Source organism: Mastigoproctus giganteus, chromosome 6, assembly GCF_048544385.1.
Source record: "Mastigoproctus giganteus isolate SK-2022 chromosome 6, ASM4854438v1, whole genome shotgun sequence".
Taxonomy (NCBI): domain Eukaryota; kingdom Metazoa; phylum Arthropoda; class Arachnida; order Uropygi; family Thelyphonidae; genus Mastigoproctus; species Mastigoproctus giganteus.
Genome location: NC_143580.1, coordinates 152,234,100 through 153,387,532, shown reverse-complemented (window position 1 = coordinate 153,387,532; position 1,153,433 = coordinate 152,234,100). Strand labels below are relative to the sequence as shown.

General features: G+C 38.1%; 3 protein-coding genes across 7 annotated transcripts in view; 1 reads left to right on the top strand and 2 right to left on the bottom strand.

The window, feature by feature from the left end:
* Sym (symplekin scaffold protein) overlaps positions 1–286,157 on the bottom strand; it is a 662,620-nt gene extending 376,463 nt beyond the window's left edge. The window contains exons 1-13 of the mRNA XM_090376545.1: positions 285,811–286,157; positions 251,955–252,077; positions 234,072–234,145; positions 225,999–226,125; positions 199,686–199,792; positions 177,179–177,236; positions 163,633–163,784; positions 147,480–147,577; positions 134,868–134,926; positions 101,273–101,368; positions 83,345–83,434; positions 33,220–33,375; positions 10,529–10,702 (exon numbers count right to left, since the gene is read on the bottom strand). Coding sequence (XP_090232671.1) covers positions 10,529–10,702; positions 33,220–33,375; positions 83,345–83,434; positions 101,273–101,368; positions 134,868–134,926; positions 147,480–147,577; positions 163,633–163,784; positions 177,179–177,236; positions 199,686–199,792; positions 225,999–226,125; positions 234,072–234,145; positions 251,955–252,077; positions 285,811–285,915 — 1,419 coding nt within the window. The 5' untranslated portion in view covers positions 285,916–286,157. The remainder of the gene's footprint in view (positions 1–10,528; positions 10,703–33,219; positions 33,376–83,344; positions 83,435–101,272; positions 101,369–134,867; positions 134,927–147,479; positions 147,578–163,632; positions 163,785–177,178; positions 177,237–199,685; positions 199,793–225,998; positions 226,126–234,071; positions 234,146–251,954; positions 252,078–285,810) is intronic.
* A 30,438-nt stretch (positions 286,158–316,595) lies between these two features.
* On the top strand, positions 316,596–317,969 carry LOC150084662 (interleukin enhancer-binding factor 2 homolog). The gene has a single exon (XM_090376535.1). The coding sequence runs from the start codon at positions 316,681–316,683 to the stop codon at positions 317,839–317,841; it is 1,161 nt and encodes a 386-aa protein (XP_090232661.1). The 5' UTR covers positions 316,596–316,680; the 3' UTR covers positions 317,842–317,969.
* A 75,368-nt stretch (positions 317,970–393,337) lies between these two features.
* Positions 393,338–1,152,527, bottom strand: LOC150084661 (regulator of G protein signaling 7-like). Of its 5 annotated transcripts, none has more exons than XM_090375403.1 (17): positions 1,151,934–1,152,527; positions 927,676–927,772; positions 900,019–900,069; positions 877,178–877,284; positions 842,479–842,530; positions 820,879–821,020; positions 783,534–783,615; positions 772,113–772,187; positions 744,097–744,186; positions 720,084–720,145; positions 702,905–703,018; positions 670,559–670,684; positions 634,462–634,536; positions 610,856–610,967; positions 599,087–599,179; positions 503,074–503,184; positions 393,522–393,608 (listed from the first exon to the last, which is right to left on the bottom strand). In XM_090375403.1, the coding sequence occupies exons 1-16, from the start codon at positions 1,152,015–1,152,017 to the stop codon at positions 503,119–503,121; spliced, it is 1,428 nt and encodes a 475-aa protein (XP_090231529.1). In that variant the 5' UTR covers positions 1,152,018–1,152,527; the 3' UTR covers positions 393,522–393,608; positions 503,074–503,118. The 5 variants fall into 5 exon arrangements, 4 of the variants coding, with proteins under 4 accessions (XP_090231527.1, XP_090231528.1, XP_090231529.1 ...); XR_016547071.1 differs by lacking the exon at positions 503,074–503,184 and adding an exon at positions 425,946–426,081 and having other exon boundaries at positions 393,545–393,608; XM_090375401.1 differs by lacking the exon at positions 503,074–503,184 and having other exon boundaries at positions 393,338–393,608.
* Between the last annotated feature and the right edge of the window lie 906 nt (positions 1,152,528–1,153,433).

Here is a 1,153,433-nt window from a genome sequence, read left to right as displayed (position 1 = left end):
TGCAGCATCTGGAGACTAGATACCTGCGAGGTGATCTTATTGAGGTATATAAGGCCTTGAATGGTTTGAGCAGGCTCAATGCTGATGGGATACTTCCACTGCTCAGATTAAGAACCTGAAGGGGCATAGATTCAAACTGAGAAAAGACAGTTGTAGAATAGATGTGCAGAAGTTTGCCTTTAGCCAGCAGGTAGTTCACTGCTGGAAAAGACTTCCATTTGTTGTTGTGGAAGTTGATAGCTTAAATAAATTTAAGGCTGAACTAGATAAACATTTGGAGTGACCAGATGGGTGAAATGGGTAGGGTTTTTTTTTTTTTTTTAGGCTGTTGCTGTATAAGCTTGCCTTTCTCTCTTGCATCATATGCCTCAACTAATGCTAATATCAGAAGACAGAGCCAACTACCATCACCCACAGTGAGTGGTTAGAGAGAAATCTGGATACTCAATTATGAAAAACAGTTGGCAAACCATAAGATAGAAGTTTATTTAGAAGACCTTTATGCCAAACATGATCAAATGCTTTTGAATTGTCAAAAGGCAGCAGAACCATCCGATTTTGACAGAGGTGGTAATAGAGTTGGGCAAAAGTTGCAGCCAATAGCTTTGGAAAGAGACCAGAATGCTCAACTAATGTTTGGACAAAAAGCAAGTTTTCTACTCTCAGCCTGTTCGAAATCTAGTTTGGATTGATTAATAACTGCTTTACAATTGGTGCGAGCTTTGGTGTAGGCAGAAAATGAACCTGGAGATTTGAATATAAGCCAATTGTGATATTTAACATTTTTATTTTGAACAGCCTTAGCACGTTTATTGGAAAACCAAGGTTAAGATAAAGGACAAGATTTAAGGTGGAGTGTGGAATGAAGAATTCCAGCCCTACAAGAATAATTTCACTTCAGTGTGAATTAAAAATTGAAACCAGCCGGAGTTGTGAATATTATAATCCCAAAGAAAAATTATCTCACTATTAGGAACGTTGTACTGGAGAAAGCCAAGTTTCAGTGAGTCAAAGAGTTCCAAGCGATTAGTGGAGTTGGGAGAATGACAGAGGCAACAGTCGTTTTTGACAGAATGTGACCAAGAGATTTTAAGCCAGAGAAGATTAAAAAGAGGAGATTCTGAATTACCAAGACTCTGATGGGGGAATATCAGAGCAAAAATATACATGAGTGGCACCTATGAAGCAAAAGGAATCATACAGCAAACAATTAGGACAAGTGAGATGAGCAGTGGTTGAATCAACCGATGATCGGAATTCTCTCAGAAAAAATGTGGGGTCTGGCAGACTGCCAGAGGAAATAGACATAGAGATTGGAACTGGGATCACATATATATTTGTGAAATGAATGAGGAAGTGTTTGAAAGGTGTAGATCTTTTTGCAGATCAAGTTGTTCTATCAGTGATAATTCATGATGTATTCAGTAGTAACAAAAGGGATGGTGGAGGATGCCACCTTTTCTTACTACTGAATAAGAAAAGGTGGAGAGGAAGTATGAAATATTGCAATTTTTGGATAGGGCATACACATGACAAGAATATACCCAGCTCTTCAACGATACCCCACTCCCCATATACACTACTCAGACTCCCTGCAGTCACTATCTGACAGTGTAGAGGATCTTGTCGAACTTGTGGCAGTAGCTTACTCTGATTACTGTCATTATCCACCCTTTGAACCTTTTTTTTTGTATCATCTGCAAATGACATTAAACCTGATACACTTTCATCAGTATCATTAATAAATATAGAAAACAACAATGGGAGACTGAATCCTGGGAGACTCCACTAATAAGTCCATGAAGAGCAGTGTCCAACCATTTATTTAAATTTGCCAGTAGATAGCAAGTGCTGTGGCAACCTTCTCCCAGATCTTGAGAGGAAAAGTCACAAATTGGAAGATGGGCTTGCCAGGGTAGAAGAAACTGCCTTGGTGACTGGGCAACAATGTCTACTATCATGTTTAATTCACTTAACAGCTATTGGATTTGAATACCAAAAGATCAGTTAGCAATCTGATGGGTGTTGTACAGATTTTCCCATCATAGCTCAAAGATTGGGTGATTGGACAGGGATTTCAACTTAAAGGCATACTGTAAGGAGGAAACTGTCAAAGAAACAGAAATGGTTTGTTTGCTTCAAAGTAAAAGCTTTGGACTGGAGAAGTGTGAAATACTCTGGTGGCACTCTGAGTCTAACCACTGAAGTAAACTACCTCTAGCAGAAGCACAAACCAGATAACCATAATTAAATTGAATGAACAAGAGACAAAGAAAGGTACATCAATCTGCACCCCCATGAAGTTGATGAAAGGGCACAGGGCACAAAGGATGTTAAGCTTTTCCTCAGCTGATAAAGTGTCACAGAAATGTCAACTTCTTTTCAAAAATTTGACTTCTGCTACCACTGGGACATGCCAAAGCCATAACTGTGGGTCAGGATGAAGATTATCTTTTCAAACAAAAGTATACACAATTGGTCTTCTGTGATGAAAATCTGAACCCATTACCCAATGACCAAGATGTAAGGTGATCAATTGCTCTTTGCAGTTGCCTTTCAATGATTCTCATATTGCATGAATGATAAAATATCGTAGTCATCAATGTTTGGTTGTTTGTTATTTGGTTTTTAGGAGCATTAGCAACTAAGGCCATATTGCTCCGGGGATATGCGGTGGTCATTTCCTGACCTTTCCGCATCCTCCGTATTTGGTGGTCATGGGCTCGAACCCAGCTCTAATCAAGAAGCGTGTGCTACGCACTGCTGCTCCAGCTCACCTGGCTACGGAGACGCCAGTCATCAATGTAGATACCATGTTTGCTGTTGGGGAAAATTTTTGCTTTTATAGAATTCATTTTGATAGCAGCAAAAAGCGTGACACTTAGAATGGGTGGCTTGTAGAACTCCCACCTTTTGGAAAAACACTCAAGAGTGTGAATCCGAAAAACTTGAAATTGGGCTATTAGAAAGAAAATGAAAATTTCTTTATAAAAACAGGAAAGTTATGCCTAGTCATGGAAATCTCACAATATGCCAAATCGCGAGAAATTGAAAGAGGACACAACACAGCCAGGCTGTTGTATCCTTTTTCAGTATCAAATAAAACTGCTACCAGATGTTCAAATTTAATAAAAGCATAACAATTATTAAAGAAGCATTGCAAAATCATCTAGACAAGGCTGCAGTAATAGTTAAGACACAGAATGGTTTGTTAAAGGGAGGTCTTGTCTGACCAATTTGATTGGATACTATGATGTGGTCAAAAAGGAACTGGAAGCAAAAAATAATGTTGATATTGAATACTTGGATTTCAGGAAAGCTTTTGATACTGTTGCACATGGAAGATTACTGTACAAATTGGAGTGGTATGGCATTAAGGGCAAGTTGCTGCAATGGATAAAGGGATGGTTGAGGACAGGGAGTGGTAATCAATGGACACTGCTCTTCGTGGACTAATGTTATCAGAGGAGTTCCCTAGGATTCGGGGTGCTGAGCCCATTATTGTTTTGTGTATTCATCAATGATATTGATGAAGGAATATCAAGCTTAATGTCCAAGTTTGATGATACAAAGATTGGCAGGGTTGTTAACGACAGTAGGCTACTGCAATTGGATCTAGATAAGTTAGGCAAATAGGCTGAGTGGCAACTGAAGTTTAACATTGACAAAAGCAAAGTACTGCATAGGGATAGCAGTAACCCAAGGGAAACGTACCAACTGTGTGGTACTATACTTAGGGAAGTGGAGAGTGAAAAAGACCTGCGGGTAATTGCACAGTCAGATATGAAATTCACTGGGCAGTGCAGATGGGTTGCCAGAGCAGCTCATGGTGTCTTGGTCTTGTCAATGATATACAGGAATTTTGCTAGCAGGGATAAGGAGGTGATTGTCCCCTTGTATAAGGCAATGGTCAGGCCACACCTTAAGTACTGTATACAGGTCTGGAGGCCTCATATTAGGAAAGACGTAGTGTTGCTAGAAAGAATACAAAGAAGGATAACAAGATTGGTGAGGGGAACAAAGGGGTGCTCTCACCAAGAAAGGCTTAAGTTCTGCAAATTGCAGCACCTGGAGAGTAGGCACATGCGAGATGATCTGATTGAGGTGTATAAGACCTTGAACAGATTGAGCAAGTTCAATGCTGATGGGATTCTTCCTCTTGCTCAGATTAAGAACCTGAGGGGGCATAGATTCAAATTGAGGAAAGAGAGTTGTAGAATAGTCAGCGGGTAGTTGATTGTTGGACAAACTTCCATCTCTTGTTGTGGAAGTCAACAGCTTAAATAAATTTACAGCTGAACTAGACAGGCTTGACATTTAGAGTGAATGTATGGGTGAAGTGGGAGGGTTATTTATTTATTTATTTATTTTTTTTTTTTTTTTTTTGGCTGATGCTGCATAATCTTGCTTTCTTTCACCATATGCCTCAACTAATGCTAAATGATGTACATTTCAAGTCTGATTAAATGATCCAAAGTGGCTATGTTTTTTCACTGTGTCCTATACATCAGACCATTTTTTTCCAAATGCCACATAAAGCAAGCATTTTAGCCATTCTTGCTGGGACCTTGGACAAACAACTTGTCAGAGTGATGGGACAATAGTTCCATATATTTCTAGGATCCTTCCTGGTTTTGGCAAGGCAATAACAATTGTCTTCTTGCAGGAATCCGGAAATTCATTGCCAAGAAAAATACTATTAAATAAAACTATAAGATGAGTCTTAGATTGAAATACAAAAGGTGTTTGTTTGTTTGTTATTTGGTTTTTAGGAGCATTAGCAACTAAGGCCATACTGCTCCGGGGATATGCGGTGATCATTCCCTGACCTTTCCGCATCCTCCATATTTGGTAGTCACGGGCTCGAACCCGGTCTAATCAAGAAGCTTGTGCTATGCACTGCTGCTCCTGCCCACCTCGCTATGGAGGCGGCCACAAAAGGTGTATTTCTAACACTTCTGAAAAATTAAGGGTGAAGTTCTAACACTTCTACTACTTGTTAACATATATTGGTTGAAGATTGAAAAATGAAAGAAGATACTTGTTGATATTATACTTGAATTTCTCTGGATTGTAATTTTCAGGAAATAGATGTGAAGGAAAGTTACATGTGTCAAGATTCTATAATGCTGAAGTTGAAAGGACAAATGAGAAAGTAAGAAGGAAAGTTATCGAAGTCATGTGAAGGAAAGCTATTAAAGTCATGTGATTAAAGTCATGTGAAGGAAATTTATTCCAGAATGCTGAAGTTGAAAGACAAATGATGAAGAAGAAAAGTTGGTTCTGTGAGTTTGAAGTTTGATGGTAAATGGATGCTGACTGGTTTCGAAAAGAGAAAAGAAGAATTACAGAAGCCATTTCAGAACAATAGTGCACATGTATGTATATCTATAGAAAAAGTATTCAGCAGAAACAGAACATCTATGAGACAGAGAGTGGAGAAACTTACAAGACTGGTCAATTAACCTGACTGCCATATTTTGAATGCAGTCTACATGAGGGAGGTTTTGAGGGCATCACCCTATATGGGGTAACAATATTCCATGACAGGACAAATTAAGATTTTTACAGAGAGAGAGAGCAGTTGTTTAGGAAAAAAGTATCACTGAACACCACCACCAACAAAAGAAAATATGGTGTTTTTACATGCAGATTTCCTTTTTTGTGATGTGCTTCTGTCAAGAGAAATTAGAAGTCAGTGTAATCCCTAATAGAGATATGTGACCTTGTCTACACATTGGAATGGTATTAAAGACAAAAATAAGGGCTGTTTTGTGAAATATAAGACAGGGCCAAGTTTTGGATGGATTGAAATTAACTATGTCATCGAGATCAACATTTAAGGAACTGGTGGTTGATATTAGAGAAGTTGAAAAGGTTATGCAATGTAAGGTGTCATTCGAGAAGTTGAAAAGGTTTATGCAATGCAGAAGGTGGAATGAAATGTGCTATCATCAGCAACACTATGCATAGGGCTTCCACTCAGTGGAAGAAGATTGTTAATACAAGGAAAAAAGAGAAAGAACTAAACCATAGGAAACACCAGCATTAACAGAGAAGTTAGAAGACAGAGAGCCATCTACTATCACCGGCGGAGAGCAAGCAGAGAGAAAATTGGACACCCAATTGCAAAAAACAGTCAGAAATCCATAAGATGGAAGCTTGGTAAGAAGATCTTTATGCAAAACAAGATTAAAAGCCTTAAAAATATGAAGAGCAACTGCTTGAGTTTAACAAACTTTTCCATTAATATTATCCACACATAGGAAACTTAAGACAAAATATCAGCAGAGGATGGAATCAATATTAGCAATCATTGATAAGATGAAAGGTTTTGAGATAGTTTAGGAGTTAATGGGTTAACAGATTTCTCCATTACTTTGGAAAGAGCCGAGTAAGGAAAGGATGGGGGGAATTTATCAACCTCTTTAGGAACTGGAATGGATATGAGCAAATTTCCAAGATAAACACCATGGAATAAGAAAGTCTAAAAAAGGAAACATACGAAAGGAATAAGCTCAGGAGCACATAATTTAAAAACAAGCAGAGAAACAGCAGAAGTGTAAACCTGTATAATTGTGCTGGAGTACAAACAAAACATTTATACAGCTCCTCTTTAGATAAACCTACACAAATGTATATGGGAATTTATTACAACAGTCAGTCACTCTTTGATTAGAGGAAAACGTTTTTTAGAGGGAAAAACAGATTAGAAGAAAATTATCTGCTCTCAATTTAAAATTTTATGCTCCTTGTGTGTCATAAGAATAAGCATAAAAAATTGCCCCATCATATTTAATTTATTCAGGCCTTCCAATAACTTAAACATCTCATTCAGATCTCACCATAAGTGCCTTGTTTCCAAATACTGCATCTCACAAAACCAAGTCTTGCTTCCTAAGAATACCCTTTTATGCCGTTAACAGTTTCATTACTCTTCTCAGTCCTTTACAAATGGTTGTAGAGGGCTAAGAAGTCGGCTGAGTTATGGGCAAGTAAGGAAAGATACAAAAAGAACCAGGTCTCTCCCAAACTCCTTTGCCACAGGATCAATTATTTCTTTTCTCTAACCTGAATTTCAGCTTCTTCAATATTCAAATTAAAACTTTCTCTTAAATATTTGTATTTCTCTTATGTTCTAATTACCCTAATATTTGTAATAAGCACTTTCACACTTATTACATCTGGGGTGGGGGGGAAGGAAATTTGGTTCTAATAATTAAACTATTATGTTTAACATTAGAGATTTTTTTAAAGCAATTTAAAAGCACAATCAATCTTAAGAAACATTAATAAAAAGCAATATTAATGCCTTAATATATATTACATAACTTTGAGTAACTTTCTTGAATTTCCTTAAAAAAAAAGTATGCTGAGTTAGCATTGCAACTTATATAGGAACCTCCTGTAATAAATCTTTTATTTAATTTTCTAACTGATCCAGTATATAAAAAAATATGAAATACACACATGCAACCTGCAGAAACATCTGAATGAATTTCTGTTTCAGTTAATGGCATTATTTGCATTTTTCTGTCTTCTGTTTATTCAAAATATTATTTAAACTTCCTATCTTCCCTTACATTTTCTTGTTCTAGACAGAGCGTACATATTTAATGTGGCATCGCATTGATTTATGTCTTAACTATAATCAAATAACTGATGTCCATGAATCTATTCTGTTAATCTCTTTAACCCAGCCTTCTGTTAACATGCCAACTCAGCATTCTGATGGGTGCCTATGACAGTTTGAACAGTCAAGTTTATGCTCTCAAAGGTATTAAAGTAGGGGACCCATCAAGCTCTCAGCTGCCAAATTCAATGCCTCTTGTGCATCAGGCTATAGTGGCAATCTCCAAGGCTGAATGCAGTGGTCCCTAAGGAGATAGCTATTGTCAATGACTCCATTGTCAGGGAGATAATAATATATTGTGTAAAAAGAATAGGTGGAATAGGACCAGGGTATATCTGCCAGGGGGAAAAAGTTCATGACATTTTAGCACAGTATCATCATTTAAGGGCACAAAGGGTGATATTGTTGTACATGTTGGCACTAATGACATTAAGAGTAGGAGATCTGCGGATTAACTTAACAAATACAGGTCAATGCTGAAAACCAGTTCTGAGCTAGGGTTAAATTTAAGTGTCTGCAATTCTGCCCAGACACAATAGGAGGAAGTAGATGACGAAAGCCTTGTCAATCAATTTAGCCCTGTGTGCAAGGCCCATAGAGTAGAATTTTTCTCAATGTGGTCTATGATGAGTAGGACGTAACAGGAGAGACTGCTTCTACAGGGATGGGATACACTTAAATAGAAGGAGTACAAAAATACTTGCTGATGTTTCGAGCCAGTGTTAGGTGGGTCGGAAAACTGCTAGCTTGGGGTGATTCACAGACTAAAGGATTAACAGTAACCGCAAGCAAAGGTGCAAAGTGATTTTTGCACTGCTTCTATTAGACTGGAGGGCAGGAGTCATCACGGAACAAATAAATACATGGGCTGTGTTAGGGTAACTAAGGATACGTTCATGTATACTTGCATGAACACCAATAGTAGGAATACAGTAAATAAATCTGATGAATCTGAAGTGCTAGTCAAGACATCAAAGGTGGATATTGTTGTATTGTATATCTGAGACATGATGTAACACTGATATAAGGAATGCAGAATTTGAATTTGGGGAGCACAATGTGTACAGAAAGGACACTCGTGATAGGAAGGATGAGGGGTTATGCTGTTAGTTAAGAAACATATAAAACCCTAAGGAAGTACATCCAGTTGACACAGATGGTCAGTGCAATGTTGAGTCAGTTTGGTGTGATGTAAGCAGTGGGAAACCAAAAATGAGAGTAGGAATGTGTTATAGGCCTAATGACTCTGATGAGTAGGACATACAACTGTACAGAGAAATAGAATGGGCCAGTAAATCAGATTGTTTAATAGTGAGGCATTTTAACTTCCCAGAAGTTGAGGTTAAAATAAATTCAAGGAGGAACTGGACAAACATTTAGAGGGAATGGATGTTCGAAATGGTGGGTTTTTTTTTTTTTTTTTTTTTTTTGGCTAATGCTACATAAGCTTGCTTTCTTGCATCACATGCCTCTACTACAACTACACTGACTACTTTCAACAAATATTTTTTTGTTCTTCCCCCTCCCCATAATTTCCTTCTTATACATTTCCCAGAAAAGAACTGCAATTTTCAAAAATTCAAGTGCAATGTAAACAAGAATCTCCTGTCTTCTCAACTATGCTGCTACAACACTAAAATCCATCGTCTCAACTTTTGATGCTCCTTCCACAGAGAGCCTAGTTACAATGGGAATTGTGGAAAATGACATGAAAAAGACAGCACTTAAGTCTAAATTTGATATATGTGAAATACATAAATTCAAAAAGCTGTTCTGAAGAAAACCTGGTCAATTAAATCTACAATATTTTATTTTAAAATGAAACTGTTACAAAGAAGATCCTGATTGCACAACTAAGATAAATCTTACCCTTCTTCTTGAAATAAGTAAAAGTTAAGGTTAATGGTTTATATTAATTTAAACATTTATGTTAACATCTGCATTAATACATTTTAAACCACATTAAAATGTCAATTTTAATTAAACTATTTACATTTTAAATAGAGGGAGCAATATCAGAAAAAATTTCAATATTATTAAATTAAGCTATATGCATTTTTAAATATGCAGGAAGATACTGTAAAACTTTTGTAACAGCTATAGATTCTGAAAGGAGATCACTTAGTGGATGATTTCAATGCCATGATATATTTGCCAAAGTAGTTATTTAGTCTGAAATTAGGTGAGATGGACTTTAGAATATCCAATAACCAATTAGAATTGGTTATTCCAATTAAAATATCCAATTTAGTTAACCAATTAGAATATCCAATTTAGATAACCAATTAGAATATCCAATTTAGAATATCCTCTTAGATTTGAAGTTACCCAAAAGAGACATAACCTAAGGAAGATGCAACCTTGAATGGTGCTTCCCTTACAAGGCTGCACCAAGGTGTAGCAATTATCTGTAATTTGTTTCTGCAATTGTTGCAGCAGATAACAGAAACATAAGCAGTATGGAAGTAGCAATATGGTAAAGCATGTATACATTTCTAGTATCCTCCATAATCATTTTATACCATTTGTAATTATATTATATATTTAGTTATTTGTTTATATTTTTTAGTTATTTGTTTATAGTTTTATAACTTTGTCATTCAATAAAAGTTTAACTTAAAAAAAAGGGACATGTGTGACACCATAATAATTATGGTGACACCATAGTAATTATTACCAATTTTAAAACAAAAAAAAAAAACTATTTATTTATTATTTATTTTTTTAAAACTACTTGCAATAAATGCAAGTCCAAACAATAACTTGCGATAAATGATATAAACACGGATAGACTTTATAAGATGCTAAAAAAATTTTATAATTTAAAATAGAATCAATTTTACATTTATCCAATTTAGTGCACAAAATTTCCCCCCAAAAAATATTGTTACGTACATCCAATGTATCCTTCATTTTCACCATTTCGTCAACACCTTTTCCAAGTCCCACTGCAGTTAACTGAGTGGCCAATAATCTTGCCAAGTGTTTAATTTGAGGGGTAGTCCCAGCTACAGCAATAGGGGTATATGATGCTTGAAAATGAGCTGGCATAGAATCAGGAAGAGAAAGCTGGGAGAAAAAATAAAACAAATAAAATAATGTACATATTACCGTGCATAATTATTCCATTAATTAATTTACAAAGATGTTCAAAAATAAAAGTAACAGATATTTATTTATAGTTAAATAAATATCTGTTACTTTAATAATTTCAATATGATCATATAAAAATTTTCACTACTTGCTTGACACACAGTAGAAAAATTATCATTCAGCTGGATGAAAAATCATCTGACTTTAAGTACCATTTTCTTCCAATTTAAGACACGAAAACCTAGATATTTCTGTCAAAAAAACTTTCACCAAAGATTAATTGGGACCCATGAGATGAAATCCCAAAAAAAAGTATCTGCAAAAAATTAAACTTTTGAAACTCTTTATATGCAACAATTAATAATTTTAATAAACAAGCATCATATTACAAAACCCTTTATCAGGTCCTTGTTCACATGATGAGTAAACAAAAGTCTGGTAATCAGTAAGAACAAGGATTATAAATTATGTTTTCTCTAATTGCTAATACCGTGTCAAAAGAGGCATCCCCAATCCAGTATCTAATATTCACACAGCCTTTTGTTTCCTGATAATAACCCACCCCCCAGTACACTCCATTATTCCCTATTTAATTTTATTCTTGAAAAGACCATTCCATAAATCCCATCTTTCTCTCTTGTTTCTGTTTTGTCACGTGGCTAAACTTCTTAATGTAAAAGGCTTGTTTTAACTTTTTTTTCAAAGTCTCTTTCCTCCTATTACCATAAAGTTCCCATCACTACATGCCTGACTGCATTCTGACAATTCAGATTCTTTAGTGTTCCCTTTAGCAACATGTTCGTTATATTCATCTATGTGAATTTTGGCGCCTCCGTAGCCAGGTGGGAAGGAGCAGCAGTGCGTAGCACACGCTTCTTGATTAGACCGGGGTTCGAGCCCGTCACCACCAAATACGAAGGACGGGGAAAGGTCAGGGAATGACCACCGCATATCCCGGAGCAATATGGCCTTAGTTGCTAATGCTCCTAGAAAACCAAATAACAAAATGTGAATTTTAAATCTTCTTCCAGTCTTGCCTATGTATACTTTGACACATTTACACACATTTTTGTATATTATATACCTTCTGATATGCTGTTGTCAGATCTTTGAACCAGCTCCCCATATTATTAATCAGCTCAAAGATCACTTTAATCCACTACATTTTACAGATTCTTCTTTGTTTTTAGCCCAATACCTTTCATGTATGAAATTGCTACTGTACTTCCGTAATCCATATTGCATTTGTATTATTGTTTATATTATTCAAATATTTTTCTATAGCCTTGACTAAATTACTCGGGTACCCAAGTAATTTAGTCAAGGCTATAGAAAATTTAGTTCATAGTGCTGATTTCCTCCATGACATTTTGTCATTGTCACAAATTTTCAAACATCTGTTCATTAAAGTTTTGATAGGTACCTGTTTTAATTTTGTGCAGGTGATTAGATGCAAAGTTTATGTATTGGCCCAATTCTGTCGGCTTCCTGTAGACCTATGAACATAACCTGTCTTTCTCTTGTCAACAGGATGGCAAAAAAAGGGAAGCCGTGACTGGCTTCAATCTCAAGTGACATGATCTGTCTTCTACGTTAATGCCCTTTTTATCTTAACATTATTGATTGAATCATTCGCCACAGTCCCTTAGGTTAAACCTGGAGGTCCCTACAAACCTAAGATTAAGTGAGTGGTCAGAGAGAAAACTGGATACCCAATTACAAAACAAACAGTTGGCAAACCATACGATGGAAGCTTATTTATGAGACCTTTATGACAAACATGATTATGTTTGTCATAAAAGCAACTGCTTGAGTTTCGCTTAACTTTTCCACTGAATTTGCCCATGGATAACATATGCCAGTAAATCACGAGTGGATTAACAATGACGGAATCCATACTGGTGATTATTGATCAGAAGGAAGAAAGGAAGGAATTGATGGTTTCTAGATAGTTTAAAAAAGTTGGTGGTTAATAGATTTCTCCCTTACTTTAGGAAGGAGAGAAGTAAGGTGCAATGGGATGATAAATGGATGGAAGGGTTTGTCACTCTTTTTAGGAACTGGCTAGGTATGAGCAAATTTCCTAGCAGAAGGGAAAACGCCTGTAGAATAAGAAAGTGAAAAAAAACATAACAAACAGAACAAGGGTAAGCTCACCAGCACAGGTTTTGAGAAATATTATTAGGTGGAGAAATACTATCAGGACCTGGATATTATCAGGACTTGTTTTCCATCGAGACTGTTCCAAGTTCTCCAGACATCCTTTTGACGAAATACCACATGAGGCATTGAATAGAGTGTACTGAGAATCATAGGAGGTGGTTACAAGAAAAGTAAGATGCTAGCAGGTTGTCTTTATCTTTATCTGAAGTGGCAACAGAATCATCTGGTTTTGATGGAGGGAAGAACAGATATGGGCAAAAGTTGCAGCCAATAGCTATGGCAAGAGATTAAAATGCCTGACTACCATTTGAACAAAAAGGAAATTTTCTACCCTTAGCCTGTTCCAAATCTAGTTTGGACTGATTAATAACTGCTTTACAATTGTTGCAAACTTTGGTGTGATCACAAAGCAGCTCGTACTTTTTTGTGAGGGCCTTGATGTCATCGGCATTTTGTTGGAATCCTCAACAATTCCACTGTAGGAATTTAGCCATTTTTGCCTTAGTGGATCCATCGGTTAGTTTCTGAATTTCCACGGGCTTACTTTCCTCAGCCTTGGATTTCTCCTTTGGGGGGGGGGGGGTAATGGATGCTGTTCTGTGTCCATTTCCTCCTCTACCAAAGTTCCAAGACTTAGTCATCTGTTACTGCCTCCTCCTCTACATCTATTAATTCTTGTGGTTGAGATGGGAGCTGTTTTCACTGCTTTTCCTTCTCACTCACTTTTTTCGGAGGTAGTAGTGTAAGAGGTATGGATATAAGTGTGAAAGCTGATCGATTCTTTTCAGTTGATTTCAGTGAGCTCATTAAATGGCAGGCAAGAGGAGTAAATGACTCTGATGGTGGTATAGTCATCTCTGTTTGTGTTCTGGTTGTATACTTCCTAGAATCTTTCTGGGTGTATGACAGCTTGCTGTTATTTATGAGTTGGATGCATTTTCTGGCTTCTTGATAGATGTTCAGCTCTGTTTTCAGTTTTTGAATTTATTTTTTTTCCTTCCACCACTGGCATTGCTCAAGAGTATGCAGGGTGCTCTCCTTGGCAATTTATCCAAATTGGCTTTGAAGGTGGACATTCCTTATTCTCGTGGTCTTTAGCACCACTTCAAACAGAGGCAGGGTTTCCCCAACAAACTATTGATACCTACCATACTTTTGGCACTTAAAACACCTCAGTGGATTCGGAATGTAGAATAGAATAGAATAGAATAGAATCTTTAATTGCAGCATGGTGGTGCCAGGGATTTACAAAACCCCTGGCACCACCGGGTAATCCTTACTGGGCAATTTAAATAGCCTGCCTTGATGGATATTGGAAGCTTTGGGGTGTTGAATGTAAAGATGAGAACTCGAGTAGAAACGAGATTCTCATCCTTGTGCATCAATATTCTCTTGACAGCTGTCACACCTTGATCTTTTAATTCAGAGCAGATCTCTCCTTCAGACATGAAGATCCCACTCTGATAAGCCATCACGTGAAGTTCACAGTTTTAGCAGATGTATTGGTGTAGTATACTTCAAACTGAATTCAGAAAAGTCAGTCAAAAACTTATTCCAGAAACAAAAAACAATGTTAGGCAGGTAATAATCACAGGTTTACAATTTGTAACAACCAAATTACATTGGCTGTTACGAAAACATAAAAATCACATGGTGACAAATCCGGTTGCATACAGAATGTTTGGGAAACTCCTAGCCCATATTTTGAAGCAAAGATCTAAATCAGGTTGGCAACAAGTGGGCATGCATTTCATAAAGTGTGATGATCCTTCCTGTCAGTTGTCCCAGTCACTCCCTTAACAAACCCATGCTGTCTCTGAATTATTGCTGCAGTCTTGTCTAGATGATCCTGCAATGCATCTTTAACCAGTGACTCCATTATTTTACCCAGAACAGAAGTTAAACTAACTGGTCTGTAATTACTCATGTCACCCTTCGACCCCCCCCCCCTTGTGAATTGGGAATACATTTTCACATCTCCAGTCCATGGGAACCTCCCCTGAGTTTTTTTTTTTTTTTTTTTTAAATGAAAACCCCAAACACAAAAGGTATCAAAACCTATAGTACTTAGTACCGTGCATGGGTTGAAGGAGAAGTATTGGGGGGGGGGGGGGGATGCCGGAAACTTTGCTCTAGAGACTAAACATGGGATGGGTTTCACCACTACAAGCCTCCAATAAGCAAAGTGGTGGTATTTCACCGGTTGATGAAAGTCATCTACCAAGGATGCTCTTATAATTATGGCTAAGGGTTTGCTTAGTTGCTTTGCCGCCTCCTTTAATATAACTGGATAGATCCCATTCACCCCAGTGGTTTTCTTATGTTTAACTTCAACAATTTCTCCTCCACTTTGCTCTCAGTTATTACAAAATCATTAAGTATTCTGCTACAATTTGATAACCTTCTGCCATTTTCAAACCTTAATAATTCCTCATGTGTGAATGTAGATGCAAAATACTCATTCAGTTTGTTTGTTATATGAGCAGGATCATCAACAGTCAAACCATCGATGTCAAGTGGACCAATCAGATTCATCCCCTTCCTTTTAGAGTTTATATAAGTAAATAAATCCTTGCTGCAAATTCTCGTAATCTGCCTTCGCCTGCCTAACCTCCTTTGTGATCTGAATACAGACTTGCTCATATCTGCCATAGGCTTCTGAGTCGCTTGATAATTTATATGCATTCCATGCATTTTTCTTCTCTGTTACGAGTCTCATTAGTTCATTAGATAACCATTTAGGCCTAAACCTTGAACAATATATCTTAATAGGTATGAAACTTTTAATAGCATCCACGGTTAATTCCTTGAATGCTTCCCACTTAGAATTTACTGTTGGTAACATTGTCAGTTGATCCCATGTACAGAATTTAAAAACTTTCTGAGACCACTGTACTCACCTTTATGGAAGCAAAAACTCTTTCCTTTACCCCCTTTTTTTTTTTTTTTTTTTTTTTATGAAAACCCCAAACACGAAAGGTATCAAAACCTATAGTACTTAGTACCGTGCATGGGTTGAAGGAGAAGTATGGGGGGGAGGGGAATGCCCTGATGGTAATTAAATCTTTAAGTAAATCCCACATCAGTACACTGTGATCACTGCCACCTAGTGGTTCCTTTATCTGCAAATTCTTAATACATGAATGATCACTGCTGATAACCAGACCAAGAGTATTACTTTCTCTGGTTGCCTCTCAAACATGCTGCTGCAGAAAACAATCATCCAATAAATCCACAAAAGTCTGACTAGTGTGTGAGTGACCAACCCACAAGTTACAGTCAATATCTGGGAAGTTAAAATCCCCCATTATAAGACATTCTGATTTACTAGCCCACTCTATTTCTCTGTAAAATTGTTCATTGTACTCATTCAAGTCATTAGGCCTATAACACACTCCTACTCTTACTTTCGCAGTGCTTATGTCACACCAAACTGACTCAACAGTGCACTGTTCAATATATATCAACTGGGTGCACTTCTTTTGATTTTATGTTTTTGTTAATTAACAGCATAAAACCTCCCTTTCTATCCTTTCTGTACGCATTGTACTCCCCAAATTCCAGTTCTACATTCCTTATATCTGTGTGACAGCATGTCTCTACTATCCCAACAATATCCACCTTTGATGTCTTGAGCAACACTTCAAATTCATCAAATTTATTTACTATACTTCTAGCATTGGTATACATGCAAGCATACATGCTCCTATTCCTAGTACCCTAACACATCCCATATACCCACCTATTTCACGATGACTGTCATCCATCCCTGAAATCCCAAACACCCCTCGCTCCAGGTCGCTACTTATTCTATTAGAAGTTGTGCAAGAATCACCTTCACCTCTGTCTGCAGCTACTGTTAAACTATTAGTCCTTGTATCCCCCCAAGCTATCAGTTTTCCGACCCACCTAACACTGCCTCGATAGCATCAGCAAATATTCTTGCACCCTTTCTATTTAAGTGTATCCCAACCCTGTAGAAGCAGTCTCTCCTGTTAACAAGTATAGACCAGGCTGAAAAAAATTCTATCCCTTGAGCCTTGCCCAATCTTTCCAGGGCCGAATTGATCGACAAGACTCTCATCATATACTCCCTTCTATCATGTCTGGGCAGAATTGCAGACACTTTCAAATTCAACCCTAATTCTTGGCTTTTTTTCAACAGTGACCTGTACTTGTTAAGTAATTCTGCTGGTCTCCTACTCTTAATATCATTAGTGCCAACATGTACAACTATATCACTTTTGTGCCCTTAAAAGATGATATCCGCTCTACGTTATCAACCTTTGCTCCTGGCAGACATACCCTGCTCCTGTTCCACCTATCCTTTTTACAAAGGATGTTCCCCGTTTCCCTGACAATAGTCACCAACAACTACTAGTTCCTGTGGGACCAGCGCATTCTGCCTTGGGGGTTGCCGCTGTGTTGCGTGATGACCAAGTGCAAGCTCTGGCGTTGATGTGGGCAGCTGAGAGCTTGATGGGCTCCTCAATTTAGATCCTTCAAGCTCTCATATAGGCCTATAACAACGCTGAGTTGTCGCCTGATTTCCTTACAATCCTTACATCGCGCACACACACAAAGACGTCCCCCATGGCAATATCATGTTCCGTTCCAGAGAGTTCGGCAAACATTTCACAAGTTGCACATTTTTTTAGGCTGTGATGCGTTGGAGAATCGCCCCCCCCCCTTTCTCCCCTGAGTCACAGCACTCCTGCCACTTTGTGCCCATTGCTTTGCTACTCTAGTTTGGAGCATGCTATTTTAAATTAATAAGATCAATAAATTAAATTAATTAAATGTCAATACTACACTATCTAATAAAAACAGTGAAGCGTATTACTGTTTCTATAATTATACGTTAAAAATTTGAATCCCCTACCACTATATATAAAAACAATGGCTGCAAGATTCGAACGAAATAACGGTTTTACATATATTAAGTAGTAATCCACAAAAATTCTTTCTAAATTAAAATAAAAATAACCAGCATAACTATAAGACTATGTATTAAGTAAAATATTAACAATTATGTAAATAAAAAGGCAAACATATCGCTTTTTCGGAGCCTGTAACTCACAGCTGTAATTTTTAGTTATCAGTTAACTAAATTACTTTAGTTAACTGATAACATAAATATATACAGACAAGTAAAGTAACAAACATAATAAATAAGAGCAGATAACAACAGTCAATAGGCAAAGACAATTTATTTATTCATATTATTAAATTAGTAGTTTCTTAAAAAACACTTTCATAATCTAGACTGATTATGAAAGTGTTTGATTATGCTAACCGGAGACACATCTAAAAAGTGGATCCACTGATTCTCGCATTTGACATTCTAAAACTCTACAGTGCATTGGTAGGAACCATTCCTGTAATTAGTATTTATCCCGTAGCGTTCAGAGAGTGGAATAAACAATAACCAAGCAGAGTAAAGGTCAACTTTAGTCACTCCAAAGCATGAAGTTTCGTTAAATTTATGGTTTTGTGATTAATTTGTGATTTTCACAACAACGTTCTACCCTTGTCTATTGTTTTGTTTCTATACAGTCAGCAAGACCCGGGCTTTTTTGCTGGCCATGAATAATATTCTTCCTTTCTTGGTGATTTCCTTCTACTTCTCTCTCTCTCTCTCTCTCTCTCTCTCTCTCTCTCTCTCTCTCTCTCTCTCTCTCTCTCTCTCTCTCTCTCAGGGTAACTCAGAAATTTTTTTTTGGCTGGTGCAGCATAAGCCTCAGGCTTCCTTGCACCATATGGCTAATAATAATAATACATTTTATAACAGTTTTATGTGTATCTGTTCTGTTTTCATTTGTGGTGGGAAAATTTGTTGCAAAGTTACTTGAAGGAATAACTTTAAAACAAGAGAGAGAGAGAGAGAGAAGAAACAAAAGAATTTAGCATATCACAGCGATTTTCATTTCCTTTACTGGCAAAGAAAGAAAGTTCTGCAGCTGTTATGAAGCATTGTGCTATTATTCTACACATCAAGTTTCTCAGAGCAAGAAAAACTGTGTCAACCAATATGATTGCATTTATTATTCCAGTTTTCATTAGTTTAATTTACACAACAGACCATTCACAAATTATGAATGATCCATGCTGTCAGTGATCGTCAAATGTTGTCCAGTTTGTGATACTAATATATGTTACTCATTGATGTAAATTTAGTTTATTATCATTATTATTTATTTTTTTACTACTCTTTTCATTTTGTTACAATTGGACAGTTATTTGTAATTTTATTTACTGTTATTTGTAATTTTATTACTCTGATGTCAGTAATTTTTTATTTTAAATAATAATAACAAAGTAAGTAGACAGTTGTTCGTAGAATTGCCATCCTCCTGGTATTTTATTTCTTTGTTCGGAAAAAGTAAAAACGAAAATATGACCAGTATTTTTCCGAAACAAATGGGTAATATGTTGAGGGGTTTTTTTGTTTGTTTGTTTTTTTTCCCTCTTCACCTTTTCAGGTTGTGTTAGCAGGGAAGGGTAGGATCTTTGACCTGTGTTTGCATTGAGGCAAATTTGCTGTAGTTATGCCACTGCCTTACAACAAAAAATTTCCAATTTTGATTATTATTTGTTGGCTTTTGACGAAAGCACTGATTTGGCAAATACAGCTAACCTATCTATTTTTATCAGTGGAATAGATAAAAATTTTAATGGAGCAGAACAACTGTTATCATTTACTCAACTTAAAACAACAACGATGGGTGAAGATGCTAGAATACAAGCTTGAATACAGTAACGATTGGAATACCCACTGATGAAGCAAGATCTATGGTAGGGCAGTACAAGGGCGCTTTGGCATATTTGAGAAAGGATATGGGCAAAAGTTTATATGCTGAAAAATTTATTTTTCATTGCATAATTCACCAAGAAAGACTATGTTCAAAGATAGTGAATGTTGAAAATGTGATGAACATAGTTGCAAAATGCATCAACGAAATTACATCTAAATTCTCACTTGGTCATCGTGAATTTATGGAACTACTGAAAGACATTGAATCTGAGTGTTGCATGTATACTTTGTGCGGAATTTGTATTAAGTGATTGTGGTGCCAAGTCACAGACAATATACTCATGTATTTGTTCAAGAGGATTCAATCGGGACTAAAGTAAGAGATGCATAGACATGCCGTATGAGAAGACAGAATATTATCATTTAGAAAAGCATTTTTATTGCCAATAAAATTTTAAGATTAGCACAAATAATAAAGATAAGTGTTTTTAACTCATTAAATAAAAGAGTGCGTTAAAATTACTCAAATATCTTAGAGCAAAATTCACTATACAGGGTGTTTCAAAAGTGATGGTCAATAATTTTAAGGTGAACTGTACAGCCTACAATATGCAAAAGAAAGCCTAGTAAACATGGGTCCTCTTAAGTGAATCATTTTTGAGATATTGCACATTTCTAGTTGGGATCTACCACTGACAAGGTGAACTGTACAGAGTTGTGATCTACCACTGACTTGTTTGTTTAGATTAGGTTATGCTAATTTTCTCTCCCTTCCCCCTCTTAATGCTATGAGACGTAGCAGGCATACTAGTACCTGTCAAAGGACCATTAACATGGAAAGAGGTTACAGCAATGAAGAATATGCAGACGTGCACTTCATGTATGGTAAAGTTAACAACAGGGTTGCTCTGCAAAAGCATGTACTGGGTCATAGCAGTGTGTGGCAAATTTTACATAGCCAATTACTGTTCCCCCTACTATATCCAGTGTGTACAAGGTCTCAGCAATACAGACTACTCTCCCAGAGGGTAGTCTGTATTGCTGATCATTCAAGAGGTGAGTGCTAAGAATTAAGCTACACTATCTTAATACATTAGGCATAGGACAGGATTATTATATAGTTTTGTGTATCAGTTTCAGTAAAAATTTAATTTAAATTTGTGTCATTGTGTTCATATTACTAGTAAAAACTAAAAGTTTTTCAGAAATGTTCTTTCCTTTTAAAAATATGACAATGGGGGCACAAATACTTGCTGCATGCAGGCGGCCAAGGTGTCAGGAATGGTCCTGATGTTGAGGATAAAAAAAAAAAAGTAAAGTGCAGCCATTATCAACCCCCCTGCAGGATGGAAGCCTCCTCAACAATTCATGCTGAGGGAAGTTGAGGATACTCTTCCTTAACATCAATCCAAAGGTCTTTGGCGAACTTAATTTGTGGAGTTCTGTTCAAATCAGCAAATTCCTCTTTCATTTTTACTAAAATGACTTTCAACAGAAATGTTGACAGATGGTGTGTATAGGGATTGCAAATTCCAATCATACTGTTCCATTTTCATTGAAAGAAACAAGACAAAAATTATCTTGTAGCACATTCAAATGTTTTCAGCCAAAATATAATATTTCTGATCTGTTGCTTTCTTCACTATAACACCATTTTTCCGGTAGTACATTTCTAATAATGCACGTTTAAGTTAATTTTGCCATAGCCCTAATTATTCTTGAACCCATTTAATATGTCCAAACATGTTAAATATTTTCTTTAGGGCCTTGCATTTTCTTATTTAAATCATTAAGATTCTCAAATATGTCTCCTATGTAAGCAAGTTTAGCCAACCAAAAGTTATTAAAAAACCAAATTTATTATTAGAACCAAAAGTTATTATTAAAACCAAAAGTTAAGGCATTTTAGAAAATCAGACTCATTATGATTTTATAGAAATTGCTAAATCTCATTAAAAAACATGTATAATTTGGACATGTACAATTGCCTCAGGAAATTCAACAAATTTCTGTGTGGAAAAGCAAGGAATGATGTTCTGATTACATTCCTTTACAAAATGCTTTGAATAAATGAGAGGTAGTGGCCCTTGATTTCAGCCAGCAAATTAACAATTCTTATGCATTCATTCAAAGTCACACTAAGATGCTCTGGCAAGGTTTCTGCCATTAATGTTTCACAATGGAGGAAACAGTAAGTAACTTGTATTGATGAGTTATATCTTTTTATGCACAACCCAAAATCTTTTTATTTTCCCTATCACAGCTGCAGTGCCATTGGTGCAAAAACTTTTGCAGTGTTTCCATTTGATACCATTTTAAAAAAGTCATCAGTTGTTCAAAAAAATGTCTTCACTAGTCATTGTTTCAGAAATCTCTTTGCAAATAAATAATGCTCTTTAATGGAGCCTTGGTCAACAAAACACACAATACTTATTAACTATGCATGGCTCTGTATGTCAGTTGACTCATCAATTTGAAGAGAAAAACAATCAACCTCTTTTAATCTTGCAATCAGAGTTTCTAATATGTCACTTAACATATTGTCAAGTCTCTTCAGTATCAGCTAAAAGAGATACACTACTCACTTCTTTAATAACTTTGAACAATTTTCGAATAAGTCGAACTATTTCCATGCACGCTGATTTCACGAGGGTCTCACCAATCATATGGGTTTTTTATCATTGCAAGCAATTAATTTCACTACATGATAACTAGCTTCTAACACATTGTGAGAGTAATATGTCATACTCTTTGTTTTGAGTTCTGTTTTAAAAGCTGCTTAAAAAAAATATTTATATCATTCTTCATGTAGTATGGACGATTTGTTAATAGGTGCCATAATACTTCATTTGGCACCACTGCCTCATCTGAAAGTTTTTCTCTACAAACCACACACCCTGGTTTTGGTGCCAACACATCTAGAAAATAATAATCCAATTAACAACTTTGAACTAAAACAACATGTAAGATACAAAATCAAAACCAAAAAATAAATTAATATTAGACATCCACTAGAAGTAATTTTTTGACCATGATGTTCATTTTTTACTACAAAGAGGCATGCAGCATGCAGCATTCTCAACAAGTGTTTAAGTCTACTGTTACATGAACCAGCACATAGGTGTATGCAGAACACATAATACTCAAATTTGATTTTTTTTTTTTTTTTTTTTTTACAGGCATACTTCTCAAATCAGACAGTTCTATCAATTGCTTTTATCCCAGTATGTTCCTTCTAAGTGGATTTTATATCTGTGGAACTTGCACGGCCATCATGGGGATAGACACTTCAAAACTCAATCCTATGCTGCAGTATGTTTCTGTTTCAGTTTGGTTCCAGATTTTCTTTCTACATACCCAGTCTCATGTTTCTTTTTAGATAATTTCAGTAACTTCATTAAGCATGATTGTGACATCATAATATTCAAAAATGATAAAAATTTAGAACTCCAGACACTGTCGTATCCAGTTATCATCGTAAGGTGAGGCATGACAACCAGGTTTTAAAGGTTTTTTTTTTTTTAGATAGACGTGGGAATGTTTTACACATTCACTTATACGCATGGTTAGGGGGGGGTAAATAAGCCACATCTGTCCACCCCCTAAATCCGCCCGACTCGAGATATCATACTGGTCACGAAAAATGTGTCACGCGTTCTAATCACACTACTATTAGTACGAACGTGGGAAGCGCCTCTGGTGGAATCTGCAGATAACATCACTTCCATGATGTATCAAATTTACTGAGCAGAAAGTTGGAAAAACTGTGAGCCCGTTGTTAAAATATTCACAGCTCACCATTGGTGACATCCTCTGTAGGTGACCAGAGGTGTGTGCATACGCACAGTTGGAAATTTTGACAGCACACAGGCTTTTGAAAACTGGAAGTTACAAAGCATAGGCTAATACTAGAAAGAGAGAGAGAGAGAGAGAGAGAGAGAGAGAGAGAGAGAGAGAGAGAGAGAGAGAGAGAGAGAGAGAGAGAGAGAGAGAGAGAGAGAAATCTTTATTGAAACCTAAAAAAAAAGATAAAGATGGGTACAGAGAACTCACTGTTGAAACCGACCCATCATGGCACGCAGGCAAAGGGTTAACAATGCAAAGACAAGTGGTGAACTTAAAAAAAAAAAAAAAAAAACTCTGTCCAACTGAGTTTTCCAAACAAAGACATCTTTGCATGGAAAGCACCTTCTTTCTATATCTTTTATCACGTGTGAATTTGTTAAGATCAGCATCAAGTTTGTAGACCTGGGAGAGCATCTGAAAAGGGAGGAATCGATCTGTCAGGAAAAGTCTTGAATTCTGGGCAGCCAGTCTAGGAGTAGTCCACAAGGCAGATGGGAGTTATCCAGCAGTATGTATCCCATATGGATGGCTCGGAGATAAATCCTGCAACCATTTTCACTGTGACAACCAACCTCCGGGAATCAATAAGTTCAGAGAGATGGGGAAACCCCATTGAATTTGCTAATAGGCTGTTGTTCTAGCTTGTGGAGGCAGATTGGATTTCCAATTGGCCCATTTCAGTAGCTAATATTCAGATGCAATGAGGGGCTTTTTAGTCATTTAGGTGGCTGAGGTGCAGACTTCCGATGTGTACGGTAATGGTGGGTAGATAATCGTTATGATATATTTCCTGATTATTTTGGGATCTTTACTGTGCAACAGATTTTGTTTTGTTATCCAATGAAGCCTGTGAAACGAGTATATCCAGCTACCATCACATCCAGAAAAGGAATGCAATTTATGCCTCTAATTCCGTAGTTAACTAAATGTGTAAGAAAGAGAATTAAGATAAGGGAGACTTAACAGTGCCACCCAGGGGGAATAATCATGAACACATCATCAATACAGCACAACAGAAGCAGATCAGAATCAACAAATTTGAAAAAAATATTAACTCTGAGCTCCTCCACGGCAATGTTGACAATAATGGAGCAAGTAGGCATGCCTCAACCAATCATCAGAAAAAGGTACTTGAAATTTGAAACCTTTGGATATAATACAATTAACTTTTAACTGTGGGCAAGACTCAAATTGCTGTCTATTGCAAACCATCATCAAAAACAGACTTCAATTTCTTTGGGGGAAAGGACTTTTTCGGTCAGCGACCATATCAATAATAAAATTATTTTATACAACCTGACTGAACTTTGTAAAAAGTATACAAAATAAATATTAAAAAAAATGAAGAATGAACAAAGAATATAAAGCAATAAAAATACACAGTAAAATGATTTAAAATCACAGAACATGAGTGGAAAAATAAATTAAAATCACAAATTTAAATGATAGCTTTGAAGGCAAGGCAACTCTCTGTTAACTAAAACTAGCACATGGAACAATAACATAAGCAGTAGGTTTGTCATATGACATGCGGTAAGCCACGCACTACAAAGCTAATAAAAAAAAGAGAGAGAGAGGAAAGGATCAACTAATCAGGATCAGGTAATGATAAAGACTGACATATTTAAGAGATCATGCAAAATCCTCCTATTAAAATATTCAAGAAAATGAAATCTAAACCTAATAGGATTGTATATTCCTGATTTCTGCAGAACAAGATTGAAAAACCACTACACTGGGCACCTCATGCATCGGGATGTCAGTTTCCCAACTTTAGGGGGTTACATAAGTCCATAAACTAGGTGTTCCTTTGTATCCTATAGCTATGGGCGCGCCTCCATAGCCAGGTGGGAAGGAGCAGCAGTGCGTAGCACACACTTCTTGATTAGACCGGGGTTCGAGCCCGTCACCACCAAATACGGAGGATGCGGGAAAGGTCAGGAAATGACCACCGCATATTCCTGGAGCAATATGGCCTTAGTTGCTAATGCTCCTAAAAACCAAACAACAACAGCTGTGGGCTGTGGCACAACAACAGATGAGTTCTCTAAATTCATCACCAATCTTTTAATATCCCCTTGTAGGCAAAACTTGTTATACCATCATGAGTAGTGCTCAATTTTTCCAGGTTATTAGAGATGTTGATATTTCTGAAGGCAAGATAGTGGTTTCCTTTGATGTGGTCTCATTTACATCTGTTTCCCTCAAATAAGCAATCAAATGATCAAGATGATAATGATTGTTGGATGATAATATAATAATATTATCATCCATCTTATCATATTATCATATGATAAGATGATAATACATTGAAAAAAAAGACCTTGGTTTTTCTTTTCTGAGGATATTACAAGCTGCATTAAATTTGCATGTTTGACCAGGACAACGATGATGTTCGATCATTCTTTACCTGCAGACTCGGGGTACAGCTATGGATGCCCCTGAATGTGTTTTTGTGTTTTTTATTGTTTTAAACATAAGTTTATATGTATAAACATAGTTACTGAAGATGTGTCAAGGAAGAACAAAAAGGCCAAGCTCTCAAAGGATGAAGGACGAAACCCTCCAGATTTTGTCCTTCATCCTTGAGAACTTGGACTTTGCAGAGGTGGGAAGCCCTCAGGACAAACCCTTCACAGGACACCTATTTTTGTGTTTAAGGGATGGTTGGATGAGAAAAAAACAGAGGACAGATCCAGTATCAGTAAGTTTCCTATAAATTTGTGTTGTAATGGTGTTGTTGGTTCTGCTTAGTAGCAGGTCAAGAAATGGTAGTTTTTAATCTTCTAATTCAATTTCTGAACAAGGTGCGTGGATGTAGGTTATTGATATATATGAAAGTTGGTTGAGTTCCTCAATGCCATGTGACCAAAATTAGCTTTTTCTGTGGCCTTGTTTTCAAAGGAATTCATAAAAATCTTTGACAGTGGGGGGGGGGGGGGAGTGTACTGCCCATATTCAGACATTGTTTTTGTGTTTTGAAGCTGAAATAACCTTCTACTACTGACAAACCTATTACATCAAGAATGTCTGAAAATATCTAGAGGATGTATCTAGTTGCCTGGTATTTAGTGAAGGATGGTCTTAGTCTCTTCTAATGGGACATTAGTGAGCATGTTATTGACATCAAAGAAGACTAGAAGCTCTTTGTTATTGATACCAGTGTTTTCTAGCTGATTGAGTAAATGTTGCAAGTCTTTTATCATTCTATGTTTTATAGGTAAGGCTGGTGTGACAGTTTTTACAAGCCACTGGGCTACATTTCTCCCTGGATGGTTTCTACTATTAACTATGCATCCAATGGGAAAGTGCTTTGATATTTCCAAACAATGTTGGGGGGCTCAAGATTTATTGGTAGAAGTTGTTTTTAATGGCGTCATTAATTTTATTCTGTGCAAGTAAGAGTTTTAATTTTGTTTTTGTCTGTGGAATTGGTAAGTCTCTTTGATGGTTTCATAAATGTTTTCATCTTCTGCTAATACAGATAAGATGCTATTAAACTTCCTATCCCTATTAGCAATTTAAACTTATTAACCATAGCCAACCCTCCAACCAAATAACTCCCTCCACCTCCAACTAAGAAGTAGACTACAACCTAGATCAATTCCTACCAGATTCCTCTTAAGTGGTAAAGTTTTCCAATGATATTATTTAGGTTATATAATTTAGTTCATTCATTTAATTTTGTCTTATTCTATTCTACTTTAATTTAAACAATTTTTATTTCTATTTATTTAATTTTTATCACATATCTTTAAATGTGTATCAACATCCTCCATTAAGCTAATACCTGCAGTAGTGATACCTTTAATCCTGGGATCGGACTATAAAAGATAATCCCTTATACTCTTGTCTACCAAACCACCTGGAAATGAGATTAAGCAAACCACAGTATATATATATGTGTTTTGCCCATAAACAAAGCAAGTTCATGTGACCAAAGTGATCTTTTGTGATGGTGATATTGCAAACACAGCTGGTAGATGTTTACGCATTATTGTTATTTACCAAATAAAAATTAACCTTAAAACAAAATTCTTCGAATCAGATAGGTAAGTTTTAATAAAAACTTTAATCCTAATAAAAATATAATAATAATAACCCTTGGTTACTATCTTTACAGTCACTGAAGAAGTGGTAAAAAAAATACCACGAAACATTTGATTCCACTATGTATATATTTCCAATTTGGAAATAAACATAATACCAAAGTAGGTTGGTTTAGAATGCTTTATTGTCTTCAAACAATGCTTTATTCAAGCAAGAAAACAGGAAAATGAACAGACTTTCTGCACAATGCCTTTTTCATATTCTTTTTCTTGAGTTCATCAATTTGTCTCCTTTCAAAACTTCTTTTGGATCATGAACTGAATTTTAAAATGAGTCAGTGTCACTTGTGTTAACTCTGAGAAGTTCTCATATAGATTCTTTCACTCTTCTACTCTAGTTACACATTTAATTAAAGATAACAAATATATACACACATGCTTAAAAATTTTTAATTCAGTGTTAATCAGCTGAAAGTCTATCTTTTCTTTTAGCACTTCTTTCTAGATAGTAGTAAATTTCCACCAAGGATACATCCATTTTCACAGGAAGGCATGCAGATCCCCCTTTCAGCACCCAAATTAATACGATGACAAGGACAGTCTATTACCACAAATTGCTCAATCTCTTCTTTTAATATCATTGTTACTCCAGCTTTTAGGCCTACAAAAACAGGTGTATTATCAACACTAAGGGCCAGACAGTTTTTTTTTTTTTTTTTTAAGGAATCCGACATGCTTTCAGGTTGTTCAGAAGATGGCCAATGTTGTAGAGTCACCTTCCAATGCTGGAAATGAGAGCAAGCTATTCTCAATTTGATTTTTTTTTCTTTTTTTGTTTATTACAAAAAGTCACCATAATGGGATATAGTTTGGAATCCCTTTTGTTTATGCCTTCTGTAACAACCAATTTCAGAGCCATCACCAACGACTTTTGATAATCATGCAATTTCACTAAAAATGTCTATTATTTTTGTTCTTCACAGGCATATTTTTTTTGCTGTTTCACCACCAAGAACCATATTTCTGAACAACACACCAACATAACTCAGAGAATGTTACATTCTATGACAAAATATGCGATGTTGTTGTTGTTGTTAGGTTTTTAGGAACATTAGCAACTAAGGCCATATTGCTCCGGGAATATGCGGTGGTCATTCCCTGACCTTTCCGCATTCTCCGTATTTGGTGGTGACAGGCTCGAACCCCGGTCTAATCAAGAAGCGTGTGCTACGCACTGCTGCTCCTTCCCACCTGGCTACAGAGGCGCCGACAAAATATGCAAACAAACATTCAGCAAGTATGACATCATAATTAACCCCAGGGGTTCACATCTAGCGAGTATGGGCTTGGCACACCTAGGGTCCTGGGCTAGATATCATCATTCTTCTCTCTCTCTCTCTCTCTCGGTAACTCGGGAATTTTTTTTTTTTTTTTTTTTGGCTCATGCAGCATAGGCCTCAGGCTTCCTTGCACCATATGGCTAATAATAATTATTATGAAATTGTACACTTGCATACTTTCCAACCTCAGTACCTTGTTTGTTTGTTTGTTTGTTTGTTATTTGGTTTTTAGGAGCATTAGCAACTAAGGCCATATTGCTCCGGGATATGCGGTGGTCATTCCCTGACCTTTCCACATCCTCCGTATTTGGTGGTGACGGGCTCGAACCCCGGTCTAATCAAGAAGCGTGTGCTACGCACTCTCAGTACCTTGATAACATTCAATAATCACATGGAACATATTCACATTATGTTGAACAGCTAACAGGAAGAAGACTGAATACTCCCAGTATAGACTGTTTATTGGACTCTCACATCATCCACCCCGCCAACCCCACCAAAAAAAATGCTTCCACAAAAATCAACTAAAAACTGAACCAGTAAAGCCCTACAGGTTACAAGCTTATTCTCCATCTCATGCAACTTTAGTGGACACTTACCAGACAAAAAATAAATAAATAAAAATTTGCTACAGTATGCAACTAAGGTAAGAACATGGCTCAAAATGGTATTAAATTATGACATCCTTAAAAACTCTTTTCTGGTTATTCTAAATGTCACTCTCAGAAGTTCGACAAATATGTAAATCATAATTTTTTTTTATATATTTTTAAAACACTTTATACAAAGCTTTCAAAGGTGAACACTCCATAAACTATACAACGTGTTACTCACAGGGTCTGTGATTCACACTTATTCATGTAACCCAAGCCCTTCTAGTCAATCTTTATCCCACGGGCATCTCCTCAAGGAGAAAATAAATTGATATTAATGATAAGAATAAATTTTTGCATTTCTTTCTATGCATGTTGTCCTTAAGCTTATTTGTTTGCAAATGTCTGATTACATTGCATTTCCTACTATTAAAACTGAAAAATCACATCTACACACGCTACACAAGGCAAACGGTGGTCATTCCCTGACCTTTTTCAGGGAATGACCACCGTTTACCTTTTTCAGATTTTACAATACATGGAAAATCTTGTATTCTTTCTTTGGAAACTTATTGAAAAACACTGTTATTAACTTTGCAGACACACGTTTGGTCTTCCATAACAAGTGGCTTGTCACTTGTTTGGGATAAAATCCTATCAATGAGTGGAGAAATTTCTAAAGCCTCTTCAATCAGCACTGCAATTAGCTTATCTCAGACAGAGGGAATAGGGTACCCCATGGGTTATTCCATGGTTAATCGACTTGCACATGTCCATCAGGCTACACAACTGCATTGGCATTGCCAGAGAGTACTTCAAAGGCAATAAACATTGAAATTGCATATTTAAAATAATGAATGATTTAAAAAATATTTCTCATTTCTTTATAGCCACATTTTGTATACACACCTGAATACACACACTTTGCAAGTGTGTGTATTCAGGGGCCACCTTGCGTGTTATGTGGGCCAAAAAACCTGGGGCTAACCAGAACCCAGACTGAAGAAGCCTTTAATAATTCCTCCAATCTCCAATGGGAATCTGAAGAAGTCACAAGTAGCAAAAACACTACCTACACTCCCACAGAGGATTTCTTTTGAGGAAATGCAACAATTTTATAACTATGTTCTATGAACTGGACTTTTCAGCTGAGCTAACTTTGGCACAAAACAGCACTTAACAATAAATTAATTTTATGTGGATAGAGTAAGAAATAACACTGGTCAGCATCAATTTTCTCCCAGAAATAATTAACAATTTCTCGTAGGAAACATGTTCAAAAATTCGGATGCTTAAAAAGTTCCCATCACCCTCAGTTTTCAAATATCATAGGTTAATGACAGAAAACAGACCTGTAGTTGGTTTATTCATCTTTTGCTTCAATTTTATCTATTGATTTTTTAAAAAAATTTTTCTAGGGCATTTGGGAGCTTTCTCTAACATTCAAAAATGTTTCAGAATGTCCTAGAATGTGCGGAAGAAAGGTCAGGATGTTTCTGGAAAGTTCTAGAACTTTCAACAGAGTTCTCTAGAAACATTGAGCCTTCTAGAAACTTTTCTACTGGTATATACACAAGTGAGTTCCAAACCAAGCAAGCATTTTTGGATTTCAAAAAGTCTGTGTTTCAGAGAGCAAGTGTTGAACAAGTGCTTTAGTGAATTAGTGTTTGTAAACAAGTGTTGTGTGCATTAGCGTAAATTATAAACTGTGTTTAAATTACAAATAAAAATCACAAATTCTTAATTGGGTTTTTATGTGCACGTACCTCAACCGTATATGCCATATACAGTTGCGGTATGAGCAAAGCCTATGAGCTCTATTTTGGATGTTAAGTCAGAGATCAAGATAAAATCCAAAGATTTCTTGTAGCTCATGTTCAAGGACATTAACAGCCTGACTTAGAGGTAGTCATAAATCAATGTGTTTTGCTGTTCTGGTGATATGGCAGAAACCTTGAGATCACATAAACAATTGTTACTTTTGCATGACCAATATTTCTGGTTTTTCTAGAAAATCCAAACATAAAGTAGAGTATCCCGACATACCTTTTGTGCCCTAAGGCCAGTTCCTTATGATGATACAATGCAGTATCTTTAAGCCGCTAGAAACTTATGGGCTGGACTCTGATTCGGGATCGGAAAAGGAGTCTCCTTAAGATACAGAACCCAGAACTAGTACAGATCCATACTTTTCAACTTTTGATACTGCAAAGCCGCATCTAATCACTCAGGCAGAATTGAACAATTTGCTCAGAGATTCGGAAACGTCTCCAAAACCAAGGCTCGATTACTAGGATCACAGCCTCAGCAGTGGAATCATCTTGAAAAGGACATCAAGGCATCTTTTTATAGGAAGAGGTAATCTAACATAATGACCTATTACTTCATGCATGGTGTTTTGGTTTATCGTAACAATGTCCAGAAATTAATGAGAGTTACATTAATTTTTTTTTTATATGTATGACCCAAGTATGACCCAAGTATGACCCAAGCAATAGATTCATTTCACTGATTCATCCAAGGTCAGTTTGAAAGCAGTTTTACTCCATAATATAAACAAGTATTCACTATACCATTGTACCATGCAGTTGAAATGAAGGAAATGTACAAGAAACTATAGGTTCTTTTGCAAAAAATATGCTATCAAAAATACAAATATCTGTGCCGACTTAAAAGTGGTAGCTTTGCTGACTAGGTTGCAAGGTGGACACACTAAATACTTCTGCTTTTTATGCAAGTGGGACAGCCGAGTAAAAGACTGTCACTAAAGGGTAAAAAAAAAAAAAAAAAAAATGGCTAGACCATTCAGAACCTACACCAGAAAAATGTAGCACATCCTCCTTTGGTGGATAAGTGAAAAATCTATTTACCTCCATTGCACATCAAGCTAGGTTTGATAAAAATATTTGTGAAAGCAATGGACAAAAAAGGAGAAGGATTTTCCTGTTTTAGGCAAAAGTTTCCTTGAATCAGTGAGGCCAAATTTGATTTGTGGGTCCTCAAATCAAACTGCTATTCGAAGATGAGGAATTCATTAAAAAATTAAATGCTACAGAAATAAGAGTCTGGGAGACATTTGAAAACATCTGCCAGAACTTTTTAGGCAATAAGAAATTACAAAATTACAGTGAAATTGTGGATGAGCTAATTTTAGCAAACAGAGAGTTGGGATGTAATGTGTTGTTAAAGCTTCATTTCCTACATTCCCGTTTAGAATTTTTGCCTGAAATCTTGGGAGCAGTCTCCGATAAACAGGGTGAGAGGTTTCACCAAGATATTTCTCAAATGGAGAAAAGATACCAGGGAAAATGGGGGTCCAAATATGTTGGCAGACTACTGTTGGAATCTCATACCAATGGACAATTATAAAAGGCAAAAAATGACAAAATCGGTGTTTTGTATCACAAACATTTTTATAAATAGAATAACGTTAATAGACCCATTGTATTTAGTACTGTATGTAACATTTTCTTAAAATATATGAAATCTTTTTTACTAAAACTTAGTGTTTGACTCCCTACTCCCTTAAAATTGGTGAGTGTCATATTTGGTTGCCATATTTGAATTCAGCAACATCAAATCTACAAGAATCGCCCTGAATTTTAACAGGGAGCGAAAAAAATGGGTTTTTTTGCCAACCAGTGTAATTAGCAAAATTACTAATAATAATTTTCTACCTTTTCATGAGAGAATAAACTTTCTGGGGGAGAGGGAACTCTAGTAATAAATGAGCTATAAAAATGCTTACCATGCTGATAAGTACCAAATCAGTGACATTGACATAGTTTAGCTTTGGAAACACATCTTCAGCAGTAATATCTATAGCTGTATTCGTTGCTGATTTGGAGATCTTCAACTGAGGCTGTAAATCATCATCCTTATCATCATCCATTTCTGTTTCAACCTAAAATTACATCATAATCATAATTCACCTGCACAATAAGAAAACTGGCATCAAAACTAATTAGAAATTACATGAAGCATTTTGAAGGACTAAGTAGTTTTACTATATCTACAAAACTATCTCACACTATTAAGATTAAGTATAAAAAATGAAAACACGTTTATTGAATGAATTTTAATACTAAATGTGTGAAATAAATGAAGGGAGGTATAACTGAAGGAAATAAGTAATGGTTAAGGCAAACATAAGTAAAATTCAAAACGATGTAAACAGATGTTTCTGAAATTAGAACTGAATCTATATATTTGGGAATTGAATATAGAAGCTATTGAATGCTTCGAATTTGTTTGTGGTTAACATGTGAGACCTGTGTGGGGAAATGAAATAAAAGGGATATAAGAATTCAAGAAGTCCAAAAAAATTCCTATAATTCCATAAAGAAGCAAAAAATGCTAATTTAGCAGATATTTATGTCATCCCAATGTTACTTAGTTCTCTTGTCTGTGGGGGTGGGGGCTTTAACCTGCAGCGACCATTTTCATCATCTGCACATCCAGGTCCACCACAGCAAGTTTATAAGGCCAATTAGTGGATAGTCTCACTGCCAGAGGCCAAATTTCGTTTTTTGAAATTGAGTATACTTTCTTTTTTCTCCTTGTGCACAAGTTGAGAAAACTGATAAGGTAAGAAATATATGTTTCATTCTTTTTCAATGTTTACCTTAAAGAAATGATAATGGGATAACTAATGTGACACATATCCTGCAAGGAAGCACATCAAAATCAAACAATCTAAAAATTAAAATTCATTTGAGTTTTAAATGATACATTTTGATTTTTTTAATTATACTTGCTCTTTCTAACCATATCTAAACTATGATTAAATATATTTTCACTAATTCACTCACTCACTCTACATTTCCTCTTTAATATTTTTAACAGTTTTTTAAATATGTTTTTCCTCTTTAATTTTTTCTGTTCCTGGGTATTGATATCGGTGTTTAAAGGCACAAGGGCAGCTGAGGCCAAAATGCCAGGTCCTATATTATTCTCCTAAAGAAATATAATTTGTTCCATTTTGACATCAGAGGATTTCATATATAAGTATTTGTTTCAGAAAGGTATAGAGTTCAGCTAAGTTAGCACTATTTCCAATCATGAGGGTAAGCAATAATGGTTCTTGCAGTTGTGATTGAGAGTGGAAAGTACTTTTTCTGAAATGAGAATAGCGAGGACAATCTAAAAGTATATGCTTGACTGTAAGTGGTAAGGTACAATGCAGGCATCAAGGTGAGTCATTCCCCATGAGAAAAAAAACGTATGAGTTAGGCGCACATTGTCCTATCCTTAGTCTTGCTAGTACAACTTCTTCCTGTCTATTTTGTCTGAAGCTGGAAATCCATAATGCTGGTTCTTCTTTGATTTGGAGCAATTTGTTATTCCTTTGTGACTGCCATATTTCTCTGTTCCTGAGAAAATAATGGAGTCACTGATTAAAGAAGCATTGCCAGATCATCTAGACAAAACTGCAGTAATAATTCAGACACATGATGGGCTTGTTAAGGGAAAGTCTTATCTGACCAATTTGATTGGATACTATGATGTGGTCATAAAGGAACTGGATGCAAAAAAACAATTTTGATATCAAATACTTGGATTTCAGGAAAGATTTTGATACTGTACGGAAGACTGCTTTTGCACATTGAAGACTACTGTACAAATTGGAGCAATATGGCATTAAGGGCAAGTTGCTACCATGGATAAAAGGATGGTTGAGTGGGAGAAGGCAGAGAGTGGTAATCAATGGACACTGCTCTTCGTGAACTAATGTTATTAGTGTAGTCCCCCAGGGTTCGGTGTTGGGCCCACTGTTGTTTTGTATATATATCAATGATATTGATGAAGGCATATCAGGCTTAATGTCCAAGTTTGCAGATGATACAAAGGTTGCCAGGGTTGTTAATGACAGTGACGACAGTATGCTACTCCAACAGGATCTAGAAAAGTTGTGAAAATGGGCTGGGAAGAGACAACTGAAGTTTAACAAATGCAAAGTACTGCATATGGGCAGTAACCCCAGAGAAATGAACCAACTGTGTGGTACTACACTCAGGGTGGTAAAAAAGACCTGGGGGTAACTGTACAGTCAGATATGAAGTTTTCTGAACAGCAGGAATGCAGGAATTTTGCTAGTAGGGATAAGGAAGCGATTATCCCTTTGTATAAGGCAATGGTCAGGCCATGCCTTGGGTACTGCATACAAGTCTGGAAGCCTCATTTTAGGAAGAATGTAGAGTTGCTAGAACAAGTTCAGAGAAGGGCAACAAAGTTGGTGAGAGGAATGAAGGGTTCCTCTTACCAAGAAAGTTTTGCGAATTGCAGCATCTAGAGATTAGGTGATCTGATTGAGATGTAAAAGGCCTTGAATGGTTTCAGCAGGCTCAATGCTGATGGAATTCTTCCCCTTGCTCAGAGTACAAACCTAAGGGGACATTAATTCAAATTGAGGAAAGAGAGTTGTCGAATAAATGTGTAAAAATTTGCCTTTAGCCAGCAGGTAGTTGATTACTGGAACAAAATGCCATCCATGCACCATTATTCTAGCGTTACACCTGCTTTAAGCACTCTAATTTTTTCAAAGTAAATGTGCCAGTCACCCAAGACACTCGGTGAAGAGAATCAAGGAAAACAGGCGAGATTGTTCAGGCCGGGCGGTGGACCACCCGTCTGGAACAGAGTTGATAGCCCTTCCAGGTGGCTGATGCTGTATCAGCGTGCTTTCCTGCATCATATACCTCTACTAATGCTAATAACAATATCATTAGTAGAGGAATATGATGGGGGCTCAATTATCCATAGGATCGGATTAACCATGGTCCTATATATGTATGTAGTTTTATTTTTAACAAATATTTAAAGAATATTATTTATCTGTGCAAATGGATTCATAAAGTACATACTGGAAATCACTGTCGCTTCTCTTGTTTTGCCAGCTAGTAAATCACGTCAGGTGTGTTTACACCTGGTGATTGAAACACCTGCTGCATTTTTAACACCAAATAACATACAAATGTAACCTATTCACATTTGTCTACTAAACATCGCAAAAGCTTGTTCCAGTGCTTTCAGTGTGCTGTACATAACATTTATCTTGCATTTCAACCCCCAAAAATTCAGGTAAATTAAAATGAATTGTTTTATCAGTGGAAAAGAAACTGTAACTTATTAAAAGACGTGAAAAAGGTGAAAGTGTTTCAAAGCTTGCAGAAGAATTTGAAATTGGCCAGTAAACTGTATGGGATATCATTAAAAACCAGCCCAATACAGATGAACTTGTTTCTAAATGTGACACATTTGCTTGCGCTTCATAAAGAAAATCACTCAAAGGTGCTACAAATGAACAACTTGAAAGTGTAATGATAAAGTGGTTTTTACAACAAAGAGCTGAAGGAACTCCAATATCTGGACCAATGATTTTAAGCAAGGCAAAACATTTTTTGACAAATTTGAAATTCCTGGAACAGCTACATTTTCATATGGTTGGTTGAAACGATTTGAAGACATGCATGGTATAAGAGAGTTAGAGATACAAGGTGAAAAGCTCAGTGCAGGTAATGTGGGAGCAACTTTATTCTGTGATAAATTAGCTACGATTATTAAAGAAAAGAGTGTTGTTGAATCGCAAATTTATAATGCAGATGAGATGGGGCTTTATTAGTGAGCAATGCCCAATCGCATGTTGGAGTCTGTACAAGAAAGAAAGAAATGCACCACCACGATATAAAATTAGCAAAGACAGGATAACAATTGTATGCTGTGCAAATGTTTCAGGGGATATGACAAATTAAAATTTGTCATATCCCCTGATGAGAAAATAGTGAGATACAATTGCTATGTGTGCAAACGTCATTGGGACACATTGTTTGTGCTCGTTAATGATAAGTCAAGAAAACCGAGCGCATTTAAAAATCTTTCTAATTTTCCTGTTTTGTACAAAAATCATAAAATGCCTGGATGGATGTTTCTGTTTTCTGAGATTGGTTTATAATTTATTTTATTTAATTAATCTTATTTAATTTAATCATAATATAAATTTAATCTTACCAGAAAAATTATCCGGAAATTTTCCAGTTCAATTATACAGAAAATTTGGCTATCCGGAAGAGGTCTGACATCAATTATTCCTCTGGAATAATTGATGTCAGACTGATGCTCTACTGTATTTTAAATTTAGTTCAAAATATTAAAGGATGCGAAGACTTAGATGAGGTAAGTGTTAATCAATGGTTAAATATAGACAAAAATTAACCTGGCTACAAAAAAAAATGACTGACGATGACTTAATCAAAAGTGTGCAAGAACCTACAGCAGGACTTGACAAGGACGATAATGAGGAACTACAGCCAGCTTGCAAAGTAAGTTGTAATGAAGCTATAACAGCTGCAGAGACATTACTTAAATTCGTGGGAAGTCAAGATGATGTAGATTATATTGAAATTTTTATAAATTCGTGGACACAAAAAAAAAAAAAAAAAAAAAAAACCAATAAAAAAAAATCGCAGAATTTCTATCAATATGATTAAAATATTATTGCTGTTGTTATATACCTGTAATATCTTATGTCTTTACACGTTTTGGAAGTTATTTAAACAAATAAAAACGTAATTTTGATTTACCGTGTTTTTCAATTATCCAGGCTCTAGCATCCCCAAATTACCATGGATAAGCGAAGTTTTACTGTATTTGTAAATATCATAAAGATGCTAGTTTCAGAAGGCTTCAATCCTTGAGGCATGTAGCAGGAATTGTCTCAGGTATGACAAACTAGGGTTTGCTGCTACCTGGGAATTAAAAATGCCAAAGGAATTGATATTAAGGTGAAAACTGTGATTCAAGTGGTGCGAATTTCAGTGAAGTCTGATCATTCTATGAAAACCAAATCCTTTGCTTGTACTTTCATAGTGGTGAGACTGTTAGTAACCATGGGTATAATCTACAAAATGCTACACCTAATATACAGAGTGACCAATCAGGTGTGAAGAAACAGACAGGATCAAGGTGTGGTGTCCACACCATATAGCGGAATGCCACCCCTCTGTCTTACCAGTAAATAATCATGATAGATAAATCTCTTCAATCGAAACAACACAACCACACTTTGTTTGCTGGCAAAAAAAAAAAAAAAGAGGCAAAAATCCACATTTGGTCTCCAAGGCTAAGCCTCTGGCAATCCACATCTATCCCATTATGAGTATAAATGACGTCTTTTGAGGTTATGGGCATCGTGAAGATATCTAACCTTCCTTACATTTCAAGGGTACAGTTCTAAAACAGTGTTTGCAGGCCAACTTCTAGAAAGTGCACTGGATCAAAATTATCGGTAATTTCTAGGAGGGCAAAATCAGTTAGTGTATAATGTTGCTGCCTCCACTCTGCCAGATAGTAACTGGAGAGTGTCTGATTAGTGTTTATGCACAGGCACTGTCAAGGCCACATTATGTCAAGAAGATGGGTATATTCTTGCTGCATGTCATATCCAAAAATTTCATTACTTCATATATAGCTCCCCCTACCTCCCCCCTTTTGTTTACTACTGAATACATTGTGAATAGTCTAACTAACAGAAAAAACTTATCTGCCAAGCACACTTACTTTTTCTGACAGAATCCCAATTATTGGTTGCCTCAACCACTGCTCATCTGAGCTGTCCTAATTATTCACTGTATGACTCCTTTCACTTCACTTGTGCATATCTAACATTCTCTGTCAGAGACTTAGTAAGCTGGAATCTCCTTTTTGTTCTTCTCTGGCTTAAATCTCTCTAACCCTATTCTAGTAAATTCATCTACAGTGTCTATTGTTCTCCCAAACCCACTAATCACTTGGAACTCTTTGACTTCCTGCAGGCCAGCTTTAGTGACAATGAAGTAATTTTCCTTGGTGAGTTTAATGTTCACAACCCAACTGACTTCCATTTTCTAGTCACACAAACACAGCTCATCAAGATGCTAAGTCCTTTGCAATTACTAAATGACCTCACACAGATTGTTCATTTACCTACCGAAATACCAGGCTATCATAACCACGCAGCCAATGCTTTGATCTTTTTCTCATGAACAGTCCTTCCAAGAACATGGTTGAGGTGGGTAGTGCTCTAGACTCCTCAGATGACAACTTGGTGATGATTACCCCAGGGGCTCAACATCTAGTGAGTATGGGCTTGGCAAACCCAGGGTCCTGAGCTGGATATCATCATTCTTCACTTTCTTGATGATTCCCTTCTACTCTCTCTCACTCTCAGGGTAACGTGGGAATTTTATTTTTTTGGCTGGTGCAGCATAAGCCTCAGGCTTCCTTGCACCATATGGCTAATAATTAATAATCTCTTCCGCAATGGAGCCTTTCTCTTGTGGCCATTCTGAGCTTCGCACTGTTTGGTATTATAAGAATGCAAAATGGGATGATCTATGAGATTTATTCTTTTCCGTGGTTGGATTACTGTTTTAAATCTTCTGATGTCAATGTTTGCTCAGACTGTGTCAGTGATATTCATGTAGTAATGAAATCCTTTAGTCACACTCGACCTTAAAATGTCATTCTTTAGTTAAACCTTGATTTTCCAATAAGTGTGATAAGGCTGTTCAAGAAAAGAATGTTGTATATTGCAACTGGCTCATATCTCCAGTATTCTGCCTAGTCTTTGGTGTATGCAGAATACCTGGAGATTTGGATAAGCTGTACAAATTTTGTGAGAAATACCTTGCAACAATTGTAAAGCAGTTTTTAATCACTCAACACCAAATTTTGATGAAAAAACTTGCTTCAAAACAGTAGTTAAGCAATCTGGGCTCTTACTAACACTATTGGCCACAACTTTTGCCCATCTTCCCACCACTGTTAAAACCTGATTGTTGTATTCTATCCTCAGCTAAAGATAAAGTCAACTTACTAGCATCCAACTTTTCTTCTAACTCTTGTACTGATGATCTAGGTAAACTTCATCCTACCATTTCCAGTACACTCCACTCAATGCCACTTTGAGTATTAATGCCAATTTGAGTATAATTTTGAACAATCTTGATGGCAAGAAAGCTCCAAGTCCTGATCGTATTTCTCCACTTGTTCTCAAATTCTGTGCTTACTTCTGTGCATACTCCTGTTTTGTGTTGCCTTCTTACACTTTCTTATTCCAGTGGTGGTTTTTATTATGCTTAGAAATTTGCTCTTATCCAGCCAATTCCTAAAAAAGGTGACTAGTTCCTTCCATCCGATTATCATCTAGTTGCATTTACTCGACTCTTTCCAAAGTAATGGAGAAATCCATTAGCTGCCAACTCCTAAACGAACTCAAAATCTTTCATCTGATCAATGATCACCAATACTGATGCTGACGGTGTCTATCCTCTGGTGATATTTTGGCTTATGTTACCTATCTATGGACAAATTAAGTGGAAAAGTTTCACGAATCTCAAGCTCTCCTGATGTCAATCAAGGCTTTTGACTGACTTTGGCATAAATGCCGACTGTTTTTTGAAATTGGGTATCCAGTCTTCTCTCTGACCACTTGCTGCAGTTGATGGTTGATGCACCTCTCTGCCATCTAAATTCTCCACTAATGCTGTTATTTCCCAAGTTTCTATTCTTTCTCCTATTCTTTTTCTTATTAATGACTTTCTTCCACTGACTAAAAATCCTGGCCATAGTTTTGCTGATTATAGTAGATTGCAAATTATCATCCAGTTTGAGAAACCTTCCTGCATAACTTCAAATTCTCAAATATCCACCCACAATTCCTAAAATGCAGATCTCCAGGTAATTCATTAGCATTTGCGTTTCACCCAGTCATTCACTCCAAAAGTTTGTCTAGTTCAGCCTTGATTTATTTAAAGTGTCCATTTCCACAATGACAGATGGAAGTTTGTTCCAGCAATCAAGCGCCTGCTGGCTAAAGGCAAATTTCCGCACATCTATTCTACAACTATCCTTCCTCAATTCGAATTTATGACCCCTCAGGTGCGCAATCTGAACAAAAGGAAGAATCCTATTGGCATTGAGCTTGCTCAAACCATTCAAGGCCTTATACATCTTAATCACATCACCTTGCAGGTGTTTGGTCTTGGTAACAGGGTTGCTGTTACGAACATAGGCTTAATTTCAAGAACTTAAGACTACCTTGGTAACAGTAACCCTTTGTTCCACTCACTACTCTCGTTGCCCTTCTCTGTACTCATTCTAGTAGCTCATCATCTTTCCTAAAATGAGGCCATTAGACCTGTATACGGTACTTAAGGTGTGACCTGATCATTGCTTTATACCAGCGTTTCCCAAACTGTGTTCTGCGGAACACTAGTGTTCCGTGAGATGTGAAGTGTTCCAGGAAAAATCACAATGAATAATTAAAAAAATAAAATAAATAAATTTTGTATATTTGTAGGGTACACCACTTTTGTATCATTATAATATTTAACATAATTAATTTTTTTTTTGATTATTAATTTACTGGCTAAATTAATAATTTCGGTTAAATCAATAACCGAAAAAAAAATTATGCTAAATATTATCATTATAATATTTAACATAAATTTTTTTTTTTTTTTTTTTTTCCCCGGGTATTAATTTACTGGCATTGACTAATAATTAAATGGGCTGCTGAACACTTTATTTTGGCGGGCTTTGCATAGAGAAGTATGGTGTAGAGGTAATGACACCTGCAGAAAAGTAGCAATGTACTGATCTAGTATGCCATTTGCACATGATTTAGCCTGGAGTACACAGGTTGAAGGAGAGGAGGAAGCAAACCAATATCATAACTAAACTCACTTCCTTGTATAAATTTTTTTCATAATTATTAGTATTTCAAAATATTATTATTAAAATATGTAACCATGGACTTTGGTTGAAAAAAGAGAAGCAAAGTTTAGGAACTCCAAGAATTACTTATATAATACTCGACTTTACGTGAGTTTTTGCTGGCTGGTGCAAACTGATAAAAATATGGAAACATATTTTGTATCTGTAGGGATAAATGGAGGTATTATGAAAATATTGTAATGTGAATCCATAACAAATGTGGGTTTTTTTTTTTTTTTTTTTTGGGTTTTTTTGTAATTCGTTCCAAGTCCTTGGAAGTTGAAAATTTCACTATATTGCTAAGCTATTTATCTCTCTAAAAGGTCATATTTATAATGGAAATTCCACTACACTTTCATCATTATCATATGTTCCCATTATAAGAATCAATTTTGAATGCCTTTGTGATATTTTTCTAAAGCATGTTTCTGGAGGTCACGACCAAAAAACAATAAAAACAATTTGCACTTTCCGATTTATTGGGCTTTTCTGTTAGCACAATCTATTATAAACGGGTAGTAAATTCGATCTTATTGCATTTGCAATAATACTGATAACTGGAATTCTGTGGTTTTTTTACGTTATTATGGTGAAATAAATTCCCCTTCATTGAAATCTTCAATCATATAAAAAACAAATTTTCAGAAACTTCTCTTCATTCCTATTTACGTATTACAATGATGAAGGGAAAGGGACCAACAGAAAGTGCACGTGCTGGCAGTGCTAAGAAAAGAAACAAGATTCATTTAGAAATGAAGATGATTAATTAAGAAGTACAAAGCATCTTACATTTACCACAGCATCTTAAACATTAATAAGGCCTGGGCAGAAATTACTAAAAGTTGTTTAAATGGCACATGGAAGAAAATATGCCCACAGCATGTAAAAGGCTTAGAAGGATGTTGTTGTTGTTGTTTTCGTTTTTTAGGAGCATTAGCAGCTAAGGCCATATTGCTCCGGGATATGCAGTGGTCATTCCCTGACCTTTCCGCATTTTGCCGTATTTGGTGGTGACGGGCTCGAACCCCGGTCTAATCAAGAAGCGTGTGCTATGCACTGCTGCTCCTTCCCACCTGGCTACGGAGGCGCGCTTAGAAGGAACTGAAAAAGATGAATCATATGAAGAGGTTACAGATAAGATTGTAAAGGTTGCAGAGCTACTTCAGTTCGAGGTTGTTGCCAAAGACGTCGAGGAGTTAATAGAGGAAGAAGAGAAGGAATTATCTAACGAAGAACTTATTGACTTGCAGGCAGCGAATGTGAAAGAAGAAAATGCTGATGAAGCTCAAGATGAACCAAATGAGAAGCCAAGACGCTTCATCACCAGAGGGATGGCAATGGCATTTCGTGAAATTGCATTGGCAAGGTTTGAGAAGATGGATCCTGACAGTGAACGATTCTTAAAAGTTAACAGAGGGGTGAATGATATGCTTGCTTGCTACAAAGAAATCTACAATGAAAATAAAAGCCACCATCCAGTCATTCATTAATATGTTCTTTCGTAAGGTTGAGCAGCCAACCCCTTCTAAATCTCCACAGCCATTAGCCTCCATAGTGTACTTATCAGCTGAAGACGTTGATTCTGGCCATGTTCAAGAGGTAAAACTTACTGATGTTATGCCTGTCTCCTCTTTTTTTTGTAATTTTATAATTTTGAAATTTTTTAAATCGTACGCTTTTGTAATTTTTCCTGCACATGAGAAAAAATTAAATAAATATAATAAATAGTTCTATTTGCATGTTCATCGAACGTTTCTTTTTTTGATTCAATCAATTCAATGAGCACAGTTGTGAGTGCTGCACAAGCATGGGGGAAATTCCAACTTACGTAAAATCCGACTTACATAGAGTTCTGTGGAACGCAACTCGTACATTAATCGGGGAGTGGCTGTACTTCTAGTAGTGCAACTGTGGTCGATGAAAACAAACACAATATTGTCACGCTTCAAAGTGAGGATGAACAATCGAAGCCTTTTGTTCCCCAAATATCCGAAGTGAAAAAAACAGGAACCAACTAATAAAATATCAAAACGAAAGTATAATGACAGTTATTTGAATTTCGGCTTTTCGTGTGTTGAAAATAAAGATGCTCCTGATGCACAGTATGTCGTATGTAATAAAAAATTAGCAAACAGTTCTTTGGCTCACGCTAAACTTTGTTTCATAAATATTCTGTGAATATATTGTGAGATGAAAAGTGTTCCGTGACTAAAAAAGTTTGGGAAATGCTGCCTTATACAATGGGATAATCACCTCCTTATCCCTGCTAGAAAAATTCCAATATATCATTGACAAGACACCATGAGCTACTCTTGCAGCCTGTCTGCACTGATCAGAAAATTTAATATCTGACTGCATAATTACCCCAAGTCTTTTTCATTCTCGACTACCCTGAGTTAGTACCGCATAGTCGGTATGTTACTCTGAGGTTATTGCTACCCATATGCAGTACTTTGCATTTGTCAATGTCAAACTTCACACCTCTCAGCTCATCTGCTCAGCTTTTCTAGATCCTGTTTCAGTAGCGTACCATTCTTACTGTCATTAACAACCCTATCAACCTTTGTATTGTCTGCAAACTTGGACATTAAGCCTGATATACATTCATCAATATCATTGATAAATACAGAAAACAACGGTCCAAACACAGCACCTGGGGAACTCCACTAACAACATTAGTCCATGTAGAGCAGTGTCCATTGATTAGAAGTCTCTGTATTCTACCACTCAACCATCATTTTGTCCATTGTAGCAACTTGCCCTTAATGCCATACTGCTGCAACTTGTGCAATAGTCTTCCATGTGCAAACTTATCAAAAGCGTTCCTAAAATCGAAGTATATGATATCAAAATTATTTTTTGCATTTAATTCCGTTGTGACAACATCATCGTATCCAATTAAATTGGTCAGATAAGACTTTCCCTTAACAAATCCATGCTGTGTCTTGACTATGTTTGTTCTTTGTTACTTGGTTTTTAGGAGCATTAGCAACTAAGGCCATATTGTTCCGGGGATATGCGGTGGTCATTCCCTGACCTTTCCGCATCCTCCGTATTTGGTGGTGATGGGCTCAAACATCGGTTTAATCAAGAAGCGTGTGCTACGCACTGCTGCTCCTTCCCACCTGGCTACGGAAGCGCCTGTCTTGACTATAACTGTAGTCTTGTCTAGATGATCCTGCAGTGCTTCTTTAACAAGTGACTCCATTAGTTTCCCCGGAACAGAAGTTAAACTAACAGGTCTGTAATTATTCATGTCACCTTTCGAATTCCCTTTGTGAATTTGGGATACATTTGCACATCTCCAGTGCATGGGGATCTCCTCTGAATCCAAGGATGCCCTCATAATCATGGCTAAAGGCCTGCTCACTTCCTTTGCTGCTTCCTTTAATATAACTGGATAGATCCCATCCATCCCAGGTGCCTTCCTTATGTTTAACTTCAGCAATTTCTCTTCCACTTTACTCTCAGTTATTGTAAGCTCATTTGTAATAACTGAGGCCTATCAATCATTTGCTAAGCTACCTGAGCAGAATCATCAATAATCAAGCCATCAATATCATGTGTACCAATTTGATTCATTGTGAATCACATTGGTACACATCCTGAAAAATTAAAATCTACAGAAATTCAAGTCTAACATCAATAAGTATTTTCTTCTGTCTTCTCAATCTTCAACCCATGCACAGTACTAAGTACTATAGGTTCTAATATCTTGTGCGTTTGCCCATATTTTGACCAACAAGCAAAAAACTTTAGCTTTTTTTTTTTTTTTTTTTTTTTTTTGCAAAAAGCAGTTCTTCACAAGAAAACAAGAGACTTTTTTGTGCAAAATGTACAAAAAATTAAATTTAATTGACAACACACATCTTTTATAGTGAAAAACAGCCATTGGATATTTACTAGTACAGTATTTCAAAACTTGGCTTAGCTAGGATTTTCTTCAGTTGTCTGTTGGATATAAACTAGGTTTTAATCATTTCTGGGCATATGTCTTTTGTATTTAGCTAAGGATATAACTAATTTAACATTGTGATCATTACGGCACAGAGTAACTTGATAGTGTATATCTCAAATGTGGCATGTATTGTGTTGTATAGTCAAGTGTAGTATAATATAGTCTATTAATCAATTAATTTTATTAACCTTATTAATTTTCATTTCTAATTAATTAAATCATAAGTAAAACTAGGTCTAACAAATGGAAATCATGCCCCAGACTAGAGATGCAAAGCAACGTGCACAAAATAGTCGGAGTGCTGTGGCTCAGGGAAGAACCAAAAGGCAGTGCCGGATTAAGCTTTTGTAAGCCCCTGGGCTACAGGTACTATGAGGCCCCCCCTAGTAATATTTTCAAAAGGAAAAAAAAAGAGAAAAATTAAATTTATTTTTACAAAGTTAACAACAATTAAAATTCAAACATTTGCGATGCAGCTCAAAGTAGGCTAGTTGTTAGACCTAGTTTTACTTATGATTTAATTAATTAGAAATGAAAATTAATAAGGTTAATAAAATTAATTGATTAATAGACTATATTATACTACACTTGACTATACAACACAATACATGCCACATTTGAGATATACACTATCAAGTTACTCTGTGCCGTAATGATCACAATGTTAAATTAGTTATATCCTTAGCTAAATACAAAAGACATATGCCCAGAAATGATTAAAACCTAGTTTATATCCAACAGACAACTGAAGAAAATCCTAGCCTCAAATCAAAGTAGGCATTAACTGGCTGAATTATTGAGCATAATAATACTGATTAACGAAGGTTAATACTCAATAATACACTAGCAAAATGCACATCATTAATAGTAAAATTTAGCCACCATTAAAACATGGTAAAATGAAATTCATATAAAAAGGAAAGTAGGCCTTTGCCGCTAGGCTTGACAAGTTCACATTATACTATAAGGCCTTAGCAAACCAAATAACATCTGCCTTATTGGCATCCACTCTTAAATCTCTATCAAAAATTAATCACAACAGTCTATTATATACATGATATAATAACATACTATAATTAAAAACTTACCGCAGTAACTGTAAACACTAATGTCAGTCTTGTCAGATTTCAAAACAATAAAAAATGCCATTGGGGAGAATGTTTTGCAGGGTTCCAACCAATAAAACTGTTATTCATATTATAAAGTCTATATGGCGTCACAAACCGTCATACAATATATATGTATACAGTATAGTCGTTCTTTTTGCTGTAGTATGTTTACTACAAATATATATACAGTATATTAATTGAATCTTTTTTAAATAGATAATTTAGAGTACTTATACTTTGATTCAGCATTCACAAATGAAATAACTTTTCACTTAATCTCTGGAAGCCCTCCAGCTGGCAGAGGCTGCTGGGCTGTAGCCCCTAAAGCCCTGCCGAAAGAGGCAATTCTCCAGCGCATCACAGCCTAAAAAAATGTGCAACTTTGGAAATGTTTGTGGAACTTTCTGGAACAGGACATGACATGACATGGCCAAGAAGGATGTCTTTGTGTACTAGGCGCAGAGAATGTCAAGAAATTAGGCACCAACTCAGCATTCTGATGGGCATCTATGAGAGTTTGAAGAGAAGGGTAGATGCCTCAAAAGAATTAAAATGGGGGCCCATCAAGCTCTCAGCTGTCCAACTCAATGCCAGAGCTCACTCTTATGGATCAGGTAGCAGCCTTCAGGGTAGAATGCACTGGTCCCACAGGAGCTAGTCATTTTTGGTGACTCTATTGTCAGGGAGACAGGAAATATATTGTGCAAAAAGGATAAGTGGAACAGGACCAGGGGCAAAAATAGATGATGTTGTAGAGTATATATGACCTTTTAAGGGCACAAAGGGTGATATTGTTGTACACATTGGCAGTAATGACATTAAGAGTAGGAGATCTGCAGACTTACTTAGCAAGTACAGGTCAATGTTAAAAAAAAAAAAATTGCCACACGGCTAAATTTGAAAGTGCCTGGCATTTCTGCCCAGACATGATAGGAGGGAGTATATGATGAGAGCCTTATCATTCAATTCAGCCCTGGAGAGACTGTGCAAGGCTCATGGGGTAAAAATTTTCTCAGCGTGGTCTGTGTTTCTTAACAGAAGAGATCGTTTCTAATGGATGGGATAAACTTAAATAGAAAAGGTGAAAGAATATTTGCCGATGTTATCAAGGCAGTGTTGGGTCAGAAAACTGCTAGCTTGGGGAGATTCACAGACTAACAGCAGCCGCAGGCATCAGTGAAAGTGATTCTTGCACAACTTCTATGCAATGTGCAGCAGCCTGGAAGGCAAGGTGCTGGGGAATTCCAAAATTTCTGAGTTACCCTGTGTGTGTGTGTGTGTGTGTGTGTGTGTGTGTGTGTGTGTGTGTGTGTGTGTGTGTGTGTGTGTGTGTGTGTGTGTGTGTGTGTGTGTGTGTGTGTGTGAGAGAGAGAGAGAGAGAGAGAGAGAGAGAGAGAGAGAGAGAGAGAGAGAGAGCAGGATCATAGCTTTATCTTCTCCTGCGCAGTTACGTTACTAGTTGTACCATCGAGGTTTTATCAATAAATCATTCTGTCTAAAGTGTTTCCCATAGTTAACCCCAAGGGTACATTCTCAGTCCTCTGATTTGTAATCTGGATCTCGATGACTGATTTCCAGAGCAGAAGTTTTATTAACATCCACTAACTTGCTTATGCTGACACTCTTACTATCCTGGTCAGCAGACTAAAGTCTTGAAACGGAAACAAATGTCAATCATCTTTTACCATCTCTTATTGCTTGGACCAATGAAAATAAAACTTCCTCAGCCAAACCAAAAAAGATGATCTTCGAAGGGAAATGGGACCATTCAAACTATTCGTAATTAAGTTATACGGCGAACCTCTTCCTTTTGTCAGTCCGGCCAAACACCTTTGAGTTGTTATAGATGATTGTTTTACTTTCAACCTCATTTTCAAAATTTAGCACTCAAGATCAAAAATTTTATTGATCTCCTTTTAAAAGTTACCAGACAAGATCAAAACTGGGGACTAGCCATTAAAATGCTTCATCTTACAAAATTATTATTGTCCCTATTGCAGCTTTGCTGTAGGACAGTTATTTTTGGCATGCTAGGTTGCTTACTACTGAAATTCAGTTAACCTCACTATGTTGCTTTTTGTCTGTTCATGTTCAATAACACACTTTTTAGATAGTTTCTACACTTGCTCTACTAGTCTACATTTTCACCACTTGCTCTACTAGTCTAGGCTGGAACTATGTCGCTTGACTTGTACGTTATCGACAGGGAATTGTATTATTTTGTCAGAAAGGGAATTCCGGTATTCAACTGAGAGTAGTCCTTTGCGACAAGATGAAAAAGCACCAGTTAAAGCAGAGAAGAGTTGCGTAAATACACAGATACATGAAATGTATCGGAGGGATCTGATACATGAAAGTGTCTGCAATTCTGCCCAGACACGATAGGAGGGAGTATATGATGAGAGCCTTGTCGATCAATTCGGCCCTGGAAAGATTGTGCAAGGCTCAAGGGGTAGAATTTTTTTCAGCCTGGACTGTACTTGTTAACAGGAGAGATTGCTTCTACAGGGATGGGATACACTTAAATAGAAAGGGTGCAAGAATATTTGCTGATGCTATCGAGGCAGTGTTAGGTGGGTCAGAAAACTGCTAGCTTGGGGGGGAGACAAAGACCAATAGATTGACAGTAGCCACTGGCAGAGGTGAAAGAGATTCTTGCACTGCTTCTATTAGAATGAGCAGAAGCCTGAAAAACAAGATGCATGATAATTCACAGACTGCTGGGAGCCATTGTGGTACAAGTAAACACATGGGTTGTGTTAGGGTAGCTAAGAATAGAAACAGGTGCAGGTATACTTGCGTGTACACCAATGCTAGGAGTTTAGTAAATAAATTTGATGAATTTGAGGTATTGCTCAAAACATCAAAGGCAGATATTGTTGGGATATCAGAGACGTGGTGTCACACAGATATAAGGGATGCAGAACTGGAATTTGGGGAGTACAATGTCTACAGAAAGGATAGACAGGATAGGAAGGGGGGAGGGGTTATGCTATTAGTTAAGAAACACATAAAAACCAAGGAAGTAAAGCCAGTCGACATCGCTGGACAGTGCAGTGTTGAGTCAGTTTGGTGTGACATAAGCATTGGGAGATCAAAATTGAGAGTAGGAGTGTGCTATAGACCTAATGACTCTGATGAGTATAATAAGAAACTGTACAGGGAAATAGAGTGGGCCAGTAAATCAGAGAGTCTTATAATGGGAGGTTTTAATTTCCCAGATATTGACTGGAATTTGGGGGCTGGTCACTCACACACTAGCAGGGCTTTTGTGGATTTATTGGATGATTGTTTTCTACATCAGCATGTTCGGGAGGCAACTAGAGGGAGTAATACTCTTGATTTGATTATCAGCAGTGATTCTTCATGCATTAAGAATCTGCAGATAAATGAACCACTAGGTGGCAGCGATCACAGTGTGCTGAAGTGGGATTTACTCAAAGAGGTAACTACCATTAGGGGTAAATGGAAGGGTTATTGCTTCCGTAAAGGCGACTACGATGGACTGAGACAGTATTTAAATTCTATACAGTGGGACCAACTGATGATGTTACCAACAGCAAATTCAAAATGGGAAGCATTCAAAGAATTAATCTTGGAAGCTACTAGGCTTTACATACCAACTAAGAAATATTGTTCAAGGTTTAGGTCAAAATGGATGTCAGATGAACTAATGAGGCATATGGCAGAGAAGAAAAATGCATGGGATACTTACAAATTAACACATGACACAGAAGCCTATGATAGATACAAGTTGATATGCAACCAAGTTACATAGGAGGTTAGACAGGCGAAGGCAGATTACGCAATCCTTGGCAAGGGATGCAAAGAAAAACAGCAAAGAGTTCTTCACTTATGTAAACTCTAGGAGGAAGGGGATGAATCAGATTGGTCCACTTGATATTGATGGGTCAACTGTTGATGACCCTGCTCAGGTAGCTAACAAACTAAATGAATATTTTGCATCGACATTCACACATGAGGAGTTATTCAGCGAGGCAAATGCCAGAGGTGTATTCAACTCTAGCAGTAAGCTACAGAATCTTGAAATAACTGGGAGTAAAGTGGAGGAGAAACTGTTGAAGATAAACACAAGAAAGGCACCTGGGGTGGATGGGATCTATCCAATTATATTAAAGGAGGCAGCAAAGGAAGTAAACAAACCCTTAGCCATAATTATGAGGGCTTCCTTGGACTCAGGGGAGGTACCCATAGACTGGAAATGTGCAAATGTGACCCCAATTCACAAAGGAGGATCAAAGGCTGACACAAGTAATTATAGACCTGTGAGCTTAACTTCTGTTCCAGGAAAATTAATGGAGGCACTGGTTAAAGAAGCACTGCAGGATCATTTAGACAAGACTTCAGTTATAGCTTGGACACAGCATGGTTTTGTTAAGGGGAAGTCTTGCCTGACCAATTTGATTGGATATTATGATGCAGTCACAAAAGAACTGGATGCAGGGAATAGCTTTGATATTATATACTTGGATCTTAGAAAGGCTTTTGATACTGTTGCACATGGAAGACTGCTACACAAATTGGAGCAGTGTGACATTGGAGGCAAATTGCTGCTATGGATAAAGGGGTGGTTGAGGGGGAGAAGACAGAGAGTGGTAATCAATGGACACTGCTCATCGTGGACTAATGTTATTAGTGGAGTCCCTCAGGGCTCAGTGTTGGGTCCATTATTGTTTTCTGTATTTATAAATGATATTGATGATGGTATATCAAGCTTAATGTCCAAGTTTGCAGACGATACAAAGGTTGGCAGGGTTGTCAAGGACACTACTGACACTATGCTGCTGCAACAGGATCTGGAAAGGTTGAGCAGATCGGCTGAGAGGTGGCAAATGAAGTTTAACATTGACACATGTAAAGTACTACACATGGGAAACAGCAACCCCAGAGCAACGTATCAACTCTGTGGTACTACACTGACAGTGGTAGAGAATGAAAGGGACTTGGGGGTGGTTGTGCAGGCAGATATGAAGTTCTCTGAGCAGTGCAGACGGGCTGCAAGAGTAGCTCATGGAGTATTGTCAATGATATACAGGAATTTTTCCAGCAGGGATAAGGAGGTGATTATTCCCTTGTATAAGGCAATGGTCAGGCCACACCTAGAGTACTGTATACAGGTCTGGAGGCCTCATTTCAAGAAGGATGTAGAGCTGCTGGAACGAGTACAGAGAAGGGCTACAAGATTAGTGAATGGAACAAAGGGGTGCTCTTACGAAGAAAGGCTTAAGTTTTGCAAATTACAGTGTCTGGACACTAGGCACCAGCGAGATGATCTCATAGAGGTGTATAAAGCCTTGAATGGTTTGAGCATGCTCAATGCTGATGGGATTCTTCCTCTAGCTCAGAAAAATCACCTGAGAGGGCATAAATTCAAATTGAGGAAAGACAGATGTAGGATAGACGTGCGGAAATTTGCCTTTAGCCAGCGGGTGGTTGGTTGGTGGAACAGACTTCCATCCCTTGTAGTGGAGGTTGATAGCCTAAATAAGTTTAAGGCTCAGCTGGACAGGTATTTTGAACGAACAGAAGGGTGAAGTGGAAGTGGGGTTTTTTTTTTTTTTTTTTTTTTGGCTGATGCTGCATAAGCTTGCTTTCTTGCATCAAATGCCTCTACTAATGCTAATGCTAATGAAAAGAATTCTGCTTCGGAATCCACATTTTCCTGATTAATCTGGCTTTAACTAATTGATACACTTCTTAAACAGCAATTTTGAACCAAAGTGCGCTCCAAGTTCCTTATCTATTGTTATCCTTTGGACATTTTCACTGCCAATCATTCGAAAAAATTGGAAAGGGGGGTATGATTTTTTTTAAAAAAGATATGTGTCAGGTGCATTATGGACTTGTTGCCATTGCATCATAAAACTCATAAACAAACATACACAGATGAGTCAAAACATTATAACCAGTGAGTTTATGCAAATCGAAGCAAATGCAGGTGAACTGCGCTGTGTGCATGGGTTGGGACATGGTATAAAAAACACATAATAATGAGCTCTGTTAGTCAGTGTTACTCTTGTTCTTCAGACGGGAAATGCAACGGACTTAAGCGAGTTTGACAAAGGCCAAATTGTAATAGCCAGACAACTGGGTAAGAGCATACCCGAAACAGCACGGCTGGTGGTATGCTCAATGTCAGCCGTGGTTAGTACCTACCGAAAGTGGTCCGAGAGGTGAAAACCCATGAACCACCTCCCAGATGGTACGTGGCAAGAGAAGGGCGACTGTGGTGCAACTAGCCAGTAATTGGAGTGCTCGTGACGGGAGTAATGTGTCACAACGCACAGTACATCGAACCCTGCTGAAAATGGGGCTGCGTAGCCGCAGGCCACTCTGAGTGCCCATGCTAACCACGGTTCACAGGCTACAACACCTACAATGGGCATGCGAGCATCGAAACGGGATGATTGGAAGGTCGTCTGGACCAATAAATCACGTTTCCTGCTTCACCATGTGGACGGCTGGGGACGTGTGCGTAGTTTACCTGGGGAAGTGATGGCACCTGGATACACCGTGAGACAAAAACAAGCTGCTGGTGGCGGTGTCATGGTTTGGGCAATGTTCTTCTGGGATACCCTTTTTTTTTTCTTTTTTTTTTTTAATGGAAACCCCAAACACGAAAGGTATCAAAACCTATAGTACTTAGTACCGTGCATGGGTTGAAGGAGAAGTATGGGGGAGGGAGATGCCGGAAACTTTGCTCTAGAGACTAAACATGGGTTTCACCACTTCAAGCCTCCAATAAGCAAAGTGGTGGTATTTCACTGGTTGATGAAAGTCATCTACCACCTCCATGTGCCAGGCACTCTGATGTCTACCACCTACCTACCTAAACATCATTGCTGACCTGGTACACCCTTTTATGGCAACGGTCTCCCCCTCCGGTGGTGCCATTTTCAGCAGGATAATGCACCATGCCACACCACCCAAATTGTTCGAGACTGATTCGCAGAACATGAGGAAGACTTCCAGATATTGCCCTGGTCTCTACATTCCCCAGACATCAATCCCATCGATCATCTGTGGTTTGTTTTGAAACAGCAACTCCGAACTGTGGCATCTCAACCACGGACTTTACAGGAGCTAAAGGACCTTACAGGATGTTTTGGCTCATCGGTGTATATGTGTTGATTTTTGAAGATAATATGATTTCTAAAGTATTTAACACTAGAGGTGATACAGAGATGGCCCAAAACTTCACATCATTAGAATCTGAATGTGAAGAACACATTCAGATTCACTCTCAAGCACTAAATCAGAAATTCTCATCTGCAAGAATCTGTTGTTATAAAGTTTCTAATAAAAAGCAAATAGGGTGCCAGGTTTCTATTAAAAATCAAATAGGAATTGCATATAAAATGCTACAGTATAATGTGATATCAGAGAGAATAAAGTGATCTATACAAAATGCCATAATTATAAACAATTAAGTATTTATCCATGAATTTTGGAAGCGATCGCCTAAAAATTATAGTCATACATATTGTGTACTGACTTCTACTTCCCGTTACCAGCAAAAGTATGCAATAGGTGTAACAAGTTAGTAAATATGAGGAGTGCCCAAACTGAGAACATTTCATTTATGTGCAGTCGTCATATTTCTTATTCAAATCACTTCACGACAACAAACAATATCGAATGCTTCAGCTCAACATACACTGCAAGGATAGAATTCATGGGATACTTGGGCAGCGCAATGCTGTCAACCCTCACGTTAGTGAATCAACCAACCGCCCGGCAGTTATATATGTATACTGCATTCACGTAGATGGTAATTCGATGTAAGTATGGATGAACATCATGAGTTAACCGACTTTGAAAGAGGAATGATAGTGGGTGCTCAACGCATGGGTCACTAAATCGTGGAAATGGTACAGAAATTACACTATCCCCCTTCGACAGTATCAAGAGTATATTGGGAATATGCTATTTCCAAAATAACATCTCATCGTGGGCAGCGCTGTGGGCAGAGAAAGGTGATGGATAAACATGACTGTCAATGTCTGTCTCGCCCGGTATCAGCCAACCTGAAAGTCAGTGACACAAATCACCATTGAATTCCAAAGAGGGACTCCACCAAGACCATCAGGCGATCGTTAGCCACAGTAGGTTATGGGAGCCGTGACCCACCAGAGTCCTGTTGCTCACACCGCGACATTGGCACTGGACCTTCGATGATTGGAGACGGGTCTTCTGGTCTGATGAGTAAGTTTCCAGTTATTTCGAGTGAACAGAAGGATGCATATCTGGCTGAAACTGCAAGAATCTATGCACCCACCATATCAATAAGGAACTGTTCAGGCAGGACGGTCGGTAATGGTCTGGGCCGTGTTCAACTGGCACATGTTAGGGCCCAGGTTCTAGATGCATCTCTCAACAGTCCAGGTTACATGTCCATCTCTGCAGACCATCTGCATCCCTTCATGGTCATCGTGCACCCATAGGGCAATGGGCTCTTCCAGCAGGATAATGCTCCTCCCCACAGAGCCGTCATGACTAGAACATGATTCAAAGAGCATTCCACTGATTTTGCTATCATGAAATGGCCTCCCTGTTCATCGGACATGAACCCTGTGGATCATCTTTGGGATGATGTGGGAAGGTCCGTTCTAGCTGCTATAAAAGAAAAAATATGGGGAAAGATGCAAAAGGGGTGTGTGCCTGCTCCCGATAATGTCCCTGCACATTCCTCACATGATGCAGCGAGGTTGATGTCAATGCGTCATAAAACAACAAACAGTGATGTTTGCCCACGAATGTGGGCTTTTGAAATATTGCCACATCCTGCTTATTCCCCCGACCTTGCACGCTCGGGTTTCTCCTTCTTTCTTGCCCCGAATTGCTACTATATCCCTGATATGCCAAAATTACAAAAACCACAAAGAAAAATAGTTATATACTAAAACAATTAAAAACTTTATCTGGGGACAGCAAATAAAGTAGCAGGAGTGGGACACAAGAAAAGAAAACATAATAGGAAGAAAAAACACGTTATTGTACTGTAAAAACTAAATACAGTCACAAACATGACGTATTTGAGATAACACAACATAGATTATTGTCTCTGGATTACTAACATCTAACAAATTGCTTTCTTTGTATTCAGCACGTTAATTACATAATATGTATTTCATAAGCCATGTAGGCTTTATAAGGGATACTAAAGGAATCAAAACCAAAGTGTACATATTTAAGAAAATTGGTCTAAACAATAATGAATCAAAGTCTATAGTGATGAAATGAAAGTAACTTAAAACGAACATGAAGCATTAATAAGACACATTAATAACAGGGTGTTGTAGGCTGAGTAGAGGTCCAGAAGGTAGTACATGATATGAACTCTTCAATACCCATCTGTTTTATATGTTTCCATCTCCCCCCTCTCTCTTTTCATAAATTTCACGATAAGCCATCTTGAAGTTTTCTTTCTACAGTGGATTCCGGTTATTTGGGCCACCAGTTAATCGGGGCAGCCGTTTATTTGGGGCAAATCTTAAAAAACAGAAACCAATCGAGAAAATAGCCAGGGTTTACTTCGCTTAATTGGGACAGCATGCCGTTTAATCGGGGAAGGAGACCGCAGCACTGCAGATTACTCTACGATTGTCTCTGATGGTACCACGTGGTTCAGTCGAAATTCTGGAGATCACAACCATAAAACAATTAGCAGCCACCTGTTTATTGGGCTTTTCTGTTAGTGAAAGTTATCATAAATGGACAGTAAACTCGATCTTACTGAATTTGCGATAATACCGACAGCTGGAATTCTGTGGGTTATTTCACCATAATAACCCAATTCTATGGGTTATTATGATATGCCAAAAGGGGTGTGTGTTTACACTTCCATGAAATGTGTTTACACTTCCATGAAATCTTCAATCATATAAAAAAAATTAATTTTCAGATCTTCTCTTCATTCCTATTTTTAAAGCTTTGTAACTCGTTACTCCGTTCTCACTTGCGCATATTACGTTACTTGCGATTTGTGTGTGTGCTGTGTTCTTTGTTATTGATTGCTTATCTTTTTACTGTTTTAAATTTTAACCCCCACCCACAAATGTCAGTGAACAGAAATGTCAACTAGTTAATATGTATATATTACAATACGTATTAATTATTCCGATTATCACGTATTAATTATTCTGATTATCACGTATATTCTTCCGATTTTCACGTCATTTAATTTTTTAATTGGTAAGGTAATAAAGGGTAAGTTTGTGCTTAATATATCTTTGGCTTTTATAGCCTGTGGATAATATTTCTCCTATTTTCGCTAATTAGAATCGCTGTTTAATAGAATTAAAATTCAATTCAGAAACGTGATCACTGCACATCGTATAGTGAACGGTACTTTACTACGTTGAGTTCGTCGTAACGTGATTTGATTGTACAGTGAACCAATTGTAAAGGGGAGGGGGTACATTGCATTTTTAACTATTTACGTGACACTTCGGATAATTGGGGCAGCCGCTTAATCGGGCCAAAATGCACTAGTCCTGATGTGTCCTAAATAACCGGAACGGACTGTATTTTCAAGAAATGTTTGGTATTTTCATCCATTCCATCAAACATAGAACCCTTCCTGAATTTTACTAAATACTTCTGCCATTTTCTTTAATTTGAACTGCTTCTTGGGTTGCTCTGATTCCTTAATGGATTCAGCTCCCCCTTGCTCCTCACCTCTTTGCGCATTCAACTGGGCTAAGTCTTGTTGTTAAATCTTCACCTCATTCATCCACAAGCTCATCTACATCTTCATCCTCCAGGACCAGCTGCAACTCCTGGGCTAAGTTTACAATTTCTTCAGTAACAGAAGACATCAGTTCATCTTTGTTGAAGCCTTCGTCATTAAGCTCACAATGTTTTAGAAGTTTTTTCTAGACTTGGTTCATAGCTCAAGTTGTTGTCACATTATTGCAGGCTCTTGAAATGTTGTGTATTCCCTCAAGAATGTTAAATGTCTTCCAAAATTGCAGCAGATCCATCTTCCCTTGCTCTGCTGTATTTACAGCCTCAGAAAATGTTGTCTGTATGTAATAAGCTTTGACTACCCGGATAACAAAAGCTTCCACTTCACTTTCAAACAAAACTGAGCTGACTTTACAATCCAGAAAGAAAGGATGTAGATGAAGGGCTAGAGCATAATCCTTCGAAGAAATAGCCGACGGGACACAGTCCACGTGTATTGCATGTCGTAGGGGTTTCTCTGAAGTGCTTCAATATAGTTCACCTGTCTCAAACACGTCGTCAAATATTTCTTCAGAATTTTTAAAGCAGAAAATGAAATGCCAACTCTAGTTATTTACCTAGATTCTAGTTAAGACATAAGTTATTGTGCAACATAGTTTGTATGGGAACGAAATTAAAAACTTATACTTATTGTTCCTTCATTCGACTTTATTCTTAAAAATTACACAGAAAGTATATTTAGGATTTTACCAAAAAAATTTACATAAGTCAGTAGTTACGTAACTTGGGCTTACGTAAGTTAGGGCCTAACTGTATTGCATATGTGTAGCAGTAACCCCAAAGTAATGTACCAATTGCATGGTAGTAGAGAATGAAAAGGACCTGGAGGGTAATTATGCAGTCAGATATGAAGATTTTTGAGCAGTGCAGACAGGCTTCAAGAGTAGCTCATGGTGTCTTGTCAATGATATACAAAAATCACCTCCTTATCCCTGATAGCACAAAATTTTGCTAGCAGGGATAAGGAGGTGATTGTGCTCTTATATAAGGCAATGGTCAGACCACAGCTTTAGTACTGCATACAGGGGTCTGGAGGCCTCATTTTAGGAAGGATGTAGAGCTGCAGGAACGAGCAGAAAAACAGAAGGGCAATGAGATTGGTGGGTGGAACAAAGAGTTGGTATTACCAAGAAAGCCAAGTTCTGTAAATTGCAGCCTCTGGAGACTATGCACTTGCTAAGTGATCTAATTGAGGTGTATATAAGGGCTTGAATGGGTTGAGCAAGCTCAATGCTGATGGGATTCTTCCTCTTGCTCAGATTACTCACCTGAGGGGACAAATTCAAAATGAGGAAAGACAATTGTAAAACAGATGTGTGGAAATTTGCCTTTAGCCAGCAGTTGGTTGATAGTTGGATCAAACTTCCATCTGTCGTAGCGGAAGTCAAAAACTTAAATAAGTTCAAGGCAGAACTAGACAAGCATTTGGAGTGAATGGATAGGTGAAATGGGAAGGGTTTTTTTTTTTTTTTTGGGCTCATGCTATATAAGCTTGCTTTCTTGCATCATATGCCTCAACTAATGCTAATTTATACTTACTGCAAGTTTCTTTCTTCTTGGATAATTTGTAATCATCCCAGGTGTGCATCTTATCTATCACTAGTCTCATCTGACATCCATTTAGGTGAATGTGAAACAAACTGATGAAAAAATCTCTTCCTCTCCACTTTGAACAATATCAATATTTTCACCTTAAGTTATATTTACGTGTTCACATAAAAAGCTTCGTAACGACTGTTATTCTCCACTTTGAACAATATCAATATTTTCACCTTAAGTTATATTTCCGTGTTCACATAAAAAGCTTGGTAACGACTGTTATTACTTCCTTGAATGCTTCCACTTAAAATGTGCACTTGTTAACATCAACTGGTCCCATTGTAATTAATTTAAAAACCACCCATGACCGCTGTAGTCTCCTTTACGAAAGATAAACTTTACACTTACTTTACTCTACCCATTACCCTTAACAGTAGTTATATTTTAAGTAAATCCCTCATCCATTTTGATTTCCCTGCCATAGACTTAGTAATTTGGAATCTCCTCTTTTCAATCTACTCTGGCATAAAATCTCTCTACCACATTCTGTCAAATTTATCCATTGCCTCTATCCTTCTCCCAACTCCACTAATCATGTGGAACTCTTTGACTTAATCTCTTATAAACTCAACTTTCTCCAGTTCAACTTCCTAACATTCCAAGATAATGTTCTTTGTTGGTGATTTTAATGTTCAAAACTCAAGCTGGTAACTGTTATCTAATCACATGGACCTAGCTGGTGGAGATACTGAGACTTTTGTAATTACTAATGACCTTGCACAGATTGTTCATTTACCTACCAGAATACTAGACAATCCTAAAGACTCAGTCAACATGCTTGATTTTTTTTCTCATGAACAGCCCTTCTAAGTACATGGTTGAAGTGAGAGGTCCTCTAGGCACCTCAGATAACAACTTGGTGATGGTCTCTTTTCCAATGGAGCCATTCTCAACCTCATGCTATTTGACATTACAAGAATGCAAAATGAGATGACCTGTGAGATTTATTTTCTTCTTTTCCTGGTTGGATTACTGTTACAAATCTTCAGATGTAAACATTTGCTCAGATCATGTTGATGAAATTATTCTTATAGTAATGAAATCCTTTATTCCACACTCCACCTTAAAATCTCATCCTTTATCTAAACCTTGGTTTCCTAATAAATGTACAAAGGCTATTCAAGACAGAATGTTGCTTATCACAATTGGCTTGTTTCCAAATCTCCAGGTTCATTTTCTGTCTACAACAAAGCTCACAACAATCGTAAAGCAGTTATTAATCAATCCAAACTAGATTTCAAACAGGCTAAGATTAGAAAACTTGCTTCTTGTTCAAATGGTAGTCAAGTTTCCAGCCCCCCCCCATACTTCTTCAACCCAAAAACCAAGTACTATAGGTATTTGCCTCTTATCAGCCAGTTCTTAAAAAGAGTGAGAATTCCCTCCCATGTAATTATTGTCTGATTTCTCCAAATAGGCCTACAAGGCTGGAACAATTCATATTGAGCAATTAGACTTCACACCAGCCGGTATTTAAATAAACAAATTTCAATACTGCAACTAAAACACTTTATTTACAATAAAATAAAATTAAATTAAATTACAAGTATAAAAATGGAAATATAATTTAAAACTGATGTGGTTTAATTTACAATAAAATAAAATATAAAATGCGAAATAAAATATGATGATAAAAGTGATAAAAACAGTGAAATAATATACTAAAATACCGTAACAACTATAGCTTTTGGAGATGGCAATCTCATTTCTCAACAGCATACTTCTGCTGTGCGGCACATCCTTAAATAGCAGATCCACGGCACTCGTCACATGGTTCCTCAGGAATATGGTTGGAATTTCCCATTTGCGCACCGGAACCAGAAATGGCTCAGGAGCGCACTAGCTGAAACCGTCTCAGCCACATAAAACACCCCACAATCTGGGCATTTAATTTCGTATACCACCCCACTGTTGACTTCTTTCATTATGCGGTCTTTGACACGGGATATCACTGTGTGCAACCTCCGTCCCGGGAGTTGCACACAGCATATCTGACACCCCCGAATTATTCGTGCAATGTGGTCTGAAAGGCCCGGATAGTAGGGAATGTATGCAGTGCTCACAGGGGTGAACGGCTCATTACGGGTGGACTCAGCTCCTTTAATAAATCTGTCCAACACCCTCTGGGGGTAGCCGCATTTCTTCAGGTCTGCCGTGACACGAATAATTTCATTATCTTTATCGTCGGAAGTGTTACAGTGGGACCACTGTAACACTTCCGAGTTCGTCAAGGAACGATAGGGTCCCCTCTGCTTCCACCTCAGAGACCCCCCTTTTATCAAATTTACTTCGGAGGTAGAAGCAGAGGGGACCCTACCATTCCTTGATGTGTTGGTAATTGGGGATCGTTGTAGGCTCAAGACCAAGGTGTTTAGAAAGCCCATGTGCCGGGGTCAATATACCCATTACACCTTGGCACAAGCCAGCCAACACAAGGATAGTGCTGTCAAGGCTTTAATAGATAGGGTGTGGTCCCACTGTAACACTTCCAAGGATAAAGATAATGAAATTATTCGTGTCACAGCAGAAATGCAACTACCCCCAGAGGGTGTTGGACAGATTTATTAGAGGAGCTGAGTCCACCCGTAATGAGCCGTTTACCCCTGTGAGCACTGCATACATTCGCTACTATCTGGGCCTTAGGAGCATTGGGGGTGTCAGATACACTGTGTGCAACTCCTGGGACGGAGGTTGCACACAGTGATATCCCGTGTCAAAGACTCCATAATGAAAGAAGTCAACAGTGGGGTGGTATACGAAATTAAATGCCCAGATTGTGGGGTGTGTTATGTGGCTGAGACGGGGCGACAACTGAAAGACCGTCTGGGGGAGCATATGAATGCAATAAAGCCCGCAAATTATGGGAACTCTGCCGTGGCAGAACACATCTGGGAGAAGCAACATCAAATTTCCTCGGAGGATTCTGTCATCACGGATCATGCACAGGGGTTCTGGGACCGTAAATGGCTTGAGAGTTTATGTATTGGGACAGCTAGCAATACCATTAATAGAGACAGTGGTGTACGCTTACATCCCCTCTTTGAAACTGTTGTTCTTGGACGAGATGAACGGTTTCAGCTAGCGCGCTCCTGAGCCATTTCCGGTTCCGGTGCGCAAATGGTAAATTCCAACCATATTCCTGAGGAACCATGTGACGAGTGCCATGGATCTGCTATTTAAGGATGTGCCGCACAGCAGAAGTATGCTGTTGAGAAAGGAGATCGCCATCTCCGAAAGCTACAGTTGTTACGTATTTTAGTATATTATTTCACTGTTTTTATCGCTGTCATCATCATATTTTATTTCACATTTTATATTTTATTTTATTGTAAATTAAACCACATCAATTTTAACTTATATTTACATTTTTATACTTGTAATTTAATTTAATTTTATTTTATTGTAAATAAAGTGTTTTAGTTGCAGTATTGAAATTTGTTTATTTAAATACCGGCTGGTGTGAAGTCTAATTGCTCAATATTGTCTGATTGCACTTACTTCTACTCTTCTAAAGTAATGGAGAAATCAATTAACTGCCTACTCTAAAATTATCTGGAAACCTTCCATCTGATCAACGATCACCAGAATGGATTCTGTCAGTGTCAATGTACTGGTGATATTGTGGCTTATGTTACCCATCTATGGACGAATTCAATGGAAAAGTTTGGGAAACTCAAACAATTGCACTTGACATTTCAAAGACTTTTGATCATGTTTGGCATAAAATAAGCTTCCTTCTTACAGTTTGCAAACTGTTTTTTGTAGCTGGGTATCCATTTTCTCTTTGACCGCTACTGCAGGTGATGGCTCCCTGTCGTTGTTGTTGTTGTTGTTTTGGTTTTTAGGAGCATTAGCAACTAAGGCCATATTGCTCCAGGATATGCGGTGGTCATTCCTTGACCTTTCCGCATCCTCCGTATTTGGTGGTGACGGGCTTGAACCCCGGTCTAATCAAGAAGCGTGTGCTACACACTGCTGCTCCTTCCCACCTGGCTACGGAGGCGCCTGGCTCCCTGTCTTCTAACTTCTTCACTAATTCTGGTGTTCTCCAAGATTCAGTTCTTTCTTCCACTCTTTCCCTCTTGCATATTAATGACCTTCTTCCATTGATCGGAAATCCTATCCATAGTTTTGCTGATGAATAGCACACTGCATGCCACCTTCCAGTTTGAGAGACCTTGTCCTGCACAAATAGTTTCAACTTCTCGAATATCCACTACTAATTCCTTAAATGCTGATCTCCAGGTAATTTTCCAGTGGGTTAAAGATAACTCAGTTGATTTCAATCGGCCTAAAACTCAGTCCTGTCTTTATATCTTGCAAAAAGATTTCTTCTACTCCTATGCTTATCTTCAATGACACTCTGATTTCTAGGCAAACTCATATCTCTGTTGGGGATTACCATGACTTCTAATCTGTCTTGGCATAACCACATTACAAATATTGCTTCTTCTGCATTTAAAAAACTGGGTTTTCTCTTTTGTTCTCGGTGTTACCTTTCTTCCAAACATCTATTCACTCTATACAAATTGTAAATCCAACAATACCATGAAATATTGTTCCCAAATCTCGGGCGGTGCCCCCAAAACCTTTCTCAGGCTTCTAGATTCCATTCAAAAGAGGACAGCTATGTTAATTAATGACTCATCTCTAACGAAGTCTCTTCACTCTGTCTCATAGACGTTCTGTTCTGTTACATGCCTTTTCGATAGATATTTCCATGGGCACTGTTTTTTTGTAATTCCCGCTCTCTCTTCCAAAGCAGTCCGAAAACATACCACAACCAGCCAATATTCTTTTACTGTTCAACTTCAAACTCAGAGAATCAACTTTCCTTCTTCCTCATTTATTAATTCAACTTCCTTTTCTAGAACAGCCTTCCTTGATATGAATTTACTGAAAATTACAATCTACAGAAGTTCAAGTATAATGTCAACTATTATCTTCTTTCATCTTCTCAACCTTCAAACCGTGCACAGTGCAAAGTACTATAGGTTCTAATACCTCTTGTTTGCAGTTTTCATTAAAAAAAAAAAAAACCCATCAATACTCTTGATCTAATTATCACTCCTGAAAATTAGATCAAGGGTATTACTTTACCTTGCAACCTCTCTAACATGCTGGTGCATAAACAATCATCCCAGAAAAACTCTGTTACTGCATGAGTGACCAATCCACAAGTTCCAATCAATATCTGGAAAGTTAAAATCCCCAATGATAAAGACATTCTGCTTTACTGGCCTACTTTATCTGTGTCATTATTTATTATACTCATCAGTCATTTTGCCTATAAGATATCAATATAAGTTATAACTACTCCTAGTCATTTGTGTTGGTGCTCATCCTAGTTGCCGCTTAGGCTCTCGCCCATATGCAACTAGTTCTCAGTTGTATCTTTAATCTATTCAAGGCTAGTATGTTGGTCCCATTATTGTACAACTCAACCTAACACATGCTCAACAACAAGTAACAATGAAAAAAAGAACGCCCTTTGACCTTGCAGCAGGGACAGCATCTCTACCCCCACCAACTGCTCCTAGTGTTATATTTGTTTTTCCTGTGCTTATGTCACCGCAGAGCAACTCAACATTACACTGGCCAGCCACATCAAATGTGTGTGTACATTGCCTTAGATTCTGTGCTTCTTAACCAAGTCATAACTTTTCCCTGCCTCCAGTCCTGTCTGTCTCTTCTGTAGAGAGTTCTGGTTCTTTTCAGATTAGTTCTGGTGACTAGGCTAGTGCTCGGGTGTGTGGCAAAAGTTCTCTGCGACTGCAGACTGGTCTGGTTGCTAACTCGATTGCTACTGTTTTCTTGTGTTGTAACATTAATTCTTGATATATTTATTTATTGACGTTATAGTTTTTGGCGTAGTTAACTAATCTTCAGTTAATAATATTGTTGCGTCTCAGTTAATAATAGTCGGTTGCTTTGAACCGACTATTATAGTTAATGGAAGGCAGAATTAATAGTAAGAAGCTAGGTAAAGGAGGGGGGAAGGAAGAGAAGATTGGAGCTTCCCCCCCACTTACTTCCAGAGTTCCCACGTTGTACAATACTGATTCTGTAAAGAAAGTTTCTGAGAAATCGTCTAAAGTTAAAAATATTAAAGCAAGTAGTGTTTTAAGTAGTGGAGGTAGTGGTGCAATGAGTACTGTTAGTGTGAATACTAAAGCTGGGACGTCTGGTAAAGCTGATTCTCATATCCAGGTAGGTGGTGTGGAAAACGTAGTTAAAGTTGGCTGCATGGTTGAACAGGGGGTGCAGTTAGAAGAAGATGTTGCCGTAACAGATTTCACAAATGATTTTTCAAATGGTAAGATAACTGATTTTCCGGATATTCAGCCTGATAATATGGTTTCTGATGTAGATAGTTTTTATTCGGAATCGGGGAGAAGAAGTACAGGCACAAATGTGCGTGAGAGTGAAATAATTGTTGCTAACATACAGGTTCAAAGGCAGAGGTACCCTGACGTGTCTACTATTTTTGAGCTTGTAACAAAGTTGAAGAAAAAAGTTATTGACTACATGACTAGTGAAAATAATAAAGTGACTAAAGCTGCAACTAATTTCTTACTTGACGTATGGATAGACATGGAGACTATATCAACAGCATTAGTCATTGACAATGAACATCTTAAAACAAGGGTAGAGGAGATGGAGGTGCGTGCCAGTTTATTAGATGACATTGTAAGAGGGCAGCCTTTTCTATCTAATGTTGCAGAACAAAAGGGGACTTATGCGGACAAGGTTAGGGCTGGATTCAGCCAGCCTCAATTAGGTGAACAGGTAATATTAAATGATATCTGTATGGTGGATAATAACAGGAAGCTGAGCAAAGTGGCAAGATTAAATAATAAGGTTATTTTCAGGGCTGAGGAGTCCTCAGAACAGTATAAGTCAAGTCAGGAAGTCAAAGAGGTTATTGTTAACACATTAAAAGAAAAGTTTCAAGAAATAAAAATTAGAAATCTAAGAGCTATACGAAATAAAGGAGTCTTAGTTGAAACAGATAATGATAAGGATTTGGATAAACTCAGTAAGGCAGAGGTATTTTTTCAAAAGGGTATTAATCTGGATAAAGTAAAGTTACAGAACCCTACCATCTTAGTGTATTAACTCAGGAGGATATTATTAGGGATTTATATAAGAAAAACCTTCAGGATTATGGATATGAGGAGCAAGAGGTCAGAGAGGGCATTGTTTTTAGATTTAGTAACAGTTCCAAGGCAAGGTTTAATAATTGGGTGATTGGGGTAGCTCCTCATATGTTGCAAAATTTGATGTGTAATGACAGGTTGTATTTTGGATATACGTCACATAAATTCAGGCGTTTTACAGTTGTGACTAAATGTTTTAAGTGTTTGGGGTATGGCCACTCTATACAACACTGCACACACAAGACTGTGTCGTGTGGTCATTGTGCTCAGGGTGGCCATCTTTTTGTTGATTGCCCAAATAAAAATAAAGATTCATGTTGTGTGAACTGCAAGCGCAGAGGTAGAGCTTATGATCACTCATTAAGGAGTAGTAGTTGTCCCGAGTATAAAAAGGCCCTAGAGTTCGCCAGTACGCGTACCTATGATGGATAACTGTAGTACTTTTAATGTGAATGGTAGTTTTCAACATAAAGATGAAGGTAGTGTGCTTAAGTTGGTTCAAGTCAATGCCCAAAGATGTCGTGCGGTTACTGATGAAATTAGAATGGTGGCCGTGCAAGAAAGTGTTGACATTTTGTGTATGCAGGAGCCGTATGTTGGTTCCTTTGCACATGGACATAAAATTGTTGGTTTTCCTGCTGATGCCAGAGTTATAAGTGTAGTTGATGTGAAACCTAAAACAGCAATTGTGGTCTTTAATAAGTTATTGCAGGTAACTGTCCTCTCTGGGCTGTGTAGTCAGAACTCAACATGTGTGAACATTAGTACTCCTATGTTGACTTTTAATTTAATATCTCTTTATTGTCCTCCAAGTCACGAAATTGTTAATTCTATCCATTATATGGAAACTGTTTTCAGTGAAATTGGTTGTAGTAATTTAATTATTGCATTGGATTCCAATGCAAAGTCTAACTTATGGTTTAGCAGCATGACTGATCAGAGAGGTCGCTTAATGGAGGACTTTATTTTAATGAATAATTTGTGTGTAGTCAATATATCAGGTCAGCCTTATACTTTTAATAATGTTCATGGCAGGTCAAATATTGATTTGACTATAGTTACTCAGGGGTTATCCAGACGAATCTGTCATTGGCTTGTGAAAACGGACTATACGAATAGTGATCATAGATCTTTGGTTTTTCATATTGATTTGGCTGAGCTTGACGTAGCCCAGTGGTCAGGAGCGAGAGTGCATAGCACGCGTTCCTTGAGTGGACCTGGGTTCAAGCCCGTGACTACTAAATACGATAAATATTTGTATTGACGATTTATTGTAAACTCTACTGACTTGGTTGTCGTGCCGGAGTATAAACAGAAAATTTATTTATTTATTTATTTTTAAATACTTCTTTAGATTTTGATAATTTTGAATTAACTAGATTTACTTATAAGAAGATTAACTGGTCTAGTTTTGCACGGTCAGTGGCTTTAGATTTTTCGGGAGACAATATGGTTAATTTGAATTTTTTAAATGCTTGTGAGTATGCTGCTTTCGTCCAGTCTTCATTGCTTAGAGCCCTCAGTTGTGCCTCAAGAAGACAACGAGTTAAGAGGCGAGTTGTTAATTGGTGGAATGTGGAATTATCCAGGTTAAGGAAAGAAGTATTTTTATGTAGGAAGGCATATCAGAGGTATAGGCGGTGGGGGCTGAATGAGGCTCAATTTTATCATGCATGTTATAGGAATAAAAAGAAAATTTATTATAGGGCTATTTATGAGAGTAAATTAAAGGCTTGGAGAAATCTAGTTACTAGTGTGGGCAATACAGATCCTTGGGGATTAATTTATAAACTAAGTATGAATAAAGTAAGACCTGCAGAGATAATGAATACTGTAATCGTCAATGGAGTGGAAACAACTGATTGGATTACAACAGTGCAGGCAATAACATCGGAGTTGTTTCCTCATGAGGAAGAAGGGGGGGGGGGGGGGAAACAACAGAGCAAGAAGGCATCAAGGACTCTAATGTAACATACCTTGGGTCTGTTGATATTAGCTTATTTACTTTAGAGGAATCGAGAGCCGTTTCTAAGAAAATTAACATTTCCAAAGCCCCAGGAATCGATTTAGTAGAGAATATCGCTGTTCTTAAAATGATTGAGCTTTATCCTAACATCTTGTTAAACTTATATAATAAATGCTTACTTCAAGGTACCTTTCCTGGGATCTGGAAAGTTGGTTTGATCAAGCTGTTAGTTAAGCCGGGTAAAAAACCAAATGACCCAAGAGGGTATAGACCAATTTCGTTATTGGCCAATCTTGGCAAAGTTTTTGAAAGATTGTTATTTTTACCTGCTAGCAAAATTCCTGGACATCATTGACTAAACCCCATGACCTGCTCTTGCAGCCTGTCTGCATTGCTCAGAAAACTTCATATCTGACTGCACAATTACTCCCAGGTCTTTTTCATTTTCTACCACTCTAAGTGTAGTACCACACAGTTGGTACGTTCCTCTGCGGTTACTTCTACCCATATGCAGTACTTTGCATTTGTTAATGTTAAACTTCAGTTGCCACTTCTCAGCCCATCTGACCAAATTTTCTAGATCCTGTTGCAATAGTACACTGCCATTACTGTCATTAACAACCCTGCCAACCTGTGTATCATCTGCAAACTTCGATACTAAGCCTGATATATCTTTATCAATATCATTGATAAATATACAAAACAACAGTAGGCCCAACACCAAACCCTGTGGGACTCCACTAATAACATTAGTCCACGAAGAGCAGCCTTCATTGATTACCACCCTATGCCTTCTCCCTCTCAACCACCCTTTTATCCATTGTAGCAACTTACCCTTAATACCATGAGCAACAGTGTAAAAAGCTTTCCTGAAATCCAAGTACAGTAAAAGTCTGAAAACCCGGATGACAGAAATCTGGACTATCCGCGAATCCGAACTTTTCGAAAACTCACAAACTTTTTAAATTTAACGGACTTTTGTGTGTGTGCATGCATGTGTGAGTGCCACAGATGCCAGCAACAACAAGCAAGCTCGCGGTTGCCATTCTGAAATAAGCAATCAAACTGTGGCAACGCTATACTTTTTGTCCTACTCTTTCTATTTACCATACGTATTTACAAGCCGATAATAATGGCTCATAAAACAGAAAAACTTCATGGTGTGAAGAGAAAGAAGAACACATTGAAATTGACAAACTTGAAATAATTAAGAAATTAGAAAGTAGTGTGAGCAATGCTGTTCTAATGGAAACATACAACCTCGGAAAGTCTACAATTTATGATATAAAAAAAAGCACCGAAGAATAAAATTCTAGAATTCACAGCCTCATCTGAGCCTTACAATAAAATTGCTGAGAGAAAAAGTTTACATTGGCCAAAATTAGAGAATCTCAATAAAGTGTTGTACGAATGGTTTTTGCTATAATGATCAGAAGGTATGGCAATTTCTGGGCCGAGGCTTATTGGCAAAGCAAGGTCTTTCAAGGTCTCATAACTTTCGCCATGCTCTTAAGAGAGTTACAGGCTTGACTGCATTCCATGCAGTCATGAGTGAAAATTTTGCATCTTTGATTGTAAAAATGCATTGAAATTCTGAAGGGTCGACATTCTTATGCATCATTTTCGTCATAAAATCATTTTTATAGTGACATTTAAAGTTCTTATTGGTTCCTTGATCCATGGGTTGAATTAACAGTGTTACACATGGGAAACAGCAACCCCCAGAGCAATGTATCAACTCTGTGGTACTACACTGACAGTGGTAGAGAATGAAAGGGACTTGGGGGTGGTTGTGCAGGCAGATATGAAGTTCTCTGAGCAGTGCAGACGGGCTGCAAGAGTAGCTCATGGAGTATTGTCAATGATATACAGGAATTTTTCCAGCAGGGATAAGGAGGTGATTATTCCATTGTATAAGGCGATGGTCAGGCCACACCTAGAGTACTGTATACAGGTCTGGAGGCCTCATTTCAAGAAGGATGTAGAGCTGCTGGAACGAGTACAGAGAAGGGCAACAAGATTAGTGAATGGAACAAAGGGGTGCTCTTACAAAGAAAGGCTTAAGTTTTGCAAATTACAGTGTCTGGAGACTAGGCACCAGCGAGGTGATCTGATAGAGGTGTATAAAGCCTTGAATGGTTTAAGCATGCTCAATGCTGATGGGATTCTTCCTCTAGCTCAGAAAAATCACCTGAGAGGGCATAAATTCAAATTGAGGAAAGACAGATGTAGGATAGACGTGCGGAAATTTGCCTTTAGCCAGCGGGTGGTTGGTTGGTGGAACAGACTGCCATCCCTTGTGGTGGAGGTTGATAGCCTAGATAAGTTTAAGGCTCAGCTGGACAGGTATTTTGAACAAACAGAGGGGTGAAGTGGAAGTGGGTTTTTTTTTTTTTTTTTTTTGGCTGATGCTGCATAAGCTTGCTTTCTTGCATCAAATGCCTCTACTAATGCTAATGCTTGGTGGCAAGTAACATCCAAAAATATTTCCAAAATTAGACACTAATTTTGATTCATGCGGGTGGGCTCTACAGTTGTCGAGAAGTAGCAGGCACTTTGTATTTGCAGGCTTCCCCAATTTTCTCAAATTCTGATTAACTAATGGAACAAAATCATGAACAAACCAACTGCGAAATATATCTTTGTCCATCCAAGTATTCTTTTGGGCTTTATAGGTCACAGGTAAGTGCACAATTCCTTTAAAGGTCCATGGGTGCTGAAATTTACCAATCACCAAAAGCTTAATTTTATGCTGACCTGAAGCATTAGCACACATAAGAAGGGTTACTCTTTCCTTATTAAGCTTAAACCTTGTTGCATTTCGTTCTTGGTTTCCTGACAAAGTTTTTGTGGGCAAACACTTCCACAGTAAACGGCTGTTTCATCAGCATTATAAATTTGATCGGCTTTAAGGTCGTAGTCAGATACAATTTTTTCAAATGTTGCACTATATTCTGTTGCTGCTTGTGTATCAGCCGACTGTCTTCCTCCAGCAATATCTAACTGTCTAATACCATGATGAGTCTTGAAATTCCTAAGCCTTGCTTTGGCAATAAGCATTGGCCCAGAAATTGCCATACCTTCCGAACATTTTAGCAAAGGGCATTCGTACAACACTTTATCGAGATTCTCTAATTTTGGCCGATGTAAACTTTTCCTCTCAGCAATTTTATTGTAAGGCTCAGACGAGGCTGTGAATTCTAGAATTTTATTCTTTGCCTTTTTTATATTGTAAATTGTAGACTTTCTGATGTTGTATGTTTCTATTAAAACAGTATTGCTCAAACCACTTTCTAGTTTCTTAATTATTTCAAGTTTGTCACTCAATTTCACCATGTTCTTCTTTCTCTTCACACCATGAAGTTTATCTATTTTAGGAACCATTATTATGAATTTGTAAATACATATGCTATATATGGTAAATGGAAAGAGTAGGACAAAAATTATGGTGCTGCCATGGTTTGATTGCTCGTTTCAAAATGGCGACCGTGAGCTCACTTATTGTTGCTGGGCGGCTGTGGCATTCACACATGCGTGTGCACACAAAAATTCCGCTAAATTTAAAAAGTTTGTAAGTTTTCAAAAAGTCTGGATTCTTGGGGGGGGGGGGGGGTCCGGATTTCTGGCATCCAAATTTTCGGACTTTTACTGTATATAGGTATATCTGGACATGTTAATTTTTAAAATAGATTTAAAATTAATTTTTAAAATAAACATCAAAGATATAAATGGAGATTTATTCTATTTAAACTTTCTACTGTATTTTTGGATTAACTGGGAAATCAATTATCCAGGATTTTTTTTTACCATCTATCCTGGAAAATTGAGTCTACTGTATTCACCCCAATCAAGACATTTATGGAGTATTTATCCATAAGCTTCCTTTCACGAAGGAGGCTCATGCTGCTATTGCTTTGAGTTTTATGAAACATAAACCTTTGTAATAAAAAATATTTTAAAATATATACTTGTAGTAAATGCTATAAAACACTATCTTAATTTATATTTTAGATAATATTTTAAAAGTATATAAATATACAGAACAAAATTATGAAAACAAAAGATAGGAACTTTAGTAGTACTTACCTGCCAAAGACATTTAATTTTATTAATAATAAACATTTTTAATAATTTTTAATCATTTTCATCATCATCACTGGAACAACTGATTGTTGCTTCTGCACTAGGGTCTCTGTTTCTTCTTGTCTTAAGTACAGTGGATTCCGGTTATTTGGGCCACCGGTTAATCGGGGCAGCCGTTTATTTGGGGCAAATCTTAAAAAACAGAAACCGATCGAGAAAATAGCCAGGGTTTACTTCGCTTAATTGGGACAGCATGCCGTTTAATCGGGGCAGGAGACCACAGCACTGGAGATTACCCTACAATTGTCTCCGACGGTACCACGTGGTTCGGTCGAAATTCTGGAGGTCACAACCATAAAACAATAAAAACAATTAGCAGTCACCTGTTTATTGGGCCTGTTTATTTTTATTTATACTTATTTTTATTTACCTGTTCATTTATCGATCCTACTGAATTTGCGATAATATCGACAGCTGGAATTCTGTCGGTTATAATGTGAAATGTGTTTACATTTCCATGAAATCTTAAATCATATAAAAAAAATTAATTTTCAGAATCTTCTCTTCATTCCTATTTTTAAAGCTTTGTAACTCGTTACTGGGTTCTCACTTGCACGTATTGTGTTACTTGCAATTTGTGTGTGCTGTGTTCTTTGTTATTGATTGCTTATCTTTTTACTGTTTTAAATTTTAACCTCTCCCCACCCACAAATGTCAGTGAACAGAAATGTCAACTAGTTCGTATGTACGTACAGTACGTATTAATTATTCCGATTTTCACGTATCATTTAATTTTTTAATTGGTAAGGTAATAAAGGGTAAATCTGTGCTTAATATATCTTTGCTTTTATAGCCTGTGGATAATATTCCTCCTATTTTCGCTAATTAGAATCGCTGTTTAATAGAATTAAAATTCAATTCACAAACGTGATCGCAATGACCGGCGCTTACTGCACATCGTATAATGAACGGTACTTTACTATGTTGAGTTCGTGGTAACGTGATTTGATTGTACAGTGAACCAATTGTAAAAAAAGGGGGGTTACATTGTATTTTTAACTATTTTAACCATTTATGTGAAACTTCGGATAATTGGGGCAGCCGCTTAATCGGGCCAAAATGCACTAGTCCCGATGTGTCCCAAATAACCGGAATGGACTGTATAATAAAAGGCTTGCAAGACTCTTCCATCAAACCATCTTTTTTCCAGTGTTTTTCCTCCAAAATCATCACATGAGCACAATACTTATTAAAGTACCCATGGGAAATTAACTTAATTGAAATTTCCATGGAAACATCACCACTAATGTTAACATTCGGATAAATTGTTTTAACTCTGTCAATCATATTTGATAGCATTGATGTTGCAGTGATATGGGTTTAATCTCAAAACTGCTCATAAAACCTTTCTGTGCAGCCATTATATCAGATGTACATTCCTTATTTGGATGAGTATTTCGTTTAACCAAATCTGAAAGTTCGGTTTTTTTTTTTTTTTAATGATTAGCTATAGCATGTATATTATTCCCAGACAACTAATTCATTATTCCTGTTTTCTCTTCGATGATTTTAGAAGTTGGTTCAGCCGAAGAGAATGATAAGATACATTGTTAATTATTATAATAGCATTTTCTGGCAGGTTATGTAAAAGTTTCTCAGTTGTCAATTTTTCAAGAATAAATTAATTCATTTGGCCATGATAATCTCCTGTAGTAACATTTGCATTAGAGCAAACTATAATTAGGAATAAACCACATCCCCCAACGTCCCCACATAAAACAAGTCATCTAGATGCATTTCCTGACTCCTGAAATATCTCTGGATTCAGATTGCCAACATTTTCTATATGTGAAATTATTGCTGATCCAGTTTTTTTTATATAAACAATAGGTATATCTTTATTTATTATTTGTTTCATTTTCTGTAAATACAATAAACTGTCATTATAATACCCTTTTCTTCCCATGATGAATCCCGTGAGTTGGGGGGATCTCACTTATAATGCTTTCCTGCTCATAGGGGCCAGTCCCCTCAAAAGCACTATAATGGGAGTTTACTGTACTTCATTCTCTTAAATTTGACATTTTTCTTCCAGTCGCACCTTGTGAAGAATTTTTTCTTTTCCTTAATTTTTTTTTTTTTTTTTTTTTAATATTTTTGAGATTAGTTTAGGAATTGTTGGTACTTGTTTAATCATAAGGCAGAGTCCCGGATTTTTTTGCCTTATGACATTGTGATCAAATTAGTCCAGAGAATAACTTGGAGAATGTGTCTATCTTTGCTTCATTTCACATCCTTTTCATGAATTGTTGTGAAAATCCTGTTGCTACACTAGCATGCTTTTTTGCTTGCTTTCTTGATTGATATACTCAGTTTATCATTTAATGCTTTTTTTATTAAAAAAAGTTCAATGATGTTGAATGCAGTTTTTTTTTACCTTTGCATATACAAATTTTCTTCTTTTTCTGTGATACAGATGGCAGTTCATCCATTTATATATTTTTATGATTTCAATCAGTTGTCTATACCCACATTACTGTATGCATCTATATGCATACAGTAATGCAAAAACATGAGTTTATATCTTGTGCTATGATGTCACTCCTCATCCTACACAAATGCAGTATTCCTGGCACATTTTCAGCAAGGGGACTGTCTCGTATGGGTGAACTATACCTCACATACAAGTGGGCTTACTTCATTGTAAGAGTATCTGAATACTTTTGCGAGTTAGTTTTCATAGTTCTTTGCTTAGTTGTTATTTTGACCAATTGTTTTTAATTTTCTAAAGAATAAAATGCATTGAATCTTGATTTCTGTAAAATATAAATCAATATGTTGGTCATATTCTAAATGATAATGGAATACCCCTGTACCATTAATTTATTTTAAGAAGACTGCTCATTCTTACTGATATAAGCTATAATATTCACTTCATAGCATTCCTAGTGATTTCAGTACGTTAACCCTTTCCAATGTGAGTTCCCTAAAACATTTGGGTCCTTAGCAGTGAGTTTACCACTACTATCCAGTTCTGCAGAAACAGTTGCTTCTTGAACTTTTGAAAATTTGTAAAAATGAAAACTGTGTACATAAATGCCATTAAATATTAATTTGTTCTCATTCTGACTTGGTTGCCCAATATTAAGTGAAATTATTTAAAAAATCAAATCAGAATTTTTAAAAAACAAGAAAACTTTTTTTTTTTTTTTTTTTTTTCTACATTTATTTATCACTTGGTTCAATTTCATCAACTTCTGGACTTGAATTCCAGAGAATTTTGGCTTTTGGTAAGCCAAAATCAGACAAGAATAGTTTTTTTACAAGCAATCTTCTCCTCCTATTTTAAAATCTGTTTTTGTGCTGCCATCTACTATGAACTGTAATTGTACATTTCTGCAATTACTTAGTACATTGCTTAGTAAATTGTACATTTCTGCAATTGTAGAAATGTACAATTGTATGTTCAAACTGCTTAGAAACATAGATGAGAAACAGTAATACCAATTGATAGATAATTCATATTCAAATAGACATGTTTATGAAACATGCTTGAAATAATTAAAAAAAAAATAATAAATAAATTTATGTACATGTATCCCTCTTAGGCCAACTTAATTTGTGATGCGATCTACTTTTTTTTCTTCAAAATGTTCCACGATCTACCATCTCAAGAATTTCATTGCACATGTTTAATAAAGTTAATCAACACATATCAAAAAATGTTGTTTATAAATTTTAAAATTAAATACAATTCAGAATTCTTATTTTAAATTCATACATATTTAAATTTTTAATTTGTGAAGTTTGTGTCTTCATGTCATCTGCCAAGCTTTCAAAATCGGGGATATACTGTGATAAGGCCAACAGTAAAGAATCTTCTGTATGCAAGTCCATAAGAGTAGAGCAATTCTTCATCTTTATTTCAAATACAAAAAGGCTGATTCACATAGATATGTGGAACCAAAACAGCAATTTAAAAGTTCGCTGCATTTTTTTTACATTCGGGTACTTTTCTCAGCAAACATATTTCCACAAGTCCTTTTCTGATGATCTGGATTTAGGAAGATATCGTTTCGCAATGTAATAATTTTATTTTCAAGTAATATTTTCTCCATGTGAAAAATCTCAACGATTTTTTCTGAAATTTGTTTCATATCTAAGTCGACATTAAATGGATAAGAAATATATTGAACAATGTCTTCAATTGTTTTAAAATCATTGAATCTGGTTTTAAAATCATCCACAACTTTCTCAATTTCAGAAACATATTTCTCACTATTAAATTCAAAAACAGGATATTTTTGCAAAATGATCTTGCATATTTGCAAAATGATCGAATTTTTAAGCAAAAATGCTACTAATCATGTCACCCACATTTTTATTTTTTCCTTGTAATTTCAAATTCAGATCACTTAATTTACTGGTAAAATCTGCCAAAAAAACCAGATCACACAACCACTCTGTATCTTGTAGCTGCTGATAATCATCTCCCCAAAAAAAGTTTGATCAACAAATATTTTAATTTTATTCAGCAAATTTCGAAATCTCTATAGAGACTTACTCTGACTCAGCCACCTCACATCTATGTGTAATATCAGATCTGGTTCATTTTCATTGAGTTTCATTTTGACAAGTCTCCTTTGAAGAGATTGTTCTCTGATGGAATTCAGAATTTTGAAAGCAATGTCCATAACACTTTTGGTATTTAATCTTTTGCTGGCTAACACATGTTAGCTTGCAAAATATAATATAGTGGTAACTCAAACAACCTGAGACTTCATCCTTTGGCACAATGCAATGAATCTGTTAAGATGCCCATCATTGCTTTAGCTCCATCTGTTGTTGTTGATACGAGCTTAAATAGTGGGAATTTAATTTTTTCAATAAAATTTTTGAATGCGTTAAATATATCAAGACCTCTAGTATTTTTTCTTTTAACAAAACCATACCCAGCAGTTCCTCTAGTGACAGAATCATCGAAACCTAGAAAAATAAAAATGAGCAATTGAGCTGTATCACTGACGTCTGTAGATTCATCCAGTTGTAAAGAAAAGAGCACACAATTAGCAATATGAGCATGCAATTGTTTGCTCACATTTATACTCATTTTTTTCGTCACATCACAGTATTTAGAGATAATTTCAGGTCTTGAAGAGCACTTTTAATTTCATTTTTGTTCTTAAAATTTTCAAAAAGAGAATCTGTTATTTCTAAAAATGCATCTTTGATGAATTGACCATCAGAAAATGATTTGCATTTTTTTGCAAGAAGATGACTCACTTTAAATGATGCTACAGTTACTGCTTTAGATTGTAAATTAGGTGTAATGAAGAAATTTTGTTGTGCGAATAATCTGGATTTAAGTTCTTTTCATTTATTTTTTCTAAGGTCATTATTAGGCAGAAAATTCGATTAGTATTCACCATGGAGTGCATTGAAGTGCCTTTCTAAATTTCCTTTTTTGGGTATGGCCACGGTAGCATTGCAAATCAAACAACAACATTTTTCTTTTATCATTACAAAAAAGTATTCTAGTTCCCATTCTTGAGGAAAATGATATGTTTCACTCTTTTTCGTAGTATTTATTGTAAATCAAAGGGTATTAAATTAACGTACAAGTACTGTCCAGTGTTTTTTTTTTTTTTTTTTTTTTTTGGCTGGTGCACCATAAGCCTCAGGCTTTCTTGCACTATATGGCTAGTAATAATAATAATAATAATAATAATACACATTCACATTATGCTAGTTAATGAATTTTAGTATGATGTTATAAGTTATGTGATAAATCGGGACAAATGGCATACCATCCAGGGTTTAGGGTTGTTTCGGGACACCTCTATAGAGAGCAGAAAATAGGGATGTCCCGCAAAATTCGGGATGGTTGATTACCCTAGCTGGCACTCACCAGGCCTGAACTTCTTCTGGTGGGTGCTAGTCATACAGACAGAATAGCAGATTAAGGCCTGGCTGCTCATGACAGGGTCGGGCACCAGGGAGCATTTGCCCATATGGTGACTGCTCCCTGGTGGCGAAGAGACCTGACTAACAAGTGCAACATATTACACTTTACTAACACTCTTGCATTTCACACTTTTCAGGCCCCTTGCAGAAGTTTTACATCAAATTAAAGAGTACACTGTCCCTTGCAGAGTACATCAAATTACAGAGTGGAGATGGGCAGAAGCCTAGGAGCCACCAACGACATGAATATACATATATATGTCTCTTCTGTAGGAATGAGGCTAGGTAGAGGGAAGACATGTGTGTTGTAGCTCTGTCAAGTATTGTCTGTATTATTGCCATTTGTTTGTTTTTTAATTAATTGTGTGCATTCTTAAACCATTCTGAATTAACTGTCTCAGTTGAGTTTAATACTAATATTTGCATTATTTGAATTGTGTTGGAATTACAGTGTGTTAACAGTGCACTAGTGCAGTGTGGCCGCCGGTTGAATATTGTTATTCGTTGCAGTTGCAGCTTTAAGCTGAGCGTGCATTCTAATTTGAGAGAAGATGAGAGTTAATAACTTGAAGTGATAATTTCACCTGGATTTTTGAGGTATGGATAATAAAAGGAAATATCAATTCAATGAGGGGGGAAAGGAAGATGAGATTGGTACTTTCTCCCCCTTGCTGTCTAGAGTTCCTAGGTTGCATACAGAGAGTGGTAAAAAAATCCCTGACAATAAACTCCTAAAAGGAAAGAGTTTCATAGTAAGTGTTTCCTAGTGGAATAGCAGGTTCTAGTAGAATAAGTTTATATTATGTTTGTGCTTTCAGTTTTTTTTTTTTTTTTTGAAGTGTTGGATTTCTTTGAAAAAATGTCTAATTTTTGAATTATTTTAGTACGTAGTTATGGAGTGTTGTACTTGTGCAATATTTATTTTATTTTATTTTTATTTTATAATTTTTTTTTTTTATTAATTAATTTATTTATTTTGCTGGTATCCAGGACTGGGCAGCATGGGTACAGGATTTTGCTGGCATCCAGAATTTTGGCACCAATGCACAAACAGTGGAAAAGACCTGTAGTTAAGATAGTGCAGTATTCAGGAATGGGCAACCTGGGTACAGGGCCAATACATACACTGGTTTTGCACTACCTCCAGTGGATGCAATAAAATACAGGAAACAGGTCTGGTGCCACACACCAAGGATGGGCACTGGGCAGCAGTTGTTCAGGTGATGGCTGCTCCCTGGTGGTAAAGATACGACCACCACCACCACCCATTTTTGGGTGGTGGTATCCACTAAGAATAAGTAAAAAGCTTCTCCTTCGGATGAAAATGGATTTGCTGAGTTTGATTACGTGTTTAACATTGTTGCAACTTTTATGGTAATTACTGTAAGTAAGTTGATAATTAAATGAAATTGCGAGGAAGCAATTTCGGCCCTGGCTATTTTCTCACGGTCGGCATGTATATATGTACATAATATGTCAATTGTTATCTACAAATTAGGTGGCGGCTTTAATGCCAAGATCAGATTATATACTTGTAAGATCCAATGTTGTGTCTTATGGTTCAGTAACACAAATACATTGATTTTTGCTTGTTTTGCATTGCTACGGGCTGCTCATTGATGCTGATCTCTACTACACTGACTTGAAAACTGCTTGAGGTCTAAGTTATTGTTGGTTTGTCTCTCAAGGCATTTGAGAGACTGCATTTGAGTGATATTATTCCATCAGCTTCTAATGCATGGTTTTATAATGGACTGTGACTAATAGGACTTTATTCCCATTGCAGAGTCTTCAGCATATGACTTCCTTACCTTGCCTGGTTGGGTTTGGGACATATCAAACACAGTTCTACTTTGACCTATCATTAACATTAATAGAAAGTGACTGTATACTATCTAAAATAAGAACTGATACTAAGTAGTTGTACTACCAATTGCTGGTACTGATTAGTGATAATTTTAACTAAGACCTTTTTAAAAATGTCAAGTCTACCGGCTGCATTTGCACTGAGTGCTACTATATCTATTTTCATGTTTTATTAATACCATTATAAGACTTGCACCTTCACAATGGTGGAACTGTTACTAATCCTAGGTATAACCCCCATGCACAAGCACACTGTGGCTTGTTTCCAATTCTTCAGTTTCATTTTCTGCCTACACCAAAGCTCAAAACAATTGTAAAGCAGTTATTAATCAGTCCAAACTAGATTTTGAACAGGCTAAGAGTAGAAAACTTGCTTCTTGCCCTAATGGTAGCCAAGCATTCTGGTCTCTTGCTAAAGCTATTGTCTGTAACTTTTGCCCATCTCTGCTCCCACCTCTGTCAAAACCAAATGGTTCTACTGTCACTTCAGCCAAGGATAAAGCTGACCTACTGGCATCCCATTTTTCTTCCAACTCATGTATTATTGATCTTGGTAAAACACCTCTTGCCATTCCCAACACGCTCTATTCAATGCCTCCTGTGGTCTTCCATCAAATGGTTGTCAGAAGGATTTTGAAGAATCTTAATGCTAAGAAAGCTCCAGGTCCTGATGGCATTTCTCCACTTGTTTTCAAAACCACTTATTCCAAAGGTGTTTTTCCTTCTGCTTGGAAATCTGCGCATATCCAGCCAGCTCCAAAAAAGGTGACAAATTCCTCTCATCCAATTATCGTCATTGCAATTACTTGTACTCTTTCTAAAGTAATGGAGAATTGTACTCTTTCTAAAGTTTGCCACTCATTTGAAATCAATTAACCACCAACCCAAACTCAATTAACCACCAACTCAAACTACCTAGAATCCTTCCATCTGATCAACGATCGCCAGTATGGATTCTATTAATGTCAATCCACTGGTGATATTCTGGCTTATGTTACCAATTTATGGACTAATTCGATGGAAAGGTTCAGTGAAACACAAGTAGTTGCTCTTGACATCTCAAAGGCTTTTGATCATGTTTGGCATAAAGGTCTTCTAAACAAGCTTCCATCTTATGGTTTGCAAACTGTTTTTTTTTTTTTTGTAATTGGTTATCCAGTTTTCTCTCTGACCGCTCACTGAGTGTGATGGTAGATGGCTCTCTGTCTTCTAACTTCTCCACTCTTTTCCTCTTGTATATTAATGACTTTCTTCCATTGACAGGAAATCCTATCCACAGTCTTGCTGACAATAGCAAATTGCATTCCACTTTCCATTTTGAGAAACCTTGCCCTGCTCAATCAGCTTCAACTTCTCGAATATCCACTACCAATTCCTTACATGCGATCTCCAGGTAAATCTCCAGTGGGGAAAAGAGAACTTAGTTGATTTCAATCCTTCTAAAACTCAGCCTTGTCTTATATCTCACAAAAAGGATTCTTCTGCTTCTATGCTTATCTTTGGTGACACTCCGATTTCTAGGCAAAATGATATATCTCTTTTGGCGATTACCCTGACTTCTCTCCTGGCACAAGCACATTACACATATTGCTTCCTCTGCATCTAAAAAACTTGGTTTTCTCTTTTGCTCTCTGTGTTACTTTTCTTCCAAACAGCTGTTCACTCTGTACAAATCACAAATCCGCCCTACCATAGAATACTGTTCTGTGGCGGTGCCCCCAAAACCTCTCTCAGGTTGCTAGATTCCATTCAGAAGAGAGCAGTTAGGTTAATTAATGACTCATCTCTAACAGAGTCTCTCCACTCGCTGTCTCATAGATTGTTTGTTTGTTATTTGGTTTTTAGGAGCATTAGCAACTAAGGCCATGTTGCTCCGTTGTCTCATAGACATACTGTTTCTGCTGCACGCCTTTTCTACAGATACTTGGCACTGTTCTTCTGAATTGGCTTCTACAATTCCCGCTCTCTCTTTCAAAACAGTCCGAACACATGCCTTCACCAACCAACATCCATGTACTGTCCAAATTCAAACTCACAGAACCAACTTTTCATCTTCCTCATTTATTCATTCAACAGCTGTTTTATGGAACAACCTTCTTTCATATGTATTTCCTGAAAATTACAGTCTACAGAAGTTCAAGTATAAGGTCAACAAATATCTTCTTTCGTCTTCTCAACCTTCAACCCAAGCACGGTACTTAGTACTATAGGTTCTAATACCTCTCGTGTTTGGGGTTTTCGTAAAAAAAAAATTTAAAAAAGTGAGTGCATCAGTGAGTGCATGCGAGATGGGGGGGGGAGAGAATGATTTGGGTCGCTGGATAAACTGTTATTTCAATGTACTAATATAACTTCTCTTAACTCACTGGCTATTGCATGAAATCATATGGAGAATTAATGTCAACTTTATAGCATATTTTCACCCTTCAACAAACATCTACTGATTAGGGTGAAAAGGCAAAAGGAGTCAAATGACCTTACACAACCGAATGGGTTAAAAATACTGCACTATTAAAACATACAGAGTGTGAAAAACATAAAAGGAAAACAGACAGAAAAAAAATTAAACCTTATGCTTGACTGAAAAAGAAGTACAATAAAGATTTAAAAAAAAAGCTATCTGTGATTGATTTCACTAAATTTACCTCTATTTTAATTCTCTTGACATTTTGTCCTTCTTCTGTTATTCTGGATCTTTTCTTCAAATCTTCTGGCTTAGGCATTGATTTAAGTATCTTTAAAAAAATTTTAAAAATTTTCTAAATTCATTTGAAAAATTGATTCACATAATATATATGAACAGTCAGATGATCAATACTTGTTAATACTTAATGCATTATTATCTTTTATCATACATTACCTTTTTTAGACAAAAAATTGTCTTTGGCAAAGATTTATACTTACAAGTACAAGTGCAAGTGCAACACATCCATGGGCACTCCCAAGTCTTCTTGTGACAGCATAGGGAGTTTGCCACTCATCTGAAGATTTGTTTGTTTGGGAATTTTTCAGGCACATCAGCATCTATGGCCATAGTGTGCCATACATATGATAGTATGTATGCTATTTCATTACAGAACGAGAGTCAGAAAACTGGTTTTCGAATCTAAAGGAGGTGGTATACATTGATCGCTTTGAGAAAGGTAAAAATCTTTGAGACATTTGTTTTATTGCCCAAAAGTGAAGAAGTGTTAGTGGATCTTCTGTTGTGGCTGGAGTGAAGAGATCCTGGCATTCTATTACAAATTTTGTGCATTCCACAAGGATATGCTTCACTGTAAGCACTGTTTTACAGTGATGACACTGAGGGTGAATCTTCCCTTTTAAAAGATAACCATGAGTAATATTAGTGTGACCTATTCGCAGACAAGCTAGTCTGTCGAATTGGACTGAAGCTTGAAGGTCACTGCTCAAGATGTGGCTTGATACTTCGAAGCTTATATTTAAGTTGGTGTTGCCATGCTAATAGCCACTGGAACATGCATTTTTCCTGTATTATTCGTCTATAATTTTTATGTGGAACTTTCCACTGGTCATCGGGTGGTAAGTCAGCCGTTTTTGCAACATTGTCTGCTAATTCATTTCCTGGAATTGCCATATGTTGTGGGATCCAACAGAAATGTATGGTTCTTCCAAGCTTAGATAAGGTATATAAAGAGTTTGTTATTTCTTTCACGACTGGGTGAGTGATATTCATGGTGTTTTCCAGGGCTTGAAGTGCACTTAGAGAATCAGAGAAAATTATACTGTTTTTCAATATTAGAGGACTAAATATACTTCAGTGCAATCTGAATTGCCATTAATTCGACAGAAAATATACCGAACTCATGTGGCAGTCGGTAGGCCAATGTGATGTTCGGAAAAACTGTGGCAATTCCAACATGGGCATCATTCTTTGATCCATCTATATGAACTATAATGAAGTTTGGAAACTGCTCCACTACTGCATGGTACAGTTGCAAGAAATTTTCTTTATGTAGTGCAGATTTATCCTATTTATGAAGGTATAAATCACATGAAGGTGGAGTAATGCTCTGTGGAGGGGTATTTGTGATATTATCAAAAGTCACATTAAGTTCTTCTAGAAGATGTTTTATTCTTATACTTAACGGTCGGTTAGCAGTAGAGCAGTTTTGGTATAACCTGCTATGTTTATTTCCCAGTTTGGGTGTTCAGGCATAGATCTAATGTTATATGCATAATGAGATATAATGTTATATCTCCTTCTGATGGAGAGAGGAGGTTCGTGAGCTTCAGCGTATATATTTATGTATTGGAGATGTGCGATATGCTCCTAGAGCAATGCATATTGCACTATGATGAAGAGGATCAATCCAGCGGACAATAGGTCTCGCTGAGCCATACAGTGGTGCTCCATAATCAAATTTTGATCTTTTAAAGCTTTGTATAGCCATAATAAGGTAAAACGATCAGCTCCCTACTTTGTTGCTGAGATAACCCGGATGATGTTTTACTTTTTGTTGGCAAGATGTTCTTAGTCTTTTAAAATGTTCCAGGAAGGTAAATTTATGATATAAGGTGATTTCTAAGAATCATATGCTGGGGCTGAACTGTTATTGGTTGTCCATTCAGTTGTAGTTCCAGATGTGGGTGCAGTTTACATTGTCGGCAAAATTGGATGCACAACATTTTTTGAGGAGAAAGTTGAAAAACCATTGGTTTGTGCCCATGTACTGATCTTATTTATTGCCCCTTGTAACTGTCTCTCGACAGTATTCATGTTTTTCGCATTACGAGAAATACTAAGGTCATCTACAAACAGTGCCGTATCGATAGTGTTTGGAAGTTGTTCAGCAACAGTGTTTATTGCAATTATAAAGACTGTAGCACTGAGTACAGAGCCATGGGGAACTCCTTCTTCTTTAAAAAATAGTTCAGACAGCGGAGTTTTAAATCAAACCTGGAATGTTCGCTTGTATAGGAAGTTCCATATGAAAATCAGGAGATGACCCCAAAGTCCATGGCGATGTAATTCGCAGAGTATTCCATACTTCCACATGGAATCGTAGGCCTTACTGATGTCAAAGCAAACCATTACATATTGTTCTGATTAAGGAATGCATTCCAAATGGAATTCTCTAGTCTTACTAGTATATCTAGTGTTGATCTGTTTTGTCAAATGCCGAATTGTGCGGAATGTATGAGATTGAAATTTTCAAGGTACCATATTGGTAGACGGTTCACCATCTCTTCGAGAATTTTGCAAAGGCAACTGGTCAAGGTGATAGGTCTATAGTAAGTGGGATTTGTTGGGTCTTTACATGGCTTAAGGAATGCAAGGACTGTAGCATGATGCCATTGTTTAGGGAATGTATCTTCCAGGTAGTCTACTGAATAGATCAGACTGCAATGATTCAGCACCTAGTTCCTGTACCATCGAATAATTGATATTATCTGGTTCTAAAGCGCTACACCTAGATGTTGACAAGGCTCTATGTAGTTCATAGACAGTAAATGGTAAGTTGTATTGTTCTTCTGCTTTTTAAGAAAAACGTTTAACTTTTGTTTTTCTGAATTTGCTTTGAATCTTCTGAAGGTTGGTATGTAATTTTCTGTTGCTGATGTTTTGGCAAAAGTTTCCCCTAGTATATTGGCAATTTTGGTAGGGTCAGCAATGTTCTGCCCTCTCCATTTCATGATAGGCAGGGGTGTCATTTGATATTTACCACTCATTTTTCTGATTGTTTTCCAAATTTTATGTGTGGGAGTTGCTTGATTGATGGTTGAAGTGAAGCGGATCCAAGCATACTTTTTATTACTGCTGTTTTCCAAATTTTGTGTGTGGGAGCTGCTTGATTGATGGTTGAAGTGAAGCGGATCCAAGCAGCCTTTTTATTACTGCATCTAACAAACCTCACTCTTGCTCTAGCGAGTTCAGTACAATAAAGATCTTATTTATTTATTTATATTTATTTATTCATACTGAATGAGATCAGCTGTAGTTGGATTGTGCCGAAAAGTATTCCAAGCTTTATTTTGGTCTTTTTTTTTTTTTGCTGCATGGCATTTGTCACTCCAACAGATTTTTAAGTGTACCAGTAATTTTGAAGAGGATTTTGGTATAACTTTTCCTACTGCATGTAATATAGTTTTTTGTGACATACTCAACCGCTTCCTTGGTTGGGGATTTTTGGATAACTTCAGGGTCCAATTTAGCTTTTTTTTTTTTTTTTTTTTTACATCTCCCAGTCTGCTTTATCAATGCACCACTGTGGAATTCTAGTAAGATGATAAGAGGGCTTATTCAGTAATTCAACTGTTATAGGAAATGATTGCTATGCAGTGGATCATTGTTTATCGTCCACTTTATAGTAGAATATAAAGTTGCTGAATAGATAGACAAGTCTATTGCAGTATTTGTTGAGGAAGGAAGGTGAAAATAAGTAGGTGGCCCATAATTTAGAAGAAAAAGGTTGTTATCGTCTAAACATTGTTCAATTAGTTTTTCTCTTTGATAGATGTTGTTGTTACCCCATAGTGTGAGATGACCATTTAAGCTTTCCAGAATGAGGAAAGGTGTGGGGAGTTGCGCTATGAGGTTGTTTAGATCATTTTGCTGCATGGAATTGGTGGAACGTATAAGGAGCAGACTGTAATATAGATGTCAGTAGCTGCACGGACTGCTATTAACTCAAGGGGAGAGTTCAATAAGATCTGTTTGATAGGAACACCACCATGTGCAGTATTTTGATCAGTTCTCTCTTTTCTAAAGATATTATAATAAGACAGTTTTGGTGTGTCTTGAGGTTTGAAATAAGTCTCTTGGAGGCAGAGACATATTGGTGTGCATTTAGAGGTAAGGTCATATAGATCATTAATAATGGCACGGAAACCACAACAATTGCACTGAATTATTGTGTTCAGTGTTCATCTCTCGTTAGACTTTCCGAGCATTTTCTGGTGCTCAAGTTCTCTGTTTTTCACTCTTGTTTTTATCTTTCTTTGGAAAGTAAGGCCTTTCTGTATCCGTGTCTTCTTCAACAAAAATTTGTAGGACAGGGTCATCTGTGGGTTTTTCTTTAGTATCCATTTCCTGTCGGTGACCAGAAATTATGATTTATTTTTGTTTGCATCCTTGGTCCGGGGAGTGGAGATTTTCAAATGGTATAGAAATTGCGTATTGACTGCCTGAGTTGCACTGTACAGTGATTTTAAATACTTCAAGAAAGACTCTTTTGGGGGTACTGTTAGTTCACAGTTTGCAATACGGTTTGATGAGTAAGTCACTTACTCATGATTGGAATTTTTTGGTGATTTGAGCATACGTAGATCTGTTTGCAAGAGTTGGTGGTGGTGAGATGATTCGCTTTGCTTCTTGATAGGACACATTATGATGGGTTTTATATTTCTGAATAAGTTTCTCAGTTTTCCAGCGATTGCACATTCTAGCATAAGCGGGATGATCTTTTTTGCAGTTTGAGCATACTGGTTGAGGTGCAGTACAGCTTCGCAGTCATGTTCAACTGACCCGCACTTTGCACAAGCAGGGGTTCCCCAGCAAGCTGTCTGGGAACGTCTGTACTTCTGACATCAGAAACACCGTAGCAGGTTTGGAATATATGGTCTGACATTACAGACCAGATATCCGGCCTTAATAGATGTTGGGTGATGTGCTGTATTAAAGGTCAAAATGAGATTTCGTGTAGGAGTCAGAACTCCATCTTTTCTGGTGGAAATTCTCTTGACTTGTGTAACTCCTTCTTTAAGTTCTTCAAGCATCTCCTTTTCAGACACATCTAGTAAATCCCAGTCAGAGATCGCTCCTTTAGAGGTGTTCAGTGATCTATGGGGTGTCACAGTTACTGGTATTCTAGTAACTGTGACATTAGAGGTCTCGATCAGAATATCTTCTGATCTAAGTCTTTTTACAGACTTCAGAGCTCCAGCTCTACTTTCTAATTCCTTTTGTACTCTAAATGGTGAGAGTTTGCCAAATGCATTTTCACCAGTTGAGTGCATAATCGGGAAAGTTGGAGTAGGATAGATTTTAGAACCAGTTTTCTGGTGTTTTGAAGTTCCTGCAATAGAACTATCTTTCTTTTTTGATGTCTGGGGTGCCTCTGGCAGCCTAGATAAGTCAGAGTTTGACTTACTCATGACATGCTCTTTTTGGCCCTGGGAGATTATCTTTTTCTCCAAGGTTACAAGCCCTGCCACATGGAGGCAAGAGTGGTTCCACCTAGTGACCCAAGCAAAGAGAAGGCCAGTATTAATTAAAAATAAAAAAGGAGGTTAAAGAATTTTCTAGGTTATATAATTTGAATAGATCTATTTAATTATAATACTCAAGAGTTAACAGACTTGCTAAACTCAGGAGAAACGTCTTTACAGCAAAGCGTACCAAAAGGCACTGTGGTAACTAATATCGCTTGGCACTCGGGGCCCTCATTTGAAGAGGTCTGATTCAAGTCCCATACTGGAATGGTAAAATTCTTAAAAAGCCCCTTCAGGTGTGATTGTATTTGGCCAATCTCAGAAGAGGAACTACTCCCTTCAATTCATTCGGGGGTTTACAGTCCACACTACATACAAATTTGCCTGATTTCTATCCTTGTATAGATGTAATATATAATAAATATCTTATATATTACATCTATACATTTAGTTTTAGTGATGTACACTAAAACCAAAGTAGTTGATGACAAAAAAATCCATCAAAACAAAGCAATCAACCACCAAAGAGCAATCCTGTTTATCCTATTGCTTGTCACATTATCAGTGCCTTTTCTTAGTAATAGCCTTTTGTCTTCTGAGCCATATAACAAATCAATATTTTTGGAGAATATCTTCACTTATTTACTATAAAAATATGAATACAGAACGTTCTAATTTAAAAAATTCATTTTCAACTTGGTGACCTCCAAATAAAGAAAGTGTTACCATCTACAGACAGGTGTGTTTTCAGACCAGCCTTATGGCTCAATAAATGTGTTCAATTTCTATTAGTCACCAACAGAACTGAAACTTTAAAAAAATAATTTTAAAAAAATAAATTATTACTGTTAGTTAATTTTTGTCCCACTCAGTATGTTTTCAGACTTAATGTTAAAGACATTAATTGGGGGTCAAGCTGGTTTCGAATGTTTTCATAATTGCTGAGGTAACTAAAGAGTCTAGCATAATTTACATGCATACTATGCCTATAAATTATGCTAGTGGACAAACATTAATGTATTAATTATGCTAGTAATTTTAAACTTTAATTATGCTAGTGGACAAACATTAAAGTAAATGATACAAATTCAAATGAGCATAAATGTGGATCATTCAAACAGGCATATATATAGGTGGCTTTAAATACAGTTGTCTCACTGGGCACCACTCAGTTTACGTACAAATGTCAAGCACATCTGAATAATATTACATGGTCCAACAGCACAGAGATAAGATACTGAACAAGTGATTTGCTGCAGAAAGGAGTGATACTGTGTGATATTCTGATCATGGAAAATAAAGAAATGTTAAATAGCTGTATAATGTTTATCAAGGATCACAACATCAGCAGAACAAGGTAAAGACATCCCCTCCCTCCGCGTTCAAAACACTTATGGCCATAGATCCTCTATCCTGTTTGCTACCTCCACTGTAAGGGATGCAATAAATTGTACATTGCACACAAGTAAAATATGTCTTAGTAAATTCATCATCATGGTCCTTTCTTTTACCCAGGGCACCCTCTTCCCAGTGACATCTTAGGTCCTTGTGTTGGTGAGGGGGAACTCAAACATTCGCCAACCCGAAGTAGATCATCTCTCTCATTATACATAATTTAGAATATTTTCTTCTGATGGCAGAGGAAAATATTCTACCAAAACCCAATAAGTTCACAACCCTCTTAAAGAAGAAGAACATATCATATCACCAAAATACAGGTGATATGATATTTACAGGTCAGCCAGACTTGCAGATAAAAGTAAGAGAGGAACATTCAATAAAAATGTCTAGTATCAAATGTCTAGGATCAGTTGCATATATCACATGTCTAGGATCAGTTGCATATATCTCATGTCTAGGATCAGTTGCATATATGGTCTAAAAAATGGCAAATAAGGTTTAATGCTTCTAAATGTAAGGTACCATTTGTGGAACAGATATCCTTGGAGTCACATACAAGGTGGATAGAGGAGAACTAAGTGATTCAAGATGAAAAAGACAAATGTTATGATTCAATCAGACATGAAATTTTCCAACTCCATGAATTATAAGACCTTACTAGCAGGAAAAAGAATGTCATTACTCCTCTATACAACATAATAGTTAGACAAGATTTGGAATATTGTATTTAGGACTAGACTACACCTAACACACACACAAAACAACATAACAGTTAGACAGGATTTGGAATATTATATTTAGGACTAGAGACTACACCTAACACACACACACACACACACACACACACACACACACACACACACACACACACACACACACACACACACACACACACACAAAGGGTTCAAACAAGGATGACCAGGTAATGAGTGCTGTTGTTATTTGGTTTTTAGGAGCATTAGCAACTAAGGCCATATTGCTTCGGGGATATGCGGTGGTCATTCCCTGACCTTTCTGCATCCTCTGTATTTGGTGGTTACGGGCTCAAACTATAATGAGTGCAAATCAATGCACATATGAAGAAGAGCTCAGAAGTTGTGGACTGTAAAGTTTGACAACTAGACATCTAAGGAGAGATCCATTTGTGTATAAGGTGCTGAAGGAATCTAGTAAAATGAATAAATGAATTCTTTCTCTCTCTCTCTCTCTCTCTCTCTCTCTCTCTCTCTCTCACACACACACACACACACACACACACACACACACACACACACACACACACACACACACACACACACACAGGTGAGACAAGAAGCAGAGGGCACAAATATAAAAATCTTCGAGAATAACAAAAGAGTGGATGAAGTTCAGTTATGGGCAGAGGGTTGTTGAACAATGGAATAAGTTGTGTACCAATCTGGCAAAGGCAACAAGTTTGACTAAGTTCAAAGCAGTAGTGGATAGTTACCATGTGAGGCGCCTCCGTAGCCAGGTGGGAAGGAGCAGCAGTGCGTAGCACACGCTTCTTGATTAGACCGGGGTTCGAACCCGTCACCACCAAATACGGAGGATGCTGAAAGGTCATTCAGCAAATGACCACCGCATATCCCCGAGCAATATGGCCTTAGTTGCTAATGCTCCTAAAAAAAAAACCAAATAACAAAAAAGTTACCATGTGAGAATAGGAATAATATGAATATTCTGTTTTGGCTGTTATTATTATTTTATTTTTTGGCTGATGCAAATAAAGATCATTTCCTTGTATCATTTGGCCTTTTCAATGCTAATACTAAACAAGACTAATACATACAATTAGCTTAAGAAGTAAGGGTCATATACACACAGTCCAGTCAAAACATTATGACCTCCATTGTGTTTTAGGAATCAGCAGTTCCTACTCACAGTGTGGCACATGTGTCGCAGTGAGAACCACTAAATGTGATAAAGTAGATTCTTGGCATGTGGTACATACAAAGATTACTATTTGACTGACATGGGCAAAGGATGTTATCCCGTGGATTTCAAATATGGACTACAAAATACTAAAACCTGGCTATCTATCTTCGATGATCAGGTATACCCCTAAATGGCAGCTGTTGTCCTGAATAGCACAAGTGTGTCCCAGCAGGAAAACGTGCCCTGACATATGGGAAGCATTGTTTGAAAGTAGTTCAATGAAAACTTCCAAGTACTACCTTGGCTGCTGAATTTACCAGATATGAATTCCACAGAACATCTCTGGGATTATATGGATTGACAGATCTGCCAATTTTTATCCTCCGCTGCAGATTATCACAGATCTATTGGATGCAATACTCACAACTTGGTAGAACATTCTTCCTGCAACAGAGCCAATGCCTTGCTGTGCAGCAGCACCAGCACTGGCGGAAAAAAGAAGGATGTTGTGAATGTTAAGTGGTCATAATATTTTTAGTGGACTGTGTATACACTATAGATAAATGGATCTTTAATTGGTTGAAAAATTAGCTAAGATTAACAAGCTGGTTAAGAGGACAGAGAGGATCTCTAAAGGATAACAAAAATGATCCTAAATTGGTTGGAAATTAATTAAGATTAATAGGTGGGAGAGAGGTCAACAAGCTGGTTTGAGAGAGAGGATATACAGTGAAAGAGGGTCCTGACAGGTTGAAAAATTAGTCAACATTAATAGGTGGGACAAGATTACTTTTCCATGCTTTTACTCTGTCTGTGATACACCCAGAGTAAAAGCATGTATCTGTATTATGGCCATAATACAGAATCCACAGCCACTTCCATTAAAGTCTGAATAATTTTAAGGAAGAACTAGACAAATTCTTAGAGGTGATGGACAGATGTTGTAGGATTTTTATATTTGTTGTCATTGCTAAATAAGCTTGCTTTCTTGCTTCATTTGCCAATACTAATATTAAAGTAGATATAATTTAGGATCCTCTCCTTATATATTGACAGCTTTCATATATCAAAAGTTTGTGTGTGGTCTCCAACAACACAATAACATTATTTAATTTTGATATTCCAGAACCACTGATATTAACAACATCAGTTAAACATAGTAGAGTATCTATAGTGTGAAAAAAAAAAAAAAAAAAAAAAAAAATTATACACAACCTAGTCTTAATATTCACTGTAGTTGCAATGACAGCACACAATAACAGCCTGATATGCAGATGCAAATCCAGCATCCTCAATACCTGGTCTTTGGAATATTCTAAATTTCAGGTGGTAAGATTATAGTCATAAAAAATTTTGTATTTCTATAAAGCAGATTATTGTACTGTGCCAGATAACTCTCCCCCCCCCCCGTCACTTGTCCATACATAACTATGATTTTCAGCTCCCAAGGCCAACATCAGAAATGCTCCTTTGCTTTTTCATTTATAACACAAAGAAAAATAAAATAAAAAAAAGCAAAGAATTTAACAATACTGACTCAATGTAAAATGTCTTTGACAATGCAAACTTTTCAACAATAAACAGTGGCTTGCGTTTGCATTTTAAGTTGCTACTGACCTTCAGGCCCCTTAATTTTCTTTTAGGCATCACATGGAAAGATACAAACTGATGACAGCTGCTGTGTTGATGTTATTTACAACCAAACTAAATATTCTGAAAACATTCACTAACTAACACATGCATTTTGTGAATCATTACCTAAGTCACTGCTACACTTACAAATCATGAAATCAGAATACTGAGTAATCAATTACCTTATTGTCAATGAGTTTGTTTGATGGTACATCAAGTAAGATACCCATATCATAAAGTTAGCAACAATAGCAACCAAGAACTACATCTGCCAATCCTTGGGTAAGGTTCACCCATTTTACTAAATGTAGCTGAAAAATGAGTGCTGTCAAAAACAGATCTGAGTGGTCTGACTGTATCAAGCTTTCTATGGAAAGTTGTTAATTCATTTGTTGTTGTCAAACGTTTTCATCCTCATATGTTGAGTTAAATGCATTGATGAACTCTTTATAGACTGTGCCTAGAACTATTGTGTATGCATTGAAGCATATTTCTTAAAGCAATGTTATTATTGATGGTTCAACAGTTGAGGATCCTGCTCAGGTGGCTAACAATCTAAACGAGTATTTTGCATCTACATTCACGCATGAGGAGTTATTCAGGAAGGAGAATGATGTAGGTAAAGTAAACATTGGCAGTGAGCTGGATGATTTTGTAATAACTGAGAGGAAAGTGGAGGAGAGATTGTTGAGGATAAACATAAAAAAGGCACCTGGGGTGGATGGGATCTATCCAGTTATATTAAAGGAGGCAGCAAAGGAAGTATGCAAACCCCTAGCCATAATTATGAGAGCTTCTTTGGACTCAGGGGAGGTACCCATAGACTGGAGATGTGCAAATGTAACCCCAATTCACAAAGGAGGATCAAAGGCTGACACAAGTAATTATAGACCTGTTAGTTTAACTTCTGTTCCAGGTAAATTAATGGAGGCACTGGTTAAAGAAGCACTGCAGGATCATCTAGACAAGAATTCAGTTATTGCTCAGACGCAGCATGGTTTTGTTAAGGGCAGGTCTTGCCTGACCAATTTGATTGGATACTATGATGTAGTCACAAAAGAACTGGATGCAGGGAATAACTTTGATATTATATATTTGGATCTTAGAAAGGCTTTTGATACTGTTGCACATGGAAGACTGCTGCACAAATTGGAGCAGTGTGGCATTGGAGGCAAATTGCTGCTATGGATAAGGGGATGGTTGAGTGGCAGAAGACAGAGAGTGGTAATCAATGGACACTGCTCAACGTGGACTAATGTTATTAGTGGAGTTCCTCAAGGTTCAGTGTTGGGTCCGTTGTTGTTTTCGGTGTTTATGAATGATATTGATGATGGGATATCAAGTTTAATGTCCAAGTTTGCAGATGATACAAAGGTTGGCAGGGTCGTCAAGGACACTACTGACGCTATGCTGCTGCAACAGGATCTGGAAAGGTTGAACAGATGGGCTGAGAGGTGGCAAATGAAGTTTAACATTGACAAATGTAAAGTACTGCATATGGGAAACAGTAACCCCAGAGCAACGTATCAACTCTGCGGTACCACACTGACAGTGGTGGAGAATGAAAAGGACCTGGGGGTAATTGTGCAGGGAGATATGAAGTTCTCTGAGCAGTGCAGACGAGCTGCAAGAGTAGCTCATGGTGTCTTGTCAATGATATACAGGAATTTTTCTAGCAGGGATAAGGAGGTGATTATTCCCTTGTATAAGGCAATGGTTAGGCCACATCTTGAGTACTGTATACAGGTCTGGAGGCCTCATTTCAAGAAGGATGTAGAGCTGCTGGAACGGGTACAGAGAAGGGCAACAAGATTAGTAAATGGAACAAAGGGTTGCTCTTACGAAGAAAGGCTTAAGTTTTGCAAATTACAGAGTCTGGAGACTAGGCACCGGCGAGGTGATCTGATAGAGGTGTATAAGGCCTTGAATGGTTTGAGCATGCTCAATGCCAATGGGATTCTTCATCTTTCTCAGAATAATCACCTCAGAGGGCATAAATTCAAATTGAGGAAGGACGGATGTAGGATAGATGTGCGGAAATTTGCCTTTGGCCAGCGGGTGGTTGGTTGGTGGAACCGACTTCCATCACTTGTTGTTGAAGTTGATAGCCTAAACAAATTTAAAGCTCAACTGGACAGGTATTTCGAACGAACGGAGGGGTGAAATGGGAGAGGGTTTTTTTTTTTTTTTGGGCTGATGCTGAATAAGCTTGCTTTCTTGCATCGTATGCCTCTACTAATGCTAATGCTAATTATGGCATTTTGGATTCCTACATGTCATTTTATCATATATTTACTGTTTACTTAAATAATACTCTGTATGTAATGTTTATATTAATAATCCAGACAAAGTAGTTAAAATGTAATTCAACTGATATTTTACATGCTAATTTTCACCACTGCTGGCATGAAACATCACACACGTGATCATGTGTGTAACAGAAGGAGATGCTTGCGACCGATAAGGCAGCTAAGTTAGAAGAGTGAAGAAAAATAATATAGGAAAGAGATCATAGCAATCTGAAATAAAAATATAATCTGCTTTTAATTTGAGAGAACTGTTCTAGTATAATTGTTCCCTGAAGTAAACATAGCTTAAAAATTTAGTCCAAGTACGAGGGACGTTCAAAAAAAGATTTGTATTCACCCAGTAGTAGTGATAGAAGACTGAAACAAACCATGTATTACACTTTTTCGACAGTCACCAGACAAAATTATACATTTCTGCCACTTCTTAATACACTTCTGCAGGCCAGTTTTGTAGAAGTCCTCTGATTATCCTTCAAACCACAACTTAGTGGCAGAAATCACTTCATCAGCAGCAAAGCTTCAATGAAGAAAGGACTTCAGAGCAGGAAACAGGAATAAATCCAAGGATGCAAGATCAAGAGAATAAGCAGAATGCAGCAATATTTCAAACCACATTCAGGACACATCTCACTACAGCATGCGAGGAATGCATAGGGACATTATTGTTCCCCAGTTCATTGGTTGCTATAGATATTTCAAAATATCAAACAAAAAAAAATTCTTTCTATCACAACTACTTCTGAGTGAACAAAATTCTTTTTTGAACCCCCTTCCTTGTATAATTGAAACATTAAAGCGTGATTGAATTGGAATTGATAAAGAAAAGGCATCCATTAGACTTTTCAAACAAAAAAGTTTGTTCTTTCCAACATCTACAAAAACTTAGAATACCTTTTAATAAATTATGTTTTTTCTGGATTTTCGCTAAAAGTGAGATGCAAAAGTTTGGTGTTACAAAGGAAAATGAAAGCAGACAAGACATATTTTTATGTTCTTATGATTAAGAAACCACAATCTAAAGCAGAAGCCTTTGAAAGTGGTACTGAAGGAAAAAATAGAACTCTTTTAAAAATTTTTCATTAAAGCTGTTGGAAAAATTGTTTAAATGTGATTCAAAAAGAAATGCTGAATAAAGTTGCACAAGTTCCATTTAATTAATCTAATCTTGTGACAACTTAGATGCCAACTCCTGATTAATAAATATTGTCTTGTTTTGAAATTTTTATACTGTACATGTTTTGTTCAAAGAATACATCTTTTATTTTCTAAGAGTAGTTTCTGTAAGTAATTTTTATACCACACACTTATTGAAAAAATAAGTTTCTAAAGGGCACTAAGATTCTAATATCTCTGCAAAAACAAGAGAAACCAGCATTGGTAAAAGAGGGACAATTTCTATAAAACAAATACCTTTTCTTTCTTAAGAGAGTTAAAACGGACAGATGAAGAAAAAGGTTGTCCAATTTAGTTATTTTCACTGCTTGTTGTGGTACTTTTTTGCATAAGGAGGAATAGAATTAAAACACATCACCAGAAGTAAAAAGGATAACAATCCACAGAATGAGAACTAATTCGGGCATGTGATGGTTTTATTAAATATTCGACCATGTCATACACACATTGCATTTATGAACTACAGCTGAAAAAGACAATATACCTGTCAATTATAGTGCAGCATCTGAAAAATATCATCTCAGACAAATTTGCTGAAGTCCACTGCTCCAAGAGTCACAGGGAGATCAGAGGTGGGACAGTCACAATGCCAAGTTATCATAAGGCATGGTATGTCACAAAGTGTCATCAGCAAGTTGTGGAATAGGTTCCAAGGATCCCACAACATTTGCTCACGTGCAGGTTAGGGCTGCAGGGTATCAACATGACAAGGCAAGATCACTCTCTCCTTGCTAAATGCAATCAATAGTTGAACACTACTAAACTATTTGGATGATTTTCAGCAGTGAAAATCAGCAGGTTTTTCAGCAGGTGTTGACCCAAACCATTCAAAATTGTTAGAATAGACATTGGCTTTATGCAAGAAAGCCTAGGGAGCATGTTCCCCAATGAGTGTCCAACATCATAGAACTAAGACACTCAAACATCATAATTAGAAGATTGTAATAATGAGGAATGACACTGCATTTTCTTTGCAGATGAGGTCCAGGTAGAGCCTGCAGTCAGATTCTTTCCAGGTCCTATTATGACATGAAAGAGAAATCCACAAGAATTGTGTGAAATATACAAAAAGAGTCAGTTCTATGGAATTGGTTTGCTGGTAATCATACAAACCTTCACATCATCATCAGGGACAGGAATCTGACTGCATGCAGGTAGAGACAAGATCCTGAGACCCACAATCCTTTTCTCTGCTGGGGCTGAAGGTGAAGACCTTTGCTCAACCTCATAAGACAAAGCTGGTCAACAATAAGTTGGAAGATGAGAATATTGTCCGCATGGATTAATCAGCCTGAACTGAATCCTATCAGCACATCTGGGACACCGTAAAAAGACACTGCAACTCATCCAGACAGTCCAGTGATATTCAATCAACAGGAAATAGCACTTACAAAAGAATGGACTAAATCACAAAAACTCATTGATACATCGATCTTATGGATGCACAGCAGGAGCAAAACACATCTAGAAGTTGGTGTGGATTGCACACCAGTCATTGTATGAGCACGTGTTATCCACTACAGTGACAAAAACTATTCCCACAAGCTAGAGTTTCTTTGAATGTTTCCAACATCCACTGAGAACTAGACACAATCAGCCTAAGTTGACCTTGCACAAAAAAAAAAAAAAAAAAAAACAATAACACTGAGAACTTAGTTTCTCAGTGTTATTGTTTAGTTTAATGAGATATTCATGTCATCATATTTAATAATTGTTTTACTGGAGTATAAAATTCACACTTTGCATATTAGCAAACATATTAGCTTAGCTCATTGCCATCCACTCGAATTTCGCAAGACCCACTTTTTAAATTCTATCTTTCTTTCACATTTAACAACCCCAACTATAACAAAAACGCAGAAGAATTCATTTTATTTGGCACTTCATACCATAAGTTATATTATTCCCTTTCATGACTATTGTTTCTCAAGTGGTAAAACTGTTTTCTATCTAAACGAGTAAGTTATTTAACTATGGTTTGATTAACCGGTCACAATGTTGTACAGTGTAGTTCACAATGATCCACGATCTCTACTTTTTATTCTTATATTTTAAATAATCAGACATTTTTAGTGTATTTACATAATGTGGATTTCAAAATATAATAACAAAATCACTTCAACTGATTTGAATAAAGTCCCTCTGTACTGTGTTTCCTTCAGGAGCCTCCGTAGCCAGGTGGGAAGGAGCAGATAGTTAAGTACATATTATGCTTATAAGAAATATTGCTATAGAATGCATTTTTACTATAGTAAATAAAATTGACTGCTACACTGGTGTGCAAAATTTAAGGATCAGTCAGGTTTTCACCTGTAGCTTCTCATAGGAATGGCCTGGATATGGGAAAAGCATAACAAAGGAACCTCGTGAGGTACAGAAATGATGAAGGAAACAGTTAGTTATTTGGTTTTTAGGAGCATTAGCAACTAAGGCCATATTGCTCTGGGATATGCGGTGATCATTCCCTGACCTTTCCACATCCTCCGTATTTGGTGGTGACGGGCTCGAACCCCGATCTAATCAAGAAGCGTGTGCTACGCACTGCTGCTCCTTCCCACCTGGCTACGCCTGAAGGAAACACAGTACAGAGGGACTTTATTCAAAAATGGCAACATAGCACTGGCTGCCAAGATACAGATGCATCACTGCCAAAGATGGAACAAAGGGAAGAGGTGGTCCTCAGTAGGAGATATGGCCACCCCGAATGTCGATGCAGGCTTTGCACCGCCTGTCCATACTTAAACAATGTCGTTGATAATTCCTTGCAGTAACATCATCCATTCCTCTGTCGGCACCATCTCAGCTGGTGAACATTGTCTGGTGTGTGTGTGTGTGTGTGTGTGTGTGTGTGTGTGTGTGTGTGTGTGTGTGTGTGTGTGTGTGTGTGTGTGTGTGTGTGTGTGTGTGTGTGCATGTGCGTGCGTGCGCCGCTAGGCGTCTTCCCAGATCATCCCATATGTGTTCTGTGGGATTTAGATCAGTGGGAACGAGCAGGCCAATCCATACGAACAATGTTCTCGCTTTCCAAAAGAATATCAACAGCTGCAGTGCGATGGGGGTGTGGCATTATCATCCATACACACAAACTCGGGGCCAATTCCACCTCGGAACAGATGCAGAGGAGAAAGGATTACCTCAGTACAGTAGTGTGCACCGGTTACAGTACCGCCTTCCAGTAACTGAAGTTGTGTACGTCCATCCAAGATAATGCCTCCCCAGACGAGAACACCTCGACTGCCATATCGATTCCTTTCAGTGATGTTAGCGGGGTGATACCGTGTGCCAACCTCTCGCCAGATCAGCTGACATCCAGAATCACTGCTGTGACTTTTTTTTTTTTTTTTTTTTTTTTTTTAATGAAAACCCCAAACATAGGAGGTATTAGAACCTATAGTACTTAGTGCTTGGGTTGGAGGCTGAGAAGATGAAAGAAGATATTTGTTGACATTAGACTTGAACTTATGTAGACTGTAATTTTCAGGAAATATGAGCGAAGGAAGTTTGTTCCAGAAAACAGCAGTTGAATGAGGAAGCTGAAAAGTTGGTTCTGAATCTACTCTCATCAGTAAACAGTACCATAAGTAAAGATTTTGTGGTTGTAACCTTTAGAAATAGTGTTAGTCCTTAAGTTTTGCACACCAGTGTATAATGATGCAATTAAGGTGGAAATGGAAAAAGACAACTTTCCACTTTTTCCCACTTTTTAACAGATGTCCCAATTTTATATTTACAAAAGTGGGAGACACCTAATTAAAAAACACAGCTGCATTATAAACAAGTATCCCACTTTTGTTTCCAAAAGATCTAGTTGGCATATCCATACACCACATGACTTTTGTATTATCCTCAAACAGCACGCATACCTCATTAAATATGCTGATATATTAGTTTTCAAATATTTAAAATAGCTTTCCAATATGCAAACATCTATGTAAACTGAAAATAATAATAATTCCATATCTGTATATTAAGACACAGCAAACTTACCTCTTGTTGTGTTGCTCCCAAATCTGTTAATAAAGTTGCTATTTGTGTATGAAAATCCACAGAAGCAGGATGCTTCAAAAGGATTAGTAATTGCAGCTGTTTTAAGAATAATAAATATCTATTACAATTTTAAACTGGCTTAAATATGATCTAAAATATCAAGTTTCTAAGCAGATAATTCTGTTCATTACACATTTTAACAAATGATAAATTAAATTTAAAAAAATTAAATATTTATATTAATCAAGCTCATTGTTATCATTAATATAAATTCAGAATAGGAAGAGCATAAACACAAGTAAAAAGCTAAAATGAAAAAAGTTGGCTATACAAGAAAAAATAAGTGGAGTTTTTGGCCATCTCAATAAAAATGGCATAAAACAATTTCACATTCACAATACATATTTTAAATACTCAATACATTTAAGCAGTTGCTGGGATAATTTATAACATAGACTTTTATAATTTTATACAGAATCTTTCACTCAAGTCAAGTTACCAAAAAATAATATAAAACTGTTAGTCTATCCCAGGACATAGAGGTAACTACTAGCTTCACAAGACAGTAGGATACATTTTTCAAAACTTGATAAAGAACTCCAAAATTGAGAAACATTATCACTGCTAGAGCAAGATTGCTAGACTAGTTTGATATAAAGCAATAATAATCATTTACTCATTATTTATTAAGTGTAATAGAATTCACTTGGGATCCAATAAATCTTACTATTTAAACCCAACCTTACAGGTAAAATAAAATCCCTGAGAAACAAAGTATTTGCAATACATTATAAACATCTCTAAAGACAGAATGTGAATAATAAAAAATAAATTAAGGGAAAAAGCTATTCACATGCTTTGTTTCAGTGAGGCTATATCAGTGATTCAGAAAAAAGACTAACTTTCTTTATGTCTTTAAAAAGACAATAATGTAAAAATAAATACATTCATGTGAATGTTAAGTTATCAGTAGTAATTATTATAAGAGATTTAGGTTTATTTATTTTTTTTATTATTATAATCACAAAATAAACAGAACATTTCATTTCTGCACTGCTAACCAGAAAAATAATGTTCCACAATAGTAAGATGACATAACTGACCACAAATGCAAGAGTACTGTGGAATATATATGTATATTTCTGGGGGCTTTTTTATTCTAAATAATCACCAAGTGAATTCTTGAATTTAGAATAGTGTAATAAGTGATTGAATCCATTTATTGCACTGTTCTAAATGTGTCTGAAAACAACCAAAAGGCATGCAAAGATATGGCAATCATTTTGACAATAAGCTTTTCTTCATGTCCTCAACATCCTGAAATCTCTTTCCTCTGAGGGCAGTTTTTACTTTCAAAAAGAGGAAGAAGAAGTCTGCTAGTGCTATACTGAGAGAGAGTAAGGTGGATGGTTGATCTGCACAATGCCATGTTCCATGAGAAATGTCTTCACAAGTATGGAATGGGTGGAGATGTTGTTGTACAACAAGAGCCAGTTGTCTCTCTCTTGAAATTGCAGCCTCACCCAGGAAATGTGCTACAACAGTCTTTGAAGTAACTGTATATAGAACATTGACTCCACCCCATCTCCCTTCAAGTATAAATTCCCTGTGAATCACGCCCTTTGATGATCAATGTTGTCTTCAACTTGGACTTCCGTAAACTGAACTTTTTGGGCCTCAGTGATGATTTTGAAGCCCACAGCTTGCTCTGATTCGTTGTCTCTGGGTCATATTGAAACACCTAATACTCGTTTTCAGTGAAAATTAGGATTGTTTTGAAAAGTCTGGATGAAGTCTTGGCACAATGACATTCTTCAACATTTCTGCTCATCTGTGAGGAACAGCATAAATTTTGCACATACCTTCCTTTTCCCTAAATCTTCAAGCAAAATTTGATGAATTTTCTCCGTATTCATAACAAACTCATCAACCATCATTCTGAGAATCAAATGACATTTTCTTTTCACAATTTCCCAAACTTTTGCAGCACTGTCCTCATTTCGAGAGGTTGACAGATGCACACTTCTTAGGGGTCATTGCGAACACACTTTTGAATTGCTTATACAATTCAAACACAATGACACAACTTAACATTTCATCACCATAAACCATTTTTAACATTTCATACATTTCTGTATTTTTTCTGTTTAAAACAAAATTTAATATTCAGGATATTCGTTCATCGTTGCACTGAAAAATAGACATGGAATGTTACCACTATGTACCTGGTTGTTACTTGCAACCTGTCAGCCTACTGGACAATCTTTGCAACACCATCTGTTGGAGGACATTTAAACTAATGTACTACTTCTGTTTATTTTCAAACTCATTGAACATAACTGCAACAGCACCAGTACGGAATTTTATTGCCACACCTCATTGTACAAACTGAATTGAATCTTGCAATATGTGCTGCCTTCTCTTATCAATGTTTCCAAGTGTAGACACACTTTTATGATAAACGGCAGTAGGGAAAAAATTCTAAAGTTGGAGGAAAAAATTGCCCACATTTGTTAGCACTAGCTGTCTGAACCGAAGCACAGAAAATCTGAAACTGAATAAATTATCTAGAATTTAGAATGAGTAGTTGAACTAAAATCAAATGATACATAAGTATATGAAGAGAATAATACTGCATAAACAACATAACTGTGATTTTTTACAATTTTTTTTAAACTTTCTTTTTAAATTCTCATTTTATTTTGACAAGACGATTTAATGTTGGGCTTAATCTAATGACTAGTAGTGACTCTTCATGCACTAAGAATTTCCAGAAAAGGAACAAATAGGTGGCAGTGATCCTAATATATTAATGTGATATTTACTTTAAGATATAACTGCTATTAAGGTAATAGGAAGGAATTTTGCTTTTATAATGGTGACTATAATGGTCCTTGGACAGTTTTTAACTTTTCAGTGAGACCAATTCTTGATGTTACCAACTGCAAATTCAAAATGGAAGTAATCATAGAAGCTACTATACTTTTTATATCATTCAAGAGATATTAAGGTACTTAGAGATATTTATTATGCCTAAATAGATATCAGATGAAACTGATGGCAGAGAAGAAAGCACAGAAAACTACAAAAAATCTTTGATTATTTTAACACTAGAAGGAATGGGATGAACCAATGGCACACTAGATACAAATGGCATAACTATTAATGATCCTGTTTGGGTTACTAACAAATTGAATTAAATTTTTGCATTTGTGAAGAAGTTTTTAAGGATGGGAATACCAGAAATATATAAATTGTAAGTAGAATTAAATGCTTTTGTGATAATTGAGAAGCAAGTGGAAGAAAAAAAAAGCAAATAAGGCACGGCTGACAGAATCTATCTAATTATGTTAAAATAAACAGCAGAAAAGGTAAGCAAACCTTTGGCCATAATTATGAGCATTCTTGCATTTTGGGTGGGGAAGGGTCCTGTACAGGTTGGAGATGCGCATATGTCTCCACTATAAACAAAGGGGAATCAAAGGTTAAAGTGAGTAATTACAGACCTGTAAGCTTGTTGTTCTAGGGGAAAATATGGAGCCAGTGGTTAAAGAAGTAATGCAGAATTTCATCTTGAAACTCCTGCTCAGATGACACACACAAAGACCTACATTTAAATTTGAAATTTGCTTTCATCCAAAGTGCGATTGATTATTGGAGCAAACTTCCACCTAGTGCTGCTGCTGAAGTGGGTAGTTCAAATAAATTTAAAGTAAGATTAGATAAATTAAATTATTAGAGGGGATATACAGATGAGGTTTGCATAAGCTTTTTTTTTTTTTTTTTTTTTGATTCTTTAAAAAGTTGCTTCCTTATTTTCACTAATAATATTATCCAGTCAAAGTAAGGACAAAATTATATTTTAAAACCTTTATATACTCTCTTTTTTTTTTTTTTTTTTTTTTTGTTGAAAAATGTAAATTTCATACAAGTGCACCAGCCCCGAGCTCAAATCAGGAAAACTTACTCTTGAGAGGGTTAATCTTTTTCCAAATGTTATATAAGTACAATTTAGCTGGAATTTCAAAATTATGAAGTATACAGGATGTTTCGATAAAAAAGGGATCGGGATCTATCTCCCACATTTAAGTTTAGGCTATTTGTCAACTGGACCATTTATTTATTAATTTGTCATACTTGGGCTGAAATTTTTGAATTTGGTGTCGAAATTAAACTAAGTATTAAACTAAATGTTAAAATTTATAAATTAAAATTCTTCCTAATGAACAGCTATTTTTCAATGGGAAACTTGAGCTCTGTTCTTGGTTTAATCTAAAAACATCATCATTTTACCTCTGAAATAAGATAAACCATTTTATCTGAAGAAGGAAAAATTGTTAACAGCAAAACAGTTTTTTTTTTTTTTTTTGGTAGTTGTTGGCGCACCGGCTTCTGTGGCCATAATACACCTCCCAAGGTTTTTGCAGTACAGCCCGAGGCGGGATTCGAACCCGCAACCTTTGGGTTGCTAGGCAGGTACTTTACCCACCCAGATAGCCCGGTCGGCAGCAAAACAGTCATGGCGTGCAGAGATGCAAACTGTCAAATGTGTGTCTTGAAGAACAAGCATTACATAAAACCATTGTTTGTTTTTCCACATTCAAATAAAACTGGTTTATATTCATTTCCGAAGCACACCAATGACAGTTTCAAACTAAACAGAAGACAGAAAAAAAAAGCAGTTGATTAAGCAAAATTTTAATTTCAGAAACTGTAAAATCTAAATTGTAATACTTAGTTAAATATTAACACCAAGTTCAAAAATATCAGACCAAACATGGGAAAAAAAGGCCTAGATAATAAAAGCCCTAAATTTAAAAATAAGCAAGGTAGACCCTGGTGCCATTTAATTGAAATAATATGTACCTGCTATTTGAACTTTTTAAAATAACATACATTGAAAAATCTCCATATTTTTATTTTTTCATTTAATTTATTTTTATTTTTTTGTCAGAGCAAGGTTTAAACTGCTTGGAAAAATGCAGTAGTCATAATGCTCACTGCTAGTTAGTTATTTGGTTTTTAGGAGCATTAGCAACTAAGGCCACATTGCTCCGAGATATGCGGTGGTCATTCCCTGACCTTTCCGCATCCTCCATATTTGGTGGTGACAGGCTCGAACCCCGGTCTAATCAAGCGTGCGCTACGTACTGCTGTTCCTTCCCACCTGGCTATGGAGGCACCAATGCTCACTGCAGAATATATTTAAGACTAATTGTTAGAAAGTAGTTTCAGAATGTTTGCTGCTGAAAGTACTTAAACTATTTGTTAGAAAGTACTTCTGAACTGCTTCTAAAAAACAGCATGCCAAAGACAGAATAAATATGTCATTTACATGGGGGAGTGGTTCAAAAAAGATCTGTAGTCGCCCAGACGTAGTTGCAATAGAAAGAAATTTTCTTTCTTTGATACCTTGAAGTCTCTATAGTAACCACACAAATTTTGGTTTTGATCTGACAATTCATTTTTTTTCTTTGCAGTGATGAATAAAGAGAAATGTCACAACAGATAAAGTGAAATACAGATTAGTGATTTCATTCCTCTTTCTGCAAGGGGAAACATCCAAAACAATCGACAAAAAAAATTATCACTGTTTATGGTATAAACAATTCAAATACGTTGTTACATTGTTGTCGAACATTGGTATAAACCCTTCAAATGTGGAAGAACCTCAATGCATGATGAATAAATCCCAGGATGCACAGCAACTGCTGTAATAGAAGAGTGTTACAAAAATTGTGGCATTAATCCTGGAAGATCACCTCATTAGCATCAGAGAACCAGCAACAGTGATCCAATTAGTGTAGATCTGTGGAGAACATCATCCATCAATAGTTGCATATGAGTAAAGTATCTGCTAGATGGGTTCCCAGACTTCTCTCTTAGAAGGAAAGGGCACAATGTGCACATGAAATGTTGTTGTTGTTGTGACAGGAAAAGAAAGAAGGTTTTTTTCCACAGCTAGTTACCATGAACGAAAATTGAATCCATCACTATTTTTTTTTTTTTTTTTTGATTTGGTAGTTGTTGGCGCATCGGCGTCTGTGGCCATATTGCACCTCCCAAGGTTTTTGCAGTACTTTGATCCAAGCCCGAGGCGGGAATCGAACCCGCGACCTTTGGGCTGCCGGGCAGGTACTTTACCCACTTGGCTAGCCCGGTCGGCTCCATCACTATAATCCAGAAACCAAACAAATGTCAAAACAATGGAGGCATGAGAATCGCTCCCCCCCCCCAAAAAAAGGCCAAGGGTGATAAAAGCCGTTGGCTTTTTGAGATCAGCATGGTATAATACTAACAGTTTACATTCAAAAGTACTGTGACAGCAAAGTATTATTCCAACCTCCTCATAAAGCTATAAAAGAAAAAAGATGGGGAAAGCTATCAAAATGTGTGCACCTGCTCCACGATAAAGTCCCTGTATAATCCTCACGTGTGCAGTGAGGTGGGCCCACGAATGTAAGTTTGAAATATTCCCACATCCTGCTTCCTCCCCTGACCTCGCACCGTCGAATTTCTTCCTCTTTCCTGCCCTGAAGAATAAAGTCCTTTCTTCATGGAAAACATATTGCTGCTACTGATGAGGTGATTTCTGCTGCCGAGTCATAGTGTAAGTCTGAGGGCTTCTACAAAACTGGCCTGCAGAAGTGTATTAAGAGGTAAGTGGCAGAAATGTGTCATTTTATCTGGTGACTATGTTGAAAAAGTGTAATACACGGTGTTTGTTTCAGCCTTCTATCACAACTACTTCTGAATGAATACAAATCTTTTTTGAATCCCCCTCGTAATTAAGAGATCAGAATAAGACATCCCCGTGACTTTGACACTGATGGCCCATCAGATAGCTGGTGGTAGTCCCGATGACAAATCAATAACAAAAGGATAAAAAGGCTGAGAGCATCCTCATCTACTTTTGTGTTTCTTTGTCTGACAGGATTTAAACTGCCCAGTAAGTGCAACAGTTTAAATGCTTACAGCTCAGTCTCATCTTTTAAATAAATGGCAGATTAATCTTTCAGTCATAAAGAGCATACTCAAAAGATAAATACACTGACAATTTCCTGGGTGTGAGGATAAATGGCAGATTAATCTTTCAGCCATAAAAAGCATACTCAAAAGATAAATCCACTGACAATTTCCTGGGTGTGAGGTTAAAGGATAGTCTGAAGGCTTCTACAAAACTGGCCTGCAGAAGTATATTAAGAGGTAAGTGGCAGAAATGTGTCATTTTATCTGGTGACTATGTTGAAAAAGTGTAATACATGGTGTTTGTTTCAGCCTTCTATCACGACTACTTCTGAATGAATACAAATCTTTTTTGAATCCCCCTCGTAATTAAGAGATCAGAATAAGACATCTCCGTCACTATGACACTGATGGCCCATCAGATAGCTGGTGGTAGTCCCGATGACAAATCAATAACAAAAGGATAAAAAGGCTGAGAGCATCCTCATCCACTTTTGTGTTTCTTTGTCTGACAGGATTTAAATTGGCCAGTAAGTGCAACAGTTTAAATGCTTACAGCTCAGTCTCATCTTTTAAATAAATGGCAGATTAATCTTTCAGCCATAAAGAGCATACTCAAAAGATAAATCCACTGACAATTTCCTGGGTGTAACACAGAGGAAACTGTCACTAGAGACCAGGGCTGGAAATTTCCCAATCAACCAGGCAACTAAGAAAGTCATGCTGGTCCCTGAAATGTAGTTTCACCTGAAGAACTTGGAAATTTCATAATGAAATCCGTGGTAACGAAATTTTTATTTTTATCAGTAGCAGAATACATACAGAAAAATAATACATATTATTCATTTTAATAGTGAAGTACATATTAAATTGATTTTGTATATAAAATAAGTTTAAAGCCATAGATGCTAATTTCAGAATGTAACTCTTAGCTGTTGAACTACCACCTGCAGTAGGGCTATCCAGAATCTCAGTCTGAACTGAGTTATTAATTCCCAATCAACCAGGCAACTAAGAAAGCCATGCTGGTCCCTGAAATGTAGTTTCACCTGAAGAACTTGAGGAATTCATAATGAAATTCGTGGTAACAAAATTTTTATTTTGATCAGTAGTGGAATACATACAGATAAAAGATCAAAATGCTGGGATCAAAAGTTATTATTCATTTTAATGAATAATAATTTTAAGTAGGAAAAGGAAAATATCTATATTAAAATAAAGCTCCTTGCTTTAAAAGTGAAACTGTCAAATTGTAAACAAATATGACAAAGACGTGATATCTAATTTTTTTTTTATTTTTGACTGTTAAAGACGCACATTATAAAAAGTTTATTCAATTTTTTCAATTATTTAAACTTTGCTTATATTGTAGCAGAGATCAAAATGGAGGTAAATTTCATTACTTAGTTATGATAAACAAAAAACTCACTAGACGTAACACAGAGGAAATTGTCACTTACTACTGTACTTATAATATATGCGAACATATATCATGAAATGATTATCACTTTCATACCTGCCAACTTCTGACTTGCAAAAAGCTGAAGAAGATTGGGGAACAGTAAACAGGAGGAAACCATTTACAGGATATTTTCAGAAAAAGGTGTGTTTTTTTTGTTTTTTTTTTTTTAAATCCAGACTCTGGACTTAATATTAAATTCCATTGACAACATATGCACTTTATATTTAAATACAGCCACAGAATTGCTACGTTAAAATACAGCCACTGAATTATTTACCAAAGAGTATGATTTCACACATTAATTTACTTATGATTATTCTCTGTTATCATTATTATTCCACAGAGGTAAATAATAAGGTAAATAATCATAAGGCGACAACTCGGCGTTGTTATGGGCCTATATGAGACCTTGAAGGACAGGGTGGATGCCCTCGAAGGAAATAAATTGAGGGGCCCATCAAGCTCTCAGCTGCCCACATCAACACCAGAGCTTGGACTTGGTCATCTTGCAACACAGAGGCAGCCCCCAAGGCAGAATGCGCTGGTCCAACAGGAACTAGTAGTTGTTGGTGACTCAATTGTCAGGGAAACGGGGAACATGCTTTGTAAAAAAGATAGGTGGAACAGGACCAGGGTATGTCTGCCAGGGGCAAAGGTTGATGACGTTGTAGAGCAGATATCATCTTTTAAGGGCACAAAAGGTGATATAGTTGTACACGTTGGCACTAATGATATTAAGAGTAGGAGACCAGCGGAATTACTTAACAAGTACAGGTCACTGTTGAAAAAAAGCCGTGAAGTAGGGTTGAATTTGAAAGTGTCTGCAATTCTGCCCAGACACGATAGGAGGGAGTATATGATGAGAGCCTTGTCGATCAATTCGGCCCTGGAAAGATTGTGCAAGGCTGAAGGGGTAGAATTTTTTTCAGCCTGGACTGTACTTGTTAACAGGAGAGATTGCTTCTACAGGGATGGGATACACTTAAATAGAAAGGGTGCAAGAATATTTGCTGATGCTATCGAGGCAGTGTTAGGTGGGTCGGAAAACTGCTAGCTTGGGGGGAGACAAAGACTAATGGATTAACAGTAGCCACGGGCAGAGTTGAAAGAGATTCTTGCACTGCTTCTATTGGAATGAGCAGAAGCCTGAAAAACAAGATGCAGGATATTTCAGAGACTGCTGGAAGTCATTGCGGTACAAGTAAACACATGGGTTGTGTTAGGGTAGCTAAGAATAGAAACAGGTGCATGTATACTTACGTGTACACTAATGCTAGGAGTTTAGTAAATAAATTTGATGAATTTGAGGTATTACTCAAAACATCAAAGGCAGATATTGTTGGGATATCAGAGACGTGGTGTCACACAGATATAAGGAATGCAGAACTGGAATTTGGGGAGTACAACGTCTACAGAAAGGATAGACAGGATAGGAAGGGAGGAGGGGTTATGCTATTAGTTAAAAAACACATAAAATCCAAGGAAGTGAAGCCAGTTGACATCGCTGGACAGTGCAGTGTTGAGTCAGTTTGGTGTGACATAAGCATAGGTAAATCAAAATTGAGAGTAGGAGTGTGCTATAGGCCTAATGACTCTGATGAGTATAATAAGATACTGTACAGGGAAATAGAGTGGGCCAGTAAATCAGAGAGTCTTATAATGGGGGATTTTAATTTCCCAGATATTGACTGGAATTTGTGGGTTGGTCACTCACACACTAGCAAGGCTTTTGTGGATTTATTGGATGATTGTTTTCTACACCAGCATGTTCGGGAGGCAACTAGAGGGAGTAATACTCTTGATCTGATTATCAGTAGTGATTCTTCATGCATTAGGAATCTGCAGATAAATGAACCACTGGGTGGCAGTGATCACAGTGTGCTGAAGTGGGATTTACTCAAGGAGGTAACTACCATCAGAGGTAAAGGGAAGGGTTTTTGCTTTCGTAAAGGCGACTATGCTGGTCTGAGACAGTATTTAAATTCTATACAGTGGGACCAACTGATGATGTTACCAACAGCAAATTCAAAATGGGAAGCATTCAAGGAACTAATCTTGGAAGCTACCAGGCTTTACATACCAACCAAGAAATATTGTTCAAGGTTCAGGCCTAAATGGTTGTCAGATGAACTAATGAGACATATGGCAGAGAAGAAAAATGCATGGGATACATACAAATTAATGGGTGACGTGGAAGCCTATGATAGATATAAGTTGGTCTGTAACCAAGTCACAAAGGAGATTAGGCAGGCAAAGGCAGATTATGAGAAATCCTTGACAAAGGATGCAAAGAAAAACAGAAAAGAGTTCTTTACCTATTTAAACTCAAGAAGGAAAGGGATGAATCAGATTGGTCCACTGGATGTTGATGGTTCAACAGTTGAGGATCCAGCTCAGGTGGCTAACAATCTAAACGAGTATTTTGCATCTACATTCACACATGAGGAGTTATTCAGGAAGGGGAATGTCGTAGGTGAAGTAAACATTGGCAGTGAGCTAGATGATTTTCTAATAACTGAGAGGAAAGTGGAGGAGAAATTGTTGAAGATAAACATAAAAAAGGCACCCGGGGTGGATGGGATCTATCCAGTTATATTAAAGGAGGCAGCAAAGGAAGTAAGCAAACCCCTAGCCATAATTATGAGAGCTTCTTTGGACTCAGGGGAGGTACCCATGGACTTGAGATGTGCAAATGTAACCCCAATTCACAAAGGAGGATCAAAGGCTGACACAAGTAATTATAGACCTGTTAGTTTAACTTCGGTTCCAGGAAAATTAATGGAGGCACTGGTTAAAGAAGCACTGCAGGATCATCTGGACAAGAATTCAGTTATAGCTCAGACACAGCATGGGTTTGTTAAGGGCAGGTCTTGTCTGACCAATTTGATTGGATACTATGATGTAGTCACAAAAGAACTGGATGCAGGGAATAACTTTGATATTATATATTTGGATCTTAGAAAGGCTTTTGATACTGTTGCGCATGGAAGACTGCTGCACAAATTGGAGAAGTGTGGCATTCGAGGCAAATTGCTGCTATGGATAAAGGGATGGTTGAGTGGCAGAAGACAGAGAGTGGTAATCAATGGACACTGCTCAACGTGGACTAATGTTATTAGTGGAGTTCCTCAGGGTTCAGTGTTGGGTCCATTGTTGTTTTCTGTATTTATAAATGATATTGATGATGGTGTATCAGGCTTAATGTCCAAGTTTGCAGACGATACAAAGGTTGGCAGGGTTGTTAAGGACACTACTGATACTATGCTGCTGCAACAGGATCTGGAAAGGTTGAGCAGATGGGCTGAGAGGTGGCAAATGAAGTTTAACATTGACAAATGTAAAGTACTACATATGGGAAACAGTAACCCCAGATCAACGTATCAACTCTGTGGTACTACGCTGACAGTGGTAGAGAATGAAAAGGACCTGGGGGTAATTGTGCAGGCAGATATGAAGTTCTCTGAGCAGTGCAGACGAGCTGCAAGAGTAGCTCATGGTGTCTTGTCAATGATATACAGGAATTTTTCTAGCAGGGACAGGGATGTGATTATTCCCTTGTATAAGGCATTGGTCAGGCCACACCTTGAGTACTGTATACAGGTCTGGAGGCCTCATTTCAAGAAGGATGTAGAGCTGCTGGAACGAGTACAGAGAAGGGCAACAAGATTAGTGAATGGAACAAAGGGTTGCTCTTACGAAGAAAGGCTTAAGTTTTGCAAATTACAGAGCCTGGAGACTAGGCATCGCCGAGGTGATCTGATAGAGGTGTACAAGGCTTTGAATGTCTTGAGCATGCTCAATGCCGATGGAATTCTTCCTCTTGCTCAGAATAATCACCTGCGAGGGCATAAATTCAAATTGAGGAAGGACGGATGTCGGATAGATGTGCGGAAATTTGCCTTTAGCCAGCGGGCAGTTGGTTTGTGGAATAGACTTCCATCGCTTGTTGTTGAAGTTGATAGCCTAAACAAATTTAAGGCTCAGCTGGACAGGTATTTCGAACGAATTGAGGGGTGAAATGAGAGTAGTGGTTGTTTTTTTTTTTTTTTTTTCTTTTTTTTTGGCTGATGCTGAATAAGCTTGCTTTCTTGCATCATATGCCTCTACTAATGCTAATAAGTGAATAATAATTTTACAGAAAGAAAGTCAGCCTGTACTAATTTACTGAATTGGGAGGATGTGTTTTGGCTCATATTTCTATGCTTACAACAAATCCACAATGCAAATTAGAGGAGTTGCCACCCCATACATTTTCCTTTGAAAATAAATCTTTATTAATTAGTTTTAATAATCTTTAAGTTATTTTTTTATTAACATACACGTATAAGTTATAAATCCAGTTTAATGTAAGAATACAAATATATACTAACAGCAGCTTTCGAGACGCATGTCTCTTCATCAACTGACATTTAAATACAAAATACAAAGGATAAGTGCAATGAGCTGAGTGAGGCACGTTAATCATGCGTCATTGTTGTTGCACGGATGTGCGCTGCTTTCTACTCCACTGATCATCTAGCATTAAAACGGTTGTCTCTAGGATGGGGTGTAGACATATGGCTTTTTAGCGATTTATTGCCTTTGGATTGTTTACTATGTTGAATGACTCTAGCCATAGGCAGTGGCGAAAGTGTCATGAGTGGTCTACTATTTCAAAGTCACGTTTGAAATAGTAGACCACTCACGACACTTTTGCCACCAACAATAAAATACCAACTGAAAGTTATGAGTTGTTATGTCAAGTTTATGGGGAAGATATGTCAAGAGCTTGCATGTTTAAATATGATAAAGATTTTTAGAAGGAAGAGAGAATGTGGAAGACAATGAACATCCAGGCCATCCGGTATTCATAAAAACTGATGAAAATATTGACCAGGTAAAGCCACCAATCAGAAGTGATCATTGTTTAAGAATTGGAATGGTTGCATCAGAACTCAATACGGACAAATTTAACTGAAAATTTTAGGCATGAGCCATGATGGTGGCAAAAATTTTGAACGAAGATCAAAGAATAAGAAAACTCCAGGGTACTGAAGATGTTTTGAAAAAAAATTGAAGATCCAGACTTTCTCTAAGTACTGTAATTACTTGCGATGAAAGTTGGCTATGCCAGCATTACCCAAAAACTAAGACAGTCAATGCCATGGAAGACAAAACAATCATATTAAAATCAAAAATGTAAACCATGCTGCTTCTTTTCTTTGATATTAATAAAATTATTATGGCTGAATAAGTTTCACCAAATCAGACTGTCAATCAAACATACTACATTGAAGTTCAGCCAGGGATGCATGAAAAAAATTCGAAGGAAGAGAACTGAATTGTGGAATGATGGTCGGATGCTCCAGCACACGAGGCACTCTTTCTGTTTGCCAGTTTCTGGTCAAAACACAAATCCCTATATGTGAACATGCAACCTCACCAGATGTACCCCCTTGTGATTTTTTTTCTTCTCTAAACCCAAAAGTGCACTTAAGGGAACCCATTACCAGTCCATTGAAGACATTCAGAAAAAAAGAATGAGGTGTTAAAGGGGCTTACAGAAGGTGACTTCCAGTAATGTTTCTGTGGTTGGAAGAAATCTATGGAACAGTATGTAAAAGCCTAAGGCAATTATTTTTTTAAAGCAATTACCTTGTAAGGTACAAAATATATCATTATATTTATTTTATTCCAGTAGTCTTTGTTATTTAATAGCTACACATCATATATATTGTAACGTGAAATTTTGCATTACACTTCTTTGGCATCTTAGCAAAAAATATTAATTAGTTTCATATTTAAAAAAAAAAAAAAAGCATGGCACCCTTTTTTTAGAGAGGTTATTTTTCAAATTTTAGTAAATAACAATGAATTTTTTTTTTTTTTTTTCTGATTCCGTGTTTATACATAAGATGAAAACCAGAATATTTAATGTCTTGTTTTTTGGCCCCTTCGACCTTTTACCTTTTTTTTTTTTTTTTGCATACTATTAAAAAGAATGAAAAGTTTTGAAAAGATTTTAACAAATTATACTAAACATATCTTGGTTATTATAAACGATAAAAACAGTAATCATACAACAGGAATAATGCTGTCATTAATCATATTGATGGCTAAATTAATCAATATGATTAATGTCATTATCATATTGATGGCTACAGAAAAAAAAAAGAATGAAAATGCAACAATGGCTAGACGACAGTGCATTGTAAAGAGCAGCCATTCTTACATGCACTGAAATTGATTTCTATGAAGTAAACAAACTACACCGTAAACAAACTACACCATAAACAGTTCCTAGAATTAGGTCTTTATTATCCCCTTCCCAAAACTATAAATCAAAAAGGATTACATCCAGGTTTATTCTTCCTTGGGGCCTTTAAAAAAATCATAAAATGCTATAAGCAGGACTGTTATAATGGAGTTAGAAAGGAGTCAATGTGAATGGAGAGTACCTAAACCATTTACGATTTGCAGCTGACATTGTGGTCATAAGCCACAATCCCAAAGAATTAGAGAAAAATCTTAATCAGTTATGCACAGTTAGTAAGGATTTTGGACTAAAGTTGAATATGGCTAAAACAAAAGTAATGATGAACAGTTATGCCACAGAAAGGGAAATAATGATTGAAGGAGCAGTAATTGAAAAGGTGGAGTCATATACTTATCTGGAACAAGTTATTAGCTGTAATTATAAATGGCTGGAAGTCAAGAGAAGAATAAATTTTGGATGGATAGCATTCAGGAAATATAGTCACATACTGAAGAGCAATATCCCAGTTTGTCTGAAACGTAAAATAATGAACCAATGTATACTCCCCGCCATGACTTATGGAAGTGAAACTTGGGTTGATTTGATTTGATTTTGATTTTTGTGGTGCAAAAACAGCAAGGTTATAGTGTGCCATGGAAAGATTAAAATTCAAAAAAGATTAGACTGGTTACTTTTAAAAAGGTTACTTTGTGTAAAGTTGCATATATATATATATATATATATATATATATATATATACAGACATATCAATACATAAAATCAGTACAATGATAAAAGCAAATTGTATATTTCATATGAGTGTATACATATTGATCGATTTTAAAAATTTAAAAACTGCTGACACATTGTCGTTGTCATTTAAAATCTGACTGAGTGCATACGGCTCAGTCAGATGGTTAAAAGCGGTAAAACGAGCATTTCTAAAATTGGTACAGTCACATAAAATATGTTTAACGGATAAAATGGTGTCGCACTGCTCGCACATAGGAGGGTCATCAGCCCTCAGCAAAAAGGAGTGTGTAATATGACAGTGTCCTATGCGGAGCCGAGCAAGAACAACTTCCTCTTTGCAATCCCTGCGTAAGCTGGACCGCCAAGGATGGATCATAGGCTTAATTTCACATAGTTTGTTTGTAGTAATCAGTCGATGTTACGAATCTTGCCACTGAGATTGTAGGTTACTACGGATCACTTGCCTGTAGTCTGTATAGGGGACTAACAGGTCAAGATTATCCATCAGGGCTGCTGATTTGGCTGCAGTGTCAGCCAAATCATTTCCTCTAATCCCGATGTGACTGGGGATCCAGCAGAAGCGGATATCGAATCCACTTTCATAGAGGCTGTATATTATCTGCTGAATTCGGGACAGGGTTGGATGATTAGTGTATGACATCGCTGATAAAGCCTGTAGTGCACTCACTGAATCGGCATATATAATACACTGTTGGTAACGATGTTTTCTTATGTGATCTAGAGTTAGCTCTAAATCACATAAGATCTATAGCTCTATAGCATGTAGCTCTGCAGTGTAAATGCTGCAGTCAAGGGGTATCTGCTCTGATATGATATTATTTGGAAAGACAGCAGCAGATCCCACATACGATTCTGACTTCGAGCCGTCTGTGTAAACTGGCAAGAAGTCAGAATGTTCTGCACGATGTTGTGAATAGAGCTGAAGGTAGAAAGAAGACAGAGTATTAGACTTCGTCGCAATCTTGAGCGAGAAGTCACATGCTGGTGTTTGTGCATGCCAGGGTGGAAGGGGCTCCTTTGGTGATAGAGCAACCTTGTCTACCGAGATGTTAAGCTCGTTGAGTAGCTCTTGAACACGAATGCCGAAAGGGCGACTGGCAGTCCATCGTGTGTTATAGAGATTTTCCCATTGTGGCTCGAAAACGGATGTCCACGTGGGATGGTCTGGCAGGGACTTCAGCTTGAAGGCATATTGTAGAGACAACTGCATTCGTCGAAGCGACAAGGATGGTTCATTTGCTTCGACATACAGACTTTGGACAGGTGATGTTCTGAATGCACCAGTAGCAATACGAATGGCTTGATGATGGATGGGGTCAAGCCAACGAACAGCGCTATTTCTGGCAGATGCATATACCTGAGACCCATAATCTAACTTTGAGCGTACAAGTGCACGGTATAGACGAAGGAGAGTGCATCGGTCTGCACCCCAAGAGGTAGAAGAGAGAGAGAGAGAGCGGAGAATGTTAAGCCCTCTCGTGCACTTTGTGAGTAGCTGACGAATGTGTTGGACAAATGTCAGCTTTTTGTCAAAAATGAGTCCCAGGAATTTCGCCTCTGATACAACTGGAATGGTGCTTTGTCCAAGTCGTAATTCAGGCTCAGGGTGGAGGTTACATTTGCGACAAAAATGTATGCAAACGGTAGTCTTCTCGGGTGAGAACCTGAAACCATTGGCCGTGGCCCAGGAGTTAAGACGGTCAATAGCTTGTTGCAGTTGTCTCTCAATAACCCTCATATTGCATGATTGAGAGAATATGCTGAAGTCATCGACGTAGAGTGCACTGTTTATAGTTGGAGGAAGTTGTTCAGAAATAGAATTTATTTTAATGGCAAAAAGCGTGACACTTAAGACAGATCCTTGTGGTACCCCCTCCTCTTGGCAAAAGAGCCGCAAAAGGGAAGATCCTACATCAACTTGGAAATAACGGTAGGATAAAAATTTTTTAATAAAAATGGGAAGGTGGCCTCTTAGACCGAGATTGTAAAGGTCTTTTAAAATACCAAATCTCAAAGTTGTGTCATACGCTTTTTCCATGTCAAAGAAGATGGACACCAAGTGTTCTCTTTTTAGGAAAGCATCTCGGATAGATGTTTCCAGTCTAATTAAGTGGTCCAGTGTGGACCTGTTTCTTCGGAAGCCGCACTGAAAGCGGGAGAGAAGGTCGTTCGATTCTAAATACCATAAGAGACGAGCATTGACCATTCTCTCCAATATTTTGCACAGACAGCTGGGTCAGAGCAATGGGACGATAGTTTTTTGGACATTTAGGATCCTTTCCTGGCTTTGCAAAAGCAAGAATAGTTGCCTTGCACCAGGTATCCGGAAAATGCTCTTCAAGGAAGATTCTGTTGTACAGGAAGAGCATACGGTACAAGGATTCTGGTGAAAGATGTTTGATCATTTCATAATGGATGTTGTTTGTCTGGTCCAACAGCGGTAGCCTTTGTACGGGTGAGTGCTCTTTTCAGCTCATTGATATTAAATGGCCCATTGCGTGGGTGGGAACCCTTCGATGTGAATTTAAGGGCCTGTTTTTCAGTGTTGCGCTTTAAGACCAGAAACTCTGGGGAGTAAGATGATGTTGCAGAAATGTTAGAAAATGTTTCCCCAAGAGCATTGGCTATTGCAGTAGAGTCTGCAATAGTACATCCATTATATTCAAGGACCGATGAGGGGTGTGCTGTGTATTTTCCCTTCATTTTCCGGATTTTTTTCCCAGACCACCTTAGTGCTGGTTGTCTGGGTAATGGATGATGTGAAACGGATCCACGATTCCTTTTGGCTCTGATGGCGGATGTAGCGTGCTTTGGCTCGTGCACGTTTAGAGGCTAATAGGTTGACCATGGTAGGATATCGTCGAAATATCCCCCAAGCTTTATTTTGAGCCTTTTTAGCTGCTGTGCATTCTGGATTCCACCATGGTTTTAGAAAGGGAGGAAACCGTGTGGATGTTTTTGGAATCGTAGTTTCAGCTGCATGGACAATATTTTCTGTTATGTACGTAACTGCATCATTGATAGGCTCCTGATTGACTGCAGAGTTGTCAAATTTTGCCAGGTGTTGAAAGGCACTCCAGTCGGCTTGATCAAACTTCCACCGCGGTAACCTGACAGGAAGACAAGGTCTCCCAGTAAATAAGGTGGTTATCACGGGGAAGTGATCACTTCCATACAGGTTCCCTTCTACCTCCCAAGTAAGTGACGAGACAAGAGAAGGCGAGCTGATAGAAAGATCAATGGCAGAAAATGTGCGGGTAGGCATGTGGAAAAAGGTGTTTGTTCCCACATTAAGAAGGCAGAGGTCATTGTCAGTGAGCATACGCTCTATGACTCGTCCCCTTCTATTAATGCTAGCACTACCCCCCAGGGCGTTATGTCCATTAAAGTCCCCAAGAAGTAAGAAAGGGGGAGGCAACTGCATTATGAGATCATCAAGGTCTTTCTGGCAGATGTCAGTACCAGGTGGCAAATATATAGAGCAAATGGTTAATAAAAACCCAGGCGCCTCCATAGCCAGGTGGGAAGGAGCAGCAGTGCATAGCACACGCTTCTTGATTAGACCAGGGTTCGAGCCCGTCACCACCAAATACGGAGAATGTGGAAAGGTCAGAGAATGACCACCGCATATCCCGGAGCAATATGGCCTTAGTTGCTAATGCTCCTAAAAACCAAATAACTAACTAACTAATAAAAACCCCACTGTTATTCGAGTTGCTACTGCCTCTATGCTGGTAGTAAGTCGCAAATGGGGTATGGTTGCCCACAAGGATTGCAACTCCTCCATGAGCGGGGCCATCCCCAGTTCTATCCTTGCGAATGATAGTAACGTTATGCATCCTGGAGTCATCATTTGCCCTTAGGTAAGTCTCCTGTGTGCAAAAACAAGATGGTTTGTGCTTTTGCAGGAGTGCCTTGATGTCTTCTGCATTTTGCCGGAATCCACGACAATTCCATTGTAGGAATTTAGCCATTATTTTGGCTTGGTGGTTCCTTCAGGTGGCTTCCGGGGTGCTGAGGGCTTATTTTTGTCAGTCTTAGATTTATCCTTCCTGGGGAAGTATGGACGCTGCCCCGTGTCCATATCCTCCTCAGTAAAGAGTTCCAAGACTGCTTCTTCTTGTACCTCCTTCTCCTCAACATCCATTTTTTCCTGAGAACTAGAATGTACGTCTGATTTTTTATTCTTTTCTTCAGAAACTGATTTTCTAACCCGGTGGGGCACTAGGAGGTACAGATATTGGAGTGGCAGCTGATTGGTCCTTTTGTGTGGGTTTTATTGAACTTAACAGGTAGCAAGCAATAGGAGTGAATGACTCCTTTGGTGGTATGGTCATTTCGGTCTGAGTTCCGATGGAACATTTCCCTGCTACCTTCTGAGCATAGATTGGTTTATTTATATTTATAGGTTTCACCGTTTTCCTTGCCTTTTGATAAGCTATGTTCAGCTCTGCCTTAAGTCACTGAATTTCTTTTTCTTGTTTCCACCTCTGGCATGCCCTTGAGTAGGCCGGGTGTTCTTCATGGCAGTTAATGTGCAGGTTGGTTGTGCAGCTGAACATGATGTTGTTTCGTGGTTCTTCTTTGCGCCACACAGAGCACATACAAGGGTTCCACGACAAACCATCTGTGAGTGTCCATATTTCTGGCACTTGAAGCAACGTAACGGATTTGGGATATACGGACGCACTGGGCAGTTAATATAGCCAGCTTTGATTTCATGAGGAAAAGTTGGTGAATTGAATGTTAAGATGATATTTCTAGTGGGAACTAATTTTCCATCCCTACGCATGGATATACGTTTAACAGCTGTCACTCCCTGTGGTTTTAACTCTGAACAGATTTCCTCTTCAGTTACATCCGATCCCATCAGATCCCATTCCGCGATAACACCACGGGATGAGTTCAGTGTCTTGTGGGGGTTACAGTGACAGGCATTCCCCCGATAGATGTAGCACGGAGGAGCTGTTCTGAGTGTATATCACTTCTGGTTTCTACAAGTATGTCGCCCAAACGAAGCCATTTGACAGACTTGGGAAAGCCTTCCAAACCCTTCTGGATAAAGAAGGGTGACATTTTTCCTATAGGCTTCTCACTAGTTGAGTGAATTATCAGGAACCGAGGTGTAGGACCTGATATAACCTCCTTTTTTCTGTCTTTTTGCAGAAGTGATGTTCTCTTGGTCTACGGTAAAATTTTCAGTTAGGGACCGGGTTGGGGCCCCAGAAGAAATTAATTTATCATGATTCATGTAGTTTTTTTAAGTGGTTCAGTGCCCGGGCTCCCCACCCACCATGGAGCCCAAAGGGACATCCACTACCCGGCATGCAATAAATGCGCTCGGGAGTGGAATGCCAGGGCTACCCAGACACCATACCCGCACCGCCGCAAGCCTGAATCCTGTCCTTCGGACCATGAGGATAGGGGCATGGCATTGACACGGTTGACCCTCGCAGGCGAGCCTACTAGCCGATTGATCCTAGCCGGGCCTTTCAGGACCTCCCGTCTTGTCGAAGCAGGGGTCAAAGTGGTGTATTGAAGCTGGGCCCCCTCAACCACCAGGATCCCCCTTTCCGAATTTCCACGGGTCGCACTGCACAGCAAACACGCCGGATTCCATTGATGTAAGCCTGGAACCTGGGCTGTGGGCATTGGATCCCAGTGATGCTAGTCTGGAAATCCAGCAGCCTCACTGGGAGGTCCCCTCACCACGTACAGGTGCCCACGTCGAGGGGTGAAACTTGGGCACTCACCAAAAGAATGGAAGAGAAGCTGAGAACTACACAGCGAAGAATGGAACGAATTATATTGGGAATCAGACTGTTAGATAAGAAGAGAAACACATGGATTAGGCAGCAAACTCAAGTAAAGGACATTCTTATCAAAACTAAAGAACTAAAATGGTCTTGGGCAGGACATAGCTCAAAGACATGATGACAGATGGACTAAGAAAATAACAGAATGGTACCCAAGAGGAGCTAGAAGAAAACCTGGAAGACAAAGGCAGAGATGGATAGATGAAATTCATGAGTTTTTGGGTAGTAAATGGATGGCCAGTGCTCAAAACAGAAGGAACTGGAAAGTTGCTGGAGAGGCCTTCATCCTGCAGTGGATTGAAAATGGCTGATGATGATGTGGGAAATATTTTTATGATTTTAACGCATCATTTAATTTTGTTAATTGGAGGAAGTAAAGTGTAAATTTGTGCTCTATATCTTTACTTTTATAGCCTGTGGATAATATTTCTCCTATTTTTGCTTATTAGAATAGCCGTTTAATACAATTAAATTTCAGTTTGCAAACGTGATCAACCACAATGACCAGCACTTACTACAGGTTGTATAGTGAATGGTATTTTATTATGGAGAGTCTATCATAAAGTGATTTGATCCTAGATTATATTAAATTTGTTGATGAAGTTTGTTGGGGGTTATAATCTCACAGCACAGCACATCATTTTAATAATATCATTTTTTGAAACTGCAGCTTACTAACATACACCTAAATCATACTGATAATGTGCAATGACTGTCAACCATATTCTGTCAGGATTCAACAGAATACCAGATGGTTAGACAAAATATGCTCATGTTAGCACTATCATTATTCGTGAAAAAAAAATGTTTCATGACCAAGATCAGGGCCCGGCAAACTACAGCCCGCAGGCCAAATCCGGCCCTTTGCCTGTTTTTGTATGGTCCATGCAGCGCGTGTTATGACTTCATGGGGCCCAGGGCAAATTTGAATTTTGGGACCCCATGTATAGTGTTGAATTTTTCTTTGGGGGGAAATCCCATGCCTCCAGTATACTCTTACTCATGCAAAAAGCTAAATAATAATAATTGTAGATATAATTTTATTAAAAATAAAACAAAATTACATGCATGACATTTATAAAGAACTTTTATATATAGATAATTCACAAGAAAAGGTAATAAATTAACTCAATTAGTATTTAAGTACTTTTATTGCATTAAATAATAAACTAGATTAATTAAACGAGAATTAGAATAATATATATTTAATATAACAAAACAAACTTTCTATAAATTAAAAATAATTCTTAATGGAACATAACAAATTACCTAATAAAAGTCGTAATTAGAATGAAAATTTTAAGAACATTATTACATGTTCACTTTCCGTGCTTTTTGAGCTGCAAAATTATCAATCAGCTCATTATAATCAACCCCACTAGTAATGTCATTTTAAATGCATAATATTGAAAATTGCATAATTTTTCTTGGCCTAAAGAATTTCTAATGTAATTTTTAATTCTTTTAAGTACATTGAAAGAATGCTCTGCCGATGTGTTAGAAACAGGTATGGTTAAATATATTTTTAAAATTATGTCCACATTAGGAAACGTAGAAACTAGCCCTTCTTGAATCGCTTTATACATTAATAAAGGAGAATTTAAATTTTCATTTTTTTGTAAAATGTACAAAATGGGTAAGTTCTTCCTTAAAAATACTAACGTCAATGTCGTTTGAATACGTATTTATTAAATTTAAAATACATTCAGTATACTTATTTGGCAAAATTTCTTTTAAGTTGATATTTATTAATATGGCAAAATAATTTAAAATATTTTGATAAGCCTCAACACGTCTTTGAATGTCTGATAACATTCAAACAATTCACTATAAATCCTAGTTTGCCTGCCAATTGAACATCCTTATTTCCATCCCTTTTCTCATCAAAATGTAATTTTCTTTTGCGTTTTCTCCCTTTGTCTGACTCATAATTTGTATTGTTTGTTAATGCAAAACATTCTCACTCTATAGTATCAAAAAATTCATTATTGTTTCGAATGTCTTCTGATATGTACAAAGATAACGATTTTAAAAGATTTACGGCATTGTGTTAATCAGAATTTTTATTTTGAAGACTTTTACTAGTTGCATTCAATCTTTGTAGAATTGCATTCCATATGAAAAGTAAAAGTGTTGTTTCAAAATCTTCAAAGTTTCGTATAGCTTTTTTCTTCTAATTTTGTTACAGGTTTTTCATTACAATCTTCAAAAATTTTAAATAAAGATTCTTTTATGGCCAAAAAATTCATCTTAACAACTAAAATTGCATCTGCTCTTGAGGACCATCTTATAGAACAATTTTTTTTTTAATGTTACATTTCCTTTTGTAGTTGCTTTCATTAAAATATCCCATCTCTTTGTAGAAGAAGAGAAAAATACAAATAAATTTGAATAAAATCGAAGAAATGGAGTTCTTTTGGACAAGCTTCTGCAGCAGAATTTCCCACTAAATTTAGGCTATGAGCTGCACAAGAGACATAAAATGCAGTTTTACTATGGCTCTTAATCTTCGCTTGTAACCCGTTGTATATCCCGGACATGTTGGCTGCATTGTCGTAAGATTGCCCTCGACAGTTTTGGATATCTAAACCATATTCCGTTAATTTTGAAGTTATAATATTTTCCAAGTGGCTAGCATCTTGCTTTTCAGTATGTAGGAAAGACAAGAAACGTTCCTGAATTTTATTTTCTTTATCTAAATATCGTATAATAAATGATAACTGATCTGTGACTTATGTCGGGAGTAGAGTCAACAATAAGTGAAAAGTATTTAGCCTGTTTGATTTCATTAATAATTGTATTTCTTATGTTAGTGGCCATTAAATGTATGAATTCATCACACGTAGTATTAGAAAGATAATTCATCTGCCCTTTACCACATTTACCATAAGTTTCTAAGTGAGTTTTCAAAAACATATCAAAATTAGCTAAGTATTCTAAGCAACTCATAAAATTTCCTGCACTACTATCATGCCCTCGAAATCCCAATCCTAATGAAGCTAACAGTTTCACAGTCGCAACAACTCTTTTTAGAACCTCACACCAATAATTTGTTTGTTTTTCATGTTTTTCTAAATCAATTCTTCCTACACTTTTCAAGTGCTTTACGTACACACACATATTTTCCTTATGTTCTTTAGACTCATCATGCAGTTTAAAAATATCAACAATATGTTTCCAATCATTACATCCAGTAATTAATCATTTTTTTTATTTAACTGAAAACAATTTGCAAATAAAACAGTACACAGATTTTGTGGTTTCTGAAAATATTAACCACTCTTTTTTTCTGTGGTACCGTTAGATCTACTTAAATAGAAATGGGATTCGTCTAATTTTCTTGTAATGATTTTTCCATCACAATTAAAATTTCGATTTGAATTTTTATTAATGTTTCCAAAATTTTGCAGTTTTTCGCAAAAGCAAAACTCAATAAAATCATTTGTGATGGGGTTTGGCCATAAAGCTATATCTTTAGTGTATGTTTTATGTTTGATATTATTTGTATGCATTGCATTCGTATTTTTATCATTATTATCATTGATATTTATATTAATATTTTTATCATTGTTATCATTAATATTGTAAACAGTTGCATTGTTGGTATTGTTTTCAATTTGATCAATAATAACGCCGGCTGATACTGAAGAGTTGGAAGGTTCATTTTCTATCCTATTTTCTTCTGTTTTGCTGCTGTCATTTTCTCGATTTTTTATTGCTACAAAATCCTGTAATAAGGTTTGTTTCTTTTTTAATTCCTCCTCTCTAATTTTCTGCTTCTTTCTTTTCTGAAACCCAGATTCGTCCGTTCTTTTCATCACCTTAAAATATTATTTTTATATTTGTATATTGTAAAATTTATTATTTTTTACTTTATTCATCTAATCGTTTTTCATAATTAAGTAAAATAATATTTGAATGTACAATGTAAAATAGAAATTCAGTATTCTACCCCAATTACAGAAAATAAAATGAAAGAAAATTTGCTTAAATTAATTGTACATTATCGCGGGAAAGAGCCCGCACCAAATGATGTGTTAGAATTAGTATAAAATATAAAATAAATATTTTAACAACAAAACGAACAAAATACTAGTATTAATACCTACCTCGAATTTTCTCTTTATTTATTAAACAACGTTTGTAACTTATACGCTTATTGTTAATACAATAATACACAATACACTTGTTGGCACACACTATGCTAATATCAGCGATCAGCCATATGTACTGTCTGTACCACGGGGATGACACGGACCGCTATAGTTGTCAATCTCAAAATCCCATTCGGGCCGAAGGACCTCCAGCGACGAAATCAGTGCGGTAGTAAATGGTATCTACTACTTATCAACAATAACCAAAGCAAATATAACTGAATTTTATTCTTCTAACCATGTAATGTGATATAGGATTTTAAGATTAACGACTATAATGGCCCGTTTCACGGAGATGGTTTCTATTTTGAAATAAAAACAATAAAATTCAGTTATACATTTGCTCTGATTACTGTTTAGAAGTAGTAGATATCATTTACTCCCGCGCTGATTTCGCCGCTGGAAGTCCTTCGGCCCTCATCAGCAGAATAGGGGGCGGAATGAGACTCTAAGGTCCCGTAGAAAATACATTACAGGATAGGGTGGTTGCATAGGGTTGGTCTGTACACGGCAATGCGCTCTGCCCTGCGCCAAGGTGTTTATATTTCATATGTTGCCATATGTCTACGTCACACCTGCAATCTAGGGTCCCCAGATATGGGACCAAAATTTAATTTCTGATTTTTTTACTACAAAAATGAGTTTAAAGAATATTTCCAGAAAGGTCAACTTTTTATCAAATACGAGTCCCAAAAATTCTGTGTCCGCCGCTACTGGAATAGCATTTTGTCTGAGCCTTAGTTCAGGTTGAAGGTTACGCTTACGACAAAAGTTTACGCAAACAGTCTTCTCCGGCGAGAACCTGAAGCCATTAGCAAGTGCCCAGGAATTAAGGCGATCAATGGCTTTTTGCAGTTGTCTTTCAATAACCCTCATGTTGCATGACTGACAAAATATGCTAAAGTCATCAACATAGAAGGCACTGTTTATGGTTGGAGGAAGTTGTTCTGTGATGGAATTTACTTTGATGGCGAAAAGCGTGACACTTAAAACTGATCCCTGTGGTACTCCCTCCTCTTGGCTAAAGGAACGAGAGAATGAGGATCCCACACGAACTTGGAAAGATCGATTGGCTAAAAAGTTTTTAATAAAAATGGGGAGTTGCCCCCTAAGACCAAGGCTATGCAGATCTTTTAGGATGCCAAATCTCCAAGTTGGGTCATACACTTTCTCCATGTCAAAGAACACTGACACCAAGTGTTCCCATTTTAGGAAAGCATCCCAGATGGATGTTTCCAATCTAATAAGATGGTCCAAAGTGGACCGGTTCCTTCGGAAGCCGCACTGGATGTTGGAGAAAGGTTATTTGATTCTAAATACCGGCCTTGAATGGGTTGAGCACGCTGAATTCTGATGGGATCCTTCCACTTGTTCAGATTACGAACCTAAGGGGGCATAAATTCAAATTAAGAAAAGACAGATGTAGATTAGATATGCAGAAATTTGCCTTTAGCCAGCGGGTGGTTAATTACTGGAACAAACTTCCATCTGTCGTTGTGGAAGTTGATAGGGTGAATAAATTTAAGGAGGAACTGGACAGGCATTTGGAGGGAATGGTGTGATTTTTTTTTTTGGCTGATGCTGCATAAGCTCATAACATTTGCTTTCTTGCATCACATGCCACTACTACTACTACTACTACTACTACTACTACTATTAAACGAGAATTAACCATTCTCTCCAGGATTTTGCACAAACAGCTAGTCAGAGCAATAGGACGATAATTTCTAGTGACTTTTGGATGCTTCCCTGGCTTAGCAAAGGCAAGAATGGTTGACTTGCGCCAGGAATCCGGAAACTGCCCTTCAATAAAGATTCTGTTATATAGAAGGAGCAGATAATCCATAGATTTTGTTGAAAGATGCTTGATCATTTCATAATGGATGCCATCTGGTCCAACAGCACTTTCTTTGGAAAGAGTGAGGGCACTTTTCAGTTCCTGTATAGTAAATGCCTCGTTGCAGGGATAAAGGCTCTTAGACTTAAAATGAAGTGCCTGTTTTTCGATTTGATTTTTCAGGACCAGGAACTCTGGGAAATACGATGATGTTGCAGAGATGTTAGAGAATGTTTCCCCAAGAGAATTGGCTATTGCAATTGGATCTGCAATAGTGCATCCATTATAAACTAGGATTGAAGAAGGGTGGGATGTATATTTTCCCTTCATTTTCCGGATTTTATCCCAGACCAACTTAGTACTAGTGGACTGAGTAATTGATGAAGTAAAATTGATCCACAATTCCTTTTGACTCTGACGACGGATGTAGTGTGCTTTGGCTCGTGTGTGTTTAAAGGCTATAAGATTAGTTGTGGTAGGATATCTGCGGAATATCCCCCAAGCTTTGTTTTGAGCCTTTTTTGCTGCTGTGGATTGGGAATTCCACCAAGGTTGGGAAATTGTGGAAACCGGACAGATGTTTTTGGAACAGCATTCACAGCTGCTTGGACAATGATTTCTGTGATGTACGTTACTGCATCATTGATAGGCTCCTGACTGACTGTACTTAGGTCAAAATTTGCCTGATGTTGGAGGGCAGGCCAGTCAGCCTGATCAATCTTCCACCGTGGTAACCTGAAAGGAAGACATGGTCTCCCACTGTGTAACAAGGTTATCACAGGGAAGTGATCACTTCCGTATGGGTTCTCATCCACTTCCCAAGTGAAAGAAGGGAGTAGAGAAGGGGAGCAGATAGAGAGATCAATGGCAGAAAAAGTACGGGTAGGCATGTGGAAGGTGTTTGTTCCAGTATTTAGAAGGGAAAGGTCATTGTCATTTAGCATACGTTATATGACTTGTCCCCTTCCATTGATGTTAGCACTACCCCACAGGATGTTATGTCCATTAAAATCCCCGAGAAGTAAGAAAGGGGGAGGCAACTGCGTTACAAGATCATCAAGCTCTTCCTGGGAGATGTCAGTCCCAGGTGGCAAATAAATAGAACAGACGGTTAATAAAAATCCCACTGTAAGGCAAATTGCAACAGCCTCTATGCTAGTTGTAATTAGCAAGAGTTGAACTAGTATCTGGTTGTTCACAAGGATAGCCACTCTTCCGTGAGCAGGACTATCCGCAATTCTATCCTTACGAAAAATTGTGATGTTATGCATGGTGGGATCATCTTTTGCCTTTAGATAAGTCTCCTGCAAGCAAAAGCAAACTGGCTCTTGCTTTTGCAGGAGGGCCTTGATTTCATCAGTATTTCGCCGGAATCCACGACAATTCCACTGTAGGAATTCAGCCATTATTTAGGCATGGTGGGTCCATCAGGCGGCTTCCAAGGTGCTGAGGGCTTACTTTTGTCAGTCTTGGATTTATCTTTTTTTGGAAGAATGGACGCTGTCCCGTGTCCATTTCTTCCTCCGCAAAGAGTTCCAAGACTGATTCATCCGGTACCTCCTTGTGCTAGGGGGCACCTCCGTAGCCAGGTGGGAAGGAGCAGCAGTGCGTAGCACATGCTTCTTGATTAGACCGGGGTTCGAGCCCGTCACCACCAAATACGGAGGATGTGGAAAGGTCAGGGAATGACCACCGCATATCCCGGCGCAATATGGCCTTAGTTGCTAATGCTCCTAAAAAAAAAAAAAACCAAATAACAATAACAAGGTGCCTGTGCCTAGTCTCCAGCCGGTGCAATTTCAGAACTTAAGCCTCTCTTGGTAAGAGGATCCCTTTATTCCTCTCACCAATCTTGTCTTCTCTGTACATGGCCTTCTCTGTATATGCTCAAGAAAAAATCTACATCCTTCCTAAAATGAGGCCTCCAGACCTGTACGCAGTATTCAAGGCATGGCCTGACCATTGCAGAAACCTTCTGGGCATATGAAAGCTTCCCGCTATTTATTGGTTGCATGCGTTTTCTAGCCTCTGGATAGGAGATATTCAGCTCTGTTTTTAGTTTTTGGATCTCTTTTTCATCCTTCCACCGCTGGCATACTCTGGAGTAGGCAGGGTGCTCTCCTTGGCAATTTATACAGATCGGTGTTTGGAAGCTGAACATTCCTTGCTCTCATGATCTTTCGAACCACATCGAGCACAGGCAGGGTTATCACGACAAGCCGTTTGTGAGTGGCCATATTTTTGGCATTTAAAACACCTCAGTCGGTTTGGGATGTAAAACCTCACTGGGCAGTTTAAGTACCCTGCCTTGATGGAACTTGGAGGCCGTGGGGTGTTAAATGTTATGATGAGAACTCGGGTAGGGACAAGATTCCCATCCTTCCGCATTGATATTCTCATGACAGCCGTCACTCCTTGGTCTTTTAGTTCAGAGCAGATCTCTTCTTCAGAGACATGAAGAAGATCTCACTCTAAAATGACACCTCGTGAAGAGTTCAAAGTTTTGTGGGGTGTTACACTGATCAGTATTGCCCCTATGGATGTTGCATTCAGGATTCTTTCTGCTTGCTTTGTACTTGAGGCTTCGATTAAAAGATCGCCAGAACACAGCCGTTTTACGGATTTTGGTGATCCTGCCAACCTTTCTAATCCTTTCTGGATAAAGAAGGGTGACATCTTCCCAAATGACTGCTCTCCGGTAGAATGGAGAATGAGGAAAAGCGGTGTTATAGATGGTGTTTTTTTTTTCCTCAGTTCTGGTTCTTTTTTGCAGAATTGCTCTCACTCTCATCTGATTGATTAGGTAGGGGCCTTGTTGGGGCCCCAGAAGAAATTGGATTTAAATTACTCATAAGAGTAAAGAGAAAGTGTCTGATGCCTAAGTACCTCACCCACCACGGAGCCGTACGAGGGGACGCCCGCTCGTGAACTAGCAGGTACTGCGTACACGAATGGGATGCCGAGTTCGTTTAGGAGCACCATACCCACATTACCAATAAGTCTTTATCCCGTCCCAGGACCATAGGGAGGGAGACTTATTGGAACGCAGTTGACCCTAGCAGTAAAAAACCACCCGCCGAATGATCCCAGTCGGGCCGGTCCGGGACCTCCCGTCTTGTCGAAGCAGGAGCCAAAGTGGTGTATTAAGGCTGGGCCCCTCAACCACCAGGATCCCCCTTTCCGAAATCCACGGGTCGCGGCGCACGGCTGCACACGCCGGATTCCAATGATGTAACCCTGGAACCAAGGTATGGGCATTAGATCTCAGTGATGCTAATCTGGAAAACCAGCAGCAGCATCACTGGGAGATCCCCCTCACCACGTACAGGTGCCTACGTCGAGGGACTTTGGCACTACAATGGAAAAGTTGAGTACTTGTAACAGAGATCATATGTGGTGATCTCATTGCTTCGCACTACTGTTCGGCGCACTAAAAATCGTAAATGCAGACAAAATACGTAAAATCTCATTACAGATCAACAGATGAACATTTGAAATCAATTTTGATGATAGGGAACTTTGAACCCCAACTAAACAAAATATTTTCCCAAAAAAAAGTTCCATTCTTCTCATTAGTAGACCTGTGTTCCAAAAAATTGTACTCAATTATTATAATTATACTTTGAATTTCATCAATAAAAAATCTGTGGAAATTTGTTTACTTTCTCTCAAAATGTGCTGCTTTGCACATTTTGGTGCATTTGTTTATTTGCTTATTTGCTTTTTCCATCAATTGTAACTTTAATTTTAAATTACATTTTATATATACGGGCAGTTCTCGCTTTACGAGTTCCCGGATTTATGAGTGTTTTTTTTTTTTTTTTTTTCAAATTATCAAGTATCAACAAAATCGAAAATATGAACATTAATTGCAAAAAATGAACGTTACACATTCATAAATACTGCATTTCAAACCACGCGCGTAGCTATACAATACAGTGTACCCAGCTTTACGATATTAATCTGTTCCAGAGACACCATCGTATCATGAAAATATTGTAATGTGAAGCCAATAACACATTGTTTTTTTTGGTAATACGTTCCACGACCTCGAAATTTTCGCTATACAACTCTCTAAAAGGTCGTTTTTATAGTGCAAATTGTACCAATTCAAATCACTAAAATGCACTACACTTTCATTGTTATCATATGTTCTGTTATAAGAACCAATTTTGAATGCCTTTGTGATATTTTTCTAAAGCACATTTCTGGAGGTCACGACCATAAAATAATAAAAACAATTTGCAATTTCCAGTTTATTGGGCTTTTCTGTTACTGCAAGCAATTATAAACGGGTAGTAAACTCGATGTTATTGCATTTGCAAAAATACCAATAGCTGGAATTGTGTGACCTGCCCTGGCAGCATTCCTCAGATAACTTCATATCTGACTGCACAATTAGTCCCAGGTCTTTTTCATATTCTACCACCTTATGTGTAGTACCACACAGTTGGTATGTTTCTCTGGGGTTATTTCTACCCATATGCAGTACTTTGCATTTGTCAAGGTTAAACTTCAGTTGCCACTTCTCAGCCCATCTGCCCAAATTTTCTAGATCCTGTTGCAGTAGCACACTGCCATTACTGTCATTAACAACCCTGCCAAACTTTGTATCATCTGCAAACTTTGACACTACGCCTGATATACCTTCATCAATATCATTGATAAATATACAAAACAACAGAGGACCCAACACCGAACCCTGTGGAACTCCACTAATAACATTTAGTCCACGAAGAGCAGCACCCATTGATTACCACCCGCTTTCTTCTCCCACTCAACCATCCTTTTATCCATTGCAGCAACACCCTTAATACCATTCTGCTCCAATTTGTACAATAGTCTTCCATATGCAACAGTATCAAAAGCTTTCCTGGAATCCGAGTATATGAAATCAAAATTATTTTTTGCATCCAGTTCCTTTGTAACCACATCATAGTATTCAATCAAATTTGTCACACAAGACTTTCGCTTAACCCATGCTGTGTCCGAATTATTACTGCAGTCTTGTCTAGATGATCCTACAGTGCTTATTTAACCAGTAACTCCATTATTTTCCTCAGAACAGAAGTTAAACTAACAGATCTGTAATTACGTATGTTACCCTTTGATCCCCTTTGTGAATTGGTCACATCTGCACATCTCCAGTCCATGGGCACTTTCCCTGAGTCCAAGGATGCTCTCATAATTATGGCTAAGGGTTTGCATACTTCCTTTCCACCTCCTTTAATATAACTGGATAGATCCCATCCACTCCAGGTGCCTTTCTTATGTTTAACTTCGACAATTTCTCCCCTACTTTGCCTTCCTTTATTACAAAATCATAAAGTTCCCTGATAGAGTTTAATAAGCTTTTGTCCTTCACTTCCCTAAATAATTCCACATGTGTAAATGTAGATGCAAAATACTCATTCAGTTTGTCAGCTATCTAAGCAGGACCATCAACAGTCGAACCATCGATATCAAGTGGACCAATCTGATTCACCACTTCCTTCTAGAGTTTATATAAGTAAAGAAGTCCTTGCTGTTTGTCTTAGCATCCATTGCCAAAGATTTCTCTTAATCTGCCTTCGCTTGCCTAATCTCCTTTGTGACTTGATTACAGACTAGTTTATATCTACCATACGCTTCTGTGTTTCCTGATAATTTATATGGATCCCATGCATTTTTCTTCTCTGCCACAAGCCTCATTAGTTCATCTGACATCCATTTAGAGCTAAACCTTGAACAGTATTTCTTAATCAGTATGAAAAGCCTTCCACTATTAATTCCGTGAATGCTTCCCATTTAGAATTTGCTATCAGTATCATCATCAGTTGGTCCCACTGTACAGAATTAAAAACTGTCTGAGACCACTGTAATCACTTTTACGAAAGCAAAAACCCTTCCCTTTTACCCCTGATGGTAATTATATCTTTAAGTAAATCCTACATCAAAACGCTGTGATCATTGCCACCTAGTGGTTCCTTTATCTGCAAATTCTTAATGCACGAATAATCAATGCCGATAACCAGATCAAGAGTATTACTCTCTCTGGTTGCCTCTTGAACATGCTGCTGCAGAAAACAATCATCCAATAAAACCACAAAAGTCTTGCTATTGTGTAAGTGACCAACCAACAAGTTCTAGTGCATATCTGGGAAGTTAAAATACCCAATTATAATACAATCTGATTTACTGCCCCATTCTATTTCTCTCTACAATTGTTCGTCGTACTCATTAGTCATTATGCCTATAACACAATGCTACTCTCATTTTTGCTTTCCCAGTGCTTATGTCACACGAAACCAAATCTTATACCTTTAAATAAGAAAAATAATAATAAAAAGTGAAGTGCATACTATAGCTTACCTTTAAATGTTTCCTGACACTGCTCACCTGAGATTTTGCCAGAGTAGGTGGCAAGTTGGCTGCAGAAAATTACAAAATGTCATATTAAGTATTACATATACAAGTTTGTCTTCCCTCCAAGTTCATTCAAATTCTATCAACCACCACTAATATAACTATTAGAGAAGTATTTATAAATAAATATTTAATATGTTTATACAATCATTACCCTAAAAAATTACCCTATTGCCCTAAAAAATTGGAAATAAAATTGAGGAACCAATTAAGAAGGAGAAAAACATAAGGCTTGAAACCTTGATGTAAACTCTTCTATGAGCAGTCTCCTCCCCCCCAAGTGTTTAAGTTAACTGCAGGTTGCAAACCTTAGGTACTATATAACATGGGAGACTTATAATCAGGAACAGAAATATGTATTTAATCAAAGAAATTAATAGCCTGCTTGTCCACCAATGACTTCTTCAACATATCATGGATAACTTTCTATCAGAAAGCACAGCTCACAAATGTTTTAACAGTTGCCACCCTACAAAGAGGGCTTTCTTGGCCTTCTCCTAATTTTGCATTCCAATTCAACCCAAAGATGTTTGGCTGGGTTTAGCTACTGCAATGTTGCAATGTTATTCTCTTCAAAACTCTAAAAAGCTTTTAGCTCTTTCTATGTGCTTACTGTTTGGTTTGAAATGAACTCTTAACTAACCACTGATCACTTTTACAGGCCCAAAATATTTTTATATTGCACAGTCACACACAATTTCCTGCAATCAGAGAAGGTGCGTTCTTTGTTTTTATGGGATTGTGTGTGTATTTAGCTTTAAAAATATTAGATAAATTAAGAGAATAACAAAAATAACTAGACTAAGAAAATGTGGCACCCAAAGTGCACAGATTACATTTGGTGACCAAGTAGACAGAGGATGTGTAGTAGCAAGACATTCAAAAAGTTATATAACTGTAAATTCCATGAAAAAAAAAGGCAATGTTAAAGCAATGTAACAGAAACAGGATGTGAGATAAATATGCTCACAGAATTACAGATTGTACCTACCTGAAAGAAATAATTGCAGAATATTAAATTTAGTATTTAAATAATGTGTATGCGCAAACACATGCAAATAAAATATTAATTAAATATAAAAAATCATAGCAGGCATATTTTCAAGTTCTGAACATGGCAATTATTTCTGTTACCCACAGGACTATAAGTAAGAAGTGGTTGGCTTCTTAAATTTGTTTGCTATTATTTTTGAAAGACCTTTGCTCTTATTATTATAATAAAGGCCTATGCCTTTTTTTACTGCATCATTTATAGCATTCATTGTTATTTCTTCTCCCCTTTCTTTATTAGGTTCAGCTTTTTTTTTTTTTTTTCTTTTTTTAACTTTAAAATCTGTTTGATGGTATCATTCTACATACTTCTCAGTCATATATAGGATGTTTCATAACACACACACTTTCCTTTCAGGATCAATTCAGGACTCAGAAACAATTAAGAGTTCACATAAACATGCGTTCAATTCTGAACAGTTATATCGTTATAGAGCTATCACTGTGTGAATTTTAAAAATGGGTATGAAGTTTAATGGTAAAAAAAAAAAAAAAAAAAGAAGCAGCAGCACATACACCTAGCATTATTAAACATTTTACCAGGTATGTGTCTGCTTTATCTTATTTATATTACTTTTTACCATTGAAACAACCATAGCTCTGCAACTGTTCCGAATCAGACATGTTTATATAAACTTTTTTCGCTGTTTTCAGGTACTGAATTTATCCTGAAAGTATGGCCCGCACGTTATGAAACACTCTGTATATATACAACTATCACTACATAAATATTTGATGCTAAAGATTATAAAAGATGAAAAAAATGTTATATCTAAAGGACTAATCAATGCCAAAATCAGGAAATTAAACATTGTATTAAGTCATATATGTGTAGTACCATATCTAGTGATACTTAAATGTACACAAAAATATGATATTATATGAAGATGGTGAATGAACTATAACAGAAATGGTAGATCTTTTCTAACATAGGGTACAAAAGTAAGCTGAAAGAAAAAATATAACTTCCACATAACACTGGAAAAAATTATAAAAATTAGTGAAGTCTTAATGGATATTATAAAAAAAGTAAAATACTGGAAAGTATATAATGAGAATTTTGTTACTGCATAATTTTGCACACAATTATATTTACAATTTTCTTCATTATATGAGACTGATAAACCATAAAAAAAATTTGACTTCAAATAATAAATATTTTTATAGTATAAAATAAGTTACTTTAACTATAAGTATTCTTGATATATATATATAAAAAAAAAATTTTTTTTAATTTAGTTTTATCATACTCTCATACATGTCTGTATCTTATGTGCACAGATAAAGTTCAACACAGCGAAACACAGAAGAAAGAAAAGATTTCATGTAGCCAACCCAAAGGAAAACAAACAAATGTGGACATCACAAAACTGAAGTATTAAATTTTTGACAAGAGGGAAATGGACCAACAGTTATTCAAGAATGCATGTTGCAGTATATAGTAATGCTGTCTAAATGACACAAAGCATGTTTTCTTTTAAAATGATGTTGAAAAGGTCTGGGCCTGGGTCTGTTTGTGAAGAACTAGTGAAAAAATCTAATATAGTACAACTTTCCAACAAGAGTATTACATACTACATTGAAACAGCCTCACATACAAGAATATTTTAGATAAGTTGTTGTTAGCCTGTGGGGGGAAAAGGAAAAATATTTCTGTTTTGCCCCCCCCCCTTACTGGAGATGATCCTCAAGTCATGGTTCACGTATGATACAATGTAGAAGATATCCTTGAAGGATTTTTCTTCTGAAATCCACTATCAGCCACAACAATGGGCCAGAATATATTCAAATTGGTAGATAGCTTCTTTTAAGATTTGTGCTTTGAGTGGACTTAAATCACTTGGCTCTGGGTAACAAATGAGCTCTGGCCATGATGGAATAAAGTTGGGTTTTGCTCCTGGATTAGGAGATTAATCATGATGAACATGCATTGTGAAGAGCTAGCAACCCAAGTAATTAAGCTAGAATTTCAGTCAGTTCTTGAGGATGCCATTAAAATCATAAATTACATTCCAGATTTCAAAACTTGAGGCAGTTTTTAAAATTGGAGATGAAATGGGATATGAGCACCAAACCTGCTCTTTCTCTGAAATCTATTGGATCTCATGTAGAAAAATCCTAGCAGGTTTTAAAACTAAAAACTTAAAATTTTATGCTTGAGAAGAAGCAAGTATGACTATCCTAAACAAACTAACACAGATGTGAAGTTGCATGGTTAATAATGATGAAAAAATTCTCCCTTCCAGAAAAAAAATTTAATCTTTGGAAGCAAGGGAAAAGAAGACTGCAACACAATAAGTAGTTATCATTATCATCATAACTGAAATTTTGGATCATGGACATTCAGTTTGGGAACTACTGTTTGAAATACAAATATTCTAACAAAGCCAATCCTGTTGATGTTTGCAACAAATTTTCACGTGGGATATCTTTCTCACTTTACTACAAATTTCTTCCTCTTAAAAATCTTATTGCAGTTTTATTCATTCTTGTTTTTTCCCCTTTAAGGACAACCAGTCCTGCATTCCCCCCCCCCCCAACTGAACTTAAAATCCAACCTAGGATGTTTGTGTGTCTTTGGTTTCCATTATGAGTTACCCCATTATAAAAAAAACAGGTAAAAAACCTAAGTATTCTTTATCCAAATCTTGCAAGAAAATAAAGTAAATGCACTCCATTTATAAAAATTCTGGAATTAAAAAAAAAAATTATATATGATTACTAGCACGGCTTTCAGCTATATATCAGTACTCACATTTACAAACGCTTAAAATTTTGAGATAGCATTTTAGAACAAATTTTGGTAGTCCCCAAGCTTTCCTGGTCAACATTTTAAAATTAAAATGTTGATATACAATAAAACACTTGTATAAAAGTTCACCATTTTTGGGCTTCTTTACAAACACTAGATTCCAAAAAAAAAATAGTTTGACACCATTTTCAATCTCCTGCATTTTGAAACAAAAATCCACAGTTTCTTTAGCTGAAGAACTGGAAAAAAAAAAAAAAAAAACATTTCTCTTACCTTAATTTTCTTGCAAAATCTGTTAACATTGTTTCTTCATCTTTATTTATGTGTACACTATTTGCTCAAATGATTTCTGCATTGTGATGAGACAGCCACACACACTTTTTATATTTCCTCATTTGAAAGATTACCATTTCATATTAAATATAAAGAGAACAGCAGCTAACTTTCCACTTATGATAGTGACTTATGAAAGCAAGAAAATTAGGCTGCACATTTCTTTTCATTAAATGCTAAATTTTTTAAACTGGGCTATTCCTGTTTTCTAATTCCCAATTTTCTCTCCTTGGTTATGTCTGTTACAAGGGTGGTCACACTGAAGCACAAATATGAAATTGTTAACAATGTGAGCTGTTAGTACACATGTGGGTACTAACAGCTCACAGAACATTGCAAACACACAAACAGGTGTGTGTGTGTGTGTGTGTGTGTGTGTGTGTGTGTGTGTGTGTGTGTGTGTGTGTGTGTGTGTGTGTGTGTGTGTGTGTGTGTGTGTGTGTGTGTGTGTGCACGCGCGTGCGTGTGTAAATGAACTATTTAAATTATAGATACTAAACCTTATTCTTCAATTTTTCAATAATTAATAGAAAAATTTTTAAATTTTAGACTATTGGGGAAAAAAATACTATTATTATTTTAAAAAATATAATACTATTGTATTAAAATAAAAACTAAAATTAACAATAAAAATCATAAAGCTGTTCATAGTAAAAAAAAAAAAAACAATATTCATACTCCAACATGCTCACTAGTTCAAGAGTTTTTAATTAGTCATTTTGACAATGAACAATCATTAACTGTATTTCACAGTCAAGCATGCCTGAACCACAGCCCACTCAAATGTATATGCTACTACACTTTCAAGCTTGACCAAGACTATCCATGAACAATGTTGTTCATTCTTGCTTTAGAATAATTAAACCAGCCTAAGGAGAGCAATGTACCAATGCTTATTTAAATGATGGGCATGGCTTATTCTGTTTATATAAGATGATAAGTCATAAATCTACAGAAGACTAGTGTAGACCTCACCTTAATTCATCCAAAGAACTAAATAAAAAGTTCCATTATTATTCATAGTGAGATTAATATTATGATTGATGGTGCCAAGTGATACAAGGAAGTAGGCGTATACGATATTTGAAAAAATTTACTTCTTTGCATTTACTAACAGCATCAGGCCATGTTGCTTCAAAAAGATTTGGATGGGTTACATATATGGTCTGGAAAAAAATGATAAATAAAGTTTAAAATGCCTCTAAATATACAGTTCTAAATGGGGACCAAAAACAATGGAGTCATATATAAGCTGGGGGAGGGACTAAAAGTGGTTCAAAAAACGCTTTGTATTATGATTCAATCTTGAAATTTTCTATGTGACATAAACAGCCAGCTAGGAACCCATACGTCCTGTCTATAACTTATATAGCCATTCTTTCTGGCAGGGAGATGGACCTCATTATCCTTCTTTAGCGATGGCAAAACTGCATTTGAAATACTGTATTCAGGTCTGGAGATTGAATTTAAAAAAAAAGACAGAACTTCTGGAGAGGGTTCAGAGAAGGGTGACCATTGGTAAAGAGTGCAAAGTGATGCATATAGGAAAAACAGGCTTATAAGTCAATTAGATCTCCCCTTAGATATCCAGTTTGACAACTAGACATCTAAGGAGAGATCTAATAGTGGTGTATAAGGCACTGAAGGGATTGAGTAAAATGAATGAGGAAGGTCCATTCTCCTTCATAGGTGAGACATGAACCAGAGAGGACACAAATATAAAATCTCACAAACACTGGAACTCATGCAGTGGCTGTCAAATACTGGAATAAATTGCCTCCTAACATGGTTGCGGCACTGAGTCTAACTAAGTTTTAAGCAGAATTGGATGATTGTGTGGAAATGGGAATAGTATGAATAACCTATTTTATTTTAATTTATTATTTTATTTTTTTTTTTTCTTGCTGAGGCAGAAAAGTTCACCTCTTTGCATCATTAAACCTTACTAATAACTATACTCAGCACAAAAAAAAAAAAAAACTGTCTGCCTAATCTATCCATCCCACATTGGTCTAATCCTTCTTTAAATTTATTCAAAGTACCCATTTCCACAACGTCTTCCACAACATTTGTCCCAACAATCAATTACTCACATTAAAGCAAATTTCCTCACATCTGTCCTGAAGCTATCCTTTTTCAATTTGTTTCCTTATGTATGTTATCTGAGTACTGCATGTGGATAGCAGTAACCCCAGAGTAAAGCACCAACTGGGTGGTACTACACTCAGGGTAATGGTGAATGAAAAGGACCTGGGGTAATTGTGCAGTCAGATATGAAGCTTTCTGAGCAGTGCAGACAGTCTGCAAGAGTAGCTCATGGTGTCTTGTCAATGATATACAGGAATTTTGATAGCAGGGATAAGGAAGCGATTGTCCGCTTGTATAAGGCAATGGTCAGGCCACACCTTAAGTACTGCATACAGGTCTGGAGGCCTCATTTTAGGAAGGATATAAATCTGCTGAAATGAGCAGAAAAACAGTGAAGGGCAACAAGATTGGTGAGTGGAACAATGAGTTGCTGTTACCAAGAAAGGCTTAAGTTCTGCAAATTGCAGCATCTGGAGACTAGGCACCTGCAAGGTGATCTAATTGAGGTGTATAAGGCTTCGAATGGTTTGAGCAAGCTCAATGGTGATGGGATTCTTCCTCTTGCTCATATTACTCAGCTGAGGGGAGATAAATTCAAACTGAGGAAAGACAATTGAGAATAGATGTGCGTAAATTTGCCTTTAGCCAGCGGGTGGTTGATAGGTGGAATAAACTTCCATCTGTTGTAATCGAGGTCAACAACTTAACTAAGTTCGAGGCAGAACTAAAACATTTGGAGTGAATGAATGGGTGAAATGGGAAGGATTTTTTTTTTTTTTTTTGGCCAATGTTATATTAGCTTGCCATATTCCTCTACTAATGCTAATAATCACTTCAATAAGATCCTCTCACATATGCCTAGTTTCCTGATGCTAAAATTTTCAGAACTGAAGTCTTTCTTGGTAAGAGAACCCTTTTATTCCTCTCACTAATTTATATACTCTTTTCCGCACGTGTTCCAACATATTCACATCCCTCTTAAAATGGGTTTTCCAGACCTGTATGCATTACTGAAGGTGCAGCCTAACCAGTGCCTTATACAAAGAAGTAATGAGCTGCTGGTCCCTGCTGGAAAAATTCCAAAGAAATATAAGTACAATCAGTCCTCGTATAACATGTGTTTACATTACACGAATTCGATCATACACGACAATTACAAATAGGGGAACAATATCTTATATAACACGAAACGAATTCGCTTATGCACGATTCGCCTTTGTGTTTACAAGAAATGGCAGTCGAACGCAGAATCACCCCAACCGAACGCAACACGATAGGAATGAAGAGAAGATTCTGAAAATGTATTTATGTTTTTATATCAGTGAAGGGGAAACACATTTCACCATAATAACATAAAAACCAACACAATTCCAGCTATCGGTATTATCGCAAATGCAATTGGATCGAGTTTACTACCAGTTTATAACAGATTCCACTAGCAGAAACGCAACTGGAAATTGTTTTTATTGTTTTATGGTAGTAACTCCTAGGAATGTGCTTTAGTAAAATGTGAGGTGTTAATAGTGTATTTCTGCCTTTACGCTGTTTATTCAGTTGCTACACGCGCGCAGTTTTGTTTATGTGTATCAAGCGTGCCTCCTCGTTTTAATTGTGCTTTATTCCATAAAAATGAGTAAAATACTTAAAAGGTGTGAAAAGGAAGTGTCCTGGTGAACATACTGCAGATTCAGAGAGAAAAATAAAAGCAATATCGATAAACAGAGGCGGACTGGTCAAAAATTCTTACCCGGGAAAATTTATAGTGCCGTCATACTCTGGTTTATGGCCAAAATCACACCGGCCTCCGGCCCACCGGGGTTTCCCTGGTGAGGCTTGTGGCCAGTCCACCTCTGTCAATAGAGAAAAAATATGAAATTGTGAAACGCTTTGAGCGAAATGAAAGACCATGTGATATTGCACGTGCTACAGACCTAAATGAGGCAACGCCGAGAATTAGAAAGAATGCAGAGGAAATAAAAACAACTTCCATAGCAGGAACAACTCAAAGTGTAATTAAAATCCATTAGATTAAGACACAAAGAATTTGAAGAGATGGAACGCCTGTCATCTGTTTGGATAGAAAATTAAACAAAAAACAAGTTTGCTTACGATAGAAGTAAAAGCATTAGCAATATTTTATTACGTAATAGTCATAATAAAATGTGTAAGTATTTTATTATGATTATTTATTATGTTTGGTAATGTTTTGGTTACAAATGTGTGTTCAATCTTGGGTGGTCGGCACCTAACCCCATTTTTCCCGTAGGGCTTGTTGTTTATATTGCACGATTTTGCATTGCACGAGGGTTTCTAGGAACGCAACTATCGTGCTATACGAGAACTGACTGTATTTTCATTCCTTGTTATTTATCCATTAAAAATTGATTCTAATAACAAAGCCACCGAGCTCCAAACAGACCCACAAAAAAAGTATACTTGAATTTTACTTAGTGACAGCAAAGCAATCATTCATTAAAAAGCACAAAAATTAAATTACAATATATACAAAGTACAATTCAAAAAGTTTCTACGAAAGTTTGAGTGAACAGTTGAGATTACTAACCTAATCACCTTCAATGTATCGTCCTTCTGCATGAGTGTGCATGCACACATGCACACAAACTCCATCTGTCTTCCCTAGCTTTGAAACATTTTATAAATCGTGTTTGTGTTTTTTAGCACATGTAGAGATGCTTCTGCATTTTCTTTGATGTCATCCACTGTAGCAAAAGACTGGGTGCATTATTATGATGCAGGATCCATCCATCCTTCCATTTTTTAAGGTTATTTTTGCTTCACATTCTCATGCAAAGATGTAAAAACCTCAATGTAGTAAATGGAAGTAATGCTTCTCCCACTAGTTACAAATTCATGGTGCACTATACCCTCATCATCGAAAAAAACGATCAGCATGACTTTGATGTTAGATTTTGTTGCACGAGACTTCTTGGCCTATAGGAATATTTTTCTGTGCCATTCAAATGATTCCACCTTGGTCTCACAGTCATAGTCAAACACCCAACTCTCGTCCCCAGTGACCACTTTTCTTAAGAAATGCTAATCTTGCGTGGATTTTTGAATAAATCACTTGCAATGGCCTTCCTGCAGTCCATTTGATCATCTGACAGCAAGTGTGAAACAAACTTTGCAGACACATGACATCCCTAAATACTGAGTCAGCATTTTGTGTATACTGAGTCCACAGACAATCCAACTTCACGAGCAATTTAAACGGTCATTTCCTACCATTTCAATTGAATTCCTTCACTTCTGTGCCGTTTTCATCGTTTCATGACATTGAAGGGTTCATCACAAGATTTATCTTCCAATGTTTCCTGTCCATTTTTAAAATGATTAAATAACTTGTAAACTGCTTTTCTTCAAAGCATCATCTCCATAAACTTCCTGCAATGCTCCCAAGTGTCTTGGTATCACTTTTCCAAAGTTTAAACAACTTGATGTTAGCAGGCAGTTCAAACAGAGACATTCCACAATCAATCAGCTGTGACACGTATCACACCTGAAACACATGAGGGAAGTGGGTGAGCCAGTTCCCACTTGGCATGTGTGCACACCAAATTCAATGTCAATGCCCCACGAAACCTTACAGACATAGCTTGTTGTTATTTGATTTTTAGGAGCATTAGCAACTACGGCCATACTGCTCCGGGGATATGCGGTGGTCATTCCCTAACCTTTCCGCATCCTCCGTATTTGGTCTAATCAAGAAGCATGTGCTACGCACTGCTGCTCCTGCTCACCTGGCTACGGAGGTGCCTACAGACATAACACAAACCATTTAAATGCCAGCATGCAATTCTGGGAACTTTTTGAACATACTATGTACATATATCTACTATTTATTATAAAACAGAACTGCAGAAATACCAAGTGTTCCCTGATTACATACATTATAGTTCTGAACAAAATCCCTTTCCATCTGTTTCTAGTGGGTAATCAGACTAGACATGTCTACCTCTGGATCAAAATTATAGATTTTAATTTATGTATGCTTAATATAATAGGATATAATTTCCAAAGTTACCATTTTAACATCATATTATATAGAAGTTTCATTTCCAAGTAGCAAGCATTATAATTTTTAATGCCTATGGTATGTTATAAATATATTCAAATTGTCTACTGATAACATTAATTCTCTTATTTACAGTTTTCAATTATTAAAATACAGCAATATGAATGCCATAAAATTTATATTACAGTTAGGAATAAACTCATATGGCATAGACTTGAAAAATGCTGCATTTGTGGAAATGCATAAATATACAATAATATAATTTAAATTAGTTATTTGGATCAAACATAGTATTACATTAAAATCTGTTAAAACTGATGATTTTATTGCCACTGCAACTAAAGATAAAGCCAATATACCAGTATCCTATTTTTATTCTAACTCTTGTACTGTTGATCTTGGTAAACCAAATCTACAATTCTACAGTCTACAGAAGAAAACTACAGGAACACTACACAGTTCCTAAAATGGGTGATAAATTCGTCATATCCAATCATCATCCCACTGCACTCACTTCTACTCTTTCTATAGTAATGGAGAAATCCATTAACTGCCAACTTCTAAGGTATCTTTAAACCCTCCATCTGATCAATGACTGCCAACATGGATTCCGTAAGTATCGATCCACTTTTGATAATATGGCTAATGTTACCCATCTATGGACAAATTCAGTGGAAAAGTTTTGTGAAACTGAAGCAGTTGCTGTTGACATTTCAAAAGCTTTTGATCATTTTTGACATAAAGCTCTTTTAAATAAGCTTCCACCTTCTTCATCATCAGCCATTTTCAATCCAAAGCAGGATTAAGGCCTCTCCAGTAACTTTCCAGTTCCTTCTGTTTTGTGCAATGGCCATTCATTTTTACTGCCCATGAACTCTTGAATTTCATCTGTCCATCTCCATTGTTGCCTTCCGGGTTTTCCAGGCTCCTCTTGGGTACCATTCTATTATTTTTTTAGTCCGTCATCATGTCTTCGAGCTATGTGTCCTGCCCAAGTCCATTTCAGTTCTTTAGTTTTGATAAGAATGTCCTTTACTTCTATCTTATGGACTGCCAACTGTTTTGTAATTGGGTATCATGTTCTCTCTCTCTCTGACCAATCACTGCAAGTAATGGTAAATGGCTGCCTGCCTTCTAACTTCTCCATTAATGCTGGTATTCACCAAATTCAGTTCTTTCTTCCACTCTTTACCTAGCCATAGCTTGGCTAATGATAGTACATTGCAATCCATTTTCCAGTTTGAGAAATAACACTGCCCTGAAAAAACAGCTTTAACTTCTCAAATTTCCACCACAAATTCCTTAAATGCTGATCTCCAGGAAATTCTCCAAAGGGGCAAAAATAACTTAGTTAATTTCAATCCTTCTGAAACTTAATCTTCCTGTCTTCTATTTCACAAAAAGGATTCTTTTGCACTTGTGCTTATCTTCGACAACAGATTTCTAGACAAGATCACATATCTCTAAAGAGGGGATTATCCTGACTTCTAATCTCTCTTGGCATAAGCACATCACAAATATTGCTAATTCCTCATCTAAAAAACTGGGGTTTCTCTTTTGCTCTCAGTATTACTTTTCTTCTAAACAGCTACTCACCCTGTACAAATCTAAAATCTGCCCTAACATGGAGTACTGTTCACACATCTGGAGCAGTGCCTCATTTAACCTCTCTCTCAGGCTTCTAAATTCCATTCAAAAGAGGGCTGTTAAATTAATTAATGATGCATCTCTCTTACAAAGTCTCTCCGACCTGTCTCATAAACATTCTGTTTCTGCTGCATGACTTTTCTATAGATACTTCCATTGGTACTGTTCTTCTGAATTGGCTCTGGTTCTAGAAAACAGAAAATGTTTTCCAGAAACAGAAACCAATTAATGAGAGGATGTATTGAGTGGTGCTAGCCCTAGAAAACGTACCATTCAATGTATTCTGTTATCAGTAATTGGCTTCATTATCATTTTATTATTATTTTATTATATACTATGTGTTTAAATTATAGGCTATAACAATGAAGTCCAACTTAGGGTAACTAAATACTTGGCCTTGTGGCTCTATAGATATATATTTACTCTGAATACCTATATTCAATATTCTAATTAAATTTCATTTGTCATTTGATTCCCAGGTTATACTGTTCAATAAATACTGTAATATAAGTTTACAGACTGATGTAATATATATATTTTTTTTTTCCATCAGCAGCTATTCAAAATAGTTCCCCTACTTATGAACCACTCTGTATAATATGTCAACACATTATACAACAAGAAAAAGTATACTGAAACATATTCTACTTACCATGTAATGCTTCCAATGCTTGTATTACTTTAGACATGAACTCTGACCGATACTTTGCTATTACAGCAAGGCTTTGCATACATGTCATCAGATTTACACTATAATAAGAGAAATACTATTATTGACCGACCAACTAACTTTCTAAATTTGAAATTAAGAAATGTCCAGCATCAAAAATATCTTAATATCTCCAACCAAAATACAGAGATAAAAGACAAAATATAGATAAACCAAAATATAAAGATAAATAAAACTAAAAAAAAAGTATATTAACAACATAGGCAGAACTAGACAAACATTTGGAGCGAGTGGATGGGTTAAATGAGAAGGGTGTGTGTGTGTTTATTTTTTTATTTTTTATTTTATTTTTTTTTTTTTTTGGCTCATGCTATATAAGCTGGCTTTCTTGCATCATATGACTGTGCTAATGCTAATAAAAACTGCTTGAGTAAAAAAAAAAATAAAAGCAGGGGATAAAGGTAAGAATAAAAAACTAGACAGCAGTAACTTTCAAAGATGTTTGTTTGTTATTTGGTTTTTAGGAGCATTAGCAACTAAGGCCATATTGCTCCGGGAATATGTGGTGGTCATTCCCTTGACCTTTCCGCATCCTCTGTATTTGGTGGTAACGGGCTCGAACCCCGGTCTAATCAAGAAGTGTGTGTGCTACGCACTGCTGCTCTTTCCCACCTGGCTACGGAGGCACCCAACTTTCGAAGACCCGGGTGCCTTTGTCAACCATAAAATTTAGAGTAATGTTACAACAAATAAAGAGATGAAAGAAGAGATTAAACCAGTCCATGTTTGGAAGTTATGTAACCAGTTGCTACTCATGCACCATCCTATTACTCCATCTGTTATCCTTCTGGGTAATGACTTGCTCAAAAACAGGCTTGGTGTCAAGGCATAAGTTATGGTTAAAAAATAAGGTGTAGTAGTCATGGAGAGTGATCTCAGCAAAGCAATGATACAGCTGTTAGATGTGATCTACCATGTAAATAGAATATCGTGCCTATCAGCTGTTTAGGATGAAGGGATCAAAAGCATTAGGATTAGGATCAAGTGCATACTCCATACAGCCAGAGGAGCCAACTGAACATCACCCATCCCCCTCTCAAACAGAAGCTAAGCGCTCATCTATGAAGATCAAACAGAGAGGCAGCTGCCTCATTGTTTGATCCAAGTAACATTCACCAGGGGGCAATCGATATAATAAAGCAACTCACTTTGCATGAATAAAGGCAAGAGTGATTTTATCTACAAGACCACTACCAATATATATTACAAGCCAGAAATTGAACATACTGTTCAACTTCACAGAAAGAATTGAATGAAATCATTATTAGTAGTGGTGATGGCAAATGATGCAAGAAAGCAAGTTTATACAAAAAAAGGAGCCAACACTTCCCATTTCACCTGTCCATCCCCTCTAACAGTTCATCTAGTTACACCTTAAATTTAATCTAACCACCCACCTCCACAACACCAGATTGCAGTTTGTTCCAACAATCAACCACCGTCTGGATTAAGGCAAATTTACACACATCTGACGGGCAACCATCCTTTCTCAATTTCAATTTATGCCCCCCCCCCACATCAGATCTCCTCGCAGGTGCCTAGTCTCTAAATGCTACAAATTTTCAAAACTGAAGCCATTCCTACTAAGAACACCCTCTTGCTCCCCTCACCAATCTTGTTGCTCTTCTCTAGGCCCTTTCCAACAGATCCATGTCTTTCCTAAAATGAGACTTTCAGATCCATAAGCAGTATTCAAGACATAACTAACCATGGCATTATACAATGGTATAATTTCCAACTTATCCCAGTTGGCAAAATTTTGGTATATCATCAACAAAATCCAACGAACTGTCCTGGCACTTGTCTGCACTGCTTAGAGAATTTCATATATGACTTTATAATTACCAGCAGGTAATTCTCATTGTCCACTGTCTGAGTGCAGTATCATACAGCTGGTACATTAATTTGAGATTACTGCACCCCATATGAACTATCTTGCATTTGTAAATATTAAATTTCAATTGCCATCTAAACCTATCTGCCTATTTTTGTCTAAATCTTGTTCAAGTAGCCTACTCTAATTACAATGATTACCTACTATGCCAACCTACATATCATCTGCAAACCTAGATGTCAAGCCTGATGTGCCTTCATCAATATCATTAATAAATACAGAAAACAACAACTGGCTCAGCACTGAACTCTGGGGGGGGGGGAATGCCCATTGTTAACCACTGTCTGTATTCTCCCACTCAACCATCCCTTTATCCATAACAGAAACTTGCCCTTAATGCCACAACGTTCCAATTTATATAGCAGTCTTTTATGTGCAACAATATCAAAAGGTTTTCTAAAATCCAAGTGTGCAACAATATCAAAAGGTTTTCTGAAATCTAAGTATATGATGTAAAAATTATTTTTTTTTATCCAGTTCCTTTGTTGGTGTCGTAGTATCTCATCAGATTGATCAGACAAGACCGCCCTAAACAATTCCATGCTGTGACCCCAGTATAACTGCATTCCTGTCTAGATGATCCTGCATTACTTCTTTTATCAATGACTCCATTATTTTCAAGGGAATAGAAGTCAAGCTGGCAGGTCTGTAATTACCCATGTTTCCCTTTGATCCCCCCTTTGTTGTTGTTGTTGTTGTTATTTGGTTTTTAGGAGCATTAGCAACTAAGGCCATATTGCTCTGGGGATATGCGGTGGTCATTCACTGACCTTTCCGCATCCTCCGTATTTGGTGGTCACGGGCTCGAACCCCAGTTTAATCAAGAAGTGTGTGTGTGTGCTACACACTGCCACTCCTGCCCACCTGGCTACAGAGGCGAATTGGATTTGCATATCTCCAGTCCATAAAGCCTTCCCCTGGATACAGATATTCTCTCATAATCACAGCTAAATGTTAGCTTACCTCTTTTGTTACCTCCTTTAATATAAATGGATAGATGTCATCCACCCCAGATGCCATTTTACATTTAGCTTCAACAATTTCTTCTCCATTTTCCTCCCAGTTATCATACACTTATTTAGCTCCCCACCAGAATTTGGCTCACTTCTAGTAAATAATCCCTAAAAATTCCTCATCTTGAATGTAAATGCAAAATACACAGTCAATATGTCAGCAACCTGAGCAGGATCATCAACAGTTAAACCATCGGCAACAAATGGACCAATGTGACTAAATCTCTTTCTTCTACTGTTATTATAAGTAAAGATGTCTTAATTGCTTTTCTTTGCATTCTTGGCCAGAGACTTCTTGTAATCTGCCTTTGCTCACCTCAGCTAGAAGTACGGAACAATTCCGATATAGTTTATTTGGATTTCAGCAAATCATTTGACTTAGTCCCTCATGAGAGGTCACTGTATAAGCTGGAACACTGAGATTACTGGAAAGATTTTAAGATGGAATGCAGGGTGGCTGCAGGGCAGAAGGTTAAGATTAATTGATATTCTTCATATTGTTGTAACATCAGAAGCAGTGGACCCAAGATATCAGTTCTTGGAATACTGTTGTTTTTGATTTTCATAAACGACATTGATGAAGGGATAAAGGGTGCGATATCAAAATTTGCAGACAATGTAAAGATTGGGAGAGTCGTTAATGATCAGTGCCAAACAATGCTACTTCAGGACAACTTCAGTAGGCTTCAAGAATGGTCAGAAAAATGGCAGCTATGTTTTAATGCCGCAAAATGCAAGGTCTTACACACTTGGGAAATAGCAAAATAAAATATACAATTGGTGGGATCAAATTAAAAACTGTAGAAAAAGAAAGGTATCTAGGAATTACAATACAGGCAGATCTGAAGGTCAATGAGCAGTGTAAATAGGTGGCCAGGAAAGCCCATGGTGTCCTACTGATGATTTATCGAACAATATCCTGTATGGTTAGAGAGGTCAAAATTCCACTGTACAAGGCAATTATAAGACTGCATTTGAAATACTGTGTCCAAGTATGCAGATCTCATCAAAAGGACATTGAGCTTCTTGAAATGGTCCAAATAAGGTCAACTTGTATAGTGAGATCAGAAAAAGGGCAACCGTATGAGGAAATACTTCAATTATGTGGGCTACAGAGCTTGGTGCCTGGTCAACAAGTTAAGGTTTATAAGACTCTGGGTGTGTGTGTGGGGGGGGGGGTTGTAAAATGAATGAAGGTGGAATTTTCACTGTTATAAAGAATTATAGAACTAGGGTGCCATAAATTCAAATTACAGATTTTGGTTTGGTTTTTTTTTTTTTTTTTTTTAGAAGCATTAGCAACTAAGGCCATATTGCTCCGGGAATATGCAGTGGTCATTCCTTGACCTTTGTGCATCCTCCGTATTTGGTGGTGACGGGCTCGAACCCCGGTCTAACCAAGGAGTGTGTGCTACGCACTGCTGCTCCTTCCCACCTGGCTACGGAGGTGCCTCAAATTACAGAGTAGAGGTATAGACTAGATTGTAGAACGTTTTCTTTTAGCCAGCAAGTTGAGATTACTGGAACAAGTTGCCTTTGCAAGTAGTTGAGGCTGACAATTTGAAGAAATTCAAAAGGTCAACTGAATAGTTACCTGCATGAGGAGGAAAACACATAATTTGTATTTTCTTATCTACTTCCTTTTTTTTTTTTTTTTTTCTGGTGCAGCAAAAGCCTGTGGATTCCTTATACTATATGGCTAATGCTAATACTAACAATACCTTCTTTGTGACTTGTTTGCAGACAAATTTATATCTACTGTATGCATCTATATCATCTGATGATAATTTATATGCATCCCATACATTTTTCTTCACTACCCTGAGTCTAATCAGTTCATCTGACACCCATTTATGTTTATGCCATGAAGTGTATCTGTTGTTGTTTGTTATTTGGTTTTTAGGAGCATTAGCAACTAAGGCCATATTGCTCCGGGGATATGCGGTGGTGGAGGATGCAAAGGTCCCTGACCTTTCTGCATCCTCCGTATTTGGTGGTCACGGGCTCGAACCCTGGTCTAATCAAGAAGCGTGTGCTACGCACTGCTGCTCCTGCCCACCTGGCTATGGAGGTGCCCGAACTGTTGTTGTTCGGTTTAACGACACAAGGGCTAATACGGCCAAATTGTGTCTCTTCATCGTTAATTGACAAAAAGCGTATTGTTATACAGATTAAATTATATGCTTCTGAACAAACCAATATGTTTTAGATATAATAAAAGTTCTTCAATATTTGCTTCATTTCCTAATATGCGAGATAGAGCAGGTGATATATTCAATGTAGAGAGTGACTGAAAATTGTTTGAACGGATTGTTGAATGTAAGGGACAATCAACCAGGAAATGACGGACTGTAAGTTGCATCTGACAGGAGGAGCACTGCGATCGGGTGCCCGAACTGTATCTCTTAGTTGGTATAGAAGCCTAGTAGCTTCTATAATATCCTCAAATGTTTCCCATTTAGAATTTGATGATGGTAACTTCATTAGTTGATCCCACTACATAGAATAAAAACTGTCTGAGATCGCTGTTGTCATCTTTCAAAAGGAAAAACCCTTTACCTTGCCTTTGAGAGTAGTTACTCCCTGAAATAAATCCCACTCAATACATTGCAATCACTACCATCTAGATGGTCTTTTATCTGCAGATTCTTAATACATAAAGGATCACTACTGATAATCAGATCAAATGTATTGTATTCTCTTGTTCACTCTCTAACATACTGGTGTAGGAAACAATCATCCAATAAATCCACAAAATTCTTGCTAGTGTGTGAGTGACCAACACACAAGTTCCAGTCAATATCTGGAAAGATAAAATTCACCATTTTAAGACATTCTGAGTATTGGCCCACTCTATAAATAGGCCGCCATAGCCGAATGGTCATGCGCCCGTGTGCATGCCTTGAGTGACCTGGGTTCAAGCCCATGATTGCTGAATACAGTGCTGTTTCTTATATTCTCCCTACCTTGTGAACTCCTCTGACCATGTGGTCATCCCGGAGTATAAACAGAAAATCTATTTATTTGATATGTCTGTACAATTGTACATTATACTCATCACAGTCATTAGGCCTATAGCACACTCTTACCATCAATTTTGAATTTTCATTGCTTATGTCATAACAAACTGATTCAACATTGCACTGGCAATCCATGTCCACTTGATGCACTGCCTTAGATTTTACGTGCTTCTTAACTAAGAAAATTGATTTCCTTATTTCCAGCTCAGCCTAAAAACGTTTTCTTTTAGTTATGAATTCCAGACTTTCACTTTTTCAACCATTATTTACGAATTTTCAAAATTCTGATATTTCTCAACCTTCCAAAATTACAGCACATTAAATGTTCTCTCTCTCTCTCTCTCTCTCTCTCTCTCTCTCTCTCTCTCTCTCTCTCTCTAATATAGGTGACGGCAAATGTGTTAATGTTCTTAAGCACGTTAATTGTTATTACAGTGCATTTGGAAAAATTACACATTATAAAATGCAGTAAACAGTTTCTTAAAGTGCTCCATTTGCATGTTCTTAAAGTACTTTAATTTCCCCATCATGTATAAAAATTATATAACATAAATGTAGAGGGAGGGACAAAATAATTAATTCCACATTACAAAACCCTGTGTACTTTATAGCAACATGGTTGGCATGATACATTTTCACATGCCACTCTTTTGAAGAAGTCTGGGTTCAATTCCTATATGTGACTGGAGGAATTCTTGTACACCTCTGTAATCAAGAGGAACATGCAAATCAGCCTGCAAACATACTGACCCCAGAAGCAAGAACCACCCACCGACTGATCCCATCTGGTTGAAGCAGGAGCCAAAGTGACATATTAGAGCTGGATACTCCTATCCGAGTTCAGTATAGCATGGATCACTGCACATGGCTATACATACCAGATTCCAATAATGTAACCCTGGAACCAAGGTATGGGTGTTGGATCACATGATGGATGCTAATCTGGAAAACCAGCAGCATCACTAGAAGGTCTTCTCACCAAATACAGGTGCCCAAGTCAGTGGATCAAAAAAAAAAAAAAAAAACATTACAAATTTTTGTGATGTTGAATGTCCTTCAAACTCTTCACCATTACAAAATATATCAATACATACAGTCAACCTATGAATTGATTATTTCACTGCATTTTATATAAACAGAATTACATAGATTATGACTTCAGTATTCTCATTATTAGAAAACACACTAAATACTTGAAAAATATAAACTTGACCGAATTTCACAAAAAGAAGAGGCTTCTTGCAAATAGTCAGATATCTGCCTTAAAGTTCACAAAAAAAATTCATAAAAGGTGGCATATATCTGGGTGTATTTGGTGGCTTAGCTCAAAGTCTCTTCCTTTAATTCTCAGTTCATGACTTGGAGACAGTACACAGCATGAGGTATGGCTATAAAGTTGCAGGAATGGTTATTATAAGTAAGGACACTAAATCCCAATGTGAGGCTCATCCTATGCAGTGAAATAGACAAAAGACACCTCCTTGCTGTCCTAAAACTAAACTTACCAATTACTTGTTCTTGCCCTCTTCAAAGTTGTCCCGCCAAGCAGATCAAGAGGTCATTCTTTGCTGCCACAATTGCAACCATTTCTGGAAATCATTTTCTAATATCAACTTTGGCTTGCTTGATGTATTGGACCCTCCTAAGACCCAAAATTTATCACATGAAATGAAGTTTTTGATACTTGGGAACAGAAATCAGATGGCATCAAATTACAGGGTAGAGAAGATAGACCACCTGAAAGATTGATTTTACCATAAGAAATTTCCCTGTTTACAACACCTTTTCCCCTCAAATGTTAAAATTTTTCAGAGGGAAATGGTGGTACAGAAAAGGCTAAAATTGTGGCATAATGCAGATTGACAATGAATGTCTGATTGACAGTTTAACCTCAAGAAAAATTTTGAATGGAAAATACCTTTTTTAACTAAAAAAAAAGTGATGAACACTGTCTTCAATTTTGATTTTCTTATTGAACACTTCAATTTTGATTTGTCTTGAATCTTACTGTCTTCCAGTTTCCTCCATCTTTTTGCCTTAGGATTATACTGAAATATCATTATTTCATCCAATGTAACATGTCACCCAAAAAAGTTTAGTTCTGCTTGAATTTTGTCCAAAAGGTTAATGCAAACCCAATCTTGTCTTGGTCATTGGTCAAGCTCTTTGGAGCCTAGCCATCTTCACATAAACCACTTCAAGACTAATTAAAGTCAATGAATACTCTAACTATCCCTAAATATTATGCTATCATTGTGATGGTCATTCTTCAATCAACTACCTGAAATTTTTCAGCAATTTCATTAATTTTCAGTCATCAGAAAGAGGTATCATTGACCTTTACTTTTCCTTTGGAAAATCATTTGTGCCACTCAGAAATTCATCTCTTTGACACTACAGCCTCTCCACACATATCTTGTAATGATTTTAAACTTTTTTTTCAACAGTTTGTTCCCCAATTTCACCAAAAATTTCATGTTTACATTCTGTGAAATTATTTTCAGACACTTTTATGTTTTTAGAGCATAAACGTAAGTGTCTTATCACTTTAATATTTTAATAAATGCAATAAACATACAACAGTTTACAACCGCAGTAACAACAGATGAGGATGCATATGCACTGGAAGCTTTGTCATTAGTCACACCAGCAGTACTAGAACATGCCACTCCCAGTAAGTGCAGGACCAGTCACTCAAGAGCAAGCCTATGGTGGGATTCAAGGATTGCTGAAATGCTACATCATTTGGGTTTTTTCATTCATCAAGGTCTTCTGATTCCTAGCCAAGATGAGGTCCCTAGTTGACAAACTCTTTAATTTCTATTCTATGTTATTTGGGGTTTTGTTTTTTTTTTTTTTTTTTTTGGAATCTAATTTTTCAAAACTTTACACCATTCAAAAGTGCTAGTTACAAAAGAGATAAGAATGCCTTAACAAGTCATTTACATAATTTTCTTACTGACATATTTTAACTGATTTCAACAGAGTAGAGTGAAAAATACATCAGTAATTCCCATATATAATCTCCCTTTACATTCATATTTCATTAGAATGTATGATTTTAGGGCTGTGGTAGCAAACTCTCTCCAGCAAAATTAACAAATATTCTGATCTGGTGATCATCATTACAGTGAGCAGAAAAACGAAAACTTTGTGTATGGAGAATGAAGTCAAAGTTAAGTGCAAAACTGATGATAATGTAAAAAAAAAATTAACAATTATCACAATGAACAATGATGCATTCAATTTGCAAAAACAAAGCCAAAGCCACACACACACACACACACACACACACACACACACACACACACACACACACACACACACACACACACACACACACACACACACACACACACACACACAGCATCTCCATAGCCAGGTGGGCAGGAGCAGTAGTGCATAGCACACACTTCTTGATTAGACTGGAGTTCAAGCCCATGCCCACCAAATACGGAGGATGCGAAAAGGTCAGGGAACGACCACGGCATATCCCCGGAGAAATATGGCCTTAGTTGCTAATGCTCCTAAAAACCAAATAACAAACAAAAAATAACACACACCCACACACATGGAAAATTTAGAAAAACAATTCTGGTCAAGACACCTGACAGAAAAAGATCATCAACTTCTTTGTTTGAATAATCACTGTGAGTTAATTAAAATTTTATTTGAAAATCTAATTTTATAAAAGTTACTACAAATCATAGTTTACATCTGATCCTAATATTTTCTATAAATCAAATAATGTTTGCATAATACATAATTCTTTGAAAACTGTATAATAATAATAATGTCTTCCATTATTACATGTATAAAACCAGACTGATTCAGTTTGTATACATTAACTAAATTATAATGATAAATATTCCCAAATTCCAAATTTTAGAGAAATCTGAGTTTGATTCCCATCAATAAATGAATGAATTTCTGAAGTCCTCTTCAACTGAGTAGATTAGTTTAGTTTAGTTTAGTTTAGGATCCCAATGTGGCTTGGGATCCAGCAGAACTGGATGTCGAACCTAGATTCATAAAGAGAGTATAGCTTCTGCTGAATCCTGGACAAGACTGGATGAGGATTATATCTCATCACTGATAGAGCCTGTAATGTATTTAAGGAATCTATGTACACCATTGATATTTATTAGTTTTAATACAGTCCAAGGCTAGCTCTACAGCATACAACTCTGTGGTGTATATACTGCACTCGTGAGAAATCTTCTCAGATAGCCTCATACTATCTGGGAAGACTGCAGCAGTTTCCACGGATGATTCCAATTTCGAGTCATCATTGAAGACAGACAGGAAATTGGAGTAAGCAGATCGATGGAAAGCATAGAGTTATAAGTAGACAGGTGGTGAAGTTCTGGCTTTTCAACCATTATGAATGAAGAAGTCGCATGATGGAACATGAGTATGACAGGATGGAACGGGTTGCCTCGGTGACTCGGCAACATTGCAACACATATTCAGCTGTCTGAGCAGCTCTTGGACACAAATACCAAAGGGACAGTTTGCAATCTGACGAGTGTTATATAAATTTTCCTGTTGTGGCTCAAAATGGATGTCTACACAGGGTGATCTGATAGGGATTCCATTTTAAAGGTATATTTTAGCAAAAATTGCATTCGCCGACGTGAGAGCGGTAGTTCAGTTCCTTCGACATATAAACTCTAGATAGGTGATGTTCGAAATGCTCCAGTAACAATACGGATGGCTTGGTGGTGAACTGGATGTAGCCATTGTAATACACTGTTTCTAGCAGATGTATACACTTGGGACCCATAATATAGTTTAGCTCGGATTAGTGCACAATAGAGGTGGAGTAAGGTACAGCGGTCTGCTCCCCAATTATTAGATGAGATGGCACAAAGGAGATTTAGTCTTCTTGTGCACTTGGTCCTTAGTTGACAGATATGTGGAAGGAATGTCAATTTATTATCAAATACAAGCCCCAAGAATTTTGTCTTGGGTGCTACTGGAATGACTGTTGTCTGAGCTTTAATTCTGGTTCAGGGTGAAGATTCCGTTTGCAACAAAAGTAGACACAAATGTTCTTCTGAGATGAGAACATGAAACCATTTGCCATTGCCCAAGAGCTGACATGGTCAATGGCATTCTGCAATTGTCTTTCAAATAACCCTCAGTTGCATAACTGTGAAAATATGCTAAAGTCATCAACGAAGAGGGCACTGTATTAAATGGTTGAGGGTTAATCTGTTCCTTCGGAAGCCACATTGTACTTTGGAAAGGAGGTCATTTGCTTCTAAATACCACATGAGGCTGGAACTGAGCATCCTTTCCAGGATGGTCAGTGCCAGATGGTCAGTGCCTTGCACAAGTAGCTTGTCAGAGAAATTGGGTGGTAATTGTTTGGAAATTTTGGATGTTTTTCTGGCTTGGGAAAGGCAAGCGCAATTGCCTTATGCCAAGTGCCCGAAAACTGGCCTTCAAGGTAGATTCTGTTGAACAGACAGAGCAGCCGATCCACAGACTCAGATGAAAAATGTTTGATCATCTCAATGGATGTTATCTGGCCCGACGGCACTCGCATGGGATAGAGATAGTGCCACTTTTAATTCCTGTTCTGTGAAAGGCTGATTGTATGTCTCCCAGTTATTAGAAGATAGCTTCAAATGCTGCTTTTCAGCTTTTTGTTTCAGGGCCAGAAACTCATAGGAGTAAGATGCTTCAGAAGAATACTTTAGCAAATGTGTCCCCTATAGTGTTTGCAGTTGGGTCTGGAATTGTACATCCATTATAAGTTTGGGTGAAGCTGTCTGGTTGATGGAAGATGCGAAACAGACTGAAGATTCCTTTTGACTCTGACACCTGATGTAATGTGCTTTTGCTCAGGCATGTTTAAAGACTATTAGATTATCTGTGGTGGGATATCAATGAAATTTCTCCCACGCCTTGTTTTGTGCCTTTCTTGCTGCTGTGCATTCTTTGTTCCACCATGGTTTCGGAAATGATGGAAACTGGGTTGATGTCTTCGGAATTGCAATTGCCGCTGCTTGGACAATACTTTCTGTGATGTACTTAACTGCCTCATTAATTGGCTCCTGACTGACTGTGGTTGTACTGAACGTTGCAAGATCTTTGCGGGCATTCCAGTCAGCATGATCGATCTTCCACCGTGGTATCCTAGACAGTTGGCTTGGTCTCAACTGAGACTATACTTAGCCGATCTCAGACAGATGGAATAGAGTTTCCCCAGTGAATTATTCCAGATTTTCCAGCCAGCACAACATGCAAATCAGCTCATAAACACACACAAACTAAGGTCTAAATCAGTGGTTCCCAAACTACTGAGATCTATGACCCCTTCAAAAATCAAAAAAAAGTTTGCGGACCCCTTCAAAAATCAAAATAGTTTGCAGACCCCTTCAAAAATCAAAAAAAGTTCACGGATCCACTCACGAGAAACATATGCATATATTTCTCGTGTGTATATATGTATGAACACTGGATTTTCTGAAAAGAAAATTCAAAGTTTTAAATTTAAACTCAACTTTATTCTTATTTTTACATAAATACAATCTTTGTATATAATAATAACTTTATTTATCATCAATTTGCTATACATAGAATGAATAATTTGAGTTTAATAATTTAATTTAATTAATTTAATTCCAGTTCCAGAGGGTGCATTTTGCAGGCCCCCTGGAACTGGTTCGTGAACCCCTGGGGGGGGGAGGAGTCCGTGAACTCTAGTTTGGAAAACACTGGTCTAAGTCATTGATGTGCCTAAAACCTACAACAACATTTTATTTTATTTGCCTTGGTTTTCCTTAGTTTTCTTGAAAGTTATTGCCAGCCTTTGCAACATCAGCTCTCCTCAAAGCAATAAGACATGCAATGTAATCTGATTCCCTCTTATTACAATTCTCTCTGTGATCTTCTGCTCACAACATATACTGGAATATGAATTTCTCATGAGCAAATTAGGATAAAACAAACAAGGTCACTTACATATACGCACACACACACACAAGGAACACAGTTATTGATCAATTTAGTTCTCTTCTACTCTGATTACCTCCTTTATTACATCCCTTCAGAACACTTATTTTTAATATCTACCTTTACTTTATATATTTATCATATACTTATTCCCTTTCTTAAGTTGCATGCGCTCTCTCTCTCTCTCTCTCTCTCTCTCTCTCTCTCTCTCTCTCTCTCAAAATTATAATGAAGTGTGCTTTAGCCTTATCATTACCAATATATATTTGCCTTCCTTGTTAAATAAAATTTAAAAGATCTTTGTATTGCAGCCCACAGGCATATAGGCACTGTTTTACGTATTATGCCCCTCCCCTCCCCTCCCTGAACTTAAAACTTGCATATCACAAATACAATTTCATGCTGACTTTTTAAAATATCAATATTTGATTTTTCTGTATTGCTTTCTTATAATGTGTTATGTATCTTCCTCAATATTTAACAATATTATTGCAATAAGAACGTTAGTAGTATTATGTAAGAATAGGATGGGATTTTCAAATAATTATTACATATAAAAATTAAATTATAAACATCTACCAACAAGAATTAAATCTTATTTTAAAAAATGTATAATTACTGGCAAGAAACTTTTTGGCCCACAGCCAAAAAAAAAAAAAAAAAACCACATGCAATCTTCAACATTTTATCTCTTTTGGTCCCTGGGGGAAAAAAAAAAAAAAAAAGTTGGATGCCTGCCCCCTATGTTACTCATTTGAACCAGTTTTCCCACAGCTGACTATTCTGCATTACTCTTCAGGTTGCTTTAATGATCTCTCCTTTGTTCAATATATTGCTATCCACAAGGGACTATTCTCTTGCTATACTAATTTTTAAAAGTGGTTTTACTAGCAATCTTCTTTAGTTTTCTGTTTTCTTATATTTTAAAGTTCATTTCTTTGTTTTGTCCATTTATTTTATTTAAATCTAGATGTTCTTCTGTATCATTCATTACATATATTATAATTCTTTCCCGTTATTCTCCTATTGGTACCTAAATACAGGCACTCCCTGGCTTACGTAATACTCAACTTATGGAAATTCAACTTTATGTAAGTTTTTGCCGGCCGGTGCAAACTTTCAAAAATCACAGAAACGTATTTTGCATCCCATAGGAATAAATGTATCGTGAAAATATCGTAATGTGAACCCAATAACATATTGGTTTTTTTTTTTTTGGTAATTCGTTCCAAGACCTCGGAAGTTGAAATTTTCCCTATATAGTATAACTAAGCTATTTATCTCTCTAAAAGATCATTTTTATGATGAAAATTGCACTATGTGTACACTTTCATTGTTATCATACGTTCTGTTATAAGAATCAATTTTGAACGCCTTTGTGATATTTTTCTAAAACACATTTCTGGAAGTCACTACCATAAAACAATAAAACCAATTTGCACTTTCCAGTTTATAGTGCTTTTCCATTAGCGCAATCTATTATAAATGGGTAGTAAACTCGATCTTATTGCATTTGCAATAATACCGATAACTGGAATTCTGTGGGTTTTTACGTTACGGTATAATAAATTTTCTGTTTATATTCTGGGACAACCAAACGGTCAAAGGAGTTCACAAGGCAGACAAAATACAAGAAACAGTACCATATTATGGTATTATGGTGAAATGAGTTCCACTTCACTGAAATCTTCAATCATATAAAAAACATAAATAAATTTTCAGAATCTTGTCTTCATTCCTATTTACTTATTACAATGGTGAAGGGAAAGGGACAAACGGAAAGTGCAAGTGCTGGCAGTGCTAGGAAACGAAAAAAAAAAAATGATTTAGAAATGAAGATGATTAATTAAGTACAAAGCAGAACAAAGTTTGTCACCTATTGCACGGAATTAGGTCTCACTGCTTCAACAGTGAATGCTATTTTAAGGGACAGTGCACATATAAAACAACAGCATCAACGCGTTTAAGATCAACAGCGTTCATTTGCTATATCGAAGATGGAAATGCTAATAATATGGATGGAAAAACAGATTTAGAAGAGAGTGCCCCTGAGTCCAATGGCCATTCCAGCAAAAGGGAATGGCCATTGGACTTGCCACAAATCCCAAGCCAAGTTCGTGGCAAGCAATGGGTGGTTTAATAGGTTCAAGCATCACACTGGTTTTCAAAACATTAAAGTATGTGGTGAAGTCACCAGTGTCTGTGCGTGTGGAAAAGGCTGGGTTTCAAATCCCGTCGATGATGCTTGTTTGTTATTTGGATTTTTTTTAGGAGCATTAGCAACTAAGGCCATATTGCTCCGGGATATGCGGTGGTCATTCCCTGACCTTTCCGCATCCTCCGTATTTGGTGGTGATGGGCTCAAACCCCGGTCTAATCAAGAAGCGTGTGCTACGCACTGCTGCTCCTTCCCACCTGGCTATGGAGGCGCCTCTGTTGATGATGCGAGGAACTTTAATGGGCTTTTTTCACTCTATGGCTGAGTTAGTCGATCTCAGGCATAGACAGCAAGGTTTCCCCCCCCAGAAATTGGGGTTTTCGTCCAGCAAAACAGAAAAAATTTACCATTGAACACTCATAATTAACAGACATTAGCCACACAGCACACCACAGCATATGAATTTAATTATTTGGGTGGCCTAAAAATAATAGCTTTTTTTTTTTTTTTTTTTTTTTTTGGTGAAGTTGCCGGTGCTGATTCTGCAGCTGCAGAGAAATTTTGTGATGTGTTGGAAAAAATCCCTTCTAAATCTGCACAGCCCTCAACTTCCGCAGCGGCGTGCTTATCAACTGAAGAGTTAATTCTGGCAACAATGCTCAAAAGATAAATAAACTTGCTGACATTGTGCCTGTCTCCATTCTAATTATTTTAGAATTTTTGAAATTTCCTGCACATGAGATAAAAAAAATTTGAATAAATAATTCTATTTACATGTTCATCGAACACTTCTTTTTTGCTTCAATCAAATTCAGCGTGGATAGTTGCGAATGCTGCATAAACATTTAGGGAAATTCTGACTTATGTAAAGTTTGCCTTGCGTAGAGCTCTGCAGAACGCAACCCTTGTGTAAGTCGGGGAGTGGCTGTATAATTATTTGAAAGGCTAGAAGTCTAACAACTAAACTGAAATAAGTTTTGAGTAAACTGCATAACGAGAGATATATACTGAAAGAAACATTCACCTTGATATGTGAGGAGTGCCATGAAATATCACTAATGATTCAAATATATGTTTAGCTTCATCTTCAAGTTTTCGTGGACGTGCAATCTTCAGAGTGGGTGGTACATCATCAAGGGCAATGTCATTCGGTCCTTTCTTAGGGCTGTCTGAGTCCTGTTTTAAGAAATTTTTTAATAAAAATTTTAATTTTCAAAACCAACAATATTAACACTTACAGTTAGAACATAAATTTAATATTTAAAACTAAACAAATTGAAAACTAAAAGAAAACTATAGTTTTCAGCTCGTACATGCCAGAGTAATTGTGTTGATGGACTGTATCAATCATGGAGGTCTGTCTTTAAGAAATTATCCTCTGGAGCAATGCTATGCAACTGACAGCGAGCCAATCTGCAGAAAAGATAAATTAGAATTTTTTTCCTCCATTTGTAGTTTATAAGCTTTTCCTTGGCAAGACAAGGCAATATAGTATAGGGGTAACTTTGTACTGTACTATATATATATAATTATTTATTTAATTTATATATATATTTTTTTTTATCACCTACTCTTATTTTATTTAGATAACTATGTGTTACCCTTGGGCCTCTGACTGCATATATAAGTCCAGGGATTTTGGGTTAGCTAGAATACAGTGAGACAAACTGACAAATACACATACATAATTGCAACATTGTTTAATATAAGGGTTCAAACTTAGGTACATACATTACTGTAATTGATAATAAGAGTTGATTTCACAACTAATTGTCCAGTACAAATAAACTCCTCGGGGATGCACAATTACCAAAGTTTATATTAAATCTCATTTACTGTGAGGAATAATTACAGTTCTCAGTAGTTTGAAAGACATCAGTTGGGTGTTCTCCTTCCATCATACAGGTTAATCACGTCATTTGCAGACAGGAATACAGAGTGCCGTAATTAGTAATTCCCTTTAGTACCAAAATTGTGTTACTTCTCTTTCCGAACAATCTCCTTGGACTAGGTATAATATGAATAAAGAGTACTTACATTAAATTTACTTACATAACATTGTCCCCTTTTCCAGGTTGGGCCAGCTCTGTGGTTTTAGGACGATTTTCCATTTCGGGTTTAGACTTTCGGGATTCCTTTGTTCCGTACTTCCCAACCCCCCCTTTAACTGATAGATCGAAATCCTGTGTTAACAGACCATTTGGTTCTCTTCATCTTTCACATATCCTGAATTCAGGTAGTCTGACTCCACTCAAAATTCCCTCCTTGCTTATACTGCTCCTATTCCAGTTAAATTTTACTGATCTATGCCTCCTTAGACATATTCCCCAGTACACTACTACCACCTGTCCTTTAACATTGCCACGACACTCCTTCCAAAAAAATCCACTAACTCACTAACCCCCTTTCCCACCAAACAATTTCTTATATACTACATTAGGTTCTAAATTCTCCTCCCCTTATTTTAGTATAATCCCCGATAAATTCCTTCACCTTGCCCATCTAACCTCCTTCAGCCCATTTCTCCGTATACTTCCCCAGGCTCGACCCTTTTTGAGAAATTCTGATCTGACCTTCTGTAGGTCGAAGTTCACTATTCTTCTGAGAAATTTGCTTCGCCTTTACATACATTCCTAAACCATTAATTACCTGTTCCTATTTTAATAAATTGTTGTCGTGCTTAAATAAATGTTTACTGAATCAAACTAAGTTGTAAGAAGATATAATATTCCAATGTTATATATATATATATATATATATATATATATAAGTGTCATCGATGAAAGTAAAATAAAATAAAATAAAAAAATAAAAATAAATTAAAATAAAAATAAATATAGATGGAGAAGTTATTAAACACAAAATGCCGAGCCTAGTTGAAGAAAAAAAGAATGTTAAGAACCTATATAAAATTAAGTAGAATTAAATCTGAATTAATGCCGAATTAACAGGCCAATCATATGTACAAAAGCTGAAAGAAAAAGAGGGGAGGGTAATGGAGATAAAAATTATAAAATAAAAATTAAGATTATAAAATAAAAATTAAAGAATTAAAAATTAAAAATTGGTACATAGATCAGGTATTTCATCAGGGGGCTACACCTGATCATGTACCAAACACTGTGTTTCTATGCAAACTCATGCTGATGGAGAAGCTGTAGAAATGAAATGGATATAAAAAATGAAATAGATATAAAAAAAAAAAAAAAAAAATGGATATAAAAATAATTTTTTTTTAAATTTTTTAAATTTTTTAAAACTCCAGAAACATGAGTGAGGTAGCCCCAACGCAGTGTATTTAGATTAATAAATTATGTAACGTAGTGTATTTAGAAATAAATTGAGTCGATAGTATGTAAGAACGCAAACGCAGTGTGTTTAGTAAATTAAGTGTGTAAGAACGTAAATTTAAATCAAAAGTATGTAAGTTAAATAATAATGAATAACAAGATAACAAGATAGCAGTATAGAAAAAGGAAGCAATGCAAGGTAGGGGAGGGAAAAGAAGTTAAAAATATAGAGGCGAAGATAGTGAGAATAAGAAAAGTGAGAATGTCCGAATCACCCTCGTATTACACTAATAGTTCAACGGACGGAAAAACGAAGATCGGAAAGTAGAAAGATGTAAAGAGAAGGAAAAGAGTTTAAAGGATACTAGGCAAGCTGGAAATTAATACCGCTAGCTTGTAGTGTATATTTTGAGTGATAGACATGAAATATAATAAAAAATATGAAGAGGAGAAAAATTAAATACCTATGATATTTGGCAGAAATAAGTTGAGTGAAATATAATCAAGAAATGAAGATACAAATTTGCGATCACGATTATTAAGATACAATTATGTGAATATGATTAATAAGAATGGAATGTACACAGAGGGAAAACTATGACAACGATGGTGGAGTTGCTCAGAAGAGAAGAACTGTGGGAGCCCTCTGTGGTTAAAATAGAGAAAATAAGATTGGACATAAATAATGATATTAAATTACGAAAAATGAAAAGAAAAACTTAGGAAGTGAAAGAACACAAAGATTTTCCATTTTCCATTTTTCCATTTTCACCACCATGGCTTCAACAACGTTAAAATTAAAATACTTGCCATTATCAATGACAACGTTCTTCGTGATTATTATGAGTATCTATTTATGTGCACTTATAAATCTTTATATCCCTACGGCCTAAACAATAGATTTTTTAACAAAACTCTTTTAAGCAATGGTTGTTTAAACACCAGCCACTGCATTTACAATTTATTCCATCTTAGTCATTTCTTCAATAACAATAAGCGTAGATACAAACGTGGAAATAAATCAAATCGTCATCATAGGCATATTCGGCAATTTTCGTAATATTATTAACTCCTGGGACAATACCATACTCGATGTACACAACATTTCTCTTTTTCTCTTTAATATCAAAAACTCTATACTAAAAGCCTTAACTTTATTTATTAGCAATTTTAAATGTAAAAATATTCAACTTAAGCATATTATTTTAGATATCTCTCTCTTTAGACTAGGTCGCATTACTACATACAGTAATGAATACTGTACTATTAAATTTATTCACAGTTGGTTCGATAAAATTCCTTGGCATTATTTACTTAATAATCGTAATAATTTTCTCCCATTTTATAATAATTTCAAGTTCAAGATCCATCACTGCTTCAAATATGAATCTCCTATTGGACTCAAAATTTGTAATTATAAAACTCTAACTACTAATTTAGGCAACTTACAAGCTTTAGATCTTCCATGTCATTGTGATGATCCCATATATGCTCCTTACGTTGATCAACATCATAAACATATTATTACTGGTAACCTGGACATTATTAACAACATTCCACTAAAGTCTGCTATGGAAAAAGGTTTTAAATTCAGACCAGTCCATAAGGCCAACCTCAATAATATATATAAAGATATTTATCTGAATATCTTGAACTTTTGCAACAAGTTAGCATATAAATATACAATACCCCACGAAGCTTTTTATAATTGGATAAATGTTACATTTCAGGACATTAAAAAAATTATTTCTAAAACTTACTACCTTTACAATAATTCGCATATCAAGTACTTTAACCTGAAAAAAGCCATCTCAGATTTACAACAAAAATTTATTATCACTCCGGTAGATAAGGCTTCTAATAACTTTGCTATCTTTTGCAAGCAATTTTATTACACCACCCTCAAAAAGGAAGTAGAAAGTAGCTCCACCTTTTTACGCTGTAATCTCGGCATCAATACAATCATCAAAAAAATTATAGCCTTGCATAAAAAATTGCATACCAAAATTCGCAATTCTACTTTGCCTTTCTTGTATATGATAGCCAAATTCCATAAACATCCAGTTGGCTTCAGATTCATCACTAGTGCCAAAAAAAGTGGCTGTTATCATCCAGGTAAACCATTTTTCAAATTGTTAACTACCATTCTTATCAATATCCCTTCCACTTGGATCATTAACAATAACCACAGTATCATCAAAATTTTTAATTCCAATTCCAATACATATTCCAGCATATTTAGTATTGAAACATATGACTTCACCAACTTATTTACCTCCTTACCGCATCACTTGATTGTTAATGTACTTCATCAATTGTTCCTCAAATACAAAAACATTACACCAACAGATGAGGTTACTTGGAACAACTATATCAACCTCTGTATTCTAAACAATTTTATCTACGATGGTAAATATGCTTATAAACAATCCATAGGAGTTCCCATGGGTTCACAAATTTCTAGCATAGTAGCTAATCTATTTCTTCATTATTACGAACATCTATATATGCATAACAATCCGAACCTTAATTTTTATGCATTCCGCTATGTTGATGACATTCTTATTCTCAACATTCATTTTGAAAATATTGCTAAATCCATATATCCAACTGAACTAACTCTCAATAAAGAAAACCTTGGCAACCAACATGCAAATTTTCTAGATTTAAGTATTACTCTAAATAGTCCTCCTCTTCGTCACAATTTGGAACTATTCGACAAAAGAAGCGAATTTAATTTTAATATTATCTATTTAACAAATTGGAACTCGAACATTTCGATTAAGGTTCATAAAAATATAATCTACACACAAATTATCCGTTTGGCTAATATTAGTAGCAATCAATCACTTTTCGCTGGTGCTTTAAATGATCTTTATACCAAACTTCGCAATAATGACATTCCCATTAATTTTTTAAATTTTATTATAAAAAATCTCTCTGATTTCATTAAAGAAAAATTCGGTTTCACCTTGCTCCACCTTGATTAGGGTTAATTCGATACCTGTATAGTTGTATAGTTGTACATTTGAATGGTGGTATTTCCACTGCTTGGAAAGTGATCACACATTATGACTTCTATTAGAACGATGTTCGTGTTCTTTCACTTCCTAAGTTTTTCTTTTCATTTTTCGTAATTTAATATCATTATTTATGTCAAATCTTATTTTCTCTATTTTAACCACAGAGGGCTCCCACAGTTCTTCTCTTCTGAGCAACTCCACCATCGTTGTCATAGTTTTCCCTCTGTGTACATTCCATTCTTATTAATCATATTCACATAATTGTATCTTATTAATCATGATCGCAAATTTGTATCTTCATTTCTTGATTATATTTCACTCAACTTATTTCTGCCAAATATCATAGGTATTTAATTTTTCTCCTCTTCATATTTTTTATTATATTTCGTGTCTATCACTCAAAATATACACTACAAGCTAGCGGTATTAATTTCCACTTCTACTAACACTCTCATAGCCAAGGCCCTCTCTATGAGGTTGGGTACTTACACACCCAGCTTGCCTAGTATCCTTTAAACTCTTTTCCTTCTCTTTACATCTTTCTACTTTCTGATCTTCGTTTTTCCGTCCGTTGAACCATTAGTGTAATACGAGGGTGATTCGGACATTCTCACTTTTCTTATTCTCACTATCTTCGCCTCTATATTTTTAACTTCTTTTCCCTCCCCTACCTTGCATTGCTTCCTTTTTCTATACCGCTATCTTGTTATCTTGTTATTCATTATTATTTAACTTACATACTTTTGATTTAAATTTACGTTCTTACACACTTAATTTACTAAACACACTGCGTTTGCGTTCTTACATACTATCGACTCAATTTATTTCTAAATACACTACGTTACATAATTTATTAATCTAAATACACTGCATTGGGGCTACCTCACTCATGTTTCTGGAGTTTTAAAAAATTTAAAAAAAATTATTTTTATATCCATTTTTTTTTTTTTTTTTATATCTATTTCATTTTTTATATCCATTTCATTTCTACAGCTTCTCCATCAGCATGAGTTTGCATAGAAACACAGTGTTTGGTACATGATCAGGTGTAGCCCCCTGATGAAATACCTGATCTATGTACCAATTTTTAATTTTTAATTTTTAATTCTTTAATTTTTATTTTATAATTTTAATTTTTATTTTATAATTTTTATCTCCATTACCCTCCCCTCTTTTTCTTTCAGCTTTTGTACATATGATTGGCCTGTTAATTCGGCATTAATTCAGATTTAATTCTACTTAATTTTATATAGGTTCTTAACATTCTTTTTTTCTTCAACTAGGCTCGGCATTTTGTGTTTAATAACTTCTCCATCTATATTTATTTTTATTTTAATTTATTTTATTTTACTTTCATCGATGACACTTATTTATATACATGTATCCTGTTTTGCTGCTTTGCGCATTCAGGTACACGTACTGTTTTTCCTGTTTTTCCTTTTTTTCCACTTCTTCGTTTTCATATTTCATATATATATATATATATATATATATATATATATATATACACACAGTCGAACGTCTCTATAATGAATTCGATAAATCCAGGGAAAAAATTCGTTATGGAGAAATTTCGTTATACAGAGAATATCTTTTTTATTAGAAATTATCTAATTAGAAAAGGAAAACAAATCTACATTTATTTATAATGTATTTTATTTCAAAAACAATTATTTAAATTACGTTTACACAATTTTTGCAGGCAAGTATCACAAATTAAAAAAAAAAAACTAATTTTCGTTTGCACAGTACAATTAAAAAATTGTCTGATTCTGAAAGAAAACCTTACATTTGTTCAGAGCATTAAAAACATTATCAGGAACATTTTCACAAAACTTGAGACCCATACGAACCATTTTAAAAGCATTAATCATTTCTTCGCGAGTTGGCTTTTCCACGGGTTGTTCTAATGCGTCATCATTAATTTCTTCGTGATCATGGTCGCGTCTAACACTGTTCAGCAGTATTTCATCTTCATTTAATTGTTCTGCTGTAGACAGATCTTGATCAACATAAACATAACTATCCAGTGTTATTTCATTTTCGATGTTTCTGGATGATTCTAATAATGCCCAAAAGTTTTTCAGTTGTGAAAGAGGCAGTTCATCTTGTTCGTCCAGTTGTTGTTCGACTTCTATATTCAATGTAAATCCCGCTTTCGAAAAACAATTTTGTATAGTGTATTCGGTGACATCGTTTGTCCAAACTTTTGCCAGTTCAGAGATGCAATCTCTAAGGTTAATTGTAACCTCCAAGTTTCTATTGACAATTGATTGATGCATTGACAATCTTCATTATTATTCTCTTTCAATAATGAAATTTAAAATTTTTAATAATGCCTTGGTCCATTGGCTGGAGTTTTGACGTTACGTTTGGTGGTAAAAACAACAACTTTGCACTTTTAAGTTTGGCAGAAATACTGGCAGGATGTGCCGGACAGTTGTCAGTTACCAACACGATTTTCCTTTTTTCTTTTGTTATACGCTTGTCTAGTTTTAATATCCATTCTTCAAAAATATCACTTGTCATCCATGCTTTTTTATTAAAAGTGTAGTCAGCTTCCAAAGATTTTGTGCCTCTAAAACATCTTGGGTTTTTTGATATTCCGATGACTAAAAGTCTTAATTTTTAATTTCCTGTCATATTTGCTCCAACTAGCACAGTGATTCTTTCTTTGCTTTGTTTTCTGCCAAAACATTTATCATCCTTAAAAGCAAGTGTTCTATTCGGTAAACATTTAAAGAATAAACCCATTTTGTCAGCATTAAAAACATCCTTACGCTCATATTCTTCTAAAATCTTCAAGGTATTGTTCCTCCAACTGTTGCAATCTTCTTCGCTTACATTAACACTTTCTCCACAAATAACCTTTTCCACAATTCTGTGGTGCTTCTTAAATTTATCTAGCCACCCAGTGCTCGCATTAAATTCTGTATGTCCAAGGGACTGTGCAAATTTCAGAGCTTGTTGCTTAATTATTAGGCCTGATATTGGGATATTCTTTTCACGTATCATTTGCACCCATTTTAGAACAGCTTTATCAACATCTTCGTATATACACAACTTAATTCGCTTCTTGTCTGCTACTCCTTCAATTGCATTTAAAATTGATTCTCGATTTTTGTAAAATCGTAGATAAACTGCTTGCAGGTATGCCATATTTCTAAGCAACATCTTAAAACCCTGGTTAATATCATAACAATCTTTGCTTTATCATTAATACTTAAACACTTTCTCTTCAACATTCTTTCCGCAATTACTGCAGCTCTTGCCGATACATACACCGCAAACTTCACTGCACTGGCCATATAGTGAATTGTTAGTACCGCCTACTCAATGACGTTTGCTTGCCAATTCAACAGTATCACATGACCTTTCCTATCAATCACTTTGAAGAAATATACAACTTTGTGAATTTCTTTTATTCTGCTTTCATTCATATGTACACAAAAGAAAATTTATGATTAATGTATGCTGTATGTTACTTTTTAGAAAAAAAAAAATACAAGAGCATATAGCCTATGTGATTGATGACGAACGAAATTAAAAAATCACGTGGTACAGTTGAGGTGAGAAGCGAATGTCACTCAGTAGGCGTTACTAAAAACCGACTATAGTAGCATTCTATGTATTGCCACTGCAGCATGATAAAGGTTTACAGCAGCGAATTTTGTTTTCCCCTGAGCCAACATCAATTTACAAATCTACCCTATTTATTGTAAAGTTTACGACCACTTTTAAGAAAACCCATTTGGTTTAATAACTGTAACAAAAATGAAACAAAGACCCCCCTACGGGCGTCAATGGCCACATGTTCACTAAAAGGATGATTATTTAATTCCAGATGCTAATGTGCAATTTTGGAAGGAAGGAGGCAGTATATTTGAGCGGCTGTTTAGCCAGTAAATGCTTGAAAATCTTCAAAAATGCTTTTACTAATTTTTTTAAAAATTCATTATAGAGAGACTAACACTTCGCTATATGAGGTTAATTTTACATATAATTTCGTTTCAAGGTGCAATGTTTTGCGAAAAAATTCGTAATATAGAGAAATTCGTTAAATAGAAGTTCGTAATAGAGAAGTTCCACTGTGTATATATATATATATATATATATATATATATTTTTTTTTTTTTTTTTTTAATTACCAGTAAACCAAAGCTTACAATAGTCAGTAGTGTAGAGACTGACCTATTACAGAGAACAACTCATAAGAGAGAGAGATTCAATGACATGATCTTGACATGCTGAATTACTAAAAGTAATGAGAACCACCTCCACTTTGACGACTGGTGCAGTAAGGGAAAAATGTGTAATTACAAGCAAATGTGCAACAGATTCCATTTTTAAAGGTCTCATGACAAAGGACTAAAGAATGTGAGATTTACTGAAGTTAATATGCAAAGAATCCTTGCAGGGAATGTAGTGGAGTGGCAGATTAAAAATGCCTTTCCTGTGTAAATAAGGCTTGTTAGGTAAACAAACTCTCAAAAAAAAAAAAAAAAAAAAAGAATGCACTGGTGGATGAAAAATCACTTTTAAGGAAGCTGTGTGCAGAGGCCAATCAAATAGAGGGCAAAGTGCCTAAGTAGCCAATCTACAAATTTCACACTAGACAGAAACAATGTGATCCAACTTGAAGGAAGCATGGACAGTCCAATAATCTACATCAGTAGAACATTGACAGAGAGGCAGTTCAGGCCAGCCACTATGTACTCACAATCTGCCAGCAGTTCAGGGACTGATGATTTTGTACCTTGAAATTTCAGCATTGTTCAATTTGTCATAAGATGTTTGCCAACTCATCACACATACCATCATACTTGTAATCCTAGTTAATGAACTAACTCTGGGACACAAACATATAAGATAGTATTCTACTAACATCTAGTTCAAAGACCCAGACCAATTTAGCACTAAGGGAAACAATGCTAGTTGAAAGAGGTGTTGGAGGATGTGAGAAACTGACATTAAATATCGAAATGTTAATTGTACTCAAATTCAAAACCTTCTTTCACTTTATTCTTAGTCATATAACTTCAATTTTTAATGAATATTCTGATATATCAATGGGAAAATTATTGTCAAGCAGTGGGCAGGACTCCATGCCTCCACAATTTTAAAACAATGTGAGGGGAAAATGAGAATATAGAAAGATGTTCAAAGCTAACTCACTGTCAAAAACATTCCTGGAAGATCAACCTTCTTCAGAAACACCCAAATTGAAATGCCTTTTGAATGAATTAGTAATCAGCATTGCTTCTCCTGCTGAAATTCCTGGGGATGCTATATTAAGGTGGAATATAACTACCATATTCTTAGCTCATCGGCTGACAGCTGTGAAGAAACTAGAGCCACATTGTGGGCAAGAAGTAAATATTACACCAGACTCCTGAACAAAATGTGTAACCCCTTCAAAACTGGCATCTTAACCAAACCACAAAGGCTTCAGAAACACAAATGTGTACCCAACTCAATAGTTAGTTGGCTCAAATGACATTAATTACAACCATCAGCAGCCACTAAATAAAATACATTTTCCCACTATTAATGTTTTGTTTTAGTCCCATTTATGTTCCTATAATTACTTTAAATGCGCCTTTTTAGAATGAAGTTTCCCATTATTTATCCCCCCCCCCTCTGTGTGTATTACACAAATAGTGCAAAATTTCAACTTGCATGAAAAACTTACTTCAACTGAAATAACTTGGAAATAGTGCCTTTCTCACCATCTTCTGCAGATGTATATTTTTAAATCTCCTAAATGCATGTTTATTCCATCATCTGGAATACTATAACTACAGCACACATAAGTTTTAGCTAATTTGTATGAAAACTGAGCCCTGCTGTTTTTACGTTACTGCACTAATGTAACATAACCTAACCTTTAAAAGACGAAAAATTGAAGGAAATTTTCCATTGAAAAAAAATTTGGGACAGTTGGGCACCCTTGTCACATGTTTACCTGGCACAAAACGACAATCTGAGTAACCAATTTCCTTGTTAATTATGACCGTAAAAAGTTGTGTCATGATCGAAAAATGTGCATATCAATGCAACCTTATAGCCAAGAAATGAAAATACAAGTCCCAAGTATAAGAAATTAAAAGTAATTTTAAAAGAATGGTTTTTAAATGTCAGAGCTTCTAATATTCTGACAAATGTTATTCTTAGAGAAGGCCTTATGCATCCTCAAAAGTCTGAGAATAGCAACAAATATTTAAATTTATATGGGCCCTAAGCAAGAGCTTTTTTTTGGGGCCCCAGTAAAAACGTTTATTATGAATAGAGCCTATCTTAGAGTATTAGAGTATTTAGTCCCTAGGCAAAATATTTTCCAGGGATCCTGCACCCTACTTTAATAGTAAAAAAAAATAGTGTATAGGGGCCCCAGAAAATTAGGAATAAACAATCAATATAAAAATGTAAAGCAAATAAATCTGACTACATTTATAAGGAAATACAGGTGGTTACCGACTTTACGAATTAAGTCATTCTTAGCACGAGCTTGTAAAGCGAAAACTTGTAAAGTGGAAATTTTTTTCTCATAGATGTAATGTTAAAAACAGGGGTTGAGTTCCCAACAATGAAATTTGACCATAGTAATGTTAAATAAAGGTCAATAAAATAGTTTATGCTTAAACAATGATTCATTTATCCAAAGAAATGAAAACATAACCTTTAAAATCAAGCAAATTATAATAATAAATAAATTATTTAGGTCATACAAATTTTAAAGAATATTTATTATTCATCATCATTGACTAAATCAAGGATGGGCAACTTTTCTCGTCAGCTGGCCGAATGAAATTTTCATATCATGACGTGGGCCAGAATAGATTGAACGATTTAACAAAAAAAATCAGAACCTAAAAAAATGTTATATTACTTGAATTACCAAATTATTAATGTATTTTAAAAAAAAGTAAATACAATATTTAAATAGGAGTCGATTATAGATAGGTACAGATAAGAACTACAATTTGGAATAAACATTTTTATTGTTATGATAACAAAGTAAATGCAAAAAACAAAAACTTTAATGTGAGGGATTACATTTGGAATGTTCCTGATTTATGATTTCATCAAAATTGGGATTCAATTCACTATTGGCTATTCGTAAAACTGCTCCTAAATTTTCATCCGTTATTCTTGATCTAATTTTGCTCTTTGTATTTTTCATTAAAGAAAATGTAGTTTCACACAGGTATGTCGATCCTTGATGAATTATACAGTGTAAGAAAATTATTTCTTTTCCTGGAATACGCTTTATTTCGTTGCTTATTCTTTTTAATAATCCAATGTTTTTTCCTGTCAAACTAGGAACACCCATCGGTTGTGATGTTGACAATTTTGTCCCACTTTATATTATGTTTTTGCAAAGCTTCTTGAAGATCTATAAAAAAATCTTTGCCAGTCGTTGTCTCTTTCATAGGATATGCAGAAAGTAATTCCTCTGTAATTTCAAATCTATAATTTATACCTCGAATAGAGATTAAAAGTTGACTCGTAAATCACACTGACTACATTTGCAATTTTTCCCCCTGCCAACTGTACACGTACAAGGCCAATAAATTTTGGAACAATCTACAGCTTCAAAGTAAGTAAGAAATTAATAGCACAAAAACCGTTTCTCTCCTTGACTGTGGCAAAGATCACAATAAAATGAAGTGAACAAGGTGTGATCATAAAGTTCAGGGACTGATTACGTTGTATATTGAAATTGCAGCATTGTGTAATTTGTCATAAGATTGTTTGCCAACCCATTACACATACCATCATACATTGAATATGTACTGAATTATCATACATTGAATATGTACTGAATTATCATACATTGAATATGTACTGAATTATCATACATTGAATATTGTCACAGTTTAAAACAGTGATTTCACATGAAAAGTGACTTTTCTTTGCACTTTCAAATTAGAAAAAAGTGCGACAGAAACCCATGAAATGTTAAAAAAGAGCTTTGAAGACACTATGCATCATTCAAAGATTCTTCAGGGATTTCCAAAGTTTAAAGAGGGCTGCCTATATGAAGATGATACTTGTTCTGGCCACCTTTCAACTTCAAAAACCAATTATTCAAAAAGATACCTTTTCATTTAAAATTTATTCCTCATGTTACATTTTGTTAAAATTATGTTTTACTCTTCTTTGCAGATTCTAAGACACTTTCTTTTCAGCCATTTTTTATAACAATTTCAAATAAAAAAATTTTTAAATAAATAAACAAACAAATTATACTCACAGGGTATGACTGAATAATCACCAACATTTCCATAAATTTGATTGTGTGGGTCCTCACTCTGAAAGAAAAATATATATAATACTGAAATATTACCATTCTTGTATATTTAAAGTTAAGAATAAGGGGGGAAAAAACTAATGAGCCACTTTGAAAACAATTAAGAATTTTTAAAACTGTTAGAATTTTTTTTTTAACTAACTAATAAAGGATTTTATTAGTTAGTTTAAAAATTTAATCATAAAAATTTAATCTGCTGTTTTAGTAAGACAGAATATTTTTTGCATATTTGTAGAACATTAAATATTAATTCAGTTTTATCAATGAAAACCTACACACCAATAAAAATCTTTTAATTGTTTGAGAGTAGTGCTTTGACTGGAATGGAAGAATGTTCCAGTAGATCTGGAATCAATCAAGACTTGTATTACATTAATTGAATTTTAAATGAATCTCTATTCTAGTCAGTACTACTTTCAAGTTCCATCTTGAAAAATACAAGATCTAGTGGTGGCAATTTATAAAGCATTAAAGCTATCAAACATCAGTATAACACAGAGTAAAGCCTTCCTAGGTTTTACTCTGTGGCTCTTGTGTGCAATCCACTCACAGCACATGTATGAGGTGGCCCTGTTCACAGTACACAAAGAACACGATGTGTAAAAGTATAAACTTGAATATATGCTATATTCTTATTTAAACACACCACTGAGGTATTTCTTTAATTCTTGATATAAAAAAATCAACAGAACTACATGGAAAAGACAGGTTCTCAAATGCTGTGTTCCAAAGCAAAGTTTTTCCCATATTGCCTTTTTCAGGTTCTGTTGTTTTTAACACATTCTATATCAAATCAATTCCCAAGAAGGGAGAACAACTGATGCTATCCAATTATCAACCTATAAACCTAATCAAAGCAACAAAATTCAACCTTTAGCTTTAAAACCATTTAAAACTTTCTGATTAATGATTGCCAATGATAGAAGGCAATCATTAATTGTCTCCTATCATTGGATTCTAATAAAAAGTTCAGAGTTATGAGAGAAATGACAAGAGGTCATGATTTTTGAGCACCAAAGATTATTTCATATCAATCTTGGATTAATATCAGATGTAGTTTTAGCCATATAAGAACTTTTTATAAAAAATATGATAGTGTAAGTATTTTTTTAATTAAACAGATAATAAATTTACTAATCATGCTAATATTCATATTGAAACAATTAATACATTAGGAACAATAACCAGTAAATTTATTTTTATTTCAGAATCAAAGTTCCACCAGCTAAAATAAAACCAGCAACTCATCACATACAACCATTTAATCCTAGAGTTAAATAGTAAACTGATATGCAATTATGGTTAGAAATAGTGTGAAAAAAAGGGTAAAGATACCATAACAATACTCCTATCATTATCACAAATATTAGGATAGTTAACTTCTATTTCTCATAGTTTCCAAGTAACTCAGAAAGTCATGAACCTTTCAACCATTCACAGATATTTCCCATGGTATTTATCACTTTCTGCTATTTGCTCATTTCCCTGTGTATAAATTTTTGTTTCATTCACTTTTTATTTATTTATTTTATTATTATTTATTATTATTTTTTTTTTTTTTCACTCTTCAAAAATTCACTAAGTACTGGTAGAAGAAACAAAATTGGTTCATCAGTTATACAAAGTACAAAAACTGACTAACTGACCTCAGAGGTGTTCATGACTAGTGTCCAAATTTTTTCCACTAAACTTCCAGAGAGAAAAATCACTATTTTTATCTGTAGCAGAAAATTCTGAGTGATTACTGGCAAATATGGGTAATGAGTTATCAGAACTGTTAATAATTGCATAACTGAGGTTACTAGGATATTCCTCAAATGAGTTTTGTAACTCATTTTTCCTCTAAATAAAGAAAACTTAAATTAGCTAAGAAACCCATTCATTGACTCATTCTAAACAGGAGACTTTCCAGTAAAATAATATGGTTAATAGACATTGCTAGTGATTTGACTTTAAAACAAAAATTTCCTCTACTTATGCCTCTTTCCAACTTTTGGGCGTTAGCTGAATAGTACCCCGAGATTTCAAGATGTACTATTAAAAATTTGTTGCCATTTTTAATACAGAAATAAGCTTGATGCTGCAACAGATCTCGGATTTCACCAGTCACCCAAAATTCCATCAAATTTCTATGCTCATTCCTTTCCTCCTTCCTGCCTTCCCACTCATAAATCAGCACACAATAAACTTTATTGTAATTTTATCAAATAAAAGATTTTTAATTGTTGTTTTAATTACATACATATACATAAACATGTTATAAAAGAAAGAATAGTATAACCAATAAATGTACCAGTAGAAATAATATAAAATGGAATCATAAAAACTGCGAAATATTAACTTAATATATAGTAATAACAATATTAACCTAATAATAAAACCTAGAGGGATAAATTTTGAATCAACTGAAAATCAGAAAGAGAGAACACAAATTTCAACAGTAAAACTATAGGCCAAAAGTAGTTGGAATCCAAAGCAGCAGGAATGGATATGGCAAAAATAAATAGAATATACCATGGAGAGAATAATTTAGAAAATTTAATATAAAAAAATTTAAAAAAACACCTAAAAATAAAGAACTGTTGCATACAGTGATGTCAGGACTATGAAACATCGAAGTAGTAGTAGTAGTAGTAGTAGCAGTGGCATGTGATGCAAGAAAGCAAATGTATGAGCTTATGAAGCATCAGCCAAAAAAAAAAAAAAAAAAAAAAAAATCACACCATTCCCTCCAAATGCCTGTCCAGTTCCTCCTTAAATTTATTCAAGCTATCAACTTCCACAACGACAGATGGAAGTTTGTTCCAGCAATTAACCACCCGCTGGCTAAAGGCAAATTTCCGCACATCTATTCTACATCTGTCTTTTCTTAATTTGAATTTATGCCCCTTAGGTTCGTAATCTGAACAAGTGGAAGGATCCCATCAGAATTCAGCATGCTCAATCCATTCAAGGCCTTATATACCTCAATCAGATCACCGCGCAGGTGCCTAGTCTCCAGCCACTGCAATTTGCAGAACTTAAGCCTCTCTTGGTAAGAGGATCCCTTCATTCCCCTCACCAATCTTGTTGCCCTTCTCTGTACCCGCTCAAGTAAATCTACATTCTTCCTAAAATGAGGTCTCCAGACCTGTGCGCAGTACTCAAGGCGTGGCCTGACCATTGTCTTATACAGAGGGATAATCACCTCCTTTTCCTTGCTAGCAAAATTCCTATATATCATTGACAAAACCCCATGACCTGCCCTGGCAGCCTGTCTGCATTGCTCAGAGAACTTCATATCTGACTGCACAATTACTCCCAGGTCTTTTTCATTTTCTACCACCTTAAGTGTAGTACCACACAGTTGGTACGTTTCTCTGGGGTTATTTCTACCCATATGCAGTACTTTGCATTTGTCAAGGTTAAACTTCAGTTGCCACTTCTTAGCCCATCTGCCCAAATTATCTAGATCCTGTTGCAGTAGCAGACTGCCATTACTGTCATTAACAACCCTGCCAACCTTTGTATCATCTGCAAACTTCGACATTAAGCCTGATATACCTTCATCAATATCATTGATAAATATACAAAACAACAGTGGACCTAACACCGAACCCTGTGGGACTCCACTAATAACATTAGTCCAAGAAGAGCAGCACCCATTGATTACCACCCTCTGTCTTCTCGCACTTAACCATCCTTTTATCCATTGTAGCAACTTACCCTTAATACCATTCTGCTCCAATTTGTACAATAGTCTTCCATGCGCATCAGTGTCAAAAGTTTCCTGAAATCCAAATATATGATATCAAAATTGTTTTTTGCATCCAGTTCCTTTGTAACCACATCATAATATCCTATCAAATTTGTCAGACAAGACTTTCCCTTAACAAACCCATGCTGTGTCTGAATTATTGCTGCAGTCTTGTCTAGATGATCCTGCAATGCATCTTTAACCAGCGATTCCATTATTTTACCCGGAACAGAAGTTAAACTAACTGGTCTGTAATTAGTCTGTAAGTAAGCCAGGATCTAAAAAGTCTATAATATTGCAATGATAATCCAGGAGTGTGAAAGGGAAATGAAAAACAAAAAAGAGGATTGTCAACCATGAATCTATTCATTTAAGAGAACCACTAGTTTCATAAATGACAAGCACAGTATTTCAAAAGCCAGACAACCAAGAACCTATGTAACTTGTTTAAATGGCTGTAGTTTTTATACTACTGAAATACTACGGAAAGATACCCTTAGTGAAAACCAAATCAAGAAATCACTGCAACATAAAAATAAAAAGGGTGCAAACTGTGAGTGATAATAAAATTTATATAAACTGCACAAGTCTATCTGCTAGGTATTCAATATTTATTCCTATGGCTTACCTTGACATAATATTCATTCATTTATTCTTATCATGCAAGTTACACACACACACACACACAAAAGGTGTTCACAAACCTTTACAAAACTAAAACATTATTGTGTGAGTGGGGGTACATGATATAAATCAGAACCACTTCCAAGTGACAGGGGATATTTTCAAGTTTTTACTGACCAATGATAAAATGTGTATGCAGTAGTAGATGGCAGCATAATCACAGAATGATTACCATGGCAGGATTTGCCAAACCCAAGGAGGTGCAGTGCATACTCTGATTCAATAACCTGCTCTTATGTGCATAACCACTGTTATACATAAATTTCGAACATTGTTTAAAAAGAGGCCACCAAGTAGACCTAGAGCTCTGCATACTGGGAAGTGGATTGGAAGAGGACTGATTTTGTATCGCATGATCTCCCAATCTGACTCTTCTGAGATTTATAAAGACAAGATATATGTTCCTCCAATTTCAAGAAACATTACAGAATTTAACCCATTCAATTCTAACATTATTTTTTTGTCTTCCCCAAGTAGTCCAGCTCTAAAAATCAAAAAAACTGACTAGTTGAAATGTGATGTTCAAAAAAAAATTATTTTTGGGTTAACATCAGCTAATATATAAAACAGCACAACAAAATAGTTTAAAAGCTCTCTCTAATGAAACATTTCTTCCTGGAAGAAAATATTCAAAAAACTTTCTATCCAGATAAAAGAAAATACTTTTCACTTTATATAATATCTTTATTGCATCAGTGAAAATTTTACATGGTTACCTGATCCAATGCCCATAACAGCAACAATGCTATTTTTGAATCTATTTTGTTTGTCCTTTTGTAGGTGGGCAAAGATGCAACACTAGCATTAGAATTAGTAGATGCATACAATGCAAGAAAGCAAACTCATGCAGCATCAGCCAAATAAAACCCCTCCCATTTCACTCCTCCATTCATTCCAAATGCCTGTCCAGCTCAGCCTTAAATTTATTTAGGCTATTAACTTCCACAACAAAAGATGGAAGTCTGTTCCACCAATCAACCACAAGAGGAAGAATCCCATCAGCATTTAGCTTGCTCAACCCATTCAAGGCCTTATACACCTCAATCAGATCACCTCGCAGGTGTCTACACTACAGGCGCTACAATTTGCAGAACTTAAGCCTTTCTTGGTAAGAGCACCCCTTTGTTCCCCTCACCAATCTTGTTGCCCTTCTTTGTACTCGTTCTAGCAACTCTATATCATTCCTAAAATGAGGACTCCAGACCTGTACTGTGTACAGGTGTGGAGGCCTCATTTTAGGAAGGATGTAGAGTACTCTAGGTGTGGCCTGACCATTGCCTTGTATAACGGCATAATCACATCCCTGTCAGCAAAATTCCTATATATCACTGACAAGATGTGCAGATGGGCTGCCCTGGCAGCCCATCTGCACTGCTCAATGAACTTCGTATTTGACTGCAGAATTACTCCATGTTCTTTTTCACTTTCCACTTTCCTGAGTGTAGTACCACACAGTTGGTTCGTTTTTCTTAGGTTATTGCTACCCATATGCAGTGCTTTGCAATCATCAATGTTAAACTTCAGTTGCCACTATTCAGCACATTTGCCAAACTTATCTAGATACAGTTGGAGTAGCATACAGTCTTTACTGTCATTAACAATCCTGCCAAACTTTGTATCATCTGCAAACTTGGACATTAATCCTGATATAACTTCATCAATGTCACTGATGAATACACAAAAACAATGGGCCCAGCACCAAACCCTGGGAAATCCACTAATAACATTTGTCCACAAAGAGCAGAGTCCATTGATTACCACTCTCTGTCATCTCCCACTCAACCATCCCTTAATCCATTGTAGCAACTTACTTTTAATGCCATACCTCTCCAATTTGTACAGCAGTCTTCCATGTGTAACAGTATAAAAAGCATTCCTGAAATCCAAGTATATGATATTAAAATTATATTTGGAATTCAGTTCCTTTGTGACAACATCATAGTATCCAATCAAATTGGTCAGACAAGACCTCCCTTTAACAATCCCATGCTGTGTCTTAACTATTACTCCTGTCTTGTCTAGATGATCCTGCAATGCTTTTTTAACCAGTGATTCCATTACTTTCCCAGAACACAAGTTAAATTAACAGGTCTATAGTTACTTATGTCACATTTTGAACCCCCTTCGTGAATTGGTGATAAAATTTGCACACCTCCAGTCCATGGGAAACTCCCCTGAGTGCAAGGAAGCTCTCATAATTATGGCTAAGGATTTGCTTACTTTCTTTGCTCCCTCTTTTAATATAACTGGATAGATCCCGTCCATCCCAGGCATCATCCTTATGTTTAACTTCAGAATTTTTCCTCCACTTTGCTCTCAGTTATTACAAAATCACTTAGCTCCGTGTTAGAGTTTGATAAACTTCTGTCATTCCACTCATTTAATAACTCCTGATGCATGAATGTAGATGCAAAATACTCACTCAGTTTATCAGCTGGCCAAGCATGATCATCAATTGTCAAGGAATCTATGTTAAGTGGTCCAATCTGATTCATCCCTTTCCTTCTAGAGGTGACATAAGTAAAGAACTCTTTGCTGTTTTTCTTTGCATCCTTTGCCAAAGATTTCTTATAATCTGCCTTCGCCTGCCTAACCACCTTTGTTAATTGATTACAGATAAGCTTATATCTGCCATAGGCTTGTGTCACCTGATAATTTATATGCATCCCACACATTTTCTTCATTGGCCCGAGACTCATTAATTCTGACATCCATTTAGGCCTGAACCTTGAACAGTATTTCTTAGTTGGAATGAAAAGCCTAGTAGCCTCCAAGATTAAGTCCCTGAAGGCTTCTCATTTAGAATTCAACGTTGGTAACATCATCAGTTGATCCCACTGTACAGACTTTAAAAACTGTCTGAGACCCCTGTACTCACCTTTACGAAAGCAAAAGCCCTTCCCTTTAGCTTGATGGTAGTTACATCTTTAAGTAATTCCCATATCAGTACATTGTGATCACTGTCAACCAGTGGTTCCTTTATCTGCATATTCTTAATGCATGAATAATCACTGCTGATAATCAGATCAAGAGTATTACTCCCTCTGGCTGCCACTCAAATGTGCTGCTGTAGAAAACAGTCATCCAATAAATTCAAAAAAGTCTTTCTAGTGTAGAGTGACCAACCCACAAGTTCCAGTCAATATCTGGAAAGTTAAAATCCCCCATTATAAGACATTCTGATTTACTGGCCCACTCTATTCTTTGCACAATTGCTCATTATACACATCAGATATATTAGGCCTATAACACAAACCTACTCTCATTTTTCCTTTCCCAGTGCTTATGTCACACACCAAACAGACTCAACATTGCATTGTCCACCAAAATCAATTGGATGCACTTCTTTAGATTTTATGTGTTTCTAAACTTTCTGCACACATTGTACTCCCCAAATTCCAATTCTGCACTGCTTATATCTGTGAGACACCACATCTCTGATATCCCAACAATATCTGCCTTTGATGTCTTGACTAGCACTTCAAGCTCATGAAATTTATTAACTATACTCCTAGTTGGTAAATGCACCTGTTTCTACCCTTAGTTATCCTAACACAGCCCATGTATTTATTTGTTCCACTATGACTCCCAACAGTCCTGGAAATCTCCATTGCCTTGCTTTCCATGCTGCTGCCCATTATAATAGACGCAGTCAAAAACCACTTTTGTCTATGCCTGCGGCCACTGTTAACCTTTTAGTCTGTGTATCCCCCCCCCAAGCTAGCAGTTTTCCGACCCACCTAACACTGCCTCAATAGCATCAGCAAATATTCTTGCCCCCTTTCTATTTAAGTGTACCCCATCCCTGTAGAAGCAGTCTATCCTGTCAACGAGCACAGACCAGACCGAAAAAAATTCTACCCCTCGAGTCTTGCACAATCTCTCCAGGGCCAAATTGATCAACAAGGCTCTCATCATATACTCCATCCTATTGTGTCTGGGCAGAATTGAGGACACATTCACATTCAACCCTAACTCGCGACTTTTTTTCAACACTGACCTCCTGTACTTGTAGAGTAAATCTGCAGATCTCTTATTCTTAATGTCATTAGTTCCAATGTGTACAAGAATATCACCTTTTGTTTCCTTAAAAGATGATATCTGCTCTACAACCTTATCAACCTTGGCCCCTGGCAGACATACCCTGGTACTGTTCCACCTATCCTTCTTGCATAGTATATTCCCCGTCTCCCTCAGAGGCAATCTCCAACATAGAATGCACTGGGACCATTGCATTCTGTGTTGCCTGATGCACAAGAATGAGCTCTGCCATTGAGCTGGGGAGCTGAAAGCTTGATGGGGCCCTCATATTAATTTCTTCAAAGGCATTTACCATACACCTCAAGCTCTCATAAATGCCCATCAGAATGCTGAGTTGGTGCCCAATTTCTTGATACTCTAGGCATCTAGCACACAAAGACATCCTCCTTGGCTAGATCATGTCCATTTTTAGAAAGCTCAGCAAACATTTCACATTTCGCACATTTTTTGAGACTATGTTGCATTGAAGAATCTCCCCCTTCGCTTCTCCCCCGAGTCACAGCACTCTTGCTAGTCTGTGATCTTTGCGTCACAGCTCTAGAAAGGGTCATGATTTCCGTTTAAATACAGTTTAATTAACAATGAAATTTAATAAGATGAATAAATATTTTTGATTAATTGATAATACTATACTAAGCTAACAGATTCCTAATACAGTGCTTCGCATTACGTTATACCTTACGCTATCATTACGTTTGAGATATATAGGTTACGTTATTTCTTATCGATTACAATATGGCAGCTAACAATATTGGTGCCAACACCGGGAGTCTTAACTTCCAAAAATCGCTAGTTAAATTCAAAATAAGAAGCTAACGAACGCTACTAAACCTATTTAATATCTTTGTAAAACACAATGTAGTACGTTAATTAATGAAGAATACGGTAAAACTATCAAAAATACTTATACATTTAGAGCAGCCAAAATTCCGCCGAATGTTCTCTTCCGCGACCACAGCACCTTACTAAACGCATTTTTAAAAAACTGAATTGTCTGTCCATTCTTCAGACCAATATTTCTCTACATCAGGTTTTTTTTTTTTTTTTTTTTAATCCCATGTTAATAACTCCAAAAAACTCCTTTAGTTCATTTGGCAAAACTGAAATCCAGTCTCCCCATATAGAACAATCAGAAACTTCATATTTTTAAGTTTCAATTTTTTTTCCCTCTCAATTTCTTCAGTAAGGTTTAACAATACCTCAATTTTGCCATCAGAAACACTTTTACAAGGAACTGATAGCACAATAGCATCTAAATACTTCACTCTAACCAGAATATAAGTTACTTCATAACTGAAAAAACAATATATCCTGATAGACAATCAAAGTTCTAATGTAATTGTGGATAATAAGTCTAAAGTATTAAGTTTTGAATTGCCGTTACAATAGAAACCAGACATTAAATTAAGTAAAACCAAATACAAGCAACCCCTGGGAAGGCGGCACTTCAACAACACAGTTTCGTTCTAACACAGTTGATAAATTGCGCCAATCCTCACACAACACTGTATTCGTATAACACAGTTAAAGAATTTTGGTAAACCTCACATAACAGGGTATTTTTGAGCTTTAGTGCAGGGAAAACCCTATACAGTCATCCTCATATAGCACGATAGTTGTATTCCTAGAAACTCTCATGCAATGCAAAATTGTGCAATATAAACAACAAGCCCTATGGGAAAAATAGGGTTAGGTGCCGACCACCCAAGATTGAACACACATTTGTAACCAAAACATTACCAAACACAATAAATAATCGTAATAAAATACTAACATATTTCATTATGACTATTACGTAATAAAATATTGCTAATGCTTTTGCTTCTATTGTAAGCAAACTTGTTTTTTGTTTGATTTTCTATACAAACAGATGACAGCTGTTCCATCTCTTCCAATTCTTTGTGTCTTAATCTAATGGATTTTAATTACACTTTGAGTTGTTCCTGTTATGAAAGTTTTTATTTTCTCTGCATTCTTTGTAATTCGCGGCAATGCCTCATTTAGGCCTGTAGCACGTGCAATATCACATGGTCTTTCATTTCGCTCAAAGTGTTTCCCAATTTCATATTTTTTTCTCTATCGACAGAGGCAGACTGGCCATAAGCCTTATCAGGGAAACCCCGGTGGGCTGGGGCCGGTGTGATTTTGGCCATAAACACTAGTGTGAGGCCACTACAAATTTTCCCGGGTAAGAATTTTTGATCCAGTCTGCCTCTGTTTATCGATATTGCTTTTCTTTTTCTCTCTGAATCTGTAGTGTCTTCACCAGGATGCTTCCTTTTCACACCTTTTAAGTATTTTACTCATTTTTAGGGAATAAAGCACAATTACAAAATGAGGAGGCAAGCTTGAGTCACATAAACAAAGCTGTGTGCATGTAGCAACTGAATAAACAACACCGTAAAGGCAGAGACAATTCTACCTCACTAGCTCACATTTTACTAAAGCACATTTCTGGGGGTTATTACCATAAAACAATAAAAACAATTTCCAGTTGCGTTCCTGCTAGTAGAATCTCTTATAAACTGGTAGTAAACTCGATCTAATTTCATTTGCGATAATACTGATAGCTGGAATTTTACATTATTCTGGTGAAATGCGTTTCCCCTTCACTGATATAAAAAACATAAATACATTTTCAGAATCTTCTCTTAATTCCTATCATGTTGGGGTGATTCCAGTCTGACTGCCATTTCTTGTAAACACAAAGGGGAATCGTGCATAAGCGAATTCGGTTCGTGTTATATAAAATATCGTTCCCCCTATTTATAAATCGTGTATGATTGAATTCGTGTAGTGTAAACACGTGTTATATGAGGACTGACTGTATTATGAATCCCCGCTGTTGATTCGCTAGTCAAAAAAATAAAATAAAGTTGAGAAATCCCTGTGTTACGTTCTGTGCTATTGAACTTGTGGAAAAATCTAGATTTCAAACTTTTATTACTATTGGATGGCACACCAGGCCATCCAAAAGATTTAAGTCATCCAAACGTTGAAGTTATGTTCTTACCACCACGGGGATTTGGTGGAAATGGCATCAGAGGTAAAAAACCAGATCAATTCAGAGGATGATAGTGCTGATGAAAATTCTAAACTTCCAAATTTTACACTAAATAGCAGCATATGGGAAGGCATAAAGTTAGCCAAGCAATTAGAATGTTATTTTTTGAATGCAGATTCTTGAATGAAAGGAGCCCAAAGTTCCAAAGGGAGCTTCAAAAATGCTTAGTTCCATACATTGAAATTCACAAAGATTTATCAAGCAAAAGCAAACAAACCCAGATTACTGATTTTTTAAAGACAGCAGAAGATACACAAAATCTAGAATGGTGCATTTTTGTTAGTTTATTTAACATTTTGTTAATGAAATAGTATATTTTTGTTAGCTTTTGGAATGTAACCTTTTTATACTTTCCTTATTCCCATATAACATGGTTTTGCAGAACACAACATTTTATAGGAACCTAACTACTGTGTTATACGAGGGTTACCTGTACATAAAGATTGCAATCTTACCTGCTGTCAGACTCCTCTTGCCGATGCTTCCAGAAACCTGAAGTGCATAAACCAAGGGGTGCTGCCAGTGGTGATATATATTTTATAGGTGAGGGATAAAACCATCAGAAAACCAAGTTTTCTACCCTGAATCCTGGTTCTTGTGTAGTAGTGACCTTTGCTCTCATACTCCGAATGTCAGGGTTGGTGTGCAGACTGGTTCTGGGAGTCTATGGGAGGGGGGGGAGGTTGTATGTGGGCTGTTCCTCCGAATATCTGGACTATTTTTTTTTTTCTTAGTTTTTCATTTCTTCTTCGATTTTCTTATAAAAAAGGTTGAATTCAACTTCTTGTTTTCTGTTGATTGCTGAGGCTTCGTATATTTTTATGAAGAAAGCTTCTTTAAATTTCCTCCTGTTGTTATTGCAGACATACCCTGGTACTGTTCCACCTATCCTTCTTGCATAGTATATTCCCCGTCTCCCTCAGAGGCAATCTCCAACACAGAATGCACTGGGACCATTGCATTCTGTGTTGCCTGATGCACAGGAATGAGAATGAGGCAACTGTTGTTATTGGTTGTCAGTAGCAGTAGAAAGGATTCTGGTGCTATTGAAATCCCAAGTGTCACCACATTGGAATGCATGGGCTGTGTCGGACTTTAGGACTCTTCCATATTGTACATCTTTATTAAACTCTTTGATTCTGCAGTTTAATCTTCTTTTTTTTTTAAGAAAATCTTGAACATGAGAAGTATTAGAATCTATAGTACTTAGTACTGTGCATGGGCTGGAGGTTGAGAAGATGAAAAAAGATATTTTTTGACAATAGACTTGAACTTCTGTAGACTGTAATTGTCCGGAAATAAGAATGAAGGAAGGTTGTTCCAGAAAACAGCACTTGAATGAATAAACAAGGAAGATGAAAAGTTGGTTCTGTGAGTTTGAAGTTGGACAGTAAATGGATGTTGGCTAGTGGCGGCACGTGTTCGGACTGTTTCGAAAGAGAGAGTGGGAATTATAGAAGCCAATTCAGAAGAACAGCGCCCATGGAAGTATCTGCAGAAAAGGCATGCAGCAGAAACAGAACATCTATGAGACAGAGAGTGGGGAGACTCTGTTAGAGATGAATCATTAATTAACCTAACTGCCCTCTTCTGAATGGAATCTAGAAGCCTGAGAGAGGTTTCTGAGGCACCATCCTCAGATGTGGGAATGATATTACATGGTAGGTCGGATTTGCGATTTGTACAGAGTGTACAGCTGTTCGGAAGAAAAGTAACGCCGAGAGAAAATGAGAAAACCAAGTTTTTTAGATGCAGAGGAAGCAATATTAGTAATGTGTCTGTGCCAAGAGGGATTAGAAGTTATACACAAAAGCGATATAACATTTTGTCTAGAAATCGGAGTGTCACCAAAGATAAGCACAGGAGCAGAAGAATCGTCTTTGCGAGATATAAGACAGGACTGAGTTTTAGAAGGATTGAAATCAACTAACCTATCTTGAAATATTTAAATCAACTAACTATATTGAAATCAACTAACCAACTTGCGCCTCCGTAGCCAAGTGGGCAGGAGCTGGAGTGCAGTAGCGCACGCTCTTTGAGTAGACCGAGGTTCAAGCCCCTGACTGCTGAATACAGTCGATCTGCCAATCTGCACTGGACCAGCGTGGCAGATCATGGTCCATTTCTCTCAGCATGAATTGTTGAGGAGGCTTCCATCCTGCAGTGGGTTGATAATGGCTGCACTTTACTTTTTTTTTTTAACCTATCTTTGCCCCACTAGAGAATTACCTGGAGATCGGCATTTAAGGAATTGGTAGCGGATATTCGAGAAGTTGAAGCTGATTGAGCAGGGTGACGTTTCTCAAACTGGAAAGTGGAGTGCAATGTGCTATCATCAATAAAACTATGGATAGGATTTCCTGTCAATGGAAGAAGGTCATTAATATACAAGAGGAAAAGAGTGGGAGAAAAAAACTGAACCTTGGGGGGACACCAGCATTAGTGGAGAAGTTAGAAGTAGAGAGCCATCTACCATCCTGTGGAAAGTCCTCCTATCACTACCTTCTTTATCTTCATCTGTTCCTCTCCTCCTCATCTGTCTCCTCCACTCCCCTTTTTTCACTTTCCAGTGTGTGTGTGTGTGTTTTTCCCTGAGGCCCTCCATGGCAAGCTCAGGCATCATCCAGGGTTCACCCACCAGAGACCTCTCCATTCCCACTATACCTGCCAGAGGATGGGCAACATGGGGTTCCACTAGGCACCCAGTGGCTAAATGGCCAGAGGAACAACAGACCAAGACAACCCAACTGTACACTACACTATGCAGACCAACACTAAAACTCACTATCTCTGGCCTTCAGAGTTTGTACAGCAACACAAAGTATACAAACATGGAGTTGGGGGGGGGGGACCCTAGGTGCCACTTGACAAATAACACTATACACTTTTATGGGACCAGTCGATGATCAAGAAGGTGGTGTGGAGTCCTGGGGAGAACCAGGGCAGCGGTTTTGGGAAGATCTGAGAAACTTCTGGCAGGGATTGTTTTTTTAGTAATCAGGCCTTTTTCAGATTCCATCCATGTAGTTTGCCAGATTTGAACAAGTTTTGCTGTGAAGAGCTTCTTTTCTTGTTTGATGTCATTTGCGGGTTTTGTGGTGTGGTGTGGTCACAGACAGTTGAAAGGAGACCCATAGACAGGCAGCAGTGCAGACCTGCTGGATCACCTCTAGGTTGAGGGGGGGAAGAATCCAGCAAGAACCTGGAGAGCTGGGATACTGACTGTAAGACAGGCCCTTGTACATTATTGTTAAGAGAAAGAAACATTAAATTGATGTAAGTTTTTGTTTGTGGTTTCTAATGACGGCCCTTTTTAAACCTGACACCAGCACCATATGTGATAGAGGGAATGAATTGTGCTTTATAAAGTAGGGCAAGGGAATGGATTCAGGCCCCAGTCAGACCTACTAATAGGTAGGTCTGACTGGGGAGTGGTCTAAATGAGGAGTGGGTGGAAATTGAGTTTACTGTGCGGGACTATTCTCAGGTGTCTTAATTCTGTAACCAGTTTGATCTTTTGTCCAGAGATCTTAATCAGATTCGGGAGTATTGATTTTATTTTTTCTGGTGAAATCTTGAACATGTGCAGATTGCTCCAAGTCTGGAGGACTTGTAAGACTTTGTTGGTTGAGGCCATAAGGGATGCTCTGGTTTCAGTAGAGAATATAAGAATAAAATCATCAGCATAGGCTTGTGTGCTGATAGATCCTAGGTCCAGGTTAAGCAGTTCATCAAAGATAATGTTCCACAGGAATAAGCCAAGGATGGAGCCCTGTAGACTGGACGAGAGTGTGAGAGAGAGACTGGTAGGGATTGCGCCAGTGCAGTGGGAAAACAAAATTTATAATCAGAAATGCATATGTTTGCTGTGCCATGACATTCACTGAAAGAGGACAAAATAAGCCTGCAAGTTAACAATTAAATATAAACTTCAGTAGACATTGATTCAGCTTTTCAAACTGTTTATATGAAATTTAAAAATATGGTGGTATGATAATTGCACCAGAACAGTTGGGAAAACAAATTTTGGAATCAGAAACGCCAATGGGTGCACTGGTCAGGACATCAGACTGGAAATGGAATTTTACGATGTCACAGTGAACATGACATCAGAACACAATGTTAAACAATACATTTGTGAAGCAATTAGCCAAGTTAAAAGGATATGTTACATAAAATATGGGAGGAACTGGATTATAGGTGGGACATTTGCAGAGTAACTAAAAGTGCACACATCAAACACCAGTAATTAAAACTTGAAGATATTCCTATAGGATAAATCATACATATCATATTCACACAATGTTATTTTTGGACACCCTGTGCATGTGTGTGTGTTGGGGGGGGGGGGGGGGGGCACTCTTTCCTTCCGGTTCCATGATAAATTCCACGAAGTGACATGCATTTGGCTTAATCAAATACTTCATTTACTGAAACAATCCATTATTATTCATTTGATTATGCCCATCATTAATCTATTATGTTCCCATTTAAAACATTTCCCTGCTTATATCACTTTTTTCAAGTGACCAAGAAGGAATAAATCCAGATATAACCCTTTTCCTCTTTGAGTTTTGGAAAACAGTGTTAGAGACTAAAGTCTAGCAATCATTTATAGTGCAGTTCATCTACTTAGCAGAAATATTTCCAATGCAGATGACATTTCTTTGCTTCATTTTTGACTTGAATCCCATTTATTGGTTCATTTTGACACTTCTTTTTAATTCAACATTGTTCACTTGCTTTCTTTACTTATCCACAGTAAATCAATATCTTTTCTGTGTGAGTGCATGTTCAAGATGGCACCAATAAATTTCATTAATGACCGCATCATTATATATTTACAGTGAGACAAATGTAGTATTAACTCAAGATATGCTGTTTCATTTAAGATCATCTTTTTAAAAGAAAGGTTCAACTTATATCTAAACTGCTTTTTCATAAAACAGTGCTATAAAAGCTAAAAAAAATTTAATATTAAATAGCAAAATATGATGAAAATAAAAAATGGCCTCTGAAAGGGGGGGGGGGGATATCCCACTTATAGAGCTTTGGGGTCAGTCCCTTCGAAATAGCTATAACAGAAGTTTACTGCATACATATAATAACTATTATTATAATTACGTTATGGAATGATGAAATTGTGATTTTTCCAACATTCAATAACTGTAATATACGCACACAAATACAGCCATGTGGAAGACAAAGGCTGGCTGCCAAAAATAGCTTTACAATGAAATTTTTACTTTACTTTTTTATCTTCAAAATTTTACTGGTTGAGGAACACAAAAAAATTGTTTTTTGTGTTCCTATGACAGAGCTTTGTTGTGGAAACTGAACATGGGTTTCACATCAAGCCTGAAATGAGCAAGGCAGTGGTAATGCACTGGGTGATAAGGATAATAGAATAATTTATACTGTCTGGTGGAAAGGGTCAGCCACTCCTACAGGTGATATGAATATCTTTTTTTTTTTTTTTTTTTATGGAAACCCCAAACACGAGAGGTATTAGAACCTATAGTACTTAGTACTGTGCTTGGGTTGGGAGTTGAGAAGACAAAAGGAGATATTTGTTGACATTGGACTTGAACTTCTGTAGACTGTAATTTTCAGGAAATTTACGTATGAAGGAAAGTTGTTCCAGAAAATGGCAGTTGAATGAATAAATGAGGAAGATGAAAAACTGGTTCTGTGAGTTTGAAGTTGGACAGTAAATGGATGTTGGCTAGTGGCGGCACGTGTTCGGACTGTTTTGAAAGAGAGAGCGGGAATTATAGAAGCCAATTCAGAAGAACAAAGCCCATGGAAGTATCTGTAGAAGAGGCATGCAGCAGAAACAGTACATCTATGAGACAGCGAGGGGAGAGACTCTGTTAGAGATGAATCATTAATTAACCTAACTGCCCTCTTCTGAATGGAATCAAGAAGCCTGAGAGAGGTTTTGGGGGCACCACCCTCAGATGTCAGAACAATATTCCATGGCTGGGCAGATTTGTGATTTATACAGAGTGAACAGCTATTTGGAAGAAAAGTAAACACCGAGAGCAAAAGAGAGAACCAAGTTTTTTTAGATGCAGAGGAAGCAGTATTTGTAATTTGCTTGTGCCAAGAGAGATTAAAAGTCAGGGTAATCCCCAAAAGAGATATATCATTTTGCCTAGAAATCGGAGTGTCACTAAAGATAAGCATAGGAGCAGAAGAATCCTTTTTGCGAGATATAAGACAAGACTGAGTTTTAGAAGGGTTGAAATCAACTAAGTTGTCTTTGCCCCACTGGAGAATTACCTGAAGATCGGCATTTAAGGAATTGGTAGCAGATTTTCGAGAAGTTGAAGCTGATTGAGCAGGACAAGATTTCCCAAAATGGAAAGTGGAATGCAATGTGCTATCATCAGCAAAACTATGGATAGGATTTTCAGTCAATGGAGGAAGGTCATTAATGTACAAGAGGAAAAGAGTGGGGGAGAGAACTGAACCTTGGAGCCACCGGCATTAGTGGAGAAGTTAGAAGACAGAGAGCCATCTACCATCACCCCCAGTGAGCAATCAGGATGAAAACTGGATAACCAATTACTAAAAACAGTTGGCAAACCATAAGATGGAAGCTTGTTTAGAAGACCTTTATGCCAAACACGATCGAAAGCCTTTGAGATGTCAAGAGCAACTACTTGTGTTTCACCGAACATTTCCACTGAATTAGTCCATAAATGGGTAACATAAGCCAGAATATCACCAATGGTATTATGGCACTGACAGAATCCATACTGGCAATCGTTGATCAGATGGAAGGTTTATAGGTAGTTTAAGAGTTGGTGGTTAATTGATTTCTCCATTGCTTTAGAAAGAGTAGAAGTAATTGCAATGGGACGATAATTGGATGGGAGGGATTTGTTATCCTTTCTAGGAACTGGCTGGATATGAGCAAATTTCCAAGCAGAAGGAAAAACACCTTTGGAATAAGAAAGCGAAAAAAGGCGGCAAAGAATAGGAGTAAGTTCAGGAGCACAGATTTTGAAAACAAGTGGAGAAATACCATCGGGACCTGGAGTTTCTTAGCATCAAGATTCGTCAAAATCCTTCTGATATCCTTTTGTGGGAAGACCACAGGAGGCATTGAATGGAGCATGTTGAGAATGGTGGGAGGTGTTTTACCAAGATCATTAATACATGAGTTAGAAGAAAAATGGGATGCTAGCAGGTCAGCTTTATCCTTGGCTGAAGTGACAACAGAACCAACTGGTTTGGACAGAGGTGGGAGCAGAGAGGGGCAAACGTTGCGGCCAATAGCTTTGGCAAGAGACCAGAATGCTCGGCTACCATTAGGGCAAGAAGCAAGTTTTCTAATCTTAGCCTATTCAAACTCTAGTTTGGACTGATTAATAACTGCTTTACAATTGTTGCGGGCTTTGGTGTAGGCAGAAAATGAAACTGAAGAATTGGAAACAAGCCAATTAAGATATGCAACATTCTTCTCTTGAACAGCCTTAGCACATTTATTGGAAAACCAAAGTTTAGATAAAGGACGAGATTTTAAAGTGGAGTGTGGGATAAAGGATTCCATTCCTGCAAGAATAATTTCAATGACACGGTCTGAGCAAACGTTGACATCAGAAGTTTTGAAACAGTAATCCGACCAAGGGAAAGAAGAAAAGAAGTCTCGCAGGTCATCCCATTTTGCATTCTTGTAATGCCAAACAACACGAGGTTGGGAATAGCAATGAGATAAAGGTTCCATTGGAGAAAAGACAATCACCAAGTTGTGGTCTGAAGTGCCTAAAAGACCTCTCACTTCGACCATGTACTTAGAAGGGTTGTTTGTGAGAAAAATATCAAGAGTATTGGCTGTATGATTAGGATTGTCCGGTATTCTTGTACGTAAATGAACAATCTGTGCAAGGTCATTAGTAATTGCAAAAGTCTCAGCATCTCGACCAGCTTGGTCGGTGTGACTAGAAAACGGAAGACAGCTGGAGTTGTGAACATTAAAATTGTCAAGGAAAATTACTTCACTGTTAGGAAAGTTGGACTGGAGAAAGTTAAGTTGCAAAGAGAGGATGTCAAAGAGCTCCAAGTGATTAGTGGAATTGGGAGAACGGTAGAGACAACAGATGAATTTGACACAATGAGGTAGAGAGATTTTAAGCCAGAGAAGATCAAAGAGAGGAGATTCCAAATTGACAAGTCTCTGGCAGGGAATATCAGAACGGACATATGCACAAATACCACCTTTGAGGTGAAAGGAATCATACAGCGAATAATTTGGGCATCTGAGATGAGCAGTAGTTGAATCAACTGATAACTGAGATTCTGTTAGAAAAAGAACATGGGATTTGGCAGACTTCAAGTGGAAATGGACATCATTGAGATTAGAATTGAGACCATGTATATTTGTGAAATGAATTAGGAAGGGAAGTGCTTGGGAGGTTTATATCTTTTCACAGATAAGCTTGCTCTATTAGTTCGACAATTCATGGTGTATTCAATAGTAAGAAAAAGTGGGTGGGACATGGTGCATGAAGTAATGAAATTTTTGGATATGGCGTACACATGGTAAGAATATACCCAGATCCTTGACATAACGTGGCCTCGACAATGCTCCCCGCATACACACTACTCGGACTCCCTCCAGTCACTATCTGGCAGAGGTAGAGGTAGCAAGATTATACACTAGCTGATCCGGAAGCCTTCTAGAGAGTTACCAATAGGTTCGGCCCGGTCTGGTGTACTAACTAGGGGCCGGCCTGCGAACACCGTTTTAGAGCTGTACCCTCGAAATATAAGGAATATTGGATCTCGCCACGATGTTCATCATAACCTCAAAAGTCATCAATCATACTGCATGATGGAAGAGATAGGGAAGGGTTGACCGGAACTCAGCTCTAGAGACTAAACATGGGTTCCACCACTTCAACATCAACCTTCAACATCAATCATTCTCATCAACCGGGCACCGGTTTATGAGGGTCATCTACCACCTAGTACTGCCTTTCCACCACTTCAACATCAACCTTCAACATCAATCATTCTCATCAACCGGGCACCGGTTTATGAGGGTCATCTACCACCTAGTACTGCCTGGTTACATAGAGGGGCGGCATTCCTCCATGTGGTGTGGGCACCACACCTCGAGCCCTGCTTACGTTGATTCACTCCTGGGTGGTCACTCACCATGTACTTGGGCATGGAGGTTATACCCAGGATTACTAACAGTCCCACCATCATGAAGGTGCAAGCAGAGGATTTGGCTGTCACAGACCGTCCGGACTTCGCCGAAATTGGGTCCACTTGACTTGAGTGTCACCCGAATATCAGTTCCATCAGCGTTTTAGACTCCCAGGTAGCAAGTACAGCTTGTCTGGCACATCTGAGAGAATGTCTGGGATAACCTCAAGGACCAAGGGCAAGGATCACACCTTGCCCTGCCTATTCGAGACCACTGCAATAGTACTAGACATGGGAATCCCCAGGCTGCCATCTCACTGATGAAGATAATTTGTAATCAAAGTAAAGATGTTCATTCGATCCATCACATCTTCCTTATTCTTGGATATCTGTAGCTGGAGGTTCCACCTACCTAGCTCAGGGAAAGAAACCTTAAGAATCAGTTCACTTCACTCAAACCTCCAACTATCAATTTGCTTTGTACCCAACTAGATGCTCAAACTAGTTGTGAATTTCAATGTTGATCTCATGAAATTTAGTGTTAACTGACACTATAAAAATTATAATCTCAGACTCAGATTATAGATGAATAGGAGAGATAAGGAGGTGATTATCCCATTGTACAAGGCCCGGGTCAGGCCATGTCTTGAGCACTGCATACAGATATGAAAGCCTCATTTTAGGAAAGATGTGCCCTGTTCCAACAGGGCACAAAATTGGTAGAGGGGACAATAGGGTACTATTACCAAGAAAGCCTTCAGTTCTGCAAATTGCAGCATCTGGAGAGTGGCCCATCTGAGGAGATCTGATCGAGGTGTTTAAGCCTTGATGGAGTGAGTAAGTTCTATATTGATGCCATTCTTCCTGATTTACGTGCCTCACATATAGCCTCAGTAACTAATGTCATTGACACTACACACATAAAGGGCATAAATTTAAATTGAGGAAGGATGGTTGCAGGATAGATGTGCAACAGTTTGCTTTTGGACAGCAGGTGGTTGACTGTTCGAAAAGCTTCCATCAGTTGCTGTAGAAGGGAGAAATTTGAATAAATTCAATGAAGAACTGGACAAATTCTTGGAGAGGATAGACAGGTGAGGTGGGTTGTGTGCGTTTTTTTTTTTTTTTTTTTTGAACAATACTCTATAAGCTTGCTTTCTTGCATCATTTGCCACTACTAATACAATCATGTGACGATGCTCTACAAGCCACCCCAGCCACCTGGACACGACTAAACTCATCCCCGGCTTTCTCCAGTGAGGGAAAATGAACGATAGCATAACCACTGTGTAATGTCACTCTGTCCATTGTCAGTCAGCATGAACTTCAACTACCACTTTACTATAAATAAATGATCATAAGAGAGAGACTTAACCATGAAGTCTGAGATCAAATAACTGCTTATATCTCTCTCTCTCTCTCTCTCTCTCTCTCTCTCATGAACTATGTGGATAATTACATGTACTCCCACCTCTATCTATTTTGTCATTTTATTTATTTATCCTTCTATAATCTCCAATTCTAATTATAGATGAATATGAGAATTATATTATTTCTTAAATTATAATTCTCCTATTCATCTATAACTCTTCAATTATATAATCGTAAAGTCTAGTAGCAACACACACACACACACACACACTTAAACAGTATAACTTGAATTGAAAAGTATAGAACTCCATCAAAAGATATAAATAGTTAAATGATAAAAAAGTCTAGCAGAAGAGAAAAACTTTCCTCTACCATAAAGAAATCTACAATACCCATCATTATCAGAATCTAGCAAAGCTAATATTCTTGACTTTAGCTGAGTCATGAAGCTCCATGTTGATTCCATAATGTCATCAATAACCTTTGTCCTACATAGCCACTGCAAGAAAATAAAATCAATCAATAAATAATGTCCAGAAAATAAATTTGATGCATCAAAAGATTATGTAATAAAACAAATCATAATGCATTAGTCTGCTGAAACCAAATATCTTATAGTTATACTATGCCAAAACATCTATTAATGAACATCAGATATTATGCATTTTAAGTTATAGGAGATACAGCTGAATTTCATATCATTTCAAATTTTAGAAAAATTTTCTAAAATTTTTTTTTTCCCTTTTTAACCCCAATTTATAAATAAACAAGTTTCACTGTGCAAAGACCATTTCATAAAGATCACATTTGGAAAGAAACAAAAAAAAAAGGACATAATTACCATCACTACCTTATAAAATAAAAACACTACATAACCTTAATAAACTTTTTTTTCAATGATAGAGCGCAGAGTGCCGTTTTGCTGTCTCAGCTGAATTACAGTAAACTCCCATCATCTACATGTAGATTAACTGGTAAATTAATGATAAGTAATGCTTAACTCCATGTTTTGATAGTTTTATTATATTATATATTATATTATTATAATATAATATTTTTATTTTTAATATAATATCAATATATGAAACTAGCATAATAAATGCTAGTTACAGTTACTAATCTCACTTAGTCAAGACAACTAAAACATTTTGATAAACACACTACACTACTTCTTAATTTAACCCCTTCAGTGGCGAAGTCACTTGAAAGTTAATTTTACTTGATGCCATACACTGATGAGCCAAAACATTATGACCAGTGAGTCATTATGCAAATCGAAGCAACTGCAGGTGAACTATGGCACATGCACAGGTCAGGACACGGTATAAAAAACACCTGATACTGAGCTCTGTTAATCAGAGTTACTCTTATTCTTCAGATGAGAAAGGCAATGGACTTAAGCGAGTTTGACAAAGGCCAAATTGTAATGGCCAGACAACTGGGTCAGAGCATATCCGAAACGGCACGGCCGGTGGGATGCTCAAGGTCAGCTGTGGTTAGTACCTATCGAAAGTGGTCCAGGAAGGGAAAACCCACGAACCGGCAGCGAGGTGTTGGACGACCACGGCTCATCGACAATCAAGGTGAGCAAAGGCTCTCCTGGATGGTATGTGGCAACAAAAGGGTGACTGTGGCGCAACTCGCCGGTAATTGGAATGCTAGTGATGGGAGTAATGTGTCACAACACACAGTACATCAAACCCTTCTGAAAATGGGGTTGCATAGCCGCAGGCCACTTTGACTGCCCATGCTAACCACGGTTCACCGCCGACAGTGCCTACAATGGACACAAGAGCATCAAAATTGGACCTTGAGTGATTGAAAGAAGGTCGTCTGATCCGATGAATCACGTTTCCTGTTACACCCCGTGGATGGCCGAGTACGTGTGCATCGTTTACCTGAGGAAGTGATGGTGCCTGGTTGCACCGTGGAACGAAAACAAGCCGGCGGTGTCATGCTTTGGACTATATTCTGCTGGGATACCCTGGGTCCAATCATCCATGTGCCGGGCACTCTCTGATGTCTACCACCTACCTAAACACCATTGCTGACCAGGTTCACCCTTTCATGGCAACTATCTTTCAGCAGGATAATGCGCCATGCCACACTGCCTGGATTGTTCGAGACTGGTTCGCAAAAGGTGGAGGTTTCCAGGTATTGCCCTGGCCTCCAAATTCCCCAGACATCAATCCCATCGGGCATCTGTGGTTTGTGTTGGAACAGCAACTCCGATCTGCGGCATCTCAACCACAGTCCTTACAGCAGTGAAAGGATCTGCTGGTACCAGATACCACAAGACACATTTAGATATCTTGTAGCGTCCATGCCTCGCCAGGTACAAGTTGTTTTGGCTGCACGTGGAGGACCAACATCATGGTAGGTAGGTGGTCACAATGTTTTGGTGGATTTTTATTTTTTTTTATTATTTTTTTTTTAAGTAACACAATTCTCTCCTTTTAGCCCATGTAATAATTAGAAAATAAAAAATAATAATAATAAAAATAAAACATACTGCAATGGTATTATTTTGTGTGCTGCATCTTCTAACAATATAAGAACTACTTTTAAGTGTTAAAATCGCTCAAAAACATCTGAAGATCAAAAATACTGCATATTACACTGAGCACAAAAGTTCCAGGATACACTGAATTGAAAACAGAGCAATCACAATACTTTTTACAGGCATTCAACCAAAGAAGGGATTAACTGTTCAGGTCTTTGCCTCCTTCTTCCACTGTGAAATATAAATTAAGTGGTAATATAAAAAAACAAGAAGCAAATGAGACTGGGGCAAGGCCTGACTAGACAAATAGTCTCCTAACCAATACTATTACCCCCTCAATCCTGCCAGTGTAAGGAACTCACAAGGTTTCAAAAATCAAATCTAAAACTTCTTCTACCAGGAAGAGGATATGTTGATGAGCATCAATGTAGAATATATATGATTTCTTGCATGCACCAACCAAGAGAAAAACTTACTTCTCCTGGTAGCTGCGTGCAAGAAATTATGATATTTATCCAACCCCCGACCTCATTGGGTTTTCAGCATCAATGTTGAAGATTTTCAATGTCCCTCTTCCAGAAGCAACTAACTGGAACTGGGAATGAGGCACCATTGTTCAAAGTTGCTAAGTGGATATTTTTATTACTTAAAAATTACTGTTTTCTTATCATTTTCTTTAAAATTAGTAGTGAAGTTATTAATTGTATTTATCTGATAAAGCAAAAAAAATTGTTTCTTACTTGATACTGAAAACTACTCAAAAAAAAAATAATAATAATAAAAAAAAAAGTCAAAATAAATCAGAGAATTCTGCTGCCATTTCTTCAGTGATAACTGCAAAGGCTACTTAATATTTCTTTTTAAGAATTCCATAGGAATATAACTAATACTGAAGTGTTTTTATTAAAGCTATAAACTAAATTCATAACAATATAAACATTATTATTTTTTTTGCATAACTGTTAAATAAGTAGTTTGAAGGTTTTATTCACTTGTTAGGCATATATCTTTTGTATTTGCTAGGGATATAACTAATTTAACATTTTTCTTTATGCATGTTTTTTTTTTTTTTATTTATGCATGTTAAGAAGCACCAAGTCGTAGATTATCGAGTTCCTGCAAACAAATAAGTAGTATGGAAAATTTTACTGTATCCTTCATTAATTAAAATATTAAATTATGTTTTACATAGATATTAAATAGGCTTAGTAGTGTTTATTAGCTTATTTTTTAAATTTAACTAGTGATTTTTGCAAGTTATGACTCACTGCTCGAACCTCTATTGAATCAATATCATACGTTACTTTTATCATTATCGTATATTCGTTATAAGAATCAATTCTGAATCCCTTTGTGATATTTTTCTAAAACATTTCTGGAGGTCACTACCATAAAACAATAAAAACAATTTGCACTTTCCAGTTTATTGGGCTTTTCTGTTAGTGCAATCTATTATAAATGGATAGTTGTTGTTGTTGTTTGGTTTTTTAGGAGCATTAGCAACTGCTATATTACTCTGGGGATATGCAGTGGTCATTCCCTGACCTTTCCGCATCCTCCGTATTTGGTGGTCATGGGCTCGAATACCAGTCTAATCAAGAAACGTGTGCTATGCACTGCTGCTCCTGCCCACCTGGCTAGTAAACTCGATCTTATTGCATTTGCGATAATACTGATCACTGGAATTCTGTGGGTTACAGTATTACAGTGAAATGAGTTCTTCCCCTTCAATGAAATCAAATATTCTTGCACCCCTTCTATTTAAGTATATCCCATCCCTGTAAACATAGTCTGTCCTGTTAAAAAGGAGTAATTGTGCCCCATGAGTCTTGCACAGTATTTTCTGAATTGAATTGAATGTGTGGCAAATAAAACTTCTATCATGTTTGGCAAAATTCCAAACACTTTCAGATTTAATCCTAACTTGTAGCTTTTTTACCTGAAATTGCCTTATATCTGTTAAGTATATCTTTAGTTTGCCTAATTTCAGTATTGTGTTCTTAAAACAGCACTGTCACTTTTTGTCCCTTTAAAAGATAACTGTTCTACCACATAATTGAATTTTGTCTGCAGCATACATATCCTAGTCCTATTCCATCTATTCTTATTGCATAAAAAGTTATCTATTTCTTTGGCAGTGGAATTTCTAAGAATAATTACCTCCTGTGAGACCAGCACAGTTTGCTTATGGAGAACCTGTCATACAGTCAGATGCATGAGGGTAGATTCTAACATTAAGTTGAGAAGGTTATTGAGTCTCCTGATTTAATTCCTTTGAGGGTAATCAGCATTTTCTTCAAGCACACACATCATACAACAAAATCTGTTTATTTTTTATGCACTTAGTACACACAAAGGTATCTCCTGTTGCAGTTATGTTCAGCTACATTTATTTATTTATTTTTTATATAATTACTGCTCAAACAGGCCAAATCTTCCATGTATAGCCACTCCCTGACTTATGTAAGGGTTGTGTTTCGCAGAACTCTACGTAAGTCACAATTTCCCTAAATGCTTATGCAGCAGTCACAAATTTTATTGAAGCAAAAAAGAAATGTTCGATGAAGTGTAAATAGAATTATTTATTAAATTTTTTTATCTCATGCACAGGAAAAATTAAAAAAGTGTACAAAATTACAAAAATTATAAAATTATAAAAAGAGAGAGGAGACAGGCATAACGTCAGCAAGTTTTACTTTTCAAGCATCGTTTCCAGAATTAACTCTCCATCTTATAAGCACGCCCCCATGGAAGTTGAGGGCTGTGGATATTTAGAAGGGGTTTTTCCCAACACATCACAAAATTTTTCTGCAGCTGCAGAATCTGCACTGGTGACCTCATCGCATACTTTAATGTTTTGGAAACCAGCATGATGCTTGAACCTATTAAACCACCTGTTGCTTGCCACGAACTTGGCTTGGGGTTCGCCGTACTTATCCTTAATATCTTCATAAATACTTCTTGCTTTTGCTTGATTGGGCCATTGGACTCAGGCACTTGCTTCTGAATCAGATTTTCCATCCATATTATTAATAGCTTTTCCACCTTCGATATAGCACCTGATTGCTGTTTTGTGATCACTGTTGATCTTAAATGCATTGATCCTTTAACATGTTCTTTTATATGTGCATTGTCCTTTAAAATAGTATTCACTGTTGAAGCAGTGAGACCTAATTCCGTGCAATAGATGACAAACTTTGTCCTGCTTCGTATTTCTTAATTAATCATCTTCATTTCTAAATCAATTTTGTTTCTTTTCCTAGCACTGCCAGCATTTGCACTTTCCGTTGATCCCTTTTCCTTCACCACTGTAATAAGTAAATAGGAATGAAGAGAAGATTCTGAAAATTTATTTATGTTATTTATATGATTGAAGATTTCATTGAAGGGAAAGAACTCATTTCACTGTAATACTGTAACCCACAGAATTCCAGTGATCAGTATTATTGCAAATGCAATAAGATCGAGTTTACTAGCCAGGTGGGCAGGAGCAGCAGTGCGTAGCACATGTTTCTTGATTAGACTGGTATTCGAGCCCATGACCACCAAATATGGAGGATGCGGAAAGGTCAGGGAATGACCACTGCATATCCCCAGAGCAATATGGCAGTTGCTAATGCTCCTAAAAAACCAAATAACAACAACAACAACAACTATCCATTTATAATAGATTGCACTAACAGAAAAGCCCAATAAACTGGAAAGTGCAAATTGTTTTTATTGTTTTATGGTAGTGACCTCCAGAAATGTTTTAGAAAAATATAAAAGGCATTCAGAATTGATTCTTATAACGAATATACGATAATGATAAAAGTAACGTATGATATCGATTCAATAGAGGTTCGAGCAGTGAGTCATAACTTGAAAAAATCACTAGTTAAATTTAAAAAATAAGCTAATGAACAGTACTAAGCCTATTTAATATCTTTGTAAAACATAATTTAATAATTTAATTAATAAAGGATACAGTAAAATTTTCCATAATACTTATTTGTTTGCAGGAACTCGATAATCTACGACTTGGTGCTTCTTAACATGCATAAACAAAAAAAAAACATGCATAAAGAAAAATGTTAAATTAGTTATATCCCTAGCAAATACAAAAGATATATGCCTAACAAGTGAATAAAACCTTCAAACTACTTATTTAACAGTTATGCAAAAAAAATAATAATGTTCATATTGTTATGAATTTAGTTTATAGCTTTAATAAAAACACTTCAGTATTAGTTATATTCCTATGGAATTCTTAAAAAGAAATATTAAATAGCCTTTGCAGTTATCACTGAAGAAATGGCAGCAGAATTCTCTTATTTATTTTGACTTTTTTTTTTTTTTTTATTATTATTTTTTTTTGGGTAGTTTTCAGTATCAAGTAAGAAACAGTTTTTTTTGCTTTATCAGATAAATACAATTAATAACTTCACTACTAATTTTAAAGAAAATGATAAGAAAACAGTAATTTTTAAGTAATAAAAATATCCACTTAGCAACTTTGAACAATGGTGCCTCATTCCCAGTTCTAGTTAGTTGCTTCTGGAAGAGGGACATTGAAAATCTTCAACATTGATGCTGAAAACCCAATGAGGTCGGGGGTTGGATAAATATCATAATTTCTTGCATGCACCTACCAGGAGAAGTAAGTTTTTCTCTTGGTTGGTGCATGAAAGAAATCATATATATTCTACGTTGATGCTCATCAACATATCCTCTTCCTGGTAGAAGAAGTTTTAGATTTGATTTTTGAAACCTTGTGAGTTCCTTACACTGAAAGGATTGAGGGGATAATAGTATTGGTTAGGAGACTATTTGTCTAGTCAGGCCTTGCCCCAGTCTCATTTGCTTCTTGTTTTTTTATATTACCACTTAATTTATATTTCACAGTGGAAGAAGGAGGCAAAGACCTGAATAGTTAATCCTTTCTTTGGTTAAATGCCTGTAAAAAGTATTGTGATTGCTCTGTTTTCAATTCAGTGTATCCTGGAACTTTTGTGCTCAGTGTAATATGCAGTATTTTTGATCTTCAGATGTTTTTGAGCGATGTTAACACTTAAAAGTAGTTCTTATATTGTTAGAAGATGCAGCACACAGAATAATACCATTGCAGTATGTTTTATTTTTATTATTATTATTTTTTTATTTTCTCATTATTACATGGGCTAAAAGGTGAGAATTGTGTTACTTAAAAAAAAAAATAATAAAAAAAAATAAAAATCCACCAAAACATTGTGACCACCTACCTAATATGATGTTGGTCCTCCACGTGCAGCCAAAACAACGTGTACCTGGCGAGCATGGACGCTACAAGATATCTAAATGTGTCTTGTGGTATCTGGTACCAGCAGATCCTTTCACTGCTGTAAGGACTGTGGTTGAGATGCCGCAGATCGCAGTTGCTGTTCCAACACAAACCACAGATGCTCGATGGGATTGATGTCTGGGGAATTTGGAGGCGAGGGCAATACCTGGAAACCTCCACCTTTTGCAAACCAGTCTCGAACAATCCAGGCAGTGTGGCATGGCGCATTATCCTGCTGAAAGATAGTTGCCATGAAAGGGTGAACCTGGTCAGCAATGGTGTTTAGGTAGGTGGTAGACATCAGAGAGTGCCCGGCACATGGATGATTGGACCCAGGGTATCCCAGCAGAATATAGTTCAAAGCATGACACCGCCAGCTTGTTTTCGTTCCACGGTGCAACCAGGCACCATCACTTCCCCAGGTAAACGACGCACGCGTACCCGGCCATCCACGGGGTGTAACAGGAAACGTGATTCATCGGAACAGACGACCTTCTTTCAATCACTCAAGGTCCAATTTTGATGCTCTTGTGTCCATTGTAGGCACTGTCGGCGGTGAACCGTGGTTAGCATGGGCAGTCAAAGTGGCCTGCGGCTATGCAACCCCATTTTCAGAAAGGTTCGATGTACTGTGTGTTGTGACACATTACTCCCATCACTAGCATTCCAATTACCGGCGAGTTGCGCCACAGTCACCCTTTTGTTGCCACATACCATCCAGGAGAGCCTTTGCTCACCTTGAGCGTCGATGAGCCGTGGTCGTCCAACACCTCCCTGCCGGTTCATGGGTTTTCCCTCCCTGGACTACTTTCGATAGGTACTAACCACAGCTGACCTTGAGCATCCCACCGGCCGTGCTGTTTCGGATATGCTCTGACCCAGTTGTCTGGCCATTACAATTTGGCCTTTGTCAAACTCGCTTAAGTCCATTGCCTTTCTCATCTGAAGAATAAGAGTAATTCTGATTAACAGAGCTCAGCATCGGGTGTTTTTTATACCGTGTCCTGACCTGTGCATGTGCCATAGTTCACCTGCAGTTGCTTCGATTTGCATAATGACTCACTGGTCATAATGTTTTGGCTCATCAGTGTATGGCATCAAGTAAAATTAACTTTCAAGTGACTTCGCCACTGAAGGGGTTAAATTAAGAAGTAGTGTAGTGTGTTTATCAAAATGTTTTAGTTGTCTTGACTAAGTGAGATTAGTAACTGTAACTAGCATTTATTATGCTAGTTTCATATATTGATATTATATTAAAAATAAAAATATTATATTATAATAATATAATATATAATATAATAAAACTATCAAAACATGGAGTTAAGCATTACTTATCATTAATTTACCAGTTAATCTACATGTAGATGATGGGAGTCTACTGTAATTCAGCTGAGACAGCAAAACGGCACTCTGCGCTCTATCATTGAAAAAAAAGTTTATTAAGGTTATGTAGTGTTTTTATTTTAAGGTAGTGATGGTAATTATGCCATTTTTTTTTGTTTCTTTCTAAATGTGATCTTTATGAAATGGTCTTTGCACAGTGAAACTTGTTTATTTATAAATTGTAGTTACAAAGAAAGAAAAAAAAAATTTTAGAAAATTTTTCTAAAATTTGAAATGATATGAAATTCAACTGTATCTCCTATAACTTAAAATGCATAATATCTGATGTTCATTAATAGATGTTTTGGCATAGTATAACTATAAAATAATTGGTTTCAGCAGGGGGGGGGGATTACAAAGCTTACTGGGAGTCCTCATGCAACAAGCAAATACATGTACTGTGTTTAGTACTGGGGGTGGGGGAGAACAAGTAAACTTGCTTATATGTTAATGCATAATAAATAAATTGCACACACAAATTTGTAAGTGCTGGTTAATGTTCCTGTTTATACTCCGACACAACCACTAGGCAAGAGGAGTTTACAATTAATTATTTTGACAATGAATACAATCATTAACCATATTTACAAGTCACACAAGCTTGAACCACAGTTCAAGCTTGAATCAAGTCAATAAAAGCAGACATTATATAGATATCAGGAACATGGTGTGCCACTCAGACACAGAAGATGCACAATTTGAAAACTGTCTGTATGAAAAGCAGCAACAGGATGGGCAGTGGGGGGGGGGGGGAGTCGTGCTCTTTGCTAAAGAAGTACATAGATCTAAGGCTGTGCACTCAGAAGATGTGAGTGGCTCGTATAATGTTGAGTCAGTTTGGCAACATCTGCCAGTCACATAGTTCCCTGAGGAGGTGTTGTGGCCACGAACAAATTAGCATTAGCATTAGTAGAGGCATATGATGCAAGAAAGCAAGCTTATGCAGTATCAGCCAGAAAAAAAAAACCTTCCACTTCACCCATCCGTTCGTTAAAAATACCTGTCCAGCTGAGCCTTAAACTTATTTAGGCTATCAACCTCCACTACAAGGAATGGAAGTCTGTTCCACCTACCAACTACCCGCTGGCTAAAGGCAAATTTCCGCACATCTATCCTACATCTGTCTTTCCTCAATTTGAATTTATGCCCTCTCAGGTGATTATTCTGAGCAAGAGGCAGAATCCCATCAGCATTGAGCATGCTCAAACCATTCAAGGCTTTATACACCTCTTTCAGATCACCTCGCCGTTGCCTAGTCTCGAAACACTGTAATTTGCAAAACTTAAGCCTTTCTTCGTAAGAGCAACCCTTTGTTCCATTCACTAACCTTGTTGCCCTTCTCTGTACTCGTTCCAGCAGCTCTACATCCTTCTTGAAATGAGGCCTCCAGACCTATATACAAGGGAATAATCACCTCCTTATCCCTGCTAGAAAAATTCCTGTATATCACTGATAAGACACCATGAGCTACTCTTGCAGCCCATTTGCACTGCTCAGAGAACTTCATATCTGCCTGCACAATTAACCCCAGGTCCTTTTCATTCTCTACCACTGTCAGTGTAGTACCACAGAGTTGATATGTTGCTCTGGGGTTGCTATTTGTCAATGTTAAACTTCATTTGCCACCTCTCAGCCCATCTGCTCAACCTTTCCAGATCCTGTTGCAGCAGCATAGTGTCAGTAGTGTCCTTCACAACCCTGCCAACTTTTGTATCGTCTGCAAACTTGAACATTAAGCTTGATATACCATCATCAATATTATTTATAAATACAGAAAACAATAATGGACCCAACACTGAACCCTGAGGGCTCCACTGATAACATCAGTCCACGATGAGTAGTGTCCACTGATTACCACTCTCTGTCTTCTCCACCTCAACCACCCCTTTATCCATAGCAGCAATTTGCCTCCAATGCCACACTGCTCCAATTTGTGCAGCAGTCTTCCATGTGCAACAGTATCAAAAGCCTTTCTAAGTCCAAGTATATAATATCAAAGTTATTCCCTGCATCCAGTTCTTTTGTGACTGCATCATAGTATCCAATGAAATTGGTCAGGCAAGACTTCCCCTTAACAAAACCATGCTGTGTCCGAGCTATAACTGAAGTCTTGTCTAAATGATCCTGCAGTGCTTCTTTAACCAGTGCCTCCATTAATTTTCCTGGAACAGAAGTTAAACTCACAGGTCTATAATTACTTGTGTCAGCCTTTGATCCTCCTTTGTGAATTGGGGTCATATTTGCACATCTCCAGTCTATGGGTCCCTTCCATGGACTCCCCTGAGTCCATGGAAGCTCTCATAATTGTGGCTAAGGGTTTGATTACTTCCTTTGCTGCCACCTTTAATATATCCCATCCACCCCAGGTGCCTTTCTTGTGTTTATCTTCAACAATTTCTCCTCCACTTTACTCTCAGTTATTACAAGATTATCTAGCTTACTGCCAGAGTTGAATACACCTCTGGCATTCCCCTCGCTGAATAACTCCTCATGTGTGAATGTCGATGCAAAATATTCATTTAGTTTGTTGGCTAGCTGAGCAGAATCATCAACAGTTGAACCATCAATATCAAGTGGACCAATCTGATTCATCCCCTTCCTTCTAGAGTTTACATAAGTAAAGAACTCTTTGCTGTTTTTCTTTGCATCCCTTGCCATAGATTTCTCGTAATCTGCTTTCGTCTGCCTAACCTCCTTTGTAACTTGGTTACAGATCAACTTATATCTATCATAGGCTTCTTTGTCACATGTTAATTTATATGTATCGCAAGCATTTTTCTTCTCTGCCATATGTCTCATTAGTTCATCTGACATCCATTTAGGACTAAACCTTGAACAATATTTCTTAGTTGGTATGTAAAGCCAAGATAAGTTCTTTGAATGCTTCATGGAAGAATCATGGAAGAATAAGTTCTTCCATGATAAGTTCTTTGAATGCTTCCCATTTTGAATTTGCTGTTGGTGACATCATCAGTTGGTCCCACTGTATAGAATTTAAATACTGTCTCAGACCATCATAGTCACCTTCACGAAAGCAATAACCCTTCCCTTTACCGCTGATGGTACCTCTTTGAGTAAATCCCACTTCGGCACACTGTGATCACTGCCACCTAGTGGTTCCTCTATCTGCTTTTTTTTTTTTCTTTTTTTTTTTTTGTAGTTGTTGGCGCATCGGCTTCTGTGGCCATAGTGCACCTCACAAGGTTTTTGCAGCACCTTGATCCAAGCCCGAGACGGGATTCGAACCCGCAACCTTTGGGTTGCCAGGCAAGCACTTTACCCACCTGGCTAGCCCGGTCGGCCCCTCTATCTGCAGATTCTTAATGCATGAAGAATCACTACTGATAATCAAATCAAGAGTATTACTCCCTCTAGTTGCCTCCCGAACATGCTGATGTAGAAAACAATCATCCAATAAATCCACAAAAGCCTTGCTAGTGTGTGAGTGACCAACCCACAAATTCCAGTCAATATCTGGGAAATTAAAATCCCCCATTATAAGACTCTGATTTACTGGCCCACTCTATTTCCCTGTACATTTTCTTATTATACTCATCAGAGTTATTAGGCCTATAGCACACTCCTACTCTCAATTTTGATCTCCCAAAGCTTATGTCACACCAAACTGGCTCGGCACTGCACTGTCCAGCAATGTCGACTGGCCTCACTTCCTTGGATTTTATGTGTTTCTTAACTAATAGCATAACCCCTCCTCCCTTCCTATCATGTCTATCCTTTCTGTAGACATTGTACTCCCCAAATTCCAGTTCTGCATTCCTTATATCTGTGTGACACCACGTCTCTGATATCCCAACAATATCCACCTTTGATGCTTTAAGCAATACCTCAAATTCAACAAATTTATTTACCAAACTCCTAGCATTGGTGTACACGCAAGTATACATGCACCTGTTCCTATTCTTAGCTACCCTAACACAACCCATGTGTTTACTTGTACCGCAATGACTCCCAGCAGTCTCTGAAACATCCTGCATCTTGTTTTCCAGGCTTCTGCTCATTCCAATAGAAGCAGTGCAAGAATCACTTTCATCTCTGCCAGTGGCTACTGTTAATCTATTAGTCCTTGTATCCCTCCAAGCTAGCAGTTTTCTGACCCACCTAACACTGCCTCGATAGCATCACCAAATATTCTTGCGCCCTTTCTATTTAAGTGTATCCCATCCCTATAGAAGCAGTCTCTCCTGTTAACATTATATATTATCCCCACCCAACAAATTTTGCTATGCCTACAGCTCTTTTCCTAACTATATCACAAAGGTGTACATGCACGATGGCTGTTCAGAAAACTTACCAGTTACACTTTGGCTATCCTCTAGGTCAGTGGTTCTCAACCTTTTTGGGCTTGTGGCACACTTGAAAAATAATGCGAATTTTGTGGTACACTTTATCAAGTACAATTATATATAGATGGAACAGATGGGTCTTCGGATGCTGATTCCAAATCTGTTTTTGTTTTCATCTAGCAAATCTACTTTTTGTGATGAGACCAATTACATGAACATGATGAGACTGATTATATCACTCATAATATTTATTCAGCTAACCTACACGAACATAAGTATTATTTATTACTATTGTTTATGTTCATATTTATGTATGTTATTGTTTAAATATATCTGTATCCTTATTTCAAATTTTAATTATTTGATTTTAAATTTCTTGAATTTTAAATCAGGTAAACTACTGAAAAGTATACATCTTCATGCCTTGAAAATGTAAAAATCACCCCAACAAATTTTGTCTATGTCTACAGGTCTTTCCTAACTAAATCACAAAGGTCCACAAGGACAATGGTGGTTCAGAAAATTTACCAGTTATACTTTGGCTATTCTCTAGGTCAGTGGTTCTCAACCTTTTTGGGTTTGTGGAACCATTGAAAAATAACATGAATTTTGTAGCAGACTTTATCAAATATAATTATTTGGTGGTTATAACTAAAAAAAAAAAAACTATATACAATAAGACCCCTGTATCCATGTGGGATACGTTCCAAGACCTACCATGGATGGCTGAAACTGCAGATATAAGCGAACACCTGCTGACCCCATATATAACATGATTTCTTGTACATACATACATATAATAAAGTTTAACTGATAAATTAAACACATGGTAAGACATTACCAACATTAAATACGATAATAATAAAGTACAGCAGACTCTTGATTTACTGGGATTGGATTAACCAGGACACTTCAAGACTCCAAATAAAAAAAATTAAAAAAAAAACAACCAGAAATCATAAAATTCAAGTAATAACTAGAATATGTATAAACAGGTTTTTTGCAAGTCGTAAATAAGCGACAAGAACCAGCGTCGTCATTGGGAGATTAGTGTCAAGGTCAAGGTGTGAAGGTGTGTTTGTTTCAATTGTGGTCTCCAGGGTTTCCCCTATATACCGCTGTAGAATCTGAAAAGGTGAAGGCCGGCAAGTGTATGTATGTAGGTGTAAGTATGTGTCTTGTTATGTTGAGTATTGAGTGCCGGCACTGGCGACTTTGCAGCCAGGGGGCAGGGAACACCTGGTCCCCTGACTCCCAACCTTGGCCACGAGGAGACATGCCAGGGTCCACTTTCTAGCTGAGACTCTTACTGGGGCTATCAGGCAAGCCTGGGAGCACCAAGGGAAAGGAAGCGGGGATAAGAATTGAAGTATGGGGATTGGAAGTAATGGGGAGGTTGTACAGAAGATAAGGGGAAGAGATAGACCTCCCATGAAATAGAAGAGAGAAGTTTACAATAGTGTATAGAGTGAGAAAAAAAAAAAATATATATATATATACAACACATGCATACCTCGGTTAACGTTACCTCTGATAACAAAGCTTTGATATAACAAAGTCCACAATTTCAAGCCCCATTTAACATAAAAAAAATTCCAATTTAAGGCTAACGCCTGACAATTATCCAATTGGTGACTGACGGCGACTCATTACGTACTCCCGAGCTGCGGGTGTGTCTGTTATAACAGTTTTGCACTTCATTCGCCTAATTTAGTTGTTGTTTACACTTCATAGGGTGTGTTTCAGTGTGGTGCATTGCAATGATCCGTATCTGTCAGTTTTCTTGATATGCCAGATTGTGATTTTTAACTGTCCTCCATTTCCTTTACATGATTGACGTTGTTTCAGTGTGGCGCATTGCAATAATCGACGTAGGTTCTTTGATAGCATTACATAACGTAGATTTTGTAAATTTTAATAGAATATTTTTGTTTTAGTTAATTAAAATGTCAGAATCAAAGAAAAGAAAAGCAATTTATTTGGAAACTAAACTAAATATCGTGTTGAAAGCGGCGAAAGAAAATCCGATGTGGCACATTCTTTAGGATTAGCGCAATCAACTTTAACAACCATACTAAGTCAATCAGAAAAAATAAAACAGTCTGCTCAGAATTGTACAAATGTTACAGCGACAAAATTAACTCGCTTAAGAAATCCAATTTTAGAAAAAATGGAGAAAATGTTAAGTTTGTGGATAGATGACATGTCACAACGTCATATGCCTTTAAGTCAAATGGTGATTCAAGAAAGAGCATTATTTTTGTTTAATCACCTGAAATCTAAACAACTGAAGAAATTACGGAAACCTTTGGGGCTTCTCGTGGTTGGTTCGAGAAATTTAAAGAATGGGCCAGGATTCAGTGTAAAATTAACAGGAGAAGCTGCAAATAAGTTTCCAGAAAAACTAAAGGAAATAATTGAACGTGAAAATTTTCCACCAAATTTGGTGTTCAATGTTGACGAAAGCAGTTTGTTCTGGAAACGGCTACCAACAAAAAGCTTCATTTCTATTGAAGAAAAATCAGCTGCTGGGTTCAAAGCAGCCAAAGACCATTTAACGTTACTCTTTGGATCAAATGCCTCTGGCGATCATAAATTAAAATTGTTATTAGTTTACCATTCAGAAAATCCAAGGGCGTTAAAAGGTAACATAAAAATGAATTTACCTGTAATATGGAAAGCAAACAGAAAAGCGTGGGTTACCAAGGAGTTATTTACTGATTGGTTTGTTAACCACTTTTGTCCTGAAGTAAAACGGTATTGTCAAAAAAACAACTTTCAAGAAAAAAGCTCTTTTGGGGGCATCCTACTGATCGGGACATCCTACTGATCTTAACATGTTGGACACATGCATTCCTGTCAAAGTTGTGTTTCTTCCAGCAAATACAACTTCCCTGATTCAACCAATGGATCAGGGAGTAATAGCATCATTTAAAGCTTATTATCTGCGTCGAACATTAAGCAATTAGCATTAGCATTAGTAGAGGCATTTGATGCAAGAAAGCAAGCTTATGCAGCATCAGCCAAAAAAAAAAAAAAAAAAACCCCACTTCCACTTCACCCCTCTGTTCGTTCAAAATACCTGTCCAGCTGAGCCTTAAACTTATTTAGGCTATCAACCTCCACTACAAGGGATGGAAGTCTGTTCCACCAACCAACCACCCGCTGGCTAAAGGCAAATTTCCGCACGTCTATCCTACATCTGTCTTTCCTCAATTTGAATTTATGCCCTCTCAGGTGATTTTTCTGAGCTAGAGGAAGAATCCCATCAGCATTGAGCATGCTCAAACCATTCAAGGCTTTATACACCTCTATCAGATCACCTCGCTGGTGCCTAGTCTCAAGACACTGTAATTTGCAAAACTTAAGCCTTTCTTCGTAAGAGCACCCCTTTGTTCCATTCACTAATCTTGTTGCCCTTCTCTGTACTCGTTCCAACAGCTCTACATCCTTCTTGAAATGAGGCCTCCAGTCCTGTATACAGTACTCTAGGTGTGGCCTGACCATTGCCTTATACAAGGGAATAATCACCTCCTTATCCCTGCTAGAAAAATTCCTATATATCATCGACAATACACCACGAGCTACTCTTGCAGCCTGTCTGCACTGCTCAGAAAACTTCATATCTGCCTGCACAACCACCCCCAGGTCCCTTTCATTCTCTACCACTGTCAGTGTAGTACCACAGAGTTGATACGTTGCTCTGGGGTTGCTGTTTCCCATGTGTAGTACTTTACATTTGTGAATGTTAAACTTCATTTGCCACCTCTCAGCCCATCTGCTCAACCTTTCCAGATCCTGTTGCAGTAGCATAGTGTCAGTAGTGTCCTTGACAACCCTGCCAACCTTTGTATCGTCTGCAAACTTGGACATTAAGCTTGATATACCATCATCAATATCATTTATAAATACAGAAAACAATAATGGACCCAACACTGAGCCCTGAGGGACTCCACTAATAACATTAGTCCACGATGAGCAGTGTCCATTGATTACCACTCTCTGTCTTCTCCCCCTCAACCACCCCTTTATCCATAGCAGCAATTTGCCTCCAATTTCACACTGCTCCAATTTGTGTAGCAGTCTTCCATGTGCAACAGTATCAAAAGCCTTTCTAAGATCCAAGTATATAATATCAAAGCTATTCCCTGCATCCAGTTCTTTTGTGACTGCATCATAGTATCCAATCAAATTGGTCAGGCAAGACTTCCCCTTAACAAAACCATGCTGTGTCCGAGCTATTACTGAAGACTTGTCTAAACGATCCTGCAGTGCTTCTTTAACCAGTGCCTCCATTAATTTTCCTGGAACAGAAGTTAAGCTCACAGGTCTATAATTACTTGTGTCAGCCTTTGATCCTCCTTTGTGAATTGGGGTCACATTTGCACATTTCCAGTCTATGGGTACCTCCCCTGAGTCCAAGGAAGCTCTCATAATTATGGCTAAGGGTTTGCTTACTTCCTTTGCTGCCTCCTTTAATATAACTGGATAGATCCCATCCACCCCGGGTGCCTTTCTTGTGTTTATCTTCAACAGTTTCTCCTCCACTTTACTCCCAGTTATTTCAAGATTCTGTAGCTTACTGCTAGAGTTGAATACACCTCTGGCATTCCCCTCGCTGAATAACTCCTCATGTGTGAATGTCGATGCAAAATATTCATTTAGTTTGTTAGCTACCTGAGCAGGATCATCAACAGTTGACCCATCAATATCAAGTGGACCAATCTGATTCATCCCCTTCCTTCTAGAGTTTACATAAATAAAGAACTCTTTGCTGTTTTTCTTTGCATCCCTTGCCAAGGATTTCTCGTAATCTGCCTTCGCCTGCCTAACCTCCTTTGTCAATTTAACTGAACTAGAGGATAAAGAGGAACTGACAGTTAAAACGTTTTGGAAAAACTACACCAATAAAAACGCAATTGAAGACATTGATAGTTCTTGGAGAGAAGTAACTAGAAAATGCTTAAATGGAGTTTGGCGCAAAATATGGCCAGAAGTTGTACTAGAAGAAGAAAATAACATCCAAGAAATTAGAAATGAAGTTATCCAGATGGCTCAATCAATAGGTTTCGAAAATGTCGATGAAGAGGATGTTAGAAATTTATTGAATGCAGAAGATGATGGTTTTTCAGTGAAAGATTTAGAAAACCTTGTTAGCAACGAAGACAAAGATAATGAAGATGAAGTTAAAGAAGTTCCTGCCGAAAAAGTGTTAACAACCAAAGATTTAAAAAGGTGCTTAAATGACATTGAAAACATTTAAAATTTTTTTAGTGAAAATGATCCTGATTTAGGAAGAAGTGTTATTGTTAAGCGATCAGTGTTAAATGCAATAACTCCGTATAGGCAATTGTTAAATGAAAGAGAAAAAAGCATAAACAATCAACTTTAGACTCAATATTTTAAAATGTGATTTCACTTTGTATGTAAGTTGACTGTTTATTTAATAAAACTTTTCTTTGTTCGAAAAAAAAAGCTATTCATTTTCTTTACGTAGGAACATATCCCTATTCTGGCCATAGTATTTTTACCTCTGAAAACGAAGTTTCGCTTAACGAAGTAATTTCGTGGAACGCATCCTATTCGTTATTCGAGGTATGCCTGTATATATATATCATATAAAAATAAATAAATAAATAAAATAAATTATAACAAAAAAAGAAAAATAAATAAATAAAATTTAATAAAAAAAATAATAATAAATAAATAAAAAATAAAAACAAGATTAGTGTACCTATTATTTTGCAACCGCCGCTGTCTTCACACCTACCACTCAAAACAAAAAAAAAAAAAAAAAAAAAAGAGAGACCAAATGTTTAGGCTGATTTAGTGCACCGCGTCAACTGTTGTTGTTGTTGTTGTTATTTGGTTTTTTAGGAGCATTAGCAACTATGGCCATATTGCTCCAGGAATATGCAGTGGTCATTCCCTTGACCTTTCCACATCCTCCGTATTTGGTAGTGATGGGCTCGAACCCCGGTCTAATCAAGAAGCATGTGCTACGCACTGCTGCTCCTTCCCACCTGGCTACGGAGGCGCCGCATCAACTGTTGTGTTCCATTGCACCACAAAAGAACGAATTTTGTTTCGTTATTTATGTCAGGGATGTCTTTTTTTTTTTTTTTTTTTTGTTTAGAGATTGCGAAAATGATGGGCAAACCACAAGAGCTGTGCTTTCAAATTAAACAAAAACTTGAAATTATTCAAAAGTTTGAAAATTGTGCATCTGTTAAATCTCTAAAGAATTATTATAATGTTGGTGACCAAACCATACGCAATATTGTAAAAAATAAAGAGAAGCATCATATTGGACACGTGAGTAGTATGTGTTAGGTTTTTTCGTTTTTTTTCCGGGGTTAACCACGGGTAACTGAATCAGCGGGCACAACTGTATATTCGATCAAAGAAGAACCAATATATTTTAATGAAGACCAAGCCAGAGATTTTTTCTTTAGTTGCCATATATACAAACTGTAAGTTTTCACTTAAATATTTTAATAAGACACCTGAGCTTGATGCTTTTGAGCAATTTCCTGTATGTTAGGATGTATTTCAGATAAATTTACTCTAGTGTCACCTTCAATACATATTAGTTTTTCCCTTTTATTGGATTTAATGTTTGTTAATGTAGAGAATCCCAACCCACAACAATAAGCAGTGGAGAACTGAAATAAAATTGTCAAGGCACAAATTAAAATTTCAGAATACTCATCTTTGATTGAAATCCAGAATGCATCTAGAAGGGAATTCACTATGTTTCATTTGAAGAAGGCGCCTCCGTAGCCAGGTGGGAAGGAGCAGCAGTGCGTAGCACACGCTTCTTGATTAGACCGGGGTTCGAGCCCATCACTACCAAATACGGATGAAGAGGAAAGGTCGGGGAATGACCACCGCATATCCCAGAGCAATATGGCCTTAGTTGCTAATGCTCCAAATAACAAACAAACAAACAATCATTTGAAGACTTCGATTATATGAATTGATGCTAATTGTTCTTCAATCAATGTGAACCAACCTAAGCCAGAAGAGAAAGACATAAAAGGATTTTGTACCCAGTCAAAACTCTCTATATTTAGCAATGGAAAAGTATTTTTCAATGTTGTTTCAAGTTACGAGAGCAGCAATATCCTTCTTATTGGTTTCAGGTATTAATGGAAACATATCAAGATTTCCCCTTTTTGCCCTTTGGCTTGTTCAGCAAAATCAACAATTTTTTCTTAAATGCTAGTAACTTGTCTGTAGAATTAAAGATGTTATCACTGTGTCCTTGCATACTAGTATTCGGGCTGTTCAAATGGATGAACATTTCCACTAGATAAGCTAGCTTTACACACCACTCATTATTTTGGTATTTGTAAAAATTGTTGTTCTTTTATTCTGATTGAAAGAAAACTTTCATTTCAATTTTAGTTCATAGATGCAAAACAATGCCTTCCCCCTTGACAGCCATCTTACTTCTGTAGGCAAAATTAAACATTCGTGCTTATCATCCATGGCTTGATTTCATGTAATTGAGCATTAACACAGCCAGATCTAAAAAATTAATTTCAACTCATTGCCACAATGTTGAAATTCGATCCATTTAAAATAGTTGATGTAATATTGCCGAAATGGACTGAAACACTTAGACTGAAGTAAAGTTAAAATACAATCCACAAGTTTATTAAAATGAGTCGTACATGTTACGGCATCTTCATGTTGCCTTTCCATAAAATAAAGAGTTTCTGCTTGCTCGTCAGGGATATCCAAACCATCATGTTTTTATTTGTATAAAATTTTTAGCAATTTAGACAAACCAATTTCGTTTGCACTCAAAGTTAGGAAGAATGTAGTTATGAAGAATTTACCCAATTGTCTGATCATCGAAAACAGATCGCTTTTACTTTGAGTTCAGTAATAAGTTGAATTAGGAATCGATTTCAAAAATGCTAAATTCTTTTCAACACAGTTATTGATGTATTCTTGCGATTGGATTTGTTCTTTGGTGAGCTTAGTGTCTTTTCCAACGTATTTAAAAGAAACTGTTAACAAATCTAGCGTTCTTAATCTCATTATTTTCGTGGCCACATAAAGAAGATAAGGCATCACTTCACACTGATCAGAACAACGAAGTTCACTCAATGCCATTATAAATGGTGTAACTTAAATTATCTGTAAACTCTCAATGCTGACCAAGGTAAATGCTAGGAAAGGACAATTCTTCAGCATGTTCATCAAAAAGTAAATTTTGTGGACCATTTCGTTCACCAGGAGCGTTTGTAAATATTTGTCATACCTCTATAAAAGGGTTTGTTTGTTGACCAACTAAACTTTCTTCAAAAGGTATAGCTTCGCTCATTTCATCACATGCAGAAGCATCACTGAGGAGTTCCATGTCTTCATCAAATGATGTTTCATCAATCTCAATATCATACAGACAATACAAAGGATTTGTAGATACTTTAACCAAGCCCTTACACCTCGTTTACGAACCACAACAATTAAATAACTCTATTTGTGAATTTTCTTACGTTTGATATGAATATTAATGCAATAATCATCCTCTATACAGGAACATTTATAATTTGGCCCAAAATTCTACTGGCCGAAATTATGCCTTAGTCTTCTAATTCGCATGAATGGTATACAAGGAGAAATGAGATGCTTGGTCACTAAATCCAATCGAGGCAGATGAGGTGGAATATCAGGATTAACAAAACCGTTGCGCTTCAAAAATGTTGGAATGAATAATTTTTGATCAATGCTTGACAAGTATTACGAGCCTTCATAGTCATTACGTCTGCAGTTGGTAATTCTAAGGGAAGTAATGGACAACTTCCTGGAGTACACAATTTTCCATCATTTTCATACCATAATCACATATACGATCACAGATATCACAAACAGCTTCAAATGTATTTTTCGGAAATTGTCACTCAAATTCTTTATAGGAGTTACGGTCATGTCCCATGTTCTTGTAAATGATTTCATGCTTGGCTCTTGTTGAGACCTGTGGAGGGTCTACATCAGGCAAATGAGCTGAAATGTGTATTTTGTTTCTTTTTAGATGATGCAATCAAAGCTGGTTGCAGTATACTCGGTCTAGTCAGTTCAGGAATTAATTGAAAATCCTCAGGTAATTCATTTGAACTCAAATCTTCTGGAATGAAATCTTCAGGAAGGTTCTTGAATATAATTTTGTGATGTTGACGGTCCAGCTTCTTGATGAGAAGTCGACGTAGAAGGCTGATGTTGATCAAAATCTTGAGAAGCAGATTTTATTAAATTCTGCATTTTTCTTTTCGTTGTCTTATGTATTGGAACTTGTTCTTTTGTCGACATGGGAAGCTTCTTCAGTGGTTTTGAAGCTTTTATTCTTGCATAATTCTCCCGATTTCACCAAGCTGGAGTTTTAGCCATCTTCAAAATACACTTATAAGTTGTTAAATGAAATTAGATTTAGTATTTTTATAATTCAGTAGTTAGCGAAATCCATTTGTAGAATAGTATGACATCATATCAAAAACTACTGCAAGAATTGATTGTTGTTTGTTGAAGTGACTGTTTTATAATTACATTCTTAAATCAAAAACTGTTTAAATTTTTAAATCGTTTAATCTAACAGCTGGAACCAAAGTTATGAATGATGTAATGTTTTATGCTCATGCCTGCTACTTACTTACTTACGCTACTTAGAAGGCTGATGCTTATCAAAACCTGGAGAAACAGATTTCATTAAACTATGCAATTTTTTTTTTGTTCTTTACATTTTTGAACTCTTTCTTTTGTCAACACGAGAGGCTTCTTTGGTGGCTTTGAAGCTTTTATTCTTGCATAATATTACTACCTGCTACTTACTCTACCAAATCAACGTTAGTGACTGAGTTAGGGTCATTAGCATAATTTAAGAAGTGACATCATTAGCATAATTTAAGAAGTGACATCATTAGCATAATTTGGGAAGTGACATTATTTGTGTCATTTCCATCTCTTAATTTTAAGGATGTAACATTTTATTCTCACGCCTACTACTTACTCTACTGAATCAATGTGACTGAATAGCAAATGACTTTGTTTGCGTAATTTCCATAAGAGAATTTTGTTACTGATTGGTCTTGTTTCAGTCCGAAAATGTAGTAGGTGCCGCTATAGAAGTTTTCACATCAAAAGGACAGTAGTTGCACTTTGCCACTAATATCAGTAGACTCGTCACTTGTAATGCAAAATCTGATATTTTAGCCTTGTAGATGTTCATCGAAATTAGAAGACAGTTCAATTATTCTTCTTCAAATAGTATCATCCGAGTATTTCAGCAATTTCTTCATCTTCATCACCAAATAATGTTCTGACAATTAAATGAAAATAAAATTGGCAAAATAAAGAACACAGATTTGGCGTGTAGTTTCTTTTGAAATGCAATGATTTCTGCTACTTGATAAGAAATAATCTGAGCTTTTTAGAAATTTGTATTTTTTTTTTTTTTTTTTTTTTTTCCATTCGCGTAATCTTTTGAAATAGCTCAAATCTTTATCCACAAGATTTGCATAGTTGATGATTAAATGTCCCTTCAATTTGCTAGGAACCATGGCATCATTGGAAAGTTTTTTACCACAATCAACACACAGAGGCAGACAGTCCTCTCCATGCAAAGAAAATTTGCATGAGGAGGACTGTTGCATGTACCTGCTCAAATCAAGCTGGCTTTTATCACTTGTGGGGCTTCCAATATAATCCTTGTTGCAGAATTTTCCTTCATGTGTTCTGATAAAATTTGATTTTACTTTTTAGGGTAGATACTTAAGCATGAAAAATTAACAATTAAATTAAACAATAAAAAATAGACTGCTAAAATGCTTTATGTAATTATATTAATATACTCACAACACTATATCTCTGCAAATCACTAAGTAAAACTGACTGAGAATTTTTTCTCTCTCTCAGGTGAACTGGCCAATGGACATAAGTTGCTAGACAGCATTTGCACTTAGAAAGCTGGCACCATAAAGAAGGTATTACAAGGTAATGCCCATTGTAATAATTATATAGAGGCAGCATTGGGTTGCACGTATTTGGTTCAGATGTTCCCATTATGGGCACCACTCTACAGAATTCCAGCTGTAATTGCTATTTCCTTCCATTACTGGTTCTCTTGAAGTTAAAAATGCTGAGGCATTATGGAAGAACAAGTTGAAAGCAAAGTAAGAGCTAGAAAGAGGTTATAAACAAATCATAACCATGACAACAAAGGGGAACTGTGGCAGAATTCCCAGACTCATGTTGTTACCAAATGCAGAGATGAATTGTTTCCATATAACAACTTCTCTATTATACCTGGCTGGCACTAACTCCTGACAAACAAGTGATAGTGCACAGGAGTATATTTTTATTATTTTTCTTAGAAATTTTAAAATTTGTCCTTTTAATTTATCTCATGACACATTTAGAACAGTTCTGCTGCTCTAGGTGACCAAAATAAGGCAGGATCACCACATGTTATTTGTACTGCTTGTTAAAATGGATTCCATGCATGTTGAACAAAAGAAAAGGTATGTGCCAGTGCAAGAAAAAGGGTGCCAAAAGACGATTTTTACATTTTTAATGTAATGTAACTGGATTCTCAGCAGTAATCACAAGACTGTTTATCCACACTTGGATTCAGCAATGAGACCAATCACTTATGACAGTATGCCAATTCTGATACCTCCACAGCACGACCCAATCCTTTAGAATATGAAATGGAATGTGATGAAGGTGCAATTGGGACCTGAGAACTTCAGTCAATCCACCTGACAAAGAGACATCGCAGCCAGAGCTGTACCCAAGATGGGCTAAATTACCTCATTAGAGGATCTAGCCCTCTAATATAAATATAAAGCCAAACTTCTTGCCTCAAGACTAAAGCAAAAACACTTGGTCAAAAAGACATTCTTTACAATAAACAGTCTGCTCTGCTACCATCATGATATCAATGAAATTCTTAGGGAATTGTCACAAGTACTCATTACATATCAATGACATCACTGAATACTCACAACAAAGGATGAAAGCTATTTTCTTGCACAATAGGAACTTGAAGCCATCCAACCTCACTGTCCATCCTATTCATTGAAGCAATTCAAAAAAGCACTCATCAATGGAATATCTGCAGTGACTTAAGTCATCACATGCAAGGATGGTTCAAAAATATTGTTATTTCCTATATCTATGAAGCAGTCATTCTATTGCACACACCATTACATCAGATCAGACTAGCCTTAAAGAAGCACAAATGAACCAGAATATGTTGTATAAATTGGTGCAGTGGCATTAGGGGCAAGTTACTATTATGGATAAAGGGATGGTTAAGTGGCAAAAGACAAAGAGCAGTTATAAATGGCCACTGCTCCTCATGAACTGATGATACAAAGGTGGACACAGTGGATAATGATAATAATTAGGATATGCTGCTTCAAGATCTTGGTAAACTAAATGGATGGAGTGAAAAGTGGCAACTCAGATTTAACATTAATAAATTCAACTAATAATGTCACATGGGGATTATGCATTGATTAGAGGTACAAGTCAGATCAAGCAGTTATATAAAAATGTCCCCACCAGATTTAGTAGATTCACTTAGGACTGTTTTCAAAAGACAACTATATATATATAAAGAAAGACTGTTCCAAAATAGAGACAGAGGGGCTGAACAAAAAGGAATGATAGAATGACCTTCATCAGCTCTCACCAAGACAGACTTAAGAATATACATAATCAATGTCAAGCTATGGTCTGTTTTGCTAGGTTTCAGATAAAAAAAAAAAAAAAAAAAAAAACATGCTAACTACAGAGAGTGTTAGTTTTTCTCTAACAGTAACTTTATCTTAATGATCATATTAAAAGTACATCTTGCTACTTAAATTGCAAAACTGGAAACATTTTAATATCATTTTAATGCCTGATCAGGAGTTTTATCAATACATCTACACTATATTATTATTATAATTAGCCATCTGGTGCAAGGAAAAAAAAAAAAATTCTGAGTTACCCCTGAGAGAGAGAGAGAGAGAGAGAGAGAGAGAGAGAGAGAGAGAGAGAGAGAGAGAGAGAGAGAGAGAGAGAGAGAGAGAGAGAGAGAGGGTCAGAAATAGAAGAGAATCATCAAGAAAGAGAAGAATGATGATATATCCAGCTCAGGACCCTGGGTGTGCCAAGCCCATACTCACCAGATGTGAGCCCCTGGGGGTATATATCCACTTACCTGCAGTGCAACTTTATATAACTGTGTTGCTGCCTGGATTACCCTTTTCTGAACTGCTACTGAATCATCTGTTAACATCATATTTAAATTAACAAGTACTTTTGGAAGCATTTCTGGATCTTTTTTGCTAAAAATGAAAATTATGCAATAATGAGAAAAACTTAGTGATCAAAGGAACAATTTAATTTAAAGTGAGAAAAATCATGATTTTTTAATTTAAAGTAGAGTACTCAAATAAGATTTTAAATGTTATTTGAAGTTAATCTTATTACTGATGAACATATTTTTATATGCTTTCAGTTTGTCTATTGTAACAAATAACATATTACAGAAACAAAAATGATACACTGTAGTCTATTCACATATAAAAATTTACATTATAAACTTATTGCAAGTTACAATTTGCACAATATTTCACATAATCATAAGTTGCAAGTGAAGAATAGAATTAACACATCTTACACAATGTTTGATAAATGTTATTTAGTTTATTGATATATTTATTATGTATTTATAAAATAAACACCAGCAAACTAGTATCACTAAAAAACCTAAGACATATAATACTAAAATAACTATAACATTATCGTGCAGATAAGCAAGAATTCTCTAAGGAATTTGATCATGGGTCAAAGGAGGGAGGGAATAAAATTTTACAAATGCTACTGCTTAATATATACTTTGGGTTTTGACTGAAAGATACAACTTGGAAAGTTGTATATCTTTCAATATCAGCAAATACCAACATAAGGATATCAGAAACACCTTGATATGCTGGATGTAGAAATTACTATTTGAATATGATAAGAAAAGAAAGACAAAACGAACAGAAAGGCAGGGTTATGCTTCTTGACATTCAGCAAATACACAGATTCAAGAATATATATCAACAGGATGGGGAAACATCTGAATAATACTGAACAAGTCTGATAAAGAGTAGAACAATGAGAGTAAGAGTCACAGATCTAATGAATGTATTCAGCACAATAATCAGCTACACGCACAACTGGAGCCAGCAATAACTATAAGATTTTCATGCAGAAAGTATTCAATAAAATTAAGAGAGAAGGGTTCTCAATTTTTTAAATACTGGTTTTATAAATCATCTGAGTTCAGTGGTACCAGCTGAAATTCAGAAGGAATACACATGCTAAAAAAAATTTTAGAAAATAATTCTAGACACTTAAGAAGACAAGGCAGAAGTAAAACTGATAGGTGACCAAATAATTGATGAAACTGGTATCAATAAACAAGACCACTAAGGAAATCCACAGATTATCAAGAATTTTCATTCTTTAACCCCCCCCCCCCCAAACATATAACTGATATCCAGTTATCTGTTTAGGGGGGTGGTTAAAGAAGTTTTTCCAACTATATTCACAAAAGACTCTAAATAACTCAAAGTTACTGACAATTTGACTTACTGAATTTTACTCCTTTTCTATTAAAAATAAGTTACTATACAAACAAAAAAAAAATACAGTAGGCCTTTGATACTTTGTTTAAACACTCAAAAAATTTTACCAAAATTTAAAAAAAAAAAAAAAATTTACAGAACTGTATTATACTATTTAGGAGAAATGTAAACACTCATTATATTCAATAAGAAGGGTATAAAACGTAACACGCACTTTCTTCGTCAACTTTCAATGTCCTCAATTATGTTTTATTTCAGAGAAATTATCTTCTGCAGCTGGAAAACCTTCAATAATCTAAACAATACACATCTGCTGCCTTCCAAGCTTCCTGTAGGTAGGTATATTAATTCCATCTTCCACACAGCCATTGTCATCATCATCTTTTTCACTGCCTTGTTCTTGCATTTGCAATTGGAAAGCTATCTCTTCATCAGTTAAACACAATCCACCAACACTGCAATTCTCAAATTATCAAATGAAAGTGCTTCATTTACATTAGAAATGAAAGGATGTAAATATTATAGAGGATCTATAATATTTACATCCTCCACACCATCTATAACAGAACTTGTCATTGTATTGGAAAGCCACTTGCAGCTATTTTCAATAAAAACATGCCATGCATTGCTTACTATTCTCATAGACTGCAGTACACAAATATAAGGAGCATTCCCAACTTATGTGCTGCCTGCAAGTCATCCAAGGACTGAAGTGATATGCTTAGTACCAAGAATTTAACTGAAACAACATTTAACATTGGAATAGTTTTGTAAGCTGTATAACCAATAAAAAAATTTTTTTTTTTTTTTTTTTTTTTAACCACTGTAATGTAATAAAACTTCATAAGTCATTTAGAAAACAAAATGCAACACCGTTGCTTCAAAGATTTTTCAAATCACCACAGAGGGTAGTTTATCTGTCCATTTCACATTTTCCGAGTGAGCAAGCTAGCGGGTAGGGTATTATGGCACTGAAATGCATGCTGGTCTATGTCAGGCTATCCTGCACTTCTGTTTGTTTCCTATTATATACTAATGGAATGGGTGTTTTGTACGCTTCAAAATTTCATTCTTATTTGCTGGATAACTTAAGAGCATATTAGGAGGCAACCAACTTCAGTTGCAATTACAGACTTCTTTTCAACTTTTTCTATAGCCTAAGTGACTAATTTTACCTGAACCTGACAGCTTCTTTAGATCTTATATGCTTTGGAAATGTGGTCCATTTCTTCCAACTCTAATGCTAAACTGATTTCAATCTGCTGAATATCAAAATGCTAAAATGTGCAAACATAAAAATCACGATTTAGTTATAACGTATCCAAAACCCAAATGACCTTAAATTTCTCTTGCTCTCAAATAATTAGTTTAAATCTTTAATATCCTTACCCAAACTTTTATCTTCAGGAACAGCTGTGACCTCTCTGGTCAGTAATTGCCTGGCATAACTCTCCTAAAAACACCTAGCAAAAACTTAAATTAGCTTTGTAAGAAAATTACATTAAATTAATTGACAGAATTTTTCCTGGCTGCTACTGCTAGGCATTAACATATTCATGTTGGGCTTCAAATTGCACATATAGATCAGAGCTAACTTCTATTCTATATAAGTGTTAATTACAGTGATCCACCAGTGGGATACCCCACCAGATAACCGACTGATGGATGGGTTGCTGGAATGAAATGGATGCTGAAATTCACTGGGTCCATGCACATTTGATGTTGTTTCTGTCATGATCAGTTCTCACACTGTTTGAAAAATAAAAAGGGCATAGGGAAGTTCAAGTGCATTGTAATGTGTAGTAATGTATAATTAGAAATAATTTCAGTGAATGACTCTACCTTGTGGCATTCATACAAGGTCAAGGTGTATTTGTTTAATTTTGGTCTCTAGGGTTTCCCGTATATACCACTGTAGCATCTGAAAAGGCAAAAGGCCAAGGTCGGCAAGTGTATGTATGTATGTAGGTGTGTAAGTACGTGTGTTGTTGTGTTGAGCATTGAGTGCCGACACTTGGCGACTTTGCAGCCAGGGGGCAGGGGACCTGGTGTCCCTTGTCCCCTGATTCCCAACCTTGGCCATGAGAAGGTGTGCCAGGGTCCACTTTCTGCCTGAGACCCTTACTGGGGCCTATCAGGCAAGCCTGGGAGCCCCGAATTTTCAACTGAAAGGAAGATAGAAAATAGAAGGTTTAGTTAGGGAGATGGGAGGAGAGGAAAAGCAGATAGAAGAAGGGGAAGAAGAAAACAGCCAAGAAAATGAAGAAGTTAGAAAAGAAAGTTTAAAGTGCAAGACAGAGGAAACCATCAAAATAATTATTTACATAACAGAATAAGTTATTACTACTGCACACTTAGCAGAAGTCCAAAACTCGTGGACTAACTTGTTAACAAAGCCAAAGCACCTGATAGTGCAAGCCATTACCATAACCTAAACTTATAATACAATTATACAAAAGTTGCCATGTGCTATTAACATTACTAAATCTAAACTTATATTAGAAATATACAGTGGTTGTCTGCATCAATACCATGGTAAAATTAACTTAACAGCCATACAGGAGAATTATCCCCTACAACTAGAAAACCTTGTAATGCAAGCTGTTAAAAGAACAATATCAAACTTATAATACAATATACAGCAATTACAAAGATACGTTCAAGCTAAAACATCAACACAGCTATGAAGGGAGAACAATCCCCAATATTTTAGCCAAGACAACAGTGTCAGTTACAAACTAACTGTCCAAAACCTGTGAGAGGTAAATCAATTAAATATTCAACCTCGTATATATCTTACAATTCATAATTTACAATTCTCAGCAACAGAGTATCAAGTAAACAGGTCTTAAGAGAGGCTCATACTCATAGTCCTTACAAACAGCCAAACTGCCAAACAGTCTACATCAGTTCCCTAACTTAAACAGTCCAGAAGTTGAATATTTAATATTCAACTTCTGGACTGTTTAAATATTCAACTTCATGAATAACATATAGCTCTGATGCAACAGTCTTCAATGCAGAACACCAAGTACACAAATCCCAAAGAGAGGATCTAACACATGAAGACATCAAAAGAATGCTATCAATATTCCAATCTATGTTAACACAATAAAATACCCCTGCCTAAAGTCTTTTAGGACAGGAAAAAAATCAACCAGAACAAGTTCGAGGAGTAATCAATTAGTACTCAACTTATTACATTAATTTGTTCAAGGCCAAGAACAAGTGGCAACACAGAATTTTTATGCACTCCCAAAAGGCAAGTCCAACCTATTCACAATATTTACAGTAAAGTGTGATGATAAGATCTGAAAAATCTTCAGATCAAAACAACTATTAAACATTAGTACAAACAGCAATTTAATAGCATTGTCAAGTGAGAAAATCAAAGTAGGCAGTCAATGCCACTAAAGTATTCTACTATAATGAGAAAATTATTTAACCATTAATCTAGAAATAGCAATCAGATAACATTTATTATCCTCCTTCTTCTGTGGAATACCTTATCAGCAAAATTTGCAAGGGGCCCCAAAATTTTCTTTATTTTCAACAAGTTTCGGGAGATCAACTTCATCATAAACATTAGTTAACATCTGTAATTTATACCTATAATCAACATAGCAATTACACTCAAATATTAAATGATGGACAGTCTCTGGAGAACCACATTTACACATCGGAGAGGCAGCCATATCCTTTGACCTTTCCCCTATAGGAATATAATTCCTGTAATTCAGATTTTTTGTTTGACAATTAATTTAGATACGTCACTCATTACAAAAGCTGATCATTGGCAATTTAGTTGCACAACTTTGAAACCTGAACTTCAATTATCCATATTGGAAAGTGAATGTATTAGATATAGTTGGTTCTTGATTTAGTCAGTTCCTGAGCACATATGTACTCAGGACATTTTGCATCTCAGAAAGAATGATCAGCTTTCTTTTTTCTTAACCTGCAGTTTGGACATACCAAGGGAAGAGGCATTATTGGGACAAGTCTCAGTCTGGTGACCTAATTGACCACAATGTCCACAAGTGTAATTGGTTTGCCTGCAATTCTTAGCAAACAAAATGAATAGGTACTTTGCATCTGTCTTTACTGATGCAAGATGCTTCATAGTGAGGAAGAGGCTGTGTGAATGAGGCTCAGCCATATGAAATTAGTGATTTCGACATTACAGATGACCGTTTATTAGAAAAACTTTCAAGCATAAAGCAAGTAAGGCTCCCAGAGTCGATGGCACATACCTAGTAATTTTGAGAGGGGGTGCCAGAGAGTGTATTAAACCATTGAGGTTAATGATGACGAGGGCACCTTTGGAATTAGGAAAGATTCCTTTGGATTGGAGAAGTGCCAACATATTGCCAATACATAAAAGGCGATTCAAGGATTGAAGTCAATAACTACAGACCAAATCATCTGACTTCAGTGGCAGGGAAAATACTAGAGGCAATGATTTAGAGTGAAATCCAGGGACGTTTAAATAGATAGGGCATTTTAAAGGACACATAACATGGTTTTGTTAAGAGAAAATCATGTTTAACTAACTTGGCACAGTTACTCATAAGCTGGATGTAAGGAACAATTTTGACATAGTTTATTTGGATTTTAGCAAAACATTTGATACAGTACCATATGAGAGGTTACTGCTGGAACATGTAATTATTGGAAAAATTTTAAGATGAATTGCTGAGTGGCTGCAAGACAGAAGGCAGAGGGTTGTGATTAATGGATACTTTTCAGATTGGTGTAACGTCAGGAGTGGGGTCCCCACTCTTGGACCACTGTTGTTTCTGATTTTCATAAATGACATCCACAAAGGGATAGAAGGCATGATATCAAAATTCACAGATGACATAAAAATTGGTATTCATTAATGGTGAGTACCAAGCAGTGCTCCTTCAGGATGATTTGAACAAGGTTAAAGAATGGTCAGAAAAGTGAACAAGGAACATCTAAAATACTAAAAAAATCAGATTTCGCATTACAAGTAGACAAGTCTACCGATATCAGTGGCAAAGCACAACTACTAGCCTTTGTTCATTTTATTCATGGAACTGAAATTATAACTCAATTCTTATGCTGCAAAGAGCTTAAAGAATGCACCAGAGGTAATGAAATTTTTAATACTTTTGAATGGCTACTTAGAAAAGTCAGAACTTTCATGGAAGTCATGCATGGGTGTCTGTACCGATGGTGCTCCATCAGTGATAGAGTCCATCAGAAGTTTTATTTAATCTGAAGAGAAAGAAAACCCAATGATATGTTTACTAATTGCTTTCTGCACAGAGGGGTCCTTATTGGAAGAACACTAGGCAATAAGCTGAAATCAGTGTTAGATCATGGTATATTAATGGGTAATTACACTAAATAAACACCACTAAAAACCTGTTTCTTTAATTAGCTTTATAGTGCCATGGATGCTAAGCATGAATGTTTAATCTTGCTACAGAAGTAAGATGGCTGTCAAGGGGAAAGGTATTGTTTCAAGCCTATGAACTAAAATCAAAATTATTTTTTAAATCAGAAGAAAAGAACAATTTTTACGAATACCTAAATAATGAGCTGTGGTGTGGTGTGTGTGTGTGTGAACCTAATTTATCTAGCAGAAATATTCATCCATTTGAACAGCTTGAATGCCATTATGCAAGGACGAAATGATAACATTCTTACTTCTACAGACAAGCTACTAGCATTTAAGGGAAAACTGTTGGTTTGGCTGAACAGAGCAAATGTTTCAAGTGCTTCTAACTGATCACTTAGAAGCACTTGAAAACAACAGTGAAAAATACTTTCCATCACTATATATAGAGTTTTGACTGGGCACAAAACCCTTTTATGTCAATCTCATCTGAAGATTCACAGTGATTGAAGAACAATTAGCATCAATTTCATGTGATCAAAGTCTTAAAATGAAATATACTGAAGTCTCTGCCCCCACCAAAAGCATTCTGAATTCCAATCAAAGATGAGTATCCTGAAATTTCAATTCATGCCTTGAGAATTTTATCGCAGTTCTCCACTACTTATTGTTGTGGGTTGGGATTCTTGACATTAACTCTGATAAAAGGAGAAAACTGATGTATGATGAAGATGACATGAGAGTAAGTTTATCAGAATATGCATTAACATACAGGAAATTGCTTAAAAGCATCAAGCTCAGGTGTCTCATTAAAATAATTCAGTGAAAACTTCCAATCTGTACATTTGACAACTAAATAAAAAAATCTTTGGTTTGGGCTTTATTAAAATATATCAGTTCTTCCTAGATTGAATATATAGTACTTTTTTAGTTATAACCACCACATAATTATATTCGATAAAGTGTGCCACAAAATTCACATTATTTTTCAAGTATGCCCAAGCCAAAAAAGTGGAGAACCACTGCCATACAGCTACATGTCTTCAACCCTTTAAAAGATATTGTAATGTCATAACATTGACAATGAGACAAACAAGACCCTATATCCCACAATGTGATCAATGCCAAGAGTTCTTACTTTTAAATAGGTATATCTCTGAACAATTTATTCCAAGTCTATTTCATATCAACGATCACCACTGTATGTGTCATTAAAAACAGAGGCTAAAATATAATTATCCCTAATCAGTATATTTCTTTCACATATTCAAGTATAAGTACAACTTACCATGCTTCTTCTATAAAACCAACAACAAATTTCCGAACATCTATTAATTTGTCATTTTGAAAGGCAAGCATTTCCTAAGATAGAACAAAAACATTTCTTTAGTTACAAATCATTGAACTTACTAAAGAAGAATCAACACCACAAAAATAATCTACAACTTATAATAATTCATATTTTTTGTGACTGCATGAAACAACTTATATACGCTTGTGAAATGCTCCATTCCTTTTTATTATCTTAAGCCAATTAAAAAGGATGCAAGTCATTTCAAAATATATAATAGGAGAGTCAGAAAGCAAGCCACAAAGTAAGTCAAAACAAAAGAGGTAAGCAGGAAACTAATTCGGATGCATCATTTATTTTTCAACATAAGCACCAAACACAATTATATAACCCAGGGTTCAGTGTTGGGCCCACTGTTATTTTGTATATTTATCAATGATATTGATGAAGGTATATCAGGCTTAATATCCAAGTTTGAAGATGATGCTAAGGTTGGCAGGGTTGTTAATGACAGTAATGGCAGTGTGCTACTGCAACAGGATCTAGGTAGGCAGGTTTGGCAGATGGGCTGACAAGTGGCAACTGAAGTTTAACATTGACAAATGCAAAGTACTTGCATTTGTCAATGGGTTTTTGGGTTTTTTCTTCCGTAAAGGTGAGTACAGTGGTCTCAGACAGTTTTTAAATTCTGTACAGTGGGATCAACTGACGATGTTACCAACAGTAAGTTCTAAGTGGGAAGCATTCAAGGAATTAATCGTGGATGCTACTAAAAGTTTCATACCTATTAAAAAATATTGTTCAAGGTTTAGGCCTAAATGGTTATCAAATGAACTAATGAGACTCGTGACAGAGAAGAAAAATGCATGGGATGCATATAAATTATCAAGCGACTCAGAAGCCTATGGCAGATATAAGCTAGTCTGTAATCAGGTCACAAAGGAGGTTAGGCAGGCAAAGGCAGATTATGAGAAATCGTTGGCAAAAGATGCTGAGAAAAACAGCAAGGATTTCTTTACTTATATAAACTCTAAAAGGAAGGGGATGAATCTGATTAGTCCACTTGATATCGATGGTTCGACTGTTGATGATCCTGCTCAGATAGCAAACAAACTGAATGAGTATTTTGCATCTACATTCACACATGAGGAGTTATTAAGGTTTGAAAATGGCAGAAGGTTATCAAATTGTAGCAGGTTATCAAATTGGTGCTTAATGATTTTGTAATAACTGAGAGCAAAGTGGAGGAGAAATTGTTGAAGTTAAACATAAGAAAGGCACCTGGGGTGGATGGGATCTATATTAAAGAATATAGATCCCAGTTATATTAAGGGAGGTGGCAAAGCAACTAAGCAAACCCTCAGCCATAATTATGAGAGCATCCTTGGACTCAGGAGAGGTCCCCACAGACTGGAGATGTGCAAATGTATCCCCAATTCACAAAGGGGGATCGAAGAGTGACATGAGCAATTACAGACCAGTTAGTTTAACTTCTGTTCCGGGTAAAATAATGGAGTCACTGGTTAAAGATGCATTGTAGGATCATCTAGACAAGACTGCAGCAATAATTCAGACACAGCATGGGTTTATTAAGGGAAAGTCTTGTCTGACAAATTTGATAGGATATTATGATGTGGTTACCAAGGAACTGGATGCAAAAAATAATTTTGATATCATATATTTGGATTTCAGGAAAGCTTTTGACACTGTTGCGCATGGAAGACTATTGTACAAACTGGAGCAGAATGGCATTAAGGGTAAGTTGCTACAATGGATAAAAGGATGGTTGAGTGGAAGAAGACAGAGGATGGTAATTAATGGGTGCTGCTCCTTGTGGACTAATGTTATTAGTGGAGTCCCACAGGGTTCGTTGTTGGGTCCTCTGTTGTTTTGTATATTTATCAATGATATTGATGAAAGTATATCAGGCTTAGTGTCGAAGTTTGCAGATGATACAAAGGTTGGCAGGGTTGTTAATGACAGTAATGGCAGTGTGCTACTGCAACAGGATCTAGATAATTTGGGTAGATGGGCTAAGAAGTGGCAACTGAACATTGACAAATGCAAAGTACTGCATATGGGTAGAAGTAACCCCAGAGAAACATACCAACTGTGTGGTACTACACTTAAGGTGGTAGAAAATGAAAAAGACCTGGGAGTAATTGTGCAGTCAGATATGAAGTTTTCTGAGCAATGCAGACAGGCTGCCAGGGCAGATCATGAGGTTTTGTCAAGATATATAAGAATTTTGCTAGCAGGGAGAAGGAGGTGATTGTCCCTCTGTATAAGGAAATGGTCAGGCCGCGCCTTGAGTACAGGTCTGGAGGCCTCATTTTAGGAAGGATGCAGATTTTCTTGAGCGTGTACAGAGAAGGGCAACAAGATTGGTGAGGGGAATGAAGGGATCCTCTTACCAAGAGAGGCTTAAGTTCTGCAAATTGCAGTGGCTGGAGACTAGGCACCTGTGTGGTGATCTGATTGAGGTGTATAAGGCCTTGAATGGGTTGAGCAAGCTGAATTCTGATGGGATCCTTCCACTTGTTCAGATTACGAACCTAAGGAGGCATAAATTCAAATTAAGAAAAGACAGATGTAGAATAGATGTGCAGAAATTTGCCTTTAGCCAGCGGGTGGTTAATTGCTGGAACAAACTTCCATCTGTCATTGTGGAAACAATGACAGATGGAAGTTTGTCATTATGATTAGATGGAAGTCGATAAGCTAAATAAATTTAAGGAGGAACTGGACAGGCATTTTGAGGGAATGGTGTGATTTTTTTTTTTTTTTGGCTGATGCTGCATAAGCTCATACACTTGCTTTCTTGCATCACATGCCACTACTACTACTACTGCATATAGGTAGAAGTAACCCCAGAGAAATGAACAAACTGTGTGGTACTACATTCAGGGTGGTAGAAAATGAAAAAGACCTGGGAGTAATTGTGCAATCAAATATAAAATTTTCTGAGCAGTGCAGACAGGCTGCCAGAGCAGATCATGGGGGTCTTTGTCAATGATATACAGGAATTTTGCTAGTAGGGAAAAGGAGGTGATTATCACTTTGTATAAGGCAACGGTCAGACCATGCCTTGAGTACTGCATACAGGTCTCAAGGCCTCATTTTAGGAAGAACGTAGAGTTGCTTGAGCAAATACAGAGAAGGGCTACAAGATTGGTGAGGGGAACGAAGGGGTCCTCTTACCAAGAAAGGCTTAAGTTCTGTAAATTGCAGTATCTGGAGACTAGGCACCTGCGAGGTGATCTGATTGAACTATGTAAGGCCTTGAATGGGTTGAGCAGGCTCAATTCTGATGGGATTCTTCCTCTTGCTCAGATTACAAACCTGAGGGGGCATAAATTCAAATTGAGAAAGACAGTTGTCAAATAGATATACAGTCAGTCCTCGTATAACACATGTTTACGCTACACGAATTCGATCATACACGATTTCAGTTGGCTGAAACAATGCGAGACAGACAACGACAGCCACATTCATACACACCTTTCTCTGCCCACAATGAGATGTTATTCAGGAAATGGCGTATTCCTGATATACTCTTGATACTGTCGAATGGAGATGGTGAAATTTCTGTACCACCTCCGCAATAGAGTGACCCATGAGTTGGGCACTCGCTATCATTCCTATTTCAGTCGGTTAGCTCACGTTTATCCATACCGACATCGAATTACCGTCTACGTGAATGCAGTGCACCTATATACCTGCCAAGCGGTGGGTTCATCCACTACCGAGAGGGGTGACAGTGTCGTGTTGCCCAGGAACCCCATGAATTCTTTATTTATTTATTATTTATTTATGTAATATTTATTAAAATTGAATAAAAAACTGTGTAACAAAAGAACAGTTGCAAACAAAACTAATTACAAAATACCCTCCATTAACTTTAGTTTCTTCACTATCCTACAAAATTCCAATGTGACTGATTGCACTATTCTTCTTCACGTTCCTTCAACCAATATAATGTTCCATAACAGACTGCTGTTGATAGCACACCTGTACAAAGAGTACCGTACTTTTGAATGTTGTGCCAAACTTTTTACAGGGCACTAACCACAGTAGTTCAGCTACGCAGCTGTTACACTAAACTGTAAATTACTGGTTGCCTGGCCAGATTCTTAGCTGTCCTGGTGACAGGATTTTTTGAACCCCGTTGATGATGAAGTATAGGGAAAGCTCTCAAAGTTTGCTGATAACAAAAAAGTTGGCAAGTGGTTAATCAGCAGAACCAGGCTATATTTGCATCAAAATGAATTGAAACAATTATAAATATGGTCTGAAATGTGATAGCTGACGTTTAACAATGCTAAGTCATCGGGTTTTTGTATCCAGGAAACAAACTGTGTGTGTGTGTGTGTGTGTGTGTGTGTGTGTGTGTCAGAATTAAGGGTAGTTCAAAACCTTTGACTTGTAGCTATTAAAGAATTGTATAAAATTCATGTTCTTGGGAGGGGAGGGGGGGAAATCAACATATCGTGTTTATCATACAGCAGTGTTTCCTAACAGCTGAGAATAGCATTTTCGTCTGTTGCAAACATCTTTGGTGTGTTGTGTGTTGCAAAAAAAGTCCTAAAAATCATTAAAATAGTATATTAAGCACCAACTAAATAGTAAAAAACCATATTGGGAAATTAAACTGACAAAGGAATTTTAAAAGTTCCTCTTTTTAAAGACAACTATTAGATGTACTCAAAAAATGGCATTCATAATTGAATAATAAGTATTTGCCCATATTGCAGATAAAATATTTGCATTTCAAATGCGTGAATTGACTGATATCAGTAGTAAAGCCTAACTATTAGCTTTCATTAGATTTGTTTTGTACAGAAAATAAATTTTTCTGTTGCAAAGCACTGTCCAAAAGAATGCAGATTGGGGGAAACCCCTGGTGCCATTAGATAACTAACACAAACTGTCGAAAAGAACAACTGGTAACACTGAACGGATTCTTCAGTATTATTTAGCAGGGTTATTACTGCAATTATTACTGCATTAGTTACACCTAACCATTGTTGTTTTGCATTGTGATGTGTGCTGAATGGCAAAGAATCAGTTCTTTCAGAAGAGTATGAATGATATGAAGAAGTTTTATTTTTAAATGTACAGGAATTTTAATTTTGTAATTATTTACCTGGTGACATGTAACTATGAAAAATCTCATCTCTGTCTGACTTATTGTATCATTTAAACTTTTTTAAATCATTTATCTACATCATTTCTAAATTACTGTGGAAATAGAAGCATCTTCAATTATTAAGTAGTACTGTTGTGTAGAAGTTTAACTTACTTATTTAAATACTCTGTCAATGGGGTAACTGTTGATGACCCTGCACAGGTTGTGAAAAATTGAATAGGTATTTATTTAGCTCTTGTTGCAGCAGATCACCCTGATTACTATTACTAACCACCCTGCCAATCTTTACACCATCTGCAAACTTGACATTAAGCCTGATATGCCTTCATCAATATCATTAATAAATACAAAAAATAATGATGGGCAGAGCACTGAACCCTGAAGTACTCCACTAATAACATTAGTTCATGGAGAGCTGTGTTCATTCATAACCACTCATCCATCCCTTTATCCATAGCAGTAACTTGCCCTTAATGCCACAATAGTCCAATTTGTACAGTAGTCTTTTGTGTGCAATAGTATCAAAGGCTTTCCTAAAACCCAAGTACATGGTATCAAAATTATTTTTTGCATCCAGTTCTTTTGTGATTTCATTACAGTATACAATCAAACTGGCCAGACAAGATTTCTCCCGAAGTCCAGCCATTTGGTGACAACCAAATCCTGTGCTTGCACCTTCACGATGGTGGGACTGTTAGTAATCCTGGGTATAACCACCATGTGCAAACCCTGAAATGCGGCATCTAATATACTGGAGGTGATCACCCAAGTGCGAACCAACTTAAGCAGGGGTCGAGGTGTAGCATCCACACCACACGGTTTCTGCCCCTCTGAGTTACCAGGCAATGCTAGGCGATAGACGACTCATCATCAAATAAGCAAAGTGGTGCAATAACACCACTTTGCTTATTGGAGATTTATTTGATGTGGTGGAACCAAAGTTCAGTCTCCAGAGCAGAGATCTGGCACCTGCTCCCATCTCTTCCATCATGCAGTATGATTGATGTCTTTTGAGATTATGATGGATATCATGGGGAGATCAAAACGGTGTTTACTGGCCGGCTTCTAGATAGTCCACTGGACCGAACATACTGGTAACTCTCTAGGAGGCTTCCAGTTCAGTTAGTGTATAATCTCACTACCTCTACTCTGCCAGATAGTGACTGGAGAGAGTCCAAGTAGTGTGTATGCGGGGGCATTGTCGAGGCAACATTATGTCAAGGGGCAGGGTATATTGTTGCCATGTATACACCATATATCCAAAAACTTCATTACTTCATACATGTTCTCCCTACCTTTTCTTACTACTGAATAAATCATGAATAGTCAAACTAATAGAACAAACTTATCTGCAAAAAAGATCTAAACCTCCCAAATACTTCGTTGTTCGTTTTACCAACATACATGGTCTCAGTTCCAATCTCAGTGATGTCAATTTCTACTTACAGTCTGCCAAACCCCACACACTTTTTCTGACAAAATCCCAATTATCAGTTTATTCAACCACTGCTCATCTCAGTCATCCTAATTATTTGCTGTAAAATTCCTTTCATATGCAAAAGGTGGTACTTTTGCATATGTCCGCTCTGATATTCCCTATCAGAGACTAAGTAATTTGAAATCTCCTCTTTTCAATTTTCTCTGGCTTAAAATCTCTCTGCCCCATTCTATTAAATTCATCTGTTACCTCTATCGTTCTCCCACCTCCATTAATCACTTGGAACTCTGTCTTCTTTGATTTAAAACTCAACTTTCTCCAGCCCAACTTTCCTTACAGTAAGGTAATTTTCCTTGGCGATTTTAATATTCACAACTACAGCTGGCTTCTGATTTCTAGTCACACCGACCCAGCTGGTCAAGATGCTGAGGTTTTTGCCATTACTAGTAACCTCTCATAGATTGCTCATTTACCTGCAAGAATACCAGACAATCCCAACCATACAGCCAACACACTTGATCTATATTTAACAAACAACCCTTCAAGATATGCAGTTGAGGTTAATGGTCTTCTAGACACCTCAGATTGCAACTTGGTGATAGTCTCTTCTCCACTGGAGCCTTTCTCCCATGACCAATCCTAACCTAGTGTTGTTTGGCATAACAAGAATGCGAAATTGTATGATGTGCAAGATTTCCTTTCTTTGGCCTGATTACTGTTTCAAATCTTCTGATGTCAACGTTTGCTCAAATCGTGTCAGTAAAATGATTCTTGTAGGGATGAAATCCTTTATTCCACACTCCACCTTAAAATCTTGTACTTTATCTAAACCTTGATTTTCCAATAAATGCACTAAGGCTGTTCAATATAATAATGTTGCATATCTCGATTGGCTTGCGTCGAAATCTCCAGGTTCATTTTCTGCCTACACGAAAGCACGCAAAAATTGTAAAGCAGTTATCAATCAGCCCAAACTAGATTTTGAACAGCCTAAAAGTATAAAACTTGCTTCTTGTCCAAATGGTCATTATGCATTTTGGTCTACTGCCGAAGCTGTCAGTTGCAACTTTTCCCATCTCTATTCCCACCTGTCAAAACCGGATGGTTTTGACAGAGGTGGGAATTGGGATGGACTGCTGAACTGCTAGGTGGTAGATGACTTTCATCAACAGGTGAAATACCACCACTTTTCTTATTGGAGGCTTGAAGTGTGAAACCCATGTTTAGTCTCTAGAGCAAAGTTTCTGGCATCCCCCTCCCCCCATACTTCTCCTTCAACCCATGCATGGTACTAAGTACTATAGGTTTTGATACCTTTCGTGTTTGGGGTTTTCACAAAAAAAAAAAAAAAAAAAAACTCACATATTAATGAACTTGCTAAATCACCTCCTACCATTCAACAGTACATACCATTCAATGCCTCCTGTTCTCTTCCATCAAAAGGATATCAGAAGAATTTTGAACAGTCTTGATGCCAATAAAGCTCCAGGTGCAGATGGTATTTCTCCACTTGTTCTCACCTGTGCTCCTGGGCTTACTCCTGTTCCATGTCACCTTTTTACACTTTCTTATTCCACCATTGTTTTCCCTTCTGGTTGGAAATTTGCTCATATCCAGCCAGTTCCTAAAAAGGGTGACAAATCCCTCCCATCCAATTATTGTCCCATTGCACTTACTTCTACTCTTTCTAAAGTAATGGAGAAATCTATTAACCACCAACTCCTAAACTATCTAGAAACCTTCCATCTGATCAATGATCACCAGTAGGGATCCCATCGTCGATCCACTGGTGATATTCTGGCTTATGTTATCTATGGACAAATACAATAATAACTCAAGCAGTTGCTCTTGATATTTCAAAAGCTTTTGATCATGTTTGGCATAAAGGTCTCCTAAATAAGCTTCCATCTTGTTTTACCAACTGTTTTTGTAATTAGGGATCCAGTTTGATCCACTAATGCAGGTGTTTCCCCAAGGTTCAGTTCTTTCTCCTACTCCTTTTCTCTTGTATATTACTCACCTTATTAATTCTTCTATTTCTGTTTTGTGGAAATCCTCCCTTTCATACATATTTTCTGAAAATTACAACCTACAGAAATTCATGTCTAATGTCAACAAGTATCTTCTTTCATCTTCCTCACTCTTCAACCAATGCATGGTACTAAGTACGATGAGTTCTAATACCTCTTGCACTTGGGGTCTTCATAAAAAAAAAAAACACACCTGAAACGTAACACACTGCATATATCAGCTAATTTGTAATGGAAGTATGTTATTGGATGTTGAGACATTATTTAATAAGAAAACATCTAATCAATATCACATTTTCTTGAATATGTTTCATCCTGGAAAGATCAGTCATGGCTTTCTGCTCCAGACCACAGAAATCTGATCACATAAATGTATTATTCTAGAACAAAATCGGATCGAGGCCAAATTTCAACCTATGTTCTGTTGGTCTCTGGGGTTAATTTCAGGTCCAATTACAATTTCAATTCCCTTCCTCTGAAAAAAAAAAATTGGCATAAATGAAAGTATGTTTTTGCATTAATCAAGAAGATAAATGCTGATTGCTACCAAATTTTCAACATATACCAGGTGTGACAATCAAGTTCCCAAACTGGTGCAATGAAAACAACACAAAGTGAAGGTGCTTGAAATTTATTTTTATTTAAAGTAATCACCACCCAACTGAATGCACCCCATCTAAAAGATTCTGAAAAGAGTCAGTGAAGGCATCCAAATACTAACTGACTATGTTCTCTTAGGTGGTTACATTTTTCTTCGTCCTCAACATTTTGAAATCTCCTTCCCCTGAGGGCAGTTTTCACCTTGGAAAAGAGGAAGACTGGTGCTAGATTGGGAGAGTAGCTGTTGGTTGATCTCTGCAATGACATATTTCATCAGAAATGTGTTCATAACAAGACAGAACAGGCAGGGGCATTGTTGTGCAACAAGAACCAGCTGCCTTTTTCTCAAAATTGTAGCCTCACCTGAGAGATGCATTTCTTAGTATTAGAAACAACTGTAAGCAGAATGCAGCTCTCGCTCTCTCTCTCTCTCTCTCTCTCTCTCTCTCTCTCTCTCTCTCTCTCTCTCTCTCACCTTCAGGTACAACACACTATTTGTCGAAAAACATGATCATCATTGTCTTCATCCAGGACTTCTGTAAAGGAAACTTTCCAGACCTTGGTGATGATTTCGAAATCCGCTGCATGCTCCGATGCTTTGTCTCCAGGTCATACTGAAACACCCAACTCTTATCTCCAGTAACAATACAGTCGAGAAAATTAAGATTGTCTTGATGAGTCTAAATGATGAGTCCTTCACATGATGACACTCTTTGGTGCTTCTGCTCATTTGTGAGGCCACTGTCGACACAGTGGCCTCAGTGATCTTTGCAAAATTTCATATAACAAATTTTGCACAGATCTTACTTTTCCCTAAATCTTCAGGCAGAATTTGATGAATCATCTCTTTATTCATACCAAAACCCATTAGCCATACATTCTGAGGGTCAAACGAAATCTCTCATCACAATTTGCCAAACCTTTGCAACTCTGACCTCATTTTGACAAGTTGACAGATGCCCACTTCTTGGGTCATTACTAAGATCCTCACATCCATCTTTTAACCGCTTATACCATTTGAGCACACTGGCACAACTTAATGTTTCATCACCATAAACAGTTTATAACATTTCATGTTTCTGTTACAGTTTTTCCCAGTTTAAAGCAAAATTTGATATTCATTCATTTCTCCAACGCAAAATCATGACACGGAAAGTTAGCACTACTAATGAAATTGGCTGTTACTTGCAACCTGGCAGTCTACTGGATAATCTCTGTACTATCATCTGTCGGAGGAAGTTTGAACTACAACATACAACTTGTTTGTTTGGTTTGTAGAAGCATTAGCAACTAAGGCCATATTGCTCCGGGATATGCGGTGGTCATTCCCTGACCTTTCTGCATCCTCCGTATTTGGTGGTGACGGGCTTGAACATACAACTTACTTTTATTTTCAAGTTCATTGAACGTGACCACGACAGCACCAGTCAGCACCAGAAATTTTATTTTCACACCTTGTAATCTGTTGATCCCTGGAATAGGTCCAAGTTCAATTCTAATTTCACTCATTTCCTCCCCAATTTCCCAATACAAATTCCTTGCACTATATGGCTATTACTATTACTAAACAGGAGCTCTGATTCATTTCAAAATTTCAATGCTTACTTAGAATATTTTAGAAATCTTTGTAACAAATATTCATGGTGATGGGTAGACTTATTTTGTTATAAATCATGAATTATTACTATTTGCTAAATCACCTGAAATGTAGTGCACTGCAGACATTAACTAACTTGTTAAATTTAAATTTTGTGTAATCAGCTGCTTTTTTTTTCCATAAAAAGTTGCTTCTCATCCTTGATTTAGTCTAAAAACTCCCTGAAACAAACTTGCAATGTGAACCAGTGCAAACATATAGCACATTGATGCACTTGATTGTATACAGTAGCAATGCATTTTCAAACTTCATAACAGATTAGTTTTGGAGTAATTTTGAGGGTTTTTTTATTTAGTACACTAATCTATAGTTAATATATAGTTTCAATTTATATAGTCACATAGGTTAGTTTATTTTTGTATTTAGTTAAGTATTTATAAAGCTATAGCTTAATATTCAGAAGGGCTTTGTCATTGATATTTTGACAAGAAGTTCGTAACTTCTTGTTCGGTAGCTTAAATTTAACTTCACTAGTGATTAAAGTTTTGATAACAGTTTAATTTCTGTAATACATTGTAAATTTAAATTTTCTAATATCTGAAAAGCTACAGTTTAATATTCAGATAGCCTTAGTTCCCGCCAATATTTCAGCAGGAACTTTGCAACCTTCGTCCAATAGCTTAAATTTAATTTCTCCAGTGATTAAAGTTTTATCAACAGTTTCAATTCTGTAAGGTAATTTAATTTTGTAATAATATTCAAAATTTTAATTTTGTAATCTTTCCAAAGTTCAAATTTTACCTTAATAATGTTTGCTACAAGATCCACTTACAATACAATGTCCAAGGTTAGCGTGACCCAGATGGAAATGCCTGCAGGCATTCCAGCACGAGTCATAAGTTCGTCATTCGTATAGCCTGCGGCATTTATTCTAAGGTTTAATTTCTAATGATTCTTTTCTTCGCACACAATGTAAGGAGTACACTGATCTCAAATTAGAACTTGGTGCATTATAAGAATTTGAGTCACTTAAGAAACAAGTGCAACAACATAAGATTGGTAGGGTAGTCAACGATCAGTACCGAGCAGTGCTCCTTCAGAAAAGTGGCAGCTATGTTTTAATGCAGCAAAATGCAAGGTCTTACACTTGGGGAATAGCAATCTCAAAATAAAGTACATACTTGGTGGGATAATTAAAAATAGCAGAGGAAGAAAAGGATCTGAAAGTTATAATACAGGCAGATATGAAGTTTTCTGAGCAATGTAAACAGTTAGCCAGGAAAGCCCAACATGTTCTATTGATGATTTATCGAGCATTATCCTGTAGAGATATGCAGGTCACAGTCCCACTATATGAGGTAATTGTAAGACCACATTTGGAATACTGTGTTCAAGTATGGAGACCTCATCTGAAAAAAGACAATGAGCTTCTTGAAAGGGTCCAAAGACAGGCAACTCGCATGGTGAGATCGGCAAAAGGGCAACCAAAGGAGGAAAGATTCTGTATATGTGGGCTACAGAGTTTAGCAACCAGGAACCTCGGAGGTGACCTGATTGAGGTTTATAAGGCTCTGAGAAGAGAGTTAAGGCCCTTGTACAGGCTCAGTTGAAATGCGTAGTTTAACTGAAAGAAAAACTGAAACATGCATTTTACGCAGGGAATAGCACAGTTCATAGAACTGAGCAAACAAGTCATGATTCACACAGTTAAATGTGCAGTTATATCAGGGAAATACACAGTTTGCTCAGTTCACACCCAGCTTTCATCATGGTGTCTACAAAGAAAAAGGAGGCGTTCTGAATTTTATTGAGTGCTACAGAAGTTTACCGGTACTGTGGGATGGGGAACATGTTTTTTACAGTAACCGAGTGAAAAAAAAATCACTGGTGTATGATACACTCAGACAAATTAAGAGTTATACAGCAAGAAGCAAAGAGAGAAAGTGTAGTGAAAAAAATTAATTCCTTGTGCTGAACTTTTCGCAAGGAATTAAAAAAAAGTGAATGACTCAAAACAATCAGGAACACACTCATGGCAACCACAAACTCACAAAAGCACTGAACGAAATGAAAAAACTGATGTGAAACTTGTGCCGTGTATAGGAGAATGCTCAGTTTAGTTTTTCACTCAGGTTTTTTTTACAGTTAAACTGCACATTTTAACTGAGCACGTATAGCCTCCCTTAGTAAAATCAATGAAGGCAGAATTTTTACTGTTACAGAGTCCCAGAACTTGGGGGAATGAATTTAAATTACAGGTGAAGTGGTTTGGGAAAGATTATAGAAATTTTTCTTTAACCAGAGTCATTCATTGCTGGAACAGGTTGCCTTTGCAAGTAGTTAAGGCTGACAGTTTGAATAAATTCAGAGGTAAACTGGATATGTGAGGAGGAAAGCAAATAATTTGGGGGGGGGAGGTTTGTTTTTTTTGATAGTGCAGCAAAAGCCTGTAGCTTCCTTGCACTATATGGCTATTACTATTACTAAACAAATTTTATTTGAAGAAAGAAAGAAACAAACACAACAGCTGTATGAGAGCAGTTTGCATAAAGTATTCTCACAATTACAATTGTGTGGTTATTATATTTTTTTAATAAAATCTGTTTATGTTCATTTCAGAATCACCGATAATGTTTTTAGACTAAACCAAATATAGGGAGCAATTTTCTCATTGAGAAAAGAAATTTCATTGGCAAATTTAAATTCAGAAATTGTAAATTCTAAATGGCAACAACAACTAGTCCAATTTCGATATCAAATTCAAATATTTCAATAAGACAAGTTCAAGACAGATAATTGTGCTGGCTGCTGTCTTGTCATACTTCAAACTGATCAAACCATAGGAAACAAATCAGACTTCTCCAAATGGGTGGCAATGTGTCATGCCAACTAGGCTGCCCAGAGAACTGAGAACTAGTATATACCCAACCCTGTTCTTCAATCAGTATGTCTCTGGTTCAAGTATGACATAACACCAGCACATTCTAGAGAACAGATATAATAACAGGCAATCAATACCTAGAAACCACTGATCTCCTAACCTTAATCCACCCTTCTTTTTTAATAGAAACAACTGGTGGTCAAGGTACATATCACCATCACTACTCTATCCAGTGTTGCAAGGTATACAAAAAAAAGTATACCTCAACATGTTGCAATTTATTGTGCAATGCAGGACTAGCATTTTGAAGCCACTCCACTGTACGTGGGTAGGTAAATAACAACAGCATCCTGTATGCAATATGATTTTGGTATAACACGTATATCCTATCATGGGTTAGACATATATGTACTAATGAAGGGCATAATTTATAATCATAATTTAAATAATCAATTATGTTATTAACCTATTATTAATCATAAGCAAATTAGATGATTAAGAAATCAGCAACAAGAAAACATGATAGAGATTCAATCTGATATTATCAAAACTAAAAATAAAGTACTGTTACCATTCAGACAACTGTGTGTGTGTGTGTGTGTGTGTGTGTGTGTGTGTGTGTGTGTGTGTGTGTGTGTGTGTGTGTGTGTGTGAGAGAGATAAAAAATAAGAACAAATAGATAAAAGCCTTGTAAAACATTTATTCAAAGTATATGTTTGTTATTTTCATTAGTTTACCACTGAAAACTCCATAGCCATTTCTTAAAATAAAAAATACTGCCATCACTGTTTTCAAGTCCTGAATTGATCCTGAAGTACAGCCCACATGTTATGAAACACCTTACGTATTACTCAGCAGATGCCATTTTTTTTTAACATAACATACACTGATGAGGCAAAACATTACGACCACCTACCTAATATTATGTTGGTCCTCCACGTGCAGCCAAAACAGCTCGTACCCGGCAAGGCATGGACGCTACAAGATTTCTAAATGTGCCTTGTGGTATCTCATACCAACACATAACCAGCAGATCTTTAAACTCCTGTAAGGTCCATGGCTGAGCCACCACAGATCGAAGTTGCTGTTCCAACACAAACCACAGATGCTCCACGGGATTCATGTCTGGGGAATTTGGAGACCAGGGCAATAACACATATTGACCTGGAAGTCTTCCTCATGTTCTGCAAACCAGTCTCAAACAATCCAGGCGGTGCGATATTGCACATTATCTTGCTGAAAGACAGTTGCCATTAAAGGGTGTACCTGGTCAGCAACAATGTTTAGGTAGGTGGTAGACATCAGAGAGTGCCCGGCACATGGATGACTGGACCCCAGGGTATCCCAGCAGAACATCGCCCAAAGCATGACGCCGCCGCCACGGGCTTGTTTTCATCCCATGGTGCATCCAGATGCCATCACTTCTCCAGGTAAACAACGCACATGTACCCAGCCATCCACATGGTGCAACAGGAAACAAAATTCGTTGGACCAGACAACTTTCTTCTAATCACTCAAGGTACAGTTTTGATGCTCGCGTGCCCATCATAGGTGCTGTAGCCGGTGAACCATGGTTAGAATGGGCACTCAGAGCGGCCTGCGACTACGCAGCCCCATTTTCAGCAGGGTTCAATGAACTGTGTGTTGTGACACATTACTTTCGTCACCAGCATTCCAATTAACTGCGAGTTGCGCCACAGTCACCCTTCTGTTGTCATGTACCATCTGGGAGAGCCTTCGCTTACCTCGAGCATCGATGAGCCATGGTCGTCCAACACCTCGCTGGCGGTTCATGGGTTTTCCCTCCTCGGACCACTTTCGGTAACCAGGGCTGACCGTGAGAATCCAACCAGCCGTGCCGTTTTGGATGTGCTCTGACCCAGTCATCTGGCCATTACAATTTGTAATTTGTCAAACTCACTTAAGTCCGCTGCCTTACCCATCTGAACAAGAGTAACACTGATTAACAGAGCTGAGTATCAGGTATTTTTTATACCATGTCCCGACTCGCACATGTGCCGTAGTTCACCTGCAGTTGCTTCGATTTGCATAATGACTCGCTAGTCATGTTTTGGCTCATAGGTGTATGTATGGAAAATTATGTTAAAAAATGGTATCTGCTGGGTAATATAATTTTGAAGACCACTATTTACTTTGTTTGCAACAGTCTTCAGCCAAGCATTGTTCTATGTAAAAAACTTTCCTATAATTATACAAACATTTAGATATTTATCCTTAAAAATAAAAATAGAAACTACTGCTTTACCGATTTTCCCTAGTCTTAGAAAACACACATCAAATGACTGTTCACAATTACGTTAAATTTTTATAAGCGATTGTGTCATAAAAAAAATTAAAAAATTTATTTTAAAAATATGCTGAATTTTTGAAATTAGCATACAAAATTAAATAGGTTTTATTATTACAGTCAGTCCTCGTATAGCACGATAGTTGTGTTCCTAGAAACTCTCGTGCAATGCAAAATCGTGCAATATAAACAACAGGGGCCCTATGGGAAAAATAGCATTAGGTGCCGACCACACATGGTTGAACACACATTTGTAATCAAAACATTACCAAACACAATAAATTATCGTAATAAAATACGTAAGTACTTTATTACAACTATTATGTAATAAAATATTTGCTAATGCTTTTGCTTCTATCGTAAGCAAACTTGTTTTTTGTTTGATTTTCTATCCAAAAAGATGACAGCCGTTCCATCTCTTCCAATTCTTTGTGTCTTAATCTAATGGATTTTAATTACACTTTGAGTTGTTCCTGCTATAAAAGTTGTTTATATTTTCTCTGCATTCGTTGTAATTCTCGGCGTTGCCTCATTTAGGCCTGTAGCACGTGCAATATCACATGGTCTTTCATTTCACTCAAAGCGTTTCACAATTTCATATTTTTTCTCTATCGACAGAGGCGGACTGGCCATAAGCCTTACCAGGGAAACCACGGTGGGTCGGAGGCCAGTGTGATTTTGGCCATAAATGCTAGTATGAGGCCACTACAAATTTTCCTGGGTAAGAATTTTTTACCCAGTCCGCCTCTGTTTATCAATATTGCTTTTCTTTTTCTCTCTGAAGTGTCTTCACCAGGACGCTTCCTTTTCACACCTTTTAAGTATTTTACTCATTTTTAGGGAATAAAGCACAATTACAAAATGAGGAAGCACACTGATACACATAAACAAAGCTGTGCGAGTGCAGCAACTGAATAAACAACACCGTAAAGGCAGAGACAATTCTACCTCACTAGCTCACATTTTACTAAAGCACATTTCTGGGGGTTACTACCATAAAACAATAAAAACAATTTCCAGTTGCGTTCCTGCTAGTAGAATCTGTTATAAACTAGTAGTAAACTCGATCTAAATGCATTTGCGATAATACCGATAGCTGGAATTTTACATTATTATGGTGAAATGCATTTCCCCTTCACTGATATAAAAAACATAAATACATTTTCAGAATCTTCTCTTCATCCCTATCGTGTTGGGGTGATTCTGGTCCGACTGCCATTTCTTGTAAACACAAAGGCGAATCGTGCATAAGCGAATTCGGCTCGTGTTATATATGATATCATTCCCCTATTTATAAATTGTGTATGATCGAATTTGTGTAGTGTAAACACATGTTATACAAGGACTGACTATTTATTCTCAGGCAGAGAAAACAATTTGAATTGTTAGTCCTGTAATTCTAAAACCATGGGTTATGCCTGCAGATAAAAATCTTGATGAATCCCACAAAATAAAATTAAAAATTAGACAAAATTAAGTTATGTTACAAATTAAGTTCTTGATCTTCAGAAGAGGAAGGAGGGGTCACAAAAGCAGAGAGCTATCTCAAGGGAATTATCAAATGGACTTGTGTAATAAACACCTGCAGAGTACTGAAACTGCTAAAAGTAACACGATCATGGCAATGAAGAAATCATTTGTATTACTGGAAAAGCATGCAAAATACTTTTCATATACCATACTTAACATTAAATTGTTAATATACTGTTAAACTGTTATTACATAAAAAGTCATCTACAACTGTGTATTATTTATAAACAGTTTAAATTTTTCACACCACTAATGGTATTCATCACATTTTAAACAGATATTTTTTAAATTATTAAAATTTAAGAATCCATAATCATCTGACTGATCATTCTATAAAATGACTTACATCTAAAAAATTATCCAGCAAATTAGGCTCTTTGTGGATTATCAATTCTTGCACCTGGCGCAAATTATGAACTTTATAAGTGTCTTTATGTGATAAAACAGCTTGATTTATAAGCTCCACAACCTAAATAAAAGGAAATATATATATATATATATAAACACACACACAAATCAATATGAACACACAGACATACACATAAATCTATTGAACACACACACACAGATATACAAAAAATCTATATTAACAGACACAAATCTATATGAACACAAGACACTACTAAAAATTTGTATAGGTAACAAATACACATTTTTATTACATCAGAGCCATGCAGGTTGAATTTCTTCTCATCTGAGAAAATAACTAACTTCCACTGTGTGTGGGGGTCCATTTCACATGCTCCTTACACCAAATTAATCAGGCGTTTTTCATTTTTTTGTGTGAGGAGGGGCTTCTTCTTAGGACGATGGGCTACAAGTCCATTTTTTAAGAGGCGTTTTCTGACTGTTACTGCACTTACTACCACTCCTGTATGTTCTTCCCATTCTCTTTTCAGCTCAGACGAAGAAGCTTTATGGTTTTTAAGGCATAAGTGCTTCAAAACACAGTCCTGTTTTGGCGTAGAGATCTGCGCCAAAACAGGACTGTGTTTGCATCTGGTTCCTTTTTTCTATCAGCAGAACCAGTATTCTTGAGTTTGGAAAGAAATCTACTCACTGTCGACTGATTACAAGACACTCTATAGGCAATATGATGGGAAGAACATCCTTCCTCACATAAAGGAACAATAGCACTCTTTCTTCGTGGCATCAACTGCACATAACTCGCTGTCCTGACACAAGCAAGGAACGACTGCAACTCTTGCAGAGCATGCTTATATAGCTCAAAGTAACAGCTGATGCAATATTACATCATCACTGCCCATGTCAATCTTATCTGATGCAATCTGTAAGAAATATTGCCATATACTTATGTTATTCGGACGACAATTACAATTTTAAGGGGTGATGCACTTTCTTTGAACACCAATGTGTATATGCATATGTTTCTCTGTGTGTGTACATATGTATAAACACTCGGTTTTCTGAAAAGAAAATTCAAAGTTTTATGTTTAAAACAACAACTTTGTTCTTATTTTTACAAAAATATATAATAATAACTTTATTTATCATCAATTTGCTATACACAGAACGAATAATTTGACCAGTTCCAGGAGGGATCCGAGGAACAGACCCCAGTTTTGGAAATGCTGCCTTAGTGAATGGGGAGAATACTTTAGTGAATGTTTATAACAATAAAGGACCTGAATATAATGCATAAACATGCCCTCTTTTATCACTGTGATTGGCCATCAGTACACGAGGGAGTAGGACAGACCCATTCTCAGCCCTACTCTCTCACGTTTGTTATTCAGTTGATGGCCTTAAGCCTCCAGTGGCTACTCTGAGTATTTGAAGTACTGAAGCAATTTCTAAAATTTTCCTACCAAAAAAAAAAAAAAAAAAAATGCAATACCCAACAAAGAAGACCTTCATACCTTTCAAAGGCACTAGGAAAGAGTTAGTAACAATAAAATAATTTCAGTAGCTTTCAAATGAAAAAGGATTAAATAGTACCACAGGTGCTTAAAATGCCTCTAGCAATCACTCAGTTTAAGTTTCAAAGGGTGCAGAAAGTGTGATAGTTCAAAATTCTTTTTTTTTTTTTTTTTTTTTTTCCCAATCAGTTCTTTTATATACTGCGTGGATAAGAGAAAAAAAAAAAAAAAAAAAAATATATATATATATATATATATATATAATAAAATTATTCATTGCTGCAAATTTTAAAAAAATGGAGTACAGCAATCACAAAATTTTAAACAAAAATAAATAAATCTCAGACTAATGATATTAGCCGCTGATCTTGGCAATTTTAACACATGAATCATTCAGGCCACAATGTGCCAGTTATCATGAAAATCCAGTTCATATGATTTACAGCATATTATAACTGTACAAATATTTATTTACAGGCCAATAAGCATACGGCACATGTTGAAAAAAACCACCAGAATAAACCACAGGAGTTAATAACAGAAGTGGCAAAACAGCAAATTTATACAGAATCAGCAAAAAAAATTAAAAATGCACTGCCCATCTCATCTATTCATTCAGTCTAATAATTTATCTAATTCCCCTTTAAATTTATTCCAACTACCCACTTCTATGATACCAGACAAGTTTGTTCCAAAAATTGATCACTCATTGCTGAAATCAAATTTCCACACATCTATCCTACAACCAATTTAAATTTATATCCCCTTATGTGTGCCATCCAAGAAAGAGTTAGGATGCCATCTATTTTAATTTATTCAATCCATTTAAATAGTTACACAATCAACCAGGTCTCCTTGCAAGTGCCTAAATTTCCAGGTACTACAATTTTCAGAACTGAAGTCATTCTTGGTAAGAGTAGTACCCTTCTATGTGCCTGATTAATCTTGTGACTCTTCTCTCTAGGGCAGATCCACATTCTTCCTAAAATAAGACTTCCAGACCTGTATGCAGTACTAAAGATGTGGCCTAACCATTGCCGTATACAATCACAACCTTGTTCCTGCTGGAAAAATTCCTGTATATCATTGGCACAACTGCCATGAGTTATGTTAGCAATCAGTCTGCACTGCTCACAGAACTAACATGGCTAACTGTATAATTACCCCTAGGGCTCTCTCTCTCTCTTCCCCCCCCCCCAACTACCTGAGTGCAGTATCCATGAATAACAAACCCAATTAGGAAATACTGCTTCCCAAATGTCGTACCTTGGCATTTTCAATGTTAAACCTCAATTGCCACTTCTCAGCCCATTAGCATTAGTTGACGCATATGATGCAAGAAAGTAAGCTTATACAGCATCAGACAAAAAAAAAACCCTTCCTATTTCACCCATCTAGTCACTCCAAATGTTTGTCTAGTTCAGCCTTAAATTTATTTAAGCTATCAACTTCCACAACAACGCATAGAAGTCTGTTTCAGCAATTAACTACCTGCTGGCTAAACTTCTGCACATCTGTTCTACAACTGACTTTCCTCAATTTGAATCTATGCCCCCTAAGGTACTTAATCTGGGGAAGTGGAAGTATCCCGCCAGCATTGAGCCTGCTCAAACCATTCAAGGCCTTATACACCTCAATCAGATCACCTCGAAGGTGCCTAGTCTCCAGATGCTGCAACTTGCAGGACTTGGGCTTTCTTTGTAAGTGCACCCCTTGGTTCCTCTCACCAATCTTGTTGCCCTTTTCTGTACTCGTTCTGACAACTCTACATCCTTCCTAAAATGAGGCCCCCAGACCTATACGCAGCCTGACCAATGCCTTATACAAGAGGACAATCACCTCCTTGTCTCTGTTAGGAAAATTCCTATATATCATTGACAAAACTCCATGACCTGCTCTGGCAGCCCATCTGCACTGTTCAGAGAACTTCATATCTAACTGCACAAATACCCCAGATCTTTTTCAATCTCCACCTCCCTGAGTGTAGTACCACACAGTTGGTACGTTTCTCTTGGGTTACTGCTATCCATATGGAGTACTTTGCATTTGACAATGTTAAACTTCAGTTGCCACTTCTCAGCTCATCTGCCTAACTTTTCTAGATCCTATTGCAGTAGCATACTGTCTTTACTGTCATTAACAACCCTGCCAACCTTTGTATCAACTGCACACTTGGACATTAAGCCTCATATACCTTCATCGATATCATTGATAAATACACAAATAACATTAGCATACATAGAGCACTGTCCATTTATTACCACTCTCTGCAGTCTCCCACTCAACCATCCCTTTATCCGCAGCAATTTGCCTCCAATGCCACACTGCTCCAATTTGTGGAGCAGTGTGGCATTGGAGGCAAATTGCTCCTCCTCCCTTCCTAATTTTAAGAAGGATGTAGAGCTGCTGGAACGAGCAAAGAAGGGCAACAAGATTAGTGAATGGAACAAAGGGTTGCTCTTACGAAGAAAGCTTTAAGTTTTTGTAAATTACAATGGCTGGAGACTAGGCACCTGCAAGGTGATCTCATTGAGGTGTATAAAGCCTTGAATGGTTTGAGCATGCTCAATGCTGATGGGATTCTTCTTCTTATGGGCTTGACACACCCAGGGTCCTGAGCTGGATATCATTATACTTCTCTCTCTCTCTCTCTCTCTCTCTCTCTCTCTCTCTCTCTCTCTCTCTCTCTCTCTCTCTCTCTCTCTCTCTCATTGTGACTTGGGAATTTTTTTGGCTGGTGCAGCATAAGCTTCAGGCTTCCTTGCACCATATGGCTAATAATAACAATAATAATAATAAATCCACAAAAGTTTTGCTAGCATGCGAGTGACCAACCCACAAGTTCCAGTCAATATCTGAAAAGTTAAAATCGCCCATTACAAGACATTCTGATTTACTGGCCCACTCTTTTTCTCTGCACAACTGTTCGTTGTACTCATCAGAGTCATTAGGCCTATAACACACTCCTGATCTCATTTTCCCTTTTCCAGTGTTTATGTCACATCACAAACTGACTCAACATTGCACTGTCCACCCATGTCAACTGGATGCATTTCCTTAGATTTTGTGTTTCATAACTAACAGCATAATGCCTCTCTCCCTTCCTACCCTATCTATCCTTTCTGTACATGCTGTATTCCCCAAATTCCAATTCTACATCGCTTATATCTGCGTGACTCCATGTCTCTGATATTCCAACAATATCTGCCTTTGATGTCTTGATCAGTACTTCAAATTCATCAAATTTATTTACTATACTTCTAGCATTGGTGTACATGCAAGTATAGATGCACCTGTTGTTACTCTTAGTTACCATAACACAGCCCATGTATTTATTGTTCCATGATGACTCCCAGCAGCTCTTGAAAACCCCAGAAACTTGCTCTCTATTCTGCTGCTCATTACAATAGAAGCAGTGCAAGAATCACTTTTGTCTTTCCCTGCGGGTACTGTTAATCTTTTATTCTTTGAATTCCCCCAAGCTAGCAGTTTTACAACCCACCTAAAACTGCCTCGATAGCACCAGCAAATATTCTTGAACCCTTTCTATATAAGTATATCGCATCCCTGTAAAAGGAATCTCTCCTGTTAGCAAGCACAGACCACGCTGAAAAATTTCTACCCCGCATAATCTCTCCATGGCCAAACTGATTGACAAGGCTCTCATTACATACTCCCTCCTATTGTGTCTGGGCCAAATTGCAGACGCTTTCAAATTTAACCCTAACTCACGACTTTTTTTTTTTTCAGCATTGACCTGTAATTGTTAAGTAAATCTGCAGATCTCTTACCCTTAAGGTCATTAGTGTTAATGTGTACAACTATATCACCTTTTGTGCCCTTAAAAGATGATATCTGCCATACAGTGTCATCAACTTTTGCCCCCTGGCAGATATACCCTGGTCCTGTTCCACCTATCCTTTTTGAATAATATATTCCCTGTCTCCTTGACAATATAGTCACCAACAATAACTAGTTCCTGTGGGGCCAGCGCATTCTTCCTTGGAGATCGCCGCTGTGTCGCCTGATGCACAGGAGTGAGCTCTGGCATTTAGTTGGGCAACTGAGAGCTGATGGGCCCTCGTATTAATTCCTTCAAGGGCATCTACCCTACACTTCAAACTCTCATAGACACCCACCAGAATGCTGAGTTGGCATCTAATTTCTTCAGTCTCTGTACCTAGCACACACAAAGAAATCCTAATTGGCTAGATCATGTCCTGTTCTAGAGAGGTCTGCAAACATTTCACATTTCACATATTTTTTTAGACTGTGATGCATTGGAAAATCATCACCTACAGTTCTCCCCCAAGCCACAGCATTCCTGTTATTTTGTGCACATTGCTTCACTGCTCTAGTCTAGGTCATGATTCCTAAGTATAATTTAATTAACAATGAAATTTAATAAGATTAATAAATTTTAATGAGTAATTGATAATACTATATTAATCTAACAGATTTCTAATACAGTGCTATGTATTTCGCTATCTAGTTTTACATTAAACGTTATGCTATGAAGTTCAGGATTTACATTACGCTATTCCATATCATATAACAAGGGCAGCAAGTTACGAATGGTAAGATCTACGGACACTAAGTATTAACTTTCAAAATCACTATCTAAATTCAAAATAAACCACGGAGCTTGACTAAAACTGTAAAGCTACTTATAGAAAATAATTTAGTATAACAATTAAGTCAATAAAACAACTAAATATAAAAAAAAAAAAAAGTTTTTCCGGAGCTGCAAAAATCTTGGTCAACATGGTAATAACCTCATACCTAGGGTATCGTCTGGCTAAAGTTTCTAGGTCCTGTTGCAACTTTCATCATCAGCCATTTTCAATCCACTGCAGGATAAAGGCCTCCCCAGCAACTTTCCAGTTCCTTCTGTTTTGTGCAATGGACTCATGAATTTCATCTATCCATGTTAATTGTTGTCTTCCAGGTTTTCTCCTCTTGGGTACCATTCTATTATTTTCTTAGTCCATCTGTCACCATGTCTTTGAGATATGTGTCCTGCCCGTGACCATTTTAATTCTTTAGTTTTGATAAGAATGTCCTTTACTTGAGTTTGTTGCCTAATCCATATGTTTCTCTTCTTATCTAACAGTCTGATTCCCAATATAATTCGTTCCATTCTTTGCTGTGTAGTTTTCAGCTTCTCTTCCATTATTTTGGTGAGTGCCCAAGTTTCACGTCCATAAGTCATAGTGGGGAGTATACATTGGTTCATTATTTTACATTTCAGAAAAATTGGGATATTGCTCCTCAGTATGTGACTATATTTCCTGAATGCAATCCATCCAAATTTTATTCTTCTCTTGACTTCCAGCCAATTTATCATTATTACAGCTAATGACCTGTCCCAGATAAATATATGAATCCACCTTTTCAATTACTGCTCCTTCAATGATTACATCTCTTTCTATAGCATACTTGTTCATCGTTACTTTTGTTTTTTAGCCAAATTCATCTTTAGTCCGAAATCCTTACTAACTCTGTATAACTGATTAAGGTTTTCCTCTAATTCTTTGGGATCATGGCTTATGATCACAATGTCATCTGCAAATCGTAAATAGTTTTCTCTCCATTCACATTGACTCCTTTCTGTGACCAGTCTAATCTTCTGAAAGATTCCTCAAGGGCAGCAGTAAACAACTTTGGAGATATTGTGTCTCCTTGTCAAACTCCTTTCTCAATTTTAAATTTATGACTGTCTTTGTCTGGTATAATAAAGGAGGTAGCGTTCTCATATATTTTCTTCAAAATCATAATATATAGGGTATCTATGCCTTGTCTTTCCAGTGCACGAAACATTGCCAAATGTTGTATGGAGTTAAATGCCTTTTCATAATCTACAAATTCTAGGCATAATGGTGTTTTATATTCATTTGCTTTCTCCATTAGCTGTGATATTATGTGAAGGTGATTCATAGTTGAGAATCCTGTACTAAAGCCAGCTTGCTCTTTTAGTTGATTCTCATCAAGTATTCTTTCTAATCGGTTAGTAATGACCCTTGTGAACAACTTGTAGATGTGGGATAACAAGCTAATTGGTCTATAATTTCCAATTTATCTCCTTTGTTATGCAGCAAAATTATGATTGCATTATTGGACCCCTTGGGTATCCTGCCTTTTCAAATGCATTTTGTGAAGAGTCTTGCCAGTTTCTATGTCACGTCTCTTCCTCCCGATTTTAACAACTCTACAGTAACTTCATATTCCCCCAAGGCTTTCTGATTCTTCTTCATTTTCTTCAATGGTCTACCTTATCAGGAAGGATATCAGGTATGTCGTATGTGTTACTAATTTGTGATCTGTTCTTCCGCACCGCTCGCATCATTTCCTCGCTTCTTGTACAATTCTCTATAGTAGTCTTCTGCTATTTGAATTATGTCTTCTCTGCTATTTGAATTATTTATAAGTACACCATCTCTATTCTTCAGTTTCAGTATCATTTGTCTTTCTGTATTACTGCTCATAGCTGCTGATTTAAGTCCTCTGTTTTCCCTTAATGCTTGTTCTACTTTTCTTGTGCTAAATCTTCTTATTTCCTCTCTGAGTCTCTTTCTAATGGCTTTGCATAACTCAGTATACTCAATTTTGTCCTTGTCAGTGTTTATCTTGCTCTTCATTTGTCGATCATGACAAGTGTTTCTTGACTAATTTTTTTCTTTTTACCTATAGGTTTCTTGGGCTTTATCACTTTGAGAAAGTTGTAGTCCACATCGATATCTTGGTCCTGAACAGTCTGCAGAAGTTCAAACTTGTTCTTAAGTTCCAGTACATACTGCTTTTTTTCCTCTTCTATTATCTCAAAGACCTTCATATTATTTACTCAAGTCAGTTTTTTTCTTTTCTTTTCTTACATCTATATCAAGTGTGCATCTTACCATTCTGTGATCACTTCCAACATTTACCTTGTACAGGGCAGTAACATCATTCACAATATATCTTCTGTTAGTGAGGATGAAGTCCATTTCATTAGCTGTTAATCCATTTGGGCTCTTCCATGTCCACTTGCTGTTCACCCTTTTCTTGAAAAAAGGGTTCATTACTGACATTCCTCGAGATTCTGCAAATTCCATGTCTTTCACCTCTCATTTCTTTCACCAATTCCAAAATTTCCTATAGTTCCCCTTTCTGCACTGTTTTATCTCTTTCCAACTTAAGCATTGAAGTCCCACATAATGTAGTGGGTTTTCTGCTCATCTAGAAGACTCAATTTCGGTGTACATTTCTTCAACCTCTTCATCATCATGGCTCGACCTTGGTGCATAAATCATTATAACCTTTAACTTGTACCTCTTAGAAATCCTGAGTAGTAGTCTTGACACTCTTGATGATGTACCTTTGAATTCCAAAATGTTATTTTTTATATCTTTATAGACCAGAAAGCCAACTCCACCTTCGCTCCTTTCACTGTTTCCACTGGTGTACAGCAGATTTCCACTTGATAAACTTATAAGTGATTCATTTCTTCTTCTTCTTCTTTCAGCCAAACCGATGATATTCTAATTCACATTTTCTAATTCCTTTTCCAGCTGTAATATCGTATCTTCACTGATGAGCAATCTTACATTGTAACAGGCCAAGTTCAGTTTCTGTGTGTGGCAGCCTGGTCGTACTCAAAGATTCTTAGCACCCTCTGCTTCCACTCTGATCCTCTCGCTGCCATAAGAGGTGGAGTGAAAGCTGCTGGGGTTGAGTGCCATTTCTTTCATCGTGCTGTCTTGTGCTGGAGGGTTTGGTCTTATCCTCTTCATGCTGACCAAGCATCTTGAAGAGAATCACTCTACAAATTTGTTGTCACCTAAGTGATGTATCACGGCTTATCATCAAGAAGGTGTGCATGAGTGAATTTTAGAGAGGCAGGCCAACCAGACTTCTCCTAAATCTTCTGAAATAGAAAGATATTGGATCCATCAGTGTTTTAGACTGAGTGTCCAATAACACACAGAATGCTTGTTCCCCTCTAAGCCCCAGTTACCTGTTATTAGTATTAGATATACCATGCAACGAAGACAAAATTAAAAATATATAAAAATTATTAAAAAAAAAAAGAAAAAACCTATGTATTTCTCTGCTTAAGTAGGTAGCTATCCAGCTGATCTTTGAATTTCTCCAGCTGTCAGCCTCAATGACCATGAAGTAACTAATTCCAGTAATTAGTTACTTCAGTAATTAATTAATCCAGTAATTAATAATCTGCTTACTAAAAGAAAACTTTCTTCAATCCAATCTAAATATTACAATATTTCACTATAATTTGAATTTGTGCCTCCCCCCCAAGTTCTGGAATCTTTTCAGTTTCAGTTATTGAATGTAAATGATTTAAAACGAAAATAGCAAAAATTAACACAATTTATAAAGTAATAGTTTTTATTAGTTTTTTTCTAAGTAACTTTTTTTTGATTATCAGGTGGGGGGGTGTCATATTTTGATTTGTAATTTGATTTTTCTAGATTGGAAACTATTATTTTTAAGTCCCCCCCCCCGGCCCAATATTGCATTTCCAGACATTAAAGGAGAAAAATAGGCATTTTTTTTTATTTCTAAATAAACTCTGTTTATAATGTTATTGTTATTATTTACACTGGGCAGCTACAAATTAGGTACACTTATCTAATGAAATACTCTGACCATACAGACACGCCGCTAGGACAGCTCGTATTGCTCTGTCAATGATGTACGGGAATTCTGCTAACAGAGATGAGGAAGTGATTATCCCATTTCATAAGGCATTTCACTGAGGTTGCATATTTAATACCGAATACTGGTCCGGAAGTCTCATTTTAAGAAGGATGTGAATCTGTTGGAAAGAGTGCAGACAACAAGATTAATCAAGGACACAAAAGGGTTCAGTTCTGTAAATTGTAGTGCTTGGAATTCAGGCACCTGTGAGGCAAATTAACTGAGGTGTTTATGGTGTTAAATAGATTGATATTTATTGAGTAAACTAAATGCTGATTGCATCTTTCTCTTTCTCAGGTGACAAATTTAAACAGTTGGACAGACAACTTGAGTAGTCGAGACTCACTAAAGTTGTCTGTCCAACTATCTAATAAAGTTTCGAGACTTTAGGAATTCCACATATTTTTTTACTCTGTGACAAATTTAAATTGATAAAGGATGATTGCAGAATGGTTGCATGAAAAATTGCTTTCAGCCAGAGGGTGAAGAAACACACTCCAAAAGAAAACAAATTTTCACCACAATGCCCGATGAAACAAACTTTCATCTGGTGTTGTGGAAGTGGTTAGTTCATATAAATTTAAGGAACAATAAGACAAATTAACAGAGAGGATGGATGGATGAGGTGGGTATTTTTTTTCTAGCATCATTTGCTACTACTAATACAAATAGCATAGCAAACAGACTGCATTTGAACAGCCTGGATTCATAACATGGACTCAACGAGGTGCCAAAAGCATTTCAAGGGATGGTAGTTTATGCTGACTCAACTACTTCCCACAATATTGCAAATTGGATAGTTTCAGATCTCTGCTCTGAAGATTTTGTTCCACCTCATCCCAAAGTGCTCAAACAGATTGAGATCTGGTGATTGGGAAAACCACACAGTAGACTGAATTCACTTTCAGTGCATATCATGGAAGAACCCATTTACAGATAAATAGCTGCAGCTATGAAAGGATCCACCAGATTGAAAACAATTTCCAGATAACCTGTGGTATCCACATATTGCTCCACTGGTATCAGGAGGCCTAATGCATAACACAAAAACACGCCACACACCACAATACATTGCCACCAGCAGCTTGCAATTGGTCCAAGGGCTTGTTTTCTTTTTGTCGTATTTAGATCATTTCATCAGCATGAAACAGCAGGAACTGGGATTTATCAGATAGACAATGTTTTTCTAGTGCACCTCTATCCAGTGCAGGTGTTCTTGAGCCCACTATAACCATACCTTCTTGTTTTTTTGCTAACAGGAGCGGAACCCAGTTTGGATACCAGCAATGATAACTCATATGTACCAAAGTACACTCAGTCCTCATATAACACGATAGTTGTTTTCCTAGAAACCCTAGTGCAATGCAAAATCATGCAATATAAATAACAGGCCTTATGAGAAAAATAGGGTTAGGTGCCGACCACCCAAGATTGGACATACATTTGTAACCAAAACATTACCAAACATAATAAATAATCGTAATAAAACGTTTATACAGTTGAAAAATGTAAAATTAATAATTTAATCATTTAAATTTAGATTCCTACCTTAAAAATAAATGAAGACAGCTTGAGGGAAAGGACAGGTTGTCATCATTATCGGAACTGAGAGGTGGAGGAGATGCAGATGAGGGCTCTGGACAAAATATGGTCATGCCAGCACTACAGAGCTGTGGCTCATTTTCTGTCTCTTCTTGGGTGTTTTCATAAAAAATACATCTAGTTTCTGTTGTTTTGATATCTTCCTTCTTTCACAAAGCAGCTGCTTATATGGTTCCAAAGCAGATGAAATTGTATGAAGTGCTCTTCTGCTTCTTTCTGCATTGTAATCTTCTTTCTGCATCATTATCTTCTAGCCATTCAGTTTAAAATTCATTTGAAAATTCATTTCAAATGAATTTTAAACCGAAGATAACTCTGAAGTAGAAAGCTATTTTATGGCGGCTTTCAGGCATTCATCTTCATAGTCTTCCTCACCTTCCACCTGCCCTCCAGCAACAAGTTGTTGCAGTTCTTCAGTTGAAAGTTCTTCATGAGACTGAAGCAACCCTTGTAAATCTTCCTCAAATTCCTCAAAGCCAACCTGCTTTGCAAGGGCAACACAAGGTGCTTTTAATTTAGGAAGCTCATTTACAGGATCAAAGCCCTTAAAATCATAAAAAAAATCTGGTAAAAGAGGCTGCCAAGCACCATGTAAGCATTCTTTTGTCACTTCATTCCAAGCCTTCACAATTATGTAAATTGTATTCTTTATGTTGAATTGCTTCCAGAAGTCTTTAACTGTTTGTGCATTTTTGCCCTCTATTGCTGCTATCAACATCTTAAATTTGTGTCTTGTGTAATAGTGCTTAAAAGCAGCAATTACTCCTTGGTCAAGTTGTTGTTGTTGTTATTTGGTTTTTAGGAGCATTAGCAACTAAGGCCATATTGCTCCGGGATATGCGGTGGTCATTCCCTGAATGACCTTTCCGCATCCTCCGTATTTGGTGGTGACGGGCTCGAACCCCGGTCTAATCAAGAAGCGTATGCTACGCACTGCTGCTCCTTCCCACCTGGCTACGGAGGCGCCTCCTTGGTCAAGTGGCTGGATAAGAGATGTTGTGTTAGGGGGTAAAAACAGGATTTTGATGTTTGGTGACAGTTCATCAAGGGTTGGTGGGTGACTTGGTGCATTGTTCAAAACAATTAAAATCTTAAAATCCAAATTTTTTTTTTTTGCAGTAGCTTCAAAACATCTAGTAGAAGATCAGTGCAGATCTGCCCTGTCATTCACTCTCTCCTGCTGTTCTTTAAATTTTTCTTTTTGCAGTAGCTTCAAAACATCTAGTAGAAGATCAGTGAAGACCTGCCCTGTCATCCACCCTCTCCTGCTGTTCTTAAAGTAAACACCCAGGGTAGACCTTATGATCCCTTTTAACACTCGTGGATTAGTTGCATGATAAACAACAGGCTTCAATTTCAAATCGCCACTTGCATTTGCTCCTAACATAATGGTCAATCTATCATTAGCACCCTTGAAGTCTGGAGCTCATGCTTCCTCTTGAGTTTGTGATGGCATTTTTCCAATACAGTCCGGTTTCATCAAAGATGAAAATTTGGTCCAGTGTACGGCCCTCTTCCTCAACTAGTTTTTTTCGGTATCAGCGGAAATGCCTTTGCTGCTGCTTCATCTGCACTCACAGCTTAACCTGGTCATTTCACATTATGAAAAGCGTGACGTTTCCTGAAATTATTAAACTAGCCACTATTGGCAGTAAAGGGAGGCACTTCTTGAGGGTTTTCAGCTTTATTTCTGAGGTCTTCAAATATTGCTGCCTTTGCTTTTATCATAAGCAAGCTTGTTCCTGATTGTTGCAACATTACCTGATTTCTATTATTACCCACCCTACCAACCTGTGTTTCATTTTCAAACTTAGACAATAGCTTGATATGCCTTCATCAATATTGTTAATAAATAATAAACACGGCAATGGGTCCAGCACTGAACCATGAGAGACCACTAATAACATTAGTCCAAGAAGAGCAATGCTCATTGATAACCACTCTCTGCCTTCTGCCACTGAGCCATTCCTTTATCCAAAGCAGTAAGTTTCCACTAATGCACACTGATCCAATTGTATACAAGTTGCTGACTGCATATCAGACTAATAACTTTAAATCTTCACACACTAAGCCAACCGAGCACCTCCATAGCCAGGTGGGAAGGAGCAGCAGTGGGTAGCACACGTTTCTTGATTAGACCAGGGGTTCGAGCCCGTCACCACCAAATACGGAGGATGCGGAAAGGTCAAGGGAATGACCACCGCATATTCCCGGAGCAATATGGCCTTAGTTACTAATGCTCCTAAAAACCAAATAACAAACAACAAACTAAGCCAACCATGACCTTGTACTGAATTTTTTCCAAAAGAAGCTTAACATTTTCATAGTTTTCTTTTAAGTGTTCTGAATGGGCTACACAAATGGATGCATACTTGTTTCCATTATAAAGGAGAACTCCTTTGATGAAGAAATGTTTATTGTACATTAAAGATACAATATACGCCCGCCGCAGCCAGGAGCTGATGCTTTCCTTCAATGAGTCAACAAATCTGTACTCTGTTGGTTCATAGAAATTTCCAAAAAAGTTCATAACTAAGAAATGCTGTTGCATTATATCACTGAGCTTTCTTCATAAAAAATGGGGGATAATTCTTTTTCACAATATCTATAACATGAAAATATCTATAACATTTCGCAATATCTATAACATGGGCCAGCAAATTCTTGGATTTTGATCTTGACCCTAAAAACTCTGCAGACTCTTTGGGCAGATTTAAATCTCTCACAAAATAAACTGTTGTAGTCCAAAGTTGTGAATTTCTTTGTCACAATAATTTTTATCATCCTCTATAAACTTTCATCTGTTGTTGTGGAAGTTGATAGCTTAAATAAATTCAAGGCAGAACTAGACATACATTTGGAATGAATGGATCAGTGAAATGGGAATGTTTTTTTTTTTTTTTGGCTGATACTGTATAAGCTTGCTTTCTTGCATCATGTGCCGTGCCTCTACTAATGGTAATATCACAAATGTCAGATTCGGGGTCTGATAGCATATGTTCAAAAAAAAACTGGTAGAGGTGGTACTGGTATTCTAGCGGAAGTAATGTCCTTGTTTATATTCCAGCATGACTGGCAGGTCAGAGGAGTTAACAATAAATCATGAATGTGATCATTAATCGTATTTAGTAGGGCTTGAACAGTCTACTGAAAGAACATATGTATGCACTCTTGCCTCTAGCTGTTCGGATACATTAAGCCCATGTTGTTGGAGTACACAATGCTCTGCTTGTTCTTCGCATTATAACCTACTACATTTACAGAACAAATGTAGAAATCATTAATATGATCCTGAGGTTCCCTCCACACTATGGGAGTGGCAACTGTCACAGCTTTCATTTTACTATTTCCACAACTGAAAGCCCTCCAAATATGTACAACACATTTTATGGGTACCCAACATTTATCTTGAGTGTCTATAAAGCATACATAAAGTATACACTTTGGGGGGGGGGGGGCATATATATACTTTTTCACAAATGATTTTATATCCTGCCTTTGTTTCGCCACAACGTAGTTATTGCAAATTTAACAAAATGTATCTGGATCGTTCACACAATCACGAGTTGCCACTATTAAAGACACAGAATATGAAAATCATGTTGGAAACAGATACTACTGTCTGACCACATGAAATGTGACCATGCCTGGAAAAACGCCAGGACGATTCCATTTCAGGTATAGGTAGTGTCACCATACGACTCAGATTTAGTCTTTAATTATTTTGATAAGGAAGCACTAAATGGAGTTCCAAGCTTGCTAATTAAACAAGCAACAAAGTGTGCAAGTTCACCACAGGATTTTCAGAAACAATCATTAAAAAAATTAGGAGGGAAGGGAAAGATAACAAGAATCCCACTTTTAACTCATCAAAAAAGCTGTTCATATCTTCTGTTGACTATTTCAATTGAGAAGTTATATCCTGCCTTTTTTAAATCCTAACTATCTAAGATTTTTACATAAATGAAAAAAAAAGTTCCAACACTACCTAAATTAATTTCATTTCTGAGATGAAAAATAAATTTTATTATTAAAAGAGAATCTCTTCGAAAAATTCTTCATTAAATCAGATTTTCTTTAAAAAAATCTCAAAGCAAAAGAAAGCTTTTAATGGAAAAAACTAAATTATACTAACAAGGACAAGATATTTGTGACAAAAAATGCAATTTAGAAGAGAAAGTAAGATTATTGTTTATAATGATGAAACTTGGATCGATGGCAATTTGACATTTATTAAATGCTGGCAGAGTGAAACTGTTTGTGATGTCTATCAGGAAATGTTTCAAAACGACTTTTTTTATGTGCGGGTGGAGAAATGGGATTTATTCCTAATACAGATTTACCGTACAAAGCAAACACAACAGGAGATTATCACAGTCAGATGAATTCTGCAATTTTTGAAAAATGGGTATCAGATAAACTGTTACCCAATTTATCTGAAAAGACTGTCATAATTATAGATAATGCATCCTATCATTCCATGCAGTTAAATCTCTTAACTCATTATTCAAAAAATGGAAAATAATGGATTGGCTTTCCTGGAACAATACTGCTTTCAGTGATGATCTTAGAAAAGTTGAACTTTTAGATTTGGCAAAATGCTATTCTCAAAATAAAATATATAAATTTGATGTCTTGAATAAAAGGGAATTCTGGTTTTAAGATTGCTGATTATTAATGCAATATTAATGCCATTGAACCACTGCAATATTAATGCCATTGAACATATATGGGCAGATTTAAAAAATATATTAGAAATTTTAATATTACTGGGGATATTAATGGATAGATTGTTAGAACTAACTATTCATGGGCTAACTTCGATTGGAAAAGAAAATTGGAAAAAATATTGTGCTTATATATCAAATTTGAAGGAAGTATATTGGAGAATAGATGCCATGATGGAAGAGTTGTGTAACCCACTAATAAAACCAACTGATAACAATGATGAAGATACAAGTTATAGTTCAGATAAAACAATGATTTATGAACTTACTAGTCCTTCTGAGGATGAAATGGATGAATAGAAAATATGGAAGTCAATTTATTCATGCTGAAAAATTCAATTCTATAAACCTTAGAGCAGACTGAAGTTTTATTAAATAAGTAATAGTAACAAAATGTCTGTAATGAATCAGTAATATATTTATTCACATGAGTACAGTTTCAACAGCATTTAAAATATTAGTACTTTGAAACTAATCACCCTTTTTCAGCAAATCGAACATGCAAACTTGGTCACAAATGGAGAATCTGACTTTACCCAGTTCTTACGGGAAAAATCGCATGATGGAATGTGAGCATGCAAGGGTGGAAGGGTTTCCTTTGGTATTTCAGCAACCTTTCTCCCATTACATGCAAATCTTGGAGTAGCACGTGGAGCCGAATATCAAAAGAACAATTGGCAGTCTGACAAGCATTGTACAAATTTTCCCAACGTGGCCCAAAAACAGATGTCCATGTAGGATGGTCTGGCAGGGATTTCAGGTTTAAAGCATACTTTACAGACAACTGCTTATGTTTAAGCAATAACAGTGGTTCATTTGCTCAATAACCTGCTGGACAACGTGTTAAATAGGCTGTAGCCATGCTCCATCTCTCATCAACGACCAGCCTACAAGAGGTGAAAATAGGCTAGACCTGATTATATCTTCTGGTAAATGTCTAATTGATGTACCTCCAGAAACGTTTTTTCCATCCAATCATAGTGCAGTTGCTGTCCTATTAATGCTATCCTATATTGACTTCAATGTTAACGACAAATGCAAGAGCTAGCTTGTGACTTTGATAGCCTTTCTGGATCCGAATAAATGCTTATATGCTGCTAACTGTATCCCATGGAATTGTCTACTCACACATGACACCTTACTTGCATCTCTCTTAACCAGTTGGATCAACTCTGTTGCAGAATCTGTGGCTTCTAAACTTGTAAGGATTTCATCAAGATCGCAAGCCTGGTGGAACATGAGCCTAACTGTCCTGTTTAAATTAAAGCAAACTCTGCACAGGAAATGGAAACTGTCAAATGATACACAAGACAGAATTAACTACTCATTTGCCAGAGCAAGATTTAATAGGGCAAAATATAAAGGAATCAACTGCTACATGAAAGATACACTTGACAAGGGAAAGCTACCCTGGTGTACGCATAGGAATGACACAACAGCGAAATGACAGTGAAGCTTGGATGGAACACAACAGTAGATTCTCCAACATACATCATCAGTTACAGGTCGTGGAGGTTGAGTGGGTTCCGTTGGTTGATAATGAGCCGGAGTCTGTTATTATCACAAAAGAAGCACTGATATAGAGCATCAACTCCCTCAGCAATATCTAACAGGTCAACTATAATGAACCTCCTTACAGTAAAAACCATGATACTGAAACCTTTTCAAGCCAGAAATAAGTTGCATATAAAGGCCACCTTCAACAGTCTCAATGTACATGCCCTACTACGTCTGCCACAGCATGCATTCCAAATAAAAGGAAACCTGCTGAAGTTCCTGCAACTCCCTACTAACTTGGCGATCCATTTATTTGCATACTGTCAGATCCTCCAACAACCAGTTCATGCAGGAATTCCACATTATCCGGACTCCTCTTTACCACAATGATGATCCTGTTCTGTGAGGGCAGTGAAGATGTATACATGTATGCAGATGATATTAAGATATTGACAACCATCCAACCGGCCTTGTCCAACACTGCAGTGTGTAACCAGATCAATCATAAGATTATGGAGCTATTAATGAGATGCAACAGGGATTACCTTTATTTTTTTTGCTATAGGATGGCTTCTTTAAACAAACTCTCCTAGTCCAACGCGTTAACAATTAATTTGTAACAATGATATAATTATAAGATTAATTAAATGTCTTCCCCCCTGTCAGGACAGTAGCGGGACAACCCCATGGTATCGATATTGGACATCCAGCTCAACCTAGGGTTCCAACCACCACCCCACCTGCCAGTAAGGAAAACATCATTAAAACTAAATTAAAAATTTTAAATTAAAATTAAAACTGATATAAAAAAGCTTAACTGCATATAGAGCAATACTCTCTTCATTCCTTAAGTTGGACTAAGGCTTTCCAAAACTACCTGCTCACAGGAAGAAGAGCAAACCAGAAAAAATTGTCTGATGTAGTATTTTTTTGTTCTTCACACATGCACATAAATGACCAATCAACAGATAGTAGGAATGGTCTATGAATATTAATTGAATTTTTACATAACTTCATCTTGAGGGTTTCCGCAATAAGTAATTTATAGTAATTGTGTTGGATATTTATTATTTTTGCTTCATTAAAACCAAATACATGTTGTTCATTTATTGCATGAAATGACAGTTCCGATGCATTTGATCGACCCGCCCGAACTGAAGCTTCATGCTGTTTTGCTCAACTCTGAACCACCCCCATGGTAGAACCTACATAAACCACATTGCAGTTTTTACATGCAATGCTGTATACAAGATCATGTTGTAACTGAAAGATGGTGTTTAAAGGTCGATTTCTAAACAACGTATATAATTTATTCATAGGTTTGGCTATGATTTTCATGTCAGTACTGTTACATATTCGATTAAGTTTGTTATACCATTGCATGATATAAGGTATAGTAATAAAATGTTTTTTGTCCCTGTCAAATTTACTTACATTATGTGTTTCCCAGTTTTTATTTCTTTTTTTCCATGCTAAAGTTTTAACTTTGTTATTAAAGGTTAATGGGTAACCCCTATGTATAAATCTCTTTGTTACCTCATTTATTTCTGTCATTGATAAAATCTGGGAAGAAGAATATTTAAACGAGTTAATAAATTGATTCAGCATAAATGATTTTTTTATACAAATAGGGGTGGTAACTATGGAAATGTAAAAGCATTCCTTTATTAATGGGTTTTCTATATATACTAAAATTTTATTTATGATCTAATCTATGTATGGTAAAATTTAGGAAATTAAAGGACTGTGTTTCTGCTTCTATTTCCAATGTGAATTTCAATCTTGAATGGATATTATTAAAAACATTATTTATAGTCAAATGATCTGTAATAATCAAAATATCATCCAGGTATCTTCCATAATATGTGATCTGTGGTAAGAAAGGGTTAAGATGCAACTTCTCTAATTTATCCAAGTATAACTCAGCAATGAGTCCACTGATGTTAAGGCCCATTGGTAGACCAAAAAATCTTGAAAGAGAATATAATTGGCATTTACTAAAAATTTCATTAATTCAGAAATTATATCTTTGGGAAGTCTAGTGTTATATTAATCTTTATATTGTCATCATTTAAAAGGGTCCAAACTATGTCTAAAGCATATGGAACATTTACACTTGTATATAGTGAGGCCACATCCAAAGAATATAGCTTATTATCTATTTTAATATGAAGGTCTTGAAGAGACATGAATAATGCATCGTAACTTTTAACTTTGTATATATGTTCTCTAAATGATTTTAGAATTGGATAGATAAATATGACTAATGAAGCAAAGGCCGAATTCTTATATGACACAATCAGGCATATTGGGTATCCTGTTTTGTGTAATTTTAATATTAATATACTATTAATATTAAAATTAATATACTATTAATAAATTTAATGTGGAGCTATTAATATACTATTAATAAATTTAATATGGAGCTATTAATATACTATTAATAAATTTAATATGGAGCTATTAATATACTTAGACAAATTTGGCCTAGCCCTAAATCCACAGAAGACTGTAATGATAGTGTATGCTCTCAAAAAATCACTAAACTCAATCATCCAGAACTAAATGGGATACCTATCCCAATTGTCAGAACTCAGAGATCTGAGAATAATATTTGACACAAAACTTACGTTCGTGGACATGTTGAAATGCTTGTAAGGAGTTTAAACTAGCTACACTGGATAACCAAACAACGCCTCTTGCACGTGAAACAAACTGCAAGATATATAAGAACAACAGTGTATTCAGCCATATTGTATAGGGCTGAACAGTGGGCATCAGCCACTCCTACCCACATTAGGAGAATATATGCAACTGAATTCTGGCTACTGAAGTGAGCCAACAATAAACACATCTCCCCCATCAGTTAAGGACCACGTAGCTTGCCGAACACCTGAAAATACAGCATTTATTTCTTGCATTACATGCCACTACTACTACTGCCTGGAAACGACTGATAACTACAATCAAGATGATAATTGGAGTGATATCATCACCGTGCTTCTGGCAGCTTTGTGAATGACACATCCCGCTATCTGGCTTAAAAGGCACCAAATCCCTGAGGTGAAAGCTAATAGGCTGAAGATGGCCGATAGGTTCATACCAACCAAGGTGTTAGAATCAATCCACAGCTTGTCTTAAATTGGAATTGACCTTGAAAGGCTAATAGAAGATCTGAAGTACAGGAAACAAACCGCGATGTAGTTGGCCAGGCTACTGTCACCTAACAGTTTTGTGCATTCTGGAATAACTATGTGACTCAATGCTGGGCTCATGTGAACAAGTGTATACTATACACGTCTATAGTATACACTATAGATGTGTATACCACGTCTATAGTGTATTCATTGGTGGTGTTGTTATATTCCTTTACATTGTACATCTAATCTAATCTATGTAAATCTAATCAATATACAGTAAACCCTCACTAATTCAGATTAATTGGGGGAGAAGTGATCTGGATTAAGCATCCAGATCAGTGAAGCAAAAGATAGCTCTTAAAAAAAAAAAAAAAAAAAAACTTTGAACACAAATAAATGGAAAATTAAAGACATAAGTAGCACTGATGAAAAAAAAATATCACCATAAAGCCTTTATTTAAAAACTATAAAAAGACAATACATTTATCCATCGATAGATGGAGAAATGTATTATCTTTTTATACATTTATCAGGTGCCGTTGCTATCACACGCCAACACCACTTGATTGTTGCTGTGAATACCACTTAAATACAGCTTCTTCCAGCAACACTTCTTTTGGCTTTTTAATGTCTGTCTATTGGATACACTGCTTTTATCATTTCCCACTTCAAATTTTATAAAGGAAATGCCTTTATAGATTCTTTTTGTTTTTTTAATATCTGACAGTCTGTTGGCCAATACAAAATTCTTCAGCAATTTTTTTCCAGGAACACCATTTTCAAGTTGTTCTATCACTTTGAGCTTGTTAATGATAGTTACAGTAACGTCTTTTCTTTTTATTCCACTTTTAAATTTGTTAGAACCCATAATTATATAAAATACGTTAACTTATGTGTACATATAAAGAAGTATGCAAAAGAAACAATAACATCTGTCCTACTCAGAGTCCACAATGTAATGCTCTCTCTCTCTCTCTCTCTCTCTCTCTCTCTCTCTCTCTCTCTCCACAATCAGAGTGACTCATCTACCTTCCTAAATCCAGTATGACTTTCAAAGTATTCAACTGTGAACAGAATTTTACATACTTCGATCCGGATTAACTGTAACCGTGAGGGTTTACTGTATATGTTTTTATTCCTTCATATTGTATTATATGCAAATCCCCTGGCATATACTGCAGTGAAGGGAATTTGTCTCTCACCAATGCAACACTTAGGTATCTTGGTAGGATAAATAAAGATTTATTTATTTGTAATGGTCATATGGTGCCTGGAAGCCTAAAGCTTATGCTGCACAAGCCAAAAAAAAAATATATTAAAATAATAATAATAATAAAATTAAATAAAATAAATAATTAATAAATAATAAAATAAAAGGAAATAGACAACCTATGCTTTTCCCTCCTCCAGTAGGAACTATCCACCTGACCTTTGAATTCCCCAAACTGTCAGTCTCAACAACCCATGTAGGTTACTTATTCCAATAATTTATAACTCCTGGCTAAAATAAAGCTTCCTGTAATCCAGTCTAAACATTCCCCCTCCATGAGTTAAATTTATGGCCTCTAGTTCTAGAATCATTTATAACCTTGAAAATTTCATTCTCGATCATTTTACTTTTGCCTCCCAAAGCCTTAAACACCTCAATCTAGTCTCCTCTAAGGTGCCTAGTTTCCCAGCTGTGCAACCCACATATTCGAAATCTGAGACGTTCTTCTGCCAATTTCACCAGGCAAGTTACTCATCTCTGAACCCTTTCAAGAAGCTGAATGTCTTTTTTTAGGTGCAGTCTCTATAACTTGAACACAGTATACCAAGTGTGGTCTAACAACAGCCTTATATAATGGGATTATGACATCCTTATCTCTACTAGCAAATGTTCAAAAAATCATCAATAAGACACCATGGGCCTTCCTTGCAGTCCATCAACAATGCATGGAGAACTTCATGTCTGACCATATCGTAACATCCAAGTCCCTTTCTTCCACTACTGACTTTAGTTCAACTCCGCCAAATGTATAAGTTATTTTGGGGTTAGTTTGAGATTTGGTCCACACCCCAAGGAGAAAGCACTCCGAATTTTAAAGCCTCTCATGCACTTTGTAAGGAGTTGATGGATATGTTCGAGAAAGGTCCACTTTTTATCAAATGAGTCCCAAGAAATTTGTATCTAGCACTACTGGAACAGCATTTTGTTTGAGCCTCAATTCCGGTTCAGGATGAAGATTATGCTTACGACAAAAATGTATGCAAACAGCCTCGTGTGGTGAGAACCTGAAGCCATTAGCCAGTGCCCAGGAGATAAGGTGATCAATGACTTGTTGAAACTGTCTTTCAATAACCCTCATGTTGCATGACTGAAAAATATGCTAAGTCATCAACAGAGGGCAGTGTTTACAATTTTAAGTTGTTCTGTGATGGCAAAAAGCATAACATTTAATACTGATCCTTACAGTACTCCCTCCTCTTGGCAAAATGGGTAAGAGAGTAAGGATTCTACACAAACTTGGAAAGACCGATTGGCTAAAAAGTTTTTGTAAAAAAAAGGGGAGATACCCTCGTAAGACTGAGGCTATAGCATTTTAAGATGCCAAATCCCCAAGTTGTATCATACACTTTCTCCACAACAAAATATACAGACACAGGATGTTCTCATTTAGGAAAGCATCCCAGGTGGATGTTTCCATCTAATTAAATGGTCCAGAGTGGACTTGTTTTTTTCGGAAGGCACGTTGCATGCAGGATATAATGCACCATATAAGATGAACTCTGGTTAATGCTCATCTGGTCAGCATCTTGACTCAGCTGGTCAAAATGCTGAGGCTTTTGCAATTACTAATGACCACACACAGATTGTTCATTTACCTACCAGAATACCAGACAATCCTAACCATTCTTCATCTTTTTCTCGCAAACAACCCAGGTACGTGGCACCTTGGTAACCAGGTGGGCAGGAGCGGTAGTGTGTAGCATATGCTTCTTAATTAGACCGGGGTTCAAGCCCGTGCCCAACAAATATGGAGGATGCGGAAAGGTCAGGGAATGACCACCGCATATCCCCCGGAGCAATATGGCCTGAGTTGCTAATGCTCCTAAAAACCAAATAACAAACGACCAAGGTACACACTCAAGGTGAGTGGTCCTCAACCTCATGTCATTTGGCATTATAAGAATGCAAAATGGGATGATCCGTGAGGTTTCTTTTCTTCTTTTCCTTGGTCTGATTACTGTTTCATACCTTCTGATTCATGGTTTGCTCAGAATGTGTCAGTGAAATTATTCTTGTAAGGATGAAATGCTTTATTCCACAGTCCAACTTAAAATCTGATCCTTTATCTAAACCTTGGTTTTCTATAAATGTCCTAAGGCTGTTCAAGATAAGAATGTTACATATTGCAATTGGTTTGTATCCAAATCTCCAGGTTCATTTTCTACCTACACCAAAGACTGCAATTGTAAACCAGTTAACGAAATGCCAATGGCATCTTTATTCTTCTTCAGATGACATGCACAAGGGGGCAAACTTAAATTGAAAGAAGGTTGGATGAAGAGTAGTTGTACCCAACCAGGCTGGAGGTAGAAATTTACCTCCAGCCTGGCTGGATGCAAGAGTACATAAGTACGTGCACTTTCGTGACTGGGTTCAAGCCCATATGACTGCTAAATACATGCTGTGTCCTTGTACACACACACACACACACTCCCCCCCAGCCCTTATGAACTCTTCTGACTGTGTGGTCATCCCCAAGTATAAACAGAAATTTTAAATGACTGTTGGAATAAATTTTTTGTTTATACTGTTTAGTCAGGTAGTTTAAATAAATTTCAAGAATTCAAAGCAGCCTATTAGAAGGAATGTGCAAATAAAGTGGATAAGGATAATCAGGTTGGAACTTTGAATTATATATCACCAGAGGCAATCCAAGATACCTGTTCAGCAAGCCCTGAAGGAATAGATAGTAAAGGATCAAAGCAATCAAGGATTAAAGTAAGTGTGACAATAATTTGGTTTTCAAAATGATATTGAAACTTTTTGTAGAACTGTGAATAAGTAGTCTGGGTTTGAGTTCCTTTGTGTACTGGAGAGATTTCTGACAGTTTGAAGAAATTTAAAAGTCAACTGGATAGTCATCTATATAAAGAGGGAAGTGCATAATTTGTATTTTCTTATCTATGTTCTCTCTCTCTCTCTCTCTTTTTCTTGGGCAGTGCAGTAAAAGCCTCTGGCTTCCTTGCTCTATATGAGTAATACTACTATTTGTTCATTAATTAATTAATGAATTTTCATTTATTCTTGATATATTCAAGGCCAGAAGAGTTTGCATAGTCATTGTGACTGTACACATACTGAATTAATTTTTAATGTTAGCCAGATTTTCAGTTTCACAATTCACAGTGGGATGTGCATTTTTCATGGCAGCTAACTGCTTGAACCTACAACCTCCTTACTTGTGGTTATGCATACTAACCAATGGACTAATGCCAACCAGGGGCTCACATCTGGTGAGTATGGGCTTGGCACACCCAGGGTCCTGAGCTGGATATCATCATTCTTCTCTTTCTTGGTGATTCCTTTCTGATTCTCTCTCTCTCTCTCTCTCTCTCAGGGTAGCTCGGGAATTTTTTTTTGGCTGGTACAGCATAAGCCTCAGGCTTCCTTGCACCATATGGCTATTAATAATAATAATAATAAATAATAATAATAAAAGTTTCTTTCCTTTTTTTTTTTTTTTTTTTTTGCTATTACTGTAAGTTTGCTATCATTTTGCCAACACTAATTTAGTATTAGTAAAATGCTTTTGGCTACAATAATAGGAAATGTCAGGTTTTCGGAAGAACATAACTATATAAGCTTTATTTATTTGCATAATTTTTTTTCAATACCAATACATTGAAACCACCCTTGATGCGCATTCTCTCCAAAAGGGATAACTCCTATTTTGGACACCAAAGCTTCAGTCCTGGCCAGAAGTATTAAAAATTAAATGTTAAACAACCTCTCCACAACAGACACGGGCTAATACAGATACATTAATACGTACCCTTTTGGTATTTTTTCTCCCTAGATGGAACATGTTCAAGGTTAACTGATACACATATGCATTTCATTAGTCAATGAGCATTTGCAATGAAAGAAGGTGAAGATTAAAGTCTCTTCGATAATACTAATTAGCCTGTGATGACTGTGGATTATTCATGGAGCAAATAGTACAATATGTCATTAATATGCTCACCACTGCTGGTAAAGAATTTTTTATAAACTTATTTCGACTGTCCGATGCAGATCCACTGCTGTGTGTCACTTAGAAATGCAATAAAATTGCCAAAGTGGGAAATGCTGCTTCCAGAATTAAGAGAAAACAAAAAAAAAGTATAGTAGCAAGTCTGTATATAGGATTTAGTTTGTGATATGTTCATACAAAAAAAAATAAATTAAATAAATGATGGAGAGTGTAAACGATAATTCTGACCACTAGCCCATGATGATTTTCTGCCTTGACAAATACATGGTGTATGCAAATTTGTAGAAAACTAAAATATTATTGTGTGAATAGGACACATGATACAAATCCAAAACCTGTTCCAGATGATAGAGGATATCTTCAAGTTTTTACTTGCCAGCTAGAAAAGTGCAGTACAGTAGAGTAAGTGCACTGTACAGTAATTGCAAGATAATCACAAAACTGTAATCATGGCAGACTCAGAGAAGGCACAGTGCATACTTCTGTACTATAAGCTGCAGTCAGCCACTGTTGTTACCATTAGAACCACTAACTATCAAAAATATATGAACCTGCCATTGCTGGTCATTTTGACTTCCATGCATAAAATAGACTTTAAAATTCTGTTTCCAATATTTTAAAATAAGCATTGATATTACATTAACTGGAAACAGTACATAGTTTTTTGTTTATCGTAATACACATAAAAGTAATATTTCTGATAGCAAATATATAAACACAAAATTTTTTTTGTCTAGGAAATAAACTGAAATTTAAAAATTAATTTGCACCATTTAAACAAATGAGTTTTTTTCAACAGTTCCTGTATACCTTCTGCATACATACTTTTTCTGCACATTTCTGTAGTTTTGTTTCCCTTGCATTGCCTAATTTGGCACTGATGCCTTTTGAGAGACTTCACATGGTCACTATTGTTACTCATTTGAACTGCTGCTTTATATATTCTATTCTATATATACTTCACACAGATACAACGGATGCAAAACTGGAACTTGGGGAGTACAACGTCTACAGAAAGGATAGACAGGATAGGAAGGGGGGAGGGGTTATGCTATTAGTTAAGAAACACATAAAAACCAAGGAAGTGAAGCCAGTCGACATCGCTGGACAGTGCAGTGTTGAGTCAGTTTGGTGTGACATAAGCATTGGAAGATCAAAATTGAGAGTAGGAGTGTGCTATAGGCCTAATGACTCTGATGAGTATAATAAGAAACTGTACAGGGAAATAGTGGGCCAGTAAATCAGAGAGTCTTATAATGGGAAATTTTAATTTCCCAGATATTGACTGGAATTTGGGGGCTGGTCACTCACACACTAGCAGGGCTTTTGTGGATTTATTGGATGATTGTTTTCTACATCAGCATGTTCGGGAGGCAACTAGAGGGAGTAATACTCTTGATTTCATTATCAGCAGTGATTCTTCATGCATTAAGAATCAGCAGATAAATGAACCACTAGGTGGCAGTGATCACAGTGTGCTAAAGTGGGATTTACTCAAAGAGGTAACTACCATTAGCGGTAAAGGGAAGGGTTATTGCTTCCGTAAAGGCGACTACGGTGGACTGAGACAGTATTTAAATTCTATACAGTGGGACCAACTGATGATGTTACCAACAGCAAATTCAAAATGGGAAGCATTCAAAGAACTAATCTTGGAAGCTACTAGGCTTTACATACCAACTAAGAAATATTGTTCAAGGTTTAGGCCAAAATGGATGTCAGATGAACTAATGAGGCACATGGCAGAGAAGAAAAATGCATGGGATAGTTACAAATTAACACATGACACAGAAGCCTATGATAGACACAAGTTGATATGCAACCAAGTTACAAAGGAGGATAGGCAGGCGAAGGCAGATTACGAGAAATCCTTGGCAAGGGATGTAAAGAAAAACAGCAAAGAGTTCTTTACTTATGTAAACTCTAGAAGGAAGAGGATGAATCAGATTGGTCCACTTGATATTGATGGGTCAACTGTTGATGATCCTGCTCAGGTAGCTAACAAACTAAACGAATATTTTGCATCGACATTCACACATGAGGAGTTATTCAGCGAGGGGAATTCCAGAGGTATATTCAACTCTAGCAGTAAGCTACAGAATCTTGAAATAACTGGGAGTAAAGTGGAGGAGAAACTGTTGAAGATAAACACAAGAAAGGCACCCGGGGTGAATGGGATCTATCCAGTTATATTAAAGGAGGCAGCAAAGGAAGTAAGCAAACCCTTAGCCATAATTATGAGAGCTTCCTTGGACTCAGGGGAGGTACCCATAGACTGGAAATGTGCAAATGTGACCCCAATTCACAAAGGAGGATCAAAGGCTGACACAAGTAATTATAGACCTGTGAGCTTAACTTCTGTTCCAGGAAAATTAATGGAGGCACTGGTTAAAGAAGCACTGCAGGATCGTTTAGACAAGACTTCAGTTATAGCTCGGACACAGCATGGTTTTGTTAAGGGGAAGTCTTGCCTGACCAATTTGATTGGATACTATGATGCAGTCACAAAAGAACTGGATGCAGGGAATAGCTTTGATATTATATACTTGGATCTTAGAAAGGCTTTTGATACTGTTGCACATGGAAGACTGCTACACAAATTGGAGCAGTGTGACATTGGAGGCAAATTGCTGCTATGGATAAAGGGGTGGTTGAGGGGGAGAAAACAGAGAGTGGTAATCAATGGACACTGCTCATCGTGGACTAATGTTATTAGTGGAGTCCCTCAGGGCTCAGTGTTGGGTGCATTATTGTTTTCTGTATTTATAAATGATATTGATGATGGTATATCAAGCTTAATGTCCAAGTTTGCAGACAATACAAAGGTTGGCAGGGTTGTCAAGGCCACTACTGACACTATGCTGCTGCAACAGGATCTGGAAAGGTTGAGCAGATGGGCTGAGAGGTGGCAAATGAAGTTTAACATCGACAAATGTAAAGTACTACACATGGGAAACAGCAACCCCAGAGCAACGTATCAACTCTGTGGTACTACACTGACAGTGGTAGAGAATGAAAGGGACTTGGGGGTGGTTGTGCAGGCAGATATGAAGTTCTCTGAGCAATGCAGACGGGCTGCAAGAGTAGCTCATGGAGTATTGTCAATGATATACAGGAATTTTTCCAGCAGGGATAAGGAGGTGATTATTCCCTTGTATAAGGCAATGGTCAGGCCACACCTAGAGTACTGTATACAGGTCTGGAGGCCTCATTTCAAGAAGGATGTAGAGCTGCTGGAACGAGTACAGAGAAGGGCAACAAGATTAGTGAATGGAACAAAGGGGTGCTCTTACGAAGAAAGGCTTAAGTTTTGCAAATTACGGTGTCTGGAGACTAGGCACCAGCGAGGTGATCTGATAGAGGTGTATAAAGCCTTGAATGGTTTGAGCATGCTCAATGCTGATGGGATTCTTCCTCTAGCTCAGAAAAATCACCTGAGAGGGCATAAATTCAAATTGAGGAAAGACAGATGTAGGATAGACGTGCGGAAATTTGCCTTTAGCCAGCGGGTGGTTGGTTGGTGGAACAGACTTCCATCCCTTGTAGTGGAGGTTGATAGCCTAAATAAGTTTAAGGCTCAGCTGGACAGGTATTTTGAACGAACAGAGGGGTAACAGAGGGGTGAAGTGGATGTGGGTTTTTTTTTTTTTTTTTTTGGCTGATGCTGCATAAGCTTGCTTTCTTGCATCAAATGCCTCTACTAATGCTAATGCTAATACTTTTCTAAGTTCTTCATCAGCTAGATTCAATATAAAATCTCCTCTTCATAACTTTCCCTGTTTATTAATAATCCAAGCACTGATTACTATAAGATCTAATATATTATAAAAGATAAAAGATTTTTTTCAGCATGGTCATTGCTTACTAACAGGAGAGACTGCTTCTACAGAGATGGGATACACTTAAATAGAAAGGGTGCAAGAATATTTATTGATGCTATCGATGCAATGTTAGGTGGATCGGAAAACTGCTAGCTTGGGGGGATTCACAGACTAAAAGTTTAACAGCAGCCGCAGGCAGAGGCAAAAGCGATTCTTGCACTACTTCTATTGTAATGAGCAGCAGCCTAAAGAGCAGGTTGCTGAGGATTTCAAGAACTGCTGGAAGTCATCATGGAACAGGTAAATACAGGGGCTGTGTTTGTGTAACTAAGAGCAAGAACAGATGTATGTATACTTGCATGTACACCAATGTAAGAAGTACAGTAAATAAATTTGATGAATTTTAAGTGATCAAGATATCAAAGGCAGATACTGTTGGGATATCAGAGACATGGTGTCACACAGATATAAGCAGTGCAGATTTGGAATTTGGGGAGTACAACATGTACAGAAAAGATAAACAGAATAGGTGGGAGAGAGGCATTATGCTGTTAGTTATGAAACACAAAATCTAAGGGAGTGCATCCAGTTGAAATGGGTGGCCAGTGCAATGTTGAGTCAGTTTGGTGTGACATAAGCACTGGGAAAAGAAAAATGAATGGAGTGTGTTATAGGCCTAATGACTCTGATGAGTACAATGAACAACTGTGCAGAGAAATAGACTGGGCCAGTAAATCAGAATGTCTTGTAATGGGGGATTTTTAACTTTCCAGATATTGACTGGAACTTGTGGGTTGGTCACTCACACACTAGCAAGACTTGTGGATTTATTGGATGATTGTTTTCTACAGCAACATGTTTGATGGACAACCAGAGGGACAATTATCAGCAGTGATTATTCATGTATTAAGAATTTGCAGATAAAGGAACCACTAGGTGACAGTGATCACAGTGTACTGATGTGGGATTTACTTAAAGATGTAACTACCATCAAGGATAAAGGTAAGGGTTTTTGTTTTCATGAAGGTGACTACTTTGGTCTCAGACAGTTTTTAAATTCTATACAGTGGGATCAACTGATGATGTTAAAAACAGCAAATTGTAAATGGGAAGCCTTCAAAGAATTAATCTTGGAAGCTACTAGGCTTTTCATACCAACTAAGAAATATTGTTCAAGATTTAGACCTAAATGGATGTCAGATGAACTAATGAGGCTCATGGCAGAGAATAAAAATGTGTGGGATGCATATAAATTATCAGGTGACACAAAAACCTATGGCAGATATAAGCAAATCCATAATCAAGTCACAAAGGAGGTTAGGCAAGCGAAGGCTGATTATGAGAAATCCGTGGCAAAGGATGCAAAGAAAAACAATAAAGACTTCTTTACTTATTTAAACTCGTTTACTTATTAAAATTTACTTATTAAAGTAAGAAGAGGATGAATCAGATTAGTTCACTTGTTGGTGGTTCGACTGCTGATGATCCTGCTCACATAGCTGACAAACTAAATGAGTATTTTGCATCTATATTCACACATGAGGAATTCTGTAAGGGAGGGGAGGACAGAAGTTTACTCTAACAGGGAGCTAAATGATTTTGTAATAATGGAGAGCAAAGTGGAGGAGAAATTGAAGTTAAACATAAAAAAGGCACCTGGGACAGATGGAATCGAGGAAGTTAGCAAACCCTTAGCCATAATTATGAGAGCATCCTTAGATTCAGAGGAGGTCCCCATTGACTAGAGATGTGCAAATATATCCCCAATTCATAAATTGGTTTCAACACAAATAATTATAGACCTGTTCGTGTAACTTCTGTTCCAGGGAAAATAATGGAGTGACTAGTTAAAGAAGTAATGCAGGATCACCTAGACAAGACTGCAGTAATAGTTCAGACACAGCATGGGTTTGTTAAAAAGAAGCCTTGTCTGATCAATTTGATTGGATACTATGATGTTGTCACTAAGGAACTGGATGCAAAAAATAATTCTGATATCATATGCTTGGATTTCAGGAAAGCTTTTGATATTGTTGCACATGGAAGACTGCTTTATAAATTGGAGTGGTATGGCATTAAGGTCAAGTTGCTGCAAGGCATAAAGGGATAGTTGGGTGGCAGACAGCAGAGAGTGGTAATAAACAGACACTGATCTATGTGGACTAATGTTATTAGTGGAGTCCCGCAGGGTTCGGTGCTGGGCCCATTGTTGTTTTGTGTATTTATCAATGATATTGATGAAGATATATCAGGCTTAATTTCCAAGTTTGCAGATGATACAAAGGTTGGCAGGGTTATTAATAACAGTAAAGCTAGTATGCAACAGGACCTAGGAAAGTTCAGCCGATGAGCTGAGAAGTGGCAACTGAAGTTTAACATTGACAAATGCAAAGTACTGCATAGCAGTACTTTGGTTAGCAGTAACCCAAGAGTAACATACCAAGTGTGTGGTACTACCCTCAGGGCAGTGGAGAAATTCTTGTATATCTTGCCAATGATATACAGGAATTTTGCTAACAGGGATAGGGAGGTGATTAACTCATGTATAAGGCAATGGTCAGGCCACATCTTGAGTACTGCATACAAGTCTGGAGGCCTCATTTTAGGAAGGACGTAGAGCTGCTGGAACTAGTACAGAGAAGTGCAACAAGGTTGGCAAGGAGAAAAAACAGTTGCCCTTAGCAATTAAGGCTTAAGTTCTGCAAATTGAATCGTCTAGAGACTAGGCACCTGCGAGGTGTTCTGAGGTGTACAAGGCCTTGAATGGTTTGAGCAATCTCAATGCTGATGGGATTCTTCCTCTTGCTCAGATTACGCACTTGAGGGGGCATAAATTCAAATTGGGGAAAGACAGTTCTAGAACAGATGTGTAGAAATTTGCCTTTAACCAGCAGGTGGTTATTGCTGGAACAAATTTCCATCTGTTGTTGTGGAAGTTGATAGCTTAAATAAATTCAAGAAAGAACTGGACAAACTTTTGGGGCAAATGAATGGGTGAAATAGAACAGGTTTTTTTTTTTTTTTTGGCTGATGCTGTATAAGCTTGCATCATATCCCTCTACTGATGTTAAAAAGTAATGATATAACCACTATGCACCTTATTTTGTTGTTGTTTGGTTTTTAGGGCATTAGCAACTAAGGCCATATTGCTCCGAGGATATGCGGTGGTCATTCCCTGACCTTTCCGCATCCTCCGTATTTGGTGGGCACGGGCTCGAACCCCGGTCTAATCAAGAAGCGTGCGCCACGCACTGCAGCTCCTGCACACCTGGCTACGGAGGCGCCATGTACCTTATAAGAGAAATGAATAAAAGGCTGTTTTTCATATCATACGTCACGAATTATGAATACAGTCAAATGAAAGGTGTTATTACTATCAAATGAAATGTTAGTGTTGTTAATATTTATATAGCACTTCAGCACTGGGGTCATACTGCCCTGAGTGATAAGTCTATAAAGGTGTGGGTGTTCTGGAATTGACTTGCACATTGGGTATGCTGAAAAGCATAAGATAATCAAGACGTTTTAAGAAATGTACTAAAGAAATTACATTTTCATAAAATCTTATGAAGGGGAGAATGAGGTAGTTACATACCCTATCGTTAGTTGATTTCGTATCTCCATCTAGAACTTCCTCATCCATAAAAAACTGAGCTGCGGTACTACGACGTATATCTCCAGTGGTGTGTCTTTTAGACATGATTCTGAATTTAGGTTCATTCACAAAAACCGTAACATCGGAATATAGCTGATATGCGATTTATAAATTTCTGTACTGACTCCCAACCACCTTGCTGTAACGTTTATAGTTGGCTTTCCAGCATTATTCCCCTATCTGATAGCAACACAGTTCGTTTTTAATAAATATACATATTCTTCTGTATCACAGCACAAAAATATAAATAAATGAAAAAAATCATAAAAAAAAAAAAATACACACAAATGATATATTCAACGACTCATCAAAAAGGCAACTATATACACAACATACGCTGTTAGAGCAACAAGTGGCCACCTATAGGCAAAATGATGAAGGAAGCAAGCTTATACAGCATCTGCCAAAAAAAGAAGAAAAAAAAAATAGGTAACTCAAGAATATTATTCTTTAGATACAAATAAATAAATATTTATTTATTTCATCGACCCTTGATTGCAAAGATCTCATAAGAGTTCGTTGATGGAAGAGGCCAACAGTCGCTGTGAATAATTATAAGCAGTAGCTGCAAAGTGGCCGTCGTATCCACCAGCAAAGTGGATACGACGGTCATTTTTCTAGAAGGTGTGATTTATGTCAAGATGCAGAAATCTGGAAACGGATGAGGTTAGCAATTTCAGTTGCCTCTTGAAGTGTCCAGTGGTGTCAAATATCTCCAGATTTGCTTTGTTTATTGATCTTGCAGTCCTGTTATAGAAGATGTAGTATCCATAATTTGTTCTTAGATAGTATGGTTTCTTAAAGCTCTTGTCAGTGCGTTAAAATTTATTCGTGAGACGAGATAAGGACAATTCAGGGTATTATTTAACAGCTGGTTCGGAAGGAGCAAGTCGACTTTATCTCTTCTTTCTTCCAGCGTTTCAAGTCCAAAGAATGCACACCACTCTTCGTAGGATTTCTCATTGTATTCCAGGCCACTTTTAAAGCAAACATACTGTATTGCTCTTTTTCGAATATTTTCAATTTCTAATTTTTGCTAAGCTGCATGTGGAGACCAGACCTGTGAGACAAATTCTACTGCTCGCCTAACATAGATTTTGTAGGGAAAGATGAAAAGTGCCAAGTGATTGAAATATCGGTCAATTCTTTTCAGGAAACCTAGTTTTTTGTTAGCTGCCTTTACAATATTTGAAACGTGGACATCAAAGGAAAATGATTCTTTAATAAAGATACCTAATTTTTGGGTGTACTAACATTTTTGATTGCCTTGTTGTTGATACAATAAGAAAAATTAAGGTTGTTTTTCTTGGGTGCAATAGCAAAGCTCATCAGTTCACACTTATTTTCAGAAGAGCTTCGTTTAGGATAACGCAGTCATTGGTACTGCGAATTGCTTTATAGATTTTTATGTCGTCTGCAAATATTTTGATTTGGTAGTCTCCAAGGGTGCTTGGCAGGTGTTGATGTAGATAAGAAATAATAGCGGATCTAAGGATAGATCCTGCAGGATACCAGTTTCAGGCTTGAAAGGATATGAGATTTTACCTTTAAATGTCACGGACATTTTTCTACCTTCCAAGTAGTTTGCAATCCAGTTTAATGCCTGTCCTCTGAGACCATAGCGATGCAGTTTATTGATTAGCCTCTGATGGACTACCTTTTCGAAGGCTTTGCTTAAATCAAGGAAGATGGAATCGACTTTTTTTACTTCGTCAAGAGCCTGGGATATATTCGAGACAAGCGAAATCATATCTGTGCAGCTGAAACGACCCTTGATAAATCGGTAAGAGTAATCTGACAAATTAACTTTCATAAAGTTAAATAGTTGCTTCATTACAAGGATTCATTTACCTTTGGGAGTGTATTTAATTGACAAATTGGTCAGTAGTTGTTGGGTGAGGATGGGTCTCCTTTTTTGTAAAGAGGGGTAACAAAGGCCTTTTTCAGTTGATCTGGATAGATTCCACTCTCGAAGAACAATTTTATTAAGTTAAGTAATGGCTTTAGAAGTGTGGGTCCACATTTTATTCCATAAAACAGTAGGGATACCGTCCGGGCCTCGTGTGAGGTCATTTTTCATACTATGGATTGGGCTCAAAAATTCTGCTTGGTTGATTTCAAATACTGTTAATGTATCAATACAGTTGACAGGAAAATTTTCGTTACCTTCCATCCCGTCATCTGCTGTATCTGTTTTGTAAATTCCTTCAAAGCTGCTAGCAAGGTAGTCTACTTCAGACAAAGAGTACAAATCATTGGGAATATCTAGCGTGTTTACAACCGCATTTTGATTTTTTGCCTTGAAATAGCTGAATATAGGCTTCATAACTTTTGCCTCAAAGGATCTTCTTTCGACGAAGACCAAGTATTTGTTGTAGTCCTGGTTTAATGTCATCTTAACTTGTCTTATTACGGAAGAATATTTATTGTAAAGGTATATTTCTATATTTATTGTAAAGGTATATTTCCATATTTATTGTAAAGGTATATTTCCATATTTCTCTTAAACCTACTATGCATTTTTGGTTTTTCTGCCAGTAGGAATTTCAGTTCCTTAGAGAACCAGTGCGGGTAACTTAGATCAGGAGCACTATAGCTTGGAAAAAGGTTGTTTGTAATTTCGTTAATGATTTGGTAAAACCAGTCCAGTGCTTCTTGAGGATCATTGATTTTTAATAGTAATTCACAATTACAGTTTCTAAATGCATAATTCATATCAAGCCATTTCACTTTATTGAAATTGAGCTTCTATTTTCGTTCTAAATCCGTATCTTTAACTGATCTGTTCTTGAGGGAAAAAGCCACGGGAATGTGATGTGATTTAAAAAGTTTAGTTGGCTTAAAGACCACCAAAGGAAAGTTAGTGTACACTAAATCCAAGTATTTTTCATTTCCTGGTGGAAATTCACACATCTGATTCAGATTTAGAGAGATGAAAATTTTTTGAAATCTAACTTTATGTCCACACATTAGTTAGATTGGCGTTACATCGATTGTAGGCATGTGGCATAATAAAGTCCCCTAAAAAATTGAACGGTCAATTCCCAGATGTTGATCAAGAATTTGGTCGACAGTGTTCTCAAATTCCATCATAAGATATTTATCTACAGGTTGTAGAAGGTAGACAAGCATAACATAGCAGGTATAAGAGCCACTGCCCAGTTGGAGAAAAATAACTTCAATGTTAACCAAGACTTTGATTTTTGAGATAGGAATCTCTTTTTTGGCAAACAATCATGAGCCCACCACCTCTCTTACCCAATCTATCCCTACGAATAACCAATTCACTGCCCTTAACGTCATGAGTGAGCCAAGTTTCCACTAAAAAGTACATGTCGCAGTCTTCTTGTAATATAAAGGAGTAAGTGTCTTTATAGTTAGTATTGTTTAGATATTGCACGTTTTGATAATAACATAACAAATTATCTTGTAAATTATTCTTATTTTGCCTGGAATCCTATTTTCCTGTGTTTGTTTTTGATTTTATGTAGTTGCTATTTATTTATAGTTGTAAAGTTATAGTTATAAAACCCCAGTGGCTCACATTTGGTGAGAATGGGCTTGGCACACCCAGGGTCCTCAGCTGTATATCATCATTCTTTTCTTTCTTAGTGATTCCCCTCTACTTTTCCTTCTCTCTCTCTCTCTCTCTCTCTCTCTCTCTCTCTCTCTCTCTCTCTCTCTCTAAGGGTAACTCGGGAATTTTTTTTGGCTGGTGCAGCATAAGCCTCAGGCTTCCTTGCACCGTATGGCTAATAATAATAATAATTTCCGTTTTCAATATTTGTAGGTGACAACGGTTTATTGAATTTGTCCATGTACTTACATTCTTGCGAAAAGGCAATATCAGTGTTCCTTCGGTCCAGTTATTAGTGTCCAGTATTCTTGCTTCATTGTCCTCACTATATGAAACTTTAAAGGATGCGTACTCTTGTGGAAACCTTGCTTTAGTTTGGTTACCTGAACATATGACTTACAAAAGCTGTTAACGTATTCTTGTAATTCTCTTTCAGTTGTGTCTGAGGCCAACCTTGAGACAAATATAGCCTTCAGCTTTGGAATAACTTTAAGCTTTTTGTTTTTTGAAGCCCCGATTAGTAGCTGAGAACTCGGATTCGAGTTTTTTTTTTTACTGCTACAGTACATTCTTTCAATTTTGCCTGTGTTATCTGCTTCTGCCTTGTCACTGCCATTTGCCATATCCCATTTTAATATCTCAGCATAACTATGCCTTGTCTGTGTCATGACTGTAGAGTTTTCTTTTGGGTCGGTGTGTGCATCAATATTTTCCTTATATTTATTTACATTCTGAAATTTGAGTCTTGTTTCGGTGAGTTACACTTTCCAACCTTTGTTTTTGCTGGTTTTGCGTGTTTCTAAGGTTGAGTGTTCAGCTTGTGTTTCTCTTAATTGAATTGGTCCTTTCTCGTCTCTCTTCTTCCGTTTTGCTCTGTTTGGTTACACTAATTCTCATAAAGTTTCACCCCTGATTCAGGGGTTTGGGTGCTTGCATTTTTTTTTCTCAGTATTTAAGGCTGATTCATTAGACAGTTCTGGATCAAAAATATTCGAGCTTCCTGTATTCTTATTCGCATAACCAGTTTCCGGCCAATTTTTGTCTGGTGTTGTAGCGATGTGGAGAACTAAGTCGTCATGTTGTTGGAGATGATTCCATTACTGCCATTTGTAAATGTGCATCCTTTTTCATGTAACCTCACAGTGTTAGGGTTTTGAGGTGGATTTCCTGGAATTATTGTAGGTGAATCGGGAACACCTTCTTTTTTTGTAGTATGTGCGATTTTATATCCCTCTTGTACTGAGGCCCGTTGAAATTGCCGGAATAATGTTGTTTTTGTTATTCTCTCTTAGTAATTCCAAAGGTATTTCAAATGAGCCGATAATCGGTGGATCATTAACATCATTAACATCATTACAAATTTGGCGGTCGCCCGCAAGTGACATTTCTTGACCATTTAACCCAAATTCTCTGCTAGTTAACGGCACCTTGCGTTGTTCGGCAGGATTTGCGTTTTTGAAACAATTCAAATCAGGCGAGCAACGGATTGTATCATCGATGTCAGTGTGATCACTGGATGCAGCTTTCAGGGTCCCTCCCCAGTTGTAGTTTGTTGGTAGTTCCGTGTGTTGTCTTCTAGTTTTGTTATCAAATTCGTTAATTCAAGATTGCGCTTTTTACAATCGGAAAGTTCGTGTAGTACACCGTGCAACTTTTCTTATAGCGTGTCATACCCATCTGCCAAAGATTTTTGAATCTTAAGGGAATCATCACACACCTAAACTTCGAAAGACAACCGCACTGATTTAAAATCAGAAAACCCGAAAACATACAAACCAAACAAATTATGCAATTCTTTCAAAAAATATATATAAATTTCTAGAGAGTATAGAGCTGCCGTGCTTATTAACCCACCTAATATATTCATACACTGGTGTGCAAAATTTAAGGACCAGCCAGGTTTTCACTTGCAGCTTCTCATACGAGTGGCCTGTGTATGGGAAAAGCACACCAAAGGAATCTCGTCAGTAACAGAAATGATGAAGGAAACAACACCGACACAAAAACGGAAACAAAACGGTACAGAGGAACTTTATTCAAAAACGGCAACATAGAACTAGTTGCCATGATACAAATGCATCACTGCAACTGACCGGACAATGGGAAGAGGTGATCCTCAGCAGAAGATATGGCCACCCCTAATGTCGATGCAGGCTTTGCACCGACTGTCCATCCTTAGAACAATGTTGTTGATAAGTTCTTGCTGTAACGTCATCCATTCCGCTCATTTAGTAATAACTTTATCATTAGTTATTACTAAATGAGCCATCTTCAGCTGATGAACATTTCCTGGTGGGTGTGCACATGCCGCTAGGAGTCTCCCCAGAGCGTCCCATATTATTATTATTATTGTTGTTGTTGCTCTTTATTATTTCTCCCTGATTGGGGGATTCCACTCCGTGACGGGTACTGCTACCAAGTACAGAGTGGTTGTAATATCTGGTATTACTGTTGGTCGAGGAAATCTCTGACTATCCTACAGGCGTTCAGGATTGTGACTTTCTGGAGTTCCTTCTAGGTGTTCTCTGGGATAACTATTGCTGCCAGGCTGCTATGTAGAGTACCATACCCGTAGTTCACACGATGATCGGGATGGTCGATACTTCTTGCATATGCTCAGAGGCGGATTTAACGGCGGGCGCACCGGGCGCGCGCCCTGGGCTCCGACTTCTGAAGGGCCCACGAAAACCCCAACATATTAGTTGAACTAATATGTTCAACTATTAGTTCAAAACTTTGTGATTATTTTTATGCTATTATTAATTATATTTTACATATATTCTATTCAAATTTTATTGGAAATAAAACATTAATAGTGCATAATATTTTTTATTTATTTAAAAAAATGGTTAACATGTATTTTTTTTTCCCTTTCTCTCTCTTTTTTTTAAGGGACCCAATATTTTCTTCTGCGCCCAGGGCCTCAACCGATCTTAATCCGCTACTGCATATGCCACATCTACTTGTCCTCATGTCTCAGGTTCGTGTACTTCCTAAATTTTCCCTCTTGGGTTTACTGGATATTGCTAGTGTTGGGCACCGCTATGTCAATCAGGTAGGTAGCCTTTTCCATCTTGTCCACAAGGGTTATGTCCGGTCTGTTGTGCGGGATGGTCTTATCCGTTATTATGGTGCTGTCCTAGTACAGCTTGTGGTTCAGTTTTCTAGTACTATCTGAGGTTCGTACTTGTAGTATGGTACACTTTCTTTGGTCAACTCGTATTTCCTTGCTAGCTTCTGATGTATTTTCCTGGCTACCTCGTCGTGTCTATGAGTATACTCAGTCTGGGTGATCACCTTGCACCCCGCGGTGATGTGTTGGATCGTTTCTGAGGCCAGGTGGCATCCTCGACATGTGTCATCTGACATTCCGGGCTCCTTTTCGATGTATTTTCTACAGTTTCTGGTGTTGGTTACCTGGTCTTCGATGGCCAGCATGAATCCTTCAGTCTCGGGGAAGAGTTTCCTCCTTGTGAGCCATGCATTGGAAGCGACGTTATCGATGTGATCTTGATGGAGGTCATAGTAGTGTCTGTCATGGAGTGTCTGCTTTGCACATCTTTCTAGCTTCGTTTCTTGTACCGTCTGGGCGGAACGGGTTCCTCACTTAGGTTCATAGGTATAGTTGCCTATATGTTAGTCGTCGTCGGCATCGTCGACATGTGTCATCGAACACCTAGGGCTTCTTGGCGATGTATTTTCTATAGTTCCTGGTGTTCATTACCTGGTCTTGGATGGCGAGCATGAATCCTTCAGGCTCAGTGGAAGAGAGTCCCCCTATCTGCCATAGAATATTCAAACTAGGTTCAGTCACACTTATTCCTTGCTATCAGCTACTCTGCTGAAAGGAAAAAAACCATCCACACGCCCATCTGTCCCCGGGTGGATTTCGGAACTTACTGCATTAAGAACCCAAACCATGAATGCTAGGAAAAATTACCAACGAAACAGGCACCTGGCAGACACCGATGTCCAGAGATTGAAACAACAATACAGGGTTCTAAGGAAAAGGCTACATGAAGCCATCGCAGATGCAAAAATTGAATGTTGGCAAAACTTTATTTGTAACACGGGAAACACCGAACCGTGGGTTCTAGTATATATGATTTCCAGGAACAAGTTAAACTCCGAAAACATATATAACGCTGTTATAGTGGACGGACAAGAAACTACCGACTGGTTCTCTACTGTTGTTACTATTGTAAATAAGCTTTTCCTCAAGACAATCCAGAGGATGATTCTCCCGAACATTCAGAAATTAGGAGAGACAATCAACAATATATTCGAACATGTGACATCAATCCGTTTACTCTCCTTGAACTAGAAATAGCTGTTTCCAAACTAAACAGTAAAAAATGTCCAGGGATGTATCTGATAGAAAACCAGATAATAGTCAAATTTTATGACCAATTTCCCAATATCCTCCTCAATGTCATGAACAAATGTTATATCGAGGGAGTCTTTCCAAGATTTTGGAAGATTGCCCTACTAAAAGTTTCATATAAGCCTGGGAAGTCGACATCTAATCCCAGGGCATACAGACCAATCTCCCTATTGGCAAACTTGGGGAAAGTTTTTGAAAGGCTGCTCTCTCCAAGAATACAAAAAACGTTACAGGATAACCATGTATGTTCAATTAATCAGATCGGGTTTAAAAAAGGTTCTTCAACAGAAGATGCCATTGCCACCCTCAAGAACTAGGTAGAAAACTCCCAAGCTAAGTACGTGTTGGCAATGTTTATTGACTTTGAGGGGCTTTTGACACGGTATGGTGGGAGAGTGCCCTTGTGTCACTGCGCTTGGGAAGATGTGACAACTATACTTATAGAATCATCAGGTCCTACTTCCAGGACAGATCCATTGGAATTTGGCAACACACCTAGTGTATTCAGCTACCGTTTCCAGAGAATGCCCTCAGGGCTCGGTACTGAGCCTCTCCTCTGAAACGCAGTCTTAGATCAGTGGATGACAAAATACCACGAGGAGTCTATATTATGCCGACGACGTTGTAATTGCTGTTGAGAGCAGTGAAAAAATGCAAATTATATTAAATGATGTATTTTTATTGACCAAACTTAACAAACTAAAAATATCACCGACAAAGACTAAATTTATGACCTTCAAAGCTCATTTTAACTATAATGGACCTCCTAAGATCTTGATAGACAAAACTCTCAAATCCCATATGTATCCCAAAACAAATATTCAGGCATCCTAATCGATGATAAATTAAGCTTTCTGCCACATGTGTATAAACTTAGAGATAAAATAAGAAATTTTACTGCCTCAATAATAAGAATATCAAGGAAAGAATGGGGATTTAGTAAAAGGATCTTGTTTTTATATTATAAAACAATATTTCTGCCAATAGTCTCATATGCGACAACAATTTGGTATCACAGAGACATAACGGTTAAAATGAAACTTATTTCTCTTCAAGATCCATGTTTTTATCTGTTTTAAATTCTCCTAGAACTGTATCAAACAACGTATTACAAGTCTTAGCAGGAACGATTCCGCTGGATCTGTATATCGTATTTAAGGGGAAGACAGTCGGCTTAGGAAAGGTTTAGTTCGGAACTAATGGGAATAACATCTGATCCAGTGAACGAGGTCAAAGAAGAGAAGAAAAGATTGTGGGAACATCTGACATCTTTGTGGCAGAATCGGTGGAATGCCAACGAACATGGAATAGTTACGAGGCAATTTATAACCAAAGTGCACTTTACTGCTGCCAAGGAAATAAATCCTTGGTTTGCTCCTTCGACAATACAACCTACTTATTAATGGGACATGGCTTCCTCAGAGCCAAGTTTCATGAACGTGGACTTGAGCTAGACCCTTACTGCACTTGCAGGGGTGTGGAAACTTGGTCTCATTTTTTATTCGACTGCCCATAGTATCTTTAGGCACGTTAAGAGTTGTTTAGCAGTGTATGGATCTGACAGAAGATAATGTAAGTCCCTTGGTCGAAAGCTGTAGGATTTTTATTGCTTTACAAACATTTTCAGTGACTATTTTTAAAAGAAGACTAGAAATAAGACCCCTTCACCCTTGAGGAAATGAGATGTAGGATGTACTGATGAATTATTAAAGAAACATATACTAAGATCATTTCTTTAGGTTCTCGGCTGGTTGGAAATCGCAGATCAGGTGCTTCGATAGAACTTTAATGGCAGGATGTACAGGGAACCGCAGGTGTTATAAGGATTCTCAAAAGAATGTTGATTGGTTCTGGGGCGTGATACCTGAAATTAAAAACTAAGGAACTAGATGGAAACATAGTTTACAAGAATAACTTTTTCTGAAACTTATGCAGTTATACCTTGTGTGGTCTTAAGTGACATCTAGATCTGTAACCATATAGATATGAACTACCGCAGACGTACACATGAAAACTACATGAACTTAATGAAACGTGTTTTTCCCAACGAGAACTTTTGTAAGTGAAAATACGCCATTTTCTTCAGTGACATCTAGATCTGTGACCATATAGATATGAACTACAGCATACTTACACTTGAAAACTACATGAACTTAATGAAACGTGTTTTTCACAACGAGAACTTTGTAAGTGAAAATACTCCATTTTTTTTACCTATGGACTGTCATTGGAATTCCAAATCATACACAAGTTAGGATTCTCGTGAAAAAGAGAATAATTACAAGTCTTCAGCAACTAGAAGAGAACCATCTGAAGAAGAGTTTTAAGACTTATGCTGGCACAGAACGGAGAAGACTACTGGGACTGACTTCTTTCTTTAATGAAATCAAACTGGACAGTTCAACTTTTGACTTCATTTGAAAATGAGAAAATGTACTGAGAACAATTGAACTGTGGTGAAAAAGTCTAAGACTAGGAAATCATGTATATATGTTAATGTAATTGTTACAATTGTTTTGCTAGAACATCCTCCTTGCCTTGGAGTGGTTGGTCCTGGTGACTCGGGACCAAAATTGCATATCTCCTAAGAACAGGAGTGTTTGATCGAGATACTCAGACCGTAAATATAATAATTACTAGTTTTTTTTTTCTTTTTTTTTGCTGGCTCGCAGGTAAGGGCAACCTGAGAGCGGGATTGCAGGCACTCGCCAGTATTGCATTACGTCTGGCGGGTGCGAGATTTTCGGTGGTAATTACACCAGTACAGGATGACTATTGACCCAGGCCCGGTGCTAGGGATAGGCACCAGGCAGCAGTTGCCCATATGTTGGCTGCACCCTGGTGGCATAATAGCCTGACACAAACAAAACAACACACAAATAATATTGCGCACATACACTGACACTTTTCAGGCCCATTATGCAGAGTTTATGCAGCATAACAGAGTACAAAGGTGGAGATGGGCTTACGCCTAGGGACCACCCCGATATAAGAATACACACACACAGTACCTTGATTACCATTATATAGAATGGATATATATATATATCCGATAATTGAAAATAAAACAGAAGCCAGTAGTATGGTAAAAATGTAGAGCGAAAAATTAACATAAAGGTAGTCCCTTTATGTTAATTTTTCGCTCCTCTATATACCAATAATCCCCTATATAATTTAGCACTTTAAATCCAATTAATAAAACTGATATAAAATTTAAAATAATGGCAATTATAATATGATTTAGCGGTACCCCCCCCCCCCCAGAAAGTACCAGTTCCGAAAAACGTGAAATATCACCCAAGGGTTAAAAGGGGTTTATATATATGATAATATCGATAAATCTGTATATAATCTTGTGTTTAAATTGTTTATATCATGAGAATGTACATAAAATTCTGTGTGTGTAAATAAATGGAAAATGGAATGGAATGGCCTATAGGAGTCCGGAATATCTGGTTTCTTTGTTTGATTTTTTATTATCAGCCTCAAGTTTGCTGTTTTCCATCTAGTTGGAATTTTCCTGCTATGAGGCAGCAGTAGAATATTTGTAGTAGGAGGTTTGGGGCTATTCCTACCACTTTGTTGATAATCTCTGGTTCAAGCAAATCTGGGCAAGGACATTTTTGTTTCTCATTTGCGCAGTTTCAGCTTGAAGTTCGTCCATTATAAATTGTGGTTCCATCCTCTGCGTAGTATATGCATCGTTTGCCTGACAGATGGTCTGTTGATCAGGTGTTAACATGCTCGGTGGTTCCCGTAGAATTATATTCAGTATGTTAGTTGTTGAGTCCTCCCAGGTTGTAGTTATAGTACCTTTTGGCGTCTTAGTTGCCTTTTAAATCTCACCCCTGGGGTTATTTTGTAAACCAGTTCCCAGGGGTTTGTGTTCCCAGTCGTGGAGACTAGCCGCTCCCAAGATGTCCTCTTGTTTGTTGTTTTTGATTCTGTCAGTGTATCTGTTCCTGGCTTCCCCATAGCGCTGGCGCAGATTTTGGAAAGTGAGGACATTGTTCGTATGGATTGACCTGCCCGTTCTAACGATCTAAATCCCATCGAACACATATGGGAAGCTCGGGGTTGACGCCTAGCGGTACGGCCACACCCATCAAAAAAATTTTCACCAGCTGAAGATGGTGCTGACAGACGAATGTATGATGTTACCACAAAAACTTATCAATAACATTGTTCTAAGTATGCACATGCGGTACAAAGCCTGCATCGATATTAGGGGTGCCATATCTCCTACTGACGGCCACCTCTTCCCTCTTTGGCTGTGATGCATCTGTATCATGGCAGCCAGTGCTATGTTACCATTTTTGAATAAAGCCCCTTTGTACCGTTTTGTTTGCTTTGTTTTGTCGGTATTGTTTCCTTCATCATTTCTGCACCTCACGAGGTTTCTTTGGTATGCTTTTTCCCATATCGAGGTCACTCCTATGAGAAGCTACATATTAAATCTTACACACCAGTGTAATTATATTCATATTGGTCACGTATATCCATACGTGTCTGATCTAATTACTCTCATCACGTCCACGTAATGGTTCATATCAGAAATGCCGGACATTCTCCGGGTGCCTTATCAAACTCATTGGCATCGGCATGCAAAGGTCAATCTTAAAAAATATAACTTTTAATTATTTTCTGTTTGGAGCGCGGGGATGACAGTTTAAATTTTGGATAAGATACGAAGGCCAAAAAAATAGATGATAGGAAGGCTTCCACTTGGAATTGGAATAATGGCTACAGAAGGGGAACCTCCTGCAGAAGCATTGAAAAATATTTAAAGTGATACAGGTCCCCATGCAAAAGTTGAGTAGCAAGGCAAACATAATAGTGCGAGGGCGCCCTACACGAGGATCGGCGTTACCATCCTTGCTAGTTCTGTCAGAAAATTCTGACAGTCCCTCACTTGTCAAATCATCTGGAACCAAAGTCAGCGTTTTGCTCCATGCCACCTTAGACTGATTCCTGTATCAATATGGCATCAGGAAGGGCAATGTGGGAATTTCCAAAATTAGTTGCCCCCAACTACAATCATGAGCTGGAGAGACTATTGTCATTCACACCAAACTATCATTCTCCTATCGTCCGTACATTCACACAAGATGTTTTAGGTTTTTTTAAATAACATATAATCACAGTACACATCAAAAAATCGACTTTTGACAATACACTTTCTATTCAGCTCCTTTTGCACGGAGTGCATCACTGAATCTTGAATATGAATTCCACACACAACTTCAAAGGTTTTTTTATAGGCTAGTCACTTAGCACTAACTTGGTCATCGCACAGTTTACATACATGAGCAGATCAATCATACAACTAATGCACATCTCAAACTGCAGTGGACGATATGATTTTTTAATTAAATTCAGGAGTGCATATCTATAGCTTTTAAACAATAATGTGGCCGTTCTCATTCGCTGAAAGATTCAGTTACCCTTATGAGAATACTGTGAGTATAGGTGACTCATACGTGTTTTTTTTTTTTTTCTTTTTGCAAGCTAAGGCCACTCAAACACGACAGTCGTACAAAATGATTTGCATAGTATGTGGCATTTGTTCCAACCCGTGCAAAGCCAACTATCCCACACAACCCCTCCCCTTGGAATCTTGCCCAAAAATCACCTTTCTTGCCTGCCATCTGTGCCATCAGTTGATATGAGACCGGAAGTTTCATTGCGGAATTTTGAGAGAGGAAAATCGAACCTTCATTTTCAAAATAGTGTCGGAATCGGAAGTAGGAGTTTTCCCTGTCATATAATTTTTACCCTGTGTTCAGGTTCCTCTCAACCCAAATCGAGAAGATATATCCCTCCAGTATACTCATAGGTTAGTATGGAACCGGAAGTGGAAAAGAGGCGGTGGGGCATTAAGACCGAGTATGTAATATTAATCTGTGAACTTATTTACCTCTCTACTGAAAATTTTGCGCTGTTCCAATGTTCTTCTTTAAACAAACCTGGCCACTCACTCAAAGCCTTCTTGGGTAGCACAGTTGATAGAATTGCCATCTTCTCCACCCAGATGACATTAGGAAATTTCATGGGCCATTTTCACAACATGGCTGAATTAGTCCATCTCAGGCGAGGGTATCATGAGTTTTCTCCTGGAAACTCGAGTTTTTGGTCAAGCAAATAGATGATCGACTACAGAACACACGCAATTTACAAACAGCATAGATAGAGCATGTTCCACAGGCTTTTCCGTTATATTATGCTCTTGCCAATCAATGTACTCGTGAATCCTCGCTACAGCAAGACCACAGTATCATGTGAATCCAGAAACCCTGGGTTTTAAGTGATCTCTCTAGCAGTTTAAGTTAGGACAAATATATCTAGTGTTCTACATTTACTCTGAGAAGTAAAGAGCATATGGCAACATCTAGACGCGTTGTGTTTTTCATCCCGGGACACCTCTTAACTAAGGGCTGACCCGAAATGCCGCAATTAATGATTCTTAAAAAATGATTGTTAGTGATTTGCATGTATTTAAGAAGAATGATCACGACATAATTATAACAAACAAAAAGGTTTATTTAACATATATGTATACAAATAAGTACAATATAATTGGTACATAAGTTAGATTAATTGGTATGTAATTGTTAAGCAAACTAACTGGATACAAGCAGTATCTTGTTTTAGCAATATTATAATTTTGTAATGTTCTTCATGTGACTTTTACACTGATTCTCTATCAAGTACAAAATTCTTTGCGTTTGTCATAACATAACCTTGTTCAAATACTAGAACAGGGAATTATATTAACTTAATAGTGTAATTAATATTTGACAATTAAATTAATAAGTCGCATTTTCCATTAAAACTGAATACTAAGAAAATAATACAATTGTCGGGGTATGTTTATATATATATGTGAGGAAAGATGTCTATAAATGCATTAAAATGAATGCATATGGTAGGTTCAACTTTGGGTAATTTAATACCGTTTGTTATTAAACAATCAGGGTTGACTTACCCGAAAATATTCTGCACCGCCTCGGTGAGGGGTGGGGGGGAGAATCTGTACCAGACATCAATATTTTCTCATCCTTTCCCTAGTAATTAATATTTACTTCTTCTTTACACAATGACAAAAATCGGCCAAAGACTTTCACTGATCTTCTTGTCATGTTTTACTCATGAACTTAACTGTGTGTGTCCGTCTCAGCTTTTGTCTTTTTCCCCTTCAAATATACATATCTCTGCATCCTCGGGGGGGGGGGGGGGGTGAGAAATGAATTGATACTGTACCATGCACGGCATCGTAGTGACAATTAATATCTTTATAAAGGCCTTGTTATGCAAGACCTGCTGTGTTTTGTTCTGGTAATTTCTACTCATATAACAATTCACCGTTCTTCGGACCTTTGCGTTCGATCAACGCTCTTGTCCGCTCAGGAGAACGGGTGACGTCACTGTGGTGTCCCCTTACGGCGACCGCACCCCTGGGGTGTTTGGAACCGAAAGCAAAAGCTTAAGCTCTGTCAAGTGGCGCTATCTGCCTTAGTGTACAGGTCACTGAAAAAAAAAATATTCGGAAGTATGAGGCGAATTTACTTCTTGAAAGTAAGTAAAAGGGCTAAAAAAAATGAAAATATTTGCCTTTTTACACTCCTCCATCCTACGGCAAAATTTTGAGCCGTGAGGAAGAGAATTTCACAAGCTCAAAATTTCTCAAGTTTCTTAAAGAGAAAAAAAAACGTGTCACACAAAAAAAACTCCCGGGGGGGGGGGGGGGAATATGGAATGTAGACGACATCTATCCTCTTACAAAAAAATCAGATCGTTCTTTACTATGATAAATGGTACCAAAAAAAAAAAAAAGAAATAATGTGTCTACATAACAATTTTTTCTTCTAAATCTTCTGAGTCCTCTAATCCTACCTTGGATGAGCCAACAACTTGGTCTGCAGACTTTAAACAAAATCACACATTAGAAAATATATTTCCATACGAATTTAATGGTGTTATGTCCAAAGTATGATGTAACAATGTTATATATATGTTTATTTTTGTATTAACACAAATTGTTGTAGTATGTTGCACTGAATGTTCTCTACACAAACCTCTGAACTGGACAATTGAAGCACTGGAATACTGATAGGATTGTTCATTGTTGGTCAGGGAAAAATACTGGAACTTCTTCTCAAAGAATTCTTTGGTAACATTTCCCTTATATCACCATTGCTCAACACAATAGTATTACATGCAACAAAAAAAAGATCAAAGAATCAGTATCTATTCCTTTTAACATAATTTGTATAATATGACACTAGATATACTATTCATTATGACAATTAACAACTGAGACAACACAAATATTCAATACATATGACATCCTTTTATAATGAATGTATTTAAAAAATATATCAAGCAAACAGCAAAAAAAAAATATTCTTCTAACAGGTGAACATTTTTTTCTTATTCTATCTTATTTATTTATTTTTTTTTTTAAAAGGAAACCATAGTAAGCATTAAACATTAATGACTACATAATGATATAAGTTCTCAAATATAATTGCAAATTCTATATACTATTTGCAAAAAGAACAAAAAATCAAAGAATACATTGAATAAATATGGCTGCAAGTACCACCTTATACTTGCAATGTTATAAGACTACAAATTGAACTGTAAAAATTTAGGCAGTTATCAACTGACCAATTACATAATTTAACTGTTCAGCACCTTCTGATGGTGCAGCCATCATCTGTGGGGAATATCTCACTAACTCTCCAGACATAGAGAGAGTTCTTGGGTCCACAAATCCTTAAAGTTTAAGGCCACTAAGTAGACTTGTCGGCTGTGAAGACAGCCTAATATTCCTTGAGTGATTTCATAGAGATAGTCCTTCACTATTAACTGGAACACCATGTCAGAGCATGAGAAAGACTAAATGTTCACTACAGTTCTGAATAATAGAACTTTTTGCATGCCTTCAGAGGAAAGTCATCTGTTGTGCACATAAAGAACTAAGACATCCTGAAAAATCTCCTCGAAGCAACTGAGCAAGAAGAGGGTAAAATGTTAAGTGGATCTCATTTCTCTTTCTTTCTTTCCCTTTTTTTTTTGTTCAACATGTTCAAATGTCATGTTCACAATCTTTATTCATCGAGAGGGGTGAGGTCTCATGCCATTTACCCTTCATCTATACACTTTCCACTCATTTTTCTTGTACTTGATCACATTCCAAAACTGTCACCTCCTTATTTCCTTTCATTTCTTTTCAAAAATGGATTTTTCTCTTTATTTTCAAAACAGAAACACACAAGTTACTCATGACAGATTAACAAGATTCCCATAAAAGGAATTGGTAACCAATCTCTAAACTTGAAAATGAGCTCTGATCTCAATCAGTGCACTATTTTAATTATCAGCTATTTGGATTATCAAAGGCAAGAGCACAAGAGTGATATTTCAACGGTTTGCTTTCTGTTTTCTTTTCATTATTGCAGTTGATATACATCAATATGGGTACTGTCTAAACCCTTTTTACTTTAATACCATATCACTTACCCTTCTAACGTCATATGTGATACAACTGTAATTAGTGGATATACTCCTTTTCAAAAAATAATTATTTATGGAACTACTACTCTGATTTATATTGTTTCAACTTTAACTCAGGATGAGGCTGAGTATTCTTTTAAAATGGTACAAGGAAAGATCCTCTTATTTTCAGCTAGAAACACAGGTGTTACTATTTAATACACTCTACACTTCTCCTCGGAGGAACGACAAAACAAGCAGTGACTGGGCGGAACCAGCCGTCCTCAGTCCACTTATTTCATCCGATCTTCAAAAGAAAAGCCTAAATATATATATAGACATATTTATATTTTTTTCCAGAATCTTTTCTCTTGTAGTGAAATTTCAGTCATGCAATGAGAGAGAGAGAAAACAAAAGAAACTAGGGGGCGCGCCCATAAGGCCCTAGTATCCACTGCAACCTTCCTCTCAAAATTGGCCTATACAATTGCAACATGTTTTTGTGGAAAGAGGGTGATAATATAGGTTCCATAAGAAAATATTTCTTCCATGGTCAAATTTGAATAAGAGTTCTAGTACTTATCTTCTTTTACTTTTTTTTTTAAAACAACTCTCCTGAAAATAACTCTTGTTTTTATTTGAAATCCAGATTCTCTTTCCATGTTTTCACCTTCATCCTTTAATCCTCTTGTGCTCACTGCATCACCCATAACAAAACTGCTGATAAACACAATGATAGAGTTTGATGAAAACTAACCTTCTGTTCCCTTCATAAGTAAAATTTCATGGGTCTGATACTCTAATTAATCAGAAGCTTCTTTCAATGTATCTCTTAGCTTATAATCAAATCATTTTCAACAGAATGCAATATTCATCTCATGACACTATGCATCAATTTAGCATGATACTGGAATCATCATTCTTGTATAACTTTCCCTTTCCCAGAACTGACTTCTTTTCTTTAAAGATGGGGGAAACACAATAACAAAACTGTCCTCATACGGTTTTCTCTTCCTCAAAATTCCAACTTTACCATTTTTTTACTTTTAATCTCTCCATGCATCTCTGATAAGACCTGCCAAATCAAGGCCTTTGTCATTATTTGATGTATTTAACCTTGCAGTAAGTGGACCTCCCAACATCCACTGAATAGTCCTATCTAATCCACTGGGTTGATCAGCGTGATCAGCACTTCCATGTTCTTCTGTAATTTGATCTGAAGGTTCGCCTCTCTGCATCTCTGTTTCATGAGAGGAGCTTCCATGTTCTGTTCCCCTTCTACTGTCAGAAGCTGATTCGGGAATTCTCACTTCATTTTGTGACGGTGGATTGAGGGTTACCACATATGGTGTGTGAGTTACACGACTACGACTGCGCAAATTATAGTCATGTATCTGTGCTGGCCTATGGGTAGATTCAACTGTCTCTTCAGACTGTTTTATCACTGACGGCCTATTTTGGTTCTCATTTGAAGATGTCGTCATAGGTTCTGGAATAGGTGCCATTCTGGTTGGCTGCAAATACACAGGTTGGGGTCTATGGGTGGGATTAAATCACATTCTTCTATTATGGGGTCATCAAAGATCCATGTTTCTTTTGGCACTGTCTCTGTACCAGATTGGTCTTGTATTTCACCATCTTCTGATTCTTCTGACTCTTCTACTCTAAGTTCAGGAAACACTTTTCTATTTACTACCTTTGTCAATCTGTCAACATGCACTAACTGTCTGTCCTTTGGGACGTATAAATTCTGTATTTCAAAATTGACTGGAGAGGTCTGATTGATCACCCTGTAAGGTCCTGTACTCAATCGAGCCAGTTTCCTTGTGGTACCGGCTTTCACGTTAGGAGTGAAAAGGTAAACAAGACTTCCTACTCGAATATTCTTATCCACAGCCACTGCTGCTCTACATTGTTCTTGCTTCTGCACTGCTTCCTCCAAATGTTCAGAGACCATTTCATAAGCTCTACGGAGTCGTGCACACATTTCTTCTGAATAGTTCTCTAAGGATGCGTAACTTGGCCTTAATTTTGCATGCCATAAATCTGAAGGTAACACTAAATCTCTGCCATAGATTAAAAAGTTGGGTGTTTCTTGAGTAGAACTGTGAGTTGCAGCATGATATACAGCCACAGCCAGTGGAACCATCTCATCCCAATCTGACTGGGTCTGATTTACGACATGAGATAATATGTTCGCTAAGGTACGATTTATACGTTCGACTTTTGCATTGCACTGGGCGTGAAAGCTAGATGTATGAAGTTTATGAATGTTCAACTTCTCACACACTTGTCGCAACAATGAGGACATGAAATTTGTACCTTGATCGGTGAGTATGTATTTAGGAATTCCATGTCTCGCTATCACGTTGTTTATAAATGCTGTGGCTACTTCGTCTGCCCTCTGAGTGTGGAGTGGAATTGCTTCAACATAACGAGTGAAATTATCTACTGCTAACAATAAATATTTTTTGTCCTCTCAAGGACATAGGAAGAGGTCCTAGGATATCTAATGATACTCATACCCAAGGTGAATTTTCACTGGGAACTCTCATCAGAGCTGCTTTAGCTTTAGGATTGAAACCTTTACGTTCCATACACGATGGACATGACTCAATGTAATTCTTAATGTCGCTGTAAATCCCAATCCAGAAAAAATTCTTTTTTACATTCTCTAATGTCTTCTGTAGAGACCAATGGCCTCCATTGTCATGGCATGCTTTCAATACCTCTGTCTTCACGGGGACCACTAATTGTTCTGTTGGCTCTTCTCTTGTCGCTCCAGGATCAGATAAAGTGTAGTGATATAGTATTCCCTCTTTAGATAAATAGAAGGAATCTGGGATTTTTGCTGACGCCTGGGGTATTCCTTCCAATTGATCAATTAACTTTTGTAAAACTGGATCTTCTCGTTGCAGGGTTTTAATTAAATTTCTGGTTTGTTGCTGGGGCATCACCAATGACTCCATGGTTAAATCAGCTGATATGGGAGCTACTAACTCAGTTGTTTTAGCCTTTCTTGGCCTTTTTTTCTTTTCATCCTCTTCTAACACTGGCCTTGAAAGAAAGTCTGCGTTTGAATGTACTTTACCAGGACGGTACTGAATTTGGAAGTCGTATTCTTGTAAAAGCATGCTCCATCTTGCTAAGCGGGGAGGAAGGATTCTTCAAATTGAGAAAATAACTCAAGGGTTGGTGATCTGTTATCAGGGTGAAATGATTGGACACTAAAAAAGGTCTGAACTTTGTGACTGCGAAAACAATACCCAAAGCTTCTTTCTCTGTCGTACTATAATTCAATTCTGACTTCTTTAATAGCCTAGAAGCATAGGCAACTGGCTGTCTTGTATCTTCATCCATCTGAATCTCGAGACAGGCCCCTACACAGTACACTGAGGCATCCGTTGATAAGACAAATGATCTTGTGAAGTCAGGAAAAACCAACAGAGGTTCAGTTGTCAAGGCAGTTTTCAATTGATCGAAAGCTTGCTGCGTGGAACAGTCCCAAACAAAAGGTGTTTCTTTTTTTGTTAGCGAAGTAAGGGGCCTCGCTATCTCAGCAAAATTTGGAATGAATTTTCTGTAGAATCCTGCCATTCCAAGAAACGATCGGACTTGTTTGATCGTTCTGGGCGGTTTACAGTCTCGAACTGCGGCCAAGTTTTCGGGATCGGGACGAATGCCTTCAGAACTGACTAAATGCCCAAGATATTTTAACTGTTCTTTCAGGAACTCACATTTCTTAGGTTTTAGCTTAAGGTCGTATTCTCTTAGACGCTGGAAAATCTTCCGCAACTTCAAAATATGTGAATCCAGATCGGATGAAGCGACAATTACGTCATCGAGGTAAGCAAAGATGGATTCCTGCCCAAGGTCATAAAGCACCACGGAAAGGGCCCTCACGAACGCCGAGGGCCCGTTCTTTAATCCAAATGGCATTCGGGAAAATTCGTACAACGATTCCACAGTGGTGAAGGCGGTTTTGTGACGATCGGCTGGGTGCACCTCAATTTGGTGGAAACCACTTTGCAAATCAAGCGAAGAGAAATATCGCGCCTGACCAGAACTTGAAATATTTCATCAATGTGAGGAAGAGGATAACTACCTGAAAGAGTTTTCGCATTCAATTTCCGAAAATCCACACAGAGACGATATGATTGGTTCTTTTTGCGCACCAAAACAATTGGCGCTGCATATGGGGAGTTGCTGGGTTGAATGATGTTTGCCTCCAAAAGTTCATTCACCTGCCTCCGAACTTCATCTTTCAACAAGAAAGGAACTCTATAAGCTGACTGCTTAACCGGTATACTGTCCGTCAATTTAATTCTATGTTTATACACCTTTGAATTTCCTAGCTGAGCTGGACACTTGGCAAAAACGTCTCTATATTCATACAACAAGTCTGATAGTTTACGTTTCTGATCACCAGTCAAATGATCAAGATTAAAATCTTTTAAAGTCACAGGAGATGTCTTATTTTCTTCTACTTCCTTACCTGCAAAAGTAACTGGATTTATTTCAACCCTTTCCAAACTAGCAATTCCCATCCCCTTTGGAAGATATAAAGGCTCAGTTGACAAATTTGCCACCAGGACTGATACTAATCCATCGGCCTGTACTTTGTCCACTGAACAACGGACAGCTAAGTCCTCATGACTAAGGTTATAATTAGGCTCTGTTAACACCAGTTGTTCTGTGGAAACAGCAAGCTGGTTACAATAGGCTGTCAAAACCCTTTCGGACGATCCTGGTAGTACATGTTTACATGTGAGTTTAGAACTCATAATTCGTTCCCTAACACCTACTTCTCTTAAACAAATATTCAATGGGATTGAGCGAACCATTTTTTTACCTAAGTCAATTATGAACGAAAAACGTCTCAAAATATTTAATCCCAATATAACGTTATATTGTCCGGTGAAATTTCCATTAGCTACCAAAACATTATCTTGAAAACATGCATTATCCAGTTTAATGTTTACTGTAATTTCAGTATGGATGGGTACTACATAACCTGAAACACCCGTTACCATCAAGTTTGGAGTTCTTGGATTTAGAGATTTATCTTTTTTAATTTTATTAAATAAATCTGTACTAATTAAAGTTACGCTAGCGCCTGAATCTACCAAAAATTTAGCCTCAACATTTTGAACTGATCCCATGATCAACGGCAATTGAAAATCGTTTTCTAAAATATAAACTCCATGTTGCACATTTTTGTGGTTGGCATACGATTTAGTTCCTCTATCATATTTTTGACCTGGTAACACATTTCTATGACGCTGATAGTCCCTTCTATTTCCTTCAGACATCCGTTTATGTCAGAAATACCTATCTCTACCTTGTCTGTAACTTACATTATCTAACTGGTTAATTTGCCTACCAAAAATCACTTTAGGGTGAGTTTGTACCTGATTAAACTTATTTCTAGGTATTTCTTTTGTTGCCCCTGTGTAATAGTTCATATCTGTCCTATTTCGATTATTATAATACATTTTGTTTGCATTTTTAACTACATTTCCATTAAAATTACCACTTTGTGTATTAACTTAAGGCGTCCGATATTTTGGTAACGCAGTGTATTCACGCGCTCCGCGACTCGTGCATGGGCGGTTAGGATAATTTGGCGTCGGTCGGGAGCTGGCATAGCGACCGCCAAGCACATAGCGTCCTCCCAACTGTCTTGCTTCGTACGTAGGGTTACAGTATACATGCTTCCCAGCATAGCACGGAATAAAATCGCGTCTCTCACTTCGGGGGAGTTCATTGCTACTGACGCCTGAGGGCATAGCGTCTCTTCGCTCTTCAGACTGCGAATACGTAAAACTGGGCGCTCTGTTATTGTAGGAAGGAAAAAATGGATAAGCTGCAGTATCATAATTTTGACATTGTTTCATTTCGTTAACTGGCGTTTGTAAATTATTACAAGTCGCGTTACTTACAGCTAATGCTTTAAGTGATTGTTTTAAGTCCAGTATTTCATCTTGTAAAGGTTTGATAAATTTTTCAAAATAATTTTCCTGCTGGCTACCGACTGCTTCATTATTAGATTGACAATATATGGCATTAACTGGTTTATGTTTTGTTTCTGTAAGAAGTTCATTTGTCTCCTCTCGTTTCGAGATAACAATCGCCTGATGGAAAGTGAGGGGATTTTGTGACAATACTATCCTTTTAATTTTATTTGAAACACCCCTAAGAAACTGGGCTAACATTGCCTGATCTAAAATCGAATTTGCTTCGGGGGTTTCATTTTGTATCTTAAATGCCTTTCTTGCCAGGTTTTGAATTCGGGCTCCAAAGCTGGCGACATTTTCGTCAGGTTTTTGCACAGTATTAGCGAATTCACTTAAACAAGTGACTATGGGTTCCGTTTTTTCAAAGTGAGCTAAGAAAGCATTTTTGAACACGTTATAATTTTCTTCCTTACGCAATTCAGTGGATTGTGCTAGAAATTCAGCTGCTAAAGAACGAAATTTAGATCTTGAAATGGCGATCATTTCTGAGCTCTGCCAAGCCGCTAATTTCCCTACACTTTCTAAAGTTTCAAAAAAATATTGGACAGATTGGCCTTCATCCGTACCAAAAAAGGTAGGCACCAAACTTAGGTAACCTGCGATATTAGCCACATGCGGCCTGCCTGATTCAGGAGGGGATTGTGTTTGTTGCGTATCAAACAATGCAGCACAAAGGTCGGTTGAAGTTTGTGGAATTTGTTCTTCCATATTGGATTTATAAGTGTTTAAGTTAAATTATATGACTATTAATATTTGAGTAAAATTTGGGGTGGGAAGGTCCCTCCAAAACAGTGTACTTACCTTTACATAGCTGAAATAGAACTGTTAGTACTGAGCAATGCTAAAAAAACAAAATGAGTTTCTAACACATAGCAACTAGAGTTTTTTTTTTTTATTTAATTTATTATCATTATTTGTTTTGACAAATCAATTAACTACTCCTTAATGCTTCTAGTTGCTATGTGTTACTACTATGTATGTACTTAAGGACTATGTTATTTGTATTGCTGAAAAAGAAAACGAATATCGACTAAAATGTCTCTAACCATTCTCTGTATACACACAAAATCACTAGTGTTAGACGTTTCCCTTTTATTCTATTACCACATTAATCCCTTTATTTGTCTTCTATTCACTAGTTACTCTTGTTGTGCTTTGTTCTTCAGTTTACAGTAATCCTCATAAGTCACAAGCTTTCATATAAAAAAAAGAGGTTTTTCATCCCGCAAAAGCACATTTCATCCTGGTCACGATTAGCAACCAGTGTTCCACAGGCATTTCCGTTATATTATGCTCTTGCCAATCAATGTACTCGTGAATCCTCGCTACAGCAAGACCACAATATCATGTGAATCCAGAAACCCTGGGTTTTAAGTGATCTCTCTAGCAGTTTAAGTTAGGACAAATATATCTAGTGTTCTACATTTACTCTGAGAAGTAAAGAGCATATGGCAACATCTAGACGCGTTGTGTTTTTCATCCCGGGACACCTCTTAACTAAGGGCTGACCCGAAATGCCGCAATTAATGATTCTTAAAAAATGATTGTTAGTGATTTGCATGTATTTAAGAAGAATGATCACGACATAATTATAACAAACAAAAAGGTTTATTTAACATATATGTATACAAATAAGTACAATATAATTGGTACATAAGTTAGATTAATTGGTATGTAATTGTTAAGCAAACTAACTGGATACAAGCAGTATCTTGTTTTAGCAATATTATAATTTTGTAATGTTCTTCATGTGACTTTTACACTGATTCTCTATCAAGTACAAAATTCTTTGCGTTTGTCATAACATAACCTTGTTCAAATACTAGAACAGGGAATTATATTAACTTAATAGTGTAATTAATATTTGACAATTAAATTAATAAGTTGCATTTTCCATTAAAACTGAATACTAAGAAAATAATACAATTGTCGGGGTATGTTTATATATATATGTGAGGAAAGATGTCTATAAATGCATTAAAATGTATGCATATGGTAGGTTCAACTTTGGGTAATTTAATACCGTTTGTTATTAAACAATCAGGGTTGACTTACCCGAAAATATTCTGCACCGCCTCGGTGAGGGGTGGGGGGGAGAATCTGTACCAGACATCAATATGGTTATTTTCTCATCCTTTCCCTAGTAATTAATATTTACTTCTTCTTTACACAATGACAAAAATCGGCCAAAGACTTTCACTGATCTTCTTGTCATGTTTTACTCATGAACTTAACTGTGTGTGTCCGTCTCAGCTTTTGTCTTTCTCCCCTTCAAATATATATATCTCTGCATCCTCGGGGGGGGGGGGGGGGGTGAGAAACGAATTGATGCTGTACCATGCACGGCGTCGTAGTGACAATTAATATCTTTATAAAGGTCTTGTTATGCAAGACCTGCTGTGTTTTGTTCTGGTAATTTCTACTCATATAACAATTCACCGTTGTTCGGACCTTTGCGTTCGATCAACGCTCTTGTCCGCTCAGGAGAACGGGGTGACGTCACTGTGGTGTCCCCTTACGGCGACCGCACCCCTGGGGTGTTTGGAACCGAAAGCAAAAGCTTAAGCTCTGTCAAGTGGCGCTATCTGCCTTAGTGTACAGGTCACTGAAAAAAAAAATATTCGGAAGTATGAGGCGAATTTACTTCTTGAAAGTAAGTAAAAGGGCTAAAAAAAATGAAAATATTTGCCTTTTTACAAGCAACATGGCCTTACTCGCCGGTTCTCCTACAACCCCATTATAATAACAACACACCCACACATGTTACCATGGATGAATAATATCGGATATAGCCTCTGTACGTTGAAGAGAGGACGGTTTGACATTAATTTGGCCAGTTCTAGTTTAATCTGGTGATAAAATTACCCCCGTGAGAAATTTTTTCCCCTTTCTCATGGCGATTGTAACTGATCACGAGGAAGATCACATGTCAGTTTCACGATACAATTTAAATTTGTATCTGTAGCAGGGCTTAGTTGCAGTTTGGATCGAATTAACTGAACTTTGAAGCAAACTAAGAAAAACTAGTGGATCATAGAATGCATAAAAATAGGTTAGCTTGCTCAGTGTACCTGATTGAATAAACTTCTAAAGTTATTTGGCTTATTATCAGTATTGTCGCCTTTAGAAATTTTGGATGATATTATCAAGAATAATTTAATTGTTAAATCCCCAGATAATTCCCAACGAATTAAAAATATTGTTTTTGTTTCTTTGATTATTTTTAAAACTACTGCACAGTCTTCTGAATTCAGATGACACCTAGCATCTTCTCCGAATGCTATTTTCAATGCATTGTGGGTCTCTGGGCTTTTTTTTGCTATATATATTTATTTTTTTTTCTTATCTAATTGAAACAAAATTTGTTGCTGCTCCTTAAATTCACTTATTTAAATGTAATGAAACGCATAAAACGGAGATAGCCATTGATTATGATGCAGTCACAAAATAACTGGATGCAGTGAATTACTTTGATATTATATACTTGGATCTTAGAAAGGCTTTTGATACTGTTGCACATGGAAGACTGCTGCACAAATTGGAGTAGTGTGGCATTGGAGGCAAATTGCTGCTATGGATAAAGGGGTGATTGAGGGTGAGAAGACAGAGAGTGGTAATCAATGGACACTGCTCATCGTGGACTAATGTTATTAGTGGAGTCCCTCAGGATTCAGTGTTGGGTCCATTGTTGTTTTCTGTATTTATAAATAATATTGATGATGGTATATCAAGCTTAATGTCCAAGTTTGCAGACGATACAAAGGTTGGCAGGGTTGTTAAGGACACTACTGACACTATGCTACTGCAACAGGATCTGGAAAGGTTGAGCAGATGGGCTGAGAGGTGGCAAATGAAGTTTAACATTGACAAATGTAAAGTACTACATATGGGAAACAGTAATCCCAAAGCAACGTATCAACTCTGTGGTACTACACTGACAGTGGTAGAGAATGAAAGGGACTTGGGGGTGGTTGTGCAGGTAGATATGAAGTTCTCTGAGCAGTGCAGACAAGCTGCAAGAGTAGCTCATGGTGTCTTGTCAATGATATACAGAAATTTTTCTAGCAAGGATAAGGAGATGATTATTCCCTTGTATAAGTTAATGGTCAGGCCACACCTTGAGTACTGTATACAGGTCTGGAGGCCTCATTTCAAGGAGGATGTAGAGCTGCTGGAACGAGTACAGAGAAGGGTAACAAGATTAATGAATGGAACAAAGGGTTGCTCTTATGAAGAAAGGCTTAATTTCTTCACAAATTACAGTATCTGGAGACTAGGGCACCGGCGAGGTGATCTGATAGAGGTGTATAAAGCCTTGAATGGTTTGAGCATGCTCAATGCCGATGGGATTCTTCCTCTAGCTCAGAATAATCACCTGAGAGGGCATAAATTCAAATTGAGGAAAGACAGATGTTGGATAGATGTGTGGAAATTTGCCTTTAGCCAGCGGGTAGTTGTGTGGTGGAACAGACTTCCATCCCTTGTTGTGCAAGTTGATAGCTTAAATAAATTTAAGGGTCAGCTGGACAAGTATTTCGAACGAACGGATGGGTGAAGTGGAAGTGTTTTTTTTTTTTTTTTTTTGGCTAATGCTGCCTAAGCTCGCTTTATTGCATCATATGCCTCTACTAATGCTAATGCTAATGATTCCTGCGCTGCTGTTCTTATATCAGCCACCGAACACGATACTAAACAGAAACGTGCTAAGACCCTGGATTTTGAAGGTATAAAATCAGTCCTTCGACTTTTTAATCACACCTGACTGATTCCTGCGTTACTATGCTTAGATCAGCCAGCGAACATGATGCTACGATCGGAAACTTGCTAAGACCCTAGAATTTCAAGGTACAAGATCACACTTGGAATATATCAAGTATATATTTTTTTTTAATTTAAAACATTTTTAAATATCGACATGTCGTTATGTACTAATTTTTCATGGAACATATTGGAAACACCGATTGGAGATCACTGCTTATATAAATTGAAATGAGTGCCCAATATAATTTCAAGGTACAAGATCACACTTGACATACATCGAGTATATATATATTTTAATTTAAAATATTTTTAAATATCGACATGTAGATATGTACTAATTTTTCATGGATCCTATTGTGAAACACCGATTGGAGATCACTGCTTAAATAAATTGAAATGAGAGCCTTCTTCTTCTTCTTTGGTCCTTAGCTGGCAGCTGGGGGAGGCGGTTGGCCACGCAACCAGTATGCTGCTGTAGGTGCCGCAGGGTTTCGGACTTGCTCTGTGATGTTCTTCCATACCTTACGATCCACGGCTTCAGTCCTGGCCTGGTTAAGGTCGAGACGTCGGCTCTTCAAGTCATCTTCCACTTGCTTGGCCCACGTTTTCCTAGGCGCGGTCCGTTGGATGCTCCATTGGGTGGGTCGTTGTCTCCAAAGGAGTGTGGATGGTATTCTGTTCGTGCCCATTCTACATACGTGGCCAAACCATCTGAGCCTTCGCTTCTGGATTTGGTCGGCAATGGTTGGTTGCTGTTGGCATCTGGCGCGGATGGTATCATTAGTGATGCGGTCGCGAAGAGAGATGCCCAAGATCTGCCGCAGGCATCGCATTTGGAATACCTCAAGTTTGTTCAAATCTAACTTGAGACAAATCCATGTTTCCGATCCGTAAAGAAGAATGGGCAGGATCAAAGTCCGGAAGAGTCGGATTTTAGTCTTTGTGGAAATGTTGGTCCTCTTCCACAGACACCATTTGAGCGAGGCGAACGCAGTGGCCGCCTGTCCAATTCTGCTGTGAATTTCCATGGTGGATGCAACTTTCTTCTCCTGGACCAGCGACCCAAGGTATTTAAAGTCCTGCACTTGCTCGATCTGGACGCCTTCGAGATAGATGGTGGCTTGCGACCCATCTGTTGTCAGGGCCTTTGTCTTACCAGCATTGATCTTCAAACCGTATGGCCGGGCAATGCGGGCAATGTCGTAGAGGATTTCCGTGGCTTCAGCGTCGTTACCGGCAAGGATAGCACTATCATCAGCAAACATCAGGTCAGTCACATAGTGATCCTTGTCATATTGTATGCCCTGTCTGTTTCTGAATGCTTGCCTCATAATGGCGTCGACCACGATGTTGAAAAGCAACGGGGAGGCTACATCCCTTTGGCGGACTCCAGTTTGGATGGTAAATTCCTCAGATAAATCGTTCTGGATGCGCACCTGGCTGGTTAAACCGTTGTATGCAGTTTGGAGGAGTGTGATGACTTTTCGAGGTACATGTTCAACCTCTAGTAGTTTCCATAAGGCAGGCCGGTGGACACAGTCGAAAGCAGACTTAAAGTCAATGAAAACAATGACGGTTCGCTATCCACACCGGATCCTCTCCTCCATCAGCTGACGAATGGCAAAGATTTGATCACAGCATCCTCGCCCGGGTCTAAATCCTGCCTGTTCTTCTCGACTGGTTTGCTCGCGATGTTTTTGCAGTCTTGACTGGATAATCTTCATAAAGACCTTTCCAATGATGGAAAGGAGGCTGATGCCACGGTAGTTCTTGCAGTCCCGGTTATCACCTTTCTTGTGGATTGGTACGATAATGGCTTTCCTCCATGTTAACGGAATTTGTTCAGTGCACCAGATGGTTTTGAGGAGTGAGTGTAGTCGGCGAAGCAGTACATCTCCCCCGGCTTTGATCGCTTCTGTGGTGACTTGGTCCACTCCTGGTGCCTTGCCATTCTTCAGGGATTGTATGGCTGCTTTCACTTCTTCTACTGTAGGCTCAACATCGACCATGGAGACCTCAGGGGGGTCGATCGAGAGTGCTGTTGCTGGCGGTCCCTGAGGTGGGTCGTGATTATACAGAGCTTTGAAGAATTCACTCCACCGTTGCAGGCGTTCGGATGGTGATCGCACGAAGGTCCCATCAGCATTCTTGATGTTGTCACTAGTCAATTTAGTCTTTCCACTCAGACATCTGAGGGTGCGGTAGAGAGTGCGGTACTCGTTTTTGGATGCCGCCACTTCAAGATCGTCTGCCACTTGGTTCCAGTATGCTTCTCTTTCTGCTGTCATTCTTTGTCGGACTTCTCGGTTTAGCTGCCTAATCTTAAAATAATGTGCAGAATCTTAAAATAATTTTACTTTCCCAATATTGTACAACAAAACAGTGTTTGTTTCGTTATTTCAGTCGTAATTCTATATTTTAAATTATAAATTTTATTAATGATGCGAGGGGGCTCTGTAAAATCTCTTTCATTAATTTGGTATTTGTCCGCCATATTGTCTGCTTGTGTTCCGGCGTGTCTTTAAGTGCGTAAGTTTGATTTTATTGAAACGTTCTTTGTTTGATATTTTATAATGAGAACAGGTGGTGGAATGCGGCGATCTGCACGAGGAGGTAGATCTACTCCCTATAAGCCTAAAATATTTGTTCCACGAATTCCATTTGACTTTTATGTGTGCGAATCTTTTTTTCAGAGGGTCAAGCCGGCGCCTGATGATAACAATTTGACACAAGCATTACTGAAAAGGAATCAGGATCTCACTCCAACGCCGCAGGAACAGACAGCCGTTCTAAATCTTGTCACTAAAATTCAGACAGTTTTAGATAATTTGGCTTTAGCTCCCGGTAACTTTGATGCTTGTCAAATTGAAGAAGTTAGACAAGTTGGTTCTTTCAAGAAAGGGACAATGATGGCTGGACACAATGTCGCCGATATAGTTGTTATTCTTAAAACATTGCCTACTAGTGAAGCGGTACAAGCTTTAGCAAACAAAGTAATGGAGGATATTAAACAGAGTGAACCACATGAAATTTTGACCATGCTTACTAATGAAGGTGGTTTTGAAATAAGCTCTTCTGAAGCCACTGTAAAAATTCTTATCACTACCATTCCGCAGAACCTAAGAAAACTGGATCCTGAGTTGCACCTTGATCAGAAAATTCTTCAAAACAACTTAGCTGCCATTCGTCATTCTCGTTGGTTTGAAGAAAATGCCCATCACTCAAGCATTAAGGTGCTTATTAGACTTCTGCGAGATCTGCGTGGGCGTTTTGAGGGTTTCAGTCCATTAAATCCTTGGATCATTGATTTACTTGCACATTATACTATTATGCACCATCCAAGCAGACAACCTCTGGCATTGAATTTAGCATTTAGGCGATGCCTTCAGCTTTTGGCTGGTGGTCTTTTCCTTCCTGGTTCTGCAGGTATACCTGATCCATGTGAAAATGGCAATGTTAGAGTGCATACAGTTATGAGTTTGGAACAACAGGATAATGTTTGTCTTACAGCGCAAACACTTCTCCGTGCTCTGGCTCATGGTGGGTATAAGAAAGTTCTTGGGTTTGAAGGAAATGACAGTATTGCAACAGAAATGAGTGTATGGGAGGGTGTTGTAGTTTCGCCTCTGAGTAAAGCCTACGAGAAACCGCCTGACAAGAAAGAAGAGGAGACTGCTGAAGACATGGAACAGGAAGCTCCAGCAGAAGAAGTGATGGAAACCCAGGAACCATAAACATAATGTGTACTTTTTTTTTTTTTTTTTATTAGTTTCATGTATCAGCATTTGTAATGCTCAGCATTAGTTCAACTTTTAATAAGCATTCAATGTATTCATTGCCCGCTCAAAATAAATTCACTTTTCAGATAAAATTGCTGTTGATGTTATATCTAATGACAGAAAATTGAGGCTTAATCTGGTTGTTGGTATGACTTGTGTGGGGGGAATTCTCAGACATCAAAAAACTGATTAAAAGGCCCAATGACTCCTATATATATGAATACTCTTGTAGCTGCTTGTGGGTTAAGTATTTGGTCTTCATCTCTGCACAAATCCCAACCAATACGTGATGTGATTTTGTAAAAATGACATTGATGTTATTGGCCTATATAGTGAAATAAAATACTTAGTGTTTATTTCATTTTGCCTGATTGCTGGCAGGAAGGAATTTGATGTATAAGAAGTTTGGCTGATTTAAGAAAATTTGTTGTGACACTCCATTTTATCAGAATAAAAATCTTGAAAACAGATAAAAACCATTCAAAGGAACTGCCACCTGATTAGTTTGATCACCAGTTATGGAGCTTTTTTTGTGTTAATATAGTATATTAACTAGTTTTAATAAGTAATAAATTTATTCGCCATTACATTCTTGGTTATATGATGAACCAAGGGGCAGGGTTAAAAAATACTAAGTAGGTGTATTATTGTGTGTTCTACACCTGAGTTTTTTTAACTGAGGAGTAGAACATAAAACCATGCACTTAGATTAATAAATAAATGACGAAATCTTAATTTTTCTTTGCTAGGTGCACAGTTTTAAGCTACTTTTAACACATTTTATCCTAGAATGTTATAAGGAATAAAATTACAAATCCTTCCTTGTAGCCTTTAATGTTATATCTTTCCATCATTTAGTGTTATAAGGGAAAAAATTACAAATCTTTCCCTAACATTGCAGCAATGACAGATCTTTGGTGGGAAAAAATTGTTAAATGAGTGGGTGCACTTTGTACTTTGTATGCCCTTCAGTAGTTTTTTTTTTTTTTTTTTTTAATATAGAATAGTGATTTGAAATAAACAGTGGGTTTTAGGTCTTGATTTTGCTATGTAACAAAATTTCAAAAAAAGGTTCTGTTTATCTACATTTCTTGGTGTTTATGAATTTGGGTATTCTGATTCCAAATATGACCTTGGTTTTTGCATAGCATGCATTGTTTACCCAGAAATGAAGGTGAAAAACACATTAATACTAATATATAATATTATCAACAATGATTAATTCTTGTGCAAAATAGTATATCTTTGCTGAAAGTAAAGCTAAAAAATTCAAATTAAATAGTAGAGGTCCTTAAAAAAAAAGAAAAAGTGTATATTCATTTGCCTTCAACTTTGATTTACATTTTGCATCAATTTTTCTTTAATTATCAGTCTAAGAACTAGTAATCAAAAGTACCGGTCAACTAGTTCTTTGTACTTAATGTTACCATGAAAGCTATTTGCTACAAGGCAAAATGACTGCCAGGCATTTTGTTCCCAGTTCTTGTGAAGCCAAATTTGCATAATTTGTATACCAGTAAATATACCACCTTTTTTGCATCAGAAAATTTTGAAAACATTGTATGTGGTTCAAGGTATTACTTAGAGGATCCAATTCTTTAAGAAACTGCTTGAAGAGGCATAGCTTAATATGGAGCATTAGAAGCAATATTTTCTTGTAACTATAGGATGTTTTCCTACAATGTGTGTGTGTATTAGCCTGCAACTCAGTTCTGGCAATTAAGCAATAAAGATACCCCGAGGAAAAACAATTGCCTGAATAACATTGAAGAAATAATAATTAAAACTGAATAGGCAGCGTGTTATTTTACTCAGTACAAATTTAAATTACAAATTGCACCTTGGAAAGTAAAGCAGGAGTATAAAAACTGACATTTTTCAGAATGAATGCTAAGAATTTTAATTTATATCTACCAGGTATAAAACATTAATTGACTTTATGAATATTTACTTGGTATAAAGGGAAGATGAAAACAATATTATCATCAGCCATTTTCAATCCACTGCAGGATGAAAGCCTCTCCAGCAACTTTCCAGTTCCTTCTGTTTTGTGCAATGGCCATCCATTTACTACCCACAAACTCATGAATTTCATCTGTTCATCTCCGACATTGTCTTCCAGGTTTTCTTCTAGCTCCTCTTGGTTACCATTCTGTTATTTTCTTAGTCCAACTGTCATCACGTCTTTGAGCTATGTGTCCTGCCCAGGACCTTATTAGTTTGGATAAGAATGTCCTTTACTTGAATTTGCTGCCTAATCCATGTGTTTCTTTTCTCATCTAACAGTATGATTCCCGTTATAATTCGTTCCATTCTTCGCCGTGTCGTTCTTGGCTTCTCATCCATTATTTTGGTGAGTGCACAAGTTTCACTTCCATAAGTCATGGTGGGGAGTATACATTGGTTCGTTATTTTACGTTTCAGACAAATTGGGATATTGCTCCTCATGTCTTGTCTTTCCAGTGCCCGAAACTTGCCTTATGCTGTATGGAGTCAAATGCCTTTTCATAATCCACAAATGCCAGGCATAATGGTGTTTTATATTCATTTGCTTTCTCCATTAGCTGTGATATTACGTGAAGGTGATCCATAGTTGAGAATCCTGTCCTAAAGCCAGCTTGCTCTTTCGGTTGATTCTCATCAAGTATTCTTTCTAATTTGTTAGTAATGACTGTTGTGAACAACTTGTAAATGTGGGATAACAAGCTAATTGGTCTATAATTTCCAATTTCTGATTTATCTCCTTGCTTATGCAGCAAAACTATGATTGCATTATTCCATTCCTTAGGCATCACACCTTTTCTAATGCATTTTGTGAAGCGTCTTGCCAGTTTTTGTTTCATGTCTCTTCCTCCCATTATAACAACTCTACAGTAACTTCATCTTCCCCCAGGGCTTTCTGATTCTTCATTTTCTTCAACGCATGTTCTACCTCATCGGGAAGGATATCGGGTATGTCGTATGTGTTACTAATTTGCGATCCATCTTCCCACTGCTGGCATCATTCCCTCACTCCTTGTATAATTTTCTATACAAGGAGAATAATGGCTTCTCTGCTATTTATAAGTAACACCATCGGTATTCTTCAGTTTCAGTATCATTTGTCTTTCTGTATTACTGCCTATGGCTGCTCATTTAAGTCCTTTGTTTTCCCTGTTCTACTTTTCTTGTGTTAAATCTTATGTCCTCTCTGAGGCTCTTTCTAATGGTTTTGCATAACTCAGTATACTCAATTTTCTTTATCTTGCTTTTCATTTGTCGTCTTTGGTTCATGATGACAAGTGTTTCTTGACTAATTTTTCTTCTTTGGATTTCTTTTTACTTATAGGTTTCTTGGGCTTTATCACTTTCAGAATGTTGTACTATTCCTCATTGATATCTTGGTCCTGAACAGTCTGCAGAAGCTCAAACTTGTTAATTTTCCAGTACATACTGCCTTTTCTCCTTCTGTTATCTCAAAGACCTTTTTACTATTTATTTGAGGCAGTTTTTTCCTTTCTTTTCTTACATCTATATCAAGTGTGCATCTTACCATTCTGTGATCACTTCCAACACTTACCTTGTAGTAGTAGTAGTAGTAGTGCCATGTGATGCAAGAAAGCAAGTGTATGAGCTTATGCAGCATCAGCCAAAAAAAAAAAATCACACCATTCCCTCCAAATGCCTATCCGGTTCCTCCTTAAATTTATTCAATCTATCAACTTCCACAACGACAGATGGAAGTTTGTTCCAGCAGTTAACCTCCCGCTGGCTAAAGGCAAATTTCCGCACATCTATTCTACATCTGTCCTTTCTTAATTTGAATTTATGCCCCCTTAGGTTCGTAATCTGAACAAGTGGAAGGATCCCATCAGAATTCAGCATGCTCAACCCATTCAAGGCCTTATACATTTCAATCAGATCACCGCGCAGGTGCCTAGTTTCCAGCCACTGCAATTTGCAGAACTTAAGCCTCTCTTGGTAAGAGGATCCCTTCATTCCCCTCGCCAATCTTGTTACCCTTCTTTGTACACGCTCAAGCAAATCTACATCCTTCCAAAAATGAGGCCTCCAGACCTGTACGCAGTACTCAAGGCGTGGCCTGACCATTGCCTTATACAGAGGGACAATCACCTCCTTTTCCCTACTAGCAAAATTCCTATATATCATTGACAAAACCCCATGACCTGGGAGATAGCATCATTCACGATATATCTTCTGTTAGTAAGGCGATTTCATTAGTTGTTAATCCATTTGGGCTCTTCCATGTCCACTTTCTATTCACCCTTTTCTTGAAAAAAGTGTTCATTACTGACAATCCTCGAGTTTCTGCAAATTCCACAAGTATTTCATTTCTTTCACCAATTACAAAATTTCCTATGTTCCTCTTTCTGCCCTGTTTTGTCTCTTTCCAACCCCTTAGCATTGAAGTCCCCCATAATGATAGTGTAGTGGGTTTTCTCCTCATCTAGAAGACTCAATTTCTGTGTACATTTCTTCAACCTCTTCATCATCGTGGCTTGATGTTGGTGCATAAATCATAACCTTTAGCTTGTACCTCTTAGAAATCCTGAGTAGTAGTCTTGACACCCTTGGTGATGTAGTTTTGAATTCCAAAATGTTGGTTTTTATATCTTTATGGACCAGAAAGCCAACTCGTCCTTCACTCTTTTCACTGTTTCCAACAATATTATGTTGCCACGATTCCTACAGGATAATATTTCTATCCCTATTTCAACTTGTCTTATTTATTTATTTTATTTATTTATTTATTTTTTTTTTTAGTGGAATGGTAAAAAATCATTTTGAAGTATGAAATAGTTTTGAAATGTGATTTGAGTCAATAATCTCAAAAGATCATATTTTTCTTTATTCACTTTGAACTTGTTTTGTATAAGTCAGTTTTAGGATAAAAAAAAGTAAAGTGCAGCCATTATCAACCCACTGCAGGATGGAAGCCTCCTCAACAATTCATGCTGAGGGAAATGGACCATAATCTGCCACGCTGGTCCAGTGTGGGTTGGCAGATCGACCGTATTCAGCAGTCAGGGGCTTGAACCCCGGTCTACTCAAAGAGCGTGTGCTACTGCACTCCCGCTCCTGCCCACTCGGCTACGGAGGCCGGTTTTAGGATACTTATTCTTTAATCATTTGGCTGTTGTTTTGCAAAGTCTCATTTTGTATGTACAAAAATTAAATTATTTGGTAAAGAATCAGAGATGGGTACACCCTCCAAAATGGTGGGGGAGAGCAGTGATATACAGATTGATTATACAAAGCTGCCCCTTAACAAAACCATGCTTTTACTGAAGTATAACTCCCCCCCCACTGTTTAAATGATTCTGCATTAGGGTGCTCTCACGTAGAATGCAGGTGACCACTTACTTGGGACCAGCAGCTACAGTTATCCTAAATGGTCAATGGGAGTGCATACAGTAACAGCGTGTGAACAGCGGCTTCGCTTCTTATGTTATTCCCCCAGCTTACCTCAACAAATTAAGCTTGCTGATTCCCTGGAAGCACAGATATCACTCAACTGGGTACGCGTTGCTCGCACCTCTAGCTCTTAGGCAATTGTTAGCACTACTGTTGCTGTAAAGTGCAAGAATTCATGGTGACATAAAGAGAACCAACCTGTAATCCAGAAGTTTTAAGCATGGATACTGAAATTTTGATTTCAGACATTTATGGATTTATGTAAAATGCACAATATGGAACAAAAGTGTCAACTGGGAACGTGTTTTCTGTAAAAAGGAATACAATGTTAGCAAGAAAAAATATTAATACCATTTATTATTCGAATTTGAAACATAACGTTTCTTGATTCGTTCTGATATATTTAAAAATTGCCCATTACGATCATCCAATTCGTTACATAATTGATGATATTCAAAATTTGTCTACTATAATGTACAGGGATTTGGGTATACCCATCAGTTCCTTATTGTTTTCAAATCTTGAAAGGAAAAAAAAATGCAAAAATTAATCAGTATGACAACGAAGAAATGGTTTTGGAATATGTAAAATAAACTTTTCATTACTTCACTTTTTTAGATTTATACTTATTCTGTTTCTAAAAAAATCACATTGAATGAATGTTTTATCATTTATTTATAAATAAATGTCTTTTTTTTTTTTTTTTTTTTTTTTAAGTTTCTTACTGTTTTCCTTTGTACAACAAATTGCAGCCTGCACTGTGCGTAAAATATGCATATGCATTATATTTTAAATCATGGCCTAAAAAAAGACAGTGACTTCTAATACCCATCGATTTCATATAGCCTACCTCACAATTAATCTAGATTTTCCATCTGCAGTTAACATTAAAAAATACATTTTGAAAAATACATCATATTTAGCAATAGATATCATAAATGTCTACGATTTCTATTCTGCTTCCTTATAAGAAAATGTATGAATTCTATTACTATTCTATACCTAAAAATCACTGATAATCATCCAAAATTAATCCACGGAAAAAGTGAATCACCCTCTACTCTCTCCACCAAGTCACCTTTAGATGGGTGTCTGCAAAAACGTATCGGAATTAGTTAGTGCTGGTTGTGCTAATCCCTTTGCTTGTTTAAAAGAATTTTTATTTAAGCTCGCTGGTTGTCAATGCCACACATTTATTTCAACATGGACTTAGAAGCTATTGATTTGACGGCCAATGTGGGGTAAAACAGAAAAACTACATTCGAACAGGAATGTTAAAAATTTATAACAGAAACTCACAACATACAATTCAAAATAAAACTAAAAAAACAATATAAAATTCTATAACGATTTATGTATGCAGTGCGTTACATAAATATATATATATATATATAAATCTATTTTATATTAAATATATATATATGTGAGGTAGAATTAACAAGTCTGTTTAAAAGTGTGAAGCTAGATGCGTATAAATTACACAAAATGCCAAAACTAATAGGAGAAGGATAATAGAAATTGGAGATGTTGAAGGCGTGAGGAAGAGAAACTGTGAATATTCTAATGAATTAAGCAAAATTATAGGCTGAATTGAATAGCCAATTAGAGAGAAAGGAGCTGTAAAGCAAAAATGATTAAATTAATATACGGAGTAATGGCCAGCATCAAATGTGGGTGGGCAATTTTGGTCCCAGAAAGGGGTAGAGAAATTATAAAATTAAAATCTGATGTTAGCTAACATCAGATTATAATTTTATAATTTCTCTACCCCTTTCTGGGACTAAAATTGCCCACCCCTATTTTATGCTGGCTATTATTCTGTGTATTAACTTAATCACTTCTCTAATTGGCTATTCAATTCAGCCTATAATTTTTGCTAAATTCATTATTTCATTAGGATATTCACATTCCTTCTCACTCATTCACTTCACATTCATTCCGATTTATGCTATCCTTCTCCTATTAGTTTGACATTTTGTGTAATTTATTAATTCTACCTCACATATAAACTTTTATATCCTTTGCTGCTGCTCTGCACACTCAGGTGCAAATGTCATATATATATATATATATATGGGAAGAGTCTTTCCCTTATATATATTGAAGAAATATATATAAAAAAGCAGAAAATCAAAGCGTAGTCATGTTATTCTTCTTTTTTTTTTTTTTTTTTAAATTACAATATGGTATTTATTGTTACTGCCAATAATTCTCAGTAAGTTTGGATTACAAAGTAAGTAATTATAAAATGTTGAGTTTGAGAGAGAGGTAGCGAAGTCATAATTTGACTTGTGTAATTTTGACGTGTTGGTATTGACTGAAGGTGCAATTTCTGTTGGTATTGACCGAAGGTGCAAAAGCACAGAATATTTAATGAAAATTCATTTTATGATGTGATTTTTTTTTTTTTTTTTTTTATATATATTTATTAAAAAAACTAGGCCACAAGTGTAAAATCCGAGGATGCCCAAAAAACTAGGACGTCCTCGGAAACAAGGAAGTCTGGTAGCCATGTATAGGGCGGAGATTAGTCTTTAAAAAGAAAGATTATCGTTTTTTGTACAATTCTGGTGGTTGAAACTGGAAGAGATTCCAGGTTTGTTCGGCATGGAACAGTATATTTATGTATATTATATCTTACGTTCAAAATGTATTATTTTTTTGTCTTTTATTGTGTTTTTTACTTTTTCGATTTGTAACTATGCTTCCTCCTCTTTTCTAATTTATTTTCTTTCCCATTCTCCTCAACTGCTATCAATATATAACACTTATTTATATATAGCTTCTGAACACTTCGCAACTTTAACGTTTTTTTTTTTTTTTTTTCATTGATAAATTTTAAATTCTTTGCTTGCAAAAATTTTATTCCCTTCCTCTTTCGGTTATTTCAACGAATTGTTGAAATAATTGAAAGAGGAAGGGCATTAGTAAACAACCCACTCCCTCTCCTTTCCCCTAATTATTTATCTTTTGATAAGTTTCACCTGAAAATTACGGGACACCCGCTGAACTGCAGGCGGGTTTGATTGGCAATTTTACAGTCCAGTTTACCTGAAAGCTAAAGGGATTAACATTCCGCAATACAGTGGCACCCATAAAACCTACCCCATCGCATAGTGAGAAGTTGCACTGGTCACTGCTTTCTATGTGTTCATACCCAGTGAGAAGCTTCAGCCGCATGGTTCCAAGTAAGCAGTCACCTGTGTTCTATGTGAGAGCACCCTTACTTGTTTAACCAGTGAGTCTTATTTTCCCAGGAACAGAAGTTAAGCTAACAGGTCTGTAATTACTCATGCCACCCTTTGATCCCTTTTTGAATTGGGTATATATTCAGATTTATTTTCTTCGGTTCATAGGGACCTCCCCTGAATCCAAAGATGCTCTCATAATTATGTTTAAGAGTTTGCATGCCTCCTTTGCTGCCTCCCACAATATGATTGAATAGATCTCGTTCACCTCGGGTAGTGCCTGTTTTTTTTTTTTTTTTTTTTATGTTTAACTTCCATGTCTCTACCACTTTTCCCCTCAGTTATCACAAAATCATTTAGCTCTTGGCTAGAGATTGATAAATTTCTGGCATCCCCTTCCCTAAGAATTCCTTATGCATGAATGTTGATGCAGTATACTTATTCAGCCTGTCAGCAACCTGAGCAGGATCAACAGTTAAACCATTGATATCAAGTGGACTAATGTGATTCATCTGGTGATGTGTGGAAATTAACCTTTAGCCAGTGGTTGGTTGATCGTTGGAACAAACTTCCATCTGTTGTAGTGGAGGTCAGAAACTTAAGTTCAAGGCAGAACTAGACAAACATTTGGAATGAATGGATGGGAAGAGTGGTTTTTTTTTTTTTTTTTTTTTTGGCTGTTGCTATATAAGCTTGCTTTCATGCATCATATGTCCCACTAATGCTAATCTTCTTCCTTCTAGGGTTTACATAAAAAATAGAAGTCTTTGCAGCTTTTCTTGGCATTCTTTGCCAGAGACTTCTCATAATTTGCCTTTGCTTGCCTAACCTCCTTTGTGACTTGATTACAGACTAGCTTATATCTACCATACTAGGGTTAAATTTGAAATTGTCTGCAATTCTGCTCACATGTGATAAGAGTGAGTATATGGTGAAATCAATCAATTCACCTGATAATTTATATACATGTGATAAGAGTGAGTATATGGTGAAATCAATCAATTCACCTGATAATTTATGTATCCTATGCATTTTTCTTCTCTGCCACAAGTCTCATTAGTTCATCTGACATCCATTTAGGCCTAAACCTTGAACAGTATTTCTTTGTTGGTACAAAAAGCCTAGTGATTTCTGATTATTTCCCTGAATGATTCCCATTTAGAATTTGTTTTTTTGGTAACAACATAACACCTTATCCTTGGCATTACATCTTTAATTAAATTTCACATCAGTACACAGATCACTGCCACCTAATGATTCTTTTATTGGTAGATTCTTAATACATGAAGAATCACTGCTGATAACCATACCAAGAGTATTGCTGCCTCTTGTTTCCTCTCTAACATGCTCTGTAGAAAAGTCATCTAATAAATGCACTAGCTTGCTACTGTATGAGTTACAACTGAAGTTCCAGTCGATATCTGGAAATTTAAAGTCCCCCTATTATAAGATATTTGAATTTACAGGCCCACTCTATTTCTCTGTACATTTGTTCATTGTACTTATCACAGTCATTTGGTCTATAACACCTCTCATTTTTGTTTTCCCAGTGCTTATATCACTCTAAACTGATTCAATATTGCCCTGGCCACTCATGTTAACTAGATGCATTGCCTTAGATTATGTGCTACTTAACTGAGAGCATAACCAGCCGCCCCCCCCCCCCCCCGCCGACCTTTCTGTATACATTGTACTCTCCAGATTTGAAATTTTTCATCTCATATATTTGAATCCGTCTTGGATATCCCTGCATCTGTTCGATGACTTAATGAGTATTTCAAATTCATCAGATTTATTTTCTATGTCCTAGCATTAGTGGATGTGTATACTTGCACATCCACTAATGCTAATAACATAGAAATTACTGATGTGCAAGTATACACGTACCTGTTCTTACTCTTAGGTACTCTAACACAGCCTATGTATTTACTTGGTCCACGATGACCCACAGCAGTGCTTGAAATCACCAGCACCCTACTTTCCAGGCTGCTTCATTCAATAAGCAAGTCTACAGATCTCCTCTACTAATGTCATAAGTGCCACTGTGTACAACAATAATATCACCTTTTGTGCCTTAAAAGATTATATCTGCTCTACATCATCAACTTTTGCCCCTGGAGACATCCTGGTCCTACTCTACCTATCCTTTTTGTATGATATTAATATTTTCTGTTTCCCCTGACAGTAGAATCACTGACAATAGCTATCTCTTTTGGGACCAGTGCATTCTGCCTTCAGGGTTGCCATTGTGTTGTCTGATGTGTGAGTGCAAGCTCTGTTATTGAGGTGGACAGCTGAGAGCTTGATGGGGCTCTTTGCTTTGCTGTCTGATCTGAGGCATGATTTCTAGTCAATTGAGAATACTACACTAAAGTAATATACAGTAGAGCTTCAATAAATTGAACTAACTGGGACTGGGGGTAGTTCAACTTCGATCTATTTAGATTTTCGAACTTATCAAAAATACTGTTCTGGAGACTACAAAAAAAGATTTAGTGAGTTTAGAAATAAAAACACTAAGTTGTATTTAAGTATATTTATTTATAGGTAACAAAACAAATGGAACTTTCAGCCACAATAACACATGTATAGGCCTTTAACGAAAATAATTTTTATTTTTTGCTGCACCATTTTCGAACTTTGTTTCTTTGCTGCTAGATCTCTTGCTGTTTTCAGCAAGAGTAGTGGGACAGTATTTAGTTTGTTGCTCGTACCTAGCCGTTATGTGTAGCACAGTTGGTAGAATCAGTCCTTTTTTTTTGCCCCATCATCTGAATCAAGTTTTGATCTGAACTTTAAAAATTTTTTCCTTGTTTTTAATTTCTGTTATGGTTGACTTTCCAACCTCGTAAAATCTTGATAACAAAGATCCACTTTCTCCTTTTGAAAGTCTGTTTAAAATCTCAGTCTTTGATTTAATTGTAAAAAATTTCTGCTTCCTTTTAAAAGATGAAGACAATGACTACAGTATGGTAAAATAAAACTATAAACATTCATAATCTCTTCATTCCTATATCTGAACTTCGTAAACTTTTTACTCCATATCTCACTTGTGTGTATCATGTTAGTTGCAATTTCTGCATGCCGTGTTCTTTGTTACTGATTGACACATCTTTTTGTACTATTTTAGATTTTACAACCCAAAAAAAAAGCAGTGAATGAACAGAATTGAATAAAATATTACATAGTGTTATGTTTAGTTAGTACTGTATGTATATTAATTAAGATATGTACTTGTACATAAGCGTAAACTTATTTTTATTTTGCTAACCTGTGGATGATAATACTTTTCCAATCCAAACACAATCACAATAACTGGTGCTTACTGCAATTATTTTATGGCACCAGCATAAAAAAAATAAATAAATGCAGGCTTGTTCAGATTATTGATGTTTCGAATTGTTGACATTCAGATTTTCAGGATTTTCAATGCTCTCTACTGTACTTAAATGCAATAATAACACTTTGTCCCAGTTATGCAACAATAATGCCTATCATGCTATCAAATTTACCTTATATATATTACTTTATGGAGTTTATGCTATACTGTTTTAAGTTATTTATAGTAGCTAATAAAATTATCTATTTATATCAGCTTACTTGATTCAACCTTTCAAGTTACCTTTTTACCACAATTAGACACTAGAATTCCCCCGCCATGAAGAGCAGTACAAAGCTATTTGTACTGTAGGCCTGATGTAGCCAAGTGGTCAGGAGTGCGAGTGTAGTATCACACGCTCTTTGAGTGGACCGGGGTTCAAGCCCGTGACTGCTAAATATGATTAACATTTGTATTGATTAATTTATTGTAAACTCTACTGACCTAGTGGTCGTGCCAGAGTATAAACAAGAGCAAGTTACGAGATACAATGTATGGGCCAAATCAATGATACAAAGGTTCTTTCTTTGTATTGTGTAGCATTCTTTGTAAATTGTTTTCATTTTCTACCATTAGTATGGCATCATCTGCATAGCAGATTATATTTGATGTTTTAATCTCATTTCATTGTTTACTTCATTAATTGATTCATCCATTATCAAGCTTAATGGATTTAGATTCAGCAAGTCTGTGTCTTATTCCTTTTGTTATTTCCGTTTCTTCTGTATTTCCTTGATCTGTTTTGATTGTGCATTTATTGTGTGTATACCTATAACTCTGATTACTTTTATTGTTTAAGAACTTTCTCAGCTTTATAAGGTTTCTATTGCATTTTTTATTTTAACTTTATCAAAAGCTTTTGTTGAATCTATGAAACAAATTAGTCTATTATACTCTGATTTTTCTATTATCTGCTTTATCATAAATATTGCATCTATGCATAATGTTATTCCTAAATCCCTGCTTGCTCATTACTTAATTCTATAATTTTTAATTTTTATTACCATTGTATGTAATTTCAGTGAAAAGTTCCACTTGAAGTGGGCATCTGTACAGGGTGAGGGGAACTTCAAGTGATGCTGCTGGTCCTTCAGATTAGCATCACTGGGATTCAATGCTAAGAGCCCAGGTTCCAGGCTAACACCATAGGAATCCGGCATGTTTGCTGTGCATTGCATCCCTTGGAAACTCGGAAAGGGGATCCTCCTGGTTGAGGGGGCCCTGCTTCAAAACCACTTTGGCCCCCCTGCTTCAACAAAATGGGTGGTTCTGGGACAGCCACAAGATCCATCAGCTGGTGCGTTTGCCTACGAGCATCGACTGTGTCAATACTGTAATCCCTTCTGGTCTGAGGGACAGAATTCAGGCTGGTGTCTGGGTAGTCCTGGTGTTGCATTCCTAATTGCATTTATTTATTGCTTGTTCAGTAGTGGGCATCCTATTTGGGCTCTGTGATGGATTGGGGAGCCTGGGCACTGAACCAAAATAAAAGCTAATATGAATCATGATAATCTAAAATTTTCTTCTGGCACCCCAACATGGTCCCTACAAGAAAAATATTAACACTGATACGAACACAACCACTTAAGGGAAAATGTCACCGTTCTTTATTCAGAGCTTTGGAAGCGTTGACATGCTCCCCTAAATCTGTAAAATAACTTTGTTCTGGCAAAATCCTTGTTGAGACCAAAGGTGACAAGCAATCAGCTCCTCTGAGCAATATCCAGTGAGGGGAGGATACCAACTGTATTAGCACCCCACAAGATACTGAATCCATCTGATGGGATGTTCTTGAAGTGTCTGAAGAGGAGATCTGTTTATAACTAAAATCACAAGAAGTGACAGCTGCAAAATTAATGTTTGTATGCAGAGATGGAAATGTAGTCCCTACCATAAACCTCATCCTTTCAGTACTCCAATGTCTCCTAATTCAGTCAAGCTGGCTCTCTGAACTGCACAATACATTCATATGTTCCAAACCTGTTAAGTTGCTGCAAAGGACCATGAAATTACATCATGTTTAGCTGCACTAACTGCCAAGGAGAGCATGCCATAGTATGACAGAGGTGGAAGGGATTTAAAAAAATAGACTTAAAGCAGAGGTAAACATTTTATACCAGCATTCAAGAAAAGCATTGAAACCAGTAAATAACAATAAGTCAACATATGACAAAAAGGTTGCCAAGAAATGTTTCATTGGGACACAAATAGTAGTAATAGTGACATGTGATGCAAGAAAGCAAGTGTATGAGCTTATGCAGCATAAGCCAAAAAAAAATCACACCATTCCCTCCAAATGCCTGTCCAGTTCCTCCTTAAATTTATTTAACCTATCAACTTCCACAACGACAGATGGAAGTTTGTTCCAGCAATTAACCAACCGCTGGCTAAAGGTAAATTTCTGCACATCTATTCTACATCTGTCTTTTCTTAATTTGAATTTATGCCCCCTTAGGTTCATAATCTGAACAAGTGGAAGGATCCCATTAGAATTCAGCGTGTGCTCAACCCATTCAACTGGAAATGACTATACCACCATAAGTCATTTATGAACATTGCCTGCTATTTATTGCATGCTGAAAAACCTGCACAGAAAACTCTCTGCTGCCATTCCAATATCAGTACCTCTTAGTGCCCTAGCTTTACAATAATTGAGCTGCAAAGTAACAGTACAGAGAACGCAAATGCCAACTTAGGTACAAGAAAAAAATGGATGTCGAAACCAAGAGCAGTACGTGATGGATCAGTCTTGGGACTCTTGATGAAGAAAGAAATGGATACACAACAGCATCCATACTTTCCCTAAAAAAGGAAAAAAACCAAGACAGAAAAATAAGTCCTCGGTACTTCAGAAGCCAACCATTGGATCCACCAAGCCAAAATAATGGCTAAATTCCTACAGTGGGATTGCAGTGGATTCCAGCAAAATACTGAAGACATCAAGGTAGTCCTGCAAAAGCATGACCCAGTCTGCTTTTTGATTAAAGGAGACTTATCCAAAAGCAAATAACCTCACTGTGCATAACTTTACTATCATTCATAAGGATAGAATTATGGAAGGCCCTGCTCAAAAAGAAGTCACTACCCTCATGGGTACCAGACTCCATTTCAGCCTTTGCTATTTACAACCAGGTGATAGCAATTTGCCTTACAGTTTGGTTTTTGTTAACTGCTCTATTTGCCACCTGGGACTGACATCCCTAGAGCAGTGGTTCTCACAGAACACAAGTGCTCTGCAAGATGTGAACAAGTGTTCTGCAAAAAAAATCATAATTAATAATTAAAAAAAATAAATTTTTCATGTTTGTAGCGTAAAAAAAGGTAAAGTGCAGCCATCAACCCACTGCAGGATGGAAGCCTCCTCAACTATTCATGCTGAGGGAAATGGACCATAATCTGCCATGCTGGTCCAGTGTGGGTTGGCAGATCGACAGTATTCAGCAGTTAGGGGCTTGAACCCCGGTCTACTCAAAGAGCATGTGCTACTGCACTCCCGCTCCTGACCACTCGGCTATGGAGCGTTCACCACTTTATTATCAATATAATATTTAACATAATTTTTTTTCAGTTATTAATATACTGGCATAGACTAATAATCAAATAGACCATGGAACACTTTATTTTGATAGGCTTTGCATAGAGAAGTATGTGTAGAGGTAATGACACCTATGAAAAAGTGGGCGCCTCCGTAGCCAGGTGGGAAGGAGCAGCAGTGCGTAAGCACATGCTTCTTGATTAGACCGGGGTTCGAGCCCGTCACCCCCAAATATGGAGGATGCGGAAAGGTCAGGGAATGACCACCGCATATCCCGGAGCAATATGGTCTTAGTTGTTAATGCTCCTAAAAACCAAACAACAACAACTACGAAAAAGTAGCAATGTAGTGATCTAGTATGCCATTCGTATGCAATTTAGCCTGGAGTACACTGGAGAGGAGGAAGCAAATTGATATAACTAAACTCACTTCATTGTATAAAATTTTTTTGATAAGTATTTCAAAATATTATTATAATATGTGACCATAGATTTGTGGTTGAAAAAATGGAACTTTAAAATGAGTAGCAAAGTACTTCTAGTAGTGCAACTGCAGTTGATGAAAATGAACACAATATTGTCACACTTCAAAGGGAGGATGAACAGTCGCAGTCTTTTGTTCCCCAAAAATCCGAAGTGAAAAAAAACAGGAACCAACTAATAAAACACCAAAACAAAAGTATAATGACAGTTATTTGAATTTCAACTTTACATGTGTTGGAAATAAAGATGCACAGTGCGTCATATGTAATAAAATATTAGTGAACAGTTCTTTGGCTATCCCTAAACTTGTGTTTTGTAAGTGTTCTGTGAATATGTTGTGAGATTAAAAGTTTTCTGTGACAAAAAAAGTTTGGAAAATGCTGCCCTAGGGAGAGACCGGGATGATCTTGTTATGCAGTTCTTCACCCTTTTCCCATGGGAATTTAATTGGATATAACTCTGTGGGGTTTTGCTGACATCAGTGAAGGGGTGTATTGTGGAGCATATGCTCACTGACCTCTCCCTTCTATTTGTCGGATCATATATCTTCTACGCATTTTCTGTTGTTTATCTTTCTCTCTTCTCTCCAGCTTTACTTTGGGGTTGGGGAGAACTCTTATGGAAGTGATCACTTCCCTGTGATAACCTACTTATACAGTAGGAACTATCTTCATTTTAGGCTGTCCTGTTGGAAGTTTGATCAGCCCGATTGGAATACCTTCCAGCATTTTGAAAGGTTGAACATAACTCAAGAATCACATGTATCACGGAAAGTATCCTACATGCAGCTGCAATTGCAGTTCCAAAAATATGTATCTGCTTTTTAATATTTACCAAACCTGGTGGAATGCAGAATGCATAGCAACAAAAAAAGCAAAAAACAAAGCCCGAAGGATATTCTGATGATATCCCACTACAGCTAATTTCACAGCCTTTAAATGCCCACATGTGAAAGCATGTTAAATCCAACATCAGCCTAAAAGAATCGTGGATCTGTTTTACTTCCTCTATTACCCAGTTGACCAATTCTAAGGTGGTCTTGGACAAAATCTGGAAAATGTACGATAAATACATATCACACCCCTCACTGGTCTTGGAAAAAAGGAATATGATGGATGCACAATTGCAAAGCCAATGCCCCTTAGGGAAACATTTTATAACATCTTGGCAACATCCTATTCCCCAGTTTCTGCTCCTTAAATGCAAAAATGAAGTACTGGCCCTTAATTTGATATCAAAAGGTGTTTACTCATATAATGAGCTATGAATGAGCTGAGAACCACTCTCACCCTTACTGTTGGTAAGTACTGTTGGACCAGATAACAGACTACAAATATCTATTTCAGATGCTTTCTGCTAATGAGTGCACCTGGTGTCCATCTTTATGGCAAAAGTATCTGACACAACTTGGAGGTTTGGTATTTTAAAAGATCTTTATAACTTTGGTCTAATAGGTAACCTTCCCATTTTTATTAAAAAATTTTTTAGCCTGTCATGTTTTTCCAAGTTCATGTAGGATCCACTCTCTCTCAGATAAGAGAAGGGAGTACTGCAAGGATCTGCTTTAAGTGTTGTGCTTTTTGCCATGAAAGTAAACTCCATTGCTGAACAGCTTCCTCCAACTGTAAACAGTGCCTTCTATGTCAAGTATTAGCATATTTTTCCAGTCATGTAACATAAGGATTATCTAGACTGGCGTTTCCCAAACTTTTTTAGTCACGGAACACTTCATCTCACAATATATTTATGGAACACTTACAAAACACAAGTTTAGCGGGAGCCAAAGAACTGTTTGCTAACATTTTATTACATACAACGTACTGTACATTAGGAGCATCTTTATTTCTCTGGTGGAATAATGTAAAGCCGAAATTCAAATAACTGTCATCATACTTTCATTTTGCTCTTTTATTAGTTGGTTCTTGTTTTTTCACCTTGGATTTTTTGCGGAACAAAAGACTGCGATTGTTTATCCTCGCTGTGAAGTTGACAAAATTGTGCTCATTTCCATCGACTGCAGTTGCAATACTAGAAGTGCTTGCTTCTCGCTTTAAAGTTCTTTTTTTCAACCACAAATCCATGGTCATTTATTTTGATAATAATATTTTGAAATACTGATAATTATCAAAAAAAAATTTATATGAGGAAGTGAGTTTAGTTTTGATACCCATGTACTCCATGCTAAATCGCATGCGAAGGGCATATTAGATCACTACATTGCTAGTTTTTTGTAGATGTAATTACCTCTATGCATACTTCTCTATGCAAAAGCCCACCAAAATATAGCATTCCATGGTCTATTTGATTATTAGTCTAAAAAAAAAAAATAATGTTGAAAATTATTATTATTATCATCACTAGCCACATGGTGCAAGGAAACCTGAGGCCCATGCTGCACTAGCTAAAAAAAATTCCCGAGTTACCCTGAGAGAGAGAGAGAGAGAGCGAGAGAGAGATTGCCAAGAAAGAGAATAATATCCTGCTCAGGACCCTGGGTGTGCCAAGCCCATACTCATCAGATGTGAGCTCCTGGGATAATGATACAAAAGTGGTGTACGCTACAAATATGCAAAATTTATTTTTTTATTTATTTTAATTATTAATTGCTATTTTCACGGAACATTTGTTCACATCTCATGGAGCAGAGTTTGGGAAACGCTGATCTAGACAACTGCAACAAGCCATTGATCACCTTAACTACTGGTCAGTGGCCAACGGTTTCAGGTTCTCAATGCAAAAGACCATTGCATACATTTTTTTTCACAAGCATAACTTTCACCCTGAACTTGAATTGAGATTTTGATAAAGCATTATTCCACCAAAGCATTATTCCATCATATTTTTCCATCGTATTTAACAAAGAATTGACATTTCAACATATTTCTGATCTATGCACAAAATGCATGACAGGGTTTGATGTCTGTGACCTCTCCTCTACTTCCTTGGGTGCCTGCCAGTGCACTTTATTCCGTCTGTATCATGCACGATTGAGAGTCTCAGATATATATGCATCGAGCTGTTTGCATTGCTACTGTTCATTCAGAATATCTCCTCCAAATTCTATAGTGGAAGCAGATAAACCATCCTTGTTGCTTTGATGAAAACAGTTATCTCTACAGTATGCTTTTTAAATTAAACTCCTTGCTGTAAACTGCCTATGTGGACAGTTACTGCTCTCTTTTTGGACAATACTAAATCTGAGCAGATTCTCACTTAATGCAGCATATATCAACTGCAGAGCTGCACTCTATAGCATTACATAGGATCACAACTTGGCAATATAGTGGTTTATTATATACACAAATTCTTTGAGTGTATTACAGGTTTTATCAGCAATGGGATTCAATACTCATCCAACCCTGTCCCGAGTTCACAGATACTACATTCTCTATGGAGGTGGATTTGATAATCTCTTAAGCATGTTTTAACTGAATGTATCAATTTTAGAAATGTACATTTTACCACTTTTAACCATCTGAACTGAGCCATATACACAGTCATTGTCAGCTTTTATCTGACAATGACTGTGTATAGTTTTTACAAACTATTGATCTGTATGCACATATGAGTCCTTTGACTTCAAAGCAGTACTTGTTCATGTCTGCTCAGATATTCATTGTCAGAGACGTAGTAATTTGGAATCTCCTTTTCAGTCTTTTCTGGCTTAAAATCTCTCTGATCCATTCTATCAAAATGGGGGGAATACACACTGTTATGGGTGCAAAAGGTGATATTGTATACATTGGCACTAAGGAGTGGGAGATCTGCAGACTTATTTAACAAGTGCAGGGCAATGTAAAAAAAAGTTGCCAAGTGGGGCAAAGACAATTTAATTGATTTAAACTTCTCGAATATTCGCTACCATTCCTTAAATGCCGATTTCCAGATAATTCCCCAGTGGGGAAAAGACAACTTAGTTGATTTCAAATCCTTTTAAAACTGAGTCCTGAATTATATCTCGTCAAAAGGATTCTTCTGCTGCTATGCTTAACTTTGGTGACACTCCGATTTCTAGGCAAGATGATATATCTCTTTTGGGGATTACCCTGACTTCTAATCTCTCTTGGCACAAGCACATTACAAATATTGCTTCCTCTGCATCTAAAAAACTTGGTTTTCTCTTTCGCCTTTGGCATTACTTTTCTTCCGAACAGCTGTTTACTCTGTACAAATTGCAAATCTGCCCTACCATGGAATATTGTTCCCACATCTGGGGCACTGCCCCAGATGTGGGAAACCTCTCTAAAACCTCTAAAACCTCTCTCAGGCTTCTAGATTCCATTCAGAAGAGGTACAGTTAGGTTAATTAATGACTCATCTCTAACACTCTGTCCCATAGATGTACTGTCTCTGCTGCATGCCTTTTCTACAGATCCTTCCAAGGGCACTGTTCTTCTGAATTGGCTTCTATAATTCCCGCTCTCTCTTTTGAAATCGTCCGAACACGTGCTGCCACCAGCCAATTACTGTCCAACTTCAAACTCACAGAACGAACTTTTCATCTTCCTCATTTATTTATTCAACTGCTGTTTTCTGGAACAACCTTCCTTCATACTTATTTCCTGAAAATAGTCTACAGAAGTTCAAGTTTAATGTGAACTTCTTCTTTCGTCTTCTCAACCTCCAACCCATGCGCAGTACTAAGTACTATAGGTTCTAATACTTCTCGTGTTTGAGGTTTTCATTAAAAAAAAAAGAAAATGGGGAGACTGCTGCTTCTACTAGGTGGAATACATTACAGTAGAGAAGGTGCAAGAATATTTGCTGATGTTATCAAGGCAGCGATAGGTGCATTGGAAAACTTATCTTTGGGTATCCACAGACTGATAGATTAACAATAGCCACAGGCAGAGGTGAAAGTGATTCATGTACTGCTTTTGTTGCAATGAGCAGCAGCCTGCAAAGTAAGGTGCTGGGGATTTCTAGAATTGCTGGGATTCAACATGGACAAGTAAATACATGGGCTGTGTTCGAGTAATTAAGAGTAATAACAGGTGCACCTACAGCAATGCTAGGAATATAGTAAATAAATTTGATGAATTTGAAGTGCTGGTCAGTGGCAGTTAGCTGTGATAGTTGCTATTATATGTGCTCTTGTTAAAAGTGTTTATAAATATGGTTTTAAAGTGCTTACTTTAAATACTCTTATGATACATGGATATATTCTGATAAGATCTACTAGGTTTGACGATTTCTAATCAAGGAAAGGTAATTTTCAAGCTAGATATACAATAAGTCTGTTTTGGCAGTTAGAGCATTCTCTGTTCTAACTGTCAGTTCCAGCTGCCTATGCTTTAGCATAGTGCTGGTACTTCAAAATTTGAAGAGCTACTTTTTAAAATCTGCAAGGTATGAATGAAAGGGACTTCAAATAGGTGGAAGGGTATGTCTGGCTGATTAGTTTCATCTAAATTTGGAACAAAATATCTTCTTAGCGGAAAAGATATATAATTTTAAAGAATTTTAGATTTAAACAATAAAGGCCTATACAACCATTGTTAATAAAGGATGAAGGCTGGTAGCGCCCCCTATATGGTTATTAGTGTCCTCTCGTAATAATAAAAAAATAATAATTATTATTATTTATCAGATGGAGTCAGAAACACAGGGTTGATCTCACATGTGAAAAAATTTGTGGCATTGAATTGAAAGAAGTTGCAGGTTCTAAGAATCTTGAAAGTGGTGCTAAGGAGTCTGATCTCACTGTTGCGACAGAGACAACTAAGTCTGCAAATTTCAAACATAGATTAAGGAAGAATTGGAATTCTTCACACAAGCTAGATTTTCAGGATCCAAATATACATCAAGGTAAATTGTCAATGAGTCAAAGCAAAGTATCTTCTGAGATCTCTATCTCTGGAGCTGTAGGTGAGAAGATGTTGGAATGGGAGGAGGTTCTCGGGTAAAGCTATCATGTTAGCAGAATTGGATAGTGAGGATAATAGGGATGATAAGGACATTGCACTTTTGACACCATAGATCTGAATACAGTAATACCCCGACTTACGCTACCCCGACTTACGCGAACTCGGAGTTACGCGGTTCTTGATTTTTTTCGTTTGGCAACGCTGCCGCCCACTATCTTCAAGGTCGTTTTTCATTTGTTATCGATATGCGGTGCGACGGCGGAGAATGAGAGCGAAAGATGAACAAAATTCAACTTTGCTGCTTTTATGACACATTTCACCGTAATAACGTAAAAACCAACACAATTCCAGCTATCGGTATAATCGCAAATGCAATTAGATCGAGTTTACTACCAGTTTATAACAGATTTCACTAGCAGAAACGCAACTGGATTTTTATTGTTTTATTGTTTTACCATTAAATGAATTTTACTGTAACTAAAATTTACATTATGTGGGGGAAACAAAACAACGGCTCAGGGATCGTCTGGGGGAGCATTTAAATGCTATAAAAACCACTGATTATAAGTCTGCTGTGGCCGAACATTTTTGGGAGAAGCAGCATCAAATCTCCCCAAAGGACGCGATCATTGTGGACCACATGCATGGGTACTGGGAGTGTAAGTGGCTAGAAGGTTTACGGATTGGCTCATCAAGTAAGAATACCATGAATAGAGACAGAGATATACACATACATCCTATTTTTGAAGCAGTTGTCTGTAGTACGCTTGAATGATTTTGTTTGCCACGTACCCGAGCCACTTCCGGTTCTGCCCATGCTCTGAGGGAACCACGTGTGGAGGTACCGTGAGCCTGTTATATAAGGAGATGTTGCAGGAAGTCTTATCACTGTTGAAGAAGGGAGCTCACACTCTCGAAAGCTTCAGGTTTTTTAGTGCTTTTAATTTTTATATTTTATAGTAAATGATTTTATTATAGTTTTAGTATTCTGTAATATACAGCCATAAGATTATAGTTAACTATATAATTTGATTTTTCATATATATTTGTAAGTTTTAGTTACAGTAAAATTCATTTAATGGTTGGTGTATGAGTCCACTTATTTCCTAGACATGAATTTTCCCAACCTCAGAGGCCTCTTTCAGGATGAAACGTACACATGACTATATTGAAATGGAGCTTTCTGATTGCCTGGCAGTTAATGTCGGTCACATATGTAAGGGGCAGTGATGTAAAGTTTTTTTATAAACGGAAAATGTCAACAAACAACATGGCTTGCTGCCCTCCCTAAGGAACAACATACTAATCATTGTCAATACTTTGATTGTCAAGAAAAAAATCAACTCAAATTTAGATTTTTTTTCTTGCCAACAACATGCCTGCTGCTCTCCCTAATCGACAACATACCCATGAATCATTGTCAACACTTAATTGTTTGGAAAGAAATTCTAAGGCCTGTGGCTTTTCATCCCACATTATGTTGGAAAAATGTCAGTGAACAACGTGGCAAGGGCGCTTCCTAAGCAACGACAGCCGTGAAACATTCATCCCAGAATGCGTCTTCCTAATTAAGCCCCAGTCACCATATTGGTCACCACTACGCTCATTCAGATCCATTTCCCGATCTATCGCTTTCATATTGGCCTCCATTAAGGTAGGTCCAGATCCCATTCCACTGGTTCAATCCCCTAAGGTCAGTAAGGCAGCCATTAAGGTCAGTTCAGATCCCTTCGTTGCCATACAGGTCTGTTCAGATCACTGACGATACTACTACTGTTGGTATAATCACCATCCTCCCTACACGGTAGAAAAGACAAGTTCTACTACAGTTAATGATGCGAGGAATTGTTATGATGCTTTTTCCACATGACAGCTAGTCTGTCTCGGGCAAGGGAAGGAAAGTTTTTTTTTTTTTTTTTTTTCCCTCCAGGAACTCGAAGTTTTCAGCAAATAAAAAATCAACCACAGAGCAAACACCGTCATCTTATGTGTGCTCAATAGGGCGTAAATTGCTCATGCAACTCAAACTATTATTTACACAATATACCAATTATTAATTTTATTCCTTTAATGCAATTTGATTTTTTCGATTGTGCCAGTGCCAGTTTAAAGGTTAGAGTACAGATTAGCATTTAAATATTGTATAGTGATTTAAAAATATTAACTATCATTACGTTAGAAATGGTTGTAACATTTCTATGTATTTTCATTGTATTTATTGATATTCCGATTAACAAGTACGCTGTATTCTCGCCTTTGTTAGTAGTGTTACTATTTTATTATATTATTAGTAGTAGAAGTATTAATGTACTGCAAGAAAGCAAGTGGGTCTTTTTTCTTATGTCAGGAAAAAAAACTTCCCACCTCCCCTGTATATCCACTCCAATAGTTCAGTTCTTCCTCGAAGATATTCAGACTAATCACTTCCACAACGACAGATGGTAGTCTGCTTCAACAATCAGCCTGGCTGAAGACAAACCTCGATACATCTACATGCAACCATCCTTTCTCCGTTTGAATTTTTGTTCCCTTGTGTGTATAGTCAGAGAAAAAGCAAGAATGCCAATTAACCTTGAGTTTGCTCAATCCATTCAAAGCCTTAAACACCTCAATCAGATCACGTAAGTGCCTAGTCTCCAGATGCTGCAGTTGGCAGAACCGAAAGCTTTCTTGGTAGGACCACTCTTTCGTTGCCTTTTCCTACAGTCGTTCCAGCAGATCTTTATCATTCCCAAAATGAAACCTCCTTAGCTGTATTGCAGTACTTAAGATGCTACCTAACCATTGCATTGCATAATGGGATTATTGCCTCGTAATTCCTGCTAGAAAAGTTCTTGTATATCTTTGACAAAACTCCATGACCTGTCCTGCCAGTTCGTCGTTTTGATCAGAGAACTCCATATCTGACTGCACAATTGCCCACAGGTCTTTTTCATTTTCCACTACCCTGAGTGTACAAGTCTATATATTATCCACTACTCTGAGTGTACAGGTCTTTATACAGTATCCACTACTCTGAGTGTTGGTACAGCTCATTTTCATTTTCCAATACCCTAAGTGTACCATACGGTATGTTAATCTGGGATTACTGCTACCTATGTGCAGTAATCTTGCATTTGTCAACGTTAAACTTCAATTGCCATTTCTCGGCCCATCTGCCTAATTTTTTACATCTTGTTGCAGTTGTGTACCATGTTTACTGTCATTAACCACTCTACCAACCTTTGTATCAATGCAAAACTAGACATTAAGCCCGATATACCTTCATCGATATCTTTAGTAAATATAGAAAACAACAAGGGGCCCAGCACTGCATCCTGGGGAACTCTACTAGTAACATTAATCAGTGAAGAACAGTGTCCATTAATAATACTCTCTGTATTCTTCCACTCAGTCATCACTTTATCCAGAGATTTTCTTGATACTCGGATTTCCTGAAATCCAAGTACATAACATCAAGAAATATTTTCTACATCCAATTCCTTTGTTATTGCAGCATCGTATCCAATTATATTGGTCAGATGAGATCGCTCTTTAACATATCTGTGCTGTGAATGCAGTATAATTGCACTGCTATCTAGATGGTCCTGTACTATATCTTTAACCAGACACTTATTTTTCTTGAAAGAAAAATGAAGCTAACAGGTCTGTAATTTATCCATTTCCTTTATTACTACATCTTAGTATCCAATTAAATTGGTCAGACAAGATCATTCTTTTTGACATAGCCACGTTTTGACTGGAGTTGAATCGCATTGCTATCTAGATGGTTTTGCATTGTCTCTTTAACCAGAGACTCTGTTATATTTCCTGGAAGAGAAGTGAATGTTTGTAATTAATCTATCACCTTTTTATTCCCCTTTGTGAATTACTAATACATTTGCACATCTCCAGTGCATAGAGACCTCTCCTGAAACCAAAGATGCTGTCATAATTATGCCTAAGAGCTTGCTTACTTCCTTTTCTGCTTCCCTTAATATACACTCAGTGATCACTGGATTATGACTATCCCATCTGTAATGGACGGTGCCACGTAGTATGATTATCCAAAAGTAGCAGCAGCTTAGACTGCTGCTACTTTTGGCCATTGTGTTGAAAAGGGCGACAAGTATAATACGTGCCCTAATAAAGAAAAACTGCCCATCTGTGCAAATTTCAACAGACAGAAGATGCCTCACGAATAATCTATCCGTGACAACAAATGTCCGATATATCTAAGGCGAAAAGTTTACACCAATCAAAGACCGATTATGGCCCAACGTCTTAAACCGTACAACTCTAGCGTCCTGATGATACTCCAAATAAATGCACAACAGGCAAAAGCAGTAGCGGAACAGCTAAGAATAAAAGCATGAAGACAACTTCGATATTCTGATCTTACAGGAGCCATATACCTATGCAAATCAGGTCGGGGATACCCCCTCACCTATAAAATCACTGAAGATGAAGCCCCCTGGGCTGCAATAGCAACTAGGAACCCTGACAACTCACCAAAATCCCCCATTTATGCACAGCCTGGGTGGCATGTGCCCACATCATCAGCTCCCTGGGAAATTTTTCTATAGTTCATTATACTGCAGGCCGGGGATATACTTCCATACACGAAGTATCTGGAGATTGTCCTCACAACTCTCCCAAATGAGATCATTTTTGGTGCTGATGATGATCTCATATGGGAGAGGAGTTGATGCCAACTGCAGGTTGCCTGCCTGGTTCAGCACTACTGCTGACAGGCATGGCTATAGGAACAGCCAAAAACTTGAAGATGTTCTGGAAAATTCCCAGCTTACCGTTCTAAACAGGCCGAACAACCTACCCACCTTTTGTAATACCCTGTGGGAATCCACAATTGATGTTGCGTTGGCCACGAGAAACATCAAACTTCATTGTGGGCTTGGGCTGTCCAGGATTCCTGGACCACCTCAGACCACAGGGCCATAACATACCAGATAAGATCCTTGGATAAAATCCCAAGATTCACCCCTGAGAGGTATGCCATCTCCAGAGCAAAATGGGACATTTTTGCGGAGAAGCTGTGCTCCTTAGCCCGGCAGCTTCCAAGTTAATAATTACCATCCCACTGATTCTGATGCCTACCAGAGTAAAGTCACAAATATAATTATAGAAGCTAGCAACTGTGCCATTTCTGGTGCTGACCTGTGGTGGTGCCCAGAACTCCAGCCGGAGGAGCTAGAGTTTAATTCCTGAAGAAGAGCCTTCCAACAAGTGCAACGGTCCTGGCCAGCCGCACAGGTGGAGGCTCTCCGCCAGCAATACAGAGAGACCAGAAATATATACATTGATACTATCAGGAAATGCAAGCAAACATCATGGGAACATGTAGTTTCCACAACTGGAAACACCGATCCGTGGGTGTCTATAAAATCACAACCAACACACTCCCAAGAGGGGTGGCAATAACAGCAACCATAACCCCTCAAGGTAACATAACAACCTAATGGGATAGATCCATCAGTAACATATTGGATACAATTATCCAACCAGCAATGGATCCTAGTACAATTCAACAACAGCAACTCTGCCAGGACAATAGTATATACAGTCCAGAACATCAAGAGCCGCCCTTCACTATTGAGGAGCTTCACACTGCAATTATAAGGAAGACTGGAGCATACCTCATCCTCGACCTGTTTAGTTACTGCCTGTGGATAGGAGTCCTCTTCCCCTCTGATTGGAAGACAGCTAGCACATGATTTTGAAAAACCCAACCAAGCCTCCAGAAATCCCATCTTCATATAGACTGATTGCCCTGTTATCTTTGCTAAGCAAATTTTTCAAATACCTCCTACACAGAAGAATTACAGTACATTATAATGCAGCTAATTTATCCTCTACAGGGAAATATGGTTTCAAACAAGGATGCTCAACAGTTGGTGCACTCCAGAATATCCTCACAATTGCCGCAAACTCCAGTAGTAAATATTTCTTGATTATTGCCATATACTTTTCTGGGGTGTTTGACTCACTCTGGTCATCGAGCGTTCTCAGCCGACTAAGACATTCCTGCCTTCCCAGAAACCTCTATACCACCATAAGAAGCTACCTCAGCCAGAGAAATAAACATCAATACCATACTGCAGAGTCAAACGTCAGGTTTCTAGGGGCTGTCCCCAAGGCTTGGTACTGAGGCTGCTCCTTTGGAATGTTGTACTTGATGACTTCTTCACCACTAACCTGAATGAAGTTGTCTCCCAGGCCTGTGCAGATGATCTGACCCTGGCTGTGCAACTAGAAAATTCTGCAAATGAGGCTCTCTCGATATTACAAAACTGGGCAAGGGATCAAAATCTTCAAATCTCTCCAGTGAAGACTAATCCTATCTTACTGAAAGGCTCCCTCAGAAGACGTCCACAAATTAAGATAAATGAGACCACAATACCTTTCACTACTGAATTGAAATATCGAGGAATAATCCTGGACCAAGGACCTGCATTCCTCCCACATTTGAAACACTTGTTAAGGAACTTTGTCTGCAAGTGTAGACAAAGTTTCTTAACTTTCGGCGCCTCCGTAGCCAGGTGGGAAGGAGCACCAGTGTGTAGCACACGCTTCTTGATTAGACCGGAGTTCGAGCCCGTCACCACCAAATACGGAGGATGCGGAAAGGTCAGGGAATGACCACTGCACATCCCCGGAGCAATATGGCCTTAGTTGCTAATGCTCCTAAAAACCAAATAACAACAACAACAACAACATCTTAACTTTCACGTAACTTTGGCGACCAATCCCACCACGTAACTTTGGCAACCAAGGCAGTAGCCTTGGTCGCCAAAGTTACGTGGTGGGATTGGGGCCTCAACTGCCGCACTCTCGCTGTTCTACAGAGCAGTATTTCTACTGGCCACTACATACGCTGCAGGGATATGGTATCCGAGAGCAAAAATAATAGTAAACAGAAAGAAGCTCTAAACTATTCAAACATTTATCCTCCTTACCATTACCAGGGCCTGTCGTACTGCCAGCACCCATGTCCTTCAGGTACTGGCAGGCGCCCTCCCTTTGGACTTGGAAGTGATATGATGTGCGTTCCTCTACCAACCATCAAAAGGCACATTGCTGATGTTCATTGATCCCATTAACAACTTGAAGGCTGAAAAGAAACGCCTTAGCCTTCATTTACAGCAGACCTGGCAAGATAGATGGGCTAACTCCACTAAAGGAGAAATCACTAGGAAATTTATTCGACATATCAACAAGGTATATCCCAATCTCCATGGTTTTCCCCCAGCCTGCATGCAACTGTCAGGCTAACAGATCACGGATCCGTCAGAGCCAAGCTCTCAAGTCTTGGAATTATTGATGATACCCTCTGCCACTGTGGAGAGTTGGAGTCACCTAATGTATGACTGCTCTTTGTATGAGGACCTTCGCTGCATTCTGATTACTAGAAATAACTTCAATCCAAAACTCCAGGAGCATTACTTGTTGGACAGTGGCAGAGAGTACAAGGCCTTGCAATACTGCCAGGAGCTCTTCCCAAGGAGATCCCTACCACCGGAATGAATGTACACCTAACTCGTCTTGCCCAAATTCAAGCAGGACTGGCAACTTGACTACCATCGATATTTGGACAGGACCTCTGTCCCATGAATGACAACATTGTTTTGTACCTTCCTGATTTAGACTTCACAAACTATGATATTATGCAGCTCTGTTTACCCAGGACTTAATGGACTGGAGCCCTGAAGCTGCCCCGAAGTTAGTCTGCAGTGAACATACATTGCTAATTTCGACTTAACAAACGGGAAAAAACCCCTGCTAGTGACAGAGTCCAGTGATAACTACAGACCTGAAAGCTCCGAACTCGTAGTGACAAGTATACACCGGGTGGGACACATGACAGAGCACCAAGTCTGACCAAAATCATGCTTACCAGACTGAAAAAGAAGACAGGATGGGATCTTCATCCCAGGTATGACACTCCACAGCACAGTTCCACTGCTGCCATTAAGCGTTCCTTGCCACACTCCCTTGCGTGGTCCTTTTCCTCAAACACCCAGATGGGGGGGGGATTACCCCTGAACTGCCTGTTCTGGTGGGGCATGGGCCTGCTCCATTGTTTTGGGGGGGGGGGGTCATCTCTAGGGATCCTTACTCTGTCTTTTCCCCCAGCCTTCAGTCTCCCTCCCTTTCTCTAACTTATAAACACTGTCCGAACCAACTCTAAATTGCTTGAGCCCTACACCCAAAACCTTAATAATAACAACAAATCGTGTACTCTTTTGGCTGACCCCTATCTGTAGCGATTTTTTTTTTTTTTTTCAATAGGTCGTAGCCACTGAAATCCCAGGAAATTAGGTGGCAGGACCTGCCAGAGTAAATAACTATAATACTGGTGTACCTGGTCTGCCTCCGATCGCCAGAATGGATTCCGTCAGTGTCGATCCACTGCTGATTTTGTGACTTATGTTAGTCGTTTATGGACAAATTCAGTGGAAACTTTCGGTGAAACACAAGCAATTGCTCTTGATATCTCAAAGGTTTTCGATCATGTTTGGCATAAAGGTCTTTTAAACAAGTTTACATCCTATGGTTTGCCAACTTTTTTTGTAATTGACTATCCAGTTTTCTCTCTGATCGCTCACTGAGGGTGATGGTATATGGCTCTCTGTCTTCTAACTTCTCTACTAATGCTGGTGCCCCCCCAAAGTTCAGTTCTCTCCCCCACTCTCCCTCTTGTATATTAATGACTGGAACCGTATCCATAGTTTTGCTGGTGATAGCACATTGCATTCCACTTTACGGTTTGAGAAACCTTGTCCTGCTCAGTCAGCATCAACTTCTCGAATGTCCGCTACCAGTTCCTTAAATGCCGATCTTCAGGTAATTCTCCAGTAGGGCAAAGACAACTTAGTTGATTTTAATCCTTCTAAAACTGAGTCCTGAATGATATCTCGCCATAAGGATTCTTCTGCTCCTATGCTTATCTTTGGTGACACTCCGATTTCTTGGCAAAATGATATATTTCTTTTGGGGATTACACTGACTTCTACTCTCTCTTGGCATAAGCACATTACAAATATTGATTCCTCTACATTTAAAAAAACTTGGTTTTCTCTTTCGCTCGCGGCGTTACTTTTCTTCCAAACAGCTGTTCACTCTGGATATTCCAAATCCGCCCTAGCATGGAATATTGTTCCCACATCTGGGGCGGTGCTCCCAAAACCTCTCTCAGGCTTCTAGATTCCATTCAGAAGAGGGTAGTTAGGTTAATTAATGACTCATCTCTAACAGAGTGCCTCCACTCTGTCTCAAAGACGGACTGTTTCTGCTGCATGCCTTTTCTGCAGATACTTCCATTGGCGCTGTTCTGAATTGGATTCTATAATTCCCGCTCTCCCTTTCAAAACAGTCCGAACACATGCCGCCACCAGCGAACATCCATTTCCTGTCCAACTTCAAACTCACAGAACCAACTTTTTATCTTCTTCGTTTATTCATTCAACTGCCGTTTTCTGGAACAACCTTCCTTCATACGCATTTCCAATAAATTACAATCTACAGAAGTTCAAGTCTAATGTCAACAAATATCTTCTTTCATCTTCTCAACCTCCAACCCAAACACGGTACTAAGTACTATAGGTTCTAATACCTCTCATGTTTGGGGGGTTTCATTAAAAAAAAAAAAAAAAAACCATCGTGCCTTATTTTTATATTAGGCTTCAAAAATTTCTCTTTCACTTTCGTCTGAGTTATCATAGTCATTTAGCCCCATGTTTGATTTTGAATTTCTGTTGATCTCCTCCCCCTTAAGAACTTTTGATCCGTGAATGTAGATGCGTATTCAGTTTGTCAGCAATGTGTACAAGTTCAGGATCATCAACAGTTAAACCATGGACATCAAGTTGACCTACGTGATTCAACCCCTACCTTCTATTATTAATATTAATAAAGAAGCATTTGATGTTTTTCTTTGTCGGCGGCTTCTCGTAATCTGCCTTGCTTGCCGTTAGGCAGATTACGAGACTCTTTTGACTTGATTACAGACTAGTTTATATCAACCATAGGCTTCTGTATCACATTATAATTTACGTGCAAAGTGATGGGCGTAGCCGAGAGTCATGAATAAGATCGATTCTGGAATTTTTATATATGCAGTCGAAGCTTTTCATAGCGAACCTCGTTTTAATGTCCCATTATAACGTCCTATGCGTTTGTCCCGGACAATTTCTCATTAACGTGCAGTAGTGATATCGTCATCGTTCTCCCCACACCTGGTGGAAAAGTCCCTGGTTTGAATCCCGTCGATGTCGCGTGATGGGCTTTTTTCACTCCTTGGCTGAGTTAGTCGCTCTCCGACATAGGTAGCAAAATTTATTTCCCCCAGAAACTGGGGTTTTTCGTCCAGCAAAGCGGGCAAATCGACCAGAGAACACACGCTATTTACAGACACAAATACGGGTTTATGTAATGAATTACAGATAACCGTAATATAATAATAATAATTTTAAAAATTCATTATTACGACCTTGAAAATAAAAGGATTTCTCTATAACGACCAGAAATTTCTACCTCTTAATCTCAATTTTCACTTTCTTTTTACAATATTCGCGTTTAAAAATGACTGAACTTCAAATATATTGAGTAATTGCAGCCTGACCGTAAGAATTAATTTTTTAAGAGTTCCCACGATGTTTTCTCGCAGTGCGGTAATCAAGGGAACATTGGCTAGAAGTCAGTTGCAGTGTATGTTTATTGGTAAAGTAAAGTGTATTTAGGGTCAAACGGCACCAGGGGTTTCCCCCATCTCCGCGTTGCTTTCATTGTGGGTGAACCAGTTCGCTGGGAAATGCCACAGATTTAAAAGTGTATGGATATTGTATATGTGTAGGGTCATGTACAGTTGTTCATCTGGTCATTTAGCCGCTGGACCCCTACTGAGGCCCAACGTTAGCATTAGCATTAATAGAGGCATATGATGCAAGAAAGCAAGCTTATGCAGCATCAGCCAAAAAAAATAAAAAATAAAAAAAAAACCCTTCCAGTTCACCCCTCCGTTCGTTTGAAATACCTTCCAGCTGAGCCTTAAATTTATTTAGGCTATCAACTTCCACAACAAGGGATGGAAGTCTGTTCCACCAACCAACCACCCGCTGGCTAAAGGCAAATTTCCGTACATCTATCCTAAATCTGTCTTTCTTCAATTTGAATTTATGCCCTCTCAGGTGATTATTCTGAGCAAGAGGGAGTATCCCATCAGCATTGAGCATGCTCAAACCATTCAAGGCTTTATACACCTCTATCAGATCACCTCGCCGGTGCCTAGTCTCCAGACACTAATTTGCAAAACTTAAGCCTCTCTTCGTAAGGGCAACCCTTCGTTCCGTTCACTGACCTTGTTGCCCTTCTCTGTACTCGTTCCAGCAGCTCTACATCCTTCTTGAAATGAGGCCTCCAGACCTGTATACAGTGCCTAACCATTGCCTTTTAAAAGGGAATATTCGCCTCCCTATTCCTGCTAGAAATATTCCTGTATATCATTGATAAGACACCACGAGCTACTCTTGTAGCCCGTCTGCATTGCTCAGAGAATTTTATATCTGCTTGCACAATTACCCCCAGGCCGTTTTCATTCTCTACCACTGTCAGTGTAGTACCACAGAGTTGATACGTTGCTCTGGGGTTGCTGTTTCCCATATGTAGTACTTTACATTTGTCAATGTTAAACTTCATTTGCCACCTCTCAGCCCATCTGCTCAACTTTTCCAGATCCTATTGCAGCAGCATAGCGTCAGTAGCGTCCTTCACAACCCTGCCAACCTTTGTATCGTCTGCAAACTTGGACATTAAGCCTGATATATAACATCATCAATATTATTTATAAATACAGAAAACAATAATGGACCCAACACTGAACCATGAGGGGCTCCACTAATAACATTAGTCCACGATGAGCAGTGTCCATTTATTACCACTCTCTGTCTTCTCTCCCTCAACCACCCCTTTATCCATAGCAACAATTTGCCACCAATGCCACACTGCTCCAATTTGTGCAGCAGTCTTCCATGTGCAACAGTATCAAAAGCCTTTCTAAGATCCAAGTATATAATATCAAAGTTATTCCCTGTATCCAATTCTTTTGTGAATACATCATAGTATCCAATCAAATTGGTCAGTCAAGACCTTCCCTTAACAAAACTATGCTGTGTCTGAGCTCTAACTGAATTCCTGTCAAGATGATCCTCCAGTGCTTCTTTAACCAGTGCTTCCATTAATTTTCATGGAACAGAAGTTAAACTAACAGGTCTATAATTACTTGTGTCAGCCTTTGATCCTCCTTTGTGAATTGGGGTTACATTTGCACATTTCCAGTCTGTGGGTACCTCCCCTGAGTCCACGGAAGCTCTCATAACTATGGCTAAGGATTTGCTTACTTCCTTTGCTGCCTCCTTTAATATAACTGGATAGATCCCATCCACCCCAGGTGCCTTTCTTGTATTTATCTTCAACAATCTCTTCTCCACTTTACTCTCCATTATTACAAGATCATCTAGGTTACTGCCAGTGTTTACTTCAGCTATGGCATTCACCTTCCTGAATAACTCCTCATGTGTGAATGTAGTTGCAAAATATTGATTTAGTTTGTTAGCTACCTGAGCAGCATCATTAACAGTTGAACCATCGATATCAAATGGACCAATCGGATTCATCCCTTTCCTTCTAGAGTTTACATAAGTAAAGAACTCTTTGCTGTTTTTCTTTGCATCCCTTGCCAAAGATTTCTCGTAATCTGCCTTCGCCTGCCTAACCTCCTTTGTAACTTGGTTACAGATCAACGTATATCTATCATAGGCTTCTGTGTCATGTGTTAATTTATATGTATCCCATGCATTTTTCTTCTCTGCCATGTCTCATTCGTTCATCTGACAATCCATTTAGGCCTGAACCTTGAACAATATTTCTTAGTTGGTATGTAAAGCCTAGTAGCTTCCAAGATAAGTTGTTTGAATGCTTCCCATTTTGAGTTTGCTGTTGGTAACATCATCATTTGGTCCCACTGTGTAGAATTTAAATACTGTCTCAGACCATCATAGTCGCCTTTACGTTACGAAAGGAATAACCCTTCCCTTTACCCCTGATGGTAGTTACCTCCTTCAGTAAATCCCGCTTCAGCACACTGTGATCACTGCCACCTAGTGGTTCCTGTATCTGCAGATTCTTAATGCATGAAGAATCACTACTGATAAACAAACAAGAGTATTGCTCCCTCTAGTTGCCTCCCGATCATGCTGATTTAGAAAACAATCATCCAATAAATCCACAAAAGCTTTGCTAGTGTGTCAGTGACCAACCCAGAAATTCCAGTCAATATCTGGGAAATTAAAATCTCCCATTATAAGACTCTCTGATTTACTGGCCCACTCTATTTCCATGTACAGTCTCTTATTATACTCATCAGAGTCATTAGGCCTATAGCACATTCCTACTCTTAATTTTGATCTCCCAATGCTTATGTCACACCAAACTGACTCGACACTGCACTGTCCAGCGATGTCGACTGGCTTCACTTGCTTGGATTTTAACTAATAGCATAACCCCTCCTCCCTTCCTATCCTGTCTATCCTTTCTGTAGACGTTGTACTCCCCAAATTCCAGATCTGCCTTACATATTTCTGTGTGACACCACGTCTCTGTTATCCCAACAATAACCGCCTTTGATGCTTTGAGCAATACCTCAAATTTATTTACCAAACTCTTAGCATTGGTGTACACGCACCTGTTCTTTTTCTTAGCTACCCTAACACAACCCATGTGTTTACTTGTACCCCAATGATTCCCAGCAGTCTCTGAAATATCCTGCATGTTATTTTCCAAGCTGCTGCTCATTCCAATAGAAGCAGTTCAAGAATCACTTTCACCTCTGCCAGTGGCTACTGTTAATCTATTAGTACTTGTACCCCCCCAATCTTGCAGTTTTCCGACCCACCTAACACTGCCTCGATAGCATCAGCAAACATTCTTGCACCCTTTCTATTTAAGTGTATTCCATCCCTGTAAAAGCAGTCTCTCCTGTTAACAAGTACAGATCAGGCTGAAAAAAATTCTTCCCCTTGAGCCTTGTACAATCTTTCCAGGGCCGAATTGATCGACAGGGCTCTCGTCATATACGCCCTTCTATCGTGTCTGGGCAGAATTGCAGACACTTTCAAGTTCAACCCTAATTCACGGCTTTTTTTCAACAGTAACCTGTACTTGTTAAGTAATTCCGCCGGTCTCCTACTCTTAATATCATTAGTGCCAACGTGTACAACAATATCACCTTTTGTGCCCTTAAAAGATGATATCCGCTCTACAACGTCATCAACCTTTGCCCCTGGCAGACGTTGCCCCACTTTCGCCCCGTGGAGGCAGACCAGGCAACGCCAGTAGACTAAGATTTACTCTGGCAGGTCCTGCCGTTTAATTTCCTGAGATTTTAGGCTAGGACCTAGAAAAAAAAAAAAAAAAAAATACATCTTTATATATATATTTATTTTTGGTAAATTCGATGAGGAATCACGCTAAATTTTTGTAAGGCCGAAAAACGTAATTTGGAGATGATTAAATCAATTCCGACGTGGAGGGCATTCGTTTGCGTATGTCTAGGTAGAGTGGGTGGGGAGACTGAAGTCTGGGGGGAAAAGACAGATGTATGGAGACGAGAGAGGAGGCAACCCCAAGTCACAGTGGGGCATGTCCATGCCCCACCAGAAGGGAAAGTGGGAACGGCTAGAAGGGGAGGAGACAGTAAGACCGTCCCCCCCCCCCACAATGGATATGTGTATTAAAGATGAAGGTGGCTAGGGTGCCCTCTTCATGTCGCCAAATGGCGTTTGGCAGCTGTGCTGCGTTGTCTCTTTTCTTCAGTGTTGAGTCGATTTCAGTCCAGTCGCTCACGGGGTAAGCCCCGTCCTTGTGTTTTTCACTTACTTGTCTCAAGGTTTTTCTCTATAGTAACTCCATTGGATAGTATTTTATGGTCTTGTATCGTTTAACTTGTGGTGGTTTTTCGTCAGACACGATTTATTGTAAATAGCAGTTTTCTCCTCTCGAAGAGGTCCTGCGCATATTGAGAAAGTGCTCTGTATTCCTCTTCTGTGTCAATGAAGTGGGATTCCAGTCCTTTCGGAAGGTAGTGTATCTTTGTGATCAGGATGCCTCTGAGATTTTCGTATTCTGGGCAGTCTATTGGTATGGCTCCAAGAAAGCTGATAGCTTTGTCAATCGGAGAAAATCATTATTTTCCCAGCTGTAAATAATGGTTTCTAAGACTGACATTGCCAAAACGTTTCAAATTCCTAAGCGTACTCTACTATTCTGAAAGATCGGAACAAGATTGAAAGTTTAGAGAAATCTGCTGCTGCGCCGGCTACAATTCGAGCTTTAAAGGCGGATTATCCGGATCTTGAACAGGTAATTTTGGAATGGCTAATGATGATGCATGCAAAAAATTTCCTTTAATGATAACTTTTATAAGCTAAGGTTGAATCGTTTGCACATCGAATAGATATTGAAGTTTTTATAAGTTCAGATGGATAGTTCCAGAAATTTTAGACTCGTCATTACATGTCATTCAAAAAAACGTGTGGTGAAAGTGCAGCCGTGGACGGTGACAAAGGAATATGGAAGGAAATCGTTTATAAATGTTTTGCTGACATACGACCACAATTACATCTTCAGTGCTGATGAAACTGGACTCTTTAAATTTCTACCGGATTAAACACTTACGCGAGAAATGTAGTGGAGGGGAAAAAAAGGCCAAACAACGGATTACCGTTTTTGCAGCAAACATGACTGGCACAGAGAAGTTTCCCCTTTCATTGGGAAAGCCCGGAAGCATCGATGCTTTAAACGATTGAAGACATTACCGACTATGTATCGAGCAAAACAAAAGAGATGGATGACATCACAAATCTACGAAGAATGGACCAGAGACTGTTTGTGGATAACTGCACTGCTCATTGTCATGTAAACGACCTAAGAGCAATCACTGTTGAGTTAAAAAAAAAAAAAAAAAAAAAAGGTAAACTATTGCCATTATCAATCCACTAAACGATTGCTGTTGAAGGAAGTTGATCATAATCTGCCACGCTGTTTCAGTGCGGTTTGGTAGATCGACCGTACCCCAGGGGCTTACATCTGGTGAGTATAGGCTTGGCCCACCCAGGGTCCTGAGCTGGATATCATCATTCTTCCCTTCTACTTCCCTATTTCTCTCTCTCTCTCTCAGGGTAATTCAGAATTTTTTTTTTTTTTTTTTTTTTGGCTGGTGCAGCATAAGCGTCAGGCTTTCTTGTACCTTATGGCTAATAATAATATTTAGCAGTCAGGGACTTGAACCCTAAGTCCACTCAAAGAGCGTGTGTTACTGCGCTCCTCCGTTTGACTACTCGGCTACGAAGCCAATCACTGTTGAGTACCTACCACCAAATGTCAGTACTTCATCCATTTAATCAAGGTGTAATCCAGATTTTTAAGAAAAACTGCCTGAGAATGCTATTGAATAAAATTGTGCTATAGCTTGATCTTGAAAGCAAAAGTCAAGGCGAAATCGATATCCTGCAGGCGTGTCGATTTATTCATGTGTTTATGCATGAAATGAAACTGAAAAAAAAAAAAAAAAATCATCGTCAACTGCTTTAAGCATGCAAGATTTACCGCCTTGAATGATGCTGCTATGTGGTTAGTTTCGCATGTGTCTTTCTCTATTAATCAGAAAGAAGAGCAAGAATGAGAGTAGGAGTGCGTTATAGGCCTAATGAGTACAACGAACAATTGTACAGAGAAAGAGAGTGAGCCAGTAAATCAGAATGTCTAATAATGGGGGATTTGAACTTCCCAGATATTGACTTGAACTTGTGGTTGGTCACTTGCACACTAGCAAGACTTTTATGGATTTATTGGACGATTGTTTTCTACAGAGGCATTTTTTAGAAGCAACCAGAGAGAATGATACTCTTGATCTGGTTATCAGCAGTGATTATTTGTGCATGAATTTGCAAATAAAGGAACCAGTGATCACCGTGTACTGATCTGGGATTTACTAGGCTCTGATCTTGGAAGCTACTAGGCTTTTAATACCAACTAAGAAGTACTGTTCAAGATTTAGACCAAAATGGATGTCAAATGAACTAATGAGGCTCGTGGGAGAGAAATAAAATTTGTGGAATGCATATCAATTATCAGGTGACACAGCAGATATAAGCTAGTTTGTAATCAAGTCACAAAGGAGGTTAGGCAAGCGAAGGCAAATTATGATAAATCTTTGGCCAAGGATGCTAAGTAAAACAGCAAGGACTTTACTTATATAAAATCTAGAAGGACGGGGATGAATCAGATTGGTCTACTTGATATCGATGGTTCAACTGTTAATGATCCTGCTCACATAGCTGACAAACAATGAGTATTTTGTATATACATTCACACATGAGGAATTCTTTAGGGAAGTGGAAGATAGAAGCTTATTAAACTCTAACAGGGAGCTTAATGATTTTGTATTAACTGAAAGGAAAGTGGAGAAGAAATTGTTGAAGTTAAACATAAGAAAGGCACCTGGTGTGGACGGGATCTATCGAGTTATATTAGAGGCGAAAAAGGAAGTAAGCAAACCCTTAGCCATAATTTTGAGAGCATCCTTGGACTCAGGAGAAGTCGTCAGACTGATGTGCAAATGTATCCCCAATTCACAAAGGGGGGTCAAATGGTGACATGAGTAATTACAGACCTTTTAGTTTAACTTCTGTTCCAGGGAAAATAATGGAGTCATTGGTTAAAGAAGCATTGCAGGATCATCTAGACAATATTGCAGTAATAATTCAGACACAGTATGGGTTTGTTAAGGGGAACTCATATCTGACCACTTTTTTGGATACTATGATAAGGTCACAATGGAACTAGATGAAAAAAATAATTCTGATATCATATACTTGGGTTTCAGGGAAGTTTTTTATTCTATTGCACATGGAAGACTACTATACAAATTTGAGCAATATGACATTAACGGCAAGTTGCTACAATAGATAAAAGGATGGTTGAGTGGGAGAAGACAGACTGGTAATCAATGGACGCTGCTTTTCGTGGACTAATGTTATTAGTGGTGTTCCCTCAGGGTTCAGTTTTGGGCCCATTGTAGTTTTGTATATTTATCAATGATATTGATGATGGTATATCGCTCACTGTTCAGGGTGCACAATAGTTTTTATAGAGCGCTTCGACTGGATATATACAGTAGGGGACAAAAAAAAACTGCATCATCTTAAAAAAATGTAACATTTGTAGTGAAACGTGTAAGGTATTGTTTGATATAGTCATTTTTTTTTGTCACAAGGGTATTGCCTCAGATAACACATCTCAGACAATAATTGTAAGGTATTGCATCAGCCGTTTCTGTAAATACGGCGTTTGAAGGGTATACACGCTCATTAGTATCCTGCTTTCCTTTGTAGAGGTATAAGCATGGCATCATATGTTCAGTTGACACCAAGAAAAAAAAAGTGTAGCTGTTGCTCCGTCCGAGGGCTTTCTACGCGTGCTTTTCTGATAAAATAGCCTGCCACCACTCAACAGTATCCCTCGTGCTGAAATTGATGTGAAGAGAAGACCTGGATCAGCCCTTAAGAGAGTGACTACGCCTTTACAAGATCGATATTTGAAACGGTTATGCCTTTGTAATCGCCATGCTAGTGCTCCTGATCTAAAACTGAACTCTGAGATGGACTCTGGTGTTGAAACAAGTGCACGAACTAAACTATCCAAAGACGCTTTCCGAATGTAGTCTGCATGCCTATCGGCCCAAGAAGGTGCCTTTGTTGACCCATCAAATGAGGAAGAAGCGACCTACTTGGGCTAAAACGCATGTTTCATGGACAAAAGAGCAATGGGATATCATCTTTTCTGACGAATCGAAATTCAATCTGCATGGCTCGGATGGGAAGTGATATGTCAGAAGACAAAAATCGGAGAAATACCATTTTGACTGCATAACACCGACTGTAAAGTTCCTAGCCGGTCAGATGGTTTGGGGATGCATAACAAGCAAAGGAGTGGGCGATTAAGTTTATTAACGGAACAGTGAATATAGAAATCCTACACTGCTATCTTGGAGGAGGGCCTGAAACCAGTTATTAGAGATCACCACAGAGACGTCCAAAGCTGCATTTTTCAACAGGATTCAGCTCCTTGCCACATAGTAAAATTGGTAAGTTTTATGCTATTTAGATTTAATAATAATAATAATTATTATTATTATTAACCATATGGTACAAGGAAGCCTGAGGTTCATCCTGTACCAGAGGAAAAAACTTTCTGAGTTACCCTGAGAGAGAGAGGGAGAGAGGGGGGGGGGGGTGATTTCATCTAGAAAGATATATATATCCCATATAACAAATGCATTTCGAACATTTCTGCAACCCACAATGCAGCGCAAAACACATTATGACTCATGACTGCCGAGGTCTTTACCGAATGGTCCATGTAGGCATTTGGACAACCTCCCGCGCACAACCAATTAGCAACCGAAGAAAACAGGAAGAGAATAACTGACCTCCACCGAATCGTAGAAAAAGAAGAATCTGTTTCAAATTTACTAAGAAAGACACCTCTAACAACCATCACAATTACCAAAGTAAACCTCACGAAAGCCATAAATGAACTTCCTAATAAAGCAACTCCCTCTTTTCATGGCAAAAATCAGCATCCCTTACATTATTGAGGTGTTGCCTCACACTGTCAATCAAATCATTCAAAAAGTACTCTCCCTTGTACACGGAAGAGCTACATAGTCAGGCCCATTTCCAAAATAAAGAATCCAAAAAATGCCAAAGACTATAGACCCATAGCCATAAGTTGCACCATCTTGAAAATTTTTGAGAAGACCCTTCTCTCAGCTCTCACTCAACACTGCTTCGGGCATCGTCCCCTGCACCTACACTCCGTCTTATCTGGAAGATCAACAGTCACAAATCTCCTTTCAACCCTTTTCCAGATGCAGAAAGCTCTCAACAATAAGGAACAGCTCGATATTATCTTCCTAGACATATCCCAGCTTTTGACAATATCTCGATTACGTCTCTATAACAAATTTTATCTTTCTACTTCAAAATACAAGGCAATCGCCTGAAGATTTTATGTAGCACTCTGAAGGAAAGACGTCTCATTATCTGTAATGACAATTTTATTGTCCATTACTCCATTTCGCAGGGAGTGCCACAGGGAGGAGTTCTCTCCTCACTGTTATTTTCCGCAGCTCTGGAACCATTTTTTGCGTCCCATAAAGACGACTTTATTACATATGCTGATGACCTGAAATTCTTCGTCAAATCTAAAGAGCTCCAACAAGTTAAGCAAACAAGCCAATAACACAATAAATGAACTGGAGCATTACCTTGATTGTATTGGACAATGTTTAAACCCAATTAAATCTGCCCAGATGACAATTACAAAGAAAAAGAGCAGGAACAATATCTCCATGCTGGTAAGCGGATGCGAAGTTCCAAAGGTTAAATCGCATGTAGACCTTGGCCTAAAATGGGATGAGGGACTAACATCCTCCGAGCACTTTAATTACATCAAAGCTAAAACATATGCAGTGCTCTGGGCTGCGAAACAGGAGTTAATTTGCATTATCTTGTTAAAAAGTATATCTTGAAATGTATACTTTCCATCCCACTGTAGGCTTCACAGATTTGATCCTCTGCCCAACCGAGCAACCTGAAAGCCTTGCTTAGTATTGAATACTGGCTCCTGAGATGGCTAAACAGGATCTCGAATCACCCATTTATTATATCTAGAGCCATCCTACTTTCCAATCTCAGCACTCCTTCCTGGAAACAGACAATCAACACAAGAAACATTTTCACATTAGCCCAACTGCTAACAGGAAGATTAGACGCTCCCAGTATTGACGGCTTGTTTCACTCTCGGCGAGAAGCCACCAGAATTGGTTGCTTATGGACTTGGCACACCCAGGGTCCTCAGGTGGATATCATCATTCTTCTCTTTCTTGGTGATTCCTTTCTACTTCGAACTCTTCTTTGCTCTCTCTCTCTCTCTCTCTCTCTCTCTCTCTCTCTCTCTCTCTCTCACTCAGGGTAACTCAGAAATTTTGTTTTGGCTGGTGCATAAGCCTCAGGCTTCCTTGCACCCTATGGCTAATAATAATAATAATTGCTGAAACAAGACATCCTCTTCAAAGTAACTTAAAAAAACCTGGACAGCCTAAGTCGCTTTTTCCCAGCAAACACAATAGAACTCTTCAATAAACTAAGCATTGAACCGGGAAAGATCTGTAACGAAAAACCTACAGATTGCAAGCCTTTGCCAACTACTATCGTCTCCTGTAACTGTAGCGCACAGCCGCTCGGCTCAAAAACTGCATTTAATTTTGATCCCTTTTAAATATATATTCTTGGTATTCTAGATACCAAACTAAGGAAAGCTTTCAGGTTGCTTGGTGGGGCAGAGGACCAAATCTGTGAAGCATACAGTGGGATGAAAAGTATACATTTCAAGATATACTTTTTAACAAGATCATGGTTTCTAATGCCAATTAACTCCTGTTTCGCAGCCCAGAGCGCTGCATATGCTTTAGCTTTGATGTAATCAAAGATGTTAAAATTTTAAATATTCTATTATAATATCATAATTACTCATGTATTCCAAAATTCTGTATGCAACCTTTCAGGGTGAACTTCCCATGGACTTTGTAACCTTTTGTTCATGGATCTGCTTCACACCTTATAACTCTCACCCTTCTAGCCAATGGCTGTCCCAGGGGTGTCTCTTCAACAGAGAAATAAATTGATGATAATAATAATAATTATTTGCAAAATTCACAAGTGGTGCAGTTTTTTTTTTTTTTGTCCGTCACTATGTACACAAACACTCCATTAGAATTCGTCAAGTCCTTTAGAGCCAAGTTAATCGATATAATTCATTATGAATTATTCGATTGTGCCCATCATTAAAATTTGAGAACTAGTATTTTTCAGAACGGGGATTGGGGCTTCACTTGTCACAGAGGCTCTGCCAGATAAACTCGTGTTGGAGCTCCAACAAGAAAATCACATTTAGCCATCAAAACACGCGCGCTGTTAGTATTTTCCTTTGTCGTTTCTGTGGTGCTGCTGTCCGAAATACGTTTCCATAGCAATCTTATAGAACTTTTTGGAACGCTACGCTAATTTTTTAGAGTTATGTTGTAAGAGAACAGAGTAGTAAATTTGTTAGTTAAAAATTAGCTTACGTTTATAATTCTGTAGATTTCTTACTGTCTGTACAGAAAAAGGATGTTAAAATATTATATACTCAAACAAGAAAAGAAATGCCTGTTAAGTGCATTTGTATCTGATCAGTTTATTCATTTTAAAGTGAAGGACCTGTCGTCTGCTAGGAAGTGAAGGAACTGGCGTGTGCTGTGATTTTACATTTGTAAAACAAAATCGTAGTTATATGCACATTTTCACGTGCAGATATCATAACTTTGAATGCATCATAGAATCTTCAGAAGTTTGCTATATACTGGAGCAGTAAAATTCACAAAGAAATTTAGTGTTACATATAGGGAAGTAGAACGAAACCTCGGATCATCAGGTGTGAAGTATTTCTTGGTAAATCTCCAGATCTTGGGTACAAGTCTATATTTCGACTAACGGTCAGAAACAAATCAGTGATTGACAGGTGCCAGTCACTGCATTCCCCGCCCACATGTAACACGCCAAAGACATCGTAATACGTCGAAGTCTAGATAAAGAGAAATGGCAATACGGAATTAAAATATTGAAAATAATTAAATTTTCAAAAATAACTACATTTTTTGCCCAAATCCCTCCCGAAGTCGTAAAAACTAATCTTTGTTAAAATATCTCTTACCGCTGTTTTCAAATAGAGAACTCGTTTTCCGCTATAAAAAGAACAGCGGTAAGGCGGGGATAAACACTCTAAGACTAACGACAGCGAAGGCATTCACAATCACCGAATCAGAGAACTCAACCGTACAATATCTTGGTTTAAGGCCACGCCCACTGTGCAGAGACAACTTGTACCCAAGTTTAGCCTATTTCTTTATTAACTAATTTTATTTTGGTGTTTCTTGGAGTCTTCAGGATATAGTTTCCAAAACTTGAGTACAGAAACAGTATTGGTAAATCAGAGATAATTTGCTCTAACTGCCTTGGCATTAGTTGAGAGTATAACAAATTTAATGGCCGAAATGCAGTTAAACAGTAGGTCGGACAACTCCAGGGGCTCATATCTGGTGAGTACGGGCTTGGCACACCCAGGGTCTTGAGCTGGATATCATCATTCTCTTTCTTGCTGATTCCCTTCTACTTCTCCCTTCTCTCTCAGGGTAACTCTGGAATTTTTTTTTTTTTTTTTGGCTGGTGCAGCATAAGCCTCAGGCTTCCTTGCACCAGCTCACATCTGGTGAGTATGGGCTTGGCAATCCCAGGGTCCTGAGCTGGACATCATCATTCTTCTCTTTCTTGCTTTCTTGATGATTTCCTTCTACTTCTGACACACACACACACACTCTCTCTCTCTCTCTCTCTCAGGGTAACACAGGATTTTTTTTTTGGCTGGCGCAGCATAAGCCTCAGGCTTCCTTGCACCTTATGGCTAATAGTAATCATAATCATATAGTTAATAATAATAATAATAATAACTAATCGTACAACTACACGGTGTGCTATTTCTGTTGTCGAGGAGGAGGAGGTTCTTGGTTTTGATTGGTAGGTCATTGATGATTAGCGTGAAGTAGAAATCAGTTGCACACGAGGCACATTCATTCTTTCATGGCATAGACAGGGCCGTACTTATGAACAGGCATAGATTTGTTATTTGGTTTTTTTAGGAGCATTAGCAACTAAGGCCATATTACTCCGAGAATATGCGGTGGTCATTCCCAGACCTTTCCGCATCCTCCGTATTTGGTGGTGACGGGCTTGAACCCCGGTCTAATCAAGAAGCGTATGTTACACACACTGCTGCTCCGTCCCACCTGGCTATGGAGACGCCAACACAGGCATAGAAGTGCTAGTCTCAGGCCTCACCATAGAGGGGGGGCCCCTCGCATGGCCTCTGTAATCTCAAATTTTTAAAGTGATTTCTTTTTTTAATGTCCTGATCTAAACTAGGGCCCACTTGTACGTACTGTGTAAACAGAGACAGGTGAAATTTACTGAAAGTGTGGGTGACTCATTTCTGCAAAAGAACATTAATTTCCAGAATAAAGGCAAAAATCACTCTCTCCTAATTCTCTAATACATTTTAACAGTAAAATCCAGGTTGACCACGGCGTATTATCCATGTTGGGAGTATGCCTTAATCTTTTTCACTGGCTATCTTTTCAGCTTGACTCCAGTATACAGTACACTGATGAAGGACGGCGGTGATTGACAGGTGAGTGCACTTCCCACTCAGTGCTGTGATTGGGTGATTATTGTGGAGGCGTTTTTTTCTGATTGTTTTGTGTCGTTGAGGCATGGAGGTGCTTAGCTTAGGCAGGATGTTTATCTCCCATCCTACTGTTTTTGAATCGAAAAATGAGTTTGTGATCTAAAAACAGTGGCAAGTGGGGGAGGGAACACCCTAGGCATGTCAACCTAGGAGGACAGTAGGCGTAGTCACATATTGTCAATCACTGCTTTCCCACTGTTTTGCTAGCTGCAATGTTGGACAGATGGTAAAATTATAATCTGGATTTTACCGTCTTACCGTCTTTTCCACTGAAAACAAGAAAGCAGTTGACCAGCGCCTCTTCTTGGTACAGTATGTGGGAGTCAGTTGTAAATGTGTTGTGAAATGTCCATTTAGTTCTTAATTTGTGCATTCTACAGCAGCAGCTCTATTATTGCCTAAAGGCCAGGGGTGGGTGCAAACAATGCGTGACACAGTTTTGCATTATTACAACATTTGTGTTTGAAACAGTTCGGTAAATATAATTGTTTTTGTCTGATTATATATATATATATATGGAAGCTTTTTTTTTTTGGACTCTGGTATCTTTCAAAGGGGACCCATAAGAGCTTAGCACTGCGGGTGCGGAGAACTGTGAGTACAGTCCTCGTTGACAAAAAGGAGAAGAGAAGGTAGCAACAAGCATAAAATAGCATGCTTTGATGTTTGTTAAGAAGAAGAGTGTTATGTGAAGAGAAAATATAAAAGCGGAACAGAACCATATTACAAGAGAAAGACAAGAAAATGGGATACTTATTTAGTTAATGTATATTTTTCAATTTTAATTCAGGTAGTGGTGGCTCGGGCACCTGACAGCTGCCTTTCAAAAAAAACACCCCATGTTACACTTTAATTAATGATCTAGCTTCCTAAATAGTCAGACTTATACTGCAGTAGATCCTGATTTTTTTTTTTTTTGGTTTTCGCAGAGTAAATAAATCGGAGCATCTGCCAGGTGCTGTGCCACGGTTTGTAGAACACTTTTTCCATTGCTTGAAAAGCACCTTGGGAACTGATGTTGCTACAAAGACTGTTTAATAGCTTGTCCACTCCCACAAGCTAAGTAAACATCAGTGGGACTTACATCTGGTGAGTATGGGCTTGGCACACCCAGGGTCCTGAGCTGGATATCATCATTCTTCTCTTTCTTGATGATTCCTTTCTATTTCTCTCTCTCTCTCTCTCACACTTGGGAATTTTTTTTGGCTGGTGCAGCATAAGCCTCTAGCTTCCTTGCTCCATGTGGCTAATAATAATAGGAATAAAAAAAATAAATAAAACGGTGCTCAGGAGATGTTTTTGAAAGATTTTATGATTATTTTCACTTAGTAAAGATGCAGAAATGTAAACACAATATTCGTTTGATGGATGGGAATTAAGATAAGTAGGTATCACATGTCACTTGTGAAGTGTGCCAGATTTGAAATTAAAAAAAATTGAAGTGTAGGATTGTAACTAATATGTATTTATTTTAAATTTTTTAGAAGTATTTGTACATATAATAAGCAAATACATTTCTTGGGACATATATGCACACTGAAAAATGTATCAAAAGAATCTGGTCTGTATTTTTTGACTGACTCAGTTCTTATATTTTCAGAAGAATTAATGTTTTTTCTAATTTTTTGGAAATAATAATTGTAAAAAAAAAAAAGACTGCAGTACAAAAAAAAATAGTTTTTTTTTGTACTGCAGTCTTTTAAGAAAAGCTGAAATAATGGTATCTCTGATCATTTCAAAAACATCCAAAAGTTTTTTCACAAAAAAAAAACAAAAAAACCACCCATAAATGGTGGTGGCATCTATCAGGTGCCGCACTACTATTTACACTAGTTTAACTTAGAAATATTTTGAGAATAGAGACATACATCATTTACATTGTATTATATTTCAGTTATGTTCCCTCATTTAGTTGGTAAATAGGGTGAATAACAATTTGGTGCTGAAGACAGTAGAATAAATAAGTAATAATCAGCAGAGCAAGAAAAACACTGACAAGGAGAAAATTGAGTATACTGAGTTATGCAAAGCCATTAGAAAGAGACTCAGAGAGGACATAAGAAGATTTAACACAAGAAAAGTAGAACAAGCATTAAGGGAAAACAAAGGATTTAAATCAGCAGCCATGAGCAGTAATACAGAAAGACAAATGATACTGAAACTGAAGAATAGCGATGGTGTACTTATAAACAGCAGAGAAGGCATAATTCAAATAGCAGAAGACTACTATAGAGAATTATACAAGGAGCGAGGGAATGATGCCAGCAGTGGGGAAGATGGATTGCAAAGTAGCAACACATACGACATACTCGATATTCTTCCTGATGAGGTAGAACATGCATTGAAGAAAATGAAGAATCGGAAAGCCCCTGGGGAAGATGAAGTTACTGTAGAGTTGTTAAAATTGGGAGGAAGAGACATAACACAAAAACTGGCAAGGCTCTTCACAAAGTGCATTAGAAAAGGTGTGATGCCTAAGCAGTGGAATAATGCAATCATAGTTTTGCTGCATAAGAAAGGAGAAAAATCAGAAATTGGAAATTATAGACCAATTAGCTTGTTATCCCACATCTACAAGTTGTTCACAAGGGTCATTACTAACAGATTAGAAAGAATACTTGATGAGAATCAACTGAAAGAGCAAGCTGGCTTTAGGACAGGATTCTCAACTATGGATCACCTTCACGTAATATCACAGCTAATGGAGAAAGCAAATGAATATAAAACACCATTATGCCTGGCATTTGTGGATTATGAAAAGGCATTTGACTCCATACAGCATAAGGCAATGTTTTGGGCACTGGAAAGACAAGGCATAGCTACCCCATATATTATGATTTTGAAGAAAATATATGAGAGTGGTACCTCCTTTATTAGACTAGACAAAGACAGTAGCAAATTTAAAATCGAGAAAGGAGTTTGACAAGGAGACACAATATCTCTGAAGCTGTTTACTGCTGCCCTTGAGGAAGTTTTCAGAAGATTAGACTGGTCGCAGAAAGGAGTCAATGTGAATGGAGAGTAGCTAAACCATTTACGATTTGCAGATGACGTGGTCATAAGCCACGATCCCAAAGGATTATAGGAAAATCTTAATCAGTTATGCACAGTTAGTAAGGATTTTGGACTAAAGATGAATATGGCTAAAACAAAAGTAATGATGAACAAGTAAGAACTGCAAGTATGCCACGGAAAGGGAAATAATGATTGAAGGAGCAGTAATTGAAAAGGTGGAGTCATATACTTATCTGGGACAAGTTATTAGCTGTAATAATGATAAATGGCTGCAAATCAAGAGAAGAATAAATTTTGGATGGATAGCATTCAGGAAATATAGTCACATACTGAAGTGCAATATCCCAGTTTGTCTGAAACGTAAAATAATAAACTGATGATGTTACCAACAGCAAATTCAAAATGGGAAGCATTCAAAGAACTTATCTTGGAAGCTACTAGGCTTTACATACCAACTAAGAAATATTGTTCAAGGTTTAGGCCAAAATGGATGTCAGATGAACTAATGAGGCATATGGCAGAGAAGAAAAATGCATGGGATACTTACAAATTAACACATGACACAGAAGCCTATGATAGATACAAGTTCATATGCAACCAAGTTACAAAGGAGGTTAGGCAGGTGAAGGCAGATTACGAGAAATCTTTGGCAAGGGATGCAAAGAAAAACAGCAAAGAGTTCTTTACTTATGTAAACTCTAGAAGGAAGGGGATGAATCAGATTGGTCCACTTGATATTGATGGGTCAACTGTTGATGATCCTGCTCAGGTAGCTAACAAACTAAATGAATATTTTGCATTGACATTCACACATGAGGAGTTATTCAGCAAGGGGAATGCCAGAAGTGTATTCAACTCTAGCAGTAATCTACAGAATCTTGAAATAACTGGGAGTAAAGTGGAGGAGAAACTGTTGAAGATAAACACAAGAAAGGCACCCGGGGTGGATGGGATCTATCCAGTTATATTAAAGGAGGCAGCAAAGGCAGTAAGCAAACCCTTAGCCATAATTATGAGAGCTTCCTTGGACTCAGAGGAGGTACCCATAGACTGGAAATGTGCAAATGTGACCCCAATTCACAAAGGAGGATCAAAGGCTGACACAAATAATTATAGACCTGTGAGCTTAACTTCTGTTCCAGGAAAATTAATGGAGGCACTGGTTAAAGAAGCACTGCAGGATCATTTAGACAAGACTTCAGTTATAGTTCAGACACAGCATGGTTTTGTTAAGGGGAAGTCTTGCCTGACCAATTTGATTGGATACTATGATGCAGTCACAAAAGAACTGGATGCAGGGAATAACTTTGATATTATATACTTGGATCTTAGAAAGGCTTTTGATACTGTTGCACATGGAAGACTGCTACACAAATTGGAGCAGTGTGACATTGGAGGCAAATTGCTGCTATGGATAAAGGGGTGGTTGAGGGGGAGAAGACAGAGAGTGGTAATCAATGGACACTGCTCATCGTGGACTAATGTTATTAGTGGAGTCCCTCAGGGCTCAGTGTTGAGTCCATTATTGTTTTCTGTATTTATAAATGATATTGATGATGGTATATCAAGCTTAATGTCCAAGTTTGCAGATGATACAAAGGTTGGCGGGGTTGTCAAGGACACTACTGACACTATGCTGCTGCAACAGGATCTGGAAAGGTTGAGCAGATGGGCTGAGAGGTGGCAAATGAAGTTTAACATTGACAAATGTAAAGTACTACACATGGGAAACAGCAACCCCAGAGCAACGTATCAACTCTGTGGTACTACACTGACAGTGGTAGAGAATGAAAGGGACTTGGGGGTGGTTGCGCAGGCAGATATGAAGTTCTCTGAGCAGTGCTGACGGGCTGCAAGAGTAGCTCATGGAGTATTGTCAATGATATACAGGAATTTTTCCAGCAGGGATAAGGAGGTGATTATTTCATTGTATAAGGCAATGGTCAGGCCACACCTAGCGTACTGTATACAGGTCTGGAGGCCTCATTTCAAGAAGGATGTAGAGCTGCTGGAATGAGTACAGAGAAGGGCAACAAGATTAGTGAATGGAACAAAGGGGTGCTCTTACGAAGAAAGGCTTAAGTTTTGCAAATTACAGTGTCTGGAGACTAGGCACCAGCGAGGTGATCTGATAGAGGTGTATAAAGCCTTGAATGGTTTAAGCATGCTCAATGCTGATGGGATTCTTCCTCTAGCTCAGAAAAATCATCTGAGAGGGCTTAAACCCAAATTGAGGAAAGACAGATGCAGGATAGACGTGCGGAAATTTGCCTTTAGCCAGCGGGTGGTTGGTTGGTGGAACAGACTCCCATCCCTTGTGGTGGAGGTTGATAGCCTAAATAAGTTTAAGGCTCAGCTGGACAGGTATTTTGAACGAACAGAGGGGTGAAGTGGAAGTGGGTTTTTTTTTTTTTTTTTTTTGGCTGATGCTGCATAAGCTTGCTTTCTTGCATCAAATGCCTCTACTAATGCTAATGAATCAATGTATACTCCCCACCATGACTTATGGAAGTGAAACTTGGGCACTCACCAAAAGAATGGAAGAGAAGCTGAGAACTACACAGCAAAGAATGGAACGAATTATATTGGGAATCAGACTGTTAGATAAGAAGAGAAACACCATGGATTAGGCAGCAAACTCAAGTAAAGGACATTCTTATCAAAACTAAAGAAATAAAATGGTCTTGGGCAGGACACATAGCTCGAAGGCATGATGACAGATGGACTAAGAAAATAACAGAATGGTACCCAAGAGGAGCTAGAAGAAAACCTGGAAGACAAAGGCGGAGATGTATAGATGAAATTCATGAGTTTTTGGGTAGTAAATGGGTGGCCGGTGCTCAAAACAGAAGGAACTGGAAAGTTGCTGGAGAGGCCTTCTTCCTGCAATGGATTGAAAATGGCTGATGATGATGATGATGAATCAGCAGAATAATATTAGAGTAAAAATTTGGGTTGCAAGCTGTGGAGTGAATTTGGTGTTACCTCTGTTCCCTAAAATTTGCAACTGTATTCACTCTCTAACAGACAATTCAGCAGCTCTTAAATAGATTAGTAAATAGGTTAGTAAGAATGCTAGAACAAGCACAGAGAAGGGCAACAAGACTGGTGAATTGAACAAAGGGGTGGTCTTATGAAGAAAGGTTTAAGTTCTGCAAATAGCAGCTTCTGGAGACTAGGCACCTCCAAGGTGATCTGATTGAGGTGTATAAGGCTTTGAATGGATTGAGCAGGCCTAATGCTGAGGGGATTCTTCCTCTTGCTCAGATTACAAACCTGAGGTGGCATAGATTCAAACTGAGGAAAGACAGTTGTAGAATAGATGTGGGGAAGTTTGCCTTTAACCAGTGGGTAGGTGATTGCTGGAACAAACTTCCATCTGTTGTTGTGGAAGTTGACAGCGTAAATAAATTCAAGGCAGAACTAGACAAACATTTGGAATAAATGGATCAGTGAAATGGTAAGGTATTTTTTCTTTTTTTTTTGGCTGATGCTGTATAAGCTTGCTTTCTTGCATCATGTGCTTCTACTAATGCTAATATCAGTATTTAAATTCAAATTCTGATGATGATAACTTAAGTACCAAGACCATAACTCAGGTCTTTGTCCACTATTAGTACTAAAATGGATTCAGATGATGGAACTTCTGAAACCAAATAAAACCAGCTTATTATTATTATTAGCCATATGGTGCAAGGATGGCTTATGCCGCACCAGCCAAAAAAATTTTTTTTTCTGAATTACCCTGAGAGAGAGAGAGAGAGAGAGATATAAAACAAGCATGAGAAGTAGAAAGGAATCACCAAGAAAGAGAAGAATGATGATATTCAGCTAGGACCCTGGATGTGCCAAGCCCATACTCACCAGATATGAGCTTGGCACATCCAGGGTCCGAGCTGGATATCATCATTTTTCTCTTTCTTGGTGATTCCTTTCTACTTCTCACTCCTGTTTTCTCTCTCTCTCTCTCTCTCTCTCTCCCTCTCTCTCTCTCAGGGTAATTAAGAAAAAAAAATTTTTTTTTGGCTGGTGCAGCATAAGCCTCAGGCTTCCTTGCACCATATAGTTAATAATAAACATATGTTTCAGAGGTTCCAACGTCTGAATCCATTTTAGTACTAATAGTGGACAAAAACCTGAGTTATGGTCTTAGAGTCTAAGACTAATCTTTAACAATGTATCTAGAAGGAGTGCTAAGTGGCAGTAACAAAAAATTATATGAGGAGGACGATAAAAAGTTTTAAATTCATTAAAGAGGGACAACAGGATTTGGTAAATATGTTACATACATTAAGAATGAATACGTGTGATGGAGTAATTAAGATCATAAGAGTAAATTTTTTTTAATGAAAATCCCAAACATGAGAGGTATTGGAAGCTATAGTACTTAGCAATGTGCATGGGTTGAGTTTGAGAAGATGATAGAATATATTTGTTGACATTAAACATTGTAATTTTCAGGAAATATGTATGAAGGAAGGCTGTTCCATAAAGTTGAAGGAATGGAGGAAGAATAAAGAAGAAAAGTTGGTTCTATGAGTTTGATGTTGTGTGAAAGGATGTTGACTGGTTGCACACACACACGCGTGCACACACACACACACACAGAGAGAGAGAGAGAGAGAGAGAGAGAGAGAGAGAGAGAGAGAGAGAGTTATAGAAGCCAATTCAGAAGAACAGTGCCTGTGGAAGTATCTATGGAAAAGGAATACAGCAGAAACAGAATCTATGAGACACAGAGTGTAGAGAGATGAGTCATTAATCAACCTAATTGCCCTCTTTTGAATGGAATCTAGAAGTCTTAGAGAGGTTTTGGGGACACCACTCCAGATGTGGAAACAATATTTCATGGTAGGGCAGATTTGCGATTTGTACAGATTTGCGAGTGGAAGAAAAGTAACGCCGAGAAAGAAAGAGAAAACCCAGTTTTTTTAGATGCAGAGGAAGCAATATCTGTAATGTGCTTATGCCAAGAGAGATTAGAAGTCAGGGTAATCCCCTATAGAGATATAACATCTTGCCTAGAAATTGGAGTGTCATCAACGATGAGCATAGGAGCAGAATCCTTTTTGTGAGATATAAGACAGGTCCGAGTTTTAGAAGGATTGAAATCAACTAAGTTAGCTTTGCTCCACCGGATAATTACCTGGAGATCAGCATTTAAGAAATTGGCAATGGACATTCGAGAAGTTGAAATTGTTTCTGCAGGGCAAGGTTTATCAAACTGGAAGGTGGAATGGAATGTGCTATCATCAGCAAAACTATGGATAGGATTTCTGGTCAATGGAAGAAGGTCATTATGCAAGAGGAAAAGAGTGGGAGAAAGGATTGAACCTTGGAAAACACCAGCATTAGTGGAGAAGTTAGAAAATAGAGAGCCATCTATTATTACCCACCAAGACCTTTATGCCAAGCATGATAAAAGCCTTTGAAATGTCAAGAGAAACTTCTTGAGTTTCACCAACCTTTTCCATTGAATTTGTCCATAGATGGGTAACAAGCTAGAATATCACCTGTAAATCGACACTGACAGAATCCATTACGGCAATAGTTGATCAGATGGAAGGTTTTTTAAATATTTTAAGAGTTGATGGTTAATTGTTGTCTCCATTACTTTGGAAAGAGTAGAAGTAAGTGCAATGGGACAATAATTTTATGGGAGCGATTTGTCACCCTTTTTAGGAACTGGCTGGATACGAGCAAATTTCCAAACAGAAGGAAAAACACCTTTGGAATAAGAAGGTGAAAAAAAGATGACACAGAATGGGAGTGAGTTCAGGAGCACAGGTTTTGAGAACAAGTGGAAAAATACTGTCAGGGCCTGAAGCTTTCCTTAGCATCAAGATTTATCAAAATCGTTCTGATATCCTTTTGATGGAAGATCACAGGAGGCATTGACTGGATTGTACTGGGAATGGGAGGAGGTGTTTTACCAAGGTCGTCAATACACCAGTTGGAAGAAATATAGGATGCTAGCAGGTCAGCTTTATATTTTTTGTACGTTATTTTACAGGTACCTTGATATATTTTTCACAGTTTCCACTTCCGGTTTCATTTGACTATCCCTATACCATAGTCTATTTATCTATCTTTATATATAAAGAATCTTTCTTTCTTTTCCTATTATTTCATAACCTAGCCTTTAAGAAATGTATAAGAAATATAAAGAAACCTTTTCTATTATTTCCTAACCTACCATTTAACTCAGGTTATGAAATATAACGAAAAATTAATAAACTTTTCCTTTTTTCGTAACCTAACCTAAATCAGTAATATAGTGAAAACATTCATGAACTCCAAAAATCTGCTTTTAATAATGAGAAAAAACATAATAAAGAACATAAAAATGAATGGAACAGTGCTTTTTCAGAAAAAAGAAAGAATTTCGTGAATGCAAATCATATAGTTGCATCTTATTAGCTATGTGTAGTTTGATTAATAATACTCCGAAAAGCATCTTCATTTTTCCCATAAACTTGACACCACATATTCGTTTATGTGACCTATCAACTTATCTTTACAGCTGCCATTTAGTCTTTTAGTCACATTTTTTAGTCTCTTCCACTGGGCTTTGATGTTATTCGTATGTGTTCCTGTATCTACAAAATGTTCCTTATGTTTCACCATGAAATGTTTGTAATTCTTTTTTTCTAAACCGTAATGCACCTATATTCATTCCATTCATCTGTTATGATGGTAGTGTTTTTTTTTTCACTACTTTTCGAATAATGCGTAAAAGAGTTTTTGCTTTCCGATTTTTTATGAATTTTATGAACATGAATTTTGATTCTCTTTCAAATACTCCAAACACCCATTTCTTCTTGGCAGTTAAATTTCGTCCTCTGTGATGTTTTGGTTTTACCAATACAGTTTCTCTGCTTCTATAGTTTCCCCCGATGTGCCCAACTTCATTGTTTTTGTAACAAATGCAATTTGCAAATATCTCTTAGTTTCTTTTAAAACTTAATTGCTGTTGCTTTCAAAATCTCCAAATGGAATTCTGTTGTAGTTACTGGCATGCACTTTGACTAAAAGTATATAATATACATTATCTTTTTTTATAATGGAAGTTTTGTATTTTCCAAAAGAAACTCATTTTAATAAAGAAATTCATGCAGAACATTTTTTACAATGCCAGAACTTTCCACATTATTCTGTTCATGATTCAATTAGTTTAAAATAATCATTGCACTTAAAACAGTACAATTTCGGTCTTATTTAGTTTTCCTCAAAAAATCAAGCAACGTTTAATTTTCCTTACAATTTTTTTCTGTCTTTAAAAGATTCATCGCTACTAACTATTACTTATTTACCATTCATTACAAAGCTAATTATGTGGAGTCCTTTACTCATAAATACACATCATAATGCCAACCAATGACTATACAGTATCTTGCCATCTGTCATGCCCACCACCAATCATTTCACCACGTCACACTTACGTGTCAATCAATATATCGTTCTCAACTTCTGCTCCAGACCGATAACGTGCAATGTCTGTTTACTGAGTGAGCAGCACTGCAGTGCGGTAGCGGCAAACCAGTTTGTCTGGTAAGTTTGCCATGGTTCTCGTGTTGGCTTTCTTTACCTTAGCCGCACTGTTTTCTAGATAGTAGTCAATGTCTGGCAAATATTCACCCATTCACAGGAAGGCAAGCAGCTCCCTTTTTAGCACACATATTAATAAGACAACAAGGCCAGCCTGTTACTACCAAGCATTCAATCTTATCTTTTGATACCCTTGTTACTCTAGTCCTTAGGCATACCATTACAAGTGCATTATTAATGGTAAGTCCCTGTGATTTTGAAGGCATCCCACAAGCTTTCAGGTTAAGAAGCTGCCCAATGTTGCACCCTGTAGCACCACCAAACACGGAGGATGCAGAAAGGTCAGGGAATATTCCCTGAGCAATGTGGCCTTAGTTGCTAATGCTCCTAAAAACCAAATAACAACAACCACCTTCCAGTACTGGCACTGAGAGCAAACTGTTTTGATTTGATGATTTGTTTTATTACTAAAGGTCACAATAAGATATAGCTTTGAATCACTTTGACTACTGCTATCTGTAGCAGTTGAAAATTGTCATTTTTCAGGGTCATGACTACCCCTTCTTTTTCTATCTGAAATTTCACTAACAATGTCTGCATTCTTTTATGTTCTATGACAAAAGATGCAAATAAACATTTGGCATGTGTGACATCATTGTCACTATGAAATGCTACATTAGGTTTTTCATTTCTTCATATTCGTGGTACGCTGTCATGCTTATTTTTGCAAAATAATCAGGATATGTTACTTCAACAAGATCTAGAAAAATTAGGCTGTTGGGCTGAGAAGTGTCACTTCTCAATAACAGCAGTTCTTAATAACATTTCCAAAGAACCTACTGTTAAAACAATATGTTGCTAATGTTTCAACTGCTGTTCCCTCAGAATCTACAAATAATGCAATTCATGAGAAACACTGTCTGGAGTAAGTAAATAAGTAATTTTAAGAAATGTACAATTAGTGTTAAAAAGTTAAAACACTGATTCTGAAGATAGTGCATTATTCAGACTGGATTAAATGGTAGATGTTTCTATCACAGAAATAAAGTGACTGAGCTAAGCAGAACACCTAAAGAAATATTCTAGGTAATAAACATTCTAGGTAATCAACATGAAAAGATTGAAATAGAGCAAAGTTTTAGTCAAAGAGATAACAGAAGACAGCGAACAAAGTTAATTGGAAATAGATTTGAAACATGAAGTGATAATTGAACCAATTTTTAGTGCAAGAGCTTGCTTACCATATCAGTCTAAGTAAAATTTAAGGTCCAAGAGTAAACAATGGTTTAGAAATGAGTGTTACATTTGTAAATAAAGGAAGTATTAAACTTAGTATTAGTAGGTACATAAAGAGATTATTTATTTTTCTGTATAGAAGTAAAGCATGTTAAGCTAAGTATTTTTTTTTTTGCAAGCCTTGCACAAACCAATTGTTAAATTTTCAAGAACTTTGCAAGCCAATGGCTATAAACTGTAGAGTGGCACATGCTTCAATCCACAATGGCTTTAAACTGTAGAGTGGTATGCACTTCAATCCACAGTGGCTATAAACTGTAGAAAGGCACACACTTCAATCCACAATGGCTAAAAACTGTAGAGCGGCATGCACTTCAACCCACAATGGCTAGCAGCATTTCGGCACCCTTTGTGCATGGAGATAATCCCTTCCCTACGTAGGGATTATCTCCATCAGCAATTTTACAGGAATATTATTTCAAACAAACATCTGTTTAATTTTGCCTGGGCCACTTCTTAAGGTAATGACATTTCCATGCTCGACGTCTGTCAAAGATTTTGCATTTATAGAATTGTTGCGATAAATTTATTGGCAAAAGAGTTAGCAGTTGGGATGCAACTCCATTTGTGAAATCATAGTTGAATTGCACCCATAGATTAGCTATGGATACAAGAACTTGGCAAAAGTCAACAAAAACATTTTGTGAGAATGAATATTTGGCTGAACTTTAGTAGAGTGTGTGCCCCTGGCTGATGAACAGTCGAAGTGAAGGGCATGATTACTAGCCATTGTGTGGGTCTAGCGAACAGCTGAAGTGAAGTGAAGGATGGGACTGTTCCTCCCCTCGTGTCATGTGAACTGTTACAGGGAAAGGCTGTGTGGCAAACAGAAGGTCACGTGAAGGATGTTAACTGAGAAATATAGTTGAAATCAGATGGAAAAAAACACAGGGAGGTTCATGTTTTTAATCGACTTTCATTTTTGTTTAGTGAAAAAAAGGTCAGGTTAGTTTGCGCCACTAATTCAGGACGGATTCAAGCAAAAGAAGTGTGGATTTTTGTAAAATAGTTTAGGGTAGTTTATGCCCAATTCGGGACAGATTTACACATGAGTGTGAGTTTTTTTAATAGACTTTCATTTTAATTTATCAGTTCCTCCCTCCCTTCCACCCTTACTACCTTGTTTTCAGCCATGAGTCACAAGTACGTTACAGAGAAATGTCACTTGATGAGCAAAAGGTCATGTGATGTGGCTGCTCTCTTTTTCTCGGGAGTTTTGTGATTAGCTGATTATTAGGAATGCATAGTTTTATTGTTTGAATGCGTGGCTAATATGCTTGTGCATTTACCAGGAAGTTCGTTAGTTTTTGTTTGCCATGGTTCAATGTGGATGTCCTTCTGCCAGTGCAGTAAGTTTTTCTTTGATTACTTTTGTTTCTGCATGCTGCTGTGATTTCTTTGCTTGCTTATGTTTGCTCTCTGTTCAATCCTAATGGAGCGAGTAACTGCAAAATAATGGTTGTAAGAGTGTGATTGATTTGTGCATCACGTCAGGTATGTTATGTGATCTTTTGTTTGTGACAAGGCTTTTCACTGTTACTGGTCACATGACACGAGGAGCACTCACGTCATTCACTTCGATCATTCAATGGTTATTTTGTTCATGTCCAGGGTCACCCTGTACTAAAGTATTACAGAATATTTTATTATTGTTTGAAATTTTTTTATTCCAAATTGTAAATCAGTAAAACTTACAATAAATACAGTGGGACCTCTGTATAACGAAATCGATCATTCCCTTGAAAAAATTCATTATACAGAAATTTTATTATAAAGAAATATGACCTTTCGAACAATGAAAAATACTGTAAATTCAGAAATATAGTAAAAGATGGGAAAGAAGTGGGAATGAATAAATTTTCTAACATTTTAAAATAATTTATTAATACATACTAATCAAAAATGAAAGAGCGATAAAGCTCAATATGTCCTATTATTATTAATTTAAATTATAAGAGAAACGTTATTGTAGGACTGTAATTCTCTCAACACTCAATCGCGGATAAATGTATTCTTATGTGAATATTAGCGTAACATGTTAATTAAATCAATTTATGATTTTTAAAAAAGCTACGTATTAAAATCATCATGTATTCAATACTCATAACCAACCTAGCACGAGAAGATTCACAGAAAGTCGACAGCCATCAAACCCCCCAAACCAACCAATAACATATGCTAATATGAGAATTGAAATTGTCTTTATAATCTTGACACCACAAAATAAATATACATCAATTTACAGATAATTTAAACTTTAAAATTGTCTAAAACTTCCTGAAAATCTGGTTACAATGAGATAACTATACATCAATTTACAAATAATTTAAACTTTAAAAATTGTCTAAAACTTCCTTTAAGGGATTAACTTATTCGGATTGTTTCCGTGTTCACAAGAAGTCAAAAGTGGATCGTGAATGATATCCCTCCCCTTGTTTTATACAAGGGGAGGGATATTATTTATCCCTCCTAGCACGAGATTATTTATGCTGACCAATGTATGAACTACTGTTTATACATGTGCGTTAGAGTCCACGAATCCGAGATATTGTAAGGTCTACGTACATTAATAGAGTCGGGATTTAATCTCATGTTTCTGCAATTAATAACTTAAAGTATTCCTGCTGAGTATTCAGGACCTTCGACTCATCAAAAAGGAACACGTGCCCATCATTAATAGCATGAAATGCTAGTTCTGAGGCACCTATCCTACCTGTCTTAACAGATGCCGTATGCTGTTATATCCTCGTCGAAAGTGGATTCTGGGTCGAGCCAATATAGGCTGAATTGCACCCACCACAAGGAATATTTGTAAACAGTATTGCGTGCTTAATGCATACATATTAAGAAATGACTACTTACATGATGCCCACAAGTTATTAGTACACTTTTGAGAATTATGTCGTAAAATATTTGGTTATTTTTTGTTGTACACTGGATTCTACTGTACACCGTTCATAAAAATGTTTGCATTTGTTTAAACTTTAAAACACTCAGATATATTTTCTGTTACATTTTCTTCCCATTGAAGGCCTCGATGCAAAGTTTCAAATGCTGCCGACATTTGTTTGGAAGGTTTAATAGTGCCCTCATTTTCATCCAACTCATCGTCGATATTGTCACTAGTTCTTTAAATACGCTCCAAAATGTTGGAGTCACTTGGATATTCATCTACTATGACATCATTATCAACTCTTAAAATTTTGGAAAGAACAATTTCTCCACTGATCAACCCTTGCTTGGAACTCTTCCCAAGATTGCTCAATGTCTTCTTCTAGTTCATTCTTCTCATCTCTGTTAATTAGCATTTTAGCAAAACCTGCTTTTGCAAAACAATTCTTAATCATTGTTTCTGTCACATCTTAACTCCAGATTTTTGCCAACTCTGATATACACATCCACAGATCTATAACAAAATCTATAGGTTGGTTGGTTTCTGTTCTCAGTATAATTTTTTTCAGTATGCATCTTCGGTAGTGCATTTTCAAATTTTTGATAATGCATTGGCTGCAGTTAAGACGAATTATTCAGAAAGAAGAAAACAAGCTTCACACTCGTAAGTTTTGAAATTACTCAGTAAAGGTGGGCAGGGCAGTTGTTGACACTCAATGTGATTTTTCTGTTTTCTTTCGTCATCTGTCTATCGAAATTTAAAATCCACTCCTTGAATGACAAGCGAAAAAAATTTTGCTTGTCATTCAAAAGTGCCTGCTTGGCAACCCAAAGATCGCGGGTTCGAATCCCGCCTCGGGCTTGGATCAAAGTACTGCAAAAACCTTGGGAGGTGCTTTTTTTTTTTTTTTTTTTTTTTTTTTAGGAGCATTAGCAACTAAGGCCATATTGCTCCGGGATATGCGGTGGTCATTCCCTGACCTTTCCGCATCCTCCATATTTGGTGGTCACTGGCTCGAACCCCGGTCTAATCAAGAAGCGTGTGCTATGCACTACTGCTCCTTCCCACCTGGCTACGGAGGCACCTTGGGAGGTGCACTATGGCCACAGAAGCCGATGCGCCAACAACTACCAAAATAAAAAAAAAAAATTGTCATTCAAGGCTTTTTGTTATAGCTGTAGTCCAACTCTAACGACCTTTACTCCTTTGAAACATCAGAGTTATTTACTTTTGCCTATTATCAAAAGCTTCAGTTTTTCATTACCAGCCATATTTGCAAACGAGTGGAATTCTCTCCTTACTATTTTTACCACCTAAACATTAACATTTATCACCTTTAAAAGTCAGTATCTTGTTCGGCAAACATTTAAAAATTAGACCTGTTTCATCAACCTTGAATATGTCTTTGGACTCGTAGTCCTCCATAATTTTTTCAAAACTGTTTCTTTCCAATGGGTATAGTCTTCTTCGATTGCAACTCCACTTTCTTCAGAAATAACTTTTTCAAGTAATCCATGATGCTCTTTAAATTTGTCCAGCCGACCAGAACTGGCTTGGAATGTTTTATGCTCACTTAAAATGTCCATTTAAAAATTTTGAAGGGTGCATCCTAAACAAAATTTTTACCATAATGTTTTATGTCACAGAAAAGATGCCTACTCCATTAGCCTTTTCTTTTATTAATAGCACTGATGTAAGCATGTTTTGGTCTCGAATCAACTTCATCCACTTAAAAACTGCTTCATCTGCATCTTCCCAAAGGCATAATTTCGCACGCTTCCAACTGGTTCCCGTTTCCTCAAACAGTTTGAGAATCGAAACAGGGTTTTTCAGAATGGTTGACACACTACTGTTAGGGATATCAAATTTTAAACCAATTTCTTATTTTTATTTTAATGCCACAATCTACACTATTAAGCACTTCCACTTTTTCACACTACACTCAAGGATTTCCTCTTAGACACTGTAAGGTTACTTGCACAGCAGTTAAAACAAAGCTGAAATTAGGGACCACTTGTAGATACCATGTAAACAGAGACAGGTGCAGCGTACCTATATACCTGCAAAGTGGTGGGTTCGTCCACTAGCGAGAGGGGTGACAGCATTGCATTGCCCAGGAACAGGTAGCCCATGAATTCCATCCTTGCAGTGTAATGACTGTTGATGTTCAGTTTCTCCCTATTTCCCTCATTTAGAGATGCAATAAAAAATACATCAGTGAAACATTAATTACATGTGGGAAATTTGCAAAAGTAAATATTTATTTTTGGAGGAACTAGTTACTATATTTGTCAGCTACAATTCAGTTATAAATTTTTGTCTACGTGAATTCAGTGATGCAGTGTACCTATATATCTGCGAAGCGGTGGGTTTGTCCACCAGCAAGAGGGGTGACAGTATCATGTGTTGTCAGGAACCAGGTATCCCATGAATTCTGTCCTTGCAGTGTAATTACTGTTGCTGTTCAGTTTCTGTCTATTTCCCTCATTTAGAGATGCAATAAAAAATACATCAATTAAACATTAATTACATGTGGGAAATTTGCAAAAGTAAACATTTATTTTTGGGGGAACTAGTTACTATATTTTTCAGCTATAAATTCAGTTATAAATTTTTGTAAAGATCATGTGATATCCTTTCCAAGAGTATTGAGAACAGTGAAAGTCGCTAGGTCCATTGAATGCTTGGCAGCAATGGAACTTGTCACAGCAGTTAGCAGCATTACATTCAGTTCTGTATTTAGATATTACCAAAACGTTTTTGTGTCGATGACAAAAATCTGTAACATACTCTGTGACAAAAAAGTGGAGATTTTGCCCTTGAAGGAGTAACATTATTATTATATTAGCCATATGGTGCAAGGAAGCCTTAGGCTTTTGCTGCATCACCCAAAAAAAAAAAAATAATAATAATAATTCTGAGTTACCCCAAGAGTTTAAGTAGAAGGGAATCACCAAGAAAAAGAAGAATGATGATATCCAGCTCGAGACCCTGGGTGTACTAAGTCCATACTCATTAGATGTGAACCCCTGAAGTTAATGTCTATAAATAAAAGGAAAAGGAAATGGCTAAAAAGTTGAGATCATTTGAAAGTTTAAAACTTGGTAAGAAAAAAAAAGTTGAAGTGTGCAAAAGGTTTAATTTCTCATCTACAGTTTTAATTTTATGGAAAGCTAAAGAAATGATTTTTATCTGCACTAGAACACAACCTCACTATATACAAGAAAATGAGGAAATGTGGCTTCAGTGATGTTGAGCAATTACTGCTAGAATAGTTTAAAGCATGGGAAAATGCTGGTTTCTCCATAAATGGCCCTTTTAAAGCTACTGGCAGAAAAATTTGCAAAAGAAAATAGGGCATGACAATTATACAAATAACAATAGATAGCTTAATTGTTTTAAAAATCAGCATAACATTGTGTGTTATTGGAGAAGTCTTATCTGCAGATTATAAAATGGCAAGTGAATGGGGGAAAAAGTTTGGGTAGAATATAAGAAGGTTGCAGGGAAGAAGATATCTAGAATGCTGGTATTATTGTTTTTGTACCCAGTTTAATGGTGCTTATTATAACTGAGTTTGTATAATTCTTTTTACTGCAGCATAGAATCCTCAGAAGTTTTCTAAGTTCACAAGAAATTTCCAAGTTTCAGGTCAGTCTAGAGAAACAGAGTGAAATCTGCTCATGTCAGATTATCAGGTATGAAGTTATTTCTTTATTAACTAACTTTATCTCAACATTTGTTGGAGGCTTCAGGATATCATACTTTCCTAAACTTCAGTGTAGGAACAGTAACTGTACTGATTTATCAGGAAGAATTTGCTTTAAGAGTACATACTGTCAGTTATGGTTATATCTCTCTCTAGTTACTGTGTCTTGCTATATGACTTATGCTTAACTTAATGTTTGAGGAATCCTCCATAAAGTTAATAGTGCAATGATTCTACTAAATGTTTGTCAAGTTAGTAATATTTTCTATTGTTTATGTAAATTTATATGTAAATATTTATTTGCCCTGTTATCATTTACTGTTTCAGTTAATTTGAATACATATGATATTATTTCTATATTTTTCATATGATTATTATTTATTGGCTTCTCGGAAATAATATTTTCAAAATACGGGATATGCACAAATTTAAAATATTTTTAAAGTTTTAAAGGGTAATGTTTCTCTTTTCTTGTTTTAGTAAAGTGGCACAGATTAAAGTTTAGTGCTAAATGACCTTGTAAATGTTACATGGTGATATCTTAAATATTGCACTTATTTAGTGACTTAGGTAAATACTGTGCAACACTATTTTATTTTTATTTCTTTAACCCTCTTCTTCTAGTATGGAATCAGACAGATGCCAGTTTTTTTTAAAATTTTTTAAATGAAACACATCCTCCCACTTACCTTTGTCTACCAATATTATCTAAGTGGTTACACAGTATTTTCTGTTTTCGTTTTTATATACATACTGGCGCCTCCGTAGTCAGGTAGGCAGGAACAGTAGTGCATAGCACACACTTCTTGATTAGACCTGGGTTCGAGCCCGTGACCACCAAATATGGAGGATGCGGAAGGTCAGGGAATGACCACTGCATATCCCCAGCCCAGATAAAGGGTGAGGGTTGGCGTCAAGAAGCCAAGAAGCTCCGGCCGTAAAAAAAAAAAATTTTATATACATACTATAAATTACAAGACATTAATAATTTTTTATTGGGCATTTAACAAAATCAGTTTCCATTCCCATGTGGATTCTGTGAGCTGTCAGTGAAAGGTGTCTAATCTTGGCATAGAGCTTTGATTTTTCCAACTAAATACAAACAGCTAACAAAAATACAGACAATTACATTGTGTTTGTCAGATGTCACACGAGCATCCCTGTTTTAGTTTGGGGGATGAGTGATCTTGAAAATTCTAAAACATATGATAAACGTTTTATTATTATTATTGGTTCCCTTATTTGTTTTTGTTCAATATATTTTAAATGAGCTGAGTAAATCATAATTAATGGATTCACTATTTTAAAATCAATTAAGAAGATAAAAATTAATTTTTTATAATTAAAACAAATATGGCTGTCACACAGATACTGTGCAGGTGTTTTTGTTAAATTGTAGGTGTGAATGACAGAGGGTTAATATGTATACAAAGGTTATTCAAATGAAAAGTGCAAAGCCAACATAAAATGCATATTATGCAAAAACTGAGATAATATTATATAAAATGATTAATCTAAGTTTGTTGGCATTATCTGCCTGCATATCAAGGCCTGCTATGGTGGAACAGGTGAATACATGGGCTGTAGTAGGGTTACTAATAGTAAAAAGAGGTGCATGTATATTTGCATTTACAGTAATGTTAGGAGTATAGTAAATAAGTTTGATTAATTTGAAGTACTGGTCAAGTTATCAAAGGCAGACATTGCTGGGATACTGGAGACATGGTGTCACGTAGACATAAGTGATGCTGAATTTGAATATGGTGAGTGCAATGTGTACATGAAGGATAGACAGGACAGGAGAGGGGGAAGGTTGTGCTCATAGTCAAGAAGCAAAAAATCTAAGTCAATGTGGAGTCAGTTTTTGTGACAGAAGCACTGAGAAAATAAAAATAAGAGTAGGAGGGTGTTATAGGTGTAATGACTGATGAGTATTACATTTGACAAAAATATCTCATTTTGTCAAATGTAATTACACTGATTTTTGTTTGACAAAAATATCTCATTTTTTCAAAGATAATAAAATGTGATATCCCAATTAGAATAAAGTTTCTGAAAAATTCTTGAATTTTTGGGAAATTATTATTATTAGCTATATGGTGCAAGGAAGCCTGAGGCTTATGCTGCACCAGCCAAAAAAAAATTCCCGAGTTACCCTGAGAGAGAGAGAGAGAGAGAGAGAGAGAGAGAGAGAGAGAGAGAGAGAGAGAGAGAGAGAGAGAGAGAGAGAGAGAGAGAGAGGGGTAGAAGTAGAAGGAAATCACCAAGAAAGAGAAGAATGATGATATCCAGCTGAAGACCCTGGGTGTGCCAAGCCCAAACTTACAAGATGTGAGCCCCTGGGGATGTTAAAGGAATAAAAAATATATTAGTAGAGTTGGGTTAGTTTAGAATACTCAATTTGTCTATTTTACTGGATGAAAAACCCAAGTTACTGGGAGAAATTTTTCCTGTAATTTTATGGCAGAATATTGGGTACTCCAGTATTTCATGAAATTACCAAGTGCAGTTTTCTTTAAAAATAGAGGAAACTGAGGTGAGCACAGAACAAGAGTAAGACAATGACTATAGCAATATTGAAAAATGTTCATAGGCAGTAGTGTGATAAGCTTGTTGTAGATGGCAGTTACAGAGAGAAGACACTTGTGGCAGATAGCTCTGTCAGATTATATTTAAGAGGATTAAAGGAGGGTGAAGAGTTTAATATACATTTTTTGTTTTTCTTTAATTTGTTTAAATGTCTTGTTAATTAAATTTATGTTATTTTATAAATTTAATTTTTGTACCGTGTAAGTGAAATTCCTAAATTGTGAGTAGTGGATAAAATTTTGGTGAAGTTTTGACATAGTGATTAATTACCATAACGTTTTCAACAAGATCCACTTAGAATATGTTGTCTGAGGATATCACGGCTCAGATAGAAATGGTAACAGGTGATTCACATAAGTTATGAGTTATCAGTATAGCCTGTGGCATATATCCAATCTGATCAATCTAGTTCAACTGACAGTTCTTTTCTTTGTTCCTGACGTAAGGAGCATACTGATCTCTAAAACTTGATTCATTACTAGGTATGATTGATGATTTTTGAGGTTATGATGAACATTGTGGCGAGATTCAATATTCCTTACATTTCGAGGATACAGCTCTAAAACGGTGTTTGCAGGCCAGCCACTAGTTAGTACACCTGACCGAACCTATTGGTAACTCTCTAGGAGGCTTACGGATCAGCTAGTGTATAATCTTGCTACCTCTACTCTGCCAGATAGTGACTGGAGGGAGTCAGAGTAGTGTGTATGCGGGGGCATTGTCGAGGCCACGTTATGTCAAGGATCTGGGTATATTCTTACCATGTGTACGCCATATCCAAAAATTTCATTACATCTTACAGCATGTCCCACCCACTTTTTCTTACTATTGAATACACCATGAATTGTCAAACTAATAGAGAAAGCTTATCTGCGAAAAGATCTAAACCTCCCAAACACTTCCTAATTCATTTCACAAATATACAGTCTCAATTCTAATCTCAATGATGTCCATTTCCACTTGTAGTCTGCCAAACCCCATGTACTTTCTCTGACAGAATCTCAGTTATCGGTTGATTTAACTACTGCTCATCACAGATGCCCAAATTATTCGTCGTATGATTCCTTTCGCCTCAAAGGTGGTACTTGTGCATATGTCCGTTCTGATATTCCCTGTCCTTGTGCATATGTCCGTTCTGATATTCCCTGTCAGAGACTTGGCAATTTGGAATCTCCTCTCTTCAATCTTCTCTGGCTTAAAATCTCTCTACCTTATTGTGTCAAATTCATCTGTTGTCTCTACCATTCTCCCAACTCTACTAATCCTTTGGAGCTCTTTGACTTCCTCTCTTTGCAACTTGACTTTCTCCAGTCCAACTTTCCTAACAGTTAAGTGATTTTAATGTTCATAACTCCAGCTGGCTTTCGTTTTCTAGTCACATCGACCCAGCTGGTCGAGATGCTGAGGCTTTTGCAATTACTAATGACCTTGCACAGATTGTTCATTTACCTACAAGAATACCGGACAATCCTAATCATACAACCAACATGCTTGATCTGTTTCTCACAAACAACCCTTCTAAGTACACGGTCAAAGTGAGAGATCCTTTAGGCACTTCAGATCGCAACTTGGTGATTGTCTCTTCTCCAATGGAGCCTTTATCTCATGGCTATTCCCAACCTCGTGTTGTTTGGCATTACAAGAATGCAAAATGGGATGACCTGCGAGATTTCTTTTCTTCTTTTCCTTGGTCGGATTACTGTTTTAAAACTTCTGATGTCAACACTTGCTCAGATCGTGTCAGTGAAATTATTCTTGCAGGAATGGAATCCTTTATCCCACATTCCACTTTAAAATCTCGTCCTTTATCTAAACCTTGTTCCAATAAATGTGCTAAGGCTGTTCATGAGAAGAACGTTGCATATCGTAATTGGCTTGTTTCTAATTCTTCAGTTTCATTTTCTGCCTACACCAAAGCTCACAACAATTGTAAAGGAGTTATTAATCAGTCTAAACTAGAGTTTGAACAGGCTAAGAGTAGAAAACTTGCTTCTTGCCCTAATGGTAGCCGAGCATTCTGGTCTCTTGCCAAAGCTATTGGCTGCAACTTTTGCCCATCTCTGCTCCCACCACCTCTGTCCAAACCAGATGGTTCTGTTGTCACTTCAGCCAAGGATAAAGCTGACCTACTAGCATCCCATTTTTTTTCCAGTTCATGTATTAATGATCTTGGTAAAACACCTTCCACCATTCCCAACATGCTCCATTCAATGCCTCCTGTGGTCTTCCGTCAAAAGGATATCAGAAGGATTTTGATGAATCTTGATGCTAAGAAAGCTCCAGGTCCTGATGGTATTTCTACGCTTGTTCTCAAAACCTGTGCTCCTGAACTTTCTCCTATTCATTGCCGCTTTTTTCACTTTCTTATTCCAAAGGTGTTTTTCCGTCTGATGAATGATCGCCAGTATGGATTCTGTCAGTGTCAATCCACTGGTGATATTCTGGCTTATGTTACCCATTTATGGACTAATTCGATGGAAATGTTCGGTGAAACACAAGTTGCTCTTGACATCTGAAAGGCTTTCGATCGTGTTTGGCATAAAGGTCTTCTGAACAAGTTTCCATCATATGGTTTGCCGTTTGTTTTTTTTAATTGGTTATCCAGTTTCCTCTCTGATCGCTCACTGAGGGTGATGGTAGATGGCTCTCTGTCTTCTAACTTCTCCCCACTAATGCCGGTGTCCCCCAAGGTCAGTTCTTTCCCCCACTCTTTTCCTCTTGTATATTAATGACCTTCGTCCATTGACTGGAAATCCTATCCATAGTTTTGCCGATGATAGCACATTGCATTCCACTTTCCATTTTGAGAAAACTTGCCCTGCTCAATCAGCTTCAACTTCTCGAAAATCTGCCCTGCTTCCATTTCCTTAAATGCCGATCTTCAGTAATTCTCCAGTGGTGCAAAGACAACTTAGTTGATTTCAACCCTTCTAAAACTCAGTCTTGTCTTATATCTTGTAAAAAGGATTCTTCTGCTCCTATGCTTATCTTTGGTGACAGTCCAATTTCTAAGCAAAATGATATATCTCTTTTGGGGATTACCCTGACTTCTAATCTCTCTTGGCACAAGCACATTACAAATATTGCTTCCTCTGCATCTAAAAACTTGGTTTTCTCTTTTGCTCTCAGTGTTACTTTTCTTCCAAACAGCTGCTCACTCTGTATAAATCGCAAATCTGCCATACCATGAAATATTGTTCCTATATCTGGGGTGGTGCCCCCAAAACCTCTTATTGATTCCATTCAGAAGAGGGCAGTTAGGTTAATTAATGATTCATCTCTAACAAAGTCTTTCCACTCGCTGTCTCATAGACATACTATTTCTGCTGCATGCCTGTTCTACAGATACTTCCATGGGCACTGTTCTTCTGAATTGGCTTCTATAATTCCCGCTCTCTCTTTCAAAACAGTCCGAACACATGCAGCCACCAGCCAACATCCATTTACTGTCCAATTTCAAACTCGCAGAACCAACTTTTCATCTTCCTCGTTTATTCATTCAACTGCTGTTTCCTGGAACAACCTTCCTGAAAATTACAGTCTATAGAAGTTCAAGTCCAATGTCAACAAATATCTTCTTTCATCTTCTCAACCTCCAACTCAAGCACGGTACTAAGTATTAAATGCACTCAGACAAATAAAACTGGGGACTTGTCAAAGACTCCTGTATCTATTGGTTTGCCAGGTAATACAGCCCTGATTTGGAGGGCCACAGAACAGAACGGAACTTTTAATTATTGCTCTGTTTCAAGAGGATTATGTTTTACTGGAAGATTTCATTGTCAGGGAAATGGATAACATTTTTTGTAATAAGGATAGATGGATTAGAACCAGATTGTGTCTATCAGGAGCAACAACTGATGACATTACTACAGATTTTCAGATTTGAACGGGAATAAAGAGTATTATTATTCATGCAGGGGACTAATGAAATTAAACACACATGACAGCTTGATCTCAGCTTGATCCTCTACATATCTTTTTATCTAACTATTTTTGTTGGATAAAAAAAAGTATGTATAGGATCGATACTATACTATACTAATGTATTTGCCCTCTGTATGCTATCACCCCAGTAGATAGAGGTCAATGTGATGTAGAACTTAAAGCCATCATACCCTATTTTCCCGAAATTAAAACTCATTCCTTTGCCTTTTAACAAAAAAAGGCCAAGGAATGGCAATATAAATTGGCTGTAATTTCCTGGACTTTAATTTTAATAATAATTAAATTATTAAAATTAAAATTTTAATTTTAATAATTTAATTTTATTAATTTGATAAATCTCAAGGTTTATTAAATTAATATTCAGTCTTTGGCTGATCTCAAGGTAAAGATCACAAGACAAGTTGCCAAAATTTCCTCTTGTGATACGCTTTCAGTATCACAGGAGGAAATGTTGTTCTATGGTGTATTGCATTTCAGCACATTCGAGTCATATTAGGCGATTTCATCTTTCATCCTGAAGATGTCTCACACTGTGCTGTAACTTGAAGTTTGTTGTGTAGCTGCATGTGACACCAATTTTGAATGGTCTAGACCAGGGGTCACCAATTATAGTTTTCTTCAATGTCCGTATTAGAAAAAAATATCTTATCACAGTCCTTATCACAGTCATATGCTTGAAATTAAAATAAAATTAATAAATCGTCTAATGAATATTAGGTGATATTTGTATTTATTTATGTAATTACTATAGATACGTTAAAATTTATGTACATATACATATTAATGAGAAAAAACATTTGTTTTCTAAAACAATTTTTGTAAAATCTGGAACAAATCTTGTACTTTATATTTGAAGCAAATTTTGCAGATGATCGTTAACTGAGATTGAAACTTGTTCTTAGTATTATTAATTTGAAAACATTGATTCACATATGTCTTGATCCGAACATTGTACATAACTGAGTACACAGTTTCCTTATTTCAGGATACTTTTCATGTTGCACATATTTTCCCCAAAATTGTAACAAATCACTCAATTCATTCATTTTTCTTTCAAAGCAAACTCTTCTTGAAAATCAGTCATTTCTAATTCCAATGCATTTTTATTACTTTTAAACCATATTCATGCCTCATTAGTCCATTCCCCATTTGGTTCATGTGAAAATGGACATATGAGGAGTTTGTGTTAATTTTCCTATTTTTTTTAAAATCTGCAAACCTTTCATTGAATTTATGTTTTAGTTTTTCTAGAAAATTATTGTATTTGCTATTAGCTAATTGTATATTAAGTTCTTCCATCAAAATGTTTTCATACATGGAAAGTGCAATGCCTCATCATTTAAATCAGAGGAAAATATGTTGAGTTTCTTATGAAGTGATTATACAACTGACAGCAATTCAGAAATACAGGCATACCTCGGTTAACGTTACCTCTGATAACGAAGCTTCGATATAACGAAGTCGGCAATTTCAAGCCCCATTTAACATAAAAAATATATATTCCAGTTTAATCAACTGAAATCTAAACAAACTGAAGAAATTACGGAAACCTTTGGGGCTTCTCGTGGTTGTTCGAGAAATTTAAAAAAACGGGCCAGGATTCATAGTGTAAAATTAACAGGAGAAGCTGCAAATAAGTTTTCAAAAAAACTAAAGGAAATAATTGAACGTGAAAATTTTCCAAATTTGGTGTTCAATGTTGACGAAAGCGGTTTGTTCCGGAAACGGCTACCAACAAAAAGCTTCATATCTATTGAAGAAAAATCAGCTGCTGGGTTCAAAGCAGCCAAAGACCGTTTAACGTTACTCTTTGGATCAAATGCCTCTGGCGATTATAAATTAAAATTGTTATTAGTATACCATTCAGAAAATCCGAGGGTGTTAAAAGGTAACATAAAAATGAATTCACCTGTAATATGGAAAGCAAATAGAAAAGCGTGGGTTACCAAGGAGTTATTTACTGATTGGTTTGTTAACCACTTTTGTCCTGAAGTAAAACGGTATTGTCAAAAAAACAACTTTGAAGAAAAAGCTCTTTTGTTGTTAGACAATGCTCCGGGACATCCTACTGATCTTAACACGCATCCTGTCAAAGTTGTGTTTCTTCCAGCAAACACAACTTCCCTGATTCAACCATTGGATCAGGGAGGAAAAGCATCATTCAAAGCTTATTATCTGCGTCGAACATTAAGCAGTTTAACTGAACTAGAGGATAAAGGGGAAATGACAGTTAAAACTTTTTGGAAAAACTTCACCATTAAAAACGAAATTGAAAACATTGATAGTTCTTGGAAAGAAGTCACTAAGAAATGCTTAAATGGAGTTTGGTGCAAAATATGGCCAGAAGTTGTACTAGAAGAAGAAAATAACATCCAAGAAATTGGAAATGAAGTTATCCAGATGGCTCAATCAATAGGTTTTGAAAATGTCAATGAAGAGGATGTTAGAAATTTATTGAATGCAGAAGGTAATGGTTTTTCAGTGGAAGATTTAGAAAACCTTGTTAGTAATGAAGACGAAGTTAAAGAAGTTCCTGCCGAAAAAGTGTTAACAACCAAAGATTTAAAAAGGTGCTTAAATGACATTGAAAACGTTAAATTTTTTTAGTGAAAATGATCCTGATTTAGGAAGAAGTATTATTGTTAAGCGATCAGTGTTAAATGCAATAACTCCGTATAGGCAATTGTTAAATGAAAGAGAAAAAGAGCATAAACAATCAACTTTAGACTTGTATTTTAAAATGTGATTTCACTTTGTATATAAGTTGACTGTTTATTTAATAAAACTTTTCTTTGTCCGAAAAAAAAGCTTTTCATTTTCTTTACGTAAGAACGTATCCCTATTCTGGCCATAGTATTTTTACCTCTGAAAACGAAGTTTCGCTTAACGAAGTAATTTCGTGGAACGCATCCTATTCGTTATTCGAGGTATGCCTGTAATAGAAAAATTTGCTATAAAGAAGTTTGTTAAACAGAGGTCTGAATGTATATTTAAATTAAGTTAATGATTTAGGTTCATTTACCTCGCGGTTCGGAAAAAAATTTTGCGGTCCGCTAATTGGTGACCCCTGGTTTAGACACTGTCTACTCCAAATTTCATCTCTAGCTGATTCATGGTTTGTTGCCTACAGGCAAATAATAATATTTGAATCTGCTGATATAAATAAAATTGGAAAAAAAAAGGAAATATATTAGAGAATATTCAATTATAATAACCAAGATTTATTATTACAATACATATATAACAGATATTTACAGTTGGTTTTAGATTTAGTGTAAATAAAACCTATATACAATGTATGTTTATACTTAGATATCTGTCTGCCCAAATACAAGTGCTGTTGATTACAAAAAAAGACAGAATCAAAAGCTATAAATAATTTCTAAATCTCTAGTTAGTGGAAAAATGACAAGTTCTGAGTCTGTCTGGACATTGTAATCTTATTTAGAATAAGTTACATACTTTCAACATATATTCATCTGTACTGTACATAAAAACTGTAAGCTATATTTAAAAAACATGGCAACTTTATTAGTAAACTGAATCTAGCAAGAGGAAAAAAGAATTGTATTAGACATTATTTTAAAGATTTAACCTGAAGTTGAGAATCAGGGATTACTCTCTGATACAAAGAGGCCCTAAGAATATATAACATAAGCAAGGAGCCACCTTAGTTATATTACATTTGTGACCATTTGAATTTTGACAGCCATTGTGCTTCAAAGTATGTAATTCTTTGTTCATAAAAGGATATAAATTTTGAGCAGCATTCATGTCCTCAATTCTTGCATCAGTTAAGAAATACAAGTCATTAGTTAAAAATACTCTGGATGAAGAGATAATATTCACTGTTATATCACATGCAGATGTGTTATATATATGGTACTGTCCATTATCTTTTCTTTTTAGACTATAGATGCCACAAACCTTCTCATGGATTTCATCAGATTTAAAAAGAAAAAAATATAACAGGATGGATTACACTAAATTTTACTACATTGTTTTAAGGCGTTTTCTGTACAATCAGACACGATGTGCTATCTGTAGATTTCATCACATATTTCATTTTTGTATTGTGTAAACAAAATGAATCTGAGGTAGGACATGAGAGAATGAAACTGAACTAGAATGTAAAGGCTGGTCAGACAACTTTAATTCTCTGTCTAATCCTACTATCTACAAGTATTGATGCAATGAGAGGATAAGAACACATGGATGATCATGCTTCACCTCCGAGCACAGGAAGTTATACAGGTAGTTAGCTGATGAGATTCGTACTTTCCGCTGTATGGAAGTTAACTTTGTGAATTTTTCTTTCCTCCATAGCCTGCAGCAAACTCGTAGAACGCTTCTCAGCTTTAGATGCTGAGATCAGGCAATTCAGGTTATACAACTTGGTTTGCTAAATACAAAAAAAAAGAAGTAGTAAATAAATGAATAAATAAAAGGGGAGAGAGCGTTCTGAATATTAATATTGGATAAAACATATTAAAATAAATTTAATGTAATATATCACTTGCATACTACATGCATAATTTACATGTTTTTTTTTGTCTATTACAAATATTTATAATATATGTAATTTTACAGAAATTATACACTGTATAATGCATAAATTGTAAAATCACTTTATTTTGACTGAACTGGTTCCTTCAGTGCAATGGAAAAAACAAAAGCTGCAATTTCAATGTTTCTATTGCAATCAAATCAGTGCAATTAGGTTAAAAATGTCTGCTTTTCTGTACCATTTTATTTAGAATAAAGTACAAGGGCTATCCAAAGGAAGAGTGCCTATAAATTTAAAAAATATAAAATAAAATCAATTTCCGGATATTTATAATTCACTGGTGTTATAAAGCACATGCTAATGAGCAGTAATCTACTGTGCAAGATAAGATTGCATGGGAATAACCCGCAGAAACCACAATTTTCATAACATCACTATTTGTGAATAGTAGCAACTCCTGAATTTTATAAAGGTTTAAAAAAGTTAGCATTAGCATTAGTTGAGGCATACAATACAAGAGAGTAAGCTTATGCGGCAGCATCAGCCAAAAAAAAAAAAAAAAAAAAACACCCCTCCATTTTCACCCATCCATTCACTCCAAATGCCTGTCCACCTCTGTTTTAAATTTATTTAAGCTATCAATTTCCACAACAAGAGATGGAAGTCTGTTCCAGCAATCAAATACCCACTGACTAAAGGCTGTCCACACATCTACAATTGTCTTTCTGCAATTTGAATTTATCCCCTCCTCAGGTTCTTAATCTGAGCAAGAGGAAGAATCCCATCAGCATTGAGTTTGTTCAACTCGTTCAAGGCCTTATACACCTCAATCAGATCACCTCACATGTGCCTAGTCTCCAGGTGCTGCAGTTTGCAGAACTAAGCCTTTTTTGGCAAGAGCACCCCTTTGTTCCCCTTACCAATCTTGTTGCTCTTCTTTGTACTCGATCTAGCAACTCTACATCCTTCCTAAAATGAGGCCTCCAGACCTGTACACAGTACTCGAGGTGTGGCTGACCATTGCCTTGTACAATGGGATCACCTCCTTGTCCATGCTAGCAAAATTCCTATATATCATTGCAAGACTCCATGACCTGCTCTGGCAGCCGTCTGCACTGCTCAGCAAACTTCATATCTGACTGCACAATTACCTCCAGGTCTTTTACACTCTCCACTTCCCTGAGTGTAGTACCACACAGTTGATACATTTCTCTTGGGTTACTGCTACCCATATGCAGTACTTTGCATTTGTCAATGTTAAACTTAAGTTGCCACTTCTCAGCCCATTTGCCCAACTCATCTAGTTGTATAGAAACCACCAACTGCATTATAGGGAAACAGTATTAGTAATGGAAAATAATGTAAGCAAGCAAGCTTATACAGCATCAGAAAAAAAAAAAAAAAACACTACTGACATAATTTGTCCATCCCTTCAATAATTTGTCTAATCTTTTCTTAAATTTAAACTACCAACTTCCACAATACCAGACGGAAGTTTTTTATTATGCATTTTATTAATTCTAAGACTATCCAGAAAACACCTGTTTTGAATTTTGATTTTTATTAAAATGCAGGGGCAAAAATAAACAAGTAAATTTAGGACAAAAGTCCTATTTTGTATGTAACAAAGAGCAAACTGCAAAACTGTCAGCTTGACTTCTGTTCCAGGGAGAATAATGAAGTCACTGGTTGAAGAAGAAATGCAGAGCCATCTAGGACAAGACTACAATCACAACATGGATTTATTAAAGACAGTCTTGTCTGACTAATATGACTGGATACTATGATGCAGTAACAAAAGAACTGGATGCAAAAATTTTTGACATCATACACTTAGATTGCTGTTGTTATTTGGTTTTTAGGAGCATTAGCAACTAAGGCCATATTGCTCCAGGGATATGCGGTGGTCATTCCCTGACCTTTCCGCATCCTCCGTATTTGGTGGTCACGGGCTTGAACCCCGGTCTAATCAAGAAGCGTGTGCTATGCACTGCTGGTCCTGCCCACCTGGCTACAGAGGTGCCGACTTAGATTGCTTAAAAGCTTTGATACTGAACCACATGTGGGTGGGGGGGGGGAAAAAAAGGTTTCTTTTTTTTTTTTTTAAGATGAATTTTTTTTTTGTTTGATACCTTGGAATCTCTAGCAACAACACAAATTTTGATTTTGATCTGGCAGTTGATTTTTTTTCTTTGCAGGACTGAATGAAGTGATGTGCCACAATGGATAAAGTGGAGAAACAGAGCAGTGATTCGGTTCCTCTTTCTATAAGGGAAAACACACAAAGCAATGGTTGCTGTTTATGGTTACAGTTCTGTTGCAAATTAGTATAAACAAATCAAATGTTGGAAGAAACTCAGTACATGATGAAGAAATCCCAGGATCCCAGTAACTGCTGTAACAGAAGAGAGTGTTGCAAAAATTGAGGCATTAATCCTGGAAGATCATCGTATTAGCATTCAAAGAACTAGCTGCAGAGATCCAAATTAGTTTAGGGTCTGTGGGAACATTATACTACTAGATGGGTTCCCAGACTTCTGACCCCTTACTAGAAGAAGGGAAAGGCATTGTGCACATGAAATGTTGTTAATGAGCCAAGAAAAGCAAGAGGAGTTTTTTTACAGCTAGTCACCATGGATGAAACTTAGATCGATTTATGTTTGCCCCCTAAAAAGGCAAAGGTGCAATCCAGTGCTGGCAAGGTGTTGACGTCAGTTTTATTGGGATCAACATGCTGTCATACTAACAGATTACCTTCAGAAGGGCTGTATTGATGGCAAAGTATTATTCTAACCTCCTCATAAAACTACAGCAGCTTTAAAAGAAAAAAAAGATGGGGAAAGCTGTCAAAAGGTGTACACCTACTCTACAATAATGCCCCTATGCATTCCTCACATTCTGCAGTGAGGTGTGCCTTGGAATATGGATTTCAAATATTGCTGCATCCTGCTTATTCCTCCGACCTTGTACTTTTGGATTTCTTCCTCTTTCCTGCCCTGACGTCCTTTCTTTGTGGAAAACTCTTTGCTGCTGCTGATGATGAGGTGATTTCTGCTGCTGAGTCGTGATTTGAAGGACTGTCAGAGGACTTCTATAAACCCGGCCTGTGGAAATGAATTGAGAGGTAACAAAAATGTGTCATTTTGCCTGGTGACTATGTTGAAAAGTGTAATACGTGGTGTTTGTTTCAACCTTCTATCACAACTACTTCCATGTGAATACAAATTGTTTTTTGCCCTTTCCTCGTAAAAGACTGTTTTACAAATTGGAGAAGTGTGGCATTAGGGGCAAGTTACTGCTACGGATAAAGGGATGGTTCATTAGGAGAAGACAGAGTAGTTATCAGTGGGCACTGCTCTTCTTGGCCTAATGTTATTAGTGGCGTCCCCCAATGTTCAGTGCTAGGCATATTGTTGTTTTAAGATAGGTATTATTAATACATATCTGAAAACAATCTTGTCAATATCATTAATGATACTGATGAAGCCAATATCAATAATAAATTAATGATATTGGCTTCATCAGTATCATTAATGATATTGACAAGGTCTAGAAAAATTAGGCAGATGGACTGAGAAGTGGCAATTGAAGTTTAACATTGATAAATGTAATGTTCTGCACATGCATAGAGTATTCTCAGATTAATATACAGTGTGGTACTACACTCAGGGTAGTGGAGAATGAAAAAGACTTAGGCATAATTTGTGCAGTCAGATATTAAGTTCTCTGAGCAGTGCAGACAGGCTGTCAGAAAAGCTCATGGGGTTTTTTCAAGCATTAGCATTAGTAGAGGCATTTGATACAAGAAAGCAAGCTTATGCAGCATCAGCCAAAAAAAAAAAAAAAAAAAAACCCACTTCCACTTCACCCCTCTGTTCGTTCAAAATACCTGTCCAGCTGAGCCTTAAACTTATTTAGGCTATCAACCTCCACCACAAGGGATGGAAGTCTGTTCCACCAACCAACCACCCGCTGGCTAAAGGCAAATTTCCGCACGTCTATCCTACATCTGTCTTTCCTCAATTTGGATTTAAGCCCTCTCAGGTGATTTTTCTGAGCTAGAGGAAGAATCCCATCAGCATTGAGCATGCTTAAACCATTCAAGGCTTTATACACCTCTATCAGATCACCTCGCTGGTGCCTAGTCTCCAGACACTGTAATTTGCAAAACTTAAGCCTTTCTTCATAAGAGCACCCCTTTGTTCCATTCACTAATCTTGTTGCCCTTCTCTGTACTCGTTCCAGCAGCTCTACATCCTTCTTGAAATGAGGCCTCCAGACCTGTATACAGTACTCTAGGTGTGGCCTGACCATTGCCTTATACAATGGAATAATCACCGCCTTATCCCTGCTGGAAAAATTCCTGTATATCATTGACAATACTCCATGAGCTACTCTTGCAGCCCATCTGCACTGCTCAGAGAACTTCATATCTGCCTGCACAACCACCCCAAGTCCCTTTCATTCTCTACCACTGTCAGTGTAGTACCACAGAGTTGATACGTTGCTCTGGGGTTGCTGTTTCCCATGTGTAGTACTTTACATTTGTCAATGTTAAACTTCATTTGCCACCTCTCAGCCCATCTGCTCAACCTTTCCAGATCCTGTTGCAGCAGCATAGTGTCAGTAGTGTCCTTGACAACCCTGCCAACCTTTGTATCATCTGTAAACTTGGACATTAAGCTTGATATACCATCATCAATATCATTTATAAATACAGAAAACAATAATGGACCCAACACTGAGCCCTGAGGGACTCCACTAATAACATTAGTCCACGATGAGCAGTGTCCATTGATTACCACTCTCTGTCTTCTCCCCCTCAACCACCCCTTTATCCATAGCAGCAATTTGCCTCCAATGTCACACTGCTCCAATTTGTGTAGCAGTCTTCCATGTGCAACAGTATCAAAAGCCTTTCTTATTCTCTAGCTTTCTAAGATCCAAGTATATAATATCAAAGTTATTCCCTGCATCCAGTTCTTTTGTGACTGCATCATAGTATCCAATCAAGTTGGTCAGGCAAGACTTCCCCTTAACAAAACCATGCTGTGTCTCAGCTATAACTGAAGTCTTGTCTAAATTTACCGGCGAGGTGATCTGATAAAGTTGTATAAGGCTTTGAATAGTTTGAGCATGCTCAATGCCAATGGGATTCTTCATCTTGCTCAGAATAATCACCTCAGAGGGCATAAATTCAAATTGAGGAAGGACGGATGTCGGATAGATGTGCGGAAATTTGCCTTTGGCCAGCGGGTGGTTGGTTGGTGGAACCGACTTCCATCACTTGTTGTTGAAGTTGATAGCCTAAACAAATTTAAGGCTCAACTGGACAGGTATTTCGAACGAACGGAGGGGTGAAATGGGAGTGGGGTTTTTTTTTTTTTTTTTTTGGCTGATGCTGAATAAGCTTGCTTTCTTGCATCATATGCCTCTACTAATGCTAATGCTAATGCTAAATGATCCTGCAGTGCTTCTTTAACCAGTGCCTCCATTAATTTTCCTGGAACAGAAGTTAAGCTCACAGGTCTATAATTACTTGTGTCAGCTTTTGATCTTCCTTTGTGAATTGGGGTCACATTTGCACATTTCCAGTCTATGGGTACCTCCCCTGAGTCCAAGGAAGCTCTCATAATTATGGCTAAGGGTTTGCTTACTTCCTTTGCTGCCTCCTTTAATATAACTGGATAGATCCCATCCACCCCGGGTGCCTTTCTTGTGTTTATCTATAGGAATTTTGCCAATACAGATAAGGAGGTGATTATCCCATTGTGTAAGGCAATTAAGTCACATCTTGAGTACTGCATGCATGTCTGGAAGCCCCATTTTAAGGTTGACACAAAAGAGATACTCTTGTCCCAAAAAACTTTAGTTTTGCAAATTTTAGTGCCTGGAAACTAGGTATCTGCGAGGAGATATAATTAAGGTGTTTAAGGCTTTGAATGGATCGAGTAATCTAATTGCTGATGCCATCCTTCCTCTTATTCAGATAACACACATTAGGGGAACATAAATTTAAATTGAGGAAAGATAACTACAGGATAGATGCAACAATTTACATTCAGCCAGTGGGTAGTTGATCATTGGAACAAACTTCCATCTGGTGTTGTGGAAGTGGATATTTTCAATAATATTAAAGTGGAAGTGGGCAAATTCTTAGAGGGATGGACAAGTGGCCTGACGTAGCCGAGTGGCCAGGAGAGTGAGTACAGTAGCACGCGATCTTTGAATGGACCAGGGTTCAAGCCTGTGACTGTTAATACGATTGATGATTGTATTGATGATTTATTGTACACTCTACTGACCTAGTTGTCATTGCTAGAGTATAAACAAGGTAATGTGAGAAGTTTTTTTATTGATTCTGTATAAGCTTGCTTTCTTGCATCATTTGTCATTACTAGCTAAGCTATTTAGTGTTTCCATCTCATATTGTGGAAGTTATCATAGTTACTACGGTATCGCACAACCCTAAATAAAAAGCAGTGATCAAATGGAGAAGTATTTTGCTATTTATTAAAAAAAATATTTCATTATCCATACTGTGTTATTGAAACTTACTGGAGTCTCATTGGTCAATTGAAGTAGTAGTTTTTATTTAGAATAACACAGGACCAAGGCAACTCATGGCAGTTGTATCAAGCCTTCTAGAAGCATGCTTTGTTTGGCATGATTTCACTTTTGTGCAGTTTTTTTATAGAGGAACTTTATTTATTTAGTTCAGATATAATTTTCACTTTTCACCGTTTTCCTACCAACAAATTATTTTGAAATTCTCAAATGTTTCACGTACCTCCAATTTTCTTCGTGTGCACCATGTTGAATCAAAAGCTGTAGTTACTGATTTTCAGACTTAAGATTACACATCATTACAACTACTGTTATACCACCAGAATAATGAAATATAAAAAATGGTGTTTTGTTGTGTATTTTGGTGTCGGTGGCGTTGTGTGTGTGTGTGCTCCTTGTATTTTGCATGAGTTTGTGACCGTACTACAAATAGCTAAATGTCTTAAAATATAGAAAAAAAACTATTGATTAGAATTTTGAAAATTGCAAGTCACCTTTTCTTACTTTAGTTTCATCTTAGCATTTTACATGCATTATGCAGTGAAAACTACTCATTACATTTCTGTTCTGTGAATTTTTTAAAATTATCACTCATTATTATTATTAATTATTATTCATTATATCTTCAAAAAGACCATCTTCAATTCCTGGTTCAGGTAAGAGGAAATATATTAATTTAGAAGTGAGATTTGCAGTGTTTAAGTGCCTTGAAAATGGGTGATCATGTGGATAATTAAATGGTATTGGCTGAATCTGCTGCATAACTGTAAGGAAAAATGAAGACAAAATAAAGAAATGTGTTAAGGATGTAATTCCATCACCAGCTGTGAAATTTCAGCATTTCTGTAATTTGAACAATGGAGAAAATGTAGGCTTTGTTAATAATTTGGATTGAAGACTAATCCTATTAGGCACAATGATAATTCAAGAGAAAGCCGAGTCTCTTGGAAGATTTCAAAAAGTGAATCTACACCCACTGTAAAAGGCAAACTCTTGATTGTTTGAACATAAAAAAAAAAAAGAGTTAATCTACACAACTTAAAATTAACTAATGCTGATTTTGAGGCAAGAGAAACATATTATAAAGCTTTGCAAGGTTTCAATAGGAGGAGGAGAATATTTGCCATGTGAAATCTTCAATAATAATAATATAGAGACACTTCTCTTTTTTTGGAACTTTTATTTCCTACGAGGAAAAAATTGCACCTGATTTAGAGAGCAAAAGATAAGTTAATTGTTGCTGCCTGTCTATGTAATCAATACCATAAACATGAAAATAGTAACATGAAACTATTCATATCCTTTTTTTTTTTTTCAAAGGTTTTTCACTACATGAATATTCCTTGGAGTCAGTTTATTTACTATTTGTGGCCCCACACACTGTACCAGAATGTCTCTTATTTTCTATGGAATATCCATACAGGAGTGGGGAACATGGAGAAACTTTGGTTAGTGGAAAACATGCAATTGTGATGAAAAAGTTTCACTATACAACAAAATGTACTTTTCCAGACATAATGGAGTAATATGAGCAATGTGGAGGACTGCTGTACAAATTGGAGCGGTATGACATTAAAGGCAAGTTGCTACATTGTTTAAAGGGATGGTTGAGTGGGAGACGGCAAAGAGTGGTAATAAATGGACACTGCTCTATGTGGACTAATGTTATTAGTGGATTCCCCCAGGGTTCGGTGCTGGGCCCATTGTTGTTTTGTGTATTTATCAATGACATCGATGACGGTATATCAGGCTTAATAGTCCAAGTTTGTAGATGATTCAAAGGTTGGCAGGGTTGTTAATGACAGTGAAGACTGCAACAGGATCTAGAAAAGTTAGGCAGATGGGCTGAGAAGTGGCAACTGAAGTTTAATATTGACAAATGCAAAGTAGTGCATATGGGTAGCAGTAACCCAAGAGAAACACACCAATTGTGTGGTACTACACTCAGGGAGGTGGAGAATGAAAGAGACCTGGCAGATATGACTGCAGAATTACCCCAAAGGTAATTGTGCAGTCATATATGAAGTTCTCTGAGCAGTGTAGATGGGCTGCCAGAGCAGGTCATGGAGTTTTGTCAATGATATATAGGAATTTTGCTAGCAGAGACAAGGAGGTGGCCAGGAGAGTGTATAAGGCAATGGTCAGGCCACACCTTGAGTACTGCGTACAGGTCTGGAGGCCTCATTTTAGGAAGGATGTAGAGTTGCTAGAACGAGTGCAGAAAAGGGCAACAAGATTGGTGAGAGGAACAAAGGAGTGCGCTTACGACTAGCCACCTGCGAGGTGATCTGATTGAAGTGTATAAGGCCTTGAATGGATTGAGCAGGCTCAATGCTCATGGGATACTTCCACTTGCTCAGATTAAGAACCTGAGGGGGCATAGATTCAAATTGAGGAAAGCAGCTGTAGAATAGATGTGTGGAAGTTTGCCTTTAGCCGATGGGTAGTTGATTGCTGGAACAGATTTCCATCTGTTGTTGTGGAAGTTGATAGCTTAAATAAATTTAAGACTGAACTAGACAAACATTTGGAGTGACTGGATGGCTGAAGTGGAAAGGTTTTTTTTTTTTTTTTTGGCTGATGCTGTATAAGCTTGCTTTCTTGCATCATATGCCTTAAGTAATGCTAATGTTAATATTGTCTTTTTCTTCCTCATATTTATGAGATGAGGAAGAAAAAGACTGAAAAATATGCAAGTTCAACCTCATCTTCTGTAAAGTTTAACATTATCTGTTATAATAGCAGTTTGTTCATCAATGCCTTGAAATTGCACATCATCTGGCCCTACTTTCTGCCACACTGAATTCAGTGTGTTTCAATATTGTTAGTGATGTGCATGTAATTTTTCCAGAATTCGTGGGTGTTGGTAAATCCCTGATTTATCAACACCCACGAATTTACCACTAATTTACCGACACCTTCTATTCTGCAAATCATCTGAGCTAATATTCAGTCTTTAAATAGTACTCCTCAGACATTTATATTGTGCTTTGATTCATAAGTTTGATCAAGGTTATATTTTTTTTTTGGAGAAATTCAACTATAATGTTATTGGACTTCTTTTCTAAGCAGATTGAGATTTCTAGGGCATTGTTGAGAGCAACAACAGTCAGTGCACAGTACTGTTAATAGAAATGTATTCTTATTTTTTCATTGAAATACATTGATTGGATCTTGTTTGAGGCTATGAAGAATTTAGAGCTCTTCAAAAAATAAGTTTTTCTGAAAAAGTTTGCTATTTTTTTACATAAAAAATGTTAACATACATAAATTACGTTCAGTAAACAGTTTTAATAGTAGTAGACCATTAGTGTAATTTTAAATTTTGACCAGAACTTCAAATTCATCAATTTTATTTACTATGCTCCTAGCATTGGTGTATATGCACTTGTTCTTACTCTTAGTTACCCTAACACAGTCCAGGTATTTTACTTGTTCCATGAGGCGCCTCCGTAGCCAGGTGGGAAGGAGCAGCAGTGCGTAGCACACACTTCTTGATTAGACCGGGGTTCGAGCCCGTCACCACCAAATACGGAGGATGCGGAAAGGTCAGGGAATGACCACCGCATATCCCGGAGCAATATGGCCTTAGCTGCTAATGCTCCTAAATAACAAAACAACAACAACAACAACTTGTTCCATGATGACTCCCAGCATTTCTTGAAATCACTAGCACCTTGCTTTCCAGGCTAGTGCTCATTCCAGTAGAAGCAATGCAAGAATCACTTTCTCCTCTGCCCACTGCTGCTGTTAATCCATTAGTGTGAATCCCCCAAGCTAGCAGTTTTCAAACTCACCTAACACTGCCTCAATATCGAAAGCAAATATTATTGTACCCTTTTTATTTAAGTGTATCCCATTTAAGTGTTTAAATTTATCCCATCTCTGTAGAAGCAGTCTCTCCCTGTTAACAAGCACAGACTAATGCTGAGAAAAATTCTACCCCATGAGCCTTGCACAATCTCTCCAGGGCCAAAATGATTGACAAGGCTCTCATCATACACTCCCTCTTATCGTGTCTAGGCAGAATTGTAGACACCTTCATTTTTAACCCTAACTTGACTTTTTTTCAACATTGCCCTGTACTTGTTAAGTAAATCTGAAAATTTCCTACTCTTAATGTCATTAGTGCCAATGTGTACAATAGTAACACTTTTTGTGCCCTTAAAAGATGATATTATATGAGCATCCGTAGATTCAGGAGAGGTCACTATGGATTGGAGATGGGCAAATGTGCCCCCAAAGGGAAAAGTGAGGCATTATAGATCTGTTGGTTGGTTGATTTCATTTTTTATTGGCACAAAAGCAGCTGAGGCTATGGTGCACCATGACCACACCATAAAAAGTACACAAAGATAAAATAAAAATGTTTTTTTGTAATCTTTCAGCAAGGTTACCACATCAAAAAGTATATAAAAATATAAACCACTAAAAAAAAAGCAGTATATAGGGTGTCTCAAAAATACTGGTACAAACATTTAGGGGCGGTAGGTAACATCTAAAGGCATGTGAATCGCATAGGAACCCATAACCGGAAAAGTCACCGTAAGTCGGTACACGGCGCTGTTCATCAGTTCGCGAGAGGGAAAATTGCTGGTTTACTCATTCAAGCAGCAGTTGCCGCATGAAGAGCATGCATCAATATATGAACTGTGAGCTGACAGACATGCACCTAGTGTATGGATTAGCAGAGGGTCCACACAGTGTGCGCCCCCATGCAGCACAACATCGCTTTGCAATAAATGTGTGGGCAGGTATGGTCGGTGACTGCTTAGTCGGCCCATACCTGTTACCATCCCGCATGAACTCTGCTAAATATTGGATCATTATTGAACAAGTTCTACCAGGGCTACTTGACGATGTTCCAGCAAATGTGAGATGCAACATTTGGTTTCAACATGACGGGGCGCCTGCCCATTATGGAAGGTGTGTCGTGACCATTTGAACAGGCATTTTGGGCGTTGATGGATTGGCCGTGGTGGACCCGTTGCCTGGCCCCACGCTCACCTGATTTATCGAGCCTTGATTTCTTTCTGTGGGGGGGCCTTCAAATCTGTCGTGTATGAATCGCCTGTGGAGATGGAAATGGATCTCGTGGCGAGACTCGTCTGCGCTGCTACTACTGTCAAAGAAACTCCAGGTGTGTTCGACCATGTCCGCCAATCCACTATGCATCGGTGTCACACATGCATCGCGTCTCATGGTGGAACCTTCGAGCATCTGCTGTAACATCATGAAATGCATCCATCTCGTACTCTATTGTTAATATTATGTCAAATAAATGTTTGCCACTAATTACTGTCTTGTGTCATTTCTGCTTCTTGTGCCTCTGCTACTACTTCCCTGTGACGCTTCCAGTTATGGGTTTCTATGCGATTCACATTCCTTTAGCTGTTACCTACCTCCCCTAAACGTTTGTACCAATATTTTTGAGACACCCTTTAGAGAGACTAAAAATAAATGCTGAATATTATATATATTTATAAATATTAATAACTTGTAAAAATTTAAAAACATCTGACACATATTCATTGTTCGATAAAATCTCATTTGAGTATATATAAGGTCCAGTTAGATGGGTAAAAGCAGTAAAACATGTTTCAAGTGGGTAAAATTAGTACAGTCAATTAGAACATGTTTTATAGTTAAAATAATGTCACAAGATGCCCATAGGAGGGCCATCACCTCACAGCAGGAAAGAGTGTAGAGTGACTGTGACCTATGTGGAGCTGGGCAAGAACAAATTCCTTGCTATGATTCCTGCACAGACTAGACTGCCATTGTTCAGTTACAGGTTTTATTTGATATAATTTATTTGTGTATGTCCATTTCATCAGTCTTGATATTGGGTAAATATCTTGTGTATTATTTGCCTGTAGTCTGTATAAGGGACTGACAGGCAATTATTATAATGGGACTTGCTAATTTTGCTGCACTTTCAGCCCTAATCCCACTGCGGCTCAGAATCCAGCAGAAATGTATATAATATTCATGTTCAGAGAGAAAGAATGTTCTGCTGAACTCGAGATCACCGATGATAAAGCCTGTAAGATGCTCAGCAAATCGGAATATATAGGGCACTGGTGAGTACTGATGTGATCTAAGGCTAAAGCATAGAGCTCTGTAGGGGGAAAATCTGCTCGAATATAGCGCTAGTGTCTTAAAAGATGGCAGCAGATCCTACACATGATTCCAACTTCTTGCTGTCTGTGTAAACTGGCAAGAAATCAGATGATGGAGTATCAGACTTTACCCAGTTCTTAAGGGAAAAGTCGCCAGAACGTGTGCATACCAGGGTGGAAAATCCTGCTTTCGTGATCGGGCAACCTTGCCTACTGTGGTGTTAAACTCTCTGAGTAGCTCGTGGACATGAATCCATTAAATTATAAATTAGGTATGAAATAATTATGTATAATTCATGTTTGTTATAAAACAGTTGTTTATAACAACATAAATATAGCATTTATTGCATTGCTCATCCTCTAGAATATATTTAACACATCTTTTGTATGTCTTAAATCGAAATAGGTAAAAACAATGCAAAATTATTTTTAAAGGCAATACATTGTTTAAAAGTGAAAATGTGCAAATTTAGTATTTTTACTTTAATTACATACATACACAGTGTTTACACATTTTTAACCATATTAAAATATGTTTAATTAAATTATTTTAACTAATATTTCAATAAAAAATTAAACCATTAAAAATTTTTGTGATAATTATACAGTTTCTGAAAAACCTTTGGAAAGTTTGAAACTGAATAAAGATGGACTTCAAAGTTTTTAACATGAGAATAAAAATTTGACTGGATTCATCCACTGAGGATAGCAAATCTGAATAATATCTGGAATATTTGAACATGTCAGGCAGTCCATTATAAAGCATGTTCGGGCATGTATTCAAGCACAAGGTAGCATTTCCTTAAAAGGTAAAAGTAAATAATTGAAATATATATAAAACAAGCTACATAAATTAAAACAAAAGCCTTTTGACCTGTTTCAACTGAACTTTGGTTAGAAGTGAAAACTTTTGACGTTACTAAACCTTGTTTGCTCTTGTGATTCCTATATTGTACTTTTCAACAGTTGACTCTAAGTTAATTTAATATCAATTTGTTGTAGTATTTCTCAGTGCAGTATCTCTTAGTCTTTTTAAAGGCAATACATTGTTTAAAAGTGAAAATGAAATTGAAAATTCACAAACTACATAATAGTCTTCAAATTTTGCACTATGAATTTTTGCGTAAATAATATAAAGTTATTCCAAAATGAATAACTTCACATCATCAAGATTGCTATTGTGCTTAAAGAGAATATAAATATAGTATTGCAGTAACATTATTGTAACATTATGCTGTTCTCCACCATGTATTAGGCTAGTAAGAGAAAGAAGGGACTATAGTTTGAATAATGAAAAATTTGAACTTTGGGTTGCCAGGTGACCTCCTCAGGATAAATCAAACAGGTATTGTTTTCTCATACTTGCAAATTTGAGTTTTTACATTGTCAACTATTTCAAAGTAGATAGGCTAGCTGAATGATTTTCATAAAATACCAGGTGGGAGATCCTGTAATGAACATTATTCTAATACTACATTAGGTTTAACAATATCATGTGATAAAGATTGGATACTTCTCCCCAATTGAAGTAACGGTAGAATTTTCCAGAATTTTAGAGAGAAGGCAGTTTCGGGTTTTTTAATCACAACAATCAATGGTTTTAAGCAGAAGATGTTGATTTCAACTGGTAGTGCCAAAATAAATCCCCCCACCATAAGAATACTGCTGTTCCACAATATTGAAATCAAGTAGAGCTCTTTACACTTGTTTAATTTCAGGTTTATCATTGCATGACAGCAACAAAAAAATTATTATTATTAACGTATGCAGGACTGGAAATTGTAGCCAATCTTGTTGTCACAAATCAGCCATCCTTCAGCCTCAGAAGCTCCAAAGCTTTGTCATTTATGCATATGGCATATATGTAAGCAATGACAGCCAGTTCTAGATTGGTATTTCACCTCATTCTATTGATTTATGAATGAGTACATTTGAACAGGATGTTCCCTATCATGTGAGCTGTATTTTTGATTGATCCTGAATTGATCTTGTACTTTCAGGATCAATTCAGAAGATAAAAACAATAATAAAAAAGTGTTTACATAAACACATACCCAAAATTGCTTGCTTTTTTTTTTCTTTCTGAGTTACAGCCCTTTTTGATTTCTAGAAATTATTCAGTAAAAATTTTCTGTTGGTCTTTGGATAGGCAAACCACATTATAACAGTGTAGGTAGGTCAGTTGGTAATAATAAAAGTTGATTACTTTTTCTGTGTATATAATCATAAATTATTTGAAATGGTATTTTTACTGTTTACAAACAGTAAAAATACCATTTCAAACTTCTTACCTTAGTATACATTTGAAGCGAGAATGCAATCTTATTTGAGCCAAGAAATGATAGCCATGCACCCCATGTATGGACACTAGAGGGCTGGTAAAGAACAAAAAAAAAAAAAAAAAAAGGAAGGGGGATTTCCAATGGCTTAAAAAGTGCAGTTTTCAGTACTTATATTGTAAGGTAACTTAGAACAACAGATGGGTTCCTGTTAATTTCATGCTAAATGACTTCACGTAAAAGAACAAGGTTATAAATATATTATATCTGTGAGGATCATTGATGTTAAAAGCAAAATTAAATATTAATATAAATGTTGTTGCTAACATAGAAAAATAAATAAAATTATTTAATTTAATGAATCAAAAGGCCCATTTTTTGTCTTACAGCTTAATTCTGTGTGCTTCTAAACTTTCAATTTTATCTCCAAGAAGTGTAAAGTGGCCACAGCAAGAAGTCTGTAAACAGATTTCCAAATAGTCATCTGCCATATTAGAAGACCTATCAGAGAATAGGGGAGCATCTTGGAGATACATTCAGCAAGCGATTTTCATATAGCATCAAATAAATCAGCACCAAAACTGTTAGGTTGGAGGAGGGCACATCCTGTATCACGTGGAGCAAAATCCTGGTAACAGCACCTGCTTCTATCCTCCAGAAGAGGTAGGGTGCACAACTGTATAGAGAATTTTACAGATAACAGTTTTATCTGTATCACATTCAAAGATTACAAGGCTGTACCGAAGCAGATTTTCCACCATGAGATACTTCTGTTTACTTGGTTTCTACAACAGACAACAGTGTACTCATGATCTTTTTCTATCCTCTGTGTTGTTTTCTGATAAGGCTGGCTTCCCAAGAAATGATGTAATCAATTTTTTAAATTCTCATGACTGGCAGAGGAGACTTTGCATGCCATAGTATTTACTCATAATGGCACTCTGCCTCATTTTAATTGAGTAGCCAGAGGCTACTGGATGAATGTTTGATAAATAAATTGTGGAGGTCCTGTTGCTTGTCCTACTTGATTCTTGGAGACCTGAATCCATTTGATTTTTACTTGTGAGGGTTATCTAAAATTGGTTGTTTATGTGACATCCACCAACAACTCTGAAAATGCTTTGTCAACATGTAGAACAAGGATGCCAGCAAATCTGAATAATATCTGGAATATTTAAACATGGGAAGTCATTATAAGGCATGTATTCAAGCACAAGGTAGCATTTCCTTAAAAGGTAAATAATTGTAGGAACACAAAAGAAGCTGTGACTCAAAAACAAAGTGATTTTGGCCATATGATTATGTAAACTTTTAAAATTATTTTCAGGTCTTGAATCAGTCCTGAAAGCATGGCTCATATGTTATGAAACCCTCTTATCAGGGAATCATTTATAAAGTGTATAGTATTTATTATTGATTTATAATATAATATTATAAAGTTATAGATGGAAAACAAATATAAATCAGCAAAATATAATAAGGTATTTACTTTTATTATTATTTTTTTGTTACAGTGCCATTGCTTAATGGCATTTCATAGTCAGCTGCCACTAGTCTTAAACAAAACAATGCAAACCAGGACCTACATATATATTACAGTCTGCACGAAATTGTTCTTTGGAGATATACTACAACCAGATGCATCCAACTGATATTTAGACTAGCATGATTCATCACTACTTGTCACTTCCCCCCCACTGTTAACAGGTCCATTGTTTCTGCTCTGTGCACCACAGTGGTCATATTAACTGGAGTCCTGACACAATAGCCGTACAACAGCTTAATTAGAAACGGGCAATATCTTTACTAGAGGGACATATAGTATATATATTGCTAAGTTGCACATAGTTGCCTAATATTGTGCTCCACAAGTAGTTTTATCATTTACTCCTTACTCTAGTTATACTAATTTTTGATAAGTGATGTGCCTGGAAAGGGGGCTTAGAGGGGGAACAGGCAAACTGTGTGTTATCAGACATTCAGTCTAAAACACTGATGAATCCAGTATTTCTATTTCAGAAGATTTAGGAGAAGTTAGGGTTATAATTTTGTACTGAAATTGAAATTTTATTGAAATTAAATTGAAATCATGACTCAGACCAGAGCAGCAAAGCAAATGGCTCAAGCTAATGGGAGTGCTGTGGCTCAGAGGAGAACTGAGGGGGGCAGTTGCCCTCTGAATCACAGCCTTTTAAAATGCAATGCTTGCATGATGTTTGTGGAGCAATCGGGTACAGGACATGATATTGCCATGGGGGATGTCTTTGTGTGTGCACGATGCAAGGAGTGTAACTAAATCAGGCGACAACTCAGCGTTATGGGCCTATACGAGAGCTTGAAGGAAATAAATTGAGGGGCCCATCAAGCTCTCAGCTGCCCACATCAACGCCAGAGCTTGCACTTGGTCATCAGGCAACACAGAGGCAGCCCCCTAGGCAGAATGCGCTGGTCCTACAGGAACTAGTAGTTGTTGGTGACTCTATTGTCAGGGAAACGGGGAACATGCTTTGTAAAAAGGATAGGTGGAATAGGACCAGGGTATGTCTGCCAGGGGCAAAGGTTGATGACGTTGTAGAGAGGATATCATCTTTTAAGGGCACAAAAGGTGATATAGTTGTACACGTTGGCACTAATGATATTAAGAGTAGGAGACCGGCGGAATTACTTAGCAAGTACAGGTCACTGTTGAAAAAAAGCCGTGAATTAGGGTTGAACTTGAAAGTGTCTGCAATTCTGCCCAGACACGATAGGAGGGAGTATATGATGAGAGCCTTGTCGATCAATTCGGCCCTGGAGGGATCGTGCAAGGCTCAAGGGGTAGAATTTTTTTCAGCCTGGACTGTACTTGTTAACAGGAGAGATTGCTTCTACAGGGATGGGATACACTTAAATAGAAAGGGTGCAAGAATTTTTGCTGATGCTGTCGAGGCAGTGTTAGGTGGGTTGAAAAACTGCTAGTTGGGGGGGGGATACAAGGACTAATAGATTAACAGTAGCCACTGGCAGAGGTGGAAGTGATTCTTGCACTGCTTCTATTGAAATGAGCAGAAGCCTGGAAAACAAGATGCAGGATATTTCAGAGACTGCTGGTAGTCATTGCGGTACAAGTAAACACATGGGTTGTGTTAGGGTAGCTAAGAATAGAAACAGGTGCATGTATACCTGCGTGTACACCAATGCTAGGAGTTTGGTAAATAAATTTGATGAATTTGAGGTATTGCTCAAAACATCAAAGGCAGATATTGTTGGGATATCAGAGACGTGGTGTCACACAGATATAAGTAATGCGGAACTGGAATTTGGGGAATACAATGTGTATAGAAAGGACAGACAGGACAGGAGGAGAGGAGGGGTTATGCTATTAATTAAGAAACACATAAAGTCCAAGGAAGTGAAGCCAGTGGACATCGATGGACAGGGCAGTGTCGAGTCAGTTTGGTGTGACATAAGCATAGGGAAATCAAAATTGAGAGTAGGAGTGTGCTATAGGCCTAATGACTCTGATGAGTATAATAAGATATTGTACAGGGAAATAGAGTGGGCCAGTAAATCAGAGAGTCTTATAATGGGGGATTTTAATTTCCCAGATATTGACTGGAATTTGTGGGTTGGTCACTCGCACACTAGCAAGGCTTTTGTGGATTTATTGGATTACTGTTTTCTACATCAGCATGTTCGTGAGGCAACAAGAGGGAGCAATACTCTTGATCTGATTATCAGTAGTGATTCTTCATGCATTAAGAATCTGCAGATAAATGAACCACTAGGTGGCAGTGATCACAGTGTGTTGAAGTGGGATTTACTCAAGGAGGTAACTACCATCAGAGGTAAAGGGAAGGGTTTTTGTTTTCGTAAAGGCGACTATGATGGTCTGAGACAGTATTTAAATTCTATACAGTGGGACCGACTGATGATGTTACCAACAGCAAACTCAAAATGGGAAGCATTCAAGGAACTAATCTTGGAGGCTACCAGGCTTTACATACCAACTAAGAAATATTGTTCAAGGTTTAGGCCTAAATGGTTGTCAGATGAATTAATGAGACATGTGGCAGAGAAGAAAAATGCATGGGATACATACATACAAATTAATGGGTGACATGGAAGCCTATGATAGATATAAGTTGGTCTGTAACCAAGTCACAAAGGAGATTAGGCAGGCAAAGGCAGACTACGAAAAATCCTTGGCAAAGGATGCAAAGAAAAACAGAAAAGAGGTCTTTACATATTTGAACTCGAGAAGGAAAGGGATGAATCAGATTGGTCCACTGGATATTGATGGTTCAACAGTTGAGGATCCTGCTCAGGTGGCTAACAATCTAAACGAGTATTTTGCATCGACATTCACACATGAGGAGTTATTCAGGAAGGAGAATGATGTAGGTAAAGTAAACATTGGCAGTGAGCTGGATGATTTTGTAATAACTGAGAGGAAAGTGGAGGAGAGATTGTTGATGATAAACATAAAAAAGGCACCTGGGGTGGATGGGATCTATCCAGTTATATTAAAGGAGGCAGCAAAGGAAGTATGCAAACCCCTAGCCATAATTATGAGAGCTTCTTTGGACTCAGGGGAGGTACCCATAGACTGGAGATGTGCAAATGTAACCCCAATTCACAAAGGAGGATCAAAGGCTGACACAAGTAATTATAGACCTGTTAGTTTAACTTCTGTTCCAGGTAAATTAATGGAGGCACTGGTTAAAGAAGCACTGCAGGATCATCTAGACAAGAATTCAGTTATAGCTCAGACGCAGCATGGTTTTGTTAAGGGCAGGTCTTGCCTGACCAATTTGATTGGACTATGATGTAGTCACAAAAGAACTGGATGCAGGGAATAACTTTGATATTATATATTTGGATCTTAGAAAGGCTTTTGATACTGTTGCACATGGAAGACTGCTGCACAAATTGGAGCAGTGTGGCATTGGAGGCAAATTGCTGCTATGGATAAGGGGTTGGTTGTGTGGCAGAAGACAGAGAGTGGTAATCAATGGACACTGCTCAACGTGGACTAATGTTATTAGTGGAGTTCCTCAAGGTTCAGTGTTGGGTCCGTTGTTGTTTTCGGTGTTTATGAATGATATTGATGATGGGATATCAAGTTTAATGTCCAAGTTTGCAGATGATACAAAGGTTGGCAGGGTCGTTAAGGACACTACTGACGCTATGCTGCTGCAACAGGATCTGGAAAGGTTGAACAGATGGGCTGAGAGGTGGCAAATGAAGTTTAACATTGACAAATGTAAAGTACTACATATGGGAAACAGTAACCCCAGAGCAACGTATCAACTCTGCGGTACTACACTGACAGTGGTGGAGAATGAAAAGGACCTGGGGGTAATTGTGCAGGCAGATATGAAGTTCTCTGAGCAGTGCAGACGAGCTGCAAGAGTAGCTCATGGTGTCTTGTCAATGATATATAGGAATTTTTCTAGCAGGGATAAGGAGGTGATTATTCCCTTGTATAAGGCAATGGTTAGGCCACATCTTGAGTACTGTATACAGGTCTGGAGGCCTCATTTCAAGAAGGATGTAGAACTGCTGGAACGGGTACAGAGAAGGGCAACAAGATTAGTGAATGGAACAAAGGGTTGCTCTTACGAAGAAAGGCTTAAGTTTTGCAAATTACAGAGTCTGGAGACTAGGCACTGGCGAGGTGATCTGATAGAGGTGTATAGGGCTTTGAATGGTTTGAGCATGCTCAATGCCAATGGGATTCTTCATCTTGCTCAGAATAATCACCTAAGAGGGCATAAATTCAAATTGAGGAAGGACGGATGTCGGATAGATGTGCGGAAATTTGCCTTTGGCCAGCGGGTGGTTGGTTGGTGGAACCGACTTCCATCACTTGTTGTTGAAGTTGATAGCCTAAATAAATTTAAAGCTCAACTGGACAGGTATTTCGAACGAACAGAGGGGTGAAATGGGAGTGTGTTTTTTTTTTTTTTTTCTGGCTGATGCTGAATAAGCTTGCTTTCTTGCATCATATGCCTCTACTAATGCTAATGCTAATGCTAAGGGGTAGGTACCCATAGACTGGAGATGTGCAAATGTGACCCCAATTCACAGAGGAGGATCAAAGGCTGACACAAGTAATTATAGACCTGTGAGTTTAACTTCTGTTCCAGGAAAATCTATGGAGGCACTGGTTAAAGAAGCACTGCAGCATCATCTAGACAAGACTTCAGTTATAAATCGGACACAGCATGGTTTTGTTAAGGGGAAGTCTTGCCTGACCAATTTGATTGAATACTATGATGTGGTCACAAAGGAACTGGATGCAGGGAATAACTTTGATATCATATATTTGGATCTTAGAAAGGCTTTTGATACTGTTGCACATGGAAGACTGCTGCACAAATTGGAACAGTGTGGCATTGAAGGCAAATTGCTGCTATGGATAAAGGGGTGGTTGAGGGGGAGAAGACAGACAGTGGTAATCAATGGACACTGCTTATCGTGGACTAATGTTATTAGTGGAGTCCCTCAGGGTTCAGTGTTGGGTCCATTATTGTTTTCTGTATTTATAAATAATATTGATGATGGTATATCAAGCTTAATGTCCAAGTTTGCAGATGATACAAAGGTTGGCAGGGTTGTTAAGGACACTACTGGCACTATGCTGCTGCAACAGGATGTGGAAAGGTTGAGCAGATGGGCTGAGAGGTGGCAAATGAAGTTTAACATTGATAAATGTAAAGTACTACATATGGGAAACAACAACCCCAGAGCAACGTATCAACTCTGTGGTACTACACTGACAGTGGTAGAGAATGAAAAGGACCTGGGGGTAATTGTGCAGGCAGATATGAAGTTCTCTGAGCAGTGCAGACGGGCTGCAAGAGTAGTTCGTGGTGTATTGTCAATGATATATAGGAATTTGTCTAGCAGGGATAAGGAGGTGATTATTCCCTTGTATAAGACGATGGTCAGGCCACACCTAGAGTACTGTATACAGGTCTGGAGGCCTCATTTCAAGAAGGATGTAGAGCTTCTGGAATGAGTACAGAGAAGGGCAACAAGATTAGTGAATGGAACAAAGGGTTACTCTTACGAAGAAAGGTTTAAGTTTTGCAAATTACAGTGTCTGGAGACTAGGCACCGACAAGGTGATCTGATAGAGCAGTATAAAGCCTTGAATGGTTTGAGCATGCTCAATGCTGATGGGAGTTTTCCTCTTGCTCAGAATAATCACCTGAGAGGGCATAAATTCAAATTGAGGAAAGACAGATAAAGGATAGATGTGCGGAAATTTGCCTTTAGCCAGCGGGTAGTTGGTTGCTGGAACAGACTTCCATCCCTTGTTGTGGAAGTTCATAGCCTAAATAAATTTAAAGCTCAGCTGGACAGGTATTTTGTATCAATACCGGTACTGATACAAAAATACCAGTTTTTCATTACTAATTTAAAAAAAAAAAAAAAGTTTATAATTTAATGACATAAAGGTTATAAAATCAGCTTTATGTGATTATGATGTCCTTATCTCTACTAGCAAATGTTCGATAAATCATCGATAGGACACCATGTAACATTGCAACCTGTCCACAATTCTCAAACAACTTCATGTCTGACCATATCGTAACTCTCAAGTCCTGTTCCTCCACTACTGACTGTAGTTCAACTCCACCAAATGTATAAATTATTTTGGGGTTGCTGTTCCCCAGGTGTAAGTCCTTGCATTTTGCTGCCACTTTTCTGACTATCCCGGAAGTCTGTCTAGGTCACTCTGAAGAAGCTCTGCTTGGCGGCAATCATTAACTACTCTACTGATCTTTACATCATCTGCAAGTTTAGACATCACACCCTATATCCTTTCATAGATGTCATTTAAGAGCGTTTTTTTGCAGCTAATCAAATACTGTATGTACCAAAATTAGATCCATTTTAAACAATCATACTATTGATTGCTTATGTTTCTTAAGAGCTAACTTTATTTGGACAGGTAGTGTGGATGCTTAAACATAACTAAACTTTGCAGTAACAATATGTATTTTTTTGTTTTGAGAATAACTGTATTTTTAATGATTTTTTTCAGAATATTTATTATTGCAATAAATGTTTATTTAAAACTTGAATTCAAGTAATTACAGTACTTGTTTTTTCCTTACTTTATTGCACCTAACTGTCATCAAAATTTATTGAGAAAAACGTTTGTTTTTGGAATACCGGTATCCCAGTTTCATAAATTAAAAATACCGAAATACTCATATTAAGCTTTTGACCGGTATTGTAAGCCTTATATTCCACCTCTCAACATTAAACCTGGCCTAATGAAGAGGTAAGATGAATAAGAGGATTTCATCACTTAAGTGAGACATTTCCAACGTCAGTGCTGCAAAAGTGAAAGGGGGGAATCTTTGTAGGGCCTCAAATCAGAGCTTCTGTGGAATGAAAGCTTTGAAAAATGCCTCAAAGTATTGGAACTAAAAGCATGGCTGGCTTTCAGATAGCTTTGTAGAAATTTTATGTAATCACAGGTCACCTGCATATAAAAACTAAGTTCATAAACTGCTCAATGCATATAAAGAAATGGGATGTTGTATGTCACTGAAACTTCATTTCTTGTATTCATATTTAAGAGTTCTTTCTTGAAAACCTTGGTGAGTGAGTGAGTGATGAGCTGGGGTGGGGAGGAATGATTACAACAAGATATTAAGTCAATGAAAAATTGCTACTGAAGTTTCTGTAAGGAATGTGCATTATCTGACTACTGCTGGATGAGGTGTATAAGGCCTTGAATGGATTGAGCAGGCTCAATGCTGATGGGATTCTTCCCTGAGGGGCATAGATTCAAACTGAGAAAAGATGGTTGTAGAATAGATGTGCGGAAATTTGCCTTTAGCCAGCAGGTATTTGATTGCTGGAACAAACTTCCATCTGTTGTTGTGGAAGTTGATTGCTTAAATAAATTCAAGGCAGAACTAGACAAACATTTGGAACAAATGGATCAGTGAAATGGGAAGGGTTTTTTTTTTTGAGTGTTGCTGTATATAAGCTTGCTTTCTTGCATGTTATGCCTCTACTAATGCTAATGTACTGTGACACTCTAGACAAATTTGAAAGTGTCTGCAATTCTGCCCAGACACGATAGGAGGGAATACATGATGAGAGCCTTGTCAATCAATTCGGCCCTGGAGCGAATGTGCAAGGCTCAAGGGGTAGAATTTTTTTCAGCGTGGTCTGTGCTGTTAACAGGGATGGGATACACTTAAATAGAAAGGGTGCAAGAATATTTGCTGATGCTATCGAGGCAGTGTTAGGTGGTTCGGAAAACTGCTAGCTTGGGGGGAATTCACAGACTAAAAGATTAAAAGTAGCCGCAGGCAGAGGCGAAGGTGATTCTTGCACAACTTCTATTAGAATAAGTAGCGACCTGGAGCAAGGGGTGTTGGGGGTTTCAGGGATGGATGGCAGTCATCCTGAAATAGGTGGGTATATGGGATGTGTTAGGGTAACTAGGAATAGGAGCATGTATGCTTGCATGTATACCAATGCTAGAAGTATAGTAAATAAATTTGATGAATTTGAAGTGTTGGTCAAGACATCAAAGGTGGATATCGTTGGGATAGCAGAGACGTGGTGTCACACAGATATGAGGAATGCAGAACTGGAATTTGGGGAATACAATGTGTACAGAAAGGATAGACAGGATAGGAAGGGAGGAGATGTCATACTGTTAATTAAGAAAAACAAACTCAAAAGAAGTGCATCCAGTTGATATAGGTGAACAGTGCACTGTTGAGTCAGTTTGGTGTGACATAAGCACTGGAAAGCAAAAATAACAGTAGGAGTGTGTTATAGGCCTAATGACTCGAATGAGTACAATGAACAATTGTACAGAGAAATAGAGTGGGCTAGTAAATCAGAATGTCTTATAATGGGGGATTTTAACTTCCCAGATATTGACTGGAACTTGTGGTTTGGTCACTCGCACACTAGTAAGACTTTTGTGGGTTTATTGGATGGTTGTTTTCAGCAGCAGCATGTTCGAGAGGCAACCAGAGAGGGTAATACTCTTGATCTGGTTATCAGCAGTGATCATTTGTGTATTAAGAATTTGCAGATAAAGGAACCACTAGGTGGCAGTGATCACAGTGTACTGATGTGGGATATACTTAAAGATATAATTACCATCAGGGGTAAAGGAAAGGGTTTTTGCTTCCATAAAGGTGAGTACAGTGGTCTCAGACAGTTTTTGAATTCTGTACAGTGGGACCAACTGACGATGTTACCAACAGTAAATTCAAAGTGGGAAGCATTCAAGGAATTAATCGTGGATGCTACTAAAAGATTCATACCTATTAAGAAATATTGTTCAAGATTTAGGCCTAAATGGTTACCAAATGAACTAATGAGACTCGTGACAGAGAATAAAAATGCATGGGATGCATATAAATTATCAAGCGACTCAGAAGCCTATGGCAGATATAAGCTAGTCTGTAATCAGGTCACCAAGGAGGTTAGGCCGGCAAAGGCAGATTACGAGAAATCTTTGGCAAAAGATGCTAAGAAAAACAGCAAGGATTTCTTTACTTAATTCTTCTCTTTCTTGGTGATTCCTTTCTACTTCTTACTCTCTCTCTCTCTTTCTCTCTCTCTCAAGGTAACTTGGGAATTTTTTTTGTCTGGTGCAGCACAAGCCTTAGGCTTCCTTGCATCATATGGCTATTAATAATAATAATAATAATAATAATACTTATATAAACTCTAAAAGGAAGGGGATGAATCTGATTGGTCCACTTGATATCGATGGTTGATGATCCTGCTCAGATAGCAAACAAACTGAATGAGTATTTTGCATCTACATTCACACATGAGGAGTTATTAAGGTTTGAAAATGGTAGCAGGGTGCTTAATGATTTTGTAATAACTGAGAGCAAAGTGGAGGAGAAATTGTTGAAGTTAAACATAAGAAAGGCACCTGGGGTCGATGGGATCAATCCAGTTATATTAAAGGAGGTGGCAAAGCAACTAAGCAACCCTCAGCCATAATTATGAGAGCATCCTTGGAGTCAGGGGAGGTCCCCATGGGCTGGAGATGTGCAAATGTATCCCCAATTCACAAAGGGGGATTGAAGGGTGACACAAGTAATTACAGACCAGTTAGTTTAACTTCTGTTCCGGGTAAAATAATGGAGTCACTGGTTAAAGATGCATTGCAGGATCATCTAGACAAGACTGCAGCAATAATTCAGACACAGCATGGGTTTGTTAAGGGAAAGTCTTGTCTGACAAATTTGATAGGATATTATGATGTGGTTACAAAGGAACTGGATGCAAAAAATAATTTTGATATCATATATTTGGATTTCAGGAAAGCTTTTGACACTGTTGCGCATGGAAGACTATTGTACAAATTGGAGCAGAATGGTATTAAGGGCAAGTTGCTACAATGGATAAAAGGATGGTTGAGTGGGAGAAGACAGAGGGTGGTAATTAATGGGCTAATTAGTCTACTAATAACTCCACTAATAACATTAGTGGAGTTATTAGTAGTAGTGGAGTTATTAGTGTTATCACTAATAACACTACTCCACTAATAACATTAGTCCACTTCGTGGACTAATGTTATTAGTGGAGTCCCACAGGGTTCGGTGTTGGGTCTTCTGTTGTTTTGTATATTTATCAATGATATTGATGAAGGTATATCAGGCTTAGTGTTGAAGTTTGCAGATGATACAAAGGTTGGCAGGGTTGTTAATGACAGTGTGCTACTGCAACAGGATCTAGATAATTTGGGCAGATGGGCTAAGAAGTGGCAACTGAAGGTGCCACTTCTTGCATTTGTCAAGGCACCTTGACAAATGCAAAGTACTGCATATGGGTAGAAGGATCCCCAGAGAAAGGTACTTCACTTAAGGTGGTAGAAAATGAAAAAGACCTGGGAGTAATTGTGCAGTCAGATATGAAGTTTTCTGAGCAATGCAGACAGGCTGCCAGGGCAGGTCATGGGGTTTTGTCAATGATATATAGGAATTTTGCTAGCGGGGAAAAGGAGGTGATTGTCCCTCTGTATAAGGCAATGGTCAGGCCATGCCTTGAGTACTGTGTACTGGTCTGGAGGCCTCATTTTAGGAAGGATGTAGATTTGCTTCAGCGTGTACAGAGAAGGGAACAAGATTGGTGAGGGGAATGAAGGGATCTTTTTACCAAGAGAGGCTTAAGTTCTGCAAATTGCCGCAGCTGGAGACTAGGCACCTGCATGGTGATCTGATTGAGGTGTATGAGGCCTTGAATGGGTTGAGCACTCTGAATTCTGATTGGATCCTTGCACTTTTTCAGATTACGAACCTAAGGAAGCATATATTAAAATTAAGAAAAGACAGATGTAGAATAGATGTGTGGAAATTTGCCTTTAGCCAGCGGGTGGTTAATTGCTGGAACAAACTTCCATCTGTCGTTGTGGAAGTTGATAAGTTAAATAAATTTAAGGAGGAACTGGACAGGCATTTGGAGGGAATGGTGTGATTTTTTTTTTGGCTGATGCTGCATAAGCTCATACACTTGCTTTCTTGCATCACATGCCGCCACCACCACCACTACTACTACTACAAAGTGTACCCAAGGAAATCATGTACAGAAAATTTTTAAATTGTTCGTATCTTTTTTACAATAGCATACTATATTATTTAAACTGTAAAAGTTATAAAATAATTGTAGTCAGCCTTGTGTGTTTTTATTTGAAATAATCTTAACTTGTACTAATACTATCAATAGTCATATTGCAAAAACTACAAGTGTTAGGAAAAAAAGCTTAATTCTGTTGGCTAGTGCTATCATATCTAAACTAGTTCATTTAAATTTATTTAAAAAAAAAAAAAAAAAAAAGAGGTGGGGAAAAGAGAGGAAGCTAGCAAAAACACATCCACCACATTGCCCATTCATTTCTACAACCAGAGCATGGCAACAAACATAATGTATAGTGCTTCAGTTACAATATATGGGATATGGATGTGAAAAAAAAAAAAAAAAAAAAGCAATAATTATAATTGCTGGATTTCTATTGGTCTGATTTTGATAAAATTTGGGAAGGCTTAACAAATATTTCTGAAAGATCTGAATATAAAATTTCATGAAAATACAGCTGCTGGAAGTTGAGTTATTACATGTGGATGGATGAACAACGAAATAATATTTTACTGGATTTTTATTGGTCTGATTTTAATAAAATTTAAGAAGACTCAACAAATCATTCTATAAAGATTTGAATATAAAATTTCATGAAAATACAGCTGCTGGAAGTTGAGTTATTACATGTGGATGGATGAACAACGAAATAATATTTTACTGGATTTTTATTGGTCTGATTTTAATAAAATTTAAGAAGACTCAACAAATCATTCTATAAAGATTTAAATATAAAATTTCATGAAACCCATCTATTGGGAGTTGAGTCATTACATTCGGATGGACAAAGAAATAATTGTCAGATTTCTATTAGTCTGATTGATTTTAATGAAATTTGGGTGGAACAATAAATGTTTCTAAAAGGTCCATATATATATCATGAAAATCCATCTACTAGGAGCTGCATTATTACATGTAGATGTAAAGACAATAGATGTATTATGCACATATGCTAACAAGCCCAAAAACAGACTATGTTGATGACTTATGCACATTATGTGTGTGCACAAGATGAAATTTAGAATGGACATTATCCAATGGCTATAGCAGTTAAGCATTCATAGCGACGTCACTTTTTGATCTTTTATGTTGGCATTGCATGCAAAAATGGAAAGTACAAAAAAAAAAAAAAAACCCTACTGCTACCAGGGGATATTTGGCACTGTGCTCACACCAGATTATAAATCTGATCTCACTGTGTGACCCTTACCGATGATTCTGAGAGGATTTAAAAATGGTGAGGACACATGCAGTGAAGAGATGTTAAAAAGGTACTCCAAAAGAAGGATCATGCTTTGTTTCTAAAGCTTTTTTTACCATGTTGGTAGTTAGATAATACTGGTGTTTAAAAAGGACCACTTTCTTAAAATGGGCTACTGTTGGGGGGGGGGAGAGAGAGAGGGAGAGAGATGAGGTAAGGATGTTTGTAATCAATTTTTATGCAGGACAAGACAAGGCTTTTCCACACATTGTAAAGTAACTCAGCTGCTCTTGTTAAAAAGGATGCGAAAAATAATTTTGATATTATAAACTTGGATTTCAGGAAAGCTTTTGACACTGTTGCACATGGAAGACCACTGTACAAATTGGAGCAGAATGTAACCATTCTGCTCCAATGGTCACTGGATGTGGTTACAAAGGAACTGGATGAAAAAAATAATTTTAATATCATATACTTGGATTTCAGGAAAGCTTTTGACACTGTTAGGCATGGAAGACTACTAACAAATTGGAGCAGAGTGGTATTAAGGGTAAGTTGCTACATTGGATAAAAGTGGGAGAAAACAGAGGGTGGTAATCAATGGGTGCTGCTCTTCGTGGACTAATGTTATTAGTGGAGTCCCCCAGGGTTTGGTGTTGGGTCCACTGTTGTTTTGTATATTTATCAATGATATTGATGAAGGTATATCAGGCTTAGTGTCGAAGTTTGTAGATGATACAAAGGTTGGCAGGGTTGTTAATGACAGTAATGGAAGTGTGCTACTGCAACAGGATCTAGAAAATTTGGGCAGATGGGCTGAGAAGTGGCAACTGAAGTTTAACATTGAAAAATGCAAAGTACTGCATATGGGTAGAAGTAACCCCAGAGAAACGTACCAACTGTGTGGTACTACACTTAAGGTGGTAGAAAATGAAAAATACTTGGGAATAATTGTGCAGTCAGATATGAAGTTTTCTGGCAATGCAGACAGGCTGCAAGGGCAAGCCATGGGGTTTTGTCAATGATATACAGGAATTTTTCTAGCAGGGAAAAGGAGGTGATTGTTCCTCTGTATAAGGCAATGGTGAGGCCATGCCTTGAGTACTGCGTACAGGTCTGGAGGCCTCATTTTAGGAAGGATGTAAATTTGCTTGAGCATGTACAGAGAAGGGCAACAAGATTGGTGAGGGGAATGAAGGGATCTTTTTACCAAGAGAGGCTTAAGTTCTGCAAATTGCAGCAGCTGGCACCTGCGAGGTGATCTGATTGAGGTGTATAAGGCCTTGAATTGTGATCTGATTGAGGTGTATAAGGCCCAAGAAACCTATATAGGGAAAAAGAAATCCAAAGAAGAAAAAATTAGTCAAGAAAAACTTGTCATGATGAACCGAAGACAACAAATGAAAAGCAAGAAAAACACTGACAGAGAGAAAATTGAGTATACTGAGTTATGCAAAGCCATTAGAAAGAGACTCAGAGAGGACATAAGAAGATTTAACACAAGAAAAGTAGAACAAGCATTAAGGGAAAACAAAGGATTTAAATCAGCAGCCATGAGCAGTAATACAGAAAGACAAATGATACTGAAACTGAAGAATAGCGATGGTGTACTTATAAACAGCAGAGAAGGCATAATTCAAATAGCAGAAGACTACAAGGAGCAGGGGAATGATGCCAGCAGTGGGGAAGATGGATTGCAAAGTAGCAACACATACGACATACCCGATATTCTTCCTGAAGAGGTAGAACATGCATTGAAGAAAATGAAGAATCAGAAAGCCCCGGGGGACGATGAAGTTACTGTAGAGTTGTTAAAATTGGGAGGAAGAGACATAACACAAAAACTGGCACGGCTCTTCACAAAGTGCATTAGAAAAGGTGTGACGCCTAAGCAGTGGAATAATGCAATCATAGTTCTGCTGCATAAGAAAGGAGATAAATCAGAAATTGGAAATTATAGACCAATTAGCTTGTTATCCCACATCTACAAGTTGTTCACTAGGGTCATTACTAACAGATTAGAAAGAATACTTGATGAGAATCAACTGAAAGAGCAAGCTGGCTTTAGGACAGGATTCTCAACTATGGATCACCTTCACATAATATCACAGCTAATGGAGAAAGCAAATGAATATAAAACACCATTATGCCTGGCATTTGTGGATTATGAAAAGGCATTTGACTCCATACAGCATAAGGCAATGTTTCGGGCACTGGAAAGACAAGGCATTGATACCCCATATATTATGATTTTGAAGAAAATATATGAGTGTGCTACCTCCTTTATTAGACTAGACAAAGACAGTAGGAAATTTAAAATTGAGAAAGGAGTTCGACAAGGAGACACAATATCTCCGAAGCTGTTTACTGTTGCCCTTGAGGAAGCTTTCAGAATATTAGACTGGTCACAGAAAGGAGTCAATGTGAACGGAGAGTACCTAAACCATTTACGATTTGCAGATGACATTGTGGTCATAAGCCACGATTCCAAAGAATTAGAGGAAAATCTTAATCAGTTATGCACAGCTAGTAAGGATTTTGGACTAAAGATGAATATGGCTAAAACAAAAGTAATGATGAACAAGTATGCCACAGAAAGGGAAATAATGATTGAAGGAGCAGTAATTGAAAAGGTCGAGTCGTGTACAATTTTTTGAAGGACTCTGAACAAAAGTTAGTGTTTCACTTCATCTGCAAGTTTCAGTTATGCACAGTCTGAATGCAATAAGTGTGGAGTGCTGGCTTGCCAAACAGTTATTTTTGGTATGTTAAGTTGCCTACTACCCTCCTGCACCAATTTCTGCAGACTGGGAAAAAATGATTGTCTGATGTCTTCAACACATTCTTTACTCATAAAAGGTCTGCCAGTATTTTTTTTCCCTTTACAAACAAACCACCATTCACAAAACACTTGCACTAATCGAATCGATGTCACACAGATTTTGTTTCACAAAAAGCTAACATACAAAATGTCTTCTCTGGCCAAACACCAATTCACAATACTGAGAAGTGTAATGCCACTTAGAGTAGGTTGCAACTTAAGTACCAGGCTGGAACGTTTTAAGTTTATCTTTTGAAATGGTGTATATTTTAGCCATTACTCTGTGGAATAAAAAGATTAAAATTGTAAAGCTCGTGCAAGGACACCATATATATATATATATATCATTTTAATTTCTTTTGTAATTGTAATAAATAGACAACAATACATAAATGTTCCAATTAATTCAATTTGCATTACTCACAACAATGAATTTCAAGCAAACTTTGTTGAAATTCTCATGCTTACAATATTAAAAAGGAATACCACAGTTTCCTTATTCTGCACAATTTTATATATTTGTTGAAATACATTTTATAACCACAGGACATTTATTTCTCAATGCCTTTGGATTAGTGATTTTAATAGAATAAATATACATTAGCTACTCACTTGTAGAAAGTTTTCATTATATGCTGATGTCTGGCTCCAGTTCCATTTTTGCTATGCGAAATACTGATTGAAGATGCTAGTCTGCCATCGTGGATCAACTTTTTTTTGGTTTGTTCACTTTTAGGAGGGAAAAAGTCTGTTCACAAATAAAAGTAGAACCAAACATAGCAAGCACTTTATTTCTCGAACATTATCTTCATTAAGCAAAGTATAGAAATTTAATACTGAAACTGAGTTGAATTGCTCCTTAAGAAGTGTACATACTGCAAGTCAATTCCATTTGAAGATTACTTGGTACTTTATCGATGACAAACGAAAAAGGGATTGATGTTACAGTTAAATCGTACTTTCAGTTTTTTGTTTTTTTTTTTTTTTAGTTTGGAAGTGATAAAATTTTTTGTGAAAACTGAAAAAAAAAAAAAAAAAAAAAAAAGACTGAACTGCTTATTATTAAACTGTTCTTGAAAAAGTATCATTTGTATTAAATGATGTAACAGTTCTGTATATATCATGCATCCCTTTGCCTTTTGTAGCCATTAGGGTGTAAATTATACATACAGCCCATTACATCCATAGCAAATGCAAAAATCACATAATCATTCTTGATATTTGAAAGTTTCTTTTCTAATATCCACAATACTTTAAAACTGTACCTAAAATAAGTTTGTGTGGTAAACATTGAAGTAATTAGTATTTATATATTCTAACATCCTCCAAAAGGGGCTAATAAATTTCTAGTGGTTTAGATGCCATCCATGAATATGCTTCACAATTTTATCAAAAATATTCACAACATATCAAGTTGAAGTAATCCCTTGGGAAAGATTTCCTGGTTGATTATATAATGGAGTAAAATAATTTACTGACCATATTTGGTCAGTCATTTTGATTTGGTATTTTATCTAACCAGTGAAGATGCTATATACATTATATGTATATATATATATTTTTTAGCTACTCCAACATTTTTCCCTTCCATACCTGGGTAGCCATCAGTTGTCACAACTTGTTTTTTTTCCATGTGACTCATTTATTCAGTACTATTATTTGATGCTTCCAGTAGTTCTTTGAAAGTACAGTGCAGTGCAATTGCCAATTTCATTGATTGCATGGAAAGCAGGTCATCAGGCAACACATGTCAATCAGTTGTGCCATGAATAAATATTAGCAGTTGCCCCAGTTTTTATATAATGTTTGTCATCTGCACCAAGAAAAAATATTTGAAACTGGTTACTTAGTTTTAAACTTCAGTTTTTGGCAATATACCTTGAATACATCTTTTATACTGTCAAATTTTTGTGGATTAGCTTACATTTTCATATAATTATTTCTTGTCAGAGCACAACATTTCAGCACAATATATCAAACAGTTAGCCATAAACTTTCCTTTTGCAGTGCTTGCTGTTTAGTGTAAAAAATCCTGCTATCTTTCATTATTACTTCTTATACAAAAACTTTGGTGAATATACCATACTTTATTTTCCTTCTATTTAATTGCAAAATATCCTCTCCCTTTTATTCCATCTTTGTTCAGAGGAAGAGTTTATATTTAACATAGTTAAATACAATCTGTAGTTAAATGATAATTCAAATTATTTTCTGTTTTCTTTACATATTAAGCATACTGTTTTTGCATTACTTATTTTAAAAAGATGTATTCCATCAGAACATTGACAATGGTTAATAAAGATTCTGAAAAACCTTTGTTTCCAACTTGCTTTTCTGACATGTTCACTGGCACAAAGAGCTGTCAGTTAATGACTTTAATATTTAATCTTGTGGTCTGCTATGTGCATGTGCCAATCATAGGTAGGTTTCATACTTTTATTCACTGTTACAATAAATAGCACTAATTTTATGCTGTAGACCTCTATGTATTCCATCAATTAATGGTGAATAATTAGCTGCCTGTGAATATGTAAATTACTGATGAAACCAAATTTTATTTGGCATCAAAACTTTTCTTCATTTCGTGTAAACCTTCAAACTGTCATATGAACAATCCTACTCAGGACATAATTATTGCAAGTGTTTGAAGGTATGATTGAATCAAATCATTCTGATTTCTAAAAATTAATATGGGAGAGGGGAATATCTCCTCTCTCCATACTAATTCATCCACATATCACATTGCTCAAAATTCGAGAAATAGGAATGACAGCCCTATCAAACTGTAACATATCTGCAACTAAAATATGTCCATCTAACACATATTTTACAGTTGTTAGATACAGACACCAGACAAAAAAAATTAGTCCATTGAAGTAATTAGGGAATATAACAGACTGAATACATGTATCGTCTGCAATTGTTTGCTTATAGCACTGAAGTCAGAGTATAAGGATAACCTGTTTTATCTTTTCAGATATACCAGCATTGATCGAAGAAGCAAGGGTTTCCAGATTGAAAGATAGGCTGCAGAAAAGATGTTAGTGAATGGCAAAAAGGAGTGACAATATTTGAGGACATACTATTAAGAGGCAGCTGAATTTGCAGGTACTGCAGAAGAACAGTAATAAAGAGTTTTTAAGGAATGGTGTAAGTCAAAATCAACTAGCACTGTCAAGTAGAATTCAAAGAGATCTGTTAGTGAATACATATGGTAAAAAAAAAAGAAGATTTTAAATGAGATGAACTGCTGCAAACAGTTAAAACCAAGGATCCCATTGGCCAATTTCTAAGGGAACACTGCATAAACATGAATATCTGGAGTACAGTCCCCCAAAAATGACCAATGTTAAACATCTGCCCATGGAAAAAGGCTGGCTAAGACAAAAAAAATTGATTGACTGGAAAGCTGTGGTGTGGTCTAACACAGAATTTCCCAAACTGGGATCCGTAGACCAGTTCCAGGGGGTCTGCAAAATGGTGTTTGACTTTATATATATATATTATCTATATATGAAGTTATGTAAAAGAATATAAGAAATATAAAAAGAAAGAGTTGCAGAACAGATTAATGCCATCAACTTTATGATTGTACATTACATCTGTCTGTATATAATAATATTTTAGTTAATTATAATACTAACTAGATAAATTGGACAAAAGTATTAGGGGTGAAAACTATAATCATTAGCTCAAAGTGCCAAATTTAATTAACTCAAGTTGGACTTTTTTTGTTGCACCCTATAAATAAACATATAATAAAATAAAATAAAATGAAATGAAATAGTAAAAGTAAAATGATAATATAGCTAATTTTAGATATATGGTTACATTGAATGGAATGTTAACAAGGGAATGTTAACATTCCATTCCATTCCATTCCATCATAATTGAATGGAATGTTAACTCCACTCAATATATCCCATCAATAATTAGCTGAAGCTATCTGTTTCTGTTTGCCATTTGCCAGTTTTTCTGTGTTCAAATATACTAAGAATTTACTGTAAATATATAATCAAATTGGCTTAATTACTTTAATATACCTTAAATTTAGCAGAAAACTGGTAGAATAACCAGTAACGCTAGCCCTACAGATAGCAGTGAAAATTAATAATAATGGAAGTGAAAAATGAATAATATATATAAGTACTAACTATTTATTTATGTAGTGAAAAGGAAGGCTTATGCCTAAAAATTAAGGTGAATATGAAGAGGATTAAGGATAGTAATAGACCTCAATCTCCCTCGAATTGCTCTAATAGATTTTGAGGTATAAAAAATTAAGAGTTAGCAAGCAAAAAGCAAAAGCATAGAAACAGCATTTTATATAGATACTTGGTGCCTCCATAGCCAGGTGGGCAGGAGCAGCAGTGCGTAGCACACGCTTCTTTATTAGATCAGGGTTTGAGCCCATGAGCCACCAAATACGGAGGATGCGGAAAGGTCAGGGAAAGACCACCGCATATCCCCAGAGCAATATGGCCTTAGTTGCTAATGCTCCTAAATAACAACAAAAACAACATATAGATACTTGGGATTTACTGGGAGTATAACTGCCCAACCTTTTAGTAAGGATCCTGGTATTATAGTATGTAGTGATATTTGATGTAATATAAATCCAATAGTGATTTATATAATAAATCCAATGTGTTTATTTATAGGGTACAACAAAAAAGTCCAACTTGTGTTAATTAAATTTGGCACTTTGAGCTAATGATTATAGTTTTCACCCCTAATACTTTTGTCCAATTTATCTAGTTGGTATTATAATTAACTAAAATATCGTTTTATATATATATATGCATATGCTATTATAGGGGTCCACAAACTTTTTTTTATTTTTGAAGGGGTCTGTAGATTTCAGTAATTTGGGAACCACTGGTCTAACAGATACAAATTTTGCCTATATCTGAAACAGTTTTTGCAGACCATGGATCAAACCTATTGGTAACTCTCTAGGGTGCAACTGGATCAGCTACTGTATAATCTCGCTTCCTCTACTCTTCCAGCTGGTGACTGGAGGGAGTCTGACTAGTGTGTATGCAGGGAGCATTGTCAAGGTAATATTATGATGACAAGCTGGGTATATTCTTGTTTATATGCAGTGTTCTCCTCAGGACCTATCGAATGGGTGCACCACCCAGTGAATTTAACTGACCACCCGGCTAAAAGTTAAGCAAGTCTCGCGTACTTGTATGGTATTGCTCACTGATCTTGATCAATATTAATTTGAACATACTATGCGATCAAGGTCAATGCGACAGGAGCATATAATGTTAAATTATGCAATTAATTTTTGCTCTGGATCGCTAAAGTCACATTTATAACATTGCAAAGTTATAAATTCCCCACCCGGCTGGAAAAATTTTCTGTGGAGAACACTGATATTCTATATCCAAAAATTTCATTGCTTCATACAATGTACCCCCCCCCACACTTTTCCTACTGAATCCACATGAATAGTCGACCTAATAAACAGACTTATTTATCAAATGTTGAAAAACTTCCTCATTCATTTCACAAACATACCTAGTTTCAGTTCCAATTTCAATTATATCTATTTCCACCTGCCGTCTGCCCAAGCCCACTTATTTTTTTTTGCCAGAATTATCGGTTGCCTCAACCACTGCTCATCTCAGTTGTCCTCATTATTCAGTCTATGAATCTTTTTGCTTCAAAGGTGGTACTTGTGCATACGTACACTCTGATATTTCTCTCAGAGACTTGGTAACTTAATCTCCTCTTTTCGATCTTCTTTGGCTTAATCTCTCTACCACATTTTGTTGCCTCTATCAATTGCCCAATTTCACTAATCACTTGGAACCCTTTGACTTCCTTTCTTTGAAGCTTCGCTTTCCTTACAGTCAGGTAATTTTCTTTGGTGATTTTAATGTTCACAGCTCCAGTTGGTTGCAGTTTTCTAGTCATATGGACCCAGCTGGTCGAGATGTTGAGGCTCACACAGATTGTTCATTTACCTACCAGAATATCAGACAATTCTAACCACATAGCCAATATGCTTGATCTTTTTCTCACAAACAAGCTTAAGTACACAGTTGAGGTGAGCGGTCCCCTAGGCACCTCAAATCATAACTTGGTGATGGTCTCTTCTTCAATGGAGCCTTTCTCAACCTTGTGTTGTTTGGCATTGCAAGATTTCTTTTCCTTGTCGGTTACTGTTTCAAATCTTCTCACATTTGCTCAGATTGTGTCAGTGAAATTATTCTTGTAGGGATGGAATCCTTTATTCCACCTCCACCTTACAATCTCATCCTTTATCTAAACCTGTTTTCCAATAAATGTGCTAAGGCTGTACAAGATGAGAATGTTACATATTGCAGTTGGATTGCATCCAAATGTCTAGGTTCATTTCTTGCTTATGCTGAAGTTTGCACAATTAAAAAGCAATTATTAATCAGGCTAAGAGTATAAAACTTGCTTCTTGTCCAAATGGTAGGTGAGCATTTTGGTCTCTTGCAAAAAGTACTGCTTACAACTTTTACCCATCTGTACTTTTACCTTTGTTAAAATCAGATGGTTCTATTGCCATCTCAGCTAAAGATAAAGCCAACTTGCTAGCATCCTACTTTTCTTCTTACTCTTGTTGTTGTTGTTGTTGTTAGGTTTGTTGGTGCATCAGCAACTGTGGCTATAATGCACTGATTTCTGACTAGTATATCTTTGCTGTTGATGCTGATTCTGATAAAAATTTAAACAAGGTGATATTTATCAATTGATTTTAGGAAAACAAAAACGTCATCCATATCTTGACGATCTTCCAGAATATTACGTAGTGTTAATTGATTGCAATTTTTGGAAAGTAAGGAGAAAGCAGTTTTTCGTTCTCTTAGATATAGCGGGCATTCGATAACGATATGCTTTACAGTGAGTGGACATGAACAGTTACTGCATTGTGGGGCATCTTCCTTTCTTAATAGATAACTGTGAGTGAGGTATGTGTGACCTATGCGCAGTCGTGCTAGTACAGTTTCTTCTTTTCTATTTCCTCTCAGACTGGAGTGCCACTGTTTGGGTTCTTTCTTTATTTCAAAAAGTTTGTTATGTAATTCTTTTTCCCATATATGTTTCCACTGTTCTTTAGAGGTCTGCTGTATAATGGATTTATAGTCAACATAAGGTGTCTTGAAATTGTAAGAAATAGGATTTGAAGCATTTTTGGCAGCTAAATCTGCCTGTTCATTTCCTGGGATTCCAGAGTGACCAGGAATCCAACAAAAAATAATGCGGTGACCACGTGCATGAATTGCCATTAACTGAGTCCAGATTTGTCGTACCAGAGGATGACTGTTGGGGCGTTTACTTTGCATACAATTGACGGCACTTAATGAATCGGTATATATTATGGATTGAGTATATAAGGCTTCTTTTATTTTCTCCAGGGCTAGTAAAATACCATACAACTCAGCAGTATAATTACTACATTCTGAGGGAAGCTGTTCAGCAATGATAGCATCCGGCAGGACTACAGCTGTACCAACCTTACTGGCAGTCTTGGATCCATCTGTATATATCTGCATATAACTCCTAAACTGAATTGAGTGGGCCAGATGTAATTGTCTGATGTTAATATCTGGAAGATTATTCTTCCCCCATTTCTGAAAATATCTGTCAACGTATATTGTGGGTATTTGCCATGGCTGGATTTGCATGCTAGTATCCTGCATTATGTTATTCATGCTGATTCCCCAGCTAGTGTTTAGAGCTTGAAGCCTAATGCCAGATGGTTTGTTGAGACGTGATTTAGTACGATAGAGGTTTTCCCATTTTGGTCTGAAGAGATATTGCCATATAGGGTGATGTGGAAGGCTGCTGATTTTTGCGGCATAGTTTAGGAGAAGAATTTGTCGCCGAAGGTCTAGCGGCGGTTCATTGGCTTCCGTATATAGACTTAAAATGGGAGATGTACGAAAGGCACCCAGTGCTATTCGAAGTGCGCTATGATGAATGGGATCAAGCCATTTCAGTACACTTGGCCTGGCTGAGGCGTATGCAGGAGATGCATAGTCTAAGCGGGATCTAATTAATGAGCGGTATAAATGTAGCAACATGTACCGATCTGCACCCCATGACATAGAGGAGATTACTCTGAGAATATTTAGTTTCTTAAGACAGCTGGTACGAATATATTTTATATGTTCAAGGAAGTTTAATTTTTTATCAAGTATTATACCAAGAAAACGAGTGCTTGGTTGAAATGTAATACAATGGGAGTCTAACTGGAGGTTTGGATCAGGATGTAATGTACGTTTACGACAGAAGTGTACTGCAGTTGTTTTCGGTTTAGAAATTCTGTAGCCATTGTTTTTGGCCCAAGAGACTATTCTATTAATGGTGACTTGTAGTTGTCTCTCAATAAGTCGCATATTTTGAGAATGACATGAGATGGCAAGGTCATCAGCATACAGGTATGCATCAACTGTGTTAGGTATACTATTAGTTATAGAATCGATCCTGATGGCAAAAAGTGTTGCACTCAGCACTGAGCCCTGGGGAATTCCCTCTTCTTGAACATATGTGCCAGAAAGTGACGAGTGGTAGAGGACTTGGAAGGATCTGTTAGATAGGAAGTTCTGAATGAATTTCGGGAGATGACCCCGAAGACCAGATTTATGTAAGTCCCGAAGAATCCCATAACGCCAAGTTGTATCAAATGCTTTCTCGATGTCAATGCATATCATAACAAAGTGCTCATTTCTTAGAAAGGCGTTCCGAATATTTGCTTCTGCTTTGATAATGAGATCGAGCGTCGATCTACTTCTCCGAAAACCATATTGGCTTGGACTCAGAATGTTTTGAGTCTCCAAATACCACGTTAGTCGGGTGTTAAGCATTTTTTCCATTGTTTTTCCCAAGCTACTTGTTAAGGAGATAGGTCGATAGTTTGCTGGGTCTGTGTGGTCTTTTCCTGGTTTCGGGAAGGCTAGCACATAAGAATGGCACCAGCTGGTGGGGTAATATTCCTCTAAGAAAATTCTATTATAGAGTAGTAAGAGAGCACTTAATGATCTTTCACTTAAATGGGAAATCATTGAGTAATAAATTCCATCAGGACCTGGAGCACTGTGTTTCACTTTTGTGAGCGCATTAAGCAATTCAGTCATGGTCAACGGCAGATTGTATGAATGTTGGAGAGCGGAATTAAAATTCAGTTTATACTTTTCTGTATTGCGTTTTAGCATCTGAAAGGCTGGTTCATAGGCGGAGACAGCTGAGAGTGATTCAAAAGACGAGCCAAATGCATTAGCAAGTTCTTCGGGTTCAGAAATTTCGTTTCCTCTCAGAAATAGAATTGGGGAAGTAACAAGTGGGTATTTGCCATTGATACGTTTGATTTTTTTCCAGACTGTAGCAGTATCTGTGAATCTGTTTATTGTGGCAGCATAGCGTGACCATGCTTCTTTTTTATTCGTTCGTCTTATATAACGAGCCTTAGCCCTTGCTCTTTTAAACTGTAGGAGGTTGGCTGTGGTTGGATGTTTTCTAAACTGATTCCAGGACTTATTTCTTTCTCTTTTAGCAATGCTACATGCTTCGTTCCACCACATTTTTGGATGGAGTCGGATTTTAAATGATGATTTTGGGATAGCGGATTCAGCGGCTGTCATTATTCGTTCTGTGATATAGCTTACTGCAGAATCTATCTTGTCAGTAGCAATGATAGTGGAATCTAAATGAGCTATTTCTTGATATTTAGCCCAGTTGGCCTTGTCAAATTTCCAAATTGTTCTAATTCTGTTGATCGGAGGAGAACTTGTACAGAAATTACAGATGATTGGAAAGTGATCACTACCAAGAGGATTGTCAGTAACTGTCCAGTCAATGAGAGGAAATATTGTTGGAGAACATACTGTTAGGTCAATGGCAGAGCTTGAGCCAGATGGTACATGAATATATGTGTGATCACCTGTGTTTAAAATAGTTAGATTGTGTTTATCCAGGAATTTCTCAATTATTTTCCCTCTGCAGTCAAGTTGTTGAGAACCCCATAGAGGGTTATGGCCATTCCAGTCACCCAGAATACAGAAAGGAGCGGGTATTTGTCCTACTAGGTCATCTAAATCAGCAAGGGTGTAAGCGTGGTTTGGTGACAGATACAATGAGACTAAGGTTATTGCTATGCCTATGGTGATACGGGCTGCAATTGCCTCCAACGGTGTTTGCAAGGGAACAGGTCTGGAGGGAATTGAAGAGTTTACTAACAGCGCCACTCCTCCGTGTGCTGTATTAGAGCAGTTTCTATCTTTTCTGTACATGGTGAAGTGTTTAACTGTTATAGATACTGCATTCGTCAGGTTTGTTTCTTGTATGCATGCTGCGACGGGCTTATATTCACTTAGGAGATCGTAGAGGTCATCGATATTAGCACGAAATCCGCGACAATTCCATTGAATTACTGTGTGCATTGTTTGGTTTTAAAAGGAGGGTTTGGTTTCTTAGGGCGGATTTTTTTGTTTGCGCTTGTCTACTTTTGCTTTTTCTTTTTTTGGGAAGACTGGCCTACCCGTGTCAATGTCATCCTCTGGATGAATCTCAAGAATTGAATCATCTTCATCTATCTTTTCATCAATATCCATGGTATCGGGTATAAATTTAGTAGTGTTGCTTCTTTCAGGAGTCTTGGCTCGTTCATTTGGTTGCTCATTAGGCTTCTTATCTGGAGGTATTGTTACAGGAGTATTTGCTTCTCGAGTAGCATATTTAGGAGTAGGTTTTTCCTTTGATGAGGAGAGGAGCGATTTAGCCCAACCAGATATTGAGATATTTGGAGGGACTGAGCAGTCTGTCTGAGTTTCTACTGAGCGTAGCCGTTGGGTAACTGAAGCATATGTAGGTGACTTAGCAGGTGCTGCGAAATGTTTTTTAGCTTCTTGATAGGATACTTTCTGCTCTATCTTATATTTTTGAATATTCTTTTCTCTTTTCCATTGAGGGCATTCCTTAGAGAAGGCAGAGTGGTTACCATGGCAGTTAGGACAAATTTGCACTTCAGTGTTACAGTTTGTGTGTGTATGCTCTTTTGATCCGCAGTTAGCACAAGTGGCTACACTTCTGCAGACAGCTTGGGAATGACCAAATTTTTGGCACTTAAAGCACCGGACTGGATTTGGGATGTATGGTCTTACTTGGCATCTAAGATAACCAGCTTTAATAGAAGTAGGCAGATTTGGTGTTTTGAATGTTAGGATCACCGTGCGTGTGGGAGCAGGTTCTCCATCTCTTTTAATCACAATTCTTTTGGCTTGTACTACGTTTTGATCTCTTAGTTCATGCACAAGTTCATCCTCTGATACGTTTAATAAATCCCACTCTGATATTACCCCTTTAGAGGAGTTTAAGGTGGCATGTGGGGTAACCTTCGTGGGAATTCCACCGAAAGTAGAAATTTTCAATAGCCTCTCAGCATGTCGATGTTCGGTCATTTCAATCAATAAATCTCCGGATCTTAATCGCCGAACCATTTTTGGAGGGCCAGCCACATTTTCGAGACATTTCTGTATCAAAAATGGGGACAGCTTACTCAGTGGTTGGTCTGTGGAGGAGTGTAGTATTAGAAAGAGTGGTGTGATCTTATCCATTCCTTCTTTTTTTTGTCTCTTGGCATGGGATACATTTGTGTCGTCATGATCTGGATTATGTTTGTCTAGTTCTGAATCATAAGATCCATACGAGGACTGTTTATTTTTGTCCATCGTTGCTCCTTTTAGTCCTGGGAGAGTGGATTTCTTCTCCCAGACTTCCAGCCCCGCCACGTGGAGGCAGGAGCAGTGCCACCTAGTGGCCAAGCGGTTGGAGAGGTTAGTTTGTTAGTGCGAAAATTAATAAATATACTAGGAAAAGAAAGGTAATTTTCCTTTCTGGGTTCTTACTTAGAACCTGTTAAGTACAGAACCACTTATAAAGAAATAAGGATGAGAAAAGCACTGGAAAGAAAATATAACGAAATCACTTAGAAAGAGCACTATATATCACTTAGGAAAATCGCTTGGACACTATCGCTTGGCACCCGGGGCCTTCTTACTCTTGTATTGACAATCGTGACACTCCACTCAGTGCCTCCTGTAGTCTTCCATCAAAAGGATGTTGAAACACTCTTAGCAAGAAAGCTCCAGGTTCTGATGATATTTCTCCACTTGTTTTAAAAACCTGTGCTCCTCAGCTCATTCCTATTCCTCTGGTGTTTTTCATTCTGTTTGAGAGAAACATTGGCGTTTCTCTTCCCAATAACCTCTCTCAGACTTCTGGACTCCATTCAAAAGAGGGCAGTTAAGTTAATTAATTACCCATCTCTTACAAAAGTCTCCCACTCTCTGACTCATAGATGTTCTTTTTCTGCTGCATGCCTTTAGCCCTATAGATACTCCTGCTGTCACTGTTCTTCTGAATTGGCTTCTATATTTCTCCACACTTTCTTTCTTGCAAACCAGTGTGAATATGTGCTGCAACCACTTAACATCCATTTACTGGCCTGCTCACAGAACCAACTTGTTCTTCCTCCTCATTTATCCCTTCAACTTCCCTTTGTATGTATTTCCTGAAAATTAGAATCTACAAAAATTCAAACAAGTATCTTCTTTCATGTTCTCAACCTTCAACCCATTCATGGTACTAAATACTATAGTTTCTAATTCCTTTGGGGTTTTGTAAAAAAATATGTATATATAAAAATGCTACTCTGAAATATAAATTACCAGTCTTTAATGTGTTTACAATTTCATCCATTGTTATGCTCTGCCTAAAACAAACTATGGGTTGGTACCATTGGGTACCAACGTTGGGAATGTAGGCTCCTTCTTTGGGCTTGCCAATTGCCCTCATTTTTAAGATCTGCCACTGCAACAAATAGAGTGAGATCGAAAATCAAAATGACACATCATGGGTTATTTTAACTTTCCGGATATTGACTGGAATCTTTGGGTTGGCAGATCACACAGTAGTGAAACACATCTGGAATTGCTAGATGGATGCTTTATATACGAGCACGTTGAAGAGGCTTAGAAAAACAATATTCTTTATTCTGTTATCAGAAGTATTACAAAATGTATTAAGATTCTTCAAGTAAAGGAATCAATCGTAGCATTAATGAGGGATTTATACTCAAGCGTTTAGGGCATAAGCCTCAAGCTATGAAGGAGTCTAGACTATGTATAAATATAGTGCAAATGCATCAGGAATACATAGCTATATCTGAATAAATCAGATTATTAATGAAATTATTAATAAAACGGCATGGTTTTAAGTTATATCTCATATTGTGAATACCTTCACAACGAGTTGCCATGATATTGCACTACTTCGAATAAGTAACGCTTCACCTAAGGAGAAGACTAATGTTACTTATTCTCAGATGGATACCACCACCCAGACGGCACCGTTTCAGGGCTATTTGGCCCTTCTTCGGTGGGTGGGTAGGTACCCGAGTGATGCAATGATGGCAAAACAGTTATGAAGTATAACTCCACAATATGAGAGATGCCTGATGGTGTATCATGTATTTAGACTCAAGCGTTTAGGGCATAAGCCTCAAGCTATGAAGGAGTCTAGACTATGTATAAATATAGTGCAAATGCATCAGGAATACATAGCTATGTCTGAATAAATCAGATTATTAATAAAACGGCATCGTTTTAAGTTTTTTTTTAATTCACAATATGAGATATAACTTAAAATGATGCCGTTTTATTAATAATCTGATTTATTCAGATATAGCTATGTATTCCTGATGCATTTGCACTATATTTATACATAGTCTAGACTCCTTCATAGCTTGAGGCTTATGCCCTAAACGCTTGAGTCTAAATACATGATACACCATCAGGCATCTCTCATATTGTGGAGTTATACTTCATAACTGTTTTGCCATCATTGCATCACTCGGGTACCTACCCACCCACCGAAGAAGGGCCAAATAGCCCTGAAACGGTGCCGTCTGGGTGGTGGTATCCATCTGAGAATAAGTAACATTAGTCTTCTCCTTAGGTGAAGCGTTACTTATTCGAAGTAGTGCAATATCATAGCAACTCGTTGTGAAGGTATTCACAATATGAGATATAACTTAAAACGATGCCGTTTTATTAATAATCTGATTTATTGAGGGATTTATTCAAAGACATTACTGTAAATGGCACAGGAAAGGGATTTTGTTTTCTCAAAGGTTAATTGTAGAAGTTTTTGACATTTTTAAAATTCTTTTCAATGGGATCAAACTAATATTAAAAAAAAAATGCAAGTGCCAAATGGGAAGTGTTATTCTAAAGGTTTATGTAAATGAATTGGTGAACTTAGTGGCTGAGAATAAAAATGCATGAAATAATTATAATCTGTAATGGAACAGAATTCTAGGGCATATAAATTCATCTGTAATTAAGTTTGCTTGGGGAATTAGTTAAAAAAAAAATTATGAAAGAATTAGAAAATACAAAAATATTTATAGTTGAGTTTGCTAACAAGAATCAATCGTTTGCAGATAAATGCTTTTATGTTTGCCATTAAACAAGAGTTTATTGATAGCTAGTAGAGATCAGCCTCCCTAAGACGGGTGGTGACGTGTCCCCAGAAGTTTACTTGTTGGGGGTCGTGGCAAAGGATCAATTAAGGATTAAACTATAGATTAAAGATTTTAAGCACGGATGAGCTGTTGCTCAGGTAGTGCATTATACAATGATGATGATGATAGGGAATTAGTTATTCTAAGGCAGATTATTAAATGTCTTTGGCAAAGGTTACAAAGAAATGCAGGAAAAATCCTATCCTTTGCTCATGTTGACATTAGATGGTAAGGGGTGAACCAAATGGTTTACGTGATGTGAATGGCATTGGTTTTGGTTTTTTTTTTTTTTAGGAGCATTAGCAACTAAGGCCATATTGCTCGGGGGATACGTCATTCCCTGACCTTTCCACATCCTCCGTCTTTGGTGGTCACGCTCGAACCCTGGTCTAATCAAGAAGCGTGTGCTACGCACTATCGCTCATACCCACCTGGCTACGGAGGCGCCATGAATGGCATTAAGTACTGCTGATCCTGTGAAGGTTGTTCACTCTAATATATATTTTGCATTCACATATCAATAAGTTTTTAGAATGGGGTTACAGAAGCCTGTCTAATACTGACTGAATGTTAAATGATTTTATGATAACTGACAGGAAATTGGAAGAGAAATTGATGTCTAAAAAGTAAATAAAGCAGCTCAGGGCTGATTGAATCTATACAATAAAAAGGAGCAGAAAAACAGGAAATCAAATTTTTAACTGTAATAATGAGAGTATCTTTAGAACTAGGAATCTTAAGATTGGCAATAAGATTGGCAATATGGCAATATGGCAATAAGTTTTTAGAATGGGGTTACAGAAGCCTGTCTAATACTGACTGAATGTTAAATGATTTTATGATAACTGACAGGAAATTGGAAGAGAAATTGATGTCTAAAAAGTAAATAAAGCAGCTCAGGGCTGATTGAATCTATACAATAAAAAGGAGCAGAAAAACAGGAAATCAAATTTTTAACTGTAATAATGAGAGTATCTTTAGAACTAGGAATCTTAAGATTGGCAATATGGAAATGTTTTAACAAAAGTGGTTCAAAGAGTGAAATGAGTAATTATAGACCTGAAAGTTAGAACCTCTGTATCAAGGAAAATTATGGAGCAATTAGTTAAAGAAGTAATGTAAGATTATCTGGATAAGAATGAAATTATAAGGCAATCACAGCCTGGATTGTTAAGGGTAAATCATACCTAACCAAAATGCTACTGTGAGATTCTCACAAAGAAATTATTATTAGCCATATGGTGCAAGGAAGCCTGCTGCTTATGCTGTAAAAAAAAAAAAAAAAAAAAATTCCCACATTACTCTGACAGACAGACACAGAGAGAGAGAGAGAGAGAGAGAGGGAATCACCAAGAAAGAGAAAGATGATGATATCCAGCTGAGGACCCTGGGTTTGCCAAGCCCATACTCACCAGATGTGAGCATACAATTGAATATCACCTCCTTATCCCTGCTAACAAAATTCCTGTATATCATTGACAAAATGCCATGTACTCTCCTGGTAGCCTTTCTGCACTGTTCAGAGAATTTCATATCTGACTGCACAATTACCCCCAGTCTTCTTAATTTTCCACAATGTTGAGAATATGTCATTAACCACCGTCAACCTTCGTATCATCTGCAAACTTACACATTAAGCCTGATATACCTTCATCACTATCATTAATAAATACAGAAAACAAAAATGGGGCCAACACCGAACCTGAGGGACTTCACTGATAACATTAGTCAATGAACTGCAGTATCCATTGATAACCACTCTGTCTTCTCCCATTCAACCATCCCTTTATTCACAGCAGTAACTTGCCCTTAATGCAACAGTAGTCCAATTTATACAGTAGTCTTTTATGTGCAATGGTATCAAAGGTTTTCCTGAAATCCAAGTATATTATATCAAAATTATTTTTTGCATCCACTTTATTACTGCATCATAATATCCAGTCAAATTGGTCAGACAAGATCTCCCCTTAACAAACCATGCTGTGATTGAAGTATAACTGTGCTCCTGTCTAGATGGTTCTACATTATATTTTAACCAGTGACTCCATTATTTTCCCAGGAACAAAAGTTAAGCTAACAGATCTGTAATGCCGACCGGGCTAGCCGAGTGGGTAAAGTACCTGCCCGGCAACCCAAAGGTCGCGGGTTCGATTCCCGCCTCGGGCTTGGATCAAAGTACTGCAAAAACCTTGAGAGGTGCAATATGGCCACAGAAGCCGATGCGCCAACAACTACCAAATCAAAAAAAAAAAAAAAAAAGATCTGTAATTAATTACTCGTGCACCCTTTAATCCCCCTTGATGAATTGGGGATACATTTGCACATCTCCAGTCCACAGGGACCTCCCCAATTCCAAAAATATCCTCATAATTATGGGTAACTGTTTGCTGACCTCCTTTGCTGCCTCCTTCAATATGATTGGATAGATCCCATCCACCCCATTTTCCTTTCTTATGTTTAACTTCAACAGTTTCACTTCCACTTTCCTTTCAGTTATTAAAAATCATTTAGCCCTCTGTTAGAGTTTGATAAACGTCTGGCATACCCTTCCCTAAAGAATTTCTCATGTGTGAAGGTAGATGCAAAATACCTATTCAGCCTGTCAGCAACCTGAGCAGGTCCATCAACAGTTAAACCATCAACATCAAGTGGACCAGTGTGATTCAACCAATTCCTTCTACTATTAATATAAGTGAAGACGTGTTTGCCATAGACTTCATGTAATCTGCCTTGGTTGGTATAACCTCCTTTGTGGCTTTGTTGCAGACTAGTTTATATCTGTCATAGGCTTCAGTAGCATCTGATAATTAATATACATCCCATGCATATATTTTCTTTGCCACATGTCTCAATAGTTCATCTGACATTCATTTATGTCTAAGTCTTGAACTGTATTTCTTAGTTGGTATGAAAAGCCTAGCAGTATCTATGATTATTTTCCTGACTGCTTCCCATTTAGAATTTGTTGTTGGTAATATCATTAGTTGGTCTCATTGTACAGAATGACCTCTGAGACCCCTATAATCCCCTTTACAAAAGTAAACACCCTTCCCTTTACCTCTGAGGTTATTACATCTTTAAGTAAATCCCAGATCAATACACTGTGATCACTTTCACCAAGTGGTTCTGTTAGCTGCAGATCCTTAATGCATGAAGAATCACTGCTGATAATCAGATCAAGAATATTGCTCTCTTTTCTTGCCCGTCTAGGATGCTGCTGTAGAAAACAGTCATCCAATCAATATCTGAAAAGTTGAAATCCCCCATTATAAGACATTTTGATTTACTGGCCCACTCTATCTCTCTCTCTGTACAGCTGTTCATTGTACTCATCAGAGTCATTAGGCCTATAACACACCCCTACTTTCATTTTTGCTTTCCAGTACTTATGTCACACCAAACTGACCCAACATTGCACTGGAAACCAATGTTAACTGGATGTGCTACCTTAGATTTTATGTGCTTCTTAACTAAGAGCATAACCCCTCCTCCCTTCCTATCCCGAGTGTTCTTTCTGTACATATTGTACTCCCCAAATTCTGTATTCCTTATATCTGTGTGACACCATGTCTCTGAAATCTCAACAATATCTGCATCTGATGTCTTGACCAGAATTTCAAATTCATCAAACTTATTTACTATACTCCTAGTCCCAGTTAATGACTGGGACTAGGAGTATAGTATTGGTGTACATTCAAGTATACATGCACCTGTTCTTACTCTTAGTTACCCTAACACGGCCATGTATTTACTTGTTTCAAGATGATCTCCAGCATCTTGCTTTCAAGGCTGCTGCTCATTCCAACAGAAGCAGTGCAGGAATTACTTTCACCTCTGCCTGTGGCTATTGTTAATCTATTAGTCTGTATATTCCCCAAGACAGCAGTTTTCTGACCCACCTAACACTGCCTCAATAGCATCAGCAAATATTCTTGCTCTATTGCTATATTTAATTGTTTCCCATCTCTGTAGAAGCAGTCTCCCTTGTGAACAAGAACAGACTACACTGAGAAAAAATTCTACTCCATGAGTTTTGCACAATTTCTCCACGGCCAAACTTTCAAGGCTCTCATCATATACTCCCTCCTATCATGTCTTGGCAGAATTGCAGACACTTCCAAATTTAACCGTAACTCATGATGTTTTTTTTTTCAATGTTGCCTTGTACTTATTAAGTAAGTCTGCAGATCTCCTGCTCTTAATGTCATTAGTGCAAATGTGTACAACAGTATCACCTTTTATGCTCTTAAAAGATGATATCTATTCTATAACATCATCAGCTTTTGCTCCTGGGAGACATACCCTGGTCCTATTCCACCTATCTTCTTTTTGCTGAATATATTTCCCATTTCTCTGACAATAGTCACCAACAACAACTAACTCCTGTGGACCAGTGCTTTCTGCTTTGGGGATTGCCACTGTGTTGCCTCAGGATCTAGTGCAAGCTCTGGTGTTGATGTGGGCTGCTGAGAGCTTGATGGGCCACCAGTTTAATTCCTTTGGGGGCATCCACTCTCTTCTTTAAGCTTTCATAAAAGCTCATAACAACACTGAGTTTGTGCCTAATATCCTCACACTCTGTATGTTGAGCCCACATAAAGACCTTGGCAATATCATGTCCCATTCCTGATAGCCCTGCAAACATCAAACAAGCCATACATCTCATAAGGCCATGGTTTGGAGGACAACTACCCCCCCCCCTCAGTTCTCTTCAGAGCCATGGCACTCCAACTAGCTTGAGCCCTTTGCTTTGCTGCTCTGGTCAGGCACTATTTTCATTCAAATTTAGTATAATTAAAAATATTACACTAAACAAATATATCTAATGCAGTAATAACACTATGCACCTGTCATGCTATGTTATTTATGTTATTAAATATACATATATTATGTTATCGAGTTTACTCTATACCAGCGGTTCTCAAACTGTGTGTTGCAGGATATTTTAAAATTTCGAGGGAAACACAGCGATACTCAACATCTGTTGGATACTGCGTGAACTACTAGCTCGAGGTAGTTCACAGTGTCAACATTATCACAGTTTCAACATTACTTATTAAGTTGTTTGGACCTAACTATTTAATAAACGGGACTGTTAGTTATTTCTTTTGGCCCAGGTTGCCTTGAAAAAATTACTGAGACACTAAGGGCGCCGTGAGCCGAGAAAGTTTGGGAACCTCTGCTCTATACCATTGCGCCTGTAGATTTGTGGATGAATGCAGTCATTTCAAAAATCAGAGTAAACCAAAGCTCTGTCACTGTCATAACCGTAGTGTCTCAGATAGTAAAAACAGAAAATTGGGGGGGGGGAGAACAGTAGTATTATTTTCTCAAGCCGTTATACCAAGCTATCGATGTGAATATCTGCAATAAAATGGCACCCCCCCCCCCCCTTGGTTACTAAAGTTTGACTTTGTTTACTTAGATTTTAGTAAAGCTTTTGATATACAGGGTGTATCAAAAGTGATGGTCAGTAATTTAAAGGTGAACTGTACAGACTACAATATGCAAAAAAAGCCTAGTAAACATGGGTCCTTAAGTGAATTGTTTTCGAGATACTGCACATTTCTAGTTGGGATCCACCACTGACTTGTTTGTATAGGTTATGCTCATTCTCTCCATTTCTCCTCTCTCGGTGTTCTGAGGCGTAGCAGGCATACTAGTACTTGTCAAAGGAGAGTCAACATGGAAAGAGGTTACAGCAACGAAGAGTATGTGGACATGCACTTCATGTATGGTAAAGCCAAAGGCAGTGCACTCGAGACTGCATGTTTGTACTGGCGCACTATGGCCATAGTTGCAAATTCTGTGGTGTTCAAACCAAAAATTAAAAATGTATTATCTTATGTTTAATATTTAAGTAAAATTAAATGCAACAAGGCATCATATCTTTAAGAGTATAATAAGCTATATAATATTGGTATAAACACACCATAGACAACTCTTAAACAAAAAACTATGTTAGTAGTGTGAAGGGCATCATTTTATCTGTATCTCATATTGTGCTCTTCCACAACGAGTTGCCATGTATTGCACTACCTTGAATAAGTAACACTTCACTAAAAGAGAAAACTATTGTTACTTATTCTCAGTGGGCACCACCCAGATGGCACCATTTCAAAGCTTGTTGGTCTTTTATCGGTGGGTGGGCAGGTACCCTGGTATTGCAGACATGACAATCCAGTTGTGAAGATAATCCCACAATATGAGAGATGCCAGAAGGTGTACGTGATAATATTTAAGTAAAATTAAATGCAACAAGGCATCATATCTTTATAAGAGTATAATAATCTATATAATATTGGTGTAAACACACCATAGACAAATCTTAAACAAAAAACTACATTAGTAGTGGCATCATTTTATCTGTATCTCATAGTGTGCATTTAATAAAACCACCCTTAGCAAAGGATTCTCAGCTTTTTGCTAAACTAGTGCTCCCATAGTTGGTGGCGGATCTTAACAGAAAATGTGCATTATCTCGAAAATGGTTCATTTGCGGCCCAATGTTCGCTGGGACTTTTTTTGCTTATTTTAGTTTGTACTTTTCACCTTTAAATTATTGACCATCATTTATGAAACACCCTGTATATAGTTCTATCTAGACATTCATCCACATTAAACAGTATAATTGTATAAACTGGATCAGTGTGGCAATAGGAGCAAGTTACTATTATGGATAAAGGAATGGTTTAAATACTATGAAAAACTGCAACTGCAAAAAACAGTTGGCATTACATAAGATTTGAGCTTGTTCAGAAAGCTCTATGCCAGACATGATCAAAAACATTAGAAATGTTAACAGATGTCAATACCTTCAGTTTCACTAAAATCTCTATTTCACTATTCATCTCTGAAAAAATTCTCATTGTTTAAGGCAATAGCTAGACCACATCCAGAATATAAAGGTTTGGAAACTTCATTTTGATATCATATACTTGGATTTCAGGAAAGCTTTTGATGCTGTTGCACATGGAAGACGGCTGTACAAATTGGAGAGGTATGGCATTAAGGGTAAGTTGCTACAATGGGTAAAGGGATGGTTGAGTGGGAGACAACAGAGAGTGGTAATCAATGGCACTGCTCTTCATGGACAAATGTTATTAGTGGAGTTCCCCAGTGTTCAGCCCATTGTTGTTTTTGCATTTTACTGTCCACTAGTGTAACACTCATAGTTCCCTCTAATTTTTTTTCACTCCATGTACAGAGTGAGTATTACTTTTTGTTGCATGCTGTAGTTGTGCTGTTGTCCAGTTGGTTGCGATACAAAAATTATTAATGATTATTATTTACATGATTATGATTTTTACACGTGAATTGGAAAATAAACAATTTAATCACAGATATAATTATTTATAACTATCAGATTAAATGGATTCTACAAATATGAAATTTGAAACCATTCTTGACAGTTTTAACAAATTTTATAAACTACAGGCCGAACATCTGGAAAATAATCACTGCATAATAACGGTTACATAAAAGTACTTCAGAGTCTTGAGTCTAGACTATTCTTCAGAGACTCAGACTAGTGCTCCTTATTTTTGGTAACTTATAAAATTTAATTAGACTTTTCGACAGGCAACTACTTTGGGTTTTAAAATAAAATAATTGAAGACTATTGACCCATTATTCACAAAATTATTTGAAGTTTTTAATAAAAACTAAGAACAGAATATACATATGAATCTTTCCTTCTGTCGCTTTGATAAATATTTTTACATAGTGAATTTTATTTCATTTTATTTTATTTTTCAATAAAAATCCAGTTTTATTGCCACATTTTAGATGTTTTATACATGCACATATGCATTGGGAAATAAAATTACAGAAAAGTCACTATATATAAAAGAAAATTTCCTATGATTTTTTATTCACTAAATTTACAGAGAACTATTTATTTGAAAATGAAAAATAAGTGAATAAAAAGTACATGTAATAATTAAAAACCATACACAGAATTATTTATATGAAAGAATCATTTATTTTTGATTACAATACTACTTGATGTAGACGATTCCTGTCCCCCCCCTCCCCCCAATAAGATAAGACAATATAATCTCTTATTGGCGAGGCTTAGGAGGTGCATTCCCCCCCCCCAACAATAAATTTCTTTAAATTGTTTGTGCTGTGGTTTTCCCAAATTTCCCTGTACATATTGTTCCTAAAATACATAAATAATAATTCATATTTCAGGAATAGATATATGCAAAACCTTCATGAGAAGGAGTCCTTAGTAGACTGGGATTGGGATGCAGCATGTTTGGCTGAATTCCATAATGTAGTTTGCATCACTTTCAAAACCAGTGCACAGCCTCACAGCTTAGAGGGAACCCTGGTAGCATTCTCCTTTAACATTCACATCAGTTTCATAAGATTTTTTATAGTATGTTTGGACTTTTTTTTTATTACACACAATTTTATTATTTTTTTTGTTTCCGATTGACTGTAATATATTTCTGACGATATTTATTTAATAACGAGGTTTTATTCATTTTGCTTATTTGGTTTCTTGAATTAATTTTTTAGTATTTTAGTTACTTAAAGCCCCCTCTATCTCTGATTATCAGTAGAGTTTTTGGTTTACCTTCACAGTTCAGTGGTTGTGACCAGGATGGATAAAAAAAAAAAAAAAAAAGACAATTATAGCCTGTACTTTAGGTCCTCCCATTTTTGCCTAGCTCTTCACTAATGGGGTGACAAGGAATGCTGACAACTGTCTGGAGAGTGGCTTTTATATTCATAATGTGGTTAATAGGCAATCTTTTCGTAGCCTGGCTTGATAGTGTTCGATAATAATTAGCAGGTCTCTTATTTAAGGCATATCCAATATAGTCTTTGGTTCTGGTAAGTGTGCTGCAACATATTGCTGAATAATAAATTATTTTATTGTTCTGTAAGGAATTTAATTAATATGGTTCTTTATGGATAATGACCACAAAAAATGACTCATTAAATTCTTGGTTGGTTAATTTATTTGACTTTTGAAGTCAAAAGTCATATCAGTTAACCAATCAAGTGGCACATTAGATCATATAATGATTTATACGACCTAATGTACTATACGACCAGGGATTAGTTTTATATGACCTGTTTTTGGGCTATAATGTGCCAAAACTAGGTCATATAAAGGTCAAAAGCAAGAAAGTTTTCAGTGATAATCTACTGAATTATGTCAGAAGGTATAACGATAAAAACTGGTAAAACAAATAAAAAAGGTATTATTTTAAATAAGTGTAAACAAGCATAATGATTTTAAGCAGCTAAAAACTGCTGATACTTGATCATTAATGGATGAAATCTGACTGAATGTGTAGGGCTTAGTCAAGTGGCTAAAAGTGGAAAAAAGATAAACTGCATTTATTAAGAAATTGGTGGCATTCTGATAAAATATGCCAAAGAGCTTAAATGGTGTCGCAGTTCTCACACTTAGGAGCATCATTAGCCCTTGGAATCCATAAGATGGCTGTGGCCTGTGCAGAGGAAAGCAAGAACAATTTACTCTCAACAGTTCCTGCCAGGGCGGATGAAAGTATTTCTGCACCCCGAGCAGAAAGATTTTTCTCGTTATTCTTTTGTTTCTGGTACCCCTTAAAGAATGATGCCATGGGCAAAGGCCCTGCTAGCCTGTGCCTTAATCCAGCACTGGTTTCTGCACAGATCAGACTGGCACAGTTTGATTATAGGCTTAATCTGATATAACTTGTTTGCGACCTATCAGTGCCAGGACTCTTGCCACTGGAAGGTAATATATTACATATATATATATTACTTGTAATAGAATATTATTAGAAAAAGTAAATCAATCCAATAATAATACCATCAGGGACCTAAGAAAACGCAAAAAAAAAAAATTATTATTATTGCTTTTTACCGACAATCTAGATGACTTCAACTGGGGCCAACCACCCAATTTAGTTTTTCTTCTTACTACCTGCATGTTTCTCTTTGCGTTAATTTAATTATTTATTTATTTATTTTTACAGTATCCATCACATAGGGGGCACCACATATTATTTTGACGACTATTACATTATGTCCTAGATATGGTCAAATGTAGTATGTATTATATATTTAATCTTATTTTAATCATTAAATTACGTTCTCTGTCAGGTCAACGATGATTAATATATGCTTACATTTATATTTTACTTATATTTCTTACCTTTGATTCTAATATTTCAAAATTTGTCTTAACTTTCATCATCATTTGATTTATTTATATTCGATTTATATTTGACCTATACTGGTTTATATTTGGTTTAGATTTAAATTACTTAGCATATATTGATCATCACAGAAATCGAGAACTTCTTGTCGTTTTTTGCCTTCATTCTGGGTGGTTGGCCCCAGTTGAAGTCATCTAGATTGTCGGTAAAAAGCGATAATAATAATTTTTTTTTTTTTTTTTTTTGCATTTTCTTAGGTCCCTGATGGTATTATTATTGGATTGATTTACTTTTTCTAATAATATTCTATAGACATTATGGGTGTATTGCATGATTGCTTGCAACTGCATTAACCCATAAATATTAGTTATTGTCTTTTTAACTTTCTTTCTTTCCTTTTTTATCACTAATATAACTATAAATATTACTTGTAATATATATATATGTAATATATACAGGCAAGTAATATATTACTTGCCTGTAGTCTGTATAGGGGACTGACAGGCTCTGCACATTCTGGTATTGTGATAAATCTGGATGCAGAATCAGCTATATCATTATCCCTTACCCCAGTGTGGCATGAGATGTAGTAAAAGTAGATATCAAATAATCATTCTGAAAGAGAATGTAACATCCGATGAACCTTGGACAGGACTGGATGAGAATTAAATCAGCTGATAAAGCCTGATAAACCATGCACCTTTGATAACTAAGTTTTAATGTTTTAAGGCTGACTCTATAGCATACAATTGAGATGTGTATATGCTACATTCATGGGGGAATACTGATAGTCCCAGGTACAGTGTTATCTGGGAAGATGGCAGCAGATCCCAGATGATTCTTACTTTCAACCATCAATAATGACAGGCAAAGAAGTCTAGACATTCAGCTCAATAGACAACATAGGTAAACAGAAGACATCAAAAATAATGGCCTTTCCACTATTTTTAATGGAGAAATTAGATGGTGGTAAATAAACATGCCAGTGTGGAAGGGCTTACGTTGATGACTGGGCAACATTGTCTACCACGATATTAAGCTCTCTGAGGTCTTGGACACAAATACAAATGGGATAGTTTGGCATTCTGATGGGTGTTATATTTTCCCATCCATCATGACTCATAAATGGATATTCACATCGGGTGGTCCAGCAGGGATTTTCATATAAAGATATACTGCAGTGGTAACTGCATTCATCAAAGCAAAAGAGGTTGTTTGGTAGTTTTGACATAAAGGCTCTGGACAGGAGATATTCTAAACACTCCAGTAGCAATACAGATGGCTGATGGTGGATTGCATCCAGTTATAATACTCTGTTTCTGGCTGAGGCACAGACCTAAGACCCATAATTTAATTTTTGGCTGGACAAGTGCAATGATCTGCACCCCAGTTGTGAAATGATATGCCATGCAGGAGGTTCAGACCCCCATGTGCACTTTGTCCACTGAAGTGGACAATGATTGATGTGTTGAAGCAATTTATTATCAAATATGTGTCAGGAATTTTGTGTGAGATGCTACTGGGATGGCATTTTTTCCAAGCTTTAGTTCTGGTTCAGGGTGAAGATTGTATTTGTAACAAAAATGTATACAGTCTTCTGAGATGATTGGCCATTTCCCAAGAGCTGAAGTGGTCAGTGGCCTGCTGAAATTGTCTTTAATGACCCACATGTTGCATGACTGTGTAAAAATGCTGAAGTCATCAACAAAGAGGACAGCGTTGACAGCTGGAGGAAGCTGTTTAGTTATAGAATTAACTTTGATAGCAAGAAGTGCAACACCTAGAACAGATCCTTGGGGAACTCCTTCCTCTTGCAAAGAAGATAAAGGAATGGACCTACCTGTACCTGACTACCGGTACAAGTAAACACATGGGTTGTGTTAGGGTAGCTAAGAATAGAAACAGGTGCAGGTATACTTGCGTGTACACCAATGCTAGGAGTTTAGTAAATAAATTTGATGAATTTGAGGTATTGCTCAAAACATCAAAGGCAGATATTGTTGGGATATCAGAGACGTGGTGTCACACAGATATAAGGGATGCAGAAATGCAATTTGGGGAGTACAACGTCTACAGAAAGGATAGACAGGATAGGAAGGGGGGAGGGGTTATGCTATTAGTTAAGAAACACATAAAAACCAAGGAAGTGAAGCCAGTCGACATTGCTGGACAGTGCAGTGTTGAGTCAGTTTGGTGTGACATAAGCATTGGGAGATCAAAATTGAGAGTAGGAGTGTGCTATAGGCCTAATGACTCTGATGAGTATAATAAGGAACTGTACAGGGAAATAGAGTGGGCCAGTAAATCAGAGAGTCTTATAATGGGGGATTTTAATTTCCCAGATATTGACTGGAATTTGGGGGCTGGTTACTCACACACTAGCAGGGCTTTTGTGGATTTATTGGATGATTGTTTTCTACATCAGCATGTTCGGGAGGCAACTAGAGGGAGTAATACTCTTGATTTGATTATCAGCAGTGATTCTTCATGCATTAAGAATCTGCAGATAAATGAACCACTAGGTGGCAGTGATCACAGTGTGCTGAAGTGGGATTTACTGAAAGAGGTAACTACCATTAGGGGTAAAGGAAAGGGTTATTGCTTCCGTAAAGGCGACTACGATGGACTGAGACAGTATTTAAATTCTATACAGTGGGACCAACTGATGATGTTACCAACAGCAAATTCAAAATGGGAAGCATTCAAAGAACTTATCTTGGAAGCTACTAGGCTTTACATACCAACTAAGAAATATTGTTCAAGGTTTAGGCCAAAATGGATGTCAGATGAACTAATGAGGCATATGGCAGAGAAGAAAAATTCATGGGATACTTACAAATTAACACATGACACAGAAGCCTATGATAGATACAAGTTGATATATGCAACCAAGTTACAAAGGAGGTTAGGCAGGCGAAGGCAGATTACGAGAAATCCTTGGCAAGGGATGCAAAGAAAAACAGCAAAGAGTTCTTTACTTATGTAAACTCTAGAAGGAAGGGGATGAATCAGATTGGTCCACTTAATATTGATGGGTCAACTGTTGATGATCCTGCTCAGGTAGCTAACAAACTAAATGAATATTTTGCATCGTTATTCAGCAAGGGGAATGTCAGAGGTGTATTCAACTCTAGCAGTAAGCTACAGAATCTTGAAATAACTGGGAGTAAAGTGGAGGAGAAACTGTTGAAGATAAACACAAGAAAGGCACCCGGGGTGGATGGGATCTATCCAGTTATATTAAAGGAGGCAGCAAAGGAAGTAAGCAAACCCTTAGCCATAATTATGAGAGCTTCCTTGGACTCAGGGGAGGTACCCATAGACTGGAAATGTGCAAATGTGACCCCAATTCACAAAGGAGGATCAAAGGCTGACACAAATAATTATAGACCTGTGAGCTTAACTTCTGTTCCAGGAAAATTAATGGAGGCACTGGTTAAAGAAGCACTGCAGGATCATTTAGACAAGACTTCAGTTATAGCTCAGACACAGCATGGTTTTGTTAAGGGGAAGTCTTGCCTGACCAACTTGATTGGATACTATGATGCAGTCACAAAAGAACTGGATGCAGGGAATAACTTTGATATTATATACTTGGATCTTAGAAAGGCTTTTGATACTGTTGCACATGGAAGACTGCTACACAAATTGGAGCAGTGTGACATTGGAGGCAAATTGCTGCTATGGATAAAGGGGTGGTTGAGGGGGAGAAGACAGAGAGTGGTAATCAATGGACACTGCTCATCGTGGACTAATGTTATTAGTGGAGTCCCTCAGGGCTCAGTGTTGGGCCCATTATTGTTTTCTGTATTTATAAATGATATTGATGATGGTATATCAAGCTTAATGTCCAAGTTTGCAGATGATACAAAGGTTGGCAGGGTTGTCAAGGACACTACTGACACTATGCTGCTGCAACAGGATCTGGAAAGGTTGAGCAGATGGGCTGAGAGGTGGCAAATGAAGTTTAACATTGACAAATGTAAAGTACTACACATGGGAAAAAGCAACCCCAGAGCAACGTATCAACTCTGTGGTACTACACTGACAGTGGTAGAGAATGAAAGGGACTTGGGGGTGATTGTGCAGGCAGATATGAAGTTCTCTGAGCAGTGCAGACGGGCTGCAAGAGTAGCTCATGGAGTATTGTCAATGATATACAGGAATTTTTCCAGCAGGGATAAGGAGGTGATTATTCCATTGTATAAGGCAATGGTCAGGCCACACCTAGAGTACTGTATACAGGTCTGGAGGCCTCATTTCAAGAAGGATGTAGAGCTGCTGGAACGAGTACAGAGAAGGGCAACAAGATTAGTGAATGGAACAAAGGGGTGCTCTTACAAAGAAAGGCTTAAGTTTTGCAAATTACAGTGTCTGGAGACTAGGCACCAGCGAGGTGATCTGATAGAGGTGTATAAAGCCTTGAATGGTTTAAGCATGCTCAATGCTGATGGGATTCTTCCTCTAGCTCAGAAAAATCACCTGAGAGGGCATAAATTCAGATTGAGGAAAGACAGATGTAGGATAGACGTGCGGAAATTTGCCTTTAGCCAGCGGGTGGTTGGTTGGTGGAACAGACTGCCATCCCTTGTGGTGGAGGTTGATAGCCTAAATAAGTTTAAGGCTCAGCTGGACAGGTATTTTGAACGAACAGAGGGGTGAAGTGGGTTTTTTTTTTTTTTTTTTTTTTTTTTTTGGCTGATGCTGCATAAGCTTGCTTTCTTGCATCAAATGCCTCTACTAATGCTAATAATGCTAATGCTAATGCTAACTCTCTGACTATCCTACATGTGTTCAAGATTGCGACATTTTGGAGTTCCTTGTAGGTGTTCGCTGGGAGACCTATTGCTGTAGGCTGTTATGCAAGGTCTTTGGCACTATACCTGTGATTGACACGATGATCGGGATGGTCCTTACTTATTGCATATGCCACATCTCTTTGATCTTCTGTCTTAGGTTCGTGTACTTCCTGATTTTTTCCTCATGGGTTTCCTGCAGGTTGCCAGTGTTGGGTACCGCTATGCCAATCAGATAGGTAGCCTTTTCCTTCTTGCCACAAGGGTTATGTCCGGTCTGTTGTGCGGGATTGTCCTATCCGTTTTTATGGCGCGGTCAAGGCACAGATTGTGGGTTCGGGTCTCTAGTACTGCCTGCGGTTCGTACTTGTAGTATGGTACACTTTCTTTGATCAACTGGTATTTCCTTGCTAGCTTCTGATATATTATTCTGACTACCTGGTCGTGTCTATGGGTGTACTCAGTCTGGGTGATCACCTTGCATCCCGCGGTAATGTGTTGGATCGTTTCTGAGGCCAGGAGGCATTGAATACTCCGGGCTTCTTGACGACGTATTTTCTATCGTTCTTGGTGTTGATTACCTTGTCTTGGATGGCGAGCATGAATCCTTTAGTCTCGGGGAAAAACGTCCCGCTCGTGAGCCATGCATTGGAAGAAATTTTATCTATGTGATCTTGATGGAGATCATTGTAGTGTCTGCAAGGAAATGTCTTCTCTGCCAATCTTTCTAGCTTCGTTTGTGCCCCCTGGTTGGGGGAGGAGTCCTCGCTTAGGTTGAGTGGGGTATACCACTTCCACTTGTTTATCTTCCATATGGCCTGATGGCCTGCTGGAGTCCTACTATGTGTTCCTGGAAGAAATCCTTTAGGTTAACTATTGATGTCTTCTGTTGCTCAATGAGGCCTATCAGGCCAATTCCTCCTTCTTTTCGGGCAATTGTCAGTCCCTGCACGGCAGATTTCGGGTTATGTCGGCGGCTCATGATCATCATTGTCTTCCTGATGATATCTTCCAGCTCGGTATTAGTCCCATCTATGAAACCGGAGGAGTATGTTAGCACTGGGACTGCATAGGTGTTTATGTCTTTAACTGTGTTCCTTCTGTTCAGCTTTGCTTTCAGCAGGCTCCTGAGTCTCTGATGGTATTTTTCGGTCAGGCAGGCCTTAATTTCCTTGTGCTGTAACTGCTGAACCTGCATCGATGTACGTTGTGTACGTGTTGCGGCACTTCTTGTAGGATTGCTCCATAGCTGCTACATCTAAGGTTAATTGCTCCTTGCAGCCTTTGCTCAGCCGCTTGCATTCTTTCTGCTGTTCGGCCATTACGTTCTGGCTCTCCAAATGGTCTCATATCTTCCTGGTTATGCACCTGTAAGGATCTTGTACATTGTTGGGAGGAAGATGATTGGCCTATATTTTGCGGGGTTTCTTGTATCTTCGTCTTTAGGCTTCAGATATGTGATTCTTTGAGTAAGGAACTTCGGGAGTGTCTCTGGGTGCCTTATCATGATCTTCCAGGTGCTTGTGTGTGCAAGTGAGTTTCTTGCACAAGTAGTTGTGGACGTTATCTATTCCTGGAGTTCGCCAGTTGTGAGATTTCTTGATCGTCTGTTTTACTTAATGATTTTGTAATAACTGAGAGCAAAGTGGAGGAGAAATTGTTCAAGTTAAACATAAGAAAAGCACCTGGGGTGGATGGGATCTATCCAGTTATATTAAAGGAGACGGCAAAGAAACTAAGCAAACCCTTAGCCATAATTATGAGAGCATCATTTGATTCAGGGGAGGTTCCCACGAACTGGAGATGTGCAAATGTATCCCCAATTCACAAAGGGGGATCGAAGGGTGACACGAGTAATCACAGACAAGTTAGTTTAACTTCTGTTCCGGATAAAATAATGGAGTCACTGGTTTGAGTCACTGGTTAAATATGCATTGTAGGATCATCTAGACAAGACTGCAGCAATAATTCAGACACAGCATGGGTTCGTTAAGGGAAAGTCTTGTCTGACAAATTTGATAGGATATTATGATGTGGTTACAAAGGAACTGGATGCAAAAAATAATTTTGATATCATATATTGGGATTTCAGGAAAGCTTTTGACACTGTTGCGCATGGAAGACTATTGTACAAATTGGAGCAGAATGGTATTAAGGGTAAGTTGCGACAATGGATAAAAGGATGGTTAAGTGGGAGAAGACAGAGGGTGGTAATCAACGGGTACTGCTCTTCCTGGACTAATGTTATTAGTGGAGTCCCACAGGGTTCGGTGTTGGATCCACTGTTGTTTTGTATATTTATCAATGATATTGATGAAGGTATATCAGGCTTAATGTCGAAGTTTGCAGATGATACAAAGGTTGGCAGGGTTGTTAATGACAGTAATGGCAGTGTGCTACTGCAACAGGGATCTAGATAATTTGGGCAGATGGGCTAAGAAGTGGCAACTGAAGTTTAACCTTGACAAATGCAAAATACTGCATATGGGTCGAAGTAACCCCAGAGAAACGTACCAACTGTGTGGTACTACACTTAAGGTGGTAGAAAATGAAAAAAACCTGGGAGTAGTTGTGCAGTCAGATATGAAGCTTTCTGAGTAATGCAGACAGGCTGCCAGGGCAGGTCATGGGGTTTTGTCAATGATATATAGGAATTTTGCTAGCAGGAAGAAGGAGGTGATTATCCCTCTGTATAAGGCAATGGTCAGGCCACGCCTTGAGTACTGCATACAGGTCTGGAGGCCTTTTTTTAGGAATGATGTAGATTTACTTGAGGTGTACAGAGAAGGGCAACAAGATTGGTGAAGGGAATGAAGGGATCCTCTTACCAAGAGAGGCTTAAGTTCTGCAAATTGCAGTGGCTGGAGACTAGGCACCTATGCGGTGTTCTGATTGAGGTGTATAAGGCCTTGAATGGGTTGAGCATGCTGAATTCTGATGTAATCCTTCCACTTGTTCAGATTACGAATCTAAGGGGGCATAAATTCAAATTGAGAAAAGACAGATGTAGAATACATGTGCGGAAATTTGCCTTTAGCCAGCGGGTGATTAATTGCTATAACAAACTTGGTGATGTGTAATAGAGCCACAGAAAAGGTTCGACAGGCAAAGGCAGTTTATGAGAAATCACTAGCAAACAGAGCAAAGAGGGGGGATAAAGAATTCTTCACATATATAAATGCCAAGAAGAGCAGGACAAACCAGATCGGACCTTTACGTAAGGGAAAGGGGATAGTAATAAATACACCAGCTGCCGTTGCAGATGAACTCAACAGTTATTTTGCATCGATATTTACAAATGAAAAGCCTTTTGTGGCAATGGGAAATTGTGGGAGCGAAGTTAAAAAATATGTAATTAATGATATTGAAATTTCGCAAGATTATTTAATGAAAAAACTTTCAAGCCTACAGACCAGTAAGGCTCCTGGAGTTGATGGAATATACCCTATAATCTTGAGAGAGGCGGCAAGCAAGTGCATTGAACCACTGAGGCTGGTTATGCGAGCATCACTAGACTCTGGGGAGATTCCCTTGGATTGGAAAAGTGCAAATGTATCTCCCATACATAAGGGTGGCTCTAAAAGTGAAGTGGGAAATTATCAACCTGTCAGTCTGACTTCAGTAGTAGGGAAAATCATGGAGGCAATGATCAAGGGTGGAATTCAGGATCATTTGGATCGAACTGAAATTCTCAAGGATACTCAGCATGGTTTTGTAAAGGGAAAATCATGTTTAACAAATCTGGTTCGCTATTTCGAAAGGGTCACTCACGAGCTGGATTTAGGGAATAATTTCGACATTGTTTATTTAGATTTCAGCAAAGCTTTTGACTCAGTCCCACATGAGCGGTTGCTTTATAAGCTGGAACAGGTAGGAATCACTGGGAAAATCCTTAGATGGATAGAAGGATGGCTTCAGGGCAGGAGGCAGAGGGTTGTGATAAATGGCTATTCCTCAGATTGGGTTGATGTAAGAAGTGGGGTTCCCCAAGGATCAGTATTAATACCACTGTTGTTTTTAATTTTCATAAACGACATTGATGAAGGGATAGAGGGCGTGATGTCTAAATTTGCAGATGATGTTAAAATTGGTAGAGTAGTTAATGATCACTGTCAAGCTGAGCTTCTTCAGAGAGACCTAGATAGACTTCAAGAATGGTCAGAAAAATGGCAGCTGTGCTTTAATCCAACAAAGTGTAAGGTATTACATCTGGGAAACAGTAATCCCAAAATAACTTATTCACTTGATGGAGTTCAACTAAACCCAGTACTGGAGGAAAGGGACTTGGGTGTTACGATACGGTCAGACATGAAATTCTCTGAGCATTGTAAACAGGTTGCAAGGAAGGCCCATGGTGTCCTATCGATGATCTATCGAACTTTTGCAAGTAGAGATAGGGACGTGATAATCCCATTATATAAGGCTTATGTTAGACCACACTTGGAATACTGTGTTCAAGTATGGAGACCGCACCTAAAGAAAGACATCGAGCTTCTTGAAAGGGTGCAAAGAAGGGTAACTCGCCTGGTGAGATCGGCAAAAGGGCGTTCTTATGAAGAAAGACTTCGAATATGTGGGTTGCAGAGTTTGGAAACTAGACACCTTAGAGGAGATTTGATTGAGGTGTTTAAGGCTCTGAGAGGTATCAGTAAAATGAATGAGGACGAAATTTTCAAGATTATAAATGATGCTAGAACTAGGGGACATAAATTCAATTTACGGGGGGAAATGTTTAGATTGGACTGCAGGAAGTTTTATTTTAGCCAGCGAGTTATAAATTACTGGAATAAGTTGCCTTCATGGGTGGTAGAGGCCGACAGTTTGGGGAAATTCAAAGGTCATCTGGATAGTACTTTCTGGTAAGGGAAGCGCATAGGATGATAGGATTAATTTCCTTTTTATTTATTTTTTATTTCATTTTATTATTTTTATTTATTTATTAATTATTATTATTTATTTAATTTTTGTTTTTATCATTGTTTTGTTCGGATTTTTTTTTTTTTTTTTTTTTTTTTGGCTGGTGCAGCATAAGCCATAGGCTTTCTTGCACCATACGGCCGTTACTAATACTAATACTAATACTTCCATCTGTCATTGTGGAAATTGATAGGTTGAATAAATTTAAAGAGGAACTGGACAGGCATTTGGAGGGAATGGTGTGATTTTTTTTTTTTTTTTTGGCTGATGCTGCATAAGCTCATACACTTGCTTTCTTGCATCACATGCCACTACTACTATTACTACTATTACTAACTTGGAATAAGTGGTTTGACAAAAAACTTAATAAAAACTGCATGACAACCCCTAAAGACCAAGATTATGAATGTTCTTTAAGATTCCAAATCTTCAAGCCATGTCATACACTTTTTTATATCAAATAAGACCAACACTAGGTGCTCACCTTTTAGGAAAGAATCTTGGATACCTCCCCCGATAGTATTCTCCACCCTTGTCGCGGTATGGGGGCCGCAACAAGGGTGGAGAATACTATTGTGTGTCCCGATGACCCGGAGAGCTAAGTCGGCAGTAGCTTAGCTACTGGTAGGGCCTCCCAAGCCGGACAGGTCAAAAGGTAGGGGACAGACTAAGAGAGATACCCCGGCCCTCCAGGTTGGGGGTTGCTGTAATGGGCTAGCTCCTCATTCAGTGTAAAAAAATACACAAATGCTAAACGACCAATAAGTGAAAATGGACTGCACTTTTGGAAACGACTCGGCAAACGGAAAAGGCCTATGATTTTGGGATGCTGGAATATTCAAGGCCTTTCAACTAAAAAACTTTCTTTCGGATGAACTGCAAAAATTCAAGTTAGACATTGTCGTGTTATCAGAGACAAAGAAAAAGGGTTGTGGAGAGGAAATAATGGGAGAATACTACCATTTTTGGAGTGGAGTTGATAAGAGTGAAAGAGCAAGAGCAGGAGTTTCTATTGCTGTTAAAAAGAAATTGAGACACAACATCAAAAACTGGCAATTTATTAATGAAAGAATGATCTCATTGGAACTGAAAATGTACGGGAGAGAAATATGTATTTTAGGAATATATGTCCCAACTAATGACACTGCCGATACCTTGAAGGATGAATTTTGGGAGGGTCTGAGAGAACTAATAGAAAAAATTCCTAAGAACAAGGAGATATTTCTAATGGGAGATTTCAATGCAAAAGTAGGAACTGAACAAAATAGCAAAGTTATTGAAAGATTTGGAGAGAAAGAGAGGAATGACAATGGAGATAGACTATGCAATCTTTGTGAACAGTTCGACTTGAGAATAAACAACACATTTTTCCAACACAAGAATATCCATAAATATACTTGGTCACAGGAGACAAGACAAATTAGATCAGTTATAGATTACATTATTTCAAAACATTCAGGGACATATGTATTGAAAGATGTCAGAGTTTATAGAGGAGCTGAATGTGGATCTGACCATTCTCTTGTTAAAACAACACTGAGGTGGAACTGGATTAAGAAAATATATGTGGACAACCAACAATGCAGGGAAGGAGAAATGCTACAAGTGGATCGATTTAACATTGACCTACTCCAGGACAACAGCATTAGAAACAACTTCACCCAGAGACTGGATGCTGCAATTAACATAGAGATAAAAGGTAATACTGAAGAAATCTACGAATATTTAAAAAATACTGTTAAAAAATAGCTCATGAAATCCTAGGCAAAAAGAAGAGCTAAGGACCAAAGAAGACCTGGATTACAGAGAAAGTAAGAGCTGCTGTAGAGGAAAAGAAAAGAAATGCATATCAGAAATGGCTGGATGATAGGAATGATGCATATAGGAACATTTATGTTGAAAAAAAGAAAATAGCCAATCGGTTGGTAGTAGAAGCAAAAAATGAAGAATGGGAAAGGAAATGCGCAACTATTAATAGCAAATTGGGCTTCAAGTAATCAGCGGAATTGTGGAAGGTCCTTAAAGACTTGAGAAAACAGAATAAACACAATGCTGGTTTGCAATTAATACCTTTGAAAGACTGGACGGAGTACTATGAAGGACTTTTAAAAGAAGATCGGGAAGAGTTCAAGATGATGGAGGATTTTGGTGTAGAAGACTCGGGCTTAAAAGTTTCTGTTAGGGAAGTGGAACTCCTGCTGAAGGAAGGAATGGCAAATCACCTGGACCTGGAGGAGTTTACATGGAACTTCTGAAATATGGAGGAAGAGGAGTGGCGTTCTGATACAAAAACTGTTAAATAGTATACTGAGAGGAGAAGAAATACCGAAAGAAATGATAAAAAGATATATTACATCAATTTATAAGAAGGGCGATCGGAAAAGCTGTTCAAATTACAGAGGAATATGTGTCCTGAACCCGCTGTTAAAGATCCTTGGAAAATGGACCAGGAACCATTTAGAAGCCCGAACTGAGGTATCAGAAGAACAAAGTGGTTTTTCAGCTGGGAGGTCATGTATAGATCATATCTCAACAGTACGACAGATCCTTGAAAAATGTCAATCAAAAGGAAAAAAAATCTTTATGATTTTCATTGACCTTGAAAAGGCATATGACACTGTTCCAAGAAAACTCTTATGGGAAGCACCGAAAGAGGCAAACATTGATGGACAACTGATTAACATTATTAAGGTAATTTACAGGAATAATAGATGCAGAATTAAAGTGGGATCAGCTTTGTCACCTGAATTCCACACTTCAAAAGGCTTATTACAAGATTGTTGCATGTCACCAACACTTTTCAAAATTTATATCGACATCTGCCTAAGATCCTGGTCAAAAAAATGTAATAAAATGGGCTTGCCGATTAATAAGAACACCTATATTCACAATTTACTTTTTGCAGATGATAAGGTGGTGATAGAACAAGACTTGGAAGATGCAAAGTATGCATGTCGTCAATTGTTTGAGGAATATAAACAATGGGGTCTAAAAATCAAGTTTAGCAAGACTGAAATGTTGTCTTCAGGGCCAGGACACGTTCTAAATATTGCAGGTTTTAAAATCAAACAAGTTGATAAATTCAAATATTTGGGATCAATCTTACAAAGTGATGGATCATCCCAAGCAGAGATCAATAAGAGAATTACAGATGGCAGAAAGGCTATTGGCATGTTAAACTCTGTTCTGTGGAGCAAAAATATCCTAAATAAAACAAAGAAACTTATATTTCAAATGATTGTACAAAGTCTTCTATTGTATGGAGCGGAAACCTGGACATTGAATAGGCGAGTGGAAAACAAATTGCTCTCCACAGAAATGGATTTTTGGAGACGCTCAGCAGGAACTTCTAGAAGAGACAGAAAACAGAATGAAGACATAAGGGAAAAAATGGAAGTGAAAAAGACTATTATTGACACCATCAAAGAAAAGTGTCTAACATGGTATGGACATGTAAAACGGATGCAAGAAAACAGATATCTAAAGGCTATCCTGGAATGGATACCTCCTGGAAGAAGGAGAAGAGGAAGACCTAGGAGGACATGGATGGATGGAGTACAGGAGTGCATGACAGCCCGAGGCTTAACTGACCAAGACACCTTGAACCGCACTTTATGGAGGGAAAAAATTCCTAACGAGAAATAACTTGTAGGCTGAGGAAATCCATTGTAAATGGAAACACTCCTCTTGAAGAAGAAGACCTTGAATAGGTGTTTCCAGTTTTATTAGTCAGGCATTGACCTGTTTTGTCAAAAGCCACACTGTGTCCTGGTCATTAGCTTCTAAATACCACCGAAGGTGAGAATTGACCATTCTTTCCAGGATCTTGAACAAACAGCTGGTCAGAGCAATAGCACAATAATTGTTCAGAAGTTTTCAATCCTTTCCTGGTTTGGGGAAGGCAAGCACAATTGCCTTATGCCAGGAGCCCAGAAACTGCTCTTCAACAAAGTTAGATTTTTGTTGTAGAAACAGAACAGGTTATCCACAGACTCTGCTGAAAGATGCTGGATCATCTTATAATGGATGTTATCTCACCTTGGATAGAAAGAATGCCGTGTTAAGCTCATTCATAGTAAATGGCCATTTGTAAACCTCGGTGGAAAGAAGACAAATTTAATGTTTGTTATTAGAATTTTAACTTTGAGGCCAGAAACTCTGGGGATATGATGTTGTTGCAGACACTTTAGCAAAATTTTTTCCTTAGAGTATTTGAAGTTGTGCATCCATTATATATTATAACATCCAATGAAGGATGCAACATATATTTGCCCTTCATTTTGCAGAATTTATCCCAGACAACCTTGGAATTGAGAGGTGATCAAAGATGTAAAGCAGATCCAAGATTCCTTCTGATTATTGTATTGCTTTGTGCACATTTGAAGGTTATTAGGGTTACTTGTGCTAGATTATCACTGAAATATTCCCCTTGACTTGTTTTGTCATTCTGTATTCCACAGTGGTTTTGGAAAACCAAGTGAATGTCTTTGGAATTGGCAACTGCTATGGTTTGGATAATACTTTCTGTGATGTATGTTCATAAACTGCTCCTGATTTACTGTGATGATGATGAACATTACCAGATGTTTAAAGGAATTCCAATCAGCCTGATCAATCTTTCATTTTAAAATCCTCACCAAATGACATGAGCTCCCATTACACAAGGTAGATATCATGGGGAAGTGATCCCTTTCATAGAGATTTTCTTCAGCCTCCTATATACACACAAAGTGGAGAAGAGGGCAGATAGATCAACTGATAAATGAATAGGTAGGCATGTGGGAAAAAGTTAGTTATTTTTTGAGCATATTCTCTATAATCCTACCCTTCCTATTGACATCTGCACTACCCCCTAAGTATTATGTCCATTGAAGTCCCCTAGTAATAGAATTGGGGACAGCAGCTGCTTAATAAGATCATCAAGTTCTGCCCGAGGGCAAATAGTTAGGAGGAATCCATACTGTGAGACAATTGTTACTGTCTCTGTTAGTGGTAAGTGCCACAAGTTGAAAGGGTATATGGTTATTCAAAAGGATGGCGATCCCTGGATAGTGGGTAATGAGTGAAATATTATCCTTTTCAGAGTTCACAAGTGCTGATGTCCCTTGAAAAGGTAGTGGTGAATGTTCCCCGTTTTCTTTTTATAGGTAAGTGACACTCATGCTTTGATGGTTGTTGAGGGTGTCTTCCCTTGAATCATATGCTTGCACTACTGGAGATGGGGGGGGATCACTTTTATTTTTTTTTATGGTTTCATTTTATTTGAATGTTAAAGTGCCTTAGTATAGAGGTAGCAATATTGCACTTTCCTAAGAATTTATTCTAATTGTAGTATTCATTTGTTTCATTGTAGTTTCTTTTTCTTCTTTCATTTTTTTTAATAATAGTTTTTTTTTAAGTCAGTCATTTTGATAACTCATGAAATAAAGTCCATGTAATAGTCCATCTAATCTCAGAGGAAAGCAGATGTTAATAATCTTAAAGAAAAACCCAAACATCACTCTAAAATATGTTTCAAAATATAACAATTTCGGAGAATTCAGTTTTCAGAATAATGAATGTCAATTTCACTAGGATAAAAACATTCCTTCCATTCCCTCCTTTTGTTAGCATTAGCATTACTAGAGGCATACGATGCAAAAAAGCAAGCTTATGTAACATCAGCCAAAAAAAAAAAAAAAATGCTCCCATTTCATCCCTCCTGTTCGTTCCAAATACCTGTCCAGCTCAGCCTTAAATTTATTTAGGCTATCAACTTCCACAACAGACAATGGAAGTCTGTTCCACCAACCAACTACCTGCTGGCTAAAGGAAAACTTCTGTACATCTACCCTACATCTGTCTTTCATCAATTTGAATTTATGCCCTTTAAGGTGATTATTCTGAGCAAGACGAAGAATCCCATCAGCATTAAGCATGCTCACACCATTCAAGGCTTTATACACCTCAATCAGATTACCTCGCAGGTGCCTTGTCTCCAGATACCATAGTTTGCAAATTTTAAGCCTTTCTTCGTAAGAGAAATGCTTTGTACCATTCACTAATCTTGTTGCCCTTCTCTGGACTTGTTCCAACAGCTCTCCATCCTTCTTAAAATGAGAACTCCAGACCTGTATACAGTACTCAAGGGCCTGACCATTGCCTTATACAAGGGAATAATCACCTCCTTATCCCTGCTAGAAAAATTCCTGTATATCATTGACAGGACACCATGAGCTACTCTTGCAGCCCGTCTGCACTGATCACAAAACTTCATATCTGCCTGCACAATTACGCCCAGGTCCTTTTCGTTCTCTACCACTGTCAGTGTAGTACCAAAGAGTTGATACGTTACTCTGGGGTTACTGCTTCACATATGTAGTACTTTACATTTGTCAATGTTAAACTTCATTTGCCACCTCTCAGCCCATCTGCTCAACTTTTCTAGATCCTCTTGCAGCAGTGTACTGTCATTAGTGTTGTTAACAACCCTGCCAACCTTTGTATTGTCTACAAACTTGGACATTAAGCTTGATATACCATCATCAATATCATTTATAAATACCGAAAACAACAATGGACCAACACTGAACCCTGAGGGACTCCACTAATAACATTAGTCCACGATGAGCAGTGTCCATTGATTAGCACTCTCTGTCTTCTCCCACTCAACCATCCCTTCATATATAGCAGTAATTTGCCTCCAGTTTGTTCAGCAGTCTTCCATGTGCAACAGTATCAAAAGTCTTTCTAAGATCCAAATATATGATATCAAAGTTATTCCCTGCATCCAGTTCCTTTGTGACCACATCATAGTATCCAATCAAATTGGTCAGGCAACATTTTCCCTTAACAAAACCATGCGGTGTCCAATAACCGAAGGCTTGTCTAGAAGATGCTCTAGTGCTTCTTTAGCCAGTGCCTCCATTAATTTTCCTAGAACAGAAGTTAAACTAACAGGTCTATAATTACTTTTGTCACCCTTTGATCCTCCTTTGTGAATTGGGGTCACATTTGCACATCTCCAGTCCATGGGTACCTCCCCTGAGTCCAAAGAAGCTCTCATAATTATGGCTAACTTCCTTTGCTGCCTCCATTAATATAACTGGATAGATCTCATCCACCCCGGGTGCCTTTTTTATATTTATCTTCAACAATTTCTCCTCCACTTTCTCCTCAGTTATTACAAAATCATCTAGCTCACTGCCAGAGTTTAACTCACCTCTAGCATTTATCTCCCTGAATAACTCTTAATGTGTGAATGTAGATGCAAAATACTCATTCAGTTTGTCAGCTACCTGAAAAGAATCATCAACAATCGAACCATCAATATCCAGTGGACGAATCTGGGAAATAGAGTGGGCCAGTAAATCAGAGAGTCTTATAATGGGAGATTTTAATTTCCCAGATACTGACTGGAATTTGGGGGCTGGTCACTCACACACTAGCAGGGCTTTTGTGGATTTATCGGATGATTGTTTTCTACATCAGCATGTTCGGAAGGCAACTAGAGGGAGTAATACTCTTGATTTGATTATCAGCAGTGATTCTTCATGCATTAAGAATCTGCAGATAAATGAACCACTAGGTGGCAGTGATCACAGTGTGCTGAAGTGGGATTTACTCAAAGAGGTAACTACCATTAGGGGTAAAGGGAAGGGTTATTGCTTCCGTAAAGGCGACTACGATGGACTGAGACAGTATTTAAATTCTATACAGTGGGACCAACTGATGATGTTATCAACAGCAAATTCAAAATGGGAAGCATTCAAAGAACTCATCTTGGAAGCTACTAGGCTTTACATACCAACTAAGAAATATTGTTCAAGGTTTAGGCCAAAATGGATGTCAGATGAACTAATGAGGCATATGGCAGAGAAGAAAAATGCATGGGATAGTTACAAATTAACACATGACACAGAAGCCTATGATAGATACAAGTTGATATGCAACTAAGTTACAAAGGAGGTTAGGCAGGCAAAGGCAGATTACGAGAAATCCTTGGCAAGGGATGCAAAGAAAAACAGCAAAGAGTTCTTTACTTATGTAAACTCTAGAAGGAAGGGGATGAATCAGATTGGTCCACTTGATATTGATGGGTCAACTGTTGATGATCCTGCTCAGGTAGCTAACAAACTAAATGAATATTTTGCATCGACATTCACACATGAGGAGTTATTCAGTGAGGGGAATGCCAGAGGTGTATTCAACTCTAGCAGTAAGCTACAGAATCTTGAAATAACTGGGAGTAAAGTGGAGAAGAAACTGTTGAAGATAAACACAAGAAAGGCACCTGGGGGGGTGGATGGGATCTATCCAGTTATATTAAAGGAGGCAGCAAAGGAAGTAAGCAAACCCTTAGCCATAATTATGAGAGCTTCCTTGGACTCAGAGGAGGTACCCATAGACTGGAAATGTGCAAATGTGACCCCAATTCACAAAGGAGGATCAAAGGCTGACACAAATAATTATAGACCTGTGAGCTTAACTTCTGTTCCAGGAAAATTAATGGAAGCACTGGTTAAAGAAGCACTGCAGGATCATTTAGACAAGACTTCAGTTATAGCTCAGACACAGCATGGCTTTGTTAAGGGGAAGTCTTGCCTGACCAATTTGATTGGATACTATGATGCAGTCACAAAAGAACTGGATGCAGGGAATAGCTTTGATATTATATACTTGGATCTTAGAAAGGCTTTTGATACTGTTGCACATGGAAGACTGCTACACAAATTGGAGCAGTGTGACATCGGAGACAAATTGCTGCTATGGATAAAGGGGTGGTTGAGGGGGAGAAGACAGAGAGTGGTAATCAATGGACACTGCTCATCGTGGACTAATGTTATTAGTGGAGTCCCTCAGGGTTCAGTGTTGGGTCCATTATTGTTTTCTGTATTTATAAATGATATTGATGATGGTATATCAAGCTTAAGTCCAAGTTTGCAGACGATACAAAGGTTGGCAGGGTTGTCAAGGACACTACTGACACTATGCTGCTGCAACAGGATCTGGAAAGGTTGAACAGATGGGCTGAGAGGTGACAAATGAAGTTTAACATTGACAAATGTAAAGTACTACACATGGGAAACAGCAACCCCAGAGCAACGTAGTATCAACTCAGTGATACTACACTGACAGTGGTAGAGAATGAAAGGGACTTGGGGGGGTGGTTGTGCAGGCAGATATGAAGTTCTCTGAGCAGTGCAGACGGGCTGCAAGAGTAGCTCATGGAGTATTGTCAATGATATACATGAATTTTTCCAGCAGGGATAAGGAGGTGATTATTCCCTTGTATAAGGCAATGATCAGGCCACACCTAGAGTACCGTATACAGGTCTGGAGGGCTCATTTCAAGAAGGATGTAGAGCTGCTGGAACGAGTACAGAGAAGGGCAACAAGATTAGTGAATGGAACAAAGGGGTGCTCTTACGAAGAAAGGCTTAAGTTTTGCAAATTACAGTGTCTGGAGACTAGGCACCAGCGAGGTGATCTGATAGAGGTGTATAAAGCCTTGAATGGTTTGAGCATGCTCAATACTGATGGGATTCTTCCTCTAGCTCAGAATAATCACCTGAGAGGGCATAAATTCAAATTGAGGAAAGACAGATGTAGGATAGACGTGCAGAAATTTGCCTTTAGCCAGCGGGTGGTTGGTTGGTGGAACAGACTTCCATCCCTTGTAGTGGAGGTTGATGGCCTAAATAAGTTTAAGGCTCAGCTGGACAGGTATTTTGAACGAACAGAGGGGTGAAGTGGGTTTTTTTTTTTTTTTTTTGGCTGATGCTGCATAAGCTTGCTTTCTTGCATCAAATGCCTCTACTAATGCTAATGCTAATCTGATTCATTACTTTCTTTCTAGAGTTTACATAGGTAAAGAACTCTTTGTTGTTTTTTTTGCATCATTTGCCTGCCTAATCTCCTTTGTGACTTGGTTACAGACCAGTTTATATCTATCATAGGCTTCCATGTCACCCATTAATTTATATGCATCCCATGCATTTTTTCCTCTCTGCCATATGTCTCATTAGTTCATCTGGCATCCATTTAGGCCTAAACCTTGAACAATATTTCTTAGTTAGTATGTAAAGCCTAGTAGCTTCCAAGATAACTTCTTTGAATGCTTCCCATTTTGAATTTGCTGTTGGTAACATCATCTATTGGTCCCACTGTATAGGATTTAAATACTGTCTCAGACCACTGTAGTCACCTTTACGAAAGCAAAACTCTTTCCCTTTACCCCTGATGGTAGTTACCTCTTTGAGTAAATTCCACTTCAACACACTGTGTTATCTAATAAATTATTACAAAAATACTAGTAGCCACAAACATAAGGCATGACAAGCTCCTCAGTTTTATCCAAAAGCCAGGTTTCACTCACATAACAAATATCACATTCATTACACAAAAGAAAAGTTAAGTTAAGAAAGTTTATTTTGAGATTCCTGATACTGATCATAAAACTGAATTGGAAGAAAGTTTTTGCTGTAAATTTACAGTCTCTGGTGACCGATATGAGGTTATCCTCCAGTTGAAGTAGTGCCATTGAGAGTGATAAGGCAACTGACAACAGTAGGGATGAGCAATGGCAACTTGCTCATCCTTGCTCAGTGCACTAAATCAGTGCAATGATAGTGTCTAGAGAACACAGGCCACTTTTAGCAAATTGGAACCCCAGAAGAAATTGCCTGGAGCAGAGCAACAAACACAGAAGGAAACTCACAAATACAGATAAAATGTTCCCAATAAAACCACAACACAACTGCATATAAAATAAGAACTTAATACAGTTCCAAACTGATAAATTAACACAGCTACATACACTACTGCCTAAAAGTTTGGAATCACAGCATTTGGCAACTGTTTTCGTTAATTTTTTTTGTAGTTAAAAAAAAAACACACTACAAAGTAATTTAAGATTGTTTATTAAGCACTGAAAAATTTACAGCAAAAATAATATTGAAATGATTAATATTAACAACTGTACTGATTTTTCATCAAATTATCCTCCATGAGATTTTTTCATTGCTTTACACAGATGTGTCATTCTAGCCATTAATTTAATGATAGTATCTTGACTAACATTATTCCAAGTGATCTGCAAGGTTCTCCCTAAATTTTTTGAAGATGGGCAGACCTCATGGACTTGATGGTCTAGATCAGGGGTGCCAAACTCATTTGGGCTGTGGGCCATTTCCCTTGCCCTTGCTAAGCCTAAAGATGCTTTTTATTTGTTCAGTTGTTGCTGATTGATATTCGCAGCTGAGAATGCACTAATAACTAATTGAAAGGAAATAAAAGTCTGAATAAACAGCAGAACGAATAATGAAAAGCAAGTTTAATCCAGATAATACAATATTTCAATGAGGGAATATACACGAAATTAGGTAATCTAGGCCTTTTTGCTAGACATTTGACTCAGTTTGCTTGCAACCAGCTTCGTGAGATTTGGAATCAAATATTGTGAAGACACAACCTTCGTTATGGCAGAAAGATTGGAATCGGTTAGCCTTGATCTGTGGGCTGTTTTGTTAGCTTTCATACGTGAAAACAGTTGTTCATATAAATATGTGCTCCCAGAGTAACATAGAATTTGTGTGGCAAACTTTCTATCTCTGGGTATTTTTGCCCTAAATATGAGTAGATTTTTGGGATCTCAACTTCTTTGTATTTCTCTTTTAAAATTAAGTCATTCTGCAGATCAATTAGTTCCATTTGTATGGAAATGGGAGCTCTCTCAAAATTAAAAGAAAAAGGACCTGTGAAAAGATAAAAATTTTCTTGGTGCTCCTTGAAATCTTTAAAGCGCCTATCAAATTCGTCTTTAATCTTTTATATTCTGTCACAATATTTTGAAAAGGTATAACTTTGACTGATTTTTCAACTGTTCACACATAGAAAAGTAAGTCAAGAGTATCCTCACATTGGAATCACATGATGTAAGTCACAATACAAAACTGTTTGCTTACTGACTTTATTAAATAGAAACGGCAACACAAATATTATCTCACTTGTGGTATGGTTGTTTATTGGCACATTAGCTGCTAACAAATATTAGCTCACTTGCATTACGATGTAACTGACTCAAACAATATGAAAGCCGCAGTAAAATTAACTGTCAGCGCACGAAATAATTGCTTAAATAAATGATCACAATGGAAAATTCTGGAAATTGCATGATCACAGAAAGCAGTAGACAGCAGTGGAAAGTGGTAAAAGTGCATTTTAGAAATGCCATTATTTTCCATGGAGGTGGCGTGGGCCGCAAAAAAACCCGTTGCGGGCCACCAGTTTGACACCCCTGGTCTAGATGATCCCTTAAAAGGGATCATCTAGACCAGATCAGCTGCGTTTAAGTCAGACAATTGGGGTGGCCATACCATAATATGCAATACCCCTCTTATTTAGTTGCTAGAAAATCCTTGCACATCTTAGAGCTGTGTGTGGGTCATTGGTTTGTTGTAATGTAAAATTTCTTTCACAAAGACAAAGTCCCAAGGAGTATTATATTCAAGGATGTTTTTGTAGCCTTCCTTTCTTTAAATTCTGATGATGTCACCCACGCAAGAAAAACAGAAGCAACCCCAGGTCATGATGGAACACCACTGTGCTTGACTGTAAGCACTAAATGATGTGGCACCATTTTTTCTTCAGTTGAACACCTCATACAAACTCTAAGCTTGGATCCATAAATTTCAAATTTGGATTCATCCATGCACAGTGTTCTTCTACTTAGCTCAAGCCAACCATTTCTTTCAATTTTCCAGTTTTAATAAGGATTTTGGACTGCCACACAATCATGAAGTCCTGCTTGTTTAAGACAAAGTTTATAGTAGATGTAAAAATGGGAGTTTCTCTTTCCTACTGGACTCAACTTGTATTTCAGGTGCAGTAAGTCATTGATTGTGTATAGAAATCAGTGTTATGGTCTTGTGCTTCCACTCTTACAGTCATTCTGATTGTGATTTATCCTTTTAAATTGCCAATCTCCTTGAACTGTCAAATGAAGTTTGTGCTCCTTTAAATGAAACACCTTTAAACAGAGTTATAATAGCACTTATTTTTTCAATACTCAGTTCCTTATTTCTTGCCATGTTTATCCCGAAACACACCAAACACTCTTTCTAAATGATGGGTGTTCAATTTTATAAGTTGCAGCTCTTATTCCTCAGTTTATATTATTGCAAAAAATTAAAATCATCTACAACATTCAGGAATCTTCTATAATATTCTACCACATTCAGGAGCCCTCTATGTTATTTATATCCTCGTATTTCTTTTCAACCTACCTTTTCAGATTCACTTAAGGCAATTTGTAAAAAATTAAAAAAAAAAATTTTTTTTTAAACTTCATTCTGAAGGACTCATAAGTGCTTCATCCTTGGTGAAGAGAGAACCATATTATAAATAGCTGGGTATACATCCATAAACTTCATTAAGTACAATAAATATTCAAATTTACATGAAAAGGAGTAGTTTATGTTCTAATAATACTGCATTAACTTCAGCAATACATGAATCATGTTTAAATAAAGTATATTAGACTCTTGTTTGAAAGCTGTACTAACAAAACTGTTCATCACTTTTGTTAAAGAATTGTTAAGCAAACTTTTCACTGATTGCAATTGCACTCATTGATATAAGTTCTTAATTAGATTATTAGGCACTGGTAACTAATTAAGAATACAATACACATTACACTGGATATACACAAAACTTAATGCACAGATATTTCAAGAATTACAATACAAATTATCATTGTCACTAAATGGAGTTAGTTTCATATGTTTTCATTGGCTCTCACTCAAGTGAAACCGAAATAAAATAACAACTGTCAGTGAAACATAAGGTACAAGGTAATTCCAAAATTGTGAACTCAATAATATACAAATATAACTAAAATTACATAAATCATTAGCCATTAAATTATTAATAAAACCACTGTGATTTTTCAAAACATCAAGTGCTTAAATAATCAGAGACTGCCTATGAACTCCTTTTTGCTAGTTCCTTCTCTGTAAGTGTCTGATGAATTAACAGTGGTCTTCATTTCAACTCATCTCCTGTATTCTTATAAAAAAATCTACCAGCTACCTAGATCCTATCCACACCAAAGGAACAATTCGCTGCATCCCTTGTGAATGCAGTAAACTGTACATTGGACAGACATATCTTTTGTTTTTCATAGGTTCTTTTCATGACATGAATATTCCCTGGAGTTAGCTGATTTACTATTCATGGCCACAAACTCTACCAGAATTTCTCTTATTTTCCATGGAACACCCATATAAGATTGAGCTTGAGCTTGAGCTTGAGGAAGCTTTTGAATAATGGGAAACATGCCACTGTAATGTATAGTGAAACAGTTAGTAGTGTTTCACTATACAGTCAGTTCTGCTATAACGTGCATTTTTGCAATGCAAATTTGCTCCAATGCGATTGATATATTAGGGAACAATGTGACTATAATGTGTTTTTCGCATTAGCTCATGCGATTTCATCTGTGAGTAACACCAGATGAAAGCAAAACCCAGCATCAAGCTGAACGTAGCAACCTGCGCAGCAATACATACAAGTTTACAAAGCTTAAAAAATGTGAAACGTCAAATGTCTGAGAGCTATATTTCCCATTTATTGTAATTGTATTGGTCAGAGAAACTGTTATCAAACTTATCATTCGCTGTATTCACAAGATGATTTTTTGTTCCAACAGAAATTTCGTGAGGCAGGATAGCGCGAGCGGAGGAGCATATTTCTGGAGGTCACTACCATAAAACAATAAAAACAATTTGCAGTTCCCAGTTTATTCAGCTTTTCAATTAGCACAGTCTAATTATAAATGGGTAGTAAACTCGACCTTACTGCATTTGCAATAATACTGATAGCTGGAATTCTGTAGGTTTTTACATTATGGTGAGATGTGTTTCCCCTTCCTTTTCAATCATATAAAAACAAATAAATTTTCAGAATCTTTTCTTTTGTGCGTGCCATGTTTGTTATTATTGATTGATCATCTTTTTTACTGTTTTAAATTTTACAATCCAAAAACAATAAAATGTCAGTGAACAGAAATATCAATCAAACAAACTTCATATCTGGTCAAGGTAAAGTGCTATATTTACTGTAATATTTATTTATTTATTAGAAATTTAAGATGTTTAAACCTGTGTTAGCAATATTGGGTTTCTAACTTTTCTTACTGTTTTACTTACCAGACTGAACATTTTTTTTTGAGTGCTCTGCTCCTATCCCAATTTTTCCCATAAGTCCTGTTGTTTTTAATGCATGAAACACCATAATGCGGAGATTTTTAGGAACACATGTACCATGTTATAGCAGAACTGACTGTACGATGAAATGTACTTTGTCAGACATAATGGAGTAAAATGAGCAGTATTGTTTTGCCTCACAGGCTTGCTCAGATTATAAATGGACAACATTTATAATCTGAATAAGTAAGATATATGGACAACAGAAAGCAGCATATACAAGGCTAAAAATGCTATTAAGAAGGTAAGAAAAGTAACAACTAATTCCCAACCAGTGAGTCACCAGGATTGAATATTTTTTTTTGCTGACCCTGTTCGAAGGCAGGTGCAATACTACTACTGCCAGGTCAATGGAATAAAAATATCTGGATAAACTTCACCAAGGTTCCAATGAACAATAACAAATTGAAATACATCTTTCATGTAGAAAATATGTGAAAAAAAAAAAAAAAAGTCTATTAAATACTTGTAATTCTTCAAACAATCATAACAGATAGCATCACAGTCATCATCAAAAGATAAGACATTTTATAAATTTTGGCAAAATTTAAAAAGTCTCCTATGTCATTTTTTTCAGGTTTGATACTTCAAAAAAGAAAACAAAATTTGTCAACAAATCCATTTATAATTCAAACAAAATTTCTAAATAAGATTCATAAGCATTTTCATAATCAAACATTTTTTTTTGCATTTCATTCTTTTCTCTCTGCACATCAAAGGAATGTCACATTCCTTTGACTGAGCGAAGCACAAAACTGTCTAGATGAGACAGGGTTATATATGAGTATAGTGGACATAGTGATTCCTTATCTAGTGGCTCCGGGGATTTCCCCCAACTTTGAGAATTAGCTATGTGATGCAATACAATCTCTCTATAAAGGCTAGATAATGTGTGTAGTTTACGTTGTATTATGTTAGGTTATGTTGGTCTGTTGTTCAACTGGCCTCTTGGCCTAGAGGCCTGTGGAACACCACAGTCCCCTGGTTGACATCCACAACCACAAGGAGGTGGACCAAGTAGTAGGGTAATAGTTCTCTGGCTGGGGAAACTCTGGTATCACATAAGATTACCAGGGCAGACCCTAAAAAAGAAGTTTTTATTGGAAAGGAGCACAGCAGTGACAGATTGAGTTATGGATGATAGGTGGAGGTTAGGCGATGGAGGATAAAGTCATAGGGTCAGATTGCTCCATGTGGGGTGGTGATGGTTACTATCAGGCTATTGCTAACAATCTCACACTGGCCAGACTAGCTGAAGCCAGGGTCAGCATCACATGCCATGCTCACAAAGAAAGTTAGCATGACATGAGCAATGGCAAAGGGATAACCTGGGTAGGCTGCCCAAGCTGCAGTCAGATCCGGGAGAGTACTTGTCCATTCATGAAGGCACCACACATTCATACACCTATTGGGCCTACATGCAGATAATGTGCACTTTTTTTCTTATAACAAATATTCAGGTGCACAATAACACAGGTACATCCCCTAGAACCAGGGAACCCCCATTCACACATCATTTGTCCAGCAGTCTCTCTTGTGCCCAGGCCAGACACGGACTTGAATGTGCACACTGCACACTTTTTTTTTTTTTTTTTTTTTTATAACATAATACATAAAATTCACTGGCCACCACATAAGCTTACCTGTCCACTCACTCACCCCAAACCATCTTAGCTGTCATTGTTATATATACATATATACAGTTGTGTCCCTGTATCTGCTGATTCAGTTACCCATGGGGAAAAAAATGAAAAAACTCAACACATACTACTCGCATGTCCAATACAATGCTTCCCTTTATTTTTTACGATGTTGATTTTAAATCGAATAGCTTCCCTTTATTTTTTTTATAATGTCATGTATAGTTTGGTCACTAACATTATAATGGTTCTTTAGAGATTTAAAGGATGCACCATTTTCAAACTTTTGAATAATTTCAAATCTTTGTTTAATTTGAAAGCACAACTCTTGCGTTTGCCCATCATTTTCACAATTTCTAAACAAACAAAAATAAATAAATAGTTACTATTAAAAAAAAAAAAAAAAAAAAATTCTGACATAACGAAACAAAATTTGTCCTTTTGCAGTGCGACAGAACACAACAATCGACGTAATGCACTAAATCAAACTAAGCATTTGGTCTCTTTTTTTTTTTCTTCTTCTTTTTTTTTTTTTTTTTTTGTTTTGAGCGGTAGGTGTGAAGACAGCAGGGGTTGCAAGGTAATAGGTACACTAATCTCCCAATGATGATTTATAATGCCGGTTCTTGTCGCTCGCTTATTTACGGCTTGCAAAATATCTGTTTATACCTATTCTAGTTATTACTTGAATTTTATGATTTCTGGTTGATTTTTTTAATTTTTTTATTTGGTGTTTTGAAGTGTCCCGGTTATCCTGGTAAATCGAGAGTCTGCTGTACTTTATTATTAACGTATTTAATTTGGTAAAGTTGTATTGTGTGTTTAATTAGCATTAGCAAAGGTACATGATGCATGAAAGCAAGCTTATATAGCATCAGCCAAAAAAAACAAACAAACAAAAAAAAAACACTTCTCATTTCACCCATACACTCACTCCAAATGTTTGTCTAGTTCTGCCTTGAATCTATTTAAGCTGTCAACTTCTACGACAGATGGAAGTTTGTTCCAGCAATCAACCAACCGCTGGCTAAAGGCAAACTTCCGCACATCTATCCTACAACTGTCTTTCCTCAATTTGAATTTATGCCCTTTCAGGCGATTATTCTGAGCAAGAGGAAGAATCCCATCAGCATTGAGCATGCTCAAACCATTCAAGGCTTTATACACCTCTATCAGATCACCTTGTCGGTGCCTAGTCTCCAGACACTGTAATTTGCAAAACTTAAACCTTTCTTTGTAAGAGCAACCCTTGAATCCATATTTTCTACAAATAAAGGAAATTTTAGAAAAATGGTAGTTTCTTTCAAATTATGGAAAGCAACTCTACCATTTCCCAAATCATGACCCAGTTTTGATAGAACATATTTTAGGAATTGAACATTCATCTGATAGGAAAGAACCTTCATATTTATCACCAGAGATTCAAAATGAGTTTATTAACATTTTAGAAAATTATGTGAGAGGAAAAAAATAACAGCTGATAATATTAAACAAGATAATTATTTTGGAATTCTATTTGATAGTACATCAGATGTTATTATTATTAGCCATATAATGCAAGGAAGCCTGAGGCTTATGCTGGGCCAGCCAAAAAAAAAAATTTCTGAATTACCCCGAGAGAGAGAGAGGGGGGGGGAATCACCAAGAAAAAGAAGAATGATGATATCCAGCTCAGGACCCTGGGTGTGCCAAGCCCATACTCACCAGATGTGAGCCCCTGGGTTGATTGTATCCCACACTGACCAAATGTGTGAAGTAATTAGATATGTTCACATTGTAGGTGACAAGGTTGGAGTGAAGGAATTATTTTTAGCCTTCTTCCCCATTGTTGGAAAGACCACTGCTGAACTCACAAGAAATTTTGAATAATTTATAAAAGGATGGACTGGATATAAATATGTGTCATGATCAAGGCTACGACAATGGGACAACCATAGCAGGAATTCATGGTGGGGTCCAATTTAAAATCAAGGAAATTAATCCCAAAGCATTGTTATGCCCTGTGTGCAAACCACTCGTTAAATTTATGTGGAGTGCATTCATTTGCAAGCATTTCGTCATGCGTAATCTTCATTGGAATTCTGGGGGAGGGTGGAGTGCACATTATGAATCTGTAAATATGGTCAAAATGAATTTTTAAAAAATAACTTCTGCTCTACAAACATTGTGGAACCTCAAGAGAATATAGATACCGCTGAAATTTTATTATCATCCATATTCGATTTTTCTTTTCTAAGTTGTTCTTTCTGGCATGAAATTCTATAAGAAGTTAACCTTCTACAAAAATATTTACAAACAGTCAGAATGTATTGTAAAGTTACAGACCTTAAAATTATTTATTAACAAAGAAAGAAATAAAATTGTAGAAAAGGCTCTCCAATTTGCAAATACAACTTGTGAGGAAATATGCATTTCAATAAGAAGAAGAGGAAGAATAATGATAAAAAAAAAAACAAGACCCAGGAGAAATGACTAAGGATGCTGGACTGTCACTCCATGAAGAATTAAAAAGAGTGATGTATGAATGCCTGGATAGGTTTAGTCAAGAATTGGAGGTTCGTTCAAAAGCGAGGGATGAAATTCTTTCAATGTTTGCCATTATTCAACCGTACAATTTGGTTGTTGTGAAGAAAGAAGAATATGAAATGCATATTTCAAAGCTGACCGAAGTTTTCGATGAATTTTGTCATGAAAAAATTGTATTAGAAATTGGCCAACTAAGACGTCACTTACAAGCTGCAAAAATAACTGTTGAGGAAGCAAAACAGTCGATAGCACTGCAGTTTGTAGACTTTATTATAAAGTGGGAATATTCAAAATATCTACCAAATTTATTATTATGTTTCAGGTTCTTTTTAACAGTGTGTATCTATAGCTTCTTTTGAAAGAAGCTTTTCCAAATGAAAATTAATTAAAAATTACTTCCACTCATCCAGCCAGACTAGATTATCTAGTGAAATGAATATGCCAGTAAAATTAATTATGATTAGGTTATCGATAAATTTGCCGAAATGAAAATGGAAACCATAAATCTCTTCTGTTATTGATTTTCACATTTTATATCTCTTTTTGTTATTATATTAAATACTATATAAATACATTATGCTTTATTCACTGAACTTTTAATGTTCCTTAGTTTTCTGTGATTTCTAAAATCAATTAAGTTTTAAGACTTTTTTTTCCAAGTTAATAACATTATTTAGGGGATGACACCAGAAGGATTCGCCACAGGTGCAAAAGACCATAGCTATGCTGCTGGTCCAAATGAATGGATCCAGCACTGAGCCCTGTGGGCTCAGTGCTGGATCCATTCATTCAGTGGTATCTGGTCCTAAATATTATTTTTCTGTTTTGCAAGTAGTTATGGATAATTTGGTATAGGTTCTGGGACCCATTGGCTTGGCATAGCCTTCTGAGGATGATGGACCACCACAGAGTGTCAAAGGCACCATCAAAATCAATAGAGGTAGCTAGCATTTATAAGCCGCTGCATAGCATCTTCAGTACTATTGCCTGGCTTGAAGCTGAACTGTTAGTCTGATTGTAGAGCTGCTTTCTGGTAATGGTCTAATAGCTGGGTTAATAGTAGTCTACACAGCACAAGGAGCAAAGCCATAGGCCAGTAGGATCTGGACCTACCGGTAGGTGGCTTTTCCAGATATTTTAGGATAAGCTTCAGTAGGGCTTGCTTCCAGGGGGTTGGGAACACCACTGTGAAAGGCAGTGGTTATAAAGTTTTAAGAGGTTATCCAGACAGGCTGTGATCAAATTATTGAGAGCCTCCACTTCTAATAAGTCAAGTCCAAGACATTTGTTTTTTTGTGCTTTTTGCAGTCTAATGCAGCCTTTAGTTCATCCAGAGTGAATGAAGGTTCTGTTTCAGTGGAATAACAGGACTGGTTATTAGCATCTAATTTGTTCTGGGGTCAGAGCTGAGTTTTCATCATGGAATAGTGAACTTTAAGATGATGCTCATGGTATCCTCTCAAGTAAAGGTGAGGGGAGGGGTGCCAGCTGTTGTATTAATCACTTTTGATGGTAGCTTGTTAGAGACAATGCAGTAAGTGACTCCCCCCAACGGTTGGCGGTCCCGGTGTTTCCTACCAGCTGTTATCCCAGATTCCCCTTTCCTGCACTTTAATATGGTTAAAATTGTTCCTGAGGATCCTGTAGGTTTCCCTCAGGTCATTTTCAGGACAAGAGGCTCTTGTCCTTTGAAAGTTTTTCCTCACCCTGTGGACCCTTCCCCAGAGAATTTCCACCTCAGGAGACCAATAGGGGACTGTATTTTTCCGAGGTTTCTTTTAATGCACATAAGCACTGCATGCCTTTAGTTGCTTCTGTGATTTTTTCTGAGTGACATTGTGAAGTTAGTTGAGTAAGTTGAGTCTGGAGGGATTCTCTGCATTTCATCTCTTTTTTTTTTTCTTGGTATATATTCCAGTTTGCTTTTTTATGGACTGTGGAAGTTGTAGCCACAGTGACATCTATATTGAATTCCCATAGGGTGGAACTAAAAGTGGGCTGGTTATGAGGTTTGTTTAGAACCATAAACGAAGAATTGAAAGTAAGTCCTCCAATTCTTGGCCATTGCGAGTCTCAGCTGGGTCTGCAGTTAGGCTGTGCCAGATTCTGGATCAGCAAAGGGCATCTATTGCCACCAGAATTCTCTGACCTGGTAGTGTTTTGAGAGCTGTTTGCAGGTGATGAGTGATGGGAGTGATGTTCTCTCTCTCTCCCCGCTTGCAGTAGATTGAGATCACACAGAGGGAGCCCGAAAATGACTAGTTATTTGTACATGATGCAAAGCTAGTGCATAAAGAGTGCTGTTGCCACTAAATTATGGATCACTACAGCTGCCCAGGTTGTGTCAGAGTGGTTTCAACCACTCTGAAGGCCTGTGGGTAACACCTGACCATACTCCCCATTTACATGAACCATAAACCCTGGGGGGTTTATGGTTCATGTAAATGAGCAGCAGCATTTCCTCTATCATTGAATGGTGGAACATGGTAATATATGTCTTCTTGAGTTGGCAAGGTGCACCAATGAGATCACTATCACAAACATGAACAGTAGATTTTCACAAGGAAGTTTAAATAAGATTGCCTCAGTCAAGCTAACAAGTTCTCCATCGTCAACAAAAGTAAGAGTTCTCTGATCAACTTTACTGACAGCTCTGCTCCAATTTGTACAACAGAATTATCCATTGGCCCAACTGGGAACAAGGCACCTCCGTAGCCAGGAGCAGCAGTGCATAGCACATGCTTCTTGATTGTACAACAACAACTGGGAGCAGTCTCTTTCCAATGACCCATATCTTTAATTCATCATCACAAAGCAAGCCTAAATAAGTGTATCCATTATGGACCAGTTTCAAACATTTATTCTGGACTAAGCTATAAAAGAAGAATTCACTAAGCCAAAGTGCACCTATATAACCAACTACAGCCTGTAAGTAGGGGGCAGAGGTGAGCTCCCCTCTCAAAACTATTTGTTCAGACCCAAATTAGTTTCAGTATTTAGAGTGGAAAAAAGATGCAAGAAAGCAAGTTTATACAACATCAGCCAAAGAAGGGGAAGAAAAAACCAACACCTTTAACAGTTTGTCTGCTTCTTTCTTGAATTTATTAAAACTATCTACTTCTACAACACTAGATGGAATGGAATTTTGTTTCAAAGATCAATGACCTGCTTGCTGAAGACAAATTTTCTCACATTACCATCCCTCAATTTGAATTTGTCTGTTCATATGCAAGGAAGGATTCCATCAGCATTGAGCTTACTCAATCCATTGAGAGCCCTAAACATCTCAATAAGATCTCCTTGCAATTGACTAGTCTCCAGATACTGCAACTCCAGAACTGAAACCTTTTTGGTAAGAGCAAAATTGTTCCCCTCACTAATCTTGTTACTCTTCTCTGTGCCAGCTCCAATAGATCCACCTCCTTCTTCAAATGATGCTTCCAGGCTTGTATGCAGTACTACAGATGTGTCCTAACCATTGCCTTATACAATGAGATAATTACTTTCCTATCGCTGCTGGCAAAATTCCTGTACATCCTTGACAAAACTCCCATGAGCTGTCTTGGCAGCCTGTCTGCAGTGCTTCGAACTTCATATCTAACTGTACAATTACCCCCCCCCCCCACCCTCGATCTCTTTCTCTACTACCCTGGATGTGGTACCACACAGTTCATATGTTAATCTGGGATTACTGTTACCCATATGGAATACCTTGCATTTGTCAACATTAAGCTTTAATTGCCACTTATCAGCCCATCTGCCTAATTTGCTAGCTCTTGTTGCAGTAGCATATCCTAATTACTGTCAGTAACCACCTTGCCAACCTTCTTACCATCTGCAAACTTAGACCTTACGCCTGATGCCTTTATCAGAATCATTAAATACTGGAACAATGGGGCAACCACTGAACCCTGTGGCACTCCACAAATAACATTTGTCCAAGAAGAGCAGTGAACATTGATAACTTGCTGTCTTCTCCCGCTCAACTATCCCTTTATTCATAGCAGTAACTTGTCCTCAATGGCACATTGCTCCACTTTGTACAGCAGTCTTTTATGTGCAACAGTATCAAAAGTGTTTTTCTGAAATCTAAGTATATGATGTAAAAATTATTTTTTTTGGTGTCCAGTTCCTTTGTCACTGTATCATAGTATCCAATTAGATTGGTCAGAAAATATGGCACCTTAACAAATCCGAACTGTGACTACAATGCATTCCTGCCTAGATGGTTCTGTATTACTTCTTTAACCAGTGACTCCTTTATTTTCACTGAAACAGAAGTCAAGCTAACAGGTCTGTAATTGCTCATGCCACCTTTTGATCTCCCTTTGTGAATTGAGGATACATTTGCACATCTCAAATCCATACAGGCCTCCCCTGAATCCACAGATGGTCTCATAATTAAGTTAAGCCTTTTGCTAACCTCATTTGCTTCCTCCCTTAATGTAATTGGATAGATCCCATCTACCCCAGCTGCTGTTTCTTTTGCATTTAGCTTAACAGTTTCTCTTCCACTTTTTCCTCAGTTATCACAGTCATTTAGCTCTCTGTTAGAATTTGATAAACTTCTGGCATCCCCGCCCTTAAAAATTCCTCATGTAAATGTAGATGCAAAATACATAATAAATTTTTCAGTAACCTGAGCAGGATCATAAACAGTAAAACCATTCATATCAAAGGATAAATGTTATTAATCCCCTTCAAATTTACATATGTAATGAAGTCTTCCTGCTTTTCTTTGCATTTTTTACCTAGAGAATTCTTGTAATCTGCCTTAGCTTGCCTAACATCCTTTGTTACTTGATTGCAGATAATTTTTTTTATCTACTGTAACCTTCTATATTGCTTGATAATTTATATGCATCCCATGCAATTTTATTCTCTGCCACAAATCTCATCAGTTCATCTGATATCCATTTAGATCTAAGTCTTGAACAGCATCTCTTAGTTGGTATGAACAGCCTAGTAGCCTCTACAATTACTTCTGTGAATGCTTCCCATTTAGAATTTGCTGTTGTTAATCTGAACAGTTGGTCCCATTGCATATAATTCAAAAACTTTCTAAGACCACTGTAATCACCTTTATGAAAGCAAAAGTCAGTGATTCTCTGCAGACTGATAGTTAATACGATAAAATCTCATTATAACAAATATACAGTTTTAATGAAAATTTCACTATAAAGAAAATATACTTGCAGGCCCTGGATGACTTCCCTTATTATTAGCTGTTCTCATATTTTAGTTCTTACAGAATCTCATTTAAATTAGCATACAATGTCTCATTCTCAAAGTCCATTTACATATAAAATGTATTTTTCATGAAAAAAGAAAAACTTTATTTAAAAATAATGAGTGATTAATTATAAAACTAGTTTGGTTTTGTCATTCAAAGATGGGTGAAATATACTGATTGTGTTCTGTGTTATCTATACAATATGAGATACATTCAATATATAAGTATAAAATGGCTAAGGAAGAAATATGGAATTAACAGCATTTACTTTAAAAAAAAAAAGTTAAGTTCTGAAAGGTGTAGCAAAAGAATTTGTTATCATATCTTTTATATTTTACAAGGTCCTAAATGATTGGTGCTCTGGCACTTATTTTTTCTTTATTTTACATAGTGCACAATGGTTCTGACACCTTTTTCATTAAAAGAAGAAAACTGAACTGTGGTTAATGATTGTCTGCGAGATAATGCATTTTTGCACTGATCATTTTTCCCTCCCTTTCTAGAGAAAAAAAATGTGATGCTGAAATCAAAGAAAACATAATGCAAAATGGATATGAGACCATAGTGAAAGAGGCCTTGCATTTTCACGACTTCATATCTTTCACTAAAGAAACATTCCATAAAGTCTATTCATTCTCATTCAACTTTGGTGCAATCTGAAATTAGACATTTTAGATTACAATAAAACTGAATTTTCATATTAATGAGTGAAAAACAAAGGTAAATGTTATAAACAAAAATTAATGTGTTATTATATGAAAATAAATGATAAGTTATATTAGACTACAAATTCTGGGCCCCTCAGTTAATATTCAAATGCTCCCCTCCAACACCGCTACAAGTACTGGCAGACATGGCACTACTTGTGGTGGTGGGGGGAACATGTGAATGGTAGTTTCACCACTTATATATATTCTGTACTGTATTGTGTTGTAACTCTGAATGTGGTTTATTAAATTTTTATACAATGCCAATTTTTCTTATGAATTATTTTATTCATCTGCTTATAAAAGCAGTCATCTCTGTATTTGCTTTTGTTTAATCTATTTATTTTTGGTTTTGAAGTTAAGTAAAATAAAAAAAAATTAAGATTTCTGTATACTAGAAAAAGTGCATCAGAACTGATTTGAACAAATAATAGTTCTCTTAAAATAAATTAGTAAAGGAGTGGGTGTTAATTTTTCCTACTTAATTTAATTATTCTAATTCTAATTTTTCTATAATGACCACTCTTATATCACATGAATATTAAGACAATTTATTTAGTTACTAAATCCCTATATAGTATTAGTATTAGTAATGACCGCATAGTGCAAGAAAGCCTATGGCCTATGCTGCACCAGCCAAAAAAAAAAAAAATAATAATAATTTAAAAAAAAAAAAAAAGGAAATTAAACCTATCATCCTATGCGCTTCCCTTACCCGAAAGTACTATCCAGATGACCTTTGAATTTCCCCAAACTGTCGACTTCTACCACCCATGAAGAGTTACCTTAATATATTAAGGTAATTTCAAAAATCCTGCTGGAACCCATCCTCAGACCATACATAGGCTGTTTTTAAGGACAGAAAGAAAAAAGAATAAACTAAATTACTATGATGTTAATATTAATAAAACATATACAAAACTTCTAGTTGATAATAATTTCTACTTTATGTTTAATACATACTATATTATTAGTTTTACCTGTTCTATACAATTTGAGTAATATAAGTACAAGGGTAAATAAAACAAAATAGATAAAACTGAAGTTAACCAGAATTTCTTACCTGTTGCTAGCCTTCTGCTTGCCATATGTCTCAATTGCAACTGCACATTTTGGCAAGAGGTACCACCAACAACTTATTTATACATGAAGTTTCTAATCTGCTAATTCACTAAGGCAGCTTTTAATTTGCTAAGGCAGATTATGAGAAGTCTCTGGCAAAGAATGCAAAGAAAACAGCAAAGACTTCTATGCTTATATTAACAGTAGAAAGGAATTGAATCACATTGGGTCACTTGATGACTATGGGTTAACTGTCGATGACCCTGCTCAGGTTGCAGACAAATCGAATAGGTTTTTTTTTTTTTTTTTTTTTGTGGTGCCCCTGTAGCCAGGTAGGCAGGAGCAGCAGTGCATAGCACACGCTTCTTGATTAGACTGGGGTTCAAGCCCATGACCACCAAATATGGAGGATGCGGAAAGCTCTTACCTAGCTTCAGTTCTGCAAACTGTAACATCTTGAGACTAGGCACCTGCGGGGAGATCTGATTGAATGGATTGAGTAAGCTGACTGTTATTGGCATTCTTCCACTTGATGAGACTACACACATTAGGGGTCATAAATTCAAGTTGAGAAAGGATGGTTGCAGGATAGATGTGCAGATGTTTGCCTTCAACAAACATCTGCACATCTATCCTGGTGGGTGATTGTTGGAAGAGGCTTCTATCTGCTGTTGTGGAAGTGGATTGGTTGAATAAATTCAAGGAAGAACTAGACAAATTCTTGGATGGTATGGATGGGCAAACTGTGTAGTTTTTTTTTTTTTTTTTTTGGCTGATACTGTATAAGCTTTCTTTCTTGCATCATTTGCCATTACTACTATGTCTACTAATAATAATAATCAATTGTCCAATAGCAGGATGCCAAGTAGGATATCCTGGATCCAGTGATTTGTAGCCTGGAGGTGGTGGGGATTGAGATTAGGCTATTCTTTCAGTTTTTGAAGTTCTTTCTTGTTTCTTCAGGTCTTCCTCTACTTTCCTTTTAAATATGTTAAAGTATTGTTGGTTAAATTCAATCCCTTGTTTTCTGTTTACAGAAATGGCCTCAAACATTTTATAAAGAATGCTTCATTAAATTCTCTTTTATTGTACTGGTGGTTGGTGGAAAGAACTCTAGTATTATTGAATTGCCATGCGTCTCTGTATTGGAACGCATGCAGGGCTGTGTCGGATTTTTGTATACTTCCATATTGAACATCTTTTTTATGTTCTTTAATTTTGGAACTAAGTCTTCTGTATGGCTCTCCAGCAGTTGCACTCTATTTTGTAAATAGGGCCTCTGGAATTGTTGCGGTAGTTGGACTGGTGTTTTAGTATCTGTTTTACGATGACAAACTCTTCAAGATACTGGTGTTTTAGTATTTGTAAAACAGACAGCAAAACACCAGTCCAACTACCCCAAATCTCAAAGGGCCCTATTTACAAAATAGACTGCGGCTGTGGGAGTACATACATAGGGGTCATACAGAAGACTTAGTTTCAAAATTAAAGAACATAAAAAAGATGTTCAATATGGGAGGATACAAAAAACTGACACAGCCCTACATGCATTCTATTGCAAAGAAATATGGCAGTTCAATAATACTAGAGTTCTTTTCACCAACCACAGTACAATAAAAGAAAATTTAAGGAAGCATTCTTTATAAAATGTTTGAGGCCACTTCTGTAAACAGAAAACAAGGGATTGAATTTAACTAAAAATGCTTTAACACATTTAAAAGGAAAATAGAGGAAGACCTGAAGAAACAAGAAAGAACTTCAAAAACTAGAAGAATAGCCTAATATCAAACCCCCTGCCACCTCCAGAAATAGCCAAAACGGCAACCCACAAAAGATCTGAGGACAAGGTATGGATCCACCTTGAGGCTATAATTCATCAAAAAAAAATCACTGGATCCAGGATATCCTACTCTTGGACAAAAGATTAGAAATGCCATGTATAAATAAGCTGTTGATGCCTCTTGCCAGAATGTACAATCAATATTTGGCAAGCAGGAGGCTAGCAACAGGTAAAACTAATAATGTAATATGTGTTAAACATAAAGTATAAATTGTAATTACCGAGTAGAAGTTTTGCATATGTTATATTAATATTAACATCATAGTAATTTGGTTTATTCTTATTTCTTTCTGTTTTTAAAAACAGCCTATGGTTTGAGGATGTGTTCTGGCAAGGTTCCTGAAATGTCTAGATCGTATGTATAGCTTAGCTTAATTTTCAGCACTCTAGTGCTGAAAGAGGAGAGTGCTGAAAATTAAGCTAAGCTATACATACAATCTGGTTACTACATTACAGCACATAAGGACTCCTTAAAAAATCAAGGTTCCTGAAATGTTACCTTAATGCATAGGAATTTAGTTAATAACTAAATAAACTATCTTAATATTCATATGGTGTAAGAGTGGTCATAGAAAAACTAGATTTCATGTAAACCGCCATGTAATGTTCTTCTCCAGCTATATTATTCCAGTACTACTTCTTGCCCATCACTTTCTCTTCAATTATATATCTTAAACTCTCTTCCTTCAGTAAAAGTAATCCAATTTTTCTTTCTTTTCCTTGTAGAGTTTACCATATTTCAAATTTCTCCTACCCTCCTCAACACTTCGTTATTAACTTTACCATTCCGTTTCAAACTTCCTCTACGCCCACATCTCAAAAGTTCTTCTAATATCCTCACCCTTTTGTATCGGTCTCAGCCCCATAAACATGATGCTCCACATAACCTTTGCCTTAACTTGATATCCATTTTCCTTATAAATATTTGCTTCCTTATCTCAAAATGTTAATGTTATCCTACTCACTGTAATTGTTATTCTAATTTCGTGACTATTTCTCCACATTTTTTAGGAGATTTGCTAAGATATCTGTATTTATTAACTTATAATATCCTCTCATTTTTATAGTCATTTACAGGGATAAGAATATACTTTTAAAAAATTTATTCTCTCCCTATATTCTTCACAACTTTCCTTAAGTCTTCCCAACAAATCTGTAACACCCTCATCTGTATCAGATACCATGCTGAATCTCACTGTCTGTACAATTTTATCCCCAATCTTTATGCCTTCCACCTCATCTCTCTCTCTCTCTCTCTCACTATTATCTCTCTATATATATTGAACAATATTGGAGCGGCAACATTACTGTTTCACTCTCTCAACTAATTTTATTTTTCTTGTATTATCTACAACCGTTCTTAATATAATTCTCTGACCCCAATAAAGTTTCTCTCTCTCTTTCCAGTTAATTCCCATATTCTTCAGTATTTCCAATACATCTAACCTTTTCCAATTTACTCTTATCAAATGCTTTTCCAAATCCACAAACAAAGATTCTTATTCATCTCTATATTTCTTTTCATCAAAATTCTCAGTATTTTGATTGCATTCCTTGTTCCTTTCTCTCACTCTCTCTCTTCACAGAACCCACATTGTTCCTCTTCACAGAACCCACATTGTTCCTCTTCTACCATTACCTCCATTCTTTTCCTCACTCTTCTGTACATTATCCTTGATATTATATTTTCTGCATGCAGTATCAAACTAATGGTTCTGAAATTTTTTATATCTGCTCAATTTTTATTTTACAATTTTTTTTCTAGGCTATTCGAGTCATAATAGTAGTCATAAGACCATTTTCCATTGACATATCTATCTATATATTTTTGTAAGTTCCTTTATTCCTTCATTTAATTACACTTAAATAGAAAGGGTGCAAGAATATTTGCTGATGCTATCGAGGCAGTGTTAGGTGGGTCGGAAAACTGCTAGCTTGGGGGGAGACAAAGACCAATAGATTGACAGTAGCCACTGGCAGAGGTGAAAGAGATTCTTGCACTGCTTCTATTAGAATGAGCAGAAGCCTGAAAAACAAGATGCATGGTATTTCACAGACTGCTGGGAGCCATTGCGGTACAAGTAAACACATGGGTTGTGTTAGGGTAGCTAAGAATAGAAACAGGTGCAGGTATACTTGTGTGTACACCAATGCTAGGAGTTTAGTAAATAAATTTGATGAATTTGCGGTATTGCTCAAAACATCAAAGGCAGATATTGTTGGGATATCAGAGACGTGGTGTCACACAGATATAAGGGATGCAGAACTGCAATTTGGGGAGTACAACGTCTACAGAAAGGATAGACAGGATAAGAAGGGGGGAGAAGTTATGCTATTAGTTAAGAAACACATAAAAACCAAGGAAGTGAAGCCAGTCGACATCGCTGGACAGTGCAATGTTGAGTCAGTTTGGTGTGACATAAGCATTGGGAGATCAAAATTGAGAGTAGGAGTGTGCTATAGGCCTAATGACTCTGATGAGTATAATATGGAACTGTACAGGGAAATAGAGTGGGCCAGTAAATCAGAGAGTCTTATAATGGGAGATTTTAATTTCCCAGATATTGACTGGAATTTGGGGACTGGTTACTCACGCACTAGCAGGGCTTTTGTGGATTTATTGGATGATTGTTTTCTACATCAGCATGTTCGGGAGGCAACTAGAGGAAGTAATACTCTTGATTTGATTATCAGCAGTGATTCTTCATGCATTAAGAATCTGCAGATAAAAGAACCACTAGGTGGCAGTGATCACAGTGTGCTGAAGTGGGATTTACTCAAAGAGGTAACTACCATTAGGGGTAAAGGGAAGGGTTATTGCTTCCGTAAAGGCGACTACAATGGACTGAGACAGTATTTAAATTCTATACAGTGGGACCAACTGATGATGTTACCAACAGCAAATTCAAAATGGGAAGCATTCAAAGAACTTATCTTGGAAGCTACTAGGCTTTACATACCAACTAAGAAATATTGTTCAAGGTTTAGGCCAAAATGGATGTCAGATGAACTAATGAGGCATATGGCAGAGAAGAAAAATGCATGGGATACTTACAAATTAACACATGACACAGAAGCCTATGATAGATACAAGTTGATATGCAACCAAGTTACAAAGGAGGTTAGGCAGGCGAAGGCAGATTACGAGAAATCCTTGGCAAGGGATGCAAAGAAAAACAGCAAAGAGTTCTTTACTTATGTAAACTCTAGAAGGAAGGGAATGAATCAGATCGGTCCACTTGATATTGATGGGTCAACTGTTGATGATCCTGCTCAGGTAGCTAACAAACAAAATGAATATTTTGCATCGACATTCACACATGAGGAGTTATTCAGCAAGGGGAATGCCAGAGGTGTATTCAACTCTAGCAGTAAGCTACAGAATCTTGAAATAACTGGGAGTAAAGTGGAGGAGAAACTGTTGAAGATAAACACAAGAAAGGCACCCGGGGTGGATGGGATCTATCCAGTTATATTAAAGGAGGCAGCAAAGGAAGTAAGCAAACCCTTAGCCATAATTATGAGAGCTTCCTTGGACTCAGGGGAGGTACCCATAGACTGGAAATGTGCAAATGTGACCCCAATTCACAAAGGAGGATCAAAGGCTGACACAAGTAATTATAGACCTGTGAGCTTAACTTCTGTTCCAGGAAAATTAATGGAGGCACTGGTTAAAGAAGCACTGCATGATCATTTAGACAAGACTTCAGTTATAGCTCAGACACAGCATGGTTTTGTTAAGGGGAAGTCTTGCCTGACCAACTTGATTGGATACTATGATGCAGTCACAAAAGAACTGGATGCAGGGAATAACTTTGATATTATATACTTGGATCTTAGAAAGGCTTTTGATACTGTTGCACATGGAAGACTGCTACACAAATTGGAGCAGTGTGACATTGGAGGCAAATTGCTGCTATGGATAAAGGGGTGGTTGAGGGGGAGAAGACAGAGAGTGGTAATCAATGGACACTGCTCATCGTGGACTAATGTTATTAGTGGAGTCCCTCAGGGCTCAGTGTTGGGCCCATTATTGTTTTCTGTATTTATAAATGATATTGATGATGGTATATCAAGCTTAATGTCCAAGTTTGCAGACGATACAAAGGTTGGCAGGGTTGTCAAGGACACTACTGACACTATGCTGCTGCAACAGGATCTGGAAACGTTGAGCAGATGGGCTGAGAGGTGGCAAATGAAGTTTAACATTGACAAATGTAAAGTACTACTACACATGGGAAACAGCAACCCCAGAGCAACGTATCAACTCTGTGGTACTACACTGACAGTGGTAGAGAATGAAAGGGACTTGGGGGTGGTTGTGCAGGCAGATATGAAGTTCTCTGAGCAGTGCAGACGGGCTGCAAGAGTAGCTCATGGAGTATTGTCAATGATATACAGGAATTTTTCCAGCAGGGATAAGGAGGTGATTATTCCATTGTATAAGGCAATGGTTAGGCCACACCTAGAATACTGTATACAGGTCTAGAGGCCTCATTTCAAGAAGGATGTAGAGCTGCTGGAACGAGTACAGAGAAGGGCAACAAGATTAGTGAATGATACAAAGGGGTGCTCTTACGAAGAAAGGCTTAAGTTTTGCAAATTACAGTGTCTGGAGACTAGGCACCAGCGAGGTGATCTGATAGAGGTGTATAAAGCCTTGAATGGTTTAAGCATGCTCAATGCTGATGGGATTCTTCCTCTAGCTCAGAATAATCACCTGAGAGGGCATAAATTCAAATTGAGGAAAGACAGATGTAGGACAGACGTGCGGAAATTTGCCTTTAGCCAGCGGGTGGTTGGTTGGTGGAACAGACTTCCATTCCTTGTGGTGGAGGTTGATAGCCTAAATAAGTTTAAGGCTCAGCTGGACAGGTATTTTGAATGAACAGAGGGGTGAAGTGGAAGTGGGTTTTTTTTTTTTTTTTTTGGCTGATGCTGCATAAGCCTGCTTTCTTGCATCAAATGCCTCTACTAATGCTAATTTCTCATTACTTCAAATGTTTCCATGGTATCCCAACTGCTTTTCCCTTCTTCATTTCCCTTAATGCTGCTCTAACTTCCTTTTCAACTATCATTGGATTCAATTCTTCCTCCTTCACCCCATGGCACCTCTGTAGCCAGGTGGGCAGGAGCAGCAGTGCGTAGCACACGACTGTGCTACGCACTGCTGCTTAGACCGGGGTTCGAGCCCATGACCACCAAATACGGAGGATGCGGAAAGGTCAGGGAATGACCACCGCATATCCCCGGAGCAATATGGCCTTAGTTGCTAATGCTCCTAAAAACCTAACAACAACAATCTTCACCCCATATTCATCCTTTGTATTAACCTTATCTGCTCTTCCACCTCTCCCATATAAATCCTCTAAAGTATTCATTATAATTTATACAGGTTCTTAGTGGCAGTAGTAAAAATATAATATAGTTCAGTATAGTACTGTATTTCCCCATGTATAAGACGCACCTTAATTTTGGGGCCCGAAATTTGAAAAAAAAAAAAAAAATGTATTACATAAAGTTATTGAACTCTCAATCTTGATATTATCCCAGGATCTTTTCACCCAGGTACAAACTTCTCCTATAGTTGGTTTTTTCACTCTTCCTGCTGGTGTCAAATTGTCCCCAGAAAACTTCATCCATTGGTTCCATTCATCTCTCATGGCAGCTTTGAAGGGTTTGTTAATGCCGACATCAAGTGGTTCGAGCTGGGATGTCAAGCCTCCAGGTATGACGGCAAGTTTTATTTTTTGCTCTGCAGCAATCTTCTTTGTATTTTTTGTTGTGTGCCCTGAACTGATCAAGCACCAATAGGGCAGGTTTTGCATAAGAGCCCACCTGGTCTCCTGCTCCAAACTTTCTCAAACCAGATCTTCATCCCATCCTGATCCATCCAACCCTTGTCATGAACGTGGACAACCACTCCTCGAGGAATGTCTTCTTTTGGCATTGTTTTACATTTGAAAATCAGCATAGGAGGCAGCTTGGTTCCATCGGCACAACAAGCTAGAACAACTGCATAATGTCTCTTTTCATGTCCACTTGTCTTCACAGTTAGTTTTCACCCCCCTTCTTATCAACAGTTCTGTTACTTGGGACATCAAATTGAAGGGGGACTTCGTCCATATTTGCAATCTGTCTCAACTCAAACTGATGTGTCTTCCGACATTGAATGACAAAACGATGAAATTCAAGGACCTTCTGCTCATAGCTTTCAGGCATCTTTTGGGCAAGTCCATTCCGTTTCATGAACCTGAAGCACCAATTGTGTTCTCCTTTGAAATCAGTAACTTCTTTTTCATCAGCAATTCTTCTTGCCTCATGCTGAACCATCTTTGTGGATACAGGAATTCCAATTGCCCTTTGCTCCTCAATCCATAGCTTCAATTCCCTCTCTAAATCAGGACATTTTGCTGACTTGCCTCTCATGGCCTTCTTCTGCTGTGGCATTTTCAGTAGGGTTTCTTCTTCCCGTAGCCAGTCTCGGATTGTTTTCTCAGTTGGAAGAGGACCAAACTTATGTTCAGCAGCACAATTTCCATTCACTTTTGCAAATGGATCACTTAACTTGAATTCAGCACTGTACGAAAATCTTTTCTGAGCCATTTCTGGGCAGAACGTGGCAAAACGTATCCTAATATACCGGTAACAAGTGCGAAACAATGAGCGCAAAGACAACAAGCGCGAAAAACTGGGAAATGCAAGTAAAAAAAAATCTACAACCACTGTATAAGACGCACCCAGTTTTTAGACCCGAAATTTTTCGAAAAATGGTGCATCTTATACATGGGGAAATACGGTATCTTGACCTTATAATAATTTCTGTCTTCAGTTCCATTCTGCCGTGGTTATTTCCTAAATTCATTATTTAAAAAGTTCATCTTTTTGAACATTAAAACATATCTTCCTCCTTTCCCCCCCCCCATGCTTATTTCACTGCTCCATTATTCATACCTCTAATAATAGTCATTATTATTATTATTTATATATATATATATATATATTTATTTTTATTATTATTTTTTTTTTGTAGTTTTTTTCCACTTTTCTAACTTTGTGGCTTAGAGAACAAATTTTATCTAAGAATGCATCTATTTTATATTTTTCTGCCACTCCTGTTTTGTTTTGAGCCATCATTTATTTTTATTTACGCTTTCTTAATTTTTTTTTTATCAAGACTAATTTTGTAATGTCCTAGTGGTGTGCTTCTTATATTATGTATATTTCTGGCTATTTGTATGAAATTTGTGTAGGCTCCTGGTGACAGAGACTGACATCTCTTTAGTTAATGATTTAAATAACCAGATGTACACCTGCAATTTACCTTTCAGCATGAAAAAACCCTAAACATAGTGTTCACGTTTTCCAGTATTTCATTTACTGCAAAAGAGTCACTGACAATTGAATATAATGCAGAAGGTTTGCTATTTTCTTCACTTGTATCCTACTAAAGCTGAAGTTAATAAGTTCCTTATTCCATGCTGGATAGGTGAAATAGCCATAATTTTGCTTGTAACTTTTACAGTGGCATAGCCAGGTTTTGAAGTGAGGGGGAGCAATGGGATAAAATAGGTGCCAATTGTTTGTTTGAATGTCATTTTTTTTTTTTTTTTTTTTTATAGTTTTCATTCCACTATTCCAGTTAAGAAAATGATGAAAAAATAATTTATTGTATATTATTTTAGCCTGTAAGCCATTAGGTTTTGGTGAATAAAAGCCTTTAAATCGGTAATCTTACTTACTAGTTACTATGTTCATCTGCAGCACTGCTAATGGGCAGTGTTGAAAGATTGGGTAAATAGTGGACATATCATTTGCAATCAAGAATTTCAGTACATTGTTTATGGTCAGTTCAGTGTTACTTGAATACTTGCTGATCAATATTTCTCTACAAAGAGTTTCAATGACAAAAACCCTTGCACGAGTTCATCTTTACAATCAATATCTTGTGGATATTCATCTGCCAAAAATTCAATTGTGCATAAATTATCATCTTCAAAATATTTGGGGTCAAGATCTTTAAAATTTTCAAACCTACTCTTAGTACTGTTTATAACAGAATATAGTGATACCAAAAAAGTTTCACAAACAAATTTCCTTTGGCATCACTTGGGCCTTCATCTTGAGCAAGTTCTTCGTGATACCACTTTTTCTTGCACATTCTTTGCTGTTTATATGTACTTGTTATAGTACATTTCTGAGCAAGAACAGTTGCTTCTTCCTCCAGCTCTTTTAGTTTATTATCTAAACTAAATATTTATTAGTAAACTAAAACATGATTTAAAATATAATGCATACCTCAAAGTTTTCAATATAATAAAAAAAGGCATAGTGCACTTGCATCTTCACTTTTCAGCATTCAGTGTCCAACTGTTTTAAGTTCACAACTATTGCTAAATTCTACCAGTTGCTCCCTGGCCTGGCATATTTATAAACAAAAAAAAAAAAAAAAAATCTGCAACAGAAGATACGTTTCAAGGATTTATCAGCAAAGACTGCAATAAAAGCAACATGCACAAAGTAGCAAAAGTGCTGTGGTTCAGGGGAGAACCAAAGGGGGCAATTCTTCAATGCAACACAGTCTAAAAAATGTTTAAAATGTGGACCTTTCTGTAACAGGACCTGATCTAGCCATGGAGGATGTTTTTGTGTATGTGCTAGGTGCAGAGAATAAGAAGAAATTAGGTACCAACTCAGCATTTTGATGGGGGGTCTATGAGAGTTTGATGAGTCGGGTAGAAGCCCTCGAAGGAATTAAAATGGGGAATCATCAAGCTCTCAACTGTCCCATTTAATGCCAGATCTCACTCTTGTGCACCAGGAAACACAGCGGCAATCTTCAGGGCAGAATTTGGCTGGTTATCGTTGGTGACTCAATTGTTATTGTTATTTGGTTTTTAAGAGCATTAGCAACTAAGGCCATATTGCTCCAGGAATATGCGGTGGTCATTCCCTTGACCTTTCCGCATCCTCCGTATTTGGTGGTGACGGGCTCGAACCCCGGTCTAATCAAGAAGCGTGTGCTACGCACTGCTGCTCCTTCCCACTTGGCTACGGAGGCGCCCAGTGACTCAATTGTCAGGGAAACAGGAAATATACTGTGCAAAAAGGAGAGGTGGAATAGGACCAGGGTATGTCTGTCAGGGGCAAAAGTTGATGACATTGTAGAGCAGATATCATCTTTTAAGGCACAAAAGGTGATATCGTTGTACACGTTGGTACTAATGATATTAAGTGTAGGAGATCTGTGGATTTGCTTAACAAGTACAGGTCAATGTTGAAAAAAAATTTGTGAGTTAGGGTTAAATTTGAAAGTGTCTGCAATCCTGCCCAAACACGATAGGAGGGAGTATGTGATGACAGGACCTTGGCATATCGGTGGATGCACACTCTGTAATTGTGGCAAGGAAGAGAGCTGACGCCATATATTGCATGAGTGTCCTATTTACATTGACCTTCGGATGAACCTCCTACGCCTCCTGAATACTTCCTCACTCCAGCCAGAACATAATCCTATCACCTCCATAGAGGTTTACAGAATCTTCTTTATCTTTGCCAATGACCTATTCAAATGGTGTACTAATCTGAATAGATGAATACAGCAACTCCTGGTGACTACCAATACATCCTCCTAATCCTCTGATAGGTCTCATCTCTAATATTTCAACTCGGTAACCCCAACCTAGCCAATATGCCAAAGGTACCCAATCAAGATGTACTGTACTGTAATACCCACTGACTTTGGACTAGCTGAGTGGGACTCTACCCATTCCAGATAGAACTAATCAATTCGTTCACTGTTTCTAGCAAATATGATTTGTATAACTAGGAACCTTGTCAATGAATTCGGCCCTGCAGAGATTGTGCAAGCTCATGGGGTAGAATTTTTCCCAGCATGGTCTGTGCTTGTTAACAGGAGAGATTGCTTCTGCAGGGATGGAATACACTTAAATAGAAAAGGTGCAAGAATATGTGCTGATACTATCCAGGCAATGTTAGGTGGTCTGCAAACTGCTAGTTTGGGGGGGATTCACAGACTAATAGAGTTACAGTAGTTGCAGGCAAGAGTGCAAGTGATTCTTGCACTGCTTCTATTTGAATGAGCAGCAGCCCGGAAAGTAAGTTGCTGGGAGTCATGAAACAAGTAAATACATGGGCTGTGTTAGAGTAACTAAGAGTAAGAACAGGTGTATGTACACTTGCATATACACCAATGCTGGAGTATAATAAATAAATTTGATGAATTGGAAGTGCTGGTCAAGGCATCAAAGGTGGATATTGTTGGGATGTCAGGGACATGGTGTCACACAGATATAAGGAATGCAGAAGTGGAATTTGGGGAGTACAATGTGTACAAAAAGGATAGACAAGATAGGAAGAGAGGAGGAGTTATATGCTATTAGTTAAGAAACACATAAAATCTAAGGAAGTGCATCCAGTTGACAGATGGATAGTACAATGTTCAGTCTCTTTGATGTGACAAGCACTGGGAAAGCAAAAATGAGGGTAGGAGTTTGTTATAGGCCCAATGATGCTGATAAGTACAATAAACAGTTATACAGAGAAATAGAGTGGGCCAGTAAATCGGAGTGTCTTATAATGGGAGATTTTAACTTCCAAAATACTGACTGGAACTTGTGGGTTGCCCACTCGCACACTAGCAAGTGGATTTATTGGATGATTGTTTTCTACAGCAGCATGTTAGAGAGGCAACCAGAGGGAGTAATGCTCTTGATCTGATTATCTGCAGTGATTATCCATGCATTAAGAATTTACAGATAAAGGAACCACTAGGTGGCAGTGATCGCAGTGTACTGATGTGTGATTTACTTAGAGATGTAATAACCATCAGGGGTAAAGGGAAGGGTTTTTGCTTTCATAAAGGTGACTAAAGTAGTCTTAGAGATTTTTTAAATTCTGTACAGTGGGATCAACTGAGGATATTACAAACAGCATATTCTAAATGGGAAGCATTCAAGGAAGTAATCTTGGAAGCTGCTAGGCTTTTTGTTCCAACTAAGATATACTTTTCTAGGTTTAGGCCCAAATGGATATCAGATGAACTAATGAGACTTGTGGCAGAGAAGAAAAATGCAATTAATGCATAAATATAAATAAATTATATTTATTTATTTATAAATCATATATGCATAAATTATCAGGCAACACAGAAATCTATGGTAGATATAGCTAGTCTGTAATCAAGTCAAAAAGGAAGTTAGGCAAGCAAAGGCAGATTATGAGAAATCTTTGGCAAAATATTTTTGATGCAAAAAAAATACAGAAAAGATTTCTTTACTTATATAAACTCTAAAATGAAGGGGATGAATCAGAGTGGTCCACTTGATATCAATGGTTTGACTGTTGATAATTCTCAGATAGCTGCCAAACTAAATGAGTATTTTGCATCTACATTCACATATGAGGAGTTATTCAAGGAGGAGAAGGAGAATGCCAGATGTTTATCAAACTCTAACAGGGAGTTAAATGATTTTGTAATAACTGACAAGTGGTGGAGAAATTGTTGAAGTTAAATATAAGAAAGGCGCCTGGGGTTGAAGGGATCTATCTGGTTATATTAAAGGAGGTGGCAAAGGAAGTAAGTAAACTCTTAGCCATAATTATCAGAGTTCCCTTCAACTCAGAGTAAGGAACACAGACTGGAGATGTGGAAATGTATCTCCAATTCATAAAGAGGGATAAAAGGGTGTCACGAGTAATAACAGACCTGTTAGTTTGACTTCTGTTCAGGGAAAATAATGGAGTAACTCGTTAAAAAAGCATTGCAGAACCATCTAGATAAGACTGCAGTAATAATTCAGACACAGAGTGGGTTTGTTAAGGGGAAGTCTTGTCTGACCAATTTGATTGGATACTATGGCGTGGTCACAAAGGAACTGGTTGGAAAAAAATAATTTTGATATCATATACTTGGATTTCCCGTAGCCGAGTGGTCAGGAGTGGGAGTGCAGTACCTTTTTTTACTTGGATTTCAGGAAAGCTTTTGAGACTGTTGCACATGGAAGACTACTCTACAAATTGGAGCAGTATGGAATTAAGGGCAAGTTGCTACAATGGGTAAAAGGATGATTGAATGGGAAAAGACACAGAATGGTAATCAATGGACACTGCTCTTCGTGGACTAATGTTATTAGTGGTGTCCCCCAGGGTTCGATGTGGACCCACTGTTGTTTTGTATATTTATCAATGATATTGATGAAGGTATATCAAGCTTAATGTCAAAGTTTGCAGATTATACAAAGGTTGGCATGGTTGTTAATAACAGTAATGACAGTATGCTGCTGCAACAAGATCTGGAAAAGTTGGGCAGATGGGCTGAGAAGTGGCAACTGAATTTTAACATTAACAAATGCAGCAAAGTACTGCATATGGGTAGCAGTAACCCCAGAGAAATGTACCAACTGGGTGGTCTTACACTCAGGGTAGGGGAGAATGAAATTGGGGTAATTGTGCAGTCAGATATAAAGTTTTCTGAGCAGTGCAGACAGGCTGCCAGAGTAGGTCATGAGGTCTTGTCAATGATATACTGGAATTTTGCTAGCAGGGATAAGGAGGTGATTATCCACTTGTATAAGGCAATGGCCAGGCCACACATTGAGGTCTGGAAGCCTCATTTTAGGAAGGATGTAGAGTTGCTAGAACGAGTACACAGAAGGGAAACAAGGCTGGTGAGACGAACAAAACAAACTGGTGCTCTTATGAAGAAAGGCTTAAGTCTGCAAACTGCAGCATCTAGAGGTTAGGCACCTGCGAGGTGATCTGATTGAGGTGTATAAGCTTTGAATGAATTGACCAGGCTCAATGCTGATGGGATTCTTTCTCTTATTGCTTAACAAGTACAAGTTTATTTCCCTCAGATTACAAACCTGAGGGGTCATAAACTGAAATTGAGGAGTTGGCGAATAGATGTGCAAAATTTGCTTTTAGCCAGTGGGTGGTTGATTGCTGGAACAAACTTCCATCTGTCGTTGTGGAAATTGACAGCTTATATAAATTCAAGGTTGAAGTGTACAAACATTTGGAGGGAATGGATGGGTGAAATGGGAAGTTTGTTTGGCTGATGCTGTATAAGCTTGCTTTCTTGCATCATATGCCCTTACTAATGCTAATACTAAAAGTCTACTAACCAATAAGAAACAACTTTTATTTAAAGGACATTATTTTTAAAAACATTTGTACCATATGTTATTTTATTGCAAAATTTTCACATTATGGGCTTTTATCACACAATAACTTGCTAAGCATAAACTAAAAAAATTATCATATGTGATTATTGAAATATCTTCAGATGTTAAGGATAAAAAATGGATTCATTGTGAACTTGATAAGGAACCAAGTAAGACAAAATTTATGATAGGGGAGAGCATTTGCTCCCCCAGCTATGCCCCAGATTTTTATCACATGATCATTCAAATGGCTGATGTTACTTACAAAGCCCTTTGTTCAGATGAAATTCTCTAATTTAGCCATGTTTATGATGGGAATTTATAATTCTTGAAGTGTCAATGCATTAAATTTTATGCATATCCAATGTATATTGTATTGTCATTTAGTTAATTACTCTTTCAAAGGGGTTTCTTTGCAGTTTAAAATAATATCTTTGTGTTAGGACTCTTATTCTTATATACAAATAAATTTGCTTTTCCAGCAAATTTATCTATATATTCCTTATGCTGAATTAAGTTTACAGGTGTATTCCCAACTACTGATGGTTAAAAAAAGTTAGTTGGATTATGATTTTCTGATAATGTTATCTATTTCCAAAGGGATATATTTAGAATTTTTTTTAAAAACAGTAACTTAGTCATATCTACCACCACAACATTTTATGTTAGCAGAGAAAAATTTCCCACAGCTTGTATTTTATTAGACTGTTTGATTTTGTCAACCTACATGAAGCTTATGCTTGACTGACTGGCTTTTCTATTGATTGACAGCTGTTATCAAAGTGTAGTGTTTTTTTATATTTTTTATATTGAGTTCTTAACAGAAGGTACTTTTGTTGTCAAGGAAATTAGCACTGCATTTGCTATATATCTCTTTGGGTGGCTGATCAAAATCATAGAGTACCATGTCCTTCTTTTATGCTGGGAAAGTGCAATGTGTCAAGCATCACATGCCACTCTTGCTTGGCATTTAGAAAATGTGCCACCATTCTTGCTTCACCACTTGGAACATGGGGGGAGGGATACTGCACTTGGTATAAGTGGGTACCACATAGGAACAAGAGGAAAGGCTTTTAAATTTCTTTAGAAATGCATAAATTTTTTAGAATCTAATTAAGCTATCAAAATGATATCAGATTTTTTTTAGAATCTGAATTCTATTCCCATATTATTATGTATATATTACTATGGGAATAGCTATTATTATATTAATAATAGTTATTCTTATCTTTTATTTCCCATATGTAGGAATACCTTCCTTGGCCAAAATTTGCTGTGAAGAGTTTTCAGAAGTATTACGTTAAAAAGAATTGTAATTCAGTACTACAGGATTGCAGAATTAAATTAATTGAAAAATGCTGTAGTTCTACTACTGCATTTTTCAATTCAATAAAATAAAAATTCATTCATGTTACCTGAAATTGATTTCGAGACTTTCTGCTCTCAACTGGAAGTTGAGCATGCATACTTGCTACCTGGGCTTACATCCAACTCAGGCAGAATGGTGGATAACAGTATATGTTTCTAAGTTGAACATAAGCCCAAGCCTTAGCACTGCATCCTCGACAATCAGTCTTCAGTTAAAGTCCCCCCCCCTCGATGAAACTTGAATGTAGATAATGGTACAAATTTTGATTCAGAACAGTAATTGTAAATGAAAACACATAAAAAAATTCAATATAAAAACCAACCAATCAGGCACAAGCTTTGGGAATGTTTTCACCACTAATGTAAAGCCTTTTGTTGTGGTAGATGTGACCAAGCTTCCAAAATTTCATATTCAAAGAGTTGTAAAATTAATAGTGGTTATTGCAATATGTAGCAAATTAAAGTGCTGAAAAATTATACACACCATTATAATGTATTAATCCATAGACATATTGCAAATATTGTGAAACTAGGATGATGTCTGGTCTTTCTTGGCAGTAAATGAAATCACTGACCTAATACCTTTTACTGATGTCTAGAATAGACAATAAAAGGAAATTAAAATTCTGACGGCACTGGGCAGAAAAAGTACTGTAAACTATATATAATATACCAAACTGTGCTTTGCTACATAAATCATACAGGGTCTTCAGAAAAAGATGTAACCACTGTCATTGCATTTATTTCCTGAAGTTATAACGTGTAGTATAAGGGTGGGCACAAAGTCCATATGCATAAACAAAAATGTGAACAGCATGAAGGTCATGAGGGATTATACAATAGAAGATAGACTTACAGTATTTGGGTTCGTGATTTTCATAACAGAAAAGTTATGAAGTGGCACAAAGAGTGCAATTTTTTAGCAATTTACTAAGCCAAGCTTAGTAAACATGGGAGAAAGGCGTAAAAAAAAAAGCTTTCCCAATAAGTATTCATAACCAAAGGCATTCTGGTTATTTCACATCACACCTGGATCATGTTGACATTATTGAAGTAACCTGTTCAAGGTTTCTGCAAAAGTCAATGTGGAAATATTCTTTGGCATCACCAATTCAGCACTGTGAAAAACAATGTAAAAGAATTCAGAATTCCAGCACATATACATTAATGAACTTAATGGTGATAAGGACTTGGATATGTATGAGGCTGCTTATAAGCCACTCTCAGTATTTTCACAATCACAAATCATATTGAAATGTCTGTTTCTGAGATGAGTATGCCATTTATCTCATTTTTTGAATGCAGGTAAACCTGCACTACCTTGAAGAGACTGAAAATCACCCTCTACATATGATGTAAGAAGTGACAGCCCACAGAATCTACTGTTAAGATATTCTGGCTAAGGTAAAGAAAGCCAACACGAGAACCACTGGAAACTTTTACTGGTCAAAAGCGTTTCCCGGTACTGCATCTTCTCCCTGCATTCTCAGTAAACAGATAGTGTGTGTTATCGGTAGTGGCAGTAGAAGTCGATAACAATGTATTGATTAGTTTTTTCCTATTATTAAAAGCAGATTATTGGAGTTCATGAGTGGACTGAAATTTACTTATGGGTACACCCTCCAGACTGCCTCAGTCTTAGGGTGTTTATTCCCCTACTCACTGTTTTAACCCAATACGAAAATTACTTCTACAGACAGTGCATGTTATTGGTAGTTGCAGTAGAATTCGTTTTCCTATTGGGTTAAAACAGCGGGAAGGGGGGGATAAACATACTAAGACTGAGGCAGTCTGGAGGGTGTACTCACAAGTATATTTCAGTTGCGAAGGCATTACACTCATGAACTCCAATAATCTGCTTTTAATAATGAGAAAAAACTAATGAATACATCGTTATCGACTTCTACTGCCATTACCGATAACACGCATAATCTGTTTACCGAGAATGCAGGGAGAAGCTGCGGTACTGGGAAATGTGTTTGACTGCTAAAAGTATCCAGTGTTGGCTTTCTTTACCTTAGCCAATACTCTTTTCAGTTTGGGAATATCTTAACAGCAGATTCTGTGGATCTGATGTGACAAGAACACCTTGAAGCACAGACTTGACAAACATTCCTCACACCATCAGGGTCTACTCTTATGGTATTTAGGCTTCAATCTACTTAAGATATTCTCAAACTTCAACAACATAATGTGCCAGCCTACCATCTTCCTGAAGAATCCACATTTATTTGGGAGTTGAGTCTCCTCTCACAACTGTGGAATAGTTGTGAGAGGAAACTCGACGTATAAGTTCAATGTATTTATTATAAGTTTATTATGATTTATGTTCTTTCCATGGTCTTTGAAAATGTTTAACTAGTCTGTTTCAGTCTAGTTAAAATAGCATGGACATGGATCAAACAACATACAGAGGACAGTACACAGATATCTGTAGTTTCACTGCACATGGACTTTGCATCCATCCTATACTTAATCAGCATGTGCACAGAAGTTTTGGGTTTAGAATAAATGCCATACTTCACCTATTGGCAGGAAAGTGCACACAGCATGGAAAGTATTTATAGTAAAAACATTTCCAAAACTGGCAGCTCTGTGCAGACTAAGCACCACTTGCAAAATAAATTCAGATATAGGTTAGCTCAACAGGCTTTTCCAGTGCTAAAGGTTTACATACCATTGAAAACGTTTTTATAAAGTTCCTGGGTTTTAGCATTATATATTCAACATTATGTACTTATTTACATTTGGAAATAAACAACAGAATTGGTTGTGTCTCTTCCTAAAAATCCTGTATTTAAATTATTCTTTCAAATTGAGATTATTACTAATACATCCAGAATATGACAATGACGGACTTTGAAGTTTTGTAAAATAAATAATAGGAAGAAATTTGTATTACAGGGAATCCCCAATATAAGTCACCCTTATATTTCTGTGCATTTATGTTACCAACTATTGAGGAGGTCAGTTTTTTTGTATAAAATATCATTTTTATTTCACACCCAGCATCTTAGCATTTCATATAGTGCATATCTAGGGCTCAATGTAAGCAGTGATGATTTTGTCATAAAATACTTTTGCAACCCTTCAACAATGATTTAAAGTGTTTTATTGAAAGAGAAAGAGTGCAGATGGCATATGTAAGAAGAAGAGAGTATTACTCCAGATCAATGGTTCACAACCAGTGGATTGTAGTCCCCCCAACTAAGATGATCACATATTCTGGGTTATTATCCCACTATAATGAATTAAAAATGTTATGACAAGTTAAGGAGGTCAGAGAATGATGCTTCTAACTAATGTAATTAAGTACTAATTATTATGTCACTTTTATCAATTCTAACAGAACATTTCATTTTACCTTCTAATGTAATGTCTAGGATGAAATGCTCTCTTAGAATCAAAGGTGACAGACTAAAAGACATTTTTTGGCTAGAACCTTAGTACAATTGCATAATTTTTATGTGTAGTAAACTACCAAGGTAGAGGAATTGGCATTGTTTTAATTATATTGCATATTGTCAATACCTTCACAAACCCCCAGGGGCTCACATCTGGTGAGTTATGGGCTTGGCTCACCCAGGGTCCTGAGCTGGATATCATCATTCTTCTCTTTCTTGGTGATTCCTTTCTACTTCTCTCTCTCTCTCTCTCTCTCTCTCTCTCTCTCTCTCTGTGTAACTCAGAATTTTTTTTTTGGCTGGTGCAGCATAAGCCTCAGGCTTCCTTGCACCTTATGGCTAATAATAATAATAAGAGTAGCCATGATACTACCTCGATTAAGTAACACTTCACCAATGGAGAAGACTATTGTTACTTATTCTTGGTAGATACCACCACTCAGACATCACCATTTCAAGGTTTTTTGGCCTCTCTTTGGTGGGTGGGCAGGTACCCTGGTGTTGCAATAACGACAACCCAGTTGTGAAGTATAACTCCACAATATGAGATATGCCTGATGGTGTGTAATAGTTTAGACTAGTGCTTCTCAAACTATCTGTGGTGAATGATCAGTTTCTTTTATTTCTAATCCGTCACAGACCAAATACTTTTGTAAAATACAAATCGTCACGGACCGGTAACCTTCCACCAATGAATTTTGTGGACCGGAAACAAACAGTTCGTGGACCACACTTTGAGTAGCACTGGTTTAGACTAAAAGACATTTTGAAACAACGCCATCTGGGTGGTGGTATCTGCCGAGAATAAGTAACAATAGTCTTTTCCATTGGGGAAGTGTTACTTATTTGAGGTAGTGCAATATCATGGCAATCTGTGAAGGTATGCACAATATGAGAGATAATTAAAATGGTGCCAATTCATCTACCTTGGTAGTTTACTAAGTATAAAAATGATGCGATTGCACTAACCCAGTAAAAAGTCAGTAAAAGTGATAATTGGTAACTAATTATATTAGTTAGAAACCCATTCTATGACCTCCTTAACTTATCATACTATGCTTAATTCATGATCAATATGTATTGATCCTTAAGAATGATTAATACATTGAAAATAAGGAAGGATGTGCTTTAAAACACATTCTGAGGTGAAGATTACATGACAAAGAAGCACTGCAATGCACAAAATGAAATGGAATGGAAGGGAAGGGATGATAGCTATAAAGCTAGCATCCATTACATTATAGATTTCAATCCATTATAGATAGAGGAAATACATAAGAACATATCAATCAGCTTAGCGCTCACTCAGGGAAAGTATCTCATCTTGTATGGCAGTTTGGAAAAGCAGCTAGAAGAAGTCTACACAGTGAAAGAGAACCCATCAAAGCTTCCTGTGGATGATTTTCTCCTATTTTGGGTAAGACATAGTTTTAAGTATGTGAGAGTGTTGGGAGAGATAGCCAGTACCAATACAGAAGCTGGAGATAGGTTTTTGACAAACTCATGAAGTTTATCAAGACAGGCAGCTACGATCTTAGACAAGTGTTTGCTGTAGATGAAACTGGGCTACACTAGAAACATGCCATCTAAGCTTTGCTTCCAGCTTCAAATTCTCAAAGGATTAGCTAACTCTCTTGGCAGAGACAGTGTTAATAGTAATAAGCTAAAGCCATGGCTCATTTACAGGGGAGAAAATCCATGAAAACTGAAAAATTTTGTGAAATCTTGGCTTTCTGTCATCCCATCACAAGGCCTAAATAATGAGGCAGATTTTCCATGAGTAGTTTAGTTGACTACTGTCAACTACACTACTCATGGGAAAATAATCTTACTTCTTATACAATTCTTATTACAAGATTCTTATACTTTTAGACAGTACTAGTACCCCATTAACTAGATTTAAAGCAGTTGTGCCCAAACATAAAAGTTGTTTTCGTGCCACCAAAACAACACTAATTATGCTGCCAATGGACTAATTTTATTGCAAGAATGAAGGCATATTATTTGTAAAGGATATTTTCAAAATCTTTGCTGAACCTATTGATGAAGATACACTCACAAATCCAGGATTCTGGAAATCATTTAACATTTTAGATCGATGATGGTTACATCTGGGATGAAGTCTCTACTCAATGAACAGTGCTTGGGAAAAAGTACAATAATAAGTATAATAATCAAAGTGTATAACTTTGGGGTCCACATAACATGAAAAATATGATGAAATTTGATGAGTTGTTGGAATCACATGTTATTCCTCTAAATAATGATTATTATTTAGAGACCAAATCAGATAAGCAAGCAGACATTTGAAGAAGAAAGTATCTATGATAAAAATCAGTTCTTCTCAATAGAAGGAGTTTACAGTTCTGGTACTACAAAGTGAGCGTATTAACCTTCTGATGACCAGGTGGGATTACTATGTGACCCTAATGATACTTTGTTTACAATATTTTTCTCAATTAATGTCTTAGAGGCTTCGTTATTTTTTTGGCTGAGTTTTTCACCTTTTTCCAGATCTCTATGGGGTAATTCGCAACTTTGGGCAGCTAAGCAGGGGTCGAGGTGTGGTGCCCATGGCGCACCACACGGAGGAATGCTGCCCCCCTGAATTTCCCCAAACTGTCAGCCTCTGCCACCCATGAAGGCAACTTATTCCAGTAATTTATAACTCGCTGGCTAAAATAAAAATTCCTGCAGTCCAATCTAAACATTTCCCCCCCGTAACTTGAATTTATGGCCCCTAGTTCTAGCATCATTTATAATCTTGAAAATTTTGTCCTCATACATTTTACTGATGCCTCTCAGAGCCTTAAACACCTCAATCAAATCTCCTCTAAGGTGTCTAGTTTCCAAACTCTGCACCCCACATATTCAAAGTCTTTCTTCATAAGGACGCCCTTTTGCCGATCTCACCAGGTGAGTTACCCTTCTTTGCACCCTTTCAAGAAGCTCGATGTCTTTCTTTAGGTGCGGTCTCCATACTTGAACACAGTATTCCAAGTGTGGTCTAACATAAGCCTTATATAATGGGATTATCACGTCCCTATCTCTACTTGCAAAAGTTCGATAGGACACCATGGGCCTTCCTTGCAACCTGTTTACAATGCTCAGAGAATTTCATGTCTGACCGTATCGTAACACCCAAGTCCCTTTCCTCCAGTACGGGGTTTAGTTGAACTCCACCAAGTGAATAAGTTTTTTTGGGATTACTGTTTCCCAGGTGTAATACCTTACACTTTGTTGGATTAAAGCACAACTGCCATTTTTCTAACCATTCCTGAAGTCTATCTAGGTCTCTCTGAAGAAGCTCAGCTTGACAGTGATCATTAACTACTCTACCAATTTTAACATCATCTGCAAATTTAGACATCACGCCCTCTATCCCTTCATCAATGTCGTTTATGAAAATTAAAAACAACAGTGGTCCTAATACTGATCCTTGGGGAACCCCACTTCTTACATCAACCCAATCTGAGGAATAGCCATTTATCACAACCCTCTGCCTCCTGCACTGAAGCCATCCTTCTATCCATCTAAGGATTTTCCCAGTGATTCCAACCTGTTCCAGCTTATAAAGCAACCGCTCATGTGGGACTGAGTCAAAAGTTTTGCTGAAATCTAAATAAACAATGTCGAAATTATTCCCTAAATCCAGCTCATGAGTGACCCTTTCGAAATAGCGAACCAGATTTGTTAAACATGATTTTCCCTTTACAAAACCATGCTGAGTATCCTTGAGAATTTCAATTCGATCCAAATGATCCTGAATTCCACCCTTGATCATTGCCTCAATGATTTTCCCTACCACTGAAGTCAGACTGACAGGTTGATAATTTCCAACTTCACTCTTAGAGCCACCCTTATGTATGGGAGATACATTGGCACTTTTCAATCCAAGGGAATCTCCCCAGAGTCTAGTGATGCTCGCATAATTAGTCTCAATGGTTCAATGCACTCGTTTGCCACCTCTCTTAAGATTATAGGGTATATTCCATCAACTCCAGGAGCCTTACTGGTCTGTAGGCTCGAAAGTTTTTTCATTAAATAATCTTGCGAAATTTCAATATCATTAATTAGATATTTTTTAACTTTGCTCCCACAATTTCCCATTGCCACAAAAGGCTTTTCATTTGTAAATATCGATGCAAAATAACTGTTGAGTTCATCTGCAACGGCAGCTGGTGTATTTATTACTATCCCCTTTCCCTTATGTAAAGGTCCGATCTGGTTTGTCCTGCTCTTCTTGGCATTTATATATGTGAAGAATTCTTTATCCCCCCTCTGTTTGCTAGTGATTTCTCATAAACTGCCTTTGCCTGTCGAACTTATTCTGTGGCTCTATTACACATCACCTTGTAGCTGTTATAGGCTTCAGTAATTTTTATTGCTCTGTAACCTTTCCATGCCACCTTTTTCTGCTCAAGTAATGTGGCAACTTCACTATTCATCCAACTTGGAACCCTTCTCGTGGAGTATTTTTTTAACGGTATATACGCATTCAAGGCATCTGTGATTAATGTTTTAAAAGCGTACCACAGTTCAATTGTATTCATTCTCTGCGCGATATCTACCCAGTTAATAGGTGTTACCAGGCAATAGATGGTAGTAGGTGGTAGATGACTCTTATCAACCAGTGAAATACCACCACTTTGCTTACTGGAGGCTTGAAGTGGTTAATTTTAATATGTGAGTTGGAAGAAAAATGGGATGCTAGAAGGTCAGCTTTATCCTTGGCTGAAGTGACAATGGAACCATCTGGTTTTAACAGAGGTGGGAGCAAAGATGGGCAAAAGTTGTGGCCAATAGCTTTGGCAAGAGACCAGAATGCTCGGCTACCATTAGGACAAGGAGCAAGTTTTCTACTCTTAGCCTGTTCAAAATATAGTTTGGACTGATTAATAAGAGATTAATATGACACAGAGCAGCAAAGCAAAAGGCACAAGCTAAAGGGAGTGCTGTGGCTCAGGGGAGAACTGAGGGGGGGAAGTTGCCCTCTGAATCACAGCCTTTTAAAATGCTCTACTTGCTTGATGTTTGTGGAGCAGTCGGATACGGGACATGATACTGCCATGGGGGATGTCTTTGTGTGTGCACGATGCAAGGAGTGTAAGGAAATCAGGCGACAACTCAGCGTTGTTATGGGCCTATATGAGAGCTTGAAGGACAGGGTGGATGCCCTCGAAGGATTAAAAGTGAGGGGCCCATCAAGCTCTCAGCTGCACACACCAATGGCAGAGCTTGCACTTGGTCATCACGCAACACAGCGGCAGACCCCAAAGGCAGAATGCGCTGGTCCCAAAGGAACTAGTAGTTGGTGGTGACTCTAATGTCAGAGAAATGGGAAACATGCTTTGTAAAAAGGAGATGTGGAACAGGCCCAGGGTGTGTCTGCCAGGGGCAAAGGTTGATGACGTTGTAGAGCGGATATCATCTTTTAAGGGCACAAAAGGTGATATAGTTGTACACGTTGGCACTAATGATATTAAGAGTAGGAGACCGGCGGAATTACTTAACAAGTACAAGTCACTGTTGAAAAAAAGCTGTGAATTAGGGTTGAATTTGAAAGTGTCTGCAATTCAGCCCAGACACGATAGAAGGGAGTATATGATGAGAGCCCTGTCGATCAATTCGGCACTGGAAAGATTGTGCAAGGCTCAAGGGGTAGAATTTTTTTCAGCCTGGTCTGTACTTGTTAACAGGAAAGACTGCTTCTATAGGGATACGATATAGACTGCTTCTATAGGGATGGGATACACTTAAATAGAAAGGGTGCAAGAATGTTTGCTGATGCTATCGAGGTAGTGTTAGGTGGGTCGGAAAACTGCTAGATTGGCGGGACAAGGACTAATAGATTAACAGTAGCCATTGGCAGAGGTGAAAGTGATTCTTGCACTGCTTCTATTGGAATGAGCAGCAGCAGCCTGGAAAATAAGATGCAGGATATTTCAGAGACTGCTGGGAATTATTGGGGTACAAGTAAACACATGGGTTGTGTTAGGGTAGCTAAGAAAAAGAACAGGTGCATGTATACTTGTGTGTACATCAATGCTAGGAGTTTAGTAAATAAATTTGATGAATTTGAGGTATTGCTCAAAACATCAAAGGCAGATATTGTTGGGATTTCAGAGACGTGGTGTCACACAGATACAAGGAGTGCAGAACTGGAATTTGGGGAGTATAATGTCTACTGAAAGGATAGACAGGATAGGAAGGGAGGAGGGGTTATGCTATTAGTTAAGAAATACATAAAATCCAAGGAAGTGAAGCCAGTCAACATCACTGGACAGTGCGGTGTTGAGTCAGTTTGATGTGACATAAGCACTGGGAGATCAAAATTGAGAGTAGGAGTGTGCTATAGGCCTAATGACTCTGATGAGTATAATAAAAAACTGTACAGGGAAATAGAGTGGGCCAGTAAATCAGAGAATCTTATAATGGGGGATTTTAATTTCCCAAATATTGACTGGAATTTGAGGGCTGGTCACTCACACATAGTGATTCTTCATGCATTAAGAATCTGCAGATAAATGAACCACTAGGTGGTAGTGATCACAGTGTGCTCAAGTGGGATTTACTCAAAGAGGGAACTACCATTAGGGGTAAAGGGAAGGGTTATTGCTTTCGTAAAGGCGACTACAATGGACTGAGACAGTCTTTAAATTCTATACAGTGGGACCAACTGATGATGTTACCAAGAACAAATTCAAAATGGGAAGCATTCAAAGAACATATGGAAGCTACTAGGCTACATACCAACTAAGAAATATTGTTCAAGGTTTAGGCCTAAATGGATGTCAGATGAACTAATGAGACATATGGCAGAGAAGAAAAATGCATGGGATACATACAAATTAACACATGACACAGAAGACTATGATAGATACAAGTTGATCTGTAACCAAGTTAAAATGGAGGTTAGGCAGGCGAAGGCAGATTACAAGAAATCTTTGGCAAGGGATGCAAAAAAAAACAGCAAAGAGTTCTTTACTTATGTAAACTCTAGAAGGAAGGGGATGAATCAGATTGGTCCACTTGATATTGATGGGTCAACTGTTGATGATCTTGCTCAGGTAGCTAACAAACTAAATGAATATTTTCCATCGACATTCACACATGAGGAGATATTCAGCGAGAGGAATGCCAGAGGTGTATTCAACTCTGGCAGTAAGCTAGAGAATCCTGTAATAACTGGGAGTAAAGTGGAGGAGAAACTGTTGAAGATAAACATTAGAAAGGCACCTGGGGTGGATGAGATCTATCCAGTTATATAAAAGGAGGCAGCAAAGGAAGTAAGCAAACCCTTAGCCATAATTATGAGAGCTTCCTGGACTCAGGGGAGGTACCCATGGACTGGAGATGTGCGAATGTGACCCCAATTCACAAAGGAGGATCAAAGGTTCCTTGTGTTCCTGAAAATTAATGGAGGCACTGGTTAAAGAAGCACTGCAGGATCATCTAGACAAGACTTCAGTTATAGCTCGGACACAGCATGATTTTGTTAAGGGGAAGTCTTGCCTGACCATTTGATTGGATACTATGATCCAGTCACAAAAGAACTGGATGCAGGGAATAACTGATATTATATACTTGGATCTTAGAAAGCTAGAGAATAAGAAAGGCTTTTGATACTGTTGCACATGGAAGACTGCTGCACAAATTGGAGCAGTGTGGCATTGGAGGCAAATTGCTGCTATGGATAAAGGGGTGGTTGAGGGGAAGAAGACAGAGAGTGGTAATCAATGGACACTGCTCATCATGGACTAATGTTATTAGAGGAGTCCCTCAGGGTTCAGTGTTGGGTCCATTATTGTTTTCTGTATTTATAAATAATATTGATGATGGTATATGAAGCTTAATGTCCAAGTTTGCAGACGATACAAAGGTTGGCAGGGTTGTTAAGGACACTACTGACACTATACTGCTGCAAGAGGATCTGGAAAGGTTGAGCAGATGGGCTGAGAGGTGGCAAATGAAGTTTACATTGACAAATGCAAAGTACTACATATGGGAAACAGCAACCCCAGAGCAACGTATCAACTCTTACCAACTTTTCATCTTCCTTGTTTATTGATTCAACTGCCATTTTCTGGAACAACCTTCCTTCATGCGTATTTCCTGAAAAGTAGTCTCTACAGAAGTATCAACTCTGTGGTACTACACTGAGGGTTCAGTGTTGGGTCCATTATTGTTTTCTGTATTTATAATATTGATGATGGTATATGAAGCTTAATGTCCAAGTTTGCAGACGATACAAAGGTTGGCAGGGTTGTTAAGGACACTACTGAGTGGTAGGGAATGAAAGGGATCTGGGGGTAATTGTGCAGGCAGATATGAAGTTCTGTGAGCAGATGGGCTGCAAGAGTAGCTCATGGTGTATTGTCAATGATATATAGGAATTTTTCTAGCAGGGATAAGGAGGTGATTATTTCCTTGTATACGGCAATGGTCAGGCCACACCTAGAGTACTGTATACAGGTCTGGAGGCCTCATTTCAAGAAGGATGTAGAACTGCTGGAACGAGTACAGAGAAGGGCAACAAGATTAGTGAATGGAACAAAATTCCAATTACGAAGAAAGGCTTAAGTTCTGCAAATTACAGTGTCTGGAGACTAGGCACCGACAAGGTGATCTGATAGAGGTGTATAAAGCTTTGAATGGTTTGAGCATGCTCAATGCTGATGGGACTCTTCCTCTTGCTCAGAATAATCACCTGAGAGGGCATAAATTCAAATTGAGGAAAGACAGATGTAGGATAGATGTGCGGGTGGTTTGTGGGTGGAACAGACTTCCATCCCTTGTCGTGGAAGTTCATAGCCTAATTAAGTTTAAGGCTCAGCTGGACAGGTATTTTGAACGAACGGAGGGGTGAAGTGGAAGTGGTTATTTTTTATTTATTATTTTTTGGCTGATGCTGCATAAGCTTGCTTTCTTGCATCAAATGCCTCTACTAATGCTAATGCTAATAATTGCTTTACAATTGTTGCAAGCTCTGGTGTAGGCAGAAAATGAAACTGAAGAATTGGAAACAAGCCAATTACAATAAGCAACATTCTTCTCTTGAACAGCCTTAGCACACTTATTGGAAAAGTTCCACTGATAATATTCTGGCTTATGTTACCCTCAGTGAGTGTTCAGAGAGAAAACTGGATAACCAATTACAAAAAAAGTTGGCAAACCATAGGATGGAAGCTTCTTTAGAAGACCTTTATGGCAAACACGATCGAAAGCATTTGAGATGTCAAGAGCAACTGCTTGTGTTTCACTGAACTTTTCCATTGAATTTGTCCATAAATGGGTAACATAAGCAAGAATATCACCAGTGGAATTTTTCCAATAACCAGTTTTTCTGAATTGGCTTCTATAATTCCTGGTCTCTCTCTTTCAAAACAGTCCGAACACGTGCTGCCATCAGCCAACATCCATTTAGTGTCCATCTTCAAACTCATATAACCAAATTTTTATCTTCCTCGTTTATTGATTCAACTGCCATTTTCTGGAACAACCTTCCTTCATACGTATTTCCTGAAAAGTAGTCTCTACAGAGTTCAAGTCTAATGTCAATAAATATCTTCTTTCGTCTTCTCAACCTCCAACCCATGCATGGTACTAAGTACTATAGGTTCAAATACCTCTTGTGTTTGAGGTTTTCATAAAAAAAAAAAAAAAAAAAAAAATGCTTAAAAAATTTAAATACCTAATTTAGAAAAAATAATTTCTTGATTGGGATCACCAGTGACCCCACGTGGCCGTCAATGTTATAACATTGTTAATCTTTATAGAGTGCAATTATTCATCTGTGCATGTTTTGTGCTGGTCAGTGTTTTTGAAAGCATGTTTGGACATGTCGTGACATGTTTGCTTTGTTGCTCACAGCGTAATATTCTCGTGTGCTTGATTAGAGCAGTTTGTAGCCAGACAATGTCATGTGAGTATCTCACTGAAGCCTAACTTGAAAAGTTAGTAAATGAAGAGTTTGAAAATATTCCTGATGAACTAGAATTGTTGGAAGATGAAGATGTGTTACTGGAAGTCATTTCATAAAGCCAAAGGCAACAAATTAGTGATTCATCCGACGAAGACGGTGAAAGCGATAATTCTGCACATGCTGGTAATAAATTATCTGACGACGGCAATGAAAATAATAATTCTGCAAATACAATTTTAACTAAAGATGCCACTAGGTAGTCAAAAAACCAACCAACTGCAAGAACTCTTGCAACAAACATATTGAACAAAAAACCCAGACTTACAAGTTACAGTGAGAAGATTACAACACCCATAGAAGCATTCGACTTATTCATAACTGACGAAATTTTGGACATGCTTATTCAAGAAACCAATCGTAAAGCTATCTCTCTGAAAGGTGATAAATGGAAGTCAGTAATAAGCCTGTTGATTATTGTTGGTTCAATTAAAGCATGTCAGGGAACCCATTCTAGAATTATGAAGCCACAGAAATCCTGCGTTCCAATGTGTGATTTTTTTTGCAACCATGTCACGCACTAGAATGAAGGATTTGCTCAGATTCATTAGATTTGACAATATAGAGACTCGATGAGAAGAGAGTAAGTTAGCAACGATTGAGGATATATTATACATTTGTTTTGAATTGTAAAAAAGCGCATATTCCCAGTGGTGACTTATCATTGATGAGCAGCTTGTCTCATTCTATGGCTGGTCTCCATTTCGTGTTTATATAAAATCCAAACTGGCCAGGTATGATATAAAGATATGGACCTTATGTAATGTAGAAGATTCTTATTGCTGGAACATGCAAATTTATACTGGAATGATAGATGGCACACCTGAAAAGGAACAGGGCAAGAGAGTAGTATTAGATTTGGTAGAAGGTTTGTCTTCAGGTTATGGAATTACCACCGATAGCCTCTTTACATCTTTTGCTCTTGCACAAGAATTATTGAAGCAGGGTAAAACACTAAACGGAACTATGCGGCTCAATCGAAAAGAGGTTCCTCAAGAATTTCACCCAGATATAAACCATACAGTGCGCTCAACTAATGCTGTATTTACTAAGGATGCCATGATGATTTCCTATGTTCCTAAGAAAAATAGGAGTGTAGTCTTACTATCAGCTCAGCACTTTGATTTGAATATATCAGATGAAACAACTGATTTCAAGCCCCAAGTGATACTAGACTACAATAAGTGCAAAGGAGCTGTAAACACTTTGGATTTCATTGTAGGATAATATACATGTTCCCGTAACATTAAGCATTGGCCACTGGTGATATTTTTCCAAATTCTGAATTTGGCAGCAGTCAGTGGATTTGTTCTGTACACAAAGAAATATGAAGATTAAGAAAGAGGTAAAACTTTTAGAAGACACCTATTCCTTGAAGAATTAGGAATGAATATGGTAAACCGCTAATAGCTTCACATTCTCAAGAATTGCTACCCAAATACATTAAAAATGCTATTAGTATGATTTTGGAAACTGAGAATGCCGAGGAAAAACAGGAACCATGTGGGCAAAATAAAACACCTGGAACTGGTGTGAAATGCTGTACTGTATGCCCCAGGAACCTTCATAAGAAAACCATGAAAAACTGTAAGTGTAATTGGTTTGCTTGCAGGAACCATGCCACTGTAATAAAGTCAACAATATGCCAATCATGCAATAACCAGAACAACTAATTTCAATTGAGTGGAATGCATATCTACTGAAACTAGTTAATGTTACAGAACTATTTAGTTACCAGTATTTAACTTAGCGACTAAGTTTAATTTTTTATGTGTTATTTCTAATAATAAATGTTTATGTAGCTTTGTATTGTGTTTTATTTCATATATAGATAACCCTCATATAACACGGTAATTAGGTTCCTATAAAATTTCGTGTTGTGCGAAACAGTGTTTTGTATAGGACTAAGAAAAAGTACAAAAAGCAGGTTACGTTCCAAAAGCTAACAAAAATACACTATTTCGTTAAAAAAACTAACAAAAATCCACTATTTCATTAAAAAAACTAACAAAAATACACCGTTCTAGATTTCGTGTATTTTCTACTCTCTTTAAAAAATCAGTTATCTGGGTTTGTTTGCTTTTTCTTGATAAATCTTTGTGAATTTCATTGTATGGAACTAAGCTCCCTTTTGAACTTTGGGTTCCTTTCATTTAAGAATCTGCATTCAAAAATAGATTCTAACTTTATGCCCTCCCTATGTTTTTTAGTGTAAAATTTGGAAGCTTAGAATTTTCATCTGCACTATAATCCTCTGAATTGATTTGGTTTTTACCTTTGATGCCATTTCCACCAAATCCGCTTTGCCAGCCTCTTTTTCTGCTAGTAATTCTTGAACAACTTCAGAATCATATCTTTTTAAAATTTTTTTAGGAGTAAGGTGACTAAAGCTATGTTACTCTGTGTATATTGTGTATAAATTGCGTGTGTACTGAGGTCGATTTTCTGTTTTGCTGGATGAAAAACCTGAGATTCCGGGAGAAAAAAACCATGCTCCCCTCACCTGAGCCTGACTAACTCAGCCACATTGTGAAAGAGACCCATAAAAATTCCTTCCATCATCGACGGGATTCAAACTCAGGTCTTTTCTACCTGGTGTGGGGAGGAGGACGACTCTATCAACTGTGGTATCCACAAGGGCTTCAGTAGTCATATCAAAACCTTTCCCTCCTACCGACATAGCAAGTTCTACTATCGCACCGATTCTGTTTTCTGGTGGTTCAACCATATTTCCTGAATGAACTGATTCCTGCCATACATTTTTCCACACGCATTTAAAGTTGACGGCTTTACTTCTTTCAGCGATACTTCAACATTTGGATGACGTGGTGTGCTACCCAATAGTAATAAAACTTTGAAATCTAGGTTTTTTTTCACAAGTTCAATAGCACAGAATGTAACACAGGGATTTCCCAACAAAATAAAATACAGGGATTTCTCAATAATTTTTTTTTTTTTTTTTTGACTAGTGAGTCAACAGTAGGAATTCAAAAAGAGTGAATTTTTACTTCTTTCAGCAATGCTTCAACATTTGGATGACGTGGTGTGACTACCCAATAGTAATAAAACTTTGAAATCTAGATTTTTTTTCATAAGATCAACAAGCACAAGTTCAATAACACACGGATTTACCAACAAAATAAAATACAGGGATTTCTCAATTTTTTTGTTTTGACTAGCGAGTCAACAGCGGGGATTCAAAAAAAGAGTGAAAATGTTGATAGCAGGGTTTTCCCAGCGCAAAAGCTCCAAAATACCCTGTTATGCAAGGTTTACCGAAATTCTGAAATCGTGTTATATAAGTACCGTGTTGTGTGAGGATTTCAGCAATTTATCAATCCTGTTAGAGCGAAACCGTGTAGTAGAAGTACCGTGTTATTATACGGGGGTTGCCTGTACTTAGTAAATAGAAAATATTTATTGCTGGGGTGACTTAATGACCCCACCTGGTCGTTCGAATTATATTTTTGATGTGGTCATCGGAAGGTTACTGTAATAATAATGAATCTTACCCAAACATACAGTATGGATTGTAAAAGATGCAGAGAAAGTTTCAATACCAGTTTCAAGGAAAACCCTGAACTCTTTTTTTTTAAAGCAGAACTGAAATTATTCATGGATGATCCTCAGCCATGAAACTTTTGGCATTCAAGTGAAGAAACTGCTGAAACAAATATTAATAAATCACTACTGGATGTTACTGATATGCATAATGTTTGGATCACCATTGATGATCCTCCAGCTGCCTTTCATTGTCATCCTCTGCCTGATACTGTTAGGACAGTATCAGGCCAATACATCTTCACCAAGCACAATTCAACTTTTCAAGACAAGATCAAACAGTGTAATAGATAAAGGTAAATTCTTTTAAAAAGGGCTATTTAAAAATTTATACACTAAAAATAGATTTCTGTTAAAATGACTGCTAAGCAAAATTAAATTAATAATATAACTTAATGATAGATAAGGATATATATGCCACATTAATATGATTTTTGTTAAAAATGAGTATATAGAAAAAGCTACTTAGAAATGCAAATAAAAATGCTTTATATTAGATGGTGTACAAAATTCCACATTTTTATTTCACACCAAGCAAAGAAAAAATTCTGAAACTTTATGCTGCTAATGAGGAGAATAGTTGCTTTTTTAAATGTTTCTCTTTTTTTTAAAAATTTGTAAATGAAATCAAATCCTTTCGTGTACCTTTGCTCAGCAATGTCCCCTAACTCATTATCTTCACGGCAGAATGCACTGGTCCCACAGGAGCTAGTTATTGTTGGTGACTCTACTGTCAGGGAGATGGTAAATATATTGTGCAAAAAGAATAGGTGGAATTGGACCAGGTATGTCTGCCAGGGGCAAAAGTTGATGACATAGGGGAGATATCTTTTAAGGGCACAAAGGGTGATATCGTTGTACACATTGGCACTAATGACATTAAGAGTAGATCTGCAGTGATAACAAGTACAGGTCAATGTTGAAAAAAGTTGCGAGTTGGGGTTAAATTTAAAAGTGTCTGCAATTCTGCCCAGACTCGATAGGAGGGAGTATATGATGAGAGCCTTGTTAATCAATTCGGCCCTGGAAAGCCTATGCAAGGCTCATGGGTAGAATTTTTCCAGTATGGTCTGTGCTTGTTGACAGGAGAGAATGCTTCTACAGGGATGGGATACATTTAAATAGAAAGGGTGCAAGATCATTTGCTGATGCTATCAAGGTACTGTTGTGTGGGTTCTAAAACTTCTAGCTTGGGGCCGGATTCACAGGCTAATAGATTAACAGTAGCTGCAGGCAGAGGTGAAAATGATTCTTGTATTGCTTCTATCAGAATCAGCAGCAGCGCCTAGAAAGCAAGGTGCTTGGGATTTCAGTGACTGCTGGGAGTCATTAGGAAACAAGTAAATACATGGGCATTAAGAGTAGGAGATCTGCAGAGATACTTAACAAGTAGAGGTCAATGTTGAAAAAGAAGTCGCAAGTTACAGTTAAATTTGAAGGTGTCTGCAATTCTGCCCAGACTCGATAGAAGGGAGTATATGATGAGAGCCTTGAAAGTTCGGCCCTGCAGAGATTGTGCAAAGCTCATGGAGCAGAATTTTTTCTCAGTGTGGTCTGTTCTTGTTCACAAGAGATACTGCTTCTACAGGAATGGGAAACACTTAAATATAAAGAGTGCAAGAATATTTGCTGATGCTATTGAGGCAGTGTTAGTCGGAAAACTGTGGGTCAGAAAACTGCTGTCTTGGGGAATACACAGACTAATAGATTAACAATAGCTGCAGGCAGATGAAAGTAATTCTTGCACTGCTTCTGTTAGAATGAGCAGTAGCCTTGAATGCAAGATGCTGGGAAGCAAGATCTTGAAACAAGTAAATACATGTGTTATTTTAGGGTAAACAAGAGAAAGAACAGGTGCATGTATACTTGCATATACACCAATGCTAGGAGTCTAGTAAATAAATTTGATGAATTTGAAGTGCAGATCAAGACATCAAAGGTGTATATTGTTGGGATATCAGATACCTGGTGTCACACAGATATAAGGAATGCAGAATTGGAATTTGGGGAGTAAAATTTGTACAGCAAGGATGGAAAGGGAGGAGGGGTTATGCTGTTAATTAAGAAACATAAAATGTAAGGAAGTGTGTATCCAGACATGGGTGGATAGTGCAATGTTGAGTCAGTTTGTGGTGACATAATCGTTGTTGTTGTTGTTGTTTTGGTTTTTAGGAGCATTAGCAACTAAGGCCATATTGCTCCGGGATATGCGGTGGTCATTCCCTGACCTTTCCGCATCCTCCGTATTTGGTGGTGACGGGCTCGAACCCCGGTCTAATCCAGAAGCGTGTGCTACGCACTGCTGCTCCTTCCCACCTGGCTACGGTGGCCCCCGGTGACATAATCACTGGGAAAGCAAAACTGAGAGTTGAAATGTGTTATAGGCCAAATGACTGAAGAGTACAATAAGTGGCCAGTAAATCATATTGTCTTATAATGGAGGATTTTAACTTCCCAGATATAGACTGGAACTTGTGGGTTGCTCACTCACACACTAGCAAGATTTTGTGGATTTATTTTATGATTTCTTTCTACAGCAGCACGTTCGAGAGTCAACCACAGGTAATAATACTCTTCATCTGATTATCAGCAGTGATTATTCATGCATTAGTATCAGTGGGTGGCAGTGATCACAATGTACTGATGTGGAATTTACTCAAAGATGTAACTACCATTTGGGATAAAGGAAAGGGTTTTTGCTCTCATAGAGGCAACTATAGTGGTCTCACACAGTTTTTAAATTCTATACAGTGGTATCAACTAAGGATGTTGCCAACAGCAAATTCTAAATGGGAAGCATTCAAGGAAGTAATCTTGGAAGTGACTAGACTCTCTGTTCCAACTAAAAAATACTGTTCAAGGTTTAGACATAAATGGATGTCAGATGAACTAACGAGACTTGTGGCAGAGAAGAAAAATGTATGGGATGAATATAAATTATCAGGAGACAAAGAAGCCTATGGTAGATATAAGTTGGTCTGTAATCAAGTCACAAAGGAGGTTAGGCAAGCAAAGGCAGGTTACGAGAAATCTCTGGCAAAGGATGAAAAGACTTATGTAAACTCTAGAAGGAAGGAGATGAATCAGTTTGGTCCACTTGATATTGATGGTTGATGATTCTGCTCAGGTAGCTGACAAACTGAATGAGTATTTTTCATCTACATTCATACGTGAGGAATTCTGTAGGGAAGTGGAGGCCAGAAGCTTATCAAATTCTAACAGAGAGCTAAATGATTTTGTAATAACTGAGAGCAAAGTGGAGGAAAAATTGAAGTTTAAAATAAGAAAGGCACCTGGGGGTGATTGGGAACTATCCAGATATATTAAAGGAGGCAGCAAAGGAAGTAAGCAAACTCTTAGCCATGATTACGAGAGCATCCTTGGAGTCAGGTGAGGGCTCCATGGACTGGAGATGTGCAAATGTATTCACAATGGGGCACAGAATCAAATATGACATAGGTAATTACAGACCTATTAGTTTAACTTCTGTTCTGGGAAAAATAATTTAGTCACTGGTTAAAGAAGCACTGCAGGATCATCTGGACAAGACGGCAGTTATAGTTGAGACACAGCATGGGTTTGTTAAGGGGAAGTCTTGTCCTACTAATTTGATTGGATAGTATGATGTGATCACAAAGTCACTGGATGAAAAAAATAATTTTGATATCATACATTTGGATTTTAGGAAAACTTCTGATACTGTTGCACATGCAAAACTACTCTACAAACTGGAGCAGTATGGCATTAAGGGGCAAGTTTCTGCTAAGGATAAAGGGATGGTTGAGGGGAGAAGAGAGACTGGTAATCAATGGACACTACTCTTCATGGACTAATGCTATTAGTGGTGTCCCCCAGGGTTTGGTGTTGGGCCCATTGTTGTTTTCTGTATTTATAAATGATATTGATGATGGTATATCAAGCTTAATGTCAAAGTTTATAGATGATATAAAGGTTGGCATGGTTGTTAATAACAGTAATGACAGTTCGCTACTGCAACAGGATCTAGAAAGGTTGAGCAGATGGGCTGAGAAGTTGCAACTGAAGTTTAACACTTACAAATGCAAAGTACTGCATATCGGTTGCAGTAACCCAAGAGTAACGTACCAACTGTGTGGTACTACACTGAGGATAGTGGAGAATGAAAAAGATCTGACGGTAATTGTTCTGTCAGATATGAAGTTTCCTGAGCAGTGCAGACAGGCTGCCACAGTAGGTCATGAGGTCTTGTCATTCATATACAGGAATTTTGCTAGCAGGGATAAGGAGGTAATTATCCCCTTGTATAAGGCAATGGTCAAGCAACACCTTGACTACTGCATACAGGTGTGTAGTCCTGATTTTAGGAAAGATGTAGAGCTACTGGAATGAGTACAGAGAAGGGTAACAAGATTGGTAAGTGGAACAAAGGGTTGTGCTTACCAAGAAAGGCTGAAGTTCTGCAAATTGCAATGTTTGGAGACTAGGCACCTGTGAGGTGATCTGATTGAGGTGTATAAGGCCTTGAATGGTTTGAGCAAGTTCATTGCTGATGGGATTCTTCTTCTTGCTCAGATTATGCATCTGAGGGGGCATAAATTCAAATTGAGGAAAGACAGTTGTAGAATAGATGTGCAGAAATTTGCCTTTAGCCAGCAGTGGTTGATTGCTGGAACAAACTTCCATTTGTCATTGTGGAAGTTGACAGCTTAAATAAATTCAAGGCAGAACTGGACAAACGTTTGGAGTGAATTGGGAATTTTTTTTTTTTTTTTTTCGCTGATGCTGTATAAGCTTGCTTTCTTGCATCATGTGCCTCTACTAATGCTAATTTTCTGTTTTCATCTGATTTATAATGAATTATGGGAAAATTAATTTTTTGTTTAACATTTAATAGGTGCTAGACAAGCATCTGTCATTCTTGTAGGCAACTTCCATTCATTCATGGTATCTGTGAAATGTGAGTGAGAGTTTTCTAATCTTGTCAGGGAGCTTTGGTTTCACAAGCTAAATGTGAACTGCTTACATAAATACAGAAGTCCACATTGTGTTTGCCAGGCAACCATCTGTGTTTCAATTTGGAGGATGAGTGACCTTGAAAAATATTATGAAAACATTATTATTATTATTGGTTTCTCTCATTTATTTTGGTTTGAAATTTTGTAGTTGAATTTCCCAAATCATAAACAGAATGCTATTTTCAATTCAGTAATTAATTTTTTATATGTAAAACAAGTGAAGGTGGTCTCACAGATGCAAACAAGCAAATCTGTTTATTATTTATGGATGTGAGTAACAGAGGGTTATAGGTCTTAAACTTAGAATTGGTTCTAATTGCATTGTGCAACAATGTACGTGTATTTGTGTTGCTTTGAATGAAACATAACTTTATCCTATCCTTATCCTATTTTGCTGTGTCTTATAAAAGATATTTCCCTATCTTGAACTGAGTAGGCAAAGATGATATTATTTCTCACTATTTACATTATTCTTAAGAGAAAAAAAATTCACGCATATACATTGTTTTGATATAAACTGCACTTTTCTGGCACAGAACACTGACATATATTAAGGACCCTCTTGTATTACTCCTTTCCTGATTCTGGAATTGTTTAATAATAATAATAGCCTCACCAAAAATCTTAATAAAAATTTTGGAATTCCATGAATCATTTTGCCTTAAAATCCAGATTCAGAAACATATTATTTAAAATTATAAAATTATTCCTTGTGCACTATTTAAAATTCTTGGATATGATTGTATTTGGGTATAATAAAATTATGAAAAGTTTTTTTATAAGAAGTATTATTGCTTTCAATAACTAGAAAAATTTTAATATACAGGGTGATTCACTACCAGCGCGACAAACTTGCAGGAGGTGTAGGAGGAACAAAGACGAATCGGAATCACATAACATTGCAGGGTACGAAATGCCTTCATCATGCGATAGAGGATGTTGAAAGGGAGGTCGCGTGAACAGCAATCCCGCTGGAAGTCAGCATTTGCAAATCGGTTTCCGAGGCAGTAGGATGGACGAGTATTCAAACGTTGAACTGGCCGACATGCACCTCGCATAAGGAGCTGCGGACTGTAATAGGCGCGCCGCTCTGCGCTTGTACCAGGAACGTTTCCTGCACAGGCATGCTCCTCATCATACGATTTTCGCACGTGTGCACAGGTTACGTGAGACTGGTTGTTTCACGAGAGGTACCACGAATCGAGAGCGAACGACGAGGATGCCAGACAATATGGAGAATGTCCTATGTCTTGCAGAAGGCAATCCAAGTACGAGTACTCGAGCATAGGCCAACGATTGGGTATTTCCCAATCCACTGTATGCAGGATACTGTCAACAAACCAAATGAGTTCATACCATCTGCAACGCGTCCAATCATTGGAGCCTGCGGATTATCCACTCCGGAGGACTTTTGCTACTTGGTTTCTTCAACAGAAATGGTTCGCAAATGCTGACTTCCAGCGGGATCGCTGTTCACACGACCTCCCATTCAACGTCCTCTACCGCATGATGAAGGCATTTCGGACCCTGCAATGCTATGTGATTCCGATTCGTCTTTGTGCCCCCTACACCTCCTGCAAGTTTGTCGCACTGGTAGTGAATCACGCTGTATATATTAAAATCTAGGAGGCATCCAGATCAGTAGTGTATAATATTACCCCCTCTATTTTGCCAGTTCATTACTAGACAGAGTCTGAGTGCTGTATACATCAAGGGAACTACTGAAGTAACACGTTAATGAATCACAAAAAATCAAACTAATGGAACAAGCTTATCTCTGTAAAGATCTAAACTCAAAAATTTCCTCATTAATTTCTAAACATGTGATCTGAGTTCTAATCTCAGCAATGTCCATTCCACCTTCAATTTGCCAAGGCTCACTTAATTTTTCCCTCAGTTATCAGCCTCAACCACCACTTATTTCAGTTGAACTAATTATTTGCTCTGATCCTTTTACTTCAGAAATGATACTTGTGCATATGTTTATTGTGATATCCCTTTTCAGATTCTTCCTAATCTGAAATATCCTCATTTTGATCCCACTCACTTAAAATCTCTCTCTCTCTATCCCATTCCATCAAATTCATCTGTTGCCTCTATCATTCTCTCCACTCTACAAATCATTGAAAATTTTTGTAACTTATTTTCACGGAAATTTTACCTTCTTCAAATCTTTCCTAATAATAGTGAAGTAATTTTAATGTTCACAACTCCAGATAGCCTCAATTTTCTAGTTTTATGGACCCAACGCGTAGAGGTGTTTTTTTAAATTACTAATGACTGTACACAAATTGTTCATTTGCCTACTAGAATACCCAGACAGTCCTAACCACACACACACACCCAACCTTCCTGATCTCTTCCTCACTAACAACCCTTCAAAGTATACAAAGTTAGTGGCCTTCTTTGGCACCTCATGTTACTTGTTGATCTTCTATCCAAAATAGATTTTGAACAAGTTAAGAGCAGGAAACTTGCTTCTTGTCCAAATGGTAGCAGAGTTTTGTAGTTTCTGACCAAAGCTATTGGTTACAACTTCTGTTCAATCATACTTCCACCTCTGTTACAACCTGATCATTCTGTTGCATCCACCCTTAGTTAAAGTTATGACTGACTTTTAGCATTAGCGTATGATGCATGAAAGCAAGCTTATGCAGCATCAGCCAAAAAAAAAAAAATTCCTCCCATTTCACCCCTCCATTTGTTCCAAATGCCTGTCCAGCTCAGCTTAAATTTATTTAGGCTATCAACTTCCACAACAAAAGATGGAAGTCTGTTGCACCACTCAACTACCCACTGGCTAAAGGCAAATTTCCACAACTGTCTTTAATCAATTTGAATCTATGCCCCCTCAAGTTCTTAATCTGAGCAAGAGGAAGAATCCCTTCAGCATTCAGCTTGTTCACCCTATTCAAAGCCTTATACACCTCAATCAGATCATCTTGCACGTAAATACTCTCCAGGCATTACAATTTGCAGAACTTGAGCCTTTCTTGGTAAGAGCACCCCTTTGTTCCCCTCACCAATCTTGTTGCCCTTCTTTGTGTTTGTTCTAGAACCCTACATTCTTCCTAAAATGAGGCTTCCAGACCTGTATACAGTACTCTAGGTGTGGCCTGACCATTGTCTTGTATAATGGGATAATCACTTCCCTGTCCCTGCTAGCAAAATTCCTATATATCATTGACAAGACTCCATGACCTGCCCTGGCAGCCCATCTGTACTGCTCAGCAAACTTCATATTTGACTGTACAATTACCCCCAGATTTTTTTCATTTGCCACTTCCCTGACTTATTCAGCATTCCATTTTTCCTCTAGCTTTAGTACCAATCATCTTTGTAAATTTCCTGATACTGTATCATAGGCATTCCACTTGATTCCTCCTGCAGTCTTGAGACACATTAGAAGAATTCTGAATAATCTTGATTCAGACTGAGAAATGATAGTCTTGCATCTCTTGTATGGACTTTCAAAGTGTAATGAAGCCACAACAAATATGCTTGGAGAACAGTTTCTGAATTATCATTTGTCAAATAGGGAGAAATTTTGGAGAATAAACAAGCACCTTAGAGCTATAGGATCAGTCAAGAGGAGAATTGCAGATGGTGGTAGACTAGAACTATTAGGTTGGAGGAGCTGGTTGTGAATTAAGTGGAGGAAAATTTCTGGTGACGGTATCAAAAGGTAGCAGCAGTGTGAAGAATTTTGTGGAAATTTTTGAATTTTATCTATGAGAAATTCAAAATTACGAGGGCCTTACAGAAGCTGATTTTCCACAAAGAGAAGCAACCATACTTGGTTTCTACAACAGTATTCACTGTATGATTATTTTTGCTTCAAAGGTGGTACTTGTGTATATATCTGCTCTGATATCCCTGTCAGAGACTTGGAATCTCCTCTTTTCAATATTCTCTGGTTTAAAATCTCTCTATCACATTCTGTCAAATTCATCTATTGCCTCTGTTGTTCTCCCAACTTCACTAATCACTTGGAATTCTTTGACTTTCTCTCTCTTTGAAACTTGCCTTTCTACAGTCCAACTTTCCTAACAGTGAGGCAATCTGCCTTGGTGATTTTAATGTTCACAACTCAATCTGGTTTCGAGTCACGTGGATCCAGCTGGTCAAGATGCTAAGGCTTTTGCAATTACTAATGACTTCACACATTATTCTCCTTTACCTACCAGAATACCACACAATCCTAAGGACACAGCTAACACTCTTGATCTTTTTTTCTCACAAACAAACCCAAGTATATGGTCGAGGTGAGTGGTCCTCTAGGCACCTCAGATCACAACTTTGGTGATGGTCTCTTCTCCAATGGAGCCTTTCTGTCATGGCCAATCTAAACCTTGTGTTGTTTGGCATTACAAGATGGGATGATCTGCGAGATTTCTTTTCCTTGATCAGATTGCTGTTTCAGATCTTCTGATGTCAACATTTGCTCAGGTCATTTGAGTGAAATTATTCTTGTAAAGATGGAATCCTTTATTCCACACGCCACCTTAAAATCTTATCCTTTATGGAAAACTTGGTTTTCCAATAAATGTGCTAAGTCTGTTCAAGATAAGAATGTTGCATATTTTAATTGTATCCAAATCTCCAGGTTCGTGTTCTGCCTAAAAACTTGCAACAATTGTAAAGCAGTTATTAATCAGCCCAAACTAGATTTTAAACAGGCTAAGAGATAGAAAAGTTGTCTTGTCCAAATGTCACTTGAGCATTCTTTGTGTCTTGCCAAATCTATTGGCTGCAACATTTGCCCATCTCTATTTCTACCTGTATCAAAACTGGATGGCTCTATTGTCACTTCGGCCAAAGATAAAGCTGACCTGCTAGCATCCTACTTTTCTTCCAAATTGTGTATTGATGATCTTGATAAACCACCTCTTATCATTCCCAGTACATTCTATTCAATGCCTCCTGTGTCTTCCATCAAAAGGATGTCAGAAGAATTTTTAACAGTCTTGATGGCAAGAAAGAAAGAACAGGGTCCTGATTGTTATTTCTCCACTTGTTTTCAAAACCTGTGCTCCTGAGCTTACTACTATTCTTTTTTTCACTTTCTTTTTCCACAAGTGTTTTCCCTTCTGCTTGGAAATTTGCTCATATCCAGCCAGTTCCAAAAAAAACAAAAGGGTGACAAATCCCTCAAATCCAATTGTCATCCCATTGCACTTATTTCTACTCTTCCTAAAGTAATGGAAAAATATTTTAACTCTTAAACTATCAAGAAATCTTCCATCTGATAAATGATTGCCAGTATGGATTCAATCAATGTTGATCAACTGGTGATGTACTCGCTTATGTTAAAGCAAGTACATCACCAGTTATGGAAAAATCTGGTGAAACACAAGCAGTTGTGCTTGACATTTCAAAAGCTTTTGATCGTGTTTGGCAGAAAGGTCTTATAAATAAGCTTCCATCTTATTTTTTGCCAACATTTTTGTATTTGGGTATCCAGTTATCTCTCTCTCTCTCTCTCTCTCTCTCTCTCTCTGACCGCTCACTTCATGTGATAATTGATGGCTCTCTGTCTTCTAACTTCTCCACTAATGCAGGTGTTCACCAAGGTTCAGTTCTTTCTCTTGCTTTTTCCTCTATAATGACCTTCCATTTACATTAAATCCTATCAATAGTTTTGATGACAATAGCACATTGCATTTTGCCTTCCAGTTTGAGAAACCTTGCCCTGCACAAACACTTTCAACTTCTTGAATATCCACTCCCAATTCCTTAAATGCTAATCTCCAGATAATTCTTAACTGGGGCAAAGATAACCTAGTTGCTTATCTTCGATGACACTCAGATTTATAGACAAGATTTTACATCTCTATTAGGGATTTCCTTGATCTCTAATCTCTTGGCAGAAGTGTATCACAAATATTTCTTCCTCTGCATCTAAAAAACTGGATTTTCTCTTTTGCTCTTGGTGTTATTTTTCTTACAAACAGCTGTTCATTCTGTACAAATCGTAAATCCACCGTGTAATGGAATATTGTTCTCACATCTGGGGTGGTGCCTCCAAAACCTCTCTCAGACTTTTAGATTCCATCCAAAAGAGGGCAGTTAGGTTAATTAATGATTCATCTCGAACAGAGTCTCTCCAATCTGTCTCATAGATGTTCTGTTTCTGCTGCATGCCTTTTCTATAGATACTTCCATGGGTACTGTTCTTCTGAATTGGCTTCTATAACTCCTGCTCTCTCTTCCACACCAGTCTGAACATGTGCTGCAACCAATCAGCATCCTTTTACTATCCAAATTCAAACTCACAGAATCAATTTTCTTCTTTCTCATTTATTCCTTCAACTTCTGTTTTCTGGAACAACCTCTCTTCATATGTATTTCCTGAAAATTACAATCTACAGAAGTTCAAGTCTAGTGTCAACAAGTATCTTCTTTCTTCCTCTCAATCTTCATGGTAATAAATACTATCGGTTCTAATACCTCTTGTGCTTGCAGGTTTTCATAAAAAAAAGTGGACAGTCATTTTTTCTACCATTTGCAGGGCTAGTCCTCGGGTACGCAGTGAGTACACAGACCTTGGGCCCCAGTTGGAGAGGTTCCAAAATCCTAATAAAGGAAGATATAATAATAAGGCCCTTCCAGTCCTAGCAAGGTGCACATTGGGTGGACCAAATTTTAATTCTCGTATCCACTCACCACCCCGAACTCTAAGATCCCAGCCTGACTTTCCGTGTTGTTTTCTGATGAGGCTGGCTTCAAAAGAAATGGTGTGATTGATTGTCACAACACTAAAAACTGAGAAGAAGAGAATTCACATTTCACCATCCGGTCAAGGCATGAACAAATTTGGTATTAATAATTATGCAGGAATTTTGCCAACTGCTTAATCAGTCCTTTATATTGCCCGGAAGATTAACAGCAGAATCCTATTCTGGAACAATTCAGGTGATTTAATAGATGAAGTTCCTCTTGCTGTCAAAAGCCATATCACTTGAATTGGCAGACACTATTCAAATGAACATTTCCCTGATAGCTGGATAAGCCATTACAGCCCTACTACATGGCTTGTTCACTATCCAAACCTGAATCCATTCAGTTTTAACTTGTTCTTGTCATCTGAAGTCCAATGTCCATGTGGCAACCGTTAATGACATTGAAATGCTTTGTCAGTGTGTAGAACAAAGATGCCAGCAAATCTGAACAATACCTGGAATTTTTGAAAATGTCAGGCAGTCCATGATGAGGTATGTATTCCAGCAGAGGAATGTCACTTTGAGCACTCCTTTAAAGGTAAGGTGAAAAGGTAAGGTAACTGTTGGGACACAAAATAAGCTGTAACTTGGAAACAAAGCTGTTTCAGGCACATATCTTTATATCAAATTTTTTTTTCACTGTTTTCAGGTTCTTGAAGTGATCCTGAAAATATAGCCCATATTATGAAACACTGTATTTTTATAAAAGGAACAAAAAACTTTGGTATGGAAAAGAATCTAATAAAATACATAAGCTGTTGTTGGGTAGAATGCATATCAATAATTTCTTCTTCATAAATTGCACTGGTAAATCTTTTTTCCAGTCACCAATGGTGGGCAAGGGACTTTTGTTTCTCCAATAATTTTTAAGCTTTCTGCACTTGTGTCCTAACTCCCCCATCTACCACAAATTCGTTTGTTGATATGACACCCTGATGAAAATAGATATGAAATTGAGATTTCTAAAAAGTGAAGCTGCAGTAACATGTACCTGTGAATGTCTTGACACCAAATTAAGAATGTCAATGTAGCACCACATGTAAATTTGGAACAATACTGCTCTTATGTGCAAAAAAACATTTGTACTGGTCTCATACACTACTTACACCATCAGTGGGATCAGCAATTTAATTATTAATGTCCAAATTATTATTTCTAATAACTTCATTCACAGTATTAAACTTTCACCAATTGAAATGATTCACAAGCAGTCATAACAAGCATTCCTTTGTGAATACAGTTATTGACACAGTGCATAATGACAGCCCATTGCTCCTGAACTACAATATTCCAAGTGGTATCAAATTGAATAGTGTATATCTCAGACTCTTATACTTCTTTGGATAAGAGTCTGAGATACAGTTTAATTTTAAAGTTTCTCAATAATTTCCGTTACATATATTGTTGTTTTTGATGTCAAACTTAAAGAATTTATGCAACTTTGACATTTTTTAAAATCTCCCCATGCATCTCTTTACTTTTCACTATAATAGAATTTATATGTTTTTTTTTTAAACTTAAACATTTCCTTATAAAATAACACTGAACAATAATGAAAAATTATTTCAATATAGTGGAGGTGTTTTTTTTAATGCCAATTTTGAATGTGCAGCCCATATATTCTAGCAACCTTGGTTTGCCAGATATTTCACATTTTAGTTTCCATGTACGGTAAAATCCCTTTACAACAATCTTCATGGAGTTTTGTAAATCATTTCATTGTACTGAAATTTCATTATAAATATTGCCCAATATTATGATCAATTTATACATCTAGAGCAAGAAGTTTAACTTTATTGTTTTTCATATATTAATACAAAATAATAATGCACCTACATTTTATTGTTTTCAGATAAAATCAGTGATTTTAGATCAAAAGTTTTTGTTGTAATTGTCATTAAATATTCATCAACATTATTTATCTCACCAAAGAAATGGCATCTGGAACATCATTACAACAGGAAATAAACGCTTTACTTTCTGAATACTTGTGATTGCTTCCGTAACAGTCATTTTTTGGCTTCTCCAATAAACAAACGTCCTCATCACTGTAATCTTATTTGTCTTCAATGTCTTTAGGCTTTGCACCATCCCTCATAGTTTTGATGATTTTGCTATCTGTTTGTTCATACACAATGAGTAACTTGTCATCTGCTGACATGTATTCTAAAACTTACTTTGCTTGGAACATCAGAACAGCAACCACTGATTCCACATAGTTTACCATCTGATTCAATTTCTTCTTCAATAATTTGGTTAACATTGCACAAATGTTGGTTTCCTAACTGAACACAAACTCCATAAATCATATCAGTTGAATGCTTTATGCTAATTTCATCTTCTCTATGAATGTGACCAAGGAGAATTCGTTTTACATTAAGAATTATGCCTAGATCCAGAAGTTTTAAAATGACAGTAACAATGAGGCGGTAGATATGTAACATAATTTTCTAGATGTGAGGGCATATGTGTAATACATTTGTTGATCAGCATTAAAATCTTACATCTGGATTATTTTGTATTTTCATAAATTACTCATTAAGTTTTGAGTCATCTATGCATTAGTAGAGGCATATGATGCAAGAAAGCAAACTTATACAGCATCATTCCAAAAAATATATATATATAATAATAAATAAATATCACTTCCCATTTCACTTATCCATTCACTCCAAAAGTTTGTCCAGTTTTTCCTTGAATTTATTTAAACTATCATCTTCCACAATGACAGATGGAAGTTTGTTCCAGCAATCAACTACACACTAAAGGGAAATTTTTGCACATATATTCTGCAACTGTCTTTCCTCAATTTGAATTTATGCCCCCTCAAGTGCATAATCTGAGCAAGAGGAAGAATCCCATCAGCATTGGACTTGCTCAAACCATTCAAGGCTTTATACACCTCATCAGATTACCTTGCAGGTGCCTAGACTCTAGATGCTGCAATTTGCAGAACTTAAGCCTTTCTTGGTAAGAGCAGCCCTTCTTTGTACTTGTTACAGCAACTCTACATCCGTCCTAAAGGTGTGGCCTGACCATTGCCTTATACAAAGGGATAATCACCTCCTTTTCCCTACTAGCAAAATTCCTGTATATCATTATGACCTGCTCTGGCAGCCTGTCTGCACTTCTCAGAAAACTTCATATCTGACTACACAATTAGTCCCAGGTCTTTTTCATTTTCTACTACCCTAAGTGTAGTACCACACAGTTGGTACATTACTCTGGGGTTACTGCTACCCATATGCAGTTCTTTGCATTTGTCAATGTTAAACTTCATAACCCCAGGGGCTAACATCTGGTGAGTATGGGCTTGGCACACCCAGGGTCCTGAGCTAGATATCATTATTCTTCTCTTTCTTGGCGATTCCCTTCTACTTCTGACTCTCTCTCTCTCTCTCTCTTTCTTAGGGTAACTCAGGAAATTTTTTTTGGCTGGTGCAGCATAAGCCTCAGGCTTCCTTGCACCATATAGCTAATAATAATAATAATTATAATTCAGTTGCCACTTCTCAGTCCATCTGCCCAACTTTTCTAGATCCTGTTGCAGCAGTGTACTGTCATTAACAACTCTGCCAACCTTTGTATCATCTGCAAACTTGGACATTATGCCTGATATACCTTCATCAATATCACTGATAAATATAGAAAACAACAATGGGCCCAACACAGAACCCTGGGGGGACTCCAGTCCACAAAGAGCAGTCCATTGATTGCCACTCTCTGTCTTCTCCCACTCAACCATTCCTTTATTCACAGCAGCAATTTGCCCTTGAGCTAAGTAACTTAGCTCAATTACTGCAAGGGTTGGAAAGAATATTTTTGAAACAATAAGACAGGACTGATTTTCTAATAATTAAAGGCTCCATATTTTCAGTGTCTGATGCATTGCAACAAAAAAATGCAATGCAGCTAGTCTTTCCTTCAATTTCTTTCCACCCTACAGCAATCATCCTTTACAGCAGGTGCATGATTCAGCCACAACTGCAAAAACATGTGTCTTGCTGACATTAAAAATGCATCTAAACTGCAGTCCTTAAATCAGCTTTATAATTTCTCCTATATATGCTATCCATTTACGTTATCTAATGGAACATGATTTGGCTCTCCAGAAATTAATTTAGAGGAAATTCCATGGCATTCATAAAACATATTGACCCAGCCGACACTTGCTTGAAGCATATCGTGAAGTGATGGTTTCCAATTCCAATGCTTTTTTTTTTTGCTGAATGAGTGGACTGCTTATGCTTAAGGGAATGTTTCTGGAACAAACATCCTGAAATCTTGAAAACATGGCTTTATTGATCCATTGGGTACACTAAACATCCTCTTTTTCTGGGGTCCTACATTTGCTTTTCTTTCCCACTCCAATTTGAGCACAATCTTCAGAAATATAGATCTGATAACAACCAAATTTTTTTGCCACATTTCCCTTTTTCATGCCAAAAACTACAGCCTTCAGGACTTCTATTTTCTCTTGAAAAGAAAACTGCTGGCATTTCTTCATTTCTTTTCTAGTCATATGTGATCCATTTGATACTGTAGACAAGAATTTTGGCTGCTACTGAAGTAACAAAAGCAGCTTTTCAGAAACACAAGGTAAACAAACCTATGTTTAAATTAAATAAGAATAAACTGCTGAGAGAGAGAGAGTAACGGTTCATTAACTGTTTTTAACTTTTCATTCTCACAATTCTGTCACCTTTTCTTCAGTGTAAACAAACATTGTCAGTCAGACACTGTAATCCTAATTTCAGTAAGGGCATGTTTATTTAAACAGTGTGATAAGAAAAGGCTAACTGGAACCAATGCAGGACACTTGTTTACAATGGACCCATGTTAAATTGAAATGGAGTTTAGTGTTTATCGGTTCCTGAATTAATTAACCATCAAAAGTTTTGTAGGCAGTTTTTCCCCCCTCCATAAATAACTCATGCTGTACTTTGTCTTCAAAAATAATTCATTGTACTGAACTTTTCATAATAACTAATTCCATTCAAATGAGATTTATAAAGCATTAGTAATATGAGAGATTTGGTGGGACCTAGAAATGTTTTCATTATAGTGAAATTTCCATTAAAATAGTATTCATTGTAATGGGATTTTACAGTACTTATTTTTGGTCTCTGTTCATATTGTATTAGCCATACAGTGCAAGGAAGAGTGAGGCTTTTGCTGCACCAGCCAAAAAAAAAAAAAAAAAAAGTAAATAATAAAATAAACTACTACCAATTTCATTCCTGTTACACATAGGCACCTGTCCAGCTGACTTTGAATCTCTTCAGTCACCTGTGGAGACAACTTATCCCAGTAATCAGCAACTCATTGACTAAAAGAAAACTTCCTGCAATCCAGTCTGAACTTTTCCCCCATAATTTGAATTTAAGGCCCCTAGCTCTAGAATCCTTTATAACAGTGAAAATTGCACCCTCATTCATTTATTTTACTTTCTGCTCTCATAATCTCTCAATTAAGACTCCTCTAAGGTGCCTAGTACCAGCTCTGTAGCCCACATATTAGCATTAGCAGAGGCATATGATGCAAGAAAGCAAGCTTATGCAGCATCAGCCTAAAAAAAAAAAAAAAAAAAAAAAAAAAAACACTCCCATTTCACCCCTCTGTTCATTCGACATACCTGTCCAGCTGAGCCTTAAATTTATTTAGGCTATCAACTTTCACAACAAAGGATGGAAGTCTGTTCCACCAACCAACTACCTGCTGGCTAAAGGCAAATTTCCACACATCTATCCTACATATGTCTTTCCTCAATTTGAATTTATGCCCTCTCAGGTGATTATTCTGAGCAAGAGGAAAATTCCCATCGGCATTGAGCATGCTCAAACCATTCAAGGCTTTATACACCTCTATCAGATCACCTCGCCAGTGCCTAGTCTCCAGACACTGTAATTTGCAAAATTTAAGCCTTTCTTTGTAAGAGCAACCCTTTGTTCCATTCACTAATCCTGTTACCTTTCTCTGTACTTGTTCCAGCAGCTCTACATCCTTCTTGAAATGAGGCCTCCAGACCTGTATACAGTACTCAAGGTGTGGCCTAACCATTGCATTATACAAGGGAATAATCACCTCCTTATCCCTGCTAGAAAAAATCCTGTATATCACTGACAAGACACCATGAGCTACTCTTGCAGCCCATCTGCACTGCTCAGAGAACTTCATATCTGCCTGCACAATTACCCCCAGTCCTTTTCATTCTCTACCACTGTCAGTGTAGTACCACAGAGTTGATGTTTGTTTGTTATTTGGTTTTTAGGAGCATTAGCAACTAAGGCCATATTGCTCCATGATATGCGGTGGTCATTCCCTGACCTTTCTGCATCCTCTGTATTTGGTCGTGACGGGCTCGAACCCTGGTCTAATCAAGAAGAAGAAGCATATGCTACGCACTGCTGCTCCTTCCCACCTGGCTACGGAGGTGCCTCCACAGAGTTGATACTTTGCTCTGAGGTTATTGTTTCCCATATGTACTACTTTACATTTGTCAATGTTAAACTTCATTTGCCACCTCTCAGCCCATCTGCTCAACCTTTCCAGATCCTGTTGCAGCAGCATAGTGTCAGTAGTGTCCTTAACAACCCTGCCAACCTTTGTATTGTCTGCAAACTTGGACATTAAGCTTGATATACCATCATCAATATCATTTATAAATACAAAAAACAATAATAGACCCAACACCGAACCCTGAGGGACTCCAATAATAATATTAGTCCACGATGAGCAATGTCCATTGATTACCACTCTCTGTCTTCTCCCTCTCAACCATCCCTTTTTTCATAGCAGCGATTTGCCCCCAATGCCACACTGCTCCAATTTTTGCAGCACTCTTCCATGTGAAACAGCATCAAAAGCCTTTCTAAGGTCCAAATATATAATATCAAAGTTATTCCCTGCATCCAGTTCTTTTGTGACTGCATCATTGTATCCAATCAAATTGGTCAGGCAAGACTTTTCCTTAACAAAGCCATGCTGTGTCCGAGCTATAACTGAAGTCTTGTCTAGATGATCCTGCAGTGCTTCTTTAACCAGTGCCTCCATTAATTTTCCTGGAACAGAAGTTAAAATAACAGGTCTATAATTACTTGTGTCAGCCTTTGATCCTCCTTTGTGAATTGGGGTCACATTTGCACATCTCCAGTCTATGGGTACCTCCCCTGAGTCCAAAGAAGCTCTCATAATTATGGCTAAGGGTTTGCTTACTTCTTTTGCTGCTTCCTTTAATATAACTGGATAGATCCCATCCACCCCGGGTGCCTTTTTTATGTTTATTCTCAACAATTTCTCCTCCACTTTCCGCTCAGTTATTACAAAATCATCTAGCTCACTGCCAGAGTTTACTTCACCTCTGGCATTCCTTTCCTGAATAACTCCTTATGTGTGAATATAGAAGCAAAATACTCGTCTGCTTTTTTAGCCACCTGAGCAGGATCCTCAACTGTTGAACCATCAATATCCAGTGGACCAATCTGATTCATTTCTTTCCTTCTAGAGTTTACATAGGTAAAGAACTCTTTTCTGTTTTTTTTTTTGCATCCTTTTCCAAGGGTTTCTCATAATCTGCCTTTGCCTGCCTAATCTCCTTTGTGACTTGGACTAGCTTATATCTATCATAGGCTTCCATGTCACTCATTAATTTATATGTATCCCATGCATTTTTCTTCTCTGCCATATGTCTCATTAGTTCATCTGACATCCATTTAGGCCTAAACCCTGAACAATATTTCTTAGTTAGTATGTAAAGCCTAGTAGCTTCCAAGATTGTTTGAATGCCTCCCATTTTGCATTTGCTGTTGGTAACATCATCAGTTGGTCCCACTGTATAGAATTTAAATACTGTCTCAGACCATCGTAGTCACCTTTATGAAAGCAAAAACCCTTCCCTTTACCCTTGATGGTAGAGTTAATCCACTTCAGCACCCTGTGATCACTGCCACCTAGTGGTTCCTTTATCTGCAGATTCTTAATGCACGGCATGAAGAATCACTACTGATAATCAGATCAAGAGTATTACTCCCTCTAGTTGCCTCTCAAACATGCTGATGTAGAAAACAATCATCCAATAAATCCACAAAAGCTTTGCTAGTGTGTGAGTGACCAACCCACAAATTCCAGTCAATATCTGGGAAATTAAAAACCCCCATTATAAGACTTTCTGATTTACTGGCCCACTCTATTTCCCTGTACAGTTTCTTATTATACTCAGAGTAATTAGGCCTATAGCACACTCCTACTCTCAATTTTGATCTCCCAATGCTTATGTCACACCAAACTTACACAACACTGCACTATCCAGCAATGTTGACTGGCTTCACTTCCCTGAATTTTATGTGTTTCTTAACTAATATCATAACCCTTCCTCCCTTCCTTTCTGTACACATTGTACTCCTCAAATTCCAGTTCTGCATTCCTTATATCTGTGTGACACCATGTCTCTGAAATCCCAACATATCTGCCTTTGATGTTTTGAGCAATACCTCAAATTCATCAAATTTATTTACCAAACTCCTAGCATTGGTGTACAGGCAAGTATACATGCACCTGTTCCTATTCTTAGCTACCCTAACACAACCCATGTGTTTACTTGTACCGCAATGACTCCCAGCAGTCTCTGAAATATCCTGCATCTTGTTTTCCAGGCTGTTGCTCTTTCTTATAGAAGCAGTGAAAGAATCACTTTCACCTCTGTCAGTGGCTACTGTTAATCTATTAGTAATTTGGTCAGTCAATCTATTAGATATAGTCTAGAAAAGAATAGCGAAAGCTTAAAAAGCGGTACTCACCTTGAAATTAATCTGCGATGGTTTACTTAGGTAGCGTGGTTAGTGTTTACGTTGAATTGTTAAATTGAAAAATTAAAAGGGAGGGAAATAAGTAAAAGTTGACTGAGTTAAATGGGCGCAAGGAAACAGAAGTGTACACATCCAATTCTTGGTTGTCATCGAAATAAAAAAAGAAGAATAATTAAAAACTATGTAAGTGAATCCGGTGAAGCCAATAGTTTTTACGAGGACTTTCGTTAGTTAAAGAACGTCTTCAGTTGGCAATGTGTGGGGAGAGAACGCGTATGGTATTTTAAGAATAAAGAATTATACTCTCGTGATGCCTTTTTTGACATGTGGGAACTTTAATCTGGAGAGGTTCCAAATTGGGGAAAGATTGAAGGGGAGTTTAGAATTTAGAATTTGGAGGTTAGAGTCGTGCTTGTACCATTCAATAACTAGAGCTTCATATTGAAGTATTCTGTAGCTGGATTTTAGTTTAATGATGGAAATGGCAGAATCGATGAGCGGGTTGTGGTTATGAGTCTGGGCATGAGTTGTAAGTTCTGTGACAGATTGGTTAGACGTGAGACTATGGAAATGGTAGTATGCATGGGTGTTGGATGTTTTTGATGAGCCAAATTTGGTAGTGGTACTTCCGTTTCTAAGATGTGGTACTTCTTAGAAACAGACGATACCTTAACAAAACGTACCCCCCTTTCTATAGACCATATCCTTGAACTCACCACCCTTCTATTAGAAGCAAGATTTTTTAGATTCAACGAAAAAATCTTCCAAAAAATATATGGCTTACCAATGGGACTGGGGATTTCGGCCCCATTGTCCGAAATCTACCTAGCCGCCACTGAAAGCCAAATCCTACACCCCTTTCCCCCTGAACTAAAATTATACATGCGCTATGCTGACGACATTCTTGTAGTAGGCAACAGATCCATTATTAATAACCTCTTCGTAAAACTTAACTCTGTACATGATAGACTAAATTCACCCTTGAAATTGGACAGAACAATCAGATAAATTTCCTTAATCTCACCATCTATATAACAGGCACAAAATTAAATACGAAAATTTTCAGGAAAAATACAAACACCGGTAAATACTTACATTTTGCTTCTCATCACCCTCTAAACACTAAAAAGGCAGTTTTATATAACCAAATTCACAATGCACTAAAGTACAGTTCCTCACCCACCGACCTTCACAATGAAATACAGTATATTACCGACAAATTTATATCCAGAGGTTACCCCCACCAACTCATTTTAAATACAATCCTTAACGCTAAAAATAAAATTAAATCTAACATCCCAACCAAAGACAAAAATAAAACTAACATCCGCATAGTCCTCCCTTACCAGAATGAACTAGCAGGACAGTTCCGACGCCTATTTAACAACACTGATATCTCCCTTGTTTTTTCCACCTACAACAAATTAGGATCCTTCTTCAGCACCTATAAAGACATACACAAATATTCTACAAACGACCTTAATAATATTATATACCTCATTAATTGTCAACCAAACTGCAACACATGTTATATCGGAAGTACCACTACCAAATTTGGCTCATCAAAAACATCCAACACCCGTGCATACTACCATTTCCATAGTCTCACGTCTAACCAATCTGTCACAGAACTTACAACTCATGCCCAGACTCACAACCACAACCCGCTCATCGATTCTGCCATTTCCATCATTAAACTAAAATCCAGCTACAGAATACTTCAATATGAAGCTCTAGTTATTGAATGGTACAAGCACCACTCTAACCTCCAAATTCTAAATTCTAAACTCCCCTTCAATCTTTCCCCAATTTGGAACCTCTCGAGATTAAAGTTCCCACATGTCAAAAAAGGCATCACGAGAGTATAATTTTTTATTCTTAAAATACCATACGCGTTCTCTCCCCACACGTTGCCAACTGAAGACGTTCTTTAACTAACGAAAGTCCTCGTAAAGACTATTGGCTTCACCGGATTCACTTACATAGTTTTTAATTATTCTTCTTTTTTTATTTCGATGACAACCAAGGATTGGATGTGTACACTTCTGTTTCCTTGCGCCCATTTAACTTAGTCAACTTTTACTTACTTCCCTCCCTTTTAATTTTTCAATTTAACAATTCAACGTAAACACTAACCACGCTATCTAAGTAAACCATCGCAGATTAATTTCAAGGTGAGTACCGCTTTTTAAGCTTTCGCTATTCTTTTCTAGTCTATTAACACGGTACTTGAAGATTTCTAAAAATTTCGTATTGTCTATTAGATATTCAAAGTCTTTTCTCATATTGTCATCCTTTTGCCAATCTCACCAGGTTTGTTAGCCATCTTTAGAACTCTTTCAAGAAGCTTGATGTCTTTTTTTAGGTGCAGTCTCCATATTAAACACAGTATTCCAAGTGTGTCTTACAGTGGGATTATAATCTCTCTGTCTCTATAAGCAAATATTTGATAAACCATCGATAGGACACCACGGGCCTTCCTTGCCACCTGTCTGCAGAGGGGTTCATGTGTGACCATATTGTAACTCCCAAATCCCTTTCTTCCTCTACTGTTTTTAATTCAGATCCACCAAGTGTATAAGTTATTTGAGACTGCTATTCCCCAAGCCTTAAACCATGCACTTTGCTGCATTAAAACATAGCTGTCACTTTTCTGATCATCCCTGAGGTTCATCTAAGTTGTGCTAATGATGTGCTGTTTGACACTGCTCATTACTCTACTGATATTACATAACCTGAAATCCCACTTATATTAGCCCAGTTGAGAAAAGTAACCATTAACTTCCTCCCCTGCATTAACTCTATGATCCATTTAAGGATTTTTCCTGTGATTCCAACAGGAATTGTAGGATGAATAGGTTACTGTATAAGCTGGAATTATATGATCAAACTTATGAAGTAACCTTTCATGCAGGACTAAATCAAATGTTTTGCTGCAATCCAAGTAAACAATGTCAAAATTATGTCCTATATCCAACTCATTAGGAACTTCACCCCAGGGGCTCACATCTGGTGAGTATGGGCTTGGCAAACCCAGGGTCCTGAGCTGGATATCATCATTCTTCTCTTTCTTGGTGATTCCTTTCTACTTCTGACTCTCTCTCTCTCTCTCTCTCTCTCTCTCTCTCTCTCTCTCTCTCTCTCTCTCTCTCTCTCTCTCTCTCTCTCAGGGTAAATCGGAGAATTTTTTTTTTTTTTTTTGGCTGGTGCAGCATAAGCCTCAGGCTTCCTTGCACCATATGGCTAATAATAATAATAATAATAATAATAATAATAACAACTCTGGCAAATAGCTATCCAGTTCACATGATTTTCCCTTTACAAAACCATGCTGTTATTTCCTTCAGAATTCCACTTCTATCTAAGTGATCCTGTATTGCACTCTTGATTTTTGCTTCCATGATTTTCGTTATAACTGAAGACAGACTGACTGGCCAGTCAGTAGTTACCAACTTCACTCTTAGAGCCACCTTAACTTCTGATCTATGAAAGTTTTCGTCATGCTCAGGCTGCTTTTGATAAGATGCAAAACCCTAAACCCATTCTATCTTCTCTATCCATCCTAAATACATTGTGTATGTCTAAAAGACAGACATACTGGCACCTCCAAAGCCAGGTGGGCAGGAGCAGCAGTGCGTAGCATACGCTTCTTGATTAGACCGGGTTTGAGCCCATGACCACCAAATACGGAGGATGCGGAAAGGTCAGGGAATGACCACCACATATCCCTGGAGCAATATGGCCTTAGTTGCTAATGCTCCTAAAAACCAAATAACAACAACAACAGACAGACTGGCTGGTCAGTAGTTACCAGCTTCACTCTTAGAACCACCTTTACGTACTGGTGATATATTGGCACTTTTCCAGTCCAAGGGAATTTATCCTGAGCTAAGTGATGCCCTCATAATTAACTTTAATGTTTCCACACACCCTCTCTTAAAATTACTTGCCTTTAAGCTTGAGAATTTTTCTAATACATAATTTTCTGAAGTTTTGGTATCGTTAATTTCATGCTTCCCTCACACACAGTTCCTCCTAAGAAGGCTCTTTATTTTGTATATATCAATGCAAAGTACCTGTTAAATTCATCAGCAACATTAGCTAGGTTTTCTAAGACTCTCCCTCACCCATTACACAAGAGCTCAATCTGACTCATTCTTCTCTTATTTGTATTCACATAAGTAAAAAAGTCCTTGTTCCCATTCTTTGCTCCCTTAGCCAGAAATTTCTCATAATCTGCCTTTACCAGCCTTATCTTTTCTGTAGTGCTCTTACAAATCAACATATGGCTGTTATAAGCTTCAGTAATTTTTATCACTCTAACTTGTCCATGCCATCTTTCTTTGCTCTTGTAAACCAGCTAGTTTGTTGTTTATTCACCTTGGAATCCTTCTCATGCCATATTTTCTTAATGGCAGACATTCATTCATGGCTTCTGTGGCTGTAGCTTTAAAGTTATACCATAATTTAATGTATTTGCACTTTACGTGCACCTACTCTCTCTGTCCAGTTGATAGAAGTAGAATCTTAAGCTGTCAATCTCCATTATAGAAATTAAAATCCATTCCTCTGCCTTTATTAACTGCTGCATCTCTCCTCATCATTCAACTTAGAACTTTATGATCACTCCCTGCTAATGGTTGCTGTACTGTCAGCTCCATGATGTCACCTCACCTGGTTTGTGAATGATGATAAGGTTTAGAATATTTTTACTTCTAGTACTTTCCCTAACATGCTGATACAAATAATAATCTAGTTTATTTTTATTTAAAAATTTTTTCCCATGGTAAATTTTCCTCCCATTTGTTCCAATCAATTAGGAGCAAATTTCACTTGCCTATTAAGACAATCACACTTGCTCACCTGTTCCATTTTCATATAGCAGCTCTCCTTATAATCTTCACAATATTCTGGTCTGTAGATTACTCCCGCTGTTGTACCTTTGCTTCCAACTAACTCACACAACACATTATATACTTGCATAAGTAACTTATGATCTATGAAAGTTTTTGTCATGCTCAGGTTGCTTTTGATAAGATGCACAACCCCATATCCATTCTATCGTCTCTATCCATCCTAATACATTGTGCATGTCTAAAAGACATTTCTTGGCTGAAGTCTCAGAGTACGAAGGAGTTTACTTATGCATGGGTTAATGCACACACATCATTTATACTACCAAGGTAGTTAGTTTTAATGCATCGTTTTAATTATATCTCATATTGCAAATACCTTCACAACGAGTTGCCATGTTATTGCACTACCTCGAATAAGTAACGCTTCACCTATGGAGAAAGACTATTGTTAGTTATTCTTTTTTTTTTTTTTTTTTATGTGAACCCCAAACACGAGAAGTATTAGAACCTATAGTACTTAGTACCGTGCTTGGGTTGGAGGTTGAGAAGACGAAAGAAGATATTTGTTGACATTGGACTTGAACTTCTGTAGATTGTAATTTTCAGGAAATACGTATGAAGGAAGGTTGTTCCAGAAAATGGCAGTTGAATGAATAAATGAGGAAGATGAAAAGTTGGTTCTGTGGGTTTGAAGCTGGACAGTAAATGGATGTTGGCTGGTGGTGGCACATGTTCGGACTGTTTTGAAAGAGAGAGCAGGAATTATAGAAGCCAATTCAGAAGAACAGTGCCCATGGAAGTATCTGTAGAAGAGGCATGCAGCAGAAACAGTACGTCTATGAGAAAGCGAGAGGAGAGACTCTGTTAGAAATGAATCATTAATTAACCAACTGCCCTCTTCTAAATGGAATCAAAAAGCCTGAGAGAGGTTTTGGGGTACCACCCCAGATGTGGGAACAATATTCCATGGCAGGGCGGATTTGCGATTTATACAGAGTGAGCAGCTGTTTGGAAGAAAAGTAACGCCGAGAGCGAAAGAGAAAACCAAGTTTTTTAGATGCAGAGGAAGCAATATTTGTAATGTGCCTGTGCCAAGAGAGATTAGAAGTCAGGATAATCCCCAAAAGAAATATATCATTTTGTCTAGAAATTGGAGTGTCACTAAAGATAAGCATAGGAGCAGAAGAATCCTTTTTTGCGAGATATAAGACAAGACTGAGTTTTAGAAGGGTTGAAATCAACTAAGTTGTCTTTGCCCCACTGGAGAATTACCTGAAGATCGGCATTTAAGGAATTGGTAGATTTTCAAAAAGTTGAATCTGATTGAGCAGGACAAGGTTTCTCAAAATGGAAAGTGGAATGCACTGTGCTATCATCGGCAAAACTAAGGATAGGATTTCCAGTCAATGGAAGAAGGTCATTAATATACAAGAGGAAAAGAGTGGGGGAAAGAACTGAACCTTGGGGGACACCGGCATTAGTGGAGAAGTTAGAAGACAGAGAGCCATCTACCATCACCCTCAGTGAGCGATCAGAGAGAAAACTGGATAACCAATTACTAAAAACAGTTGGCAAACCATAAGATGAAAGCTTGTTTAGAAGACCTTTATGCCAAACACGATCGAAAGCCTTTGAGATGTCAAGAGCAACTACTTGTGTTTCACCGAACCTTTCCATTGAATTAGTCCATAAATAGGTAACATAAGCCAGAATATCACCAGTGGATTGACACTGACGGAATCCATACTGGCGATCGTTGATCAGATGGAAGGTTTCTAGGCAGTTTAAGAGTTGGCGGTTAATTGATTTCTCCATTACTTTAGAAAGAGTAGAAGTAATTGCAATGGGACGATAATTGGATGGGAGGGATTTGTCACCCTTTTTAGGAACTGGCTGGATATGAGCAAATTTCCAAGAGAAGGAAAAACACCTTTGAAATAAGAAAGTGAAAAAAGGCGGCAAAGAATAGGAGGAAGTTCAGGAACACAGGTTTTGAGAACAAGTGGAGAAATACCATCAGGATCTGGAGCTTTCTTAGCATCAAGATTCATCAAAATCCTTCTGATATCCTTTTGACGGAAGACCACAGGAGGCATTGAATGGAGCTGGTTGGGAATGGTGGGAGGTGTTTTACTAAGATCATTAATACATGAGCTAGAAGAAAAATGGGATGCTAGCAGTTCAGCTTTATCCTTGGCAGAAGTGACAACAGAACTATCTGCTTTTGACAGAGGTGGGAGCAGAGATGGGCAATAGCTTTGGCAAGAGACCAGAATGCTCGGCTACCATTAGGGCAAGAAGCAAGTTTTCTACTCTTAGCCTGTTCAAACTCTAGTTTGGACTGATTAATAACTGTTTTACAATTGTTGCGAGCTTTGGTGTAGGCAGAAAATGAAACTGAAGAATTAGAAACAAGCCAATTACGATATGCAACATTCTTCTCTTGAACAGCCTTAGCACATTTATTGGAAAACCACGGCTTAGATAAAGGACGAGATTTTAAAGTGGAGTGTGGGATAAAGGATTCCATTCCTGCAAGGATAATTTCACTGACACGATCTGAGCAAACGTTGACATCAGAAGTTTTGAAACAGTAATCCAACCAAGGAAAAGAAGAAAATAAGTCTCGCAGGTCATCCCATTTTGCATTCTTGTAAGGCCAAACAACACGAGGTTGGGAATAGCCATGGGATTAAGGTTCCATTGGAGAAGAGACAATCACCAAGTTGTGATCTGAAGTGCCTAAAGGACCTCTCACTTCGACCGTGTACTTAGAAGGGTTGTTTGCGAGAAAAGGCTGTATGATTAGGATTGTCCGGTATTCTTGTAAATGAACAATCTGTGCTAGGTCATTAGTAATTGCAAAAGCCTCAGCATCTTGACCTGCTGGGTCGGTGTGACTAGGAAACGGAAGCCAGCTGGAGTTGTGAACATTAAAATCACCAAGGAAAATTACCTCACTGTTAGGAAAGTTGGACTGGAGAAAGTCAAGTTGCAAAGAGAGGAAGTCAAAGAGCTCCAAGTGATTAGTGGAGTTGTGAGAAAGGTAGAGACAACAGATGAATTTGACACAATGAGGTAGAGAGATTTTGAGCCAGAGAAGATCAAAGAGAGAAGATTACAAATTGCCAAGTCTCTGACAGGGAATATCAGAACGGACATATGCACAAGTACCACCTTTGAGGCGAAAGGAATCATACAGCGAATAATTTGGGCATCTGAGATGAGCAGTAGTTGAATCAACCGATAACTGAGATTCTGTCAGAAAAAGTACATGGGATTTGGCAGACTGCAAGTGGAAATGGACATTGTTGAGATTAGAATTGAGACCACGTATATTTGTGAAATGAATTAGGAAGTGCTTGGGAGGTTTAGATCTTTTCACAGATAAGCTTGCTCTATTAATTTGACAATTCATGCTGTATGAAGTAAGAAAAAGTGGGTGGGACATGCTGTATAAAGTAATGAAATTTCTGGATATGGCATACACGTGGTAAGAATATACCCAGATCCTTGACATAATGTGGCCTCGACAATGTTCCCCGCATACACATTACTCGGACTCCCTCCAGTCACTATCTGGTAGAGTAGAGGTAGCAAGGTTATACACTAGCTGATCCGGAAGCCTCCTAGAGAGTTACCAATAGGTTCTGTTAGGTGTACTAACTAGCGGCCGGCCTACGAACACCGTTTTAGAGCTGTACCTTCGAAATGTAAGGAATATTAGATCTCGCCACGACGTTCATCATAACCTCAAAAGTCATCAATCATACTGCATGATGAAAGAGATAGGGAAGGGTTGACCGGAACTTAGCTCTAGAGGTTAAACATGGGTTCCACCACTTCAAGCCTCCAATAAGCAAAGTGGTGGTATTTCACCGGTTGATGAGAGTCATCTACCACCTAGTACTGCCTGGTAACATAGAGGAGCGACGTTCCTCCATGTGGTGTGGCCGCCACACCTCAACCCCCTGCTTACGTTGGTTCACACCTGGGTGGTCATCCACCATGTACTTGTGCATGGAGGTTATACCCAGGATTACTAACAGTCCCACCATCGTGAAGGTGCAAGCAGAGGATTTGGCTGTCACAGACCGTCTGGACTTTGCCGAAATTGGGTCCACTTGACTTGAGTGTCACCCAAAATTAATTGAAACCACTTCCCAGGTAGCAAGTATAGCTTTTTTGGCATATCTGAGAGAATGTCTGTGACAATCTCAAGGACCGTCTGTGACAACCTCAATTCTTGGCGGATGGCAGTATCCCCCAAGGCCAAGCAAAAAGCCTTGAAATAGCATTCACAATATGAGATATAATTAAAACAATGCATCAAAGCTACCTTGGTGGTATAAATGTGTGTGTGTGTGTGTGTGTGTGTGTGTGTGTGTGTGTGTGTGTGTGTGTGTGTGTGTGTGTGTGTGTGTGTGTGTGTGTGTGTGTGTGTGTGTGCGTGCGCATTAACTCATGCATATGTAAACTCCTTCATACTCTAAGGCTTCAGCCAAGAAATGTCTTTTAGACTAAACCATTGCACACCATCAGGCATCTGTCATATTGTGTAGTTATACTTCATAATTGGGTTGTCACTGCTGCAACACCAGAGTACCTACCCACCCACAAAAAGAGAGGCCAAAAAGCTTTGAAATGGTGCCATCTTGGTGGTGGTATCTGCTGAGAATAACTAACAATAGTCTTCTCCATAGGTAAAGCATTACTTATTTGAGGTAGTGCAGTACTGTGGCAGCTCGGGAAGGTATTCACAATTTGAGATATAATTAAAACGATGCATTAAAACTACCTTGGTAGTATAAATGATGTGTGTGCATTAACCCATGCATAAGTAAATGCCTACATTTTACAAAACCATAGTGAAACTCATCATCCTCTATTTCCACATCAGGGGCTATATTAGAGTAATGAGCTTGTGATATGTGGTTTGATTGAATCATTTTAAAACTAAATTTCATAGTTTATATTTTGCTCATTAACCAATCAGATAACTGCCCCTATTCCTTGCAGTCTGGGCGGGCAAACAGGATTATTTCCCTGTCTGGTGAAAAAGGGCAAATTTCTGTGGATAGGTATAGAGCATTTGTTTGAAGCATTTTTGACCCCCCTGGGTTCCATGGCCTGTTTAACTTGTAGAGTGGTTGTTTTTATAGTATAGAACAGTTTCATTTAAAGAGGAAGTTATTGTTGACCTTTTTTCAATTAGATCTGATTAATTAAAACCACTTGCCTGGTTTCAATTAATAGACTCCAGTCAGGAGATCTATTAATTGAAACTAGACAAGCAAAGCATTCTGAACTGTTATTGAAACTGTCCTCTGTAAGTGGAAGCCCAATTAAAGTCTCGTCACATAGCACTATAAACTCCTGAAAAGGAGTGATAAGTGAGTGGGATTTATTGAACATCACCAAAGAGGAAATAGTCATGGAATTACAAGAACAGAAAGTAACTCAAGAAAGGCGATTAATATGTAAGGACGATAAGCTTGTTCAAAGATGTAATATTATATTGACCTTTAGTACACCTAATTTGCTAACCTCGGTTAAAGCAGGCTACCTACACTGCCGTATCCGACTTTACATTCCAAACTCAGACAACATGCAGAGGCAAAATTTGTCCTAACTGTGGTTCTAAAAATCATTCACAAACAATGTACTGCAAAGGCTCTGGAACGTTCAAACTGTAAGAGCGATCATCCAGCATATTCAAAATAATGGGACCTCTGGAAAATGGAAAAAAATAATACAAAAGTATAAGATCAAGAATAAGGTCACATCAAGAAGCAAGAAAGCAAATAAAATCAACAATCCAAAACGCACATTTGCTTCCTCTATCCATAAATGTGCCAAGTTAATTCAACCCAAACTGAGGTGTTAATTCTGCCTATCAATTTCAATACATCCACTGCAGAATGGGTATGATCTGTATTATCGACACATCGACCTACTACCAAACCTGTTTTAGTTGATGAAATAAATAGTATCCCTATCACATTTCTGCTTAAAATAATGATAAAATGCCAAATAAATAACGAAGGCAACAAGCCACTGAATTTTCACAGTCAAATTCAAACAGCATGGACTATGAAGATATAACTGCACAAGATAAAACAGTACTTGATCTTCATGAAGCAGATGACATGGAGACTGGATTTTCACCTAGTCAAACCAATGATGTAGAAGAGAGTACTGATTCCACACACACCCACCCTTTTTCCTAGAAAAGATAAGCAAAAGAAAAGAAAAGAAAAGAAAAGTCTAGTCCTAGAAAAGAAAAGCAAAACATGACCATCAAATGCAAACCACTGACAAGAAACAGACAGACTCTTCCAACCCAAATAATGCAGCACATTGTACAATGGAATTGTAGAGGTTTATGCTGCAATACCAATGAAATATATGATTTAATTTTCTGATATAGTCCTGTAGCCGTTTGCTTACAAGAGACTAATCTAACTCCACCAATTAAAAATTTTACAACTTAAATCTGCATGTGGAGGCATTGTGATTTTAGTTGACTAGAAATATTCTGCTTCAGACCCATTTAGAAGTTGTTGCAGTATGTGTACCAACAATGGTGAAAGCGGAGAGTAATATCCATAATGCTTACATCAAAAACGTAATGCTTGCATCAAAAATGAACATCCGTAATGCTTACATCAAAAATGGACATGTTGTAATGGTAAGTCTTGATACTGAAAAGGCTTTTGACACTATCTGGAGGTATGGCATATTGAGAGAACTTTTTTCCGTAGGATTGCGAGGGCACTTACCAGAATTCATTAGAATTTTTTTTTCAACACAGAACTTTTCAGGTCTGCTATCGATCTGTACTTTCTCTGTCCTACACTCAAGAAGAAGGTGTTCCACAAGGATCAGTACTTAGTTCTACCCTTTTTTCACTTAGACTGAACACCATAACACAGAACATCCTGAATACTGTGGAACTGTGTATGTATGTATGCTGACAATCTTACTATATCTTGCTCTTCACAAAATATGTATACCATTGAAAGACAGCTGCAGCTTTCTATAAATAAGTTAGTCACATCGTGTATCAGAACAAAAAACAATTGCTGTTCACCTCTGCAAAAAAGTAAGCTACACCAAGAACCAGAAATCAGATTAAAAAACTATCTGATCCCTCTCACCAGCAATCTTCGTTTCCTAGGTTTAATATTGGACAGCAAAATTAACTTTGCTTTACATATACCTCCAAACTGTTTGTTTAAAGAAATTTAATATAAAATTTAATATACTTAGGTCCTGCTATGACATTGGTTGCTGACAGATACACTCTTTTACATTTGTATCATGCTCTTATCAGGTCTTGTTTAGATTATGGTGCTGTTGTCTATGATGCAACTAGGAAAAGTGCACTAACCAGTATGAATACCATCCAACTCAGTGCCCTTCATACTGCTCTAGGCACATTAACAACATCCCCTGTCCAGAGTCTGCATTTGGAGGCATATGAACTTCCACTTCATCTTAGAAGGAAAATGCTGCTCTCAATTATGCAGCCAAAATTCAAAGCATTCCAGCCCTTCCTGTTCGACCGTTGTTTTTCAACCCTGAATAGACAGCATTCTATAACAGTAAAATGACTGAAAATAGACCCACTGGTATTAGACTAAAAGATTTGCTTTGCACCAGTATATACTCCAATATACTTCACTTTGAAATATATTGATCAATATACTTCAAGAGACTGATGTATCTGATCCACCCTGGTCTGTAAATCTCTCTCTCACTATGATAACTATTGTCAGCAATAGGGAAAGAAATCCCTGGAAAATGAAAGAAGCAACTACATAAAGGTATTCCCTCAACAACATGCAACACTGCCTAATATATACATATGGCATGAAAACAGATTCTGCCTTTGGTGCCACGGCTGTCTTTCCTTCTTTTACAGCTTCTATATCATGACAGGTTGAATGTACCATTTATACTGCAGAATTTATGCAATAAAATTAGCCTTAGAGAATATTAACACTTTCCAAAATGCCTGCCCTGTAATATACACCAATTCCATGAGTGCATTGTCTGCATTGGACAGTAAATTTTCAATATTGCATCCCATCATAAAACAAATCTTTTCCTGTTTAAACCATCTACAAAGTAAAAATCATTCAGTGAAAATTTGCTGGATCCCAGTGCATTCTGGTATCACAGGTAATGAGAAAGCAGATCAGGCAACCAAACAGTACAACCAGCAAATTATCAGTACCATATATAGATTATTTGAAACGCATAAAAAAAATTGTACATTTCAGTGGTTCGAAACCGGGAAGTTTCAAATGAACAACAAATTGCTTCAAATCAAACAGGAACCAGCATTATGAATTCTAGCTTCAACAAAACAGATAGGATGAGGTTGTACTAGTAAGATTATGCATAGGTCATTTACACACCCAACCCATATGTATCTTCTCATGGAGGATGACCTACCTCTATGCATGCATTGTTCATCAACACTTACTGTCAAATATATATACTCTTGGACTGTATGTACTAGGCTCATATCAGAAAAAGTATTTTCCATTCACTCCTATGACTGCAAGAACCTTTATCACTTGCCCATATTATTGATGCAAATATAAATAAATTGTTTACGTTTCTTAAGCAAATACAAATATATGATTTCCTCTGATGCCAAATTGGACCGATTTATTACATAAAATTATAACACAAAAATAGGCACGTTTTGGATTCAGTTGCCCTTGTGCCCTAAAACATCAATGCCAATTCCCTGAATGCAGCATATACACTGTAGAGCTGCACACTACAGAGTTAGCACTGGATCACATCTGTGTTGATACCAACGGATTATTATATACTCCATTTCTTTGAGTGTATTACAGGCTTCATTATCAGTGAGATACAACTCTCATCAATTCTTGTCTCCAGTTCAGAATAAGATATATTCTCTTTATGAGCATAAATTTGATATCCCCTTCTGCTTGATTCCTAGCCACATTGGGATCAGGGGAAATGATTTGGCTGATACCACAGCCAAATCAGCAATTACCATTAATCATCATGGCCTGTTAGTTCCCTATACAGATTACAGGCAAATAATAGACAACAAGATTCACTCCCAGTGGCAGAATTCACGGAATGGACAGACTTCAAATAAATTAATTGAACCATGGCATTCTAGTCTGGAGAGGAATCGTAATGCAGTTGTTCTTGATCAACATCACATAGGACACAGTCATTTGACACATTCCTTTTTGCTGAGAGCTGATGACTCTCCTATGTGCGACTTCTGTCACACCATTTTATCCATTAAGCATATTTTAAATGACTGTACAGATTTCAACGATACCAGTTTTCCTGCTTTTAACCATCTGACAGCTTTATTACACTCAGTCAGATTTTATCCAACAATGACATTTCAGCTGTTTGTAAATTTTTACGTGTTAATTTATATAAAAAAAAAAGTAAAGTGCAGCCATTATCAACCCACTGCAGGATGGAAGCCTCCTCAACAATTCATGTTGAGGGAAATGGACCATAATCTGCCACGCTGGTCCAGTGCGGGTTGGCAGATCGACCGTATTCAGCAGTCAGGGGCTTGAACCCCGGTCAACTCAAAGAGCGTGTGCTACTGCACTCCCGCTCCTGCCCACTCGGCTACGGAGGGTTAATTTATATACATGTATATAAAATACTGAATATATACTGGTGTTCAAAGAAAGTGCATCACCTATGAATTTCACATTTCTAATCCTTTTTTGCAATGGTATGTTACTTTAATGACTAGCATCACAAATAGAAATATAAACAAAAGATATTTATTAATAGTTAAGGCAAAGCTAAGTAATATTTGACAGGTGCTCTCAAAATATTCCAAAATGAGCATTTGCAACATGACAAAATTATGCCTGAAATGTTATTAGAAGTCCTCAATTTGCTTCAGTTTATCTTTTTAAATGGAAAACAAAATGAAAAGTTCACCAAGTGCAAACTAATATTTAGTTGAACCACCTCTGGCCCTGATGACAGCAGCACACTGTCAAGGTATTGACAAGATCAATTTCTGAAGATAATCAACTGATAGTTTGTGGTTCCAAACCCAAATTATGGCTTCCTGAAGGTCACGAAGGGTCTTTGGTATCTTTCTGGCAACTGCAGATTCCACACGATGCCAACGGTTCTCTATAGGATTCAGGTCTGGGCTGTTTACTGGCCAGCTAAGAGTTGTAATGGACCATTCTTCTAACCATATTTTCACCTGTAACAAATGTAACCACATTACTGTCAAACCTCTAATGCATAAATGAAGCTAAAGTAGCTAGAGAAGTGCCTACTTACCCTTTTCACCCGATGACAAGGAGCAGAGTCGTCCTGAAAGATACGGTTAATTGGCAGATTGAAATGGTCTCTAATGGTTGGCAGCAATTTTCCTTCCAATATAGCTAGGTATCCATTGGCATTTACGGAACCTTTTACAAACTGCAGGTGACCTACTCCGCACGAAATGCACCCCCATATCATTTGGCTGGTAGGGAATTTTACTGTAGACACCATACAGTCTGGATTGTATACTTCACCATGTCTACGGCGAATCGTTTGTCCCCCACCAGAGCCATGCAGGTTGAGTTTCTTCTCATTCGAGAAAATAACTTACTTTCACTGCTCGGGGGTCCATTTGACGTGCTCCTTACACCAAATTAATTGAGCCTTTTTCATTTTTTGTGCGAGGAGGGGCTTCTTCTTAGGATGACAGGCTACAAATCCATTTTTGAAGAGGTGGCTTCTTACCATTACTGCACTTGCTACCACTCCAGTATGTTCTTTCCATTCTCTTTTCAGGTCAGACTAAGAAGCTTTGTGGTTTCTAGGGCATAAGCACTTCAAAATGCGGTCCTATTTTGTTGTAGAGACTCGTTTACATCCAGTTCCTTTTTTCCTATCAGCAGAACCAGTATTCTTGAGTTTGGAAAGAACTGTCGACTGATTAAAAGATGCTATAAGCAATATGATGGGAAGAATATCCTTCCTCGTGTAAAGCAACAATAGCACTCTTTCTTTGTGGCGTCAACTGCACGTAACTCGCCAAACTGACACAAGCAAGGAATTACTGCAACTCTTGCAGAGTGTGCTTATATAACCGAAAGCAACAGCTGATGCAATATTACATCATAACCATATGTCAACCTTATCTGATGCAATCTGTAAAAAATATTGCCATATACTTACGTTATTCGGACAACAATTACAATTTTAAGGGGTGATGCACTTTCTTTGAACACCAGTATATATTTTTAATACTTGTATTGCCTTTTATCCTTTTACTTATATAACCTTTTGATATAACCTCTGAAAGAGGTTATCAGAATTTATTTTTAATCCTCTATAAACTTGTCTTGGTACATAACAGACTGCCGCTAATATGCCAAAAAATTATAAACCAAACCATCACAAAAAGTAGATGTGTTAAAAGAAACTTGAAAACAGATTTGGAATCAGGAATTGCAAAAAACCATCAATATATTCTTTCATCTTTGGCTTCACTCCACATCTTATGCTGATGCATTAATGAATTCAAGAGACAGTGCTGTGCTGCCTATATACAAGTACCAAACTGTCCAACCATTACCAACACTAAACCTTGATATTGCTATTTCTACAGATTGCATTCAATCAATAAACTAAACCTAGCATAATTCTATGGAAAGCTACAGATTATAGTACTTGTTCCACCAGTAAAGATGTTTTTGATAATGTAGCTAAGACCTACCAACAGTCCTCAAAAAAATGTTAAAATAAAATCTATAAAAATGATAAAGGACAAAGGCGTTGCTGTAGAGACAGCCACCTCAGAAGGTATTTATAAGATAACTTACTTAACTTCATTGACTGATATGGGTATTAAGATGGAACCCCTAAAATTCTAAAACCAGCTATTTTAATAGATAATGTAGACAGAAGTCCTCAAAAGAAAAAATACTTGAGGATCTGTTTTATAAAAACCTTAGCAAACAAAGTTTTTCTTTTGATGACTTCACTAAAGAAATTACCTTTCATTTTAGTACTTCCTCAAAATCTAGACAAATTGTGAATTGGATTCTAGGCTTTTCTCCAAGAATATATGAACTTGCTATTTACTTAGAAGGCTTATATATTCGTTGGTCTTCTCATAGATTTAGATGCCTTTCACAATGATTACCAGGTGTTTTTCATGTCTTGGTTACAAGCACACTACTGCCTCCTGTTCTCAGGATGTTCCATCTTTCAGTCACTGTGCCCGTACTGGACACATCTATGGGGACTGTCCCAATAAAGATCAGCCCCTTTATTGCTGCAACTGTAAGCATAAAAAGAAGGATCATAAACATTCAGTCCGAGATGTTACCTGTAGTGAATACGCACGAGCTTTGGAAAATTAGTATTAGTATTAGTAACGGCCGCATGGTGCAAGAAAGCCTATGGCTTATGCTGCACCAGCCAAAAAAAAAAAAAAAAAAAAAAAAAAAAATCCGAACAAAACAATGATAAAAACAAAAAAAAAATAAATAAAATAAATAACTAAATAATAATAATTAATAAATAAAAAAATAAAAAAAATAAATAATAAAAAATAAAAATGAAATTAAACCTATCATCCTATGCGCTTCCCTTACCCGAAAGTACTATCCAGATGACCTTTGAATTTCCCCAAACTGTCGGCCTCTACCACCCATGAAGGCAACTTATTCCAGTAATTTATAACTCGCTGGCTAAAATAAAACTTCCTGCAGTCCAATCTAAACATTTCCCCCCGTAACTTGAATTTATGTCCCCTAGTTCTAGCATCATTTATAATCTTGAAAATTTCGTCCTCATTCATTTTACTGATGCCTCTCAGAGCCTTAAACACCTCAATCAAATCTCCTCTAAGGTGTCTAGTTTCCAAACTCTGCAACCCACATATTCGAAGTCTTTCTTCATAAGAACGCCCTTTTGCCGATCTCACCAGGCGAGTTACCCTTCTTTGCACCCTTTCAAGAAGCTCGATGTCTTTCTTTAGGTGCGGTCTCCATACTTGAACACAGTATTCCAAGTGTGGTCTAACATAAGCTTCATGTCTGACCGTATCGTAACACCCAAGTCCCTTTCCTCCAGTACTGGGTTTAGTTGAACTCCACCAAGTGAATAAGTTTTTTTGGGATTACTGTTTCCCAGATGTAATACCTTACACTTTGTTGGATTAAAGCACAGCTGCCATTTTTCTGACCATTCCTGAAGTCTATCTAGGTCTCTCTGAAGAAGCTCAGCTTGACAGTGATCATTAACTACTCTACCAATTTTAACATCATCTGCAAATTTAGACATCACGCCCTCTATCCCTTCATCAATGTCGTTTATGAAAATTAAAAACAACAGTGGTCCTAATACTGATCCTTGGGGAACCCCACTTCTTACATCAACCCAATCTGAGGAATAGCCAATTTATCACAACCCTCTGCCTCCTGCCCTGAAGCCATCCTTCTATCCATCTAAGGATTTTCCCAGTGATTCCAACCTGTTCCAGCTTATAAAGCAACTGCTCATGTGGGACTGAGTCAAAAGCTTTGCTGAAATCTAAATAAACAATGTCGAAATTATTCCCTAAATCCAGCTCATGAATGACCCTTTCGAAATAGCGAACCAGATTTGTTAAACATGATTTTCCCTTTACAAAACCATGCTGAGTATCCTTGAGAATTTCAATTCGATCCAAATGATCCTGAATTCCACCCTTGATCATTGCCTCCATGATTTTCCCTACTACTGAAGTCAGACTGACAGGTCGATAATTTCCAACTTCACTTTTAGAGCCACCCTTATGTATGGGAGATACATTTGCACTTTTCCAATCCAAGGGAATCTCCCCAGAGTCTAGTGATGCTCGCATAATTAGTCTCAATGGTTCAATGCACTCGTTTGCCGCCTCTCTTAAGATTATAAGGTATATTCCATCAACTCCAGGAGCCTTACTGGTCTGTAGGCTCGAAAGTTTTTTCATTAAATAATCTTGCGAAATTTCAATATCATTAATTACATATTTTTTAACTTCGCTCCCACAATTTCCCATTGCCACATGTAAGGAATCATACTCAATATGAATAATACACCCTTAAATTCAACTTCTAATTATAGTCCTAACACAGAATTCTTCAGCTAAAATTCTTCAGCTTAATGATCAAAAATCAAACAACTTGTAGGTGAACTTTGACAACAGTTTTGAACTTAGAGAAATCTATTGATATTTTGTTAATTCAGGAGCCTTATTATCTATGTGCAACAATTACCTGTTTTCCTACAAGAGTTATATATGCTCCATATCAGCACCTTCATTCTACTATGCTTTTGGATGATGTTTTGATAGTAAGATATGTTAAGGTTACTTTGATTAGCTGTCTAAATTCCAATTTGTAACTTGTGCATATATCTCTTCTTCCTTTGAAAGTATTTACCTCTTTTCAGCTTATTGCCCTCCTCAAGATTACTAATAGTAGTAATAGTATTTGCCATACTGAGCAAGGAAGCCACAGGCTTTTGCTGCTTTGGAAAAAAAAAAAAAAAAAAGTAGAAAAGAAAATGCAAATTATATGCTTCTCTCCTCACTGAGGTAATTATCCAGTTGACCTTTGAATTTATTCAAACTGTCAGCCTCAACTACCTGCAAGAGCAACTTTTTCCAGCGATCAACGACTCACTGGCTAAAGAAAACTTCCTACAATCTGATCTAAACCTCAACCCCTGTAATTTGAATTTATGACCTCTATTTCTGGAATTCTTTATAACAATGAGAATCCACCTACATTCATTTTACTAATCCCTCCCACAGCCTTAAACTTAATCAGGTCACCTCTGAGGTGCCTGGTTGCCAAGCTCTGTAGCCCACCATCAAAGTCTTTCATGTGGTCGTCTTTCTGCTGATCTCACCATTTGAGTTGCCCATCTTTGGACCCTTTCAAGAAGCTCAATGTCTCTTTTTAGACGAGGTCTTCATACTTGAACACAGTATTCCAAATGTGGTAAGACCAGATTTGGAATACTGTATTCCATACCACATCTGGAATAAAGAATTGTATGGAATTCTTTCTTTTCTTTACAGTACTTTTGGAACTTTGTGCCCTGCAAATTTTATTGTAGCTGGTGATTTTAATGACAAGTCCTTGACTTGGTTCTGTTCTTCTTCCAACACTTGCGGTCATCTTGAAGGTTTTATCTTGCAGCACCAACTTAATATTCTTAACAAACCTGATCTACCTTTTACTCTGTCTTCTTTTGTTGGTCAGTCCAATATTAAACACTCTCTTCTTCCTCTATTTTAAAAAAAAATCTGTTTTTGGACAATTTGTGTTGATTGGACTTCATCTGACAATTTTATTCCAGATTCAACCTGTTCCTTCCTTTTCTTCCTGGTATACTTCCACCTCCTCTCATTTTTCCTTTTGCAATGTAATTGAAAAAAATTCTCTAATATTTTTACTTCTGAATTTTCTTGATTTTCTGAAGTATCTAAAAATATGCCTCCTGTTGACTGTGCTACTCTTATTTACAATACTCTCCTCAAAGTTGCTACTCACTCTACTAAAAGGAAATCTAAAAAACATGTTGCTACTTCTTGGTGGAACAGAAAATTGACAATCTTGCAGTGAAGTTTTTCGTGCCCGAAAAAATAATCAATGGCATAGATGTTCTTGGCCAGCTGATGATGTTAGTCTGCACAATCTATCTTAGCAAAAAACATCAATATGTCAAACTTGCTGCTAAATCCAAATTTGACATCTGGAAGAAATTTGTTCATTATATCAGTAATCAAAATCCCTGGAACACTGGTTACATAATTGCTAGAAACAAGCTACATGCTCCTATTATCTATAATACCATTATAAGTAATAACACTGAATCTCTTTCTTGGACAGATACCATTAATTCAATTCTAGATACTTTTCTTACCTGATGATCCCCCTTTTAGATTTGTCCTGTCATTAAGATATTTCATCACTTAATCTTAATTACTTAACTTCCTTGGTTGTTGTCCTTTTACCTCTGATGAATTATCTCCTGCATTGCCAGGATTAAACTTAATCGGTGTCCTGGCAAAAATCTTATTAAAGGGGAGCTCTTGATAAAACTTCACTCCTGTTGTCCAAATGTTCTTCTAAATTTATATAATAAATGTCTACAATGGTCTAATTTCCCAAATTCCTAAAAATTTACCATTTTAAGAATTCTTGGCATGTCTCCTAATCTTCCCCAGTCTTACAGACCTGTCGCTTTGTTATCTAATTTTGGTAAGATCCTAGACAGTTTGAGCTAATAGAGAATCCTGGCTTTGCTTCAGGACACAGATAGCTATTCTAGTAATCAATATAGTTTTCGTTCTGGAGTTGGTGCTAAAGACGCCTTTGTTACCCTGCTGAATTTCATTAAAGAATCTTCTTCTAAATATGCCTTGGCCATTTTTATCGACTTTGAGGGCGCTTTTGACTTTCTTTGGTGGGAGAGCACCCTTGAATGTCTTAGAACTCTGAACTGCCCTGCTAACCTACACAATCTTATTAGGAATTATTTTTCAGATAGATACATTAAGATTACATTAAATTTTCACACAATTTTTCGGAAAGTCTTATGTGGATGTCCACAGGGGTCTATTCTTAGACCATTGTTTTGGAATCTTGTTCTCAGCTAATGGCTATAAAGGTTTCCCCAAATTATTCAATAACTACCAGGTTATTACCGTGTTGGCCAAGATTTTGCAGCTCCAGCGAATGTTAAGTTTTTATCTATATTTAGTCATTTTATTGACTTAATTGTTATACTAAATTATTTTCTATAAGTAGCTTTATAGTTCTAGTCAAGCTCCATGGTTTATTTTGAATTTAGATAGTGATTTTGAAAGTTAATACTTAGTGTTCGTAGATTTTATGTTCGTATCTTGCCGCCATTGTTATACAATATGGAATAGCGTAACGTAAATCCCAAACTTCATACAGTAAGGTTTAACATAAAATTAGATAGGGAAATATGTAGTACTGTATTAGAAATCTGTTAGATTAATATAGTATTATCACAATTAATCAGCAAAATTTAGTAATCTTATTAAATTTCATTGTTAATTAAATTATACTTAAACGGAATCATGACCCAGACTAGAGCAGCAAAACAATGGGCACAAAGTAACAAGTTGCCCCCTTCAGTTCTCCCCTGTGACTCAGGGGAGAACTGAAGGGGACGATTCTCCAATGCATCACAGTCAAAAAAAATGTGTGAAATGTTTGCAGACCTTTCTAGAACAGAACATGAACTAGCCAAGAAGGATGTCTTTGTGTGTGCCCTAGGTGCAGAGACTGTGAAGAAATTAGGTACCGACTCAGCGTTCTGATGGGGTCTATGAGAGTTTGAGGTGTACGGTAGATGCCCTGGAAGAAATTAATATTAGGGGGCCCATCAAGTGCTCAGCTGCCCAACTCAACACCACAGCTCAATCCTCTGCATCAGGCAACACGCGACAAGTTCCAAGGCAGAATGCTGGTCCCACAGGAAGTAGTGATTGTTGGTGACTCTATTGTCAGGGAGCTGGGGAATATTATGCAAAAAGGATAGGTGGAACAGGACCAGGGTAGGTCTGCCAGGGGCAAAAGTTGATGACATTGTAGGACAGATATCATCTTTTAAGGGCACAAAAGGTGATATTGTTGTACATTTTGGCACTAATGACCTTAAGAGTAAGAGATCTGCAGATTTACTTAAAAGTACAGGTCAATGCTGAAAAAACAGTCGTGAGTTACGGTTAAATTTAGAAGTGTCTGCAATTCAGCCCAGACACAATATGAGGGAGTATATTATGAGATCCTTGTCAATCAATTCAGCCCTGAGGAGATTGTGCAAGGCTCGTGGGGTAGAATTTTTTCCAGCATGGTCTGTACTTGCTAACAGGAGAGAGTGCTTCTACAGGGATGGGTTAGAAAGGGTGCAAGAATATTTGCTGATGCTATCAAGGCAGTGTTGGGTGAGTCGGAAAACTGCTAGCTTGGGGGGGGGGATTCACAGACTAAAAGATTAACAGTAGCGGCAGGCACCAGCGAAAGGGATTCTTGCACTGCTTCTATTGTAATGAGCAGCAGCCTAGAGAGCAAGTTGCTAGGGATTTCAAGAGCTGCTGGGAGTCATGGAACAAGTAAATACATGGGTTGTTTTAGGGTAACTAAGAGTAAGAACAGATGCATGTATACATGTATACTTGCATGTACATGACACAAAGGAGGTTAGGAAAGCAAAGATAGATTAAGAAAAATCTTTGCCAAAGGATGCAAAGGGTGCAAAGAAAAACAGCAAAGAGTTCTTTACTTATGTAAACTCTAGAAGGAAGGGTATGAATTAGATAGGTCCACTTAACATAGATGGTTCGATTACTGATGATCCTGCTGAAAAAGCTGATAAACTGAATGAGTAATTTGCATCTACATTCACACATGAGGAGTTATTCAAGGAGGGGAATGCCAGAAGTTTATTAAACTCTAACAGGGAGCTAAGTGATTTTGTAATAACTGAGAGCAAAGTGGAAAAGAAATTGTTGAAGTTAAACATAAAAATTGCACCTGGGCTAGATGCAATCTATCCAGTCATACTGAAGGAGGCAGCAAGGGAAGTAAGCAAACCCTTAGCCATAATTACGAGACTTATAGTCAGGGGAGGTTTCCATGGACTGGAGTTGTGCAAATGTATCCCCAATTCACAAAGCGAGTGCAAAGGGTGGCACAAATAATTATAGACCTGTTAGTAGTAGTACTACTACTACTAACTACTACTTAGTAGTAGTAGTTTAATTTCTGTTCCGGGGAAAATAATGGAGTCACTGTTTACAGAGGTGATACAGGATCACCTAGACAAGACTGCAGTAATAGTTCAGACACAGCATTGGTTTGTTAAGGGGAAGTCTTGTCTGATCAATCTGATTAGATACTACAATGTGGTCATAAAGTAACTGGATACAAAAAATAATTTTTATATCATATACTTGGATTTCAGGAAAGCTTTTGTTACTGTTGCACATGTTAGACTGCTGTACAAAGTGGAGCGGTATGGCATTAAGGGCAAGTTACTGTAATGGATAAAGGGATGATTAAGTGAGAGACCACAGAGAGTGATAATAAATGGGCACTGCTTTATGTGGACTAATGTTATTAGTAGAGTCCCCCAGGGTGTGGTGCTGGGCCCATTGTTGTTTTGTGTATTTATCAATGATATCGATGAAGGTATATCAGGCTTAATGTCCAAGGTTGCAGATGATACAAAGGTTGGCAGGTTGTTAATGACAGTAAAGACAGTATGCTACCGCAACAGGATCTAGAAAAGTTAGGCAGATGGGGTGAGAAGTGGCAACTGAAGTTTAACATTGACAAATGCAAAGTCCTGCATATGGGTAGCAGTAATCCAAGAGAAACATACCAACTGTACTAAACTCGGGAAGTGGAGAATGAAAAAGACCTTGGGGGGCAATTGTGCAATCAGATATGAAGTTCTCTGAGCAGTGTAGATGGGCTGCCAGAACAGGTCATGGAGTTTTTTCAATGATATTTAGTAATTTTGTTAGCAGAGACAAGGAGGTGATTATCCCTTTGTATAAGGCAGTGTTCAGGCCACACCTTGAGTACTGCATACAGGTCTGGAGGCCTCATTTTAGGAAGGATGTAGAGTTTCTAGAATGAGTACAGAGAAGGGCAACAAGATTGGTGAGAGGAGAAGGGGGTGTGCTTATGAAGAAAGGCTTACGTTCTGCAAGTTGCAGCCTCTGGAGACTAGGCACCTGCGAGGTGATATGATTGAGGTGTATAAGGCCTTGAATGATTTGAGCAGGCTCAATGTATACTTCTGCTTGCTCAGTTTAAGAACCTGAGGGAGCATAGATTAAAATTGAGGAAAGATGGTTGTAGAATAGATGTGCAGAAGTTTGCCTTTAGCCAGCGGATCAAGGATACGCTGAAAGTTAATTTTCCAATTGCTCATGGGTCTCTTGTAATCGAAGACCCGCAGGGCGGTTTTCATTAGGTTTATTACAGTATAATATTACATCTGGGGTGAGATGGAATACTTTTAATTTCTGCAGCATAATTACAAAGTAAGGTTTTTCGCCTGAGGTGTAATGGGGGTTCGTTTGCCTCAATATACAGGCTGTGTACTAGAGATGTTCTGAAGGCTCCCATGCCTATACTTAGGGCACTATGCTGAATTGTATTTAGCTGCAACACGGAACTGTTCCTTGCAGAGTTGTACACAGGTGATCCATAATCCAGGCAAGATTGAATTAAAGTTATATAGAGATGTGATAGTGAGTGTCTATCAGCACCCCAGGAGTTAGCGGAGACAGCTCTTAAGATGTTCAATTTCTTTAGACAAGCTGTCCTAAGGTGGGCTATATGATTGGAAAAATTAAGTTTATTGTCTAGATACAAACCTAATAAACGACAGTTATTGGTAAGAGGAATTAGGTTATTTTTTAAATATATTTCAGGATCTGGATGTAGTTTGCATATTTTGCAGAAATGCATTGCTGTTGATTTATTTTCTGCTAAGAAATAGCCATTCCATTGCGCCCACGATTCTATTCTGGTTATGGATATTTGAAGTTGCCTTTCAATGGCATTCATAGTTTGTGACTGACAAGAAATAATCAGGTCATCGGCAAACATGTATGATTCAACTGTTTTTGGTATGTTTCGTGTCATATTAGTATTTTTTTTTTTTTTTTTTTTTTTTTTTTAGGAGCATTAGCAACTAAGGCCATATTGCTCCGGGATATGCGGTGGTCATTCCCTGACCTTTCCGCATCCTCCGTATTTGGTGGTGACGGGCTCGAACCCCGGTCTAATCAAGAAGCGTGTGGTACGCACTGCTGCTCCTTCCCACCTGGCTACGGAGGCGCCTCGTGTCATATTAGTAATTCTTATTGTGAATAATGTTGCACTTAGGATGGAACCTTGTGGTACACCTTCTTCTTGTTCAAATGGTTTGGATAAACCATTCAGATATCTGACCTGAAATGTTCTGTGGTGTAGAAAGTTCTGAATAAATTGGGGGTAACTGTCCCTTGAATCCAAAAGAATGAAGGTCCTGAAGGACACCATATCGCCACGTGGTGTCATAAGCTTTCTCAATATCTGCATTCACCATGACCAGATGCTGTCTCCTTACGAAAGCATTGCGGACGTCTGCTTCTGCTTTGATCATCACATTAAGGTTGAGCGATTCTTCCAAACTCGTACTGATTTCTGTTGAGCAGATTGTTGGTTTCCAGAAACCACGTTAGTCACTTGTGTACCATTGTTTCTAAGACTTTTCCTAAACAGCTAGTCAGTGAAATCGGCCTGTAATTATACGGGATGGTATGATCCTTCCCTGGTTTCTGAAAAGCAAGAACGATTGAGTAACACCAGGATTGCGGGTAACTATTTACCCGCAATCCTGGTGTTACTTAGATAGAATATCTAAAAATATTCTATTGTAGAATTTCAATAGGGAGTTTAGTGCATTGTTATTTAGTTTTTTAACATTATATAGCAGCCTCCATCTGGACCAGCAGCAGTACTGGATATTTTATTCAGAGACTCCAAAAGTTCCTTTAGAGTGAATGGCTGATTGTACAGATGTGATACCTTAGTAGAGAAATTTATTTTTTGTTTTTCTGCAGATGCCTTAATTTTTTGAAAGGTTTGGTTGTATGTAGACACTGCTGATATACTGGCAAATGATTTACCTAATGCATTAGCTATTTCTGATGGTGCGGACAACTCCTGTCCTTTCCAGTTTAGGATTGAGGATGGGTACTGCACATATTTACCGTTAAGTGCTTGGATTTTCTTCCAGATGAGTCTGTTATCCATGTCCTTTTTAATAGTGGAAGTAAAACTTATCCAGGCATCTTTCTTGGCTTTTCTTCTTATTTGGCGGAACTTTGCCTTGAGTCTTTTAAAATTAATAAGATTACCGGATGTAGGAAATTTTCGAAACAAGTTCCAAGCCCTATTTTTTTCTTGTTTAGCATATGTGCATTCCTGATTCCACCAATAACTGCTGTGTTTACATTTCCCAGGTTGAGATTTAGGTATTGAAGAAGTAGCAGCATGTAATATCTGGTTGGTTATATGATCGGTGACGTTATCTATGGGCTGGGACTGGATTATATCATCATCAAACTGAGTTAGACAGGAGTATTCATGCCAACATGCCCTACGGAATTTCCGGTTGGAGCACTGCAATGGGGACAAGTTTACTTGTGTTTGTATCTTGCAAAGGATCGGTAGATGTTCACTGTTTAGTGGGTTATCTAAACTGACTACTCCGTATTGGCATATATGGATGGAGAGCAGATTGTAGGTCTATTGCCGTCATGGATCCCGTAGAAAAATGGATATATGTGGGCTCACCAGTATTTAATAGGGTAAGATCATGACTATCCAGCAGGGCTTCTATTAGTTTGCCCCTTTTGTCAACTTTTGGAGATTCCCATAGCGGATGATGAGCATTGAAATCTCCGAATAAGCAGAAGGGAGATGGCAGCTGATCCTGATCTATTAAGTTTTCTAAGTCATCCAAGGAGAAAGAGAAATTAGGAGGAGATATATAGAAGCTATTGTGAGAGTAATACCAATTACAATGCGCACCGCCACTACCTCAAAAGGAGTCTGAAGAGAAACATGTTTGGATGGAATGTTGTTTCTGACAATAATCGCCACCCCTCCATGAGCTGGTGTGTCTACACTCCTATCGCGTCTAAAGATAGCATAGTTCTTAATGGTAGGACACACTCGAGAATTTAAGAGAGTTTCCTGTAAAGCTATGGCAGCTGGCTTGTACCGATCGATAAGATCTTGCAAATCATCTTTTGTATTCCGAAAGCCTCTACAATTCCATTGAAGGATTCTTTCCATTATGTGGTTTTATGGCATGTTTTTGGTTATGACTGCTTTTTAGTTGTAGTTTGTTTGTAGCTATCTATTTTTGTTTTGTCTTTCTTAGAAAAGAAAGGGCGGGTCACATCCATCTCGTCGGTTACATGTAATTCTAGGATTCCATCATCTGAGTCATGGCATTCATCAATGTCCATTCTGGTGGAGAGTGATGATTGTGATTTCATGGTTTCTGACATTTTTGCTTTTGTTGAGGAAACATTGGTTGGTAATTGGGGTGTTACTGGCTTGTTCAGTTGTTTGTTGAGAAGGAGACTGTTTTGAGGTAGCGAGCAAAGAATGTGCCCAATTAGCAATGGATATATTCGGAGGAACTGATACATCAGTTTGAATTCCCACTGATTGGAAATGTTGAGTGGCTGTGGCATACGTAGCTTTGTTTCTGTTTTTATTATTTCTCTTCTTGCCTCTGAGTATGTCACTTTGTTTTATACTTTATATTTTTGAATTTTTTTCCCTTGCTTCCATAGTTCACATGTTTTTGAGAAAGCCAGATGGTTCCCCTTACAATTTGGGCATTGCGGAGTGGTAATGGTGCAATCAGATTGATTATGCTCTTTTGATCCACAATTTGGACATATTGCCTCACCTCGACATGCAGTCTGGGAGTGACCGTATTTTTGGCATTTGTAGCACCTGATGGGATTTGGGATGTACGGTCGGACACGACAATGCAGACAGCCTGCTTTCACAGATGATGGTAAGCTAGGAGTGTTAAAAGTGAGAATTATGCTCACTTTTAACACTCCTAGTCATAATTCTTGTCAGTCATAATTCTCCTTGCTTGGATGACTTTTTGTTCTTTGTAGCTCTTTGACAATTTCCTCCTCTGTTACTGTTAATAAACCCCATTCTGTTATTACACCCTTAGAGAAGTTTAGTGTGGCATGGGGAGTGACCTTTATTGGGTGTCCTCCAAAAGTTGAGCATTAATAGCTTTGTAGAATGTTGAGGTTGTGTAGTCAACCAAAAGATCACCGGATTGGAGTCGCCTTACTGATTTAGGTGAGTCTGCAGCAGTCTCAATGCATTTCAGCACAAGAAAAGGTGATAATTTGCTCAGAGAATGAATGTAAGATGAGGAAAGCTGGTATCTCCTCTTGAGGGATTGTTTTCAACCTCTTAGGTTGAGAAAAGTCATTTTCATTTTCATTTGTCATTGTTCTTGAGCTCGATGGCTATAAAGGTGGAAATGAACTTTTTCCATCTTTGCTCCTTTCAGCCCTGAGAGAGTGGATTTCTTCTCCCAGGTTACCAGCCCCACCACAGGGAGGCAGGAGCAGTGCCGCTAGAGTGACCAAGCGGTATAAGGGTTAATATGTTAGTTTAAAGAAGAAAAAAAAAAGAAAGGTGAATTTTCTTTCTTAAAACTTGCTTACAATTTGTAAGACTAAGTTATTGATTAAAGAGAAAATAAAAAACTTTTTAAACTAAAGAAGAACTGTGGCTCTGGGTAAACGTTCTATGAATCACTAGGAAAATCGCTTGATCACTATACGCTTGGCACCCGGTGCCTGTTATTATGGGATTTTCTGGCACAAGGGCTACTTGGCCCATATTGTGCCTATCAAAGTAATTGAAGTTGCACATGATGACTGCTAAGGGAGCAGTCAGAAGTGGCCATACAGTTGAATTTGTTTTAGGAAAAAAAAAAAAAATTCAGAGGGTTTTGTACACTGTCATATCATTACCTATGATATGAAAGTGTGACAAAGAGAGAAAAGCTGAGTAGGTCTGAGAGGAAACTGAAAGCAGAATGATGAGCATTGTTGAATAAGGCACATTCAATAAGTATATGTTGTATTGTGAGCAGCATCACACATTGCATATGCTGCAGAGTTTCATTCCCTGTTAGCAGAAACAGATGAGCGAGGTGGCTGTGACCTATTTGAGTTCTGCTTGTAATTGCTTCCTCTTTTCTATTTTTGTCATGTGAGGAAAATATACTTAGAATTCAGCAATCTAGGAAGCTAGAAGTCCATAATTGTGGTTCAGATTTGAAGTGAAATAGTGTGTTATTTGCTTGCATCTTCCATAGAAGTGTCCACTGTTCCAAACATATTCTCTATATGTTGTGTCTTTAGTCAGCATACAGGACTAGAACGTTTGATGATGCTGTACTGGAGGGATGTTTTGCAGCATCATTTACATAGCCATTTCCTGGAATCTCAGTGTTGCCTGGGATACAATAGAAGATAACTATTTGATGATGCACGTGTCTTATGAGCTTTAATAAAGAATTATTAGATGAAGAGTTGTTTTTCAAATCTAAGATAGCACTCTCTGAATCTGTAAATATTATGCTTTTGTTAATTGAAAGGCATGTAATATTTTCTAAGATAACTCAAAATGGTTAATGGCTTGTAACTCGACATTATAATTTCTGCAGTTGGCCAGAAGTGAAACAGAAACAGTTGTGTGAGGAAAGCACTTCACTGCCAGACTCTGACCCATTGGTATAAATCTTAGTAGTGTGGACAGTTTTCTGTGCGAGAAAGATGTAGTTGCCAGATGTTGACATTTGTTAGAGCATATTTTGCCCATTTCATTCTCCATTTCCCTACACTCAAGGAAGTGGAGAATGAAAAAGACTCATGGGTAATTGTGCAGTCAGATACGAAGTTCTCTGAGCAGTGTAGATGGGCTGTCAGAGTAGGTCATAGAGTTTTGTCAATGATATAGAGGAATTTTTTTTAGCAGAGACAAGGAGGTGATTATCCTTTTGTATAAGACAATGGTCAGGCCACACCCTGAGTACTGCATACAGGTGTGGAGGCCTCATTTTAGGCAGGATGTAGAGTTGTTACAATGAGTACAGAGAAGGGCAACAAGATTTGTGAGAGGAACGAACAAAAGAGTGTGCTTACGAAGAAAGGCTTAAGTCTGCAAGTTGCAGCATCCGGAAACTAAACACCTGCAATGTGATCTGATTGAGGTGTATAAGGAACCTCAATCAGTGCTGATGGGATACTTCCGCTTGATTAGATTAAGAACCTGAGGGGCATAGATTCAAATTGAGGAAAGACAGTTGTAGAATAGATGTGCAGAAGTTTGCCTTTAGCCAGCGGGTAGTCGATTGCTGGAACAGACTTCTATTTGTTGTTGTGGAAGTTGATAGCTTAAATAAATTTAAGGCTGAACTAGACAAACATTTGGAGTGACCAGATGAATGAAATGGGAAGGGTTTTTTTTGTTTTTTTTTTTTTTCTTATCTGTAAATATTATGCTTTTGTTAATTGAAAGGCATGTAATATATTCTAAGGTAACTAAAAATGGTTAATGGCTTGTAACTCAACATTATAATTTCTTCAGTTGGCCAGAAGTGAAACAGAAACAGCTTGCTTTCTTGCATCATATGACTCAACTAATGCTAATACTAATCAGTATCTTTTATTTCTAATTGAGGAAGCAACTTTTATCCAGGAGTCTTTTTTTAGCCTTTCACTGGATGTGCCATGTTTTGGCTCTAATAAGATTATTGGTAATAAGATTGATAGTGGTTGGTTATTTGCAGAATAGGTTCCATGCTCTGTTTGTTTGTTTCTTTTTTTTTTTTTGCTTAATTCCACTTGCTGTGATTGAGATGTCTACAGCTTCTTATTGTGGACTGTGAAATGGCAGCTATTCCAGCTATTATTATTATTTTAGTTGTGATATGCTCAGTAACAGTATAGATGGACTCAAGGTGTGATCATCAAAAAAGACATGGCTGGTATATTTTGTCCAATCTGCTGAGGAAAATTTCCATTTTGGGTTTTCTGTTATAGAGTGGAAGATTTGAATTCTGTATATTAGTGGATGGTGATTGCTGTTGAGAGGATTCTGTTCACTTGATACTTGGGAAGAGGACTGGAGAGCAGATTGAGAGACCTACTGCAGAAATGACCCTGTAAGAAAATGGATGTAAGTGGGTGAACCAGTATTTAACAGTGGCAATTTGTATATAATTTGTAATTTGTATATATGGAAACCTGTTCCAGTCTCTTCAATGAGCTGTCCTCTTTGTCCGTCTGAGATGGGAGATCCCCATAATGGATGATGCCTATTAAAGTCTCCTAATAAAAGAAGATGGCAACTGCAGAATAAGGTCTTCCAGTTCCTAAATTGTACAAGGATAGCTGGGTGGAAGGTAACGAAGAAAGTTGTTGTCGTTATTTGGTTTTTAGGAGCATTAGCAACTAAGGCCATATTGCTCCGGGGATATGCGGTGGTCATTCCGTGACCTTTCTGCATCCTCCGTATTTGGTTGTCAAGAAGTATGTGCTATGCACTGCTGCTCCTGCCCACCTGGCTACAGAGGCACCTAAAAAAAAGGGTGTCAAAGCAATACCATTCACTATACGTATTGCAAGAGCTTCTAATGAGATTCGAATAGAAATATCTTTACAAGAAACCCTTGAGTTCAGGAGAATAGCTACCCTTCCAGCACTATTTGTAATAGTGCTGAAAGGGTCTTGCCTAAAAAGATATAATTTTTAACGGAATAAGATATTCGATGTGTTAAATTCGTCTCTTGTAATCAGACACCCAGAGGATGATAATGATTGATTAGCTTGTAGATATTGAAAAAAAAAGTTGCTGTGATAGCATTTATACTACCACTGTATGATGTACTACATTATTTGGTTTTTGTAGATAAGGATAGTTCTGACTATTTCTTAAGCCTAGATTATTATTAGTAGTAGTAATGGCAAATGATGCAAGAAAATAAAAAAAAATAAAAAACCAGCCCATCCATCTGTATCCTCCAAGAATTTGTCTAGTTCTCCCTTGAATTTATTCAACCCATCTACTTCCACAAAAGCAGATGGAAGCCTGTTCCAACAATCACCCACCAGCTGGCTGAAGGCAAACCTGCACATCTATCCTGCAACCATCCTTCCTCAACTTGAACTTATGATCACACATGTCTGTGTGTGTAGTCTCACTAAGTGATGAATACTATTAACATTCAGCGTACTCAATCCAGTCAAGGCTTTAAACACCTCAATCAAATCTCCCTGCAGGATCCTGATCTCAAGACACTGAAGTTTGCAGAACTGTAGTTTTCTAGGTAAGAGCACCCTTTGTTTACCTTCTCTGCACTCATTCCAGCACATATACAACCTTCCTAAAGTGAGGCCTCCAGACCTGTATACAATACTCAAGATGCAGCCTAACTACGGCCTTATACAAAGAGATAATCACCTCCCTAACCCTGCTAGCAAAGTTTTTGTATATCATTTACAAAACCCCGTGGGCTGTCCTGGCAGCAAGTCTGCACTGCTCAGAGAATTTTATGTCTGATTGCACAATTACCCCTAGGTGTTTTTCATTGTCCACTACCCTGAGTGCAGTACTACACAATTGATAAGTTACTCTGGAGTTACTGCTACTCATATGCAGTACCTTGCATTTGTCAACGTTAAACTTCAACTGCCATTTCTCAGACCATCAACCCAATTTTCCTAGATCTTGTTGCAGTAGCTCATCCTGATGATCGTCGTTAACTACCCTGTCAACGTTTGTATTATCTGAAAACTTAGACATTAAGCCTGATTACCTTCATCAATGTTATTTGATAAATACTGAAAACAACAATGGGCCCAGCACTTGACCTTCAGGAACTCCATTGATAATGTTAGTCCATGAAGAGCAGTGCCCATTGATAACCACTCTCTGTCTTCTTCCACTTAACCATCCTTTTATCCATAGCAGTAACTTGCCCTTAATGCTATATTGCTCCAGTTTGTACAGTAGCTTTTATGTACAAAAGTAACAAGAGTATTCCCAAAATCTAAGTACAGCAATACCTTGCACAGTGTGGCTTCAATCAGTATGGGATTCACTATTGTGTGGTTTATAATCTGCGACTGCAATTGATAATGCAGTCATATATGGCTGACATTTAGAATGATCTCCACAAATTTGTATCACTTGCTTATTCTAGATCTTTCTGCCAGCTTATACAATGTGCATGCACATGTGTACTATGTACTGTGTAAGTATTGGCATCACTTACTTCCAAGTTCAGCTTCTTCTTAAGCACGGGTGTATCCTTTTTGCGATTTTTTTTCTCAGTGATTCCTTTATTATGAGTGAAAAAAGAAAGTGTGATGATACCAAGCCAAAGCAACATAAATGAGTGAAATTAGAAGAGAAACTTGAAATCATCAAATGCCATGAAGAAGGCATTCACACAAGACAAAGGAATAAATGAATATACTATAAGAATAACTGTAAAAGAAAAGAATCAGTACAAAGAGTATGAAATAACTACCAACTATTTTGCCTCAAAAACAATCGTAAAGAAAAGGAGCTCTCTAATCGTAAATATGAAATGTCTGCTATCGATATGGATAGACGGTTGCAATCAGAAATGAATCCCATTAAGTCAAATGGAAATTCAAACAACAGCTATGAGTCTTTTCAATGTGCTTAAAGAAAATGTAAAGGAAGAAAATTATGGAGAATGTTGCAACTGATGAAACATTTTCGGCAAGTTGTGGTTGTTGCTTTCATTTTAAAAAAACACTCAGAGATTCATAATGTCTGTATTGTAGGTGAATGTGCAAGTGCAGACAAAGATGCTGTCGAAAATTTCCTAAAGAATTTATAGAAATTATTGAAAAAGGCGGGTACAAATATAACCAAATATTTAATTTGATGAAACGGGTTTGTTTTGGAAAAAAATGCCTTCTAGAATTTTCTATCAGAAAATTAAAAAATTCAACCAAGTTAGAAGGCATCAAAAGATCGTCTGACACTTTTGCTGGGCGGAAATGTATCTGGAGATTTTAAATTAAAACCCATGCTGGTGTATTGTGCAGAAAACTGCCAAAATTTTAAGACATATGAAACCTCCATCATATGTCTTAAAAGTTCATCTGACATCCATTTAGGTTTATACCTTGAAAAGTATTTCTTCATTGGTATGAAAATCCTAGTAGCGGTTATGGAAAGAATTCTCTCCCACTTGTTTGGCGTTCAAATAAAATAGCTTGGGTAACAAAAACTTTGTTTGAAGGCTGGTTTAAAACTTACTTTTATCCTGCAGTTGAACGTTACTGCAAAGAAAACAACATGGATTTTAAAGCTTTGTTGTTATTGGATAATGCACCAGGGCATTCAATGGGGCTTTGTGACTTTAATGAAAATGTAAAAATTTATTTTCTTCCACCCAACACAACCTCTCTACTACAACTAATGGATCAAGGTGTCACTGGAAACTTTAAAGCATATTATTTGAGAGCAACTTTTTCTCAAGCAATAAAGGCTATAATCGGAGAAGCTGCACCATCTTTGGCTGAATTCTGGAAAAATTACATCAAAAATGTTATCAAAAACATAAAAGAAGCATGGCTCGAAGTTAGCAAAAGTAACATGAGAGCAGTATGGAAGCAAGTTTTGCCTCATTGTGCAAGCGATTCCTTCGGCTTTGAGTCCAAAATTCAGGCTGTTTCCGAAGACGTCAAAATTGGACACAATCTTGGATTCAAGTCTTTGGAAATGGCTAATGTTCGAGAGTGCATTGACGCATATTCTCAAGCTCTCAATAATGATACTCTCCTTAACTTAAACCAAGAACGGGCATATGAGGAAGGAGAGTAAAGTGCAAGAAAAAGAATTTCCCTTACAAGAACTTTAAAAAATGTTTAGGGCAGTGTAAACTGCTTCAGACTTAATTATGAATCATGATCCAGATGTAGAACATAGCATTAATGCCCAACAAGTGTTAGAAAATGCCATTCAATGTTACTGAGAATTCCACAAAGAAAAGAAGAAAAACAAAATGGAGCAACTTAGATTAGATAGATTTTTTTTTTAATCAGTAAAATTTTCTAGCTTTCATTTTTTCAAAATAAAATTGTCATTGTTTTCCTTTTTCAAAATAAAGTTTATCAATTAATTTCTTCTTAGTCTACCTCATTACTATTTGTATTTATTATTTTTCTAACTAATCATGCATAATTATTTCTACTATAAAAAAAAAATCCTTATGATATCCATGTATTATTATTTTTCCCATTGAAACTATTCCCTGTTTAGTGCTGATTCAGTCAGTGTGGTAGTTTTTTCTAATCCATTAACCGCAATGTGCAAGATATTGCTGTATATGTCAAAATTATTTTTTGCATCCAGTTCCTTGGTTACTGCATCATAGTAACCTATCTTAGAGGGCTTAGAGGGGAACAGGTATCCTGTGTGTTATCAGACACTCAGCCTAAAACACTGATGGATCCAATATCTCTCTATTACAGAAGATTTAGGAGAAGTCCGGTTGGCCTGCCTCCCTAAAATCCACTCATGCACACCTTCTCGATGGTAAGCCCTGTTACGTCACTTAGGTGACAACGAACGTGTAGAGTGGTTCTCTTCAAGACGCCTGGTCAGCGTGAAGAGGAAAAGACCAAACCCTCCAGCAATGAGAGCACAACAATACAAATGGCCCTCAGTCCCCAGCAGCTTTCACTCTCCCTCTTACGGCAGCGAGAGGATCAGAGTGGAAGCAGAGGGTGCTAAGAATCTCTGGGTACGACCAGGCTGCCATGCACGGAAATTGAACTTGGCCTGTTATAACGTACGATCACTCATCGGTGAAGACAGGATATTAGAGCTGGAAAAGGAATTAGAAAATGTGAATTGGAATATCATCGGTTTGGCTGAAACAAGAAGAAGAAATGAATCACTTATAAGTTTATCAAGTGGAAATCTGCTGTACACCAATGGAAACAGTGAAAGGAGTGAAGGTGGAGTTGGGTTTCTGGTCCATAAAGATTTTAAAAACAACATTTTGGAATTCAAAAGTACATCACCAAGGGTGTCAAGACTAATACTCAAGATTTCTAAGAGGTACAAGCTAAAGATTATAATGATTTTTGCACCAACATCGAGCCATGATGATGAAGAGGTTGAAGAAATGTACACTGAAATTGAGAGTCTTCTAGATGAGCAGAAAACCTACTACACTATTATTATGGGGGACTTCAATGCTAAGGTTGGAAAAAGGCAAAACAGCGCAGAAAGAGGAACTATAGGAAATTTTGGAATTGGTGAAAGAAATAAAAGAGGTGAAAGACTTGTGGAATTTGCAGAATCTCAAGGAATGTCAGTAATGAACACTTTTTTCAAGAAAAGGGTGAACAGAAAGTGGACGTGGAAGAGTCCAAATGGATTAACAACTAATGAAATCGACTTCATCCTCACTAACAGAAGATATATTGTGAATGATGTTACCGTCCTGAATAAGGTAAATGTTGGAAGTGATCACAGAATGGTAAGATGTACACTTGATATAGATGTAGGAAAGGAAAGGAAAAAACTGACTCGAGTAAATAATACAAAGGTCTTTGAAATAACAGAGGAGGAGAAAAAGCAGTATGTACTGGAACTGAAGAACAAGTTTGAGCTTCTGCAGACTGCTCAGAACCAAGATATCGACGAGGAATATTACAACTTTCTGAAAGTGATAAAGCCCAAGAAACCTATAGGGAAACAGAAATCCAAAGAAGAAAAAATTAGTCAAGAAACACTTGTCATGATGAACCAAAGACGACAAATGAAGAGCAAGAAAAACACTGACAGGGAGAAAATTGAGTATACTGAGTTATGCAAAGCCATTAGAAAGAGACTCAGAGAGGACATAAGAAGATTTAACACAAGAAAAGTAGAACAAGCATTAAGGGAAAACAAAGGATTTAAATCAGCAGCCATGAGCAGTAATACAGAAAGACAAATGATACTGAAACTGAAGAATAGCGAAGGTGTACTTATAAACAGCAGAGAAGGCATAATTCAAATAGCAGAAGACTACTATAGAGAATTATACAAGGAGCGAGGGAATGATACCAGCAGTGGGGAAGATGGATTGCAAAGTAGCAACACATACGACATACCCGATATTCTTCCTGATGAGGTAGAACATGCATTGAAGAAAATGAAGAATCGGAAAGCCCCGGGGGAAGATGAAGTTACTGTAGAGTTGTTAAAATTGGGAGGAAGAGACATAACACAAAAACTGGCAAGGCTCTTCACAAAGTGCATTAGAAAAGGTGTGATGCCTAAGCAGTGGAATAATGCAATCATAGTTTTGCTGCATAAGAAAGGAGATAAATCAGAAATTGGAAATTATAGACCAATTAGCTTGTTATCCCATATCTACAAGTTGTTCACAAGGGTCATTACTAACAGATTAGAAAGAATACTTGATGAGAATCAACCGAAAGAGCAAGCTGGCTTTAGGACAGGATTCTCAACTATGGATCACCTTCACGTAATATCACAGCTAATGGAGAAAGCAAGTGAATATAAAACACCATTATGCCTGGCATTTGTGGATTATGAAAAGGCATTTGACTCCATACAGCATAAGGCAATGTTTCGGGCACTGGAAAGACAAGGCATAGATACTCCATATATTATGATTTTGAAGAAAATATATGAGAGTGCTACATCCTTTATTAGACTAGACAAAGACAGTAGGAAATTTAAAATCGAGATAGGAGTTCGACAAGGAGACACAATATCTCCGAAGCTGTTTACTGCTGCCCTTGAGGAAGCTTTCAGAAGATTAGACTGGTCGCAGAAAGGAGTCAATGTGAATGGAGAGTACCTAAACCATTTACGATTTGCAGATGACATTGTGGTCATAAGCCACGATCCCAAAGAATTAGAGGAAAATCTTAATCAGTTATGCACAGTTAGTAAGGATTTTGGACTAAAGATGAATATGGCTAAAACAAAAGTAATGATGAACAAGTATGCCACGGAAAGGGAAATAATGATTGAAGGAGCAGTAATTGAAAAGGTGGAGTCATATACTTATCTGGGACAAGTTATTAGCTGTAATAATGATAAATGGCTGCAAGTCAAGAGAAGAATAAATTTTGGATGGATAGCATTCAGGAAATATAGTCACATACTGAAGAGCAATATCCCAGTTTGTCTGAAACGTAAAATAATGAACCAATGTATACTCCCCACCATGACTTATGGAAGTGAAACTTGGGCACTCACCAAAAGAATGGAAGAGAAGCTAAGAACTACACAGCGAAGAATGGAACGAATTATATTGGGAATCAGACTGTTAGATAAGAAGAGAAACACATGGATTAGGCAGCAAACTCAAGTAAAGGACATTCTTATCAAAACTAAAGAACTAAAATGGTCTTGGGCAGGACACATAGCTCGAAGACATGATGACAGATGGACTAAGAAAATAACAGAATGGTACCCAAGAGGAGCTAGAAGAAAACCTGGAAGACAAAGGCGGAGATGGATAGATGAAATTCATGAGTTTTTGAGTAGTAAATGGATGGCCAGTGCTCCAAACAGAAGGAACTGGAAAGTTGCTGGAGAGGCCTTCATCCTGCAGTGGATTGAAAATGGCTGATGATGATGATGATGAGTAACCTATCAGATTGGTTACACAAGACCACCCCTTAATAAATCCATGCTGTGATTGCAGTATAATTGCATGCCTGTCCAGATGGTTCTGCATTCAGAAGCAAACTGGCCATAAGACTTTCCGGGGGAACCCTGGCGGGCTGGAGGCCGGTGTGATTTTGGCCATAAACACTAGTATGAAGCCGCTACAAGTTTCCCCCGGTAAGAATTTTTGACACAGTCTGCCTCTGCCTGCATTACTTCTTTAACCAGTGATTCCATTATTTTCCCTAGAACAGATGCTAAGCTAACAGGTCTGTGATTACTCATGTCACCTTTTGATCCCCTTTTATGAATTGGAGATACATTTGCACATCTCCGGTCCAGAGACCTTCCCTAAATCCAATCCAAAAATGCTCTCATAATTATGGCTAAGGGTTTGCTTACCTACTTTACTTCCCCCCCCCCTTAATATATCTGGATAGATTCCATCCACTCCAGGAGCTTTTTTATGTTCAGCTTCAACAATTTTTCTTCCACTTTCCTTTCTCTTATCACAAAGCTATTTAGCTCCTCATTAGAGTTTGATAAACTTCTGGTATCCCCTTACCTAAATAATTTGTCATGTGTAAATGGAGATGCAAAACACCTATTCAATTTATCCGCAACCTGAGCAGAGTCATCAACAGTTAATCCATATACATCAAGTGGACCAATGTGATTCAACTCCTTCCTTCTACGGCGCCTCCGTAGCCAGGTGGGAAGGAGCAGCAGTGCGTAGAACACGCTTCTTGATTAGACCGGGGTTCGAGCCCGTCACCACCAAATACGGAGGATGCGGAAAGGTCAGGGAATGACCACCGCATATCCCGGAGCAATATGGCCTTAGTTGCTAATGCTCCTAAAAACCAAATAACAATAACAATCCTTCCTTCTACTGTTAATATAATCATAGAAATCTTTACTGTTTTTCTTTGCATTCTTTGCCAGACTTCTCATAATCTGCCTTAGCTTGCCCAACCTCCTTTGTGACTTGATTACAGACTAATTTATATCACAGGCTTCTGTTTTACCTGATAATTTATATGCATCCCATGCACTTTTCTTCTCCATCATATGTCTTAAAAGTTCATCTGACATCCATTTAGATCTACAGTCAGTCCTCATATAACACATGTTTACACTACACAAATTCGATCATAAACAATTTATAAATAGGGGAACGATATTGTATATAACACGAACCGAATTCGCTTATGCACAATTCACTTTTGTGTTTACAAGAAATGGCAGTCGGTTGTAGAATCACCCCAACTGAACACAACAAGATAGGAATGAAGAGAAGATTCTGAAAATGTATTTATGTTTTTTATATCAGTGAAGGGGAAACACATTTCACCATAATAACGTAAAATTCCAGCTATCGGTATTATCGCAAATGCAATTAGATCGAGTTTACTACCAGTTTATAACAGATTCCACTATCAGCAACGCAATTGGAAATTGTTTTTATTGTTTTATGGTAGTAACCCCCAGAAATGTGCTTTAGTAAAATGTGAGCTAATGAGGTGTTAATAGAGTTGTCTCTGCCTTTACGGTGTTGTTTATTCAGCTGCTACATGCACACAGCTTTGTTTATGTGAATCAAGCGTGCCTCCTCATTTTGTAATTGTGCTTTATTCCCTAAAAATGAGTAAAATACTTAAAAGGTGTGAAAAGGAAGCATCCTGGTGAAGACGCTGCAGATTCAGAGAGAAAAAGAAAAGCAATATCGATAAACAGTGGCGGACTGGGTCAAAAATTCTCACCCGGGAAAATTTGTAGTGGCCTCACACTAGCATTTATGGCCAAAATAACACCGGCCCCAGGCCCACCGGGGTTTCCCTGATAAGGCTTATGGCCAGTCCGCCTCTGTCGATAGAGAAAAAAATATGAAATTGTGAAACACTTTGAGCGACATGAAACACCATGTGATATTGCACGCGCTACAGGCCTAAATGAGGCAATGCCGAGAATTACAAAGAATGCAGAGAAAATAACAACTTTCATAGCAGGAACAACTCAAAGTGTAATTAAAATCCATTAGATTAAGACACAAAGAATTGGCTGTCATCTGTTTGGATAGAAAACCAAACAAAAAACAAGTTTGCTTACGATAGAAGCAAAAGAATTAGCAATATTTTATTATGTAATAGTCATAATAAAATACGTAAGTATTTTATTACAATTATTTATTGTGTTTGGTAATGTTTTAGTTACAAATATGTGTTCAATCTTGGGTGGTCGGCATCTAACCCTATTTTTCCCATAGGGCCTGTTGTTTATATTGCCCGATTTTGCATTGCATGAGAGTTTCTAGGAACACAACTATTGTGCTATACGAGGACTGACTGTATACCTTGAAGAGTATTTCTTCATTGGTATGAAAAGCCTAGTAGCTTCTTTGATTACTTCCCATTTAGAATTTGCTGTTGGTTATTTATAGAGATCCAGCTTATCTTCTCCCTTTCTGGAAAGGTGGGCATCCAGTGTCCACATTAGCTTTTGCACAAAGATCTAGGATAGGACTGGATCATGTAAGTTAGCATTGTTAGTGATATCCATGCTCATTAATACAGACTAGTGTTTGCCTTTTTAGTTGGAGCTCAATCAGTTTTCAGTTTTATAATGTCTGATGGTGTGTGAAGTGCAATTGGCAGAACTGCATCTGGAGTATCATTGACTGTCTATTACCGTCTGTTCCTTGGAAGTTCACTTTGAGGATGATGAGAGCATTGATTGGGTATAATCTGTAATGGATATAGTTAAGGAACTGGCTTGTGTTGCCGTTGAGTATACAGTGGTACCTTGGTTTGCGAGCATAATTCGTTCCAGAAACGTGCTCGTAATCCAAACTACTCTTATATCAAAGCGAATTTCCCCATAAGAAATAATGGAAACCCAGATGATTTGTTCCAAAACTCAAAAATATTCATATACTGTAAAAATGATTAATCCAAAATACATACATACCTTTTTATATTTTTAATATTTAAATTTAATATACATAAAGCAATGAATTTATTAATTATTGGGTAGGATGACTTTCACTGTCACTAACGGAATCACTGCTATTTGTTGACTTTTTCTTTTTGTGCGACTTTAACAGTGACACTTGCTTTTGCCTCCTTTTAAGGATTTCACGGAAATATGACATTGCATTGTCGTTAAACAGATTCATCGCTTGCACTGCCACAGCTGTATTCGGGTGGTGCTTTTCTACAAAATTTTGTACTGATTCCCACATTTTACACACCTCCCTAATCTCATTTGAAGAGAGGGATGTCTCCATTTTTTTCTCCTCCTCCTCAGACGAGATCTCCTCCATAACCTCTTGCTGTTGCTCGCGATGCAGATCCATCAGTTCGTCGGTCGTAAACTCCTGGCCATGTTCCTCCACCAGCTCTTGAATGTCGTCCTTATTCACCTCCAGTCCCATGGTCGTCCCCAAGGACACAATTTCATTGACAACTGGCAGCTCCTGTTCATGAGCAAACCCCTCAACGCAATCAGACCAGTTTTCTCCAAGCAGAATTGAGGGTTCTCTTGGTGATCCCATCCCAGGCTTTATCGATGATCTTGAGGCAGTTTACGATGTGGAAATGATTTTTCCAAAACTCTCGGAGGGTAAGGTTAGTTCCTTCGGTCACCTCGAAGCATCGCTGAAATAGTGCCTTGATGTAAAGCTTTTTAAAGTTCGAAATGACCTGCTGATCCATGGGCTGGAGTAATGGAGTAGTGTTGGGAAGAAGGAACTTGACCTTAATGAACTCGAATTCTTCCAGTAAGTCGTCCTCAAGGCCTAAAGGATGAGCAGGAGCATTATCCATAACCAGCAAGACTTTGAGTGGCAGTTTTTTTTCTAAAAGGTATTTCTTCACTGCAGGACCGAAGACCTCGTTGATCCACTCAATGAACAAGATACGAGTGACCCAAGCCTTGCTGTTGGACCTCCACATAATGTTTAATTGGCTCTTCTGCACTTTGCATTTCTTGAAGGCTCGTGGATTCTCAGAATGATACACGAGCAGGGGCTTGACTTTGAAATCACCGCTTGCATTAGCACACAGCAAGAGGGTGAGACGGTCTTTCATGGGCTTGTGACCGAGCATTGCATTCTCTTCTCCTGTAACGTAGGTCCTCTTTGCCATCTTTTTTCCAAAAAAGCCCCGTCTCATCGCAATTAAAAACTTGCTGCGACAGGTAACACTCGGAAAGCATGAGCTTCTGGAACTCGGCAATGAACGCCTCAGCTGCCTTAGCGTCCAAACTTGCAGCCTCTCCATGCCTCACAACACTATGGATGCCACTTCTCCTCTTAAAGTTATCAAACCATCCCCTGCTCGTCTTGAAGCCTTCTTCATTTTCTGTAGATGTACCTGGCAGTTTACTTACGAGGTCGGCGTACAAGGCCTTTCCCTTCTCACAGATCAAGTTCTCGGTCACAGTATCACCTGCTAGTTGCTTCTCGTTTATCCACACCAAAAGCAACTTTTCTACATCTTCCAGAATACGTGGCCGTTGCTTTGATATTCTCGTGACTCCTTTTGCTACATCTAGTCCCCTTAGTTCTTCTTTCTTCTTTAATATTGTGCAAATCATTGACGTAGACTTCTTATAAAATCTTGCGATGGCAGCCACTTTCATACCTTGTTCGTGCTTCCCGATGATTTTCTTCTTAATTTCTACCGTAATAATCTTCTTCTTACCACCTTCCTTTTCAACCCTTTTTTTCATTGGGGCCATTTTCGTAGTGTACAGTTAATAAAGAAGTCGATATATTTGAGCACAAAATAAAAAAATGCTTTACGCACATACACGTGGTCACAACGCTAGCACGAATGTTCACTACAATGTTGACTCTATACGAATGAGGTATGCCGACTGAGATCGAGCATGTGGGACGAATACCCGATCAGCATGTGATCACGTGACGCTCGGCAGACAATTTTTAGGGAATAAAGCACAGTTACAAAAAGAGGAGGCACGCTTGATACACATAAACAAAGCTGCACACGTGTAGCAACTGAATAAACAACACCGTAAAGGCAGAGATACACTATTAACATCTCACATTTTACTAAAGCACATTTCTAGGGGTTACTACCATAAAACAATAAAAACAATTTCCAGTTGTGTTTCTGCTAGTGGAATCTGTTATAAACTGGTAGTAAACTCGATCTAATTGCATTTGCGATTATACCGATAGCTGGAATTGTGTCGGTTTTTACGTTATTATGGTGAAATGTGTTTCCCCTTCACTGATATAAAAAACATAAATACATTTTCAGAATCTTCTCTTCATTCCTATCATGTTGCATTCGGTTGGGGTGATTTTGCGTTCGACTGCCATTTCTTGTAAACACAAAGGCGAATCGTGCATAAGCGAATTCGATTCATGTTATATATGACATCGTTCTCCTATTTATAAATCGTGTATGATCAAATTTGTGTAGTGTAAACACGTGTTATACGAGAACTGACTGTAGTCTTATTGCAAAACCTCGCTCGTTTATCAAGTTAAAATTTATTAAAAATTTTTGCTTGTCTTGCAAAACACTCGCAGACCAAGTTACTCGCAATCCAAGGTACCACTGTACTTTTGGGTTGCTGCTGCATATTTTAGGTGCATCAAGCATAATTTACTTCTTTGTCTCGTGGTATGTAACTTTCCACTCTGTCCTATATTTTTGAATTTTTTTTGTGTTTTTGAGAGTTCACAGAATTTGGAGCAGGTTGAATGTTGACCTTTTTTATTTATACAGTGCAGTATTTCATCATTGAAGTCTGTTTCCCTATATGCTCTTGGCCCAAGTTTGGGATGACTGTATCTCCTCAATAAACCATTTGCAAGTGACCAAATGTTTGGTGCTTGTATCATCTTATAGGATTCAGTATATAATTGTATTCAGCAGTTTGAGATAGTTGGCTTTGACACTGGATGGTCAGATAGGTATACTGTATGTCAGAGTGATGTTGGTGGAAGTAAGATCACTATCTTTCCTGATCATGTTGTGTTTGGCTTGGCTTGTATAACTTTCTGGCATCTCAGTATCTGAACCAGTTTACCTTCTGAGACATTCATCAGGTCCAACTCGGAATTACCACTTTGTTGGTATTTAACATTGCAGATAGGTAAGCCGTACCAGTATTCCACCAAAGGTTGATAGCTTTAATAGTGGTCTCAGAATGTTTATGACTCTCAGTTTCAAATAATAAATTGCCAGATTAAATATAAATAATATTTATATTTAATATAAGAATTCTATAACTTTATACTTGTCAGTAAATTGCCAGATCTGAGTCTTCTCACCATTTTGGGTGTACCTGCCACATTTTCTAAATATTTCTCTATAAGAAATGGAGATACTCATACAGAATGTAAGATAAGGAATGATGGGTATTCCTGCTGTTGTCTGTCCGTACACTGTTTTTTTTTTTTTTTTTTTTTTTCTAACTCTGAGGCGCCTCCGTAGCCAGGTGGGAAGGAGCAGCAGTGCGTAGCACATGCTTCTTGATTAGACCGGGGTTCGAACCCGTCACCACCAAATACGGAGGATGCGGAAAGGTCAGGGAATGACCACCGCATATCCCGGAGCAATATGGCCTTAGTTGCTAATGCTCCTAAAATCCAAATAACAAACAAACAAACAACATTTTTAACTCTGATATATCATGGTCAGTTTCAATGATAGTGAATGATGAGTGCCTAAGCCACACAAGTGGAAGGTAATTGTCATTTTCCATAGTTTACTCCTTTTTGCCTTGGGGCAGGTTATCTTTCCCTCCCAGGTTTCCGGCCCGGCCATGGGGAAGCAGGAGCAGTCCTGCTAGAGTGCCCAAGTTAGTTAGTAATAAAAGGAAAAGAAAAAAGAAAGGTTGCTTTCTTTTCTGAAACTAGCTTACAATTCATAAGACCAAGTCTACTTTACTTAAAGTGAACAGAAGAAAAACTTTTGAAACCAAACAGGAACTGTAGTTTGAGATATCACTTTTTGAATCACGCAAAGAATTGCCTGATTATTATAATGCTTGGCACTTGGGGTCGAAGTTCGTTCCCTGAGTCATGCAGATGGACTGCTAGGTGAACAGTTCATGGGATTTTGCTAGTGATATACAGAAATTCTGCCAGCAAGGATAAGGAGGTAATTATGTCTCTGTATAGGCAATGGTTGGGGCATATCTTAAATAATGCATACAAGTCTTGAAGCCTCATTTTAGGAAGGATGTGGATTTGTTGAAAAGATGCACAGAAGAGCAACAGAATCAGTAAGGGGATACAAAAGGGCAACCTTATCAGAAAGACTCCTGCTCTACAAATTGTAGCATCTGCAAACAAGGTCAGCACAACTCAGAGGAAGATTATATTCTATGACAAAAGATGCAAATAAACTGACATTTATGACACTGTCTCTATAAAATGCTGTCTGTTTTTGCATTTTCCTTCTATGCACTGCATGCTGTCCTTATACTTATTTGTTTGAAAATGTCTGATTGCATCACATTTCCTGCCATTTGAAACTTAATAAAAAAAAATTTTAAAAATCACATATACATACAGTACACAATGTAAATATGTTACCTTTTTTTCAGATTTTACATTACATGGAAAATCTTGCATGTCTTCTGAAAATTTATATTGTATTTCTTTGGTATCTTACTGAAAGGCAATGTTAATTAGCTTTGTACTACAGAAGCTATGAAATGATTGTAAACAACATTGAAGAACCTGTTATCCTACATTTCTATTTTGCAACTTAGATTATTACAGCACACCTGATGACCAATTTGTTAATGAAAATAAGTAGAAATTCACAAAAGTTTTAAAAAATTCCAATTCTAATGTAGTTTAATTATTTTTTTGTAAAAAGAAAAAGATGGAAGAAACCCTTTGTCTCCAACTATATTATTATGGTTAGATAAAGAAGGGTCAAAATGAGTCAAAAATGAAGGTGTCTCTGCAACAAATCTGAGGAGTTGACAGTTATCCTAGAGCATATTTTCCTCATTGCTGAAAGTATGAAGATAATCCGATGGGATCCAGACCTGCAAAGTCTGAAGATTTTATGAATGCTGGAACGTTCACTTAAAAGTAAACGTTCCAGCATTCTGTTAGAATCTGTAATATGATGCCTGTGGAGCAATTTGCTCTAGGTTTGTTTCTTTAGTGGGTTGTCCTCTATGGATCACATAGTACTGGCCAGATGGGATGGGATGGGATGGGATGTGTGTGTGTGTGTAGAGGCTTTTATTTTTAGCTGTTTAGTTCATCAGTAGCATCTTTCTTCTGATACTCAGTGGAGGTTTGTGGGCCTCAACATAGAGACTTTGAACTGGAGATGTTTTGTATGCACCTAGGGCAATCTTAAGAGCAAAATGTTGGATGGGGTGAGATATGCCAAGCTACAATCCCTAGCAAAATCAAGTGCTTCATAGTCTAGACAAGATCTAAATTAGGGACCTATATAACACATAAGGGACCTATATTAGGGACCTATATAACACATAAAGTCCAAGGAAGTGAAGCCAGTCGACATCGATGGACAGGGCAGTGTCGAGTCAGTCTGGTGTGACATAAGCATAGGGAAATCAAAATTGAGAGTAGGAATGTGCTATAGGCCTAATGACTCTGATGAGTATAATAAGATATTGTACAGGGAAATAGAGTGGGCCAGTAAATCAGAGAGTCTTATAATGGGGGATTTTAATTTCCCAGATATTGACTGGAATTTGTGGATTGGTCACTCGCACACTAGCAAGGCTTTTGTGGATTTATTGGATGATTGTTTTCTACATCAGCATGTTCGTGAGGCAACAAGAGGGAGCAATACTCTTGATCTGATTATCAGTAGTGATTCTTCATGCATTAAGAATCTGCAGATAAATGAACCACTAGGTGGCAGTGATCACAGTGTGTTGAAGTGGGATTTACTCAAGGAGGTAACTACCATCAGAGGTAAAGGGAAGGGTTTTTGTTTTCGTAAAGGCGACTATGATGGTCTGAGACAGTATTTAAATTCTATACAGTGGGACCAACTGATGATGTTACCAACAGCAAACTCAAAATGGGAAGCATTCAAGGAACTAATCTTGGAGGCTACCAGGATTTACATACCAACTAAGAAATATTGTTCAAGGTTTAGGCCTAAATGGTTGTCAGATGAATTAATGAGACATGTGGCAGAGAAGAAAAATGCATGGGATACGTACAAATTAATGGGTGACATGGAAGCCTATGATAGATATAAGTTGGTCTGTAACCAAGTCACAAAGGAGATTAGGCAGGCAAAGGCAGACTACGAAAAATCCTTGGCAAAGGATGCAAAGAAAAACAGAAAAGAGTTCTTTACATATTTGAACTCGAGAAGGAAAGGGATGAATCAGATTGGTCCACTGGATATTGATGGTTCAACAGTTGAGGATCCTGCTCAGGTGGCTAACAATCTAAACGAGTATTTTGCATCTACATTCACGCATGAGGAGTTATTCAGGAAGGAGAATGATGTAGGTAAAGTAAACATTGGCAGTGAGCTGGATGATTTTGTAATAACTGAGAGGAAAGTGGAGGAGAGATTGTTGAGGATAAACATAAAAAAGGCACCTGGGGTGGATGGGATCTATCCAGTTATATTAAAGGAGGCAGCAAAGGAAGTATGCAAACCCCTAGCCATAATTATGAGAGCTTCTTTGGACTCAGGGGAGGTACCCATAGACTGGAGATGTGCAAATGTAACCCCAATTCACAAAGGAGGATCAAAGGCTGACACAAGTAATTATAGACCTGTTAGTTTAACCTCTGTTCCAGGTAAATTAATGGAGGCACTGGTTAAAGAAGCACTGCAGGATCATCTAGACAAGAATTCAGTTATAGCTCAGACGCAGCATGGTTTTGTTAAGGGCAGGTCTTGCCTGACCAATTTGATTGGATACTATGATGTAGCCACAAAAGAACTGGATGCAGGGAATAACTTTGATATTATATATTTGGATCTTAGAAAGGCTTTTGATACTGTTGCACATGGAAGACTGCTGCACAAATTGGAGCAGTGTGGCATTGGAGGCAAATTGCTGCTATGGATAAGGGGTTGGTTGAGTGGCAGAAGACAGAGAGTGGTAATCAATGGACACTGCTCAACGTGGACTAATGTTATTAGTGGAGTTCCTCAAGGTTCAGTGTTGGGTCCGTTGTTGTTTTCGGTGTTTATGAATGATATTGATGATGGGATATCAAGTTTAATGTCCAAGTTTGCAGATGATACAAAGGTTGGCAGGGTCGTTAAGGACACTACTGACGCTATGCTGCTGCAACAGGATCTGGAAAGGTTGAACAGATGGGCTGAGAGGTGGCAAATGAAGTTTAACATTGACAAATGTAAAGTACTACATATGGGAAACAGTAACCCCAGAGCAACGTATCAACTCTGCGGTACTACACTGACAGTGGTGGAGAATGAAAAGGACCTGGGGCAGGCAGATATGAAGTTCTCTGAGCAGTGTAGACGAGCTGCAAGAGTAGCTCATGGTGTGTTGTCAATGATATACAGGAATTTTTCTAGCAGGGATAAGGAGGTGATTATTCCCTTGTATAAGGCAATGGTTAGGCCACATCTTGAGTACTGTATACAGGTCTGGAGGCCTCATTTCAAGAAGGATGTAGAACTGCTGGAACGGGTACAGAGAAGGGCAACAAGATTAGTGAATGGAACAAAGGGTTGCTCTTACGAAGAAAGACTTAAGTTTTGCAAATTACAGAGTCTGGAGACTAGGCACCGGCGAGGTGATCTGATAGAGGTGTATAAGGCTTTGAATGGTTTGAGCATGCTCAATGCCAATGGGATTCTTCATCTTGCTCAGAATAATCACCTCAGAGGGCATAAATTCAAATTGAGGAAGGACGGATGTCGGATAGATGTGCGGAAATTTGCCTTTGGCCAGCGGGTGGTTGGTTGGTGGAACCGACTTCCATCACTTGTTGTAGAAGTTGATAGCCTAAACAAATTTAAAGCTGAACTGGACAGGTATTTGGAACGAACAGATAGGTGAAATGGGAGTGGGGTTTTTTTTTTTTTTTTTTGGCTGATGCTGAATAAGCTTGCTTTCTTGCATCATATGCCTCTACTAATGCTAATGCTAATATAAGTGGAGCAGTGTATAATATATATGTTCTGCTCCCCACTTGCACAATTTTCTTGTGCAAGTGGTCTGTATGTGTATGATGTGCATTTGGATGTTTAGTATGTTGCAAAAAATTATACCCAGGAAACAAATGCTGTTTACTATTGGCAAAGGATGATTGACTAAGCATAGCTCAGGTTAAGGATGTATCTTGTGCTTGTTGCAGAAATATGACTGTAGATTTCTGGTTAGATAGTTTGTATCTGTTTGTGTCATCCATTGTTCAGTGTTGCTGATAGAGATATGGTATCGAGAACAGAGCTTTGTGGAACTCCTTCATGTACTGTATATAGGCTTGAGAGAGAATCTAACAGTAGTAGACTCAGAAAGACCTATGTTGAAGGAAGTTTTGAGTAAAATCTGGTACATGTCCTCTCAGATAAACAAAATGAAGATCTATTAAGATTTCACAGCACCATATAGTATTAAAGGCTTTCTCTATATCAGGGCATACCATGACTGGATGTTTATTACTGGTAAATGCATTTCTGACATTTGGTTCTGCCTTTACTATGAGGTCTAAGGTTGATCTGGTTTTCTGAAAGCCAGACTATTACTGGTTATTATTGATCATGTTCCATGACTCAAGGTGAATCAATAGAGTATTATGCCGACCGGGCTAGCCGGGTAGGTAAAGTGCCCGCCTGGCAACCCAAAGGTCGCAGGTTCGATTCCCGCGTTGGGCTGGATATCACGGCCACGATACACGAAGGAAGCAAGAAAAAACTGGTTCCTTTGTAATACACATTTGTATTGATCACATCATAAGAAATAAATAAATAGAGTATTATTATTATTTTTTTTTAGGGTTTTACTTAAGAAGCTGGTAAGAGAAATTGGTCTACGATTACGAGGAACAGAATGATCTTTTCCTAGTTTGGGGATTGCTTGGAGTGATGCCAGGAACCGGGAAATGTATATTCAGAGAAGATTCAAATAAAAAAGTTCAGCAGTAAGAAAAATGATTTTTGATTTTTAAGTTTGAGGGTACGATATAATAAAGCCCCTCACGGCCAGCAGCACTCTTCTTCCTTAAGGTAGTTATGGATTCTTGCAGTTTTGAAAGTGTGAGTGGTTGGTTATGAGGTAAAGGACAAGTAGATTTAAAGCTCAGTTTTGATACCTCAAATATAGCTTTACTTTTTTTTGAAATGACAGATTATATGTGGCCATGGCAGACAAGTCAGAGAACAGCTCCTAAAGCATACAGTATTTACCATTTAACTGCTTTATTTTTTTCCCAGTTTATTCTAACATTAGTATATTTGTTAATCGAGGAAGCAGAGTTCTTTTTAACCTTTTGCCAAATGCAATTTTGCTTTGCAATGACTTAGAGCCAAAGCAAAATGCAATTTTGCTTTGGCTCTAAGTCTCTTATAGTTAATAAGATTGGCAGTGGTGGACAGCTATTTGCAGAAAAGGTTCTATGCTATGTTCATTTCTCTCTTTCTTTTTTTGCTTTTTAACAATCTTTGTTCCACCAGAGATTGATATATCTATAGCTTCTTATTTGGGACTGCATAATGGCAGCTGTTATTGATTTTAATTGTGATGTGCTTTGTGATAGTATCACATCATCAAGTCCTATCTGTGATAGAACTTAATGATGTGGTTGGCTTATTTTGTCCAGTCTGCTTTGGAAAATTTCCATTTCATTCAGATTTGTGCTGTTATGGAGCGGGAGGTTTGAATTCTATATATTAGCAAATAGTGATTGCTGTTGAGAGATTGCCAAATACTGTCCACACAATACTTTTTTAGCATTAGCATTAGTAGAGGCATTTGATGCAAAAAAGCAAGCTTATGCAGCATCAGCCAAAAAAAAAAAAAAAAAAAAAGAATCCACTTCACCCCTCTGTTCATTCAAAATACCTGTCCAGCTGAGCCTTAAACTTATTTAGGCTATCAACTTCCACGACAAGGGATGGAAGTCTGTTCCACCAACCAACCACCCGCTGGCTAAAGGCAAATTTCTGTACGTCTATCCTACATCTGTCTTTCCTCAATTTGAATTTATGCCCTCTCAGGTGATTATTCTGAGCGAGAGGAAGAATCCCATCATCATTGAGCATGCTCAAACCATTCAAGGCTTTGTACACCTCTATCAGATCACCTTGCTGGTGCCTAGTCTCCAGACACTGTAATTTGCAAAACTTAAGCCTTTCTTCGTAAGAGCACCCCTTTTTTCCATTCACTAATCTTGTTGCCCTTCTCTGTACTCGTTCCAGCAGCTCTACATCCTTTTTGAAATGAGGCCTCCAGACCTGTATACAGTACTCTAGGTGTGGCCTGACCATTGCCTTATACAAGGGAATAATCACCTCCTTATCCCTGCTAGAAAAATTCCTATATATCATTGACAATACACCATGAGCTACTCTTGCAGCTCATCTGCACTGCTCAGAGAACTTCATATCTGCCTGCACAACCACCCCCAGGTCCCTTTCATTCTCTACCACTGTCAGTGTAGTACCACAGAGTTGATACGTTGCTCTGGGGTTGCTGTTTTCCATGTTTTCCATGTTTAACATTTGTCAATGTTAAACTTCATTTGCCACCTCTCAGCCCATCTGCTCAACCTTTCCAAATCCTGTTGCAGCAGCATAGTGTCAGTAGTGTCCTTGACAACCCTGCCTACCTTTGTATCGTCTGCAAACTTCGACATTAAGCTTGATATACCATCATCAATATCATTTATGAATACAGAAAACAATAATGGACCCAACACTGAGCCCTGAGGGACTACACTAATAACATTAGTCCACGACGAGCAGTGTCCATTGATTACCACTCTCTGTCTTCTCCCCCTCAGCCACCCCTTTATCCACAGCAGCAATTTGCCTCCAGTGTCACACTGCTCCAATTTGTGTAGCAGTCTTCCATGTGCAACAGTATCAAAAGCCTTTCTAAGATCCAAGTATATAATATCAAAGTTATTCCCTGCATCCAGTTCCTTTGTGACTGCATCATAGTATCCAATCAAATTGGTCAGGCAAGACTTCCCCTTAACAAAACCATGCTGTGTCCGAGATATAACTGAAGTCTTGTCTAAATGATCCTGCAGTGCTTCTTTAACTAGTGCCTCCATTAATTTTCCTGGAACAGAAATTAAACTCACAGGTCTATAATTACTTGTGTCAGCCTTTGATCCTCCTTTGTGAATTGGGGTCACATTTGCACATCTCCAGTCTGTGGGTACCATGCTGTGTCCGAGATATAACTGAAGTCTTGTCTAAATGATCCTGCAGTGCTTCTTTAACTAGTGCCTCCATTAATTTTCCTGGAACAGAAATTAAACTCACAGGTCTATAATTACTTGTGTCAGCCTTTGATCCTCCTTTGTGAATTGGGGTCACATTTGCACATCTCCAGTCTGTAGATCCCATCCACCCCAGGTGCCTTTCTTGTGTTTATCTTCAACAATTTCTCCTCCACTTTACTCTCAGTTATTACAAGATTCTCTAGCTTACTGTTAGAGTTGAATACACCTCTGGCTTTCCCCTCGCTAAATAACTTGGACCAGAAGAGGACCAGAAAGCAGATGGGAAGATATATTGCACAGGATGATCCTGTAGAAAAATGGATGTAAGCGGATGGGCCAGTATTCAGTAATGATAAATTCTGTCTGCCCAGTAGCTTTTAAATGAGCTGTCCTCATCTGTTTGGACAGGAGAACCCTATAATGACTGATGCCCATTTTAGAATAAGGTCATCCTGAATTGTACACAGATGGTTAGATAGAATGTAGATTGAAATAAGTGTTAAGGCAATAGCAATCAAAGACAGATATATTACAATAGAACTATTTGTAATAGATCTATCTTGCCAAAAGAGAGTATATTTTCCTCCTCAACTGAGAGAGATACTTGAGTAAGGTGTTTGCAAGCAGATGTCAACAGGATGAAAATGATTGCTTAGCTTACAGATATCATCAACATTGATACAAAAGCCTCTACAGTTCTGCCATACGATGTGTTGCATTATTTGGTTTTAAAGGTTGAGGCCATTTCTAGCTGATTTTTAAGTCAAGACTGTTTATGGCATTCTAGCTTCTTCATCTGCCCTTTTTTTCTAAAAGGTTGGACATCCAGTGTTCATGTCATCTTTAGTACTGGTTAATCTGGGTTAGCAGTTTCATCAACATCCATATTCATTAATGTAATTTGTCTTAGTTGGAGTTGATATTTTTACTTTTATGATGTTTGTTGCATATGACTCTTTTCTTTGGGAAGGGGGGGGTCTGTTCTGAGGATGATAAGAGCATTGATCAGGCCCAGTCATCAAGAATATGGTTAGGGGCACTTAAGACTTCAGTTTGTGTAGCTGTTGGCTGATATTTTTGGGTTGCTTCTACATATGTGTGTTTAAGTGTATTGAGCATAATTTATTTCTTTGCCCCTTGGTAGATAACTTTCTACTCAAACCTATATTTTTGAAATTCTTCCTATTTTCTAGAGTTTACAGAATTTGGAGCAGGCTGGATTTTGGCCTTTTAAATTTGGACAGTGAGGGTTTTTCAACATCACAGTCCATTTGAATATGTGCTTTAGACCAGAGGAAGACTGGATCAAAAATTCTTACCGGGGAAAACTTGTAGCCATCTCATACTAGTGTTTATGGCTAAAATCACACCGGCTTCCATCAGTCTGCAGCCTCCGGCCCACTGGGGTTTCCCCGGTAAGTTTTATGGCCAGTTCGCCTCTGCTTTAGACCCACAGTTTTGGTAGACTATCTCTTTGACAAGATGTTGGGACTGACCAAAATTTTGGCACTTGTAGTATCTGATAAAATTCAGTATTTATGATCATATATGGCAGTTGAGATAGTCAGCTTTAAAAATGGATGGTAAGATAGGCATACTAAATGTCAGGATGATGTTGCATGTGGGAATAAGCTCACCATTTTTCCTGCTCACGTGTTTGGCTTGTATGACTTTTTTGGTTTTTCAGTTCCTCGATCGGTTCTTCATGTTTTGATCTTTCATGATCTTTCCTGATCATGATGCATTTGATTTGACTTGTATGACTTTTTGGTTTTCACTTTAATATTCTGTGACATTCCTCAGGTCCCACTCTGTGATTATCCTTTATTAACATATTTATTATTAATGATATTGATGAAGACACATCAAGTTGATTGTCTAATTTTGCAGATGATACAAAGGCTAGTTGCTGACAGTAATTAGGGTATTCCACTGCAGCAAGATCTAGATAAATTAGGTAAAATGGTCTGAGAAGTGGTAAATGCAAGGAACTACATACAGGCAGAAGTAATCCCAGAATAGCATACCAATTACGTGGTACCACACTCAAAGCAGTTGGAAATGAAAGAGACCTAGGGGTAATTGTATAGTTCAACATTAAGTTCTCTGAACAGTGCAGAAAGGCTGCCAGAATAGCTCATTCAGGGAAGTAATCATGGGGCTCTGTTTTTGATCTATAGCATACTTTAACAGCAGAAAAAAAAAAAAAGAAGAGGTGATTATCTCTGTATAAAGCAATGGTTAGCCCACAACTTGAGTAGTGCATATAGATCCGGAAATCTCATTTTAAGAAAGATGTGGATCTCTTGGAACAGGTGCTAAGAAGAGCAACAAGATTATCAAGAATAACAAAGGAGCACTCTTACTATAAAAGACTTCGGTTCTGCAAAGTGCAGCACCTTACTGAAGTGTTTTAAGGCTTTGAACTGATTGAGTAAACTTAGTGATGATAGTATTCTCTTTCCCAGACAAAGTACACAAGGACATAAATTCAAACTGAAAAATTTTGGCTGCAGAATAGATGCGCCAACATCTGCTTTCAGTCATAGAGTAACTAATTATTGGAACAGACTACCATCTGGTGTTGTGGAGGTGGGTAGTTTGAATAAAGGAAAAATTAGACATACTATTAGATGAGCTTTCATACTATGCTATGTAGGGAATATGTAGTATTAGAGGTTAAAGATAGACATAACCATTTTTGTATGTTTAATGAAGTTTTTCTTTCCAAAATCTTCCAGTTAAACATATAAAAATGGTTATGGCTGCTCACTTAGATTTGATTCAGTATTTACAACGTCAATGTGTTACCTAATAAAGGCAATCTGTTGTCTAACAAGAGAGGCCAATAAGTTTCTCTTATTTGACAATAGATTGCCTTGAAACAACTGTCACTGCAGTGCCCCAAAATTTTGAACAAATAGTACATTCATGTTTTTTTGTGTTTTTTTTTTTAGTGATCATATTTGTATTAAAACCATATTAGAAATTTAGGTAGACTCTTGGATAATGATATCACATCTACTGTGGCCATAAATCCAAGCCTGCCAGCTGAAATATAGATTTTGTCACTGGAAGGTCAAAGCATCCTCACTGAATACAGAGATACATACAATTTTCATGTTAAAAGGTTATATTTTGTATATGGTGAGATATGAAGGACATAATTCACTTCAAACTTTTGAAGCAAAATGAGAGTTAACTGTCATAACTTATGATCATTTAAGTCAAGCTTTAACTGCAAATTGAGATGCATCTCTGAATTCAAAAGGTGTAATACACCTGCATGATAATATAATGCCAAACTTAAATGATGAAAAATACTGATCATGGTAGCCCCATCTTATCCATCACACTCTCTAGAGTAGGTTTAAAAGTGATGGATGGTATTAGTTTGGTATCTATCTAGCTATATCATGCTCCATCAAATTTTTTATTAATTTGGTCAGCTCACCACTTCTTGGATGGGAAGAGGTATTGCAACTGTGATATGGTCAAATTGACCTAGGATTGTTTTTATTACAAAATAGATCAAATCTTACTGTCAGTATATCCAAAAGTATGGAATGATAGTACTTAGCAATAAATTCAGAAATGGGGGAACTATATTCTATACTGAAGAAATTCACAGTTTTGATCTATTCTAGAATTACGTTTGCATTTGCATCATGATTATGTTGTCGGCACCATGCCAAAACCACAAATGTGCAAATTTGGCACTTTTTACGTAAATGCATTCTTGAGGTTGTTTCTTGGTCAACTACACCCTGCCAAAGACTTGTATGTGTATTTAAAAGCCAAATGGTTGAAAATTCTACATGCATTTTCACTTATCTGTGGAAAAAACACTTCTCACCATGCAGATTCACAAATGGCACTTTCATTAATTTGGCTTGGTAAATACTGACAGAGCAATTTGGGAAAGTACCACTTTCGGGTTTTTGGCATGCACAGTAGGGTGGGGGGATTCCAGCTTGTGCATGTTGTTATATGAATGGTTTTGTTTGTCTCAGTTTGCCAATCAGTATTACTGTTTAATTGTCCTTTGTAACATCTCATTTTTGTGGTCAAAAGTAAAATTCTTGCACCGTGTTCCTCACTTCAAATGGAATCTAATTTGGAAGACGAAGATTGCAATTCCTTGAATGACTTTTAAGTTTCAGATGACGATAAAAATTATTCCAGTTTTAAAAACTGTTAGACACATTTTTTGAGCCGGGCCATTCAGAAATGGAGTGTGACTCAATGCACTCTAAAGTTGAGAGAAAAGCCAAGTATCTACCTGTGTATGTCCCTGAGGAAGGGGCCCAAATAATTAGAGGTGCAAGATTAAAACCTACACCATTCTGTGTAAATATCATGCAATGCAATGACTTTTGCAATTTTACTTTTCTCGCTAAACAACTTAAAGGCGGAGTTCCTTGGAGAAAAGTCTGCTGCCTTGAATTCCAAAGAGGACAGTACAGGCATGTCACAATGTTTTACAAAACAAACTACAAAGATGAATTTATAACAGTAAACCTAAACAGACCTAAAGGAAGATCCAGCAATGAGCAACCTAACCATCCCAAAGTCTATAATGAGGAACTTTGTATATCTCAAGCAAAGCCTAAAGATTTAATGAGAATGTGCCAATATTTGACAATACCAAAGGAGTATCATAAATTCTATTAAAATTAAAAGCATCAGTAGAAATAAGGGATATTACCAGCAACGGATTTAAGTGAAGAATATGAATATGAAGAAGATACTGAAAATTAATTTATACCAACTTGTATGTTATTGTAATTAAACCTGTGTTATTAATATATTTTTCATTTAGTTATATGTATATATTATTCTAACCTTGTTTTATTAATAAATTATTCATTTCTGACCAACAAAAATGTGTTCAAAATATTTTTTTCACCTTTTCAATTCTTTATGAATCTGACAAACTTTCAAACTTCACAATGCCAAAATCCCAAAAGCGCTTTTTAAGCCCCTACATAACGGCAACCTTAAATAACCAATATGGATTAAAAACAGCATCTTTGGGAGGTACTTATAAAACAACATTTAGTTAAATAACTTAAAAACTTGATTTTTCTAAAATCAAAGAATCTTTAAATGTGTTTTTCTCAAAACTATCTTTTTGCAGATTCATGGTTTTGGCATGGGATCGATAACATAATAAGTCCACCATATTTAATTATTCTATGAATAAAATTTTTAAAAATTAAACAAAAACAATTACCTTATAATATCTTATTATCACAATAAAAGCTGCAGCCTGAAAATAATTAAAGCATTATACATAAACATCCAATTGACTAAAAACACTTTTGAACAATGTTAAAAACTTATAATATTTGAATTATCATATTTTACCTTTTTTTTCATGCCATTTAAGTATTCTTTGTACATTTCTGAGCGTAAATAGCGTGAGTAACTGTCACTCTTCATTAGTTGATACAAATGAGCCTATGAAAATATGACATGGGTACTTGTAAAGTTTAAAGTTAAAAACAATATGTACACAGAATGGCAAACCTGAATCATAAATACCATATTTTTAAAAGAAGTTTTTATTTAACTCTTTTCAATATATACGTGAGATTTGTTTTACTTTCTGTTAAAAGACAAGCATTAACTGATATAATTTCACATGCATTAACAAAAAACTTAATATCTTGTGGTAGTAGGTGTTTTGTTAATGCATGTCAAGTTTTTGAGTTTGTTTTCCTCATGAAATATTTAACTCTTGTTATGGCAGAGACCTCAAATTTATTAATATTAGTATAAACCTATATGATAAAATGGCAAACCCTTTGACAATAAGATTTTCAAAGAGTTTATTAATTTAAAGAATCACAAAAAACAAAAGGTTTCTTTGGGGAAATGTCTTAATTACACACAATCAAAATGCTCACATAAAAGAATTTGGCAAAGAAGTCCAAGAGAAAATAATTCTCTGAATTTGTGATGTTAAAAGGAATGGAATGAACAGTATTGGCATACTATGGTGGGGGGGGGATTAGAACTATCAATATTGATGATAGGCAAGTAGATAGTTGATGAGTTTACCAGCTTCTGTACGCTCTTTCTTCTGTAGTCACACAAGAACATGTTTAAATGGGCAAACAACTGTTGTTAAGCTAACAGTTATTTGGCATTGAATGATAAGTGAAAAGCCTAGGAGAAATTAGATTTAAAAGTGATTGATGGTATTGGTTTGATGGAGTTTATGATATCTATCTAGATTTACTAATAGAAGCAGTTAAGGTGGGGACTAAACCATTATTTACAATAATAGAAGCATCCTTAGACTCGGATAAAAGTCTAAAAAGATTGGAAACATGAAAATATCTCTCCCACATGCAAAGAATAATCCAGGCAACTTGTTGTTGAGCTAGCCTGTGGAATCCCACTGCTGTGCAAAGGCCTCCCCTGACTTTCTCCATTCATATCAGTTCAATGCCAGCTTTGTCCAAGTGGGAGCCCATAAGGGATGTTAACTCATTTCTCCACCTGGTTTTTTGTCTTCCTCTATTTCTTTTTCCTTCTCTTGGTAGCCAAACAGTTGTGAGCTAATCCCACAAGTCCTCTTGTTTAATGGCGAGATGCCCTGCCCACTTCCATTTTAAAGACTTGGATGTCTTGATGGCATCACTGATTTTAGTTCTTTGTCTGATGGAAGTAGATTTTATTCTATCTTTTTTTGGTTATACCCAGCATACTTCTTTTCATTGCTTGCTGGCATGTTCTAAGTTTGTTTACTTGTTAGCTTGTTAACTGAAGGGGAAAATTTGTCACTCCCTTTAGAAATTGGCTGGATACATGAAAATTTCCATGCGGAAGTAAAAATATTAGCAGAAAAAGAGAGTTTAAAAAGGCAATACAAAACTCCTGCAACCTGTGGAGCAAAGAATTTTAAGTGATGCGATGCTGTCTTACTAATAAAGCCAATTGGAAAAACTAACTATGCCCTTTTGCCATAAGGAACTATTCCATGAGAATGTATTTATAAAAAAATTTGTCAATAAAACTTTGTTTCTTTCTTTATGTATAGGTGGTTCTTAGGTTTTCTTAAGTAAAACTACCACAGGCACTGATAGCCCTAAATGTATCACTTGAATGAATTTTCCCTGTTGTCTATTTTAATAAATAACATGGCCTTACTTTAGAATAAAATAGAAAATATATTTCAGTAAAGCAATTTATGTAAAGGTCTAGAAAATACACACTTCAGCCAAGCAAAAGATAATTATTCTCAATTTCCCTACCCAATTTTAAGGAAGGAGGAGGGGTTATGCTGTTAGTTAAGAAACACATAAAATATAATGCAATGCATCCAGTTGACAGTGAATTTTGTTGGTGGACTGTTGTGCAACGTTCAGTCAATTTGGTGTGAAATAAGCATCGGGAAAGCAAAAATGAGAGTAGGAATGCGTTCTAGGCCTAATGATGATGATTACAATGAACAACTATACAAGAGAAATAGAGTGGGCCAGTAAATCAGAATGTCTTATAATGGGAGATTTTTAAATTCCGAGATATCAAATGGTACTTGTGAGTTGGTCACTCGCATACTAGCAAGACTTCTGTGGATTTACTGGATGATTGTTTTCTACAGCAGCATGTTCGAGAGGCAACCAAAGGAAGTAATACTCTTGATCTGATTATCAGCAGTGATTATTCATGCATTAAGAATTTGCAGATAAAGGAACCACTAGGTGGCAGTGATCACAGTGTACTGATGTGGAATTTACTTAAAAATGTAACTACTATCAGGAGTAAACAGAAGGGTTTTTGCTTTCATAAAGGTGACTACAGTGGTCTCAGACAGTTTTTAAATTCTATACAGTGGAACCAAATGATGATGTTACCAACAGCAAATGCTAAATGGGAAGCATTCAAGAAATTAATTTTGGAAGCTACTAGGCTTTCCATACCAACTAAGAAATACTGTTCAAGGTTTAGGCCCAAACGGAGGTCAAATGAACTAATGAGACTTGTGACAGAGAAGAATTATATATGGGATGCATATAAATTATCAGGCGATGCAGAAGCCTATGGTATATATAAACTAGTCTGTAATCAAGTCACAAAGGAGGTTAGGCAAGCGAAGGCAGATTACGAGAAATTTTTGGCAAAAGATGCAAAGAAGAACAGCAAAGACTTCTTTACTTATATAAACACTGGAAGGAAGGGGATGAATCAGATTGGTCTCCTTGATATTGATGGTTTGACTTTTGATGATCCTGCTCAGGTAGCTGACAAACTGAATGAGTATTTTTCATCTACATTCACACATGAGGAATTCTGTAGGGAAGTGGATGACAGAAACTGATTAAACTGTAACAAGGAGCTAAATGATTTTGTAATAACTGAGGTCAAAGTGGAGGAGAAATTGTTGAAGTCAAACATAAAAAAGGCACCTGGGGTGGATGGAATCTGTCCAGTTATATTGAAGGATGTGACGCAAGAAGTAAGCAAACCCTTAGACATAATTATGAGAGTATCCTTGGACTCAGGGGAGGTCCTCTCAGACTGGAGATGTGCAAATGTATCTCCAATTCACAAAGGGGGGAACAAAAGGTGACACGAGTAATTACAGACCTGTTGGTTTAACTTCTGTTCCAGGAAAATAATGGAGTCACTGATTAAAGAAGCATTGCAGGATCATTTAGACAAGACTGCAGTAATAATTCAGACATAGTATGGGTTTGTTAAGGAGAAATCTTGTCTGACTAATTTCATTGGATACTATAATGTGGTCAAAAGGAACTGAATGTGAAAAATAATTATATCATATATAGTTGGATTTCAGGAAAGCTTTTGATACTTTTGTTGCACATGGAAGACTACTGTACAAATTGAAGCAGTATGGCATTAAGGGCTAGTTGATGCAATGAATAAAAGGATGGTTGAATGGGAGAAGGTAATCAATGGACACTGTTCTTCGTGGAGTCACCCAGGGTTTGGTGCAGGGCCTAATGTTGTTTTGTATATTTTTCAATGATACTGATGAAGGTATACGAGGCTTAATGTCAAAGTTTGTAGATGATACAAAGGTTGGCAGGGTGGTTAATGACAGTAATCAGGATGAACTACTGCAACAAGGTCTAGGAAAATTGGGTCAATGGGCTGAGAAATGGCAGTTGAAGTGACAAATGCAAGGTGCAGGGTTGTTAATGATAGTATGCTACTGCAACATGATCTAGAAAATCCTTGGTTTTTCAATAAATGTGCTAAGGCTATTTGAGAGAAGAATGTCGCATATCTTAATTGGCTCATATCCAAATCTTCAGGTTCATTTTTCTGCCTAAACCAAAGCTCACAAAAATTGTAAAGCAGTTATTAATGGTCCAAACTAGATTTTGAACAGGCTAAGAGTAGAAAACTTGCTTCTTGTCCAAATGATAGCCAAGCATTCAGGTATCTTACCAAAGCTATTGGCTGCAACTTTTGCCCATCTCTGTTTCCACCTCTGTCTAAACCAGATGATTCCATTGCCACTTCAGCCAAGGAGAAAGCTGACCTGCTAGCATCCTATTTTCCTTCCAACTCTTGTATTAATGATCTTGGTAAACTACCTCCCACCATTCCCAATATGTTCCATTCAATACCTCCTGTGGTCTTTCATGAAAAAGATGTGAGAAGGATTTTGAACAATCTTGATGCTAAGAAGCTCCAGGTCCTGATGGTATTTCTCCACTTGTTCTCTACCTGTGCTACTGAACTTACTTCTGTTCTGTGCCACCTTTTTTCACTTTCTTATTCCATAGGTGTTTTTCCTTCTGCTTGGAAATTTGCTCATATCCAGCCAGTTCCTAAAAAGGGTGACAAATCCCTCCCATCCAATTATCGTCCCATTGCAATCACCTCTACTCTTTCCAAAGTAATGGAGAAAACAATTAACCATCAACTCTTAAACTAGCTAAAAAACCTTCCATCTGATCAACAATCACCAGTATGGATTCCGTCAGTGTTGATCCAGTGGTGATATTCTGGCTTATGTTACCCATTTATGGATTAATTCAATGGAAAGGTTCGGTGAAACTCAAGCAGTTGCTCTTGTCATTTCAAAGGCTTTTGATCATGTTTGGCATTAAGATCTTCTAAATAAGCTTCCATCTTAAGGTTTGCCAACTGTTGTTTGTAATTGGGTATCCAGTTTTCTCTCTCACTGCAGGTGATGGCAAATAGCTCTCAGTCTTCTAACTTCTCCACTAATGCTGATGTTTCCCAAAGTTCAGTTCTTTCTCCCACTCTTTTCCTCTTGTATATCAATGACCTTCCATCGATCAGAAATCCTATCCATAGTTTTGCTGAGGAAAGCACATTGCATTCCACATTCCAGTTTGAGAAACCTTGCCCTTCTCAAACAGCTTCGCCTTCTTGAATATCTACCAATTCCTTAAATGCTGATCTCCAGTGGGGCAATGATAACTTAGTTAATTTCAATCCTACTAAAACTCAGTCCTGTCTTATACCTCACAAAAAGGATTCTTCTGCTCCTAGGTTTATCTTTGATGGCACTCTGATTTCTAGGCAAAATGACATATCTCTATTGGGGATTACCCTGACTTCTAATCTGTCTTGGCATAAGCACATCACATATATGGCTTCTTCTACATCTAAAAAATTGGGTTTTCTCTTTCACTCTCAAATTCCAAACAGCTATTCACTCTGTACAAATCTCAAATCCAAAAGGAATATTGTTCCCACATCTCAGGCGGTGCCCCCAAAACCTCTCTCAGGCTTCTAGATTCCATTCAAAAGAGGGCAGTTAGATTTATTAATGACCCATCTCTAACAGAGTCTCTCTACTCTCTGTCTCATAGACATTCTGTTTTTCTGCATGCCTTATCATTAGATAGTTCTACGAGCACTGTTCTTCTGAATTGGCTTCTATAATTCCCACTCCAACTTCATCCTCATTTATTCCTTCAACTTCCATTTTCTCGAACAACCTTCCATCTTACGTATTTCCTGGAAATTACAATTTACAGAAGTTCAAGTCTAATGTCAACAAGTAACATCTTTCATCTTTTCACCCTCCAACCCATGTGCGGTACTAAGTACTATAGGTTTTAATGCCTCGTGTTTGAGGTTGTCATAAAAAAAAAAATATATATATATATATATATATATTTATTTGAAGGAAAAGTCATGTTTAACTGTTAAAATCATGTTTAACTAATAAAATCATGTTAAATCCTTAAGGAAAAATCATGTTTAACTAATAACTAGTAATATTTTGACACAGTTACTCATAAGCTGGATGTATGGGATAATTTCAACATAAATGTATTTGGATTTTAGCAAGGCATTTGACTCAGTCCCTTATGTGAGGTAATTGTATAAGCTGTAACATGGGATCATGGTAAGATTCTAAGATAGATTTCACAGTGGCTGTATGGATGGCAGGAGGTACAGTTGTGATTAAACATCACTCTTCAGATTGGGCTAACATATGATAATGGGTTCTCAAGGTACTGGAATGATTGTTGTTTTGATTTTCTTAAAGATTATTGATAAAGCGATAGAGTGCATGATATTAAGGTTAGTAGAGTAGTTAATAATCAGCACCAAGCAGAGCTTCTTCAAGATGGTTTAGATAGGCTTCAGGGATGGTCAGTAAAGGATCAAAATGGAGTAATGGGGACAATGTCTTATACTTGGAGAAGAACTTATACCAGGGGTGGCCAAATTAATTTGTAATGTGATCTACTTTTTTTCTTCAAAATGTACCGCGATCTACCATCTCAAGAATTTCATTGCACCTGGTTAAAAAAGTTAATCAACACAATTGAAAAATGCTGTTTGTAAATTTTAAAATTAAATACAATTCAGAATTCTTATTTTAAATTCGTGGGTATTTAAATTTTTAATTTATGTGAAGTTTGTCTTCATGTCATCTGCCAAGCTTTCAAAATCGGGGATATGCTGTGATAAGGCCAACCATAAATAATCTTCTGTATGCAAGTCTGTAAGAGTAGAGTGATTTGTTTGTTTCAAATACAAAAATGCCAGTTCACATAGATATGTGGAACTAAAACAGGAAGGTGCCCCCATAGTCAGGTGGGCAGGAGCAGCAGTGCGTAACACACGCTTCTTGATTAGACTGGGGTTCGAGCCCGTGACCACCAAATACGGAGGATGCAGAAAGGTCAGGGAACGACCACCGCATGTCATCGGAGCAATATGGCCTTAGTTGCTAATGCTCCTAAAAACCAAATAACATCAACAACAACAACCAAAAGAGGAATTAAAAGTTCACAGCATTTTTTTTACATTTGGGTACTTTTCTCGGCAAACATATTTCCAAAAAGTATTTTTCTGATTATCTGGCTTTTAGAAAGATATCATTTCGAAATGTAATAATTTAATTTTCAAATAATATTTTCTCCATGTTAAAAATCTCAGAGATTTTTTTCTGCAATTTGTTTTGTATCCAAGTCAACATTAAATGGATAAGAAATAAATTGAACAATGTCTTTGATTGTTTTAAAATCACTAAATCTAGCTTCAAAATTATCCACAACTTTCTCAATTTCAGAAACATATTTATCACTATTAAATTCAAAAACAGGATATTTTTGCAAATGATCTTGCATGTTTGCAAAATGATCGAATTTTTTTTCCTTTGAGATCCTTAGCCATTGCCAAAAATTGATATTTATATGCAGAAATACTACGAATCATGTCACCCACATTTTTATTTTTTCCTTTTAATTCCAAATTCAGATAACTTAATTTACTGGTAAAATCTGCCAAAAAAACCAACTCACACAACCACTCCGTATCTTGTAGCTGCTGATAATCAACTCCCCTTTGATCAACAAATTTTTTCATTTTATTCAGCAAATTTTGAAATCTCTGTAGAAACTTACTCTGACTCAGCCAATTGACATATGTATGTAATATCAGATCTGGTTCTTTTTCATCAAATTGCATTTTGAAAAGTCTCCTTTGAAGAGATTGTCCTCTGATGGAATTCACAATTTTGAAAGCTATGTCCATAACACTTTTAGTATTTAATCTTTTGCTGGCTAACTCTTGGTGGATGATACAGTGGTAACTCAAAAAATCTGGGAATTCATCATCCTTTTGGCACAATGCAATGAATCTGTTAATATGCCCCATCATTGCTTTAGCTCCATCTGTTTTTATTGATACGAGCTTAAATAGTGGTAATTTAATTTTTTCAATAAAATTTTTGAATGCGTTAAACATATCAAGACTTCTAGTTATTTCTTTTAACGAAACCATATCCAGCAGTTCTTCTCTAGTGGCAGAATCATCAAAAACCATACGAATAAAAACAAGCAGTTGAGCTGTATCGCTGACGTCTGTAGATTCATCCAGTTGTAAAGAAAAGGATATGCAATTAGTAATATGAGCACGCAATTGTTCGCTCACATTTTTACTCATTTTTTCGATGCGTCGCATCACAGTATTTCGAGATAATTGCAGATCTTGAAGAGCACTTTTAATTTCATTTTTGTTCTTAAAATTTTCAAAAAGAGAATTATTTATAAAAATACGTCTTTCATGAATTGACCATCAGAAAATGGTTTTTGCATTTTTTTTGCAAGAAGATAACTCACTTTAAATGATGCTACAGTTACTGCTTTAAATTGTAAATTTCATGAAAAAATGGCGCCTTCGTAACCAGGTGGGCAGGGACAGCAGTGCATAGCACATGCTTCGTGATTAGACCGGGGTTTGAGCCCATGACCACCAAATACGGAGGATGTGGAAAGGTCAGCGCATATCCCCGGAGCAATATGGCCTTAGTTGCTAATGCTCCTAAAAAACCAAAAAACAAACAAACATAATGAAGAAATTTTGTTGTGCGAATAATTTGGATTTAAGTTTTAAATCTGGTTTTAATTTATTTTTTTCTAAGGTTAATCTGATTGGTATTTACCATGGAGTCCATTGAAGTGCCTTTCTAAATTTCCTATTTTGGATATAGCCATGGAAGCATTGCAAATCAAACGACTGTTTCTTTTATCATTACAAAAGTGTATTCTAGTATCCACTCTTGATGAAAATGATATGTTTTACTCTTTTTCGTAGTATTCATTTTAAATCAAAGAGTATTAAATTAACATATAAGTACTGTCCAGTTATTAATATTAAATAAGCTAATTAACAATTTGACACACACACTATGCTCTCCGCAACATAATAGCGTGAATTTTCACTAGACAAGCCTAGGGGCTGCGCAGCTACAAGAGTAGTCACATGGTTCAACAGATTTGTAATAAGTGTATGCGGTGGGGTGCATAATAATAATAACATTTAGATTTTGATTAATCTATTTTTTATATATATATTTAAAATTCGTCGTGATCGACCAAATTCAAAGCCGCGATCGACTTGTTGGCCACCCCTGACTTATACACTTGGTGGGGTTGAATTAAAACTGCTAGAGGAAGATACCATGATCATTGACCATTAAAGCCATAGTCCAACTACAAGTAAAAGAGCTAGGGAAATAACCATCCCTGGCAACAAGCACAAAATTTTATATATTAAAACAGTGATGATCAACCTTATTTGCAGTAGGCTGTACTAGCTCATCATCGGGAGTCCACAGGATGCAATCAAATTTATCTTCAAGAAAACCAAAAGAGATCTAATTTAAAAGGGAATCCAATTCACCATTATATATCCTAGATACTTAAATACAAGATGACTTGGAATGTCAAGATGACTTTGAGTCTCAGGAAGTCAGAAAATGTACTGATCCATGTATAAATTGGTATTAGAAAATATGCTTTGGGGGCATAACTGATGCTGCCCATTTTGTATACTTTTGCATAACAAAATGGATGAGGTATGCAAAACTATTTGATCCAAAAACTTTTTTGATAGTAAAAAAAATCAAATATTCATATTAATGTATCTTATAAAATCAAAGATACAGTTTATCACTTATCTTAATATTGAATGTTTAAGCAGCTGTTTTAAATTGTTTTTCCATGCTTGCACTTTTTATGAAAGAAAGAATTAATAAAACTGGTTTTATGTGATCACCAGTATTATAAACTAAAATTCAAATTAAAACAAAGGCAAATATTTGTTTTACAAAACAATGCACAACAAAATATACAATAATCTAATGCACTGCACTCCATTAAAGAACTGAGAAAAGGATGGATTATTTTTTTTCTCCCAGTAACATTAAAAAATTATTTTAAGTTATAAACATCAAAATTTTCTCCATATTCAGAAACCTGACATATATACAACCTGTATATATGGCTTTTTTTTTATTTACTTTTTTGATTTTGAAAATTTCCAAATTTTCTCTACTTATACACAGGTAAAAAAAAAAAAAAAAAAAAAATGTAAACTCTGCCATTATCAACCCACTATAGGATGAAAGCCTCCTCAACAATTCATGTTGAGGAAAATGGACCATAATTTGCCACGCTGGTCCAGTGCGGTTGGCAGATTGACTATATTTAGCAGTCAGGGGATTGAATCCTGGTCTACTCAAACAGCATGTGCTATTGCACTCCCACTCCTGGCCACTTAGTTACAGAAGCCTTATACACAGGTATCTAAAGTAAATCCAATTTAAAAGTTATATCCCAATTTACCATTATATACTCTCTGGATCCAGCATTTTCTGTTTTTCATAATGTTTCAAAACATGAAATACATATTTTTTATAATAAGTTTAACTATATAAGCTATTTGATTCATTAATATTTCTTCCATTTAACAGGTCCATAATATTTGCAATTTAATTTTTTGAAAAATATTCCTAAATGAAATTAAGATTGTTTTCCTGAGGCTTACAAGTCCCAGGGATATCGGGTTGGTCATTATTTCTTTAAACTATATGTTATTGCCAATATAATTACTAAGGGGAGTTTTTGTAATTATGTTGGAATGCAAGCTTTCAAAGTATTTTATTTGAGGAGACACTTAATTAAAGTGTTGGTAACAAAATTTTAGTTTTATTGGAACATATTAGAAAGTATGCTCAGAAAAACTTACCCAGTCCTCTCAATTAATATGACTCTCAATATAGAACTTTTTAGGTTGTTTCAAGTCTTCTATGGAACCCTTCTTCTTGCCAAACTGGGGACTGATGATTCTTAGTAAAACAATCACAGTGTGGAAATTTGAACCATGCCAAAGTATATAGAAGAAAATGTATGTACAAGTGGGCGAGGATACAGAAGTACAAGTGCTTTGAGTGACCAAGGTTCAAATACAGTTAGGGTCTTGTTTATTTTTACCTTGCTAATTCCTCTGACCTTATGTGTGGTCAGCCTGGAGTATAAATAGGAAATTTATTTATTTAAGAATATACTTTTTCTTTTATATACCTTGGCATGGTTGGAGGTGTCCACGCTATGTATATTCTTGCATGTACAAGAATATATATTTTCTTGTATATACTCTGAGTCACATAGGACTGTGGTTGTAGGCTTCCACACTGTGATGTGGGCCTGGAGGACCAAGAACTATCAGTCGGCTCCCATTTGGCCCAAAGAAGAGTTCCATAGAGGATCTGACATGTGGCCTAAAAAGTTTTAATATATTGAGAGTAATAAGTAAAGAGGCTTTGTACTTTTTAGTATATTTAAAAAAAAAAAAAAAAAATGTTACTAACATGCAAGTTAAATGTTTCCTCATTTAGAATACTTTTTTTTATAAAAAAAAAAAAAAAGGAAGGAAGTAGCTTCTTTAGAGAAAGTTATTATGCTGTTAATTTTTAAGTTTTTTGGAAATATATATATATTTTTTAGTGTAATATTATTAATTTTTAATTAGCAGAATTCACCTTTAGGTCACAAAGTACACACCATTATATCAAAAGCAGATTGTTGATCCCTTTCTCACTCCCTTTTTAAAAGTCATTAACCGCCCCCCTCAGTAAGTTTAAGAATTCCCCTCAGTGAAGCCAGTCTGAATTCAGCACTCCATAACATGACCAATATGTGGGTACATATGTGTGCGGCAAAAATTTTATAATAAAGTGTGACTATTAAAAGTTTTTGCGATGGGTGATAGCATAAACTGTGGTAAGCTTAAAGCTTAACTTTATTTGAAAATTGTTATGGATAAGATACTATTGATTTATTTTATTTATCATGTGTACTTTCTCGATACTATACTTACTGCAGCTTCTTCAAAGGTCCATCGATCAGGATTTTCCATGTTTTTTTTTGTAACTTCGTAACTTTTGGAATCAATATTAATAGGACAGTTAGCATCAGGAGCCAGATATTCACTGAGAATGGAGAGCAAATTTTATGAATGTTAAACAAAAAATAAAATTGGCATTTATGATTATATAAAGAAAATACATGAATTATTACTACAATTAACTTGTGTTTATTTGGGTTAATGACTGTGATTGCCAAAGAATATAATGACTGTAAAAGAAGGAATGGATAACTGAAAATGACAAATGCTATAATAAAAAAAACATACATATTAATATAAAAGATATTAATGTATTCAATAAGTTGATATATATAAAAACTGTAATTTTACCATATTCTCATAAATATCTGTATCTTAACCAAATAACTAACAATTCAGTTGAATAAATTACTATATTCAACTGAATTCAATTAAATTATGGCTGAAACTTCAGCATATCACATATGTAGGTAACTATTGCTGTTGACAAATAATGTGCTACTGTATGAACCACACTTTGTTTCTTTCATTATTACTAGTGACAAATCTGGATGTATGGCTATGAGCAGGAAAAAAATATCATCCTCTCAATAGAACACTGCCTTTTCCAAAGCCTAAAAAGCAAGACATTGTTGATTAAATTTGAGAATCATGCTTGTATTTTTTTACTCACAGGGTATTTTCACAGTAAATCAGAAATACTACAAATAGTTCTATGGTGATTGCATGTGTTTGGAGAAAATGAGCGAAAAGGTGACTTCAGGGAATTGTCGCCTGCACACGATGCTCACAATTCAAGAATTTCTTGTAAAGCATTCCATCACTGTGGTCTAACATACAACTTGGATTTATGTACCTGTGATTTTTTTACTCTCAAAGCTTAACCCGAAGATGGTCACCTGGGACCTTTCAGGTGACTTGTGACAAAAAAAGTTTTGTGCTTTTTTTTTGTCACATTCTACTTATTTTTGTGAAAAGCTTTAGTTGATAAATAATAAGTCCAGTTTCTTAGTGTTTACACACACACACACACACACATATATATATATATATATATAAACACTACCACATCTACTGCTCAAAGAACCCAATATTTTTTAATTCTGTTGATGAATTTGAATATCTTGAATTAAGAAATATTGCAGAATACACAATAGATCCACAGACTTCAGCTAACAGTATCAAACAGTGTACTGTTTGGTACTGCTAGCTGATTTATATTTTATGTTAATTAATTTTTTAGATAGTATGAACCAGAGCTGTAATGCTCAATACGTTCTACGTTGATATCAATATTTGTAAAATAATAAGAGAGGTTTACCTCAATATAGTATGTAGAACACTTCCGTATGATACTCTCCAGAAATTAAAACAAAAAAATCGAAAAACTTACATTATATAACAAATAATTTTAAAAATAATTAAAAATCAATTTAACACAATTAAAAATAAGAAAATTAATTAAAAGAATTTAATGAAAAAATTGCAAAACGATTTTCCTTCCTGAAGCTGACAACGCTTTTCAACTGTATGTCATGATCACAGGAATGAAAATTACCAAATAGGGATGAGTATGAAACTTAAATATGGATTATTTGTCTTCGCGCATGTGCTTTTACGCCCACGAATCGGGGATGAGATATGGCCGATGAACATTAACAGAATTTTCGTGTAATTTAATTTCTATGGTTTCTGCAATTAATAGTTGCGTATAATTACGTTGGACACTAAGTATTTTGGCCTCATTAAATAAAAAAGTATGTTTTTCTTTAATGGCGTGAAAGGCTAATTCTGACGCTGCTGAACGAGAAGCATGAACTGAGACTGCATGTTGATTAACATGAATATTCAAAGGAAAACACGTCAAACCTTGGTAAGACGAGTCACAATCACCACAAGAAATGTTGTATACCAGGTCATTCCTTTATGTTGCAAACGAGGAAAGGACTGAGCGATTGTCATTTGGTTTTTAGGAGCATTAGCAACTAAGGCCATATTGCTCCGGGATATGCAGTGGTCATTCCCTGACCTTTCTGCATCCTCTGTATTTGGTCGTCATGGGCTCGAACCCCGGTCTAATTAAGAAGCGTGTGCTACGCACTGCTGCTGGAGGCACCCCGAACCCTGGAGAGACTCCACTAATAACATTAGTCCACAAAGAGCAGTGTCCATTGATAACCATCCTGTTGCTGTCTTCTCCTAGTCAACCATCCCTTTATCCATAGCAGTAACTTTCCCTTAATGCAACATTGCTACAATCTGTACAGCAGTCTTATATGCAACAGTATCAAAAGTATTCCTGAAATCCAAGTATATGACAAAAATTATTTTTTTGCATCCACTTCCTTTATCATTGCATTATAGTATCCAAATTGATTAGACAAGATCTCTCTTTAACAAACCTATGCTATGACTGAAGTATAACTGCACTCCTGTCTAGATGGTCCTGCATTACTTCTTTAACCAGTGACTCCATTATATTATTTTCCTTGGAAAAGAAGCTAAGCTAACGGGTCTGTATTACTCATTTTACTCTTTGATCCCTCTTTGTGAATTGGGGATAATACATTTGTACATCTCCAGTCCACTGGACCTCCCTTGAATCCAAAGATGCTCTTATAATTATGGATATGGGTTTGCTTACCTCCTTTGCTGCCTCCCTTAATACAATTGGGCAGACTCCATCCATCCAAGGTGCCTTTTTATATTTAACTTCAACTATTTCCCTTCCACTTTCCTCTCAGTTATCACAAAATCATTTAGCTTCAACAGTTAAACCCCCTTCATCAAGTGGACAAATGTGATTCATTCTCTTCCTTCTACTGTTAATATAAGTAAAGAATTCTTTGCTGCTTTTCTTGGCATTCTTTGCCAGAGACTTCTCGTAATCTGCTTTAGCTTGCTTAATCTCCTTTGTGACTTGAATGCAGACTAGTTTATATCTACCATAGGCTTCTGTATCACCTGATAACTTATATGCATCCCATGCAATTTTTTTCTCTGCCATGTGTCTAAAGAGACATTTATTTCAACTATGAATATGGTGGGGTAAAATGCTGATCCCTACAGGAATGCCTCTTCCTGCAAAAATACTGTGGACATTGTAGTTTTAATGTGCACCATTGCAGCAATTTTTGTATGAAAACAGGTAGGTGATGCAATTCACAAAGGATGTACCTCCAAGTGGTATCATATGCTTTATTTAGGTCAAAACAGGCCATGACCTTGTGTTCTGATCAAAGGAAAGTATTTCTGATGGAGTGTTCTAAGTTTACCGATATGCCTAGTATTGATCTGTCTTGTCTCACTCCACTCTGCGCTATATGGATGATCTCATTATTTTCTAAATACCATGGTAAGTCTATAATTAATCACGTTCTCAAAAATTTAGAGGCAGCTGGTTAATGTAATAGATTTGTAATGTGTTGGAGTGGTAGGATCTTTTCCACGTTTCAAAAAAGTTAGAATGATAACATGATGCCACTACTCTGGAAAGGAATTTTCTGAATAGATTTTATTGTACAGGGTTAGGAGTAACTGTAGTGATGTAACTCAATTGCTTGAGCATCATCTAATGAACACAGCAGTGTTGCCAGATGATGATAGTACTTGTGTAATTCATGTATTGTGAATGATTGGTTATATTGTTCATCTTCTTTCCAGAAGTTTAACTTATGCTTTCCTGTTACTGTTTTGTGATTCTGGAAAATTGGCAGATAAGATGCTATTGCTGAAACGTAGGCAAAGGTTTCGCTATGCAGTTGCAATTTGCTGTGGTTCTACAATATTCTGCTCCTTCCCAGTTATAATTGGCAAACGGCTGTCATAGCATCTGCCACTTATTTTGCTAACTGCTTTCAAGATTTTCTGGGATGGCATTGTATGCTTTATTATTGAAGTAAAACGTATCCAAGAGGTTTTTTTTTGGCTGGAGAGCCCAACATACCTTGCTTTTGCACAAGCCTATTTGTACTGGAGAATATTTGCCATAGTTGGGTTGTGAGGGAAATCGTTCTAGGCCTTGTTCTGTTCTTTTTTTGTTATAAGGTGATTTTTTTGTTATATTTTGTTATAAGGTGATCATTGTTCCACCAGGATTTTGAGTGAATTGACAATTTCATGAATGTGCTAGGGACAGTATTGTCAGAAGCATGTAATATTTTCTCTGTGACAGATGTGACTGCCTCACTAGATGTGGACCATTGGACAGTTTCCTAATCTAATGTTGTTAAGATTTGATATTTTTCCAATCAGCTTTCTAAAGGCTTCCACCTTGAGTTTCTATAAGGATGAAGAGGAACAGTTTAATTAGTAATAGAAAGTAACCACTGTAAAGAGGATTGGAGAACATACTGCTAGATCTATTGCAGCATCAGTGCCTGATGGAATATGCACATGTGAGTGATCCATCAAGGAGAATGAGATTATTATCTAGGAATTTCTCAATTATTTGGCCTCTACGATCTATGTGGTTGTTTCCCCACAAGGTGTGATGGCTGTTCAAATCTCTTAAAATACAGTAAGATGTTAGTAATTGTGTTGCAAGGCTGTTGAGGTCATTATATTGTATATTATAATTGGAGAGTACAAAGAACAGATTGTGATGTACATACCTACAACAATCTGGATCTAAGAGAATGTTGAGTGACACCTCTTTGGTGGGTATGTGCAGATTAATGAGAACCTATATATGTCTTTTGTAGACATAAAACTAATGGCATATACTGCAATATGAGATCATGAAGATCACTGATGTTGGCATGGAAACCATGGAAATTAAATTGAATTAGTGTATATATATTGTTTATTTCTTGTGCCTTCAGATTGTTTCTAAATGTTTGCTTTTTAGTTTCCCTACTCCCTTGTTGGGATGGAAGCTTTCCAAAGCAGTACCAAGATTTGTGTGTTCACATTTTGATCCCATGTTAATGAAGAAGTGAGTTATTTTCTTTCATGATTTGAAAAAGATTCACTTAGAGTTACTGTTAAATCTGGTTGTGTTTCAACTGACTGGCATTTGCAGGTTACTTGAACATAAGAGGGCTTATTTGACTGAGTAAGGTGAACTGTTTGCTTTGTGATGTATGGTTTTGTGTTCTACTTATATTTCGGGATTGTTTTCTGATTTTTTCCAGCATTCACATGCTCTGGAAGAATAGACAGAGTGGTCTTTCATGGCAGTTTAAATATTTCATTTGGGAGGAAACGCATTTCTGACAGTTGTAGTCTGGTGATCTGCATTTGGCACAAATAGGGATTCTCCTACAAGCTGTTTGGGAATGCTCAAATTACTGCCATCTGCAACACCTCAGGAGATTTGGAATGTGTGGCCCAACACTGCATATTAGATATTCAGCTTTAATGGATGCAGGATGTTGTGGTGTGGTGTGGTGTATTGAAAGTGATTAAGTTCTGAGAAAGATGATAGTAAAGTGGTTTTCTTTACTGAGCCTCAGTAAAGAAAACTTCTAAAAAAAATGTTCTTGTTTATACTCCGGCACGATCACCAGGTCAGTGGAGTTTACAATAAACCATCAATACAAATGTTAATCGTATTTAGCAGTCACAGGCTTGAACCCCGCTCCACTCAAAGAGCGTGTGATACTACACTCGTGCTCCTGACCACTCGGCTACATCAGACTTGTTTAGCATCTCATCTTGGAAACATCATGAAGTTCCTAGCTTAAGATTACTGCCTTCAGGGTATTTAAGGATTAGCATTAGCATAGGCACATATTGCAAGAAAGCAAGCTTATATAGCATCAGCCAAAAAAAAAAAAAAAAAAAACACCCTTATTTCACCCATCCACTCGCTCCAAATGTTTGTCAAGTTCTGCCTTGATTCTATTTAAGGCTATCAGCTTCTACAATGACAGATGGAAGTTTGTTCCACCAATCAACCATCCGCTGGCTAAAGGCAAACTTCCGCACATCTATCCTACAACCGTCTTATCTCAATTTGAATTTATGCCGTCTCAGGCGATTATTCTGAGCAAGAAGAAGAATCCCATCCACATTGAGAATGCTCAAACCATTCAAGGCTTTATACACCTCAATCAGATCACCTCGCAGGTGCCTAGTCTCCAGACACTGTAATTTGCAAAAATGAAGCCTTTCTTCGTAAGAGCAACCCTTTGTTCCATTCACATCTTGTTGCCCTTCTCTGTACTTGTTCCAACAGCTCTACATCCTTCTTGAAATGAGGCTTCCAGTCCTGTATACAGTGCTCAAGGTGTGGCCTGGCCATTGCCTTATACAAGGGGATAATCACCTCCTTATCCCTACTAGAAAATTTCCAGTATATCATTGAGAAGACACCATGAGCTACTCTTGCAGACTGCCTGTACTGCTCAGAAAACTTCATATCTGTCTGCACAATTACCCCCAGATCATTTTCATTCTCTACCACTGTCAGTGTGGTACCACAGAGTTGATACGTTACTCTGGGATTCCGTAGCCGAGTGGTTAGGAGTGGGAGTGCAGTAGCACCTGCTCTTTGAGTAGACCAGGGTTCAAGCCCCTCACTGCTAAATACGGTCGATCTGCCAACCCGCACTGGACCAGCGTGGCAGATTATGGTCCATTTCCCTCAGCATGAATTGTTGAGGATGCTTCCATCCTGCAGTGGGATGATAATGGCTGCAGTTTTTTTTTTTTTTTTTTTTTCTGGGATTACTGCTTCCCATATGTAGTACTTTACATTTGTCAATGTTAAACTTCATTTGCCACCTCTCAGCCAATCTGCTCAACTTTTCTAGATCCTGTTGCAGCAGCGTACTGTCATTAGTGTCATTAACAACCCTGCCAACCTTTGTATCGTCTGCAAACTTGGACATTAAGCTTGATATACCATCATCAATATCATTTATAAATACAGAAAACAACAACGGACCCAACATTGAACCCTGAGCGACTCCACTAATAATATTAGTCCACGAAGAACAGTGTCCATTGATTACCACTCTGTCTTCTCCCACTCAACCATCGCTTTATCCATAGCACCAATTTTCCTCCAATGCCACACTGCTCCAATTTGTGGAGCAGTGTGGCATTCTTCCATGTGCAACAGTATCAAAGGCTTTTCTAAGATCCAAATATATGATATCAAAGTTATTCTTTTCATCCAGTTCCTTTGTGACTACATAATAGTATCAAATAAAATTAGTCAGACAACACTTCCCCTTCACAAACCCATGCTGTGTCTGAGCTATAACTGGTCTTGTCTAGATGATCCTGCAATGCTTCCTTAACCAGTGCCTCCATTAATTTCCCTGGAGCAGAAGTTAAACTAACAGGTCTGTAATTACCTGTGTCTCTCTTTGATCCTCCTTTGTGGATTGGGGTCAGATTTGCACATCTCCAGTCCATGGGTACCGCCTGAGTCCAGGGAAGCTCTCATAATTATGGCTAAGGGTTTGCTTACTTCCTTTGCAGCCTCCTTTAATATAACTGGATAGATTCCATCCACCCCAGGTGCCTTTCTTGTGTTTATCTTCAACAATTTCTCCTTCACTTTACTCTCGGTTATTACAAGATTATCTAGCTTACTGCCAGAGTTGAATATACCTCTGGCATTCCCCTCCCTGAATAACTCCTCATGTGTGAATGTTGATGCAAAATATTCATTTAGTTTGTTAGCTACCTGAGCAGGATCATCAACAGTTGAACCATCGATATCAAGTGGACCAATCTGATTCATTCTCTTCCTTCTGGAGTTTACATAAGTAAAGAACTCTTTGCTGTTTTTCTTTGCATCTCTTGCCAAGGATTTCTTGTAATCTGCCTTCGCCTGCTTAACCTCCTTTGTAACTTGGTTACAGATCAACTTTTATCTATCATAGGCTTCTGTGTCACATGTTAATTTATATGTATCCCATGCATTTTTCTTCTCTGTCACATGTCTAATTAGTTCATCTGACATCCATTTAGGCCTAAATCTTGAACGATATTTCTTTGTTGGTATGAAAAGCCTGGTAGCTTCCAAGATTAATTCTTTGAATGCTTCCCATTTTGAATTTGTTGTTGGTAACATCATCAGTTGGTTCCACCATATAGAATTTAAATACTGTCTCAGACCTTTACGAAAGCAAAAACCCTTCCCTTTACCCCCTTGATGGTAGTTACCTCTTTGAGTAAATCCCACTTCAGCACACTGTGATCACTGCTAACTAGTGGTTCCTTTATCTGCAGATTCTTGATGCATGAAGAATCACTACTGATAATCAGATTAAGAGTATTACTCCCTCTAGTTGCCTCTCGAACATGCTGCTGTAGAACACAGTCATCCAATAAATCCACAAAAGCCTTGCTAGTGTGTGAATGACCAACCCGCAAATTCCAGTCAATATCCCGGAAATTAAAATTCCCCATTATAAGACACTAATTTACTGGCCCACTGTATTTCTCTGCACAATTGCTCATTATACTCAACAGATAGATTAATTAGGCCTATAACACACATCTACTCTAATTTTTCCTTTCCCAGTGCTAATGTCACACCAAACAGACTCAACGTTGCATTGTCCACCCACATCAACTGGATGCACTTCCTTAGACTTTGTGTTTCTTAACTAACCTCCTCCCTTTCTGTCCTGTCTGTCCTTGCTGTACACATCGTACTCCCCAAATTCCAGTTCTGTACTGCTTATGTCTGTGTGACACCACGTCTCTGATATCCCAACAGTATCTGCCTTTGATGTCTTGACTAACACTTCAAGCTCATCAAATTTATTAACTATACTCCTAACATTGGTGTACATGCAAGTATACATGCACCTGTTTCTACTCTTAGTTACCCTAACACAGCCCATGTATTTACTTGTTCCACTATGACTCCCAGCAGTCCTGGAAATTTCCATTGCCTTGCTTTCCAGGCTGCTACTCAATTGCATTTCAATAGAAGTAGTGCAAGAATCACTTTTACCACGGCTACTGTTAATCTATTAGTCCATGTATCCTCCCAAGCTAGCAGTTTTCCGACCCACCTAACTCTACCTCGATAGCATCAGCAAATATTCTTGCACCCTTTCTATTTAAGTGTATCCCATCCCTGTAGAAACACTCTTCTGTTAACAATTTATGGGGGATTACTGTGACTGGAAGCCCTCCAAAGCAGGTAATCTTCATTAGGTGTTCAGAGTGTCTTGGATTTGCAGTTTCTATAAGTACATATATATCCCTTGACTTGAGTTGCTTGCCTGTCTTGAGTGATCCAGCATTGCTCTCCAGTTATTTCTGGATTCTAAATGGTGACAGTTTACATACTTTCGTTTCACCAGTTGGAGTAAATTATTAAAATAGTCAGAGACAAGTGTGCCATTTCATCAGTCTTTTGACATTTGGCTGTGAGGAGACTAATGTCAAAAGACCAAACAACAATGGAAACTTGAGGTTCTTCAAGTTTGCACTCTGTTATTTGGACCACACAACCCACCAGCTTTTTTGACTGGATTTTAGGGGTCAGTTTGTCTATTTTTTCCTGGCCAGAAGAACTTGCCTTGACCAGGTTACTGGCCCTGCCACATAGAGGTAGGAGCAGTGCTACCATGCAACCAAATGATAAGAGAAGGTTAATAATAAGTATGTACAGAGAAAGAAAAAACACACAAAAAAAAAGAAAAGTTACTTTCTTTCCTAATCTCTAAACTAGTAAAGTGGCTTTCTTTACTAAGGCTTAGTTAACTGCCTTTTACTATAACTTTAGACAAAGAACAATTTATTGCTTCAAGAGTAAATGCTAATTCACAGATTGGCACTCAATCATGCTTGGCACTCAGGGCCATCCAACTGAAAAAAATCAGTCAGCGAGCCATAAGATGGAAGCCTGTTTAGAAGACCTTTATGTCACACACAACCAAAAGCCTTAGAAATGTCATGATTGAGCCTCACCAAAATTTTCCATCAAATTTGTTCAAAAATGAGTAACGTAAGCCAATCACCAGTTGATTGACATTGACAGAACCTATATTTGCAATCACTGACGGAAGGTTTTGAGATAGTTTTAAGAGTTGGCAGTTGATGGATTTCTCCATTACTTTTGAAAGAGTAGAGATAAGCGCAATAGGGAAATAATTAGCTGGGAGGGATTTCTTACCCTTTTTTTAGGGACTGGCTAGATATGAACAAATTTCCAATCAGAAGGAAAAATGCATATAATGCATAAAATGCAGAAGGAATAAGCATAAAAGGTAAAAGAGAACAGAAGCAAGCTCAGAAGCAATGGTTTTGAGAACAAGTGGAGAAATGCCATCAGGACCTGGAGTTTTCTTGACATAAAAATTTTTCAGAATTCTTGTAACATCCTTCTATTGGAGACCACAGGGGGGCACTGAGTGAAGTGTACTGCATATGGTAGGAAGAGGTTTGCCAAGGTCATTAACACAAGAGTTATAAGAAAAGTAGGATGCTAGTAGGCTGGCTTTACCTTTAGCTGAGGATGCAATAGAGCAATCAGGTTGTAACAGAGGTAAGAATATATATATAAACACAAGTTTCAGCTAATAATTTTGACAAAAAAAAAACAGAATTTGTCTACCATCTGCACAAGAGGCAAGTTTTCTACTCAGCTCGTTTAATATCAAATGTGGACTTATTAATAACTGTTTTACAACTGTTGTGAGATTTACTGTAAGCAGAAAATGAATCTTATTTGGATGCAAGCTAATTGCAATATGCAACATTCTTACCAGTGGCGGCTCGTGACTCTGATGTTTGGGGGTGCTGCATCTTAAAGTTACATTAAATTGCCTTGGTTACAAGACATGTAGACATACACAGCAATAACAGTAAGAAAGTTAAAAATACTACAAAACATTAACTAGACATTTACCATTAACAGACTTGAACTTTTATTTAAAAACAGAATCCATTCTTCAGTTTTTATTTGTTGAAAATAGATTAATAACTTTTTCATTCAAGTTTGGTGCACAGTTGACCAAGCTTTTCTCTATTGAAAGCATTGCTTGAGCATTTAACCTTTCCTGATTCATAGTGCTCCTTAAAAATGTTTTTATTCTTTTTAATGTCAAATGGCAGCGTTTGGGCTCTGAAGAAGTCATCGGAATGGTCAAAAGAACTTTTATGAGTTTTGTAATTTCTCCAAGAACTTCAGCTAGATTTTTTTTCTGAGATAAATTTCAGCAAGTCAGTTAATTTGAAATAATAGTGTAGATCATGTCTGCTTGTAATTACGTAAGAAGTTTTTCTCTTTCAATCATGGGATATGCCTCAGTTACTGTCTCTCTCCCGTACCTCTTCCATGGGCATTTTCGTACGAAAAATAACAAAGTTCTCCTTGTTAAACAATTTAGCAGCAATTAATTGCTTTGTAAAAGAATATCTCTCACCGATGTCAACGCTTATATAGTCGCATACTTCCTTTGCTTCAATCAAAGTGTTTTTTGAAGGATTTTCACAGTACATTGAATTCCTGATTTTTAGAATGGCATTCTTAAAGTTTCCTATATATTCATGTATTTTAACTGCCTCAATTTCTTGAGATTGCATTTGATTATAAATAACTTCTAACCAGAACTTGAATTTTTCATTACTCAAGATGTGCAAAATTCCGATTGCTTCTGAAATCATCTTATCTGCGCTTTCTGTCACTTGTAGTTCCTCTGTGCACTTTTTTAAGGATTCAAAATTTTCATAAACGCTGTTCATGGTGCGTATATTGAAGTTCCATCTTGTAGGGGAAGGTTGGGCAACACAGCTATCCATATTATTTCTGAGAAAAGAGAGACACTGTGGTGATCTCAAGAAAAATGTTGGTATTGACATGAGGTTCGAAAAGAATATTCTTGAATCTCGGATACTACTTGCTGCATTTCTCATCATCAGATTCAGTTGGTGTGAATAAAATGTGCATTTTTGTACACTTCTTTTATTTTAGCCTGAACTCGCCCCCTTTCTTGCCTTTTATCACACTTGCACCAGCTGAGCAACCAGTTTTTTGAGTATTTCCTTTGAGGATTATGTCTAACTAATCTAGAATGCACCTTGATATTCCGTCTCATGTTTGGTTTTCCAGAGTGAAAAAACCCCAAAAACACTCAAAAATGTCTCCATTCAGTTCATATCTCAGAACAATTACCATTTGTATATGTTCTGAAAATCTGTTGTCATCAGTCAAGCTACGAATGAAGCTTCTTTAAATTCTCTTTTTATTTCATCCTGGCATATTTGCAGCAAACAGTCAAGAATATCATTCTGAGTAGTTTTTGAAATGCCTTTAAATGCTGCATTACTTTCTAAATGGTTCTTTAAATTGGAATCTAATGTACAGGTGAAACTTATTAATCCTCCGAATACTCCTAGATTTTTATAATCGTCTTTTTTGTAAGGTTCACGTAAAGGAATTTTAAACTGTCTACAAAATTTAATGCAGTCTATTATTTTAGATAATACCTCACAATTATTGGTAACTTTTCTGTTATGTTTGCAGATCGAAAGTCTGTAGGCCTCACTAAGCTGTTCTTTAATATTTATGCTTCCTAAAAGCAATAGTAAAATCACATTATCAATATGTTTCTTTGAATTCTCATGTTTTAGAGTTTTTTCTTTCATACTGTTTATTTGTAAAGCCACTTTTTGTCCGCATTAAGTCACCTCTGAACAGTAAACATGGAAAATAAAACAATGCATTTTTAACTTCACAACCACAAGGCCAACTTTTCCTTTGGTACCATTCAGTTTTAAAACTGCAAATATATTTCTTATTCCCCGCTGAAAAATTTGAATCTTTAGTGTGGGGCGGCCTTTTTTTTTTAATCGCATTTTTTTCTTGGAGAGATAATTGTGAAAAACTAAGTTGCTGAAAAGGCCTCCGTAGCCGAGTGGGCAGGAGCGGGAGTGCAGTAGCACGAGCTCTTTGAGTAGACCGGGGTTCAAGCCCCTGACTGCTGAATACGGTCGATCTGCCAACCCGCACTGGACCAGTGTGGCAGATTATGGTCCATTTTCCCTCAGCATGAATTGTTGGGGAGGCTTCCATCCTGCAGTGGGTTGTAATGGCACTTTACTTTACTTTTAAGTTGCTGAAGTTTATTCACTGTCATGAGATTTATTTCATGGGGAAGCATGGAGGCCATGATCAAATCAAATTTCACAAAATTGTGTGTCGTAGAAATAATGTTTTACTTACAGATCACCTCATAATATAACTTCAACTTACCAAGTTCAAGCTCAATTTGCAATTAAGCTGTAATCACATAATTACACTGTTGAATGTTGAGTATTGACTTAACACCGAATTATTTAATTACTTAATGTGAATTCGGGCAAATAACAAAAAAACACCGACATTGTAGCTACACACCCATCATGGTCAATGATGAAATCTGCACTGCACGCTTTACAGTGACTGATTCATTTCACCTATAAAAAATGTATATTGTTAAGTTTCCAATATGCTGGTTGCCAATGGCAACTAACTACGAGATATTCACTGGAATGCAAAATGTGTCACTGCCTGGCACACGGTGGGCCTACGGTTAATTAAACTTCAAAGTTGGAAACAATTTCGTGTTTTTATTCGTTTATTATTGAAATGATTACTGGAAATAGAGGATGCACATACTATATGCGGGTCCTGTTAATAAAAATATTTATTGTGTTGCATTGTTCTTCACAAAATTTCATATAACTCCATTCACTGTATATCTAAATTTAAAAAGTTGGCGGTGCTGCAGTGCCTATGGACGAGCCGCCCCTGATTCTTACCTTGAACAGCTTTAACACATTTATTGGAAAACCAAGATTTAGATAGACTTGTTTTTAAGGTGTAATCTGGAATAGAGGATTTCATCCCTACAAGAATAATTTCACTGATATGATCTTAGCAAACATTGGGATCAGAAGATTTAAAACAGTAGCCTAACCAAGGAAAAGAAGAATCAAAATATCACAGATCATCCCATTTCATATTCTTGTAATGCCAGATAACACAAGGCTGAGAGTGGCCATGATAGCAAAGCTCCATTGGAGAAGAGAGCATCAACAAGTTGTGCGAATGGTGGTACCTAAAGGACCACTTACCTTGACTGTGTAATTTAAATAATGTTTGTGAGAAAAAGATCAGGAATGTCGAACATGTGGTTAGGATTGTCTGATATTCTGGTAGTAACTGAACAAGCCAAGTGAGAGCATTAGTATTTGCAAAAGCTTTGGCATTTCATCCAGCTGGGATGGTATAACTAAAAACTGAAGTCAACTGGATATGTGAACATTAAAATCACCAAGGAAAATTACTCTACTGTTAGGAAAATTATATTGGAGAAAGTTAAGTTTCAAGGAAATGGAAGTCAGATTCAGAATGATTAGTAGAGTTGGAAGAACATTAGAGGCAACAGACAAATTTGATAGAATTGGGTAGAGAGATTTTAAGCCAACAGGTTTGGTTTGGTTTGGTTTGGTTTTTTATGGCGCATTGGCAGCTGTGGCCATAATGCGCCAAGACTATGTAATATTTAAAAAGTTTAAATTCTCGGTGACCTAATTAGTAAGGCCACCATGTCCAGATATATAATAATGTAACAAAAGCATAAATTAAATACAATTAAAAACTTTTATTAATTTAAAATAGCTAAAAACAGCAGACACATTGTCATTGTCGGATAAAATCTGACTGAGTGTATACGGCTCAGTCAGATGGTTAAAAGCGGTAAAACGGATATTGCTAAAATCTGGACAGTCAATTAAAAGGTGTCTGATAGTTAAAGTTGTACCACAGGACACACACATAGGAGGGTCATCAGCCCTCAGCAAAAACGAATGAGTCAAATGACTATGTCCTATGCGGGTCCGGGCAAGAACAACTTCCTCCTTACGATTCCTGCGCAGACTAGACTGCCACGGTTCAATTACAGGCTTTATACAATATAGTTTATTCCCAGTCTGTCTATTCCACAAATCCTGCCATTGGGAATGTATCTTTTGCTGTATTGTTTGCCAGTAGTCTGTATAGGGGACTGACAGGCAGCGGTTATTATTGGGAATTGCTGATTTGGCTGCGGCGTCAGCCAAATCATTTCCTTTAATCCCAATGTGGCTAGGAATCCAGCAGAAGCGGATGTCATATTCACGTTCACGGAGGAAGTGAATCTTCTGCTGAATGCTAGACAGAACTGGATGAGAATTGAATTATATTTCACGGTTATTAAAGCCTGTAACACGCTGAGAGAGTCAGAATATAAAATGAACCGTTGGTGTTGGCATTCACTAATGTGATCCAAGGCTAACTCTATTGCGTGCAGCTCTGCAGTAAATATGCTGCATTCAGAGGGAATCTGCTCCGATGTAGTGCTGTCTGTAAAGACAGCAGCAGATCCCACATATGATTCCGACTTCGAGCCGTCTGTGTAAACTGGCGCGAAGTCAGAATATTCAGCTCAGTGTGCTGAATAAAGCTGCAGGTAGACAGACAATGGAGTGTCCGACTTTCCCCAATTTTTAAGGGACAAGTCACATGCCGGAACATGAGCATGCCAGGGTGGAAAGGGTTGCTTCGGTGTTTGAGCAACCTTGTCTACCTTGATATTAAGTTCTTTGAGTAGCTCTTGGAGACGAATACCAAAAGGACGATTGGCAGTCTTACGGGTATTGTATAAATTTTCCCATCGTGGCTCAAAAACGAATGGCCACGAAGGATGGTCTGGCAGGGATTTCAGTTTTAAAGCGTACTTTAAAGACAACTGCTTACGTCGAAGCAATAACGATGGTTCGTTTGCCTTGACGTATAAGCTCTGAACAGGAGATGTGCGATATGCTCCAGTAGCAATACGTAGGGCCTGATGATGGACAGGGTCCAGCCATCGAAGGACACTATCTCTGGCTGAGGAATATACGTGGGACCCATAATCAAATTTGGATCGCACAAGTGCACGGTAAAGCCGTAGAAGGGTACATCGGTTTGCTCCCCAAGATGTAGAGGAGAGCGAGCGGAGAATATTAAGACCGCGTGTGCACTTTGTGCGGAGTTGACGGATGTGATCCAGAAAGGTAAGTTTTTTATCGAATATGAGTCCCAAGAATTTTGTGTCGGCTGCTACTGGAATAGCATCATGCCCGAGCCTTAATTCAGGTTCAGGATGAAGATTACGCTTACGACAAAAATGTACGCAAACGGTCTTCTCCGGCGAGAACCTGAAGCCATTTGCAAGTGCCCAGGAGTTGAGACGATCAATGGCTTTCTGCAGTTGTCTTTCAATAACCCTCATGTTGCATGACTGACAAAATATGCTAAAGTCATCAACATAGAGGGCACTGTTTACAGTTGGAGGAAGTTGTTCTGTGATGGCATTTACTTTGATGGCAAAAAGCGTGACACTTAATACTGATCCTTGTGGTACTCCCTCCTCTTGGCTAAAGGAACGAGAGAGTGAGGATCCCACACGAACTTGGAAAGATCGATTGGCTAAAAAGTTTTTAATAAAAAAGGGGAGTTGCCCCCTAAGACCCAGGCTATGCAGATCTTTTAAGATGCCAAATCTCCAAGTTGTGTCATACGCTTTCTCCATGTCAAAGAACACCGACACCAAGTGTTCGCGTTTTAGGAAAGCATCCCGGATGGATGTTTCCAGTCTAATAAGATGGTCCAAAGTGGACCGGTTCCTTCGGAAGCCGCACTGGATATTGGAGAGAAGGTCATTTGATTCTAAGTACCATATTAAACGAGAATTGACCATTCTCTCCAGGATTTTGCACAGACAGCTAGTCAGAGCAATAGGACGATAATTGGTAGTGACTTTTGGATCCTTTCCTGGCTTAGCAAAGGCAAGAACGATTGCCTTGCGCCAGGAATCCGGAAACTGCCCTTCAATAAAGATTCTGTTATACAGAGAGAGCAGATAATCCATAGATTTTGGTGAAAGATGTTTAACCATTTCATAATGGATGCCATCTGGTCCAACGGCACTTGCTTTGGAAAGGGCGAGGGCTCTTTTCAGTTCCTGAATAGTGAACGACCCATTATAGGGATAGATGTTCTTAGACTTAAAATTAAGTGCCTGTTTTTCCAGTTTATGTTTCAGGACCAGGAACTCTGGGGAATACAAAGATGTTGCTGAGATGTTAGAGAATGTTTCCCCAAGAGCATTGGCTATTGCAGTTGGATCTGCAATAGCACATCCATTATAATCTAGGATTGAAGAAGGGTGGGATGTATATTTTCCCTTCATTTTCCGGATTTTATCCCAGACTACTTTAGAATTGGTAGCCTGGTTAATAGATGATGTAAAATGGATCCACGATTCCTTTTGACTCTGACGGCGAATGTAGCGTGCTTTGGCTCGTGCACGCTTGAAGGCTATTAGATTAACAGTGGTAGGATATCGGCGGAATATCCCCCACGCTTTGTTTTGAGCCTTTTTTGCTGTTGTGCATTGGGAATTCCACCAAGGTTTGGGAAATGGTGGAAACCGGGTAGATGTTTTTGGAACAGTATTCGCAGCTGCTTGGACGATAATTTCTGTGATGTACGTTACTGCATCATTGATCGGCTCCTGACTGACCGTACTGAGTTCAAAATTTGCCTGATGTTGGAAGGCAGTCCAGTCAGCCTGATCAATCTTCCACCGTGGTAACCTGAAAGGAAGACACGGTCTCCCACTGTGTAAAGAGGTTATCACAGGGAAGTGATCACTTCCATATGGGTTCTCCTCCACTTCCCAAGTGAGTGAAGGGAGTAGAGAAGGGGAGCAGATAGAGAGATCAATGGCAGAAAAGGTACGGGTAGGCATGTGGAAGAAGGTGTTTGTTCCAGTATTTAGAAAGGAAAGGTCATTGTCATTGAGCATACGCTCTATGACCCGTCCCCTTCCATTGATGTTAGCACTACCCCACAGGGTGTTATGTCCATTAAAATCCCCGAGAAGTAAGAAAGGGGGAGGCAACTGCGATACAAGATCATCAAGGTCTTCCTGGGAGATGTCAGTCCCAGGTGGCAAATAAATAGAGCACACAGTTAATAAAAATCCCACTGTAAGGCGAATTGCAACAGCCTCAATGCTGGTTGTAATTAGCAAGGGCTGAACTGGGGTCTGATTACCCACAAGGATAGCCACTCCTCCATGAGCAGGACCATCCGCAATTCTATCCTTACGAAAGATTGTGATGTTATGCATTGTGGGATCATCATTTGCCTTTAGATAAGTCTCCTGCAAGCAAAAGCAAACTGGCTCGTGCTTTTGCAGGAGGGCCTTGATGTCATCAGTATTTCGCCGGAATCCATGACAATTCCATTGTAGGAATTTAGCCATTATTTTGGCTTGGTGGGTCCATCAGGCGGCTTCCGAGGTGCTGAGGGCTTACTTTTGTCAGTCTTGGATTTATCTTTTTTGGGGAAGAATGGACGCTGTCCCGTGTCCATTTCTTCCTCCGCAAAGAGTTCCAAGACAGATTCATCCTGTACCTCCTTGTTCTTTACATCCATTGTTTCTGTTCTTACTGCAGGCTCTTTACCACTTGGTTTTGGTAGTGGTGGAGCACTAGGAGGTACGGATATAGGAGTGGCAACTGACTGTGTTTTTTTGTGGGCTTTTGAGAACTCAATAAATAGCGTGCAATCGGGGTGAATGACTCTTTTGGTGGTATAGTCATCTCAGTTTGTGTCCCGATAGTGCACTTAGCAGAAACCTTCTGGGCGTATGAAGGTTTCCCGCTATTTACTGGTTGGATACGTTTTCTGGCCTCTGGGTAGGAGATATTCAGCTCTGTTTTCAGTTTTTGTATTTCTTTTTCATCCTTCCACCGCTGGCATGCTCTGGAGTAGGCAGGATGATCTTGTTGACAATTTACACAGATCGGTTTAGAAGCTGAACATTCCTTGCTCTCGTGGTCTTTCGCACCACATCGAGCACAGGCAGGGTCACCACGACAAGATGTTTGTGAGTGGCCGTATTTTTGGCATCTAAAGCACCGCAGTGGGTTTGGGATATAAATCCTCACTGGGCAGTTTAGATAGCCTGCCTTGATGGAACTTGGAGGCCGTGGGGTGTTAAACGTTAGGATGAGAACTCGGGTAGGGACGAGATTCCCATCCTTTCTCATTGATATTCTTTTGACAGCCGTCACTCCTTGTTCTTTCAATTCAGAGCAGATCTCTTCTTCAGAAACATGAAGAAGGTCCCACTCTGAAATGACACCACGTGAAGAGTTCAAAGTTTTGTGGGGGGTTACGATGATAGGTATTCCCCCTATTGATGTGGCATTCAGGATTTTTTCCGCCTGTTTAACATTTGAAGCTTCGACCAAAAGGTCGCCAGAACGCAGTCTTTTTACAGATTTTGGTGAACCTGCCAACCCTTCTAATCCTTTCTGGATAAAGAAGGGTGACATCTTCCCAATGGACTGCTCTCCGGTGGAATGGAGAATGAGGAAAAGCGGTGTCACTGATGGTGATGGTGTATCCTCAGTCCTGGCTCTTTTTGCAGAGGTGTTATCTGCGTCATGATCTCGATTAGGTAGGGGCCTTGTTGGGGCCCCAGAAGAAAGATTTAAATTACTCATATGAGTAAAGAGAAAGTGTCTGATGCCTAAGTACCTCACCCACCACGGAGCCCTACGAGGGGGCGCCCACTCGTGAACTAGCAGGTACTGCGTACACGAATGGGACGCCGAGTTCGCTTAGAACACCATACCCACGTTACCAATAAGTCTTTATCCCGTCCCAGGACCATAGGGAGGGAGACTTATTGGAACGCAGTTGACCCTAGCAGTATAAAACCACCCGCCAATTGATCCCAGTCGAGCCGGTTCGGGACCGCCTGTCTTGTCGAAGCAGGGCCAAAGTGGTGTATTAAGGCTGGGCCCCTCAACCACCAGGATCCCCCTTTCCGCTTCCACGGGTCGCGGCGCACGGCTGCACACGCCGGATTCCAAAGATGTAACCCTGGAACCAAGGTATGGGCGTTAGATCCCAGTGATGCTAGTCTGGAAGTCCAGCAGCATCACTGGGAGGTCCCCTCACCACGTACAGGTGCCCACGTCGAGGGGAAGCCAACAGGAAATCAAACAGGAGATTGATTGATGAATCAAACAGGAAATGATGGTACAATCTTGAGGCAAGCTCTCAACTTCCAACATTTTAAGCAGTTGCAGGAAAGCACAGACTTGCCAGAATACGTCACAATTTGTACCGTGAATGAGTACAACTTCCCTTCAAACGGAAAACATATCAAATTCTCTCATTACAACTTGTTTTTGACTTCTACCAAGTTTTAATGTGTTCTGGCTCATTGTTCTGAGGTGTCGAAAGGCTCACTTGAAAAAATGTCACTTCTGGTCATGTGAAGCACACTGTGTCTCATTTGCTTGCATTATACCATTTTTTCATATTTACATCATTTATTTCTCCAGCTGATATGAGTTTGTGAAGTTGCATTGTGTAATATAAATAATTATCAACTAATGAAGACAAAGGGCAAAACTGTAGTGTGAGATAATTTAAGCTCTCTCCCAAACCACTTACTTGAAATTGCCATATGATATAAATTGCTATGGATAAAGGGGTGGTTGAGGGGGAGAAGACAGAGAGTGGTAATCAATGGACATTGCTCATCATGGACTAATGTTATTATTGGAGTTCCTCAGGGTTCAGTATTTGGTCCATTATTGTTTTCTGTATTTATAAATGATACTGATGATGGTATATCCAGCTTAATGTCCAAGTTTGCCGATGATACAAAGGTTGGCAGATTTGTCAAGGACACTACTGACACTATGCTACTGCAACAGGATCTGGAAAGGTTGAGCAGATGGGCTGAGAGTTGGCAAATGAAGTTTAACATTGACAAATGTAAAGTACTACATATGGGAAACAGCAACCCCAGAGCAACGTATCAACTCTGTGGTACTACACTGACAGTGGTAGAGAATGAAAGGGACCTGGGGGTGGTTGTGCAGGCAGATATGAAGTTTTCTGAGCAGTGCAGATGGGCTGCAAGAGTAGCTCATGGTGTATTGTTGATGATATATAGGAATTTTTCTAGCAGGGATAAGGAGGTGATTATTCCCTTGTATAAGGCAATGGTCAGGCCACACCTAGAGTACTGTATACAGGTCTGGAGGCCTCATTTCAAGAAGGATGTAGAGATGCTGGAACGAGTACAGAGAAGGGCAACAAGATTAGTGAATGGAACAAAGGGGTGCTCTTACGAAAAAAGGCTTAAGTTTTGCAAATTACAGTGTCTGGGGACTAGGCACCAGCGAGGTGATCTGATAGAGGTGTAGAGGTGTATAAAGCCTTGAATGGTTTGAGCATGCTCAATGCTGATGGGATTCTTCCTGTTGCTCAGAATAATCACCTGAGGGCATAAATTCAAATTGAGAAAAGACAGATGTAGGATAGACGTGAGGAAATTTGCCTTTAGCCAGCGGGTGGTTGATTGGTGGAATGGACTTCCATCCCTTGTCGTGGAAGTTGGTAGCCTAAATAAGTTTAAGGCTCAGCTGGACAGGTATTTCGAACGAACAGAGGGGTGAAGTGGAAGTGGTTATTTTTTATTTATTTATTTATTATTATTTTTTTATTTATTTATTATTATTATTTATTTATTTATTTATTATTATTATTTTTTTATTTATTTATTATTTTTTTTTTTTTTTGGCTGATGCTGCATAAGCTTGCTTTCTTGCATCAAATGCCTCTACTAATGCTAATGCTAAGTATGTGTACAGAGGTCTATCAAACTGCTGTGTTAAGTATAAAACAAAAAAGTGCTAAGGATTTCACAAGGACTGAGTCAATTAACTCTGTTTTCCTTTTAACAAATTTTCCAAAACAAGAATACTTTAAGTATTTCAGTTGGGAATATAAATATTTTTATGAATTTTAGAATTTAATTGTTACATGAGATTGTTCCTTAAATTCCAAAATGTTACTCTTTATTATATTTGCATTACTCTATTTTTTAGATCTGTTAACTAGTTATCACATCACTTTAAATATAATAAAATAAATATAAAAATGGGTGCTAAATAAAGCAGCCTGGTTATCTATTTATAGTTTTATGTAATTGCAGGATAAAATCATATTTGGATTTCCAGGCCTCTACCTGAAACACCAATATGAGAATGCACTCTGAGAACTATGAGAATGGTTCTCACAATAAGAACCATTCATGGGAATCAGGAGAATCTTATTGAGCAGGATCATAAAGATAGTTTCAGGAACTACAACTCTTTCAATCCTAGACAATGGCAAAATGCAGCCTAAGGAGATCAAGCTTGCTTATTCCATGGGTCAGAACTTACCCAGTTGCAGCTCATCCAAAATCCATCCTGCATAGGCTGCAGCCTGTGCAGAACTGTTTCTAGGCTAGACTAGAAATAGTTTTTATTCTTATACAGAGAAACAACTAATTCCAATAATGATCTTTAATTGGGAAATCTAGCAAAAGATTTTATGCTTTAATTAGAAGGTACCAATTCCAGTACAATACTCATGCTCTGTAAGGTGTAATAGGTAGCTGTAGAAGGGATTAAGATGTCAGCATGTGCACACTACTTCATAGGTGGTAGTACAGGAATCCCATTAATCCATTCATGCACATCACTTGTAGCAAAGTATGCAGTAATCACTAACAGTGTAGTAGATAAAGTAGCATTAATTGATTTAATAGGCGCCTCCGTAGCCAGGTGGGAAGGAGCAGCAGTGCGTAGCACACGCTTCTTGATTAGACCGGGGTTCGAGCCCGTCACCACCAAATACGGAGGATGCGGAAAGGTCAGGGAATGACCACCGCACCGGAGCAATATGGCCTTAGTTGCTAATGCTCCTAAAAACCAAAACAACAACAAACAACAATTGATTTAATCTACAAATTAGAAAAATGGAACATACTGTTCAAATCAATGAGATTGTAATAGTGAAGAAATTCTGTTTGACATAGCATGGAGATGATAGCACTCATTTCTATATACATAATGGACTAATCCCCCTTCCACCAATTGAGACATGAAGCAGATACTCAGAGTGACACCTCTCTACCCTGAATCAGTATCTTGGAAAGCAGTGATATAATGAGTGATAGTTTTGGAACGAAGAGTAATTTAAGTAATAATATTTAAAGCATACTCAATTGGTAGGAAGAAAGATAATTGGCAAATGTCAAGCATTCTTCACTTCTTGAAAGGAACTGGCATCAGAGTTATTTGTGTGTTTTAATGGGAGTTTTTCTGGCACAAGAGCAACTAAGGCCAAATTGTGCCTGCCACAGTAATTAGTATCAGAGCACCATTTCTTCTGTTTCTATAGTAGCCTGTGAACTACCCCTTTCTCAAAGATTGTCTTACAAAATATAGCAAACTTCCTGTTATCTAGGCTAATGATTGAGAGAAAAAAGACAGGTAATACAGAATTATTTTAATTTTAGTTGATACACAAATGTTTTTAGCAAACATGAAATAAAGAAAACTAATTATTTTATAATGTATATTTATCAACAGAATTTAAAAGGGTTTTGGAGGTTCAGATTATCATTACTGCATCTTTTTCTTATAGCTAAGACTCAGTCAATAACTAAGATGCATTAAACATTAACATCAAACAACTACAAACATTTCTTAAGTATAATACCTACTTCCATATTTCTTGCACTTTAATAGGAATATCTTTTGAGTGAACTTGTTTCAATTCTTGCACTGCATCCCAAAACCTTCATATATAGATTAAAAAAAATAACTATTAAATGATTTATTCCAAACAGAAAACTTTTGGTTTTAAAATACTTTACTAATTTTACTTTCTTTTTACACAGAATTTGTAAAGCATTATTGCTGATATGTATTATAATTATACAGCAGACCCTTATAAATAGAACCACATGGAACCTATCAGGTGATAGAGAAACCTAAGGTAGATAAAACCTAGTTTGCAATCAAGTAACAAAGGAGGTTAAGCAAGCCAAGTCAAGTCAGATTATGATAAGTCTCACCAAGAAAAGCAGCAAGAACTTCTTACATATATTAATGGTAGAAGAAAAAGAGTGAATCGCATTGGTCCACTTGATGTTAATGGCTTAACTGTTGATGATCCTGCTCAGGTTGCTGATAGCGTGAAGAGGTATTTTTATCTATATTCACATGAAAAATTTTTTAGGGAGGGGAATAGGAAGTTAACAGGAAGTTAAATGATTTTCTGATAAATGAGAGGAAAGCGTAAGAGAAATTGTTGAAGATAAACATAAAAAAGGCACCTGGGGTAGATGGGATCTATCTAGTTATATTAAGGGAGGCAATAAAGGAAGTAGGCAAACCCTTAGCCATAATTATAATAGCAGCTTTAGATTCAAGGGAGGTCCCTGTGGACTGGGGATGTGCAAATGCATCCCCAATTCACAAAGGGGAAGCAAAGCGTAACATGTATTTACAGACCTGTTAGCTAAACTTCTGTTCTAGGGAAAATAATGGAGTCACTGGTTAAAGAAGAGATTCAGGACCAGCTAGACAGGAGTACAGTTAAACTTCAGTCACAGCATGGGTTTGTTAAGGGGAGATTTTGTCTGACCAATTTGATTGGATACTATAATGCAGTAAGAAGGGATTTGGATGCAAAAAATAATTTTGATATCATATACTTGGATTTCAGGAAAGCTTTTGATACTGTTATACATAAAAGATTGCTGTATAAATTAATGGACTGGGGATGTGCAAATGCATCCCCAATTCACAATGTGGCATTAAGAGGAAGTTACTGCTGTGGATAATGGGATGGTCAAGTGGGAGAAGACAGAGGGTGGTTATCAATGGACACTGCTGTTCATGGACTAATGTTATTAGTGGAGTTCCATTGTTGTTTTCTATATAAATACAGAAAACTAAGAAATGGCAACCAAAGCTTAACATTAACAAATACAAGGTACTTTATATGGGGAGCAGTAATAATGAGTAATGAATCAACTGAGTGGTATTACACTCACAGCAGTGGAAAGTACACTCACCTGGGGTAAGTGTACAGTCTGATATGAAGTTCTCTGAGCAGTGCAGACAGGCTTCCAGATCAGCTCTTGGGTTTTTTCAATGATATACTGGAATTTTACTAGCAGTGAATAAGGAGGTTTTTTTTTTTTTTTTTTTTTGATTTGGTAGTTGTTGGTGCATCGGCTTCTGTGACCATATTGCACCTCCCAAAGTTTTTGCAGTACTTTGATCCAAGCCCGAGGCGGAAATCGAACCCGCGACCTTTGGGTTGCCGGGCAGGTACTTTACCCACTCGGCTAGCCCGGTCGGCAATAAGGAGGTGATTATCCCATTGTACCCATTGTCAGGCCATACCTTGAGTACTGCATACAGGTTGGAGGCCTCATTTTAGGAAGGATGATGTAGAGCTGCTGGAACAAATAGAGAGAAGGGCAAGAGATTGGCGAGGGGAACAAAGGAATGCTCTTACCAAGAAAGACTTTAGTTCTGCAAATTCTGGAGGCTAGGCACCTGTGAGTTGATCTGATTGAGGTTACAGCTTTGAATGAGCAGACTCAGTGCTGATGTCATTCTTCCTGTTGCTCAGAATATGCACATGAGGAGCATAAATTAAAACTGAGGAGGGATGGTTGCAGAATAGATGTGCAAAAGTTTGCCTTCAGCCAACAGGTGGTTGATTGCTGGAACAAGCTTTCATCCACTGTTGGGGAAGTAGTTTGAATAAATCAAATGAAGAACTTAGAAATGAAGAAACTAGTGAAGGAAATGGATAGGTAAAATGATTTTTCTTTTTTTTTTTTTTGGCTAATTCTGTATAAGCTTGCTTTCTTGCAGCATATGCCACTATTAATACTAATATTAAATCAGACAATATTGGGACTTCCTTGCTGGATTTTTGAAATTTAATAATTGTTTGTTTGTTTATTTGGTTTTTAGGAGCATTAGCAACTAAGGCCATATTGCTCCAGGATATGCAGTGGTAATTCCCTGACCTTTCCGCATCCTCCGTCCTTGGTGGTGACGGGCTCGAACCCCGGTCTAATCAAGAAGCGTGTGCTACGCACTGCTGCTCCTTCCCACCTGGCTATGGAGGCGCCCTTTAATAATTGTACAACTCCATTGGTAGTAATATAGAATGTTTTTATAGAGGAATGAAGCAACATTACAATAACCATTTATCAATTATGGTCTCTCTCTCACTGGGAAACTTTCCATAGCATCAAATTCTAAGCCTGAGTGTTTAAAAAACAAAATATATATAATTTTTTTTTTTCCCTATAGAATGTGATGCTAAAAAAAAAAACAAAAAAAACTTTCCCATGTCCATTGCTTTAGCATCTCTGAAATAGTTAAGAAATAGCTACAGATTATTTTGTTATTACACCACAGTTATTACCTTTGGTAAGAGCATCACGTTCTGGAAATTTTGCCAGTTCCTTGGCCACATGCATCATTACTCTCGGTGTTTAGGATGTCCAGGAAAGTGAGAGAAGGGAGATGACATCATAAAAGAGTGACTGATTCCTGTTGGTCAAAGGTGCCCAGTAACCCCACCCTACCCTATCCTTTAAAGATCATTTCTCTTGAATATACAGATTTTAATCCCTGAGAGAAAAAAAAAAAGGAAACAAAAAGAAAGTTTTACCTTCAGATAGGAAAAATGAAAAGAGAACTTACATATTAAATAAACAAATAGTTTCATTGAATTAGTCACTCTAAAACCATGTGAAAGTAATAATGTCGAAATCCAGCATATTATATATTTAGGTAATTACTGTTATCATATACAACAACAAAAAACTTAATTTACAAAACTACCAAATTATTCAGACAGTGAAAACCTACTTTAACCCCAGGAAGAACTCCTCACATTTTGTGAGGTTGGTGCAATATTACTGCCTATGTTATGCAAAAAAAAGAAAAACAAAATTCATTACCAAGGACAAAAGCAGATTCCCAATTAAGAAACTGCCTAACTGAAGTCAAAAAATAATCAGAAAGAATTAAAAGAGTAGGGGTATCACAGGCATGATTTCTTCAGGGGAGCACCCCACTCCTGTCGACATCTAAAAGGGCATATTTCCATAGTGAACTATTGAAAACAGCCAGACATTCTTTCACTGGTGCCTTTATATGACCTATGAACAAACAAAGGGAACTAACTACTCTGCTGAAAATATGAACTCAAATATGGCCAGCCTTTTTTTCAGACTAACTAAAAAAAGAAAGCAAGAAAGGAAAAAAAAAAAGAAAAAGAAATTTAAATTATTTTAAGTTGAACAATGGCAAATTGACAAGAGATGAAAGATATATCAATATGCATTTATTTTTTTTTTTTTTTACTTGTTCCAATGGCAAATTGCCAGAGCTGAAACCATTGCAGATATGCTTTTATTTTCATATGTTTCAAAACATTTCGTAGGGCTACCGTATTTAGGTTATGTTTTCTGCAGATTAGTCCTCTGTTTATTCTGTCATATGACATATAGGAGCACTATGAACATTGCTGCTTTTCAGCAGCTTGCTATAGAAATATGACTTTTTAGGTGTTGAGAGGTATGATTGCTCCGCTGAAGAAATCATGCCTCTGATATCCCTATTTTTTCAGTTCTTTTAATTCTTTATCATGTTGTGACTTTAGTTAAATTCTTATTTGAGAGTCTGCTTTTGTCTTTGGGATGGATTTCTTTAGTCTTTCAGCATAACACAGGCAGCAGCACTGTGCCAAGCTTGTGGAGGCCGAGGGGCTCTTACCATGATAAAAGTAGGTTTTCATCATTTAATTAATTTAGTTGGTTCATTAATTAAGGGTGGTGGTTTATTTTTTTTTTCTATATAGGTAACAGTATTTACCTAAATATGTAATGTGGATGGAGTTTCAATATTTACTTTCATATGTTTAAGAGTGATTAATTCAATTAAAAACTGCTTGTTTGTTAAAGAAAGTTTTTTTTTTTTTTTTTTAAATTGATATTCTGTTGAATAAATGCATCTGTATCTCTCCCCATATTTCTGGGGAGAAATATGGGGAGAGATACATATTTTAAATTTTCTGTCTTTAAATTTTCATATATGCATAATTTCTTAACTTTTCTTTTGATGAAATCTCTTTCTTCCCTGATTATTTTGAAATTTTTTACATTAGAAGCATGAAAACATTCATAAGCACATTCAACTACCTCAAATTTCCTAGTATTTTCCTTTCCTACATGTTTATAACATTCATCAATTCTAGTTTCGAATACCCCTGTCTCACCAACATATAACTTAAGTTTTCCCATGACTGCACACTTGTATATAATATGCCTTCTCTCTGTGAGGAAAAAAGAAACAGTTCTCTGTTAAAATATTGCCATGTTTTTTTATTAGTTTAAATACATCTAATCTGTATTTGGTGCACATTCTCATGTTTTTTTTTCACCCTATTCATTTTATGTACCATACCATGAGATATGCATCAAAATATTGATTAGATGTGGTATTTAAACAAATCAACAAAAGACACTTATACACAAAAATGCTTGTAGTTGTGGGAAAATGTATTAAGGCAAGACAGGGAAGTTATTTGAAACTAGAATTGCTGAACATTGTAAATGTAGAAAAGGGAATTACTAGGAAATTGAAGGTAGCCCAATATACTTATGAATGTTCCAATAATTTCTTTAACTTTTCTTTTTGATGAAATCCCTTTCTTCCCTGATTATTTTGAAATTTTTTACATTAAGGGAGCATTCACTTTTGATAAAAAAAATTTAAAAACAATCAAGAATAATGTTGTAAAGCTACAAAATAAAAGCTAAAGAAGCTGTGTATATAAGACAATTTAAAGACAGGATGATAAACAGAAATATGGGCAGAGATGTAGATGCACTATGAAATTTATCTATTTGACAACAAAATATACATTTAAAAAAAAAAAAAAAAAAATCCTCTCCCCAAAAGAACCGATCTTTATAGAATAGGATGGGTTACTGGGCACCTCTGATTGACCAATCAAGGGTAATTTGCTTTCTAATTAACTTGTTTTCATTCCTTTAATTTCCTGGACATTGTTGATCACCAAAAGCAATGGTACATATGACCAAGGAATAAGAAATACTGTGGCTTTTGATTTGGTGACAGTTATCTGTGATATAATTCACCTGCAGGTAAAAAACCCAATGGGTGGTTGTGATCACAAGTGTACTGATGGAATTTACTTAAAAACAACTACTGTCAAGGGTAAAGAGAAAAGCTTTTGCTTTTGTAAGGGTGACTACAGGTGGTCTCAGACAGTTTTTAATTCTGTGCAGTGGAACCAACTGATATTACTAACAGCAAATTCTAAATGAGCAGCATTCAGGGTTGTTGTTTGTTTCTTTGGGTTTAACTGCACATGGGCAGCTAGGTCATAATTGCCTAATCTCAGGTGAGAAGTGACATACAGTTTACTGAAATGTTTTTGTGTAATATTTATAGTGCATTATAATATCAAATGTGTTATATGAGTGTTAAAAATTATGGCTACATCCAGTGTATCTGCTAATAGTCGAGCTAATGTAAGAGGCATACTTGTGGTAGAAAACAGGCCAAAGGCAGCCTGTCTGTCTCTGTCGTGTAAGGAAAAAGCTAGAAGTAGACGTTAAACTGTGAGCTGTGTATCACAGTTTGGATATTCTGGAGGACTGATGGACTTAAGGAGATGCAGATGAGTTAGGTGGGTATGTTCTATCCATAGTCTAGTAAGTATAACTACTTCTTGTCTGTTATTTCTGATACTTGATTTCCATGCTTTCAGGTCTTACTTTATACAGAATAACTTGTTGGTAGTTTAGTTTTCCCATATTTGTTGCCTTTTTTGCACATTGCTGCTTAATAATAAACTTGTAATCTGAGAGAATGGTACATTGGAAGTTAGATCAATAGCGTTACTTGCAGTTTTGGCAGCTAAGTCTGAATGCTCAATTCCCAGGTTGCAGCTATGACCAGGGATCCAGCAGAAGGTGATGTTCTACTTTTTTCCATTTAATTTTGGTTAGAATATCCCAGATCTGTATGAGTAATGTACTGTCATGCTTTTTCTTCCACTGTATAGCTTGAATTGAACTGAATGAATGCATGTATATGATAGTGAGTGGTATGGTTGTTGATCACGTGAAATTTAACACTATGGTAATTGCACAGAGTTCCACAGTGAAGCTGCTACATTCACAATTGGAAGTTTCTTAGCTGTGGTAATATTGGAGGAACTGCATCTACACCAAAATGACTGTCAGTTTTCGATCCATCTGTACACACTGGAGTGAACTGTGCATACTGTGCTGTCAATGATGTGTACAATTGTAATATGATCTGTCAGGAGTGAGATTTTTTTCCCCATGTTTGAAAGTGATAAATTGCATGGTGGGATGTGGTACATCCAGAGAGGTTGTAGAAGGAACAGCAGGTTTCATATAATTTATATCAAGTTGTCACTCACTGAGTGTAGATTGAAGGCATATCACTGTTGATGAGTAAGCTCTGTAAAGGTTTTCCCACTTTGGTGAGAAAAGTAGTTTTCAAGTTGGGGATTCAGTTGTCCATTGAGTTTTGCTGCATAGCTTACTAGGAGAGTTTCTCTGCATAAATGTAAGGGAGGTTCATTGGTTTCAGCATAAAGGCTCTGGATTAAAGATATATGGTATGCACCAAGTGCAAGGTGCATACCTGTGATGAGTTGTTTACTTTATAGCATAATCTAGTTGTGACCGTATTAGTGTGTGCTATAGACGCAGCAGTGTAAATTGGTTGGCTCCCCATGTTGTTGCAAGAGCACTCTTATAAGATGTTTAGTTTTTTCAGGCGTGTTGTCCAGAGGTTTTTTTATATGGTTGAGGAGAACAAGTTTGTTTTTTTTTTTTTTTTTTTTTTTTTTTATCAATAATTACATATAGGAGGCAGATGCTAGAAACTGTACAAATTACTTGATTGACCAGTCAGGGGGTCTAGATCTAGATGTAGATTTCGTTTCCTACTAAAGTGTATCCCAATGGTCTTTTGATATGAGAGTTTGTTTGTTTGTTATTTGGTTTTTAGGAGCATTAGCAACAAAGGCCATATTGCTCCGGGATATGCGGTGGTCATTCCCTGACCTTTCCGCATTCTCCGTATTTGGTGGTGACGGGCTCGAACCCCGGTCTAATCAAGAAGTGTGTGCTATGCACTGCTGCTCCTTCCCACCTGGCTACGGAGGCGCCTGATATGAGAGGTGATCACTGTTGCTAGTCCATGTAACAATTTTGTTTATCACACCTTGTAACTATCTTTCCACCATTTGCATATTGGGGGAATGGCAGGCGGTACTGAGGTCATCTGCATACAGAATGGTAGTGTGTTTGGCAGGTTTGACATTATCAAGTTTATTTTTATGTAAATAAAGTGGCACTATGTTGCTGATCCCCAGGGGACCCCGTCCTCTTGAAAAATTTCACAAGATCAATGGTTATAAAGTTGAACCTGAAATGTCTGTTTGTGCAGAAAGTTTTTGATGAAGTGTGAGGTTGCTGTGCAATCCTAGGTTGTACAGATCCTGTAATATGCCATATCTCCATGCAGTGTCAAAGGCTTTTTCTATGTCAAATAATATCATAACATGGTGTTCTTTTTGTACAAAAACACTGCAGCCATTTATTTCTGACTGAACCAGCAGATCGAGAATGGATCTACATTTGTAGAAACCACACTGCATGGGATTGAGGAGGTCATGTTGTATTAGGAACCAGGTCAGTTGAGCATTGATAATTTTTTCCATGACCTTGCTCATACAGCTAGTAAGAGCAGTGGGCCAGTAGTTCTGTGGATTGGTAGGTCTTTTCCAGGTTTTGGGAAGGAAAGAACATAAGCATGGCGCCATTTTTCTGAGAAAGCATGTTCTATAATGATCCTATTATAGAACAATAACAGTGTCTCGAGAGTTGATTCAATAAGTTGAGAGAGATCATTATGTAGTGCACTCCTGCTGCACTGTGCCCGGTGGTACGCAGAGCCTGATGCAATTCAGCAATTATAAATGGGAGGCTGTATGAAGTGCTATGCACTATTTCAAAGTTGAGGTGATATTTTTCAGTTTGAATTTTTTGCTTCTGGAATTGAGGTGAGTATGAGGAGACGTAGATGAAATTTCTGCAAATGTTAAACCTAATCCATTAGCTATTTCTTGTGGTTTTGTTACATCACAACCATGCACAGTTAGCATAGGAAGGTTGATGCATGGATGTTTGGAAAATATCCATTATATTTTGCCCAAATTGTCAGTGTCCTTGTGGTCCTCACTACACTGGATGTAAAATGCTTCCATGCCTCTCTCTTGCTGTTTTGCCTAACATTATTTGCTTTTGCTCTTGCCTTTTTTGAAGTATATAAGATTTGAAGTTGTTGGGAACTTTGGGAAGATGTTCAATGCTCTGTTCTTTTCTTTTTTAGCTTTACTACATTCATCATCCCAACAAATTTTCAGATGTGTATGAATTTTAATGGATTGTCTTGGAATTGCTAAGTCTGCTACCTTCAGTATTTGATTTGATATACAAATCAACGAAATATACAGTTCAACGAAAGTTGAGTTTATGGAGGAATTTTGGATCTGCTATTCATCCAGTACAGCTTTCTGCTTATACAGACCACAGTCAGCTCTGTCGAAGCACCATTTTATAAATTGGTTGGGAATGTGGGGCTGTTGCTGTTGATGCGGCATATTATACAGGATAATAATCATTGCCTAATGGATTTCTATGTATAGTCCATTTAAATAAAGGATATATGGTTTCTGAGCATATAGAACCCAATGGCTGAAGTAGATCCCGTAGGAAAATGTGTGTATGCGTGCACTCCAGTTGTTGTTGGTGGCGGGGTTTTAAGTGCAATAGCCTCTTAGGCCATATTGCACTATGAAAGTGGTTCATATTGCCTGTGTTGGTTGATGTAGTAACAGTTAGAAATGGCTTTACAGTCCTATTTCTTTTAGGAAGGAGAATTCTCTGAGATTTGATTTTTCACCTATCATATGATTAAGCGACAAAGGTTCCTTTAAGCTTGCCAGAGAATTGAATGACACTAGTCGAGCATTATTATATAGAGTACATTCCAAAAGTATGTGTTTGACTGTGAGTGGTGTATGGTAATGATTACACTGAAGAGGGCCATTGCCTGACAAAAGGAACAGATGGGTTAAATGAGTGTGGCCGATTCTGGCTCTGGCTTGAATTACTACTCCTTATCTGTTTGCAATGAGGCTGGAAGCCTATAATTTTGGTACAGGTTTAATTTGAAGTAGTTTATTTTGAATTTGTGCTTGCCATTGAAGAGTCCATCAATTTTTACATATTTTATAATCTCTGAACGGTACTAGGGAATTTGTTGCGGCTGAGCTGGATGGATGTTTGGCAGCATGATCCACAATTTCATTTCCTGTAATTCCAGTATGGCCTTGAATCCAGCAGAAGATAACCTTTTGTTGATGCTCTCTGAGACATATCAACTCTGTTCTAACGAGCTTTAATAATGGGTGATTAGGTGGGGAATTGCTTTGCATGGCTAATAAGGAACTTTGCGAATCTGTGTATATTATGCTCTTTTCAATTGACATATGGAAAATATTTTCTACAGCCAGTTTTATGGCATATAATTCAGTCATGTAACTACTACACTCTGTTGGAAGAGATAGAGAAATTGTAGTATCAGGGAGTACCACTGCTGCACCCAATCCACTCTCGAACTTCGATCCATCTGTATATATTTTAACGAAGTCAGAATAATGTTGAATATGCGCAATGTGTAGTTGTTGGATGTTAATATCTGATAAAGAGTGTTTTCCCTACAGGTGGAAATAATTGTCACAAGATGTCATGATAACAGACCATGGAGGGTCGGGATCTATAGAATCTTGCAAGATTTTATTGAAGTGTATATTCCAATCTTCTGCTAGTTGCTTTAGCTTAATACCAGCAGGTTGAACTGTCTGTGGTTTGTTTCATTAGAAGGTCATAAACTGTGGATTATAAAGTATTGACCAATTAAGATGGGTCACCTGGCTTTGGACCTTGGTTGCATAGTTCAGCAGCAACATCTTTCTCCTGATATTTAGAGGAGGTTCGTGGGCTTCAAGCATACAAACTTTGCACTGGAGATGTTCTGAATGCACCTAGTGCTATTCTATATTCAGCTCTTATAGAATAGCACCTAGTGCTATTCTATAAGAGCTGAATGTTGAATATGGTTGAGGCGAGATAAAGCACTCTCCCTAGCAGAATTGAAGACAAGTGCACCATAGTCCAGGGGTGATCTGATTATGGATCTGTATAAATGAAGCAGACTATAACGATCTGCTCCCCATGCTGTGGCCGATAAGACTCTGAATATGTTCAGTTTTTTTTTTTTGGCAAGCAGTCCGGAGATGTTCGATGTGCTTTTGGAAATTAAACTTACTGTCAAAGAACAATCCTAGTAGACGAATACTATTAGCTATTGAAAGGGGATGGTTATTCAAGTGGAGCTCGGGTTCAGGTTATTTGGTTTTTAGGAGCATTAGCAACTAAGGCCATATTGCTCCGCGATATACGGTGGTCATTCCCTGACCTTTCCGCATCCTCCGTATTTGGTGGTGATGGGTCGGGTTCAGGATGCATACTGCATCTGGTACAGAAGTGAATGGCAGAAGATTTCTGGCTAGATAGTCTATAAACATCAAATGCCTCTACTAATGCTAATGCTAATGACACATGGCAGAGCAGAAAAGTGCATGGGAAGCACACAAATTATCAGGTGAAAAAAAAAAAAAAAAAAAAACCATTTTGTGTCATCCATGTCAGGATGCGATTGATTGATATTTGTAGTTGGCATTCAATGTAATGCATGTTTTTAGAGTGACAGGAAATTGTGAGATCATCTGCGAAAAGGCATGAATCCACAGTTTTCAGAATTAGTTCAATTATATAATTCATTCTCATTGCAAACAAAGTGGCACTGAGAACAGATCCTTGTAGAATTCCTTCTTGGATAAAGTTTTTAGAGAGGGTTCCCCCGATAATGAACTTGAAAGGATCATTGTTGAAGGAAATTTTGGATAAAATATGGTAAATTACCTCTCAGGCCAAGAGAATGTAGATCCTTTAAGATGCCAGAAAGCCATGTAGTGCCAAAGGCTTTCTCAACGTCAAGACAGACCACAACGAGATGTTCCTTTTTGATGAAAGTATTTCTGATATTTGTCTCGGCTTTGATCCTGAGATCCAATGAAGATCGGTTTTTCCGGAATCCAAATTGGTTGTTGTTAATCAAGTTTTGAGACTCGAGGAACCAAGTGAGACAGCAATGTATCATTTTCTCGAGAGTTTTGCTGAGACAGCTGGTAAGGGATATCGGCCTGTAATTTTGAGGAACAGAATGATCTATACCGGGTTTTGCAATTGCTAGTACATGAGAATGACGCCAGGAACTTGGGAAGGTATGTTCAGAAAAAATTCGATTGTAAAATATGAGCAGTGAAGAGAGTGATCTTTGATCCAGATTTCTGAGTATTACCTAATATATTCCATCAGGGCCAAGCAGCACTGTTTCTTGAGTTGGTAAGAGATTCCTGCAGCTCAAGCATGGTAAATGGTTGATTATAAGATAAAGCAGAATTGTCAGTGAAATTCAGTCTGGACTTCTCTGTAATGGTTTTATGTTTTTGAAATGATTGGTCATAAGTGTTACAAGAAGACAACAGAGAAATTACAATTTCCAGTGCATTTTATATATCTGTAGGATTAGAGAGCTCTTATCCATTCCAGTTCAATAGTGGGCTGGATAAAGGTGGAAAATTTACTGTTCAAATATTTTATTTTTCTCCAGATTAATGTGATATCAGTATTTTTATTAACTGATGAGGCAAATTTGATCCAACTTTCTTTTCTTGCTTTACATCTGATATAACGAGCTTTAGCTCTAGGCCATTTATAGTTAATAAGATTGGATGTGGTTGGATATTTGCGGAAAAGGTTTCATGCTTTGTTTTTCTCTTTTTTTTTTTTGCATTGTTGCAATCTTTATTCCACCAGTAATTTATTTTTCATCTATTTCTTACTTGATATTGAGGAATGGCGGCAGATGCGGCTGCCAGCATTTGATTCCTGATGTGCTCGGTAACACTGTCGATGGAACTGGACTGAATGATATTGTTGTCAAATGATACATGCGTTCTGTATTTTGTCCAATCAGCACATGCTGGGAAGGAATGGGATGTTTGAATTTTGCAAATTAATGGATAATGGTCGCTGCTATAAAGATCACTCAGAGATACCCAATCTATACTTGGAAAGAGGATTGAGGAACAAATGGAAAGGTCTATTGCAGATGTTGAACCTGTAGGGAGATGCACATATGTAAAAGATCCAGTATATAGTAATGTTAAATTCTGTCTATCGATCAGCATTTCGATAAGCTTACCTCGTCTGTCTGAGGTGGGGGAACCCCATAATGGATGATGTGCATTAAAGTCTCCTAGTAAACAAAATGAAGATGGTAACTGCATAACAAGATCTTTGAGTTCCTGAATAGTATATTGATGATTAGGCAGAAGATAAATTGAAACCAATGTCAGAGTAATACCACTAACGACACGCATGGCAACGGCTTCTAAGGATGTTTGTAATGGAATGTGTCCAGAGGGGATGCTTGAATCCACAAGTATCGCTACTCCTCCATGAGCGCTATTGGAGTCAGCCCAGTCTTGCCTGAATACAGTGTAATTTTTGATTGAAACTGAGACCAGAGATGTCAAATTAGTTTCTTGCAAGCACGTTGTAGTGGTGAATTAATTCGTGTATATCATCAACATTACTGCGAAGACCTCTACAGTTCCATTGGATAATATGTTCCATTATTTGGGTTTGTAAGAGAAAGATGAATCTGTCTGCTTTTTATGCATGGGTTGTTTATAATGGTCAGGTTTAGATTTTCTTTTCTGGAAAAATTGGGGCGTCCTGAATCATTTTTATCTTCGTATCACCATCTGCATGTAATTCAAGAAAATCTTGGTTGGGTATATCATCGGTATCCATGCTTGTTGGTTGTGGTTGCTTCACCTCCACAGGATCTGATTTTTGTAATTTTTCTGCCACTTTACTGTGGGTTAGGTTTTGAGATGGAATTGTGAGTGGCATATTATTACTTTGGTCAACTAACTGGTGATTTAGATGTAGGCTGAGTCGATAGTACTGATCCAGCCCAGTTGGTAATCGATTTGTTGAGAGAGACTGACACTTCTGTCTGACATGCTACTGATTTGTGACTATGGGTAGCTGAAGCGTAAGTGCTTTTTGGTATGTTTGATTTTACTTGTCTTCTAGCTTCTTGAAAAGATACTTTATTTTCAGTCTTGTATTTCTGTATTTTTTTTCCTAACTTCCAGATATCACAATCTGTGAAGTTTGCTGGATGATTTCCCCTGCAATTAGGACACTGCGGAGTCTGTGCCTTGCATTCTGATTGGGCATGAGTTTTGCAACTGCAGTTTGGACATGTTGCATCTCCACAGAATTCTCTCTGGGAGTGACCAAATTTCTATCATTTGTAGCATCTTAGAGGGTTCGGGATAAAGGGCTGAACATGACAGTTTAAATAACTTGCTTTGAATGAGGATTAGTAGATGACTTTCATCAACCGGTGAAATACCACCACTTTGCTTATTGGAGGCTTGAAGTGGTGAAAGCCATGTTTAGTCTCTAGAGCAAAGTTTCCGGCATCCCCCTCTCCCCATTCTTTTCCTTCAACCCATGCACGGTACTAAGTACTATAAGTTTTGATACCTTTCGTGTTTGGGGTTCTCATAAAAAAAAAAAAAAAAAAAAAGTAGATTTGGTGAATTGAAGGTTAAAATTATGCTACGTGTTGGGACCAAGGTGCTATCTTTTCACATCATGATTCTCTTAGCCTGACTTACATTTTGATCCTTTAGTTCCTGGATTATTTCTTCCTCAGAAATGTTTAATAGGTCCCATTCACTGATCACTCCCTTGGGAGAATTCAGGGTGTTATGTGGAGTGACTTGAATTGGAATTCCACTTAAAGATGTAAATCTTAACAGTAGGTAAGAGTGTCTTGGGTGAGAGGTCTCTATTAGCAAATCTTCACTTTGAAGACGTTTCATCATTTTTAGAGATGCTGCTGCATTTTCAAGGCATCATTGTATGATTGAAAGGGGAGAGCTTGCTAAAAGGTTGTGATGACAGAGTTTGGATGATTAGGAAAGCTGGAGATTCCCACATCCTTTTTTAGTATTTTTAACAGCAAGAAGTCATGATCAGTTTCATGGTTGTCATATTGACAGCTCTTTGGCTCTAATCGTGGGAAGTCATTAGTGTCCATGTTTACTCCTTTTAGCACTGAGAGAGGGACTTTCTTCTCCCAGGTTACCGGCCCCTCCAACATGGAGGCAGGAGCAGTGCCACCAATGACCAAGCAGTTATTAAAATTATTAGAGTAAGTTAGTATTTAATTATATAATATTGGTGTAGATACACCATAGTTTATCCATAAATTTGAACTATGTATGTAGTGTAAAAGGCATCATTTTAATAGTATCTCATATTGTGGGTGCCTTCACAACGAGATAGCTGGTATTGCACTACTTCAAATAAATAATGCTTCTCTAGTAGAGAAGACTACTGTTATTTATTTTCAGTGGATAATACCACCACCCAGACAGTCGTTTAAAAGCTTTTTGGCTTCATCATCAGTGAGTGGGCAGGTACCCTGGTAATGCAACATGCCATCACAGTTGCAAAGTTATTTCCACAATATGAGAGATGCCAGTGGTGTAGCTACCATGTAGACAGGCAAGGAAATTGCCTCCGGGACGGGGCCCTTTAGTGCCCCAGCGTCTTTGGCTGTCTCTTGTTTTTGCGATTTTCATTAAGTAGGGGCCTGAACATGTTCTTTGCCTACGGGCTCAAAAAAGAGTAGCTACGCTAGTAAGAGATGCCAAATGGTGGATAAATAATAATGTATTAGAAAATGAAATGCACAAGGCATAATTTCTTATGGGTTTAGGTAATTAACTATATAATATCAGTGTAGATACACCATAGTTTACGCATAAATTTGAACTACGTATGTAGTGTAAAAGGCATCGTTTTAATAGTATCTCATATTGTGGGTGCCTTCATAATGAGTATGAAGTATATTTTAATAGTATCTCATATTGTGGGTGCCTTCATAATGAGTATGAAGTATATTTTAATAGTATCTCATATTGTGGGTGCCTTCATAATGAGTATGAAGTATATTTTAATAGTATCTCATATTGTGGGTGCCTTCATCAAATCTTCAAATCCAAGGATAAAAATACTTCAACATAAAGAATACGGAATGTAAAGCTATACCATTTCATATTTGGGGGAATAGAATAAATTTAGAATTCACTTTTTTTAACATCATCAATTGATCCCACTGTATAGAATTCAAAAACTGACTGAGACCACTGTAGTCACCTTTACGAAAACAAAAACCCTTCCATTTACCCTAGATGGTAGTTACATCTTTAAGTAAATCCTACATCAGTAACACTGTGATCAATGTCACCTAATGGTTCCTTTATCTGCAAATTCCTAATGCATGCATCATTACTGCTGATAATCAGATCACGAGTATTATCCCCTCTGGTTGCCCCTCGAACATGTCGCTGTAGAAAACATTCTCCAATAAATTCACAAAAGTCTTGCTAACGTGTGAGTGACCAACCCACAAGTTCCAGTCAATATCTGGAAAGCTAAAATCCCCCCATTACAAGACATTCTGATTTACTGGCCCACTCTATATCTCTGAACAACTGTTTGTTGTAGTCATCAGGCCTATAACACACTCCTACTCTCATTTTCCCTTTCCCAGTGTTTATGAGTCACACCAAACTGACTCAACATTGCACTGTCCACCCATGTCAACTGGATACACTTTATTAGATTTTATGTTTCTTAACTAACCCCTCCTCCCTTCCTACCCTGTCTATCCTTTCTGTACACATTGTACTCCTCAAATTCCAATTCTGCATTGCTTATATTTGTGTGACACCATGTCTCTGATATCCCAACGATATCTTCCTTTGATGCCATGATCAGCACTTCAAATTCATCAAATTTGTTTACTATACTTCTAGCATTGGTGTACATGCAAGTATACGTGCACCTGTTCTTACTCTTATCTACACTAACACAGCCCATGTATTTATTTGTTCGATGATGACTGCCAGCAGCTCTTGAAGTCCCCAGCAACTTGCTCTCTAGGCTGCTGCTCATTCCAATAGAAGCAGTGCAAGGATCGCTTTCACCTCTACCAGCAGCTACTGTTATTCTTTTAGTCTGTGAATCCACCCAAGCTAGCAGTTTTCCAACCCACCTTTCACTGCCTCGATAGTATCAGCAAATATTCTTGCACCCTTTCTATTTAAGTGTATCCCATCCCTGTAGAAGCAGTCTCTCCTGTTAACAAGCACAGACCAGGCTAAGAAAAATTCTACCCCTCGAGCCTTGCACAATCTCTCCAGGACTGAATTGATCGACAAGGCTCTCTCTCATCATATACTCCCTCGTATTGTGTTTGGGCAGAATTGCAGACACTTTTAAAATCAACCCTAATTCACGGCTTTTTTTCAACAGTGACCTGTACTTCTTAAGTAAATTATAAAATACTGATTAATAATGTAATTAATTATAATATTTAAATTATAAAATAATTACTAAATTATATGGAATTAGGAAGGAATATCTTCTTATAACAAAAAACGTTGCATCCAGAACAAACTTCACAGCCAAACAAACTGTTTCTCTTCTAGAATAGCTTTCCCCAGTACTGTCTACTTTCAAACAAATGACATTGCCAATTTTTTAATTGCTATTTATTTAAAGGATGAAACAATCTCTAAATGGCAGATCAATCCCTTTGTGATGTCATGCTTAAAGATTAATCTGCTATTTGCACTACTTTCAAACATATCGGTTGAAATTTGTGGACTACCAGGGCAACTTGCTGAAGAAGCAAAGTTTGTTCTAATGTGAGCATTAAGACCATTGCATTGCTAAACATTTTAAATTCTATTAGTTGCTAAAAAAAATAGAAAAAAAAGCATAAGTTGATATGATAATCAAAAAAGTCGATGTAATTTCTAAATGACCATAGAGAATTAGATATTTTATAATTATTAAATTACTACCAAAAGTCTTAGTTTTTATGTGAAAACTACAGCCTTTCTAATAACAATTTATTTAGATTATAAAAAGCATGTTATTTTTAAAATAAATAATAAACTCAGTTATTCTGAGTTTACAATAATCTAGTTATGCCATGGACATTCATTCACACTAATGCCACAATAGCAGCAGTAAGCAAATATAGTTCACCCATGTTAGTTAGTCCCTCTGCTGGCTACATGCCAGTAATATTCCTTTTGTGTAGTAGGATGACTCACATCATAATGCAAAATTTAAACTGACAGTCTTATGCATTACTGTATGCATATAGTTATACACAAGTGATTAGCAATATAAAAAACATACAAATGGATGAACTGGCATCTGTATCAAAGATAAAAAAAATGTACACAGCCAAGGTAAGAAAACTGTAGTCAATGTTATTGAACATTCTGATAAAGAAGCAACATGAAATGATAAACCTAGTAACAACAGAATGATTCATAAGAAAAGATTCAAACTGAAGCAAAAGCTCATCATTCCCTCAAGTTTCTTATCACCTAATAAACAAACGTATGATAGTCATTTTCTGGGAAATTTTATTGTGATGTCGTGAGGCGAATAGTCCAGGATAAACAAATAAGGAAAAAAAAGAGACCTATTGTTTACACTGATGAAAGCTGGATCGACAGTAATTTGATATGTGAAAATTGAAATAATTACCAGTTGAAGAAGAAATAATTATCAATTGTTAGAGTGATAATAAAAATGACTCATAATATTCTTGTAGTCACCAATATCATTAGTACAATTTGTACTACTGATATTGGTGTTGATGTAGGGGCACAAAAGTAATATTTTTACTTTTGTGCTCTTACATCTTCAACTTTTACTCCTGGAAAACATACCCTGGTCCTATTCTACCTATTCTTTCTACAAACTGTATTTCCCATTTTCCTGACAATCTCTTCCACCTATTTACACTGATGATGTAAGGGCACAAAAGTAACAATATTACTTTTGTGCCCTTGCATCATCAACTTTTACTCCTGGAAAACATACCCTGGTCCTATTCTACCTATCCTTTCTATAAAATATATTTCCCATTTTCCTGACAATCTCTTCCACCTGTTTACACTAAGTTTTTAAAGGAAAGAATACTAAAACTTGAACGAAAAATAGATTTAGCTGTGTGAAATGAAAAATAGATTTAATTTGTTTTTATAACATTTGTTAAAATATTTAAAAAATATATAAAAATATTGTTTTGAAAATATTTACTAAATTTCAATATGCTGCACTTCAAAATTTGCATCAGATAATTTTCCTTGACTGTCTTGAAATAATGTCCATGCAACACTAAACATTCTTTTTGCATAACTGATGATGGGAGTCCTGTATTATAGCCAATGAAAAAATAAAAAGATTTCATAATTAGAGAGATGTTTTGGAGTGAGCAATGCTGAATTCAGTATTATGGGGCCCTGACACAGATATTTTCAGGTCCTTTTCCAATGTTTGACATATGCACAAACTCACAGAGTATTTTAATATGAATGGAGGACAGAAATAAATAGATGTAAATGCAATTAATAAAAAGATTAATAATTATAGAAAAGAAATGCAATTAAAAGATAAAAAAAACTTTATTATATTTAAATTCATTGGCCAAGGGTACTCATGAATTTAGGGCCTTGGAGCAACTGTACTGCTCAATAAACCTAGTCTTGTTGGCAACTATTTAATTCATTAAATAGTTAGTGGTAGTGGCATATCATCATGAGCTTTGGCAGGGGTGTAATGTAATCTATTATTTATTTTTTATGTAACTTTCTGTTTTCTCTTTGGAGCTCCTTGAACCCATTTAGTTTAAAGCAGTTTCTGAATAACATCTAATTTAAAATAATTCTAATCCATCTTCATAAAATTTGCCATTGTTGTCACTGCCAGGTAGTTGCTTCAAAAATTCTTCATATGTGGCCACCGATCACCCATTTTCAGGAAAAAAAAAAAACAGAAAGGAGAATCTAGCTCCAAAGTCTTAAAATATAAATGCTGCCAGACTACACTGTCCTGGCTGTATTGCTAAAATGAAAACTCAAAATCAACTGCATTTATATTTTGAAAATGCTTTAATTCCTGATTAATGATGTTGAAAATTCCAGGAATTAGTAAAGTAACTTGTATCCCACTTAAAATATTTACACTCCAGAAGATTCAAAACTAATCCACTAGCAATGAATTTTTTCCAGAGGATTAGTTTGCCAGATAATTTGTAATAGCATGAGGTGTGGTAATAAAATTCCCAGACTGATGCTGTTGCAGTTGTTCAATGAGTCTGAAAATAAACAGAAGTGATATATGGTAGTTCAAACTTCCTCCAACAGATGGTGATACAGAGACTGTCCAATAGGCTGTTAGGTTGCAAGTAACAACCAGTTTCATTAGTAGTAATGTTCTGTTCACAACTGTGCAATGGAACAACAAGCAAATAGGTGAAATTTTGCTTTAAATTGGAAAAATCTGTAATAGAAATGTATGAAATGTTAAAAACTGTTTATGGTGATGAAGCATTAAGTTGTGCCAGTGTGTTTGAATGGTAGGAGCGGTTGGGTTCAAAGACAAATGTGAGGATGTTTGCAATGACCCAAGAAGTGGGCATCTGTCAACCTCTCAAAATGAGAGGTTGACAGATTTGCACGTTTGGGAAATTAGTAGTAGTAGTAGTAGTGGCACGTGATGCAAGAAAGCAAGTGTAGGAGCTTATGCAGCATCAGCCAAAAAAAAAAAAAAAAAAAAAAACACACCGTTCCCTCCAAATGCCTGTCCAGTTCCTCCTTAAATTTATTTAACCTATCAACTTCCACAACGACAGATGGAAGTTTGTTCCAGCAATTAACCACCCGCTGGTTAAAGGCAAATTTCCGCACATCTATTCTACATCTGTCCTTTCTTAATTTGAACTTATGTCCCCGTAGGTTCGTAATCTGAACAAGTGGAAGGATCCCATCAGAATTCAGCGTGCTCAACCCATTCAAGGCCTTATATACCTCAATCAGATCACCGCACAGGTGCCTAGTCTCCAGCCACTGCAATTTGCAGAACTTAAGCCTCTCTTGGTAAGAGGATCCCTTCATTCCCCTCACCAATCGTGTTGCTCTTCTCTGTACACGTTCAAGCAAATCTACATCCTTCCTAAAATGAGGCCTCCAGACCTGTACACAGTACTCAAGGCGTGGCCTGACCATTGCCTTATACAGAGGGACAATCACCTCCTTTTCCCTGCTAGCAGAATTCCTATATATCATTGACAAAACCCCATGACCTGCCCTAGCAGCCTGTCTGCATTGCTCAGAAACCTTCATATCTGACTGCACAATTACTCCCAGGTCTTTTTCATTTTCTACCACCTTAAGTGTAGTACCACACAGTTGGTACGTTTCTCTGGGGTTACTTCTACCCATATGCAGTACTTTGCATTTGTCAAGGTTAAACTTCAGTTGCCACTTCTTAGCCCATCTGCCCAAATTATCTAGATCCTGTTGCAGTAGCACACTGCCATGACTGTCATTAACAACCCTGCCAACCTTTGTGTCATCTGCAAACTTCGACATTAAGCCTGATATACCTTCATCAATATCATTGATAAATACACAAAACAACAGTGGACCCAACACCGAACCCTGTGGGACTCCACTAATAACATTAGTCCACGAAGAGCAGCACCCATTGATTACCACCCTCTATCTTCTCCCACTTAACCATCCTTTTATCCATTGTAGCAACTTACCCTTAATACCATTCTGCTCCAATTTGTACAGTAGTCTTCCATGCGCAACAGTGGCAAAAGCTTTCCTGAAATCCAAGTATATGATATCAAAATTATTTTTTGCATCCAGTTCCTTTGTGACCACATCATAATAACCAATCAAATTTGTCAAACAAGGCTTTCCCTTAACAAACCCATGCTGTGTCTGAATTATTGCTGCAGTCTTGTCTAGATGATCCTGCAATGCATCTTTAACCAGTGACTCCATTATTTTACCCGGAACAGAAGTTAAACTAACTGGTCTGTAATTACTCGTGTCACCCTTCGATCCACCTTTGTGAATTGGGGATACATTTGCACATCTCCAGTCCGTGGGAACCTCCCCAGAGTCCAAGGATGCTCTCATAATTATGGCTAAGGGTTTACTTAGTTGCTTTGCCGCCTCCTTTAATATAACTGGATAGATCCCATCCACCCCAGGTGCTTTGCTTACGTTTAACTTCAACAATTTCTCTTCCACTTTGCTCTCAGTTATTACAAGATCATTAAGCACCCTGCTACAATTTGATAACCTTCTGCCATTTTCAAACATTAATAACTCCTCATGTGTGAATGTAGATGCAAAATACTCATTCAGTTTGTTTGTTATCTGAGCAGGATCATCAACAGTCGAACCATCGACGTCAAGTGGACCAATCATATTCATCCCCTTCCTTTTAGAGTTTATATAAGTAAAGAAATCCTTGCTGTTTTTCTTAGCATCTTTTGCCAAAGATTTCTCGTAATCCGCCTTTGCCTGCCGAACCTCCTTTGTGACCTGATTACAGACTAGCTTATATCTGCCACAGGCTTCTGCGTCGCGAGATAATTTATATGCATCCCATGCATTTTTCTTCTCTGTCATGAGTCTCATTAGTTCATTTGATAACCATTTAGGCCTAAACCTTGAACAATATTTCTTAATCGGTATGAAAAGTCTAGTAGCTTCCACGATTAATTCCTTGAATGCTTCCCACTTAGAATTTACTGTTTGTAACATCGTCAGTTGATCCCACTGTACAGAATTTAAAAACTGTCTGTCAAATTGTAGCAGGGTGCTTAATGATCTTGTAATAACTGAGAGCAAAGTGGAAGAGAAATTGTTGAAGTTAAACGTAAAAATTGTGTCAAGAGATCATGGTGTGACCCTCAGAATGATGGCTGTTGAGTTGGATATGAATACAGAGATGATTTATCATATTCTGCATGAAAATTTAGGGTAAAGGAAGGTCTGTGAAAAATTTGTGCTTCACAGACACGCATCATCATCATCACTAACCTACACTACTTGTATAATACACTACCTGAGCAACAGCTCATCCGCACTTAAAATCTTTAATCTAAAATTTTATCCTTAATTGATCCTTTGCCATGCAACCCCTGACAAGTCAACTTCTGGGGACACGTCACTGCCCCTGTTTTGGGGAGGCTGATCTCTACTACCTATCAGTAAACTCTTGTTTAATGGCAAACATAAAAGCATTTATTTGCACACAATTATGATTCTTGTTAGCAAACTCAACTATAAATTTTTTGTATTTTATAATCTTATAATTCTTTCATAATTTTGTCCCCCCTTTCCTTTTCCTTTCACCCCCCCCCCTTATTTTTTTTATTATTTTTTTTCCCTTCTTTACAACCTGTAAACTCACATAAAACATTAAACTTTCAACTCAGCATTTGCTAATATAAATAAAAATTCATCAGTGCAAAAATAGCTCTGATATAAATAGCTCAAAATATAAATAAAATAACTCAAATATATATAAAAATAAAATAGCTCAAATAAAAAAAAAAAAAAATAGAAATGTAAATAAAAATAGCTTAAAATATAAATAGAAATTCATCGGTGCAAATTAAACTCTTAAAACTCTATTTACATATGTACATATTTACCCTATATGCAATCCATTAATTTCTCAATATTATATTCCTTATTTCATTAACTCCCTTAGCATAATCCAAAAAAGCTTCATACCAAATCCTATTCTTAAATAAGTCTTTGTGCGGGTGTATGAGTCAGAGCCAACATTAGAGAAAAATATTTCTCTCTGTTCTGTGTACCTTGTACAATTTTTCAACACATGATCCGTATCTTCAATATGTCCACATACACATCTTGGATCATTTTCTATTCCCAGCTCCACCAACCTTTTCCTCATTCCATGCCCAGTTACTATCACTGTAGCCATCAGACCCAAGTCCAGCCATCTATCCATTTCTCTTACTACCTTCACTACAGGCAGGAAGGCATATGTGACACGGCCCTTGTCAGAATGGTTCCACCTTTCTTGCCAAATACAATCTATTTCTTGTTGCAATCGTTTTCTCTCTCTCTCTCTCTCTCTTTAAATCCTGCTTCCCATATACCTTATTTTCCTCAATACAAGATTTAATCCCCAATATTTCTATCCTCTTATTTTTCTTGATTGCATACTCCATTATTCATTTAATCACAACCAAATCAATTGGTTCTTTTCCTAATACTACTTGTAATGCATCATTTGAAACTGTTCTACACAACCGTGTCACAGCCAAAAGGGCAAATCTCTGAGCAGAAATTAGACTCCTTTTTACATGACTATTAGTCACCCTATGACCCACGCACAAGTCCCAATGGGCACCAAGATACACTTATAGAGGAGATACAGGGATTTCCCTTTCACCCCCCCCCCATTCTACTCTACTAATCTTCCTTATTTTAGAGTATATAACCTGCACCTTTTCTTTCAACTTCTGCACGTGAGGCAAAAAGGACATTTTTTCATTCACATGTACTCCAAGGTATTTGACTATGGGAGCATATGCCACAGATGTTCCTAATATCTTCAAAGTGGGCCTTTTTCTTTCGCTCAACCTTCCTCCATTTTAATCTTATCGGTAGATAAGACTAAAACGATGCATAAGACTAATAATGCATGACTTCATCTTATGCATTATTACCCATCTTTCTAATTACCCCACAGCTTTCTTTGACCTATCCTCTATTTCTCTTCTTGAATTACCTCTCACCATTATTAATAGGCGTCTGCATAAGCCACCAGCTCACATCTGTCCCAATAATTGACCCTTGCGGGACTCCTCTATCCACTTCTTGTCAGACTTTACCATATCTTTTAACTACTGTCACGCTCCTCTGATTAAAATAAGACTTTAACACATCATAGTACTGCCCAGAACATTTCATCTCTCTCAGCCTTGCTAAAATTCTGCCACCGCATTCTGTCAAATGCCCCTTAAAGTCATTAAAAATTTACCAAGTACATACTTCTCTGGAGCCTCTTGAACATATGTCACCATTTTATCATGGCATCTTCAGTAGACTTGCCCCTTCTAAAGCCATATTGCCTAGAGCTACTCATTTCACTTTTTCCATAATATTCCTTCAATCGATTCATTAACAATCTCTCCAATAGACAAGCAGAAACAACAAAGAGTGTCACCATGCAAAGACTTCAGACTTGTCAAGACAATCCTAATTTCCTTGACTGTGTTATCACTGGAACTGAGTGGTGAGTGGTGAGTGTTTCAGTAGAACCCAGAGATAAAGTGTCAGCATACAATGGACTTCAAAATCATCACCAAAGTCCAAAAAGTTTCATTTATAGAAATCCAGAATCAAGACAATGCTGATCATGTTTTTCGACAAACAGTGTAATTCACAAGTAATTTGTACCTAAGTGGGAGAGAATCAATGTTGCTTTCTATGTAGAGGTGCTTCAAAGACCACTGAAGCAAATTTCTTAGGTGAGATTGCAATTTTGAAGAAAGGCAGCTGGTTCTTGTTGCATGACAATGCCCGACCCATTCTGCAATTGTTATGAAGACATTTCCAATGACAAAAACTGACTCAAAAGCATTGTACAGATCTACCATCCACCCTACTCTCTCAATCTAGCAACAGCAGGTCTGTTGCTAGATTGAGAGAGTAGGGTGGATGGTAGATCTGTACAATGCTTTTGAGTAAGTTTTTCAAAATTGCCAGTTTCAAAAGTGCAACTGGCAATTTTTCATTTTACCAAGGAACAGATTCACAATGGCGTCAAGATGTTGATGCAAGAGTATTCAAAGGATGTTGATCTTAGTGTAGTCGATGAACCCTTGCACTTCCACCTGTACGTCAAACAAGCTCGCCCTGAAAAAGAAAATTTCAGCCACCAAGATACGTATCAAATAATATTTCAGGATAAAATCTGGACAGCTTTTCCAAATGCGGAAACAATTTTCAGATTGTTCCTGTGTACAGTTTGGTTACTAACTGTACTGGTAAAAGATCATTTTCTAGACTAAAAAGGATAAAGAATGATCTATGGTCAACAAGGTCCCAAGATCGGTTGTCTGATCTAAGCATTCTCTGCATAGAAAATGATAAACTGCGACTTACTGATTTTAATGATATAATCGATAAGTTTGCATCCAAAAAAGCTCGAAAGAAACTGTTCTGACTTTGTATATAGTGTAATGTTATAACATAGCTATGATTCCCCTATGAATGTTCTGTGTGAACGTCTTCATTAATTCCATACTTTTGTAAACTTATTAAAGGTTATAATTTTATAAACAATCTTTTTATCAGTGCTAAAATTTCAGCAATGTTCTACTTTCATTGAGTAGATAAAGAACAGAACGAGGTTTGTTTCTCATGATCAGATGCTATTAATTTTGGGCCTCCCAAGATCTCCTAGCCCAGGGCCTCCATTTGGCTAAAGAGAATTATAAGTTACATAGAGTAGTGAGTGCATAGAAGGCCCCCATCACTCACAAGAGTGATATAGGGAAAAATAATAATAATAAATTCATGCAACCATTTCTTGGCATAAGAAACATAACTGAAAGAATTGCAACAAATTGTTTTTGAAAAAGAAAAAAGACCGTACTTCCTCACGTTGTAAATGGAAAAAACTGGTGTAAAACTGATAACACTGCAATGCACATTTAATAAAAGAAAATGTTTGCTTTATTGCAATTATTTTTAGGGAACAATATAGGTATAGCACATTTTCTGGATGTACATTTTTTCTTCTAACGAAATTTCCAGAAAATATTTCTATTGATAACTGCATTATAAACTTTGAAAACTTGTGTCAAAGGAATTTCACATGAACATTTGTAAAATTAAACAGTAGCAGTGGTAACCAGGATTTTTTGTCCAACATTAAAAAAAAAAGGCTCCAATTAGCTAATCAGTATATCTACAGGTATATCTAGTATTAGTAATGGCCGCATGGTGCAAGAAAGTCTATGGCTTATGCTGCACCAGCCAAAAAAAAAAAACTTGAATAAAACAATGATAAAAAAAAAAATAAATAATAATAATGATAATTAATAAAAGAAAAGGAAATTAAACCTATCATCCTATGAGCTTCCTTCACCCGAAGGTAATATCCAGATGACCTTTGAATTTCCCCAAACTGTCAGCCTCTACCACCCATGTAGACAACTTATTCCAGTAATTTATAACTTGCTGGCTAAAATAAAACTTCCTGCAGTCCAATCTAAACATTTCCCCCCGTAACTTGAATTTATATCCCCTAGTTCTAGCATCATTTATAATCTTGAAAATTTCATCCTCATTCATTTTACTGATGCCTCTTAGAGCCTTAAACACCTCAATCAAATCTCCTCTAAGGTGTCTAGTTTCCAAACTCTGCAACCCACATATTCGAAGTCTTTCTTCATAAGAACGCCCTTTTTCCGATCTCACCAGGCGAGTTACCCGTCTTTGCACCCTTTCAAGAAGCTCAATGTCTTTCTTTAGGTGCGGTCTCCATACTTTAACACAGTATTCCAAGTGTGGTCTAACATAAGCCTTATATAAAGGTATTATCACGTCCCTATCTCTACTTGCAAAAGTTCGATAGATCATCGATAGGACACCATGGGCCATCCTTGCAACCTGTTTACAATGCTCAGAGAATTTCATATCTAACCAAGTCCCTTTCCTCCAGTACTGGGTTTAGTTGAACTTCACCAAGTGAATAAGTTATTTTGGGATTACTGTTTCCCAGGTGTAATACCTTACACTTTGTTGGATTAAAGCATAGCTGCCATTTTTCTGACCATTCCTGAAGTCTATCTAGGTCTCTCTGAAGAAGCTCAGCTAGACAGTGATCATTAACTACTCTACCAATTTTAACATCATCTGCAAATTTAGACATCACGCCCTCTATCCGTTCATCAATGTTGTTTATGAAAATTAAAAACAGTGGTCCTAATAGTGATCCTTGGGAACCCCACTTCTTACATCAACCCAATCTGAGGAATAGCCATTTATCACAACCCTCTGCCTCCTGCCCTGAAGCCATCCTGCTATCCATCTAAGGATTTTCCCAGTGATTCCAACCTGTTCCAGCTTATAAAGCAACCGCTCATGTGGGACTGAGTCAAAAGCTTTGCTGAAATCTAAATAAACAATGTCGAAATTATTCCCTAAATCCAGCTCATGAGTGACCCTTTCGAAATAGCGAACCAGATTTGTTAAACATGATTTTCCCTTTACAAAACCATGCTGAGTATCCTTGAGAATTTCAATTCGATCCAAATGATCCTGAATTCCACCCTTGATCATCGCCTCCATGATTTTCCCTACCACTGAAGTCAGACTGACAGGTTGATAATTTCCAACTTCACTTTTAGAGCCACCCTTATGTATGGGAGATACATTGGCACTTTTCAATCCAAGGGAATCTCCCCAGAGTCTAGTGATGCTTACATAATTAGCCTCAATGGTTCAATGCACTCATTTGCCACCTCCCTTAAGATTATAGGGTATATTCCATCAACTCCAGGAGCCTTACTGGCCTGTAGGCTCGAATGTTTTTTCATTAAATAATCTTGTGAAATTTCAATATCATTAATTACATATTTTTCAACTTCGCTCCCACAATTTCCCATTGCCACAAAAGGTTTTTCATTTGTAAATATCGATGCAAAACAACTGTTGAGTTCATCTGCAACGGCAGCTGGTGTATTTAATACTGTCCCGTTTTCCTTATGTAAAGGTCCGATCTGGTTTTGTCCTGCTCTTCTTGGCATTTATATATGTGAAGAATTCCTTATCCCCCCCCCCCTCTTTGTTCTGTTTGCTAGCTCATAAACTGCCTTTGCCTGTCGAACCTTTTCTGTGGCTCTATTACAGATCAACTTGTAACTGTTATAGGCTTCAGTACTTTTTATTGCTCTGTAACCTTTCCATGCCACCTTTTTCTGCTCAAGTAATGTGGCAACTTCACTATTCATCCAACTTGGAACTCTCCTCGTGGAGTATTTTTTTAATGATAAATACGCATTCAAGGCATCTGTGATTAATGTTTTAAAAGCATACCACAGTTCAATTGTATTCATTCTCTGTGCAATATCTACCCAGTTAATAGAGGCCATGTAGTACCTTAAGGTATCGTAATTTCCTTTTCTATAATTAAAACCCATTCCTTTGCCTTTTACTACTGCTACCTCTCTCATCATCATCCACCGTAGAACTCCGTGATCACTTCCTGCTACTGGTTCCTCTATTGTCAGCCCTGTTATGTCATCTGATTCATGGGTGATGATGAGGTCTAGGATATTCTTTTCTCTAGTACTTTCCCTGACATGTTGATAAAAATAACAGTCATCTAGTTGATTTAAAAATTTTGTTCCCCATGTTGAGTTTCCTTCCCATTTACTACAATCAATTAGAGGCAAATTGAAACTAACTAGCAGTTTCCCTGAACCTTTAAGGTATCCTCAATAATACTGGCAAAAACTTTTGCACCACCTTTGTTTAAGTGTATCCCGTCTCTAAAAAACAAATTCCTTCTACCTACAAGTGTGGGCCATGCTGATAGAAAATTCCCCCCAAAAGCCTTGCAGAGTCCTTCAAGTCTTGAGTTAATCCACAAGGCTTTTAACATATAATCCCTCCTATCGTGTCTGGGCAGAATTGCAGACACATAGACATTGTGGCCTAGCTCGCGGCATTTCCTCAGCATGGTCCTGTATTTTTCCAACAAATCGTCAGATCGTGTACGTTTAATGTCATTAGTCCCCACATGAATAATAATATTCTCTTTATCCCGCCCCCCTTAAAATCTGACAACCTGTTGGTGACATCATTAATAGTTGCTCCCGGCAGAAATACCCTGGTTCTACTCCAACTATCCTTATTAAAAAAAATATTCCCCGCTTCCCTGACAATGGAGTCTCCTAATAAAACAATGTCCTTTCTACCTGTTATTTTTGGTTTTAAATAAGGGGTGCCTGAATATCTGTATATGTCTGTATTACAAAAACATTATATTAAATGTGTAAATAATAACAACAAACTATTTCATAAATGATTATTTTATTAATATATTTAGTAAGTTTTTTTTTGTTACATATATGATATGTTGTATAAAATGTATAAAATATAACCAGTACCTACACAATTACAAAAATAAATGTGAAACAAAATGAACTACAAAATTAATATGTAAACGATGAATTATAAATACAGTCAGTCCTCGATTAGCACGATAGTTGTGTTCCTAGAAACCCTCGTGCAATGCAAAATCATGCAATATAAACAACAGGCCCTATGGGAAAAATAGGGTTAGGTGCCGACCACCCAAGATTGAACACACATTTGTAACCAAAACATTACCAAACACAATAAATAATCGTAATAAAATACTTACTTAAGTATTTTATTATGACTATTACATAATAAAATATTGCTAATGCTTTTGCTTCTATCGTAAGCAAACTTGTTTTTTGTTTGATTTTCTATCCAAACAGATGTCAGCCATTCCATCTCTTACAATTCTTTGTGTCTTAATCTAATGGATTTTAATTACACTTTGAGTTGTTCCTGCTATGAAAGTTTTTATTTTCTCTGCATTCTTTGTAATTCTCGGCGTTACCTCATTTAGGTCTGTAGCACGTGCAATATCACATGGTCTTTCATTTCACTCAAAGCGTTTCACAATTTCATATTTTTTCTCTATCGACAGAAGTGGACTGACCATAAGCCTTACCAGGGAAACTCCGGTGGGCCGGAGGCCGGTGTGATTTTGGCCATAAACCATAGTATGAGGCCACTATAAATTTTCCCGGGTAAGAATTTTTGACCCAGTCCGCCTCTGTTTATCGATATTTCTTTTCTTTTTCTCTCTGAATCTGTAGTGTCTTCACCGGTCAATACCTTTTAAGTATTTTACTCATTTGTAGGGAATAAAGAACAATTACAAAACAAGGAGGCACGCTTGATACACATAAACAAAGCTGTGCGCGTGTAGCAACTGAATAAACAACACCGTAAAGGCAGAGATACACTATTAACACCTCACATTTTACTAAAGCACATTTCTAGGGATTACTACCATAAAACAATAAAAACAATTTCCAGTTGCGTTTCTGCAAGTGGAATCTGTTATAAATTGGTTGTAAACTCGATCTAATTGCATTTGCGATTATACCGATAGCTGGAATTGTGTTGGTTTTTACGTTATTATGGTGAAATGTGTTTCCCCTTCACTGATATAAAAAAACATAAATACATTTTCAGAATCTTCTCTTCATTCCTATCGTGTTGCGTTCGGTTGGGGTGATTCTGCGTTCAACTGTCATTTCTTGTAAACACAAAGGCGAATCGTGCATAAGCGAATTCGGTTCATGTTATATGACATATCGTTCCCTTATTTATAAATCGTGTATGATTGAATTCGTGTAGTGCAAACACGTGTTATACGAGGACTGACTGTAGCGTGTATCTGTCAGTGGTGCCAGTGGTCCCCCACAAAACTGCCATGAATGACACCTGCTATGATGAATTATAGATATAAAAGTTTAATATTTTTAAAAACATTGAATAAATACTTAAGTAATTGTACAATTCATATCACGGTATCACTTTTCTAAAAATGCACCACAATACCAGATTTGGGTATTAGGAGGGTAGAACATACCTCCTGACCTTATCCTGGCTACTCCACTTAACAGTAGTAATCCATTACAGTGTGGGTAGTAAAGAATGTTTTCTGCTTCAAATGGATCGAAAGTACTTGTCAATATTTCATCTGGAAATAATGTCAAGTGGCATGAAGACAGTAACAATAAGTGTTTTATTCTGAAAAGTCCCTTGTGGTAAAATCAAACAGGAATTTACCCTTTATGTTACCGAAAGTAAGGGCCGGCTCTAGGGGTGCGCAAGTGAGGCACTTGCCACAGCAGCCACGGCATAAATGAAATGCTTTACATTTAATATTCGATATCAAATATCTACTTTCTCTCGATCCCAAATAAAATATCTTTTGTTATTTATTATATAATATCAGTGTAAATACACCATAGTTAACCCATAAAATTAAACTACATATGTAGCGTAAAGGCATCGTTTAATTATATCTCATATCGGGGCTACCTTCACCATGAGATACCAGGTATTGCACTGCTTCGAATAAGTAACGCTTCTCTAGTAGAGAAGATTACTGTTACTCATTATCTCATTGTGAAGGTAGCCACAATTTGAGATATAATTAAAATGATGCCTTCACACTATGTACAAAGTTTAATTTTATGGGTTAACTATGGTGTATTTAGACTGATATTATATACCTAATTTAAATCCATATGGAATTATGCCTTGTGCAATTAGTCTTTATATAAATTTCTTATTTATTGTACTGTTAGGTTTTCACTATATACAATTATACAAATATACCAAAGCAATAAATACACTCAGTGCTTTTTTCTGGGACAACACGCAATGGTACAGCATACGGGCACCTTTATTAACAGTAACGTGTGACATTTGGATGCAGTGCATTTCGAAATTTGTAATATCCAGTAAATTTTTTTCACACGTTTACTGACTGTTCAAATAAGCTTATAGTTATTTAACTAAATTTGATTTTTCACTGTCTATCGTTAAGATATTTGCTATATACAACTTTATAACCATTTTTATAATTTTAAATTACTCAATTGGACCTCTGTTTAACGAACTCATTTATAGCTAATTTTTCTATTTAGCAAATTTTTTAAAATTTTCCTTGGTAATTACATTTAAAATAGGTCCAGCTGAGCGAAGGCACTTCTGACCTTCAGGCAATTAGTGCTGCTGTTATATTATGGCATGACCTTCAGGCAATTATATCAAGAATTAAGAGATCTTAAGGGATTACCATTCTACAACTTAGTGGTACTCTTAAAACTTATCTGACCACCTGTTCCACATACCGAAAAGTTCCGTTGGTGAACAGTGAGCAGATCAAGGTGTATTGTATTCCCTAATTCTCTAATTCTGTAATAACTCATATATTAATGATCTTGGTAAAACACTTGCCACCATTCCCAATATGCTCCATTCAATGCCTCCTGTGGTCTTCCGTGAAACAGATGTCAGAAGGATTTTGACGAAATTCGATGCTCCAAGTTCTGATGGTATTTCTCCACTTGTTCTCAAAACCTGTGCTGGTGAACTTACTCCTGTTTTTTTTCTGCCTTTTTTAACTTACTTATTCCAAAGGTGTTTTCCTTCCGTTTGGAAATTTCCTCATATCTAACCAGTTGCTAAATAGGAACTAGCTAGATGTGAGGAAATTTTGTAGGATATGTGACAATAACTCCCATCCAATTATCGTCCCATTGCAATTACTTCTACTCTTTCTAAAGTAATGGAGAAATCAATTAAATGCCAACAATTAAACTACCTAGAAACCTTCCATCTGATCAAAGATCGCCAGTATGGATTCCATCAGTGTCAATCCTCTGGTGATATTCTGGCTTATGTTACCCATTTATGGAAAGGTTCGGTGAAACACAAGCAGTTGCTCTTGAGACCTCAAAGGTTTTTGATCATGTTTCGCATAAAGGTCTTCTAAACAACTTTCCATCTTATGGTGGTTTGCTAACTGTTTTTTGTAGACAAAGAGCCATCTACCATCACTGAGGGTGATGGTAGATGGCTCTCTGTCTGACTTCTCCACTAATGCTGGTGTCCCCCAAGGTTCAGTTCTTTTCCCCACTCTTTTCCTCTTGTATATTAATGACTTCCTTCCATTGACCGGAAATCCTATCCATAGTTTTTCTGATGATAGCACATTGCATTCCACTTTCCAGTTTGAGAAACCTCGTCCTACTCGATCAGCTTCAACTTCTTGAATATCCGCTACCAATTCCTTAAATGCCAATCTCCAGGTAATTCTCCAGTGGGGCAAAGACAACTTAGTTAATATCAATCCTTCTAAAACTCAGTCCTGTCTTATATCTTGCAAAGAGGATTCTTCTGCTTCTATGCTTATCTTTAGTGACACTCCGATTTCTAGGCAAGATGATATATCTCTTTTTGGGATTACCCTGACTTCTAATTTCTCTTGGCACAAGCACATTACAAATATTGCTTCCTCTGCATCTAAAAAGCTTGGTTTTCACTTTCGCTCATAGCGTTACTTTTCTTCCAAACAGCTGTTCACTCTGTAAAAATCATAAATCCACCCTACTATGGAATACTGTTCCCACATGGGGGGGAGGCACCCCCAAAACCTTTCTCAGGTTTCTAGATTCCATTCTGAAGAGGGCAATTAGGTTAATTAATGACTCATCTCTAACAGTCTCTCCACTCTCTGTCTCAGAGACATTTCTGCTGCATGCCTTTTCTGCAGATACTTCCATGGGCACTGTTCTTCTGAATTGACTTCTATAATTCTCGCTCTCTCTTTCAAAACAGTCTGAACACGTGCCACCACCAGCCAACATCCATTTACCATCCAACTTCAAACTCACAGAACCAACTTTTCATCTTCCTTGTTTATTCATTCAACTGCCGTTTTCTGGAACAACCTTCCTTCATACGTATTTCCTGAAAATTACAGTCTACAGAAGTTCAAGTCTAATGTCAACAAATATCTTCTTTCATCTTCTCAACCTCTAACCCATGCATGGTACTAAGTACTATAGGTTCTAATACCTCTAGTGTTTGGGGTTTTCATAAAACAAAAAAAAATAATAATACTGTGCGTATCATGTTTTTTTTTTTTTTTTTTTTTTTGTCCTTGCTTTTTTCCCATTATATATGGGGTCAGCGTTTTTATTGTTTTGGCATGCAATTTTTACAGCCGGATGCCCTTCCTGATGCCAATCCTCACCCTTTATCCGGGCTGGGGAAATGCAGTGGTCATTCCCTGACCTTCCGCATCCTCCGTATTTGGTGGTCATGGGCTCGAACCCCGATCTACATCAAAAAGCGTGTGCTACGCACTGCTGCTCCTGCCCACCTGGCTACAGAGGCACCTACTGTGCACATCATGTATGTAAAAAAAAATCGTATCTTAATATGTTATGTATTAATAAATTGTTTTGAAATGTTAGAAAATTTATTTTTCCCACTTATTTCTCATTTATTTCACATCGTTTACTGTATTTCTTAATGTTGAATGATTTTTCATTGTGGAAAAGGTCATATTTCTTTATAATGAAATTTTGCGGGCAAACAATCGATTTCGTTATATAGAGGTACAACTGTAGGTTTATTTTATTAGGGTTTATCCCACTTTCGCAGGTGTTCTGTTTATCTAAGAAGTAACACTCATTTCAGTAAACTCGTGTACCTTTTTTTTTACCCTCCCTATGGAAATACCATTTCCTAAGGGCTCATATAGGTTCTCTACTAGTTTTTCTGCGACATTTCTATCAATATAAAAGTTCGTTCAACACTAATAGCCTTGTATTTGTGCATTTTAAACTTAGACACTTTATCCAGTGGCTGCTTCCCATTTATCGTAAAGGGATGCTTCGTGGGAAGTAGCCATCAGAAAAAAATATCGGAGCACGACGCTTAGACTCTTGGTTATGCAAAGGATCATGGGAGGCAACCAGTGCCCCAGGCAGCAAAAACACACTAGCGTCTGGGAGAGGCAAGTTGCGTGTTGTTTGTTGTCTGTTATTTGGTTTTTAGGAGCATTAGCAACTAAGGCCATATTGATCTGGGGATGTGCAGTGGTCATTCCCTGACCTTTCCGCATCCTCCGTATTTGGTGGGCACAGGCTCGAACCCCGGTCTAATAAAGAAGCGTGTGCTAAGCACTGCTGCTCCTGCCCACCTGGCTACGGAGGCAAGTTGCGTGATCGATCACATTGAATTGGCATCATCTGCACAAAGGATCCTGGGAGACAGGTGCTGCTGCCGCCATTTAAAATCGGTTAAAATCACCAGTACCCCTACTTTCTTTTAGAGAGCAGGTTGTTAAAAGTTTAGAAGCACACCCCTGATAATAAAATAGTTTGATGCAAAAATATGTTTGACATTATATACTTAGACTTAAGTAAAACTTTTGATATGGTTCCTCATGACAGGTTACTTTACTCAATGGTGCAATTTAGGATTACAGCAAAGATCCTTAGGTGGATTAAGGGCTTGCTATAGAAGAGAGAGACAAAGGGTAGTCTTAAATAAGTATTTTTGGAGTGAACTAGCAGAGCAATTGGAGTCCTTTAATGCCCTCTATTTTTAATCTCCCTTAATAACATTGATGAGGTAATAAGAAGAAGCTGCCAAAATTTAATTATGATCTGATGGTTGAAAGAATGGTTAATAATCAGAACCAAGCTTCAAATGTCTTCTTATGGGTTACAAATTGAAGCATGGGAGAAATAAGTGCAAATATTTGTTTAATGCCCTAATATCAACTGAAGTCTACACTGCTTTCAGGTGAAATTTCTGCTATTAAATCTCTTAATTCTTTAACACAAAGATCATAATAAGAAGAATAATATTACTTTCAAATAGATATATATTTAAGAAAATAAACTTACTTGAGATTTTCAGCACTGAACTCTTTTTCCAAAAATTTAAAAAACTGTTCTCTCCCTGCAGGATCTTTTAGGAGTTCTTTTAATGAAAATGCCCACCTTCTTACTCTCCTAGCAGGAATATCTTTTCTAAAATAATAACATAATTCAGCTTACTCAATCAAAATATTTTAATATAAATGTGCATTTAATGAAACCAGATGCTAATAGTTACACATCAAGAATTTAAAAAAAAAAATTTAACAAGGCTCTGAAATACATTTTCAAAATGTATTTCATTTTTACATGAAATACATTTTGCATTTAAAAGCAAAAAAAAAAAAAAAGGTATATTTTAAATATTGTAGCTGATGTATAAAACAGTCTTGTATTTTCTGAATTGTGTTCTTATACACTTCCCTTTGGCAGAATAAAATGAACAACCAAACCAACTTTCTATGAGTTAACTGATTAAAGGCCAAGGTTTGAATCCAGTCAATGATATAAAGAGCTTTTGTGGCTTTTTTTTTTTTAAAGTCCATGACCAAGATAGTCGGTCTCAAGCATGGATAGCAAGTTCCCCCCCCCCAATACTCTGGTTTCTTATCCATAAAAACAAGCAAATTTACCAGAGAACACATGATTTATGGATGTATTAAGCATGAGTTAGTTCTCGGGTGCCCTTTAACATGACTTTTTTTTTTTTTTTTTTTTTTTTTTCCATTTCTTTTGCAAGGGTAATATATAAGATAGTTCCTCTGTTTCCATCTGGACTAGGCAATTTCTTACCAGTAATGCGAAATATTACTGTTACCTATGCTGGTATGCACATATAAGTTACGAGTAACATATGTTATTTACGAAAAATTTTTATTTTGTTTCTCAGAGCAAAACTGGAGTTACAATTAATAAGCTTTCGGCTGGGAGGCAGCCTTCTTCAGATTGAATACATGAATGGCAGTTGGAATAGAGATGTGCACTGCCAGGATGGTGCGTGAGGCGCGTGGTTAATTGTTTGTTGATGTTTGTGGCTGTGACATATGGTGGTGACGTGGCCAGCGTTTGTCTATGGATAGAATTACTGCCTCTGTGATGGGGTTAACTTGGCAACCACTGTTCCTGTTCAAAGAGGCATCCGAGCATTTTATATTTAACGATTCCAACCAGGTGCGCTTTAGGTAATGGTGGGACCTGTCCACAACCACGACATCGCGGTGTTATCAATACTTTATGTTACCAGGCCGTCAGAGAATCAGATCGTTATTGTGCCCGACAGAAACATAAGTTCAATACTTTATTTAATGAATCCCAACAATTTCGTCGCCAGCATAATACCCCTCTCACAAATTGTACGGACTTTGTACTGAACCTAAGCAGCAAGCAGTTATCTGCAGAACAAATAAACTTATTAACCCTTGGCATGACATTTGCCGTTCTTCCAAAGCACCCACCGATCACCGACATCGGCTTGGGTGTGGAAGCGAGCTTATCACGCCTCCCGGAAGATACAGCCAACGCTATCCGGTTGAAGACTGCAGCAGTTCTACACCATGCTCGCCCCGTCTCTTCAAACCTCAACCGTATGCAGATTTCTACCTTCAAGGCACTGAAACAGGATTCGTCCATCGTCATCCTACCGGCGGACAAAGGCCGTCGCACGGTTGTAATGAACCACGCTGATTACGTGGCAAAAGCCTTACTGCTTTTACGAGACACTTCCGTCTACAAACCCTTAGCCGTTAACCCCAACAGAGCTTTGGAACGATGGGAGTCAGAGGTGAATATCCTCATCAACAGCTGGCTGAAACAAGAAAAAATCACACAGTCAACCCATAATCACCTCCGTGCCTCCGGGTGTCAGATCCCACGGTTTTATGGCCTGCCGAAGGTGCACAAAGAAGACACACCACTAAGACCAATTGTATCCTGCTGTGGATCACCGACTTACGAGCTGTCCAAGTTTGTCTCGAGACTTCTTTCTCCTCTAGTTGGCAAGACCACCTACACCGTCTCCAACAGTGTTGAGTTCATAGAAAGGATCCACTCTATATCCATCTCACAGGATCAAGTCATGGCTTCGTTCGATGTAATATCACTATTTACCTCCATCCCAGTGGAACTTGCCATCTCTTGTGCAAAACAACTCTTGGACAACGATGAAACCCTTAGCGACAGAACTAGGCTGACGCCTGATGACATTTCCGCCGCCCTCAGACTGTGCTTAACAGGGGGGGGTGCAATCATGTTTAACGACTCAATCTACCAGCAGATACATGGCTCAGCCATGGGTTCCCCTGTTAGCTCTGTCACAGCAAACGTCGTGATGGAGGAGTTAGAGGGACGTGCGTTTACACACGCGCCAGATCACATCGCCTTTTGGTGTCGCTATGTAGACGATGTGTTCGTTGTCATCCCTAGAGACTCAGGTCAACGGCTCCTAACCCACCTCAACTCACTATCGCCCTTCATAAAGTTTACGATTGAGCTGGAGTCGAACAACTCTATACCATATCTAGATACACTTGTCCGGCGCGAAGACACATGCCTGAAGACGACAGTTTATCGCAAACCTATGTGTGCTGGCCAATTTACCAACTTCCGGTCAGCACACACGTGGGGCCACCTCCTCTCCACTGCCTGAACCTTGCTAACTCGCGCCTGGACACACTCCAGCTCCGCAGATGAGAGACGCAAAGAGATCACCAGAGTCAAAGTAGACCTTACGAAGTGTGGCTATCCCATCGACATCCTTGACAAGTGTGATCTACAAGCACGCGACAACCAACAGCAACGCCAACAGTGACGAGTCATCCACGAGGGCATTTATCCCATACTACCCCAACCTGTCACAACAGATCAGTAGAATCTTAACATCATATGGGATAAAATGCATCCAACTCCCAGGCAAGAAACTGTGTTCTCTTATCTCCAACGTAAAAACACCCATCCCCACTCTTCTACACAGCGGTTTGGTCTATCGCATCTCTTGCCGTGACTGCACCAGCTGCTACTTTGGAGAGACTGGACGTCGACTCGAGAAACGTCTCTCAGAACATAAAAGGGCGATCCGTTTGGCAGATGTAGAACATTCAGCTATCGCCGAGCATGTCTGGACAACTCGCCACGACATCAACCCACACCGCGATGTCGTGGTTGCGACAGGTCCCACCATTACCTAAAGCACACCTGGTTGGAATCGTTAAATATAAAATGCTCGGATGCCTCTTTGAACAGGAACAGTGGTTGCCAAGTTACCCCCATCACAGAGGCAGTACAAAGGGTACTAGGAAAGTTTTGCAATACAGCTTCGTTTATTTAATTTTTTCAAAGTAATTTCCTCTACATTCAATACACCTCTCCATCCTCCGAAACCAATCTTTAAACCAGTTCTGCCAAGTTTCACTAGGGAGTAAAGCACACTCGTTGTCCCAACCCCGTAGAAGGTCCTCATCACTGGAAAACCGCCTCCCTTTTAGCTTCATTTTCACATGCGGGAACAGTGCAAAGTCGCAGGGAGCAAGGTCTCGACTGTAGGGAGGGTGCTCCAGAAGTTTCAGTCCTGTCGTGGTCAAATATTCGGTGCAGGCTTTGGCGCGGTGAGCTGGAGCATTTTCGTGATGGAGGTACCAGGTGTCCATTCTTGACTTTGGCCGCAGGTTCTTCATAGATCCAATGACTTTACGCAGGCATTGTTCAGTATACCACTTAGCTGTGACTGTCTTCTGCATGTCCAAAATGACACGTTCCACAATTCCACTCGATTTGAAAAATACAGCTATCATTTTCTTCTTTACAGATCGGGATTTTCTGACAATTACGGGTGTGTCGTCATCATCAAAGACCCAAACTTTGTTTTGAGCCTTGGTCGGCAGATCGTAATAGTACAGCCAAGTCTCGTCACCTGTCACGATGTTGTTCACATACCGAGATTGTCCCTTATCAAACTTTTTTAACATCTCCCGGCACCAAGTCACACGTCGTGTCATCTGCTCTTCAGTCGTTGTTGTTGTTTGGTTTTTAGGAGCATTAGCAACTAAGGCCATATTGCTCCGGGATATGTGGTGGTCAGTCCCTGACCTTTCCGCATCCTCCGTATTTGGAGGTGACGGGCTCGAACCCCGGTCTAATCAAGAAGCGTGTGCTGCGCACTGCTGCGCACTGCTGCTCCTTCCCACCTGGCTACGGAGGCGCCTGCTCTTCAGTCAGTTGATGCGGCACCCAGAGAGAACAAAGTTTCTTCACGTGCAAATGATCTTGCAGAATCGAACGAATTGCTGGTGCATTTAGGCCCAAAGTATCCTCTATCTGTTGGTAGGTCACTCGCCTGTTTTCGTCAAGCATTTTCCTCACAGCAGTAACGTTTTCCTCCGTAACTGACGTTCGTGGCCTTCCCGGCCTCTCAGAATCCTCCAGAGTGAAATTTCCCCTTTGGAATTCTCTATACCACCTGAATATCGTTGTACGATGTGGACAATCATCATCTAGTGCAAGAGTCATTTCTTCTAAGCACTGGTCTATGGTTAAACCACGCACGAAATTATACCGCAAAACTGTCCTTATCTCATTTCGTGACCACGATGCCATCGCAAGCACTTTACACTCTCACTACTAATGAATAACTGAGCCCATCGACTTGGCACGGCGGCTACTATGCACGTATGAACATGTCTCAACATGCAGCAACAAGCAGCTTCCTGTGATTCATTGTTGCGTCATATTGCAAAACTTTCCTAGTACCCTTTGTAATTCTATCCATAGACAAATGCTGGCCACATCACCACCATATGTCACAGCCACAAACATCAACAAACAATTAACCACGTGCCTCACGCACCATCCTGGCAGTGCACATCTCTATTCCAACTGCCATTCATGTATTCAATCTGAAGAAGGCTGCCTCCCAGCCAAAAGCTTATTAATTGTAACTCCAGTTTTGCTCTGAGAAACAAAATAAAAATTTTTCGTAATGAATCCAGAGCACGTAGGCCTTTTTTACTATATGTTATTTAGTTTTTAGAAGCATTAGCAACTAAGGCCATATTGCTCCGGGGATATGCGGTGGTCATTCCCTGACCTTTCCGCATCCTCCGTATTTGGTGGTCATGGGCTCGAACCCCGGTCTAATCAAGAAGCGTGTGCTACGCACTGCCACTCCTGCCCACCTGGCTACGGAGGCACTAAGTAACATATGTGTAGTGTGTGCTATTATTAGTAGTGGAAAATGATGCCACCACCCTTACACAATGGGACAATCACCAACTTATTCCGGCTGGCAAACTTCCTGTATTTCGCTGACAAAACCCCATGAGCTGTTCTAGCAGCCTGTGTTCACTGCTCAAAGAATTTCATGTCTGACTGCACAATTACCACCAAGACATTTTTCATTCTCCACTTCACTCATTAGCACCAAGATATTTTTCATTCTCCACTTCACTCAGTCTGTTATCACACAGTTGATTGTTATTTTGGGATTACTACTACCCACATGCAATATCTTGCATATGTTAATGTTAAACTTCAGTTGCTTCTCAGCATCTGACTAAGTTTATCTTGATCTTGTTGCAGTGCCATACCCTGGTTACTGTCATTAACAACTCTGCCAACCTATGTATCATCTGCAAACTTACACATCAGACCTGACATACCTTCATCAGTATCATTAATAAATACTGAAAACAACAACAGGTCCAGCATTGAATCCTTGGACGACTCCACTAATAACATTAGTCCAAGAACAGCAGTGCCCACTGATAACTACCTTCACTTCTCCCACTCAACCATCCTTTTATCCATTGAAGTAACTTGCTCCTAATGCCACACCGCTCCAATCTCTATGGCAGCCTTTTAGCATTAGCATAAGGCACATGATGCAAGAGCAAGCAGGCGCCTTCGTAGCCAGGTGAGCAGGAGCAGCAGCGCATAGCACACGCTTCTTGATTAGACTGGGGTTCGAGCCTGTGACCACCAAATACGGAGGATGCAGAAAGGTCAGAGAATGACCACTGCATATACACGGAGCAATAGAGCCTTAGTTGCTAATGCTCCTAAAAACCAAATAACAACAACAACAACAACAACAGCAGCAAGAGAAAGCTTATATAGTATCAGCCCAAAAAAAAAAAAAAATTCTAATTTCACCAATCCACTCGCTCCAAATATTTGTCTAGTTCTGCCTTGAATCAATTGAAGCAATCAACTTCTACAGCGACATGTGGAAGTTTGTTCTAGCAATCAATCACAATGCTGGCTAAAGGAAAAGTTCAGCACATCTATCCTACAACTGTCTTTCCTCAATTTGAATTTATGCCCTCTTAAGTGATTATTCTGATTACCACTGTAGCAGTGTCCATTGATTACCATTCTCTGTCTTCTCCCACTCAACCATCCCTTTATCCATAGCAGCAATTTGTCTCCAATGCCACACACTGCTACAATTTGTGCAACAGTCTTCCATGTGCAACAGTATCAAAAGCCTTTCTAAGATCCAAATATATGATATCCAAGTTATTTCCTGCATCCAGTTCCTTTGTGACCAAATCATAGTATCCAATCAAATTGGTCAGACAAGACTTCCCCTTAACAAAACCATGCTGTATCCACACTATAACTGAAGTCTTGTCTAGATGATCCAGCAGTGCTTCTTTAACCAGTGACTCTATTTTCCCTGGAACAGAAGTTAGACTAACAGGTCTGTAATTACCTGTGTCACCCTTTGATACCGCTTTGTGAATTGTGGACAAATTTGCACATCTCCGGTCCTGGAGACCTCCCCTGAGTCCAAGGAAGCTTTCATGATTATGGCTAAGGGTTTGCTTACTTCCTTTACTGCCTTCTTTAATATGATGGGATACATCCCATCCACCCCAGGTGACTTCCTTAATTTTAACTTCAACAATTTCTCCTCCACTTTGCTCTTAGTTATTACAAAATTACTTAGCTCCCTGTTAGAGTTTGATAAACATCTGGCATTCCCCTCCTTGAATAACTCCTCTGTGTGAATGTAGATGCAAAATACTCATTCAGTTTATCAGCTACCTTAGCATGATCATCAATAGTCAAACCATCTATGTTAAGTGGACCAATTTGATTCATCCCTTTCCTTCTAGAGTTTACATGAAAAAAGAAATCTTTGCTGTTTTAATTTGCATCATTTGCCAAAGATTTCTCGTAATCTTCCTAACCTTCTTTGTGTCTTGATTACAGACTAGATTATATCTGCCAAAAGCTTCCATGTCACCTGATAATTTATATGCATTTTTCTTCCCTGCCACGAGCCTCATTAATTCATCTAACATCCATTTAGGCCTAAATCTTTAACAGTATTTCTCTGTTGGTATAAAAAGCCTAGTACCCTCCAAGATTAAGTCCCTGAAGGCTTCCCATTTAGAATTCACTATTTGTAACATCATCAGTTGATCCCACTGTATAGAATTTAAAAAATTGTCTCAGACCACCGTATATTCACCTTTACGAAAGCAAAAACCCTTCCCTTTACTTCTTTACCTCTTTGAGTAAATCCCGGATCAGCACACTGTGATCACTGCCACCTAGTGGTTCATTTATCTGCAGATTCTTAATGCATGAAGAATCACTACTCATAATCAGATCAAGAGTATTACTCCCTCTAGTTGCCTCTCAAACATGTTGCTGTAGAAAACAATCATCCAATAAATCAATAAAAGTCTTGCTAGTGTGTGTGTATGAGTGACCAACCCATAAATTCCAATCAATATCTGGAAATTTAAAATCCCCCCATTATAAGACATTCTTATTTACTGGCCCATTCTATTTCTCTGCACTATTGCTCATTATACTCATCACATTCATTTGGCCTATAACACACATGTACTCTCATTTTCCCTTTCCCAGTGTTTATGTCACACCACACTAACTCAACATTGCATTCTCCACCATTGTCAACTGGATGCACTTCCTTAGATTTTTTGTTTCTTAACTAACAACATAGCCCCTCCTCTCTTCCTGTCCTGTCCTGTCTATCCTTTCTGTACACATTGTACTCCTCAAATTCCAATTCTGCACTGCTTATATCTGTGTGGCACCACGTTTCTGATATCCCAACAATATCCACTTTCGATATCTTGACCAGCACTTAAAATTCATCAAATTTATATACTATACTCCTAGCATTGGTGTGCACTCCTAGCATAAGTATACATACACCTATACTTACTCTTAGTTATTCTAACACAACCAGTATATTTTCTTGTTCCATGATGACTCCCAGCAGTCTCTGAAATTCCCAGTACCTTGCTTTCCAGGCTGCTGATCATTCCAATAAAGTAGTAATAGAATCACTTTCACCTCTGCATGTTGCTACTGTTAATCTATTAGTCTCTGAATTCTCCCCAAGCTAGCTGTCTTCCGACCACCTAACTCTGCCTCGATAGTATGAGAAAATATTCTTGCACCCTTTCTATTTAAGTGTATCCCATCCCTACAGAAACAATCTCCCCTATTAACAAGCACAGACCATCCTGAGAAAAATTCTACACCATGAGCCTTGCATAATCTCTCCAGGGCCGAATTGATAGCCAAGGCTTTCATCATATACTCCCTCCTATCATGTCTGAACAGAATTGCAGACACTTTCAAATTTAACCCTAACTCGAGACATTTTTTCAACATTGACCTGTACTAATTAAAGTCCGCATATCTTCTACTCTTAATGTTATTAGTGCCAACATGTACAACAATATCACCCTTTGTGCTCTTAAAAGATGATATCTGCTCTACAATGTCATCAAACTTTGTCCCTGGCAGACATATCTTGGTCCTATTCCACCTATCCTTTCTGCACAATATATTTTCCGTCTCCCTGACAATAGAATCACCAACTATAACTAGCTCCTGTGGGACCAGTGCATTCTGCTCTGAAGGTTGCCGCTCTATTGCCTGATGATCAAGTCTATCTCTGGCATTGATGTGGGCAGCTGAGAGCTTGATGTGTCCCCAATTTAAGTTCTTCAAGGGCATCTACCCTGTCCTTCAAGCTATCATAAAGACCTGTAACAAAGCTGAGTTCCTAACTTCTTCACACTGCTTACATCCAGCACACACAAAGCAAAGACATCTATCTCCCTTGGCAACAACATATCCAGTCCCAGAAAACCCTGCAAACATTTCACAAGTTGCACATTTCTTTAGGCTGTTATGCATTGGAGAATCGCCCCCCCCCCTTCAGTTCTTCCCCGAGCCACAGCACTCCCGCTACTTTTTGCATGTTGCTTTGCTGCTCTAGTCCGGGGCATAATTTCCATTTAAATGATTTAATTAATTAACAACGAAAATTAATAAGGTTAATAAATTTAGTTGAATTATTAACTATACTTGACTATACAATATATACTAAGCTAATGTAGTAATACGTATTCCATTATATAGTTTTATGTTATACCTTAGCTATCAAATTCGAGATATACATTATCAAGTTATGTTATACCATAACAATAACAATGCTAAATTAGTTATATTCTTAGGTAAATACAAAAGATATATGCCCAAAAAGTGATTAAAACCTTCAAAATACTTATTTATTATTAAAACCCTACTATTGTTCTATGCTATGATATTCCGGCCAAAACACCAATATGATAGTGATAAGAGTAGAGAGTTGTAACTTACAAAGTCACTAGCTAAATTTAAAAAAATGCTAATGAATGCTACTATACTAAGTCTTTTTGTAAAACACAAATTAATATGTTACTTAATCAAAATATACAACAGATATATGCCCAAAAGGTGATTAAACCCTCAAAATACTTGTTTATTACAATTTAAACCCAACTATTCTTCTGAGCTACTGGTTACGCTAAAATATTCCTGCCAAAAAAACCACAACAATAGTGGTAGGAGTAGTGAGTTGTAACTTACAAAATCACTGGCTAAATTCAAAAAAATAAGCTAACAAATCCCATTAAGCCTATTTACTCTATTTGTAAAACACAAATTAATATGCTAAATAATCAAAAATACGATAAAATTATAATGAACACTTATGGCTTGCAGCAGCTACAGAAGTCTACATCTTCACCAAGCAAGAGTTGGTGTCTCAAAGAAAAAAAAAATAATAAAATAATGCCTAAGAGTTCAAAGTGGAAATGGATGGTTACCTCGTTAAAATGGGAATGGTATCAATATTCAGGAAAAAAAAAAAAATTTTTTTTTTTTTTAGCTGATGCAGTAAAAATCTGCTTCTGTGCATCATTTGGCCATGGTAACACTATGATTTCTAGGCACAAACAATGATCTTATGGTTTTCTTTTTCATTTTGTATGCTGCATTATTACTTGTTCATTGGAATGATGGTTATAATCAATAATATGCAAATTAGTTAATTATGAAATAAGTAACAAGAACGCCTCCATAGCCAGGTGGGCAGGAGCAGCAGTGCATAGCACACGCTTCTTGATTAGACCAGGGTTTGAGCCAGTGACCACTAAATACAAAGGATGCAGAAAGGTCAGGGAATGACTACTGCATATCCCTGGAGCAATATGGCCTTAGTTGCTAATGCTCTTAAAAACCAAATAACAAACAAACAATCAGTAACAAGAAAATTTATGAAATGATAGTAGAAGGACTGAATGTGGGACAGGAGAGCCTACTGTAAAGTGGTAACAGCACTTTAATATTAGTATTAGCAATGGGCATGTGGTGCAAAGAAGTCTATGGCTTATGCTGCACCAGCCAAAAAAAAAAAATAATAATAATAATAAAATAAATAAAATAATAATAATAAGAAGTAAGTTTTAAAAATATATATATATTAATAAGAGAAAATACAATAGACGACCTACGCATTTCTCTCCTCCCATAGGTAATTATCGACTTTGAATTTCCCCAAACTGTCAGCCTCTACCACCTATGTAGATAACTTATTCCAATAATTTATAACTTGCTGGCTAAAATAAAACTAAACATCTCCCCCCCCCCATAACTTAAATTTATGGCCCTTAGTTCTAGAATCATATATAACTGTGAAAATTTCATCCTCATTCATTTTACTTATGCCTCTCAGAGACTTAAACACCTCAATCAAGTCTCCTCTAAGGTGCCTAGGTTTCCAAGCTGTGCAATCCACATATTCAAAGTCTTTCCTCATATGGACACCCTTTTGCCGATCTTACCAGGTGAGTTACCCATCTTTGGACCCTTTCAAGAAATACAATATCTTTCTTTAGGTGCGGTCTCCATACTTGAACACAGTATTCCAAGTTATTAGTTTAGATAACATTGGATTGAATCCCTCTACTGTCATTTTTTCTACTTCATTTTTTTTTGTTGATTTCATAATCAACTAATTTGCATATTATCAACTAAAATGCAATAATTAACTGATTATGCTCATCACTAGTTCACTGTGGAACTGACTGACTGACTGACTGGCAAAGCCAATTTGCAAGGGAGGCTGCTGTTACAATGTATTTAAAGAAGGAATTTTGTGTAAAATTAAATATATAATTAAAGTGTTAAAGAAGAGGATTTTATGCTGCTTTATTGTATTATGCGTCACTTTAGACCAGTGTTTCCCAACGTGGGTCCCACGCCCCACATGGGGGCAATTTGATTGTTCAGGGGGGCAATTCAAAAATTGCTCGTCTAGAGTTTAAAACAACCGCCTACTATGATTTAACTTGTACAAAAGAAGAATTGTTGGTATCTCAATTTTAAATAAGCATTCGTTAAATGTACTTTCTATAGAGCTGCACTTGAAAGTTTGGAGTAATATCAACTACAGTTTGCTCGGAGAGTATTGCTTACTATGCCTAGTGAAGGAATAGTACATACTGTATTGGACGATTGCTTATGGCATATGTAATGTGCAAGCAAAGTGGTTGTCTACTGTAGCCTACCGCAAACTCAGCATGTTATATGAAATAGGTAATTCCTTTCATACAAACGCTCGTTTGGGCATCGTGACTGTACATTTGGATAGGTTTGGCGATCTCAGATTAAAATAAAAATTACTTTGTCCACGCACAGAATTATTATTAATGAAGAACCGTGACATACAATGGTATGTATTTGTCATATATGTATTTCTGTGGTCTCAGTAAATAAGCAAATAAGTCCAAAAACTCGAATTTGCAGGAGAGAAAAAATAAACTTCACACTCTCATATAAACACGCATATATTCGAATATACAAATATTTATTACTCACGCTAAAACTACAATAACGAAGATAGCTGCGTGTCACATAATAGTAAATAATAAATACTTTATTATAGTGCACTTATCTCATTTTTGACAAATTAGACTTATCTGCTTGTTCACAGAGACCACAGATTTAATAGCCCGAATTCAGTAATTCGTGTGATTTATTCATTCAAAAAGCGTACTAATAATTAATTTTGATATATTAAAATAAAATTAAATTAACTTTAATGCATAGTTTATTTTTAGTTTTTGATTTATCTTATATTTATTTCTTTCAGTTGCGCAGTAAAATGAGTAGTGCAAGTAAAAAAAAAGTTCGTCAGTATTCAGAGGAATACTTAAAATTTGGTTTCATACCCGTTATCCACGATCAAAGGTCACCTTTTTGTCTTTTATGCCAACAATGCTTGACCAACGAATCAATGAAGCGAGGTCGTCTTGAGGCGCATTTGAAGGCGAAACATAATGCTCATGTAAATTCAGATTTAGATTACTTTCAAACTTTAAAGAAGAATTTTGAAAAAAGAGCAACATTAAAGTCTCTGTTTATTGCTCATACTGCAACTGTCAATCGTACTCTTGAGGCTAGTTATGAAATTTCTTTACTCATTGCTAAATCTGGGAAAAATCATACTATAGGAGAGAATTTAATCAAACCATCAATATCAGCATTTCTTAAAACAGTTCTGGAAAAAGATGACAAAGACGTGAAAGCTATGCCACTCAATAACAATACTGTTAGCAGAAGAATAGATGAAATGAGTGAAGATATTGAAATACAACTTGTTGGAAAGCTGAAAACAAGAAAATTCTCAGTGCAAATGGATGAATCAACTTTGAGAGACAGTGAAGCCGTACTGATAACTTATGTGAGATATATTGATAAAGGTAATTTTGCTGAAGAAATGTTATTCTGTAAATCATTAGAGAGCACCACTACCTCCAAAGATATATATAATAAGCTAAAAAATTACTTAGATGACAATAATATACCAATGAAAAATATAACATCTTGCGCTTCAGATGGTGCTCCTAATATGATGGGCAAGAAAAATGGCTGCTTAAAATTGATGAAAGATGAGAATCCAGAAATGCTTCTTGTGCATTGTGTTATTCATAGGGAAAACTTGGTAGCTAAAAATATTTCGCCTGTTCTTCATGAAGTACTAAAATCAGTTATAAAATGTGTCAATGCTATTAAAGCTAATGCCAAATGTGAGCGTCTCTTCAAGCTTTTTTGTGAAGAACAAAATGGAGACCATGTGAGACTTTTACTTCACACTGAAGTAAGGTGGCTCTCGAAAGGGAACTGCTTGAAAAGATTCATGGAACTATTTGATACTATTAGTGACTTTTTAAGTGACAAACCTGAAATGAAGCATCTGTTAATGGTCGATGGTAAAGCATTTGTGAGTTATTTAGCCGATATCTTTGAAAAACTAAATATATTAAATAAACAACTTCAAGGAACAAATAAAACTCTCGTCGATGCAAAAGCGAAGATATTTGGTTTCATTACATTTATTGAATTATGTCAAAAATATATTTGTAACAAAAATTTTGAACAGTTTCGTTGGCTGCAAAAATGTGAAGTGACTGATACCGCTGTACTTGTTATTGTCGATCATCTGAAAATTCTGTCCGCTGATTTAAAAGAAAGGTTTTCTGATTTAAAACAAATTGATTTTCCAACCTGGATGATGCAACCAATGTTAGTGGATTTGTCTGATGTATCAATGCAGTACCAAGAAGAACTCTCAGAAACGCAAAATGATGAGTCAGTTAAAACTTTATTCAATATAAAAGGAGCGATGGCATGGCTTTGTGATGAAACAGAAATTAAATACCCAAATTCAACCAACTTTGCAAGAGAGCTATTGTTACCGTTTCCATCTTCATATTTAGCTGAATGTGGATTTAGTGCCATAAATGATTTGTTCCTAAAGAAAAGAAATCGACTGGATATCACAAAACGGGGAGACTTGAGACTGAAGCTGACTAAATTGGAGCCCAATATAAAATCTCTCTGCGGCAAGCATCAAGCACAAGGGTCTCACTAAATTTAGTGCACTCATCTAGAAGTGACTTCACATGGAATGTTGAAATTATTAAACAATTAAATAATAATTACTAAAAATTAAAATATTATAAAAAAATCTTTCATATAAATTATTTTGTACTTGAATTTTAGTTGTCCATTATATGTTTTGAAAATTTACTTACTGTTTTTTTCTTAATAATTTCCTAATGATTTCTTCCTAAAACCTAAGTTTTGTGTCCTGAACAAGTTGTAATTAGGCTTCATTTAGGGAATAATTCAATTTTTGAATATAAAAAATATGTATATCGGTGTTTCCCAACGTTACATAGGGGGCATCAGAATTTTAGAAAGACTTAGGTGGGGCATGGTAAAAAAAAGGTTGGGAAACACTGCTTTAGACTGTTGTGAGATGGGTTAATGTTACCCTACTGATGACTAGTTGTTGTGATAGTAATCCTGCTCAGTACGAGAGGAACCGCAGGCTCGGACACTTGGTACATATGCTTGGTCAAATGATCAGTGGTGCAAAGCTACCATCCATGAGATTATGACTGAATGCCTCTAAGTCAGAATCCCGTTTAGCTAATGGAACGATACCATTTGTGCCTTGTGCGTTGAAAGGCAGCACTAGCCAGAGTTGCTTTCGTGCTCTCATGGTATGATCACTCTGGTGATGGGGTCGCTAGAACAAGAGTATCGTGGCAGCTGTTGAGACCATGCGGCTTCTACTTCTGATACCACACCATTCATCAGTAAGGCACAGGAAACTATCTGGTATCAAAAGTCATTACATCATTCAGGCTCAGATGTACATAAGGGCACACGGCGAACATACCTCAGGACTTCAGATTTTAAGGACCTCAATGTAGGAAAATTGAAAACAAGAATCTATGTATAAAATCTAATCAATTTTGAGATGGCTGGAAGCTGAACTAGTTTAGAATTCAAGAGAGCAGGCAGGCAGAGTGTGACCAGCGTATAGTGTGACATTATATTATATGTGTAATGTAAAAGCCTGAAATCCAGTAGATATCCTTGGATTTACCAATTTTCTCTGAAAAAAGCCCCAAATTTGGACATTTACCAAAGTGAATTGGTAAAAGTCCAAAATATCAAAAAAAAAAAAAAAAAATTCCACATCAGTGATTCATTTTCTTTTCCCAATTTTTAAACAAGCACATGGGAAGGAATAATCCACTATCCCTGTCATGCCCTTGTTTAAAAATTGAAAAAACAAATGAATCAGGAAATTATCATTGCTTCTCTTTTTGCACTGTTACAGTCTTTCAGGGGTAGGAAATATATCTTTCCTATATTTCTTATCCTTTCTATGCTGTTGTTTAAATATTGAAAGAGTGGTAACTGGACATGCATAAAGGCAATCAATAATAATTTCCTGCCTCAGTCACTTTTTTGATTTTTAAATAAGGTCATAGGGGAAATATACCTCATATCCCTTGAAAGCTACCTGGGTAACACTGCTATATGTATAGTACCAAAGTCGTAGAATTTACTGCATTAGAGTGGTAAAAGTCTAAAATGGAATCAAATGTGCTGATATTTTTGGCTTATACAATACTTCAGTCAGATAATGGAAAAGATTTGGACTTTTACCAAAGTGCATCAGTAAACTCCAGGATTTACTGGATTTTAGGCTTTTACAATAATATATATAACAGTAAACTCTGTAAAATCGGCACTCTACTATCCACAATTCTTTTAAATTCATCAAATTTTACAAACCTATTAACATTTTACAATCCAAAATCATTAAGAAACCAATCTGGAACTTGTATCAGTGATGCGATCATGTTTGTATTAAAGAATTCATGAGTGACATTTCTTTCTTTATAAGATGCTTGCAGGACAATCTTGTCCTTTAATCTGTTTTTTTGCGGCCAGCAGGAATTTAACTACATAAATAGTGCAATGGACTTAATTCTCACAGAACAACAAACTTGTCTTTGCAGCAAGATTCCTTGGTTGCACTACTTTCAAAAAGATGGCTTCTCCAAAGGTTATGTCATTTGTTTAAAAAGATGAGATTTTTGTAGTAGCCTGATCCAGGACTAACTAGTCCCTTATCAGAGAGTAAGTGGTTTCCAGTGACAACACACAGACAACAGTTGTAAGGAAGTTGTCTGACATGAGCTGCTATATGGTGTAGTGTTGAAACAACACGAGGTGCGGATGCCACACCTCAACCCTGTCTGGAGACTAAGCACTGGCGAGGTGATCTGATAGAGGTGTATAAAGCCTTGAATGGTTTGAGCATGCTCAATGCTGATGGGATGCTTCCTCTTACTCAGAATAATCACCTGAGAGGGCGTAAATTCAGATTGAGGAAAGACAGATGTAGGATAGATGTGTGGAAATTTGCCTTTAGCCAGCGGGTAGTTGGTTGGTGGAACAGAATTCCATCCCTTGTTGTGGAAGTTGATAGCCTAAATAAATTTAAGTCTCAGCTGGACAGGTATTTCGAACGAACTGAGGGGTGAAATGGAACTGTTTTTTTTTTTTTTTTTTTTTGGCTGATGCTGCATAAGCTTGCTTATGCAGCATCGTATGCCTCCACTAATGCTAATGCTAACCCCTGCTTATGTTGGTTCTTACCTGGGTGGTCAATTTTGATATACAATTTATATATTCCAATATATTGGGTCCAATATACTAGGTACTTTATAATTAAGTACAACAGCAGAATTTAATCATATCAAGCCTCAAAAAAAGGTAATGTGATAGCACCTGGTGGCATCTCTTGATTGCCAAGCATGACAAGCCATTTTCAGGAGAGATTGTATTACAAAGGTCATGAATGTCCTATATCCTGAAAAAAAATTCAGAAATTGCTAACTGTGATTACATTGCATTCGGTCATCACAAGATGCACTAAAGACTTGTCTGGTCATCTTTGCAGATCTATCTGACATTATACATTGTACATTTTCTATCTGACAGCATACAATGAAAGTGAAGATATCAGCTCCTGATTTTTATTTTAGGCATGGATGAAAACCATATTGTAAATGGAGAACTTTGATAGCATAACCTTAAGGAAAGAGTTGTTCAAAGAAATTCTCAAATATTTATAAAGTTTTTGTCAATTTGGTAGAACTCACTACAGGTTGTGCACCAGCGAAGTGTAGTTCCCCTTGGACTAGTTGGTCTCGTGGGAAGAAATTGGAGCAAAATTGCAATTTTCTCATCATTCTCTATTCTGTAATTCACCAAGAGATGAATGCTGTGATTTGCATTGGGAACTACTTTTGCTCATCTGAAATACCATCAGTTCAGATAGTTCCTGGCTGACATTAAGCTGAGTTCTTTGAACAGCCATGTAATGTCACACAGATATTCATTAGCAAAGTCATGGCATTGTATATACGTTTTTACAGCTCTGCAACAAAAAATGTTCTTAAGAGATAAAAGGAAAGTTTTTGTTTGATTTATTGGATCGTGTGTGTCTGGTTATTTGGCATTTCTAGGATATGATAGGTAGTAGTAGTAGCAGTAGTAGCAGCAGCAGTGGCATTTGATGCAAGAAAGCAAGTGTATGAGCTTATGCAGCATCAGCCAAAAAAAAAAAAACACACCATTCCCTCCAAATGCCTGTCCAGTTCCTCCTTAAATTTATTCAACCTATCAACTTCGACAATGACCAAAGTTTGTTCCAGCAATTAACCACCCGCTGGCTAAAGGCAAATTTCCACACATCTAATCTACATCTGTCTTTTCTTAATTTGAATTTATGCCCCCTTAGGTTCATAATCTGAACAAGTGGAAGGATCCCATCAGAATTCAGCATTCTCAATCCATTCAAGGCCTTATATACCTCAATCAGATCACTGCGTAGGTGCCTAGTCTCCAGCCACTGCAATTTGCAGAACTTAAGCCTCTCTTGGTAAGAGGATCCCTTCATTCCCCTCACCAATCTTGTTGCCCTTCTCTGTACACGCTCAAGTAAATCTACATCCTTCCTAAAATGAGGCCTCCAGACCTGTACGCAGTACTCAAGGCGTGGCCTGACCACTGCCTTATACGGAGGGATAATCACCTCCTTTTCCCTGCTTGCAAAATTCCTATATATCATTGACAAAACCCCATGACCTGCTCTGGCAGCCTGTCTGCATTGCTCAGAAAACTTCATATCTGATTGCACAATTACTCCCAGGTCTTTTTCATTTTCTACAACCTTAAGTGTAGTACCACACAGTTGGTACGTTTCTCTGGGGTTACTTCTACCCATATGCAGTACTTTGTATTTGTCAAGGTTAAATGTCAGTTGCCACTTCTTATCCCACTGCCCAAATTATCTAGATCCTGTTGCAGTAGCACACTGCCATTACTGTCATTAACAACCCTGCCAACCTTTGTATCATCTGCAAACTTCGACACTAAGCCTGATATACCGTCATCAATATCATTGATAAATATACAAAACAACAGTGGACCCAACACTGAACCCTGTGGGACTCCACTAATAACATCAGTCCAAGAAGAGCAGCACCCATTGATTACCACCCTCTGTCTTCTTGCACTTAACCATTCTTTTATCCATTGTAGCAACTTACCCTTAATACCATTCTGCTCCAATTTGTACAATAGTCTTCCATGCGCAACAGTGTCAAAAGCTTTCCTGAAATCCAAATATATGATATCAAAATTATTTTTTGCATCCAGTTCCTTTGTAACCACATCATAATATTCTATCAAATTTGTCAGACAAGACTTTTCCTTAACAAACCCATGCTGTGTCTGAATTATTGCTGCAGTCTTGTCTAGATGATCCTGCAATGCATCTTTAACCAGTGACTCCATTATTTTACCCGGAACAGAAGTTAAACTAACTGGTCTGTAATTACTCGTGTCACCCTTCGATCCCCCTTTGTGAATTGGGGATACATTTGCACATCTCCAGTCCGTGGGAACCTCTCCTGAGTTCAAGGATGCTCTCATAATTATGGCTCAGGGTTTGCTTAGTTGCTTTGTCGCCTCCTTTAATATAACTGGATAGATCCCATCCACCCCAGGTGCTTTTCTTATGTTTAACTTCAACAATTTCTCCCCCACTTTGCTTTCAGTTATTACAAAATCATTAAGTATCCTGCTACAATTTGATAACCTTCTGCCATTTCCAAATCTTAATAACTCCTCGTGTGTGAATATAGATGCAAAATACTCATTCAGTTTGTTTGCTATCTGAGCAGGATCATCAACAGTCGAACCACAATGTCAAGTGGACCAATCAGATTCATCCTCTTCCTTTTAGAGTTTATATAAGTAAAGAAATCCTTGCTGTTTTTCTTAGCATCCTTTGCCAAAGATTTCTCGTAATCTGCCTTCGCCTGCCTAACCTCCTTTGTTACCTGATTACAGACTAGCTTATATCTGCCATAGGTAGGCTTCTGAGTCGCTTGATAATTTATATGCATCCCATGCATTTTTCTTCTCTATTACAAGTCTCATTAGTTCATTAGATAACCATTTAGGCCTAAACCTTGAACAATATTTCTTAATAGGTATGAAATTTTTAGTAGCTTCCACGATTAATTCCTTGAATGCTTCCCACTTAGAATTTACTGTTGGTAACATCGTCAGTTGATCCCACTGTACAGAATTTAAAAACTGTCGGAGACCACTGTACTCACCTTTACGGAAGCAAAAACCCTTTCCTTTACCCCTGATGGTAATTAAATCTTTAAGTAAATCCCACATCAGTACACTGTGATCACTGCCACCTAGTGGTTCCTTTATCTGCAAATTTTTAATACATAAGGTCATCTATAAGACTTGAACAAGTTTCTACAAGGCTGTGATTGCTTGATCATAGACTTGCATTCATATGAAAAAGCTTTCAAAGTAATAGTTTCAAAGTGAAATATATTACTTTGGGAACAGCAGCTGAAAAATGAGACTTTGCCCAATTTTCATGTCAGAGAGAAATGTACAAGAAGTACTCAAAGAAAACCTTTAATGTAGAAAAATTTACTTGAATTATCTGTGATCTTCGTGCTGAATTCCAGGAGTGATTTCAGGGCTGCTACGGTGCTATGTGCCGCCAGTAAGTGAAATCAAATTTGCCGCCCCAAAATATTTGGATTAAAAAATTAAAATAAGGCATAAATAATTATTATTAATTTATTAAAAAAGAAAAGAATTACAACATATCTCACATAAAAATAATGAAACAACAAACAAAATCATTCTGAAAATCAACTTTAAATTCTAAATCACAGTAATCATATCCACAATAATAAAATAAAAGGAAAATTATAATGTTAAAAAAAAATTGTTTCCTTGCTTTTAAATGTGTGAATTTATTAATTATTTCATTGATGTTCATGTTTTCCAAAATATCATTTTCTATTGAAATTAATGCCAAATTAGAGAGTCATCGATGAGGCATTTTTGATCATAAATCATTTGATTAATTTTAATTTTGAAAAACTTCGTTCACCCGAGGCAATTGAAACTGGTAAAGTTAAAAAAATTCTAAAAGCAACTGCTACTTTTCAAAAAGTATCCGTAAAATTGTTTTTAAAAATATATTGTAAAACTTCAAATGGAGTAATATTGTCTTTAATATAAATTTGAAGTACTCTGGTTCTTCAGATAGTGTTAAACCATTAATATCGGACTCATTACAATCAATGTCACTTAATATATAAATCTTTGCAATGATTTAATAAATCGTCATCTGACCATTTCTTTAATTCAGAAATATTCTAAAATATTTTAAATATCTTTCCATGTTCTTTCATTTTTGTAAACATTTCTGTTAAGGAGAAAATTGTTGTGTCATTTGAAGAAAAAAATAAATTTTGATATTTTTTTGTGGATTGTGAATAGCTTCATCTCTACTTTCATAATCAAATGATGTTTATTCAATCTTTTGCTTACAGTGCTCATTTCTGGAAACGACGCTTCAATGCCAATGATAGTAGCCATATTTTTTTAACATTTTTTTGGGCTTCCTCTGTTCTATTTTCTTTAAAAATTCAGTGATATTCTGTAGACATTCAAGAGCTTCACGTATATGAGATGCATATAAATTAACAGGAATCACAAAAGCCGATGGCAGATATAAGCAAGTCACAAAGGAGATTAGGTAAACGAAGGCAGATTATGAGAAAACTTTGGCAAAGGATGCTAAGAAAACTTCCTAATTCATTTCACAAATATACGTGGTCTCAATTCTAATCTCAACGATGTCCATTTCCACTTGCAGTCTACCAAACCCCATGTAATTTTTCTGACAGAATCTCAGTTATCGGTTGATTCAACTACTGCTCATCTCAGATGCCCAAATTATTCGCTGTATGATTCTTTTCACCTCAAAGGTGGTACTTGTGCATATCTCCGTTCTGATATTCCCTGTCAGAGACTTGGCAATTTGGAATCTCCTCTCTTTGATCTTCTCTGGCTTAAAATCTCTCTACCTCATTGCGTCGAATTCATCTGTTGTATCTATTGTTCTCCCAACTCCACTAATCACTTGGAGCTCTTTGACTTCCTCTCTTTGCAACTTGACTTTCTCCAGTCCAACTTTCCAGCAGTGAGGTAATTTTCCTTGGTGATTTTAATGTTCACAACTCCAGCTGGCTTCCGTTTTCTAGTCACACCACCCCAGCTGGTCGAGATGCTGAGGCTTTTGCAATTACTAATGATCTTGCACAGATTGTTCATTTACCTACAAGAATACCAGACAATCCTAATCATACAGCCAATACGCTTGATCTTTTTCTCACAAACAACCCTTCTAAGTACGCGGTCAAAATGAGAAGGCCTTTAGGCACTTCAGATCACAACTTGGTGATTGTCTCTTCTCCAATGGAACCTTTATCTCATGGCTATTCCCACCCTCGTGTTGTTTGGCATTACAAGAATGCAAAATGGGATGACCTGCGAGACTTCTTTTCTTCTTTTCCTTGGTCGGATTACTGTTTCAAAAGTTCTGATGTCAAAGTTTGCTCGGATCGTGTCAGTGAAATTATTCTTGCAGGAATGGAATCCTTTATCCCACACTCCACTTTAAAATCTCGTCCTTTATCTAAACCTTGGTTTTCCAATAAATGTGCTAACGCTGTTCAAGAGAAGAATGTTGCATATCGTAATTGGCTTGTTTCTAATTCTTCAGTTTCATTTTCTGCCTACACCAAAGCTCGCCACAATTGTAAAGCAGTTATTAACAAGTCCAAACTAGAGTTTGAACAGGCTAAGAGTACAAAACTTGCTTCTTGCCCTAATGGTAGCCGAGCATTCTGGTCTCTTGCCAAAGCTATTGGCCGCAACTTTTGCCCATCTCTGCTCCCACCTCTGTCCAAACCAAATGGTTCTGTTGTCACTTCAGCCAAGGATAAAGCTGACCTGCTAGCATCCCATTTTTCTTTCAACTCATGCATTAACAATCTTGGCAAAACACCTTCCACTATTCCCAACACACTCCATTCAATGCTTCCTGTTGTCTTCCGTCAAAAGGATGTCAGAAGGATTTTGACGAATCTCGATGCTAAGAAAGCTCCAGGTCCTGATGGTATTTCTCCACTTGTTCTCAAAACCTGTGCTCCTGAACTTACTCCTATTTTTTGCCGCATTTTTTCACTTTCTTATTCCAAAGGTGTTTTTCCTTCTTCTTCTTGGAAATTTGCTCATATCCAGCCAGTTCCTAAAAAGGGTGACAAATCCCTCCCATCCAATTATCGTCCCATTGCAATTACTTCTATTCTTTCTAAAGTAATGAAGAAATCAATTAACCGCCAAATTTTAAACTACCTAGAAACCTTCCATCTGATCAATGATCGCCACTATGGATTCCATCAGTGTCGATCCACTGGTGATATTCTGACTTATATTACCCATTCATGGACTAATTCAATGGAAAGGTTCGGTGAAACACAAGTAGTTGCTCTTGACATCTCAAAGGCTTTCGATCGTGTTTGGTATAAAGGTCTTCAAAACAAGCTTCCATCTTATGGTTTGCCAACTGTTTTTAGTAAATGGTTATCCAGTTTTCTCTCTGATTGCTCACTGGGGGTGATGGTAGATGGCTCTCTGTCTTCGAAAACTTCTCCACTAATGCCGGTGGCTCCAAGGTTCAGTTCTCTCCCCCCCACTCTTTTCCTCTTGTATATTAATGACCTTCTTACATTGACTGGAAATCCTATCCATAGTTTTGACGATGATAGCACATTGCATTCCACTTTCCATTTTGAGAAACCTTGTCCTGCTCAATCAGCTTCAACTTCTCAAAAATCTGCTACCAATTCCTTAAATGCCGATCTCCAGGTAATTCTCAAGTGGGGCAAAGACAACTTAGTTGATTTCAACCCTTCTAAAACTCAGTCTTGTCTTATATCTCGCAAAAAGGATTCTTCTGCTCCTATGCTTATCTTTAGTGACACTCCGATTTCTAGGCAAAATGATAGATCTCTTTTGGGGATTACCCTGACTTGTAATCTCTCTTGGCACAAGCACATTACAAATATTGCTTCTTCTGCATCTAAAAAACCTGGTTTTCTCTTTCACTCTCGGCGTTACTTTCCCTCCAAACAGCTGCTCACTCTGTATAAATTGCAAATCCGCCCTGCCATGGAATATTGTTCCAACATCTGAGGGTGGTGCCCCCAAAACCTCTCTCAGGCTTCTTGATTCCATTCAGAAGAGGGCAGTTAGGTTAATTAATGACTCATCTCTAACAGAGTCTCTGCACTCGCTGTCTCATAGACGTACTGTTTCTGCTGCATGCCTCTTCTACAGATACTTCCATGGGCACTGTTCTTCTGAATTAGCTTCTATAATTCCTGCTCTCTCCTTCAAAACAGTCCGAACATGTGCCGCCACTAGCCAACATCCATTTACCGTCCAACTTCAAACTCACAGAACCAACTTTCCGTTTTCTGGAACAACCTTCCTACATACGTATTTCCTGAAAATTACAGTCTACAGAAGTTCAAGTCCAATGTCAACAAATATCTTCTTTCGTCTTCTCAACCTCCAACCCAAGCACGGTACTAAGTACTATAGGTTCTAACACCTCTCGTGTTTGGGGTTTACATAAAAAAAAAAAAAAAAAAACCAACAAGGATTTCTTTACTCATATAAACTCTAAAAGGAAGGGGATGAATCAGATTGGTTCACTTGATATCGATGGTTTGACTGTTGATGATCCTGCTCAGATAGCAAACAAACTGAATGAGTATTTTGCATCTACATTGACACATGAGTTATTAAGGAAGGAAAATGCCAGAAGTTTATCAAACTGTAACCGGGTGCTTAATGATTTGTAATAACTGAGAGCAAAGTGGAGGAGAAACTGTTGAAGTTAAACATAAGAAAGGCACCTGGAGTGGATGGAATCTATCCAGTTATATTAAAGGAAGCAGCAAAGGGACTAATCAAACCCTCAGCCATAATTATCAGAGAATCCTTGGACTCAGGGGAAGTTCCCACAGATTGGAGATGTACAAATATATCCCCAATTCACAAAGGGTGACACGAGTAATTACAGACCAGTTAGTTTAACTTCTGTCCTGGATAAAATAATGGAGTCACTGGTTAAAGATGCATTTCAGGATCATCTAGACAAGACTGCAGAAATAATTCAGACATAGCATGGGTTTGATAAGGGAAAGTCTTGTCTGACATATCTGATTGGATACTATGATGTGGTTACAAAGGAACTGGATGCAAAAAATAATTTTAATATCATTTACTTGGATTTCAGGAAAGGTTTTGACTCTGTTGTGCGTGAACGACTACTGTACAAACTGCATCAGAATGGCATTAAGGGTAAGTTGCTACAATGGATAAAAGGGTGGTTGAGTGGGAGAGGACAGAGAATTGTAATCAATGGATGCTGCTCTGTGGACTAATGTTATTAGTGGAGTCCCACAGGTTTCGGTGTTGGACCCACTGTTGTTTTATATATTTATCAATGAAGGTAGCAGGCTTAGTGTCGAAGTTTGCAGATGATACAAAGGTTGGTAGTGTTGTTAATGACAGTAATGGCAGTGTGCTACTGCAGCAGGATCTAGAAAATTTGGGCAGATGGGTTGAGAAGAGGCAACTGAAGTTTAACATTGACAAATGCAAAGTACTGCATATGGGTAGAAGTAACCACAGAGGAACGTACCAACTATGGGTACTACACTTAGGGTGGTAGAAAATGAAAAATACCCGGGAGTAATTGTGCAGTCAGATATGAAGTTTTCTGAGCAATGCAGACAGGCTGGCAGAACAGGTCATGGGGTATTGTCAATGATATACAGGAATTTTGCTAGTAGGGAAAAGGAGGTGATTATCCCTTTGTATAAGGCAATGGTTAGGCTATGATTTGAGTACTGCGTACAGGTCTGGAGGCCTCATTTTAGGAAGGATGTAGATTTGCTTGAGAATGTACAGAGAAGGGGAACAAAGGGGTCCTCTTACCAAAAAAGGCTTAAGTTCTGCAAATTGCAGCAGCTAGAGACTAGGCACCTGTGAGGTGATCTGATTGAAGTCTATAAGACCTTGAATGGGGTGAGCATGCTGAATTCTGATGAGATTCTTCTGATTGTTCAGATTAGAACATGAGGGGGCATAAATTCAAATTGGGGAAAGACAGTTGTAGAATAGATGTGCAGAAATTTGTCTTTAGCTAGTGGACGGTTAATTGCTGGAACAAACTTCCATCTGTTGTGGAAGTTGATAGCTTAAAGAAATTCAATGAGGAACTGGACAAACTTTTAGAGGGAATGGATGTGGGAAATTGTTTTTTTTTCTGGCTGATGCTACATAAGCTCATATGCTTGCTTTCTAGCATCACATGCCTCCATTACTATTACTATTAGTCTTAGGCTTCCTTGTACCATATGGCCATTACTAATACTAATACTCACAGTAATATTTTTTGGTGAGGGAAATTACTTATTTACCACCTCTTGTGTATGGATTATAGTGGTTTTTCCCAGGTTTTGGAAAAGCTAGAACAATGGCTGTTCCAAAACCTGAATTCCACAAAATAGATTCTACAGATTTTTTGTTTCCCTTTTTGGAGTGTTACAAGGAAATGGGATAAACACATCTTCCAAATATTCTATTTCAGAATGTTAGTAATAAAAGTAAGGCAGTGGTGGCGTCATAGACCAGCTGTACCATTGTTTGCTCTATTTCTTGATTCTCTTAATTCAAAGACAATCATTGAATTTTGAGAATCAATAACCTCACAATCTCCTGATAATAGGTTGGTTAAAAAGAGCATGATAGCAAATCATTAAAATTAACTTCACCCTTTTTTTTGTTGCAGTTTTAATAATTTGGAAGGATTGATCATACATTGTTTTGCTGATACTTGGGAGAATGCTTCTCCAAGAGCATTTGCAATATAATAATAAGAATTCTTATCTATTCCATTTTGCAATGGGAGAGGATATTGGTGGGAATTTACTTTTGAGTATCTGATCTTTTCCCAGATTAGTCGCTGATCCGAGTCTTTATTGGCTGTCAAGGCAAATCGAATCCAGATTTTTCTTTTAGCCTGTTTGCTTATATAATATGCTTTTACCCTTAATTTCTTAAATGATGATATGGGCTGTGATAGGACATCCACAAATTAGATTCTACACTTTTTTTGTTTCCCTTTTTGACATTATTGCAAGCATTGTTCTACCACTGTTTAGCACACTTGCAGTTTTAGTTTTAGATGGAGGACTGTGCTATGGAAATATTGGCTGCCGTGTATGTGATGTGTGATATAGTCCAAAACACAACTGGTAGGTACTAGCGTTGAAAGGTTTGTTGATCAAAATCCCCCCCCCTCTTCTGAATGGAATCTAAAAGTCTGAGAGAGGTTTTGGGGACACCTCACCAGATGTGGGAACAATATTCCATCATAGGACGGATTTGCAATTTGCACACAGTGAACAGCTGTTTGAACGAAAAGTAACGCCAAAAACAAAAGAGAAAACCAAGTTTTTTGTAATGCCAAACAATATGAGGTTGGGAATAGCCATGAGATAAAGGCTCCATTGGAGAAGAGACAATCACCAAGTTGTGATCTGAGGTACCTAAAGGACCACTCACTTTGACTGTGTACTTAGATGGGTTGTTTGTTAGAAATAGATCAAGCGTGTTGGCTGTATGGTTAGGGTTGTCAGGTATTCTTGTAGGTAAATGAACAATCTGTGCAAGGTCATTAGAAATTGCGAAAGCTTCAGCATCTCGACCAGCTGGGGTGGTGTGACTAGAAAATGGAAGCCAGCTGGAGTTGTGAACATTAAAATCACAAAGGAGAATTAACTCACTGTTAGGAAAGTTGGACTGGAGAAAGTCAAATTGCAAAGAGAGGAAGTCAAAGAGCTCAGACAGCAGATGAATTTGACACAATGAGGTAGAGAGATTTTAAGCCAGAGAAGATCGAAAAGAGGAGATTCCAAATTACCAATTTGGAATCTCCTCTTTTCTGAAATTCCATTGTACGATATATTCCATTGTTTAGTTTAGTAAGAGGAAGATGAATTTGTCTGCTTTTTATGAGCGGGTTATTTAATTTATGGTGATCATGTTTTGATTTTTCTTTTCTAAGAAAAATGAGGTATCCTGATTCCTTTCTTAATACAAAAGATTTTGTTTCCACATCATCTTCATCTGCAGGTATTTCAAGTAGTTCATCTCGGCTGGTTGTATCATTTGCATCCATACTTGCTGTGTATGATTATCTCACTTCAACAGGATCTGGCTTATGTGATTTCTCTGCTACTAGAAAGTGAATAGGGCTGTCAGAATTGAACTGTGAATGGTGAATTATTGGCAGTGCCGGATTGAAGTACGAGCTAGCAGGGCACCTTGCCCAGGGCACCATTCTTTAAGGGGTGCCAAATTTACAAATCATGAAAAAAATAAAATAAAATAAAAAAATATATATCCTTAGTAAAGAGGCATCAAAAAAAATCTATCTTCCCAGGGCACGGAAATACCTTGGTCTGGGCCTGATTATTGGTTTGGTGTACTAGACATGGCTTTAGATGGATACTTGGTTGACAGCATTAACTGATCCCATTCTGCATTTGATACTTTGTGACTGTCACTCCTGTTTGGATTACTACTGACTAGTAACTTCAGGAAGCAGAGGAGACATGTTTATTTTGGCATAGTCCTTGTTACCTGTTTTCTTGCATTTTGATAAGTTACTTTATTTTCAATCTTATATTTGTATTTTTTTTCTCAACTGCCATGGTTCACAAGCTTCAGAATACACAGGATGGTTGCCTTTATAATTAGGACACTGTGGAATTGTGCTGTGTATTCTGTTTGAGTATAGTTTTTAAAGCTAGAGTTTGAAAATGTTACATCACTACAAGTTGCAGTTATTCAATATATTTGGGTCTAGGTTGACATCTTTTCATATCATTATTCTTGTGACTTGTTTTATGTTCTGGTCTGGCAGTTCCTGGACTATTTCTTCTCCAGAAAAGTTTAATGATCCTATTTGGTGATCACTCCCTTTGAAGAATTCAGTGTGGCATGCATTACTTATATTACATTCTGCTTAAGAATGAGAGCTTTAGTAGCAGCGCAGAATACATTCGATGAGAGGTCTCTATTAGTAAGTCTCCTGATTGAAGCTGTTTGACCATTTTTGGTGATTCCACTGCATTTTCAAGGAATCTCTGTATGATAAAAGACAGAGTTTGCTCATTGGTTAATCTGAAAGAGAATGTAATATCAAGAATATTGGAATTCCTGGTTGTTTGTATCCTTTTTCAGTCTTTTGCAGAGAGAGAGAGAGAGAGAGAGAGAGAGAGAGAGAGAGAGAGAGAGAGAGAGAGAGATCATGATCAGTTTCATAGTTGTGGTTATTTTGGAAGCTCTTCGGCCTGCATACAGATATTCATTTATGTGCATTGTTGCTCCTTTTAAGAGAGTGAGTTTCATCTCCTTTTGTTTCTGGCACCTATCAAAGGGAGACAGGAGCAGTGCTGCTAGAGTGATTAAGTGGTTTATAAGTTAGTTTGTTAGATAAAAGACAGTGAAAAAAAAAAAAAAAAGAAAGGTGGTTTTCCTTTCAGAAACTTTCTTATAGTTTATAAGATAAATGGGAGAAAAAATTTAAAGCTAAACAAAAACTGTATGTTGTTTGAATGATGCTTTTCAGTTAGCACTAAGAATTGCTTGGCTACTAGAAAGTTCCACACCCAGAGCAGTTCAGCAAAAAGTTCTCTCAGTAGTGTACGCTAGCTGCCAAGACAGCTCATGGGCTTCTGTCAATGATATACATTAATTTTTCCAGCAGGGACAGGGTGATTATCCTGTTGTATCAGGCAATGGTTAGGTCACACCTTCAGTATTGCATACAGATCTGCAAGTTTCATTTTAAGATGGATGTAGATCTGCTGGGTGCAGAGAAGAGCACCAAGATTAGTCAGGGGCACAAAACGGTATTCTTACCGAGAAGGACTTCAGTTCTGCAAATTTCAGTGCATGCAATTATGCCTTAAATGGATTGAGTAAACCATATGCTGATGCCATACTAACTCTTTCTCAGGTGACACATATCAGGGGGCATCAAAAAGTTCATACCTTTACCTAGAAATAATAGCCCTAGAAAGGTGAAACTTCACAGGAAATTTAATCCTTTTCTATGTACTCTCCATGTATAGTAACACGTTTCTCCCATCTCTGGATCAGTTGTTTAATGCCTCAATCATAGAAATCCTCACTTTTTGCCTGAAACCACAATTTCACTAATGACTTCCTGAGATGAATCAAAGCCACTGCTTTGATATGTCTTTAGTCTCCAGATCATACTGGTACACCCAGCATTCGACATTTGTCCCCGACCGATCAAAAAACTTCTCAACATCTGCATTACACAAATCCAACAGTTGGTGAGAACACTGCTTCTGCAAAGGCATCAACAATCTTGGAACACCCATTGTGTGGAGACCTTAGACATGTGCAAAATGCTGTGGGCAGACCCATAACTAATTCCCACTGCATTTGCAACAAAATGAATTGTCACACGTCTGTCACTCACCACCAGCTGCTCAACCTTTACAACTGTCTCACTGTCTGTGGATGTTGATGGCCTTCCTTCTCTTGGCTCTTCAAAGACACTTGTATGACAGCACTGGAACTCTTGTTTCCACTTTTTTCCAGTGTCATAGGATGGACAATTCTGCCCATACACAGCTTTCAACTCTTCGTCAATTTCCTGAGCTTTCTTGCCCTGCAAATGCAGGAACTTGATCAATGCTCGATACTCCACTTTGTCAACCATAGTATCCATCCTCAGATTCCAGGCTCCACCTCTGTTGTACAATCGCCTATGGGAATGAAAATTCACATGTTAGTTATTGAATATGTAGATAACTTATATTAAAAACAGCATCTTCCTACTGATGTTTTATCTAGGTCAGGGTATGAACTTTTTGATACTCCTTCATAAGGGGACAATTTAAAGTTAAAAATGATGGTTGCAGAATAGATGTGTAAAAATTTGATTTTAGTTAGAGAGTAAATGATTGTTGGAACAACTTCCATCTGTATCTGGTGTTGTGTGGAAGTGGGTAGTTTCAATTCATTTAAAGAAAAATTAAACAAATTATTAGTGGGAACAGACAGATAGTGTGGGCAGTTTTTTTTTTTTTTTTAGCTGATAATGCTTGCTTCAATGCATTTTTTGTTTGTTTAAGCTTGCTTTCTTGCATTCTTTGTTTAGTATAATACTTATACTAAAAAAAGAAAAATAAATATGAAAGGAATAAAGGCTGACAAGATAAAAAGAATAAGAGAAAGCACTGCATAAGTATAAATTACATAAATACATACATAAATTACATAATTATAAACTACTTCAAGATTAGAAATATGCAAAGGGGAGCAAGATGTAGTTATATCCAAGAAGATAGGTAATAGAAACTGACTTCAGCTAATGAAGTTCTGAGTTAGATCAATGGAGAATATTCCTAATTGTGTGTGTGTGTGTGTGTGTGTGTGTGTGTGTGTGTGTGTGTGTGTGTGTGTGTGTGTGTGTGTGTGTGTGTGTGTGTGTGTTACTATAAAAGACCAAAACTCTGTAAAGCCCAGGATTTATCAATTTTCTCTGGTATTTGGTTTGAAGAAATTCAGACTTTTATGGAAGTGAATGGGAAAAGTCCAAAATATCAAGCCTAAAATATTAATAAAAAATGTTGAAATAGCAATGGCTCACACACTTTTGTGATTTTTAAACAAGGACATAGGGAGGATATATCTGCTATCCCTGCAATGGTGCCTAGCTAATGTATTCGCTGTATTCATAATATAGTGAATGCAACACAGACAACTTGGTGGTGATAGCAGGTATATCCCCCCCCAAATACCTTATTTAAAAATCAAACAGAAAAAAGAACCAGGAGAACATATCCTCCCGATGCCCTTATTTTTTTTAAAAAATCAGAAAAGTGATAACTGGATAGTGCATAAAGACAAGCAATGTTATTTCCTGCTTCATTCACCTTTTCAATTTTTAAAGAATGATATGATGGAGGATATATCTTTAATTCCTGCCAAGGTGCTTGTGTAACATATGTATTATATCCGGAGCAACTAATATACAGTACTTAGTCAAAATGCAAAACAAAAAAATTCACAAATGCAATTATGAAAATGAACAACTGTTAAATACTAGGATTTACTGCATCAGAGAACTAAAAGTTTTAAATAAAGTGAAATATGTTGACGTTTCAGGCATAATATACAGAACTTCAGTCAGATAAGATTAAAAGACTTTGACTTTTACTAATTCACTTTGGTAAAAGTCCAAATCTAGGCTTTTACCAAAGTGAACTGGAAAATTCCCGGAATTAATTGACTTTGGGCCAATTCTATATTGTGTGTGTATATGTTTTAACCATTCAAGTAAACTTTTGAATAATATCACTGAAGCAGGCTGAAGAGAATGGTAGTTTGATGAGATATAATTGGTAAGTGGGAAATCTGTGAATATAATTATACTAGTATAATATAATTTATATTAATATAATGATATAATTGAATAGTGTAAAACTGAGACTACCTTCTTAAATGATTTTTGCATAAGTAAAGGATTCTTTTTCTGTAAGGGAAAAAAAAAAGTTTATACAGACATCATCAATTATTTTAAATTATATATAGAAGGAAACTGCATCTTACGTTTGCTTTTCCATTTCCCAAAAGTCAATGCTATCAGAAATCCATGGATTGGAAGGTTCTGGACTTGTAATAAATGGATCATACTCTTGGTACTGTTCATAATAATTTATGTAACTAGAAAAATGTGAAGATTATATAACAACAGTTAACCAAAGTTAAAAAAAAAAAAAAAAAAAAATTGCCAGATTAGAATTGAGCAGTGATTTACATAATTCAAATCTACATCTTTTGCTCTTTACTAAATCATGTTAATAACAGAATATGCTTATTCAACTTGTTATGAAACTCACTTGACACGCAGTGATTTTCATAACACAGGACTTCCTCCCTGATCGCAGATTTGCCAACCACAGATTTCAGATGTAGTTTTATACTTGTATACCAAAATTTTATAATCCATGCATTTTTTTTTACATATATGCAGTTCACTCTACTCTCTCAAAAATTATTGCTCACACTGCTCATAGTTCACATGTGTGGGTTTACCAGGCAATGCCCAATTTAGGTAGTGTTGGATCCCAGTACACATATTTTTAGAAGCCCTAAAAATATGTATTTTTAGAAGCCCTAAAAATATGTATCTATAGACCTTTGGTATTGCTAACCTAGTTTTGCCAAACACAGTACTTTTCAGGAACACATCCACCATCAGAAAATGGTTGATTACTGCATTCACTTACTTTGTAAGAAGCCAAATATGAAAAATGGATCAAAAAATAAATTTGTTAACATGAAGTGCACTCACTCTCAATGTTCAAATATGATTTACCATATTTGCTGCCTTTTATATTTGCAAGGGTCATCCCTATGCACCTTGGGGTGCTTCTGTGGGTCACTTTTCTTGGGACTGGAACAAGAAGGCAGTGCTTTTTAGTAAATGGATTTCATCTGGGAAGAATCATCACTCCAATTAATGCAGACATCTGTTGTTGTTCTAACATCAACAGATGCATCTGAATGAGATTCAGAATCTGCACCACTTGAATAGAAATCTATTTCAGTACCAGATGATATACTTAAAGAGCTGATTCAATGTCATCAGTTTCAACATACTGTCCATTCTGTCCCTTTTTTAGTCCTAATGTCCCAGGCTGTGGATTCATTATGACAACCTTTAGGATAAAATTTTATAGGAAAACACTTTTTACACAAAATTTTCAGAAGACAGGAATTAAGGATGATGTTTTATTTTTCACAAACTAAAGAATTAAAATTCAGCAATCAAAATCGTAAAAATATTTTTACCCTTTCTTCTTGTGAAAAATACTAAACTAGATTAAATAACTTAAATATAAGCAAAGAACATATGACACTGTGGACCAAGTACAGCTTTTATAGTGCTCTCTAGACAGTATGATCTAGAGCTGTTAAGCAAAATACCAGCCATAATACAATAGCCCATGGTTCAGTCAGTGTGCTAATATTACTCAGTTGTTCATTTCATGTGCCTTCCTTTTACAGTGCTGATTTGTTGACCACACTTGAATGGACAAGTGTTGAAGCAAAAAAACACATTTGTGTTGAGGCAAAAAACTGCAGTTCATTTGTATGTAAATTTGGTTTCAGGCATCAACCATGTTAACAGACCGTATTGTATAATGTATCTGGGAGATTAAAAACACTGACTTATTGAATTTTTCTGCATTTATGTTACTAATGACTTACTTGTTCAATATATAAACATAACTACAAAAACACAGTAAGCTTTAATAAAATACATTGTTTTACTACTACATTTTTTATTACTGAACTTGATTATCTTGTATTACAATATATAAATAAATGTAATAATCAGTAAGAGTCTGTTATGTTATTTGGTTTTTAGGAGCATTAGCAACTAAGGCCATATTGCTCCGGGAATATACGGTGGTCATTCCCTGACCTTTCCGCATCCTTCGTATTTGGTGGTGACGGGCTCGAATCCTGGTCTAATCAAGAAGAGTGTGCTACGCCCTCAGTAAGAGTCTGGTGCATTTTCTTTACTGATTCTTGTTTCCCATTGCCCTCAGTATCTCTGTTGTATTTGGAAGACCGTCAATAAAAACTGTGCAGTTCATCTGTGGTCTTATTATTAGCCATATAATGCAAGGAAGCCTGAGGCTTATGCTGCACCGTCTGAAAAAAATTTCCAAATTTACCCTGTGAGAGAGAGAGAGAGAGAGAGAGAGAGAGAGAAAAGAAAGGAATCACCAAGAAAGAGAAGAATAATGATATCAGCTCAGGACCCTGGGTGTGCCAACCCATATTCACCATATATGTGAGCCCCTGGGGCAACCAAGCTTCTTGGAAAGTAGGCATAGTAATTCCTTCTTCTACATCTTCTATTTCACCCTTATTCTTCTTGTGTGGTTTTTTTTTTGTTATTTTATATAGGAAACCATTTCTGTATCGGTTAAACACAATCCAACAATTTCCATATAATAATCAACATTTACAAAATCATCAGATGAAACTGGAACAAAGAAAAAATACTAAACTATATAAAATAATTTAAACATAAGCAAAGAACATATGAAACTGTGGACCAAGTACAGCTTTTATAGTGCTCTCTAGATAGTGTGATCTAGAGATGCTAAGCAAAATCCTCATTTAAGCAGATGTTCCAGGTAACAGCATTACTACTATTACCTGGACATTCACCACCTCCTCATCTTCTATAACAGAACTTGTTACTGGAAATCCATCTAACCTGAAAATATTTGCAACTTTGTTTTCAATAGTGGTTCCAGCTTTGCTTATTCTCTTTATTCTCATAGATTGCATTGACCTAATTCTAAAAGTATTCCCATCCTCTACATCCTGGATGCACTTCTGTACAGCTTGCTTCTGATATTTTTCCTTAAAATTCTGAATAATACTTAGTCCAAGGACTAAAGTTTTGGTGTGGTGCTTGGTGAAAGAAATTTAACTGAAGCAGCAGTTAATGTTGTAAGTTGTGCACTTTTTCTTTTTCCCCTTTTTTATAAGGTTTGATCTAATTCAGTGCCTGTTTAGAAAAAAAAATTGAAGTGTCATCAAAGCCTTATAAACCAACATATCGCACAGGGAAGGCTTTTACACCGAAAAACATCACTGCTTCAAAGATTTTCCAAGTCATCAGAGAACAAAGGTATTTTCTTTGTTCCATTCATTTCGCTTCCAAAAGGAGAACTCTCCTGTTGGAAGCAAAACGAGATGTTCATTTTTCAGAATGTCAGATAAATTTTTGCACCATCCATTACAGATGTTATCACTAGCATTTGAACTTTTCTCCACAAATGCATTGAAAAATGATATACAGTTGAAGATTTTTATAGTAACTCTCTTTTTAACATTTCTGCACATCGCAACACCCATGTGGTAGGTTCCAGCTGATTTCCCATAAACCTAAAGCTATTTTACATTCATATTTTTAAGAATTTAAGGCCACTCATTCCCCAAAGTGAAACAGATTTCCTCGAGGTGTCTTGCAGACATGTGTTGTCTGCCAGACACCATAAGTTTTCCATGCTGGATGGTCAGGAATAGATTTAATTTTAGATATACAGGGTGTCTCAAAAATATTGGTACAAACGTTTAGGGGAGGTAGGTAACATCTAAAGGAATGTGAATCGCATAGGAACCCATAACCGGAAACATCACGGGAAAGTAGTAGCAGAGGCACAAGAAGCAGAAATGACACAAGACAGTAATTAGTGGCAAACATTTATTTGACATAATATTAACAATGGAGTACGAGATGGATGCATTTCATGAAGTTACAACAGATGCTCAAAGGTTCCACCATGAGACGCGATGCATGCATGACACCGACGCAGCATGGATTGGCGGACAAGGTCGAACACACCTGGAGTTTCTTTGACAGTAGCAGCAGCGCAGACGAGTCTCCCCACGAGATCCATTTCAGTCTCCACAGGCGATTCATACATGATAGATTTTAGGGCCTCCACAGAAAGAAATCAAGGCTCAATAAATCAGGTGAGCGTGGGGGCCAGGCAATGGGTCCGCCACGGCCAATCCATCGATGACCAAAACGCCTGTTCAAATGGTCATGAACACACTTTCCATAATGGGCAGGCGCCCCGTCATGTTGAAACCAAATGTTGTGTCTCACATTTGCTGGAACATCGTCAAGTAACCCTGGCAGAACTTGTTCAAGAAAGATCCAATATTTAGCAAAGTTCATGCGGGATGGTAACAGGTATGGGCCGACTAAGCAGTCACCGACCATACCTGCCCACACATTTATTGCGAAGCGATGTTATGCCGCATGGGGGCGCACACTGTGTTGGCCCTCTGCCAGCTCACAGTTCATATATCGATGCATGCTCTTCGCGCGGAAACTCCTGCTTGAATGAGTAAACCAGAAATTTTCCCTCTCGCGAACTGATGAACAGCGCCGTGTACCAACTTACGGTGACATTTCCGGTTATGGGTTCCTATGTGATTCACATTCCTTTAGATGTTACCTACCTCCCCTAAACATTTGTACCAATATTTTTATGACACCCTGTATAGTAGGTTTTTCCACTTAAGTTGTAATGTTGATTTGTATACTCCTGCACAAACTTTATACTTGTGATGCATGTTCCTACGCTTGTAATGTTGATTTGTATGCTCCTACACATACTCATGATATGCTCTTAAAGCTATGCATAATCTGCTGAGATGAATGGGATCTACCCATTTCAAAATACTTGATTGTGCTGAACAGTAGAAGGGTGCACCATAATACAGATGAGACCTTACTAATGATCAAGACGCCTCCGTAGCCAGGTGGGCAGGAGCAGCAGTGCATAGCACACGCTTCTTGATTAGACTGGGGTTCAAGCCTGGGACCAACAAATACGGAGGATGCGGAAAGGTCAGGGAATGACCATCGCATATCCCCGGAGCAATATGGCCTTAGTTGCTAATGCTCCTAAAAACCAAATAACAACAACTAATGATCAATACAAGCATACTAGAGTGCTTTGATTGGCTTCCCACACTGTTGCCAATAAGACTCTCAGAATATTGAGTTTCTTCTGGAATATCACCCATCTTGATTTTTGGGTTCGAGGTTACAAACTGTGCAAATGAAGAATTTCAAGCTCTTGGAAATGAATAAATTTTTTGGAAAATTATTTCATTTTTTTTTACTTAATGTATTGAATTGTGTTCAATAAATAACTTAATAGTCCTAGTCACATTTGTTAACACGTTTTTAAATTTAGTTAGAAATTTTATAAGTTATGACAATATTTCTTACAGCTTTTGTATTGGTGATTTAGTGAAAATACCTTATCACATACTAGTAGTATAGTATGTAGTCTTGGAATTTAAGGGTTTTAATTGTGGTAGATAAGTAGCTTAAAGGTTCTAATCACGTAGATTGACATATTTTTTTTTTGTTTTAGCTATTAAATTTTATTTTCAGTAAGGCTATAACTAATTTAAAACTCTAGAAACATAACAATATAGTGTAATACATATAACGTAAACTTGATAATGTAATAACTATTATTGCATGTATCAGTTTAGGGGAGTTAAGTATTATTGCATCTATCAGTTTAGGGTGTATTCTCAAATTAAACTGAATTTAAACAAAAATCACACCTCAGAGTCGAGTAGCAAAATCAAGAAACTCAAAGTATCAGGATTGCTGTGACTCAGGGGAGGTGTTATTGTTATTTGGTTTTTTTTTTTAGGAGCATTAGCAACTATGGCCATATTGCTCCGGGATATGCGGTGGTCATTCCCTGACCTTTCCGCATCCTCCGTATTTGGTGGTGACGGGCTTGAACCCCGGTCTAATCACGAAGCGTGTGCTACGCACTGCTGCTCCTTCCCACGACTCAGGGGAGAACTGAAGGGGACAGTTCTCCTACAAATCACTATTTTATGAAATGTGCTGCATATTTGCAGACTACCCGGAATGGGACATGATACAGCCAAGGAGAAAGATTTCTTTGTGTGTGTTTCTGTTCAGTGAAAAGAGTGTGAGGAAATCAGGTGTGAACTCAGCATTCTGATGGGCATTTATGAGAGATTGAAGAATAAGGTGATGTCCTTGAAGAAATTAAAACAGAGAGCAATAAAGCTGCCCAACTCAACAACACAGCTTACTTTTGTGCATCAGGCAACACAGTGGCAATCCAAAAAACAGATTGCACTGGTCCTACATTTTTTTTTTTTTTTTTTTGTTTTGGTAGTTGTTGGCGCATCGGCTTCTGTGGCCATATTGCACCTCCCAAGGTTTTTGCAGTACTTTGATCCAAGCCTGAGGCGGGAATCGAACCCGCGACCTTTGGGTTACCGGGCAGGTACTTTACCCACTCGGCTAGCCCGGTCGGCTTGGTCCTACAGGATGTGGTGACATCCTGTAGGACCATTATTGGTGACACAACATCACAAAAGGTGATATCGCTGTACACATCTGGTACTAAGGATATTAAGAGTAGGAGATTTGAGCACTTAACAAATACAGTGCAAAGTCATGAGTTAGGATTAAATTGGAAAGTTCCTACAAATCTGTTCAGACATACTGAGAGACTTGTCAATCAATTTAGCCCTGGGGAGACTGTTCAAGCCTCATGGGATAGAATTTTTCTCAGCGTAGCCTCTGCTTGTTAACAGGTGATAGGATATGCTTAAATAGAAGGGAGTACAAAAATGTCTGCTGATGCTATTGAGACAGTGTTAGGTTGGTCAGAAAACTGACAGCTTTTTGGGGGGATATATTGACTAATAGATTAACTAGAGCCATAAGTAGAAGTAAAAGTGATTCTTGCACTGCTGCTATTGGAACATGCAGCCTAATGTCCAGGTGTTGAGGATTTCAAACCATGCTGTGAGCTCTCGTGGAACAAGTAAATAAATGGGCTCATCAAATGCCAAAATTGTGGAGGTATCAGAGGTATCATATAGACATAAGAGATGCAGAATTTGAATATGGGGAGTAAAATGTGTGTACAGAAAAGACAGATAGAATGGAGGGAGTTATGCTCTTAGTTAAGAAGCATATTAAATCTAAGAAAGTGCACCCAGTCGACATGGGTGGCCAGTGCAATGTTCAGGCAGTTTTGTGAGATATAAGCACTGAGAGAATGAAAATGACAAGAGAAGCATGTTATAGGCCAAATGATTGTGATGAATATAACAAACTATACAAAGAAATATAGTGAGCCAGTAAATCAAATGTCTTATAATTGGCAAATTTTAACTTTCCAGATATTGACTGGAACTTGTGGGATGTTGCCTCACATGTTAGCAAGACTTTTGTAGCTTAACTGGATAAATGTTTTCTGTAGCAGCATATTAGAGAAACAACAAGAGAAAGCAATACTCTTGATTCACTATCAGCAGTGATTCTTATGCATTAAGAATCTGCAGGTAAAAGACCCACTGTGTGAGAGTGATCACTACTGATTGGGATTAACTAAAAGGCATAACTAACATAACTGTCAAAGGTAAGGAAGAGCTTTTGCTTTTGTAAGGGTGACTACAGTGATCGCAAATAATTTAGCATCTGTACAGTGGGGCAATCTGATGATGTTATGAACAGCAAATTCTAAATGGGAAGCATTCAGAGAAGTAATCATAGAAGCTACTAGACTTTTCATACTAAGAAATACTGTTCCATGCTTAGACCTGAAGGTCTGTCAGATGAACTGATGATACTTTTGTCAGAGAATAAAAATGAATGGGATGCCTATAAATTATCAGGTGATACAGAAGCCAATGATAGAGGTAAACTAGTCTGTGATCAAGTGACAAAGGACGTTAGGCAAGCTAAGGCAGATTACAAGGAGTCTCTGACAAAGAATGCAAAGAAAAGCAGCAAAGACTTTTTTATTTACATTAACAGTAGAAGGAAGAGGTAGAATCACAATGGTCCACTTGACATCCAGTTTAGCATTAGCATTAATAAAAGCACATGATGCAAGAAAGCAAGCTTATATAGCATCAGCCAAAAAAACAAAAAAAATACTTCTAATTTCACCCATCCACTCGCTCCAAATGTTTGTCTAGTTCCATTGATAAGTGCTGTACTGAATGATTGAATGTTTGTCTAGTTCCACTGAAGTGCTGTACAATATCCCATTGATAAGTGCTGTACTGAATGACTTTGAACAGTGTCTATAAAGTTATAATGTCTCCTTTAGTTGAAGAGATGAATGGTCTTCAATTTCTGTTATGCAAGAGAACAGCTTTCAGATACCATGAGGAGTTTATAAATAGGTGCCATTCAGATGTAATGTGTACTTATAATAATTTCCTAAAAACTCCATGATATCCATTGATATCACAGCAGTTTAGTCTCAAGGCAAGAAATTTAGCTTTATGTTTGGAGAGGGCTAGATCTCTAATGAGGCCATTAACAAATGGAGCTGTTTACCCAAGAACATCTTGGGTACACAGTTCTTAGTCTAATGTCTTTTCATTGGGTGAATAATTAGGATCAGCTGAAGGTGTCAGTTCTCCACCAATAACACCTTCATCACATTCCATTTCTTCTTCTAAAGAAGCAAGTCCATGGCCACGGAGGCACCAAAATTGGCATACTGTCATTGTAAGGGATTAGTCTCATTGCTCACTCCATGTTTTGATAAACAATCTTTTGCTATTTTTTACAGAGAATCCAGTTACATTTACATTATAAAAGTAATAATCGCCATCATGATCTTTTGGCTTCGTCCCTATCATATCTCAAAAGGCACTGTACAACTGGTCACATAATCCATTCAAACAAGTGGTGGTACAAATAATGTTATGGCTATGCCTTATTCTGGTTACCTAGAGGACAACAAAGTATAACTGGTAGATTTTGCAAATATCTGTCTGGACTATATGCTGTTGTGATTTGTGATTTAGTTAGAAAAGAGCAATAGAGAAGAATTTGTTTGGGATGATTTTTAAACTTTCAAGTCATTAGCATTAGTAGTGGCATACAATGCAATAAAGCAAGCTTATATAAGCAAGCTTGGCAAATGAAGTTTAACATTGACAAATGTAAAGTACTAAATACGGGAAACAGCAAAGTATCAACTCTGTGGTACTACACTGACAGTGGTAGAGAATGAAAAGGACCTGGGGGGTAATTGTGCAGGCAGATATGAAGTTCTCTGAGTAGTGCAGATGAGCTGGAAGAGTAGCTCATGGTGTCTTGTCAATGATATACAGGAATTTTTCTAGCAAGGATAAGGAGGTGATTATTCCCTTGTATAAGGCAATGGTCAGCCCACACCTTGAGTACTGTATACAGGTCTAGAGGCCTCATTTCAAGAAGGATGTAGAGCTGCTTGAAGAGAGAAGGGCAACAAGATTAGTGAATGGAACAAAGGGTTGCTCTTATGAAGAAAGGCTTAAGTTTTGCAAATTACAGTGTCTGGAGACTAGGCACCGGCAAGGTGATCTGATAGAGGTGTACAAAGCCTTGAATGGTTTGAGCATTCTCAATGCTGATGGGATTCTTCCTCTTGCTCAGAATAATCACCTGAGAGGGCATAAATTCAAATTGAGGAAAGACAGATGTAGGATAGATGTGCGGAAATTTGCCTTTAGCCAGCGGGTAGTTGGTTGGTGGAACAGACTTCCATCCCTTGTTGTGGAAGTTGATAGCCTAAATAAATTTATGGCTCAGCTGGACAGGTGTTTTGAACGAACGGAGGGGTGAAGTGGAAGTTTTTTTTTTTTTTTTTTTTTGGCTGATGCTGCATAAGCTTGATTTCTTGCATCATATGGCTCTGCTAATGCTAATATAGCATCAGCCAAAAAAAAAAAAAAAAAAAACCTTCCCATTTCACCCATCCATTAACTCCAAATATTTATCTAGTTCTGCCTTAAATTTATTCAAGTGGTCAACTTCTACAATGACAGATGGAAGTTTGTTCCAGCAATCAACCACTGGCTAAAGCCAAATTTCCACACATCTATTCTATAACTATCTTTCTTCAATTTGAATTTTTGTCCCCTCTGGCAACTAAACTGGGCAAGAGGAAGAATCACATCAGCATTGAGCCTGCTCAAACCATTCAAGGCCTTATACATCTCAATCAGACTCACCTTGCAGGTGCCTAGTCTCCAGACAATGCAATTTGCAGAACTTAAGTCTTTCTTTGTAAGAGCAACCCTTTGATCCATTTGCCAATCTCACTGCCCTTCTCTGTACTCGTTCAAGCAGCTAATCCTTCCTAAAATGAGGCCTCCAGACCTGTATACAGTACTCAAGATGTGGCCTGACCATTGCCTTGTACAAGGAGATAATCACCTCCTTATCCCTATTAGAAAAATTCCTGTAAATCATTGACAAGATGCCTTGAGCTACTCTTACAGACTGTCTGCACTGCTTAGGAAACTTCATATCTGAGTGCATAATTACTCCCAGGTCTTTTTCAATCTCTACCACCCTGAGTGGTAGAGATTGGTCACTCACACACTAACAAGGCTTTTGTGAATTTATTGGATGATTGTTTTCTATAGCAAAATCTTTGGGAGGCAACTAAAGGGAGCAATACTCTTGATCTGATTATTAGTAGTGATACTTCATGCATTAACAATCTGCAGATAAAAGAACCACTAGGTGGCAGTGATCACAGTGTGCTGAAGTGGGATTTACTCAGAGGTAAATACCATCAGGTGTAAAGGGAAGGGTTTTTGATTTCGTAAAGGTGACTATTTAAATACTATATACAGTATTTAAATTCTATATGGTGGGACCAACTGATGATGTTACCAACAGCAAATTCAAAATGGGAAGCATTCAAAGAATTAATCTTGGAAAATACTAGGCTTTTCATACCAACTAAGAAATAGTTCAAGGTTTAGGCCTAAATGGATGTCAGATAAACTAATGAGACATGTGGCAGAGAAGAAAAATGCATGGAATACATATAAATTAACAGGTGACACGGAAGCCTATGATAGATATAAGCTTGTCTGTAACCTAGTCACAGAGGAGGTTAGGCAGGGAAAGGCAGATTACGAGATATATTTGGCAATGGATGTAAGAAAAGAGTTATTTATTAAAAGAGTTATATAAACAGCAAAGAGTTATTTATTTATTTAAACTCTAGAAGGAAGGGGATGAATCAGATTGGTCCACTTGATATAGAAGGTTCAACTGTTGATGATCCTGCTCAGGTAGCTAACAAACTAATTGAGTATTTTGCCTCTACATTCACACATGAGGAGTTATTCAGGGAGGGGGAATGCCACAGGTAAATTAAACTCAGGCAGTGAGCTAGATGATTTTCTAATAACTGAGAGCAAAGTGGAGGAGAATTTGTTGAAGATAAACATAAGAAAGGCACCTGGGGTGAATGGAATCTATCCAGTTGTATTAAAGGAGACAGCAAAAGAAGTAAGAAAACCCTTAGCCATAATTATGAGTGCTTACTTGGACTCAGGGGAGGTACCAATGGACTGGAGATGTGCAAATCACCCAAATTCATAAAGGAGGATCAAAGGGCAACAAAAGTAATTACAGACCTGTTAGTTTAACTTCTGTTCCAGGAAAATTAATGGAGGCACTGGTTAAAGAAGCAATGCAGGATCATCTAGACAAGACTTCAGTTATAGCTCAGACACAGCATGAGTTTGTTAAGGGGAAGTCTTGTCTGGCAATTTGATTGCATACTATGATGTGGTCACAAAGGAGCTGGATGCAAAGAATAATTTTGATATCGTATATCTTAGAAAGTCTTTTGATACTGTTGCACATGGAAGACTGCTGCACAAATTGGAGCAGTGTGGCATTAGAGGAAAATTGCTACTATGGATAAAGGGATGGTTGAGTGGGAGAAGACAGAGAGTGGTAATTAATGGGCACTGCTCTTCGTGGACTAATGTTAATAGTGGAGTCCTCCTGGATTCAGTGTTGGGTCCATTGCTGTTTTTATTCATTAATGATATTAATGATGGTATATCAGGCTTAATATTCAAGTTTGCAGATAATACGAAGGTGAGCAGGGTTGTTAATAACACTAATGACAGTACACTGCTGAAACAGGATCTAGAAAAGTTGAGCAGATGGGCTGAGAGGTAACAACTGAAGTTTAAAATTGACATGTAAAAGTACTGCATATGGGAAGCAGTAACCCTAGATTAATGTATCAACTGTGTGGTACTACACTGACAGTGGTAGAGAATGAAAAGGACCTGGGGGTAATTGTGCAGGCAGATATGAAGTTTTACGAGCAGTGAAAACAGTCTGAAAGAGTAGCTCATGGTGTCCTGTCAATGATATACAGGATTTTTTCTAGCAGGAATAAAGAGGTGATTATCCCCCTTGTGTAAGGCAATGGTCAGGGCACACCTTGAGTACTGTGTACAGGTCTGGAGACGTCATTTTAAGAAGGATGTAGAGTTGCTGAAATGAGTACAGAGAAGGGCAACAAGATTAGTGAATGGAACAAAGGTTTGCTCTCTTATGAAGGAGGGCTTAATCTTTTCAAATTACAGTGTCTGGAGACTAGGCACCTGTGAGGTGATCTGATTGAGGTGTATAAAGCCCTGAATGGTTTGAGCATACTCAATGCTGATGGGATTCTTCCTCTTACTCAGAATAATTGCCTGAGAAGGCATAAATTCAAATTGAGGAAAGACTGTTGTTGTTGTTATTTGGTTTTTAGGAGCATTAGCAACTAAGGACCTATTGCTCCGGGAATATATGGTGGTCATTCCCTGGCCTTTCCGCATCCTCTGTATTTGGTGGTGACGGGCTCGAACCCCGGTCTAATCAAGAAGCGTGTGCTACGCACTGCTGCTCCTTCCCACCTGGCTACGGAGGCGCCTGAGGAAAGACTTTGTAGGATAGATGTGTGGAAGTTTGCCTTTAGCTAGGGGTGGTTGATTGCTGGAACAAACTTCCATCTGTCGTTGTAGAAGTTGATAGCTTAAACAGATTCATGGCAGATCTAGACAAACATTTGGAGCAAGTGGATTTGTGAAATGAAAAGGTCTTTTTTTTTTTTTTTTTTTGTGGATGATGCTATATTAGCATTAGCATTAGTAGAGGCATTTGATGCAAGAAAGCAAGCTTATGCAGCATCAGCCAAAAAAAAAAAAAAAAAAAAACCACTTCACCCCTCTGTTCGTTCAAAATACCTGTCCAGCTGAGCCTTAAACTTATTTAGGCTATCAACCTCCACCACAAGGGATGGAAGTCTGTTCCACCAACCAACCACGCACTGGCTAAAGGCAAATTTCCGCACGTCTATCCTACATCTGTCTTTTCTCAATTTGAATTTATGCCCTCTCAGGTGATTTTTCTGAGCTAGAGGAAGAATCCCATCAGCATTGAGCATGCTTAAACCATTCAAGGCTTTATACACCTCTATCAGATCACCTCGCTGGTGCCTAGTCTCCAGACACTGTAATTTGCAAAACTTAAGCCTTTCTTCGTAAGAGCACCCCTTTGTTCCATTCACTAATCTTGTTGCCCTTCTCTGTACTCGTTCCAGCAGCTCTACATCCTTCTTGAAATGAGGCCTCCAGACCTGTATACAGTACTCTAGGTGTGGCCTGACCATCGCCTTATACAATGGAATAATCACCTCCTTATCCCTGCTGGAAAAATTCCTGTATATCATTGACAATACTCCATGAGCTACTCTTGCAGCCCGTCTGCACTGCTCAGAGAACTTCATATCTGCCTGCACAACCACCCCCAAGTCCCTTTCATTCTCTACCACTGTCAGTGTTGTACCACAGAGTTGATACGTTGCTCTGGGGTTGCTGTTTCCCATGTGTAGTACTTTACATTTGTCAATGTTAAACTTCATTTGCCACCTCTCAGCCCATCTGCTCAACCTTTCCAGATCCTGTTGCAGCAGCATAGTGTCAGTAGTGTCCTTGACAACCCTGCCAACCTTTGTATCGTCTGCAAACTTGGACATTAAGCCCGATATACCATCATCAATATCATTTATAAATACAGAAAACAATAATGGACCCAACACTGAGCCCTGAGGGACTCCACTAATAACATCAACTCCACTAATAATATAAGCTTGCTTTCTTGCATCATGTGCCTTTACTAATGCCAATATTAGTATTAAGAGTGGTAAATGATGTAAGAAAGCAAGCTCATACAGCATCAACAAAAAAAAACCCTTCCCACATCACCTATGCATCTCTTCTAACAGTTTTTCAAACTCTTCCTTGAATTTGTTCAAACAACCCACCTTCTTTCTGAAGACAAACCTTCTGCAGTTTCAAATTTACCCCCTCATGTGTAGTCTGAGCAAGAGGAGGGATTCAATCAGCATTGAGCTTACTCAACCCATTCAAAGCCTTAAACACCTCAATCAGATCTTCTAGCTGGTCTCCAGGTACTGCAGTTTGCAGAACTGCAGCCTTTCCTGGTAACAGTATCCCTTTTGTTCCTTTTACTAATCTCGCTGCTCTTTTTTGCACCCATTCTAAAAGATCCACATCCTTCACAAAATGAGGCCTAACCCTGCATGCAGTATTCAAGATGCAGCCTGACCACTGCTTTATACAATGGGATAATCACCATTTTATCCCTGCTAGAAAAAATTCCTGTATATCATTGACAAAACCCAACAAACTGTCCTGGAAGCCTGTCTTCACTGCTCAGAGAACTTCGTATCTGACAGCAGAATTACTCAATGTCTGTTTCACTGTCCGTTGCTCTGAGTGTGGTAACACACAGTTGGTACTTTAATTTGATTAACATTAATTGGATTACTGCTCCTCACGTGACGTACCTTTTATCTTATACATCATCAGGCATCTCTCATATTGTGGAGTTATACTTCATAACTGTTTTGCCATCATTACATCACTAGGGTACCTACCCACCAACCAAAGAAGGGCCGAATAGCCCTGAAACGGTGCCATCTGGGTGGGGGTACCTGCTGAGAATAAGTAACAATAGTCTTCTCCGTTGGTGAAGCGTTACTTATTCGAAGTAGTGCAATATCATGGCAACTTGTTGCGAAGGTATTCACAATATGAGATATAACTTAAACGATGCTGCCTTTGCAAAAATTTGCTAATTCAGAGTTTAGCTGTGTACTAATATGATGCATTTGCACTAACTTGTATGTATTATTATTATTTGTTTTATTTTTATTGTTTATTTTTTTGGCTGGTGCATCATGAGTCATAGGTTTCCTTGCATTATGTGGCCATTGCTAATACTTTCATACAATAGTCACTTGGCATATCAAATTCATCAATGAATAATTCCAAATCAATGCTTATTTTTTATGAGATCTTAATTTTTTATTTTTATAAGCACAAAAAACTCAAAAACCACTATGAAAAATCCAATTTTGTATATTAAAAAATATTAAAAATACCTCTCCCCATGTACCTTACACATGTGCCTTTTATGACATTTTTTTAATGCCTGCATTCAGATGTTATCATCATTGTCAGTGAGCAAAATTTGAAAGAAACTAAATTCAAAACAGCTGCATGCCTTAGTGACTGGATTTTACAGAGAAGTTTACTCAGACAAAAACATCTTACACTAGTGCAAGTGAGCATTTTCGGTCACTTGCTTGAGGTAAAATATTTCACTGGCACATGTCTTTAATGAACATTAGAGGCCACCAATTTTAAATTCTAATTTTAAATTAATTATAATTAACTTATTTATAATTAATAATTAATATCGATAATTAATTATATGCAATAATTGGCTTTGTGAAATCTAACAAAAACTTTCCTTATTATTTATTTATTATTATTTTTTTTTTTTTCACAAACAAATTCTTCATCTTCATTAGAAAGAATTAATGATATAGATTGAAATTCAAACCAATAAAGAAAAAATACTAAAATTCATACTGACATGAGTTTAACAGATATTTTTATTTTCAAATTTAAGTTGTTTGGTTTATGGACCAAATATATACCAAAGTGACCACTGCTGGGTTAAGCTTTAATCATCATATAACAACAAAAAATCTATATTATTTTGATCCTGGGGGTGGAGGCTACAGCCCCTTTAGTACTGACCTGAGAGTACCTTCGTGTATAGCATATTCTTGGTGATTTTAACCATTTTTAATTTATTTCATTCTTAAAATAGCAGATGAAAGAAAAGTCCAAGTGATTGTGTAAATAAACTTGGCAAAAAGGCCACTATATTAAAAATGAAGAGATGTCTGATAATACTTAGTATAATTAAGATTATAATGACCATATTATACACTTTATGTTTAATAGGGACAATTATATTTGAATAATTATAATTATCAAATAGTTGATAATTATAATATTAATAATTTTAATTTTATTAATTTTAATATTTGTAAGGGTCTAATAAACTGATATCCAGTTTATTAGACCCTTACAAATATGCTATATTCATATCAGGTAGGCGCCTCCTTAGCCAGGTGGGAAGGAGCAGCAGTGCGTGCTCGAACCGGGGTTCGAGCCTGTCACCACCAAATACGGAAAGGTCAGAGAATGACCACCGCATATCTCGGAGCAATATGGCCTTAGTTGCTAATGCTTCTAAAAAAAAAAAAAAAAAAAAAAAACCAAATAACAATCATATCAGGTCAGGAACATTATCTGCTATTAAATCATTATATCTATGGTTAAAGTCAGCTTTGACTTAAGTCATTTTGACTTATAGGGCATTTCCTAGTAATAACTTGCTATAAAGCTGAAAACTGCCTGTAATTACATAATGAAATTTCACTGCAACTAACAAAATATTCCAACCCCTTGAAATTTGCTGAATTAATATTTTTACTGAATTTACTCAAAGGAATATTGTTTCTCTTCAATGCCTATTAAACGTGCACTGTCTTTGTTGCCTTGGGAACTTTTGGTACATCAGACTACAAAAACCCAGAATAACTGATGGTAAGTGTCTATTTCCTCCACCAAAGATTGGTTAACTACAGCCTGATTAATAGGTTTTAAAGAATTCCTTCAGTCTCCAACAAGATTCAAAACTGAAATCTCTTCAAAGGAGTGACAAGGCACAAGAGTACCATACCATACCATACCATAAAATCTGTTCAGTGCCATTCCATACTATACTACATATCAATCTAAAACCTTCAGTGCCAACACTACACTACAATGACCATTAAATTAGTGTTATTTATACTTGAAGAAACTGGCTATATAAGTACTGCATACCATTGTGTTTGCCAGTTCAATAAGGTTACTAATAAAAAATAACAACATAAGAAATATATATATATAAATATATATATATACTTACGATTCAGCAACTTTTGATATTTTAACATTTCTTCTGTCTAATCTGCTTTTTAATGCTTCAATCTGAAATTATCACCAATGGCAAGGAAAATTAATGCACTTTCACATACATTTCCACACAACAGAAAATGATTAAATTCAAATCAGTGTGATATCAATATATTTGTACAAGTAGATCTTTTCAAGTGGAATTGCAGTTAGTTGTTTGTTTGTTTGTTATTTGGTTTTTAGGAGCATTAGCACCTAAGGCCATATTGCTCCGATTGCAGCTAGTTATTAAAACTACTTTTGATTTGATCAATATAACTGTTCTTGGTCTTTTATTTATTCTGACAAACACATACAAATTATTACTAAAATCTAAAGAAAAAAATGGAAAATGAATATGAAAATGATTATGTGAATTTATATAATTATTGATTATGCAAGATTTAATTCATCAGCTTATATCAGATTACAGGGACAAATGGTACAGTCTATTTCATGATTTAGCCATTTTATAGACCACAGTAACTATTTTGAAGTTCATAGATTTTTACCATCGACTGTTGGTTATATGCTTTCAGTAGAGACTATAGCCTAGGAAGATGACTTCTTGAACTGTAAATTTTTATCCAGTTTATTAGACCCTTACAAAGAATCCTGGAATAATCCTCTTTTGCTGCAAACATGTTTCCCAGTATTTTAAAAGAATGCAAATGACAGCTGGATGGACTGATGAGTATGTATTGTCTATAATTCTTATGAGATTTCAAGGGAAAGCAAGGTCCTTTCTCTATTCTTTACCTGATCCCACAAAAAGTGATTTTACTGAATTAAAAGCTGCTTTTTTAAGGGAAATTTTCAAGAAACAGTCACCTAGCTATGGTTTTCTATGTGCCTCAGAGATATGATGAGATGCTCCATAGTTCTGAAATAAGCTTATTCTGTTAAAGCAGGCAAAATACTAACATATGGGATTTGGATAATGAATTTATTAATCATCTTATTTATCATATGTATACTATAATTTTTAGTGTTTCTCACCAACCATTGAAGTAAAAATGGGAACCAAAATCTTAAAAAGTTTATGTTTAAGTTTACGATAAATTTACAGTAGATCAAACAAAATACGATTATACAAAATGTTACTGATAATAAAATACTGAATTAGGATAAAATAAAACAAATTTAATTTACAGTGAATATACAAATAAAATGTTAATACTGAATTAAAATGCAATAAAATATACTAGATTAAAAGTGCTAAAATAACTGAAGCTTTCAAAGGCTTCTGCCTTCTTCCTCAACAGTATTAACATTTTATTTGTATATTCACTGTATACATTTGTTTTATTTTATCCTAATTCAGTATTTTATTATCAGTAACATTTTGTATAATCGTATTTTGTTTGATCTACTGTAAATTTATCGTAAACTTAAACATAAACTTTTTAAGATTTTGGTTCCCGTTTTTACTTCAATGGTTGGTGAGAAACACTAAAAATTATAGTATGAATATACCCAACCCCAGAGGCCTATTTGAAAAACTTATCATATGCATGTTTTAGGAACTACTAATGATAAGGTTTAGTGGTTTAGGGGTAGCATTAAATATCTTTATACTGCCAAGGGGGAAGAAGCAAAAAAAAAAAACTGAAATGGTGAATTTTTACAAGTTCTGAAATGGCAGCCCTAACATCATAGCAATGATGTCAGTCATGCTTCAGTTATTATGAAACAACTTCTGGACCTAGTTAGATAATGTATCAGCAAAATAGTGCAAGGAAGTGAACACATATAGCAATAGTCAAAAAAAAAAAAAAAAAGCCCTTCTTTAACTATCCACTTCCATAATGCACTCCAACAATCAATTCAATTACTATCAGGCTAAAAGCACATTTCTGCACATCTATTCTGTAACTATCCTTCCCCCACTGATGTCTGAGAAAGAGCAAAGATGCCATTAGTATTTAGTTCAATCAACCCTCTTAAAGACTTATACACTTAAATTCAACTTCATCACACAGATACCCAATTTCTAGATGCTGCAATTTACAGAACCTCAGTCCTTGGTAAGAAGCACCTCTAACTAATCTCATTGCTTTTCACTGCATCTTTTCTAACAAATGTATGTCATTTCTAAAACATGGTTTCCAAACTCAAGAAGGGTCATAACCAATGCTTTATACAGTAGGATAATCACCTCTTTCCGATCCCTAAAAACCCCATTTTCTGGTCTAACAAACTGTATGCACTGCTTAGAAAACTTCATATCAGACGGTAAGATTATCAGCATGATTTTCATTATCAGCTATAGCCTTGAACTGTGAAATACCTGATTTCAATATCATTAATAAATACTGCATTAAAAACAGTAAGGGAGGGAAAGTAACATCAAACCCTGTGGTATCCTACTCATTACATGAAGAATAGTAACCACTTATAACTATTGTCATATACCACTTAATCATCCCTTTATTCACAGTGGCACTTAATGGCACATTGCTCCAACTTACAAAACAATCTTTCATATGGAACAGTAGCAAAAGCATTACTGAAATCTAAGTAAATTATGTCAAAATTATTCTCTGTATCTGGTTTCTTTGTGAACACCCCATAGTAACCAATCAGATTTGCAGGAGCTTAAATTCCTCTTAAAAAGTTCATGCTAATGCTGGCTTAGAGCTCCATCTCCAATCTAGAGACTTCTCTATGGACTTCCCTTAAATCAAAGGGAAAGTCTCTATAGACTGGAGTTAAAGGTCTCATTATATCATTTGCTGTTCCTTTTAATATAACTGGATAGATTTCATTAATCACAAATACCTTAATTACTTTAGCTTTAGCAATTTCTTTTTTAACTTCTTATCATTTATCATAAAATCATTTAACTCACAGTTAAAATTAGATATTATAAAAATGCTATCATTTTTATCCCTTTCGCCGGCTTTTAAAAAACATTTATTCCTCTAACTGCCCTATACTTTTTCTGTGGCCTGTATAACTAAAGTAGTGTCACTCCATCGGAATTAGTTGCGTTCCACTTTTGTTTTCGCACATGCAACCAGCACCGTCCCAGGGGATGCAGTCGTTGAAACATTATACCTCCGTTAAGTGTCCAGTCAATTAGTGACGTCAGGTCCTTCTCCCGATAGTAGCAGGCAGGCAGTGAACACATAATAGCCCCAAGAACAACGAGGGGAGAATGCGACTTTTGTGAGAGAAAGGTGAGTAAGCAGAACAAAAGACATGATTTCTTACACAATCAAATCCGGTAAACACTTTGACAGTCATTTCGAAATTCCATACGTAAAAGTGTATCGATTTATGTTCGTTGACCACGATTGTAAATCAAGAGAAACTGCCCTACACAAATATGAGATTTCCCTTCTACATATAACATATCATTTTTAATAGTGTCAAATCCCAAAAGTTGACAGTCCCCAAGTGTAATTCTTTTCCCCACATAATTAACCTGTGAAATCAGAACAGGTCATGGGAAACTTAGGAAGGGGGATGCAGAGGTATATATATGAAAAGGGGATGGAAAACGAGTAGTCTTTGGGTGGATTTTGAAGGATTCGGAGTTGTAAGGGCTTCTTTGGGTAGATTTTGGAGTGTTTAGAGTTGTGAGAAGAGATTTGAAAGTCGCTAGTTAGATTCGAGAGGTTACAGAGTTTGAAGAGATTTTCTAGAGCCAAGTGTAGTCAGCAGATCATTGAAGAGTGCTAGACAAAGAAAACCGAGGAAGATCGCAGATCTTGTCAATTGAGCAGATATCCCCAAAACCGTACTTATGGAGCAAAGAGTCGAAGCCAGAAGTGTTGAAGAAGAATTGAAATGTGTGGGTAAGTTCTAATACCTCTCGTGTTTGGGGTTTACATAAAAAAAAAAAAAAACTAGAATTTTTTAGAACAATCCAAACCCGACTACTCAAAGTTAATCATCCCATTCCCCCACTCTAATTTATCCATACCCACTGACCTCTCTTCTCATAGACACATTCTGACAATTGTTTATCTACTTTTAGCTATTAGAATTTAACAGGTAATAAGACAATGACCTAGTTGTCAAAAATACTAAGTATAACTGTTAAGTTGACATATAACCTTATTCTAGCAGTAGAACAGTTGTATGGTATGACTGACACCAGCCATTGTGAATACTCGTGAGAGTAATGGTGGAAGTGCCAACACAAAGAACACTGTAAAATTGTAATACTAGTAGCAGCAAGATTATACCTGCTATTCAATTAGTTTCCAAGAAATCAATTGCCAATTATGCTAAAACTTTGACCGGTTCTTTTATAACTATTTGTATGACTTATATGCTTAATAAATCTTGTTTTGTTGATTATTTTGCCTGGTGACATTTCTCTGCTGCACATAACTCACTGAGTAGATCATTGATTATGAACAATAGTTAAGCGGCGCTCAAAGATCCAATTACAAAGAAAGACTTTTTGAGTGAAATCACAATGCAATCTTCGATGCTGCGAGCTTGCTTTCAGTGTCAATCTGTGAGTCTTGAGGGCACAAGATTTTTGTCCTAATCCAAACTACTGGACTATCATATGAAACCCAGGTTTTCTGGATATACATATTAGCGTGTGTTCTTACCGGCAATTGTATAATTTACAGAGAGCTTCGATTGACGGCAAGATAGAACCAGCAGCACCCAGGTAAGTGCACACGCTATAACAGAAAGAGCCTGCGGAACAATATATACTTCTGGTACCCTAAAAATATCTCCATGTGTGAATATGGATTCAAAATATTTATTTAGTCAGTAGCCTGTACAGAACCATCAATCATTATGCCATTCATATGCAATAGACCAAAGTAGTTCATTCCCCTTTCTACTACTGTTAATATAAGCAAAGAATTCTTACCTAATTTTTTTTTTGTATTCTTAGTCAGAGACTTCTCATACTTTATCATGCTTGACTTACATCATCATCCTACTTACATCATTATCCTGACTTACATCATCATACTACTTATATCATCCTGACTTACATCATTACCTACTTTATCATCCCTTGATTACAGTAGCTTGATTGCAGACTAGTTCTATATTACCATACCTTTCTGTTATTATTTGGTGTCCTCTAACAATTTCTAATAATCTTAATAATCTCATGCATTTTTCTTTTCTGCACTGGTCTCATCTTTTTTGCCAACTGTTTCATCTGAAACTACTCTGGTCAAAAAGAGGGTTCACAATGGGTCAGAGTACACAGTTTTAGTTTTTGACATGCATCAGTAATGTTGTGTACATAATTAATTATTAAAAATAATATATTTTATTAATGAGCATTTCTGTAATTATAAACCATTCAAGTCTGACTTCAGTGGTAGGAATCATGAAAACAATAATAAGAGTGCAATTCATTGATATTTAAACAGAAATGGAATTCTGGAGGACACACACACACAGTTTTGTTATGGGAAAATCATATTTAGCTAACCCTGTTAGCTATTATGACACAGCTAACTCGAACTGGATGTAGGAAATAATTTTGACATTATATGGATTTTAACAAAGAATTTGACTCAGATCTTACTTTATAAGCTGGAACATGTTGGCATAATACGTAAGATTCTGAGATGGATCACAGAGTGGCTGCATGGCAGAAGGCAGAGGGTTTTGATTAATGATTATTCTTTAGATTGGGTTACTGTCAGAAGTGGGCCTCTCCAGGGTTGGTAATAGGACCACTATTTACTTCTGATTTTCTTAGTTGACCTTAACGGGAAGATACAGTCCATGAATTCAAAATTTGTAGGTGAAATAAAGATTAGGAGAAGGATGGCCTGGTAGCTTTCTGGCCATCCTTCAAATTCATCTGTCAAAAATTAAAAATAGTATTAATGCAAACTAGTGCAAGGTTTTATAGCTGGAAATAGCAATGCCAGAATAACTTATACTTGTGGTGGGTTGAATTAAAAGCTGTGGAGGAAGAAAAGGATTTGAGAGTTATAATATGACTGAACATGATGTTCTCTATGCATAGTGAATAGCGTTTCCCTGTCTTGTGATATCGATGGTTTCTCCCAACTCGGCAATTAAGGTTGTGATGCAATTCAAACTCTGTTGTTGTGCTTGGTTTTTTCTGGTGCAAAGGCTACTTAGGCCATATTGCACCTATCATAGTAGTTAGTACTGATTTTTTTTGGCTTCTATGAAAACAGCTAGAAACGGTTATATAGACCGATTCGTTTCAGAAAGAAAAAGAATTCTGTAAGGTTTGAATTTTCGCCTATGATATCTTTAAGTGACAATTCCTGTAAGTTTGAGAGAGAAGTGAATGAAATTAGACGGGAGTTGTTATACAAGATGCATTCCAGGAGTATGTGTTTTATTGTGAGTGGCTTGTGGCAATGTGGACAATGTGGAGGGTCATTACCTGATAACAGGAATAGATGGGTCAAATGGGTGTGACCTATTCGGGCTCTGGCCAGGACAACCTCTTCTTTTCTGTTTGTGCGAAAATTGGAGGCCCATAATTGCGGTATAGGTTTAATTTCAAGGAGTTTGTTGTGAATGTGCGTTTGCCACTGTAGTTTCCATCGTTCCTTACATATATTTTGTATATGTACTTTGTAATCCCTGAACGGGACCAGAAAATTTATTGGGGATGTGCTGGATGGATGCTTGGCAGCATCATCTGCAATTTCATTTCCCGGTATTCCAGTATGGCCTGGGATCCAGCAGAAGACAACATTTTGCCGATGATCTCGGAGACGAATCAATTCTGATCTGATTAGCTGTAGTACCGGATGAGTAGATGGGGAAATCTTTTGCATTGCTAATAGGGCACTTTGCGAGTCTGTGTAGATTATACTCTTTTTGATTGAGAGATGGGAAATGTTTTCCAGAGCAAGTTTTATGGCATATAATTCAGTGGTGTAACTGCTGCATTCTGTCGGAAGTGACACGGAAGTGATAGTGTCATGGAATACCACTGCTGCACCTGATCCATTCTCAGACTTTGAGCCGTCAGTATATATTTTCGCAAAGTCGGGATAACTTTGTAAATGAGCATTGTGGAGCTGCTGGATGTTAATACCCGTTAAAGAGCGTTTCCCCCATTGGTGGAAATAATAGTCACAACACGGCATGATGACAGACCATGGAGGAACGTGATCTGTAGGTTCTTGGTGGACTTTATTACCTGCAGCCTAGTTGCTTGTGGTTTGTTTCTATAAAACATCGTGAGTGGCGGATCATTTAATATTAACCAATTAGGATGGGTCGACTGACTTTGGATCTTGGTTGCGTAGTTCAATAGTAACATCTTTCTTCTGATGTTTAGAGGAGCTTCGTACGCTTCTACATAGAGACTTTGCACTGGAGATGTTCTGAACGCACCTAGAGCTATTCTTAGAGCTGAATGTTGAATAGGGTTCAGACGAGATAAGACACTTTCCCTAGCAGAATCAAAGACAGGTGCACCATAGTCCAGACGAGATCTAATTATGGATCCATATAAGTGAAGCAAGGTGTAGCGATCTGCTCCCCAGGTTGTTGCTGATAAGGCTCTGAGTATGTTCATTTTTTTTTGGCAAGCTGTCCGGAGTTGTTCAATGTGTTTTTGATAGTTTAACTTACAGTCAAAAATTAAGCCAAGTAGACGAATACTATTTGCTATTGGAATAAGATGGTTATCTAAATGGAGTTCAGGATCAGGATGCATTTTACGTATGGTACAGAAATGAATGGCAGTAGATTTCTGGCTGGATAGTCTGTAACCGTTTTGTGTCATCCAAATCTGGATCTGATTTATTGATATCTGCAATTGTCTCTCAATGTAGTTCATATTTTGAGAGTGGCAGGAGATTGTGAGATCATCGGCATAAAGATATGAGTCCACTGTTTTCGGAATAAGTTCAGTTAAGTGATTAATTCTAATTGCGAATAGAGTGGCGCTCAGAAGGGACCCCTGAGGGACTCCTTCTTCCTGAACAAAGTTTTTAGAGAGAATTCCTTGATAGCGAACTTGAAAGGTTCTTTGTTCTAAGAAATGTTTGATGAAATATGGCAAATTTCCTCTCAGGCCAAGAGAATGTAGATCCTTTAAAATGCCGAAACGCCATGTGGTGTCGAAGGCTTTCTCAATATCCAGACAGACCATAACGAGATGCTCCTTTTTGATGAATGCATTTCTGATATTTGTTTCGGCTTTAATCATAAGGTCCAATGATGATCGATTTTTTCTGAAACCAAATTGATTGTTATTGATTAAGTTTTGGGACTCAAGATACCAAGTTAGACGGTGGTGAATCATTTTTTCGAGGGTTTTGCTCAGACAGCTGGTAAGTGAAATTGGTCGGTAGTTTTGAGGAACAGAAGAGTCTTTACCAGGTTTTGGGATAGCCAGAACGTAGGAATGACGCCAGGAGCTTGGGTATGTATGTTCAGTGAATATTCGATTGAGGAAGAACAGCAGTGATGACTGTGACTTTGTATTTAAATTTTTGAGCATTATATAAAATATCCCATCAGGGCCAGCAGCGCTGTTCCTTGTGTTGGTAAGAGCATGCTGAAATTCAACCATGGTAAATGGTTGATTATATTTTAGTGCACATCTGTCAGTGAAATTCAGTTTGGATTTCTCAGTTACACCTTTAATTTTTTGAAACGATTGGTCATAAGAAGTTGAGGAGGACAACTGGGAAAATACAGATCCTAGTGCATTTGCGATTTCTGCAGGAGTAGAGAGTTCCTGTCCGTTCCAGTTAATTAGTGGAGTAGATGTTGGAGGAATTTTGCCATTTAACAATTTTATCTTATTCCAGGTCAGTCTGATGTCTGTATTTTTATTAACTGAGGAAGCAAATTTAATCCAAGATTCTTTTTTTGCTTTCCGTCTGATATAACGGGCTCTTGCTCTAAGTCGCTTATAATTAATAAGATTGGAAGTGGTTGGATGTTTGTGGAATTGATTCCAAGCTTTGTTTTTGTCTTTTTTTGCATTGTTACACTCTTCGTTCCACCAATAATTTAATTTTCGCCTTTTCCTGACTTGGTATTGTGGAATTGCAGCGGTTGCAGCTGTTAGAATTTGGTTTGTTATATGTTCAGTAACATGGTTGATAGAAGAGCTCTGTATGATATGGTTGTCGAACGAGACAAGCGTGCTATATTTTATCCGGTCAGCCTTTGGAAATTTCCATTTTACTGGATTGTCTGTTGGTAATGAAGAGGAAGTTTGAACTTTGCATATTATTGGGAAATGATCGCTGTTGTGGGGGTCGTTAAGAGTTACCCACTGGATACTTGGATAAAGCACTGGAGAGCAAATGGAAAGGTCTATTGCAGAGGTTGATCCGGTAGGAAAATGAACATAGGTAGGAGAGCCAGTATTTAACAACGTTAGATCCTGTCTATCTATTAACGTTTCAACAAGTTTTCCACGCCTGTCTAAGCTGGAAGAACCCCATAATGGGTGGTGAGCATTAAAGTCACCTAGTAGACAGAAGGGAACTGGTAGTTGCAACACAAGATCTTCGATTTCCTGAATAGAATATGGACGATTAGGTGGGAGATAAATTGAGACCAATGTAACGGTGATTCCAATTACTATGCGTGCGGCAACAGCTTCTAAAGAGGTTTGCAATGGAATGCATCTGGTTTTTTTTTTTTTAGGAGCATTAGCAACTAAGGCCATATTGCTCCGGGATATGCGGTGGTCATTCCCTGAATGACCTTTCCGCATCCTCCGTATTTGGTGGTGACGGGCTCGAACCCCGGTCTAATCAAGAAGCGTGTGCTACGCACTGCTGCTCCTTCCCACCTGGCTACGGAGGCGCCAATGCATCTGGAAGGAACTCTTGAGTCCAGCAGGATAGCTACTCCTCCATGAGCACTATTAGTGTCAGATCTATCTTGTCTGTAGATAGTGTAATTTTTGACTGTAGTGGAAACTTGGGGTGTCAAGTTGGTTTCCTGTAGGCACATAGCTACAGGATTGAAGCAGTGAATTAGTTCATTGATATCATCGATGTTGCTGCGAAAGCCATTCCACTACAATTCCACTGAATGATTTGTTCCATTATTTGGTTTTGTTCGTGGAAGATGTATCTGACTGCTTTTTGTAAGTTGATTGTTTATGACGGTCCGGTTTTGGTTTCTCTTTTCGGGGAAAAGTGGGACGTCCCGATTCATTGCTATCGTCCATATCATCTTCTGCGTGTATTTCAAGCAGTTCTTCTTGACCGATAGAATCATCCGTATCCATGCTTGTTAGACCTGATACTTTCGTCTCGGCAGAATACGATTTTTGCAAATTTTCTGCTGCCTGACGATGAGGAAGTCTCTGGGTTGGAATTGAGAGTGGCGTGTTATTGCTTTGGTCTGTTGAATTCGGTTTAGATGGATGCTGGATCAAGAGTACTGATCGAGCCCAGTCTGATATTGATATATTTGGAGAGATGGATACTTCCGTCTGACATGCCACTGATTCTTGTCTGAGAGTGGTAGAAGCATAAGTGCGTTTTGGCATACTTAAGTTGATCTGTTTTTTCGCTTCTTGGTAAGAGACTTTATTTTCAATTTTATATTTTTGTATTTTTTTTCCTATCTTCCACAGTTCACAGTCTTTAGAGTAGGCTGGATGTTTGCCACTACAATTAGGACACTGTGGTGTTGGAGCTTTGCATTCTGCTTGTGTGTGATTCTTGCAGCTGCAGTTTGGACATATGGCGTCTCCACGGCATGCTGTCTGAGAATGGCCGAACTTTTGACATTTAAAGCATCTGAGCGGATTTGGGATATAAGGCCTAATGCGGAAATTCAAGTAACCTGCTTTGACAGAATCCGGTAGATTTGGAGTACTGAAAGTCAAGATTATGTTTCGCGTGGGAGTTAAGTTGCCGTCTTTTCTGATCATGATACGTTTTGCATGAGAGACATTTTGATCTTTTAGCTCCTGGACAATTTCTTCCTCAGAAACGTATAACAGATCCCATTCAGAGATCACTCCTTTGGAAGAATTTAGTGTGTTGTGTGGGGTGACCTGAATCGGTATTCCGCTTAAAGAAGTAAGTTTTAGTAGTAACTCAGAATGTCTTGAGTAACAAGTCTCTACTAGTAGATCTGATTGGAGACGTTTAACCATTTTTGGTGAACCTGCAGCGTTTTCTAGGCATCTCTGGATGATGAAAGGTGAGAGCTTGCTCACAGGTTGGGATGACAAAGAGTGTATTATTAGGAAAGCTGGAGATTCCTGCTTCCTAGTGTCTTTTTTAAGTCTCTTTGAAAGAGAGAAGTCATGGTCGGTGTCATTGTCAAGTTCATGTTGAGAGCACTTTGGCTCTAAACGTGGAAATTCGCTTGTTTCCATCTTTGCTCCTTTTCGCCCCGAGGGTTGGTTTTTCCCCCAGGTTACCGGCCCCGCCACGTGGAGGCAGGAGCGGTGCCACCAGTGACCAAGCGGTTGTTTAAGTTAGTTGATTTGGTTAGTGATATATATAAAGAATAAGAAAAGAAAGGTGGATTGCCTTTCTGGGTTCTTACTTTTGACTTCTAAAGCACAGAACCACTTCAAGTAAATAAAATAACAGCCGCACTGGAAAATAAAGAAACTATATCACTTTGGAGATCACTCTATAATCACTGGAAGAAAATCGCTTGTCACTATCGCTTGGCACTCGGGGCCTCAAACTCTGTGAAGGTCAGAAAAAATGTGTGTAATTGTGTGGTTTGCATCATATTGTGTAGGGTTAAGTTGGTCTTGTTCATCTGGCCTCTTAGTCATGGGCCTCTGGAATACTCTACTACCAGGCCAATGAGGAAGGTGGGCCAGATAATAGGGTATCAGTGCTCTGGCTGGGGCAAACCCTGGCATTGCCTGAGCTTGTCAGGAAGGGTCCATGTAAAGAAAAAAAATATTAAAAAAAAATAAAATAATAATAGAAATAATAGAATAGTGACAGTTGAAATCTTTGATAAAAGGGGAAGGCAAAGAAGATAGATGATAGGAAGGCTTCTACCAAAAAATTGGAAGATAAGGGACAGAAGGGCACCCCTGTTAATACTTTTGCTACCCTTTTTATTATTATTATTATTAATAATAAAAAGGGTAGTAAAAGTATTATGGTGGTAGGACTCACCAAGAAAAAATTTGGGGGTAGGAATAGGAGGGAAGTGGGCCATGCCCTGGGTTTGTCGTTGGGGGATTACTGTCTTAAGGACAGGGTGCCCTAAGAAGGGATTTTAGCCAAGATGAACTCCCACACCAGTCAGACCAACTGATTGGTTTGTTATAAGATTTTTCTGGTGCATTAGCAACAATGGCTATTATGAGGCAAGGCAAGCAGACCAACTGAAACCATTGTCTGTATCTGATGCCATGCCAATAAAAATGGAAACAGCATGGTGTCAGCAAGGGTATTGAAGTTTCCTAGTTAGATATCCCCACTGCAGTCAAGTTGGAGGAGGGGGTACCTGTCAACCAACTGGTTCACAACACATTTCACTCCAGTCGTAGACAATTTACTACATGTACACAAGACACTCCCCCCCCCACCACCACTATATATTTATGGTGCAACAATAATGACAAGGATATCTGCTTCCACTCAACCATTTGCCCTCTTTCAGTCATTATCTTGCACACTGACAGAACCTTCACAGTAAATACAGACTATACAAACACAGTATATAATTTTTTTTTTAAAACAAAACATATGCTTTCATTTGGTCACTGCACAGTTTACACACATGGTCAAGTCATTCACACCACATGTAAACATCTTAACCTGCAATTTCAATGTTTAATATTTTTTTTATTTATATACATATTCAGAACACACATTCAAATAATTTAGGTGAATGCTCTCAATGACATACTTTCACTCACTCGTATATTCACATCACTTGTCACAGACACACTATTTTTTTTTTGGTGCAGGTTAAGTTTGTACCTGCCCCTCAACCAATATCTATACAACATAGAGGTAAAAACCACATTTATAATTGCACAATAAATGTGGCACCTGCACACAATGGAATAAAAACCAAACAGAGAAATAGAGTGGGACAGTAAATCAGAGAGTCTTATAATGGAAGATTTTAATTTCCTGGATATTGACCGGAATTTGTGTGTTGGTCACTCACACACTAGCAAAGGTTTTTGTGGATTGATTGGATGATTGTTTTCTACATCAGAATGTTCGGGAGGCAACTAGAGGGAGTAATACTCTTGATCTGATTATCAGTAGTGATTCCTCGTGCATTAAGAATCTGCAGATAAAGATACCATTAGGTGGCAGTGATCACAGTGTTCTGAAGTGGGATTTACTCAAAGAGGTAACCACCATCAACGGTGTTGTTGTTATTGCTATTGAGTTTTTAGGAGCATTAGCAACTAAGGCCATATTGCTCCGGGATATGCGGTGGTCATTCCCTGACCTTTCTGCATCCTTCGTATTTGGTGGTGACGGGCTCGAACCCCGGTCTAATCAAGAAGCGTGTACTATGCACTGCTGCCCCTTCCCACGTGACTACAGAGGCGCGAGCCATCAGCGGTAAAGGGAAGGGTTTTTGGTTTCGCAAAGGTGACTACAGTGGTCTGACACAGTATTTAAATTCTATACGGTGGGACGAACTGATGATGTTACCAACAGCAAATTCAAAATGGGAAGCATTCAAAGAATTAATCTTGGAAGCTACTAGGCTTTACATACCAACTAAGAAATATTGTTCAAGGTTTAGGCCTAAATGGATGTCAGATGAACTAATGAGACATGTGGCAGAGAAGAAAAATGAATGGGATACATATAAATTAATGGGTGACATGGAAGCCTACGATAGATATAAGCTGATCTGTAACAAAGTCACAAAGGAGGTTAGGCAAGCAAAGGCAGATTATGAGCAATCTTGGGCAAAGGATGCAAAGAAAAACAGCAAAAAGTTCTTTACCTATGTAAACTCTAGAAGGAAGGAGATGAATCAGATTGGTCCACTGGATACCGATGGTTCAACTGTTGATGATCCTGCTCAGGTGGTTAACAAACTAAATGAGTATTTTGCCTCTACATTCACACATGAGGAGTTATTCAGGGTGGGAAATGTCAGAGGTGAACTAAACTCTGGCAGTGAGCTAGATGATTTTGTAATCGTTCTTGTGGGCCTATATGAGGGCTTGAAGGACAGGGTGGATACCCTCGAAGAAACTAAATTGAGGGGCCCATCAAGCTCTCAGCTGCCCACATCAACGCCAGAGCTTGCACTTGGGCATCGCGTGACACAGAGACAACCCCTAAGGCAGAATGCGCGGGTCCCGAAGGAACTAGTAGTTGTTGTTGACTCTATTGTCAGGGAAACGGGGAACATGCTTTGTAAAAAAGATAGGTGGAACAGGACCAGGGTATGTCTGCCAGGGGCAAAGGTTGATGACGTTGTAGAGCGAATATCATCTTTTAAGGGCACAAAAGGTGATATAGTTGTACACGTTGGCACTAATAATATTAAGAGTAGGAGACCGGCAGAATTACTTAACAAGTACAGGTCACTGTTGAACAAAAGCCGAGAATTAGGGTTGAATTTGAAAGTGTCTGCAATTCTGCCCAGACACGATAGGAGGGAGTATATGATGAGAGCCTTGTCGATCAATTCAGCCCTGGAAAGATTGTGCAAGGCTCAAGGGGTAGAATTTTTTTCAGCCTGGACTGTACTTGTTAACAGGAGAGATTGCTTCTACAGGGATGGGATACACTTAAATAGAAAGGGTGCAAGAATATTTGCTGATGCTATCGAGGCAGTGTTAGGTGGGTCGGAAAACTGCTAGCTTGGGGGGAGACAAAGACCAATAGATTGACAGTAGCCACTGGCAGAGGTGAAAGAGATTCTTGCACTGCTTCTATAAGAATGAGCAGAAGCCTGAAAAACAAGATGCATGGTATTTCAGAGACTGCTGGGAGCCAAGGCGGTACAAGTAAACACACGGGTTGTGTTAGGGTAGCTAAGAATAGAAACAGGTGCAGGTATACTTGCGTGTACACCAATGCTAGGAGTTTAGTAAATAAATTTGATGAATTTGAGGTATTGCTCAAAACATCGAAGGCAGATATTGTTGGGATATCAGAGACGTGGTGTCACACAGAAATAAGGGATGCAGAACTGCAATTTGGGGAGTACAACATCTACAGAAAGGATAGACAGGATAGGAAGGGGGGAGGGGTTATGCTATTAGTTAAGAAACACATAAAAACCAAGGAAGTGAAGCCAGTCGACATCGCTGGACAGTGCAGTGTGGAGTCAGTTTGGTGTGACATAAACATTGGGAGATCGAAATTGAGAGTAGGAGTATGCTATAGGCCTAATGACTCTGATGAGTATAATAAGGAACTGTACAGGGAAATAGAGTGGGCCAGTAAATCAGAGTGTCTTATAATGGGAGATTTTAATTTCCCAGATATTGACTGGAATTTGGGGGCTGGTTACTCACACACTAGCAGGGCTTTTGGGGATTTATTGGATGATTGTTTTCTACATCAGCATGTTCGGGAGGCAACTAGAGGGAGTAATACTCTTGATTTGATTATCAGCAGTGATTCTTCATGCATTAAGAATCTGCAGATAAATGAACCACTAGGTGGCAGTGATCACAGTGTGCTGAAGTGGGATTTACTCAAAGAGGTAACTACCATTAGGGGTAAAGGGAAGGGTTATTGCTTCCGTAAAGGCAACTACGATGGACTGAGACAGCATTTAAATTCTATACAGTGGGATCAACTGATGATGTTACCAACAGCAAATTCAAAATGGGAAGCATTCAAAGAACTTATCTTGGAAGCTACTAGGCTTTACATACCAACTAAGAAATATTGTTCAAGGTTTAGGCCAAAATGGATGTCAGATGAACTAATGAGGCATATGGCAGAGAAGAAAAATGCATGGGATACATACAAATTAACACATGACACAGAAGCCTATGATAGATACAAGTTGATATGCAACCAAGTTACAAAGGAGGTTAGGCAGGCGAAGGCAGATTATGAGAAATCCTTGGCAAGGGATGCAAAGAAAAACAGCAAAGAGTTCTTTACTTATGTAAACTCTAGAAGGAAGGGGATGAATCAGATTGGTCCACTTGATATTGATGGGTCAAGTGTTGATGATCCTGCTCAGGTAGCTAACAAACTAAATGAATATTTTGCATCGACATTCACACATGAGGAGTTATTCAGCGAGGGGAATGCCAGAGGTGTATTCAACTCTAGCAGTAAGCTACAGAATCTTGAAATAACTGGGAGTAAAGTGGAGGAGAAACTGTTGAAGATAAACACAAGAAAGGCACCCGGGGTGGATGGGATCTATCCAGTTATATTAAAGGAGGCAGCAAAGGAAGTAAGCAAACCCTTAGCCATAATTATGAGAGCTTCCTTGGACTCAGGGGAGGTACCCATAGACTGGAAATGTGCAAATGTGACCCCAATTCACAAAGGAGGATCAAAGGCTGACACAAGTAATTATAGACCTGTGAGCTTAACTTCTGTTCCAGGAAAATTAATGGAGGCACTGGTTAAAGAAGCACTGCAGGATCATTTAGACAAGACTTCAGTTATAGCTCAGACACAGCATGGTTTTGTTAAGGGGAAGTCTTGCCTGACCAACTTGATTGGATACTATGATGCAGTCACAAAAGAACTGGATGCAGGGAATAACTTTGATATTATATACTTGGATCTTAGAAAGGCTTCTGATACTGTTGCACATGGAAGACTGCTACACAAATTGGAGCAGTGTGACATTGGAGGCAAATTGCTGCTATGGATAAAGGGGTGGTTGAGGGGGAGAAGACAGAGAGTGGTAATCAACGGACACTGCTCATCGTGGACTGATGTTATTAGTGGAGTCCCTCAGGGCTCAGTGTTGGGTCCATTATTGTTTTCTGTATTTATAAATGATATTGATGATGGTATATCGGGCTTAATGTCCAAGTTTGCAGACGATACAAAGGTTGGCAGGGTTGTCAAGGACACTACTGACACTATGCTGCTGCAACAGGATCTGGAAAGGTTGAGCAGATGGGCTGAGAGGTGGCAAATGAAGTTTAACATTGACAAATGTAAAGTACTACACATGGGAAACAGCAACCCCAGAGCAACGTATCAACTCTGTGGTACTACACTGACAGTGGTAGAGAATGAAAGGGACTTGGGGGTGGTTGTGCAGGCAGATATGAAGTTCTCTGAGCAGGGCAGACGGGCTGCAAGAGTAGCTCATGGAGTATTGTCAATGATATACAGGAATTTTTCCAGCAGGGATAAGGAGGTGATTATTCCATTGTATAAGGCGATGGTCAGGCCACACCTAGAGTACTGTATACAGGTCTGGAGGCCTCATTTCAAGAAGGATGTAGAGCTACTGGAACGAGTACAGAGAAGGGCAACAAGATTAGTGAATGGAACAAAGGGGTGCTCTTACGAAGAAAGGCTTAAGTTTTGCAAATTACAGTGTCTGGAGACTAGGCACCAGCGAGGTGATCTGATAGAGGTGTACAAAGCCTTGAATGATTTAAGCATGCTCAATGCTGATGGGATTCTTCCTCTAGCTCAGAAAAATCACCTGAGAGGGCATAAATTCAAATTGAGGAAAGACAGATGTAGGATAGACGTGCGGAAATTTGCCTTTAGCCAGTGGGTGGTTGGTTGGTGGAGGTTGATAGCCTAAATAAGTTTAAGGCTCAGCTGGACAGGTATTTTGAACGAACAGAGGGGTGAAGTGGAAGTGGTTTTTTTTTTTTTTTTTTGGCTGATGCTGCATAAGCTTGCTTTCTTGCATCAAATGCCTCTACTAATGCTAATGCTAATGCTAATAACTGAGAGGAAAGTGGAGGAGAAATTGTTGAAGATAAACATAAAAAAGCACCACGGGTGGATGGGATCTATCCAGTTATATTAAAGGAGGCAGCAAAGGAAGTAACCAAACCCTTAGCCATAATTATGAGAGCTTCCTTGGAATCAGGGGAGGTACCCGTGGACTGGAGATGTGCAAATGTGACCCAAATTTACAAAGGCAGATCAAAGGGCGACACAAGTAATTATAAACCTGTTAGTTTAACTTCTGTTCCAGGGAAATTAATGGAGGCACTGGTTAAAGAAGCACTGCAGGATCATCTAGACAAGACTTCAGTTATAGCTCGGACACAGCATGGGTTTGCTAAGGGGAAGTCTTGTCTGGCAAATTTGATTGGATACTATGATGTGGTCACAAAACAACTGGATGCAGGGAATAACTTTGATATCATATATTTGGATCTTAGAAAGGCTTTTGATACTGTTACACATGGAAGACTGCTGCACAAATTGGAGTAGTGCGGCATTGGAGGCAAATTGCTGCTACGGATAAAGGGATGGTTGAGTGGGAGAAGACAGAGAGTGGTAATCAATGGACACTGCTCTCGTACACTAATGTTATTTGTAGAGTCCCTCAGGGTGCTGTGTTGGGTCCTTTGTTGTTTACTGTATTTATATATGGTATTGTTGATGGTATATCAGGCTTAATGTCCAAGTTTGCAGAAGATACGAAGATTGGCAGAGTTGTTAATGACACTAATGACATTATGCTGCTGCAACAGGATCTAGAAAAGTTGAGCAGATGGGCTATGATGTTAAACTTCATTTGCCACCTCTCAGCCCACGTCTGTGGGCTGAGAGGTGGCAAATGAAGTTTAACATTGGCAAATGTAAAGTACTACATATGGGAAGCAGTAACCCCAGAATAATGTATCAAATCTGTGGTACTACACTGAGAGTGATAGAGAATGAAAAGGACCTGGGGGGTAATTGTGCAGGCAGATATGAAGTTTTCTGAGCAGGGCAGATGGTCTGCAAGAGTAGCTCATGGTGTCTTGTCAACAATATACAGGAATTTTTCTAGCAGGGATAAGGAGGTGATTACCCTCTTGTATAATGCGACGGTCAGGTCACACCTTGAGTACTGTATACAGGTCTCAAGGCCTCATTTTAAGAAGGATGTAGAGCTGTTGAAACGAGTACAGAGAAGGGCAACAACAATGGAACAAAGGGTTGCTCTTACGAAGAAAGGCTTAAGTTTTGCAGATAACAGTGTTTGGAGACTAGACGTCTGTGAGGTGATCTGATTGAGGTGTATAAAGCCTTGAATGGTTTGAGCATGGTCAATGCTGATGGGATTCTTCCTCTTGCTCAGAATAATCACCTGAGAGGGCATAAATTCAAATTGAGGAAAGACCGTTGTAGGAGAGATATGTGGAAGTTTGCCTTCAGCCAGCGGGTAGTTGATTGCTGGAACAGACTTCCATCTTTTGTTGTGAAAATTGATAGCTTAAATAAATTTAAGGCTGAGCTGGATAGGTATTTGGAACGAATGGAGAGGTGAAATCAGAGCTTTTTTTTTTTTTTTTTCTGGCTGATGCTGCATAAGCTTGCTTTCTTGTGTGCCTGTACTAATGCTAATACTAGAACACATATACAAACATTGTATAAATTAGAGCAATATTGCATTAGGGGGAAAACTTACTGCTATGATTAAATCAATAGTTATGTGCTAGGAGATAAATGACAACCACTCTTCATGGATTAATGTGACGAGTAGGATACTACAGTGTTCGGTGTTGGTGCCTGGCTGTTTTTAATATTTATTAATGATACTGATGTAGGTATTTCCAGTGATGGATAAGGTTGCTGATGTTGCAAAATGGGCATTAGCATTAGTAGAAGTATACGATGCAAGAAAGCAAGCTTATTCAGCATCAGCAAAAAAAAAAAAAAAATACGCTCCCATTTCACCCCTCAGTTCATTCCAAATACCTGTCCAGCTCAGCCTTAAATTTATTTAGGCTATCAACTTCCACAACAAAAGATGGAAGTCTGTTCCACCAATCAACTACCCACTGGCTAAAGGCAAACTTCCACACATCTATCCTACAACTGTCTTTCCTCAATTTGAATTTAAGCCCTCTCAGGTGATTATTCTGAGCAATATTAAAAATCCCATTAGCATTCAGCATGCTCTAACCATTCAATGCTTTATCAGATCACCTCACAGGTGCCTAGTCTCCAGACACTGTAATTTGCAAAACTTAAGCCTTTCTTCATAAGCACAACCCTTCATTCGATTCACTAATCACTCTTACCCTTCTCTGTACTCGTTCCAACAGCTCTACATCCTTCTTAAAATGAGGCCTCCAGACCTGTATACAGTACTCAAGATGTGGCCTGACCATTGCCTTATACAAGGGGATAATCACCTCCTTATCCCTACAAGAAAAATTCCTGTATATCAGTGACAAGATGCTTTGAGCTACTCTTGAAGACTATCTGCACTGCTCAGGAAACTTCATATCTGACTGCACAATTACCCCCAGGTCCTTTTCATTCTCTACCACCGTCAGTAGAGAATGAACCACAGAGTTGATACGTTACTCTGGGGTTACTGCTTCCCATATGTAATATTTTATATTTGTCAATGTTAAACTTCATTTGCCACCTCTCAGCCCATCTGCTCAACTTTTCTAAATCCTGTTGCAGCAGTGTACTGTCATTAGTGTCCTTAACAACCCTGCCAACCTTCGCATCATCAGCAAACTTGGACATTTTGCCTCATATACCATCATCAATATCATTTATAAATATAGAAAACAACAATGGACCCAACACTGAACTCTGAGGGACTCCACTTATAACATTAGTCCATGAAGAGCAGTATCCATTGATTACCACACTCTGTCTTCTCTGCCTCAACCACCCCTTTATCCATAGCAGCAATTTGCCTCCAATGCCACACTGCTCCAATTTGTGCAGCAGTCTTCCATGTGCAGCAGTATCAAAAGCCTTTCTAGGATCCAAATATATGATATCAAAGTTATTCCCTGCATCCAGTTCCTTTGTGACCACATGATAGTATGCAATTAAATTGGTCAGGCAAGACTTCCCCTTAAGAAAACCATGCTGTGTCTGAGCTATAACTGCAGTGCATCTTTAACCAGTGCTTCCATTAATTTCCCTGGAACAGAAGTTAAACTAGCAGGTCTACAATTACTTGTGTCACCCTTTGATCCTCCTTTGTGAATTGGGGTCCCATTTGCACATCTGGAGTCCACGGGTACATCCCCTGTGTCGAAGGAAGCTCACATAACTATGGCTAAGGGTTAGCTTACTTCCTTTGCTGCCTCCTTTAATATAACTGGATAGATCCCATCCACCCTGGGTGACATTTTTATGTTTATCTTCAACAATTTCTCCTGCTCTTTACTCTCTGTTATTACAAAACCATCTAGCTCACTGCCAGAGTTTAGTTCACCTCTGGCATTCCCCTCCCTGAATAACTCCTCATATGTGAATGTATGTGAAAAATACTCATTTTGTTTGTTAGCTACCTGAGCAGGATCATCAACAGTTGAACCATCGGTATCCAGTGGACCAATCTGATTCAACCCTTTTCTTCTAGAGTTTACATAAGTAAAGAACTCTTTGCTGTTTTTCTTTGCATCCTTTGCCAAAGATTTCTCATAATCTGCCTTTGCCTGACTAATCTCCTTTGTGACATGGTTACAGACCAGCTTATATCTATCATAGGCTTCCATGTCATCCATTAATTTATATGTATCCCATGCATTTTTCTTCTCTGCCACATGTCTCATTAGTTCATCTGACATCCATTTAGGCCTAAACCTTGAACAATATTTCTTAGTTGGTATGTAAAGCCTAGTAACTTCCAAGATTAATTCTTTGAATGCTTCCCATTTTGAATTTGCTGTTGGTAACATCATCAGTTGGTCCCACCGTATAGAATTTGAATACTGTCTCAGACCACCGTAGTCGCCTTTCCAAAAACAAAAACCCTTCCATTTACACCTGATGGTGGTTACCTCTTTGAGTAAATCCCATTTCAGCATGCTGTGATCACTTCGACCTAGTGGTTCCTTTATCTGTAGATTCTTAGTGCATGAAGGATCACTACTGATAATCAAATCAAGAGTATTACTCCCTCTAGTTGCCTCTCGAACATGCTGATGTAGAAAACAATCATACAATAAATCCACAAAAGCCTTGCTAATGTGTGAGTGACTAACCCACAAATTCCAGTCAATATCTGGGAAATTAAAATCCCCCATTATAAGACTCTGTGATTTACTGGCCAACTCTACAATTTTTTATTATACTCATCAGAGTCATTAGGCCTATAACACACTCCTACTCTCGATTTTGATCTCCCAGTGCTTATGTCACACCAAACTGACTCTACACTGCACTGTCCAGCGAAGTCGACTGGCTGCACTTCCTTGGATTTTATGTGTTTCTTAACCAATAGCATAACCTCTCCTCCCTTCTTATCCTGTCTATTCTTTCTGTACACATTGTACTCTTCAAATTCCAGTTCTGCATTTCCTATATCTGTGTGACACCGTGTCTCTGATATCCCAACAATATGTGCCTTTGATGTTTTGACCAACACCTCAAATTCATCAAATTTATTTACCAAACTCCTAGCATTGGTGTATACACAAGTATACATGCACCTGTTCCTATTCTTAGCTACCCTAACACAACCCATGTGTTTACTTGTACCGCAATGATTCCCAGAAGTCTCTAAAATACCCTGAATCTTGTTTTCCAGGCTGCTGCTCATTCCAATAGAAGCAGTGCAAGAATCACTTTCACCTGTGCCAGTGGCTACTGTTAATCTATTAGTCCTTGTATCCCCCCCAAGCTAGCAGTTTTCTGACCCACCTAACACTGCCTCAATAGCATCAGCAAATATTCTTGCACTTTTTCTATTTAAGTGTATCTCATCTGTGTAGAAGCAGTCTCTCCTGTTAACAAGTACAGACCAGGTTGAAAATAATTCTACCCCTTGAGCCTTGCACAATCTTTCCAGGGCTGAACTGATCGACAAGGTTCTCATCATATACTACCTCCTATCGTGTCTGGGCAGAATTGCAGACACTTTCATATTCAACCCTAATTCATGGCTTTTTTATAATAACAATTGTTGAAAATGATATAGTGGTCAATGTCAGCAACTGGGGTATGCTACTTTAGGATGCATGTATAATTTCAACAGATAGGCTGGAAAAAAAATGGCAGTTGAGGTTTAACAGAGATAAATACAAAGTACTGCATTTGGGTAGCATTAATCCCAGAAGTACATACTATCCGTGTATATCAAACCTAAAAGTAGTGGAGTATAAAAAAGATCTCAGGGTAACTGTACAGCCTGAAATGCAATTCTCTGAGCAGCCAAAAAAAAAAAAAAAGCTAGAGCAGCACATTGGGTTCTGTAAAGCATAGAGATATTTTGCCAGAAGCAACAAAGAGCTAATATTTCTGTTGTATAAGACAATGGTTTCCAAATTATCCAAACCTGTATACAGTATTATACATATCTGGAATACTGCACATTAGGTGTGGAAACCGCATTTTAGGAAGGACATAGATCTGTTGGATATGGTTCAGAGAAAAGTAACAAGTTGAGGGTATAAAAGGATCTTATTACCAAGAAAGTTTATGTTCAGTTCACACACATACACATGCCTAGTTGCTATAAACTAGGCATGTGCATGTGTGTGAACATGTGGTGCCTACCTAATTGAAGTGTACAAGGCTTTTAAAATGGTTAAATAAACTAAATGCTATTCAAAATTTTTTTTTTTTTTTTACATTTTTATCATTCTTCAGAGGGAACACATAAGAGGAGGTAAATTTAAATTGGAAACGGATGGTTACAGAGTAGATGTGTGGATATTTACACTAAGGCAGAATAATAAATTGTTGGAATAAACTTCCATCTAATGTACAGGTGAGCAGTTTGAATAAATTTAAAGAGGATTTGAATGTAATGAAGGAATTAGGAAAGTTTTTTTTTTTTTTTTTTTTTGCTAGTGCTGTGGAGCCATATAGGCCTTGCTTCCTTTGCTTCATGTTCCCAATCCTAACACTAACATTAATACTTACTCCCCACATGTCTAATAATGGATTAAAATATTAACAGTCTATCTCTTTTAAAAAATAAATGATGAAAACACAGAATAAGCATACCTCTGCTTTTAGCAGTTCAGCAGGATTACTCAAGTCTGCTTCTGATACACTAGGACTAATTCTGCCTCCAGGAACAGAGCACTGCAAGTGCTGAAAAATAAAAAATATATACAAATGCATGTAATTATGCCATTAATTGAAATGAAAAAAAATATATATAAATAATAATGACAAAACTGAAATACAAAAGATATAAAAAATGGGGAAAAATTAAAAAAAACAAATAAATAAAATAAAAATGAAAAAAAAAAAACAAAACAGCAGATATTTTATCTTTTATCTAGTAATGAGAGTATGTATATCGATTTTATAAATGCACCTATTTCATAATTTATACAGAATAATCAGATTTATTCAGAGATGTATTACATCAGATAACAGATGAAGCATGCTGAAATGTATGCAATAGACAAGAGCAGCTAAGCAAAAGTCTGAAAGGGATAGGAATAGTTTGGCTCAGGAGAGAACCATCAACAGTGGTTCTCTTGCAAATCATAAATATATTTGTTGTTATAACTATGGCCTTTTTTCTGAGTTCCCTGCAGTGGAACATGATATGGCCAAAGGGAATGTCTTTGTGTGTTTTCATTGTAGAGAGTGTGAGAATCTTAGGCAACAAGTCAGCATAGCGATGGGCTTATATGAGAACCTGAAGAACAAAGTTGATGCCCTTGAAGAAATTAAAAAGGTGGCCCTTAAAGCACTCAGCCATCTGGCACAATGCTGGAGACCATATTCATGAAACACAAGCCACAACAAGATCCTCCATGGCAGAGTGCACTGGTCTCGCAAGAGGTGGCTGTTATCAGTGGCGCAACTGTCAGGGAGTAGAAAATATGCTTTCCAAAAAGGATAAGTGAAAAGGACCAAGATAGTTCTGACTAGGGTAAAGGCTGATGATGTATATATATCTATCTACATACCTATCATCTTTTAAGGGCACAAAAGGAGATATTGTTGTACACATTGGCATCAATGATATTAAGAGTATATCTGAGGATTTACTCAATACGTACAGGACAATACTGAAAAAAAAAAAAAAAAAAAAAGTCCCAAATCAGGACTGAAATTGAATGCCTTCTGCAATCCTGCCCAGACATGATAGGACTGGACATATGATGAGCCTTGTCAATTATTTCAGCCATGGAGAGACTAAAAGGGTCATGGGGTAGAATCTCTGCTCATTTTTCTCACCATGATCAATGCTTTTTAAACAATAGAGAATGCTTTTACTGGGATGGATATGCTTAAATGGCAGGAGTGTAAGAGTATTTCCTGATACTACTGAGGCAGTGTTAGGTGGGTTGAAAACTGCTGGCTTTATTATTATTATATAATTAGCCTTATGGTGCAAGGAAGCCTGAGGCTTTTGCTGCACCAGCCAAAAAAAAAAAAAAATTAAGTTACCCCATGAGTGAGAGAGAGAGAGAGAGAGAGAGAGAGAGAGAGAGAGTCAGAAATAGAAGGGAATCACCAAGAAAGAGAAGAATGATGATATCCAGCTCGGGACCCTCGGTGTACCAAGCCCATACTCACCAGACGTGAGCCCTGGAAGAATACACAGACTAATATGTTAAGAGCAGCCACAAGCAGAGGTGAAAGTTTTTCTTACACTGATTCACAACTGGAACATGCAGCAGCCTGGAAAGCAATATTTGGGGATTACAAAGCCTTTGGTTGCCCTATGAGAGTCCTCATAGGGCAACCAAATACAGGGGCTATGAAAGGGTTACAATGAGCAAATACAGGGGCTATGAAAGGGTTACAATGAGCAAAAACAGGTGCACGTATTTCTTGCAGGTATGCTAGGAGTATACTAAACAAAATTTGATGAACTGGTTAAGTCATCAAGCACAGATATTGCAGGGATATCAGACACACATTATCACTGAAACGTAAGAAGGAGGGTTGGAAAACTGATAGTTGGGGGAAGTGGGACACCCAAACTAATAGTTGGGGGAAGGGGGACACCCAAACTAATAGATTAACCATAGCCACAGGCAGAGCTGAAAGTGATTCTTACACTGCTTCTATTGGAACATGCAGCAACCTGGAAAGCAAGGTGTAAGGGATTTCAAGCCTTGCTGTGGGTCATCACAGAAAAAGTAAAAACATGGACACATTAGGGTAACTAAGGGTAAAAACAGGTGCATATATGTAAACTAATGCTAGGAGCATATTAAATAAATTTGAAGTGCAGGAAACCCCTGTATAACACATTACTTCTACAACATGGTTTTGCTCTAACAGTATTGATAAATTGTGGCAATCTCTGCACAACACGGTACTTATATAACACAGTTTTGCTCTAACACAGCTAGAAAATCGTGACAAACCTCGCATAACACTGCGAGCAGTGTTTTTGAGCTTTTGTGCAGGGGAACCCTACTATTATATTGGTTGTAATATTTCAACATTTCCATTCTTTTTTGTGAATCCCCGCTGTTCACTCACTTGTCGCTAGTCATTATGTTAAAAAAAAAAGAAAATTATTGTGAACTCCCCATATTTTATTTTGTTGGGAAATCCCCATGTTAGATTCTGTGCTATAGAAATTGTGCTTAGCATTAGCATTAGCATTAGTAGAGGCATATGATGCAAGAAAGCAAGCTTATTCAGCATCAGCCAAAAAAAAAAAAAAACCCCACTCCCATTTCGCCCCTCTGTTCGTTCGAAATACCTGTCCAGTTGAGCTTTAAATTTGTTTAGGCTATCAACTTCAACAACAAGTGATGGAAGTCGGTTCCACTAACCAACCACCCACTGGCCAAAGGCAAATTTCCGCACATCTATCCGACATCCGTCCTTCCTCAATTTGAATTTATGCCCTCTGAGGTGATTATTCTGAGCAAGATGAAGAATCCCATTGGCATTGAGCATGCTCAAACCATTCAAAGCCTTATACACCTCTATCAGATCACCTCGCCGGTGCCTAGTCTCCAGACTCTGTAATTTGCAAAACTTAAGCCTTTCTTCGTAAGAGCAACCCTTTGTTCCATTCACTAATCTTGTTGCCCTTCTCTGTACCTGTTCCAGCAGTTCTACATCCTTCTTGAAATGAGGCCTCCAGACCTGTATACAGTACTCAAGATGTGGCCTAACCATTGCCTTATACAAGGGAATAATCACCTCCTTATCCCTGCTAGAAAAATTCCTGTATATCATTGACAAGACACCATGAGCTACTCTTGCATCTCATCTGCACTGCTCAGAGAACTTCATATTTGCCTGCACAATTACCCCCAGGTCCTTTTCATTCTCCACCACTGTCAGTGTAGTACCGCAGAGTTGATACGTTGCTCTGGGGTTACTGTTTCCCACATGTAGTACTTTACATTTGTCAATGTTAAACTTCATTTGCCACCTCTCAGCCCATCTGTTCAACCTTTCCAGATCCTGTTGCAGCAGCATAGCGTCAGTAGTGTCCTTAACGACCCTGCCAACCTTTGTATCATCTGCAAACTTGGACATTAAACTTGATATCCCATCATCAATATCATTCATAAACACCGAAAACAACAACGGACCCAACACTGAACCTTGAGGAACTCACTAATAACATTAGTCCACGTTGAGCAATGTCCATTGATTACCACTCTCTGTCTTCTGCCACTCAACCAACCCCTTATCCATAGCAGCAATTTGCCTCCAATGCCACACTGCTCCAATTTGTGCAGCAGTCTTCCATGTGCAACAGTATCAAAAGCCTTTCTAAGATCCAAATATATAATATCAAAGTTATTCCCTGCATCCAGTTCTTTTGTGACTACATCATAGTCCAATCAAATTGGTCAGGCAAGACCTGCCCTTAACAAAACCATGCTGCGTCTGAGCTATAACTGAATTCTTGTCTAGATGATCCTGCAGTGCTTCTTTAACCAGTGCCTCCATTAATTTACCTGGAACAGAAGTTAAACTAACAGGTCTATAATTACTTGTGTCAGCCTTTGATCCTCCTTTGTGAATTGGGGTTACATTTGCACATCTCCAGTCTATGGGTACCTCCCCTGAGTCCAAAGAAGCTCTCATAATTATGGCTAGGGGTTTGCATACTTCCTTTGCTGCCTCCTTTAATATAACTGGATAGATCCCATCCACCCCAGGTGCCTTTTTTATGTTTATCCTTAACAATCTCTCCTCCACTTTCCTCTCAGTTATTGCAAAATCATCCAGCTCACTGCCAATGTTTACTTTACCTACATCATTCTCCTTCCTGAATAACTCCTCATGCGTGAATGTAGATGCAAAATACTCGTTTAGATTGTTAGCCACCTGAGCAGGATCCTCAACTGTTGAACCATCAATATCCAGTGGACCAATCTGATTCATCCCTTTCCTTCTCGAGTTCAAATATGTAAAGAACTCTTTTCTGTTTTTCTTTGCATCCTTTGCCAAGGATTTTTCTTAGTCTGCCTTTGCCTGCCTAATCTCCTTTGTGACTTGGTTACAGACCAACTTATATCTATCATAGGCTTCCATGTCACCCATTAATTTGTATGTATCCCATACATTTTTCTTCTCTGCCACATGTCTCATTAATTCATCTGACAACCATTTAGGCCTAAACCTTGAACAATATTTCTTAGTTGCTGTTTCAGACCATAAAAAATATTACTTCAAAGCATGCAGTTCGTGACTTTTAAGGTTTTTGTAAGGTTATTTTCATTTTTATTTGATCGTTTATAAATTTTTCCAGTATGTATTACTAAACTTAGAAAAGCACCACTCAAAAGAAACTCCTAGAATCAAAGATCTGATTTTTAGAAAATAATTTTCCATTAAGTGTAGAATATCTTTCATAAATAAATTGTTTTTTAAAATGCATATATATATATATATATATATTTTTTTTTTTTTTTTTTTTTCATTATGATTTTTTCAAAAGTGCAATTCATTATGGGATACCCTGTACAATGCTTAGGTCACATCTTCAATACTGTATACAGGTCTGGAAGTCATATTTTAGGAACAATGTAGATCTATGAAATGGGTGGAGAGAAGAGCAAACAGATTGGCAAAGGAAATGAAATGGTAGTTTCACCAAGACATGCTTCAGTTATACAAATTGCAGCATCTGGAAACTAGGCACCTATAAGGTGATCTGATTAAGGTGTTTAAGGCTTTGAATGGATTGAGCAAGCTCAATAATGATAGCATTCTCCCTCTCATTCAAACTACATATATAAGGGACATTAATTCAAATTGTGGAAGGATGTTGCAGGGAAGATGTGTGGAGGTGTCCTTCAGCCAGCAGGTCGTTGACTGTTGGAACAAACATTCACTGTTGTGGAAATGGGCAGTTTATATAAATTGAAGGCAGAACTAGTTAAATTATTGGACGGGTGAACATGTGATGTGGCAGATTTTTTTTTTTGGTTTATTTTTTGCTGATGCTTTATAAGCTTGCGTTCTTGCATCATATGCCACTACTAGTAGATGGTTTGAATAAATTCAAGGAAGAACTAGACAAATTCTTGGAGGGTATGGATGGGTGAAAGGTGTAGTGTTTTTTTTTTTTTTTTTGGTTGATGCTATATAAGTTTGCTTTCTTGCATCGTTTGCCACTATTACTATTAATAATAATAAGTAATCATATAATCTACTAGGCTTTTCATAGCAACAAAGAAATAATGTTCCATGTTAAATGGATTTCGGATGAACTACTGATGAAACTTGTGGCAGAGAAGGTAAATGTATGTGATACATATAAATCATCAGGTGATACAGAAGTGTATGGTAGATATAAACTACTGTATTTCCCCATGCATACGACATACCTTTTTTTGAAAAATTTGGGGTCTAAAAACTGGGTGCGTCTTATACAGTGGTTGTAGATTTTTTTACTTGCATTTCCAGCTTTTTCGCGCTTGTTGTCTTTGCGCTCATAGTTTCACACTTGTTACTGGTATATTAGGTTATGTTTTGCGACATTCTGCCCAGAAATGGCTCAGAAAAGATTTTTGTACAGTGCTGAATTCAAGTTAAAAGTTATCCAGTTTGCAAAAGTGAATGGAAATCGTGCTGCTGAATGTAAGTTTGGTCCTCCTCCAACTGAGAAAACAATCCGAGACTGGCTACTGGAAGAAGAAACCCTACTGAAAATGCCACGGCAGAAGAAGGCCATTAGAAGCAAGTCAGCAAAATGGCCTGATATAGATAGGGAATTGAAGATATGGATTGAGGAGCAAAGGGCAATTGGAATTCCTGTGTCCACAAAGATGGTTCAGCATGAGGCAAGAAGAATTGCTGATGAAAAAGAAGTTACTGATTTCAAAGGAGGACACAATTGGTGCTTCAGGTTCATGAAACGGAATGGACTAAGCATGCGTACACACACCAGACTTGCCCAAAAGATGCCTGAAAGCTATGAGCAGAAGGTCCTTGAATTTCATCGTTTTGTCATTCAATGTCGGAAGACACATCAGTTTGAGTTGGGACAGATTGCAAATATGGACAAAGTCCCCCTTCAATTTGATGTCCCAAGTAACAGAACTGTTGATAAGAAGGGGATGAAAACTATAACTGTGAAGACAAGTGGACATGAAAAGGGCCATTATACAGTTGTTCTAGCTTGTTGTGCCGACTAAGCTGCCTCCTATGCTGATTTTCAAACGCAAAACAATGCCAAAAGAAGACATTCCTCAAGGATTCCACATTCATGACAAGGATTGGATGGATCAGGATGGGATGAAGATCTGGTTTGAGAAAGTTTGGAGCAGGAGACCAGGTGAGCTCTTACGCAAACCTGCCCTATTGGTGCTTGATCAGTTCAGGGCATACATAACAAAAAATACAAAGAAGATTGCTGCAGAGCAAAAAACAAAACTTGCCATCATACCTTGACATCCCAGCTCCAACCACTTGATGTCAGCATTAATAAACCCTTCAAAGCTGACATGAGAGATGAATGGAACAAATGGATGAAGTCTTCTGGGGACAATTTGACACCAGCTGGGAGAGTGAAGAAACCAACTATAGGAGAAGTTTGTACCTGGGTGAAAAGATCTTGGGATAATATCAAGATTGAGATCGTTGTCAAGTCATTTAAGAAGTGTGGCATTTCAAATGCCATAGATGGAACTGAGGACGAGGCAATATATGAAGACAGTGATTCGTCATCAGACACAGATGAGGACAAGCTAATGGATGGGAGTTTTGACAGTGATGAGTTGTATGAATTTTATGATGAATAAAACTTGAGTTCAATAACTTTATGTAATACATTTTTTTTTTTCAAATTTCGGGCCCCAAAATTAAGGTGCGGCTTATAGATGGGGAAATACGGTAGTCTCTAATCAAGTCACACAGGAATTAGGCAAGCTAAGATTGATTACGAGAAGTCTCTGGTAAAGAATGCTAAGAAAAGAAGCAGAAAATTATTTGGTTTATATTAATAGTAGACGGTAGGGGTTGAATCATTGTGCATGAATGTAGAAGCAGAATACCTTGATTTAGGTATTCTGCTTCTACATTCATGCAAAAGTTCTTGAAGTAGGGGAATGCCAAGTTCACCAAAATCTAATAAATAAGTTTGTGATGAAGGAAACGAAAGTGGAATAGGATGTGATATCAAAAATAATTTTAATATCACATCCTTGGATTTCAGGAAACCTTTTGATACAGTTGCACATAAGACTTCTGTACAAATTGGAGCAATGTGACTTTAAGGTCATGTTGCTACTCTGGATAAAGGGATGATTAAGTGGAAGAAGACAGTGATTATTAATGGGCAATGCTCTTTGTGGACTAACATTATTAATGGAATCCCCTAGGTTTCAAGTGCTGGGCTCACTATTGTTTTCTTTATTTATTAATGATAGCTATAAAGATATATCAAGCTTAATGTCTAAATCTGCGAATGATACAAAAGTTGGCAAGATGGTTAATGACAGTGATCAGAGTAAGTGATGTAACAAGAAATATTAAAATTAGGTTGATATTCTGAGAAATAGCAGCTGAAGTTTAATATTGACAAGTGCATGGTGCTGCATATGGGTAGCTGTAATCCCAGCTTGTCTTACCACATTCATGGTAGTGGAAAATGAAGAAGACCTGGGGGGGGGGTCTTTTTCATTTTCAACTGCCCCAGTGCAGTCAGATATGCAGTTCTCCGAGCAGTGCAGACAGAATGCCAGGACATATATCAGTCAATGATACATATATACAGGAACTTTGCTAGTAGGGATAAGGAGGTGATTATCTCATTGTATAAGACAAAAGTTAGGCCAAATCTTGAGTACTGCATATAGGTCTGGAGGCATCATTTTAGGAAGGATATAGATCTGCTGGAATGAGTGCAGAGAAGGGCAAAGAAATTGGAGAAGGGAGCAAAAGGGTGGTCTTAATTTGCTTCAGAAAGGATCAAAGAAAGGCTTCAGTTCTGCAAACTGCAATGTCTGGAGACTAGGCACCTGTGAGGTAATCTGAATGAGGTCATTAAGACTGAATGGATTGAGCAAGTTCAAGGCTGATGGCATTAGCATTAGCAGAGGCATACAATGCAAGAAAGCAAGCTTATACAGCATCAGCCAAAAAAAAAAAAAAAAAAAAAACCTTCCCATTTCACCCATCCATTTGTTCCAAATGTTTGTCTAGTTCTTCTGCCTTGACTTTATTTAAGCTGTCAACTTCTACAATGACAAATTAGCATTAGCAACAGAACATGATGAAAGAAAGAAAGCTTATATAGCATCAGCCAACACACACACACACACACACACACACACACACACACACACACACACACACACACACACACACACACACACACACACACACACACACACCATTCTCATTTCGCTCATCCACCAGCTCCAAATGTTTGATTGATCTGCCTTGAATCTGTTTAAGCTATCTACTTCTACGACAGATGGAAGTTTGTTCCAGCAATCAATGACCTGCTGGCTAAAGGCAATATTCTACACATTTATCCTACAACTGTCATTCCTCAATTTGAATTTATGCCCCTCATGTGATTATTCTGACAAGAGGAAGAATCCCATCAGCATTGAGCATGTTCAAACCATTCAAGGCTTTATACACCTCAATCAGATTACCTCGCAGGTGCCTAGTCTCCAGACACTATAATTTGCAAAACTTAATCCTTTCTTCGTAAGAGCAACCCTTTGTTCCATTCATTAATCTTGTTGCCCTTCACTGTACACGTTCCAACAGCTCTGCATCCTTCTTAAAATGAAGCATCCAGACCTGTATACAGTACTCAAGGTGTGTTCTGACCATTGCCTTATACAAGGGGATAATCACCTCTTATCCTTGCTAAAAAAATTCCTGTATACCATTGACAAAACACCATGGGCTACTCTTACTTGCACTGCTCAGAACACTTCATATCTGCCTCCATAATTACCCCCAGGTCCTTTTCACTCGACCTCTGCCAGTTTAATACCACACAGTTGATACATTACTCTGGGTTACTGCTTCCCATGTGCAGTACTTTACATTTGTCAATGCTAAACCTCAGTTGATACCTCTCAGCCCATCTACACAACTTTTCTCAATCCTGTTGCAGCAGTGTACTGTCATTAGCGTCATTAACAACCTGGCCGACGTTCAAATCATCTGCAAACTTGAACATTAAGCCTGATATACCATCATCAATATCATTAATGAATACAGAAAACAACAATGGACCAACACTGAACCATGGGACTCCACTAATAACATTAATGGGACTCCAGTAATAATATTAGTCCACGAAGAGCAGTGTCCATTGACTACCACTCTCTGTCTTCTCCCACTCAACCATCCCTTTATCTATAGAAACAATTTGCCTCCAATGTCACACTGCTCCAATTTGTGCAGCAGTCTTCCATCTGCAACAGTATCAAAAGCCTTTCTAAGATCCAAATATATAATATCAAAGTTCTTCCCTGCATCCAGTTCTTTTGTGACTGCATCATAGTATCCAATCAAATTGGTCAGGCAAGACTTTCCCTTAACAAAACCATGCTGTTTCCGAGCTATAACTTAAATCTTGTCTAGATTAACCAGTGCCTCCATTAATTTTCCTGGAACAGAAGTTAAACTCACAGGTCTATAATTACTTGTGTCAGCCTTTGATCCTCCTTTGTGAATTGAGGTCACATTTGCACATCTCCAGTCTATGGGTACCTCCTCTGAGTCCAAAGAAGCTCTCATAATTATGGCTAAGGGTTGCTTACTTCCTTTGCTGCCTCCTTTAATATAACTGGATAGATCCATCACCCCGGGTGCCTTTTTTATGTTTATCCGCAACAATTTCTCCTCCACTTCCCTCTCAGTTATTACAAAATTATCTAGCTCACTACCAGAGTTTATTTCACCTCTGGCTTCCCCTTCCTGAATAATTCCTCATGTGTGAACGTAGATGCAAAATACTCGTTTAGTTTGTTATCCCCCTGAGCAGGATTATCAACAGTTGAATCATCAATATCCAGTGGACCAATCTGATTCATCCTTTTCCTTCTAATCCCTTTCCTGTTATTAATGGATATTTGTAGATGCCTCTCAATTCTGGGAATTCATATTCTGGGAATATGAATTCCCAGAATTGAGGCATCATATTCTGGGAATGGCAAGATATGGTAAGATCATCTGCATAGAGATACGAGTCAACGGTGTTTGGAATGCTGTTTGTGATGTTGTTTATTCATATTGCAAACAGAGTGGCACTAAGAACAGAGCCTAGTGGGACTCATCCTTCTTGTATGTATGTTTGAGATAAAACCTGCCTGTAACTAACTTTGAAAGATCTGTGCCGAAGGAAGCTTTGAATAAAATATGGTAAATAGCCTCTCATATGAATAGAATGGAGATCTTTTAGGAGACCATAGTGCCATTGGTATCACAGGCCTTCTCTATACCGAGGCATATCATGACAAGATATCGATTTCTGATGAATGCATTTCTTATGTTGGATTTGGCTTTGGTCATGAGGTCTGGGGAAGATTCGTCCGAAATATTCGTCCGAAAGCCAAACTGATTATTACTGATTATGTTTTGGGATTCAAGGTACCAGGAAAGTTGATGGTGACCCATTTTTTCCAAAGTCTTACTCAGGCAGCTAGTTAGAGAAATTGGTCTATAGTTGTTAGGAATCGAACGATCTTTTCCAGGTTTAGGGTTTTTTTTTTTTTTTTTTTTTATGAAAACCCCAAACACGAGAGGTATTAGAACCTATAGTACATGGTACCGTGCTTCGGTTGGAGGATGAGAAGATGAAAGCAGATATTTGTTGACATTAAACTTGAAATTCTGTAGACTGTAACTTTCAGGAAATACGTATGAAGGAAGGTTGTTCCAGAAAACAGCAGTTGAATGAATAAACGAAGAAAATGAAAAGTTGGTTCTGTGAGTTTGAAGTTGGACAGTAAACGGATGTTGGCTGAATGTATTCGGACTGTTTTGAGAGAGAGAGAGAGAGAGAGAGAGAGAGAGAGAGAGAGAGAGAGAGAGAGAGAGAGAGCAGGAATTATAGAAGCCAATTCAGAAGAACAGTGCCTATGGAAGTAACTATACAAAAGGCATGCAGCAGAAATAGTACGTCTATGAGACAGAGAGTGGAGAGACTCTGTTAAAGAAGAGTCATTAATTAACCTAACCGCCCTCTTCTGAATGAAATCTAGAAGAATGAGAGAGGTTTTGGGGGCACCACCCCAGATGTGGGAACAATATTCCATGGTAGGGTAGATTTGCGATTTGTACAGAGTGAACAGCTGTACACTTCCAAAGCAATATTTGTAATGTGCTAGTGCCAAGGGAGATTGAAAGTCACGGTAATCCCCAAAAGAGATATATCATTTTGCCTAGAAATCAGTGTCACCAAAGATAAGCATAGGAGCAGAAGAATCCTTTTTGCGAGATATAAGACAAGACAAAGTTTTAGAAGGATTGAAATCAACTAAGTTGTCTTTGCCCCACTGGAGAATTACCTGGAGATCGGTATTTAAGGAATTGGTAGCGGATATTCGAGAAGTTGAAGCTGATTGAGCAGGGCAAGGTTTTTCAAAATGGAAAGTGGAATGCAATGTGCTATCATCGGCAAAACTATGGATGGAATTTCCAGTCAATGGAAGAAGGTCATTAATATACAAGAGGAAAATAGTGGGGGAAAGAACTGAACCTTGGGGGAATCCAGCATTAGTGGAGAAGTTAGAAGACAGAGCACCATCTACCATCACGCTCATTGAGCAATCAGAGAGAAAACTAAATAACCAATTACAAAAAACAGTTGGCAACCCATAAGATGGAAGCTTGTTTAGAAGACCTTTATGCCAAACGCGATCGAAAGCCTTTGAGATGTCAAGAGCAACTGCTTGACATCTCAAAGTCATCTTGACATCTGCTTGTGTTTCACCAAACTTTTCCATTGAATTTGTCCATAAATGAATAACATAAGCCAGAATATCACCAGTGGATCAACAATGATGGAATTCAAACTGGCGATCGTTGATCAGACGGAAGGTAAGAGTTGGCGGTTAATTGATTTCTCCATTACTTTAGAAAGAGTAGAACTAATTGCAATGGGATGATAACTGGATGGGAGGGACTTGTCACCCTTTTTAGGAACTGGCTGGATACAAGCAATTTCCAAGCAGAAGGAAAAACACCTTTGGAATAAGAAAGTGAAAAAAGGCGGCAAGAACAGGAGTAAGTTCAGGAGCACAGGTTTTGAGAACAAGTGAAGAAATACCATCAGGACCTGGAGCTTTCTTACCATCGAGATTCGTCAAAATCCTTCTGACATCCTTTTGACGGAAAACCACAGGAAGCATTGAATGGAGCTTGTTGGAAATGGTGGGAGGTGTTTTACCAGGATCATTAATACATGAGTTGGAAGAGAAATGGGATGCTAGCAGTCAGCTTTATCCTTGGCTGAAGTGACAACAGAACCATCTGGTTTTGACAGAGGTGGCAGCAGAGATGGGCAAAAGTTGCGGCTAATAACTTTGGTAAGCGACCAGAATGCTTGGCTACCATTAGGGCAAGAAGCAAGTTTTCTACTCTTAGCCTGTTCAAAATTTAATTTGAACTGATTAATGACTGCTTTACAATTGTTGCGAGCTTTGGTGTAGGCAGAAAATGATGAATTGGAAACAAGCCAATTACGATATGCAACATTCTTCTCTTGAAGAGCCTTAGCACATTTATTGGAAAACCAAGGTTTAGATAAAGGACAAGATTTTAGAGTGGAGTGTGGAATAAAGAATTCCATTCCTACAAGAATAATTTCACTGACACGATCTGAGCAAACGTTGACATCATAAGTTTTGAAACAGTAGTCCGACAAAGGAAAAGAAATCTCGCAGGTCATCCCATTTTGCATTCTTGTAATGCCAAACAATGAGGTTGGGAATAGCCATGAGATAAAGGCTCCATTGGAGATGAAACAATCACAAAGTTGTGATCTGAGGTACCTAAAGGACCACTCACTTCGACTGTGTACTTAGTGGGTTATTTGTGAGGAAAAGATCAAGCATGTTGGCTGTATGGTTAGGATTGTCCAGCATGATGGAAGAGTTGACTGGAACTTAGCTCTGGAGCACTAAAAATGAGTTCCACCACTTCAAGCCTCCAACAAGCAGAGTGGTGGTATTGCACCGGTTGATGAGAGTCATCTACCAACTAGTAATGCCTGGTAACACAGAGGGGCGGCATTCCTCCATGTGGTGTGGGAGCCACCTCAACCCCTGCTTACATTGGTTCATACCTTGGTGGTCACCCACAGTAAGCTTGTGCATGGAAGTTATACCCAGGATTACTAACAATCCCACCATCGTGAAGGTGAAAGCAGCAGATTTGGCTGTCACAGACAACCCGGGGGGGGGGGGACATGCTGAATGAAGTAATGAAATGTTTGGATATGGCGTACACATGGGAAGAATATACCCAGATCCTTTGCATAATGTGCCCTCGACAATGCCCCCCCCCCCCACATACACACTACTCAGGCTCCCTGCAGTCACTATTTTGCAGAGTTAAGGTAGCAAGATTATACACTAGCTGATCTGGAAGCCTCCTAAGGAGTTACCAATAGGTTCAGTCTGGTGTACTAACTAGCGGCCAGCTGCAGAATGTAAGGAAGATTGGATCTCGCCACAATGTTCATCATAACCTCGAAATCATCAGTCATACTGCACGATAGAAGAGATGGTGAAGGGTTGACCAGAACTTAGCTCTAAAGACTAAACATGGGTTCCACCGTTTCAAGCCTCCAATAAGCATAGTGGTGGTATTGCACCGGTTAATGAGAGTCATCTACCACCTAGTATTGCCTGGTAACACAGAGCGCCAGCATTCTTTCATGTGGTGTGGTGTGGGTGCCACACCTCGACCCCTGCTTATGTTGGTTCATACCTGGATGGTCACTCACAGTGTGCTTGTGATTGGAGGTTATACCCGGGTATGGCTATTACATAAGAATGTCGCCAGGAAATAGGGAATATATGTTCTGAGAATATCCTATTGTAAAAGTTTAGAAATGAAGATAGTGATTTCTGATTGAGGTGATGAATCATTATATTGTAGATTCCATCAGGGCCAGAAGAGCTATTTCTTGAGGTATATATAGATTCTTACAGTTCAGATATTGTGAGTGGTTGGCTATAGGGTAAAGGACATGCAGCTTTGAAGTTCAGTTTCCTTTTCTCAGCTTCAGCTTTAATTTTTTGAAAAGATGGTTGATATGCAGTTGAGGCAGACAATTCAAAGAACACCGTTCCTAAGGCATTGGCAATTTCCTCAACGGATGATATCCCTTCCCATTCCAATTAATAATAGGAGAAGTCAACATATGATATTTACCATTTAGTTTCTTTATTTTTTCCCAGATTATTCGGTATCAGTATCTTTGTTGATTGAGGAGGCAAATTTTATCCACGAGTCTTTTTTCGCCTTCTGCCGGATGTAACGGGATTTGGCTCTCAGTCTCTTGAAGTTAATAAGTTTGGCAGTGGTGGGATGTTTGCGGAAGGTGTTCCATGCTGCGATTTTTTTCTCTTTTTGCTTTGTTGCGATCACCAATGATTGTTATGCCGATGGTTTCTTATTTGAAACTGTGGGATGGTGGCTGTTGCAGCTGTTAGTATCTGCATTGTGATATAATTGGTGACAGAGTCAACAGCAGAAGACTCTATAATGTCATCATGAAAAGATACATGATGGGTAAATTTTGTCCAGTTTGCTTTGGAAAATTTCCATTTTGTTTTTGTTTCTGTTTGTTTGGAATGGGTAGTTTGAATACTACAGATCAGTGGATAGTGGTCACTGTTCAGAGGATTGTCATGTACTGCCCACTCTATAGTTGGGAAGACGATCGGAGAGCAAATGGAGAGATCTACTGCAGTAGTTGACCCACTAGGAAAATGGATGTAAGTTGGTAAGCCAGAATTTGATAGTGTTAGATTTTCTCTGTCAGGGTAACATTTCAATAAGCTCACCATGTCCATCTGAGACCAAAGAACCCCATAATGGATGATGTACATTAAAATCTCCTAATAAACAAATAGGAGATGGTAATTGAGAAAAAAGGTTTTCCAGTTGGTGAATTGTACATAATTGGTTATGAATATAAATTGATACCAGTGTCAGAGTGATACCAATTACTACATGCGTGGCAACAGCTTCCAATTGTGTTTGCAATGGAATGCATCTGGAGAGAACTCGTGAGTCCACGAGTATGGCTACTCCTCCATGGGGGCTGTTAGTATCAGATCTATCTTGCCTATAAATAGTATAATTTTTGACAGAAATAGATATTTTTGTTGTTAAATTTGTTTCTTGTAAGCATATGGCAGGAGGATTGTAACAGTGAATTAGTTCGTAGATATCATCAATATTGCTGAGAAAACCTCTGCAATTCCATTGTATGACTTGTTCCATTATTTGGTTTTGTGAGCGGAAGATGAGTCTGTCTGCTTTTTGTGAGTGGCTTGTTTATATCTGTTGAATTTTGATTTTCTTTTCTTGAAAAATTTGGGCATCCTGAGTCATTGCTTTCTTCCATATCATCATCTGCATGTATTTCAAGCAGATCTTCTGAGTTGGTGGTATCATCTGTGTCCATGCTTGAGGGGTGAGATTGCTTCACCTCAAATGGATCTGATTTTTGCAAATTCTCCACTGCTTGACAATGGGGAAGTCTCTGGGATGGAACTGTCAGTGGTGTATTACTGCATTGATTGACTATCTTTGATGGAGATGGATGCTGGACCGAGAGGACTGATCGAGCCCAGTCTGAGATCGATGTGTCTGGAGGGATGGACACTACTGATTGGTGACTGTAAGTAGCAGAGGCATAAGTGCAGTTTGGCATACTTAATTTTACTTGTTTTTTTACCTCTTGGTAGGAAACTTTATTTTAAATTTTATACTTTTGTATTTTTTTTTCCCAAATTCCAGAGATTGCAGTCTTTGGAATATGCCGGATGGTTGCCCTTGCAATTTGGACCCTGTGGGGTTGATGCCTTACATTCTGTTTGTGTATGAGTTTTACACTCACAGTTTGCACATGTTGCATCTCCACGGCATGCTATCTGGGAATGGCCGAATTTTTGGAATTTAAAACATCTTAGGGATTTTGGGATATATATGGCTGAATGCGACAGTTTAAATATCCTGCCTTGACTGAAGCTGGTAGGTTTGGAGAACTGAAAGTTAAAATTATACTCCGGGTAGGGACTAAACTGCCATCTTTACAGATCATGATTCTTTTTGCTTGCATGATTTTTGTTCTCCCTTTGAAGAATTGAGGGTGGTATGTGGTGTGATTTGAACTGGGATTCCATTCAAGGATGTCAGACATAATAATAGTTCAGAGTGACGAGAATTGGTGGTCTCTGTTAACAAATCTCCAGATTGGAGACGTTTCACCATTTTTGGCAAACCTGTGGTATGTTCGAGGCATCTCTGAATGATGAAGGGGGAGAGCTTGCTCACAGGTTGCGTTGACAAATAATGTATTATTAGAAAAGCTGGTGATTCCTGTCTGTCTGTCAGTGTCCTTTTTCATTCTCTTTAAGAGAGAGAGAGAGAAGTCACGGTCAGTATCATATTTGTCACTTTGTCGAGAGCACTTTGGCTCTAAACATGGAAATTCATTTGTTTCCATTTTTGCTCCTTTTAGCCGAGGGTTAGTTTTTCTCCCCAGGTTACTGGCCCCGCCACATGGAGGCAGGAGTGGTGCCACCAGTGACCAAGCAGTTGTTTAAGTTAATAGCATTGGTTAGTGATATATACAAAGAATAAGAAAAGAAAGGTGGATTGCCTTTCTGGGTTCTTACTTTTGACCTTTAAAGCTCAAAACCACTTCAAGTAAATAAAATAACAGCTGCACTAGAAAATAAACAAAACTATATCACTTTGGAGATCACTCTATAATCACAGAAGAAAATCACCTGTCATTATCGCTTGCCACTCGGGGCTGATGGATCATATGCTGTTGAGGCAGATAACTGTGAAAATCCCTAGTCCCTAGAGCATTTATCCCAGGGGCTCACATCTGGTGAGTATGGGCTTGGAACACCCAGGGTCCTGAGCTGGATATCATTATTCTTCTCTTTCTTGGTGATTCCTTTTTACTTCTGACTCTTGCTCGCTCTCTCTCTCTCTCTCTCAGGGTAACTCGGGAATTTTTTTTTTTTTTTGGGCTGGTGCAACATAAGCCTCAGGCTTCCTTGCACCATATGGTTAATAACAAATAATGGCAGATGAACTGCCAGTATTTGTTAATAATAATAATTTGCAATCTCTGCAGGAGTAGAAAGTTCCTGCCCATTCCAGTTGAGAAGTTGTGAATAATGGGAGAAATTTATCATTTAGATTTTTTATTTTTCTCCATATTATTCTGGTATCAATATTTTTATTAATTGAGCTTGCAAATTGAATCTAGGAGTCTCTTTTAGCTTTCTTCCTAATGTGATGGGCCTTGTCTCTAAGTCTCTTGTAGTTTATAAGGTGGTAGGATGTTTGTGAAACAGATTCCACACTTGGTTTTTTCTTTTTGTCTTACACTCTTCATTCCACCAATAATTTCTGGTTCTACGGATGGCTAACTGTGATTGTGAAATCGCAGTAGATGCAGCTGCCAGTATTTGTTTTGAAATGTGATTGGTAACTATGTTGATAGGCCAGGTTTCAATGATCTGAGCATCAAAGAACACATGGGAAGTGAAATTTGCCCAATCTGCTTTGGAAAATTTCCATTTTATGTAGTTTACTGATATTATGGAATGTGATGTTTGAATTTACATATTAACGTGTCACTGGTGAGCGGATCATCAAGGGCTGTCCACTCAATACTAGGAAAGAGGGACAAGAGCAGATGGAGAGACCTATAGCAGAGGTTGTTCCTGTAGAGAGATGGATGTAAGTTGACAAGCCAGTATTTAGGTTAGTTAGGGTTTGTCTGTCAACAAGCATTTCAATGAGTTATCCTCATCCATCTGCAAAGGGAGATGTGGCAACTTAAATGGACACCATAATGGAAGGTGTCTATTGAAGTTGCCTAATAAACAGATAGGGTGTTGGCAACTGCAGAATATGATCTCTGAGTTCAAGAATGGTATAGGTAGATGTACACCTAGCAAGAGCTTTGATGGAAATTTGTAAAGGAATGTGTCTGCAAGGTACTCGTGAATCTAGGAGTATAGCTACCCCTCTGTGAGCATTATTTGTAACAGTATTCTCTTGCCTAAAAAGCATATAATTTTTAACTGAGAGAAAGGAAGAGAGAGGGAGGGAGGGAGAGAGAGAGAGAGATAATCATGCAGTGTTAAATTTATCTATTGTAAGCAGATACCTACAGGATGGCAACAACTGATTAGCTCGTGGATATCATTAATTTTACTCTAAAATCCTATACAGTTCCATTGTATAATCTAATGCATTATTTGGTACGTGAGGATGATTCTGATTCTTTTTTATTCCCAGACTATGGTGATTAAGCTTCATCTTCTCTCTTCTTGGAAAGAATGGGCATCCTGTCTACGTCACCTTCTGCATGAAGATCTAGGATAGGTTCATCTGAGTCAGTATTGTTATCAATATCTACATTTACTAATGTGATATTGTTTGTCTTCTTAGTTGGAGCTGAATCAGTTCTCAATTTTGTAGCATCTGTGTGGTGCAGTTGGTGGAATTGTAACTGTAGTATTGTTGGCTCTGTTTACTATGTTTTGCTCCTTAGGAGTATGTGTCATTGATGATGAGAGCATAGATCAGGCCCAATCTCCAATAGATATGGCTGGGAGAACTGAGACTTCACTTTGTGTTGCCATTGACTGATATTTTTGCATTGCTGCTGCATATATGCTCTCAGGTGCATTGGAAAGTAACGTTCCATTCTACCCTATACTTCTGGATTTTTTTCCTTCTTTTCCAGAGTTCACATGATTTGGAGTAGGCTGAATGGGATGAGCGCCTTTGTAATTTGTACAGTGTGGAATTTTAGCATCGCAGTCTGTTTGCATATGTGCTTTTGAAGCACAGTTTGGCCAGACTATCTCCTCAAGAAGCCATTTGCAAGTGACCAAATTTTTGGCACTTGTAGCATCTTATAGGATTGGAATAATAGATCATACTTGGCAGTTGAGATAGTAACAGTAATAGTATTCACCATATTAGGAAGCCACAGGCTTTTGCTGCACTGGCAAAAAAAAAAAAAAACCAGATAGAGAAGAAAATACAAATTATATGCTTCCCTCCTCACACAGTTAACTATCCAGTTGAACTCTGAATTTATTCAAACTATCAGCCTCAACTACCTTCGAGGGCAACTTGATCCAGCAATCAATGATTCACTGGCCAGAAGAAAACTTCCCACAATCTAATCTAAACCTCAATCCCTGTTATTGAATTTATGCCCCTTAGTTCTGGAATTCTTTATAACAGTGGAATTTCTAACTTCATTCACTTTACTAACCCCTCTCAGAGCCTTATAAACCCCAATCAGGTCAGCTCTGAGGCACCTGGCTTCCAAGCTCTGTATTCCACATAGTCTTTCCTCGGATGGTTGCCCTTTTGCCAATTTCACCATGTGAGTTGCCCATCTTTGGGCCCTTTCAAGAAGCTCAATGGCTTTTTTCAGATAAGGTCTCCATAGTTGAACATAGTATTCCAAATGTGCTCTTACAATTGCCTTATACAGCAGGACTATGACTTCTATATCTACAGGATAATGTTCGATAAATCATCGATAGGACACCCTGAGCTTTCCTGGCTGCCTGTTTATACTCAGAAAACTTCATATCTGCCTATTATAACTTCCAGATCCCTTTCTTCTTGTACTGTTTTTCATTCACCTGCACCAAGTGTATAATTTATTTTTGGGTTGCTATTCTCCAAATGTAAGACCTTGCATTTTGCTACATTAAAACACAGCTGCCACTTTTTTTGACCATTCTTGCAGCCTGTTCAAGTCATCCTGAAGGAGTGCTGCTTGGAACTACTCTATCAATCTTTTATGTTGTCTGAAAATGTTAACTTCATGCTTTCTATCTCTTTGTTGATGTCATTTATGAAAATCAGAAACAACAGTGATCCAAGAACAATCCTGGGGGGGTGGGGGGCACACTCTTGACATTACACCAATCTGAAGAATATTCATTAATAACAACCCTCTGCCTTCTGTCATGCAGCTATATAGCAATCCTTCTTAGAATCTTACCAGTAATCCCAACCTGTTCAAGCTTATACAGTAACCTCTCAAGAGGGACCGAGTGAAATGCTTTGCTAAAATCCAAATAAACTATGTCGAAATTGTTCCCTAAATTCAGCTCATGAGTAACTATGTCAAAATAGCCTATTAAGTTAGTAAAACATGATTTTTCCTTAACAAAGCTATCTTGTGTGTCCTTCAGAATGCCATATCTATAAATGTTCCTGGATTGCACTAACTATTAATCATTGCTTCTAAGAATTTTCCAACCACTGAAGTCAGACTTAGTGGTCAGTAGTTACCAATTTCACTCTTAGAACTGCTAGAGGGTAAGATAGGTATACTGAATGTCAGGATGATGTTGCATGTGAGAATACAGTCTCCACCTTTCCTGATCGTGATCCATTTGGCTTGTACAACTTTTAGGTTTTTCAGTTCCTGGACCAGTTCAGGAGTAATTGCAGAGTGGGATCTAATTAATGTTCTATTACATTAATCAGATCCCACTCTGCAATTACGCCCTTGGAGATGTTTAATGTTGCATGTGGGATAACCTGTACAGCAGTCCTCCAAATGTTGTTAGTTTCAGCAAATCTCAGAATGTGTAAACCTCGCAGTTTCAACCAATAGGTCACCAGATCTGAGCCTTCTCACCATTTTGGGTGATCCGACCAAATTTTCTAAACACTTCTGTATATGAAATGGAGATAGAGTGCTCATAGATTTCTCTGAGAAAGAATGTAAGATAAGGAATGATGGACATTCCTGTTGTCCTTATGCAGTCTTTTTTGACTTTGTTGTGTCATAGTCAATTTCATCTAGCATTGCTGATAGTGCTAGATGAGCAACTAGGCTGCACAAGTGCAGGATAGTCATCATAATCTGTGGTCAGTTCCTTTCTGCCCCACAGGGAGGCAGGAGCAGTGCTGCTAGGAGGCTAAGTGGTTAGAAGAGTTAGTTGGTTAGTAAAGAAATTAATATATGTAATAAAAAAGAAAGGTGAATTTCCTTTCTCTGTTCTAACTTGCGACTTTCCAAGTGTAGAACTTGGAAAGTTCTACACTTGGAAAGTCGCGATATAACTTAAAAAGAACTGAGAAAGATTGCTAGATAATTCACACTGGAAATGCTTGACCTTGAATTGCTTGGCACCCAGGACCATGAAATGAGGAAATACAATCTCAATTCCAAATAAAAAATTATTATTGAAATCCTCGAATCACGCATATACTAAAATCAACTGGACCTTTCAATCATTGCTTATGCTGATGATTTGAATATATGGTCCATTTCTCATTCTTTTGATAAAGCAATCTTCAATGAAAAGGATTAACAACTGTTTGAAAATAAAATTCAGTTGTAAAATTCAATGTCCCATCACATAATGATCTTGGTGTTTTCTTTGATTCATAGTTTACATTTAAATATCGCCTGCAGAATTCCAAAATTAAAGCATTAAAGACTGAGACTATTCAAACAAAGTTTACTTTATGTCTCAGGTCAAAGGGTTATTGTCAAGTACATTAACTCATTTATTCTTCCTGTGATGATGTATGAATCAGTCATTTGGTATGCTGCTGCATACATATGCCAACTTAAAATTAATATTTTCTATTGAATCTGAAATCTTAAAATGGGCCATTGCTAATGCAGAATATGAATTGTACTAATTATAGTCTACCCCAATGTACAATACACTTGTAATCTAAATTATATACCCATGTTAAAACATTTGCAGATGGCGTAAAAATGGTTGAGAAAATGATTAACTTCATTCTTCCAATGCAATTAATATTGTCTTCCACTTATTGGAATACAAGTTCTGATTTTTGGCAGAACTTGTATTCCAATTACGTGGAAGACCGATTAAAACCTATGATTCTGACTTCATTCTAGAATTAAGCTGCTTTGTTGAGTTTTCCTAACAATGTGTAGTAATAAATAAATTTATAAACAAGAATAAAGGTGATCCTACACTATGTCATTATGACACCAAAGAAATACTAAATGAAATTCTCTCTCTTCCAGCTATTTAACTAGTTCTGCTACATGTCTGTTTATATGAATGGGTTGTTACATTCTAATTTTACTCAATGTAGAAAACTCTCATTATAATGCTCGTTCTTTTAATGCTCTTTTCTTCTGGTCCCATGGTTAATTCTATGAAGTGCCATGCATTTTTTAATGGCTCTATAATGCTTTCACTTGTATCACTGTTTTTTTTTTTTAAAGTCCGAAGAAGAAATAAACCTGAATATAAGCTTCCTTCCTCTTGCTTTTTTTGGCTTCAGGAATAGAATAATATAGAGACTAAATTCTAGAAATTTTTAACTGTGCGATTTGTTTACTTCACAGAAATCATTCATCAGTGCAGGTGACATTTAATTCAGATTTAACTTGAACTTTAGTGTTATAGGTCAAGCAGCACCAGGGGTTTTCCCCAAAAGCACATTGTGTACTTTGTGTTGCAGTATAAATTCTGTCAAGGCCAGATAGCATGTGTTATTTCATGTGGTCTGCATAGTGCTGTGTTGGGGTATGTTAGTCTGTTGTTCATCTGGCCTCTTAATCATGCCTTGGAAAACCAAGGTTTCCCTCCATTGCCCATTCACTTCCACGAGAAGATGGACCAGGAAGTAGGATAAGGTCTCTGGCTTGGGAGAACCCTGGCATCACCTGAGCTTACTACCCCCCCCCCCAAGTAGAAATTTTTATTGTTAGAGAGTACGATAGATAGTATGGAGTAGGTGAAGGCAAAGAAAGTGGATGATAGGAAGGCTTCCACCAAGAATTTGGAAGTTAAAGGGATAGAGGGTACCCCTGTGAAGGGTGGCTCCTCCACGGGAGTGGGAGGTGGGGAAGGGGTTGGGAAACTCGCTGGGTGTTTGGGGATTAAAATCATAGGGCCAGAGTGCCCTATATGAGAGAAATGGTCACCATCAGGCAATTCCAGGTTAAAGTATCTCACACTGGCCAGACCAGCTGCAGCTAGTGTCAGCATCCCATCTGGAGGGGTCAGCATGGCCTCAGCACAGGCAGTGAGGGAACGTTCACCCAAACTAGATGTTTCCCCATTGCCTGTGCTGACATTGGGTTGTTCTCCCACTGATTAGCTGTTGAAAACTGCAATCATGTTTGGGGGAAGGGTTATCAACAAGACAAGCACACAACACACTTCAGTCACACGCCTATCATTATACGAGTACATAGGAAGTTTTAAATATTTTTTTCTTTTGATATACACATACATACATATATTCAGGTGTGCTGCAAAGAAGACAAAGCACATTTTTACTCTAACATTTGTTCTGTATTGCTCAACAACTGTCTTGCACACTGATAGGATCACAGCATCCTGAATATGAATAGTGCACAGTTTCTATTATTTTTTTTTAATTATTACAGATCACAAGTGCTCATTTGGCCATCACGCAGTTTATACAAATGGACAAAACATTCATTCATACCACAGTTATGCACTTTAATCTACAAAGGAGTATCTAAAGAATTTATTTATTTATTATAATTTTTTTATTATATACACATATCCAGAGTGCAACAGTTAAAACAGATAATTATGAAATTCCCATGTACTCTCTCACTTACATAACACTTATTCAGTCATTGCAGCACTATGAATATAACCTTTTTTTTTTTTTTTTTTTTTTCCCCTTTCAGGTTAAGAACACCATTTACTGTTATACATAGGGATCCCAGAGAGCTGGGGAGTCCTTGCCTGTGCAAATGCCCTACACATATGCTTGCTATACAATCATACCTGGCAAGTCATAGGCACCAGGGAAAAACTGGAAACTAGGAGAAGAAAGCAGTGGTGGGTGAGGGGTTGAGGAAGAATAATGTTGAATTTAAAAAAAAAACCTGAGGAGATGATGCATTTGCATGCTCTCCTTAGCATTTTTTATTTTAACATTATTCATCCCCTTTCCTTGCTGGTACAGAAATATTAATTTGTAAAAAGATAATGATGAAATTTATTGATGCCACATTGAACACACACACACACACACACACACACACACACACACACACACACACACACACACACACACACACACACACACACACACACACACACATGTGTCTGTAACTACCAAAATATTATTGAAAAATGAATGCCTCCCATTTGTAATGCTATTTTGGGACAGTCACTTCAAAACCAAGCATTATAACAGAAATTTACTATATTACAATAATTTATAGTGTGTGAGGTCATATTGTATTATGTTAATTTTATGTTTGTTTGTTCGTATTGTTATGTATGTATTGTCAACATTTTCTGATTGTGACTTCTTTCATAAATTCCTCTAGCATTCTGCTGTCCAAGCTAGGTCCATAATCATGATTTATATGTAAATGAATCACCCTGCTTTCATATACACCCACTGATTGTGACCAATAAACTATTTGATGGAAGTATATCTTTTATTTCTCTAGGAAATCCTGTCACACCTTTTACATACCAATCTTGATAAAAGTAAATAGATTGCCATATATATTTCATGCAGAATTCATTTTTCCTGGTTTTGACAACTCTTTTTAACCAGGTTATTATGTGTGTATATTTATCTTCTCCCATCACCTGGACTCATTCACACGGTACATTTGTAGCTGAGGTAAGTAAACAACAGTTAATAGTATATATTTATTTCGTGATTTTTGCAAATTATACTTACAAAACTCATTTATTTTGGATACTTGGGATGGATCATTAGGATTAGCGCCAAAGGTAAATGCAGGCCATAAGCAACCTGTGTATTATGCCCTATAAATTGGTCTTTTTGTAGGATTAAAAACCAGGGAGAAACCTGAACTCCTGCTTGAAACTATACTCTTGATAACTGTATCAAGTTTTTACAAATTTCTTCCTGATATTGGTAGGATTAAAACCTAGATATTTCTGAATGGGTGGTAAAATGTATGAGCAGCTCCACCACAACCCAGAGAACCACAATTCTACTATATCATAATATAAGAAATTTAATACTGATTCTATTCTCAAAGACATTTATGAGATTTTTAAAAAGTGGCAATGACTATCGGATAATTTTAAAATGAAAGAAATAAAAAAAATATACAGTATTTGTAAACAAAAGAAAAAAATAAATAAATAAAATACATACGCAGGATGTTTCAATTAAAAGGCACCAGGTTCCATCTCACTTATTTTTGGGTTTAGACTATTTGTTGTCTGAAAAATTTTTTGTTATATTTGTATTAAAATTTTTGAACTTGATGTTAAAACTGGATTAGGTATTACCATATATTAGATTATTATTAAATTTTTATTATTATTATTTATATTTATTATTAGATTTTATGACATCTAAATTAAAATTCTGCCTAATCAACTGCATTTTTCTCAATGTGAAAGTTGTTTTCCATTTTCAATTTAGTCTAAAAATGTCATTGTGGTACTTCTGAAATGAACATAATCTAATTTTATTTGAAGAAAAAAACAAGACAAACACAATGGTTGTATGTGATGTTCACTCTTGAGCAGCACAACACATTTGGTAGCTTGTATTGCATCTCTGCATGCTACAACTGTTTGTTATTACGATTAATCATTATTTTTTATATATTATATTTTCGTATATTAAACAATATTTTTTTTACTTCAAATAAAATGGTTTAAGCTTGTTTAACAAAGGCATCAATGAAGTAAATTTTAATATAGAAATTGTAAAATCTAAACAGTAATACTTAGCCCAATTGTAACATCAAATTTAGAAATTTCAGCCTAAATATAACAAAATAGGTCTAAACAACAAATAGCCTAAACCTAAAAATATGTGTGATAGACCTCAATGCCGTTTAACTGAAACACCCTGTATATAGAATACATTATATATATGAAATGCCTAATATAGAAGTTAGTTTAAACAAGAAGTGATAGTTGATAGATAAAAATAAGAATGATATGACAGATGCACCTGAATGCACAAAGCAGTAAAGAATGCAAAAGTATATATGTGCATGTGGGAATTAATGGGTCTAATAATAGTGCAAGGATGGAAGTGAAATTTACAAAAAATGCCAAAAACTAATAACTGAAAAATAGTAGAAATCGGAAAAGATGTAGTAGCAAAAAAGAAAGAAAGAATGTGAATATCCAATATGTTATAATGAATTAAGAGAATTAAAGGCTGAATTGAAAATCCAATTAAAGAGGAGGGAGCTGTAAAGTAAAATAATTAATACAAAGTAATTAAACCAACAAAAGGAGAACTAGCCAGCATGAGAAATGGGTGGGAAAATTTAGCTAAGTCAAAAAAAAGGGGGAAGCAAATATGCAAAAATCTGATGTTAGCTAAAGTGAATATTGATACATGGTCAGGTATTTCATCAGGAGACTAAGCCTGACCCAGTATCAAGAATTGTGTTTCTATACTTGTCCATATAAGTGGAAGAGAAGCAAATTAAAGAATAAAACTAGGTGGGATAAAGCAGCATTACTCTTTCAGAATATAGACAAGGTATTCCCAATGCATTGTCAGTAATATAAAAATAAGGTAATACAAGGATAAAGCTAAAATAAAATATAAATAAGTGTTTTCAGAGTAAAAAAAAAAAAAAAAAAAAAATTAGAATTTTATGTAGATTTTATGCAATTTCGGAAAAAATATTTGTTTGAATTTGGTGGAAAAGTAGATAAATTTGATGATTCAATTTAGAACAAGCAAATGGTATAGGGCAAGGTATTAGGTGCCTCCGTAGCCAGGTGGGCAGGAGCAGCAGTGCGTAGCACACGCTTCTTGATTAGACCAGGGTTCAAGCCCGTGATCACCAAATACGGAGGATGTGGAAAGGTCAGGGAATGACCACCGCATATCCCTGGAGCAATATGGCTTTAGTAGCTAATGCTCCTAAAAAAAAAAACCAAATAAACAACAATAAATAATAAACAGCAAGGTATTAAAAATTGAGGATGGAGAAGGGATAAAGCAGTAATTAATCAGAGACGAAAATAGCGATACAATGAGGATAGCTGGAACGTCCATATCACCCTTGTATTGCACTAATAGCTTTACGAACGGGAAAAAGGTAGAAGTAGAGAGTAAAAAGTATAGAAAAGGATACAGGTCTAAAATGAGCCGAAACAGAAACCAAAAGTATAATGAGAAAATAGAGAATAAAAACTATACCTGGAATTTTCAAGTAATGCATAGCAGAAGGAAGAAGGCAGGAAAATATAGCGAACATATTCAGTTGAGTTGATAAATGTATCTTAGATTACATATATATATATATATATATATATATATATATATATATGTATATATATATATATATATGTGTATATATATATATATATACTAGATTTCCAGTGAACTGCTCTCACCTTGGCACTTTTGATAGGTTTGTTCATTCTGCAGGCTTTCTTAATGTCCATTTCTGTAGTATTAACACATCCAGGCTGAAAAGAGTCATAAGTTGCATGTAGTTAAATTAACTGTTACATAAATTTTAAGTTGCAAATGTGTTTGATATTCTTGTAACTACACAAATATGCAGTTATTTCACTCAGTTCATCTGCCCACAAAAATACCTTCAATGCATCACTATCAGCTACTAGTTTTGTAGTTTTACTCTTATATTACAAATATTAATATATTAAAACTCCACAAATCCAAAGCTTTTTGAAAATTTTAAATTAAAAAAATAATCCCAATCAATTTATGAACTACTCTGAAAGTCACAGGCAACATCATTTTTGACAGCTGTAAATTATACACAACTACAAGAATCTTAGCCACAACTCTTCTGAAACAGCATGTTTTCCAATGTCAGTCAAACTCATGATTAACCACAATATTTCTTTGTGCATTCCTGCAGATGGAATGCATGAAGTGATACTGTCTTAAAATTTACAAAACCAAATCCAAATTTACATAACCAGATACTATATTGAACACACTTTTTAAGCATGAGACTCGCTAATTAATACAGGAATGCTATGAAACAGGCTATGAAACAATGACTATTAATCACATTATGAACAAGAGGCAATCTCCAGATAGCTGTTTCAGAAATTTTTGTCGCCTCATCAGTGAAAAGTTAGGTGAAAATGGAAAGATAAAAATGAAGACAATCTTAAATGTCTTTTAATCCAACCTGAGCACAACCATTTGATTTAAGATAAACCAGAAACTACCAATATAAGAGAAGGTTTAATAGTGCTCCTGTAATAATTATACACACATTATACACTCTTCTTTAAGGCTGCTGAATCTAAATAAAATAGCAAACAAACTTTTAAAAATATAAAGTACAAATACAAAATGATCAATAAAATTAAAATACTATTTACCACAGAACACGTATAACTAAAAATTTTAAAAGTTAAAACTGACTGTAAATAAACATTCAGTAACTCATCTAGACACAGTAATGTATGATGTCACCTGTTTAGCTGCAGTCAATCTGAATTAGTGCATTCTGAATATTTCATTACAAGATGTTTTATACAGGGTGTCTCAAAAATATTGGTACAAACATTTAGGGGAGGTAGGCAACATCTAAAGGAATGTGGATCGCATAGGAACCCATAACCAGAAACGTCACGGGAAAGTAGCAGCAGAGGCACAAGAAGCAGAAATGACACAAGACAGTAATTAGTGGCAAACATTTATTTGACATAATATTAACAATGGAGTACAAGATGGATGCATTTTATGATGTTAAAACAGATGCTTGAAGGTTCCACCATGAGACACGATGCATGCATGACACTGACGCAGCATGGATTGCCGGACACGGTCGAACACACCTGGAGTTTCTTTGACAGTAGCAGCAGCGCAGACGAGTCTCGCATGAGATCCATTTCCGTCTCCACAGGCGATTCATACACGATAGATTTGAGGGCCCACACAGAAAGAAATCAAGGCTTGATAAATCAGGTGAGCGTGGGGGCCAGGCAACTGGTCTACCATGGCCAATCCATCGACGCTCAAAACGCCTGTTCAAATGGTCACGAACACACCTTCATTAATAATGGGCAGGCGCCCCGTCATGTTGAAACCAAATGTTGCGTCTCACATTTGCTGGAACATCGTCAAGTAACCCTGGTAGAACTTGTTCAAGAAAGATCCGATATTTAGTGGAGTTCATGCGGGATGGTAACAGGTATGGGCCAACTAAGCAGTCACCGACCATACCTACCCACACATTTATTGCGAAGAGATGTCGTGCCGCATGGGGGTGCACACCATGTGGGCCCTCTGCTAATCCATACACTAGGTGCATGTCTGCCAGCTCACAGTTCGTATATCGATGCATGCTCTTCGTGCGGCGACTACTGCTTGAATGAGTAAACCAGAAATTTTCCCTCTCGCAAACTGATGAACAGCGCCATGTACCGACTTATGGTGACGTTTCCGGTTATGGGTTCCTATGCGATTCACATTTCTTTAGATGTTACCTACCTCCCCTAAAAGTTTGTACCAATATTTTTGAGACACCCTGTATGTCTGGTTGCATATAAAGCCAATAAGTTTTAACTGAAATTTTATCATATTTTTGATTAGTTAGTGTATTAATTTGTGTTTAGAAATAGATTAAATAGGCTTAGTGAGATTCATTAGCTTATTTTTTTAAATTTAGCTAGTGATTTTATAAGTTACAACTGGCTACTCCAACCACTATTGTATCAGTGTTTTTGGTGGGAATATTGTAGCATAACCAGTATCTCAGAAGAATAGTAAGGTTTAAATTGTAATATATATAAGTATTTTGAAGGGTTTAATCACCTTTTGGGAATATATCTGTTGTATTTTTTGATTAGTTAATGTATTAATTTGGGTTCGAGCCCGTACCCGCCAAATACGGAGGATGCGGTAGGTCAGGGAATGACCAGCGCATATTCCCAGCCCAGATAAAGGGTGAGGGTTGGCGTCAGGAAGGGCATCCGGCCGTAAAAATTGCATGCCAAAACAATAAAAAAACACTGACCCCATATAATAATGGGAAAAAGGTGAGGACAAAAAAAAATTAATTTGTGTTTTTACATATAGATTAAATAGGCTTAGCAGCATTCGTTAGCATATGTTTTTAAATTTAGCTAGTGACTTTGTAAGTTACAACTTGCTATTCTTACCACTATCATATTGGTGTTTTGGCTGGAATATCATAGTGTAACCAGTAGCATAGAAGAATAGTTGGGTTTTGATTGTAATAAATAAGTATTTTGAAGGTTTTAATCACTTTTTGGGCATATGTCATTGGTATTTTCTAAGGATATAAGTAATTTAGAATTGTGATCAGTACGGTATAGTGTAACTTGATAATGTATATCTCAAAATTGATAGCTAAGGCATAACGTAAAACTATATAGCGGAATACGTATTACTGCATTAGCTTAGTATAGTTATAGTCAAGTATAGTATAATAAATTATTTAATTAAATTTATTAACCTTATTGATTTTCATTGTTAATTAATTAAATCGTATTTAAACAGAAATCATTCCCCAGACTAGAGCAGCAAAGCAACGTGCACAAAGTAGTGGGAGTGCTGTGGCTCTGGATAGAACCAAAGGGGGCAATTCTCCAATGTATCACAGCCTAAAGAAAAGTGCAACTTGTTAAATGTTTGCAGAACTTTCTGAGAAGGGCCATGGTGTTGCCAAAGAGGATGTCTTGTTTAGTTGGCTAAGCATTGTTATGGGCCTTTATGAGAGCTTGAAGGACAGGATAGATGCCCTCAAAGGACTTACATTAGGGGACCCATCAAGCTCTCAGTTGCACACATCAATGCCAGAGATCGCACCTAATCATCAGGCAACACAATGGTAACCTTCAGGGCAGGACACGCTGATCCCACAGGAGCTAGTTATTGTCGATGACTCTATTGTCAGGGACACAGGAAAAATATTGTGTAAAAAGGATAGGTTGAATAGAACCAGGGTATGTCTGCCAGGTGCAAAGGTTGATGACGTTGTAGAGCAGATATCATCTTTTAAGGGCACAAAAGATGATACTGTTGTACATGTTGGCATGTACAACAGTATCATCTTTTCTCCTACCCTTACAACATATAGTATCATCAGTATCATCTTTTCTTAGCTGTGACATTACGTGAAGGTGATCCATAGTTGAGAATCCTGTCCTAAAGCCAGCTTGCTCTTTCGGTTGAGTCAGTAAGGATTTTGGACAACACTGACTCAACATTGCATCGTCTACCGCAGATCTCCTACGCTTAATTACATTAAGGGTAGGAGATCTGCAGACTTAATTAAAAAGTACAGTTCAATGTTGAAAAAAAGTCGCGAATTAGGGTGAAATCTGAGAGTGTCTGCAATTCTGCTGAGACATGATAGGAGGGAGTATATGATGAGAATGATGAGAGCCTTGTTAATCAATTCAACCCTTAAGAGATTGTGCAAGGCTCATGAGGTAGAATTTTTCTCAGCGTAGTCTGTGCTTGTAAAACAGGAGAGACTGTTTCTACAATGATGGAATACACTTAAATAGAAAGTGTGCAAGAATATTTGCTGATGCTATCAAGGTTGTGTTAAGTGGGTCGGAAAACTGCTAGCAGAGGTGAAAGTGATTTTTCACTGCTTCTATTAGAATGAGCAGCAGCATAAAAAGCGAGATACTAGAGATTTCAAGGGGTGCTGGGAGTCATCATGGAACAAGCAAATACATGGGTTGTGTTAGGGTAACTAAGAGTAAGAATAGGTGTATGTATATTTGCATGTACACCAATGCTAGAAGTATAGTAAATAAATTTGATGAATTTGAAGTGCTGGTCAAGACATCAGAGGCAGATATTGTTTGGATATCAGAGCCATGGTCTCACACAGATATAAGCAGTGCAGAATTGGAATTTAGGGAGTAGAATGTGTACAGAAGGGATAGACAGGACAGGAAGGGAGGAGGGGTTATGCTGTTAGTTAGGAAACACATAAAATCTAACGAAATGCATTCAATTGACATTGGTGGACGATGCAATGTTGAGTCAGTGTTGTCCAAAATCCTTACTGACTCAACCGAAAGAGCAAGCTGGCTTTAGGACAGGATTCTCAACTATGGATCACCTTCACGTAATGTCACAGCTAATGGAGAAAGCAAATGAATATAAAACACCATTATGCCTGGCATTTGTGGATTATGAAAAGGCATTTGACTCCATATGGCACAAGGCAATGTTTCGGGCACTGGAAAGACAAGGCATAGATACCCCATATATTATGATTTTGAAGAAAATATATGAGAATGCTACCTCCTTTATTAGACTAGACAAAGACACAAATTTAAAATTGAGAAAGGAGTTTGATAAGGAGACACAATATCTCCAAAGTTGTTTACTGCTGCCCTTGAGGAAGCTTTCAGAAGATTAGACTGGTCGCAGAAAGGAGTCAATGTGAATGGAGAGTACCTAAACCATTTACAATTTGCAGATGACATTGTAGTCATAAGCCACGATCCCAAAGGATTAGAGGAAAATCTTAATCAGTTATGCAGAGTCAGTAAGGATTTTGGACTAAAGATGAATATGGCTAAAACAAAAGTAATAATGAACAAGTATGCTACAGAAAGGGATATAATGATTGAAGGAGCAGAAATTGAAAAGGTGGAGTCATATACTTATCTGGGACAAGTCATTAGCTGTAATAATGATAAATGGCTGGAAGTCAAGAGAAGAATAAATTTTGGATGGATAGCATTCAGGAAATATAGTCACATACTGAGGAGCAATATTCCAATTTGTCTGAAACGTAAAATAATGAACCAATGTATACTCCCCACCATGACTTATGGAAGTGAAACTTGGGCACTCACCAAAAGAATGGAAGAGAAGTTGAGAACTACACAGCGAAGAATGGAATGAATTATATTGGAAATCAGACTGTTAGATAAGAAGAGAAACACATGGATTAGGCAGCAAGCTCAAGTAAAGGGCATTCTTATAAAAACTAAAGAACTAAAATGGTCTCTTGGGCAGGACACATAGCTTGAAGACATGATGACAGATGGACTAAGAAAATAACAGAATGGTACCCAAGAGGAGCTAAGAGAAACCCTGGAAGACAACAACGGCAATGGACAGATGAAATTCATGAGTTTGTGGGTAGTAACTGGATGGCCATTGCACAAAACAGAGGGAACTGGAAAGTTGCTGAGAGGCCTTCATCGTGCAGTGGATTGAAAATGATGATGCCAGATCATTGCAAGGCTGTAATTGCAGCTCGAGGAGAAACAACAAAATATTGAGGACTTATTTTGCTGATTTACAGTACATAACACTATTATGTTAACTTGTCATTTCAGTTTGTACACGTAAATGCAATAAAATGAATGTTTGGTTGTCATGATTGCCATTTGCATGATTTCTCATATTTCAATTAATTATGCATTTTACCCTTTCAGAAGATATTTATGGCAATTAGGTATATCAGATGGAGTGTCTTTATTGGATTTTATTCATAGAGATATATATTCCATCTAACAAATGCATTTTGACCATTTCTGCAACCCACAAAGCAACGCAAAACACACTACTTGCAAAGTTCACAAGTGATGCAGTTTTTTTGTCTGTCACTGTATATATCTAGTATAATAATATTGACTTATTTCTTTATATATGTATTAATTTTTTTTTACCCTTATTTTCTCTCTTCTATCACAAATTTTCTTTACTTCCTTCTCTTATCTCTATTACTTTTGTTTACTTACTTATCATATATATAAACATTTACAAGTATAGCACTCTAGAGTATGTATATATTTAGTATCAAAGTCATTGGTGATTCCTCTCTAGTTCTAACTCTCTCTCTCTCTCTCTCTCTCTCTCTCTCTCTCTCTCTCTCTCTCTCTCAAGGATAACTCAGAAATGTTTTTTTTTGGCTGGTGCAACAAAAGCCTCAGGCTTCTAATTCACCAATGGCTAATAATAATAATAATATTACAAAGTTCAGAAATTTTGAAAAGGATATGAAGCTGTTCCAAATACTGTCATAATGTCTGTGTAGAAAGAAGGATGGAGGGAGTGAGGCTGTGGAACCGGAATTGTTGAGGGTCTCATAGTTGCCTTCTTGAAAATAGGGTTCAACCATAACAAGTGCTTCCTATATAGTACTAATAATGAAACTACCAGTCATTCTCCAAAAACAGCTGGCAAAACTGGAATGCTGAGTACTCTAATTCAACAATGTGAAACCACATGTTTCATGGCGTGTATTACAGTTTCTGTACAATTCAGTTTGAATTATTAACCCCCCCCCAGTACTCTCCATATCTGGCTCTGCCTTCTTATTCTCCAAAATTAAGAGATGCCTACATGGAAAACATTTCCTCTCAGATGATGCCACTATGAAATATTTTCTTGGAAATGTCACACCCAAAATCTTTCATCTGAGAGAAATAGCATATAATTGAGATTTGTCTCCTTAACAAATCCATTTTCCTCTTCACAAAACGATCTACACAATGAACTTCAATACCTTACTGATAAATTCATAGCCAGGAGCTATCCCCCTCAACTCATCCAACACACAATATCCACCGTTAAAAACAGTATTAATAATCCCACCAGACACAGTCACAAGACAAATACTCGCATAGTTCTCCCTTACCATAGTGAACTCGCAGCACAATTCCGACATACATTCAAAGATACTGACATCTCCCTCACCTTCTCCACTTACAATAAACTAGGTTCCCTATTTAATTCTTACAAAGATACACACAAATATCCCATCAATGATCTCAATAACGAATATGTCTTAATATATCTCATAAAATGTCAACCGAACTGCGACACCTGTTACATCGGCAGCACTACCACCAAATTCAGTTCCTTCACAACTTCCAATACCCGCACATACTACCACTTCAACAGTTTCAAGACAAGTCAATCCTGCACTGAGTTAACAACCCATGCTCAAACCCACAACCACACCCCCCCCTTGTTGACTCCGCCATCACTATCATTAAACTTAGATCGAGCTACAGAATTCTTCAATATGAAGCCCTCACCATTGAATGGTACTGACACCATTCTGATCTCAACATTATTAACGCTAAACTTCCCTTCAACCTTTCACCGGCTTGGAACCTCTCGCGGCTAAAGTTCCCACGTGTCAAAAAGAGCATCATGGGAGTTTAGATAACTTCAAATACAACACGCGCGCTCACTTTTCTTCCATTTGCCAACTGATGGTGGTTTACTCACGAAAGTCCTTCGTAACGACTATTGGCACCACCGGTCTTCTCTCTTTTTTCATTTACGTTTTTTAACTTCTTTATGACAACCAAGGATTGGAGATCTGCATTTCTACTTCCTTGCGCTCATTTTAAAATCTGTTTAAAATATTTTCACCCCATTTCCCACCTTAGTTCTTTTTAATGCTTCTTCCAACCTAAATTTAACCACCATCTACCAAAAAATATTTTATTGCAGATTTATATAAGGTGAGTACCGTTTTCTAAACATTTGCTATTCATTTTTTAGTCAAATCCATTTTGAAAAGGATCTGTTAGGGAGAAAAGGTGAGGAGTTTCACTGACAACTTCACAATGCTGCAGCAATGGGTGTGAAGTTGTCAGGGAAACTGACAACTTCATACCCATTGCTGCAGAGGGTAACTGTGAAACCCATGTTAATGCAATGCACTGCATACAACACTTTAACTGCAGTTGTACAGACAACAAGATCAGAGGGTTTCATTAAAATATAGAGCCGTAGACTTGTATATGAGGTTGCACCCAGAAGTTAGTTTTTGAAATCTTGAGAAGCTCTGAATTTTGCCACATGATAAAGTCCTATCCTTCAGCATTTGGCTGTTCATATTCGTTATCTGAGCTCATTTATGCATGTGTCACTTGTAAATAATATTTCTATCCTCAGTACCTCTTTCAATTTTCTTTTACAGTTCTAAAAAGGGTAACAAATCCCTCCCATCTAATTATTGTCCCATTGAACTTATTTCTACTCTTTCTAAAGTAATGGAAAAATCCATTTACCACCAACTCCTAAACTAAATAGAAATCTTCCATCTGATCAGTGATTGCCAGTAGGATTCCATTAGTGACAATCCATTGGCTTATATTACCCATCTATGGACAAATTCAATGGAAAAGTTTGGTGCAACTGAAGCAGGTGCACTTAATATTTCAAAGACTTTTGATTGTGAAATCAAATTTTTTGACGTAAATCTCAAATGTTTGACATAAACATTTTCTAAATAAGCTTTGATCTTATGGTTGAAAACTGTTTTTTGTAACTGGGTATCCAGTTTTCTCTCTGACTGTTTACTATAAGTGATAGAATGATAGTAAATGGCTCTCTGTCTTCTAACTTCTCCACTAATGCTAGTGTTATTATTATTATTAGCCATATGGTGTAAGCAAGTCCTGAGGCTTATGCTGCACCAGACAAAAAAATTTTCTGAATTACCCTGAGAGAGAGAGAGAGAGAGAGAGAGAGAGAGAGAGAGAGAGAGAGAGAGAGAGAGAAGTGGAAGGGAAGGGAATCATCAAGAGAGAGAGAAGAATGATGATATCCAGCTAAGCAACCTGGGTGTTCCAAGCCCATACTCACCAGATGTGAGCCCCTGGGGTTCCCAAGTTCAGTTGTTTCTACCCACTCTTTTCCTCTTGTAATATTAATGACTTTCCACTGAATTCCACCTTCCAGTTTGACAAACCTTTCCTTCACAAACAGCTTCAACTTGTGAAATATCCACCTACCAATTCATTAAATGCTGATCTTGAGATAATTCTCCAGTGGGGCAAAAATAACTTAGTTAATTTCAATCCTTCTAAAACTCAGTCCTGTCTTATATTTCGCAAAAAGGATTCTTCTGCTCCTATGCTTATCTTTGATGACACTCAGATTTCCAGACAAGATCACATATCTCTTGGCATAAGCACATTACAAATATTGCTTCCTCTGCATCTAAAAAAATGGGTTTTCTCTTTCGCTCTAATCTTTACTTTTCTGCTAAACAGCTACTCATCATTCTGTATAAATCTCAAATCTGTCCTAGTATAAATCTCAAATCTGCCCTACCATGGAATGTTGTTCCTATATCTGGGGTGATGAAATATCATAGAAATATCATAACCTCTCTCAGATATTTCTAGACTGCATTCAGAAAAAGGCAGTTAGGTTAATTAATGTCCCATCTCTTACAACGTCACTTCACTCTCTGTCTCATAGATGTTCTGTTCCTGCTGCATGCAGTTTCTATAGGTACTTCCATGGGCACTGTTCTTCTGAATTGGCGTCTCTCTCTCTCTCTCTAACCAGTCCAAACACAAGCAGCAACCAGTCAGCTTCCTTTTACTGTCCATCTTCAAATTCACAGAACCAACTTTTCTTCTTCCTCATTTATTTGTTCAATTTCCATTTCCCGGAGCAACCTCCTTTCATACATATTTCCTAAAAATTAACACAAAATACAATCTGCAAAAATTCGAGTCTAATGTCAACAAATATCTTCTTTCATCTTCTCAACTTTCAACCCATGCATGGTACTAAGTATTATAGGTTTTAATAGCTTTTGTGTTTTCAAAAAAAAATAATAATAATAAAATAAAACAAATAACTGTTCCAATTGAGAAGTATATTTCTATTTATTTAAAATGTAAACTGTACACTTAAATAAATAGCAACATACTTATCCATTGGAGCACTGCTTTTTATTTAACTGATATTATTATTAACTTTCCATATCATCTGCCACCATTTGGAGGTGGAAGGATATCTTCACATGTTATAACCTTTTACCAACATTTTTTTCTAAATGATGGTGATACTTTCTGGTTTTTGTTTCAACTTACTACAGATCTTGTCCTTAAGAATTTTTAGTACATGGCTACTCCTGCCACATTAATTCTTATGATACTCTAATTTGTATTGGTTTTGTTATCTATTATACCTATACAAGTATATAATCACAGGCTAATTTTGTGTGCTAAAAAAAACCTGGAATAATTCAATGGCGTCAGGAGGGGCAAAGCTCTCTCAATGAGATCTGCTAACTACAATCTCAACTGAAGTGGCCATTAAAAATTATTCAAACCTTTGACTGGATATGAGCCTAGATGAGGAGTACTGGCTCGTATATATATGGCAGATTGGTATAATATCACAGAGGATACCACAATTAATGAGAGGTTAATTATTCGTTTCACATCTAATAGATATCATGTGAGTGACGAATTTTTTTTTTGGGTATTAGTTGGAGTGTACGAACATCCTCATCCAACAACTGGGCGCCTCCGTAGCCAGGTAGGAAGGAGCAGCAGTGCGTAGCACACGCTTCTTGATTAGACCGGGGTTCGAGCCCGTCACCACCAAATACAGAGAATGCGGAAAGCTCAGGGAATGACCACTGCATATCCCCGGAGCAATATGGCCTTAGTTGCTAATGCTCCTAAAAACCAAACAACAACTGTAATTCATCCATCCACTCGCAGAAAGATGGGTTGATTGGGTAAATACCTCTAAACCTAGGATTAATACTTCATTATCCTTAATGCTGTTTCTTTGAGTTTATTATTCTTATTTGTTTTAGACAAATTAATTATTAAAAGGGATGGCATCAAAAGAATTTCAATTCATTGTAAACAGTAAAGATCTTTTGAAAACCTTGTAATATGCTTATTACAAATATTTTATTACAACAGACATCCTCTAGATTGACTTTAATTATATTTTTTTAGAGTTTATAAAAGAAAATTAAGTTTTACATGAGAAAAAGTTTACTTCACTTTCTTCTTGTAATGAAGTATCTAAAAATAACACATACTTACTACAGGTCTATGAACATCCCAGAAAGCTCTCTCTTGACTGTCTAGGACTTTCCTTTCTAGTTTGTCACGTTTCTTATCAACCCTTCGTAGAAAAAACATTTTTCATACCAAAAATTTATATTTAAATCTAAATATTCATTACAATAAATCTAAAAAGTTACAACTCAAGTCCAGAGATTGTACCAACTCTCCATCATTAACAAGTAAACCTTTTTTGTCCTATACATTTATCTGCTTCTAAGGAATTCCTTGAGCAGCATGTTGCATTAGTAAACTGTGTTCTTTGAAGATAATAAAGCACTCAAAACCTACATCGCTATTATTACGTTTACTTCTGAATAGTAAATACAGTAAAATCTCGTTAATACAAACTCGGTTTATACAAAGTACTGTTTATATGAAGCAAATACCATTCCCCTGCAAAAGGATAGGCTTTTCTATGTAAATATATTAGTTTATTACAAAATTTTGTTAAAATGTATTACAAAGTTCTTTTTCATCCCATGAGAAATAAATATTGTCATTTTGTATGTTTAATACAAATCTTAGCAGAGCGATCCGATTATTGTCCCTGGCCACCTGGCTCTCTACTTCCCGAAGATGGCACTGACTTGTTAGAAATTAGTTTTGTGTAAACAAAAGCAGTTTATGGTAGCTACAATGCTAAGTGGACTCTGAAAAACATCTTTCTGAAGGATGAGTTATTAAATTACAAAAAGAATAAAAAGTTTTTCTAAGTTGTTTACATGCACTCCCTCACTCTCCATGTTAATAAGGTCAGTTGCAATTGTTACCCCAGTTCAAAGAGTCTTTTTGCTCTCATATACAGCAATCTATTTTTATTGCCATTTTATCTGAACTGTTGTCTTTTTCGGAACTTGTGTCTTTAAATTAATTTAAAATTTGTTTATATTAAATCTTATCTAGAAGTGTTATGGCAACAAAACGTAGATGGACAGAATTAAGCCTGGAAATTAAACTAAAAATTATACAAGAGGCTGATAGGATGGAAAGAAGCAAAATGGACATTGCAAAGGAATATAACATCCCTTTACCTACTTTATCTACAATACTGAAAAACTGAAAAAGACTTGAAGAAATGCATGACACTGGAGCAGCAATGAAAAACAGGAAACGAATTTGTGGGGTAAAACACAAGGAGCTTGAAACAAAACTTTGAGTGGTAACAACAAATGTGTGCATTTAATTTGCCAATATCAGGTCCGATTTTGCAAGAAAAGGCAAATTATCTAGCTCAGCAACATGAGATTAGTGACTTCAAATGCAGTAGTGGCTGGCTCCAAACATTTAAAGACAGGAATAACTCAGTTTTGTGAAATGTTTGTGGTAAGTCTGGATTAGTCGACAAAGAAAAGGCTACAGACTGGCTGTGTTTTGTACGGTCCGTCCATCCTTAAAAAATATGAGGCAAAGGATATTTTTAATCTTGACGAGACAGGTTTATTTTATAATTTGCTGCCAAACAAAACATTTGCTGTTCAAGGAGAGTCTCGTCATGGTGGAAAATTTAGTAAACAAAAACTCACTGTTCTGTTAAGCTGCAATTCAGATGGCAGTACAAAACTATGCCCACTTGTGATTGGTAATTTTTCCAAGCCAAGATGTTTTAAAGCAGTTAACCAACTTCTCCGTGATTATGAGGCCAATAGAAGTGCTTGGCTAATGGTCAAAATATTTCAGTCTTGGTTATCAAAATTGGACAGAAGAATGGCTTCACAAAAAAGATTCTAGACCGGCACATTCTGCCGAGATACTTAAGTTGACAAATATACGGCTGTTGTTTTTACCCTCAAGAGAGCATATAGAGCCGCCTTATCAGGTGGCTCTATATGCTCTCTTGAGGTTATAAATAATGCTCTAGATCTGCAACATAGAAGGAGGGAATAATTTGCAGCCAAACTGGAATGTCTTGGATGCTATCTGTAATCTTGTTATTGCTTAGGAAAGTATTACATCATGTGTAATAATCAACTGTTTCAGAAAGAGTGACTTTGGAGAGAAAATCATCGAAAAACATGGTCCAGCAGACGAGTGTGATAGCAACAGCGAAGAATGATCGAAGGGTAATCACGAGTAATTACAGACCAGTTAGTTTAACTTCTGTTCTGGGTAAAATAATGGAGTCACTGGTTAAAGATGCATTGCAGGATCATCTAGACAAGACTGCAGCAATAATTCAGACACAGCATGGGTATGTTAAGGGAAAGTCTTGTCTGACAAATTTGATAGGATATTATGATGTGGTTACAAAGGAACTGGATGCAAAAAATAATTTTGATATCATATATTTGGATGTCAGGAAAGCTTTTGACACTGTTGCACATGGAAGACTATTATACAGATTGGAGTAGAATGGTATTAAGGGTAAGTTGATACAATGGATAAAAGGATGGTTGAGTGGGAGAAGACAGAGGGTGGTAATTAATGGGTGCTACTCTTCGTGGACTAATGTTATTAGTGGAGTCCCACAGGGTTTGGTTTTGGGTCCACTGTTGTTTTGTATATTTATCAATGATATTGATGAAGGTATATCAGACTTAGTGCCGAAGTTTGCAGTTGATACAAAGGTTGGCAGGGTTGTTAACGACAGTAATGGCAGTGTGCTACTGCAACAGGATCTAGATAATTTGGGCAGATGGGCTAAGAAGTGGCAACTGAAGTTTAACCTTGACAAATGCAAAGTACTGCATATGGGTAGAAGTAATCCCAGAGAAACATACCAACTGCGTGGTACTACACTTAAGGTGGTAGAAAATGAAAAAGACCTGGGAGTAATTGTGCAGTCAGATATGAAGTTTTCTGAGCAATGCAGACAGGCTACCAGAGCAGGTCATGGGGTTTTGTCAATGATATATAGGAATTTTGCTAGCAGGGAGAAGGAAGTAATTGTCCCTCTATATAAGGCAATGGTCAGGCCATGCCTTGAGTACTGCATACAGGTCTGGAGGCCTCATTTTAGGAAGGATGTAGATTTGCTTAAGCGTGTACAGAGAAGGGCAACAAGATTGGTGAGGGGAATGAAGAGATCCTCTTACCAAGAGAGGCTTAGGTTCTGCAAATTGCAGTGGCTGGAGACTAGGCACTTGTGCAGTGATCTTATTGAGATGTATAAGGCCTTGAATGGGTTGAGCACGCTGAATTCCTATGGGATCCTTCCACTTGTTCAGATTACGAACCTAAGGAGGCATAAATTCAAATTAAGAAAAGACAGATGTGCAGAAATTTGCCTTTAGCCAGCGGGTGGTTAATTGCTGGAACAAACTTCCATCTGTCATTGTGGAAGTTGATAGGTTAAATAAATTTAAGGAGGAACTGGACAGACATTTGGAGGAAATGGTGTGATTTTTTTTTTTTTTGGCTGATGCTGCATAAGCTCATACACTTGCTTTCTTGCATCACATGCCACTACTACTACTAATGGAGGAATTTGAAGGAGCATATGGATTTTGTTGGCGAATTTGAAGAGTGCGTGAAGGTGGATGATGAAGTTGCTACCACTGCAATGCCAACAACAGAAGAGCTGCTGGGTACCAAACAAAACGATGATGTTTTTGTTACTAGCGACAGTGAAGATGCGCGCGCACACACACACACACACACACACTGTCATCTAAAAAAGAAGTCCAAAATGTATTGAACATAATAGAGAATGTGTTGGCCTGCAGTAATGTGGATAAAGAAACAACTATTGCATTTGATAACATCTGTAGTTAAAAATGCATAAAGGACAAAAACTGTGCAAACAACATTGGATTATTTAAATTAGATTCATTTATTAAAAGGTTAATGGTTTGTATGTCTCCTTTTATATTAAGATAGTAACTCTTTTTACTGTGATACTAAAATACTGTATATATCAAAATATATATTGTACAATACTTTCATTTCTGTTAATATTGCTTTTCTCTTAATTTATCTTACAAATAAAAAAAAAATATTTAAAAAAATATGTTATTCCTATTACTGTATTGTTAGACAAGGCTTTTGTTTTTATTTTATTTTATTTTTATTATTTTATTTTATTAATTTATTTTTGATATTATTATTATTATTTATTATTATTCTTAGATATACAGTATGTACCAAAAAAAAAAAAAACCAGTAAAATTTTGACACTTTTGGGGGACTTCGTTACTACAAACTTCGTTATTACAAAACGTGAAAATTTAGGTCCCTTGAACTTTGTATTAACAAGATTCCACTGTATGTACATAATAGGGGGTCAAATGATGCATGGTATTTGCTTACCACTTCTTCAGTGACTGCAAAGACAGTAACTAGGGGTTATTATTATGGAATTCTTAAAATTTTTTAGTAGAGTTATATAGTAGAATTAAAGGTTTTATTAAGTTAGACTTAGATCTAATTCAAAGGCTTTTGTTTTAATGATATATTTTTATATAGTAAATAACAATGATAACAATAATATACAAACATTTATCAGCTGTCTTTGCAATATCACCATCACAAAATATCACATTGGTCACAAGAACTTATTGATTTGTTGATGGGTAATATATATATTCACACTGTGGTTTACTTAATCTTGTTACCAGGTGGTTTGGTGGAAAAGAGTCTAAGAGATTATCTTTTATAGTTTTGATCCCAGGTATTGGCTCAATAGGTATTGTTGTTCTTCTGCTTGGATTTTTCTGGTGCAATAGCTACTTAGGCTATATTGCACCTATCAGTGTAGTTAATACCATTTGTGTTGGCTTCTACGGAAGCAGTTATAAATGGTCATATAAACCTATTTGTTTCAGGAAGGAGAAAAATTCTGTAAGGTTTGATTTTTCACCTATGATGTGGCCGTGACAATTCCTGTAAGTTTGAGAGAGATGTGAATGAAATTAGATGGGAGTTGTCGTACAAGGTGCAGTCCAGAAGTATATAATTTACTGTGAGTGACCTGTGGCAGTGTATACACTGTGGAGGGTCATTACCTGATAACAGGAATATATGGATGAGCGTGGCCTATTTGGACTCTGGCTAGGTTTGGTTTTGGTTTTTTTTTTTAAGGAGCATTAGCAACTAAGGCCATATTGCTCCGGGTCATGCGGTGGTCATTCCCTGACCTTTCCGCATCCTCCGTATTTGGTGGTGACGGGCTCGAACCCCGGTTTAATCAAGAAGCGTGTGCTACGCACTGCTGCTCCTTCCCACCTGGCTACGGAGGCGCCACTCTGGCTAGGACTACCTCTTCTTGTCTGTTTGTACAGAAACTGGAGACCCATAATTGTGGTACAGGTTTAATTTTAAGGAGTTTGTTATGTATATGCATTTGCCACTGAAGTGTCCATTGTCTCTTACTATATTTTGTAAATGCATTTTGTAATCACTGAACGGCACAAGAAAATTCATTGGAGCTTGGAGCTGTACTGGATGGATGCTTGGCAGCATCATTTGCAATTTTATTTCCTGGTATTCCAGTATGGACTGGGCTCCAGTGGAAGACAACCTTTTGCTGATGCTCTCTGAGACGTATCAACTCTGTTCTGATGAGTAGGTGGGAAAATGTTTTGCATGGCTAATAAGGGCACTTTGCAAGTCAGTGTATATTATGCTATTTTGGATCGAGAGATGGAAAATCTTTTCTAGGGCAAGCTTTAGGGCATATAATTCAGTGGTGCAACTACTACATCTGTGGGAAGTGATACAGAAATGGCAGTGTCGTCGAATACCACAGCAGCACTCGTTCCACTCTTGGACTTCGATCCACCAGTATATATATTTTAGTGAAGTCAGGACAACATTGCGTATGAGTAATGCGTAGCTACTGAATGTTAATGTCTGTTAAAGAGTGTTTTCATTGGTGGAAAAGACACTCTCCCTAGCAGAATCAAAGATAGGCATGCCAAAGTCCAGGCATGATCTGATCATGGATCTATATAAATGAAGCAAGCTGTAACAATCTGCTCCCCAGGTTGTTTGTGATAAGGCTCTGAGAATATTAATTTCATTTTTGACAAGGAGTCCGGAGATGTTCAATGTGCTTTTGATAATTTAACTTGCTGTCAAAAATTAAGCCTAACAGATGAATACTACTTGCTACTGGAAGAGAACGGTGATCTAAGTTGAGTTCAGGATCAGAATACATTTTACGTATGGTGCAGAAGTCAATAGCAGTAGATTTCTGGTTGGATAGTCTGTAATTGTTTTGTGTCATCCAAATCTGGATGCAATTCATTGATATTTGCAATTGTCTCTCAATGTACTTCATGTTTTGAGAATGACAGGAAATTGAGAGATCATCGGCTTAAAGATATGAATCCACCATTTTCAGAATGAGTCTGTTCGCAATTCATTCTAATTGCGAACAGACCCTTGTGGGATTCCTTCTTCTTGGACAAAGTTTATAGAGAGGGTCCCATGGTAACGAACTTGAAAGGATCTTTGTTATAGGAAATTTTGGATATGGCAAATGGCCTCTGAGGCCAAAAGAATGTAGATCCTTTAAGATGTCGAAACACCATGTGGTATCAAAGGCTTTCTAATGTACAGACTGATCATGATGAGATGTTCCTTTCTGATGTTTGCTTCAGCTTTAATCATAAAGTCTAATGATGATCAACATTTTCAGAATCCAAATTGATTGTTGTTAATCAAGTTTTGGGACTCAAGATACCAAGTTAGGTGACAATGAATAATCTTTACAAGGGTTTTGCTCAGACAGTTGGTAAGAGAAATCAATCTGTAATTGTGAGGAGCAGAATAGTCTTTACCAGGTTTTGGGATTGCCAGTGTAAAGGAATAATCCCAGGAGCTTGGGAATGTATGTTCAGCGAAGATTTGATCGAAAAAGATCAGCAGTGAAGATAGTGATTTTTTTATCTAAATTTAAAAGCATTACATAAAATATCCCATCAGGGCCGTAAGAGCCTGCTGCAGTTCAATCATGGAGAATGGTTTATCAGGTAAAGCACAGCTGTCAGTGAAATTCAGTTTGGATTTTTCGGTTATATCTTGATTTTTTGAAATGATTGGTCATAAGCGGTTGAAGACAACTGAGAAAATAAGATTCCTAGTGCATTTGTGGTTTCTGTAGGAGTAGAGTTCCTATTCATTCCAGTTAAGTAGTGGAGTAGATGCTGGAGGAAATTTACTATTTAACAGTCCAGATTAGTCTGATATCTGTATGTTTATTAACTGAAGAAGCAAATTTAATCCAGACTTCTTTTTTTGCTTTCTGTCTGATATAATGGACTCTTGCTCGCTCTAAGTCGCTTATAATTAATAAGATTGGAAGTGGTTGGATGTTTGCAGAAAAAATTCCATGCTTTGTTTTTCTCTTTTTTTTTTGCATTATTGCATTCTTCATTCCACCAGTAATTTAATTTTCACCTTTTCCTGATTTGGTATTGTGGAATGGCAGCAGTTGCAGCTGTTAGCATTTGGTATGTTATGTGTTCAGTAACATGGTTGCTAGAAGAGGAATGTATGATATGGTTGTCGAATGAGATGTACCTGCTGTATTTTATCCGGAAGTTTCCATTTTACTGGATTATCTGTTGGTAAGGAACAGGAAGTTTGAATTTTATATATTACTGGAAAATGGTTGCTGTTGTGAGGATTGTTTAGAGTTACCCAATCAATACTTGGATAGGGTACTGGAGAGCAAATGGAAAGGTCTATTGCATTTGATCTGGTAGGAAAATTAACATAGGTAGGAGAGCCAGTATTCAATTAGGTTAAATTGTCTGTCTGTCAATCAACATTTCAATAAGCTATTAATGACTGTCTAAGCTGGAGGAACCCCATAATGGGTGGTGAGCACTGAAGTCACCTAATAAACAGAATGGAGGTGGCAGTTGCAAGAGGGCAAGATCTTCAATTTCCTGAATAGAATACGGACAATTAGGTGGAAGATAAATTGAGAGTAAAATAACAGTGATTCCAATTACCATGCATGTAGCAATAGCTTCTAAGGAGGTTTGCAATGGAGGGGACTCTTGAGGCCAACAGAATGGCTACTCCTCCATGAGCACTATTAGAGTCTGATCTATCTTGTCTGAAGATAGATAGTATAATTTTTTACTGCAGGGGCAGCTTGGGGCATCAAATTGGTTTCTTGTAGGCACATGGCAACAGGATTGAAGCAGAGAATTAGTTATTATTATTATTATTATTATTAGCTATATGGTGCAAGGAAGCCTGATTCTTATGCTGCACCAGCCAAAAAAATAAATAAAAATTCCCGAGTTACCCTGAGAGAGAGAGCCAGAAGTAGAAAGGAATCACCAAGAAAATGAAGAATGATGATATACAGCTCAGGACCCTAGGTTTGCCACGCCCATACTCACTAGACGTGAGCCCCTAGTTCATGGATATTATCGATGCTGATGCTGATGTGAAAAACTCTGCAATTCCATAGAATGATGTGTTCCATTATTTGGTTTTGTATCTGGAAGATGAATCTCTCTCTGGTTTTTATAAGAGGATTGTTTATAATGGTCCGGTTTTGATTTTTTTTCTGGGGAATGTGGGATATCCTGAGTCACTGCTAACATCCATATCATCATCTGCGTGTATTTCAAGAAGTTTTCCTTGACTGTTAGTATCATCTGTAACCATGCTTGTTAGACATGATTGCTCTGCCTCAACAGGATACAATTTTTGAAAATTTTCCACTATTTTTACAATGTGGAGGACTCTGGGAAAGAATTGTGAGTGGCGTATTATTGCTTTGGTCTACTACATTCAGTTTAGCTGGATGCTGGACCAAGAGTACTGTTAGAGCCCAGTCTGAGATTGATATTTTTGAAGAGATGGACACTTCTGTCTGTCATGCCACTGATTTGTGTCTGTGGATGGTAGAAGCATAAGTGCATTTTGGTATACTTAAATTAACCCGTTTTATCACTTCTTGGTAAAACACTATTTTAAATTTTATATTTTTGTATTTTTTTCCTTAACTTCCAGAATTCATAGTCTTTAGAGTAAGCTAGATGCTTGCCAGTACAATTAGGACCCTCTGGTGTTGGTGTCTTGTATTCTGCTTGTGTGTGAGTTTTGCACCTACAGTTTAGACATATATCATCTCCACGGCATGCTGTCTGAGAATAGCCGAATTTTTGACATTTATAACCTCTTAAGAGGATTTGAGATATATAGTCAAATATGGCAGATCAAGTAACCTGCTTTGACAGAAGCCAGTAGATTTGGTGTACTGAACATTAAGATTATGTTTTGCTGTCTTTTCTGATCATGATTCATTTTGCATGAGAGATGTTTTGATCTTTTAATTCCTGGACTATTTCTTCCTCAGAAACGTTTAATAGAATTCCGTGTGTTATGTTGGGTGACTTGAAGTGGAATTTCACTTAAAGAATTTAGCCATAATAATAATTCAGAATGCCTTGAGTGAGATGTCTCTATTAGTAAATCTCCTGATTGGAGATGTTTTTAACCATTTCTGGTGAACCTGCAGCATTTTCTTAGGCATCTCTGGATGATGAAAGGGGAGAGCTTGCTCACAGGTTTTGATGACAAAGAATGCACCATGAGGAATACTGGAGATTCCTGCTTCCTTGTGTCCTTTTTAGTCTTTTTGAATGAGGGAGAAGTTATGGCCAGTGTTATTATTGTAGTGTTGAGAGCTCTTTCGCTCTAAATGTGGAAATACATCAGTTTCCATTTCTCGTCCTTTTAGCCCTAAGAGTTGGATTTTTCCAAAGGTTACCGGCCCCATCACGTGGAGGCAGGAGCTGTGCCACCAGTGACCAAGGAGTTATTGAAGTTAGTAGAGTGGTTAGAATTTGATATCTAGACTAGAAAAAGAAAGGTGGGTTCCCTTTCTGAGTTCTTATTTCAGACTTTGCAAGCACAGAACCACTTGAAGTAAATGAAAAAAGAAAATCACACAACAAAAGAAATAAAACTATATTGCTTTCAAAGAGCACTCTAAATTGCAGGGAGAAAAATGCTGGGCACTTAGGGCCATTCAAACGGTAATGAGGAACATTGATACCATTTAGGGATATGTGATAAAAATTAAATAAACAGAAATAAAAATTGTTTAAAATAAAATAGAATAGAATAGGAAAAAATTAAATAAATGAACTATTATATAATCTAAATAATATTGTTGGAAAACATTACCTGTTAAACAGGGCCAGCTTAAGGCACAATCGAGTGGTTCCCCCGAACAGGGTGCAAAAATTTAGGGAGCGCAAAATGCCCCAAAAATTCACTAATTTGCTGTAAATTTCAAGTCACAGAGGGCATACCAAAAATCTCACATAGGACACTGATAGACCCTTTTTTTTTTTTTTTTTTTTTTGTAGTTGTTGCCGCATTGGCTTCTGTGTCCATAATGCACCTTCCAAGGTTTTTGCAGTACTTTGATCCAAGCCCGAGGCGGGATTCGAACCCGCGACCTTTGGGTTGCCAGGCAGGCACTTTACCCACCCGGCTAGCCCGGTCGGCACTGACTGATAGACCTGGGGCCACATCTTAAAACAGAAGGAACTGGAAAGTTGCTGGAGAGGCCTTCATCCTGCAGTGGATTGAAAATGGCTGATGATGACTATGTTCTTTAACTGTCATACCAAACCAACTGTTAGGTCCAATGAATTTTTGTGCACGTGCACCAGCGTATTATAGTATTACTACTGCAAACGGTAAAAACTACAATGCCGCTGTTACGTCAAGCAATTACAACACCCAGATGCAAACTGCAAATTTTGCTGTTCATTACACGAAAAGGTCACAATAAAACTACAGTACTATTTTTCCATCCCCCCGCTCAGAGCCGAAAGAGAGGATGCCTGAATGTGGTGTCCTCTATGTTAGCACTGATTATATAATCATAGCCACGAATTCAGATTCATCAAAATTAATTGATTCATATATATATATATATATATATATATATATATATATATATATATATATATATATATACATACATATATATATATATTTTTTTATTTATTTATTATTATTATTTTTTTTTAAACCAAAGAGTATTTGATTCTAATGAAGAATTAAAATAAAGTGCTACAGAGCTTTTCAAACCCATTCTATTCTTCTTAGTTTTAAGAAGAATAGGCACCATTCTTTGAAAAATAATCAAATAATGAAATGTGCTTCTTCTGTCAATTTGCCTTTGCTAGATGAAAAACTTAAAATTTCTGGGAGAAAAAATCATGCAACCCTTTCCTGAGATTGACTAGCTTGGCCACATTGTGAAAAAAGTTACTAAAAAGCCCTCCTTTCCAAATGGAATTTTAAACCCAGGCCTTTTCCATACTCAAGAAGGCCTCAAATTGTACTCTTTTTTTTTTTTTTTTTTTTTTTTTTTTTCTCTCTACTTTTTTTTTTTTAATTCCTTACATCATGTGAATGTAGAAATAATATGAGCTTGGAACATATGAGCAAAATCAAATGTCTCTACAATGGAAGCAATTCTAGAAGTAACAAATTATTACAGATAAAAGGAATTTTTAACTTCATTAAGAATCAGAAAATCTAAAAAAATAGAATCTAGTGAAGAACATGCCTAATATTTATGAATAGGATTAGCTGGTATTTTTTAAAGGAACAAGATAATTGTACCTGGAGTAGGTTTTTTCACATTCCTACAGTTTTGTTTAAGTAAAATTATCAATTTTACTTGAAAAACAAATAACTAAATAAAATTACAGGTTTTTTTTTGTGCATGAAATAATATTAATGTTGCTATATTGGGCTGCCATATAGGAAATCCAAAGCAGTTGAAATTACATTGCCCTGCCATTTATAAATGAATCCCAGAAATGTCCAGCTTTATCTGGACATTTCTGGTTTGTGTTTTATCTCAATTTTTTCATGTCTAGAATTTGTTTTATCCAAATTTTTATCCCTGAAAATCCTGTTGCCCTATGCAAGATTAAGTCTCATGGTCACTGCATCGATCTCGGACATTCTTACAGGTTAATCATGGTTAAACCAAAAATAATTTCACAATATAATAGCAGTTATTCTTGTACTACTGTTATGTTCTGCATAATACTGGTATACTTGCATGTACACCAATGCTAGGAGTATAGTTAATAAATTCAATGAGCTTGAAGTGCCAGTCAAGACATCAAAGGCAGATATTGTTGGGATATCAGAGACATGGTGTCACACAGACATAAGCAGTGCAGAACTGGAATTTGGGGAGTACAATGTATATAAAAAGAATAGACAGGACAGGAAGGGAGGAGGGGTTATGCTGTTAGTTAAGAAACACATAAAATCTAAGGAAGTGCATCCAATTGATGTTGGAGGACAATGCAATGTTGAGTCTGTTTGGTGTGACATAAGCACTGGGAAAGGAAAAACGAGTAGCTGTGTGTTATAGGCCTAATGAATCTGATGAGTATAATGAACAATCGTGCAGAGAAATAGAGTGGACCAGTAAATTAGAGTGTCTTATAATGGGGGGGGGATTTTAATTTCCCAGATATTGACTGGAATTTGTGGATTGGTCACTCACACACTACCAAGGCTTTTGTGGATTTGTTGGATGATTGTTTTCTACAGCAGCATGTTTGCGAGGCAACTAGAGGGAGTAATACTCTTGATCTGATTATCAGTAATGGTTTTTCATGCATCAAGAATCTGCAGATAAAGGAACCACTAGGTGGCAGTGATCAGTGTGCTGAAGTGGGATTTAGTGAAGGGAAGGGTTTTTGCTTTCGTAAATGTGACTACAGTGGTCTGAGACAGTATTTAAATTCGATATGGTGGACCCAACTGAGGATGTTACCAACAGCAAATTCAAAATGGGAAGCATTCAATTAATTAATCTTGGAAGCTACTAGGCTTTTCATACAAACAAAGAAATATTGTTCAAGATTTAAGCCTAAATGGATGTCAGAAATTTAGACATCTGACAGAGAAGAAAATGCATGGGAAAGATATAAATTAACATGTGACACAGAAGCCTATGATAGATATAAGTTGATCTGTAACCAAGTTACAAAGGAGGTTAGGCAGGCGAAGGCAGATTACGAGACATTTTTGGCAAAGAATGCAAAGAAAAACAGCAAAGAGTTCTTTACTTATGTAAACTCTAGAAGGAAGGGGATGAATCAGATTGGTCCACAAGAGGGAGGAGGGGTTATGCTATTAGTTAAGAAACACATAAAATCCAAGGAAGTGAAGCCAGTCGACATCGCTGGACAGTGCAGTGTCGAGTCAGTTTGGTGTGACATAAGCACTGGGAGATCAAAATTGAGAGTAGGAGTGTGCTATAGGCCTAATGACTCTGATGAGTATTACAAGAAACTGTACAGGGAAATAGAGTGGGCCAGTAAATCAGAGAGAGTCTTATAATGGAAGTTTGTTCCAGCAATTAAGCACCATTTGCCTTTAGCCAGCGGGTAGTTAATTGCTGGAACAAACTTCCATCTGTCGTTGTGGAAGTTGATAGGTTGAATAAATTTAAGGAAGAACTGGACAGGCATTTGGAGGGAATGGTATGATTTTTTTTTGGCTGATGCTGCATAAGCTCATACACTTGCTTTCTTGCATCACATGCCACTACTACTACTACTATTTTAATTTCCCAGATATTGACTGGAATTTGTGGGTTGGTCACTCACACACTAGCAAGGCTTTTGTGGATTTATTGGATGATTGTTTTCTACATCAGCATGTTCGAGAGGCAACTAGATGGAGTAATGCTCTTGATTTGATTATCAGTAGTGATTCTTCATGCATTAAGAATCTGCAGATACAGGAACCACTAGGTGGCAGTGATCACAGTGTGCTGAAGTGGGATTTACTCAAAGAGGTAACTACCATCAGGGGGGCACCTCCGTAGCCAGGTGGGCAGGAGCGGCAGTGCGTAGCACATGCTTCTTGATTAGACCGGGGTTCGAGCCCATGACCACCAAATACGGAGGATGCGGAAAGGTCAGGGAATGACCACCACATATCCCTGGAGCAATATGGCCTTAGTTGCTAATGCTCCTAAAAACCAAATAACAAACAAACAAACAAACCATCAGGGGTAAAGGGAAGGATTATTGCTTTCGTAAAGGTGACTACAATGGTCTGAGACAGTATTTAAATTCTATACACTGAACTGATGATGTTACCAACAGCAAATTCAAAATGGGAAGCATTCAAAGAACTTATCTTGGAAGCTACTAGGCTTTACATACCAACTAAGAAATATTGTTCAAGGTTTAGGCCTAAATGGATGTCAGATGAACTAATGAGGCATTAGCATTAGTAGAGGCATTTGATGCAAGAAAGCAAGTTTATGCATCATCAGCCAAAAAAAAAAATAAAGTAAAATAAATAAATAACCACTTCCACTTCACCCCTCAGTTCGTTCGAAATACCTGTCCAGCTGAGCCTTAAACTTATTTAGGCTATCACCTTCTTATCCCTGTAGAAAAATTCCTGTATATCACTGACAAGACACCATGATGTACTCTTGCAGACCATCTGCACTGCTCAGAAAACTTCATATCTGACTGCACAATTATCCCAGGTCCTTTTCATTCTCTACCACTGTGAGTGTAATAACACACAGTTCATATGTTACTCTAGGGTTACCGCTTCTCATATGTACTTTACATTTATCAATGTTAAACTTCATTTGCCACCTCTCAGCCCATCTGCTCAACCTTTCCAGATCCCGTTGCAGCAGCAGCATAGTGTCAGTAGTGTCCTTGACAACCCTGCCAACCTTCGTATCGTCTGCAAACTTGGACTTTAAGCTTGATATACCATCATCAATATCATTTATAAATACAGAGAACAATAAAGGACCCAATACTGAACCCTGAGGGACTCCACTAATAATATTAGTCCACGATAAGCAGTGTCCGTTGATTACCACTCTCTGTCTTCTCCCCCTCAACCACCCCTTTATCCACAGCAGCAATTTGCCTCCAATACCACACTGCTCCAATTTGTGCAGCAGTCTTCCATGTGCAACAGTATCGAAAGCCTTTCTAAGATCCAAGTATATAATATCAAAGTTATTCCCTGCATCCAGTTCTTTTGTGACTGATTAATAGTATCCAATCAAATTGGTCAGGCAAGACTTCCCCTTAACAAAACCATGCTGTGTCCGAGCTATAACTGAAGTCTTCTCTAGATGATCCTGCCTCCATTAATTTTCCGGGAACAGAAGTTAAACTCACAGGTCTATAATTACTTGTGTCAGCCTTTGATCCTCCCTTGTGAATTGGGGTCACATTTGCACATCTCCAGTCCATGGGTACCTCCCCTGAGTCCAAGGAAGCTCTCATAATTATGGCTAAGGGTTTGCTTACTTCCTTTGCTGCCTCCTTCAATATAACTGGATAGATCCCATCCACCCCAGGTGCCTTTCTTGTGTTTATCTTCAACAATTTTTCCTCCACTTTACTCTCAGTTATTACAAGATTCTCTAGCTTAGTGCCAGAGTTGAATACACCTCTGGCATTCCCCTCGCTGAATAACTCCTCATGTGTGAATGTCGAAGCAAAATAGTCATTTAGTTTGTTAGCTACCTCAGCAGGGTCATCAACAGTTGACCCATCGATATCAAGTGGACCAATCTGATTCATCCCCTTCCTTCTAGAGTTTACATAAGTAAAGAACTCTTTGCTGTTTTTCTTCGCATCCCTTGCCAAGGATCTCTCGTAATCTGCCTTCGCCTGCTTAACCTCCTTTGTAACTTGGTTACAGATCAACTTGTATCTATCATAGGCTTCTGTGTCACGTGTTAATTTGTATGTATCCCATGCATTTTTCTTCTTTGCCATATGCCTCATTAGTTCATCTGACATCCATTTAGGCCTAAACCTTGAACAATATTTCTTAGTTGGTATGTAAAGCCAACTAAGATAAGTAGTTTGCAATGTAAGTTCTTTGAATGCTTCCCATTTTCAATTTGGTGTTGGTAACATCATCAGTTGATCCCACTGTATAGAATTTAAATACTGTCTCAGTCCATCGTAGTCGCCTTTACGAAAGCAATACCCCTTCCCTTTACCCCTAATGGTAGTTACCTCTTTGAGTAACTCCCACTTCAGAACACTGTGATCACTGCCACCTAATGGTTCATTTATTATTATTATTATTTTTTTTTTTTTTTTAGGAGCATTAGCAACTAAGGCCATATTGCTCAGGGATATGCGGTGGTCATTCCCTGACCTTTCCACGTTCTCCGTATTTGGTGGTGACGGGCTCGAACCCCGGTCTAATCAAGAAGCGTGTGCTACGCACTGCTGCTCCTTCCCACCTGGCTACGGAGGCGGCGGTTCATTTATCTGCAGATTCTTAATGCATGAAGAATCACTACTGATAATCAAATCAAAAGTATTACTCCCTCTAGTTGGCTCCCGAACATGCTGAGGTAGAAAACAATCATCCAATAAATCCACAAAAGCCTTGTTAGTGTGTGAGTGACCAGCCCCCAAATTCCAGTCAATATCTGGGAAATTAAAATCCCCCATTATAAGACTCTCTGATTTACTGGCCCACTCTATTTCTCTGTACAGTTTCTTATTATACTCATCAGATTCATTAGGCCTATAACACACAGCTACTCATTTTTCCTTTCCCAGTGCTTATGTCACATCAAACTGACTCGACATTGCACTGTCCAGTGATGTCGACTGGCTTCACTTCCTTGGATTTTATGTGTTTCTTAACTAATAGCATAACCCCTCCTCCCTTCCTATCCTGTCTATCCTTTCTGTAGACATTGTACTCCCCAAATTCCAGTTCTGCATTCCTTATATCTGTGTGACACCATGTCTCTGAAATCCCAACAATATCTGCCTTTGCATGGGATACATATAAATTAACACGTGACACAGAAGCCTATGATAGATATAAGTTCATCTGTAACCAGGTTAAAAAGGAGGTTAGGCAGGTGAAGGCAGATTACGAGAAATCTTTGGCAAAGGATGCAAAGAAAAACAGTAAAGAGTTCTTTTCTTATGTAAACTGTAGAAGGAAGGGGATGAATCAGATTTTTCCACTTGATATCGATGGTTCAACTGTTGATGATCCTGCTCAGGTAGCTAACAAAGTAAATGAATATTTTGCATTGACATTCACACATGAGTTATTCAGGGAGGGGAATGCCGGAGGTGTATTCAACTCTGGCAGTAAGCTAGATAATCTTGTAATAACTAAGAGTAAAGTGGAGGAGAAACTGTTGAAGATAAACACAAGAAAGGCACCTGGGGTGGATGAGATCTATCCAGTTATATTAAAGGAGGCAGCAAAGGAAGTAAGCAAACCCTTAGCCATAATTATGAGAGCTTCCTTGGACTCAGGGGAAGTACCCATAGACTGGAGATGTGCAAATGTGACCCCAATTCACAAAGGAGGATCAAAGGCTGACACAAGTAATTATAGACCTACGAGTTTAACTTCTGTTCCAGGAAAATTAATGGGGGCACTGGTTAAGGAAGCACTGCTGGATCATCTGGACAAGACTTCAGTTACTAGGCACCTGCAAGGTGATCTGATTGATGTGTATAAAGCTTTGAATGGTTTGAGCATGCTCAATGCGGATGGTATTTTTCCTCTTGCTCAGAATAATCGCCTAAGAGGGCATAAATTCAAATTGAGGAAAGACGGTTGCAGGATAGATGTGCGAAAGTTTGCCTTTAGCCAGCATGTGGTTGATTGGTGGAACAAACTTCCATCTTTCGTAGAAGTTGATACCTTAAATAGATTCAAGGCAGAACTTGACAAATATTTGGAGCAAGTGGATAGGTGAAATAAGGTTTTTTTTTTTTTTCTTTTGGCTGATGCTATATAAGCTTGCTTTCTTGCATCAGAATTATTAGCAATAGCTAATGCTATTGCTAATAATTCTGATTAGTGATAGGAGAAATCAAGAGGATGTTCCTGCCATCCATGTTCTACAGAAGAATACAATTCATAACATAGTAAATAAACTGCGAACCAAAGCTGTATTTGAACAGCAAATCAAAGCAATACTGATTATTATTGAAGGCAGAAAAACTGGACAACAAAATTGGTTTGTCTGGAAATGTTAACCGCATATATTTCTTAGGCCCCTCAAAGAAGAAATGGGAGTGTCAAAGATTTACTGCAAGAATGGCAACAAAACTATTTAATCACATCCCTACAAAACAACAGTAGTTCATTCTTTGCAGACACAAGGTCCCATAGAGAGAATAAATTATTGCAAAAGGTTCCTTCAGTCAGTTCATAAAGGAAAAAATTAACCAAGAATTAATGTTTTTTTTTTTTTTGGTGAGACCCGGTTTTCTTTGAATGGACAAGTGAACAGTCAAAATAACATGGAACTGGAGGTTAAAAAACCAACGTCCAATGTAGGTGCTCTCCATGATGAAAAAGTGGGTCTTTAGATAAGGTGTTTGAGTGTAAGGAGGACTATTGGGTCTGCATTCTTACACAGACAACCCAGAGATATGCAAATCTGATATTCAAATTATTTTTTAAGGCACTAACAAATGAAAAAAACATTCTGTGACATTTAGAAGACTCGGCCACTGCACATGACTCAATTGCAGAAACTGAGAAGTGTGTTCAGTGAAAGGATAGCAGTATGTAATAAATTTTCCATAAATATTCCGTTTTGTGTTCAGTGAAAGGATAGCAGTATGTAATAAATTTTCCATAAATATTCCGTTTAGCTGCAGTTTTGGACGTTTATGATTTGGGTAATGTGGATTCCAAATATGAACTTAGATTTTGCATAGCATCAATGGTTTACCTAGAAATAAAAGAAAAGGAAATATGAAATAATCTAACAAGATTTATTAACAATGATACTTCTGTACAGAACAGTGTATTAATCTTTGCTACAAGTAAACAATAATTAATCCCAGGGGCTCACATCTGGTGAGTATGGGCTTGGCACACCCAGGGTCCTGAGTTGGATATCATCATTCTTCTCTTTCTTGGTGATTTCTTTCTACTTCTGACACTCTCTCTCTCTCTCTCTCTCTCTCTCTCTCTCTCTCTCTCTCTCTCTCTCTCTCTCTCTCTCTCTCTCAGGGTAACTCGGAATTTTTTTTTTTTTTTGGTGCAGCATAAGTGTCATGCTTCCTTGCACTATATGGCTAGTAATGATGCAACAAAGCGAGCTCACACAGCATCAGCAAAAAAAAAAAGAAAGAAAGAAAGAGAAAAGAAAAACACACACACTATTCACCTCATCTGTCCATCACCTCTAATAATATATGGTAGTTTCCAATAATCAATTACTCTCTGGCTGAAAGCAAAGTTTCACATATCTAGCCTGCAGCCAACCTTTTACAATTCAATTTTATGTCCTCTTGTGTGCGTTGTCCAAGGAAGAGTTAGGATGCCATCATCATTAAGTTTACTCAATCCATTTAGTCATCCATCACAGCTTCATCCCATCTTCCTTGGTACCTCTTTGCCATTGACTAATTTGGTGGAATCTCTCCCCTCATGTTACTTGTTCACTAACAACACCCACATTTAGTCTCAAAAAATCCAGGTGAGATGCAATAATGGAGTGTGATGGACATTCTTCATCCCATTTTCCTGTAATTTTCAAATTGTCAATTAGTTCTTAGTAATTTTCATTCTTAATGTTACAGTGTAAAAATCATTATGGGAATCCTATAGTCTCAAAACCTTTTACTAGACACGTTGGACAGACAACCTGTGTAGCTGAGACTTGCTAATATTCGTAAAATTGGACAAATGCTAACTTATCATGATTTTCTCTTGTAGAGGATCTGTGTCATTTTGAATTTAAACCAAGTAAAAATAGAGTAATAAATAGAAATATTATAGGAATATTAAATTTTAAAAATATTATATTTTAAGTCAAAAATTCTTTTACATGAGATTTTTTCAGGAATAACTGCATCCAGGTAAGATGTAATTAGAATAGTATCGAAAAATCTGCCTAGAAATAAATAAACCTTGCAAGAGGATGAAGGAATAAAAGCAAGCTTTGACCCTAAATCCATGCATGGCAAATAATTGAAAGTATAAAAGGAGAAAAATTCCCAAAGCTTGATGGGGGCTTTTCATTTATAACCATCTTCAAAGGGGAAGTGAACATGTATCAAAGGCTGCATTTATAGCCCAGGCACGTTCCATTGCCATATTCCAAAAGTGTGGTGGGGGTGTTTGAGTAGGCGAAAGGAAGAGAAACAGGATAGAAGGAAAATTACTGTCCCCCCTCCTCATATTTCACTAATAGTTTGGGAATTCGAAAATTTAGATATTTAGAACAGCTTAAAGGTATATTTGGAGAAAGAATATAAAAGTTTCCTCAGAAATCCAGGTGCGTGTGACTACCTTCCCCATTAGTAGAGGTCCTAGATGGGGGGATATGTTTTGTTATTAAATTTGAACTTGTAGGATATTTGTTTTAGATTCCACTCCTCAGAAATTATTATTGGTGTATGTATGTTTCTTGACCTGTTTGTTGATCTTATTGCTAGTGTCACTGGTTTCTAACTTAAATTTTGTGTCTTTTTTGTCTAATATTATGGTGTTTTCAAAGGATAGGTAATGTCCTGTGTCTAAGTGGTGTGCTACCAACTCAGAACTAATTTTTTCTGTCCGAATTATTTTTTATTTATTATTTGAGGCTACTTTTATACTGCTTTTGTGCTTTTGGATTCTCATATGTAACAATGTTCTTGTGCTGCCTATATATATATATATATATATATATATTATATAGTCACAGTCTGATGTGCATGGAATTGCATTAACTACATTTGTTTGTTGTTTAAAATCTATTGTTATTTTGTTGTTTGTTGAATTTTTAAGGTATGCCCATAGTTTCTTGGAGTGTCAAAGGCTAAGTTTACTCTGAAATTTTTGAAAATTTTTTTCAAAGGTTCTTGGTATGTTTCAACATATGGGAGGCCTATTCATTGTTTTATCATCACTTCTCATTTTGGTTTTTCTTTACTGTTTCTCTCAGCAGTATTTAAGACACTGTTTATGAGCCATTTCGGGTAACCGCAGTTGGAGAATCTGTCCTTAAGTGATTCAATTTCCTTTTTACAATCATCCTCTATAAATAAATACTTGAAGATATTGCTAAATTTGGCTATTAAGATTGATTTTTTGTGAGAAAAGGGACTGTAGCTGTCAAAATTCAAATAATTTCCCTTATTTGTAAGTTTGTGATATATTTTAGTGCTGATTTTGGTGATATTTCGCGATATATTTTAGTGCTGATTTTGGATTCAGCAGTGATGCACAAAATTAAGGCCACCTGGTGGTGGCATTTGTTAGCTCAATGGACCACTTTCCTCATCACACTGTGAAAGGGGTACTATTTTGGCTTAAAGTAGGTATCACTGCACTATATTACGGCAGTCTTGCTGTCACAGGAACTAACTGAGCAAAAATGCCATTGGTGCAACATGTTGACACTGACATAACAAACTGCAATCAACAGAGCTTACTGTTTCACAAAATATTACACTGTCAAACAAATGTTGTGAGAAGAGAGAAAAAGATGATCTATATTGCTTGATTGTAACAATATGATAATAATGCAATTCAGGAAATACTTCCTTCATGGCGAGAAGCCAGAATTACTGAGCTGCCAACCATACCACATCAAGATTTTGGGATCACAGCAGTCACATGTTGGTGACAGTGTGTTAAAAGAATTGCAAAATACAATGCAGATTGATACACTAAATATAAATAAATTCTTTTTTTTTTTTTTTTTTCTTTTAGTACAGAAGAACTGGAAGAAAATTGATGGACTAAATCAGTGGTGCAGCTTAACACTACGGGGTGGTCAATTTGACCATTTAACATTTTTAAGTTAGTGTAACTTTTTTAATTCATATTATAATTTTATATACAGGGTGTCTCGAAAATATTGGTACAAACGTTTAGGGGAGGTAGGTAACATCTAACGGAATGTGAATCGCATAGGAACCCATAACCGGAAACGTCACCGTAAGTCGGTACACGGCACTGTTCATCAGTTTGCAAGAGGGAAAATTTCTGGTTTACTCATTCAAGCAGTAGTCGCCGCACGAGGAGCATGCATTGATATAGGAACTGCGAGCTGGCAGGCATGCACTTAGTGTATGGATTAGCAGAGGGCCCACATGGTGTGCACCCTCATGCGGCATAACATCGCTTCACAATAAATGTGTGGGCAGTTATGATCGGTGACTGCTTAGTCGGCCCATACCTGTTACCATCCCGCACGAACTCCGCTAAATATCGGATCTTTCTTGAACAAGTTCTACCAGGGTTACTTGACGATGTTCCAGCAAATGTGAGACGCAACATTTGGTTTCAACTTGACTGGGCACCTGCCCATTATGGAAGGTGTGTTCGTGACCATTTGAACAGGCATTTTGGGCATCGATGGATTGGCCGTGGTGGACCTGTTGCCTGGCCCCCACGCTCACCTGATTTATCAAGCCTTGATTTCTTTCTGTGGGGGGGCCCTCAAATCTATCATGTATGAATCGCCTGTGGAGACGGAAATGGATCTCATGGCGAGACTCGTCTGCACTGCTGCTACTGTCAAAGAACCTCCAGGTGTGTTCGACCGTGTCCGGCAATCCATGCTGCGTCAGTGTCACGCATGCATCGCGTCTCATGGTGGAACCTTCGAGCATCTGTTGTAACATCATGAAATGCATCCATCTCGAACTCCATTGTTAATATTATGTCAAATAAATGTTTGCCACTAATTAATGTCTTGTGTCATTTCTGCTTCTTGTGCCTCTGCTACTACTTTCCCGTGACATTTCCAGTTATGGGCTCCAATGCGATTCACATTCTTTTACTTGTTACCTACCTCCCCTAAACGTTTGTACCAATATTTTTGAGACACCCTGTAGATTCATGCCTTTTTCTAAATATGCCTTTCTACATGTTTCTCTTCTCTTCTTTTTTTACTTAAAAAAAAAAAATATATATATATATATATATATATATATATATATATATATGTGTGTGTGTTATACCTAGAAGTAGCACTGTGGTCAATTTTTGTGAACTGCTCCTTTCAAAATGTTTTTATAGTGTGTGTGTGTGTGTGTGTGTGTGTGTGTGTGTGTGTGTGTGTGTGCGTGTGTGCGTGTGCGTGCGTCTGTTTAAGTACAAGTTTGCAAGTAATTGAACCTCATTTAAAACTTGTCACTTATAGATGAGGTTCAATTATAGGCTTACAACTGCAACCTACACCAAGCTCTAGAATACCTATCAGAATTGCAGCAATTATCTGACAATTATTCAAGTGCAAAGTAATGATAATGCTCCCTATAAAACCAATTCTGTTCTATCTGGAAATTATTCTGTTTTTATATAGTCTGAAAGGCATGAGAACTGCCAGCTTTCAAGTCATCAGTCTTTTGAAATATTCGAATTCAACAAACCAGACCATTTGAAAGCTTTTATACATAAACTACTGATTTCTCAGAAGTCAAATAATGAAGAAAGAGAAACTAGAACAAAATGGAATAAACATCTGCAAAAATTCTCACTTCAGAATTTTCCTTGAAGAAATGTAATGCAATATTCCTAGTTCAATGCAAAAAAGATTCAAAAATATTTGTTCATTCCATTTCTGTTTTGAGTGGATTTCATGCTTTTTATAGATAATAGGATGCTCTTACATACAAAAATAATAACTATGAAAATTCATTAGAAGAACAGGGTGTATTCCGTCATCTATTTTATGTCTGTTGTGATTTAGATCATAAAACAACTTGTATTTGATGAATTTGTGAAAATACAGGGTGTTTCAAAAGTGGTGGTCAATAATTTGAAGGTGAACTGTACACACTACAATATGCAAAAAAAACCTAGTAAAGATGGGTCCTTAAGTGAATCGTTTTCGAAACATTGCACATTTCTAGTTGGGATCCACCACTGACAAGGTGAACCGTACAGAGTTGGGATCCACCACTGACAAGGTGAACAGTACAGAGTTGGGATCCACCACTGACTTGTTTGCTTACGTTAGGTTATGATCATTCTCTCCCTTTCCCCTCTCTCAGTGCTCTGGGACGTAGCAGGCATACTAGTACTTGTCAAAGGGGCACCTCCGTAGCCAGGTGGGAAGGAGCAGCAGTGGTAGCACACGCTTCTTGATTAGACCGGGGTTCGAGCCCATCACCACCGAATACGGAGGATGCGGAAAGGTCAGGGAATGACCACCGCATATCCCCGGAGCAATATGGCCTTAGTTGCTAATGCTCCTAAAAACCAAATAACAAATAACAAACTTGTCAAAGGATAGTCAACATGGAAAGAGGTTACAGAAATGAAGAGTATGCGGACATGCTCTTCATGTATGGTAAAGCCAACAGCAGTGCGCTCGAGGCAGCACATTTGTACTACCAAGAAGCATTCCCCCGCCGAAGACAGCCCAACAGGAGCACATTCATCAGGGTACATCAATGTCTTAGAGAACATGGGTGCTTCGCACATGGAGTAAGAGCAGATAGGTCCAGAAGCATAGTACCTGATGTTGAGGAAAGGGTATTAGAAAGAATAGAACAAAATCTAGAATTTCGACAAGGACGGTTGCTCTTCAAGAGTCATAGTAGTCATAGCAGCGTGCTGCAAATATTATATCGCCAATTGCTGTACCCCTACCATATCCAGCGTGTATAAGGTCTCAGCAATACAGACTACCCTCCCAGAGTGAAGATCTGCCAGTGGAGGCAACAACAATGTGTCCTGAACCCTCAATTTTTAATTTTCATAACTGTCACGTTTGGTCCAACGAAAATCCTAATGCAATTCACGAGTCACGACGTCAGCAACATTTCTCGTTTGAATGTCTGGGCAGGACTACTAGGAGACCATCTAATTAGATCACACTTTCTGCCACACAGGCTAACAGGAGAGCTGTACCTTCGGTTCCTGCAGAATGTTCTTCTAGACCTCCTTGATGATGATATAATGTTCCACTTCAGCAATGCCAGAACATGTGGTTTATGCATGATGGTGCACCGGCACATTTTGCTCAAGTTGTGACTCAGTATCTAACTAGAAGGTATGGTCAATGGTGGATAGGTAGAGGTGGGCTTGTAATGTGGCCTCCCAGATCACCAGACTTAAATCCTATGGATTTTTGTATCTGGGGTCATGTAAAAAGCTTGGGGTACATTTCTGACATTAACACAGTTGAGGAATTGCAGCGTTGGGTTGAAGGAGCCTTTCAGCAAATCAGAAATGACCAAGAAATGCCTGAAAGGATTCACAACTCAATGCAGAGAAGACTACAAAGCTGCATATGGATGTAAGGACATTTTGAACACCTTTTGTAACATCCTGTAACATGTAACATCTGTAAAATCCTGTGATGTTGAAACCAAAAATTAAAAATGTATTATCTTATGTTTAATAAAACCACCCTAAAAACTAAAATAAGTAAAAAAAAAGTCAACAAAGAGAAAGACTTCAAGATGGAAAATTTACTCAAAACATCTGAAATCTGGAACAAATTTATAAATAATTTGTAGAATGTACTATACTACATGTGACAAAATATCAATTGATGAACAACAGTTTCTGACAAAATCTTGATGCCAATTTACCAACTCATGACAAATAAACCAGATAAATTTGGCACCAAATTTTAAACAGCTATTCAATATCAATTCAAAATTCCATTTCAGTAGTATTGCATATTTGGAAAAGATGATAAGTGACTAACAGATTACACAGCATTGGAATGCATAGTTTTGAAGCTGATAGAGCTATCTCTTCAAAAGTTTAGTTTAGTTTCTTTAGTTTCTTTAGTTTAGTTTCTTTTGTTTTTCTAGGAGAGAAACTCTTTAGTTTCTCTCCTAGAAAAACAAACAATATCATAAGCACTAAGCATATCAGAAATGAATTACCCACCTTAATAAAATCTAAAAAGAGTGATTTATATTATTATTATTATTATTATTGGCATACGATGCAGAGAAGCAAGCTTATAAAGCATCAGGCGAAAAAAAAAAAACCCTCCCACATCACTTGTCTATCTGCCTCTAATAATTTATCTAGTTCTTCCTTGAATTTATTCAAACTGCCCACCTCCACAACACCGGATGGAAGTTTGTTCCAATAGCTGTTGTTATTTGTTGTTGTTATTTGGTTTTTAGGAGCATTAGCAACTAAGGCCATATTGCTCCGGGATATGCGGTGGTCATTCCGTGAATGACCTTTCCGCATCCTCCGTATTTGGTGGTGACGGGCTCGAACCCCGGTCTAATCAAGAAGCGTGTGCTACGCACTGCTGCTCCTTCCCACCTGGCTACGGAGGCGCCTTGTTCCAATAGCCAAACTCCAACTGTCTTAGGGCAAACTTCCACACATCTATTCTGCAACCATCCTTCCAAGGGCTTATGCAAAAATTGATCAAATTCAGCAATTAGTTTGATGATTCCCATAACATTTCTGTTATTTGAAGAAAGCCACTTTTCATTATGATCTCTGAAGGGCAAACCTCTTTCACTTAAAAATTTAATAACCACAACTACTCTTTTTAGCACTTCAAAATATTACTGAATGTTCTTTCTTGTCTGTTCTTCAAGATGTTGGTCTAGTGTATTTTTATTGATTTATGTGTAATCCTAGCAAACACAGCCTTCTTATGCTCTGTGGAGTCTTCGTGACTTTCGAGGGTTCTCAATATATTCATCCAGTCTGATGTAAGTAATGTCTGTCCCATTAAAAATAATTTACAAACAAAACAATATCCGCAAACTTTAGTCTTGGAATAGGATAGCCAGGATCTCCTAACAGTTTGTTTCATCTTTCTTCTGTTTTTTCGTTTCCAGTTTAGGAGTGTCCTGATTCTCACAATCTTCTTTATCTCTTCTTCATTTTCATTATCTATATTTTCTCAACTATCACAGTTATTTTCCTTATCTTCATGATTTTGACCAAGAGAGTTTTTAGTTTCCGCTGTGATATAATAAGAGTTTATGATATTTTGAAGCTTCTGCCAGTCTTTCTTTCAGTTTACGTTTTTGGCTTCCACTACTATACTTCCTTCCCATCATATCGGAATTTTGGTATGATCAATAATTCTGAAAAAAATATACAAACTTAATCTGAAATTAAGGCATCCACAATTTAATTTAAATGCATTTTAAGATTGCTGCTATGTTGTATTGAGCTACACAGTTGTGTAATCGAATTACACAACTGTGTAGCTCAATACAACATTGGCTTATTGATGAATATGTGTAGGAGTTTTGTCACTGGAATATTTGTTTCTTCAGGCCATTTCACTGTCAGCAGCAATTTTGCATGTTGTTTCATCTGGAACTGCCAGAACTCATCAAAACAAGATGTTATTGTTATTGTTGTTATTGTTATAGTCATTGTTGATGACTCTATTGTCAGGGAGATAGGGAATATATTATATAAAAGGGATAGGTGGAATAGGACAAGGGTATGTCTGCCAGGTGCAAAAGTTGATGACATTCTAGAGCAGATATTATCTTTTAAGAGCACAAAAGGTAATGTTGTTGTACACGGTGGCACTAATGACCTTAAGAGTAAGAGATCTGCAGATTTACTTAACACGTACAGGTCAATGTTGAAAAAAAAAAATCTGAAGCTAGGGTTGAATTTGAAAGTGTCTCCAATTCTGCTGAGACACGATGGGAGGGAGTATATGATGAGAGCCTTGTCAATGCAAGGCTCATGGGGTACAATTTTTTTCAGCGTGGTCTCTGCTTGCTAACAGGAGAGACTGCTTGTTGTTGTTGTTTGTTTGTTTGTTATTTGGTTTTTAGGAGCATTAGCAACTAAGGCCATATTGCTAGGGGGATATGCGGCGGTCATTCCCTGACCTTTCCGCATCCTCCATATTTGGTGGTCATGGGCTGGAACCCCGGTCTAATCAAGAAGCGTGTGCTATGCACTGCTGCTGCTGCTCCTGCCCACCTGGTTATGGAGGCACCCGAGAGACTGCTTCTACAGGGATGGGATACACTTAAATAGAAAGAGTGCAAGAATCGAGGCAGTGGGTCATAAAACTGCTAGCTTTTGAGGATTCACAGACTAAAAGATTAACAGTAGCCACAGGCAGAGGCGAAAGTGATTCTTGCACTGCTTCTATTGTGACAAGCAGCAGCCTAGAGAGAAAGTTGCTGGGGACTTCAGGAGCTGCTGGGGGTCATCATAGAACAAATAAATACATGGGGTGTGTTAGAGTAACTAAGAGTAAGATCAGGTGCAAGTATACTTGCATGTACACCAATGCTAGAAGTATAGTAAATAAATTTGATGAATTTGAAGTGCTGATCAAGGCATCAGAGGCAGATATTGTTTGGATATCAGAGCCATGGTCTCACACAGATATAAGCAGTGCAGAATTGGAATTTAGGGAGTAGAATGTGTACAGAAGGGATAGACAGGGTAGGAAGGAAGGAGGGGTTATGTTGTTAGTTAAGAAACACATAAAATCTAACAAAGTGCATCCAGTTGACATGGGTAGACAATGCAATGTTGAGTCAGTTTGGTGTGACATAAACACTGGGAAAGGGAAAATGAGAGTAGGAGTGTGTAATAGGCCTAATGACTCTGATGAGTAGAATGAACAATTGTGCAGGGAAATAGAGTGAGCCAGTAAATCAGGATTTCTTGTAATGGGGGGATTTTAACTCTCCAGATATTGACTGGAACTTCTGGGTTGGTCACGCACTCGCTAGCAAGACTTTTGTGGATTTGCTGGAGGATTGTTTTCTACAGCAGCATGTTTGAGGGGCAACCAGAGGGGGGGTAATACTCTTGATCTGGTTATCAGCAATGATGATGCATGCATTAGGAATTTGCAGATAAAGGAACCACTAGGTGACAGTGATCACAGTGTACCGATGTGGGATTTACTTAAAGTTGTAACTACCATCAAGGGTAAAGGGAAGGGTTTTTTTTCGTAAAGGTGACTACGGTGGTCTCAGACAGTGTTTACATTCTATACAGTGGGATCAACTGATGATGTTACCAATGGTGAATTTTAAATGGGACTTAATCTTGGGACTACTAGGGACTTAATCTTGGAGGCTACTAGGCTTTTAATACCAACTAAGAAATACTGTTCACGGTTCAGGAACATATGGATGTCAAATGAACTAATGACACGTGTCAGAGAAGAAAAATGCATGGGATGCATATAAATTATCAGGCAAGACAAAAGCCTACAGTAGATATAAGCTAGTCTGTAATCAAGTCACAAAAGAGATTAGACAAGCAAAGTCTGATTATGAGAAATCCTTGGCAAAGAGTGCAAAGAAAAACAACAAAGACTTCTTTACTTATGTAAAATCTAGAAGGAAGGGGATGAATCAGATTGGTCCACTTGATGTTGGTGGTTCGACTGTTGATGATCCTGCTCAGATAGCTGACAAACTGAATAATTATTTTGCATCTACATTCACACATGAGGAATTCTGTAAGGAAGAGGAGGACTGAAGTTTACTAAACTCTAACAGGAAGCTAAATGATTTTGTAATAATGGAGAGTAAAGTGGAGCAGAAATTGTTGAAGTTAAACATAAAAAAAAAATAGGGCACCTGGGGCATATGGAATCTATCCAGTTATATTGAAGGAGGCAGCGAGAGAAGTAAGCAAACCATTGGCTATAATTATGCGAACTTCCTTAGATTCGGGGGAGGTCCTCATGGACTGGAGATGTTCAAATGTATCTCCAATTCACAAAGGGGGGGGTTCAAATGGTGATGCAAATAATTATAGACCTGTTAGTTTAACTTCTGTTCCGAGGAAAATAATGAAGTCCCTGGTTAAAGAGGTGATACAGAATCACCTAGACAAGACTGCAGTAATACTTCAGACACAGCATGGGTTTGTTAAGGAGAAGTCTTGTCTAATCAATTTGATTGGATACTACAATGTGGTCATAAAGGAACTGGATGCAAAAAATAATTTTGATATCACATACTTGGATTTCAAGAAAGCTTTTGATTCTGTTGCACATAGAAGACTGCTGTACAAATTGGAGTGGTATGACATTAAGGGCAAATTGCTGAAATAGATAAAGGGATGGTTGAGTGGGAGATGGCAGAGAGTGGTAACCAATGGACAATGCTCTACGTGGACTAATGTTATTAGTGGAGTACCTCAGAGTTCGGTGCTGGGCTCATTGTTGTTTCATGTATTTATTAATGATATCGATGAAGGTATATTAGTCTTAATGTCCAAGTCTGCAGATGATACAAAGGTTGGCAGGGTTGTTAATGATAGTAAAGACTTTATGCTACTGCAACAGGATCTAGAAAAGTTAGACAAATGGGCTGAGAAGTGACAACTGAAGTTTAATATTGACAAATACAAAGTACTGCATATGGGTAGCAGTAACCTAAGAGAAACATACCAACTGTATGGTACTACACTCAGGGAGATGGAGAATGAAAAAGACCTGGGGTAATTGTGCAGTCAGATATGAAGTTCTCTGAGCAATGCAAACAGTCTGCCAGAGCAGGTCATGGAGTTTTGTAAATGATATATAGGGATTTTTCTAGCAGAAAAAAGGAGGTGATTATACCTTTGTATAAGGAAATGGTCAGGACACACCTTGAGTACTGCATTCAGGTCTAGAGGCCTCATTTTAAGAAGGATGTAGAGTTGCTAGAACAAGTACAGAGAAGGGCAACAAGATTGGTGAGAGGAACAAAGGGGTTCTCTTATCATGAGAGGCTTAAATTGTGTCATTTGCAGCATCTGAAGACTAGGCACCTACGAGGTGATCTGATTGAGGTGTACAAGGCCATGAATGGTTTGAGCAGGCTCAATGCTGATGGGATACTTCTACTTGCTGAGATTAAGAACCTGAGGAGGCATAGATTCAAACTGTGGAAAGACAGCTGTAGAATAGATGTGTGGAAGTTTGCCTTTAGTCAGCAGAGATTTGACTGCTGGAACAGATTTCCACCTGTTGCTGTGGAAGTTGATAGCTTAAATAAATTTAAGGCTGAACTAGACAAACATTCGGGTTTTTTTTTTTTTTTTTTTTTTTTTTGGCTGATGCTCTATAAGCTTGCTTTCTTGCATCATATATCTCAACTAATGCTAAAAATGTGTCAGATCTGCTAAGATGCAATCTGATATGTTGGGATGCATAAAACATGACTTTACACACACAGAGACAGACGTACTCGCAGTTTTATATATTTTGATACAGGTTTATGCTCTACAAACACAGGAATTCTGATAAATTCTATCTCACATGATTCCCCGCAAAACAGAAAAAAAAAAAAAATGTATGGCATGTTTATAATTGTATACACTGCATTATTAAGTATATTCCTGACAGGAGAGAACTTCCATTTTGACTAGTCTTCGATGAGAATCTAATCCTCTGCTTACAGTTTTACACATCTGATGATTGGAAGAATTTTCCACAGACTAGCTTCTGGCTTTGTACATTTCAAACCTTGTTTTTCCTCCACTACCCATATACATCCAGTTTTGAGTGCTATAGGACACGTTCATATCACAATACAACCTCTGGCCCTGCACCTTCACCAGGTGAGTTGGCACAATGGGCGACAGGTGTATTCCTGTAAGCCATTCCTACACCAAAATGGCTAGCAATAACTTAACTATACACAGAAGTAACTGCAAACCACATAAATATACTCCACTAAACCCAAACTAAATGTATCCCCAACTCAACTTCCCCTTAGCCAGATCCCAAAAAATGCCCGCGACCACTCCGATGCCACCCGACAAGAGGAAAGTCAGAGTAGAAAGAGACTATGGTCTTAATCGATTGTGGTTAAAATATTTTACTTCTGCAAATTTTACAAAAACATATGACCATGTGAACATATTGCTATAGGCCCCTCTCAGTCTTAGAAGGGGGCCTGAATTTTATACTTCATTAGCCTCACAGTAAATCCACCTCTGTGTGGATCCCTCCAATTTATCAGTTTTCCAACCCACCTAGCACTGCCTTGATAGCATCAGCGAATATTTTTGCATCCCTTCTATTCAATTGTATTCTAATGCTGTAAAAAGACTCTCCTTTTAACAAGCACAGATCATGATGAGAAAAATTCTATCCAATGAGCCTTACTCAGTCTCTCTGGGGTTGAACTGGTTGACAAGAATCTCAACATGTATTCCCTCCTATTATGTCTGGGCAGAATTGTGGACACTCTCAAATTTAATCCTAACTTATGACTTTTTCTCAACATTGCCCTATACTTGTCAATTAAATGTTCAGACCTCTTGCTCTTAATATCATTAGAGCCAACATGTACAACAATATCACCTTTAAAAAATTATAAAGCCCTTAAAAAATTATATCTGCTCTACAATATCATCGACTTTTGTCCCTGACAGACATACTCTGGTCCTTTTTCACCTATCCATTTTGCATTATTCTAATAAAATTATGATATGTAATGACTGTTTACTGATAACACTTTTTCATGTATAATAATTTTCAAGCAAAAAGAATGTTATAATTCATGATGGTGATATACACTGATGAGCCAAAACATTATTACCGCCTACCTAATATGATGTTGGTCCTCCACATGCAGCCAAAACAGCTCGTACCTGGTGAGGCATGGACGCTACAAGATATCTAAATGTGTCTTGTGGTATCTGGTACCAACACGTAACCAGAAGATCCTTTAACTCCTGTAAGGTCCATGGTTGAGACGCCACAGATCAGAGTTACTATTCCAACACAAATCACAGATGCTCAATGGGATTGATGTCTGGGGAATTTGTAGGTGAGGGCAATACCTGGAAGTCTTCCTCGTGTTCCGCGAACCAGTTTCGAACAATCGGTGTGGCATGGCACATTATCCTGCTGAAAGACGGCACAGCCAGAGGGGAAGAAAGTTGCCATGAAAGAGTGTACCTGGTCAGCAATGATGTTTAGGTAGACGATAGACATCAGAGTGCCCGGCACCTGGATGATTGGACCCAGGGTATTGGACCCTGGATGATTGGACCCAGCAGAAACTTATGGGGTCTTTAAAAACCCCATAAGTGTACTGTCCTCTCTTCTGCTAAATGTGCAACCAAAAATCACATCTTTTGAAAGTCTGCAAGATCCTGTCCATTCCCCACTACCTTTGAATTGATTTAGACATTAATTAGTTACATGACTTTATAGCACTTTCCTGCACACATAAAATTATGATATGTAAAAACATACACCATTTGTTGATTTACATATTTTTACATAGATTGTTGCATATCATATAGCTAGGCCTTCATGACTCTAAAAAAACTTGCAGACAGTATATATTAACAGTGTTTATATATTATAAGAAAAATATATATCTTTCTTATTAGAAAAATATATATCAACTTAAGTGGATCTAAATAGCACATCATAAAAAATAAAATACCATGTAATAGCACTGAGAGTAACAGCATTTCAGAGCATTAGTTAAATATTAGGTTTCATTTATAAAGTCGTTAATGGCATGAAGACTATTGTTGGCAAAAATTTTAAACAAATTATTCTACATGATCATACCACTTTGTTTATTTTGGAGAAAAAAATATCAATTGCTAAAAGCTTATAATACACTGTTCAGTGAATGCTAAAGAAGAGATTAAAGGTACTTGAGATTACTTCCCATTCTATATGTGAACAATGTTGACCTTTTTTTTTTTAAACTGATATAGTACAGCAGCAATTATCTTTTTTTTAAGTTATTATGTTTGAAAACTTTCATAATCCAAGTCAAAATAAGGCATTAAATTACTGACATTTTGAGATTTTAATATTTTTAAATTACTGTCCTATTATTACTTTGGATAGATGAGATTTGTCCAATGTAAAAACGACAGCTTACATCATATGGTTACATCATCACCATCAGTGATATGGTCCAACCTCACAACCATTGACATTAGCCTTTCCTACAACACCCTAGAAATGGTTCCAGTGGAATCAGTATTTAGAATAGCATATTTCATATCGTTGCACCAGTATAAAATGGTATAATTATTTAGAATAATAATAACAACATAAGACACTGTAGCATAATACACATGTGCACATTTATCACTGCATTGTAGTCAAGGTTCAATTTGCGTGGTGGTATTTGCATTTAGGCTTTTTATTTTTCCACTGCATTCTGTTTTTCATAAAATATAATTAAAGATGGCTCCAAAGTTATTCACATCTTTTATATTTTTTTATGCCTTGAAAAAAATTTTAAACTTTTGAGTTACAGCACTACAAACATATATTTGTATTTAATCATATTTAATTAAAGATAATTTGTTACAGGTATATAAAAATAATAAACAACAAAAAGTTAAAATATTGTTGCTGAAAACAATTTGAAAATGACAGAGGACACTGGCAGGAACTTACCATATCTGGAAATCTATATAGGAGGTTATAAAAATAAGCACAACTCTAATGAAATGAGCACTCTATCTAATGTATAAGATTAGAATTAAATCTTATACATTAGATAATGAAAGGAAAAAAATTAGAATTATACTGATGAAAACATAACTGTAGATGTTTTCATGATCATGAGCATTCCAAAAAGAATAAATACTGATTTTCATAATCAACAGGGCAGAGCACTCACTTGATTAGAACTGTCATTCATTTCCAATGCAACATGCCTTTTAAAGAAGACAGTGTAACTAAGAAGTAAATTACCAAAAATAGTGTGAATAATACATAAATAATAGTATATGATATTAATAAATTAAATATGAGCATGAAATTACTTCAAAATTGCATATAATTTATAAGTAAACTTATACATTGTTCAATCCATATATCAGGTTATAGAAATTTAATTCAATTTAAAAGTGACTGCATAAAATATGAATACAATATTCTTATTTTATGCATTCACTTTGTGTTTACATATATCTTACATAAACAATAGAAAGAAATTTAACAAAATCAGTATGCAATTAAGGTTGTCTGGTTTTGACAAAAACAGTCTGGCCATTCTCACATGGCCAGAAGTACATAACAGTTACTATGTTGAACCTGTGAGAAGTAACTTTTTTTTTTTTTTTTTTAATATACCTATGAATTGTTTGGATGTGAAAGATGTGTTCTTAAAAAAAATTGATAAAAGCTGTGCAATAAAATTTAAATTATAGATTACTGTTTCAAATAAATTTTCAGTCTGATTCCATTACATTTTAGAATGGAACTTATCTGAAATGAAATATTTGTTATTATAATTTACTCCCTTCTAAACGAGATTTTTTTTTGTGCGCCAAACCATCCTTGCATGTGTCTGTTAATTTATGGAATCCATTTAGCATGTCTATTTACTCTAAAGTAACTGATAGAAAAAGCCAAAACCAGAAGTTACAGATAAATGAAACTGATAGCTGTCCATTTTTTCTGAAGACATTATCCAGCAACACTATGTATAATAAAATTTAAATGTTAAATTCAAATAAATGTTAAATATGTCAATTAAGTTAAAATTTTAATTGCCCCAAAACTATAATATTCATCAAATTATCTTCCATATTATAACTTGCATTGTTATGCAATTCCAAGCGTATACTGAACTTGCCATTAGGAATTCTAGATGCCCTTAATCTGACTCAAATCAGAAATTCTTTAAAAATAGCACAGAAATTCTTTAAGAATAGAACCAAAATTAAAACCAAGTAGTGATGCTAAACAAAGTAAAAATAAAGTAGGGGATGGGGGGAAGCATAAACTTAATGTAGAAAATAGAAGTCCTTGATAAACTTGCCAGTGGGATAATTACAATGATCATTCCATTATTGTTGTTGTTTGGTTTTTACGAGCATTAGCAACTAAAGCCATATTGCTCCGGGATATGCAGTGGTCATTCCCTGACCTTTCCGCATCCTCTGTATTTGGTGGTCACAGGCTCGAACCCCTATCTAATCAAGAAGCATGTGCTACATACTGCTGCTCCTGCCCACCTGGCTAAGGAGGCACCCATTCATTCCATTGGCAAGGTAGAGAGGTGCAATGATAGAGATTTTTGACATGAACAACAAATTCACCATTTCATTAATAAAATAGAAAGAAAAAGTAAAAGTGTTAAAGAAGTCTTATAACTGGTTAAAATAATTAGATCACAGAAGGTGAAAATGATGTTTGCAGCATAAATATGAGCAACAGCCTAAACATATAGCAGCCTGAAAAGGAAGATGTCGGGGATTTCAAGGTCTGCTTGGGTTCTTCATGCAATAAACAAATACATATGCTTTGTTATGGTTACTAATAGTAAAAACAGGTGTATGTATACTTGGGAGCATAGCAAATAAATTTCATGCATTTGAAGTACTGGTTAAGTCACGAAATGCAGACATTGTAGGGATATCGGAGACATAGGCTCACTCACACATCAGGAATGTAGAATTCGAATATGGGGAGTACTATGTATACAGAGAGAACAGATAAGACAGGAGTAAAGCCTTAGTCAAGTGCATCTATTTGACATGGGAGACCAGTGCAATGTTGAGTCAGTTTGGTGTGACATAAGCACTGGGAAAACAAAAATGAGAATAGCAGTTTGTTATAGAACTAATTACTGTGATGAGAATAAACAACTACACACAGAAAGGCTTAGACATAAATTGATGAACTGATGACTTGGGGCAAAAAGAAAAATATATGGGGCACATATAAAGTATCAGGTGATACAGAAGCCTACAGTAAATATAAAGTAGTCTGCATTTAAGTCAAAGTAGATAAGGCAAGCTAAGGCAGATTATGAGAAATCTCTTGCAAAAAAAGTAGCAAAACTTCTTTACTTATATAAACAATAGAATGATGATGCTGTTCAGGTTTCTGACAAACAATAGATATTTTGCATATACATTCATTGAAGGGGAATTTTTTTAGGGTTGCGGATACCAGAAGTTTATCAAATTCGAACAGGGAGTTAAATGATTTTGTGATAACTGAGAGGAAACTGGAAGAGAAACTGTTGATGCTATACATAAGAAAGGCACCTGGGGCAGATGAGATTGATACAATTATATTAAGGGAGGCAGCAAAAGAGATGAGCAAACCTTTAGCCACAATTATGAGAGCATCCGATTCAGGTCCATGAATCCAAGGATGCTATCCTAATTATAACTAAAAGTGTATGGGACTGGAAATGTGCAAATGTATCCCTGATTCATAAAGGGTATCAAAGGGTGAGATAAGTAATTATATACCTACTAGCACGACTTCTATTCATGCTAAATTATTGCAGCTATACAATAACATAAAAATTTATTTTTCATTGCACAAAAACTGCATTAACAGCAAAAATGAAAATATGAGAGAACGTAAAATTGGCTGTGAACTGCTTTAGCATTTTAACTTCTAGGAATTAATTATTTACTGAACAGAATAAAATGAAAAGGAAAAAAAATGACTGTTTAAATAGAAAAGTATGCTTACTTTGCTTGAGCTTCAGCCTGCATGAAAATAAATTCCCACTTTCGAGAAAACATTTTCTGAAGCCTGGCCAGATTCTCCGCTTCATAATCAGCAAGTTCTAATCTTGTTTTGTTCTGCATGGTACGTTTACACAAATATACAGCTAAGAGAAAAGAATAGTGTTTAACACAAATCTGAAAGCATCCAAAAGCAAAAATCAAGTCTACTGAACAGTTTATCAAAACTAAAAATAAGAAAATTTCAAATAAAATTTCTTATATCTGAAAAACATATGAATGATAAATATAGGTTAAAAATAGTGAATTTTCAAAATTTTATTTTACATAAAATAAAAAGAGATAAAATAAAGGACATCAAAGAATGCATAAAATGGCTAATTTTTTTTTTCTTTTTGCCATCACTGATCCTTGATAAATTATGATAAAGATTTCATTTTAATATCAATAGGAAATATAGCCTACTGAAATGACTAATTCTCCCCTTCGCTATTATTATTCCTCAATAAAGTTTGATACAGGTTTAATTTTAATATCAATAAGCAATGTAGCCTGTTTGCTTATACCTATATATATATTAAAGTGCATTATAGCCACAGCAACTTATGCACTGTTAAACTCCCATAACACACACACACACACACACACACACACACACACACACACACACACACACACACACACACACACACACACACACAATTTAAACTTGAACTGATTAATTAGTTGCAAATTAATAACTATTTAATTACCAACTAAAACTAGAAACTCAAGACAAATTTCTTTATTCCTAGTCTCTACAATTTTCTTTCCTTAATTTGAATATGTCTCCTCATTTACTTTATCAGAGAGAGAGAGAAAATATGCCACAAACAATTGACCATTCTCATGCCTTAAACACTTAATCAGATTCCATATATATCTGGTTTCCAGACCTTCTAAGCATGCAAAATTATAATCTTTTTCTCTAAAAATAATTCCTTTGTATTCACAGCAAGTCTTTTCACACTTCTTTGTACTATAAAATGACTTCATTTTACTCCCTTGGACTTATCTTTAATAAGTAATCCTTGTTTCAGAACACCCAATACTTTTCCACGGCCTGTTTAAGTAAAACTTACTTCCCCCCATCGGAGAGGACTGCGTCGCTGTCCCCCTTGGCGTGCAGGTGACCCTGCACCCGTGAAACAGTATCTCCCCGTCATATGCCGCCGACTAGCAGAGAAGGGTCATTATTCAGCCAGAGCAGCATCCTGACGCATTGTTTACAAAAAACAGAGAGAGAGAGAGAGAGAGAGAGATGTGTCACTTTTAGAGAGAAAAGTCACTGTTAGAGTCATACTTCTAATGCCGGCTGAATCATGTATCAGCAGAATGTTTGGTAGTGGGGAGACTAAGAGGGGAGAAGTGTATGTCACATAAAACTCCCCTGAAGCAACCCTACACAAAAATGCAAGCTTTCCTTACCCCTTCATAAATATCGTCTCTGGTTGAGTCAGGCCCTAAAAATGTCAGGCAAGAACCTTTTTTTCTGTCCGACAAGATGAACACCTGCTTATGAGAGGGAAAGGCAGAAAAGGGTAAAAACATATATATAGGAATGAAGAACAAAGAAGAGTTAGTTGGAGTTGGAGTTCGAGAGTCAGTTAGTTTGTCGTTCAATGATTGCATTGCCATTGGAGCTCTCCTCGCTGAAGTTGTCGTCGGAGTTGTTGGGTTCGTAGTAGAAGAAAGAAGAGTGAAGAGAGCTGTTCTTGTGACTAAGAGAAGAAGCCTTAGTCTAGATGATCCCAGAAATAGCAAGATACAAGCACATCTTGGAACTTTTTTGGTAAGTTTACCCAGTCTTAACCAATAGAATTGCTTAAATTGAATCATATAAGCCACATCCTCTTTAAAATTATCACTCATGTTATACCCACCTTTCTTCTCATGAAAGTAGTATTACAAAATGTATCTTGATGTGTTTAACCTTAAAGTAATGCTATTAAAGTAAAACCATTTTGTTTACTATTACTTGACCCCATAACTACTTTTGCTACTATTTGACGCTGAGATAGGTAAATACCTATGTCGTGGTCCAAAGGACAGGAATTACTGTTTACCTAGACTACATGAAGACACACAAAGTAATGCACCTACAAGTTCCCCTTAATACCTTAACAACTGAACAAGTACCCTGAATACATTATGTTAGGTTTAGTGTACTTTTGTATGTAATGTAGTAGTAGTAGTAGTAGTGGCACATGATGCAAGAAAGCAAGTGTAGGAGCTTATGCAGCATCAGCCAAAAAAAAAAAAAAAAAAAAAAATCACACCATTCCCTCCAAATGCCTGTCCAGTTCCTCCTTAAATTTACTTAACCTATCAACTTCCACAACGACAGATGGAAGTTTGTTCCAGCAATTAACCACCCGCTGGCTAAAGGCAAATTTCCGCACATCTATTCTACATCTGTCCTTTCTTAATTTGAACTTATGTCCCCGTAGGTTGGTAATCTGAACAAGTGGAAGGATCCCATCAGAATTCAGCGTGCTCAACCCATTCAAGGCCTTATAGACCTCAATCAGATCACCGCGCAGGTGCCTAGTCTCCAGCCACTGCAATTTGCAGAACTTAAGCCTCTCTTGGTAAGAGAATCCCTTCATTCCCCTCACCAATCGTGTTGCTCTTCTCTGTACACGCTCAAGCAAATCTACATCCTTCCCAAAAATGAGGCCTCCAGACCTGTACGCAGTACTCAAGGCGTGGCCTGACCATTGCCTTATACAGAGGGACAATCACCTCCTTTTCCCTGCTAGCAAAATTCCTATATATCATTGACAAAACCCCATGACCCGCCCTAGCAGCCTGTCTGCACTGCTCAGAAAACTTCATATCTGACTGCACAATTACTCCCAGGTCTTTTTCATTTTCTACCACCTTAAGTGTAGTACCACACAGTTGGTACGTTTCTCTGGGGTTACTTCTACCCATATGCAGTACTTTGCATTTGTCAAGGTTGAACTTCAGTTGCCACTTCTTAGCCCATCTGCCCAAATTATCTAGATCCCGTTGCAGTAGCACACTGCCATTGCTGTCATTAACAACCCTACCAACCTTTGTATCATCTGCAAAATTCAACATTAAGCCTGATATATCTTCATCAATATCATTGATAAATATTCAAAACAACAGTGGACCCAACACCGAACTCTGTGGGACTCCACTAATAACATTAGTCCACGAAGAGCAGCACCCATTGATTACCACCCTCTGTCTTCTCCCACTTAACCATCCTTTTATCCATTGTAGCAACTTACCCTTAATACCATTCTGCTCCAATTTGTACAGTAGTCTTTCATGCGCAACAGTGTCAAAAGCTTTCCTGAAATCCAAGTATATGATATCAAAATTATTTTTTGCATCCAGTTCCTTTGTGACCACATCATAATAACCAATCAAATTTGTCAGACAAGACTTTCCCTTAACAAACCCATGCTGTGTTTGAATTATTGCTGCAGTCTTGTCTAGATGATCCTGCAATGCATCTTTAACCAGAGACTCCATTATTTTACCCGGAACAGAAGTTAAACTAACTGGTCTGTAATTACTCGTGTCACCCTTCGATCCACCTTTGTGAATTGGGGACACATTTGCACATCTCCAGTCCGTGGGAACTTCCCCTGAGTCCAAGGATGCTCTCATAATTATGGCTAAGGGTTTGCTTAGTTGCTTTGCCGCCTCCTTTAAAATAACTGGATAGATCCCATCCACCCCAGGTGCCTTTCTTGTGTTTAACTTCAACAATTTCTCCTCCACTTTGCTCTCAGTTATTACAAAATCATTAAGCACCCTGCTACAATTTGATAACCTTCTTCCATTTTCAAACCTTAATAACTCCTCACGTGTGAATGTAGATGCAAAATACTCATTCAGTTTGTTTGCTATCTGAGCAGGATCATCAACAGTCGAACCATCGATGTCAAGTGGACCAATCATATTCATCCCCTTCCTTTTAGAGTTTATATAAGTAAAGAAATCCTTGCTGTTTTTCTTAGCATCTTTTGCCAAAGATTTCTCGTAATCCGCCTTCGCCTGCCGAACCTCCTTTGTGACCTGATTACAGACTAGCTTATATCTGCCACAGGCTTCTGCGTCACCTGATAATTTATATGCATCCCATGCATTTTTCTTCTCTGTCACGAGTCTCATTAGTTCATTTGATAACCATTTAGGCCTAAACCTTGAACGATATTTCTTAATCGGTATATAAAGTCTAGTAGCTTCCACGATTAATTCTTTGAATGCTTCCCACTTAGAATTTACTGTTTGTAACATCGTCAGTTGATCCCACTGTACAGAACTTAAAAACTGTCTGAGACCACTGTACTCCCCTTTACGGAAGCAAAAACCCTTTCCTTTACCCCTGACGGTAGTTACCTCTTTGAGTAAATCCCACTTCAGCACACTGTGATCACTGCCACCTAGTGGTTCCTTTATCTGCAAATTCTTAATACACGAATGATCACTGCTGATAACCAGATCAAGAGTGTTACTTTCTCTGGTTGCCTCTCGAACATGCTGCTGCAGAAAACTATCATCCAATAAATCCACAAAAGTCTGACTAGTGTGTGAGTGACCAACCCACAAGTTCCAGTCAATATCTGGGAAGTTAAAATCCCCCATTATAAGACATTCAGATTTACTGGCCCACTCTATTTCTCTGTACAATTGTTCATTGTACTCATTCAAGTCATTAGGCCTATAACACACTCCTACTCTTATTTTTCCTTTCGCAGTGCTTATCTCACACCAAACTGACTCAACAGAGCACTGTTCATCTATATTAACTGGGTGCACTTCCTTTGATTTTATGTTTTTCTTAATTAACAGCATAACACCCCCTCCCTTTCTGTCCTGTCTATCCTTTCTGTACACATTGTACTCCCCAAATTCCAGTTCTGCATTCCTTATATCTTTGTGACACCACGTCTCTGCTATCCCAACAATATCCGCCTTTGATGTCTTGACCAACACTTCAAATTCATCAAATTTATTTACTATACTTCTAGCATTGGTATACATGCAAGCATACATGCTTCTATGCCTATTCCTTGTTACCCTAACACATCCCATATACCCAACTATTCCATGATGACTGCCATCCGTCCCTGAAACCCCCAACACCCCTCGCTCCAGGTCGCATCTTATTCTAATAGAAGTTGTGCAAGAATCACCTTCACCTCTGCCTGCGGTTACTGTTAAACTATTAGTCTTTGTATCCCCCCAAACTAGCAGTTTTCCGACCCACCTAACACTGCCTCGATAGCATCAGCAAATATTCTTGCACCCTTTCTATTTAAGTGTATCCCATCCCTGTAGAAGCAATCTCTCCTGTTAACAAGTACAGTCCAGGCTGAAAAAAATTCTACCCCTTGAGCCTTGCACAATCTTTCCAGGGCCGAATTGATCGACAAGGCTCTCATTATGTACTCCCTCCTATCGTGTCTGGGCAGAATTGCAGACACTTTCAAATTCAACCCTATTTCACGGCTTTTTTTCAACAGTGACCTGTACTTGTTGAGTAATTCCGCCGGTCTCCTACTCTTAATATCATTAGTGCCAACGTGTACAACTATATCACCTTTTGTGCCCTTAAAAGATGATATCCGCTCTACAACGTCATCAACCTTTGCCCCTGGCAGACATACCCTGGTCCCGTTCCACCTATCCTTTTTACAAAGCATGTTCCCCGTTTCCCTGACAATAGAGTCACCTATAACAACTAGTTCCTTTGGGACCAGCGCATTCTGCCTTAGGGGTTGCCGCTGTGTTGTGTGATGACCAAGTGCAAGCTCTGGCGTTGATGTGGGCAGCTGAGAGCCTGATGGGCCCCTCAATTTAGATCTTTCGAGGGCATCCACCCTGTCCTTCAAACTCTCATATAGGCCCATAACAACGCTGAGTTGTCGCCTGATTTCCTTACACTCCTTACATTGCGCACACACAAAGACATCCCCCATGGCAATATCATGTTCCGTTCCAGAGAGTTCGGCAAACATTTCACAAGTCGCACATTTTTTTAGGCTGTGATGCGTTGGAGAATTGCCCCCCTCAGTTCTCCCCCGAGTCACAGCACTCCTGCCACTTTGTGCCCGTTGCTTTGCTGCTCTAGTCTGGGGCATGGTAGTTTAAATTAATAAAATCAATAAATTAAATATCAATAGTATTTGAATAGAAACTATTAAATAGAAACAGTGAAGCGTATTACTATATAATTATGCGTTAGAGCTACCTAGCTACCTCAATTAATAAATTTGAATTCCCTACCACTATATCCAAAAACAATGGCTACAAAAATGGAACGAAATAACGGTTTTACCTATCGTAAGTAAAATCCACAAAAACTCTTTATCTAAATTAAAAATAAAAAATAACCAGCGTAACTATAACTATATGACTACGTATTAAGTACAATATAAAATAACAATCATGTAAATAAAAGGCAAACACTTATCGTTTTGCGGAGCCTGTAACTGACAGCTGAGTCTAGCTGTCAACTGACAACTGTCTAACTGACAACTGAAGCCTTAGTCTAGATGATCCCAGAAATAGCAAGATACAAGCACATCTTGGAACTTTTTTGGTAAGTTTACCCAGTCTTAACCAATAGAATTGCTTAAATTAGCATTAGCATTAGCATTAGTAGAGGCATATGATGCAAGAAAGCAAGCTTATTCAGCATCAGCCAAAAAAAAAAGAAAAAAAAAAAAAAAAAAAAAAACAACCACTATTCCCATTTCACCCCTCAATTCGTTCGAAATACCTGTCCAGCTGAGCCTTAAATTTGTTTAGGCTATCAACCTCAACAACAAGCGATGGAAGTCTATTCCACAAACCAACCGCCCGCTGGCTAAAGGCGAATTTCCGCACATCTATCCGACATCCGTCCTTCCTCAATTTGAATCTATGCCCTCTCAGGTGATTATTCTGAGCAAGAGGAAGAATCCCATCGGCATTGAGCATGCTCAAGCCATTCAAAGCCTTGTACACCTCTATCAGATCACCTCGGCGATGCCTAGTCTCTAGGCTCTGTAATTTGCAAAATTTAAGCCTTTCTTCGTAAGAGCAACCCTTTGTTCCATTCACTAATCTTGTTGCCCTTCTCTGTACTCGTTCCATCAGCTCTACATCCTTCTTGAAATGAGGCCTCCAGACCTGTATACAGTACTCAAGGTGTGGCCTGACCAATGCCTTATACAAGGGAATAATCACATCCCTGTCCCTGCTAGAAAAATTCCTGTATATCATTGACAAGACACCATGAGCTACCCTTGCAGCTCGTCTGCACTGCTCAGAGAACTTCATATCTGCCTGCACAATTACCCCCAGGTCCTTTTCATTCTCTACCACTGTCAGCGTAGTACCACAGAGTTGATACGTTGATCTGGGGTTACTGTTTCCCATATGTAGTACTTTACATTTGTCAATGTTAAACTTCATTTGCCACCTCTCAGCCCATCTGCTCAACCTTTCCAGATCCTGTTGCAGCAGCATAGTATCAGTAGTGTCCTTAACAACCCTGCCAACCTTTGTATCGTCTGCAAACTTGGACATTAAGCCTGATACACCATCATCAATATCATTTATAAATACAGAAAACAACAATGGACCCAACACTGAACCCTGAGGAACTCCACTAATAACATTAGTCCACGTTGAGCAGTGTCCATTGATTACCACTCTCTGTCTTCTGCCACTCAACCATCCCTTTATCCATAGCAGCAATTTGCCTCCAATGCCACACTTCTCCAATTTGTGCAGCAGTCTTCCATGCGCAACAGTATCAAAAGCCTTTCTAAGATCCAAATATATAATATCAAAGTTATTCCCTGCATCCAGTTCTTTTGTGACTACATCATAGTATCCAATCAATTGGTCAGACAAGACCTGCCCTTAACAAACCCATGCTGTGTCTGAGCTATAACTGAATTCTTGTCCAGATGATCCTGCAGTGCTTCTTTAACCAGTGCCTCCATTAATTTTCCTGGAACCGAAGTTAAACTAACAGGTCTATAATTACTTGTGTCAGCCTTTGATCCTCCTTTGTGAATTGGGGTTACATTTGCACATCTCCAGTCCATGGGTACCTCCCCTGAGTCCAAAGAAGCTCTCATAATTATGGCTAGGGGTTTGCTTACTTCCTTTGCTGCCTCCTTTAATATAACTGGATAGATCCCATCCACCCCGGGTGCCTTTTTTATGTTTATCCTCAACAATTTCTCCTCCACTTTCCTCTCAGTTATTAGAAAATCATCTAGCTCACTGCCAATGTTTACTTCACCTACGACATTCCCCTTCCTGAATAACTCCTCATGTGTGAATGTAGATGCAAAATACTCGTTTAGATTGTTAGCCACCTGAGCTGGATCCTCAACTGTTGAACCATCAACATCCAGTGGACCAATCTGATTCATCCCTTTCCTTCTTGAGTTTAAATAGGTAAAGAACTCTTTTCTGTTTTCTTTGCATCCTTTGCCAAGGATTTCTCATAATCTGCCTTTGCCTGCCTAATCTCCTTTGTGACTTGGTTACAGACCAACTTATATCTATCATAGGCTTCCACGTCACCCATTAATTTGTATGTATCCCATGCATTTTTCTTCTCTGCCATATGTCTCATTAGTTCATCTGACAACCATTTAGGCCTGAACCTTGAACAATATTTCTTGGTTGGTATGTAAAGCCTGGTAGCTTCCAAGATTAGTTCCTTGAATGCTTCCCATTTTGAATTTGCTGTTGGTAACATCATCAGTTGGTCCCACTGTATAGAATTTAAATACTGTCTCAGACCATCATAGTCGCCTTTACGAAAGCAAAAACCCTTCCCTTTACCTCTGATGGTAGTTACCTCCTTGAGTAAATCCCACTTCAGCACACTGTGATCACTGCCACCCAGTGGTTCATTTATCTGCAGATTCCTAATGCATGAAGAATCACTACTGATAATCAGATCAAGAGTATTGCTCCCTCTTGTTGCCTCACGAACATGCTGGTGTAGAAAACAATCATCCAATAAATCCACAAAAGCCTTGCTAGTGTGTGAGTGACCAACCCACAAATTCCAGTCAATATCTGGGAAATTAAAATCCCCCATTATAAGACTCTCTGATTTACTGGCCCATTCTATTTCCCTGTACAGTGTCTTATTATACTCATCAGAGTCATTAGGCCTATAGCACACTCCTACTCTCAATTTTGATTTACCTATGCTTATGTCACACCAAACTGACTCAACACTGCACTGTCCAGCGATGTCAACTGGCTTCACTTCCTTGGATTTTATGTGTTTTTTAACTAATAGCATAACCCCTCCTCCCTTCCTATCCTGTCTATCCTTTCTGTAGACGTTGTACTCCCCAAATTCCAGTTCTGCATTCCTTATATCTGTGTGACACCACGTCTCTGATATCCCAACAATATCTGCCTTTGATGTTTTGAGTAATACCTCAAATTCATCAAATTTATTTACTAAACTCCTAGCATTAGTGTACACGCAAGTATACATGCACCTGTTTCTATTCTTAGCTACCCTAACACAACCCATGTGTTTACTTGTACCGCAATGACTTCCAGCAGTCTCTGAAATATCCTGCATCTTGTTTTTCAGGCTTCTGCTCATTCCAATAGAAGCAGTGCAAGAATCTCTTTCACCTCTGCCAGTGGCTACTGTTAATCCATTAGTCTTTGTCTCCCCCCAAGCTAGCAGTTTTCCGACCCACCTAACACTGCCTCGATAGCATCAGCAAATATTCTTGCACCCTTTCTATTTAAGTGTATCCCATCCCTGTAGAAGCAATCTCTCCTGTTAACAAGTACAGTCCAGGCTGAAAAAAATTCTACCCCTTCAGCCTTGCACAATCTTTCCAGGGCCGAATTGATCGACAAGGCTCTCATCATATACTCCCTCCTATCGTGTCTGGGCAGAATTGCAGACACTTTCAAATTCAACCCTACTTCACGGCTTTTTTTCAACAGTGACCTCTACTTGTTAAGTAATTCCGCTGGTCTCCTACTCTTAATATCATTAGTGCCAACGTGTACAACTATATCACCTTTTGTGCCCTTAAAAGATGATATCTGCTCTACAACGTCATCAACCTTTGCCCCTGGCAGACATACCCTGGTCCTATTCCACCTATCCTTTTTACAAAGCATGTTCCCCGTTTCCCTGACAATTGAGTCACCAACAACTACTAGTTCCTGTTGGACCAGCGCATTCTGCCTTGAAAATTGAATCATATAAGCCACATCCTCTTTAAAATTATCACTCATGTTATACCCACCTTTCTTCTCATGAAAGTAGTATTACAAAATGTATCTTGATGTGTTTAACCTTAAAGTAATGCTATTAAAGTAAAACCATTTTGTTTACTATTACTTGATCCCATAACTACTTTTGCTACTATTTGACGCTGAGATAGGTAAATACCTATGTCGTGGTCCAAAGGACAGGAATTACTGTTTACCTAGACTACATGAAGACACACAAAGTAATGCACCTACAAGTTCCCCTTAATACCTTAACAACTGAACAAGTACCCTGAATACATTATGTTAGGTTTATTGTACTTTTGTATGTAATGTGTTATATATAATAATGTTGCGTAATAAATCATGTTTGTTTGCTAACTTTGCCTCATGACATTCTCTGATTACACACAGACTGCTGAAATAGAATTGAGAAAGAACCTTTATTGCAATCGCCTCGAGGCTCTGTTATTTAAATAGAGAATGAGAGTGGAGAACACAGTGCCTCCTGATGTTGCCAGTTTTATTCCATGAGTAAAATTGAAGAACACATGAGTTGTATGTCCTAATCTAAACTGGTAGACAATCACGATTAACCCGGACTCTCTGGGCAATCATTTTAGTGTTGAGCATGCCTGTGAAAGTTTCCCAGCATGCCTCCGCCATAACGGAGAGAAAATAAGACGGGTGGAACAGTGCTTTTTCAAGCAAATGGAATATATGTATAGTTTTCAATATCTGGGTGCAATTTCTTAACTCCAGTTATCAGCAATGCTAATTCCTACAATGTTTCCAATGCAACTTCTGATCATTGATAAAAATATGAACTATTATTTTTGATGATACCCTCCCTTTTCCACTTAAAAAGTTTATTAGGCTCATATTTTAATTTGCTACGATTAGTATGTAATGTCTCTTTGAAAGAGATGGCTTCATGCTGTTCAATGTTAAATAATGTTTGATTTCAAAATAACACACAAAGGAGGAGAACGATTACAATTATACAAATTTGAAATAACTCATATTTGATAAGATGTGTCATGGTATCAATATTTTTTCTAAGAGTCTATTTTAATAGGAATAGTTAAAATAGTGAACTGACACCAACTTTTATACTATTTATCACACAGATTGAGTCAGTCTCCAAAGCAATACTAACCAGAAGCAGCAACACCTTACAACAACACCAAACTTTCCTGACTACAATTCAGTTCTAGACCATGGTAATTTAATTCTGGACAGAAATAAATTACCATGGTTTAAACTTGAATGAATATTCATTTTGGTCCTTAATGATAGTATAATTGTTTTGCCACTTGACAGAAGTTTGGAGAGGTGCGAGTTGAAACCACTACTAAAGTCTGAAGAAATTCTTAACAGCATCATTTTTTGGGGCAATTGTGAGAGGAAGATTAAGTAGTCTATCACATTCCAGCTTATCAGCTTGCACAACATGCACATTTGTCCATTAACACACACTTGAAGAGACATAATATACATAGTTTAATGTGTATTATACCTTGGATGCTAATGTGCTATATAATATGCAATTTGAAACTAAAACATAAGAGTGATGATGAGTATTATTAGGAAACTACAATTTAAAACTATTGTTGTTAGAGGTTGCAATGAGTAGAAAATATGAAAACCAAAGATCATAGACAGAATGCAATACACAACAGAAACAAAAAGAGGGTAACAATTAAAAAGTGATCATGGAAAATACTATAGAGTGTTCAATGTAAAACCAGCCCACCTCATACTGGTGATATTCATTTTTGAACAACTCCCGTGTGAAGTTGTTCAAGGAATGAATTTTAGCCAAATCGTTTCAGTTTGTGTTGCTCAACTAAATGACTAAAATTCATTCTTTGAACAACTTTGCATGGGAGTTGTTCAAAAATGAATATCACACCAGTATGAGGTGGGCCAGTTTTACAGGGAACACCCTGTATTTACAAATACAGAAAGCCATATAAGCATAGTAGAAACAAATGTTCAGTCATGACTAAGAAAAAGAGGAGGAGACAGGTGCTGGATGGTGTATAGGCTAAATATTATCTACCAATGGCTTACAGGTCAACAGTGTTGTTAACTGTTTTTACAGGGATGGGGTAAGACTTAATACAAGGGGTGCAAGAATATTTGCTGATATTATGTTAGGTAGGTCAAATAACTACTAGACTGAGAGGGATACACAACTGCTTCTATTAGAACATGCAGCAGCCTGGAAAGCAAGGTATCAGGGATTTCATGACTTGCTGGGGGAGGGGGGTTCCTCATGGAACAAGCAAATACATGGGTTATGTTAAGATAACTAAGAATAAGAACAGGTACATGTATACTTGCATGTATACTAATGACAGGAGCACAGGAAATAAATTTGATTAATTTGAAGTACTGGTTAAGTCATCAAATGCAGGCACTGTAGGGATATCAAAGACATGGCGTTAATCAGACATAAGGGTTGCAGAATTTGAATATGGGGAGTACAATGTGTTACAGAAAGGACAGACAGCAAAGGAGGGGAAGGTGTTATGCTCTTAGTTAAGAAGCACATAAAATCTAAGGCAGTGTATCCAGTCAATCAACACAGGTGGCCAGGACAATGTTGAGTCAGTTTGGTGTGACATAAGCACTTGGAAAACAAAAATGAGAGTAGGCATGTGTTATAGACCTAATGACTGTGATGAGCATAACAAACAACTATACAGGGAAATAGAGTGAGCCAGTAAATCAAAATGTCTTATAATGTGAAATTTTAACTTTCCAGGTATTGACCAGAATTTCTCAGTTGGTCACATGCACACCAGCAAGACCTTTGTGGATTTATTGGACAACTGTTTTTATAAAGCAGGATGTTAGAGACACGGCAAGAGAATGTAATGCCCTTGGTCTGAGATTATCAGCAGCGATTCTTCATGCAATATGAATCTGCAGCTAAGAAACCCACTGGGCAGCAATGATCTGCTGCCCAGTGGGTTTCTTAGCTGCAGTCTTTTACTCTTGACAGTAGTTATGACAGTTTCTTAGCTGACATAACTACTGTCAAGAGTAAAAGGAAGGGCTTTCATGAAGGTGTTTTCATGGAAGTAAAGAATACATTGGTCTTAGACAATTTTTAAATTCTATAAGGTGGAATGGACTGATGACATTACCATGTCATCATACAAATTCTAAATGGAAAGCATTCAGGACAGTAATTGCAGAAACTAGGCTTTTCGTAACAACTAAGAAATACTATTCAAAGCTTTGGCCTAAACAGATGGTGAATGAACTAATGAGACTCATGGCAGAGAAGTAAAATACATAGGCTGCATATATATTATCATGTGGTAAGCTTATGATAGATATAAACTAGTCTGAAATCAAGTCACAAAGGATGTTAGGCAAGCTAAGGCAGATTATGAGAAATCTTTGGCAAAGGATACAAAGAAAAATAGCCAAGACTTCTTCTTTAGTTATGTAAACATTAGAAGGAAGGGGATGAATCACATTAGTCCACTTCATATCAATGGTTTAAAATGTTGATAATCCTGCTCAGGTTTTTGATAAATTAAATAGTTATTTTGCATCTACAATCACACATGAGGAATTCTTCAGAGAAGGGGATGAAAGACGTTTATCAAACTCTAACAGGAATCAACGATTTTAGTGCTGGGCCCATTGTTGTTTTCTATATTTATTAAAGATATTGATGAATGTATATTAGGCTTAATTTCTAAGTTTGCAAATGAATGAATGCTTGACAGGGTGGTTAATGACAGTAATCAAGGTATGCTACTGCAACACGATCTAGAAAAATTAGGCAGATGAGCTGAGAAATGGGAATAAAGTTTAACACTGACAAATGCAAGGTATTGCATATAGGTAGCAGTAATAATTCCAGAATAATGTATCAACTATGTGGTACTACATGGGGTAGTGGAAAATAACACACAGGGTAGTAGAAAATGAAAAACATCTGGAGGTAATGCTGCCCTCAGATATAAAGTTCTTGGAGCAGTGCAGACCCTACCCAGGCTAGGCGCATTATAGCCTAAGCTGCTCTTGCGCCAATAGCTCTTAAACAACAACAACAGTGCAGACAAGCTGCCAAGACAGCTTATGGGGTTTAGCAATGATATATATGAATTTTGCTAGCAGATAAGAGATGATATCCCCTTGTACAAGGCAATGGTCAGACCACATCCAGAATATTTCATTTGAGTCTGGAAACCTCATTTCAGGAAGGATGTAGAGCTGCCCAAACAGGTGCACAGAAGGACAATGAGATTGGTGAGGGGGTACTAAAGAATGCTCTTACCAAGAAAGGGTTTAGTTCTACAAATTGCAGCAGTTTGAGACTACACACCTGTAAGGTGATCTGACTGAGGTGTGTAAAGCACTGAGCAAGCTCAATGCTGTGGCATTTTTCCTCTTGCTCAGACTACACACGAGGGGCATAAATTTCAAATTGAGGAAGGATAGTTACAGGATACATATGCAGAAGTTTGTCTTCAGCAAGTGGGTGATTGATTGCTGGAACAAACTTCCATCTGTTGTTGTGGAAAAACTAGACAAACTTGTGGAGGGGATGTTGGAAGGGCGTAATTTTTTTTTTTTTTTTTGGCTGATGCTGTATAAGCTTGCTTTTTTGCATCCTTTTCCACTACCAATACTAAATCATGTGACAACTTCCAATAAACCTTAGTTGACTGACACCTAGAACTAATAAGGTTTGAAGACGAGTGAGAAATATTTTCTGAAAATTTTTCTAGAGCAACTAACATTCAATGGCCAATTCTTGCCCAATAATTTTGTACACCACTGGAAGAATACCATTGCACAGTTGCCTAACTTTGACTTTCTTAAACCAAATTTTATAATTTTTATCAGACAAAAGAAAGAGGAAAGCAGTAGTATTTTTAAATCTAGCCTTTTGACTTGAAATTAAAATAAATTGCGCACCTCCGTAGCCAGGTGGGAAGGAGCAGCACTGCGCAGCACACGCTTCTTGATTAGACTGGGGTTCAAGCCCGTCACCACCAAATACGGAGGATGCGGAAAGGTCAGGGAATGACCACCGCATATCCACGGAGCAATATGGCCTTAGTTGCTAATGCTCCTAAAAACCAAATAACAACAAAAAAAAAAAAAAATTAAAATTAATTATATATTTTATATTAAGATACTACCTTATGGTTGTGCACTAGTACAATACACTTTTCAAATATTAGTGCATGTAGGATTTTTTTGTGTAGACTTCTGTTAGGATTGCCTATTAGACATCACTAACTGATTATGAGTGCTTCAAAGAAGATGCTGTTGCAGACTTTGTCCTCATCAGAAATGCTGGGTCAGATTTTATAATGCAGCCCTGCTGTCTAAACTTCACTCTCAAGGACATTTCCAAATTTTAATCAAAAAGAAACAATCTGAAGTAAGTTTTTTATTTATTTATTATTTTTTTAACCTGGTTGAATATCCTCTCAAAATCAGTACTGCTAAGAAGAATTGTTAAAATGCCAAGAAAAGCTTAATATAATTTGTCATATTTCAAGCTTCTACTTCACTTGTCAGTTTTCTAACCAAAAACCACAGAATATCACATTTTTCACAGTACCTTTCAGTAGGTTCTCACACTGTAATTGACAAAACTGACACTGCAAAACAACTACAATTTCATTTATTATCTTAAATGACACTGGGAACTGCTAGAAACTTTTCTGCAAAGAATTCCAAAAATTTGAAAATGATGCACTGTCAACTGATGAAATTTGTGCACAGGAATCCCTACTACCTCTCCTATCCCCTCTCTTAACATACATCATTTTGATTCACTGGTGTCTGAGGAAGATACACACTCTAAGATCCAATTTTACCCTATAAATTTCCACCACTCTATCATCCAAGGTATTGTAGTTTGACCATGCCCTGCCAATCATTGCTCTCACAGCACTATTTTTATGCATTGGTATATGAAACAACACAATTTGTGAATTGGCCCATGCACACTGGCTTCCTGTAAACCACAGTCCTAATATCCAAACCAAAACTCCTAACTAAAATGTCCAAGAAAGGCAGGATGCTATTCACCTCCATTTAGGAGGTGAATTGGATGGCTGCTGAAAAGCTGTTAAAATAAAGCAAAAGCTCACCTTCCCTACCTCAAGAATAACAGTGAATACATAATCCATATACCTTAATCATATACGTATTGGTACTGGAGAGGATACCAGCATGATAGTCTCAAAGGCCTCCATCAGAGTGTTGGTGACAAAACTAATGAGAATCCATAGCCATACCATGTACGTGTTCATATATTTGATTTTTGTACACCACAGTGATACTAAACAAACAAAGTCTCGCAGCACTACATACATCCAAAACAGTTAATGCAGATCTGGTATCCAAGGTGATATACCTGTTTAATGCTTTCTTTAAACAATCCACTGCATCACCAATTGGTACAGACATAAATAGATCCACCAAATCAAAAAAATACAAATGCTTCATCTTCCCCTATCTATCACCACTTATTGCACAATTCCTACAAAACTCCTACTGGTCTTTTGGAGTTTTGAGAGGCAACAAGGGAAAGCAATACTTTTGGTCTAATTATCAGCAATGACTCTTCATGCATTAAGAATCTTCAGACAAAGAAATCACTAGGCAGTTATCGTATTATATTGATGTGAGATTTTATTAAAGATATAACTATTGTCCAGAGTAAAGGAAAGAGATTTTGCTTTTGTTAAAGTGAATACAATGGTCTCAGATGCTGTTAAATTCTTTTCAGTGAGATGAGTTGGTGATGCTACCAATTTCAAATTCTAAATGGAAAGCATTAAGGGAAGTAATTATAGAAGCTATTAATCTTTTTATACCAACTAAAAGATATTGTTCATGGTTTATATCTAAATGGATGTCAGATGAACTGATGAGAATAGAAGAAAAATACATGTGATGATTATAAATTAGTAGGGCCATGGAATCTTATACATGCAAGCAAATACAAGCTAGTCTGCAGGTAAGCAAACTTCTGGCCATAATTATGAGAACATCCTTGGATTCAGGGGAAGTACATATAGATTGGAAATTTGGAGATGTCCAAATATTCACATAAGTGGGGGAAGGATATAAAAGGGCAAAATGAGTAATTACAGACCTCTAAGCTTGACTTCTGTTCCAGGGTAAATAATGGAGTCAGTGGTAAAAGTAGTACTGCAACATCATCGGACAAGAATGCATCCATACTGCACTTGCAGCATGGATTTCTTAAGGGGTGATCTTGTCTGACCAATATGATTAGCTACTATGATGCAAAAATAATTTTGACATCATACACTTAAATTTCAGTAAAGCTTCCAACACTGTTCCACATGAAAGATTGCTATGTAAATTGGAGTAGTGTGCCACTAGGGGGGGGGTCAGCAAATTTACTGCTGAATAAAAGGATGGTTGAGTGGCAGAAGACAGAGGGTGGGTAACCCCAGGGGCTCACATCTGGTGAGTATGGGCTTGGCAAACCCAGGGTCCTGAGCTGGATATCATCATCATTCATTTTCTTGGTGATTCCCTTCTACTTCTCTCTCTCTCTCTCTCTCTCTCTCTCTCTCTCTCTCTCTCTCTCTCTCTCTCTCTCTCTCTCTCTCTCTCTCTCTCTCATAGTAATTCAGAAATTTTTTTTTTCTGGCTTCCTTGCACCACATGGCTAATAATAATAATAATAATAAATGGGCACTGCCCTTCTTGAGCTAATGTTATCAATGAAGTTCCACAGGGTTCACTGCTGGGCCCATTTTTGTTTTCTATATTTTATTAATAACATTGATGAAAGCATATCAAGTAGAGATGAGTCAAAAATCATATATCTGTTATTTTATTCACTGTCATGGTTAACGATATGTGAAAAGTATCTGCTACAAAGTCACCATTTACTCATAATGAACACTACATCTTGGTATTCATTATCAAACAGAAGCATGTGCTGCCAGTCCAAAATTATCACTTATAACTCACAGTGATTAATCATTTGGAGATTGATTTTTTTAAACAGTTATTTAATTTTTGACCCAGTTTTGGACACTAGATTCAGTAATATTTATATGAAGTATAACCAATACCAGATTTGGTAACTATGAATACCAGTTACATGCATGCATAACTGGTAACATGCCTTACAATCCATAAGCATCACTCTAATTCTTAAAGGTAATTTTGTCCCTGATAAAATTAACTGAAGCTTTTAACAAGTGATCACAGCTGTCACCAATAAGAAGGAACCACCATTAAGCTCATCTCTAATATCAAGCTATTATTGTCTAAGTTTGCATATGACACAATGTTGGAAAGTTTAATGACAGGAATTTAGGTATGCCACTGTAAGAAGACCTGGGAAAAAACAGAAAGATGGGCTGAGAACTGGCAATTCAGGTTTAACACTGACAGCAGTAAGCCCAACATAACATACCAATTTGGTGGTAACTACATTCAAGTTGATGGAAAACAAAAGATGCATTTTGAGCAGTGCAGACAGGCTGCCAAGGCACCCCATAAGACTATGTCAATGATCTGTAGGAATTTTTCTGCCATGGGAAAGGAGGTGATTATTCCCCTTATGTGAAGCAGTGTGTAGGCATCATCATGAGTATTGCATAAGAGTATGAAAAACTCATTTTAAAAATTATGTGGATCTGTTAGAACACTTGCAGAGAAGAGCAACAAGATTAGTGAAGGACACAAAAAGGATAATCTTACCATGAAAGACTGCTGAAAATTGCAAAATCTGCAAACTATGCACACCTATAAGGAGACCTGAATGAAGTGTTTGAGGTTTTAAATGGAATGAGTAGAAAAATTGCTAATGGCATCCTTACTCTTTCTTGGACAACACATATAATGGCATATAAATTCAAAATTGAAAAAAAAAAAGGCCAGTTGCAGGATAGATGTGTGAAAATTTGTTTTCAGCCACAGAGTAATTGATTTTTCACACAAACCTCCATCATGGTGGAAGGTGGGCAGTTAGAATAAATTTAAGAAGAATTACACAAATTATTAGTGGGGATGGACAGATAAGGTGGTTAGGTTTTTTTTTGCCTTTGCTGCATCAGCTTGCTTCCTTACATCATTTGACACTACTTATATTAATATTAACAATGGCCATGCTGAGAAAACTACACCACCCCCATAGGCCTTGCAGAGTCTCTCAAATCTAGAATTAATACAGAAAGCTTTCATCATGAAATCCCTCCTTTTATGTCTTGGCAGAACTGCAGACACAAGAACATTTTCCCCTCTCTTGTAACAATATGGCCTTATATTTCATGATCAATTCATCAGCTTGATTAATATTTAAATCATTAGTCTCCACATGTATTAACCATGAATCCACTAGTACCATTATGAGCTAGTAAACTATATGTTCCTGTGGAGCCAAATTATTCTGTACTAATTGATCCACTTCTGGGACCATATTCAGAAATATATCACCCAACATAGCATCAGAGACTTGAGTCTTAAATGAGCCAACAGACTGAATATGCTCCCAGGCATCAGTGCTGCACTTCCTCAGAGTCTGAATCATGCTTAACAGTATGCTGAGTTTTAAATTCAGTTTGTCACACCCCCAAGATCTTGACAGTGTAACAACTGAATTACCACTGGCAATTCCACCATCAGTCACATCATTTAGCATTTATGACTAACTTTCATGGGTAAATCATAATCTCTTTTAAATAGAATTACAATAAAATTAAAATAAAAATAAAAATATCTAATTATAAATTCATTCAGAAAGGTATTGGTTAATTACTTTATATGTGTATAGCATAACATAAGTTTGAATTGTACTATTTAATACTACATAAAGTTCTACAAGAGAATTCTACTTGCAAAGCATATTTCCCCACCAAAATTACTGATAAGAAAGGCTCTTGTGAATATTAAGAATAATGAATGAATAATGAATAATAATGAATATTAAGAATATTTACATTTAACACTTTGCTGTTACCTCTAGTGAGGGGGGTAACTATTTTCCCCCTCTGAATTTGACAGAAGGATCATACTCCCCCACTATAAACACCACTAATTTTTCTTCGTATTCTCTAAATGATGACACAGTATTTTCTGTTCTCATTTTAATTCGCTAGTGCAAGATTTGACTGGTGCAAGATTTTATGTTTACCATACGAACTTTCCATAACTGCTGCTAGAGGCAATCTCTCTATTTGCTACTGAGCAGACTCTGTGTGCACATGCCAGTACTTGTTTAGTTAGTGTTAAGTGAAGAGAGTTTTTGTAGCTGCATGTCACTGATGATCGTTTTGAAGCAAGTATCATGCCAGACATACACATTGAACAGTGATATGTGATTCGTTATTATGTCAGACAGGGCTTAAATGCATCGGAAACAGTTAAAGAGATAAATGAAGTGTATGGTAACAAGTGTCTTGGTAGGACAGCTATATTCCAGTGTGACTGAACTTTCCAGTGTGAAGTGGTTTCTCCATCAAGACAATGCTAGACTCCATATGGCTAATATTGTGCAGGTTCTGCCACATCCCCCTTTCTCATCGGATTTAGCTCTGTGTGATTTCTTCCTATTTCCACGTCTGAAGAAGGCTAAAAGGAAAGTGCTTCGTTACCAGCACAACGATGTTCGCAGAAGCACAATGAAAGCACGTCACAATCTTTCGAAAAATGGCTTTCAAGAAGTATATAATGCATGGGTACGATGGCGGCAAAAGTGTGTATAGTTCAAGGGAGAGTATTTTGAGAAGGAGAAATCTACAGAAGATTCAGATGATGACAATTAAGAAAAGATATTGCACCAGTCTACAAATTAAATGATCACGCTTTGTATAAAAAAAAATTACGCTGCACAATACATTCAATACACTCAAAAACACAAACTCTGCTTATTCTTTATAGAATTACAAATATAATTGTTTACAATATAATAACAATCTACAGCCACAAGAACAAACTATAAAAGCACTTCAATGGGATCAGGAGAGTAAGAAATGTGATATTCTTGCAGATTCTCACCAATTTCCTGTTTGGACCATGTCAGCAAGAATATCACATGTACCACTATAAGAGCCATAATCTCATCATGAAATTCTAATTCTCTATCCACATGATACCGCTGATGGGAGGATTAAAATAGTGAGGCCCATTCAACAGCATTTTCAAGGGCTTAATGCCATTATAATATACAGAATATTTCACAGGACAGTTTATGCCAAGATTACATAATAATAATAAAAGCTTAACAGAATACCTATATAAAAAAGGAAAGTCAACAAACAACAAAACATACCATAATCAGTGTTTTCAGGTTCCCAGCAGTTGGAAGGCCAAAAATATGGAGTCTGTTTAGAAAAGAAAATATATGAATTAAAAATTATACTTAAAATGAACATTTAATGGCCAGTATAATAATCAAATTATTTTGCTTTTCATTTGTGACTTTTTTTTCAAACACAATTTATTTAAATACAAGTAGTAGATACATTTGTCCTCTATGAGTAGTGTGGCTTTATGAGAGAGAGAGAGAGAGAGAGAGAGAGAGAGAGAGAGAGAGAGAGAGAGATAAAATTAATATAATGCTTTAAGTATTTAAAATGAAAATCATTAACAACAAATAAGGGAAAAAAACTCTCACAGAGGTAACAGCTAATTGAGCTGGCTTAACATCAACATAGAGGGCTCATTCTCAAACAGACAAAAGAAGCAGACTTTTTAGCAGTAGCATTAGTAAAGGTATATGATGCAAGAAAGCAAGCTTATGCAGCATCGGCCAGAAAAAAAAAAAAAAAAAAGAAAGAAAAACCTTCTCATTTCTCCCATCCACTCGCTCCAAATGTTTGTCTAGTTCTGCCTTGAATCTGTTTAAGCTATCAACTTCTTCAATGACAGATGGAAGTTTTTTCCTGTAATCAACCACCCGCTGGCTAAAGGCAAACTTCTGCACATCTATCCTGTAACTGTCTTTCCTCAATTTGAATTTGTGCCCTCTCAGGTGATTATTCTGAGCAAGAGGAAGTATCCCATCAGCATTGAGCATGGTCAAACCATTCAAGGCCTAATACACCTCAATCAGATCACCTAGCAGGTGCCTAGTCTCCAGACACTGTAATTTGTAAAATTTAAGCCTTTCTTCATAAGCGCAACCTTTTGTTCCATTCACTAATCTTGTAGCCCTTTTCTGTACTCGTTCCAGCAGTTCTACATCCTTCTTAAAATGAGGCCTCCAGACCTGTATACAGTACTCAAGTTGTGGCCTCACCATTGCCTTATACAAGGGGATAATCACCTTCTTATCCCTGTAGAAAAATTCCTGTATATCACTGACAAAACACCATGAGGTACTCTTGCAGACCATCTGCACTGCTCAGAAAACTTCATATCTGACTGCACAATTATCCCAGGTCCTTTTCATTCTCTACCACTGTCAGTGTAATAACACACAGTTGATATGTTACTCTAGGGTTACCGCTTCCCATATGTACTTTACATTTATCAATGTTAAAGTTCAGCTTCCACCTCTCAGCCCATCTACGCAACTTTTCTAGATTCTGTTGCAGTAGTGTACTGTCATCAGTGTCATTAACAACCCTGCCAACCTTCATATTGTCTGAAAACTTAAACATTAAGCCTGATATACCATCATCATTATTATTGTTGTTATTGCTCTTATATTATTTCTCCCTGATTGGGGCATTCCACTCCATGATGGGTACTGCTACCAAGTACACAGGGTGGTTGTAATGTCTGGTGTTACTGTCGGTTGAGGAAATCTCTGACTATCCTACAGGTGTTCAGGATTGTGACTTTCTGGAGTTCTTTGTAGGGGTTCTCTGGGAGACCTATTGCTGCTAGGCCACTATGGAGTCTTTGGTACCATACTGTTGGTTGATGCCACATCTCCTTGATCTCATGTCTCAGGTTCGTGTACTTCCTAATTTTTTCCTCATGGATTTTCTGGATATTGCTAGTGTTCGGCACCGCTATGTCAATCAGGTAGGTAGCCTTTTCCATCTTGTCCGGTCTGTTGCACGGGATGGTTTTATCCATTATTATGACGCAGTCCCCATTACAGCTTGTGGGTTTGGGTCTCTAGTACTGCCTGGGTTTGTACTTGTAGTATGGTACACTTTCTTTGGTCAACTGGTATTTCCTCGCTAGCTTCTGATGTATTATCCTGGCTATCTGGTCATGTCTATGAGTGTACTCAGTCTGGGTGACCACCTTGCACCCTGCAGTGATGTGTTGGATTGTTTCTGAGGCCAGGTGGCATTGTTAACATGTGTCATCTGACATTCTGGGCTCCTTTGCGATGTATTTTCTATAGTTTCTGGTGTTGATTACCTGGGTCTTGGATGGCCAGCATGAATCCTTCTGTCTCAGGGAAGAGCGTCCTGCTTGTGAGCCATGCATTTGAAGCAATGTTATCGATGTGATCTTGATGGAGGTCATTGCAGTGTCTGCCACGGAGTGTCTTCTTTGCCCATCTTTCTAACTTCGATTCTTGTACCGTCTGGGCGGGAAGGGTTTCCTCGCTTAGGTTGAGTGGGGTATATCACTTGCTCATCTATCTTCCTTATGGCCTGGTGGAGTGGTACTGTGTTGTTCTCGAAGTAATCCTTCAGGTTAACTATCGCTGTTTTCTGTTGTTTTATCAGGTCTATCAGGCCCCTTCCTCCCTCTTTCTGAGGTATTGTTATTCTCTCCACTGCTGACTCTTGGTCATCACTGTCCTTGTCTTTCACATGATGATGATGATAATAATAATAATAATTATTATTATTATTACTCTTATATTATTTCTCCCTGATTGGGGGTTCCACCTCGTGACGGGTATTGCTACCAAGTACACAGGGTGGTTGTTGTTATGTCTGGTGTTACTGTTGGTCGAGGAACTCTGACAATCCTACAGGTGTTCAGGATTGTGACTTTCTGGAGTTTCTTGTAGGTGTTCGCTGAGAGACCTATTGCTGCTAGGCTGCTATGTACGGTCTTTGGCACCATCCTGTCAACCACCATACTGGTGGTTGACACGATGATCAGGATGGTCGTTACTTGTTGCATATGCCACATCTCTTTGATCTTCTGTCTTAGGTTCGTGTACTTCCTGATTTTTTCCCCATGCGTTTTCTGCAGGTTGCCAGTGTTGGGTACCGCTATGTCAATCAGATAGGTAGCCTTTTCCTTTATGTCCACAAGGATTATGTCCGCTCTGTTGTGTGGGATTGTCCTATCTGTTATTATGGCACGGTCCCAGTACAGCTTGTGAATTGGGGTCTCTAGTACTGCTTAGGGTTCGTACTTGTAGTACGGTACACTTTCTTCGATCAACTGATATTTCCTTGCAGCTTCTGATGTATTATCCTGGCTACCTGGTCATGTCTATGAGTGTACTCAGTCTGCATTATCATTTTGCATCCTGCACAGTGATGTGTTGGATTGTTTCTGAGGCCAGGTACAATCGTCGACTTATTATTATTATTAGCTATATGGCACAGGGAAGCCTGAGGCTTATGCTGCACCAACCAAAAAAAAAAAAAAATTCCAGAGTTATCCTGAGAGAGAAAGAGGGGTGGAGAGAGAGAGTCAAAAGTAGAAGGGAATCAGTAAGCAAGAGAAGAATGATGATATCCAGCTCAGGACTCTAGGTGTGCCAAGCCCATACTCACCAAATGTGAGCCCCTGGGTTTAATATCATTACTAAATACAGAGATCAGCAATGGACCAAACACTGAACCTTGGGGACTCCACTAATAACATTAGTCCACGAAGAGCAGTGTCCATTGATTACCACTCTCTGTCTTCTCCCACTCAACCATCGCTTTATCCATGGCAGCAATTTGCCTCCAATGCCACGCTGCTCACATTTGTGCAGCAGTCTTCCATGTGCAACAGTATCAAAAGATTTTCTAAGATCCAAATATATAATATCAAAGTTATTCCCTGCATCCAATTCCTTTGTGACCACATCATAGTATTCAATCAAATTGGTTAGACAAGACTTCCCCTTAACAAACCCTTGCTGTGTCCGAGCTATAACTGAAGTCTTGTCTAGATGATCCTGCAGTGCTTTAACCACTGCCTCCATTGATTTCCCTGGAACAGAAGTTAAACTAACAGGTCTGTAATTACTTGTGTCGCCCTTTGATCCTCCTTTGTGAATTGGGGTAACATTTGCACATCTCCAGTCTGGGTACCTTCCCCGAGTCCAAGAAAACTCTCATAATTATGACTAAGAGTTTTCTTACTTCCTTTTCTGCCTCCTTTAATATAACTGGATAGATCTCATCCACCCCAGGTGCCTTTCTTATGTTTACCTTCAATAATTTCTCCTCCACTTTGCTCTCAGTTGTTACAAAATCATCTAGCTCACTGCCAGAGTTTAATATACTTCTGGCATTCACCTCCCTGAATAACTCCTTGTGTGAATTTAGATGCAAAATACTCATTTAGTTTTTTAGCTACCTGAGCAGAATCATCAACAGTTGAACTATCGATATCAAGTGGACCAATTTGATTCAAACCCTTCCTTCTAGAGTTCACATAAAGAACTCTTTGCTGTTTTTCTTTGCATCATTTGCCAAAGATTTCTCATAATCTGCCTTTGCCTGCCTAATCTCGTTTGTGACCTGGTTACAGAACAGCATAGGCTTCCATGTCACCCATTAATTTATATGTATCCCGTGCATTTTTCTTCTCTGCCACATGTCTCATTAGTTCATGTGACATCCATTTAGGCCTAAACCTTAAATAATATTTCTAAGTTGGTATGAAAAGCCTAGTAGCTTCCAAGATTAATTCTTTGAATGCTTCCCATTTTAAATTTTCTGTTGGTAACATCATCAGTTAGCCCCACCGTATAGAATTTAAAAACTGTCTCAGACCACCGTAGTCACCTTTACGAAAGCAAAAACCCTTCCCTTTACCCATGATGGTAGTTACCTCTTTGAGTAAATCCCACTTCAGCACACTGTGTTCACTGCTCTCTAGTGGTTCCTTTATCTGCAGATTCTTAATGCATGAAGTATCACTACTGATAATCAGATCAAGAATCATAATTTTTCTAGATTGTGTTGCAGCAGTTTAACATGATTACTGTCATTAACCCTGCTGCTGACCTTTGTATCATCTACAAACTTGGGCATTAAGACTGATATTCCTTCAATATTATTAATAATTATTGAAAACTCCCTCTAGTTGCCTCCCGAACATGCTGCTATAGAAAACAATCATCCAATATATCCACAAAAGGCTTTTTAGTCTGTGACTGACCAACCTACGAATTCCAGTTAATATCTAGGAAATTAAAATCCTCCATTATAAGACAATCTGATTTACTGGCCCACTCTATTTCTCTGTATAGTCGTTTATTATACTCATCAGAGTCATTAGGCCTATAACACGTTCCTACTCTCAATTTTTCTTTCCCAGTGCTTACGACACACCAAACTGACTCGACGCTGCTCTGTCCACCCATGTCGACTGGCTGTACTTGAAGGAACAGTTGAATTATGAAAGATGAGAGCCATAACTGAGAATTTCTTTTCCATGCCTCTGATCAACAGTAAATTTGTTCAGGTCATTATCAAGATTCTGTGCCTCTTTAAACATCTGTTTGAGGTTACCTGTATGATGTTTGAGGAGGAAAGCATATAATTTGTATTTTCTTATCTACTTGGTGTTGTTGTAGTTTTTTATTTTGTCAGTGCAGCAAAAACTTGTGGCTTCTTTGCAATATATGGAAAATACTATTATTATCTAATGAGGCAGAAATGTGTCTCAAAGATGGAGCCTGTTTGAATGCAGGCAGAACTCTGGACTGGTCCTTAGAGCAGCAGGAGGGATCCTCTGCCATATGTTGATTAGGTCGGTGGTGCAGATCTGAGCTGGAAGATTGTGTTTTTTGTTGGCCCTCTTCAAGAGCCAGAATTCTGCAGTGAAGAGCGGTTCAATTGGAGCCAAGGTTTCTGCTGCAGGAACAAAGGTGGAAAGATGACTGTTCTAATATACCTCATGGTTGTCATTTTATCAGTGACATATAGGAGTTGTTTCTTTGCTTTCTATCCGCCTTGAAGTATGTGTGGGTAGCATCTCTAAGTGGGCATTAAAGCAGAGTTTGAAGTCAAGCACAACCCTCAGATATCTATGACCAGATACATTGGGATGGATGAATGGATTTTTCTTTGGTAAATATATCATGAATTTGGACTTTGCAGATTGATTTTTATTCCAAACTGGCAAAGGTAAGATGCAACTGTGGAGAGTGTATTGTTGATTTCCATTTGTGTCAGGTCCAGATCTTGATGCAGGTAAATGAGGGGAATATTTTTATATAATTAGTTGGTGTTGTATTTGGGAGCTTTGGCACAAGGGCTTTTTCAGCCATAATGGCCCTCTTCATGATTTACTTATGACTAATTCTATGTAATTACGATCAGAGACAATTATACAAATTCATGCATTCCAAATAGTTAAACAGTTCTTCAAAATTTGCATCATTGCCAAAAATATGTGATAAAGTTAAGGGTTTGTGCAAGTTGGGTAGGGCGCTAAAGCTGGATTTTTGGATACTTGATTTGGGGACATTCAATGAGAATATACTTTATTATTTTCTGGCAAAGGAAACACTGAGGAGGGTTCTCTCCCATAAGCAAATACAGATGAATTGGATGGGAATGATCGATGTGAAGTCTTGTCAGAATGACTTCTTCTTGCCTGCTTCTCCTGAAATTAGATGCCCACAGCTGTGGCTATTTTTTTTATCTGCAGCAGTTTATTATTGATTTGAGTTTGCCAGAGTTGAGACCATTGTTTCCTACATGTTGTTTTAATAATGGATCTGTAATCAGTCAAATCAGACTGTCATTTTCCTGTGACAGAAATGATCCAATGTCGGGATGTTTAGCAGCAGCATCTGACATGGCAGGGGATCCAGCAGAAGGTAACCTTCTGGTTCGCTGTTTGATAGTGACATAATTTAGATTGGATCTCTTTAAAAATGGGATGAGAAGGAGAAAAAGTAGATTGGATGAGAGTGATTTCACTTAAGGAGTCTGTATATATCAGAGATTTCTCAATATGGTGGTTGTTTATGTTATCTAGGGCTAGTTTTATTGCGACCAATTCTGCATTCAGTAGGAAGAGACAGCTACTGAGAAGGTGGAAGAAACTGCTGCAGCGCCTACAGCTGATTTTTTTGGAGCCATCAGTACTTTCACTGAGTTTTCCAAGGAATATGCTTTATGTAACTGTTGAAAGTTGCTGTTTGCTAGGGAGGATTTTCCCCATCTTATAAATTGTCACAATGAGGTGAGAATTGAGTCTAGGGAAGTTTGGGAGTAGCAATGTCTCGGAAGATATCTGGAAGTTTAATGTCCCAACTGGGCATGAACTCTTGCAATTGAAGCTCTGCAGAGTGGTTTGCATTAGGTTTATTGTGGTACAGCATGGTATATTGAAGATTAAACAGTTACTGAAAGCTAGGATGGGATGTAATACTTTTAATCTTTGCTGCATAGTTACACAATAAGGATCTTTTCCTGAGAAGGTGGAAGAAATATAGAGGGGTTTCATTTGCCTCAATGGACCAGAGATGTTCTGAAGGCTCCCACAGCTATCTTAAGGGCACTATGCTGGATGGTGTTCAGCCATAATAGAGAACCTTTCCTAGCGGTGTCGTAGACAGGTGATCCATAATCCAAGCGTGACCTTATTAAGGTTCTATAAGGAGAGAACTTCTATCAGTACCCCAGGACAGAGTAGAGATGGTGCTTAGGATGTTCAGTTTTTTTTAAGGCAAGTCATCCAAAGATAAACTGTATGAGTAGCAAAATTACGTTTATTATCTAAATATAATCCCAATAGACAGAAATTGTTAGTAACAGGAATCAGGCTGGTTTTTAAATATTTTTATGGATCTAGATGTAGTTTGTGTTTTCTACAGAAATAAACTGCAGTGGATATCTTTTCTGCTAGAGAATAACCATTCCATAGCGCCCATGATTCTATTTTAGCTAAGGAAATTTGAAGTTGTCTTTCGATAGTGTTCAGAGTTTGGGATTGACAAGAGATAATGAGGTTGCCAGCAACCTCATTATCTACCATATTTGGTTCTACCATATTTGGTACATCCCATATCATGTTTGTAAATTCTTACTACAAATAATGTTGCACTGAGAATGGAACCTTGCAGTACACCCTCCTCTTGTTCAAATGGTTTGGATAAATTGTTCATGTATCTAACCTGAAACATTCTGTGGTCTAGGAAGTTTTGTACAAATTAGGGTAACTAACCTCTCAAGCCAAAAGAATGAAGGTCTTGAAGAACACCATATCACCAGGTGGTATCAAAGCCTTTCTTGATATCGAGATTAATCATGACTGACTGGATATTGTCTTCTTATGAAGGCATTGCAGATGTTGCTTCTGCTTTTATCATCACATCTAACATGGACTGATTCTTTTGAAACCCATACTGGTTACTGTTTAGCAAGTTTTTAGTTTCCAGGAATCACATTAGCCATCTGTGAACCATTTTTTTCAGGACTTTGCTGAACAACTAGTCAGAGAAATTGGCCTGTAGTTATGTGAAAGGTACGATCCTTTCCTGGCTTTGAGAAGACTAAGACAATTGAGTGATGGCAAGAGTTTGGTTAAGTATTTTCAAAAAATATTTGATTGTAATATTTTAACAGTGTTCCTTTTGCTCTATTGTTTAGTTGTTTTAACATTACATAGTAGATCTCATCTCGACAGGCAGCACTACTGGATGTTTTGAGAGACCCTAAAAGTCATGTTAATGTGAATGGCTGGTTGTATGGGTGTGTGAAACTATCAGAGAAATATTGATCTTATGCTGTTCTACAGACTCTTTAATTTGCTGAAAGATTGGGTTGCAGGTGAATACTGCCGATATACTGACAAATGATTTGGCTAAGGCATTTGCTATTTCTCCCCGGGGAGGATAACTCCTTCCCAGTTTAGTATTGAAGCTGGGGAATGCACATATTTGTTTGTATTTTCCTCCAGATCAGTCTAGTGTCCGTGTACTTATTTATACTTGAAGAAAAGCTAATCCAGGCATCTTTTTTTGCTTTCCTTCTTATTTGGTAGAACTTGGATTTCAGGTATGGGTTAAGCGCAATCAGTGGAGAGATAACAGCTAAAAATAGAAGGCCAGAGAAGACTCCTCCATGCGAGACTCCAGTAGTGATGGATTTTGCAAAGTTGCGATGCTCTGTATGAAGCTTAGCTACTCTTGCAGAAGAGAAGAGAGGAAGTAGAGCACATCTCATCTGATCTGACAGTGGCATTTTAAGAGGGTGAGAATTTAGTTTATTTGATCAAAGTCATAGACAGTACTTGGTTTTCCTCAAATGCTGACAAGATGGCATTTGTAGTGGCCAGCAAGTTGGTAATTGTTGATCTGTGTGGAATGGAGTACCGGATTTGGGCAGTATCTGCTTAATGAGAATAGGGAGTAGAACTTCCTCCAGAAGCTTCAACAGGCTAAAAGAGTTGGAGATGGGATGTTTAAGTTGCAATGGGGACTGCACTTCGGCTGTAGATCTAACAAGGTAGTTGTTCCACTGCTGTGAGAAAATTCGATTTGAGAGAAGCTGATTAAAAAGTGTTAAAAGTGGCTGTATAACGTATGGATTGAGGCATTTTAGCATGAATTGGGGAACTCCATCATCAGTTGCTCTTTCGTGATAATTATGGCATTCAACATGTCATGCTGAGGCTCTGCAAGAAGAACCAGATCAGTATTTGGAGCAGAGTTACAGACCTGGTGATGAAATCAAGACACAATTCTGGGTCAAGCTGCCAAAGAAAGTCCAGATTCCCTTTCTCCCTTTAGCCAGATTTCTATTAACACACATTTTGATTGCCTGAGATTTCAGGCTTTGAAATGAGCGAGCCTAAGCTCTTAAATAAGTAATGTGATCACTTACATTTTGTATTCATTTCCATGCTTGGTGGAGCTGCTGCTTCAACTGGAAATGCCTTTTAAGTTCTGGGTTATACTAGAATGTAGTGTATAGAATGATTGTGATCCTTTTAGAAGCAGCATATTTGGCAACCATGTTTATCCGGTTTGTGAGAATATTCACAGCCAATTTTGGGTCACAAGTCTCTAACACCTCCAAAGGGGTGAGTGAGGTAACTCTCATGCCTTTATCCACATCAAGCAAGTAGGGATTAGTGATGCCAACCTTTTTCACTGCTTCTCTGGTTCCTGGCTTGGGGGTTGGTAGGTATACAAGCACTTTTATTGACATGTGATTCAAGTGAAATGAAGTTTCTGTGGTGAAGAAAGTGCTGGAGATTGAGGTAAGGACAAGATCTAAGGGGTTATTTCTGCTTGTTGATACTTCATTAATTAGTTTTAGGTTAACACAGCTAAGGTGTGCAAGAAGATTCTTTTTCAGGTGAGACAGATGTTCAGGAAGTTAAAGTCACTACTGCAGATCAAGTGAGAAGCTATGGGATGCAACTGATTAATCATCCAGTTGGAGACTTCTACGATGGTTTGTTAAGAGAATATTTGGGTGTGGGGTGATATAAATCACCCACATACATTTAACTTCAGGAATATTGTGCTTCAACATGATGAAAGTTTCTTCATAATTGGGTGAGTCGGCAGATTTAGTATACATTAGCTTGAATGCTGACATCTTGTAAAATATTGCAGTGTCGCTAACTTTGTTCAATACAAGATGTGAATAAGATGCCAAAACTGGTAGGAGCGGCTGCCTAATCATCATCAAGCCAGGTTTTAATGATGCTGAGGTGATCAATATACCTTGGGAGCATAATTTGGTGTCAAACTTGTTCATTAGACTACACACATTCTGATATAACATGGTGCACACGGTTGCCTGGTTCTGATAACTCTCAAATCTGAGCTTATTTTCTGAGTTAGATTTGAAATCGGTGATTTCTGTCTCACAAATTTTGGATAAGTTTTCATACTAGTTGAGCAGAACATTCAGCAGACATTCAGCAGAACCTTTGAGCAGACATTCAGCTGTTGGATTGATGTGGATGTAGTATATTATAACCTCTCCCGTTATTGCAGACTGGGCCACGGTTGCTGGATTTCCTAACAGCCAGTATAGCACCTGGTTCTGAGGGAAGGATCCAAAGTATCAGGTTGTGCTGTATTTCAAACCTCTTTCTTGTTGAGGTCTTGTTCTTAGAATCATCAGCCATGTCCATTTGTGTAGTTTTTTTTTTTACCTTCCCAGTGACCTCTTCATATCGTCTATGGTTTTAGTGCTTTCCTCTAGTCTCACAACAGACATCCTCTTTCCCTCTATAACTGTGTGTGCTGAACTGCATTTTAACTTCATCATCTTGATCCATTTTATATTGATATCTTTCTGTTTTATCATCACTATACATTTGCCTTTCTCAACTGAATCCACCAAATTTGATACACTGCCCCATCCCCCGGGCATGACCAAATACCTAAAATCTCCATGGAGATGCCTCTTCTAAGACAGTACCTCAAGCCTGCACAGATTACCAATAAATCCACAGGCATCTTCCCAGATATTGTATTCAGAGAGTCAGTAGAAATAGTATGGCAGGCTCTGGTGATACCTAGAAGAGCGAACCTTTGAGCAGACATTAAATGCTTTCTAATTACAACATTAATCATGTTATGATACCAAGCTCCAGCAGCATGTGTGATAATGGGGACAAATACACATCATATAATTTAATGATCATCCTTTGATTCCCCATTTCACCCTTATTACACTGTGGAGTTTGGCATAAAGGAGTTTAATTTTTTGTTTTAGATATATAACATGTTTCATAAAAAAACAAGCGCTCTTCCAGACAAACACCAAGGTACCTTGGGGATGGTACACACATATTCCTCAAAGAGACACCTCTGCTATGAACAATGGAAGGCCTCGTCCTGCTTAGCCTTCCCTTCAGAAACATAGTAACAGTTTTGTCTTTAGAAATATTAAGCTTGTGCAAGGTACTCCAATCCAACAGATCCTGTAACAGGATACTGGCCCTATCAGACCTGACATGGAGTCACCAAGATTACCGCGTTATCTCTCCTGGAGTTATCGAGAAACAGCAAAACTAAATCATCAGCATAGGTGATGATTTAGTTTTACCTGTGAGTCCCCCATGTCACGCTCTAAAAATTCATCTAAAACCATATTCCACATGAAGGGACCAAGGATCAACCCCTGCGGGCATTCCTGCTCGACCTGAAAAATCTCCTCCTCAAAAGAGGACCGAACAATTATGCTATGGTCCGAAAAGTAATCCTGCAAGATGTTATACAAGTCCCCGGGACAGAGGGCAGTTCTCACCCTGCAGAGGATGCTACCCCACCACAGTGCATCAAATTCACCCCTAAAGCCCCCAAATAAGCCAAGGATATACGCTTTGATTCTCCCTGTATAATCATAAAAAGTTTATGAATCGCATTTTCGGTCGAGAGGCCCATCTTAAAACCATATTGTTTAATTGAAGAAAGATGTAAATTTTCATATTTAAACTGATACCTGGAAATTATCAGCCTCTCAAAACTTTTCCCCCAGTTTGGAAGCAAAGTAATTGGACAATATGACGTTGGCTCACTTAAGAACTTCTCCAGGTTCTTAGGACCGTGGTTTTCCACAATTTTGGAAAAACACTTAGTAGACATGTATTGTAAAGATCTAACCATTATATCGGGGAACACAGAATAAAAATGTTTTACAACATGTGTCTCAGTAAAGTCGATCCTTGGCGCCCTCCCATCCCTTACCTATTAACAGCAGCATCTAATTCAGTTCGAGTAAACGAGGACTCTCTCTCATTAGAGATATATTCCTGATTCTCTACCTCAATGGATCTCTGCAAGTCAGTGTTTATCTCCTTATTTTCTTTTACAAACAATTCTGACAAGACCTGATGGACCAACTGAGCCCAGGTCACCGTATCCTCCTGGTTCCCATCCAATACAGAATAAGCAGTATTATATAATTTAAGGGCACAAAAGGTGATATAGTCGTACATGTTGGCACTAATGATATCAAGAGTAGGAGACCGGTAGAATTACTTAACAAGTACAGGTCACTGTTGAAAAAAAGCTGTGAATTAGGGTTGAATTTGAAAGTGTCTGCAATTCTGCCCAGACACGATAGGGGGGAGTATATGATGAGAGCCTTGTCAATCAATTTGGCCCTGGAAAGATTGTGCAAGGCTCAAGAGGTAGAATTTTTTTCAGCCTGGTCTGTACTTGCTAACAGGAGAGACTGCTTCTACAGGGATGGGATACACTTAAATAGAAAGGGTGCAAGAATATTTGCTGATGCTATCGAGGCAGTGTTAGGTGGGTCGGAAAACTGCTAGATTGGGGGGATGCAAAGACTAATAGATTAACAGTAGCCACTGGCAGAGGTGAAAGTGATTCTTGCACTACTTCTATTGGAATGAGCAGAAGCCTGGAAAACAAGATGCAGGATATTTCAGAGACTGCTGGGAGTCATTGCGGTACAAGTAAACACATGGGTTGTATTAAGGTAGCTAAGAATAGAAAGAGGTGCATGTATACTTGCATGTAAACCAATGCTAGGAGTTTGGTAAATAAATTTGATGAATTTGAGGTATTGCTCAAGGCATCAAAGGCAGATATTGTTGGGATATCAGAGACGTGGTGTCACACAGATACAAGGAATGCAGAACTGGAATTTGGAGAGTACAATGTCTACAGAAAGGATAGACAGGATAGGAAGGGAGGAGGGGTTATGCTATTAGTTAAGAAACACATAAAATCCAAGGAAGTGAAGCCAGTCGACATCGCTGGACAGTGCAGTGTCAAGTCAGTTTGGTGTGACATAAGCATTGGGACATCAAAATTGAGAGTAGGAGTGTGCTATAGGCCTAAGGACTCTGATGAGTATAATAAGAAACTGTACAGGGAAATAGAGTGGGCCAGTAAATCAGAGAGTCTTATAATGGGGGATTTTAATTTCCCAGATATTGACTGGAATTTGTGGGTTGGTCACTCACACACTAGCAAGGCTTTTGTGGTTTTATTGGATGATTGTTTTCTACATCAGCATGTTCAGGAGGCAACTAGAGGGAGTAATACTCTTGATTTGATTATCAGTAGTGATTCTTCATGCATTAAGAATCTGCAGATAAATGAACCACTAGGTGGCAGTGATCACAGTGTGCTGAAGTGGGATTTACTCAAAGAGGTAACTACCATCAGGGGTAAAGGGAAGGGTTATTGCTTTCGTAAAGGCGACTACGATGGTCTGAGACAGTATTTAAATTCTATACAGTGGAACCAACTGCAGATGTTACCAACAACAAATTCAAAATAGGAAGCATTCAAAGAACTTATCTTGGAAGCTACTAGGCTTTACATACCAACTAAGAAATATTGTTTGAGGTTTAGGCCTAAATGGATGTCAGATGAACTAATGAGACATACGACAGAGAAGAAAAATGCATGGGATACATATAAATTAACACTTGACACAGAAGCCTATGATAGATATAAGTTGATCTGTAACCAAGTTACATAGGAGGTTAGGCAGGCAAAGGCAGATTGCAAGAAATCCTTGGCAAGAGATGCAAAGAAAAACAGCAAAGAGTTCTTTACTTATGTAAACTCTAGAAGGAAGGGGATGAATCAGATTGGTCCACTTAATATCAATGGACCAACTGTTGATGATCCTGCTCAGGTAGCTAACAAACTAAATGAATATTTTGCATCGACATTCACACATGAGGGGTTATTCAGCAAGGGGAATGCCAGAGGTGTATTCAACTCTGGCAGTAAGCTAGATAATCTTGTAATAACTGAGAGTAAAGTGGAGGAGAAATTGTTGAAAATAAACACAAGAAAGGCACCTGGGGTGGAAGGAATCTATCCAGTTATATTAGAGGAGGCAGCAAAGGAAGTTAGCAAACCCTTAGCCATAATTATGAGAGCTTCCTTGGACTCAGAGGAGGTACCCACAGACTGGAGATGTGCAAATTTGACCCCAATTCACAAAGGAGGATCAAAGGCTGACACAAGTAATTATAGACCTGTGAGTTTAACTTCTGTTCCAGGAATATTAATGGAGGCACTGGTTAAAGAAGCACTGCAGGATCATCTAGACAAGACTTCAGTTATAGCTCAGACACAGCATGGGTTTGTTAAGGGGAAGTCTTGCCTGACCAATTTGATTGTATAATATGATGCAGTCACAAAAGAACTGGATGCAGGGAATAACTTTGATATTATATACTTGGATCTTAGAAAGGCTTTTGATAGTGTTGCACAGGGAAGACTGCTGCACAAATTGGAGCAGTGTGGCATTGGAGGCAAATTGCTGCTATGGATAAAGGGATGGTTGAGTGGCAGAAGACAGAGAGTGGTAATTAATGGACACTGCTCATCGTGGACTAATGTTATTAGTGGAGTCCCTCGGGGTTCAGTGTTGGGTCCATTATTGTTTTCTGTATTTATAAATGATATTGATGATGGTATATCCAGCTTAATGTCCAAGTTTGCAGATGATACAAAGGTTGGCAGGGTTGTCAAGGACACTACGGACACTATGCTGCTGCAATAGGATCTGGAAAGGTTGAGCAGATGGGCTCAGAGGTGGCAAATGGAGTTTAACATTGACAAATGTAAAGTACTACATATGGGAAACAGCAACCCCAGAGCAACATATCAACTCTGTGGTACTACACTGACAGTGGTAGAGAATGAAAAGGACCTGGGGGTATTTGTGCAGGCAGATATGAAGTTCTCTGAGCAGTGCAGATGGGCTGCAAGAGTAGCTCGTGGTGTCTTATCAATGATATACAGGAATTTTTCTAGCAGGGATAAGGAGGTGATTATTCCCTTGTATAAGGCAATGGTGAGGCCACACCTTGAGTACTGCATAGAGGTCTGGAGGCCTCATTTCAAAAAGGATGTAGAGCTGCTTGAACAAGTACAGAGAAGGGCAACAAGATTAGTGAATGGAACAAAGGGGTACTCTTACAAAGAAAGGCTTAAGTTTTGCAAATTACAGTCTCTACTGTAATTTTTCAAATTACAGTAGAGGTGTAAAAAGCCTTGAATGGTTTGAGCATGCTCAATGCTGATGGGATTCTTCCTCTTGCTCAGAATAATCACCTGAGAGGGCATAAATTTAAATTTAGAAAAGACAGATGTAGAATAGACGTGCGGAAATTTGCCTTTAGCCAGCGGGTAGTTGGTTGGTGGAAAAGACTTCCATTCCTTGTCATGGAAGTTGATAGCCTAAATAAATTTAAGGCTCAGCTGGACAGGTATTTCGAACGAACGGAGGGATTAAGTGGAAGTGGTTTTTTTTTTTTTTTTGGCTGATGCTGCATAAGCTTGCTTTCTTGCATCATATGCCTCTGCTAATGATAATGCGAATACTAACTTTTCAGTGATAACCTTGTAGACCATGCCACAGGGGTCCGCATTTCCAACCTGTTCAACACAATGATTGCCATGCAAGTCGCTTATATTGTGTAATCTTTGATGAGTATTTATTCTTTTTTTAACTCTATAGCTTTGTTTAATTCCATGATTAAAGCAGGATTAGCCATTCGTCTTGCCCTCGGAAAAGGTTTCCTAGCAGATCTTACCCTATGTTTTAATTCGTCTAAATATGCATCCTACCATGGGACAGATTTAAAACACTTCTTTTTTCTACTCATCAATACTGACTTTAAAATGTTAGCTAAGTTTTCTGCCCTTTGGGCAGCAGCACATAGAGCCCAGTCCACAATGCCACTGATTTGACCCTGAATATAGTTATCAAATCTATCCCAGTTCATAGATCTAATATTATACCTACTGGTCTCCAGCCATGCACAAGGCACCCCAGTCCCACAATAATCCAATGAAATTCTCCTGTGGTCACTTTTAGTTATTGCACCATGAACCTGCCAATTATGAATATTACCTAAAATAGCACTGGAACAAACAGTAATATCAATTTAAGATTCACCATGCAGGGAGGAGAAGGCAGGAAGCTGCCACAGATCATTGATGATGCCCCACCCAACGGAGCAAAAGAAATCTTAAATCTCGTCTTAGAACTGTCCTATTTCATCAGTATTCCCAACTCCCCAGAGTGTGGAGTCAGCGTTTTCATCTGCTGCAACAATCACAGGCTTCCCCCACTGGACACTCTCCACCTTTTCCAAATATTGTATATACAGGTCAATAATATCACTATACTTACAGTAAAGGGACACCAGGTACGCAGAACCAGTAGGTGTCATTATTTCACAACATGCCCCATCAAAATACAAGGTTGTAAAGGCGCCTCCGTAGCCAGGTGGGAAGGAGCAGCAGTGCGTAGCACACACTTCTTGATTAGACCAGGGGTCGAGCCAGTCACCACCAAATACGGAGGATGCGGAAAGGTCAGGGAATGACCACTGCATATCCTGGAGCAATATGGCCTTAGTTGCTAATGCTCCTAAAAACAAAACAAGGTTGTAATCATGATTACCACTAACTGTAGATTAATAACTATTACAGCAGCAAGAGGCATGTCTCTACTTTCTATGATTCTGTATGTACCCAGATATCCCCTCACTTTCCCTTTAAAGGTATAGGGTTCCTGCACAAGAATAATGTCATAGGATCCCTTCTCCACCACACTACATAGCTGAAATGCCACATATTTTGCCTGGTGAGCATTTATTTGTAAAATCTTTAATAAAAATGTACTTATAACTTTACTCATAATGAACCCTGGCTGACCGGGCTAGCCGAATGGGTAAAGTACCTACCCGGCAACCCAACGGTCACGGGTTCGATTCCCGCCTCGGGCTTGGATCAAAGTACTGCAAAAACCTTGGGAGGTGCAATATGGCCACAGAAGCCGATGCGCCAACAACTACCAAATCAAAAAAAAATAATAATGAACCCTTTTCTTATTTTGTTCCAATGCTTTAACATATTCAGGGCATTGTTTATTTACTGCACTATGCTCAGCAGAGCTTTTATTATGCTAACAATTGATACACTTAGCAGGCTCCAATTTTTTGGAACATTCCTTAAATGAGTGACCCTGTGCACTACAGTGTCCACAGAAGGTTTCGTTCCTACAATATTTTGCAATATGTCCATAGGCCAAACACTTATAACATTGGGTTACTGTTACAATGTCCCACACCCGGCAGGAGTCCCAGTTAATAAACAGCCTACCACTATTTAACAATAGCCTGTGGATATGTCCAGACATTTGTAAAATCCAATTAGTTGTAAATTTTCCTTTAACTTTATTAATACACAAAATGGAAACATCTTTCAACACTTACCTTTAATAATTTCATATTCACTCAAGTTCCTTTGCCATATTTATTCAATCAATTGTTCTTTAGTTAACTCTTCACTAATGCCAAATATTAGCTTGTTTGTTATTTTGGTTTTTAGGAGCATTAGCAACTAAGGCCATATTGCTCTGTGAATATGCGGTGGTCATTCCCTGACCTTTCCGCATCCTCCGTATTTGGTGGTGACAGGCTCGAACCCCGGTCTAATCAAGAAGCGTGTGCTACGCACTGCTGCTCCTTCCTACCTAGCTACGGAGGCACCTACCAAAGACTAGCAGCTTGGGTTTTATTCTCTTAGGTTTCTCGAAAGTCATACCAAGATCTTTAAATTGAAGACATCCTTTAATTTTTTTAAGGTCTCAGTCTGAATCCATCCTTGTAATAACCTTCCTATCCTTCACTGCTCTTATACTTTTAACTTTACTGTCTTGCAACATTGGTCTCACTGTTTTCAGTAACTCTTGCTTCACGTCTTCACTAGATAAAAATTTATCATTATTAAAAGTTACGCAGCAATCTTTGGTTGTCTTACTGTATCCTGTTCTTTTGACACAACTTGGGCATATATATGACTTCTGAGAATCCTTCTTTTTCTCCTTTTCTTCCAATTTAGTTTCTAAAACTTTAGTCTCAATTTGTAAATCTATCATTGTCAATTTTAATCTATCCCAAAGATTCAGTATTTCTGCAATCACAACACTAGGAATGAGAGATGAGATAAACAGAAAGATGCTGAAGGCTGCACGCGAGGCAGGGATAGAGTGCACATACAGACCATTTTGCTAGATCTGGAATGAGAGACAGGTGCCAAAGGACTGGAAAGAAGGCTTGATTATTGCATTGTTCAAGAGGGGAAACAGGAAAAAAGTGTTCCAATTACAGAGGCATCACATTGACATCACATGTGAGCAAGCTGTATGAGAGAGTGTTGGAACGGAAGATAAGAGGAATGATTAAAAACCAGATGGCTGAAGAACAGTATGACTTTAGGCCTGGCAGATCGACAATGGATCTAATTTTCTGCATCAGGAAACTGATGGAAAAATATTATGAACACAACAAAGAAATATGGATGGTGTTTTTTTATATAAAGAAAGCTTTTGATGTTGTGAAGAGAGAAAAATTGTGGGAAGTTGGTTGAGGGGGAGAAGACAGAGTGGTAATCAATGGACACTGCCAAACTTAATGTCCAAGTTTGCAGACGATACAAAGGTTAGCAGGGTTGCCAAGGACTATGTTGCTGCAACAGGATCTGGAAAGGTTGAGCAGATGGGCTGGGAGGTGGCAAATGAAGTTTAACATTGACAAATGTAAAGTACTACACATGGGAAACAGCAACCCCAGAGCAACGTATCAACTCTGTGGTACTACACTGACAGTGGTAGAGAATGAAAGGGACTTGGGGGTGGTTGTGCAGGCAGATATGAAGTTCTCTGAGCAGTGCAGACGGGCTGCAAGAGTAGCTCATGGAGTATTGTCAATGATATACAGGAATTTTTCCAGCAGGGATAAGGAGGTGATTATTCCATTGTATAAGGCGATGGTCAGGCCACACCTAGAGTACTGTATACAGGTCTGGAGGCCTCATTTCAAGAAGGATGTAGAGCTGCTGGAACGAGTACAGAGAAGGGCAACAAGATTAGTGAATGGAACAAAGGGGTGCTCTTACGAAGAAAGGCTTAAGTTTTGCAAATTACAGTGTCTGGAGACTAGGCACCAGCGAGGTGATCTGATAGAGGTGTATAAAGCCTTGAATGGTTTAAGCATGCTCAATGCTGATGGGATTCTTCCTCTAGCTCAGAAAAATCACCTGAGAGGGCATAAATTCAAATTGAGGAAAGACAGATGTAGGATAGATGTGCGGAAATTTGCCTTTAGCCAGCGGGTGGTTGGTTGGTGGAACAGACTTCCATCCCTTGTGGTGGAGGTTTAAGGCTCAGCTGGACAGGTATTTTGAACGAACAGAGGGGTGAAGTGGAAGTGGGTTTTTTTTTTTTTTTTTTTGGCTGATGCTGCATAAGCTTACTTTCTTGCATCAAATGCCTCTACTAATGCTAATGCTAATGCTAAAGTTTTGATAAACTTTTGAATTGGGGAACATCTTGTGGAAAGAATTGAAAATATATACACCAACACAGTGAGCAAAGTAAGAAGTGTTTGGGTTGACAGAGAGCTTCAAAATAACTGCAGGTTGGACACAAGGGGGTTACTATTCATAGCTGTCATGAATGATGTGCAACGTAGAGTGGCAAAACAACTTGACAAGATCAGATGAAAGTGATGCTTTTTGCAGATGACCTCTGTATATGGGGGAGAGAGAAAGGAACAAGTGCAGTGGAAAATTGATGAATGGACTAGTAGGGCCAAAGAATTTGGACTGGCTTTCAGTCAGGAGAAGAGTGAAGTAATGGTTCTAAAGAGGAGTGGTGAGCCTGACAGATACATTACAATGGAAGGGAAACCACTGAAAATGGTTAGAAACTTCAAATATATAGGAAGCACCATTACAAAGACTGGAGAGATAGACTAAGAAATAAGCAAAAGGATAAAAGCTGGCAGGAATTTCTATAGACAGACAAGAGATCTGATTTGGAACAGGAACATTGAATTGAAGCGTAAGAAGGCTATATACCAGACCTACTATGTACCAATTATGACATATGCATTGGAAACTTGGACTATGAGGTTTGTGAGGGCCAGAAAGACAATGCAACAAAATCAGGAATCAGGTGATTAGGGAGAGAATTCAGGTAGAAAAGCTGCAGAGTAGGACTGAAGGTCCTGCTTGAGATGATTCAGATACATTAAGAGGATGAACAAGAGGTGTTTGCCAAGAAGAATGTTTGATTTAAAACTAAAGGACAAAAGACCAAGGAGGAGACCAAGAAGGAGGTGGCAGGACATGATAAAGACTGATGTCATTAAGAGAAGAGGAAACTGGAGTGAAATCAAAAACAAAGAAAAGTACAACAGGACATGGTGGCGAAGCTTCTTGCGTTGATTGTTAGTTTGTTTGTTTGTTATCTGGTTTTTAGGAGCATTAGTAACTAAGGCCATATTGCTCCGGGATATGCGGTGGTCATTCTCTGACCTTTCCGCATCCTCTGTATTTGGTGGTGACGGGCTCGAACCCCGGTCTAATCAAGAAGCGTGTACTATGCACTGCTGCTCCTTCCCACCTGGCTACGGAGGTGCCTCTTGCGTCGACCCGTGGAGCAGCGGAATGATGCCAGATGATGATGATCTCAAGGAGAGAAGAATGATTTTATTTTTGCAGAGGGCTAGATCTCTAATGAAGTCATTCAACTCATCATGGGTAGACAGCTCCACCTCCAATGTCTCTTCATCGGGTGTATACCCAGAATCAGCAAAAGTTCTCAGATCTCGGTCAGCATTTTCATTGAATTACAATTTATCTTCTAAAAAATCTAGCCCATGTTGCAGAGGCACCAGAATTAGCATATGATTCCAGAACAATCATATACCAATCTCGTGCTTATTCTTCATCTAAGAATCCATTTACTCACATTGCACTGTGATCTTTTGGCATCCTCCATATCCTGGGTATAACAAACATCAACTTTTTCCTTTCATTCAACCAGCCAAATAATCCACTTAAACAAGCAATAAAAATAATGTGGTGCCCATGCCTTATTCTGGTCACCTGGAGGATAGTTAAAGTATAACTGGTAAATTTTCCAAATATTCATGTAAAGAGCCATACATACAGAAAAATTTGTTGGTGTGATTTTTAAACTTTCAAGGCATGATGATGAATGTGCTTTTGTAATCCATCAGATCTTACTTGAAACAATTTATAATCAAATAATTAAATTATGAAATAACAAGGATATAGATATATTCAAACAGTTACATCAATATGAATTTATGAATGTATACAAAACAACAAGGTCTCACATTTGTGAAATAGCAACCCCAAAATAACTAATACACTTGGTGGGATCAAATTAAAAACAGTAGAGGAAGAAGGATATCTGGGAGTTACGATATGGGTAAATATGAAGTTTTCTGATTCAGTATAAACAGGCAGCCAGGAAAGCCCATGATGTCCTATCGATGAGTTATCAAACAATATCCTGTAAAGATAGAGAGGTTGTATTAGAGGATGCTAATTTGTTATGGTTGCCTTCTTTTTATGCGCTGTGTCTCATTGCGTTAATTTTTTCAGCTTTCACATGACTACAGAATTGATGTTAAAATTTAAATATATCGAAGTGCGTAGCCTTGATGGCACTTATATCCCCGTAAGTCGACGGCAAAATAATGTGAGTACTGTTTTGAAATATAAAGGAATGCTCATTCTCAAACATCTAAGCCTAATCGCTTCATCCCACATGGTAGAGCTAAGCCTAGACAAATCTTGCCGAGCCAGACTCTGCTGACTTGCAAACCATCAACCACTCTGCAAAATCTCTCCTCCGGGTAACCAACAATGTGTATTGCTATAAGAAAATCTCAGATTCAAATCTACAATCGTAAGGCAGAATAAGAATCACTGGAATCACTTACTGCAAAGGCCATAATGCTACAGCAATGAACAAATGATCTTGCCTTCTGACTCAAGAACAGAAATTGACTCTGCATACCATGTAAATCCAGCTTTTGTGCTCCTAAACTACATTTATTGCAGCAGCAATATTATGTATTAGCCATTTCATATGTCATTAATTTATTTGTATTCCTTGAATTGTACTATATTACCAATGTTTGTTCTCACATAATATAGGCTCACATCTGGTGAGTATGGGCTTGGCACACCCAGGGTCCTTAGCTGGATATCATCATTCTTCTCTTTCTTGGTGATTCCCTTATCTCTCTCTCTATCTCTCTCTCTCTCTCTCTCTCTCTCTCTCTCTCTCTCTCTCTCTCTCAGGGTAACTTGGAATTTTTTTTTGGCTGGTGCAACATAAGCCTCAGGCTTCCTTGCACTATGTGGCTAGTAATAATAGCTGTTTCAGAGCTAAGAAATGGAATTAATTATTATAATTCCACTATACAATGCAACTGTAAGACCACATTTGGAATACTGTGTCCAAGTATAGAGACCTCATCTCAAAAAAGACAATGAGCTTCTTAAAAGGGTCCAAAGAAGGGCAACTTGCATGGTGAGATTGGCAAAAGAGCAATCATACGAGGAAAGACTTCGATTATATGGGCTACAGAACTTGGCAACCAGCCACCTTAGAGGAGACCTGGTTGAGGTTTATAAGGCCCTGAGAGGGGTTAGTAAAATGAATGAAGGTGGAATTTTCATTGTTATAAAGAATTCCAGAAATAGGGACCATAAAGTCAAATTACAGGGGAATTTTCTTCAAATTGTAGGAAGTTTTCTTTTAGCCAGTCAGTTGTTGATTACTGGAACAAGTTGCCTTGCATGTAGTTGAGGCTGAAAGTTTGAAGAAATTTAAAGGTCAACTGGATTGAGGAGGGAAGGTCAACCTGTGTGAGGAAGGAAGCACATAATTTATATTTTCTTACCATTTTTTTTTTTCCCAATGCAGGAAGAGCAGTGCAATATATAAATAATACTAATTACATTCATATAGGCTGGCCGAGTAATTCATTTCATCATATTTGTGTAATCAGCCTCATCACAAAAACCAGACAAGCTAGGAGACAGACGAAAACAGATTTGGAAACAGCATGCACAAATATTTTTTGATGAAAAATATTTGTTGATCAGTGTGATTTTTTGCATTCAATCCTTTGTTCATATGTCACAATAACTACTCAGATTGAGCATGGTCATATAAGACATCCCCTTAAGAAATCCATGCTGCAATTGCTGTGTAACTGCATTCTTGTCAAGATGATCCTGCAATATTCTTTTAACCGCCAACTCCATCAGATTCCATTATTTTCCCTGGAACAAAAGTCAAGCTTACAGTTTTGTAGTTATTTACTTCACCATTGAATCCCTTCCGTGAATAGGAGATTCTTTTGCACATCTCCAATCTATATAGAAATTCCCTGAATCAAGGTTGCTCACATAATTATGGCAAAAGGTTTGCTTTACTTCTCTTGTTGTTTTTAATAAAATTGGTTAGATTCCATCAGCTCCAGTTTCCTTATTAACTAGCTTCATTTCCCTTAGATTTTCTTCTGAGTTAGCACAGAATCATTTAGTCCCTAGTTATAATCCCCAGTTATTTAATTTAATATAATTTAATACAATTTAATCCCTAGTTATTAAGGGTAAGTTGCTACAATGGATAAAGGGATGGTTGAGTGGAAGATGACAGAGAGTGGTAATTAATGGACATTACTCTTCACAGACAAATGTTATTAGTGTAGTTCCCCAGGGTTCAGTGCTGGGCTCATTGTTCTTTTTGTGTATTCATCAATGATATTGATGAAGGTATATCAGAATTAATGTCCAAGTTTACAGATGATACAAAGGTTGGCAGGGTTGTTAACGACAGTAAAGACAGTATGCTACTCCAAACCGATCTAGATAAGTTGGGCAAATGGGCTGAGAAGGGGCAACTGAAGTTTAACATCGACAAATGCAAAGTACTGCATATGGGTGGCAATAACACAAGAGAAACATACCAATTGTGTGGTACTACACTCAGGGAAGTGGAAAGTGAAAAAGACCAGGGGGGGGGGGTAATTGTGCAGTCAAATATGAACTTTGCTGAGCTGTGCAGAAGGGCTGCCAGGACAAGTCTTGGAGTCTTGTCAATGATGTATAGGAATTTTGCTAGCAGGGACAGGGAGGTGATTATCCCGTTGTACAAGGCAATGGTCAGGCCACACCTAGAGTACTGTGTACAGGTCTGGAGGCCTCATTTTAGGAAGGATGTAGACAGTGGTGGGATTCAAATAATTTAACAACCGGTTCGCTGCCCTAATGACCATTCTAAGTATAAAAAAAGTATATACCGAAAGGTAGTTTATTATTTCATGCAGTTAATACGTAATAAGAACAATAAAAGAGGTCCACAAAACTAGATTATGTTATAAGAAAGAGTTTTAAAATATTTATATTTCCATATTCCTTCTTGATTGGCGTCCTCACTTGCAATTTTCTTCGCTTTTATCTGAGCATCATCGGCTGAGTAATTTAACCATCTTTTCACTGTAGGAGTAGGATCCCATTCCTTTAGAGGTAGGTCGATTAGACTAATAATCATTGTGTTTGATATATTAGAAACAGTTAGGCGACTTCTCTTCTCTGAACATATTATGTTCATCTTTGAAAACCCCCTTTCCGCTTCTACTGAACTTACAGCAATTGTTCTGACAATATTTTTAGCTCTTTGAACACTTTCAGGAATTGCATAATTCTGGGAATTTTTTAAAACGTTTTCCACGAAATCTCGATAATCATTAATATCAATTTGGTAATTAAAAATTTCATTAAATACGAGCAATTGTTCTTCAGCTGCTTTCCATGGAACTAGTACTTCCTCAATATTCCAGTAATCTGGCTCCAAAAAATTGAGAAATTGTAATTTATTCCTATCTTGAAATTGGCTACAACTTGCTTTTAAATATTCACAATCCATTAGTCTTTTTTTCAAATTCGTTACGAAGTTTTCTAAAAGTCTTTCCAGAGGAAGCCCAACAAATCGATGATTTTCTACAAATTTTATATTTTTGAAGGTTTCTGAAGTAATTAATTCATCAACTTTTTTTTAATATGGACCCTTTTCCTTTCCAAGCATTTGAAATGCTTTAATAGATCTTATCACGAGTTTTTCAGCCTTTATTATGTCTATATTTCTTGCTTGCAGTGCATTTGAAAGAAGAGAAATTTCGTTTAAAATCTCAATCATCAATGTCAAATAAGTTATAAAATATATATTTTCAAGACGGGCAGCCATACCTAAGTACTTTTTATTTGAATAAAAATAGTGATGTAGCGCTGGATAAGCGTGCCACACAGCTATGGTTGACCTTAAACTACAGGCAGCCCATCTTGGTCCCAAAACTCTACCAATCTTTATAATTTCAATTCCAAGTTGTTCGGATATTTTCGAAAGTTCAATTTGGTTCTTATTGGATTGATGAAAAATAGTATATATCTTATCAATAAATATTTTAAAATGATTTACTTGCTTTATTTCCTTTATCGAATCATCTAAAACAAGATGGAGGCGATGATTTAAGCAGCGCCATATTATGTTTGGAAACTCTTTTGCAATCCTGGTGCTCACTCCAGATTTTCTCCCAAGCATAACGCTGGCACCATCAGAGAAAAATCCTATTTAATTTTTTTCTAGGTAGTTCTTAGTAAGCCCAACATTATTTAAATTTTCCATAACTGAAGAACACATTGTCTCTGCATCTTGTTTTACCAATTCAACTAGTTCAACGAAAATTGTTGGTGATGTAACTGAATCCAAGGCCAATTCTAATACAACAAATTCTGATTTTGGTTTCTTATTGAAAAAAATCTCTCAAACTCTGTTGCCTTTTCATCCTTTTAAGGGCTACTGCAAAAAATTTTAAAAATATTTTATTTTAATATATTATAGAACAGGAGTGGATATGTGCCTATATATTTGAATATTTTTACTGGTTCTGTCCACGTGTGGTCATATCATAACTTTTATAACCAAAGCACTATGCTTATACCATTGATAAACACCAGTAAACATACATTTTCATACATCTGAACATACATTTTCTTCATTTTATCGATACTAAACGAAAATTTCTTGCTGAATTAATAAATGGCATAGGCTATGCAGATTAAATACGACATAATACCAGGCGCCCACCTTAGAGAGAACCCTGATCACAAGTGCCATTTTAACAACCGGTTCGCCGAACCCAACAAGAAATTAGGTATTGGTTCTGCTGAACCGGTGCGAACCAGCTGAATCCCACCACTGGATGTAGAGTTGCTAGAACAAGTACAAAGAAGGGCAACAAGATTGGTGAGGGGAACGAACAAAGGGGTACTCTTACCGAGAAAGGCTTAAGTTTGCAGTACCTGGAGAGTAGGCACCAGAGAGGTGATCTGATTGAGGTGTATAAGGCCTTGAATGGGTTGAGCAAGCTGAATGCTGATGGGATTCTTCCTCTTGCTCATATTAAGAACCTGAGGGGGCACAGATTCAAATTGAAGAAAGACAGTTGTAGAATAGATGTGTGGAAGTTTGCCTTTAGCTAGTGGGTACTTGATTGGTGGAACAGACTTCCATTTTTTTGTTGTGGAAGTTGATAGCCTAAATAAATTTAAGGCTGAGCTGGACAGGCATTTAGAACAAATGGAGGGGTGAAAAGGAAGGTGTTTTTTGGCTGATGCTGCATAAGCTTGCTTTCTTGCATCATATGCCTCTACTAATGCTAATGCTAATAACTGGATATACTTCTGTTATTCCTATCCCTAAAATTTCGTGCATGAACATAGATGCAAAATATTTATTCAATTTGTCAGCAACCTGAACAGGATTATCAATGGTTATGCCATTCATATCTTGTGACATGAATCCCTCTCCATCTATTGTTAACATAAGCAAAGATTGCTTTGCTAGTTTTCTTCACATTCTTAGCAAAAGACTTCTCATAATAAGTCTTAGTTTGACTTACTTTCTGTTTCCCTAGTTAATTTATAATCATTCCATGCATTTTTTCTTCTCTGTCACTAGTCTCATCAGTTAATCTGAAACATAGCAGCTTTTATGATTACTTCCTGAATGCCTCCCCATTTAGAATTTGCAGTTGGTAATCATTACTAAAGCAAAATCCTTTCCCTTTACCCTTGGCAGTAGTTATATCTTGAAGAACAACACTATAATGTTTGGCTAGTGAGTGAGTAACTCAATTCTGTGACTCAAGTCACTGAATTTAGTTGAATGATTGACTCCATCATAATTTAATATCTTCAGTTGGTGAACAGACCCATAGTCACCTAACTGTCATTGCACCAATGTCAACAGCTGATATACCAAGTTAAAACAAAATAACTAGATCCAACCATATAAATCATCCCAATCTTTAAAATAGATGAATAAATCCAGCTCGATTTGGCAGGAATTTGAATCAACTGTGACACATCTTGTTCAAATAGAAAGTTATAGAGAATCCAGAAGTGCTGAAATTGAACTGTATTTAATTATCAGCCCCCTTTTCAAAACATGAAATCTATTAAATCTTCTAAAATTACTACGATGGAAAGAAAAAAATTCATTTATCCCATGCTTTTCAAATTAATCAAAAGCAGATTTTACATAATTGTAACTTCAGTTCCAAGTGAGAGAATTTTCTCAAAAACTGTACATAGAATTAACAAAAAGCAGAGGAAGGTGACGTGAGGGAGTGTCAAATATCATGTTTCTTAATTAGCAACACATTTACATCAATTTGGGTCACTAAGGTGCTGCAGGATTTTGAGGCCCCTCCCCATAGGCTACAAAATTTTATGTATTTCTGAGGCCCCAAATACTGGAAACTCCTAGGCACATGCCTAGCTTAATACTTATATAGGTTGAGCATGCTGAATTCTGATGGGATCCTTCCACTTGTTCAGATTATGAACCTAAGGGGGCATAAATTCAAATTAAGAAAAGACAGATGTAGAATACATGTGCAGAAATTTGCCTTTAGCCAGCGGGTGGTTAATTGCTGGAACAAACTTCCATCTGTCGTTGTGGAAGTTGATAGGTTAAATAAATTTAAGGAGGAACTGGACAGGCATTTGGAGGGACTGGTGTGATTTTTTTTTTTTTTTTGGCTGACGCTGCATAAGCTCATACACTTGCTTTCCTGCATCACATGCCGCTACTACTACTATACACAAATGTGCCCCTATTCTCAATTTGAATACAAAAAATGTTTAGGTTTTTTTTTTTTTTCCTTATAGTACTTTTTGTTGTTTGTGTTCTTTAGTTTCTTTCTGTATTGTATTTACAGTTTATTTATTGTATTTTATGATATCTTCATAATTTAATGTGCAATTTTTTTCCCCATTTATTGATTACAATGAATTAAAAAGTAAAACTAAAAATTTGGAATTTTCCTGTGTTGTATGAATAATAAAAATAACTGGAAATAACTGTGCAGTCAAATTCATAGGCTAACAAAATGATGAAGTTTCTTGATTTGAATCTAAAAAAAATTGTCGGTGACTCAATTGTCAGGGAAACAGGAAATATATTGTTCAAAAAGAATAGGTGGAATAGGACCCGGGTATGTCTGCCAGGGGCAAAAGTAGATGACATAGAGCAGATACCATCTTTTAAGGGCACAAAAGATGATATCATTATACATATTGGCACTAATGACATTAAGCGTAGGAGATCTGTGGATTTACTTAACAAGTACAGGTGAATGTTGAAAAAAAGTCTCGAGTCAGGGTTAAATTTGAAAGTATCTGCAATCCTGCCCAGACATTACAGGAGGGAGTATATGATGAGAGCCTTGTCAATCAATTTGGAACTGCAGAGATTGTGCAAGGCTCATGCAGTGGAATTTTTCTCAGTGTGGTCTGTACTTGTTAACAGGAGAGAATGCTTCTACAGGGATGAAATACACTTAAATAGAAAGGGTGCAAGAATATTTGCCGATTCTATCGAGGCAATGTTAGTTGGGTCGGAAAACTATTAGCTTGGAGGGGGGGGGGGATTCACAGACTAACAGATTAACAGTAACCACAGGCAGAGGTGGAAGTGACTCTTGCATTGTTTCTACTGGGATGAGCAACAGCCCAGAAAGCAAGTTGTTGGGGATTTCGGGAACTCCTGAGAGTCATGAAACAAGTAAATACATGGGCTGTGTTAGGGTAACTAAGAGTAAGAACAAGTGCATGTATACTTACATGTACACCAATGCTAGGAGTATAGTAAATAAATTTTATGAATTTGAAGTGCTGGTCAAGATATCAAAGGTGGATACTGTTGGAATATCAGAGACATGGTGTCACACAGATATAAGGAATGCAGAATTGGAATTTGGGGAGTACAATGTATACAGAAAGAATAGACAGGATAGGAAGGGAGGAGGGATTATGCTGTTAGTTAGGAAATATAAAATCTAAGGAAGTGCATCCAGTTGAAATAGATGGGCAGAGCAGTGTTGAGTCAGTGTGGTGTGATATAAGCATTGGGAAAGCAAAAATGAGGGTAGGAGTTTGTAATAGGCCTAATGACTCTGATGAGTATAATGAAAAATTATACAGAGAAATAGAGTGGGCCAATAAATCAGAGTGTCTTATAATAGGAGATTTTAATTTCTCAGATATTGACTGGAACTTGTGGGTTGGTCATTCACAAACTGGCAAGAGTTTTGTGGATTTATTGAATGACTGTTTTCTACAGTAGCATGTTAGAGAGGCAACCAGAGGGAGAAACACTCTTGATCTGATTATCAGCAGTGATAATTCATGTATTAGGAATTTATAGATAAAGGAACCACTAGGTGTCAGTGATCAGTGTATTGATGTGGGATTTACTTAAAGATGTAACTACCATAAGGGATAAAGGGAAGGGTTTTTGCTTTCGGTGACTACAGTGGTCTGAGACAGTTTTTAAATTCTATACAGTGGGAACAACTGATGATGTTACCATCAGCCAATTTTAAATGGGAAGCATTCAAGGAATTAATCTTGGAAGCTACTTGTTCCAACTAAGAAATATTGTTCTAAGTATAGGCCCAAATGGATGTCAGGTGAACTAATGAGATTTGTGACAAAGAAGAAAAATGAATGGGATGCATATAAATTATCAGGTGACACAGAAGCCTATGGCAGATATAAGCTAGTCTGTAATCAAGTCACAAAGGTGGATAGGCAAGTGAAGGCAGACTATGAGAAATCTTTGGCAAAGGATGCAAAGAAGAACAACAAAGACTTCTTTACTTATATAAACTCTAAAAAGAAGGGGATGAATCAGATTGGTCGAATTGATATCAATGGTTTGACTGTAGATGATCATTCTCAGATAGCTGCCAAATTAAATGACTATTTTGCATCTACATTCAATCATGAGGAGTTATTTAAAGAGAAGAAGGTCAGATGTTTAGCAAACCCTTAATAGGGAGTTATTTTGATTTTTAAATAGCTAAGAGCAAAGTGGAGTAGAAATTGTTGAAGTTAAACATAAGAAGGGCGGATGGGATCTATCCAGTTATATTAAAGGAGGCAGCAAAGGGAGTAAGCAAATCCTCAGCCATAATTATGAGAACATCCTTGGACTCAGGGGAAAGCACTCACGGAATGGAGATGTGGAAATGTATCTCCAATTCACAAAGGAGGATCAAAGGGTGGCACAAGTAATTACAGACCAGTTAGTTTGACTTCTGTTCGAGGGAAAATAATGGTGTAACTGGTTAAAGAAGCATTGTAGGATTATCTAGAGAAGACTGCAGTAATCATTCAGACACAGAATGGGTTTGTTAAGGGGAAGTCTTGTCTGACCAATTTGATTGAATACTATGACATGGTCACAAAGGAACTGGATGCAAATAATAATTTTGATATCATATACTTGGATTTCAGGAAAGCTTTTGGTACTTTTGCACATGGAACGCTACTGTACAAATTGGAGCAGTATAGCATTAAGGGCAAGTTGCTACAATGGATAAAAGAATGGTTGAACAGAAGACAGAGAGTGGTAATCAATGGACATTGCTCTTCTTTGGCTATTGTTATTAGTGGAATCCCCCAGGGTTCGATGTTGGGCCCTCTGTTGTTTTGTATATTTATCAATGATATTGATGAAGGTATATCAAGCTTAATGTCAAAGTTTGCAGCTGATACAAAGGTTAGCAGGGTTGTTAATAAAAGTAATGACAGTATGCTGCTGCAACAGAATCTGGAAAAGTTGGGCAGATGGACTGAGAAGTGGCAACTGCAAAGTACTGCACATTGGTATTAGTAACCCCAGAGAAATGTAGTGGTATTATAATCAGGTTAGTGGAGAATGAAAGAGACCTGGGGGTAATTGTGCAGTCAGTTATGAAGTTTTCTGACAGTGCAGACAGGCTGCCAGAGTAGGTCATGGGGTCTTGTCAATGATATATAGGAATGTTGCGAGCAGAGATAAAGAGGTGATTATCCCCTTGTATAAGGCAATGGTCAGGACACACCTTGAATACTGCACACAGGTCTGGAAGCCTCATTTTAGGAAGAATGTAAAGTTGCTATAATGAGTACAGAGAAGGGCAACAAGACTACTGAGGGGAACAAAGCAGTGCTCTTACAAAGAAAGGCTTAATTTCTTCAAATTGCATCTGGACACTAGGCACCTGCAAAGCAATCTAGGTTGATTGAGGTGTATAAGGACTTGAATGGATTGAGCAGGCTCAATGTTGATGCGATTTTTTCTCTTGCTCAGATTACAAACCTGAGGACGCATAAACTGAAATTGAGGAAAGACAGTTGTTGAATAGATGTGCAGAAATTTTCCTTTAGCCAGCACTGGTAATTGATAGTTGGAATGAACATCCACATGTTGCTGTGGAAGTTAATAGCTTAACGAAATTCGAGGCAACACTAGACAAACATTTGGAACGAATGGATAGGTGAAATGGGAAGGGGTTTTTTTTTTTGGTTGATGCTGTCTAAGCTTGCTTTCTTGCATCATATGCCTCTACTAATCTACTAATGCTAACGCTAAATACTGAAATAAAATGTGGAAAGTTTCACAAAGATGCTGTTACTCATTTGATGACAACATGATATAATGTATCCAGCTGTAAACAATGCATTTTGGCAACTGAGAAGAATAAGAGATTTTTTTTCTTAGCCAAAAAATGACTAAATTTCAAAAAGAAAAATGGAACAACATATAAAAAGGATGAAAAAAAAAACAGATCATAGAAAATTTTTATAAGACTTAATAATTAATTATAATTCATAGCACTGTTGTGGTATTTATTTTAAATTTAAAAATATAAATTGTCAGTTGCATTTTTTACACGGGTTAAAAAAAAATAATTGTATAAAACTGTGCCCCTCAAAGGTCACTACTGCACCCCACTGAGGTCTGCTCCCTAGGTGGCTGCTTAGTTGGCCTAATTATAACACCAATCCTGACTGGGAATATGTACAAGCTGATCCATAGATGGGAAGAATAATAAAAAAATTATGTACTCTTTTCATTTGCAATAACAAAATAATATTAAATTGTAACTGTAATAATATTATAATTAATTAATTGTAATAACATTAAACATGGGATGATATTTTCAAGTATGGAGACTTCCTCTGAAAAAAAAAAAAAAAAAGTTTTGTTTTTTTTTATATTTCCAGTATCCTCTTTTTTTTACGTAACCTTGACGGAGACTGGTTAGAGCCAACTTTTGCAGCTATATATCGACTAGAAAAACCTCCCTCTCAAGAGCAATAATTTTGCTTTTCTTCTTTGGAGATAACCGAGTGTATGCAATATCATATAGGAAGTGAAGACAGATAGTGGTGGGTGGGTGGATGCTTTTATGCATAATACGATGCAATACCACTATAATATCAGAATGATTATGCAATATCACATAAGTCTTACAAGTTAATGTAATAGCTTCTTTATGTAGCAATTTTAACTATAGAGGTAGTTACTAATGAAATATTAAAACCTTAAGAGGGTGATGCAATATTAAAACTTTAAGAGGATGATGCAATTTACGTAGCCACCACAGTTGTGTGTGTGTACACACACAAAATGAAAATATGGCGAAGTATATAAAAATGTGTAAGGTTCTGCACTTTAGAGAGAGAGAAGGGCAGAAGTCAATAATGCCTAAAACAGATATTAGTGCCCAGAATAAGAAATAGGCTGGTTAATAATACTGCAAGGAAAAGGTACGACTGCCCTGAGCTCTAACCCCATATATAAGCCCATGGGGTCCTATCGATGATTTATCAAATGCTATTCTTTAGAGATAGGGAGGTTATAATCCTACTGTATAAGGCAATTGTGAGACCACATTTTGAATACTGTGTTCAAGTATTGAGACCTCATTTGAAAAAAGAGGTCGAGTTACTTGAAAGGGTCCAAAGATGGGCAACTTGAATGGTAAGATCGGCAGAAGGACAACCGTATGAGGAAAGACTCCGATTATGTGGGCTACAGAGTTTGGCAACCAGACGCCTCAGAGGTGATCTGATTGAGGTTTATAAGGCTCTGAGAGGGAATAGTAAAATGAATGAAGGTGGAATTATCACTATTCTAAACAATTCCAGAATTAGGGGCATTTTCAAATTATAGGGCTTGAGGTTTAGATTAGATTGTAAGAAGTTTTCTTTTAGCCAGTGAGTGTTTGATAGCTGGACCAAGTTGCGCCCTCACAGGTAGTTGAGTCTGACAGTTTGAATAAATTCAAAGGTCTGCTGGTTACTTACCTGTGTGAGGAGGGAAGCATATAATTTGTTTTCTTATCTACTTGGTTGTTTCATTGTATTTTTTTGCATGTGCAGCAAAAGCCGGTGGCTTCCTTGCACTATATGGAAAATACTCTTACTAAGTGCTGAAGATATAGCAGAACTTTTTTTTAAATAAGAAATGTTTCTTTTTTGCCCTTGGGTAGAATTTTCATCTCAGCCTGATGGTGGTGGATTAATTATATTGATATATATTATATCAACATGAGCAACAAGTTATCTGGAGGACACCACTCTACAATATTCTGTAGGAGCTATGAGAATAATGAAATCTGTATTTTAAAAAAAAATTATTATAATGGACATTACTTGCCTGAAACCTGTAAAATGTGCCATCAGCCTTAACAGTAAGCACATGATCATCAATGGGAAAAAAGTACCCATGAGCTGCCATCAAATGAGCTAGGTGTAGAGCTTCCGCTGAAAAACAAAGATCAAAAGTGCAAAAATAAAATAAGGTAAGTGTGGAGATAACACCTCTTTCTCATGGTATGTATACATTAATTAATGGTATGTACACCTGTTTCTACTTATTTTTAATCTTTGAAATGGTACATGAAAAAGAGAGCAAATTTCTGAGGAAATTAGTCAACATTAAAAGTTTTGTTATAATTCCTAATGGGAAACAAGTGATAAATTAGGTGCTTCTACATATTTTTTTTTTTTTTTTTTTTTTTTTGCCTGCATAAACTTTAATTAAAAAAAATATATATATCAAAAGGCAAAACCAAATTCGAGCCAGGAGTACAAAGCTGGAGCCAACTGCTGTATTTCAACTAATTTTTTTTTTTACATAAAAAATTACAAACCTTATTCAATTTATATTTGAACCTGAAAAACTTAGGCCGCCGTAGCCAAGTGGTCAGGTGCGCAGGTGCATAAGTATATGTGCCTTGATTAACCGGGGTTCAAGCCCGTGATTTCTAAATATGGTGCTGTTTCTTGTATTCTGTCTAACTTGTGAACTCCTCTGACTGTTTGGTCATCCTAGAGTATTTAACCCCAGGGGCTCACATCTGGTGAGTATGGGCTTGGCCCACCCAGGGTCTTGAGCTGGATATCATCATTCTTCTCTTTCTTGGTGATTGATTCCCTTCTACTTTTGACTCTCTCTCTCTCTCTCTCTCAGGGTAACTCGGGATTTAAAAATTTTTTTTTATTTTGGCTGGTGCAGCATAAGCCTCAGGCTTCCTTTCACCCTATAGCTAATAATAACAATAAACATTTTTTTTTTTTATTACTTAACAAGCCTTTTAGCCCAACAAATTCCTTACAAATTAGTAATAATAATAATGATGCATTCATAGTTTTTTTATAGTTTGACTGCTTAGAAAAGGACTTATGCAATATGACAATCACACATGAGGAGAAGTCACACTGGAATTTTAAACTGGAGCATTCTGTAGAGCAGTGGCAGCAGAAATGTTTACATACTTATATGCAAAATCCAACCCAAAATTAAGCAAACACTCACTCAGCTTATCTGTAATGGGCAATTCCTTTATGTAAGCCATGCCCCCCCCCCCCAACCAGAGTGTTTTTTCCTAACTGGTCAGCTATACAAAATACAATAATAAATATTTTTGAAGCTGTTTGTTTTCTGATGTATTGTAAAGTATGCCTATCAAAAAATTCTTAGATATTCAATAACACACAAGCAGAATTACGAGTTACTTGCACAATACTGGAATGTTAACCCTTTCAAGGTTTGAAAGGGTTAACATTATGTCATAGTCATAGCTAACTAGTTTAGTCAACTAGCTAAATATAGTTAACTAGCTTATTTAGTCATAGTTAACACTATGACTAAATAAGCCTTATTCCAGTGATAATGCCACTTACTGAAGAATATCAGGAACTATTCTTTTAGAATGGCTCTCAGTTTTTACATCATGTTTCCTGTAATGGCCTCACATTCTTTTCAGATTAGGTAGGCAGACGCAATCACTTGAGTATAAATATTGGTGGGGAGGGGAAGAAGTAGAGGGCATGCTACCATGATATTAAGTATTATCTAGATAGCAAAAAACACTACTACATTTCACTCTTCCCCTATTTTCTATGGAAAGAATAGTTCTTAATTAGTTGTTAACATATTTATATCATCAAGTAAAACTGAACTATTGGAAAGAAACAAAAAGTCGCAGCACTTTAATACTTGTGGATCCCACATTTCTGGGATTTCTTGGTAATTAAAAGCATAGGAGTCACACCTCACAATCAAGCAAAGGCTAAAGCTTCGTGCTTTATTTTCACCAAAAAAAAAAAAGTTTACAAAAAGGGACCCTATGCACACTTCATAGGTGCAGACTGACCAACTGAGAACCCTTCTCCCTCTACTAATAGCTAATGTTTTGCAGCAATGATATGACAGGCGAGCCATCCAACAATCTTTTCCATGCCAACCCCAGTCTCCTGGGATGCTGGCCCTAATATGCTGGGTTGCACCATAACAGACAATAGATGCTGGGATCACCAGTAGAAATTACCTCATTTCCTAGTCCAAACCCTTCTAGGGGGCAGGATCACAAGGAAAATCAAATCTTACTATTGCTAATCCTATCCTCCTGAGTAGGATAATACTGGCCCTTTATGGACATGATTACTGAACAAAATCACTATCATGCTAGTCCCAAACCTCAAGAGAGCAGAATCACTAGGTAAACTAAACCCCACTACAGCTAATCCCAACCACTTGGGGTAGGATACAGCTGCCCCTGTATGACAGAGCAGGAGCAGTGGAAAATTTCTCCCTCATGCTAGCTCCCAAACTCTCTAAAGGACAGAATCACAAAATAAAACTTACCTAACCTTATCTTATCACTTAATAAGATGGGATTTCACTAGCCCTAGGATCAAGAGCAAGACATCAACAGTTCAGATCTGTTCTACCAAATCTGAACTTTCAATAGATAAAGAAGCTCTCTTTCACTAGTTTCATGCCCTGAGGAGGGGTAGGGGCATGATCTTTGTTGCAGATCCTAGACCTGCTCCCATCAAGGGTGAGATGGGAGCAGGTGCTGCTTTCTTTGGTATGAGACCTCTATCATGATATTGTTGGCCCTAATAATTTGTCTAGAGCAGAATCCCCTAGGCTTCCCTGAGGCAGGAACACTTTCCATCCTGACTATTCCAGAAGCAGAACATTATTGATGCTGAAGAGCTCTAACTGTGTAGAATTAAATGCTAACTTTGGTCAACCAGGACAGGATAACTTTCTGATTGACAATGATCTCTCCTCCTACAATTAACACTTATCCTCATTTCCCTTTTGTGCCTGGGGATTCCTCTTTCTTATTCTCCATCTCACTATACTTTGCCCACCCTAATTTCTCCTACTGATTTTAACGTTTACACCTCTCTTATGTAATATTCCAACATACAAAAGATAGTTTAATGGTATTAATAGCATTTAATATTATATATTGGATCTATTTTTATGAAAGGACTAGCATATAAACATCAGACACTTTTTTTTTTGTTCCTATTAATCTTATTTTATATTCATCTATATATAAAGGTGACATTGCTATTTTTGTTAAATTAGCAAAAAAAAAAAAAAAAAACAGCTTATGATAGGCTACAATGCAACTGTTGAAAGAGAATAAAGTTTAACAGTTACTCATCTGATCATTAGTTCCCACCCACATCCATGCATTAGTGGGTACAGTTGTTATATTCAGGAGTAACACTCTGAATATAACAACTTTGTAATTAACCTAAAGGTCTGCTGCATTCCTCTTCAGTGACAAGTAAATATCATTAGCATTAGCATTAGTAGAGGCATTTGATGCAAGAAAGCAAGCTTATGCAGCATCAGCCAAAAAAAAAAAATAAAGTAAAATAAATAAATAAAAAATAACCACTTCCACTTCACCCCTCTGTTCATTCGAAATACCTGTCCAGCTGAGCCTTAAACTTATTTAGGCTATCAACTTCCACAACAAGGGATGGAAGTCTGTTCCACCTACCAACCACCCACTGGCTAAAGGCAAATTTCCGCACATCTATCCTACATCTGTCTTTCCTCAATTTGAATTTATACCCTCTCAGGTGATTATTCTGAGCAAGAGGAAGAATCCCATCAGCATTGAGCATGCTCAAACCATTCAAGGCTTTGTACACCTCTATCAGATCACCTCGCTGGTGCCTAGTCTCCAGACACTGTAATTCGCAAAACTTAAGCCTTTCTTCGTAAGAGCACCCCTTTGTTCCATTCACTAATCTTGTTGCCCTTCTCTGTACTCATTCCAGCAGCTCTACATCCTTCTTGAAATGAGGCCTCCAGGCCTGTATACAGTACTATAGGTGTGGCCTGACCATTCCCTTATACAAGGGAATAATCACCTCCTTATCCCTGCTAGAAAAATTCCTATATATCATTGACAATACACCATGAGCTACTCTTGCAGCCCGTCTGCACTGCTCAGAGAACTTCATATCTGCCTGCACAACCACCCCCAGGACCCTTTCATTCTCTACCACTGTCAGTGTAGTACCACAGAGTTGATACATTGCTCTGGGGTTGCTGTTTCCCATATGTAGTACTTTACATTTGTCAATGTTAAACTTCATTTGCCACCTCTCAGCCCATCTGCTCAACCTTTCCAGATCCTGTTGCAGCAGCATAGTGTCAGTAGTGTCCTTGACAACCCTGCCAACCTTCGTATCATCTGCAAACTTGGACATTAAGCTTGATATACCATCATCAATATCATTTATAAATACAGAGAACAATAAAGGACCCAATACTGAACCCTGAGGGACTCCACTAATAACATTAGTCCACGATGAGCAGTGTCCATTGATTACCACTCTCTCTCTTCTCCCCCTCAACCACCCCTTTATCCATAGCAGCAATTTTCCTCCAATGCCACACTGCTCCAATTTGTGCAGCAATCTTCCATGTGTAACAGTATCAAAAGCCTTTCTAAGATCCAAATATATGATATCAAAGTTATTCGCTGCATCCAGTTCTTTTGTGACTGCATCATAGTATCCAATCAAATTGGTCAGGCAAGACTTCCCCTTAACAAAACCATGCTGTGTCCGAACTATAACTGAAGTCTTGTCTAGATGATCCTGCAGTGCTTCTTTAACCAGTGCCTCCATTAATTTTCCGGGAACAAAAGTTAAACTCACAGGTCTATAATTACTTGTGTCAGCCTTTGATCCTCCCTTGTGAATTGGGGTCACATTTGCACATCTCCAGTCCATGGGTACCTCCCCTGATTCCAAGGAAGCTCTCATAATTATGGCTAAGGGTTTGCTTACTTCCTTTGCTGCCTCCTTTAATATAACTGGATAGATCCCATCCACCCCAGGTGCCTTTCTTGTGTTTATCTTCAACAATTTCTCCTCCACTTTACTCTCAGTTATTACAGGATTCTCTAGCTTACTGCTAGAGTTGAATACACCTCTGGCATTCCCCTCACTGAATAACTCCTCATGTGTGAATGTCGATGCAAAAAAATTATCAGGAGGACACAGATGACTATGGTAGATATAAGATAGCCTGTATTGAAGTCACAAAGATGGTTAGGCAAGCAAGGGCAGATTACAAGAAATCACAAGAAATCTTTGGCAAAAGATTTCTTGTAATCTTTTACAAAGAAAAACAGTAAAGATTTCTTTACATATGCAAACTCTAGAAGGACAGAAATGAATCAGATTGGTCCACTTGATATAGATGGTTCGATTGATGATGATTCTGCGCAGATAGCTGACAAACTGAATGACTATTTTGCATCTACATTCACACATTAGAAATTCTGTAGGGAAATGGAGACCAGAAGCTTATCAAACTCTAACAGGGAGTTAAATGATTTTGTAATAACTAAAAGCAAAGTAGAGGAGATATTGTTGAAGTTAAACAACAGAATTGATAATATGCCATGATTACGAGGGCATCCTTGGGCTCGGGGAAAGGGGTCCCCATGGACTGGAGATGTGCAAATGTATCCCCAATACACAAAGGGGGACGGAAAGGTGACGAGTAATTACAGACCTATTAGTTTAACTTCTGTTCTGGGGAAAATAATGGAGTCACTTGTTAGAGAAGCACTTCAGCATATCAAGAAAGGCTTAAGTTCTGCAAATTGCAATGCCTGGAGAGTAGGCACCTCAGAGGTGATCTGATTGAGGTGTATAAGGCCTTGAATGGGTTGAGCAAGCTTAATGCTGATGAGATTCTTCCTCTTTCTCAGATTCTTCACCTGAGGTGACATAAATTAAAACTGAGGAAAGACAGTTGTAGAACAGAGGTGCAGAAATTTGCCTGTAGCCAGTGGGTGGTTGATTGCTGGAAGAAACCTCCATCTGTCGTTGGGGAAGTTGGCAGCTTAAATAAATTCAAGGCAGAAGAACTATACCAACATTTGGAGTGAATGGATGGGTGAAATGGGAAGGGTTTTTTTTTTTTGTCTGATGTTATATAAGCTTGCTTTCTTGCATTATATGCCTCTACTAATTGCTAATACCTTTTGCACAGGTTGAGAGAGTTGCTTGCTTGAAGCAATGCCAATTGAGAACAGTGATGGTACTTCCTTATTTTATTGCTGGCAAGTCTATGCAAACTACATAAGTTGGAAAAAATGCTTTTATAAAGTATTTATCATTTGCTTTCACCACTGAAATAAAAGTAGTTGTACATCTTGTGTTGTCTGCCAAACAAGAGGAAGAGGGACTTCATTTTTCAGAAAAGAAGGATGACTTGTTGCAAGGAGCTCATCCATTGCAGTGAGAGAAATGAAAGGAAAAGTCTACAACTTATAATTTAAATTAAATTTGATAAATAAAGCTTTTATAATTTCTTTTTTATTATTAGAGAAAATATATTTCATATTGAAACAGATGAAAGATATATTAAAAAAAAAAAAGTAATTATTTCTTAGAGATTCAATGCACAAAATTGTGATGTTAATCTATCCACAGAAACTGAACTTTCATGAAAACAAAACTGAAATCTTACTGATTGTTCTGACCATGTGAAAATAACAAAGATTAAATGACTGTAATGAGATAATAATCAGCAATGGTTGCAAAATTTATTAAAACTCCCAAGAAAACATATATGTTATGAACTGAATATAAAAACAACAAATAAAATTTAACAATATTGTATAAACAAATATATACACATTTAACTACCATACTTATAAAATTATAATCACACTTAATTAGAAGATACTAGATATTTACATGACCAATATTTTCTAAATCTGTTTCTCAGACAGTGAGCTATCTCAATTTGTTTACCAGCACCAGACTCTTTTACAAAGGGTGATATTCTCACCTAGCTATCCGAGTCATTTTCATTTAAATAGTTAGCACAAACAAAACTTATCTCCATTTGAAGGACGATCTACAGTAAGATCATGTGAACAGGCAAAGTTTTTACAGCACCAGCAAATAGGGAAGTTTTTGCTTTTTTATTGACTTAAATTGGCATATTAATTTATTTTTTAGAGTTGCTTTATATTCCTAGTGATAATACTTTAGTTTAAATTGAATTTAGATAGAGATTTTGTAGGTTATTACTTAGTATCGGTAAGGGTATCAAACCACGTGTGGACAGGCTTTGAAGCTAAAAATGAAAGTTTTTAATTATACTTAGCCGCTTTATTGACTTAATTGTAGATTAAATTATTTTCTATAAGTAGCTTATAGACCTAGTAAAGCTCCGTGGTTTATTTTGAATTTAGATAGCGTGATTTGGAAAATAAATAACAACTCGTGTCCATAGATAAACCGTTCGTAATTTGCCGACATTGTTATACAATACAATGTGTGCTAGCGTAAGGTTTAATGGAAAACTAGATAGCCAGTATAGTCGTTTGTTTGTTATTTGGTTTTAGGAGCATTAGCAACTAAGGCCATATTGCTCCGGGGATATGCGGTGGTCATTCCCTGACCTTTCCGCAATCTCCATATTTGGTGGTCACGGGCTCGAACCCCAGTCTAATCAAGAAGTGTGTGCTATGCACTGCTGCTCCTGCCCACTTAGCTACGGAGGCGCCTACCAGTATAGTCGTATTAATTAATCAGTAAAATTTATTAATCTTATTAAATTTCATTGTCAATTGAATTGTACTTTTTTTAACTAAATAAATATAGCGATCTAGTTATTACAAACGTAACATCATAAATTAATACATATAAGTTGACAGGGGATAAGAAAGTCATATAACGTAACTCGGAGATAATATTCGATACCGAAATACATATCTATAGTTATAACTGCATTGGGATATAGGTTTAGGGTTATATTTTGTATTGGAATTTTATTGAACTTGAATAGAAATCATGACTCAGACCAGAGCAGGAAAGCAAGAGGCTAAACTAGTGGAAGTGCTGTGGCTCAAGGGAGAACTGAGGGGGGGGGGGGGCAGTTGTCCTCTTAATCACAGTCTATTGAAATGCACTGCTTATTTGATGTTTGTGTAACAATGAGGATTGGGACATGATATTGCCAAGGGGAATGTCTTTGTGTGTGTGTGTGTGTGTGTGCGCAATGTAAGGAGTGCGAGGAAATCAGGCGCCAACTCGGCATTGTTATGGGCTTATATGAGAGCTTGAAGGACAGGGTGAATGCCCTCATAGCATTTAAACTGCAGGGCCCATCAAGCTCTCAGCTGCCCACATCAATGCCAGAGCTTGCACTTGAACATCATGCAACAGAGGCTATTGTTTATTGTTATTTGTTTTTTAGGAGCATTAGCAACTAAGGCCATATTGCTCCGGGGATATGTGGTGGTCATTCCCTGACCTTTCCGCATCCTCCGTATTTGGTGGGCACGGGCTCGAACCCCGGTCTAATCAAGAAGCGTGTGATATGCACTGCTGCTCCTGCCCACCTGTCAACAGAGGCGCCAACACAGAGGCAACCCCCAAGGCAGAATGCGCTGGTCCCAAAGGAACTAGTTGTAGGTGACACTATTGTCAGGGAACATATTGTGCAAAAAGGACAGATGGAACAGGACCAGGGTATGTCTGCCAGGGGCAAAGGTTGATGACATTGTAAGGCAGATATCATCCTTTAAGGGCACAAAGGGTGATATTTTTGTATAAGTTGGAATTAATGATATTAAGAGTAGGAGACCGGCAGAATTACTTAACAAGTATAGTACAAGACAATGTTGAAAAAAAAGCCGTGAGTTAGGGTTGAATTCTGTCTGCAATTCTGCCCAGAAAGCAATTCTGCCCAGACACGATAGGAGGGAGTATATTATGAGAGCCTTGTCGATCAATTCGGCCCTGGAGAGATTGTGCAAGGCTCAAGGGGTAGAATTTTACTCAGCCTGGTCAGTGCTTGTTAACAGGAGAGGCTGCTTCTACAGGGATGGGATACACTTAAATAGAAAGGGTGCAAGAATATTTGCTGATGCTATTTGAGTCAGAGTTAGGTGGGTCAGAAAACGGCTACTTTGGGGGGGGTACACGGACTAATAGATTAACAGTAGCCCCTGGCAGAGGTAAAAGTGATTCTTACACTACTTCTATTGAAATGCAATTGAACAGCAGTCTGGAAAGCAAGACAATGGGAATTTCCAGGACTGCTGAGAGTCATAGTGGAACAAGTAAATACATGGGCTGTGTTAGGGTAACTAAGAGTAGAAACAGGTGCATGTACACTTGCATGTACACCAATGCTAGGAGTATAGTTAATAAATTCAATGAGCTTGAAGTGCTAGTCAAGACGTCAAAGGCAGATATTGTTGGGATATCAGAGACATGGTGTCACACAGACATGAGCAGTGCAGAACTGGAATTGGGGGAATCCAATGTGTACAGAAAGGATAGACAGGACAAGAAGGGAGGAGGGGTTATGCTGTTAGTTAAGAAACACATAAAATCTAAGGAAGTGCATCCAATTGATGTTGGTGGACAATGCAAGGTTGAGTCTGTTTGGTGTGACATAAGCACTGGGAAAGGAAAAATGAGAGGAGGTGTGTGTTATAGGCCTAATGAATCTGATGAGTATAATGAGCAATTGTGCAGAGAAATAGAGTGGGCCAGTAAATTAGAGTGTCTTATAAAGGGTGGGGGGAGATTTTAATTTCCCAGATATTGACTGGAATTTGTGGGTTGGTCACTCACACACTAGCAAGGCTTTTGTGGATTTATTGGATGATTGTTTTCTACAGCACCATGTTCGGGAGGCAACTAGCGGGAGTAATACTCTTGACCTGATTATCAGTAATGATTCTTCGTGATACTTCAAGAAGTAGTGCTTCCCATTTTAAATTCTATATGGTGGAACCAACTGATGATGTTACCAACAGCTAATTCAAAATGGGAAGCATTCAAAGAATTAATCTTGGAAGCTACTAGGCTTTTCATACCAACAAAGAAGTATTGTTCAAGATTTAGGCCTAAATGGATGTCAGATGAACTAATGAAACATGTAGTAGTAGTAGTAGTAGTGGCACATGATGCAAGAAAGCAAGTGTAGGAGCTTATGCAGCATCAGCCAAAAAAAAAAAAAAAAAAAAAAATCACACCATTCCCTCCAAATGCCTGTCCAGTTACTCCTTAAATTTATTTAACCTATCAACTTCTACAACGACAGATGGAAGTTTGTTCCAGCAATTAACCACCCGCTGGCTAAAGGCAAATTTCCGCACATCTATTCTACATCTGTCCTTTCTTAATTTGAACTGATGTCCCCGTAGGTTGGTAATCTGAACAAGTGGAAGGATCCCATCAGAATTCAGCGTGCTCAACCCATTCAAGGCCTTATAGACCTCAATCAGATCACCGCGCAGGTGCCTAGTCTCCAGCCACTGCAATTTGCAGAACTTAAGCCTCTCTTGGTAAGTGAATCCCTTCATTCCCCTCACCAATCGTGTTGCTCTTCTCTGTACACGCTCAAGCAAATCTACATCCTTCCTAAAATGAGGCCTCCAGACCTGTACACAGTACTCAAGGCGTGGCCTGACCATTGCCTTATACAGAGGGACAATCACCTCCTTTTCCCTGCTAGCAAAATTCCTATATATCATTGACAAAACCCCATGACCTGCCCTAGCAGCCTGTCTGCACTGCTCAGAAAACTTCATATCTGACTGCACAATTACTCCCAGGTCTTTTTCATTTTCTACCACCTTAAGTGTAGTACCACACAGTTGGTACGTTTCTCTGGGGTTACTTCTACCCATATGCAGTACTTTGCATTTGTCAAGGTTGAACTTCAGTTGCCACTTCTTAGCCCATCTGCCCAAATTATCTAGATCCTGTTGCAGTAGCACACTGCCATTACTGTCATTAACAACCCTGCCAACCTTTGTGTCATCTGCAAACTTCAACATTAAGCCTGATATACCTTCATCAATATCATTGATAAATACACAAAACAACAGTGGACCCAACACCGAACCCTGTGGGACTCCACTAATAACATTAGTCCACGAAGAGCAGCACCCATTGATTACCACCCTCTGTCTTCTCCCACTTAACCATCCTTTTATCCATTGTAGCAACTTACCCTTAATACCATTCTGCTCCAATTTGTACAGTAGTCTTTCATGCGCAACAGTGTCAAAAGCTTTCCTGAAATCCAAGTAAATGATATCAAAATTATTTTTTGCATCCAGTTCCTTTGTGACCACATCATAATAACCAATCAAATTTGTCAGACAAGACTTTCCCTTAACAAACCCATGCTGTGTTTGAATTATTGCTGCAGTCTTGTCTAGATGATCCTGCAATGCATCTTTAACCAGCGACTCCATTATTTTACCCGGAACAGAAGTTAAACTAACTGGTCTGTAATTACTCGTGTCACCCTTCGATCCACCTTTGTGAATTGGGGACACATTTGCACATCTCCAGTCCGTGGGAACTTCCCCTGAGTCCAAGGATGCTCTCATAATTATGGCTAAGGGTTTGCTTAGTTGCTTTGCCGCCTATTTTAAAATAACTGGATAGATCCCATCCACCCCAGGTGCCTTTCTTATGTTTAACTTCAACAATTTCTCCTCCACTTTGCTCTCAGTTATTACAAAATCATTAAGCACACTGCTACAATTTGATAACCTTCTTCCATTTTCAAACTGTAATAATTCCTCACGTGTGAATGTAGATGCAAAATACTCATTCAGTTTGTTTGCTATCTGAGCAGGATCATCAACAGTCGAACCATCGATGTCAAGTGGACCAATCATATTCATCCCCTTCCTTTTAGAGTTTATATAAGTAAAGAAATCCTTGCTGTTTTTCTTAGCATCTTTTGCCAAAGATTTCTCGTAATCCGCCTTCGCCTGCCGAACCTCCTTTGTGACCTGATTACAGACTAGCTTATATCTGCCACAGGCTTCTGCGTCACCTGATAATTTATATGCATCCCATGCATTTTTCTTCTCTGTCACGAGTCTCATTAGTTCATTTGATAACCATTTAGGCCTAAACCTTGAACGATATTTCTTAATCGGTATATAAAGTCTAGTAGCTTCCACGATTAATTCTTTGAATGCTTCCCACTTAGAATTTACTGTTTGTAACATCGTCAGTTGATCCCACTGTACAGAATTTAAAAACTGTCTGAGACCACTGTACTCCCCTTTACGGAAGCAAAAACCCTTTCCTTTCCCCCTGACGGTAGTTACCTCTTTGAGTAAATCCCACTTCAGCACACTGTGATCACTGCCACCTAGTGGTTCCTTTATCTGCAAATTCTTAATACACGAATGATCACTGCTGATAACCAGATCAAGAGTGTTACTTTCTCTGGTTGCCTCTCGAACATGCTGCTGCAGAAAACTATCATCCAATAAATCCACAAAAGTCTGACTAGTGTGTGAGTGACCAACCCACAAGTTCCAGTCAATATCTGGGAAGTTAAAATCCCCCATTATAAGACATTCTGATTTACTGGTGCACTCTATTTCTCTGTACAATTGTTCATTGTACTCGTTCAAGTCATTAGGCCTATAACACACTCCTACTCTTATTCTTCCTTTCGCAGTGCTTATCACACCAAACTGACTCAACAGAGCACTGTTCATCTATATTAACTGGGTGCACTTCCTTTGATTTTATGTTTTTCTTAATTAACAGCATAACACCCCCTCCCTTTCTGTCTTGTCTATCCTTTCTGTACACATTGTACTCCCCAAATTCTAGTTCTGCATTCCTTATATCTTTGTGACACCACGTCTCTGCTATCCCAACAATATCCGCCTTTGATGTCTTGACCAACACTTCAAATTCATCAAATTTATTTACTATACTTCTAGCATTGGTATACATGCAAGCATACATGCTTCTATGCCTATTCCTTGTTACCCTAACACATCCCATATACCCAACTATTCCATGATGACTGCCATCCGTCCCTGAAACCCCCAACACCCCTCGCTCCAGGTCGCTTCTTATTCTAATAGAAGTTGTGCAAGAATCACCTTCACCTCTGCCTGCGGTTACTGTTAAACTATTAGTCTTTGTATCCCCCCAAACTAGCAGTTTTCCGACCCACCTAACACTGCCTCGATAGCATCAGCAAATATTCTTGCACCCTTTCTATTTAAGTGTATCCCATCCCTGTAGAAGCAATCTCTCCTGTTAACAAGTACAGTCCAGGCAGAAAAAAATTCTACCCCTTGAGCCTTGCACAATCTTTCCAGGGCCGAATTGATCGACAAGGCTCTTATCATGTACTCCCTCCTATCGTGTCTGGGCAGAATTGCAGACACTTTCAAATTGAACCCTATTTCACGGCTTTTTTTCAACAGTGACCTGTACTTGTTGAGTAATTCCGCCAGTCTCCTACTCTTAATATCATTAGTGCCAACGTGTACAACTATATCACCTTTTGTGCCCTTGAAAGATGATATCCGCTCTACAACGTCATCAACCTTTGCCCCTGGCAGACATACCCTGGTCCTGTTCCACCTATCCTTTTTACAAAGGATGTTCCCCATTTCCCTGACAATAGAGTCACCAACAACTACTAGTTCCTGTGGGACCAGCGCATTCTGCCTTAGGGGTTGCCGCTGTGTTGCGTGATGACCAAGTGCAAGCTCTGGCGTTGATGTGGGCAGCTGAGAGCCTGATGGGCCCTCAATTTAGATCTTTCGAGGGCATCCACCCTGTCCTTCAAACTCTCATATAGGCCCATAACAACGAGAAGCCTATGATAGATATAAGCTAGTCTGTTACCAAGTTACAAAGGAGGTTAGGTGGGTGAAGGCAAATTACAAGAAATCTTTGGCAAAGGATGCAAAGAAAAACAGCAAAGAGTTCTTTACTTATGTAAACTCTACAAGGAAGGGGATGAATCAGATTGGTCCGCCTGATATCGAAGGTTCAACTGTTGTTGATCCTGCTCAGGTAGCTAACAAGCTAAATGAATATTTTGCATCGACATTCACATATGGGGAGTTATTCAGGGAGGGGAATGCCAGAAGTGTATTTTCAACTCTGGCAGTAAGCTAGATAATCTTGTAATAACTGAGAGTAAAGTGGAGGAGAAATTGTTGAAGATAAACATAAAAAAGGCACCTGGGGTGGACGGGATCTATCCAGTTATAATAAAGGAGGCAGCAAAGGAAGTAAGCAAACCCTTAGCCATAATTATGAGAGCCTCCCTGGACTCAGGGGAGGTACCCATGGACTGGAGATGTGCAAATGTGATCTCAATTCACAAAGGAGAATCAAAGGGAGAAACATGCAATTTACAGACCTGTTAGTTTAACTTCTCTTCCAGGAAAATTAATAGAGGCACTGGTTAAAGAAGCATTGCAAGATCAGCTAGACAAGACTTCGGTTACAGCTCGGACACAGCATGGGTTTGTTAAGGGGAAGTCTTGTCTGACTAATTTGATTGGATACTATGATGTAGTCACAAAGGAACTGGATGCAAAGAATAACTTTGATATATATTTGGATCTTAGAAAAGCCTTTGATACTGTTGCACATGGAAGACTGCACAACAAATTGGAGCAGTGTGGCATTAGAGGCAAATTGCTGATATGGATAAAGGAATGGTTGAGTGGGAGAAGACAGAGAGTGGTAATCAATGGACATTGCTCTTCGTGGACTAATGTTATTAGTGGAGTCCCTCAGGGTTTAGTATTGGGTCCATTGTTGTTTTCTGCATTTATAAATGATACTGATGATGGTATATCAGGCTTAATATCCAAATTTGCAGACAATACGAAGGTTGGCAGGGTTGTTAATGACACTAATGACAGTACACTGCTTCAACAGGATCTAGAAAAGTTGAGCAGATGGGCTGAGAGGTGGCAAATGAAGTTTAACATTGACAAATGTAAAGTACTACATATGGTTTGTTATGTTATTTGGATTTTAGGAGCATTAGCAACTAAGGCCATATTGCTCCATGATATGCGGTGGTCATTCCCTGACCTTTCCGCATCCTCCGTATTTGGTGGTGACGGGCTCGAACCCCGGTCTAATCAAGAAGCGTGTGCTACGCACTGCTGCTCCTTCCCACCTGGCTACGGAGGCGCCTACTACATATGGGAAGCAGTAATCCCAGAGTAACGTATCAATCTGTGGTACTACACTGACAGTGGTAGAGAATGAAAAGGACCTGGGGGTAATTGTGCATGCAGATATGAAGTTCTCTGAGCAGTGCAGATGGGCTGCAAGAGTAGCTTGTGGTGTCTTTTCAATGATATACAGGAATTTTTCTAGCAGGGATAAGGAGGTGATTATCCCCTTGTATAAGGCAATGGTAAGGCCACATCTTGAGTACTGTATACAGTTGTGGAGTCATTTTAAGAAGGATGTAGAGCTGTTGGAACAAGTACAGAGAAGGGCAGCAAGATTAGTGAATGGAACAAAGGGTTGCGCTTATGAAGAAAGGCTTAAGTATTGCAAATTGCAGTGTCTGGTGACTAGGCACCTGCGAGGTGATCTGATTGAGGTGTATAAAGCCTTGAATGGTTTGATCATGCTCAATGCTGATAGGATTCTTCCTCTTGCTCAGAATAATCGGCTTAGAGGGCATAAATTCAAATTGAGGAAAGACGGCTGTAGGATAGATGTGCAGCTGATACAACTGAAACATAAAGTTTTAATTAACTTTAAAAAAGTAACCAATAACTGCAAAGTAAAGTTTTAACTTTAATAAGAAATAAAGCAGTACACAATCCCATGATATTACAGAAAAAAAAAGTTTCAGGTACCCCTTCATCAATTTGTATTCCAGTGCTCCTAGCATTATTTAGCAGTTTTTGTCATTCTATATGTTATTTCATAGCTCAGAAATGCTGTAGCATGCTACTGATTACAAAAATTTATACCTGAATATATCACAATGTTTGTTTGTTTGTTTATTTATTTATGAGCTTTATGCAAGGGCAAACAAGGCCATAATTCACCAAATATATCATAAAGGGTAACTTATTCTCGTTTCCTCTCTCAGAGAAAAATGTTTACTTTTATGAATTTCCCATGCGTAGGCATGTCAGTGATGTACTTGTATTTTGTTTATTGATCTCTAATTGAGGTAAGATAGGCAAAAAACAGTTACACCAATTACTCTTCAGATTAAGTCTTGTTATTTATAAAAATTTAATTTCATAATTGGGAGAATATACCACAAAAGAGAATAAAGTAGCTCAATGGAACACATTTGAAAATCACTGGTTCTTCCTCTGTGAGGCATGGCATCTAATTTTGGCAGCGTCTATTGTAAAATTTGCATGTTTGCCATAAATTGGATTTTTTTTTTTTTTTTATTCCTCTTTGAGGACACAATCACACTGGCATTATATCCAAAGCTGTGTTGATGTGTTTGTTAATGCAATGAAGCTGTATTTGAAGGATGCACTGTATTTGTCATAAAATTTCTCTCTCACATTTTTAGCCATTCATCAAGGAGTAAAAATACATGGATTATCCAATAAATTCTACTATTTTTTGTTTGTTTGCCTGCTTGCTTTTCACATGCCTTTAAATGTTGTTTATTAATTTTTTTAATAGCTAGTATCCTCATGGATCATAGGTCAGAATTGATCACCATGACAATGCAGTATCAGTCATGGGAAAGCACAACTGATTTTTTGTACATAAAATAGCTCACACTGAATTTTATTAAAAATTCACATACTGGTTTGGAAATTTTTTAACAACAGCCCAATGGGATGATGCACTGCACATTGGAATAAAAGTTGAAAGCTTTCTCTTAGGCTGATGGTAAAATTTGAATACATTACTTTACCGCTGTTAATAAGTTAAGTGGGTTGCAAAATTTTGTCATGAAAATAGACATAACATGTATGGAAAATTACAACAGCAGGAAGCTTTGCCATAATCTCCAGCAATACACTACTGGAAGTTATTGAGGGCAAGCTGTAGATAAGACAGAAGAATGAGCTGAACAGCAGATAAAATTGAGTATATAATTTACACAGTTACTCATGAGTTGGATTTAGGGAACAACTGACATAGTTTTATTTGGATTTTAGCAAAGCATTTGACTCAGTCCTTCACGAGAGGTTACTGTATAAACTTGAACAGGTTGGGATTACTGGTAAGATTCTAAGATGGATTGCCGGGTGGCTGCAGGCAGAAGGCAGAGAGTTGTGATTAATAGATATTCTTCAGATTGGTGTGACATCAGGAGTGGGGGGGTCCCCTTGAGGATTGGTTCTTGGATCCCTGTTGATATGTTGATCAATACAGAAATATACCACTACTGTGTAAGTGACCTCCTCACAAGCCCCACGTTATCTCAGAAGAATGAAAGTACCCATTTTAATACATTTATGTCTGTCTTCCTACTTCATTTTTCTCTCCTCTATGAAGTATGGTGGTTTTGCCACTTATCGCTCATTTGGAGAGGTTATCAGTTGCACAATTGGTTTGAAAAATGGCAAATGAAATTTAATTCTCCTAAATATATGGTTTTACACTTGAAGAACAGAAACTCAGGAGGAGTTAAAAGTGATTCAAAACTAAAAATATTAGGGATTACAATTCAGTCATACATGATCTCCATGCAGTCTAAACAAGAAGCTAGGAAAGCATATAGTGTCCTTTATTGTTTCCCAAAAAAATTTCACACTATATTTTTAAACCAAGTCCAAGCACGCTTTCATTTTGATTCATGGATTCTTCAAATAGAGTCTAGCAGCAGCTTGCAGATTTGAATTCAAACAAAAATTCCTGCTTTTATATTTTTCTTAATTAAGTGATGGGAATTTAGAGCAAACATAACTTGAAAAATTTATTTTTTATTCATGGCTTGTCATGAAGTTAAACCTAGCTTTATATGCAGAGGAGGTAACAGTATCTTATTTTGATCTACTAGTGACGTGTCTTTAATTTTCTCTGAACTTGGTGTCAGAGACTGTCTTGGTGGCAACATTTGCCTTTCCTTTCCCAACATGCACTAGGGAAAGGAAACAATAACTTTCCTTACTGAATTTACTGAATTTTTATACTGAATTTTTCCTAAAAGAAGCTTAATATTTTTGTAATTTTCTTTTAAGTATGCTGAATGGGCTACAGGAATGGATGCATACTTGTTTCCATCATGAAGGTGAACTCCTTTGAGCCTTTGCTTCAACAAGTCGATAGCCTCCACTCTATTGGGTTGTAGAAACTTCCAGAAGAGTTCATAAATACAGGAATGATGTTGCAATATATCATTGAGCCTTCTTTGGAAAAATGGGGAACCAATTCTTTTTTCAGAGTATCCATACCATGGAAAGACCATTCCTGGGGAAGCAGATTCTTGGATTTCAGTTTTGATCCTAAAAGCACTGCAGACCCTTTGGGCACATTTAACCCTGTACTGGTCATGCAAAATTCCTCTGTGCCCAGGAAAATTTGAAAAATCAGAAAACATAAAAGCATTTTAGGGCTAAAGACTCAGGTTGCGTAGAAGTTAACTGACGTACAAGTTAGTGCAAATGCATCATTTTAGTACACAGCAAACTACTAAAGGAGCTAAGAATTGGTATAATTTAAGTATATCTCATATTATGAATACCTTCGCAATGAGCTGCCATGATATTGCACTACCTCAAGTAAGTAATGCTTCACCAACGGAGAAGACTATTGTTACTTATTCTTGGTGGATACCACCATCCAGGCAGCAACGTTTCTAAGCTTATTGGCTTCTCATTGGTGGGCAGGTACTGTGTTGCAATGATGACAATCCAGTTATGAAGTATAACTCCACAAAATGAGAGATGGCTGATGGTGTGCAAGTAGATTAAACTTAATCTCTCATATTGTAGAGTTATACTTCATAACTGGATTATCATTGCGACACCTCTAGATCACCAGGGTACCAGCCCACCTATCGATGAGAAGCCAATAAGCTTCGAAACGGTGCCATTTGGGTGGTGGTGGTATCCACCAAGAATAAGTAACAATAGTCTTCTCCATTGGTGAAGCGTTACTTATTCAAGGTAGTGCAATATCATGGCCACTCATTGTGAAGGTATTCACAATATGAGATATACTTAAATGATGCCAATTCTTAGCTACTTTAGTAGTTCGCTGCATATTAAAAACATATTTTTAATTAATTTTTGAGAATTAAAACTCACTTGAGACCTGTCAGAAAGCAAAAATAAATTTAAAAACCATGCCCTTCAACCTGTGCTTTGATTTTAGGAGAGCACATCACTAACAGCAGGGCTCACTGCATGAAACAAGAAGTGTGTACATAAACAGTTTGATCCAGACGATGCATCAATGTCACAAAGCCAGAGAGCATTACCAACTGGAGGAAAGCACACAGCAGTAAAGCGAAATTACTATCAGTATCTCTTCGTGACACATGTCAATCAACATGAGCATATAATTAGACTTAAATTAATCATGCATTTTTACTAACTGTGTGATAATTAACAGACAATTCTAGAATTCTCTGCCAACCAATTCAAAGAAACTATTTTCAAAAAGTACTAGGAGTTTCAGCTGTGTGGACAGAGTAGATGAACCACAAACCACTGTTAGTCATGCAGGGTTAAATCGACCCTGCTAGACAAATACAAGGTTAAATCTCTCGTGAAATCATCGAGTTCACTTTGTGTAAACAACTGTGGTGCAGAGCTGTGAATTTCTTTGTCATAATAGTTATTATCACCTCTATCATCGATTCAGGTTCTGGGGGCATAAATTGAAGAACTGGTGGAGGTGGTAGCAGTAATTCAGGTCCATGAAATAATGGCCTTACAACTGAAGTCATGTTGTTGGGGAATGCAATGCTCTGCTCGTTCTTCATGTAATAACCTGCTACATTTACAGAACAAACAGAGCAGTCATTAATACGATCCTGAGGTTACCTCCAAACATGAGAATGGCAAATCTTGTGGCTTTCTTTTTACCACATTTCCATAATCACAAGTCTTCCACACATGTACAGCACATACTTTATGGGGGACTAGGCCATTGGACTGGATTGTAGTCAATAACATTGAAAAGTTGGATTGGCAGGCTGAAATCTAGACCTCAATCCTCACTGAACACTTGTAATATGAATTATGAGTGCTAGATTAAGGTGTGGCCAACACAGCTTTCTTCCAAATGAACTGTGATAGCTGTTTTGCAGGGGAAAGAAAGCGAGCTCCAGCTGACACTAAAGTTGATAGAAAGTATGGCCAGGAGGAATGAAGATGTCATTCAGGACAAAGGTGGCCTCATTAGGTTTCAAATTAAAGGCATGTTTATATGCAGCTACCTGTGTATATCTTAACGCTTTCAGTCATATAGAGTAGCATGTTCTACACGGCCATAACAATGACTCAAATCATAGAGTAAATTCTCCAATAAAATATTACAATAAGATATTTTATGAAATAACATATATTACCTCTCCATGTCTGGTATAATGAATGCATAACACATTGGTCAATTTTCTTCAGATTACAGAAAATTTTATAAAGGGACAAGCAACAAACAGATATGATAGTAAAATACTTAATTTTTATATAGAGTATTTAGACAAAGATATGATTACTTATGCAGAAGCCTACTGATTACTGACTTTACTTTACCACTTCCCCAAAGGGCAGATATGTTTGTTTGATATGAATTGTCTGAATTCATATTGACTTAACCAATCTCAACTTGAGTAGCTAAAAAATAGTTGAAGCTATCTTAATGGTTAGCCATTTTGTACATTTATCATAAACTCTCATTTTAACAATAAGGATGAATTCATTCATTCAAACAAGACCTGCAATCTTCATTTATAACATTCATCTCTTCTTATTTTCTTTTCTCTCTCTTTTTTTTCTAACCAAGGGAAAAAAGATAGCAGTGGCATTGGCAACAGGTAAAGAAAGAAGCTAAACATTTTTTAAAAATTCACCGGCAAAATGCTTTTCTGCTACCAGCCGCTTCCACTGTGCTCGATAAACAGCGTATGTATCAGTCATATGTACCAATGAGATTTTCCTGCAGGCATTTGGTTGATAGTGCTGCAATACCTACAGTGGCAAAATACAAAGAGATGTAAACAAAGAACACCAGCACTTGGTAAACGAAGACCATGTGCGATCAGTCAGTGGTCTATTGACAAGGTTTATTGTCATGCACTTGATCAGCAGCATAACATTAGCTCATTCATATGGAATGAATCTAAAACTATATATGGGCTCATGCTGGCAACGAAAGTGATGTGTCTACTCTTTACTAATGGCATAAGAGGATACTAGTATTTTAACATTTGGTTCTGTTTGCAGGGTCACTATTCAAAAATTTCTAAACAGCATGTGATTTTCTTTTACCTTTTACTTTTTTTTTTTTTTTTTTTTGATCAGAGCTGCTTTAAGTATAACAGTCAGTAATTTCTGAACTGCCTTTGCCTCCACACATGTTACAGCCACATTTCACCACAAATGTTTGGAGCTGACTGCACTTAACAGTAACAGCAAACTGAAGTACCAATTTTTTTTTTTTTATCAATGACAAAGTTATTACAATTAAGAGTGACAAATTTTTTAAAACCACATAAAGGAAACCTAACTTTTAACCATCCATAAAAATTTTACACAGTTGCTGTTACCACTGAGCAAAGAGGGATGCAAAAATTTACCATGAAAATGGCTGCATGGAGAATGTCACATATCAGGGACTTGTTGGTATTATATTTAGTACTTATAACATATATTTTCATTTTGACAGAGGGGGCACTATTTCCACCCTTTTTGCCCTTGTATAAAAGTTGTAACTGTGATTCACCTACATAACTGATACTGTTATGTGAATTATAGTTCCTGACTTTATACAAAGGGGGAAATAGCACTCCTTCCATACCTCCCTGTTAAAATGAATGTTTTCAGAGTGGGGTAGTAGTATTTCTCCACATATACCATTGTATAAAAGTCAGGAATTGTCATTCACTTACAACTAGTTGTAAGTAAAGTACTAAGTATAATATCAAGTGTGTTCTCGATACCAGAAATTCTGCTGAATGCAAAGTTAAAAGCTAGGTATCTTCTGTGTCATTTAGATAACATATTTGATGACATTCAGTGGCCAGTATAACTAACTGCCAAGCAGGAATATTTGGATGGCTGATTGAAAAAAAATGAAGAAAAACCCTGATGCAAACCAAATGTGTTCTTTTGGTTTGCATCAGGGTTTTTCACAGGTGGGCTGCATAAAATTAACATTGTACATCATAATGGCAAATAAGAGTATGCAAACAAGTGATCTGATTAAGTGACATCAATCACTTAAACCTAACATCAGAGGTTTAAGTGATTAATGAGTCAGATCAATCAGCACTTAATGAAATGCAGGTTTCCGGTAGTTTGTGGATAGTTTTTCAAGTTTCTTTCTTTACTTTTGTTGCTCACCCATCAACTCATAAGATCTTTCAAGAAGTTTTTCTTGGTTTCGAACGAATATGTTGAAGACTCTCTATGCACAGATGCTTGTGTATTTACAAGTGGGCTAAGTACTATATTGTATGTTTCGTTTCAAAACAGTCCATCTCTGATAAAATAATTATAATAAAAATTTCATACTGATGGACACAGCCACCCCACTCCATATAACAACTTTTAAATTAAAAGCATCTACTGCTGCACAGTCTTTTATTCGTGACTATTAGTTCATGTCTTCAATCCATAAGAATTTTTCTAAGTTGACTCTTATGTTAGAGATAGTTTTTGGGAGTGTTAAAATAAATCATAAATTTCAAACTTGAAGAATACTCACTCTGGTCCTCAACATCTAAGTTCCTCATCATCCAGGCAATCAGATCAGAACCTGAAAAATAATTACATAGACTATTTATCAAGGTACATGTATTTGATTTCTGATTAATGAATAAATTATACAGATTTTCTGTTTAAATTATAGATTATACAGCATCATACAAACAAATTAGAAATGATAATCTGTTAGAAATATAAGAACAGAAACTCACCAGAGAGAGCTAAAGCTTACATGATTAAACTCATTAAGTAACATGGGGTGATAAAAATATATTTATTTATGAAACAAAACAGAGAAATATTAGAGTAAGGGAGAACTCATCCATGTGATTATAATACACGTGGGTAGGTTATAATTCACGAAGATCATAACGATCTAAAAGCTCTATGAATATTACTAATATTCATAGAGTTTTTAGAATCGGTGATTTGGCATAGATAGCTAGCGTGAGAGTTCGAACCACATGAGTGGCAACAGATAGTTAAATTTATTATCTATTATAACTACTTAGATTTTACGAACGTAAATTTTAACTCAATACATATAATGACTTAGATTTTACAAACGTAACGTTACAAATTAATACATATAACTTGATAGGAGATACGAAATTCATATAACGTAGCTCGGTTGGAGATAAAACTCGATACTGAAAAATATACATATATAGTGTTATAACTGCATTGGGATATAAGTTTAGTGTTATATTTTTAATTGTACTGAATTTGAAATTGAATCGAAATCATGCCTCAGACCAGAGCAGTAAAGCAAAGGCTCAAGCTAGTGGAAGTGCTGTGGCTCTGGAGAGAACTGAGGGAGGTGGTTGTCCTCTGAATCACAGCCTTTTGAAATGTACTGCTTGTTTGATGTTTGTGGAGCACTCAGGAATGAAACATGATATTGCCAAGAGAAATCTCTTCCTGTGTGCTTGATGTAAGGAGTGTGACAAAATCAGACGCCAGCTCAGCATTGTTATGGACCTATATGAGAGCTTGAAGAATAGGGTAGATGATGCTCTCAAAGGATTTAAATTGAGGGCACCACCAAGTTCTCAGCAGCCCACATCAACACCAGAGCTTGCAATTGAATATCAGGCAACACAGAAGCAATTCCCAAGGCAGAATGCACTGGTCCCACAGGAACTAGTAGTTGTTGGTGATTCTATTGTCAGGGAAAGAGGGAACATGCTATGTAAAAAGGATAGGTGGAACAGGACCAGGGTATGTCTGCCAGGGGCAAAGGTTGATGACGTTGTAGAGCAGATATCTTCTTTTAATGGCACAAAAGGTGATATTGTTGTACACGTTGGCACTAATGATATTACGAGTAGGAGACCGGCAGAATTACTTAACAAGTACAGGTCACTGTTGAAAAAAAGCCATGAATTAGGGTTGAATTTGAAAGTGTCTGTAATTCTGCCAGACACGACAGGAGGGAGTATATGATGAGAGCCTTGTCGGTCAATTCAGCCCTGGAAAGATTGTGCAAGGCTCAAGGGGTAGAATTTTTTTTCAGCCTGGTCTGTACTTGTTAACAGGAGAGACTGCTTCTACATGGATGGGATACACTTAAATAGAAAGGATGCAAGAATATTTGCTGATACTATCGAGGCAGTGTTAGGTGGGTCGGAAAATTGCTAGCTTATGAGGAATATATGGACTAATAGGTTAACGGTAGCCGCTAGCAGAAGTGAAAGTGATTCTTGCACTGCTTCAATTGCAATGAGCAACAGGCTGAAAAACAAGGTGCGGGGGGTTTCAGAGACCACTGGAGTCATCATAGAACAAGTAAAATACATGAGCTGTGTTAGAGTAGCTAAGAAAAAGAACAAGTGCATGTATACTTGCATGTACACCAATGCTAGGAGTTTGGTAAATAAATTGATATATTTGAGGTATTTCTCAAAGCATCAAAAGCAGAAATTGTGGAATATCAGTGAGGTGGTGTCACACAGATATAAGGAATGCAGAATTGGAATTTGGGGAGTACAATGTGCACAGGAAGGATAGCCAGGAAAGGATGAGAGAAGGGTTATGCTATTAGTTAAGAAACACATAAAATTTAAGGAAGTGCAGCCAGCTGACATGGGTGGACAGTGCAGTGTTGAGTTAGTTTGGTGTGACATAAGCACCGGGAAAGCAAAATCAAGAGTAGGAGTGTGTTATAGGCCAAATGCTCTGTTGAGTATAATGAACAACTGAACAGAGAAATAGAGTGGGCAAGTAAATAAGATTGTTTTATAATAGGGAATTTTAATTTCCCAGATACTGACTAGAACTTGTGGGTTGGTCACTCACACAGTAGCAAGGCTTTTGTGGATTTATTGGATGACTGTTTTCTACAAGGGAGACAACTAAAGGGAATAACACTCTTGATCTGATTATCAGTAGCAATTATTCATGTATTAAGATGTTCTTGTTGTTGTTATTTGGTTTTTAGGAGCATTAACAACTAAGGCCATATTGCTCCGGGGATATGCAGTGGTCATTCCCTGACTTTTCCGCATCCTCTGTATTTGGTGGTCACGGGCTCGAACCCCCGTCTAATCAAGAAGCGTGTGCTACAACACTGCTGCTCCTACCCACCTGGCTACGGAGGCGCCCATGTATTAAGAATCTGCAGATAAAGGAACCACTAGGAGGCAGTAAGCACAGTGTGGTGATGTGGGATTTACTCAAAGCGGTAACTACCATCAGGCGTAAAGGGAAGTTTTTGCTTTTGTAAAGGTCAGTGGTCTGAAGCAGTTTTTAAATTCTATACAGTGGGACCAACTGATGATGATGTTACCAACAGCAAATTCTAAATGGGAAGCATTCAAAGAATTAATCTTGGAAGCTACTAGGCTTTTCATACCAACTAAGAAATACTCTTCAAGGTTTAGGCCTTGAAAGTGTTCAAGGTTACGTCTAAACCAACAGTTTTGGCTGGTGCAGCAAAAGCCTCAGTCTTCCTTGCACCATATGGCTAATAATAATAATAATAGCTAAACTATTTATGAATAATATTCCAGGATTCAAGACCCCTAAGCTAATATGTTGCACTAGTTTACTGATAGGTTCTAGCTATTGAAATCTCTGGTGGCAGGATCTGCCAGAGTAAATATCTAAATACTGGTATACCTGGTGTGCCTCCATGAGGCATAGTGTGGACAACGTTGGGCCCCAGCAGGGGTCTAGCGGCTAAATGGCCAAAAGAACAATGGTACAAGACATTGCACACCTCAAGATCCATACACTTTTAAATCTCTGGCCTTTACAGTGAACTGGTTCACCCACAGTGAAAGCAACGTGGAGATGGGGGGAACCCCTGGTACCATTAGACATGAACACACTATATGCTATACACTAATTTACTGATGGAGAGAGGGCATTGGCTTGATTCCGGTCAGACGCTTGGTGTCTGTGCTCCTTCTTTTAAAAGTGGTTAAAACTGATCGAATTGGATTTTCGCGATGACCAGAGGATTCTAGAAGATGTGGTGAGTCTATTGCTATTAGTATTTACCCGAACTTCTAAGGCATTTGTTATCTGTGGAACTTTTAAAAATTTCTGCTTTATGCTGCTCACATTAGCATGAGCAGCTCACTTATGCCATATAGGTTCGGATATTGAAAGCATTGGTGAATTAATAATAGTCTTTTTATTACTTAATATTGTTACAGAAGATAGAAAAGATGTGTAGGATAACGAACTCGAGCTCCGATTACTGCCTATATAATTTACATAATGATATATCTTCATATTTTAAAATCCTGGGTGATTTTGTTTTTGTGTGGTCTAATTATGTTTATTATTGGGTGCCATTGCTTCTTCCACAGCCTACATTAAAACAACAACTTGGTCACGTGATCAGTAGGAAGGCACGCCTCTGGCCATCGACATCCTACCTACTTGACATGCAAGTAGAAACCCTAAACCTGATAAATACCTTGATTTGATTAATTTCTATCATGATTAATCAAATTAATCATGACAGAAACACACCATGAAAGTGAGAGAGCTGCAGCAAGGTCACAAGCCTATATGGAATGTGGGGCAAAACAAATGTCACAATGTGTGCCCACATGCTGATGCACTGAGGATAAATCAAAACCAACCACAGCAAACAACAAGCGTCCCACAGAGGAAGAGCCAACCACTATTGAAGACACTGAACCTGGTCGTCCTCAGACCCACTGATGATGAAAATACTGAGAAAGCTAAGACCAGTGAAGAAATAAAATCCACAGTCATGAGAGAATTGAAGGAAGACTTAAAAAACTCACAGAAAAAAATCCATATGAAAAACCAGAAATGTAGGTATTATTATTGAAACAGAGGCCAGGGAAGATATTCAAGCAAAAATGGATAACGAAAAAATTTCTGCCCTCAGGCTTACAGCAGAGATGCCAAAGAAAAGAAGTCCAGCCATCATCGTCTTTGAAGTGGACAAAGACCTGATGCCCAGTCAAACTGCCTCAGAAATTGTCTCCAGGAACTTACGACAGTTACACCAGCAAGAACAAGGCCAAAACCTGATCATGCCCAGATACTTCATAAAACTAAATACAGGATCTAACAGAAACTGGATTACTGAAGTGGCTCCTGCCGCCTGGCAGAGGCTTAAACACCAGAACAGAATTTACATAGAGTGGTGCTCCCACCATTTCTGGGAGAACATCATTGTGCCAAAATGCTTCTGCTTCTGCAGGTTTGGCCACACTACCCACATTTGTAACCAGGATACTCCTACCTGTGGCCACCGCTCCAGTAAAGGCCACGAATACAAGACATGCCCAAAAAACAGAGAACAAAATCCAACATGCATAAACTGCAAGTCTGCAAAGTTAGAATGTTCACATTCAGTAAGGGATCCAAAATGCCCCATTTACCACAAAACCAAGAGTCTCTACCAACTCCGAACCAATTATAGAGAGATGCAGTAAACACAATAAAACAACCAGAGTTAAATTATTATTATTATCAGCCATATGGTGCAAGGAAGCCTGAGGCTTATGCTGCACCAGCCAAAAAAAAAAAAAATTCCCGAGTTACCCTGAGAGAAAGAGAGAGAGGGAGGTAGAAGGGAATCATCAAGAAAGAGAAGAATGATGATATCTTGATATCATGCCAAGCCCATACTCACCAGATGGGAGCCCCTGGAGTTAATGCAGCTTAATGCACAGAGAGCAAGGGCTGTTGTAGAGCAGCTCAGAATCAAGCTGATGAGGAAGGAGCAGACATATTGCTGTTGCAAGAATTCTACACACACACACACACACACACACACACACACACACACACACACACACACACACCCCAAATGTGTGGATACCCAATCAATTATAAAATCGTACAGACAGTGGAAAAAACGCTGTGGGCAGCCATAGCAGTAAGAAACCTGAACTACACTGTCATTAAAATAACTTAGCTATGCACCCCCTGAGCAGCTTGTGCCCAAGTACTGACACCAATGGGCCCCTTTTATGCTGTCTCACTTTACTGCAGACCAGGAGAAGAAATCACCTTTGCCATCAGATACCTGAAAAAAATGCTCGACCTGCTCCTGGATCAAAAAATATTGGTGGGAGCTGATGTAAACTGTCACTCCCTGGCCTGGCACAGTCTGACCCTGGACTGGAATGGAACCCGAAACGGCCAACTCTTGCAAGAATACATCCTGCGGCTGCTAGGCAAATGGAGCAAATCCAACACCTGACAGATCTCAACGAGATTGAAAGAAGCGTCACAAAGGCCATTATGGATGCAAGCCAAAAGACCATCCAGAGGAGAAAACAAACCCCACAACTGGGGTTTGTTTTCTCCTCTTTTTGTTGGATCTCTTGGGTCCCAAGTTGATCCAACACTTTAGACGAGACATCATTAGAAAAAGAAAATCCTTCCAGAGGGTGAGACGCCCTTGGCCGCCAGCTGAAGTAGAGGCATTAAGGAATATATACAAAATGGCAAGAAATAAGTATACTAGTGAAATAGTCAAAAGCTCACAAAGACCTGGGAAAATCTAGTTACTGAAACTGGAAACAGGGAACCCTAGGGAGAGGTGTATAAAATCAAGGTGTAATAGAGGAGAAGTGTAATAAAAGCTTCCCAGTGGAGAAGTTATTATCACAACATAGACTCCACAAGGAATCCCAACAACAAACTGGCATCAACTGGTGAGCAACATACTGAAAGCTATCTATCCTGAACCAGCAACACCAACTCTGCCGGAACAAATTGCCATCTGTGCCGAGAATGAAGCATATGCCAGCAGACAGCAGGAACCACCTTTCACATTGGCAGAACTGAACTTGGCTGCAGCACAAATTAGAAATAAAAATTACCCAGTCCCGATCTCCTGGAGCCAGAAATAATTAAAAAAGTGGTAGAATATGCTCCGCAGTTACTACTCGAATTATACAATAGAAGTCTGAATGCCAGTACTTTTTCCACCTCTTGGAAGGTTGCTTAAACTAATATTGAAAAATCACACAAAACCACCTATACTACCAAGTTCTTACATTCCCATCACTCTCCTAAGTTGCTAGTAACCTCTTCAAGAGGTTGCTGCACTCAAGAATAAACCACCACTTGGTGGCTTATTCATCAAACAGTAAACTTGACCACCCAAATGCAATATGGATTTAAGCCAGGATCATCCACTACTGAAGCCCGGCGTCACCGCATCAGTTCTGCTACTGCATGCCAAGAAAAATATTTCTTAGCGAACTCCGTGGACTTTGCCGGGGTGTTTGACACCATATGGTGGCCGAGCATCCTGGCAAGGCTCAGAAGGGCTCAGCTGCCTGGGAACCTCTTTGGTACCATTAAATCATATACCTTGGCAACAGAAGAATCTAGGTTACTGCGCCATATGGTAAAATTCACCGATTGGTCCGCAGGGGATGCCCCCAGGGTTCTGTCCTGTGGAACATTATCCTCAATGAGTTCCTCACCCTTGACTTGGAGGGCATGCTTTCTCAGGCCTTTGCGGATGACTTGATTCTGATGGTTGCTGTGCATAACATAACCCAGCTTGAGGTAAAAGCAAACCAGCCATGGCTAAGCTCCAAAACTGGAGTAGGATCCATGACTTAAAAGTATCGTCGGAAAAAACTACATCCATTTTACTCAAGGGCAGACTTGACATCTGCAGGCCGCCCCAAATTAAGATTGACGCCAAGACCATTGGCTTAACCGACAAAATGAAATACCTTAGCATTGTTCTTGATAACAATCTTTCCTTCAAGCATCACCTATCCTACATTTGCACAAAAATAGAAAGATACGCTGGCCTACTAGCAGGCATCGCACAACAGGACTGGGGGTTATCAAAACATACTTGTATTATAAACCTCAACCTGTATTATAAAACAGTCTTCCTCCCAGCCACCTTGTAAGCAGCTCCAGCTTGGTACATCAAAACAGCAATGGTTGTAAATTGGAGGACCCTGAATATAATCCACAGAATTGTGTTGCTCACTATCACACAAGCCTGTAGCACTAATGCCCTGCAGGTTCTGGCAGGGGTCCTTTCCCTAGACTTGGAAATTGCAAACAGTGGAATCAAATAACATATAGTGAAAGGACTCCCCTGCACCTTCCTAGATTACACAGTTAACAACAGCACGCCATACAAAGAGGAAAAGAATAGGCTTCAGAACCACCTCACCCGGATCTGGCAATGTCGTTGGACTGAAACCACCAAAGGCTGTATCACCAAAAAATTCATCCCGGACCTGGGGAAAACATTCCCGAAAATGACCACTTGGTTCAAACCAGGACTCCACACATCATATGTACTGACAGGTCATGCTACCTTCAAAGAAAAGCTGGCCCAGCTGGGATTGGAAGAAGACCTGAGATGCGTGTGTGGTGAAGCGGAAAGTTTGGGCAGTTATACACACATCATGTATAACTGCCCAAACTATGAGAACCTGCGACTTCCCAAAAAATATGGAATCACATTTGCTGGACTCAAGTGAAGAATATGGAGTACCAACAAACTTTGCTCAGCAGCTCTTCACCAGGCGAAGAACATTCATTGCCTTACACAGAGTGACATAAAAATGGTGATACAGAACATGCAATGCAACAAAATGCCTACATTCTCACCAAACCTCCCAAGGTGAAACCAGACAAGACAACAACCAGAAAACCAGACTAGACAAAACGAGAAAACCGCAATGACTAAATGGAAATGACAAACTGTCTCTTTTCCCGTGCACCCCTGAGCACCCTGTTGTGTGGTGACTCCTGAAACGACTACCTAAATACAAGAACTGGAATGGACATCCTCTGAACCTTGGATGGTTCCCTTGAAAGCTGAAGAAGGCCATCTGGCAAACGGGGCTGGACATCTGTTCCAGCCTGCTTTTTCCCCCTTTCCCAGGTGGGGGTGACACTTTCGCTGTCTGCTGCCAACCCACTTTTCATGGGCATGCCCACTGAAAAACGAGGGAATACCTTCCCTATCAGTCCCTTATTTCTACTTCTACCCCCCCCCCAGTCTTCTGCCTCCCCTCCCAAACCTTTTCCTACTTAGAGTATTACCCCACAGGTCCAAATCTAGTACACCAAAATTACTGCCCGAACTATTAGACCTCTAGAGAAACTCATTCAACGAAAACCCCACTCAATGTTTAAACAAATCATATTATTAAGCAAACTGCGAAAAAAAATTTTTTTTTTTTTTAGGTCCTAACCACTGAAATCTCAGGAAAGTAGGTGGCAGGACCTGCCAGAGTACAATTAGTCTTATTGGTGCACTGGAACAGAGTACAATTAGTCTTATTGTTGCACCCGGACGGTGTCCCAGTCGCTGGGATGGTAATGTCGGGTGCCACTAAGGGCCCAGTGGCTGACAGGCTGGATGAACAATGGGCACAACATACTACATTCTATGTGACTCCCACACTGTCACTCGTTACAGAGAACATACACGGAGATAGGAGAAATCCCTAGAGCCATTAGACCCTCAACGTACCCAATATCCAATACTAGTTTACTGACAGTAAAGCTTTCAATTTGGTAGGAATTCATTGTGAACAACAGCAGTAAAGTTCTAGGTTCTCTTTACTTTGCATATCTGTGTTATGGGATACTAGTGTTTGTTAAAAGAAAGTGCTGGTATGTGATTTTATAATTTCTTTCAGAGTTGTACTTCATGTTGAGTCTGTTTCGTGTGACATAAACACTGGGAAAGGGAAAATGAAAGTGGGAGTGTGTTATAGGCCAAATGACTCTGATCAGTACAATGATAACAGTTGTGCAGAGAAATAGAGTGGGCCAGTAAATCAGAATGTCTTGTAATGCCAGATTTTAACTTTCCAGATATTGACTGCAACTTGTGGGTTGGTCACTTGCATGCTAGCAAGACTTTTGTGAATTTATTGGAGGATTGTTTTCCACAGCAACATGTTCGAGGGGCAACAAGAGGGAGTAATACTCTTGATCTGATTATCAGCAGTGATTATTCATGCAATAAGAATTTGCAGATATGGAACCACTGGGTGACAGTGATCACAGTGTACTGATGTGGGATTTCCTTAAAGTTGTAACTACCATCAAGGGTAAAGGGAAGGGTTTCTGTTTTCGTAAAGGTGACTACAGTGGTCTCATACAGTTTTTAAATTCTATACGGTAGGATAAACTGATAATGTTACTAACGGTGAATTCTAAATGGGACTACTAGAGACTAAGGGCCTTCAGAGACTTAATCTTAGAGGCTACTAGGTTTTTCATACCAATTAAGAAATACTGTTCACGGTATTTCATAATTGGTATGAAAAACGTGAACTAATGACACTCGTGGCAGAAAAGAAAAATTCATGGGATGCATATAAATTATAAGGGGACACAGAAACCTATGGTAATATAAGCTAGTCTGTAATCAAGTCACAAAGGAGGTTAGGCAGGCAAAAGCAGATTACGAGAAATCTTTGGCAAAGGATGCAAAGAAAAACAGCAAAGAGTTCTTTACTTATGTAAACTCTAGAAGAAAAGGGATCAATCACATTGGTCCACTTGATATCAATGGTTCAACTGCTGATGATCCTGATCGGGTAGCTAACAAATTGAATGAGTATTTTGCATCTATATTAACACGTGAGGAGTTATTTGGGGGGGGGGGGGGAATGCCAAACTCAGAGCAAAGTGGAGGAGAAATTGTTGAAGATAAACATAAGAAAGGCACCTGGGATGGATGGGATCTATCCAGTTATATTAAAAGAGGCAGCAAACAAAGTAAGCAAACCCTTAGCCATAATTATGACTGCTTCCTTGGATTCGGGGGAAGTACCCATGGACAGTTGAAGTGCAAATGTGACCCCAATTCATAAAGGAGGATCAAAGGGTGACAAGTAATTACAGACCTGTTAGTTTAACTTCTGTTGCAGGAAAATTAATGGAGACACAGATTAAAGAAGCACTGTAGGATCATCTAGACAAGGCTTCAGTTATAGTTCAGAAACAGCATCTGTTTGTTAAGGGGATGTCTTGTCTAACCAATTTGATTGGATACTATGATGTGGTCTCAAAGCACTGGATGCAAAGGATAATTTTGATATCATATACTTGGATCTTACAAAGGCTTTTGATTCTGTTGCACACGGAAGACTGCTGCACAAATTGAGCAGTGTGGCATTAGAGGCAAATTGCTGTTATGGATAAAGGGATGGCTGAGTGTGAGAAGTCAGAGAGTGGTAATCAATGGCCACTGCCCTTCTTGGCAGAGGCGTAGCTAGGTTTTCGGAACACTTGGCAAATTCGTGGCTATGCGCCTTTTTTCGATAAATGGTAAAATCATAATAAATAATAAGTACAGTCGGACCGCTGTTTAATAGTCTTTATAGCGAATTTTTCTATTTAGAGATAAATGTTTTTTTTACCGAATTTTTTTAGAATTCGCTAAATAGAATTTTATTCTTTACCAAATTTTTTTTTAATTTCTTTATTTTTTTGTTTTATGGAAACAAAAAATTTTTTCGTTCTATGAACGAAGAAAATTTTCCATATAACGACTGCATTACGAGACTTAACTGGGTATACATCGTTCTCACCCATGGCCTTCAAGCAAGCAATAATGCTGTTGTTACGCCCGAATTAAAAGATAGAGATTGCCATCTGCAGAGATTACTATCCGACTACCTGTCCCACATACCGAGAAGTCGAACTGGTCAACTACTTTCTGTGTATCCACAGCCAGTGGGCAGACCAAAATGTATTAAACATTTGGACAATCGGCTCTGGTCAACTTTCTATTTTGAGCATCTGTTAGAGATTTAGAAGGGAGTGGTTTTCCTTTATCCTGACAAGCAGTCATCTGTTGTTTCGTGAGTGAAACGGTACCATTTCAAAGTTATTGGACTATCATCGAGCACAATATGAGATACAGAGGAAATGATGCCTCCTGCACTACTATTGTAGTTTTTTTTATTAAGAGTTATCTATGGTGTATCCACATCGATATTATATAGATATAAAACTCTTGCTCTTAACATATTATGCCTTGTTGCATTTAGTTATTTTAAATTATTTCACTTTGTACTTTTGTTGCTAACAAATTAGTAAATTTATTCTGAATTTCTGGAGATAAATAATTGGTGTGGGGGCGCCTCCATGGCCAGGTGCTCAGGAGCAGCAGTGCGTAGCACACGCTTCTTGATTAGACCTGGGTTTGAGCCCATGACCACCAAATACGGAGGATGCGGAAAGATCAGGGCATGACTACCGCATAACCCCGTATCAGTATGGCCTTAGTTGCTAATACTCCTAAAAACCAAATAACAACAATAATTAGTGTGGTGTTTAAAGCAATTCCAGAACATTTTTCATACCAGTGTAAAATTGGCTGACAAATTTTATCAAGTTTTAAAAATATGCCACAATTTTTTTTCTTAAGTTTCTTAATATTACTAGCATGTCCACGAAATGAAAAATTATTTTCAGCACAGAACAATATACATTTCAATATATGACGCCATTCGAAATTTCGCTTCATAGTGCTGCTTGTGTAGCATCGTCAATTAGTCCACCTTTTTGAAGACCATTTTCTAATAATTTCCATTTTGTGAAATTGTTTGTGTTGTAATGAATTCTCATGAAAAAGAATGTTTGGATTTAGATGTTTTTGAGCTGAAAAATGGAATATTATTTGTGCCAGATACAAATAAGAGGAACGGAAAACAATATATTGCACCTTTGTTTTTGCAATAAAATAACCACTTCCTGTATTTTTTTTTTTTTTTTTTTTTTGATACCATCATTTTTGTATTTCCACGAATTATTGAAACATTGGCCATTAGTGACACGATACATTAGCATTAGAGGCATGTGATGCAAGAAAGCAAGCTTATGCAGCATCAGCCAAAAAAAAAAAAAAACACACTCCCATTTCACTCCTCCGTTCATTTGAAATGCTTGTCCAGTTGAGCCTTAAATTTATTTAGGCTATCAACTTCCACAACAAGGGATGGAAGTCTCTTCCACCAACCAACTACCCGCTGGCTAAAGGCAGATTTCTGTACATCTATCCTACATCTGTCTTTCCTCAATTTGAATTTGTGCCCTCTCAGGTGATTATTCTGAGCAAGAGGAAGAATCCTATCAGCATTCAGCATGCTCAAACCATTCAAGGCTTTATACATCTCTATTAGATCACCTCGCCGGTACCTAGTCTCCAGACACTGTAATTTGCAAAATTTAAGCCTTTCTTCGTAAGAGCAACCCTTTGTTCCAATCACTAATCGTGCTACCCTTCTCTGTACTCATTCCAGCAGCTCTACATCCTTCCTAAAAATAAGGCCTCCTGACATGTATATAGGACTCAAGGTGTGGCCTGACCATTGCCTTACACAAGGGAATAATCACCTCCTTATCCCTGCTAGAAAAATTCCTGTATATCATTGACAAGACACTATGAGCTACTCTTGCAGCCTGTCTGTACTGCTCAGAAAATTTCATATCTGCCTGCACAATTACCCCCAAGTCCTTTTCATTCTCTACTACTGTCAGTGTAGCACCACAGAGTTGATACGTTGCTCTGGGATTACTGTTTCCCCACATGTAGTACTTTATATTTGTAAATGTTAAACTTCATTTGCCAGCTCTCAGCCCATTTGCTCAACCTTTCCAGATCCTGTTGCAGCAGCATACTGTCAGTAGTGTCCTTAACAACCCTGCCAACCTTCGTATTGCCTGCAAACTTGGATATTAAGCCTGATATACCATCATCAATATTATTTATAAATAATATTGATGATGAAAACAACAATGGAAAACAACAATGGACCCAACACTGAACCCTGAGGGACTCCACTAATAACATTAGTCCACGATGAGCAGTTTCCATTGATTACCACTCTCTGCCTTCTCCCCCTCAACCATCCCTTTATCTGTAGCAGAAATTTGCCTCCAATGCCACACTACTCCAATTTGTGTAGCAGTCTTCCATGTGCAACAGTATCAAAAGCCTTTCTAAGATCCAAATATATAATATCAAAGTTATTCCCTGCATCCAATTCTTTTGTGACTACATCATAGTATCCAATCAAATTGGTCAGGCAAGACCTTCCTTTAACAAAACCATGCTGTGTCCGAGCTACAACTGAAGTCTTGTCTAGATGATCCTGCAGTGCTTCTTTAACCAGTGCCTCCATTAATTTTTCTGGAACAGAAGTTAAACTCACAGGTCTATAATTACTTGTGTCAGCCTTTGATCATACTTTGTGAATTGGGGTCTCATCTGCACATCTCCAGTCTATGGGTACCTGCCCAAAGTCCAAAGAAGCTCTCGTAATTATGGCTAAAGGTTTGCTCACTTCCTTTACTGCCTCCTTATTATAACTGGATAGATCCCATCCACCCCGGGTGCCTTTTTTATGTTTCTCCGCAACAATTTCTCCTCCACTTTACTCTCAGTTATTACAAGATTATCTAGCTTATTGCCAGAGTTGAATACACCTCTGGCATTCCCCTTGTTGAATAACCCCTCATGTGTGAATGTCGATGCAAAATACTCATTTAGTTTGTTAGCCACCTGAGCAGGATCATCAAGAGTTGAACCATCAATATCCAGTGCACCAATCTGATTCATCTCTATCCTTCTAGAATTTACATAGGCAAAGAACTCTTTTCTGTTTTTCTTTGCATCCTTTGCCAAGGATTTCTCATGATCAGCCTTTGCCTGCCTAATCTCCTTTATGACTTGGTTACAGACCAGCTGATATCTATCACAGGCTTCCATGTCACTCATTAATTTATATGTATCCCATGCATTTTTCTTCTCTGCCGTATGTCTCATATAACCTTGAACAATATTTCTTAGTTGATATGTAAAGCCTAGTAGTTTCCAAGATAAATTATTCGAATGCTTCCCATTTTGAATTTGCTGTTGGTAACATCATCAGTTCGTCCCGCTGTATAGAATTTAAATACTGTGTCAGACCATCGTAGTTGCCTTTACAAAAGCAATAACCCTTCCCTTTACCCCTGATGGTAGTTACCTCCTTGAGTAAATCCCACTTCAGCACACTGTGATCACTGCCACCTAGTGGTTCCTGCACCTGCAGATTCTTAATGCATGAAGAATCACTACTGATAATCAAATCAAGAGTATTGCTCCCTCTAGTTGCTCCCGAACATGCCGATTTAAAAAACAATCATCCAGTAAATCCACAAAAGCCTTGCTAGTGTGTGATTGACCAACCCACAAATTCCAGTCAATATCTGGGAAATTAAACTCCCCCATTATAAGACTCTCTGATTTACTGGCCCAATCTATTTCCCTGTACAGTTTCTTATTATACTCGTCAGAGTCATTAGGCCTATAGCACACTCCTACTCTCAATTTTGATCTCCCAATGCTTATGTCACACCAAACTGACTCGACACTGCACTCTGTCCAGAGATGTCAACTGGCTTCACTTCCTTGGATTTTATGTGTTTCTTAACTAATAGCATAACACCTCCTCCCTTCCTATCCTGTCTATCCTTTCTGTACAAATTGTACTCTACAAATTCCAGCTCTGAATTCCTTATATCCGTGTGACACCATGTTTCTGACGTAGCCAGGTGGGTAGGAGCAGCAGTGGTAGCACATGCTTCTTGATTAGACCAGGGTTCGAGCCCATGACCACCAAATACACAGGATGCAGAAAGGTCCAGGAATGACCACCGCATATCCCTGGAGCAATATGGCCTTAGTTGTTAATGCTCCTAAAAAACAAATAACAACAACCACCATGTGTCGGATATCCCAACAATATCTGCCTTTGATGTTTTGAGCAATACCTCAAATTCATCGAATTTATTTACCAGACTCCTAGCACTGGTGTAACTGTTCCTATTCTTAGCTACTCTAACACAACCCATATGTTTACTTGTACCGCAATGACTCCCAGCAGTCTCTGAGGTACCCTGTATCTTGTTTTCCAGGATGCTGCTCATTCCAATAGAAGTAGTGCAAGAATCACTTTCACCTCTGCCAGTGGCTATTGTTAAGCTATTAGTCCTTGTATCCCCCAAGCTAGCAGTTTTCCGACCCACCTAACACTGCCTCGATAGCATCAGCAAATATTCTTGCACCCTTTCTATTTAAGTGTATCCCATCCCTGTAGAAGCAGTCTCTCCTGTTAACAAGTACAGACTAGGCTGAAAAAAATTCTACCCCTTGAGCCTTGCACAATCTTTCCAGGACCGAATTGATCAACAAGGCTCTCATCATATCATTGTGTCTGGGCAGAATTGCAGACACTTTCAAATTCAACCCTAATTCACGGCTATTTTTCAACAGTGACCTGTACTTGTTAAGTAATTCCACTTATCTTTAAGATTATGTTCGGGACCATGTTGCACCATAAGAGATCCGTTTTTGTGGGTATTAAAAAGTTTCATGTGGTCGGATCATTAAAATTCAGACTTACATGTTCCACGTTAATTTTATTGCTGCCATCATGTTCTTCTGGCAACTGTTGTTGGTTATTGTCCACACCATTAGCATTAGTAGAGGCATATGATGCAAGAAAACAAGCTTATGCAGCATCAGCCAAAAAAAAAAAAATAAAGTAAAATAAATAAATAAAAAATAACCACTTCCACTTCACCCCTCCGTTCGTTCGAAATACCTGTCCAGCTGAGCCTTATATTTATTTAGGCTATCAACTTCCACAACAAGGGATGGAAGTCTGTTCCACCAACAAACTACCCGATGCCTGAAGGCAAATTTCCACACATCTGTCTTTCCTCAATTTTAATTTATGCCCTCTCAGGTGATTATTCTGAGCAAGAGGCAGTATCCCATCAGCATTGAGCATGCTCAAACCATTCAAGGCTTTGTACACCTCTATCAGATCACCTCGCCGGTGCCTAGTCTCCAGACACTGTAATTTGCAAAACTTAAGCCTTTCTTCGTAAGAGCAACATTTCGTTCAGTTCACTAACCTTCTTACCCTTCTCTGTACTTGTTACAGCAGCTCTGCACCTTGAGCACTGTATACAGTGCTCAAGGTGTGGCCTGACCATTGCCTTATACAAGGAAAAATTCCTGTATATCATTGATAAGACACCATGAGCTACTCTTGCAGCCCATCTGCACTGCTCAGAGAACTTCATATCTGCCTGCACAATTACCCCCAGATCCTTTTCATTCTCTACCACTGTCAGTGTAGTACCACAGAGTTGATACGTTGCTCTGGGGTTGCTGTTTCCCATATGTAGTACTTTACATTTGTCAATGTTAAACTTCATTTGCCACCTCTCAGCCCATCTGCTCAACCTTTCCAGATACTGTTGCACCAGCATGGCATCAGTAGCGTCCTTAACAACCCTGCCAACCTTTGTATCGTCTGCAAACTTGGACATTAAGCTTGATATACCATCATCGATATTATTTATAAATAAAGAAAACAACAATGGACCCAACACTGAACCCTGAGGGACTCCACTAATAACATTAGTCCACGATGAGCAGTGTCCATTAATTACCACTCTGTCTTCTGCCACTCAACCATCCCTTTATCCATAGCAACAATTTGCCACCAATGCCACACTGCTCCAATTTGTGCAGCAGTCTTCCATGTGCAACAGTATCAAAAGATTTTCTAAGATCCAAATATATAATATCAAAGTTATTCCCTGCATCCAATTCTTTTTTGACTACATCATAGTATCCAATCAAATTGGTCAGGCAAGACCTTCCTTTAACAAAACCATGCTGTGTCTGAGCTATGACTGAATTCTTGTCAAGATGATCCTGCAGTGCTTCTTTAACCAGTGCTTCCATTAATTTTCCTGGAACAGAAGTTAAACACACAGGTCTATAATTATTTGTGTCAGCCTTTGATCCTCCTTTGTGAATTGGGGTTACATTTTCACATCTCCAGTCTGTGGGTACCTCTCCTGAGTCCAAGGAAGCTCTTATAATTATGGCTAACGGACTGCTTACTTCCTTTGCTGCCTCCTTTAATATAACTGGAGAGATCCCATCCACCCCATGTGCCTTTCTTGTATTTATCTTCAACAATTTCTCCTCCACTTTACTCTCAATTATTACAAGATCATCTAGCTCACTGCCAGTGTTTACTTCATCTATGGCATTCCCCTTCCTGAATAACTCCTCATGTGTGAATGTAGATGCAAAATATTGATTTAGTTTGTTAGCTACCTGAGCAGGATCATAAACAGTTGAACCATCAATATCGCGTGGACCAATCTGATTCATCCCCTTCCTTCTAGAGTTTATATAAGTAAAGAACTCTTTGCTGTTTTTCTTTGCATAGCTTGCCAAAGATTTCTCGTAATCTTCCTTCACCTAACCTCCTTTGTAACTTGGTTACAGATCAACTTATATCTATCATAGGCTTCTGTGTCACATGTTAATTTATATGTATCCCATGCATTTTTGTTCTCTGCCATATGTCTCATTAGTTCATCTGACATCCATTTAGGCCTGAACCTTGAACAATATTTCTTAGTTGGTATGTAAAGCCTAATAGCTTCCAAGGTAAGTTCTTTGAATGCTTCCCACTTTGAGTTTGCTGTTGGTAACATCATCATCAGTTGGTCCCACTGTATAGAATTTAAATACTGTCTCAGACCATCGTAGTTGCCTTTACGAAAGCAATAACCCTTCCCTTTACCCCTGATGGTAGTTACCTCCTTGAGTAAATCCCACTTCAGCACACTGTAATCACTGCCACCTAATGGTTCCTTTATCTGCAGATTCTTAATGCATGAAGAATCACTACTGATAATCAAATCAAGAGTATTGCTCCCTCTAGTTGCCTCCCGAACATGCTGATTTAGAAAACAATCATCCAATAAATCCACAAAAGCCTTGCTAGTGTGTGAGTGACCAACCCACAAATTCCAGTCAATATCTGGGAAATTAAAATCCCCCATTATAAGACTCTCTGATTTACTGGCCCACTCTATTTCCTTGTACAGTTTCTTATTATACTCATCAGAGTCATTAGGCCTGCAGCACACTCCTACTCTCAATTTTGATCTCCCAATGCTTATGTCACACCAAACTGACTTGACACTGCACTGTCCAGCAATGTCGACTGGCTTCACTTCCTTGGATTTTATGTGTTTCTTAACTAATAGCATAACCCTTCCTCCCTTCCTATCCTGTCTATCCTTTCTGTAGACATTGTACTCCCCAAATTCCAGTTCTGCATTACTTATGTCTGTGTGACACCACGTCTCTGATATCCCAACAATATCCACCTTTTATGCTTTGAGCAATACCTCAAATTCATCAAATTTATTTACCAAACTCCTAGCATTGGTGTACACGCAAGTATACATGCATCTGTTCTTTTTCTTAGCTACCCTAACACAACCCATGTGTTTACTTGTACCCCAATGACTCCCAGCAGTCTCTGAAATATCCTGCATCTTATTTTCCAGGCTGCTGCTCATTCCAATAGAAGCAGTGCAAGAATCACTTTCACCTCTGCCAGTGGCCACTGTTAATCTATTAGTCCTTTTATCCCCCCCAACCTAGCAGTTTTCCGATCCGCCTAACATTGCCTCGATAGAATTAGCAAACATTCTTGCACCCTTTCTATTTAAGTGTATCCCATCTCTGTAGAAGCAGTCTCTCCTGTTAACAAGTACAGACCAGGCTGAAAAAAATTCTTCCCCTTAAGCCTTGCACAATCTTTCCAGGGCTGAATTGATTGACAGGACTCTCATCATATACTCCCTCCTATCGTGTCTGGGCAGAATTGCAGACACTTTCAAACTGGTCTCCTAATCTTAATATCATTAGTGCCAACGTGTACAACTATATCACCTTTTCTAATTCTTTTAAAATAACTTCAACTATTTGAGCTTTTTCTTGGACTTCCATTTCAGTGGTTTCATCTTCATTCGAATCATGTTCGTTTTCTTTGAATGTTTTTTTCCAATTTCCTCTTTATGCTGTCTTTCTACGCGGTACTGATGTCCCTTTTTTTCTTTGGTGGCACTTCTAAAATTAATTTGTCCTTTATTGTTTTATTTAAATTATAAATCACAATATTCACGATTACCTGTTTATATAGTAGTGTGTAAGTATTTTTAGGGTTAAGCGGCACCAGGGGTTTCCCTCATCTCCGCGTAGTTTACGTTGTGGTGTATTACAGTACACTGTAAATGCTAGAAATTTAAAAGTGTATGGATCTTGGATCGTGTAATGTCGTGTACCGTGGTTCTTCTGGCAATTTAGCAGCTGGACCCCTGTTGGGATCCAACGTTGCCACATTCTTAGTTTACTCTGGCAGGTGTTGCCGCTTAGTTTCCTGATATTTCGGCAGCTAGGACCAAAAAAAAACTTTGAGTGGCATATTCCAATGGTCATCAAGAAAATAAAATAAAGTGATTTTTATTATTTGCGTTGATGTGGGGGTATTATTTCTTTAATTTTTTAGGCCGAATGCTGGGTGTATGGTGGTTTTGATGTAATAATTTTGATGTGTGGGACTTTCACTAGCGTGAAGATAGAGGGGGAGGCAGAAGACTGGGGGAAAAAGGCAGAAGTATGGAGCCAATAGAGAAGGCGCCCCCAGTTTCAGTGGGGCATGCCTGTGCCCCATCAGAGAGGAAACAGGGGATGGCGAGAAGGGGGGCTGTGTGGCTGTCCCCTCCTCCTGGGGAGTTAGGAATTATAGGTGAAGGGGGCTAGAGTGTCCTCTTCAGGTCTCCAATATGGCCTTTGTCTCACGTCTGTTTCTCTTCATTGTCACTCATGGGGCAAGCCCCATCCTTGTGTTCCTCTTTCTTTGGTTCAGCATCCTTCTTTGATTGTGTGATAGCTTTTTTTTTTTTTTGACTTCCCTATCAGGTGGGTTCTGTTATCTTAAATGGGTGGCGTTCCGTTCTCAACTTTGGGTGGCATATTACAATGGTCATCAATCATTGGTTAATATCCCCGTCCTTAGTTTCTCGTATTCCTTGGTGTCCATATTTGGTTTCATTACTCCTGTTGGCCTTGGTGGATGGCTATTTGTTGTTTTCTTCTGGAGAAGACGTCTTGGGCAAAGCGACTAAAGGCTGCAAATTCTGGTATATCCAGGAGATGGTGTTCCTCGGTGTTAGGGATGTATTTAATTCTCATGATCATTTGACATATGATGTCTTCGTATATTTCACACTGATGCATAACGTGATGCCATGTTTCTAGTTTGCTGCAGAGACGTGTGATTCTTCGATTATGCCCAAGGTGTTTAATTTGGCCTTGAAAGGCCCGTGGCCGGTGAATAGAAAAGCAGTGTTTAGGCCTGGGTACAGCCATGCGGGAGCCTTGGGATACAGCTTGGTTACTTGGGGAATAAATTTTTTTGTTATCGCTCCTTTTTCCATGTCTGTCCATCTTCTCTGCCAAATTTGTAAGAGGTGGTCCACTATTTTTTGTTTCTCGTTTTTCCTGTTATTGGTGATATCAATGGTAAGACCGTTGTAGGTGGTTTGGGTTCCTTTGGCTAGTAGATACATAAGTCCACAGCGGGTTACCTTTAAATCCAAGGGTAGGGTCCCCGCAAGGACCTGTAGGGCACTCGTACTAACCGTGTTACATGCTCTTGTTATTGTTAATAATATGTTGCATTAGATCGTGTCCAGTATCCTTTTATTCACTGCTGTTCCTGCTTTCTTGTACCATATGGGAAAGCCATATGTTATTATCGGGATGAAGATGGCTTTATAATACAGGGACAGGGTTCTCCTGTTTAGCCCCCAGTCCCTGCGTGTAACTCTGGCAATGAGTGCTGTGTATTTCCACAGTTTCTCTTTTAGATAGATTAGGTGTGGTTTAAATGATAAGTTCTGATCAATGATCAGTCCCAGATATTTAATTTGCATTGACAGTTTGATTGTTTGTCCTGCCAGCTTGATTTGTGGTGGTCTTCTAAGGTTTAACCTCCCTCTGAGTAGTACAGAGTTCGTCTTCATTGGCGAGATTGTTAAGGTGTGTAGTTTTGCCCAGTCCTGCAAAGTTTCAAGGGCTTGGTTTCCAAGCGTTTCAAGGTTCTGTCTGGAATCTGCCGCAACCGTCAGGACGAGGTTATCTGCGAAGGCCTGGACCTCCACCTCCCCCAGGTCCACAGTGAGGAACTCGTCAAACACTATGTTCCACAGCAGCGCCCCAGGACAGATCCCTGAGGGCAGCCCCTGCAGACCGGCCAGGTCAACTTCTTGTAGGGTGTTATTACTTGGACATTTCTGTCTGAGAGATAAGTTTTGATGCTCCTGTACAAATTGCTTGGTGTTCTCGCTGCCCTGAGTCTGCAAAGGACGCTCGGCCACCAGAGGGTGTCGAATGCCCTGGCAAAGTCGACGGCTGTGACCATGAAATACTTCTTGGTACACTGCATCGCTTTGGTGATTAGGCCTTGGATGGCATCTATGGTTGAAGATCCCGATTTGAAGCCGTATTGCTTGGGTGAATTCAGGTTTGCCTCATTATAGTGGTTGTGGATCCTTTTATGTAATAATCTTTTGTAAAGCTTGCTGAGTGTCGACAATAAGGCTATGGGTCTATATGAATTGGGATTTTCCTGGTGTCTGTTTTGATTTTTGAGGATCACTTTTAGATCCTCCAGCTGGTGGGGAACTGGCCCTCTTTGATACAGGTGTTGTACAGTCGGAGCTGGCCCTCTTTGATACAGGTGTTGTACAGTCGGTACAGTCGGAGCATTGTTGTCCGGCATAACCTCCGCTGCTTTCTTGACCATTTCCGGCTCGATGAGATCGGGGCCAGGGCACTTTTTATTCTAGTTGTTGGGTCTCATATTCTTCGTTTGCTTGGCAGATGGCTTTCTGGTCCTCTGTTAGTATGCCTGGTGGGTCTTGGATTAGATTGCTGAGTATGTTCTTTATTGAGTCCTGCCATGTTGCAGTGAGTGTTCCTTGCGCCGTCTTTGTTGCGGTCATCACTTCGTTTTTGGGAAGTTTGTTTGTGGTGATTTTATACACCACTCCCCAGGGTTCAGTATTTCCCGTTACTTGGACAAGTCGTTCCCAGGATGTTTTCTTGTTTTTCTTAATAGTCTCTGTATAAAAGTTTCGGATCTGTCTATATTGTTGTCTCAGTTCCACGACTTCCGCCTGGGGTCATGTTCTTCGTGCCCTTTGATACTGCTTTCTTTTATCCTGTACTTGTCTTCTCATTCTTTGCAGCTCTGGGGTTCACCATGGCATGGCTCCCGTCATCGGAGTTTTCCTTTTTATGGACGCTTCCGCTGCACTGGTGATTATGCAGGTTATATCTTGTGCGAACTGGCTGGGGTCTATCCTTTCGCCTTTGGTCTCCCGTCTGTCCAAGTCCTCCATGTACTGTCTCCCTTGGGTGGATAAGAAATTGCAGTAGGCATCCCAATTTGCTTTCCCAATTGCGAATCTGTTTGACAGGTATTTTGTGGCGACTGTTCTAGCCTGATTCCTTTGTATGCTGTAAGTGATTGTTCGGTGGTCAGACATAGTTCACGTGTTTTGTACAGTTCAGTGGGTTATGTTTGTATCTATATTTCTGGACGTTAAAGTTATGTCGATCGTTTCTTCCCATAGAATGTTACAATACGTTGGGAGGCAGAATGGCTGGTTTATGACTGTAAATATTGAATTTGCTAGGAAGTCTTCTAGTTTCCATCCGTTTGAGGTTCCCCTGTGGTCGGTGTTCCCCTGTGGTCGGTGTTCCCCTGTGGTGAGGTTCCCCTGTGGCAGGTGATTGGCAGTTAACATCCGCTCCAATCAAGATTTTATGTCCCTGCCAGGGTTGTCTGTACTGATTGTAGATGTGTTGTGGCAAAGTTGATTTCTACTCCAGGCCTATAGTAAAGGACTATTATGTAGTAGCTGCCTATGGAGCATATTATATGGGCACAGGCTGCCCAGGGCGTGCAAAGTTGTAGTATCTTTGTAACCGTTATCTCTGGATTTCTTACTAGTACTACTGCCCAGGGGGTGTCTTTGTTGCTTTAAACAATTTTATAATTGTGCGGGTATCCCCTTACTTGTTTCTGATTGGTATACGGTTCTAGGACTATGTTAATGTCGGTATTATCCTCATCTGTTTGGAGTCGTACCTGCTCAATAATCACTTGAGCTCGGTGGGCGTTTAGTTGGTGTATCTTTAGTATGACGCAATTGTACTTTTTATGTTGTATTTCCATAATCAATTCTTTGTCGGTAGGTGCCTTTTACCTTGAGGTAGGTGGGACAATTTGAGTCTTGGATGGAGTTGTTGTTGTTGTTATTTGGTTTTTAGGAGCATTAGCAACTAAGGCCATATTGCTCCGGGATATGCGGTGGTCATTCCCTGACCTTTCCGCATCCTCCGTATTTGGTGGTGACGGGCTCGAACCCCGGTCTAATCAAGAAGCGTGTGCTACGCACTGCTGCTCCTTCCCACCTGGCTACGGAGGCGCCCTTGGATGGAGTGGTTGTGATCCATTCTCAGGCTTTTGCAATTGGTGCAGATGGGTTCCTTAGTTTTGGTGGGGCAGTTCTTAAAATCATGCAACATCTAGAGCACGTCGATATGGCCACATGCTCTCTAAAACGGAGGCAGCTCCACTCAATAAAAATCCTGCTTTGGTTTTTTAGGACCTGCCAGGCAGGCGGAGTCAGCCCAACTGTCCAGTTATATCCTCCATTTGTTTTGGACTGAGTTCTGTATTTTGGGGTCAGCAGTGCCGCCCCTTCTTGATTCGGTAGGTGGCTTTTTAGGTTTCTTCTATATATTTCTTCCATGAGTTGTTGTGGTTGTAGATTTTGGTCCACATTGAAAATAACTATTGATGGACCTTTCTTTTTGGGGTCTCTGCCATGAGTCCCAGGGCATTTGGGGTTTGTTATTATCCCCACAGCTTGGGGTTTGTTATTATCCCCTCAGCTTCCTCCTTGCTTTCCATCTCAATTACGATACCAGGACTTCTTGTTTTCCGGATAGACTTTATCCTAGTGTCTTCAAAGTCCTCTTTGAGATTGTTTATGATTTTTTGCTTTATTTGTTCACTGGAGGGTCTCTCTTCTCCGGTGGGTCTCAGTATGACAATGTTCGGGGTTTTCCATAATACTTTCTTTTGTTGGATTTCCACTTTGTTTGTTTTCTCTGTCTCGTTTGGTATATTCCTCAGTGCTTGGGCATATGTGGGGGTGCACTGTGGCATTTTGTTTGCCCCGCATTCCATATAGGTTTGTAGCCGTGTAGCTATTCTCTCACTTTCTAAGTATGTATCATGGAGAACTGTCTCCATTTTGTGAAATATTGTCACAATTTGAGACCTCAGTCCACAGGAGATCCTGTTAGGGTTCTCTTTGAATATATTTTCAAGGGCCGTTTTTAAAATGAATGTTTTCTCATAGACGGAGCCCTCTGGAAGAGTGTGGTTCAGCGGTGGTTCCTGTTGTTTGTCATCATTGTTTGATTCCCTTTGAGATGCTGTGGGGTCGGGCTGCTCTCTAGACTCGGTCTGGGAGCGGGTCACTCACTTGTAATTTTTTCGCTTGGCTTGAGAGGCCCCTGATCGAGTGTCTTCCATCTTTTCTGTCTCATCAATAATGTTGAGGTCATCACTTTGTGACTGCATCAAGGATTCCATAATTTTCTGTTTTTCCTTCCATTTAGCGAATTCCAGACAACCGGGACAGTTCGATTTATCAGGCGTATGTTGGGATGATCTGGTAGGGCACTGAAAATGCTGTCGGACGGTGTCCTCCACAAATCTGTGGTTGAATTTGGAGGCACACAGGTGGTTATTGAAGTTTTTGGCTATCCCCCTCAGTCACTAAGGGGGGGGGGACAGCCTAGTGTGAAAATGCTCCCAGAAGAGCAGGATCACTACCCATAGGGGTTTCCTGGGACGCCGGAGGCGATAGTGTCATTAGTAATTCTGTGGGATGCATAGGTAAGGAGTTCACAGTCAACCAGGCGAAGTTTACGGGAAGGGGGGGGCGGAGTTACTGAATTCATTGCTTCTAGTTTAATATACACATACAGCAGTTATCAGCACAGTTTGGTGGAGCAAACTTCCTGCTCAGTTTGGGAACCTCCCCAGTCAAGTGCAAACTACCGACGTGGCCACTGCTTTATATCAGTGCCTCTCTATGGCCCTGCCGCCAGCCACATTGTGACCATTGTATGTCTGGCAACAAAGGACACAGATAAAAACACTGGTAGTTTACTAAATTCCCAGTAGAATATAAAAATAGTCTCACCTAGGGAATCTTCCGATTAAGTTCTTTCAGCTTGAACACTTTTTGAACTATATGCACATTTTAAACTACTCAATTCCATTAAAAATCAGGAGCACGATAAAACGTGTCCGGACACTAAGGCCCCCATATTGGCTACCTGTTTATATAGCAATCACAAAAACACTATAACTTATAACTTATTCAGTTTATACACAACGTGTGAATTGTGAACTACTATGCATTTGAGCATGCGCTGATGAAGCGATTGCCTGATGGGTCCCTTGAAAGGTACACTCTGGACAGCAAATAGATCTATGATGCTATGTACAGATTCAGTATGTACTCAGATGTAAGGATGCATGCAGGTTTGAATCACCGTGTGAAAATTAATTTTCACCCTCCCTGTGCTGTCATCTTGATTCAACATCATCGAGGGGTGCCATTTCATCAGCTAGCCTCAGGTGTCAAAATAGCTTGACACTGTACTGATGTAGTCTGTCAGTGGCGCCCTTCTCCTGTTGGCAGCCTTGGCACCTGCTCCAATGCCAAAGCATTCCTATGCCACTGCTTCTTGGACTAATGTTATTAGCGGTATCCCCCAGGATTCAGTGTTAGGTCCATTGTTGTTTTCTGTATTTATTAATGATATTAATGATGGAATATCAGGCTTAATATCTAAGTTTACAGATGACATGAAGGTTGGCAGGGTTGTTAATGACACTAATGACAGTATGCTACTGCAACAGGATCTAGAATCTAGAAAAAAGTTGAGCAGATGGGCTGAGAGGTGGCAACTGAAGTTTAACATTGAACCAAATATAAAGAATTGCATATGGGTAGCAGCAACCTCAGAGTAACATATCAACTGTGTGGTACTACATTGAGGGTGGTAGTGAATGAAAAGGACCTGGGGGTGATTGTGCAGTGAGATATGAAGTTTTCTGAGCAGTGCAGATGGTCTGCAAGAATAGCTCATGGTGTCTTGTCAATGATATACAGGAATTTTTCTAGCAGGGAGAAGGAGGTGATTATCCCCTTGTATAAGGAAATGGACAGGCCACACCTTGAGTACTGTATACAGGTCTGGAGGCCTCATTTTTAGGAAGGATGTAGAGCTGCTGGAACGAGTACAGAGAAGGTTAACAAGATTAGTGAATGGAACAAAGGATTGCTCTTATGAAGGAAGGCTTAAGTTTTGCAAATTACAGTGTCTGGAGACTAGACACCTGCAAGGTGATCTGATTGAGGTGTATAAGGCGTTGAATGGTTTGAGCAGGCTCAATGCTGATGGGATACTTCCGCTTGCTCAGATTAAGAAACTGAGGGGACATAGATTCAAACTGACTAAAGACAGTTGTAGAATAGATGTGCAGAAGTTTACCTTTAGTTTGCTTTCTTGCATCATATTCCTCAACTAATGCTAATATGTAGGTCAGCTGCACTGGTCATTGTACAATATAATCAAGTTGGCACAAGTTGGCTCCTCTCATGCTACTACTAATAGCATGAGAGGAGCAACCCTTTTAACACAACAGAATTGGCTTCATAACAATTAACGTTGTCATTACTTCACATTAATTAAAAGCTGCATCACCTTATGGGTGGCTTGAAAAACTTTGCATTTTATGACTTTATCATAATAATTAACTAGTGGTCAGGCAGGACTTAATAAACCCATGCTGTGGTCCATTTAGGATACCATTTGCATCAAGATAGTTCTTCAGTCTTTTCCACCACTGAAATTAACATCACTGGTCTATAGTTGTCCATCACATCTTTTACATCTCCTTTGTGGATTGAGAAGACAGTTCTTCTGCAGTCAAAATTTTCACGATGTTGTCATTAACAACCCCAATGGAATGATGCACTGATATGTAGCCTTTTTTAAGTACTGAAAAAGGCTGCATGTCAATGTATCTAAAAAAGTTATTTTAAAAAAGATTTTTAAATATATATATATAAAAAAATGTGGAATTACAGTGCATTTCAGCAAATTTACCTGTAAAAACACTGGGAATTTTGGACATGAAACTTTTTACAGTCTTCACTGGAACACCATTTTGCTCATCTTGCATCATTTCCACTATCTGCTCCATCTAGGAAGAAATAATAATAACAGTAAACTAAAATAGCCCTTTTGTAAGGGTCAGCAGTAAAATATATGCAATATTATTCATGTCGACACAGACTAAACATGAAATTAGCCTAAATTTATTTTTCTTAAAGTAGTCACATAAAGTGCAATTATAAAGAAAGAGTGGATGGAAAGAAGGGAAAGCAAAGAGCAAGTGAGTTGGTATGTTCCTCTACAGGCCTAAAATTTTCACAAATACAGAATAGAAATGACCAGAAGAAAACTTTTCAGAAGTGAAAACTCATAAGCAGTACGGCGATATGTCTCTTTAATGGTCTAAAGATGTCACAAACTGAAATTAAAATTTAGTTTAATTTAATTCGAGAGCATAAAATTTTAAGGCAGAGGTAAAGAAAGCCAACACGAGAACGACAAGAAACGTCAGATAACTTACACGGAAAATTAGTTTCCAGATAGGGCACACTTGTGCTGCTCGCTCAGTAAACAGATGGTAGGTGTTATCGGTCTGGAGTAAAGTCGAGAATGATATACTGATTGACAGGTAGGCGTGGCAAACGATGTGCTGATTGGTGAGCGAACACAACACACGATAACATCGGTTTAGTATCACTTTAGTACCACTCAGAAGCACTAATGGTAACTTGCCCTAATGAACACTTTCCATAATGGTGAAAAAAGGTCAGGTTGCCTCCACTTGAATCCCATGGGAGCTTGAACCCCTACCGAAGTGGAGGGGGTAACCTAGCCATTTTTCTTTAGAATCCTGGATGGACTAGCGCATAAATTGTTTATTAACAAAATATTATATTTTTTTTTTACTGTACTTTTATTTTTAAAGACACTCATGCGGATACACATATCATAACGTCAATCAACACCTCAATAACTATTCACTATATATATATATATATATATACAGTCGGTCCTCGTATAACACGATAGTTGCGTTCCTAGAAATCCTCGTGCAATATAAACAACAGGCCCTATGGAAAATATAGGGTTAGGTGCCGACCACCCAAGATTGGACACACATTTTTAACCAAAACATTACCAAACACAATAAATAATCGTAATAAAACAGTTACAGTTGAAAAATATAAAATTAATAATTTAATCATTTGAATTTAGAATTTAGATCCTTACCTTAAAAGTAAATGAAGACAGCTTGAGGGAAAGGGCTTGAGAAAGGGTTGAAGCAGCGTAATTATGGGGAAAGTGGCCGCAGGTTGTCATCATTATCGGAATTGGGAGGTGGAGGAGATGCCGATGAAGACTTTGGACGAAATGTGGTCACACCAGAACTAGAGGGCTGCGGCTCATTTTCTGTCTCTTTCTTGGGTGTTTTCATAAAAAAAAATCTAGTTTCTGTTGTTTCGCAGTCTTCCTCCTTTCACAAAGCAGCTGCTTATATGGCTCCAAAGCAAGACCAAATTGTATAAAGTGCTCTTCTGCTTCTTTCTGCCTTATAATCGTTATCTTCTAGCCATTGCATACTTTTCTCAAATGAATTTAAAACTGAAGATAACTCTGAAGTACAAAGCGGTTTTATGGTGGTGTTCAGGCATTCAACTTCGTCGTCTTTCTCATCTTCCACCTGCCCTTCAACAACAAGTTGTTGCAGTTCTTCAGTTGAAAGTTCTTCTTCATGAGACTGAAGCAACTCTACTAAATCATCTTCCTCCAATTCCTCAAAGCCAACCTGCTTTGCGAGGGCAACACAATGTGCTTTTAATTTAGGAAGCTCATTTACAGGATCAAAGCCTTTAAAATCACGAATAAAATCTGGTAAAAGTGGCCGCCAAACACCATGTAAGCATTCTTTTGTCACTTCGTTCCAAGCCTCCACAATTATGTAAATTGCATTCTTAATGTTGAATCGCTTCCAGAAGTCTTTAACTGTTGGTGCATTTTCGCCTTCTGTTTCTGCTATCAGCATCTTAAATGTCCGTCTTGTGTAATAGTGCTTAAAAACAGCAATTACTCCTTGGTCAAGTGGCTGGATAAGAGATGTTGTGTTAGACAGTAAAAACAGGATTTTGATGTTTGGTGACAGTTCAGCAAGGGTTGGAGGGTGACTTGGTGCATTGTCCAAAATAATTAAAATCTTAAAATTCAAATTTTTCTTTTTGCAGTAGCTTCGAAAAAACACATCCTCAAACACATGTAGTAGAAGTTCAGTGAAGATCTGCCCTGTCATCCATCCTCTTCTGCTGTTGCTAAAATAAACACCCAGGGTAGTCCTTTGTGATCCCTTTTAACGCTTGTGGATTAGCTGCATGATAAACAATAACAGGCTTCAGTTTCAAGTCGCCACTAGCATTTGCTCCTAACATAACGGTAAACCTATCCTTAGCAGCCTTGAAGCCTGGAGCTCGTGCTTCCTCTCTTGAGATATATGTTCGTAATGGCATTTTTTTCCAATACAGTCCAGTTTCATCAAAGTTGAAAATTTGGTCCAGTGTATAGCCCTCTTCCTCAATTAGTTTTTTCAGTATCGGCGGAAATGCCTTTGCTGCTGCTTCATCTGCACTCGCAGCTTCACCTGATAATTTCACATTATGGAAAGCGTGACGTTTCCTGAAATTGTTGAACCAGCCACTACTGGCAGTAAAGGGAGGTACTTCTTGAGGGTTTTCAGCTTTATTTCTGAGGTCTTCAAATATTGCCAATGCCTTTGCTTTTATCGTAAGCAAACTTGTTCCTGATCTGTTCTTTGTTTGATCTTCTATCCAAACAGATAAAAGACGTTCCATCTCTTCCAGTTCTTTGTGTCTTGATCTAACTGATTTTGTTACACTTTGTGTTGTTCCTGCTATGAAAGTTGCTTTTATTTTTTCTGCATTCTTTCTAATTGTTCTCAGCGTTCCCTCATTTAGGCCTGTAGCATGCACAATATCGCATGTTCTTTCATTCCGGTCAAAGCGTTTCACAATTTCATATTTTTCTTTATTGATATTGCTTTTCTTTTTCTCTCTGAAGTATTTTCACCAGAACGCTTCCTTTTCACACTTTTTTCAAGTATTTTACTCATTTTTTTGAGAATAGAGCACAATTATAAAATGAACAAAAATGAGGAGGCAAGCTTCATATACATAAACGCACAGCAAACAAGTAGCAACTGAATAAACGATGCAACGTCCATGTACAAACTGAATAAATGCAGTAAAGGCGTAAACACACTATTCTCACATATTATATGCTTATGTTTTACTAAAGCACATTTCTGGAAGTCACTACCATAAAACGATAAAAACAATTTGCAGTTTCCTTTTATTGGTGGTTCCTGCTAGTGGAGTCGTTATAAACGGGTAGTAAAAGTAGATCTAATTACATTTGCAATAATACCGATACAGTAGCTGAAATTCTGTTGATTTTTACGTTATTATGTTAAATGTGTTTCCCCTTCCACGAAATCATAAAAACAAATTTTCAGAATCCTCTCTTCATTCCTACTGTGTTGTGTTCAGTTGTGGTGATTTCGCCGCGTTCAACTGTCATTTATTGTAAACACAAAGGCGAATCGTGCATAAGCGAATTACGTTCGTGTTATATGCGACATTGTTCCCTTATTTATAAATCGTGTATGATCGAATTCGTGTAATGCAAACACATGTTATACAAGGACAGACTGTATATATATATATATATATATATATAAAGAATCTTTCTTTTTCTGTTATTTCCTAACCTAACATTTCAGGTTAGGTCACGAAATATAAGGAAACCTTTTCTATTATTTCCTAACCTACCATTTAAGGTCAGGTTACGAAATATAATGAAAAATAAAAATACTTTTCCTTTTTTCGTAACCAAACCTAAATCAACAATATAGTAAAAACACTCGTGAACTCCAAAAATCTGCTTTTAATAACTAAAAAAAATACATAATGAAGAACATAAAAATTAACAGAACGAAACTTTTATTAATTTAGTTTTCATCAAAAAATCAACCAACGTTTTATTTTCCTTACAAATTTCTTTCTTCTTTAATAGATTTATCGCTACTATTATCTGTTTACCATTCATCACAAAACTATTATGCACCGTTCTTTACTCATAAATACACATTATAATGCCAACCAACGACTACACTGTAGCTTGTTGTCGGCCATGCCCACCACCAATAATTTCATCGTTTACCATGCCTACCTGTCAATCAATATATCCTTCTCAGTTATCAGCTCCAGACCGATAACACCTACCGTCTGTTTACCGAGCGAGCAGTGCTAGAGTCCAGTGCTGGGAAACTAATTTTCCGTGTAAGTTATCCAACGTTTCTCATCATTCTCGTGTTGGCTTAACATGAGAATGACAAGAAAGGTCAGATAACTTACGTGGAAAATTAGTTTCCCGACACCGGACTCTAGCGCTCCTCGCTCGGTAAACAGATGGTAGGTGTAATCGGATTTACGTTATGATACATGTGTATCCACACGAGTGTGTGGTGAAGGTAAAGAAAGCCAACATGAGAACGACGAGAAACGTCGGATAACTTACGCGGAAAATTGGTTTCCCGATACGGCACTAGCGCTGTTGGCTCGGTAAACAGACGGTAGCAGTTATTGGTCTGGAGAAAAGTCGAGAACAATATATTTATTGACAGGTAGGCATGGCAAATGATGTGCCAATTGGTGCGCGAACACAACACACGATAACATCGGTTTAGTATCACTTTAGTAGCACTCAGAAGCATTAATGGTAACTTGCTCTAATGAATGCTTTCCATAATGGTGGAAAAAGGTCAGGTTACCTCCACTTGAATCCCATGGGAGCTTGAACCCCTCCAAAGTGGATGGGGTACCCTAACATTTTTTTTTTTTTAGAATCACAGTCATATTTAGAAATACATTCATAAAAAAATAAATTTTTTTATGACTGTATTTTTATTTTCTTGTTCAATAATATGCCCTAATGGTGAAAAAAGGTCACTTGAATCCTATCGGAGCTAGAACCCCTCCCAAAATGGAGGGGGGCAACCTAACCTTTTTTCTTTACAATCATGGGTGGACTAGTGCATAAACTGTTTATTAACAAAATATTAATTTTTATTACTGTACTCTTATTTTTAAAGACACTCGTGCGGATACACACGTATCATACCGTCAATCAACACCTCAATAGCTATTCACTATATATATATATATACAGGGTGTCTCAAAAATACACGGCGTAACTTCAGGAATGAGTTCCTCATATGTAGACAATAAAAATATTTTATATCAACATAATTCCGGAAATGCTTGGTTCCCAAGTTATTAACCGGAATGTCTTATCTCCCACAAGTGATTTCCTTCATCACAAGGTATTGACAGAATCTGGTGGTTTTCCATTCCGACCATGTACTCAAATCAGGTGCAAGCAGATATGCACTTTATGTATGGTTTGGCGGATGGCAATGCTCTGGAGGCTCGTTGTTTGTACCACGAAAGGTTCCCAGAACGAAGATGTCCGGACAGGAAAACCTTTGAAGGTATCCATTGCCGCCTTTGTGAACATGGGACCTTTACACCTCACGCTGCCGACAGAGAATGACCAAGATCTACGATTCCTGAAGTAGAAAAGGAGATTTTGGATGTTGTGCATGCCACTCCTGAGACTCAGCACACACAGAATTGCAATGCAACTGGCTGTTCAACATTAGACTATTTGGAGAGTGTTCCAAGAACACTAACTGTATCCTTACCATCTGCAACAGATACAGGCCTTGTCGCCAGCAGATTACCCTGCACGAGTAATGTTCTGCCAGTGGTTCTTGCAGCAGTGTGATACAACTCCCCACTTTCCTGCCTTAGTGATATTCATAGATGAAGCACAGTTCACACAAGATAGAATCCAAAACTTTCACAATCAGCATGTATGGGCTGAGGAAACCCCACATGCAATTCTTCCATCACATCACCAACAGTGGTTCAGCCTCAAAATCTGGGCAGGTGATTTTGGTGATAAGTTATTTGGGCCCCATGTACTTCCAAACAAACTCACAGGGCAGGCGTACAGAAACTTTCTGGAAAACAACATGCCACTGATCATTCATCAACAAGCACACTTCATGCACCATGGTGCTCCCACCCATTTCAGCCACCTAGCCTGCAATTACCTGAATCGAAGATTTGCTGGTCGGTGGATAGGTAGAGGTGGACCAACTGCCTGGCCTCCACACTCATCTGATTTACACCCACTAGATTTCTTCTTGTGGGGCCATTTAAAGTCACTGGTGTATTTGACTCTGGTAGCTGATGTGGAAACTCTCTGCAATCGAATTGTAGCAGGTTGTGAGACAATACGAAACATGCCAGGAACTTGGCATCGTCTTCGTGAGACGTCGATGTGAGGCAGAAGGTGGACATTTTGAACAATTACTATAAGGTGATGTGAATAGTTAAGTATCATAGACAGACCTTCAAAACTCGGAAACCAAGCATTTCCGAAACTAAGTTGATATAAAATATTTTTATTGTCTACATATGAGGAATCCATTCCTGAAGTTATGCCGTGTATTTTTGAGACACCCTGTATATATATATTGACCTTATATTTCGTGACCTAACGTTTAAGGTTAGGTCACAAAATATAAGGAAACCTTTTCTGTTATTTCCTAACCTACCATTTAAGGTCAGGTTACAAAATATAATGAAAAATAAAGAAACCTTTTCCTTTTTTCGTAACCAAACCTAAATCAACAATATAGTAAAAACACTCATGAACTCCAAAAAACAGGTGCAATATGGCCTATGTAGTCCTTGCACCAGAAATAACCATACGAATACTCCAAAAATCTGCTTTTAATAATGAGAAAAAAACATAATGAAGAATATAAAAATGAATGGAATGAAACTTTTATTAATTTAGTTTTCATCAAAAAATCACCGTTTTATTTTCCTTACAAATTTCCTCCATCTTTAAAAGATTCATCGCTGCTATTACCGGTTTGCTGTTCATCATAAAACTATTATGCACCGTTCTTTACTAATAAATACACATTATAATGCCAACAAACAACTACACAGTAGCTTGTCGTCTGTCACACCCACCACCAATCATTTCATCGTTTGCCACACCTACCTGGCCATCCTTCTCGATTTCGGCTCCAGACCGATAACACCTATTGTCTGTTTACAAAGCGAGCAGCACTAGAGTCTGGTGTTGGGAAACTAATTTTCCGCGTAAGTTAACCAACATTTCTCGTCATTCTCGTGTTGGCTTTCTTTACCTTAGCCTTTATCAGAACTATGAGCTAATAGCACGTCAGACAACTGTTGGCTCAAATCAATGTTCCAACATAGCTTGGCATGCCGTCAAAAAGGTGTTTAAAAGGAATACTGGACCATTCAGGCAAATCCTCAATTCCTGGAGTAATGGGAGAGAGAGAGAGAGGGAGGGGGACTGAATTGATCAATATGCCTTTCAAGTTCATCCCATGAATGTTCAATAAGATTGAGATCCAGGGATAGGCTGGCCATGGCACATGCTTCTCAAACCACTCTTTCACATAGTTTGGGGACTGACAGTTTGGGGAAATTCAAAGGTCATCTGGATAGTACCTTCAGGTCAGGGAAGCACATAGGATGATAGGTTTAATGTCCTTTTCTTTCATTAATTATTATTATTTATTTTTATTTATTATTATTTTTTTATCATTGTTTTATTCGGGGTTTTTTTTTTTTTTTGGCTGGTGCAGCATAAGCCATAGGCTTTCTTGCACCATGTAGCCATTACTAATACTAATATTGGCACAGTGGGCAACACATAAAACCAAAGGCAGTGCATCCAGTTGATATGGGTGACCAGTGCAATGGTAAATCAGTCCAGTGTAACATAAGCACTGGGAAAGCAAAAACGAGAGTAGGAGTGTGTTATGGGGTATTTTAACTTTCCAGATATTGAGTGAAACTTGTGGGTTGGTCACTCACACACCGACAAGACTTTTTTGAATTTATTGGATCACTGTTTTCTACAGCAACATGTTAGAGAGGCAACAAGCGGGAGTAATACTCTTGATCTGGTTATCAACAGTGTTTATTCATATATTAAGAATTTGCAGATAAAAGAACCACTAGGTAGCAGTGATGATAGCATGTTGATGTGGGATTTAATTAAAGTGGTAACTACCATCAAGTGTAAAGGAAAGAGTTCTTGCTTGCTTTCGTAAAGGTGACTACAGTGGTCTCAGACAGTTTTTAAATTCTATGCAGTGGGACCAACTAATGATGTTACCAAAAGCAAATTCTAAATGGAAAGTTGGTTGGATTTTTTTTGGGGCGGGGGGAACAAAAGTAATATTGTGCCTATCTACTAGTATTATGAAAAAATGATATTGCTTAATTATGATTTATATCTGACTGAAATGTCCAATTAGTTTTAAAGTAAATGTTTTCAACAGTAAAGTTATCATCTATGATCTGCAATAAAGTCGGGGAATCCTGAATATTTACAGGAGATGGAAGGCTGTTTGTAGTGCCATATGGCTGTGGACATTCTAGAAGGAAATGTTTCACAGTGAGTTGACAAAAGAGTGGAGACATTCTGGAGGATTTGATTTCATGAGTAAGTATAAATGTGCGAGATGAGTATGTCCAATTCACAATCTTGTTAGAATGACTTCTTTGTGCCAATTCTTACAGAGAGTCAAATTCCACGGCCAACATTCATATTTTATTTGCAGAAATTTATTATTTAGTTGATTTTGACAGATTTGTGACCACTGAGTGTTGAGTCTGTTTGATGCCATGTCTGTAACTGGAAAGTGGCACTAGAGCAGTAGATTTGTATTTGTAGGATTCTTCGCTGCTCAATCAGCACTTTCATTTCTGTCGATGCCTGCATGTTCTGGGATCCAACAAAAATTTACTTTCCTTCTTTTCTTTTTGAGTTTCACTAGATGAGCTTTTATCTGGTGCAGGATGGGTTGAAATGGTTTGTGCTATCATTGGAGAGCATGTATTATACTTAATGATTCTGTGTATATGAGATGTTTCAGAAGAGAAGTTTCAATGTATTTAAAGGTGCGAGAAAAAGATGAATGAGTGAGCGGAAAAAAAAAAAAAATATATATATATATATATAACCTAACAGGGAAAAAAATATAAAAACAGAATGCGAGTAGAGTGAGAATGCAGATTATGAATGAATAATCTGCATTCTTCCCCTGGCAGTGAGGGGGAGATTATTCCCCCCTACTGCCAGCTAACATATCCTACCTGAGGGGCAGGATGGGCAGTTTGACCATCCTACCGGATTCAACACTTGCATAAACTTGACAACGATCACCGACAGATACATACTGCAGCTCTGCTGCCGACAAGCCATTTGGCGATCTGAACTGGGTACTCAAACCAGGTTCCCCTTTAAAACCCCATCTCCAGGCAAGGGGGAAATGGGTCTCTGTCTCCTCCCCTCCCTACTTCCCCCATACTTTGCTTGGTGGGGCTCATCCCCACTGATCTCTTTGGGGATGCCTACTCAATAGTCCCCATCCTTCTACCTGTTTCCCCCTCACTCTAACTAAACCGACCAAATACACCCCTAATAATGCAGCCAAATTCTAATCAACATCTAAATCTAACTGCTTTCTCGTAAACCTCTTTCGGCCTTTCCAAATTCTAGTGTTCACCCCCTTTTATATATATATATATATATGCACACTGGTGTTCAAAGAAAGTGCATCACCCCTTAAAATTGTAATTGTCGTCCAAATAACATAAGTATGTGGCAATATTTCTTACGGATTGCATCAGATAAGATTGACCCGCATTGTAGGGTTGACAGATTTCTATGACACTCAAAAATAATTAATGCTACCACTCTCCAACTCTCACTCCAACCCCAGGCACCACAAAAAAAGAAAATGAATGATTTTTTAGATTTTGGTTTAAAAATTATAGTTTTCATATTGACTATAAATATTTGCAAATTTTAGTTTATTTAGAATTTAAAATATTTAACAGTAAAGCATGGCTTTTTATGGGGAAGGATATGGATTGATATATAAACATAGTGAACGATATGGATGATATAAAAAGCATGAATTAATCCAAATATTTTAATGCAAGTTTAGTGCTTTAATTGACATCAAGCTAAAGTAATTTTAAGTAGATAAAAAAAAAAAAAATGTACTGGTTTAATAGCTAGAAATCATTCAAACTGAACGTATTTTGTACTACTTGGAGCAGCCTTAAGAACTTCAGCATCATTTATAATTTTCACAGAAAAATCTAAACAATTATCTTTAAAATTGAAGTAGATCATTAGTTCACTTTTTATGAGTGAAACTGAACATCTATTTCGCCCATCCCTCCCACTTCGAGTTCATTACATTAAAATGCTTTCTGAATTTTCTGAAGTCCCCGGCACTGAAAAAACATGAAACAACCTTGAAAATATTTGAAAGCTTAAAATGAACACTTTTCAAAATTAAATGCCATTGACTCGAAGTACTCAAACAAGTTTTAAATTTTTCAGAGGTTGACAGAATTTCATAATTTGTTTTCAGTACTGAAACCTCATCAAATAAATCATTCATATCCAACTTTAGTTTTTCTATTAATTTAAAATATTCTGCTACTTCAACAAATGAGTCATAGTTAGGACAACCATTTTTGAAGCTTAATTTGATGAGTTTCAAAAAACAGGTAATTTCATTAAAATTAACTTTCTTTCCTAAATATTTCAATGCAGCATTATAAAATGCTTTGAAATCATTTATTACTGTGCTTTTAACTACAGGATCTAATTTCTGAAAATGCTGATGAACTTGATACCCAAAAATTTCTTGATCAAGACGATTCTTCACTGAATTTTTTAGATCATTCATTATATAAAAAATATCACTGCCACACATTTCATTCTTTTCAAGCTCTTTTATTGCTTTGCAAGTTATTTTGATTGCATACATTGAGAAAATAAAATATAATTCTATAATTACAGAGACCTCTGTTGAATTTTAATTAATTTAAAGGATTTTGAAAAGTTGTTTGGAACAGTCATTTGGTTTGCCTATGAAATAAAGGCTCAAAGCCTTTCATGAAAGCAAAATTTGTTCTATACTTAGTTATAGAGAAAGCCATCTAGTTGGTATGTGCCTTAGTTTCCTTAAACTCTGTTTCGGCACACTCATGAAATTCTTTAAGATTATCCCTTCTTTTAGCTGAAACAGAAAAATGACCATATATTTTCAAAACAGTATTATCTATATCAATATCTAAATTACCAAAAGCATATTTAGCTAAATTATGAATAACGTGAGCATGGCAGTTTGCTTTAATTACGTCTTCATTTAATTTCTTAATATTTTGGAATGAGGATTTATTACTCCCAAAATTACAATTTGCATTGTCTGCACTGAAATTAGATACCCTTTGCCAATCCAATCCTAAATCACTCACTGAATTTTTTTAGGCACTCAAACATTCCATCTGCACTTTCATCAGCATTTTCAAAAAAATCAACTAAATACTTTGTAGGACAATATTCTTTGTTGAAGTACTGAATTGACAAATGGAACATTTTCATATTCTATCTATTAGAAGCATAAATCTGTAAAAAAAAAAAATAATGGTGGATCATGATGTTTTAAATCATCCAAAACAATTTGCAATGCTTTTTTACCTAAAACGTTACAAACAATGGCGGCAGATTTAGTTCTTCCACATAATATTTTTGGTGCAATTTTTAAATCATTGTAAAGTTTAGAGTTCAATTTCCTGCTACAATCTAATGAGTTATAAGAATGGTGATGCTTAATTGAATAATAAATATGAGTTATTTCAGCTACAGTACCTAAATCCTTTTCTTTCGTACTCTTTTTCACAAGAAACCTATCAAGAAGATTGAAGAATTTGCCAATTTATGAGCTTGTGAGTCTTTATGCTAAGTAACTGCAAAGATGCCCATATAACCAACTTTAAATACATTTCTGCACAGGAGACATCTCGCCTCATGAGAATCATTTCTTGAAGCTAGCCATTCGTATTCTTGCTCCCAATTTTTGTTATAAGAACAAAGCCTCTTCTTTTTTTTGGAGAAATTCCATCTTTGATGGATAAAAAATAAAATATGTTTTCAAAATATGTTTGTATATAACATGAAATATGTAGGTGCCTATAATCGTATAAACGAAATAGATAAATGTTTCTTTGTAAAGTTACAGGAAAACCAATTTAAACAAAGCCACTGAACTCCATATTATAAAAAGTGATTTTTCCGATACCTATAATTTTATTAATTATCTACCAGTCGCACGATTTTCATGAAACTTAGATCATGGTTTTTATGCTTTGTCAAAAAAATATAATTTCATCGAGAAGTATGAAGTTAAGTGCATGGTGTTCGTGCAACTACATATATGAGCAGGAGAGGCTAGAATAGGTTAAGATTATATCTTAATGATTTATTTCTCAGTGGCGAATTTTGCATTTGAGAGGATTTTTAACATATCACCTGTTAAAGCTTTAAGCTAAAGCTTTGAAATGAAATTGTAATTTTTTGTTGGTTTGGGGGCCCTGCACATATGTGGGGTCCAAAGCATACACCTCCTATGCCTGTACGGAAATCCACCATTGCCGTTACGAGGAACAAGCATTGAAAAATGGAAATTAAGGACACGTGTCCTTTCTCGTTTCAATAAAGGACAAGGACAGTTTGGCTAAAATAAAGGATTGTCCTTTGAAATACAGGATGTCTGGCACCCCTACATGTAGGTGATGATGTAATATTGCATCAGCCGTTACTTTCAGCTATATAAGCATGCTCTGCAAGAGTTGCAGTCATTCCTTGCTTTTGTCAGGATGGCAAGTTATGTGCAGTTGAAGCCACAAAGAAAGAGTGCTATTGTTGCTTTATGTGAGGAAGGATGTTCTTCCCATCATATTGTTTATAGAGTGTCTTGTAATCAGTCGACATTGAGTAGATTTCTTTCCAAACTCAAGAATACTGGTTCTTGCTGATAGGAAAAAAGGATCCGGATGCAAACGAGTCTCTATGCCAAAACAGAACTGCATTTTGAAGCGCTTATACCTTAAAAACCATAAAGCTTCTTCGTCTGAGCTGAAAAGAGAATAGGAAGAACATACAGGAGCGGTAGCAAGTGCAGTAACAGTCAGAAGACCCCCCTCTTCAAAAATGGAATTGTAGCCCGTCATCCAAAGAAGAAGCCCCTCCTCACACAAAAAAAAAGAAAAAGGCACAATTAATTTGGTGTAAGGAGCATGTCAAATGAACCCTCGAGCAGTGGAGTCATTTATTTTCTCATATGAGAAGAAATTCAACCTGCATGGCTCTGATAGGAGACAAACGATTCACCGTAGATGTGAAGAATACCATCCAGACTGTATGGTGTCTACAGTGAAATTCCCTACAAGCCAAATGATATGGACGTGCATTTCGTGTTGTGGAGTAGGTCACCTGCAGTTTATAAAAGGTTCCGTAAATGCCAATGGATACCTGGCTATACTGGAAGGCAATTTGCTCCCAACTATTAGAGACCATTTCAACCTGCCAAGTAACTGCATCTTTCAGGAAGAGTCTGCGCCTTGTCATCGGGCCAAAAACTGCAAGTAGGCACTTCTGTAGTTACTTTAGCTTCATTTCTGCATTAGAGATTTGACAGTAATGTGTTTACATTTGTTACAGGTGAAAAAATGGTTGGAAGAACGGTCCATTACAACTCTTACCTGGCCAATAAACAGCCCAGACCTGAATCCTATAGAGAACTGCTGGCATCGTGTAGAATCTACAGTTGCCAGAAAGAAACCAAAGACCCTTTGTGAACTTCAGGAAGCCATAATTTGTGTTTGGAACCATGAACTATCAGTTGATTATCTTCAAAAATTGATCCTGTCAATGCCTCGACGGTGTGCTGCTGTCATCAGGGCCAGAGGCAGTTCAACTAAATATTCATTTGCACCTGGTGAACTTTTCATTTTGTGTTCCATTTAAAATGATAAACTGAAGCAAATTGAGGGTTTCTGATGACATTTCAGCCATAATTGTCGTGTTTACCGTGTTGTATAAAGGTTGCAAATGCTTCTTTTGGAATATTTTGAGAGCACCAGTCAAATATTACTTAGCTTTGCCTTAACTATTAATAAATATCTTTTGTTTATGTTTATATTTCTGTTTGTGATGCTAGCCATTAATGTAACATACCATCGCAAAAAAGGGTTGGAAACATGAAATTCCTAGGTGATACACTTTCTTTGAACACCAGTGTGTGTATATATATATATATAGGCCTTGCCACTGAAACCCTTGGAAATTAGGTGACAAAGCCTGCCAGATTACTTAAATATTAAATAATCTACTGGGTGCCTGATCTGCCTCCTTGTGGCAAAGTGTGAGCAAAGGTGACCATTTATGTTATGTTCTGTTGTGCCATTGGGTCCCTATTGGGACCCAATGGCTAAATGGTCAGAAAAACAACAGAACATAACACTACACAACAAACCACCTCCCCACACACTTTTTAAATCTCTGGCCTCCACAGAGTTCTGTGTCACACATACAAAGAATACAATGTGGAGATGGGGGAAACCCCTGTTGCCGTCAGACAACTAACACCCTTTATACTTGTATTTCAAGACTTTTAGTATGGCAAATAACTCAGTGGTATAGCTACTGCATTCGTTTGGGAGTAACTGTGAGATGACGGTGTGTTGGCACCCACTTGGATATCTGTTTTAGAGCCATTTGTATATTTGAAGATATTTTCAGAGAAACCTCAGGGTCTCACATCTGGTGAGTATGGGCTTGGCACACCCAGGGTCCCAAGCTGGATAACATCATTCTTCTCTTCCTTGGTTATTCCCCCCCCCTCCTCTCTCTCTCTCTCTCTCTCTCTCTCTCTCTCTCTCTCTCTCTCTCTCTCTCTCTCTCTCTCTCTCTCTCTCTCTCTCTCTCTCTCTCTCTCTCAGGGTAACTCAGGAATGTTTTTTTGGCTGGTACAGCAAAAGCTTCAGGCTTCCTTGCACTGTATGGCTAATAATAATAATAATAATAATAATAACTATGATGAGCAGGCTGCATGCATCTGTTTTATATTTATATTTATCAGAGCACTTTTTCCACACTGTTGAAAATAAGTGTTACAATCAGGAGTGTAAGTGTACCACAATGGATTCATTATATACTATTATCCTCATATATGTTGTCAAAGTTCAGGTCCCATTTTGAAACTAGTTCTTGCAGTCGTATTTCAGCTGGTTGACTTACTGTGGGTTTGTTTCTGTAGAGGTTCTCCCACTGTGGATTGAAAAGAGATTGCCAAATAGCATGATGAGGAAGAGTCTATTCTTGATTTGATTAAAGCATGGTATAAGAGAAGCAGTGTGTACCAATCAGCTGCCCACATCATTGCAGAAAGAACTCTAAGAATATTTAGTTTTTTTAGGCAGGTTGTTTGGAAGCATTTGATATGTTCCAAGAAGTTAAGCTTTTTATCAAGAATCTGGCCAAGGAAGTGTATGCTATTTGCTAGGGGTATCAGCTGATTTTCTAGTCTAATTTCTGGATCTGGGTGCATATTTCGTTTTCTACAGGAATGTATGGCCATTATTTTTCATTGGATATTCTGTATCCATTGTTTTTGTCCACAATTCTATTTTTAAATTGCACCTTTTCTAATTCCACTTCAGTCATGCTCGTTTTGTGAATGGCATCAAATGATATCATCTATAAAAAGGAATGTTTCCACTGTGTTCAGTAAGTCTTTTGTAACAGAATTTATTTTATTCTTCAGGGCTCAGTTCTCAGTGGTACTCTGTAGAACTGAGCCCTGAAGAACTTCTTGTGTATATGTTTGTGACAGATTGTTTTGGTATTTCACTTGGAAGGTTCTGTGCTTCAGCGCCTAGGTAGCCTGTGGGCAGGAGCAGCAGTGCGTAGCACACGATTCTTGATTAGACTGGGGTTTGAGCCCATGACCTCCAAATACGGAGGATGTGGAAAAGTCAGGGAATGACCACCGCATATCCCTGGAGCAATATGGCCTTAGTTGCTAATGCTCCTAAAAACCAAAAAGCAAACAACATTCTGTGCTTCAAAATTTTTTTTTTATTTAGACTGGTAGGCGTCATCACAAACCATAGTTGTGGAGGTCCATTAAGAATGTCATATCACCAGTACCACGTAGTGTTGTTTGGAATTACAAGAATGCAAAATGGGATGATCTGTAAGATTTCTAATCTTCTTTCCCTTGATCGGATTACTGTTTCAAATCATCTGATGTCAATGTTTGCACAGATCTGGTCAGTGAAATTATTCTTGTAGGGATGCAATCGTTTATTCCAAATGCCACTTTAAAATCTCCTCCTTTATCTAAACATTGGTTTTCCAATAAATTTGCTAAGGCTGTTCAAGAGAAGAACGATGCATATCGTAATTGGCTTGTTTCCAAATCTTCGGGTTCATTTTCTGCCTACAAAAGAGCTCGTAACAATTGTAGAGCAGTTATTAATCAGTCCAAATTTGATTTTAAACATGCTAAGAGTAGAAAACATGCTTCTTCTCCAAATGGTAGCCAAGCATTCTGGCGTCTTGCCAAAGCTATTGGCCGAAACCTTTGTCCATCTCTGTTCCCACCTCTGCCAAAACCAGATGGTTCTATTGCCACTTTAGCCAATGACAAAGCTGACCTGCTAGCATCCTATTTTTCATCAAAGTCATGTATTGATGATGTTGGTAAACCACCTCCAGTAGCGTAGCTACCCTTTTTTGGGCCCAGAGGCAAAGAACATGTTCGGGCCCCTAAAGGGCCCAGGCACGGAGGCAATTGCCTTGACTGCCTACATGATAGCTGCGCCACTGACCACCTCCCACCATTCCCAGTACACACCATTCAATGACTCCTGGGATCTTCCATCAAAAGGATGTCAGAAGGATTTTGATCAATCTTGATGCTAAGAAAGCTCAGGGTCCTGATGGTATTTCTCCACTTGTTCTCAAAACCTGTGCTCCCAAACTAACTCCTGTATTGTGTCACAATTTTTCACTTTCCTATTCCAAATGTGTTTTACCTTTTGCTTGGAAATTTGCTCATATTCAGCCAATTCATAAAAAGGGTGACAAATCCCTCCCATCCAATTATCATCCCATTGCAATTACTTCTCTTTCTAAAGTAATGGAGAAATCACTTAAACACCAACTCTTAAACTATCTAGATACCTTCCATCTGATCAATGACTGCCAGTATGGAATCCTTCAGTGTCGAACCACTGGTGATATTCTGGCTTATGTTACTCATCTATGAACAAATTCAATGGAAAAGTTTGGTGAAACTCAAGCAGTTTCTCTTGACATTTCAAAGGCTTTTCATCATGTTTGGCATAAAGGACTTCTAAATAAGCTCCCATCTTACAGTTTGCCAACTGTTTTTTGTAATTGGATATCCAGTTTTTTCTCTGACTGCTCACTGCAGGTGATGGTAGATGGCTCTCTGTCTTCTGACTTCTCCATTAATACTGGAGTTATTATTATTATTGCTCTTATATTATTAAACATACCATTACGTTTACCATTATAAAAAAGGGGAAGGAAGATGAAGTGCTCAACTTACTTAATAGCTTTTCCCCATTTATACAATTTACCTCGGAGGTGGAAACAGCTGGGACCCTCCCGTTTCTAGATGTCCTGGTTAGTAGAGATGATCTTAGATTAAAGGCAACAGTATATAAAAAGCCGATGTGCCATAGCCAATCTTTCATTACAGCTCGGCACAGGCTTATCAACATAAGAATAGTGTAGCCAGGGCGTTACTGAATAGGGTGTGGACCCACTGTAGTACCCCCGAGGATAGAGAAATGGAAATATGTAGGGTCACGGCAAACCGCAGTAAGTGCGGTTACCCCCAGAGGGTCTTGGACAAATATATTAATAGGGTTGAGCCCAACCGTAGGGAGTGTTGCCCGCCCCTGTGGCCACCGCATACTTCCCTTACTATCCGGGCCTTTCTGAACGTGTTGTACAGTCATTGCGAGAGTGTCAGACCCGCTGTGTGCAACTTCCAGGACGGAGGTTGCACACAGCAGTGTCGCAAGTTAAAGACCCCGTAACCCAAGACTCCACTAGTAGTGTGGTCTATGAGATTAAGTGCCCGGATTGTGAGGAGTGCTATGTGGGGGAGACAGGGCGACATTTAAAAGACCGTCTGGGGGAGCACACGACCACTATAAAGATTGCGAACTATGGGAGGTCTGCTGTGGCAGAGTATTTCTGAGAGAAGCAACATCAGGTATCCCCTAAAGACGCAGTCATAACTGACTGTGCCCATGGGTTCTGGGAACGCAAGTGGCTCGAGAGCTTACGAATCGGTGCATCTAGTCATAATACTATAAACAGGAACAGGGATATGCGTTTACACCCTGTGTTTGAGGCACGTGTCCTCAGACGTGATGATCGATTTCGTGTGGCACGCTCCCGGGCAACTTCCGTTTCCGGTGCGCAAGTGGAAAATGCCGACTATGTGCCTGGTGAATCACGTGTTTGAGTGCCATGGGCCTGTTACTTAAGGATATGTCATGCCAGTAATAGTACACTGTTGAGGAAGAATAAAGCGATCTCCAAAAGCTTCGGTATTTTAGTATATTTTAACGATTTTAGCATTGTTTTTAATTGTTTTAACCTATTTTATTGTATTTATTGTAATAGTCTAGTTTAACCAATATTTGTATCATATTTATTTTATTGTATATTTTATTTTATTATATTTTATAGTAAAATTTTAACCGTTTGGCTGGTGTTTGAGTGTAATTATTTCAATATGGAATTACCCAACCCCATAGGCCTTTTTGAAGATATAATTAAATATCACCTTTTGAGACAAAGTGTACAAACAAATTTTTGGTTTGCCAATAGGATTGAGCCTGAGCAGCCTAATATCGGGGATCTATCTCTCAACAATTGAGCATATACATTTGATGCCTTTTCGACCCCGTATCACATACTACGGGAGGTATTTAGATGATGTTCTAGTAATTATTGATAGTAGTACTATCCAAGATGTTTTAATTCATTTAATAATATTCATTCTAGACTCAAATTTACATTAGAAAGTGAGGATAGGGATACAGAGTCATTAAATTTTCTAAATTTCACGCAAACTCGAGACTCGAATAAAATCAAAGTTAACATCTATCGAAAACCTACAAACACCAGTATACTTCTACATTATAAGAGCTATCACCCATTCACCTACAAAAGATCGATTATCTTTAATAAATTTCTAAATGCCTATAAATATAGGCATTTATAGGGTTTTTGCTTCCGTAAAAGTGACTACAGTGGTCTCAGACAGTTTTTAAATTCTGAACAGTGGAACCAACTGATTATGATACCAATAGCAAATTCTAAGTGGGAAGCATTCAAGGAATTAATCGTAGAAGCTACTAAACATTTCATACCAATAAGAAATATTGTACAAGGTTTAGGCCTAAATGGTTGTCAAATTAACTAATGAGACTCATGGCAGAGAATAAAATTGCATGGGATGCAATTAAATTATCAGGCGACACAGAAGCCTATGGCAGATATAAGCTAGTCTCTGATCAAATCACAAAGCAAATTAGGCAGGCGAAGGTAGATTACGAGAAATCTCTGGCAAAGGATGCTAAGAAAAACAGCAAGGATTCCTTTACTTATATAAACTATAAAAGGAAGGCGATCAATCAGATTGGTCCACTTGTGGTTCAACTGTTGATGAACCTGCTCAGATAGCAAATGAGTATTTTCAATCTACATTCACACATGAGGAGTTATTATGGATTGAAAATGCCAGAAGGTTACAAAATTGTGGCAGGGTACTTAATGATTTTGTAATAACTGAGAACAAAATGGAGGAGAAATTGTTGAAGTTAAACATAAGAAAGGTACCTGGGGTGGATGGGATCTATCCAGTTATATTAGAGGAGGCGGCAAAGGAACTAAACAAACCCTTAGCCATAATTATGAGAGCATCCTTGTACTCAGCGGAAGTCCCCCACGGACTGGAGATGTGTAAATGTATCCCCAATTCACAAAGGAGGATCGACGAGTAATTATAGACCAGTTAGTTTAACTTCTGTTCCGGGTAAAATAATGGAGTCACTGGTTAAAGGTACATTGCAAGATCATCTAGACAAGACTGCAGCAATAATTCAGACACAGCATGGGTTTGTTAAGGGAAAAGTCTTGTCTGACAAATCTGATAGGATATTATGATGTGGTTACAAAGGCACTGGATGCAAAAAATAATACTGATATCATATACTTGGATATGAGGAAAGCTTTTGACACTGTTGCACATGGAAGACTAATTTTCAATTTTAATAATTTCATTTAATTAATTTAATAATTTAATTAATTTTATCCATTCTAGACATTGCTAGAATCGATAAAAGGATGGTTGAGTGGGAGAAGACAGAGGGTGGGAACAGTAGTAGTAGTGGCATGTGATGCAAGAAAGCAAATGTATGAGCTTATGCAGCATCAGCCAAAAAAAAAAAAAAAATCACACCATTCCCTCCAAATGCCTGTCCAGTTCCTCCTTAAATTTATTCAAGCTATCAACTTCCAGAACGACAGATGGAAGTTTGTTCCAGCAATTAACCACCCGCTGGCTAAAGGCAAATTTCCGCACATCTATTCTACATCTGTCTTTTCTTAATTTGAATTTATCCCCCCTTAGGTTCGTAATCTGAACAAGTGGAAGGATCCCATCAGAATTCAGAGTGCTCAATCCATTCAAGGCCTTATATACCTCAATCAGATCACCGCGCAGGTGCCTATTCTCCAGTCACTGCAATTTGCAGAACTTAAGCCTCTCTTGGTATGAGGATCCCTTCATTCCCCTCACCAATCTTGTTGCCCTTCTCTGTACCCGCTCAAGTAAACCTACATCCTTCCTAAAATGAGATCTCCAGACCTGTACGCAGTACTCAAGGCATGGCCTGACCATTGCCTTATACAGAGGGATAATCACCTCCTTTTCCCTGCTAGCAAAATTCCTATATATCATTGACAAAACCCCATGACCTGCCCTGGCAGCCTGTCTGCATTGCTCAGAGAACTTCATATCTGACTGCACAATTACTCCCAGGTCTTTTTCATTTTCTACCACCTTAAGTGTAGTACAACACAGTTGGTACGTTTCTCTGGGGTTATTTCTACCCATATGCAGTACTTTGCATTTGTCAAGGTTAAACTTCAGTTGCCACTTCTTAGCCCATCTGCCCAAATTATCTAGATCCTGTTGCAGTAGCAGACTACCATTACTGTCATTAACAACCCTGCCAACCTTTGTATCATCTGCAAACTTCGACATTAAGCCTGATATACCTTCATCAATATCATTGATAAATATACAAAACAACAGTGGACCCAACACCGAACACTGTGGGACTCCACTAATAACACTAGTCCAAGAAGAGCAGCACCCATTGATCACCACCCTCTGTCTTCTCGCACTTAACCATCCTTTTATCCATTGTAGCAACTTACCCTTAATACCATTCTGCTCCAATTTGTACAATAGTCTTCCATGCGCAACAGTGTCAAAAGCTTTACTGAAATCCAAATATATGATATCAAAATTGTTTTTTGCATCCAGTTCCTTTGTAACCACATCATAATATCCTATCAAATTTGTCAGACAAGACTTTCCCTTAACAAACCCATGCTGTGTCTGAATTATTGCTGCAGTCTTGTCTAGATGATCCTGCAATGCATCTTTAACCAGCGACTCCATTATTTTACCCGGAACAGAAGTTAAACTAACTGGTCTGTAATTACTCGTGTCACCCTTCGATCCCCCTTTGTGAATTGGGGATACATTTGCACATCTCCAGTCCGTGGGAACAGGGGAGGTTCCCTGAGTCCAAGGATGCTCTCATAATTATGGCTAAGGGTTTGCTTAGTTGCCTTGCCGCCTCCTTTAATATAACTGGATAGATCCCATCCACCCCAGGTGCTTTTCTTACGTTTAACTTCAACAATTTCTCTTCCACTTTGCTCTCACTTATTACAAGATCATTAAGACCCCTGCTACAATTTGATAACCTTCTGCCATTTTCAAACCTTAATAATTCCTCACGTGTGAATGTAGATGCAAAATACTCATTCAGTTTGTTTGCTATCTGAGCAGGATCATCAACAGTCGAACCATCGATGTCAAGTGGATAAATCAGATTCATCCCCTTCCTTTTAGAGTTAATATAAGTAAAGAAATCCTTGCTGTTTTTCTTAGCATCTTTTGCCAAGGATTTCTCGTAATCTGCCTTCGCCTGCCGAACCTCCTTTGTGACCTGATTGCAGATTAACGTATATCTGCCATAGTCTTCTGAGTCGCTTGATAATTTATATGCATCCCATGCATTTTTCTTCTCTGTTACGAGTCTCATTAGTTCATTTGGCAACCATAAGAAATATTGTTCAAGGCCTAAACCTTGAACAATATTTCTTAATAGGTATGAAACTTTTAGTAGCTTCCACGATTAATTCCTTGAATGCTTCCCACTTAGAATTTACTGTTGGTAACATCGTCAGTTGATCCCACTGTACAGAATTTAAAAACTGTCGGAGACCACTGTACTCGCCTTTACGGAAGCAAAAACCCTTTCCTTTACCCCTGATGGTAATTAAATCCCACGTCAGTACACTGTGATCACTGCCACCTAGTGGTTCATTTATCTGCAAATTCCTAATACATGAATGATCACTGCTGATAACCAGATCAAGAGTATTACTTTCTCTGGTTGCCTCTCGAACATGCTGCTGCAGAAAACAATCATCCAATAAATCCACAGAAGTCTGACTAGTGTGTGAGTGCCCAACCCACAAGTTCCAGTCAATATCTGGGAAGTTAAAATCCCCCATTATAAGACATTCCGATTTACTAGCCCACTCTATTTCTCTGTATAATTGTTCACTGTACTCATTCGAGTCATTAGGCCTATAACACACTCCTACTCTAATTTTTGCTTTCGCAGTGCTTATTTCACACCAAACTGACTCAACAGTGCACTGTTCATCTACATCAACTGGATGCACTTCTTTTGATTTTATATTTTTCTTTATTAACAGCATAACACCTCCTCCCTTCCTATCCTGTCTATCCTTTCTGTACACATTGTACTCCCCAAATTCCAGTTCGGCATTCCTTATATCTGGGTGACACCACGTCTCTGATATCCCAACAATATCCGCCTTTGATGTCTTGACCAACACTTCAAATTCATCAAATTTATTTACTATACTTCTAGCATTGGTATACATGCAAGTATACATGCACCTATTCCTATTCCCAGCCACTCTAACACATCCCATATACCCACCTGTTTCACGATGACTGACATCCGTCCCTGAAACCCCCTACACCCCTCGCTCCAGGTAGCTACTTATTCTAATAGAAGTTGTGCAAGAATCACCTTCACCTCTGCCTACGGCTACTGTTAAACTATTAGTCCTTGTATCCCCCCAAGCTATCAGTTTTCCGACCCACCTAACACTGCCTCGATAGCATTAGCAAATATTCTTGCACCCTATCTATTTAAGTGTATCCCGTCCCTGTAGAAGCAATCTCTCCTGTTAACAAGTACAGTCCAGGCTGAAAAAAATTCTACCCCTTGAGCCTTGCACAATCTTTCCAGGGCCGAATTGATCGACAAGGCTCTCATCATATACTCCCTCCTATCGTGTCTGGGCAGAATTGCAGACACTTTCAAATTCAACCCTACTTCACGGCTTTTTTTCAACAGTGACCTGTACTTGTTAAGTAATTCTGCCGGTCTCCTATTCTTAATATCATTAGTGCCAACGTGTACAACTATATCACCTTTTGTGCCCTTAAAAGATGATATCTGCTCTACAACATCATCAACCTTTGTCCCTGGCAGACATACCCTGGTCCTGTTCAACCTATCCTTTTTACACAATATATTTCCCGTTTCCCTGACAATAGAGTCACCAACAACTACTAGTTCCTTTGGGACCAGCGCAATCTGCCTTGGGGGTTGCCGCTGTGTTGCGCGATGACCAAGTGCAAGCTCTGGCGTTGATGTGGGCAGCTGAGAGCCTGATGGGCCCCTCAATTTAGATCTTTCGAGGGCATCCACCCTGTCCTTCAAACTCTCATATAGGCCCATAACAACGCTGAGTTGTCGCCTGATTTCCTTACACTCCTTACATCGCACACACACAAAGACATCCCCCATGGCAATATCATGTTCCGTTCCAGACAGTTTGGCAAACATTTCACAAGTTGCACATATTTTTAGGCTGTGATGCATTGGAGAATCCCCCCCCACCCCCGCAGTTCTTCCCCGAGTCACAGCACTCCTGCCACTTTGTGCCCGTTGCTTTGCTGCTCTAGTTTGGGGCATGATATTTTAAATTAATAAGATCAATAAATTAAATTAAATTAAATGCCAATACTACGCTATCTAATAGAAACAGTGAAGCGTATTACTGTTTCTATAATTATACGTTATAGCTACCTAACTACCTCAATTAAAAATTTGAATTCCCTATCACTATATACAAAAACAATGGGCGCTGCTCTTCGTGGACTAAATGTTATTAGTGAAGTCCCACAGGGTTCAGTGTTGGGTCCACTGTTGTTTTGTATATTTGTCAATGATATTGATGAAGGTAGTAGTAGTAGTAGTGGCATATGATACAAGAAAGCAAGTGTATGAGCTTATGCAGCATCAGCAAAAAAAAAAAAAAAAAAAAAAAATCACACCATTCCCTCCAAATGCCTGTCCAATTCCTCCTTAAATTTATTTAACCTATCAACTTCCACAACGAAAGATGGAAGTTTGTTCCAGCAATTAACCACCTGCTGGCTAAAGGCAAATTTCCGAACATCTATTCTACACCTGTCTTTTCTTAATTTGGATTTATGCCCCCTTAGGTTCGTAATCTGAACTAGTGGATTGATCCCATCAGAATTCAGCATGCTCAACCCATTCAAGGCTTTATACATCTCAATCAGATGCCTAGTCTCCAGCCTCTGCGATTTGCAGAACTTAAGTTTCTCTTGGTAAGAGGATCCCTTCATTCCCCTCACCAATCTCGTTGCCCTTCTCTGTGCACGCTCAAGCAAATCTACATCCTTCCTAAAATAAGGCCTCCAGACCTGTATGCAGTACTCAAGGCTATATCAAGGTATATCAGGCTTAGTGTCGAAGTTTGCAGATGATACAAAGGTTGGCAGGGTTGTTAATGACAGTAATGCTAGTGCAACAGGATCTAGAAAATTTAGGAAGATGGGCTGAGAAGTGGCAACTGAAGTTTAATATTGACAAATGCAAAGTACTGCATATGGGTAGAAGTAACCCCAGAGGAACATACCAACTGTGTGGCACTACACTTAGGGTTGTAGAAAATGAAAAAGACCTGGGAGTAATTGTGCAGTCAGATATGAAGTTTTCTGAGCAATGCAGACAGGCAGCCAGAGCAGATCATGGGTTTTTTATCAATGATATAACATGAATTTTGCTAGAAGGGAAAAGGAGGTGATTATCTCTTTGTATAAGGCAATGGTCAGGCCATGTCTTGAGTACTGTGTACAGGTCTGGAGGCCTCATTTTAGGAAGGATGTAGATTTGCTTGAGCGTGTACAGAGAAGGGTAACAAGATTGGTGAGGGGAATGACGGGATCCTCTTACCAAGAGAGGCTTAAGTTCTGAAAATTGCAGCAGCTGGAGACTAGGCACCTGCAAGGTGATCTGATTGGGGTGTATAAGGCCTTGAATGGGTTGAGCATGCTGAATTCTGATGGGATTCTTCCACTTGTTCAGATTACAAACCTAAGTGGGCATAAATTCAAATTGAGGAAAGACAGCTGTAGAATAGATGTGCAGAAATTTGCCTTTAGCCAGCGGGTGATTAATTGCTGGAACAAACTTCCATCTGTCATTGTGTAAGTTGATAGGTTAAATAAATTTGAGGAACTGAACAAACATTTAGAGGGAATGGTTGTGTGAATTGTTTTTTTTTTTTTTTTTTTTTTGGCTGATGCTACGTAAGTTCATATGATTGCTTTCTTGCATCACATGCCACGATTACTACTACTACTGCTACTAATATTCAACAACGGAATCTGCTTTGAGCTCAGAAATACAAATATTAACCAGCAGATTCTTAAATAGGGGTTATCCCTTTGCTACAATAATCCGAATTAAGGATAGGATACAAAATACTACACCAACGAACAATAATAATATCAAAAAATATTTTATTTCTGTCCCATATGTTGAACAGTGGCACAAACAGCTTAACAGATTCTTTAAAGATACCGAATTTAAAATTGTTGCCAGGCCAATATGGAAATTACACACTATACCGAACAATCGCTCATTTATTTCCTCATTCGCAACACAAATTAATGACATGGTATACATTTCTTGCGGTGATTGTGACTCGTCTTACCAAGGTTCGACACCATTTGATTTGAATATCTGTGTTAATCAACATGCAACCTCAATTTGTGTGTCTCATTCAGCAGCGTCAGAATTCACCTCTCATGATGTTAACAAAAAACATACTTTTTTGATTTAACGAGTCCAAAATTCTTAGTGTCCAACATTTGTTGTTTGTTTGTTATTTGGTTTTTAGGAGCATTAGCAACTAAGGCCATATTGCTCCGGAGATATGCAGTGGTCATTCCCTGACCTTTCTGCATCCTCCATATTTGGTGGTCACGGGCTCGAACCCCAGTCTAATCAAGAAGCATGTGCTACACACTGCTGCTCCTGCCCACCTGACTACAGAGGCACCATGTCCAACATAATTATACGCGCCTATTCATTGCAGAAACCGTAGAAATTAAGTTACACGAAAATTCTGTTAATGTTTGCTGACCATATCTGATCTCCGATTCGTAGGCTTTTACACGCATGCGCGAAGAGAAATAATCCCTATTTAAGTTTTATGCTTGCCCCTATTTGGTAATTTTCATTCCTGTGATCACGACATACACATACGGTCGTAAAGCGTTGTCAGCTTCAGGAAGGAAAATTTATTTGCAATTTTTTCATTAAATTCTTTTAATTAATTTTCTTATTTTTAATTGTGTTAAATAGATTTTTAATTGTATTAAATTGAGTTTTAATTATTGGTTACTCTAACGTAAGATTTTCGATTTTTTCGTTTTAATTTCTGGAGAGTATCATACGGAAGTGTTCTTCTACGTACTATATTGACGTAAACGTCTCTTATTATTTTACAAATACAAATATATGGGTAGTTATCGACTTTACGAGTTACTTCGTTCCTAGCACACGCTCGTAAAGCGAAAACTCATAAAGCAAGAATTTATTTCCCATAGACCTAATGTTAAAATTAGTAGTTATGTTATCAACGAAATTAGTTAGCTAATTAGTTAATGTTTAAACAATGACTGATTCATCCAAAGAAATGAAAACATAGCCTGTAAAATCAAGCAAATTATAATAATAGAGAAATTCAACCCAGGGGCTCACATCTAATGAGTACAGGTTTGGCATGGCACACCGAAGGTCCTGAGCTGGATATCATCATTCTTTTCTTTTTCTCTCTCTCTCTCTCTCTCTCTCTCTCAGGGTAACTCAGGAATTTTTTTTCTTTGGTTGGTGCAACATAAGCCTCAGGCTTCCTTGCACCATATGGCTAATAAAATAATAATAATAAAAATAATAATAATTATTTATGACTTACAAATGTTAAAGAATGTTTATTCTTCATCATCATCATCAGACTAAATGCACACTCGATCATTTGTTGCTCAAGTCATTTTCTTCAGAAATGCTTCAAGAGGCGTTTATTTCCAAGATAATCTTCTATTTTAATTTTAATTTCAATAGTATGCATAAGCATTTTTTAATGGAACGCACAAATTGCAACTAACATGATTTGAGCGGAGTAACAAGTTTACAAAGTTTAAAAAAAAAAAGTATGAAGAGAAGATTCTGAAAATGTATTTATGTTTTTTTTATACGATTGAAGATTTCAGTAAAGAGGAAACACATTTCACCATAATAACATAAAAACCCACACAATTCCAGCTATCGGTATTTTCACAAATGCAATAACGTCGAGTTTACTACCCATTTATAATTGCCTGCAGTAACAGAAAAGTCCAATAAACCAGAAAGTTGAAATTGTTTTTATCGTTTTATGGTCGTGACTTCCAAAAATGTGCTTTAGAAAAATATCACCAAGTCGTTCAAAATAGGTTCTTATAACAGAACATATGATAACGATGAAAGTGCCGACCGGGCTAGCCAGGTAGGTAAAGTGCCTGCCTGGCAACCCAAAGGTTGCGGTTTCGAATCCCGCCTTGGGCTTGGATCAAAGTAAAATGCAAAAACTTTGGGAGGTGCATTATGGTCACAGAAGCTGGATGCACCAACAACTAACAAAAAAAAAAAAAAAATAATAATAATAATAAAGAAAAAAAAATTATGAAAGTGTAGTGCGTTTAATGATTTGAATTGGTAACTAATATAATTTACACTATAAAAATCTTTTACGGACTTATACAGCGAAAATTTGAACTTCCGAGGTCTTGGAATGAATTACCAAAAACAATGTGTTATTGAGTTCACATTACGATATTTTCGCGATAGAATGGTAAAGGATTAATATCGTAAAGCGGGATACATGTATTGTATAGCTATGCGTGTGGTTTGAAATGCGGTATTTATGAATGTTTAACATTCATTTTTTTGCAATTAATGTTCATATTTTTGATTTTGTTGCCACTTGATAAAAAAAAAAAAAAAAAAAAACCAGAAAACTCGTAAACTCGGGAACTCATAAAGCGAGAACTGCCTGTATATATATATATATATATATATATATATATATAGTCATATAAATTAGAATAAGGTTTAAAATAATAAAATATTTTTATATTTTTTTCTATTAAAAATAATAAAGTATTTTATTATTTTAAACCTTATTCTAATTTATGACTATATTTCAAGCGTCATGTAGAGGAGTATGCTTTTTGCTGCCTCTGATGTGTGCTGTACTCTCCTTTTTATTTTTATTCAGTAATACTTCTTTTCCAACATTATTTAAATATATATATATATATATAAAGAATATACAAGTAAATTCATATATATATATGAATTTACTTGTATATTCCTTTTTTTTTTTTTTTATTCCTCAGTCCCAGTTCATTTTTGCACTAGGTTTTTCAAATTCTTTCACCTGTTTAACCACTACTTCATTTCCACTTTCTACTATCCCTTAAACTTCTCTTAGTTCTGGCACCTTGTAGACTTTTCATTTCCATAGACACTTTATTTATTCTACAAACCACACATCAAACAAATTAGTTGCAAGTAGACCATTTGTGTGAAACACTATCAAGAGATGGTTTTTTTGAAAATAAAGGGGACCTGAAAACCATAAAACGACACTTGAAGTAGTGGTTTTTAGTTATAATCTGTGCAACTAGAAATACTGCCGATTTAATTGTTTTGAAAATTTCTTGTTTTTTGAATGTTAATGATTTATTTTCGCTGTGTACCACCTAACGAATATTGAATTTTTATGTTGTGTTTATTTGACACAAAAATTATTGAATTTGTTTTCTAATTACAACATTGTGTATACTGATAATATGGTCCCTAAAGGGTGCAGTAAGACAAAAATTTATATTAAAATTAAACAAAAAATGTGGCGAAAATTTCAAGGTCCATGAACGGATATTAAAATAAAATTACTATTTTTGCGGGGGGGACGGATTTTATTCCACCGGGTTGAAACTCACCCCCCCCCCCGATCACTCCCTGGATTCAACAATGCTCAACCACCATGCAGGCAACTTATTTTCCAGTAATAATTCGCTAATTAAAGAAAATTTCTTCCTATCCGATCTATAATCCCCTCCTCCAATTTGAACTTATAGTCCTAGTTCCGGAATCATTTATGCCAGTGAAAATTTCACCCTCATTTATTTTACTTTCTCCTCTCACAGCCTTATACACCTCAATTAGGCGCCTGGTTAACAAACTCTGCAGCCCAACACTAGCGTAGCTACCCTTTTTCGGGCCCGGAGGCAAAGAACGGGCCCTACTTAATTAATGAAAATTGCAAAAACCGGAGACAGCCAAAGACGCCGGCCCCCCTAAAGGACCCGGAGGCCTTTGCCTTGCCTGCCTACATGGTAGCTACGCCACTGCAGCCCAATATATACTAGTTCTTTCCTCATGCGGGCAGACTTTTGCAGATCTCACTAAACGTGCTACTCATCTTTGTAACCTTTCAAGAAGCTCGATGTCTTTTTTAAGACGTAGTCTCCATACTGGACACAGTTTTCCAAGTGCAGTGGAATTATGATCTCCCAATCTCTACAAGCAAACAATTGATCATTCATTGATAGGCCTCGCCACTGTCTACACTTTCAGAGAACTTCATGCCCGACTGTATAGTAACTCCGAAATCAGTTTCTTTTTCATTGGTTTAATTCAGCTCCCCCAAGTGTATAAGTTATTGCGATTGCTGTTTTCCAAGTGTTAGACCATGCATTAAACACAGCTGCCACTTGTCTGACTGTACTTGAAGTCTCAGTCGTCCTGAAGAAGCGCTGCTTGCCGCTCTTCATTAACTACTTTACCTGGACATCGTCTGTAAATTTTGATCTCACACTCTGTATCTCTTCGTCGATGTCATTTAAGAAAAATCAAAAAACAACATGGTACTAGTACCATGTTGTTTTTTGATTGTGGGAACTCAATTGAGGCTATAAGGTGTCAGTGTATTGTGTCTGTGATTATATTATTCGGTTGGCGTGCTTTTTGCTGGACGATAAACCCGAATTTCCGGGAGGAAACCCATAATATAACTCACGCCTGACTCTGACTAACTCAGCCAAGTTGTGAAAATAACCCATAAAAATTCTTCCCATCATTAAAGGGATTCGAACTCAAGGTGCAACGATGGTGAATATAACAATCGTGTGAACATCTGGGTCTTAACTGCTAGTATAATCTAAAAAATGGCAGCCTAAGAAATTTAATGCTATCAAATGCACTTGGGGAAGAGCATTCTCTTTAATGCTATCAAATGCACTTGGGGACGAGAAGTCCAGGAGTAGTTTATAGATTATGAGAAGAAAAATTAAAAGGAGTTTCAGAATAACAAAAATTCATAAATGATGATACAGAAAACGAAGTTCAACATTAAGTATAAGCTAGAAGGGTACATGGTGTTTATGATTTATCATAATACTGCATGTAGAGAGGATGTCATTGCCCCTCTCTATAAGATGATGGTGCGATCACACTTGAATACTATATCAGTAATAAACATCTTTTCAAAATATCAGTCCAGATCGCCGGAAGTTTCGGATGAATTGTATCGAATTTACTCTCCGCGTTTTTCATTCACATATGAATGAAACTCCTGTCCTCTCCTAACCTCTTCGCCAGTTATTTTTCATACTCAGATTAGCGAATTTTATCCTGTTAGTGGTACTATTACATATTTGCTTATAGTTATCGTAAATAGTAGTGCCACGATAGCCTGTTACTGCTCCATGCCATTTTCTTTTTAGTGAATTCAATCTTTCAGTTCTCTTGTCATCCATTTTGGATAACAAGAGAACTGAAAGATTATGATATATGGACCAAGACAGATGTAGGATAGACGTGCGGAAATTTGTCTTTAGCCAGCGGGTGGTTGGTTGGTGGAACAGACTTCCATCCCTTGTGGTGGAGGTTGATAGCCTAAATAAGTTTAAGGCTGAGCTGGACAGGTATTTTGAACGAACAGAGGGGTGAAGTGGTAGTGTTTTTTTTTTTTTTTTTTTGGCTGATGCTGCATAAGCTTGCTTTCTTGAATCAAATGCCTCTACTAATGCTAATGCTAACTACCATTTATTAATGATAGCTAAAAAAATTTTTTTTCAATAGATACTTCTGCGGAACAAGACTATGAATTATGATGATGTGTAAGATATTCTCTGCCCATTCAAATAATGAGGTCAGCGAAAATGTGTGAAGATAACGAAAGAAGTTAATTCTCTGTTAATCTATTTTTTACGATATGCCTCGACATCTGAAAAAAAAAAAAAAAAAAAAAAAAGACTATTTTCCCAAACATATCTCCTCGTTAGATAAAAATGGCCATTGTAGTATGGTAAGGCTCGTTAAAAGTAGTCAGTTCTGCTATAACGCAATACATGTGTTTCTAAAAATCTCCGCGATATGGTATTTAGCACATTAAAAACAACAGGGCTTATGGGAAAAATTGGGATAGGGGCAGAGCACTCAAAAAAAAAAAAAAAAAAAAAAGTTCAGTGTGGTAAGTAAAATACTAAAAAAGTTAGAAACCCAATAAAATTGCTAACACAGGTTTATACATATTTAATTTCTAATAAATAAATAAATAAATATTAGAGTAAATATAGCACTTTACCTCGACAAGACACCTTGTATTGGTCGGAGACTACGTACGCTTACGTACATAGCTTAATCAATACTGTAATATATGCATACTAATTGATATTTCTATTCACTGACTTTTTTTTTTTTTTTTTTTCTATTGTAAAATTTAAAACAGTAAAAAAGACAAGCAATCAATATCACAGAAATGCACACGTGAGATATGGAGTAACAAGTTGACGAAGCTCAAAAAATAGGAATGAAGAAAAGATTTCATTGCAGAAGAAACACATTTCACTATAATAACGTAAAAATTTACAGAATTCCAGCTATCGGTATAATCGCAAATGCAATAAGATCGAGTTTACTATTCATTTATAATAGATTGCACTAACAGAAAAGCCCAATAAACCAGGAACTGCAAATTGTTTTATGGCAGTGATCTCCAGAAATGTGCTCCTCTGCTCATGCTATCACACCTCACGAAATTTCTGTTCGAACAGAAAAATGTGAGCTCCTGAAAACATGAATCGGTCTACAATATCACCTGTTATCTTGTGAATACAGCGAATGACAACAGTATGTCTCCAACCAATACAACTACAGTACAGTAAATGGGAAATACAGCTCACATACATGACATTTTTTTAGCTTTGTAAACGTGTATGTATTGCTGCGCAGGTCGCTACGTTCAGCTTGGTGCAGGGTTTTGCGTTCAACTGGTATTACTCGCAGACGAAATCGCGCATGAGCCAACGCGAAAATCGCGTTATACCCGTATGGTTCACTAATATATCAGCCGCGTTGGAGTAAATTGTTAAAATGTGCGTTATAGCAGAACTGACTGTATTGATAAACTACCAAATGGTTCAGTCGAAAAGTGGTACAAAACAAGTAGCATCTAAATTCTGTTTTTCCGTCGTTATTCGATAAAAATTATACTAAATTAAATTGTTATGCACACAAAAAAAGAAATTAAATGCAAGAGATGCCTTATGAGAAACTAATAAATTAGATTTCTTTGATCTTTGCAGTTTGGATTTTCTTTTGAGCTTACAAATCATTGTGTCTACAGAATTGCTGTTGCATAAAGCAAAGGCTGTATATTACTGAATCTGTCTTGCATTTTATAATCATTTGAGAGAGAGAGAGAGAGAGAGAGAGAGAGAAAAATCTTTATTACAACTAAATGAATACAATGTACATAGATTTAAGCGAAGTTGCAATTATCCCGTCACGGCCAGCGGCTCATATCAGATAAAATAGATTATATAGATAATGCACACTGCTTTATCTATTATGTTAATAGATAGTAGATAATGCACATTGTAAAATTAAAAATTTAAAAAGTAAAAATGTAAACATGCCATCACATTTCCTCAGATTACGCAGTATTAAGTATATTTTTGATGAATATTGATATTGATTGAAGGATATTGATGAAGGTATATCAGGCTTAATGTCGAAGTTTGCAGATGACACAAAGGTTGGCAGGGTTGTTAATGACAGTAATGGCAGTGTGCAACAGGATCTAGATAATTTTGGGCAGATGGGCTAAGAAGTGGCAACTGAAGTTCAACCTTGACAAATGCAAAGTACTGCATATGGGTAGAAGTAACCCCAGAGAAACGTACCAACTGTGTGGTACTACACTTAAAGTGGTAGAAAATGAAAAAGACCTGGGAGTAATTGTGCAGTCAGATATGAAGTTTTCTGAGCAGTGCAGACAGGCTGCTAGGGCAGGTCATGGGGTTTTGTCAATGATATATAGGAATTTTGCTAGCAGGGAAAAGGAGGTGATTGTCCCTCTGTATAAGGCAATGGTCAGGCCACGCCTTGAGTACTGTGTACAGGTCTGGAGGCCTCATTTTAGGAAGGATGTAGATTTGCTTGAGCGTGTACAGAGAAGAGCAACACGATTGGTGAGGGGAATGAAGGGATTCTCTTACCAAGAGAGGCTTAAGTTCTGCAAATTGCAGTGGCTGGAGACTAGTCACCTGCGCGGTGATCTGATTGAGGTCTATAAGGCCTTGAATGGGTTGAGCACGCTGAATTCTGATGGGATCCTTCCACTTGTTCAGATTACCAACCTACGGGGACATAAGTTCAAATTAAGAAAGGACAGATGTAGAATAGATGTGCGGAAATTTGCCTTTAGCCAGCGGGTGGTTAATTGCTGGAACAAACTTCCATCTGTCGTTGTGGAAGTTGATAGGTTAAGTAAATTTAAGGAGGAACTGGACAGGCATTTGGAGGGAATGGTGTGATTTTTTTTTTTTTTTTTTTTTTGGCTGATGCTGCATAAGCTCCTACACTTGCTTTCTTGCATCATGTGCCACTACTACTACTACTACTACTATTTACAAGTTATGTCATTGTTTCTTAACGATTTGATGTTTTTTGCAGTAATTGTATAAGTTGTCAGTATCAGGTTCTCTTTATATTAGCAGGGTGTGGGGATAGCAGCCCCAAAACAAAAAAAAAAAAAATAAATAAATAAATAAAATAAAATAAAATAAATAAATAAATAAAGAAAGAAAGAAAAGGTGCATTTCTGTTTGACGTGCATGAGCGATTCTCGTTGTTAATGCACATGAACTCGTCTAGTACTGTACGGGCGAAAAGAATCAGCGATTGTATGTGGTGTTAATTTCTGTCAGCTGTTTAATTTTTAAAAAAAAAATGATGTTTTCCCGTTTCTTTTTCTTCATTTCTTCTAAATCGTGCTTAGTAGCAAGAATTAAGAGCCAAACTAATTGTCTGAAGAGCAGAGGTGCGAACAATGTGTTCCCAGTTAAGTCTCTCGTAATCCGTCCTTCTAGGGAAAATTTCTTCATTCTACTGAAACTATTTTAAATATCATCAAATAGAAAATTTCAATGTAAAGAAGTTCGTTAAAGAGAAGTCCAACTTGTGTGTCAAAAAAAAAATAATAAAATAATAATAATTGGCGCCCTTCTGAATGTCGCCCGTAAGCGACACTTATCTCACCAAACCTCATGCGACGGCCCTGATTCAAATCAATATTTTTAGATTAAATTTATGTGTCCAAGATTCCCAAGATTCCTTCGAGCATCTGTTGTAACATCATGAAATGCATCCATCTCGTACTCCATTGTTAATATTAAGTCAAATAAATGTTTGCCACTAATTACTGTCTTGTGTCATTTCTGCTTCTTGTGCCCCTGCTACTACTTTCCCGTGACGTTTCCGGTTATGGGTTCCTATGCGATTCAGATTCCTTTAGATGTTACCTACCTCCCCTAAACGTTTGTACCAGTATTTCTGAGACACCCTGTATAGCCCTGGCCGTCGCGTAGTGCTTTAATTTTATTTTGACAGCGGGGTTGCCATTGGTTGGGTGAGACTGCTTTAAGTAATAAATATTAAATATCAATCAATCCTGAACCGAAAAGAATTTTATTTCGGTTAAAACGAATTTTCATTTTGGTGGAGAATAATGATAATGTCTATCATGCTTGATTTTTAGTTATAAACTATCGAACTGAATACTGATAATGTCACCATTATATGTCTTATTTGAAACCCAATGTCACTCCTCTGCAAGTAACACTGACATCGGTGGAAAATTAACTTGAACAATAGTGACCATTGTTTCTTCCCCAGTCAGGGAACAAAGGCCTTTGTTTGAGCTACTTCACCACGTGGTTTTGATCTGATTGGCTCCCTGTTGACTGCTTACGAACGTGATGATCTATTTCAAATAATTCAGCAATTATTATTAAAATTAATGAGTTATTAATAATGATGACGACACCAACAATATCAATTTATAGAGTGATTAATATTACTTGATTGACTTAAATTGAATTATAGTGAATTTTATTAATGTGTGATACAGTCACATGTGGGCATAATTTTACCTGGCATCTACAAGTCACGTGACCCACTGGCACACTAACATTTGTTTCCTGCCCTGCCACACAACGCCCCCCTGGTAGTAGTTCCGTGCAACTTGGTTTTTCATAAGATTCAGATTTTCTCAGCAGACAATTTTAGGAGACGGTGTAGAAATTCAGTATACGACTTAGTTGGTTTTCATCCCAACTAGACATACATGCTAACATGAGTTCTCGCGATGAATCGATCTAATACTCCACAAAATCTGGGGGGAAACCAGGAAATAAAAAGAAGAATACCAAGAAAAGGTCTCAGGCTCAATCCCTATCCTCCTCTAACAATCCATCCCCAAGTGATGATAGCAACAATCCTTTCTGCTGGTGGCAGTTCCATGAAAATTGATTTTCATGAGATTCAGATTTTCTCAGTAGACAATTTTAGGAGACAGTGTAGAAATTCAGTAGACGACTTAGTTGGTTTTCATCCCAACTAGACATACATACTCATATGATTTCTCGCGAAAAATCGAGCTCACACTCCCCAAAATCTGGGGGAAAACCAGGCAGGAAAAAGAAGAATACCAAGAAAAGGTCTCAGACTCATCCCCTATCCTCCTGTAACAATCCATCTCCAAGTGATGATAGCAATAATTCTTTCTGCTGACCCAAATCTTTCTGTTCCAGCTTAACTAGACTTCTGCATCTCCACTCCAGTGGCAGCATCCATCCTGGAGTCTCTTGCAAAGGTTCCTCCAGCTCTTCCTACCCCAGTTTCTACACCTCTCAAATCCATCTCTGCAGCTCCTGTCATCAGTAGCCATTCTGACGTAACCTCACCTTAAGTCAAAACCAGGCTAGCCTCTCTGGCCAAGCCTTCATACTATGGTTCAGCTCCACCAGCAGCTCCTGCTCCTAGCCACTCCTTCTGCCTCTACTACAGCACCCAATGCTCCAAACTTACCCACAGCCCTGGAGTTGAGGCGGGCCTTCCGCCAGGCATCAAGATTTGCCATTCCTGATTCTTACTCATCTTCTGTACTTGATGTCTCAAATGCTACCTCACCACATCAAGCTGTCACCATTCTCCATAAGAATCCCACTGCATTCCTGAAACAGGAGTCAAATAGATTCAGCATACCTGCTGAAAACTACATCCAGGAGTTGTGGGACAGCTTGGAGACAATTACCACTGCTCTCTTCATTGATAATGAAAGGATGAAGGCTGCCAAAAATGAGCTCAAATCTTGTACAAGCATCCTAGAAAAGGTCTTGGACACCATCTCCAAACACCTGCCTGCTATGCCTGAGACCTCCGGAGCAGCAGAGTATCAACAAGCTGAGAGACCTCAAAAATTAGTTCCTAGATCATATGCCAATGTCCTCAGTGGGGATGGTTCTCCCCTTACTACCATCTCTCAATCGTCCCGGCATCTGCCAGCTGAGCCTAACCTGCAGAAGGAACAGGACATTCTAGATGTTCCAGCAATGGATGAGTCCGATTTCAAGACCAGTGGGGATGTCAAGGAATTGGTGCTAATTACGCTTTAATTATTTCAAGACGGTTAAAGTCAAGTCATTAAGAGCAATCCGCAATAGGGGAGTTTTATTGGAAACAACCGCCAAGGACGAACTGGAATCTATATCCATTGCACCATCTCTTGAAAATGAAGAGATGGTGCACCCAAGCAGACTAACCCCTCCATCCTAATATACGATGTCCAAAAAAATACTACTAATGAGGACTTTCAGGATGACCTATTTCACAAGAACTTCACGGGAAACGGAGTCTCTTTTGAAGAAGTTAAAAACCAAATTACCATTAGATTTACTACCAAAGCCAAACGCACCTTTGCTTCACATCGGGTAATCACACTCATCCCAAAACTCTCAAGACAGTCATGTCTTTGGAACGGATCTATCTGGGGTGCAGTGTGTCACCATTCACAGTGGTGGCGAAGTGCTTCTTCTGTCTAGGGTTTGGACACACTGCCCAGTATTGCTCCTGCAAATCTTCCACCTGCGAATACTGCGCTCGCAGTGGCCATGTCCATGCTGAATTCCCCAATAAGGATGAGACTCATAGTTGTGCTAACTGCAAAAGATGGAAAAGGGAACACAGCCATTCTGTGAGGGACAGTGAGTGTGCGGAATATCAACTAGCTTTAGAGCAGACAAGACTAAGGACAGCTGATGAATAAACATGAAACAGCATCCTTGCAGTTTCCCAATCCCACAAATAGAATCTCCAGCCCTCATGTCCTGCAGGCATCGCTACACCTCTATTAGACAGATCATTAATGCAGATCAAGGACACCAGTCTAGGGCAGTAGCAGATGAAATTAGAAGTGCAGCAGAGGATAACTCCCTAGACATCTATACAGCAACAGTATGCTTCAAGACCTCAGCACACGGGAAATACTTCAAAGATTATGGACTTCTCTATCCAAAATCGGGTCATGCAACTCACCTTGGACCCAAGAACCTGCATTGTAGTAATGAATAAACAGCTGGATATCCTAGTGATCCTAGTGCCAGTGCACGAAGTATGTAACCTGTATTCAGGTAACGTACGCCTCACTTTCATTTTATCTCATCTCTTTGTACTGTCCACCATCCCATGACATTGAAGCATCATTGAACTACCTAGATCTCGCAATGGACTCCTCACGGTTCAATGTGGTTATCATCACCCCACATGTAAATGCCAAATCCACCCTCCAGCAGTCACCAGTTCTTGACTCCAGAGGTCTTCTACTTGATCTCCATTTGGAACCAACCTGACCATCCACAACAAACAAAGTTAATACACCACCTATTACAGTGCTACAGGGAAATCCAATATCGACATCACAGCCACCATCAATGACCTCAGAAACTTGATTTGCATCTGGACCATCATTCCTAAGTGATCATAGAGTAATACGTTTCCACATTAGCATGCACACATATAATGGAGCGCCCTATATGGTCCCAATTGGGTTTGTCACATTCTCGACTAAGGACATTGACTGGGCAGCCTTTGGCTCTTCCATACAGAGAGATCTTCTGGACCTACATTTGCTATCCGATAAGAGTCCAGCAGACCCTTACCAGAGCTCACTCCAGTTAGCTGCATATTGCTTGGTGAAGAAAAAGCCTATAAACCTAAAGCTTGTGCCTGGTGGAACACCAAGCTAACTGTACTGAGGAAAGATGCACACAGAGGACGTAAGGAGTACCAGTGTTATAGAAATTACACCCCCCCACAAGACTTTGAACAACCGCACGTCTTGGGGGGTGTGCAACTTTTTAGTGAAGTCTATTTCACTAAAAAGAACTTTACCAAAACGGTTGCCAACAGGAAAAGACAAACCTGGATGGACTTCGTCAAGGACTCGGGAAATTCTGGCTCATGGGGACTCCTTTATAAAATCTTCAGGGGGGGGAAAGACATACCCGGATGTCTTTGGCTCATTTCGCATCCTAGCAGAGCCGGAACTCACCCTAGTTCCGGCTCTGCTAGGCATCTACCTTAACATGGACTTGAAAAGAGAGCGGCTGCACTGCTCTATGAACTGATTAATATATGGCAGACGCGATGAGACACAACCAACAGGGGACTGGTCACGAAAAACTTCATACCACAAGGAAGAAGCGGAAATAATCATGTCCAATGCAAAGATCCCAACCTTGGGCCTTACTGCGGAAACCCTAAGAAGAAAAGGACCATCTGTCATAATATTTGACGTGGACCAAGACATTACCCCCGAGACTCTAACCGGGGAAATCTATAGGAAAAACCTACAGAGAGGACTACCAGAGAGGGATGAAAAGCTAATGGTAATGCCCAAGTATAAAACAAGGGCCAGAGGCAGCGGAAACTGTAACTGGGTAGTGGAGCTGGCCCCAGAGGCCTGGCAAGTCCTTCGGGAACAGCGATCAATTTATATAGAGTGGAGTAGCCACAGGTACAGAGAACACGTGGCTATAGTAAAGTGTTTTAGGTGCTGCAAATACGGGCACACGACACACACACATGTAATCAAATGGAAACAGCCTGCGGCCACTGCTCCGAAAAGGGGCACAACTTCAGTAGCTGCCCAAACAAAGCAAAAGACCCTGTATGCGTCAACTGCAAGCTACTAAGGCTAGATCATATGCATTCCATAAGAGATCCAAAATGTCCGACATATCAAAAGTTCAAGTGTATATATCAACCCAGAACCGATTATGGGTACGCAACATAAAAAATATAATGATGGAGTGCTAAAAATTCACCAAATAAATGCGCAACGTGCGAAAGCAGTGGTCGCTCAAGTATGCCTAAAAGCAGAAGAAGACAATGCTGATCTCATCCTTATTCAAGAGCCCTACACTCACATGAAGAAGGTTAGGGGATACCCGCTCAGGTTTAAAATAGTACAGAGTGACGAAGATACACCATGGGCAGCAATTATAGTCCGCAACCCAGAAATAACAGTAACCAAGATCCCACAGTTATGCACGCCATGGGCAGCATGTGCACATATAATCAGCTCTGTCGGCTGCCTATATGCAGTCTCTCTCTCTACTGCAGACCTGGCGTCGAGATTGACTTCGCCATTACATATCTCCAGGATGTCCAAACTACCTTAGCAGGACAGAGGATCATAATAGGTGCCGACGTCAACTGCCGATCCCCAGTCTGGCACAGCGCCACGCCGGACCGGCAAGGCACCAGAAACGGCCAAAGACTGGAAGAGTTTCTGGCTAACTCAATATTGACGGTTAAAAATCAACCTTTCTGCCTCCCAACCTTCTGTAATACACTTTGGGAGGCGACCATTGACATCACCCTAATCACAAGAAATATCGATTCCCACGTGACCGACTGGACGGTGCAAAATGCTTGGACCACGTCGGATCACCGTACCATCACCTACCGGATACAGAGAATCACAGCAAGAATCGCAACAGAAAGGACGATGCTAAACAGATTTGCAATCTCCAAAGCCAATTGGGAACTCTACCGAGAACAGCTTATTAGTAGAGCCCAACATGATAGAATTGGGCAAACCAGACAGGATGGCCAAGAAATAAGAGAGGACCCAGACAAACTGCAACAAATAATAACAAACATCATAACCAAGGCAGCTGAAGTTGCCATAAAAAGAAAAACGCTTTCGAGCAAGACCATGCCCTGGTGGACCCCAGAGCTGCAACGACAAAGGAGATTAGTCCAACAAAAAAGGAAGGAATATCAGAGAACACAGAGGTCGTGGCCGCCCGCTGAGGTCACTTTCCTGCGCCTCCAATATACAGTACTGAGAAATACTTATACCGAGAGTACAAAGAAAAGTAAAAAGTCCTCCTGGGAACGACTGGTCTCAACTAAAGGTAATGAGAATCCCTGGGGAGTGGTCTACAAGATCACAACAAATAAACTCCCCAGGGGGGAAATAACCACAGCAACTATAACGCCGCAACGCACCCTCACCACAACATGGGACGACTCGGTGGCCAACATTTTGAACACCATTATAAAAGACCCACCGAATATACTCACGGAAGACCAAGAAGCTATCATACAGGCAAACGAGACCTATAACACCCAGCAAATGGAGCCGCCAATTACCATGGATGAGCTACAGGAAGCTGCAACACAAATGCGCAACAAGAAATGCCCTGGCCCTGACCTCTTGGACCCAGAACTCGTTAAGAGGGCGGTGGAGCACATACCGGAACCCCTGCTGCACCTCTTCAACTGCTGCCTCAGAGTGGGCCATTTCCCAACTAGCTGGAAAACAGCACATCTCAAGCTCGTCCTGAAAAACCCAACTAAACCACCTGAACAACCAAACTCTTACCGTCCCATAGCGCTGCTATCAACACTAAGTAAACTCCTGGAGAGAATACTACATCGAAGAATACTCAGCCACTACAAAGAAGCTAACCTAGAGTCACCCAGACAATATGGGTTCAAACCCGGACTCTCCACGATTGAAGCAATTCGGAACCTCCTAGAAAGCGCAGCACAATGTAATGAAAAGTACTTCCTGGTAATTGCGGTCGACTTCGCCGGGGCGTTCGACACCCTCTGGTGGCCGAGCGTCCTGGGCAGACTCTGCAAGGCAAAAATCCCCATGAATTTATATAATTGCATTAGATCCTAGCTCTCAGATAGAAAAATCAGGGTAATGGCACCATTCCGGAGCCTGACAAGATCGGTCCGCAGGGGCTTCCCGCAGGGATCTGTCCTGGGGCCGCTCCTGTGGAACATTGTTTTTGATGAATTCCTGGCACTCGACTTGGGTGATGTCAACGCACAAGCTTTCGCGGATGATCTCCTCCTAACGGTGGCAGCGAGCTCTAGATCACAGTTAGAAGCCCATGCAAACCAGGCACTGCAAGTGCTCCAGGACTGGACAAACCTGCATACACGAGATTTCCCCGACCAAAACGAACTCAATTCTACTGAGAGGAACACTTAACATCAGACGGCCGCCCCAGATAAAAGTAAGGGGAAGCACAATCAAACTGGCAAAACAGATGAAATACCTAGGCATTATCCTAGATTCCAACCTGTCCTTTAAACAACACCTCTTATATCTGAAGGAGAAGCTGAGAAAATACGCAGCACTAGTAGTCAGAGTAACACGCAGAGACTGGGGACTAAACAAAAGAACATTATCCCTCTACTATAAAGCAATTTTCGTCCCAGCAATTACTTATGGAGCCCCAATATGGTACATCAAAGCAAGAACTGCAGTAAATAAAAGAATCCTCGATACAATACAGCAAAAAATACTCCTCACCATCACCAGGGTGTGTAACACGGTGAGTACCTGTGCGCTGCAGGTCCTGGCGGGAACTCTCCCTCTGGACCTGGAGGTGGCGAGATGTGGGTTGATGTACTACCTGGCAAAGGGAACACCGACCACGTTTGACACTTTTACACTGGACCCTACAAACAACCACTACTACAAACCTGAAAGAAACTTGGCAGAGGAGATGGCAAGAGACGACCAAGGGTGAAGTCACACGGAAATTTATACCCTACGTAGACAAGACCTATCCAAAAGCCCCCAAATGGTTCTACCCAGGACTGAACACCACCTTCCTCCTGACGGGCCATGGGCTCTTTAACGCAAAACTGAATGCATTCGGATTGACCGAGGACCCAACTTGCACCTGTGGCAATATGGAGACGTGGCAACATATCATGCACAAATGTGAATGCTATGAGGAACAAAGATCAGTACTCATCACCAGTATAAAGTTCGTATCAAAAGACAATGAGCATTACCTCCTGGATTCGGAAGACGAGTACACCGCGTTCAGCCGCTACGCCCAGGACATCTTTAACAGAAGGAGAACAGAAATCGCTATCCGCAACAATATGGAAACATCTGAATAGAAGAACTCCATTGAAACTAACCAAGGAGGAGACATTCAAGACTACAGCATGAACATACCGCATGACTACAACCGATCAAAAGAAATTACCAACAAAGATAACTCTCCATTCATGACCTGGTGCAAATGGCCAGGACTGATGTTCTCAACGAATATGACTACCTGAATTGACATCAAAGCAGTACTACAAACTGACCAGAGTCATCACTCCTCTTCCTGATCCCATAAGATGAACACGAGACAAGTGAGACTGAATCAAGACTGTGACCTACCTGAAGTGACACTGACCTGAACATCCAAAAACCATGACTGTGACCGCAACTACGCTGTTGCCCCGCCTTTTGGCGATCTGGGTTGGACACCTAGTCTGGCCCACTTTCTCTCCATATACTGGCGGTGGGAGGGGCCGGGACAGTCCCCTCCCCCCGTTTACTTCTCCTGGTGCGGCATGGGCATGCCACACTGATATCTGGGGTCGTCTATCCTATTGGCCTCATACTTCTGTCTTTCCCCTCCAGTCTTCAGGGGCGCCTCCGTAGCCAGGTGGGAAGGAGCAGCAGTGCGTAGCACACGCTTCTTGATTAGACCGGGGTTCGAGCCCGTCACCACCAAATACGGAGGATGCGGAAAGGTCAGGGAATGACCACCGCATATCCCGGAGCAATATGGCCTTAGTTGCTAATGCTCCTAAAAACCGAACAACAAACAACCAGTCTTCAGTCTTTCCCCCCACTCTCTCTCTCTCTATACATCAAAGTGTACGCCCCACATGACAAAAACTTAAACTTGCAAATTATAACAGCCAAATCGTGCATCAATTCCGAAACTTAACCTCATTAGCGAATCACCCCTTAAAATCGCGTTATTATTATTATTTATTTTATTTATTATTACTATTTTTTTTTTTTTTTTTTTTTTTTTTAGCCCCTAGCCACTGAAATCTCAGGAAATTAGGTGGCAGGGCCTGCCAGAGTAAATAACTATGCTGGGTGTACCTGGTCTGCCTCCATGGGGCTGAGTTGGGCAACGTTGGGCCCCAGCAGGGGTCTAGCGGCTAAATGGCCAGAGAAACAACGATACACAACACAATACTTCCAAATCCCATACACTTTTAAATCTCTGGCCTTAACAGTGATCTGTTACACCCACAAGGAAAACCACGCGGAGATGGGGGAAACCCCTGGTGCCGTTTGACACGAACACACTTTACACTTTACCACATGTTACTTTTGCCATGGCAAAATCTGTTACCAAATTGTTTCAATTTAGGCTTGCAGAGCCAGACCTCTGTTTCTGTGGAGTGAAGGAGAACTTGTCCCATATATTCTTCGACTGTGCAATATATGATGAATCCAGAGAACAGCTAAGGAGGAATAACGTCCAGGGATTTCCCCAACTACAGTGGAACAATTAATTCAAACACCAAGTAATCTTGCAGCACTACAGGCCTTTGCTAAAGAAGTTTTCGCTCGGAGGAAGAGGCTTATTCTTAGGGCGAATCCGGATTTGCCCCGGGTTTAAAACAAGGTTTTTTCCCCTCTCTCTCTTTCCTCATGTTCTGCACTGGCTCTGAGAGTTGTTCCTGGAGCCAGGGTAGCAATAGCACTCTCATTCTGTTCTTTCCCTGACAGTCCCTGTGCGGGATGAAGAATTGTTTTCCCTCCCTTTTTCAATCTCTGTCTTCATCCGGCATGGGATTTTTGGATGTGGGATGATTTTTTTTTTTTTTTTTTTCACATTTCCTCTTAAACTTTTTTTTTTTTTTTTTCTTACTTCTTTTGCTGGCCTCTTATTTTTATTTTATTTTTTGAGGTTATGCCTAGGTTTGGACTCCCTGGGTATGAAATAGCTGGTATCCATAGTCTTGCACTGAACCAATTGATACGGGACGTTTTTTAAATAAATAAATTTATTTATTTTATTTTATTATTATTTATTTATTATTATATATTTTTTTTTTTTTTTTTGAAAGATCAAAAGCCGCTTTGGGCATTCGGTACGGGAGGGCCCACAACGATTCAAGTTGTTTATTTCGTTTTTAGGAACATTAGCAACTAAGGCCATATTGCTCCGGGGATATGCGGTGGTCACTCCCTGACATTTCCGCATCCTCCGTATTTGGTGATCACGGGCTAGAACCCCGATCTAATCAAGAAGCGTGTGCTACGCACTGCTGCTCCTGTCCACCTGGCTACGGAGGCGGCCCCGCTTCAAGTTGTGGTATAGACGGATACTAAGCAGGCTTCCCAGGAAATCGCCTTCATGGTAATAAAGTAGCCAGAAACAGCTAAACAACACACACACTGCACAAACATAACATCACACATATCTCTGCTCTTTTGCAGAGTTCTATATTCTTCACAGTATATCAAGGCAGAGTTAAAAGTGTTCCGGAGCCAAACTACATTTTTTTTTTTTTTTTTTTTTTTTATGAAAACTACAAACACGAGAGGTATTAGAACCTCTCGTGTTTGGAGGAAATTTGCCTTTAGCCAGCGGGTGGTTAATTGCTGGAACAAACTTCGTCTGTCGTTGTGGAAGTTTACAGGTTAAATAAATTTAAGGAGGAACTGGACAGGCATTTGGAGGGAATGGTGTGATTTTTTTTTTTTTTTTTGGCTGATGCTGCATAAGCTCATACACTTGCTTTCTTGCATCACATGCCACTACTACTACTACTTAGTACCGTGCTTACGAAGATATTTGTTGACATTAGACTTGAACTTCTGTAGACTGTAATTTTCAGGAAATACGTACGAAGGAACGTTGTTCCAGAAAACAGCAGTTGAATGAATAAACGAGAAAGATGAAAAGTTTGTTCTGTGAGTTTGAAGTTGAACAGTAAATAGATGTTGGCTGGTGGCGGCACGTGTTCGGACCATTGATTACCACCAGACAGAGGGTGGTAATCAATGGGTGCTGCTCTTCTTAGACTAATGTTATTAGTGGAGTCCCACAGGGTTCGGTGTTAGGTCCACTGTTGTTTTGTATATTTATCAATGATATTGATGAAGGTATATCAGGCTTAATGTCGAAGTTTGCAGATGATACAAAGGTTGGCAGGGTTGTTAATGACAGTAATGGCAGTCTGCTACTGCAACAGGATCTAGATAATTTGGGCAGATGGGCTAAGAAGTGGCAACTGAAGTTTAACCTTGACAAATGCAAAGTACTCCATATGGGTAGAAATAACCCCAGAGAAACGTACCAACTGTGTGGTACTACACTTAAGGTGGTAGAAAATGAAAAAGACCTGGGAGTAATTGTGCAGTCAGATATGAAGTTCTCTGAGCAATGCAGACAGGCTGCCAGGGCAGGTCATGGGATTTTGTCAATGAGATATAGGAATTTTGCTAGCAGGGAAAAGGAGGTGACTATCCCTCTGTATAAGGCAATGGTCAGGCCACGCCTTGAGTACTGCGTACAGGTCTGGAGACCTCATTTTAGGAAGGATGTAGATTTACTTGAGCGGGTACAGAGAAGGGCAACACGATTGGTGAGGGGAATGAAGATATCCTCTTACCAAGAGAGGCTTAAGTTCTGCAAATTCAGTGGCTGGAGACTAAGCATCTGCGCGGTGATCTGATTGAGGTATATAAGGCCTTGAATGGATTGAGCACGCTGAATTCTGATGGGCTCCTTACACTTGTTCAGATTACGAACCTAAGGGGGCATACATTCAAATTAAGAAAAGACAGATGTAGATTAGATGTGCGGAAATTTGCCTTTAGCCAGCGGGTGGTTAATTGCTGGAACAAACTTCCATCTGTCGTTGTGGAAGTTGATTTTTTTTTTTTTTTTTGATTTGGTAGTTGTTGGCGCATCGGCTTCTGTGGCCATATTGCACCTCCCAAGGTTTTTGCAGTACTTTGATCCAAGCCCGAGGCGGGAATCGAACCCGCGACCTTTGGGTTGCCGGGCAGGTACTTTACCCACTCGGCTAGCCCGGTCGGCTTGTGGAAGTTGATAGCTTGAATAAATTTAAGGAGGAACTGGACAGGCATTTGGAGGGAATGGTGTGATTTTTTTTTTTTTTTTAGCTGATGCTGCATAAGCTCATACATTTGCTTTCTTGCATCACATGCCACTACTACTACTACTACTGTTTTGAAAGAGAGAGCGGGAATTATAGAAATCAGTTCAGAAGAACAGTGCCCGTGGAAGTATCTGCAGAAAAAGGCATGCAGCAGAAACAGTACGTCAATGTGACAGCGAGTAGAGAAACTCTGTTAGAGAGGAGTCATTAATTAGAATAACTGCCCTCTTCTGAATGGAATCTAGAGGCCTGAGAGAGGTTCTGGGATCATGTGGACATGTGTATATGTAAAGGGCGGCTCCTAGAACGCTTGTTCAACTCCGCCTCGTATCTCTGTGAAGAATAGTATCACTACAAATGGGTCAGATATGTGTGTGACGTCGGTATGTGTATTATGCGTGTGTTCTCAGAGGCGGATTTAACGGCGAGCGCGCCCTGGGCCCCGACTTCTGAAGGGCCCACGCATAACCCCAACTTTATACGCAAAACCCCAACAAATTAGTTGAACTAATATGTTCAACTATCAGTTCAAAACTTTGTGATTATTATTATGCTATTATTAATTATATTATACATATATTATATTCAAATTTTATTGGAAATAAAACATTAATAGTACATAATATTTTTTATTTATTTAAAAAAATGGTTACCATGTATTTTTATTTTCCCTGTCTCTCTCCTTTTTTTAAGGGGCCCAATATTTTCTTATGCACCCGGGGCCTCAACCGACCTTAATCCGCTACTGTGTGTTCTGTTGTTCTGTTCTGGCCGCTTGGCTATCCACAAGCATGTCACCTGGACAGATGATTCTGGGTACTCGTCCACACCACGGGAAGGTGGGCCAGTCCATGTAAAGCACGTACTGTCTCAAGAGAGACTCTGACCCACCTGATGTTGTCAGAAGGTAGGCCAGGATCCTCTGGGGGCCCATTCCAGAGGGGAAGAAAAAAAAACGATCACCCATGGTGCTGGATATGGAACCGAAATTAATAAAATAAAACATTTATAAAAATAAATAAATAAATAATAAAAAATAAAAAATAAATAAAATAAAATAAATAAGTAAAATGAAAGAAGGTAGTGGTGCTGCTAAAAAAAAAAAAAAAAGAAAAAAAAAACAGAAAGCACTTAATTTTGTCTGCAGGCCGAGGAAAAATTTCACTTCTTGAGGATTTGAGTTTATATATTATTAAAAGAGATCTAACCAGCTATGCATCAGCAGGACCATTGTGCTGCATTCTGTTGAGATCTGTCGACACTGAACGCCTTCGAAGAAATACGCCTTGAGCGAAAGCCTGAAGAATGAGATATGACTCCGAGCTTTGAAGCAGAGACGACTCCTGTCCTGGTTTAAAATTAGTAAGTGCATGAAGTGGAAGTCTGAGATCGTCATACAGGGAGCAATGAAACAAGATGTGATCCCAACTCTCTGGTGATCCACACGAACAGAGGTCTGTTTGTGATAAATTGAACCTAAAAAGACTCTGGTTCATCGATCCATGTCCTGTCAACAGGTAAGACGTGAATATGTCCATGCAGAACCACAATCGAACACGATTATCAAGGAGAAATGAAACTTGTGGTATAAATTTTCTCATTGTTGCACCAACGGGAGCTGTATCCCATCGAGACTGCCAGATGTCAACTAACTCGTTCCACAGTCTCCTTCTTTCTCCTTTGGCATCATCTTGAAGGTTGATGGTTATTCCAAGAAATTCGGTCTCAATCTGGTTTTTCAATTTGTATCAAAATCCTCTATAAGTAACTTGCAAGTCTAAAGGTAATGTTCCGGCTAGTACTTGCAGAGCTTGCGTCGAGACTATCCTGCATGCCTTAACTAAACACCGCAAGATGGTTCTCTGCAAAGACACGAGTTTTGCTTTGAAGTGTTTGAGCCGTGCCCTGTGAAACCATGCACCGGCAGCATACGTGATTAGAGGGAGGAAAACTGCATTGTAATAGATCCTTAAAGTTTTTCTGGAGAGCCCCCATTCAACACGGGACAAGGTTCTGGGGGCACCGCCAAAGATGAAGGATCAATCTTTCATGGTAGGGCGGATTTGCGGTTTGTACAGAGTGAACAGCTGTTTCGAAGAAAAGTAACGCCGAGAGCGAGAGAGAAAACCAAGTTTATTAGATGCAGAGGAAGCAATATTTGTAATGTGCTTGTGCCAAGAAAGATTAGAAGTCAGGGTAATTCCCAAAAGAGATATCGTTTTGCCTAGAAATCGAAGTGTCACCAAAGATAAGCATAGGAGCAGAAGAATCCTTTTTGCGAGATATAAGACAAGACTGAGTTTTAGAAGGTTTGTTTGTTATTTGGTTTTTAGGAGCATTAGCAACTAAGGCCATATTGCTCCGGGGATATGCGGTGGTCATTCCCTGACCTTTACGCATCCTCCGTATTTGGTGGTCACGGGCTCGAACCCCGGTCTAATCAAGAAGCGTGTGCTAGGCACTGCTGCTCCTGCCCACCTGGCTACGGAGGCGCCAGTTTTAGAAGGATTAAGAAGGATTAAAATCAACTAAGTTGTCTTTGCCCCACTGGAGAATTACCTGGATATCGGCATTTAAGGAATTGGTAGCGGATATTCGAGAAGTTGAAGATGATTGAGCAGGACAAGGTTTCTCAAAATGGAAAATGGGATGCAATGTGCTATCATCGGCAAAACTATGGATAGGATTTCCAGTCAAGGGAGGAAGGTCATTAATATACAAGAGGTAAAGAGTGGGGGAAAGAACTGAACCTTGGGGGACACCAGCATTAGTGGAGAAGTTAGAAGACAGAGAGCCATCTACCATCACCCTCAGTGAGCGATCAGAGAAAAAAATGGATAAGCAATTACAAAAAACAGTTGGCAGACCATAAGATGGAAGCTTGTTTAGTAAACCTTTATGCCAAACTCGATCGAAAGCCTTTGAGATGTCAAGAGCAACTGCTTGTGTTTCACCGAACTTTTCCATTGAATGTGTCCATAAATGGGTACCATAAGCCAGAATATCACCAGTGGATCGGATCGACACTGACGGAATCCATACTGGCGATCATTGATCAGACAGAAGGTTTCTGGGAAATTTAATAGTTGGCGGTTAATTGATTTCTCCATTACTTTAGAGAGAGTAGAAGTAATTGCAATAGGACGATAATTGGATGGGAGGGATTTGTCACCCTTCTTAGGAACTGGCTGGATATGAGCAAATTTCCAAGCAGAAGGAAAAACACCTTTGGAATAAGAAAGTGAAAAAAGGCGGCAAAGAACAGAAGTAAGTTCAGGAGCACAGGTTTTGAGAACAAGTGGAGAAATACCATCAAGACCTGGAGCTTTCTTAGCATCAAGATTCGCCAAAATCCTTCTGACATCCTTTTGACGGAAGACCACATGAGGTATGGAATGGATCGCGCTGGGAATGGTGGGAGGTGTTTTACCACAATCATAAATACATGAGTGTGAAGAAAAATGGGATGCTAGCAGGTCAGCTTTATCCTCGGCTGAAATGACAACAGAACCATCTGGTTTTGACAGAGGTGGGAGTAGAGATGGGCAAAAGACCAGAATGCTCGGCTACCATTAGAGTAAGAAGCAAGTTTTCTACTCTTAGCCTGTTCAAAATCTAGTTTGGACTGATTAATAACTGCTTTACAATTGTTGGCGGCTTTGGTGTACGCAGAAAATAAAACTGAAGAATTGGAAACAAGCCAATTACGATATGCAACATTCTTCTCTTGAACACCCTTAGCACATTTATTGGAAAACCAAGGTTTAGATAAAGGACGAGATTTTAAAGTGGAGTGTGGAATAAAGGATTCCATTCATACAATGATAATTTCACTGACACGATCTGAGCAAACGTTGACATCAGAAGTTTTGAAACAGTAATCCAACAAAGGAAAAGAAGAAAAGAAATCTCGCAGGTCATCCGATTTTGCATTCTTGTAATGCCAAACAACACGAGGTTGAAAATCGCCATGAGATAAAGGCTCCATTGGAGAAGAGACAATCACCAAGTTGTGATCTGAGGTGCCTAAAGGACCACTCACTTCGACCGTGTACTTAGAAGGGTTGTTTGTGAGAAAAAGATCTAGCGTGTTGGCTGTATGGTTAGGATTGTCCGGTATTCTTGTAGGTAAATGTACAAACTGTGCAAGGTCATTAGTAATTGCAAAAGCCTCAGCATCTTGACCACGTGGGCCGGTTTGACTAGAAAACGGAAGCCAACTTGAGTTGTGAACATTAAAATCACCAAGGAAAATTACCTCACTGTTAGGAAAGTTGGACTGGAGAAAGTCAAGTTGCAAAGAGAGGAAGACAAAGAGCTCCAAATGATTAGTGGAGTTGGGAGAACGGTAGAGACAGCAGATGAATTTGACACAATGAGGTAGAGAGATTTTAAGTCAGAGAAGATCGAAGAGAGGAGATTCCAAATTACCAAGACTCTGACAGGGAATATCGGAACGGACATATGCACAAGTACCACTTTGAGGCGAAAGGAATCATACAGCGAATAATTTCAGCAACTGAGATGAGCAGTAGTTGAATCAACCGATAACTGAGATTCTGTCAGAAAAAGTACATGGGGTTTGGCAGATTGCCAGTGGAAATGGACATCGTTGAGATTAGAATTGAGACCACGTATATTTTTGAAATGAAGTGTTTGGGAGGTTTAGATCTTTTCGCAGATAAGCTTCCTCTATCAGTTTGACAATTCATGGTGTATTCAATAATAAGAAAAGTTGGGGGGGGGACATGCTGAATGAAGTAATGAAATGTTTGGATATGGCGTACACACGTAAGAAGATACCCACATCCTTAACATAACGTGGCCTCTACAATTCCCCCCCCCGCGCATACACACTACTCGGACTCCCTCCAGTTACTATCTGGCAGAGTAGAGGTAGTAAAATTGTACACTAGCTGATCCCGAAGCCTCCTAAAGAGTTACCAATATGTCGGTGCGGAACACCGTTTTATAGTTGTACACTCGAAATGTAAGGAAGATTGGATCTCGCCATGATGTTCATCATAACCTCAAAAGTCATAAGTCATACTGCGTGATGGAAGAGATGGGGGAGAGTTGACCGGAACTTAGTTCTGGAGGCTAAACGTGGGTTCCACCAATTCAAGCCTCCAACAAGCAAAGTGGTGGTATTGCACCGGTTGATGAGAGTCATCTACCGCCTGGTAATGCCTGGTAACACAGTGGGGCGGCATTCCTCCATGTGGTGTGGGAGCCCCACCTCGACACCTGCTTACATTGGTTCATACCTTGGTGGTCACCCAAAGTGTGCTTGTGCATGGAGGTTATACCCAGGATTACTAACAGTCCCACCATCGTGAAGGCGCACGCAGCGGATTTGGTTGTTACAGACCATCTGGACTTTACCGAAATTAGGTCTACTTGACTTGAATGTCACCCGAATATCAGTTCCATCAGCGTTTTAGACTCCCAGGTGGCCAGTAGAGCTTGTCTGGCATGTCTGAGAGACTGTCTGTGACAACCTCAAGGACATAAATGTCTACTTAAACCATATAACACAACAGGAAGAAATTCACAATCATCTTGCAAATCAAGGAACCTTTCTTTTATACTCCACTTAACGCGTACTATCCGTTATTAGAGTTCTATACTTATTTTCGAGTATACAACTCGAATTTCTCCCGTTAAAATTTTGAATGGAGAAAGAAAGTGATCTTTTCAATCTCCTGAGTACCGGAAATCAGAAGCATATAAAACAGGACTGCAGAAAAGCGCTACAATAGATGTTTTCATCACTTAAGTTCCCCTTCATTTTGTCTTCTGAGGGGAACCCCCATCCTTTATAAAACTGCCCAGCTCTCATTTATACCCAAGGCCCTGAATTATATCAGCGAGAAAACTCAGTACAAAGCAGGAAAGAAAGGAGAACTGGGGGATTCTAATCGCTAATTATTGTCGAATCCCAGAGAAAAGCACCTCAAAATTGCGATCAGCTGTAGCAGGCACAATTTTGTTTTCTCTCTCCCTCACGAAGAGAGAGAGAGAGAGAGAGAGAGAGAGAGAACGGTCTTTCAAATAATGAACAGTTAGAAGAGCAGAAACAACGAAAGAAAAGTACAAAAAATTCACGGGGGATGAGATTTTCACAGAAACAAAAAAAAAAAAAAAAAACTCAAAAACGGGAATATAACCAGATAACACGCAAAATACACATGCCAGAATTCAGAAACCTTATTATCAGGCTAAAAGGAAAAAAAGAAATGGGTTGATTCTGTAACTTCTCAGGCTGAAGTCGTTGGACACTCTATAAAATATGTTATATGACAAATGCCCAAAAACAAGAGAAAATAAATAAAGTTTAAAAAAAAAATCGTTCCCCTCGCCATATAAGGAAAAAAAAAAAAAAATCTTAAAAATTCATAAAAATGTCCATTTACGAAAATAAACTGTCACCGATAAAAATATCATTCATTTAAAATTATATGCTACTTTTTTTCAAGTTTACATTTTTAGCAAAATAATAATTATATACAGGGTGTTTCAGTTAAACGTTTCAGAACTTCTAAGAGGGGTAGGGTACATCCTGACAACTCGAAATCATATAGCAATGTGGGGTCGGAAATGCTTTCCTGAAGCGGTGTTGTACACAGAAGCACCATAAAAAGAAAAGAGACCGTAAGTGAGAAATCGTTTTAATAATACATGAAAAGAAGCAAAAGGTACATGGATTCAAGTAAGTGTTCGAAGTTTCTTCCACGGGCTACAATGCACGCCTCACATCTCCGACGCATGGACATCCGAACATTCTGGAATACTCCAGGCGAATTTCGAATTTCTTCGGCAGCTACTGCGATTCTTGCAACCAGCTCCTCAGCATTGTCAACAGGGGTGTCATAAACTAGCGATTTCATATGACCCCAGAAATAAAAATCAAGACATGATAGGTCGGATGACCGAGCAGGCCAACGCACGGGACCACCACGTCCGATCCACTGTTGACCAAATGTGACATCCAGGTAGTTACGAACATCTCCGCTATAATGGGCAGGGGCTCCATCGTGTTGGAACCACATTGTCTGTTGCGTAGATGCAGAAATCTGTTCATCTCTCAAAAGTTGTGGCAATACTTGCTGCAGAAAGATCAAGTAGATAGGTCCGGTTAGACGACACGGTAACAGGTAAGGTCCGATGAGGTGATCTCCCATAATACCGGCCCATACATTGACCGAAAATCGAATCTGTGCTGCACGACGTCGTATTGCATGCGGGTTCTCGACCGCCCAGATATGGTCGTTATGCGTGTTGAAAATTCCTTCCCTTGTGAAGGATGCCTCATCGGAAAACAACACTTCAGCAGGAAAAAGGGGATTTGTAGCACATTTTCCAAGGTACCACTGTGCGAAAGCAATACGAGGTGCATAATCCTCCGGTTGCTGTGTCTGGACACGCTGCACGTGAAACGGATGCATGTCTTGTTCTCGGAGAATCCTCCAGACGCTGCAATGGGAAACCCCGACTGCGTTTGCTAGACTTCGTGTACTCGTTCTTGGATTCCCCTGTACATGCTGCAGCACATTCTGTTCGACGGCTGGAGTCCGTGCTGTTCTTACCCTGTCCCTGTCAGCTCTTTCAAATGAACCTCTCTCAGCTAACCTCTGGTGCAGTCTTGCAAAGAAATTATGACTGGGAATACGCCTCGTCGGATATCGTTCCGCGTACAAACGCTGTGCGGCTGGCCCACTACAATTTGCAGCCCCGTACGCCAAATGCATATCGGCTAACTCTGCGTTCGTGTAATCATCCATCCTACTAACTTGGCGTTCTTGTTCAAGAAATTCGAAATTCGCCTGGAGTATTCCAGAATCTTCGGATGTCCATGCGTCGGAGATGTGAGGCGTGCATTGTAGCCCGTGGAAGAAACTTCGAACACTTACTTTAATCCATGTACCTTTTGCTTCTTTTCATGTATTATTAAAACGATTTCTCACTTACGGTCTATTTTCTTTATGGTGCTTCTGTGTACAACACCGCTTCAGGAAAGCATGCATTTCCGACCCCACATTGCTATATGATTTCGAGTTGTCAGGATGTACCCTACCCCTCTTAGAAGTTCTGAAACGTTTAACTGAAACACCCTGTATAGAAAAACACAAGGTGCGTCAACAAAAAAAAATGTTAACACTTATGGGGAATATCTTGGTTTTCTTTGCATTTACCCGAAATCGCAGCGAAATTGACTTTGGAGCAAAGAAGAAAGGTTGCTGCATGGATGGAAGCCTTCCAGCCACCCACGGTGGTTCGCAAAAAGTATCGAGGACATTTAAACTGCGATCCACCCTCGAGATAGACCATTTATCGCGCTTACAAAAAGTTTGTCAAAACTGGCTCAGATGCTGATTACGAGATCTTTTTGGTAAAGGATGCTAAGAAAAGCAGCAAGGACTTCTTTACTTATATAAACTCTAGAAGGAAGTGGCTATAAATCAGATTGGTCCACTTGATATCAATGGTTTAACTGTAGATGACCATTCTCAGATAGCTGAAAACTGAATGAGTATTTTGAATCTACATTCACTTAAGTTCTTTCTTCTCACACATGTGTAGTTATTCAGGGAAGTGAAGGACAGAGGCTTATTAAACTCTAACAGGGAGCTTAATGATTTTGTAATAACTGAGAGCAAAGTGGAAGAGAAATTGTTGTAGTTAAACATAAGAAAGGCACCTGGGGTGGATGGGATCTATCCAGTTATATTAAAGGAGGCGGCAAAGGGAGTATGCAAACCATAAGACACAATTATGAGCGCAACGTTGGACTCAAGGGAGGTCCCCACTGAGTCCACTTGAGTACAAATGCATCTCCAATTCACAAAGGGAGAGGGATAAAAAGGGTAACACGAGTAATTACAGACCAATTCAGTTTAACTTCTGTTCCGGGGAAAATAATGCAGCCATTGGTTAAAGAAGCATTGCAGGATAATCTAGACAAGACTGTAGTAATAATTCAGACAGAGAATGGGTTTATTAAGGGGAAGTCTTGTCTGACAAATTTGATCAGATATTACACTGGTGTGCAAAACTTAAGGACCAACACTATTTTTAAAGGTTACAACCACAAAATCTTTACTTAAGGTACTCTTTACTGATGAGAGTAGATTCAGTCTCAGCAGCGATTCTGGACGTCAGCTAACTGGAGAGAGGTTGGCACACAGTATCACCCCGCAAACATCACTGAAAGGGATCAATATGGCGGTCGAGGTGTTCTCGTCTGGGGAAGCGTTATCTTGGATGGACGTACACATCTCCATATATTGGAAGGCGGTACTGTAACCGGCGCACGCTACTGTTTTTTTTTTTTTTTTTTTAGGAGCATTAGCAACTAAGGCCATATTGCTCCGGGATATGCGGTGGTCATTTCCCTGACCTTTCCACATCCTCCGTATTTGGTGGTGACGGGCTCGAACCCCGGTCTAATCAAGAAGCGTGTGCTACGCACTGCTGCTCCTTCCCACCTGGCTACGGAGGCGCCTGCCCGCTACTGTACTGAGGTAATCCGTCCCCCATGTGCGTCTGTTCCGAGTGCCATTGACCCCGAGTTCGTGTTTATGGATGATAACGCAACACCCCATCACACTGCAGCTATGATATGCTTTTGGAAAGTGAGGGCATTGTTCGTATAGATTGGCCTGCCCGTTCTACCGATCTAAATCCCATCGAACACATGGGACGCTCTGGGGAGACGCCTAGCGGCACGTCCACACCCACCAGAAAATGTTCACCAGCTGCAGACGGCTTTGACAGAGAAATGGACGATGTTACCGCAAGAACTTATCAACAACATTTTTCTAACTATAAGCAGGCGGTGCAAAGCCTGCATCGACATTAGGGGTGGCCATATCTCTACTGAGATATGGCCACCACCTCTTCCCTTGGTTCCATCTTTGGCAGTGATGCATCTGTATCATGGCAGCCAGTGCTATGTTGCATTTTTGAATAATGTCCCTCTGTACCGTTTTGTTTCCGTTGTTGTGTCAGTGTTGTTTTCTTCATTATTTCTGTACCTCACGAGATTCCTTTGGTATGCTTTTCCCATATCCAGGCCACTCCTATGAGAAGCAACAGGTGAAAACCTGACTGGTCCTTAAATTTTGCACACCAGTGTATGATGTGGTTACAAAGGAACTGGATTGAAAAGAAAAAAAAAAAAACTTTTGATATCATGTACTTGGATTTCAGGAAAGCTTTTGATACAGTTGCGCATGGAAGATTCCTGTAAAAATTGGAGCAGTGTGGTATTAAGGATAAGTTGCTACAATGGATAAAAGGGTGGTTGAGTGGGAGACAATAGAGCGGTAATCTATTAAAGCTGCTCTTCCTGGACTGATGTTATTAGTGGAGTTCCCCACGGTTGGGTGTTGGGCCCATTGCCGTTTTGTATATTTATCAATGATATTGATGAAGGTATATCAGGCTTAATGTCCAAGTATGCAGATGATAGAAAGGTTGGCAGGGTTGTTAATGGCAGTGTGCTACTGCAACAGGATCTGGAAAAGTTGAGCAGATGGGTTCAAAAGTGGCAACTGAAGTTTAACATTGACAAATGAAAAATACTGCATATGGGTAAAAGTAACCCCAGAGAAACGTACTGACTCTGTGGTACTACACTTAGGGTGGTAGAAAATGACTGGCAGTAATTGTGGAGTTAGATATGAAGTTTTCTGAACAAGGCAGACAAGCTGCCAAGAACAGGTTAAGGGATACTGTCAATGATATACATGAATTTTTCTAGTAGGGAAAAGGAGGTGATTATCCCTTTGTATAAAGGAATGGTCAGGCCACGCCTTGAGTACTGCGTACAGGTGTGGAGGCCTCATTTTACGAAGGATGTAGAGTTGCTTGAGGGTGTACAAAGAAGGGCATCAAAATTGTTGAGGGGGACAAAGGAGTCCTCTTACCAAGAAAGGCTGCTCATGTTCTGCAAATTGCAGCGGATGAAGACTAGGCACCTCCTAGGTGATCTGATTGAGGTGTATAAGGCCTTGAATGGGTTGAACACCGCCACTTCTGTTGAGATTCTTCCGCTTGTTCAGATTGTGAACCTGAGGGGGCATACATTCAAATTTAGGAACGATAGTTATAGAATAGATGTGCCGAAATTTGCCTTTAGCCAGCGAATAGTTGATCGCTGGAAAACAAACTTCCATGTGTTGTTGTGTAAATAGCTTAAATAAATTCAAAGAGGAACTGGAAAAATTTTAGAGGAAATAGATGTGTGAAATTGCGTTTTTTTTTTTTTTTTTTTGGCTGATGCTAAATAAGCTCACACGTTTACTTTGTTGCATCACAACAAAGCAAGCTGCTACTAGTACTGTTATCTGAGTTATGATGCTCAGTACGTTCTACGTAACATTTCAATATTTGTAGAAGAAAAAGATAAATTTACCTCAATATAATATGTAGAACACTGCCGTATGACACTCCCCAGCAATTAAAACGAATATAACATTAACGCAAAAGACATGTTAACTACATTATTTTGCAGTTTCTTTTTGCAATTAACCAAAAAAGTCATTTGATATTTTCTTGGTTTACCGGAAATTTACGTGCAGCTTAAGCTAACTTCGAAACTACTAGAGATACAGTTCTACGATATGCATTCTTGTTTGTATAAAGTAAAGAAGGGCAACAAAATGATGGCATTACCAAGAAAGAATTAAGTTGTGCAAATAGATGTGCAGAATTTGCCTCCAGCCAGTGGGTTGTTGATTGCTGGAACTAACTTCCATCTGTTCTTGTGGAAGTTGATAGCATAAAAAAATTCGAGGAGGAACTGGACATACCTTTAGAGGATTGGATGCGTGAAATGGGCTTTTTGGCTAATACTACATAAGCTTGCATCATATGCTTCTACTCATGCTAATGCTAAACATTAAACCGAATACAAAAGAAATTTAAAACAAATATAAATTAACGCAAAGGAATATAAAATTAATACAAAATGATTACAGTAATAAAATCAATTAAAGTAATTGTATGGGTAAATTCTTTCTTCTCTTTCGCAACACAAATAAATGACCTGGTAAACAACATTTCTTGCAGTGATTGCGACTCGTCTTATCAGGGTTCGACCTCTTGCAAGCTGGATTTGAGAGTAAAGCAGCACCCGTCCTCAGTCCGCGCCTCTCGTTCAGCAGCGTCAGAATTGGCATTTCATGTCGTTAAGGAAAACTATACAGTTTTATTCAACGAGACCAAAATACTTAGTGTCCAACGTAACTATACTAGACTATTAATTGCAGAAACCATCGAAATTAAATTACACGAGAATTCTATTAACGTTCGCCGTCCATATTTAATTTCCGATTCGTGGTCATTTATAGGCATGTGCGAAGACAATCTCTCTATTTAATATTCCGGCTCACACATACTCCGCGTTATTTCTATTCCAGTAATCAAGACATATGGTCGAAATGCACAGTCAGTTTCAGGAAGGAAAGTCGTTTTTCAAAATACGTTGCAATAACTTTAATTGATTTTATTACAGTAATCATTTTGCATTAATTTTATATTCTTTTGCGTTAATTTATATTCGTTTTAATTTCTTTTGCAATAATTTTATATTCATTTAAATTGCTGGAGAGTGTCATACGGAAGTGTTCTACGTATCGTATTGAGATAAATTTCTCTTATTCATTTACAAATTATTTATTTATTATAATTTTTATACATTCCTATTTATTAAATTAGTAATTTGGTCACAGCAACAGTTGCTGCTCTGACCAAAGAAAGAAAAAAAAAAAAAAAAAAGGCAAAAAGTAAACAGAAGATAAGAAAATATAAATTAACATTAGTAGAGTAGCATCAGCCAAAAAAAAACCTTCCCATTTCGCTCATCCATTAACTCCAAATGCTTGTCTAGTTCTGCCTTGAATTTACTAAGTTGTCAACTTCTACAACGGAAGTTTGTTTCAGCAATCAACCACCCGCTGGCTAAAGGCAAACTTCCGCACATCTATCCTACAACTGTCTTTCCTCAATTTATCCACCTCAGGTGATTATTCTAAGCACGAGGAACTCACTGTTATAGAGCATGCTCAAACCATTCAAACCTTATATACCTCAATCAGATCACTTCGCAGGTGTCTAAGTCTCCAGACACTGCAATTTGCAAAACTTAAGCCTTTCTTCGTAAGAACAGCCCTTTGTTCCATTCACTAATCTTGTTGGCCTACTCTGTACTCGTTCCAACAGTTCTACATACTTCTTAAAATGAGGCCTTCAGACCTGTATACAGTACTCAAGGTGTGGCCTGACTATTGCCTTACACAAGGGGATAATCACCTCCTTATCCCTGCTATAAAAATTCCTGTATACCATTGACATGAGCTACTCTTACATACTGTCTGCACTATTCAGAAAAATTCATATCTGACTGCACAATTACACCCAAGGTCTTTTTCATTCTCTACCACCATGAGTGTACTACCATATAGTTGATACGTTACTCTGGGGCTGCCCCAGAGTGATGTATCAACCATTGATTACTGCTTCCCATATGCAGTACTTTGCATTTGTCAATGCTAAACTCCGGCCACCTCTCAGCCCATCTGCTCAAGTTTTCTAGATCCTGTTGCAGTAGCGTAATGTCATTAGGTAACAAGGTAAATGTTGGAAGTGATCGCAGAATGGTAAGATGCACAGTTGATATAGATGCAAGAAAAGAAAGGAAAAAACTGACTCGAGCAAATAATACGAAGGTCTTTGAAATAATACAAGAGGAGAAAAAGCAGTATGTACTGGAATTTAAGAACAAGTTTGAGCTTCTGCAGACTGCTCAGGACCAAGATATCGACGAGGAATATTACAACTTTCTGAGAGTGATAAAGCCCAAGAAACCTATAGGTAAAAAGAAATCCGAAGAAGAAAAATTTAGTGAAGAAATACTTGTCATGATGAACCGAAGAAGACAAATGAACAAGATAAACACTGACAGGGAGAATATTGAGTATACTGAATTATGCAAAGCCATTAGAAAGAGACTCGGATAGGCCATAAGAAGATTTAACACAAAAAAAGTAGAACAAGCATTAAGGGAAAACAAAGGAATTAAATCAGCAGCCATGAGCAGTAATACAGAAAGATAAATGATACTGAAACTGAAGAATAGCGATGGTGTACTTATAAATAGCAGAGAAGGCATAATTCAAATAGCAGACTACTATAGAGAATTATACAAGGATCGAGGGAATGATGCCAGCAGTGGGGAAGATGGATCGCAAATTAGTAACACGTACGACATACCCGATATCGTTCCTGATGAGGTAGAACATGCATTGAAGAAAATGAAGAATCAGAAAGCCCCGGGAAAAGATGAAGTTGCTGTAGAGTTTGTTAAAATTGGGAGGAAGAGACATGACACAAAAACTGGCAAGACTCTTCACAAAATGCATTAGAAAATAATCAATTTTCTGTTTCTACTCCGACACGACAACCAAGTCAGTAGAGTTTACAATAAATCGTCAATACAAATATTTATAGTATTCACGGACTTGAATCCCCGTCCATTCAAGGAACGCGTGCTATGCACTCTCGCTCCTGACCACTCGACTACATGCAATCACAATTTTGCTGCATAAGAAAGGAGATATCAGAAATTGCAAATTATAGACCAATTAGCTTGTTATCCCACATCTACAAGTTGTTCACAAGGGTCATTACTAACAGAAATTATAAACAGAAAGGTTAGAAAGAATACTTGATGAGAATCAACCGAAAGAGCAAGCTGGCTTTACGACAGGATTTTCAACTATCGATAACCTTCACGTAATATCACAGCTAATGGAGAAAGAAAATGAATATAAAACACCATTATGCCTGGCATTTGTGGATTATGAAAAGGCATTTGACTCCATACAGCATAAGGCAATGTTTCGGGCACTGGAAAGACAAGGCATAGATACCCCATATATTATGATTTTTAAGAAAATATATGAGAACGCTACCTCCTCTATTAGACTAGACTAGATTTGACTCCATACAGCATAAGGCAATGTTTCGGACACTGGAAAGACAAGGCATAGATACCCCATATATTATGATTTTTAAGAAAATATATGAGAACGCTACCTTCTTTATTAGACTAGACAAAGACAGTAGGAAATTTTAAATCGAGAAAGGAGTTCAACATAATATCTCCGGAGTTGTTTAATGCCGCCCTTGAGGAAGCTTTCAGAAGATTAGATTGGTCGCAGAAAAGAATCAATGTGAATGGAGAGTACATAAACCATTTGCGATTTGCAGATGACATTGTGGTCATAAGACACGAGCCCAAAGAATTAGAGGAAAATCTTAATCGGTTATGCAGAGTTAGTAAGATTTTGGGCTAAAAATGAATATGGCTAAAACAAAAGTAATGATGAACAAGTATGCCACAGAAAGGGATATAATGATTGAAGAAGCAGTAATTGAAAAGGTGGAGTCATATACTTAACTTGGTTGTTTGTTTGTTTGGTTGGTTTTTAGGAGCATTAGCAACTAAGGCCATATTGCTCCGGGATATGCGGTGGTCATTCCTTGACCTTTCCGCATCCTCCGTATTTGGTGGTGACGGGCTCGAACCCCGGTCTAATCAAGAAGCGTGTGCTGCGCACTGCTGCTCCTTCCCACCTGGCTACGGAGGCGCCGTTACTTAACTTGGACAAGTCATTAGCTGTAATAATGATAAATGGCTGGAAGTCAAGAGAAGAATGAATTTTGGATGGATAGCATTCAGGAAATATAGTCACATACTGAGGAGCAATATCCCAATTTGTCTGAAACGTAAAATAATGAACCAATGTATACTCCCCACCATGACTTATGGAAGTGAAACTTGGGCACTCACCAAAATAATGGACGAGAAGCTGAGAACTACACAGCGAAGAATGGAACGAATTACATTAGGAATCAGACTGTTAGACAAAAAAAGACTGTTAGAAAAAAGTTACAGCTGACAGTTACAGGCTCCGCAAAAACGATAAGTGTTTGCCTTTTATTTACATGATTGTTGTTTTATATTGTACTTAATACGTAGTCATATAGTTATAGTTACGCTGGTTATTTTTTATTTTAATTTAGATAAAGAGTTTTTGTGGATTTTACTTACGATAGGTAAAACCGTTATTTTTGTTCGATTTTTGTAGCCATTGTTTTTGTATATAGGGAATTCAAAGTTTTTGTAGGGAATTCAAATTTTTTAATTGAGGTAGCTCTAACGCATAATTATATAGTAATACGCTTCACTGTTTCTATTTCATAGTTTCTATTCAAATACTACTGACATTTAATTTATTGATTTTATTAATTTAAACTACCATGCCCCGAACTAGAGCAGCAAAGCAACGGGCACAAAGTGGCAGGAGTGTTGTGACTCGGGGGAGAACTGAGGGGGGCGATTCTCCAACGCGTCACAGCCTAAAAAAATGTGCAACTTGTGAAATGTTTGCCGAACTGTCTGGAACGGAACATGATATTGCTATGGGGGATGTCTTTGTGTGCGCGCGATGTAAGGAGTGTAAGGAAATCAGGCGACAACTCGGCGTTGTTATGGGCCTATATGAGAGTTTGAAGGACAGGGTGGATGCCCTCGAAGGAAATAAATTGAGGGGCCCATCAAGCTCTCAGCTGCCCACATCAACGCCAGAGCTTGCACTTGGTCATCACGCAACACAGCGGCAACCCCCAAGGCAGAATGCGCTGGTCCCACAGGAACTATTAGTTGTTGGTGACTCTATTGTCAGGGAAACGGGGAACATGCTATGTAAAAAGGATAGGTGGAACAGGACCAGGGTATGTCTGCCAGGGACCAAGGTTGATGACGTTGTAGAGCGGATATCATCTTTCAAGGGCACAAAAGGTGATATAGTTGTACACGTTGGCACTAATGATATTAAGAGTAGGAGACCGGCAGAATTACTCAACAAGTACAGGTCACTGTTGAAAAAAAGCCGAGAATTAGGGTTGAATTTGAAAGTGTCTGCAATTCTGCCCAGACACGATAGGAGGGAGTATATGATGAGAGCCTTGTCGATCAATTCGGCCCTGGAAAGATTGTGCAAGGCTCAAGGGGTAGAATTTTTTTCAGCCTGGACTGTACTTGTTAACAGGAGAGATTGCTTCTACAGGGATGGGATACACTTAAATAGAAAGGGTGCAAGAATATTTGCTGATGCTATCGAGGCAGTGTTAGGTGGGTCGGAAAACTGCTAGCTTGGGGGGATACAAAGACTAATAGTTTAACAGTAACCGCAGGCAGAGGTGAAGGTGATTCTTGCACAACTTCTATTAGAATAAGAAGCGACCTGGAGCGAGGGGTGTTGGGGGTTTCAGGGCCGGATGGCAGTCATCCTGGAATAGTTGGGTATATGGGATGTGTTAGGGTAACAAGGAATAGGCATAGGAGCATGTATGCTTGCATGTATACCAATGCTAGAAGTATAGTAAATAAATTTGATGAATTTGAAGTGTTGGTCAAGACATCAAAGGCGGATATTGTTGGGATAGCAGAGACGTGGTGTCACAAAGATATAAGGAATGCAGAACTGGAATTTGGGGAGTACAATGTGTACAGAAAGGATAGACAGGACAGAAAGGGAGGAGGTGTTATGCTGTTAATTAAGAAAAACATAAAATCAAAAGAAGTGCATCCAGTTGATATAGATGGACAGTGCACTGTTGAGTCAGTTTGGTGTGACATAAGCACTGCAAAAGCAAAGATAAGAGTAGGAGTGTGTTATAGGCCTAATGACTCGAATGAGTACAATGAACAATTGTACAGAGAAATAGAGTGGGCCAGTAAATCAGAATGTCTTATAATGGGGGATTTTAACTTCCCAGATATTGACTGGAACTTGTGGGTTGGTCACTCACACACTAGTCAGACTTTTGTGGATTTATTGGATGATTGTTTTCTGCAGCAGCATGTTCGAGAGGCAACCAGAGAAAGTAATACTCTTGATCTGGTTATCAGCAGTGATCATTCGTGTATTAAGAATTTGCAGACAAAGGAACCACTAGGTGGCAGTGATCACAGTGTGCTGAAGTGGGATTTACTCAAAGAGGTAACTACCGTCAGGGGTAAAGGAAAGGGTTTTTTGCTTCCGTAAAGGGGAGTACAGTGGTCTCAGACAGTTTTTAAATTCTGTACAGTGGGATCGACTGACGATGTTACAAACAGTAAATTCTAAGTGGGAAGCATTCAAGGAATTAATCGTGGAAGCTACTAGACTTTTCATACCGATGAAGAAATATTTTTCAAGGTTTAGGCCTAAATGGTTATCAAATGAACTAATGAGACTCGAGACAGAGAAGAAAAATGCATGGGATGCATATAAATTATCAGGCGACGCAGAAGCCTGTAGCAGATATAAGCTAGTCTGTAATCAGGTCACAAAGGAGGTTCGGCAGGCAAAGGCGGATTACGAGAAATCTTTGGCAAAAGATGCTAAGAAAAACAGCAAGGATTTCTTTACTTATATAAACTCTAAAAGGAAGGGGCTGAATATGATTGGTCCACTTGACATCGATGGTTCGACTGTTGATGATCCTGCTCAGATAGCAAACAAACTGAATGAGTATTTTGCATCTACATTCACACGTGAGGAATCATTACAGTTTGAAAATGGAAGAAGGTTATCAAATTGTAGCAGTGTGCTTAATGATTTTGTAATAACTGAGAGCAACGTGGAGGAGAAATTGTTGAAGTTAAACATAAGAAAGGCACCTGGGGCGGATTTGATCTATCCAGTTATATTAAAGGAGGCGGCAAAGCAACTAAGCAAACCCTTAGCCATAATTATGAGAGCATCCTTGGATTCAGGGGAGGTTCCCACGGACTGGAGATGTGCAAATGTATCCCCAATTCACAAAGGAGGTTCGATGGGTGACACGAATAATTACAGACCAGTTAGTTTAACTTCTGTTCCGGGTAAAATAATGGAGTCACTGGTTAAAGATGCATTGCAGGATCATCTAGACAAGACTGCAGCAATAATTCAGACACAGCATGGGTTTGTTAAGGGAAAGTCTTGTCTGACAAATTTGATTGGTTATTATGATGTGGTCACAAAGGAACTGGATGCAAAAAATAATTTTGATATCATATACTTGGATTTCAGGAAAGCTTTTGACACTGTTGCGCATGAAAGACTACTGTACAAATTGGAGCAGAATGGTATTAAGGGTAAGTTGCTACAATGGATAAAAGGATGGTTAAGTGGGAGAAGACAGAGGGTGGTAATCAATGGGTGCTGCTCTTCGTGGACTAATGTTATTAGTGGAGTCCCACAGGGTTCGGTGTTGGGTCCACTGTTGTTTTGTATATTTATCAATGATACTGATGAAGGTATATCAGGCTTAATGTCGAAGTTTGCAGATGACACGAAGGTTGGCAGGGTTGTTAATGACAGTAATGGCAGTGTGCTACTGCAACAGGATCTAGATAATTTCGGCAGATGGGCTAAGAAGTGGCAACTGAAGTTTAACCTTGACAAATGCAAAGTACTGCATATGGGTAGAAGTAACCCCAGAGAAACGTACCAACTGTGTGGTACTACACTTAAGGTGGTAGAAAATGAAAAAGACCTGGGAGTAATTGTGCAGTCAGATATGAAGTTTTCTGAGCAATGTAGACAGGCTGCTAGGGCAGGTCATGGGGTTTTGTCAATGATATATAGGAATTTTGCTAGCAGGGAAAAGGAGGTGATTGTCCCTCTGTATAAGGCAATGGTCAGGCCACGCCTTGAGTACTGCGTACAGGTCTGGAGGCCTCATTTTAGGAAGGATGTAGATTTGCTTGAGCGTGTACAGAGAAGAGCAACACGATTGGTGATGGGAATGAAGGGATCCTCTTACCAAGAGAGGCTTAAGTTCTGCAAATTGCAGTGGCTGGAGACTAGGCACCTGCGCGGTGATCTGATTGAGGTCTATAAGGCCTTGAATGGGTTGAGCACACTGAATTCTGATGGGATCCTCCCACTTGTTCAGAATACGAACCTACGGGGACATAAATTCAAATTAAGAAAGGATAGATGTAGAATAGATGTGCGGAAATTTGCCTTTAGCCAGCGGGTGGTTAATTGCTGGAACAAACTTCCATCTGTCGTTGTGGAAGTTGATAGGTTAAATAAATTTAAGGAGGAACTGAACAGGCAATTGGAGGGTATGGTGTGATTTTTTTTTTTTTTTTTTTTTTTGGCTGATGCTGCATAAGCTCCTACACTTGCTTTCTTGCATCAAGTGCCACTACTACTACTACTACTACTACTATTGGGCAGCAAACTCAAGTAAAGGACATTCTTATCAAAACTAAAGAACTAAAATGGTCTTGGGCAGGACACATAGCTCGAAGACATAATGACAGATGGGCTAAGAAAATAACAGAATAGTACCCAAGAGGAGCTAGAAGAAAACCTGAAAGACAAGAACAGAGACAGACAGATGAAATTCATGAGTTCATGTGTAGTAAATGGATGGCCATTGCACAAAATAGAAGGAACTGGAAAGTTGCTGGAGAGGCCTTCATCCTGCACTGAATTGAAATTGGCTAATGATGATGAAGATGACTGTCATTAGGAGGTAAATTATGCACGTCCCTCCTCACATAGGCCACCGTTTGTCCTATGATTCGTGCGGCTCTTTCCTAACTAAATCACAGAGGCGGAAATTCAGATGGATATTCGGAGAGTTAACCAGATATAACTTGGCTGTCTGCCACATGAATCTGCCCATGTAGCGCAATGGTAATAATTACTCTCCCCTCCCCGCCTAGCAGAAAAGGCTCAGGTTCGAATCCGAACCCGGGCCTTTTCTACCGGGGCCTTTTCCGAACCCGGGCAAGCAGAGACAGATTACGGGAAATCTTTGGTAAAAGATGCAAAGAAAAACAGTTTGTTTGTTATTTGGTTTTTTAGGAGCATTAGCAACTAAGGCCATATTGCTTCGGGGATATGCGGTGGTCATTCCCTGACCTTTCCGCATCCTCCGTATTTGGTGGTCACGGGCTCGAACCCCGGTCTAATCAAGAAGCGTGTGCTATGCACTGCTGCTTCTGCCCACCTGGCTACGGAGGCGCCAATTTCTACTAGGTGGAACACGAGGAACTTATGGCTTTTTTCACTTCCTGGCTAGGTTAGTCGGTGATAGACCTGGACAGCAGTTCCATCCCCTTCCCCCAGAAACTCGAGTTTTTCATCGAACAAAACAGGCAAATCGACCTGCAAACAAGCAATTTGTATTTGAGGTAGAAACCACGGACCACAAAAAATACTGAACTATGCATGCAAATATATATATAGAGAGAGAGAGAGAGAGAGAGAGAGAGAGAGAGAGAGAGATAATCTTTAATGCCCTTCACGGCCAAAAAGCCAGGGGTTTACATTTTTACAACCTCCCGCAACTTCCGGGAAAATAGAACAATTAATTTACAAAAACAGGTAATTTTACAAAAGAAAACATATTTTATACAAAGGAGAGAACTCCTTACGAGAGTTAGGTCTGATTGAGCTGACTTGACATCGAGATAAGAGCACCAGCTCAATCAGACAGGAACAGATGCAAGGTACACATGTCAATGCAGATTAGTCCTACTAGACATAATTTTTTTCCTGTAAGTCCGGTCAATAGCGAATTTGTTCAGGTCTGCGTCAAGTGCCTGGGTTTGCTTGAACATCTGCTGAGGGAGGAACCTGTCCGAGAGATGGAGTCGCGCTGAATGCGAGTAGAGCTCGGGATTGGCCCTAAGGGCAGCAGGGGGGATCCTCCAGCCACAGGTATCCCAGAATGAAGGTGTTGCGATTATGCCTGTTATCATCTTGACTGTTGCTAGGAGGCGTTGGTCTTCGACTAAGGTGGGAAGCCGTGGAATCCCGAGAGAGTTGGCAAGCTGCGTGGTGTGAATCAGAGCTGGAAGGTTGTGCTTCCTGTTGGCCCACTTTAGGAGCCAGAATTCTGTGGCAAAGAGTGGTTTCTTTATTGATGGTGCCGCTGACGCCCAAATTTCAGCAGCATAGAGTAAAGGTGGAAAGATGATTGCTCTTATGTATCTCACGGTTGTCTTTTTATCTCTGATATGAAGGAGATGCTGTTTTGCTATCCACCGGAGTCTTGAAGCACGTGTGAGGAGCATGTCTATGTGGGCGTTGAATCGAAGTTTGGAGTCGAATACAACGCCCAGATCACGATGGCTGGATGCAATTGGGATGAGGGTGTTGCCGACCGAAGGCTGGAGAGAAGAAGGAGTTTGCTTCAATGAATACACCATGAATTCGGACTTAGCAGGATTGATCTTGAGCCCGAACTGGCAGAGGTAAGATGTGACTGCAGTGAGAGTGTTGTTAATTTCGGTTTTTACCAGATCAAGGTCTTGACCAGGGATGATGGGAGTCAGTATCTTGATATCATCTGCATAGCTCAGTAGACATCGAGAATGTGCAACCAGTTTACTGAGTGATCACTGAATTATGACCACCTACCTAATACTTCGCATGTCTTCCTTGTGCCCTCAGTACAGCAGTTATCCGACGTGGCATTGATTCAACAAGATGTCGGAATCGTTTGGGAGATATGGCCAACCAAGCTGTGTGTGTGTGTGGGGGGGGGGGGAACTGTGTGTGTGAGGAACTGTGTTCCTCAAACAATTCCTACAACAAGTGCCCGATGGCTCGTCCGCATTGTCATCTTGGAAGACGCCATTCGGGAAAAAGTGTAACATAGCGGGGTGTACACGGTCAACAAGCTGACAAAAGTGGAGACCACTGATACGTTATTCCACATGCACCAGGGGTACAAGTTCCTGCCAGTGAAACATGCCCCACAACATACAACCGCCTCCGCCGGCCTGCACTTTTGATACCATGCATGATGGATCAAGAGTCTTATGTTGTTGACGCCAAATCCGTACACGACCATCCACAGTATGGAGTAAATAACGTGACTCATCCGACCAGCACACACCTTCTTCCAGTCTTCTAACGTCCAACTTGCATGCTCTTTGCACCAGGCGTCTTTTACGCTGATGAACCTTGGTTAGGAGAGGATGCCGTAGGGGTCGTCTGCTGGTATAGCCCACACGTGCGACGCATGGTTATGCCAGATATTGTTCCAGGTTGGCCCATATTGTATTGGGTAGTCAATTCTTCAACAGTGCTGCGCGTGTTCGAGTCCGTCGGACCCGGCGCTCACTTCTAACATCAACCTTTCGCTGACCTTTGCAGTTTTGCCGTCGGGTCGTTGTTTGACCGTTTCGACGCCAGTTCTGGTACACTTTAACTACGGCGGCTCTCGAACACCGCACCAGTTCAGCCGTTTGGGAAATCGAGGCACCAGCTCGTCGAGCACCCACAATCTGTCCTTTATCAAAGTCCAATAAATTCTTCCTTTTACCCATCACGCTCGGAATTTTACTACCCACTGAACCACTGACACCTTATCTATGCTACGTAGGCCGACTAACTCTGCACTCTCGTACCTCACGTGGTCAACGGTTCGCATTCAGTTTTCACAGGGGTGGTCATAATTCATTGATCACTCAGTGTATATCAATAATTATTTTATAAATATAACTACATGTACTCATAGATTGCGTAGTATACCATATCTCTCCCATCACTGTTTAATGGAATTGTTATCTACCGCAAAAAGGCTGTTTTATTGTCAATTCAGGCCTCTGTTGCTGAGTGGTCAGGAGCGGGAGTGCAGTAGCACACGCTCTTTGAATAGACCGGCGTTCAAGCCCCTGACTGCTAAATACGGTCGATATGCCAACCCGTACTGGACCAGCGTGGCAGATTATGGTCCATTTCCCTCAGCATGAATTGTCAAGGGGGGCTTCCATCCTGCAGTGGGTTGATAATGGCTGCAGTTTTTTTTTTTTTTTTTTTACTTGCCGACACTTTCGTAAGTTACACGGATCACAGGTTGGTAAACACTGCTCTAGGTGACCAGAATAAAGCGTGGGAACCGTATGTTATTTGTACTGCTTGAACAAAATGAAAGAGATCCCGTTTGCCGACTTGAAGGTGCGATGAAAGAGATCTGAGAACTTCAACCGATTCTGAACTGAATACATACCCAACGAAGAGGTTTTGAAGCCAAAGATTTTGATCTAGTCCTCTCAAAAGAAATAAAAAATAAAGCCAAATTTCTCGACTCAAGACTAAAGCAGAACTGTAAAGTATCTCACTATTAAAAAGAAACCAAGTTTTGGTGACATTATTAACAGTAAACAGTCTACTCTGCTATTGCCATGATATCAATGGAGTTTTTAAGAAATTGTCACCAGTACGCATTACATATGAATAGCGTTTCTTCAGCCTCACAGCGAACTTTGACAGCTGCTCTCTTGCATAACAGGCACTTAAAGCCATCCGTCCCATTTGTCATCTCTCTCTCTCTCTCTCTCTCTCTCTCTCTCTCTCTCTCTCTCTCTCTCTCTCGGGACTAAGTATTTCGGCCTTATCAAGATGACAAAGTGAAGCTACTTCTTACGTTGCCCCCTCGTGGGTAACACAGTTGGTATTATCACGTCCTCCGCACACCGGGTGGAAAAGACCTGAGTTCGAATTCCATTAATGACGAAAGGAATTTTTATGGGTCTTTTTCATAACATGGCTGAGTAAGTCAATCTCAGGAGAAAATCTAGCTATGCACAGCTAAAATAAGAGCGAACAAGAACAATGCACTTTAAAATCCAACTCAAAACTGTTTGATGACAATGAACAAGAAAAATTCAAATTTTCAAATTATTAGATTAGGGCCACCCGTACATATACCCATATATGTATTATGACTGTAAATTGCGTGTGTTCTCTGGTCGATTTGCCTGTTTTTCTGGACGAAAAAACTCCAGTTTCTGGAGGAAAAAACCTCCAGAAACTAAGCCTGAGACCGACTAACTCAGCCATGGAACGAGAAAAACTCACTAAAGTTCTTCGCATCATCGACGGGATTCGAACCCGGGCTTTTTCCACCCGGAGTGGGGAAGACGGTGACGATACCACTGTGCTACACGCGCAGACTAATGAACAAGAAAGCTGCAATCTGAAATCTAAACACGATTAACCACGTGGATGACTATTATCCTCCACCTAAATTTCGCCACTAATTACTCCGCCAAATCGTTTTCAGTTGACCTTGAACACGCGAAAACTATAAATTACCTTAAGATAGGAAGACACCGAATTCCTCATCCCTGCAAGTGCCACCTATTGGTAACAATTTAAAATATAATGGATGACTATTATCATCTAACAGTACGCTACTGCAACAGGATCTAGAAAAGTTGAGTAGATGGGCTGAGAGGTGGCAACTGAAGTATAACATTAACAAATGTAAAGTACTGCATATGGGAAGCAGTAACCCCAGAGTGACTACACTAACGGTGGTAGAGAAAGAAAAGGACCTGGGGGTAATTGTGCAGTCAGATATGAAGTTTTCTGAGCAGTGCAGACGGTCTGCAATGGCTCATGGTGTCTTGTCAATGATATACAGGATTTTTTCTAGAAGGGATAAGGAGGTGATTATCCCCTTGTATAAGGCAATGGTCAGGCCACATCTAGAGTACTGTATACAGGTCTGGAGGCCTCATTTCAAGAAGAATGTAGAGCTGCTGGAACGAGTACAGAGAAGGGCAATAAGATTAGTGAATGGAACAAAGAGTTGCTCTAACGAAGAAAGGCTTAATGGTCAGGCGCGCGGGTGCATAAGTACACGTGCCTTGAGTGACCGGGGTTCAAGCCCGTGACTGCTGAATACGGTGCTGTTTCTTGTATTCTGTGTATCTTGTAAACTCCTCTGACCGTTTGGTCGTCCCGGAGTATAAACAGAAAATTTATTTATTTATTTAAGTTTTGCAAATTGCAGTGTCTGGAGACTAGGCACCTGCGAGGTGATCTGACTGAGGTGTAAAAGGCTTGAATAGTTTGAGCATGCTCAATGCGATTCTTCCTCGTGCTCAGAATAATCACCTGAGAGGACATAAATTCAAATTGAGATAAGACAGTTGTAGGATAGATGTGCGGAAGTTCGCCTTTAGCCAGCGGTTGGTTGATTGCTGGAACAAACTTCCATCTGTCGTTGTAGAAGTTGATAGCTTAAATAGATTCAAGACAGAACTAGACAAACATTTGGAGCGGATGGCTGGGTGACATGAGAATTTTTTGGCTGATGCTGTATAAGCTTGCCTTCTTTCATCATATGCCTTTAGTAATGCTAATCTATGCCACGACTGAATAGTTAATCATCCTTCCTACTTCTAAATAATCAAAAAACTTTGATGGGTACTACCTGTATTCCCTTGTCAATGTCATTAAAGAAAATCTGAAGGAAGAGGTAAGGCGCAACATTAATCCCTGAGGGGCTTCACTTTCCACACCAGCTTTCTCTCTCTCTCCCCTCATATTTTATCTAGCGCCTGATGCGACGAAAGAACGACCTTACCAGTATTCCCAATATGCTTGAATTTATATAAATTGCTTATTTATATAAGTACGGTTCCATATGGGTACCGTACCAAAAACTTTAGTGAATCAAGATAAATAATGTCAAAAGTTGTTTCTTGCGTCTAAATTCTTTATGATTTCGTCGTAATAATTAACCAGATTTATCAGGCAAGACTTCCCATTCCTAAAGTCCTTGAACTGCACCCGGGAGAGAACTGCCCGACACAGAATTCGACATAAAGCCTTCGTCGAGTTTCTAGTTTGATCATTCTCTAAGTAACAACTCGTTTTCTCAGAGTATCAATCCCGCCTAACAATGCGCCAAGTTGTAATTTAAGGTTGTTGCACTCCCTACACAGAAATACATCTCCAACAGCTTAAGAAAGATCTATACAGCTGTACAACTTTTTTTTTTTGTTCTACAACGACTACAAAGGAAAAAGAACTCATGAACAGGAAGGGGATGAATCTGATTGGTCCACTTGACATCGATGGTTCGACTGTTGATGATCCTGATCAGATGGCTAACAAACTGAATGAGTATTTTGCATCTACATTCACACATGAGGAATTATTAAGGTTTGAAAATGGCAGAAGGTTATCAAATTGTAGCAGGATACTTAATGATTTTGTAATAACTGAGAGCAAAGTGGAGGAGAAATTGTTGAAGTTAAATATAAGAAAAGCATCTGGGGTGGATGGGATTTATCCAGTTATATTAAAGGAGACGGCAAAGCAACTAAGCAAACCCTTAGCCATAATTATGAGAGCATCATTGGACTCAGGGGAGGTTCCCATGGACTGGAGATGTGCAAATGTATCCCCAATTCACAAAGGGGGATCGAAGGGTGACACGAGTAATTACAGACCAGTTAGTTTAACTTCTGTTCCGGGTAAAATAATGGAGTCACTGGTTAAAGATGCATTGCAGGATCATCTAGACAAGACTGCAGCAATAATTCAGACAGCATGGGTTTGTTAAGGGAAAGTCTTGTCTGACAAATTTGATAGGATATTATGATGTGGTTACAAAGGAACTGGATGCAAAAAATAATTTTGATATCATATATTTGGATCCGTAGCCGAGTGGGCAGGAGCGGGAGTGCAGTAGCACACGCTCTTTGAGTAGACCGGGGTTCAAGCCCCTGACTGCTGAATACGGTCGATCTGCCAACCCGCACTGGACCAGCGTGGCAGATTATGGTCCATTTCCCTCAGCATGAATTGTTGAGGAGGCTTCCATCCTGCAGTGGGTTGATAATGGCTGCACTTTACTTTTTTTTTTTATTTGGATTTCAGGAAAGCTTTTGACACTGTTGCGCATGGAAGACTATTGTACAAATATTGGAGCAGAATGGTATTAAGGGTAAGTTGTTACAATGGATAAAAGGATGGTTGAGTGGGAGAAGACAGAGGGTGGTAATCAATGGGTGCTGCTCTTCGTGGACTAATGTTATTAGTGGAGTCCCACAGGGTTCGGTGTTGGGTCCACTGTTGTTTTGTATATTTATCAAAGATATTGATGAAGGTATATCAGGCTTAATGTCGAAGTTTGCAGATGATACAAAGGTTGGCAGGGTTGTTAATGACAGTAATGGCAGTGTGCTACTACAACAGGAACTAAATAATTTGGGCAGATGGGCTAAGAAGTGGCAACTGAAGTTTAACCTTGACAAATGCCAAGAAGTAACCCCAGAGAAACGTACCAACTGTGTGGTACTACACTTAAGGTGGTAGAAAATGAAAGAGACCTGGGAGTAATTGTGCAGTCAGATGTGAAGTTTTCTGAGCAATGCAGACAGGCTGCCAGGGCAGGTCATGGGGTTTTGTCAATGATATATAGGAATTTTGTAAGCAGGGAGAAGGAGGTGATTGTCAGAATTTAAATAGTAGTAGTAGTAGTGGCATGTGATGCAAGAAAGCAAGTGTATGAGCTTATGCAGCATCAGCCAAAAAAAAAAAAAAAAAAAAAAAACACACCATTCCCTCCAAATGCCTGTCCAGTTCCTCCTTAAATTTATTTAACCTGTCAACTTCCACAACGACAGGTGGAAGTTTGTTCCAGCAATTAACCACCCGCTGGCTAAAGGCAAATTTCCGCACATCTATTCTACATCTGTCTTTTCTTAATTTGAATTTGTCCCTCTGTATAAGGCAATGGTCAGGCCACGCCTTGCGTCCTGCGTACAGGTCTGGAGGCCTCATTTTAGGAAGGATGTAGATTTACTTGAGCGTATACAGAGAAGGGCAACAAGATTGGTGAGGGGAATGAAGGGATCCTCTTACCAAGAGAGGCTTAAGTTCTGCAAATTGCAGTGGCTGGAGACTAGGGACCTGCGCGGTGATCTGATTGAGGTGTATAAGGCCTTGAATGGGTTGAGCACGCTGCATGGGTTGAGCACGCTGAATTCTGGTGGGATCCTTCCACTTGTTCAGATTACGAACCTAAGGGGGCATAAATTCAAATTAAGAAAGGACAGATGTAGAATAGATGTGCGGAAATTTGCCTTTAAGCAGCGGGTGGTTAATTGCTGGAACAAACTTCCATTTGTCGTGGAAGTTGACAGGTTAAATAAATTTAAGGAGGAACTGGACAGGCATTTGGAGGGAATGGTGTGATTTTTTTTTTTTTTTTTTTTGGCTGATGCTGCATAAGCTCATACACTTGCTTTCTTGCATCACATGCCACCACTACTACCACTACTACTACAGTCAGCAACAATTCTCCTACTATCAGTCACGATATCCTGTAATTACGTTCAGCTATTCTAGTTTAAACCAAAAGAAGAAATGGAAAAATTTCACGAAACTGAACGCTCGTTAATAAAATATCTTATTTTTAATAACCTAATATGTACATGGCATTACTGATGCGTGTGATAAACTCGAACAGCATTCTAATACGGTCTGATATAATCCAAGCACCACATTGATACCATATTTTTCTTTAAATATAAAGATTAAAGTAATAAAAACATCAAATTACAGCGCTAATTAGTTACTTTTAAAAATTTTCCACTTAAAATTTAAATTAAGATCACAAAAATATTACAAGATACTGAATAAAACTAAAATTAGGTTCTGTAGAGGTATGGGTCAACTACTTTTGAAACCAAAAATAATCTTCTAGGGAGGACTACTTTTGGAAGCTTTTCTTTTGGTCATGCAAAAGAAAGGCTTTTACGATTTCAACGAATATTATTTATATAGCCAGTGCCGTACGGGCGGTCGCCCGGTAATGGAGGGAGCCCGATTTCCGATAATATTTTAATTTTTTTTTAAATATTAAAAAAAAAAAAAAAAAAAAAAAAAAGGCTGTTTCTTAATATAATACGTTCATTGTACAAAAAAAAAAAAAAAAAAAAATCAATATTGGCTTTTTTATATTACAGTAAATGTATTTATTTTATAATCAGACGTTAAAAGAAATTAATTTTTGCCTGTTTTTTTTTTATTATTTAAACCTAGTTCCGGGCAAATTTTTATTATTTAAACCTAATTAGCCTGTTCCGGGCAAAGTTTTCCCCCCTTCCAGACATCCAGGATTCTTCATCACTGAAACAAGCAAATTTAGCAAGAATGTATGCAATTTAAACATATGATAAAAAAAAAGAAAAAAAAAACCTTATGCCTTAGTTGCCTACGTATAATTCTAAGCATCCCAACGCAAACCAACAAGCAAGTAGGTTTCGTGTATAAATTGGGAATGCTCCTTAATTCCGCTGTTCCCAAACTGTTTTAAATTTTCGAGGGAAAAATAAAATTAGTAAGTGATTGTGGTTATTTAAGAATAAATAAAAATATTATTTTTTCTTTCAATTTATGTGTATTATTTTTTCAACCGGCGACTAAGTTGTTAGGACATAAATACTTATTAAGTTCTTTGGATCTAACTACTTAGTAAACGGAACTGTTGGATATTTCTTTTGGCCTAGAGGCGCCGTGAAAAAATTACTGAGACACTAAGGGCGCCGTGAACCGAGAAAGTTTGGGAACCTCTGCATTAATCAATTGATTGTTGATATTCGGTTAGTGAAGCTGGAAAATATTTTACCTGTCACTTTGAATAATGACGCTGTAACCTAAGTGCGAGAATGCTGCATTCTGGCGATACTGCAATTATGCGATAAAATAGGAATTGGTGACATATTAATACTATCTGGTAAGGTTTGCTGAGCGATACGACAGTTAAAGAGATTTAATGAGTCTCTTAGGAAATGGTGCACTGCTTGAGATACGCAGAGCTCGAGATAAAGTGATCTCCAGTTGAATAAGGTGACAAATCCTATCGATATACTACGAGTCGTTAGGTCATGCTTATAACGTACTAGGACAATTTAATAACCTCTCTCTCTCTCTCTCTCTCTCTCTCTCTCTCTGTGTGCAGAGTAGCATCATGAAGTGATAATTCTGATGATGATAGGTAATAACGCAATGACTTTTAGTTCTTTTCAGCTTAATAACCTATTTTACTACAAAAGTCATCGATCAATATATGGAACAGGAATTAAAATCATGCTTATTCCAATTAAGCGAGACCAAATAACACATCCGTTACCCAAAAAATACATAATGTCTAAATTTTAGTCTTTCCCCCACCGAGAATACTACTAATTTTTTATAGTATTAATAAATAGTATAAAATATAATTTGAAGTTATTTAATATAAGCAATGTGCGGGAGTGTTCCGCAATGTATTGGTCAAACTTCAGGAGCATGTTCTAGAGCAGCGTTTCCCAAACTTTTTTAGTCACGGAACACTTTTCATCTCACAATATATTTACGAAACACATGTTTAGCGGAAGTCAAAGAACTATTTGCTAATATTTATTACATATGATGCACTACGCATCAGCAGCATCTTTTTTATTTCCAACATATGTAAACATACACTTCCTAATTCATTTCACAAATATACGTGGTCTCAATTCTAATCTCAATGATGTCCATTTCCACTTGCAGTCTGCCAAACCCCATGTACTTTTTCTGACAGAATCTCAGTTATCGGTTGATTCAGCTACTGCTCATCTCAGATGACCAAATTATTCTCTGTATCATTCCTTTCGCCTCAAAGTGGTACTTGTGCATATGTCCGTTCTGATATTCCCTCTCAGAGACTTGGCAATTTGGAATCTCCTCGCTTTGATCTTCTCTGGCTTAAAATCTCTCTACCTCATTGTGACAAATTCATCTGTTGTCTCTACCGTTCTCCCAATTCCACTAATCACTTGGAGCTCTTTCACTTCCTCTCTTTGCAACTTGACTTTCTCCAGTCCAACTTTCCTAACAGTGAGGTAATTTTCCTTGGTGATTTTAATGTTCAGAACTCCAGCTGGCTTCCGTTTTATAGTCACACTGACCCACCTGGTCGAGATGCTGATGCTTTTGCAATTACTAATGACTTGCAAAGATTGTTCATTTACCTACAACAATACCGGACAATCCTAATCATACAGTCAATACGCTTGATCGTTTTCTCACAAACAACCCTTCTAAGTACACGGTTGAAGTGAAAGGTCCTTTAGGCACTTCAGATCACAACTTGGTGATTGTCTCTTCTCCAATGGAACCTTTATCTCGTGGGTATTCCCAACCTCGTGTTGTTTGGCATTACAAGAATGCAAAATGGAATGACCTGCGAGACTTCTTTTCTTCTTTTCCTGGTCGGATTACTGTTTCAAAACTTCTGATCTCAACGTTTGCTCAGATCGTGTCAGCGAAATTATTCTTGCAGGAATGGAATCCTTTATCCCACACTCCACTTTAAAATCTCGTCCTTTATCTAAACCTTGGTTTTCCAATAAATGTGCTAAGGCTGTCCAAGAGACGAACGTTGCATATCGTAATTGGCTTGTTTCTAATTCTCCAGTTTCATTTCCTGCCTACACCAAAGCTCGCAACAATTGTAAAGCAGTTATTAATCAGTACAAACTAGAGTTTGAACAGGCTAAGAGTAGAAAACTTGCTTCTTGCCCTAATGGTAGCCGAGAATTCTGGTCTCTTGCCAACGCTATTGGCCGCAACTTTTGTCCATCTCTGCTCCCACCTCTGTCCAAACCAGATGGTTCTGTTGTCACTTCAACCAAGGATAAAGCTGACCTGCTAACATCTCCATTTTTCTTAATGATCTTGGTAAAACACCTCCCACCATTCCCAACACGCTCCATTCAATGCCTCCTGTGGTCTTCCGTCAAAAGGATGTCAGAAGGATTTTGAAGAATCTTGATGCTAAGAAAGCTCCAGGTCCCGATGGTATTTCTCCACTTGTTCTCAAAACTTGTGCTCCTGAACTTACTCCTATTCTTTGCCGCCTTTTTTCACTTTTTTATTCCAAAGGTGTTTTTCCTTCTGCTTGAAAATTTGCTGATATCCAGTCAGTTCCTAAAAAGGGTGACAAATCCCTCCCATCCAATTATCGTCCCATTGCAATTACTTCTACTCTTTCTAAAGTAATGGAGAAATCAATTAACCGCCAACTCTTAAACTACCTAGAAACCTTCCGTCTGATCAACGATCGCCAGTACGGATTCCGTCAATGTCGATCCACTGGTGATATTCTGGCTTATGTTACCCACTTATGGACTAATTCAATGGAAAGGTTCGGAGAAACTCAAGTAGTTGCTCTTGACATCTCAAATGCTTTCGATCGTGTTTGACATAAAGGTCTTCTAAACAAGCTTCCATCTTATGGTTTGCCAACTGTTTTTAGTAATTGGTTATCAAGTTTTCTCTCTGATCGCTCACTGAGGGTGATGGTAGATGGCTCTCTGTCTTCTACCTTCTCCACTAATGCCGGTGTTCCCCAAGGTTCAGTTCTTTCCCCCACTCTTTTCCTCTTGTATATCAATGACCTTCTTCCATTGACTGGAAATCCTATCCATAGTTTTGCCGATGATAGCACATTGCATTCCACTTTCCATTTTGAGAAACCTTGTCGTGATTAATCAGCATCAATTTCTCGAAAATCTTCTACCAATTCCTTAAATGCCGATCTTCAGGTAATTCTGCAGTGGGGCAAAGACAACTTAGTTGATTTCAACTATTCTAAAACTCAGTCTTGTCTTATATCTCGCAAAAAGGATTCTTCTGCTCCTATGCTTATCTTTAGTGACACTCCGATTTCTAGGCAAAATGATATATCTCTTTTCGGGATTACCCTGACTTCTAATCTCTCTTGGCACGAGCACATTACAAATATTGCTTCCTCTGCATCTAAAAAAAATTTTTTTCTCTTTCGCTCTCGGCGTTACTTTTCTTCCAAACAGCTGCTCACTCTGTATAAATCGCAAATCCGCCCTGCCATGGAACATTGTTCCCACATCCGATATTCCCTCTCAGAGACTTGGCAATTTGGAATCTCCTCGCTTTGATCTTCTCTGGCTTAAAATCTCTCTACCTCATTGTGACAAATTCATCTGTTGTCTCTACCGTTCTCCCAATTCCACTAATCACTTGGAGCTCTTTCACTTCCTCTCTTTGCAACTTGACTTTCTCCAGTCCAACTTTCCTAACAGTGAGGTAATTTTCCTTGGTGATTTTAATGTTCAGAACTCCAGCTGGCTTCCGTTTTATAGTCACACTGACCCACCTGGTCGAGATGCTGATGCTTTTGCAATTACTAATGACTTGCAAAGATTGTTCATTTACCTACAACAATACCGGACAATCCTAATCATACAGTCAATACGCTTGATCGTTTTCTCACAAACAACCCTTCTAAGTACACGGTTGAAGGAAAGGTCCTTTAGGCACTTCAGATCACAACTTGGTGATTGTCTCTTCTCCAATGGAACCTTTATCTCGTGGGTATTCCCAACCTCGTGTTGTTTGGCATTACAAGAATGCAAAATGGAATGACCTGCGAGACTTCTTTTCTTCTTTTCCTGGTCGGATTACTGTTTCAAAACTTCTGATCTCAACGTTTGCTCAGATCGTGTCAGCGAAATTATTCTTGCAGGAATGGAATCCTTTATCCCACACTCCACTTTAAAATCTCGTCCTTTATCTAAACCTTGGTTTTCCAATAAATGTGCTAAGGCTGTCCAAGAGACGAACGTTGCATATCGTAATTGGCTTGTTTCTAATTCTCCAGTTTCATTTCCTGCCTACACCAAAGCTCGCAACAATTGTAAAGCAGTTATTAATCAGTACAAACTAGAGTTTGAACAGGCTAAGAGTAGAAAACTTGCTTCTTGCCCTAATGGTAGCCGAGAATTCTGGTCTCTTGCCAACGCTATTGGCCGCAACTTTTGTCCATCTCTGCTCCCACCTCTGTCCAAACCAGATGGTTCTGTTGTCACTTCAACCAAGGATAAAGCTGACCTGCTAACATCTCCATTTTTCTTAATGATCTTGGTAAAACACCTCCCACCATTCCCAACACGCTCCATTCAATGCCTCCTGTGGTCTTCCGTCAAAAGGATGTCAGAAGGATTTTGAAGAATCTTGATGCTAAGAAAGCTCCAGGTCCCGATGGTATTTCTCCACTTGTTCTCAAAACTTGTGCTCCTGAACTTACTCCTATTCTTTGCCGCCTTTTTTCACTTTTTTATTCCAAAGGTGTTTTTCCTTCTGCTTGAAAATTTGCTGATATCCAGTCAGTTCCTAAAAAGGGTGACAAATCCCTCCCATCCAATTATCGTCCCATTGCAATTACTTCTACTCTTTCTAAAGTAATGGAGAAATCAATTAACCGCCAACTCTTAAACTACCTAGAAACCTTCCGTCTGATCAACGATCGCCAGTACGGATTCCGTCAATGTCGATCCACTGGTGATATTCTGGCTTATGTTACCCACTTATGGACTAATTCAATGGAAAGGTTCGGAGAAACTCAAGTAGTTGCTCTTGACATCTCAAATGCTTTCGATCGTGTTTGACATAAAGGTCTTCTAAACAAGCTTCCATCTTATGGTTTGCCAACTGTTTTTAGTAATTGGTTATCAAGTTTTCTCTCTGATCGCTCACTGAGGGTGATGGTAGATGGCTCTCTGTCTTCTACCTTCTCCACTAATGCCGGTGTTCCCCAAGGTTCAGTTCTTTCCCCCACTCTTTTCCTCTTGTATATCAATGACCTTCTTCCATTGACTGGAAATCCTATCCATAGTTTTGCCGATGATAGCACATTGCATTCCACTTTCCATTTTGAGAAACCTTGTCGTGATTAATCAGCATCAATTTCTCGAAAATCTTCTACCAATTCCTTAAATGCCGATCTTCAGGTAATTCTGCAGTGGGGCAAAGACAACTTAGTTGATTTCAACTATTCTAAAACTCAGTCTTGTCTTATATCTCGCAAAAAGGATTCTTCTGCTCCTATGCTTATCTTTAGTGACACTCCGATTTCTAGGCAAAATGATATATCTCTTTTCGGGATTACCCTGACTTCTAATCTCTCTTGGCACGAGCACATTACAAATATTGCTTCCTCTGCATCTAAAAAAAATTTTTTTCTCTTTCGCTCTCGGCGTTACTTTTCTTCCAAACAGCTGCTCACTCTGTATAAATCGCAAATCCGCCCTGCCATAGAACATTGTTCCCACATCTGGGGTGGTGCCCCCAAAACCTCTCTTAGGCTTCTTGATTCCATTCAGAAGAGGGCAGTTAGGTTAATTAATGATTCATCTCTAACAGAGTCTCTCCACTCGCTCTCTCATAGACGTACTGTTTCTGCTGCATGCCTCTTCTACAGATACTTCCATGGGCACTGTTCTTCTGAATTGTCTTCTATAATTCCCGCTCTCTCTTTCAAAACAGTCCGAACACGTGCCGCCACCAGCCAACATCCATTTACTGTCCAACTTCAAACTCACAGAACCAACGTTTCATCTTCCTCGTTTATTCATTCAACTGCCGTTTTCTGGAACAACCTTCCTTCATACGTATTTCCTGAAAATTACAGTCTAAAGAAGTTCAAGTCCAATATCAACAAATATCTTCTTTCGTCTTCTCAACATCCAACCCAAGCACGGTACTAAGTACTATAGGTTCTAATACCGCTCGTGTTTGGGGTTTACTTAAAAAAAAAAGCCGAAATTCAAATAACTGTCATTATACTTTCGTTTTCGTCATTTATTAATTGGTTCCTGTATTTTCACTTTGCATTTTTGTGGAACATAAGCTGCGATTGTTCATCCTCACTTTGAAGTGTGACAATATTGTGTTCGTTTTCATCAACTACAGTTGCAATACTAGAAGTACTTGCTTCTCCATTTAAAGTTCCTTTTTTAAATCACAAATCCATGATCATTTATTTTAATAATAACTAGGGGGCTTTGCCCCTTGCTCACTGTGCTCGAATCTTTTGATAAAAAAAAAAATACTTACAGAAGTTTTCGATTCTATTTGTGTCTCTTCCTCAGCTATGAATACATAAATACGTTACTATATCTATATAATATCGGTGTAGATACACCATAGCCAAATCTTAAAGAAAAACTACGATAATAGTGTAAAGGGCATCATTTCATCTGTATCTCATATTGTGCTCATCCTTCACAACGAGTTACCATGTATTGCACTACCTAGAATAAGTAACGCTTCACTAATAGAGAAGACTATTGTCACTATTCTCGGTGAGTGTCACCACCCAGACGGCACTGTTTCAAAGCTAGTTGGCTTTTCATCGGTGGGTGCCTTTCACACACTACGATCGTAGTTTTTCTTTAAGAGTTGCTTATGGTTATTATATAGAATCTTAAACTATTAAAATATTATGCCTTGTTGCATTTAGTTTATTTAAATAAATACGTTACATATGGAAAGCAAGAATGTTACCGCGTGGTCATGTTAGATAAACATAGCGCATGACCACGCTTAAACAGAAGTTTGTTTTACCACAGTCAAACAAGCTTCTGTTACGTATTTTTGTATTTTTTACGTATTACCATGTAATCCGCATCTCTCTTCTCCCATTGGCTGAATAAATATCATTAAGAGGAAAATTATTTTAATATATAGAAAAACTAGGGGGCTTTGCTCGCCCACCCCCATGTACGCTTTTCTACTTAAAATGTAGGGGTATACGGAGTAAGTCAAATCTTTTCGACGTAAAGAACACACCTGTCGAAACGCACTGCTCGATATCTAATTAGGAAATGACTTATGTAATTATTTATCTGTGCATTTGTTGTGCGCGGCATTCTCAAGGTCGAATAAATATCCAGAACGGTGTACATCCTCTAACATGGGGGGCAAGCAAAACAGTGGGAAAGCAGTGATTGACAAGTTGTAACTCCCATATTTCGACAAACGGACAAGAACAAAGCAGTGATTGGCAGATGCCACTGCATTTCCCCGCCCATCCTAGGTTGATATGCCTAGGGTGTACGCTACAAATATGCAAAATTTGTTTATTATTATTATTTTTTTAATTATTAATTACGAATTTTCGCGGAACAGTTTGGGAGACGCTGTTCTAGAGATTAGCAAAAGATGTCCTTTAAATCAGAAGTGAACGAATAGAGTTATTGATGTAAGCAGTAACGATTTGGCGCCGCTATTAATTCTGCGATACTTCTGCTTTACGTCTTAAACTTTGAAAAGCAACTGTTGCGTTGCTTTTCAGAATTATTCAAAAAGGCTGCAACATTTACAAATGAAGACTATATCAACACAGTTTATTGAGTAGAAAAATACTGAAATCAAAATCAACATTCTTGATTTTTGAAAGAAACTTTTCATTCTTAGCTTTCAAGAATAGAAAATGTTGTTCCAGAAATTTCCGAAAAAAGATACGGAAAAGAACAATATGTTTCAGAATGTACGCAGAACTTTGAGGGAGACTGGTTCCTTCTAGCGAGAGAATGCAGAAAATGAGCAGCGATCACTTGAGAAAACGATATTATGGCTGCAATGCAGTGAAACCCACGTGAAAGTGTCAGCACAATTTCCATGCTAACTAGTGTGCTAACTAGTCTGCACAGGTATGAATGATTTCGTACGATGATGAGTTTTTTGCATATCACCTACAAGGAATACCACACCACCACTTACCGGAAGGGATCACATCAGCATTACGATAGAGCAAAACTTAATTTTAAACCGTATATATGTGGCGTGGAGTATTGGGCACATTTTCCGCTGTTTTTAAATCGGGAACTCGTTTTCCCATTTTAAAACAGCGGGATGGAGGGATAAACACCCTACCTAAGCTAAGTCCCCCCCTCCTTGACGACACAAAACAATCAGAAAAGGGAGGTGCCTTCACCTGTCAAGGTATACTATTCTGGACTTCAGCCAATATCACTAAGTCCCCCCCCTCCTTGACGACACAAAACAATCAGAAAAGGGAGGTGCCTTCACCTGTCAAGGTATACTATTCTGGACTTCAGCCAATATCACTATGTAAATATTTACCTGCGTTTACATAGGTAACTTAGGAAAAGGACTTTTTGCTTCAGGTTCCATAATACATGAGGAATATTGTTGCATCCCACGGAGCAGGACTAAAATACGAGTATTTAACTGAAATATTTACAAACTATACAAATATTTAAAATATTTACAAAATACTAAACCACAGTATTTACAAATACAGTATTCATTAATATACAAAAAACATTACAATGGAACATCAAATGTTAGACAGAGAATCAGGTGCATGAGGTTGGTGAACGTTATGGAGCCAGTTGTCAATAATTAATTGCATTTGTAGTGACGTAATTGCCTCGTCCCTCTTCTCCGATTGGCTCGAATAAATATCACTAGGAGGAAAACATTTTTAATGTATAGATAGATATTTGAAATAATGATTATCAAAAAATACTGACATTATCAAAAAAAAAAAATTATACAAGGAAGTGAGTTTAGTTATGATATCCGTTCGCTCCCCCACCCCCTCGTTCAACCCGTGCAATCCAGTCTAAATCGCATTAGCCTACTACGTTGCTACTTTTTCGTGGATGGCATTACTTCTACGCATACTTTTCTATGCAAAGCCTGTCAAAATAAAGTGTTCCGCGGTCTATTTGATTATTAGTCTATGCCAGTATATTGATAACCGAAAAAAATAATGTTAAAATTATAATGATGCAAAAGTGGTGTACGTTACATATATGCAAAATTTATTTATTATTATTTTTTAATTATTAATTATGAATTTTCGCGGAACACAGTTTGTGAAACGCTGTTCTAGAGATTAGCAAAAGATGTCCTTTAAATCACAGGTCAACTGAATAGAGTTATCGAGGTAAGCAGTAACGATTTGGCGCCGCTATTAATACTGCGATACTTCTGCTTTACGTCTTAAACTTTGAAAAGCAACTGTTGCGTTGCTTTTCAGAGTTATTGAAAAGGCCACAACATTTACAAATGAAGACTATATCAACACAGTTTATTGAGTAGAAAAATACCGAAATCAAAATCAACATTCTTGATTTTGAAAGATTTTTGAAAGAAACCTTTCATTCTTAGCTTTCCAGAATACAAAATGTTGTTCCAGAAATTTCCATTCTGGAACAATATGTTTCAGAATGTACGCAGAACTTTGAAGGAGACTGGTTCCTTCTAGCGGAGATGGGGGAAACCCTTGGTGCCGTTTGACACTAAACACACTCTACAGTACAGCACTGACCCTAAGACCCCTATTATGGAATATAATTTTAGTTGGATTCTTGGCCCTTGATATTGGCGAAGTTGCGCCCAGGCCTTTGCCGATGATTTGATACTAACTGTTGCTGCTGACTCACGAGCGCAGATCGAAGAAAAAGCCAACCACCTGATAAGAATTTTGCAAAACTGGGATACAATACATTGCCTGCGGATTTCGCCAAGTAGGACCTGCTCAGTACTCCTGAAGGGCAGACTCAACCTTGCCAGACCACCGCAAGTGAAAATCCAAGCCACCACAATAAAACTTGCGACAGAAATAAAATATCTCGGAATCATCATAGACAAAAATCTGTCTTTCCAGCCCCCATCTAAAGTACATTAAACAAAAGATACGGAAATATCTGCATTGTTCGCAAGAGTGAACAGGAGGGACAGGGGCCTAAACAAGCGGACCCTGTCCCTCTACTAAAAATCTGCCTTCATCTCGGTCATCACATATGCTTCACCAGTTTGGTATAAAAAGGTAACCAGAGTGGTAAATAGAAGAACCTTGGACAGTATACAGCGGTCAATAATTCTGACAATCACACGAGCTGTCTCCACAGTCAGCACGCACGCACTCCAGGTTCTAGGCGGAGTACTCCCGCAAGACTTGGAAATCATTAAATAAATAAATAAATTTTCTGTTTATACTCCGGGACGACCAAACGGTCAGAGGAGTTCACAAGATATACAGAGTACAAGAAACAGCACCGTATTCAGCAGTCACGGGCTTGAACCCCGGTCACTCAAGGCACGTGTACTTATGCACCCGCATTAGTTGCGCCCTGACATATAATATGGCAAAAGAAATACCGTGTACTATTCTGAACTTCACGTTGGATCTCGTCAACAACAGGAAACTTGAAAAAACTAGACTGCTCGACCACCTCCGACAGGAATGGCAGGATCGGTGGACAGAATCCACTAAAGGGGAAACCACCAAGAAGTTCCTCCCGAGCGTAAACAGAGTCTTTCCAAAACCCCCGAGTTGGTTGCAACCAGGGCTCCACGTCACCTTTCTGCTCACAGTGCACTGGCCATTTAATGCAAAACTATCTAGCTTCCGAATCATGGAGGATTCCCGTTGCCTCTGTGGCCGCGAGCAGACATGGCAACATCTCATGTATGACTGTGACCACTATGAGGAACTGCGATGCGTGCTCACCACTGCTATCACATACTTCTCGCAGAACATGGAACAGCATCTTCTCGACTCAGAACAAGAATACAAAGCCCTTACCATCTTTGCACAGGAACTCTTTGCTAGAAGGCGAGCACTTATAGCAAACCACCATGCACAGCACCCGGAAGCTGATGATGAATCTCAAAACTAGGACTGGAGAAAACTGGAATACACAAGAAAACTGTACCTACAAATAACCTACAACCACGAACATGACCATCATTTAGCCTTGTTCACGAGGGAACTGACAACCAGGAAGACCTCCGTCTGAACCAGAGACCAACTGACACAAGACTTGCCATGAACTGGATACAAATTATTCGCACAGTACCACTAGTTGGATGACTGAACCAAATGACCAACGCACGAACTAAGAAAATGATATCACCAGGACCCAAGGCTGCAATCCTCATAACATGCGCAATAGGCGACCTGAACAGATTACATGACCAACCATAGGACGAGACTGCCTCATGTATGACCTTGCGACTGGGATTTGACTCCTACATTGAAAAAGATCACCAAAGAAGATCCGATTCAGATCGCTTGGACTCTCACGTGCTCTCAACTGTCAATGCCTGATGGCGATCTGCACCGGGCTCCCTTGCCTGGTACCTTTACTCCCTTTCCCCTGGCAGGGCGGAGGAGACAGGCTTGTCTCCTCTCCTTCCCTGCCAACCCTTATTCTTCTCCTGGTGGGGAGAAGAATAAGGGTTGTCCTGCCTCACTGAAAATCCTGGGTGGCCTTCTCTATCGTCCCCATACTTCTCTTTCCCCCCGCCTTCAGTCTCCTCCTACTCTGCCTAAGTTTGAACAAATATGGCCAGCGTATAACCCCACACAAACTGCAAAAATTAACATCGTCCAAATTAAACCGCAGCATAAACCTCAATTGGGTTTTCTAATTCCAGCGCTCACCCCTACCGAGGTTTTTTTTTTTTTTTTTTTTAGGTCCTAGTCACTGAAATCTCAGGAAACTAGGTGGCAGGGCCTTCCAGAGTAAAATTTCATTCTGTGTACCTGGTCTGCCTCCACGAGGCCAAGTGTGGGCAACGTTGGACCTCAGTAAGGGTCCAGCGGCTAAACGGCAGATGAACAACGATACACAACACTACACATATACAAAATCCACACACTTTAAATCTCTGGCCTTCCCAGTGAACTGGTACACCTACAATGAAAGCAACGCAGAGATGGGGAAAACCCCTAGTGCCGTTAGACATCAATACACTTTACACTTACCTCACCAGACCAGGCACAGGAATTATCGAAGTCTCTCATCCTGAACAAATATCTCTCCTCTTTCTATGAATACGCTACCTATTTTGGTAGCGTATTCACAGAATGCGCTACCAAATTCACAGAATGCGACGAGAACATGCTCCTCCACTGCGGGGCATGTTCTTGTCGTTACTCATTCCGTAAAATTCTTAGGAGTGGTAATGGACGAAAACCTAACATATCCAGCAACATATAAGGACAAATTCAGCAACTGCATTCAAGAGCATTACGGGCTTTCTGGGGTATGAAACTTGATCTCTGTAGAGCGCACAACAAGGAAACAGTCAGAAAATTTCTCCTCTACTACTTGAGTTCTATCATCAGTTATGGTATTGAAGTTTGATCGGCTGCTCCTATGTCCAGTCTGAGGACGCTTTGGGGGTCTGGAATTCTGGGTCCTAAAGTGGGCCAACAATTGGGCTCACCTACCCTATACAACATCAAAATCACAGCTCTGCATAAATCTGAGATACACCCCGGCCCAGCACCTAGCATATGCGAGGAAGCTCACAATGGCGCTTAATTTGTGCTCCGCTGCTCTCGACTTCGTTAATATCTGGGAAATCGTAGGCTGCAAAATCCCTGGTAGAGCCCTCAGAAATCGTCCAGTGCTCTGTTCTAATCTGCAGAAGCTCTAGACCTTTAAGCGGCACTTTCCAAACAGCATCATCGGCGCGCTGAACTCCGCAAACATGTGTGGTCCAGAGATTCTGCCTACAGAAGAGAAAAGCTCAAATCCATAGTGAAGTGCATTCAGCATACATGCCTGTAGCGGGAATCGTGTCCTACATTTCTATGAATAAAGAATTTTATTATTATTATCAGTAGAGAGGGGCTATGGTATGGCCAGCTCTACCCCAACTAAAAAACGGTAGATTTTCTCCGCGGTGTTATATGCAGTGTACGAGTGGAAAGTTATATAGAAAAAGCAACAGTTGGTAAAGACAAAAAAAAAACACTGTTGAAAGAAACGCACTGGTACACATGCAGTGGGATCATTCTAAACTTTGGAGTAATGACGCTTAAATATTTAAAATGATAATAATAAATCGAAATTTAAAATCGAATCTCTACTATTACTTATATCTATATAATATCGGTGTGGATACACCATAATTTTACTAACGATTAACTCAATAACGGTATCGAATCGACTTATGGGACATTTTTTTATATGGAACAGCTTTACATGCACTCCCTAATTTTCGATACGGAGTAAACTCGCAGCATGTATGTCACAAAATCGGGTGACGGAAGTAACTACGTCATCATCCTCACCACTCAGTCCGCTGCGACAGCGCGAACAAGTCTCAGCCTGGTACTGCTTCAGTGTGGCGTGACTAACTGCAGGGCCGACCCCAATATTTGTGGAGCCCTATTTGTTATTTCCTTATCTCCAGAAGTTAAAAACAATACGGACATTATTGAAAGTGAGTATAACATAAAAATTTCATTTTTAGATAACGTCCTATGTTCGATATCAAACGAAACACACATTGAGAATGAAGTATACGCTGTACTTCTAGCAATTTTAAAGTCAACTCGCGCAAGCGCTTGGAGTCACAATAATGTGAGTAACTAACCATTAAGACGATAGGCTCTTGATATTGTTGTTGTTGTTATTTGGTTTTTAGGAGCATTAGCAACTAAGGCCATATTGCTCCGAGATATGCAGTGGTCATTCCCTGACCTTTCCGCATCCTCCGTATTTGGTGGTGAGGCTCTTGATAGAAATGCGGAAAAGACGAGGATGATATTATTATTTAGACCATTTGAGCGAGGAGCCCTGTTCGACAGAATCGGTTATCATGCTTGTAGCCGGCCCTGACTAACTGGCGTCACCTCATTTAAGAATCCACTCCTCCTCTGACTTATTTAAATTACAACAAACATCGTTCCAAACACAAAGAGTTTGAAAGATGATTTTGGTGCAATTTGCTTGATTTGTGATCGGTTATGGTAAAAAATAATAAAATAAAATTGTATTTCTTTTTTCTTTATTTCAAAAAAATTAAATTCTACAAAGATGCTTCACACAGAACATCGTGCCCGGTACACACATTTCTTTTCATTATAGGGCGTCATATTAGCCATCAGTCAGCAATCTTGCCATTATAACAAAACTGCAACACCCAAGCGGAGCTGCAATACTAACTGAGTTTACGTAATTACCAAGTGGGAAGGGGGGAAAAATTCAGCGCTACAATAGCAAGGAAATTTTATTTTTATTTAATTCAGGTAAAAGTAAAAGTTGCATTCACCCCTAGACAGCAATCAAATGCTATGAGAGTAGACAAAACCATAACGTAGCAATACAATATATATACTGAGTAATATAAAAGGTACAAAGATAAAGATACAAAGGCGAAGACAGATCAAAAATGTTCAATATACATTCAGCGTCTGTCCAACAAGAGTGCGGGGGATGTCGTCAGAATGCTGTGGGCTGACTGGTTACAGACATAACACATAAACGAGTATACGTAATCATTTACGGGAGACTCTAATATAATAATTTGATTTTTTTTTTGTAGGCTGACTGGACCAGGAGAAGGAGCACAGATGATCTTCAATTACAGAAGTCAATGATGAAATAAAGTTCTAAAATTGTAAAACAGCGTAGGTATCTGCAAAAACCTTTGTTCCGTAGGCCTTGTCAAATTGTCTCAGGGTTGATGTTTAAGTCGTTGAGAAGTCCAATCGTGTTTGCTGGGAGCATATGACTGAGCGAGCTGAACTGATTGAGAGCAGGTCGCATCACAGATGTTTGCAGGTTTTTTTTTTTGTTTTTTTTATTATGAAAACTCCAAACACGAGAAAACTCCAAACACGAGAGGTATTAGAACCTACAGTACTTAGTACCGTTGCATGGGTTTGAGGTTGAGAAGACGAAAGAAGATAGTTGTTGATATTGGACTTGAACTTCTGTAGATTGTAATTTTCAGGAAATACGTATGAATGAAGGTTGTTCCAGAAAACGGCAGTTGAATGAATAAACGAGGAAGATGAAAATTTGGTTCTGTGAGTTTGAAGTTGGACAGTAAATAGATGTTGGCTGGTGGCGGCACGTGTTCGGACTGTTTTGAAAGAGAGAGAGCGTGAATTATAGAAACCAATTCAGAACAGTGCCAGTGGAAGTATGTAGAAAGGCATGCAGGAGAAACAGTACGTCTAAGAGACAGAGAGTGGAGAGATTCTGTTGGAGATGAGTCATTAATAAACCTAACTGTCCTCTTTTGAATGGAATCTAGAAGCCTGAGAGAGGTTTTGGGGGAACCGCCCCAGATGTAGGAACAATATTCCATGGTAGGGCGGATTTGCGATTTGTACAGGGAACAGCTGTTCGGAAGAAAAGTAACTTCGACAGCGAGAGAGAAAACAAAGATTTTTTTAGATGCAGAAGAAGCTATATTTGTAATGTGCTTGTGCCAAGAGAGATTAGAAGTCAAGGTAATCCCCAAAAGAGCTATATCATTTTGCCTAGAAATCGGAGTGCCACAAAAGATAAGCATAGGAACAGAAGAATCCTTTTTTCGATATATAAGACAAGACTGAGTTTTAGAAAGATTGAAATCAACTAAACTGTCTCTGTCCCACTGGAGAATTACCCGGAGATCGGCATTTAAGGAATTGGTAGTGGATATTCGAGAAGTTGAAGCTGATTGAGCAGGGCAAGGTTTCTCTAACTGGAAAGTGGAATGCAATGTCTTCAGCAAAACTATGGATAGGATTTCCGGTCAATGAAAGAAAGTCATTAATATACAAGAGGAAAAGAGTGGGGGAAAGAACTGAACCTTCGGGGGCACCAGTATTAGTGGAGAAGTTAGAAGACAGAGAGCCATCTACCGTCACCCTCAGTGAGCGGTCAGAGAGAAAACTGGATAATCAATTACAAAAAAAACAGTTGGCAAACCATAAGATGGAAGCTTGTTTAGAACACCTATAGGCCTAACACGGTCGAAAGCTTTTGAGATGTCAAGAGCAATTGCTTGTGTTTCACCGAACTTTTCCATTGAATTAGTCCATAAATGGGTAACATAAGCCAGAATATCACCAGTGGATCAGGGTGAGGGGACATGCTGTATGAAGTAATGAAATTTTTGGATATGGTGTACACTACTCGGTCTTCCTTCAGTCACTATCTGGCAGAGTAGAGGTAGCAAGATTCTACACTAGCTGATCGGGAAGCCTCCTAGAGAGTTACCAATAGGTAACTCTCTAAATGGATGCCTCTTCCTCTTATCCATCTCTTTCTTTTTAACCCGTCTCACTCATCTATTACTATCCTTCCTGCTCTCTATTTCAATAAAAACAGATTTTTTTTACTCACTTGTGCCCTTCCAAGGAAGCTTCAACTAAACAGACAGTGTTTAGTTGAAGCAGGTTTCGCTCCCTACGCCAGCGTTAGGCGCCAGGCAGCACTTGCCCATATAGGGGCTGTTATCTGATGGCAGAGTGGCCTGATGTTACAACATTTACACACACTAACGCACACATACTTAATACACTCAGGCTAACATCAAGGGATTAGTACGCCTACAGAACACACAGGTGGAGATGGATGCGGATCCGGGTGCCACCAATGGAAAATATACACATACAAAAAAAAAAAAAAAAAAAAAGGAACTTCAGCTGGGTAACAAGCTTGATGGTTGTGCCATGAGGCGGTTTCCGCGGATCAAGACAGCCCTTCAGGAGGATAGATTGGGTTTTCGTGGAAGAGATGCTCAGATGGTTTTTCTGGACTCATTTTTCCAGGGTAGTAAGAGCTCTGTTAGCAGATACTTCAAATTGAGCCCTGGAATCCCCTGCCAGAATCAGAGAGAGATCATCGGCATATGCCAAGGTCTGGACATCACCTACGTCAGTAGTGAGAAGCTCGTCGAGTACATAGTTCCAGAAAAGGGGACCCAAGATTGGCAACCGCGATGAACACAATGTTCCACACTGGAGAAGGGAGCCTGGACCACAATGATCCTCTCACTGAGGTAGCTGACAATGCAGTTGTAGAGGTTTCCTGGGAGCTCAGCGCGTCTCATCTTATGGTGGCCGAGCGTCCTTGGACGCTCGGCCACCATAACGTGTCGAACGCCCCAGCAAAGTCGAACGAGATTACGAGGAGATACTTCTGGGTTCAACTGTTGGCAGCGTTGGTAATGATCTCCAGCGCATCGACTGTAGACATGCCCGCCCTGAATCCAAATTGATTTCGTGCAGGTAGCTGTGCGATATTGTAGTGGTTTTCCAGTCTCCGTCTAATGTATTGCTCAAAGACCTTACTCAGCACAGGGAGCAGAGCAATAGATCTATATGAGTCAGGTCGATCGTGCGGTTTAGTTGGATTTTTGAGTATGAGCCGAATGGACGCAGTTTTCCAACACGTATACGTGTATTAACAACTTCATCCCATACGTGCCTCCAGGGCCTAGGCCTATATGCACTAATTCTCAATGTCAAAAAAACCATGTACACAGGTTTTGAAAGTATGTATTCATAATCAAGATAATAATAATAAATAAAATAAAAAATATATAAATAAATAAAATGATAAAATAACAATAAATCTTTCTAAAATTTCCAATTAAATCTTGGTTCAATATCAATAAAATTTCACATAATATACTCTATAAAAACAGAGCCGGTATATTAGCCCGTTGGCACTGAATAGCACATTGTGCTATCCAGTGCCTTCGGCTGGTATTCCTATACCTTGTGACGAAATACCTCTCCTATCATTTAACAACATGGCCCTCCTTTTAAACACATTATTAACAAAATTTGAGAAACATTTAAAGGACACTCGACTTACAAACGAATCCGGCACGGTATCCAAATCCAAATAAAAGGTCTCCCGTTCAAGTGTGCTGCGCAGATCTTCATAATAACGACAGTAGAGCATGACATGAAGGCCAGTCTCCATCGCTTCAGAAAAGCACAAGCCAGAAGGGACCAAACCAAACTGACTGAGCCTAGACATTAGCCATGCCCGGTCAGCAGGAAACTAGCACTCAAGTTGAACTGAAACCACGATCTTAATTTCCAATTCACTGTTGTTACGGAGGGAATAAAAGCGTAGGTTTCCCTGCGTTTATCAGTCATTCCAACTAGTTTGCCAAATATTCATTAACTCATCATGCTTCCTTAAGTCTCTCGGCCGCAAGCAGCCGCCACTCATGCACTGCCCCATCCCCCGGGCAAGACCGAATACCTAAAATCTCCGCGGAGGTGCCTGTTCTAAGACAGTACTGCACGCCTGCGCGGATTACCAATAAATCAGACATCTTCCTAGATTTTGCATCCAGACCGTCAGTAGAGACAGCACGGCAGGCCATGGTGATACCTAGAAGAGCGAACCTTCGGGAAGACATTAAATGTTTTTCTAATTACAACATTTATCACTTTATGATACCAAGCTCCAGCAGCATATGTGATAATGGGGGTCAAATACACACTCATATAGCATATTTAACGATCATCCTCTGATTCTCCATTTCACCCTTATTACTCTGTGGAGCTTGGCATAAAGGAGTTTAATTTTCTGTTTTAGGTATGTAATATGTTTCGTAAAAAACAAACGCTCTTCCAGACAAACACCAAGGTACCTGATGGTACACACATTCCTCAGAGAGACACCTCCGCTACGAACAAGGAGGCCTCGTCCTGCTTAGCCTTCCCTTCAGCAACATAGTAATAGTTTTGTGTTTAGAAAAATTAAGCTTTTACAAGGTAGGTACTCCAATCTAACAGATCCCGTAGACAGGCCATTGGCCCTGTCTTCAATATTTCTCCTGGAGTTAAAGGGAACCAGCAAAACTAAATTATCAGCGTAGGCGATAGCTTGTAATTCCCTCCATGTAACGCTCTAAAAATTCATCTAAAACCATGTTCCACATGAAGGGGCCGAGGATCAACCCCTGCATGCATCCCCGTTCGATCTGAAAAATCTCCTCCTCAAGAGAGGACCGAACAAATACACTACATTCCAAAAAGTAATCCCGCAAGATGTAATATAAGTCCTCGGGCCAGAGGGCAGTTCTCGCCCTACAGAGGATGCTACCCTACCACAGGACATCAAACGCACCACTAAAGTCTACAAATAAGCCGAGGGCATATCGCCTTGATTCTCCCTGTAAAATCATAATAAGTTTGCGAATCGCATCTTCGGTCGAGAGGCCCTTCTTAAAATCATATTGTTTACTTGAAGATGTAAATTTTCATATTTAAACTGATACCTGGAAATTATCAGCCCCTCGAACAATTTTACCAAGATTGGGAGCAAAGCAACTGGGCGATATGACGTTGGCTCACTCGAGGACTTCTCCGGGTTCTTCAGGATCACCCTCAGGACTGCAGTTTTCCACAATTTTGGAAAAACTCCTTCTGGTAGACATGTATTATAAAGATCTAACATTATATCGGGGAACCTAGAATAAAAATGTTTGTAAATTTCTAATTCAGTTCGAGTAAACAGGGACTCTCTCTCATTAGAGACATATTCCTGATTCTTTACCTCAATGGATCTCTGCAAGTCAGTGTTGATCTGCTTATTATCTTTAAAAAACAATTCTGACAAGACTGCCAGACCGACTGAACCCAGGTCACCGTATCCACCCGGTTCCCATCCACTATAGAATAAGCAATATTATCTAATACTAACTTCTCAGTGATAACCTTGTAGACCGGGCCCCAGGGGGTCTGCATTTCCAACCTATTCAACAAATGATTGCCAAGCAATTCGCTTATATTGTTTAATCTTTGATGAGTATCCATTCTTTTTAACTCCATAGCTTTGCTTTAATTCCATGATTAAAATAGGTTTAGCCATTCAGAGGGCAAGCCATTCGACTTGCCCTCTGAAAATTTTCATAGAGCAAGACGAATTTTCCCTAGCAGATCTTACCCTACATTTTAATTCATCTAAATATGAATTCCACCACGGAACAGATTTAAAACACTTCTATTTTTTACTCATCAATTTCTGACTTGCTGACTTTAAAATATTAGTTAAGATTTCTGCCTTTTGAGCAGCACCACACAGAGCCCAGTCCACTGATTTGACCCTGAATATAGTTATCAAATCTATCTCAGTTCATAGATCTAATATTATACCTACTGGTCTCCAACCAGGCACGAGGCACCCCAGCCCCAAAATAATCAAAAGAAGTGCCCTTGTGGTCACTTGTAGTTAATGCACCATGAACCTTCCAATTACGAATATTATCTAAAATAGCACTGCAATTTTTCAACATGAGGTATGTTGAGGGTCTAACGGCTCCTGGGATTTGTGCCATCTCCGCGAATGTTCTATGTATCCGTGACAGTACCCTGTCAATTATATTTTTTATTGTTATTATTTTTTTTTTTTTTTTGGTTTTTTAGGAGCAGTAGCAACTAAGGCCATATTGCTCCGGGGATATGCGGTGGTCATTCCCTAACCTTTGGCATCCTCCGTATTTGATGGTCACGGGCTCGAACCCCGGTCTAATCAAGAAGCGTGTGCCACGCATTGCTGCTCCTGCCCACCTGGCTACGGAGGCGCCGTACTCTGTCAAAACCAGAGATTAGAAGTGTGTGGGTCATGTGTAGTGTTATACGTTGTGCCTATTGTTTATCGGCCACCAGGCCCATAATGGGAGCCGATTGCCCACACCTCGCCACGTGGAGGCTAGCCGGGTGTTACCAGTGAGACAATTGTGTTCTGGCAGGTCCTGCCACTTACTTTCCTTGGATTTTAGTGGCAAGGCCTAAAATAAAATTGGAACGAGCGCAGTTAATTTTAGTTCAGTTACATTAAAGCACTAATATGGGGTTTGATGCTGAAGACCTGTTTCTGAAGTGCCTAAAAGGTTGGGCGAAATTTTTTGGTGTATTTTAAATTTGGACGTGTATTGCTAAGCGCTGTAGCAGTTTCCCAACATAGTGGCATAGCGTTTTGTGAAAAGCGCTACCTGTGGTTCCCCACATCTGCACCATGGTACTTTGTGAAGAAGTACAGAATCTCTGTAAAAGCCAGAAAAAGTGTAATGTCTGGTTTCTGTCAGAGTAGTGTTATGTTTTGTTGTTGTGTCTCTGGCTGCTTGGCTGCAGAGACCCTAGTGGGATCCCACGTTGCCTGCCACCACCACTGGGAGGTGAGCCAGGCTGCCCATTTTACTCTGGCTGGCCTTTGCCAGGGTTGCCTGAGCTTCCTGACAGAGGACAAGTTAAAAAAAAAGGGGGGGGGGGACATAGAACAGGGGTACGAGTTAGAAGGAAAAGAAAGAGGGAAAAAGAGGACGGACTGAAGGTGAGGAACAGTCCGCTCTTTGTGAGGTGAAAATAGGGGTCTGAGAGTGGGAGTTAAAGTAGCAGGGGGACAGGTGCCCCTGTATGATCACCAGAGGCCAGTGGACTCTATATACCGCACTCAGGATTTCTCCAGAGTGGCAGCTGATCCTACCCTATAAGGGGGTTTGCAGCAGTATCCCGCACTCGATGAGTGCCAGCAGTGTTCCTACCCTTAAAGATTTAGCAAGTTGTCAGGGCAGTGTCCTCTAGCAGAGAAGGAGCTATCCCACGCCAGTCTGAATCAGGCCTTGGGCAGCATGATCCAATGTTGTTCTCATTTCAGCAATCTTGGCTCGGCTCAGTGCGAAGATTTCCTGCGCATTCACAGTTAGTGCCCTGTATGTGTTTTCATCGAGCAGCGCGAGGCCTCTTGATTACGTGGTTTCCTTTGAATTGCGTTAACAAATTTGATTCTACTGTTGGCACTCATACATGAGATTCCCCCAGGACTCTTCTTCTCTATAATGGCACAGCGGGTCTCGTTCAATCTCCCATAGCTGTAAGTTTCTGACGGAAGGAGCCGTGTCCAGTGATAATAAATGTCATGTGCAGACCAGGCGAGAACCAGGGAGGGGGCTCTGGGTGAGTATAGTTTATAGTTGGGAGGAATCGCCTCGTGATGTCTCCTTTCAGCGTGGTTTCCTAGCTCTGTTGCCATTTCATATTAATTTGGCTGATTTAAATACTACTTTAGATTCTGATAATTTTGAATTAACTAGATTTACTTATAAGAAGATTAACTGGTCTAGTTTTGCACGGTCAGTGGCTTTAGATTTTTCAGGAGACAATATGGTTAATTTGAATTTTTTAAATGCGTGTGAGTATGCTGCTTTCATTCAGTCTTCATTGCTTAGAGCCCTGAGTTGTGCCTCAAGAAGACAACGAGTTAAGAGGCGAGTTGTTAATTGGTGGAATGCGGAATTATCCAGGTTAAGGAAAGAAGTATTTTTATGTAGGAAGACATATCAGAGGTATAGGCGGTGGGGGCTGAATGAGGCTCAATTTTATCACGCATGTTATAGGAATAAAAAGAAATTTATTATAGGGCTATTTATGAGAGTAAATTAAAGGCGTGGAGAAATCTAGTTACTAGTGTGGGCAATACAGATCCTTGGGGATTAATTTATAAACTAAGTATGAATAAAGTAAGACCTGGAGAGATAATGAATACCGTAATCGTCAATAGTATGGAAACAACTGACTGGATTACAACAGTGCAGGCAATAACATCGGAGTTGTTTCCTCATGAGAAAGAAGGGGAGGGGGGAGACAACAGAGCAAGAAGGTATCAAGAACTCTAATGTAACATACCTTGGGTCTGTTGATATTAGCTTATTTAATTTAGAGGAATTGAGAGCCGTTTCTAAGAAAGTTAACATTTCCAAAGCTCCGGGGATCGATTTAGTAGAGAATATCGCTGTTCTTAAAGTGACTGAGCTTTATCCTAACATCCTGTTAAACTTATATAATAAATGCTTACATCAAGGTACCTTTCCTGGGATCTGGAAAGTTGGTTTGATCAAGCTGTTAGTTCAGCCGGATAAAAAACCAGATGACCCAAGAGGGTATAGACCAATTTCGTTATTGGCCAATCTTGGCAAAGTTTTTGAAAGATTGTTATTTTTAAGATTGAACCAAGTCATGGATAAAAATGGTTTTTCTCTGCCTTATCACTATGGTTTCAAGAGAGGACATTCTACGGAGGATGCCATTAATGATCTCATGAATTTCACCAACCAGGTAGAGTATAAGTATGTGTTAGCCATCTTTATAGATTTTACTGGAGCTTTTGACATGGTGTGGCATGAGAGTATTCTGTCTGCATTAAGGGGTATGCAATGTCCAGACTTATTGTATAGGACGATACAAAATTATTTGTATGGTAGGAAAATTATACTGAAAGCTAAGCATCTACAGTTTAATAGGAATCTTTCGTGAGGGTGTTCTCAGGAGTCTGTATTGGGCCCAACTTTTTGGAACTTAGTACTTAATTTATGGCTAGAACAATCAGTTGAAAATCTGCATAAGATTGCTTATGCAGATGATTTGGTTTTATGTGTTACTGGTAAATCCAGGTCTGTGCTTGAAATAAGAGTGGCTCAGGTAGTGTCATGGGCTGATCTGCATAAACTATTGATATCTACAACTAAAACTGTTATGATGCTTTTTAAGGGGAAACTAAATTATGCGCGACCGCCAAAAGCTTTAAGTAAGGGGAGGCAGATTCCCCTAGTATCTGAGGTGAAATATCTAGGTATAGGAATTGATGATAGATTATCGTTTTTCCCACATTTAAATTACTTACACGAAAAAGTTAAAAAATTTAGTGCAGCAATAATTCGATTAACTAGGTCAGATTGGGGATTGAAAAGGAAAGTTTTAAATTTATACTACAAGGCAGTCGTCTTACCCATAGTTGCGTACGGAGCATCAGCATGGTACTTCAGAGTTACTAACATTAAATTTAAACAGAAATTGTTATCGATTCAGGGCTCAATGCTTTATGTTATTTCTAGATTGTGCAGAACAGTCTCAACGAAATGAAACAGTCTAAACCAAATGCCCGGCCAAAACCTGCTATGCAGGTTTTGGCCGGACATTTGCCTCTAGACTTGTACATTGTGTATCGGGCCCTTTGTTATTACTTAAAAAAAGGCATAGTTGTTTCTTTCATGAATATTACATCTGATGTTACTATAGAGATAGCTAAAGCTAAGAAAAATGTTCTAACACAGTTGATTGGTATGTGGCAACAGAGATGGGATCTTAGTGTAACTGGGGAGGTGACTAGGTTGTTCATTCCAACAGTTACATTTACTTATGATAGTAACAAAAAATGGTTTTTTCCTTCTATGGTAACATCGTTTATTTTAACTGGCCATGGGTCATTGAATTTTGAACTACATTACTTTGGTCTAGTCAGCTCTCCTTTATGCACTTGAGGTCAACCTGAGACTTGGAGTCATTTATTATATGATTGCAGTTTGTATGTTGAACTTAGAGAAAGGCTAAAAGTGAAGATTGGTAATTTAGTTAGAAGCTGTGAAAGTGATCTTATTGCTAATCAGGATAAATTTCAAGCACTGCAAGAGTTCTGTGTAACTGTTTTTCAACGGAGAAGACACTGGAATAATCTAATGATTACTAATTAAGATTTGGTTATATACATTTTATCTGTGTTTTTTTTTAAATTTTTAGTTTGTTTATATTATGTGTGTGTATACATGTATATAATTTTATTTTATTATTATTATTTTTTTTAATTTTTTGCTGGCTCTCAGGTGTGGGCAGCCTGGGAGCGGGATTGCTGGCACCCACCGGTATAGCACTACTTCCGGTGGGTGCGGGATTTTTGTGCATGAGACACTTAAAATAGAAGATCAGGCCCAGTACCAAGTGAATATGGGCGGTTATTAGGGTCTCTTCGCCACCGGGGAGTGGCTGTGCAGGTGTCAGCTGCTCCCTGGTGGCGAGGAGACCTTCCATACAGGTCTATTTTGCAGAGGTTCTGCACACAGTCAGCTTATCAGGTGGAGATAGACGGAAGTCTAGCTACCACCTTAGACATAATAATAATAATAATAATAGCTCTGTTGCCATATATCTCGAGAAAGAAAAAATCTATATTGCTCAAGGAAACGCTCAAACTACGAAGACCACCGGTTAACAAAATTGACACCTCCATAAGTTTATACTCAGAAATCAAGTATTTAGAAATCGTCTTAGATATGAAGCTAAATTTATATCCTCACATGAAATATATGTCAGCGAAAATAAAAAAATACTCGGCCACGATCATCCGTATAAGCCGTGCCGACTGGGGCCTTAAGCGCTGGCTCTCATCTGTAATGCCATATTTGACCCAATAGTTTGCTATGGAACCTAAGTATGGTGTACTAGGGCCTCCCTCGACCGAAATCGCAGTAAACTAGACTCCATACAGCATTATGTGCTCCTTGACGTAACAAGTGCGTACCGTACAGTAAGCACAGCTCTACAGGTGCTAGCTGGAAGTATACCCCTACACCTAGAGGTAATATGAAGAGGATTGTATCAACGGTTGAAGAAGAGTATTCCCACCGAAACAGCAGACATCAAAAAAACCTGGCAACAACGCTGGAATGACACAGCTAAAGGTGCAATAACGAAGAAATTCTTACCAGAGCTTGACAAAACCAACCCAGTACCACCATTCTGGTTTTCTCCAGGCCTCTTCACTACTTATCTCCTGAATGGTCATGGTGCCATCAAAGGAAAACTAATTACCCTAGGTAATTAGTGTGACAACCCACTTTGCTACTGTGGCTTCCTCGAATCCTGGGAACACATAATGTACCACTGTTCGCTATATGAAGACCTCCGCTGCATACTGATCGCAACCATCCATTTCAACCCAAAGGACCAAGACCACTATCTTCTGGAATCAAAGGAAACATACAATGCCTTCAAAAAATTTGCCCATGACCTGTTTGAGAGACAAAGAACAAGCATACCACCATAACATGACCCTCCCAAAGGAAATGTCATCACTCATATGCCAAAGGAACTGACCATACCAAACTAACCCGTGGAAATCAACCACACCCTCATGACTATGAATCTCCGACGGGATTCCTCCCACGAATGATCCTAACTGCATAGAAACCAAGACTGAGATCCTGTCCTAATCACGATTTTTCTACTGGCTTTCAACCGGCAGCTATTGCAATGTGTCGTACAGGCGATTTCAGCCGGCCCCCTTGCCGGCCACTATTTCCCCCCTTACAATTTCTCCACCAGCCTTCAGTCTCTCACTCTACTCTACCTGCACGCAAGTGAATACCCTACACAATCTAAATTAAACAATCTAAAATCAATTTCGCCCACCATTCTTGGCTTTCTCCTAGCGCTTCCCCGCTACGCGATCACTTTTTTGTTTTAGATCCTAGCCACTGAAATCTCGGGAAATCAGGTGACAGGACCTGCCAGAGTAAATCTTAAACTACTAGGTACCCGGTCTGCCTCCACGGGGCGAAAGTGGGGCAACATCGAGCCCCAGCAGGAGTCTGGAAGCTAAATGGCCAGAGGAACAAGGCACACAACACTGCAAACCACAATATCCACACACTTTTAAATCTCTGGCTTCTACAGCGTACTGTATCCCCTGACAATGTAAACTACGCGGAGATGGGGGAAACCCCTAGTGCCGTTTGACCCTAAATACACTTTACTTAAAGGAATTATACAAGATTTGTTAAAAATGGAATGCATTATTAACACAAGAAGCAGAAGAAACCAAATGTAAATATAAGTAAACTTCAATCAAAATATAATGAATTGAATCATTATGATTACATTTTAATGTATGTTCTTTAAAACATACGTATTTTTAAAAACAGAAGACAGCCAAATCCTCTGCTTGCACCTTCACGATGGTGGGACTGTTAGTAATCCTGGGTATAACCTCCACAAGTACATGGTGGGTGACCACCCAGGTGTGAACCAACGTAAGCAGGGGTCGAGGTGTGGCGCCCACACCACATGGAGGAACGCCGCCCCTCTATGTTACCAGGCAGTACTAGGTGGTAGATGACTCTCATCAACCGGTGAAATACCACCACTTTGCTTATTGGAGGCTTGAAGTGGTGGAACCCATGTTTAGTCTCTAGAGCTAAGTTCCGGCCAACCCTTCCCTATCTCTTCCATCATGCAGTATGATTGATGATTTTTGAGGTTATGATGAATGTCGTGGCGAGATCCAATATTCCTTACATTTCGAGGGTACAGCTCTAAAACGGTGTTCGCAGGCCGGCCGCTAGTTAGTACACTGGACTGAACCTATTGGTAACTCTCTAGGAAGCTTCCGGATCAGCTAGTGTATAATCTTGCTACCTCTACTCTGCCAGATAGTGACTGGAGGGAGTCCGAGTAGTGTGTATGCGGGGAGCATTGTCGAGGCCACGTTATGTCAAGGATCTGGGTATGTTCTTACCACATGTACGCCATATCCAAAAATTTCATTACTTCATACAGCATGTCCCACCCACTTTTTCTTACTATTGAATACAGCATGAATTGTCAAAATAATAGAGCAAGCTTATCTGCGAAAAGATCTAAACCTCCCAAGGACTTCCTAATTCATTTCACAAATATACGTGGTCTCAATTCTAATCTCAACGATGTCCATTTCCAATTGCAGTCTTCCAAACCCCATGTACTTTTTCTGACTGAATCTCAGTTATCAGTTGATTCAACTACTGCTCATCTCAGATGTCCAAATTATTTGCTGTATGATTCCTTTCGCCTCAAAGGTGGTACTTGTGCATATGTCCGTTCTGATATTCCCTGTCAGAGACTTGGCAATTTGGAATCTCCTCTCTTTGATCTTCTCTGGCTTAAAATCTCTCTACCTCATTGTGTAAAATTCATCTGTTGTCTCTACCGTTCTCCCAACTCCACTAATCACTTGGAGCTCTTTGACTTCCTCTCTTTGCAACTTGACTTTCTCCAGTCCAACTTTCCTAACAGTGAGGTAATGTTCCTTGGTGATTTTAACGTTCACAACTCCAGCTAGCTTCCGTTTTCTAGTCACACCGAACCAGCAGGTCGAGATGCTGAGGCTTTTCAATTACTAATGACCTAGCACAGATTGTTCATTTACCTACAAGAATACCGGACAATCCTAATCATACAGCCAATACGCTTGATCTTTTTCTCACAAACAACCCTTCTAAGTACAAGGTTGAAGTGAGAGGTCCTTTAGGCACTTCAGATCACAACTTGGTGATTGCCTCTTCTCCAATGGAACCTTTATCTCACGGCTATTCCCAACCTCGTATTGTTTGGCATTACAAGAATGCAAAATGGGATGACCTGCGAGACTTCTTTTCTTCTTTTCCTTGGTCTGATTACTGTTTCAAAACTTCTGATGTCAACGTTTGCTCAGATCGTGTCAGCGAAATTATTCTTGCAGGAATGGAATCCTTTATCCCACACTCCACTTTAAAATCTCGTCCTTTATCTAAACCTTGGTTTTCCAATAAATGTGCTAAGGCTGTCCAAGAGAAGAACGTTGCATATCCTAATTGGCTTGTTTCTAATTCTTCAGTTTCATTTTCTGCCTACACCAAAGCTCACAACAATTGTAAAGCAGTTATTAATCAGTCCAAACTAGAGTTTGAACAGGCTAAGAGTAGAAAACTTGCTTCTTGCCCTAATGGTAGCCGAGCATTCTGGTCTCTTGCCAAAGCTATTGAAGCTGTTGGCCGCAACTTTTGCCCATCTCTGCTCCCACCTCTGTCCAAACCAGATGGTTCTGTTGTCACTTCAGCCAAGGATAAAGCTGACCTGCTAGCATCCCATTTTTCTTTGAGCTCATGTATTAATGATCTTGGTAAAACACCTCCCACCATTCCTAACCATTGGATCGAATTGAAATTCTCAAGGATACTCAGCATGGTTTCGTAAAGGGAAAATCATGTTTAACAAATCTGGTTCGCTATTTCGAAAGGGTCACTCACGAGCTGGATTTAGGGAATAATTTCGACATTGTTTATTTAGATTTCAGCAAAGCTTTTGACTCAGTCCCACATGAGCGGTTGCTTTATAAGCTGGAACAGGTTGGAATCACTGGGAAAATCCTTAGATGGATAGAAGGATGGCTTCAGGGCAGGAGGCAGAGGGTTGTGATAAATGGCTATTCCTCAGATTGGGTTGATGTAAGAAGTGGGGTTCCCCAAGGATCAGTATTAGGACCACTGTTGTTTTTAATTTTCATAAACGACATTGATGAAGGGATAGAGGGCGTGATGTCTAAATTTGCAGATGATGTTAAAATTGGTAGAGTAGTTAATGATCACTGTCAAGCTGAGCTTCTTCAGAGAGACCTAGATAGACTTCAGGAATGGTCAGAAAAATGGCAGCTGTGCTTTAATCCAACAAAGTGTAAGGTATTACACCTGGGAAACAGTAATCCCAAAAAAACTTATTCACTTGGTGGAGTTCAACTAAACCCAGTACTGGAGGAAAGGGACTTGGGTGTTACGATACGGTCAGACATGAAATTCTCTGAGCATTGTAAACAGGTTGCAAGGAAGGCCCATGGTGTCCTATCGATGATCTATCGAACTTTTGCAAGTAGAGATAGGGACGTGATAATCCCATTATATAAGGCTTATGTTAGACCACACTTGGAATACTGTGTTCAAGTATGGAGACCTCACCTGAAGAAAGACATCGAGCTTCTTGAAAGGGTGCAAAGAAGGGTAACTCGCCTGGTGAGATCGGCAAAAGGGCGTCCTTATGAAGAAAGACTTCGAATATGTGGGTTGCAGAGTTTGGAAACTAGACACCTTAGAGGAGATTTGATTGAGGTGTTTAAGGCTCTGAGAGGCATCAGTAAAATGAATGAGGACAAAATTTTCAAGATTATAAATGATGCTAGAACTAGGGGACATAAATTCAAGTTACGGGGGGAAATGTTTAGATTGGATTGCAGGAAGTTCTATTTTAGCCAGCGAGTTATAAATTACTGGAATAAGTTGCCTTCATGGGTGGTAGAGGCCGAGAGTTTGGGGAAATTCAAAGGTCATCTGGATAGTACTTTCGGGTAAGGGAAGCACATAGGATGATAGGTTTAATTTCCTTTTTATTTATTTTTTATTTTATTAATTATTATTATTTAGTTATTTATTTTTATTTTTTTGTTTTTATCATTGTTTTGTTCGGATTTATTTTTTTTTATTTTTTATTTTTTTTTGGCTGGTGCAGCATAAGCCATAGGCTTTCTTGCACCATGCGGCCGTTACTAATACTAATACTAATACTAACACGCTCCATTCAATGCCTCCTGTGGTCTTCCGTCAAAAGGATATCAGAAGGATTTTGATGAATCTTGATGCTAAGAAAGCTCCAGGTCCTGATGGTATTTCTCCACTTGTTCTCAAAACCTGTGCTCCTGAACTTACTCCTATTCTTTGCCGCCTTTTTTCACTTTCTTATTCCAAAGGTGTTTTTCCTTCTGCTTGTAAATTTGCTCATATCCAGCCAGTTTCTAAAAAGGGTGACAAATCCCTCCCATCCAATTATCGTCCCATTGCAATTACTTCTACTCTTTCTAAAGTAATGGAGAAATCAAATAACCGCCAACTCTTAAACTACCTAGAAACCTTCCGTCTGATCAACGATCGCCAGTATGGATTCCGTCAGTGTCGATCCACTGGTGATATTCTGGCTTATGTTACCCATTTATGGACTAATTCAATGGAAAGGTTCGGTGAAACACAAGTAGTTGCTCTTGACATCTCAAAGGCTTTTGATCGTGTTTGGCATAATGGTCTTCTAAACAAGCTTCCATCTTATGGTTTGTCAACTGTTTTTAGTAATTGGTTATCTAGTTTTCTCTCTGATCGCTCACTGAGGGTGATGGTAGATGGCTCTCTGTCTTCTAACTTTTCCACTAATGCCGGTGTCCCCCAAGGTTCAGTTCTTTCCCCCACTCTTTTCCTCTTGTATATCAATGACCTTCTTCCATTGACTGGAAATCCTATCCACAGTTTTGCCGATGATAGCACATTGCATTCAACTTTCCATTTTGAGAAACCTTGTCCAGCTCAATCAGCTTCAAGTTCTCGAAAATCTGCTGCCAATTCCTTAAATGCCGATCTTCAGGTAATTCTCCAGTGGGGCAAAGACAACTTAGTTGATTTCAACCCTTCTAAAACTCAGTCTTGTCTTATATCTCGCAAAAAGGATTCTTCTGCTCCTATGCTTATCTTTAGTGACACTCCGATTTCTAGGCAAAATGATATATCTCTTTTGGGGATTACCCTGACTTCTAATCTCTCTTGGCACAAGCACATTACAAATATTGCTTCCTCTGCATCTAAAAAGCTTGGTTTTCTCTTTCGCTCTCGGCGTTACTTTTCTCCCAAACAGCTGCTCACTCTGTATAAATCGCAAATCCGCCCTGCCATGGAATATTGTTCCCACATCTGGGGTGGTGCCCCCAAAACCTCTCTCAGGCTTCTTGATTCCATTCAGAAGAGGGCAGTTAGGTTAATTAATGATTCATCTCTAACAGAGTCTCTCCACTCGCTTTCTCATAGACGCACTGTTTCTGCTGCATGCCTCTTCTACAGATACTTCCACGGGCACTGTTCTTCTGAATTGGCTTCTATAATTCCCGCTCTCTCTTTCAAAACAGTCCGAACACGTGCAGCCACCAGCCCACATCCATTTACTGTCCAACTTCAAACCCACAGAACCAACTTTTCATCTTCCTCATTTATTCATTCAACTGCTGTTTTCTGGAAAACCTTCCTTCATACGTATTTCCTGAAAATTACAATCTACAGAAGTTCAAGTCCAATATCAACAAATATCTTCTTTCGCCTTCTCAACCTCCAACCCAAGCACGGTACTAAGTACTACAGGTTATAATACCTCTCGTGTTTGCGGTTCTCTTAAAAAAAAAAAAAAAAAAAAATCGAAAAATTCAAATAAAAATATATCTGTGCATTAAGGGCACCCATCTGTTGTATTACCTGCAAATAATAATGTTTGCTTGTGCTCATAGACGGCAGTAATAATGGGGAGTGTTAACATTCTTCAATCTTGTTTGACTTTGTCTGTCTGCCTCCCACCTCTTGCAGTTACAGGACAGTTGTAACGTAGGTACGTGTACAGTTTATCTACATACGTATCTATTGCTTATTGTTTGTTTCTTCTGAGTTATGCTTAGCATTGTTTTGCTAAAATGTTTTAGCAGAAGCAAAAAGTTTGAATTACCTCAACAATTCCTGCGAAGTGTATGGACAGTTTACAACAAAAATTCCGAGGAAGAAAATCTACATATAACTAAACGTGCATAATCTTTTTTACTTTGGTTGCAAAATTCTAGGTGGTAGATAACTCCCAACAACCGGTGCAATACCACCACTTTGCTTACTGGAGGCTTGAAGTGTTGAAACCCATGTTTGGTCACCAGAGCAAAGTTTACAGCATCCCCTCCCTCCCTATATCCTTCAACCCATGCACGGTACTAAGTAGTATAGATTTCGATACCATTCGCGTTTGGGTTTTCATTTAAAAAAAGAAGCAGCATTATCATGTGATATAAAAATCAGTAGTTCCCAACTTTTTTCAGATACAGACCACTTTCATATCCGAGGCACAGCTCAGAGACTACAAAAAATATTAAACTATGCATGCAAATATATCAATAACTATTTTTAATACAATGATATGAACTCATACATAATATACAGTATCCTAACATTAATATGCGGACACCTGCTTATCTACAAATAAACTTATTTACTGAAAAACTACGGCCGCCGTAGCTGAGTGGTTAGGCACGCGGGTGCATAAGTACACGTGCCTGGAGTGACCGGGATTCAAGCCCGTGACTACTAAATACGGTGCTGTTTCTTGTATTCTTTCTATCCTGTGAACTCCTCTGACCGTTTGGTCGTCCAGGAGTATAAACAAAAAATTTAATTTAATTTTTTTTAATAATGTGTGCTGAAACCTTTAGCCTTTATGACAACCTCTAGTCTCCGTAGAGCACACTCTCTCCACAAGTGTTTGGTAAATGTCCTCCACTTGGCCTTCAAAATGGCCACTATCTCAGCTCTGTTTTTTTGGGGGCCTCTCCTCATATGTACCCGACACTCAAGTTCATCCCAGAGTTCACTATAGATTGAGGTACAGCTGGCTAGTCCAACTTTTCGACGCTCATTTCCTCAAACAAGACCATCAACAACGCGATCAGTATGACAGAATGGTGAAATTTAGGCGTAGTGGCCCTTGCGCCATTAAAACTCCATACAACAACAAGACATGGGGCGTTGTCCTGCTAATAGAGGGATGAGCCTTCACCGACAAGATGCCACAACGTAGTAGCGCATTATTGTCCAGCTCATCTAGACAGACTTCAGCATTCGTGGTTTTGTACAAAACAACTAATAGTCCCAAGTCATGAAAAACATGTTTCCTCAGCCAAATTTAATCGTTGGGACCATACAGTCCAGCGGGTAGCTTTATTCAGGCATCCGCCACCCAGTCACGACCGCCAGTCTAGTAGAGGATGTACCGAGACTCGTCACTTCAAAGCAAGGATGGCGAGCCTTACCCCTACCCACTCCTACTGGGTATTAGTAGGAGTGATTTGTGGCTTGTGGAGCTGCACGATCGTGGTAGTCCATATCATGGGTTACTTAAATCAACAGCGATACTTTTTACTTAAATCAACAGCGATAGTTCCAACCTTTATTTTAGGTCCTAGTCACCGAAATCACAGGAAAATAAGTGACAGGACCTGTCAGAGTATAATTAGTCTCTTGGTACACCCGGCCGGCGTCCCCGTCGCTAGAAATGGTAACGCCGGGTCCCACTGGGGGCCGGGCGGCCAACAGGCCGGATGAACAATGGGCACAACAAACTACATACCACATGACCCATACATTATTTTTAAACCTCTGGCATGGACAGGGTACTGCCACTCGGTACATGGCACATACGCGGAGATGGGAGAAATCCCGGAGCCGTCAGACCCTCAACATACCTATACCTACCTACCTATCATGGGTTACCTCGCTGGGTCACAACGCCGACCTGCGTTCCAAGTGGATAATTCCCTGCAGCGGTCTTTTCTCTCACGTCCTGTCTGAGGTTTCTAGAGGAATCCACTTCCATTTGCAGATTATATCACCATCGTCATTTTAGGAATCTTCAGTGCTGTAGAAATGTAACGTCCAGAAACTGCTGATGTGGAACCCAATATCATTCCGCACAAAGTCTGTTAACTCCGTCAATCGCGGCATGTCGCACATTCAATAGTGGTACTGTCCCCTCGAAAGTCAACAAGCATATTTCTAATTGTGTCTGATATGTGGATATTAATGGTACGATAATGTAGGTGGTATGTAAAATATGTATGTACACTGGTGTTCAAAGAAAGTGCATAACCCCTTAAAATTGTAATTGTCATCCGAATAACATAAGTATATGGCAATATTTCTTACAGGTTGCATCAGATAAGATTGACACACATAGGCGATTACGTAATATTGCATTAGCTGTTACTTTCAGCTATATAAGCAGGCTCTGCAAGAGTTGCAGTCATTCCTTGCTTGTGTCAGGATGGCGAGTTATGTGCAGTTGTGACGCTACGAAGAAAGAGTGCTTTGTTGCTTTACGTGAGGAAGGATGTTATTCTCGTCATTTTGCTTATAGAATGTGTTGTAATCAGTCGACAGTGAGTACATTTCTTTCCAAACCCAAGAATACTGGTTTTGCTGATAGGAAAGAAGGAACTGGACGCAAACGAGTCTCTACGCCAAAACAGGACCGCATTTTGAAGCGCATATGCCTTAAAAACCGTAAAGCTTCTTCGTCTGAGCTGAAAAGGGAATGGGAAGAACATACAGGAGTGTATGTTCTCCCAAGGTGTATGAACATACAGGTAGCAAGTGCAGTAACAGTCAGAAGACGCCTCTTCAAAATTGGACTTGTAGCCCGTCGTCCTATATGGCAATATAGGACGATGCAACCTGTAAGAAGCCCTTCCTCACACAAAAAAATGAAAAAGGCCCGATTAATTTGGTGTAAGGAGCATGTCAAATGGACCCCCGAGCAGGAGAAGTCAGTTATTTTTTCGGATGAGAAGAAATTCAACCTGCATGACTGATGATTCGCCGTAGATGTGGTGAAGAATACCATCCAGACTGCATGGTATCTACAGTGAAATTCCCTACCAGCCAAATGATATGGGGGTGCATTTCGTATCACGGAGTAGGTCACCTGCAGTTTATAAAAGGTTCCGTAAATGCCAATGGACACCTGACTATATTGGAAGGCAAATTGCTGCAAACCATTAGAGACCATTTCAACCTGCCAAGTAACTGCATCTTTCAGGACGACTCAGCTCCTTGTCATCGGGCGAAAAGTGTAAGTAGGCACTTCTGTAGTTACTTTCTGCATTAGAGGTACAACAGTAATGTGTTTACATTTGTTACAGGTGAAAAAATGGTTGGAAGAACGGTCCGGGCTGGCCAGGAAACAGCCCGGACCTGAATCCTATAGAGAACTGTTGGCATCGTGTGGAATCTGCATTTGCCAGAAAGAAACCAAAGACCCTTCGTGAACTTCAGGAAGCTATAATTCGTGTTTGGAACCACGAACTATCAGTTGATTATCTTCAGAAATTAATCTTGTCAATGCCTCGACGGTGTGCTGCTGTCATCAGGGCCAGAGGCGATTCAACTAAATATTAGTTTGCACCTGGTGAACTTTTCATTTTGTTTTACATTTAAAATGATAAACTGAAGCAAACTGAGGGCTTCTGATAACATTTCAGCCATTACTGTTGTGTTTACCACAACTGTTGTATAAAGGTTGCAAAATGCTCATTTTGGAATATTTTAAGAGCACCTGTCAAATATTACTTAGCTTTACCTTAACTATTAATAAATATGTTTTGTTTATATTTCTATTTGTGATGCGTGTCATTAATGTAACATACCATCGCGAAAAAGGGTTAGAAATGTGAAATTCCTAGGTGAGGCACTTTCTTTGAACACCAGTGTATGTATATAGGTAGGGTGGCTCCTAGAAAGTTCGTTCAAATCCGCCTCGTTTCTTTATAAGTTGAACAGACTCTGCAAAACAGTCCAGACGTGTAGTAGTTTATGCGTTTTCTGTTGTGTTGTGCTGGCCTCTTCACTGCCCAGAAGCAGCTTCTAAGTACTCGTCCACACCACAGGAAGGTGGGCCAGTTCCAGGAGATGGGCGTCCCATCTACTTTTCATCAGATTATGAGACAAAAAATGAATAAATAATATCTGGGAACCCAGTCCAGATATTAAAAAAAAAAACTCAATCTGTCCACCACAATCTTTCAAGAGCAGTCGAATCCATCAGATTTACATATACAGAATAAGATTAATTCAGTGCTGATTGAACAATCTTCTTGTGTGTGTGTGAATACTGCTTTCGAAATTTTTTTTCGAAATTATTTTGCTGACATGCACGAAAATAAAGGTGGTATGTATGCATGTACGTGTATAGGTAGGGCGGCTCCTAGAACGTTCGTTCAAATGCGCCTCGTTTCTCTGTAAGTTGAACAGACTGCATAATACACCAGACGAGTAATAGCGTGATGTTCACGTAGTTTATGCGTGTTGTGTTGTAGGTGGTATATATATACACCTATGTATATGCATACCACCTACACATGAGACAAAACAAAACCACATACACATGGGACAAAAAAAAAAAAAAAAAAAAAGCGACGCAGGGGGGCGTGGATATTAATACAGTAGTAGGGCAGTGGTATACGTTATGTTGTTATTAGCATTCTCATCATTCTCAATTGGACTGTTACTTTCCGCAAAAAAAAACTTGTTTTACTGTAATATTGCTGACATGCACGAAAATAAAGGTGGTATGAATGCATGTACGTGTATAGGTAGGGCGGCTCCTAGAACGTTCGTTCAAATGCGCCTCGTGTGTTTGAACCTTCGTGTTTGAACAGCAAATATATTGAACATTTTCTTTTAAAATATAATACATTGTACGTATTTTAAAATAACATTTACAATGGAGCGATTTTTTTTTTTTTTTTTTCTGAATAGTCAACATAAACGGCTCGTTCGTTTTCCAGATTTTTAAACAAGGCATATGGGAAATTATATATCCCATTCTCCTCATAATTTGAGGCCAAAAATATCCAAAAATGGAAGGTCTCTTAGTTTTAAAAATCATTCATCTTTCAAGATTTAACAAATCCATATGGGGCAAATATAGCATATTCTGACTTTTTTTTTTACCAAGCAGTTACGCAATGATGAAACTACAAATTCTGCTAACTACAACCACTAAAAACTACAACCGTACTCTTTCACAATTTTTAAGCATATATAAAGCAAAAAGCACAGTAACAGAAATAAGTTCTCGCGTAGTGTGTCCTCATTTTCTTAGGACACCTTGGGTTTAAGGAAGTTAAAAAGGGGCAACAATAAGTCTCTTATATTCAGATGCCCCAGCAATCCAAAACCTGAAAGAAAACTAGTGCCATATCATATGTGTCACAGCACCACTTCATACTAATAGTTTAAAGCAAGGCCGTGCAAATGGGTGGGATGCATTGGATAAGCTGCACCGGGGCTCAAATCGAGGTGGCCATCAAAGTCTCAACATAAATGAACGAGGCCCCTTAACCCCTTTTGCATCCGGGTCCCCCTTTGCACGGCCCTGGTTTAAAAAATCAATCAGAATCAACCCACTTATTTTGGCATGCACACCAAATAAACGGATTGCGATATTAAAGCGTTATAAAGCCAATAACAATTAGTTCTGCAGAGGGAAGTTAGTAAGCGTTCTATCTACTAATATATTTCGTATTTTACAATATTCCGGAAAGAGCAATGATCTTTTCCTTCTCACTTTGCATGCTAAGAAAGACAATTTAATTCACAATCGCAGTGATTACAATTACGCTTCCATAATCAGCCTTATTATATCTACCATAACTTTGTTACAATTCTACAGCAATGGAAACGATCGCCATTAGACATCGATCATGAGTACCTTCCCGCTCGGCGCACTCAGCTGCAATCGATATCGCCAGTACGACCGCCGTCAAGAGACTCTAGAGTAGCTTAAATCAAGAACGCCTTGCAGTGCTGGAAAACAGCAACTTCTTGATCTTCCGCAAAGCAAAGCCTTTCCCTCGACGCACTAACGCTGAGTGCGTGCAAGAACTAAATGCAGAGTAAAGAAGCAGAACTGCTAAACAAATCAAATAGAGAGGAGCTCGATCTGAGTACTGAGAGTAACATCAACCAAGAATATAAAGGGGCTGAAATTCATTTCCATTTCAATTTATTCGAGAACTAGCAAATTCAGATGCGCTCATTAATCCGAAATGTCCTCCTCTAAAAAGTCGCTCTATGCGCAATCCAGTGTTGACAGCTCATGAAACTTGTCGGCTGTTGTTAAGGGAAACCATTAGCCATACATACATGCCTATAGCCATACATGTCTATAGGCAATTAACAAGGATATATAACAACAGTTTTTGAACCTGTTTGAAGGAATCATAAAAATTCGATATTAACAGACACAGATCTAAAAAAAATGGTAATTAGCTATTGCTAATTACCCTTCTCTTTCAACAGAATAGAATAATATTCAATTCGACAGAAGTTGAAAATTTAAGTTTGCTTGTTCTCCAATTTTATTAAAAATCAATAGTTAAAACCAGCATGCAAGTTTGTACCCAAAATTGTTGCTCAACAATTTTGGGGATTAGGCGATAGGGATCCAGGAAGCCTCATCTGGCCAGTCCGTGTACGTCCCTATACAATTCTGTAGCAATCTGAGCCACATAATAGTCCTCTCTCAGAATTATATTATGGTTATTCGCACACTGCCTAGACGTTTGGTTGTTGTTGTTATTTTGTTTTTAGGAGCATTAGCAACTAAGGCCATATTGCTCCGGGGATATGCGGTGGTCATTTCCTGACGTTTCCGCATCCTCCGTATTTAGTGGTCACGGGCTCGAACCACGGTCTAATCAAGAAGCGTGTGCTACGCACTGCTGCTCCTGCCCACCTGGCTACGGAGGCAACTAGAGGTTCGGCGTGCAGCATGACTCTGCACAATAAATACCGTCTCATATGTGATCTCGCGTATTTCAGATTTCAGTCACAGGCACGTTATCCTGCATTAGCAGGTGTAGCACAGTTGGTATACCATCGAAATCGTCAACGTGAACTAAATTATGTTGTATGGATGTGGAAAACTAAGGAAAACATGGAGTTCCATCGCAGGCTTCGTTCGACAGCTTCACATCAGGCGTGGCACATTACAAATATGCAATCCTTACAGGTTAGAGCAGGGTTAGCGAACCTTTTTAAGGGTGCGTGCCAAAATTGACTTAATCTTTTTAAAAACTGCCTTCGCGTGCCCCTCAGAATTTTTCACGATCCCCTCGGAAAGCGATATTCAAGACATTTAATCACACAATTTTGTCAGTACAGATAACCTCCGACTTAAAACAAATCATGCATGAATACAGCTACTGTATTTACTGAATGGTGTGACGTTACTACGTGCCTGGCAGAGAGAACGGATGTGCGCAGGTCACGACTCAAGGTGGATTCCTGGAGTGATGTCGTTTCCAACTTTGAAATTTTTTTCAGACGCTCGGAATTCCGCGTGCCCAAAAAATTTGTATGCGTGCCACTTTGGGCACGCGTGCAATGGGTTCGCCGCCACTGGGTTAGAGAATACGACTAGACGATCTAAAAGTGTTTTCATGATAATTATTTTTATGAAATGAAGCATGCTGCGAATCTCACGTTCGCTCTGCTCACTGATAACTAACGAGCAGTAAGAATCACGAGCCACGCATTCACTAATCTTGTTGCCCTTCTCTGTACTCGTTCAAGCAGCACTACATCCTTCTTAAAATGAGGCCTCCATACCTGTATACAGTACTCCAGGTGTGGCCTGACCATTGCCTTATACAAGGGAATAATCACCTCCTTATCCCTGCTGGAAAAAGTCCTGTATATCATTGACAAGACACTATGAGCTACTCTTGCAGCCCGTCTGTACTGCTCGGAAAACTTCATATCTGCCTGCACAATTACCCCCAGGTCCTTTTCATTCTCTACTACTGTCAGTGTACTACCACAGAGTTGATACGTTACTCTGGGGTTACTGTTTCCCATATCTAGTACTTTACATTTGTCAATGTTAATCTTCAGTTGCCACCTCTCAGCCCATCTGCTCAACCTTTCTAGATCCTGTTGCAGCAGCATACTGTGAGTAGTGTCCTTAACAACCCTGCCAACATTTGTATCGTCTGCAAACTTGGACATTAAGCTTGATATACCATCATCAATATCATTTATAAATACAGAAAACAACAATGGACCCAACACTGAACCCTGAGGGACTCCACTAATAACATTAGTCCACGATGAGCAGTGTCCATTGATTACCACGCTCTGCCTTCTCCCCCTCAACCATCCCTTTATCCATAGCAGCAATTTGCCTCCAATGCCACGCTGCTCCAATTTGTGCAGCAGTCTTCCATGTGCAACAGTATCAAAAGCGTTCCTAAGATCCAAATATATAATATCAAAGTATGCCCACAACACTCAGTACTTGTCCCATTTCTCTGGAACGTGGTGCTCGACAGCGTTCTAAACCTCGACCTTGGTGATGTGAGCTCACAGGCCTACGGGGATGACTTGATTAAGATGCTGCCGGCGGACTCAAAAGCTCAACTAGAGATCTCTGCAAACCGAGCTATAAACATTCTACTAGGCTGGGCCACTCAAAACCACTTAAAAATATCCCCAACAAAAACCTGCTCCATCCTACTTAAAGGTTCTCTCAATATTAGAAGGCCTCCCCAGATAAAGATTTAGGAAACAACAGTTAAGCTTTCCATCTAACTTAAATATCTCGGTATTTTGCTGGATAAACATCTGTCACTCACACCTCATCTTACTTAACTCAGAAGAAAAATCAAAATATACTCTGCACTAATAGCTAGAGTCAACCACCGCGAATGGAGACTTAAGAAGAAGACCCTGTCCCTCTTCTATAACGAAATCTTCTTACCAGCAATAACATACCCATCAGGAGTCTGGTTCCACAAGGCGGTAACAGCAGTAAACAAAAGCAAGCTAGAGACTATTCAATGTTCAATCCTACTGACAATCTCAAGAGTCTGTTGTACTGTACGCACCCACACCCTCCAGGTCCTCGTGAGCGCTATCCCCCTGGACCTGGAGATCGTCCGTTGTGGGTTGCTTCATCAACTATCCAAAGGCAGAGCAATTACCTGCCTAGACTATACAACTACTCCGGCGAACGATCGCAAACGTGAGAAAAAATGCCTTCTTATCCACCTACAGCAGGCCTGGCAAACACGCTGGACGACCATGACAAAAGGGGAAATCACCCGAAGATTCATACCGGATAATCAATTAATGGTTCCTAAATGCTAAAACTGGTTTTCACCGAGACTGCTGACATGATACCTATATGGGACACGGCGTAATAAGAGCAGAACTCTCCAGTTTCAGATTGAGTGACACCCCTCTCTGTCACTGTGGACAAATTATTGTTAGCATTAGCAGTTGAGGCATATGACGCAAGAAAGCAAGCTTATACAGCATCAGCCAAAAAAAAAAAAAAAAAAAAAAAAAACACCTTCCCATTTCACCCATCCAGTCACTCCAGATGTTTGTCTAGTTCAGCCTTAAATTTATTTAAGCTATCAACTTCCACAACAACAGATGGAAGTCTGTTCCAGCAATCAACTACCCGCTGGCTAAGGGCAGACTTCCGCACATCTATTCTACAACTGTCTTTCCTCAATTCGAATCTCTGCTCCGTCAGGTTCTTAATCTGAGCAACCGGAAGTATCCCGTAAGCATTGAGCCTGCTCAAACCATTCAAGGCCTTATACATCTCGATCAGATCATCTCGCAGGTGCTTAGTCTCCAAATGCTGCAACTTGCAGAACTTAAGCCTTTCTTCGTAAGCGCACCCCTTTGTTCCTCTCACAGATCTTGTTGCCCTTCTCTGTACTCGTTCTAGCAATTCTACATCCTTCCTAAAATGAAGCCTCCAGACCTGTATACACTACTCAAGGTGTGGTTTGACCATTGACTTATAGAAAGGGATAATCACCTTCCTCCTTGTCTCTGCTAGCAAAATTCCTATATATCATTGATAAAACTCCATGACTTGCTCTGGCAGACCGTCTGCACTGCTGAGAGAACTTCATATCTCACTGAGAAATTACCGCAGGTCTTTTTCATTCTCCACCTCCCGGAGTGTAGTACCACACAGTTGGTACGTTTCTCTTGGCATACTGCTACCCATATGGAGTACTTTGCATTTGTCAATGTTAAACTTCAGTTGCCACTTCTCAGCCCATCTGCCTAACTCTTCTAGATCCTGTTGCAGTAGCATGCTGTCTTTACTGTCATTAACAACCCTGCCAATCTTTGTATCATCAAATCAGGCTTAATGTCCAAGTTTGTATCAAGCACACTTGGACATTAAGCCTGATATACTTTCATCAGTATCATTGATAAATACACAAAACAACAATGGGCCCAGCACCGAAACCTGGGGTTCTCCATTAATAACATTAGTCCGCGAAGAGCAGTTTCATTTATTACCACTCTCTGCCATCTCCCACTCAACCATCCGTTTATCCATTGCAGTAACTTACCCTTGATGTCATACCGCTCCAATTTGTACAGCAGTCTTCCATGTGCAACAGTATCAAAAGCTTTCCTGAAATCCAAGTATATGATATCAAAATTATTTTTTTGCATCCAGTTCCTTTGTGACCACATCGTAGTATTCGATCAAATTGGTCAGACAAGACTTTCCCATAACAAAACCCATGCTGTGTCCGAGTTATTACTGCAGTCTGGTCTAGGTGATCCTGGGACTCCATTATTTTCCCAGGAACAGAAATTAAACTAACATAATTATTTGTATCACCCTTTGAGCCCCATTTCTAAATTGGGGATACATTTCCACATCTCCAGTCCATGGGGACCCCCCCTGACTCTAAGGATGCTCTCATAATTATGGCTAAAGGTTTGCTTACACTCCTTGCTGCCTCCTTCATTATAACTGGATAACTTCCATCTGCCCCAGGTGCCTTTTTTATGTTTAACTTCAACAATTTCTCCACAACTTTGCTCTCAGTTATGACAAAATAACTGAGCTCCCTGTTAGAGAGTGATAAACTTCTGGCGTTCCCCTCCTTGAATAATTCCTCATGTGTGAATATAGATGCAAAATACTCATTCAGTTTATCAGCTACTTGAGCAGGATCATCAATAGTCGAACCATCTATGTTAAGTGGACCAATCTGATTCATCCCCTTCCTTCTAGAGTTTACATAAGAAAAGAACACTTTGCTGTTTTCTTTGCGTCCTTTGCCAAAGATTTCTAGTAATCTGCCTTCGCCTGTCTAATCTCCTTTGTGACTTGATTACAGACCAGCTTATATCTGCCATATAGGCTTCTGTGTCACCTGATAATTTATATGCATCCCGTGCATTTTTCTTCTCTGCCACGAGCCTCATTAATTCACCCGACATCTATTTAGGCAGGAACCTTGAACAGTATTTCGTAGTTGGTATGAAAAGCCTAGTAGCCTCCAAGATCAAGTCCCGGAAGGCTTCCCATTTAGAATTCACCGTTGGTAACAATTATCAGTTGATCCCACTGTATAGAATTTAAAAACTGTCTGGGACCACTGTAGTCACCTTTATGAAAACAAAAACTTCTCCCTTTACCCTTGATGGTATTTACAGCTTTAAGTAAATCGTACTTAAAGTGTACAGTGATCACAGTGTACTGACGTACTTAAGTACATCAGTACACTGTGTTCACTGTCACCTAGTGGTTCCTTTATCTTAAAAAAAATTCTTAATGCATGAGTAATCACTGCTGATAATCAAGATCAAGGGTGTTTACTCCCTCTGATTGCCCCTCGAACATGCTGTAGAAAACACTCCTCCAATAAATCCATAAAAGTCTTGCTAGCGTGCGAGTGACCAACACACAAGTTCCAGTCAATATATGGAAAGTTAAAATCCCCCCCCATTACAAGACATTGTGATTTACTGGCCCATTCTATTTCTCTGCACAACTGTTCATTGTACTTATCAGGGTCATTAGGCCTATAACATGCCCCTACTCTCATTTTCCCTTTCCCAGTGTTTTATGTCACACCAAACAGACTCAACACTGCACTGGCCACCCTTGTCAATTGGATGTACTTAGATTTTATGTATTTCTTAACTAACAGCATAATCCCTCCTTCCTTCCTACCCAGTCTGTCCTTTCTGTACACACTGTACTCCCCAAATTCCAATTCTTCACTGTTTATATCTGTGTGACACCACGTCTCTGATATCCCAACAATATCTGCCTTTTGATGTCTTGATCAGCACTTCAAATTCATCAAATTTATTTACCAAACTCCTTGCATTAGCGTACATGCAAGTATACATGCACTTGTTCTTACACTTAGTTACCCTAACACAGCCCATGTATTTACTTGTTCCATGATAACTCCCAGAAGCCCTTGAAGTCTTCAGTGCAAGAATCAGTTTCGCCTCTGCCTGCGACTACCGTTAATCTTTTAGCCTGTGAATACCCCCCCCCCAAGCTAGCAGTTTTCCGACCCACCTAACGCTGGCTCGATAGCATCAGCAAATATTCTTGCATCCTTATATTAGGCCACCTGAATATTTAAATTCATCTGCCATGCATTGTATGTCTGTAAATTGCGTGTGTTCTATGGTCGATTTGCCTGTTTTGCTAGACGAAAAACCCGAGTCGCCGGGGGGAAAAGCCTTGCTATCTACGGTGAGACCGACTAACTCAGCCACGGAGTGAAAAAGCCCACTAAAGTTCCTCGCGTTATCGAAGACATTCGAACCCGAGCCTTTTCCACCCTATGTGGGGAGGACGGTGACGATATCACTGTGCTTTCCACGCAGACTCGCCACTGTGGACAGCCAGAGGCGTGGGAACACCTCAGGCACCACTGCCAACTATACGAAGACTTCCGCTGCCTCTCAATAACCAGAATACGTTTCTCGCCAATAAACAAAGAACAAAATCTCTTGGAGAGCGAGGGCAATTATAAAGCCTGAGCGCAGTTCGCGCAAGATCTTTTTACTAGAAGAAGGATATACCCACAGCCGTAGTAGGAATTTTCCTACAAACCAACCACTCGTCATCCAGAATAAATATCCTTAGATGCCTCAACCAAACAAAAACCTGACAACTACAATCTGAAGAACAACAAATCGTTAACTTAACCTGGATTTGACCACTGGCTTAAACTGGAGCCATTATCTAAACTTGACCACCTCACTCAGACGGGACAACGTACCAGGAATGGCATAGGGAGATCCGACAAAGACTTCGTGCAGTTTGCTGCCGAAACGCCATTTGGCGATCTGAACCAGGTACCCTCACCCAATTCACTTTCCATCCTTTCCTTGAGGAGGATGGCTCCTCTGTACCATCCCCTCGCCCACACATTCAATACAGAAGAGACAACCCCAGACCAACACCAGGCAAAACTGGTGAGACTTATCACAGAAGCGGCGGACAAATCTATCAAAAGAAAGAAACCATCTCCGGGGGCGGTACCCTGGTGGAACCCTGAGCTTCAGCAACTAAGGCAGGTAGCAAACACCTGTCGGAAAAAATTCCAGCGGGCTAGACGTGATTGGCCTACTGCAGAAGTAGAGGCGCTCCGGGAACGATACCGTACTGCAAGGAATCAATACACAGCAAAAATCAGAGAAAGAAAACAGCGTACATGGGAGCACCTAGTTTCCACGACAGGAAATGACAACCCCTGGGGAGTGGTCTATCGGGTGACAACAAATAGGGCGGACAAATCTATCAAAAGAAAGAAACCATCTCCGGGGGCGGTACCCTGGTGGAACCCTGAGCTTCAGCAACTAAGGCAGGTAGCAAACACCTGTCGGAAAAAATTCCAGCGGGCTAGACGTGATTGGCCTACTGCAGAAGTAGAGGCGCTCCGGGAACGATACCGTACTGCAAGGAATCAATACACAGCAAAAATCAGAGAAAGAAAACAGCGTACATGGGAGCACCTAGTTTCCACGACAGGAAATGACAACCCCTGGGGAGTGGTCTATCGGGTGACAACAAATAGGCTTCCCAGAGGCGAGGTACTCCCAGCAATGAGGAAACCGCAAGGGGGGTTCACAAAGACGTGGCACGAAACTGTCAACAATATTTTGGATGCTATGTTTCTGGAGCACACTGATCCCGCTACGCCAGAACAAGTACTGCTCTGCCAACAGAACAGGATATACACAACCCAGCAAATTGAGGAACCTTTCACCAAAATTGAGTTGGAGATCGCGGCGGCCAAGCTGAGAAACAAAACGTCCCCAGGGGAAGATCTCCTAGAGCCAGAGATCATCAAGAAAGCAGTGGACACTATCCCGGAGGAAATACTGAAACTATACAATAAATGCCTTAAAGAAGGCTACTTCCCGTGCAGTTGGAGGGTGGCGACGCTCCGGCTAATCTTGAAGAACCCCACGAAGAGGCAGGACCTCCCAGGGTCCTATCGCCCGATAGCGCTCCTGACAGTTCTCAGCAAGCTTCTTGAACATCTCCTGCGAAACAGGATAGAGAAGCACTATAGAAACGCAGGCCTAGAGTCACCCAAACAATTTGGATTTCGAAAAGGATACTCCACCACCGATGCCCTACGCAGCATCATCAACGCTGCAACAGAAACAGACCGCAAATACTTTCTTGCCATCGCGGTTGACTTTGCCGGGGCGTTTGACACCCTCTGGTGGCCAAGCGTCCTCAGCAGGCTCCGTGAGGCCAAACTCCCAAGTAACCTATACAATTGCATCAGCAGTTACCTATGCGACAGGTCAGTAAAAGTCACTGCTCCTTACTGTACAATAACCAGACGCATCTACAGAGGATGCCCACAGGGCTCCGTCCTGGGCCCACTGCTCTGGAACGTGGTCCTGGACGGATTCCTCAACCTCAACCTCGGAAATGCAACCTCCCATGCGTATGCGGATGACCTTGTCCTGACACTGGCAGAAAACTCCAGGGCACAGCTGGAAAACACAGCAAACCGGGCGCTAGCCACTCTACAACAATGGGCTGACGAAAATAACCTGAAGATATCATCCACTAAGACAAGCTCCATCCTACTTCGGGGAACCCTGGACACCAGGAGACCCCCCCCAAATAAAAGTACAAGGAACCACCGTCAAGCTGACCACAGAAATGAAATTTCTTGGGGTTGTCCTTGATAGAAACCTATCCTTCACTCCCCATCTTAACTATCTCAGAAATAAAATCAGAAATTACTCTTCACTATTTGCAAGAATCACCCGCAAGGACTGGGGCATAAAGAAGAAAACCCTTGCTCTTTTTCACAAAACTGTGTTCCTGCCAGTCATCCTCTATGCCTCCGGTGTCTGGTACAAGAAAGCAACCACTGCAACTAATAAAAGTAAACTAGAAACCATACAGAGGTACATCTTACTGACTATCTCACGAGCTTGCAAAACAGTGAGTACACACGCGCTTCAGGTGCTCACGGGTGCCCTCCCCTTGGACCTGGAAGTGATATGCAGTGGAGTCCTCTACAGCCTTTCCAGAGGCATACCGGATACCTGCCTAAATTTCACAATAAATGTAGCCAGCGAACCGAAAATAGAGAAAAGAAGACTAACTGTACATCTTCAGCAAACCTGGCAAACACGGTGGCAAAACTCAACAAAAGGGCAAATAACTCGAATATTCCTCCCAACTGTCTCTGCCGTATACCCAAAATACCCAAGCTGGCTCTCCCCAGGATTGCTGGCCACGTACCTCCTAACTGGCCACGGCGCCATCAGATTCAAACTAATGACCTTTGCACTGAGCAACACTGCCCTCTGTCATTGTGGCTTAGTGGAAACGTGGGAGCATTTAATGTACCACTGCAAGATTTAAGAAGACCTCCGATGCCGACTAATTACAGAATTACATTATGTACCAGAGAATCAAGAGGAACGCTTACTGGAGGAGGAGCACAGCTACAAAGCACTGGCAAAGTTTGCACAAGATCTTTTTCACAGAAGGCATACTCTTCCACCCCCACAGCCACAATAGCGTTTCTCAGGCTGACAATATATGACTTTGCAAACAACCATATAAGGTGCACGGACAGTTCACCATCAAGACAATCCACAAAGGGATTGCATCCCAGGAAGAAACAGCAAAAAAAAAAAAAAAAACCACCCGGACTCAACAAACTCGGATCCAATAACTAATGACCATGACTCCAGATAGAGACATAAGTACAGACTGGACTAAATACCCACAACTGCGGACCTGACTAAGGCACCTGTCCTGCTGCCAAGTAACAACCACAGACAGGAACCTACACAAGGATGGGACAACAAGGACCTGACTCAAGCAGATATGCAGCCGCCAGGCCATATGGCGACCTGTGCCGGCTCCCTTGCCGGGCACACTTTCCTCCCTTCCCTGGCAGAGGGGGAGGCGACAGTCTTCTTGTTGCCTCCCCCCTGCCATCCCGCATCTTCCTCTCTGGTGGGGCATGGGCATGCCCCACTGGCACATGCTGGGGTCGTCTTCTCTATTGACCCCAGTCTTTCCTAGCTATTCCCCCCCCTAGCCTTCAGTCTCCTCCCCTCTCTATCTCTATGCCAGCGCAAGACCCACACCAAAATTCTAGTTTCTCTAAATTATTTCGCCCTCTCCTCGGCCATCAAATTTCCAAATGCAACCCCTTCAAACCGGGAAACATGTATGTGATCAACATACAACGTGCGAAATTTTTTTTTTTTTTTTAAGGTCCTAGCCACTGAAATCTCAGGAAATTAGGTGGCAGGACCTGCCAGAGTAAATTAATTATAATACTGGTGTACCTGGTCTGCCTCCACGGGGCAAAAGTGGGGCAACGTTTGGGCCTCAGTAGGGGTCCAGCGGCTAAATGACCAGATGAACAACGGTACACGACACTACATATGAACAATATCCATACACTTTTAAATCTCTGGCATTTCCAGCAAACTGGCACACCCATCACAATGTAAACAATGCGGAGATGGGGGAAACCCCTGGTGCCGTATGACCCTAAATACACTTTACACTTTACACCCCTTCTCTTCGCTTGGTGAGGCATGGGTCTGCCCCACCGACTTTTAGTGTTATCTTCACTATTGACTTCATATTTCTCTCACCCCCCAGTCTTCAGTCTCCCTTCCCTCTCTAGTTATCTTACGACTAGCGTTTGACCCTTGTCAAAACTACACAAGCCCCACACTCCAAAATTTTTAACTCTACCCCGCATAACTTATATCTCTTTCGGTCTGACCCAATTTCTAGCGTTTCTTCCCCCTCCCCCAATTTTTTTAGGTCCTAGTCACTGAAATCTCAGGTGGCAGGATCTGTCAGAGTAAATCTCTAAAATACTAGTGTACCTGGTCTGACTCCAAAAAGTACAGTGTGGATACGGTGGGTCCCATTAAAGGCCCCAACGGCTAAAAGGCCAGATGAACGGTACAAAACATTACCCACCACAATATCCATACACTTTTAAACCTCTAGCCTCTACAGTGTTCTGTATCACACCGCAGTGTATACTATGCGGAGATGGAGGAAACCCCTGGTACCGTTAGACCCTAAACACACTATACTAATGCCATCCAGAAAAAGGAAATAATAACACAAATATTTTTGTATTTTAGAAAATGTTTCGCATTAACGATTCATCCACTTTTCAGATTTTTAAACAAGGACATATTGGGAATACATACCCTACCCAACAAAAGGTGTGATATTTTTCTCAGCTTGAGAAGTAATAATATTTTATTTTGTCTGTCCCTCCCCGCCAATTACTTATCATAATCAGTTTTACGATTATTATCTCTCCCCGAAAAATATGTTAGAAATATTTCAACTGAACCTCTATACGGTATTTGAAGTCCAGTGTGCAATCTTGCAGAAATCTGTGATAGTGCAACAATTTAATATAAGAGTACTAATAAGGACATTCGCAAACAATATGTTTGTCGCATTTTGATAATCATATGCAATTCGTAAAAAACCACATCTTTGGCAACACTGTATAAATCCCATAGGCTCACATCTGGTGAGTATGGGCGGCTTGACACACCCAGGGTCCTGAGCTGGATATCATCATTCTTCTCTTTCTTGGTGATTCCCTTCTACTTTTGACCCCCCCCCCCCTCTCTCTCTCTGGGAAACTCGGGAAATTTGTTTGTCTGGTGCAGCAAAAGCCTCAGCTTCCTTGCACCATATAGCTAATAATAATAATCTCTGCAGCAGAGCAGTGGTTGCAGGGGTGGCTCGTTGGTAGACAATGCGGAACTGCAGCACTCCCAGCCTTTTAAATCTAAATATAAAGTCAATGAAATTTTGTGAAGAACAATGCAACACAATGAATATTTTATTAACAGGTCCCGCATATAGTATACTCATCCTCTATTTCCAGTAATCATTTCAAACCAGAAATTTTCCCTCTCGCGAATTGATGAACAGCGCCGTGTACCGACTTACGGTAACATTTCCGGTTATGGGTTCCTATGCGATTCACATTCCTTTAGATGTTATCTACCTCCCCTAAACGTTTGTACCAATATTTTTGAGACACCCTGTATATACACAATATATACAGGGTGATTCACTACCAGTGCGAGAAACTTGCAGGTGTAGGGGGCACAAAGATGAATCGGAATCACATAGCATTGCAGGGTCCGAAATGCCTTCGTCATGCGGTAGAGGACGTTGAACGGGAAGTCGCATGAACAGCGATCCCGCTGGAAGTCAGCATTTGCGAACCGGTTCCCGAGGCAGTAGGAATGACGAATATTCAAAAGTTGAACTGGCCGACATGCACCTCGCGTAAGGAGCTGCGGACTGTAACGGGCGCGTCGCTCTGCGCTTGTACCAGGAACGTTTCCCGCACAGGCGTGCTCCTCATCATACGATTTTCGCACGTGTGCACAGAAGGTTACGTGAGACTGGTTGTTTCACGAGAGGTACCATGAATCGAGAGCGAACGACGAGGACGCCAGACAATGAGGAGAATGTCCTACGTCTTGCAGAAGACAATCCGAGTACGAGTACTCGAGCGATAGGCCAACGATTGGGTATTTCCCAATCCACTGTATGCAGGATACTGTCAACAAACCAAATGAGTTCATACCATCTACAACGCGTCCAATCATTGGAACCTGCGGATTATCCACTCCGGAGAACTTTTGCTACTTGGTTTCTTCAACAGAAACGGTTCGCAAATGGTGACTTCCAGCGGGATCGCTGTTCACGCGACCTCCCGTTCAACGTCCTCTACCGCATGACGAAGGCATTTCGGACTGTGCAATGCTATGTGATTCCGATTCGTCTTTGTGCCCCCTACACCTCCTGCAAGTTTGTCGCACTGGTAGTGAATCACCCTGTATATAGGTAATAATTGTGTGTGTACAAATAAATGAAATTAATGAAAATGGTGACTTGGGAATGGTTACTCCATTCTCTTCCAGGAGTCGGTCTCCTGGCTGTTTTAGAGCAGTTAGGCTTCGATATAGGTCTAATAGAGTGGATGTGTCACGTCAAGGAGCACTCCTACCTTGCGGGGCACGGCTTCGTCGTCTGAAATTAGTGATATAGTAAGAGAACTATATGGTAAGTTAATCCAGCACTGAACACCACACGATCGGGTGAACATCGAGGGACGAGGGAAAACTAAGGGCAGAAATGAAAATCAGATGTGCTTGTCTTCCTCATCATCGGATGGGACAGGAAGACATGTTCTGATAGTGAAAGCAGCTGAGGGATCAAGATTGAAAAATAGTGATGAGGTGCGTTTATCAGTAACTAAAGAGCTTAAAAGCAGCTTAAAGAAAATTAGGATAAGGAAGCTTCAGAAGATTAGGGATAATGGTGCGGTATTGGAGATGCAAACAGAAAAGGAGCTACAAGAGGTAAAGGAATGCGAGAGAATTAAACGACTGGGCGTGATCCTCTCTAATCCAAAAGAGCCAGGGCGAAAAATAATATTGTATGATGGGGAAAAAACAATCAACAAAAATTTAATGGTGATGATGACTGCTATGAACAGCCACCGTGAGACTGTCCCATCCCATTAACATTAGTTGGTCCAAAATGACGTTACTCAACTTGAAATATCAACCGTAGTAGAGACCACTGCCACGGAAGAGCATAATTATCCTTGTCATCCTCCCAGTCAAAGATACTCAACAATTAGAAATCTTGCTTTTCAATCTTCCACAGAAGAGGTGTACTGGATGCAGATGACAAAAACCTTTAGCGTCAGGAAGGAAGTCAACAGCCACAATGAGACTGTGTCTCTATAATACAGAACTGTGTCGACCCCAGCTTTGCAGGTTGTAACTGAAAAATTGCCTATTGGTCTGCATTTGGTGTATTCTGCGTTAGCTTATTCCATCCGCCGTTGCATTCCCCGTTCTTTTTTCTGAATATAGAGGTGGAAATCTTGGCAGATCCCAGGAAGGAAAAGGCAAGAATCCGGGACGCTCTTGTAAACGTCTGGCAGCAGCGTCAGAGTGTTTGTGATAAAGGGCGGATTATACAAAATTTTTTACCAGATATAAGAAATGCAGCCTCGGTAAAGTTCAAATGGTTTGCACCAAACTTACAAGCTATGTTCTTATTGACTGGTCATGATCGGATTAATGCAAAGTTGCGATTTAGGAATCACTGAAAGATTTAGTTGTTACTGTGGCGAAAGAGAATCATGGGAACATCTTATGTACAACTGTGAGGAGTACAGCGACCTACGAATTGAATTGGTATCTCGGGTGAGTAATCTCAATCTTATGGCAGAAGGTTGCGAGATGATGCTAGTTGATAAACAAGAGAACTTCTTGGCTTTTCAAGCCTTTGCGACTGCTATATTTCTTAGGCGGAAGACTTCTGCTTATGGAAGCCTTGGATTGGTAATGTGGTATGGTGCAGTGCCGGATTACCTAAGGTTCTGTGGAATTGTTCTGAAAGGCTTTGCTTTGGTGGAGGCATGGGGCTGCTTTATCCACTGCAACTCCAGCTGCTTGTGCTGCCATTTCTGTTCTCGGCAGCGAATTGTGCTGCTGACTTTCCAATAGACTCTGAACAGATGTACTTCTTTGCAATGAAGTTTGGACTTTGTCTGAAATTTAATTATATGTATATTTATTTTTTATGTAATTTCATTATTCTCGGTTTTTTCATATGTATCTGTTTTGGTCATGGCAGTTTTTCCCTCCTATTACAATACTGCTAAATTATATGCAACTGACAGCGAGGTTTACACAGGTTGGCTGGGACCGCTTTAATTAATAAATAATAAAAATATAGATTATGTACAACACTAAGGAAAAATGGCGAAACGGAAGATTACGACTAAAGAACGTAGTCGGTTCTTTACGGGAATCGCGTTCCAGGACTTTTAGCCGTGAAGGGTGATGTGTACAGCAATGTGCCTTCTATATAAAATAAAGAGTTATTTTCCATACTCTGGGCTATTAGTGTAATAAGAGGGCAAACGTGTCTATTTCTATCCTAATTTTATTGATATTAAACGTTATAATATAAATTGGTTTAATATAAATTTATACACATTTCCGCCATTAGCCGTCTTCCCTCAACAATGATTTCGGTTTCAGTTTCTTTGTTCATTTATTGAATACGATTAATAAAGCAGCGCTGTGATGCTCGATGAGTTCTACGATGTATATTAATTTCCAGAAAATTAAGAGAAATTTACCTCAATATTTTAAGTAGACCACTTCAGTGCGACTCTACTGAATTTAACCGAACATAAAACTACCCATAAAGCCTTCTCTTACCCAAAGACGTATAATTCATCCAACCCAATAATTCGACGCATAAGGAATCGTTAGCTAAGGTTCCCCAACCGAACCCAAAGACACACCAAACCACAAACGCGCAACCATTCATGAAAGAAGACATTATGTCCAATAATAAAATCAAACGAAAAATGATTACGACATATGATAATTAAAATAATTTGAAATAATTTAAAGCAATTTAAACGACTTTCAAATTATTTAAATTGAAAATAATTTGAATTCTTCCAATTATTTAAGTTGTAGTAGGTATGTAAGTTGTAGTAGTAATTTTCTAAATCCTGTTGCAGTAGCACACTGCCATTACTATCATTAACAAACCTGCCAACCTTTGTATCATCTGCAAACTTCGACATTAAGCCTGATATACCTTCATCGATATCGTTGATAAATATACAAAACAACAGCGGGCTCAACACCGAACCCTGGGGGACTCCACTAATAACATTAGTCCACGAAGACCAGCGTCCATTGTAGCAACTTACCCTTAATACCATACTGCTCCAATCTGTACAGTAGTCTTTCATGCACAACGGTGTCAAAAGCTTTCCTGAAATCCAAATATATGATATCAAAATTATTTTTTGCATCCAGTTCCTTTGTAATCGCAACATACATTGGTGCGCAAATCTTAAGGACCACCACTATTTCTAAAGGTCACAACCACAAAATCTTTGCTTAAGATACTCTTTACTGATGAGAGAAGATTCAGTCTCAGCAGCGATTCTGGACGTCAGCTAATCTGGCGAGAGGTTGGCACACGGTATCACCCCGCAAACATCACTGAAAGGGATCTATATGGCGGTCGAGGTGTTTTCGTCTGGAGAGGCGTTATCTTGAATTTTGTAGACATGGACGGGGAAACAGACAAAATGAAGGACACACAGCAACCTAATCAATGCGACTACATCCAGATAACCGCAGAGCAATCAGAGGACTTGGAGGACACTCGCCCGGGGGCCCTCTCAACCAAACGGAAGAATGTCAAACGAATGGCACCAAAATCAGAACAACGTGAAACACGGTCTCAGACTGAAGCGAGAGACCAATTACACAACACAACCTCACAGAAGGACCAGAAAGACGAAAAGCAACAGGACTCACTACTTGACCCTGCTCTCCCAGAGGGTACTGTCTACCAGAAGTCTCTCTTCCTAAAAATGGCCCTCGAAAACTTATTCAAGGACCACTCAAACAGAGTATCCACAGGCCTTAGGGCCCAAATAGTTACGATCTTCCATAAAATGGAAACGATACTCCTAGACACTCATGTCGAATGTGAAAGAGCGACCTCGCGACTACAAGCATACATGGAATGTGGGGCAAACCAAATGCCACAGCGCGCCTCCACATACGCTCAAGCGCTGAGGACCAGAACCCAGGAACCACCAGAGACGACACTCCAATCGGCATCCAGACGGAAGACACTACTCCCAAGGCCGAATTTGGTCATCCTCAGACCAACTTCCACAGAGGAGCACACCTCCAGCGAAGCAGTCAAAACCACAGTAATGACAAAACTAGCAGAGGATCTCAAGACAACAAAAATTAAATCAGTACGGAAAACGCGCAACACAGGCATAATAATCGAAACGCATACGCAGGAGGATGCCCAAAAAATAATAGCCAATCCGAGAATACAAACTCTTGGCCTGGAGGCCGCGCCCCCCCAAAAAAGAGGGCCTAGTATAATTATATTCAACACGGACAAAGACCTCACACCAACAGCTCTTCGAGAAGAACTGTATATGAGAAACCTCCAGCAAGACCACCCGGAGGTAGATCCAGCATCACTTATAAATCCGAGGTATCAAACCAAATAGGTAGCGCCACAAACTGGGTGGTTGAGCTTTCGCCTGCGGCCTGGAATACCATAAACAAACACAACAGAGTGTTCATAAACTGGGGCAGTCATCGCTACAATGAACATGTGACAGTCCCCAAATGCTTCCGGTGTGGCCGCTTCGGACACACCACCCACACATGCGCCCAAACGCAACCAACATGTGGGCACTGTGCTGAAGTAGGACACGAATTTAAGACATGCCCTAAAAGAGAGGATCCACCAACATGTGCAAAATGCAAGGCGCACAAAATCCAGGCAGACCATTCAATCCGTGACAACAAGTGCCCTGTATACATAAAGGCCAAGGGAGTATACCAAACAAGACTCGACTATGGAAGGACGCCCTAAACAGTATAACCAACTAAAAGTTCAGTTCACACAGCTCAACGCGCAAAGGTCTAGGGCGGTTGCCGCCCAGTTGGTAAAAAAGGCCAACGAAGAAAATGTCGACATTATGCTCGTGCAAGAGCCGTATATACACAGCAAAAAGGTCAGGGGATACCCCATGCAATACAAGATTGTGCATACTGATGCTGAAACCCCGTGGGCAGCCATCCTAGTTAGAAATCCGGATTACACAGTGAGTAAACTAGCAAACTACTGCCTCCCCTGGGCTGCGTGTGCCCACATAGTCACCGCACTAGGGGAATTTTATGCTGTCTCAATATACAGTCGACCGGGGGAAGATATCCTCCCAACAATTAACTACCTACAGACCATGCACACAGAATTTCCGAACGCCAAAATAATTGTAGGCGCAGACGTAAACTGCCGCTCACCGGCATGGTATAGCGAAACCCCAGGACGGAGAGGCGTTGTGAACGGGCAGCATCTGGAAGAGTACCTCACAAATAGTTGCTATAATATACTTAACCAGCCAAACAACCTCCCAACATTCTCCAGTACTATGTGGGAGACAACAATTGATGTCACCCTTGCCACAAGATCCGTCACTGATCACATCACAGCCTGGACAGTAACGGAAAACTGGACAACATCGGACCACAGAGCAATAACCTTCCAACTAAACCGAACAATAGCCAGAAGCACAACACCCAGACAAATACAGCACAGATACGCCATAGGAAAAGCAGACTGGCCCAAATTCCAACAAACCATACGGGTGGCCGCCCACACATTCAATACAGAAGAGACAACCCCAGACCAACACCAGGCAAAACTGGTGAGACTTATCACAGAAGCGGCGGACAAATCTATCAAAAGAAAGAAACCATCTCCGGGGACGGTACCCTGGTGGAACCCTGAGCTTCAGCAACTAAGGCAGGTAGCAAACACCTGTCGGAAAAAATTCCAGAGGGCTAGACGTGATTGGCCTAATGCAGAAGTAGAGGCGCTCCGGGAACGATACCGTACTGCAAGGAATCAATACACAGCAAAAATCAGAGAAAGAAAACAGCGTACATGGGAGCACCTAGTTTCCACGACAGGAAATGACAACCCCTGGGGAGTGGTCTATCGGGTGACTACAAATAGGCTTCCCAGAGGCGAGGTACTCCCAGCAATGAGGAAACCGCAAGGGGGGGGTTCACAAAGACGTGGCATGAAACTGACAACAATATTTTGGATGCTATGTTTCTGGAGCACACTGATCCCGCTACGCCAGAACAAGTACTGCTCTGCCAACAGAACAGGATATACACAACCCAGCAAATTGAGGAACCTTTCACCAAGATTGAGTTGGAGATCGCGGCGGCCAAGCTGAGAAACAAAACGTCCCCAGGGAAAGATCTCCTAGAGCCAGAGATCATCAAGAAAGCAGTGGACACTATCCCGGAGGAAATACTGAAACTATACAATAAATGCCTCAAAGAAGGCTACTTCCCGTGCAGTTGGAGGGTGGCGACGCTCCGGCTAATCTTGAAGAATCCCACGAAGAGGCAGGACCTCCCAGGGTCCTATCGCCCGATAGCGCTCCTGACAGTTCTCAGCAAGCTTCTTGAACATCTCCTGCGAAACAGGATAGAGAAGCACTATAGAAACGCAGGCCTAGAGTCACCCAAACAATTTGGATTTCGAAAAGGATACTCCACCACCGATGCCCTACGCAGCATCATCAACGCTGCAACAGAAACAGACCGCAAATACTTTCTTGCCATCGCGGTTGACTTTGCCGGGGCGTTTGACACCCTCTGGTGGCCAAGCGTCCTCAGCAGGCTCCGTGAGGCCAACTCCCAAGTAATCTATACAATTGCATCAGCAGTTACCTATGCGACAGGTCAGTAAAAGTCACTGCTCCTTACTGTACAATAACCAGACGCATCTACAGAGGATGCCCACAGGGCTCCGTCCTGGGCCCACTGCTCTGGAACGTGGTCCTGGACGGATTCCTCAACCTCAACCTCGGAAATGCAACCTCCCATGCGTATGCGGATGACCTTGTCCTGACACTGGCAGAAAACTCCAGGGCACAGCTAGAAAACGCAGCAAACCGGGCGCTCGCCACTCTACAACAATGGGCTGACGAAAATAACCTGAAGATATCATCCACTAAGACAAGCTCCATCCTACTTCGGGGAACCCTGGACACCAGGAGATCCCCCAAATAAAAGTACAAGGAACTACCGTCAAGCTGACCACAGAAATGAAATTTCTTGGGGCTGTCCTTGATAGAAACCTATCCTTCACTCCCCATCTTAACTATCTCAGAAATAAAATCAGAAATTACTCTTCACTATTTGCAAGAATCACCCGCAAGGACTGGGGCATAAAGAAGAAAACCCTTGCTCTTTTTCACAAAACTGTGTTCCTGCCAGTCATCCTCTGTCCCTCCGGTGTCTGGTACAAGAAAGCAACCACTGCAACTAATAAAAGAAAACTAGAAACCATACAGAGGTACATCTTACTGACTATCTCACGAGCTTGCAAAACAGTGAGTACACACGCGCTTCAGGTGCTCACGGGTGCCCTCCCCTTGGACCTGGAAGTGATACGCAGTGGAGTCCTCTACAGCCTTTCCAGAGGCATACCGGATACCTGCCTAAATTTCACATTAAATGTAGCCAGCGAACCGAAAATAGAGAAAAGAAGACTAACTGCACATCTTCAGCAAACACGGTGGCAAAGCTCAACAAAAGGGCAAATAGCGCGAAAATTCCTCCCAACCGTCTCGGCCATATACCCAAAATACCCAAGCTGGCTCTCCCCAGGATTGCTGGCCACGTACCTCCTAACTGGCCACGGCGCCATCAGATTCAAACTAATGACCTTTGCACTGAGCAACACTGCCCTCTGTCATTGTGGCTTAGTGGAAACGTGGGAGCATTTAATGTACCACTGCAAGCTTTATGAAGACCTCCGATGCCGACTAATTACAGAATTACATTATGTACCAGAGAATTAAGAGGAACGCTTATTGGAGGAGGAGCACAGCTACAAAGCACTGGCAAACTTTGCACAAGATCTTTTTCACAGAAGGCATACTCTTCCGCCCCCACAGCCACAATAGCGTTTCTCAGGCCCACAATATATGACTTTGCAAACAACCATATAAGGTGCACGGACAGTCACCATCAAGACAATCCACAAAGGGATTGCATCCCAGGAAGAAACAGCAAAAAAAAAAAGAAAAAAAAAACACACCCGGACTCGACAAACTCGGATCCAACAAATGGACCCAGGATCCAATAACTAATGACCATGACTCCAGATAGAGACATAAGTACAGACTGGACTAAATACCCACAACTACGGACCTGACTAAGGCACCTGTCCTGCTGCCAAGTGACAACCACAGACAGGAACCTACACACGGATGGGACAACAAGGACCTGACTCAAGCAGACATGCAGCCGCCAGGCCATATGGCGACCTGTGCCGGCTCCCTTGCCGGGCACACTTTCCTCCCTTCCCTGGCAGAGGGGGAGGCGACAGCCTTCTTGTTGCCTCCCCCCTGCCATCCCACATCTTTCTCTCTGGTGGTGCATGGGCATGCCCCACTGGCACATGCTGGGGTCGTCTACTCTATTGACCCCAGTCTATCCTAGCTATTCCCCCCCCTAGCCTTCAGTCTCCTCCCCTCTCTATCTCTATGCCAGCGCAAGACCCACACCAAAATTCTAGCTTCTCTAAATTATTTCGCCCTCTCCTCGGCCATTAAATTTTCAAATGCAACCCCTTCAAACCGGGAAACATGTATGTGATCAACATACAACGTGCGAAATATTTTTTAAGGTCCTAGCCACTGAAATCTCAGGAAATTAGGTGGCAGGACCTGCCAGAGTAAATTAATTATAATACTGGTGTACCTGGTCTGCCTCCACGGGGCGAAAGTGGAGCAACGTTGGGCCTCAGTAGGGGTCCAGCGGCTAAATGACCAGATGAACAACGGTACACGACACTAGATATGAACAATATCCATACACTTTTAAATCTCTGGCATTTCCAGCAAACTGGCACACCTATCACAATGTAAACAACGCGGAGATGGGGGAAACCCCTGGTGCCGTATGACCCTAAATACACTTTACACTATCTTGGATGGACGTACACAACTCCAGATACTGGAATGCGGTACTGTAACCGGTGCACGCTACTGTACTGAGGTAATCCTTCCCCATGTGCGTCTGTTCCGAGTGCCATTGGCCCGAGTTCGTGTTTATGGATGATAACGCAACACCCCATCGCATTGCAGCTGTGATATGCTTTTGGAAAGTGAGGACATTGTTCGTATAGATTGGCCTGCCCGTTCCACCAATCTAAATCCCATCGAACACATATGGGACACTCTGGGGAGACGCCTAGAGGCACGTCCACACCCACCAGAAAGTGTTAACCAGCTGCAGACGGCGTTGACAGAGGAATGGACGATGTTACCGCAAGAACTTATCAACATTTTTCTAACTATAAGCAGGCGGTGCAAAGCCTGCATCGACATTAAGGGCGGCCATATCTCTACTGAGGACCACTTCTTCCCTTTGTTTCATCTTTGGCAGTGATGCATCTGTATCATGGCAGCCAGTGCTATGTTGCCATTTGTATATACACAGGGTGATTTACTACCAGTGCGACAAACTTGCAGGAGGTGTAGGGGGCGCAAAGACGAATCGGAATCACATAGCATTGCAGGGTCTATATACATATATATTTATATATATATATACAGGGTGATTCACTACCAGTGCGACAAACGTGCAGGAGGTGTAGGGGGTACAAAGATGAATCGGAATCACATAGCATTGCAGGGTCCGAAATGCCTTCGTCATGCGGTAGAGGACGTTGAACGGGAGGTCGCTTGAACAGCGATCCCCCTGGAAGTCAGCATTTGCGAACCGGTTCCCGAGACAGTATGATGGACGAGTATTCAAACGTTGAACTGGCCGACATGCACCTCGCGTAAGGAGCTGCGGACTGTAACGGGCGCGTCGCTCTGCGCTTGTATCAGGAACGTTTCCCGCAGAGGCGTGCTCCTCATCATACGATTTTCGTACGTGTGCACAGAAGGTTACGTGAGACTGATTGTTTCACGAGAGGTACCATGAATCGAGAGCGAACGATGAGGACGCCAGACAATGAGTAGAATGTCCTACGTCTTGCAGAAGGCAATCCGAGTACGAGTACTCGAGCGATAGGCCAACGATTGGGTATTTCCCAATCCACTGTATGCAGGATACTGTCAACAAACCAAATGAGTTCATACCATCTGCAACACGTCCAATCATTGGAGCCTGCGGATTATCCACTCCGGAGGACTTTTGCTACTTGGTTTCTTCAACAGAAACGGTTTGCAAATCCTGACTTCCAGCGGGATCGCTGTTCACGCGACCTCCCGTTCAACGTCTTCTACCGCATGACGAAGGCATTTCGGACCCTGCAATGCTATGTGATTCCGATTCGTCTTTGTGCCCCCTACACCTCCTGCAAGTTTGTCGCACTGGTAGTGAATCACCCTATATATATATATATATATATATATATATATCAAAGCCTAACCAAAGATAGGGGAATTGGTTTCAGATTTTAAAATAACCTTTGAAATGCGTTGTTTATACAGCAGAGAATATTTCAAAAAAGAGAATTATGAAGCATATAAAGGTAAACTGCAGCCATTACAACCCACTGCAGGATGGAAGCCTCCTCAACAATTCATGCTGGTGGAAATGGACTATAATCTGCCACGCTGGTCCAGTGCGGGTTGGCAGATCGACCGTATTTAGTAGTCAGGGGCTTGAACTCCGGTCTACTCAAAGAGCGGGTGTTACTGCACTCCCGCTCCTGACCACTCGGCTACGGAGGCCAACGTATGTTAGAAGGCCAACGGAGGCCAACGTATGAAGCGAATGTTAGACGTTAATTCACTTTCGCAGTTAGACTTCATTTAAAAAAAAAACGACGTACAATTCCCCTATCTTTGGTTAGGCTTTAATATATATATATATATATATATATAAATATATAGACATACACACACATAATAGAGGAAAAAGAATGCGGTCTCATTCGTTTGATCATTCAAGGCGACAAATGTAGCATGTCTGAAGGATCAGAGATCACTTTTTCGTCAACTTCATTGCACGTTTGACACAAATGCATTACCTGCAGCACGTTGATTTCGCATTCTGTTTTGCTTTCAAAACACAGCAAAATTTGACTGGATGTAGCCTAGTGGTGACGAGTGGGAGTGCAACAGGCTCGCGTGACTGATAAATACGATTGACGTATTTATCAGTCACGATTGATAAATACGTTAGGAGTTTACAATTGTAAACTCCTCTGACCTGGCGGTCTTGCTAGAGTATGAACAAGAAGAACAATTTTGTTTAATAGCATTCTCCGACAGTTTTTCTTTAAAGTACTGGATTATACCTGAAAAACAGATGTCACATTAGGTGACAGGCACGCAACAGTGATTTCACGTAGGCCATTCACTTTGCGATGAGGGTATGAGCCACAAACTGCAAAAATTTTTCTGTTCTCCCACTTATCTTGCGATATAAGTCCCTGATCCATCCTTAGATTTTTGATAAAATACAAGCCTCTTGGTTTTCTCGATACATATCAGACAACGTCTTCAAACCTTAAAAGCGTCGGGAAATTTCTCGGTTTTCCTAATGATTAAGAGAGAAGAATTTTCTCTGTGCCAGACATGTTTGCCACTAGCAGAATGGTAATCCGTTGTTTTGCCCTGGTTTTTTTTTTTTTTTTTTTTCCGCTACTACATTTCTCACTTTTAAATGTAAGCGTTTTATCCGATGGCAAATTTAAAAATGTCCAGTTTCGTAAGAATTGAAGATGTCGTTATGGTTGTATGGTAACAAAACATTTTTTTAAACAATTTTCCTTCCATTCTTTCATAACGTCAGTGTTGATGGCTGCGCTTTCGCCGCACACTTTTTTTGTAGGAAAAGTCTTAAATTTCTGGAACCATCCATCAGGAGACATGAAATCTTTAATATTCATCCGATGCTCTTAGAGCACCTTTCATGCTACAATCCTACCCGGTGCACCAGAATTCTCTAAAATTTCAATCTTATTTCGATCTTTTAGAATGGTGAACAGTGTGCTCAGAAATTCGGAACTGTTTAGAGATATGTCTTAGAACGCACACCATTATCTACACTTTTTAAAAATCTTAATTTTGTTTGCGATTGGTAAAGCTATCCACTTTGTAGGTGCCATATTGGTTCTACACATACATACAGTTCTACATATACAGTACATACAGTTTAGAAATGGAAGAATTATCTCTATTGATTTCTTGTCTTGTAGAACACTTCGGTGCTGATACTCTCCGTAGTTGAATAACTATACAAGTGGATCACATGTATTCCACTCCCTCCTAGACAAAATCAATGATCCAATGCACCACGGGATCGGAGACCCGCGGACCCCAAGCCCCACCCAAAAATACATCGAACCACCAACCCTGAAACTGAAAGTAAACAGTGAAAAACTTTTTTTCCCCCTTCTTATTATTTATCTCTTTATTTAAATTTTTTTCGTCGCGTACTGCCTGAAGTTAGCTAATCCGGTGCAGCTTTTTTTTTATTTTATTTTTCCGTCAAACGCACCAATTTTTTTTTTCCCTGCTTAATTTGCCATTTAGATATGGCTTTATTGAAATTAATTGTCTACTTATTTTTTCTTTATTATTTTTTTTCTCTTCTTTATTTATTTATTTTCTTTCTTCGTAAACTGCACCACGGGTGACTTTTCCTTCTTTCCTTCCTTCTCTCTCTCTCTCTCTTCCCCCCCCCCCCCTCTGGAATGGGGCCCTCAGAGGATCCTGGCCCACCTTCTGGCAACACTAGGTGGATCAGCGTCTCTTTTGAGACAGTATGTGTTTTACTGGGACTGGCCCACCTTCTCGTGATGTGGACGAGTACCCAGAATCATCTGTCCAGGTGACTGATGCTTCTGGGTAGCCAAGCGGCCAGACACAACAACAGAACACACACATAATACACACAAACCTACGTCACACACATCTGACCCATTTGTAGTGAGTGATACTGTTCTTCACAGAGATACGGGGCGGAGTTGAACAGAAGTTCTAGGTGCCGCCCATTACATATACATATGCCCTAATTGTTTTGACCAGTGTATAAATTTGTCAGCACTGTTATTCTCACCGTCTTTCTAATCTGTGATGCTGTCGTAAATTATACCATACATTGAAACCTCGAATTTAATTATTCTATTTTTACAAGAACTTAACCGAGTACTGCCAAAAAAAACTGGGGGAGGGGAGGTCTTCTTCTTTATCTTCGCCTTCTTCCCACGTTTATATGGGGTCGGCATTTCCGTCCTTAATTCTTTCCCTCCATTCCTCCCTATCCTGAGCTTCCTCTCTCCTCCATCCTCTATCTTTTAAATCCTCTGCCACCTTGTCCTTCCATCTCAGCTTAGGTCTCCCCCTCTTCCTCCTGCAACTTTTCACACCTCTTCCCCACATACTCCTCACTTCTTCGTTCCACATGTCCAAGCCACCTCAACCTAGATTCCTGCATTTTTTTACTCAGAGGCCCACCTTAACCGTACCTCTGATGTAGTCATTTCTTAACCTATCCTATCCTTCCTCGTCACACCACACATCCATCTTAGCATCCTCATCTCCGCCACTTCCATCTTCTTCTCCTGGGCCCTTGTAATCGCCCATGTCTCAGCACTGTACAGCAATGCGGGTCTAACCACAGTTTTATACACTCTTCCCTTCACTCTACAATTTGCTTTCTTATCACACAGCACCCCACTCATCTTTCTCCAGTTCAATCATCCACATTGCACTCTATGCTGTATTTCTGCACTCAATCCTCCATCCCTCTCAATTCGATCCCAGATACTTAAATTTCGAAACTGATGGTAGCTTTTCCTCCTGCAGTTTTATAGAACTCTTATCTTCTCCATTCAATACCATATATTCTGTCTTTGTTCTACTTATCCTCATGCCTCTCTCTTCCAACGCTTTCCTCCATTCCTCCAATTTCTTCTCTACCTTTCCTTGGGATGGTTCGCACAGTACGATATCACCTGCGAACAGCATACTCCATGGTGCTCTACTCTTCACTTCTCTCACCAACACGTCCATTACCAGATCAAACAGATATTATTATTATTATCTGTTTATTTCCATAAGGAAACCACCCCGGGACGGCAAAGTGCCAGGAGGGTGCTAAGTACATATCAGGGTACGAGATACTACGTGCAGTGGGTTACATATACTGAACACGTAGTCTCGTCCCGAAATACATTTTATACACATTTTATGTTTAATATATACAGTATTTACATATTAATGATTCTGTACATACATTACACAACTCATATATTCACAATTCACTAATAATTCCATCTATAAATTACATATTAACATAACTGTTACAGAAGGTATATTTTTACAGTCAACAAATTATTATTGTTCTTAACGCAGAAAGTTTCACTTTTATTCACAATTCTTTGGTACTTTGCAGCCGATTCATATTTCGGTAAGTCTGTACGAATCCTGGAAGATCTCTTTCCGGTATGTTGCATCCTCACACAGTTTTTCGGCATCTATGTGCAGTGAGTTAAATATTTTCGCTGCATTTGATGGGAAGAATCTTTGCAGGCTACTAAGATTGTTCAGGACTGAACGCAGTGGATTATTTACTTCTCCGCAACGTCTACCAGTGGCACGCGGTTTAACTAGAATATTATCCAGGACTGGAGCATCTACTCTGCCTGTGAGCATTTGTGCGAGAGTGTGTATGTTCCTGTTAATTGTCCGCTGCATCCAGGGTGTGATGTTAAGGTTTGAGTAGAGAATGGCCCTTGAGATAGTAAAAGGGTGGCCAGCAACTCTGTTAAGCCATCGCAAGAACCAGTACTCGATCCCAAGGACGGACTTATAATGTGAATCTGGAGCTGAAGACCAGATTTGCGAGGCATACATTGCAATTGGCAGGACACACATTAAAATGTACTTGGTCGCTAGCTGAGGATCCCTAATTCCTACCAGTTCCTGTCTAGTAGCCCATAAAGCGGCGAATATTTTTGTCTTCATATGGGCGAAGTGTTGAGCAAAGGTGAGTCTGTCATCCCACTTAAGACCCAGGTCCAGGTGAGAGTGCACTTTTTCAACACTAGACCCGTTCACAAAGATCGAGATGTCATTTTTATTCTGCTTGTAAGTTATGGTCATTTGGGCAGACTTCTGTGCATTAATACGGAGCCCGATGCAATCCAGGTAGCTCTCAAATTCTCGGATTGTGCTATTTGCCATCTGACAAATACCTTCTGCTGATTCATGGTCTTTGGAAGTGATGAAGAATTTTACATCGTCAGCATATGTTATAAAATTGTAGTGCCGTGCAAGAAACGGCTCCAGGGCGGCCGCGAAGAGAGTAGCCGAAAGAACTCCCCCTTGTGGCACTCCTTTCGAGATGGTAAAGCAAGATTGTAGCTTTTGGTGCTTAACAATAAGTTTTCTATGTTCTAGCAGGCTGGTTATTATAGTTAACAAATTTCCTCTTACATTAAAATAATTCTTTAAAATCGCAATGAGCGCCGGAATTGAGACGTTGTCGTAGCCTGCGGAGATATCCAAAAAAAATATCAGTTTGCTTTTTCTCATTTAGTGCTTTCTGCACGCGAAAAAGGGTTTCCAGTAAGTTTGTTATTGTTGATCTACCCGAAATAACTGAGTGCAAATGTGGTGGTCTATGGCTGAAGCAGTGTTGATTGATGGTGGGAAGCAGTGCTTTTTCGAATACCTTCTGTAGGGTGCAACTAACAGAAATTGGTCTGTAATCCTTAGCCAATTTTGGGTGTTTAATCTTTGGTATTGGGGTTACAATGTAATTTTTCCAGGCTTGCGGGAAAGCTCCTGACCTAATGATTTCCTGATAGATGTGCAGTAATAGATCTATTATAAATGGGCTACTTATCTTAAGGATGAACATTGGAAATTTGTCTGGTCCAACAGTAGCCTTATTGGGCAGATCGTTGATTGCTTTCATTACGCTCTCTTTGGTGATTTGTATTTCACTCAAAGGAGGTCTTGTCGGTTCCTCTATTGCCGAATAGTTTCGCTTGTTTTTAAATCTTTCAGGAATTCAAAAATTTTGTTACCATTATCAGTGTTCTCAATTGGATTCAGTCCATGCAGGTTACTAAAAGTGTTATTAGCCCATTCCTTGAAAATGCATTCGGTCATATTCTCTGTGCTATTTCTATTGCTAGTAATTCTTTTTGCTCTTTTTAGTTTATTATGAACAACACTGCAGTGTGCCTGTCGTTTTGCTTTGATGAAATGTGCTCTTTCTTTCTTATAACGAATGTGATCGGCAGGATGACCCGTTCTTTGCCATTTTCTATATAGTTTTTGCTTCCTGAGGAAACTTGCTTTCAGTTGTGGGTTAAACCATTCTTTTGTTCTCTCAGATATTTTGATTTATTTTGCTGCTCCTTCCAATGCTGTGTGGTATAGCTTTTTAGTGATCATTTCTAAAGCTTCGTCTACTGGCTTTTCTTGCAGGTCATTCCAGTTGTAACTAGTCAGGTGACTGAGAATGACCTCTGATTTAATATACTTCACGGAGAAAAGATACTTTGCTTTTCCCAGTTCGTGTGTTACCCTGCATGTATTTGTGTATCTTCAGTGCTGCTTCTATTTCAATGGGATTGTGGTCCGACTTAAATTTTATGCAGTTTTGCGCTAGCCTTATGTCTAAGGAACTATGATACAACAGGTCAAGTTGCTGCATTCCCCTTGTCACTGGTGTCGGAAGCTGCGTTAAGTGAAATGCACCCAATGTCGCATCCAGCTCTTTCTTGGCCTCCCTGTGTTTCGGAAGAGGCAAATTAAAATCTCCCGCTATTATTGTGTCGACTGATGGTTTTAGATTTGCAGCAAACCAAGCATAGAGTTCGTTTCTTGTCTCCTTTGTGTGCTCAGGTGGGAGGTATATGATGCATAACTGTATTTTCACATGCTCTTTTGAAAAGGTAACGCAAATCCCTTCAAAATTATTTGAATTGGTTTTTCGTTCTCTTATAGGCTGGTATTTATTTTGATAGCAAATTATAACTCCTCCTCCTCGCCTATCTGTTCTTCCGGTTCCCACACATTTGCAGTTTGCTGCCGCAGTTAGCCGATCTAACTGTTTTCCATTTCCCAACCAGGTTTCGATTAAGCAAATGAAATCCAGGTCCTCGTACATCATCATCGTTTGTAGGGTGTGGAGCTTATTTGAGATGCTCCTCACGTTTTGTACAAACAGGTGGATGTGATGTTCTGCATCCCCAGCTGGGGGTAGTTTTTTTGATTGCTATTGAGCCCGATTCCTTGCATCATTTTTAACCAGTGGTCTGGCCCATCTGTCTCTGTAGGGCTTGACTAAGGTACCCACTGGCCAGGCGCTTACGTCTTGTAGGTGAGTTGCTTTGTCTGGTGGACAAGAGATTATAAAGGAGGAGTAAGCTGGGTGTCGTGTTTTCACTTGCTTTACTTCCACAGTTATGCCATGTTCACCCTCACACATGGCTTTAATGTTTCTGGGCTGTGTTGTGGGTCCCAGCCTTGATACAAAAATTTGCTCTCTGGTTGCAACGGAAGTAATGTTGTACATTTCAGAAAACCGTTTGTTTGTTTCAGGTGTGTTACAGGAAGACACGTTAATACTTTCTCTGTGAACTGGATTACGTCGTCGGCTGTCCTCGGCGAGAGTAGGCATGAAATTTTGGGATGGGCGGGTTTTTCTACCCTCAAAAGTGTTATGCTTTTTAGGTAGCATAGTGATGTGCGCATAAGTGAGTGGGTTTGCAGGAACATGATTTGAGGGGGAAGATGTAACTCTGGCGTTCGTACTCTTGGAATACATGCATGCCCCCATCATTTCAGTTGATTCCTGTTGTCCTAATATTTCTGAGACTTCTTTATTTTGGTTTCGACTTTTCCTAGTGGAATGTGTGGAGCCATTTCCTTGTGCTGCCCCTAAAGTTTCACTGGATTTGGTGCTATTGCTTGCGAGGTCCTGCTGCAAACAGACAGTTCTCGGCTGGGCTTGAAATTCACATATTATTTGGCTGTCTTGTAGTTTTGCAATTCGTTCTGATATGTTTTCCCCCGAATTCAATTCTTTTCTTGTCTTCTGTTTGTGATTTTCAATGCTTTCTGCCCTCCTGTACAATCCATGCATATCACTTCTACTTTTCTTTAGGTAGCTCTGCCTCGCATAGCACGTTTCGTCGGTTACGGGGGCCGCTGAGCCACCTTGTGCAACGAGGACGGATTTAAAGCATCCTAGCTTTTCCTCCAGTCGTTTAAGGGTGTGCAATATTTTACTGTTTTGTTCTTTGAGAAGAAAATTCTCTTCCTGCAGTTCCTGTAGCATTTTATGTACAGGGATGAAATTGCTCGGGAGGTTTTCAGCGTATTCCACAGCCTGCATCGAAAAGGGGCTGTGCAGTCTGCAAGGATATCCTTTAATTCCGTACGCGAGACATATTCTTTACGGTTCTCTTCCTGCCTTTCATTCGGGCTATGGTTGCTCCTCTGTCTAGCGAAACCTCCTTCAGAGTGCTCGCAGTCTTCCGGGCAAATATCGCATCCCAAGGTTTCAAAAATTGATCCTTCAGGATGACCCAAGATGCCATTTCCAAGGTCAGTCTGCGAGAGGATTTCTCTTGTTGCTTGTTCAAGGTCATTAATCTGTTCTGTGCAAGAATCTTCACAAATGACTTCATTAGGTAATTCTTCATTATTTTTCCCTGTTTGTTGCCTACAAGCGTTACATTCAAACTTGCGTTTTCTAGTTTTGTTTAATCTCTTAATATCTACAGAAGTACAATCAGGCTTATTGCAATAGTTTTTGTGACAATTAACGCATTTAATTATGAAGTCATCATTGGTCAGACATATGCAGCAAGTAAGCGGCACGGCTGATGTGCTGAAATCTGTCATTCTGAAATGCAAATGGGAGCCGGAATTTCAGTAATTTCGAGGCAGGTAGTCTTTAGTACAAGATAGGGCACTTCTATCGTTCGATGACTAGCCGATGAAGTATGCAGGTGGGAGGGGGGATAATCCGTAACTTTGTCACCGCTTGACCTTGTTCAGAGCTTAAGTGCCGTATTGCCTTAAGCAGAATACTGCTATGTTCGGCTGCACTGAATCGCTATAAACAACCGTTCCTTTCAACTATTACGCGAAGTATGAATGCTTAAAATCAAGATTAGACATATTACCTGTTCAGGATTCTATTAGTAGACTCTATATCCAGATTCCACTTCTCATAAGCTCTCTGTCAATATGCAGTTCATTTATGATCCTTTCAGGTTAACTTAGGTATTTGAGTATTTTTAGGAGCACATAATTCAGTAACTCACTGACCTTCGCCACCTAGCGGAGTAGTCATATGGGCTGAGAGCTGAGAGCTGATCAATATGGGTTGAGAGCTGATCCCTAGTGCAGTCCAACTTCTACAGAGAACCCCTCAGTCATACCTACACTACTCTTAATCTGAGTCACCGCTCCCTCGTACATTTCCTTCACAAGCCTTGCGAACTTTTGTGATGCACCCTTCTCCTCATGCATCTCCATCCTCTTGTCTGGGCATTCTATCATATGCTTTTTTCCAGGTCTATGAACACCATGTGCAACTCTGCTTGCATCTGCCTGTATCTTTCCATCACCTGCCTTAAAGCAAAGACTGCATCTGTTGTTCTTCTTCCAGGCATGAAACCAAACTGTTCTTCTCCTATTTCCGTCTCCTGCCTTATCCTTCCTTCCACAATTCTTTCCCAGAGGTGACAAATTAAAATCAATTTGTCTGTTTTTGTTCCTAGAAATTCTTAAAGGATTCTTGAAACCAGTTTTTATTTTAAATCACAGATCAAACGCATACAAGTAGCTAAAACTGACGGACAAAATTAAAGGAACAGTCATGAAAAAAAAATACTAGAATAACAGTTTATTTTGTGAGGTATGTAAAAATGTTGTCATTGCCAATATACGCACGAACAGGTATTCTTAGAAAAGTCAGCCAATATGTATGATCACCTCTGGAGGATTATGCAAATCTCACAACGTTGCCCCATGGCCTGAGATGCTCCTTTAATGACTCTAAAATATAAAACCCAATACTATACGTTACAATATTCGCCATTAACTGTTGTTGAGCCACATGTATTGTTCTCGACTTCATCCTTTAAGTATCTTTCGATGTCATAAGTGCTCTGTCTGGTGAAAGATTACATCTGCTTCCATACAAAAATTACAAATAACTTCTTCCGTGTGGCCTTTCTCTATTATTAACCTCTCCAGATCTAGCCTAATAAAGGAAGAAACCTGACGTTTATGGTTAACTGCACCATGGTGACTTCCGACTAACAATATTCACCTGCGCTCACTTCCGCAAGTAATCTCAAGAAAGTAGTTGCAGAAAACTATCCCCTTTCAAGATGCATACGTGCTCCATTTCCGAGACCTTCCTGTTAATTCGTGAACATCTTTCCGAAAAGTGAAATTCATATCATATGCGATAAGAAACAAAACTGGCATACATTTGCCAATGTATCGCAGTCATTTATACGTAGACTGCTTGCTTACATAAAAGTAAGTTTCTTTTAAGTGATTCTTATATTAGACATTTCAATAACATTTCATCAATCCTCTAGAATCTAGAAGTCTGTCGGCAGATAAGAATTTGATCTCTTCGTATTTAACTTAGATTTCCTGTTTTCTGTTGTAACGGCAATTCAAAACTTAATACTTTAGAAGCGCAAATTGTAATTGTAATATTGATAATTATAAATGATGTTAGCAAGACAGGGGGGTTCCTACTAGGTTCCCCACTGCAGTCTAATTGGGGGGAGGACTAGAACAACGTACTCTTCATTCACTCATCCCAACCGCACACCTGTCCTGCTTACACTTACACAAGTACACTTTTTTTTTTTTTTTTTTTTTTTTTGGAATATTATCCCTTCCACCCCCCGTACTTCTCCTTCAACCCATGCACGGTGCTAAGTACTATAAGTTTTGATACCTTTCGTGTTTGGGGTTTTCATAAAAAAAAAAAAAAAAAACAGCACAGCTCTCACACACGCATTCGCCACCTAGCCACCTAAATATAAAAACCACCTAGCCAGTCGCATATATATATATATATATATATATACACACACACACACACAAAACTTATCGTTGCTTACCCACAATCTAGGTGACTTCGTCTGGGGTCAACCACCCAAATTGAAGGTAAAACAGCGATAAGGGGTTCTCTGTTTGTTTCTGTGATGATCAGGCGCCTCCGTAGCCAGGTGGGAAGGAGCAGTAGTGCGTAGCACACGCTTCTTGATTAGACCGGGGTTCGAGCCCGTCACCACCAAATACGGAGGATGCGGAAAGGTCAGGAAATGACCACCGCATATCCCGGAGCAATATGGCCTTAGTTGCTAATGCTCCTAAAAAAAAAAAAAAACCAAATAACAATAATGTGATGATCAAAATTCACAAAGGCAATCAATTTTGAGGTTGAATAACCAATAATAATATAATTTGGTGTAATATAACATACACCGATGAGGTGAAATATTATGACCACCTACCTAATATGATGTTAGTCCTCCACGTTCAGCCAAAACAGCTCGTACCAGGCGAGGCATGAACGCTACAAGATTTCTAAATGTGTCTTGCGGTATCTGATACCAATACGTAACAAGCAGATCCTTTAACTCCTGTAAGGTCCGTGGTTGAGAAGCCGCAGATCGGAGTTGCTGTTCCAACACAAACTACAGATGCTCGATGGGATTGATGTCCTGGGATTTTGGAAGCCAGGGCAATACCTGGAAGTCTTCCTGATGTTCCGTGATCCAGTCTCAAACAATTCGGGCGGTGTGGCATAGCGCATTATCTTGCTGAAAGACGGCACTGCCAGAGGGGAAGACGTTGCCATGAAAGGGTGTACCTGACCAGCAATGATGTTTAGATAAAGCGTGTTGATGTGTAGCGACACCAGGGATTTCCCCCATCTCAGCGTTGCTTACAGTGTGGGTGTGCCAGTTTGCTGGGAAAGCCAGAGATTTAAAAGTGTATTGAATTTGTGTTATGTCGTGTACCGTTGTTCATCTGGTCATTTAGCCGCTAGACCCCTGCTGAGGCGCAACGTTTCCACACTATGTCCCGTGGAGGCAGACCAGGAACCTAGTAGACTAATTTTACTCTGGCAGGTCCTGCCGCCTAATTTAGGTAAAGTGTGTGTGTGTGTGTGTGTGTGTGTGTGTGTGTGTGTGTGTGTGTGTGTGTGTGTGTGTGTGTGTGTGTGTGTGTGTTTAAAGTCGTAAGATATACAAAAATAAACATAACAGTTCATAGATAAATAAGTATTGAACAAAGCGGTGATAAAAAGAATGCAGAAAGAATGGTGATAAAAAGAAAGCGGTGATAAAAAGAATCTCCTATAAATCGAAAAATTACCAATTAGGGAGTAATTGCTTGCATATATATAAGCATAGAAAAAAGGAAATATGTGAAGAATCACAGTGTTCTGAGTTAGAGAAAAGTTAAATTAATAATTACAATCTGTAGTCCAAAATGGAGTGAACCAATATTGAAATGATATCAGTAATCATTACTGTAATTGATAGAATGTCTTAAATCTAAAGGTAGTTTCAGGTATAAATCCAAAGGAAAGGGTGTAGTAAGAATCCAATATTGAAAGAACAGTAAGTCCAAGGATACAGAACTAGTTTAAATCTAATGATGAAAGAACATGAAATAATTCCAAGGATATAAATAACTGGGTGACTTTAGACCCAATGCTGGAGTAGTTAAGAATCCAATGACGAAAGAACAGGCAATAAGTCCAAGGATACAAAACTAGTTTAAATCCGAAGATGGAAGAACATGAAATAATTCCAAGGAAACAAACTGGATGCCTCTAAACCCAATAGTGGTGTAGTTAGGCGACTGTAGAAAGTCATCATCAGCAGCCATTTTAAATCCACTGAAGGATGAGGCCTTTCCAGCAACATTCTAGTTCCTTCTGTTTTGTGCAATGGCCATCCATTTACTATCCACAAACTCATGAATTTCATCTATCCATCTCTGTCGTTGTCTTCCAGGTTTTCTTCTAGCTCCTCTTGGGTACCATTCTATTATTTTCTTAGTCCATCTATCATCATGTCTTCATGCTATGTATCCTGTCCAAGACCATTTCAGTTCTTTAGTTTTCATAAGAATGTCCTTTACTTGAGTTTGCTGCCTAATCCACATGTGTTTCTCTTCTTATTTAACAGTCTGATTCCCAATATAATAAGGTCCATTCTTCGTTGTGTAGTTCTCAGTTTCTCTTCCATTTTTTTGGTGAGTGCCCAAGTCATGGTGGGGAGTTTACATTGGTTCATTATTTTACGTTTCAGACAAATTGGGATATTGCTCCTCAGTATGTGACTATATTTCCCGAATGCTATCCATCCAAAATTTATTCTCTTGACATCCAGCCATTTTTCATTATTACAGCCAATGACTTGTCCCAGATAAGTATATGACTCCACCTTTTCAATTACTGCTCCTTCAATCATTATATCCTTTTCTGTGGCATACTTGTTCATCTTTAGTCCAAAATCCTTACTGACTCTGCATAACTGGTTAATATTTTCCTCTAATTCTTTGGGATCGTGGCTTATGACCACAATGTCATCTGCAAATCGTAAGTGGTTTAGGTACTCTCCATTCACATTGACTCCTTTCTGCGGCCAGTCTATTCTTTTGAAAGCTTTCTCAAGGACAGCTGTAAACAACTTCGGAGATATTGTGCCTCCTTGTCGAACTTCTTTCTCAATTTTAAATTTACTACTATCTTCGTCTAGTCTAATAAAGGAGATGGCGTTCTCATATTTTTTTTTTTTTCAAAACCATAATATATGGGGTATCTATGCCTTGTCTTTCCAGTGCCCGAAACATTGCCTTATGCTGTATGGAGTCAAATGCCTTTTCATAATCCACAAATGCCAGGCATAATGGTGTTTTATATTCATTTGCTTTCTCCATTAGCTGTGATATTACGTGATGGTGATCCATAGTTGAGAATCCTGCCCTAAAGCCAGCTTGCTCTTCAGGTTGATTCTCATCAAGTATTCTTTCTAATCTGTTAGTAATGACCCTTGTGAACAACTTGTAGATGTGGGATAACAAGCTAATTGGTCTATAATTTCCAATTTCTGATTTATCTCCTTTCTTATGCAGCAAAACTATGATTGCATTATTCCACTGCTTAGGCGTCACACCTTTTCTAACGCATTTTGTGAAGAGTCTTGCCAGTTTGTGTCATGTCTCTTTCTCCCAATTTAACAACTCTACAGTAACTTCACCATTTCCCGGGGATTTCTGATTCTTCATTTTCTTCAACGCATGTTCTACTTCATCAGGAAGGATATCGGGTATGCCGTATGTGTTACTAATTTGCGATCCATCTTCTCCACCTCTCACATAATTTCCTCGCTCCTTGTATAATTCTCTATAGTAGTCTTCTGCTATTTGAATTATGCTTTCTCTGCTTTTTATAAGTACACCATCGCTATTCTTCAGATTCAGTATCAATTGCATTTCTGTATTACTGCTCATGGTTGTTGATTTAAGTCCTTTGTTTTCCCTTAATGCTTGTTCTACTTTTCTTGCGTTTACTTCCTGTAGAAAATAATTTATACTAAATTAGTAGCAATATCAAGTCACTAAAATCCAAATGCTGCTATACAATTTTAGCAGAAAACAAATCCAGAGGTGGATATTCAAAAGTAGAGTAATAAGTTACCACATCTTGTGTATACATTAAAATAACTTTAATACTTAAAAGATCCAAGACCCAAAGGAATTTTTGCATTTATCTACGTATATTATAATTCGTACCTGAAAACAAAATAGGAAATGTCAACAAAGACTCAACATGGGAAGTGAATTATAAGTAATTTCATGAAGGACTGTTAAAACATATCAAATGAATACATGAGAAAGTGAAAACTTAACAGTAGAAACTTAGTGAGTAAAGAAACCAAGTAATCATTCCGAAGAATGATAATTACATCGGAAATCATGTATAGTTATTACTTGATCTAATGCATACTTTATCTAATATATCTATTCATACATACTTTTTAATACATATATATCCAATATTTCAAAATAAAATAAAATAAACATAAGCCAGTAGTATGGCAAAATATTATATATATATATAATAAATATATATTAATATATATAATAATATATATATAATATAATAATATAATAAATATATATATATATATATATACACACACACACACACACACACACACACACCTATTGCCTTCACCACATACATCTCTATTAAAAGTGTTTGAGAAATTTATCTTATCAGCACTGATCGACCAATGCTTCTCTCATTGACCTAAACATCTTCATACTGTGATCCCAAAAGATCTACATATACAAACCTACTGGTCACCCTACTTAAAATTCTAACTGCTCTCGACAGTAAATCTCAGCTGGACGTCATCTTCCTTGATATTTTCATCTGCTTATAAGTTCTCAATTCCCGCTCACATCTACATTCTAGAAAAGTACTTCGACATTACAGGAAGCCTGTTAAAAACCCACAACCTCATCCTTACACCATTCATTTCTTTTCATTTATTGAGTAAAGCTGCGCCTAGCACAAAAAAAATCTGGCAAATCCGCCATACACATTGAAATAGTATAGTACATTATACAATTATTTACATTAAAAATCAACTGTATACTGTGGTATTTGCTCTTCTCCTCTCCTCACCTCCCCATATTTTCACTGTCCTGGGGCATGGGCAGGCCCCACTGAAAATGGGGGATCACCTTCCTATCCGACCCCTCTTCTTCCTATTTCATCCCCCGTCTTCACCCTCCCTCCCATCACTTTCTCTTGTACAGCGACTGCCCCACATGTCCAAATTTGCCCGACCTTTTAGGCTATCTAGAAATAGTTCTTTCAGCGTAAAACCCCACGCAGCGCTTTCTAAATGCAATTTTACTTAAATCAACAGCGAAAGCTCCAACCTTTATTTTAGGTTCTAGTCACCGAAATCCCAGGAAAGTAAGTGGCAGGACCTGCCAGAGTATAATTAGTCTCTTGGTACACCCGGCCGGCGTCCCCGTCGTTAGGTATGGTAACGCCGGGTCCCACTGGGGGCCCGGCGGCCAACAGGCCGGATGAACAATGGGCACAACAAACTATATACCACATGACCCATACATTATTTTTAAACCTCTGGCATAGACAGGGTACTGTCACTCGATACATAGAACATACGCGGAGATGGGAAAAATCCCCGGAGCCGTCAGACCCTCAACATACCTATACCTGTACTGTGCAATGGCCATCCCCTCAGCTACAGCACAACAACCTGGCAAGTAAGCAACAGCAGAAACCGATGAAGGGACACTGTCCACAGATGAGCACAAGCATCACATCCTACTTGCTTCTTCAATCTGGTAAGTAACTCATAAATGATGGAGATGTCTCCCTATCTTTCACACTGCTCATGTATACTGCTTACAATAATATCAGATTCCCTCACATTTGTCCCAGTACTTTTCCTTCCACACCCCTCAAAGAAACTGTCCATATCCAATGCAAGATCATCACCTGCACATGTGGGGATAAATGGCGTATTTTCTATACCAATATCCTCCACCTGTGCACCCTGCTCACACATAAGTTCCTCCGGTAAAATATTATCACTACTCGAAAGCTCTATTTCGTTACTTGAACTCACACCGTCCTTTTGTTGAAGCCTTAGTGGGTTGATCCGCAACTTTACTTATTTCATTTCCTCAAACTTGCCTACCACTCTGAGTATCATTATTAATCACTAAAGCAATATTTTGAGAACTAGCACTAGCTCCAGCTGAGCTGGGACGTATAGTTTTACCCCTCAGTGTCTTAGGGTCAACACTTTTCCTAGACCCATCCATATGCAGTTTTGAAACACGAGAGGAAAGGCGGAACCACTCCAATCTCATCCTGTTTCCCTCCCCCTTCACAACCTTCCTACTATGAGACCTATCCATAATTCTGCAAAAAAAGCAGCACTCAACGACAGCCAGATTTTCATAATCATTTGCTTCGGAATAATAGATATTTTATCTCCGTTTATTCAAAAAGCGTGTAATTTCACTACAATCAAAACTTACAGTACCATCTCAGTCAATAAGAATAGACTTGAACTAGTTAGTAAAACTAAAGGAATCACAATTTGATTAGCAGAAACTGTAGAATTACAAAATTAAAAAAAAAAAAAAAAAAAAAAAAAAATCACTGGTGCGCGAACACAACAAACCACAACCACCTCTAGCCAACCGATCATCATCCATTTTCAATCCACTGCAGGATGAAGGCCTCTCCAGCAACTTTCCAACCGAACACTACCTGTAATACTCTGGTGAGGAAAATCACATTACTAACGCAAACTGCGATCACATGGTATGTGGAGGTTTCTGTAGCAGGTGCTTGAACTCACTGGACCAGCACTCTTATTTCCAGTCCTCCAGTGTCCAACCAGCGTGTTGCTGACACCGCAGCATTCGCCATCGACAGTGATCAACGGTGAGCAGAGAGTCTCTTGGGTCATCAGCTGTGGAACTCCACACGTCTGAGTGTGCGGCACATCGTCATTTGGATATTATTCTTGCATTCCCCATATAGCATTGCAATGTCAACTATCGCGCAGTGACCTGCCGTTGAGCGCGTGCAACTCGTTGCTCGTTGGATTATACTACTCACGAGGTTAATAAAGTGACGAAAGCAGCATCAAACTTTATACTTGACAAATGGGTAGACATAGAAGTCATTACAAAGCATTGCTTATAGACAATGAGAGGCTAAAAGCTAAGTTAGAAGAAATTCGAACAAGGGCAAACTTGTTTGATGAGATTATGAAGGGCCAGTCTCTCCCTTTTTGTGGAAATGAAACTTATGCGGACAAAGTCCGAGTACAACAGCCAACTGATTATGAACAGTGTATTTATAATGATAGGTATCTAGGCGGCCGGGATGCTGAAGTTAATGTTGACAGGAAATCTAAGAGAGAGAGAGGATAAAACCCTTAGAAATAAAAGCAGCATAAGATCATACTGAGGCCAGGAGATGGATCTGAAGTAAAATCAAGTCAGGAAATAAGACACCGTAGTCAATACACTTAAACAGGAGTTCAGTGATATTAAGACCAGGAACTTAAGTATACGGAATAAGGGTATTTTAGTGAGACACAAAGGGATTTGGATTTAGAGAAAATTAAACACTCAGAAACTCTAGTTGCTAAGGGAATTAAATGTGATATGCCAAGACTGAACAATCCAGCTATACTCATTTATTATATTCCAAAAAAGAAGCTACCCAAGATTGGTTTATTATGGACTTATACCATAAAAACCTTAAAGATTATGGTTTCGAAGAGGAAGAAGTAAAGGATAATATAAAGATTAGGTTTAGTACTGGAAATAAAATGAAATCTACAAATTGGGGTGTGAGTTTACCCCCTAAAATGTTAACAAGCTTAATGAGCTGTGACACGATATTTATTTCTGGGTTACAGTTCATATAAGTTTAGGCAGTTTACTATTGTAATTAAGCGTTTTAAATGCCTAGGGTTTGGCCACTCTGCACAGTACTGTTCACATAAGGTAACATCTTGTGGACATAGGGTAGGCACGCGTACACAGATTGTAAAAAAAGAGATAAGTCTCCACTTTGTGTGAACTGTAAGAGGAAGGGGTGGTCTTTTGAGCATTCGGGGATATTGCGTGTCCAGTTTCAGAGAGCATTGGAACTAGCTAGGGCGAGAAAAAAATTATGGATGATCCATCCCAATGTAATTTGATTAATTATGAACAAATTCAATGGGCTGCAATTTTTGCAGCAGTATGCTAAGAGATCCTGTAGTGTTTTAGCTCAACTTGGAGTTGTATAATTTGACAAAAATATAGATGTGCTTTGTTTGCAGGAGCCGTACTCAATGTTGGTAAATGGTCAGTATAAAGTACTTGGGTTCCCTGTGGGAAGTCAAGTTGTACATGTCACTTGAATTAAACATAAAACTGCAGTTGTACTGAATGAAGATATTAATGTGGTTAATATCTGACACTCAGGTCGCTTGAATTGTTTCATCCCTGACTCTCTTGATACGTGACTGTCTTTCCACCCTCTCGAGGGCACTCTTCTTCCACTTAGGTGGGACAAATCCCACCCAACCTGCGGAGGATGCCTTCCCTTACATCCTCCGTCGCTCTATCTGTACCTCCTTTCCTTTACTCTCTCCGGTACATCCTGTACTTTACCTTTTCTTTTTTTTTTTTTTTTTTTACTTTGTCTCTTTTCAGGAAGCTAAAGCAACCTGGAGGAGACTAGCCAGAGAATTATGGACAGCCTGGCTACATCCTAGTGGTGTGTGTGCGGACAACGGGGAGTCCATCCAGGGCCTTTGTAGCCAAAAACCAGGACACCCAACAGAACCCAACACAATATTTCATTTACAACAACACTTTCTGGCTTTCACAGTGATACTGTTTGTCTCCACAGAGTTCATATAGCGCAGATGTGGGAACCACTGAAGGCACCTTTCCCCTAACACTATGCAACACTCCAACAGACACCTTCATGTTTGGTGCAAGCAACACGAGTTAATGGTACCATCGTGCACACTGCCCATTATCCAGACAGGTGGCGGTGACTGATTAATATGGGGGCATGTTGACAAGAACTAGGACCCCCGGTACGTATGGACCACAGGTCTTAGTTCTCAACGTTTCACTGGCGAGGTCTACCGGCAAATCTTAGAAGACCATGTGCACCTTGATATTTTTTCCCGGACAAAAACGAGATCTTCCGAGACGATAATGTGCCGTGGCATCGGGCACGCACTGTGTATGTTTGTTATTTAGTTTTTAGGAGCATTAGCCGCTAAGGCCATATTGCTCCGGGGATATGTGGTGGTCATTCCCTGACCCTTCCACATCCTCCGTATTTGGTGGGCATGGGCTCGAACCCCGGTCTAATCAAGAAGCGTGTGCTACGCACTGCTGCTCCTGCCTACCTAGCTACGGAGGCGCCCACGCACTGTGCACAAGTGATTCGAGGAATACAGTGAAGATATCACCCGTTTTGATTGGCCTCCAAATTAGCCAGAACTCAATCCAAATGAAGACATTTGGAATGGGAAGTGAGGCGTATGGACACGCAACCGCCATCAATTCCGATTTGTGGAAAGCCTTGCAGGCAGCATGCCCTACGAACGTCTTCAGACATCTAGTGGAGTCAATGGTTAGGCGAATAGCGGCTGTTATCGTGCGAATGGTGGTCCAATACCGTATTAGCTGGGTGGTCATAATTCAGTGATCAATGTATGTGGAAAGAGAAGAGAGTTAAAAAGTATACGGAAGAAGAGTAATAAATAATCTACTGCTGTAATTAAACTGAACGGCTAGGCTTAGAGAACATAGAACTATAGCTTTTATTAAGTATTCTATAAAGTTATAACCTTAGTCATTATTTGATAAGGAGACAACTATATTTATTTTTCACTTCTATTAATCACAGAAAAAAAATCGTTTCATTCAAGAAAAAAAAAAAAAAAAAAATTGAAAACGCCTGAAATACAACGCACTGTGTACATTTAACTAACTTGTTTTTATTATCTGCGATCAATAATTCCTCAACATGCGACAGATTTTATCACATCCAAAGACGGGTTTAACTGATCCTCTGCTACTTCCAAACACATTGATAAAATAGCTACTGTCCTGCAATGCCTGACAACATATCGAGGGTTTAGTGTCAAACAACATTAACTACAAAAAAAAAAAAAAAAAAAAATATATATATATATATATATATATATATATATATATATATATATATATACACACATACATATACACACACACACACACAGGCGGGCCTCGATTAACGCGATTAATTCGTCCCGCGAGCGCATAGCGCAAAACGGAAACGCGTTAATCGAATATCATAACCAATAGGAAAATTTATAATTGGTCCTTGACCTTCTGGAATGTTCATAAAGAATTTTAAAAATACCTTTTAAATAACTTTTTAACTGTATATAATGTAAAAGATAATGAAAATAATTATGGAATTAAATGTTTATTGCATAAAACAGCGGTTCTTAAACTGTGCGCCGCGGAATAGTTTAAATTTTCGAGGATAACACAGCGATACTCGACATCTGTCGGACACCGCACGAACTACTAGCTCGAGTTAGTTCACAGTTTCAGCATTTCTTATTAAGTTGTTTGGACCTAACTACTAAACGAAACTGTTAGGTATTTCTTTTGGTCTGGGTGCGCCTTGAAAAAATTACTGAGACATTGTTTGTTTGTTTTGTTTTATTTTTATTGGCGCATTAGCTACGGAGGCTATAATGCGCCAAGACCAACTGAGACATTAAAGGCGCCGTGAACCGAGAAACTTTGGGAACCTCTGACATAAAATACACAATGAAGAAATTACTGTTGCGGAAATATTTGAACAGTGTTGACTTTCTCTTTTCATCAATCAATTTCCGATAGCTGACAACAATCTTCTCTGGGCCTCTGGCGAAATAAATATCGCAGAGAACACCAAGCCTTTTGTTTGAGGTTCTATGCGATACGAAAGATTTCATCTAATTCTTTTACCGTTATCTCCCTCGCAGTAACATTTTCATCTGGCTCATTTACAAATTTGAATTTTTAAATGCAAGTCTGCATTGACTTTATTAGCAGGAGACAAACACGTCTTCTTCCGATGGTTGATGGAACACACCGAGGCGGGCAGCAGGCAAACGTTTGTTTATTGACCATACGACTCGCGGTAAGCTTAATGCGCGATTCAAATCTTTTTCAACTATCGCATAAAAAAAAACAGATCGCGTTAACTAGAAATTTGCATCGTGTAAAGTGAAAAGTGGTATCATTTTTCAAATAGCGTTAACTGAATTTCGCGTTAATCGAACTGACGTTATGCGAGGCCTAGCTGTATATATTATTTTGTAGTTTATGTTTCGTAATTAACCAAAAAAAGTCATTTGACATTTTCTTGGTTTACCAGAAATGTCATTATAGCCCAAACTAACTTGTGAAGTACTAGAGAGATACAGTTCTATGGCATGATATGCACTGTTATTTCTATAAAGTAAAACGAAAGTTATCGCAAAAAGAAAATGCAATTTTGTAGTTAACATTGTTTGACACTAAACCCTCGATATGCTTTCATCAGTTCTTTATTATAAATAGAGTTCAGCAAGTCTGGTTGTTGATGATGATAATCTATAATGACATTTTGATGCTAAAATACTGTATATACAACTTTCTGATACAACAGTGACGGGATATTTTTAAAAATTCACTACTTCCGTCAACAATGGGTCAATTCAAAGGCCGATTACAAGGTATGCTGTCTAAAAACATCAATCCTTCACTTGAAATCAACTAACTAGTACAGTTGGGGGGGGGGGGGGATGTCCGTCATGGAATAAATTATAAACTTCAATTCCAACTCAGTGAGCCTCTAAAGCTTAAACAACAAATCCTGTTATATCAATTAGAATATTAAGTTAATCAGTGCAATCTGAAGGCTTCGTCGAACTCAATGTTAGTGCAGTCGAAAAGGTCATGAAAACCAGTTGTTAAATCGTGGTGTCCTCTGAAAAGAAAACCACTTCAAATTTATAGTTCATATATCAAATACAGTATGTTCGTATAAAATCTTTTACATGAACACTCAATTGTAACGAACATTGTTTAGTCATAGATAAAATAGAATTTAAATGGCACGGATAGCAATCTGTGGAGCACTGCAGACAATTAAGTGCGAGTCTAGATTAAGAAGAAAAAAATGAATTTTATTACTTACTCTACCTACTGGAAAATGTGAACGCGGTTCTACATTTCCTCCCCTCTTCCTTTCTGTTGCTACCAGAAATGGGAATGGCCTCACACAGAATCCGGAAGTGCGTTTCGTGTGCCGTTTATCTAGAAAGGCAACGTACACATTCCATACGTTAAGCGACGACACGACAGCTTCCATTCAGTTATCAATCTACTTTCTATCTATCAAGCGCTCCCTTTAAGGTTCCAAAGAGTATAAAAATTCTCCAGCGAGGACTTACTACAGTCAAAAATCTTTAAATACTTCGATCACCAATTGGAAAATTGTTAAGCTACTGATCTATTAAGTGGAAAAAAGAAAAATGTTTTCGCAACTCTTTGCTTTTCACGCGTTTATTGCCACCAAGCAATGTAGGAAATTTCTGGTTAGGAGTCACTTTTCTCCCGTGATCGTGCAGAACACAAATACTATAATATGGAAGTTATATGCTTATAAGTATAAGGGAGTTCAAAAGATTACTTGCCGTTTAACACAGTTTCGTAATTAAGTATATAACTTGTTCAATAGTGATGAAAGTAATGCAGGTTCTTCAAAGATATGTTAAAAGACTACTTCATGCATGTTACCAATTTTTCAATTGCCCGGTGAACGCCGCTCTCCCTGGCCATTTCCAATACACACTGCTGAATATGTACTTCAACCGACAACTTATTATTACTAGTGTCAACGTCCGTCTTTCACATGTCTCATCTATAATCAAGGCACAAGGCAGTGGGGGAGGGGGGGACAAAGAGGACTATTTGGCCCTATTTCCCTCAATTTTTCCTCAATAATTAATGCATTTGCAGAAAAGGGTTAGAAAAGCATATATTAAATGTATTCAAGTTGATATCTCGCCAGGAGTTACATCCTCTTATTATTACACGAGAATTACAATTAAATGTAATATGAAATAAAAACTAAAATAAATATAAATAATTGTAAATAAATACTGTAGAGATAAAATTACAATAAAATGATTGGTATAGTTAATTTAAAATTTTGCAAATTTACTTTGATGAGATTTTAAACAGGTGTGACAAGAACTAGAGGACACAAGTATAAAATCTTGAAAGTTTACCTTTGCATCATACTGCAGAACGTGCCAATAAGTTGCCCAAAAGGATCACCGAGATGTACAGTTTGGTAATTAGCATTAGCAGAGGCATATGATGCAAGAAAGCAAGCTTATGCAGTATCACCCTAAAAAAAAAAAAAAAAAAAGTTCCCATTTCACCCCTCCGTTCGTTCCAAATACGTGTCCAGCTCAGCCTTAAATTTATTTAGGCTATCAACTTCCACAACAAAGGATAGAAGTCTGTTCTACCAACCAACTACCCGCTGGCTACCCGCTGGCTCAGAATAATTACCTGAGAGGGCATAAATTCAAATCTGTCTTTCCTCAATTTGAATTTATGCCCTCTCAGGTAATTATTATGAGCAAGAGGAAGAATCCCATCAGCATTGAGAATGCTCAAACCATTCAAGGCTATATATACCTCAATCAGATCACCTCGCAGGTGCCTAGTCTCCAGACACTGTAATTTACAAAAGTTAAGCCTTTCTTCGTAAGAGCAACCCTTTGTTCCATTCACTAATCTTGTTGCCCTTCTCTGTACGCGTTCCAACAACTCTACATCCTTCTTAAAATGAGCCCTCCAGATCTATATACAGTACTCAATGGCCTGACCATTGCCTTATATAAGGGGAGAATCACCTCCTTATCCATGCTAACAAAATTCCTATATATCAATGACAAGACACCATGAGCTATTGCAGAAAGTCTGCACTGCTCAGAAAACTTCATATCTGACTGCACATTTACCCTCAGGTCCTTTTCATTCTCTACCGCTGTCACCGTAGTACCACAGAGTTGATACGTCACTCTGGGGTTACTGCTTCCCATATGTAGTACTTTACATTTGTCAATGTTAAACTTCATTTGCCACCTCTCAGCCCATCTGTTCAACTTTTCTAGATCCTGTTGCAGCAGCGTACTGTCATTAGTGTCCTTAACAACCCTGCCAACCTTCATATCGTCTGCAAACTTGGACATTCAGCTTGATATACCATCATCAATATCATTTATAAATAGAGAAAACAACAATGGACCCAACACTGAACCCTGAGGGACTCCACTAATAATATTAGTCCACGATGAGCAGTGTTCATTGATTACCACACTGTCTTCTCCCACTCAACCATCCCTTTATCCATAGCAGCAATTTGCCTCCAAATGCCCCACTGCTCCAATTTGTGCAGCAGTCTTCCATGTGCAACAGTATCAAAGGCCTTTCTAAGATCCAAATAGTAGAAGTAGTGGCATTTGGTGCAAGAAAGCAAGTGTATGAGCTTATGCAGCATCAGCCCAAAAAAAAAAAAAAAACAACACACACCATTCCCTCCAAATGCCTGTCCAGTTCCTCCTTAAATTTATTTAACCTGTCAACTTCCACAACGACAGATGGAAGTTTGTTCCAGCAATTAACCACCCGCTGGCTAAAGGCAAATTTCCGCACATCTATTCTACATCTGTCTTTTCTTAATTTGAATTTAAGCCCCCTTAGGTTCGTAATCTGAACAAAATATATGATATCAAAGTTATACCCTGCATCCAGTTCCTTTGTGACACCATGATAGTATCCAATCAAATTGGTCAGGCAAGACTTTCCATTAACAAAACCATGCTGTGTTTGAGCTATAACTTGTCTAGATTATCTTGCAGTGTTTCTTTAACCAATGCCTCCATTAATTTTCCTGGAACAGAAGTTAAACTAACAGGTCTATAAATACTTGTGTCGCCCTTTGATCCTCTTTGAATTGGGGTCACATTTGAGCATCTCCAGTCCATGGGTACCTCCCCTGAGTTCAAGAAAGCTCTCATAATTATGGCTAAGGGTTTGCTTACTTCATTTGCAGCCTCCTTTAATATAACTGGATAGATCCCATCCACCCCAGGTGCCTTTCGTGTGTTTATCTTCAACAATTTCTCCTACACTTTGCTCTCAGTTATTATAAAATCATCTAGCTCACTGCCAGAGTTTAACTCACCTCTGGCATTCTCCTCCCTGAATAACTCCTCATGGGTGAATGTAGATGCAAAATACTCATTTAGTTTGTTAGCCACATAAGAAGGATCATCAACAGTTGAACCATAAATATCCAGTGGACCGATCTGATTCATCCCTTTGCTTCTAGAGTTTACATAGGTAAGAACTCTTTTGTTTTTCTTTGCATCATTTGCCAAAGTTTTCTCATAATCTGCCTTTGCCTGCCTAATCTCCTCTGTGACTTGGTTACAGACCAGCTTATATCTATCATAGGCATCCATGTCACCCATTAATTTATATGTATCCCATTCATTTTTCTTCCCTGCTATGTCTCATTAGTTCATCTGACATCCATTTAGGCCTAAACCCTGAACAATATTTCTTAGTTGGTATGTAAAGCCTAGTAGCTTCCAAGATAAGTTCTTTGAATGCTTCCCATTTTCAATTTGCTGTTGGTAACATCATCAGTTTGTCCCACTGTATAGTATTTAAATACTGTCTCAGACCATCGTAGTCGCCTTTACGAAAACAAAAACCCTTCCGTTTACCCCTGATGGTAGTAGTAGTGGCATGTGATGCAAGAAAGCAAGTGTATGAGCTTATGCAGCATCAGCCAAAAAAAATAAAAATAAAATAAAAAAAATCACACCATTCACTCCAAATGCCTGTTCAGTTCCTCCTAAAATTTATTCAACCTGTCAACTTCCACAACGACAGATGGAAGTTTGTTCCAGCAATCACCCGCTGGCTAAAGGCAAATTTCCGCACATCTATTCTACATCTGTCTTTTCTTAATTTGAATTTATGCCCCCTTAGGTTCATAATCTGAACAAGTGGAAGGATCCCATCAGAATTCAGCGTGCTCAACCCATTCTGATTGATCACCGCACCTGCGCGATGATCAATCAGATCACCGCGCAGGTGCCTAGTCTCCAGCCACTGCAATTTGCAGAACTTAAGCCTCTCTTGGTAAGAGGATCCCTTCATTCTCCTCACCAATCTTGTTGCCCTTCTCTGTACACGCTCAAGTAAATCTACATCCTTCCTAAAATGAGGCCTCCAGACTTGTACGCAGTACTCAAGGCGTGGCCTGACCATTGCCTTATACAGAGGGACAATAACCTCCTTCTCCCTGCTAGCAAAATTCCTATATATCATTGACAAACCCCCATGACCTGCCCTAGCAGCTGTATGCATTGCTCAGAAAACTTCATATCTGACTGCAGAATTACTCCCAGGTCTTTTTCATTTTCTACCACCTTAAGTATAGTACCACACATTTGGTACGTTTCTCTGGGGTTACTTCTACCCATATGCAGTACTTTGCATTTGTCAAGGTTAAACTTCAGTTGCCACTTCTTAGCACATCTGCCCAAATTACCTAGTTCCTGTTGCAGTAGCACACTGCCATTACTGTCATTAACAACTCTGCCAACCTTTGTATCATTTGCAAACTTCGGCATTAAGCCTGATATACCTTCATCAATATCATTGATAAATATACAAAACAACAGTGGACCTAACACCGAACCCTGTGGGACTCCACTAATAACATTAGTCCACGAAGAGCAGCACCCATTGATTACCACACTCTGTCTTCTCCCACTTAACCATCCTTTTATCCATTGTAGCAACTTACCCTTAATACCATTCTGCTCCAATTTGTACAATAGTCTTCCATGCGCAACAGTGTCAAAAGCTTTCCTGAAATCCAAATATATGATATCAAAATTATTTCTTGCATCCAGTTGCTTTTTTTTTTTTTTTTTTTTTTTTGATTTGGTAGTTGTTGGCGCATCGGCTTCTGTGGCCATATTGCACCTCCCAAGGTTTTTGCAGTACTTTGATCCAAGCCCGAGGCGGGAATCGAACCCGCGACCTTTGGGTTGCCGGGCAGGTACTTTACCCACTCGGCTAGCCCGGTCGGCAGTTGCTTTGTAACCACATCATAATATCCTATCAAATTTGTCAGACAACACTTTCCCTTAACAAACCCATGCTGTGTCTGAATTATTGCTGCAGTCTTGTCTAGATGATCCTGCAATGCATCTTTAACCAGTGACTCCATTATTTTACCCGGAACAGAAGTTAAACTAACTGGTCTGTAATTACTCGTGTCACCCTTCGATCCCCCTTTGTGAATTGGAGATACATTTGCACATCTCCAGTCCGTGGGAACCTCCCCTGAGTCCAAGGATGCTCTCATAATTAAAGCTAAGGGTTTGCTTAGTTGCTTTTCCGCCTCCTTTAATATAACTGGATAGATCCCATCCACCCCAGGTGGTTTTCTTATGTTTAACTTCAACAATTTCTCCTCCACTCCGCCCTGTCACTACAAAATCAAGAGTATTACTCCCTCTAGTTGCCTCCCGAACATACTGATGTAGGAAACAATCATCCAATAAATCCACAAAAGCCTTGCTAGTGTGTGATTGACCAAACCACAAATTCCATGCGGTACCTGGGAAATTAAAATCCTCCATTATAACACTCTCTGATTTACTGGTCCACTCTATTTCCCTGTACAGTTTCTTATTATACTCATCAGATTCATTAGGCCTATAACACACTCCTACTCTCAGTTTTGATCTCCCAATGCTTATGTCACACCAAACTGATTCGACACTGCATCGTCCAGCGATGTCGACTGGCTTCACTTCCTTGGATTTTATGTTTCTTAAATAATAGCATAACCCCTCCTCCTTTCCTATCCTGTCCTGTCTATCCTTCCTGTACACATTGTACTCCCAAAATTCCAGTTCTGCATTCCATATATCTGTGTGACAGCACGTCTGTAATATCTCAACAATATCTGCGTTTGATGTTTTGAGCAATATCTCAAATTCATTAAATTTATTTACCAAACTCCTAGCATTGGTGTACATGCAAGTATACATGCACCTGTTCCTATTCTTAGCTACTCTAACACAACCCATGTGTTTACTTGTACCGCAATGACTCTCAGCAGTCTCTGAAATATCCTGCAACTTGTTTTCCAGGCTTCTGCTCATTCCAATAGAAGCAGTGCAAGAATCACTTTCACCTCTGCCAGTGGAACAGTTAATCTATTAGTCCTTGTACCCCCCCCCCCCCAAGTTAGCAGTTTTCCGACCCACCTAACACTGCCTCGATAGCATCAGCAAATATTCCTGCACCCTTTCTATTTAAGTGTATTCTATTCCTGTAGAAGCAGTCTCTCTCCTGTTAACAAGTATAGACCAGGCTGAAAAAAATTCTACCCCTTGAGCCTTGCACAATCTTTCCAGGGCCGAATTGATCGACAAGGCTCTCATCATATACTCCCTCCTATCGTGTCTGGGAAGAATTGCAGATACTTTCAAATTCAACCCTAATTCACGGCTTTTGTTCAACAGTGACCTGTACTTGTTAAGTAAATCTGCAGATCTCTTACTCTTAAGGTCATTAGTGCCAACGTGTACAATAATATCACCTTTTGTGTCCGTAAAAGATGATATCCGCTCTTCAACCTCATCAACCTTTGCCCCTGGCCTGTTCCACCTATCCTTTTTGCATAGCATGTTCCCCGTTTCCCTGACAATAGAGCCACCAACAACTACTAGTTCCTGGGGACCAGCGCATTCTGCCTTGGGGGTTGTCGCTGTGTTGCGTGATGATCAAGTGCAAGCTCTGGCGTTGATGTGGGCAGCTGAGAGCTTGATGGGCCCCTCAATTTAGATCCTTCGAAGGATCCACCCTGTCCTTCAAGTTCTCATACAGGCCCATAACAACGCTGAGTTGTCGCCTGATTTCCTCACACTCCTTACATCGCGCGCGCACACACACACACAAAGACATCCCCCCAGGGCAACATCATGTCCCGTACCTGATTGTCCACAAACATCAAGCAAACAGTGCATTTTAAAAGGCTGTGAAGAGGGCAGCTGCCCTCTTCAGTTCTCCCCTGAGCCACAGCACTCCATTTAGCTTGGGCTTTTTGCTTTGCTGCTCTGGTCTGAGTCATGATTCCGATTCAATTTCAATAAAATTTCATATCAGTACAAAATTATAACCCTAAACTTGGATCCCAACGCAGTTGTAACGCTATATATATATATTTTTTTTTTCAGTATCGAGTATTATCTTCGAGTTTCGTTTTATAACTTGCGTATCAAGTTATGTATTAATTAATTATATTAGGTTTATAAAATATAGGTCGTTATATGTATTTAGTTAAAAAGTACAATTTAATTGACAATGAAGTTTAACAAGATTAATATTTTACTGATTAATTGATAATATTATATACTAGACAATACTAAGCTAACGCTATCTAGTTCGGGATATAACGTTGTATCATATAACAACGGCGGCAAGTTACGAACGGTAAATCTACGGACACGGAAGTATTAACTTCCAAAATCTCGCTGTCTCAATTCAGAATAAACCAAAGATCTTGACTAGGTCTATAAGCTACTTACAGAAAATAATTTAATATAACAATTAGTCAATAAAGCAAAAAACTTCACGTTCACCGGCTCTCAAATATTCAAGAAAAGATTGGATAGGCACTTTTTTTGACAATGGAATAATGAGTGGTCAAGCAGGTTTCATTTGCAAGGGTACAGAGTGAAAGGCATACACAATCATCATAAGGAAATTCTAAAACTATCTCACTGAAAAGGTGAACTACTGGTTCAGTAGCGCCTATGGTAACAGTAAGCGCAAAGCGTTCCCTCCATTAATTTAGTAAAGTTCAAGATAAAGGTTGTATGAGGTTTTTCTGTTAAGCACTTCAATTAAGCGGAACTAAGTCATTCCAGGAAATTTAAGGTGCGTCCAGGAAAGTTGTTCCAATGATAAAAAGGTTTACTGACCTTTTAATCATTTTTACGGCGAAAATATAATTTCCTTAGTTCTAGTTAATGGTTTCAACTATTTTTATTTCGGATATTATGATGAAAATTTATGTAGGAAATTCGCACTTCCAACAAACTTTCTTTTCAGAACAGTCCAGTCAATGTCCTCGCGCAATGAATACCGTTACAGTTCTCTTACACCGTATACAAAAGACTTTGGTTGGATTCCCGTCATCACTGGCTGAAGAACTGATATTTCCTAAATGATGCAAGAACTTAGGAGTTTTTATATATTTCACAGGCACACAAACGCAGCAGCTTGTGTTATGACCCTATGCAGCGTTGCAGGGAGTATGTTCAATTCCCTTGATACACGCCTGACTGATTTCCGCGGGCTACGAAACAAAAGGCCCGCACCTCTTGAACTCGCTCTTCTGTGACACTTTTATGACATGCTCCATGTTGTTTCTGCACGCTACCGGATTTCAAATATGTCCTGTCCTGTACGATGTCTGCACAGATTTTGGCTCAGGTGCATATTTGTAAAAAATACGTCTAAAATGCCTTTGTACCGTGACAACATTTTTTCTCTATGCAAACCACACCACTGCCTGCGCTTTCTCTTGCACTGACGCCATTTTAAAACAAACTACAACCGCGCCACAGCCTCGGTCACAGCACAGAGAAGTACTACTCTGTGGATCACAGCTCGTTTCAAAACATCGACAATGAAACTTGGCCGTATTCCTTCTACTGGTTCTACGCTGCCATATGAACAACAGATAAATTTTTAACGAACTTTTAAATCAGGGACGTTCAAAATGGGCACCCTGTATAACATGCATATAATTCGAAGTCTCGAAGCCTTTACAGCGACGCCACCCGCTCTCATTAAAAAAAAAATCGAGGTATATCTGTTTGTGAAGAACAGAGTAAGATCATTATATCTAAAGGGAAAGTGTGGGGGCGGGGGGAAACAAGTGACAGAGAGATAAAATTCACAGAATCAGATCCATTAAGTAATGAAGGCGGAGAGTTCTGGTCTACGAACTACACAAAGTAGGGGATGGGGAGTACTTTAAAGTGCATGCATGCAATTCTATTAATTTATATTTATGATTTTATAAATATTTTAAGGAAAGCCAGGAATACAGTGAAAATGAGCCCATTTTTATTTGGATAAAGACTTTCTTCTTTGTTTGAAGCAAGTGGCAGCTACTTGGACTATAAGTGAAGAAAATATTTAAAAAAAAAAAAAAAAAAAAAAAACACTTCATAGTTTTTGCGTTCTAGCAATCAATACCGAACAGATGTTCTTCCTAAAAACGCTACGCGTAAGAGGAGAATTCCGGGAACACTGGTTTCGTTATTATACTTTCCCTCTGTACAGTTCTAAGAATATGACTACTCTTATTCTGTTTAAAGGGAAAATCGTTCATCCTATAAACATATGGACCTGATTCCTGAAATAGGATCACAGAAGGTTAGTTTCAAATGAGTTTAACTGAAAAAAAAAAAAATAATAATAATAATTAAATTACGTATGAAAAAGAGACATCGTAATATTATTAAGGATGTCGAATACTTTTGTCGTCAAAGGAACTTTTTAAGGAATTTGTAACAGCAAGACGTATTGATGACCCGTATTATAAAGTGGCATACTAAGTGCCTCCGTAGCCAGGTGGGCAGGAGCAGTAGTGCATAGCACACGCTTCTTGATTAGACCGGGGTTCGAGGCCGTACCCACCAAATGCGGAAGATGCGGCAGGTCAGGGAATGACCACCGCATATTCCCAGCCCGCATAAAGGGTGAGGGTTAGCGTCAGGAAGGGCATCCGGCCGTAAAAATTGCATGCCAAAAAAAACAATAAAAATGCTGACCCCATATAATAAGGGGAAAAGGCGAGGATAAAAAGAAAAAATTATAAAGTGGAATACTATCCTGTGCAGAAAGAAGTCAGCGGACTTAGTCATGAGGACCTCTTTTCCGCGGAGATTTTTCCCACGGTCTTATTTTTCCGCACACGGCGATGGTTATAGGAAAAAAATTATTCGACTTGATTAATTTCCATATTAACATAACGATCAATGCAACAGATCTCAAGCTACCAACGGCAATATAATAATACGAAGGGAAAAAAAATGAACGACAGTACTAAAATCTAGAAATCCAAAGGAAAAAAATTTAACTGGGTTTATGTCATAAGCTAGGGTTACCAAGGACATGTCCTAGTTTTTAGGGCGTCCTCGCGGATTTTACACTTGCGTCCTAGTTTTTTGTAATTTAAAAAATCATCTCATCTCAGCCGCACAGTTTTACAGCTATTATTTACTATTATTATTTACTACTATTATTAAGCACACAATGACAACATGTCTCACACAAGCTTAACCTACAGAATAAAAATTGCCTCTGTGCTGCGAAATGAGGCACACAATGACAACATGGCAGGAAGTTTTACAGAACGTAGCTGTAAAACTGTGCGGCTGCTACTATTTCATGCTGTTTATTTTATCACTTTAATTTCTTACCTGCAGCCACCAGTTTCAGATTTGTAGTCGTGACTTTTAAGCATTATACTGAACAACAAATTTTGAGTCATATCTTTTTATGGGCATGAAAGTAAGTTTACTTTATAGATTTTGGGGATGCTGAACATGGAAATAGTGCTTAAAATGGCAGATTACCTCTTGTTTTCGAAAAACAAAGTAGTTATGTTATATTTATACAAGGTATCTTTTTATTTGTATAGCAATAAGATGTAGCAATAATCGACTAACACGGCGACACTCCATTTGCTTTTGTATCTTTGTTCCATCGCTGCAATGTATTGATGTAAGCGCTCACCATGTTCGTTGCTAACGGCACCACAGTTTGGGGGGGAAGAAATCCAGCTGTGAGTGCAAGAAATGCATCTTCAATAACATGTTACACCCCAATTTTTCGTACGAAGTAATGAGATCTTCCACAAGCTACCTGTAGTTGCCGGCTTTAACAGTTCCTAGAAAAGCAGTCAAAACATTTTGAGGCTTTCCACGCTGATTTCTCGCTATCACTAAGGGCACATTCGAACTGTTCATCTTTGAAAAGTTGCCTTATTTGTGAACCAATGAAAACTCCTGCCTTAATCTTCTCTGTACTGTCTTGGGAATTTCTCTTGCACGTATGTGAATGCAGGACCGTTCAATTCCAAAGCCTTCACGAAATTTTTCACGCGCCCCAGTTTGATGTGGAGCGGTGGAAGCAAAACTTTATTTGGATCTACCAGAGATTCAAAGGCTACCTTCTTCATTCCAGGTGTTAATGATTTTCGTTGAGGCCAACTTCTCTTTTCGTAGTGATTAACTTTAAGTCACCACATATCTGCCACTCATACTTCTGACAGTGTACATCTAAGAGGATGATCTCCATGTCTCCATATGTTTCTTTTTTGTGGACGGCATACGAGTACGCAAGAGGCATTGAAGGCAGCATATTTCCATTGAGTAATAACACAGTCTTAAGGCTAACTTTAGAAGCGTCTATAAATAGTCGCCATTCTTCGAGAAAGTGCCTCGTGTTCATTGCTGCCATTAGACCATCAACATCCTTACAAACAACGAGTTCACCCTCTGTTTCATAAAATTTATCAGTCTTGATTTCGTGTACGAAATGTTGTCACTTTCACAGAATGATCTAGAAGTTCCACAGTTGTAACCTCATGACCAAAAGCTCTGCCTTATTCTTCGGGAATTCAAGTCATTAAAGAGGTCATTAATCTCACTTTCTGTGATCTTATGTTGTTCAGAGGTTAAAGGTTCGCACAAAATGGTGGGTCCCTTGACGTAGACAGCTGCTGTACTTCATGAATATCAAGTTGATGTTCATCAATGTTTTCATCTTCATCAGAGTAGAAGACGCATGTAAAGCGACAACTTATCACGTGATGCAGAACGAGGCGACAGTTTCCGATCACGTGATAAGAGCGTTGTACTCAAACTGCGGAGTTGTCATGCGTTTTGCCCAGAGCCGTAGTAGATAGTATAGAGTAAATCGCTAATGTGAGACCCCAACTGCAATTCGAAAACAAGAGCCAATAGACAAATTTTACTGTGATTTTCGTGTCCAGTAGCATAAAATTAATCAATATGGGGTATTTTCGGTTTCGTAACATTAAATATTGACCAGTGTTATTTGTCGTAAAAATACCAGTATAAACCATTATACTGGTTTATATAACCAGTGTTATATAAACTACTATATAAAGTTTATTAAACTCTCTACACGGTTTTCACGGCGAGTTATGATCTTTGTTCTTCATCACAGTAATTGAAAAACGCTTTGGTTCAGATCGAGTAATTAAGGCAGGAACCTTTTTTTTTTAAATAATCGCAATGTGACCGAGTTGGTTTGTCTCTGGGCGAGGACTGAATTCACTCCTACCTCAAAATTAGGGCACCTCCTAGGAAATTTCAACTACTAGCAAACTCAATTTCATGGTGGACGATGAAATTATAAGGAAAATACTTTTTATTCCTGAATATTTTTTAGAAGTTTTATTTAGTATAGTTATCATAATTTATTACTTCTGACGTTCCCCCGGGAGAAAAAGTAAGCAATCACAGACGAAGAGGGGAAGGGGAAAGAGAGGACGGGTACCTCCCTGGCCCAGAATAGTCCCATTCCAGGATGAAATGCAATGCGTATATTATATTATATAGTTATTATATACATGATGCAACACATTGAGACAGTTTGGAAATCCTTCACTGGGAGTTATTACTAGTTCCGCTGACAATTGCAGGAATGCTGACGGTACGTGACTATGGATTTGCGCTTTGGATCTGTGGTCCAGAGATTCTGGACCACTGATCCAAATCAACGTTGGCGGAGTTCAGCGCGCCGATGATGATGTTCGGAAAGTGCCGCTTGAAGGTCGAAAGTTTCTGCAGGTTAGAACACAGCACTGGAGGGTTTCTGAAGGCTCTACCCGGGATTTTCCAGCCTACCAGATGTTGAAGTCGAGAAACCCTCTGTCGTACTGCTGATTGAGGATGCACTCAGTTATTTTTGGGAGAGGCATCGGCGCGCCTTTGTTCTAAACGTTTTGAGGGGGGGGGGGGGTAGATGAAAGGATTCCGTATACTGGAAAACAGAATTTCAGGTAGACAAGGTATGAAAAAATATAAATTGAGAAATTGCGTAGCGATTAGGCCTGTATAAATTAGGTAGGCGGGCACATGTAAATTAAAGAGAAGTATATAGGGTCTTCGAGCGAAAAGAAAAGACGGGTGCAGTGAAGTTACAGAGCAGTTCGGTGGGGGTTGACGGAGAAAGATGTAGGAATGGGTTTAGTATAACAAATTATGTAGGAGTTCCGGTGTCTTAAGGTGAAAGTGCAGAGAAGAGTAAAGAATTGACGGAAAGGAAAAAGACAGTCTGAATAGATGGCCAGAGAAAAGTTTCGGAAGCAGGAGCCTTGCCTTAATGAGAGAATCAGTGGGAGAATGCTGATCATAGCTTACCGACTTTCCTAAACGTAGAATCCAAGAGCGACTACAGATATAAACGCCCTGCGGTTCAAGAATCCAAGACCAAGGAAGACAGCCGCGTAGGAAAGACCAAAAGCGAAGGATTGCCAAGTGGAGTCGGAGGAAAGGGAAATGCAAGAAAAGTAAGTCCCCAAGTATTGACCTTGTTTAGAAACTAAAGTACGAATAGGACTGACAGACTTAATTTCATCTAAAGATGGCGGTAGTGAGTTGGGTAGCGTTGTAAAAATAACTAACTAAAAATAGGGGAAAAAAATAAAGTGGAGAAACTGTGTTAATTAGAAGGAAAGAATGATGAGAGAGAATGGGTTAACTTTCTATGATTCAAAAGCATTGTAAGAACGAAGGTTTGGAAATTTTTAGATTACCGAAGGGAATCTAAGTAAGGTGTAGGATATACAGGGTGTTTCAGTTAAACGTTTCAGAACTTCTAAGATGGGTAGGGTACATCCTGACAACTCGAAATCATATAGCAATGTGGGGTCGGAAATGCTTTCCTGAAGCGGTGTTGTACACAGAAGCACCATAAAGAAAAGAGACCGTAAGTGAGAAATCGTTTTAATAATACATGAAAAGAAGCAAAAGGTACATGGATTAAAGTAAGTGTTCGAAGTTTCTTCCACGGGCTACAATGCACGCCTCACATCTCCGACGCATGGACATCCGAATCCGAACATTCTGGAATACTCCAGGCGAATTTCGAATTTCTTGAACAAGAACGCTAAGTTAGTAGGATGGATGATTACACGAACGCAGAGTTAGCCGATATGCATTTGGCGTACGGGGCTGCAAATTGTAGTGGGCCAGCCGCATAGCGTTTGTACGCGGAACGATATCCGACGAGGCGTATTCCTAGTCATAATTTCTTTGCAAGACTGCACCAGAGGTTAGCTGAGAGAGGTTCATTTGAAAGAGCTGACAGGGACAGGGTAAGAACAGCACACGGACTCCAGCCGTCGAACAGAATGTGCTGCAGCATGTACAGGGGAATCCAAGAACGAGTACACGAAGTCTAGCAAACGCAGTCGGGGTTTCCCATTGCAGCGTCTGGAGGATTCTCCGAGAACAAGACATGCATCCGTTTCACGTGCAGCGTGTCCAGACACAGCAACCGGAGGATTATGCACCTCGTATTGCTTTCGCACAGTGGTACCTTGGAAAATGTGCTACAAACCCCTTTTTCCTGCTGAAGTGTTGTTTTCCGATGAGGCATCCTTCACAAGGGAAGGAATTTTCAACACGCATAACGACCATATCTGGGCGGTCGAGAACCCGCATGCAATACGACGTCGTGCAGCACAGATTCGATTTTCGGTCAATGTATGGGCCGGTATTATGGGAGATCACCTCATCGGACCTTACCTGTTACCGTGTCGTCTAACCGGACCTATCTACTTGATCTTTCTGCAGCAAGTATTGCCACAACTTTTGAGAGATGAACAGATTTCTGCATCGACGCAACAGACAATGTGGTTCCAACACGATGGAGCCCCTGCCCATTATAGCGGAGATGTTCGTAACTACCTGGATGTCACATTTGGTCAACAGTGGATCGGACGTGGTGGTCCCGTGCGTTGGCCTGCTCGGTCACCCGACCTATCATGTCTTGATTTTTATTTCTGGGGTCATATGAAATCGCTAGTTTATGACACCCCTGTTGACAATGCTGAGGAGCTGGTTGCAAGAATCGCAGTAGCTGCCGAAGAAATTCGAAATTCGCCTGGAGTATTCCAGAATGTTCGGATGTCCATGCGTCGGAGATGTGAGGCGTGCATTGTAGCCCGTGGAAGAAACTTCGAACACTTACTTTAATCCATGTACCTTTTGCTTCTTTTCATGTATTATTAAAACGATTTCTCACTTACGGTCTCTTTTCTTTATGGTGCTTCTGTGTACAACACCACTTCAGGAAAGCATTTCCGACCCCACATTGCTATATGATTTCGAGTTGTCAGGATGTACCCTACCCCTCTTAGAAGTTCTGAAACGTTTAACTGAAACACCCTGTATATATATATATAGTCTACCCTTTAACTTGAAGTAGAGAATGTGTATTCAAGTTTATTTTGTTAAGAAAAGTGGTAAATATGTATATGAAGATTAAATGCGCAAGGCATAATATGATATGGGTTTAAATTAATTATATAATATCGATGTAGACACACCATAGTTTACCCATACATTTAACTACATACGTAGTGTACAGGCATCGTTTAATTTTATCTCATATTGTGGCTGACTTCAACAACGAGATACCAGATATTGCACTACTTCGAATAAATAACGTTCCTCTAGTAGAGAGGACTACTGTTATTTATTCTCAGTGGGCACCACCAACCAAACGGCCGGTTCAAAGCTAGTTGGCTTCATCATCGGTGGGCAGGCAGGTACCAACAATTAAACGATGCCTTTACACTACTTATGTAGTTAAATTTATGCGTAAAAAAACTATGGTGTATCTACACCGATATTATATAGTATATATTATATTATTATATATAATAGATATTATATAATATTATATATAGATATAATATATTATATAATATATTGTCATATATTATATTATTATATATAATATAGATATTACATAGTATATTATATAGTGTATATAATAATGTACATATATAGTATATATACTGTATATGTAATTTTCTTAGAATACTGTAGTACTCTGTATAAAATTAAATATTGAAATAAACCTCTGTTGTTAGACTATGTATAAATATTGTGCAATCGCATCAGAAATGCATAGCTACATCTGAATAAATCAGAATATTAGTAAAATGGCATCGTTTTAAGTTATATCTCATATTGTGAATACCTTCACAACGAGTTTCCATGATATTGCACTACTTCGAATAAGTAACGCTTCACTTAAGGAGAAGACTAATGTTACTTATTCTCAGATGGATACCACCACCCAGACGGCACCGTTTCAGGGCTATTTGGCCCTTCTTCGGTGGGTGGGTAGAATGAGATAAAATAGAAACCCGAGTGATGCAATGATGGCAAAACAGTTATGAAGTATAACTCCACAATATGAGAGAGAGAGAGAGAGAGAGAGAGAGAGAGAGAGAGAGAGAGAGAGAGAGAGAGAGAGAGAGAGAGAGAGAGAGAGATGCCTGTGGAAGACAGGCATCTCTCATATATTCTGAGATGGATACCACCACCCAGACGGTACCTGAAACGGTGCCGTCTGGGTGGTGGTATCCATCTCAGAATAAGTAACATTAGTCTTCTCCTTAGGTGAAGCATTACTTATTCGAAGTAGTGCAATATCATGGCAACTCGTTGTGAAGGTATTCACAATATGAGATATAACTTAACTTAAAACGATGCCATTTTACTAATATTCTGATTTATTCAGATGTAGCTATGTATTTCTGATGCGCTTGCACAATATTTATACATAGTCTAGACTCTCCCATAGCTTGAGGCTTTAGACCTCTGTTGTTATTATTATTATTATTATTATTATTAATAGCCATATGGTGCAAGGAAGCTCGAGGCTTTTGGTGCATCGGCTAAAAAAATTAAGTTACCCTGAGTGAGAGAGAGAGAGAGAGAGAGAGAGAGAGAGAGAGATATCACCAAGAAAGAGAAGAATGATGATATCCAGCTCAGGACCCTGTTTGAAATAAATACTATGCCTCTTTATTCAAGAGAAGTTGACACAGCCTTCAAAAGAACTCTTTGAGAATTATCTTGATAGGGGAGAATAAAAGAAAACCTCATAATCTAGAATATTCTGAGACATCAAAGAGGTTAAAAATAAAATTTAAGAGCAGTCATGTAGCTTGTTGGCCTTGGAGGAGTGAGGTACCATTGTTCTCCTTGGAAATATTATAACAACTACCTGATTGAGGTTCATAGGTTAAAAGGGGTATTTTATATATATATATCTGATAATTAAAATAAATATGATATTTAAAATAAAAACATCAGCCACTAGTACGGCAATAATGCAGAGCGAAACGAAACGCAAAATAATATAAAATAAACAAACAGGGAAGGGAAAGTAGAGATAATAGAACAAAAAGGTACTCGATAATCCCCTGTAAAATTTAGTCAATTAAGTCATTAAACCCAATTAATAAAAAATGTAAATTTAAAATAATGCCAATTATAAATAATTTAGCGGTACCCCCCTCGAAGGTACCAGTTCCAGAAAACGTGAAATATCACCAAAAAAGGGTTAAAGAAACTACCAAAAAACTAAAATATCAAAAAGATAGACTGACCATCATGCCCCATATCGACAGAGGACCACGAGGCCAATAATGGTCATGGAATCGCTGCATTTCAATCGTCATACAAATCATCGCAAAGGCAGAAATATCGAAGAACCAAACACCTCCATTCTCCGATAGATCAACCAATGCAGAGGATTTGCACGGCGGTGGTCCTTATGCAGCGAAAAAAAAAAAAAAAAAAAAAAATATATATATATATATATATATATATATATATATATATATATATATATATATATATATATATATATATATATATATATATAATATTACGGATAGTATAAAGAAAATAAATCCAACAATAATACCATCAGGGACCTAAGACAACGCAAAAAAAAAATAATTATTATCGCTTTTTACCGACAATCTAGATGACGTCAATATATAAATCTTTCGATTTATTTATATTCGATTTATTTTCGGCCTATACCGGTTTATATTTGGTTTAGATTTAAATTACTTAGCATATATTGATCATCACAGAAACAGAGAACCTTGTCGTTTTTTGCCTTCATTCTGGGTGGTTGGCCCCAGTTGACGTCATCTAGATTGTCGGTAAAAAGCGATAATAATTATTTTTTTATTTTTTTTTTGCGTTGTCTTAGGTCCCTGATGGTATTATTGTTAGATTTATTTTCTTTATACTATCCGTAATATTATTGCATGATTGCTTGCAACTGCATTGACTCATAAATACATATTAGTTACAGTTACTTTTGTTTTAACTTTCTTTACTTTTTTATCAATAATTATATATATATATATATATATATATATATATAAGTAAATAAACTAAAAGCAATACGCCAGTTCCCACAGATTCAAGATAAATGCAAATGTGAAAATGAATTTATACTTCCACGGTCGGTAAATAGGCAGTAAATTGCACAACTGCATAAGTTTTGAAGTCGCATTTACAGTAACGAAAGACAACTCTTTGCTTCCGTTAGAAGTCCTAACTAACTCACACAGAACTATGCCTAGGGAAATTTAATGGTTGTGCTCCTGAGCTTACGTTATATTACGTGAGCCCGACGCACTGAAAAACCTAGCGTTAAAACAATAGTTGATAGACGAAAGGAATCGAGAAATCCGATTACGCCCAAACAACTTGCAAAAATACAAAATTTTAGGAAACCGGAACTTTTTGGAGTAGTGTGAGAGACAGATGGAAACGAAAACTCATCGCCTGTTTGAAAGAAAATGTATACCCGATACTGTTTGAAAGAAAATGTATACCCGATACTCATTTCACCAGACTAACACGAGCAATAGGCCCTCAACTTTTAGTCTGCGGTATAAGTTATAGTACACGTGTATAATAAATAACTTTTCTGGTTATATTCCGGGACGACCAAACGGTCAGAGGAGTTCACAAGATAGACAGACAGAATACAAGAAACAGCACCGTATTCAGTAGTCACGGGCTTGAACCCCGGTCACCCGAGGCAAGTGTACTTATGCACCCGCGTACCTGATCACTCGGCTACGGCGGTCGTAACATATTTTTCCGTCGAATAGAGTGTTGATTAAGTGAATTAAATAAACAAATTGAACGAGTTTTAGCTTACATTCAACATTACGCCCATTTTTAAAATTATTTATCTCGCTAATACAAGTGGCATGAAATTCTAAATTTTTTCTTTTTATATCTCTGTTTTTGCTACCGGGTTCAAAGATCGCAACAGATTGTGGTTTATGGTCTTCTGTGTGGGTTACTGCACCGGGCGTCCTCGGTTCAGGTATGCCATCCGAATCAGGCGGTCCAATAATTGTAATGTTATTTCGCGTATTCTTTGCTTTTCTAAGTGTTTTCTTCATTGTGGTTTTCCTGTACGGAAATCTGAAAGTGCCGGTCGGGGAGTTATTGCTAGAAACGCTAGAGCTACATTTAGTTGGCTGGACACCGGAGGCACGTATTGGCCTGTCACTTAGACGTTTTAATTGTGCATATTCCTTTCGTGGGCATGTAGAGGATTTAGATTTCTTCATTGTTTGGCCAAATGGAAATTTCCAGACAATTGTTTACAAGCCCTATGGATACTTGTAGGGTTGATCTATACTTGGACGGAGTAGGAAATTGAATTGGGGGAAAATTCCTAAGGGAATTGATTGGATTATTATTATTAGCCATATGGTGCAAGGAAGCCTGAGGCTTATGCTGCACCAGCCAAAAAAAAAAAAAAGAATTCCCACATTACCCTGAGAGAGAGAGAGAGAGAGAGAGAGAGAGAGAGAGAGAGAGAGAGAGAGAGAGAGAGAGAGAGAGAGAGAGAGAGTGTGTCAGAAGTACAAGGGAATCACCAGGAAAGCAAGAAGAGAAGAATGATGATATCCAACTCAGGATCCTGGGTTTGCCAAGCCCATACTCACCAGATGTGAGCCCCTGGGGTATCCCGACGGCAGGGTCGATACTAGCACTTTTGACCTTGGAAGCCTATTGTTCCAGAATTCTGGCAATCAGCAGTAACATTATCGGCCGTCTAATATTAATTTTAAAATTGAAAATTGCACTGTACCTGTTACTTGTGGAATTAAATGGAAAGGATTGACGTAGAGCTTACACTTCCTGGATTCCGTAGATGTCAAATATGGATCAGTTTGATGAAGCTAATACAAGAACATAATAACTAAACTGGGAGCACACAAACATGCGACCTGACGCTGGCAAGCAGTTCCTAGCTCCAGATTCCTTATTAAGAGGTGACAGATCCTCTCAGCTAAACAGACCGAACCAGACTACACATAAGTTACCAGTTGCACAAGGAGAAATAATGCATCAGAACACCAGAAGACCAACTAAAGCGGCCGTCAGAGGTTCAGAACGGAACTACAAAAAATCCAAACAGCCCAAATCGAGCTATCTGCAGCAAAACATACAACAGCATTACTTCCGACCAACAACGAACAGTAATGCAACAAATACAACTGATGGTCACAACATGCCGTTTGAAAGTAGCTCCAAGAAGACAGTTGAACCAAGAGAATGGAGAATGAAATCAGCACCTATCAACAGTAACGTTACTTCCAAGCAAGACAAGACCTTCTTCACCCAAGCAGCTCATAATCGTGATGCAGTTATTGGCTCTAACCCTACCACACTGAGTATTAAAACGGTGTATAACGGTGTATATAACTTAGAGGAAGGAGGGCAAGGCCCTCCAGCATTTTTATAAGTCGACTATGCCCGGAAACAACAGTAGAACAAATTGAAACCCTTCTGAAGCAGCTGAACATACCCGGTACCCCCATAAAGGTCCATACCAGACATCCATCCTATTCCTCTTTCCGGATTAAGATCAAAAGTCCCAATATAGAAAGATATCTAAACACAGATATCTGGCCCGCAGGTCTCTTGGTAATGCCATCGTTTGGCAATCATAATGAACAACCAGCGGTACAAGCGATCTCGAGACCAAAGACGGGCAGTGTGCCTCTCTCTCTCTCTGCATAGCTAGGCAGCGAACCAGACTGTCCCTTCCAACTTACAATCATGCAGATCAATGCACAACACTCTAGATGCGTTGCTGATAAGATCAGGCTCATTGCAACGGAAAATTTATTTGATATTATATGCATTCAGGAACCTTATGTCTCTAAGCACATTTATGGGCAACCTTCCAAAGTTATGGGATATCCCATGACTACAAGAATCATCCAGTCCTCTGCAACAGATCCTAAATCTGCCATCGTGGCATATTCAACAACAAACTGGATATCACTGTTATCTCTGGCTTGTGTAATCAAAATTCCACCTGTATTTTAGTCTCTACATCAACTTTCTCGTTCTACTTACTGTCATTATATTGTCCACCATCAGCAGATATTAATTTATCACAAAGATATCTAGAACAGGTGTTTGCTATTTTAAATCCTACATATTTAATAATTACAAGTGATTCAAACGCAAAATCTTTCTTATGGTTCAGCAATGTCTTGGACAACAGAGGTAGGACTTTCGAGGAATTTTTATTCACCTACAATTTAAATCTGCACAACTTACCCAACCAACCGCACACCTTCTCAAACGTCCACGGAGAATCAAACATTGATTTAACCATTTCAACGTCCGCCATGTGCTCGAGGATCTCTGATTGGACCATACATACTGACTACACAAACAGTGACCACGGAGCAATCACTTTTAAGGTATCTCTCCTTCCAAATACTACAGGTCCCCCTCCTTCTCCTCCTCCAAAAGATCTTAGAAGATTTTCAAATGGCCTTTATTTATGTCTTCAATTCACCAGGATTTTAACGTTGACACTCGCCGGTCTTTGAACCAGTTCAATGCCTCAGAATATGCATTCTATGTACAGGCTGCCTTACTTCGTGCTACAGAACGCTCCGCTAAGAAGAAAATTAGCAAGCATACTACAGTTCCATGGTGGACAGCTGAACTTTCCACTCTGCGCAAAAGAGTACACAAAGCATGCAGAGAGATTCAACGGAGAAGGTACTGGCCTGAACCAGAAGTCACCAGACTAAAAATATCTATAAAGGCCAGAGGAACGAATACGTATATACAATTGCAAAACAAAAACTTGCCTCCTGGCAACACTTAGTTCACTCCACAGGAAATTCTGATCCCTGGGGTCTATTATATAAAATCAGCAAAAACAAGTATCACTCTCATGAAGTGTACAACACTGTAGTGAACAAAAACACAGAAACCACTAACTGGAATGACTCAGTTAACGCCATCCTGGATCGCTTGCTTCCCCTTGACGATCTCTCACCACAGAAACTCCAGAACAAACATCTATCAGGAATAGCAACTCAACCTACCACTTCTCATATGAAACGGATCTCTTCACTCTTCCCGAGCTAAAGCTGGCCCTAAGCAAAATAAATATCCAAAAATGTCCGGGTTTAGATCTTGTGTAAAATGCTGTAATTATCAAATTTGCCGAAATCTTTCCAGAAATACTTCTATGTACAACAAATGTCTTACTGAGGGGCTATTTCCTAACCTCTGGAAGGTAGCTCTGATCAAAATTATTCACAAGCCGGACAAAAATAAATCTGATCCGAAAGCATACAGACCCATCTCTCTTTCGGCAAACCTTGGCAAACTATTTGAAAGACTGTTAACACCCAGAGTAGCAGATTTAATTGAAGGTCAAAACTTAATGTCTCCATCCCAATTTGGCTTCAAGAAGGGGAAAATCCTGTGAAGACGCCTTGGTCTATTTAGTTAACCACATATCAGCTTCGAGGGCTAAATATGAAATGGCCATTGACTTCGAGGGAGCTTTCGATTCCCTCTGGTGGGAGAGCGCTCTCAGTCGTCTTACCAAAGCCAAGTGCTCTCAGCAACTGTTCCAAGTTATTAGAAGCTACTTCCAAAATAGACTCATCCAAGTAATCGCGAAACAGCAGTCTCTCTCAAGGACCATCTCAAGAGGATGCCACCAGGGATCAGTTCTGGGACCCCTCTTCTGGAACATAGTTTTGGACAGCTGGCTCACGCAAAAACCTGGCAATATCTCTGCCTTCGCCTACGCCGATGATTTGGTTCTTCTAATTCCAGGTCGATCCCGTCTTCAACTAGAACAATCAGCCAATATAACTCTTTCTGAGCTAATCAAGTGCCACACTTGATTAGATCAATATCTGCCACAAAAACAAAACTGATGGTTTTTAATGGCAAGTTAGATTACAGAAGACCTCCAAATATAAAGATAGACGGAAAGCATATCCCTTTTGTTCCTGAATTAAAACATCTTGGGGTAATTTTAGATGACAGTTATGCTCTCATATTAATCACCTCGCCTAGAAGATTAAGAAGTTCACTGCAGCAGTTATCCGAATTTCCAAATCGGACTGGGGACTAAATAGGAAGACTCTCTTACTATATTATACAGCAGTATTCGTACCAATCTTCGGGAGTCTGGTTTCATAGAGCTTTGTTTGTTTGGTTTGGATTTTATTGGCGCATTAGCAACTAAGGCTATAATGCGCCGGTTTCATAGAGCCGTTAATGTTAAACTCCGTTCCAAGCTCATCTCCATTCAACGGATTATGCTGCTTGCCATGCTCCGGGCCTGCAGGACAGTGTCCTCTGCTGCTCTGCAGGTCCTTGCTGGAGTCTTACCACTAGACCTGCATGTCATCTTCAAAGGACTATGCTATCGTCTAAAGCACGGAGTTCCCGGCGAGATTCTCGGCATCTCATGCAACTTAACTGCTACCATCAAAGACGAGAAAAGGAGAATCTGGAATGAACTTATCAGTGTGTGGCAATCACGATGGGATTCCAGTACTACTGGTCAAGTCGCCCGCTGTTTTGTTCCTGCAGTTACCTTTCCTCTCAACAAGAACGTCCGCCAATGGTTTTCTCCCAGCCTAACAACATCGTATATACTTACTGGGCACGGCTCCATCAACTCGAAACTATTTCAATTTGGCTTGTCTGACAACAATCTCTGCTTGTGTGGTGCTGAGGAAACCTGGACGCACATTCTGTATCGCTGCAACTTGTACCACCACGACAGATCTACACTACAAGCTGCTGTCAGAAACTTCTCTGAAGGAAATGAAGTGGCGCTGACTGAAAATTCTCAATCGTTCTCAGTTCTACAACATTCTGCTCAGCTGTTTTCACCAAAAGAAAACAACTCTTCTCAAGTTTATCAACAACAAGGAACCAACCCAACACCTGCAATGTCTATCGATATCTCTTAAAACTGATATAGCCTGCCATCTATTTTTTTTTTTTTTTTTTTAAGCTGGTACCCCAGTTTGGGCAGCTGTGGATACAAGATTAGCTAACACCCATTGGTATAGCACTACCTCCAGTGGGTGCGGTTTTCGTTTTTCCTAGGACAGAAAAAGACTGCTGTCTTGTGGTTCCTGGGCCACAAGTAATACTTCTGATTAGTTGCGTGATGTGATTTGCTCTGTGAACATGTTAATTACACTTATAACATTGTAATTAACACGATTATATGTATATACCATTGTATGTATCATTATATGTATCATATGTATATCACTGTATATATATATATATATATATATATATATATATATATATATATATATTAATAGTTATATTAGTGATAAAAGGAAAGCAAGAAATAAAGCAAAGCAAGAAAGTTAAAAGACAATAACTAATATTTATGGGTTAATGCAGTTGCAAGCAATCATGCAATACACCCACAATGTCTACAGAATATCATTAGAAAAAGTAAATCAATCCAATAATAAGAATACCATCAAGGACTTAAGAAAACGCAAAAAAAAAAAAAAAAAAAAAAAAATATTATTATTATTATCGCTTTTATACCGACAATCTAGATGACTTCAACTGGGGCCAACCACCCAGAATGAAGGCAAAAAACGACAAGAAGTTCTCTGTTTCTGTGATGATCAATATATGCTAAGTAATTTAAATCTAAACCAAATATAAACCAGAATAGGCCGAACATAAATCGAATATAAATAAATCGAATGAAGATAATTAATTAAGAAAAATTTTGAAATATTAGAATCAAAGGTAAGAAATATAAGTAAAATATAAATGTAAGCATATATTAATCATCGTTGACCCGACAGAGAACGTAATTTAAGGATTAAAACAAGATTAAATATATAATACATACTACATTTGACCGTATCTAGGACATAATGTAATAGTCGTCAAAATAATATGTGGTGCCCCCTATGTGATGGATATGGTAAAAATAAATAATTAAATTAAATTAACGCAAAGAGAAACATGCAGATAGTAAGGAGAAAAACTAAAAATATCCATTTATATATTGCATACCCAAATTTCACAAAACACCAATTGCTTTTAGATTCATAACATCATGTAGAGATAGTTATGCGAAATTTCCCGGAAAAACGTTAGAAAAGTTACTTAAAAGTATATTAAATAACTTAAATAAAACTATTATAATAAATAATAACTTACCTATTATAAATGCTCTAAAAAATAATAATATTCATCAAATACAAACTTTTGACTTTAACAGTCTATTTACGAGCATTAACCTTAATAACTTAGAAATTGTCCTCCAGAAACTATATTTAGAAAATAAAAATGCTATAAAGGTTGATTTAACCTATTGGAATTCTCTAATAAAATTATGCATCTTTAATAACTATGTATATGACGGAACATCGTTATATTTGCAAGTCACTGGCACCCCTATGGGAAGTCCAGCATCAAGCATAATCGCAAACCTTTATCTGTATTATACAGAAAGAGAATTTCAAGATAACCTACTTATATACAGATACGTAGATGATATATGTGTTTTTAATTGTCCACATTTTGTCCAGGATTACAGTGGATTATATCCAGGGGAGCTTGTGTTGGAAAAAACTAATAGTTCCGATACTATAGCAAATTACTTGGATCTTCATATAGAAATATTACATAATAATAAAATAGACGTAAACGTATATAATAAAAGAGATGCATTTAATTTTAACGTAGTCAGCCTTACAAACTGGAAATCAAATGTATCAAAATCAGTGCATGCTAATATAATTTTATCGCAATGTTTAAGGATTGCTTATATCTGCAATAGTAATAAAAATTGTTCAGCGGGCTTAACAGCGTTGTACGGCAGGTTGATCAATAATAATTTCCCTATCGCTTACCTGAAATATCACTTCAGGAAAGCAATTAGCATAATTAATTTCAAAAATTTGTTTTCTGAACCTATCGTTTCAATATAATTTTCAATAAAATCGTTATATTTAGTGCCATGTATATATGTAAATAGGATACACTTTGCATTCTTGGTGTCTTATGGCGTAGAAAACTTGTACCCACCGGCTTGCAAATTACAGTGTATCATTTATTTTTTTTTTTTTTTTAATACATATAGTTAAATTCATTTAATTTACTTAAATTCACGCTGAGATAACATGCAAATTCAGCTCAGGGTCCTACTATAGGAACGGGTTTGCGATCCCGGGCATACCCGAGCCACAACTTATATCTTGTAATGCCTTTAAGCTGTCCTACACTCTTTATTTTTATTTCTCCGAAATTATTAGGGCAATCCGAGGACGTAGGAGAAACTATTTCTTATCTATACCACTATTTTTCGCCTTTGTGGAGTTCAGGTTCTATTTTTTCCTACTCCTTTAGTTTTTTCTCCTTACTATCTGCATGTTTCTCTTTGCGTTAATTTAATTTAATTATTTATTTTTACCGTATCCATCACATAGGGGGCACCACATATTATTTTGACGACTATTACATTATGTCCTAGATACGGTCAAATGTAGTATGTATTATATATTTAATCTTGTTTTAATCCTTAAATTACGTTCTCTGTCGGGTCAACGATGATTAATATATGCTTACATTTATATTTTACTTATATTTCTTACCTTTGATTCTAATATTTCAAAATTTTTCTTAATTAATTATCTTCATTCGATTTATTTATATTCGATTTATGTTCGGCCTATTCTGGTTTATATTTGGTTTAGATTTAAATTACTTAGCATATATTGATCATCACAGAAACAGAGAACTTCTTGTCGTTTTTTGCCTTCATTCTGGGTGGTTGGCCCCAGTTGAAGTCATCTAGATTGTCGGTAAAAAGCGATAATAATAATAATATTTTTTTTTTTTTTTTTTGCGTTTTCTTAAGTCCTTGATGGTATTCTTATTATTGGATTGATTTACTTTTTCTAATGATATTCTATATATATATATATATATATATATATATATATCTCTGATAATTAAATCTGATAATTAAAATAAATATGATATTTAAAATAATAACATCAGCCAGTAGTACGGCAATAATACAGAGCGAAACGAAACGTAAAATAATATAAAATAAACAAACAGGGAAGGGAAAGTAGCGGTAGTAGGACAAAAGGTAGTCGATAATTCCCTATATAATTTAGTCAATTAAGTCATTAAACCCAATTAATAAAACATAATGTAAATTTAAAATAATGCCAATTATACATAATTTAGCGGAACCCCCTCGAAAGGTACCATTTCCAAAAGACGTGAAATATCACCAAAAAAGGGTTAAAGAAACTACCAAAAAACTAAAATATCAAAACAATAGACTGACCATCATGCCCCATATCGACAGAGGACCACGAGGCCAATAATGGTCATGGAATCGCTGCATTTCAATCGTCATACAAATCATCGCAAAGGCGGAAATATCGAAGAACCAAACCACACCTCCATTCTCCGATAGATCAACCAATGCAAAGGATTTGCATGGCGGTGGTCCTTATGCAGCGAAAAATAATCTATAGAACAGACAGCACTCTAGATCAGAGCCACACCACTGACATAATGCAAGCTTAACCAGCTTATATAATAGAAAGGAAAGAAATAGATGGCGGCACAGGCGCTGCTTATTTAGCATATCAACCCACTACTACCATAAATTTATATTATGTGAGGTAAAAGTTAGGCAAAAGTAATAAAAATAAATAAATATGGCTATGTGGCTGTGCCGCCATCTATTTCTTTCCTTTCTATTATATAAGCTGGTTAAGCTTGCATTATGTCAGTGGTGTGGCTCTGATCTAGAGTGCTGTCTGTTCTATAGATTATTTTTCGCTGCATAAGGACCACCGCCATGCAAATCCTTTGCATTGGTTGATCTATCGGAGAATGGAGGTGTGGTTTGGTTCTTCGATATTTCCGCCTTTGCGATGATTTGTATGACGATTGAAATGCAGCGATTCCATGACCATTATTGGCCTCGTGGTCCTCTGTCGATATGGGGCATGATGGTCAGTCTATTGTTTTGATATTTTAGTTTTTTGGTAGTTTCTTTAACCCTTTTTTGGTGATATTTCACGTCTTTTGGAAATGGTACCTTTCGAGGGGGTTCCGCTAAATTATGTATAATTGGCATTATTTTAAATTTACATTATGTTTTATTAATTGGGTTTAATGACTTAATTGACTAAATTATATAGGGAATTATCGACTACCTTTTGTCCTACTACCGCTACTTTCCCTTCCCTGTTTGTTTATTTTATATTATTTTACGTTTCGTTTCGCTCTGTATTATTGCCGTACTACTGGCTGATGTTATTATTTTAAATATCATATTTATTTTAATTATCAGATATAATTAGGCATCATGTGGAGGATGTGCATTTGCTGCCTCTAATGATAGCTACATAGCCATATTTATTTATTTTTATTACTTTTGCCTAACTTTTACCTCACATAATATATATATATATATATATATATAGCGGATTTGCCAGTTTCTGGCTAGGGGCCGTTTGTTGTTTTGTTAATAAAGAAAAGGTTCACCATTACGCCCATTTTCGAAACGTATACACATTTTCTTCAGAGATGTGGCACAGTAAGCACCACAAACCGTCTGAGAAAAATCTGTAATCCCTTAAGAAATTAAATAAATACTCTTTATTGTATAACGATAGAAAATGAACAATACTGTTGTACAAAACCTTCAGGCCAGAAGGAGGCCAGGAGTAAATATAGACTACATACTTATGCTGGTCGAGGTGCATATTTGTATCATGAATCCTCTATTGATTTGCCATATCTTATCATCTAGTGTAAAAATATCAACGACAAAGCGCTTCTCTTTTCGGCACTATTTAGCCAGGAGCACTTTGTTCATGGCCAGCTTATTGTAGCTATGGCCTCCACATTATTTGGATTAAAATGAAGATCGCGAGAATTTATATTTTTCTGAGAAACGCAAATACCCACAGTTGTAGCGTTTGTTATCTGAATTTGAAAAGTGCCCATATATTCTAATGTAAGTTTACGTTTTTTTATTACAGTGCGTATCCACAGTCGGCTTTCCCGCTTGGTCGAATGAGGAACCATCCGACCCTCCGAGAAAGACCAAGGTGACCACCGTGTGAGGAGGGGCCTACAAAATTCTTTCCATCTCGACGGGAATTCAACCAAAGGGCGAATACATCCTTTGCGGGGTCACAACGAGGGTAGTTATCGCCTATTCTAAAGAATGGGGGTTAAAAATTACCATTATTCCTCCTTCCGATTGGCTTTCGCTTTTTTCTACAAATAAAAACAGCGCTAACAGCCTCCACTTACGACCGAATAATCAGTAATGAGTCTCTTCCTTCATAAATTTCGCATCACTCAGAATTTAACATCTGTGATGAATATGCGGGCATGCGCACAACTCAAGAACCGGGTCTACTATGTTAGTATTGTAATGGGCTTGGAAACCAGCATCACTAACGATTTTAGCACAAATCTCACAGGAATTTTTGGAAGTTTATCAAAAAAACTTGCTGTTCGCTTGCAACTTTTTCGAAACAAAGTACATCTTTTGTACATTGATTTTCCCCCTTTATTGATAGGGATTTCTTTTACAATTCCAATGAAAACTTTGTAAAGAAGCTGAAAATTCTTCTCATTAATTAAATGCAATGCATTTATCAACTAAAGTCGCATACTCCATGTTGTCGAGGGTGTGGCTTCAAGGTTAGTTCTTTTCCAGCGATTTCCAAAGATGGAGTTAACACCAGCAACGTAGTTCTGATTATGTACTACCTACTCAACCTTACTTTCATTTTGCTTGCCGTATTTCACCTTATCACTTGAACGGCATAGTGATACACTGCTTCTTAAAAGTTAATGAAGGCAGGCTAAAATCTCATTAAAATTGCAGCTTTACGTATACCCAAATCCTCAAAGCAAAGAAAGGGCCTTGTTTTTATTCTATGGAATTCTTGGCGCATCCGCTATCGCGAGAGAGAACGCCACTTCTTATTAGTGTTAACAGTGGCGAATAATGAAAGAAAGCAAGCTTTTACAACATCAGCCAAAATATAAAACTTCCGTCAACGCCTGTCTATACTTTCCAATAGTTTGTGCAGTAGTCCATACTCTTCAATAGTTTGAATTCATTGAAACTACCCACTTCCACAACAGATGGAAGTTTTTGCAATATAAACTGGCTGAAAGCAAACTTCCGCGCATCTATCCTGAAACCATCTCCCTCCCGATGGTGTGTAGTCTGAGCAAGAGGAAGAACGCCGTCAGCATTGAGCATGCTCAATCCATTCAAAGCCTTAAACAAGTAAATCAGATCCTTTTTCTGGTGCCTAGTCTCCAGACGCTTCAATTTGCAGAACTGAAGCCTTTTTTAGTAATAGTGCGCTTTTGTAGCCCTTACTAATCGTGTTCTCTGCGCCCGTTGCAGATCCACATCCTTTCTAGAAGGAGGCCTCCAGACATGTATGCAGTACTCGCTGCCGTTCGCTGTACCCATGATGTGAAAGGAGACAACCAATCATGTCAATAATTGCTATTTTTGAAGGTTAATTCAAACTGAAGGACAAAAAGGGAAGACATTAAAAAAAAAGTATCCGAATATTCCGTCAGCATTACACCTATCCTCAGTGCCGAGCTGTCTGTTCCTCTACCTCCACGAAGAACTATCTATTCCTTTCTTCTTGTAATGACCAGAAACCGGGTCATTAGAAGAGGAAAGTACAGATGATCCAATGGAAATATTCCATACGTGCTCTGAATACGAAATCAGATTCCGAATGCCAAATCCAAACAAGCCTCATAATATAACTCAAGGTGAATTAAACGATCTTATGAGCGATTTAAATCAATATAAAAAGGTACAGGCACAACTTTTGGAATCTGGGCTGAAGATATGGAATTTACTGCAAAGAGACGCAACTATCAATGTATTTCATAAACGACAAAGAGCTTTCTTCATATCTTGCTATGGAAAATGCACTTCACTAATGTAATGATATTGTTCGGCTGCTTGATGCTCTTGGAAGAGAATATTAACCAGATCTCGAAGGGTTGATAGCTTTTCATCGATTCTTTTTCTTTTCTTTTATAATTTTCTTTTTATACTCCGCAAAAATACAATTGAAACCATTCATTACCAAACAAGGTCCATTTAGATTAATGGCGGGGCCCCAAGAAAAAAGGGCCCTCAATTATTTTGTTTGATATAGATCAGAGCATCACCCCTGAGGAACTCGCAGAGGAAATCTATCATAAAAATCTCAGCTTCAAGAAGATGCAGAGGAAAATGGCGTCAGCCCAAAATACAAAACAAAATAAAAAAACACACTCCAATGTAAACTGGATACTCCAGCTTTCGTCCAAAGCGAGGCAGGTCCTAGAAGCTCAGAGTCGTATAGTCATTGGCTAGGGAAGCCACAGGTTCAGTACCCAAGTGTTATAAATGCCTGTGCTTTGGCCACACATTCCACAGGTGTAACAGCACGCATCAACGTGTGTGCCACTGCTCCCAAAAAGGACACGAATACAGAGACTGCCCAGCAAAAGACCAGTCACCAATCTATGCGAACTGCAGGGGGGGGGGTAAACGATCCTCTCCATCACTCGATCAGGGATCGAAACTATCCAGTATATCAAAAAGCTAGAAGCCTGTGCCAATCAAGAATTAATTATGGATAGAGATCCCCCAACTTATCAACACAATGAGATAAAGTTTATCCAGTTAAATACACAAAGTGCCAGGGATGTAGCTGACCAATTAAAATTAAAATGGAGAAAACCCATATTGATGTGGTCCTGCTTTAGGAGCCCTACGTCTACTCTAGTGAAGTCATGGGATATCCCGCATCATACAAAGCAGTTTACTGTATAACAGACAACCCATGGAGTGCAATAATAGTCAGGAACCCGGACTTCACTACCACAAAGATTACGTCACTGTGTTCTGCTAACAGTGCCTGTGCACAGATTATAACTCCCTTGGGCTCAGTGTTTCTGCTTTCCTTGTACACTCATCCTGGAGAACACAAAGCTGCAGCAATTACAATTATCGGGCCGGCTCTCCAACTTCTCCCAGGAGGACGGCTGATACTTACCATGGATGCAAACTGCTGCTCTGTGCTCTAGCACAGCCATATACCCGACCGATCTGCTCTTAGGAACGGCACAAGACTAGAAGACTTATTTCTAACGTCCGGTCTCCAGGTTATAAACTGACCCGGCCAACTCCACACCTACAGCAGCACTCTCTGCGAGACTACTATCGACGTCACGGCAGCTACCCCTGATATCGCCCACAAACTTGCGAGATGGACCATTCAGGAGTCTTGGACCACAGAGCAATATCATTCTCCCTGGTTTGTTCTGTGGAACGCACTCCCCCCCCCCCTGTTCCCAGGGATGTGATTCGCTACAACACGAGGAGTGTGTTCCACAGAACAAACCAGCCAACATCCATTTACTGTCCAACTTCAAACTCACAGAACCAACTTTTCATCTTCCTCGTTTATTTATTCATTCAACTGCCGTTTTCTAGAACAACCTTCCTTCATACGTATTTCCTGAAAATTACAGTCTACAGAAGTTCAAGTCTAATGTCAACAAATATCTTCTTTTGTCTTCTCAACCTCCAACCCAAGCACGGTACTAAGTACTATAGGTTCTAATACCTCTCGTGTTTGGGGTTTACATAAAAAAAAAATTCAATTGCATTAGAAATTTAATTTATAATATTTGGATTAAAACTCTTATTCTTGTTGCAGTTGTGTGTAATCATTTTAATAACACTAAAATTAATCACTTTAGAAACTGGCCGGTAACCCTAATTATGTTGGTTTTCCCTCTCATCCCTCATTCGCTTGGCTAGGCTTACAATGTAGCTGACTTTTATCACTTCATTCAGTACTGTCTTATGGAGAACTTTATTCCTGCGCGAATACCAAAATTTTTGCTCAGTAGCGAATATTTACTTATATTGCACACTGCGGAGCTTCCTCTCTTGAGGTAATAAAAACCGCTCACATATAACACTATAAAACCTACGCTTGTCTCGTTAAACTTAGAAACATAAAGCAATACAGTTTTATCAGCTTAGATGTAATATTAAACCACGTTATTGATGCAGTTAACATGGAAACATAATAATTCACGTGATTTGAGTTTTGGTGTACTTACATCGATATGAACCACAATAACGCGCCTTTAGCTTGTAGTGACCATCGCACCAGCAACTAAACACAGCAAACACTCTTGAAAAACTGCTCAGCCAACAGATTAACCACGCGCGACGGTCAAAATAACACTGTCGTCTGCCTGGCTTGTAGCGCCACGATAGCAAGATATAAAAAATAACTGATTAAATTCTTAAACTATTTCTTCACGTTAGTCTGTCTCTATGCGCTAACCTCGTCCTCCAGTAAGCTACATTCTTACCTCTAATGCGTAAGACTTTATTATGTTCTTTTATAAAATAAATAATCTTTATGATAATGTATATAAAATAGGATACATGCTAATACAATCACAGGAGTTTAAAGAGATGAATTTCTCATTTTTGAAATTTAGCCAACATAACGGAGACCTAACAAGTTTAACTGAAGTCACTATGTTTGGTGTTAATACCAGCAGAGAAAAAATTTTAAAAAATTAAATATTAGATAAATATAATACAAATAAATAAAGAAAAATAATAATGATATAAATAAATAAGAATTGAGCATTTGTAAGCTCCAATTTAATTAATTTAATAAATAAAGCTATAAATAAAATTATAAATATACTGTAATATAAATTTATAATATAAGTAAATAAAGATACTGTAAATATAAAAATAAATATTTAGAAATATAGTGAAATTTTACTAAAATTATACGTTACAATAAATGCACATTAATTCCAAGAAGTTGTAGGATTTTAGGAGCATCAGCATGTTAGACGGTATTGCACGTATATAATAAGTCTGCAAACTGCGTGTGTTCTGTGATCGATTTGCTGTTTGCTGGAAGGAAATTCCGAATTTCCGGGAGGAAAAATATCATGCTACCCTCGCCTGAGACTGAATAACTTAGCCACGTTGTAGAAAAAAGGAACCCATAAAAGTTCCTTTCGTCATTGCCGTGATTCGAACTCGGATGTTTTCCAGTTGGTATGGGGAGGACATGATTATACCAACTGTGCTACCCACGAGGACATTCAAAACTGTACAGGATAAATATATTAGAACAAATCAAGAGTAGACCAATCGTATACAATTTAAACACAGAACTGTTGAATAATTATAAATTATAATAGATAATATACACCACAAAACAGACTGCCCAAATATCCCAAACCTCAGAAGCCTATGGCAGATATAAGCTAGTCTGTAATCAGGTCACAAAGGAAGTTAGGCAGCCGAAGGCAGCTTACGAGAAATATTTGGAAGGATGCTAAGAAAAACAGCAAGGATTTATTTACTTATATAAACTCTAAAAGGAAGGGGATGAATCTGATTGGTCCACTTGATATCGATGGTTCGACTGTCGATGATCCTGCTCAGATAGCAAACAAACTGAATGAGTATTTTGCATCTACATTCACACATGAGGAGTTATTAAGGTTTGAAAATGCCACAAGGTTTTCAAATTGTAACAGGGTGCTTAATGATTTTGTAATAACTGAGAACAAAGTGGAGGAGAAATTGTTGAAGTTAAACATAAGAAAGGCACCTCGGGTGGATGGGATCTATCCAGTTATATTAAAGGAGCCGGCAAAGCAACTAAGCAAACTCTTAGCCATAATTATGAGAGAATCCTTGGACTCAGGGGAGGTCCCCACGGACTGGAAATGTGCAAATGTATCCGAATTCACAAAGGGGGATCAAAGGGTGACACGAGTAATTACAGACCAGTTAGTTTAACTTCTGTTCCGGGTAAAATAATGGAGTCACTGGTTAAAGATGCATTGCAAGATTATCTAGACAAGACTGCAGCAATAATTCACACACAGCATAGGTTTGTTAAGGGAAAGTCTTGCCTGAGCAATTTGATTGGATACTATGATGCAGTCACAAAAGAACTGGATGCAGGCAATAACTGCATGTGGTACTTGGATCTTAGAAAGGCTTTTGATACTGTTGCACATGGAAGACTGCTGCACAAATTGGAGCAGTGTGGCACTGGAGGCAAATTGCTGCTATGGATAAAGGGGTGGTTGAGGGGGAGAAGACAGAGTGGTAATCAATGGACACTGCCAAGCTTAATGTCCAAGTTTGCAGACGATACAAAGGTTAGCAGGGTTGCCAAGGACTATGTTGCTGCAACAGGATCTGGAAAGGTTGAGCAGATGGGCTGGGAGGTGGCAAATGAAGTTTAACATTGACAAATGTAAAGTTCTACATATGGGAAACAGCAACCCCAGAGCAATGTATCAACTATGTGGTACTACACTGACAGTGGTAGAGAATGAAAAGGACCTGGGGTAATTGTGCAGACAGATATGAAGTTCTCTGAGCAGTGCAGACGGGCTGCAAGAGTAGCTCATGGTGTCTTGTCAATTATATACAGGAATTTTTCTAGCAGGGATAAAGAGGTGATTATTCCCTTGTATAAGGCAATGGTCAGGCCACACCTTGAGTACTGTATACAGGTGTGGAGGCCTCATTTCAAGAAGGATGTAGAGCTGCTGGAACAAGTACAGAGAAGGGCAACAAGATTAGTGAATGGAACAAAGGGGTACTCTTATAAAGAAAGGCTTAAGTTTTGCAAATTACAGTGTCTGGAGACTAGGCATCAGCGATGAGATCTGATAGAGGTGTATAAAGCCTTGAATGGTTTGAGCATGCTCAATGCTGATGGGATTCTTCCTCTTGCTCAGAATAATCACCTGAGAGGGCATAAATTCAAATTGAGGAAAGACAGATGTAGGATAGACGTGCGAAAATTTGCCTTTAGCCAGCGGGTAGTTGGTTGGTGGAACAGACTTCCATCCCTTGTCGTGGAAGTTGATAGCCTAAATAAATTTAAGGCTCAGCTGGACAGGTATTTCGAACGAACGGAGGGGTAAAGTGGAAATGTTTTTTTTTTTTTTTTTTGGCTGATGCTGCATAAGCTTGCTTTCTTGCATCATATGCCTCTACTAATGCTAATTAAGCCTAATATATCTTCATCAATATCATCAATAAATATAAAAAACAACGATGGGCCTAGCACTGAATGCTGCGGTACTCCAATAATAACATTAGCCCATGAAGAGCAGTGTCCAGTAATAATCATTTTCTTTCTTCTACCACTGAACCATCTCTTTATCTACAGTAGTAGCTTACACGTAACATCAGGCGATTCTAATTTACACAGCAGTTCTTTTATGTGCAACAGTATGAAAATCTTTACCTGAAATACAAATATATGATATCAAAATTCAAATTCCTTTGCTACTGCATCATAGTATCCAATCAGGTTGATCAGACATGATCGCCACTTAATAACTCCATGCTTCGACTCCAGTATAACTGCATTCTTGTCTAGATGGTCCTGCATTGCTTCTTTAACCAGTGACTACATTATTTTACCTGGAACAGAAGTTAAGCAAAAAGGTCTGTAATTACTCATATCACCCTTTGATTCCCCCTTTGTGAACTGGAGATACAATCACCAATCTCAGTCCATCAGAACCTTCCCTGAATTCAAAGATGCTGTCACAATTATGGCTGAGTTTCCTTACCTTGTTTTCTGCCTCCCTTAATGTAACCGGATCCACCCCAGGTGCCCCTTTTTATGTTTAGCATCACAATTTCTCTTCCACTTTTTTCTCGGTTATCATAAAATCCTTTAGCTACTTATTAGAGTTTGATATACTTCTGGCATCCGCTTCCCTAAACAATTTCTGATGTCTGAATGGAGATGCAAAATACCTATTCAGTTTGTCGGTAACATGAGCAGGTTCATCAAAAGTTAAACCATCGATATCAAGTGGACTAATGTGATGTAACCCCTTCTATTGTTAACACATGTAAAGAAGTCTTTGCTGCTTTTCTTTGTATTCTTTGCCAGAGACTTCTCGTAATTTGTCTTAGCTTACTTAACCTCCTTTGTGACTTGATTGCAGAATAATGTTTTCTGGCATAGGCTTTTATATCACCTGCTAATTTACATGAATCTCATAGATTTTCTTCTCTGCCACAAGTCTCATTAGTTCATCTGACATTCATTTAGGTCAAAGCTTTGAACAGTATTTTTTGTTTGTATGAAAAGCGTCGTTGCTTCTACGATTATTTCCCTTAATATTTCATATTTATAGTGTTCTGTTGTCAATATCACCAGTTGGTCACACTGCATAGAATCTAAAAATTGTCTTAGATCACTGTATTCATCTTTACGAAAGCAAAAGCCCTTCCCTTTATTCTTGATGGTATAGTGTTTCTTGTCAGGCGTCACTGGGGATTCCCGCACAATTCGGCGTTACTCTTGATGATAGCCACATCCAAGTAAATCAATAGGTTGTGATCACTGCCATACAGTGGGTCTTTTACCTACAGATTCTTGATGCATGAAGAATCGCTGCTGATAATCAGATCAAGAGTATTTCTTCTACTTGTTGCTTCTCTAACATGAATCCTCTGTAAAACAGTCATTCAAACAGTCCCTATTATAAAACATTTTGATTTACTTGTCAGATCTATTTCTCTGCATAGTTATTCCTTATATTCATCATAGTGATTGGGCCTGTAAAACATTTGTACTCGCTTTTTTGCTTTTTTTTTGTTCCAGTGCTCATGTCACACCAAGCTGAGTCAACGTTGCACTGGCTGCCCTCTAAGGCAGTGCACTGCCTTAGAGGGCAGCGTATTGAATCTAAGGCAGTGCACTGCCTTAGATTCAATACGCTTCTTAACTAAGAGCATAACACTCCCCTCCCCGTCCTATCTGTCTTTTCTGTATTGACGTCAGCTTCTGACATTTTTAGATATATCGCTCCTACAAAATCTTTTTTTTATTTTTTTTATTATCAATTTAGACCATTCCCCTAAGTCTTACTGGTTTCAGCAAAATTTCAAATTTATTATATTAGTGTTATCCTTAATTTAATACATAAACCGGTATTTGTGTGTGTAAATGCCGACACAAATCTGGTTCTCTGGTTGATTTTCCTATTTTGCTGGACGAAAAACCCCAGTTTCTGGGGGGGGGGGGGAACCTTGCTGTCTACGCGTGAGACCGACTAACTTAGCCACGGAGTGAAAAAAGCCCACTAAAGTTCCTCTCGTCATCGACGGGATTCGAACCTGGGCCTTTTCCACCCAGAACGGTGATGATACCACTGTGCTACACGTGCAGACATTGGTTTCATCAAACTGATGAACATTTGGAGAGTCATTTAATGAATTTTTGTGCTTCAGTGATACATTGTTAGCTTACTGTATTTAGACTTGGTATTATGGTTGCCTTAACGTTAAAAATGTCAAATTAATCTTTGACATTTGTACAATCTTTTTTTTTTTTTTTTTTTTTTTCTTGGACTTTTCTGGGCCACTTTACAGTATTCTTCTTCTCGGGACAATTTTATTTTTCTGTTCAGACTACTCATTCTAATGGTGGATTTTTTTTTCCCCTCATTTATCTTGAAGCTTAAACACAAAACTATTTGCGGATAGCCATTGCTTCTTTTCTAACAAAAACATCAATTCGGCAGTAAAAACGTCTTACAGTGACACCTGATGAAGACTTTGATTTCAGAGTTAAATCTTTGGGAAACAGGAAATTATTTGTATAATATATTCCTTCGTGATCCTATTGAGTAGAATATTGTGAAAAATAATTCTATAACAACCCCTCCAAATTATTTATTTTTGGAGTATTTTAGTGGCACCCCCTGTGTAAATATCGTGTGTTAAAAAATCTAAAAATTAAATAATTTTTGGGATACATGATATATAGTACCAACTCGAATAGCATAGCCACATCTTTTATTTCTATGGAACTCTGATTTTTTGCTAGAAACAAGTTTTTATTGTGTTATAAGTTCATGTAAGAACTGTTACCTTCGTCTGACTGAAGATTCATCGAGAATAAAAGTTTAATTCATCACAAGAAGTTTGCACTATTGTGTCTGTGTACTTTATATATACAGTATACTCTGACATACTATTGTTCTAATTGCTATTATAATATGGTTTCCTTGTAATTACCTTGTGCATACATATTTCCTGTTGTAATGGATAAGGAGTTGTCATACACTGACCTTCAGGATTTTCCTACATTCATTGGCCCTTAATGACACTACTGACGCTATGCTGCTGCAACAGGATCTGGAAAGGTTGGGCTGAGAGGTGGCAAATTAAGTTTAACATTGACAAATGTAAAGTACTAGATATGGGAAACAGCAACCCCAGAGCAACGTATCAACTCTGTGGTACTACACTGACAGTGGTAGAGAATGAAAAGAACCTGGGGGTAATTGTGCAGGCAGATATGAAGTTATCTGAGCAGTGCAGACAGTCTGCAAAAGTAGCTCATGATGTCTTGTCAGCGATATACAGGAATTTTTCTAGCAGTGATAAGGAGGTGATTATCCCCTTGTATAAGGCAATGGTCAGGCCACGCCTTGAGTACTGCATACAGATCTGGCGGCCACATTTTAGGAAAGGTATGGAGCTACTAGAACGAGTACAGAGAAGGGTAACGAGATTAGTGAGTGGAACAAAGGGTTGCTCTTACGAAGAAAGGCTTAAGTTTTGCAAATTACAGTGTCTCGAGAATAGGCACCTGCGAGGTTGTTGTTATTTGGTTTTTAGGAGCATTAGCAACTGAGGTCATATTGCTCCGGGGATATGCGGTGGTCATTCCCTGATCTTTACGCGTCCTCCGTATTTGGTGGTTACTGGCTCGAACCCCGGTCTAATCAAGAAGCGTGTGCTCGCACTGCTGCTCCTGTCCACCAGGCTACGGAGGCGCCCCCTGCGAGGTGAACTGATTAAGGCCTTGAATGGTTTGAGCATGCTCAACGCTGATGGGATTCTTCCTCTTGTCCAGATTAATCACCTGAGGGGTCATAAATTCAAATTCAGGAAAGACAGTTGTAGAATAGATGTGTGGAAATTTGCCTTTAGCGAGCGGGTAGTTGATTGCTGGAACAAACTTTAATCTGTCGTTGTGGACGTCGATAGCTTAAATAAGTTCAAGGAGGAACTGGACAAACTTTATGAGGGAATGGATGTATGAAATGGTTTTTTCTTTTTTTTTTTTTTTGGCTGATCATAAGCTAGCTTTCTTGCATCACATGCATCTACTACTGCTACTTAACCTGTGGAAAACTTAACTTCTACATGGTATGATTCAAAACTTGATGTATCTCTCAGAGTTAGCTTGGTCTGACGATACCACCAGGGCTGTAGTGGAGAATATACGCGGGCATACGCCGTATACCCTCTGAATTTTTTTTTTTAGGTGAATAGCGTATACCTTCTGGTTTTTGAAAGACTTGAAAAAACAAATATTATTAAAATATTTACTAAAAATTAAAAAATAAATTTATTAGAATCTGATTCTTAGGCAATACTTATAGTTTTATTATTTTTAATAGATATGCCGTACATATAAGTAAATATGCAGTGTATATATATATATATATATATACACACACACACACATGGGTATACGCCGTATACCCTCTGGAATTCGATTAATAAGCATTCATATAGAGTATAGCTTCTGCTAATTTTACGACAACAGCACTGGATACTACCATCTTTGATATGGTGGTTAACACAAAAACAACTCTGTAGAACAATATAAAGAAATAAACGTTATTGAGGCTACCAATGTGAATAGTAATGTAAATAGTGCTACTAATGTTAATACAAACTAATGATCCTGATAATGATCAGGTTCCTTTTAACTCTGACGACGCAAGATTACAAGTCTATAAAATTCAAAAAGAGATCACTAAGTTCTCACTGACGAAAGTAACAGGATCACTAAAATCAGTAAGTTTTTATTGGACAAATTAAACTATCTGGATTATATTTTGAGCAAATTTTAACTGCGAATGAGACACATTGTGTTAGAACAGAGGAATTGCAAAAAGACTATTGCATTACTTTCGCTTCCTGCTTCTCAGTCTATCCCTTATGCTGAAAAACTAAAAGCTCTATTGCTACACCAATGACCTCTAAAAAATTACAACACTAAAATCTTCACTTAAAGGAGTTTTCGTAATGTTATTGAAATTAAAAATATAGGTATGAAGGAGTTTGTTTACGCATGGGTAATGCACACACATCATTTCTACTACCAAGGTAGTTTTAATGCATCGTTTTAATTATATCTCATATTTTGAGTACATTCACAACGAGTTACCACGGTATTGTTCTTCATACTCTTAGGCATTTAGCCAATAAATATATTTTATATAAAACCACGCGCACCATCAAGCATCTCTCATATTGTGGAGCTATGCTTCATAAATGGGTTGTCACAATTGCAACAACAGGGTACTTGCCCACCCACTGAGGAGCCAACAAGCTCCGAAACGGTGCGTCTGGGGAAGGTCGCGATGGAACCCTCGTTACCGCAAATAGGTAACAACGGTCTTCTCTAATGGGGAAACGTTGCCTATTCGAGGGATTTATGAGTGGTTAGTTAGTTCAGTGAGTGAGTCTGTGTGTGAGGAGTAACTGTCCCTTTCCTCTTTCGGCGGCATTTCTTCTTCTTCCTCTCCTACCATCACACTTTCCTACACTTTCTTTGCTTTCCTAAGTCTAATAGGAACAGTATGTGCATAACACAGTAATAATAATCCCATACCATTTTTCAAACGGTGCCGTCTGGGTGGTGGTGGTATCCGCTGAGAATAAGTAACAACAGTGTTCTCCATAGGTGAAGTGTTACTTATTCGAGGTAATGCAATAGTGTGGCAACCGTAGCCCAGTGGTCAGGAGCGAGAGTGCCTAGCACGCGTTCCTTGAGTGGACCGGAGTTCAAGCCCGTGACTACTAAATACGATAAATATTTGTATTGACGACTTATTGTAAACTCTACTGACTTGGTTGTCGTGCCGGAGTATAAACAGAAAATTTATTTATTATATCTCAACAATATGAGATATAATTAAAACTCCCTTTGGTAGTAGAAATGACACGTGCATTACCCATGCGTAAACAAACTCCTTCATACTCTTAGGCATTTAGCCAAGAAATACATTTTAAAAATAAAGGTGAGAGTACCTTTGAGATTACCTCGAAAGAGGAACTTAATGATATTAGTATAGAGGCTGAATCCCCTAAAGTATTAAACCCTAAACGTTATGGAAAAGAAGGCTTAGTGAGTTACTTTGAGCTGCCTGTCGTTTTTCTCTCTGTTATACTGTAGTTACAATGGTGGCAAAAATGAAACTTGCCGGCGATCTTGGTTATTTCTCTACAGTACATTAATAAATGTTTACAGATGTAAATTGTTTGTGCTTAATATTTATTGAAATGCTCTCCTCTAAAACTGCTAAACCACTTAGTATAACCTCTTTAAAATCCAGCACCTTTCAATCGTTGAGGATGCCGGATTTTAAAGAGTTTACTGTATTTACAAATTGTATATCATACTGTAGTACAATACAATAATTAAATTTTATATTTTATTTTAAAAAGCCCGTATTCGGCTAGGTGTTAAAATTTTAAATTTTGACTTTTCTTTTACCGTCTCATTTGATATTAACTATTGCATTCGATATTCTGAAGTTTAAGACTATAGAGCTCCCATTCGTTTTTTAAACTAAGGGAGGGAAAAGAAAGTATGATTCCCAGGGCGCTAACATTCATAACGTCGTAAGAAATTTTAATCGCGTGCGCTGAAATTTTAGCAGCACTGAAAAAAAAATTATAATAATAAAAACAAGTTAGGTACTTCCTTTCTATTATTAAAAAATATCCCATTTCAAGTACATTGGACTACTTTGCTCTTTTATCAAATAATACAATAATGCAGATTCTTTGTAGCTGAAGCTCTAAAAAGTTTTCTTTATTAAAATTGATGGCACTGTCCCTCGTGCACTTAGCCTTCGCCTATTCACATAACGCGTTCTTCGTATCACGCACGATCCAAGCCACTCACCACCATGAGATGCCGATGTAGCAGAATTTAATGTATCGCTTGCTGATTCCTTAAATTTCTTTCTTTAAATCAGATGGCAATTAATGTTTGAGCCAATTATCACTTCTCACTCAGTCCATCTTCTCAAATAGTCACATTTGGTATTTATTACAGTTACAGGCATACTCTTACCTTCTGGTTTAAATTCAGACTTGAAGATTTATATTGCGAATATAAAATTGAAGATTTACTCAACGAATTTAAAAATAGAAAACTACTTACAGTGATGGAGTTTTAAACAGCACAATTGATCGAGTGTCCCAAGTAATATAACAGAATTCGGTGAACAGTTGCTAATAAAAGTAAATGCCAATTTATTAAATCCGACGAGCAATCTTTCATGTTATTCTGCTGATTGATTTTGAAAATATGATACACACTCTGTGGCCATCGAAATATAACCATTCATTTAATATGCCTGACGCTGAGCCTCCCCGGTCGTGGACACCTGTTTTTGGATACACCACGACATGGATGAAATTCTCCGAGATCACGAAACATGCCAGAAGGTGTGGCCTGCTTCGGTATTGTAGTGTGTCCAACAATTGTTTGTTATAGAGTTTTAAGCGCATCATCAACGTAGGTCATATTGCGCCGTATATAATACATTGCATCTGTAAATTGCGTGTGTTCTATGGTCTGTTTGCTGTACGAAAAATTCAAGTTTAAGGGAGAAAAACCATGCTACCCTTGCTGAGACCGACTAACTCAGCCACGTTGTGAAAAAGACCCTTAAAAATGCCTAGCACCAACCATTGACGGGATCGGAACCCAGGTCTTTTCCGCCCGCTGTGGGGAAGACAGTGACTGCACCAACTGTGCTGTGATACTCACGGGGCGTCCAACAATTATACCATAGAGCATTTACATTTATTAAAAAATTCTAGATTATTTAATTTTTTGTAGTCCGTGCGATTTTCAATCCATGTCTGGCCCAGTGGCATGACACATTGACCTACTGAAAGATCACATCGCTGTTTAAAAGCAGGAATACTGACGAGAGTATTCTAGCTTCAGCAATGTTCCCATTAAAAAAACAAACAAACAAAACTGTCATATTAGGGTTACCGAAAAACAACTTCATCCACCCATGAGTATCCATATATTTCGTGTGTTCTGTGATCGATATGCTTGTTTTGCTGGAACAAAAACTCGAGTATCCGGGAGAAGAAAAAAAAAAAAAAAAAAAAACTTGCTAACCTCGGCCATGCAAAACATCCATAAAAATTTTCACGTCATTAACAGGATTCGAACCTAGACCTTTTTCCAGCCGATGTAGAGAGGAGAGTGATTATAATCATTATGCTACCCGCGGGTAGAGTAGTGTTAAGATAGTCCACCGCTATGAATTGTTGTTGTTGCTGCTGCATGTGTACCAGATGACCCAAAGACTTCCAATAACGACCAAAGACGCACATACTACCTGTCACCACCAGCCCGCCCTGTGTGAATCGCTTTCGGCCACAAGCGTCGTATACTTTTGGGTACGAAAAGAAACCTGGTCCTCAGATCAATTGCAGTCGTCTACTGTTTGTTTGCTACGTTTCTGACATCCCACATGGAGCAATTTTGGACGTGTCTTATATCAGGGGAAAGAGGTGTCGACCTATATTCCGAGACAAGGGTTTCCGCTAACCAGCCCAGTTAAACTTCTCCTAGAGAAACAACTTTCCCGTTTACGCATGCTTATGAAACAGCTATTGTGCTGTACACTCTTCATTCCTATTTGTCGACCGAGAGCACTATACACTGCTTTTCAAATAGCCCTCATAACTCATTAAAACTGAAGAAAATTATACTTTTTTGGTGAATGCAGACAAAGATTGTTTCGGGGAACAGAAGTAGAAGAGGCAGATCCAGAGGAAGAAATGTTAATTAAGTAATTTTAAAATTGGATTTAACAGATTCGACAAAAAACGAACAATTCTATGTAGGCTGATTTAACCGGGGGCCTATTGTAAACGAAAAATTTTAAAAATATTAGCATGACCATCAGTAAATAAAGACTGCTAAATATATCCGACGCACAAATTTTGTACCATTCCGCCATGCTTTGAGATAACGACTGGAAAGAGGTGTCAGTAAGAGATGATTAATTATTCTAATTTCTATCTTTTATATAAAGTCACACACATTTTTTTCACAAAGGTTTAGAAGACCAGTATGTAATATTAGTACAAAATTCAAGCTTAGGATGAATTTGGATTAATGCGGGTTAACAATTATTTTAAAAAATGAGTTACAAATAAGATACCACTGTAGATGTGTTGAGGAAGCTATAGTTAGCTGCAAAACGGAGTTAAGATGACTCCAAACAAAAAATAGTGACTAAGAAAGAAAGGAGTAAGAAAAGGAAAATAGAACTATAAGAAGATATTGAAAGCTGAAGGAAGGTAAAGAAATTCTAATTATGTATATCATGTACGTATTAATAATTATCTAGCAATATTACTAGAATATCTTCACCTTCTTTACTTGCATTTCTACTTTCCTTACTTCCCTTGGTTGGCATCCTGCACAATGAACACGTCAACCTTTTATACATTTAATTTTTTTTAACTTACAGTTACATTTTAATTTACACTTTTCGTTAGGAGCATAGCGCTTCAAGCTGTTTGTTCATATTCTGTTTCTATATGAATTAAATCAACCCATACGGTAATTAGTATCACTTTTTTTTTTTTTTTTTTTTTTTTTTGTACCATGTTATATATATATATATTTCACCTATATGAACTCTCGGGCAGAAAGTTCCACAGTGCTGTAGAATGATTAGCAAACAACGGTTTTAATATAAGAAAAAATTTAAATCTTACTCTCAGTGACCACCAGATAAGAATTTGAAGCAGCATGCGTAAAATCTATTCTGTTTATTTATAATAGCGTATCAATTTCTACTGGAACTTGCTCACGATGCAATACAAGATATAATCCACAGACAAAGAGATGGTAGTAGAGTTTTACTAAAAGAACAGAAGCAATGGGACATTTTAGGTGATTTAGTAAATATTCATAAAACGCCTATTATCTTCACAATGTCCGTCCGTCTGTACGTGTGTAATAAACTCGACTCGCAACGGATGGATTTTCATGAATATATGGCTCTTTTAGAGGAATTTGTCAAGCTATCCCAGCTTTCATTAAAATGGACTAATAGAAATCTGTAAATTATTTTATTTATTTTTTTTTTTTTCCATGCATATTACATAGCTGAAGTACCCGATATTATGTTTATTGTCTTGCGCCAATTGGAAGAACGAATAGGAAATGCACAAAAACGAAATGTTCTCGGTTTGTTATAAAAGTTGTTGCTTTTTTTTTTCTCGTGTTTTTGCAATCAGTTTGCTATATACGTAAATCTTAAATTATTACTATATGCAGTACTTATAATATTAATTATGGCAAATATGACAATTTAAATTTAATAATATTATTATTAAATCCAGGAAGAAATTAATAAAATTTCATTACAAAAACTTTGACAGTATACTGTGGGAACTGGGCCTTTTTCTTAATTTTTATCCTTTTCTAATACCCCTATACTTTGGAACCCAAATTGGTAGTTATAATTTTTTTCAGAAGAACAACTGATACCTCAAAATCCTCCAAAACCCACAAGCTATCTATTGCTCAATTACTTTATTTACCTCTCCTACTATCAGAAGATTCCCCATTATGAGGTTTTCTTTTATTTCCCCCCAACCAGGATAAGCCCGGTGGTGGTCTATAGAGCTCTGTGTATTTCTCTTGAATGATGAAACATTTTTATTATCAACATAAAGTTTATTGCTCTGTTAGAATCACATGAAAAATATAAACACTAAATTAATCATAAATATACAATCACTCACTGCTTTCTTCTGCTATACATTATTATTATTATTATTATCTGTTTATTTCCATAAGGAAACCACCCCGGGACGGCAAAGTGCCAGGAGGGTGCTAAGTACATATCAGGGTACGAGATACTACGTGCAGTGGGTTACATATACTGAACACGTAGTCTCGTCCCGAAATATTATATACACATTTTATGTTTAATATATACAGTATTTACACATTAATGATTCTGTACATACATTATACAGCACATATAACTTACATATTAACATAACTGTTACAGAAGGTATATTTTTACAGTCAACAGATTATTGTTCTTAAAGCAGAAAGCTTCACTTTTATTCACAATTCTTTAGTACTTTGCAGCCGATTCATATTTCAGTAAGCCTGTACGAATCCTGGAAGATCTCTTTCCGGTATGTTGCATCCTCACACAGTTTTTCGGCATCTATCTGTAGTGAGTTAAATATTCTCGCTGCATTTGATGGGAAGAATCTTTGCAGGCTACTAAGATTGTTCAGGACTGAACGCAGTGGATTATTTAGTTCTCCGCAACGTCTAGCAGTGGCACGCGGTTTAACTAGAATATTATCCAGGACTGGAGCATCCACTCTGCCTGTGAGCATTTGTGCGAGAGTGTGTATGTTCCTGTTAATTGTCCGCTGCATCCAGGGTGTGATGTTAAGGTTTGAGTAGAGAATGGCCCTTGAGATAGTAAAAGGGTGGCCAGCAACTCTGTTAAGCCATCGCAAGAACCAGTACTCGATCCCAAGGACGGACTTATAATGTGAATCTGGAGCTGAAGACCAGATTTGCGAGGCATACATTGCAATTGGCAGGACACACATTAAAATGTACTTGGTCGCTAGCTGAGGATCCCTAATTCCTACCAGTTCCTGCCTAGTAGCCCATAAAGCGGCGAATATTTTTGTCTTCATATGGGCGAAGTGTTGAGCAAAGGTGAGTCTGTCATCCCACTTAAGACCCAGGTCCAGGTGAGAGTGCACTTTTTCCACACTAGACCCGTTCACAGAGATTGAGATGTCATTTTTATTCTGCTTGTAACTTATGGTCATTTGGGCAGACTTCTGTGCATTAATACGGAGCCCGATGCAATCCAGGTAGCTCTCAAATTCTCGGATTGTGCTATTTGCCATCTGGCAAATACTTTCTGCTGATTCATGGTCTTTGGAAGTGATGAAGAATTTTACATCGTCAGCATATGTTATAAAATTGTAGTACCGTGCAAGAAACGGCTCCAGGACGGCCGCGAAGAGAGTAGCCGAAAGAACTCCCCCTTGAGGCACTCCTTGCGAGATGGTAAAGCAAGATTGTAGCTTTTGGTGCTTAACAATAAGTTTCCTATGTTCTAGCAGGCTGCTTATTATAGTTAACAGATTTCCTCTTACATTAAAATAATTCTTTAAAATCGCAATGAGCGCTGGAATTGAGACGTTGTCGTAGGCTGCGGAGATATCCAAAAAAATAATATCAATTTGCTTTTTCTCATTTAGTGCTTTCTGCACGCGAAAAAGGGTTTCCAGTAAGTTTGTTATTGTTGATCTACCCGAAATAACTGAGTGCAAATGTGGTGGTCTATGGCTGAAGCAGTGTTGATTGATGGTGGGAAGAAGCGCTTTTTCGAATACCTTCTGTAGGGTGCAACTGACAGAAATTGGTCTGTAATCCTTAGCCAATTTTGGGTGTTTAATCTTTGGTATTGGGGTTACAATGTAATTTTTCCAAGCTTGCGGGAAAGCTCCTGTCCTGATGATTTTCTGATAGATGTGCAGTAATAGATCTATTATAAATGGGCTACTTATCTTAAGGATGAACATTGGAAATTTGTCTGGTCCAACAGTGGCCTTATTGGGCAGATCGTTGATTGCTTTCATTACGCTCTCTTTGGTGATTAGTATTTCACTCAATGGAGGTCTTGTTGGTTCCTCTCTTGCCGAATAGTTTCGCTTGTTTAAATCTTTCAGGAATTCCAAAATTTTGTTACCATTATCAGTGTTCTCAATTTGATTCAGTCCATGCAGGTTACTAAAAGTGTTATTAGCCCATTCCTTGAAAATGCATTCTGTCATATTCTCTGTGTTATTTCTATTGCTAGTAATTCTTTTTGCTCGTTTTAGTTTGTTATGAATAACACTGCAGTGTGCCTGTCGTTTTGCTTTGATGAAATGTGCTCTTTCTTTCTTATAACGAATGTGATCGGCAGGATGACCCGTTCTTTGCCATTTTCTATACAGTTTTTGCTTCCTGAGGAAACTTGCTTTCAGTTGTGGGTTAAACCATTCTTTTGTTCTCTCAGATATTTTGATTTCTTTTGCTGCTCCTTCCAATGCTGTTTGGTATAGCTTTTTAGTGATCATTTCTAAAGCTTCATCTACTGGCTTTTCTTGCAGGTCATTCCAGTTGTAACTAGTCAGGTGACTGAGAATGACCTCTGCATTAATATACTTCACGGAGAAAAGATACTTCCTTTGCTCTTCCCAGTTCGTGTGGTTACCCTGCATGTATTTGTGTATCTTCAGTGCTGCTTCTATTTCAATGGGATTGTGGTCCGACTTAAATTTTATGCAGTTTTGCGTTAGCCTTATGTCTAAGGAACTATGGTACAACAGGTCAAGTTGCTGCATTCCCCTTGTCACTGGTGTCGGAAGCTGCGTTAAGTGCAATGCACCCAATGTCGCATCCAGCTCTTTCTTGGCCTCCCTGTGTTTCGGAAGAGGCAAATTAAAATCTCCCGCTATTACTGTGTCGACTGATGGCTTTAGATTTGCAGCAAGCCAAGCATAGAGTTCGTTTCTTGTCTCCTTTGTGTGCTCAGGTGGGAGGTATATGATGCATATCTGTATTTTCACGTGCTCTTTTGAAAAGGTAACGCAAATCCCTTCAAAATTATTTGAATTGGTTTTTCGTTCTCTTATAGACTGGTATTTATTTTGATAGCAAATTATAACTCCCCCTCCTCGCCTATCTGTTCTTCCGGTTCCCACACATTTGCAGTTTGCTGCCGCAGTTAGCCGATCTAACTGTTTTCCATTTCCCAACCAGGTTTCGATTAGGCAAATGAAATCCAGGTCCCCGTACATCATCATCGTTTGTAGGGTGTGGAGCTTATTTGAGATGCTCCTCACGTTTTGTGCAAACAGGTGGATGTGATGTTCTGCATCCCCAGCTGGGGGTAGTTTTCTTGATTGCTATTGAGCCCGATTCCTTGCATCATTTTTAACCAGTGGTCTGGCCCATCTGTCTCTGTAGGGCTTGACTAAGGTACCTACTGGCCAGGCGCTTACGTCTTGTAGGCGAGTTGCCTTATCTGGTGGACAAGAGATTATAAAGGAGGAGTAAGCTGGGTGTCGTGTTTTCACTTGCTTTACTTCCACAGTTATCCCATGTTCGCCCTCACACATGGCTTTAATATTTTTGGGCTGTGTTGTGGGTCCCAGCCTTGATACAAAAATTTGCTCTCTGGTTGCAACGGAAGTAATGTTGTACATTTCAGAAAACCGTTTGTTTGTTTCTGGTGTGTTACAGGAAGACACATTAATACTTTCTCTGTGAACTGGATTACGTCGTCGGCCGTCCTCGGCGAGAGTAGGCATGAAATTTTGGGATGGGCGGGTTTTTCTACCCTCAAAAGTGTTATGCTTTTTAGGTAGCATAGTGATATGCGCATAAGTGAGTGGGTTTGCAGGAACATGATTTGAGGGGGAAGATGTAACTCTCGCGATCGTACTCTTGGAATACATGGATGCCCCAATCATTTCAGTTGATTCCTGTTGTCCTAATATTTCTGAGACTTCTTTATTTTGGTTTCGACTTTTCCTAGTGGAATGTGTGGAGCCATTTCCTTGTGCTGCCCCTAAAGTTTCACTGGATTTTGTGCTATTGCTTGCGAGGTCCTGCTGCAAACAGACAGTTCCCGGCTGGGCTTGAAATTCACATATTATTTGGCTGTCTTGTAGTTTTGCAATTCGTTCTGATACGTTTTCCCCCGAATTCAATTCTTTTCTTGTCTTCTGTTTCTGATTTTGAATGCTTTCTGTCCTCCTGTACAATCCATGCATACCACTTCTACTTTTCTTTGGGTAGCTCTGCCTCGCATAGCAAGTTTCGTCGGTTACGGGGGCCGCTGAGCCACCTTGTGCAACGAAGACTGATTCAAAGCATCCTAGCTTTTCCTCCAGTCGTTTAAGGGTGTGCAAAATTTTACTGTTTTGTTCTTTGAGAAGAAAATTCTCTTCCTGCAGTTCCTGTAGCATTTTATGTACAGGGATGAAATTGCTCGCGAGGTTTTCAGCGTATTCCACAGCCTGCATCGAAAAGGGGCTGATGCAGTCTGCAAGGATATCCTTTAATTCCGTACGCGAGACATATTCTTTACGGTTCTCCTCCTGCCTTTCATCCGGGCTATGATTGCTCCTCTGTCTAGCGAAAGCCCCTTCAGAGTGCTCGCAGTCTTCCGGGCAAATATCGCATCCCAAGGTTTCAAAAATTGATCCTACAGGATGGCCCAAGATGCCATTTCCAAGGTCAGTCTGAGAGAGGATTTCTCTTGTTGCTTGTTCAAGGTCATTAATCTGTTCTGTGCATGAATCTTCACAAATGACTTCATTAGGTAATTCTTCATTATTTTTCCCTGTTTGTTGCCTACAAGCGTCACATTCAAACTTGCGTTTTCTAGTTTTGTTTAATCTCTTAATATCTACAGAAGTACAATCCGGCTTATTGCAATAGTTTTTATAACATAATTATAATGCTCTCATATACTTCTTTCCTTCCAATGAATTTATAACCATCTAAAATCGATGAGCAATACAAAATACTAAATTAACTATCATATACCATCGTTCGATCCATGCTCCTTCACAGTAATACATATAGATAAGATCCCTGGCTGGCTCACCAATTGTGGGAACTTATCCCTTTTTTTTATTCTCTGATTCACTATTCTAAAGTGGTTTACAACCTAAACATATATATAATATTTTTTGTATATATAATTACATTATATATTTATTCTCCCTCTCTCTCCACATGAACATAAAATTGGACATGTAACCTTCTCTGGCCTTCAGATCCCTCAGTGGGTTATGAACAAACTGGAATAACATCTAACAGGCCGCCGTAGCCTAGTGGTCAGGCGCGCGGGTGCATAAGTACACGTGCTTTGAGTGACCGGGGTTCAAGCCCGTGACTACCGAATACGGTGCTGTTTCTTGTATTCTGTCTATCTTGTGAACTCCTCTGACCATTTGGTCGTCCCGGAGTATAAACAGAAAATTTATTTATTTATTTACATTACTCCACATATGCTTTTACATCAGCTAGAGGCGCCTCCGTAGCCAGGTGGGCAGGAGCAGCAGTGCGTAGCACACGCTTCTTGATTAGACCGGGGTTCGAGCCCGTGCCCACCAAATACGGAGGATGCGGAGAATGACCACCGCATATCCCCGGAGTAATATGGCCTTAGTTGCTAATGCTCCTAAAAAAACAAATAACATAACATCAGCTAGATAACACACGTAAGTGGTAGATGACTTTCATCAACCGGTGAAATACCACCACTTTGCTTATTGGAGGCTTGAAGTGATGAAACCCATGTTTAGTCTCTAGAACAAAGTTTCCGGCATTCCCCCCCCCCCCATACTTCTCCTTCAACCCATGCACGGTACTAAGTACTAATAGGTTTTGATACCTTTCGTGTTTGGGGTTTTCATAGAAAAAAAAAAAAAAAAAAAAAAAAAAAACTCTCTCTCTCTCTACCACTGTTCCCCTCCCCCTTTTTTTAAATAAAGTATTCGGCTCGACTATCAGTCCTATTCATTGCCTATCAATTAACAATCAAAATTCCAGTACTTACTTTCTCTGCCTTTCTCTTTACTTTTCTTCCCACTACCTTGATAGGGTTCCTGGCTCCTGATTTCTTTCAAGCGGTCGTCTTCCTTTGTCTGGCTTACAGGTCCACTAGGCGACATCTGTGGACTGCGTTTTTGCTGGCTCTCTCCATAATACAAGGGTTTTGCTTCTAGGACACTGCTCGGGCCATTCATTTAGACTTTTTTGCAACTATCTTCACTTCTCATAACATTTTCTTTCTTAACCTTTCCTCTCACTTTACTTTTATTAATACCCAGGAACTGTGCCGGCCCTGTTCTCACTCCCATTTCCAAAAATCGCCGTTTCCCCCCCCCCAAAAAAAGCTGTCTCATCTTTCTTCTCTCTCCACGTTTCTCCTTTTTGTTCATTCCTCTCCCTCCTTTCCTTGACCAATCACCATTAATTTCTCTTCCTTCATCTTTATTCGCTAAAGTCTCTCCTCATTGTCTCCAAAACTTTCTGTATGGACAAGCCATCCTTCCGCAGAAATACAAGTGTTGTTTTTGGAGCGGCTTCCATCGGTTACCTTACTTAATGGCCACTCTTTTAATCCCTTAATCCTTTTTTCTACGCTCTTCGCCCGACCTAACCGCCCTTCAGTTTTCAACGGCGTCTCAAAGTCAGTTTTCAACCGCATCACTTTGCATCTACCGAAATTTAAGGTGTCTTCCATTACCAAGTCACGGCTGATTTTCTTCCCTGAAGTACAGACCGTTTCTGGCAGGGCGTTTTCCCTCCGCGGTCAATTTTTAACTCTTATTTTCCCTTCCATCTTTACCGTACTACACATTTGCTTGATTAATGCACTTACAGTTTTAAGGAGCAATTTGGGGACAGTGCCTTTTTTCCTTTCCAACTTATCTTTACGGCCATACTTTGTGTGCTGCGTCCATTATATTTTCAAGTAAACAGAACAGTCTCCAACTGACACCGCTATTGTTCTGTTTTAGTCTGAACTGCTTCCCCCCCCCCACTGACAACGCTAATCCGCACTCTAGCTCAAACAAACAACTGTGGAAACATCAGATACACAACCTTTTGGTTGTGTAACTGAGTTAGGCTAATCTTAAACAAAAGATTAGCCTAACCCTATCTGTTTAAAAATAATTAATTTAAAAAAGACAGAAATTTATTATTTTTTTAGACTTGTAAGATAGGAATCTTACAATACAATTAATTTATTAAATCACAGAACTTGAAATACGTTGCATTTCACGTGCTGTTGATTGTAAAGTATTAAAAAACGCGCAAATATTACATTGGATAATTAACAACAAAATTAAAAATAATTACTTTTATATATATTTTTTAGTTAATCAATTTGTAATTAATTGGTAAGAAGATAATTAGTTATTTACTGTTCATTTCTATTAATTACAGAAAAAAAATCTTCAATTAATTCAAGAAATTAAAAAATCTAACGCGCCTGCTAATACGCAGTGCCTTACTTTTCAGGCGCGTTTAATTAACTAACTTGCTTTTTTACATCGTAATTTAGGGCTAGAGCCTCAGGTTACGAAAGAAGTTAACTTACGTACAAGTTAGTGCAATAGTATACGAATTGGCATCATTTAAGTATATCTCTCATTGGGAATACCTTCACAGCAAGTTATCATGATATTGCACTACCTCGAATAAGTAACGCTTCACCACAGGAGAAGACTATTGTTACTGTTACCACCATCCATACGGCACCGTTTCGGAGCTTATTAGCTCCTCATTGGTGGGTGAACAACAGTCTTCTCCTATGGTGAAGCGTTACTTATCCCCCTTAAATCGGTCTGTGCTGAATTGCACAGACGATTTAATAGACCTAGGCTCGGTTCCCCGTGCTAGGGATGGGCACCAGGTGGCATTCACCCATGTGGTGGCTGCTACTTGGTGGCAAAGTAGCCTGATGTTACATTACACCACATTACACTAAACTACCTACCCATACACTTCCAGGCTAACAGCTTTAAGATTATTTTTTGCCCACAGAATACACAGGTAGATAAGGACGTAAGTCTAGAGTCCACCGTGCGACAAGAATACACATAAATAAGTAAATAAGTTGATTACTCGAGGTAGTACAATATCATGGTAACCAGTATCATGGTATACTGGTAAGTATATTATCTCCGATTGTGAATACCTTCACAATAGGAGATGTACTTAAATGATGCCAATTCGTAAATACTTAAATAGTTGGCTACTTACAGAAATGATGCTATTGCACTAACTTCTTCGTAAGCTAACGTGTTTCTTGATATGAGTACCAAAGGTGCTAATCGATCCTTGTGCTAGAACCACTACCATTGATATATACACCGATGAGCCAAAACATGATGACCGCCTACCTAATATGATGTTGGTCCTCCACCTGCAGCCAAAACAGCTTGTATGCTGCGAGGCATGAACGCTACAAGATTTCTAAATGTGTCTTTTGTATCTGGTACCAACAAGTAACCAGCAGATCCTTTAACTCCTGTAAGGTCCGTGGTTGAGACGCTGCAGATCGGAGTTGCTGTTCCAACACAAACCACAGATGCTCGATGGGATTGATGTCTGGAGAATTTGGAGACCAGGGCAATACCTGGAAGTCTTCCTCATTTTTCGTGAACAAGTCTCGAACAATCCGGTCGGTGTGGCATGGCGCATTATCCTGCTGAAAGACGGCACTGCCAGAGGGGAACACCGTTGTCATGAAAGGGTGTACCTGGTCAACAATGCTGTTTAGGTAGGTGGTAGACGTCAGAATGCCCGGCATATGAATGAGTGGACCCAGGGTATGAATGAGTGGACCTGGTGTCATGCTTTGGGCGATGTTCTGCTGGAACATCGCTCAAAGCATGATCGTTCCACGGTGCATCCAGGCGCCATCACTTCCCCATGTAAACGACGCACACGTACCCGGTCGTCCACATGATTTATCGGACCAGACGACCTTCTTCCAATTACTCAAGGTCCAGTTTCGATGCTCGCGTGCCTCCAGGTGGGAAGGAGCAGCAGTGCGTAGCACACGCTTCTTGATTAGACCGAGGTTCGAGCCCGTCACCACCAAATACGGGCTCAGGGAAAGGTCAGGGAATGATCACTGCATATCCCGGAGCAATATGGCCTTAGTTGCTAATGCTCCTAAAAACCAAATAACAAACAAACAGCTCGCGTGCCCATTGTAGGCGCTGTCGCCGGTGAACCGTGGTTAGCGCGGGCATGAGCGGCCTGCGGCTACGCAACCACATTTTCAGCAAGGTTCGATGTACTGTGTGTCGTGACACATTACTCCCGTCACCAGCATTCCAATTACCGGCGAGTTGCCCTTCTGTTTCCACGTACCATCCGAGAGAGCCTTCGCTCACCTCGAGCGTCGATGAGCCGTGGTCGTCCAACACCTCGTCGACGGTTCGTAGATTTTCCCTCCTCGGACCACTTTCTCAGCTGACCGCGAGCATCCCACCAGCCGTGCCGTTTCGGATATGCTCTGACCCAGTCGTCTGGCCATTACAATTTGCCTTTGTCAAACTCTCTTAAGTCCGCTGCCTTTCCCATCTGAAGAACAACTCATTAACGGAGCTCTGTATCAGGCGTTTTTTTTTTTTTATACCGTGTCCTGACCCGCGCACGCGCCGTAGTTCACCTACAGTTGCTTCGCTTTGCATAACGACTCGCTGGTCATAATGTTTTGGCTCATCGGTGTATATGTAAAGGCGTTGGAGGGAAAAATCTATTGAATTTTTCCAGGCAACAGTAGAGTAGTGGTGCCCGGAGAAGTACCCTGGTCACAAATCATGGGGTTTCTCCAAGTATACGCAGAATAGCATTTTATATCCCACGCCATTGCCATTCATACTAACTGTGCGTATTAATTACCAGAAATGCCTGGAATGTACGCATTATATGTTTAGTTAAATAAGAAACAGTGCAGAGCGATTATGTAATATTTTTGCCATAGGAAGTGCTCAACTATTTGAGAGGATAATCATAATTTTCGGAATAAATCCACATATCTACGTGAAATCTCCATTCGTCCCCTACAGTAAAGGTAAGATGTGGATTTACAGTCTTCTTTAAGGTCGATTCTTCCTTTTCTTAAAAAAAAATCTGGTGATGTGATGAATACATGTAGTGTTACTGGTGCACAGTATCGTTATTTGTTACGGAAGTTGTTATTCCTGAGATCAAAGAACTTGATACAATGTGCTTAACTGCATTGCTTTCCTGCATGATGGTAATGCCTCTTCACGTGTTGCTAGGTTAGTTGTGGCTCTTCGACGAGAAGCTTTTGAAAACATTCTAGGTCGTTACAATAGATAGTACTTTCTCACCAGGTTTGCCGATCTGATCCTTTGAAATATCCGGTTTACATAAAGCATATTTGCACTCTTTTTTTTTGCAATAATTCAGGTATCTTGCTAGTGGACCAAGTTGCAAAAGTTCATGATTTATGATGGTGTTCACGAGTGACAGATACATTGAGCATTTATAAGGTACCGTATGACATTCGTAATAAAGAATTATACTTCAATTAATTTCTACAAATGAATATTTTAATATTTCAATGCCAAATGGGCCACATAATATTAATCTCCTAGCAAATATGATATGAACCATTTTGAGTTATTCTGCATCAAGAAATAAACTATTCGAACAATTTATAAGCTATGATAAATAATCTTAATAACAACACGTTACAAACCCTTTACAGGGTTCTTGCTCACATGATAATGAGTCATGTGAATAAACGAATAAAAACACTAAATCGTTTTCAACTTTGAAGTTTAGCCGTAGGTGACACTGTGCACTACACAGTTGATTAAATGGTTGAAGGATTATAAATTTTCTTTCTCTAACTGCTGTAATTCCTCTCATTGGTGATTATCGAATCTATCCAGCAATTATCAGCAGATTTGAGAACTTCTTGCATTGTTTTAATAATAATAATAATAAAATGGTCTTAGTAGATGAATGTTATTATTCGTATCCTAGCGAATAATAATCTATTTGCGCTTTTCTAAAAAAAAAAAGTGTAGATGATTTACTAATTACGCCTGATTTGTGAAAACTCAAAATTCTTTTAAATATCTTTAGTTTTCTAGTAAGGAATATTTTAGCAAATAAAAAACTGAGGAAGCAGAAAGGTGTTCCTGTTTTGTTGTGTCCTTGATTAAAAAAAAAAAAAAAAAAAAATCACGATTTTCACTTCAGTTTATGAATATCGCAGGTGTGATAGCGAAAAAAAAATAAGGCTCATACTCACTATTAGGTAGAATAAATTACCTTAAAAATAATGAAACCGCTAATACCGTTCATTTTTTTTTTTTTTTTAAATCTGATGTTCGATGCCCAAGCCGATAACTTTATATGCTTTTAACTATACTTCAAATAAAGAACCCCTCCTTATTAGTGGGTTGCGGGTAATATTTATTTTACATTGTGTAATACCAAAAGCAAACTCCATATAGTGTTTTTCCAAGATGACTTGGGAATCCCTCTCGATTATGAAATCCAGAAACCGTTAGCAGATTTGAGAGTTCCTTTTGTATTTTTAATAATAATAAAAGCGCCTTATAAATGTACCAATTTCAGAGTCAACTTGCTTGGGAACCAACTTCGCAGATACAAATATCAATACAGCCTGATGGCCCCGGCGGGGGCGGCTCGTAGGTAGGCACTGCGGAACTGGCACCCCTAGCTTTTTAAATCTAAACACACAGTCAAGGGAATTATATGACATTTTGTGAAGAACAATGCAACGCAATGAATATTTTTATTAAAATAAAATAATAAATTTTCTGTTTATACTCCGGGACGACCAAACGGTCAGAGGAGTTCACAAGATAGACAGAATACAAGAAACAGCACCGTATTCAGCAGTGACGGGCTTGAACCCCGGTCACTCAAGGCACGTGTACTTATGCACCCACGCGCCTGACCACTAGTCTACGGCGGCCTTAACAAGTCCCGCATATAGTATACTCATCCGCTATTTCCAATAATAATTTCAATAATAAACGAATAAAAACACTAAATCGTTTTCAACTTTGAAGTTTAGCCGTAGGTGACACTGTGCACTACACAGTTGATTAAATGGTTGAATAATTGTGGAACTGTGCACTACACAGTTCCACATTTTGGCCCCAGTGGTTGAGTCAATGCTTAGTTGGCAGGTTGCCAAAACGCATTTTTTAGAGGTGATAAAACGAGTCAAAGGAACTGCGGGGCGAGCAGTGCCGATTTGAATATTGCACCAAACTTAAATGAAAAAGTTATTAATCTATTTTCAACAAATAAAACCGAAGGATGGATTTTATTTTTAAATAAAATTTCGAGATTACCCAAGTCTGTTAACGATAAGTGTCCAGTTAATGTTTTGTAGTATTTTTAACTTGCTTATCACTATTACCATGTATGTCTTATAACCAAGGCAATTTAATGTAACTTTAAGAAGCAGCACCTTCGTACATCAGAGTCACGAGCCGTCACTGGGCATCAGCCTAGTTGTCAGAGGTAGCACAAAAGCATTGGTAGTGCAAAATACGCCCACCCCTCCCAAATCCCTCATTGCGGGTTGCCTCGTATCCGGTGGAGAAAGGTCAAATAATTTCATAGATATCACAGAAAAAAAAAAAACATTTTTAAGAAATAATCGTACTGAAATACAAAATATAGCAAGTGCCACTAAAAGGTAAGAATATATACTGTATATATTTATAAGAGAACACCGATTACTTTCCCCAACAAAATTGATCAGAATGGAGTCCAACGTATAACTGGAGATCCCTCGATTTTCTAATACGTCACTGTACAGAAGGTGCTTTTAGTGAAATTATACATTAAAAATGCGCTTTGATGACTCACTTCTCATTCCCGATTAATGTTCATAATTACCATTTAGGTAGGGAGGATCACGTTTTTTGTTTGTGTTTTGATTATAATAATGGGCAACTATCAACATAGTGAGTTTCTCTTGGTAAGTTTTACACATTTCATTTTCTACGGTTCACATATCTCAAAGTGTCATTTGAAAGTGTCAAGAGTTGATGAGTAACAACTCATCAACTCTTGACACTTTCAAATGGCTCATGTTCTTTCATTCACCTGTAAGCCGGATTACGGTTGCTTTATTTTTAATGACTATATAAAATAAAAATCCATATTAGGAGTGGAATCTTTCTACCCTTGTTTCCCCATTTACCAAGTAGGCAAAAAGCAGTGTAATTAACATTTTTCTATAGTTAAGGCACATAAATATACTTAATGATATTCTATTTGAAGAGGAATATCATTAAGGTGCTTCAATAAAATATATAGAATCACCTTGATGATAAAAGCACAAGAATTCCGAAAAGGAGAACAGCTTGATACTTGCTCAATATCCATTTTCCCTAATGAAAAAACGGGACGACCTAATCAACAAAACTAGGAAAAAATTATCCTGACACATTTTTATTATTAATCAGGGCATTTTCAATAATAGTGAAATAAGCGTGTTGAAGGATGGTCCAATAATGAAATTCCAAGTCAAATGTTACTTTTTCTACTGATCATGAATCCCCAAAATGTAGACTCAACAGTTTAAAACATTGACTGACTACCACTGTTGATAGATAACCTATATTTTTACAGAAGATTATAAACTGCTGGATGTAATCGTGTTTTGAATAACGAATTGATCGTGTCCGATTGCTGATAATTTGAATAATACTCTTATTTTCTTTTACCATCGATGGCGTAATCAATTTATTATAATATACACAAAGCAGATATTCTATATTTAATGAAACCATTTAGTAACCTCTCTGATGCATAATACTCTCTAATATACTGCAATATGTCAAAAATACTGTACGAAGGTATGCCACATACACATACATTTTATATCCCACCCCACCTCCCCGATATAAGGACGAGAAAGGTATGTCGGCATACTTTCCGATCTGTAAACTCCTCTCCCCTATCCCTCCACCTATTCCGCCATGAAAGGATTATTTCTGCTGTAACTCACCTTTTGTACAATAAGTATGAATCAGATACAGTACTTAAAAAGGCTAATAAATGACAAAGCCAATTTAGAAAACACCCGCAACAGTTGAGGGTGAAAACTTATCAATTGGATAGCTAAACCGCTTTTTTCAACTGCTTGTCTTAGGGCGATGTTAACTGAGTGTTTTTCTTCCCACTTAAAAACGGACCTGAACAAAGTAACAGGATTATAAAATATATAAGGGAAAGTAAAGTGTCCTTACTGTATATTGCTGCTATTAGCTCAAAGAGGATAATTCTTCGTTGAAAGGAAAAGTTGAACAAGAAAGGGGTAGCTGATAACATCTGCAGAAAAGTTTCACGAAAGAAATATATAAAAGCACTCATTAGAGAGTATGTGTTTGCGAATTTATTAATTAACTTTAAAAAATAATTAAATTTGTAATTTATTTATTAACAAAATTTATTAATTTTTAATTAACGTTATATTTAAAAGCCCCAAATCCATTGTTTTTGTTTGTTTGTTTAAAGCTAGTTTAGCATTTCACATTTTAAACAAATTATAGAAGCAATCATCAGTTTGATGGAACTGTAATTTGTTTGGTTAAAATGCATTGTGGAATTAAAACGCACTGCATTTTGTATGAGATTTTCCCGGACGGCATTTTTCCCTTCCTTGAAGACTAGAACGGGTCTTCAGTTGCCTGGCGTATTTGTACTAATGTATAAGGAGGATGTGTCGAATAAGTTTGGAATTTATGCAGAATATCAGTATAAATGACGTGTGACAAAGTCTTACCTTTCGGTAGACTATTTGATTGGGATTTTCATCAATGCTTCCTGACTGTCCGTTTCCTGTATCCACCTTTCGCCGGTAAGCCATTGAGTACACAGCTGATAGTAATCTTGCAGATAGACTGGGAAAAGGTAAATCCACTAGTGTATTCTACCCGCTAGCCAGAGATGGAGTTCGTGCCTGCCAATAAGGAGCATCGTGACTTAATATTACACTACTGTGTCCATCGTTGATTAAATGGAAGACGCTACAGACGGCTGCGATTTATCCTTTCACTCTTCTTTCCTTCTTTCTGTGATTCTCCTGTCGGTAGTCCATGCACTGTTGCGCAACGGTGGGCATATTTCGTATAAGTGCCACCCTCTCGGCATCATAGAAACGACTTCTGTATAATCGTTCAGCGCGGTTGATATGACAAAGGCAGAAAGTAAAGATGATGAACTAGAACAAGAGACCGACACCCAGAACACTAAAGCATTACGGGAAATATAAACATCGCATAAAGTAGTACGTGCTTCGAAACTAAGAAACTAGAGGCTTCCCTGGAATCCACATTTCCCAGCTGACAACTGCGATAACACCGTTCTTACACCACAGTCTACATGGGCATTTCCCTACTCCAATAAGAAATCGCCACAATGATCACATGATTGCTAAACTGCGCAGTGGAGTTAGTGCTGCCATCTAGACACATAATAACGAATCTCGACATAACTATAATCCTCAGTTTACACTTCATACGTCCATGTATATTCCCGCCCAAAGGTTTGGAATCACGGCGTATGGCAACGGTTTTCATTAACTTTTTTTTTTTTTGAAATTAGCTATGACAATGTAAGGTTTAATAGAAAAAACAACACTACAATGTATTTTAAGATTTTTTTATTAAGCACTGAAAACTTTACAGCAAAAATTATTAATATTAACAACTACAGTACAGTATATTGAATTTTCATCAAAATATCCTTCACGAGATTTTATCGCTGCCTTATACAGACGTGGCATTCTGGCGATTAATTTTATAATAGTGTCTTGACTAACATTATTCCATGCGTTCTGCAAGGTTCCCCATAAATTTTGTGAAGATGGGCAGACTTCACGGACTTGACGATCCCATAAAATCTCTATTGGGTTTAAGTCAGGCGATTGGGGTTGTCACCCCATTATTTGCATTACCCCACTCCTGTTGTTTAGTTTCTAAAAAGTCCCCGCACAGCTTAGAGCGGTGCTTCGGCCATTATCTGGTTGCAATATAAAATTTCTTCCACAAACATGAAGTCCAGAGGATATTGCATTATGTTCAAGAATATTTTTGTAGGCTTCTTTTCTTAAAATTCCTTCAATTCTGACGATGTAACCTACTCTAAAAAAACAGAAGCAACCCAAGATCATGATGGAACCACCACCGTGCTTGCCTGTAGGCACTAAACAATGTGGCACCATTTTTAATTCGGTTGATCATCTCACATAAACTCTACGCGTGGATCCAAAAATTTCAAATTT

Bases quoted from the DNA above. Each gene is read 5' to 3' on its own strand.
- LOC150084662 (XM_090376535.1), top strand. From the start codon at position 316,681: ATGAGAACAGGTGGTGGAATGCGGCGATCTGCACGAGGAGGTAGATCT.
- LOC150084661 (XM_090375401.1), bottom strand. From the start codon at position 1,152,017: ATGGCTTACCGGCGAAAGGTGGATACAGGAAACGGACAGTCAGGAAGC. The intron at 877,285-900,018 runs GTGAGTATTCTT...TTTGTTTTTCAG, and splicing joins CTTAGATGTTGAGGACCAGA to CGGAAGCTCTACACCTAGCT. The intron at 744,187-772,112 runs GTGAGAGCAGTT...TTTATTTTTCAG, and splicing joins AACCTATCAAAAGTGCCAAG to CACTTGCAGTGCTCTGTTCC.